The 1,153,433-nt window shown below is 40.1% G+C and overlaps 9 protein-coding genes, 2 non-coding genes and 2 pseudogenes across 22 annotated transcripts; 9 read left to right on the top strand and 4 right to left on the bottom strand.

The window, feature by feature from the left end:
* Window positions 1-92,720: 92,720 nt before the first annotated feature.
* On the top strand, window positions 92,721-103,524 carry STEAP1 (STEAP family member 1). Of its 2 annotated transcripts, XM_036328267.1 has the most exons (6): window positions 92,818-92,835; window positions 97,806-97,914; window positions 98,674-98,792; window positions 99,801-100,313; window positions 100,899-101,063; window positions 103,164-103,524. In XM_036328267.1, exons 3-6 carry the CDS (start codon window positions 98,790-98,792, stop codon window positions 103,419-103,421), a joined length of 939 nt encoding a protein of 312 aa, XP_036184160.1. In that variant the 5' UTR covers window positions 92,818-92,835; window positions 97,806-97,914; window positions 98,674-98,789; the 3' UTR covers window positions 103,422-103,524. The 2 variants fall into 2 exon arrangements, with proteins under 2 accessions (XP_036184159.1, XP_036184160.1); XM_036328266.1 differs by lacking the exon at window positions 98,674-98,792 and having other exon boundaries at window positions 92,721-92,835.
* Window positions 103,525-127,430: 23,906 nt separating this feature from the next.
* LOC118665703 lies at window positions 127,431-128,080 on the top strand (annotated as a pseudogene).
* Window positions 128,081-134,925: 6,845 nt separating this feature from the next.
* On the top strand, window positions 134,926-161,583 carry STEAP2 (STEAP2 metalloreductase). 3 transcript variants are annotated; one of them, XM_036328262.1, is made up of 7 exons: window positions 135,152-135,263; window positions 145,687-145,809; window positions 146,050-146,574; window positions 149,045-149,572; window positions 151,553-151,717; window positions 153,708-153,855; window positions 159,365-161,583. In XM_036328262.1, exons 3-7 carry the CDS (start codon window positions 146,083-146,085, stop codon window positions 159,556-159,558), a joined length of 1,527 nt encoding a protein of 508 aa, XP_036184155.1. In that variant the 5' UTR covers window positions 135,152-135,263; window positions 145,687-145,809; window positions 146,050-146,082; the 3' UTR covers window positions 159,559-161,583. The 3 variants fall into 3 exon arrangements, with proteins under 3 accessions (XP_036184157.1, XP_036184155.1, XP_036184156.1); XM_036328264.1 differs by lacking the exon at window positions 145,687-145,809 and having other exon boundaries at window positions 134,926-135,263; XM_036328263.1 differs by lacking the exon at window positions 159,365-161,583 and having other exon boundaries at window positions 153,708-158,708.
* Window positions 161,584-163,645: 2,062 nt separating this feature from the next.
* Window positions 163,646-225,807, top strand: CFAP69 (cilia and flagella associated protein 69). 3 transcript variants are annotated; one of them, XM_036328259.1, is made up of 23 exons: window positions 163,647-164,439; window positions 174,316-174,375; window positions 175,944-176,009; window positions 178,036-178,145; window positions 181,132-181,208; window positions 182,861-182,959; window positions 186,541-186,690; window positions 186,794-186,971; window positions 188,587-188,710; window positions 192,932-192,980; window positions 193,077-193,198; window positions 195,578-195,794; window positions 198,617-198,781; window positions 204,521-204,639; window positions 206,441-206,559; window positions 209,222-209,303; window positions 213,168-213,360; window positions 218,588-218,725; window positions 219,231-219,307; window positions 220,700-220,897; window positions 222,816-222,902; window positions 224,180-224,284; window positions 224,830-225,807. In XM_036328259.1, the coding sequence occupies exons 1-23, from the start codon at window positions 164,296-164,298 to the stop codon at window positions 224,995-224,997; spliced, it is 2,847 nt and encodes a 948-aa protein (XP_036184152.1). In that variant the 5' UTR covers window positions 163,647-164,295; the 3' UTR covers window positions 224,998-225,807. The 3 variants fall into 3 exon arrangements, with proteins under 3 accessions (XP_036184153.1, XP_036184152.1, XP_036184154.1); XM_036328260.1 differs by lacking the exon at window positions 174,316-174,375 and having other exon boundaries at window positions 163,646-164,439; XM_036328261.1 differs by lacking the exons at window positions 174,316-174,375; window positions 175,944-176,009; window positions 178,036-178,145 and having other exon boundaries at window positions 164,313-164,439.
* Window positions 225,808-234,820: 9,013 nt separating this feature from the next.
* FAM237B (family with sequence similarity 237 member B) lies at window positions 234,821-235,240 on the bottom strand. The gene has a single exon (XM_036327099.1). It carries the CDS (start codon window positions 235,238-235,240, stop codon window positions 234,821-234,823), a length of 420 nt encoding a protein of 139 aa, XP_036182992.1.
* Window positions 235,241-247,531: 12,291 nt separating this feature from the next.
* Window positions 247,532-271,905, top strand: GTPBP10 (GTP binding protein 10). Of its 4 annotated transcripts, none has more exons than XM_036328257.1 (11): window positions 247,571-247,670; window positions 248,701-248,814; window positions 250,583-250,776; window positions 253,992-254,083; window positions 254,566-254,710; window positions 261,588-261,661; window positions 262,271-262,323; window positions 265,420-265,527; window positions 266,737-266,814; window positions 269,199-269,322; window positions 271,316-271,905. In XM_036328257.1, exons 3-11 carry the CDS (start codon window positions 250,637-250,639, stop codon window positions 271,576-271,578), a joined length of 1,077 nt encoding a protein of 358 aa, XP_036184150.1. In that variant the 5' UTR covers window positions 247,571-247,670; window positions 248,701-248,814; window positions 250,583-250,636; the 3' UTR covers window positions 271,579-271,905. The 4 variants fall into 4 exon arrangements, with proteins under 4 accessions (XP_036184146.1, XP_036184150.1, XP_036184148.1 ...); XM_036328255.1 differs by having other exon boundaries at window positions 247,589-247,670; window positions 248,656-248,814; XM_036328253.1 differs by lacking the exon at window positions 248,701-248,814 and having other exon boundaries at window positions 247,532-247,670.
* Window positions 271,906-273,844: 1,939 nt separating this feature from the next.
* CLDN12 (claudin 12) lies at window positions 273,845-282,728 on the top strand. Its single transcript, XM_036328258.1, has 3 exons — window positions 273,845-273,978; window positions 275,543-275,628; window positions 281,490-282,728. The coding sequence occupies exon 3, from the start codon at window positions 281,523-281,525 to the stop codon at window positions 282,255-282,257; it is 735 nt and encodes a 244-aa protein (XP_036184151.1). The 5' UTR covers window positions 273,845-273,978; window positions 275,543-275,628; window positions 281,490-281,522; the 3' UTR covers window positions 282,258-282,728.
* A 92,208-nt stretch (window positions 282,729-374,936) lies between these two features.
* On the top strand, window positions 374,937-375,096 carry LOC118666651. The gene has a single exon (XR_004971009.1). It is a non-coding gene; the product is annotated as a U1 spliceosomal RNA (small nuclear RNA).
* Window positions 375,097-385,429: 10,333 nt separating this feature from the next.
* Window positions 385,430-916,470, top strand: CDK14 (cyclin dependent kinase 14). 2 transcript variants are annotated; one of them, XM_036328251.1, is made up of 15 exons: window positions 385,430-385,808; window positions 393,558-393,589; window positions 516,486-516,731; window positions 529,265-529,359; window positions 567,282-567,361; window positions 609,927-610,021; window positions 641,299-641,361; window positions 657,274-657,397; window positions 700,265-700,385; window positions 723,370-723,463; window positions 782,244-782,307; window positions 796,869-796,917; window positions 827,530-827,669; window positions 833,509-833,652; window positions 913,357-916,470. In XM_036328251.1, the coding sequence occupies exons 1-14, from the start codon at window positions 385,718-385,720 to the stop codon at window positions 833,622-833,624; spliced, it is 1,410 nt and encodes a 469-aa protein (XP_036184144.1). In that variant the 5' UTR covers window positions 385,430-385,717; the 3' UTR covers window positions 833,625-833,652; window positions 913,357-916,470. The 2 variants fall into 2 exon arrangements, with proteins under 2 accessions (XP_036184144.1, XP_036184145.1); XM_036328252.1 differs by lacking the exons at window positions 385,430-385,808; window positions 393,558-393,589 and adding an exon at window positions 499,973-500,102.
* LOC118666744 lies at window positions 741,039-741,145 on the bottom strand. Its single transcript, XR_004971071.1, has one exon. It is a non-coding gene; the product is annotated as a U6 spliceosomal RNA (small nuclear RNA).
* Window positions 741,739-768,735, bottom strand: LOC118666525 (saccharopine dehydrogenase-like oxidoreductase). The gene is made up of 5 exons (XM_036328967.1): window positions 768,634-768,735; window positions 765,028-765,173; window positions 762,638-762,702; window positions 760,313-760,447; window positions 741,739-743,231 (listed from the first exon to the last, which is right to left on the bottom strand). The coding sequence occupies exons 1-5, from the start codon at window positions 768,733-768,735 to the stop codon at window positions 742,270-742,272; spliced, it is 1,410 nt and encodes a 469-aa protein (XP_036184860.1). The 3' UTR covers window positions 741,739-742,269.
* Window positions 916,471-954,883: 38,413 nt separating the features above from the next.
* On the top strand, window positions 954,884-965,703 carry FZD1 (frizzled class receptor 1). Of its 3 annotated transcripts, none has more exons than XM_036328250.1 (2): window positions 954,884-957,693; window positions 964,961-965,703. In XM_036328250.1, exon 1 carries the CDS (start codon window positions 955,475-955,477, stop codon window positions 957,404-957,406), a length of 1,932 nt encoding a protein of 643 aa, XP_036184143.1. In that variant the 5' UTR covers window positions 954,884-955,474; the 3' UTR covers window positions 957,407-957,693; window positions 964,961-965,703. The 3 variants fall into 3 exon arrangements, with proteins under 3 accessions (XP_036184143.1, XP_036184142.1, XP_036184141.1); XM_036328249.1 differs by lacking the exon at window positions 964,961-965,703 and adding an exon at window positions 959,310-959,709; XM_036328248.1 differs by lacking the exon at window positions 964,961-965,703 and adding an exon at window positions 958,568-959,709.
* A 39,679-nt stretch (window positions 965,704-1,005,382) lies between these two features.
* Window positions 1,005,383-1,008,492, bottom strand: LOC118666583 (annotated as a pseudogene).
* Window positions 1,008,493-1,153,433: the final 144,941 nt, after the last annotated feature.

The following is a 1,153,433-nucleotide window of genomic DNA, read 5'->3' as shown; positions in this document are numbered from 1 at the left end:
GGTCAATTCTGACCCCTGTGTTTGATACAATCAATATGTTCCAAAAGCAAATCATCTCACATCTCCCCTCACATGAACTTGGAACTGGGCATATTACCAACTACTCTCATCCCCACATGATGGCTCACAATTTTTCTAGCTCTTTTGTACAGAGCAGGGGTGGGAACATTTTTTCTGCCAAGGCCATTTGAATATTTATAACATCATTTAAGGGCCATAAAAAATTATCAACTTAAACATTAGCCTGCTATATTTGGTCAAACATTTAATTAACTCATTTCTAATGCCTTGACAGGGCCAAATCCAATGATTTCTCGGGCCTAATACAGCCCGCGGGCCAGATGTTCCCCACTCCTGGTTATAGAGGATATCAGAGCACTTTTAGTATTGTGATAATCAAATTGTTAACATTTATGCTTGCTGTCAGATTACAAATCAATGTACTAGAATCAACTATATCATCATTGACTTTTTGAAACATTGCATTATGCATTATTGAATAGTATCTTTCAACTTGGGACTGTCTAAAGCAGTCATGGCAAACCTTTTGAGCTCGGCGTGTCAGCATTTTGAAAAACCCTACTTAACTCTGGTGCCGTGTCACATACAGAAATTTTTTGATATTTGCAAACATAGTAAAACAAAGACTTATATTTTGGTATTTATTTTATATATTTAAATGCCATTTAACAAAGAAAAATCAACCAAAAAAATGAGTTCGCGTGTCACTTCTGACATGCGTGTCATAGGTTCGCCATCACTGGTCTAAAGCAAGCAGTGGCCTTTCTTCATGCTGTGATAGAGTATACTCTTGGCTTCTAAAAGACCAGAAGGAGAAAAGGACATGTTATCCGCCCTAGAAAAATAAAAACATAAAATAATTTTTTAAATAAATAAGAAAAACTCTGGGGGAAATGAATATACCAAGTAAGCATGAATCAAAGGGACAGTAACATTTTTGTCAAGGGTACATAGCAATGAACAGCTAGTAAGGATGGAATATACTTGTATTCGATACATCACATGTATGGCCTCACATTCTCCTCATCTCACCTGTCCTTCTGGGCCTTCAGCCGGTTCCACTAAGTCACCACCTCATAGGCCAATTCTAAGACCCAGTGGTTCAAAACCTGTAATCTCAGTCTCTTCCCACCACTTCCTGACTCAGGCGAAGTATCCAGCTAAAGTATCCAGGGGATCTGGACTCCCTTGTTGCACAATCTAGTGATAGAACCTAAAAATCTGGGGGTGTCAACGCCCATCGTGGTTACTTTGACCAGTGAGAAATGAGATGGGAGGAAACCAATAGAGAAATGTACTTTGCACTCCCCCCTAAGGTGGGCCATTTAGGAGCAAGGTGGTTCTGAACATCCTGAGAAGAGACCTCGTATGGCTGGAACACCACCTTTGTGAGACAAAAGATCGATCAGTAATGCATGACCTTATTATTTGTTTTCTTCCTTCTTTACCTAAGTCCCTTTTCTGTCACTCTCACTGCCCTGGGATTGGATAACCAATAAAACATTAGCACCCAAGCTTTGCCCCAGGCTGTTTTCCAAGGACTTTAAATATAATCCTATGTATGATTTGAAGAATCTCAGTGCACATGATATAAAACTGGGTGTAGAATGAGCCTTCTAATTAGTAGAAAAGATAAGCACTTCCATGATAAACAGGGATCATGCTGCTTATGCAAAAAGATCCCAGCACAATTTCTGTGCTCAATACATAAGTCAATTACAAATGCCCATCAACATTAGCATTTTAGCAATGTAGCATGGTGGGGGAATGTATGTCTACATGAAGCTATTTTTCACATTTGAAAAGAAAATAACACAACTAATCACAAGTCCATTTTATCCAGACTTTTTTATGAGAAAAAAATAATAAAATGAATCATCCAAAGTACCTCTCTAAAATTTAATTGCCATTATCAAATAAAATCTAGGAGAACCGCATCAGAAACTACTAAACATATTTTAAAATCCACCAGCACCCAGCAAACCCTGAACTTCATCCAGCTGCCTCCTGTTGTCTAGTCACCGCCCTTCAAACTGAGCACAATCAGCTGAATTTCAAACTGGAATCATGCAAGCTGATTTCCTCTGCTTGCCTCTCACGAAAAGACATAAAGATGAAAATGGATTGGTAGAGATGGTAGGAACAGTCAGGTGAATGCAGAATACTCCCATCAATTGCATTGTTTCAGGAAGCAATGGGCATGGTGGGCACAATCAGGCTTAACAGAAAAGAAAAATTATTTCAGCTGTGGCCACCATGAAGCATGAGATACCGGGGAACAAGGCAGCAATTTTGCACACGAAAATGAATGTACTTTCTTTATAAAAAAAATCTCCAGGGGAATCAGAAATTTTAAGGAAAAGGATTAGAAGAGATGCTTAGAGAAACCCTTGACTTTTCTCGAACCACTACAAAATTTCACCAGAACAAACTCTTCAAGCCATGAAGATTGCAAACCATGAGGACTGCCAATTAGAAGAGCCATTTCAATAAACTGTTTTGCTGATTATTCTGAAGATTAAAAAAAAAAAAAGGAAATTAAAACATTGTTTCTATGGCATAAATTGTTTATTGAGCTTTAGAGTCTTTCTCCTTGATGCATTTTGGCTAGTATCAATGACAATCAAATGTGGATGAACAGCACAAAAGATAAATAAGTATACAGCTTAAAACATTAGAAAGTATGGTCAGCATTTAAATTCTAACTAATGTATTATCCTTGTCTCTGGGAGTTAAAAGTCAGAGTCTATTAAGAGAATCTAGCATCCTATCTAATAAAAGCCTAATATACAAATCAACCAAACAATAGAACAACCAGTCAGTGGGGGGCGGGGCTGGTGAGTGGGTGGTGCCAGGCCAGCCAAGGCAGGTGCCAGTGGGCAGAGGGAAGGGACGGCAGTGGGGGAGGGAGGGCAGTGGCAACCAGCAGTGGCAGAGGGATGATCAGCGGGCGGGGCCAGCCGCTCACCAGCCAGTGCCATCCCCCAATCGCCCCACCCATTGCCTTCCACAGAGGGAGGCCACCAGCAGCAGTGAGGCAATGGGGGGGGCGGGGGGGCACCAGAGCTGCCCCCTGGTGGTCAGTGCTGATGGCTAGCGAGTGTAGCGGAGGTGGCAGGAGTCTCTCACGCCTTCACAGAAGTGCTAAGTATGTCTGACTGTGGCTTAGGCCCGCTCCCCTAAGCTGTCAGTTAGACATCCCCCAAGGGCTCCTGGGCTGCGAGAGGGTGCAGGCTGGGCTGAGGGACACCCCCAACTCAGTGCACAAATTTTCGTGCACTGGGCCTCTAGTTATTTACATACAAGGTAATAAATAAATTATTAAAATCCAAAAGAGAGAGGCTCAATTACAATTTCATTGACTTCCATTGGTATTTGAAGGTGCAGTCTCTTTAGTTCTATATCAGACATTCTGTTTTTTATTTGGGAGAGTTTTTATCTTTTAGGCTATTAACTCAATATCACTTTTACTGTGCTCTAAACAGAATCCTACCTGTGAAATTCTTCTCTCTTAGGATAAAATTATTCTTAATAACTGCACCTATCCCTGCCCTCATTCCATGGTAACACTAGCAAAAATTGAGTATAAGACAGGATCTGTAAGAATTTTCAACCATCTCAGAGAGCTAATTTTTTTCAATATAGTGCCATTCCAAAACTTTCTCTTTCTTCATCAGAACTGAAATATTCTTTTTTAAAAAATATATTTTATTTATTTTTTACAGAGAGGAAGAGAGAGGAATAGAGAGGTAGAATCATCGATGAGAGAGAAATACCGATCAGCTGCCTCCTGCACACCCCCTACTGGGGATGTGCCCACAACCAAGGTACATGCCCTTGACCGGAATCGAACTTGGGACCCTTTAGTCCGCAGGCCAACGCTCTATCCACTGAGCCAAACAGGTTCGGGCAGAACTGAAATATTCTTATTTCCTTTTTATTTGAGGTTTTGCCTCATTTCCAGTTATAATGGGTTGTGATAGATGAGATGAATTAATTTTTATATAATTTTAACTAATGTATTATCCTTGATAAAATAATAGTCTAACAATTGAAAAGAACAACATTTTCATGCAAGTGGTAGGAAATGTTTGGTCAGGGGCCATTTCTAGTCTCCAATTTTGGAAGGTTGCCCAGCTGACCAATAAACAGTGCCAGTCCTAGGTTAGAGAAACAATTTAATTAATAGCATGGGCAAATTAAACAGCAATTTAAACAGCCAGGTAAGGGATGTCTAGGGTCAGCATGTGGACCTCAAGTAGCCACACAATTATAAAAGCAAATGACTGTACAGTTTCTGTATAGCTGCTTTTATTGCCAAGGTTGTTATACATAAATAGATTTCAATACTTATTTTGTCCCCATCAAATTGCCATCACATTGCTAAATAGCAAGACCATTCAGACCAGAAAATTGAGTTATTTTTTATAAGTAAAGTTAAGTGGGCAGCAGCTGCAGGATTAATACATTCCCTTGATTTATTTTTTATTTACAGATGCACATTTTCATTAGCTGGGATTTGAACAGAATTGATTTTTACCACAAAAGCAAAAGCAGCCCAAGTCTGGCTTTTATACACAGATGGGCTTCTCTCTGCCTCCTTGGGCAGCGTTGAGTGTATCTTCTTCCTGCACAGCCCAGATGCATCTATTTGTAATGTTCAGCTTGCAGCCTCAGGGCAGAGGACATAATTTCCCTCCCAGATCTGCAGAGTAAATCTCAGATTCTATGTGTTTTCTGTGTAGCTGCAGGGGAGTCTCGGGGAGTTGGGCTGGAAGTGCAACCGGAATTTTTCCCCTTCCTTCTATGTAAATTAAGGCATTTCATGCCTCTGTGATGATCTCCCTATATTTGCTACAATGATTTCCTGAGTGTCTTACTTCCTCTTGCCTTAGAAACCAACTGAATCTGTGTTGCAAGTGTCCCGGCCCGACTGTTCTGTTTGATCATAGTTAACAGACTATCCTCATGCTCTGAAACGTTTACTGTTTTAGACTTTAAACCACAATAGTTATAAATAACCACCGATTCTCAAAATTCCTTACGTGTGGTATGCATTCTCCCTGACCAGTCCTATTTGTTTTGGGGTCCATGTTTGATAACTGAATAAATGAGACGTAGATGTGGCAGGGAACTTGGCAATCTCTACACAGCCTTCCTTAGCTTTGGGGATGGTGCTGCCAGGTTATCTTCAGTAGTTCTGGTTTAGAATTTGACTCAATTATCTGACTGTGTTAGGGTAACAATACAGTATCCTATACTGTTAAGAAATGTGTAGGATAAAGGGTGAATTAAACCATGCAGTAAACAGGCATCAAAACGATGGATGGGGAATACCTGGAGCACTGGTTGGAGGCAACAGACCCCTCATCTGCAATGACAGGACCACAGATGGCAGAAGACATGGGAGTACTGGCTTTTTCCTGTTCTTATTCCTTAGGAGGCAGGCAGAACTGGGGGGCAGGTTAGGCTGGCCCACTCCCTCCTTTTAGCCTTATCCCTGTGCCTAAAACAAAAACAGGGGACATGGCTGAAAAGTAAGACAGGAAGTAAAATACTTGCAAAGCCACCAGGACATTTTCCCTGGTAACTCTCCCCCTTGCAAGCTCCCTAGCCCAGAGCCTCGGGCACAGATTTTTACTTTTCCCTGGTACACGCCTGTGCATGTTTTTTGGGTGAATGAATTATCACCAGGTAAGTCTGAAACTATAAAATGTTTGTTGCTTGGATTACGTTTCCCAGCTATTTCGACAACAGGGTGGTAAGCAGGATGACTTAGAAAAGTAAGACAGCATCAGCACTTTCTAGGCCAAAAATAGGAAGAGAGTCAAAATGATGCTCCCAAGCACTGATGATGGCCCTTACTCCAGCAAAGGTAAATGAGGCACTGCCCCTTTGGTTGTTGTTAATCCTCACCTTGGATATTTTTTTCAATTGATTTTTAGAGAGAGTGCAAAGGAGGGGGAGAGAGAAACATCCATCTGAGAGAGACACATTGATTGGTTGCCTCCCCCATGTGCCCCAACCTGGGGCCGGATGGAGCCTGCAACTGAGGCATGTGACCTTGACCGGAATCGAACCCAGGACCCTTCAGTCTGCGGACCAATGTTCTATCCACTGAGCCAAAAGGCTAGAGCAAGACACTATGCCTTTTAAACAACAGTGCTAAGAAAGAAACTCAGTTTCCCTATTCAAAATATGTTTATTCCACAGCTCAAAGCCCCATCACCTCAAGTTTTACATGTGCTTCCAGGTAAAGGTCTGCCCTCCAAGTTTCAACCCAGAGTGTACTTTCTAACAGTTCCTCTGGTTTCTTGACATCTAACATACCAAACTATCACACTCAGTTTCGAGAAAGTGAATGGGTAAGTCACAATTCAAAGGCGCCTTCTTATCAAATCCTGTGGAAATAATCCTCTTTGAACTTTACCTTCATTTTAGATGCAATATTTGTTGCGTGGAATTTGTAGTCAGTGATTGTGCTTAGGTTTTATTGTCAATTTTTTAGCATGAGTTCTAAGATGCACCTCTGCTTAGCTAAAGCAATCACATAAAGAATAAAAACAAATACATAAATAAAAAGGATTTTTTTCATAGACATACTGATACTATCTTAACTGGAGTGGAGGGAGTCATGCAGCCATAATAATAAAAGAAGCAAACGTTAGCAATCTGCTTCATAGCATGAAATAAGATGTATTTTAGTAAAAACATGAACACCACTCCAACTGTAATTTTTCACACAGCTGTGATAAAAGAACAATAAAAGTGATAAGGCATAACAATTCCTGAGTAAACACACATATAAAATGAAGTGCAAGTTCAGGTCTAAAGTGTGTTGTTTTACTTGCAGACTCTAAACATACCATGGCTGATGCTTTAATTTATTTTTAACAACTATCAATTTTGTTCACTTGTACAATTTAATGGATGCTAGAAGCTTCCAAAAAAATATGTTGCATTAAGAGATACTTTCCCTTAGCCTATGCATTTGACATCTTGTCATTTTGTAACATTACACACTTTTGAATAGATATCCTATCTATTGCCTCTTGTTAGGGAAAAAAATAGCAAAAATGGTACCAATGAATCTTCCCTATGGGGAAGAAAAATACTTCATTCCCTTAGAAATTATGTGATTCTCTCCCTGCCTCTTAAAAATTGGAGCCTTTCCCAAGATAACAGAACCCTTCTTTAATCATTAGAACAAATGGGTGTTTATCCAACAACAGGAACAATTATTTTCTAAAACAGAAACATACCTTCTAATTTTTTTGTCAAATAAGTGATTTTTAAAGAAGTTAAACAATAAAATGTACTTTAAAAAGATGACTACATATTTTCATAAGTATTAATCACTCCTTCTGTAGAATAATCTGTGACCTTTGGATCAAGACATGGTTAAAGAGCATAGATAAGTCCCAAACTGATGATTTCTCCTTAGAAGCAAAGAAGTTTGTGAACACACCCAGTAGCCATAAAGCACATGCTCTCACCTTCTAATTGCCTTCACCCTAGACTTGGCACACAGTATTTATTGACTGATTCTTTTTTTTGACAAACATATATAAAGCACCTCATATGGACAAGAGGTCTGTAGAGACCTATGACAGGCAGTATCACTGAAGCAGAGCTACCTGGTCAACAAAGATCTGTTTCCCATCCCATACTGCCTAGGGAAGTGTCATCTAGTCAGACGCTGTATTTCCTGGTCTGTCTTTGCATCTAGCTGTGGCCAGGTGACTGCAGAATGTAACTGAAGAGATGTGAACTCTATTGGGCCAACTTGGTTAAGGAGCACTGGTTGGAGGCACCAGACCCATCATCTGTGATGACAGAACCACAAATGGCAGGTGCTCTCTTGTCCTCACATGGCCTCCTTGGAAACCACATGGCTAGTTTTGTGTTGTTGTTTGGTTTGTTTTTGTTTTTATTAAAGCAGAGTTGGCAAGCAATGTTATATTAGTTTCAGGTGTGCAACATAGAGATTCCACATTTACATAGCTTATGACTGAGCTGACGGTGGCAGTGTCTCAAGATGGAACTAGCCTGGTTGCTACATCACCATCCAGAAGACTGCAGGTCAGAGAACACACTGAAGTGCTATAGAGTGAGAATAAACTCCAATTGTGTTAAACTATTATGAGTTTAGGATTTATCTGTTATGATAACTAACATGATCATATATAATAATCTTGTTCTCAGCAGTTTACCTCTAATAAGAGAGAGAACTACTTAAAAACCTTTGAGGGACAAAAATCAGATATATAGGTGCCCCAAATATATATATATATTTTTTAAAAGCTGATATCTCTGTTTTGAAAATAAAATGTATTTTAATGAACACTGCCTTTATAATTACTCAAAGTGCGTGTATACATTATTTTGGGACACCTGTATTTATAAAAGGGTAATAGGCAAGTAACCAAAATTGATGGTTTAGAATATCATTAACATCGTAAAATTCAGGGATCTGGGTTTCAAAAGAGAACTGGATCACTTAAATCTAGACTTACTAGAAAAGTCCTCATGGAGACAGAGCATTTTTAACTTGACTTCAAAGGGTGGGCATCAGTATGACAAGTAAGAAATGAAGTTGAAAGGCATTTCAGGCAGAGGAGCTGTGTGATCAAGCAGGAAGGAAAGAATTGTAATCATTTGGGAATAGTGAGTTGTCTGCCTAAAGCAGTAATGGCGAACCTTTTGAGCTCGGTGTGTCAGCATTTTTGAAAAACCCTAACTTAACTCTGGTGCCATGTCACATATAGAAATTTTTTGATATTTGCAACCATAGTAAAAGAAAGATTTATATTTTTGATATTTATTTTATATATTTAAATGCCATTTAACAAAGAAAAATCAACCAAAAAAATGAGTTCACGTGTCACCTCTGACACGTGTGTCATAGGTTCGCCATCACTGGCCTAAGGATTATAGCTAACACAAAAGTAACCATGAAATATTATGGATTTATTATAATCCCCCTAGGTATTAGGAGGTGGGGCCTTGGGGAGATAATTAAGAGTAGATAAGGTCCTGAGGGTGAAGCAACCATGAATGGGATTAGTGTTTCTGCCAGGGTCAGGAGAAAGCTTGCTTCCTCTCTCTGCTCTCTGCCAGGTGAGGGCACATTGAGAAGTCAATAGTTTATAATAGTTTAAAGAACTTCCCACATTGCTATATGCAGCACTTATTGATAACCTGGCATGTGAATGTAAAGCCACAGTTTTGGCATTGTGAAGGGATCAAGATGTATTGGAGGAAAGTTATTTCATCCTAAAAGTTTTTCTTTTTCCAAATTTCCAGGAGCTACAATATTCTTTCATCATTGTAGATAATGAGAGAGTGTTACTGGGATTTCCAAGATCTGAGAGGTCACAGGAAAGAGTAACAGAGCACATACCCAGTTAGCGTCACTGTAAAAAAGAAAGCGATTCCCCAGGAAATTGACATTTCTCAAGAGACAGAAATCCTCTAGTCCCCAAAAATACATGGATTTGTGCAGTTGTCAGCAAGAACAAGGCAAGTAATGCAACATGGATTAATTGCAAAGCCTTCTTCAACTTTATGGATGAGACTAAAAACTTTGAACTTAATATTCAAAGACCCAATAAATAAGCATTCGTTCAGAGACTGAAATGGTTCATGAATGGTGACTAGGAAACCTAGATGAGGAAAGAAAGGGATAATATGGCTAAGGAGGTCCCCAGCCTTGTTCGGAAAGGACTGAAAATTAACTGAAGGAGAACTCCACTGTACAGTAATTATTCTTAAAATATTCCTTTATGTTTGAGTTAGTAATTTAAAAATTATTAATGATTTTTATATCATAGTATAAATACCCATTTTTAAAGAATAATTCTTTAAGGAAATATTTATTTGACAAATAATAGATTATTTAATCAAGGATGTTATCTGAAAAATAAATATGCATGACATTTTTGTTTATATGTGGTATTGCCCATTTATAGACAAATGTCCATTGGCAAATAATAAGATATAATATTCTTAATTCAAGGTCCATGTTTGTCAAGGGTGTAGAAGAGACCTACTATTATGAATTGAATGTTTATCTCCCCCCCACACACATTCATATGTTGAAATCCTATGCCCTAGGTATTAGGAGGTGGGGCCTTGGGGAGATAATTAAGAGTAGATAAGGTCCTGAGGGCGAAGCACCCATGAATGGGATTAGTGTTTCTGCCAGGGTCAGGAGAGAGCTTGCTTCCTCTCTCTGCTCTCTGCCAGGTGAGGGTACGTTGAGAAGTCAATAGTGTATAACCGGAAGAAAAGCTCTCACCAGACCTGGAGTGTGCTGGCACCCTGATCTCAAGACTTCCAGTCTCAAGAACTATGAGAAAGAAATTTCTATTGTTTATAAGTGTTTGGTATTTTGTTAGAGCAGCCCAAACTTAGCCTCCTACCCAAACATAGACCAGTTCCTACTTCTTTCTTTATAGAGTCTGAATCACATTACAGTCTGATTCTGAAAGAAAAATGTTTCCTTGCTTTTGTTTGCCTTTTTAAAAACATACTTTTCAAACCTTTTTGCTAACATTTGGCGTCCTGGTGTTCTGCTACTTGTTCAGCCTCTCTTGGGCGAGGTAGGGAAAGGAAGTGAGAGGCTCATTTCCAAGGGAGGACTGTGTGAAACACTGAAGAAAAGGTGTGGAGTGAGCAAACGCAGCAGCCCTCACAGTTTCCGCCAACAGCTCGGCAGGAGCTTTGCCTGCCTGGGACCAACCATGACCATCCTGATTCTAACTGCCAAATGCATCCTTCCCCAGGGCCCCCAACTCTTGTTATTCTCTCCCTTCTCACCGTGCTACAATAATTTACAAGAAAATAAGATTTTATGCGCTAAAAAGAAATTTTGATTTAAATTGATGCAAATATCAAAGGAAAACAAAAATATCCCCTTTCTACACAGATCAGCAGCTCTCTTTTGCTTTAACATATTTTTCCTGAAAATCTGAAATATCTGAGGCTGAAGATACTTTTGGATAGCAAAGAAAGGAGATGTACTCTGAACATGAAAAAGAAAAATCATTTTTCTGAAACCCTGATTCTTTCTGAAATGGAAGACTATTGGAAAACAAACTAGCACAATACATTTTCTTAAAAACATTTTCAAGAAAAAAAAAAAAAACACAATAATTTAACACAGAGACCTAAACCTGAACAGAATTTTCTCTTTGATGACCTCTTACCCCACATGCTTCCCTGGGCGTTCTCCCCTTTTTGAACCACCTTCCCCCAGATTACCCTCCATGGAGTCCTGAGAATGGGCCACCTAAAAATACAGCCCTCATAGCACCTCTAACGGGTCAAATTAACTCAGCAGCTACTTAATGCCAGTTGCAGAAAAGCACACAACTCACAATATAATCTATTTTCTTTTTAACACACCAACCTCATGTTCCATCTCTCCCAGCTCCTTGCACTGCAGCAATAATCACTTACTTCAATTCATATTAACATACCGGACAAGAAAGCATTTAATGCAGGAAATGAAATGCCAACAAAACTATTGAAAGGATTAGAGGGCCACCAATGAGCTTTCGGGTCACAACACTGCAGGTGTAATCCAAAAATTGGGAGCTGCTGCTGCCAATCAGAGGTCAGAAAGCCACAAAACTACCACCAATGTCACAGCTGCCCCAACAGCCAAGGTGGATGACTTGGCAGTGAAACAAAGAGTCTGATCGCTAAAAACCAATGTTTGCTGGATCCTGACATGTCAGCTGCCATCCTTGCTAAAGGAAAATTGACTCTATTCTCCCCTGCTTTGCAAATTTTGCACTAGAGCATCCCATTACAGTTCTTAGCTTTCAACCTCTGTAAAGGTATAGAGATATTGAAGAGGAGAAGATAAGTGCTAAGTGTCAATAGATAATATTAGGCAATATATCCTCTGTTAAGCCCTTCTCTGGACTTTCCACCCCTAAGCATCTTGGTTCATCATCCCCCCCACTGTATCACCTTTTTACCAAGCATAGTTTTCTATTACTTTAGTAGTCCTCCTACTGCAATATTTGTGGATACATTTACATACAGGTCATGTATTATAAAGACCTAATTATTATTTCATTCATCTATTTTTAATCACCAGTGCCTAGCATAGTCTCTGGTATTTAATATGCCTTGCACATTTTATTTCATCACATATTATTAAGTAGCACTTTAACTTGTAAAAAAAAATCAACCTTAAAAAGTGAAATTTTCCATTTCAATCTCCTCTTTCAGTAGATTAAAAAAAATAGAGTTGATAAGTGGTGATATTCAACAACTCTATTTAAAATTTGATAAATTCTCCTTTTCTTGGAAGAATAATATCTTAGGATGGCATTCAATTAAAAATGCTAATTTTAGAATTCTTTGGTTCTAGTAAATATTCTACTCATTGTACTCTCTAGTGATCAATTTGCTCATCCCAATACAGAATAGAAAATCAGGCACTTTATTGCACTTATCTAAATTATACTTCATTTGTGCATTGTGTTAAATAACCTCTGGGCATTCTTATAAGCCTCCAAAAACATAGTAAGCAACTTGAATTTATGTTCTAATAAGACTAAGTGTCAGAAGAATATTGAAATAAGATTCAGAATATATTTTATGTTCCACTGACAGTAATTTCTTTACTAGAGTGTAGGTAGGTAAAGAAGAATGCCTATATCTAGCTTCTTACATGTCTGGAGTGGGCTTATCTACTTCCCCAGTGTAGCTGAGGTTTAGTCCTGTGATCTAAACCACCAAGTCACATATTTAAAAACAAAGCAAAAGCCTAAAGTCACACAGTATTCCTCCATACAAATACCCAGTCATCCACTGGAAGCTTGATTAGATGGAAAACTAAGATATAATAAAATGAGCTATGCCTTTTTAAAGACTGAGCTACAAATGTTTTATGTAAAATTATTCCATATCCTAAGAGAATATTATATGGCTAAAGAAGAATTTACTTTCCAGTTTCACTTGAACTCAGTAATAAGTATCAAAAGTAAAATTAAACTACTCTAGAGAAAAATCCAGAGCAGACATTGCAGTTCTTAGTAAAGAAGTGAACTGCTGGGAATATAACTGTCATTAGTTCTCAGGTGCTTTTAAATGTTTCTCTTGATTTTTACAAATGAAGGAAATGAGGTACCTAGAACTTGTGCTGAGAATATCAAAGAAGTTGAATTCATTGTTATAGACTAAATGTTGTGTCCTCCCAAAATTCAAATACTGAAACCCTAACCCCCAGGATAAATGTGTTTGAAGATGGCTCCTCTAATAAAGTAATTGAGGTTGAATGAGGTCTTGGGGGCAGCTGGGTGGGGTTGGTGGGGGACAGATCTGATAGGATTTGTGTCCTTATAAGAAGAGATACCAGAGAACTCATTCTCTCTCTCTTCTGAAGTCATAGAAAAAGGCCATATGAGAAGGCAGCCATCTATAAGCCAAGAAGAGAGCCTTATCAGAAACAACCATCAACAGACCTGTGCGTGCTACCTCCCACAACAACATCGAGACTACCAACTATAAAACAAACAGTTAACATTCAGAACCATGGGAAAGCTGGAAGCTCTACAACAGGAAGGAAAGAAAGAAGAGCATTGAGACTGAGTAGGTTGTGCAGGGGCTCCAAGAATGGAGGTACGGAGTCACGCACCAGGTGGGCTGTAACTGGATGCACGGTTTTTTTCAATCGGAAGGGGCTGCAGAAATCTCAAGTCCACTGAGCTTGTTTGGGGTGGAATTCTGAGGTCCCAGACCCCTACGGGGAGAGGCGGGACAGCCTTGCAACGGCCAGAGAGCAAGAGTGGCTGTTTCGCGGAGCTGCTCGCCAGCACTTGGGGACACAAGACGCAGAGTCACAGAGAGGCGAGGAGTTACGGAGATGCCATTGCCCCTTGCTCTGCCCTGGTGATTCCCAGGGACCCCGCCCTACTCAATTTACATCCCCACTCAAACTGTGCTAGTGGCATAAAGAGAACCACCGGCGCTTTTGCAGCCCAGCCCAGCAGAATGCAGATTTCAACTCCTCACATACATAAGGGACACACTCAAGAAGCAGAATCATGTTCGGAGGAAGCCGGAGCTGGACCTGGCTGGGCCGGCAACGTGGAACCGCTGTACCAGCAAACGCACAGGCAGGTCCACCAGATCCAGTCTCACATGGGATGCTGGGAGATGGCAGACAGGCAGTCTGTGCACTTGGTAGAAAACGAAATCCAAGCAAGCATACCAGATATTCAGCCACCAGGAACGCCTGGAGATTTTGTCCAGCAAGGAGCTGCCCAACAAAGAACAGAATGCCAAACTTCTTGTTGCTGAGACGTCCCCCGTGAGGCCGAGACGGCCCCCGTGGGGCCGAGGCGGCCCCCGAGAGGCTGGGACGGCCCTGGTGAGGCTGAGGCGGCCCCGGTGAGGTTGAAACAGCCCCAGTGAGGTTGAAATCAGCCCCGGTGAGGCTGAGACAGCCCCGGTGAGGTTGCGACGGCCCTGGTGAGGTTGAAACGGCCCCTGTGAGGTTGAGACGGCCCCTGTGAGGCTGAGATGGCCCCGGTGAGGCTGAGACAGCCCCAGTGTGGCTGAGACGGCCCCGGTGAGGTTGAGACGGCCCCGGTGAGGTTGAATCGGCCCCGGTGAAGTTGAGATGGCATCGGTGAGGTCGAGATGGCCCCGGTGAGATTGAAACGGCCCCGGTGAGGTTGAATCGGCCCTGGTGAGGTTGAAACAGCCCTGTGAGGCTGAGACGGCCGCAGTGAGGCTGGGACGGCACCGGTGAGGTCGAGACAACACCAGTGAGGTTGAGACGGCCCCGGTGAGGTTGAGACGACCCCGGTGAGCTTGCAATGGCCCCGGTGAGGTTGAAACGGCCCCGGTGAGGTTGAATTGGCCCCGGTGAAGTTGAGATGGCATCGGTGAGGTCAAGATGGCCCCGGTGAGGTTGAATCGGCCCTGGTGAGGTTGAAACAGCCCCGGAGAGGCTGAAATGGCCCCGGTGAGGTTGAAACGGCCCATGTGAGGTTGAGATGGCCCATGTGAGGTTGAAACAGCCCTGTGAGGCTGAGACGGCCCCAGTGAGGCTGGGACGGCACTGGTGAGGTCGAGACAACACCAGTGAGGTTGAGACGGCCCCGGTGAGGTTGAGACGACCCCGGTGAGCTTGCAATGGCCCCGGTGAGCTTGCAACAGTCCCGGTAAGGTTGAAATGGCACCTGTGAGGTTGAATTGGCCCCTGTGAGGCTGAGATTGCCCCGGTGAAGTCGAAAAAGCCCCGGTGATATTCAATCGGCCTCTGTGAGGCTGAGACGGCCCCTGTGAGTCTGGGCCAGCCCCTGTGAGGCTGAGATGGCCCCTGTGAGACTGAGACGGCCCCTGGGAAGCTGAGAAAAATACCACATGAACTCACTCATTTATGGATAATAAGGATCATTATAGACTGATGAACAAAAATGGATACAGAGGCAGAGCAGCATTGAGCAGACTGTCAAACTACAGTGGGAATCCTGGGGAGTGTTAGGGGGGGGGGGATAGGAGATCAACCGAAGGACTTATATGCATGCATATGAGAATAACTAATGGACACAAGACACTGGGGGGTGGGGGAAGCCGGGGGAATGTCGGGGGGGGGGGGAGGGAGGAGACATGTGTAATACGCTTTGTAATACTTTAACAATAAAATAAAATAAAATAAAATAAAATAAAATAAAATAAAATAAAATAATAAAAAGAAACAACCATCCTGGCACCATGACCTCAGAATTTCGGGCTCCAAAACTGAAAAAATACATTGTTGTTGTTGTTTAAACCACCAAGTCTATGGCAGCCCAAGTAGACTAACATAATCAGCAGCCAACCAAGATTCCTCCTCACCCCTGCCCTCATGCAGATACCCATCATGCCTTCCTCAAAAGCTGATGGCCTGGGAAGCAGCATGTGGAAAGAGGATGAAAAGTACTAAAGTTCTTGGGCACTCCTGTGAAGAAAAATGACATACACATACTTTGTTCCTCTGATATTTCCTACACTTAAGACTACCCTTGATATACATATTTACATAGATCAAATGAATGTTACACAGATTCCACATGCATAAGAAGACTGTGGTAAGAGTATTTCTCAAACATGATAGAAAAGAAAGCTGGTCCTAGCAACATTTTTTTATCACCATTTTCCTCTTCCACTTCTGCTCCCAGATAATGGTTATGCTCCCAACCCATTCTTGCCCCACAACAAAAGTAAAACTTCTTCTAGCAGTTTTTCTCTCATTTTCCTTTCAAAATCTCAACTACTGGCCTGTTCCACATAGCCCACTTTGGAAAGCCCAGGAGAGGACGAGACTAAGAAGGTCAGTCCAGGGTACATTTCAAGTGTAGAGAAATTCAAGAAATTGATATCAGGAAATTTACATCCTCCCATGCTTGTTGACCCTGTGTTGGCAACATGGTACCAAATGCTAAAGCTCTCTGCCTCTGTAGAATGAAGACTCCAAATGTATCTCTCCTTTATGACAGTGATATCCTCTCTGCAGAACCAATTGGGATTTTAAACTTATTTTGTGAAGAAAGTTACAGCTGTTTATATTGGTAGCTTTCATTTGTATGGCTCTGTGGCACCTCTATGTACCACTATATCTTCTGCCATATTTCCAGGAAGTAAGTTATGAGAGATATTATTGTTTATTCACTTCACACTCAGCATCCTATGAGTCACATAAGCTCAAATACACACAGACTTAAGAATCGAGAGACAGAGTTATAATTCATATTTTGTCAACAAACATGATAATTTGTGGGGAGTATGATATTTATGTTCAGTTTCACTATCAAGATTTTAAAAAAAAAATGCCTCTCTACCTTTCACTAAATCATATATGTGAAATAACTAAAGTATAAGGAATGTAGTACACACACATTAAGTCGTCACAGTTTTCTTGCTTGAAATATTAAGGCAACGTATATGGAGCTTAAAGTATGTAGAAATAGTAAAATTTGTAGCTTTGAGGAGAAATAAGCAGCATTAGTCCCAAGAGATATGGACATGTCAAATAACCAAAGAAGAAGGAAGAGAAATCATTATAGCAAGAATAAAAGAGAAATAGCTGAAACTAAAATTTTGAATATAGACACCTACGAATAATAAAAAAGAAAGGGGACTCATGTTAATGAATCCATCTGCCCATCCCAGCTACGATTTCCAGAGTAGGAGGTTTAACAGCTTTTTGGCACTTTACCATTGACTTTATATTGAATTACCAATAAAAAGCTCTTACCCCAAAGCAGATTAAAAATAATTTGTATGCAAATCAAAACCATGACAGTCTAATACACCATCCCCAAATACTGGCAATGCAGCTCTCCTTTTTAGAAAGAAAACAAAACAAATCACAGTTCCTGCTGATAATCTCATACATTTGGGTCATTTTTCTTTTGTTTTATGTATTTTCATTGTGTTTTATTTTAATATAAAAGACCCTCACCCAAAATTAATCTTAGGATACTGTCCAGGTATATTTTAGTTCTCCCTGAAGAGATAAATAGCCAACCCATCATAAGGCTTGTTCAAGGCCTACCAATCACTAGAAATGCTCGCAGAGAGCGATAAAGTACAAACACACTGCTATCTGAGTAACAGCTAGTTACCTCATCACTCTCTACTGAAGAATGTTGTCCTTCGTCAGTGTCAGTCCCAAATCAATTGCTTAGAATACAGTCACAAGCCCCCTTTTGCTTTCTGTTTAAATGTACTTCAGCCATTCTGTTTGTTTGCTCCTCAACCTCGATTTGCAGGAAAAGAGTTGCAAAGATCAGAAAGCTCACGTTATGCACAACTACTTGGAAATAATTTCTTTGATATTGATGTAGTGTCAATGAAAATGACAGTGAAAAATACTACTCACTTGAGGGGAAAAAAAGAAATACTCTCAAGAACAAGGTTCAAATACAATAGAAAGGTTGAATAATTGAAATTCTTTTGTAGGTAATCAGAGATAGAGGAAGAGTACTAATAAATTGGGCCTTAGAAAAGTGTTAGCCTTGATAACCTCAGTACTCTCTCTCAGTGTGTGAGTATGAAATTCTTATTTTTAAAAAGAAAAATAAAAGTATGGAAAGGTTGCTAATGCTCGGAATAGACAATAATGATATTTGGCAATTTAATGAACAAAAGGCAAATCCAGGACTTGAAATCCATTCCAGAAAATAATCATCAATTAGTTAAGAAAGATATCACCAATGGTCTACACTCATGTCAGAGGGGCACAAAAAAAGGGATATCCCATTGTCCAATTGCCACCCTCTCCAAATCCTTCTGTAACTCCAACTGCAGCCTGTGCCACAACTTGAGGGTCCTGTTGGTTGGTATCAGCAATATCTTCTTAGGGTGGATTTTGAGTCACCTGAATTTTATATGGAAACTCCTTACAGACTGGTATTCCTGAAGACCATAATTCCTCTTGGGTTAAAAGTAGAAAGAAATGCTATTATTCATTCTGTATGATGCCAAACAAGAAACAGAGCAATACTGAGTCCAGGAAACTCTACAGCTAGGCTTGGGAAACACTGTAATGGACCATAATACTATGGCAGACACATTTTTGAAATCTGAACTTTTTAAGTGTATTTTTATTGATTTCAGAGAGGAAGGAAGAGGGAGGGAGAGATAGAAATATCAATGATGAAAGAAAATCATTGACTGGCTGCTTCCTACATGCCCCCTATTGGGGATCGAACCCGCAACCTGGGCATGTGCCCTTGACTGGAATCGAACCCAGGACCCTTCAGTTCGCAGGCCAATGCTCCCTCTCCTGAGCCAAACCGGCTGGGGTAAAATCTGAATTTTTTTTCCTCTTCCTTTTTTCCCTTTTCCTTTCCCAACTCAAAAGAAAAGCAGAATCCTGTGATTCTTTACCTCAGGGAAGATAGTAGGACCAATGGAACCAAAGAGAAGCATAAAGGAAGAGGTAAAACTGTCTCTGAAACTAACAAAAGAGGTTCTCCAAACTGGGGAGAAGTCTGTGGATGTCTTCATAGATAAAAACCTGCTCACTGCTCAGGGATGTGGCAGGATGTCAGAGGGAAAGGCCAGGTGGTGGGATAAGGTGCCATACTCAAGAACACTGTTCCCCAAGGGTGTCACTGAAGCAGTAGAGAGGTGGGTGAGAAGGTAGGAAGGACTGGCAGATGAAGATAACAGGCTCTTTATTAGCACACAAGGTGAACAACTAATTCATCACATTCTCCTTCACAGTGCTTTGATCGCCATTAGGTACATCCTACCAAGAATCTCTCATTAAATCCAAATGTCAGCTTTCTTCCAACATTGGAACAGATCATTATTCCTTCCGTTGGGCGCCATATTAGGTACCTGGAATGTAGAAAAGGGTAATGTTGTGGGGGAAAAAAAAACAACAACACCAGAAGCATCCTCAGTTCATCCAGATGCTCATCCTTGGGAAGCTGAACCTGAAACATGGAGCAGCAGAGACACAGCTCTCATTTCCTGTTCACTCCCAGTGTCACCGCCTTGAGTTCCCTACAGGTGAGAACAATTCCCTGATGGTTTTTCTCCCTTTTCCTCTGACAACAGAGGGATGAATTTCACTGAACAACATAAAAGAATCCATTTTGACTAAAAGATAAATATAATAAGCAAGAACCTCTGTGGGGAGACAGTTTCCCTAATAATCTATGATCTGTGGTTATCATGTGATATTCAGAATCATAGGTTATGTTGTTGTGCAGAAAGTAGGAGACGGTTGAGAATTTGAAAGTGTTTACTTGTCAAAGATAGAGTATGTTTTATTAAGAAGAAAATGCTGCTTTCAAGATCCACCCACGTTGTCCCAATGGCAGGGTGACGGAGGGAGAGTAGTAGACTTTGGGTGGTGAGCATACAATGCAATATACAGATGGTATATTATACAATTGTATACTTGAAAATTATGTAACATCAACCCCCAAAACTTAATTTAATAAAAAATAAAATGAGCTTTAGAACTAAGTTGACTTAAGGTTAAATGGTAGGTCTCAATTTTCCTGTGTATTCTGCATGTCTCCAACAAGTTTCTGCATCTCTTTGCTACTCACTCACCTTTATCTGTGAAAAAGAAATAATGTGTAAATTTGAAAATATATTCAAACTATGCCCCAGGGTCTAGCCCCTGCAATGTGGCAACTGTTGATTTTTTTTCACTACATGACTATTCCTCAGCCCCTATTCCTTCTTCTATCATTGCCATTCTTTTTTATTGAAATTCAGAGAATGGCATTTTAATTTTCTAATGCTTGCTGTAATGCTTACAATGGATTAGGTTCCATGTAAAATTTATAAAATCTTATTATACTTTCAAATCTTTTTATACAAAAAATTTTAATTCATTTTCTTCAAAAACTCCTCAAGACCTCTTAACTATTAACTATAAAGCAAATAAAAGAGGGCTGGAAGAAAGAAATTCAATAAAAATTGTGTTTACTTTTTTAAAAAAAGGTTTTAATCTTCCTTAATTGGCCCTTGGATATAGACAATTTTCAAGAGAGGAATATTTTATAGACTAAAAGAGCCTAGTAAAGTCTTCCTATGGTAATCAAGATTTGGTGATTCTTTAGAAGAACAGGAGTGATTAGAAACAAGAAAAAGAAAAGAGTTATTACACGTGGAAGATGAAAGTCTCCAATATATTAAAACAAGCAGTGCAGACCTGCAAATTCTAGCAAGCTGAAGATAACGTTTTCACTGCACATTTCTTTAAAAGAAGATAAAGAGCATTGAATCAATATATCATTGAAAAGATTATTATTTTGTACAAGCTGAAGGTTGGTGCAGGTCATTCCCACTGAAGCAAACAGAACTTGTTAATTTAATCCAACAGACTTGGCAGTGAAACCAAACAGGAATTTAATCAGCAGGAGAAGGTGGTGAGCACCTGGGAAAATTGAATGATCGCTGTACAAACAGTAAATATCATTATGGAAGAGTGAGGAAATAGAAAGGGTGCTACTTTCATGATTTTCATTGAGTTCATCAAACATAATAAATGATTCCAAATAAACCATTTCTAGGACAGCAACAATGACTTAATGTTACTTGTATTGGAAAGTTAAAATTTAAAGTTTTCCAATCTCTTGCCTTTCTTAAATACTTTTCTTAAGATCTGCAAGATTATAAACGAAGGATTAAGTGTCTTATATTCAGAGTAAAGACAGCAGCTGACTTTTTAGTTTCTAATTTCAACATAATATTCTAGCTTCCTGATGCCAACTTGAAGGCTTTTTAAATGTAGATGAACAGAGATACAAGTCTAGGTTGTAACATGGGGTATTTAGTTGAACAGTAATTGTTTTAATACCTTCAAAACTAAACATTTTTAAAGCATGTATATTGTTGTGAGAGGATAAGTAAAACTTAGCTCCCATCTCTTTTTCTCACCACTTTAATGGAATTACCATCAAAGCAAATTCAAAATCTTTCCCACTTCCTGTTACCCACAGAAATTACAACTTTGCTTTGCCCTGTTTCTTTTCTTCTCATTTCAGCCTTTCACAAAACTCTACTTTATTTGCTAACTCTACTTATCTCCACTATATTCTTCTTGAAACCCTTGTTACAAAAGCATAATCTTTTAGAAGTCTCATGTAGAACAGGCATGTAAGTGTGCAGTATGTCCAAAAAAGGCTTGGTCATTCATGTTTTTCTTCTAGCTATGAAAACATAGTGTTATCGTTAAACCGGTAAATTCATTACTCTATGAAACTTCAGTAAACAATGTCAATTGGTATTTCCCAAATGTGAATAACAAAAATAATTCATGTAATAAATGGCCAAAATAAATCCTTCTTTCATAGTCTCAAGGAAGATGTTTTTAAGGTTCAATTATTCAAAGTAAAAGGTAAGCTTATCCTGAAACTCCAAAAAGAAGGCTAGCTAGCTTCATAGAAAACTAGACCAAGAGATGAAGAGATACTAAAGAACTCTACATATTACATTGTTATTAAAAAGAAAGAAAATAATTCGGAAAATCAGGAGCTAATATTTTAAAGGTATGCACTGAGAAACTAGATTGAAAATAGCAGCTTTAGGAAGAAAAGAGAGATCCTTTTTTTAATATATTTTTTATTGTTGATAGTATTATAGATATCTCCCATTTCCTCCCCCCTTTCTCCCTCTTCCCAGCCCCTACCCAGCCCCCCACATCTTTTTTTAAATATATTTTTATTGATTTCAGAGAGGAAGGTAGAGGGAAAGAGAGATAGAAACATCAGTGATGAGAAATAATCATTGGTTGGCTGCCTCCTGCATGCCTCTTGCTAGGGATTGAGCATGCAACCCTTTACCAGAATCGAACATAGGACCCTTTAGTCTGCAGGCCTACATTCTATCTGCTGAGCCAAACCAACTAGGGCCCCCCAGGTCTTCACTAGCCTATTGCCCATGTGCATGGGCTATGAATGTAAGTAAATTTAAATTATTGTTGCCAGAGGGCAGATTATGGTAGGCTGTATGCTAAAATGGCTACCAAAATTCCTTAAACCTCTATGCATATTCCTTTGTAATGTAACTTTGGTGTTCCTCAAACTAGGGATGGAGATTATATCCCAACCCATGAATATGGGCAAGCCTAGTGTTGTGCGAGCTTCAAATCCTAAGCATCAAGAGGGTTTATAGCTTCTTGTCTTGTCCTCTTGAAATGCTGTCCTCAGATTGACATGAAGAAGCCCAGTATAGTCAGTTAGACGACAGAAACTATATGGAGCAAAGATGAGTCATCCCAACTAAGATCCCTAAACAACAAGCCAAAAGCCAGTATCAACTGCCACACATGTCTGTGAGGCCATCAAATACTATCCATTCCCACTCTACAGGTAGAATGTAGCCACTTGAGTGAACCCAGGAGAGATCAGCAGAAGAACCACCCAGCTGAACCTATACCAAGTTATTTACCCACAAGAGAAAAAAAATGACTCTTGTTTCAGGTAGTTTCCTACACAGCAATAAATAACTGATGCAGTTGAAGTACCATATTTTCTAATTTTCCAACCTAATCCAAATTCAAACATTTCTGTCCTGTTACATACTGTGTAAATAGATGCCATTATTTTTATTGGAAATATGGTCCTACAGGGAAGCAAGCACCAAAATGTGTGCTATAATGATAGTTTATCTGATGAACATTGCTCTCCCCTTCTAGAAAGTGAATTGCTATATTGTCTAGTATTAAAATAAAGTCCTTTTAATCCTAAACACAGCTAGTTTTCCTTCCAAGGATGCAAATCAAAAGAGGAAGGAAGACAATCACATTCAAATGCCTTCTATCTGCAGAGATATTGTAGATACTACTTACTGACCTTCGAGTCCAATAAATTCCTTGAACATTCTTCCCTGGGTGCCATTGTCTCATAACCTCTCTTTCTGCCACACACATCCATGGAAAAGCACAGACACATAAAGACAAAGTGAGCAGAGGAGTGAGAAAACTGCAGAGTAAGAGGCAAAGATGAATAGTGGTTATGATGACACAGTGAACTATCTATCACATTTTCTAAAATATATTTTTGTTTGAATTGCTTCCCAGCTAGTCCTCTCCTTTGGGAATTACTGTGTAATTTCCCTGGTTATGTAATAGAACCAAGATGAAAGATAACTCACAACTCCTATGGCTTAAAATATAATGGCTGAAAATTGCTGGGTTATTTTTAAAGGTTTTTTTTCTCCTTTTGTTTGACAAGGAAAGGCAAGATGATACTCACTAGTACCACCCCTGTTCTTCTCCATGTTAAAGGTCAATTTGCTTATTTTTGTTTTTAAAGACATTGATAAAAAAAAAAACAATGTCAATGCAAATGCATAATGTATTAATTTAATACATTAAATTAATGTATTAAATAGCCCAAATAGCACCCTCCTCCACTGTACAGTGAAAACCAAAAGATCTAAAACTTCTCAAAATAAAGTATATTCTGATGTTGAAGAAGAAACCAACTTTTAAAAAATCATCTATAATTGAATATCTATAATTGCAAAAACTATCCCTATAATATCATATACCTCAAGAAACAGTAATTTGGATTATGTGATCATATATTTTAACTCCCATTATTTTTGGAATAGATGAAATCCAAAGATTTATACATCCAGAACCTCATCTCTAAGGTTTACTAATTCTAGCAAAGTAAGAACTTATTTAATATTAATTATAAATTAAAATTTAATTATATGAAATGTTCCAGACTAGGTTAGCAATGGTAGGACCTCTGTTCAAATATACAAAATTATTTGATGGCATCTTTTTAGTACATATGCTAGACATATGTAAAGTTCTTTTTTCTTTAGTGAAAAACAAAAATCATAGACTCAGCTCTAAAAGGGACCATAATTAAACTCCTTAACTCTATGTCTGAGGAAACTGAAGGACAGAGGATTGAAATGTGCCTAGAAGTAGTAGGGCTTATTAGTGGTGATGCTAACTTAAGAATCGGGTTTCCTGGACTCTCAGGCCAGCAGTCTTCCCCACTTTACCATGTGGGCTCACCAGGAGCCTATGCCCACTTGGACAAGAGGCACTGGCTTCTCCCAGTCCTGCATCCAGAATTGCCCTGCCTAAGTACAGAACTGTGATAATCCTTCAGCTACAGCCCAATTCCTCATTTATTAGTTCAGATTCTCTATAAGGAGCAGAGCGCTAGTAATTCAAATATCACTGAAATGGTTTCTCATTCTCATTCCCTTAAATGGGTTAAACTACCAGGCTGGCAGTCATAGCCTCACTTCCCAGGGTTTATGGCTCTTTGCTTCTTTACTACGCTAGACATCAAGAACTTAATTCTGAGAACCAGGACTTTTAGAAAGGAATACAGAGAAAAGGGAGGATAACATTAAAGTACATTAAAGGGACATGTTTGTCAATGGCACTTCTTATAGACACATGAGAGCTAACAAGTGGCAGCCATGAATAGAAAACTTGATTTGGCTACCTAAACCAGCATTACTTATAGGCATTTGTTTAAATAGCTAACCAACTTTGCAATCACATATGTCAGATTGTTTATTGTTTCATTTCATTACATCACTCAAACACGCATTTCAAGCCATGGTCATCTGTTCACAGCTCATGAAATTAGAGGCTGCATGGCTTAGATTCTGAGACATAACTAACAATGGAGAGAAACAGAGGGGGGAAATCTCATAAAAAAAAAGGCCTAAAGCAGTCAAAGTTCAGTTTAACTATATATCACAACTGGCAACAATCCAAATGTGAACCTAAATATGTCAACTTGATCCTCCATTCCAACCCAGTCCTCAAGGAGCAAAGCTAAATCTGGGTGATTTTGAACTTCAGAGGTGAGAAAGATAAAACTCACTTGGGATAAGATTATAAGCAACGATGGCCTCCTTGCCTCTGGCAACTCTTGCTCCACTCTGGCTGTTATGTCAGAAAAACTGATTAGTCTGTGAACTGAGAGGTCATTAACATTTCCAGGTAACACACAGACATGGCTTGGTCAGCAGGACTGCCACATATTTCAGTCGGCTTCCCTGCACAGGCAGAATGGTCTTGGATCAAATATGAATTTAAGTCATATATAATACCAAGTATTCAAAATCCGAACTACCTAATCAAAAAAGGCCATATCTATGAAGTTGCTTGACTCAACTCCACGTGGAGAATAGTCCCATACTCCAGAAACAAGTATGTTCCCTAAGCCTTAAACAGGACTTAAAAGGAAAAAGTTGAAGTTTATCTGGTTTTACCTTCCTGTTCTCGCTTAAGGCATATTTTACAGAACTGATTGTTTTGTTTTTCTGCCTCTGTCACCAATTCCTTGCCACTGTAAATCCCACACGTGGTGAGACCAGGTTAATTAAGCGTTCTATTACAGAGTATTATAAATGTCTCAGATGTTTCTCCTTAAACCTCTACAGCATAATTACTGTTGTCCCGATGGAGAAATGAATTTACATTGTTAACAGAAATACGTAGAAACAAGCATATTTAAATGTTTAGCCATCAGTTCTAAACGAGCAGATGTAAAGGAAGCAATAGTTCAATCAAAACATTTAACATTTAGATAGTCCACCAAGGATTCTCTGTGAAAAGAGAATCCACGCCCTTGCCATTTCTATCAGGCTGAAAGAGCTTTTCAAACAACCTCATTCGCTTTCACACCAAGAACCAAATGTGAATGTTGTCGATACCTCCCCTTACCTTCGTCCAGGCTACTCGTGAATATCATCAGGTAAGCATTCCTTCCAGCTCATCGAGCTCCCTCCCTTGGGTAGATTAAGACAACTTCATAAGAATCCACAAGCAGAGCCGATGTGAAACAATATTGGTCTGGAATCGCATGATTACATCTTTCAGCTATTATTTTATGGTGCATCCTCTACCTCCAATATAATTATTTAAATCAGTGGTTCTCAATCTTGGCTGCACAATGAAACCATCTGAGAAGCTTTTTAAAATTCCACTGCTCGGTCCTAAACCACAGACATTTTAATTTAATTGGCCTGGAGATAGTCGGGAGTTTTAAAAACCCTCCAGGTGATTTTAATGTGCAGCCAGCGTCAAAGCCCATCAAACAAAGACCACCAAGATCACACCTGAAGTAAGAAAAGATAGCTTGCTGCAGTGTGGGAGAACCCAGGAGAACTTCCGGGGCTTCTGTTCTATAAGAAAATAAAATGCTGACAACCACTTATGCTTTAAGTCAAGAATGAATAGTTGTATTCAGTAGAAATTGGGGTTACCTGTTCTTTGGTAATCTGGAATATCTGTTTGCTCTCAGGAAATTCAGTAATCATAAATCATGTCTCACATCTCCCTGAAAATTAGGCTCTCTCAGTGTTTTACCTGTGTCAATGCAGAAACTCATATTTTCTTCTGCACACTTATAAATATTATTTCATTTTAGAGTTTGGTTCCTGGGGAGTTGGTTTGTCTGGTTGGTTGTTTGGGGAATGGAAGTTTGGATTTTTATTTTTGTAGTTGCATGTAAAAGAATAAATGTATTTACCAATTCCTAAGTGACATGAACATTGTTTTTAGATCCTCTGTATGCTTTTCTGTCTTCATGCAAAAGTCACAGAAGGGATTTTAATAACTCGTGGCAAAGTGATATATATACTGCAAAGTGGCAATTCAGCAGCCAGATTTTTTACCTTTATGGCCTTTTTAGCCATATGTCCTCTTGACACCATTTAATAGTATGTTGCCACAGAAGGGAAGCTGCTTGGCAGATACTTATGATAAGGAGCACTGGAAAACTCAGACCAGGGAATCTCAGTAAGACTCAGAAGCACAGGAAGCAAATGAAACCATGGAGATGCCCACTTCCTCCTCAACATGTTGAGGGTGACTCTAAGAGTGACCTCAAGGTGCAAATCATAGATTTTTCAATAAGGAGCATCACATTGTCAAAGTCAGGTCAGTTTTTTCTTAGCCAGCCAAAGATACAGTGGGGCCTTGACTTACTAGTTTAATTCGTTCCGAGACCAAACTCGTTAAGGAGCTCATTAACTCAAATTACTCTATCAATTCAATGCAAAAAATGGGCCGAGAGACAGCTGGTATCTCAAAAAACTCGTTAGTCGGGACACTCGTAAGTCAAGGCCCCACTGTACTTTCTTTTAAGTAATTGGCTAGCCCTTCCTCTGTAAAGGCATGATAATGAACTGTTGCTAAGGAATTTCAGTTGTAAAACAATGGTTACTAGTAAGTGTTTAATCGCGTAAGATTTGATGTCCTGGGGATTTTCTCAAGACAAGATAATATACGACCAGCTGTTCATTTCTGCAACTGAGACAAGACTGTCTGTTAATATTCATTCTAGACTGATGATTCTAAAGACTGCCATTAGAGCATTTCCTAAAATACTTACTAGAGTATCTGCCTGAAATAGATAGAACCTAACCAAATTAAGAAAAACACAGATCTAAGTTGGATCTGCCTGTCTTTCTGAGTCTTTAACTGTGTTTTAAGAAGTGTGGTCCCTCAAGCACTTGCTAAAAATACAGATGGCTACACCCCACCTAGTGAATGAGCATATCTGTGGGGTGTAGGAGTCTGCTTGTTCAACAAGTTCCCTCAAGTGATGCTAATGCACACTAGGGTTTGAGAAACTTGTTAAAATTTGGGGTAGATCAAGGTTAGACACAAAGTAGGAATTCAAATGAGAAATAAGAAAAAAAAATTCAACATCAGCTGAAGTGGATCTATCCAAAGGAAAGACAAAACATTAAAAAGTATAAATAAGATATTAAGTGAGTCTAGTTCTCCCACAGGGAAAACAGAGGTGTGGAGGGTAGACAGAGCTGCATATGACTATTTTAAAATAAAAATCTCTTGACATACGAGATCAGAGCTTAGAGATGATTCCCATCCCAACCAGAGTCAGCTCTTTGTACTAGAATCAGAGAATTGATGAACTTTTGATCTATCATTTCTTTCTCCAGACATATATATCTAAAAGCTGTTGTCAAATAAAGTTGTGAATAGAGGATGAAAGGAAAATACATAAACCAGTATTGATTTTCCAGAAAGTATCCAGAAAGTCTGCTTAAAGAAAATCCAGACATTAAACCCAACCTACACATATTACCTGCTATGGCCTAAATGTGTGTGTTGCCCCAACCCCCCAAAGTCATAGATTGAAATCCTAATGCCCAATGCAATGTTATTAGTAGACATGGCTTTGGGAGGTGATTAAGTCATGAGAGCAGAGCCCTCATGAATGAGACTAATACCCTAATAGAGAGACCTCAGGGAGCTCCCTTGCACCCTCCCACTATGTGAAAACAAATCAAACCAGGTATCTGAACCAGGAAGAGGGCCCTCACTCAGACATACTGGCACCTTCATCTTGAACTTTCCAGCTTACAGACTGTGGTAAGTTTCTGTTGTGCATAAACTACCCAATCTGAGGTATTTTGTTCTTTCAGCCCACAAGGACTAAGACACTATTCCCACTAGAAACTTCTTTGCTTGCTAGAATAAGCTAAACTTGCCCAAGATTAAGCACTTGAAGTGGTTTCTATAGAGTTTTACACACATATGGGTATGGTATGAGAAGCAACTGATACCTATTTCCAGTTGATCCTCATCACTTTAGTTTGTAAAAAGATTTTACGAAGTATTTGCATGTAGAATTTTGTCCTATGACTGAATAAATCCTAATTTAGACAGTTTTATCAACATTTTACCAAAACCAAAACACAGAAAAGCATGCATGGAAAAGAATATCCTATATAATAAAAGGCTAATATGCAAATAGACCGAATTGCAGAACGACTGGTCACTATGACATGCACTGACCACCAGGGGGCAAATGCTCAATACAGGACCTGCCACTGGTGGTCAGTGCCCTCCCACAGGGGGAGCGCTGCTCAGCAAGAAGCCTGGCTCATGGCTGGCGAGCACAGCAGCAGTGGCAGGAGCCTCTCCCATCTACGTGTTAGTCGGACATCCCCCAATGGCTCCCGGACTGGAAGAGGGTGCAGACTGGTCTGAGGAGCGCCCTTCCCCCTGCCCTGAATGCATGGATTTTGTGTACCAGGCCTCTAGTCCTATCTAATAAAAGAGAAACATGGTAATTAGCCATAATTTCGCTACCCTTCCCATTGGCTAATCAGCGAGATATGCAAATTAACTGCCAACCAAGATGGCGGCCAGCAGCCAGGCAGCTGACGCGAACAGGGAGGCTTGCTTGCTCCAGTGATGGAGGAAGCCAGGTTCCCCACCTGCCACTGCCGGCCTCTCAGCTGCTCTCTAAGAAACATTGTTACAAATATAGAAGCTAAACAAAACCCCAGAAACCTGCTTTCAGTCAGCCAGGATCTCAGAGCTGGAGTCGCAACAAAGTTTCAAATACAGGAGGTAAACAAAGTCCAGAAACCTGCTTTCAGCAGCCGAGGTCTCAGAGCTGGAGCCGAGCCTCAGAGCTAAAGGTGGCTCTCAGCTCCAGTGACAGCCATAGAAGGTAAATAAAATCCTAGAATAAAAAGAAAAAAGAAATAAAAGAGAGGTTGGGAGCTTCAGTCACCCACCAGCCTGAAAATGGCCCTCAGCCCCTCACCCAGACTGGCCAGGCACCCCAGTGGGGACCCCCACCCTGAAGGGGGTGTGACCAGCTGCAAACAGCCATCATCCCCTCATCCAGGCTGGCCAGGCACCCAAGTGGGACCCCCACCCTGATCCGGGACACCCTTCAGGGCAAACCAGCCGGCCCCCACCCGTGCACCAGGCCTCTATCCTATATAGTAAAAGGGTAATATGCCTCCCAGCACCAGGGTCAGCAGAGCAGCGAGGCCTCCCGGCCTGGGATCAGTGGAGCTACGAGGCCTCCCGAACCCAGGATCAACGGAGCTGCGAGGCCTCACTGCCCCAGTGTCAAGCAGAGCCGCAAGGCTTCCCAGCACCGGGATCAGTGGAGCCGCAAGGCCTCCCGAACCCGAGATCAGCTGAGCAGCGAGGCCTCACTGCCCTGGTGTCAAGCAGAGCCGCGAGGCCTCCCAGCACTGGGATCAGCAGAGCCGCAAGGCCTCCTGCCCCCTGAAGCAGCGTGACGGGGGCAGCACCCAAACCCCCTGATCGCCCTGCGGCTCTGTGTGTGACAGGGGGCGGGGCCACAACCTCCCTATCCGCCCTGCTCTGTTCGTGACAGGGGAAGGCGCCCCAACCCCCTGATCAGCCCTGCTCTGTGCCTGATAGGGGGGAGCTCCCCAACCCCCTGATCGGCCCTGCTCTGTGTGTGACAGGGTGGAGCCGCAACCTCCCCATCAGCCCTGCCTTGAGTGTGACAGGGGGTTGTGCCCCAACCCCCCAATCGGCCCTACCCTGAGTGTGACTTAGGATGGCATCACAACTTCCTGATCCGCCCTGCTCTGTGCATGGCAGGGGGGATCTCCCCAACCCCCTGATTGGCCCTGCTCTGTGGGGTGACAGGGGGGAGCTCCCCAACCCCTTGATCGACCCTGCTCTGTGTGTGACAGTGTACAGAGCCCCAACCCCTCTGATGGGCCCTGCTCTGTGCGTGACAGGGGGCAGCACCCCAATCCCCTGATTGGCCGGCTCTGTATGTGACAGGGGTGGCGCCACAACCCCCTGATCTGCCCTTCTCTGTGTGTGACAGGGGGTGGCGCAGCAACCTCCCCATCAACCCTGCCTTGAGTGTGACAGGGGGCAGCACCCCAACCCCCCAATCAGCCCTACCCTGAGCATGATTGAGGGTGGCATCGCAACCTCCTGATCCGCCCTGCTCTGTGCATGACAGGGGCTGGCGCCCCAACTCCCCAACCAGCCCTGCTCTGAGCCCGACCAGGGGCTGTGGGGCAGGCACCTAGGGATTGGGCCTGCCCTCTGCCACCTGGGAGCGGGCCTAAGCCAGCAGGTCGTTATCTCCCAAGGGGTCCCAGACTGCGAGAGGGCACAAGTGGGGCTGAGGGATATGCCCCCCCCACCCCACCCCCCCCCGCCAGTGCACAAAGTTTTGTGCACCGGGCCTCTAGTTAAATGATAAAATTAAATGGTCAAAATATGATTGAATTTTTACATTTCCTACATATTTGATAATGAGAATGTATTATTTCTAATGAAACATTTAAAATTATTTCCTTAGGAAGTTATTTTTTTTACAATAGAATTGTTGAGTAAAAATAAATTTAGAAGTTAAGAGTTTTCAATGGTTATTGTTTCTTTGTATCTTATGTCTTCTTTTCTTTTCTAAAAATGTGTTTTACATTGCAGGCCAGAGCATCTCTACTCCTTCAAACATTTATAAGCTTCAACATTTTTGCTAGAAAAAAAAGTTCTGGCTTTCCTTTTTCTCTTATTTATTACAACCCCATCAATTCTAACTACAGCTGTCCACTCTACCTCCCATTACTCTCAATAGTCTTGACTAACTGACTTTGAAAGCATATTGCTTTAGCACATTAACTTTCGCTGGGGCACCTTTTTTCCACACCTGACTCTCCTACCCTGCAATTTTGTATCCATTCTAACAGTTTTCTAGGTAATAAATTATACATGACATCTGTCTTGTCCTAGTTTTCAAAATCCCCTGTAGCCTCCTAAAAGTCTTTTTTATGTCCTCATCCTCACGTCTAGGCCATCTCTGGTATTTCCTTTAGTAATAATTTCCACTCACCTTTTCTCCAATTTTTGCCTTTATGCTTCACTCCACTCTCTTCCTCAACATTTCTTTCCCTTTTTTCTTTACTCTCTTTTTTGTTTCTCATATTCTTTTTCCTGGCTCACTCGAACAGCCTTGGATTCATGAAATGTAAACGCTTCCCATGCTCGCCCAAATTGTGCCCCTTTCTACCTACTTAAGATCTAAATATAATTATACCGAACTGGGACATAATCTGTCATGCATCGCGCCCAGTTCTTGCTATGAATAAAAGGCCACGCCCACCTGGTCTCTCAGAACATTACCTAGATTGGGACACCTTCCACACCATACTGTCGGGTTTGGTTTTGTTTTTGGTTTTTTGGTGTTTTGTTTTTTTAATATATTTCTTTATTGATTTCAGAGAGGAAGGGAGACTGAGAAAGAGACAGAAACATCAATGATGAGAGAGAATCATTGATCAGCTGCCTCCTGCATGCCCCCTACTAGGGATCAAGCCCGCAACCCAGGCATGTGCCCTTGGCCGGAATGGAACCTGGGACTCTTCAGTCCACAGGCTGACGCTCTGTCCACTGAGCCAAGCTGGCTAGGGCCATACTGTCGTTTTTAGCCCTTGAGCTTTAAAATCCAAGTAGCAGAAATTGCGGTCTTCTTTGTGCTTGTATCATCAATGTATCATAGCAACTAGCACATGGCAAATGTTTAGTAATTTTCTATTAGATAAATATAGGATCCACTTTTCATAAGACATGAATTCAGAAGCAGATATGGGACCCCTGCTGTATTCTACTAAGCCAGACAAAAAGGCAAAGATTCAATAAAATGTAAAACAATGCCTCTATTCTCACTAAATATTTTAATTGATATTAAAATATAATCATTTAAAAGTGTTTTATGTATGCCGATATGTAGTGGATTTATTATAGTTATATTAAATAAATTTATAAATATTTTTAAAGTTTTCAGTTCAATTTCTAATATAGAAAATAATAGTAAATGATAACTCACGTAAAGAAAAGTTCTTTGGGGTCCTCCATAGTTTTTAACACTATGAAAGCATCCTGAGACCAAAAGATCTGAAAATTACTGTTCTAAGTCATCCAGATAACCATGTGTATCAACACCTTTTCGTGTCTCTTTAAATCTTATCAGCCTCACTTTTCTCTGGAGATCGTGGCCACTTGTTCCAGTCACCTCTGTAATGACCATTTGTGTGTGGGGTTGGACGAACCCCACCACGTGAGACCTGGTATCCCTTACCTCTTGCCTGCACAGTGAACCTCTTGCCTTCCGCACAGAGCTCACCTATTTAAACTACGGCAATCACTTTTCAAACTCTCGTTAATGAAGGGTCATTCTTTTCTCCAATCCATTGCTGACTGGAACTGTATCATAAAAAAGACTTGCAAAAAAAATGAACTGAAAAAATAAAAGCATACAAAAAGACAAGGCCAAATTTTTACTGTCAGATTCAACAGACATAGGATTGCTCAGTCAAAATGCTATAAACGTTTCTAAACACTTTCCATTTCTGTACTTGTCGTGGATCACACTTCAAGCAGTGCTGTGCTACAGCATAGGACAGCCCAGGACTTAGTCAACATCCATCCATCCATCCATCCATGCATGACTCCCTAGGATAATGCTCCCCTTAAAGCACTCAAACTTGAGCTTTGGCCTCAAGCTCTGCTTCCTAACGAGCCCAGGAAACAGAAGCCAACATGCTCTTTGCACCTCCTTGGAGCCAGGAGAAATGCAGGGCACAGGACATCCAGCCTTCTGTTAGTCTCTCTCTCCTGTTGCACATGGCTCGCACTTTACCTGCTTTCCTCTTTCTCAAACTGGTGGTCAGCCTGCTGCAGCTGCTACAAATTTAATCATCAGGTGTATGGGAGATGCCTCTATTCCTCCTCAAGTCCAAGCACCATGGTTTTTTGTCTTAACATAAACCATTCAGCCACAGGCAAGGCTCATTTGACCCTTACAATTGACCCTTCAAAGTGCCTAGTGTGATGAATGGGACATTTATCATAATCCTTGCAGATTGGGAAACTGAGGAAAAAGTTAAGTGATTTTCCCATGATCATTCAATAATTCAGTGATAGAGCAATGAACAAAGCTTAACCACTGTTTTGTTTTATTTTGTTTTCATGTCACTTTATATTCTGACAAAAGCAGACACATTTGTGCTGCCAAGATGGCCAACTGCATAAGGCATGACTCCATAGCTAATATTTTAACAGGTAAACTGCAGTAAAATGAAATATGCATGTGAAAATATCAGTTACTTTCAGAGAGAGCTCATGAATTCTCCCTTAGAAAATGGATCACAGTAGGTACCCCATAAATCTATGATAAATGAAAGAACAAATAAACGGCTAATCAATCTAAACATGGTCATTTTACAATATACAAGGCTTTAAAATTATTTTACTAGAATAAAAAAAAAACAGACTTCAATCATACAGACGCCTAGAATTTTCTGAATCAAAGAAAATGGTTTTAATGTAAAGATAGTGCAAAATGTGAAACATACACATACACACACAAACACACACACACACACACACACACACACACACACACATACCCCTCAGTCAACAATCAACATGACAGGTAAATTGAACTCATTTCACAGAATAACAGTATAAACATACAAAGTAAATTCCACACCAAATCCCTGTCAATACATGTGCATTCATTATAAGTAAATGTATCAAGAGGCCTGCAGGCTTGAGAAATGCGATCTATAAAAATTATCTAACACTGGCCTTTTAAATTCTTCTGGCAAAGCCTGAATAGAATGACTATATAAGCAAACAAGGCAAACATGTATGCACCCAAATTGGGAGCATAACTAGTCATCTAGTCAGTAGATGAAAATGCCATTCCCTGGTAGAAGCAGTTTCATGGGCGATTGATAATATATGCCAGCTCTGTGAATGCATTTTCAGACAGCAACTTGAAGGACCCTGAAACTATAAGACAAAGAACATTATGCTGCTTGAACCAGAGTGTAATCATTCTGACTTGAAATTACTTCTAAGGAAAAGTAGGTATTACATACCAAGTAAATATTTTTTAAGTACCATAAAAATTAAAAGCTGGCTAGGAAAACAAAAGGTGGAATTTTTCAGAATTATAGCAAACTTTCCAAACCTGCACTGTCCGATATTGTAGTTTCCAATCCATGTGGGTATTTGAGATATGGTTAGTGCAAGTGAGGAACTGAATGTTTGATTTCATTTAATTTTACAGTGGGGCCTTGACTTACAAGTGTCCCGACTAATGAGTTTTTCGAGATACGAGCGGTCTCTCGGCCGATTTTTTGCTTTGAGTTGCGAGCTAAAATTCGGGTTATGAGCCAGCTTCAGATACCCCACCGCTAGTTGGCACAGCGAACGTCACAGTGAACGCCACAACATCAGCCCAGCATCACGTGTCTCACTCGTTCACAATTGATTTGATATACGAGTAATTTGAGTACGAGCTCTGTCACGGAAAGAATTAAACTCATAAGTCAAGGCTCCACTGTATTAATTAATTTATTTATTGTTAATCCTCACCTAAGGATACTTTTTCTATTGCTTTTTAGAGAGTGGAAGTGAGGGAGGTGGAGAGACAGAAACAGAGACAGAGAAATGTGAGAGAGACACATCGATTGGTCTTCTCCCAAGCACGCCCGGACCAGGGCCAGGGGCTGAACCTACAACCTAGGTACGTGCCCTTGCCGGGTATCAAACCCGCAACCTGGGCTGATGCTCTACCACTGAGCCACACCGGCCAGGGCTCAATTAATTTTAATTAATTTAAAATTGCATGTAATTCTAAATAATGTTTAGTTACATTTAACTTAGTTGTGATTTACTTAATTTAAACGTAAAATCCTCAATACAATTAAGAAGCTTGTAAATATATTTGGAACAATTTGGGTATATGAATCTACTTTCTCAACTGTAAATTCTACAAAATCTAAATATATATTGATTGTTTTTCTGGTGAAAATAAAGTGTCCAGATTAAGCTGTGCTGATTGACTCAGTTGTTAGCTACCTGCAGAAAAATCCAAAGACAAATAAATAACAGCTTCTCAAGCACAGCACACCCTGCTAAGTACTTACAAAAGACTCCGAATAAAACCATGATATTTAAAATAATAACTACATGAACTATTTCCCTAAAAAAATAACAAAACAGTACTGGCAAAGAAAGTGTTGTGAAAGAAACTAGCTATATGTTCTGTGTTCTGGGATTGGATATCAGAATGAATATCAAAATATCAAGAAAACACCTAGAGTTTTCAATATTCTTAAAATTAAGTCTCATAATTACATTGGACTTGAGTTCAAATGCAGCAAGCCAAGTCATAATGACATAACAATCGACCCCCCCATTAACCAAAATCTCAAGACACATTACCAAGACTTGAGATGGGAATGTTGGTTAAGGATGGGCGAATAAATACCCACTTGGTATTATAGATCAGAGGAATATGTGCTCAGGCTAAAACAAAACAGAACAAAAGGTAGACAAGTTGAATAAAATTTTGTTTGGAATTTTTTAAATACAAAATTTAAAAAATATATATTGCTATTGATTCCAGAGAGGAAGGGAGAGGGAGAGAGAGATAGACACATCATTGATGAGAGAGAATCATTGATCAGCTGCCTCCTCCACACCCCACACTGGGGATCGAGCCTGCAACGCAGGCATGTGCCTGGACCAGGAATTGAACCATGATCTCCTGGTTCATAGGTCGAAGCTCAACCACTGAGCCATGCTAGCTGGGCTAGTTACTGTTTTTGTGTGTGTGTGTGTATGAGGTGAGAACACTTAAAACTACTTGAAATACGTGCAAATATACAATACAGTACTATTAACTGTAATTTCCTTGCTGTACATTAGGTCCCAGAACTTACTCATCTGAAATTGAGACTTTGTGCCTTTTGACTCCTCCTTTCTCCCACCCCTTCATCAACATAATTTAAATGGCTGTGTAGTAATCAGATGGATATAAACATTTCATTTAGTGTCTATTCATTTAGACACTTTGCAATGCTTCTTTACTATAAATAATGCTGTGATGAATATCTTTATATATCACACTTTGTCAGAATTAAAGATTATTTCCTCCTTGGATACTAGGCAAGGAATATTTTTAAATTTTAATGTATATTATTGACACAATACTTAGCAGAAGAGTTGTACCAATTTACACTGCAAACAAGCTCAATATACATATGTGCCTATCTGTATAATGATGTGCATAATGATTTTTTATTAGTCAAAAAAATTCACTCAAATTATTTCCATTAGCTCTATGATGAAATATTTTTATACATTTATCAGCATTTTTTTTTTACTTTTTTGAATGTTTGTCCATATAAGTCACCTGTATTGGGGTGTTGGTTTATTTTATATATTTTAGGCTATAACACCTCATTGTAGTTATAGCAAACAGGACTGACATTTGCTCTTGAATTTTTATTATGATGGTTGAGAGATACAGAAGTTTTAACTTTTATATAATCAGATGTATTATCATTTCTTCTGTAATTTCTGTAATGCTTTGTCCAATATTTGTCTATGTTTTCTTCCTTATATGGTATTATCTTTACTTTTAACTTTCTCTGGTTTTACTTGGATACACTGTTTAAGATGAATCTCTCTATTTAATTTTGTAAAAAGCTGACCAGTGTTCCCAACATTGCTTACTGAGTTATGCAACCCTACCTTATTAACTGCAATTCTTCCTTTCTTAAATATTAAGTTCTAGAAAGGACTCAGGCAAAGATATGGTGGTTTAAGAGCAAGTTTACAATATGCCACTCTACCCTTCCCAGAAGCCCACTAATATTAAAGGCTAACATTTATGCATACTTACTTGTGTCAGGCACTATTTCAAGCACTTTATATGTATTAATTTATTTAATCAACCTTATGAAATAGGTTCCTTTACCAATTTTACAAAGAGAGTAACAGAGAGTTTATGTAACTTTCCAAAGATCACACAGCTAGCGTTTGGTAGAAATGTGTTAGAAGCAGAAAACTCTGGGGTCTCATTTCATCTCTTGCTTCCCCCAGATCTGTATGCTTCAGGCACATTGGCCACCTTCTCATTCCTGGATTATCCCCAGTACATCACCACCCAAAAAATTAGAACGTGCTCTGACCTAAGCCTAGACCAATTTTTTTAACACATCACCAAAATTAAGATAGAGATATAACAGCTATCAGTTGCCTCCTGCACATCTTCTACTGGGGATCAAGCCCACAATGTAAGCATGTGTCTGACTGGGAATCAAACCCTGACCTCCTGATTCATGGGCAGACACTCAATTACTGAGCCACACCAGCTTGGCCTGACTCCTTGCATTTAAGATACTTTGCCTTTCGCTGCTTATTTCCCTCATATTATCGACCACAATCTGCAATCATTTTGTTGTGCTGTTTTTGTTTATATTCTGAATGGTGCTGACCTATAGTAGTTACTCAAAAATTATCTATAATAATAAAAGCTTAATATGCTAATTCGACCAGACAGCCAAACGACCTTCCAGACATCATTCCCGATGTCCTTCCAGACAAAGCCGCAGCAGCGGGGGCCAAGGCAGAGGTGGTTAGGGGTGATCAGGCTGGCAGGCAGAGTGGTTAGGGGCATCAGGCAGGCAGAGTGGTTAGGGGTGATCAGGCAGGCAGGTGCATGGTTAGGGGCACTCAGGCAGGTAGGCAGAGTGGTTAGGGTCATCAGGCAAGCAGGGAGAGTGGTTAGGGGCGCTCAGGCAAGTAGGCAGAAGTGGTTAGGGTCATTAGGCAGGCAGGCAAGAAGTTAGGAGCTAGCAGACCCTGATTACAACAGGGTGCAGGCCGGGCTGAGGGGACCCCTCCCCTTCACGAATTTCATGCACCGGGCCTCTAGTATATTAAATAAAAGAATACATTCATTCAACGCATAAACACCACTGAGACAAGGCAGTGGGAATATGCTTTAATAATTTTATAACTTTCTCAAGTTTTTCTGGATGTTAATTTTTACCACAATGTATCTGGAGTTGTGGTGAATAGTACTAGACACACACAATATTGTTCTCCTTAATCACATACTTATCAATCCTGGGAATATCCTTAATCAGTCTTGGGAATAGCCAGGACAAAGGTCAGATCTTCTGCCTCACTACACTCTGACCTTTAGAAGGGGTGGTGCAGTTTAAATAACACCTTGTATGAGTTATTTGCATGTGTCTTTCCAACATCCAGCACCTTTTCATTATTATGCAGATAGAGTCTGCATTGTAAACGTTAGCCGGTGATAAACAGAAAATGTTGTGATAAACAGAAAAGAAACTAAGAACCATATTTCCCGAGTTTGAATCCTCCTGATCTGCTCCTTATCGGCAGTTCCCTTGAAAAACATAATTTTTTTGGATCCTCAGTTTTGTCAGCAGTAAAGCGGAGCTAATACAGCCACATGCATTTCTCAGGCCGGTTATGGAAAGCAGATGAGCATCTATCTGAAAAGTACTTTGCAAACTTTCTATACACGATGTACTGTAAGTTGTCAGAATTATTTCAATGTCAGCTTTTCCCCTTGCCTAAGCATAATCTGTGCCCCTCTTCTCTGCTTGGCATGCAAACATTACAGCAAGCTAGATAAATGGGAAAGTTTAATCATCACGTAATGGGGCGCATTCATGTGATAAGGATGGCTACCCGTGCACAATTACTGTGCCTTATGTCGGTTTGGTCCTAGTGCCAATCAGGCTTTTATGTACTCACCTGTGTGTGTGTGTGTGTGTGTGTGTGTGTGTGTGTGTGTGTGTGTTTTAGAAATTTATGTTTATTTAAATACTATTTGCCAAATGAAACAGATTGAAAAATGTCTTTATTTCTGGTATATCTCATTATTCATCCTTGGCCTCTAAGAATATGTGAACTATTTTTCAGTCTCAAAATACTTTCATATATTTAATAAATGACAACGATTAGGTCTTCACCTACACGGTCTACTCATATCTCAGCAGGAAACAGAATGTGAATTAATCTGAGGTTCTCTTCTCAGCTATGACTTTGACTCTAGCAGGAATTTTGCCTGGAAGAATCTCTGCTCATCGTTTTCCTTTGATTATAATATAACTAGAGGCCCGGTGCACAAAAATTTGTGCACTTGGGGGGGGGAGGGGGTGTCCCTCAGCCCAGCCTGTGCCCTCTCGCAGTCTGGGACCCCTCGGGAGATAACGACCTGCTGGCTTAGGCCTGCTCCCGGGTGTCAGAGGACAGGCCCAATCCCTAGGTGCAGCCCGTGGTCGGGCTCAGAGCAGGGCAGATTGGAGAGTTGGTGTGCTGCCCCCTGTCATGCACAGAGCAGGGCGATCGGGAGGTTGTGATTCCACCCTCAGTCACGCTCAGGGTAGGGCCGATTGGGGGGTTGGGGCACTGCCCCCTGTCACACTCAAGGCAGGGTCGATGGGGAGGTTGCGGCGCCACCCCCTGTCATGCACAGAGCAGGGCCAATCAGGGGGTTGGGGCATTTCCCCCTGTCATGCACAGAGCAGGGCCCATCAGGGCGTTGGGGCACCGCCCTCTATCACCCACAGAGCAGGGCCGATCAGGTGGTTGGGGTGCCGCCACTCTCACACTCAGGGCAGGGCCAATGGGGAGGTTATGGCTCTACCCCGTCACACACAGAGCAGGGCCCGTGGGGGGTGGGGGGCGCCGCACCCTGTCACACACACAGCCGCAGGGCGATCAGGGGGTTTGGGCGCTGCCCCCTGTCACGCTGATCCCGGTGCCGGGAGGCCTTGCGGCTCCGCTGATCCCGGTGCTGGGAGGCATATTACCCTTTTACTATATAGGGTTATAGGGTAGAGGCCTGGTGCATGGGTGGGTGCCGGCTGGTTTGCCCTGAAGGGTGTCCTGGATCAGGGTGGGGGTCCCCACTGGGGTGCCTGGCCAGTCTGGGTGAGGGGATGAGGGCTGTTTTCAGGCTGGGGGTGACTGAAGCTCCCAACCGCTCCTTTTTTTCTTTTTCTTTTTTATTCTGGGCCAGCTTTAGCTTTGAGGCTTGGCTCCAGCTCTTAGGCCTCCGCTGCTGAAAGTAGGTTTCTGGCCTTTGCTTACAATGTTGCGATCCTGCTGGCTGAAGCCCAGCAGGTTTCTGGGGTTTTGTTTAGCTTCTATGTTTGTTACATAGTTGCTTGCAGCTCAGAGGCCTGCAGGGGCAGGCGGGGAACATTGGAGTCCTCCATCACTGAAGCAAGCAAGCCTAATGTTAGTTTCAAGCTGCCTGGCTGCCGGCCGCCATCTTGGCTGACAGTTAATTTGCATATTGCCCTGATTAGCCAATGGGAAGGGTAGTGGTCGTACACCAATTACCATGTTTCTCTTTTATTAGATAGGATAATCATGAGGAACAGACACAATGCTTGATTAGTCTGAAATTTGTAAAGAGTTATCAATTAAATATTATTACATAATTAATGTTAGTTATAAGCCATGGTCAAATTTTGGGGTTTAACATTTTACCACTATAACATAAAGCAATTTACATACCTATAGAATTTATTCCATTTCTAACTGAAATTTTATTTACTTGAGGGAATTTTTGTATTGATATATGATTTGCCTTTACAAGAAAAAAAGAAAGGAAATGTAAACCTCCAGGAAAGCAGAACACTTTACCATAAAGGCACAGCTCACTGCAATTAAAACAGGAAATCAATGGCTGCAAGGAAAAGAAAATAATTGATTCTAAAAAGTATAAGGAATAATTAAGAAGCTACTAGAAGACATTAGCCATATGGTAAAAAAGACATGTGCTTTTCCGTCCATCAGGGCAAAAAAACAAAATCAGTTTCTCCAGGAATAATAAAAATGATACAAGCAACATAATTCAAATATGAAACCTATTGAAGTGTGACATGATTTTGAGCAGCTAGTAGAACGTATGACAGGAGACTGTAAATGTTATCAATCTTGACTATACAAATTAAAAGTACAACTTCCAGAAAGTAGGGCATGGAGGTGAAAGGAAGGCAAGACACATAAACATCCTGATCTTACAACTTGGGGAGGCAAGAGGAACTGTTCATAGTGGATGAAAGCAGAAGACTTAAGCAACTTATTTAAATTTGTAAGTGTACGCAGACATTTTTTAAAGATATAACTACTGAGAGAAGGTGGGAAGAAAGATGGAAATTTTTGGTAAATGAACTAAAGCCTCATGTAGCACAGCAATAAATAATTCAGAAGTTGACAAAATAAGAGAAAGTAATAAAGCATCATACTTGAAGATAGAGACAATGGCAGAAACCACTAAAGGAGCCAACTACAATTTAAAATGTTTATCTCTAAAGAGATTTATTGAGGGTGAAATAGACCAAGGAAATATCACCTTTTCCTATAGGCCCCTCTACACTGTTTAGGCTTAACATTGTGTTAGATAAACTATGTCTATCAACTGCCTAGAAGACTTGGTCTCCAGGAGGTCCCACAGCTTCCTCACACTTAAAATCTCCAAAGATGTTGAATTCCTCATCATCATTCCCCATCAAGCATTTGGCTCCAACTGCATTCTTTTTATCGCTCAACCTCATTCATTTATTTATTCATTCAAAACTTGAATGCCTATTTTAAATCACTGTGCAAAATCCTGGAAGTACAGTGGTGGCAAGAGAGACATGACTTATTTCTCATCAAGTCTGTACTCTAGTAAGAGAGACAGATCTCTCTCTCTCTCTCTCTCTCTCTCTCTCTCTCTCTCTCTCTCTCTCACACACACACACACACACACACACACACACACACACACACATACACACACACACACACACACACACACACACACACTGACTGACAATTAAAATTATTTTAAGTTACCATAAATGCTTTAAAAAACACACACACAAATAAACAAGGGAGTGCCTGGGAGATAGAATAATAGGGATGGAATATCTTTAACTAGGATGTGCAAGGAGGTGTCTCAGGGGTGACACTTTAGCTGAGATCTAACAAAGAAGTGCTAGTCACATGCAATGGATATTTGTCATATTTGCAGCTACTCAGTATCTTTTGAATACTCTTCCTATGTTTGGGGCATTTTTATTTCATTAGTAAATAAGTGAGCACTCAGTCCTACTGAAGAACAGCACTGTGCAAGAATCCATTGTAATTAAGCAAAAGAAGCCAGTCCCAAAAGACCACATACTATATGACTCCATTTATATAAAATGTTCATAATAGGTGACTCCATAGAGAAATAAAGTGCTTTAATGGTTGGCTAGTGCACTAGGAGATGGTGGGGAAGGGGGAAAGAGAATAGGGAGTGACTGATAATGGGTACAGGAACTCTCTTTGTGGTGATGAAAATGTTCTAAACTTAAATGAGATGACGGAAGCCAGCTCTTTGAATATACTAAATCTGTGACGTTGGTGAAAGTACACACGCCCTCATAGCTGTTTTTATGTGGGCATTGTTGGCTTAAAGAATATAGGGTAAGAGCTGTGGAGAAGTGTTTCCCTGGGAAAGGAGCAATGTTAATTGTGTGGTGAGATGTTTAGGGTTAAGGATCATGCTGTGCCTATGTTGACCACGGAGCCACTTAACAAAGGCACCCTTGGTGCTTTAATGAATTGATTGGGATACACTGAGTCCTCCATAGTGTAGGGCCCAGGCATAGAGCCCCGCCTGCCTAAATCAAGGTGGTGACAGTGGACATGAAGAGAAGTGGGAAGACTCTAGAAATATTTTAGAGCTAGACTGGAAAAGAAACAATGATTGGTCAGATATAGGAAGGTGAGGCAAAACACTTAACGCCTACAGAATATGAATCTCCTGACATCTTAGGAGGAGGAGGAAGAGGAGAGGAAGAAGAAGAAGAAGAGGGGAAAGAAGGAGGAGAAGGAAATGGAGGAAGAGGAGGAAAAGAGATGTAGAAGAAGAGGAATTAAATTAGAATTAAAATTATTTTGCTGTAATTTTGAGCAGCCATTTGCTTCATTGTCCTTTCCCCAAGCCCAGTGGCTGAATGATGACTTGCCTAAATCCATTAGTTATCAAATTCACCTAACCAGGGACTGATTTAGATATGGATGTACAATGTAGCCTTGACCAAAAAATATATATACCAGAGCCCCTATTGGGATAGCTTCTGCTATGATTTTCCTTATTCACAAAGGAGACAGAAAACAAGTATGTTGCCAGGGAAACCATTCTTATCTTATCTAGATAAGATTGATTACTTTTCCTTTGTGTACTCAGGTCCTATCTTTATATGTCTACTACAGCTCATATAGCACTTACCCTATTTACATATTTGGCTCTTTCTATTAAACTTTAAACCCCTCCAATGCATAGCTAATATATTATTTGTCTTAATTACCCTCAGCTTCCAGCACAGTGCCTGACTTACAGTAACTCTTATTAAATATTAGTAAATAATCATTGGACAATGTGGTATAAGGCTTAAAATTAAGATCCAGTTTTATGTGCTGCTTCGATATCTGGTGAAAACAGGAGGGACTCAAAGGCCTAACCACAAGTTCGCCTTCCCACCCTGCTCCTGGGCATAAGGTCCCCTGGCTACACAGCCCTCCTTATCAGGTGGACCGGGTGCAGTTCCTGCTTAGCCCTGAGAGCAAGTCTCAGCTCTAAAATAATTCGGACAAGCCAACGACAACCAAGAGGCACCCCATCCTCTTGATACTACAAAGCCTGCCTCTCTTAGCCCCTGCTTGTTCACTCCCTGCCTGGTGCGGTGCCCATGAGGCCCTGTGTGGCCTGCAGTGCCCCTTTCCGTCAGGCTGTGAGTATTGTGCATCTACCTGTCTAGCCGTCGCTGCAGGCTTTCATCCGGGCCTCACTCTCTGTGCTCTTTCACCTAGGAGACCAATCCAGGCTTCCTCATGACACAGCACTAATGCCAAGAGCTGGCAATATCATCCGTCCAGTGTTGTGTGTTCTGCCATCTCTCTAAACCTAGGGCAGGAATCCCTCCCTCACAAACAGGGTGAATGGGAAGTGGTTCTATTCTCTATCCCAACTTGTAGTCAGATTGTGTGGTTCAACATTAATAGGGAATGTGCACATTTTACCAATGGACCAAGTTCAGTGAAGTTCACTAAGATATGAAGCCCTTTCAAAGGCACTTGGTTAACAAAGCTGTTTAGCACTCCGATTCCTTTTTTTTAAAACTTCAATTTCATTTTAGCAAAAATCCCTGCACCATTTTCAACCAAGTCAGTTAATTCCAACTTGACTTCTCATCAGCAATGAAAACTAGTCACACAAATCTGCTGTGCTGAACATTGGAGGCCTCCTGTCACCCTTTTTAACTGGGGCAGAGCTTGCCCACAGCTCCTTAGACATCTTGAGTTTGGAGGTGGCAACAGGCTCCTACAAAGACCATTCGCTGAGGAACGGAACTAAGCGGTTCACTCTTCTGATTAAAATACGCATGACAGGAGGGTTTCCTTTGTTTTAAAAATGCAGCTTCTTTATAAACTTGAATTTTTTTCTTCTCTCCACCTCTGGGTTAATACCACTGCCCACAGATTAAGGAGCCGAAGGATCCGTGCATGTTTAAAATGAAGGGAGGGAAGTGAAGTTGTCAGCATCGTTCTCCCCAGAGAAAAGGGTGAAGCACCAAAGGGGACCTAGCAAAAGTTAAAAGTAGTCACAGGTTTTAATGAAATTACCTTATTTTAGAAAACTGGAAAGTCTTTACGAAAGTATCTCTTCAGCTTTAAATTATTATAATTTTCCACGTTGGGATTGTGCTCTTGTTTTATTTTCTCATTTTGCAGTTGGCGCCATTATTGGTTTCTGCCTTTATGTTTCGATTCTCCAGACTTGCTGTCGTGTGTTTTAGTCGATAAATATACGTTCTCAGCTCATAATGCAGTGAATAAACTGTTGCAGGTGTTGTGTGGTAAGCTTTTCAGGGAAGGTGAACACAGTACAGGACAAAGGCATAATTTAACTTCTACAGCACTAGGGTTGTGTCTTCTCGCCCATCCTAATTTATTAATAACTCAGATAACAACACCTGACATCACTGAACTTGAATATTATGCCAGATCTTGTGTTAAGCTTTTTTTTTAATGTCTCAGTTCATTTAGTCCTTCCAGCAGCTCCACAAGGGGCACATCATCCAGCCACAGAGCCCTGGGAAAGGGAGCTTTTTCCCTATTTGAATGCCAGTCCAGCATTTCTATATCAGCATGATTGACAATAAATGCTGTAACCACATTTGAGTCTTCACCCCCCCACCAACATACAAGTGAGTTAATTATGAAAATACAAAGATTAATAGAAATTTTTAATAAAATTAAACATATGTTCACCATTTGACCCAGGGATTCTACTCCTAAGTATTTATCCTAAAAAATTAACACATCCTATATAATAAAAGAGAAACATGTAAATTGACCATCCCTTCACTACACTCACCAGCCAATCAAGGTAAATATGCAAATTACCCAAAAAAGATGGTGGGTTAATTTGCATACACAGGCGCCGGGTGGAGAGCAGAAGCAGGAGAGCCTGCAGCTTGGGGGGACATGGCTCCCTCAGTCACTCCCTTGGTTGCTCCCTTGGGGGGACATAGCCTCCTCAGTCGCTGGGCAGAGAGCAGAGCAGGAGAGCTGGAAGTTTGGGGGTCTGTGGCTCCCTCAGTTGCTCCCAGCACGGGGAGCACCAGGAATTCTGGGAATAGTAGTTCTGGTGGCAGTTGGATCTCATAGACACTAGAACAGTGGTTCTCAACCTTCTGGCCCTTTAAATACAGTTCCTCATGTTGTAACCCAACCATAAGATTATTTTCGTTGCTACGTCATAACTGTAATGTTGCTACTGTTATGAATCGTAATGTAAATATCTGATATGCAGGATTGTCTTAGGCGACCCCTGTGTAAGGGTCATTCGACCTCCAAAGGGGTCGCCCCACAGGTTGAGAACCACTGCACTAGAGCAAAGTGAGCCTGGCGCAAGTTACTGTTGCAGTGGGGGATGGAGGGAAAGCAAAGATGAGAGACAAGTAAAATCAGAGTGTCTAGGAAAAATTAAAGGGAAGATATCCTAAAACTTCCAGGAAATCTCCACCAATGAAGCAAAGAAAAAAAATGCCTCTATTATTCTGTGAGCAACAAACCAAACTGGGTTGGGGTCTCAGACAATTCGTTCATATGATTGCAAAGACAGACAGAAACTCCCGGATTGGAGAGGGCTACCCTGAGGGCTCCCAGATTGGAGAGGGTGCAGGTCAGGCTGAGGGACCCCCACATCACTCTGCACGAATCTTTGTGCACCGGGCCCCTAGTATTCACATAAGCACCTATACACAAATGTTCATGGCAGCTTTATTTATAAGACCCCAAAGCTGGAAACATCCCTATCAGTTCTAAGTCTATCAACAAGTAAGTCAATAGGCAAACTGGTGCATTCAAACAATATATTAGCTATGCATTGGAGAGGTTTAAACTTTAATACAAAGAGCCAAATATGTAAATAGGTTAAGTACTAAATGAGCTTCGGTAGACATATAAAGATAAGACTGGAGGACACAAAGGGAAAGTAATCAATCTTATCTAGATAAGATAAGAATCGTTTCCCTGGCAAAGTACTTGTTTTCTGTCTCCTTTATGAATAAGGAAAATCATAGCAGAAGCTATCTCAAAAGATATTCTCTCTTTCTTTTTACATGCTCTCTTATGTGTATTGAAGCATTATTACAATAACTAAGACATGGAAGCCCCAAGGTATCCATCTGATAGATAAATGGAATATTATTCAGCCATAAAAAAGAATGAACTCTTGCCATTCGAGACAACATGGATGGGCCTAGAGGGCACCATGTCAAGCAAAATAAGTCAGAGAAAGACAAATACCACATAACATAATTTCACTTGCATATGTGGAATCTAATAAAAAAGGGAACAAACAAAATTAAACAGAAACAGATTCATAGATACAAAGAACAAGCTGATGGTTTCCAGAGAGGAGGGAGTGGAAGGGTAGTGGAAAAGGTGAAAGGGTATACGAATTTCTAGTTATAAAATAAGTCATAGGGATGTAATGGACAGCACAGGAAATATAATCAATAATATCATAACTTTGCATGATGACAGATGGTTATTACTAGTAGACTTAACTGTGATGATCACACTGTAAAGTATATAAATGTTGAATCATGTTGTATACCTATAACTAATATATTTTTTATTTATTCTTCATTGATTAAAGTATTACATATGTCTCCTTTTCCCCCCATTGACCTCTCCCTGGCCACTCCCACCCCTCAGTACATACCCTCACCCCTCTAGTGTCTGTATCCATTGGTTATTCTCTTAGATATTTTTTGGTCAAGGCTATCTTGTATGTCCATATCTAAATCAGTTCCTGGTTAGGGCGCATGGATGATCCTCAAAAACATTATGCTGAGCAAAAGAAATCAGACATAAAGTGGTACAGATTGTATGACTCATTTTACATGAAATTCTAAGATAGGTAAAACTAATTTATCATGAAATAATGCAGATCAGTGGTTGCCTGACACCGGAAATAAGAGGGAATGATTACAAAGGGCCCACATCTCTGTCTACTACATCTACCCGTGATGTGCTCACTGTGTCAGTCACTGTTAGGAAAACTGTTCTTGGTGTTCCATGTTGCTATGTCCACGATATTCACCTTCCTCTCCCCTCTTCCTAGAGGCAATCTCTGAGTCTGTTTAACTTCCATGATTGCTTCAGCCAAGAATATAGTCCTGCCTTTATAACAATGGCATGTGACTTCTTAGTTGAACTTCTTAATATTCCATGTACTATTTAAATAACACCTGTGTTCTGAATATAATAAAGTGGATGGGAAAACCCAGGAGATGTTTTGTCCTTTTGCCCAGTCCTGGGTGTCTTTGGTCATGACATGAGTCCCCTTAGTCACAGGTTCTAAGCTGGAGTGTACAGTTGTGATTGGTTAGAGGCTTAACAGTGGTATCTAAATCATAAGTTGGCATCCGTTGTGATCAAGATACAATATTTAGTAAGGCTGAGAGATAAGGATCCAATACAGACCACTTGACATTTGTGTGCTGCTCGTGTTCCCCATAAAAGATGGTGGCCTTGTAGACATATAGGACTGTTGCCACTACGATTTTAATTTTTAATCAAAGCTAATTTTTAAATTAATAGTTTAACTGTATCAGCTAAGTGATAAAAGTAAAATTGTAAAATTAGTATTATTTATTTTAAAACGTAATTTAAGAATGGCAAAAGAAACTTAGTCACTGGAATTTTTTTTCTTTCTGGTTCAGAAAAGATTCACTTTTTCTGAATGTGTCCATAATAGTAAACTCAATGATATGATAGTATCACTCAGAAGTATGGCCCCCTCATATATTAAATGCAGTTTTGTTTTCACATCTTTATGTTTTGTATCTAAATGCAGCTTAGGTTTTGATGGCTTTGTTGCTTCATTAACTGCAGCATCATTGTGAAATAGCTCACTAGGGTTTTAGCTCTTCTCCCTCCTTGTCAATGGTTTCGAGCGCACATCAACATAAACTTCCAGTATCACTTCTCATTGTGACATTCCTAAGTCTTTGTTAAATTTTTTTCTCTTCTTGCCGAAACCGGTTTGGCTCAGTGGATAGAGCGTCGGCCTGTGGACTGAGGGGTCCCAGGTTCGATTCCGGTCAGGGGCATGTACCTGGGTTGCGGGCATATCCCCAGTTGGAGATGTGCAGGAGGCAGCTGATCGATGTTTCTCTCTCATCGATGTTTCTAACTCTCTATCTCTCTCCCTTCCTCTCTGTAAAAAATCAATAAAATATATTAAAAAAAAAAATTTTTTTTTCTCTTCTTATTTTTCAATTGTGTCAAGTAACCGCCATAAGCGTCCTAAGGTAGCATTGATTGACACTGTTATTTCAAACAATAGTGAGGGTTTTCTTATTCAAAATAGAGTAATTGAAAGGCCAATCTAGTATAGCAGACTTCATAACCTGAAGTCCTTAGTATTCATAAATTCCAAAAAGACTACTGTCTCACTTCTGAGCACTGATTTTAAGGGAATTTCACTCATAGTTAGACAAATAATTTATGTGATGCTGCCCAACTGTTCAGCAGAGTCTAAAACAAGCAAAGGCCCAGTCCCTATTGTCTTGCATGGGGAATATCTGAGCAGGAGCCGGGGGCATACCTGCACAGGTGTCACTCCTTGGCTTTTGGCCCCAGGTTCACTTTGGCTGATTTCCAGCCTCAGAACAACTGGCGCATAGGTCTCCTGCCAATGGCAAGAACTGGAAAAAATCCCACCCATTATTCAAGCCAGAACATTGTTCTTTTTCCCATCCCCAGTTGGCTGCCAAAGTGTTGGCTTATCACTGACATTTGAGGGTATTTTCAAGTTCTCAATATATGAAGAACAGAGCTTCACCTCATGAAAAGTCATTTAAAGAACTGAACAGTCATTGAATAATTCAACTTCTCTCTTTGTCCTTCGCAGACACCTTTCTAACAAACATCCTCTACCATGACCCTTCCAAACCTTTGCCAAAGGGAAAAGAGTCTCTCATTCATCAGGATATCTGGTGGCTTTTGCAATATTTATCTCACCTTTCTATTAGACACTGCTTAGGTAAACTTCATCTTTGTCAGTTTTCCAATGAACTGTTGACAAAGTTCACAACACAATCTATTTTTTAGTAGGACAATACAGGTGTCTTCATGACTAAGATAAAAAGGCTAAAGAGAATGAGGCATATTTTCAAGTTGAAGTAAAAGTAATGTAGTGTCACAAAGAGTGGAACCATAAAACATTTTCTCAAAACTTTTATATAGCCCTGGCTGGTGTGGCTCAGTTGGTTGGGCATCGTCCTGTGCACCCACCGAGATGCACCAAGGGGTTGCTCGTTCAATTCCCAGATCCATGTCACTATGACATTGATGTTTCTCTCTCTCTCTACCTCTTCCTTCTTCTCACTCTAAAAATCAATAAAATATTTTTTAACTTTTATATAAAAAGGCAGGTTAAATTAAGTATGTCATGTAGAATTAATGATTTGTCAAAGCTTAGAGTTCATTGCTTATAACTTATGACAATACCTATTGGTTAAATGAAACCCAAATAAATAAAAAGTATTACAATGCAATTATATTTTTAATTGAAAATTGTACTCTACACATATACACTGAGGACCGGGGATGATGCCAAGCTCATATAGCTTTCAGTTTAGAGTGGGTTAGCCAAGTATTTGTGGATTATACCACAAACAAGTAGCAATAAGTAGCTTTGCTGAGGCTTCCTGCATACCACAGCATTAGGAACCCCTATGTATTTTGATAAGCATTTCCTCAGAGATCTGTCTGCAATCATTTGTTTGAAATCTCTTTTATATATACATCACTGCCACCTTGTGGTTAAAATGTTTTTTCTTTCTTTCCTTTTTTCCCCTCTCCTTTACAAATGTGTGTCTGTATGTGGCCATCATTTCAATGTAGAGTTCTGCTGCTCCAGAGCAATTTTCAGTGATAATACCCATATTCCCAATAATAACCATTTTAAATCAATGACCCCTTTTCATTTCTAAATTAAATTCTAAATCTTTAAGTGAACCACGTTTCCAAATACAGACTTATTTACCTACTAGAGGCCCCTCCCTCAGCCCGGCCGCACCCTTTTGCAGTCTGGGAGCCCTCTGGGGATGTCCCATTGACGGCTTAGGCCGCTCCCTGCTGGACACCGTTGCCCTCCCTCCCTCTACCCCATCTCCACCCCACCCCCACCCCCCACACCCCCCACTGTGCTCACCAGCCTTTCTGGCAGAGTAGCGGTCCCCCTGTGGTAGCCAACTGACCACCAGGGGCAGCTCCTGCATTGAGCGTCTGACCCCTGGTGGTCAGTGTGCATCATAGTGACCAGTTTTGCATATTACCCTTTTATTATATAGGATGTTTTTAAAAACATCTAAATTCTGATATTACTCCACAAAATAATCATAGAATGAGATAGAACATAACTTGGATCTATACATGTCCCAAGACAAAAATATTATTGAGACCATTATTCACATAACTTAGAGGAGAAAAGGACAACTTCAGTAAGAGGCTTTACCTTATTTAAATGCTGCAGAGTGTGGGTTCTCACCATTAGTAAGATCTTCAACAAAAGCCAGACACAACAGGCAGGCAGTCAAATTCTCTAGTCTAATGGCTAGCTTCTCCTTACCTCGGCTGAACCCCAAACCAGACACTTCAGCAGCATCTGAAAGCTTGTTAGAAGTTCAGAGTCTCAGAACCCATTCCCGACCTATGGCAAGAGACCTATGGCTCATAATATCTGCATTTTGGGCAAGAGTCTTGTGCCCAGCAGAGTTCAGAAGATGTTGCTTAGATTGACTGAACCTGTTACCTCTAACGACCTAGCAGATGCGGTCAATAAACTTAGTGTGGCCTAAAGGCTGCTTCAGGATATGGTCACTATAACTAACTCAGTTTTTCAAATTTCCGACCCATTTTTGCAAAGAACTAGCCATATAGGAGCCTAAGTGCAAAGAGTTCCTATAAAAGACTCATCAGAAACTACAATCTTTGTTATGTTAATTAACACCTCAGGCAAGAAAAAGGCATATGATGATGCTGGTTTTCAATTTTCTTTAGTTTCTTTTTTTTTTTTTCCTTAGGATAGGAGAGAGGTTTTTAATTTACTAAGAGCAATGGAAAAATGAAAATTTGCAACTATTATATAAGGCTTTGTCTACTTATTGCAAAATAAAGTCAGAACGTTTTCTTAAACAATCAGGTAGTTATTCATCATTTTGAAAACATTTATTGCCGTGTCATTCATATTAGCCACCATGCCAGTCATTTTCAAAGGCATGAAATAATAAACGGCAAAATTGTTCTAGCCCTGTCTCTGAGCTGACTAATGCTTTATTAGTCTGTGTTCTCCAGAGACACAGAACCAGTAGGATATACGTAAATATACACTATATAAAAATATGTATTATTAGGAATCAGCTAACACTATTATAGAGGCTGAGAAGTCCCATGACCTGCCATTTACAAAGCAGAGACCCTTCCAGTTCAAACCTGAAGGCCTGAGAAGCAGGGGTGTTAAGTCCCAGTCCAATGGCAAGAGAAGACCAATGTCCCAGCTCATCCGTCAGGCGGGGAGAAAACTCTCCCTTCCTCTGCCTTTTTGCCCTATTCAGGCCCTCAAGGGATTAGATGATGTGCCCCATAGGGAACAGGGCAATCTTTTCTATTTCGCCTCCTAATACAAATGCTAATCTCATCTAGAAATACACTCACTGACACACCCAGAAATAATGTTTAGCCAAATCTCTGTGTACTCCATAATCCAGTTAAATTGACACATAAAATCAACAATCACACTAGCTTCTTCTGAGCAAGTCACTTTACATCTCTCTGGGATTTCTAAGCTTTGAAAAATTAGGAGGTGGGAGATAAGTGGTATTTGATAGGCATAAAAAACAATTTTAAAGATCTGTGTTTCGTTGGTCACTAGCTCTGTTCCTGCCCAACATTAGCTCAATCAAGTCAACAGAGTATCTTTACACTTGAGAATCAAGCTCAGAAAATAAGCATTGTCAGCAACATAAAAAGCAAGTGTAGAGAATGGAAATATTATGAAGAATCAGCCACCAAAACATGCCTCTGCTTAGCACTCCACACTCCAAATGGAGAGCAGGAGCTCAACCTGTAAGAGACCAAAGAGCTCTGAGTCTACTGGCCCTTCATCAATGTAGATCAAAGATTACTAGCATGCATCGCACAGTATCGCACATTACAAATTTTGATCCACAATCGTTCTCTATATCCAAAGTGCAGCTAAAGAGTAAGACTTGAATGTCAAGGTCAATGTCAATGTCAATGTCAATATAAAGGATTTTCTGTTTCAAGGGCAACACTTTTACTTCCACAGTCTTTGAACCCAGACAATACCTTATCCTTCCCTAAAATTAACAAGTTTTGAGAACTAAATGGCATTGTATTGGATTTAAAATTATTGGATTCCCGGTCACGCTACTTATCCTGAGGAGGAATTGCATTAACTAGCAAAGAGACTGTGCAATGAATCTAACTAGAAAGGTTTATCTGAATGCCTCAACTCCATCAATAAAAATGAGAAATATTTATATTAAAAATTGAATCCACTTGCTACTGTTTACATGCATTTAGACTATATTAAACATACAAGCAGGTTTACTTGAATTCATATTTTAAGCTGAGTTCATAAAACAAAAAAAGTCACGTCTCCATAATATCAATAATTTGTTCAACTGAGTTTTCATCCTTTTTAACTAGTTGTATTGTCGCTATGTAGACACAGTCGGACAGGACTTTAAGTTTTGCTTGACGTCATGCTTGTATTTGTTTGCAGTGTTATATACATAAATGTTGAACTTGCTATCAAGTGACATTCCTGTTATGCTGCTGTTAGGTCACTTTGTCTATCAGAAGGCACTAGAATTGGTCTCTACCAAAGATCTTCAATGATATTGTACAAGAAAAAGTTCCTTTTCGATCCCATGGTTTAATATTTTATGAACTGAAGTCTGATCTTATGACCTAGAGCATAAAATTCTTAAGTAACTTGCTTTACTATATAAGTGCCATTTGTTATAAAATTCTCTCAACTTCATTATGAACCCTTATAACTGACTTGATGACCTCCTGTGGTAATAAATTCTATAGACTGAACAAATGTGATCTGGAAAGTACTTTTGCCCACTCTCTTCCTTTAACTTACTAAGGCTGATGTGAGCAAGGGAGGAAATAATGGGGGCTCAAGTTTTCCAGAAGAGAAAATTGGAATAATTACTTCCCAGTGACTATACCTGATAACTTTAGAACACCATGTGAAATATTCTTCCCTATGCTTTTATTAATTGTAAAAAATGTACTATTTAAGTAAGGAAAGCTATCAGTTCACATTTTATGTTAATTATTTCTTTTAAAAACACAACTACAAAATATCACAAAATGTGTACTTTCAGTAGGTATTTTTAACTTGGAACATATTTTTCAACTTGTCCACCTGCTTTAGTTTTTACCTTGGCACACAAGCATCAGATGTGCAGCTCACAACATTTTCTATTTTCTTCATTATAAAATGTTTCCCCCCATATTGTTTGTTTAAAATATAATTTTAAAAATTCAATCTTCTACCTAAAAAGGAATCAGGATTTACTCTTGATTCTTCCATCAATAAAAATAAAATTAAAATATGGGGGGGGGCAATTATAAGAATAATTTAGATCCAAATTCCTAAAGAATGAAATAATATAGGTCATCTGAGTTAATTTAATTTCCTGTCTATATTGATCAAATTCACACACAAAAAAATTATTGATTTCTGTCTTAACTGTCCTTGTTGGACACAACTTAACATAACTTAATTATAAATCTCTCCCTCCTTACTCTACTCTTTGATCCCCAATGGGAAAAATAAAAATTCCTTATAATTCTGATGCATTTCTAGTTTCTGTAACTTGAGACATTTCACAGTATCACCTCATGAAAGCTAACCACATGTGCATTCATGGACATGTATTAAAGCACAGAAAAGGTATTGATGTGCAGGAAGTCACAGAACCAGTCAGCCCGAACCACATCCATTGTCCTGTCTCCTAGGGCCTCAGATTCCTCGTACTCTCCCTCCATGGTCCCTCGCTCCACCTGGGGAGCAGCCTCTCCTGCACTAGAAGCCTTAGCAATTTTGTGGTTCAGCTTTAGTAGTTTTCACTTCATCACTGTGCTTTTTCTTTTAACGTCTGTAGTGCCAGGTGTTTGGGTGCGAGGTGATTTTTTTAGCTTTGAGCTGTGAATTTTTCACTTCTGAAAAATGTTTTGCAATAGGGCTCTCTCAATCCATCAATGAATCAAAAAAGTGCTTTGCTTTCTTCTATGTTTAGTTTATATCAGTGCGAAACAATGTGGAATCCAGCCATAATTTTGGAATGTCTCTCATAGCTCAGATTCTCTTATTTTGTGGCTATTTCTGAAATAGACACTACTTGCAAAGAATTATAGCAGGCATTGGATTTTGGAATATAATGAAGAAAAAATATTTTAGACTCTTACTCTATTGGGTGAGGGAGTCAGAAGAAGATACCTGAGGACTCCTGGGAAAGAGGTTTGAATAAACGGGGTTGGGGGGTGGAGGAGTGGGGACAGATTATGACCTTAATAATGAGTCCAAGGAGTTCCAACTTGATTGGTAAGTTTGAACAAAAATTCCTTACCCTTCCTGTACAAAATGCTAATCCTCAGTTAACTTCACTACTTTTCTGATAGCCTATAAGAGTAGAATGTTTTCTGTATTGCATGTCCTCATTCCCCCTCCCCTTTGCCCTTCTGCGCCCAGCCACCCTCCTCTGGCCATCACCACACTGTTGTCTGTGTCTGTGGGTTATGCATGTATGTTCTTTGGCTCATCCCTTCAACTTTCTTTCATCCAGTCTCCCTCCACTCTCCCCTCTGACAGTTGTCAGTCCGTTCCATATATCCATGCCTCTGTTTCTATTTTGAAAAAGATACTTCTGAATTTCATGGCTATTGATAGTATCTGTATGTTTAGAGAGATCTAATTTTACTACTTCCAACTGTATATGAAAATAAGAAAGAATGTTAACAATGTCAACGGGAAATGATCTTTGGAGAGTTACTTTAATATACAAATACAGAAAATCCATAACAAGTATTTCAAATGTAAATTGCTATTTCTATAGTTCTTAAGGGTGAAAATGGGTATTTAAACCCATAAAAATATTGGTTAAATGGTGAAAATTGGATAAATTTTCAATTGGTCATCAGAGTTTTCTCTTTTTTAAACTTGTCTAAATTCACAGGTAAATTATCCTAAGCCACAAGGACATGATGGCATCGCGCTCATTTCCTCAGAGAGCTTTCAGTAACACGCTTGAGCCATCCCAGTTTTGTGTTGCTTAGTTGTATTAGTCACGGTTTTCCAGAGAAACAAAATCAATAGGGTGTGTGTGTGTGTGTGTGTGTGTGATCTTTCTTTGCCTTTACATTCATACACACACACACACACACACACACACACACACACACACACACACAAATATATATATATATATATATATATAGAGAGAGAGAGAGAGAGAGAGAGAGAGAGAGAGAGAGAGAGAGAGAGAAATTTAACTTTATTTTAAGGAATTGGCTCACACTTGCAAGCCTTGTGGAAGCTTGCAAGTCTCAAATCTGCAGGGTTGGCTAGCAGTCTGGAGACCCAGAGAAGATTTAATGTTGCAGCACAAGTCCAAAGGCAGTCTTGCTGCCAGAATTCACTTTTTAAAGAGGTATCAGTCTTGCAGTGCACATAGGGGTACAAATATCTTTTGAAATTAGTGTTTTCATTTCCATGCTGTTTTCCACTGTGGCTACACCAATTTATAATCCCACCAGCAATGCATGAGGATTCTCTTTCCTCCATGTCCTCACCAACACTCCTTATTTGCTGGCTGTTTGATTGTTTACAATAGCCAAGCTATATAAACAGCCTATGTGCCCCTTGATAGATGAATGGATACAGAAGAAGAATATTACTCAGCCATAAAAAATAATAGTCTTGCAATTGCAACAACATGAATGGACCTAGATGGTATTATGCTAAGTGAAATGAGTCCTCAAATTCCTCATGCTATAATGAAAATGAAAGACATAGGTTCTATGACAATTCATCTAGTATATGACCTAAGGAAAGTTAAAACTTCAAGAATTATATAAGGAGATACAAGATAGTATTTTTGTAAAACTGACAAAGACAAAAACTGCATGTTTTCACTTATATGTGGACTCTAATAAAACAAAACAAATAAAAATAGAAACAGACTGATACAGAAAAATAAAATTGATGGTTCCAGAAGGGAGGGAAGCGGGCAGTTAGAAAAGGTGAAGGGGAATAATATATGCAAACTGCCAGTTATAAAATAAACAAGCCATGAGAGTATAGTGTGCAGCACAGGGAATATAGCCAATAATACTGCAATAACTTTGCATAGTGACAAATGGTTTCTAGACGTATGGTGGTAACTATATTATAAAGTATGTAAGGGTAGACTCACTATGTTGTACACATGAAACTAACATAATATTGCATGCCAACTTTAATTAAAAAAACTTAATAAAATAATAGACTGGTATGAATAACAAATTGCTTGATTAAAATAACGATAATATAGGTGAATATAATTCTGTAAAAAAAAGAAAAAAGAAAAAAAAAACCTACAAAGCTCCAGAATATACTACAGTACTTCGGATAATTTTCCATTTAAATAATTTCTTAATAAAAATGCTTTAGTTTCAGAAGTGCAAGCAGTAACATCCAAAGACAATTCAGAATACTATATATCTCTTCCACTGTGTATACAACACTTTTAAAGGAAACTTCTCCTTTAAGGAGCTCCGGAGGATATAGTTTGATTACTTCTATTCCTCCTGTTTCTTAACACCTACATTCATGCATTTTTAATTTTTTTCTGTCAATTTTACAAAATACTATCTTGTATCTCATTATATAATTCTTGAACTTTTAACTTTCTAGCATGCTTGAGATGGCTATCTCTAAATAGGTCATTGAAGAAGAAATTAAGTTTCCTTTGGGGGTATTTTTCATAACCAGAAATTAATAAAATCTAGCATTCAATTTTAACTACATGGAAATTATTTGGAATGAAAGCTATAAAGTGATGTCAAAAGCATTGCTATAGAGGGACTTTCTCATTTAAGAACTTGGCTCTTATCTGTCATTTCCTATGAGATCAAACTCTCCCTCCCAGTCATTGCAATAAATCCCCCTTCTTGAAGCTGTCCTACTGCACTGTCTACTATTCAGCAATACCCTCGACATGATGATTTATGAATCCAGATAAATCACCCTTATCTCTGCGGAACTCTAAATGTATCTCCGCTTTCCTCTCACACATCAAATGTTCTCGTTTTCCCCTCTCCACTTAAAAACAATCTGCCTGTTAACCGAAGAATTATTTCCAGTCAATGCTCCAAGAAGTATGCCTTGACAATTCCCAACAACATGTTTTTCTCTCGTCTAATTTCATATTCTTCTCTTTAAAATCTATTTGGAATTTGGTTATATTGAACTTTGTCTTTTATTTGCTTTAAAAATGCTCTATTATTTCTGATATGTACATGTTGCCCTCAACAACATCATTAATTCCTCAAAGTCAGGTAAGATATCATATGCAATGTTTATATCTGTTATAGGTTTTAGCAATTGCCAAAATTAAATTATCAAAAAAATTCAAGATAGTTTAAGAATTAGCCTGTTCATGTAAACTGACAGATGAACTAGAATCATTTGGCTGGGAAAAAATTAAAATACAATTCTTTAAATGAAAGTACTCCTCTATGTGTTAAAGGGGAATGAAAGAAAACAGATTTCAGTCATGATATGAAATATGAGTGATAAAACAAAGGACTGAGTCTCTGGAAGTCAGAGATTTTAAAGAGTTTGTGGAAGCTCCTTTGTAAGTTTTTAAAAGCAAGGTACATTTTACATCCTGAAATTATTTCCATGTGGTTCTCTTGTGGGGAGGTATTTATTAGTGGTCTCTCTAAGTCTGCCTTATTCCTATGATTATATGCTCTAAACCAATTGCAGGATTGCTGGTATCTTTGTAGAAGATTGAAGAGAGACACCTTTCTGTGTGTTAAATTTTAAACTCTAAAATTACTAAACAGTGTGTTTTTAGGTGAAGTACCTGATTTGCATACTAACACAAAGAAGGCTGGCAGCATGGTCTGTCAGTTACTGTGAGCTCAGTATATTCCTTATCCTGTAATACATAATTAGCTTAAATTTATTAATTAAAAAAGTCATTATTGCTAGTGATGATTGTTCAATAACAAAGACTATTTTCTATTTGAGTACAATAAAGGTAACATCAGAATTGGAGAGTTTTCAGAGATTTAATGACTACTTTCTGCTTTTTATTAAAACTGTTACAGTGCCTTCTAAATTGAATATTATGACAATGATATTTGGTCAACATACAGACACAAAATATGATCCCATACACATGAATGTTTTGGAGGACTTGTAGGCTAATTTATTATTTGTGGCTAATTGAACTAAAAAAGGTTATCATGGCAAAACCTGGTGTTTATTTAGCTTATGTGTCCTGTACTGTGTGGAGCCTGTATGTTGTTTGGCATCATTTAGATAACATGATACTCTGCATTAAATTAGACAAAGTTAAAATACAAGATAATTGCTTTCAGATCTGATAGTTCCTGGCACTCTTCATTGATTGGAATCCAATTTTCTAGAGTTTTGCTAATACAAAGTCCTTCTGCTTTTAATAATCTGAATACTTATAAGCTATGTATTAGTAGCTGGAGTAAATATATATTGTTCATTTAAAAATAAGACTGCTAATGATAGGTGGAAAGGTAACTGTGATAAGATCAGAAATAAAGCATTGATCACTATTCCACAGCAATGCCTAAAAGTAGCTGGAAAATTTGAAGGGAAGTCAGAGAAAAACTATTTGAGTCTCTGCCTAGGGGGGTGGCTATTAGAAGGCCATGGCTGAAATGCAATTATATGTAAAGACAGCTAGAGTTAAGATCAGAAGTGGTAATCTCCCTCACACTGCCTTTGAAGGGTAGAATGTTCTACTGAATAGCTGCTTAGATGAAAAATGAAGGAGCAAAATGGTCTGGAGTTCCTGGCTAGTCCAGACCATTTTGTTTGGTAAAATTTCCCATCACTATGGGAAAAAGTCAGTGATTATTGATGGGCGGCTTAGCTTTATACCATATGACCTTTCCTTTGGCCAAATGTGCTTGGATCAATGTGGACACCTGAATCCAGGGCAACTCCATTTTATGCAGGTAAGCAGGAGCAATTAGATTCTATCTCAGAAAATTATATTAATATACTCACACTCCAATTGGGAGCCCATAAATGGATCTAGAAACAAAATGTCAGGGCTGGAGTAATCATATTTGACCATGTGCACAGTGATGAGAGAAAAAGAATTCTTCATAGAAAATCAGTGGGTTAAAAATATTCAGGGAGTAGCTGTGGCCTGAAAGAGGCATGAAAAAAAATAGCTATTCACTTATTTATATATATTGTATCCCTCATAGAGTTATATGTCTTTAATGGTGATTTAAACATCATTTTATTATATAAATTCATTAATTTTTTTCATAGGGACAGCATATTATCTATTTATTTCCCAGAAAGCTGCAGGCTTAAGAAATTCATGTAAATTTTTAAGAAGAGATATTTGCAGATATTTTTCATGAAATAATATGACATACTGTTCAATATCTTTTACTATATTTGTGCATATACCTATCTATTTCTATAAAATTATGAGTGCAATACATGTGATAATACATATTATATATACATATACAGGGTGTCAAAAAATGTATATGATATATACATATATTTTTAACACATACGCATCCTGAATATTTTATTCAGTCTTTAAGCCCTACCTCACCTACTGTGTGTGGTCCTTCGTACAATTTCAGTTCAGTCCCTGAGCCGCTGCACTGCTTCCCCGTGTTTGCATGTGGGCTCCTCCATGCAGGTAAGCAGGAGCAATTAGGTTCTTGGTGTGGGTATCTCCACACCAAGTCTCCCAGGCCTGCTTCCCTGTGTCCTCCAGCCCAAAGGAAACCTCCAGGTTTCCTGGTTTTGATTTCCCACACTCCTTCATGACTTCACTCACCCTCTGTGAAAGTCCACTAAAAAGGTGATACAGGAAACACACTGTGGCAATTACTGATCCAATTTTGGCTACCCTCAATAACCTGCCTCTTCATGTTTACACCACATAGTTCTCAGGAAGCTGCCTTTTATGAAAAACAAAATTTCTAAATTTTTTCCATAAATTTTTAGCTATTTTAATCAGAAAAGTCTATTATAAGAGAGTGATGCTACCATGCCAGAAGCAGAAATGCAGCATTCCTCTTTAAAACTGTATCAGTATATTTAGCTTCATGATATACCTTCAGAAGTAGATCATTGAGCATATACCTTTAAAATTCTTGTCCTGAAAGAATATGGCATCATTTTATACTCCTCTCAACACTTTATAAAATTTGTTTTCCTACACTTTCATCAGTGCTGGACATTAGCAAACCTTATCATTTTTTTTCCAGTTTAAGAGAAGGAAACCAATAGCCTTTTATTGCTTGACATTCTATTTCCTGATTATAAGTGATGTTGTTGCTCAGCTTTTGTATTAATTCTTATCAAATTGTCTTATCATGACATTCTGTTCTTTGTAATTTTTGTAAACCTTTTTGTAAAAATACACAGATTATTTATTTGGAAATATTTCTCAATCCATGGAAAAATATAATTAATCTTGTAAGTCCCTTTTCATTTTATTTTTTATTATTTCTATTTCACCATTTCTTTTTCTCCCTGGATCTCTGCTGCCAACTCCTTGTTTTGAGTTTTCAGGGATCCCACGCCAATGTTTAGTGAATGAAGTTAAATATATATATATAATGCAGTTTGGGGTAATATATATTTAAAATTATGTAAGAAATATTATGTTATAGCTCTCACTGATTTTCTAATGTTTTGAGTCAATGTACTTTTAAAATAGATCAACAATGCCGTATGTACCTTTAGTTGGTTGTATCTGATTGCTGCATTATATTCCATTGTAAGTCTCACCATATTTTACTGATGGAATATGCTAGTAATAGATACCTAAATTAACATACTTTCATTAACAGTATGCCTATGCATTTCATTTATCTAACTACTGACAAATTATTCTCTAGAATGACTTTAGTTTTATACTCTGGCATGATAACATAATTTTACTAATTAATTTACTTGATTTTGTTTTTCCTTCATCCATGACAGTATAAGCTTCCTGAGAACAAAATCATTATCTGTTTTGTTTGTCTTTGTTTCCATAGCACTGACCCCATAGCATCAGAGAGAGGGAAGCCACTCAGTAAGCACTTGTAGAAAGAATAATCACAACTTCTGGTTATAATTCAAGAAAATATTTGCTGTCATTCAAAATTTACTTAGATTATTTCCTCTAAAAATATGAACTTAATGCTAATATCCTAAAAGTCTCAAGACTGACTTATCTTGTAAGAACACATTTATTTTCATCTAAAGAACCACAGTAGCACCAAACGCTGGAGAGAATGTGGAGCAACTTTCATTCATTGCTGGTGGAAATGCAAAATGGTACAGCCAACTTGAGAGACAATCTGGCAGTTTCTTCTGAAACTAAACATAATTTTAACATTACAATTCAGCCACTGTACTCCTTGGTGTTTACATAAAGGAGTCAAAAACATATGTCCACATGAAAACTGCGCAAAGATGTTAGCAGCTTTCTTCATAGTTACCAAAGTGTGGAAGCAACCAAGTTGTCCTTCAGTAGGGGATTGGATAAATCCTTGTACATCGAGACAATGGATTATTATTCATGCTGAAAGAAAGATGCTATCAGGGCATGAAAAGACATGGAGAAACTATACATACATATTACTGAGTGAAAGCAGCCAATCTGAAAGGCTACATATTGTATGATTCCAAGTATATGGTGTTCTGGAAAAAGCAAAAAGACAGTAAAAAGACCAATGGTTTCCAGAAGTTGAGGGGTAGGAGTGAATATTGTAGTACAGAAGATCTAATAATTGATACATTTGTTCAAACCCATAGAATGTGAAATTTCAAGAGCGAACCGTAAAGTGAACTACGGACTTTGGGTGATTATAATGTGTCAATGCAGGTTCATCAATTGCAACCAACGTACCACTCTAGGGGGCGCTGTTGATAATGAGAAAGGGTAGGCCTGTGTGGGGCCCAGGAATACAAGGGAAATCCCTGTCCCTTTCTCTCATTCTTGCTGTGAAATTTAAACTGTTGAAACAAAGAAAGCCTTAATTTTAAAAGAATAGTAGGCTTCTGTAAGAAACCTAATTTACAAAAGAATAAAATTTAATAGAATAATATATATGACTATGGGAAATTTCTCCAAAATATTCACTATGGAGTTAAATGTTAAGTTCTCCTAATTAGCTTGAGGGAGTGTTAAAAACACATAATTACCTTTTTGATAAAGTGTTTGGGACTGAAGAAAATAAGTATAAAAATTTAGTGAGATATAAAGTGTCTGTTGACTATAAGTTAACACCAAACATAATTTTATTTGCAATAAATAGTTTACTCACTAATCACAAGTATATCTAAAATAGAGTATGAGAAGTCTTTACATTTTACAATATTACCAAGAACAACTCATTCTCTGTATCCAAGCACATCTGTGAGTTACCGTAAGGAGATGCCGTCAATAGTGCAGACTGCTGACACCCGTGTGGTTGATCTGAATGAGCACGGGGGTCTGGGGCTGAGCTTTTCAGTTGTAAGGAGAGGTATTCTTTGAAAATTTTTCCAAACCAGATAAAGGTAAATATTTCTAATTTTATGTTTTATAGAGAGCATAACTTATTATCATATAGATAGTCTAAGGAAGACCCTGAATAAAACCAGGTGTTGCAGAGGAACTAGAAATACAGTTACTTAGCTCACTTCTTAATAGAAAGATTCATTTTAGAACGGTAATAGTTTTAAGGTCAGGGTTATTGTTTCAGCAGAAGCTCTTTATTAGCAAGAAATATGGTTTGCATTGTATAGTACATATAGGTGGAGCACAGGATTTTTTTATATTTCTTGTTTTCAAGTGTATCACTTGCTAGGCACATTACTGAGTCATTCACTTATTGTTCTGATAAATTGGAAATGTTACATCCCACAACGGGTCACTATGACACGCACTGACCATCAGGGAACAGATGCTCAACACAGGAGCTGCCCTTTGGTGGCCAGTGCACTCCCACAGGGGGAGTGCCACTCAGCCAGAAGCCAGGCTCATGGCTGGAGAGCACAGCAGCGGTGGCAGGAGCCTCTCCTGCCTCTGTGGCAGCCAGTGATAAGGATGTCCAACTGACAGCTTAGGCCCAGTCCCTGTGGGACATTCCCCAAGGGCTCATGGACTGCAAGAGGGTGTAGGCCAGCTGAGGGACCCCCACCACAGTGCACGAATTTTGTGCACCAGGCCTCTAGTATTATTATAAACTACCTTCCTTCTCTAATTGTAAATCATGTAAGTATTGAAAAAATACTGTCATCAAATAAAATGTATGGATTTAGCATATTATAATTAATAGAATAATGGATACACATGGAAGAATGCACTTATTAAAGTTAGGAATAGATGGTTAGAGGTAGAGTAAGCTTGACATTTAAAAGTTTATTTTAGACTACTATCCTGAAGATTCTATCTGGACTTTTACCTACATAGTTTGAGTTTAATAAGAGTTCAAGACATCTCTTAATCAATCACATCATCAAATGACATTTAAAAGAGTGGCCCTTGCCAATGATAGCCTGGTTTTAGTGACTAAGGACTTCATTCACTAAGAGAGTCTGGAAAATATAACATGTACTGATGTTCAACTGCTCTGTTTCTAATCTCACAGAATATAGATGCCTAAGGTGTATGTGAATGTATGTATGCACAGATAGGCTTCATGTTGACAATATGTATGTAAGTTATTCATGTGCATAGATAGATATTCCTTCTAGGTGGTATTTCTTTTGTTGATCACTATTATTTTCCCATTAGAAATTACCACATCTTAAATTTTTTAGTCAGTCATAGTTCAAGAAAAGTTGAAATCTTGAGTACTACATCTGCTAATGCCAAGGTTGGTTTTTTTCCTATGACAACATTGAATGCTAAAATCAACAGGTACTTGCAGTTCAAGAAACAGACCAGGGAAACATTTACCTTGTTTTTCTAGAAACCATATTTTAAATACAAGTACAGAAATTGTGGAAGTCATCAACCATAGAAAGGTTTTACTACCTTGCTGGAAAGCAAAAATAGATGATTGATAGATGATTGATAGATAGATAGATAGATAGATAGATAGATAGATAGATAGATAGAAAGAAAGAAAGAAATAAGGGGGCTTAAAAGAACGAGACAAAAGTTATTTTAGGAGTATATTCATTTAATGAGCTCCAGGGATCACTCAGTATATCTCCACATTAACTCTGCATGGATCACAATGGATTGTTGGTAAGCAAGCCAAGAAAACAGGGAGTGAGAGTGCTCAACCACAGGTTGCCAGCTGTGGTTGTTGTCACTACTACAACTTCCACCCAGTGCTGCCCATCCCGGGGTTCATTTGATATGACTGGAGATTGTTGTTCTAAAAGTGTCAATTAGAAGTAATCTCACCTGGCATCTGTAAATTGCTGTTATTATTAAAATACTTTAACTATTAATTATTTATTTAAAAAATACTTTGCTTTGACAAATTCTGTCTCAACTTGCTTGCTTCTGCGAAGCTGAATTATCTCAGAATAACCACTTGCCAATACAGATTGGTAGTTTCAGTATAGTCATGGGGATGTATAACACAGCATAGGAAATATAGTAATATTGTAATAATTACATACGGTGCCAGTTAGGTACTGGAAATATCAGGAACACTTTGTAAAGTATATGATTATCTGAAAACTATTCTGTACACCTGAAACTAATACAAAATAATATTGAATGTAAAATGTAATTGCAAGGCATTTTTAATAAAATAATTTCAGCCCAGCAGAGTGGCTCCATTGGTTGGACGTCATCCTGTGTACATAAGGGTTGCTGGTTTAATTCTCAGCTGGGCATGTATAGAAGGCAACTGATCTCTCACATCAATGTTTCTGTCCGCCATCCCCCCGCCCCCTCAGGATTTTTTTTTAAGTGTTAAAAAACAAAATAAAATTGCCTGCCAGGAAGGGATGACCCAGGGTGCAGCAGTCAGGTCCAGGTTCCATGTTCACTCCGCAGAAACTCGCACACCTGGCTAGTGACACCGGCAGTGAGGGGGCCATGGAGAAACGCACCTGGCTCCAGGACTCACAAAGAAGCTGGGAAAGTCCTGGTAGGAAGTGAGCGACATCCATGCAGGATCCAGCACTTGGCATTGGGTAGGCTCTGGTCTCCAGGACCTTAGGAAGGTGCCAATGGACCCTCAGAGCTGGTGCCCAGGTGGTTTGAACTCTGGTGGTTGGGCTTCTGGAGGCCTAACAGTCCCCATATGGTAGCCCATCTGGTGCCAAACTCCTACAAACCACTGTGGGAAGTCACCGGTGCTAGGAAGTACAGAAGGGGTTACCCAGCCTTTGAGGCATCACCCTTTGCCCACTGCACCAGTTGCCATTCTCTCTTCCCAAGGGTTGGACTTACGGCTCCCCATACTCACCATTCCCCGACCCCTGCCCCCACAGACCCCGGGCCCATCCCTCCCTCCCCTTTCTCTGAACAAGAGACTGGCTGAAGTTAGTTCAGTGCGGGCTAGACCATAAGAAGTACGGGAAGCCAAGGAGACGCTTTCCTAGTTTCCACTATATTCTCCGGTTCGTTTGGCGCACAACTGGCTCTAGGTGGGCAATTTGCTTTCTCAGTTTCTTCTGTATTCCCGTCAACCCCGTGTCTTACCCAGTGGCCGTCACCCTGTGCTTCTCCCTACTCTGATGATGCCCCGCCTGGCTGGGACCACCCCGCTGCTCCTGCACCTGCCCTCGGTCCTGGTCACAGAGTACTTTACCCTGATTGTGTGCCTTTACTAGGTGGCTTTGACATCCAGTCGAGGAGGCAATATCATTCCCCACAGACACTGTGCTCCCCTCTAGGGGTCCTCCCCTTGGTGAACTGGGAGGACTCTCCAAAGAAGCCCGTGATGTGTGGACAGTCAAAAACAATCCATATCCCTGCTCCAGCGCTCACATCTTCCCTCCCACAGTTCACCACCTGAGCAGGTAGTCAAGGCTGTGAAGCCGGTCCCATCGAGTACCATCCCACTTCCTTGCCCAAAGGAGATGGGAGAGAGCACCAGACAGGACCATCTGAAAAGCCTGCATAGCAGTAGGTATCTACCACTGACATATGGGCCCCTGTAGACCAAGAGAGTCCTCCATTCCCACAAGTGCAGTCCTGCCTGGGCCTCTGGGCCACAGTCCCAAGCACCGCAGATTGAGTAGGACACCAGACGTCTCCCAGGTGCTCCTCCTCTGAAGGCCAAGGTGGTGACAAGCTCGTGCAGCCCTGCGGGAGCTGTCCCGTCTCCTCTGAAGCCTGATTCTGAAGTAGCAGTGCTCTCCGACCCCAGTCCATGCTGCTCCCTGCTGCCGGAGAGATCCACAAAGGAAGTGCTGCGTGAAGACCATCCGCCCAGCTTGCCAGGTTCACTAACTCTGGGTAAAGAGATGCATGGTGAAAACCCATCAGAAAGTAGTCCTCCACTGGTCTCTTCCAGCACGAAGCACTGCAAACACAAAATGTCCACGTCACTTTTGCTACCACTGCCACCACGGCGGTGGGACCGAGGCGAGCTGCCCCCCATTTCCTAAGCTGCCTTGCCTTGCTGCTGCCAAAAACCTGGGCACCTTGGAGAACACTGAAGGTCAGAGTCAAAAACGCCTTAAAGGACAAAAACAAGAGGTTGAGGCTGACTGCAGTGCCGCTCCACCTGCCCCCCGTTTCTCTCCACCTGGCTTGGTGGCTGCGGACACCCTGCCCCTGGCCACTCAAACTGTGCAGGTCTCTCTGCTACCATCACAGCCAGGCAGTGGCAGATCTGACATCTCAGCCTACTTTAGAGGCTGATGAAATTGACATGGACACTACTACTCTGTCCTGTGCTGTCAGAACCTCTACAAATGTCAGCGCTGCCATTGCTAGTGAGCCTCCTTCCAGGTGTCTTTTCCCGTTCTGCCCCCGTGTCCAGGGAGAATGGCACAGAGGCTATGGCCACCACCCCTCTCTCCTGATCACTAGCATTTATAGGTGCTTCCTTTCCCCTACTCATTTACCTCAACTGTGTATTTATTGCCCAACTATGCATTAGATAAAACCTTATTTCTGTTCATCTGCCTCTGCCCCTGTGTCTTTACTGTAGAGGAAGAGCTGGCACATGAATGGAGATGTGTTGAGCCAGACTTAACTATGCAAAATGCTCTGTGTCCCAGTGACTGGGATGCAGAAGCAGCAGCAATTTATGGCTGCACGTGCTGACTCCTGAAATCTCGTTTTGAGTGTAAGGAATGACCGTCCAGGAGGAAGGAAGGTCCAGAAGAGGGAGCGATGGGGGACTCACTCTTACCTCTTCCCTCTATGCTCCTCTCTCCTCTCCCACCACTCTGACCTCAGCTGAGGCTAGAGAATCTCTGATGTGTATAGAAAACCACACTTTATGGTTTTAGTTTTTTAAAATGTTTAAATGTGGTTGTGTGTGTGTGTGTGTGTGTGTGTGTGTGTGTGTGTCCTATTTAACTTAGACTTGGGCCAGTCATCCTCACACATTTCCACTTCACCCAGAGAAGATGCATTTGGCATCCAGGTTCTTGAGTCTGGAGGAAAAAGTAAGAAAGAGCTCTTGCCTGCTCTGTAATTATTGACCATTTATGTTTACTTAAGACTTTACAACGCTGCTTTAAAATATCAGAAAAGATTCCTTCTAATAACCAGCCTGGCTCTAAAGTGCTAAAACATTACATCATACAAGGTAAAATTGTGCCCAGTTCTGAATGACCCTACAGTTCTGTAGAGTCTCCACTAGATTTAATAAAGGCAAAATTCCTGACTTTGTGGGACCTACATTCTGGTGGGGGAGGGAAGGGGGGAGTAATAAACACATGTAAATTATCTGCAATAACAAATGCTGTGGAGAATAAAGCAGCATGTGGAGGACTGAGGTTATGGGAGAGAGAAGCAGAGTTTCCAGTTTAAACAGTGGACAGGTTAAGCCCCACCGGGAAGGTGGGATATAAAGAGTCTAGAAGGAGGTGGCTGAATCAGAATCAGAGGGAAAGGCGTTCCAGATCATGGAAATAATCCCTGCAGAGGCCCCGTGGAAGGATGCCTTGGGTCCTCAGGGAGCAGTGAGTGAACAATGTGGCTGGAATAGAGCCCAGTGGGAGGGAGGAGAGGACAGAGAAGATGTGGGTTAAATTCCCTGCACCACCATTTATTGGCTTCATCATCACAGATGACTCAACCTCCAAGCATCTCAGTGAGCTGAGTGTTTTTTCTGTGGCCTATTTACCCTGCAAGATTTTTTGGGGGGAAAAAATAAAGTAACATACAGAAGTGACTTATAAGTCATTTTGTTATTGTTCTATATATGCAGATAGATGGATACACAGATAATAGATAATACATAGGTACATAGATAGATAAATGATAGATAGATAATAGAATTATAAACTTTTCTCCCCCAAAAAATAAAATTCAGATGTTGAAACCCTACCCACCCCCCAATGTGATGGTACTTGGAGATGGGGTGTTTGGGAGGCAATTATATTTTGAAGAGGCCATGAGGGGGAGCTACCGTGATTGGATTCATGCTGTTAAAAGAAGGGGAAGACACACAGGCTTTCTCCCTCTGCCATGTGAGGACAGCAGCCTGGGCACACTAAATCATGTAGGCACACAGACAGACAGACCGGTGATAAATACATAGGTCCATAAACAATGGTGGAGATAGAGCACATGTGTGTGTAACATGTATGCTTAATGCGTTTCTTAAGCAGCATTTTATTGCCTTCACTGGGCAATTCAAATAGGAGACTCCCATTTTAAAGGGAACATAAAGGTGTTTGCTTTTATGAAGTAAAACACATAGAAAAATATAACTGTGCCTAAAAATGCACAGAGCTGAGTACAGGGCAACATTTATGAGATTAGCCCTGTACCAACAAAAACACCATTATGGAGAGGCTGTGGACTCCTCCAGCACCCTGATGCTCATTCATTCTCTCTAAGTTGTTTATTTCAGTTCCGGAGGATGAAAGCTCTTGCTCCCTGGCTTCAGAGAACTGCCTGCCCTTTGTAGTCAGAACTGCCTCTCAGAAGCAGGGTTGAAATCCACTTTGCTCCTAAGAGTCCCCCATCTTCTCTATGTTACATCTGGCAACATTACCAGGGACACATTCTTAAAATCCATCCCTATTGACTTTTTCTTTTTTTAAAATATATTTTATTGATTTTTTTTTACAGAGAGGAAGGGAGAGGGATAGAGAGTTAGAAACATCGATGATAGAGAAACATCGACCAGCTGCCTCCTGCACACCTCCTACTGGGGATATGCCCGCAACCAAGGTACATGCCCTTGACCGGAATTGAACCTGGGACCTTTCAGTCCACAAGCCGACATTCTATCCACTGAGCCAAACCGATTTGGCTTTTCTTTTTCTTTTTTTTAATTAAGGTATTACATATGCATCCTTACCCCCCATAATCCCCCCCCCACCTGACTCTTCTTTTTATTTTTTATTTTTTATTTTTTAAATCCTCAATGGAGAATATGTTTTTTACAGATTTTTTTTTTGAGAGAGAGAGAGACATGGATGTGAGAGAGAAACATAGATTGGTTGCCTCCTGTATGTGCCCCAACCAGGGACTAAACCCTCAACCCAGGTATGTGCCCTGATTGGGAATCAAACCCCGCAACCTTTTTGGTGTATGGGATGATGCTCCAACCAACCAAGCCACCCAGCCAGGGTGACTATTCTTTTTAAAAGGGCTCTACACTAAAAGTAATGATCGTGATAAGGCAAATATTTAACAAATGCATAAGAAATGTAAAAATAATTTTTAATTTTATGTTTTGATATTTCTAAATAAATAGTAGTATTTTATTTTTTATGAAAATAATACATGAACATGATTGCCACTACGATAATACTGAAATTCAACCCTTCCTACCCCAGCTCCCTACTCTAGAAACAGTTTTTCCCTACTTTGATATTACCCCATAATTCTAAACATTATGCTATCCTGCTGTATCCTGACATATCCACTTTAGACAACATTTTTACCACATGAACATGGAAGAAAAAAATCCGACTCCTTTTGCTCCACGTTCTTTCCAATGTTGTATTCAATTTATTAATTTGCTGCTTCTCTTTGGTGACTTCATGCAATTTTGCTAGAATTGTTGAGAAGGGAAGTGGTAGCATAGTGGCTAAAAGCACGGGGTCTGGAGATGGACCCCCTGGGCTGAAATCTCTTTAGCTTATTAGCCCCAGACCCTTCCTGGGCCACTGTTTCTTCATCTGTAAACCAGGAGAAAGGATAATACCTACCTTATGGGTTTGCTCGTGATAATGCAAATAATAATGCATTTGCAGCTCATACATTTGATAAGGGGTTAGCATCCAAAATTTATAAATAACTCATACAGCTCAACTCCCAAAATACAAATAACACAATTAAAAAGTGGGCAGGCCTGACTAGACATTTCTCCAAAGAGGACATACAGATGGCCAGTAGACATATAAAAAGATGTTCAATATCACTAATCATCAGAGAAATGAAAATTAAAACCACAATGAGAAAGCACCTCACACCTGTCAGAATGGCTGCTGTCAATAAACCTACAGCAAGTGTAAGGGGGGATGTGGAGAAAGGGGAATCCTCATGTACAGCTGGTGGGAAACAGTATGGAGAGTCCTCAAAAAATGGAACTGCCTTATGCCCCAGTGATTCACTTCTAGGTATATATTCAAAGAATCTAAAACATGAATCCAAAAGAATATATGCACACCTATGTTCATTATAGTGTTATTTACAATAGCCAAGCTGTGGAAGCAACCCAATAGAGGAGCAGATTTAAAAAGTTGTGGCTAAACAAAGTTGTGTTATGTGTATTCATAATCATAGTTTGCTAAAATGCTTCTGTATGATGGTTTTTCATTACCTACTCTCAGCTTTTTGTGTGTGTGTGCAATAGAAGTTAAATTCTTTGACTAAAAGTTAAAATATCATGGTTAGTTGAGACTACACTAGGCAATAGTGATAGAGAATTACAACTGAGTATGTGCTTCTACTTTTCAAGAGGAAAAAAAAAAGGAGTAATAGGGAACATATGTAATACTTTCAACAATAAAGATTTTAAAAAAAGAAAAAGAAAAAAAGGAGTAATTTTGTTTTTACACCAAATATCAGTTTGTCCCAGAATATGAAATGACCTAGTCAAGGAATTTGAAGCAAGTGAATTTTGTTTGCTTGGTTTATAATATCTGAGTTTCAAAGAAAAAAGTCTATAAAATATATTAAAATTTTAGCACATTCTGCTTAGTTTTGAAGGGCTTGTTTCCTAGCACCTTCATCTACAATTTGAAAGATGATTCTTTACCTTTTATAAACCTGCCTAAATAGCAGTGATTGTTTCTCACCAGAATAATTTTCTGTAACGTTGACACATATGGTTGATTAATCATATTTTTAAAACATTTTAAACCACTAAGTACAAAAGTTTTCTCACCTATGAAAGAGCTAAGTTTCTTTACACTCGAGGTATATTCTTTTATGTTTATTTATTTTATTTACACTTTGATCCAATAGAAAACCAAGTGCTGTTTCCCAGGAACACACAATCCTATCTTTAAAAATGGACAAAAATCTCTTCTGACAACTCTTGAATTTGCTTTCCCAATATCATAGCTCTCATTTAGAAAAAAAATAAAAATCTTGCAGGATATCTTTTACAACTAAAACTATCTTTGACATTTCCCAGAGGGCCCCTGGGAAAATAAAAATATATTTATTCTTCCGTCTAATGAAAAGAGGGGTCCACTGACCAAGATGGCCTGACTGCTCCTGGCAGCCTGACTAAATTACATGGGCTTCACCCCGACTTTAGGTCTCTCACCTCCTTTTCTTAGAGCATTTACTTTAGAGAACTTGTAAATTCTTTTTCTGCCTCTTTACCGTGAAAATCCTTGCAAGGACTGTCTTTTGCAAGGACCATGGAGCCATGCCGCTGAGATATGAAATCCTCAAGGAAGACAACACTCGCATCTCTCATTCTCTGAGGGAGGATGGGAGCCTAACTTTGGCAGGTGCCCTGCTCCAAACTGTAAAACTACATCCTGTCATGAAGGTACAAGAAAACTCACTTTTCCTATTGGTGAGACCAATGAGCAAACACAGGTGGCCTCCGATGTCTCCACCGCAGCTCTTAAAAACTCTCCCAACCTTTGTTATAGCACAGTGGTTTTCAACCCTTTTCATCGCAGGGCACACACACTAGTTACTAAAATTCTGCAGCACACGAAAAATGTATTTTTGGCCGAGCTGACAAAAAAGAAAAAGGGTGTAATTTTGATTCATTCGCATTAGACAGCATTGTTGTGTTGGCTGTTGTCATTTTTTTAGTTGACAAGAGGAAAGTCACCCAAATGTATGGGCACTGTGGGTAAAGTCTGATGAAGAGAGTTTCTTGGACTTGCATTTCTAAACTTGGGAGAGATGAACGAATAACAAAGCCTTTTAAAGGTCCCATCCGAGATTCATTATAAAAACTTCAACATCAAAGTTAACCTTTGTAGTTTCATATTATTTGACTGGCTCTAGATTTGCAAAGCCAACTCAAGGAGGCCTACCTGTATATTCATAGTCTTCCAGCACCCTGTGTCAATGATCAGGCAAAACCTAACAAGACTAGCCTTTTGGGGGTCAAAATAGTACTTGGAGATTATTTTGACATCACAAATGGAGGAGAATTAAACTGTCAAAGAAATTGCAAAATAATTGGAAAAATAGCAAAAGAGAGTAAGATTACTGGATGTCCTTCCAGTGGGATGTTGATCATTTGTCTGGGAAATTATCCAGGAATATCTGATTCCACGGGGATATGAACCTTTGATTCTGTGATTAGCTAGATTATTTAGCCAACTCTTTAGGGATAGAAATTAATTTGTAGAAAACTGAATAGTAATACAAATGTTGCCAGCCTATAGCAATTCCTTTTGTAGAGATGTAGGTAAATTTTGTCTGATGGAGAATATAAATCTCTGTAAGTCAAACTCTCTTTTAGTCAGTTTTAACACCTTACTATTTCCCTCATTAATTAAAGAGTTCATGTAAATCTTTAGCAGGTATTCATTTTATATTTATAAGAAAGATATTTTACCTTTTTGAAAATACTTTATCACCATGAACTTAGAAATTATCTAAATAAAGGACAATTGAATTGAATCATATACTAGCAATCATAATAATAACTACTATTTATTAAAAGCCTAATGTGTACCAAGTACTGTGCTGCTGCTAATAGGTTAGTTATCTTTCCAATGACCCTGCATTGTTACCATCCCTACTTTTTAGATGAGGAAACTTGTTCCAAACAATTGAGTTGCCCAACATCATAGACCTAGTAATTAAAACCCAAGATTCAAACCCTACTCTGGCTGATTCCAAATCCACTTTCTAAAAACCTGGCTCTCTCCCACACAACACCTTTTGTTTTCAGCTGGAGGTGCTATGTATTGGGCCATTTTAGGGAGTTACTCGGTTTCCTGAGTCTTTCCCATGCATGCATGCAGGGGATACACATGTTATTAAACTTCTGTTTTGCTTTTCTCCTGTTAATCTGTATCTTATTACAGGGGGAATCTCAGGCAAGAACCTAGAAGGATAGAGGGATAAAATTATTTTTCCTCCCTTACAACCTCTCCCTACAAATGCATGATATCCTTCAAGACCAAATGGTGGAGTTCTATCACCCCTATAGTTAGCAGCTTAGTATTTGCCAGGGAGAGAGATAACAGAAATAAAAGAGAGTGGAAAATATTTAATTCTTGGAAAACCTTTTCAAAGAGCTTAAGGTCCTTTGCTATCTCCTAGAACCTATTTCCTTGAGCACTTTATGTAATTTGATCTTTTGTTAAGGACACTCTTGCCTAGAAGATGAACGAAATTTTTGACTTGGTTTTTAGGGGGTGAGCAGTTGACCTTTCCCACTCAATTGCATTATGAAGAGTAAAGTTAAATAGCCTAATGGAGAACAGGGGGATTTATTTCATATTAAATAATTAAAGTCAGCAAGATGATCAAGATGATTGATTGAAACTGTGCAGTGTATTAGATAGCAAATGTGAAAAAGAATTGTCTCCAGATTAGGGTGCTATCTTTATTATAAAGGGATCATTTTTTAAAGGGGCTTTTATAATTCAAATAGCATCTCTCTTATCCCCTATGGTCACAAAACTGCAAGACTTGTCCTTTTGTTGTGAATAATTTCCCAGAGAAGGAGCCACAGGAGGGGCGAGAACAGCACAGCTCCCAAAGATCTTAGAGAAGACTGATTCATCTCCTGACATTTGGGTTTTTTGTGTATTTATTAAAAATTATACCATTTTAGTGAAATAGGTTTTAACAAATGTCAACCTTGAGCATTTTCACATTTTTAAAAAACCAATCCCACCCGTCAGCTGCTTCCTTATTCACACCTCCAGTCCTGGTACAGACTGAGGAGTGTGCATTTAGGTGTCACTGGTCTCCATTTAACTTTCCTCAGAGGATTTAATGTCTGTCAGCACTCAGGTTAAAGATTGCTCTCTGCTGTTCCACTACTTTATATCCTGTGGGTTATTTTCCTCTCACAAATGAATGTTACTCATTCCTATTTTCAATTTTGCTATTTTATACTAAATTAGATTTCTACAATATTTATTTCTGAAACATGTCTCCTCTACCAATACTCTTTAAGCTAGCCACAATCAATAAGCAATTTACTCTCCAGATTCTTTTACAGGGTCTAGTCATCTGAAAAGGGCTTTATTTAATCCAAATGTGAAACTCAAATTTGATGGTGTTTATATCTGTCATTCATATGCAAGATGGTGTCATTATTATTGGATCTCAAAAGATATAATTTATGTATTTAGCATATTTTAAACTTATATTTTTATCCTTTACTTTGATTATGTGTTTTCAGTTTGCTTGTTTGTTGTCTATATGTTAATTGCCATCTCTACCAAACAAATTATTTCAAAATGCTGACAGGTGCCTACCATACAATTCTACTGAATTTTGTAGTTTATCAGAATAAATATACAGAATGGTAGCCTTTCTTTGCAATTTTACTGAGAAGTTCTCATTTTCATAGCAACAGGCAATAAATGGAGTAGTTTTGAAATCAGAGAGTCCTGGGTTCAAATTCCAGCTCTAGCTCTTACACAAGTTAAATGACAATGAGAAAAATGTTTAATTTCCAGTGCATGGCACATAGCAAGCCTGTAGCAACTACAAAATAGTTTCAGGGTATTTGGATGAAACCTATCACCCACTAACTACAGGCAACTGCCCCACTCTTTCCTCACCACTCAGAAGCTGCATTCTGGGTTAAAACTAAAAAGAAAAAATACCAACATATCCTTCTCCAATTAAACAGAACTATTTTTAAATCAAGACTATAAGAGTAGCCATGTTTCACTGTCAGAAGGATGGTGGTATAAGAACTGAGATAGTTTCAACAGTGTAGAATACTTACTTTCTACAGTACTTATAGGGTCAGTTTCTTAAAGAAGTACACAAAAGACATTGGCATAGCAAAGGATGACTATGAAATACAAAAAGCTAAAGTCAAATAGATCCCACTATATGGGTATTTGATTATGAAAACATATTTAAATTCTGTAGGGAACAAATAGGTTAGCACAAATGGCCAGTCATCTGAAAGAAAAGAAAATGATATCCCTATATCTCACATAAAAACAAATTCAAAATGGATTAAAGAATTAGAGTAGCTTGATTATACAATTAAGCAATTAAAAACTTAGGAATAATCTAGAAGACTACAGGTATAATTATAAGTAAGCTTTTTTAAAAGATAGATTCATATTTGACCTTATAAAAACAAATTGCTATATTGGCAAAAGACACCCTAACCAACTCAGTAAAGTAATAACCAGTAAACTATGAAGATATGCTGGACTTGCAGGTAGTTACAAAAAACTAAATTAAAGTAGCCATGTTAGGAATATGTGTGTGTGTGTGTGTGTGTATCTACAGAGAGATAGATCTCAGATCAGCACTTTTCTTGCTTAGGAAAGCCTACTATTGGTGGGGCTGCCAGGGGAGGGCACTGCTGGCAGAAATGGGAATTGTTTAGTGTTTTTAAGAGCAACATTTCATTATCAATTTAATTTAAAATGAAGACTCCCTCAGACCCAGCAATCTCATGCTTGGATATCTAGCACACAGAAATAAATGTGCCAGTGAGTAAGGGTATCAATACAAGGATGTATAATGTAACATTGTTTGACAAGGCAAAACCAGGCAACTTATAGGGTTTTTTAATGGCACCACTGATAAAAACAGCTGTTTCAACAGTTAACCACAAAAACTGAATCAGCACACCCAATTCCACTTTTTTCCCATTTAAACACTATCCTTGGCTTATCACAAAAGCTAGAATTCCTCTTCCTCCTCCTTCCTGTCTCTTAGTTTCATCCATCCAAACACCTTCCAATCTCTGAACCCCATGTCAGCAAGATCCCTGAAACCCATAGAGACAGTCACGTGTCCAAAACTTTTCAACAGAAGGAATTCACTCTAGTTCTATTGTTTACACTCTTCACTGTTTCCCTTAAATAAGATATTACTTTGAGATTCCAAGAAATTGAGTAATGATTATATGGCTCAAAGCAGCATTACCTAGTGTAATCCTACTGACATGTAACAATATCTATATAACTGACGTCTACCAATTAGATAGCCATCTATCTAATCTTTCTCTAGAAAGGCAAACACTAAAGTCTCAACAGGTTAACTCTATTTGGTTGATGAAATTACCATTCATTCTTATTTTCTTTCTTCTGTCCTACAATTTCCACATTTCATTCAATAAGTATGTACTTCTATCACTGGAAGCCACAATAAATGTCTTAAAATAGCATTATCATAGTTTCAGTTTTTGTCTTCACCCATGTTGATAGTATATATGAGAGTGGGGGGGGAGGGGAAGAGAAAATCTTTTTTAAAAGATACGTAGTACTTATTTGAATAGTGAAATAAAATACCTCATCAGCAACATATAAAAATTAACCTAGAAAATGGTAGAGCTACTCTATGTCTGGGATGGCAAATGAAATTTTCACTGTCATTTTAAAGGCAATGATCCTTCCATTTGTGCCTCTAAAACCTGAGGAACCATTCAATGAACGGCTCCTCTTCCTTTTGTCCAGTAGCCATGTATATAAAAGATAGGTGCCAATACACCTACATAAGGAAGACTTTGCTGTAAAGAAGGCTCAGAAAACACAAGTCTATTGAAAATAAATTAGCCCATAACATCAAGTTACTGCTGTTCATATTTGGGAGCATACTGAGAAATAAGTCTCTAAAGATTATATCATAAGCAAAGATAATAGGAAGCACCTTGAAGAGGTCACACACAAAAGAAGCCATAATTCTCTCACAGTGGGGAAGAATCACATTGCATGTAGCCTTTCTAGGAAGCGATGTACTGAACGCACCATGAACTCGAGGACACAATGCCAAGGAGAGCTAAGTCTCCATGCAAGTTGCCCTTTTGACTCAGTAAAGGTATACCGCCTTGCCTTCCCTCAATTCCATGCGGCATTATATGTCAGCAGCTCAGCGCTCTAAAATGAGCTCACCTAGTACAAAAGCTATCAGCGTCATGCTTCCAATATCCTGACTAACCTAAAGCAATGTGAATAGTGGCAAAAGTAAATAAATAAAAGAACACCAGAAACAGTCCCTAGTCCCAGACTCTGCCATTAGTTGACCTTGACCTTGAGTAAGTCCCACAACTCATTTTTATTTCATGTAACATGGTTACAATTAAAAGGCCTCTAAGTCTCTTGCCAGAAACTTTATGACTTTGTGGCAGATTATCATCAGGACTGAGGCGTTAACAGTGTTTTCAGTCTATGGATGCCTCTCCGCCCCTCAGAACATGTGGTCTTCCTTCCTTCCCATTGTCTTTCTCTTCCTCCTTCTGCCACTGCCCTGCTTCCATTCAACATGAGCATCCATTATTCTCCAGTAATAATAGTAACATTTATTTAACACTTTCCATGTGCCATAAACTTCATATTCATTATCTCCTTTAACCCCGACAACTACCTTAGGAAATAGGCTAATTTGTTTTCTAGACCATGAGCCTGAGACTCAGACAGTTTTCCTTCACTCTACTTATGACTGCTATAGTTCAGTGTGTACAACAGCACAATCATTAAACACGTTGGATTAAGTCCTTGGCCATGGTAACAAGGATAAAAGGCTCGTATGAGTGATCTTCTCACAATGTCTCAGCTCATGATTCTTTTTCTAAGCATGGTTGGTATACAACATTATATTGGTCATATTACTTTCAGGTGCACAATATAGTGATGTGACATTTTTATACCTTACAATGTGATCACACCATTAACTCCAGTAATCATCTGTCACTGTGGTAACTTATCACACTATTATTGGTTATATTCCCTTTCCCATTTCACCCTTCCTCCCTCTCCCTTCCTCTGGTAAACATCCCTTTGGTCTCTGTTTCTATAAGCCTATTTTTGTTTTGTTTATTCCTTTGTCTTGTGTTTTGTTTTGTTTTTAGATTCCACATATAAATGAAGCCACGTGGTATTTATCTTTTTTAGCTAACTTATTTCACTTAGCATAGTATCCTCTCCATCGATGTTGTCAAAAATGAAAAGATTTAATTCTTCTTTATGTCAGCTCATTACATAAATTTACTTAAGCAAATCACTTAAGTGATGCCTGAAGCTTATGTGAGGCTGTGAAAGCTGCTTGGGGAAGCAGCCTGCCTACAGTGGGTTCACAGTTGTGTTTCAGCAATCGTGAGAGTTTGGGTGTGATGATGTGTCTACCTTGACCGAGGGCAAGATTCCACACTCAAGAGAACTAATAATCAACAGGTCAGGAACCAGAGACAAACATGTTAGTCACAGGATTACCTTCCCTTTCTGATCTATTGATTATAAACTGCTCTTATTCTTTTGTGCATATATTTTAAGCTCACAATGATATCGTGAAAGTTAAAGAAACTTATTGTGGCTGTAAAAAAGCAAAAAGGCTTCATAGCTATCCTTGAGCAGGTCATTTACTGTAGACCTTGTGAACATTCTTTAGACCTTGGAATATGCTCAAATACCATAATAGCAACACAAACACAAAAAATGCCATCTCTCTCTCTCTCTCTCTCTCTCTCTCTCTCTCTCTCTCGTCCCCCGCAACCCCTCAACCAGTGAGTTTGAGAAAGACGGGTAAAACAATGTAAGTTTAGGGAAGCAGCAGCGCCAAAGGCCCTGGAGCAGTGGTTCTCAACCTTCTGGCCCTTTAAATACAATTCCTCATGTTGTGACCCAACCATAAAATTATTTTCATTGCTACTTCGTAACTGTAATGTTGCTACTGTTATGAATCGTAATGTAAATATCTAATATGCAGGATGGTCTTAGGCGACCTCTGTGAAAGGGTCGTTGGACTGCCAAAGGGGTCGCGACCCACAGGTTGAGAACCGCTGCCCTGGAGTATGTGCATTTTTACTGAAAAGGTCTCTGGCGCCACCGTGTGGCCACATAGTGCCGCATTCCATCACTGACGAGCTCCAAGGTAGCTGTGAAGTCTGAGCTTTCCAAAGGCCCCGTTCACTACTGAGAAGATGAGTAGTTTCCTTGATTAGAAAAAGAACCTTATCCTGTCTCAGATGGAAACAGTGCACGAAGCTCGCTCCATGGCTCACGAACAGATCTCTGTGGGTCCTTAAGGGTTCTGCAGCTGCCGGTCAATAGGACAGATTGGCGTGTCACAGGACTGACTAGAACATGATTGGAGAAGAGCTACCATAGAGGTGTGTAGACAGAAATAAGGGCTTTGGGGGAAGCTAACCGGAACACAGAAACAGAACTGAGCCCAGGACAGGAGCCAGGGCTGAGAGGAAGAATTCAGTAACATTTTTGAGCTCTAGGTACTGTGAGTCATGCTCCCTGCAAAGGGCTAGAGACATGAGCTTCTTAAGAAGCTCACCTAGGAGAAATCTTTAGGAAGCGCTCAGTAATTACTACCCACACACTGTGTTAGACGTTCTCTGGTTGGCCCAAACAAGCAGTGGTCTAAGGAAGGAACCCCACCGAGTTTATCAAGCTAATTCTTGGACATAAGCGTGTTGCTGGACCAAAGGAAATTGTAATCCATTTATGCCATGTCTGCTTTGGAGAGGAAAACAAAACCTTTCCCTATCTTTTCCCCAGTGAAAATCTTTAATTTTTTTAAGGCCAAGTTTAAAGCATCCACTTTTCCACGATATCTTCCCTAACCAACTCAATCTCAAATCACCCCTCCTTCGCTTCTGTGAGTTTTAGGCATTCAGTCCCCTTATTTTTATTATTTGGTACTTTGCACTTTTCCCCAATGAAAAATTGTTCATATACCATGTCTTCGTATTTCACCCAAATAAGTGTTATTCACCCGAGGCAGGGAACAAGTCCTCAATTTCTGCAGTTTCAAATCCTGACCCGCTGTCCCCTTCACTCATTGTCCTTTAATCCTCCCCACATCCAAATTCACATCTCTGTTTTTTTCTAATCCCTGAGAAAGGTGTCCCTCATTCTGCTTAAAGATAACTTTCCATCATGTTCTGATTTTCACCTCTGTTCACTTTTCTCCAACAGCTAACTCCATCGATTACTCTCTTTCTTGTATCTGCAGTTTCTCTCTGCAGTTCTCTTATTCTCAGCCTATAAGATTCTCATCTCTCACCCTTAAAAGACTCTTCTCCAACTGCTGCCCCAACTCCCTCTACTTCTTACCCAAACTTATTAAAAGTATGTAGCCACTGTCCTCACTCTCTCCTTCCCCAGTTCCTCCTTGATGCACTCAGCCACCCTCACTAATTGTTCTCATACAGTTAGCAAAGTCCTCTCAAATGCTGAATCCAACTGACTCTTTTTCCTATCTTATTTGGCTTTTTTAAAATATATTTTTAATGATTTCAGAGAGAAAGGGAGAGGTGGGGAGAGAGAGAGAGAAACATCAACGATGAGAGAGAATCATCTATTGGCTGCCTCCTGCACATCCCCACACTGGGGATCGAGCCCACAAACCCAGCATGTGAATCCCCAAGGTAACCTTCATTGGATAAATATTTATCAGCTCCTCACTATATCCTATGCTCCTTCCTAAGCCTGAGGAGTCAAATGGAAAGAAATGACCCCCACCCCCCAACAGTTTACAGTCTGGCAGAGAGGCTGAGTATAAGGTAAGGAGAGTGCAGAAGAGGCATCTCAGTCTCTTGGTTCCCATACTGAACCTTCCCATGCTCCCCTCCTCCTACAACAAAGTCTTCCCAATTCTTCATCACACACCCTATCCATGAATACATTCCCAATCTACACTAATAAAAGAGAAAAATGGTAATTGGCGTACAGCGCTACCCTTTTCATTGGCTAATCAGGGCTATATGCAAATTAACTGCCAACTAAGATGGCAGTTAACTGCCAACAAAGATGGCGGCTAATTTGCATATGTAGGCACAATGCAGGGAGGCAAAAGGGAAAGCAGGAAGAAGCCCCCTGCCACTAACAGTGATCGGAAACCCAGGGGGGAGCTAAGAGGTGGGGGTGTAAATTACAGCACTATCAAATACAGTATAGAGCAGCGGTTCTCAACCTGTGGGTCGCGACCCCTTTGGGGGTCAAACGACCCTTTCACAGGGGTCACCTAAGACCATCGGAAAACACATAGATAATTACATATTGTTTTTGTGATTAATCACTATGCTTTAATTATGTTCAATTTGTAACAATGAAAAATACATCCTGCATATCAGATATTTACATTATGATTCATAACAGTACCAAAATTACAGTTATGAAGTAGCAACGAAAATAATTTTATGGTTGGGGGTCACCACAACATGAGGAACTGTATTAAAGGGTCACGGCATTAGGAAGGTTGAGAACCACTGGTATAAAGATTTCTAAGAAATGTAAAAATAGAACTACCATATCATCCAGCAATTCTACTTCTTGGTATATATCTGAAGGAATGAAATCACTATCTCAAAGAGACACCTGCACCCCATGTTCATTGCATCATTAGTTACACTAGCCAAGACACAGAAACAACTTAAGTGTCCAGTGAAGGATTAATAGGTAAAGAAAATGTGGTATTATTCAGCCATAAAGAAGAAGAAAATTATGCTATTTGTGACACCATGGGTGAACCTTGAGGGCATTATGCTAAGTGAAATAGGTCAGACAGAGAAAGACAAATATGTCAGTTATACGTGGAATCTAAAAAGAAAGAAACAAAAACTAAACTCTCAAGGGCCTTCCATGGGTGTGTGGGTACAAACAAAGGTAAAAGAATGTTCCTCATAAAATAAGTAACAAAAGGATGTGTGTCACAGTTTGGGTACATGATGTCTAGACATTCATGGGCTCCATATTTATGTGCCCTATAAAACGTTACTGGGACTCAAGGGTAAAAGTACATTCCACAGACATTTGCCATGACTCAGATCCATCAATCATTAAGTTACGAGAGACCCAAAGATAAAAGTAGCAAGGTCTCCGCTCTCTTAAAGCTCAAAATTTAAAGAGGGAAACAGAAACACATAAAAATTTCCAATACAGGCGGACTCTGAAAAGTGCTACAATATAACATCAAACAAGCTAGGGTATTGGCTAAGCTACTATAACAAAGAGCACCAGAATCGAGTGGTTTGAAGAAGAGAGTTCATTTCATTGTCATGTATTGTTTGATATGGAGATGTGGGGAAAGGAGGAATTGCCTGGTTTAAGTAAAATTATGAAGATGGTAAAATTGGTCTTCCTGGCCCCAGTGCTCCCCACCCCTCCCCCAGATTATAATCCCTTCACAACCACCAGCAGAAGTCTTCACTATCCTGAAATGTCATTCTCAACTGCAGAATATACTTTCATAAAAATACTGAAATAGTTATTCACAGTAGGCTATAAATAAAAGGCTGAATGTGGTACCATTCCCTGGGCCTTCAACCTTTCGATCGATCACAACAGACGTAAAGACAATAGAATATATTTTGTCATGGAACTTTGGGCATCGTTAGGCAGTATTTGGGCTCAGATGAATCTGTGAGCCTTGAAATAAACCACTTATTCTTTTTTTTAATATATTTTCGTTGATCTCAGAGAGGGAGAAGGAGAGAGAGAAAGAAACATTAATGATGAGAGAGAATCATTGATTGGCTGCTTCCTGCACGCCCCCTACTGGGGATTGAGCCTGCAACCCAGGCATGTGCCCTTGATCAGAATCGAACCTGGGATGATCCTTCAGTTCAAAGGTCGAAGCTCAATCCACTGAGCCAAACCAGCTAGGGCTAAACCACCTATTCTTAAAACCCACCTAGAACAGACGTTGACTGATAACTGTGTTGGTGAAATATATGAAGAATTTTTTAAATCTCGAATCTCAAAGGTAGACCTTCTCCCTACCCCCAACCAGCTTCACACACAGACACTGGAGATGAACTGACCATATACTTTGAGCATCACTCTAACAGTAGATCTTGAACTAGTAAAGAAAATTTCTCTGTGAGGCTAATTGAATCAGAAGATTAGGCCAGTAGAACTTTCCCATGTCTGTGCTAAAACAATCATTTCAACAAAATATTTCTCCATGAACTTTAGGTAACTTTTGCCTCATCTTAAAATGTCTGACCATTCTTACACAGGAGGAGGTAGACTTGGAAATACTATTGATCATCATGGAATTACTGTGCCCTTGGGAATTAGTCTGATTTCCAAAGGAGAAAAACTAAATATAGTTCTTGTCATCCTCTTACAACTTACTATTGTTCATTGTGATTATCTTTCATAGTGTGATCATTTTTATTTTGTAACAGAGTGAAATGCTCTGGTTCCATCTAGTTCCAAGTCTGCGCTGTTCTCAGGGCCTTCAGGCTAATAGCTCCACTTTAGACATGCTAATCATTACCAGAATTCTGCTTGGGGCTTCAGTCCTTCCCATTTTCCCATCCTTGACCTGAAAGAAGCCTACTCTGTACTTTAAGATGGATTTGAGGAACCACTAGGGTCTCATCTTCTTAGTTGACACCTTCTCGGTCAATAAAGCTTTCCTTACTCCAAACTCTGACATTTTTACTTCTGGTCATTGGAAGCATTGAAAACATGGAGATTGGACTGGTGGTAATTCTTTCTCTCACACCCTTGTACTCCATTTACTTCTTAAATGGCATTCCCATCAAGTTCTAAGATTAAGTTGCTTATTGTTCAGGTAAAAGTACTCATGGATTCTAAATTATTACATTTTTCCCATGACATTGAAAAGGAATTTTTAGAGGTGAAAAAGTAGGAAATTTTACAAAGTCAGGGGACCATGGAAGAAACACAGGGCTGCAGAGCAGCAGAAGCTATAGTTCCATAGAATAGGGGAACTGAAAAGCTGCAACAGGTACCTTTCCATAGAATGAGGGAGCTGGGAACAGCAGAAGGTCTATATTTATAAAATAAAGGGAAGGAAGGCCAAAGGGAAAAGGAAAACAATAAGGAAGGAGGAGAGGAAAACCTCACACGTCCCACGTGAGGTTTGACCTTTGAGCTCAGAAGTTACTATAGTAACCAGTCCAAGGAAATAGTGACCAATCAGAGGGGATATCAAGGCACAAAGACCTACAGCCTTTGTAAACCATGGAAACAAGGACTCCGTGGGACTCTTTCCCCCTCCCCACGTGGGAGTCTGTGCTGTGAGATTCTTTTCCCTTCTCTACGTGGGAGCCTGTACTTGTTCTTCAATAAACTTCCACCTTTGCTATACCACCTTCCATCTGTGGATTCATTCTTCAATTCCTATGGACAAAGAGCCCGGGAACCAGTCTACCCAGGGGAAGCCTGCGTGTTCCAGTCCAAAAATTCCGCTTCAATATGTTAGTATAAAACCACCAATTTAGTATTTGACCCCAAATAACACCGAAGAACTGTTTTGTTAATATGCTCTCTCACCACAGTTTATCACAAAATATTCTGAGTGACCCAAATTAGTCTGTAACTCAGTTAAATTCCTGTTCTAAAATCCTCTAGTTTATATGAGTTATACCCAAAATAACAATCTGCTTTTCAACAACATTAACACTGTTTTCCACGTCACACTGGTTTCAAAAAGTATGTGATATGAGGCTGACTCAGAACATTTTCAGAGCCTTAGGCTTTGTATTTCTCAAAAAAAAAATTTTTTTTTCTTTACTTCAAACCCAAATCACAGGTCATTTATATGCAGAAATTGCTTCTGTACTGTTTACTCATGACAACTCAAAGGCGTTCTTGAATACCATCTTTTTTTTTAAAATTGTTGACATTATTATAGCTATCCCCCATTTTTCCTCTTTGCCCACCTCCACCCAGCCCCCAGCCCCCTTACCATCTTTTGTTAATTCATATGTAACTTTATCATATCTACAACTAATTAGTAAACAACCTCACATTTTCAATCATTTTACTTTGAAACATACCATATTTATTCACCTCCATAAAATCCTGAATAACAAAAAAATAACTTTCAGAAGAAGTTGGGAATAAAGTTGTTGGTCTAATTATAAAACCAAAATATTTGGAGTTTGATTTTAAATATTTTAATTAGAAGGGGAAAAGCAGTTTTAAGAGGAGCTTGCCATAATTAGCTAACTTATATTAATAATACTTCTTTGCCCCCTTCAAATGCAAAATAAATTTTGAAAAAAGAATGACCTTTGTTCTACCAAATCTTAAAGAATGAAAGCATATTGCTTTGTTTGACCATTTAAGGCCCATAATAATTTTTAAAATTCAACAATGTCTAGACACATTTAACAATGTCTTAATTCTTTGTAGTCTGTTCTGTAAATACACACACACATAGATTTTTTTCCTAAAGCTTTTTTAAATGGTTACTTTCTAGTTTCACTAGAAGTGAAAAGTGTAAAATTCTATTCCTACCACAAGATGTCAGTCCATGGTAATTTAATCTTCAAAGGGCTTTAACACTACCTTGTGGAAAGTCAATGACTACAAAAAACAAAAAAAAACCATAAACATTAAAGCAAGAACAGTCCCAGGCACCCTTTCTATGAGTAAAGGACAATCAGGGAAAATGCGGTGAGCATTTATTTCCTTTGCTTTTTCCAATCAGACTAGTTCTGGGAATACTGTACACCAAATCCCCCGATGTTGCAAGCAGGCCTGACACGCTCCCTGAGGCTGGGGCCAACGGAGAGGAGTAAATCCCTGGTTTACATTCTCCCTTTCTCCACATCCCTCATATTTTAAAAACAACCTAAAACAGTGGTTGGTAAACTCATTAGTCAACAGAGCCAAATATCAACAGTACAATGATTGAAATTTCTTTTGAGAGCCAAATTTTTTAAACTTAAACTATATAGGTAGGTACATTGTTATTAACTTAATTAGGGTACTCCTAAACTGGCCTTGGCTAAAAACGACCTCAGCGAACGTACCCCCACTTCTTCTAATGCCACTTCTTCAAAATAGACTCGCCCAGGCCGAAAACCGATTTCTGCGCATGGCCACAAAGCTTCAATGGCATTGTACCTGCGCGCCCACACGTGGTATTTTGTAGAAGAGCCACACTCAAGGGGCCAAAGAGCCGTGGTTTGCCAACCACTGACCTACAATGTTACTGACAGTGAGGCAGGATAGTAAGAAGCTAGGAAAATTCATGGGGAAGTGAAATGGGTCCTGAGACAGGAAAATTAAGCAAGGCCAAACAATTTGGACAACTTGTGAATCACAAGACCTTATCTTTCCCACCTAAGGGCACTTGAAAGCAAATGATTGATACCCTCCCTGCCCTAACCATAGAATACAGAGCTTAAATCACCCTGGTCTGGGAAATAGGGAACAAAGACCCAGTTAATGCCACGTGTGGCAGCTAAACGCAAGAGCTGACAAAGTCAGGGAACAAATAACAAAAACCATAAAGCCAGACAGACCTAAGATAAAAGCAAAACTGACCAAGTATAATCCACAACTCCCCTATATGCTCATTTTGATGCATCCGCATATTAAAAACACACCTGGAGAGCTAATGAATATTCTGCAGAAACCCTGCCCTAAGAGTCTCACCTGCAAAAAAATAACAAAAGGAATATAAAGCTCTCAGGATAAAGAAGGCTCCCTAGAGCACGCCTGTCCCCTTCTTGGGCATGAACTTTTTATTTTTTCCTAAACTCTAAAGGTTCCCACAAGACTTGCAAACAGGGGAGCCATGGGCAGCGGCAGCCCGGCCCAGGCTCACCCCCATCCTGTCTCCAAGGCCCCCTTGTTCTCTGGCTTCCCAGGGAGCTGAAGCCGCCCTCCTTGCTCATCTCTAGCACTGACCTTCCTTCCCAAGGAGCTCACAGCAGCCCTGTCCTGGCTCACTTCTTCCTGTGACGTTTCTAGGAGCCAAAGCAGAGCACAGCCTGGACTCTCCTGCTGCTGCTCCTCCCCTAAGTCCCTCGGGCCGCACTGCCCCAGCTGTAACCCATGTTCTCTCAGTCACCTGGGCTCAGGCTGTGACATCCTTACCGCAGGGCGTCAAGAGCCTACACTCCAGGCCGGAGGCAGGCGGCCGGGCCCTGTCCAGTAACAGCAGCAGCTCTGCTTTAGGTTTGGGGTGCTGGGTTAGGGGATGAGAGGATGAAGGGAAGGACTAAACCTGGGGTTTAAGGGCTTAGTCAGCTAGGGGATGGGGTGTGAGGTTTATGTGTACAAGATTTGGACAGCTGAAGGGGGAAGTCACTCTCAGAGACTTGGATTCGGGTTCCTCAACTGTGCATAGCAGCCACTTCACAGAGCTGCTGCGGAGCTTAACAGGAGCCAGCTGGGGGTGAGCAGGGGGGAGCTGCACCTGCACACCCCCTCCCCCCCTCCTCCCCCCTCCTCCCCCCTCCTCCCACCCTCCTTCCAGCGCCAAGCGGATTCACAGCTCAGTTTCAGAGCAGTCTACCTGAGCGACTACTGAGGGACAGCTGAGCAGGCCTGTGACACCCAAGGACTGACAGAGCAGTTTCGCCGTGACTGCAAAGGAGGGCGGAGACCCCACGAGGGCTGAGAGGCCAGAGGGTTATCTTCCCTGCAAAAGTCCCCCTCTCCCCCCTGAGGAGTGTGGGGTCTCAGCCCCATGCCAGAACCCCCAAATCAGAGCACCAGAGCCGGGATAAAGAGCCTGCACAGCATCTGGCCTCGAAAATCAGTGGGGACTGTGTCTCTAGAATCCCAGGCGCCCTCCTAAAGGCACTCACCTGGGCTCTGGTAGAGGACAGGCGACTCGGCGTACAGAACCATAAGGAGGCGATCTGGGTGGCGAGGTTTGAGGAGAGATCTGGAGGGTTGGCTACTGAGGTCCCTGAGTCCACATCCCACCCCGCCCTCAGGCACCGGCTCCCAGGGTCAGGCACTCCTGTTCTCACAGCACCAGCTGGGGGGGGGGGGGGATGCACCAACCCTGTCACCCTGTCCTCCAAACACCACCCTGCCAGGTCCATCCCACACAAAGGACTGTTGGCTTCACCCAACAGGGACTTGAGGTGCACTGTTTTTCTTACGAAGCTACAGAAAGACTCTCAGAGGCCAGTGAACTGTGTGGCTTTGGAATGGAGGCCAAACACTCGCCCCTCCCGTGGGTTAGGCAGGCGCCGCCCCCAACAGAAGACTCCCTTGTCAGGGTCCCTGGCCCGCGGCAGTGGAGGCGGTGCAGTGAAGGGGAGCTGTGCAGCTTGCTCCCCTCCCCAGGGCTAGCGCCTCCTGCCAGAGAGGGGTACCTTGACCTGCATTCCCAAATCCCGCTGGCCCCATCCTGCTGAGCTCAGTACCGCGGGGGGAGGGGGGGGGATGCAGCTCAGAACTGGAACCTTTGGGGCAACTGCCTTGGAGCCTCCAGTCAGGGTCCCTGTGCAGCTCACTCTCCTCCAGAAGGCTGGTGCCACCCCCAGCAGAGGCCTGCCTGGATCTATTCCTCCAAGTCCGTGTGTGTGTGTGTGTGTGTGTGTGTGTGTGTGTGTGTGTGTGTGTCTAGGGTAGGGGGGGTGGGTAGGAGAGAAGGGAGGAAAGATGGCTCCTCTCAGAACTGGGATGTTGGAAAAAATTACCCTCAGAGGCTCCATCCAGTCTGGAGCTCAAGCAGTTGTGGCTGCAGAACTAAGGGAAGGAGTGCAGCTCGCCCCTCCCAAGGCCCGGTCCCACTGGCCCGTCCTGCTGAGCTCCCTCCTGCAGGGCGGCAGCTGGCGGCACCAACTGAACCTGGTGTGCTCCTCAGGGGGAGCAGAGATGGAGACGCTAGCAGAGACTGAGGGGAAAGGCTCTGGACTGGGGCCGCATTCTCCATTCTCCCCATCCAGTGCCTGACCACCTGCCCCCAAGCAGGGGACCCACTATCCCTGTCCTCCTGAGCTGGCCGCCCTGCTCTGCCGAGCTGGAGCCTTGTGGAAGCGCGAGTGGGACACAGCCAGCCTGGGTCGTGGGAGGGATAAAAAGCTGTGGTGCCCTGGTCGGTGTGGTCCAGTGGATAGAGCATCAGCCCAAGCACCAAACGGCGGCGGGTTCACTTCCCGGTGAAGGGAACATACCTGGGTTGCAGGTGCCGGAGGCAACCAATCCATGTGCCTCTCTCACACGGATGTTTCTCTCTCTTTCTCTCTCCCTCTCTCCTCATTCCTTTCCACTCTCTCTAAACATCAATGCAAAAAATATCATCAGGTGAGGATAACAAACAAAAGCTGTGGTACATTTACATGATGGAATACTACTTGGTCCTTTAAAAAAAAGAGAGAGAGAACTTACCTTTTGTAACAGCATGGATGGATCTGGAGATTATTATGCTAAGTGAAATAAGCCAGTCAGAGAAAGACAAAGACCATATAACCTCACTTATATGTGGAATCCAATGAACAAAATAAAGACAAAATAGAAACAGAGGCATGGATACATACGTGGAACCAACCGACAGCTGTCAGAGGGGAGCAGGGTTGAGGGACTGAATGCAAGTGAAGGAATTAAGAAAAAAAAGTTCATAATAACACATAGACACAGACACCAGTGAGGTGATGGCCGGAGGGAAAGGGTGGCCACGGTGGTGGGTGAAGGTGGGGAGCGGGGAGGGATGGGGAGGGAAAGAGGCTTTGCCTGGGGCTATGGGTGCAGGATGCAGTGCGCAGATGATGCTTCATTGAGTTGTGCCCTCGAAACCTGTACCCCCAATAAATTCAGTAAATAAACACATAAGTAAAATGGACTAGCGGAGCTTTAAAATGATCCATCTCAAAGGCTGGACTGACCGTGCTCCAGCATCACCTGGGAACTTGTTAGAAACGCAGAACCTCAGGCCCCGTCCCAGGCCCACGGAGCTGGAAAGGGTTTGTGGCGGTTGTGGGGGGCGGGGGGTGTTCTTATAAGCCCCGCCGTTGGTGCACGTTAACGTTTGAGAACCATGGCACCAAGGTTCGTTACTGGAAGATCGCAGAAAGGCGAGCAGGAGGGGGTGCAGCCGACCTCCGCGGGGGGGGGCGGGCAGGGCAATTTGAGCGAGAAACAAACAAATCGACGGGAGCGGCCAGGTTGCAACACAGAGGAAACCCCACACGGGGCCCCTGGGACCTGCGCGGACAGCGCATCCAGGCCGGGCGGCGCCCGCAGGTGGCGCTAAAGCGGCCGCGGACCCGGGGGCGGGGTCAGCGCCCGCGCTCTTGGGCTCGGGCGCCGCGTGGGGCTGGTACCTCGGGACGGCTTCGCGGCCGCCACTTAACCGTCGGGTCGCGCCGGGAAGCGGGTAAGTCCCTTGAATCATCCCGGCTGGTCGCCGGCTTCCAGCCTCGGGCCGCCGCGGGGTGCGAGCCGGCGCGGGACCGGGCGGCGGCGCTCCGGGCGAGCGCGGCTCCACTCGCCCGTGAGCGCCTGTGCGGGGCGCGCTGCGCTGCCGGACAGCCGGCCCCCCGCGCAGCACACCGCTCCGCTGGGACCGGTCCCGGGGCGGGAGCCAGACACTCATCAGGAAGCCTTTTCGCTGGGGGATCGGGGGAAATGATGCGCTATGCAGTTTACTATTAGGTTGGGTTCTGACGGCAAGTTTGCCAACTTGGCAAAATCGCCGTGGGTTTGCCTGGCATTGATGAATGGTTGGTACACAGTGCTTAAAATCGCGCCGCTGGTCTTCGCGTTTCCTAGTAACAGGAAGTTTTTAAATCCTTGGAACATTAGTCCTCCTCTTTCAGGATCTGGATTGGGGTACAGATTCCCTCCAAACAGCCAATCAAGGCTTTATTTTCGTCCTGGGTCAAATCCACTTGGAGGGGATTGCAGAGATAAAATATACGAACACTTTCAGATTTCTTACTCTGTTCTTTTTAATATATATATATATTTCTCTCAACATCCTGACGTTTAATAAGTCATTCATTTAGCACAGGGCAGATGCAGTGCTTAAGAATAGCAGCCCAGGGAAGAAAAACATCTCCCCTTCAGTAGTTAAACGTGGTAACAAAAGTGTCCACTGAAAGTATCAGTTTGGAATTGCAAAGCAACCCACAATGTATTCCAGTCATTGAGTTTCTTCATATTCTAAACTCTTCGACATAAACATGAGTCAGTTGGGCTATGTCAATATTTAGCAGGAACATGAGGTCAGCAGTCCTGTTACAGCAAAATGGAGCAGTCACATCAAGAAATATGCTTTGCTTTTTTAATGGGGATGAAAGAGAACTTTGGGTCAAATTCGGGAGTTCCTAATATCTGAACACTGCGCTGTTTCCTGTATTTATTTATTTATTTATTTATTTATTTATTTATTTTCATGAGAAGATTTCACTGTGGAATTTAAATTATATATTTGGTTAATGTCTGATGGAAACCACCATAGTTTACTCGACTGACATTTTCTTGGCTTCTGGGCACAAAGTTGACTGTGGGCCACACAGTCAACAGGCCACCTCACTCACTGCCCTGGGCTTTTCCTTGGCTTTGCTCTTCAGCATGGTCTCGCTCCCATGCAGATGAATGGCTATATACTCAGCCCCGCTCCCCCTCCCCATCGGGGGCAGGGCCGGCTGACCTCCCACAGCACCCCCTTCCACCCCCTGCCAGCTGGGCCCCGATTGGCCCCTCACCCCGATCAGGGTAGCAGGGTAGGGGGCAGCCAGCCAACCTCCGGCATCCCTCCCCTCGCATCCCTCCCCTCACCGGCCCGGCCAGATCGGCCCCCATGGGATAGCCCGGCCCAACCCCACCCGTGCACTGGGCCTTTGGTTCTCCTTATAATGTTACCTAAATCACCAGATGATTTGGAGTAATACTGTTTAAGGAAAAATACCATAAGCTCCCCCAGAGCTGGCATGAAGTCTCATTTTTCTTTCCCTCCTCAGTGTCCATCACAGGGTTGAGGTCATGAATACTAGATGCTTGGCATGTGCTTTACTCAGAACTCTTTCAAATGCCAATGCTATAAACCCAAGTCAAACTAACAAGCAAAAGAAAGAGGATGTATTAGCCTGTGTAACTGAAAATATCAGTATCATCTCTCAGGGAATCTAAATACTCAAAGTATACCACTGGACCTCTTCTGCGTGCCTATTTCTGGCTTGTGCTTCTGTGTTTGGTCTGTCCTCCATCCTATTGAAGGCATCTTCCCCCTCACGGCATGGGGAAGGAAGTGGTAGGTTTCCATCCTCCCAACTTCATGTGTTAGACATGTCCTCTTTATCTTCCACTTCCATGTATAAATCTCAAAGGAGGATCTGACTGGTTCAGCAGGGCTTGTACTAGTGTGCCATCCCTAAACCAATCAATGTGATCAGAGGAATAGAGAACTGGGAATAGCCCAGACTGAGTCATATGCCCACTTCTATGGCCAAAGGAAGAGCATTTCTCCAAATGGAGGAAATTTTTTATATAATTTTTTTTTTAAATGGGCTCTTTTCAGCCAGCACCAAACCACAGGCATCTCTAGGGTCAGCTGGCACAAGCGCTGCAAGACTGGGGGCGAGAGAGAGGCCTACCGTGAGAAGTGAAAATATGAACTGGGACGCCCTGCTGCCAGCACGAAGATTGGACCCCGCTGCATACACACAGTCCACGTGCGGGGAGGCAACAAGAAGTACCGAGCCTTGAGGCTGGACAGGGGCAACTTCTGGGGCTCAGAGTATTCGACTCGCAAAACAAGGATTATTGATGTCTACAATGCATCCAGCAATGAACTAACTGGTAAAGACCCTAGTAAGGAACTGCATCGTGCTCACTGACAGCACACCGTACTGACAGTGGTATGAGTCCCACCAGGCACTGTCCTTGGGCCACAAGAAGGGGGCCAAGCTGACTATTGAGGAGAAAGAGATTTTAAACAAAAAAAAGATCAAAGAGAATTCAGAAGAAATATGATGAAAGGAGAAAGGATGCCAAAATCAGCAGTCTTCTCAAGGAACAGGACCAGCGGGCAAACTTCTTTCATGCATCGCTTCAAGACTAGATGGCTGTGTGCTAGAGGGCACGGAACTAGCATTCTAAGGAAAATCAAGGCCCAGAAAGGCAAAGAAATCCTCTTCCCTCCTATCTTAGCTCATGTAATAAAGGTATTTACTCAAAAAAAAAAGGGGGAGGCCTAGCTGGTTTGGCTCAGTGGATAGAGCTTCGGCCGGTGGACTGAAGGGTTCCGAGTTCAATGCCAGTCAAGGTGGACAGACTAAAAAAATATCCTCAGCATGAATATTGTGAAACTTGAAAATGAATAATATATGGAAAATGTTCGCAGAGTGCTTCAACAAGGGCAAATGGTGGAACTATGTAAAGATGGCTCTTCATTCTTTTTTGTTTTGTTTTTATTGAATTTTTACAGAGAGGAAGGGAGAGGGATAGAGAGCCAGAAACATCAGCTGCCTCCTGGACACTCCCCACTGGGGATGTCCCCACAACCAAGGCCCATGCCCCCCGGCCAGAATCGAACCTGAGACCCTTGAGTCCGCAGGCCGACGCTCTATCCACCTAGCCAAACCAGCTAGGGCGCTCTTCCTCATTCTTTTTTTTTTTTTTTTTTTTTTTAAATATATCTTATTGATTTTTTACAGAGAGGAAGGGAGAGAGATAGAGAGTTAGAAACATCGATGAGAGAGAAACATCGATCAGCTGCCTCCTGCACATCTCCCACTGGGGATATGCCCGCAACCCAGGCACATGCCCCTGACCGGAATCGAACCCGGGACCCCCCAGTCCGCAGGCTGACGCTCTATCCACTGAGCCAAACCGGTTTCGGCGCTCTTCCTCATTCTTTGTGAAGATCAAACCTTTAAAAGTTGGAGAGTGCTTTAAGTATTTTAAACTATTCCTGGCAACAGCTTTCCATTCAATGAAGTGTTGCAGGTGCTCTAAAATTCAGAAACATTTAGAATGTTTTCTCTCAGTCAAATTGTTATATATCTAATCTGCTTTACTCATTGAATTTCACAAAGTACAAATTGGAGATGTATTCCTCTGGAAATACATTTAGAACAAATAAAAACAATGAATAATATTGTGACATTATATGTTTCTCTTTCCTAAAAAATGTTACACCAAGCCTGAATGAAGTTCTGTTGGGTATTTAGGAAAACAGTCCTTTATAGGGTAGGAAGTTGGACAAAGTTAGTTTCCACAGGGTTGATCAGAATAGGGGCATGTCAGTGATTGAACAAAGCTCAATAACCCCAGTGGAAATACCAGCAATGTGTGTTTTACCAACAAAAACCAGTCTGTTACTCTGAAAATACCACCTTTCATTCCTTTGTGCCACTATCAGAGTTCACCTTCCCGAGAGTGTCCATTTTATTCATTGTCTGAAACTCAAAAAATTTGCCCATAAAATCATTTAATTATTACTTCAAATTCTAGTGTCAACCCCCAAAAATACAACTTCCTGATCTTACACCAGCAAACTCCAGCTTCCATTGATAACATTATTACTCTCAGAAAAAAATGCATTCCTAATTCTATTTACCTTTGAGGGGAGTTGGCATTCTTCTAAATGAGCACCTGGAGTTAAATTCCCCTAAACAAAAGGCAACATCCAACCATTTGAATTTCATATACTAGTAGACACCTAGGTCATACATTGTACCGCTAGTTGGACAAAGTAAAGCAGTTTCTCTTGACACAAGGGCCCTGGATGGAGATTATAATGTAAAGTTTAATGTGTAAATCAGTCACTAACTGTATTTTAATTATATCTTATCTGCCGCTGTAGTCCTCATATGAGGAAACTGTGCCGTGCCAGCAAGGCCAAGGGTGAACCTGAGTGGGGCGGCTGAGAGGCTTAGACAAGACAGACAAGAGAATGAAAGCTGGGTCTCGGTGGTATGCTGCTTCTCTGAGAGACAGCGACCAACACCCACAAGCCATGTCTTTATTTTATAGCAGATGCCACGAGGCAAAGTAAGGGCGTGGTCAAGATGTTTGCAACATTCTCATTGGTTTCGATCCTGCTCAGTTTCATGCACCTGAACTCTGTCAAGCCCACATCACTCAGACACGTGGGGCCACGTGTTTGGACCACAGGTTCAAGCTTACAGCTACAGCTGTTGGCTATAATTGTGCAGGGAAGGCTCTGCCCTCCAAGCTGGGACTTGCACGTGGCAATGAGAGGACTGTGCCCTCTCCTCAGTCCAAGGCTTGAACCTGTCCAAACACTGTAGCCGTTCCCCACAGGAAACTGCTCATGTTGCCCTGTCAATATCATAAAGAGCATAGACTTGCAGAAGATAATTATTTTTATTTTCATAGGTGGCTGAAGCAATATTTTATAGAATTAATGGAAATCCAACAAAACATCGCAAACCAAGAACTTTGGAAAATGAAGCCTAGGAGAAGTCTAGAAGAAGATGACTATTTGGTAAAATAATAATTAAAATCCATAAACATAACTCAAATGCTATTCTATATCTCATGGTGCTGTAAGAGTGATTTTTCACCCTCGTCTGCTGATATTTTCACTGATTCATGTCACTGATGTTGTGATGGGTGCAGGTCAGTGACGTATAGGAGAGAAATTGTACCTTGACTGACTGCCATGGACTTAGCTGAATAACCTTGAATGAGTCACTGAAAACCCTGGGTCTTAGTCTATCTGTAAAGTGAGAGAGTTAGACCATATCATCTCCAACGCCCTACCAATGTTTTCTAACATCCTCAATGAGTCTGTTTCAAAAGAATCGCCAGTGCCCATATGACAGTTGTGCAAGCATGCGTTTTTTAATGGGCACCATGGCAGCTTACCAAGAGATCATCAAGTTAATTAATGTTCACTGTTTAACCAAATGCATTCAATTTTAGAATAAGAACCACTGGTCCCACTTTTCCCTACCTCAAGATAAAACGTTTCTGACTACATTATCAACTGAAAAAGTGGTGGAAATTTTTTGTTTTAAACTCTTTTTACCTTTCTAAATGATCTCAACTCAGTTTTAACAGAAATTATATATTTTACCTTAATTATTTTAATAAGCAAAATAATTAAGATATAAGCACACACTTTATAAAATAAGTGTACATAAAATGAAATCATTTTTATTTTCCAAGTTAACTGCCCTATTTCCTGTTCCGTAACTCTTTACCCTTAACCAGAAAATTGATTTCGGTTGATTGTACTTAGAGTGTTTTAATGTGAAGAGATGACAGATGCTGCATCATGCTCAACTCCCTTCTAACTGGAGTAATTGGAAAAGACATTGGATGTAATAGTGATTTATTACTGGAAGTTAAAGTCAAATGGTGAGAGGTTATTTTTAAACACCAAAAATTATAGAGAACTGTGTGAAGTAAAGTTACCATCCATAAAATGAGGAGATGAGCAAGTTACTCACTAACATGTTGAGCACTAAAATGCTAAGGTTCTACATATAGAGCTATAAGAAATGAGTAATACATATTGGGTGAGAAAGTAAATTCATAAAGTAACACAATAAAGAAACACTGATATAATTTCTCATTTTGAGTTTTTTTGTTTTGTTTTTTGATTTGCTGATATAGCAGTCAATTGTGGAAATGACTAAATATTCAATGTAACCTTCTTTGGAATTGTTGACTAACTAGAAATACAACTGAGTAAAGAAGTATAACTTTCTCAAGAAATAGATCATCCCTATGAGATTTAACTACTTATATAGCCTTTGTACTTCTAATAGACTATTTGTCCATGGTTACTTACACCAATGAGATAATTTAGAAATATAAAATCAAGGTTTAAGACTACTATGACGGAAATTATAAATTTTTTTCTAATAGTAATGACCATATAAGTCTTAATCTCCTGCACTTGAATTAATGAAGAATTCACTCTTCAGTTTTTTGCCAAGAGTTACCCAGTAACCAATAAAAATATTTTAAAATACATACAACTGTTACAATTTACAACTGTTACTATTTTTACCAAAGATTACTGGATGTTTTTTAGTTTTCAATTTTAGTTTCCCAGTTGCATTATTGCATCCTTTTATGCCTTCAAGACAGAAGCACATGGCCTAAGCTTTAGTGGAGATATCTGAAGCATGTATTTATTTTGAAAAATGAGCAACAGAAACTAATAGAGAACTCCAAAGTAGCTACGTGCACCTTTGATCAGTGCTACATAGACTATGCCATCTCTTCAGCTAAAACCAGTATCCAAAAACAAGGTTCTGAATGTCCATTTTAACTGAAAAGCACAATGAGCAATAAATAATTCGTTCAAGGAAATCTCGTTGTTTAAATTTTAAGATGTTTGTTTTCTTTTCTTCGTAGAATAAGAACTCAGGAGAGACCAGCATGCTGAAAAGACCTGTGCTTTTGCACTTGGACCAAACAGCCCATTTTGATGACTTTGACTGTCCCCAAAAGCTTCAGTGCAAACAGGAGCTCTTCCCAGAATGGCGCTTGCCAATTAAAATTGCTGCTGTCATATCCTCTCTGACTTTTCTCTACACTCTTCTGAGGGAAGTAATTCACCCTCTTGTAACTTCCCATCAACAGTGGTTTTATAAAATTCCAATCCTGGTCATCAACAAAGTCTTGCCCATGGTTTCCATCACCCTCTTGGCGCTGGTGTATTTGCCAGGTGTGATAGCAGCAGCTGTACAGCTCCGTAATGGAACCAAGTATAAGAAATTTCCACATTGGTTGGATAGGTGGATGTTAACAAGGAAGCAGTTTGGGCTGCTCAGTTTCTTTTTTGCTGTATTGCATGCAATTTATAGTTTATCCTATCCAATGAGGCGATCCTACAGGTACAAGTTGCTGAACTGGGCGTATCAACAGGTAGGATGATGAGATCGACAATATCACTTAACCAAAAAGTCTAAGTCACCTAACAGATTAACTCTTTGTCATGTTAATATCAACACCTCAAACCCCTGTTGAAACCCTGTGCTGAGAAAGTAATCTGCATTTTAAAATGTTTTATTATTAACCCTTTATTGGGGCTTGGCTGTATAGTTTTACATCGAGGAATATATTTTAAGCTGAAAATTTAAACTACAACTTTAACAATGCAAACAAGTATTGTGTTCATGGACACAGCCACATTTCCATTTTCTATCACCCTCACGAGATTACTTTTAATGCTCATTTTTCTTATTTTCTGTTTATTTACCCCGTGTGCCTGCACATTACAGTTCTAACCATAATTATTATATAAATGAAACGGTTACATCAATGTTGCATTCAAGAAAGTGATTAATAGTTCCTATGTCATTTCTTTCAGAGGAATGCAAAAACAAGTCATAATTGTGTAGAGGCCCCAGTTATCAGGCCCTCCATAGCAGCCAGAGTGAGTGTAGGAGGGGGTTCATGTGCGGGAACTAGGTGTTCTTTACATTCATTCCTCTTTTCACCCTCTGGTAGGTCCAACAAAAGAAAGAAGATGCCTGGATTGAGCATGATGTTTGGAGAATGGAAATGTATGTGTCTCTGGGAATCGTGGCACTTGCAATCCTGGCTCTGTTGGCAGTGACATCTATTCCATCTGTGAGTGACTCTTTGACATGGAGAGAATTTCACTATATTCAGGTAAATGATGTATAAAATGTGTCTGTTCCCTCAGAGCGGTCAATCTTTTCGTGCTTATAATATCATCAAGTATACTGACTTTACCCCATAGAAAATAACAAATGGTTTGCCAGTAGCCAAGATCCTACCACTTGTTCCCATTAATACTGTGCGCTCCTATAATTTTTCCCTATTGCTGCTAAATAGAAGTGTTTCCTAGATATAAATAAAAGCTATTACTCAAAGAGAAGTATTTCTAACATTTGAAATGTGTTAGCTATCCATCTAATAATTTTAAATGTGATATTTTAGAAATTTAATATTTATGGGGTTTTTTACTTCCCCCCCAAAATAAAAATATTCTCTTGCCTAGCATCTAATTTTATTCATCCCTTTTAAGTTACATAGCTTTGTACTATCCATAAAAAAGCATCTCTCCTTGAAATATGGAGTTATATCTACCAAAGGTATTCTAATACCTAATTGTAAATGCTGCTTTTTCCAAATTACATTTTATGTAGCTTACTCACGTGAAGCTACTCAATATTCTTGGAATTCAAACCATTTCAGATTTACTGAGGTTAATCTCCTAGTAGTAGATTACACCATAAAAAGAGCTATGTGCCAGAATTCACAAGGGGATTTATGTCAGACAAGATTCAAAGGACTAAAATTAATTAAGCCATAAGCACTGCCAAGATTTTTAAAATTTTATAGCTTTACCTTGTATGGGTAGACATCTTTGTAAATTCCCACAAAATCAGACATTCCCTACTATCCTTTGTACATGGTCATACTCCCACAAACACTTTATCAGGGCATCTGATTAGGCTGAAAAGCAAGTCTCCATCTGAGTCATTCCACTGTGGCTTAGAAATGGTGCCATGTTTTCCAAGTGCAGTGTTTGTTGATTTTGTAGGTTCAGCCTGATAGCCACTGGAGTTCCCTGCTCCTCATTAATAACTTTCCACACACATGCTGAGCACCACTGCTCAGATCGAATCAGGAATGCAAGCACTGCGTCTTGACAACTAAGCCCATTTCACTACATGCACAACGCCTACTTCATAATAAGTACATAATACACATTTGGTAAAATTAATCTTCAACAAGTCACATGTATTTTTTCAATTAATAACCTAGAAACTTCTCATTTACAGTCCAAGAACTGATTACTCTCCAATTTATGTTGGAGATTTTTATCTGAAAATAGAAACTTAACTATTTGTATTCATTGGGGTTTAAGGGTACTTACTGCTCAATAATTGTGAGTTGGATTTCTCCTGGCAGGCTAATGACCATTTCCAGTAAGTGAATAGAAGTCAAAAGTTATCTAGAAGAGCTATCGTCAGGATGCCGTAAAATTATTTAGGTGAACAACTATTTTTAAGCAACTTTATCGGGATGGTGCCAAGTATCCCAATGCTAGCTGAAATTTTTCTCCACATCTTCATTATCTCTATGTCTTGTTCAAACATTGAAATGATTGTTGGTATTGTCCCACTTTATCAGAATGTTTGATTTTTTTAACATAGGCCAAGATCATTTGTTTTAGTATTCAGATACCAAAATCAAAGTCAATCACTTTGGTCGCCTTCGCAATTAATAAAGATCACTGAGGTCGAATTGATTTTTGCACTAATCTTCAGTCAACCCACCACTCTTTGCTGGGCACCTAAAAGGCTCATTGTGTTGCTTCTGTAGGGGTCCTGTGATGAGTAAGAGGGCCCCTGGTTTTAGATGTCTCCTGATAGGCAGAATTAAGGCGAATGCACAAGAGACAAACGATCACAAAATAAATGTCCTAAGAGAGATGAACAAAGTGTGGAGAAAGGGAAGACAGTGTTATTGACTGGCTGAGACGGAAAGGAAGAGGGTTGTGGATGTTCTTAATTTAAATAGCCTGGAGACAGAGGCATTACCCAAAAGTAGGAGTAACGTGGGGACATGTTAAAAAGAATGGAAAGGTGTGAGTGGACATTGTTAAGAAATGTAATGGGAAAACCATTAGAGGTGAATGGAAGAATTTCCTAGCAACAGAACAGATCCAGATTAAGTACTATGGAATAAACTCTTTTGGAACGAATCTTCACCAAGATAATTTTTTTTTTTCTTTTGCAGAGCAAGCTAGGAATTGTTGCCCTTCTACTGGGCACAATACATGCATTGATTTTTGCCTGGAATAAATGGGTTGATATAAAGCAATTTGTGTGGTATACACCTCCAAGTTTTATGATAGCTGTTTTCCTTCCAATTGTTGTCCTGGTATGTAAAGCTATACTATTCCTGCCATGCTTGAGAAAGAAGATACTGAAGATTAGACATGGTTGGGAAGATGTGACCAAACTTAACAAGATTGAGATGTCTTCCCAGTTGTAGAATTACTGTTTACAACATTTTTGTTCAAATTTGATATATTTTATCATAAATATTTCCAATTTGTATTTGCTTAATAAAAATAACTACTGAGGGTCTTAATATATCTGTGTTTCTGAGTGATGAGTTCAAAATATGTGTATATCAGAGTTGATTCAAAGCAAGAAATAAAATAATCTCAGCACATTCTCTATTTTCAGTAAAGTTGAATAATCACACCTGATTTGCCAGACTACATAGTATTATCCTTCCTATATAACAAAAGCCTAATACGCAAATTATCCCGTCGGGTGGTTGTTGGACCGGGAGTTCGGCCACTCGCTATGATGTGCGCTGATCAGCAGCAGGCAGCACGGAACATGGCAGGCGTCGGCAATGCAGTGCTGGCAGCCAGCAGCAGTGGAGGCGCTGCTGGCCCAGTGGGCCCCAACGAAAGCAGGACCGTGGCAGGGTGGTGGAGCAAGTGAGCGGGCGGCACCAGGCCAAGGTGGGGTACCAGGCAGGGCTGTGGGGCTGCGAGGCTGGGGACATGATCTGGGGACTGATCTCCATAGGCCAACCTGAGGGATCCCACCCGTGCATGAATTCGTGCATCGGGCCTCTAGTAAATAATAAAGACCTTGAAATACCAGTACTTGCTACTCATTAAAAGGTATCATGAGCCATAAAAAAATGTATTATCTGGATCTACCACACAGATATATACAGTGTTATGAGTGTTGTTAAAGAACTCATTTTCCTGTAACTGGGTGTGATTCATGGAACACCCACCTCAAAAACACACAGACTATGTCTACACAAGTAAAGCAACAGAATAATAACAGATACGCAGCCAGGCAAAAGAAAACCCAGGCTATCCAGGGGGAAAAGTCAATTCCAATTTCTCTATCCAACTTACGTACCACTCAGTTGAAGTTACCTTAATACACTGACAAAAGCAGACCATGAATTAGTTCTCCAAGGAGCAAAATATATGTCTACTATCAGACTCTAATCCAACATCCTTCAGAGGTTTTTCATAATTAGCAAAACTAACCGCAAACCTTCTCTGTTATATGGGTCAATTATTTATTAGGACTAAGAGAGCTAATGGTACAAATTAGGACAAACAATTAGTATATTCATTGAGTGGAGTTCAGTTTTTTATTTTTTTCTATTACAAAGGATAGGCTAAGAAGCCTTCTGGATTATAAATTTGAATTCTATGCACGATTGGGGCTCAGATATGCAGACTTGTCTGCAGGTAGTGAAGAAAGGAGTTGAGAGGAGCACAATTAGAAACAGAGCAGACAATAGTGTCCTTGAGAATTCACCACAAGAGAAAAAGGAATCTAGGGCTCTAGAAGTGCGAACCAGATCTAGCAAGGGGCCATTACTATGGAACCACATAAGTACACCATATGCCATATACCATAATAAACCAGCCCTGAGATGTAGCAGTAGAGTACCTGCCCTCTCAAGTGCACTGCAAGATGGCAAAGTGTCAGCATCTCCAGTAGTGAGAGAAAGAAATCCTGTTTCAACCTTCCTGTTACCAAGGCATCGTAGAGGCTGCGGCGTGGGAACAAGATTCCAACCTGAAGTGGCACTTTGATGAAGCTGTCCAGGACAACAGCTGAGTCCTTTCTCTGTTAGCCATTGTAATAAACAGCACAGGCCTATTCTGAAACAGAATAAACCCCTTGGATAATTCCCAGGAATAAAAGAAAATAGACTTACAAAGGTCTTGGAAATAAAGCACAAAGCATAGAGATTCAATTTGAAAACTAGACCATCTACTCTGCATCTTTGCTGAATTTTTTACAATGGTTGTATAGTATTTTTCTAAGCAGAAGAAAACAAAAGTCTTAAATATTTTTTGCTATACACTTGGATTTTTTTTTACTCAATGAACATTTATAGAGTATCTCCCATATACCAGGCCCAGTGCTAGACAGAGGATATATCAAGATAAAAATGACCCAGTCTTTAAGGGAAGACAATTTTAGCACAGCAATGGACTCTAGGCTTGCTGGTATCACTAAGAAAGAAAAAGACCAGTTCTGTTTTTAAGGGCAAAGTAAGGAAGTTCGTAAGATCCAAAAAAAGAGAACTATTTGATCTGGGTATTAAAGTATAAGTAGGAGTCCTTCAGATAGAATAGAAAAATAGGTACCATAGTGAGCAACATGGAGGTATAAAATGGTGGGATGAAATGCATTGGAAGGACTAAAGTCTTAGCAACAATGACTGTGAAGGAAATACCAGATTGGGTAGAGATGAAAGCCAGATAGATCAACAAAATCATTATATAACATAAAACTAAATTTGGACTTTGTTCTTCAGAGAGTGGGGAAGCCATTGATAAAACTTTAAGCCGGAGCTTTAACATAATCAAATTTGCATTTTAGAAAAATCTCTGTAGGCTATCCAAGAGATGGGCTTGCTGGGAGCCAAGGCGAAAGCAAGTTGGAAGGCTGAAAGACTATCTACAGAGACAATGCAATGTCCCAGGAAAGAAACAAGTTATTAAATGGAGGTCATGGCAGAGAGTATGGATAAAAAAAAGTAGAGCTAACACGATATGATAGAAGAAAGAAGTTCCATGAATTCATGACCAATGGCATATGAGGAGTGAAGGAGAAAAAGGCATTTAGCAAGGGACTTCTAGGATTCTGTTAGCTTGCATGACTTAAAGAAATGGCATTAAATAGGATAGGAGAAACAGATATTTTTTCACCGCAACAAATTTTTTTTAACAAAAACAGAGCGTGTATTCTGTACATTGTATGCTACTTACAATAATCTCAGTTGCTAAGGGATGCGGTGTGGGGTTTTTTTGTTTGTTTTGGCATGCACAAATGTAACTGTGAAGGACATACTCAGGTTTAGGGCAGTGGGAAGAAAAGGGAAGATACTTCTTTGCCCTTTTGATAAGATCATTTTTTTAAATAAAACTTCTGATACAATTAAGACAGTTGTGGAGGACAGTCACACAGTCTCCCTGGGACACAAAGAACAGCCCCGAGAAGAGCCGCTGGCCAGGAATCTGATGCCTTCCTTCCACACACACAGCTTCGTTTTCTGCTCCAAAGGAAGTCCGCTGGGGGTTCATTTTCTTTCTTTCTTTTTTTTTTTTTTTTTTAGGGTTTAAACAACTTTATTCCCAAGACGCCACTCATTGAGCCTCAATTGTAAATATAAATAGTATTCTCCTCATTTCACATTTTTATACACAAATTCTGAGATTTATAAACATGAACTCATTTTCTTTAAGCATTTCCTCTATAGGAAGTGTATCCTCTTTGGGTTTTGGGGGGGATTTTTTAACTGTTAAAATGATGTCCTTTTCCTATTTTAATCATGAGTCACATTTAATGTTGTTTAAGACAATAAAAAAGAAATTTATGATTTTGCTCTGATTTTCAGATGGTGGACCACATGTCTGAGGAAGCCTCTAAGACACTGTGGCCCATTAAGCATGGGATCTGTAAAAGTAAGCATACAAATGAATAAGAAAAATTGTACTTTTCATTGATAAAATTAAGCCTGGAATTTTCTCCCAAGGTAATGAACAAGATGTAGTAGCTCCTTTTCCTACACCCAGTCTTCAAAGGAAAGCGTTCGTTAGAATTCCAGTTTGGATTTAATGTTAAGCTTTACTCAGGACGTCCTCTTTCTTCATGCCAATTTTTCCAGATTTTATCAAGAGACCCTTTGAAGAAGTAATAAATTATTTGATCTCCTATTTATTGAAAATAATCCTTTCATTAAATAAATTAATAAATCACCGACTTGCAACCAGTACACATGACCTGAGGCTAAAGTTCAGTACCTTCTTCTCAGCTAATTCTACTTTTTCATCTCGTCAGGCCTCGCTCCCATTTACGGCTGGTGAGTATGTGACATCCCCAGAATTATTAATGGATGCCCACTGGAACTGTGCCAAGAACAAGCTGCCAGTCCACACAGCTATAAATGAAATGGTTGAACTGATGAGATCACAGGAGTTTGTTAATCCCTTGCCCAAGGCATGACCCCACTGAAATGAGGCTCCCTCAACAAAATGGCTGTATTTCTGAACAACATGGAAGAGAGAGAAGAAGGGAAGGAAACATAGGTGCCAAAATTGTATCGGAGAGGAAGCTGTTGATCTTTGAAGCATTACGACTTCTGCACCTCAACTGGACCAGAGTGACTGACTCAGCAAGGTCTTCTGAGAGTCAGAGAACCAGGAAGATAGCCAGGGGGTTATAACGACCATGTCATAATGATTGACACGTGCCTCGACATATGACCTGAGCAATGATTTCAGACCTACCCTCATCTTATAACTTGAAGTTGTACTATCACTAAAAACAGATAGAAATGAGTCTACGCCACGGAATTCTACAATATAAGAGCTGGAAGAGTAGGGTTTACGTTCATTTCTTTAATAGAAACTTTGTGAGTGAAATCCCTAACAAGAACCCTACATGTAATAGGGGTCCGAGGAGAAGTGGGCTAGCGGGACCAGGAGCTGTTGGTGCCTTTACGTTATTTCTTCCATCCTGCTTACACGTCCCTGTGACAACTTGGGCTTCAAGGTGCATAATTTGAAAACCCCTCCTCATTTATACAGATGAGGAAAGTGACCTTTTTGTCAGGGATTGCTTATTTTCAAGGCACAGAAACCTACTCAAAGTTGCTAACAGGGGGAGACATCGATGACATAAAGGGGGATACTGATATAAACCACAGGTAAAGTGAATGACTTAGCCTCCCAGCCCAGCGGTTCTCAACCTGTGGGTCACGACCCCTTTTGGGGTCGAACGACCCTTTCACAGGGGTCGCCTAAGACCATCGGAAAACACATAGATAATTACATATTGTTTTTGTGATTAATCACTGTGCTTTAATTATGTTCAATTTGTAACGATGAAATTGGGAGTCACCACAACATGAGGAACTGAATTAAAGGGTTGCGGCATTAGGAAGGTTGAGAACCACTGTCCCAGGCCCTAGAGCTGTAAATGCCACAAGAGAGAATAGAATCTGAGTGCATCTGCATAGTCTGTCTGCAGACAGATGGATTGATGCTGTGAAGTTCAAAATGGGTTCTTTCCTGTTTTCCCACGATTGCCAAGTAGGCCAACAGCTGAGAAACAAAAGTGCTAAGTAGTCCTCATTCTAATTTCAGAGCACAACCAGCTGTGGGGTCAGACAGGGTTTGCTGGGAGGTGCTTTTCAGCACAACCAGCATTACAGTCCCTCACCAACTCACTACCAATACATATAAAAGAGGACAAGGGAAGTGTGGCACTGACAGAAAGAAACCATGCTTGCTTTACCTGAACACGTATTCAACTTCACCTACTCTACATCTTCACTGAAGAAGATGAACTTAGCTGGAAAGAAACACATGACTGCCACACTGACTAGCCTCACTTTAAATTAATGATTGCAAAGATTAAGTGGACTCTCGACACTGCCTATTCTTTGTATATTTTCATAGGAAATGTATTTTTTCACTTATTAAAACTGCTATATTACACCTTCCCTCTGTTCAAACCAATATTAACCTCTCCTACACTCAACGAGTAGATTTTCCTTCGGAAACGGATGTAATCAGAAGAGAACTGTCTCATCTTCTCGCCCACAAATCTATCTATAAATGTACCTGAATCTGGTATCTTTATCCTTTGCTTATTTTAATTAAAAAAAAAAAGTATTGTCCCACCCCTAAGACCAACTTTTCCATTTCAGCACTAAATCCCATCCCTTTTCTATTCAAAGAGCTTTACTCTTAAATTGTGTATGTCTTTCCTGTATTATTTCCAGTAGGTCACAGTATAAAAAAATAAATTGGACTAATGTCCCCCTCCAGTTCTTGGCCTATTTCTCTACAAACCTTTAAAACAAAATTCCTCAAAATATCTGCCTACTTTGATACTAATTTATCTAGTCAGCTTTCTTTTGGTTAGTATTTGCTTCCTATTTTCTCACCAGTTCTATGTTCATCATTTCTTTATTATATTGCTCTTTCAGTTTTTTGAGATTATTTATTACTCTAGTTTTTATCTCAAAACAGTTATATATTTTTACTACTTTTAGAAGTTACTCCAGAGATTATATCATCATTGACTTAACCAAGTCTCATTTTAATTAGCACTTTTACCTGCTCTTATACAATGTAAGAAACACACCTTTTTAACTTCATTTATCTGGATATTATTGTTGTGTACTTTAATTCTATATATATTTAGATCCAACAGGAATTATAAGTACTATTTTGTACAATCTTTTAGATTTATATACATTTTCCCTTTGGCTCTCTTTATTTTCCCCTGAATCTCCTACCTTCCATCTGGTTTTATTTCTCCATTACCTGAAGAAAAAAAAAAAAATCTTTAGTGTTCTTTTCCATGCATAGTGTATGCCTGCTGGGGAAAAAAAAAAAAAAAAAAAAAAAAACAAACAAAAAAAAACACAACATTTTTTCCCCCACAAGTTTTGGTCTGAAAATATCTTTATTTAATCTTCATTAAGAAAGGATACATTTTTAGATATTTTGAAATCTAGGTTGAGTTATTTTCAGAATGTTACAAAAAGTTCCATTGTTTCTGATGAAAGAAGAGAAATCTCATTCTAACTGTTGTTTCTTAAGCTTCCTATAGCTAGTTTATAATTTTTTTCCTTTTTGTCTTAATTTTCAGTACATTTGCTGTAATTAGACAAACTGTGGTTTCCCTTTTAGTTATGGTTTGTAGTGCTTAGTTGTAGTTTGTAGTACTTTTTGGATCTTTGGTTTGTTATTTGTCACAGATCTGGAAAACTCTATCCTTATCCTTTTCAAATGTTGCTTATGTCCCATTTTCTCTCCTCTGCTTTTCCAGGGGTCCAGTTAGTGTTGCTAGGTGTCTTCACTACACCTCCTATTTTATAACTTCTCTTTGTATTTTTTATTCCTTATTTTTCTCTATAATTCATTCTGATGACCACTTTACCTATCCCCTAGGACTCAGTGGTCGGCAAACTGCGGCTCGCGAGCCCCATGCGACTCTTTGGCCCCTTGAGTGTGGCTCTTCCACAAAATACCACGTGCGGGCGCACACGTACAGTGCGATTGAAACTTCGTGGCCCATGGGCAGAAGTCAGTATTTTGTGGAAGAGCCACACTCAAGGGGCCAAAGAGCCGCATGTGGTTCATGAGCCGCAGTTTGCTGAGCCGAAGTTTGCCGACCACTGCCCTAGGTCACTAATTCTCTCTTCAATAGTGTCTAATAAGTTATTAAACCCATTTATTGAGTTTTTCATTTCAGTTATCAGGTAAATTCAATTTCAGAATTTCAATTTGTTTTTTTTTTCATAGTTCCAATTTTTTGTAAAATTGCCTAATCTGTCCTAAATTTCCTTGAGCAAAGTAATGATCTTAAAGATAAGTCTGTTACCTGATACTCCTGTTAGCCTGTTTCTATTGTTAAGGGTTTTTCTCCACCCCCCCCCCCCCCCCCCCCCTTGGCTTTCACTTGTTATCATTTTGTCTCCAAAAATGACCAGTTATTTTATTGAGTGCACAACTATATATATAGGCACTGTAGAAATAATTTAAGACCTAGAATGATGTCTTACTCCAAAGAGAATTTGTATTTTCTTCTGGAAAGTAGTTAGGGGCACTAACAATGTGAGCTTTCTTAAGTTAATATTAAGGATTGAGTTTATTTGGAGCTCAGCTTCCGTTTCTGCCATATTTGAACTACTTCTGACTCACACTTATTCCTAAGAGTTAGCTTTTGGCAATTCCAACTCTAAATCTGGTGGAGAGTCCCCTGGGCATACTCTGGATCACATACTTGATCCTATTAGTCTCTTTACATTGTTAAAGGTGCTGTTCAGATTCCCAGCCTCTCAGCTACCTTTTCTCTTAATGAAAATGTAGACCTTGGTGCTGGATTTACCCCTCTGGGTTTCTTTCTTCTTCCAAAACTTATTATTCTTTGCCATTTTGTTAGCTATCTAATATCTTCAGGCAGTTTTTAAAATTAGTCTTGCTGTTCTACTTGTTCTTAGGATAGGTACATATAATTTAGGCAAACAGTACCAGAAGCAAAAATCCCAAGAGGGAGTTGACTACGTTCACATCTCTATGTCCTCTTTTGCCATTTTTTCCTCTTCTATTCTGAACAACTTTAACTCTCACTTTCCCACTGCATCCGCTCTGAGCAAGATCACCAAGTGATTAAGTTTCAGTCCTCATCTTACTTGCTTACCCAGTAACATTTGACAACTTTGATGACTCTCTCTTTCTTGAAACATTTCCTTTACTTGGCTTCTGAGAAACCGTACTCTCCTTCTCGCTTTCTCTGTTTCTTTTGCTGGTTCCTCTTCCTTTTCCCATCATCTCAAAGTTAGTAAGGTTAACTACTTGGTGCCCTTCTTTTCTCTATCTACACCCACAATGTAGGTGACCTCCTGGAGACGTATGGCTTTAAATACAAAACATCGAAAGTGTGTTGATAGGTCCCAAATTTATCTTTTATCTTGAGCCTTGACCTTTCACCTGGTCACCAGGTTATTACATCTAATTGCCTTTTTGACAACTCCACTTGAATGTCGAAAAAAATATCTCAAACATAAAATTCTAAAGGTAAAACTTTAACTCCCTTCCCATCCCCACCCAGCTCAAGACAGACACTCAGGGGTTATAGTTGATACTGCTCTTTACCTCATACACCACATCCAAATTTTCAACAAATTCTGCAGAATATATTCTGCACCCAGCAGTGTCTCAACACTTAAATAATCTTGGTCCAAGACACTATAGTCCTTCTCCAGAATTTCTGAAATCCTTCAGCTGGTCTTTCTGCTCCTACTCTCATCCTCAACCCCTGCTGCCACCACACGCATAGAGTATTTTCTACCCAGAAAACATGTGATACTTCAAACATGTAAATGCTGTCATGTCACTCCTCTGCACAAAATCCTCCAATGTCTTCCTGTAAAACATAAAATAAAATGCAAACTCTTTATCACATAAAGATTCAAAATCTCTACAATCTCTACACCCCGCCCACTTTTCTGAACTGAAATCCTGCTAGTCTTTACTTCAGTCAAAACACAATGATCTCCTTATTTTTCCTCAAACACAAGCTCATCCTTACAGTAGGGCCTTCATACTTGCTATTTCCTCTTCCTGGAATGATCTACCTTTCCCCTAATTAGCTCTTTTACATCGTTACATCTGTTGAGATGTCATCTCTTCGAAGTGGCCTTCCCTGACTACTCTAAAATAGTTCTCTCACCTTTTCCTTGGCTTTACTTATGTAATTATTATTTTATCCAACCCTAGATATTTTGCAGGTATACTTGTGTTTGTCTGGTTCCTCCACTCATGAGAAAAGACACTTTGTCTTATTCATGACAATATTCTCATGACTGAGAACAGAGCCTGACACATAGTAGAAATTCAATAAATACTTGTTGAATGGATGGATGAATTAACAAATAAACAAATAAGGAACATGGTTGCATCATCAATAAATGGTTGAGACAGTAGTGTTTAGGAAACAAAATCATTTAGATGAGCGGTTCTCAAGGTGTGGTCCACAGACCAGTAGTATCAAAATCACCTGGAATTAAAATTAAAATTCTGGAATCCCCAGCCCAAATCTATTAAGAAACTGGAGGTGATGAGAGCAATGTGTTTTATTAAGTATTTTCTGAGATCCTGACGCATAATATGTTTGAGATCCACTGGTGTTAGGGATACACAAAACCTGATCCATTGCTTAATTTTGTAAGTAAAGTTTTATTGAAACATAGCCACTTCCATTTATTTACATATTGTTTATGGCTGCGTTTGCAGTGTTGAGTAGCTGCAACAGAGACCTTATGCCCACAAAGCCTATAATATTTACTATCAGGCCCTTTGCAGAAAAAACTTGATACCTAGTTTAAATCAATACCTTATCTATATATATAAAAGCCTAATGTGCAAATTGTCCCCTCAGGAGTTCGACCACGAGTTCAGTCACTTGCTATGATGTGCGCTGACCATCAGGGGATGGCGTGGAATGAAGGAAGACCCCAGCTGCCCGCTGGAAGACCCTAATCAGCCCTGATCGCTGGCCAGGCCTAAGGACCCTACCTGTACAAGAATTTCATGCACCAGGCCTCTAGTACCATATAATTATGGCAGAGCAGCACATATATCTATTTCCTTTCCACCAAATGCCACTGACATGAAAGAAAAGCTATGGCTAAAGAAGGATCCATAACAGACTGAAAAACAGGTAAAGGTGGCATCAGTGGACCAGAAAACTTGAAGAAATTTCAGTACATGAAAACTATTTGGGGGAGTGGGGAGGGAGAAGATGAAATCAGATCAACAAAGAAACTGCAACACAAGATTCAAATAAAAGCTATTGCAAAGCTTCCTACGAAAACTCTGGATAACCTTTATGTTCCAAGTTAACCAAACCAACTCAGTCCTGGAGAAATCATTGGATGAGTCATTGAAGGATTGGTCAGAAGATCTGACCAGTGACTCTTTCACCCAAAGATCTGAACAGCTGTCTGCAGGCTTTATTTATAAACAAAGCTAAAAGGTTTGGGGAAAGTTTCCTGGCTTCAGTGTTTGGGCCTACGAAGCAGAGTCCAGCAAGAATGCCAGTGATAGAAGAGGACAGAAAGAAAAGGGCATGCTGACTTGAGCACTGGCCCCAGGATAAACTGGCAAGTAAGGTCTCTAAGGTGGGAGCTCTGGAGTTGAAGACTCCCAGAATAGCTTCTGGGACCGGAGATGCAGGATAATGTACAAGGTAAGGATGGGAAGCTCATTTTCATTCAGTGGTCTAGCTACTTACTGTAACCGGTTAAATTATATCCACAAAAGAGATACGTTGAGGTCTGAATCCCTTAGAACCACAGTATGCAACCTTATTTTAAAATAGGTCATTGCTGATATAATTAGTGAAGATGGAGTATGGCCTTTAATCCAATATGACTGATGTCCTCATAAGAAGAGGGAAGAACCCAGCTGGCATGGCTCAGGAGGTCACAGTTGATTCCTGGTCAGGGAACATTCCCAGGTTGTGGGTTTGGTCCCCAGTGTGTGTGTGGGGGGTGGAGGGCAGGAGGGGGCGGAGAGGGAGGGTGCAGGAGTCAGCAGATCAATCATTCTCTCTCATCATTGATGTTTCCATCTATCTCTCCTTCTCCCTTCCTCTCTGAAATCAATACACATGTATTTAACAAAAAAGAAGAGGGAAGAGACATAGAGAGGAAAACATTACGTGAGGCCACAGAGACACACAGACAGAGGAAAGATGACAATGGGAAGCCACAAGCAGAGGTTAGAATTATGCAGCCAGACAATGCCCTGAGCTGCTGGAAGCTGAGAGAAGCACAGAAGGATCCTCCCCTAGGGGTTTCATAGATTGTGTGGCCTTGCCAACACCTTGATTTTGAACCTTTAGCCTCCACAACTGTGAGAGAATGGATTTCTATTGTGTAAAGACACCCAGTTTGCAGTATTTTGTTAGGGAAGCCCTGGGAAACTAATACACCCGCCCTCTGGACCACCCATTCCATTGTGTTCCTCCTTTATCACCACAAGGAGAAACGCATTAACAGACAAGTAAACAGGTATTGTCATTTGGTCAAGGAAATAGACCTCACCAACAATAAAAGCAGACATTACCAAATGTTTGAGGAGAATTTATAGCATTAAAAAGGATCATCTGACTCAAATAACAAAACAACTGAAACCTATCAAAAAGTAATGGAGGCAGCAGAATAAGACCTTAAAGAAAGTTTAATATATTTGGAGAGAAATTCTTGGGACCTAAAACAAGTATTACCAGCATTGAATGAGATCATGCATGGAAAGCTTTTAACACAGTGCCTGGCACTCCACAATGTTGACTGTTATTATCTCTGATGCTGTTATTTTTCATTAAAATATTGGAGGCTCTATATAAAGTTAATAGTAAGATACCTACAAATCCTAGAAGAAAACATAGGAGGTAAGCTCCTTGACATAGGTGTTTTTAAATGGCTGTTTTGGTGGTGTTTCCCTTTTAAACTTTTCTTCTCCGCAACCTTGTACAACCAAATTAAGTTATTTTTATTATTACTGTGGAATCTCACACCAAAAGCAGACGCAACCAAAGCAAAGATAAACAAGTGGAACTACATCAGACAAAGAGCTTCTGATTAGCAAAGGAAACTCTCAAAAAAGTGAAAAGGCAAGTTACTGAATGGGAGAAAATATTTGCAAATCATATCTGATAATGGAGTAATATACAAAGAACACATACAACACAATAGGAGAAAAAAAACAACCCAAAAAATCTGATTTAAAAATGGGTAGAGGATTTGAATAGACACTTTTTCCGAAGAAGAGATACATATGACCAGCAGTTACATAAAAAGAGGATTAACATCATTAATTATCAGGAAAATGCAAATCAAAACCAGAATGAAATATCACCTCATACCTCTTAGAATGGCTATTAACAAACAGACAAGAAATAACAGTGTTGGTGAGGATGTAGAGAAAAGGGAGCCCTGGCACGCTCTTGATAGGAATGTAAATTGATGCAAACACTATAGAAAAAAAATGTTGTTTTTATGTGTTTATTTATTTATTTTTATTTTTTTGTGGGGAAAAATATGAAGCTAGAACTGCTATATGATCCAGCAATTCTATTTCTGGGTATTTATCTGAAGAAAACAAACATTTATTTGAAAGTATATATGCACCCTATGCTTATTACAATATTATTTATAATAGCCATGATATAGAAACAACCTAAGTGTCCATAGATGGATGAGTGGATAAAGAAATTATATAGAGAGAGGTGATATCTATATATATAAAAGCCTAAGCTACCCTTATGACTGAATGACCAGAACAACAGGCCAACCAGTCATTATGAGAGGGAAGGAGGAGGGGGGAAGGGGGGAAACCACATGGTGGCAGGGCATGGACTCAGCATCGGCATCCAGCCGGGTGACCATCACCTCCTCTCCTGACCCTGCCGGAGCCTTCAGGCCCCGGGCTGGGACAAGGAACCGGGGTGGGTGGCAGTGGACACAGCCCCTTTCCCAGGAGGGCTGAGGGTCAGCTCCCTCCTCGGGGGCCAGAGGCCAACTTCCCTCGGTCCCTCCCCCATCACTTCCCCTGGCTGGCAGGCCCCATTGGCCCAGCCCCAATCAGCCTGGCCCCAATCAGTCCTGATCTCTGGCCAGGCCTAGGGACCCACCTGTACACTGGGCCTCTAGTATAGATATAGATGTGTAGAGATAGAGATAGGGAGATAGAGACAGAGACAGAGACAGAGACAGATAGAGATAAATAATTGGGTATTATTCAGTCATCAAAAGAATGAAATCTCTCCATTTGCAACAGCATGGATGGATGGGCCTTGAGGGCACTATGCTAAGTGAAATAAGTCAGAGAGAGAAAGACAAATACTATATGATCTCTCTTAAATGTAGAATCTAAAACAACAACAGCAAGAAACAAGCTCACAGATTCAGAGAATAGATTAGTTGTTGCAAGAATTGTGAGTGGGGGGTGGTAGAAATGGGTAAACTGCTTTTGTTTGTGTTTTTCTTTTTGGTTAAAATAAATTAAATTTTTTAAAATTTATAGAGTGTGATAGCATCTTCCAGAAATAATAAGTCATACATTGATTTCTACCCCCAGTTCCTGGCACAAAGTTCCCAAAACCCTATAATTAGTGGGACTACAAGAATCTTTTGTTCTTACTTTTAGTCTTTGACCCTGATTCCTGACACAGAGCTCCAAAGATCCTTGTAATTTCCTGATAGGAAGGTCTGACACTGATCTCCTAAATCCTTTGGAATTTCCTTGGTAATGGGAATGTCTTTTGTTCTAAAGAGGTGACTCTTGGTGGATTCCTGGATAAAGGCTGGTCACCAGAAAGACAAAACCACGATTACAAGCTTGGAAGTTTCAGCCTTTCCCTCAATTCTTCAGAGAAGGGAAAGGAACTAGAAATGAAATTAATGACGGATCATGCCTACGTGATGAAGCCTTCATAAAAATCAGAACAATATGGGGTTCAGAGAGCTTCTGGGTTGGTGAACACATCTACGTGCTGGGAGGGTAGCACACCCCATTCCCCGTGCTTGTGACACTGCTGGACCTTGCCATGTGCATCTCTGTATCTGGCTGTTCACTCACATCTTTTAATATATCCTTTATAATAAACCAGTAAACATAACGAAAATGTTTCCGTTTTTATGAACCATTCTAGCAAATTATCAAACCCAAGGAGAGGGGTGTGGGAACTCTCATTTATGGCCCAAGTATTAGAGATGTGTTTTGTAAGGGGGGAAAGAAGAAAAATGTAATAAAATATATGTATAGAGGGGGTGTCCCCAGAAAATCTATACACACTTTGAATGATTATAAAGTCAGTGTTTATTAACATACAGTTCATTTTCAAAATTTAAAAGAATCTACATAAATAAATATTTTTTTGACAATGCATGCTTTCAAACTGATGACCATTCTGGTCCAGGCACTGGTAATAATGCAAAGTAATGGAATTGCAAACATCAAGAATCATTTCATGTGGTATTTGTGTGCCTTCAATTTGTTAACTATTGCTGGTTTTGTACCCTAAACTTTATCTTTTATGTATCCCCATTAAAAAAGATGTCTAGCGGCCCTTTAGTGTAACTTTTCTTTGCTCAGAGCTTAGTCTGGCTTCACTCATTATTTCAAATCAGTTAAACATGAAAAGGAGTGAAAATTAAGTGAGCTTTCAGCTGTTAAAGTGTGTATGTATCTTTGGGGTCTCTCTCTCTCTCTCTCTCTCTCTCTCTCTCTCTCTCTATATATATATATATATATATATATATATATATGCCCAGTGCACAAAATTCAAGCATGGGAAGGGGGTGTCCCTCAACCCAGCCTGCATTCTCTTCAATCTGGGACATCCCTCTCACAATCTGGGACCACTGGCTCCTAATCCCTCGCTTGCCTTGCCTGCCTGATTGCCCCTAAACGCTCCCCTGCCAGCCTGATTGACACCTAACTGCTCCCCTGCTGGCCGGATAGCCCCCAACTGCCCTCCCCTGCCTCAACCCACCTCCTCCACCAGGACCCGCCTCCTCCACATGAGGTGGCAGAGACACCGGGACTGGCCTCCTTTGCACCACGCAGAGCCATGGGACCCCCAGGCCTCACTGTGTGGAGCGGCCACTGGGCCCCATCTCCTCTGTATGTACAGCTATCTTACGGTGGCCATCTTGTGGCAACCATCTTGTGACGACATCGTGCGAGGCATTGCACCACCTAGGCTTTTATTATATAGGATATAGGATATATATATATATATGTATATTATATATATATGTATATGTATATGTGTGTATATATATATATATAGAGAGAGAGAGAGAGAGAGAGATGGATATATATATAGATATGATAAACATTATAAATTGGTATATTTGCTGTTGTTGTTTTTTAATGAAATTGTTACTATTGCAACTAGCTAGTTGTTAATATTAATAATAGGAAAGGAGTAAAGGGAAGGCCAGATATTATAAGCCTGGTCATCTGGGCAGCTTCACCAGGAAGCTGCAACTTTACACTCCCCAGGGAACCACCAGTCCATTCCTTGAAAATCACTGAGGGAAGGGGTTCAACAAAGGGCAAGATGGGCACATGCTCAGTGAAGCTGAGGTGACGTAGGGAAGGTGCTTGCCTGTCAGTCTAACCTGGGAAGAAAGATCATTGGCTAGAGGAGAGGAGCCACTGCAAGCACATGGAATCCTGAAGGATTCATTGGATAAACTCCTAGTTAAAACTTCCAAAACAAAGAATTCTCTCTCTTGTTCCTGTTGCTTCGCTCCTGCTTCCTTGCACTTGCTTGCTCCATGATCCTCACTAGCCTGCCTGTGGCCCTAAAAGCCCCATGGCCCATGGCCATGCGAACTCTACATGCAATGGACTGCAGCTGGGAACACAAGCTAAGCTAGCCAGATGTTGGACTGGATCATGCTTCAACATGGAATAGAAACTCTGGGAAGAGGCTTTAAACCTAGTTCTGCTCAAGACAAAATGAGACTTTTTTTTCCATGGAAAGACAAAGATGGGACCTGGGAACAGAACTCCTTTAATGTTTCCTCACCAATAAAGTTTTCCACAATACCTCATCCTCCTGTGAGGGCTCAGGAAATTCTTGCCCCACCCCCACCCCCAGCAGCCCATTTCCACCAATAACATAGGGGATACAGAGAGTACCCCACCAATAATAAAACTACATTAAGCAAACAAAATTTTTTAATTGGAGCCAGATTTACCTGGAGCATTTCTTTAAAATTCGATTTTTAATTTAATTCATCTTTGGCCCAAATGCTCATCATTTTGCCTAAGCAAAGAAAAGATTAACTTTTCATTTCATTTAGTCCTACTCATTTGCAAAGCCCAATCTCCAAATGTCAGACTAGAAATGGACCCTAAGAGTACCAAACAGTGTTACATAATTTCATTTATTTTTGTAGCAGTTTTGCCATGAAACAACCTGAAATTTACTGACAGTTTCTTCAGTATTTATGTGCCCACCCAGGCTCCTCGATATTTATATACCCAAATCAACAGAGTTCAGTATTGTATATGGTAATACAGAGTAAAAAGGCCTTTTCTTCTGAAACAATGAAAAACCATGAAGAAAAAAAAAACTATTAATGCCAAATTTTAAAGAAGCTATGCTACATGGCACAATACTATATATTTATTAAGCTAGGGCGAAAACATGCACAGAAGACAACAAAATATCTTAAGCATGCAAGAATAAATGCAGGTTTAAGAATGTGTATCAGCCTGGCCAGTGTGCTCAGTGGTTGAGCATCGACCCATGAACCAGGAGGTCATGGTTCGATTCTGGGTTAGGGCACATGCTCAGGTTGCAAGCTCCATCTCCAGTAGGGGGCATATGGGAAGCAGCCCATCTATGATTCTCTCGCATCATTGATGTTTCTATCTCTCTCCCTCTCTTTTCCACTCTCCAAAATCAATTTAAAAAAACATATACAAATATTATTTTAAAGAAGAATGTATATCAAACATCTTGGAAAAAAAACAGTGATGGGAAGAATGGAAATGCAAATCAGGAATGAAATTTTTAAAGGCAAATGAGTGAAACAACATTCTTACATGGACAAATGATAGCACTGAGCTATGAACTAAGGTGTTATAATTGTCAGCTCTTTACATTCCGGATTCAAAAAGAAATACATTAATGAAGGAACTGAATTCCAGAATATATAGAGCTACAGATTAACATACAGAACCAAAAGAAAATGAAAAATGTTAAAGAAAAGTCAAAGGACATGGAAAAGAGATCACGATGATTTCAAATACCTCTCATGTAAGTTTCAGAAAGATGGAATGGAAGCAATAAAATGAGAAAATAAATAATAAAAGAAAATTTCCTAGAGCTAGAGAAAGACACTAGACTTCAGATCAAAGGGCTCCTTAAGATGAATTGGGGGGTGGGGGAGGGCAGAAATCCACACCTATACTATCCTGGTGAAATTTCAGACCACCAGAGATAAGGAGAAAAATCCCAAAAACGTCCATAGAGGGGAAAAAAAAAACACAGACTATTTACTTTAGGAAAAAAGTATCTAGATTGCATGTAATTGAGAAAAGAGAGAGAGAGTGGTTATGCACATTCCTAAAATTTGCCTCTAGAAAAAAGCTAGGCAGTTGATGTTATTGCTAGAGGGGGTGTCATTAATAAGGAGCTAAGGATACTACAATTATCACTTTCCTCACAAGGCCTCATGTTCTGACAGGAACAAGGCAATTATAACTCTGGTCCCCACTATAAACGAACTCATGCCAAAATATTCATGCACCTTCGCCCAACTTTTCCTATATAATTGTTCTAACATTTGTTTCTCGCAGGAGGCAGTTTATAAGATCACATTCTCATGCCTACTTATACGTAACCCAACATGATTTTTGTAAATTCTAATTATGTGCATAAATTCTTATCATAAGTCCCCCATGAAGTCTCATTTTACAGATGACGCTGAGGCCAAGGAGAGGAGACCATTCTGGTCACACACTCGTAGGTGGCAGAACAAGGCCTGCCGCCCAGAGCTCGTGACTTCGCACCATGTCACCCTGAGAGCTTAGCCCTGATCCTCCTACATCCTTGTGCTTGGTCTCCTTTGTGATGAAGGATATGATATGCATGTGTGCCCTTGAAAGGGTTGGTGAAGAGTCTAGAGATTCAAAACAGAGCAAATCTCGTCCTTTGCAGAAATCCTCAGTCCTGGCTTAACAAGCTCACATCAAGAGGCAGTAAATCTGAGGTTGCTTCCAGTCACCAGAAGGCTGGGGTGTAACAGTGCTGGGAAAGCAGTTCCTTGATCCACATCCTGGCTTTGTTCAATGCCCGCTACTTTGTGGCAAAATTCTCCCTTCTATTGAGACAGAAGACGAAATGTCTGATGCCTCCATTAGTCACCACCATAACTTCCTGACCCATGTCGGTTCTCAGATCCCAGAACCTGGTGAATAAAATTTAAGCAATAACTCCAGCCATAGTTCCTCTTCAAAAGCAACCTCAGAGTCATCATTAAAATCCCATGGACTAGTCAAGCTAGTGCTTGATATATGCTATCAAATTAAGAGACACTATTTCTTCTTTTTAAAAATTGTTTTAACCTACAAAAAAAAACTAATGTGAACTGTATTCAATGTTATTTTAAAAACTTGAAATTCAAGTACAGAATAGGCAATACATGCCCAAGTTTTTAATACGTACTAGAGTTTCCTAAATCTATATTACATAGGCTATAGAATAAAATAGTGTCTTTATTCTACTCAAGGAGAATCTAGCCTCTCTAAATTTTCTTTACAGTCAACAACTGTTTCAATATAGAGCAGTTTTTTTATCCTCTTTTCTTATTATCTCTATAATCAATCCCACGCCATATTTCCTTCTTCATAATAGTCCTCTGAAAATAATAGACCAGTTTTTTTTACACTTTTCTTATCTCTGTTAGTCAATCCCCAAACACATTTTGTTCTTCATACTTGTTCTTTGAAAAATCTGTTTGTTCTTTTCAGAGAATAAGACAGAAACTGTGACTAATTCATAAGAGGTCAGTGAGAACCAAAATTATTTTAGGTTTTCATTACATTTGCGCAATATCACCAATAGAGAAGGAGTTGCCTTCCAGACAACTTTCTGGAAGGAAAAAAAAAAGTGGGAAATACACCAAACCTGTATAATTAAACAATTCCATTATACAATTCTCTTTTCTCCTCGGAAACTAATATACAATTTTAAACTAGGGCCACCAGATTTACAATATGAAAACTGGATTTTTATTATTAAATTATACTAGTACACAGCACAAGTCATATTAAGAGAAAAAGCTAAATATTTTTTAAAACTATCTTGTACAATGAATGTTCAGGAAACTTCTCCCTGAAGTGACTAAAGAAAAAAAGAACACTTTGTCCACTGGGGCTCAGTTTGTTCTATAAAAGCTGGTGAGATTTATTTCTCACTTCTAAGGAGATAAAGGAAGAAGGATGAACACTGTCTTTAAGAAAATCCGGAACACTGCCAAATTCTGCCTCCTGTTTTGGCATTCTGCCTCTATCCCGAAAGATAATATCTTCTGTATTATAAGAGCTTATGGTAAGATGAACTGTCAACAAAAGGATGGAGGTTGGAGTAAGGGACAAAGAAAAAAAACAGCATAATGAAAGGAAAATTATGAAGCCAACTGTCCCATGATACTCTCTTGATTTGCATGTATTTGTGCAAAAAGAATTAAAAACTCGAATAGCCCCTTTGGCCAGATGCAGTGTCATTAGAATTCACTGGCTGGGAATTCCCCTACTTTCATCAAACAATTGCTGAGTAAATATTAAATCAGTTTGGCCTTTTTGATGTTCTCAGACGCCAAGAAAACCTTAATATTTCAAGTGTGTTTCCAGTGATGAAAATTTCTCCTGTGCAGTTTTAGAAAAACCACTAAAATTATCATTGCTTTTGCTGATCCTTTCACACTTGCCAAAACAAATATTTTCAAAGAAAGGCTCTATTTTATCATTAACATTTTCAGCTTGATGTAGGGAAGGTAAATAGTACCTCTTTAGGGCAGTCATCTACCAAATGATGCCAGCAGATGAGATTTTTTTCAGACTTAAAAGAAAAATCTCAACAAACTTAGGATGTGGGCAAAGGGAGGCAAAAGACAGAGGCAAGAATCTGATGGATCTGTTTTCTTTGCATTTTCTCATTTCCTTGTTTGCTGTATTGCGCAAACCCTATTGAATATCAAGATTTGGCTTCTTATGAATGATACCTAATAGAGAAGCATATTAACTTTTTCAAGTCCATAAATTCCTTTTAAATGTTCACAGAATTTTACAATTTAATGAAAAACTACTTAAAAACATAACTTGTGTAATTGTATTATTAAATTATTCTTAATTATTACTAAAGGAATTTAGTGGTACTGAATACAAAATACTTAGGATTTACTGTTTGGTTTTTTAAAGCTACATTTACTAAATTTATGAGCTGAAAGAAATCTTAGCAATTATCTAGTGTAACTTTCTATGTCTACATTTCTGTTTAATTTTCTTCAAAGAAAACCAGTGTTTGTTTGTTTTTATGTTAAAGAAAATGATAAATTTTTTTCAGAAACAATAAATAGATGTTAACTTTTTAAAAAAAGAAAAGAAAATTAAGGAAAAAGGGAACTTAAGAGCATGGCACAATATAGGAAAGACATTACAGGCCATAAAATAATTTCTAATGGAAAGAAGACAGATGGGGGAGGGGCGGAGTGGAGGGGGTCAGTGGGAAAAAATACTTGTAAAAAATTGTAATACTTTCAACAATAAAAATAAATTTTATAAAAAGATCTTCAAAATTAAAAAAAAAAAAACAAGAAAATCCTAAAAAAGAAAATGAAAGAAAGTAGGCATATGGCCCGCAGTGATGGCGAACCTTTTGAGCTCGGCATGTCAGCATTTTGAAAAACCCTAACTTAACTCTGGTGCCGTGTCACATATAGAAATTTTTTGATACTTGCAACCATAGTAAAACAAAGACTTATATTTTTGATATTTATTTTATATATTTAAATGCCATTTAACAAAGAAAAATCAACCAAAAAAATGAGTTCGCGTATCACCTCTGACACGCGTGTCATAGGTTCGCCATCACTGCATATGGGTCTGTTAGATTACCTTTTGGTTTTCCCTGATTTTCTGAGTATTTTGTGAGATGGCCAGTTTTATACAGCATAGAGTCAAGTAAAAGTAGAGCTGGAGTAATTTGCAAAATTGAGAGATGGGTGTGACCACAAGTCCCCTGATCCTGGTTCCAGCCTGTCTAATAACTGGGTATGCTTTGATGGAGATTATAATCCACCGAAGGCAACAAGTGAGAAACAAGGAGAAAACAGGTAAGAGCTCTATGGTAGGAGGGATTATGGCTATTGCCTCCACTTATTTTTTTTTTAATTCTTCATTTGAGTGTGTGTGTGTGTGTGTGTGTGTGTGTGTGTGTGTGTGGCAACTAGTAGAAATAAAATCACTTACTTGGAAGTGATTTTAAATGCTATATTATCATAAATCCGATCTCCGACATCCTCCATATGGAATCATACAGTGACAGAGAAGTGACTTCTTTTGTGAGACAGTCTATTTCCTTTTTGTAAACACCAGCCATTGTTCCTAATACTGCTGTCCAGTCTGAACCTCAAAATAAATTCCTTATCTTTTCCTATCCGTCTCCCATAACAAAACAGCAAACCCTCCTTCCCAACATTGTTACATCGGTTAATGATATAACCATTTTGTCAAACTCAAAAATTGTCTTCCCTTACATCTGAAGTTCCAATCAGTTACCAAGCTATACTGATTCCATTTTTTAATCTGTAACTTCTACCCCTACCATAGAGCTTATACATGCCATCATTTCTGCTGCATACTTCTTACTCATCATAGAGGCCAACCTAATACAATAGGGGAAATTTTACAAGGCCAGGAATGTCAGGAGGGCACATTGAGGACCATCTTGGATGCTGCCTACTACACAATGTGACAGGAAAGAGGACCACTGACAATGTTAGGATCCCTGAAGAAGAGGGTTCTTTCCTGATAGGTCTAGCAGGAAAGATATGACCTAATTGGCTCCGTTTAGATCGTATGCCCATCCATGAACCAGTAAGTATGACCAGAGGAATGGGCTGCTTTATTGAGCAGATCAGGGCCAGGTGCCTCGCTGTGGTTCTTGAGGGCGATCATGTCATGTCTACCTGAACCAGTGAATCAGAAAGGAGAGAATGCTGAGCAGAAAAATTACATATATCCTCTGTTCTACCTTGCACTTTGACTGCTTTATTAGTCCTCTAAATGTCCTTATCCTGTCTCTTTGCTTTCCTTTTCAAATGGCAGGCGCTAACAAATTAATCTTCCTAAAGCTCAACTTGGATTAAGACTTTTCTTTGATCAAAATCTTGCCCAAATAACCTTTCACTGCTTACAAAATAAGTCCTTTAACCTAGGCCTTCACTCATTTCCACAATCTGATCCTAAACTCCTTTCCTAATCTAATTTACAATTTTTCACCTCCCTGACAAACCAATTTACTCACTCTTCTTCCAAAAAGGCTTTGGTTCCATGGCCTGTTTCATACAGTTTACATTCTTTACTCTCCAAGAATGTGTTTTTCTTTATTCTTTTGTTATTTAAACTACAATTTATTTTCATATAACTTTCTATAGTCATCCCAGCCCAAAGGGAATTTTCTCACCTCTCTCATGATAATATTTTTATTGTATCATTCTTTGACAAGTATGATGTACTGTTTTATTCTATGAAGAATTCATATTTCAATAAATTACACATATTATCTACTTGTATTGACTTACCCAGATTGCAAACTTCTTTTTTTTTTATTCCTCACCCAAGGTTGTGTTTATTGATTTTTTTAGAGAGAGAGAAAAGGAGAGAGACAGAGAAACATCAATGTGAGAGAGAAACATTGATCAGTTGCCTCCCATACATGCCCTAACCAGGGGTTGAACCTGCAACCTAGGTATGTGCCCTAACTGGGAATCAAGCATGCAACCTTTCGATGTACTGGACAATGCTCCAACCAACTGAGCCATCCAGCGAGGCAGACTGCAAACTTCTTAAAGGCAAAGATTATGGCTTGTATTTCTTTTCGTCCCAAGTAAAACTTAGCTTGCAATTAATAAACATTTATTCATTTGATTTTGATTGTACACCTTTGGGTAATTTATAGATAAAAATGTCTTTAATCCAGTTTAGAAATTCTACTTTCTGACCAATGTGCACATTAATGGAAATCGCCCAGTATCCACTGACTCTAACCACTATACCATGACACTCATATGTATTTTTAAAAAATTTCTTCAACACACCAGCTTTAACCAAAGCCCACACTAGACGAAGGGCTGTTCAGTAATTAGAAAGGTACTCCAGTTCTAAAAAGATACCTACAACAATTAGATTCACTACTTACTGCTTGATCACTTTTAAATGAGCCTTTTTGTACTCAAATACAGTCGATGCAGATTGCTTCTAAGAATCCATTTCTGAAACGATTTGGCTGTTTATGTCTTTGGCCAGAATTACTTGAAATTTGGCTTGCAGTCTCTACTTTGGTTCCCTCGTAGAAATGTGTGCCCATAGTATTTCTGCCTGCAAAGATGGACCATAAAAAGTTGGACCATAATATTACATCACTGAGATAACTCAGCACTTTGATTCACATTCAGTGCTTTTCCCTAATTATAAAACAACCCATATTCATTGTTTAGCAAAATTTCTTAGAAATTTTAACTATGTAAAACATAACTGGAAACTTAGTAAGAAAATTATAAGCAAGAATTTAAAAGCTGTTGTGATTTAAAAGGAATATATATATTAAAAAAAAAAACCTTGGCTTAAAATTCAGATACTGCCGTCTGGCCTCAGCCATCGGGTAAACCAAGATGGGCGCTTGCAGGTCCATCCAGGAGCTAGGGAGGAAGAAGCAGTTGGATGTAATGCGCTTCCTTCTCCGGGTGCGCTGCTGGCAGTACCGCCAGCTCTCCGAGCTCCACTGGGCCCCCCGCCCCACCCGGCCCGACAAAGCGCGCAGCTGGGCTACAAGGCCAAGCAAGGTTATGTCATATATCGGATTCGTGTGCGCCGTGGTGGCCGCAAGCGCCCTGTTCCTAAGGGTGCCACCTACGGCAAGCCTGTCCATCAGTGTTAACCAGCTGAAGTTTGCTCGAAGTCTTCAGTCTGTTGCCGAGGAGCAGGCTGGACGCCACTGTGGGGCTCTGAGAGTCCTGAATTCTTACTGGGTCCGTGAAGATTCCACGTACAAATTCTTTGAGGTTATTCTCATTGGTCCATTCCATAAAGCTATTAGACACCCAGTGGATCACCAAACCAGTCCACAAGCACAGGGAGATGCCAGGGCTGACATCTGAGGGCCGCAAGAGCCATGGCTTTGGGAAGGGCCACAAGTTCCACCACACTATTGGTGGTTCCCGCCCTGCAGCCTGGAGAAGGCAAAATACTCTCCAGCTCCACCGTTACCGCTAATATAAGTAATGTTTGTAAAATCCTTACCTAATAAACAATTTCGGGCAGTTAAAAAAAAAAAAAATTCAGACCTAACCGGTTTGGCTCAGCGGATAGAGCGTGGGCCTGCGGACTCAAGGGTCCCAGGTTCGATTCTGGTCAAGGGCATGTACCTTGATTGCGGGCACATCCCCAGTGGGGAGTGTGCAGAAGGCAGCTGATTGGTGTTTCTCTCTCATCGATGTTTCTAACTCTCTATCCCTCTCCCTTCCACTCTGTAAAAAATCAATAAAAAAATATATTTAAAAAAAAAAACACAAAAGGAAAAAAAAATTCAGATACTATTCTTAGTGAGAACTTTATTCAAAACCTACTTACTGATACTTTTGACAAGATTATATGAAACTTTTGATTAGTTTATCAGTTTATAACACTTTTGATGCAACAACTTAGAAGAGTTTTACTACTAGGTGCTAGCATATTAATAGTATCAGAAAGTTAAAGCTCATGTTGAGAGTAGAGACAAAAGAAAAAAAAATATTAAAAAATTACACTTACCAGTAAGAGTAGTCCCCTTATGTAAAGAAGCAAATAACTAATAGTTACTTGCATCTAAAATTTTTGTAATTATAACAAAGTAATTTACGTTACTAATGACACTGAGTCATGAAGAAAACATAAAATTACATAGTATTTAATCTGTTTAAGCCTTAAGGCCTTGAGAGATTACTATCAAGAATAATTTTTTAATAACTTTGGGACTTTAAAAGGGAAATTTTCAATTTAAAGAATTCCATAATTATTTGAACGAAATTATCAACTCAGATAATAATTAACTTGATAAAGTTGTCTATTATAATAAAATTTTAAAAATTGGAAAAATATGAAAAATTGATGTAAATAATAAGATAAACAAAAATTGAAATTATATTAAAAGTCAATATGATCCTAATTGTAAGCTGTAGAAATATCTGGAACACAGGGACACAAGCACATAAGTCACTATTTTAACAAATTTTTAACACTATTCTCAGTCAAAATGCCATCATATTTATAAGTGCTTATTATTGAATCAAAATATCTTTCTAGTAAAAAATTAGAGCATAAGTTGGAATGTTATGAGTACAAAATAATTGAGGGATATTATAGAATCATTATACCTCTTAAGTACCAGTACAGCTAGAAATCCAGGGTAGCAAAAGTCAAACAGGAAAAACAAGGATTTAAAAAGTTGGTCATAAGATGAGAAATGCCAACTGAATTACTTATGGTTCCCGTTTTATGTGCCGTGGCTCTGAACATTTACTGTTTTTTTCCCGCCTGGACTGTTCCTCCTTCAGTGGTTCCTCATTCTGGTATTCAGCCTTTCCCAATGTAGTCCATTCACTCTGACGATGACCTCTTCCCCAGCCATAGGGAGGAAGGGAGAGAAGAGAGAGACTGAAACGTCAGTGATGAGAGAGAGTCATCAGTTGGCCGCCTCCTGCATGCGCTACAGTGGGGAATGAGCCCCGAAACCCAGGCATGTGCCCCAACAAGGAATTGAACCATGACCTTCTGGTTCATAGGTCGACGCTCAACCACTGAGCCATACTGCTGGGCCTTAAGTCATTTTAAGTAGATTTTTATTACATTATAAAATATGTTTTAAAATATATAATATTCATAATAATAATAATGAAATACACACTAGCAGACATCCAGCTTAAGAAGTAAAATCTTAGTGTCAAAGGCTCCTAAGTGCCCTTCCTCATTATAGCTGGCTTTCTACTCTTTTTAATTTGTATAGCTTTTATTTTTGGATACTAATCATTTGCTTACACATAAAGAAAATACCTTTTTACAAAATGACTAGTAATTTTTAGTCCCTCTATGGCAGCGGTTCTCAACCTGTGGGTCGCGAACGACCCTTTCACAGGGGTTGCCTAAGACCATCGGAAAACATATAGATAATTACATATTGTTTTTGTGATTAATCACTATGCTTTAATTATGTTCAATTTGTACATATGTAATTATGTAACAATGAAAATACATCCTGCATATCAGATATTTACATTATGATTCATAACAGTAGCAAAATTACAGTTATGAAGTAGCAACGAAAATAATTTTATGGTTGGGGGTCACCACAACATGAGGAACTGTATTAAAGGGTCGCGGCATTAGGAAGGCTGAGGACCACTGCTCTATGGTTTCTTTTAATTTTGAGGAGTTTTAATTTTAGTATCAAATGGATAAATCTTTTCCTCTTTCAGTTCATATCCTTGCATGTGTATCTTATTTAATAGATCTATCTTGAAAGTTACAAACATTTTGCCTCTGTTTTCTTCTTTAAAGATATTTTTCCTATGTTTTCCAGCTTTCCTTTCACAGTCTTTCATTTTCCCTGTATTGATTTTTGTGGGTAAAGTACAATTTTTTTTCATAAAAATTGTTTTTCATAAATTAAAATAACAATAGCTCTTCCTTCCCACTGCTCTGTCATAAACAAGCTTCTCTCTATGCATGGGTCACTTTTGAGGATCTCTATTCTATTCCCTTGGTCTGTTTGTCTAACCTTGTGCTTTCCAATGTTCACAACCTTGATATCTGGAAGGGCAAATCATCATATATTGTTGTTCTTCTCTGGAAATTCACAACTGTTCTTGACCTCTGGCTCTTTCATGTCAATTTTAGAATTAATGTGTCTATTTGCATAAAAAATCCTGTTGGGGCACCCTTTGGAATCACACTGAACTTATACATATATTTGGGGAGAATTGCATTTTCACAATACTGAGTCTTCTTCAAGATTATGGGAGATCTTTATGTTCATTTGGATATCCTTTAATACTTTTACCATATGATTTTTATTTTTCTCCATAAGCAGTTTGCATAGCTTCTATTGGGTATATTAAGTAGTTACTTGGTACGTTGGGTTGCTATGTTATCTTGGTATCTTTCCTAATTGCATTATTTAACTGCTTATTGCTGTTGTATAGATAAATTGACTTTTATATAGTCACTAGTGACCCTGTGCATGAATTCATGCACATTGAAAGGAAATTAATTATAAGGTGGCCAGCAGGGTGGGACTGGGTGAGATGAGCCAGACATGCCCTGGAGCCAACCTCCCATGATCCCTCCCTGGCTTCTGCAGAGTGAGTGGAATCTCTCTGGCAGGTGGGGTCCCTCGGCCTGGCCTGTGGGAATCAGGCCAAAAATGGCTCTCCAACATCCCCTGAGGGGTCCCAGAGTGCGAGAGGGCACTCTTCAAAGTTGCTGTTTACAGTATGTGGAACACAAACACAACTGTGCAGTCAACCATATTCAGGGCTGACAGTGCCCAGCAATAACATAACCCATGGCCAAAGGTGGAATTGTGAGGCCCCACGAAGAATCAAGCTCCCTCCTCTCTGGTTTCGGGATGTCACCCGAGAATCGCTGCTGCCAAGTCACTGCAGCTCCTGCATTGTTCATCTGCCCCCTGGTGGTCAGTGTGCATCATAGCGACCAGTCATACGGTCAGACACTTGGCATATTAGCATATATATATATACATTTTTTTTTTTTCATCAGGCAATCTTGCTAAACTCTGTCATTAAATCCCATACTTTATGTGTGGAATTGGGTCTCCTATATAAAGTCATTTCATCTATGAATAATGACAATTCCCTTTCCCCTTTTTAATCATTATTCATTTTATTTCTTCTTTCCCAATTGCTCCCTTTGGTTAGGCCTAAAACCTTGGCATAATCTTTGACTTTCTTCTTTCTTCAGACCCACATCCAACCCATCATTAAGTTCTGTTGGTTCTTCCTTTAGGATGCATCAAGGACCCTACATTTCTTCCAACTCCATCCTAACATCCTTGTCACTACCACCATCACCTCTTCCCAGGGTCATTACAATAGCCATCTTCCACCCTTGTCTCCCTTCAGTCTGTTTTAAACACTGCAGCCACAGTTAGTCTATTAACATGTAAATCTGATCATATCATGTTTGTCTTCAAACAAAATCTACTTCAAAGAGATTATATCTATATTTATAAATCTATTAAGATATCTGAATATAGATTGACAAACAAATGTAAGGTAATGTCAACAGGATTTTATGTTTATTCAATTCTTTGGTTTCAAAAAAGCAGTGTTTTACAAAAAAAAATGATTCTATTTTATTAACAAGCATTGCTCACAAAGTTTCAGTGCTCAAAACAAATTGGGGACTTTGTTGGGAATAGGTTATGTAAATGTCTTTACTGTAGCTATTCTCAAAGATTATGCCAAGGTTTTAGGCCTAACCAAAGGGAGCAATTGGCATTGCCATTCATTGAGAAGGGAGAAATTTTGTTTAGCTCAGATTAGGAAGGAGGAAATATCAGGAGTTCAGTTTGGGAATGTTACATTAGAGATGACAAGTGGGAGTTGAGGTTCACATGTGAGTCTGGGTTCAGGCAGGATGTCTGGCCTAGATATATTAATTTGGTGATTGTTCACATGTAAAACATTTAAACCATGAAATCAGGGCAGTTAGGGGTGACCAGGCCAGCAGGGGAGGGCAGTTGGGGGAGCCAGCAGTCCCTGATTGTGAGAGGATGTCTGACTCCCGATCGGGCCTAAACTGGCAGTCGGACATCCCCCGAGGGGGCCCAGATTGGAGAGGGTGCAGGCTGGGCTGAGGGACCCACCCCCCCACCCCAGTACACGAATTTCATGCACCGGGTCTCTAGTCTATTAATATGCATTGTGGATCTCTAAAAATCTCTAAAATGATCTCTATTATTATTTATCTCAGTCTATTTTCACCATGATTTACACTTATTTTACTTGTGTACTCAAATTTGTGTAGATCTTATTTGTATTTGTTTACTAATTTATCTTCCCAACCAAACCATAAATTCTATCAAGACAGGGAAGTATAACTGAGTTCTTCACCATTGCGCCTAGTGCCCCAGCCAGGGCATTTAGCAGGAGCTCAATCAATATTTTCTAGTGGATGAATTACTGGAGGACCATCTAGCACTGGAAACTACCACTCTCAAGTTATTCAGTTGTAGAATAATTCCAGAGAGGAACTTGTGTTAATTCCTCTAAGCCACTAGAGGTCCATTTAATAAATTATTGCTGCCCTTCAGTGGAATCAATTACTACTTTAGGGAACTGAAGAGAGTTCTCAGAGAGCAGGTCATGACCTGGAAAAAAATCTTGGTAAATCATTTTTATACTTAGAAACTCCACCTGAAAAGCAGTAGTAAAAAGTATAGTGGGATGAGCTGAAAGGCGTCATGCTTTGCACCAATACCAACAATTTTTAGAACACATTTCACTACATGAGTTTTTCCTCCAAGGATATTTTCTTATTTTAATAATTTAAGCATGAAAAGCAGATATTCCTTCTGGAAATTGCAAATTGTTGACTCCTTGCTTCTCTTTTAGGATCAGTAATTTCACATATTACTTGATTTTATTTTTGATAGGCAGAGTCCATGTTAAGACAGCTTTTTAAAAATATTTAAAATATGTGGTTTACTTACCTGTTGTATACAATAATTTGTGATTCTAGGAGAGTTAAAAATGGTATATTTTGTAATAACTGTTTGTGAAATATTTAAAATGCTATTGTCTTTTTTTAAAGCTACATACTTCCATTAACTGCTAAGATTCATGAATGTCCTCCAGAAGTGCTAGAAAAAACACACACGCTAATTTCATTATTTAAGAGTAATATTGAAGTGAAATAGAAAATTGATATAAAATTTAAATGTTTCCAGTTACCAATGGAAAAAGAATTTTACCAGTTGTCATTGCCCCATACACTGACACATCACTGAAAGCTTAGCTTATGCCTAAACTTTAAACCTTAAATGCCTAAACCTTAAACCTTAATACTATTTGGCAGTGGGGAAGGGGGCATATGTCAGGTCAAACAAAGTATGTATTTCCAAAGCCGCATTTGCAAAGGTTCATCTGTTTATGGGCCTCAGAGGGGAAAGTGCAGTGTCCCGTGATCGATCCAAGACCCCTCCTTGGCTTTCACCCTGGTTAATAAACCACAGAGAGGGATAATTTTTAAGCTTAATTTGCTTAAATGGACGTTTACTAATGTATTTTTAAAAATCCCTAAATTGGGGATTTTCAGCAAATTGATCATATATCCGAGAACACTCTAATTTCTTATTTCTTCTACTGACACCTTCTACTGACACCTAAAGATAAAGGGTCCCTGACTACTGGGTAATCTGCAGGGAGACATTTCCAGAATCCCAGAACTAAAGGTGCCCTTACAGCTAGCTCCTCGATCCCCTTAACACTCAAGACCACGGTGGCCTGGGGAGTTTAAGGGGCTTTACCAGGAGCCCGGGTCTCCTAATTCCGGGCTTAATGAACCCTCTTTCCCCAAACACCACCATGCCAGTGGCACCAGGCAGAGTGAGGGTCAAAGTCAACAGACTGATCTCCCGTCCGCTGGCTGTGGGGGAGTTTTAAAAAGCGTTTCACGAAAGGGCATTTCTGAATATTTTGTTCCCAAAACACTGCACAGACAAAAGATGGTTAGCGGTGGGGGGAAACGCGAACCGGAGAGAAAGCGCGGGTTCTCGGACACTGGGACACTGGACCGGAACTGAGCGGAGAAGAGGGAGTTTGGGGGCAGGGGCGCACTGAAAAGCAGTCTGGAGTGGAGAGGCGACCCAAAGCGCCAACGCGGTGGAGCAGAGAGTGGGCTGCATTTATCTATTCTAGAGCCTTTCACAAGGGATCTGGGGAGCCCCGCAGGGGCCACGGCCAGGGATAGATGCTCGGTCGCTCCCAGGTCGGGGGGTGGAGTGGGGAGGAGCTCAAAACGGGAGCCGTTTGGGCACTGCTCGCCCCACTCGGCGCTCGCCCTCCTCCCGGACTCTCCCCCACGCCCTCCCGTGACCCCTCCGGACTCCGCGTCGCCTCCCCGAGCCGCACCGCTCCCCCTCCCCGCCCGCCGGCCCTCCAGTCCGCGCTCCAGGGGCCGATCGCGCTCCGCACCGTCTCCGAGCGCAGCCCCCGGCGGTGCGTCACAGCCGGGCCGGCCTCCGCCGCCCCCTCCCTCCGCCTCCTCTCCGGCCCCACGCGATCCACCGGGAGAGGCGGGGAGCCGGGAGCGCGACCGCCGCGCAGCCACTCTGCAGCCGCCCGTCCGCGGCGCAGTCCCTAGGCCCCGAGCCCGGCCCCCGGCGAGTCGGCGCCGCCGCGGGAGACCCGCAGGCTGGCCTCGGCGCGGAGGGCGCGGAGGGCGCGGAGGTGAGCGGGGCGGGAGGGCGCGAGGCGAGGTAGCGGCGCGGAGTTGCGGGTCGGGATGCAGTCGGTGCCACGCGCTGGGTCCTTCCTGCCCGGATCCCGCGCCCGCTGCGGGGGTGCGTCCTGAGCGGCGGCGTTCCCGATCGCGCACCTGGAGGTGGGGAGTGGGAAGGCTCCGGAGGGGGTGTCTGTCCACCGATCCCACCCCCTACTCCTCTCCTCTGGGTCTTCCCTCGCTCCCAGATACACCGGAGGTTGGGCCCAGGAGAAAGGAGGCCAGGATCGAGACAGCGTCCCAGGTAGGCTGTGCCCCTCAGAGTAGGGACTGGCCGGCTACCTTAGCCTCCCGGGTAGCCTGGCTACCTACCACTTGGGGGGTTGATGCGACGCATTTCATGGAAAATCATACATCGCTGCTTTGCCAACAAGGAAGTGTTTCTAGTATTCATTTTGTTTATTAGCCAATCGTGTGACCCTGGTGTGTTCAGGCCATTGTATGTTTAGAAAGTAATTGGCTTCGTCTTTAAGTGTCTGCCCCCAATGATGTTTGAGCCGGTGTTCAGCCTCAGCCAAAACTTGTTGAAAATTATGCCCTAAAAATCTGGCTCTTAAAATAGGGCAGAGAGATCAAGAGAATCTTTGTCAGGAGATTTCCATTACCCCCACCCTTTAGGGAAGAATTGGTGTCAGTTTTTACTCCTCAGGCAGTTCATTTTTTTTTTTTTTTTAGATAGAAACACTTATCACAGGCCATGGCTAATTATCATTCGTCATTATGGGCGAAACAGGGAGAAATGGAACACACGTCTGACCTTTCCCCCACCTTCATGTCTTGATTAGACTATGGTCCTGTTAGCAGCCCCACTCCTGGGAACCCTTTTAGTTCTCTCCAAACCATTTAGGCCATTCTCCCACCCACCTCCCCCTCACCCCTACTTTTTCCACTTTATTATTTCTTTGCTATGTTAATCTCCATTTATTTTTTCTTTCTCTAAAGTGTGTATATTTTTTACCCTGCACCTCTCCCTCTGTTGTTTCAAAAATTAAAAGCTGTTTACAGAAGAAAAATACCCATTCTAGATAGTTTTCAGAGTATTTAGAAACAGTTTGCTGTTTCTTTCTCTTAGCTTATCAGTTTTTGGGGGGTTGAGGGGAGAGACAATATCAATAATGATACATTGAGCTAATTATGCAAAAAAGGAAATGAAAAGCTGTATCAAAGTCACTTTTTATGCAGTGATGACATGGAAAATGTATTTGTAGTGAGTGAACATAATTACCTTTAATACTGAAAAGGTAGCACAGATGAAGGCAAACAAATGTGTAAAGGAAGGATCATAAATGAGTTAGAAAGGTGAGGAAGAAGGCAAACCGGAAGTTTAAAAGACTAGGCCTTCAAGATATCAGGAGATACATTTATTCTGTGCTCAGCCAGTAACCATGACATTCACATAACCATGATATTGACATATTAATTACCTGCTTTGGGCCTCCATCAGTGAAAAGAGGGCTCTTACCTAGAGACCTATTACATACCTTTTGGTCCGGACGTTTTCTGATGCATTCAGCAGCAACGAATATTGGATTCTTATTTACTATGTGCCAGGCATTGTGGAGGTAGTGATGGACAAGATAAACCTGGTTCTGCCCACAGGGAGCTTTTTGTCTGGTGAGAGAAATAATAGTGAATAAAGAAACAATGGCATAAAGTAATTATAAAGGAAACATAACAAGAGCTGAAAGGAAAACAAAGCAAAACTGTAGTGACTCATTCTGTTCAAGAGACATAACAGCATGTGCAAAGTTCTCAACATGGGAACCAGAATGGTCTTTTCTACTTGTAGAAAAGGATGGTGTGTCTGGACCATCTATAATAATAAAAGCGTAATATGCTAATTAGACTGGACACCCTGTTGAAGCTGGGACTGCAAGGGAAGCCCGGGTCCCGGGTGCCAGAGGGAAGCCGGTGCCAGCAGCCGGGGAAGGAAGGCCTACTCTTGCACGAACTTCCTACTTCGGGCCTCTAGTAGGGAATAACAGTCATACAGGATGGGATTGAGAGGTGTGCAGGGGCTGTTGAGTTCATTTGGGGCCTTTTAGGTGGTGGTCAGGAAGGTAGCTGTAGTTCTCAGTACCACAGAAAACCATTGAATTTTGAGGGAAAGACATTGTCTTATTTACTTTTTAAGATGACCTTAGCTGCTCTGTGGAGAATGATTTGGGAAGAGGCAAAGGAGAACAAAGAGAGAGACCTTACTAGAAAGTGTTTGTAGAGTTTAGATGAGAAATGCTAGAGACTGAATTAAACTGGTGTCAGTGGAGAGGGATTTAAGAAATATTTTGGAGAACAGGAGTTAATGTGGATTGTATGCCAAGGATGAGGGAAAGCCAGGACTCAAGAATGACTCCCAGATTTTTGACTTATGCAACTTGTAGGTTATGGTACCATTTATTGAAATGAGAAAGTCTGGATGATTTTATTTTATTTATTTTTAATTTAAATTCTTTATTGTTGAAAGTATTGCATATGTCTCCTTCCCCTCCCCCCCAGCTTCTCCCACCCCACAGCACATGCCCTCACCCCCCTACTGTCTGTGTCCATTGGTTATGCTTATATGCATGCTAGATGATTTTAAATATATGTTTTTAAAAAGAGACTTGGAAACAAAATTTAATGTTGGAAAGGACTGCAGGAGTCAAGTACAACCTCTTTGTTTTCCTTTTTTAAAAGTATCTTTTTAAAATATATTTTTATTGATTTCAGAGAGAGGAAGGGAGAGGGAGAGAGAGACACATCAAGGATGAGAGAGAATCATGACTGGCTGCCTTCTGCACGCCCCTATTGCAGGTCAAGCCTGCAACCCTGACATGTGCCCTGACCAGGAATCATACCACCAGGAATCAAACTTTGACCTCCTGGTTCGTGGGCAGACACTCAACCACTGAGCTACACTGCCGAGGCTTTTGTTTTCTATTTTACAAAGGAAACAGACTCAGAAAACAAGTTGATTTCAGAAGCCTAGGCCTGTTCTTTCTTCTCGACATCACATAAACAAGTCTTCCATAATGACCATAGTAGTCTTCTCAATCATTTATTCTATATTTCCTATGAAAAGCATGAAATGAAAAGATAGCGAGACTAGTCAGAGTGTGGCCCATGGACCACAGCATCACCTGGTGAGGCCCACAGGCATCACCTGGGAGCTTGGGAGAAATACAGAACCTTGAGCCTCATTCCAGAATTGGAGAATCAGAATGCATTTTAACAAGATTCCCAGGTGATCATATTCACATTGAAATTTGGTAGGCGCTCTTCTAGAACCAGTCAATCCGCTTGGAAACTCTCGTCTGCTCAGGTCAGCAGAACCTAGGGTGTCTGGAGAACTACGAGGAGCCCTTGTCAGACAGAAGGAAGAGATACCTCACTCAAACATTCTGAATTCTGCATGTTATGCAAAAAAAAAACCAGGAACAAAGTATGCTGTGTGGTGGGGTGACACATTTTAAGGAAAGTGAAGAGAAAATTACAAAATAGTGAGTGGATCTACTGATGCTGTTACTGCCTGAGTGGAAAAAGGGGAAAAGCTGCATGTAAATTCTCCAGCTTCCACCATTCAGAGGCAACAGTTGTTCTCTCACTAGTGTTATTTTTCATGATTACAAACGTGGACCCTGAGGAAGAAAATACCTACTAAAAAAGGCTCCCAGTGGCTGACTGGGCCCAAATTTTAAAAACATACAACGAGTAAAAACAAAACAGAGCCTCGCAGCCATTTATACACAGGAGCCTCTCATGCAAACTGCGCTTCAGGGGAAAGCCTGCACTGAACTGCCTGTCTGCACTGTGTTTCTGCCATCCGAGCCAGGCCTTATCAAGCAGTTCCTGGAATCCTCTTCCAACCAATAGGACTGAGGCTTTCCCTCATGCAATCAGAGCTGCACCGCTGTATCCCCATCTGTCTCTTCACTGACCAATCAGAACGGCCCCATTCTGACCAATCAGCACAATGCCTTTTGGGCCAGTCAAACTGAGGATTTGGAGTCCTCATTTGCATGAGTCGAAGGGGACCCAGGGCAGAGACTTGTGTCTCTGTAAGTCAGCTCCCCTCTGGTTATGAGAATGCCCTTTCCCTTCACAGGGAAGACTGTTTTCTGGCTGGAGCAGAGCAGTGCAGGCCAGTGCAGACTGGCCCAGAGTGGAGCAGACCGGCAAAGAGCAAAGCAGACCGGTGTGGAGCATAGCTGGCCAGCCAGGAACAGAGCAGAGGAGGTCTAGCCAGAGAGGGTCCTGGCCGTGGGGGCCACCTCACACACAGCCTTGCTGTATCACAGTGAGCTGTTTTGCACTGAATAAAGTTTCCTTCTTCACTGAACCCCAAATTGGGGATTCCTGTTGGCATTGAATTGGCGCCAAGGAGGACTGGTTGACACAAACAATAATGTAAAGATGAGCGTAATTGAGGATCAAAAAGCCACATAAGTTATCTCCAAATACCAAAACAAGTATTAGGTTGAATCCTGAAACTTTTAGTAGAGGTGTTTTCAGTCTTGGCTGATGACCTCTAAAACAAAAGCTTGATGCCCAGGCTGAATTTCAGACCAAGGAAATAAAAATCTGAGCAGATGGGTGGTGGTGACTAGATATCACGATGTTACAAAGGTCCTTGGCCCCTCGATCGTGCCCCTAAAATTGAGAACCCCTGCTTCCGTAGGTCCTTCCTCCTTGAGGGAAGAGGCAGCTCTGAGAGTGCAGTTCTGCCTGTAAGCTTCCCCTCACGGTGGGACCCTCTGTTTCTCTCCTTGCACCAAGCAGAGTCAGCACAACTCAGGTCACACTCTGCGGTGTGTATGACAGCCCCTGGGGTTTTCAGAACATTAAGGGAGGCAGGATTTTTTAAAAGAGGCACGAACTGTGGGTCAATTTTGTTAAAATGTGAGTAAACACAGTGACTGCTGATGAAATGTTCTAAAATTGGATTGTGGTGATGGTTGCATAACTGGAAATTTACTGGAAATTACTAATGTATACACGTAAAGTGGGTAAATTTTATGCTGTGTAAATTACACCTCAATAATGCTTTTTTTTTTTCAGTTGCTGTGTATGCTTCCACATTCTTGATTTCATCATATAATTAGATAGGAAGCCAGTGCCTGTTTTGTGTAATTGCAGTGTCAGTACCTAGCCTGATGCCTCAGTGGATAGGGCCAATGATGATGTTGGGTTGGTGAATGGTTGGGGATGGATGGATGGATGGATGGATGGACGGACAGATATCATTATGATCATGGGTTGTTTCCTCATTGCTAAATAGATGTCAATCACCAGATAGCCCTAAAGCTTATAGCACTCAGTGGACATTAGTGCTATTTGTAATCTGTTTTGTGTTATGGCATTGAAATTAGGGAAATGAGTTTGTGTAGGCCTTCATAGAAGATTATTTTTTTACAAGTGATTTACTGCAACAGAGAAAAAGTTGTATTTGTTAGCTAATAAACATATGCATCCTTATCTCAATACCATCTGCAACAAGGTTATTACTTCTTTATTTTATAACTGACAGTTTGTAGTTTCCTTCTTTCACCCCTTCACCTATTTTGCCCGTCCTCCCACCCCTCATCCCTCTGACAACCACCAATTTGTTCTCTGAATGTATGAGTCTGTTTCTGTTTTGTTTTACTTATTTTTTTAGATTCCACATATAAGTGAAATCATAAGGTATTTCACTTAGCATAATACCTTCCAGGTCTGTCCATGGCAAGATTTTGTTCTTTTTCATGGCTGTTTCCATATCTTGGCTCTTGTGAATAATGTTGCAGTGAATACAGGGATGCACATTTCTTTTTTGAGCTAGTGTTTTTGTTTTCTTCAGGTAAATACTCAGAAGTATAATTGCTGAACCCTATGATAGTTTTGCCTTTCATTTTTTTAAAAACCTCTATATTGTTTTCATAGTGGCTGCACTAGTGTACTAGTACATTCCCATTAGCAGTGCACAAGGGTTCCTTGTTTATGTTTTTGATATTTAGTTGTTCCATATACTTTTTAATCACTATAGACCAGTGATAACTTTATATTTGGAAACCAGTGCTCTAACACTTTTAAGGTCACAGAAAGCCAAATTTAACTTAGGGTGCTTATAGTCTTAAGCTTACTAGTAAATGAACCTATAATACACTGTCATTAACGTGGCTTGAAGCAGCCCTGTGTAACTTATTTTTATTTTAAAAAAATTTTTTATTGATTGATTTTAGAGAGAGAGAGAGGAAGTGGGAGAGAGAGAAAGAGAAACATCGATTTGTTGTTCCCCTTTTGATGCACTCATTGGTTGCTTCTTGTATGTGCTCTAACCAGAGGTCGAACCTGAAACCTTGGGGTAGGTATCAAGACGATCCTCTAACCAACTGAGCTACCCAGTCAGGGTCAGTCCTGTGTAATTTAGAGATTATTTTGTAAGTATAATTTTATAAATATGAATGACTTGAAATAAGGGAACACCATGTGGTATTTCTATTCCCTGGTTTTCTAGAGCAAATATACTCTTATCGTACAAGCTAGTTCTTAATTGTATGATGATGTGAGGTTATTTTTTCTTTCTGCTTTTAATTCTTTGTACAGCTTGTGTTTTCCTAACTATAATGTAAATTCCTTGAGTATAAGCGCCATGTTTCTTATGTCATTAATCTCTCCTATGCAAAGAACACAGTGGCCTCCATAAATTCATGCTGGTCACACAGCAGGGTAGGTCTGTCTTGCCAGTTACAGTCCCATCATTTCTTGTCAATGGAAATGTACAATGTAAGGTTTTTAGTAATTTTTTTTTTTGGTAAATACAAGGTAAACCTCCTTCAGATATTGACATTATTCACTTTTTATAACCCCATTTTTTTTGCAGATGTCACAGTTTTAATTAACTTCAGCTCAGCAGTTAACCTAGTGATCCAAATGGTAGCTTAGCAAATTAGGAATTGATTGATGAGATTTGGCCCCAGGGTGTCAGCACTAGAATGAGTGGCTCTGAGGCCTGTGTATGGGTGAGTTCCACAGGACACCTTTCTTTTCTTTCTTCCCTCTAAAAAGCAGGCGTTCTGCAGAGTCCTCAGAAGACAGATGGGTTCTAGCTGAGTTTCCTCAAAAGTTACCCAGCAAACATTCATGTTTCGTTTTGTAGTATTAATAAATTTAATTCTTTGTTTGGTTTTGATTTTGGGGGGGATTATTTCAGCATTTTATCTGTTTTGTAGCTAGAATTCTTAAGCTTATAGCTCTGGATTTATCTAAAACTATCCTAAACTGAGATTCACATTGTAGCTATTTAAAGTTAGTATTGATTTTAGAGAGTATAGTTACAGATGACATTTGGAGATCTAAACAATTTAAAGATCTCCCCTAAAATGTTTACACTGCAGTTTTAGAATGAGCAGAGGTTGGAAGATTCTTATTTAAATCCTGGTTGGATCACTGCAAACTGCATTGAGTTAAGCAAATCATTAAAATTCTGAGTCTCTTTCCCCATCTTTAAGATGGGCATAATGTGTACTCCACAGGCATTTGAGAATTCAGTAAGATAATGTTATATATGAAAATCTTGTGCACTATTAAATAGCACACATATTTTAGTACTGTAAGCTTTCAACAATACACAAATAACTCATCTCTCAGATCCTTTACAAGTTGTTTTTTTTTTTTTCTCTTTCTCGTGGATACTTTTACATCCCTTAAAACTATAACGAAGAGTCTCATTTATCAGGCCAACTTTTATTTATAGTTACAGTCACACCATTAAAGGGTTCAGTTAGAACTTGCCATTAGAAATATAATGTGAATAAGGGTCAAACATGTTAGAACAGTTCCCTGTAAATATGTATAAAAATACATGTTATAATGGGAGGCCCATTAGCTCCTAATGAATTTTTATCCACATTCTGATTTACTGAAGGGGTTTGAATTTGCTTTATAAAATTAGCAGATAACTGATACTGTTTCGCTTTTGTTTTGTTTTTAGTTTGAAAAGACCTTGATCATCATGATAGATTTCAAGATTTTGCAATTCTTATATTTTGGGAGATGCAACAATCTCTACTCAGAAGAAGTTAGGACTAGGGTATGTGACACTTGGGTTCCGTGAGTAAGCTTAGTAACCCTTTTACCCTTAGACAATATATAGGACTAGGGGTAAGTTGGTCAATTCAACTTGAATTGTTGAATGAAATGATCATTCAGTCGATTTGCATATTAGGGTTTTATTATATAGGATGAGCACAACTCTTCCCCTTTTCCCTCATGCCCAAAGAAAAAGCCCTTTCTTAAATTCCTTACATTTGCCGAAATGACACATGCCTTAGCTGAATTGCACATGGATTCCAATCCTAGCTCCCTCACTTTCTCTCTTATGACCTTGAACAAATAAATTATCATTTGCTTGTCTCAGTATCTTCATCTTTAAAATGAAGATGGTAATATTAGCACCTGTCTCCTGTGGTGATTGTGGGAATTCAATCAGTTAATATATAAAGCACAACAAACCTGACAGAGAATATGCTATAATGAGTATCCTATCTAATGAAGAGGGAATATGCTAATTGACCCTCATGCCATCGCAAAGAGGGCGGCACCCACAGCCAATAAGGAGGGAATATGCTAATTGCCCTGCTCTCAAAGATGGCAGTGCCCATAGCCACAAGATGGCAGTACCCAGTTCCCTCAGCCCCACCAGGGTGGCAGGCGCTTGGCAAGGCCGGGCCCACCCCCCGGTGGGCCAGGTTGCTCCGCATGCCTGCCTCTGGAGTCCCCCAGTCCCCTTAGCCCCCCAGCTGCCCAGGGCTTGCCCGAGGTGTAGGCAAGCCCAGATGTTGGCTGCCCAGCCGCCCAAGGCCGCCCAAGGCTCAGATAACCAGGCCAGCAGTGGCAGCAGCAGAGGTGTGATTGGGGCATCGCCACCCGCCCCTGAGGGCTCCCGGACTGTGAGAAGGGGCAGGCTGGGCTGAGGGACCCCCTCTCCAGTGCATGAATTTTCATGCACTGGGCCTCTAGTTAGGTTATATTATTTTGTCTTTCTAAAGATTAATTTACTGGGGTTTTTTGTTGGTTTTTTTTGAGTCATTGTATGTGATCCATTTCTAGGGTAAAAAGTTGAATATTTTTAGCTCCAGTAATTTCAAATTTCATTTAGTACAAACCCCCAAAACATGTTTTTGAAACATTTCATCTTTCCTGTAAAACCCATTAAATTCTCTGAAGTGATCCACATCTGTTTTTAGCATAAAAGAAATCGTGCAATGAGGAGAGAGAGGAAGAATATTTTTCATTCATTCCCATTAGTGACAGTGATTTATGGCAATCTGATTGGTATTCTGGAGAAAGATATTTCGAACATTTCAGGTGTTAGTCACTTAAAAAAGAATTTGACAAATTTCCCCAGAAAGACTAATTGCATTGTAGTCTATCCCACCAATGAATAAAAGAAGAAAAGATTTCACAAGTATTGTGTAATTTACTGTAAGGCCATAAACACATTACTAATATTATTGAGAAGCTAACTTTCTCAATGATAAGTTAAAGGATATAGGGGGAATGATAGAAGCCAATGATATTTAATACTTTATTATACATATATATATATATATATATATATACATATATATTTAAATATATTTTATTGATTTTTTACAGAGAGGAAAGGAGATGGATAGAGAGTTAGAAACATCGATGAGAGAGAAACATCGATCAGCTGCCTCCTGCACACCCCTACTGGGGATGTGCCTGCAGCCAAGGTACATGCCCTTGACTGGAATCAAACCTGGGACCTTTCAGTCCGCAGGCCGACGCTCTATCCACTGAGCCAAACCAGTTAGGGCACTTTATTATATTTTTATGCCTGTTTTTCTTAAGATATTATGTAAGTGCCAAGGTTCATTAGTAGTTCATTCTTTAGTAGTTGATTTATCTTATTCTCATTTAATATGAGTCAGGTGTATAGGATAGTTTATAGACTCCATGCCAAATGACTCTTGAGAGTCTGGATTTAAAGATTTTTTAAAAAAAAATTTTATTGATTGATTTTAGAGAAAGAGAGAGGAATGGGGGGAGAGAGAGAGAGAGAGAGAGAGAGAGAGAGAAGCATCTGTTTGTTATCCCGCTTATGTATGTATTCATTGGTTGATTCTTGTATGTGCCCTGACCAGAGATGGAACCCGCAACCTTGGTATATCAGAAGGACGCTCTCACCAGCTGAGCTACCTGGTCAGAGCCGTTTGTTTTTCATGGTTTTTCTGTCTTCTGTTGTCCTGTGTGCTATAACGTCCTACCATAGTCCTTTCTACCACTAGCAGCTTTTCTGATCTGCTGCGAAACTGGGTAATCAGGTTAGAACTGTGTTTTTTAAAATGTTCTAGGTGAAGACATCCATCTCTTCCTTGTGTTCCCTAGTGCCTGTTGCTCAAAGAGGGGTCTGCAGACCAAGGGCAGCAGCTCGCTGGACTAGAAATGCAGAATCTTGGGCCGCACTCCAGAACTGCTGAATCAGAGTCAGCGTTTTAACAAGGTTCTCAGGTGATTCATGTGCACAGTAAAATTTGAGCAGCTCCACTTTAGCATGTCAGCTCTGTGACAGTTCATTTTTTCTATTCCGAGATCCTTTTTTAGCTTACAAGTTGTGTCTTACTGTGCTCTAAGTTATAGAGCTTGCAGAAATATTGTATGTCTACAAACGAGGACCATATTATAATGTCTAAAAGTGTATTCACGTTTGGTAAGAGGTAATTGATGAACATTTTATTTTCTCTCTCCTAGGATATCCCTGGGGATCTTGGAAGAGTCTGTGTCATGGAATCTATCTCGATGATGGGAAGCCCTAAGAGCCTTAGTGATACTTTTTTGCCTAATGGCATAAATAGTATCAAAGATGCAAGGAAGGTCACTGTAGGTGTAATTGGAAGTGGGGATTTTGCCAAATCCCTGACCATTCGACTTATTAGATGTGGCTATCATGTGGTCATAGGAAGTAGAAATCCTAAATTTGCTTCTGAATTTTTCCCTCATGTGGTAGATGTCACTCATCATGAAGATGTTCTAACAAAAACAAATATAATATTTGTTGCTATACACAGAGAACATTACACCTCCCTGTGGGACCTGAGACATCTGCTCGTGGGTAAAATCCTCATTGATGTGAGCAATAACATGAGGGTAAACCAATACCCAGAGTCCAATGCTGAATATTTGGCTTCCTTATTCCCGGATTCACTGGTTGTCAAAGGATTTAACGTTATCTCAGCCTGGGCACTTCAGTTAGGGCCAAAGGATGCCAGCCGGCAGGTGTGTATTTTTACATTTTATTCTTGTTTATCTAGTATTTTGTGGTTATGTAGTTAAACAAATAGCATACATTTAAAAACCAAATTCAGACCCCCTCCAATGATTATCATTTAGAAAACTATGTATGAGCACCCAAAAGTCCTGACCTTGTAGGAGCACACATCTTTTCTTGGACTTTTCTGTCATAACCAGCTAATCCAAGAAAAGGCAAGGTTGGCTGATGAAGAATGCAACACATTGAATTGATCTCTCCTTGCTTCCTCCAAAATAGAAATAAACAGCAAGCATGTCCTTTGTCTTTCACCCCTTCCCTCCCAACCATCTTTCCTTCCTCTTCCTTCTTCTCCCCTCTTCCTTGCTTGCAACTATTCTGTAGCTGTATTCCATCACTGTATGAAATATGACTTAATGTGACCCTCCAGAAGAATGCTTTGGGAGTACCTTTTTATTTTACATAGGTTATTCATAGAATTTATTAAAATACAGTAGCACAGCTTATTTTATTGTTAAGTGTAGGTTTTAATCCCTGTGGGCAAGATAGAAGCAGATTGGATTTCTTAGGTTCTCCTTGAGCGAGGGGTTGTGTCTAGTTCACCTTGAAAATCAAAGCAGATGGGGAACTCCCTCCATGCCTTTGTGGAATGAGAGCCTTTGTAAGTAAACATATGAATAGTGCGCCTTAAAGGTGTGATGCTGCATTATAATTAAGCGTGATGACAAAATACCTTCGTTATTTTTGTCCATAACGATAGTTGATTAGGAGTCTTAGAAAATAAATTCAAGTATTATATCACTGCATGCTGCATGTCATTTCACAATAGCCGTTCACTTTCGGGTCTTTAATTTGGAAGGCTGGTAAAAGAATATATATTTTCCAATTTTCCTAGAGGCTATTTCTGAATCCTTTTTTTTTTTTTTCCTTTTGCATATCCACCAAAGTTGAGCAATGGATACAGACTAAATTAGAGATAAGCCTGAAATTAATCCTTTGCCCATATTTGTGATCATTTTAATTCTTTAACAACAACAAAATTTGTGGAACAATGATTTAATTAAAAGGGAGCTACAGAAATAGTTTCATTTGTAGTTCATACTACTCGTGTCCTTGTTATGAATGTCTGATTTATACTTTTAGGTTTATTATAAAATTTCATAATTTATAGGATTTTCCTAACAAATAAAAGAGTTTACTTCATCATTGTCACAATTGTAATACATTAATTTAGAATGCTTTTCCTTATTTCTCAGTTATATAGGTATTGTCCCCCACTCCATTTTAGAAGTTCATGAGCATGTGTATAATAGTATAGACTTTGTCACTCGTCTGCCTAATATTAGGTAAAATTAACAATGCAAAGAGCTTTACATTGTCAGCATAATGTAAATAGGTTTAGCATGCCAGTGTTTCAGTGTGGTCTGTTCTCGAACCCTTATATAAACATCTTCAGGGATAAATATATTTAGGAATCTGTTTCCCCCAAACATTACTTAATAGCAGTATTTTTCTAGCCCTCGGTGAGATGACCTACCCATAAGTAATAGTGGCTCACTCTAGCAATGAATTTGGTGCTCAGCAAATATTTGTTGAATTCTCATCTTCAGTAGTATATCTAAGAGGTTGTGGTAGTCTAAAGCCCATCCCCAACCCCACCCATCTTATCATTAGTGTTCCTATAGGGTTAACACCTTAGTGTTAGAAAATGGCAGTTGATTTGCTTTTTAAATTAAGTAAGTCTTATTATACCATTCCCCACCTAGTATATTGTCATCATTTAAAGATGAAAGAATATCATATTCTGACTAATGAAATAATATACTTGAGATAACCCATGTTTTTTCCAGAGACACTTGTCAAATTGGTTTCTGAGCCAAAAGATAAATTTTATAAAACAGCATCATGACATAATTTAAAGGTGTTAGTTGCAAATTCAGTCCTGAGTGCACGCCCACCTTCTTTCTTGCTGAATTATCTGTAAAAGGCAGTGCTTGTAATCACCCTACTAGGCAGAATCACTATCCACTATCGTCCCCAAACTAAGTATTATCCAGGAAAGCCTGGCGAGCCAGCCCCAGCCTGTTCTCTGTGGGAGAGAGCGAGCTGGAGGGGGCGGGGCACAACCAGCAGCTCAAACTCCACCCACTGCAGGGGAGGCCTGAAGTCACCAGTGCCATTGAACCAGGTGATCCAGAACCTTTGTTCTTCCTGCCTTCCTTCCCCTGAGGTCATCCTGGTCCCAGGTTCTAGCCAGATTTGTCTGCATTTTCTTTTCATGTCATCTCACGGGACTTGGCCATTCTTAATGACACTATTGTAATCTATTAATAAATAAATTAATAAATGCCTTTATCTCCTTAACTTTTGCATCACTTGGTCATCACAGGTGATGCTCCATGGGCTAAGTGGAGCGTGGGATCATCCCCATTTTCATAAGCAGCAATAGTAATGACGTGTCTCTTGTTTTTGCTGCAGGTTTACATTTGCAGCAACAATATTCAAGCTCGACAACAGGTTGTGGAACTTGCCCGGCAGTTGAATTTTACCCCCGTGGACGTGGGATCATTATCATCAGCCAGGGAGATTGAAAATTTACCCCTGCAACTCTTTACTCTCTGGAGAGGGCCAGTCGTGGTAGCCATAAGCCTGGCCACATTTTTCTTTCTTTATTCCTTTGTCAGAGATGTGATACATCCCTATGCTAGAAACCAGCAGAGTGACTTTTACAAGATTCCTATTGAGATTGTGAATAAAACCTTGCCCATAGTTGCCATTACTTTGCTGTCCCTGGTGTACCTAGCAGGTCTCCTGGCAGCTGCTTATCAACTTTATTACGGCACCAAGTATAGGAGGTTTCCACCTTGGTTGGAGACCTGGTTGCAGTGTAGAAAACAGCTTGGATTACTAAGTTTTTTCTTCGCTTCGGTCCATGTGGCCTATAGCCTCTGCTTACCAATGAGAAGATCAGAGCGGTACTTGTTTCTCAACATGGCTTATCAGCAGGTATGGAGCATGTTTGTTATTTATGTGATGCTTAATATCATTTGTAAACAGTAAGATTAAAAACTGGGTACAACTTTGCATACCTTGGTATATTTAGGGCAGGAAAAGTACTGTTCTTTAAATAATGTTCCTGCGTAGAGTTTCATGGCTAATGCAAAATCATTGAGGGTGAAAGCTGCAACCATCCCTTTCTTTGCAGAATAAAATCAGAGAAATAAAGGATTAGGATTTTTTCCTTTTTTTAAAAAATTGATTATAGAGAGAAGAACTGTGTGTGTGTGTGTGTGTGAGAGAGAGAGAGAGAGAGAGACAGAGAGAGACAGAGAGACAGAGAGAGACAGAGAGAGAGAGAGAGAGAGAGAGAGAGAGAGAGAGAGAGAGAGAGAGAAACATTGACGTGAGCAGAAATGTAGATTGGTTGTTTCCTGCACATGCCCCAACCAGAATTGAACCCGTAACTTGGGTATGTGCCCTGACTGGGAATCAAACCTTTTGGTGTGTCCGACAAAGCTCCAACCAACTGAGCTACACAGGCCAGGGCTGTTCTTTCATTTTTAATGTTATTATTGCAATGATTGCTTTCAGTACTGAACAGTTCATTATTTTAATGTTTTGTAATTGGCTATGTTCCACAAAATGTTAAGGCAATTCTCAGTAAATGTATAAAATAAAATTAGAGCCAGTGAAAACATAAAACAGAATAGGAAGTCCATATCAGAAGACATATGCCTACAAGATTTTTGTTATCAAAAAGCAGGAGAGATACCAGTTCCTCAGGTGAAGCTTTTCTAGCACTCAGCTCAAGAAAATCTCCAGGAGAGCTTCACGGAGGGAGCCTAATGATGGGCTATTTCCCCAATCATTCCCACTCGGCGAATGTAAAATACAGTGTACCACGGGAGCTCTCTGATGTAGTGTTTCTCAGTGAAAGCCGAGGACACTGCACCAAAACAAATGTGTAAAAGCTTTTTCTTTTCATAAGGAGCCAAGGCATCATGGGCCATGTATGTAGCATCTAGTACTTACATGTGTTTCAACAATTTCAACCTAAAATAATTTGGAAAAAATTACTATCTGAATGTTTTTAAGTCATTCTTTCCCTAAAAATACTACTTCTCTTAACTGAATAGGGAGGTTTTGATATCAGCTCTCCTACCTTCCTCCTGCAAATCATTTGCTCGGATCTCACCCCCGCAGTGAGGCCTACATTGGACACCATTTTAAATTCTGCTACCTACTTCCAACTCAACCCTGGGACTCCCAATCCCTCTTACTCTGCTTGACTATATATGCATTATCAATATAGTTATTATATAGGAATGTGGCAAATGGACAGTTGGAAAAGTATATTAAATAATGAGGCAATTCAAGTGGATAAATATTTGCATTCAGTAAATGCAAATTTCCCAGATTCCTCAGGGAAATCTCAGCTTCAGTGGAAAAGAAGATAAGAAGAAAGAGATAAATCAACATATAAATATTCTTGATGTGAGAAAGGAACACAGAAAATAGTTTAGATATTCCTTTTCCAGGTTCTAAGTTGAACTAAGTCCAGAATGTACCCAAACAATTCAATCAAGTTTAAACCAACTTGTAAAAGTACCTCAAAACTAAGTCTAACCGCCAGTCCTTCTCTGTGTCACCTGGGACAGACCATGTGGCATTTCGTGGTCTTCGGATGCCAGAGTCCCTGTAACTGTGATGCATTACAAACATGAGACAGGTTTATCCACTCTTCTCGCACATATGCAAAGAAAGAGAGAATCCTAGTCCTTCTTTTGTTTAACTCTCCATTCTCTTTTTTCCCATGCCCGAAACAATACCATCCAGTAATAGGTTCTCTATAACAGTTTGTTAAAGTGAATTAATACAACTTAAATATGTCCATATGTGGTGGATTCTTATGCCCACAGTGAACTCTGTGCTGAATGAGTTAATGCTCTACCAAATAGGGGAAACTCATGTTTGCTCTCTTGATAGGTTCATGCAGACATTAAAAACTCTTGGAACGAGGAAGAAGTTTGGAGAATTGAAATGTATATCTCCTTTGGCATAATGAGCCTGGGCTTACTGTCCCTCCTGGCAGTCACCTCCATCCCTTCAGTGAGCAATGCTTTAAACTGGAGGGAATTCAGTTTTATTCAGGTATGTGAGGTTTTGTTTGGTGTGGGAATGGGCTGCATAAATTCAAATGTTAGTTGAATTTTAAATAATGCTCCTCATGAAAAGAGCCTTTGGGAGCTGTGTTTTTGCATGTAAGCTTGGTGGCCTCATATGGTTGGAGGCTAACTTAGGACCATCTGGTTTAGTAAGTGAAAGACCAGTATAGGGTTCTACAGCACTGATAGCATTGGCTTTGATAGCCTTGCCTGCTATGCTATGGATAAAGGTTATTTTAATAAGAAAAATAAAATGAAGGTGGGGATGTGTGAGCTTAGAGCAAGTTGAAGCCAACAGTCAATGTATTACTAGCCAAATGAAGAATTCTTTTATATTTTGAGTCATCCTGCTATGTCCAGAAAAATCTCATTAATTTGAAGTTAAGTGAGGATGTCAGTCTAATATTTAAAACAATATTTTAAAGCAGTGACAAACCAGATAACTAAGTTAATGGATTATGACAAGCAACCAGCCTTATGAACTTGTTAGTATATTTAGTATCTGTTATATACATATTTATGTAAGTGTCTACAAAGGGGGTTGTATTTGTATTTTTTTAAATCCTCACTTGAGGACATGCTTTTATTGATTTTAGAAGGAGAGAGAAGCATCAATATGAGAGAGAACCATTGATTGGTTGCCTCCCTCATGTGTCCCAACCAGGGATTGAACCCGCAACCTGGGTATGTGCCCTGACCGGGAATTGGACCTGCCATCTTTCTGTGTATGGGACAGTACTCCAACCAGCCAAGCCATGCAGCCAGGGCTACATTTGCATATTTAAAAACATATAACTCAAACATAGGCCCAATCAGTATTGGCTGTATCAAATGGTTTACAGCACTATAATGCCGATAAGTATCATTTGGTGATAAACTGAATTTGGGGGAGGAGGGTTCCTTATTTACTTGAGCTTTTTTGTTTTTAAATTATCTAAAAATCTCATTCAAATTAAGAGCATTTCCCTGGTCTTTTTTCTTCTTTTGAAGGAAAGAAAATATGAATACTTTGCAAAGTGCTAGTTTAATCACACTGGGAAAGAAAGAGAAGGCCCTCAGATAAAAGGTGCTAGATGGGTGCAAACTATCATTATAAATTTAGATGAGTAATTGCAGACAGTACAATTTTCTGCTAGAGTTTTGATCCTTTCCCAGTGAAGTTAGATGTTTCATCATTCTACAGATGCAATATTACATTTATGTAATAGGGTATGTCTCAAAGTAAATAATCAAACATCATAGTTTAGGGAACCAGGAATGCTGACCTTTTAGATTTTAACCTATAAACTGCTTAACTGCAGTGCTCTTAATAATTTCATTTAATAAGGTCAATAAAGCCACATGTTTGAAATGTTGTTTATATTACATGTTAATATATAAGGTTTTTCATAGTTACCTTCAGTTAGTATGTACATATGCATACATATATAAACACACTCGATTTTCCTAATATACACAACTGGCAGAAATGTGGATAACCTATATAAAAAAGTTTAGCAGTTTTTGTCAACACCCTGAAAGGAAAGCCAGATGCTTTGACTAGCAGTCCCACTATATCAGTTCTAAGGAAATAAACCAGAATATAGAAAAGGGCATAGAGTGACATTATTTATAGTTGAGGAAAGCTGGAAACAAAGTAAATAATAATCAACGAAAGGAATGGTTAAATAAATTATAGCACATCCATTCAATGGAATAGTATACAGCATTAAATGGTTCATTCTCAATGACATTAGGGGAAAGTTCTTCATATAATAAATGAAATAATTAGAATATTAAACTATGCAATATGGCTTTAATTGTGTCAAATAAAAAGTATGGATGTAAATATATATATGTGAAAGTGCTTACATTGTTTAATTTAGTAGAGAACAAAAAGTAGTTCAATAATAATTTAAGATAAAATAGGTTCACTTATGAATTTGAGTAATTTGTTTTTTATTCTTTGTTTCTTTTTCTTCCTCCTCCATCCGAAGTCTACTCTTGGCTATGTCGCTCTGCTCATAAGCACTTTCCATGTTTTAATTTATGGATGGAAACGAGCTTTTGAAGGAGAGTACTACAGGTTTTATACACCACCAAACTTTGTTCTCGCTCTTGTTTTGCCATCAATTGTAATTCTGGGTAAGAGCGTTTTACTTCTTCCATGTCTAAGCCAAAAGCTAAAGAGAATTAAAAAGGGCTGGGAAAAGAGCCAGTTTCCAGAAGAAGGTGTTGGAGGAGCAGTTCCTCATTTCTCACCAGAAAGGGTCACAGTCATGTGATGATAAATGGTGCTCGCTGATGCCATAAGACTTCCTACTCATGCCATTACTTGTATGACTTCCTGTGTGTTCAGTCGCCAGTGTGCTGTCAAATTGCTATGGGCTGAAACTTGTTCAATGTGATCTCAGCCAAATAGTGGTAGAATTTTCTTCAAATTCATGTTCACAAATGTCATTTTTTGTCAATATAGATTTTTGTAGTTAACTTATTGTTAAAATGTAGGTGTTTTTGTTGTTGTTTTGCACAACTGTGACATTACTATTATTTTAACAAACTGTATTCCACAGTCAGGCAAAAATATTTATAGTTAATAATATAGATTACAATATAATGTTAAAAACTCTTTGCAAACCAGCAGAATTTTAAGTTTTAATATAACTCAATAGATAAGTTTTTTTCTGAAGCTCAAGGTTTTAATTATTATCCAGTGTAAGAATTAGAAATGCATAATCATATATTTTTTTAAGAAAGGATGCATTACATTAGCATCTAGGTAAGAGTACATGATTATATTCCTATATTTCTCTCATAAGATAGGATTTGAAGAATGTCATTGCTTTTGTGAATTGATGTGATTATGTGAACAAACACAAAACTGAAAAGACAAATTGAACCTGAAATTATATTTAAAAATGCATTGGAGATATGAAAGATATACTGGTAATGTGTACACCATGAAAGATTTTCTCCCTTACTTTGTTACAAAGCAGATCCATTTGAATATGTTGTCAGGGAGAAGACAGTAATTGTTGGCCTCCAAAACTGATTTTGCTAATATAGTACCAATCCTGGAAATCGTATAATTGTTTCTAGTTAAAGGGAAAATATTAGTTATACACACAGGTAGTTGTTTGTCAACCGATCTATGTTGTTGCACCTTAGCCAGTCATCACACTCTATGGTGCAGGATTTTACGGAAGTTCATTGAGGGATTCTAACATGCCATGTACTGTTGTTCTAAGCACTTTACTTGTATTATCCCATTTAATACTTAAAACAGTCCTGTGACAGGGGTAGCTATCATTCTCATTCTACATACGAGAAAACTGAAGAAAAAAAGTTAAGTAATTTGCCCAAGGTCATGGAGTTAGTGGCAGAGCCAGCATTGAAGCCCCAGCAGTCATATTTCAGAGGCTGTGATTTTAACCACTAGGCTGAATGGCCCCTGCTCCATCTCTGTGCATTGCATTCATGATGCCAATCTGTCTGCTTCCTCTTTTGGATAAAGGCATTGACATTCTTGAGAGTGAGTTGTGGTTATCGAATTGTGATACAATCCACAGTTCTTACCTTGAGGGAGGATCTTGCCTGGGACGTGACCCAGGAGACCCATGGCAGTCCGTATGCCTCCCAATACCGTGAGGGACTCCAGCAGAGATAGGACCATGGCAATTTTAATAAATGGCTGAGGTCCTACAGAATCTTAAAAAGTCCCTGTAGGTTGGTCATTTCCTTTTCTCTTCTTGAGAAGTCCTCCTGCCTGCTCAACCATTCACTGGGGAGCAGTTTGCAAGCTTGAAGGATATTAGGGGACGTGGTCAATTATAAATCTACTCTGGAGATATATAATCATACAAATTATTCATAAAAATGTTCAGTGCTGACATTCCACATTAAAATGTCATTTTATTCAAACTTTGGTTAGAATGCCCTACATTTTTCCCCATATGCTCTCTCTTATTAAAATAAAAAATTGCAGACAAGATACAATTATATGCACTTCTCTGGAATTATAATATTTCTAAGCTTACCCTCTGAGGACTACTGAATCCAGCTGCCAAAAATAAAAGGGCATTTACTTAGTGGAGGCTGCCTTTCCCACCAATGGCTCTTTCCCTACTATGCATTATGCCAGTTTGGTAAATCACTCATGATTCTCTGATGTTCTCTTCTTGGTGAAGTTTAATGTCTTTTACTTTTTAATTGAGCTCTCCATTTTCTTTATTTTAATTATAGTATTCCCCTCTTGATAATTACTTACTTGTTAGTTCTTAGTAGGAATTCAATTGGGTGATAACTTTTAAAGGTAAACACTCATAAACTATTGTAGTGGACTAGTGAAATTAGCATATTTTCAATACTTTCTTGTTCCTTAAGTTTCACTGTCTTAAGACCATATGTTCACCATTTCATGTGAAATTACAATTAAATATTCTTAAAAGTTAGATGACTATGGAAGTATATTGTTGCACATATATATTGAGTAGCCAATGTATTATAAATAAAATGATCATGCTTAGAGATAAATGGGGACTTTGGAAATACGAAAAAACAGTTTATAAAAATATATATATATATTAGATGTAACTTGTTTCAAATGGTATCTCCTTTTCTCCTTTACAACGATAAAGTTAGTTTTGAAGTTTTAGAATAAAGGTAGTATATTATAACTCTAAATATTTCAAAGCCTTTCTAAAATGCAAAAATATTGACTTAGTTGTTTTATTCAGTTGACATTTAATTGCTTTATTTTACTATTTCCTACCTGATTATTTTCTTCATCACTTTTTTTCATAATCACTTTTATAAAAAATCATTACTCTGGCCTCAGAAGTAGGACTGAATTCTGTTCTTGCTAGATGTGAGAAAGTGGTGGGTACTTTAAAGTAATAGGAATTTGTTTTCTAATCTGTACTTCAAGAAGTGCCCCTGAGAAAAATTATAAGAATGTAGAAAACATATCCAGTCTTAAACTTACGCAAAAAATCAAGTAATTTTTTCCTAAAAAGAAAATAATCCTCAACTTATCATGCTACTTAGCTTTTTTTGTGCAGATGTCATATGTCTCTGCTATTAATAATTTTTAAGAACATGTTTAAATAAGAATATATTCATGCTAACATATATTTTTCAAAGCATTTATAGAAATTTAGATGAGATTGCCTATGTGTAGAGATTTTTATTTAAATTTTAAAATATTTTAAAGTATGAATAAATTATATTTATAGTATTTATCAGAGATGATTATTTTGTGCTATGTATGGGATTGGCTAATGAGCTCCAGTGTTAAACTACCTGATTATTTTCTAATAGATTGGCATAATCCTGACTTGATTAAGGAATTTTACTTTTGAAATTAATTTGATAATAGTAGCATAAGGTATACTCATTCATACAGATTATGAAAATTATTTGTGTAAAAGGGCTTAAAGAATAAATCATATCCATATTTTTGTATTGTTTATCTTCTGTGAAATATAAAACATTAATTCTTTTTCATTGCCTTTTGCCATTGAACTATTTCATAATACATTCTGTTGAGAGAGTTCCTCCGAAAGAGGTTTATTTGTGAATTTTAAGGTTTCTTAATGAGACATTTTAAATAAAGGGCCATAAATTATATTCATAAGTATTTCTTTAGGAATAATATAAACACTGAACCCGTGTCAGTCTATAAAATCTGTTTTGAAATAAGTAAACAGCCTAAAATGTTATTGAAATTATTTTGTAAACTCATGACTTAGAGCAGTGCCAATGTATTACAAATAATACACCTTGGTCCAGGGTTAAGATTTATATTTGTGATGTGTCATCTAGAAAAGGAGATGCTCCGCCTTCAATTGTTCATAAGTCACTTCATCAGTAAAACACATTCTGGTGTATATTCAGTTTATGTAACGGCTCTAAATGGAACTGTAATAATTTTAGTGGAAACACAATCTGTTCTTACCTTTGAACAGCGAATTTTACAGGAATGAAAAGTTCTTCAATGTTTTTAATGTGAAAAATTGTAAAGTGCTAATATTCAGAAATTCTGCCCATATGATACCAAAACAATGCTTAGTTCAGCCTAACACATATGCATACTGAGATTTTTGCTTTCCAAATCATTGGATTTTCATACATGCAGCCATTCAAAATTAGGGCAGACTATATGGATAGTCCCAGTGACTAGCCTGGCTAAGTTAAATTGCCAAAGCAGGGGCTTTTGTATGATTTCCATGATGCCAACTTCTAGGAAATATTCTCTTAACATTTTCTTTAAAGGTTTTACATAGTGTTTCAGATAGCCAACTGAACAGGGACTACAGTTACCCTGCTTCTTTAAAAGCTGCTGTCTATCCAGTTCCTCAACTGCCCTTGCAGTTGGTGGTCCCATGTGACTAAGTGCTGTCCAGAGAGATGTACGGGGAATGTATGAGTGACTTCCTGGAAGGGGCTTCCAGCATGTGTTCTTTATCTTATTCCTCCGTCTGGCTGCGGGAATTCTGGAAATAACAGGAGCCTCGACAAATCCAAGAGTACCAAGGCCACACCCTAAGGAAGGCACGTTGGAGACTAAAAAGATCTTGACTACTACATTACTTGGATTGCCTTTTCCAGTATTTAAGCCATTGTAAACTTGGGTTTCTTTATATGAAGTCAAAATCAACCCATTCCAGCCTTCAGTTTTTTGTCAGGATACCGTTCAACACTGTTTGAATAAACTAGAATGCAATAATTCTTACCTTTAAAAGTTTTTAAAGGAAAATGTGCAGTTCATGTTAGAATCGGTTTTCCATTGTTAATTAATTGTACTCATCTTCTTGTCTTGATCTTTGATTAAATATTTTGTATCCGCTTAGAAAATAGTCTTCTTTATAACTGTGTAATAGATATTTGCTAAAACTCTGTAATCACCAAATTATTGCTATCAAATTATATGCTGTTTTTATATCATTCTCATAGATCTGCCTTATAAACACCTAAATAAAAAGTACTATTTAATGTGTTTTAACTTCTTTTTTGAAATGTTGTACATAAATGAATTTTTCTATCTTACTGAATAATAATTCCAATATTTTATGGAGGATATCTAATACTTTTTCTTTTTAGAAGTATCCAAAAAATACACGTAATAGTTTTGGAATCCTGGGGATTCTATTTGTTTGTTTTTGCCAAAGTAATAATTTAGAAAACCATCTATTTAATGAGTTGGTATTCTCAAACATTTCTTTTCACTAGCATTTATTCTTTTTTTAATATGTTTTTATTGATTTCAGAGAGGAAGGGAGAAGGAGAGAGAGATAGAAACATCAATGATGAGAGAGAATCATTGATCAGCTGCCTTCTGCACACCCGTACTGCGGATAGAACCCCTAACCTGGGCATGTGCCCTGACTGTGAATCAAACTGTGACCTTCTGGTTCATGGGTTGACACTCAACCACATTGTCTGAGCCATTAAGGTTTTTGGTTTTTTTTTAAACCAGGACTCAACACAATATTCAAGCTATATTCTGTAATCGCCCAGATTGCAGGAACTCTGTTTTATTCACTACTATATTTCCAGTGAGTAGTACAGTATAGTCCTACAGATACAAAATATGATCATGAATATTGATTCATCTTTACAGAAAATTGTTATTTGTCACCCCACATCCATGTAGCCATGCCTGCAATCCTCCTGCCCACACCCCAACCCATCACTACCTCCACCTCTGACCTTGCCTCTTGGCCAGTGGCTTGGAGCTGCCCTCTTCACCACCACCATCACCACACACTGCCACACTGCTGTACTGAGGAGGAGAAATCAACGTTGGTGCCTGTGGACAGTGTCTGTAGAGACTCAGGCTTCCTCTGAAGCTGCCTGGTAATGCACGGGTGTTCATGTCCTGAGAGTAGAACTGCCAGTAAAATACAGGACACTTAGTTAAATTGGAATTTTAGAAAATCAACAAATAACTTTTAAATGTAATTCTGTTACTAATATTGCATGGGAATATTTATTATCTAATATGTATTTATTTATTTGCTAAATCTGCAACCCTACTTGAGGGGAGAACTTTGACCAAAGAGATGCAGCCCCAGAGGGAGCTGGTGGATAAATTCTTCCTTCCTTTCCCCCAGATGGGCTGTTGAGAAGTGCAATAATCCATAGGCCTCCAGGAAAATGTTCTAAAAGACCTAGGAATTAACTGCCCTTATAAAGCTTTGGCCAGCTCAATAACACCTATATTTGTACTTCCTTCTCCACTGCCTGCCTCACTTCCATCTTTTCCTAACTTTTGCTTCCCAGAAATAGTGCCCCCTAATAAAGTGGCAGCAGTTGAATAATGTTGTTTGTTTATAGCAAGCTCTAGGGAACCTAGGATAGCACAGTAGTTCTGGTAGTAGATTCTTCAGATGGAAAATAAAACAAGAAATACTGATTTTTTACAAAGCAGGCTCAAAGTTCAGATATGTTTGAGCCCTGGAAGGAAGTGCATCTCCTGGGGACAGATTCACATTGATCAAATGTACAGTGATAAATTGTTAAAATAGTAATTTATCACTCCTGGGAGAAATATCAGTGTCCTATAGGCAAGAATACCAGTATTGCCTTAAATAAGCATATTCTACTCTTGAATCTGTTCTTTCTATGAATTCCATTTATAACCCAAAGGATGCTGGAAGTAGTTATGGGCTGAATTGTATCCCCTTAAGATTCATACATTGAAGTCCTAACTCCCAGTACCTCAGAATGACTATACTTGGAGATAGGGCCTTTAAAGAGGTAATTAAGATAAAATGAGGTCATGTGAGTGGGCCCTAATCCAATATAACTGGCATCCTTATACGAAGAGCAGTTTAAGATGGAGGGAAGACCATGGAGGGATGACAAAGTCAAAATGGGGCCATCTGCAAGCAAGGAGAGAGGCTTCAGAAGGAAACCAATCTTGGACACCTTGAACTTCAACTACTAGCCTCCAGGCTGTGAGGAAATAAAATACCTGTTGCGTAAGCCAGCCAGTTTGTGGTATTTGTTCCGGCAGCCCTAGCAAACTAATACAGAGTCCAGGGAATCAGAACAAGTTATGTTATGGAACTTGAATAATTAATGTCATAGGAATAAAACTTGTCTGATTAATCCTGCTCCACAATAAAGACAGTTATGTCCTGGAGGTTCTCCACTATAACCTCCCACCAGGTAAACACAGTAAGTAGTTTTTAGTTCTAAAAGCTTGCGGACATTTTCATTTAACAGAAATATGTCTATATCATGGAACTGAAGCTTTGATCAGGTGAAAGCCACTCTATAAACTCATTTCATGTTTTAACACTTATTTAGCTTATTCACTAAACATTTAAAAATTATTCACAATTTAGATTATAACTACACTTTTTATTAGAATGGTTGATTTCAGGAGTGGTTGGTTTTTTTTTTTTTACTTTTGTTTTCTGCTCCATATACTTATTACTCCCAAATTTGCATTAATGATTCTGTTGGAAAGAGGTAATTAGTTTTGCTTCTTTTTCATGCTTTGTTTCTCTAACAATCAATCTGAACAAATTTTTAAAACACTAACGCAGATTACATTCAAGCTTTATATGTATTTCTGGTTACATAATTCCCCATCACTAAACTGACACTATACTCTATATGTGCTATAAAAATTGTTTAAAATAAATTACTTTGACTCAGAAAGAAATATTTGCTGAATATATAGAATATCTGGCATTAGTTTAGAGACTACCAAATTCATATGTAATCTAAAATACTTATTAGAAATGTTCCTAACTCAATGAATAATTACAATTTTAGTAGACATTGCTAATTAGACAATGTGCAAAGAAATATCAGGAAAAATCAGAAGGACAATATTTCTTAATATTACTTTTTTATGTTAAAAACATTTAACTGTTACTTTAAAAGTTAAAATTTGTAAGTCCACATATTAAAATTTCTAATTAATCTTTAAATCTACAGCTGCTTTATTTATTTATTTATTTTTTTTAAATATATTTTATTGATTTTTTACAGAGAGAAGGGAGAGAGATAGAGAGTTAGAAACATCGATCAGCTGCCTCCTGTACATCCCCCACTGGGGAAGTGCCCGCAACCCAGGTACATGCCCTTGACCGGAATCGAACCTCGGACCCTTCAGTCCGCAGGCCGACGCTCTATCCACTGAGCCAAACCGGCCTCGGCAGCTGCTTTTTTAAAGAAATTGCAATTTTTAACTTAACAGATGTTAAATCTGCAGGATTGTTATCAGATTGAAACATTTTTATTCTCTATGTATAAATCATTTCTCATATGTTTCTCTATTGTTAGTTCATTTTTTTTTTTTTTTTTTGCTGAAATAGTTATCATTTCAATGGTCATTTTACCTTTATGTCTTTGTGTTTTAGTGTCATTAAAAAAAAAGTGTCCTGTACTCTTAACTTACAAACTTCAAAAATCTATATTAAGAGGGATCAGTGAATAATGATTAAAGTTAAATCCACCACCTAATGTAAACAGGAAAAAGTTAAGGGTTTTTAAGTGCTAGAAAGGGGGAGTTCATGGGAGTTATGCTAACTAACCATTGTAAACTGGTTTTCTGGATCTAGGACAAAATCCTATATAAAAAAAGAGCTAATATGCTAATTAGACAGGATGGCAGGATGACCTTCCAGAATGAGCAGGAGCCAGGGGGTAGGGCTGCAAGGGCTGATCCCCTTGCATGAATTTCATGCACCAGGCCTCTAGTGAATATATAGGTCTGCACACAATTAGTTAAAATAAAATAAAATCCCTTGTTCATTTACCAGGAATGTGTCTTCAGTTAAGACCAGTGAGGAGAGTCTGATTTGCCAGGGTCATGCAGGTTTCTAGAACAGTGTCAACTTCAGCCTATTGTGCTGAAACACAACAGTAGTTGATTATCTCCTAGGCAAGCTCTGCTTTCTGTGGGAAATTTTCCTTTGCAATCCCCCTATTCATCTTTCCACCAGAATGAGCACACAGGATAAGCTGCATCCAGAGGTCAGTTCTCCACTACTATCTTGGTCTCAGGTAATCCATTGTGTTTATCCGAGTGGTTTCAGTCTGCTTTTGATATTGTGTATGCGGAATGTGCAACTCAGTTAAGATCATGTTAATAATACACTTGACAAACCCGTTGCACTCTCCGTGGGTGATAGCAAACTTAGACCTGCTGAACCCAATTCTAGGTGTAAGGTCTGAGAGCTGCTCCAAAAGTACCAAGAGGTAACTGTAAAGATAAAAGAAAAAAAGAATGCTGAAACCAAGGAAAAGGAGTTTCAAGCAGGGAGAGAGTGGTCAACAGTGTAAAATACTGCAGACAAGTACAGTGTCTACAGACTCCGACCTCAGTCAGAGCAGTTTCAGAGCTGAGGAAAGTAGAAGGATGCCTTGAAGTGAGAAAATAGAGACTGGAAATACTCAGGAATCTTTCAAAGCAGCTTGGGGGTTGGCTCTGATTTACATTAAGTACTGCCAGGCCCAATCTGGTTTTCCCAGTTCTCTTTATTTGTGGAGCCAAAAATGTTATTCAGTGTTTGAACTGGTTAAGGCGCCTTAGAAATCACCGATCAACTTGCTTATTCTACAAATGAGAAGAGAAACCCTGAGAAGTGCAATGAATTTTATTTTTATGGAGATTCTGTGTAATTTTTTAGCCCGTGAATTTTATGGAAGATATAAAAACATATTTAAATCTTGAAGAATTTCTGTAAGTTAGAAAAAGGATTAAAAGGCTTAAGGGATTCTTAAATTTTCACAGCCAAGGTGTTCGGAGTGGTTAGGTTATAATGATGATTATCATGAGAAGCTTTTCCTTAAAAGTCTTTCCCCTTCTTGGACTATCACTCAGGATACAGTGAATAGATAACACACTAATAGTAAGGTCAAGGGTAATCTTGATCATTTACTGAGCGCTTATGTGCCAACCACCACCTTACGAAACTGTCTGCTCACAGCTCTCTATTTAACAGGTAAGAAGAGTGAGATTAACTTGTTCTAGATTCAATGAGTTGACTCAAAAGTCTTCTCACGTTGTGGCAAACGCCTTATTTATTGAACTGCCTTGTAGCACCGCTCAAGTACAGAAGAGGTCGTAGGCTGGAAATGTAGGTGACACGGGTCGCTTCTCTGGGGTGAGATAAACTGCTCCCCTTCCAACACTATCCGTCCATCATCTACCTCTTACACATCCCACATCCACGCCTCATCCCTCCACCCACTCTCGCCCGCTTTCAGAAGGCCCTGGGCACATGACCAAACCTGAGACGCACGCGCCCAGAAAACTGCACAGCTCCGTGCCAAGGTCCAGTGCACAGAGCAATCCAGCCATTCTGAGCGTGGAGGTGCAGCTTTGGTTTTGAGGTAGTTTGGATCCCCGGGCTTCCGTAGGAGCCGGCGTTTCTACGGTTTCTGGCCCCGCCCTTGGCAACGCACTGGCGTCTTAGCAACCAGCTGGGAGGCGGGAGCAGAAGGCCCCGGGTGCCCTGTGGAGGCGCGGGGAAGGCGGCTCTCAGGTGGCCTTGCGTTCCCGGCGGCAGGGCCTCTTTGAGTCCCTCCGCTGCGGGCACCTTGTAGGACAGAAGAGCCGCCATGCCTCGCCACGCCGAGTCAGCCGCGCCAACAACGGAGGCCCCGGCGACGGCCGAGGCCCAGGGGCGGCGCAGCAAAAGCAAGTCCAGCAGCCCTCGACAAATCCCGGTGATCGGGGTGGTGACGGAGGACGAGGACGCTCTGGTAAGGTCCAGTGTACGTGCCTTGGGAGCTGGGGAGGCGTGGAGGGAGTAGATTGAGATCTGGAGGCGGGGACGAGTTGGGGGGCAACAACGACGGGAATGGGGGCGCAAGTGGACACGAGGGTATTCCGCGGGACCGAGGTTCCTGTCAACCTCCGGGCATCTATTAGCTGACCCCTCCGAGAACTGCGCAGCTGGCGAGCGATTCTACCAACCCGCCTGGCAACTTGGGCCTCCAGGTCCTCGCGAGCGAGCGTCCCACCCAACTGAGTAGAGGAGGCTTTGCCGCCGTGCCTGCAAAAGTGTGACTTCGAAGGGCCTGGGGGAAGGAAACATTCTTAGCAAAGACATGAATTTGAACACTTGTTTGCATTGTACTTGTGTATGTAGATCCCTTTTATGTAGTGATGTTCTGGATAGAGGCGTATAACTTTCTCCCGTCTTTAAATTTGCTGCTACTGGATGTGTGTGTGTCAGGAAATTGAGCAAAAAAGAAAAAAGAGAACTCATGGACATGGACAACAGTGTGGTGACTGCGGCGGGGGGACAGGGGGTGGAGGTGGAAGAGGGCATAGAGGGATAAATGATGATGAAAAAAATTAAATTGCTGCTACTAAAACGTACACAGGGAGAAGAGGAAACTGGTGTTAAAATTAGAAATGAAGCATCGTTTTATGTGAAATTTGAAGCTGATTATGGGGTGGGTCAGAGAGGATTGGCAGGGAATAGAATTGATTTTTCTTTTGTTTTTCTCTTTATTTCATTGTGCTATTTTTATTGAATTCATTGGGGTGACATTAGTTAATAAAATTATATAGGTTTCCGGTGTACAATTCTATAATATATCATCTGTATATTGTATTGTATGTTCACCACTGCAAATCAAGTCTCCTTCTATCACCATTTCCCCCCACTTTACCCTATTCTACCTCCCCCCACTCCCCTTTCCCTCTGGTAATCACCATACAGTTGTCTGTATCTATGAGTTGTTTGTTTTTGCCTAATCCCTTCACCTTTTTCACCCAGCCTCCAACCCCCTTCCCCTCTGACAGCTATCAGTCTGTTCTCTGTATCTATGAGTCTATTTCTGCTTTAAAAATATATTTTTATTGTTGATGTTACAGATATCTCCCATTTCCCCATCGCCCCTCTTCCCAGCCCTTACCCCCACCCCACACCAGTATGAGTCTATTTCTATTCTGTTTGTTAGTGTATCTTGCTCATTAGATTCTACATGTGAGTGAAATCATATGTCACTTGTAATTGATTTAATTTATTGTGCATATATTTGGTTATGAATTTACTTGTTATAAAATTAATTCTTTCAAGCTGATCTGTTGAGAAATTTCACTCCAAATGCTCCCTTGGATTTCCATTGCGGTGGGGGTATTTAGCAATTCCAAGTCGCTTGTTTCATGCTAGGCTTCCATTGCTCCTCCCCAGAGAGCCATGACCAAGCCCTAAAACCTGAATTCTATGGAGGAATCCTGCCCTGCCTCCTCACACTAATGACATGGGGCCACTGTGGGAATTACTGTTGAGACTTTACAAGTCTCAGGCTGCGTAAGGAACCTTGTCTCCTGTGTCCACAGCCTAGAGCCTTGGAGAGTTCCTTGGGAGTAGCCAGTTGACTGGGGACCTCTTCTGCTGTGGGACTAGGGTTGAACTCTCTGAGGATGGTCAGAAATTTACACAGCAACCTGCGGGGCAACAGCATTTTTGCATAAGGAGGAACGGGGAATTTACCTAGTCAGTTTTGTGGAAGTGTTTCAACCACTTTTTTGTGGGCTGTGGAAAGAAGAACTTTTAAGGAATAGCAGCCTTCCACTCCCAAGGCTTCAAGAGGGCCCAACACTTCCACTGTCCTCCCAGGCACCGGGCAAAACTGGGAAGCAGGTGAATTTTATATCTTACGGTTCTCATTCATTCTTCCCTTACCTGGTGTAAAAGCGGGTGGAGGACCAGGGTATAGGAGACAGGCAAGCATGGGTTAAAAAGAAAAAGAAAAAGAAAAAAGAGGAAATACTTTTAATAGGCCATTGCCAGAATAGTCCATAACATACCAAGTAAAGCAAAACAAGTATACCTGTGTATATGTGTGCACGTTTTCTTCCTTCCCTGTTTTCTTTTCCTTTTTTCCTTTTATTACTCTTCTTCCAGGGCACAGGATTCTTTTCCAAAAAGAAATCAATTTGTATTAATTTAAGTTCCTACCTTGTAAGTAATGACAAGAGAAAAATTCTGAGATGCACTACGTTACATTACATCAGTGAGAGAAAAAGACCGGCTGGCCAGCTGTGGGCTAACAACAGACTGCTCACATTCCTGAAAGCATCTATGTAGCAGACTACTAGACCCTCATATCCCACATATGCATGAACGTTCAAGACTGCTCTTACTGTTGTCAAATGTAGTATTTCCTACTTATAGACTGTGCACCTGTCATAGAACTGCCTCTGCTTCCCCTCCCCCCTCCCCCTCTGTAGCCAGTGTAAATTCTTTCAAAACAACTTATATCTTTCTTCCCCAAACACTAAGTATAAAAGTGCCCATCAAGTCCAGGATGTGGACATGTTTGTTTTTTCTCCCTAGCACTGCTGCCCTTCTATCCTTGGCCCTTCCTTGTTTCATTGTCCCCAGTTTTTCTCCCCAGGACCTGGTCCTTTTTTGGCCCAATAAATCTTTCTTTTAGAAAAGCTTTCAGCCTCCAAGGTTCTTATGTTGTTTGTTTGTTTAACAACAACTACTTCAGGAGTATTAACGTTTTATAAAGTACTGAAGAAAAAGTATCTACCAAAAGAAATGAAATAGGATAAACACTTACAGAGCTGGGAGAAATGATCACGTGGGTTTTGTTTGTGATTGCTTTTACAACGGAGGCCCCTCAGGCTGGGAGAAATTAAGTGCAGGTTACTCAGTGTCTTTACTCAGAGCGGGACCTAGTGCTCTTCGCCATCACTAAAATGGTAACTTTTTAGATTGGGTAAAGGGGGTGTCTAGCAAAATGCAGGGTAGAGGTGAGGTGGCTACTGGCTATGAGAATAGTCTGTCAACCCCCATAATAGAGACTCAGAGGGGACAAAGGTCCCAGCGAATTCAGGAGGGCAGAATAAGTGGCCCCGGTATCAATTAAAAAGAAAAGAGAAGGAAAAAAAAAGATGACATTTTATTTTATTTTCTTTATTGTCTAAGTTTTACATATGTCTCCTTTTTCCCCAATTGACCCTCTCCCCTATCCCTTCCCAGCCTGGCAAGCCCCCACCGCCCCAGTGTCTGTGTCCATTGGTTATGCTAATATGCATGCATATAAGTCCTTTGGTTGCTCTCTAACCCCCTCTCCCCTACCATTTGTCTCTAGATCAATCTATTCTTGTTCATCAAATTAACATTTTAGACCTCTGCCTCACACCAGTAGAGGAAAAGACTCTTGGAACTCTAGATATTTTCAAACCATTCCACATTTGCAACTTCCTCCTCCGCCTATGCTTGAGAGACAGTGTACTCTAGCAGCTGAAAATGAGAGTGTGGATCCTACCTTAGTTCATTAAGCCAGCTCCATCGTACACTTGAAATCACAAGTTGTGTGCTCTTTATTTCCTATTTATTTTAATACTGCTCCTCTCACCCTAAAAAATCAGAAACCCGTTAGAGCAGTGCCTCTCAGATTCTAATGTACATTTGGAGCATCTGGGGGTCTTACTAAAATGCAGATTCTGGTTCTGCAGATCTGGAGTAGAGCCTCTGGTGTCTGCGTTTCCAACAGGGTTTCAGGTGACGCTGAGGCAGGAGAGTAAGGAGCTAAGAAAGTTCCTCGGCAAGAGGATTTCAGAAACTGAGACAGCTGAACAAGTTGGCTGAGCAGTCTACAGCCAGATGCAGGTCACCAGGCGGAAAGCCCCGCGTGCCTAGTATGCTTAGCAATGGGCAATACCAGCGCTGGACCTCGCCCCCACGACCTTTCCTCCCCTGCATATCGCTGGTTATGCAGTGTGGACCCCCTGACCTTTCCTCCCTAGAGATAATATCTAGGCCTCTCTTGTATTTCAGCTCCAGGCTCAGAAGAGCCGCAAAACCAGGTGATAACTGAAGACCCCCTGCCCTGCCCTGGTGCTGACCAAGCAGTAGAAAGGGCACACCTGGAAAAGCTGATGCGTATTCTATTGAGAGCTCCTCTAAGACTGCCTCTAAACTGCCAGCCTTCAAAAACCCTCAAAACAAAGGACCCAGTGCGCACTCCCCTTCCCAAAAGCACACCTGCCTTTCCCCTCCCCCACAGGCCTGCATCTCCTAAATAATAAGGGATCCCACAAGACTAGCAACCAGGGGAGCAATGGGCAGTGGCAGTCAGGGCTCACCCACTGAACCTGTCTCCAAGGCCCCCTTTTCTCTGACTTCCCAGCGAGCCAGGGCCATCCCACCCACCGTGGCTCATTTCTTTCCTATCACGTTTTTAGAGAGCCAAAGCAGCCCTGCCTAGACTCTCTCCTGCTGCTTCTTCTACCCTTGGCTCTTCCTTGTTTCACTGTTCCCGGCTTTAATAAACCTACTCTCAAAATCACCTGGACTTGTGCTGTGAAGTCTTTCCTGCACGAAGTCAAGAACCCACACACTACCAGCCTACCCTAGGCAGACCCACTCAGGGCCAGCTCCCCCTTCTGGTAGCTGTGGTTGTCACTAATAGAGGACCCCATTTCCCACTTGGAGCAGCTATGCTTAGTGTGCTGTAACTGCAGTATGATATGAACCGTGCTGCAGAGTTTCACAGCAGTGAACTCGGAGAGCTGTGGGAGATAGTTTCATATGTATCCGGATTATAAAACAAAATAAACAATAACAACAACAAAACAAAATTCCAACCCTCCACCAGCAGGTCAGATGATATGGTGAAAAACAAGGGGCACCACATTGGGCTTTAAAATAACTACTTGCTCCCTTCCTTGTCACCACAGTGCCTCAGTCAGGCCTATTAATGTGTCACCCTTCTCGCCAGCCCTTTGGCTTGCTCCTTCTCCTTTGCCCAGTCTATTTTCCATAAACACCACTTTATCCTCCTCCTTCCTCCAAGTCCCACCTCTCTCTCTTAAAAAAAAATAAAAAATGTGTCTATTGATTTGTGAAAGAGAGGAAGGGAGAGGGAGAGAGGGAGAAACATCAACGTGAGAGAGAAGCATTGATGGTGACCAAACCTACAACCTGGGCATGTGCCCTGATGAGTAATGGAACCCAGGACCCTTCAGTCCACGGGACATCACTCAACTAACAGCCACACCAGTCAGGGCCCACCTCTCTTTCTTCCGGGATTCAACAGTATCTCCTTATTGCTTACCTCATCTACACTAATAAAAGACAAAGATGCTAAATGACGCTACCTTCGCTATGCCCTAAGGCCACGCCCACCAGCCAATCAGAGCGACTATATGCAAATTAACCCAACCAAGATGGCTGCCAGCAGCCATGGAGCAGGAGCAAGCAGGAGGCTTGGTTGCCAGGGCGATGGAGGAAGCCAACCTTCCCTCCTGCCATGAGCCAGATGTGGCCTTTGCTTATGGCAATAAAGTTTCAATTATAGAAGATAAACAAATCCCAGATACCTGCTTCCAGCCAGCCTCCACTGGGAGCTTGGGTGGCTGGGGGTTGTGGCCAGCCTGCAAATAGCCATCAGCCCCTCACCCAGGCTGGCCACACCCTCATGAGGTGAGGGTCCCCGCTGGGGGGCTTAGCCAGCCTGAAAACGGCCCTCAGACCCTCACCTAGACTGGACAGGCACCCCAGCAGGACCCCCCACCCTGAAGGGAGTGTGGCCAGCCTGCAAATGGCCCTCAGCCCCTCACCCAGGATGGCCAGGCACCCCGGGGGGGACCCCCACCATGAAGGGGCTGTGGCCAGCTTTCAAACAGCCATCAGCCCCTCACCCAGGCTGGATAGGCACCCCAGCAAGGATCCCTACCTTGAAGGGGCTGTGGCCAGCCTGCAAACAGCCATCAGCCACTCACCCAGACTGGCCACACACTCATGGGGTGAGGGTCTGCACTGGGGGACTTGGCCAGCCTGCAAACTGCCATCAGCCACTCACCCAGACTGGCCAGGCACCCCAGCAGGACCCCCCGACCCTGAAGGGAGTGTGGCCAGCCTGAAAATGGCCCTCAGCCCCACACCCAGGCTGGCCAGGCACCCCAGGGGGGACCCCCACCATGAAGGGGCTATGGCCAGCCTGCAAACAGCCGTCAGCACCTCACCCAGGCTGGCCAGGCACTCCTATATAATAAAAGGGTAATATGCAAATTGGCCCTAACAGCAGAATGACTGGGAATGACTGGTCACTATGACACACACTGACCACCAGGGGGCAGATGCTCAATGCAGGAGCTTCCCCCTGGTGGTCAGTGCGCTCCCACAGGGGGAGCTCTGCTCAGCCACAAGGCAGGCTGACGGCTGCCAGTACTGCAGTGCTGGTGGGAGCCTCTCCCGCCTCCTCAGCAGTGCTAAGGATGTCCGACTGCAGCTTAGGCCTGCTCCCCGCTGGCAAGTGGACATCCCCTAAGGGCTCCCGGGCTGCCAGAGGGATGTCTGACTTCCAGCTTAGGCCCAATTCCCCAGGGAGTTGGCCTAAACCAGCAGGTGGTCATCCCCCAAGGAGTCCCAGACTGCAAGAGTGCACAGGCCAGGCTGAGGGACTCCCCCCCTCCCCCCGAGTGCACAAATTTTTGTGCACCGGGCCTCTAGTCTAATATAATTACATTGATCAAATCTCTTCACCTCTTTAGGCCTATTCCCTTTGCTAGTGTTAAACAAAACTTTCATCGCTGAAGCCTTTCCGAAAGAAAGGGTTTATTGAGCCATATGCTGGCCAGAGAAGCCACAGGTCATTGGGCATGAAGCCTGAACCAGCAGCAGCAGCAGGGCTAGATGGAGGAGACAACACTTCTGTGGTCCTGGGGTTGGCGGGCTCTTTTACACATCAGATAGGGGAAGGAAGATACAATTTGTTTGGAAACAATTTACATGGGCTAGAGGTAAAGGGGGTGGTGGAGGGTGAAATGAGGCTAGTCCTGGGATCATACATAGTCCGTAGGGAGAAGTGTTTGTTCCTTTGGATTGCTTGGGGGCAACAGCCTGGAAAGTTCGTGTGTAAGCAAGAAGCAGAGGCTCCTGGTGGTCAGTGGAGCCTGGCTGTTCTCTTTAGATGATCATGGAAATAGCTACCTGGGAGTTAATTCAGGGTTTCAGTGTAAGCTCAGGAACATAAGCAGTTTTATGTTGGTTTTTGCCCTGCAGTTGTTAACTGATTAACCTCTCTGTCTCTTTCTTCCACCCTTCTGCCTGCTGTAATTAATTTAGAACAGCTCAGAATTTTCTTCTTGTCACTAAATGTGAGCCTGTAGTAGATGAGTATTTCCCCAAACCTGAGGGACCATCACAACCATCTCAGGAGCTTTAAAAACAAACAGACATTGTACTGTAAAAATGTGCCCTACCCCAGATCTATTCTACAGCATCCCCAGTGTGGAGCCGGGGGCTCTTAAAATGCTCCCTCAAGTGAGTTTAGCCTCAGAACCGCTGAACTAAATGGTGTTTAAGGTCTTTGCCTTCTTAAAGTTCCTCAGCTCGACTTCTCTGTCCTATTTTTAGGGGTTTCCAATGCATAACTGTGCTTTATCTGTAACATTTGCTTGGCTTTGTGCTACTTCCCAAGGACAGAAACCTTGTCTGTTGGGTGTTTTCTGTAGTGTTCCCCATTTCCTCCAATATGCACCAGCAATATCCAGCACAAAACCAGGTACACAGGAGGTGATATGTAATATTTATTTAACGAGTTCCCTTCTCTCTTTGTGAATTTAAATCTTACCCTGTTGGTGGTGGTGTGAGAACAGCACCAGGTGTTAGATTAGACCAGTGGGGTTAGATTGGACCCGGGTTCTGGCTAGGAAAGAATTCAGAGTCAAGACTCAAACTATAAGAGAACATTTATTTGCGAAATCACAGAGGTAGAAGTAATCCATAGATGAAATGGGCTTAGGAAAGTAGTTATAGCAGCAAAGGAAGGGCTCTTGCTTAGAAGTGAGGAAGGTCAAAGTGATACACCTGAGGGGAGGCGGGGAGGGAAAGGGAAAGATGAGGGAATGAGGGGGTGCTCGATCCTCTGACCTAAGGGTGGAGGTCCCAGGGGAAGGTCTCAATAGAATATTGAGCAGCTTTCCAGAGGTGTCCTTTCAGGGTTGTTAATTTTTTAAATAAAATCATTTTAAGTAAATAAATTCATTCCAATACTTATTCTGCAGACTTAAAGTTCAAAAATTGTTTTTGAAAGACATTTTTTAAAGATCAGAATATACGAGTGTAATTGTGAAAGGAAAAGAAAATCTAGATTTAAGAGGCAAAGGAATAATGACCCTGTAAAAATATGGAAATGTATGAATTATAGCTTTAAAAGTCAAAAGTACAATGGTGTTAATACTAAGTGAAATTATGTAAAGCATTTATACATGTAAATAAAAACAGAAAATAATATGTGAAAATATTTAAAACCAGAAAATAACATAGGTTGTATTTAGATGATAGGAATAAGTAGGATTTTTCCCCTTTTGTATATTTTTATATCATCATGACATCATCTTTTCAAATGGTTATTTTAAAGTAGAAGTAAGTGTGAAGGGAGGATTGATAAGAGGAAGGAAACAAAGGAGACTGGGATAGCTTAACTCATATAAGAGGAGTAAGCAATTTTGATATAACATTTGAATTAAAAAGAAAACGTTATGCAAGAAAACATTAATCCCCAAGTTAAATATAGCCCGAACTGTATTTAGAATTTGGGGACTTCTGTATTATCATAAATACTTAAACACTGGATGATAGCACCTCTTGTTTCCTTCCCCACTTACCTACAATGAACTTGCTACTCGAGGCCCAGTGTTTGGTGTTAGGGTTGCCAGAAAACAAGTCTTTGCCCTCAAGTGAACTTTGGGGCAGGGCATGGTGGGGGATAAATCTGTAGACCATTTTAGAGCAACACTGATGGGAACTGTAATGGACATATGCTTAGGGTGCGATGGGAGCACAGAGGAGGGACATTTGCTCCACCCTTTTTCATCCCTTGGGGAGGTGACACCTGAGCTGTTGCTTGAAGGATCAGTCTATGGAGGTTAACCCAGGAGAGGAATAGGATTGTGACAACATAATTGAAACAGAGGAGGGGGTCAGAGGTGTTAATGGAGAGTCACTGAATGATTCAGACTGGTTGTGTTCAGATTTGAGTTTTATTATTTTTGCCATAGAGTGGAGGATGATGTTGAAAGTACAAGAGTAGATGGAGGCAGGTGGAACAGCAAGAAAGTAATTGAGTGAGAGATGAGAACCAAATAAATCAGTAAGAGGAAATGGGCTCAAGAAATATTAAAGATGTAAAAGCTGTAGAACTTGGAGGTTTCTGTTTTCCAATGTAGATCACAGTGAAAATGCTGGGACTACTGAGAGAGGGAATACTTAACTCAGAAAGGCAATCTCTACCTCTAGGTTAGAACTTAGTCTTGTGTGTATCTGCGTAGGCAAACTCAGTGGGTTGTAATGAGATGTGTAATATGTATGATGAAGAAAAGGTGGAAGTGCTATTCTTCCAGATGCTCTTTTGGGCCTCTTGGAACTAGTGAAACTTAGACATTAATATTATAAGATGATACTAGAATTCAAGAGGTTTGTGTGTTTTTAACTCCAAGATTTTTTTTTCCTCCTAAAAGGTCTCATCTGCTATTTATTCTTCGCTCACTGTCTCTTTGTCATAGGATATTTTTAAGTTGCCGAGGGATAAATAATATGAAAATACTATGTTTGATGTAACTTCTTGATTCTCATAGAATACTAAGTGTTGTATGTTTTTTAGGGTGCTTTAAAGCCTATGGACCTAAATAGTATCATCAAACTCCTTGAAGAGACTGCTCAAGTAAGCTTTGAGAGAAAATGTTTCTGCTATATCATTTATAAATTGTGATTCCCCCGAAAGGTAACTTGTATTCCCCCCAACATAAATCTCATTTCTCTCCTCTTGAAACCATTTCAAATATTCAAGGACTGTTTAAGTTTAGTATGAATATGGTTAACCTGGTAAGGAAGATGGAGGCGGAGACTACATTTGGTTTTGTGGAATGGACAAATCCATGGTAAATATAAACAGAAGGAATCATAGGAGTAGAAAAAACACTCATCTGGCCTTTGTATTTGCTTGTTACCAAGTATGATGTGGGGACCAAGGACAGAAAAAGTGTATCATGATGTACTACTTAAGTTTTTCTGGTTTGAAATCAGGTTAGAGATACATATTCATAATACTCATAGGTAGTTTATTTTGAGAGAAATATTATATAGAATGTAATGGAAATAAAATTATTTTAGATAAAACAAAATTGAGAGCTCAGCATTGGGAAAAAGGATAATAAATACAAATGCATATATTCCCACACACCCCACTCTCCTGACATTACCCAAGAACTGACTGACTGCCTAAAAGCCAGCACACACTATGAAATTACTACAAGATGAAGATTGCATGCTTTTAGGAAGTGGAAAGTGACAGTGGTAGAGCCAATCAAAACAAAACAATGTCCTGTGATTAGTAGGCGCCAAAATTTAGTCATTGTTTTAACATTTTTTTAGACTCTGCATTTTATATAGAAGAAAAAATACAATAAAAATAATGATTCCATAAGAATTTATCTTTTGCTGGCTATGTTTGTTGTGAAAGTTATTTTTAATTGTAAATATATGTGCATTTTTATAAGAAGAAAATTCAACTCCATATAGCTCCTACTAGTTGTTATTAAGTATAGACAAAAAAAGCTGGGGGGGGGGGGGCGCGCTATAAAAAATGCCACAGCCTCTTACAAACAATTTAAAGATTAAAAGGATAGAAGTGATTCAGTCATGAAAAGATATCACTGTATAGGGTTTTGTTTTGTTTTGTTTTGTTTTAATTGGCTGAAGCTATTTTGTTTGTACCAGTACACTGGGAATATTTTAGATTACAATTTCTGGAGTCAAGTTGCCAAATTTGACTCCTAACATCACCACTTATTATCTGTCTGATTTTGGACAAATTGCTTAGTGTTTCAGTTTGAGGTTTTTATTCTGGAAAAGAGGAATAATAACGGTATTTTCCTAATGGGGTTGACTTGAAGATTGGCATGTATGTGTGGTTCCTAAATGGTCCCTGGCACAGAGAAATGCTCAGCATGCTTCCAATGTTGTTACTCTTATTTCTGGAAACAATCACTGCTCTTGTAGTAATCTAGTTTTAATTTTCAGTTTCCTAATCACATTTCCTAATCTTATTTTTACCTTCATGTTTCAGGAAACATTTTATCATACTTGTATTATAATACAGTAATTGAATTACAATTTTAATGGACAATTTCTTGATAATTTTAATGTCTACTTTCTTTTTATATTAATAAAAAAGTTATATCGCACCAGTTTTAATAGCATAAAAGAACTAAAACAGATCATTTGTTTTAGGATGATTTAGAAGAAAAACAACTTAAATCTGTCAAGACATTGGTGCAGTATTATCAGAATGGATTTGTATCCTTTACTTATATATGTATGCTTATTTCATTTATCCTGAAATGGGAGAATTTTAATTAGAAAATGTATTCATTTCCTATTGCTACTGTAAGTTACCACAGAGTACCTTAAAACAACATAAAATTTTTGTCTTATATTTCTGGAGGTCAGAAATCCAAAATCTGCTTCACTGAGCTTAAGGAAATGTGTTCCTTTTGAAGGCTCTGAGGACAACTCATTTCCTTGCCTCTCCGGCTTCTAGAGGTGGCCTGCATTCCTCAGCCACTGGCCCCTTCCTCAAAGTATCATCACTCTCGCCTCTGCTTCTCTCATGGCATTTCCTTCTCTGGTACTTCGCTGCCTCTCTCTTTCCCTTATAAGGACCCTGTGATTACATTGGTCTATCTGGATAATCTAGGGCAGTGGTCGGCAAACTCATTAGTCAACAGAGCCAAATATCAACAGTACTTCTTCAACATAGACTCGCCCAGGCCGAAAACCGACTTCTGCGCATGGGCCATGAAGTTTCAATCACACTGTACGTGCGCGCCTGCACGTGGTATTTTGTGGAAGAGCCACACTCAAGGGGCCAAAAAGCCACATGTGGCTCATGAGCTGCAGTTTGCCGACCACGGATCTAGGGTAACTTTCTCATCTCAAGATTTTTAATTTAATCACTGAAAAGTCCCTTTGTCACATAAGATAACTTCACAAGTTCTGGGCATTAGGACGTGGACATCTTTGGACAGGCCATTCTGTTTACCACAGAAAATAGCTAACATTTTGGGGTTTTTTTACAAAATTATATTTTTCATTTATCAGAAAATGTAAAATTGAAAACAGTACAATGCAGTTAATTTGGCGTAGATAATGGCAGTTCTAAAGACACAAAGAGACAGTGGATAAGGTTAGGAGGGCCACGTAATCTTATTTCTACCAATTTACTTGAGTACTTCTACAGTTAATAAGCTTATCATATTATAGGCATAACAGCACCTCATGAAAGTTGTTAGGAAGACTAGATGAGAAGACATGCAAAGTGCTTGATAATCTGCAAAACATTACATAAACAGAAGATAGTATCCTCACTACATATACCACCCTGATCAGAATATGTGGAAACTCCTGTGTCTCAAAACTCATGCTTAAGAACTAATTTGTTGTTGGGTAGCTGTTGTTGTTTTAATCTTTGCATAATATAATTTTGCCACAGGAAACCCTCAATTTCTGTAGTCATCTTGCTACAAAATCTATGAGATTTGTTTATGTACCAGTTGGGGTAATATAAAAGGTGCTTTTACCTGAAGATATATAGGTAGTACATTTTGCTTTCATACTAGTTTTAAATGAAATAAGATCTCAACCAATTTAAATCTTAAAAACAAGAGAATGCATCTCAGTAATATTAAGAAAGTGATGCAGAAAAGTAAGATAGGTTTGGGTTTCTTATTCTGGAGCAGTTAATGTTTACTGTGAGTGGGTGGAGATGAAGGATATGATTAAGCCATTAAGTTAATTTTTTTTCAACTAAGTCCGCAGGGTAGTAGTTGGTAATCAAATTCTAAAGGTGTCGTGAGAGGAGAAAAAAATATTTTGAGTAAAGGGTCACTGAGACAAAATTTAAATAATATTTCTTTAAAAATATGGTTCTACGTTTTCCTCTTTCGTCTTTCAAATTAGTATAATTAAAATAGTGTCGCCCAGCCAGTGTTGTTGAGTGGCTGAGCATTGACCTGGGAACCAAGAGATCATGGTTCGATTCCCAGTCAGGGCACATGCTCCGGTTGGGAGCTTGATCCCCATTTGGGGGCATGCAGGAGGCAGCCAATCAAAGGTGTTTCTCTCTCATTGATGTTTCTATCTCTCTATCCCTCTCTCTAAAAAAATAAAAATATCAATAAAAACATATTTTTTTAAAAATCTCAACCATATTTAACATTATAGGAAATTCTATAGATTTTCTTGGCACAAGTGTTATAAAGAATATGTTCATAAATATAAATATATGAATCTTAATTTTATTTCTTAACTAAAAATACTAAAGCCCCTAAGGGATTTGGCACAGATATTTAAAATTCTGAATCTGTGTGCAGAAAAAATTGAAAACCAGCCTCCTTTTCTAGAACCTGCCTATAATATCATAAAATTATGTGGGTAAGTTGTTTTCCTTTAACTTTATTTTATATTAGCGTACAGCATTTTATTATGTTTTATTTTGCATTATAAAAGATATTATGCATTATGGTGTAGCAAAGTGATGCAGAACTCAGAAAACTTCACTTGATCACTTACCAGCAGTTGGTATTTCAAAGGTAGTCAATTTTATTGTAGTCTGAGATCGCTTGCCACAAGCAATTAAACTGCAAATATATTTTTAAAAGTTTTCATAATAACTTGCTCTCACAGTAATGATAAATCTGAGATGAAACCAACAAATTGTAATATCTTTAGAGAATCCTTGAGACAATTTATGGACAATGCTTAATAGTTTTAGTCTAGTTTTCTTCTCTCCTTAGAAAATTTGACTCTCAAAGATGTTTTAGGTTCTGATTCATGTTTAATTGATTTTCCAAATTTGAATAAAGAATAAAATGTCAACAATTATTTTTGATATATGTTTTTAATGTAATTAGAGGTCAGAATTATAAAATTAATCTGCGCAATCCTCTGTGCTGTTGTTTCTCCAACCATTTCGGGGAACTAGGAATATTTTCTGCTTCCTTTCTGCCACATACTGGCTAATCAAGATACACATTAAAATCTCTCTTTTTAGTTTTCAATAAAATATAGTAGAGGAGATTTCTTAAAGTAGAAATAAACCTTCCTGGCAATTTAACCTTTGAAACTTTCCTACCAATTTAGCTTTTTAAATACTGTGTTTCTTTTAATATGCAAATATGATATTAGTGAGACTGTATACCTAGTAAGTTTTAACTCACATTTTTAGATTTAGCAGCAATAATATTTAAATTTTTATAATTACATTTACTTTTTGATATCTGAACAAAATAATCAAAAATAATTTATTGAATGCCTTTGTCATGCCTTCCTTTTTAATAGAGACCATGAAAAATAAAGACCTAAAGAATCACTCTGGTGCTTTCAAGGAACTTTAATATAAATTGGCAATTATGATATTGATGTGAGATCATATATATAAAATGTTTTCGAATTTTGAAGCTGTGCAAATCCTAGAAAACCAGGTTCATAAGTATGACTTTCAGCATCAGTGCCCCTACAGAGCTCCATCAAGGACTTGTTCTCTATGAGAGCTGTGACTAAGTATTTCATTATGTAATATGATAAATCATTTTATTTTTTTATTTTATTTTTCTAAAATATATTTTATTGATTTTTTACAGAGAGGAAGGGAGAGGGATAGAGGGTTAGAAACATCAATGAGAGAGAAACATCGATCAGCTCCTGCACACCCTCTACTGGGTATGTGCCCGCAACCAAGATACATGCCCTTGACTATAATCGAACCTGGGACCCTTGAGTCCGCAGGCTGACGCTCTATCCACTGAGCCAAACCGGTTAGGGCGATGAATCGTTTTTTTTACACTCTTTACTTTCCTTCATATTTCATAATTGTTCTTATTATTTTATTTTTCCCCCTACTTTCCTAATTTCTGTTTTTGTCCTGCATTTCTCCATACCTCATCCTCACTTGATTCACTTTTCAAGATATTTTGGGGAGATAAAAACATTGAAAGTAAAATACAGCCTTTCTGTTTTGGCCTATGAGTAGTATGCTTTCCTTATTGCATCAGAACTATAATGCTTGCCCTAGCTGGTTTGGCTCAATGGATAGAGCATCGGCCTGCGACTTGAAGAGTCCCGGGTTTGATTCCAGTTGAAGGGCACATGCCTGGGTTGCAGGCTCTGTCCCCAGTAGGGGGCGTGCAGGAAGCAGCTGATCAATGATTCCTTCTCATTGAAGTTTCTATCTCTCTCCCTCTCCCTTCCTCTCTGAAATCAATAAAAATATTTTTTAAAAAGAACTATAATGCTTATCTTTATTCCTACACTTTTTGGTGGAAAACTCTTCTGATGCTTTAACTTTTAGGTTGTTTCCTTTGGTAGCAAAGGAAAAAGTTTGAAGGATGAGTATAACTAATTTTTAGAGTTTAATATGTTATTTGTTGCAAATAAAAAATTTTGACCAACACGTGAAAGAAACTTCTGTGGCATTTATAAAATTTTCCTTTTCATACTTTGCCCTTGAAATATCTTTCAATTCCAATTGGTGCATATATATAAATCTCCACATGTGATATTTCTAAATGCTGTTTTTCAACTATTTGGTTAATTTTTCTTGAAAAGTGTTAACTAATAGTCCTATATATAGTACATATAAGATATATGTATTATATTTTAAACAAATAGTATAGGAGCTTCAAATTTTAAATTCATAAAATGCCAACATAGTTTTTTCTTTGTGTTTAAGAACTTTTGTATCTCCTTTGACATTTAGACAAATGACTTAGGTTCTACTGCCCTTTATAATTTCTAAATAAATATTTTCCAAATAACTTTGATTATAGTAATTGTGAAATGTGATCCTAATATAATTAATATTTGTTGACTTTACTTTCTTAGTGTCTCACAAAATATATCTGTTATTTTGTGGACAGCAACTGATCCAGTTAATAAGGGAAAGGTCATTGCCTTTTAAGAACAAATAGACCATTGATCTATTAACTAGTTTCAGAAACTTCCGAAAAAGCCCTTGAACAGCTTTTAAGTTACAGGTAAGCCCGGATCTGTGATTTGTATCAGATTATCCAATGTCTTCCTAATTTTGATGGAAGTACACCTATAATCCCTTATTATTTTGCCTCCAGAAAGAGGATTTTTAAGGGTTTGGTTTTTTTTTTTATGCAGTATTGCAAGATGGCTTGCTTAACCCTCACCTCTCTTCACTTTTATAAGTCTACTTTATTTTATTTATTATTGTTCAGTTAGATAGAAACACACAAAAAAATGTTTTTGATAGTCATCAATTCCCCAGGGCTAAAGAATAGAATATTATTCTCATTTTATTCTTTAGAAAAGAAAATTTTCCCTGCTTTCCAAGTGATGCTTCAGTTAAGGACTTTATGAAACATAACTTGTACTTTCTTTATTCTTATTGAAGCTTGCCATTCTTGAAAAAGAAAGTATCAGATGAAATAACATATGCTGAAGATACTGCTAAGTCAATCGCGCTTCTGGGTAAGTTAAGATTTTTTTAAGATAGAGGATTATAATATATCAGGCCTGATTGATAAGAAATAAATGTCTCTTTCACTAAAGTTGACTAAGGCTCCTTCTCCAAATCTAGGCTCTTTTCTTGTTTTCTGGTTGAAAATTTATCATAGTGTGCTTGGTGATAATTTTTGTATTGTTTTCCCCTCGAGTCTTTTATGTTGCCAACAAGACTCTGTGTTCCTTAAATATAAGGACTGGTAGATACTTCTGTGTACTTATTTGTCTTGATGTTATTTAGTGCAATTAAATATTTGTTAACTTTTTTTGTAAATTAGAAGTGTGTGTCCCTCTCAGTAATCCCAAAAATGTTTTCAACTTTGCACTCTAATAATTCCTAGAATCATTGAAAGCCAAATTGTTCAGTAAACAACCTAATCATAAAATGGTGGAACATTAAGAACTTGAGCATAATATACATAAACATGAAGGTACCTGTGTTTTCTATTCAAAATATGAAAAACATAAAACAGCAGGCTTTGCTTTTTGGTTATTGCTTGATTTTCTAAAGAAAGAAAATAATTTTCTGGGAAATGAAATCAGTCAAACACTAGCTCCTTGATTCAGCCCTTGAGTACATGACAGCATGTTCCCAAAACAATTCCTACATTAAATTTATACTTATTAATTTAGGTCCTTGTTTGTATAAGGGAACCAAAAGGTACAGAATTGGCCCAGCAAATGAAAAATAAGTACTTACTGAACTGTTATGTTCCCAGTATTATATTCCATACTGAAAGATGAGAGAGACTCAACTGGAATAAGTAAACAGCATTTTTAATTTTTAACTGTTAATTTTTAACATAGACACTAACACTTTTAGGTCTAAATATGTTTCATTGTTCCTAATTGTAGATATCTTGGGAAATATTATTATGGTCTAGAGTAGGTGAAATATCAAGAAAATTAGGATACATGCGAGGAATTAGATAAGGTGACCTTAAGGAGCAGGTGGGCTGAAAACTAATGGGAAACTTGAATGGTGAATCTCTACCATCAGTGGAAATTTACAATAGGAAGTCAACCCAAAAGAAGACATGGTATAACAGATAAAAAGCATAAGTTTGGTTGATAACATTTTAAAAATGCCGCTATTGCCCTTATTGTTTTTAAATGTTGCCTCCAAGAGTGTTGGCAGACATTTATATGATAAATACAAGGCCCATTTCTTACTGTGTCAGTTTGCTCTTTGCTGGATGACTGCCCACCTACCAAACACACTCCTGTCGCACTTGAGGGCAATATGAACTCAGTTTAAAACGAGCTCTCTTTATATTGTTCTTTAGATCCCACATATAAATGAAATCATATGGTACTTATCTTTCTCTGGCTTATTTAACTTAGCATATTATTCTCCAGGTCCATCCATGCTGTTGAAAATGGTACGATTTCATTCTTTTTTCTGACTGAGTAGTATTGTGTAAATATACCATGGCTTTTTATCTACTCATTTACTGATGAGCACTTGGGCTGCTTCCAAATCTTGGCTATTGTAAATGATACTGTATTGATTTTCTGATGAGATATTTTTTAAAAACATATTACGAACACTTTATGCTTAAATTTGCAAATAAACTATGGCAGTGTTATTAAATAGTATTCATTTATCTTTCTGGCAGGTAACTTAATGAAAATACCAAGTTCTGAATTGAGGATACAAATTTGTAAGTGTATTGTTGACTTTTATCATGCAGAACCATCAAAGAAGCATATTACAGGTGAAGTTTTCAATGGTCTTTCAGTAATAACATCCTATCCTATGTAATAAAGAGCTAATATGCAAATAGTCATCACACCCTCATGCCATCACACCATAATGGCTCAGACGCTCAACACTGGGGAGAGAGCGTTGGGGACCAGCCAGGCACAAATGAGCTCGCGAGAGAGGAATGGGGACCAGCCAGGCTGCGGCCTGGGAGAGGGACAAGCCGCCCGCCCCACGGTCCCGGGCGCATGTGGCTGCGGGCTGGGCGAAGCTGCCTGCCCACGGTCCCCTGTGGCTGTAGCCAGCCTGGGTGAAGCCAGCCCAGGTCCTGGGTGCCTGTGACCGGCCAGAGAAGGGAATCCTGGGTCTCAGGTGCAGGGTGAGGCAGAGGCGGTTAGGGGCGATCAGGCCAGCAGGGGAGCAGTCAGGGGCAATCAGGCAGGCAGGCGAGAGATTAGGAGCCAGTGGTCCCGGATTGCGAAAGGCAGTCAGACATCCCCTGAGGGGGTCCCAGATTGGAGAGGGTGTAGGCCCGGCTGAGGGATACACCTCCTGTGCGCAAATTTTGTGCACCAGGCCTCTAGTCCTATATAAAAGGCTAATATGCAAATCAACCGAAGGGTGGAATGACCAGTTGCTATGACATGCACTGGCCACCAGGGGGCAGATGCTCAATGCAGGAGCTGCCCCTGGTGATCAGTGCACTCCCACGGCTCAGTCAGAAGCCAGGCTCACTGCTGGTGAATGCAGCTGCGGTGGCAGGAGCCTCTCCAGCCTCTGCGGCAGCACTAAGGATGTCTGACTGACTGTTAGGCAACATCCCCCGAGGGCTCCCAGACTACAAGAGGGTGCAGGCTAGGCTGAGGGACCCACCTAGTGCATGAATTTCGTGTCTTTATAAAACAGAATATTCTGTCCCATTTCTCTTTGAAATTGGGAAGAGAGTGGGATCATAAATGCAGTATATCAAAAAAAATTTTTTTTGGTAGTCTCAAGCTCTTTGATCATTTTAAATTAAAAATTTTATACATTTTTTTAAATTTTAGATTTGCATGATATTTTTATTTTGATGCTAAATATTTATGATGTAATTTTTAAAGTCATACCCAAATTAGTGTAATTACTATTATTAGTTAATGTCAATAGTGTTGCTAATATTATGTATTCTTTTCTAATTGTGTGAATCACACTGAATTGGGTGATATTAAGCAAAAAGCACTGGCACTGTGGAGGATATCATGTCATAGTTTCTATAATTTATAATCAATCTAGGAAGGGAGAGAATATATAAATTATATTTTTTAAGTTACATGTTTCTTAGGATAAGTGGAAAAAAGACGCCGTGATAGAAAACAAAGATTACTTCTATAACTAAGGGAAAATGGGAAGATATCTGAAGTAAAGAAATGAATAAAAATATTTTTAAATGCCAGATTTGCACTATTGATGAGACAGACAAGTGGAAGTGTTTGGTAGAGAGTAGACATTAGATACTAAAAGAAGAGACCAGAAACACAGGTTTGGATTTTATACAAATAGAGATGAAATTGAAGCCATCAGAATGGTTGAGTTTGCCAAAAACAAGGGAACAAGAATAACATCATGGAGAGGGTCCCTACTGAACTTTGGGAAAAAAATGATTCAAAGAAATTGGCAGTGAAGGGAGGTTTAAAGAGAGGAAGAGAATTTAAAGATGGGCATGTCTTGAGTGCCACTGAATGAATGTTTGATGAAGGAAGAAATGGTCTCAGTGGCCAGTACTGCAGAGGCTTCTGTAATTGAGGAATGAGAAGGCCAATGCGGTATCTGGAAAGTTGTAGCTTTGTCAGATTATTACCATAAAGTGGTCAGAGCAGGTGCAGGATTAAAGAGCATTCTGAAAGTGGAGGCAGTGGGAGTGAATGCAGACTTATATTTTAAGATCAGAAGAAGAAGGAAGATGGCTAACAGCCTAATTGGTAGCAAGATAAAAGAAAAATATGTTGTTTTGAATTTGTCTAAAAATGAAGTTTGTAGGCCTAGGAACAAGAAGCTAGTATGTGGGAGATGGGAGGGTGACAATCCCAAAGTAAGCATGAGAGGATGGAATTAAGAGCAAAAGCTGAGGGTTAAGCTTGGTAAAATGGAGGCACTCTTCTTTCAGAAAGAAAGGGACGTGTATGAGATACGACAGAGGAGTGAAGGTGCCGAGAAGTGAGCTTGGCCTTACTTTGATCGGGCTCTGAAAATTAGGAGCTATCGACCAGGCTCTCGCTGTTTCACAGTTGATTTTAAGTGATGGGCACAGCTGGACATCTGCGGTCACAGCTGAAAAGTCCTCAGTAGAGCAATTGTAAGAGACACAGCCCGGGAGATAGGAATCAAGGCCTTAATATTTCTATGTCTTTTTATAGAATTGTAAACTCAATAGAAAAAGATACAGTGATATAAAGTATACATTTTGGTCTGTACCTACCATAGAGCATTATGCAAGTAAAACTTATGAAATGTGACAAGGGGAAAAGCTTACTATAAAATGTTTAGTGGCTGCAGTAGAATATACAATTCTGCATATATGTAGTATATTGCTAAAGTAATATACATACATTAAAGTGTCAGCAGAAAATATATCAAAGTGTTAATATTGTTATCTCCAGATGGTGAAATTACAGGCAATTTTTGTTTTCCTCTTCGTACTTTTTAAGTGCCGAACCCATCACAGGAGGGGACGGCCTTGAACAGGGTCAGACCTCAAATTCAGAAAGATAAGACAGACTGAGAGACATCTCAGAACTATGGCAAGAAATCTAGTTGGTCTCAAAAGTCAAGAAGTCAGGGAGGTAGGTGAGTTATATCACTGAGAGAGAAAATAGCTGCATCTCAGGTGAGCAAACATGCACTGATGTTCGTTTAATCTCATTACATGTAGTTGGGCAGGCACCTGTGCAATTATGTCAACAGGAGAGGTAGTATTTCCCATGAAAGCTAAGGAAGAAGGAAATTCTTGTGGGACATACCGCCAAGAATCAAACTTCCCTAACATACCATTACATTCACTAGCATCTATTAGAACAGCATTACCTCTTATTTCATTGCCAACATCACATAACTGCTGGTTTTTGAAAGCACTGAAGTAATGCGTTGACTTGAACAGTGAAAACATTCAGTGTCTGTAATCATGACTTTTTTAAAATGGAAAGATGTATCTACTGACAAATAAAAAATATTGTTCCTTTTCAGAATTTAAGATGTGCCCCCAAATTTGTGGGATCAGAAAACTATGGACCACAGGCCAAAAGGGCCCACTATAAATAAAGTTTTATTGGAACACAGCCATGCCCACTTATTTTTATATTGTTTATGCCTGTTTTTATGATATGGTAGCAGAGTTGAGTATTTGCAACAGAAACCTTATGACCCACAAGGTCTAAAATTGCTGGCCCTTTATAGAAAAAGTTTGCCTGTCCCTCTGCTAACCATTTTAATATGCCATACACTTTTTAAACATTTTGTTGTTGTTGTTGTTGTTTATTGATAAATTACTCATTCCTTTGTCTTAACATAGATGATACTATGTGAAATAACTGCACATATTTATTAACTAATTGTTGTTAGGTTACCAGCAAGCTAGCTCAACATATAAGATTCAAATGGCTGAAGTCGGAGGATTGGCAAAAACAATGGTTCAGTCATTGGCCTTGCTTGAAAATCAACTTGTTGAGAAACTTTGGGTACTTAAAGCTCTGCAACATCTCTCAACTTCTGGTTTGTATATTATTAAATATGAACACTTCATTCCCCACTAATTTTGTTTCTACTTAATGTCAAGACTGTAACATAAACTATTTTTATTTAAATTTATTTTCAGAAGTTAATTGTACTTTAATGATGAAAGCATATGCAGCCAGTGGCATCTGTGCTCACCTCAATGACCCAGATCCCTCTGGGCAGCTTCTGTTTCGCTCATCAGAAATACTTTGGAACTTACTAGAAAAATCGTCAAAAAAAGAAATCATAAAACAACTTAGTAACCTGAAGTGTTTGCTGTAAGTATATGTGATTAACTAGGAATGTTTTTTGACCTTGTGACATAACTAACATTTTTGTTTGCATTTGTGTTTCATTGGGCTTTGATTCATGTAATGGCTATGTTTCAGGACATCTCTTTTGTGCCGTTGTATAAATGCATCTGCACATAACAAGCCCCCCTTTTTTTTCTATGTGGAAGGGATTTAAAGTAGCTTGTTAACAAAATAAATTATGTCTTTGAATATGTATAAAGTAAAATTAGACATTTAAAAGAACTATTTCGTTTGTTCATTCAATAAATGTATTTTTGAATACTTATTGTCTTCTAATTACTGAATAAACATTAGCAAAAATAAGAGTAAGCCTGTGAGTTACTCATTCATTTATTTATTAAGTAACTATTGTTTGCTCTGTGCCAAGCTCAGCAGTAGGCTATAGAAAGACAATTGAAAACAATACAGACATGGTCTCTGCTCTCCTGGAATTTGTTATGTTAGGAGAGACAGACAATTAAATAGGCATCTAATTGCGAGCCTACTAAATGCTATGGAAGACATTATCGTAAGGTGCCACGTGTTTTCCAGGAGAGGGTGAACCAGTACATTTTTGTTTGCAAGTGACTGAACATTCAACCCAACTGATTGAAGCAATTATAAGAAATTTATGAGCTATTGTAACTACAAAGTCAAGGGTAAAACTGGTTTCATGTGCAGCTGTATTCAAAGTCTAGACTCACAGCATCATAACCCCAGATCACACCAGAGAGAAAGTGTGCTCTTCTGAAAGCACAAAGAAAATTCTTGGAATTGAGTCCCTGTGGGCCCTGAGCATTCAGTGTTGGCCATATGCTCATTCCAGAGTGAATTACTAGTGACAAAGAGAAAGAATGCTCTTTGGCTAAAAGGAAGCTGAAGGCTGCTCACAAAACCAAAAGTGAGGAAAGAGGGAAGCCTAAATAAAAACAAGGGTACTATTATCACAAGAAGGGCAAGTGGGCCCTAGGAAGCAAAGCAACAGCTGCGCATTGTGCAGGGAGCCTGACCCAGAGTTACTGAATGCTTCCTCATGAGCCCTAACCTGGTATCTGAATAATAAATACAAACTGGCAACACAGGAGGGTTTTGCATGCAAAGAGCGTCCTAAACAAGAGAACAGAAGTGAAAATAGAATGTAGCAAAATCAAAAACCTGAAAAATTCAATATGATGAGAGCAGAAAGTTCAACGTAGAATAGTGAGGGATGAAGCTAACAATGTTAGCAGGGACCGTAACATGAAAGGCCTGATAAGCCATGATAAGAAGGTAGGACTTTATCCTAAGAACAAAGAAAAGCCTTTAAGTACTTTTAAAAAGGAAAATGCCCCTCAAAGTTTTTAAATAAATAAATAAAATTTTAAAAAAGGAAAATTATGTGACTGACTCTTAATTTTAGAGCAGTCACTTTGATCATCATGCGTAGATTGGATTGATCGATTCTCACTACAGTGAATTAAAGGCAGATTTGGAAATATAGAAAAGATTAGAAATGCTTTGCAATGAATAATATAATATAAAAAAGGAGATTTTTGTTGACAGACACATAAATAATATTTCCATAAGAATATGGTTTTAAAAGTATGATTTTACTTTCCAGAACTTTAAAGGAAGTTTTCAAACATCTGTTTATAAGAGGTTTTAGTGATTATGACCGTCAGCTTAGAAACGATATATTAGTGATCACTACAATTATATCTCAAAATCCTGAAGCACCAATGGTTGTAAGTATGAGTACATTGTATTAATTTAGATTGTGGATGGGGATGGGAGTGTGGGGAGGGAGCAGTAAACTATGTCCTGATATTTATGTACTTTGTTGTAATGCCAAGTTCTGTGATAATTCAGAATGGTCACCAGTATAGTCACACTCTGCCAATTCTTCTTCCTGTTGCCTTTGGAAACTTGAGGTATTCATCTAATCTAATAAAAGAGAAACATGCAAATTGACCACACCTCCGCTATGCCCCAAGCCACACCCACCAGGCAATCAGAGCAACTATATGCAAATTAACCCAACCAAGATGGCGGCCGACAGCCATGGAGCTGGAGCAAGCAGGAGGCTTGGTTGCCCCGGCAATGAAGGAAGCCATGAAGGAAGCCAATGAAGGAAGCTTCCCACCTGCCTTGGCCAGCCCTGAGCTCCGCTGAAGACAACAAAGTTTCAATTATAGAAGACAAATAAATCCCAGATACCTGCTTCCAGCCAGCCTCCACTGGGAGCTTGGGTGGCTGAGGGCCATGGCCAGCCTGCAAACAGCCATCAGCACCTCACCCAGGATGGTCAGACCCTCATGGGGTGAGGGTCCCCGCTGGGGGCTTGGCCAGCCTGCAAACAACCATCAGCCCTTCACCCAGGCTGGACAAGCCCCCCAGTAGAACCCTCACACCATGAGGGTGTGGCCAGCCTGCAAACAGCCACCAGCCCCTCACCCAGTCTGGCCAGGCACCCCAGCATGACCTCCCACTCAGAAGGGGCTGTGGCCAGCCTGCAAACAGCCATCAGCCACTCACCCAAGCTGGCCAGGCACTCCAGCAGGACCCCCACCCTGATCAGGGACATCCTTCAAGGCAAACCAGCTGGTCCCCCACCCATGCACCATAATATAATAAATAACAAGGTAATATGCAAATTGACCCTAACAGCAGAACGACTGGGAATGACTGGTCACTATGACACACACTGACCACCAGGGGGCAGACGCTCAATGCAGGAGCTGCCCCTGGTGGTCAGTGTGCTCCCACAGGGGAGCTCTGCTCAGCCACAAGTCAGGCTGACGGCTGCCAGTACAGCAGTGGTGGTGGGAGCCTCTCCCGCCTCCTCAGCAGTGCTAAGGATGTCCGACTGCAGCTTAGGCCTGCTCCCCGCTGGCAAGTGGACATCCACCAAGGGCTCCCAGGCTTCCAGAGGGATGTCTGACTGCCAGCTTAGGCCCAATCCCCCCGGGGAGTGGGCCTAAGCCAACAGCTGGTCATCTCCCCCCCCCCCCGCCCCCAAGGGGCCCCAGACTGCAAGAGGGCACAGGCCGGGCTGAGGGGGACCCCCCCCCCCGTGCACAAATTTTTGTGCACCAGGCCTCTAGTATTTTATAATTTACTCACATATTTACCATTTATAATGTGTTTCTTTCCTTCCTGATGATATGAATTTTTAGCTGCTATTATTTCTCTTTTACCTGAACAACTTGCTGTTATGTTTCTTGTGATGCTGGCTGCTGGCAACATATTCTCTTAGTTTTGTTTTGTGTATTATTTTTATCTGAAAATGTCTTTCATTCACCTTAATCCTTGAAAATATGTTCACAGAATATAGAATTCTAGGTTAAAGTTTTTATTTTTTAGCACTTTAAAGATATTATTCCACTGTCCTTGGGCCTCCATTGTTTCTGATAAGAAGTATTCGTTATTTCAAATTGTTCCCCTCTGTTTTCTGGCTGTTTTTAAAGATTTTCACTCTGTCTTTGGTTTACAGCAGTTTTACTCTGATAAGCCAAGATATGATTTTCTTTGTATTTGCCCTACTTGAGGTTCATAGAACTTCCCGAATATGTCAATTTAGGTCTTTCATTAAATTTAAAGAATTTTTGGCCATTATTTTTCAAGTGCTTTCAACCTCATTCTTTCTTCTTCTTTTGGCACTCTGATTACATGTATGGTCCATTTTTTTATATTACATGTATGGTCCCACAGGTTTGTGAGGCTCTGTTCACTTTTTCCTATTATTTTTCTCTCTATCCCTAATATGGGATTATTTGTATTGTTCTATACATTTAAATTCACTTAGTTTTTTTTCCTGTCCTCTCCATTCTGCTGTTAATCCCATCCAATACATTTTTATTTAAGATGTTATCTTTTTCAGTTGTAGAATTTCCTTTTGGCTCCTTTCTATAATTTATATTTCTCGGCTGAGAGTTGCTGTCTTTCCATTCATTATGAGCATCTGGTGTATTCCTCTGAAAAGTGTTTTGTTTTTGTTGTTGTTGTTTTTTGTATTAATAGGCATTTAGTTTGGCTAAACTCATCCCAACAGTAGATGGCAGTTCCAATCTCAGTTCATTTCTTTTAGTCTCATATGAAATGCTTGAGGATGCCCTGTCCTTACATGGTTCAGGCATCAGACAGAGATTTGGGGATTTTATATACTGAATTTGGGGTTCCCTTCCTCTGGCCCTCTTCTTTTTATATATTTATAGTTATTGATTTTAGAGAGGAAGCAAGAGGGGAAGAGAGAAACAATGATGAGAGAGAATCATTGATTGGCTGCCTCCTGCACGCCCCCTATTGAGGATTGAGCCTGCAACCCGGGCATGTGCCCTTGACTGGAATTGAACCTGGGACCCTTCAGTCTGCAGGCCAATGCTCTCTCCACTGAGCCAAATCAGCTAGAACTGGCTCTCTTCTTTATGAGATTTATCCCTTCACTTTCCAGGGGCAGTGGTTGCGCTGTGATTGCTTCTGTCCTCTGGTTCTTCAAGCCATTAAGATTGCAAATTTACTCTGAGATTTAGCATTCCCACAAGGTGTAGACTAGAGGCTGGGCTTATTTTCAAAGCTTTTTTTTTTTTATTTTTTTTTTTAAGGGAAAACTCATGCAGTGCCACTTCCTCAAAGTCCTGACTCCCCTCCAATATCTGCTTGGTTTTGGTCATAGATAAATGTTTTTATATTTTATTCAGAATTTATAATTGGCACCGGCAAGAGGATGTCTTAGAGGAGCTACTCAGCTATATCAGAAGCTTAGCTTCCCCATATTTTATTCTGTAAAAGTCACTGGATGATTGACATCCTAGAGTAGAGATCTTTGCCCACAATATTCACATATCAGCCACATACTTTCTAAGTTGTACTTAAAGGAAACTTGGCAGTGAAGGCCACAACTCCAAGTTAATGGGCATCAAGTGATCCCAAATAAGAGAACGGTCATAGAATTCATACTGTGCAAAAGGGGAAGCAGGCCCACATAGCTTCCTCTTCAAGGCTGCCATGTGTATGTGGATATATGTGTTTCTCTGGAAGCCTTAGCCAGTTAAGTTCTCATTAGCATCCTTGCAAACATCCGTGTGAATTTTCTGAATGTGAGTCAAAGCAATAACATCTCCACATTTTAAAGAAACCATCTTGATTCTAAATAGGAGGTACGTAAAACTGCAAGCTCAAAAGTCCAGGGTTTGCCCTTACAAACTCTACCGGACATACAAAGTCCAATTAGGACATCTCTGTCAGGAATGAGTTCCCTCACAGTGAGATGTTTGCAATTCTGGTCTTTCTTGAGGGCTTTTCCTGTTAAGTAGGAACTGTTTTGTTATCTTTTGCCTAAACCTTTGATGTAATGACAGTGGTTGGGGCTAGGGTGGGAGCAGGGTTGTTTAAGAAGAAAAACTATTGAAAAGAACTACTTTTGCCTGGGCAGCGTGGCTCAGCGGTTGAGTGTCGACCTATGAACCAGCAGGTCATGATTGGATTCCTGGTTAGGGCACACGCCTCGGTTGCAGGCTCAATCCTGAGAGTGGGGCATGCCGGAGGCAGCCAATCATTGATTATCTCTCATCATTGATGTTTCTCTCTCTCTCCCTCTCCCTTTCTCTCTCAAATAAATAAAAATATATTTTTTAAAAAGAAAACTACTTTCTTCCCTTCTTTTGTCAATTGAAGGTATAAATAATGAATTACATAAGTAACTTTTTGTCTTAACACTTTGGATTCTTAACCAAATTTTAAAATTATAAAGTAGTCTTGAATAATATATTTCTAAGTAAAATATTTCTTAGAACCTAAATTTAAGTTTATCTGGTTATCTATTTTCTTTTCTTGCTTTCATCCCTTTCTATTATTAGTGCTTTATGATCAAATAAATGATAAGGGGAATCTAGTAAAGATACTTGAATATCAGATAAATATGGGCATCTGTAACTTACTTTCCACTCTGTTTTATGTATCTATATTAGGAATGTGGCTTTACCAGGGATTTGATACTATTTGCAACCTTTAATGAAGGTAAAAACCATAAAACTTTCAACCTATAATTATCTTGATGAGTCTTCTGTATCATTTTAGCTTTTATTTTACTGTTTCTGTTTTCCCCCCTCACAGTTAAAAGTGAAAATCCTTTGGTAAAAGGTCTAAAGCTTTCTAATTCCTATGAAGATTTTGAGTTGAAGAAATTGCTGTTCAATATACTAGTGATCTTATGTAAAGATTTAACTACAGTACAGGTAAAGCATAACTAAAACAAATATTAAAAGCGACTCACCTTGTAGTATAACTTTTTAAAAGTCATAGCTGCAAATATTTTATTGACCAAAATGTTTACCATAGAACGTAACAAACTCTTATTGGCTGGAGTTTCACCTTTTCAAAATTTCCTTTGATTATCAGTAAATAAACAGTGAACTTACCTAAATATAGACCACATAAACCAAAGAAAAACAGGAGAAACTTAGAGATTTATTTATATATTTAGATCTCCTCAATAAGAGAACATAAAATGAAAGAAGGTCCATATAGGCCCATCTAGCATAATAGTCTGTCTCTGACCATGGCAGCAAGGGTTGATTCTGCTGGAGGAATGCTAATATTTGCTGCCAATCTCAAACCCTTTTGAACCTGCCCTTCTCCATACCAACGTAATGTCTTTACGTTGTTTTTTATTATCCATGAATTTGTCTTAATACTTTACAACCTACATAACAGCATGATGTAATTTGAAGAACACTGGGGCTGAATTTTACTTCTGTTTTATCACCTACTAGCCATGTGGTCTTGGCAGAATCACCTAAACTTTCTGAGACTCAGTCCCTCCTTCTATAAAAGGAAGATTATAAAACTCCTGCCCTGCTTACAAGGCTGTTATGAGATTGATTCAAGAGATTAAGATGAAGGCTTCATAAACTGTAAAGTGACAGAAAAAAAATGTACTACTTACAATCCCGTTAGTTTAGTTATTTCCCACGTTAAGTGAAATTTCATTTTAGTCCTAAAACTCATTCAATCTCCAGGGGGTTACCATGAAAAAGAACTGGGAATTCATTCTGTCAGCATCTTGAGTGATAATTTAAAGGTGGTTTGCATAGTGGTTAAGGCTCCTGGCAGATGGAATCCAGTGCTGTCACTTTCTAACTATGTGATCTTGAATACTAGTGGGTTTAGTTTCTCTAAATCCCACGTATCTCTACTTCAAATTGAGTGTAATACCTATCTCAGGGGATTATTATGAAGATTGAAAGAGCTCAGAATTTTCTCGGCCACTTTGATGAATATATATACTAAAAAATGCTCAGAAAAAGAAAAAATATCTTTATAGTTATAACTTTATTATATCAAATATATATGTATACAAATATATATGTATATATGTATATATACATATATATATTTGTGTGTGTGTGTGCTATATACAACTTAAAATGTATTTTCTGAAGTGCCAGATAGAAAATATTCAATAAAATATGGTTTATTATAGTGGAGTATTATATAACTATTAAAATGATAGATGTAAAGACAATAAAATTTACACTACAATTTATAAGCCAATTTTAGTTGGTAACAGTCAAATGGCACAGACTATGGTGAGCTTCATAAAGCACTATGTGAGCAGTGGAATCAAATAATTTTTGGCCATATACTGGTGACCAATAATAGTAGTAATAATGGTGAATTGTGCTGCTATGAACTCATTTGTGGAATATAGTGAACAACATAGGCTAATGAACAGGGATAGATCCAGAAACAGAGAAGCAGCGATAAGACTGTCAAACCTCAGAGGAAAAGTAGGGGAGGGTGGGGGTAAGGGGAAGAGATCAACCAAAGGACTTATAGGTCAGTGCTGGGCAGTCCTAAATCTTATGTTCTTTCCATGTGGACTAGTAAAAACATTAGGAAAATTCATAGATATTATTGTGAAAAAGTCTTTATGGAATAATGCCAAATGAAAAAAAAATTCAATAGAGTATAGCACATGGTGTGTTACTATCTTATAAACCACAAATATGCACCAATCAGAATCAGCTATAATATTAACTTTATTGTCATAAATAGCTATATATTTTTGTTTTCTTTTTATTAAAATCAGGATTCAATACAATTTTAAAATTCTAGGCACCTATTTAAATGTAGCTTGTGACCTGATTGCCATTTATTAGATAGAATATTTGTATAAGTTCTGATGTCTGTGTTTAAAATTAGCCAAATATCTCTCTCTTTCTCTCTCTCCCCTTCTGCCCTCCTTTCTACTCTCCCTAAGTATCAATGGAAAAAATATCCTCAGTTGAGGATTAGTAAAACAAACAAAAGAAGGAACTAAACTTCTGTACTTAAGTAGCATTGACCCAAAAAATTAATACCCTATGTTATTGTCAGCTAGAGAGTACATATCCCAGAAAAGGAGATCAGAGCCAGCTGTTGTATTGCTGAGTTTGGTTTGGGGTTTTCATTTTTTATTTGGGGGTAATTATCATAGGTTGAGATCTTTACGAAGGAAATATTTTGAAATGATTATCAATAAAACATCAAAGAGGACATCTTTCATTTAACTTTCTTAAATAAAATTGTTTTAATTATATTTCTAACAAAGTACTTTTTGCCCTTTCTCATAGCTATTGATTGATGGCAAAGTTGTTTTGGCTTTGTTCACCTATGTAAAGAAGCCTGAGAAGCACAAAATCATCGAGTGGTCTGCAGCACAGTATGAAGAATTACAGCTGCATGCACTTGCCACTTTGTCATCAGTGGCTCCTTTATTAATTAAAGAGTATATGTTGTGCCAGGGAAATGCTCGAATCCTGGCATTTCTAGAATGGTGTGAAAGTGAAGGTGAGTGGCCCATAACCATTCCTGTCAAGCCCTAGCCGGTTTGGCTCAGTGGATAGAACATCGGCCCTCAAACTGAAGGGTCCTGGCTTTGATTATGTACATCAGTTGTATGCTCGATTCCCACTCCAACCAATCGATGTTTCTCTCTCGTGCTGTCTTTTCCCCTTCCTTCCACTTTCTCTAAAAAGCAATGGAAAAATATCCTTGGGTAAGGGTTAACAACAACAAAAAAAAGATTCCTGTCAAAATTTTAATCCATATATTTCAACTGAACTCCCAAAATATACATAGAAAAGTTATAAGATTATGCAAAAAGAAATAAAAATATCAATCTCTTCCTGTGATTTTAATGTATTTACATGTTTTAAGAAAAGATTTCATTTAAAATTAGATATTAATAAATGTCATAACTATAGTTGATGTACAACTTTCAGTAAAAGAAATTATATTATAATCTGATTTATTTATTTTTTTTTAAATATATTTTATTGATTTTTTACAGAGAGGAAGGGAGAGAGATAGAGAGTTAGAAACATCGATGAGAAAGAAACATCGATCAGCCGCCTCCTGCACATCTCCTACTGGAGATGTGCTCGCAACCCAGGTACATGCCCTTGACCGGAATCGAACCTGGGTCCTTTCAGTCCACAGGCCGACGCTCTATCCACTGAGCCAAACCGGTTTGGCTATAATCTGATTTAAAGATTTGAATTATTAGGCCTGTCCAACAAGTATGCTAAGTCATGCAATATTTTAATTATTCATTTAACAAGTATTTATTGAATGCCTACTAGGTACCAGATACCATTTTAGCTGCTAAAGATATATTTATGCTTAAAATAAATAAAACCTCTACCTTGAGCTTAAAATCCAGATCTCTAGTCAGATGTAATGATTCCATATGTGGTCTACCAAATTAGCAGGGCCCCAATTTGTTGAATATTTTATTTCAATTCTCATAATTCTTAGAAAGGAAATTAGACATATATTCATTTTGAAAACAATTTATAAAGAAGATACTATATTATTTTCTGGAAGTAATTTTGCTCTAGAAATAATTTTGTATGGAGCATTCTCATTAGATCAGTAATTATCACCCATTTATCCATGAGAGAGGGAAAAAATTATAGTTTCTTTTTTGTTCTCTAGTTTTTAATATGCTAAGTTACTGAATTTAGTCTTGTTAAATAAAATAATTCAACTCTTCTGTCTATCCTTTATGTTTACAGAAGACTATATCATTATGACATTATTTATGTTGACAAAAGAATGTAGGACAATAGAGGAAGTCCTGCCTCCCAAGAGGAAGACTGACAGCTCACAGTCATGGGTACATGCTATGTTGGAGGCCTTACGCACTTACAAGTATTAATTCGTTTTGTCCTCCCAGAAAATGTAGGACTCATAGGTACTAGTACTATTCCAGTTTAGCAGATGTGTAGCAACGAATCAGAGAAACCAAATAATTGTTTCTGGCCACACAGTGAGTGGCAGAGCCAAGATTTAATGCAGGCCGTCCAGCTCCAGAACCCACACTTTTAACCAATGCACAATAATCAGAAGAGTATTCTGAACTTGCTGATAGCTTTAAACATAAGGCTGCTTCTAAAAGAACCTTTTGAAGGATGCATATTATAAAGAAGGAAGGAAGACTTGCCTTGCTATTTATCAAGACCTACCATAAAACTATAGCAATTAAAATTGTGTGGTACTAGACCAGGAATAGACCAACGGGAGGTTGGCTTTCTCAGAGATGACACTGCCAATCACAGGGAGAAGGATGGTGCTGGGGCAGTTAGCCCTCCATGAGGAAAAGTAAAAATTAGATCCTTTCACCATGTTAAAAAAAATAAATTACAAAAAGAATTAAAGCCCTAAATATGAGAAGTTAAACTGTAAAAATCTTAGGAGAAAACCTGGGAAAATACCTTTATGATAACAGAGTAGAAAAGACTCTGGAAAACCAGAAGAGATTAAACTATTATACAGAAGAAGACTGACACATAAAATGTCTATGACAAATCAGGGAGCAACCTACAAATGAGAAAAGACATTTACCACCCCTGTGACTAATAAAGGGTTAGAGCCCCGGTTCATGAAGAACTCCTACATATCAAAAAGAAAATAACTCAGTGGAGAAATAAAGCATAGAGACTGTCAGGTGACAGAGAAAATGTCAAATTTAAAAAAAAAAAACTTCACACCCACAAAAACACACTAAAAGACACTTAATCCCATAGGTAATCAGAGAAATGCAAATTAATATAATAATGAATTACCACTTCACATTTAACAGATTGGGAAGAATCTATTAATCTTATACATTACATCTGTATAACCACTTTAGGGAACAATTTCGAAGCTTCAGTAAAATTCAGTGTAGGGATGCTCCACATGACAAAACTCTTCTCAGTTGGAGTAAGAGGACATGAACCAGAATATTCATTTTAGCAATTTGTACCAGTGAATTGAAAAACTGTGATTTATTTATAAAATGAATGCTGAAAGCAATTAAAATGAATAATCTAGACCTACTTTTGACACTTTGAAGAATTTCTAAAACAATGTTTGTTGGGTAACAGAAGCAAGTTACAAAAGATACAATATAATACATTTGAAAAAAATTTTAAAGCACATATTTCTATTCTGGGACCAGGAGGGAGAGGAGAGGGAAGGCATACTGTTTATTTCTATAAACAGGATAACAAAATTTTTAACATCTGTTTGAACTTAAAGATGTCTAATATGTTGTTTGATTTATTTGAAAAGTTTCACGTTTTAAATTTCTTGATGTAAAGTGAATCATTAGTATTTCTCCACAGAATACTTCTTCAGTCATGGTAACAGTTTCCATGGCACAGGCGGCCGTGGCAACAAGTTTGCCCACTTGCGTTACACTTTAAGACTCCTGAGAGCGATGATCTATCTTGAGGATGAGACTGTGAATCAGGATCTTTGCGAAAAGGGGACGATTCAGCAACTCATAGGTAAACAGAACATGCTCGTGACTGATGGAAATAGCATATTTACAAATTAGAGGTTTTGTTTAAAATGTTTTCTTACAAATTTATTTTGCTTTTATAGTGGAGAAACGCCTGAATGTTTTCTTGATTTTTTGTTTCATATTGTTGCTATACATTAGTTTCTTTACTGAAACATCATGCTTACTCATGCTTTAAACATTTTTCTCAGTTCAGATACCATTTCATTTACAATTATCTTTATTTTTGAAATGGGCCATTGTTGTATTTCATTCTTCTGGTAATTAGATTACCATTTTCTGGCCAAGCCTTTTGGAGTCATTTTAAAAGAGGTGATAACATTACATTTTCCAGTGCATCTGGTATACCAGAACACCGATACATGCAGAAATGTACATTGGAGATTCTTTTCTGATATGAAATATCAGGGTACTAAAGGCTCGGTGCACGAAATTCGTGCACAGGGCGAGAGAGGTGTTTCTCTGCCCAGCCTGCACCCTCTCCAATATGGGACCCCTTGGGTCAATATGTCTGACTCCCCACACAGGGATTGGGCCTAAACCGGCAGTTGGGCATCCTTCTCACAACCCGGGACCACTGGCTCCTAACAGTTCACCTGCCTGCTAGCCTGATTGCCCTCTAATCACTCCCCTGCCGGCCTGATTGCCCCCTAACCACTCCCTTGCCAGCCTGATTGACGCTTAACTGCTCCCCTGCTGGCCTGATGGCCCCCAACTGCCCTCCTCTGCCGGCCTGATCTCCCACAACTGCCCTTCCCTACCGTGACCCGCCTCCTCTGCTGGGACCCACATCCTCCATGCGAGGCAGCGGAGATGCCGGGGCCAGCCTCCTCCACCCCACGTGGAGCTGTGGGACCCCCAGACATCACTACATGGAGCAGCCGCTGGGCCCCGCCTCCGCTGTGCACGTGACCATCTTGTGGCGATGTTAGGGCGTGATGCGTGAGGGCGTGACACCACCTAGGCTATTATTAGTAGAGATTCTTGATTTCCAACTTGTGTAAATTCAGCACTCCTAAAGAACATCTTTTTACTTTTTGTTAAATAAGATATAGTCTGCCAGCCCTACTTTTCCTGACTTTGAAAAGTAAGAGAGAGGGAAAAAAAAAAAAGTAAGAGCTATTTTGGTTGTATTCATATTCAGTGATTGCCTCATGAGTAAGTGATATAATTTCCTGGATGTTGATTAATTTCAAACGCCCATTCAAAAAACTCTCCTGCCTGTTAAGTTCAAGTGCCTACCCTCCCATCATTAGTGGAGTGGGTGGTGCTCTCTAATAATACTAGTAGAAAAATAAGGGCATTGAAAGGGGGGCTAGACAAACACGTTCACCGTATGGATGAGTTTGCTTAGAATGACCAAACCTGAAAGGAGATTTCTCACTCCGTGCACATTCCATTGCACAGAAGCAAGTCTTAAGACCTCAGCCTAATTGGATGGGGCCCAGGAAACACAATTTTCCATCTGTCCAGGAAGAAGTCTTCATCTTCTCTGGGTGGGAAGGGGTAGGGAAATGGGAAAACAAACAGTAAGGCTTCTTTTCTTAGGGCCTTTTCCCTTTGGCTTGAAAGAAGCCTGATCTTTACCATGTGAGAGTTGGTAAAGGCAGGACCTTCTCTGACTCACTCTAGCAGAGGGCTCTGTAGTAGTAATGTGCCCCACACACAGTACCTGATTGTCAGTGTAGATGTTTACACACCTTTTGTGTAGGCACTGGGGTTACAGACAGGCACAGAGCAGGCCGATGGGGACCTGGCCCTTTATGAGAACAAAAGAAAAGGTGTATATAATAGAAAGATAGCACGTTACCATGCGCCATCACTAAGACTAATAAGAATACAATAAATACCATAGGAACTAAAGGTTTTTGGGTAGTTTCCAAGCCGAGCGAACTTTTTTGTTTTGTTTTGTTTTTTGTCTAGTTAACATTTATTGAGTGCTTATTATGCACAGGACACTGTTCTAAGTACTTTAAATACACAACCTCATTTAATCCTCATGATAATTCTTGGTGCAGGAACCTATTTTATAGATAAGAAAGTTAATAAACTTGCCAGAAGCTGTATATCAGGTGTTGAGGGGAGAGGGGAAATTACAAAGTAATTACTTGATGGGTAGATGAAACCTTTGCAAATTTGAGTCAGCTTGTGAATGGTTTTGAATATAATGCCAAGGGTATAATTACAGTGCAGAAAGGGTGCATATACTGAGTGCCAGGCATATGCCTAATCTTACAAATTCCCTATTTGATAAAAGCTATTAGCCACATTGTTACTAACAAAATAGACATTTTTATTATCCCTAAATCATGACAGTAAGTGGAAAAAGAGGGAAAGAAAGCAAAGCCTGAGTTCTTAACATGCTCTCTATCTACCACATATCCTCCTCCCACTCTTTCTTTATGACGATTATTTTTAATCCTCTTCTGATTTCTGATCCTCTGATAAAAGCTATTGGCCCTGATATACATGACAATACAAGCAATTTTATGTCCTTCATAGGGACAGATTATAAAAACAAGTTTTATGAAGAATTATTTTTCTCTCATTTTTTTTATCTTTACTATTCTTATTTTTAATTTAAAATGTTTAAATTGTAAAATACATATAATGTTAAATTTAACATCATCATTTTTAAGTGTGCAGTTCACTAGTGTTAAGTCCATTCATATTATTTTGCAACCAATCTCCAGAACTCTCTTGATCTTGTAAAACTGAAACTCTGTACCCATTAAGTAATAATTTGCTAGTCTCCCCAGCCCCTGGCATATACCATTCTACCTTCTGTGTCTTTGAATTCGACTTTCACTCATATTAGTGAAATAATACAGTATTTGTCTTTTTCTGACTGACATGCTTCACTTAGCATAATGACCTTAAGCTTCAGCCATGTTGTAGCATGTGTCAGAATTTCCTCCCTTTTATTTTATTAATTAAAAACTGTTGGTTTATAATAACAGAAATTTATTATCTTAAAATTCTATAGTCCAGAAGTCTAACTTACATCTTAACAGGCTAACATCAAGGTATTGGCAGGATAGTTTCTGTCTGGAGGAGAATCGTTCCCTTGCCTCCCCCAGCTTTCAGAGGCCACCCAATCCCATGGCTCATAGTCCCCTCCCTCCATCCTCCTCAAAGCCAGCAAGGCCAGTTGAGTTTTCCTCATCCGGCATCATGGGCACACTCAGAAAATACTCCCCTTTAAAGGATGAATGACATTCCATTGTAGGCATACGCTGCATTTCATTTATTCATCCATCTATCATTGGATTACTTCCACCTTTTGGCTGTTGTGAATAATGCTGTTATGAACGTGGGTCTACAGATATTTCTCTGAAACCCTGATTTAAATTATTTTGGATTTATACCCAGGAGTAGAATTACTGGATCATATGGAAATTATATTTTTAATTTTTTAAAAGAATTGCAATACTATTTTCTGTACTGGCTGCACCATTATACATTCCCACCAACAGTGCACAAGTTTTCCAGTTTTTCCACATCCTTTCCAATACTTGTTTTATAGTTGCCATCCTAAGTGGTGGGAGGTAGTTTCTCATTGTGGGTTTGATTTGCATTTCCTTAATGATTACTGATGTTGAGCTTCTTTTCATGAGATTGTTTCCATTTGTATATCTTCTTTGGAGAAATGTCTAGTTCTTTGCCAATTTTAAAATGAGTCGCTTATTTTGTTGTTGAGTTTTAGGAGTTTTATATATTCTGGATATTAACCCTGCATCCGATATATAATTTTTTTTTAATATATTTTATTGACTTTTTACAGAGAGGAAGGGAGAGAGATAGAGAGTTAGAAACATCGATGAGAGAGAAACATCGATCAGCTGCCTCCTGCACATCTCCTACTGGGGATGTGCCCGCAACCCAGGTACATGCCCTTGATCGGAATCGAACCCGGGACCCCTCAGTCCGCAGGCCAACACACTATCCACTGAGCCAAACCGGTTTCGGCATCCGATATATAATTTAAAAATATTTTCTCCCAATCCATTAGTTTCCCTTTCAGTCTGTATTGGTTTCAGGTGTACAGCATAGCAGTTCAACAATCATACTTCACAAAGTGTTCCCCCTGATATTTCCAGTACCCACCTGGCCCCATACATGGTTATTACAGTATTATTGACTATATTCCTTATGCTATACTTTACATCCCCATAACTATTTTATAACTACCAATTTGTTCTTCCTTTTTAAAAAATCTTTATTGTTGAAAGTATTCCAGATGTCCCCCTTTTCCCCCCATTGACCTCTTCTAGCCTGCCCCCAGCCCCCACCCCAGGCCTTCACCACAATTTGTACTTCTTAATCCCTTCACCTCTTCTGAGGGCTGGGCAATCTAACTAGGAACCTGTATTGAACTGGGGTATAGGGCTAGTTTCAAGAAAGTAAAAAATTTGAGCAGAGACATGGTGTTAAAATATGCAGGATGGCGTGTTCAGAGGTAGCTTAGTAGAGTCGGGGTTTTATGAAGACAAGTTTAATTGTCTGTCTAATCAGGGGCCAAGCTAGAAAGAGTTTTGAATAGGAGATGGTAGAGTTTGAACTCCATCCTCTTTAGGCATGAGAAGCCACTAGGGAAGTTATATGTATAATGCTGTTTTAGGAAGAGGAATCTACAAGAAATATATCAGATGATTTAGAATAGAACAAACAGAGGGTAAAGGCAGGGAATTAAAGGAAATATGGACAAAGTAATTCAGTGTTAATATAACATGTGGTTCAGACAGCAAGGAAAGTGACATGCCTGCACCCAGGTAGGAAGGAGAATGAGATAACCGAGAAGGGAAAAGCAGACCTCTGGGCAGCAGGCGTGGATTTCTAGAAGGTGCTCCTGATAAAGGCATATAGGCCTTACGTCCATGGCCGGCCTCCAGCACTGGGCCTCCAGCACGCTCACTAGTCTCCCTATGGGATGATCCCTCACCAGTAATTCATCCTCACAGGACCAAGAATCCTTCATTCAGAGCCAACTATGGAGATAGGCTGTGATTTCCATGGTCCTACTTTTAAACATAGCTCCACACCATCTGCTAATGCCAGTAACCCCTTTAACAGAGGAAAAAAATGACTTCTGCTTCTCTCAGAGCTTTAAGAAAAAAAAAAATTGAGGCAAAATTTTGTCATTGCATCAAAGTAAGTGGCTATTTTCAAGTCTTTTTAAAATTGTATTAGAAGCAAGAGAGAGATTTTAAAGGACATGAGAATACTGCTACCTAAAGTTGTTGAAGACTCCTTCACATAGACATAAGGAGAGGATGCAGAAAGAAGTAACAAAAGTAGAAATACTTACAGAAGTCTTCCACCTTTACTTAAAATTGACCCTATTAACCATGAGAAGAAGAGACGAGACAAGCAATTATCAGGCATTTTTGTCATATATTTGCAAAGGCACTCAATTCTACCTCATTAAACTGCATATTTTTAAATGTTTTTGTTTACTGAGCAAAATATTAGGTTGTTAGGGTGTTCTAATGACACTCCATTAATTCTGTACCAGAAATTCTATATAGATATACTGATTTATTGAGAGTTCAGTGAATCCACTTATTACCTGTCTACGTTTTCTAGGCAACTATGAAATGAAAATAGCCCCTTTTAAAATGATTTCTCTAGCTGAGATTTTATAAGAAAGGATTTCAAAGCAGTAATTGATTAAAATAAAAATATACTGTCCAATAACTTTGCATTCTTTAATTTTTTATATCAGGGATATTTAAATATACAATAAGCAAGATGAATGACAAGGAAGAGGCCATTCTTTTGGAAATTCAATCTGATATATTACTTATTTTATCTGCTCTTTGTGAAAATGATAATTCCAGGAAGGTATGTATGCCTGTGAATAAAAGTTTTGTTTAGACCTTCCAATCACTTAACAGTATGAGCTTTTTCTTATTAAGTGCCCATAAATGTTGGTGTTCTTTAATCATATGGGGATTTAATATTTTTTTATAATTATAGTACAATTATATCCAGTAAAGTGTATAGATCTTAAGTATATAGTTCAATAGATTTTGACAAATGTATACCTTCATTTAACCAAAAACCCCATTAAAATATAGAATATTGTTATCGCCCTATAAAATTCATTCATGTTCCTTAGCAACCATCCTCCCACTTGCCTCCAGGAAACCACTATTCTGATTTCTAACCCTATAGATTAGTTTTGCCTATTCTTTAATTTTATATTGATGGAATCATAGTATTTACTCTGTTTATATCAGGTTCCTGTCATCCAGCCATCATATTTCTGAAATATATCCATGTTGTTGCATGATCAGTATTGCTAATTATATTGATGAATAATATTTGATTATACAAATATACCAAAAATTTGCTTTTCCATCCCCCTATTAAAAAACATTTTGGTTGTTTCCATTTGGAACTATTAGATATGAAGCATCAATGAACATTATTGTACTAGTCTTTTGTGGACATGCTTTCATGACTCTTGGGTAAATATATAGTAGTGCAGTTGATGGATCATAAAGTAGATGTATGTTTTTAAGAAACTGGTAAACAGTTTTCCTAAGTGAATTGTACCAGTATAAATGCTGTTTGGAGTTTGAATCAGGTTCAAATCTAAAACTAAACGTTGGAAAAAGAGCTAATTCCCTTTGATTTTTTTTAACTCCATAGCAAACTCTGAGTCTCAAAAATTGAAAACTTAAAAAATGAGAGACAGAATTGGAAAGATGAAAATAAAAAATGTATAGCCCGGTTGGCATGGTTCAGTGGTTGAGCATCAACCTATAAACCAGGCAGTCACAGGTTTGATTCCCGGTCAGGGCACCTGCCTGGGTGGCAGGCTCAGTCCCCAGTAGGAAGTGTGTAGGAGGCAGCCAAAAAATGATTATCTCTCATAATTGATGTTTTCTATCTCTCTCTCCATCTCCCTTATGCTCTCTGAAATCAATAAAAAAATAAAAATAAATGTATGAAGTTTTCAATAGAGGGTTTTTAGAGAGAGAACAGGAACAGCAAATGCATCCTTAGCTCCAAGCTTTGCTGCACCTTCTCCTTATATTGCTACTCTGTTCCTGTATTTCTGGAAAAATACTCAGTCTTCCTTATTGGGAACTAGAACTGAACAACAAGGCAATGAGGAAGGTAATTGGTAGGGGATAAATATTAACTGATAATAATGTCATATAAACTATTAATGTTTTAACTGCCATTTATATATTTGTTTCTCTCTTGGGAGTGTTAGAAAATTTCCCATGGTAGAATTTTAGACTCTTCAATTACTTGTTGCTATATAGTATTCATCTGATATGATGATTGACTACATTCATTATATTGTGGAAGAAAATCATGGACAAGCCTTATGGTTTATTTTTCTTAAAGAGAGAGAAAGTGAAAAACACAAAGCATAAAGGAACATTAAGCTGGACTATTGACTGATGCCCTCTCTTAAATGATTAGCTTTACAATAGTTTGTCCTAAATTCCGGAGAACAAATAAGTACACATTCAGAAACAAACAAACAAACAAACAAAATGAATTAAAAGTACAATTTTCCTAACAATGTTGTATTTATCTGATAGAAAAAGTTTTAGGAGACAGGATTACATAGGAAAGAAAGGGATTATTTATTTATTTCAAGAAATAATTTTAAATCTCTTAGGAAATTTTTGGAACTGAAGGAGTGGATATAATTCTTCATGTAATAAAAACAGACCCCAAGAAGTTTCAGAGTGGATTAGGCTATACTGTACTTCTTTTTAGTACATTGGACAGCATTTGGTGAGTATTACTGTACCCACATTAGATGGAATCACAGTACAAGAAAGTTACCTCTATAGTCATGTGTGCCAATTTTCTTTCCTCAAAATCACACCAGAACCACATCTCTCAATGCCTTTTTCTTTTTAATGGTCCCAAAAACACACTTACCAGTGTCCTTTGGAAGGTAATCTTGTCTGTCACTCAATTCTTGTATCTAAACTTAAATTCTTGTTTTTGTGATTTGAACCCATTCCATTTTAGCCTGGTCTGGGAAAACACTAGCATCTATTAGTATTATTCTTATACTGGAAGACTGTTGAATTCCTCATTCATCTTTTCTTAAAGGAGTTAAAAACCAATTGACTATGTATTTCCTAACCAATATTGTTTCCCAAACTTTGCAGCATTTCTAAGGGTAAAAAATACCTCTTTTTTTAAGATTACTAGTAATTTACAAGACTTTGTCCTGGAGGAAATTACTTGAGTTTTATATATCATTAACACTTAATATATTTCTTTAGTTATATTTGGGTGGTATTCATGAAAGACACACTGCAACACATGTAAAAACAAAAACAAAACTGATAACTATAGATCAAATGAACCTAACAGATATATGCAGAACATTCCACCCAATAACAGCAGAATACATATTCTTTTTAAGTGCTATGATATTGTGATTTATAATAAAAAATATAGATTTGGTCCATTGCTAGTACTGAGTTCCTGAAACACTTGTAGTCAATAAGAGTAGTGGAAGATCTGTTGTTGTAATAATTGGTTTTTATTCTCAGTTCCTATAAAATCTCCAGAGTAATAAACACTTTGCTATTCATAACAAGTCCCTTTCAACCACAGCTGAGTTCATGTTAATAAGATGATTTTTGGAAATCCCCTAGACAGACACAGAATGGGGGCTGGTTTCCAGGGGAACCAATCATATAATTGATTAGAGAGTTGGAAATATCACCCCCACCCGCAACCTCCAGGGAGGGGAGAAAGGCTGGGGATTGAGTTTAGTCACTAATGGCCAGTGATTTAACCAGTTGTGTCTCCATGATGAAGCCTACATCAAAACCCTAAATATGAGGCTGAAAGAACTTGTAGCTTGTGAACACATGGAGGTTCTGAGAGGGCATGGAGATTCTCCCTACCTTGCCCTCTGTATTTCTTCCATCACTTTTATAACAAAACAGTAATCTAGTGAGTACAGCGTTTTCCTTAGTTCTGTGAGCCTCTTTAACAGATTTCCATCCCAAGGAGGGTGGCGTATTTAATATACAGCTGGTTGGTCAGAAACAACCTGGACTGGAATCCAAGGTGGGACCAGAGGCAGTACAGTCTTGTGGGACTGGGCCCAGTACCTCTGATTCTAATTCCAGGTAGATAGTGTCAGAATTGAATTGAATTGTAGGACACCCAGTTGGTATGGGGGGGAAAGTCCACATATTTGGTGGCCAAAAGTGAATTATTAAGAGTTGAGACAGAATTTTTTGTTTTTTGGTGTTTTTTAAAAAATGTATTTTATTGATTTTTTACAGAGAGGAAGGAAGAGGGATAGAGAGTTAGAAATATCGATGAGAGAGAAACATCGATGAGAGAGAAACATCGATCAGCTGCCTCCTGCACACCCCCTACTGGGGATGTGCCCGCAACCAAGGTATATGCCCTTGACCGGAATCGAACCTGAGACCCTTCAGTCCACAGGCTGATGCTCTATCCACTCAGCCAAACTGGTTAGGGCCAGAGTTTTTTTAATAAGCACACATGCAATATTCTCTAGACTAGATCACATGCCAGGTCACAAAACAAGTCTTAATAAATTTAAGAAGACAGAAATCATTCCAAATATATTTTCTGATCACAGTGAAATAAAACTAGAAATCAGTAGCAAAAGGAAATGAGGAAAACTCGTAGATGAATTCAAATTGAACATCAAACTCTTGAAATAATCATTGGATCAAAGACAAAAACAAAAAGGGAATTAGAAAATTTCTCAAAACAAGCTAAAATGAAAATACAACATACCAAAACTTATGTAGTACAGACAAAGCAGTAGTAAGAGAGAAGTTTACAATAACTTTCTACATTAAAAAGAAGAAAGAGCCTGGTCACTGTGGCTCAGTGGTTGAGCACCAAGCAGTTCAAGGTTTGATTCCTGGTCAGGGCACATGCCTGAGGTTGCGGGCTAGATCCCCAGTAGGGGGTGCGCAGGAGGCAGCCAATCAGTGATTCTCCCTCATCATTGATGTTTCTATCTCTCTCTCCCACTCCCTTCCTCTCTGAAATCAAGAAAAATATATTTATTTTTTTAAAAATTAAATGAGACATATCAACACTGTGAAAGAGATAATAAATGGATAAATTTTGAAGAAACAGTTGCTAGAGAAACCAGAGGAGACCTTTAAGAATAATTAATATCCATGAAAGCAAAGGAGCATATTGCATCTACAGAAAAGCCCATAGGCAATTATGAAAAATAATTAATTGATCTTGGTTTTAAAATAGTTGAAATTAAACTACACTGGCAACGTCTCTTCAAAGTTAAATTTTTAAGTAAAACTATTACTTGATTTTAGGAAATGAAAAGTACTTGGAAAAAAAATTTATAACAATAAACGGACAAATTGAGTTTAACAATAAATCCTTGTTCAATGAATAACTTCCTTTTTTATTTCAGGTGCTGCATCTTGGCTTGTTATCCCTTAGAGGATTACTTTCTTGAAAAGGAAGGCATTTTTCTCCTTTTGGATTTATTGGCAGTAAGTATGATTAAAACAGTTGTAAAACAAAACAAAACAAAACAAAAAGTCTTTATTAACCCTTCCCAAACTGAGTACCACAAAACATTATTTTGTAATTAAATGGGCCCCCAGAATATTTAAGTGTTTGTTTTGAGCAAAGTCCCCTTTGGAGATTTATATTCATTTGCATATTAAAGGCTCTGAAAATCACTCCAATGAAGAAATCAGTTTATTTAGGACAGTGTTCCTAAACCCATGGCAACAGAAAATTTGTTTTATGGGCTATTTTCCCCAACAATCTTTAAAGAAGCAGTATGTGAAGTGCTAGACTATCAAAACCTGTAATTGTTTAATAACTTCTAGCTTCATCTCTTGGTATTAAAAGTTAAGGGCCAATTAAAGAAAGGAGTAAAGATCAGCATTTTTAAAGAACTGTGTATAATGTGTAGGGAATGTGAAGAAGCTAGTGTGTCATGGAGCATTTTACAGAATAAGCAGGAGTGATCAACCTTCCAGGAAAGACAGTTGCCACTTAGCAGCTGTGAAGAAAGACAAGGACCCTCATGTATCCTCAAAGTAACCCCCCACTGGCCTCAGTTATGAGTGAGTTCACAGTCAAGATGATGTGGGGGTGGTGCCGGAAGCCGGTCCATCCTTGCTGCTTGACACAGTCGCTGCAGGAAAGAAACATCTGCACAGCATATGTTTCAAGGGACCTGGCGTATATAGCATACTGTTCTTAATATGTTTGCTCCCCTTAGCGCTGTGTGTTTTAACCAAGGTCACCTCTCCGAGAAAGGTTGTTTCCCCAGGTAGGAATTTCTCCCTGAAGTCAGGGAGGGGATGCCTCTCCTAGAAAGGTTGTTTCCCCAGGTAGGAATTTTTCCCTGAAGTCAGGGAGGGGATGAAACTCCTTAACTAAGTGCCAGGCGGGTAGTTAATCACTACAAACAATCATGCTTAAGCTACATAATCTTTACTCCCTGGAATGGAGATAAGAAACGCCCTAACCTTTGTAATAGAAATTGACAGGATTAAAATCAACTGGTATAAATACGAATGTAACAAGACAATAAACAGCAGAATTTCGCTGGAGATTCAGACCAGAACTTGGCTGGAGATCCTGGCTGGAGATCCTGGCTAGGCTGCTGATCAACTGAACACTGTCTCCGTGTCCTTCCTTCTTCGCCGACTCCGTCTACACCTTTGGGGACCCCTGGACCCGCTGGGGTTGGACCCCGGCAGGGTGGGAAAGTATAATTTTGTTTTAATAAAACTCACAGAGTTTTTAGCTATGTCACTGTTGATTGCCACCATTCCTGACTTTATTAACAGAATAACAAACCTACTTTGATTTAGCAAAGATACTAACATTATGTGTGTTCTTTTATCTCTCTGAAAGAAAAATAGTTGAATGTAAATTGTAATAGAAAAATATTTTTTTGCCTGGCTGGTGTGGTTCAGTGGTTGAATGTTGACCCATGAACCAGGAGGTCATAGTTCAATTCCCAGTTATGGCATATGCCAGGGTTATGGGCTGGATCCCCAGTAGAGGACATGCAGGAGGAAAATCAAATGAATGATTCTCTCTCATCATTGATGTTTCTGTCTCTCCCTCTCCCTTTTTCTCAAATCAATTTTATTTTTTAAATCAATTTTAAATATGTGTATTTATATACATATATGTACACACACATACCATATATATATATCTGTATATATTAAAAACTCAACTAGGAAAAATTATAAATAAATAAAAGAAAATTAGCCCTGGCTGGTTTGGCTCGGTGGTTGGAGTGTTAGCCTGCAGACCGAAGGGTCATAGGTTCAATTCCCAGTCAAGGGCACATTCCTTGGTTGCAGGTTCTCCAGTCCTGATGGGGGAGTGTTGCAGGGGGTGGAGGAGAAGAGGGCAACCAATTGATGTGTCTCTCTCGCATTGATGTTTCTCTCTCTTTCTCTCCCCATCCTCTCTCCCTTTCACTTTTTCTAAAAATCAATGGGAAAAATATCCTCAGGTGAGAATTAAAAAATAATAATAAAATAAAGAAAATTAGTTGACACTAGAGATGAGAGAGCAAATTCATTAGCTATAAAGCATTACAAACAAAAATAAATAATAATTATTAAAATAACCCACCTTGATAAACAGGAATGAATCATAACCAGAAACCCTTAAGATGCTCAGAAAATTGAACATATAGAGAAGAATATATGTGCACCTCTACTAATGCAGTCCTAAACGATGTACCACTTACCACATTTCTCTGAATACAGCACAAGTATGCTCAGAGTCACAAGGTGCTGTGTCAGGGGATTCTCAACGTCCCAAAATTAATTTGGCTCATCTTCCTGGAATCTTGTTTTTTCCTAAAGATTTGGAAGTGAGGAGTTATATTAAACATGTATCCATAGATTAAATACTTAAGTTTTATATTAATATTTAAAATTATATACAAGACTTCAAAGACATTTCTCTCTTGTGTTCACTCTCCTTTGCCGTTAGGGTTTCTTTGATGGAAAGGTACAAAGGCCAGTAGGACAGGTCATATAGTACAGTGACTGTGAGCATAGGCTGGAAGCCAATATTTGTTGGCTGTGTAACTGGATAAGTCACTTTTCTCTGATATCAACTTCCTCAAAACAGAGATACTTACCTCATGCACTATTCAGAGGAGGATGAGTGATATGTGTAGGCATGCATACAGGTGCACATGCATATGTATATACACTTTATATTCATATATACATACACCCAGTGTTATTGTAACATTAGTTAGATGTTTCAGAAACTATGCACGTGTTTTCCACTATTATGAATATAATTATTCGATTGTGCTTAATGTAGTTTGAACCAGTCAAGTTAAATTACAATTGCAAACATTTTTAATGAAGTTTTTATATTAACCCCAGCCCTTCTAAAAGTGAAGTACAGAAATAAAAAAATTCATTGTATTGAGAGTCCTGCTTAATGTAATCAGCTAAAATATGTATTCAGGGTGTAATAATAATTGCTAATAATGGTTAAATATTATTGAGAGTTTACTATGTGACAGGCAGTCTCATATGACTCATCATAATAACTCTCTAAAGTAGGTAAATGTTATTATCCTTCATGTAATAAAAGAGGAAATGATTATTATAATTGGAACCGCAGGTTACGTTTCCTTTGCTATTCTATCAGCAGTATACTGTGAGAGTTCATCAATAACATATATTCCACACAGAAACCATCACTGTGTGAAGGCCATTGCTGTGGATAGCTTCTCTCTGCCTACATTTTGCTTTGCTGCAAACTAGTTCTCACAAAACAAAGGAAATAGGCTTGATAATTTTCTTTTATGGATGCAAATGTTCAAAATACAAAATTACACCTCATTTTGAATTATTTTCATATGTGGCTACCACTTGCAATTACCATCACTACTTCTCTTAGTAACAATGAGGTTATAGCTGTTGTGAGTCTTTACATACCTTAAAGCATGTAAATTGGACAGATCCTATTGTTCCAGTGATGACTTACATACATCACTGTTGACCTGTCTCCACCTAAAATAAACATCTTTACTTATTTTTGCACTCTCCCTTTTTCTTGTCAATCAGTCAGTTTCATTTTAGGTCACGATGTATGTTTGTAACATTAGAATTATATTTCATCTTTTTCTTTTTCTTCTTTTTAATTCCTAATGTTTGAAAATGTATTCATTACAATTGGCTTCTATTTTCACAGGAAATTAGCACAGATCATACTTACGTAGAGTTTCACTTTTATAAGGCAATCCTTTAGAAGAAGCACTGATTAATACAAATGTTTCTCCTTTTTTAACGTAATAGTTCTTAATATTTATTGCAACTTTTTCTTTTTCTGTTCCCTTATAAAAGTTGGACCAAAAAAAATTCTGTAGTCTAATACTGGCAATAATGGTTGAATTTTGTGATAATCCCAAAACCCCGGTTCACGTCAATGCTTGGCGAGGGAAGAAGGACCAAACGGCTGCCAGCCTTTTGATTAAATTGTGGAGAAAGGAAGAAAGAGAACTAGGAGTACTACGTGATAAACGCGGGATGATTATTGGTGAGTGTATTTGTAATCGTTAGTACAAGCAATTAGATTCCTTTTTTAAACTACCTTATAAAGATTAGGAAAGTAATAGACACCGCTAACAGTATGGTAATTACCAGAGGGAAGAGGGGTCTGGGGAAGATAAAGAGAGTAAAAGGGGGTCACATACATGGTGACAGAAGGAGATAGACTTTGGGTGGTGAGCACACAACGTGAGATGCAAATGGTGTATTATAGAATTGTCAACTTGAAGCTTATATGATGTTATTAGTCACTTATATAATGTTATTATTAACTTATGTAATGTTAGCCCCATAAATTTGATTTTAAAAAAAGAAAAAATAAGATAGGAACGTATAAAGATTTTCATCCCTTTGTTTAAAGTTCTTTTCACAGGTGTTTTGAACATCTTGCCATAATAAATTCTGAATGATTGGAAGAAAACTAAGTATAGTAGTAGTAGAATCATGTTTTTATAGAAAAATTTCAGGAAATGCTATTTTATCATCTACTTTAACTTGAAAAAAATTAACTACTTCCTAAAGAAGTTTCTTTTGGTTACCTGCTTTTACAAATAGGTTCAGTAATATTTCATTACCAATAAAATGTGGGATGTAAATAGAGTGCTTGAAAAGAATTTTTATAGTATTTTGTACATTGTTGTTGCTTCATATTTATATAATTTACTTTTTTGTGGAGAAACTTACTTTTTTGAATAAAAATAAATCAAAAGTTTTATAATTTTAGTTACTAGATTCTAATTCAATGAAGTTTACAGTATTAGAATTTATAGTTCATTTATCTATTCTATAATGCTACATTACATTTTCTAAATCTCTGAATATTATTATGGTTTTATCTAAACTTAGTATTATTTATTTTTAAATGAAAATACTTTCCTTTTTTTTTTTTGTTAATCCTCACCCGAGGATATTTTTCCATTGATTTTTTTTTCTTTTTTTTAGAGAGAGAATGGAACAAGGTGGAGAGACAGAGAGAGAAAAGCATCAATGTGAGAGACATATCTATTACCAATGAACCCTGCAGCTGAGGTCCATGCTCTTTACTGGAATTGAACCCGGGACCCTTCAGTCCATGGGCTGATGCTCTATCCACTGAGCCAAACCTGCTAGGGCTCTCTTTAATTTCTGATGATTTCTATCTTCAATCTGATTTTATTATTTATGAGTTTTGATCTATAATGTCATAAAATAGTTAAATATCATAATACATATATAGAAACCAAAAGCAAAGACAATTACATCATTGTTTTTTATTTTGTTTTGGTTTGTTTTTGTTGTTGTTTTTTTAAGCAATCAAGAATTCTCTTTTATTGAACCACGGCAGCAGATAGAGAAGGAGGCTTTCAGAGGGGGGAAAAAAGAAAAAGAAAAAAGATCTTTCAACCCGAGGGATCTAGAGCTACATTATTATTTCCCAATGAAGTGAGCATTAGTTTTCTGAAGAATACTTGATTCCTAAGGAAGCCAAACTTGTTGCTTGTTTTGTAGAAAACATACGAAGATGGGCAAACTGTATTTGAATGAGGACATTTGAAATTCAGGCTCAAATTCTGCTGTCCTTTTTATTTAAGAATTTGGCTGCAATGAACTATTTATTTGTCTTTTCCAACATGTTTCAGATTTGGAATTATTATTTTTTTAATAAATCTTTATTGTTCAGATTATTACAGTTGTTCCTCTTTTTCCCCCCCTATAGCTCCCCTCCACCCAGTTCCCACCCCACCCTCTGCCCTTACCCGCCCCCCCCCAATGTCCTCATCCATAGGTGTACGATTTTTGTCCAGTCTCTTCCCTCACCCCCACACCCCTTTCCCCCCCGAGAATTGTCAGTCCACTCCCTTTCTATGCCCCTGATTCTATTATATTTACCAGTTTACTCTGTTCCTCAGATTTTTATTCACTTGATTTTTAGATTCACTTGTTGATAGATATGTATTTGTTGTTCATAATTTTTATCTTTACCTTTTTCTTCTTCCTCTTCTTAAAGAATACCCTTCAGCCCTAACTGGTTTGGCTCAGTGGATAGAGCATTGGCCTGCAGACTGAAGGGTCCCAGGTTCGATTCCAGTCAAGGGCATGTACCTTGGTTGCGGGCACATCCCCAGTGGGGAGTGTGCAGGAAGCAGCTGAATCAATGTTTCTCACTCATCGATGTTTCTAACTCTCTATCCCTCTCCCTACCTCTCTCTAAAAAATCAATAAAATATATTTTTTTAAAAAAGAATACCCTTCAGCATTTCATATAATCCTGGTTTGGTGGTGATGAACTCCTTTAGCCTTTTCTTATCTGTGAAGCTCTTTATCTGACCTTCAATTCTGAATGATAGCTTTGCTGGATAAAGTAATCTTGGTTATAGGTTCTTGCTATTCATCACTTTGAATATTTCTTGCCACTCCCTTCTGGCCTGCATAGTTTCTGTTGAGAAATCAGCTGACAATCGTATGGGTACTCCCTTGTAGGTAACTAACTGTTTTTCTCTTGATGCTTTTAAGAGTCTCTCTTTGTCTTTTGCCCTTGGCATTTTAATTATGATGTGTCTTGGTGTGGTCCTTTTGTTTGGGGTTCTCTGCACTTCCTGGACTTGTAAGTCTATTTCTTTCACCAGGTAGGGGAAGTTTTCTGTCATTATTTCTTCAAATAGGTTTTCAATATCTTGCTCTCTCTCTTCTTCTGGCACCTCTATAATTTGGATGTTGGTATGCTTGTAGTTGTCCCAGAGGCTCCTTACACTATCTTCATATTTTTGGATTCTTTTTTCTTTTTGCTTTTCTTGTTGAGTATTTTTTGCTTCTTCATATTTCAAATCTTTGACTTGATTCTTGGGATCCTCTAGTCTTCTGTTGGATCTCTGTATATTATTCTTTATTTCAGTCAGTGTATGCTTAATTTCTAGTTGGTCCTTTTTCATATCCTCGAGGGTCTCACTAAATTTATCGGCGGTTTCTAGAAAATTCTTGAAAAACCTTATAATTGTGGTTTTGAACTCTATATCCAGTCATTTGCTTTCCTCCAGTTCTGTCATTTGTGACGTTTCTTTGTCTCTGCATTTTGGCTGCTTCCCTGTGTTGCTAGGGTGCCTTTCTGTGCTAGGTGTCCTATAAGGCCCAGTGGCTCAGCCTCCCCAATTACCTGAGATGGACACTCTTGGTGCACCCCTTTGTGGGCTGTGTGCACAGTCTTGTTGTAGTTAAGCCTTGATTGTTGTTGGTATCACTGGGAGGAATTGACCTCCAGGCCAATTGGCTGTGAGAATCAGCTGTGTCTACAGTGGGAGAACTTCTGTGCTGAAGACACCCTTCTGGGGCAAGATTTGTTTCAGTGGGGCTTTGGTGCTCACTGAGTCTGCCCCCTGAGTGTGTCCCTTATGTATTTGAGGAGTTGTAATCTGGATGGTCCCAATCTGACCACTGGGTACACAGGCTGTTGGATCTCTAAGGAGTTTCTAATTTAGCCTCTGCCTGAGGCTACCCAGCAGGAGCTACAGAGAGATCTGCAGATTCCTCTTCTTTGTTTGGGGTTTGGAGGTGCCCAGATGAGGCCCAGTTGTGAAGCAATGCAAGCTGCTGTGGGAACTTGTGCCTTCTTTTGGATGTTATGGATCTCTCTGACCCAGCAGCAGTTTGTTAGGTAATTTTCAGATTCCAAAGGGCCAAGCCATTCATATGTAAAAGCCTCTGATGCAGCTTGGGTTGGGTGGGGTCTCAGGGAATCAACAGGGCGGGGCAAACAGCTATGGCTGGTCCTCAGTCCTGCCCTTAGAGGCCCCTGGGTCTCAGTGTCCCCGCAGTAATCGCTGCAAGCACCTCTGAGAGAAAGCTGCCCTCGAGTTCCGCCCGCTGCCAGACAGTCTAGTTTCTCCCTGTATGAATCTGGGTCCCCAGAGACTCGCCCAGAACTGGAGTTCAGAGCCAACGGGAGCTTGTGTCTCCCTCCCGACTGAAAAAGACACTGGCATCCTCCATTGCCAGCCTTTGCCATGCGCACCTCCGTACCTCTGCACTTTACTTCCACACCTCCTCTGAGTCTCAGTGTGCTTTTCTCTTTCCTTCTAGTTGTAGAATTTCCACTCAGCCAGCCTTCCTGTGGTTCTGGATGATGTCTGTTTTGTCTTTTAGTTGTAGTTTTGAAGTGATTGTGCGAGGCAGCAATTTCAGGTGTTTGCCTATGCTCCCATTTTGGTTTCTCCTACATCATTGTTAAATTGACATTGTTCAAAATCTGGATTTCAAAATTAGAAAAATTACATAAGAGTTTCACTTTTTATTTTTTTAATCCTCACCCGAGGATATTTTTTTTATTGATTTTTTAGAGAGAAAGGAAGGGGGAGAAACATCGATGTGAGAGAGAAACATCAATTTTGCCTCTTGTACATGCCCCAGTTGGGGATCAAACCTGCAACCTAGGAATGTGCCCTGACCAGGAATTGAACTTGCAACCTTTTGGTGTACAGGATGATGCTCCAGCCAGCTGAGCCACCTGGCCAGGGCAAGAATTTCACTTTTAAAAAGTAATTTTGTGAAATGTTTATATCTTACATAAATAATAAAAATGAAAGCTATAAGTTTTGCCACAGAATGGGGAAGAAATCACTGATTACTGATGCTTTCAAAAGAGTAACCATGCCCAGTCAGTGTAGCTCAGTGGTTGAGTGTCAATCTATGAACCATACAGTTTAATTCCAGGTCATGGCATGTGCCTGGGTTATAGGCTCAATCCCCAGTGTGGGGCATGCAGGAGGCAGTGGATCAATGATTCTGTCATCGTTGATGCTTCTATCTCTCTCTACCTCTCCCCTCCTCTCTGAAATCAACAAAAATATATATGGGTTTAAAAAAAAAAGAGTAACCATGTACAAGGCACTATTTTAATGTGTTATAATGTTCTTAAATATTTTATGACAGCGTTTCTCAACCTGTGGGTCGCGACCCCTTTGGGGGTTTAACGACCCTTTCACAGGGGTCGCCTAAGACCATCGGAAAACACACATATAATTGCATATTGTTTTTGTGATTAATCACTATGCTTTAATTATGTTCAATTTGTAACAATGAAATTGGGGGTCACCACAACATGAGGAACTGTATTAAAGGGTCATGGCATTAGGAAGGTTGAGAACCACTGTTTTATGATGTCTGGACTAAAATCTCAAAATTACATATTAATTTACTACTGTTTTTATCTGTCTCTCTCTGTTTTCACGACATCTATTGATTAGATACAAGGAAACCTCTATTTACTAGTTTTCAAGCAGAGCAAAAAATCATGCCAATGCCTGCTAACTGCCCGACCTTTGCAATTATGGATGTTGCAGAAAACATTCGAGCAAAAATTTATGCTGTGTTGGGCAAACTAGGTAAGAAGCTACTCGCCAGATTCACAAAAGCCTCTCTGTTTTCCTAAGTGTGTATATTGCTTTTGCTTTGGAACCTGTTTTTCAAACATGATGAACAAAAGTTCCTTTATACTGATAAATGCATGTTCCATTGTTTTCCCAATGTACAGGCTACACCCTGTTCAATCAAATTAAAGGCAGTTAGTTTGGATAACTAGGATCAACACAAGAATTCTGAGTCACCTGAGGGTTTTTTTTTTAAAGCCCTGCTTCTGACTAAGGAAAAAGTCCTCACTTTTGGGGCTCTGAAAGAATATTACCATTGTCTGACCAAAGTACAGAAACTATTCCTCTTTAGTGAGTACGTAAGGATGGCCTGGCAATAAGAAGTCAGAAGCTCATAGAAGTAACTTTTTCATACATCAAAATGAATTCAAAAGGAGCTGCTTGCACTGTTTTAATTGTGCGTGTGTGTTGGGATCACGTGCTCTGTTAAAGTAATTCTCTCTATATAAACTTCGTTTAGATTTTGAAAATTTACCTGGCCTCTCTACGGAAGATTTTGTGACCCTTTGTATCATACATAGATATCTTGACTTTAAAGTGAGTACCTTCTTCACCTTATTATTAAAACCTCATATGGCAAAAAAGTCAATTGGGAAATAAAATATCTGTTTGTAATTGTGAGCAGTCACCCAAACTGTGCAGTGTTCATTTTCCATTTTGCATCTGATACTATTCAAAAGACATAACAAAAATTGATTCTATATTTTCTATGGGATAAGATTTCATCAACTATCCTATATAATAAAAAGCTAACATGCAAATTTCCCCTTGGGAGTTCGACCTACCGGGAGCTCAACCTCCCGCTATGAGGTGCACTGACCACCAGGGAGTGGCGCGGAACAAAGGAAGGCCCCATCTGGCATCTGGCAGCCGGGGGAAGGAAGGCTCCGGCCAGCAGCCGGAAGGCCCCGATCGGCCCTGATCGCCGGCCAGGCCTGGGGACCCTACTGGTTTATGAATTTTGTGCACCAGGCCTCTGGTGAGCTTATAAAAGAAGATGGCTCTTACTGAGATAGAGCTATTCAGAAGCCTAATAGAATGTGTAAAATATAATTTCTTTTCTTTATAGATCATTAGGAGCTAGAGTTAAATGAGTTATTGCTTATTAAAATAAATTAATACTTATTAAAGTATTCTTTTATCATTACTTTATGTGATATCAAATGTCAGTTCAAGGATAGGTTGCTTACGTTGCTGGTTATATTTTTGGTAAATAAATGCTTTTGAAGTTTCAGGGGAGTATGTTCAAGTATACATTTCTTCTACTACTGCTAGTATACTGTGTTTGAATGTCGCAAATGAATAAACCTCTATTTTCAAGTGAAAAGGTGACTGAATTTTATCTCTGTCCTGGATATATAAATTTTTCTTTAAATTTAAACATACTCAAGCACATTAATTTCCAACAACCCAGAAAATGCGATAGAAACATGGAGTTAAGAGCTTGAGATTCAGTGATGCTTTAGCAAGAAGGCGAGGGGCAGGGCCCTGTTTCTCAGGGTGGCTAGGTGGTAGGGCCCCAGGAATTCCCATGGTCATTGTCCCTGTAAGTTCAGCATGACTCGTCCTTCAGTATAAAGCTTTAGGAAGGAGAACATCAGTAGTTCAAGAGGATGAGACTAAAGCAGCAGTTTCTGCAGCTATGAAAAGAGTGAGGATAACCAGAAGGCAGGGATGATGGCAATGAACTAGACCTAGGTAGTGGAGCCTCACCCATGAGTACCGTATCCTTGATTTCTGAATACCCAAATGTCACTGGTGCTCCAAATCATCCCCAGGGCACTTAACTCATGCCTAAGGAGTAAGTTAGGAAAAGCTGGTTCGGTACATGTCAACTTTGGAACAACAATCACAATAAAGTATTACCGAAAATTGTATTTTTATTTTTTGTTAATTTGACTTTTTTAAACTTAAACTTTGTTATAACAGATTGGAGAAATATGGAATGAAATTTATGAAGAAATGAAATTAGAAAACTTAAAACCGGTCACTACAGATAGACGTATTTTGCAAGCTATTTTAATGGCGACAGAAAACGTTGGAAAGATGGTTGCTTCCCTGCAGTACGAGATGGTTGAAATCCAAGCCCGCCAGGATGTGCAAGATGAACAAAAAGTATATGCAAAAGTAAGCCACAGATACCATTGAGGCCCAAGATAATTTCATTGTATGAACTAGTGGAAGTCCTCCAAGGATATATTGCCTTACTTGTGAACGTTTCAGCACTTGAAGTTATTTGTAGTTTTCTCTCCTTGTTACTTTCACTGTGTTTGTACAATTTTTAAAAGACACCATGGGGTTAAGAGCTTAAGATATTCCATTACAATATTTGATACTATTTTATGGCATTATAATTTGATTTCTACAGGCTTACCTTTCAAAAGGTGAAGACACTTCTCTTTTTTGAATTGTCAAACAGAATTCCAAAAATGGTTGGCTGTTTGAGTATATACATTTAGCAAATTCTGACAACAGTGTATCTTTGTGACTATAAATATAACCTCACTGAGAACATTGGCCCTCACCCCTCACTCTGTGATAAGCCCTTGCTGGTGTGCCAGCCACAGGCATATCCTCTCTTCAGTGCCTAAGCACTATGAGTGTTCTGTGAGTCCAGAGGTAGACGGGTCTCTGACTTCACCTAATCAGAAAAACATAAGCCATTCTCCTAAAGCTTCACACAGGTGGGAAACGGACACATCAGAAGCTTTTGAGCAAGGAGGTTAAGTGGCTGTTTAAATTGTCCACAGAATGCAAAGATGATGTAGATGCCCACTTACACTTGGCCATCCTGTATGACTCCCATTAAATATTTAAAACCCTCTAGGGTCACTTCCAGAGTGTTTTCTATTGCCTGCTCTTTTCACGTAAACTATTCAAGTTTTTAGCTTCAGCCTAGTGGAACTCTGCGTCCACCTATGAATTCTGCTGTTTGAGACACCTCCTTGCTTGAAAATTTTATTTGTTAAAAATTTTTATTGTGTGGATGCTGCACTTTACCCTGTTTATTTGCTCGTAAGTGGGCTAGCCCCATTGGAAGATCTGCTGCCTCATCAGTTCTGTTGAGTGACAGAATGTCTGCTCTGTAGACTAGCTATTGTTGTTATGTTGGTTATTGTTGATTTGTTCGCTTGGCTCTGACCCCACTTTTTTTTTTTAGCAGTTATTTAATTAAACACCCTTGGTTTATGATTGAAACTTAGTGTATTTTACACCAAGCAGGGGCACATGTCCTCTGACTATATAGTCAGTGGGTGGCGTGTTGAGAAGGATAGTTTTCGCAGTTTGTGAGCAGTTACCTCCCTAGACTGCATCACCACAACAACTCAGCACTTTCACGGAATTGCTTGTCTTGCTGCAGTTAAAGATTAGAGCTATTTTTACCAATATAATCTTTGATAAACTATTATCAGTGGCAGCAGGAACCTATTTTCTCCTGTGAATTTGTTGTTGGGTCATTCATATATTATCCATCTTCATAGTGATAATCATGTAAAACAATCAATCTTGCTGTGAATTGATGGTGGTGGTTTTTTGTTTTTTTTTAAAAAAAAAATAGTAGTTTATTGATTTTTAGAGAGAGAGAGGAAGGGAGAAGAGAGAAACATCTATCTGAAAGTGTCCTATCGATCAAATGCCTCCTGTATGATCCCTTCTGGGATCCAGCCTGCAACCTGAGCACGTGCCCTGACCGAGAATCTAAACAGCAACCTCTCCGTGCACAGGACGATGCCCAACCAACTGAGCCACACTGGCCAGGGCAATTGTTGTTACTTTTATATTTTGTATGTTTATAACAACAGTCTTATATTACATTTTGGGGAAAGCAATTCAAACCCTAGACACAATGAAAGAAGGATTTTTTTTTTCATTTTAAGACTTTTATTTTTAAGTTGTTAACTTTATGATTACTCTAATCCTTTTGCTAGTTAACCTTTAAAATTTACCTTGGCAAAAGCTAGGTGTTCCTTCAAAAGAAGGGATTTCAATTCCTTTGGTATTCTTTCATAGAAACTGGAACTCTTAACTATCTTTCTCATTTCAGATACAAGCCACACACAAGCAAAGAGAACTGGCTAATAAATCATGGGAAAACTTCTTGGCTAGAACATCAAATGCTAAAACTTTAAAGGTAGGATTTTTGAAATATTATGATATCCACAACAAATAGCTAACTCTGACACCATTTCCAGGAATAAATATTCATTCACCTTTTTCTGTTGATCTTCTTGTAGAGTACTAACACTAGTAGATCCTCATATGCAATTTAGGATGATAACTGAAACTGAATTTTCACCATTACAGAGATGCCACTCTGAGTTTTATTTGACTTAGCAGTGGGAAGCGAGGGTGGTGTTTCTGGCTTACGTAAAAGAGATTATGGTTAGCCAGGAATGAAATTCTGCTTTCTCTTCTGAGCCTTCTTATTCATTGATCTGTTCTGTAAGAAGCAGAGTGAAGGACAGAAAAAATAATTGTCCATATTATTCTCTCCCCCAAGGATGTTTCCCCTCGGTGACCACCAAAGAAACATAATATTAAAGGTTCAATGAGAATTTGAGATAAACACCCATTTGGAAGCTGCTTCAACTATAAGCTAAAAATTAAAACATTTATAATGCTAATTATTCACTTGAAATATATGAGAAGCACCATGGGTTTCCAAAATCTTATTAACTTTACCCATATTTTCCATTAACACTTGGAAAAGACTGTTATGTAATGTTATAAATCTTCCTCTAGATATGCAATTGTTACATGTTATGTTAATCCACGAAAATAGTGGAACCATATTAAGGTAGCAAGAGCAAAGCTAAGAACACACTTATTCAGTGTACTGTGTCTCCCCCTTTTCACTGAAAGTCCTTCCCAACTTTACTTATAAAATATGCTGGTAGTGAAAATCAGCCTTTTCTGAACAGACCATTGGTTACCTCAAATTTCACCTGTTCTAGTGACTCAAATATTGAGCTTGATTATAACCACAACAAATTATATAACTGATATTATTCTAAATGCTTGAAACATTTAAGTGTACTAAATTAGTATTTAATTTATGCAAAATACTTTGAAAACACACATCACCTAATGTAAATTCAGTAGCTTATTCAATTATGCATTAAAAATTGAGCCCAATTTCCCTAGGGCCTGCTTTACTTCTTGGTATATGACCAGTATTTCTGGAAATCTCAGTAATGTTTTTAGGTTACTGGTGTATTCTGCAATGTACAAATGATACAACTTGCTAATAACTATCTTCTTAGCCTAAATGATCAGCAGATTCCAGTGCTAACTAATAAAACAGAAGCAGCCAGACATAATGAAATATAAATTGTATACTTCATTGTAAATATCATCATTAATGCTTTAATAGCAAGGTTATTTTCTTTCTAATTTAAAAATCTTCAGAAAGCAAAAAAACTTCAGGAAAAGGCTATCGAATCCACTAGATACGGTGAACGACCAGCAAATGCAATATTTCACCGGACAGATATTAAAGGCCTTAACACAACGGTAAGACTTTTTTTTTTCTCCATTACTTTTCTTAGTAGATATCTAATTTAGTCCCCAGGGTTATTTCCATGGGATTTGTCCCATATTTTTTCTTTTTGCTCTTCAATTTTCATATAGTGAAGGCATGTTTGTCTTTAAGGTACCTCCACCCTCACCCAGGGCTGGTTTAGACTAGACCCAGGCCTCCAGGACTCCCACGGAACTGCTGCAAACACTAGTCAGATGATAGCTCTACATCTCTTTACCAGAAAATGTGCAGTGCCTCCTTTGCCTGGCAAGTAGATTCATGCCGTAATCCAGTGTTCCTGGTGTCCTCTTCTAGACATAATTTGGCCCTGATTGCAAAGCTAATAAGCGGTAGAAGTAGAATTCATGCCCACTTGTCTGGCTCTGAAGCCCTTATCTCTCCAATAGGTCATGCTGCCTCCCAGTTACTTATATGTATGTTTTGTGTTGTTTCCAAAATAAGCTAAAGGATGAATGAGTTTTCACCTATGGAAAAATGTGCTAAATGGACTCTTAGATATTGACCTTTTGCTTTTTAGGTGCTCTCTGGACGGGTAGTAGCAGTGGAGAGCACTCCTGCCCGATTAGTGGGAGGACCTCTGGCTGATACCGATATTGCTCTTAAAAAACTTCCTGTTCGAGGAGGAGCCTTACAAAGGGTGAAAGCAGTAAAACTTGCAGATGATCCAAATAATGTTCCTACATAAATGCTCTAGAGACTTTTTGAGATAAATTCTGCATGTAATTTTTAGTTAAATATGTCTTTATATACAAATGTAAAACATATTTTAGAAGAAATATTTTAGTAAAATACTATAAAAAATAAAAGCAAGCACATATAATTTATTTTTATTGAAAATATCAACATATAGCATCAGAAGGGTGGTCAACAATTTTTTTGGAAAGATTACTAATTCTTTCAACTGAATTTGTGAAGCATATTGTATCAGTTAAGACTCATCAGTTGCATATGAATTATTCCAACTGATTTAAGCCCCCCCAAAAAAGAAGGGGAAAAACTTGAATAGATAGACTCTATAGCTATCAAATCTAGGAATAATTAAGACTACTGGCATTGTTGGATCTAAGGACCGAAACTCTGGGGGTAGGACCTTCTCCTTCCCAGCAGCTCCTGGACTATGTTCTCCCAGGTTCATGTCCAGTATAGAAAAGTGCATGCCTGTCTCTCAACAGTCCTGCAACTGCCTCTGCATATTGGCTGCCCCTGACTGGCTGCCTGCCCATTCCTGAGCCATTCACCATGACTCTGGCCAGATTTGAGTACTGCCTACTCCCAGAGCCAGAAGTCTGCCAACCCTACCCAAAGCATATGGATGGAGTGGAGTAGGAACTCAGGATATTATTATCATGAGTATATATAAATACCGGGTACAAAAACACTAGCAACAAATATGTCGGTCAAAGTAAAATAAGTTATCTCTGTTGTAAAAAGCAAATGTTAGTCATGAGGTAAACAATAAAAATAAAGAAACAGATGGTTTTCTTTTCATATATAAACATGCAAAGCAAACTCTATGCTACTTCACTTCTTTAGTGGGGAAGGGGAGAGGCGAGGGGGGGAAGTGTTTTCTTTCCTTTGTGGTGGAGGTATCTTGCCAAAGAATAGGGGGTGGATGCCTTAATGCTGAATGTAGAGTAGTATCTGTGTCTGTGTGCCATTCTGAGGTTTCCATAGCCTATCTCCATTCCCACCAAACCCCATTCCACCCAGGAAACCACAAAGTTGAGTTTATGTCCAGGGCCGAGAGGTAAAATAACCCGTTTTCTTAGGAAGACACACTGGAATTTGTCTAGATTCTAGGCCAGGGGTGGGCAAACTTTTTGACTCGAGGGCCACAATGGGTTCTTAAACTGGACCGGAGGACTGGAACAAAAGCATGGATGGAGTGTTTGTGTGAACTAATATAAATTCAAAGTAAACATCATTCCATAAAAGGGTACGGTCTTTTTTTTTTTTTAGTTTTATTCATTTCAAACTGGCCAGATCCGGCCCGCTGGCCGTAGTTTGCCCACGGCTGTTCTAGGCCCAGAGGGTACACTTAGCAGTGCACAGGTCAATGTATAACAACCAGCTCTTCATGGGGGCGGGGGCCCTCATTTGTAGTGTTTGCCAGTTTGTATTCCGCTATGACCAATTCCAAGCTACCACCATGATGCTACTAAATGCAGAGTTGGGAAGACATGCATAGAATCCACGTTCATTATCAGAAAAGCAATAATCACCCACTAGGCTCCAACACCCCACCAGGCCCATCTTCTACTTCCTCCTCCCTTCCCCTCTTCCTCCTCCCCTCATAGTCCTCCAGGAATTTTGCATTGTCCCTGTCTGTGAGGATGGTAACCTCCACAGTGAGAGCAGAAATTGCAACTGTTCTTATTGTTTTAATTAAAAAGAGTTGCCAGTTCACTTCTGTCCAGCTGCCTTTCACCCTGGCCAGCTGCCCATTCTTGTGGCCCACGAGAGTAGATTATATGTATCAGCTTCTTAGTGAGCTTTGTCCTCTCCTAAATCCCTGTCTCTGATACCCACAGCATTGGAAGGCATGATTTGTTCCTCTTCTCACAGAAAGCCCTGAGCACAAAGGTGCCATGGAAGGGGGAGTTACTGAGCAACAAGAATGGATGTGGGTAGAAACATGCAGTGAACAGATGTCCATACAAAAAGCACCACATACACCTCAGGTGCATCTCAGATACACAGAATCAAGATGGCGTGTCCATGGCTAAGCACAATGAATCTTTGCCCCATTTTGTACAAGCTGCTTCCTCAGACTCGAAGCTCCCCAAGGACAAGGTAGAAACCATATCTTATTCATTATTGTAATAAATGCCACAGTAAATTATTGAGTAAGTGTGATGGTGACCCCAGCTCCTAGGAGCCTTTCCCTTGAGCTCTGCAAATGCAGCCAAGTCCTGAGCTCACAGGGAAGATGCAGCCAACAAAATGCTTTAGAAGTAATGCTAAACTCGGTCATGTTAAAGTAGTTCAAGTATGTTTACTTCATAACAGTGATAGGCGTCCTCTAAAATGGTGAGGCATAAATACTATTACATGAATAAAGCATGTGTAGAACTAGAATCAGTATCTCTTGGTTGAATATCATTTTTCTCTGTAATATGACTTGATAGCTCCAGATTAATCAGAACTGACTATAATCCAAATACTCAGGGATACTTGTGAACCTTTCCCCTGCCATGTAGGTCTTACCTATCAAGAAGAGGAGAGGTAAAATAGGGCAGGTGATTACCTAGTATCCATTTAGCAGGTGAATAAATGTAGGTGGGTGGAGGGTAGGACTGTTGCCTAATCCTAACACTTGGACTTAACCCTGACACTTAGACAGACTGCACCCAAGTTTGCCTATTACCCAGTGATTGCCTATATTGTTACCTAGTGATTGCCTTTATTGGGTGAAAACCAGTGAATAATTAGGTAGATAACTTTTGTTCATCTGGTATATATTATATCACGGGACAAAACTAAAGAACAGAAGTCTTTTCAGGTAAATTATCCACTTTCTTTAATCATTCTTACTTAATCCTTCCAGACTTGATGTATCTGGCCAGCCCCTTCTGAAGAGCTACAATTTGTTATTCCTCTATACTGTGACGAGCCAGTTGAACAATGATGTCTGGGGTAGCCAGGCCCATGGAAGGTAGTATAATGAAAGTAGTCCCTCTCATTTTACACACTTTCTGCCCACACAACCTAAGCTAACATTAGTTTAATTAGCAATCATGTTTCATGATGGCTTGTATTTAGTTTACAGCCAAGGAAAATGTCAAAGATGCTTTCTGAAAAACAAAGGAGCAGCCCCTGACACCCAGCAACTGGCCAGGTACTATCAGGTCAAAATTCTGGAGAGAGACCCAGTACTCAGATCTTGATTTCTAATAATATTCTCCAATAAAATAAACCAGTGTTTCTTGGAGAAATAGCTGGTTCTAGAGATGGGGCTGAAATAAATACACAAGATGCATCTGGAGCACCCTATAGAGCTCCCAATGGCTAAAACTGAAATAATTTGAGCAACCAAATAAACAGTGTAGCATTAGATTACAACCCAAAGTGCTAGTATCTATATGTAAGTCCATATTTCTATAAATAAATGATGAAAAAAAAAAGACAAATGCTATAGGAAGAGCACAGGAACATTAGGCATAGATACTCAAATAATTGTCCATTTTATCACTTTGTGAAAAAAAATTTTGGGAGCAGTATTCAATGTTGTACTGCCTCAACTTTAAGCTCACTGGGAAATAACTGGTTATAAGTTAAGTTATATAAGCTCATTATAAACCCTATGCTGTGAAACTAATTATCTATATATATAAAAAGCTAATATGTAAAGTGTCCCCTCAGGAGTTCAACCTGGGGACTGGTAGTTTGATCGCTCACTATGATGTGCACTGACCACCAGGGAGTGGCACAGACAAAGTAATGCCCTAGCCAGCAGCCAGAAGGCCCTGGTCAGCCCTGATCACAGGCCAGGCCTAGGGACCCTAACTGTGCATGAATTTCATGCACCGGGCCTCTAGTTTACCATAATAGCACTGCTTGAATTGGTGGGATTTTTTTGTTTTGTTTTGTTTTGAATGATCTCTTAACTGATCTACTCAAATGATTTTGAATAGGGCAAAAGAATACATATTTTTTCCTACTCAACCCATTTTGGCCACCATTTCTTTTCTTTCTTAACATATTTTGATATAATAGAAATGCTTTTGAATTAGTTATATTTCCTACTGTGCCTTGTCCTGTAAACAATGATAGTTCTTGTGTCTGGATTGTTCAGCAGTGTACCTCCAAGCTCAATGAATTTTTCTTGAATGAATGAGTAAATGATTTTTTTAAAGTAAACTATTCTATATATAAATGTCATGATTTGGGGGAAAGCTGGAGGTAATTTTAAATAAACATCCTATCTAATAATAGACAAACATGGTAATTGACCATACCTCTACTCCACTTCCCATTGGCTAATCAGCAGGATATGCAAATTAACTGCCAACAAAGATGGTGGCCAGCAGCCACACAAGTGAAGTGAACATGAGGCTTGCTTGCTCCAGTGATGGAGGAAGCCAAGGTTCCCAGCCTGCCGTGGCCCAGCTCTGAGCTCCGGAAGCAACAACGTTTCAATTATAGAAGTTAAACAAACCCAGATATCTACTTTCAGCCGGCCAAGGCCTCTGAGCTGGAGCTGGCTCTCAGAGCTGGAGCCGGCTCTCAGCTCCAGTGACAGCTATAGAAGGTAAATAAATCCCAGAATAAAAAAAAAAATTAAAAAAAGGAGAGGCTGGGAGCTTCAGTCACCCGCCAGCCTGAAAACGGCCCTCAGGCCCTCACCCAGACTGGCCAGGCACCCCAGTGGGGACCTCCACCCTGAAGAGGGTGTGACCAGCTGCAAACACCCATTAGCCCCTCACCCAGGCTGTCCAGGCACCCAAGCGGGACCCCCACCCTGACCTGGATCACCCTTCAGGGAAAACCAGCCGGCCCCCACCCGTGCACCAGGTCTCTATCCTATATAGTAAAAGGGTAATATGCAAACTGACCCTAACAGCAGAAGGACTGGGAATGACTGGTCACTATGACACACACTGACCACCAGGGGGCAGAAGCTCAATGCAGGAGCTGCCCTCTGGTGGTCAGTGCGCTCTCACAGGAGGAAGCTCTGCTCAGCCACAGCCAGGCTGATGGCTGCCAGTGTAGCAGTGGTGGTGGGAGCCTCTCCTGCCTCCTCAGCAGCGCTAAGGATGTCCAACTGCAGTTTAAGTCTGCTCCCCGCTGGCAAGTGGACATCCCCCGAGGGCTCCTGGGCTGCCAGAGGGATGTCTGATTGCCATCTTAGGCCCAATCTCCCAGGGAGCAGGCCTAAGCCAGCAAGTGGTCACCCCCGAGGGGTCCCAGACTGCGAGAGGGCACAGGCTGGGCTGAGGGACCCCCTACCCCCGAGTGCACAAATTTTTGTGCACCGGGCCTCTAGTGATATATAAAAGGCTTAAAATAAACTGCTCTAAAACCAGAATGTCCTTTTTAACTAGTAGCTCTGCACACGAATCCATGTGCCAGTAGCTCTCTGCAGGGTCTGGTCGCTCTGCGCCCACTGCCCAGAGTCTCTCCACTGCCCAGAGGCCTATCCATGGCTAGGCGCCGATGCAACAATGCAAGAGTTCCACACCCTGGCCTGGCCAGAGGCCCATCTGCAGCTGGGCACAGAACACTTGCCTCATTGCCGGAGCAATGGCGCAAGCATTTCCATTCCCTCTACCCCAGCTGCTCTGTGCCCGCTGCCCAGAGGCCCTCTGCAGCCAGGGTGGAACGCTTGCCTCGTCGCCATGGCAATGAAGCAAGCATTCCGCCAGGCTGCTCACGTTGCCTGCTCTCAGCAGTCACCCCCCCCGGGACTGGCGGGGCTGAGAGGACTGGGCGCTGCCATCTTGTGGCTATGGGTGCTGCCATGACAGAGTGATGGTTAATTTGCATATTACCCTTTTATTAGATAGGACTAGTAGCCTGGTGCACAAAAATTTGTGCACTCGGGGGTGGGGGGGTGAGGGGTGGGGCCAGACCCCTCAGCCTGACCTGCACCCTCTGTCATGTTCCGGGACCCCGGCTGCTCCTGGCCTAGGCACAGGCCTACAGGCTTGGGGCAGCCTGGCTCCCGAGGCCCCATTTTATCAAGAGAACAAAGTCGGCATTAGTTACAGCCCTCACCAAACCCAGTACACTGCATCTGTGCCATACAACTGCTTCGTTCATGTGCCTGCTTCGCCCTACTGAATTACTAACATCTTGAGGACATAGCTCTGTCTTATCCTGCTTCAACTTCAGTGCCTGGCCTGGTGCCAGGGACCTGAGAGGGTTTGCTGAGTGAGTGAGTAAATAATGAGTGAGTAAGTGAATGAGCAAGCAGCTACGGGGCAGGAAGTTCTGGCCCCACTCCCGGCTGCCTGACGCCCACCCTGGGAAGTTCCCGCCCTGCTCCCAGCGGCCCGGCGCCCCTCCCGGCTGCATAGCTCAACGCTCCTCTCCCAGCTGCATAGTTCCTGTTCCCAGTGGCCTGGTGCCCCTCTCCCAGCTGCATAGTTCATGCCGGGCAAAGGCGGCCCTGGTTCTCTGCCTTTGCCCTACTACCCGGCTCTTGCCTGCCACCTGGGTTTCCAATCACTGGCCGGGGGGGTGGGGGGCAGGGAAGAGGCGGCTGCTGGTGTCCACCTTTTCCCTGCCCCGCCCGGCTTCTCTGATCACCGGCCGGGCAATGGCAGCCCCGGTTCTCTGATCACGGGCCGGGGGGCAAGGCAAAGGCGGCCCTGGGGGCCGCCTTTGTCCTGCCACCCGGCTCTTGCCTGCCGCCTGGATTTCGGATCACCATCAGCCGCAGGCAGCTTCTTCCATCCTTCCCCTTTCTCCTCCCAGCATTGCACCTACATATGCAAATTAACTGCCACCTTTGTTGGCAGTTAATTTGCATATCACCCTGATTAGCCAATGGGGAGCGTAGCGAAGGTACGGTCGATTACCATGTTTGTCTATTATTAGATAGGATATTTTTAATAATCCAATGTAGCATGTAAATTCAATTAGGAAGCCATTTGCAATTAACCTATTTTGAAAACCTAATAATTATACTGATTAACACTAAAAAGTTCATCTTTGATGCAACAAAATTTTTACAACTGTGATTGATGACAACTAGTGGGACAATTTTTAATCTAAAATTATGTTTTATTCAACCCGACTGGTGTGGTTCATTGGTTGAGCATTGACCTATAAACCAGGTCATGGTTTGATTCTCCTATCAGGGCACATGCCCAGGTTGTAGGCTCAATCCCGAGTAGGGAGCATGTATGATTCTCTCTCATCATTGATGTTTCTATCTCTCTCTCCCTCTGCCTTCCTCTCTGAAATATATATTTACCCTATACAATAAAAGTCTAATATGCTAAGTGTCTAGCTGGCCGTTCAACCAATCAAAGGGTAATATGCTAATGATATGCTGAGGCCACTCAACTGCTCACTATGACATGCACTGACCACCAAGGGGCAGATGCTCTGACCAGTAGGTTAGCTTGCTGCTGGGGTCCGGCCAATCAGGACTACAGGAGATGGGCCGGACATGCCCTGAAGCCCTCCTGCGGTCCCTTCCCGCCCCGATCATGCACTGGTGGGGTCCCTCAGCCTGGCCTGCACCTTCTCACAATCTGGGACCCCTTGGGGGATGTTGGAGAGCCAGTTCCAGCTCAATCCTGCAGGCCAGGCCAAGGGACCCCACTGGTGCACGAATTAGTGCACTGGGCCTCTAGTTAGTAAGTAAGTAAATAAATAAATAAATAAATAAATAAATAAATAAATAAAATTATGTTGTCTTGCTGTATAGCATTGAATATTTGGCTTCAAGCATTTTCCCATGGGTTGTAAAAGAGAATTGTTTTTCTAAGAAAAATCATGACCTTGTGCCTCTACCTTCAGGATATGAATTAGGCATCTTCTTGGATATCTGTCTGATAATTTTTATAAGAGAATATAAGCCCTCCCCTCCAACCAGTTGATTTTCTTAGCTTAGGAATCCACCTTTCATTGGCAAGATAAAATATTTTTAATCTAGGAATTTATTAGACTTATGACTTCATATTCTTTGCAACCAGTTATTGTATAAAACTAAGTTGTATGAAATAATATTTGTAAAAGATACCTGAAAGCTATGCAGTCCATTCATTCTTTTAGTGATTCTTAACCTGGGGTTTATGGCCATACACACACATGCACACTGAAATTATACACAAAATGATGAGTGTTGGTATATCCAACATCTAGTAAAGGGTCTATAGCTTTATCAGATTTTCAGAGTGGTCCATGACTCAAAGAATGTCAGTTCCCCTCACTTAATTCAAAGTGTATTCTATGATCAAGTCAAACCATCAGAGAGCTGCATACTTGTTCAGTATTATTTTTGCTGCTTTTAATAATGCTTATATTTACTGCACTTGGGTGTGCCGGCATCAGCCTGTATTACCAGGAATCTGTCATTTTCATGATACTTGAAAGCAGTGCTGTACACTGGCAGCCATTATGAAACCCTATGGGCCAGAGTTCTATAGGATCAGTGTCCTGGAAAAAGCTGGGCTTCTCCCAAACATGTTGCTTGGTTCTTCTTATCAGCATTGTGAATCTTGAAACAGCTCTTGATTCAAGAGAAAAGTAAAAAAGTAGAAAACTCAGACCAAATTTACAGCTACCCATTATCAAAGGTATAGGTTTTTATGACATGCATTTTAAAGTGTTGATCTAAGCTAAAACTGCATATTACATTTTCCTGTCTTCATTACCCATCATCCCAATTTCCTCATCTACTTCATGTTGCCCTACTATTTGGTATATTTCTTTAAAACTTCAGATCATTTTTGGAATAAGATGCGAGATATACATAGGAAATATAAAAAATTACTGAGCTAACACAAGACAAAAATCCCGCCAAACTGCACTTTACTAAAATAAAGTTTCTTACTGCCTTTCTGTTTGTTATTCCTTTTTATTTTATTTTTAAAATCTTTACTGTGTTGTTATTCCTTTTTAAAAATGAAGATAACAAAAACAAGAAAATACAAAATACTTTAATACATAAGATGGCTCAGTGATGAAATGCACATATCAAAGTCACACAGTACACTACATCAAAATTAAATATTTTTAGAACAATACTGGCATTAATCTGGCACAATTTTAAAATCAAAGTTATGTATAAGATACCTTATAAAATTGATTACAATTTTACTCCACTGACTGTTGCATAAAAAAATGTTACATTTGCATTTTAAGTGGAATTTTTAAAAGATGCTTTACAAAGATGCCTTGTAAGCAAGAAACAACAAATCACCTGAAAAGATGGAAATGATCATTCAATGGCCATAAGGCAATTACACACATCAACAAAAATACAACCATCAATATTAAAAAATTAGAAATAACAATTTTGATAAACACTACAGGAAATACTTGACCTCATTAATACTGGCAGAGTTAAACTTTCAGGTTGGTGTCATCTTGCTGGAGATATTTTCCATGTTCTCTCTCAAATGTAAAATTCACGTTTGGTAAAATCCAGCCCTACAAGGTTACAGAGGAGAAATTGTGAATATTTATTATAATATGACTCTTAAGATTCCATCCTTTTAAACAACTCTATTAAAAATTAATTTCTAATGCCCAATGTCTAACAATTTCTTCAACAAATGAAATATGAATAATTAAGTGTTAAATGAGTTTCTTATGAACTGTATATGGGGGGAAATAAGATAATAATTCTAATGATCTATCAAAGAGTATTATATTCCAAGGTTATATAAAATCAAGTATTTGTATGTCAGAGCTCCTGAGGTTTCTACATGATATAAAATCAATAAAAAAAAAATGGAAATCAAAGCTGATCGTATTAGGAAAAAATATGACAAGTTTGTTGGATAAACTTGAAAAACCAAAATGATTAAGTATTTAAGAAAACTAAACTGTTATTCTCTTAAATACACATTTAAATTACCTCCTGTTATCTTCTGTGGAAAATTATACTTAAGAGGCATCACCTGTCTTCTGCCCAGTCCATGAGATCTTGAAAGCAAGCAGTCTACATACATGTCCCAGAAATCCTGAGCTATGCTTAAGAAGACATTGTAATGTCTAGGACGCTGGAATTTCTGCAAGAACAACATGAAATTCCAGAAGGCATCCACATTGTATTCTATCTTGAGTTCCCTGAAATTTATCAAAGTCAAAGAGCAAGCATTCCAGCACTGGAGATCAATGTCTTCCGTGATCCCTGGGCTGGCACTGGCAAGCACTCCCTTTTGAAACTCAAAATCGGCATTAACCAGATTGATGAGCACCATGCACCCCAGTGGTAGGCAGAACCATCTTCTTGTGGCAAAGTCCATATTCTGTACGGAAAAAAAGAGAGAGAGAAAGAGAGAGGATATGTCGCTAACTTGAAAAGAAAATTATCAAATTAATGATCTCTTTAAATCTAAAAAAAAAAATTCTAAGTAATACATATTCGCTTTTGATCCAGCTAAATTGGCCTACTATGTACTTGGTTTTCTTCTAAGTTGCCGACTCACAGACCATCCTTTGAAAGGATATTACAATTACAATTTGTTTACCAATATTCTAATAAACAGTCTTCAGGAGCCACTGAGATCCAACACATGTTTATGAAGATGCCATAGATGCATTTTATTATTAGAGCTGGAAGAAACCTTAAAAAGTGTGTGCTCTAACCTTCTCCCTTTACAGATTGGAAACATTCTCCGTGATACGGCTCTGTAAGGGCTCAGCCTCCTGTCTCCCTAGCCAAGACTCTGACCACAACACATTCCAACTAAGTGGGCCTAAATGCAGCCCATGATGTGTAACCAGGAGGGAAAAGTTTACTCAAATGGTGGACACTCAAACACCATTTTAAGTTTCAGAGTTACTGATATTGAAATGTTCTTTCCTTTTTATTCATTGAAAAATATTTGTTAGACATAGAGGGTCCGGTGGGCCTGTGGCTTCTCCCAGGTTGTTGGGGAGCTGGATGGCGATTAACATCCATCCATGAAGCAGGAAGACAATAAAGGTGATACAAGCTAATATGACATGGCGCAGGGCCAAGGATACTCAGCCAACTCTTGACATATTCTAATGGCTCTTTGCACAAGTTTCCCTGCCAACTGGTAGCTCAGTAAACCAGCCTAAAACACCTGGGTGCAAGTCCAGGACTGAAACCGGCTTGGAAGGGCCACAGAACTGCCATCTCAGGCTGGCCTTGGAGACGCCCCTACACACGAGCTTGACAGCCAGGGTAGAGGCGTGCAGTTGTGCAGACAGATCTAGAAGACAGGACTCATCTTCCCCTGTATACCGCCGTCTGCCGCCTCCCCCAAAAAGTTAGGATGAAAAGACAAAGCAAATGAAACGAATTCAGGTGATTAAGGTCCTTTCACAACGTCGAAAACTGTACAGATTAGTGACAGGGAGGGACTGGGTATTAGGAGAGAACTTTTCCCCGTAACTTCCAGGCGACGCTCCCTGACCATGCCCTCCTCCCGGGTGGGGTCACCTGGACGCAGCAGGGCTCCCCGCAGGAATGGGGGACCTCTCGTCGGCGTCCAAGCGCGCGTCCTGGCGCGGTGTCCTGCGCGCGCTGCACTCGCCAGGGGAACGCGTGCTGCTTCTGCCTCCGAGGGACAGCGGGTCTCAACTCTCTCGGGAGGAACCCGGGTCCTGCAAGCCCTCACCCCCTGCCCAGCGGGACCCACCCCTGGGGCAGGCGAAAGGCGGGAAGCCGGTCTGCTAGCGCTGCCCCGGCGCCCCGAGCTCACCCAGCTCACCTGTCTGTGCCGCTCCACGCTCCGCACCACGCTCCGGGCTGGGAGGCTCTGGTTCTGCTGCCGCCGCGGGGCTCCGGACTCAGCCCCACAGCCAGGACCGCGCTCCTTTTCTAGGGACAGAGGGAGGGGGCGCGTCCCGGAGGCCCCGCCTCACCTTGCCCACCTTCCCAGCCCCGAGATCCCGGGGCCAGAGCCTGCGCCAACGCCACCGTTCAGCCTCTCCTCTCTCCAGCCTCCCCGAGTTTCCTCAAATCACAGCGGCTCGGGTCTTCCTCCTCTGATATTACTTTATTTTTCCTTTCCCTCCTTGAAAAGAACCTTCACAGCAGTAGTCTACACACCCAAGCTGTCTCCTCCCTCGACCCTGCAGCCTCCACGCCCTGTTCTATCCAGAGAAAAAGTTCCCAAAAGTTGTCCAGTGGTATGAGTTCTTTATATATTTTACTTTATTACTTTGGGTATTAGGTCCTTATCAAAGCCAGCGCTTAGAAATATCTTCTCCCATTTGGTTGGCTGTGGGTTTTTGTTCATGGTTTATTTAAGATGATTTTAATTTAAAAAAATGCTTGGCTTGGGAAACATTTGCTTAGGATAGGTTTTGTTTGGGATATAATAATACATTAGATGGATTAATTAACTTGACCAACTGTTAAATCTAAACTACTACATGAGTTTATCACAGCAATTTTTAAATGTATTGTGTGTATTTGAGTCCCACCCCTGCCCCTTCTTTTTGCAACAGTAAGATACTAGTACCTTCTCACTCACACCTGTTAAAATGGCTATTATCATTAAGACAAGAAATAAGTGTTAGAGAGGATGTGGAGTAAAGGGAACCATCATACACTGCTGGTGGGAATGTAAATGGGTGCAACCACTATGGAAAACAGTATGGAGGTTCCTCCAAAAATTAACAATTGGCTTGGCCGAGGTGGCTCAGTGGTCGAGCCATGAACCAGGAGGTTACAGTTCAATTCCCAGTCAGGACACATGCCAGGGTTGCAGCTCAATCCCCAATGGGGGTTATGCAGGAGGCAGCTGATTGATGATTCTCTTTCATCATTGATGTTTTTATCTCTCTCTCCCTCCCTCTCCCTTCTTCTCTCTGAAATCAATACAAACATATTTTAAACAATATAGTTACCACCTGACCCAGCAATCCCTCTTCTGGGCAATTACCCCTAAAAAATTGAAAATGCTTATGTTACAGGCAAAGTGACAAGACATCAGTTCTTGTCTTCTTGAAGGAAAGATTTGAATGAAGAGACAAAGTGTAGCAAAGTAAAAATTTATTGGCGGGAGCAAAAATATACTCAGGACAGTGAAACAAGGAAGGGCATAGAAGAAGTAACAAGAGAGCCTAGCTTGGGCTGCTTTGGCTCACTGGGAAGTCAGAGAAAAGGGGCCTTGGGGACAGGTTCAGAGGGTGAACCTGGAATGAGCTGCTGCTGCCCATTGCTCCCTGGTTGCAAGTCTCCTGGGGTCCCTTAGAGGAAGAAGGGGGAAGGGATGGCCTGTGCGTGCTCCCCTGGGACCTTCATCTTGAGCATATTTATGTCTCTCTTGCAGGTGGAAATCTTAGGGGAGGTCACAGGGGAGGGTCTCCATAGACTATTCATCAGATTTCCAGGGGTGCTCTTTCAGGGTCCTGGTATCCGCTGATTGGTCAGAGCCAAGGCAGGGGGTCTTTAGTCAATGCAGTTGGTCCTGAGGCCAGCCATGGAGTCACTGGTCTGGTTTTGCTGCTTTTCTGGGCCTGGAGTTGAAATACAACTGAGGCCTAGATGTTATTTTTAGGGAGGAAAAGGTCAGGGGGGGGTCTAAACCACATGAGTAGCCATATAAAAAGTTATGGGGTCCAAGCCTCATGATCAGCAATTTTCTATGGGAGGAAAGGTTACCCTGGGGCTGGGGATTGGGAGTTGGGGGGTGGGGGGATCTTGTTTTCCCAGTTTTGCCCGTTACTAGGCATCCAGGGTTTTCTGCCCTGGTGAGTTTCTGTATCTGGCCCATCTTCCTTGCTCTGCTCATGTCTGTCTTACTACCTATTACACTTATTTCTAAAGATATGTGTACCCTTATATTCATTGCAGCACTATTCACAATAGCCAAGACATGGAAACAACCTAAGTGTCCCTCGATGGGTGTGGTACATATATACAATATAAACTACTCAGCCTTAAAAATGGTGAAATATTGCCATTTGCAACAACATGGATGGATCTTGAGGATTTCATGCTAAGTTAAATAAGGCTGATGAAAAATGATAGCCATATGATTTCACTCATATGTGGAATATAAATCGGAAAGCAACAAACAAACAAAACAAACTCTTAGATAAGACAAGTATGGTGGTTATCAGAGGGGAAGTGACTAGACTGGATGGTGAACACACTGCAATATACAGACCATGTATTTCAGAATTGTGTACCTGAAACTTACATAATGGTACTAACCAATGTTACCCCAATAAAGATAATTTTAAAAGAAAATGTGATTGATACATGCAATGGAATGCTTTTTTTAAAAATCATCTTCACCAGAAGCAATATGTTCATCACTATCCTATCATGATCATCCTGTTCCCAGCATGTTCCCATTGTCCCCAGACTTCATCTCTGAGTTATATCAGAGAGCATTCTCCCTTTCTCCCCATCACTTTTGACCCTGACCCCATTTCAGAGTCCCTTCCACTTAATTTAGCCTTGCTTCTGCAATTAGGTGTTCATTTTACTACATTACTGTGCACTTATTTGTATTTGTCATCCACTACACGTTGTCTTTTTTTCCATGAGAACCTGTGATCTTCCCTATGAATTTATAAAAATACTGTCTTTATTTCATGTTGTTGTTGTTGTTTTAATGACCGACATACAATACCATGGGCACTCAAGATTTTCAGCTGGTTTCTACTTCATATTCATGATAATTCTCTTCACTTAGGAAGTTTTATCAGCTTTCTGCAAGACACACCTAAGATTTCCTGGGTTAGTCAGGCAGTGGGCTATTCATTTGTCCCCATGCTTCCTGCCTTCCAGTCACTTAGCTGCAGTTCTGTCATACGCGTGTGTAACCCCCTTCTCCTTTGTGCAGCATGCTTCTGCAGGAAACACTGCCCTCACCGCACCACACTGAATTCAGAAGAGTACTCCACACAGAGCAGGGACATGCTGACTGACTAATGATGCTGAATATCTACAAAAGAAAAAATGTTCAGCTCATTGACTTTCTGACTCATTATAATGAAGGACATTAATTTAAAATATCTACGATTGCAATTGCCTCTAATAAACCTTAATAACAATGTATTTATCAAAGTGTGATTCAATGACCTTGGAAGAAAAAAGAGCAGGAAACTGAGATGAAACAAATAAGTACCCTGCAGAGAAAACAAGGAGTCCCTGACTGCTGACTAATTGAAGGGAAAGAAGGCATTTTTTATTATTTTTTCAGGAACACAGGAGACGATGATAAACAAAATACTGTCTCTGCCATAGAGAGAGAGAAACATTCAGGAGAGAAGCTGAAAAAAAGACCATTGATCCTTACTCCTGCCCAAAAGGACCATTGGTATAAAATATTTTGTTGTCACTTCTTAAGAAAAGCAAGAAACAAAAGTTTGTCTTAGGTTTAGTTTATCTTTATCTTGAGTATAGCTAAAACATAGAAAGTGCATAAACATCATTATTCTAGGATCTTCATTATACTGTTTGCATTTTTAGTGGTTTATTTTTTATTTTTTTATTTATTGTTGACAGTATTGCAGACATCCCCCATTTTACCCCCTTTTGTCCCCCTCCACCCAGTTCCCACCCACCCAGGCCTTCCCCACAGTATTGTCAGTGTCCATAAGTTATACATATATGTTCTTTGGTTAATTTCTTCCCATGTCCCCTCCAACCACCTTATTCTGTTCCACACATCCACACCTCTGGACCTGTTTGTTCATCAGTTTACTTGGTTCATTAGATTCCACATATGAGTGAGATCATGAGATATTTGTCTTTTTCTGTTATTTCGCTTAGCATAATAATCTCCGGGCCCATCCATGTTGTCTCAAAAGGTAAGCACTCCTTGTTTTTTACAGCTGCATAGTATTCCATTGTGTAAACGTACCATGGCTTTTTTATCTAATTATCTCCCAGTGGGCACTTGGGCTGTTTCCAGATATTAGTTATTTTAAATAATGCTGCTATGAACATAGTGGTGTATATATTCTTTCTGATTGGTGTTTTGAGATTCTTAGGATATATTCCCAGAAGTGGGGTTGCTGGGTCAAATGGCAGTTCCATTTTAAATTTTTAAAAAATAATTAAAAAATTTTTTTTTCTTTTTTTTCTTAATCCTCACCCAAGCATATTTCCTCCCACCCCCATTGGCTTTTAGAGAGAGGGAAAGAGAGGGAGGGAAGGGAAGAGAGAGAGAGTAATATTGATGTGAGAGAGACACATCAGCGGGGGATTAAATCTGCAACCCAGGTATCTGCTGTTGACCTGGAATTGAACCCAGTGACCCTTTGGTGCACTGGCTGACACTCTAACCACTAAGCCACAATGGCCAGGGCCCATTTTAAATGTTTTGAGGCAACTCCATACTGTTTACCACAGTGACTGCACCAATCTGCATTGTACTAGGGCTCCCTTTTCTCCATATCGTAGCCAGCATTTGTTTGCTGATTTATTGATAGTAGCCATTCTGGCAGGTGTGAGGTAATACCTCATTATAGTTTTAATTTGCATCTCTCTGGTGATCAGTGATTTGAGCATTTTTTCATATCTATTGGCCATCTGTATGTCCTCTTTGGAGAAGTGTCTATTCAGGTCCTTTGCCCATTTCTAAATTGGATTGTTTGTCTTTCTGGTGGTGAGTTGCATGAGTTCTTTGTATATTTTGGAAATTAACCCCTTATCAGATGTATCATTGGCAAATATGTTCTCCCATACAGTGGGTTTCCTTTTCATTTTGTTGGTGGTTTCTTTTACTATGCCGAAGCTTTTCAGTTTGATGTAGTCCCATTTATTTTTTCCTTTGTTTCTCTTTCCCTAGAAGATGTATCAGTGAAGATACTGCTACATAAGATATCTGAAATTTTACTGCCTATGTTTTCTTCTGAAATTTTATGGTTTTGTGACTTACATTTAAGTCTTTTATTCATTTTGAGTTTATTCTTGTGTATGGTGTAAGTTGGTGGTCATTTCATTTTTTTGCATGTACCTGTCCAATTTGCCCAACTCCATTTGTTGAAGAGACTATCTTTACTCCATTGTATGCTCTTGTCTCCTTTGTCAACTGTTAATTGACCATAAAGGTATGGGTCAATTTCTGGGGTCTTGGTCTGTTCCATTGGTCTATAAGCCTGTTCTTATTCCAGTAACAGACTATTTTCTTACAATGGCTTTGTAGCATAGTTTGACCGGTATTATGATCCCTCAAACTTTGTTCTTCTTTCTCAAGATTGCTGAGGCTATTCAAGGTCTTTTTTGGTTCTATATAAATGCCTGGAATATTTGTTTTAGATCTGTGAAATATGCCACTGATATTTTAATAGGGATTGCGTTGAATCTGCTTTGGGTAGTATGGACATTTTAATTATGTTAATTCTTCCAATCCATGAACACTGTGTATGCTTCCACGTGTTTGTATCTTCCTCTATTTCCTTTTTCAATGCTCTAGAGATTTTCAAGTATGGGTCTTTCAGTTGCTTGGTTAAGTTTATTCCAGGTATCTTATTTTCTTTTTGTTATTGCAATGGTATTAGAGATTTTTTTTTTTTTTTTAGTTTATCTTTCTGAGTTCATTATTGATGTATAAAAGTGCCATAGGTTTCTGGATGTTAATTGTGTATCCTGCTACTTTGCCAAATTCAATTATTAAATCTAGCAGTGTTTTGGTGGAGTCTTTAGGGTTTTTATGTGCAATATCCATGTCATCTGTGAATAATGAGAGTTTTACTTCCTCATTTACAATTTCGATGCCTTTGATTTTTTTCTTCTTGTCTGATCACTGTGGCTAGGACTTCCAGTACTATCTCTATATATAAAAGCCTAAGTGACCATTATGACTGGTCGACCAAATGACTGGTAGACCAGTCACTATGATGCGCACTGACCACCAGGGGGCAGACGCTCAATGCAGGAGCTGCCCCCTGGTGGTCAGTGTGCTCCCACAGCCAACCTCCCTCTATTGGCCCAGATCACCTGCCAGGACCCCACCTGTGCAGGAACATTGAATGACAAGTTATAGCCAACATATCAAGATGAAGTAAATGCTTCATACTAAAGTAAGATGTCAGACCCAAATTCATATTTTTTAAAGAAATGATCACAAAATTATTGGACTGATGAGGTCCTCCAGTTCCAATGGACAGGGATAGGGGTTGCCTGATCCCTTCTTCATGCTCATGTAGATGTGTGGGGACCTCCAAGAATCCTGCTGAGAGAGCAAACTGTCTTACCCCTGCAGTGGTTAGGCATAATGACTGCAGTCTGCCAATGCTTTTTTCTAGAGAAGAATATTCTAGCTGGCTACTTTACGATATGGTAGTATTAGAGACAAACTATATAAGAATATACTGATATAAACATTCATTTTCTTATTTTGAATTATTCTTTAAAAATCTAAGAATTCTATTTTACTGTAAATGGCTACTGCTTTATGAAGTATCAGTAACAAGCAACAATGAAAATGGCTTAGGTACATGAGAATCCTGAATATATTATTGACTTTCCTGCTGCATGAGCACTCTTGTTTTGGACAAGCAGGAAGCATCATTATCAAAGGGCTTCCTGATAATTCCACTGCCATTCTTCTGCCTGTAGATGATTAAAAGAAAGTATATAAAAAAGAAAACAATCAATGACTCATAGTATAGCAATAGCCCCTTAAGATATTTTTATTCCTCTAGTACAGCGGTTCTCAACCTGTGGGTTGCGACCCCTTTGGCAGTCGAATGACCCCCTTTCACAGAGGTCGCCTAAGACCATCCTGCATATCAGATATTTACATTACGATTCATAATAGTAGCAACATTACAGTTATAAAGTAGCAACGAAAATAATTTTATGGTTGGGTCACAACATGAGGAACTGTATTTAAAGGGCCAGAAGGTTGAGAACCACTGCTCTAGTACAAGTGGTTAATAATGGGGGGCTTACAAACATGATTCAATTAATTCTTAGGATTTCTATAAATATTTCTAAGAAAGTAAACTTTCAATGATACCCTTCCTATTAAAAACAGGATGCATTAAGAGCAAAGTAAATTCATGTTCTTTAGGAATAAGTTTTATCCACTCACTGAATTCTGGTATCAGAAATATTAAAATTTGCTTCTTTCTTTCATTAGCACCACTACTCTGCTTTATTATTTTTGCTTAATAATTCTAAAAATCAAGGCAGTTTTCTAGTACATAGCTGTGTGTGTGTGAGATAAATTAGTTACTCAGTGATTGTTATATGAATGGATGAATGAACAAACCATAAATCCTTAGGAAGAAGACAATAAGATAAAGCCACTTTTTTAAAAAATATATTTTATTGATTTATTACAGAGAGGAAGGGAGAGGGATAGAGAGCCAGAAACATCGATGAGAGAGAAACATGGATCAGTTACCTCCTGCACATCTCCTACTGGGGATGTGCCAGCAACCAAGGTACATGCCCTTGACCGGAATCGAACCTGGGACCTTTTAGTCCACAGGCCAATGCTCTATCCCTGAGCCAAACCGGTTAGGGCACTTTTTTTTTTTTTCTTTACATAGGTTTTATTTCAGGACAAAAATTGTATGGCCTAAGGCCCTCACTTTGACAATGCTACATTTTAATTTAGAGAGAGGAAGAGCTTACCTGGTATATAGCTCTCATTTGTTCAATCCACTTGATTTAATTGTACAGTGTAAGGCCCCAATTTATAATGGTTCTTAGATAACGATATTTTGAATAGCATGAAATGAAAAGAATATTTGAGGTTACTTTTGGGGATTATAAGGCTAATGAGTGAGAATAACTCTATGCCCCACTTCAGGTGATTCATATGTCAGAGGAATTAGCAATCCAGCTACTGTCTTTCTTAAGAATAAATTAATTATCATGAGTGTGCAGGGCGGGGGGGGGGAGGTGGGGGGTTAATCGGGGGGGGGGGGATGAGGACACATTTGTAATACCTTAACTAATAATTTTAAAAAAACCTAAAAAAATAAGAATTAATTAATTAATTAATATTCAGAAAATATATACTGAGTCCAAGGCCTGAGCTAGATGGACCCTGTTAGGTTATATTAAAAAGGATAAAATGTTGATAGCTAAATAGTTGGAGATGGCAATGTATCCAGCTTTTTAAAAAATATTTTTCAACATTAAGGTGGCAAGAAGATATGAAAACAGAACTTCCAAGAAAGCAACATCATAAATGTTCTCAACTGGAACATGGACATGATGGCTGGAACTACAGCAGTCATTCTGAGACCATGAGGGGTCTTGAATACAGTGATATGACCAAATTTGTTATTTAAGGGGTGGGGCGGGGGAAAGAAACATCCCTAGAGATCATTATGGATAAAGGATTACAGTGAAGAAGAGCTTTGGGTTATATTATTTCCTTTATATATGAAAGCTAGTGAAGCTTGATGACAATTAGGTTATAGAATCAATAAAATAATTGGGCTAGAATGAATCTTATAGAAGCAAAGTCAGCTGTGATATTCTGTTATATTAGTGATACCAAGAAGCCTCCTGTTTCCACATATGTCCTACACTGAAGGATCTCCTACAATATAGCTTGAATTTTTTTTTTGTAGTAGTTACAAAAAGTAAAAAAATAAATGCTCTGAGAGAATTAACATACTGACTTAAAAGTCATGTCAACTAGTAACATACAGGTATCAAATCCATGCCTGTGAATCAGTTTATGGGCACTATCAGAGGAAGGCAGAAAGTTACCTAGTACCTGTAGTAAGAAGAAGTAACTATAAAGAAGAGAAGGGGGTGCATAAAAGAGAGGTTGTGAATACTAAAAAGAAAAACAGCTATTGGCTCAGTGGATAGAGCGTCGGCCTGCGGACTGAAGGATCCCAGGTTTGATTCTGGCCAGGGGCATGTACCTTGGTTGCGGGCACATCCCCAGTAGGGGGTGTGCAGGAGGCAGCTGATAGATATTTCTGACTCTCTATCCTTCTCCCTTCCTCTCTGTAAAAAATCAGTAAAATATATATATAAAAACCCCACCTATTATTTCAACATTTTGTCTTTGAGATGGCTCTGGGAGAGGAAATGCAGAGGAAGCCTTTTGTAATTAAGTACTAGTTAATCCAATTTAATGATTACTGCTTGCTAACCTATAATGTTCATAACAAAAATTATAGATGCTGAAGAGTATCAGAAAGTTAATCTTACAGTATGTGGAGGTAAACTATTACATCTTGAATAACTATATTAATATAGAGAAGTGGGATGGATAAAACAATAAAATTATGTGTATGGTTCTACATGTAGTGAGGTACTTTCATTTATATGCTGCGTAGGAAACTTCCTGGGAATTTGAGTATAGTTGTTGTCTCATAAAGAGAGACCTGAATACGCACTTATAAAGGCTTATGTATTTACACACTTAATCTCCTTCTTTTCCATCTGGGTTAGGCTTATAGTCGATGTCACAGGAAACATCTGCTAAGCAGATCTGAAAGATCTGCCCATCCACCAAAAATCTCTCCCGCTGACCTGCTATGGCACCTGAAAATTCCAGCAATAGAGATATCTGTCTTGAATGAAGTAACCAGAAGCTGTTTAGTAGGCAATTATTTTTACTAGCAGTAACTTTCTGCTGATTCCAGCTAGAAACATCTTGACACAATTAATTAGTCAGACTGGCTAGCCAGTCCTTGCTACTATCCCCCAAATAAAGTAGGGGCTGGGTACGTTTTGGTATGAGAGTAAAGAAAGAGGAAACTAAGATGCCTGCGGAGGAAGGAAGACCACAATAGGAGTTCCCTGGAGGGCCCTGGGAAATGAGTTTCTGGTGTAGAGGGAAGATCCTGTCACTCTAGGAAATTAATGAACACCAGTGAGAGGGGTGTGAAATTGATGACAGACTTCACCTTTGCTGTTTCTAACCTAGTTATGGACAAGCAGAACCAAAGCATGATAGACAAAAGTGGGGATCTAATTAACAGGGTAAGAAGACACAAAGTCAATTTAGATAACCTACAAAGAAGAGAATAAAGCCCTAATAGTTTTGGCTCAGTGGATAGAGCGTTGGCCTGCAGACTAAAGGGTCCCGGGTTCGATTCTGGTCAAGTACCTTGGTTGCAGTTGTCAGCACATCCCCAGTGGGGGGTGTGCAGGAGGCAGCTGATCGATGTTTCTCTCTCATCCATGTTTCTAACTCTATCCCTCTCCCTTCCTCTCTGTAAAAAATCAAGAAAATATATTTTTAAAAAAGAAGAGAATCAAGTTTGACAATTTTGATTGTAGTCTATGGACAAACAGTTTAACATCATACAATATATAGCTTTCATAAGGAGATATCTTTTTAAAAAATATACTTTTTTAATTTTAGAGAGGGATAGAGAGACAGAAAGGTCAATGATGAGAGAGAATCATTGTTCTACACCATGCAGGCCCCTGCTGGGGATGAAGCTGCAACCAGGGCCTGTGCTCTGACCAGGAATGGAACCTGACCTCCTGGTTCCTGGGCCGGGGCTCAACCACTGAGCCGCAGGGCCGGGCTCGACACTGCCTCGCAGTCCTGTGCTGCTTCCCCATAAACAGAACACAGCCCACCTTCCGCTGGTCGCACCACACCGCGCATGCGCCTAGCCCTGCGCGAGTACAGCTTACGGCGCATGCGGCTTTCCCAGCCGGAGCCCCGGAGAAACACAGTCGGCGCCCGGCAATGACGTAGAAAGGCTGCGCGGCGACCCGGCGCAGACACGGTCTGCGGGAGCGAGTGCTGGCGGGTCGCAGTCATGGTGCACTGCGGTTGCGTGTTGTTCAGGAAGGTCCGTGCAGGTGCCCCTCCGCCTGATGGCCGAGCGCCGGTGCTTCTAGCCCCGCCCGGGGGCTCTGGTTCTCCTCTGTCAGCCCCCCCCCTTTCTATTTGGGGGTCTCTCTCCTGCTTTTTTCCACCCTAGTCTTCTCTCGGGTTGGCCTGGGAGCGGGGTGTGTCTGCCCGGCTCGGTTCGGACGGCGGTTTGGGGACCGGGTATGAGGTTCTTCTGGGGAATTGTGCGACGTGGGATGGAGAGCTGGGCATAGACCTGCTTTTAGACATGCAATACTGTGTACGTGGAGTGGAGCTTGACTTTTGCTTTGGGCTCAAATCGTATATTTTCCTCTTAAATAGTATTCGTAGTCCTAGGCCGTTTACATACACATTTTACCTTTAGTGCATGGTTCTTAAGAGCTTTCTAAAGACGACTTTTCATCAGTGTTAGGTACGTTCTTATCAGAGAGGAAGGGAGAGAGAAATGAAAATATGTAACAATAGGCTTGCCTTCTTGCAAGAAATTTAGGTCAGTTTTTGTGTAGTGTCGGTTTTAAAATCAAACTGTAAAAAAATGTACAGTTGCTTCACATTTAAAAGCCTCTTTGAGAGCCTTACTAGTAATGCTTTTTTGCAACTAGCCAGCATTATAGTTCAGGCATTGCCTTATTACTAACGATGAGATTGAGATATTTCTCTTAAATTTGGGTTCTAAGTCTCTGAATATGTTCAGTCTAAAGCAGTGAAAATGCACAGACTACTGCATTTTGTTGTGGATAAGTTAATAAAGTCCACTTGTGTAACCTTACTGCCATGAAAGGTCACTTCCAATCAGTGTCGTTGCAATTGGAATCTAATTCTTCTGATCTCGCCTCGCCAGAACGAAAGCCTAAGTTCACGTCCAGAGAAAAATGCTCTGGTTGGCCCTCAAGTTTATCTCTTATATATTTCTCCCACCCTATTCTCTTACAACACTCTGTTTTATGAATACATTTGCATAGTTAAATGAGTCCCTGCAATTCGATTCTTTGCTACGACCCACGCAGAACCATGCACCGCGATCTCAGGTCTGAACTGCGTAGGCACCACCAAGAGAGCTTTTGCTAGATGTCCTGGCTTGAAGTAGCCTCTCCCCCCCTCCTCCAGAGTTTATCAGAAAGGTCAGCCGAGTGCATGTATTTTGCAAAAAGTTTACAGATGTTTTTGATACTTGCAACTACTCTAGAGGACTAAAGATGTGACGATTATTAATTTAAGAAATTACTCTGTAAGGAATCTTGATAGTCTGAGAGTTAATACATAGGCTCTTTACCTGCAAGAAGGTCTTGATTTAGTCAGGGAAAGAAGTAAATACTAAATGCAGTATAAGATTTCAGAAAGTGTACTAATACCAATAGAGGTATAATCAAATGACTAAGAGGTCGGCAAAGTTGATAAGTGTTGGTTAAAGGAATTAAGAAAGACATCAGCAAATGGCATTCAGGTAGGTTTACGGTAGAAAAGAACAAATTACAGAAAGCAGCGGAAAAGCATGAGCGGAGTGGCGTGGAGGTGTAAAAGTATAACTAGTAGTACAGAGCAAAAGAGGAAAAACATAGGAGGGGCTGAACGAATGGAAATGAACCAAAGGTAGGTTAAGAGTTTTGAATATAGTGCTGAGCATTTTTAATATATTTTTATTGATTTCAGAGAGGGAGAAAGAGAAACATCAATGATGAGAATCAGTGATTGGCTGCCTCCTGCACACCCTACACTGGGGATCGAGCCCACAATCTGGGCATGTGCCTTTGATCAGAATCAAACCTGGGACCCTTCAGTCCACAGGCTGACGCACTATCCACTGAGCAAATCTGCCTAGGGCAGTACTGAGAATTTTAGACTTTATTTCATAAACAGCAAAATATACACAGACACACAAAAACCCTTGAATGGTTTTTGGATAAGGGAGAAACATGCTTAGAGATCCATTTTTGGAAAAATAGCTCAGTCAGCAAGATGGATGGGTTGAGGAAGGAATGAGACACTGATAGACCAGTTAGGAGCTAACGTAACAATTAAGGTACGAGGGCAGGTTGTACCAGGAAGGAAAGAGCTGGGGCTTTGGGAAAAGAAGCAGGTATAATCAAAGATTCCCACATGTAGTCTCCATGAGTAGTAAACTATGCTTCCATCATTTGAAAACATTGGAGGAATAGACTTCACCTAAGGAAAAGTTTGGTTTTGTCATAGTAACATGTATTTGAGATGACTTATCCTTTCAATACCCAGGAACAAGTTACATATTTGAGGGGGGTCTCTATTATAAGTTAAATACAGATCTTGTTCTCAGTTGCTCTAGACCCGTGGCCGGCAAACTGCGGCTCGCGAGCCACATGCGGCTCTTTGGCCTCTTGAGTGTGGCTCTTCCTAAGCCTTAGGAGTACCCTAATTAAGTTAATAACAATGTACCTACCTAAATAGTTTTAAGTTTAAAAAATTTGGCTCTCAAAAGAAATTTCAATCGTTGTACTGTTGATTTTTGGCTCTGTTGACTAATGAGTTTGCCGACCACTGCTCTAGACTATTAAGCTTACATCTTAGTGATGTCCAATAGACATAGAGAATATCTCACCTAGGTAATAGTTACTGGTACAGGTTGAAATCACCCAGGGGAGACAGTCTAGTTTGAAAAGTGGACCAGTCAGTGCCAGAGACCTTGAGGATAGGAGGGACAACACTCGATAATTGGGGGGGAAAATAGGTTTTAAGAGATAAATGGGAAGAGGAGGTCAGACAGGAGATGAACTGAGAAAAGACTTTAAATTTTGCATTCAGGAAGCCTCTTTTTATTTTTTCAGGCATTTTAGAGGCAACAAATACCTAGACAGGAGTTCTTATTGGTAAGCACATTTGGTATACAAATGTTCTCTTTCTCCTTCTCTTTTTAAGTATGGAAACTTCATTGATAACCTAAGACTCTTCACCAGGGGAGGAAGTGGTGGAATGGGTTACCCTCGCTTAGGTGGAGAAGGTGGAAAAGGTGGTGACGTCTGGGTGGTAGCCCATAAAAAAATGACTTTAAAACAACTTAAAGACAAATATCCTCAGAAACGGTTTGTGGCTGGAGAAGGAGCAAACAGTCGGTGAGTATTTATTGAATGACTTTGATTTTATGAAAGTAATACCTCCCAAAAGGAAAAAATATTAAAAGATAAAGTTGTAATTAGTGATTTGAAGTAAATTATATCCTGTAACTGAGCAGAAATCTTCATTTGTCTCAACTCTAGTAAAGATACAAGATAGTTACTCAGAAAAGTTTTGGGACATTCAAACTTTTTATCCTTTTCTTCTCCCAGTGGCTGTTTATATTTGTTTGCACTTCCTCTGTAGAAACAGAAAGTGAATTCCCACTGTTTTCTTCTTTTGGGAAACCTTTCTCAAATCTCAGCCAAGCTACTCCATCCCATCCCCACCAGTAGTTCTGCCAGCTTCTTATAGGCAGTGCTGAAAATTTAGAACCTGTTTCACTGATATCTCTTATGTGTTTTCCCCTTTGCTTCTGTGTCGTTCTTTCTGTGACAAAACCTTTCATTTATTTTTCAGTAATGTTGTTATTTTCTGTGGAACATACTATGTTGACCTCAAAATATGAGAAGGATTTTTTCTTTTGTTATAAAGAAAATGAAGAAAAAAAATTCTTAAAGCTTCCATCAAATTGCAGGCTATGATTCCTCAGGCCTATCTTACTCTGTTATTCCATGGGAGGTATTGGTATAACAGCTAGGTTTTATGTCTGTTTCTTTTTTTTTCTTCCCACAGAAGTGTTTGGATATGTTATTTGTCATAGTACCAGATGATGAAATGTGACACTTACTTGGGGGCTGGATATAAGTAAAGGATAGAGGCCGGGACACTAAACACCCTATAACAGACACTCCCAACAACAAAACAACCTCACATTATCCTGCCCAAACTATGCGGCAGCACCCCCTGCTTGTAAGAGAATCTTTGGGGAAATCCTTTAAATTGCTTTTGAGCATTTTGTTTTATGAGACCATTTTATAGGACAAATTTTGAGAGCCTTATATTTGTTAGAATTCAGTAATTAAAGTTTTGAATACAGAATGTTATTTTAAAGTGTTTAGATCAGTGGTATACTTAAAGATGGTATACAATGTTTAAATGTTAAGAGAGATTTAAATAGAACATATTTCTTACTGGATTGTGTGTTGAATTTTTAGAACAGAGAGGCTTAAATCTAAAGGATTAATAGGAACCAGCTGGGTGAAGGGGAGAAAAAAGCATTGCAGAAAAGGTAACATGAACAAAGGCCCAGTGATAGAAGACAAGGAGCAATATAAGACACTAAAAGAAGGCCAGTGTGGCTGGAATGCAGGAAACACAGAATATAGAGGAAGATGGGACTGGATAGATAGGTACAGGCCAGACTTTAATTCAGACAGTCATTATTTATGAAATATTGCAATATTCTCCAATTTCGTCTCCAGTCCCCAGTCTCAGTCATCACCTTCAGTCCATTCTTTATCCAGTTATTCCTAGGGTGATTTTTCTAAAACATCATCTTGTTAATGTCACTTGCCTACTTTAAATCCTTCAATGTTCCCTGTCTAAGATAATCTTCAAACTTTCCAACAGAGCATATCAGTCTCTTCATGATCTGGACTACAGTGTCTTTAGTTCACAACACACTACCGTACTTGTACCAGTGTTATTCTAGAAATAATTTATTTCTCCAAAAAGCTTGTTCCTTCCTAATCCAGTATGTGTGTGTGTGTGTGTGTGTGTGTGTGTATACACACATATAAATATAGATACATACATATATATTTACCTTGCCAACACATCCTTTCCTTTCTTGTTGTCTGGCAAAGTCCTATTCCCCTTTCAAGTCTTGGTTTAAACACTACTTCCAAAATATAGGTAACTGAGTCAGATTTTAATTTCATATATCTAATAACATGTCTAATAAAAATCAGACTACTTTTGTTCATCATGAAATCATCTCCCAGTAAACTGGATTATGCTTGCTCAACTATGAAAATTATCAGATACTATTTCAACCATTTAAAAAACTATCCAATGTTATTCTGAAATTTAAGTGTCAATTTTTTAATAAAATATTTTAATAGAAAGTTCACAATGGTAACAAATAAGAATGAAATTAAATCTTGCCTCTACTTTCTAAAAATTGCAACATACATCCCAATAAGAGAAGTGTTCTATTTAAGTCTTTCTTTACTATATTTCTAATTCATCCATTATTGTCAACCTGATTCATTCATTCAACTAATGTTAATTGAGTTTCCACTATGTACCAATCACTGTACTAGATGCCTAGGATACAATGATGATCTAAACTAATATGTTCTCTTCCCTTCTGCAAGTTACTGTAGTGTAATGGGCGAGCAGACATTAATCAAACACCTGAAAAATGAAAAATTATAACTGTGACAAGTCATACGAATGAGAGAACCTACACATGTGTGGGTCTGGGAATTCTGACCTACTCATGGAGTTCAGGAATAAAAAGGTTTTATAAAAGGTCACCTATAATTTCGGAAATAACTTGTACTAACCTTTTCTTGACTTTTCTGTGTGTTTACACAAATGTAATCTTGTGTGTGTGTAGATAGTTTGGGGGTACAAAAACGAGAGGACAATATTTTGCAACCTCCTCTTTTCACTTAAATTTTTTGTGCTATTTTTACTATGGCTGCAGAGTATTATAGTATTGGAAATAATATTATTTTGTCATTCATCTATTTAGGTAATTATTGATTTTTTTACTGTTATACTCAATGTAACACACATTCATGTATATATAGTAGTTTACATGTTCGTTCAATTATTTTCTTTTAGGATAAATTCTCAGAAGTGAATTTTCTAGTTAGAAGTTTGTACCAGTTTATTCTCTCATGAGCAGCTAGATGAACCCCTTATAATTAAAGTACTCTCAGTTGAGGTCAGTTTTTTAAAAACTTTGTTATTCAATTGATTTTTCTTTTTCTAGTTTATTTGTGTACATTTCAGGTGTTCAAGATATTAATTTATTATGATTTGTAATGACTTTTGGTGGTTAGCTTGGTAACTTAAATTATTATTTAATATTTTTATTGGGATATGATAGTCTAAAATGCAAATAAATAATTAGGGATAATTTTATTTTTCCTTTATATTTGGCCATTTAACATCTACATCAGAAGAGTTGGTTGCCAGTCTTCTTTATAGGCCATTATATTTGCTTGAAGCATAAGCTATTTAATTTTGTGGGTTTTCCTTATTTTATATTAGATTTATTTATTTATTTTTTTTTTTGTTTGTTTGTTTGTTTATGTAGTGTTAGTGCACTGAAAGGCTCCAAAGGAAAAGATTGTGAAATTCCTGCACCTGTGGGTATTTCAGTAACTGATGAAAACGGTAAAATTATAGGTAAGTGTACTGTAGATTCTAAAGTTGTGTTTGGGAGCTGTGGGGAATAGCACCTCTTGAGTTTCAGATTTTTTTTTTTAAACATGAACTGCTAATTTATGAAAGAACTTTTTAAAATGTTATATAAAGGCTGTTCAAAATTAACTGCTAGATTTCAGATTATTTTAAAGATATAAGAGTATTTAACTTGTTTTTAAAACATAAACTAATCTCTTTGAACTGCATACAAAAGTATTTTCCAGGGTCAAGCTTTTTTTTTTTTTTTTTAATTGATTTCAGAGAGGAAAGGAGAAGGAGAGAGAGAATTGAATCACGACCTCCTATTTCACAGGTCGATGCTCAACTAGTGAGTCACTCCGGCCAGGCCAGGGTCAAGCTTTTAATAGAAATTTCTGGTATCTGTTTCTGAAAGAAAAATGTCATTAGTGGATTAGCTTCACTTACTAATCTTGGTTCTAAGTGTCTTTATTTCTCTTTTTAAGGAGAACTCAATAAAGAACAAGACAGAATTTTGGTAGCTGAAGGAGGTCTTGGTGGTAAATTCCTTACAAATTTCTTACCATTGAAAGGCCAGAGACGAATAATTCACCTTGATCTAAAACTTATAGCTGATGTAGGTCTAGTGGGGTAAGTATCAGTCATATCTTTATTTTTATACTTCCAGAAAGAGAGTTCAGGAATAGGAAATAAACATAAATGGTAATTTGGGGCCAGCATTATTTCTCTTTTATGAAATTTGTGCATTGTTGGTATACTTAGAGAATATGCTGTTAAATGTAGTTATTTTCACAATGTCATCATAGAGTTTCATATTGACTATTCATATATCAAAGATCATAACAATTGAATAGGCTAGTGAAATGTTAGAAAATGAATAAAGAAAAAGATCAATCAAAAGCAGTAGTATAAGAAGGCAAAACAATGTAACCAGATATTAAGGAATAAAATGAGAAATCTGAACAACCACACTTTTAAAAGTATATAAAAAGAAGGGAAAAATAATTAAGCTATACTCTTTTTAAAATACATTTTTATTGATTTCAGAGAGGAAGGCAGGGGGAAAGAGAGATAGGAACATAAATGATGAGAGTGAATCATTGATTGGCTTCCTCCTACACGCCCCTGACTGGGGATTGAACCCGCAACCAGGACATATGCTCTTGACTGGAATTGAACCCGGGACCCTCCAGTCCAAAGGCCGACACTGAGCCAAATCTTAATACAGACATTAATCAGATGGCTCAAGGCTGGTACAGACAGTCTCAACCATCAGACTTAGGCTCTATTGAGCACCAAGTTGGATCTTGCAATGACTGTTTTCCTATCCTTTACACTCTGCTTAGGATTTGTCCACTCTCAGTACTGTAGACAACCTTACAATGTTATCCTCTTCCACCAGCCTCCCATGTTTTCATTGAACAATGCTGTTTAGCTTTGGGTTTGGAGTGCTTGCACTCAACCAACTGGAGAGAGCTAGAATGCAAGGTAAAGAGTAGATCAAGGAAGGGAAAACTTTAGCTTTGCATTTCTTCTCTTTCTTTCTCTCCCTCTCTCTCTCCCTCTCTTCCTCATCCTCCCCTTGGCCCCATTACAGCATTACACAGTGGTCGATAGAAGGCCTAAGCAAAAGGTAGGAGAAACTGCTGCCAACTTGAGTACCAAACTGCCATTCCATTCCTTGCCTTCCCATAGGTTTTTTTTGTTTGTTTGGTTTTTTTAAAATAAGTCTTTATTGTTCAGATTATTACAGTTGTTCCTCTTTTTTCTCCCCATAGCTCCCCTCCACCCCGTTCCCAACCCATCCCATGCCCTTACCCCCCCCCATTGTCCTCGTCCATAGGTGTTCAATTTTTGTCCAGTTTCTTCCCACATCCCCCATACCCCCTTTCCCCCGAGAATAGTCAGTTCACTCCTTTTCTATGCCCCTGATTCTATTATAATCACCAGTTTATTCTGTTCATCAGATTTTTTATTCACTTGATTTTTAGATTCACTTGTTGATATGTATTTGTTGTCACTTTGTTGTTCATAATTTTTATCTTTACCTTTTTCTTTGTCTTCCTCTTCTTAAGGAATACCCTTCAGCATTTCATATAATACTGGTTTGTTGGTGATGAACTCCTTTAGCTTGTTCTAATCTGTGAAGCTCTTTATCTGACCTTCAATTCTAAATGATAGCTTTGCTGGGTAGAGTAATCTTGGGTGTAGGTTCTTGCTATTCATCACTTTGAATATTTCTTGCCACTCCCTTCTGGCCTGCATAGTTTCTGTTGAGAAATCAGCTGACAGTCATATGTGTACTCCCTTGTAGGTAACTAACTGTTTTTCTCTTGCTGCTTTTAAGAGTCTCTCTTTGTCTTTTGCCCTTGGCATTTTAATTATGATGTGTCTTGGTGTGGTCCTCTTTGGATTCCTTTTGTTTGGGGTTCTCTGTGCTTCCTGGACTTGTAAGTCTATTTCTTTCACCAGGTAGGGGAAGTTTTCTGTCATTATTTCTTCAAATAGGTTTTCAATATCTTGCTCTCTCTTTTTCTGGCACTCCCATAATTGGGATGTTGGTACGCTTGAAGTTGTCCCAGAGGCTCCTTATACTATCTTCATATTTTTGGATTCTTTTTTCTTTTTGCTTTTCCGGTTGGGTTTTTTTTGCTTCTTCGTATTTCAGATCTTTGACTTGATTCTTGGGATCCTCTAGTCTCCTGTTGGATCTCTGTATATTATTCTTTATTTCAGTCAGTGTATACTTTAATTGGTCTTTTTTTCATATCCTTGAGGGTCTCACTAAATTTCTCAGAGGTTTCTAGAAGATTCTTGAGCAAACTTATAACCGTGGTTTTGAACTCTATATCCAGTAGTTTGCTTTCCTCCATTTCTTTCATTTGTGACATGTTTCTTTGTCTCTGCATTTTGGCTGCTTCCCTGTGTTGATAGAGTGGCTTTCTGTGCTAGGTGTCCTATAGGGCCCAGTGGCTCAGCCTCCCCAGTCACCTGAGGTGGACACTCTTGGTGCACCCCTTTGTGGGCTGTGTGCACAGTCTTGTTGTAGTTAAGCTTTGATTGCTGTTAGTATCACTGGGAGGAATTGACCTCCAGACCAATTGGCTGTGAAGACCAGTTATGTCTACAACAGGAGAACTGCTGTGCTGGAGACACCCTTATGTGCAGGACTTGCTTCAATGGGGCTTTGGTGTTCACTGAGTCTGCCCCCTGAGTGTGTTTCTTATGGATCTGAAGAGTTGGAATCTGGTGTGGTCTTACTCTGACCACTGGGTACACTGGCTCTTGGATCTCCAAGGTGAGGCAAAGTCAGCCACTGCCTGAGGCCACCCAGCAGGAGCTACAGAGAGATCTGCAGATTCTTCCTCTTTGTTTGGGGTTTGGAGGTGCCCAGATGATGTGCAGCTGTGAAGCAATGCAGGCTGCTGAGGAGCCTATGCCTTCTTTTGAAAGCTCTGGGGTTCTTTGACCCAGCTGCAGTTTGTTAGATTTTAGATTACAAAGGCCAGGTTATTCATATGCAAAATCCTCTGCTCACAGCTTGGGTGGGGTTGTAAATTGGGTGGGGTGGGGTCTCAGGGAATCACTGGGCAGTGCAAACAGCAATGGTTGCCTGTCAGTCAGTCCTGCCCTGGATAAGTCCCTGGATCTCTGTCTCCCGCGGCCCGTGCAGGAACAATGATCGCTGTAAGCACCTCTGAGAGAAAGCCGCCCTCGTGTTCCAGCCCGATGCCAGACAGTCTGGTTTCTCCCCATATGAGTCTGGGTCCCCAAAGTCTCACCCAGAATTGGAGTTCAGAGAAGTTGGGAGCTTGTATCTTCCTCCCGATTGAAAAAGACCACAGCATACCCAGTTTCCAGCCTATTTCAAGCGTCTCCATAACTCCGCTCTTCTGCACCTCTGCACCTCCTACCAGTCTCGATGTGTGCCGGGGTCCAACCCCAGCAGGTCCAGGGGTCCCCCAAGGCATAGACGGAGTCGGCAAAGAAGGAATGACATGGAGACAGCGTTCAGTTGATCAGCAGGCTAGCCAGGATCTCCAGCCAAGTTCTGGTCTGGATCTCCAGAGAGGTTCTGCTTAGGATCTCCTGCCAGGGTCTGTCCAGGTTCTCCAGCCAGGTTCATTAGCCATGTTCCCTCGCTAGGTTCTCCAGCCAGGTTCTGTCCAGGTTCTCCAGCCAGGTTCAGTCACCAGGTTCTAGTCAGGTTCTCTTGCCAATTTCTGTAGTCAGGTTCAGTCCAGGATCTTTTGCCATGTTCTCTCCAGCGAAGTTCTTCTGTCTCTAGAGAACGTTCTGTGTAGGTTCTGTGCCTAGGTTCTGTCTCTCTTGGTTCCGTATTCTAAGTTCTGTGTCTTGCTGTCTTATTACATCTGTATTTATACCAGTTGATTCAATCCTACCAATCTCTATTACAAAGGTTAGGGCGTTTCTTATCTCCATTCCAGGGAGTAAAGATTATGTAGCTTAAGCATGATTGTTCGTAGTTAAAGTGATTAATTACCCACCTGGCACTAGTTAAGAGGTTTTATTCCCTCCCTAACTTCAGGGGAAAATCCCTACCTGGGGAAACAACCTTTCTCAGAGACCTTGGTTAAAAAACATAGTGCCAAGAAGGTGAGCAAACATATTAAGAACAGTATGCCATATATGCCAGGTCCCTTGAAACAGCAAGCATGGACTGGCTCCCGGCAGATGTGCTTTTCTCTTTCTCTCTGGTTGTCGGACTTCCACTCAGCCAGCCTTCCTGTGATTCTGGATGATATCCGTTTTGTCTTTTAGTTGTAGTTTTGATGTGGTTGTGCGAGACAGCAAGTTCAGGTGTTTACCTATGCCTCCATCTTGGTTCCTCCCCGCATTGGTTCTTTCTAAGCTCTTTTCATCTTCCTCTCCAGCCATCTCACTGCTTCTTTACCAGACTCTTCGCTATGAGTCTCTCCTCTTCCCATGCCTGTCAAGGTCTTACTAGCAGTGACTTGGAGTTCACAGAGGCCCCGTTCCTGCTGAAGTTGTAACAGGGAAAGATGTGATCCTGGCATTCAATCTTGCCATTCACATGTAATTTTCCCCTCAAGGTTTATGAGTCATAAGCTCTGTAATACTATATATTTTTCAAACATTACCAATTTAATAGGGTTTTATGGATATGGCTGAGAATCCAGCCATTCCCTTTCTCATTTGGTAGAAAAATGAGTTTCAAGTTTCATGAAGATACCTTTACAGACTAAGAAAAGCTCAGCAGGGCTGAGTAGTAAAAGTTGAGTGGGCATGGGGGAATCAAGTGAGACTATTTGTATTAGAATCTCTAGTCCTCAGGAGGCTAACTAGCTACTCTTGGATACATTATACTGTCTAAGTTTTTGTTCACTCATATTTAATAGTGAATGGAGAGTTCTCATCTTAAGACATTGGTAAGATATTACATTAGCAGTACAACACATGCTTTGGATTTATAAATGCTCAGCGAATGAATGGTCACTGCTATCATGATCATTATATTGCCACCTTATAAGAGGCCACTATAGTAAAATGCTAAGCTTTTCAGAAGTGGGCTTGGAATTACAGTAAATAATTAGCACATCATAATTCTTAAGCACAGGGTTTAACATTTTTCTAGTGCTTTTAAGGTAGCTATTCTTAAAAAGTTACTACTGTGAATACCAGCATAAGCAGAAATCCTTTTAGCTAGTCTCAGCAGTGAAGTGAACCTTTGAAGAAAGGTATATAACATACACTTGTACTGCTATTGTCAAAGCTGACCTTTACATAGATTGGATTTCAGCCTCTAAAATTTTCATTCCATACTCTTTAAGAAAAATCCCAACTGTCTGTTCTTCAACCATTACCATCCTTTTTCTTCTCATATTTTGATCTTTTAGAAATACAGTAGATGCTTACATCTTTACTATTATGAAAATAGGATATTGGAAAAAATAAGCAAGTCTAACTAGTGATGATCATGGATAAAAGGTTGCAATTTACTTTTCAAATAGTTACAAGAGACTGGGTTTAACAGGATATAAGAAAATACTGTATTTCCAAGGGAAGCGAGTCATTAAGAAATCTCACATAATTTGATTCTAAATTTATTATAGAAATAGTTTTAATGAAAAAAAATTGTTAAAAGAGATCCATTAAGAGCTTATAAATTTTTATAGAATTTGAAATTAATATTTACAGAATATTACACTGTTATTCCAAATGAAAGTTTGGCAGAGTTTTGAAAGAATAGCTTTCTCAAATTTGAATGACAGCTCTGTGAAGGTAGGGATCACATTTGCCTCATTGATTGCTATTTTTCTGGTGCCTATGATATTGCCTGATACAAGTCAATGTTCAATAAATATTTGTTGGATAATTTTTTTATTCAGTTATAATTGACATATATATCAGTTTCAGGTGTACAATATAGTGATTCAATATTTGTATATTACAACATGATCACTATAAGTCTAGTTAACATCTATCACCACACCTAGTTATGAATTTTTTTCCTATGATGAGAAAGTTTAATTAACATTTACTCTTATCAACTTTTAAATATATAATACAGTATCATTATATAGTAGTATTTACTATAGTCATTATACTACATATTATATGGCCCATGACTTATTTATTTTATAACTAGAAATTTGTATCTTTTGACCCCCTTTACCCATTTTGCCTACCCCTTCTTCCCCACCTTCAGCAACCACTAATATATTCTGTCTAGCCAAACCGGTTTGGCTCAGTGGATAGAGTGTCGGCCTGCGGACTGAAAGGTCCCAGGTTCCATTCCGGTCAAGGGCACGTACCTCGGTTGCGGGCACATCCCCAGTAGGGGGTGTGCAGGAGGCGGCTGGTCGATGTTTCTCTCTCATTGATGTTTCTAACTCTCTATCCCTCTCCCTTCCTCTCTGTAAAAAATCAATAACATATATTTTTTTAAAAAAATAAAAAAATAATATATTCTGTCTATGAATTTGATTTTTTGTTTGTTTAGGTTCTATGTATAAATGAGATCATATACTATTTGTTGTTCATGGTCTGAGGTATTTCACTTAGCACAATGCTAAGGTCCATCTGTGTTGTCAAAAGTGGCACTATTTCATCCTTCTTACAGTTGAATAATATTCTCTCTAAAAAAAGTCAATTAAAAAAAGTTATTTTAGACCCACTAAACAATATAAGTAATATTTTATTAGCGTTTGCTAGAGATTGTAGATTAAAGGTATTTATATTAGTTTATTTTTGTTGTCCTATGCTTTACTAGTTTTATTTACATAATTTGAATTATTTATTCACAATACTAAAACATTTTCAGGGTCTAGCATGAATTTATCTTTACCTGTTTCATAAGTATACTTTGTTCCTCAAGTTTTTTAAGATTATTTTAAAGTTATATTCTTCTTTTAATCCCAGAAACATTCAAGAAATTTGCTTTTTAATTGTTAAGAATTCAGAGATAAACAATATTAATAGTATGATATTTGTTGCAATGTATAAATTCATTTTCTCATTTCAGATTTCCAAATGCTGGAAAATCCTCTTTGCTAAGTAAAATTTCTCATGCAAAACCTGCAGTTGCAGATTATGCATGTAAGTATAAGTCGTTTTGTATTTTATTGTGTAGTGGTGAATTTTTAAAAACGAATCTTTCTCGTAGTATGAATAAAATGACAACTCATGAGGGTAGCCTTATAAATTTGAAAACTCTTGGAAGAATATATGCATTTCCCATTAATCTTTGAAACTTCTGCTGCCCTCAGCAGTTTCTGGTACTTGTTACTTCCTTTGTTGCATTTACTTTTCTGTTGCATAATTATTTATTTGGTTTAGTTATGATTTTATGAGGCTAGTGTAGGATTGGTGAGGCTTGAAGATCACTGAATACGAAAGGACTAGACCAGACATAGTGATAGAAGTCTAAATTCTGGTCCACCCACCAAGCTCTTCAAGTGCAACCGAGGAACTTTGAGGCCCACTAATTAGATTGGACTGTGCATATTATAAACATCTGTGTTTGTTCTTTTCCAAGTTTATTGTACATAGCAAAAATAATTGTACCTTCTATATCAACAAATGAGAACATAATCTGAATTAACTTATTCACAGAAAGGTATTTTTATTTTATACATAATGCTAAGACAGTTTTGAGAGTATCGCCCTTTATTTTAGGCTTTATTTATTATTGCTTTTTTCTTTTAGTTACAACATTACAGCCTGAACTTGGAAAGATCATGTATAAAGATTTCAAACAGGTGGGTATTTTTAAAGTAAGACACTTGTAAAAAAATTAAAATAAAGTAACAGACTTGGTTGGAAGTGAAAGTACTTGCTTTTGGTACTTGGACTTTATATTTGACTTTCTGTGGTGTTCGGGGGAGAGGGACAGTTGCAAGATTTTATTTTTAGTAAGTGAGACTGTGATCAAGTCAATAATGAGTACTATCAGTAAAATATTGTATAAGAAGTAGCTTTTTAAAATAGGTATTATTTTTTATATTTTTAAAATTTTACTGGGGTGACTGGTTAATAGTTATGTAGGTTTCAAGTGTACAGTTCTATGCTACATCTGTATATTACATCACCTGCCCACCACCTAAGCTTGACTCATCTTCCATCACCACATGTATGATCCCTTTTAACCTTTACTACCCCTCACTCCGCTTTCTTCTGGTAACCAGCTTACTGTTGTCTGTATCTATGAGTTTTTGTGTGTGTATTTTTCTTGTTTGTTCATTTGTTGCTTTCAGTGTTATATCCCATATATGATTTCACTTATATGTGGATTGCACTCAGTTGAGAATGTAACTTCCTATTCTTTGGAAGTTTAAGTACAGCTTGTCATTATAACATCTTATCTTCTTTATTTTTTTTATTTTTTTATATCCTCACCTGGAAATATGTTATTTTTTATTTTAGAGAGAGAAGAAGGGAGAGGGAGAAAGAGAGAGAGAAACATCAGTGTGAGAGAGAAACATTGATTGGTTGCCTCCCATACTCACCCTGACTGGATGACACGACGACACACCAACCAACTGAGCCACATTGGCTAGGACCTCTTCTTTATTTTCTTCCTTTTATAAAAAAATATACTTTCATTGATTTCAGAGAGAAAGGGAGAGGGAGAGATAGTAACATCAGTGATGAGAGAGAATCATTGATTGGCTGCCTCCTGCACACCCCCTACTAGGGATCAAGCCCACAACCCAGGCATGTACCTGACTGGGAATAGAACCGTGACCTCCTGGTTCTTAAATTGATGCACAACCAATTGTGACCAGGCTTCTTTATTTTCTTAATCTCTGTGCTCATTGCAAGTCCATATTTACTCCCATGTTTGATTATTAATTTTCATTAACTAAAAACATTTTTTAAAGTTCATGGAAATGATTTTATTTCAACTTTCTCTTTAGAAAAGTTTTAGTTGAATGGGACTTTGACCTTACCTAACTATTGAAAATTATTTTTCTTTAATAAGGAAGAACTGTAGATGTTTTTCGTAATTAGACTAAAACAAAAATATGTAATGTACGATCAGCAATCATGTTCCTTGGTATTTGCCCAAATGAGTTGAAAACTTATGTCCAAATAAAAACCTGCACACACATGTTTGTAGCAGCTTTTTTGGTAATTGCCAAAATTTGGAATCAATCAAAGTTGTCCTTTAGTAGATGAATGGGTAAATGTTGGCAAATCCAGAAAATGGAATATTATTCAGCACTAAACAGAAATGTGCTACAAGCTATGAAAAGACACAAAGGAATCTTTTTTTAAATGTTACCAGCACTTTATTTTTATTGATTGATTGATTGATTTCAGAGAGAAGAAGGGAGAGGGAAAGAGAGATAGAAACATCAATGATGAGAGAGAATCATTGATTGGCTGCCTCCTGCACGCCCTCTACTGGGGATCGAGCCTGCAATCCAGGCATGTGCCCTTTACCAGAATCAAACCCAGAACCCTTCAACCTGCAGGCGGACACTTTATCCACTGAGCCAAACCAGCGAGGGTGACACAAAGGAATCTTAAATGCATATTACTAATTGGAATAAGCCAGTCTGAAAAGGTTGCATACTGTATGACTCCAATTATATGAGATTCTGGAAAAAGGAAAAAAAACTATGGAGATAAGAAAAAAAAAAAATCAGTGGTGGTCAAGAATTAGGGGGAATGGAAGGAAGGGATGAATAAGCAGAGCACAGTGGATATTTAGGGCAGTAAAACTATTCTGTATGATACTATAAATGGTGGATATGTGTCATATATTTGTCAAAACTCATAGAATGTGCAAAACCAAGAGTGAATCCTAATGGACTTTGGTGATGATGTATCAATGTTTCATATAATCCATTGACATAATTAAAAAGAAATAAGATTTATACTGCTTTAACAGTGGTACAACAGTAAATTAATAAAATTTTAAGTTATATAGAATATTAAATACTAAGCAATTATAAATACAAGGTAATATGAATATAGCAAACAATACTTAGAGAAAAAGAGAGCATTGTTTGTAATTTTTAAGGGAAATTACTAGAGAACCTTCAAACAAAATTTCAGGACATGAGACCTCTGTAGTGTACACTGCTTTGTCACATACGCTGAAATCTCTATTCACAGGAGCAGTGTGTGTAGAGCAGTGTTTCCCATACCTTATTGCTATTCAGAATGATTTGGGTAGCTTAAGAATAACAATGATAAGTGAAGCCTGCACTCCAGAGATTTGAAACCAGATCTCTTAGGTGTGGGGCCTGGGCATCTGTAATTTATAAAACTGATTATGATGTGCAGTGAGGTTTGAAAACCACAGATGTAGGATAATGGCTAATAATGCTTATCATCTCCAAAGGAAAACAGGGATGCTATATCCTTTACTTTTTAAGGATGGCCAATAGTCCTCCTGATAGATTATGAATAGAAAAGGAACATTAACTACATAAAGAATTTAAAATTTAAAACTGCAGAGCTGTACTAAGTAAATGCCAGCTGAATTAATATCTTTGAGCACTTTTAAGAATTTAGAAAGTTGAAATTCTGTGGAAAGTTTACATTAAACAATGTAATTTATGGAATTCTTACTAGAATTTTGTGATTAATAACTGTTATATTAATCCCTAAAGTTCTAGATTGTTAGATTAATAATTACAAATGGGACTCTAATTTCTGATAAAGAAGGATTTTGATTCTTAATACATTTTGTTGTAAAGGTATTCTGGCTTTATAAAGATGCAGGGCTAATCACAAGTCAGGACCTGTTCATACTCGAAATACCATGAAACATTTTTTATGTAATTCTACTTACGGTTTTCATGTATTTTTCTTTTTTATCAAACCATTTAACTTTGTATTAGATATTGGTAGCTGATCTTCCTGGTTTAATAGAAGGAGCACATGTGAACAAAGGAATGGGCCACAAATTCCTCAAGCATGTAGAAAGAACTAAACAACTGCTTTTTGTTGTAAGTCATATGTATATCAATGAAATATTCAACTGAATATGAAAATCAATGAATGTAGTTTTCCTAGAAATTTTTAATAAAGTGGTAGCATACGTGATCCCATTAAGTCTGTTTAAATGGGGGTCAAATACCATAATCTTGGTTTATAATATGGGGGTGGAAATGGCATTATTTACTATAGCAGATGTAAGTTTGGCCATATTTGTCAAGGTTTAATTCCTTAAGATTTTCACCATAGTACTGTATTATATAGTGTCTTGTTCCTATTTTATTGGTGGTGTTAGATTATATATAGCTGACCCTGGAACAACATGGGTTTGACTGTGCAAGTCCACTTACATGCAGATTTTTTTCTATAAATACCTGTGCTGTTTTTGATCTATAGTGTTGGGAGTCCACCAATGTTGAGGGCTGGCCGTATGCATTGATCTATGCCGTTTTATATATGGGACTTGAGTATCCACAGGTTTTGGTATCCATGTTTGGGTCCTGGAAGTAATCCCCCGAGGGTACCCAGGGACTGTAGTAAAGTTTTGGGGGAGGCAAAAATTATACACTCATTTTTGACTATGCAGGGTGGAGTAGGTATTGGTGTCCCTAACCCCCAAGGTGTTCAAGGGACAGCTATTTATGACATTGTTCATATTAATGTAAATTATCTTATCTATACTAGCTTTTCATGGTATTAATGGTTGTGATTTTATCAGAGTAATTATAGTTATCTTGACATTTCAATTTCACTTGTTTTGGTTTTTTTGTTTTGTTGTTTTTTTGTTATCCTTACCTGAGGATATTTTTTTCATTGACTTTTTTTAGAGAGAGTGGAAGGGGTGGGGGAGAAAAGAGAGAAAGAGAGAGAGAGAGAGAGAGAGAGAGAGAGAGAGAGAGAGAGAGAGAGAGAGGAGAAACATTGACGTGACAGAGACACATCGATTGGTTACCTCCCACAGGCACCCCAACCAGGGCTGGGATCGAACTTGCAGCCCAGGTACCTTGACCAGGACTCAAACTGGAGATCCTTTGGTGTTCAGGCCAGCGCTCTAACCACTGAGCAGTGCTGTCCAGGGCTCCTTATTTTAAATTACTAAATTACCAATAAAGTATAGATTGAGAAATTTTTTTTTAGCTTGAGAGAATAAAACATTTCAAAAAAGAAATATGTAGCTAATCTTAATGTTAATGGTTGTCTCTTTCCCTATTTTATTTTAGGTTGATGTTTCTGGATTTCAACTTTCTTCTCGAACTCCATACAGAACTGCCTTTGAAACTGTATTACTGCTTACAAAAGTAGGTTTTCTGTTGCTCTTTTACTGCATTCTACATCTGGTCTAATATATAGGTACAAAAGACTGTATGAAATGACACTAATTTTAATAAAATATATTCTACCTTTACTGTTTGAAGCTTTGATGATAAAGAATTATCTAAACTTGCTGTCTCTAGTTCTTCAGTATTAACCTGCTCTTCAAACTATTGCACCAATAAAGCCTTCTTTATTGCACACTTCCCAAACCTTATCTTGCTTGAACTTTTATTCTTGCTTCTTAGACTATTTCTCAGTCTACTTTTTATGCTCTTTCCTGTTTATTTTTTTTAAATATATTTTTATTGATTTCAGAGAGGAAGGGAGAGGGACAGGGAGATAGAAACATCAATGATGAGAGAGAATCATTGATTGGCTGCCTCCTGCACACCCCACCCAGGATCGAGCCTACAACCCAGGCGTATCTCCTGAACCATGACCTCCTGGTTCATAGGTCGACGCTCAACAACTGAGCCACCCTGGCTGGGCCTGTTTATTCCTTAATTAGCATTCAGTTAAGAAAATATACTGATGACTGTCAAATCTGTGTCTGATTCCCAGATCTTTTGGTTAAGCTTTAGACTAGCTGCCTCTTGGACATCTTTGATTGCATATCCCATTAACTTCTCAAACTTAATATGTATAAAACCTATCCTTTTTCCCCCTTTTAATTCTCCCGCCGCCTCCACAACTTTACTGAGTATGTAAGCAGGAAACCTGGATGGTGGTCTTAATTCTAACTTTCTCACCACCTGTAGCAAGCCCTGTCAGTTTTATATCCTAAATTATTCTGAAGGCATCTGCTTGTTTTCATCCACACTGTTTTAATCATCAACCCCTCTCACTAGAATGTTGTAAGGCCCTCCTCTCTGGTCTCTTTGCTTCCAGTCTCATTTCCCTGTAATCCATTTTTTTATGAGGCAGCTCGAGTGAGCTTTGTACAAGAACCAACCTGATGTTTGTTCTCTGCTCAAAATACTTCGATAGTGCCCCATTGCTATTAGGTTAAGATCCAACCTGACCGTGGTGTATGAGGTCTGTCTGGTAAGGTTGGACTCCTTACCTAGCAGTCTTTCTTTCTCTGCCTGCCCCTCTTCCATTCTATATCCAGCCCTATGATTTCTCTGTAACACTATGTGATGTTTCTCATCTCCAGGACTTTGTATATTATATTTCCTTTGCCACTTTTTGCCTATTATGAATAATAGTGCTGTAAACATTTGTGTACAGGTTTTTGTATGGACATGCCTTTATTTCTTTTGAGTATATGCTTAGGAGTGGAATTGCTAGATGAATGTTAATTCTCTGTTTAACATTTTGAGGAACTGCTACACCATTACACCATTTTACAATTCTACTTGCAATATATGAGGTTTCTACTTTTTCCACATTAATATCTACGCTTAGATATTAATTGTTATTGTCTATCTTTTTATTTTAGCCACCCTAGTAGGAATGAAGTGGTATTTTATTATGGTTTTGATTTACATTTCTCTAGTGATTGATGATGTTGATCGTCTTTTCATGTGCTGATTAGCCATTTGTTGTCTTTGGAGAAAGGCCTATTCAGACTTTGTGCATTTTTTAATTTTTTTTTTTTTTTTTGGTCTTTTTAGTGTTGAGTTGTAACACTAAATTTTTGTGTTGAGTTGTAACATTATATTTTTGATATAAGTCCCTTATCAGATACACGATTTGCAAATGTTTTCTCCTGTTCTACCAGTTGCCTTTTCACTTTCTTTATGGTATGTTTTGAAATACAGAATTTAAGTCTCATTTGTCTATTTTTTCTTTTCCTAATGCTTCTTGGTGTCATAGCTGAAAAACTATTGCCTAATTCCTGGTCATGAAGATTTTCTTCTATTCTAAATTTTATCTGCATGCTTAATAGAATTCCAGATATTTGTATTTGGCTCAAGACACAAATCACAGCTGTCTCTGGGATGTTATGTAAGCCAAAATATATTGACACATGACCTATTAAACATTTTCTGAGTTTCCTTTGTTAATTTTGTGGTGGTTGAGATTTATTATGTTTTAGAGATGTGACTAGGCTCTAGATTACCTAGGCCCGTGGTCGGCAAACTGTGGCTCGCGAGCCACATGCGGCTCTTTGGCCCCTTGAGTGAGCCTTAGGAGTACCCTAATTAATAACAATGTACCTACCTATATAGTTTACGTTTAAAAAATTTGGCTCTCAAAAGAAATTTCAATCATTGTACTGTTGATATTTGGCTCTGTTGACTAATGAGTTTGCCAACCACTGACCTAGGCCTACAAGGTAAAGAAAGATATTAACAAACAGGTAACCTATATACTAGTAGATTATTTTAACAAAATTATTTGGTCTTTCTTTTTTGATTTAAAGGAGTTGGAGTTGTATGATGAGGAAGTTCGAGCAAAACCTGCACTCCTGGCGGTAAATAAAATGGACTTGCCAGATGCCCAAAATAAATTCCATGAACTGATGAACCAACTCCAGAATCCTAAAGGTAAAACTGACTCATTCATTTAATGACAGTGTAATGAGTACCTGATTTGTGCCAAGTGATACAATCAGTGGAAAAGAAAACTGACAGTTACTACTCTTTAAAAAAGTATGTTTGATGACAGAACCCTTACCATATGAAACATTTGCATAACATTATAATGGAATACTCACCAAGTTTCAGAATGTGTGATGTTCTGAATGAAAGGAGACAAAGAAGAAAAAGATCATGTGAGCTGAAAAGGTTAGGCTTCATTAAGAAGTAAAACTTAAACTGGGTCCTTACTAAGTTATTTGGATCAGAAGAGGAAAAAGTCAGCATCTTCCTATAAAGTCTTTCACCTTAACATGTTTCTCAGGTTCTAGAACTCTATTCCCCTAGTACACCGTAAATTTAAAACAGCTAATAGTTCTAAAGACGTACTTTATGTGTCTGCAGTGTCAGCTCTATGGGTCTTCAAAGAAGAACTTGAGTACATGTCTATGTACAGAAAAATAGATGCTGTTACTCCAAAAGATTTATTTGTTGGGAAATTTCTTTCTAAATGGATCACTTTGTATAAAGGAACTTAAAGGGTTTCTCTAGTCTGGCTGGTGTTGCTCAGTGGTTGAGTGTCAACCTATGAGCCAGGAAATTGTGGTTGGATTCCAGGTCAGGGCACGTGCCTGGGTTGTGGACTCGATCCCCAGGAGGGAGCATGTAGGAGGCGGCCGATCGATGATTCTCTCTCATCATTGATGCTTCTATTTCTCTCTCCCTCTCCTTTACCCTGAAATCAATAAAAACATATTTTAAAAAATAAATATAAAGGGACTCTCCATTGTCTTGAATGTTGAACTTTGCAGAACTCTCTACCCTACAGTGATGATGCTTTCATTTTACTGAGTCTAGAAGAGAGCTTCTTCACAAACGAGGACATGTGGGGAGGATAGCAAGTGGCTAACATGTTTTTAAATAGTACTGATTTCTCTGTTTTTATCCCTGGGATAAAAATTGGGGGAAAGAAATTATTATTAGGAATAGCAGTCGACACCAGAAGATTCTTTTTCTGCTCAAAAATATTTCCCTGGAGCAACTTACATATTGAAGCTGTCCTTGAGTTACTTTTGGGATATAAATATTCCCTGGAATTAGTAAATAGTCTTTATTCCTTCATGTCATTTGCTTTGTGAGATCATTAGATCTGTTTGCTAGATGATCTTACAGAAGGCATTTTCAGAGGAGGTACCAGAAGAGAAGGTAACTCCAGAGTTTGTGGCTGTTTTGAACCATCAAAAACAAATTTCTGAGTTTTACCTCTCTGGACTTCTTGAGGGCAAATGAATCGCAGAAACCAAGCTCCCTGTTGGCTTGTCCATTCTCTTTCAATCCAGCCTTTGCAGCTCATGTCAGTATTGACCCATCCCATTGTATGCCACCCCTCCTCCCTTTGCCTTGGTGGTCTGGGAGAGGAAAAGGTAATAGAACATCTTTCAGCTACTGTGGAGTGATAAGAGTAGACTCACCTGAAATGCTCTCCCCTTGAGTTACCCCCACATCTTTCTCCATTTTAATATGGTTCCTCGTACCAGTGCCTATACTTTAGGGCAGTTAAAGGCCATCCATGTATGGAGGCAAGCTAGCGTATCCCAAATCATAAATTATGTTATTTTTATAGAAAGGTTCTTTCAGAGAATCTATGTAGCCTCACTTTAGCAAACACCTCCTCCCCCAAAGCAGCTTGCTTCTGTAAGTAAATTATCTTCTGTGATTCTTTTATTTATACTTAATTTGGTTTAAAATATCTTAATCCAACAAATATCTCCCATGTGTCAAGAACCTTACCATTGTCAATAGTAAAAACCAAGGTTTCTGAGAGCATATTAGAAAGAGAAGGAAAAAGGAATTAAAAATGCTGTTTTCGGTTTCTTGGTTCACAAATCAAACCTTAAACATAGTTCTGACTTACTTCAAAGACAATGAAAATCAGCATAGTTTTATGTTTTTTTTGTTTCAGATTTTCTGCATTTATTTCAAAGTAAGATGATTCCAGAGAGGACAATGGAGTTCGAACATATCATCCCCATCTCTGCAATTACGGGAGAAGGAATTGATGAATTAAAGAACTGTATAAGGAAATCTCTGGATGAACATGCAGACCGGGAAAATGATGCATATCATAAGAAACAGTTGCTTAATTTACAGATTTCTAATACAGTATCTCATAGTGAGCCACTCTCAAGGAATGCTGTTACTAGTTCCAGAATGGATACAATTTAAACCCATTAAAAATGAACATGGAATTGTGTTCGTTTGAAAACTTTTCCACAGAGTATTATGTATTCCACATTTATTATGAACCTTCTGATATATGCGCCATCATTTGGGAACCATATCTTTTTAAGTTGTTTATAGTTAAGTGTATTAATAGTAAAAAAAAAAACAAAAAAACAAGTGAAAGCTGAAAATGACAGTTTATAGTTTTATAGCCAATCTACCTAAAATAAAATCCTCTGATATTTCTGTACTTAACAATGTCTGAAGTGAGATCATTTTTAAAAAATATATGAAAGGACTTCTCAAATATTATTAAAGTGAGCAACCAGGTATTGTTTGTTTTGAGTCTGTCATGTACTTGGTTCAATTATGAAGAGTTCTCATTTTAAGAAAATCTAAAAACCCTAAATTTGAACATAATGTTCGGTGATAACAAAGATCACTGATAATATTTAACAGATAGCAGCAAATAGATTTCAGCTTTTGGAAAATTTTCCTTTTTCTTTATTTTAAACGTATTTATTTATTTTATTGATTGCAGAGAGAGGGAGAGAGAATCATGGATTGGCTGCCTCCACTGGGGATCAAACTTGCAAACCGAGCATGTGCCCTGACTGGGAATTGAACTGGTGACCTCTTGGTTCCTGGGTCAGTTCTCAACCGCTGAGCCATGCACTGGGCTTAAACTTACTTTTTATTGTTGGGAGCATTACAGATACAGTCTCCCATTTTATACCTCCACACAGCTTCTGTCCCACCCCGGGCCTTCACTGCACCATTGGCTGTGTCCAGGGGCTGTGCTTACATACATGTAAGTTCTTGGTTAATCTCTTCCCACTGCCCCTACCTGCCTTCCCCTGTCAATCCATTCCATGCTTACATGTCTCTGGACTTATTTTGTTCATCAGTTTATTTTATTCATTAGATTCCATATATACTAGTAAGTGAGATCATGTGCTATTTGTCTTTCGCTGACTTGCTTACTTCATGATTTACCATAATAATTTACAGGTCCATCCATGCTGTCTCAGAGGGTAAGAGATCATTATTTGCATTGTGTAAATGTACTGTAGCTTTTTTATCCACTCATCTGTAGCGCTTCGGCTATTTCCAGATTTTAGCTATTGTAAATAATGCTGCTGTGAATATAGGTGTGCATATATTCTTTCTGATTGGTGTTTCATGATACATTCTCAGGAGTGGGATTGCTAGGTCAAATGGCAGTTCCATATTTAATTTTTTTAGGAAATTCCATACTGTTTTCCACAGTGGCTGCACCAGTCTGCATTACCACTTGCGGTGTACTAGGGCTCCTTTTTCTCCACATCCTCGCCATCACTTACTGTTTGAACATTTTCTTTTTTAAGTATAAGAGTATTTTTTCTTACTTTGGAGCCGATTGGTGTATGACTCATTTTTTTATGGCCTCGTCTTTTTCGTTACTTTCACATTTTAGTAAAGAGAAAATAAAATAGGAAGTGCAAACTTTAATATTATCAATCATAAATGTATTCTTCAGGTTATAACTTCGGATTTTCAAAAATATTTATAAATTGGACATTTTTCTTAATGAGTTGTATTGTAAAATATACATGTTCATTGTAAAATATAAAATTTAACCAGTGTAGCCTGGCTGGCGTGGCTCAGTGGTTGTGTCGACCACTATGATAGCCAATAAATTGAAATCCTGTCTTAGTGAATAGAATATAAAGATTCAAAAGTCTTATATAAGGCTGATTAGATTAAAAAATGATTAAGTGTCATGATGCCTACTACTTTCAAATGATCACACACAATAAATGGAAAGGTAAATGTGGCAAATGTTGATAATTGTTGAATATAGAAGGTAAGTAAGTATATGAGTGTTCGTTGTACTATTCAAATTCTCTGTACCTTTGAACATTTTCAAAATAAATTATAGAGTTTGAGCTCTTTTCCACTTCGTGCCTTGGTAAATACTTGGAGGGGAAAAACGTATTTAAAGATGTTTTGCTAACCTTACAGATAAATCACATTTAGTCGGAAATAGTTACGTGGGTATCCAACTCAAACTACCTTTAGTTTTTGGGGTTTTTTTTCGTTTTAAGTTTTTTATTTATTTTTGTGTGTGTTTCTAAGACTTACAACTCAAATCTGGACGGAACTGAAGGTGGGAGGAATAGGGTAGGTGGGAGGAAGGCGGAGGAGGTGGCCTCAGGATGTCCCTGCGGCCGGCCGCCCAGTGGATTCTGGGAATTGTAGTCTCCCAGGGCACTCCTGGTGAGGGTATCGGGAGAACCTGAGCAGGCTCCCAGAAGCCTCCGGGGCGCTCGCTGGGAACGCACTTCCTGGGACGCTGAGAGGGTGATTCTTTGCGAGGCTCTTAGGTTTCGGCGAGTGAAATGCCTTGGATGTGAGACCCAGGTAGGTGTGGCGACGAATGGTCCGATTTCTGGGTCTTCTGCATATGTGGTTGAGGGTTTTGTGTAAAATTGGAGTAACTCACAGGGAACCAGGGACATTGAAAAATGTTGACCACATTTGTGGGCATGAACATCGAGTGAGGCGAGGTATTGGATAGAGCTTTAAAAATGCATTTCGTACCCAGGAGTACGGAGATGTCGGTGTGTCTTGGGGGAGCAGCGCGGGCTCGCGGCGTGGCCCCGGCGGTGCCGGAGCATCAGCAGGTGCTATTTTTGACCTCCCAGCGGCGGCTGGTTGTGTAACGACGACCTGCTCGCGGTGCAGCCCACTCACTGTTGCGGGGATGGGCGTGTGCTGAGAGCGGTGCCGGCGTCACTGCTGCGGTCTCCCCATTGGCTCTGGAAGCTGTACTTCTTCGCTTTTCTTTCTGCCAGCTCCGGGGTTCCTCGGGGTTCCTCGGGGGAGCGAAAGGGGTGGGGAGGGTGCAGGGCCCTGGAGGCTTGTTTGCTTTCCTCTGAAGCCCGCGTCCTGTCGCAGCCCAGACGTGGTGCCCGCACGTAAAATGATTGCTCAGGGATCCCGGGGTGTGCTTTTTATTGTAAAATGATCTCCCTTGACGTCGGGGTGAGCAACTATTCTTGCTACCAACTCAAGAAACATGCATTTAGAAAATTAAATGATTGAAATCTCTTCTGTGCAGACTACGTGGGACAACATTCTATGTAATGATCATAATCGGGCTAGTGATAAACTCTTACTGAATTCGGGAAGTTATCGGGCGTTTACAAGTTTTCATTCTCATCCTCCCTGTTGAGATAAATAGTATTTGAAAAAGAAATTGCTGAGGCTCAAGAAAGATATATGGAAACATTTCAACGGCAGGTTGAGCCGTTGGTGGAACTGTAAACTCAAAAAAAAGTGTTCTAGTTGCAGATTTTAGGAAGCACAATGCAGATCAGCTTTGCCTAGTCTTGTCGTCAGTAGCCATTAAAAAGGCATAAAAGAAACAATTTATTTTTTACTTTTATTGATATGAGAGAGAGAGAGAGAGAGAGAAACTTCAGTATGCGAGGGAAATATTGATTGACTGCCTCCTGCACGCTCCCCAATCCCTTAACCCAGGCCTGTGCCCTGGCCCGGAATGACCACCTGGTTCATGAGTCGGTGCTCAGCCACTGAGCCACGCAGCTGGGGCATAATGAATTTCTTTTACTTTCCAGACAACTAACTGCACAGTATTTCATCAGCCCTCTTTATTCTTTCACTATAGTTATGAAAATGATCTCTAAAAATGTATCAAATGTTGATAATTGATTGCCATGACAATAAAGTGATTTTCATCCTTATTTCTCCTGTCTTTGCAGAATTAATTTTTCTTCTGTATGTTACATATGTGTGTTTAAGAATAAACTGCCTTTAAAAAAAAATTTACTGCCCTCCTTTTCTGATGTAACATTTCATTGGTTTTACATGATTGCTAATTATTTTTCCTAATTCCATGTGAATCCAATTGAGTTTTTAAAAGATATTGTATTAACTTGGGGCATTTTTCCTATTTCTTTAGGCCAAGATCATTTCTACTCTTTGTTCAGATGTGCATATATTCTAAATTGATTAAAGTTGCTTTAGAACTATCAAGTACCTCAAAGAGTAAGTACTTCCTTTGATTATATTTCTTTTCTTTTTTGCTACCATATATCCAATGGCATTTTTCTCTTGTTCATCAAAATATAGGACAGACCTGCCTTGTGAGTGCAATGATGGGGGAACTACAAGTTTCTAAGAAAACCCAAATTAGTAGAAAAGATTGCAACTGTTACCATCAAGAATTAATGTAGCTGTATGTGTTTTCATATAGCTATTCCTTAGACTTGTCCCTGAAAAAATATGTAGTGATGGGTCTAAATTTCTAGAGCTCTTAGCTGTCTTTGATAACTTTTTATTGTGTACCAAATTTTATTCATCTTCTCTGAAAGTCATTGTGGAACAGATAGTTAAATAACAAATATAAAGTAGTTGTTTTGAAACAATTCTTATTTGATTTGGTCAGTACTCCAAAGAGAATGCTGTCATTATTGTTATATGGCTACAATAATTGTGAATGTTTGCTGATAGTTTGGAAGGAAAGTATGTTTCTAGCTAAAGAAAGTAAGTAATCCTACTAATAATCATTACAAACTTAAATTGCTGACCATATTTTTTACAAAGGGCTTTACTATTCATGATCTTGCAACTACCTTGGGGGACATTTTACCTCAGATGAGTATTTGAGGTTCAAAGGAAATAGATATCTTATCCAGTGTAGACAATGGTAGCTTTGATTGGTATTTGGATCTTTGATCCCCTGGGCTGCAATGCCACGCTGCCTCTCAGATGGCAACAACAAGCCCACACACGTGTGTGTGTGTGTGTGTGTGTGTGTGTCCATCCTAGCTCACGGCTGTCTCCCAGCTAGTGCTCATGAGTGCTTCTCAGATTTGTTGAAGTGTGTTCTTTGTTTTACATATTTTCCACAATCCCTAATAAGGGCTTTTCATATGGCAAAAAGAGGTTTATTTTCCCCCATTGCTATTTTAAAAAGAAAATATAAATACAAATATAATAAATTATTTATCTTTGATAAGCAAACATTAATTTATTAACCACTCTTAATGAAGAGGGGTATATCCAATGTGTAACATACTTATTAAGTTGAAAACATAAACAACACACACAGTCATCATTCACTGACTCCCTAACCACTGTGTAACTTAATCAGTGTTGCCAAACTTAGATATTTATAGGAGCATAGTTTGCATGTAAATACCTGGGAATGGCCTCATTTTTCTTGGGAAGTTTCTAGGGGAAGAAAATGAACTTTTGTTTGTAAAAAATGAGAGACTTTGCCAATAAAGAGTGGAAAGCAGGGACATAGTCTAGAAGCAGCTTGGAGGCTTCAGAACTCAGGATATGAATGAGTGGGATTGTTGTTAATAGAGCTAAGTTATAGTTTCTCTCTGTATCCTGACCATACTCATATGGACCTTTCATTTGTTTGTTTGTTCATTCATGTAACAGTAATTGAGTGCCTTCTATGAGCCAGTGTTGGACACAGTGAATAAAATAGAAGACTCTCTGTCCTCCTGGAATTCACAGTCTGTTAGGAAAGATAAATACTGAACAAGGAATTAATAAGTACAGTTGCTTATTAAAGAAAATGTACAAAGGTGCTTCCAGAGCATCTGACCAGGGGCATGGGGAAGATTAAAGATAAGGGAGGGAGGATGGGTGAGGCTAGGAAACTAAGCAAAGAAGAAGATGAGATTAAGGAAGCTCTAGGAGAAAGAATAGCATGAGGAAAAGACCTTAGCCAAATTAAAAAGTGGAAAATTTGAGAAGTGAAAAGAAAAGCAGTATCGCTTATATAGACGATAAAAAGATAGTGTGTAAGGTGGGAGAGTGACACTTAAGGAGATTGAGAATTTGGCAGGAACCAGATGGTGGGATTTGAAAATTTAAAAACTTTATTCTGAGTGAAATAGGAAGTAACTGAGTGGTAAGAAGTGTAGTGAAATGATCAGATTTGCATTTGAAAAAAATTATTCTTGATTCAAAATTAGTTGATGCACAGCACAAAAGTGGAGGTCTTTTTATCCTCAGTACAAACAGATCTTCACCCGAGAGTCAGCGTTATCTTTCCATTTTAAATCACTAAACACATTCCTTCTCCAAACTCTCCCTATAAAGTGTTACTTCATCCCTCTAGTGCAGTGGTCGGCAAACTGCGGCTCGCGAGCCACATGCGGCTCTTTGGCCCCTTGAGTGTGGCTCTTCCACAAAATACCAACTTCTGCGCATGGACCACGAAGTTTCAGAAGTTTCCATCGCACTGTACGTGCGCGCCCGCACATGGTATTTTGTGGAAGAGCCACACTCAAGGCGCCAAAGAGCTGCATGTGGCTCGTGAGCCGCAGTTTGCCGGCCACTGCTCTAGTGGGATATACATCAAATCATATGTATATGGAGTTAAGAATGGCATAAAAGGTAAAGTGGCCAAAGAAAGGTACAAAGAGCAAGGACATTAATTCCAGCACTGAAGTTGAAATTCAGCTAAAGAATTGAGGTTAATAGTTTTTTCCTTCTGAAAAATGCTGTATCCTTGTTGGCTTTGTACATAGGACTTTTAGGTAATCTACGATCTTAGCTAAGAATGCTTCAGCAAAAGCAAGTTCAGGGGACTAGATCAGTTGTATTGATTTGATGTAGGATACATTTGAACACACTTTATACTGAAATAAATGTTGACCCACCTCTGTTCATTAGTGTCATTTGATAGTCTGTACACTAAGAAATACAGGAATTTATTTATTAATCATAAACTCGTTCTTCCTGACTTTGTTTCTCATTCCATTTGCATTGTAGGAACCAGTGGTACAGGGCAGTTTGGAGAAATCTCAGTTAACATTGATACTCCAAGTATCTGAACCCCGCCTCTGAAAGCAAGGAATTGTGATTGGGTTAGGACTCTGACTAGGTTATCTGAAGGAGTTCTAAAGCTTTGAAAGAAACAGAGGGATCCTTTTTCTTACATCTTCACAACTTTGATCAAATCATCATTGTCTTTCATTGCTCAGTCTTTTCCCAGCCCTAGATAATACATTTTTATAAACACACTAAAGGCCCAAAGCACGAAATTCGCGCAAGGGCCTTGGCCCCAGCGCCCACCTGCCACCGCCACCTCGGCCGGGGGCCTCTGCTGTAGCCTCCGCTCACTGCTCACTGTGGCTTTGTTTGGAAGGAATGACGCCTGGAAGGACGTCCAATCTAATTAGCATATTATGCTTTTATTATTATAAAAGCATACATATTATACATTATTGGTTCACTTTTCTTAATACCTAATAATAAGCGCTTAGTATGTAGTGATCATACAGCTGATTCACTATCAGTATTTTGAGTTCTTATGAAACAGCATATTCTTTCCCTCAAGTCTGTTAACATATTGGGGTAATTGTCCAGATCTTAGTGGCCTCAGTGTTTTTCCAGGGCCTAATTCTGTTTTGCATATGCTAGATACTCAGTAAATACCCATTCAATGAATGATTGCTTTGCAATGGCTATTTCCTTGTTCATTCTGCATTATTGATAGCCAACCTTTGTGGGTACTATGGTCTTGGAACAGGGCCCAGTACTCTTTTCTTCAATGATTCCTTGAATGATTTGTGTGCCAGGCACTGTGCAAGCTGCTTACAGTGTGTGGGGGAGACATGTGAATGAGCAAAAGTCAACAGGAAGCTGAATTCTGGAGCTTGACATTAGTGTTATTGAACGGGAAAGAAATATTTGTCCACCTGGTGCTAGCACACCCAAACATTTGACACCAAGAATTGTAGTGGAGAAATACTGGCTGTTTTATTATGAATGGTGCCGCCCAGGAGAATGGGAATTTAATGCTCAAAAGCTCGAACTCCCCAATGGCATGTAGTTTACAGATTATATAGGGCAAAATCACAAGACACCATAAGTTAGGAGGTTCGGGATTGTGTGGGGAGCTGACTGATTGGAAGTGAGCTAAGGGTAATAAATCACTTCATGAGGTCTTGAGGACAGTTCTGAGGTTTGTACTGGTGTCCTTTTATCTGGTTCTTAGGAAAGAAGCCGAGGGGTCGTTCCACCTTAGGACTCAGGAGCTGCAGTATAACTTAGGGCAAGATGTTACCTTTAGCCTGCTGGAGGTCCGGGCCCTGTGAAAAGGCTAGGTCTCTGAGGGGTGAATAAATAAATATATATGAGAGAGATGGTTTCTAGAGGTAGGATTTACACCTAAATTTAATCAAAGACATAAGGACCCCTGGTTTCATTAGTCACCTTTTCCAGTATAAATATTCTCAAACCTGCAACAGAATTTCCATTGCTGAACCAAGGTGGTGGTTTGCTAAATTTAGTCAAGACAGTTTTTCCCCCAAGTTTGCATGAAAAAAATAAGGACTATTCCTTTAATACAGTGGTTCTCAACCTTCCTAATGCTGCAATCCTTTAATACAGTTCCTCATGTTGTGGTGACCCCCAACCATAAAATTATTTTCGTTGCTACTTCATAACTGTAATTTTACTACTGTTATGAATCGTAATGTAAATATCTGGTATGCAGGATGTATTTAGGCAACCCCTGTGAAAGGGTCGTTCGACCCCCAAAGGGGTCATGACCCACAGGTTGAGAACCGCTGCTTTAATAGTTTTGATCCATCCATAGCATTTTCTTAAACAATTGCTACTTCTGGTAATATTGACAGAAAGCAACATGATAAACAAGTAGTAAACTAATATTAATGGAGAAACTTAGAACTAATTAATGTTTAACTTGAGAACTATAAAAAATGATCACTAGTGCTTAAACTCTGATTTATATTGTATACTTCAATGTGGGTATAGGTATATGTACACACTTACCTATATTTTCTGCTACTAAAATTAATAGTATAATAACCAGTAGTAGTATATTAATATAAAAACCAATAACCGGTAGTATAATAATCTGCAAAGCATGCAAGTCATTTTGAAAAGCTAAGCAAAATAATTTCAGGGACCCTTTTCTTGTCTTTTTATTGGACTAACTCATTCAGAAGAGTCCATTTACGTTTTGTAATTTTCTGGTGTGCCTAGTATAAAAGAAGAAGATGTTTGCTTTTTCTTCTTTACCATTTATTCAACAAGTGTTTTTTGAACTGCTCCAGTATGCCAAGCATTGAGCTGGTCACTGAGAAGTAATTAACATTTGCCTCACACTTAGAATGTGCCAGACCTGTTTTAACCACTTAATATTATATTAACTCATTAAATACTTAGAACAATTCTGTAGGATAGGCACTGTTATTCTTCACATTTTACAATGAGAAACATGAGGCACAGAGAAGTTTGTAGCTGACCCAAGGTCACTCGGCAAGTAAGTGAGGCGGTGGGGATGAGAACCCAAGCAGTCCGCCTCCGCATCTGCCCTCACCCCCTCTGCTGTCCTGTAGTGCTTCTTTCCCTACACCTTTAACTTTTATGAGGCACCTTCACCACTGCTGGGCGCTAGTCTCATTTTACATTTGCCTGAGCATTTGAGACTGAATCACTGTGGTGTTTGTAGGTGATGGTTATTGAATGCCTGACCCTATATATTTGTGTGCCTGGAACATGAAAATACTTAAAATATGTATGTTGAATGATTATTGACAACCAAGAGAATTTCAGATGTGATGTTAAGAGAATTTGAAATTAATTTGTTTGTTCCTGTGATTCGCTATGAAGAAAATAGTCATGTCTAAAGACTTTAGTTGCTACATGACCCAGTGTGTGTGTGTGTGCACCTATGCTCTGAGGTCTCACGCACATGTATTTATAAACATCTTTATTGTACATATAGAGGCTACAGGGACAAAATTTCCTCTTCTCTGTGACATCATTAGTTATGTTGCCAATCAGCCCCACCTTTTCCACTCTGCTCTTGTTGTCCCCTCATGATTTGTCCTCTGTGTGTCACCCTCTAGTCTGACCGGCAGTACTGCGCAAGCCTGCCTGCCATGGGCTGTCGGGACGTCCATGCAGCCACAGTGCTCTCCTTCCTGTGTGGCATCGCCTCGGTAGCAGGCCTCTTTGCGGGGACTCTGCTTCCCAACTGGAGAAAATTGCGACTGATCACATTCAACAGAAATGAGAAGAACCTGACTGTTTACACAGGCCTGTGGGTGAAGTGTGCCCGATACGACGGGAGCAGTGACTGCCTGATGTACGACACTACTTGGTACTCATCAGTTGACCAGCTGGACCTGAGGGTCCTCCAGTTTGCCCTGCCCCTCAGCATCCTGATCGCAATGGGTGCCCTGCTGCTCTGCCTGATTGGAATGTGTAACACGGCTTTCAGGTCCTCAGTGCCCAACATCAAACTGGCCAAGTGTCTGGTCAATAGTGCAGGCTGCCACCTGGTGGCGGGGCTGCTGTTCTTCCTGGCAGGTACTGTGAGCCTCTCCCCATCCATCTGGGTCTTCTTTTACAACACTCATCTGAACAGGAAGTTCGAGCCAGTCTTTACATTTGACTATGCAGTGTATGTCACAATCGCTAGTGCTGGGGGCCTGTTTATGACTTCCCTTCTACTGTGTATTTGGTATTGTGCATGCAAATCTTTGCCTTCTCCTTTCTGGCAACCACTGTACTCCCATCCTCCCAGTATGCATACTTACTCACAGCCCTATTCAGCACGCTCCCGCCTCTCTGCCATTGAAATCGACATTCCAGTAGTTTCACACAACACCTAATGGAGAAGTGGTTGTTAAAGAACACTTTTAGCCTCACATTTCCCTTGTACAAGGAGCTGTTTTGGACCAATATATATTTTCCTTTGTTTCTGACCAGTCCATGAAACCAAATTTGTATGTCCTAGTAGAATGAAGTGCTGCTAGTTTTATGAAAAGTACACTATTTTAAATGTGAATCGTTCTTTTATCTTGCTCCTTATGCTAGGAGGATTTTTAACCTCTATATTGATATCTGATCAGTAATTCAAGTGGAAAGGACCCGTGTCTCAATTGAGGTGATTTACAGCAACATGGCAGTGTAAAAAATGATGGCTAAGAGAAGTTGTTGTGTGTGATCTTTACGAATATTTCAGAATGTGTCTTGTCCTGTTTCTGTACTACCTTAAGCCAGTAAAAAAAAAAAAAAGCAATTTCAGATATAAGAAATTTATTTCAGGTAATGGTAATTAAGATCTTTACAGTAGTCAGACTACCAGCTTAAGGCTGTGACTTTCCTTAGTTCTCTCTTGGGGCTAATTGCATTGGATAGAGTTCGGTATTTTGAAGATTACTTTTTTTGTGAGTTCCTTACCTTCTACCTCATGCCAATGTTTAAAAAAATATATATTTTAAGTGATATCAGAGAAAATAAGCCAAACATTTTAAATATCTATTAGTATGGACAGCATTTAACAATTTTAAGAGTTAATGATTCTATAAATTATATTCTTGGAGTTAAAATGTGCCATGAGATGGAGTGGTGCTTCCTTTGAGGCAGAAAAACCTGTTTTACAGGTATCACCCACTAAGTGGTATCGTGCCCATATATAATCTCTTAGTGACTAAGAGGAAATAGATATAGAGCCCCAAGTGGTTTGTTCTCTTTTAGGCAGTGGCAGGGTACGAGCATCTGCTCTTCAGTGACAAACATCAGAGATTCACTATCATGACTATCTTTTGAGTGATGGGTGAAGTAAAGTATAGCTTCACCATGACCACATTCACTCTTGAATCAGTTCCTGCCCCCATCACTGAGTACTTCCTTGAACATATGTCTTTGCCCAACACTTTAGTAGGTGCTCTAGAGCAGTAGTCACCAACCTTTCGGACCTCGTGGACCACCAGTGGTCCACGGACCACCGGTTGGCAACCACTGCTCTAGAGGATACATGAAAAGTAGGAGACCTTGTCCCATTCACTAAGAAATTTTGATAGAGAAGGTCAAACTATTATCTGACAATTAGGGAACAGTCTGACTTCATTGATAGCTTGTCTTAACTCCTCAGTCATTGATCCAGGAGTATGTTGCAACCAGAGACATAGCTTTCTGATTGACAAGCTTATTGTGTAGTGCCAGCAATATTCTGGAACCTAGAATTTCAATTCATTGGATCCCTTAGAGCACCTCCCTTAGGCCTAGACACTGTAATGACACTATATAAGATTCATGAGAATGGGCAAAAGCAGTAGAGAAATTAAATGTTTACTTTTCACCTCTGAAAGTATGGTGATGTAGTAGAGAAGAGGGAATATTTAAAAATCTCTCCAAATGGGCTAACATTTAGATGAAACCATGTTAACAATGAGACGAATGCTTAGAAATTCAGGGATATTGGGTCTTTACCCTTGTGAATTTGAGCTGCTTAATTGGTGTAATTTACTACACATCAGTGCTGTGTTCATAAGGATTTTGTTCTATTAACCATTAACCATTACAGGACTCTTTTATCATTCCAAAAACAGCTAGTTGCATGGTAAACAGATTCGTATGCCTCTTTGCAAACCTGAGTATGATCCTGGTACTTCTGTGGATGTGAGTGGTACTTTCCCCCCACTAATTCCAACACTAGTTTATGTATATATAGCAGTAAATCCAGGTCTGTAATTTCTAAATGCCACCAGGAGAAAGCATGTACAACTATGGGTTTTTAGTTACAGCTCCTGATTTCCTCCAGTTCTATTCCTTTTAACTCTTCTGAGATTGAGCTGAGTCTTGATCATTCCAAGACAATGGCAGGTAGAATTTTGAGATTGATATTAATTTCCCCCTTTGCTAATTAATTTCACTCCCCTCACTAACTTTCTCCAGAAGTGTCAAGAATTCCACCATCCCCCTGTTCTTCGTATAAACAATGTTAAAGAAAAGTAGACTCAGCCAGTTTTTAGTCCAGGGGATCATAAATATAAATAAGAGGAAACCTTTTCCTACAAGAATCTTTTGGATTCTTTTCATAATCTGTCGCCTTAAATCAGTATTTATTGTAGATTCACTAGACAAAAGAAACAGCTGTTTCCCTTTTTGTCTTTAATATTTCAGATTTGCTCTCAGTAGCTATTCTTCAAAGCCATCGAAGGAAAGCAAGTATTTATGATTCTCTTTTGTAATTGTGAGCACTCATCAGGCCATCATTATGAGGGGGGATCTTTTTTGTTGTTACAAGCTATTAACATTAAGGGCCTTTTACAGCAGCCAGCTTGAAAAGCAACCTTAAATGTGGTATGATGCACCAGATTTGGTTTATCCAGCCATGGGTGGAAAGAACCCTAAGTTTACTTTACTTGTAAATATTCACTGTAATAGATAATTTGTTTGTTGTAAGCTGCAATGTAAAACCTCAATAAAACTGTACTGTACTTCTTGATGTTATTAAAAGATGTATTTTTACAAGTTTCTGTTTCTAGCCTCATTTTCCTCAATGCTTTAAGGTAAAATATTTTGAGAAATGTTTTTCAAATATATGCAAATTTAAAAAGACACAGCCCCATTTAAAGCTGTGTGGAATAGGAAAACTGGATTTATTATTTTAGAAGCATCAAGACCCATTTTTAAGAGTAGTCCTAGGAGTTTACTGGACTGTTTAACATTCCACGAAGAAGCACTCAGTGAAATCTGTGCCAGATTTGCCTCATCAGTGGGGTTACCTAATGGATTGATTTTAGAGACCAGGAGTTAGCAAATGGTTAAATAGAAGGACCTTTCCGTACTCTGCAGAACTTGAGGTCGCCAGGAGAAGTGGTCCTGACAGGTAAATCACCTTTAAATTTTCTGAAACCTGGAATGGCTTTTAGTGTTTTGGATTACAGTCTCCTGGGATAGTTCTCACGTACTCCTCACTGAGCCCGCACGGGGCCTTACATGGAGAGCCATTTGTTGCACTGGAAACTGAACCTGCTTCAGGCTGGGCGTCCTGGCTGATTATGTTAACACACCACAATGCAGAGTCTGCCCCTCAGCTGGGCAGACTGAGGGTGACTCAATGCTAGAGAATCCTTTTGTGCTGATTCACCAACCAGAAGTGAGAATTACAGATTACTTGCAACCACGATCCAAGACCAGTTTTTAAAAATACACCCTTGGAGAAAAGACTGCTTCTATCCTGGCTAGGAAAGTACAAGATGAACCCAACACATCATGTTCTTCCAGAAAGTGAGGAAATGCTTGAAGAATGATGGCTTATCAAGTCACAGAGGATCCAGTCTGAAGAGTCCTCGCTGGCCAAATCTGGGAAATACGAGCATCAAAATAAATAATAGTGGCCCAGCCGGTGTGGCTCTGGTTGAGCGCCGACCTATGAACCAGGGGGTCGTGGTTCGATTCCTCAGTCAGGTCACGTGGCAGGGTTGGGGGCTCAATCCCCAGTCGGGGGTGTGCAGGAGGCAGCCGATCAATGATTCCCTCTCATTATTGATGTTAATCTCTCTCTCCCTTTCCCTTCCTCTCTGAAATCAATAAAAAAAAAATTTTTTTTTAAATAATAAAAAATAGTAAGGGGTTATAACCCATTGAATAAAGCAAAAATCCACTTGTACATGCTGCTATAAGTAAGTAGAGAGGGAAAAAAAGCTGTGTATTGCAGTAAAATACTGCCTCAGCTCAGGAAGGTTCTGTGTCCATGCTGTAGTGTGCAGAGCCCTTTAATCCTCACTGCACCAAGTTTGAACTCGGAAAGAAAAAGCACAAAACTATAGCTGCCTAATATTCATATCCAATTAATAGGGAATTTGGGCTTGTTTGTTGTATTTTGCTTGGAAATACGCCAACATTTTAGACTGTCCTATAAACAAATTTTTCAGCAAAATTTGAGAAAGTGAGACGGTGAATGAGGAAAGGAGAAAGTTTTCCATATTTTGTATGAAAAACTCAGCTGTGACTAAGTCCTGTTAGCAAGAGGCTAGTAATCATGATTTTGAAAGGTCTTTGTTCACTAAAATCCTCTGTAGAATAACAGAGTATTTGTTCAGGTCTCCAGAGTTTTGCTTTATAGATATAGATAGAAGCTTTTCATTAAGAGAAAAGGCATTATCGATACTTTAACTGCATTATATCCAGTGGCTTCACTCCAAGATTCACACCCATCAGTTTGAAAGCCCACTTATAGTAAATCAAGATGATTCAGTTATATTTTATAATTTTTCCTCTACCCTCATGACCCTTTTCTTGCCTTCACTCTCTGGCTAATCCTGTCTGGAAGATCAGGTGGGGATTTTAGCACCAGGAGACTGCTGCAGGGAGTGGGAAGGCCCAGGTCTGGGGTGAGCAGGAAGCCCACCTTCCTCCTTACTGGCCACGTGAGTGAGGGCTTTGGCTCAACTGGTCCCATGTGTTTCCTACCTACTCACCTGCTCCTGGCCACAGGAGCCAGGTGGTACTGGCCAATTGTGCTCCTCTTCCCAACTCCCTGTTCAGTGACATAAGTAGCTTGAAATTGGCCCTAGTGGAAGTATTTATGCCACAGAAATTGACAAATGCTACAAGTTAGAATCTGTTTCTTTCTCTCTTTCCTTTCTTTCTGTCCCTTTCTTTTTCCCCTCCCCCCTTTATTTTGGAGAGCTGCTTGTTAAACATTTACCACCACGCACTATTGCTCAGGTAAGATTAATTTGCTGATGTCATAAGAGTTAGATTAAAACACATAAATAAGGCACTTTGAAAGCCCAGAAGAGAGAAGAATGTATTTCTCTAGGTGGGACTCGTTGACCTATGTGACTTTCTCCTTCAGCTCATGACATGTAAACTCCCTTTGGCAGTTTCACAAAAAACATGAACCATTTTTTCTGACTGTAGGATTTTTTACTGGTTGTTCCTCTGTCCATATAGCTCTTTCCCTCAGGCTCATTGGGCCTTCTTGAGCACAGTCTTTAAAATAGTATCCAACGATATTTCCCAAAACACAAATAATTTCCTAATGCCCTCTGTGTTTCATTGTTCTGCATAGCACTTATCATTGTCAATGACCATAAAATTTTACTCATTTGTTTAAATGGTCTGTGTTCATTAAAATTTAAGCAGCATAAGGGCAGGTATTTTTTTTCTGATATGCTCACTGCGGAATGTCCAGTGCTGGAACGGTGCTTGGCGTTTGGTAGAGACCCATAAATGTTTGTTAAATAAGTGATTAAATTTGCTGGGCTTCAAGTTAGTTGACGAGGAAATTAGGAATCATACGGAGTGCTGAGAGCTGTGATAAACGGACTCTCTGTCTCCAGTATTGCTCCATCTCCGTCCGTACCACTAGTCCATCCTGTAGACAAGCAACAGAATGAACCTAATAAAGTGCAAATATGGCCTAGTTTCTCTCCTACTTTAAATAATTCAGCAACCACATCTCAGAACAGACTGTAAGCTCTTTAAGTCTGAATGGAAGGTCTTGTGCAGTAGTACACACAGGAGTCCATCAAAGAATATACAGCAGGAAAAGCAAACTGCTTGTCATAGCATGGTGACGCAAGAGTCACCTAGAAGGAAGTTTTCTCACTGTGCCCATAGCTATAAAACGTTTAGCTATTACTGACACTAACAATATCTCACAAGTCAAATGTATCAAAGAATACAAATTTAATAATAGGGAATATCCCTTTTGAAGGACCACTAGATGGTCACATTCCTTATTCAAAAAATGTCTATTTCCTTTATGATAGAGTGACATGATGAATGTGATACCTAGCCTTTTAGATGCCCCCAGTGATCCTTGTCTACTGGTATTCATACCTCTGGGTGGTGTCATCCTGTGAGCAGGGCTGGTCTATGTTACCAATGAGATTTGGCAGAAATGGTAGTGTGTGACTTCTGAGGTTATTGGTAGTAAAAGACATTGTAGCTTCTGCCTTTCTCTCTTGGATCACTTGCTTTGGGGGAAGCCAGCTGCCATGTTGTGAAGACAGGCCCAGCCCCATGGTTATCATAGGAGGAATGGACGCCTCCTGCCAGCAGCCAGTATCAGTTTGCCAGCCATGTACGTAGGGGAGCCATGTGGGAAGCAGATTTCCTCAGCCCCAGTCAATCCTTCCGATGACTGCAGCCTGAGTGAGGGATCCCAATCAGAATCACCAGCTACGCTGTCCCAACTTCCTGACGCACACAAACTGTAGAAATAATGCTTATTGTTGTTTTAAGGTGCTAATTTTAGGGTGATTTGTTATATAGCAATAGATGACTAATACAAAGAGCTAAAGCAAATGCAGGGGATCAATTTTGAGGAATATTTGTTTTTATGCTATCAAGATATGAGCTCTCGTTGCTCCATATCATAAAAGATATATCTCCACAATATCAGATTCTCCTGGGAAGTGCTGAATATTTATTGCCAATGTCTGATAAAACAGCCTAATCTGAAGCATGTATGTTGGGGGTGGGAGGTGAGAAAGATATGAGCTTAGATTAGGAGCAGAGTTCTCTATTTTGGTTGGGTTGTGGGTGACTTCCGATGTTATCAGAGAAATAAACTGAAGAATAAACATGCATGTGATAGAATTTAAATACCCTTACAGTCAAACAAATCTCACATTCATCCTAGTTATGTTACATGATTACCAGGAACAAATAAACCGTAACTATAAAAAACACATCATTTATTTTTATCCATCTGATTATTTCTGGGGTCAGTCCTTCAGGAAGAAAATAAAATTGATCGTTTCCTAGGTAGGAGAGGAAATAGTTGATTCCAAGACTCATTAGGCAGTCAAGTTGGCAGAGCAGTGCCTCCCTCTACTAAAAAAAAATGGTTTGGGACAGGGAAGCTGAATCGTGTTGACATTTCAGTACAGTGAATGTAATAAGATTCTTTTGCTAACACTTGGCCTGAAAGGGGGCCAAACTAGGTGGTTTAAGCTCCTGGAGGGGAGAGGCCTAAGGACACTGAGCTCCTTGGTTGGGGCATAAAGGAGATTCAGAGAAGAAAATGTGACCCACGTGGACATGGCACAGCAATGGAGAGCGCCAGCTCTCCCCCTCTGTACAGGCTGCCTCTCTCCACCCAGCCTGTTCAACTTGTCAGGTGCTAAGGTGGAGATGGCCATGGATGCCGAGGGAGAGTAGGGAGAGACCAGTGAACTTTCCCAGGGAGAACCACCATACCTGTGGAAATAAGCTAGCTCTGGCAGGGAACAGAGCGGGAAGTAAGAAGGTCCCAACACCTCGCGGTAAAAGAAGTGTCCGTAGTTCAGCTCAAGTCAAGTGAAATTCTGTGTCCTTAGAAGTGATATCATGAAGGAATGATAGGCAAAAATTCACTTTATTCAGAGAACTAAAGTATGTGTCAAGGAAGTAAAGGACTCAAACTTTTAAGATGCCAAAAGAGAAAAATAGCAAAGGAAAAAATCATCTTATTCTTAGGTTTTACTTCAAAATCCTGTTATTGCCAGTCATGTATCAAAAGACTGGCAGCCTCTTTTTCTGTGTGTGTATATTTGTTTTTGTTTCTACAGATGCCTGAGTTTTTTGTTAGAAGCAAAGTCACTCAGACTGCCAAGGGAATTAGCAATGCTATCCACAGGGCCACAGACTGGAATCATACCATGGACAGACAGGAAGACCCCACCCCCACCCACAACCCCCTAACCCCCTTCCCCCTGGATCTGTGCCTGTTGATGGAATTGTGACGTCAGGGCAGGACTGGCTTCATGGGCATGCGACCTGCGCAGTCACACAAGGCCCTGTGCCCAGAGGCTTCTGAATGGTTTAACATTCAGTGGCCACTCTTTGGATGTTCTTACTGTTTGAACAAAGGGGCCTGTATTTTCACTCTGTTCTGGACTCCACAAACTATGCAGCTGCATAAGGGCACTAGGGGGGAAGGCAGTATGCCAGCTGGAGGCACGCAGAGTTGTGATTCTATCCAAGCTGCCTCTTACTTGCTATGCAGCGGGAAAAGTACTTCCATTTCCATCTGCTGCGAGGACAGTGCCATCTACCCCCAGGGTTGTTATTGTGAGAATTAGATGTTTTTGTGAAGAAAGGAAGATAAAGCACGTAGTACAGCAAGCCTATGGCTTCACTATGCTTATTATTCATAAGTCCAGATATCAGGTTCCCAATCCTATTACTGCTGGTCATAAAAATAAGTATCTTTATAATAACAAATCTCTATTTTTGCTTTTACATCTTACAGACAGCTATGAATTTATGTCGAGACTGCTATCACTTTTGCCAGGATCCTCATGACTTACGGTTTCTGTTGGAGCTGTTAAGACACACTAAGGCAACTAGCAACCTTCATAAGTATTAGCTACTTCATGTAGAATATCTCTGCTCTTCATGATTCCAGAAACAAGGAGGTCAGTGTGAGTTTCCCTGATTCTTCAAGGACATAGGAAGGTAACTAGAATATATGGTGGCCTTTCTGATGACCTGGGACAACGGATTTTTTCACTGTGACCACTATCAAAGCAGCCAAACCTTTTTCTGGTTGGAAGGAATATAAATTTGAAACTTATGAGGTGACCAGACAAATAGCTGCATGTTTTAAGCCAGCCTCAAAATAGCTGCAGTAAGGGAAACATACTTCCTTGTTCATTACTTTGAAAGAAAGGGTGATATTAGAGTACCGATGGACTAAACCCAAACCAGTCCTTGTGTGGTGCCCACTATGGGGAGAGGACAGGGAGCCAAGATAGGTCCTGACATTATAGAGGACTGAGATGATGTACCTCAAACCAACATGTATAGATCGTGTCCAAATACAGCCGAGTGTCACTATTCACAGTAGTTATGTTCTATAAGGTCACTGTGAGCCCTGGATTAGCGAATACTGAACCTCTTGAAACCTCTGCTGACATTTCCATCAATCGATCAATACATAACCTTGTTTTATGTGTTTTCCTGTTTAATATACCTTACTTGATATATATTTTTTATTAATTGATGTTAAACTCATGGCCAACAGCACTCAAGCCTGAACAAACTTATTAACATATGTGTTTTCTAAATAAAGCACACCACAGCTTTCTTGCACTTAAGAACACTGTTCAGCACTTTAGCATGATGCTTTAAGGTCCTTTGAAGCAACAAAATCACCAACGAAAAGCCAAAGGTGTGAAAAGTGTGGCATTACATCGATCACGAAAAGGACACTGTTGACAGTAGGAGAGCTGAAACAAGAAGGCCGGGCATGGCCTTTTTGACCTCAGCTGGGAACATAGAAGATGAGCCCTTCCAGTTTTTGCTGTTCTGTGCAAGCACACAAGTAACTGTGAAAGCCCATGACGATTGACTGCGGGGTAACGAATAAAATTTTAGAGAGTAGGTGAATTTACAAATAACGGAATCCACCAATAATGAGTCAATTGTATATGGAAGTTGAGAGCTAGCAATCCCCTTGAAGAGAAAACAAATCCAGAGGGTTGATTAAGAGATGCATACAGATGTGAGATCGGCCATCTCTCTCATCTCCTTTGGAGAGTGCAATGAATGTGGAGTCAGGAGAGCTTAGGGTGTTCCGGGTCTTGTCTTACCAGCTGGGCAACTTTGGGTAGGCATCTGAAACTCCCCATTCCTGTTTCTCAGTTCCTTCCTCTGTATGTTGAGACAACATCCACCGTGCAATGGGTTTTTCTTTAAGTTCCGTTTACTGTCACCTAATGTTGGGGCAGAGAATGAAGAAGGTGAAGCAGGTGTCATATTGTGTTTCAGAAGTTTCCTTTGTAGGTGGTTTGTCTCCCCTGAAAAATCAAAAGCCAAGTCCAGGCAAATGTTTAGATTTGGATTAAGTATGTTTCCAAGCAAAATGCATTACAAATCCAAGGAAACTAAGTATAACTATGAGCATTTTCTGGATAAACTGGCTTTCCTAAATAAGATAAAGTAATTGAGCCAATATTTTTAAGATCTACCGCCCTTCTACTAGGATTTTAGGGGGGGAATATGGAAATGAGAATACTTAACTTACGATGTAACAGCCTTGAGTGAGGGGCCCAGTGAAAACTTGGCTCACTCATGAACAGGACTTGGGACAGGGGGAAGAGACACTACAGAAGGCCCAAACCCTGGGTGATGGTTGCACAACAGTACGGATGTACTCAATGACACTGAACCATACATTTAACATGGTTAAGATGGTAAGTGTTATGTTATATATATTTTGCCACAATTTTAAAAACCAAGAAGAAGAAGAAGGAGAGAGAAGGAGAGAGGAGGAGAGAGGAGGAGAGAGGAGGAGGAGGAGGGGGAGGGGAGGGGGAGGAGGAGGAGGAGGGGAGGGGGAGGGGGAGGGGGAGAGGGAGAAGGAGAAGGAGAGGAGAAGGAGAAGGAGAAGGAGAAGGAGAAGGAGAAGGAGAAGGAGAAGGAGAAGGAGAAGGAGAAGGAGAAGGAGAAGGAGAAGGAGAAGGAGAAGGAGAAGGAGAAGGAGAAGGAGAAGGAGAGAGAAGGAGAGGAAGTGCTGGGCTGGACTTGGCTGGGCTGGAGTTTGCTGACTTCTGCCCTATTTGGTCATCATGGGTGCATTCCACGTAGGCGACTCCTGGTCTGTAAGAGTGAAGGGTCTTTGTTTTCATGGTTCTCTAGTAAAATGACAAAAAAAAAATTTTTTTTTGAAGAAAGAAAAGAACCCAGCCTGTGGCCAGTTTAGAGCTACTGCACTGTTCTTCCATCGTGTTAGGGCACAGATGCAGCCCTAGCCCTTTACTTTTAGGGCAGGAAATATGGAATATGCCATGGCTTGGAAGAGGCATTTCTATTTTGTCAGTTACAGCCCTGTCCATCTGAAGGAGACACAGAGCTGTGTGTGGGTTCTCCTCTAAGGCAAGGGGGAGGAAGGACAGGGGACTGGACACTGATGTCATTTCTAGCTTTAAGATATTTGTCCACAAACTCAACAGGTAGATTTACTCCCTCTTTTTGAAGTGCCTATGGTTAAAGATATTTACTTGAGTTGAACCTATAGATTAGGCCAGAAAAAATTGATAAGAGAGTGTTAGTATTTTTTATATCAGTGCAAAAGAAGTAATTCTTCAGGAGAAATTCAAATAAGTATATAAATCTGCTTTGGTCTGCATGCACCATGAACAGAGGCATTAGGAATTGACAGGTATCTATGGCTATTTATACATACAAATATCACTTTAATATAACCCCTTTCAAGTGAAAGATATTTAAAAAGCAGCTTCATCGTCAGGTTTGATAGTCCATATTCTGTTTTGCCAAGATGAGGTCTTCTCAGTCCTTTACATTATGATGATTTTATTTTATACTTGATATGGAACTAAATTCATGAATAGCTATTTCTAAAAGTTATCACCCAATACTATTGATTTGCTTTTGTTTAATTTGCATCTCCTGCTTCTTTTTTTTATGAAGAATTTATTTTAAGACCAAACATTTCTTTAGCCCCATCTAATTCTTATATTGAGAACTCCTTAATCCAAACTAAATGGATACTATTTGCCTTAGTAATTAGTTTATGAGTGTAGAAATAAGTACATTATATATTTTTTTAATATATGTGTGCCTCTATTTTTTAGGTCAACATAAAGTATGCAGCTTGGCATAAGAGCACTTGGAAATACCTGTGACAATATGCTAAGTTGAATGTTGTCTACGATGTTAGGTTTCCCAATGTATTCACACTTCTCAGTAGTAAGATCACATTGAATTGTGTCTTTTAGCTTAAAGGGTGATAGAGTAGACAGGCAGAGCCCAGACTAAGAGCCATCTCATTCTCCTCTGCTGTCACCGCCTCCCATTTTTTAACTAGGCAAAAGCTGACGAACCTTTAAAACCACTCAGCAATAGTGCTTGAAGGGTCACTGCATGCAGAGGTATTTTGCATTTGATATTCTACTCCTAAAGATTGGAAACGGTTAAATTCCTCAAAATTAATCTTCAGCAGTGAAATTTGAGGTATTATATGTGCTAGAGGTGAGATTCTTTAATACCTGAGTTTCTCCTGGGAACTTCTAAATCATATATGGCTTACCTAATTTCAGTGAATTTTAGGCCAAAATCTTGTAAAAGCATGTAAAAACTCACTGAGATGTCTTTATGAGAGAGAATTGTTTTAATTTATTTTTAATGTTGAAAGTATTACAGATATGTTCCCATTTCCCTCCATTGACCCCTGACCCAGGCCTTTATCACCTTATTGTCTGTGTCCATGGGTTATGCATATATGCATATAAGTTTTTTGGTTAATCTCTTCCCACCTCACCCCGCCTTCCCTCTGAGATTGTTTTTTTAAAGATAATTTGAAGATCACTTTATGAAATGGTCTTTTGCAAAATACTTTGTGAATATAGAAAATGGTTCTTGTTTTAGTATTGCACTGAGTGGCATGTATAAGCATCAATTATTCTAAAATAACGGACTACATATATAGTATATGGAAAAGTTCTCTACAGTCTTCTAATTCAGTTGATCTACAGGCTATAGCTCTATTTGTGTGGAACAATTATGACATCTAGTGGTTACCCTAAGTAATTCCAAGGAATAGTTTTGCATGCTATGTTTCTGTCTTAAATTCATTTAAATAGGAGAACTTGACATTCAAACAATACTGTAACAAAAATCTCTTTACATAATTATATGGGATAAAGACAAAATGGTGGAATTTCTGAGTAGAAGGATATGTATTTAAAATGTTGATAATGCCAATTCACCCTTCAAAGAAGGTTGCACCAATTTCCACTTCCTCTGTGATTGAGAGTGATCCTTCACATCATCCCAATAATGAATATTACCAAACACATTCCTTTTTCCAAAAAAGTTATTGTCTTTCGACTTCCCAATGTCCTAGCTGTGTTTGGCTTTTCATGTAATTCAATCTGAAAATCAGTGAGAGCTGTGTACACAGAATCCTCTAACATTTCTGGAATGGTAAACAGTCTCACATTTACATCACCTCATTTACTCTGCACAACAAACCCGTGAGAAAGGGAAACAGGCAACACCCACCTTTTGCAAATGAAGAAACAGGACAGGAGAAAGTAAATTCTCCAAGGTCACCATGTAAAGAGTATCCAGTGCACGCTGGTTGTACATGTTCCATTTGGTTTCATGCTTAACTTCATCTGCTGCTAAACTGTTGATGAAGTTTCCCAAGAACAACAAAACCATTTACACATTCAGACTGATTCTTGTTTCATTCTCAGATTCTCCCTCCACTTGGCATAAGAAAACAATAAGGAAAATTTTTTTTAATTTAATTTCTTTATTATTTAATGTATTACATAAGTCCCCTTTTCCCCCCATTGACCTCTCCCTGGCCACTCCCAGCACATACCCTCACCGCCCCCCCCCCCCATCTGTATCCATATGCATGCATACAAGTCCTTTGGTTGATCTCTTACCCCCTCACCATTCTCTCACACCCTCCCTCCCCCACTTTCCCTCATGGGTTGGACAGTCTATTCAATGCTTCTATGACTCTGGTTCTGTTTTTGATCATCAGTTTATGTTGTTCATTATATTCCACAAATGAGTGAGATCATGTGATATTTATATTTCTCTGACTGGCTTATTTCGCTTAGCATACAATGTAGTCCCATTGTAAATAGTGCTGCTATAAACATTGGGGTGCAAATTTTCTTTCTGATTGGTGTTTCTGTTTTCTTGGGATATATTCCTAGAAGTGGGATTACTGGGTCAAATGGAAGTTCTATTTTTTAATTTTTTGAAGAAACGCCATATTGTTTTCCACAGTGGCTACACCAGTCTGCATTTCCACTAGCAGTGCAAGAGGGTTCCTTTTTCTCCACATCTTCACCAGTACTGGTCAGTTTGATTTGTTTTTTGTTTTTGTTTTTTTTATTAGTTAAGGTATGTGTCCTCATCCCCCCCCTTAACCCCAAACCTCCCCCCTACCCCCCTGCACACTCATGCTCCCATCCCCCTGTTGTCCATGTCCATTGGTTTGGCTTATATATGTGTATACAAGTCCTTCGGTTGATCTCTTCCCCTTACCCCCACCCTCCCCTACTTTCTTTCTGGGGATTGATAGCCTGATCGCTGTTTCTCAGTCTTTGGATCTGTCCCTTTTCATCAGTCTATGTTGTTCTCTATAATCCACAAATAAGTGAGATCATGTGGTATTTATCTTTCTCTGACTGGCTTATTTCACTTAGCATAATGCTCTCCAGTTCCATCCATGCTGTTGCAAAAGGCAAGAGTTCCTTCTTTTTTACCACAGCATAGTATTCCATTGTGTAGATGTACCACAGTTTTCTAATCCACTCATCTGCTGATGGGCACTTAGGCTGTTTCCAAATCTTAGCTATGGTGAATTGTGCTGCTATGAACATAGGGGTGCATATATCCTTTCTGATTGGCGTTTCTGGTTTCTTGGGATATATTCCTAGTAGTAGGATCACTGGGTCAAATGGGAGTTCCATTTTTAGTTTTTTGAGGAAGCTCCATACTGTTCTCCACAGTGGCTGCACCAGTCTGCATTCCCACCAGCAGTGCATGAGTGTTCCTTTTTCTCCACATCCTCTCCAACACTTGTTGTTTGTTGATTTGTTGATGATAGCCATTCTGACAGGTGTGAGATGATAACACATTGTCGTTTTGATTTGCATCTCTCATATAATTAGTGACTTTGAGCATATTTTCACATGTCTTTTGGCCTTCTGTATTTCCTCTTTCGAAAAGTGTCTATCTAGGTCCGTTGCCCATTTTTTTTATTGGATTGTTTATCTTCCTTTTGTTAAGTTTCATGAGATCCCTGTAAATGTTGGAGATTAAACCCTTATCGGTGGTATCATTGGCAAATATGTTTTCCCATGTAGTGGGTCTTCTTGTTGTTTTGTTGATGGTTTCCTTTGCTGTGCAAAACTGTATTACAAAGCCACTGTTCTTAAAACAGCTTGGTACTGGCACAAGAACAGACATATAGATCAATGGAATAGAATAGAGACCCCAGAAATCGACCCAAACCACTATGCCCAATTAATATTCGACAAAGGAGGCAAGAGCATACAATGGAGTCAAGACAGTCTCTTCAATAAATGGTGTTTGGAAAATTGGACAGATACATGCAAAAAGATGAAATTAGACCACCAACTCACACCATACACAAAAATAAACTCAAAATGGATAAAAGACTTAAACGTAAGACAGGAAACCATAAAAATACTAGAGGAATCCACAGGCAGCGAAATTGCAAACATATGCCGAAGGAATTTCTTCTCTGATAATGCTCCTAGTGCAATGGAAACCAAAGAGAAAATAAACAAATGGGACTACATCAAAATAAAAAGCTTTTGATTTGTTGATGATAGCCATTTTGACAGGTGTGAGGTGGTACCTCATTGTTGTTTTGATTTGCATCTCTCAGATGATTAGTGACTTTGAGCATGTTTTCATATGTCTCTTGGGTATGTCCTCTTTCAAAAGGTGTCTGTTTAGGTCCTTTGCCCATTTTTTGATTGGATTGTTTATCTTCCTTTTGTTAAGTTGTATGAGTTCCCTATAAATGTTGGAGATTAAACCCTTATCGGAGATAACATTGGCAAATATGTTCTCCCATGCAGTGGGCTTTCTTGTTGTTTTGTTGATGGTTTCTTTTACTGTGCAGAAGCTTTTTATTTTGATGTAGTCCCATTTGTTTATTTTCTAATAAGGAAAATTTTTGTTCTATTCCTCACAATTACAATAGTATTTTAAAACAGCAGTCACCAATAGGTGGTCCGTGGACCACTGGTGGTCCATGAGGTCCGAACAGTTGGCGACCGCTGTTTTAGAACATTTCATTATGAAATATAAATAAAGTTATAGAGAACAATGATAATCCCTTGAAGAGCATGATAATGATATTCACCACCCAGCTACAATATACCTTAATATTTTGCTATATGTTTGCTTTATTTACTTATTTTAAATATATTTTACTGATTTCATAGAGGAAGGGAGAGAAAGAAAGAGATAGAAACATCAATGATGAGAAAGAATAATTGATCAGCTGCCCCCTGCACACCCCACACTGGGGATCAAGCCTGCAACCTGGGCATGTGCCCTGACAGGGCGTCAAACCATGACCTCCTGGTTCATAGGTCAATGCTCAGTCACTGAGCCATATTGGCTGGGCCATATATTTGCTTTAGAATTTTAAATAATAAAGTTCCAGTATGTGTTTCTCTGATCCCATTACTTTCTTGCATTACTCAGAGGTAACCATCAAACTAAATTTTATATATTAATCAATATTTATTCAGTACCTTTACATAAATAAAAAAGATTATTTTGTATTTATATAAAAAGATAAATTTATCATTGGTATAAATATCTTCAATTTGTTTTTGTTTTTTGCACTCAATGGGTTTTGTTTTCTTGTTTTTTTACTTTGCTATTGAAAAGGTTTATGCCTTTGGTTGTTTTTTTGTTTTGTTAATCCTCATTGGAGGATATTTCTTCCATTGATTTTTAGAGAGAGTGGGTGGGAGAGAAGGCACGGGGCAGGGGGAGAGGGGTAGAAAGAGACATCGTTGTTAGAGAGACATCAGTTGGTTGCCTCCTGCACACTGGGATTGAGCCTGCAACCCAGGTATATGCCCTTGAGCAGGAATCAAACTTGGGCAGATGCTCTAAGCACTTAGCTACACCAACCAGAGCTAGTTGGTTTTTATATATTTTGGTTTTTTTAGAGATGAAGGGAGAGAGAGAAATAGAGAGAGACATCGATGTGAGAAACATCAATTGGTTGCCTCCCCCACCACACCCCAACCGAGGATTGAACCTGAAATCTGAAGGTATGTACCCTGACTGGGAATCAAACCAGCGATCTTTCCGTGCATGGAAGGATACTCAACCAACTGAGCCACACTGGCCAGGGCTATGCCTTTAGTTTTTTTGGTGATATTATGGAGGGATCTTTATTGCCATTACATTTTCTAATTGGTTAAGACTGGTATATAAGAGCACTATTGATTTGGAATCAAGGGAACTTTCTGAACATTTATTAGTTCCAAAGTTTATAGAGTCTCTTAAGTTTTCCACATAGGAAATCACCTGAAAATAAGAGCAGGCAAGCATTTTTAGAATGATCATACTTCTCAGTGTAACCTGCACTTTCAGAATAAGAAGTTCCCAGGATATCTCATTTCTAAAATAAAATCACTGTCCAGTATCTACAAGTATATGTTCCAATGCAGAGATTCGGGAAGTGCCTCCTATTCCTCATCCTGAATGTTTTTCAAGAGGTGTAGTTATAACCCTGTTCTTTTCTTGCTCTGTCACCAAAGACTTTATTCCCTGAGGATCGCTTGGTGTGACTTCAAGTGGAGCAGCACAAGGCCAAAGAACTGGAAGCACATGGTTTTCTTTTGTGTCAGGAAAAGCCTATTGCCCCTCTGAAGGACATCTGTGGTTTTATACAACAGTAGGATTTCTGGAGGAATAGTCTTTAGATTTAGGAAGCTGCTAATCAGATTTTTTCTGTAAATAGATTTAAATAAATCTATTTCTTCTCTCTGTGTTTGTCAATTAAACAAGTTGAAGAAGAGCTGTGAATTCAACCTCATCTGTTCCCATTGAGAAGAAAAGTAGAGAGTCACATAATGAAAATCAAGGTCCAAGACCCATTATCTTTGTGGCCATTTATTCTGACCACCTATCAGTACTGGGCAAAAAAAGACTCGTAGTCTTAATAAAGCAAGAGTCTCCTGGAAAAGCATAGTCTGGCTCCCATGGGAACTGGGAGCCAAAGCTTTAACTGCATGTTGTTATTTTCCAGCTGACATTGTTAAGGGGCATTTTTCTAAAACTCTGCTCAATAGAAGACATTATCGAATAAACTCTATGCCTCAATTAATGTGGGTGGGTTCTTTTTGATGCAAACTTTAAGAACTAACTGAAGCAAAAACGTTACTGGAAATATTCTAGGTATCTCAGAGTCAAAGGAAATGTTGAACAATTAGGCCTCAGGAAGGAAAAGAGGAAGGCAGCTCTGGGAATCTGGGTAGTCTCCACAGAGAACTGCCACTTGTCAGCTCTACACAGATCCTTGTCTGTGCCACTCCACTTGAGATCAAGAGACAGACGGATTTGCCTGACTCACGCCCAACGGCCCCTCGGTGCTATGTGTGCCGATGGGCCAAAGGGGGCGGCAGGGAGGGCACCTTCATTTTCATGTCCTTCCAAGACTATGTGCTGGAGGAAGGGATGTTCTCAAAGGAAATCGGGGTTTTCTTGTCCAAGAAAGAAGAATTGCTGTACCGAAGGACACAACAGATAATCATTTCACTCCTCCTCAGCGTTATTTTTATCAAACCTTCATACAACAGTGTCCTGGCAGAACCTCCTGCCCTAGCACCAGAGGGTCTAGGACCCAGAAGGAGATGACGCCTCTGAAAGGGGTCCAGGAATGCCGGGAGGGGAGCCTCCCTGAGGTCCACTGGGATCGTCAGGCTGCCAGCGTGGACCTGAGTCCTCTGGGAGAAAGTAGCTTTATCACACACACACACGAATAATGGGACTGCCCCTTTTAAAACCTAGCAGAGTGTGCAGTGGGCTCTTATGGGTAGGCTGGCCTAGAAGGGTTTCAGGAAAGCAAAAAGCTCCCCTAAAGAACCAGGACTTTTATTTTTAACTTCAGACTATTGTTAGAGCAGTGAGCTTCCCCGGGAGACGGCTCTGACACCTTGGCTTGAGTACGCAGCTGAAGTTTATTCTGAAACATCTCTCCCATTATCCTTGTCTTGCTTCTGCTGCTGCTCCCATTGCTTTTGCCTATAAATGTGCATATTCCAGAGTGGACCACCTGAGTTCAAATCTTGATTCTTTCACCTATTTTCTATGTCTTTATCCTGGCTAACATGGCACTGCTGCCGCTTTACCACTTACAGCTCTCTAATCTCTCTTCATAAGATTTACTAAGATACCTAATCATAGAATTACCACTACTTCCTGATAGCATCTAATCCGGAGAAAAGTCCTGCTTTCTTAAGTCCTCCCCCATTTCACCTAACATGAAGCTAATTCTTCATAAGTCCTTTTTAATGCCTTCCTATTGAGATACCTACATTTCCCCATGCTGCAAATGCTCCCTCTATCATGAGCCAAAACCCAACTTGTTCAGCAACAGATATTCCTGGTCGTCTTTAGCTGGAGGGTCTTGACTCAATCATGGGTTTTAAAATTTAAGTGACCTGGTTTGGCATCCTGGCTCCACTACTTACCAACTGTATGGGCTGACAGGTATCTAAACCTCTCTATGCCTCAGTTTCCTCATTTGTAGAATGAAGATAATTAACGGCACCTTTTCATCAAACTATTAAGAGTATTAACATGTAAAGAGCTTTGCACAGTGTCTGACCCATAATAAGTTATCAATAAATATTTGCCATTATTATTGGCTAAGTAATATATAGCTTCTTCATCTAATAGGCATACTAACTCTAAGATTTGCATTTGATTTGCCTTTAAAGATTAGTGGAATTATCCTTGCATTTTTTTCCATAGTTCTTGCCAAATCACATAAATTTGAGTTCTAGTGTATGTGTGTGAGAATGTGCATGCACTCGTTTGATGTGAGGATGAGAAGAGGACCTAGCATTTACTGAACATTACATACCAGACATTTTGCTGGAGTGATTTTCTCTAATGAACATAAAGAGATTTTTCTGAAAAAATTTTTGAGAGTAGATGCAAAATTTTCCAGCAGAACTGCAAATAATTTTGTCGGGAAAAGGGGCCATTCAGCCCTCTGGAGGAATTTGATCCTAATTTAAGTCTGAAGCAGGGATTTAGATTTAATTTTCCTGTTAGAGGTTGGGATATTCTCTGCCAAAGACATGACCTTCAATTTTTTCCCCCTAAGAAATGTCTTTTAGAGCCTGCAAAACAAATTCAACTCACATGAGAATATAAATTGAGTTAGGTTGTGAAATCACATATGCTACTTAGTGGCTCCATGGAAGTTTGACAGCAGAGTTTAGGTTGCAACAAGCTTCAAGATACCCGAGAAGACCTTTCATTTCAGGGTCTGGAATGATTAAATGATTAAAACTGCTCTTTAATAATTAAATGTGCCATCTGTATAAGGCAGAGTGTGACCTTTCACCCTGGGTTTCTCAGGCTGTTCTAGAATTTCTGCAGTTGGCACATATGGTATCAGAAATCCATTGCTATTCTTCCTTTGAAATATTAGAGGAGTGGACTTAACGCAGCTGTTTTTGTGCTGCCAGATTTCATTGAAATGTGGGTTTTAAAAGCCCATGGCTGTCATTTTGAGTTAGCTTACCTTAATCAAAAAATTCACCATAATGTAATTCAACTGATGCCTGAAACTCAATATAGTGGAACATTTGCTGAACAATGCACTTAACAACAATAACCAACCAGAATGTACATTTTCCATTGAAATGGCCTTTTCATCTTTTATGTGCCCTCAAAAATGTCTAAAAGATTATGAACATTCCTTTTTCTATAACAACAAAATAGCAAAATATCTTTATCATATGCTCTCTCCCCAAGTTGGACACATAAAAAGGAATATGAATTTGGACAGCTATATGCTCTACTTCTGTAGCACTACTGAAAAATTGATGCAATCCAGTCATTAAGCCAACTGTGGTAATTAGACAGCAAAGATGAGAACACTTACTTGCATATTTGTCTTAAATGTTATATCAAATAACTTCCACAGCTCAGAGACTGACAGGTACAATGGTTCGTACAAAGGAATATCTGTCATCATAAACGTAATTTCTCTGTGCGCTTGGCGGAAGAGAGCAATGACCTTAACAATGCTCACTAATTACTCTGTAGTGTCCTAGAGACTTTTCATCTGCTGTGTTCAATAGGCTGTTTAGTTATTGTAGTTCAGCTGTTTGACTATATTGAATACTTATGTTGACTTTGCTGCTGCTTTTGAAGATAAACTCAATTCTCCACTTCCATTCAAAAGTGAAAATTTTGAAAGCCAGAAGCAAAGATAAGTGAGTCTTATTCTTAACATATACTGCAAATTTTATTTTAAAAAGCTAAACCAAAAAGGTTACGTGATTAAGAAAAAAACAAACAAACAACAACAAAAAACCCTTATAAACAGACAATAATATGGTGACTACCATAGAAAAAGGGAGGTGGGGGTAGGTGGGAGAGGAAAAAGGTGGGTAAATGGTGATGGAAGGAAACTTGACTTGGGGTAGTGAACACACAATATAATATACAGGTGACATATTATAGAATTCTACCCCTAAAACCTATATAATTTTATTAACCGATGTCACTCCAATAAATTCCATAATTATAAAAAATTTTTTAAAAAGCTAAACCGAAGAAAACCAAGATGGCGGCATAGGTTAACGCCGGAGATTGCTGCCTCGAACAACCACTTCAAAAAACAACTAAATGACAGAATGGACATCATCCAGAACCACAGGAAGGCTGGCTGAGTGGAAATTCTACAACTAGGAGGAAAGAGAATATCATACCCAGACTCAGAGGAGGCGCAGTGCTGAAGTGAAATACTAAGGTGCGGAGTGCACAAGGAGCGGGCTGGAGGCGGAGGGCGTGGTTGTTGTTTTCAATCGGGAGGGAGTTTCAGACTCTGAGCTCCAGATCTGGGCGAGTCTCTAGGGACCCAGACTCAAACGGGAGAAGCGGGACTGTCTGGCTTCGGTCGGAACTCGAAGGCAGCTTTCTCTCCGAGGTTTGCAGCGGTTGCTGGGACTCTGTGAGGCAGAGCCCCTAGGGACGGAACTGAGAGCAGCCATAACTGCTCGCTCAGGCCCACCCTGTAGATCCCCGGGGACCCGCCCCGCTCAAGCCCTGCGCAGAGCCATTTGCCGGATAGCCTCAGGCAAACACTAGATTAGCACCGCCCTAGAGATCCAGCACAGAAGCTCTCCCACTGCAGACACAGCGGACTCTCATAGCCAGTTAGCCTGGAGGTCAAATCACCCCCAGTGTTGCCGACAACAGTCAAGGCTTAACTACAACAAGACTGCGCACAAAGACCACTAGGGGGTGCACCAAGAAAGCATAAAAAATGCGGAGACAAAGAAACAGGACAAAACTGTCAATGGAGGATATTGAGTTCAGAACCACACTTTTAAGGTCTCTTAAGAACTGTCTAGAAGCCGCCGATAAATGTAGTGAGATCCTCAAGAAATCTAATGAGACCCTCGATGTTATGATAAAGAACCAACTAGAAATTAAGCATACACGGACTGAAATAACGAATACTATACAGACTCCCAACAGCAGACCAGAGGAGTGCAAGAATCAAGGCAAAGATTTGAAATGTGAAGAAGCAAAAAACACCCAACCAGAAAAGCAAAATGAAAAAAGAATCTGAAAATACGAAGATAGTGTAAGGAGTCTCTGGGACAGCTTCAAGCATACCAACATCAGAATTATAGGGGTGCCAGAAGAAGAGAGAGAGCAAGATATTGAAAACCTATTTGAAGAAATAATGACAGAAAACTTCCCCCACCTGGTGAAAGAAATAGACTTACAGGTCCAAGAAGTGCAGAGAACCCCAAACAAAAGGAATCCAAAGAGGACCACACCAAGACACATCATCATTAAAATGCCAAGAGCAAAAGACAAAGAGAGAATCTTAAAAGCAGCAAGAGAAAGAAACTCAGTTACCTACAAGGGAATACCCATACGACTGTCAGCTGATTTCTCAACAGAAACTTTGCAGGCCAGAAGGGAATGGCAAGAAATATTCAAAGTGATGAATACCAAGAACCTACAACCAAGATTACTTTATCCAGCAAAGCTATCATTCAGAACTGAAGGTCAGATAAAGAGCTTCACAGATAATGAAAAGCTAAAGGAGTTCATCACCACCAAACCAGTATTATATGAAATGCTGAAAGGTATCCTTTAAGAAGAGGAAGAAGAAGAAAAAGGTAAAGATACAAATTATGAACAACAAACATGCATCTATCAACAAGTGAATCTAAGAATCAAGCGAAGAAATAATCTGGTGATCATAATAGAATCGGGACATAGAAAGGGAATGGACTGACTATTCTTGGTGGGGAAAGGGGTGTGGGAGATGCGGGAAGAGACTGGACAAATATCGTGCACCTATGAATGAGGACAGTGGGTGGGGAGTGAGGGCGGAGGGTGGGGCGGGAACTGGGAGGAGGGGAGTTATGGGGGGAAAAAAGAGGAACAAATGTAATAATCTGAACAATACAGATTTAATAAAAAATAAATAACAAATAAAAATAAAAAGCTAAACCATGGGGGAAACTCACTTAGCATCTGTTATTTGAATTTATTTCTCATGTAAACTTATAACTGGTAATCTGGAAAAATTATCCTGTTTGCTTTATTGGTTTCTTCATTGTATTCAGGAACAGATGGAATTTACTGGGCATTAAGGCATAATATAAAATAGAGTACATTTGTCCATTTCCCCCCAGCAAGATTTTAAGCAATGGGGACAGATAATAAGTATTCATTTATTTATTTAAAAATATTTTTTTCTGATTTCCTCCTATAACGGATATGGAATACTTACCACCATGAATGAGACATCTAAAAACTCAATCTTGGATTAATATAGGGAGCCAAATACATAAAATAAATATCCATAATACAAGGTAATTTTACATATATATATATACATATATATGCATAGACACAAAAATGTATAGACCAAGGAGAGAGAATTCAATTAGTGAAGGAAATGTATACTGGTTATTTATCAGCTAACCCTCCAAATTCATTCTCTACCCTTCTCTGGCCTACTCTGACCTCCATGGATTGCATTACTTGAATTACTTTGCCCCTCTGGCTTTGGGAGGATAGGTATTAAGAGAAGAAAGAGGTCAGAATATTTATTCCCCCTACTCCCTCAGCCAAATTATTTTTCCTCTACCTTATGACCGCAGCTGCAATCTGGCAGTCCCTCTCCAGTTCTCTGAATTTCAGCCTCTCTGCTCCTGCTTTCCCTTTCAGTTCCAGGGCTGGAAATAGCTTCCCTTTGTTATTAGTCCCTGGGTGTCTCATCACCCTTTGTTCCTGTTACTCCTGCCCACACCTCTGTATTTAGTCCCTTCATTGAATTCTCTTCAATTAACTCTCCTGCTGGGCCCTAGACTGACACAGAGAGGGATACAGAAGGTCAAGAAAGGTAATTCGGATCTTTCTTTACCTTCAAATGTTCGACATATATAGTTGGATAGACCTGAGCAAAGCTATTATCCAGACTAAAAACATGTTTTTGTTGCCTCCAACAGATGGCATTAGCAGTCATGTCAATCATTTAGGGCTGTGCATTGTTCTTTTCTTGAGTCTGTTAGCTATTGTGATCGAGTAGTCACCCTTATCCTGGGTTTCTCAGTTTCAATTACCCATATGTATAGGAAAAACGTGGTATCTATAGGGTTCAGTACCATCCACAGTTTCAGGCATGCAAGGGGATTTTGGAATGTGCCCTCCGCAGATAAGGGGGGACTATTGTATTGTGAATTATACTAAAAAAAAAATTTGGTCTTCATGTCCGTTTCTGAGAGCTTTAAGTTTTCATTGTGACTTATTTGGAGATAGGGCCTTTGAGGGGGTAATTTAGGTTAAGGAGATCATATGGGTAGAACCCTAATCTGATAAGACTGGTGTCCTTATGGGAAGAGGGAGAGACACCAGGAGTATGCACCACAGAGGAAAGGCAGGTCATGTAAGGACATGATGGGAAGGGGGCTTTCTATAAACAAGGGAAGGGGCCTCAGGAGAAACCTCAACCTGCTGGTACCTCAACTTGGACTTCTAGCCTCCAGAACTGTGAGAAATAAACATCTGTTGTTTAAGCCACCAGTCTGTGGTATGATGATATTATGTAGACACATGTACTAACCAATGGACAATAATCCACAAGAGAGTAGGACACATGACTGAGACAATGAAAGAGATTATTTGTGTGTGTGGCTAAAGAATAATAATAAATATCAAATGCCTGTTAGCATTAGGAGAGAGCTAGGGGTTTCTGCCAAAACTTAAAATGAGGAATGACTTTGAGGCTTCTCTCTCAGGTGACTGGTGGGTATTGGTGTAATGAATCAAATTAGGAATACAGGAGGAGAAACAAATTTGATGGGAAATATGAGTCTGACTTTGGGCATATTGAATTTAACGTGTCTAAAGAATATTCAAGTAGACATTTCTAGAAAGAACTTGAAATGCAAGCCCAGAACTAAGGTGATAAATGATTTTCGGATATAGATTTAATTTAAAATATTTATTGAACACCTACTATGGGCCAGGTACTTTTCTAATGCTTGGATTATATCAGTAAACAAAAGAGACTAAAATCCCTACTTTGTGGAGTTTATATTCTACTGGACATGAGAAAGTAAAAAGCAATAACATAACAAGTAAATTATATGGTAATTTAGAAGTTAATACAATGCCCAGGAACAATAAAGTAAGCTAAGGGGATTGGAAGTGCTGAAATGAGGGGGTATGGGTTGCAATATTTTCTGCGGTGGTTCAGGGTAAGCCTCATTAAGAATGTGCTATTTAAGCAAAGATTTGAAGGAGCTGAGGAAGTTAACCAAAGGGCTATCTGAAGGAAGTGTGTTCCAAGCAAAGAAACAGTCACTGTGAAGGCCCGGAGGCCATAGCATTCCTGGTATATTTGAGAAGCAGCAAAGATACCAGCATAGCTATAGCCTAATCACACAAGAGGGGAGTAATTGTAGGTGATGCCAGAGAGGCAAGGTGGGGAAGTGTCAGCTCATATAGATGTCAGATTTTTGGCCATGATTCTGAATGAGATGAAAGGTTCTGGATAGAAGTGTTACCTGGGGTGGCCTTTAAAGGAATTACTAGGTAGGCCAAGAGAGTAGGGCAGGACAAGGGTGGGCGCAGAGAGACCAGTTAGGAGGCTCTGACAGTAACAAAAGAGGAGGTAGAGGTTGGCTCATTTGGAGATAGAGATGATTTGCTAATGAATTGGATGAGGAGTTTCAGAGCATAAATGGAGTCAAGAATAACTTCAAGGTTGTGGGACCAGAAAAACTAGGACAGGAAAATGGTTGGAAGGAAAATTCCAACTTATGTTCATAAGTTTTGAACATGTAGAGATATAGAGATGAGATGTTTGTTTGCCATCGTTTGAAGAAGTTGAGTAGACATTTTGATATATTTAACTGGAGTTTAGCAGAGAGGTCCAAGCTGGAGATATAAATTGAGAGTCTGAAGCACATGCTTGATATTTAAAGCCATGTCATTGGATGAGATTACTAAGTGAATAAATGTAGCTAGAAAAGAAAAACAAGGATTCAGTCTTGACCACTCCAGTATTAACAGGTCTTAGAGAAAAGTAGCATCCAAAAAAGATATTCAAGAGAGCATGTTGAACTGGAAGCCAAGAGAAAAAGGATATTGAGGACGATGGTGTGATCAACAGTGTCAAATATTGGTAATAAGTCAAGGAAAATGGGGGCCCATATTTGATCATTAGATTTAGTACCTAGAAGTCATTAGTGTCCTTGGCAAGAGAGTTTTTGGTGGAGTGGGGATAGGGGAGTGTAATTAGAGAGGGTTTAAAAGAGAGAGTTTGTCAATTAATGTAGACTACTCTTGCAAAATTTTCTTCCAAGGGGACAACAAGGTGATATCTAGTTAAGAAAATGGGGTTAGGACAAGATGTGTATGTGTTTTTAAAGACGGGACCAATAACAGCATGATGATATACTATTGAGAATGATCCAATAGAGACTTTGAAACAAATGATGCAGAAGAGGAATAAGAGGAGAGTTGCTGAAGCAATGCTGCCGGAGGGATGAGGAAGGTGAGATCTAGTGCCCTTGGATCAGGTTTGACTTTAAGTGGGACCATGAATAATTCCTCTATAGTGACAGACAGGAAAGCAGAGAATGTGAGTGCAGATGCCGGGATAAGTGTGGAGGTGGGGCTAAGTCAGTGTCATTCTGACTGGTTCCATTTTCTTTTCTGGTAGTAAACAAGGCCATCAGCTAAGAGTGGTTTGAAAGGCTGGCGTGTAAGTGACAACTGTTATGTCCAAAGTGTGTGAGATTGCTGTTTCCACGTCAGCCAGAGCGAGGCACCAGGAGACTGAGGTCAGTCCAAGGGTTTTCAGGTTTCTACCTCCTCTTTTGTTACTGTCAGGTAACATCACTTTCCCAACCCTGTGCCTGAGGTGGGATTTGCAATTATCTGAATAGACTTGTGACTGGTGAGATATACATTGGGACCAGGGGAGGAATCAGTAGTCACAGCAGAGTGTTAAAGAACAAAATTCAACCCCCCAAATTTGAAGATCTAATTGGCTTTATTAAGCGACTCATGAATCAGGCAGCAATCTCATCTAGCAACCAGAAGGGCAGTCTGAAGGGTTGTATGAAATGGGAAGTTTTTATAGGAATGAGGATGAGGTAAGGGAGCTACTAACAAAAGAAAATAAAGGATTATTTTTAAACATTTTGGGGGAGGGAAGAGCAAAGGTTTGTATCATGCAGATTGCCTCTACTTTCTATGGGGGATGCAAAGGGCCATGTGACAGATTACCTCACTGGTGTTGACCAGAAAATTTCAGACTGGTGATTAAGCTTATATTTCTAGGAGAGGTTGAAACAGCAATTAGGTCAGGTATTAAATCTAGGTTTGGTATCGTGGGATTTAGCACAAGTGATGCCATTTGGGCCTGTGGTTTTCTTTTTAAAAACTGTGATGCTCTGAGGGAAAGAGTGTTCTGATCTCTTCTACTACTCTGCTCCAAAAGTTAAGGGTCTTCGTTAACAGACAACAATCGCAATCTACTGTTTTTTGTGTCTTCTTTTTAAAGTATATTTTTATTAATTTCAGAGAGAAAGGGAGAGGGAGGGAGAGATAGAAACATCAATGATGAGAGAGAATCATTGATCGGCTGCCTCCTGCATACCCCACACTGGGGATCGAGCCCACAACCTGGGCATGTGCCCTGACCGGGAATCGAACTGTGACCTAGTTTGTAGGTCGATGCTCAACCACTGAGCCATGCCAGCCAGGTGCAAACTACTGTTCTTAATTTGGAAAATATATCAAAAAATCTTTCCCTTTGTCTTTTATTAGTTTGGGTAGATAATTTTTGTTTATTTTTGTGCATGTGTATATGTGTAATAAACATAAACATACATGTATGGAAATTTCATATAAATAGAGAAGGAGAGCAAGCTTGATTTATGAACAAAAGAGCTTTATACATGGTTTTGGTAGACTTACACATTCCCCTTCTTCATTGCAGATATTCAGATCAACTCTAGGAAGGAGCACAGGGACCTTACTTAAGAACAATAGACACAAATCTGTCATCGCCATTTTTCCTTCCTATGAGGAGTCTTGATATGTTGTTGTCAAGAAAAGCTCGAGATGAAAAATATAACTCACACTGCCTTCAGTGCAAAGGGGGGAATTATAGACTCAGACAGTAGAACAATTTGACTCCAGGGACTGTCTAATCCAGCGGCCAGATAGATCAGCAGGAACCTGTTTCTTTTGAAATGACTCAGTTCTCATGGTGGCTATTCCCTTATGAGGTGGAGTCCTCTGAGAAGCTGATGCCAAGACAGGATTGGACAGTGTGATGATTTGGGTCTCCATGTGTCAATGTCAACTCAAGCCCTGTGTCCAAAGTCCTCAAAATGTCAGCTATTCCTCTTTTCCCACTGTACAGTCACCCTAGTAAATTGTTATCGGTCCCTTTGGGGAAGGACTTGGTGAATCATTATAATTTATTTTTAGACAGTGTTGTGGAGTCCCTTCTAAAATATGGCTACCTCTTCAGTCAATGTGTTCTGGATCTGAAAATTGGCTCAAGTTTGGGAACTGTGGCAGGGATCATGACTTTTTATTGGGGCTATTGCCCTCAGCCTCCTGCCCTCCATTGTTGCCCTTTTCTTGTGAATGCTAAACAGCACCTTGCTGACTGCCTAACCATCTTTTGCTCTACTAACCATCCCCACTCCCCACCAGGGATCAAGTTGTTATGGCAACTGTGGCCTTCTGGCTTCTTGCATTCAAGCACCACAGTTGACCATTATTACTTTGGAGGCTCTATCATTCTGATTGGATGTTTTGAAGCCCAGATCCATGACTGCTTCTATTGTCAGTCCTGGCCTGCATCGGAGAGCCATCACTGAACTTAGTGACACTGGTGTGCTTCTTACCAACCCTTTCCTGATGGCCTTTGTGGAGGGTGTTTTCTCTGGATCCTCTCCTAGAACATAATCATCTGGTGGTTTTGTGGCCTCGTATAATATATCTATGTCAGTAGGCCTAATTCTCTAGCCTTTGTACTCCTTCCTATTCCTCCTGCCTGGGCAACTCAGGAATTTCTGCTTTCCTTAGTGTTGGTCATCACTTTCTTCAGGCTTCGAAGAGTCACCCTAACAGTGAGTTTGCCCCCATCCCTGAGGGCTTGCCAGGACATTAAATCCCATGTCCTACAAAAGTACCCCCAAGTCAATGAACTCTTGCTTATCCAGTTTAACATCCTAGAACCTTGTTCAAGCACGCTCAAAATTCAGTGTCAATGGTACTCATTGGCAGAAGCCAATACAAGCTAATATACTTTGGAATATAATTTATTTCCTCTCTTATCAGGCCCAGCATATCTACAGCTGGATTCTACTGGGATTTAACTTTATTGGCCTACAAGCCAGCAGAAGAGGCAGGGGGCACCTATTCTTAGACCTTTGCTTTCTAGCATATAGGGAGGCCACCTCTCTAAGCTCTGAGTTTTCAGAGGGAACTGCAGAGTCAGCCTTACATCCCTAGGAACATCCACCCATGTACCAAGGCCATTAGGAATGTGCTGATCAAAAGGGCACCAGTGTCACTAAGAAGTTCAGTATCTTTTTTTTAAAAAATCCTCACCCAAGGATATTTTTCCATTGATTTTTATTTATTTATTTACTTTTTTGTTTGTTTTCATATTTTTATTGATTTCAGAGAGGATGGAAGCTGAGAGATAGAAACATCAATGATGAGAGAGAATCATTGATCGGCTGCCTCCTGCATGCCCCCCACTGGGGATCAAGTCCGCAACTTGGGCATGTGCCCTTGACCTGAATCGAAGCTGGGACCCTTCAGTTCTCAGCTGACGCTCTATCCACTGAGCAAAACTGGCTAGGGCTCCATTGATTTTAGAGAAAGTGGAAGAGAAAGGGAAAGACAAGAGAAATATTGATGTGAGAGAAACACATCTATTGGTTGCCTCCTGCACGACCCTCGACCAGGGCCTGGCCAGGGAGGAGACAGCAAACGAGGTACATGCCCTTGACTGGAATAGAACCCAGAACCCTTCAATCCACAGGCCAACACTCTATCCACTGAGCTAAACTGGCTAGGACAGCAGTATCTCTTCTTTACAGGCTGAACTGACAGTAGAGGCTGGGCTCATTAATATCTATGGTGATAATGAGGTTCCCAAAGTAATAAGGGCCAGATGGTGGCACTTAAACACAGAAACCATGTTTCAGGGTCCCCAGTTTCCTAACCAGAGCTCTGGCCTCAGCATAAGACCTGCCTGACTAGTCATGTAAATGTCTCTGGAGTTCTCTAACTATCGGGCCCTCAATCTGCTGCTTAGCTTTGTTCACTCTTCCATTATAAGGAACAAGGGCTACCAAAGAGGTTCTCTGGAATTCACCCTTACTCTTTGACTGCTAGTCACTGGCCCTTGGTTTCTCATTACCTCTGCAGGGCATCAGTACAGCTCTATCACCAACCAATTCTGTTGTTTTTGTAGGCACTGCTTCCCCATTCTTTCAAACGGTTGAATTATTATACCTACCAAGGCAATCTTATCTCCACTAGTTCATTTCCTAAGTGGAAAACATTTCACCACCAGTGAATTTTTAGCAATTCAGCTGTCATCTCTTTTCAGGGACTATGCATACTCCACATATTGCTCAAGATGGCATCTTCTTTATCCAGTGAATAATAAGTGAATCAGTCTCAAAGCTTTATCTTACCTATTGTTTTCTCAGAACACTTCTAGTGGCATTTGTATTATTTTTTGTCCTTTAAGAGTCAGCTGCCAAGCCTGGCTGGCATGGTGCAGTGGTTGAGCATCGACCTATGAACCAGGAGGTCACAATTCGATTCCTGGTCAGGGCACATGCCCGGTTGCAAGCTCGATCCCCACAGGCGGCCGATCAATGATTCTGTCTCATCATTGATGTTTCTATCTCTCTCCCTCTCCTTGCCTCTCTGCAATCAATAAAAATATTTAGAAACAAGCAAACAAAAGAGTCAGCTTCTAAGATGGGATTAGAAGTGCCAGAGGGAGAGAGAGTCTACACAGGTTCCTCCACTGCCAGCTTCAGAGCCTTTGGGAGTGGTGAGAAGTACGTCTCCGGGTTGGCCCATTGTCCTTGCTCTGCTCATGTCTGTCTAACTGCCTACCACACCCCTCAAGGATCTTGGTTCTGAATTCTTTCCGGGAAGGGGGGCGTTGGGGTCTCTTAACTGCTTCCTGCTGAGGAGGGATGAAGGTTTCTCTCAGAGCCAACAGATCCTTGCCCTCTGTCAGAGGGACGATGAGGCCTGGGCACGGAAGAAGGTGGGATTGTAACCTGGTGGAGACAAACTGTGTTGTAATATTTAGTATTATTGAGCAAAAATTAGAACAGCAAGAATTATAACCAATGGTCTGGTGGAAGGAAAAAGCATTTCAGTTCTAATAATATTTTTAACACATTCATTGGCTATTTGGATTTGCTTTTCTATAGGTGAACTCTTCACATCTCTCTTCCATTGTCCTTTTTTTTTTTTTTTTTGTCCTTGGCAGTTTATAAGAACGCTTTTCATATTATAGCTAATAGCCCTCCATCTCAGCTCTGCATTGCAAACAGGGACAGAAAAAGCAGTCTGGAACTCTTCACATCCTTCCCCTTCTCCATCCTTATTAGCAGTACAGAGTCCATAGTCCTCAGGGTGCAGTCTAAATCAATATGCCAGGAGTGTCATGGGACAACTGCACTGTTCGTTTTTCAAAAACAAAACAAGATAGGCCCTGGTCAAGGACAAGTGTCCATGCCCTGTCCCACCCACCTCTATCCCCATCCCCACCCCCACATTGGGGCAATATTGCTCTAATTTTAGTCATTCTGGAATCATCTGTACCATTTTCCCATATCCTTTAAATCATGTACTACTATTTATAGTTCTGAAACTTTATATGTTGCCAGTATTTCATTATATCTACTACTTATATGTTTCTGACACACTTAAAAAATAAATTCATAGCTATGAAAATTAAAAAGAAAACAAACCTCAGAGGGAAGGTAGGGGAGGGTGGGGGTAAGGGGCAGAGATCAACCAAAGGACTTATATGCATGCATATAGGCCTAATCAATGGACACAGACAACAGGGGGGTGAGGGCATGAGTGGCGGGGGATGGAGGGGTAATGTGGGGATAAGGACACATATGTAATAACTTAATCAATAAAGAAACTAAAAAAAAAAAAGAAAACATCCTTCTGCATACCACTTAAAATACACCACACTTTGGGAAACTGGTTAGAGCATGCCGTCGGGCCACAGAGGAGTCAAGGATCAGATCAAGAATATACAGAGATTCAGGAGCTCTCCACTTAATGGCACAACTGGAGGGGAGGTTCATTTACCTCTGGGGAAAACAGCACAGAAAGGTGCGAAGCTTTACATATAATTGAGTGCTGAAAATTAGAATCCAGGCGTTTTTCCAAAAACAACAGGATAGCAATGATCCATCAAGTCCGGGTGGTCAGGACTCTAGTTAGCCCGAGCCCCGTGCTTACTGGGATTACATTATGAACATTCTGTGTTCTGGCCGGAACATTAGGAGTGCTAAGGTTCTGTGAGATATGCGGGGGTCCAGGGTTTAGAAGGAGCTGCCTCAGGACCCCGGGCTGTGACAGACCACGGTCCCTGAGCGGGGTCTGCCAGTCCAATCTGGAACCGGGTGCCGGCCCCAGTCCCAGTGGCTGGAAACCTGTGGACCGCAAACCTGAGGAGCCATGTGCTGGCTGCGGGCCTGGGGCCAAATTCTCCTGCCAGTTTTCCTCTCTCTCCTTCTCATCCAACTGCTTATCAGCTTCTCAGAGAAGGGTTTTTCTCAAATCTCCAGACACAAGGGCAAGCAGAGACCAAAATCTGCGGACAATGAAGGTGAGCCATCCCAAACCCAGAGGCGGTGCCCCACAGCGCCACCCGCCCTCTCTCCTTCTTGATCCATGGTGCCAACTGGCAGGATATTTTCATCTCGAAAATTACCGTTTGCTGTTGGAGAGAAAACATATATAAAGGCTCCTGACGTTTTGGGTGAAATCCAGTTAAATTGCTCTCGAATTAATTTGTCTTATATGAAATGAAGAAAAGTGGATTAAAATAGTTTTAAATTTGGGAGAGCAGGCCCCTCCCCTCACTTTCCGAATGACCTACATAGCCCATAAGCTTTGTGCTGTGAATACGCTGTTGGTTTTTGTTCTAATCAGACTTCACTCAATGGCCATCTCTAGTCTTTCTAAGTGTTTTAAGGTCTTAGTTAATAAGTTGCTTACTTTGGGGTCTTATCTTAAGAAATAATTACTTTGGTTTGGAGACTTCCTTTGGCTCTCCGCTCCAACTGAAGACATTTTGCAACATTCAAAACCATGCTGAGTAGAATTCATGAACTCGGAAGTACGGATTTTAGAATCCTAAATTGGAATAGTATAGATAGAATGAGGACAAAATTTGAATTACTTGGAAAATGCCCTGCAAAGCCAAGATTGCCATTTTTATGAAGACCGTAAGACAGAATAATTACTGCTGTCTGGCTTCCGGAGTCTAAAAGAATGTTAAGATCTGTTAGCGAATCAGTCTTCCTCAGAAAAAACAAACCCAGAGCTCTCAGCTTTGAGAAGAGGGGAGTGGGGAGAGACTGAATTAAAGGGCCTGGCTTGTTTCCTCTGGTTTCTTTATCCCCACAGATTTCTCTCTCCGTCACCCCCATACACACTCCAAGAGGACAGTGTTCTAGTACCATCTTGCCCTGTTCTCCCACGCACAGTGCCTGCAAACGGGGGCCACACAGAGACACAAATCCTTCTTTTTGTTCCCTAGGAAATTGGAGTCATACTAGAATTTATTCAAAAGACCTTCAAAATGCTTGAAGAAGAACAAAAAGGCCTGGGCACGGAAGGAGGTGGGATTGTGAGGCAAATAATAAAAACACGGAGTAAACAAAACAAATCGAGAATCATAGAGAACACAGTCAATTCTAGGGCTGACTAACCCCGGTCAGTGTTGCTGAGGAAACAGCTTCCTTTATGGGGGAAAGCCTGGTTCAACCTGTCCCAGGCCTCCCGGGGGCTGGCTTTAGCCTGGGGCAGTCTCCCCTTGGTGCTTGCATCTAATTTTGCTGCCTAACAGGGAGATGGTTTCTTAGACTTGATTCCTTCACTTCCCAAACTGAGGAAGGCATTCTGAACCCTCACGGAGATCCCACCTCCATCCCTGGTAGGACTCTGAGTGAGGGGTAGGCCTTGTACCCAGGCAAGCACAGGACGTTGGGGACGATCCCACATCAAGTGAGACCTCCGGAAAACAGGCCTTTGAACCCTGATGTCCATTTCTATTTGAGAGCTTAGGAAGCAATATCCCAAGGAGGTACAGTTTGCCCTTGGAACTTTGGGCTAAGAATTTTCTTCCCCAGTATCTAATGAATGAACAAAAAAAGTACTAACATATAGAGAAATTCTCTCAGGAGCAACCAGACGACAAATGGGCATAGTCTAAAGAGCAAGTGGCAACCAAGAAAAGAAACCGAACTTTCTAGGTCAGGATAGCACAGCACAGCATGGCCAATCAAATTTGGATGGTACCATTTCCTATTTTTTCTTTTCTTTAATATATTTTATTGATTTTTTACAGAGAGGAAGGGAGAGAGATAGAGAGTTAGAAACATCGATGAGAGAAACATTGATTAGCTGCCTCCTGCACACCCCGCACCGGGGATGTGCCCACAACCAAGGCACATGCCCTTGACCGGAATCAAACCTGGGACCCCCCAGTCCGCAGGTTGACACTCCATCTACTGAGCCAAACCGGTCAGGGCATTTCCTATTTTTTCAAGTAACAGGAGAAAATAAGAGTTAGGATTTAAGTGACACTAATAGGAAAGCTTTCTAGATATATGGAAATAATAAAGTAAAATGCTGTGGTGTGGATGAATATGCTATCAAACAGGAATGACTAAATGAAATGCACTTTTATATAATGTTGAGCAGTAAATAGGCTTTGTATTTACAGTTTTGTACTTCATATTTTTTTCTTGTAGGATGTGCATCAAACAAAAATTGTCATTTGTGCATACGAGATAGAAAAGTAAGTTACTTTTCAATGAGGAGCTTGTCTTGGGAATGTTATAAAGTCACATAATTTAGAGCTGCAGTCTAAAAGATATGGCAAATTTTGTCTTACATGATTTCTATAATATGAATAGCTGTTACTAAGATGTATTTCTAGTTTCCAATCATTCTCCAAGGATCTAGAAATAAACAAGAAATAATTTAGTACAAACATGTACTTCCTTCTAGATGCTTCAGAAACAAAATGTTATTTTGCATGAAAAAAGAAGTGTACTGCCTTCGGGAAGAATTTTTTCTATATCAAGGAAAAGATAAGCCCTTTGAGATACAGTGAAAATTTCCTTGCTACTCTACTCCTTAGATCAGAAAGGATTACAGACGCACTGTTCCTTAACCACTGTGTAGCTAATGTCCCCTTTGCTGATGCTCAGATGTCTGACACCATTATTCTCCACTTCAGATTGGGAAGAGAGCAGAAATGCCATGAGGTAAATGGTGTTACAGAGAACTTGGCAGCAACCCTCTCAAAACCTTTCTACTCTAATAAGTATTGGAGAACTGAAAATTAACACCAGAGATGCACAAAATCACTAATTAGAAAAGGGCACACTCTGGTAACTGCTATCTGTCATAGTGATCTGGATGGACCAACCTGTGCCCCTACTTATCCTCACATAGGCAATTCCTCCGCTTTAATGAGGCCTTGGGCTCAGGGTTCTTGGACTTCTCCACCCAATTCCTGCCATAATTGGATGTGCTTGCCATACTTGGCGATGGCCCAGACACACTGGGTCCTGCCGTGCCCTGACTCCTCAGCTCTGTGCATTCGGTTTTCATTTCCACGGCCACCCCCTGAGTCTGCGTGGCCTACAATGGCTCTTGCATTCTCATTACCTTACACTGCACATACTTTTTGCCTCAAGACAAGACAAGACCATCCTCTGGTTCTTTAATCTCCTATTTTTCCTCCAGCTTATGGCCCCCTCCAATGGACTTCCTTCTTCCTGTGAATTCTCCTGGCTGTTCACTTGAATGGACACCTTTTTTTCTTTGTTCTTTTCATGTTTGAAAAGAAATTTTCAAACATGAAAATAGTATAATAAAGCTTTATACCCCCTTCAAGACCCACCTTAGCAGATCTTATTTCATGTATGCCCTCTCCTCCAAAATGGATAATTCTGAAGCAAATAATGATATGGATACCATAACATTTTATTTGCAAGCCAATCTCTCTTTTTGTATGGAAAATAATACAATAGTTAAATAATAATACAAGAATATAAGAATAAACTCTATTTTCCATATTCACCATTATATGCCTACTTTTGCCTCACCCTGAATATATATAGTATACCAACTCCTTTTTATTCCCCACAATATTCCAGTTTGAATGATAAATTATATGCTTATCCTTCCCTTCTATAAGGAAATCTTCCTCAGATTCTATTGGAAACATTTTCTTGTAATTTAACAGTATGTGACTAGCCTTCCCACAGTTAGAAAACCTTCTTACCAAAAACAAATCCACTAACAGCAACTAAGTTACAGTACTACCCCCAGCACACAATCATAAACTCAGCATATGAAAGGCATTATATTTTTTTTGTTATCTTCTCTTCCATTAGAAATAAAATCTAAGAAACTTGTGAACTTTCAGCTTTCGCTGTTGTTCAGAATCATTATGTGTCACTTGGAATGATAGATTTCAATTATGATGTCACAATGATGAGACATATCCTGTCACTTTTTTTTTTTTTTTGCTAATGACAGTTAAAAGACTGAGCTTTAAAATTGACTTACACAATGAATTAGAGTAGATTATAAGTTTTCTCCATAATCACCTTTCTCATTCATTGCATCTTGATATGAATTATTGGTTGGGACAGAAAGGAATGAAGTTACAGCAACCCCAGTGGGTTTTTTGACTTTCCCATAGCACAGTTCATAGGAAATAACCATTACTCACATGTTTGTGAAATACACTTATAAATGCCATACCTCAAACCCCACAAGGATGGTCACTGTGATATCTATTATTCTGAACGGTGTGTGCGTGTGTGTGTGTGTGTGTGTGTGTGTGTGTGTGTGTGTGTAAGGGGGTGGACAGGATCATGGATTCAAATCTGGATATGCCAATGACCATGTGGAGGACCTCTCAGGAGTCTCTCCGCTAAAAGAAAATGCAGAGGACTAGTTTTATGGGTTACTCTCCAAGGCAACACCTTAATTGCTCTTGGCATAACCATCCTTCTGGAGCCTGATATTCCTGGAGAAGTTTAAGGCCTCCTGTCAAGTTTCTCATTTTTCTTCTAAACCAATTCAGTGTCTTTTCTTTTACACTCATTTTTCCCCTTGGGAAGTCGGTTCACAGTTCCAAGACTACTCCCTGAGTCTTTACCTCCATGCATATACCACACTCGGAAGCACATTCACAGACTCAGGACCTTTCTCCTTGTTCCCTCTATGATAAATTCAGTCTATTTCTCAGCATTGGCTCCTTTCTTTTTTTCTTTCTTTTTTTTTATTGCTTAAAGAATTACAAAGGGTATTACATATGTGTCCTTTTTTTTTTCCCTGCCCTTGACAATCCCCTGGCCTCCCCTACCCCCCAGTGTCTTATGTCCATTGGTTATGCTTATATGCATGCATACAAGTCCTTCGGTTGATCTCTTACCCCCCTTCCTCCTGCCCCCCAACCTTCCCTGGCCTTCCCGCTGCAGTTTGACAATCAGTTTGAGGCAGCTCATCAGTTCAGATGAAATGGGAAAAACACACACAAAACCCAAACTTCTTATTTCCTTCTAGCAGTTAAAGTCCTTATGCTGCCTTTGCTTCCTTATCCCCAGGATTTAATGACTAGCAACTGATTTAGAGCTCACCAAAGACTCTCCATAACCAAATGCACTGACCTTTCAACTTAGTCCCTCCTTCTGGAGACTTGCTCCTTTCTTGGTGACCTGGACTTTACACATTACCTGCTCTGCTTCTTTCCTCCCCTCTCTGCTTCCTTCATCTGTTCCTCTTCCTCATCATTCCTCACACTCCAAAGCAATTTTTTTTTTAAATATATTTTATTGATTTTTCACAGAGAGGAAGGGAGAGAGATAGAAAGTTAGAAACATCGATGAGAGAGAAACATCGATCAGCTGCCTCCTACACATCTCCCACTGGGGATGTGCCCGCAACCCAGGTACATGCCCTTGACCGGAATCGAACCTGGGACCTTTCAGTCCGCAGGCCGACGCTCTATCCACTGAGCCAAACCGGTTTCGGCTCCAAAGCAATTTTTAATATCATGTTCTCACCCTTGTGCTATCTCACCTACTGCCATGACCTCTGCTAGTACCTGCACATAAAGAAATCCCCAATTCATAGTCTTAGACCTAATAGTCCCTGGATCTTGGGGTGACACAGTTCTTTTTTAAAAATATATTTTTATTGCTTTCAGAGAGGAGGGAAGCGGGAGAGAGAGATGGAAACATCAGTGATGAGAGAGAATCATTGATCTGCTGCCTCCTGCACACGCCCTACTGGGGATGAGCCCACAACCCTGGCCATGTGCCCTGACTGGGAATTGAACCTCAACCTCCTGGTTCATAGGTGGATGCTCAATCACTGAGCCACACCAGCTGGACGTGATACAGTTCTCGATTAACATTTCTTCATCACCTCAAGTTCAAATTTTCTAAAACTAAATTTCTAAGTTTTCTTCCCCAAAGAAGCTCATTTTTTATTTACTTCTTTATTTTTGGTAGCATTTTCCCAGACATAATTTTCTAAATCTTTGGCTCCTTTCTCTTACTTTTTCTCTCTCTCTGCAGTTCACAAAGTCCTATCAGTCCTTCCATTTTTGTCTTTCGACTGGAACAATCTTAGACTTTCTAGGCTTCTGTCCCTCCAGGCCTTCCTGATGCTTTATTCATTATCATAAAGTAGCAATTCCATTGTGTCACCTATTAGCTCAAAACAATTCAGCTGTCTCCTTATTGTTAAAATATAGACTCCATAGTCTGGCAATCCGCCCCCCTGACAATCAGAGAAATTTACCTTCCAAATAATTGCACAAAGGTCCACCACAGCAGATTTCAGCCCTGCCACGTGGATACCTGTTCTCTCATTCTGCTGTGACTTGTGTCTAAGGCCTACTCTGTCTTGTACTGATTTCACCTAATCCTCAAGACTCAGACGAAATCTGTATATTCCCTGAAAAAATCTAAACTAGTCATGCTAACTAGAAGTGAATACTTTCTCTTATAAATTTCTATTACATTTACATCTGTTCCACTCCCCCCCCCCCTTTTTTTTGTTAATCCTCACTCGAGGATATTTTTCTATTGATTTTTAGAAAGAATGGAAGGGAGAGGGAGAGACAGAGAGAAACATTGATGTGAGAGACACATGCACCCCTCCTGCATGCACCCTTACCAAGACCAGGGAACCTGCAACCAAAGTTTGTGCCCTTGACCGGAATCAAACCTGGGACCTTTCAGTCCATGGGCCAATGCTCTATCCATTGAGCCAAACTGGCTAGGGCTGTTCCACTCCTTTTGAAATTATAATGTTCTTTTACTTAGAGATTTGTTTTTTGTAGAGTGTACATACTGTACCTGCCAAACAAACCAAAAGCAACACTCTCTATATCTGTATAACCTCCGCTGTGTCTGGCATCTGCCCATAAATAATGAGTGAATGCTCTTTTGATCCTTTCAATGTCCACTACTCTAAAATCACCCTTTGCACAATAACACGTATGTACTATTTTTTGCAGGATTATATTAAACCATCAGTTTATACTTGTTAACAAGCCAGTAAACATTATTAAGTACCTCTCCCTTTTTTCTGCATTTTCTTATTTTAATGATATTTGCTTATAAAAATATCAGTTTTGATGTCTGTATAAGCTTATTAACAGAGTTCTACCTTAGAACAAATACTTGTTTCCCCGTGAATTATCTTAACTATCGTTCTAAAGTATTTTAGCTGACTGCTGAGGTGCCACTCTCTGAAGAATCTGAGGTCAGCATGACTTTATATTGATTTGGACAGTCTTTCTAAACTACAAGAGAAAAATCCATGTAATTTGTCTTAAATTATAAATTACCAATTTAGGGATGTTGAATATATTATACTGTTCCTCTGGGTAATGTGAAGTTTGATTCTTTGAAGACTTTTTAGATTTAGTTAAGGTGTTAGTCTCTTTGTGGTAAGTGACAGAACCCAACTCCAACAAATTTAACAAAAAGGGGAATTTTTGACTCACAAAATTGGGAAGCCCAGGAGTGGCCTTGGCTTCATACTCAGCTGAATCCTAAAGGAGAGTGTTTCCACTTCCTTCTTTCTTTTCTTCTCCCAGTTCTGCCTCCCTCTGTGGATTGACTTATTTTCTTCTGTGGCAAATGGACATTCTTCACAAAGCTGGAGAGGAGGCCTCTCCCAGCAGGTCCTTCCCAATTTCTGTATACAACAACTCCAGAGAAGGTTCTGACTGGCCCGATTTGGGTCTTATGTCCAGTCCACCACTGGTCACTGGGACCACGGGATGGGCCACCCTGAGTGCCACCACTTGTGTCTGATGATTCGACATTAGAAAGTGGTGGGCAAAGCTGTCCGACAGCTGCAGAGCCACATGGTGTTGGGGGAAGAGGTCCACAAAGGAAAGAGGGTATAGTTGCTAAAAGAAGAAAGATGGGCACACGAGCTGGGCAGACAGAGAGTAAAAAATAAACGACCTTAGTCTACTCTATTTTACCCTTTGACCTTTCAGGACACGTACATTTTATTGTCCTCATCCCTACATTATAAAAAAAAAAAATGCCCCTGCAAAATAATGCAACTAGCCTTCAACTAAAATTGTACTTACCCAAAGTCATTGTCAGTTATTGCACCGCCCCCGCCCCCCCCCCCCCCCACCACCACCAACAACAACTGTTTTCAGCTCTAAGATTGGGAACTCAGAGAGAGAGGTGCAAATTGTGCAGCTGTTCTGTGCAAGTTCCCTGGACAAGCAGTGAGTCACCAGTCTGGCTGCCCAGGCTTACCCAGTGAAGGCGCTCTCTTTTCCATTGATTCCTGAGCCCCCATCAGAGAGAGGCACAGGGAAGGGGGTCTCTTCTGAGGACTGCGCTGCTTTAGAAGCTCACCTGTTGTGAACTTGTTACTGGGGCCTGGGAATGAGCTCAGTGCTGAGTAAGCACAGGCCCCTCTCTGATAGGTTCAGGATTTTTTTTGGCAATTCATCTCCCTTAAGACTCTGCTAGATAAAAAACAAAACAGAAAACTACCTGCTAGGTGGCCTGGGTGCCCAGAAACTCTAAGCACTAAGAACCAAAGGAGGAAATCTTTAGTTCTTTCCAGCCTCTGTTGGTTCAACTAGGCCTTGACTTTGCAGTTCCCGTCTTTATACAACAGGGCAAAAGGACAGGACCCATTCAGCCTAACTGGTTTCAATCTCAGACTGGCCTAAATGGCTTTATTTGACCTTTGGTCTTGGTTTGTATGAAACAAAACTGGCCTGTGAATACCTCCTGCCCCCAGGCTGTGTCTAAAGCAGGGGTGGGCAAACTTTTTGACTCGAGGGCCACAATGGGTTCTTAAACTGGACCAGAGGGCCGGAACAAAAGCATGGATGGAGTGTTTGTGTGAACTAATATAAATTCAAAGTAAACATCATTACATAAAAGGGTATGGTCTTTTTTTTTTTAGTTTTATTCATTTCAAACGGGCCGGATCCGGGCCGCGGGCCATAGACTCTAAAGGGTAGTTCTTTTCATTGAGGTGCTGGTCTCAGGATGTGCAGCCAGAGTGACTGGGAGGGTCTGGAATCTCTTATAGGTTTGGTTACCAGCATAGAACCACACCGACTAGGTTACAACTGCAGGTTCCTTATTTACTAGGCATGTGACCTTGTGTAAGTCATTTGACTGCTCTGTGTCTTATTGTCCTCAAATATAAAGTGGACATAATGGCACGTAGCTCACAGGGTTGTCATGAGGATGAGTTAATACATAAAAGGGACTTAGAATGGTGCCTGTTATCCAGTAAGCCCTATGTAAATAACAGCCATTTTTACTACTCTGTCCTTGGTGTTTTTTTTTGTGTCTGTGTTTTTTTTTAACTTATCCAGGTTCTAGTCTTATCTCCCACAATGGTTTCCACCTTTGTACCTTGCTTTTGCTTACTTCAGCAAGGCACTTAGAAGTCAGTTTTCCTATTTCCATATGATTATCTGACCACCTGTGAGCAGGAAGAGGGAGGGGGATGAGGTGGGATTGAAGGGATGAGACAGCCACCACCAGGCCCACATGTAGCGGAGGAAAGAGTGGGTGCTGCCAACAAGGGGAATGGGAAAGAGTGTCGGAGAGAGAGAGAAACAAATCCTATCTACTGAAGTCATTATTACTACTTCATGAAGCAATGGCTCAGGTTTGATTCCCCAAACACAGCGCCTGAGAAAAGGACTCAGGTACATGCCAATTCTTCAGCAACTGCTCTTCAGCAAAAACTGATGAAAAAGAAAAGGATTCAGGGCACATAAGGGACAGGAACTAAGCAAAGATGTGGTCTCAGCTAAAGTCTACCCTTGGCCTGAACCACAGGCAGCCCTGGGGTAAAAAAGAGTCCCTAGCAGAGTTATCCCTGCCTTTAGGCAAAGATGCCCACTGTTTAGGACCCTACATATGAGCCAGTAATGGCGGGGTGAAGGGGGAAGTTACCTCAAGGGCAAGGTAATCCTATCCACTGAGGACAACCCAAGAAGAAGGTCAGCTTGGGCCACTTGCAGCCAACACTCATTGCAGCTGGGATTGGGTACATGGGCCTGGTATGGAGGATCTGGGCAGACTACCAACAGCATGAATAATCCTATGTAATAAAAAGGTAATATGCAAATCAACCGAATAGCAGGACGACCGGAACACCTGCAGCCCCTCCCCCACGGCAGGCCCCACCCCTGAGCAAGCCCCCCCCCCCAACCTGATTGGGGGCGGAGCCAGCAAATTGTCTCAGCCCCTCACTCCAGCCAGCCCACCCCCAATGGCCCCCATCAGGGGCAGGCTGGCTGGATCCCACCAGTGCACCAGCCTCTAGTAATAAAATAATGATGATGATGGCTGTTATTTATTGAATATTTATTGAACTAGCCCTAAATCTTACTGGAATTGGGATTATTATATTTGAACACCGCTTTTATTTTTTTTCTTTCCAAATACAGTGTTTTTGGTGCAGTGGCGAAAACGTTTGCAAAAAGTTTTGTTTTTCAAATAGGGGGTGTCAGTTAAGTTCGTCGTTTTGGTTAAGCTGTAAAGGTAAGTTGTCACTATTTGAATTTTTATGTTCTTATAAAAATTGACCTGCAAATACTAGTGATTTGTTACACTTGAAGGATTAGAAATTATCTTATTTGATTTATTAAAGTAACAGGAGGTCTATTCATTGGTGCTTCCCCTGAGACTGGCTGACACTAGTTCTTTCCAGACTCTCTTGGTTCAACTAGGCTAACATTCATTCTGATTGGTGGGTGGGTCCCTTACCATACCAGTTTTTAAATACTTTAAAGTTCATCTCTACTCTGGTGTACAATAACCATAGCCAGAGAAGGGAGGACTGTGTTTTTAGGTTGTTTCAGGAACTACAGGTGTTTCTTATAAGCTAGTGCTAGGGTGAGGCTATATTGAATCCAGTAGCTATAACTTATATTTCCTCAGGGAATGTATTTTGTATTGAGAATTGTCATTCAGAACAATGACTCCCTAGGACCGAACAAATCTCAATCATCAAAGAATCTTCAAATTACATCTACCATGTTATACTTTTGGTTTGGTATATGGTAGCTATCAAAGCAGGGAAATGTATTAGAACCTTTAAAGAAGTTTTCAAAAAGAGTTAAAGCAAAAGGCTTTCCAGGGGAACCCCGACTATATAAGAAAACCCTTCCAGAGCCACCAGTTGTCTATGTCCTTTTCTTAATTGAAGTGAAAAAATACCAATTTTGCCCTCAAGTCCCTGTTTTCTTCAGGTATTATTAGGTCTGTTTAAATCATAATTGTTTGCAGCAAAGAGCGTATAAAAAAGTAAAACTTGATACATTTAGTATGAGTGGGAACCTTAGTCTCCTATTTCATGTTCTGCCCTTCTAGTTTCACATAGCATGGGGTGTGGTGGTGGGGGGATAGTTTACAAATGCTGGAAATCCGTTTCCCAGAGAGCATTTGTTGTCTCTTTCATAAGGAACTGCTGAAATTCAAACAACAACGCAGCCCCAGCTATCTCTATAAAAGCGTGAAGGCAGCTGGATAAAATAGAGGAAAAGGTAGCCAATGGCCCAATAGTTTACTAGTTTGAAGATAATGTTACCTCGTCTTAGCAACCCAGATTATTTTTAAATGTTAGTGACTGCTGTGTTAATGGTAATTTGATTGGAGTATGTGATGTATGTTATTGTATTTTCAGTAAGGGCTGAATTTGTACTTAATCAGACTGTGTGATAATAGAAAAGATGAAAATATAAGAAATTATTAATCTTCTGTTAATTTAAAATATGTTTCTTTTTGTACATTTCAGTTGACCTGTTTGGATTCCTGATGCTTCTGCTCATTGCAATATTAATTATATCATTCATTTGGTATTGCTGCCTCCTTCACTATTACCTGCAGCTGTATGTTCATTTCATCCTTTGTAAGAATGCACTTGGGGATAATATCATTGAAGAAAATACTAAGCTAGTTATCAGGAATGTTTTACCTTTTTAATGTAATAAAAGTAATATATCCAGATGATAAGGAAAAATGTATAACATCTTATAAAATGAAAAATTTAAATTTCTCACCCTCTCCTCTACCTCTGATACCTCCTCCCCAGAAGTAATTTTTTTTAGTATGATTTTATTTGCAGTTCTTCTTTTGCTCACCTCTATATATTTGAACAATATGGTTACAGCCCCTCTTCATGATATATTAACTTTAGATGTTTTCTATTGACTCCTCATCATGAAAGCTGAGAAACTTATCTTGCATTTTATGCATTTTTGGGTGTTTTTTTCCTGTTAGTGGATATGATCATTTTATTTTTGAATTTTAATTATTAGTTCTTAAGATTACTAATCTTTCTTCTGTTTGTTATCTTTTTAACTTTGAGTAATATAATCTCTGTTTTTATACTTCTCCCATTACTTAAGATAAGGAAATTTGGGACCTTATATGTCCTATTTATCCTCTCCTCCTCTATCATCTAAACTCTGTAAACTGTCTCACTCCTTTGATCTTTTCAAGTGTACACTTTATTTTGTAACTATATTTATATCTTAAAATGTTTATAGTTTGAATCCAAAATTTTTAAATGAATAAAGATAATAGAACATATTATGATTGTATAAATATTGATTATAAAGGACCAAAATGGAAATAAGAAATGTATTTCTATCACTATCCCAGATTGCTTGAAAGAGAAGTACCTCGTGTCAAGGTCAAATAGATGCTCTTTGCTTCCTCTCCATTTCTCATATCCTGCTACGTTTCAGCTTGCTTCATGTTTACATTGTGACTTTCCTATACAGCCTTTGAATTTTCTAGAGTTTTCAATCACCTTCATTATTTCTTGTCAGGAATGACACATGTGTCTTTATCCCATCACTGTGATTACTTATCTTACTATTTGGTAAATATATATTTATTTTCTTCTTAAGACATTCTTCTAAAAGTCCTGATTTCCTAATTTATAAAACTTAGTTTATTTTCAGTGCTGTACTGAGTTGGAAGAATTTTTTTGACACCTCTTCTTTATAGGATTGATTTTTTTTTTTTCCTTTTACTGGAGTACATCCTCAAGTAATTTTTTCAAAAAGAGTTCTTAGAAGCATGCATGGAAAGTATTTCCATAGTCCACGCATGTCAAAAGATTTGTTTTTCTTCATTATTCTTCAGCCCAGCATGGTATTATTTTCTTTCTTCTGATTATACACCTTTTCCAGGAAGGACCCATAGATAAGACAGATGCGCGAATAGGCCCACCTGTAAGTAAAATGTGCCTCCCTCACTTCCACTCTCTCTAAAAATATCAATGGAAAAAATATCCTCGAGTGAGAATTAACAACAACAAAAAAACCCCACAAATGAACAAGGTAAAGATTGGCCATATATTCTACTTGCTTGCTTAAGACCTCTATTTTCTATAAGATTTTGTATTTTTTCTGACTTTGAGCCTTTATATCCTTTTTTATTAATGTACAAAAATAAAAGATGGGGTAAGTTAAAAGATAGCTTCTATTCTTTATATCTAGAACATAAATATTTCAGAAGGAAAAACCTATAGAATATATTACATGTGTGGTAAGAGGCTGTGGCATACATGTTATTTTTTTCTTTTATATATTTTCCCCAAATCCTGGTGTCTTACATAGGTCATCACTTTTTTTGTATAGTGCCTATGAGTAAAGTGGCAAATTATACCCATAAGAGAATGGGGTCCTAAGCAAATACCCATCACTGAAACTTATTTTGTCTGCAGTTTAAAAGGAAGCCCTACAGTGCAATATAGAGACAATGTATCATAGAATTGTACACTTGAAACCTACATAATTTTAGTAACCAATACATTTAATAGAAAGCAAGAAAGAAAACCAGGGGAAGTGGGGAAGGAGGAGTAAATCCCTGAAATCTTTTTGCAAATATGGGCCAACAATTGTACTCAGTTCTAGTTTCAACCACCATCTCTTCATCTTCAGTTTCTTCTAGAGATCTTCTAGGCCTAGTTAATTCAATGAGCACTATATTCTGTGAGAGGAAGTTGTCTTATTAAGGGTTTATTTCATTTCATGATCCAAAGATCCTGGTTGGGTTCCAGAAACACCCATCTTTCATTTAAAAAATACCCTTGAATGACTAATGGAGCATCAAAATATTGATTGCTACATGTGATCTAATATTACTCAGCAGATATGATTGAAAAGTTAAAGCACTTTTAAAAGTTTCAAATGTTAGCCTGGCTGGCGTGGCTCATTGGCTGAGTGTTGACATATGAACCAAATGGTCACAGTTCGATTCCACAGGCTCTATCCCCAGTGTGGGGTGTGCGGGAGGCTGCTGATCAATGATTCTTTCTCAGCACTAATCGTTCTTCCTTTCTTTTTTTCTTTCTTTCTTTCTTTTTTTCTTTCTTTCTTTCTTTCTTTCTTCCTTTCTTTCTTTCTTTCTTTCTTTCTTTCTTCCTTCCTTCCTTCCTTCCTTCCTTCCTTCCTTCCTTCCTTCCTTCCTTCTTTCCTTTCTTTCTTTCTTTTTTGGTTTTTTTTTTTTTTGTCTGTTTGTTTGTTTGTTTGTTAATCCTCGCTAGAGAATATTTTTCCATTGATTTTTAGGGAGAGTGAAAGAGAGAGGGAAAGACAGAAACATCGATGTGAGAGAAACACATTAATTGGTTACCTCCTGCACGAGCCCTGACCAAGGATTGGCCAAATATTGACCAAGGGCTCGGGCACGGGATGTAGCCTGCAACCAAGGTACATATCCTTGACTGGAACCAAACCCGGGACCCTTTGGTCCACTGAGCCAAACCAGCTAAGCCATCACTTATGTTTCTATCTCTCCTTTCCTCTCTTCCTCTCTGAAATCAAGAATATTTTAAAATATTTTTTTTTAAATTTCAAATGTTAGAGAATATAAATGTTTACCTGTTCATCTACTCAGCTCCTCCTTAACTCTCTGTTGTAGCAAATGTATATTGAGAGTGTATTATGCCATAGGCAGGTTGTTGCCACTAGGGATATAATTGTAAACAAGAAAGACCAAATTCTTATCTTCATGGAGTTTACATCCTACTAAGGGGACATAGACAAGAAACAAGCAATTGTTCATTCTGTTATTAACTTATTGATATTTTTAATGATAGTCCACTTATTTTAATTGTGTTGTTCTTACTCAAACACTTCAATTCTGATGGTGGATAAATAAAGGGAGAACTTTAGTAGAGGATTGGTAATTTAAAAATTGCATAAGTTTAGTCTTCTAAAGATATAATAATTACTCCAGTTATAACCTTAAGTATTCTGAAAATAAGCCTGACTAATTCTAAATTTACTATCACTTTTAACAGTGCTGTTAGGAGACCACAGGGTTTTTTTATTCACCAAGGAAATTATGGCAAGTATTTTAATTTATTTGATATGATGCCCAGACTCCTGGTTAACTCACAGCTGCAAGTCTTTCCTTCACATATTCCAGGATGAACATTAAAGTATGAGTAGAAAACATGACAGCTGATTTCATTGTTCTCATTTCTCACACACATTCCTGTAACTTCAATAGTCTAGGATGGGTAAAACCACAATATTGTTAGAGAAGAGTTAAAATTTCCAACCCAGACTGGATAGTAATAGCCTTCCCAGTTCTCCCAACTCCCACTCTACAAAAGCAACTCAACAGAAGGTGACCTTTGCCTTAAGGAATCCCTGCAGGCTTCTCCCAAATTAATTCATTTCATCTTACCTTAGTTGGCTGATCCTCTATCCACACTTCTCCACTTGATTCTTTACTCTTTCCCTTACAAGTTACAAGGCACCCAGGGCTCCAATCTTGGCTTCCTTCTGCTCAGCACTCACAGCTCCTGGCAGTCCCTTCCACTCCCCTGCCCAGGCCTGGGCCCTGGAGCCCCAACTGAAGTCAGAACAGAGCCCCCCTTTTCACCTGGGTAATTGGACCACAAAAAACTTTAGATCAGAATATGACAGAGAAAAGGATATTGCAAGGTCTTTTATAATTACCATTACAAATAACTTTGGAGGAACATCCAGATTATTGTGCTGCTCTGGGCCTTGGGGACAGAATAGTAAATCTGAATAAGCAGCAGCAGCAACCTCACAGGAGCAAGGATGAGCTGTCCAGCACATACACAATCCATTGCCAACTCCAAGGTCTTGTAGAGTAGAAATTGTTTTGGTGGTAACAGGGTGCTGAACTGTGTCAAAAGCTGCTTGAGGAGGGGGCTGAAGTGCTTCCTGGGGTTGAAATCAAAGCCAAGGACTGCAGAGAATGCAGGTGCATGGCCATTCCTATCCCTCCATGTTAGACTCCACAGCAGACTGGGCTGGAGAAATGTTCCCAGAAGAGCACAAGGTTGAGTAATTACTTAGTTTAGGTAGAAACACTTATAAACAACCATGTATCCACTGATTGAGAACAATTAGTTATACTAGCTTCATTGTAGGGAATAAAATGTCATACAATTCCCAAGGCAGGATGATTTTCTGCCCAGGAGAAGAATCTCCAAGTTCAAGGGGGAATGAGTGTCCTTTGTACTTACAAATTGGAAGGTTAGCCCAGCCGGTGTGGCTCGGTGGTTGAGTGTCGACCTATGAACCAGGGGGTCACATTTTGATTCCTAGTCAGAGCACATACTCAGGTTGCCAGCTTGATCCCCAGTGAGGGGTGTGCAAGAGGCAGCTGATCAATGATTCTCTTTCATCGCTGATGTCTCTCTCTCTCTCTCTCTCTCTCTCTCTCTCTCTCTCTCTCTCCCTCTCCCTTCCTCTCTGAAATCCATAAAAATATATTTTTTAAAAAACATGGGAAGTAACTTATCTGATGAATGTTTATTCACTTTTGACTTATGGAATAGAAAACTATGGAATCTTAAAAAATCTTGTACACAGTGTGTTATTGGACCACAATGCTCCTCACCCACAGGGTTAGCTCCCAGGAGTGGAGGTAATATCACCCCTCTTAGTTCTTGGTACTTGGGCCAAACTTCTCTAGAATTGAATTTAGAAGATGAATTGCTGGTTAGGGAGTCGTTGGGCATCCCCAGGTTTTCTCCCACTGGAGACTAGTCTTGTGGCCACCACAAAAGAGTTGACCTTTTCCTCTTTGTCAAATTCATTCCCAGGTTGGTAATACCTTAATTCACTTGAGCTCTAAATATTAAAATAGCAGTAACATTAAAATCTTAGGATGGAAGTTATCTCATTGTATCATTGATAAATATTTTGTGTTTAGCATTTTAAAATATTAGGTAAGTCATCTTTAACTTTTCTTAGAAAGACTTTGAAAAGATAAACTGATTTTCTCTTTTTATAGTATATGATGGATAGATAACTGAAAAGATAGATCTTCCAGAGAGATAAGAAGGAAGTTTCTATAATGGTAAGGTTTCAAATTATATTGCACGAGTTTTCTACATGCCCTTCCCTTCCTCCTGTTGAGCAAATTTTTAGAAATTAATCATCATGATTAAGAAAGTAAGTGGAAATCAAATTTGTAAAATGTGAACAGTTTTTCAATGCCTGAAAACATGTAATAGAAGGCAGCAGAAAATGGAGATATAACAGCTCCTCAGTCAGGCAGCCTTTGCTTTTTATTTTTAAAATTTTATTTTATTTATTTTAAATTTAAATCTTTATTGTTGAAAGTATTACATATGTTCACTTTTTTCTCCCATTGACCTCTCCTAGCCCCCACCCCCACCCCCATGCCCCCACCCCCAACCCTAGGCCTTCACCACCCATATCTGTCCATGGGTTATGCATATATGCATACAAGTTCTTTGGTTGATCTCTTCCCACCCATCCACCCCTGCCTTCCCTCTGACATTTGACAGTATGTTTCATGCTTCTTTGTCCCTGGATCTATTTTGCTCATCAGTTTATTTTGTTCATTAGATTCCATATATAAGTGGTACCTCATTGTCATTTTAATTTGCATCTGTCTGATGATTAGTGACACTGAGCATTTTTTTATATGTCTCTGGGCCATCTGTATGTCATCTCTGGAGAAGTGTCTATTCAGGTCTTTTGCTCATTTTTCAATTGGATTTTTTTGTCTTCCTTTTGTTGAGTTGTATGAGTTGTTTATATATTTTGAAATTAACCGTTTATCAGATGTATTGCTGGAGATTATGTTCTCCCATACTGTGGGTTCCCTTTTCATTTTGTGGATGGTTTCTTTTGCTGTGCAGAAGCTTTTTAAAAGGTCATTTTATGTAAAACTCCATCAAATTCTTGGGAGAACAAGTTTGTTTGTCTTTTTTTGCCAAGTTGTTTATAATAAATAGGATTAAGTAGTCAATATAAAAAGACAAAAGTTGATAAACTATAATGCAGAAATAACATTTTTCTATAAGATAGTAAAGATTTCTGACAAACGGGTGTCTAAATGAAATAAACCGACATAAATGAGACCCTGCGCATAATAATAAAGAGTAAGAATAATGAAGACAGTAACATTTCTTAAGGGACTTCTCCTAAAATGTGACAAGTGCTTTTTTAGAGGGTGGGAGAGTTTGTGGTCAGATTTAAAAGTTGCCTCTGGAATTTACTAGATGTGAAGTCTAAGGTAAATTGCTTAACATTTGTGAGTTTTGATTACCTCATACATATAGGAATAATAATAGGAATAATATTTCTAAGCAAGGAAGCTTAGAAATAATGTAAGAAAAGCTCCTGGAATATAATCTATAATCAGGAAATGGTAGCTCCTGGGCAGAAGGAGCCAGACAAGATAACCACCATGAAGTAGAAGGAGTCCAACCCCTGAACCAGCAAGATCTTGGGGTCTAATATCTAATACCCACCACTTTTCAGCTGCTAAATACTAAGCAAGTTATTTAAATACTGTCTCACTATGTAAAAGGGAATAAACTATAAGAGTTGTATGAGAATTTAAATACTGTATATAAAACACTTTTACAAAAAAAATAAAATCAATTTATTTTGTTTAGTTTTTTTCATTTTTAAATATATTTTTTATTGTTGATAGTATTATAGATATCCCCCATTTGCCCCCCCCCCACCTTCCCCCCCTCTTTCCAGGTCCTATCCATCTCCCAGGTCTTCACTACCCTATTGCCCCTGTCCAGAGGCTATGCATATAAGTATATGTTATTTGGTTTACCTCTTCTTGCCCCCCCCCCCGCCCCCCGCAACCCCACATCAAGGTATGTCAATCTGTTCCCTGCCTCCCTGCTTCGGGTCTTATTTTATTGGTCAATTTATTTTGTTCATTAGATTCCACACATAAGTGAGATCATGTGATATTTGTCTTTCTCAGTTTGGCTTATTTCACTTAGCATAATATTGTCCAGGCCCATCCCCGTGCATAGTTAGTGCTTAATAAACAATTCTGTTATTGCCTATGATGAACCTATTATGTCACCATAGGTCTGTAGGCACTGCGGGAACACCAAGAGAAACTGTACATGGTGCCTTAAGACACATAAAATCTTTCCAGGAAGATAAGGCCTTGAGGGCGTATAAATTTAGGTAGTACAAAATATAGTTACTGTAGTAAGATCCACAATACAGGGCCCCGGGTACCTGAGAGTTGAGTTCAAGCCTGGAGAACTCATATTTATAGGGATCAAGTGAGACTTCATGGAGGCAATCATGGCACATCTGCAGAGTTTGAAGAGTGGACAGGATATCAAGAAGCACAGACTGAAGTTGCCTGAGGAAATTTGGGGGAGAGGAAACAGAATGAGCAATAAAAACCACAAAGTTAGAAAAGCACAGGTTATACTTATTGGGCACTTAAGTGCCTGGCACTGTTCTAAGGGCTTTACACATATTAATTCATTCAGTTCTCATACCAATCCCATGAAATACATCTTAGTATTAGCCCTACTTTATAGATAAGAAAACAGAGCCCTTCTCCTGCCTATACCAGTAAGTGAAATAGAAAGTGGTGCCACTTCCTCTGAGCCCAAGGCAGCTTGGTCAGTGGGGCTCATCCCTCAGCCTTCAGCCAGACAGCACACTCAGGACCCCTCAGCCTACACCAGTGCGTTCAGCAGTCCTGCTTCATGTCACCAAGCCGGGCGATCTGGCTCCAGAGTCTGAGCTTTTAATCAAGACGCTCTTTGATGAGAAAGGCACCTGGTCCTTATTTGTGGAGGACTTTGAAATCCACACTTAGGAATTCGAGCTTTATTTTAAAGTTACTGGGAGACATTGACTTTATTCTGAAGGAATGTAGAGGCACTTTTTAGCAGAGATGGGGAATAACATAATCACATTTGTAAGGAAATGGTCCTTGATGGTGTCATTAGAGGGGACAGGGAGATGGGAAGGCTTGATAGCTCAGAGAGGGGAGATTTGAGCAGGAAGATAAGTGAGAAGGAGAGTGCCAGGCATTAAAGTGGGAGCAAATGAAAGCCCACATGAGTGCTGTGGCATTGAACAAGTGAGGAGGGGACAGGCTTGAATGACAGTTCAGATTAGAATTGGCAAACCCTGGTGATCATTTAGAAATAGAGAGTGAAAAAGAGGAGCTGACGGAGATCCCAAGGTTCCTGGCTTGAGTAATTGGAAGATAATGTGCTGATAATATGAAGGGAAACATGAGGAAGGGCAAGGGACTTTTGGTGACTAGGATTGAGTTCTCATGTTAAATTTGTGGTAGTAGCAAGACAGGCATGTAGAAGCTCCAACCAAGAGTTGGGATGGGGCTCTGGAGCTGGGATATCTGAGCAGGAGAGGTAAATGAGGAAAGAACATGAAGCCATGGCTATGGGTGAGAGTGACTGTGGAGTGTGTTGAGAAAAGAACAGAAAGGCAAGAATGGATCCTTCAGCATGACCTTAACCTCGGGTGTGGAAAGGAGTTATGGTGTCTCCCAGAAGAAGGAGTGACTCACAGACTTAGTGGGCCAGGATACAGCAGTACTGAGAGGTGGGAGAAGGGTGGTGAGGAACATCAAGTGCATGGCACAGGCAAGCCTTGCTCACACATTAAGGAGCACTTTGCTAAATAGTAGGTACCATGGTAGCTGAAAATAGATTGTAGCTTTCCACAGTGTCTTGAATTGCAGGAAGCATATTATTCCTGTGAAAAGAGTCATGCACAATAAAGGTTTTATCTTGCAGGACAGAGGTTGCCTAGAGCAGCATGAAGAGAAGGAATCTGAGCAATGCCCAGGCTCAGTGGGAAAGAGCACTGGGATCTATTAGCAGTATCTACCCTCAGCGGAGGGAGCGGGGAATACTGAGTCCAGCTGGTCTTTCCTTCATTTGGATGCTTCAAAGTTTTATGATTATCAAGACCTAATTTATAATACACATCAATTAAAGGGGGGTGGGGAGACAAATGTGTCCTCATGATTTCAAGCAGTTTTCCAGTGCCAGGACTTACACAGCGAAGCTGAATGGCGGACTCTCTAAGAGTGAATAAATGCAAAAAAAAAAAAAAAAAAAAAAAAAAAGTATGATAAGTAATGAAGAATCACCACACACCTTCAATTCAGCCCCTTCCTAAGACAGGCATTAGCGTGTGTGTGTGTGTGTGTGTGTGTGTGTGTGTGTGTGTGTGTGTGTGTGTACTCGCATGTTCAGTTGTTTGGGACTTTAAGTAAATATTCTAATGGGAGTATGGTGGGAATATGTGAAGGAAATTGAAAGTAATTGCTTTTTACCGAAAGAGGAAAAAAGTTATTTGAATTTCTCCAGTCAAGCACTTTGATTATAGAAAGCCACAGGTAGGGAACATAAAAAGGTTTGCTGAATTGAATTATTCACTGAGGAGAATTCATGGTAACCACATTAATAAAATTTTAGATGAGACTCTCTACTGTTCTATGTAAATAACTGTTGCAAAAGCTTTCATTTCATAAGTACTCATTATTATTGACATTTACTGTTCTTCGTCTTGAAAAAATTGTGCACAAACACTTTTGGAAAATACCATTATAATTTAAATACCTATTGGAATTAATTTTAAAATAATTTTGCTTTACAGAATTCTACAGCTGCAGTTCTTTGTATGTCTTCTAACATACTCACTGTGTTGTGAGAATTTACACCAATCTTTCATCTCTGTGTCAGAATATAAATCTTTCGAGGGCAAGGGTGGTATTTCATCACTGTACCATTGACACCTCTGTATAGTGCCTAGCTTTTGGCTAGTCTCCCCTGACTTTTCTTGTTCACTGACATTTTCAAGAGTCAGCTTTTGTAACCCCTCTGATGAAAATGTAGGACATGGTGCCTGCTATCAAAAATATAAAATCCAGTTTCAGAGAGAATAGCCACCAAAAATAGATAATGAACGAATAACAAAGAATGGGTCTCAGTAATTACTATTGTAAAACCTTGAAAATGGAATGCATTTTCATTCCATTTTCTGCCACAGATAAATTATCAGGGATATACAGGCAAGGACTTTCACTATTTGGGCTCAAGAGATGGGACAACATATAAGAATTCCACTATTACTATTTCCTGATCACACTTAGTAGCTCTCTTCTCTGTGTCTTTATTCTCACTGTTTTCTTTCTGATAAGGGCCTCTTGTACCAATTCCTGGTATTCATTTGCCAAAACCCTAATATTTTTTCAAATATCATCTTAAATACCACATTCAAACAAATGTTCCTGGTCTCGCTCAAGCAGATATGATCTCCTTCTTTAAATTTCCTGCTCACTTTTCTTTCCCCTCTCTCCATTACCTAAACTTACATAATGGTACTTATCTTAAGGCAGAACTTTTAGTTTATTCAATTTTATTTTATTCTGAGAGTGCAGAATTTCAGCGTTACCCCTTACTGTTTGTGTCATCTTGGGAACATTATTAACCTCTCTGTCTGTCTCAGTTCCCTCATCTTTAAAGAAGGGATACAAATAGTTGCTTGTCAAAATAAGTTCAGACCAAAAAAAGCTAAGAACCACATGATTTCACTCATATTTGGGCTATAAGACTGAAACTCATAGACACAGACAACAGTACGGTGGTTATCAGAGGGAAGGGGATGGGGGTGGGAAGGAAAGGGACCAAATATTTGGTGATGGAAGATGATTTAACTTTGGGTGGTGGAGACACCATGCAATATACAGATCATGTATCATAGAAATGTACATTTGAAACCTATATGATCCTATTAACCAGTGTTACCCCAACAACTTGAATTTTAAAAATATAGTTGCTTGTTTACATGGTTGTGTTGATATAATGAGATAACATGTAAAGTACTTATAATAGTTCCTAGCACATAATAAACACAGTAAATAATATCTGTTATGGCAGCGTCTACAGTTTCTGGCATGTAGTAGCTATAAATGTTGACTTTAATAATAATGATAAGATGGAATAAATGGTGAGTCCACTTTGGTCTGATTCCTATAAGAAGAGAGGGAGTTTGAAAAAGATAGATTAGGGTAAGATGGATTTGACTGAATAAGCATTTATTGTATTTTTGCCTTGTGCCAGCATTGGGCATGCAAGGTGAACAAGACAGATAATATTGGGGGGGGGGGGGAAGGAGGTATTTGGTAAAAGGCCACAAACTTTTAGTTAAAAGATGAATATGTTCTGAGGATCTAATGTACAGCACAGTGAATATAGCGAATAACACTGTATCATATACTCGATAGTTGCTAAGAGAATAGATCTGAAATGTTCTTACAACAAAAAAATGATAATTACATAACGTGATAGAGTTGTTCGCTAATGCTATGGTGGTGATCATTTTACACTGATCAAATCAACACACTGTACACCTTAAACTTACATAATGCTATAGTCAAATATATATATCAATAAAGCTGGAAAAAATACAGCGTAGCTGCTAAAAAAAAGTGAAGAGCAAAGGAAAATAATTAAAAATAAAGAAAAGAAAGAACTGAAATTGGGGGAAATAAAGGCGAGGAGTCTACTTGAGATAAATAGGAAAGGCCTCCTTGAGGAAGGGGGGCTTACACAGAAACCAAAATGTGATAAGGAGTCAGCCAGGGGCAGAGTTGGGGGCAGGAACACACCAGGTGGAGGTTCTGAGGTGAGATGAGGTTTGGGGTGTTGGAGAAACTCAAATTCAGTGCAGCTGAAGTGAGCAAGGGGTTGAGCTGAGGACATAGGCTTGGCTTGCACTATGTAGGGATTTACAGGCCATTAGAACGGAGTGTGGGTTGCACTAGACTTGACTGAGACCATGTGATTTTCAGCTCTGCTTAAGTCTATGTAACATGTAGAGAAATATTTGGGAGTAGGCACTGAGATGCAAGAGCAAGGCCCTGAGGTTATGACTAAGAATGGTGTCAGAGGAGACAAGAAACAGCCTGTGAAGTGGAGGAGTTGGATTGGAAATATGAGAAACTATTCTCCTTTGGAGGCTCCCCTTCTACACCACAGCTGCTGCCTTACTGTAATGGACTTTGAAAGGACTTTTCTCATAGCAGACGAAAAGCCGAGCCGACGCGGTGACCTTTGGAGTAGGTGGTGTCTTTTCTGCCAAGTTGAACCTCTTCTGTGAATATGTTTGCAGAGTGATCTGTCTGACCTTAGTGCAGGGTGGGTCAATGCTATCCTTCCCAAACATTCAATTCTTCTCTTTTCATGTCAGCAGAAGGAAATAAATCATTTATGTTAGCTTGGGTAATTGAAGCTTTTCATTTCCAATTTACCCTGGTGGGTGTGTGACTAATTTGAGCTGATAATCATTATTGCCCACATTTAGCTTTTTAAGGGATGGACCATGAGTTGGAAAACATTGCATTTCTATAAAAATTGGTGTAATGGCCTTGAACTTAAGCTTTCTAGTCTAAATGTGAAACCTGAGAGTTAACATTGTATTACATTTCCAGTAATGACTGTGTCCTTTTTCTTTCAGGCTTGCTTCCGGATTTTAATCATCTTTACAGCCTCTTTGAGAATGATTGAACTTCCAAATTCCCTTAAGTTAAAAATTTAAATTCTATTGAACATCTTTGTATTTTATTACTTTTACATTATGACTTGTTGCAGTAATTTAAGATCCTAAGAGTTGAAAAAGCTCTTTTAAAAAGATTTTATGGTTGGTTTCAAAATTTTTAAAAACTTTTTAATAATCTCCTTCCTAGTTAGTTTTACAATCATAATATTCTTCCCTTTGAACATAAAGTGGTATAAATATAGAATGTTCAAGCATCTGACATATACATTTATATATGGCTTAAGAATTGAAGATTACATCCTATGATTCTCTCTGACTTTGATATTTTTTCATCAGGGTTACCAGGCAATAAATAAATACTCTAATTCTTATTTTGTTTACAGTCATCATTACAAAAATTGCTCCACTATTCAAAATCTGCCCAACAAAAGTAAATTTGGGGTAATGATTGGTATCATTAGAATCGCTATTGATGAAGTCTTGAGTGGATCAATGATAATATATTTTTAATGCTGTAGATACTTTAAATAAAGGAGGTGAAGACTTTTAACAATTTAAGAAAAATATAGAGGATTTTTTAATAAAACAAAATTATGCCTGGCTTGTTTTAGTATGAAATAGATTCTTTATTAAAAATCTGTAATATTCTGATACATTTATTAAGTGTGTTACACCAACTTTTTTTTTCTCAAACTTCTACCTGTTAGGAAATATTTGGAAAAGGAAGGGATAAACTTAAATTTGATATTGTTGCTACTTTCAGTACTTTTATATAAAACTAATATGGCTTCAGTCGAACTTGGGAAGGGGGGAGGCATGTGTTATCAAAAATTGTAAAAAATTTGGTGAAGGGCATGACATAAAATAATTCATTGTCAGAATGGGGATAAATAAAGCTTGGTTCTATATATATTTAGAAGTTTCCTCCCAAGATATCGAGGCTGGAATTACTTGAGTTAGGAAAAAACAAGTTTGTCTTGAGTTGAGGTGACTGCAAGTCCCACGAGACAGAACTTGCACTGGATCGAAGGTTGATTTCTGTTCTAGAAGGAAACTTGTGTTAAAGAACTGAAACAGCAATAGAGAAATAAGTAATATCTTTTGTTCCACCCAAATCCAAGAACTTCCTCTTCTCTCCCCCATGAAGTATAAGGTCATCTAGTCAACGGAAGCTCTTTCCTGTCTGTGTCATTGCTTCCCACTTTAGCTCATTTTCTGAAGCTCATTTCCCACCCCAGCCCCCAGCTTTATTGAGGCATCATTGGCAAATGAAACTGTATGCAGTCTTGCGCTGTATACATAATGATGTTTCAGTCAACAATGGACCACATATACAATGGCAACCCCACAAGATGATAACGGAGCTGAAAAATTGGTACTGCCTAGTGATGTAGCGGTTAATGTTGTAAGCAGAACACTGTGCTATTATTAAATAAATTTAGGGAGCCTAAGAGTGCAGTGTTTATAAAGTTCATACTACTGTACAGTGATGTCCTAGGCCAGTGGTCGGCAAACCGCGGCTTGCAAGCCACATGTGGCTCTTTGGCCCCTTGAGTGGGGCTCTTCCACAAAATACCACGTGCGGGCGCACACATACAGGGAACGTTGTGGAGTGAAAGAAGTGATGTAGTGTCAAGGATTGAGAAAGGTATGTTGAGATGGTTTGGACATATAGAGAGGATGAACGAAAGGAGATAGACGAAACAAGTATACAAGACGAGTGTGGATGGGAGAGTTGGAAGGGGTCGACATCAGCAAATGTACCTCAATCAGATTTTAGCAAAGGCCAGCTTAAGAGTACCCTAATTAAGTTAATAATAATGTACCTACCTATATAGTTTAAGTTTTAAAAATTTCAATCGTTGTACTGTTGATATTTGGCTCTGTTGACTAATGAGTTTGCCGACCACTGTCCTAGGCCTTCACATTCACTCATTGACTCACCCAGAGCAACTTCCAGTCCTGCAAGCTTCCATTCATGGTAAGTGCCCTATACAAATATATCTTCTTTACCTTATATACCACTAGAGGCCCGGTGCACAAAAATTTGTGGACTTGGGAGGGGGTGGACCCTCAGCCCGGCCTGTGCCCTCTCGCAGTCTGGGACCCCTCGGGAGATGACCACCTGCTGGCTTAGGCCTGCTCCTTGGGGGATTGGGCCCAAGCTGGCAGTCAGACATCTCTCTGGCAGCCCGGCAACCCTTGGGGGATGTCCACTTGCCAGCGGGGAGCAGACCTAAGCTGCAGTCGGACATCCTTAGTGCTGCTGAGGAGGCAGGAGAGGCTCCCACCACCACTGCTGTACTGGCAGCCATCAGCCTGGCTTGTGGCTGAGCAGAGCTCCCCCATGTGGGAGCGCACTGACCACCAGGGGGCAGCTCCTGCATTGAGCGACTGCCCCCTGGTGGTCAGTGTGTGTCATAGTGACCAGTCATTCCCAGTCTTTCTGCTGATAGGGTCAGTTTGCATATTACTCTTTTACTATATAGGATAGAGGCCTGGTGCACAGGTGGGGGCTGGCTGGTTTGCCCTGAAGGGTGTCCTGGATCAGGGTGGCGGTCCCGCTTGGGTGCCTGGCCAGCCTGGGTGAGGGGCTGATGGCTGTTTGCAGCTGGTAACACCCCCTTCAGGGTGGGGGTCCCCACTGGGGTGCCTGGCCAGTCTGGGTGAGGGGCTGAGGGCCGTTTTCAGGCTGGCCTGCGACTGAAGCTTCCAGCCTCTCCTTTTTTTATTTTTTTATTCTGGGATTTATTTACCTTCTATAATTGAAACTCTGTTGCCTTCACTGGTGCTCCCAGCTCTAAGGCCGTGGCTGGCTGAAAGCAGTTATCTGGGGTTTGTTTAGCTTCTATAATTGAAACTTTGTTGCTTTTAGAGCTGTTGCTTTCGGAGCTTAGAGCAGGCCGCAGCAGGTGGGGAACCTTGGCTTCCTCCATCACTGGAGCAAGCAAGCCTCCTGCTCGCTTCAGCTGCGTGGCTGCTGGCCGCCATCTTTGTTGGCAGTTAGTTTGCATATCTAGCTGATTAGCCAATGGGAAGCATAGCAGAGGTATGGTTAATTACCCTTTTTGTCTTTTATTAGATAGGATACTTTACTGTATCTTCTATGTTTACTATACAGATACTTATAGTGCATTACAATTGCTTACAGTATTCAGGAGCAATAGGCCTTACCATATAGCCTAGGTGTGTAATAGGTTATATCATCTAAGTCTGCATAAGTGCACTCCATGATGTTCACACAATGACAACATTGCCTAACAACACATTTCACAGAATACATCCCCATCATTAAGCAATGAGTGACTGTACACTTCAAGTTTACAACGTGATGATTTGCTAGACATATACATTGTGAAATGTTTCCCACAATCAGATTAATACATTTATCACCTCACATGGTTACCTTTGTGTGTTTGTGTAGTGAGAATGTTAAGACTGCTCTCTTAGTATAAATTTCAAAATATACTATTATTATAGTCACCGTGCTGTACAGTATATCCCCAAAATGTATTCATCTTATCGCTGAAGGCTTGGATCCTTTGATCAGCACTGCCCAACTTTTCCTAACTCCCAGCCTCTGGTAACCACCATCCTACTTTCTGTTTGTATGCATTTGGCTTTGTTTGTTCGTTTTTTAGATTCCACTTATAAGTGAGATAATATAGTATTTGTCTTTGTTTACCTGGCTTATTTCCCTTAGCAGAATATACTCCAGGTTTATCCATGTTGTCACAAATGGCAGGATTCCTTCTATCTCATGTCTGAATAATATATATAAACTAGAGGCCCGATGCACGAATTTGTGCACGGGTGGGGTCCGGCAGCCGGCCCCGATGGGGAGAGGGGGCAATCGGGGGCAGGGCCGGCCAGGAGGAGTTATTAGTGTCCAATATCTTTGCAGGGTGTATACACGTTGCTATTGGCTTTCGAATGAGTTGAAGCTTCAAAGGCGCTTTAGTGTCAGGGACACTTATAGCTTCTGTTTCTAAGCCTCTCCCTAGACAGGTAATGTGGTTTAGTTTCCTGCTGACAAACCCTCTAAAGAGAGGCTGTGATGTGGTGTAGCTGCCCTATCTGGTAGTAAGCAGTGGAGGGAGAACACAGGAAGATGGTGGTTGTGCTGGGCACCTCTCCTGGACATCTGACTGACGGTCCAGACCAGCCGTGGGCAAACTATGGCCCGCGGGCCGGATCCGGCCCCTTTGAAATGAATAAAACTAAAAAAAAAAAAGACCGTACCCTTTTATGTAATGATGTTTACTTTGAATTTATATTAGTTCACACAAACACTCCATCCATGCTTTTGTTCCGGCCCTCCGGTCCAGTTTAAGAACCCATTGTGGCCCTCGAGTCAAAAAGTTTGCCCACCCCTGGTCCAGACCATGAGCAGTTTTCCTCCTGATCACTCATCATTCAAGTTCCTGGTCTATGAAGGCTGGAGAGCGTTTAGAATCACTGAAGGTCACACTTCAGTGATCGTGGTTGGAGGGCCAATCGGGGATGGGGCTGGCAGGGAGGAGGGGCTGCGGGCAGTTGGCTGGTCGGCCCTGCCCCCAATTGGGCTGGTTGGCTGCCGCAGGGCCCGTCATAGCCACTGGCTGTTCTGGTGGTCCTGTTCGTTCCACTGTTCGGTCACTTGGCTTTTGTATATATAGATACACACACACACACACACACACACACACGCACACACACACACACACACACGCACACACACACACACACACACACACACGCGCGCGCGCGCGCGCGCGCGCACACACTTTAAGGTGAATAATGAATCTCATTGTAGAAGGAGTGTGCTTATAGCACTCTCCCTTTATGGATTTTTTTTGCAATAGTGTTCTCAGTAGTTTTCTTGGGGATTATGAATATAATCTGAACCCAATTAACCTCATTCTTTAGTTGGAAAATACAACACTGGCACTGAGATAGAGTGAACAGATAGATGGGGCCTAGGAAATTCAAGTTTTATTAAACTTGCCAGAGATTAGATCTTTTCCTCATAATTCCAGGTAAAGGTAAAGTGCTTATATGTAGAAAAATTAGGAAGAATAACCAGAGGAGGATTTGTTTGACTATACAATTACCATTGCTGGATTTAAATACGTCTTATTTCTTATGAGAAGAAATTATATCTTAAAAGCATGCTAACTTTTAGAATGTTAAAAATGAATTCATTTTTTGTTAATTCTTTGTATATCATCATTTTCACAAATCTTTCAAAATCTCATTAATTGATGTCTTTAGGGGAGTTTTATTTTTTTCTTCTTTCACCATAAAAATTTCCAATTTAGCTTCTTAGTTCAAAATAATTCAGTATAGACTGTGTTATCTTCTGAAGAACACCATGTTACCGCCTATAAATTATGAAAAAATCATCCTTTAATTATACAACCTGAGTATGACTGTCAATTTATAATCATCTGAAAAGGGCTTCTAGAAATAAACACCAAAGAAAAAGAGTAAAATATTAATCATATTTTATTGTAATTACAATATATATTTTCCAATTAATTTCTTTATTACTGATCTTGATAAATTCATTTCAGAATCTACCATAGTTCTATAATTATAAAAATAAGTTACTGACCGGATTTTAGATTTTTTCCCTCAATCATTTATTTTATACAATCAGATTGAATTATCACTGATATATCATAATTCCATATGTAAATAACTAGTGATTTTGGAGTTGTTTGATATTAAATGAAATTATGAATAACGTTGTTTTCTGTGCTCTGACTTTTTCCCTGTCCTCACCTATCAGAGAATCTAAAAAAAGTCAAGTGAAACTCAGCTGGTTGTCTTTGAAGAATAACAGTTTGAGATGAGAGTAAGTTGATAGGGTAGTAATAAAGTCTGGTGATAGCTTTCCCAGGAGATATCTTATGCAAAAAATGATGGAGGGCTGCCCATCACTGCACACAGAATGCTGCCATTCTCCACTCTAATAGGAAAGCATTTATCTTCTGCACCTGCTCCAGGATTTGAATGGCTGTCATGTATTTCAACAAAAGGGAGGAAAAACTGTCACTATGATTTTAAAAATATGCACTGGCATAAGAAAAAGGGAAATATTTTGAGCACTTAGAATCTATTGTTCTTGCTCAATTATGCCTGGTTTCTACAGTGGATAATTTAAGTTATGTTTAATATTATTAGGACTTTCCTATTGAGTTCATCAGAATGACTTCATCATTATAGAAAGCTCTTTGAATTATTAACGAGAGTCTGTGTGTGTTCCTCATGAGTAAAAGGTTATGCATTTATGATTACCGAATTGGCCGTGGCAGAATGCAACATCTAAATAAAATGTAAACACAGTTTTTACAAGTATGTCGGTAAGACCAAATTTAAAGTTGATAAAGTTAAAACTTATTCCTAAAATTTTACTAAATAAAATAAATGGTGAAATGGAACAAAGTGCATATTTTGAAATGGATTATTGGAAAAACAAAAGGTTGACTAGGAGGCCAGAGCCTTTATTTTTTATTTTATTTTTGAAGATATTCTTTTTTAATTATCAGGCTTTTATTTCGATTAAAATTGTTTTTAATTGAATTTGTTCGAGGGACATTGGTTAATGAAATTATATACGTTTCTGGGGTACAGTTATATAAAACATCATCTGTATGAAGCCAGAGCCTTTAATTGTTTTAAAAAATATTGAAGTGCTATTGCTTTTCCACAACATGCTTATTACTGTTGCTGCTTTATTGGGTAAAATTATGAAGGAAGCCTGTCAGATCTCTGCATTTATGTTTCCCAGCAGGTGGTCCCTTCCATGGCATTTTACTGCTGGTTTTTCTAATGCTGCTGCCTTTCAATTTTAACTTTCTTGAAAAAGATTCAGGATATTTTAAGATTGTATATATACTCATGTACACACATAGTGTGTATACATATATACATCTTAGCAAACATTAATCTGACTCATCTTTTAACAAACACTAAAATTAAGACCCCAAATTAATTTTGTCCCTTAATAGTATTCACTATTAGAAATTATTGACTTTATTTCAGTGCTGCTGCTGTTGCTTAAAATATCTTTGGATCGTGTCCTTTGAAATGTCCTTAAAAATCTGCAAACACTTAAAATACATCTTCGGTGGCAGCAGGTTATCATGCTTTGAGGATGGTTGAGAAATGGGAGCCAAGGATTGTTTGGGAAGCAGCAAAAAGGCATTCAGGGCCATATACCATGAACAGGTAACTGATTGTTTCAGATAATTCATTTTTGGTCAGAGTCAGGGTTAGGCTATAAAGAATTTTTGTGTGCAGGGGAGAGGAAAAATGAAAAAGCAGGGAGGCAAAGGAGGGGCCAAAATGCCTATAATAGCAATTTAAAAAGAAAACTTCACACTGATTTTAGAAGTTATTGAAAAGCTTTGAAATTTCCATGACTATTCTGAAAGAATGCAATCATTTAGAAGTACTAGCCACCCATGAAGCACTGAGGTTTTGCATGATTTTCATTTCTACTTCTGAGCTCATTATATCCTTATTAGGATTTAAAGTGATATAAATTAAAACTGAATCTGATTAATTCTTTCTAGGCTCTTCCACCCACGTAGCATCAGTCTGGCAAAAAAATCTTACTAGGTGTACCAGTTAATAATGTGGATTTTTTTCAATAGATGGAGTTACACATATGTTGATACATATGCGATTTGGTATGTATGCTATTTTGTTGTATTGGCAACAAGCTTCAAAACTTCATATGTCAAATTTGCTGAAGGTATTAAAATCATAGGTATTTTTACGCTTAAAAATGTTGAATTTCATGCCAAAAAAAGAGCATTTGCAGGAAGTTTTAATTCATTACTTTATTTTGAAGAAAAATTATCATATGCTTTGGGAAGCTTATGGTGAACATGCTCCATCTCAATATACTTGTGAACGCCGGTTTAAACACTTTCTATTTTAGAGAAAAGAAAACTAAGATTTAGAAACAACATTCAAAAAGCCAGAAAAATAGTAAATATTTCAGAGGAGATTTCAGCTAGCTTTTCTTTCCTGAAAAGTCTATGTGCTTTCCTGTGCTTTTCAGGCCTGAGAAATAACGGGTCTATCTTTAATAAAGGTTGTGTTAAAAAAAAAAAAATCAGCCTTGCCCTAACTGGTTTGGCTCAGTGAATAGAGTGTCGGCCTGCAGACTAAAGGGTCCCAGGTTCGATTCTGGTCAAGGGCATGTACCTTGGGCACATACCCAGTAGGGAGTGTGCAGGAGGCAGCTGATCGATGTTTCTGTCTCATTGATGTTTCTAACTCTCTATCCCACTCCCTTCCTCTCTGTAAAAAATCAATAAAATATATATTTTTAAAAATCAGCCTTATTTATGGTCATCTCTTATACATTCATATCATAATTCATGGTGATTCACAGATTCCTTCAGAGATGAAGAATAATATTTAGCTCTAGTCTGTTTGGCTCAGTGGATAGAGTGCTGGCTCAACGGGTACTATTTCTGTCAAGGGCACGTACCTGGTTGCAGGGCTATAAGGGGTCAATGGGAGAAAAAAGGGTACATATGTAATACTTTCAACAATAAAGATTTAAAAAAATAATGATTTTTTAAAAAATAGAGTGTCATGTCTAGGAACACAAATTTTAAAAGTTGCCTTAGGCCAAGCTATTAAAAGATTTGTCAGGGGAAAAAAAGATTTTCATGAATTTCAAATATCAAAGCTGCTATGTGCCCAGTGTTGCTATAATGTGAGAAATAATTGGTAAGAAGCTTAAGTAAGTCCCGAGTAGCAGAATCTAGGCTGGAACTCCCACATTCTTCTTCTCATATTGATCACAGTGTAAAAGAAGAGTTGGTCTATGCCAGGCAATCTCACCTCACTCATTTTTCTTTGGGCCATTAGACCTTCATGTGAAGGTATTTTGAAACTTGGTGATTTTTCTCACCACTCTGACTTTACAGCTTTGAAATTTCAGCTTCGATTAGATGAAATGGAACTGTCTTTTGCACCAGGAGGTCACAGGGACTATTATTACCTCTTTTGCTTTCTGTAGTGTTGCTGCTTCTACCTATTAATTTACATCCAGTGTTTCAAAGCCATTTTCTCTTGGTCTGGGTTTGCTAATAATGTTTAAGAATTGCCTGACCTTTCAATGACTTACTTTAAATACTTTGAAAGAAAAAAAGAGAAGGGATTCTTGCATCAAATGGGGTTTTAAGTTAAATGGTTTCTAAAACCTTTCACATTCTTGAGAATCCCTGAGAAGTAAACATTTTCCCTAATGGAATTTCTCCTATTTTCAAAAACAACTATTAATGTTTTCAATCTGTTGATAGAAAAGAAAGTTTTTTGGTCTAACTCTGTCTAAAACCAGCCTCATGTGTAGGCAACGAAGCAGTGATTTTCAAGGCTCCCTGGGTGTTCCCATTAGCCCAGCACCCATGTTTGAAATGCCTGCATAAGTCAGTTAACCACCATCTGACATAGAATTTTCTTTGGTCAATAAAAGATGGACCAGTGTGCTCTCCAAATATTTTTCCAGGTTCAAATTTCTATGAATCAATATGATATGAATTAGGAAATTAGTAAAGGCTATTATACTTTCTTCCATATAAATCAAATATTTGGTTACTCCCTATAATATATAAGATACCATGCTTTGTTTGTTTGTTAATCCTCACTGGAGGATATTTTTCCATTGATTTTTTTAGAGAGAGTGGAAGGGAGGGGGAGAGATAGAGAGAAAAACATTGATGCAAGAGAGATATATTAATTGGTTGCCTCCCGCACATGCCCCGACCAGAGCCAGGGATCAAGCCTGCAATCAAGGTATGTGCCCTTGACCAGAACCAAACCTGAGACCCGTCAGTCCGAGGGCCAGCGTTCTATCCACTGAGCCAAACTGGCTAGGGCAGTACTATGCTTTTCTTTCATGCAAAAATTAAAATGTTATAGCCAGAAAATCAAGCCAATAAAAATGTAAGCATCACCTTAGAAACCCTGACAAAGAAAGCAAGTGATAGAGATAATAGTGGGAAGGGTTGGGAGTAAATCCTACAATTCGTGGTCTAAATTAAATTATACATTAGTTTCCCATCTCTATAATGGTAGTACACTGAAGGTTTTTAACTGTTAATAAAAGGCAGCTGTTTATAAAGGACTTAGAATTTTATTAATTATGGCAGAGCAAATATAAATGTGATTTGGGAATCTTAAAACTAATAATAATCACAGTGCTTTTTAAAAAGTATATAAACTCTTTTTAGTCATAATGGTTCTAACATTACAGATATCACTATCAGAGACCAGCTTTTCTCCTAACAGAGTGTCTTCCTTTTGGAAATAATGTTAGGGAAAGCCAGCCTGTGTTCATGACCCTGTACCATCTCTTCTCCTCTGTCTTTCCCATGATGCCCTCTACCCACAGGCACAATTCCACCTCTGTGTCTGTCTAATTATAAGTTCTTCACACTATCTGTGCGCTTTTCAGAATTAACTCTTCCCACCAGACCTGACTCCCTGGCTCTTCCCTCATGCAACTTCCTGACTCAGGTATGCCTTGGAGGCGTAGGTTTTCTCCTCTCCCCTCCCCCCTGGTTGGCTTGTCCATGGACACAGCACCTGCCTCAGTTGCCCTGTCTGCTTTCTCACCTTCTTTACCCTCCTCATAGGATCAGCCAAGTCCTGCCAGGCCATCCTGTAAAGTAAGCCGTCGATATCTGAGAACCGAGCATGAGACATAATTTTCCAATATTGTGCTGGTCTTCCAGCTTAAGCACCCATTTCTCTTTTCAGCAGAAGTTCTGATGTTTTCTTGGGATCCCATTCTAGCCCAAGGAGACTGGCTGAGCCTCTGTTCTAATAGGGAATGGAGTTGGGGACCCAAGATAAGCTATCCCCACAGCAACTGGTTCAGAGGTGGGAATATGACCAAGCAGAGAAAAATGTCAGATTCCCTTGGAAGTGGCAGGAGAGTGTGCTCCCTCTTCCTTGGTGAAATTTAAACCGGAAGGCTTGTAACTGAAGCAAGTTTGATACTAACATTTGCAGGTCACAGAGCAAGGAAACAAATGGAGACCTACGTTCTAAGCCAGTGGTTCTCAACCTTCCTAATGCCACGACCCTTTAATACAGTTCCTCATGTTGTGGTGACCCCCAACCATAAAATTATTTTCGTTGCTACTTCATCACTGTAATTTTGCTACTGTTATGAATTGTCATGTAAATATCTGATATGCAGGATGCATTTTTCGTTGTTACAAATTGAACATAATTAAAGCATAGTGATTAATCACAAAAACAATATGTAATTATATATGTGTTTTCTGATGGTCTTAGGCGACCCCTGTGAAAGAGTCGTTTGACCCCCAAAGGGGTCGCGACCCACAGGTTGAGAACCGCTGTTCTAAGCAGAGAACATATGCCTAAACATGAAAATTATGAAATCAAACTCACAGTTAAATACAAATTGTTATTTTCCCTATCGGACAAACCTATTTTCATAATGACTTGGAAGTTCGGGTTTAAATTCTCAGACTTTGGAACATGGCAGGTGAAAATCTCACACATGCCTTGGCCCATCTCCTCTCCTCACTCCTGCCTCAATCTGCACCAAAAGAGGACTCCTGAGCCATGTAAAACACCCAGCCTGTTCGTCTGAGTTCCACACACAGCCTGTGCATCAGCTACCTGTTGGTCCCAAAGGCATACAAACTGGCAGTTCAGTTCTCTCTCAGGTAGATGGGCCCAGGGCTGAGAACTAACTCAGAGATTTGGGGCAGAGAATTCTCAGGTACATGGCTCCATCCTTCTGTGATGTAGAAGGATGTTAAGATGGTTCCAGGGGAGTCTGCTTTGGACTCCAGAGGTGCTTTGCCCTCTGGGGAGGGACAAGGTTGGAGGAGAGCCAGAGAAGAGCTGCCTGTAGTATAGGGTCCAGGGGAGGGGCCCTTCAGCCTGGATCTAAGGGTGGTACGTCGCTGCAGGCAACCACCAGGGTAGGAGCTGCCTTAGAAAAAATCTAGCACACCAGAAAAGGGCTAGCCAAACCAAAAGATGGCGAGACCTGGGTTATGGTTACATCATGTGAGTCTCCACATAAGCCACACCTAAAGCCAACCCTATCCTGGAACTGTCTATTTTTATGAGCTAATTCATTTGGCTTTGGCACAAGCCAATTTGGGGTGAGGTTTCTGTCACTTGAGGACTGAAAGACTCATGTCTGACAGGCTTCTTGGTGGTGGTGTGTGAATGACTCATGTCTGGGCTGCTCTGCTTCCTAAAACTGTGGGATTAACCTTGATCTAGCCAATCTCTGCAAATGAAAGAGTCTGTCTCCCATCCCCTACACCCTGGTGCGGAAGCAGTTCTATGGCCAGTGTTAAGTAGCTTCCTCGTCAGCCCTGTTCTGCCCAGGTACCAGCCTGCCTCATACCTATTCCTCCTAGTTTACAAGGGGAAGGGGCTATCAACTGCCCAACAATAATCCGCTCATTAAATTTTTGCTAAAAGTATAACACCCAACAGTTGAGCCAATTGCAAATATGCTACAATGTGATAAATTACAAAGGCTACAGTCTTGAAAACATCAATTCCTCACCATCAGTTTCTTCAGTTTGGAGTGCAGTCCAAACATGTGGGAAGGAAATTAATGCTTCTATTTTTAAAACTGGTTCTTCTGTTTATTGACAGGTTGTATCTGTCATTTAAGAAGATGTACAGCCGAAACCGGTTTGGCTCAGTGGATAGAGCGTCGGCCTGCGGACTGAAAGGTCCCAGGTTCGATTCCGGTCAAGGGCATGTACCTGGGTTGCGGGCACATCCCCAGTGGGGAGTGTGCAGGAGGCAGCTGATCGATGTTTCTCTCTCATCGATGTTTCTAACTCTCTATCTCTCTCCCTTCCTCTCTGTAAAAAATCAATAAAATATATTTAAAAAAAAAAAAAGAAGATGTACATTTGTGTACAAACGTCGTGTTTCCTATGTCCCTCTCCAATGGTCTGTCTGATTTTTGTACCAGTTAATAAAAGTTCAGCTCAGAATCCTGGGCCCCAGAGGTTAACTTCTTGAGGTCATATGAAACACTGTGTGAAAATGAATATAGAGAATGAATGAATGAATGAATGAATGAATGAATGAATGGAAAAGCATATAATACTTTATCAATTTCAAATGATGTGTCATGATGTTCCCTGTGAAATCATGCCCTAATGAAATGTGTCACTTTTTTTTAATAAAAAGAAAAATGTTGAGGATGAGAAGTCATGCATGTCTATTTTTTTAAATAAATATCATAACATAAACTTGTTAGGGTGTTAGTCCAACCACAACTCATCCCCAGTTCTCTAAGAAACAACTTCCCTGCTCCTGTGGATACAGGGTATGTCTGTTCTGTTTATACAACATGCCTCACCACCACCCCTTTCATCTTTGGCCACAAAGAGGAAGGGGGTGTGAGCAGGGATAAAGCTGATGAACAAAGTAACAGAGATGAGACATTAAGAGGGACCAGAGGTCGATACAAAGCAAGAGTGATGGCCAAGGGTCTTGACGGCTTTCCAGCTCCTCTGTCCGCTCTCACCCGAGGGCTACCTTCAGTTCCTTCCTGTTGGCTCTGACAGACACCCCCGTCCCCCCACAGCTTTCCAGTAACATCTGTTTTTGACCCCTCTTTAGGCTAGCTCTGGTAGTTTTTTGCTATTTTAAATGGATATTCTCAAGAAGTATATGCTTTTTAAAATTTTGTCTTTTAACTTGCATACAGTCATGGATTTTTTTCAGCTCATTAAACTTTGAAGAAAGATTTTGTTTTGGTCTGAGCACATCCTGAAATCCCATGATTACTGTCACTTGCACAAGCGTTTGCTCTTCTGCTATACAGAAAGTTCTATTTGAAGCAGTCATTTTTACTGTGGATAGTATGAAGGATACAACTTGCAATGTTCTTGGGATTTTAAAATAAAGATCTCTCCCCTGAACTTCTTGGCAATAATTAGCTGTCTAATCAATTGCTGATATCCACAGTGACTCAAATCAGAAGCAAAACTTGAAAATATTGAACATGACCTCTGGTTTTAATGGTTTCTATGTACTCTGTATGTAAGTGATTCTAGTGCCTGTTGAAGTTGTCTTTGAATAAAAAGAGAAGAAACATTTTCTATCTGCCTGTTTTCTTCTAACCTTGATTAATGCCCCATACCTTCTTTAAAAAAAAAACAACAAAAATTCTATTAAAAACACCTTTCTATCATTTAAACATTTGTATTACTTTCCTAGGGCTGTCATAACAAAGTACCACAGACTGGATGGCTTAACAACAAAAATTTATTTTCTCATGATCCTGAAAGACAATAGTCTGAAATCAAGGTGTCAATAGCATTGGTTTCTTCTGAGGCCATTCTCCTTAGCTTGTAGATGGCTGTATTCTTCCTATGTCTTCACATGGATTTTTCTCTGTGCTTATTTGTGTCCAAATTTCATCTCCTTTTTTTTTCTGTTGTTTTGTTAATCCTCACCCAAGAATATTTTTTCCCATTGATTTTGTTAGAGAGAGTGAAAGGGAGAGAGGGAAGAGAGAGAGAGAGAGAGAGAGAGAGAGAGAGAGAGAGAGGAGAGAGAAGCATATTGATTGTCCCCAACTGAAGCCAGGGACCAGACCTGCAACCCAGGTACATGCCCTTGACCAGGAATCAACCTGAGACCCTTGGGTCTGGGAGCCAACATTCTAACCACTGAGCCACACTGGCCAGGGTGAAATTTCCTCTTTTAAAGACACCAGTCATAATGGGTTAAGGCCACTCTAATGACATCATTTAACCTTAATTACGCGTTTAAAGACCCTATTTCCAAATACAGTCACATTCTGAGGTAGTTGAGGGTTAGGACCTCAACATACTAATTTTTTTGGCGCAAGGAGAGACAATTCAGTCCATAACATTTTTTTTCAGTGTCTTACTTATTTCGTGTCATTCATTTTTTATTTTTTTTAATTAAATCTTTATTGTTCAGATTATTACAGTTGTTCCTCTTTTTTCCCCCCATAACTCCCCTCCACCCGGTTCCCACCCCATCCTCCGCCCTCACCCCGCCCCCTCTGTCCTCATCCATAGGTGCATGATTTTTGTCCAGTCTCATCCCGCATCCCCCACACTCCTTCCCCCCACCCCAAGAATAGTCAGTCCACTCCCTTTCTATGCCTCTGATTCTATTATAATCACCAGTTTATTCTGTTCATCAGATTATTTATTCACTTGATTTTTAGATTCACTTGATAGATGCATGTTTGTTGTTCATAATTTGTATCTTTACCTTCTTCTTCTTCTTCCTCTTCTTAAAGAATACCTTTCAGCATTTCATATAATACTGGTTTGGTGGTGATGAACTCCTTTAGCTTTTCCTTATCTGTGAAGCTCTTTATCTGACCTTCAATTCTGAATGATAGCTTTGCTGGATAAAGTAATCTTGGTTGTAGGTTCTTGGCATTCATCACTTTGAATATTTCTTGCCACTCCCTTCTGGCCTGCAAAGTTTCTGTTGAGAAATCAGCTGAGAGTCATATGGGTACTCCCTTGTAGGTAACTGACTTTCTTTCTCTTGCTGCTTTTAAGATTCTCTCTTTGTCTTTTGCTCTTGGCATTTTAATGATGATGTATCTTGGTGTGGTCCTCTTTGGATTCCTTTTGTTTGGGGTTCTCTGCACTTCCTGGACTTGTAAGTCTATTTCTTTCACCAGGTAGGGGAAGTTTTCTGTCATTATTTCTTCAAATAGGTTTTCAATATCTTGCTGTCCCTCTTCTTCTGGCACCCCTATAATTTGGATGTTGGTACGCTTGAAGCTGTCCCAGAGGCTCCTTACACTATCTTCGTATTTTTGGATTCTTTTTTCATTTTGCTTTTCCGGTTGGCTGTTTTTTGCTTCTTCATATTTCAAATCTTTGACTAGATTCTTGCGATCCTCTAGTCTGCTGTTGGAACTCTGCATAATATCCTTTATTTCAGTCAGTGTATGCTTAATTTCTAGTTGGTCCTTTTTCATAACCTCAAGGGTCTCACTAGATTTCTTGAGGGTCTCACTACATTTATCAGCGGTCTCACCAGACTTTTTGAGGGTCTTACTAAATTTATTGGCAGTTTCTAGAAAATTCTTGAAAAACCTTAAAAGTGTGGTTTTGAACTCTATATCCAGTAGTTTGCTTTCCTCCATTTCTGTCATTTGTGTCCTGTTTCTTTGTCTCCACATTTTTTATGCTTCCCTGTGTTGATAGAACGGCTTTGTGTGCTAGGTGTCCTATAGGGCCCAGTGGCTCAGCCTCCCCATTTACCTAAGGTGGACACTCTTGGTGCACCCCCTTGTGGGCTTTGTGCACAGTCTTGTTGTAGTTAAGCCTTGATTATTGTAGGTATCACTGGGAGGAATTGACCTCCAGGCCAATTGGCTGTGAGAATCAGCTGTGTCTGCAGTGGGAGAACTTCTGTGCTGGAGACACCCCTCCAGGGCAAGACTTGCTTCAATGGGGCTTTGGTGCTCACTGAGTCTGCCCCCTGAGTGTGTCCTTGATGGATCCAAGGAGCTGCAATCTGGATGGTCCTACTCTGACCACCTGGCACACTGGCTCCTGGATCTCTAAGGAGGTGCTAATCTATCCTCTGCCTGAGGCTACCCAGCAGGAGCTCAGCTGTGAAGCAATGTGAGTTGCCCTGGGGCCTTGGGCCAGCTGCAGTTTGTTAGGTAATTTTCAGATTGCAAAGGGCCAGGCCCTTCATATGCAAAAGCTGGCGCACAGCTTGGGCAGGGTGGGGGTCCCAGGGGATCAACAGGGGGGAGCAAGCAGCTATGGCTGCCCTCAGAGGCCCCGCTTCTCAGTGTCCCTGCAATCGCTGCAAGCACCTCCAAGAGGAAGCTGCCCTCGAGTTCCGACTGATGCCAGACAGTCCAGTTTCTCCCGTATGAGTCTGGGTTCCCAGAGACTCACCCGGAACTGGAGCTCAGAGCTTGAGACTCCCTACCGATTGAAAAAGACAACCGTGTCCTCAGCTGCCAGCCCTCTCCACGTGCGCCTCTGTACCTCTGTACTTTACTTCCGCACCGCACATCCTCTGAGTCTCGGTATGCTTTTCTCTTTCCTTCTAGTTGTAGAATTTCCACTCAGCCAGCCTTCCTGTGGTTCTGGATGATGTCCATTTTGTCTTTTAGTTGTATTTTTTGAAGTAGTTGTGTGAGGCAGCAATTTCAAGTGTTTACCTATGCCGCCATCTTGGTTTCTCAATCAATCCATAACAACATTTAACCAATATTTTTTGAGTGCCTAATGTGAGCTGTTTTAAAGATTGGGGACACCTGGCTGGTGTGGTTCAGTGGTTGAGTGTCGACCTATGAACCAGGAGGTCATGGTTTGATTCCTAGTCAGGGCAAATACACGGGTTGTAGGCTCAATTCCTAGTGGTGGGTGTGCAAGAGGCAGCCAATTGATGGTTCTCTCTCATCATTGATGTTTCTCTCTCTCTCTTCCTCTCTGAAATTAATTTTAAAAATATTTTTTTAAAAAATATAAAGATTGGGGACAAAATTGAAAAAGAATAGTCCTCCCACCCACCTTTCTAAAGGTCCAAGTCTTGAGGGCCTATTCTATTTAGGATGCTGTGCAAGCCCCTTTGACAGAGGCCCCAGAGTAGAATTGGTGGAAATTTTTCTCCCACATTTGAGTCCCGAGGTGGACACCCAGGTCCGCGGGATGGCTATGCCATCCTAGCACCAGCTTGCTCTCTGGGTACAGGGTAGCTTCTCGAGCTCACCATCTCCCCCACATCACAACCAGCAAGAAGGAATATAGGGAAGTGCACACTTCTTTTAAGGGCACGACCAGGAAGTTGCACTTAATATTTTTGGTCTAAGAGAGTCTGGGTAACTGTAAGGAGGGTTGAAAAAATGTGGCCTGTATCTAAATGGCCATGGGCTTAGCTAAAACACCATTTACTGTGGATAAAAGGGCAGATGGCTATTAGGGGCATTAAATGGGGACAAAGACCATAAACAGGCAATGGCTTTATACTGTGTAAGAAGGGAGAAAGGGGCATTTGTACAGAAGCAGCCAAGGCTGGAATAAAGAAAGAGATGGAGCCACAAAGAAAAGTGGGAATCAGAGACTTGAATAAGGAGAAGGGGTCAATCAGGATCTGGGAAAAGGGCATGTGAAGTGATAGTAATAATTACCAAGCCCTTCAGGTGAGAGAGACGTTAACCTCGGCTATGAACTGGCCAAAGGTCATCAAGGCTGGAGCTGAATGAGCCAAGCAGTGAGGTGTCGGAGATGCAGACAGAGCAGCCGACAAAGGCAGCACCATGAAGGCCCCTGCAGGCAGTGGGAGGGTCTGCATTTTGTTCTAGCTGCAATGGAAAGCCATGCTGGTGATTTTAGGCAAAAGAGACATATGATTTAGTCCACAATTTAAAAAATGACTTCGGGTGCGTTGTGAAGAATGGGAAGGGTGTACAGAAGTCTCAGAAGAAAATCAGCCCAGATGGCGGCGTGGCTCAGTGGTTGAGCGTCCACCAGGAGGTCACGGTTTGATTCCCAGTCAGGGCACATGCCCAGTTTGTGGGCTCAATCCCTAGTGTGGGGTGTGCAAGAGGCAGCTGACCAATGATTCTCTCTCATCATTAATGTTTCTATCTCCCGCTCCCTTCTTCTCTGAAATCAATAAAAATATATTTTTTTAAAAAAGACTTGGGGTTTATGGAATGCAAACATGCGTAAAACCAGGCACTGGAAAGAAGTCTGTAGGAGTTCAAAACCATACCTTTCCCAACGAGTATTCTGACCTCTGGCTTTATTTCTTGACGTGTTGCTAAGACACAGTTCACCTGTCCACCCTTGACCCATGCCTCCCACCAGATGTTCAAGCCGCCTCCAAATTACAACCTACCCATCTCATCTGAGGACCAACAACAGAGAAAAATCAAGTTCCCTCCCTTGTCCTGGTGCAAAGCCTGCCCCAGCCCGTGTGTGTCCTCATTTGTTCAGCTCTTTGCAGTCCTTAAAACTCTCTCATTTAGAAGGGATTTGACTGTATCTTTGTAAAGTCAAAAGGTCCACTGAAGGTTTCCAGTCACTCCCCTCCCCCCCAAAAAAATATTCACCTGCCTTCAGAGACAGTTAGTGAAATAGAAAGATGCTGCAAGGTTTCAAAAAAGTTAGAATTCTGCTGCAGATAGAGCACCCTTTCCATATAACATAGTTTTGTTGGTTCATTCAGGGGACGGATTAGTCGTTTTGTGTTGTGTGGGAGCCTTCAGTATATATTAAGACCATCACTAAATAAATAGATTTTCATTTTCAGGGTTTTTTTGTTGTTGTTATGTGCTTTACTTTGTGACTGAGGCTCATATCAGTCAGGCCTGGACTTTAGTGGCAATAAGGGAAACAATGCTAATAGTAATGACTCCTTGCACTGGATGTACAAACTCTGCTTCATGACTTTCCAAACTGTTTTTTCCTATTTTGGACATTGACCAGTGTCAGTTCTTATTACATGAATATTTCAAAGGCCCTACCAAAAAACCACTTTTAGAACATAGGAATTAATATGGTGTTAAACCACAGTACCTTCACTATACTACACATCAGATACTGAGGTAAAGATATTTACTAAATTAAAAACCACCAGAGGGCAGCTTAATACAATAGTGACTGAATCCTTAAAAAATAATCCCAATAAGTTAGATAACTATAAATATAGAGAAAAGAGAATGACAAGAGACATTTAATATTTTAAAATTTTGCTTATGATAAATGTTTCTGAGTTTGGCATATTTGGTGCACTTTTTAAGTTGATCTTCAAATTCAAATGTGAATTAAAATTATCCACCTCCCCACCCCCACCCCCTTTTTTTTGGGCAGTGACAAAATTAACCAGGAGATCAAGCAACTTTGGCCAATTGTTACATATATTTATTGTTACATATACTTTTATTGATTTTAGAGAGGAAAGGAGAAGGAGGGAGAGATAGAAACATCAATGATGAGAGAGCCTCATTGATCAGCTGCATCCTGCATGCCCCATACTGGGGATCGAGCCTGCAACCTGGGCATATGCTCTGACCCAGAATCAAACCGTGACCTCCTGGTTCATAGGCTGACACTCAACCACAGAGCCATGCCAGATGGGCCAATATGAAAAATTTTTCAATGTGATCTTAGATTCTCCCCTCTCTGTCGTGGCTGATGCTCCTCCAGTAAGAAGGAAGTGGCACCCCTAGCTTATGTCTTTCTAATTTAATAGAATTAAAAATGAAAATTAAGGTAGTAATGATAATTCTCTTTAAAGTACTTTTCATAATTTTTCACAATTGCTGTATTAATTTCTTTGCTGTTTGTCTCTTCCTCTAGTTTGAAAGCTCCATGAGGTCAAGGTTAGGTACTTCAGGGACCTTGCCAAACACAGTGGCTAGCAGTAGGCTTTCAATAATTTCGAGTTGGCTTAATTAAGTAACTATAAATTCTTAAGGGACTAACACTTCTGGAGACCATTCCATGTTTTCATGTACTCAATTTCCATCCATCCATCTATCCATCCCTCCCTCCCACAGACATCTAACCCTCAAAGGCAATCTTGAGAAAGGGCTGCATTCTCTTTGACAATTGAAGAAAATTTTTTTTATCAGTGAAGAATTTCCAGTTTAAAGAAGCTTTCTTCTAGAATATGTAAAGTTGCATGAGCAGTCTTTGTAATAGGGACAGCCTTATAGTAAAGACTGACGGCCTTCCTCAATTGTGCTGTTTCCCTCGGACAGTCAGAGCTGCTGGTTAGAAACTACTTCTTGACAAACTGAAAGATGAAGCCTTTCTTCTTTCACAGGTTTTGTGTTATTTATTATTTGTGTTATTTATTTTGTAATATGCCAGAGCATTTGGAGAAAATTTATTGCCACTCTTGTGAGATATATATATATCTCTTGAGAGAGAGAGAGAGAGAGAGAGAGAGAGAGAGAGAGAGAGAGAGAGAGACTCTGCCCTGGACCAAGATCTCCTCTCACTTATAAGCCCCACAGCTTCACCCATCACTTCTACGCTGATGCCTTCCAAGTCTGTACTTTGTGCCCTACCTGCTTTTCAAAATGTCAGACTTTTGTACCCACCGGAATGGCCCCCAGCCTCCTCCCACTCATAGTGAAAGGGAAGGAAGGAGAGAGAATAGAGAACTTGGATTTCTTGGCAGAGTTTACCGTCCTCTTCTTCTCCTTAAAAACTGTGAGGAGGATAAAGACTTCCAGAAAGTATTTGGCATCCATCAACAGCAGAGGCTTGGTCCCCTTCCATCTAGAATTCTGGGAGAAGGATGCCATTCAGAGCCCGGCACCGCATGAGGCAACTTCACGAGGGAAGAAATGTCAGTGGGTCATTTTTAGGCAGAAAGAAAGTCTGGAGATAATACCCCCTCCCCCAAATTCCTCAAAGCTCGCTTGAAGCAGAGAAAGGATGTAAACGTTCCCTATACTGAAGTTTGGGGCTGCTGAGGATTGAGCCAGGAGTCACCGGGAGGGGTCACCTAGAACTGGGGGCTAAGTGGCAGAGGGATGTCAACCTCCCCAAGAGAGCTGAGGTGAGGCAAGCCAAGGGCATGGTGGAGTGACGGGGGAGGAAAGGTGGGTCGGGGATGGGGGATACAAAGGACAGCCACTGGTCCTTAACAGTGTTTCCCAAGAGCAGAGACCAGAAGTCACACTGTCCAGGCGCTAAGAGAGAACATGAGGTGAAGATGGACCAATAAGACATGCCTCAGCTATGGCCAGTGGGAGCCAGTGACGAGGACCAGGTGCCAGAGTCCTGCCCTCAGTGCCATTATGTGCTACCAGTGGTGCATTTGTTAAAACTGATGAGCCTACATGATGCCACATAATCACCTAAAGTCCGATGTTTACCTAGAGTTCCCTCATGGCTGTGCCTCCTGTAGGTTGGGACCAGTGTATAATGACATGTGTCCATCATCGTATCATACAGAATATTTTCAGTTTTTCTGTGCTACACCTATTGCCCACCACCCCCCTCTCCCCCGGCTGTACCTCTAGCAACCACTAATCTTTTTACTGTCTCCAGAATGTCACATAGTTGGAATAGTACAGGGTGTTGCCTTTCAGATTGGCTTCTTTTACTTGGCAATATGCATTTAAGAGTCTTCCATGTTTTTTCATGGCTTGATGGCTCATTTCCATTGTCTGGATGAACCACAGTTTAGCCCTTCACTGACTGAAAGACATCTTGGTTGCTTCCAAGTTTGGGCATTTATGCATAAAGCTGCTATAAACATCCATGTGCAGGGTTTTTACTTGTTGTTTGTTTTTGAGAGAGAGAGAAACATCAATTTATTGCATTCATTGGTTGATTTTTGTATGTGACCTAACCAGGGATCGAACCTGCAACCTTGGCATATAGGAACGATGCTCTAACCCTGTGGTCGGCAAACTGTGGCTCGCGAGCCACATGCAGCTCTTTGGCCCCTTGAGTGTGGCTCTTCCTAAGCCTTAGGAGTACCCTAATTAAGTTAATAACAATGTACCTACCTATATAGTTTAAGTTTAAAAAATTTGGCTCTCAAAAGAAATTTCAATTGTTGTACTGTTGATATTTGGCTCTGTTGACTAATGAGTTTGCTGATCACTGCTTTAACCAATTGAGCTACCTGACTAAGGGCCCTTGTGCAGGTTTTTGTATGGACATATGTTTCCAACTCCTTTGGGTAAATAATAAGAAGTGCAATTGCTGGATGATATGATAAGAGTGTGTTTAGTGTTGTAAGAAACCACCAAACTGCAAACTGGCTGTACCATTTTGCATTTCCACCAGCAATGAATGAAATTTCTGTTGCTCGATGTTTTTGCCAGCATTTGGTGCTGTCGACGTTCTGGATTTTGGCCATTCTAATAAATGTGTCGTGGTATCTAATTGTTGGTTTAATTTGTGTCTCCCTGATGATATAGACAAATAGAGACTATATAACAGATGCCCATGTACACATTATCCAGCTTCAACGATACCTCTTTCACTCCCTTGGAGTGTGCCATTTGTTTCTTGCTGGGATCCTGGCTGATAAGGGCCTTCTTGTGCATTTTGACTATTTAGGGCCTCCTGTATAGACCGCAGCCATGTGGCAGCCTAGTTCTGAACAGAGCCAAATGGATATTACCCCACAGATTAAAGTGGGGCTGTAGACACATCCCCAACCTGTTCAATAAAACTTCGTTCCCTAACTCCCTCCCCAGCGTCCTAGCTCATCTTAAACCAGGCTTTGTTTTGTACACAAAGTTACAAAGAGAAGGCATAGTCGGTGCCATGGAGAATAAGTGAATCACATCAATCAGTAGCATTTATTCCCACAGATTAATAAGTGCTGTATCTTTTCACTCATAAGAAAAGGAAATGCTTAGGAGGAACTTTTTTCTTTCTGAGGAAGTTCTCTTTGTGAGAGAATTGATTACATGGTCTTAGATCAGCAACATATTTGTCTCCCACAATTTCATGAAAATAACTTTGTCGTTAATGAGATTTGCTAGTAAAGCAAAAACGCCATCTCCACAAGGATGGAGCCATTTGTAATATGAGACCCAGGACTCTTTTCTCAGTGAGAAAAAGAATCATTTCAGATTTAGTTTTTTACTAGTAGACACAATAAAAGTAATGTACTATTCTATAAATGGGTGTTTGAAATTAGACTCTTTTTCATGTCTCATCAGGGGTACCATAGAATTGTTGAAATCAATAGGAACCTGAAGAAAGAAGGGGTGAGGGGAAGAACTAATATTTTTTGAATGCCTTCTTTGTGTTATAAGTGTTCTCAGGTTCATTATCAATTTAATCCTCATAGTAATCCCAGGAAGTCGATGTTATTATGCCTGTGTTATAGGAAAGTAAAGCTCAAAGAGGATAAGTTGCTCCAAGGCCCTCAGCTACATAATAATCACCAAACCACCTTATTTTTTGTCTCACCATGTTTGACTCTATGCGAAGCACTTTACATCCATTGTGAAACTTAACCCCATTGGTAAATTGCTTTATGCCCATGATACAGATGAGGGGTGTTAAGCATCTTGCCCATGGTCACACAGATAATAACTGGCAGAGTCAGAATTCTGAGTCACTTCTGGCTGACTCAAGCCCTTGCTATTCTTACTACCCTCTGGTGGCTTTCCAGGGAGAAGGGTACACTGTTACAGTTTCTTTTTCCATCTTGAGTTCTCGTTCCCTTTACCAATGTCCATTTAATCATTCTCAGTTAGATCCTTCTCTTTGATAAAAGACACAAGAGCAAATGTGAGCAGACAGGTCCTTGATCATCGTATTTCATTGCACAATCAGTCTCAACAGCGGGCCTCTTCCTACCTCGATCATTTTCTTGTCTAACATAATTTTCTCCTTTCACTGTCTCCAGACATTTTCACTCAGGTACTCCTAAAATGTTTTAAGAAGCAATACATTCCTCACCACATTTTAAAATTGATGCCTAAAATTTTATCATGTTAAAGAGTTGCTAAAGTATATATATCCATTGTGAAATATATATATACTAGAGGCCTGATGCATGAAAATTGTGCAAGAGTAGGCCTTCCTTCCCCCAGGTGTCGGCACCAGCTTCCCTCTGGCACCCCGGACCCGGGCTTCCCTGGCAGCCCTGGCTTCATCCAGAAGGTCGTCCAGAAGGACATCTGGTCTAATTAGCATATTATGCTTTTACCATATATATATATATATTCTAACACATTATAATGACATTTAAAAATAAACTGGCACATCACTATTTGATATCTATCCAGTAGAATTGAAATAATATAGTAATTTAACACCCATCATACTTTTAAAATATACATAAGTCAATTCTTGTTTACCTGTAGGAAAATTTTTTGTTCCTTTTTCTTCTTGATATTATATTTCCATTCCACTTTTATTTTATCCTTTAAAATACTTATTTCATGAGCAACATACTTCTATGCAATGAAATATGTAAACAAATAGAGATCATTTTAAATTTTCAGTAACCATAGATTCAAAGTGTTAGGAAATTCCACACAATTTCTCAAAACAACATCCTATCTAATAAAAGAGAAACATGGTAATTAGCCGTACATCTGCTACCCTTCCCATTGGCTAATCAGGGCGATATGCAAATTAACTGCCAGCCAAGATGGAGGCCAGCAGCCAGGCGCTGGAAGCGAACATGAGGCTTGCTTGCTTCAGTGACAGAGGACTCCAACGTTCCCCGCCTGCCTTGCCGGCCTCTGAGCTTGCAGTTTGAAACATTGTAACAAATATAGAAGCTAAACAAAACCCCAGAAACCTGCTTTCAGCCAGCCAGGATCTCAGAGCTGGAGTTGATACAGTGTTTCGATTATAGAACCCAAACAAACCAGATATCTGCTTTCAGCAGCAGAGGCCTCAGAGCTGGAGCCAGAGCTAAAGCTGGCCCAGAATGAGAAAGAAAAACAGGAGCAGTTGGGCGCTTCAGTCACCCGCCAGCCTGAAAACAGCCCTCAGCCCCTCACCCAGACTGGCCAGGCACCCCAGTGGGGACCCCCACCCTGAAGGGTGTGTGACCAGCTGCAAACAGCCATCATCCCCTCATCCATGCTGGCCAGGCACCTGAGTGGGGACCCCCACTCTGATCCAGGACACCCTTCAGGGCAAACCAGCCAGCCCCCACCCGTGCACCAGGCCTCTATCCTATATAGTAAAAGGGTAATATGCCTCCCAGCACCAGGATCAGCGGAGCCGAGAGGCCTCCCGGCACCAGGATCAGTCTGACAGGGGGCAGCGCCCAAACCCCCTGATCGCCCTGCGGCTCTGTGTGTGACAGGGATCGGTGCCCCAACTCCCCTATCAGCCCTACTCTGTGAGTGACAGGGGGGAGCTCCTCAACCCACAAATTCACCTTGCTCTGTTCGTGACAGGGGAAGGCACCCCAACCCCCTGATCAGCCCTGCTCTGTGCCTGATAGGGGGGAGCTCCCCAACCCCCTGATCACCCTGCGGCTCTGTGTGTGACAGGGTGCGGCGCCCCAACCCCCTGATCGGCCCTGCTCTGTGCGTGACAGGGAGAACTCCCCAACCCCCTGATGGGCCCTGCTCTGTGCATGACAGGGGGGAGCTCCCCAACCCCCTGATTGGCCCTGTTCTGTGCGTGACAGGGAGCAGCGCCCCAACCCCCTGATTGGCCCTGCTCTGTGCGTGACAGGGGGTGGCGTCGCAACCTCCCCATCGACCCTGCCTTGAGTGTGACAGGGGGCGGTGCCCCAACCCCCCAATCGGCCCTACCCTGAGCGTGACTGATGGTGGCATCGCAACCTCCCAATCCGCCCTGCTCTGTGCATGACAGGGGGCGGCGACCCCAACTCCCCAATCAGCCCTGCTCTGAGCCCGACCAGGGGCTGCACCTAGGGATTGGGCCTGCCCTCTGCCACCCGGGAGCAGGCCTAAGCCAGCAGGTCGTTATCTCCCGAGGGGTCCCAGACTGGCAGAGGGCACAGGCCGGGCTGAGGGACCCCCCCCCCGCCCCCCCCCCCCCGAGTGCACAAATTTTTGTGCACCGGGCCTCTAGTACATATATAAATACTGATGAATAATTGCTAAACATAAAATGTAAAGTTGTATTGGAATTGCAGTTCATAATGGTAAAGCCTTTTCCCCTCATATAGTCAGGGATGAATATAGCAGGGTTAACATCAATGCTGAATGTACGATTTGGCAGATGTAGGCTGAGAAACGCTTCACTTAAATAAGTAACTAGGCATGATGGAGTCTTGTTATAACAACAGGGCTCCATTCTTTGAATTCTTCTCAGTTATATACCAAAATCCCATGATTATTTTTAGCGGCCTCTCACCTCATGACTTGATTCCCCTTTTGTGGGAAGCAGAGAATTGGAGTCCATCTGATTTCCAAGAGGGCTAATTACTGTATCATTAGAGTCACTCACTTCCCCTTTCTTGAGCACACCCCAGGCAATGCCTTAGGACAGTGGTTCTCAACCTTCCTAATGCCGCGACCTTTTAATGCAGTTTCTCATGTTGTGGTGACCCCCAACCATAAAATTATTTTCGTTGCTACTTCATAACTGTAATTTTGCTACTGTTATGAATCGTAATGTAAATATCTGATATGCAGGATGTATTTTCATTGTTACAAATTGAACATAATTAAAGCATAGTGATTAATCACAAAAACAATATGTAATTATATATATGTGTTTTCCGATGGTCTTAGGTGACCCCTGTGAAAGGGTCGTTCGACCCCCAAAGGGGTTGCGACCCACAGGTTGAGAACCACTGCCTTAGGAGATTTGGGATGAGTGTGAGTTATGCCTTTCTATGATCAAGTGATGAAAGAAAGGCATTGGTCAAAGGAGACAGGAAGGGAGAAATAGACCGATGCTTTGATCGCAGGAGCTTTCTTGGGTCAATCCAGTTTAGGAAAGCTTATCTGGACAAGGAATCCCCTGAAACAATTTATACCCCTAGTTAAGACTTTCGTCCCCGCCCCCTCCTCCCCCAGGTCAGGGCTCTTCTTATCTCCAGCATTTGTTTTTCTTATAGCTCATTTGGCACTTCAGTACCCTGGCACTGCTGATAAATGCTGTGGCTAGTCTTTAAGATTTGCTTTGTGAAATGGGCCTTTTTTCCTACCAATCTTTAGCGCATATTTTCTTAAACTTGAAGTTCTCCCGAAAGCTCCCTTAGGGCCTTGTAAATAAGACAACTATATGGGCACTGATGTTTAAGTATCCTGATCAATTCAACTGAAAGAAAGAAAAAGAAGTAGGAAGGGAAATTTAAAAATACTCTCAAAGATAGAGAGCGGATTTTAAATTACAAGAGGTTGATTCTGTGCAGAGGGCCTGCACATCAGGCTGCTGTTATCCAGGCCTCCTGGGCTTGCACAGACATTGATTGGTTGCCTCCATTCAACATCTATTCCTGGTTCCCCGCAGCTGCAGTACCTTTGTCTTCCTCTCTCCGAGGGTCCTACTGCCCTTCTTTTGCTTCTGTAGCTTGTTTCAGAAGCCCAGTTGGCTCACTTCTACTGTAACTTTCTAAACAAACTTTCTCTTATAATTTGAGTTCTTGGCTCTGAATTCTTTCTTTACTGAGCTCAAGAAACCGAGGTACAGTTTCACCACGAACACTGCCGGTAACTTCACCAGCTCATTCTCAGTCACTTGGCTTTGATCCCACTTCCATTCTGCAGGTAAGGCCTGTTTTTTTGTTTGTTTTTGTTTTAATTAATTTTAGAGAGAGGGGAAGGGGGGGTATCAGTTTGTTGTTCCACTTATTTATGCATTCATTGGTTGATTCTTGTATGTGCCCTGACTGGGGATCGAACCTGCAACTGAAGTATGGTAGCAAACATCTCAGGTAGAAACTATAGTTTACCTTTAACCCTGCTTTTTGGCTTATGTACCTATTTGCTTTGTTTAACAATAGACAGGTTATTTTGATTTTCTGAATTATATAAATCATCCCATTCGATTAAATACCCTATTACTTATGTGAATATCCCATGGGTTGTGGTTATACTAGTCTTAGAAAGCACATTTTCCCTTACCTGGGAAGGACAGCACAATTATCCCAAGGTCAGAGGGCTCCAGTTAACATGTCCCTGTTGACTCAGTGTTCCGGAGACCCAAAACAAAAACTGTAATTTAGATAATATGCTTAAGTCTGACCAGGCTCCTCATTCCAGACCGGAGGGCTCTAGATAATGTGTTTCTGTCAATTCAGTGATCCAGAGACCCCAAACTGTAATTTAGTTAACATGCTTAAGTCTGACCAGGCTCCTCATTCCAGACCAGAGGGCTCTAGATAATGTGCTTCTGTCAATTCAGTGATCCAGAGACCCCAAACTGTAATTTAGATAACATGCTTAGGTCTGACCAGGCTCCTCATTCCAGACCGGAGGGCTCTAGATAATGTGTATCTGTCAATTCAGTGATCCGGAGACCCAAACTGTAATTTAGATAACATGCTTGGGTCTGACCAGGCTCCTCATTCCAGACCCGAGGGCTCTAGATAATGTGTTTCTGTCAATTCAGTGATCCGGAGACCCAAACTGTAATTTAGATAACGTGCTGCTTCCGCTTCTGTGAACTGCTCTTTGCAAATCAGGTTCCTCATTCCAAACCTTGGGATGTAGTCAATACCTTTGTGATCTTTGCCTATATAAGTCTGGTTTTTCGACCATCTTATTACTATGAGATTTGGGGAGGGGCCCCTCATAGTCCCGGATTGCAATAAATGTGACTCTTTAATTCGACTTCTTGAGGCGTCCTTCTGTGATTCGCGGGGTACATTATAACACAACCTTGGTATATCAGGACATCACATTAACCAACTGAGGGACCTGGCCAGGGCTAAGACCTGGTTTTTGACCTAGTCCATTACATTCCATATTACTGACCGTAGGAATTGATTGGTTCAAACACATAATTCAATGCAAGAGATTTTGCCCATGCTTCTAGAGCAGGGGTGGGCAAACTTTTTGACTCGAGGGCCACAATGGGTTCTTAAACTGGACTGGAGGGCCGGAACAAAAGCATGGACGGAGTGTTTGTGTGAACTAATATAAATTCAAAGTAAACATCATTACATAAAAGGGTACGGTCTTTTTTTTTTTTTAGTTTTATTCATTTCAAACGGGCCGGATCTGGCCAGAGGGCCGTAGTTTGCCCATGGCTGTTCTAGAGAGAAAGAAAGCATATAATTAAAATATATATGTATATATATATATATTTTGGCAGATGCTTCTGGCAGAGATGCTTTCTTTACTGCTGGACATGAGTGAAGTTGCTCCGGGAGTCTCTGGCAGCTGTCTTGCCACCACAAGGGCAGAGAACTCTTTAAAAAAAAAATCCAACATTGTTTGTAGTACAATTTCTTTTTCCATCTTAAGTTTCTCAGAGTTCTTGGCAGAGCCACGAAATGCAGAGAAAGAAACTGAGAACTAGTCATAGTCACTTGACCCAGGATCAACTTCTCTCTGAGGCAGATAAATTCCCAAATATTCTGTTATATGAAATCACAATGAATTGTTCTTATTGTTGGTTAATCTGAATCAGTTTCCTGTTACTTGCTACATAAAAAGTGACAGTTAATATAGTTCCTATTGTAATCAGAACATCTCTGCATTTATTTTGTTAGTTATTTTTTGACATATCGGGACTAACGTGTACATCGTTTAAAGAAAAAATACGACTGCTTAAGGAGATTGAAAAGCCAGAGATTTTCATTAATTTCAGGAGGGAAATATTGGTCAAAATATAGCACTTCTCTTTCTTCTACCTGATCTCCAAAGACACAGACAGTCGGCTCAAAATGTCAGCATTCTTTACTGACGGAGCTGCTGTGGTCATGACGTAGCTGTATCATCACAGTGACTTCCTAGTACGTCATTCCTGAACAGGATTTTGCGCTCAGCCAGGCAGTGCTGGGCCAGCACAGGCTTGTTCTCATGAAGCTCCTCACAGGCGCATGCAGACAGATACACACTCAGCACACAGGCTAGCTTCTAAGAGAAGGGAGGAGGGGCATGGCAAAAGCGCCCAGTGTCTTATCTCCAACAGCATGTCAGTCCTCTTATCTAGAATGAGATGAATGAGGGGCAGGGGCTGAGAGTCAAGAAAGCAAATATACAAAAATACGTATTTAGAATTGGGGCAAATACTAGGAAAGAAACAGACAAAGCCTTGTAAAGGAATAAATGGGTGAGGTTGTTTTAAAAGAGGTAGTCTGGAAAGGCTCTGTGAGATGACATTTAAATTGATATTTGAAGGATGAATAGAAGCCTGGCATTCAAATGAAGGGAGGAGGTTGGAGTCCGGCAGCATTCCAGATAGAAAGATCAGCAATACAGCCCGGTGGTTGAGCATTGACCTATGAACCAGGAGGTTGCAGTTTGATTCCCAGTGTGGGGCCTGCAGGAGGCAGCCAATCAAAGATTCTCTCATCATTGATGTTTCTTTCTCTCCCTTTATCTCTGAAATCAATACAAACACACACACACACACACACACACACACACACACACACACAGGGTTTCTTTTTTTGTTTGTTTTTTGTTTTTTTGTTTTTTAAAGAAAGATCAGCAAGTACAAAGGCCCCAAGATGGGGAAGAGTGGGGATGGAGGGCAGGTGGCACGATATGAAGCTGGAGATTTAGGCAAGGGCTGAACCATGAAGATCTGTGTTGGATGGTCAGGTGTTTGGGTTTTATTCCAAGTGCAATGGGAAGTTGCCAAACCATTGAAGAGTTTAAACAGAAAAGTGACATGAACTGATTTGTGATTTAAGAAGATCACTGTTTTGAAAATGAACTGGGCAGGTACAAGAACAGAGTCACAGAGGTCAATTGGGAGCATGTAGCTGTAGTCCAGCTGAGAGATAATGGTGTCCTAAACTAGAGCAGCAGCAATGGAGATAAACAGAAGGCTAGACAGTTTGCTGATGGAATAAATATTATTAAATATGGGAAGTAAGGAACATTTGATTGTTGATTAGGACAAAAAACAGTATTCCCTTCCTCTCTTCTTTTTTTCCTTCTTTTCCTTTTTCCTCCCTTTCTTTGTCTTATTATTATTATTGAAAAATCAGACAGAGGGCGAAAACCAGGACTACAGGCTTTATTAGAGGAGAAGCACCTGCCGGGCTGCCTCACAAGGGGAGGACAGCAGCACGTGCAGGGGTGGGCACGCCTTTTGAGGGGCGGAACGGGAAGGGGTGGGGGCTTAGTGTACTCGGCGCACACTGATTGGTGGCTTACTGCATTGTCCATATAGGACAAGGGCTTAGGGTATTTGGCAGGTGTGGATTGGTGGTCCAATGTATAGTCCATATAAGGTACGTGGTTAGTCACTCAGGTATTTCTGGGCTGCAGGTTACATCATACTCCACCCACCAGTTGGGGGAAGGGAGGATCTATCAATTATTCTTAGTATGGAAAGAATACATCAATATTTTACTTGTAGACATGTTAAGTTTGAGTTACTAGTACATAGTTGATATTCAACTGTATGAATATATAAATCTGGAATTTACATTTGGAATATACATTTGGAGATTATCAGCAATAGATGGCATTTCAAGCCATGGGAGTGACTGAGAGCACCTAGGGAGAGAGTAGATAAAGAGAAGAGGCCAAGGAATCAGATGGTCCCCAACATTTACAAGTGTGATAGGAACAAGTGTGCTAGAGAGAAGATTGAGAATGAGTAGCCAGGTGGGTAGGTGGAAAACCAGAGTATAGCATGATGGAAGGGAAGAGTATTTCGAAGAGGGCGGGGCCAACTGTATTACATGTACCACCAGAGCACTAGGAGAGGGAGACAGAGATGCTTTCTGCATTTGGCTTCCTAGAGGTCTTACCTTGCCCTTGACAAGAGCAATTTCACTGGGGGAAGGAAAGCTAATGGAAACAGAATTATAGGCAACCTTTCTGAAAGATTTTGCTGTGGAGGGGAGTAGAGAAGCTATAAAGAGAAGAAAATGTGGGACCAGGGGAGGGACGTGTGTGTGTGTGTGTGTGTGTGTGTGTGTGTGTGTGTGTGTGTGTGTGAGTTTAAAGATGGGAGATTTAAAAGCTGTTTGTTTATTATTGGAGATGATCCAGTAGGGTACACAATAGTGGCATGAAGAAGAAAGGGGCTAAGCAAAGCAATGAAGTCCCTGAGAAGGAGATTGAATCCAGAGCATAGTGCTGAGACTGAAAATGGAGAGCACTGGCCTGTTCATGTGCTTAACAGGAGAGAAAAAGGAGATGAGAGGAGTAGGCAAAAGAGATGAGGGAGTTTCCATCTGACATTTCTGTTTTCTTTTCTTTTTTTAATTTAAATTCTTTATTGTTGAAAGTATTACATATGTCTCCTTTTCCCCATTAACCTCTCCTCGCCCGCTCCTACACCCCCCTCACCCCCGCCCCTCCGCCAGCACATGCCCTCATCCCCCTACTGTCTGTCCATTGGTTATGCTTATATGTATGCATACAAGTCCTTTGGTTGATCTCTTACCACCACTGCCCCCCGCCTGCTTTCTATCTGAGGTTTGATGGTCTGTTCAATGTTTCTATGTCTCTGGATCTATTTTTGTTCATCAGTTTATGTTGTTCATTATATTCCACAAATGAATGAGATCATGTGACACTTCTAATATTTTAATGCTGTCATATGTAAACCAAAATTTGATTTTATTTATAACACTGTGGGGCTGTCCATAGACATAAATTCACACACATACACACACACGAACAACTTTCTTGGTTAGGACATGTGTGCAAAATTTTTTTACTGTAAGTACATTCTAATCAACCATATTTAGAATTAAATATAAAAGAACCGACAGTATTCTATAATTATACATATAATTACTGACATTTGAAATCTGCTTGGTTGAGTAAACCAGATAATTAGAATTTCTTGTTAAATAGGCTGAGGTTCCAACGTATGTAGGACTGAGTACTTTGCACAGAGAAAATATTCCCTGGCTAGAGAACTACATTCTTCACCTGGGCCAGGTATTTCAAAAATATGCTGTTTTGGTCATAAGGGAGCACAGATGGAGATGGAATGGGTGGGGAGAGAGATATTACACATGATTGTGCAATTTCATTACCACTGTTGGGAAAACAACACAAAGCCATGACCAAGTTGGTAACATTACCTCTGGCCTCTAAGGAACAGTACATTTTTTGGCTGACTATTACCCTCAATAATTTATCTTGATGTTACACAATGCGTTTCCTTATGAAAACTCAGGGAGCCCTATGCAAGTTACTTCATTTGTCTACACAGCGTTGGGAAGCTGAGAGCTGTTGTCTTGACCAATGCTGTTCCATGGAAATATGACACAGCCACGTATGTAATTTAAAATTTTCTAGTACCCACATTTAAAAAAGTAAAAAGAAACAGGTAAAATTAATTTGGATGTTATATTGATCTAACCCCAGATATCTAAAGTATTATCATGTCAACGTACAGTAAGTAGACATAAAAACTTGTTCATGAGATATATTGCATTCTTTTGTCCGTACTAAGTCTTTGAAATCCGTTGTGCATTTAACACTGAGAGCACATCTCAGTGTGGACAGCCACATTTCCATTTCAAGTGCTCAGGAGCCACATGGCACCTCCGCTTTAGAGAATACTGGAAAGATGATGCGTGGCCCCAGGATCCAAAGCCCAGGCTCTATTGCAAGGTAATATAATGTGAGTCACAATTTGTCATTTTCCTACTCAAAATCCTCCCAAGACTTCCCCTCACTCCTAGAACAACAGCTAAAGCTCTTACCTATGAGGCTGAATCTGATACAGCCCAGCCTCCCTTGCCAACTTTATGGCCTACCAATTCCTCCTCCTCTGCACCCACCCCCACTCCCACCCTTACCTCAGCATCCTGGCACTTCCTCCTCCTCAGGCCTGGAATGCATTTTCTCATGGCTCCATCCCGGAGTTCATTCAGGTATTTGCTGAAACTCATCTCAGGAAGGCCTTTGATCTAAAATAGCTCTCCTCTCTAGTCAGTCTCCAGCTACTTACCTGCTTTCTTAGTGTTCATTACAGTAGGCACAGAAAATGGTACATACATACTTACCTGGCAGGGGAGATATGATCACAAAGGTGGTTTTCCCAGGCGAGGCTGATCCACTGTGCTCCAGATGCGCTGACCCCTGAGATTTTCCCAAATGTGGGAAACTCGACTGCATAATTTGTGGTAGTGGGGGCCTGCATTCATGCTCTCCCTTACAATAAAAAGAAAATGTGCATGCGTATTAAAATGTGTTTGTCGTCTGTCTCCTACGCTAGCAAGTAAGTTCTATGAGGTGAGGGGCGTTGCTTTGAACACTGTTGGATCACCACCACCGGGACTAGTGCCTGGCGTACGGCAGGTTTGCTGACTGGATGAGTGAAAAGTGTCATTTTTGGCACATTGTTTAGAAGGTATAGTGCAGTGTTTAGAGTGTATACTCTGGAGTCAGACTCTTTGAGATCAAATGCCAGCCTATCTGCTTTCTATCTTTATTCCTTTGAGCAATTGCTTAACTTCTTTAAACTTCAGGTTCCTTATCTGGAAAATGAGAGGGTTATTAATAATAGCATCTAGCCCTAGACGGTTTGGCTCAGTGGATAGAGTGTCAGCCTACGGACTGAAGGGTCCCAGGTTTGATTCCAGTCAAGGGCACATGCCAGGGTTTTGGGCTTGATCCCCAGTAGGGGGCCTGTAGGAGGCAGCCAATCAGTGATTCTCTCATCATTGATATTTCTCTCTCTCTCCCTCTTCCTTCCTCTCTGAAATCAATAAAAACATATTAAAAAAAATAATAATAATAGCATCTATTTCATAGAATAATGTTGCTTTGGAGATCAAATGAGATAAAGTATTTAAAGTACTGTAATGAGGAATTGTAACCCACCCCACCTTCTTTTGACATTGTTTCTGTAATTGCTTATTGTGACTAATATGTAGCTTGTAGATAAACAGCATGTTTATATAAGAATCCTAGGAACTAACGTCAGAAGACACAGATCCCAACCGTTAAGTCATCCCAGGTCCAGGAGACTTGCTGACCTTCCACCACAGAAGCAGCATGACGAAGACCAGGATGATGCACACCAGACCATCACTTGACCAGTTTCAAGATCGTTATCAGAATGGACCATGCTGGCCTGCATGTAGAGAACTTTTCAACCCCCTTCCCCTGATCTCTTTGTTGTGCTTTCCTTCTCCCTCCGTATAAAAACCTCCGCCTGTACGGAGATGTTGAGATCGGCTTTGTGACAAGAGTCCCCCATTTCCTCAGGTGACCGGCACTTGATAAAAACCTCTTTCCTTTTTCACCAGCATCTGTCTCAAGCGTTTGGTTTTTTGTGATGGCAGGCAGCCAGAGTTGGGTTCCGGTTACAGTACCTCATCTAGTGTCTGGCTTATAATGAGCACTCAAGAAAATGTTCTAGGTGGCCAGGGGCGGGCTAGAAGGGGTCAATGGGGAAAAAAGGGAGACATGTGTAATACTTTCAACAATAAAGACATAAGTAAAAAGAATGTTCTGTTATTACCTTTAGTTAAACAGAGATTAAAATGAGTGCTATGGCTCTGCAGGCGTGGCTCAGTGGTTGAGCATTGACATATGAACCAGGAGGTCACGGTTCGATTCCTGGCCAGGGCACATGCCTGGGTTGTAGGCTCGATCCTCAGTGTGGGGTGTGCAGGAGGCAGCGGACCAATGATTCTCTCTCATCATTGATGTTTCTATCTCTCTCTCCCTCTCCTTTCCTCTCTGAAATCAATAAAAATATATGTTTTGTTAATAAACAAATGAAACAGCAGTCCTCCAATGTACCCTCTCCCATATCATTGCCCACCATTTCTTATGCTTTGCCTTCCCAGAGGCAACCACTATCAACTATTTTATCCAGTTCCTTTGGAATTATCCATGTCTCAAAAGAACATTCGCATTACTGTTTTAAAAATAAATTCTGTGACTTCCAACTCTAGGAGGTGAAAATTTAGCTCATTTTCAACAAATCCTATGATGTTCACCACATACACGAACACCTTCTTTGTCTTTTCAACATGACAGTGACTTCATTATATATTGATTTGATTTGACTTTGTAAATGTTATGCACACCTGGGCCATAAAGTATTCTATCCTATTAATACATACCTTTTCCTATACAACTTTTTTTTCTTGAGTTAATAATTGTCTTTTCGCCAAAACCGGTTTGGCTCAGAGGATAGAGCGTCGGCCTGCGGACTGAAAGGTCCCAGGTTCGATTCCGGTCAAGGGCATGTACCTGGGTTGCGGGCACATCCCCAGTAGGAGATGTGCAGGAGGCAGCTGATCGATGTTTCTCTCTCATCGATGTTTCTAACTCTCTATCTCTCTCCCTTTCTCTCTGTAAAAAATCAATAAAAAATATATTAAAAAAAAAAAATAATTGTCTTTTCCCCCTGTAACTTGGATTTTGTAACAAAGAGGCTTGACTCCATTTTTTATGTTTGACTGTTGTCAGCTTTCAATTTCCACTTGTTTTTTTTCCTATCTGCTCCACATCTGGGCAACTAAGTTAAGAATTCCTGTGTAATTCTTAATTACAACAGCTGATGGGAATTTCAAATAATGCAGACTAGCCCATGCCAAGGGAATTCCCCACTATTCTGACTCGACCATTTAACCACAAAAAAAGCCCCAAAACACCTGGCTCAGTGGTTGAGCATTGACCTATGGTATGAACCAGGCAGGAGGTCATGGTTTGATTCCCAGTCAGGGCACATGCCTGGGTTTCCAGCTTGATCTTTAGTAGGGGGCGTGCAGGAGGTAGCTGATCAATGATTCTCTCATCATTGATGCTTCTATCTCTCTCCCTCCCTTCCTCTCTAAAATGAATACAGATATATTTTTTAAAAAGCCAAACCACCTGTATCCCTTTGCTTATTTCTCATCTGACTGCTGAATGAGCCCCTTTTCTGCTGGGAACCCCAGCTTAGTGTTAGTACTAAAAATACTTTCTTTAGATTCACCATGAGTGTATTGTGTCGTGTGTCTAGATAGCCAATAAATTCCTGAGTGGGCAATCATGACACCACTTGGCAGACTGATCTATGTAGTCTCTACATACTTATCATTAATACATCTCCAAAGTGGTCCTACCCCCAATTTTATTAATTTCCCTCAAAATGCCGTAAACATTAGTCATTGTACCCAGGCCATTTTCTTGCTCTTTTTTTTTTTTAATATATTTTATTGATTTTTTACAGAGAGGAAGGGAGAGAGATAGAGAGTTAGAAACATCGATGAGAGAGAAACATCGATCAGCTGCCTCCTGCACATCCCCCACTGGGGATGTGCCCGCAACCCAGGTACATGCCCTTGACCGGAATCAAACCCGGGACCCTTGAGTCCACAAGCCGACGCTCTATCCACTGAGCCAAACCGGTTTCGGCAGGCCATTTTCTTGATGCTTCTTCTCCCAGGGCCTCTGCCCTGCTCCAGGTCACTGATTGCTTGACCTTTAGGTTCCTTCAGAGCTGCGGCCTTAGATGTTCCTTTCACCACCCACCTACCTTTCCCATGTGTCAGAACCTTATATCCTGGATTTCATTTTCTCTTTTCTTATTTTGGTTAAACAGATCCTCTGATAGCTTCCTGAGAAATGGACCTTTGCGGTAATGTTTTTGACCTTGCACGTCTGAAAAATCTATATACTACCTCCCCACTTAATAATTTGGCAGGGAAACGCTACATTAGAAATCATGGAAGGGAAAAAAAATCATTTCCTTTTGCTATTTTCTGGCATCAAGAAGTCTGAGGCTATTCTGATACTTGATTCTTTTTAGAATCCTATTTTTCTTTCTTGAAAGTTTTTAGAACATGGGGTGAGCAAAAGCAGGTTCACAGTTATAATACAAACAATGCAATAATTAATAAATAATAAGATGTGCCTCGGTGTGGGTTTATTTTCATCCATTGTCTTGGAAGCTCAATAGGCTCTTTCAATTTGGAAAGTCATGTTCTTTCATTCCAGGGAATTTTCTTGAATTGTTTTCTTTGATAATTTTTCCTCTCCATTTCTGCTGTTCTCTCTTCCTGGAACTCCCATATTGAATTTTCTGGACTAGACAGTAACTTCCTCATCTTTCTACTTTTTCTCTTTTCATCTTCTCATTTTACTTCCTGAGAGATTTTTCCAGCATTTTATTTTATTTTATTTTATTTTATTTTATTTTATTTTATTTATTTATTTGATTTACTTGTTTGTTAATCCTCACCCGAGGATATTTTCCATAATTTTTAGAGAGAATGGAAGGGAGGGGAAGACCGAGAAACATCGATGTGAGAGAGACACAACGATTGGTTGCCTCCCGCACACACCCCAACCAGGGCAGGGCTGGAACCTGCAGCCCAGGTACATGCCCTTGCCCAGGAATTGAATCCCAGGCCTTTTTGGTGAGCAGGTCCAAGCTCTAACCACTGAACTATACCAGCCAGGGTTCCCAGAAGCTTATTCAATCTATATGTGCCCCTTCCTCCTCTGCCCCTCCAGTTCCTGCCTAGGAAGTTCTAGAGTAGTCCTTTGAAAATGCTCCCCAAGTGCTGTGTACTGAATATTTATTCCCCGCCCCCAAGTCATACATTGAAACCTGACCCCCAGTGTGATGGTATTTGAAGGGTCTTTGGAAGATGATTAGATTAGAAAGGTAAAGTTGTCATGAATGGGATTAGTGCCCTTATGAAAGAGGCCCCAGAGTGCCCTCTCACCCCTTCTTCCATGTGAGGACTTGGTCAGAAGTTGACAATCCACAACCCGGAAGAGGGTTTTCACCAGAACTCAACCATGCTGGCACCTGATCTTGGACTTCCAGCCTCCAGAACTGTGAGAAACATTTCTGTTATTTACAAGCCACTCAGTCCATGGTGTTCAGTTATGGTGACACACGCCGATAAAACACCAAGTAATTTTGATATGACTCATCCTCATAGGTGAGGAATACTGGATGAAATGGCAGTTATGACCAAACTGCATGTTATTAAGCCATTACTGATGTTTGCTACAAATGGTTCGACAAGTGACAGCTGTAGAATGTTTAGTTCATTTACAAACACCAGCTAGAGTCGAAAGGAGCCTCTTTTTCAGAGTCAATTGTGCATTTTCAATACCACCATTTTCATTTCATAATGTAGGAAAAGGAAAAATACAGTGCTGGACTTTAGGAGTTTTGATCCACTTATTAACCTGTTTGAGTGGGCCAGTTCCTTGAATTCTCTCTGCTTCAGAATAGTTCCTATCTATACAATAAGGAGAGCTATATTTATTCCCAACCTAGAGCAAAAGAAAGAAAAGTGCCACACATCATGCTACAGAAATGTTTTTATTTTTTATTTTTAATTGATATTTAGAGAGAGGAAGGGAGAGGGAAATGAGAAGAGAGAGAGGGAGAGAGAGAGAGAGAGAGAGAGAGAGAGAGAGAGAGAGAGAGAGAGAGAGAGAGAGAGAAACATCGATGTGAAAGAAAGACATTGATCCACTGCCTCCTGTATGCTCCCTACTGGGGACTGAGCCCCCAATCTGGGCATGTGCCCTGATCAGAATGGAACTGGCAATCTTTTGGTGCATGGGACCATGCCCAGTCAACTGCACCGCACCCACCAGGACCAGAAATATGTTTTAAAGGAAAAGACTTTGGTAACCAAAGTGTGTCTCAATCTAGAACTGGAAACTGTGTGCCGATCTTGGGGCATCTCTAAGCACATTTCTCTGGGTAACAGAGTGTGTGTTAGTTAGAAATGGTGGTATTTTCTTATGTAAACTTCTATTGCATAAATTACATAACTATGAAAAACAGGAATAAGATGCCACTGTGATACTTACGCATGGTTTAACAGGGGAGCAGACTTTATCAGTATCTCAATGCACACTTCCACCTGCGTGGTTTGTTTTCTTCAAAACGATTCTGAGCTAATTTATGATTGAATTCATTTTGATGTTCAACAACTTTGCTTTTCCTACAGTCATTTGCTAGTACTTCAATTAACTTAGCTCCCTAGGTCTCTTGAAATATATAATAAAAAAGAGAATCACCTACAAAACAATCAGACAAATATAAGGTCTTATTCCCGAACAAGCCTGGAGGTTTGTGTTACCAGGAAGTGATTTTTATAAATGTGAAAAGGATTCAAATTAGGAGTGAGTAGGCAAAGGATGGCTGATGGGAATGGGAGGGAGAGACTGCATTAATCTGAGTGTGAATACAATGGTTTACAATGGTTTCTGCAACCCTCCATTTCCCTACCCTTTTAATTTTAATTTGCTCTTTGTTTAAAAAGTAGGGAGGAGGAGGAGGAGGAGGAGGAGGAGGAGGGGGGATGCTTAAGCCTGTACATTATCCAACAGTTGGAACATGAAAGTTGGTGACAGGAGCTTTAGTTTTCTTGTAACAGTTTCACTGATGACTCACTTGAAAACTGGGTAGAGGGCTTATCCTTGTGCTACTTCAGTTCTTGGATATGTTCAAAAAGGGAGGATAATAATTGATGCTAAAAATAATTAACTAGGGTGACTATTTAGAGTTCTAAGAGGATATTATGTAAATTTCCACTACCTTAACAATGACACCTGATTATATGTCTTAATCTTTAACTATCTGTGCTTTGGCCCTGGCCTGGTAATTCATTTGGTTAGAACCTTGTCCCAATATTCCAAGACTTTGCGTGTTCGTTCCCCAGCTAGAGCATATACAAGAAGCAACCAATGAATGCATAAGTAAGTGGAACAACAAATTGATGTTTCTCTTTCTCTCTCAAATCAATAAATAAAAAATAAAAAATAATAATTAAAATAAAACTATACTTTGGCTAAATTCTGACAAGTTACATTAATAAATAAATGTTTTCTCTTTAACTTTATTTTACAACTCTATTCTCCACATCCTTGTTATTCTTGTTTTATGGATTTCTTTTTTTCTGATAATATCTTTTTATGTTGTTTCAGGTCAATAAATCTGCTTCTGCATTTGCTGATACTTTAGATTCTAATCAAATCCTCTCTAGCCCTGGCCGGGTAGCTCAGTCGGTTAGAGCGTCATCCTGATACACCAACGTTGTACATTCGATACCCAGTTAGGGCACATACAAGAATCAGCCAGTGAAAGCATAAATAAGTAAAACTACAAATCTATGTTTCTCTCTTTTTCTCTCTCTCCCCCACTTTCTCGCTCTCTTTAAAATCAATAAGTAAAACTAAAAAAAAATCTCTATATATTTCATCTTATTTGGATTAGGATTCATTCCTTTAAAATTTACTGTTAGCATATTAGCCTGTCATTTTTCTTATATGGACAAGATCCATTTATATAATAAAGGCATAATTTATGTATAACATGACTAGAAATGTATCTTAACATTCACATAATTTCTTGTCTCTCTCATTTGTGTATTAATTACTCTTCAATAATGTGTATATCACTTGGTATATAAGCTAGGAGAGGAGAAATTTAACCATTCAACTTAGAACCAGACTTTTGCATCTATGGTCGTCTAGTTCAAGCCCCTCATTTTAAAAATAAGAAGTGGATAACTCACTTACTTGTCTAGGGCCACACAACACTTAGTGATGGAGTAGGGACTACAACTCATGAATCTTGTGTCTCCAGCCACTGTTGTTACTACTCCAGGCCTAATAAATACACTGCATGCTTTAAGTGATGAATTTGATTAAGGTCACCCATGCTGAGTTAGTCCCTAGGTAAACTTATCTGTTTGTTTGCAGACACTGCACCTTTAATTCAGGCCAGCCAGATCTCTACCCTTGTGAAGCAAGTTCATATGGGAAACTGGCACTGATCCATCCTCCCACTGAAGATACAGATGCTACCCAGATGCTGGATAGTCATCATCGTTTCTGAGGACAACACATCCCTTCTCAGTGGCAGCACTACCTTCTACATTCATTTGACAAACACTTAATTTACATCCACTATGAAACAGGCATTGTATCTTTTGTATCACAGCATCCCTGTCCTCGGGGACATTACAATCTAAGATGAAGGCAAATGTGAAACAAATAACTGTATAATGAGTTGAATCCTATAATGTAAGTGTACATATCTTAAAAACATCCACTTAAAATTTTTCTTCTTTGTTATCACACTTTCTTGCAAAATGAGCCATTTTAATATATAACTAACCAAGGCAGCAGATAAGCATATCATGGAAAGTTGGTTGGTTATTCATAATTGCCAAGGTTTATTTGGCCCATTACTACCTACCAACTCTTTCTCCTGCCAGGGGTACTGTTGTAATTTGGTGAAGTTGTTTTGGAGGTGGGAGAGCTGAAGTTTTGGCGTAGGGAAGGTAAAAATGAAGTAAATATTTTTAATGTCTTAAGTTAGTATTTTTATTATTATAAAAGCAATCCATTATTTGGGTCAAACATTCAAATTATACTGGAAGGTTAAAGTGCAAAGGAAACATTCTTTCTATTCTGGATATGCACACTTAACAGTTTTCTGCCACCCTCCCTCCCCAGGAATTTTCTATGCATACAGAAATATATATACTGGTATATATATATATACATACACACACATTCATATTCCTCACAAATGGGTTAATGATAAATGATTTTTCACTTACTCTAGATATATTTATACATCCATATATATTGATCTATCTCATTTAAAAAATGTTAACCTATCCCTTCTCGGCCTTTGGCTAAGATCAAGTGTAAAAAATGTTTACCTTTGCATATACCATAATTTAAGCAGAAGTTGACCTTTTAAAAAGTCATAAATACTAAATACTGGGGTGATAACAGAGAGAAAATATACATGTAAACAGCTATTCACAGAGTAAATAAAACAGCCACAGGCAGTAGAGTTTATTAAGTGAACGGCTGGCTGTTTCTTTCTCTTTGGCCACTCTTAGAACCCATCAGTAATTTGATGGCTTTCGTCTGCATTCAGAGCTGCTAACTTCTCCCTGACTAACCTGAGGAAGTGGTAAAAGTGAAACTTTTTTTCTGTCTGAGGTCACACTTACTGCTATCTGTAGTATCTGGGTATGGTCACAGGTAAACATCCCTGCATTTTAACGCATATGGACTTCCTGACAATCCCCCACCCTCCTGTGCTCCCCACTTGGCTTAACTTCCTGGATTAAAAAGAAAATCAGCTGCAATCTATCAGGACCCTATCATGTGCTCAGAGCAGAGCCGAAGAGATCTAAGTGTTCTGCCTCACAATATGAGGAAGGCAGGGGGCTAGTTTTTAAGATAAAAATCTATGAACAAAACACAAACTCCCCAAAACTTCCTTTAAACCAAACTGCATTGTCACACGCTCACAAGCGCTTATTACGCAGCCAGATGACTCAAGATTACTACATTTCTATTCATACGGAGTTTGCTGGCCCAGAATCAACACACTCAGGCCCGCCCTCCCCCATCTTCCTCTGCTCTCCCCGGGGAGACTGACATTTGGAGCACTCCTTTGAGTGGAATGAAGATGATGTGTGTTTGCTGCCTGAACTGTTTGTTCTGGGATTTTATAAAGGCACTAAAGCACCTCCCGCCCCCCTTTTAAAGTTATTTATTTATTTTTCGAGGTGGGGGAAGAGGAGGTCAGAATCTCCTTGGCTTCTCAGTCTTCCGATTTAGACATATATTCTGAACGTGGGAAGCAGGCTAAGGACTCCTTTCTGTTTGCTATTTACTGCAGAACTGGGTATTCACATCAGAAATCACATCTCCATTCCTTCTGTCGCTCAGCGCGTCGTGGGGATGAAGGAAACAGAGCCCTAGCCCTGCTTGGCAGGGTTCGAGTTGAAGCTCCTGTTTCTGCTCTGGACTCTCAACCAGCACACCTTTCCCTCTGCATCTCTCCCTTCACAGCTTCCTCGGCCAAACGCTCACAGTAGAAGTCACCGCGAAGCCGGAGGGTGTCCCCGAGGCCTTTCCCCCACCCCGACCTGGAGACAGCGGCGGCGGCCCTCCCCCTGTCCCCCCAGCTCCGCGCTCTGGTCACACGGGGTCGTGGCAGAGAGAAAACCACTTGGATAAAAGATCTAGGCTCGGTCCTTTCCTTTCAGGGGCCTGTCCACGGCCCGAGACGGGGGTCCCCAGGCGTCGCCCGCTCCCAGCCCTGCGGGTTCTCCGCCGGCCCCGGGCCCCGGTCCCCCGCGCGCGGGCGGGGTGGGGCGTCACGGCCGGGAGAGGAGCGTGGGGCGGCCAGGAGGGGGCGCCGCGGGGGCGCCAGCGGGGTGGGGAGGGCCGCCGAGGACCGCGGGCTGCGAGCGGGGAGCCGAGGTCGCGCCGGGGTCCCGCGCCTGGGGGGCCATCGCCGAGGGGGAGGCGGGGCAGCGGCGGCGGGAGGGGCGGCGAGGGCGGGGCGGGCAGCGGTGCCGCGCCGCGGTTCCTTTCCCCCGAGCGCCCGAAACTCGGGGCTGAGAACTTCTCTCCGCCCTCGCCCCGCGCCCTTGGCGACCCCGGCTCCCGCACCTGGTGCCCGGCCCGCCCCCGCCCCCGCTCCGGCGGCGCCGCCCCCCTGCCCGCCGCGCCGCGCCGGGTTACAAAGGAGGGAAAATGAGCCGGGCGGCGGCGGCGCGGCGCGGAGCCACCACGGCCGCGGCGATCGTGGCCGCCCCCGGCACCACGTAGGAGGCCCCCGCCCGCCCGTCCGCCCGCCCAGCGGCGGCCAGGCCTGAGCGGAGCCCGCGGCTCGCTGCCCGAGCCCTGCGCGTCGCCTCCCGGGCGGAGGAGGAGGCGGAGGCGGAGCGGAGGCGCCGCCTTCCCCGCGCCGCGCTCTCGCCGTTGTCTGCGCCCCGCTCTGGACCAGTTTGGGGAAGTTGCCGTGGCCCGGCGTCGCCCAGATGTGCGACCTCATTGAAGCACAGCCGGCCGAGAAGATCGGCAAGATGAAGAAGTTGCGGAGAACTTTGTCGGAGAGTTTCAGTCGCATCGGTGAGTGGCGCGCTGCCCGGGCGCTTGGCCCGGCGCCCCCGGCGTCCGCTCCTTCTGCCCCGCGCTCCTGGCACCGGCGCTGCCTCGGCAGCCCTGGCTCGCGTGGGGTGCGCTGAGCTCCGCGCGGATGATGGAGGGAACGCCGTCCGGGACCTGGGGGGAGGCTGGCGACATCCCTTTCCTTCAGGGTCTGGGGTTTCATTTGTGGGTTATTGTAAGCCTACAGTTTGGGTTTCCCGTCCTCGCTGCTACCGCTCGGGCTTTCGCGCCCGCGGGGAGACCGGCGAGGGGACGCCCCTGCCCCCGCCGCTGGGGGACTGGGCGGCTGCGTGGGTCAGTTGTTATTTTGTGCGCGCAGGCGGTGTTGGTATGGGGTGTTTAGCCAATAATCGGGCTTTGGAAATGGGTGAGACGTTGCGTTGTGCCCTGGCATTGTTTAACACAGCGAACCTAAAGGGAAGTGGGACAGGTACCTGGGGACCTTTTGTTCCGGACTCAGGTCCTCGAAAGCGAAATGTGGGTGTTCCGTCCCGAGGTCTCTGAATTTTCCCATTGCTGCAGGGAAATGCGCGCTGTGAACTTGCCAGGACATTCAGGAATGTCTCCAGAACTTCTTCCATGTGTTAGAGCTCCAGGGCTAGTATTGTCTTTTAAACTAACCAACCAACCGACAAATAAAAACCGACCGAGAAATGTTTAGAACATTTAAGAATAAATTCATGTGACAGACTGTAGCTGGGTGACAACAGTATCACGTGGAATGGGTTTGCTAGATTTCTAGGGTTGGCCATAGAAAACCCCTTTAAACCTTCCTACAGTGGCTGGCACCTAACATAAGTTTTATTTAGACAGCTAACTGCTTTCAGCAAGAAAATCATGCTAGCACTAAAAATCCTAAGAAGCCTTGTAGCCTTCGTTTCACTTTTTTTTTTTCAACGTGTCATCCACGTTAATGAAGGTGTTAATGGGAATTAAGCAAGCGTTTCTTCAAAATAAAAACCTGGAGTGCACATGAGTATTATTGTCATCCTTCTATCCACTCATTTTAAAAAATCATGATATAAGTGCATTGGAAAACATGTAAACTTTCTCCCAGTAAAACAAAACACGGGCCAACATTTAGTTTTCCTTTAACTTAAAATTTCACATGGGGGTACCAAATCTTTCCCAAGATGACTGTAAAGTTACTGTGTGGACCCAGTATTTAGTCCCGGTTTTATGCATTACATGCATTGGCTATTTGCAGTTTCACTTTTACAGCTAGGGATGCCTATGAAGCTTGGAAGTCAGAAGAGTGAAGGGGACAAGGTGTGGAGCTGGCGCTCATTGTTAAGGAGGACGTGTCAGCCCCCCACCCGGACCATCACGGAGGCGGTCTGCAGTCCATTAAGCCCTGTTCTAAAACACATTAACTGTGTATTTACGAATGCTAATGACTCTGTTGGAGCCCTTCCAGTTTTTTTGTTAAATAATTCATTGCAATTGAATCTCAGTAAGAAACCAAGGACATTAATATAAGAATTCCTTATGTTTAAATAATTCCAAGGTTTTGATCGACAATCAGTAAAATTTAGATGAACGACAGTGCTGTCAAATGGGGCAGTATGGTTAATTGGATTTTCTAGCTTCCTGAGATTTAGTGATGTGAAACTCCTTTTGATTCTGACTCTTGTTAAATGCCTTCTAAGATCTAGTAGATTTTACTTCCTTTCGGAAACAGCGCAGTGCAGTAAACATAACTGATTATTGTATTGATGGAAAGTCTTGATTCTGAATAGCTTATCTCATTCTGGAATACTCTAAAAGGAGATAAAGAGATTTAAAGTGATTATGATTTAAGCTCAAGACATTTATTCCAAGTAGCATTACAGAAAAATGAATCTTTGTTATCCATATATTTTCTTGATGTTGTGTTTGCAAAATCAAAAATCAATGAAATCGATCTGATTAGTTAAGGATTTTTAAGGTCTTGGAGGCTGTTGAGTTGAGGTTTTACGATGGAATTATATAGTGCTTAGGTAAAGGGTGTTGTGGGCTGTGTGTCACAGACTGGGGATTTCTGGTGTTGCCACTTGTCGCTGAATGACCTTGGACAGGTCCCTCAACTTCGGAGCTTCAGTTTTTTGTGTACAAATCAATTTTGTTATGGGCATTAGTGGAATAACACATATGAGGTCCTGTGTGGTATGTAATACTCAATAGATGCTCACAATATGTTATCATTATTTGTGATTGCATCATACTGACATAATTGATCTTCTGGTGGAAAGCAAGAGAAGTAAGGGAAGAAGTGGCACCTGACTTTACAGTAGAGCTAGCCTGCAAACAGGATAGGTTTTGGAGTTGGGCTCAAATATCAGAGTATAAACTTCTTTTCTCTAGGAGAAAACCCAAATTAGGGGGAAGAAGTGCATTCAAATGAATATGAAGAAATGTCATTTCTTTGAAAGTAGGTGATTCCAATAGTATTTATGGTTTTCTGCTAAATAGTGTCAGTGTATTGATTTATTTAGGAATTACAATAACTGTCTCATGTTTTTTTTTCTTTTAAATTTAGGTTAGTATAAACAAAGACAAATGGGGATTTGTTAATTGTTTAGGGGTTTAATTAATTAGTTAAAGGGGGTTTTGAACCCCCTTTTTTTCTGCTTGTTGTGTACCTTGGGCAACTAGCAGAATTTCCCCAAACCCCAGAGTACTCATTTGTAAATTTTCTTAAGGTTGTTGTGAAGATTAAATCAGATAAAAATGCATAAAATATCTAGTGCAATATGTGTCACATGATGGAGATCATTTCTGGAGGCTACTATTCCTCCATTACTTTGTTTATCTTCTATCTTTCTCCTTTCTTCATGGGTACTTCTTGAGGAGGTCAAAGAATACATGTTTATTCCTGTTGAAGAATCCAATATCACAACATATTCATTCACTTTAACCAATCTGTGATGGCTTTTGAAATGAACATACTGACTTTATTTTGCTTTTTTAGTATGATTCAAAAGTGTAGCTTGTTATGTGATAAAATGTACAGTATTTTTGTTTAGCCATAGGAAGTATTAATCATTCAGCTACAGAAAATAAGGGTGATTTTGAAAGTAGGTGATATCCAATCAATGTTTATTAATAATAATTCTGACTATATGAAAGTGGCAGTGCTAATGTGTAATTTATTCCTACATGAAAGATCATGCCAACTTTGTCATTGCCCATCTCAAATACAGCTGATCTGAGATTACTGTATTGTAGAAGGTCTAATAAAACACAGTGGCTTTCAAGCCATGGCACTCTGATTTACGACATCTGCCAGGGAGTGACTGTTAGGCAGCTATGGTTCTTTTATAATATGGGTGTAATTGAATTTCATTAGTATTTATGGTTTACTGCTACATAGTGTCTGTGTATTGATTTATTTAACAATTGCTATAGTTGTCTCGTGTTTTGTTTTTGTTTTTTTTTTAAATTTAGGCTAGCATAAACAAAGACAAATGGGAATTTGTTAATTTTTTAGAAAGTTTATATGAAAATTTATTTATTTAGTTTATTTATTTATTTTTGCTAGTGGTTATTGTGTTTGTTTTGTTTTTTTTTAATTGTTTCAAGTATTACATATGTCTCCTTTTTCTCCCGATTGACCTCCCCACCACTCCCACCCTTTAGGACAAGCCCCCACCGCCCCAGTGTCTGTGTCCATTGGTCATGCCAATATGCATGCATACAAGTGCTTTGGTTTATTAACTTAGTTTTGATTGTTAGTCTAGGACAGTGGTTCTCAACCTTTCTAATGCCACGATCCTTTAATACAGTTCCTCATGTTGTGGTGACCCCCAACCATAAAATTATTTTCGTTGCTACTTCATAACTGTAATTTTGTTACTGTTATGAATCGTAATGTAAATATCTGATATGCAGGATGTATTTTCATTGTTACAAATTGAACATAATTAAAGCACAGTGATTAGTCACAAAAACAATATATAATTATATATGTGTTTTCCTATGGTCTTAGGCGACCCCTGTGAAAGGGTCATTCGACCCCCAAAGAGGTCTCGACCCACAGGTTGAGAACCGCTGGTCTAGGAGGCAAAAGCCTTTCTGTAATATCTGGTATAAGAGTAAGGTCAAACTGACATTTCATCATATTCATATGAATGCATTTCTTCACCTTTATTTGGATTTTCTCCTAGAGAAAGGAAGTTAATACTCTTTGATATTTGAGATGAAACCCATGTATACCATTTCTTTAGAAGAGTTTTTTGGGAGAACTGAGTAAAAGCAAGGGTCTGTGGTTACACTGAATTTTTGGGTTCGTTACCTTGTGCTAAAAGTGTGTAACTCTAGAATCTAGTTGTCATTTGATAAGTCCATTAAGAAAGGGTGAGACAAAATTTAGCTGTTGTCCCTCTCTCAATATAGTTTTAAAAGATTTTAATTTGAAAAATATGAAATGAAATCATATCAAGGATCCTTTCATAAGAGAGCATAGTGTATGGTTTTCATATGCCAAAACTTGAGAGTGTCTCAAATGTAAGGTGTTGTCTTTTTGCCATTGAGATACATAACTCATTAATTCAACAACTGATTAATTATTGAGTACATGGTATGTTCTAGATATTATGCTGGCATTGATACTGGTCCTTGTCCTCATGACTTTAAGAAAAGACAGGCCAATGAAGGGGCATAGACTATGTGTATAGTGAAAAATTCTACCTTGAAGATTGGCATAATTTGCTGTTGGAGAACATAGGATGGGTATCTCTTTAGTCTTGGTGAGATCATGGAATGCTTTCTAGAGGAAGCAATGTCTGAGCAGAAGAATGAATAGAAGTCTGATTATATTAAATGGCTTAATACATGCCTCGCTGTTAACCCAGAAACATGTAATATGCTTATTATTCCATGGTATCTATGAAGACAATTGTGGGCTTACATTTATGTGAATGATTAATGACAATCAGGGAATGTAACCAATAATGAGATGTTGTGTGCTTGTTTAGGTCATCAGTGACCTGATAAATATTTGGAAATGACACCTTTAATTGGCCTTTGTTGTTACTATTAACTGTTGTTCAGGGCAAGGTTTCCCTGTAAGGTGTCAGTCTAGCAATAGAGGGTTTCAATGAAGCCATAGACTTCTTGGTCTTAAAACGTTCTCCCTTGTAGTATCCAGAACTCGAGAATAGTGTGTAGGGGAGAGAATCTGGCTTCCCGCTCTTATATCTTAGAAAATACACCTGCAGTTTCCTCTTCTATTTCCTCTTTTTATCTACAGACCCCACATCTTTATCCAGAATGTTGGAGGAATTGGCAGGATTTGGGGGGCGGGGGAGGGAACAAGAAGGAAATAGTCCACACTGGGTGTTGAAGAATTCTGATTTTCTGCTTTCTTCATCTCTCAACTTCAGGGTCTTCATTTCATATTTGCAATTCTCTAAGGGATAGTATCAATTCTAATTATTTTTTTAAAAATATATTTTTATTGATTTTTAGAGACAGAGGAAGGAAAAGACATAGAAACATTAATGAGAGAGAAATACCATTTATTAGCTGCCTCCTGCACACCTTCTACTGGGGATGAAGCCTGCAATGCTGAAATGTGCCCTGACCAGGAATTGAACTCGTGACCTCTTGGTTCATAGGTCAATGCTCAACCACTGAGCCATACCAGCTGGGCTCAACTCTAGTTCTTATTGGATGCTTTGCTTAAGAAAAACCATGGCTAAATTTCCAGAACTTTTATCATGTCCAAAATAAATACATTTAAAAATTTGTTCTGTGAATTATAAGCTTGCTGCTGTTTGTATCTTGTATGGCAGCCTCAAAATGATTTCCATTAATCTTTGTTAAATGTGCTAGGTCTGAGGCTGGACCAGGGGTGGGCAAACTTTTTGACTCGAGGGCCACAATGGGTTCTTAAACTGGACCAGAGGGCCGGAACAAAAGCATGGATGGAGTGTTTGTGTGAACTAATATAAATTCAAAGTAAACATCATTACATAAAAGGGTACGGTCTTTTATTTTTTTTAGTTTTATTCATTTCAAAGGGGCCGGATCCGGCCCGCGGGCCGTAGTTTGCCCACGGCTGGGCTGGACAGTAGTTGACTTTGTATTTGAAATCAATGAGCTAATCATTTCTATTCCAAATATTTTTTTTTAGATGAAACCATTTGTCTATATTTAATTTATGTAGGTCACTAATATTTTATAACAGAATCACTAGTCATGTATGTTAATTAAAGGACATGCTTTGGGTTGAGGGAGTGAGGGGTATAGTCTAGTAACATTGTTGACCGGTATTTAAAGAAAGCCTTCTAGATGAGAAGTTTTACATTCTAAGTTAAAATTTAACCATTTAGAACTAATCCTAGCTACCAAGAACACCTAGGATCTTGTATATGTATTTCGATCAAAGTAGGTTATTTGAGATTTAATGTAAATTTAACAAAATACATAATAAAATATGTGTAATTGAATGTGAGAGAAGCCATTTGAGACTGGAACAATAGGACTTTTCTTTTAATTTTCCATTCAGAAGAAATTGTTCTAAATTAAAGGAAGTAGAGGAATCTATTCCAGATCAGTTTCTTAAGCAAAAGGGGAAGGCTAAGAAACTTTCAGAAGCATTTTATCTCCCTCAACCTGCCCTCATCCCCCTTAATGGCACCACCATAACCACATACTTACTGATGTTTTAAAGAGTCAAATTTTTAGTATGAAACAGAAAAATAATCTTTTTAAGATTGCTAGACTATACCATGTAAGCTTTGATATGATAACTTCAGCTGATATGATAACTTAAGCTTCTCTCGGAGCTTGATTGCCAAAATAATTTGCTTTCCATTGCTTTTGTCCGAACATGGCTGTCCAGGTAAGAGCTACCCGAGTATGTCTAGCTGGAGAACTATCCAGTGTAGACCAGTAAACGCCTATGCACAGTTCTATAAATTTGAAACATCTCTCCAACGGGTGGTTTCATTTAAATTAGCTACTTTCTGCATTACCTTAATATGAAACATTCTAAGTAATTGTAGGATTTAAGGAATGAGGTGTTTGCCAACTATGCATGAAATACTTCTCTTTCTCTTTTTCAGTTCTGAAGCCATATATATATTTAAAATAAATTTCAGGTATTCACTAGTTCCTATAAATATTCTGAACGCATTGTTTCCTTTGTTGATGTTTTGTTATATAGTTTCTCACGTTGAAATGTTTGAATTATGTAGCTGCAGTGCTTATTGTACGTGCTTGGTCTTTCATCACCGTACTTAAATTTTTCTCAGTATGAAAATCTCATTCAGGGTCCTGTGAAGAGTGGGTGTCATCCTAACAGTTGGTCTGGGAGGTCGCTAAACCATGTGTGAATATATATGCTTAAAACCCAGAAGTTTAAGGGGAAATTTCTTTAATCTTACTTTTTGATTTTTTTTTCATATTTTCATTTAAACATGTTCCTACAACAGAAGAAGTAGGTGAAGGATATGCATTCTTCTTTTCCATACTTGGGAGGACAGTCTCATTTACATATGTATGAGAGTGTTCACAAAGATGCATGCTGTGCAATTCTCTCTCCCATTTGCAGTTTTCCTCTTTGTATCGTAACATTGTTATTCAGGTTGGGGTACAGTTTTACTTTCTGAAATGAAAACACCATACTGCGTTGGTATTTTTCTCTGTTTTCTAGAACTTAGAAACTTGGCCTCTTTTTTGAGATGTTTCACAATAACTGTTTCCTTTCCTTTTTTTATTTTATAGCTTTGAAGAAAGACGACACCACCTTTGATGAGGTAGGTTAAATTTCTTTATCTAATGTTAGATGTATTTAATTACTGCCAGGTAAAGTCAGTAGGTGCCAACTTCACACTTAGAAACAGAAAAAAAAAAGCCTTAAAAAAGAAACCAACAAGAGGTGATATCTCTTTAGTTACACTGTATTATTTGTCAATTTTAAATCAGTTGAACGAGTGAACAAAAATATGTCCTTTTAAATTAACAAACACGCGGAAGACCCCCGCAGGCCTTGGTGGTGCTGCCTTGCTGGTGGCAGTGCTGGCCCAGCCCGGTGTGCTGGGCGTGCTCGGGGCCAGCCTGGAGCTGCTGGGCACCACCGCGCCCTCGCACACCTCCTCTGGATCAGGGTGTGATGCCATGTTGACGCCACGTATTGTCTGTCAGACTCCCAGAGGACGAGCTGACTTTTCCCGTTCTAGTTTTCCTGTTCTTTGTGTACCAGACCCGTCTTTCTCTACCTGCCGCAGCAAAGGAGCCTGGTTGAGTCAGGCAGAGGTAACTCATAGCGTTCTGAATGTGATTTTTCAATTGTACTCTTTCCTGAGCTTTTTCCTGTATCAGTGGGGATCACCAGAGAAATAATGTGTTTTCAAAACGTTCTCAAGAGTGCTATAAAGTGGGGTTTCATTGTTGCCATCCCAAGCCACGGCACTTGATCTGTGTTGTGAACTGGGCCACGTGTGTATACGTATATACATATTACATGTTTTTCTATGAACACAGGTGTGTCTGTACGATGGGCTTATCCTGAAGGCTAATGAAAGCCTAGATTCGTTTGGTGTGGTTCACCGCGGCAGATCCCATGAAAGATGTTACCTGTCACCCTCTGCTCTCGGGCTTCAGAGAGGAAAGGACGTGGGTGAGCCTGGCAAGTCCTCTTGGCCACGTGGCCGGCGGAGGCGCAGGGCAGGACCGCGCAGGGAGAACCTGCTCCAGACCGGGATTTCTGGATGAGGCCGGCGTCATTTGGCTCTCACGGTCGGCTGCTTCGTCGGCTGCACCTGTTCTTTTTCCCGGGCCCAGCTCTGCAAAGCTGTGTCCCTGGACTCCAAAGCCACTTCCCCTGCCAGCCTTCCTGAAACATCCTCTAACACTTAGTTCCTCTAGACCTGAGGCAGTAGAGGAATCTTCTCTTCCCCGTCCGTGCGCAGTAGTAATCATGATGTTCTCTAAACCCGTGTTTCTGGAATTTCAGCAGGGTGACTGAGGTGTTTGTAGGAGAGTATTTTCTTCTTTCTCAGAAGAAATCAATGTGAGAATATTGGGCACCTTTTTTCTCTTTATAAAGAAAAGCCTCCCCTCTAATTGGGGAGGTAAGGTGAGCTCTCATAAAAAAGAAAAATAAGAAAAAGGAGCAAGCAGTCTCCCAGATCCTATTAGCCAGTTGCAACCACTGTTGAAAGTTCTTCTTGCTTCTTTCCTCGTGTTAAGAAACAAGCGGAAAACCACAGCCCACATATTATTGCCGGCTCTTTTCCTTCTCACCTGGACCACACATGTTACTCTCCTATATTCTTACACGGAACTACTAATCATCATTAGCCATGTAAACCACCTCTTGTTTAAATGCCATTGTTAATGATTATCTGTTACGTTGCCATGCGGCTGTGACATGTGGCTTTCAAAATAAGCTAAGGCTGGAGCCTAGATGAAAGTTAAGGATGTATATAACAGACCTCCAATAACTACCCACCTTCCATTACTCCAAAACCTCTGCACAAAGTCTGGATTTTGTAATTTGGGAAAAATTATCCTTAGCTTGTACAAAGTGTTTTCCTTCCTCGGTGCCACAAGAGATTGGTTAAATACCTCCGACCAGTAGATCTCAGAATGCTACCCCTGGAAGAGACGTTGGAGGGTACGTGGCCCACATCATCATTTCACAGATGGAGAAACTGGGGTCTGGAGGGCCTGGAGTTTTCAGTTAATCAGGGGAAGACCCACGTCAGCAGCCTGGGAGGCAGCACTAGTAAAGGCTGCCTGGGTCTAAGGAAACCCTAACTCAGCCACCTTCTCAAGAGCACTTGATTGACTCTTTCCAAGCCTTTTACAAAATTGTGAGGATTAAATCAGCTAAGGATCAAGGTTCCAGAACAGTGATGGGCACATAGGAAATGTCTCATTATTGGTATTATCGTTGTCCTTGTCTTTTTCTTCCTCCTCCTCCTCCTCCTCCTCCTCCTCCTCTTCCTCCTCCTCACTGATGCTCTCACCATGACATCCACCTTCTGTAGTTGGGGTTGGGAAGCAGGCTACAAGGTTGATTTAGTTCGAAATTAAGAATTAGAGCTGTGAGGAGAGTTATTTCAGATATTCCAGTAGAATTCCATATAAGCTTTTGTGTGATGATTTGCATATTAATTAAGACTAAAACGATTGTCTAAAACCTACTACATTGCAGGTCATTCCAGATTGGTCCGAGGATGACTGCATTCAGCTTTGTGATCCCTCGGGAGTTTTGCACATGGTTAACAGCCAATAACTAACTATTGAATAAGAGTCAATATCTGTTGCCAATAAGGAGAGCAAGTGTTGAACTGAGTGTCAGACGATGCGAATTGTCATTTGCTAGTTCCTACCTAGCGGGCAAGTCATTTAATTTACCCAGTGCTCAATTTCTCATTTGTAAAACCCGTCAGTTAGACTGTCACCGTTAGGTTGCTTTCTTATGTTTAAATGTATGATAGAATTCTACGTAACAATCAACATAAAATTACAATTTTACCAAGATCAGAAAAGAGCCCCAGATCTGTGATTATATAAACCGGAAGTCAGTGACTTCTAAGGTCATCTTCAGATTATAGCGATAGAAGTTTTCTTGAACTTGCTTTGTGATCTTATGATTTGAATCTTAAAACCCGGGGCTGGGTCAGCATCTTACCAGGTAGATAGGCATTGGGGCGTGGCAGCTTTTCTCCCTCTCAGCATTTCTGAGCTGGAGCTCCTCGGCTCTGTAGCCTCCTACAGAACGCCTGGAGCTGGAGTCTAGTTGCAACTCCTTGGTTTACATAGAGGATTTTTCTAGGGTGTGTACATGTTTGACCTTGAATGGAGAAGAAAAAAATATAGATCTATTTGAAAAATATACTTATTTACTTGTTCTTAAATAGGCTGCAATACTCTGACTGGAATTTATTAATTTTCATAACCAGCCTGGAATTTATTCAGAAACCACCTTCTAATGCTTGCTATAGAGAGAAAATGAGAGGCACTTTGGAAATTAAGTATTGAGGGCCTCAGATGGTACATTGGTAGGTAGTTTTGTTGGAAAAGGGAATTTTCTTGAAGCCATCATATTTGGAGAGAAGATGTTCTAAGGATGATCATTTTGCTCTGAATTCATTGTGCATCTGGGTCCTGATTAAAATATGAAGCATTTTATGTTCTGTGGGTTTAATCTGCACATTTGATATAGACAGACGAATCATTTATAAGGATATCCCAAGTAAAATTTTATCGGTTTTATTTTATTTTTTTGTTGTTTTTTTCCCCACAAAACTCCCCCTCCCCCCCGAACTTTTTGATCTTTGGAGCCTCAGTGTTTGACACAGTACATGGCCAAAATGAAGGGGCCAAATAAATAATTGCTGGAGAAACAAATGGTTAAGCCCCATTGAAGCATGAAAGAACATTGCTATTTTGTGTCATAGTTTTAAGTGGATACAGTGTTTTTGGTGACATTGTGATGGGAGCCAGTAAGTGTCAACTTCATAACTGTGATACTATTACAGAACTTTCCAAGTTCCTTTCTCACCTTTGGTCCCCAATAAATGGCATGGCATGTCCCCTGAGTGGGTCCATTCTTCCTGGGGCAGTTAACAATAGCTATACTATGACTTCTGGTAAAGTTTTGAATCTTATCTTTTAAAATTTTATTTGTTTTAAAAATAATAATAATAATAATAATAATAATAATACCTAAAATGTAAATGGTCAGAAATACAGTTAAATCTGCCCCAGTGTAAAATTAGCACACAGAAAACCTTTTGAACTTTGGGAGCAAAAGTTCCAATGAAGTATACATAGATGTATATAGAAAGAGTTGGAAAAGTCAAAAGCCACAGCAATTCATGAATGGTTCTTGTGCATCAATTGAGTTTAATCCGTGTAGTTTTAGTTCTGCTTCATCCCTCGGTTACTTTAGCTCAGATAAGTTGTCAGAACAAAATGTTGACTATGCTTGGCTCTTTGGGGAGAAATACAGAAATTTTAGTGACTAAAATAAACCTTTTAAATGTGAAGAGTTTTATTTGTTTATGGTATATGATCCAGATAGTTAAGCACTTATTTGTTTGGGGAAAAAAAAAAAAAGGTGGTCACTTATGAATTTTTCTAATTGTTCTTCACTCTGCTCAGTTATTTCATGTTTGTGAAGTATAAGAGACTGCCAACACATTTTGCTACTTTCTAGCAATTTTATTTTTTATATGCTAGAAAAGTGTGTACAAAGCCTGCTAAATAGCTTCACATTTTTACATTTGAACCGTAACTTCTTCAAGTACCTTCTTCTAGGTTAACTTGCTTCCTGTCTGCTGAATGTGATCGTTCTGTGAGATGGATGGGGGCAGTATCCATTGATTTCAGCTTCTAGTCCATGCCCCTTTTGGCTGTTTTGTATAAAGATGTAACTATAACACTGACCTGCAATGATAAATGTGGTGGTGATTTTTATGAGAACTAGAGTCAAGGGGGTAAGGTACAAATACAATTTGGGGATATTCCTGGTCATTCTTTTCCATCCATTGAGGGTAGTGGAAGTTGTTGCAGTCTTTTCTCACCCCAACCATCATCATTGGAGGCCTCAGGGTCTGTGTGAATGATGTATGCATTGTATACAAGGGTCTCACTTCAGACTTCCCTGACTTTCTCATCTAAAGTAATAAATCCCATCCTGGCCAGCATGGCATAGTGGTTGAGCGTCGACTTATGAACCAGGTTGTGGCTCGATCCCCAGTGTGGGGTGTGCAGGAGGCAGCTGATCGGTGATTCTCTCTCATCATTGATGTTTCTACCTCTCCCTCTCCCTTCCTCTTTGAATTAAAAAAAATATTTAAAAATAATAAATCCCAGTAATAACCTTCCCTTCCTAGCCCTCTCACTCCTGCTGCACTCCCTCTGTCTCTTCTTCGTCACTGGCTTCCAGCTTCCAGGTAACCCCTCCTTTGCTTGCGCTGTCTTATTTCTCCAGCCCACAGTCCATCCCCTGCTTCCCTGTTCATTTATGGCACATCACTCTCTTGCCAGTATCCTCAATAGCCTTGCCCCTTTGTACGTTGCTTGTAATAGACTCTGCCAGCCCTTGATTTTGACCTGGCGTCTTTTCCTTTCTCGCCAAGAGCTGCTGGGGGAAATCACACCGCAGCATACGTACATTTATCGTCTCCAGCCTCAGCTGGAACCCGAGGCAGCTGTGCACACTGTGTGGCTGGCCTCGTTCCTGCTGAAACCTTTCCACTCTCCCCAGACCTCCTAGCAACCCTCCTTCCTTTAAGTAGATGACTTTCCCTCTGTATTAGTTTGCTAGAGTTGCCATAGAAATTCACTACAGACTGGGTGGCTTAAAACGGTAGAAATGGAGTGTCTCACAGTTTGGAGACCAGAAGTCTGAAATCAAAGTGTCGGCAGGGTTGGTTTCTTCTGAGGTCTGTGAGGGAAGGATGTGTTCCAAGCCCCTTTCCTTACCTTGTGGATGGCCACCTTCTCCCTTGGCTTCTTCACATCGTCTTCCCTCAATTTTATATTTCCCCTTTTTATAGGGACATCAATCAAACTGAATTAGGGGCCCACTTTGCTCCAGTAGGACCTCATCTTAATTTAACCAGTTACATCTGACAAGGGCCCCGTTTCCAAATAAGATCACATTCAAAAGCCCTGGGGGTTAAAGGACTTCAACATAGGAATTTTTTGGTGGAAAAAGTGCAACTCGTAACTCCCTCCAGCTTCTTACAACACTTAACGCTATTAGGCATCAGCACCTCCCCCACACGTGTACCTTCCTTTGCTCCAATCTTACTTCCCACCCCCACCCCATCTTGGAGGACGGTTGTCTTTTCCGTGCTAGGCTAGTTCCTCCTCTCCTCTTGATTCCTTCCTCTCCCTTCCATGCCAGAAACTGTATAATTGAGTCTTTCTTATCTACGTTTTCTGTTTCTTCCTTTATGTCTAGGTGTTACACCATAGGCCCTGAGCGTGGTGAAGTTCCCCAATCTCTTTCATCCTACCGGAAACCCTCCGTCCTCTGTGGTCATGTTTTCATGCCCCCACCCTCCCCCAGGGGTTTGTCCTTCCCTTGCTTCTGGCTGCCCCGTAATATTATACTCACGTCAGTGTGGCTGACTTAGCTTTCTGAACGCCACACCGTGAGGTCCAGCTGCCCACTAGATGCTTCGGCCTCTGCCTTTCAAGGTCACCTCAGTCTCAGCACTTCCAAAATGTTACTGATTCTTATTTTCCCTAAACCTGCATCCATTCTCTTTCTTATCTCAGTGACTGGCTGTAACAGCCACATGGTTTTCCAAGATGAAAACCTGACACCACCACCCCCCGCCCCCGAGCCCTAAACCCAGGCATTGGCCCTTGGCCCTTGTGCCATCTCCATTCTCACCGCTGAGGTGCACGTTCAGCCTCATCCTGTCCTGCCTGGACTTGCCGTGGTCTAACTGGCTTCCCTGCCTTCAGTTCCAGTTGAATGACAGATACGAAATACACACCAGGCTCTTCACCCACCGAATAGCCGAATACTTTAGTAAAAGCTTCCTGTCAGCTACAGATTCGAGTCCACACTCCTAGCTTGGCTTTCAAGGCCTCTCATGATCTGTCTTTTGCCCATCTTTCCACCTTATCAAACAGTCATTTCCGACTTCAATGTCTTCATTGTCATTCAAGCTCCCATGACCTCAGTTCAAGACTTTATCTCTTTTACCTATTTTATCCCAATAACCTCTTAATTGACCTCATGGTTCCATCTGTTACTCTTCCCAAAATGTTTTTCGTGTCATGATACTTCCTTCACTTCACTTCAGAGATTTGTGCATCAGGGGTTTATTGATGTCTGGTCTATGTGAGACTCTGGACATGCCCTCAACCTGACTCTCAGTCTAGCCAGGTTCAGAGAATTTATCCACTGACATTTATAGGCGGACCAGTTCCTATTATCTTGTGGTGTGCGGCCTGGGCATAGATAAAGTGTTACTCTTTAGAGTAAGATTTTATATAACTGTATATCCTATTTTATTTTCACCATGGTCTGTGTCTGCCAACCCTGGAAGATATGACCTATCCCATGTAAGATGTCTAGAAATTTACAGAGTGTTCTCATTATGCCAGTAAGTCCTTATGTTTCAAATTCAACATTTTGGGTGACTGACTTTGGGAAGAGAACTTGACTTCCTCCTTAATTCTCTCATTGGAAATGTAGTTGAAATTTTCGGAGGCTTGAAACTTTCTGTGCTTCAGTGTTTCCTTCAGTTTGATCACATTTGCCATCTCCCTAATTATGGGAGGCATAATTGCCATAATTATGTCTAGTCCCAGACAGTGCCTAGAATGTCTGGGTAGTGCCGTAAAGATTCAGAGAGGAAGTTCATGTCACAAAATGCAAAATGTATGACATTTGGGAGAATTAGTCACTTTCATTTTCCTTAATTCACAAAAGACAGAATGTTGCAGAAGTTGAAGGCATGAATAGTGTCTGTTTTCCCTTCCGGAGCACCGCACATCCCGGCGACAGGCCCATTCGCCCGTAGGAAGGTGGCTGGCGTTCCCTTTGGGGCAGTGCTTTGATTCACATGTTTGAATTCATTTGCAGAAAGCTGACCTTTGGTGTGGGAAGTCTCTTCATAGAGCGGAGGCAATTATGATTTCCTTCAACAAGTACAAAATGGGCCCAGCTACAGGGAGTCCAATATACCCATTTTCCTTCTGACTGAAATTTGAGCCACTTATTTATAATCTACAGATCCTCAAATTGCTTGGTTGTATTTGAGATAGCTCTTATGCTAGGAACTATAATAATTGCAGTCGGCTAAGTAAAGGGTGAGGTTGTTTTTTTTTTTTGTAATCATTTTTATTTTTCAATTACAGTTGACATACAATATTTTATTAGTTTCAGGTAACTTATAAATCTGACACCATACATAGTTATTAGGATATTGATTATATTATGACTATTCTGTTACTACCAATTTGTACTATCTATCCCTTCACCTTTTTCACCCATTCTCCAACCCTCCTCCCATCTGGCAACCATCCAAATGTTCTCAGTATGTATATGTCTGTTTCTGTTCTGCTTGCTTATTTATTTTGTTTTTTAGATTTAATTGTTCATAGGTATGTATTTATTGCCATTTTTTCATATTTTTGATAATTTAAACATTTTTCTTCTTTTTTTATAAAGAAGACTAACATTTCATGCAATATTGGGTGATGATAAATTCTTTCAGCTTTTCTTTCTTTTTTTTTTTGTCTGGGAAGGCCTTTAAATGTTCTTCAAATTTAAAGATAGCTTTGCTGGGTAGAGAAATCTTGGTCATGGATCCTTGCTTTTCATCACTTTGCATAATTCTTGCCACTCCCTTCTGGCCTGCAAAGTTTCTGTTGAGAAATCACTTATGGGAGCTCCCTTGTAGGGAACTAACTACTTTTCTCTTGCTGCTTTTAAGATTTTCTCTTTGTCTTTAAAGTTTTGCATATTTTTAAAGAAACATTTCTAATGTTTATTCATAAAATTAACCAAAACAGCAACAATAGATTTACAGAGTCACATATTAATACCAAACCAGGAAGGGAAGAAATATTCCAGAGACATCTTGACAAGTTTCAAAGGAATATACACCAGGCTAAAAACCTACAGCTAAACCGTGCTTGCAGAACAGGTTATATTTATTCCTGCATTTTCTCAACAAGTTCTTCCTTATATTTGCCTTTCTCTTTTCCAACTTGTTGAGATTTGGCTTTGCGTTCAAGAATTTCTTTACGATCTTTGTCCAGTGGTAGCCTGGTGATAACCACCTTGCCCAGGTGGATGCCCAGGAGGACGGGTGTGCGTTAGCCTTCTCACGCTGCCCCCGCTTGATGTAGATGACATTTCTTTCTGTACACTTGTACACCTGTACTGCCTTGTCGATTTGCTGACCTTTGTAGTGTCCTTGAACCACCTGGCCTCATCCTCCTTTTGGATGGGCATGGAGTGGACGTTGTACTTCCGCCGAAGCTCCTTGGAGCGGGGAGGACATAATCTTGCGGCACGTGTATGCGAGGAGGCACTGAAGTGGCGTTTGTGGTTTTTGCTGCGGTCCGAGGTCACGAAGGGGTTGAACTTCATGGTGATAGTCTTCCTGGTGCCAGAAGTGCCTAATCTTTTGCATTTTAATTATGATGTGTCTTGGTGTGGGACTCTTTGGGTTCCTCTCGTTTTGAACTCTCTGGGATTCCTGGACTTGTATGTCTATTTCCTTCACCAGGTTAGGGAAGCTTCCCTCCTTCCCTCCCTCCATCCCTCCCTCCCTCTCTCCCTTCCTCCCGTCTTTCCTTCCAATAGGTTTTCAATTTCTTGCTGTCTCTCTTCTCCTTCTGGCTCCCCCGTGATGTGAATGTTGGGTACGCTTGAGGTTGTCCCAGAGGCTCATTACATTATCCTCATTTTGGGGGTTCTTTTTTCGTTTTGTTTCTCTGATTAAGTATTTTTTTGCTTCCTTATATTACAAATCGCTGTTTTAATTCTCAGCTTTCTCTTTTATTTATGGTTTCTATGTCCTTTTTTATGCTGTTGAAGTTGTCTCTAAGTTTATCTGCTTTTCCCTTAAGTTCATCGAGCATCATTTTAACTCTGCACCTAGTATATTGCTTGTCTCCATTTTTGTTTAGCTCTTTTTTCTGGAGTTTTGTTCTATTCTTTCATTTCAGACATGTTTCTTTGCCTCCTCATTTTGGCTGTTTTCCTGAGTTTGTGTCTATGTATTAGGCAGAGCTGCTATGTCTCCCAGGCTTGGGAGAGTGACCTTATGTAATAGGTGTCCTGTAAGGCCCAGTGGCACAGCCTCCCCAGTCACTTGAGCCGGGCACTCCAGGTGTACCCTCTTCCCCCATGTGAGCTGTGTACACCCTCCTGTTGTAGTTGAGCCTTGATTGCTGTTGGCACATTAGTGGGAGAGATTTACCCCCAGGCCAGTAGGCTTGTAAGGATTGGCTGTGACCGCTGTAGTGCATCAGCTGTGCAGGGGCCCACCCCACAGAGCAGGACTTAGTTCATTGGGGCTCTGGTGCCTGCTGAATGCACCCTTTGAGTGTGTCCCTTCTGGAGGTGGTTGGGGGGTGCTTCAACATGTTCTGAAACTGTCCAGTCGGTACACTGGCCCTGGGACCTCCCAGGAGGGGCACGCCAAGGTCAGCTACCACTTATGTTCTGTCCCGGGCCACCTAGCATAGGCTAGAAAGCAAGCTGCAGATGGCTGCTGCTGGTGCCGGGCCTGGGGCCACTTAGTAAGATGTATAGGACATGCTGAGGCAAGATGCTGCTTGTTTGAGAGATTTTAGGAAAGTCTGAAACATGAGCCTAGACAAGCCATTTGTATGAAAAAGCCACTGGAAACAGCTTGGGTGTGCCTGCAAGTTGGTGGGTCTCAGGTAATCACATGGATGCCAGCCCAGCCCATTCTGAGGCTCTGCCCCTCTTACCAGTCTCGATGTGACTTCTTCTTTAATTCCCTAGTTGTAGGACTTCCGTTCAGCCAGATTTCAGGTTGTTCTGAATGATGGTTGTTCTGTAGTTTAGTTGTATTTTTGATGTGGTTGTGGGAGGAGGTGAGAACCATGTTTACCTTGACCAGAAACCTTCAGCCATCAGAGATCAGTCTTTTTTTTTTTAATTAAGATCAAACAAGTGTCTTTATTTACTTTTTATGATCAAATGATTTCCTTCCTTGTTACAAATTAAATTTATCCAGATAACATTAATAACTGTACATTTTGGTTAATAACTATACACTTCGGGTGCATAACTTGATAATACAGCACCTGTGTCCTCTATTGTGTGCTCACCATGTCAGAGTTTTTTGAGGACTGGAAGTCATGGTCTGTACTTTCAATTTATTTTTTAGTTTTTAAATTTTCCTTTTTTTTTTCTTCCTGCTTCCCTCCTTTCTTCCTGTCCTGCTCTGTCCTTTCCTTCTTCCCTTTACTTCCCTTTCTTTTCCTTCCCATTCCTTTTGTTTAAGCATATGAGCTTGGAGATTTTATTTAAACATTAAAAAAAATTATTTAATATATGGAGTACTCTTTACTACAGTGTCTTATAATGCAACATTGTGTACTCATTTTTAAACATGAGATTAATAGTTTTTATGTGTAAGTCATTTTAAATAGCTAGCTACTCATTAAATTTTAAATTTAAATCTTATATGCATGGGTAAGGAATGTGTGGGGAAAAATTTTAAGGCTCAGTTAAAATAAAAAATTGTTTCAACATGTAATCGTATACTCAGCTGATATTGTGTCAGGTAGAGTACTTGTTTGACTTTTCACTGATAAACTTTTTTTGCAGCCGGCCAATCTCACTTACAAGTACTGAAATTGTACTTGAAATTGGACAGAGACTCTGGGGAGTCCTACAGTTGCCAGTGCCATATGCTCATTTGTGTTCTCTCAACCCTTGGACACTCTCATGTGAGATGTCTGCCAAGTGTGATTCTAGAACAGGGGTGGGCAAACTTTTTGACTCGAGGGCCACAATGGGTTCTTAAACTGGACCGGAGGGCCGGAACAAAAGCATGGATGGAGTGTTTGTGTGAACTAATATAAATTCAAAGTAAACATCATTACATAAAAGGGTACAGTCTTTTTTTTTTTAGTTTTATTCATTTCAAACGGGCCGGATCCAGCCCACGGGCCGTAGTTTGCCCACGGCTGTTCTAGAACGTATCTTTGCATCAGGGAATTACTATTCTAGTCTAGTTGACCTCAAACACATTCTTCTAACTCTGTTGACATGTTGAAGTATGCAAATAATTTCCTTAAAAAATTGTAGAGCAGATTGATGTCAGTCTCTCAGTTGTGTTTTGATGTATTTTCTTGTATGGGGAAGAAAGGGGCTGAGTTGCAGTTAGAGTACCAGGCATTTGGCATATTCCAGAGTTTGCCCAAAAGGAATGTGCCAAGTAGGAAATTATCACCATGACATATATCTTGGTGGAAACAAACTGCAATATGTTCCTCTAGTCTGTCTCTTGCCTTAAGGCTGGGCTATGACTATAACTTAGTTGCCTTAGAGCATTATTTCTTCTGTTTTAAAGAGTTTTGAGAAAAGAGATGGCACCAGTTTTGTAAACATTGATGGGCTTAGAGGGCGAGAGTTTTCTAAATGCTCCCTGAAGATTTTGGTGTGGGCTTCTCCACTTCCCCCTACCCTAAGTCACACCTTAAAAATGCTGCTCCTGCAGTTACCACAGTTATCTTTTGAGTGTGCCAATCCCAGAAGTGCATTTTGATGATAAAAATGATTGATAGCCATTCATCTAAAATATCTATAACTGAACTAAAAGGGGGTTGAAGATGGATACTGTACAGTCACACGCAATCTGACTTTTTTTTGAACAGCTCTTGATTTCAGATCATGCATCCTGAATTTTGGTTTAGAAAATATAGCCCTAGTTCTACAGCTGTATATTTCTTGACATCACATTAATTTTCAAGATATTTTAGCCAAAAGAAAAACTAAGACAGTGATAAAAAAATTTTAAACCAGGACTAAGTAGACATTATTTCACGACATATAAAAATGAGTAAGGATAGCTTAGGGTTTTTTTTTAGTTTTAATGAAAATTTTATTAATTAAAAGTTATAGGTCAAGAAGAGATAAGATTGATAAGATAGAATTCTATGTTAGTAATAGTCATTCGAGATGTGAATGACTTCTTTTGTGTTATAGGTGCTCATTTATTTTAAATCCTCAGCTGTATAGCTTCTTTCTATTGTCTTAAGTGAACATGATGGAGAGTTTCTGCAGTGCTTGCTTCTCTTCTCTTAAAAGGCAGACTATTTAGTTCTATAAATGAGCATCCTTTGGTCATTAGATATTGGGGTTCAGGTGTGCAAAACGCTTGATAACATATGGCCTGTCCCCAGATGCCTTAATTGAGCTCAGAACTTTCCCCAAGAGGTTTGCATTACTTTTTCTAAATGGTGTGTTACATGTGCAAGAAAAGGTGCTTTCATCATAAAAGGAAAAGATAAATAAACATGTACTTTGGTATACTGCTCCATTTTACATTAATTTTTCTACAGTTATTAGGAGATGAAAATCTTAAAACCTGTATGAATGACAGTAATTGGATGACACCAGTTTCACTTTTAGTATCTGCAGCATTCCATTTACTTCATTATATTTTTTATGTATGCATTTCCCTCAATTTGAGAAAACAGTTTTTTTTTTTCCAGGCAATGTAGGCATATCACGCTGGACTTTTCTCAGGTTCTGAATTTTTCCTTCTTACCAGTTACATAATTTTCACCGAATACTTTTAATATTTGCTACTAAGAAAAGTAATGCTCTTTGCAGAAAATGTACAAAATAGTAAAAAAGCATAAAGTAAAAATTGCAGCATTAAGTGAAGACGCCATTGTACGCAGCGGAGTATGATCTTAGCTTTGTAAAACATATGTGTTTCCTGCATGGGGGAGATAGCTGAACAAAGGAAATGAAAAAGGATAATAGGGACACTGAGGTTCCTTGAAGTTGTGGCTTGCTCACAGCCCCTCAGCTAGAAAGGGGTTTAATCTGTGATTCCAACCTAGTCTTTGATTCCAGAGTGTGCGTAGCATTTTACCGGGCTGCATCCCAGGGGAAGGGAGAAACAGCACCCGGGCACGGCTTGTGTGATATGCGGTGTGTAGACGGGGGATGGACCTCAAGTTCTTACAAAGATGCAACTGATGTTTGGTAGTAATTCTAATAGATGAATGGTTTTCTTAATAAGATGTAAGAGCAAGTGAAATAAAAGATTCCTGCAGTAGATTCCAATGCCATTTTTGAGCCAAGTTCCACCCATTTAACCGGGGGAAACCAGGGAGCTTAAATAAATTGCTGCAGAGAACATGGTTGGTTATAGTGTGAGATTGAGGAGGTCTCTTCTAAATTACTCTTTACGTTGCTTGCATTGCTGTTTTGATCTGTGTATTTGGGTGGGGATTGGGTGGAATTGTTGAAGGTTTAAGCTTCCTCCTTCTGGTCGTTAATAGTTTAATACAAATTTCTGTGGAGACATTAGGATTCAGCAGACAATGAAAGTTATGGAAGGTTAACGGGTGGATGAGGCACCATGGATCCCCAGCCTGCTGGGAGATATTATGAGAGTGATGTGGGCATGTGTTTTCACTGGCACGTCCAGAAAACAGTGTCGGAAGGTCTTTCAGTGGGTGTACACTGCCTCACCTGAGCAAAGCAAGTACTTACTATAAATATCTACATCTCAGTAAGAAAAGAGAAAGATTTTAGGTGGGCACAGAGAGAGACAGTGAATGCTTTGTATGCCTTCTTATTGGTAAGTGGGTGTTGAGAAAAACAGACCCGTTTTTTCTTTCTTTCTCCTCTTCCCCAGGCTTCCCGTATCCTTGGGCGTTCTTTCCCTTTTATTCCTGAAACTGCTTGGTCTTGGTGGGGACTGTGTTCAGTGCCAGCCACTGTGCCCCTTCTCCCAGCCTGGCAGTGGGTCCAGGCTGTGTATGACCTTTTGGACACTCCTGGCATCCTTCTGCGTGACAGACATGACTTCCCTGGGCGCCTGGTGCAGGCCTGGGAAGCAGCAGAGCAAAGGAGCCTGCAGGAGGTGCTGATGCTTGGGAGTGATGGGCCCTGTTCTGCAATTAGGGAATCACGACCCCTAAGCAAGGACTTGATGTCCTGTGCTCCCCACTGCCTTTCAGGGACTCGTTCTGTCATGCATGTCATCTGACTTACTTGGTCTAATGCTTTTGCCTCTGGTTGAGTTGGGAAGATTTCAGGACATAATTTAGATTATTTTCCAGTACCAGTTGGGCTCAGAAGTAGGAGAATCTGTGCCCTCTTAATGGTTTTTCTTTTTCTTTTATCTTCACCTGAGGATATATTTATTTATTTTGAGAAAGAGAGAGAGAAAGAGGCAGAGAGAGAGAGAGAGAGGAAGGAAGGAAGGAAGGAAGGAAGGAAGGAAGGAAGGAAGGAAGGAAGGAAGGAATAGACATGTGAGAGAGAAACAGCAATTGGTTGCCTCCTGTACATCCCCTGACTAGGGATCAAACCCATAACCTAGTTATGTGCATGACTGGGAATCGAACCCGAAACCTTTTTGGTGTATGGATGATGCTCCAACCAACTGAGCCACCTGGCCAGGCTCTTTTTCTTTTTGATGACAAGGAGCAGGGAAGTGAAAATCTCAAGAGAGCAGAATAAGTTTTCCGGTCACCAAGCTCATTAGGTTAATATTTACTTTTAAAATGAATGTATTTGCCAGCCCTTCCTGCTGTTTGTTTGAGAAGCATTTGACTTACATGTGGGAGCCTCTCGCTAGTTTCTACTTCCATTTGGGCATTTTACCTCTGAGGCCAGTGGCTAGTATGATGTGCTGATCACGCGTGTAATACCTATCATTATTATTTTTACTTCCAATCACATTTATCTTGAGAGTAGATCTTGAGAGTAGAGGGAGGGACAGAAATGAAACTAAGTCACTTTTTTCCTGTGTCTCTGTGTCAACTGCTCAATCTTGTTAAACCTATTTCTAATAACTCAGTTGACACATACTTAGGCATTTAAGAAAGCAGGGATTACAATACAGCCTCAAATCAGGTTGCATTTGAAAACTTTTGAAATTTAGTTATTTATTGTTATTAATTCTGTTACTGTTATATTTTAATATAAAATAACACTTGGTTATTAATGAAAAGATAAAAAATACAGATGAGATAGAAAAATTGGGAGTTTATAAAAATAAAGTTTTGTATTTAGTAAAAAGATTTTCAATACCTTTTAAAGAATATTCTTTTCAGTTTACAGTGTTGTTGTTTTTTTATGCATGAACATGTTATGCCCCACTATTCAAATTTTTTTTTTTTAGTAAAAATTTCTACATAAAGCATTGTAATTTTCTTAATCTTTGTGACTTTCCCCTTTTCATTTGTCATTCATGTTATTTTGAGACATCTTTTAAAAAATAATGCTAATTAGCTGTGGCCAGGGGCACAGTTGGTTGGAGCATCATCCCAGACACCAAAAGGTTGCGAGTTCGATTCCTGGTCAGGGCACATACCTAGGTTGTGGGTTTGATCCCCAGTTGGGGTGCCTACTCGAGGCAACCGATCAATGTTTCTCTCTCACATTGATGTTTCTCTCTCTCTCTCAAAAAAAAAAAAAAATTCAATAAAAACATATCCTCAGGTAAGGATTAAAAAATAATAATGACTAATTAGGAATGAGACTCAATTTTTGTTTCTGCTCCTATAGATTAAAAAAAAGGTTTTATTGATCTTTTAGAGAAAAAGAAAGGGGAAGGGAGAGAGAGAATGAAACATTGATGAGAGAGAGAAAAGCATTGATTGGTTGACTCCTGCATGCTCCCTACTGGGGATCGAGCCCACAACCTGGGCATGTGCCCTGACCAGGAATCAAACTGGTAACCTCCTCTTGGTGCACAGGAAGATGCTCAACCAACTGAGCCACACCGGCCAGGGCAGATTTTTACATATTTATTTTGTATTTTGCTAGACTCTATTGGTTTCAGCATTTTTCAAAGGTTTAATGTGTGTTTTCTAGGTATGTAATCATGTGATCTGCAAACAATAAAAAATACATTTTTGCAAACAGTATTTTTATCTCTTTCCAGTATTTGTCAGTTGTTTTTTTCTCTTGATGCTTGTAACTTTCTAAATTAAAGCTGTTATTTTCTTTAGCTCTCACATGAGTATTTTTCCAATGTACACAATTTTAATGAACATAAAATGTTGATTATTTCAACTTTTAGGTATTTAATGACCAGAGTCCTCGGCTACATTTTATTGTAGTGAGTTTCATTGGTGAGTTTTTAAATCATCTGTGTAAGAGAACTGTTGATTAAGTTCAATTATTTGGAGGCTATTTTGAGGACTTATTAAAAAAGAGATATATGCAGAGCTCTTTATTCATTATCTTCTCAACATTCCTTTGCACTCAAGAGTCTGCATATAAACTGCTTGTGTAATGAAAGCACAAAGATGTTGCTAATTGCAACCTCTTACAAGTGTGTCCTGCCGGATGTTACAGTTAGCACATCATATTTTTTGTCCAGTCAGAAACCTGCAAAATGTGTATGAACCACCATTTTGGGGTTCAGTGAGCATCACCGATTTGTGGATGAGTCACAGGAATTATTGATGTAGTGGTTGATGGGCTGGGTATTTTTCTCCAAGGTTTATTTTATTTTTGAGCTATTGACGGGCTCTGGCTGTCTTTGGAATTGTGACTGGGTGCTGTCCAGGGCTTTCCACCCTGAGCTCCCTCTGCTGGAGGGCGGTGAGCTTGGGGACCTCTCTTCTGTTTTCCAGCAGGGATCTCCCGGCCGCCCCCAACAGCCTTCCTGTGTCTCCTTTCCCTTATCTGTCCAAACAAGGATCATAATCTCTACCTGGCAGCCCTGCTGTGAAGATTAACCAGATAATGCTTGTAAATCCATTAACAGGTCTTGGCACATGGCAGGCACTCAGGGCTTGGTTGTGCCTCTCATGGCATCCGTCCTGCGTAGTGACGTTTGTGTCAACCCTCGCTCCTCCTGAGCCCTCACATCTGTGGGGGAAGGAGCTGCGGGTTACATGGCGCCTGCCTAGTTTCCTCATGGGACACAATTGGTCTAACTGTAGGGACCTCCCCGTTTTAAAGGTGGGGTAACTGAGGCTCTGAAGTCCAAATTTAGGTTTCCTCCTGCCACTGCTCCCTACCCGGCCCAGCACAGTGGCCCTGCCATAGCCATGTGTGGACTGGATCTTGCAGGAGGAATGTCCACTTGGAGGGGTTTGTCCGCAGGGTGGGTGTTGGCTGTTTCATTTGTTAAGCACAGTGTTTTGCACTTAATATGGGCTGAGTAAGTGTCGCTTGAAAGACTAAATAAACAACACTTTTGTGGGGCTTTTTTAATTATTTTATTTCCATAATCTAGATATAAGATTATTTCTCTCTCTTTTTTAGAATGCCATAGGAATTCACCAATCATTTATTGATTATGAGACAAAAAAAACACCCTAATATGTTTTTCTCTTTTTAAATAAAGCAACATTGGTCAATAAGATTATGTGAGTTTCTGGTGTAAAATTCTATAATACCTCATCTATATATTGACCCGCCCCACCCCCAAGTCTAGTCTTCCGTTGCCATATAGTTGACCCCCTTTATCCTTGAATTTTTTTTTTGTACAGTAGTTAATCTTCCCAATAATGTTGGCATTATTATTTCTACCCTTACAGATGGGGAAGCTGAGGTTTAGAGAGGTTAAGCAACCAGCGCAGAGCTAGGGAAATAGCCCCCCCACCAACAGCTAAAGTAGCAGCTGGGAGGGACTTGCTGGGTTTTTGGCCTTTTAAAAGAATGTTTAAAGTCCCTTGCATTTAAATGATATTGAGTTACATTTACTGTTGAATTGTGTGACTTAGTTACACATTAATGCTAAGTGTGTATTAGGGTAGACCTTGGCCGTGGGACTAATTGAGAAACAAAACGATGGTGCTGCAAATTGATTTTCCTACTTAGAGTAGGTGCTTACTCCAGTTCTAACGATCCTCTGGCATTTGCCTTCAGGATTCCTTATCTAATTAAAAAGTACAGCCAGATGTTGTGCCTTGTCAATAATTTAACACCCATGACTTTCGCCTCTGTTGCAAGTTTGGAAACAAATTAGAATAACCTGTGCACACATTTAATTTATATTTTTATTGATTTCAGAGAGGAAGAGGGAGAGAGAGAGATAGAAACATCAATGATGAGAGAGAATCATTGATTGGCTGCCTCCTGTAGGTCCCACACTGGGGATCGAGCCTGCAACTCAGGAATATGCCCTGACTGGGGATCGAACCATGACCTCCTGGATCATAGGTTGATGCTCAACCACTGAGCCACTCCGGCCGGGCTGTGCACACTTTCAAACACTGCCAAGTGACCGTCCATTTGTGTGGTGGTGTTTTTGGTTGTGTAGAGTTCATGGGTTTTCTGTATTTTCCTTGAAATGATCTCGTAGAAAAACTGAGGCTCCAGTGTGGTGACCTTTCCCAGAAGTCCCTAGCTTGTAACAGGGGGAAAACAAGCTGTGATTCATGAGCATCTGCTTTGGGGTTAATGCCATTTGTATCTTTGGTTTTTCCTGCTCATTCCCAAGATATACATAAAAATTGAAAATTAGAGATTACACCGTAGTGCATTGTATTTTTATGTACAATGAGTGGGGAGCCCAGAGTGTGGGAGGGTGGGGCACTACCTACTAACCTTATTTATGGTTTGGGAGATGTAGTATTCTGATCCCAAATGTCCTAGCAAAAGCTATCCTGACTCTATTTTTACTGAATGCTCTTCCTGTCATTTGGGGTAGTTTATATTGTTTATTTATTTACCTTTGTGTAAGGAAGTTCCTTCTTTACTGGCTCATCTTATCATAGATCAAAGCTTCCACCCAGGGACCTTCACTTAAGTAGTATTATCTGAGGCTGTGTCTGTTTTCTTCTTTCTTCTTCTTTTTTTCCCCTTTTAAAAGCTTTTTGAATTTTTGCCCATCTGTACTCTCTGGTTTTCCTCCCTTTTATTTATGACTATTGTGTAATGAATATTCATAGTTTCCATTATTAATGTAGTAGCATACCATTTATCAGCTCACTGGCTTCCTGGTACTATAATTTAAAAAACCCACATCTGATTCTTTTATTTATTTATCTTAAATGTTGTCATCTCCCTTTGTCTTCTTTAAATATTTCCTTGTAGAGTTTATAATCAGGGAATGTTGTGCCTGTAACTGAGACATCTGTGCAGGTCTGTCACTACACAGGACAGGATGTCAAATGGCTCAAGAGGATTTCTGTCGCAGACCGAAGAGAGTGGATCTGTACCCCTGGGGGTATAGTCCGACCACGTGAATACTAGTAATTAGGCATCTTTTATTTTAAGAGAGGGGCAGCTGTTGCTATAGTTGGATTTGAAGATCTTTAGTTATTTTGCTCCTCTCTTTAAAGAGCTATTGTCCATCCACACATCTCATTGGCAGGCTTGATAGCAGATACTGGCATATTGATAATGTGAAATCAGGGGGGGAAATCTGAAAAGGAATATCGGGAGTGTCCTGAACATTAGATTTTAAGGAAGTTGGCTTGTTTTCTTAAGCAGCGCCCCCCCCCCCCACCCCCCCTTCATTAAACAAAAAAGGTAAACCCCTTAAGCCTTGTTCATGCTGATTTTAAGGTAAGATTTCTGCCCATCTCACACTTGATGGGAAGGTCTAGCAGCGAAAGCTTCCCTGAAGCACCCTCAGGCACCCTCAGGCATCCTGTGGAGATTTGCTTAGGATGGCAGCTACTGTGGCAATTGTTCTGCTTCCGGGGTTCTCAAGCCTTTTATTTAAAGCGGTGCTTATCATCTCTCCCTGTCGTTTAAGAACACAGCCCCTGAGCCTTAACATCCAGGGATGATTTCTGCGAGGCCTGTGGGCTCAGAGGCCCTGACCGCTGTCTCCCTGTGCCATCCTTAGGGTCCGGCCACCCCTTCTCATGCCGGCTCACATCAGGCACCAGTGTTGCTGCATATTCACAGCAGATGTGTACAGGGCTTCAGAGTTGACAAAACAGTGGCACATGTTGTTTCAGTACATTCTTGCAGCAGCCCGGGGAAGCGGCGGAGAGATGTTTTCATCCCTGTTTTGTGGAGGAGGAGATTGCAGTCCAAGAAGGTGAGGGCTGTGCCTTAGGCCACAGTCTTCTGAACCGCACAGTGCCGCCAGGTCTGGATCCCAGGTTTCCTGCCATCCACCCTCACTCTGTCATTCTGTGTCACCTGAGAGAATCCAGGTTTAAGGACATTGTGTTCAGGATCACCTAATGGGAGGTGTGTGACCTAAAAGCCCCAGGAATGTGAAGTTCAAAGGAGAGTCATTTCTTTAGTATTATAACCTTAATGACAAGTAATATGAGTCACCCACTAATGTGTCCATTCAGACAAATGCATTGTATTTTTTCATATTCTGTGACAGATTTATGGACCCGGACACTTAATTTTCCATGGCTGGGAAGAACATAAATCCTATTTTGTATTCTTCCGATGCCTCAAGAGCCAGCAGCTCAGATTGTGCTAGGAATATTGGCGGTTTGGCTAGGAGGGGAGAAGGGCAGAGCGGCTAGCAACCATCCCCTTTGAGGATAAAGAGAAAATAAGACATTTTTGACAGCATCACACACTGGGGCCAAGGTTTGGTGATAGGAGGAAGCTGCTTGCGTGAAGAATTTAGTGTGAGATATGGATTTGGGTGTCTGCTGCACCATTTAGTGGCTTTGGTACAACAGACAGTCAGTCTCTGAATCCTCTGGAGTCTCCTAATCATCCTGGGAGAGAGGAGGCTGGGAGGCAGTTTCATGTGTTGGGTGGGAGTGACGGTGCTCACTGCCTGGGGTCACCCACCTGCAGTCACGTCCAGGCTCCAGCTCTTCTTGGTTGTGTGGTACGGAACCTCTCCCGTGCATTTTGAAATGGGGAGATTGCCCCGGACAGGTGGCTCAGTTGGTTGGAGCGTTGTCCCTTACACTAAAATGTGGGTTCGATTCCCAGTCAGGGCACATACCTAGTGTGTGGGTTTGATCCCCGGTTGGGGTATGTATGGGAGGCACCAATTGATGTTTCTTTCTCACATCAACGTTTCTCTCTCTCTTTCTCCCTTAACTCTTTCTCTGAAGTCAATAAACACACACACACACACACACACGAAATGGGGGAATAATAATCTACACTAATAAAAGACAAAGATGCTAATTGACCAATCCTTCGCTACGCCCCAAGCCATGCCCACCAGCCAATCAGAGCAACTATATGCAAATTAACCCAACCAAGATGGCGGCCGGCAGCCATGGAGTGGAGCAAGCAGGGGGCTTGGTTGTCCCGGCGATGGAGGAAGCCAAGCTTCCTGCCAGCAGCTGTGTGCTCTGCTCAAGGCAACAAAGTTTCAATTATAGAAGATAAATAAATCCCAGATACCTGCTTACAACCAGTCTCCACTGGGAGCTTGGGTGACTGGGGGCCGTGGCCAGCCTGCAAACAGCCATCAGCCCCTCACCCAGGATGGCCACACCCTCATGGGGTGAGGGTCCCCGCTTGGGGGCTTAGCCAGCCTGCAAACAAACATTAGCCCCTCACCCAGACTGGCCAGGCACCCCAGCAGGACCCCCCACCCTGAAGGGGGTTTGGCCAGCCTGAAAACGGCCCTCAGCCCCTCACCCAGGCTGGCCAGGCACCCCAGTGGGGACTCCACCCTGAAGGGGCTGTGGCAAACTGTCATCAGCCACTCACCCATGCTGGCCACATCCTCATGGGGTGAGGGTTACCACTGGGGGCCTTGGCCAGCCTGCAAACAGCCATCAGACCCTCACCCAGGCTGGCCAGGCACCCCAGTGGGGATCCCTATGCTAATGGGGCTGTGGCCAGCCTGCAAACAGCCATCAGCTCCTAACCCAGGCTGTCCAGGCACCCTAGGGAGGAGCCCTACCCTGAAGGGGATGTGGCCAGCCTGCAAACAGCCATCAGCCCCTCACCCAGGCTGGCCAGGCACCCCAGTGGGGCCCCCACCCTGAAGGGGCTGTGGGCAGCCTGCAAACAGCCATCAGCCACTCACCCAGGTTGGCCAGGTACCCCACAGGACCCCCCCCTTCCTGAAGGGTGTGTGGCCAGCCTGAAAACGGCCCTCAGCCCCTCACCCAGATTGGCCAGGCACTCCAGTGGGGACCCCCACCCTGAAGGGGGTGTGGCCAGCCTGAAAACGGCCCTCAGCCCCTCACCCAGTCTGACCAGGCACCCCAGCGGGACCCCCACCCTGATCTGGGACACCCTTCAGGACAAACCAGCCGGCCCCCACCCATGCACCAGGCCTCTATACTATATAATAAAAGGGTAATATGCAAATTGACCCTAAGCGCAGAACGACTGGGAATGACTGGTCACTATGACACACACTGACCACCAGGGGGCAGACGCTCAATGCAGGAGCTGCCCCCTGATGGTCATTGCGCTCCCACAGTGGGAGCTCTGCTCAGCCACAAGCCAGGCTGACGGCTGCCAGCACAATGGTTGTGGTGGGAGCCTCTCCTGCCTCCTCAGCAGTGCTAAGGATGTCCGACTGCAGCTTAGGCCTGCTCCCTGCTGGCAAGTGGACATCCCCCGAGGGCTCCTGGGCTGCCAGAGGGATGTCTGCCTGCCAGCTTAGGCCCAATCCCCCCCGGGGAGCGGGCCTAAGCCAGCACGTGGTCATCCCCAGAGGGGTCCTAGACTGCGAGAGGGCACAGGCCGGGCTGAGGGAAGCTCCCCCCCCCCCCCAAGTGCACACATTTTTGTGCACCGGGCCTCTAGTAATAATAATAATAATAATAATAATAATAATAATAATAATAAATCTAGGGAAGTACCTTACACCTCTATTAAGCTCTCAATATGTTAGCTTTTTTCTCTCCTCTATATGCTTGTTGAGGTTAAGCCTAATGAAAGGAATTTAAATACTACTGGAACATAATTTTTTAATATTTGCATCAGATTTCATTCCTGTATTTATTGGCCTTTTGTACCTCGAGCATTTATTTTTTAAATGTGACGTTTTTGTACTATTAATTGCTGAAAATACTGTCTTCTATTATGTCTAGGAAATTCACTATGAGCTTTTCAAAGAGAGCAGGCTTTGTGATAAAAGCCAGCTGCCCAGACACCCCCCCCCCCCCCACCCCCCATCCCCCAGCAGACTGCAGAAGCGGCACGTTGGCAGAAGTCCAGATTTCCTAAGTGATGGGATTGTTCCGGGGCCAGGAATGAGAGGAATCTGCCCAGATTGGAGATGGCTGCAGCTACTTTGCTCACTTCATATCCGTAGCCTCCTTCCCAAACGAACTGACCTGGCACCATTTCCCATTGTGAGGAATGGTATTTTAACATACTGGTGTGTGTGTGTGTAGGTCTCGCTACTAAAAAAAATGACCTCTGAATCTATTCTTTAATCTCATGGAAGTTGTCCTGTTTTTCCTTGTGCTGGGGAAGAAGAGCTGGGAGTTCATTTTAATGTATAGATGCATCTCCTCAGATCAGTGTGGTCAGCCTCTGACTGGATTTCTCACGGGCAGCACCTTTCCTGACCCGACTCAGGTGTGGAGATTGTGGTTTTATTTGCCCCATTTACTTAGGGTGGGAAGGGTTGGCTAGTTGCATGGCTCAGGCCAGGAAATCACTGGCTGTTGTCAGTGGAATTTGTTTATCTTTTCCGCTCCTCTACATTCCGAGCCTCTGAGCGAACTCATCACTGTGATTGCACTTCAGTTTGTAACAGCTCCTCCCCTGGCTCTATTTTTATTAAATACTTGATATTTCGCTTCCTTTGGATGTAAAATCAGGGAACCCCATGCAGAAAAGGGCTCTCTTGCTCAGCATTTGTTAAAATGAAAACGTTGCTGAGCACCTCCCTTTTTATTTGCCTGCCTCCTAAGTACACTTTTCTGCAGGTATTCTCTAAGATTTCAGATTTGTCCATCTACATAATTTTTAAACTTAAAGTTGATGCAGGTAATGTGCTTCCAGACCAGCACTGTCCAATAGAACTATGATGCAGGCCTCATATCATTAACATTTTTTTCTAGTAGTCATATTGAACAAAAGAAAAGAAATAGGTTACTTTAATTTTAGTATATGTTATTTAACCCAATATAATAGTCCCCTTCATCGAGAGAGGTGTGTTCCAAGATTCCCAATGGATGCCTGAAACCGATAGCACCAAACTCAATGCATACATACATCCCTATGAAAAACTTTACACATTAGGCACAGTAAGAGATTAACAGTAATAACTAGCAATAAAATAGAAGAATGATGACAATATCCTGTCATAGAAGCTTCACAAATGTGGCATTAGTTAAAGTAAAGGTTACTTGAACACAAGCACCTTGATATCGCAACAGTGAATTTGATAACTGAGATGGCTAATAAGTGACTCATGGGCAGGTAGCACATATAGCATGGATACATGGACAAAGGATGTCCCGGTGGGATGGAGCGGGACGGTGCGGAATTTCATCATGGCCTGTAATTTAAAACTTATGAATTGTTTCTGGGATTTTTCTATTTAATATTTTTGGACCATGGTGGAGTGTCGTAGTGTGGGTAAGTGAAACCATGGAAAGTGAAACCTCAGATAAGGGTGATTACCCAAAGATTATAATTTGGATATACTATAATTAGTATAAAAATTGAGATTTTTTAAAATAGGTTTTTGTCTTAAGTTTCAAAATATGCTTGTCTGTTTTATACTTAGAGCATACTTCAGTTTGAACTAGCCATATATTTCAGGAGGTCAGTAGCCATAGGTGGCTAGTGGCTACCTTATTGATCAGCACAGATCCATACGGTAACTTTTCTTTTGTCTCAAAAAGGCGTCACACTATACTGGCAATTATTTTCTCATCAGTGTGGCTTAGAAAAGAGGCATGAGTCTGTGCCTCCTCCTGCCTTTGCCCTTAATGATCACATATCTAGAGAGATTTTCTTTCTTGGAAAAACCCATTGTGGAATAAAACATGAATTCAAATGTAGCATGTGTCAAGTCACCTAAACAGTTAGTAATAAAAATTGCTTTGTCTTCCGGCCAGACTTAGCAGTCAGGACAAGACTCAGCATTTAACACAGACCCTGGATGCACTCGCCCAGAAGCCCTGGACCTCGCTTTTATGCTACTGAAACCTACCGCAAAGCTGGGAATGTTGTTTGTGATTGACACTTCATTGTCCCCCTACCTCCGATGACTTTTCAAGGTCATGAGGTTTAAAGACGAAAGATGATTGAGCTTTAGGATGCTAGCTCATCTGCTTTATGTTTAATTTTGTGACCTCATTTTTCCAGGACCCCTCAATTACCTTCTTTGAAAAAAATGGTTACTGTGTGTTAAAGATCATTACGGAGTCTTAAATATAGATGGTTATGGCTGAATTTCAGCCATTGGAGGGTCAGTATAAGCTATTAGAGGACAGTGTTTCTCAAACTTTAATGCACATGTGACTCACCTGGAGATCTTGTTACAGTGAGATTTTGATGCATTCAGTCTGAGGTGGGGCCTGAGATTTTGCACTTCTGAAAAATTCTCATATGATGCTGATGGTACTAGTCTACAGGCCATACTCGGAGCAGCAGGGATCTTGTGCTGTGGTAACAAAATGCCCATTTTGGTAAGTTTTTATGAGCCTGAAGCCAAAAGAGAAAACCAGTAATATAGTGAGTGAGGTTTTCCACCATGCTAAAAGTACTCTTTTGTTTTATCAATTTCTTAAAATTTAGAAATAATTTCTGTCCTGCTTTTTTGTTACCATGATGATTGTAAATGGTAGTTTTTTTTAATGACCTTTGATGGCAAGATTAAGAGGCTGACATGACAACCCTATTTATATCTCCAAGTCAATAAAATAATTTTACTCATCTACAAACTCCTGAAGTCTGAGGCCACTATACCATCCAAAATAGTGGTTTACAATTTTCTTTCAAAGCACTTCATAGGATTTTGAATTGATATAATTTATTGGGTAGTTTAATGTCACTTCTCTACTGTGCACTAAGCTCTGTTTTTTGTTTTCTTTTCCCCACCACTTTGTCCCTAGTACCTAGCACTGGGGCTGTGTCTGTTAGTTTCCAATCAATGCTTTTAGGACAGCTTTATGCAGTGGGTTACAGTGGGACTGGTACTGCTTCTGTGGGGAGTTTTTGGAAATTGGGGAGAAACTAACTGGTTGTCCAAAGGAATGGAGTGCATACTGGTGTTTGGTGGGTGGGGGGCCAGAGGTGCTAGACATTCTGTAGTGTACAGAACAGCCAGCCAAGGGGAAGCTTATACTGTGCATTCTGTAAACTCTTAGAATGCCCTTATTGGAGATTCTGCTGGTGAAAAACGTACCAATAAAAACCTAACCCATTTAGCATATAAAGACAAAAAAATATTTTGGCCCAGTTTTAATTTATGATATGAAATTTTCAGGAATGTGACTGCTGAGCACTTTAAAAGTTGTACTTGGATTTATTGGTAACTTAACAAAGACATTTTGGCAAATCCCATCGCCAGTAGCAGTGCTGCTTGTGGTATTTGAATCGTACCAGTGCTCATTTGTGGGCAATGTGATGATAGGAATATACGTCTATGTTTTTGCTCACTCTCTCTTTCTCTGCCCCCCTCTCTCTCTTTCTGCCTTTATTTAAAAATATCCCATAAAAAGTGTTGCAGCTGTTCAGGTGAACGTCTTTCACTTCTTTTAAATTAAAATTTAATCAACAAAAATGGTTGCACACATCTTACTTCATCATCAAGTCTTTTAGTGCAGTCATGCCTATTACACAATGCAAGTGAAAAGTACTCCCCTCAGTTTTGCCTTTTACGTTATAGCGGCTCTGTGTGTGTGCACTGTCTCTGTGGATGCCCGCCGTTTGCTATCAAAAGGTAGTGCTGATCTGGCGGGGTTGAGGATCCTTGTTCCTGTGGAAGCATCATAGAATCAAGCCTTCCTGGCTTTGTCTTATTTTTGCAAGCTGCTCATTTAATGTCTCTAGGTGATCTACGATATGCAGGTTTTAGTAAATGTCTCATGAGTGAGCTCATGCACGGGAAGATGCCCTAGCTGACTTGGTGACTCTTTGCCCAGAGCCCCTCAGAAGGGCAGACTGCCCCCCGAGACCCACTGCTTCCCGAGTATTTTCAGTTGGGGAAGACAGACAATTTTGGAGGGAGGGATTTACCAACTGCTGAGGAATGAAGGGGGTGGGGAGTGCTGTTGGTGGTGGTGGTGGTGGTTGGGGGGCGGGGGCAGTTTTCCTGAGTTAATGTTTAACCTTGTCAAGTGAACAAAAGTAGAGTATGTTTTAGTTTTTTAGGAAGAATTTAAGATCCTCAGACCAGGGGCCGCTATTATAAGAAGTTTTGGAAAATTATATGTTTGTCTACTTCAGAGCGTTCAACCACAGAACACACTGGGACTCATGGACTGGGGAAGGAAACTTGGATATCTTGCTCAGCAGTTGGTGCAACGGGTGATGCTCTAACCACTGGGAACACTGGTCAGGGCATGACTTTATATTCTTCCATGATTTCATAGTTGCAAAGTTTCTCTGAGTTGTTTAAGGTTGACATGAAAAAACTTAGTCTAGCATCCTTTTTATGTTACACTTTATAAAGCAATGTTTTCATCTAAAATTTGGATCATGCCTGTTAAATGTTTGCTTCAAAGAGAACGCTTTGTTCTTTGAAATTAATAATAATTAAAGAAAACCACACACATCACGCTGGATAGCATCTGTGCAGGGGACTTTCCTTTCCACATTATGAGCAATTATGAAACATGACCAAGGAGAGGTCTTGTAAATTATGAATATTCTGAAAACAATGAGGCATATTCTCCTGCTGCAAAGATAACACTGGAGTTGCTGGAGCGCCATATGCCTTGGGGGAGCTGTCATCAAGACAAACATGTAGTTTGTCAAAGTGGCATTTAGACGACTGAAAGCAACATTAATCCAGTCATAAGCTGTTGTCAAGCTTAAATCTGATTTTAAAAGTAGCTATTTTAGGCCTATTTGTATATCGCTGTCTAGTGTAGCAAGTGATTTGAAGCCATCAGACTTTTAGGGTAAGAAAGAAAATTGCATATAATTAATCAGCATTTGGATCTGTTCTTATCAATTGCTGAATGCAAACCTTGAATATTTGAATTGCCTTGACCCATCCTATTTTATTATGAAATAGTGGAGAAAGTAAGCTGCTTTCTCCACCCACGGTACCACTTCTCTCCTGTATAAAAGCAGTGTGAGCAAAGAGAGGCTTTGTGTAATATAACAAGAACTCATTATACTTAACATCCAAGGGAGCATAAGCCCCTGTAGAGCAGCTGCCTCCCAACTGGGCACGTGTACACTGAGGGGAGTAGAACAGACTTTCTAAGTGGTACGTAGGCCTGGATAATTTTAAGAGAATCTCTTTCCAGCACCTTAACTTCTGATGTATTCTTTCTAAAAATTGATCCCCCTGGAAACACACCCATGATCTGGGCATCATGCAGAATCTTCTTCCCCACTCGTCCTTCTTCCACAGTTTTCTCCTATTTTACATAAAAAATACTCTCCTTCATCCATAATCTTAGCACTCAATGCTTTCAAAGGCCTGATCATCAAGTGAAGAACCAGTTCATACTTTGGATGTCAGGCAAATCTTAAGGCCTCATAACTATTCCCTACTCCACTCATCTTATTAAGCAATGTATTGCCAATAACATTTATTTCTTATGTTTAATAACTGTCGCAGTCAATAGTATGTTTATTGTGCCTATTAATAATGATAATTATAAGTAATTATAATAAATATATGAAAATAAAATGTAAGAAAATAATAATAACTGAACCCAGAGGACAAATATTAAAGCTGAGAGTTTTGTGGTCACAGCAAGTCAAAGGCATTTAATCATTTTAAAGTATGTATGAAACTTTGGCTCCAGAGAAGTACAAGTCAGCAAAACACTCTCAAGAATAAATGTGAGGATGAAGTTCTGAGGGAATTCCTAAGTCAGCAAAAGACTCTCAAGAATAAATATGTGAGGATGAAATTCTGAGGGAAAAGAGGAATGAAATATGATTTCAAGGAGAAAAAGGTATAATGTAAATTTTCCTAGTTTTCATTCACATAAAACATGGATTATGTTGGGAATGAAATCTCCATGGTATTTCCGCTTCTCTGGACAGTTTTAAAAGAATAATGTTAAGAATGTGAAAAAGCCTACAGAACGGGAGAAAATTTTTGCACATTATATGTCTGATAATGGACTAGTATCCATACTATATAAAGAATATTACAACTCAATAACAAAAAGACAAATAATCCAATTAAAAATTGGCAAGGGATATGAGTAGACATTGATCTAAAGAAGACATTCAAATGGCCAATAAGTATATAAAAAGATGCACAACATGATCAGCCATCAGAAAATTGCAAGCCAAAATCACAAAGAGATACCAGCTCACAACTACTAGGATGACTAGAATGAAAAAGACAGTAACAAGTGTTGGCGAGGATCGGCTGCTTTGGAAAATAGTCGGTAATTTCTTAAATGGTTAACATAGAGTTACAGTATGATCCAGTGATTTTACTCCCAAATATATACCCAAGAGAAATGAAAACATGTCACACAAAAATGTCTATCCAAATGTTCGTAGCAGCATTGTCCATAATAGCTCAAAAGTGAGAACAATCTGAGTGTCCATCAGCTGATAAACGAATACAAATAAAATGCGTTGTATCTTTACAGTGAAATATTATTAGTTAATGAAAAGAAATGAAGTGTCTATAGATGCTAAAACATGAATGAACTTTGATAACATTATGCTGAAAGACAGAAGCCAGTCTCAAAGGACTACATAGTATGTGATTCTATTTATATCAAATGTCCAAAATAGGTAAATCTGTAGAGACAGAAAGTAGATTACTAGTTGCCTATGATTGGGTGGGAGGGTGGGGAGACAATTGGGGGCTGACAGCTAAGGAGTGTGGGGTTTCTTTTTGAAGTGATAGAAATGTTCTAAAATTGATTGTGTTGATGTTTGCACAACTTTGTGATTTTATTAAAAGCAATTGAATCATATTCTTTCAGTGGGTAAATCGTATGATATATGAGTTATGCCTCAATAGAGCTGTTTAAAAAACAATGTAATCATTTTATTTTTAAAATGCCAGTGTTTACAATATACCAGAAATGACATACTTTCCATCCTTTAAATTAACTTATGATGAAGTGTTCCAGATATAGCTGTAAAAATACTTTGCCGAACCCTTTTCCCCCAATGTGACTGTATTTGGAGATACAGCCTTTTTGGAAGCAATTAAAGTTAAATGAGGGCTTAGGATGGGCCCTGATGGCATAGGATTAGGTCCTATAAGAAGAGGCCCCAGAGAGCTTGCTCTCTCTCCACCATGAGCGGACACAGTGAGAAGGTGGTCATCTGCAAGCCCGGAAGGGAGCCATACCAGAAACTGAACGCTGCCAGATCCTGGTCTTGGATTTTCCAGCCTCCAGAACTCTGAGGCAATAAATGTCTGTTGTTTAGGTCCCCTGGTCTATGATATTTTGTATGGAAGCCTGAGCAGTCTAAACCAGGGTCATGATGATAATCGAAACAATTTTGGATTGCCTCACAGCAAAGTATGAGTTAAGCCATGTCTTTGTCTCCATTGTTCAGGCGGGGGAATCTGATGCTTTTCTCAGGTCTCCATGCGGGAAAGTGAATTTGTGAATCCCTGTTGAGTTTATGTCCAGTTTGAGGAAATAGCTCTGTGTAGTTGATTTACATATTTTAGAGGGGGAAAAACCAACAGCAACCACCACACATGGATTACAAAGTGTTTCCTGCTCAAATAAGCTTGGGAAACTTACATTCTCTTCTTGGTGGATGCGCTTTATTTTTATTTTTTTTTTATTTGGTGGATGCACATTTAGTATTAGAGTCTCTGAGAACTCCTTCAGTGAAGAAACTGTTTAACTTTAAATCCACCCTCATGTTATTAGATCACTCCCTAGGGGCATCCCCGTGATTTGCTGTGGAGAACCTTTTATGGACACCCATTTGAGCAGGAGAGCCCAGCGTGGTCATCAGAGTCCTGCCCTGGGCCACCAGAGGCCTGTTTAATTTATAGTGCACCTAAATGTTTGATGAGCATGGATGCTCACTAGAATTTATTGAACTTAAAAATGTAATGAGACAATATATTCATGTTGCTTCAAAAATGCAGTTGAATTTAGCTTTTATTTTTGCATAAAGATTAGGTAACAATCACAAGGTAGGTAGTTAGGAACTTACAGCATCTTACCTCTTAGAAAAGAGAGTGGATGCCTTTATAAAAATGAGCTCTATTGATTGTACTGAGCACCTGCCAGGTGGCAGGCTTTTTGTAGGAGATGATGAGGGTCCTCATTCATGGACTTGACATTGTACAGAGAAGCGGAGATTAGGAGTTACTTGTGTCCTTTTCAACATGCTTATATATAGAGAGGGTGGGGCAAAGGTAGGCTTATACTAGTAGTTGTTTCTATGGAAAATAATACAAAAAATAATAATACAAGAGTAAGCTCTGTTTCACACACACACACACACACACACACAAGTGTAAACCTACTCTTGCCCCACCTTGAACATCCCTACTATCATTGGAAAGTTTTCTGCACATTATGACTTTGGGCACTTGGCTTTTTCTTGACAAATATGTCCTTAGTTTTTTCAGACATTAATGCTTTGATCATGGAAACTAACTTTGGGTCTATGCGTGGCTTACAATGTGTCAGTCTTTTTTTTTTTTTTTAATTTTCAATGGACATAAGACACTGGGGGGTGGGGGAGGCCAGGGGATTATCAAGGGCGGGGGAAAAAAAAAGGAGACATATGGGAAACTAAGATGGCGGCATAGATAAACACCGGGAAATTTCTGCTTCCCACAACAATCGATAAATGCATCAAAAACACAAGGTGGACATCATCCAGAACTACAGGAGGGCTGGCTGAGTGTAAATTCTACAACTAGAAGGAGAGAAAAGCACACTGCGAGCGGGAGGAGCTGCGGAGGTGGCGTGCAGAGGTACGGGGGCTCGCGCGCGGAAAGGGTCTGGCACCTGAGGACGCGGCTGTCTTTTTGAATCCGGAGGGAGACACAAGCTCCCGACGGCTCTGAAATCCGGTTCCGGGAAGTCTCTGGGGACCCAGGGCTCATACGGGGAAATACTGGACTGTCTGGCAGCGGGCGAGCTTGAGAGCAGCTTTCCCTCAGAGGTGCTTGCAGCCGTTGCCGGGACACTGGGACTCGCGACTCCTTAGGACAGGGCTGAGGCTCCGCCATAGCTGCTTTCTCAGCCCTTTGATTCCTTGAGACCCCGCCCCACCCAGGCTGCGGCAGAGGCTTTTGCATATGAATGCCCCGGCCATTTGCAACCTGTAATTACCTAACCGCAGCCGGGCCAGATAGACTCAGAGCTTCCAAGAGAAGGCCCAGGCCCCACAGCGGCTTGCATTGCTACACAGCTGAGCATCATCAGGGCAGCTGATTCTCGCTGCCAATTGCCCTGGAGGTCAATTCCTCCCAGTGATCCTACAACAACCAAGGCATAGCTACAACAAGACTGTGCACAAAGCCCACGAGGGGGTGCACCAAGAGTGTCCACCTCAGGTAACTGGGGAGGCTGAGCTACTGGGCCCTACAGGACACCTAGCACACAAAGCCACTCTATCAACACAGGGAAGCAACCAAAATGCGGAGACAAAGAAACAGGTCACAAATGGCAGAAATGGAGGAAAGCAAACGATTGGATATAGAGTTTAAGGCCACGGTTATAAGGTTCTTCAAGAATTTTATGGAAACCGCCGATAAATTTAATGAATCCCTCAATAAGTATAGGGAGACCATGGAGGACATGAAAAAGGACCAACTAGAAATTAAGCATACACTGACTGAAATAAAGAATAATTTACAGAGATCCAGCAGCAGACAAGAGGATCCCAAGAATCAAGTCAAAGATTTGAAATACAAAGAAACAAAAAATACCCAACCGAAAAAGAAAAAAGAAAAGAGATTCCAAAAATATGAAGATAGTGTAAGGAACCTCTGGGACAACTTCAAGCGTACCAACATCAGAATTATAGGGGTACCAGAAGGAGAGAGAGGGCAAGATATTGAAAACCTTTTTGAAGAAATAATGACAGAAAACTTCCCCTACCTGGTGAAAGAAATGGACTTACAAGTCCAGGAAGCGCAGAGAACCCCAAACAAAAGGAATCCAAGGAGGACCACACCAAGACACATCATAATTAAAATGCCAAGAGCAAAAGATAAAGAGAGAATCTTAAAAGCAGCAAGAGAAAGACAGTCAGTTACCTACAAGGGAGTACCCATACGACTGTCAGCTGATTTCTCAACAGAAACCATGCAGGCCAGAAGAGAGTGGCAAGAAATATTCAAAGTGATGAATAGCAAGAACCTGCAACCAAGATTACTTTATCCAGCAAAGCTATCATTCAGAATAGAAGGTCAGATAAAGAGCTTCACGGATAAGAAAAAGCTAAAGGAGTTCATCACCACCAAACCAGCATTATATGAAATGCTGAAAGGTATTCTTTAAGAAGAGGAAGAAGAAAAAGGAACTCTTACCATTTGCCACAGCATGGATAGAACTTGAGAGCGGATAAATACCACAGGATCTCACTCATTTGTGGAATATAATGAACAACATAAACTGATGAACAAGGACTGATCCAGAGACGGAGAGGCATTAATTGGACTGTCGGGACTTGGAGGGAAGGTAGGGGAGGGTGGGGGTAAGGGGGAAAGATCAACCAAAGGACTTATATGCAAGCATATAGGCCTAACCAATGGACATGGACAACGGGGGGGTGAGGGCATGAGCGGGGGTGGGGGGCGTGGGGGGTAGAGGGTAACGTGGGGACAAGGACACATATGTAATATCTTAATCAATAAAAATATATTAAAAAAAAAAAAAAAAAGGAGACATATGTAATACTCTTTGTAATACTTTAAGCAATAAAAAAAAAATAAAAAAAATAAAAACTCCACACAATTATTATAGATTTAATAGGCAGTGGAACTAATACACAATATAAGACTGGAACTAATAGATTCATGCATATATTTATGACTAAATTTATACAATATTGAAGCTAATAGATTCAGGCATATATTTATGACTAAATTTACCATATTTACTTTGGTCTGTCAAAGGAAGGTCCTTCAAGTTCAAAAATTAAGAGTGCAACCTCATCACCTGCTGAACAGCAAGGCAGTGTGGACAAATTTAGTACAAAAATACCAAATAATTACTCTGAAACAGTGCCAAATCTAAAATTTAGAAATAAGCCAACATTATACTCGCTATCAATATGGGGGATAGGGAGGTAAAAAAAAAAAATATTTTATTGATTTTTCACAGAGAGGAAGGGAGAGGGATAGAGAGTTAGAAACATGGATGAGAGAGAAACATCGATCAGCTGCCTCCTGCACATCTCCCACTGGGGATGTGCCCGCAACCCAGGTACATGCCCTTGACCGGAATTGAACCTGGGACCCCTCAGTCCGCAGGCCGACGCTCTATCCACTGAGCCACACCGGTTTCGGCCCCAAATCATTTTTAACCACTAAAGAAACAGATCAAAACTGGTTCTACATTCCTTCCTCCCCCCTTTTTTGTAACTCAAAGGGAGTTTTAAAACTCTAAACATTTGCCAGGTTTGCATTGAAAAAGAACCTGAACATCTGGTGAAGGTGTTGCTGGAGTTGTTTGGTAGGTTTTCCATCTGGTCCCATGATAGCATTGCTTAAATAAATTTATAAGGAAAACTCTGGGTATTTCCTCCTTTTTAAATAGGTCATAACACATATTTGATAACACTTAAGTGAATGTTTTTAGACAGCTACCAGTATATTTATTTACGTCTAGATGAATAAAAATGCCCTCACCTGTCAGCAAATACAAGCTAATGCCAAGACACAAAGTTTTTGTCTTTAACATTTTTGCCAAAACCAAAAAAAGAAGTTTCTTTATGAAGCATAGTTTCTTCTTTTTATTTCCTTCCTGGTCACACACATACCGAGAATAATTAATAGCCAATTACTAGGCTTCTTTTAAACAGATCACTGATCTGGGAAGTGCTCACTTAGTCTCAGGAAGGGTTTGGTCACGGGGAAGAAAACCACAGCTGACATTTATGGGTAGAGGCAGTTGTATGCACTAGGGAAACATGTGCATACATGCAACATCATGACTCCCACTAGTTAGCGATATGAGTGTTGACTTCCTTTTATTTCTCCAGCCTTGCCACTCTTTGCCCAAACAGTCAAGGAAAGACAATTGTAGTTCCTTTCATGACTTACAAGGCTTAGGCAGGGAGATGTTCATCTCATGGATGCCTTCAGTCTTTAACTTAGTGGTTTGCATTAAGATGGCAAGAGAGTCCTTGTTCCCTAATTAGTGAGAAGCACATGGACAGCGTGAGGACCTTCGTTCTTTTAGAGATGATCAAATAAACAAACATACTAGGTGTACCGGTTAATAATGCAGATTTTTTTCAATAGATGGAGTTACACATCTTACCTAATAATAGACAAACATGCAAATTGACCATACCTTCACTATGCCTTAAGCCACGCCCACCAGCCAATCAGAGCCACTATATGCAAATTAACCCAACCAAGATAGCGGCTGGCAGCCACGAAGCTGGAGCAAGCAGGAGGCTTGGTTGCCCCAATGATGGAAGAAGCCAAACTTTCCGGCCAGCTGCTGCCTCCTCTCAAGACAACAAAGTTTCAATTATAGGAGGTAAATAAACCCCAGATACGTGCTTCCAGTCGCCATGGTCATGGAGCTGGAGAGAATAAAAAAACAAAAAAACAAAAAAAGGAAAGGCTGAGAGCTTCGGTTGCCAGGGGGCTTGGTCAGTCTGAAAACAGCCATCAGCCCCTCACCCAGGTGGCCAGGCACCCCAGTGGGGACCCCCACCCTGAAGGGGGTTTGGGCAGCCTGAAAAGAGCCATCAGCCCCTGACTCAGGCTGGCCAAACCCCTGTGGGGTGAGGGTCCCCACTGGGGGCTTGACCAGCCTGCAAACAGCCATCAACCTTTACCCAAGCTGGCCAGGCACCCCAGCGGGACCTTCACCCTGATCCAGGACACCCTTCAGGGCAAACCAGTTGGTCCCACCCATGCACCAGGCCTCTATCCTATCTAATAATAGACAAACATGGTAATTAACCATACCTCCGACAGGCTTCCCATGGGCTAATCAGGGCGATATGCAAATTAACTGCCAACCAAGATGGCGGCCGGCAGCCAGGCAGCTGAAGCGAACAGGAGGCTTGCTTACTCCAGTGATGGAGGAAGCCAAGGTTCCCCACCTGCCGCTGCCAGCCTCTGAGCTGTAGTCTAAGAAACAATGTTGCAATTATAGAAGCTAAACAAAACCCAGATACCTGCTTTCAGCCAGCCGGGCCTCAGAGCTGGAGCTGCAACAGTGTTTCAATTATAGAAGCCAAACAAACCCAGATACCTGCTTTCAGCAGCAGAGGTCTCAGAGCTGCAGCCGAGCCTCAGAGCTAAAGCCAGCACTCAGCTCCAGTGACAGCCATAGAAGGTAAATAAATCCCAGAATAAAAAACAAAAAGAGGAGAGGTTGGGAGCTTCAGTCACCCACCATCCTGAAAACGGCCCTCAGCCCCTCACCCATACTGGCCTGGCACCCCAGTGGGGACCCCCACTCTGAAGGGGGTGTGACCAGCTGCAAACAGCCATCATCCCCTAATCCAGGCTGGCCAGGCACCCAAGCAGGACCCCCACCCTGATCCGGGACACCCTTCAGGGCAAACCAGCCGGCCCCCACCCGTGCACCAGGCCTCTATCCTATATAATAAAAGGGTAATATGCAAACTGACCCTAACAGCAGAAGGACTGGGAATGACTGGTTACTATGACACACACTGACCACCAGGGGGCAGACGTTCAGTGCAGGAGCTGCCCCCTGGTGGTCAGGGCGCTCTCACATGGGAGGAGCTCTGCTCAGCCACAAGCCAGGCTGATGGCTGCCAGTACTGCGGTGGTGGTGGGAGCCTCTCCCGCCTCCTCAGCAGTGCTAAGGATGTCCGACTGCAGTTTAGGCCTGCCCCCCGCTGGCAAGTGGACATCCCCCGAGGGCTGCTGGGCTGCCAGAGGGATGTCTGATTACCATCTTAGGCCCAATCCCCCGGGGAGCGGGCCTAAGCCAGCAGGTGGTCTTCCCCCGAGGGGTCCCAGACTGCGAGAGGGCATAGGCCGGGCTGAGGGATCCTCCCCCAAGTGCACAATTTTTTGTGCACCAGGCCTCTAGTATGCTATATATGAGATTTGATATGTATGCTATTTTGTTGTATTGACAATCAGCTTCAAAACTTCATATGTCAAATTTTCTGAAGGAGTTAACTTCATAGATATTTTTACGCTTAAAAATGTCAAATTTCATCCCAAAAAAAGAGCATTTGTGGGAAGCTTTAATTCATTACTTTATTTTGAAGAAAAGTGCTTCTGAAAGTTATCATATACTTCAGGAAGCTTATGGTGAACATGCTCCATCTTAAGATTCTTGTGAATGCTGGTTTAAATGCTTTAAAAGTGATGATTTCGATGTGAAAGACAAAGAACGTCCAGGTCAATTTGAACCATGCTTTGATTGTAAAACGACCAGAATGGGCCAGAAGACACAGCAAAGTAATTTTGCTTCATGATAACGCACCATCACACACTTCAAAACCAGTTTAAAGACATGTTAAAAGATCTTGCCTGGGAAGTATTAACCCGCCCGCCGTATTCACCAGACCTTGTTCCTTCAGATTACCACTTGTTCCGATCGATGGCACACACACTTTCTGAGCAGTACTTCAAAACGTATGAAGAAGTGGATGATTGGGTGTCTGAATGGTTTCCCTCAAAACAAGAAAAGTTCTATTGGGATGGTATCCACAAATTACCTGAAAGATGGGGGAATGTGTAGCTAGCGATGGACATTACTTTGAATAAAGCGCTTTTGATGTTTCTCTTGAAATTATCATGTTTTCTTTGATTACAAAATCCACATTATTAATTGGTACACCTAATACAATAAACATATATATATATATGTTTATTGGTTTCAGAGAGGAAAGGTGAGGGGGAGAGAGACAGAAATATCAGTGATGACAGAGAGTCATTGATTGGCCGCCTCCAGCATGTCCCCTCCTGGGGATCAATCCTGCAACCTGGGCACGTACCCTGATTGGGAATTGAACCGTGACCTCCTGGTTCATAGGTTGACACTCAACCACTGAGCCAAACCAGTTGGTCTAGAGATGATTTTTAATGATGGGATATGCATGTGAGTGTCTTAAAGCCCAAAGCCAGACTCTGGCTACTTTGATGGACTGCATTACAAATTAGTTGAAAATATAACTTGAGCACTTAAGCCTTTTTTTTTCTTTTGTTCTTTTTTCTGCATTAAACATTTTCCCTTAGTTAAAAAAAATTAAGAATGTAATATATGCATGCAGTACAAAAGAGCGTAGTAAAAATTTTCCTCCTCCCAAATTCCTAGTATTCCTCCCTAGAGGCAGCTTTAAACAGCATTTTGAAAACTTCTTCCAGACATTTTCTATGCTTATAAATCCCAACCCCCTTTATACTAATGGGACATACTTCGTTTTTCTTCCTAACAATATATCTTGCATGTGTTTCATGTCAGTCCGTATATAAATCCAGCTCATTCTGTATACAGGTTGCATGCTATTCATTGTACTACAGTTTATTTACTTACTTTTTATTTTTTAAAAAATTTCAGTGTTCTTTTTTTTATTCTTTTAAAATATGTATTTTTATTAATTTCAGAGAGGAAGGGAGAGGGAGATAGAGATAGAGATAGAAACATCAATTATGAGAGAGAACCATTGATTGGCTACCTCCTGCATGCCCCCTACTTGGGGATCAAGCTGGCAACCTAGGCATGTGCCCTTGACCGGAATCAAACCCGGGACCCTTCAGTCCGTAGGCTGACACTTTATCCACTGAGCCAAATTGGCTAGGGCTATCTTACCCATTTTTTAAATTGGTGAGCATTCAGGTCATTCATAGGATTTTGTCTTTCTGGACAGAGGTGAATGGACAGTTTTGCTCACACCTAGAAATGCTGAGTTGCACAGGCCAGATAGAGTTATAATTTTAATGTATGCTGTCGAACTTGCCTTTCCAAGAGCGGGCACTGATTCACACCCCCACCCACCATGTCCTTTTCTCCACCCTGTGCTCTGATGTGTTTTCTGAAACTTACAGGTTTTTCCAGTCTGGCACATGCAAATTAATACTTTAATTAATGCTTTAAATTTGCATACTTTAGTTATTAGTTTGCCTGAGCATCTTTTCAAGTTCATAAGCCATTTTGATTCCTTTTTCCTTATGAACTCCAGGATACTTTCAATACTGATGAGAATTACTGCAGCTTTTTGGGGGGAGACTCAGAGACTTGTGCCTTAGAATCTTCTAAGTGTTATTAGAGACCTTGGAGGTCATCTCATCCCACCTTCCACTTGGTGTAAAATATATTTCATAACTCTTGATCACCTGCTTGAATGCTTCTAGTATTAGGGGGGCTTAAAACCTCATGTGCATCTAATTCCTCTGTTGGCTTTAAATGACAGAAAATTCAAGATATGTTAAAAGAGTGGTTGAATTTATGGAAAGGGTGGGAGCAGGTGGACTCTTTAAATAAACCACAGTAATGAAGCTAGCACATTCTCTCAGGCCCAATCTGGGGACCAGAAGCAATGCACGTTTAGTGAATCTTGTCTGTTTGACTCTGCCATGAGAACATGACCAAGAAGGGCTCTTTGGGATTGTTAGTTAATTATCTATTGCTCCATAATAAGCTATCCCTAAACTTAGTGTCTCAAAGCAAACAAGAAACATCTAACATTTCTCAGAGTTTCTGTGGGTCAAGAATTTGGGAGCAGCCTCGCTGGGTGGTTCTGGCTCTGGGGGTCTCAGAAGTTGCAGTCAAGGTTGGTTGGGCTGCAGTCATCGAAAGGCCTCCCTGGGCCTGGAGGGTCTGCTTGCACCGTGCCTGTTGGCAGAAGGGCTCAGGTCCTTGCCACATGACTACATCTCTGTAGAGCTACCGAGTAAGCCCTCAGATTCTGGCAGCTTTTTTCAGAGTGAGTAATACGAGAGAGAGAGCAAGGTCGAAGCCATAGCATCTTCTGTGACCTCAGGAGTCACACGCAGTCGTTGCTGCAATATCCTTTAGTTGCAAGGTCAGCCCTATTCAGTATGGAAGTGACTACGCAGGAGTGACTACTAGGAGGCAGGGATCATTGGGGGCATTTTTGGACAATGACTGCCCTCTGGCCCCCCAAGACTTTTACCTGAAAAAACACACACAAGATCCTCTCACTCTTCTTAGGGCTCCCCAAATCTCATCCCAATAGAGACCACCTTTTTTGTATAGGAGCCTTAGCAAAGATTTAAACATGTTTTGGAGATGCTAGGACTCTATTAAGAATTTTCCTTTGTCGGAAGAAATTGTTGTATTTGGGTAGTGTTCTCAATTATGACAATATTTCTCTAGGCTCTATACTATAGAATTTCTGGCCCAAATAAATAGGAAATGGATTTGTAATCCTCACCGAGGAAAGGCATGACAGTCAAATATTCCAAGTTCTTTTTAGTTGGAAAAGCGTTATGACTTTCACTAGTTCTCCAAAATGAAGGTGGGGTTCCTGGAAAACCCGAATTGGAGAGTCCTCAGTTGAGGAGCTTGAGACCTAAGAGGGAAAAGAAGGATGTCAAACTGTTGGCTCTTGTTCTGTCGTTTCAGCCTCAAGGCCACCATTTCATATTTTGTTTTGTGAGGCTGGGGCTGGAGCTCTACGATGTACCTCTCCCAGATTCCCCTGCCAGCTGGAGTCCTGTAGGTCTCTGGCAGGAGGAGACACTGCGGAAGATTGAAATGTAGGAGGAAGGACTTGGCTGTTTCAGCTCCTGTCAGCATCTCTTCTGTGGCCAGCTGCAACTCTGAGTCCAGAGTTTCTTTACAGTTTTTGGCATCAGCTTTTCCACGGTCCCTAACCAAGGTCCAAGTATCAGTTACTCTGTATGTGTCCTGTTCCCTGCACCCTGCTTGAGGTCCTCTTACCTGGCCCTCCTCTAAGCACCAGGTTCTCTTAGCCCAATAACCCCTTTGGCTTCCTCAGCCCTTAGATTGTTGCTGCTTCTAGCTGTTACTAATGCCAGGGTTGTCTCTGGGTCTCCTTTTCACTGTTTCCGTCTCCCAGCACCCATTGATTTCCTCCGTTCAGTCTCTGCCATTTCAAGTACCTGATGTCTGAGGCTTCTGCATTGCCATTGATTGAAACAGCACTAAGGTTTCTAAACACGTCCTCCTCACAGTCACAGCGACCTGTTGGTAGGGAGTTTTCTTTCTTACAAGGTCATAGCAAGAGGCCACTGTTCTTCATCTGGTTCTTTGTCTAAACGTTTAGTATTTTTATGACCTTTAGTGCTCGTGTCATGTACTTCATTTTATGGACGTGTGCTTGTGAGCAGGCCTCTGGGGCCTTCCTTCCTCCATCCGTAGTGGTCTTAGAGATGCGGTTACCCAGTAGTTTCCTTTTAAAAAAAAAAGTATATATATATATATATATATATATATATATATAGAGAGAGAGAGAGAGAGAGAGAGAGAGAGAGAGAGAGAGGGATAGAGAGTTAGAAACATTGATGAGAGAGAAACATTGGTCAGCTGCCTCCTGCACACTCCTACTTGGGATGTGCCTGTAACCAAGGCACATGCCCTTGACTGGAATCGAACCTGGGACCCTTCAGTCCATAGGCTGATGCTCTATCCACTGAGCCAAACAGGTTAGGGCCCAGTAGTTTCCTTTAATTTAACCTTAGCACCCTCCCCATTCGTTCTCAATACTAAGGAGTATACACATCCTTGGCTCCACCTGGTCCTGCCTGAGCACCTGCTATTTGAGCCTCTTCTACGCACGACTGAGTGGCCTTGATCCATAGACATTGCCTGACAGTGGGCACCTGCAGGACCTGCTCTTATTACCCCTCATCTTCTTTATCTTTCCCAAGACTTTGCTCCTGTTCTGCCATCTACTTTATTTCCATTTTCTATGCCCCCCTTCAGTTCCCTCTTTTTCTTCTTATCCCCAATTGGAATTATTCATAGTTTATATATATTTAAAATTCAAAGCACTTGCTGAGAAGGTATATCTGCCGAATTACTTGAATTTTACATAAGGAATCCTGCATGAGGAATCATGATTATATTAACTTATTGAATCAAGTGAGCTTTTTAGAGACCAGAGGAGAACAACTAGTGATTTCATTCATGATACCTCTGTTCTCACGTTAATAAATTAATAAGCCTTTCTACCTTTGCTAGAGGGGTTATATGTTTCTTAATGAACATTTATCTTGTTGCCCTGTTTACATAGCACCATATTAAGCAGGTGCACTGAGGGATAGCAAAGGAGTAAAATGACCTAGCTCTTGCCCCTTGAAAGACTACACTATGTATTTGGGGAGATACAACACAGACATTAAATAGCTAAGGGACCAAAATAAGTGTAGGATGATGGGATAGAAATCGTGCGTAATTGTATGTTGTGGGCCATATAATAATACTGCTTCCTGTATGCAGGCAATAAGCATTTTATGTTGTCTCATTTAATCCCCACAACTCTCTCTCAGTTCCTCTAGTTAGTCCTGTTTTGTAAGTGGTGATCTGAGGCTTAGAGGTTAAACCACTAGCCCGAGGATACACACCTACAAAGCGACAGTTTATTACTTGAACCCTAGGTTTAGCTGAGTCTAAGACTATACGGTGGAAGTGAAGGTTGCGTGCACTTGTGTTGTGCTTGTTTGCATGTGTGTTTTAGGATGTGCTGGGTCCCTTCTCCATCCTGCTCTGTGTCCTGGGTGGCTGATCTGTATGGATTACATCAGTGAGTGCCCTTGTCCTTTGGCTTCCAGAGAGATTCCACAGTGGGAAGAACTGAGGAGATTAGAGGGCAGGTGGAGAATGATGTTGGGTGTTTATTCCTCCAGCTCTTTCCTGCTGGGTCCCAGCCTGTTGGCTCCATAGCTCTCTTCCCCTTGACCCTTCTCTGTGTCTCTGTCTCTGAGTTCCAGGAATCACTGTCACCCTTCGACCCTTCCAGCACAGAGGGGTAGCAATGCCTTGTTGTTAGTAGCACTAACCCTGCCCCAACCTTAAAAGTTGTCTCTTGATCAAACTCAATTGGGATGTATCATGTTTGCTGTTGAGACTGGTTTGAGGAAATACTAGTAAGGCATTCCTTCCATTCTCCCTCCCTTCCTCCCTTCCGTCTTTTCTCAGTATGTTGTTGTGCATAGTGGATAAGAAATAGTAAAGACATGGTCCCTGTGCTCAGGGAACTTATAGGTGAAAATAATATTTAATTAATAATAACAGAAATGAAAACTAGTAATGTGTTTGAGAGGTGGAGTGACTGGATAATGTAGCACATGAAATGAGTTCATTACTAGCCTGGCCAGCATGGGTCAGTGGTTGAGAGTTGACCTATGAACCAGGAGGTCACAGTTCGATTCCTGGTCAGGGCACATGCTTGGGTTTTAGACTCAATCCCAGAAGGGGTATGCAGGAGGCAACTGATCGATGATTTTCTCTCATCATTGATGTTTCTCTCTCTCTCTCTCTCTCTCTCTCCCTCTCCTTTCTTCTCTTAAATCAATAAAAGAAAAAAAAAAAGAAATGAGTTGATTACTCAAAGTGAAATGTAGCCAGAAGTTCATAAGTTGGTTGCTTATTCTTTCTATTTATATATTAGCTTTTAGCCCCTGGCCAGAATTTGAAAAAATCTTATCTTTATTTAGTTTAATAAAACAACATCAAGGATGGTGTACATCCTTTTGAAAACTTGAGTAACTGGAAATGTGGTTTCTTTTTTTTTTTTAATATTTTTGTTGATTTCAGAGAGGAAGGGAGAGGGAGAAATAGAAACATCAATGATGAGAGCGAATCATTGATCGACTGCCTCTTGCACGCTCCGTACTGGGGATCTAGCCCAAAACCCAGCATGTGCCCTTGATGGGAATTGAACCCAGGCCCTTCAGTCCACAGGCCGACACCCTAGCCACTGAGTCAAACTGGCTAGCATGGAAGTGTGGTTTTTAAAACTCATTATACCACTGAAAAGGTAAGTTCACCATAAAAGCTGTCAGTCAAACAAACTTGTCTACTTGTGCCCTTGGATTTAAGATGCATATGAAGTTTGATAAGGTCTGTTAGGTTTTGTTTTTTAATTAGCAGACTTTATTTTTGGGTTTAAGAAAAATTGAACAGAAAATAAATCTCAGATCACCTCTTATATCCCCACCCTCAATTTCTACTATTATTAATATCTTGCATTAGAGTGGTACATTTGTTACAATTAATGAGCCAATATTAATTCATTCTTATTAATTAAATAAAGTCTATAATTTACATTAGTGTTACATAGTTCTATGGGCTTTGGCAAATATATAATGGCTTGTATCCATTGTTACAGCATCATACAGAATGGTTTCACTGCCCTAAAAATCCTCTCTGCTCCATCGATTTCACCCCTTCTCCCCATCCCCTTAAACCTTGGCAACATTGATCTTTTTTACTTTCTCCATATTTTTGCCATTTCCAGAATTTCCTGTAGTCAGAGTCATACAGTATGTAACCTTCTGGATTGGCTTCTTTCATTTAGCAATGCCCATTTATGGTTCCTCCATGTATTTTATGGCTTGATAGCTCATTTCTTTTTTTGTGGCTGAATAATATTCCATTCTGTGAGTGTACCACAGTTTGTTTATCCATTTATCCATTGAAGAACATATTGATTGCTTCCATTTGTTGGCAACTATGAATAAAGCTGCTAGAAATTTGTGTGTAGGATTTTTGTTTTTTTAAAAAAATATATTTTTTGCCTGACCAGCATGCTTCAGAGGTTGAGCATCGATCTATGAACTAGGAAGTCATGGCTTGATTCCCTGTCAGGGCATATGCCTGGGTTGTGGGCTTGATCCCCAATGTGGAGTGTGCAAGAGGCAGCCGGTCAAAGATTCTCTCTCATCATTGATGTTTCTATCTCTCACTCTCCCTCTCCTTCACTCTCTGAAATCAATAAAAATATATTATCTTTTATTTATATTGAGAGAGAATCATTGATCAGCTGCCTCCTGCATGCCCCACATTGGAGATTGAGCCTGAAACCCGGACATGTGTCCTGACCAGGAATTGAACTATGACCTCCTGGTTCATAGGTCAATGCTCAACCACTGAGCCATGTTGGCCGAGTGGTAGTGGTGTGTAGGTTTTTGTGTGGACACAACTTTTAAACTGGCCTCCCAGGATTTAAGATATAACTGGGATTTGGGAAGGCCTATCAGTTTTCTTTTCTTTTTTTTTTTTTAACAGCCTGGAATAAATGTAGTTTTTGTGTCTGTCCATGTTCAACTCTCACCCTGTTGTAATGGCTTGGTTGATTAGATAAGCACTAAGGCAAGGACCCAACATCAAAAGATAACACAGGAAAAGGAAGTATTTCTGGAATAAGCTATCTGTTCTCAGATGGGAAGTCCAGTCTGTCATCCAGAAAAGGGAATTCTTTGAACTATAGTTGGAGCCAAGGGCAGATACTTGCTTCCTTGCCAGACACACTGAAGCTTAATTAATCACGTAATTAATCACACACTTCTGTAGGACCTGAGAATTAGAGTTGAAATAGGAACTGAGTTTCTGGCATTAATAAACCAAGTATCAAATACTTACCTGTTTTATAATTTTATATGAGCAATTTACTTGATGACTTTTCTGTCTAATTGAGGAAAGTAAACACATTACAAATGCATTTCTAGCATATGAACACATCTTTGGAATGTTAATGTGACTCTCCCTTGCTTTTGAGTAAGCAAAGAGTCATTCTTTCACTACTTCCTGTGGCCACAATACTTCTGCCAAGGGGTCTGATGTCCTGGGAATTTGCCAGCCTTTCTTCAGAGACTTGAAGAAACACCCTTAGAGATTCTCAAACACCCTTAGAGATTCTGTTTAAACCTTCTGTAGGTGTGTGCTGAGTCAGAACATATAAATTCCCATCTCGACTCACCTGATTCCGAGTGGTGTCAATTCAGGAAAACCACTTCAACTTTTTTTGAGTTTTGAGAGTAACAAGCCTCTCTCTGCTGCCCGGGGACATTATAAAGGTGGATTAGCCCAGTTTTTTTTAAAGCACTTAAAGCTCCCCAGGGAAAGGGCCTTGCAACTTCCAGGCATAATTACTGGGTAGATTCCAGCAGGAATAAGGCGAGCAAAGTGCACTCACTTTAAAGCCAAGTGCTCTCACCCTTTTCTTCTAAGGACGCCACTTAGCTCCTTCATGGGGGTAATATATCTTGAATGGGAAAGCATTTGAGTTGATTTATTATTCAGTATTCCATCATGAATCTGGACTCATTATCATTTTGGTATCTGCACCTAAAGACATCATACACAGTTGTCCACAATCTTCCTTATCCTAAATGAGGGTGGGCAGGTGTTCCTCCTTGGTTCTGAAGAGCCCATAGGCTGAGCTTCTCGATCTGGTTTTGCCTTTTTAATTGAGCCATTCCCACCTGCAGTATTCTTTATGTATTAGTAACTCAAAGCATCTAGTGCAGTGGTTCTCAACCTTCTGGCCCTTTAAATACAGTTCCTCATGTTGTGACCCAACCATAAAATTATTTTCGTTGCTACTTCATAACTGTAATGTTGCTACTGTTATGAATCGTAATGTAAATGTCTGATATGCAGGATGGTCTTAGGCGACCCCCGTGAAAGGGTCGTTTGACCGCCAAAAGGTTCGCGTGACCCACAGGTTGAGAACCGCTGATCTAGTGTGAACATTGAAGAATGCTTTTCTGAGTTTTTACAATCAATAATAAAGATCATAAACAACAGTACTTTATAACTTATTTTTTTCTGTTTCATAGAAAATGACTGGCTAAAATAATGACACAATATCTTACTGCTCTCAGAGTTTGACCCTCCTTCTGTTGAGATCAGTAGATAAAGTGAACGAAATAGTTCCAGAAAAATATTTAAAAATATTTTCTAAAAAATGTAGTTTATGGGTGAAAAACTGGAGGTCACTATTGTTCATTGACTTAATTCCTTCTCCTTTTCATTTTGCAATGATAGGAGATGGTCAGAATATTGCACTATGGAAGTGCTTATGTAACAGGCAGACCACCTTAGGACTGAATTGAAAGACTTTCAGTAGTTGATGCTGTAAGTTTCTTAAGCAAGATGTAAAAGTTAAAGCTGGATGTAAAGTATAACATGTGATACTTCATTTGAGTATCTTTAGGTCTCTAGTGTGGTGATGATAAAAATGTTCTAGATTTACAGAAAATCATCTTTTGATATTTTTTCTTGATCTCTGCTGTCCAATACTATAGCCATTAAACACCTGTGACTACTACTCAGTGAAATATGACTCATGAGGCTGAAGAACTGAAAATTTTTTATTGTTGTTAATCCTCACCTGAGGATTATTTTCCATTGATTTTTAAAATTTTATTTTATTGTTTAAAGTATTACAAATAGTAGTACATTTGTCTCCTTTTTCCCCCCATTGACCTTCCCCCAGACTCCGCTAACAACCCCCCCCCCCCCCCCCCGCACATGTCCTCAACCACCCCTCCCCTAGTGACTTGCGTCAATTGGTTATGCTTATTTATATGCATGCATACAAGTCCTTTGATTGATCTCTTACCTCCCTCTATTGATTTTTAGAGAGAGTGGAGGGGAAGAGGAGAGACAGAGAGAAATATCGATATGAGAAAGACACATCAATTGGTTGCCTCTCACATGGGGATCGAGCCTGCAATTGAGGTATGTGCCTTTCACCAGAGTCAAACCTGAAACCCTTCAGTCCTCAGGCCAACACTCTATTCACAGAACCAAACCTGCTAGGGCTGAATTTTAAATAATTTATCTTTTAAGAATTACATGTGGCTAGTTGCTACTGTATTGGACAGCAGAGGACAAATGAGTCATTTGGTTACTAAAGGCCTGTCATAAATTTTATCTCAATGTCCTGGCAGACTTAACAACAACAATAACAAAATTTATTGAGCATCTGTTTACTTTGTGCCAGAGATGACACTGGATATTTAATTTTTATGATTTGCAGCAACTGTGAGGAAACCGAGGCTCAGGGAGCATAAGGAACTAGTCCAGGTGTCTGCTCTACCTATTTTGTCACAGAATCTAATTTCTGTTCAAACTGTTGGATGATATTCCATCACATGGATATGCCACATTTTGTTTATTCATCCATCAGTTGGTAGAAATTTGGGTTACTACTACTTTTTGGTTATTCTGAATAATGCTGTTATAAATATTCATGTACAAGTTTTTATGGGGTACATAGTTTCATTTTGCTTGGGTGTACGCTTAGGAGTGGAATTGCTGGGCCATATGGTAACTCTGTGTTAGCATTTCTGAATCAGGGGTAGTTTCTTTTTGACAAATGTGATTGGTTCTACATTCTTTCTTGTGGTTTCTGTCCTACTAGTGAATTAGGGTTACAGTGGAGTATAGGGTCAAGACAACAATAGTAGTGTATCTGATATTCTCCTTTAGTGCCAGGTAAGACATTTAAAAAAATAATCCATACTTGTTTTTAGATTTCTGCACACACATTTGGGATTAAAAAAAAAAAAGAATAAACGTGTTCCTTTTTATGTCTTTCTTCATGCCTTTTTGTTGTTGTTGTTGTGGCAAAAAGCTTTGTTTCATTTGGTTTAATGTATGGGAGAGGGCTTCAGGGTGGTTCAAAGAATGGCTAGTAGTTTTGGGGACAGAGAGGCTCAGGTAAAAGCCAGACACCAGGGGATGCAAAGGGGCTCCTCAAAGGCCTCTGGGCTCCAAAGGCTCCTGGTCAAGCTTGAGGGTGAGCCTTTCGAAGAGATACTTGCCCAGCTCAGCCTGGGGCCGGCAGCCTGAGGAGGTTAGTCAGGTGTCGCCCATCCTCCTGATGAGTTTCACCTCCCCACACCGGAAGTGGTTCTCCAGGAAGTCACAGAGATGAGGGTCTGCGCGGATAGAACCCAGGGCTTGCAGCTCCACAAGGGCCTGGTTCAGGTTTCTGTCCAAGGCCAGGACGGCTTCCATGGCATCCTGAGTTTTGCCCACTCATCTGAGGAGAGGCTTCAGCACATCCTGGAAGAGAATGCGGCCACCGCGCATTTTGCATCAAGAGATGCTCAGCGCCCTCCTGCTTCTTCTCCGCCAACTTGTGGGAGAAGTGGCCCACGCTCTCCAGAGCCACCTCGTCACGGTGGAAATAGAAGCCCAGAGAGAGGTAGGTGTGGGAGGTGTGCAGATGCAGGTTGGCCAGAGGGTTGACCGCAGCCTCCCCCAGGGTGGAACAATTCTGACAAATTTGGGAGCTTATGGCTGTTCGGCAATAAGGAGTTAAGGTAGGAAAAAACCCGGTGTGTTGGCTGGTCCCAGAGGTGGTTCTGAAGAGTGGCTGGAGCCTGGAAGAAGGGGCGTCCCTGGATCTGTTCCGTCCAAACACTGTTGAAGCAAGAGACAGATCTGGGGCCGCCAAGGGCACTTCATACTTTTGTTTTTAAAAATGCATATATAGGCTGCTTTTTATCAGTGGCATTCCCAATATAATGTGGACAGTAGGCGTCTACAGATGGTTCGTGGAATATCGGTTGAAATAAGACTGCACTTTTGAGTAAGTTTTAAAGAAAGTTGGGAGGTGGGAGGGGGAACTTTATGAACCCAAAGCAGGGCGATCATCTCTGTTGGTTTGTGGCACCTTGTCTTGTCCTCATTATGTTCAGATCTTAATGGGTTGGACTCCATGCCTCCCTGTTGAACTGTCTGCGCAAAACAGAATTTTAAGGCACTATCGCTTCTTTTTGTTCAGTAAATAGACATTTCTTGCCGAGATGGCAGAAGTCTGAAACTATTTAAAAAAACTACACATAGTTTAACTCTGTGAGTGGTGCCAGAAATGACCTTATTAAAATAAAGTTATGATGCTTGGGCCTACAAGAATATTACCCTGTGTACAGCTGGTTTAAAAGGGGGTTGGGGGGGGGAGCCCTAGGATAAAAAACTCCACACACGGGATATTTTTCCTGTTTTCTCCAACTGTTTTGTATTATATATTTTCTACTAGTGCCAAGGAGATCACAAAACTATGTGTTGTACTTGTCTTTAGGGAGTTTATGAAGATAATGATATAAGGCAGAAATAAAATTTAAAAAAAGCCCAAGAATGATTCAAAGGGTTGTGGGAAAGTTTTGAGTAGTTCAGACAGAGCTCAGCAGCCCAGGGTCTTTGGAGAAGCTGGAATCCTGGAGCTGAGGAGTGTGTGTGTGTGTGTTTGTGTCTGTGTGTTTAAGTCTTTTGGTTGACTTTTTATTTTAAAGGCTTTTTTTAGAGCAGTTTTAGCTTTATACTAAAATCGAGGAGAAGGTACAGAGATTGCCATATACCTCCTGCCCTGCACATGAATAGTCTCTTCTTTTATCAACATAACTCCCCACAATGGTACTTTTTATTTATTGTTAGTTTTTTTTGGTCAATCCTCACCCGAGGATATTTTTCCATTGATTTTTTAGAGGGAGTTGAAGGAAGAAGGCTAGGCAGAGGGCAAGGGAAAGGGGGGAGGAAGAGGGAGAGAGGGAGAGAGAGGGAGAGGGAGAAGAGAAACATCGATGTGTGAGAGAGACATCAATTGGTTGCCTCCCACACTGGCCTGACCAGGACTGGGGATCGAACCTGCAACTGAGGTACATGCCCTTGACTGGAATGGAAACCATGACCCTTCAGTCTGAGGTACGACACTCTACTCACTGAGCCAAACTGGCTAGGGTCACAGTGGTACTTTCTAAAAATTTTTACCAAGGATGAATCTTGGATTGACTATAGTAAAAGTACTACCTTATTAATTTGGACTCAAATAATTAGGAAATGTTTGTGAGCCTAAGTAGGATTTTCTAAGAAATTAATGGCATCAGAGACATTAAGTCAATGTTTGACCTGTTTAGAAGATGATGGTTTAAAGTTTTTCTGTACTGAGGATCCATGTGTAAACATTCTAGCTACATTTACTGAGTATGTAGAATGTTGGGAAAGAGGAGTGTGATGGCTCAGGGCATGGCATCTAGCATCAGACTCCCTGGATTTAAATATTGGCTCTACTATTCACTAACTCTTTGGCTTGAACAAGTTATTTGACTTCTCTGAGCCACTGTTTCTTCTTCTATCAAATGGTCCCAATAATCTGGCCTACCTCATAGCATTGCTGTGAGGATTGAATACATAAGTACACAAATACTTAGATCCTTGCTTGGTACCTGATAAACACTCCTTAAGTGATATCTGTAATTCATGTGTTCCTGGCACTGTACAAGTACAGAGGGGAGATGTAAGGGAACTTCTGCCATTAAAGATCTTACAGACTAAAAGAGCATGTGTTGATATATAATATACATACAACTTCAGTATAATACAGTACAGATAGCTGCATGCTTTCTTTGTAGTTTGCAATTTAAAACTGTTAATTCAATGGACTGTCAAAACCTAGTTTGAATCCCTTCAGATAACGGAGAAGTAGTAGCTTTCCATATAACTCGCTCTGTGGTTTAGACTTTTCCATAAGTTCTGAATGACCTTCCCCTAGTTGGACTGGTTTAGTGAAATTGGCTTTATGGCCCACTGGGGAAATGCACACTGACTCATACCCTCACATCTCAGGTGCCTGTACTAAGGAGAAGGAAATGTTCCCGTTTCTTGAATATTTTCTTACCGCCCAGCTGCCACACAGCGGCTCCTGAGTCTAAGCAAGTGGAAACTGGAAAAACCACGTGAGGGGCCCTTAATCACACCACTTGGCACCTAGAGACGGAGATGTTGGTCATTGGGCCATTTCCCAGTGATTCTGAAACGTTTCCTGACACAATGTTGAGACAGAAGTGGATTGAATTCTGTGTGTTACCGGGTTCCTGTGAAACCTTTTGAGAGACTGAAGTTTGCCCACAGGTCTACTCAGGCTGGAATGAAAAACGACTGTATTTTGCAACCTCTTGTTGGCGAAAGGCACCGACCGGGGCTGCTGCTGCTCTTCTGGCTGGTTTTCTTGCTCTCTGAGCAGAGCCACTGCAGTGCACAACTCCAGGGGACAGAGACCTGCTACATACACTCACAGATAGTGTATGTAAAGGGCACCCCCTGGGTCACACGGTTCACGGCCAGCACAGCTGCTGTGGAGCCTGTTGTGACTAGTTCTTTGGAATGCATGCTGGTTTTATGGATGAAATTGGGTCTTTCACTAGACAAGGCCTTTAACTCCAAAGGCTCAGATAACCCTGTATTGAACCACGTGCCTTCTGTGTCTGGAGGCATTAACCCAAACTTCGTTGTTATCTCCCAGGTGAGGGTGACTTGCCTTATCCGTGTAATTCATCTGGTGGCTGGTTTGAAGGATTTGTAACCCTTGTGTGCTGAGCATTCTTCACTTTTAAGCCTGACTTGTTCCCGCAGCCGCTCTTGCTGGGCTTGATCCTTCTGCTGCCCTGGAAAGGCTGGGAGGTTATAAATGTATTGAGGCTTGTGTGCAAGAGGTGGCTGTGCTTCCAGCTGCTCCAGGCGAGGTCTCGAGCCACTGCCCCAGCTGCCCAGGGAGCTGTCAGAGCCCTCTCTCTCCTGCGTTACAGAGGGATTAAGTCTGGCTCTCTGCTAGAGCTGTGTCTGGCAAGAATCTTAGAAAACTTCCAGGAAAGAAAAACAAAATTGCATTTTGACAAAGGAGTCAGAAAAGTTGGCACTGATCTCCATGAGGTCACTTCACTTGGGACAAAGAGTTTGCGTGCTCTTTATCTTAACCAATCTTGTAGGTACTCCGAGGAATACCTTAAGCTTGTGCCTCCAACTTAGAGAAATTGGAACAATAACTTTGGGGTGATTAAAACCAGGATGGTGTAGTTTGGACATCTAGTTTGTTAGGACATTTATATTTACTCTTGAACAAAGTAGATCACTGCCCAAGCCCAGATTTCTTTTTCTTTCTTCTTCTTCTTCTTCTTTTTTTTTTTTAATCACATTTGGGAGTTGGGATTAGTGGCATAAAGCATGTCTATTGATTTAAACCGCAGACTTTGGAACTGGAAGGAATTCTGATATTGTGCAGGTATCAAAGCTGAAACCCTGAGAAGCTAAGTAATTGTGTGAAGTAACGAAGTCAGTGGGTGGTAGAATTTGAACCAGCATCCAGGCCGTGCTGTGTCAGCGAAACAAGTCCTGCTTGATCCTCTGCCTGGGTCAGGTACCCTTGGAGAAGACAGAGACCTGCCTGGGGTATTTAAAGAATCCCTCTGTGCAGTTGGGGTGATTTTCATTTAAATGCTTTATTGGGGTGCATGGAATAATGCTTATAAAATGCCCTCTTACTTACTAGAAGAGTGACTGTGGGTAGTTAGTGAACCTCTCTCTGCTTCAGTTTCTTAATCTATAAAAATCACTTATGCTTTCTTGTACAAATGCAAGGATTCTCTGAGCTAAGACTTGTAAAGTACTTTGGCAGTGTTGTGCACAGCATAGGAGCTCTGTAACTGCACCCATGAGCAGTTAGGATTATGTGTTTAAAGTTGCCTTGTAGCCTTTTGTATAAGAGAAATATCTTTAGAGAGGTTTAAACAGTCATCATCTTGCGACCTTGTTTCTTAGAGTTTTAAAAAGGGGAGAGACTTTGATAATCATACGTTTGAATCTGAGCTCTTCCATTTTCTGGCTGTGTGATCTGATGCAGCTCATGCCACCTGTTCAGTTTGCTCATCTGCCAAATGGAGTGATGAATATACATTCATCAGGTTGTGGAGGTTCTAGGAAATGGATGCGAAACCCAGCCTGGGCGTGGAATGAGTGGAATGTCCACACACACACAAACACACATTTCTATTTTCTCCATGAAACCCTTCTTTCCCCATTGCTCTCCAACTTTCATACACCTCTCCATATAGATTATAACGCATCTGCATCACTTTCCTTCACTTCATTTAAAGTGTCTTTAATATTTAAGGCCCGGTGCACAAATCCTTGTTATCCCTCAGCCTCCCTCTCCCAATCCGGGACCTCTTGGGGGATGTCAGACAGCTGGTTTTGGCCATGCACCAGGCCTCTAGTATGCACATAAGCTCTTTGGTTAATCTCTTCCCGCCCACCTCCTCCCCGCTTCCCTCTGAGAGTCATCAGTCTATTCCACGTTTCCATGCCTGTGCATTGAGTGTCTGCCCCCTGGTGGTCAGTGCATGTCATAGCTACCGGTTGAATGATTAAACGATTGCTTAGGCTTTTATATATATAGACTAGAGGTCCAGTGTACGAATTCGTCCCCTCCGCCCCCCGCCCCAGGCCTGGCCGGCCGGCCAGGGGGGAGGGACCATGGGACGTTGGCCGGCCGCAGTAGGTTGGCCAGCCGCGGGAGGTTGGCTGTGGGAGTGCACTAACCACCAGGGGGCAGCTCCTGCATTGAGCATCTGCCCCCTGGTGGCAGTGCGTGTTATAGCTACCGGCTGGTTGTCCAGTCATCGGGTCATCACAGTCGCTTAGGCATAGATATATATATAGATAGTTTGTTGTGTATTTGCTTTATCTCTCTGAAATTGAGGGCTTCTCAAGAAAAGGCATTAAGATCAATGCTGAGGGTGTGATCGGTGCTCAGTAAGAAACTGTTGACATTGATGGAATAGTCCATTGAAGTAGCCAATGAGACTACTACCAGCACGTTCAAGACCTGCTGTCGTTCTCTGTATCACTGTTCTTAATCTTAGTAGCTCTATGTTAGTGCTCTGCTTCTGATCGCCGATGAGAAGCCACTGTTCCTTTGTCTCTGTTGTTCTAGTGCAAGAAACTAGAGATATTCCCATCATTGAATATGTATTTGCAAAATATTTCTGTTTAAGATTTTTGGTCATACTTCTCTCTTCTGAATGTCCCACTAAAAATTTATTGCAAGCTTTAGTCACCTTTAATAAACACAAACAAATTTCCATCATTTTCATGGCTCAAGAGCTTCTTGACAATGCTTTTATTTTATAGTACCTTTCCTCTGCAGAATGGAAATGGCTTTCTAAAAATTACTGCGTTTTTACAGCTATAGAGTCTGAAGTTCTTAGAAGTTGTTTACATGGTCAATCTGGAGGTTTTTATAAAATCCTCACTCAAGGATATGTTTTTATGATTTTAATTAATTAATTAATTTAATCCTCACCTGAGGACATTTTAAAAAAAAATTATTTTAGAGTGAGATGGATGGGGAGAGAGAGATAAACATCGATGTGAGACAGAAGCATTGATTGGTTGCCTCTTATATGCACCCCAAGTGGTGATGGAACCCACAACCTACGTATGTGCTCTGGCTGGGAATCGAACTACAACCTTTTGATGTATGGGACAACACTCCAACCAACTGAGCCACCTAGCCAGGGCTAGAAGGTTTTTAAATATAATATCATATAATATGTTTTTTTTTGTAACAGAATTTTTCATTTTACCTCTTACATTTTGCTTAAAAACTTTCTAAATGGATTTTCCCCTCCAAATGTTTCTTAAAATTATGTTGACGTTAGTAATATATAAGGAGCATTCATTCATTCAGTATTCAATGTGCCCTCTATAGCAGGGGGTGTGCTAGGTTGTAGGAATATAGTGGTGAATGACACAAACTTGGTATATTAGTCCTTGTGGAATTTATAACCTACAGGAAAGTAGGAAAAAAACTGGCTTTCAAATGAAGTAATTTGCAAGGAAAGGTTAAAGTCAGCACAAGTTGCTAAATTGCACTAGTACTAAAACTAATGAATATTTACCGGTAGATGTGATGAACTATGAGAGTAGGTCAAGATGAATGTATTTTTTCTCCATGATTGTTTACTTTTACAAGAACCATAATAATTTGTTTCTTCATACATTATGTGGTAGAGAATGTAAAGGATCCTAGGCATTGTCCTGCGGCCGCCTGACACCTGTGACAAGTTTAACCCCTCCCAGCCCAGTGTTTGAGCTTCAGTGTGCAGCAACCAAGGGACAGGAAGGCGCTTCTTTCAATGAAACTCAAGACCACAAGTAGAGACAGGCATCTCTTCTGTTTCCACCAAAAGTGGATGGCCTGCATTTAGATGAAATTTTGTCTGCCTCTCCCCTCTTCTAGATTGTCACCTGATATTTATAATGTTGAATTATTGCAGTCCCCCTCCTGAAGGCAAAAAAGCACAAGCAAATAATCCCTTCAAGTGCCCCTGATTTCTCTGCAGTGTAACGAGACTTTGAAAGCTATGCTTACATCCAGTGTAAAATGTTCTTCTCCCCTTTTTGAAAGAAGTAAGAAGGATTGATTTTTAAAACCGGAGTAGATAAAGGAAGAGCCAACAGAACTTAATACATTTGATAAAGTTGATCAATCATAAATGATTTAGGACTTTATCTTCTATTAGACATTACCTCGGTGGATTAGATTGATAACTGATAGCAGATCTGAGCAATATGAAATCTGCTCTGTGCTTGAGAGGAACTGCAAAGATCTGAAGAGCAAAGCTGGTTGAAGGCATTCCTCTTGGGGAGAACTTTTGGTAAATCTCAGTTGGTGATCAGCTCAGCCCTATCTTGGAGCCCTAAAACTTTTACTCAAGGGAAAAGAATTAGGCAAGGTCATGATTCAACTTCAGTAATTACTTACTGCATTCAGTGTACTTATATCTACCAGATGCATGGAATATCTATTTGCTTGTTCCTTTTAATTGGTGTGTATTGTTTTTATTGCTAATTATTTTGTGTGTTTAATTTGAAAAACTGCTTAACTTTTTTGGGTGAAATTTAGATCAGGATAATCCTATTTAATAAAAAGAAAACTGGGCATTGCCGTCCACATCACATGAATATAAATGGGCAAAGTGCAGGGTGGGTGGAGTACTTGTGTATTTGAAAGGCTCATCTAAAGGGGGGTGGGGTGCTGCTATTTTTATCTCCAGCTGACTATGTCCTGCAAAAATCCAAGCTCAGTTCTGACAGATTTTCAAAAATAGCAAGGGACTGAAGAAATCCAGACTTTATGTTAAATCACTAGATCTTCAAATGTTCTTAACTAATTAATTTTTTTAAAAGAATGATGGATGGCCTGCAAACCAGTTAAAAAGCAAATTTGCAGCCAGGCGGCAAGGGGACAGTTTTAACCTCAGCTACAGTCAGGGTCGATAATTGAAAGTGCAACACGGGACATAACTGTGGAGTAGCTTTTAAGTAACGAGGGGAAATCCTTTTAAGTGTCAGCATATCCTGGAAGCTTTCTCCTCTTTCTAGAAATCCAACCATCAGAGGGGAAAAAAGAGATTTTTGGAGAGGTATTTTCCATGTGTGCAATATAGGAGAATCACACTTTAAAAATTTTCAGCATTTTGCAGCCAAGTAGTATTACATGAGTGAATTATACCTGAGCTGCAGTTTGAATAATTATAAATGTGGACTGGGGAATTGCTTCACCTAGCAAATTAGTTCTAATATGGGCACATGACTTATCCAGAGCAAATAATCACCACTATCTAATTCCTGAACTATTTTATCACCCCTGAAAGAAATTCATACATATTAGCAGTCATTCCCTATTTTTCTCCTTCCCCTTAACCCAATTTCTGTCTTTAGATTTTACTTGTTCTGGGCACTATATGCTCTTTTGTGAATGAGTTCTTTAATTTAGCTTAAAAATTTTAAAGTTCATCCATGTTGTAGTATGAATTAGTACTTTATTCCTTTATATAGTTGAGTAATATCCCATGGTATGGATATATCACAGTTTGTTTACCCATTCATCAGTTGGTGGGCATTTGCTGGGTTTCCACTTTTTGGTTATTATGAAACATGCTGTAATGAACATTCATGTACAATTTTTTGTGTTGACATGTTTTTCATTTTTCTTGCGTGTTTTCCTAAGAGTAGAATGGATGGGTCATATGGTAACTCTCTGCATAATTTTTTGAGGGATGCCAAACTGTTTTCCATACTGATGGCAACAATTTACATTCCCATCAGCAGTTTATGAGGGTTCCAGTTTCTTTTTTTTTTTTTTAAGTTTTATTTATTTATTCATTTTTTTAATTGCTTAAAGCATTACAAAGGGTATTACATATGTGTCCTTTTTTTCCCCCCGCCCTTGACAGTCCCCTAGTCTCACCTATCCCCCAGTGTCTTATGTCCATTGGTTTTGCTTATATGCATGCATACAAGTCCTTGGGTTCCAGTTTCTTGACATCCTTACCAATACCGTTTATTTTATGTCTGTTCGATTTTAGCCATCTTAGTGGGTATAATGTGGTATCTCATTGTTGTTTTGACTTGTATTTTTCTAGTGACTAAGGATGTTAAGCACCTTACCATTTAGCGATTGACCATTGTATGTCTTCTTTGGAGAAATATCCATTTAAATATTTGCCTAGTTTTTAAGTAGGTTATTGGTGTTTTTTGTAATTGAGTTGCAAGAGTTCTTTATATGTTCTAAATACTAGTCTCTTATCAGATATATTAGTTGCAGATATTTTATTTCATTCTTTGGGTTGTTTTTTTTTTTTTTTTTTTTTTACTTTCTTAATGGTGTCCTTGTAAGCACAAAAGTTTTAAATTTTGATCAAGTCCAGTTTCTCTATTTTATCTCCTAATGCTTGTGGTTTTAGTGTCATATCTAAGAAATTTTTCTAATCCAAGGTCATGTAGATTTATGCCCATTTTTTTTTTCTGAGAGTTTCATAGTTTTAGCTAATACAGTTAGGTCTTTGATACATTTTGAGTTAATTTTCATATGTGGTGTTAGGAAGGAACCACACTCTTAAGAGTAAACTTTCAGCTTTAGCTTTCATGTGACCTAGAAAGATAGCTATTTTCCCTTTGCTCATATCTACTTGTGCACACCATCCCCCAACCCCACTCTTCCATCTTTAACTAATCATGACATAATTTATTAGAATCTGTTTGTATAGTAGGGAGTACAATCAGAGTTTATGAGAGGACAAAGTCTCTATTGCAAATATGGTTACACTTAATTAAGCAAACAACCAAGTTGTAATGGACATCTGCTATATTTGCCGTTCTTGCCTACTTTTTCTATCTTTCTGTAAATGGGATTTGTTCTTTGTGGAGTCCCCATTCCACAGCCTCTGTTGACAGGCTGTTACAACACATACTCCTGCTTAAGGTGTGGGGAGTGGGCAAATTGTGCTGACTTGGCCAATGAGGATTTTATCTTTAGAGCCATAGTAACTGGTTCAGAGATGGACACAAACCCAAAAAGGGCCATGAGAGATACCTGTAATTAGTGGGAAAGAAAATTGTCAAAGCCTGCAAATACTGCTGTCTGACCACCAGGAAGGGGTGTCTGTCTGTTTATAAAACCAGCATGACGAAAGTGAGCCGAGAGATGGATTCTTAACTTCTTACTGAACAGCTAAACCAAGCTTTGCCTGAAGCTTAGACTATTTCTGGGCCTATCAGATACATGAGACTGCATATTCATCTTTATATTTGCAGCTGAAAGAGTTGTGGTTATTACAAAGATGGAGTGCTAGAAGCTCCATCTGTAGTATATTGTTGAGATATACTGTTAGAAGCTACTTTCTGCCTTTATGGTCTTGATAACCCAGAAAGGAGACAGAGACATGAATGAATGAATGAATGAATGAATGAATGAATGACAAATGCAAGAGTAGACATATCTATGAAATAGATGGATAGCACAACTATTGGGGAGGGGTTAGGGAACTGGAAAAAGTCCTCAAAAAGATTAGTTTTAAACTGAAAGGTGGATTGGCATTCACTAAGACTTTCTGTAAACCACAAAACTGATTTTCCCATTGCAGCCTGCAGAAGTCATTTCTGTTATATTATCGAAGATGGATGTGTTGTTATATTCTCTGATGGTATGGCACTGACCATCAAATGGGCTTTACCAGGGCACCTTTCTAATAGCCATGAAGAGAAGGTGGGAACTAGCTGTAGCAGGTTCTTGTGCACTTTACCTGTCACCTCTCTTCCCCACCGCCCCCCCCCAAAACCAGCCCTAAGCAGTCTCTAATATTCTTCCTGTCTCTATGGATTTGCCCATTTTGAATATCCTATATAATAAAAGCTTAATATGCTAAGTGTCTGTTCGTTTGACCATTCGATCAGTCGCTGTGACGTGCACTGATCACCAGGGGGCAGACGCTATGACAAGTAGGTTAGCTTGCTGCTGGGGTCTGGCAGATAGGAACTGGGCAAGATGGGCCGGACACGCTCTGGAGCCCTCACATGGTCCCTCCGTGGCCCTGATCGTACACCAGTGGGGTCCCTTGGCCTGGCCTGTGCCCTCTTGCAATCTGGGACCCCTCGGGGGATATCGGAGAGCTGGTTTCGGCCCGATCCCTGCAGGTCAGGCTGAGGGACCCCACCGGTGCACGAAGCCATGCACGGGGCCTCTAGTTTTTATATAAATAGGATCATATAATTACAGTATGTGGCCTTTTGTGTCTGGACTCTCTCACTTAGCGTATTTATAAGATTTCTCCATGTTGTAGCATGCATCAGTACTTTGTTTCTTTTTATGGCCGAATAATATTTCATTATGTATATTATGTTTTATTTATCTATTCGTCAATTGATGCAAATTTGTGTTGTTTTCTCCTTCTGACTATTAGGAATAATGTTGCTATAAGCATTTGTGTACAAGTTTCACTCTTACACAGATGTAATACAGATCTGTGGGAAATTATTCTAATTAAGATGTCAGAAATGTTTCATTTTTTTCTTTTTAAAAAATTAATTAATTTTTAAATTAACAGCTTATGTACAATCTTATATTAGTTTCAGGCGTACAGCCCTGTGATTACACGTTTATATAACTTAAGAAGAGATCACCCCATAAATCTTGTACCCATCTGACACCATACATAGTTATTACAATATTATTGACTACATTTCCTATGCTTTAATTTTCATCCGCATGACTCTTCTGTAACTACCAATTTGTATTTCTAAATCTCTTCACCTTTTCACCCATCCCTTCAACCCTCTCCCCTGTGGCAATCATTATTATTCTCTGTATCTATGAGTCTCTTTCTGTTTGGCTTGTTTGTTTATTTTGTTTTTAGATTCTACATGTAAGTGCAGTCATCTGGAATTTGTCTTTATCTGTCTAAATTATTTTACTTAGCCGAAACCGGTTTGGCTCAGTGGATAGAGCGTCGGCCTGCGGACTGAAGGGTCCCAGGTTCGATTCCGGTCAAGGGCATGTACCTGGGTTGCGGGCACATCCCCAGTAGGAGATGTGCAGGAGGCAGCTGATCGATGTTTCTCTCTCATCGATGTTTCTGACTCTCTATCTCTCTCCCTTTCTCTCTGTAAAAAATCAATAAAATATATTAAAAAAAATATGTTTAAATTATTTTACTTAGCATAATACCCTTTAGGTCCATTCATGTTGTTAAAGATGGCAAGATTTCCTTCTCTTTTATAACTGTCATATTCCATTATATATTTCACCACTTCTTATCTATTTATCTATTGTTATAAACTTAGGGTACTTTCATATCTTGGCTGTTATCAACAATGCTACAATGAGTATATGCATGTATTTTTGACTTAGTGGTTTGAGTTTATTTGAATAAATACCCAGAAGTCGAGTTGCTGGGTAAGAAACATTTTAGTTTGCCATTGTTTAAATGCTGATTGACCTTTCAGAATACAAAACTGTGCATATACTTTTAAGGAGTAGATAAAAAAAAAAATTTAGAAGACTGATTTTATTTCTAGTTACAGAGCTGGAACTTTTCAACTGGTTCCATCTCAAGAGTTATTAAATTTCTTCCCTCGAACACATCACTATCTAAGATGTTTTTCTCATACTCTTTATCATTTCGTCTTGTCTAAGGGATAGGACCTTCTCCTATCAGACACTGTGGTAGTGATTCTCAAGGAGCAGGTAGGGGCAGTAAGTAGAGAAAATAAATATACAGATATACTTCACTGGTACCATCATGGGTACCAGTGATTGGAGATCAGGGAAGACTTTACTTCACAGATGTGGTCACATTCAAATCTGAATTTTTAAAAACTGAATGAGAACCTAGCTTTTTTTGTCACAATATAATTTAAATTTTTGCTCACTGATTTTTTTTTGTTACCATTGTAATCACTAGTTTTAAGTGCTCAGTGTATTTTATTTTTTTAAAATACCACCCCTTCCATATTTTTATTAGAGAAATGAAATGAAATAAATCATGTATCCAAAACAAACTACTGGACCTGGTCAGTTGCACAGAATTAAAAAAGATTCTATGAATTTCTATTATTGATACTTTTTCTGAGTTTTTATATTTATTTTTGGGCTAATATTTTCATACTTTTATCCAACTATTGCACAGAAAACTTGGATGTTAATGGAGTGTAATATGTGGAGCTTAATGTGGAAAGATGAGGTTCTTAGAGTTAAAACCATGTATTTTACTGGAGTTTAAAATGTCAGTCTTGTGTTACGATTAATATGTTTTTTTTTCATAAGTTTTCCCAGTATATTTTTACTACAAAAGTGGCATTTTAAGTTCTAAGTTAGTGTTTAAAGTTAAACACTAATTATTGCCTTATTTATAGATGTTATTAGAATTGCTTACTTCATTATACTAAAAGCTCTAGAATTTGGAAGAAACTCTTAAAGTTGATTATTTCATTGCTCAGAGACACAGTAGTTAATGTTTGTTAACAAAATTTTCTCTAGAAGTATTCTGACTTCAGTATGATAATTATTCACATCATTACACTGAGAAAAATTTAGATGTGAATAACCACAGACCCATCTTTCATAAATCACAAAGCCATAAATATCAGCATTTATTTATGATGCAATACATCCTTACTTTGCTTTCATGATTAGCACTATATAATACAATAATGGAATACTATGATTGATGCATATTTAAATATTCTGACACCCAATGAATTTATATCAAGGTTAAAACTTATTTTTACATAGATAACAAGGGACTAATAAACTAAATTAAAAACTCATTTGTCACTCCATATACACACCACTTAGTGCTTTTATAGAGCGTTCAATTGTGATGATTGCATTGGGATGTCATGGAAATGTTCTTTGACATTTGAGCATTTAACTAAGTTGACTGTCTTGGACCCTAGTTCTACATGGTGAGAGGGTCTGTTGTTCATAATGAAGGGGGGAATAAAATTGCACAGAAATTTTGAATGAGTCTTACAAAAGGACAGCTTCCAAAGATGGAACAGTATTTTTAAAAATATGGTTCTTGATAGCAAGAAGAAAACTAGAGCCTTTCAAACAAAGCCGTGTGTTAATTATTGGGCTGTGGGTCCGTCCTCCAGCGTAGGATAATGTAGTGAGAGAATCTGTAGAGTTGGACCTTTGGCTGGTAGAGAGATGGCTGGGAGTCACTGCTTAGTGGGATGTCAGAGTTTGCATTGGAAGGTTTAGTCTGAACAGATCATATCAATCTAGAGCTAGCATAGCCATAGCTAGAGAAAATGATCTGTTGGGAAAGGTGGAATCACAAATTCCTCCAGAAGAATATGAAACATGAATTTCTGCAGATGTGGACATGTTCATGGTGAAGAGAGAAATGAGCTATATAGTAACCTCAACAGCTTAATTTGCTTCCATAATTATACTTCTAAATGGGAAGGCAAAAAAAAAAAAAATTCAACTTTTAGATTTAGATGTCTTAGGGATGATTCTCAGAGGGCTAAAAAATATCATAAAATGCATAATTATGGTTTGCGCAAACATGCTTTCCCCAAAACATTTTGTCTGGGCAATTTTAGAAATGATGATGAGTGGAAACCACAGAGTGGTATTTGCCTCCTTCCCCCAAGAAGCATTGCCCCCTCCTTCTCTGCACACTGGCAGCTCCAGACCTCCTGGGACAGGCCAAGCCCCTCCCCAGCAATCCCAGTCTGGCTGCACAATGAAGCTGGGCTCTCCTCTCACCTCTCTTCCTATCTGGAGGGGGCACCCCACCATTCTCTGAAGGCAGAGCCCATCTCTGTCCATCTGGGATTTATTTTCACTGATATGGTATAGAAGGTGTAAATAGGACCCTCCCCCCAATCGTCAATTTTAGGAGCCCCATTTATTGAGCATAGCTCATTTTTGTTATGTGGTGGGTGGCCATGATGGAGGGGAGTTGTACTGGCTTATCAACAACATGGACATCGTTAATACTGAGATGGTTTGTGGTTGAGGTTGGTTTTGATAATCAGGAAGCCTGAAATCTTGCCCATTCTGTTCCATATATTACCCTTTTAACTATTTTAATCTGTTTGAATGCTTTGCTTTTTAAGGTCTGAATAAAGCTTCCCCACCCCCAAGTAAATGTTGGCATAGACTATTTAGAAAATTCCTCTTGAAATAGAAATTTGGCCATTGCTAGCAGAGTATCAATAGTTAATTTTGGGTATCATGAAATTGATTGAAGGGATGGGCTTTATGAAATAACCAGCCAACTGTAACTCTGTTAAAGGGTTTATATGCACTTTCTTGAATTACACTTAGAAATAGAATTGATTCAACTCACCAGTGTAATTTATTCTTTTCTGTATATGAAAACAGATATACAATTCTGCTGTTTTCTACATCAGTTAAGTATCAGCCACCTCCCATGAGCTCATTATATGATTCTCAAAGATTGCAAAAGCATGTAAAATGGAGAGAAAACCTTTCATAGCAACCACGACCTTGCTTCTATTTACTGATTTATTTGTATCCTGCCGGCTTCCACAAACAATTTCAGGTTGCTTACAATAAAATGTCATTTTTAATAAGAGCAAAACAATGAGTACAGGAAGGAAGAAGAAAACTAGGAAAGGAGAGAAGGTGAGGTTGTATATCAAGAATTTTTGGCTGGGCAAAGGTCATGTGAAGTGAGTTAACCAACTTTACAGCTCATCAGGAAGGCCAACTGGTAGACCAATCTAAGAACAGTCCTTGTGTTGACTTGTTCAGTTAGTCAGGAAGTATTTATTGAGTACTTACTGTATGCCTGGCACTTGTTGAGGCATTGGAAATAGAGTAGTGAACAAATAAGACACAAATCTCTGCCATAGAGCTTACATTTTAGTGAAGGAGCACCAGTAAACAAAATATACCATCTATGTGGTATGTGAAATAGCAAAACTTGTTAAGAAGAAAAAGAAATAAATCATGGGAGGGGGATAGGAAATGTAGGGCGGAAGCTTACATTTTTGTTCGAGTGGTCTTGGAGGCCCTCTTTGAGAAATTGACTTTGGAAAAATTTCCAGAAGGCCATGAGGGGCAGGTGAGATGTCAGGGGTAAAGAGGTGCAGGCAGAGGGGGCAGCTTGTGCAAAGGCCCTGGTGTGCTTGGAGGAAGGAGGGAGTGAAGGAGAAGGGGCTAGGGAGACCAAGTGAGTGGAGAGTGGTAGGAGGTGGCACTTGCATCTCCAAGACCATCCCAGATGTCTCATGGCCCTGCAGATGAGAAGGAGCATGGCCACAAATTAAACCAAAGAAACCAGCCTTGCCACAGTTTCTAATTTTTATTCAGTTGCACATCAGGTTTTTTATGAACTCAGAGTTCCCAACACCATGAAGATTGAGGAGAAGTAATGGTGTATCCCGGTGCAAGTTTACAGTTACTTTTCTGTTTACTTTGATGTAGGGCATTTTGAAATTCTAGCAAACATTTTAGGATGTATTTCTAAATGTGGCACATCACTGTTTATTTAGGAAGTAAGTAGGAAAAGGCCTGTCTGATCCACTTGGCATTAGGCAAATACCCATTAAGAAAGTATTGTGCTAAAATAAAAGCAGGTGAACCCTGTCGTTTGTAATCTTGTTTAAACAGTCAGGGTTACAAATAATGATCCCTGAAATATAATTTCCTGTCATTCACCTACCTGCCAATTTCCCCTTAAATGTATGGGTTCCTATAAAACTTACTGTGGAACTCCAGATGCTTGCAATGGTCATTTTCAGACTAATTTTATACTTTTTCCAGACAAAGGTGTTTTAAAATTATGCCACTGAAGTCCTGTAGTCATTTTCACATGGTCTTATTGTGTTGCTGGGTGTTTGTTTTCTGCTTCAAGAAAATAGAGTGATGTTTATAAAATCGTGGTTTCAGTTCTGTTCCAGAAATCTAGCCGGGCAGTCATTTTATTGAGGTCTCTTCTGTGTATTTCTTCAAGGGGAAAACACCAACTCACTTTGCATTTTCGAGGTGATGGGGAAGAATACATAATACATTTTCTTAGAAGCTGTTCTTCTTGCGAATAGGAGGAGGAAGTCTGCCATCTGCACGCTGATGCATATACAATCAAGCCTGTTTCCTCTGAAGTTGATGATTGGCGCCTAAGATGACTTGATTTTTCCATTTTAATGACATTTGTGATTTTTATCCCTTTGTTTATGGAAAGGGGAGATGGGGCAAGTGTTATGAATGTCAGGTCTCTGGTTGATGAACTGTGCCTCACTCCAGGGTATGTTATTTCCTTAGGCTCTCAGGGGGATGGGGTAGGAAGATGCCCCGCAGTGCCAGCTCTGTGGCTGGCAGGCAGCTGGACCACGTAGGCGCCTCTTTGGCAGAGTCAACAGTTGGGCCAGAAAGGCTGTGACTCAGCAATGAGTGTAAACATTTGTTTTTCTTGAATGATTGGGAGCAGAGCGTCTGGTCCCTGATTATTAGCTGATGATAAAAGTGAATAGGAGGAAAGCTGCAGCTTGTGAAGAGAAGACAGTGCTGTTAGAAGTATGTAACATAGGGCTTTAAGGGAAGCCACTGTTGTTCAGAATATCAAATGAAGCCACGCCAGGTGCTTGGTGAGTTCTCTGAAGCTGTGCAGAGGGACCAGTGGAGATGAGAGAGTGGAAGGTTGCTTGGAGTAAAAGCAAGGTGTTGTTCCCGGCCGTGGTGGCTTAGTGATTGAGAATTGACCTCTGAACCAGGAGTTCACAGTTTGTTTCCCAGTCAGGGCGTATGCCCAGGTTGTGGGCTCCATCCCCAATAGGGAGCGTGCAGAGGCAGCCGATCAATGATTCTTTCTCATCATTGACGTTTCTATCTTTCTCTCTGAAAGCATTAAAAACATATATGCAAGATGTTGTTTGCTGAGATCCTTCACAGTCACATTGATTGGTATGTGAATGAATAAATGTAACCCAGAGCTTTAGAGAAAGAGAGTAATAGCAAGAACCAAGGGAAGAATTACCACCTATATTATTTGCTTACATTTATGTCTCTCCCACGAGACTATGGATGCCCTGAGGGTGATGTTCATGCTTATTTATTTTGTATCACCCCTGTTTACTGAAATGAACTAAAGAGTGGGGTAAGTTTCTCTTTTTAATGTCATTTTTTTTAACCTCTTCAGTTTGAGGGTAACTTGTTATTCACATATATTATAAGAAGTCTACAGTGTGTAACATCACTTTTCTTCCTTTTAAACATATGGAATTTTTTAATGAATAAGGATTACACAAGAAAGAGGGCAGGGTCATCTTCATATAAACACAGAAGTAATCATTGATTCATCGTACATTTGTTCGTCCATCCATCCATTCATCCGTCCATCCGATACAGGGGCTGGGGATGCAAAGCACAACATTAAGTGGCTTAAGAAGGAGCTCACAGACTTCTGTATTTGAAATAAAAAGAGCAAGAGAATAATCATCTGCCTAAATTGTTTCCAAAGGATTTGTATTAGGAAGAGTTGCAAGGAGAGTTGAGAATGGTTCTTAAGAAACTGAGCTCAGAGATAATACTGTGTGATCAGCTTAGAATGTATTAACTGATAGTAGCTTGAATTAAGAAAATGAATTCAGTTACATATTCAGATATAACATTCTAAAGCTTTTTACTTAAGATACATTCTTCTGATAATTTACCCAAAGAAATTCTATTTGTGTTTTATATTAATACTAGAGGCCTGGTGCACGGATTTGTGCACCAGTGGGGTGTGTCCCTCAGCCTGGCCAGCGGACATCCCCTGAGGGGTTCCGATTGCAAGAGGGTGTAGGCCAGGCCAAGGGACCTCACCAGTGCATGATCAGGGCTGGGGAGGGACCACAGGAGGTTGGCTGGCCGGGGAGGGACCATGGGAAGGCTCCAGGGCGTGTCCAGCCTGTCGCCCAGTCCCGATCTGCCGGACCCCAGCAGCAAGCTAACCTACCGGTCAGAGCATCTGCACCCTGGTGGTCCGTGTGCGTCATAGTGACTGGTCGAACAGTTGAACGAACGGTTGAACGAACGGTTGGACACTTAGCATATTAGGCTTTTATTATATAGAATTAATGACTTTTATTAGGACAGGTAATATATTGTCTCTTACCTCAGCCCTGGTAGCACAGTTAAGAGTGTCACCTGGATATGCCAAGGTTTCAGGTTTGATCCCCAGTCAGGGCACATACATCAATCAACCAATGAATGCATGAATAAGTGAAACAACAAGTCATTCTTTATTCATTCTTTCTCTCTTTCTTTCTCTGTCCCTTCTTTTTCTAAAATCAATAAATAAATTAAGAAATGATCTCAAATGGAATTAATGTATATTTTGCCAAATTGTTTTTTCTTTCCAACGACCTCTAGAAACACCAGTTTCCAAGGCAGTTCATTTTAAAAGAGAGTTATAGATAAAATTGCAAAGAACAGAGGAAGATCTAACTGGTATAGTTTTCTAACCTTTTAAAATACCTGGCACATTGTGAATGTGCGAGAAATTCTCTTAAATGACCCCAGTAGATTTATTGACTAAGAGGAGATAGTTTTCTTTCTTAATCAATCCACTTTTGTTGGCATAGTGTAGCTGTATTATGTGATTTGCTGTATAAATCACTGACTTTCTGATTTGTAAGAATGAGTTTTTGAAATGATCTTGCTATACAGATTCATAGTCACCATAGGCTATTGAAAAGGCTGCCTCCAAATGTTATGGATGGACGTCTCCAATTCAAATGTGCCGTGGCACTCAGAGGCCATTATCTTCATTATCTTCCTCTAGGGCTTAAATCTGATTAAAAATGATTCTGTGTAGGCGGGCATGCGGGGTTGATAGCATTAGTTTCTGCTTTCTGTGTGTGCATAAATTTTGTTTATATTTAATTTATATATATGTACACATTCATTTATATATGTTTTACATGTATATTTTATGTATATAGATGCATATCTATACATGTTTTGTGTATATATGCTACATATACACACACATACATACATATACATGACCATTTGAAGACTAAATAAAATGTCATCTCATGTAGCATCTGAATTTCTTTATGTTTTGAAATACTAGCGAATGACATTTTCCTTGGGTTTTATGACAACCTCTTTGCGAAATTTGTTGCATCATTAGACATTTTCTAGTGTCTGATTAAAAAAGGCAGTTTACTTGTTATCTTAGATTGTCAAATATTATTTAAGATAATTAAATTTATCTATGAAATCATGTGGATAGGAGAGCACCCATTCTTCATTGATTGTAGAAGTAAAATAGAGAGTGAATAATAAATTTAAAATCACAGTGTAGAAGAAGCCAGATGAGACCCTGGGGTCAGGCAGAATGAGTTTCTATTTGTCTTCCTCTCAAACACACTGTTATATGTTGGAAATCTATTGGGCAAATCAATCAGATTCCCTCTGTAAGCTTTTCTTAACAAGACAGTGCATTCAGTTGTATGTCTCTTCACCACATATCAGATGTGCATAAAATACAGTGATTCAGGCCAGAAGCAGATCATTTTGGACACTTTTGTTCCTTTGAGTCCTTGAGGGTGGAGAAGAGGTAGGTGTGATAGAAGTTAGCTCTGGGTGCCCCGACAGTTATCATTATTTTATTGGTACATATTTTTGGAGACGCAATTGTCATCACAAATTAGATGACTAAATAACTCATTTTTAATGGTTTGAAACTCTGTGCGGCAAAACGGATTTCAGCCATGCATGGATGTACTTTAGAATATGACTATGTACACAGTTAACACCTTTCCCCAAAACTCTGCCTGATACTTACAGGCTTTTTTATGGATTCTACAAAGAGACACATTCCTGCATTTGGGAGTAGTGCCCATGTCTTAAAGTATGGATGCCTGCATTTATTTTATAAGAGAGTGTCAAAGTCAGGGTTTTTATTCCCCTCTTATCCTATGTTCTTGTTATTCTTTTTTGATTTGTGTGTTTGTGTTTTTAGGAAAAACTTTAAGATGTGACTACTTGGGGCATGGGTTTTTAAACTGTTGTTTATTATCCAGCAGCAGACATTTCTGCTCTCTTATATCGCTGGTCTGTAAGAAAAACAGGGAGGCCCTTAAATTGAGCCTGCTTGTCTGCAAACTTGATCGAATGTCACTTTAATCCCTGTGCACTTCTGGCAAACTGAGAGCCATTCATGAAATACTTAGTTCACTTGTTTGAGACAAATACTTTCATTATATACTTGGTAGAGGTGGCTCTATTTGGATGTCTACCAGACACGTTCATACTGATCTCCACTTAATAGACTCGTGGGATTAACAGGTACACACTCTCCATTTGTTCCGAGAATGTACAAACTGACAGTGCTCAACTACTCTCTAGGACAGCAGTCGCCAACTGGTGGTCCGTGAGATCCGAAAGGTTGGCGACCGCTGCTCTAGGATACCCATGCACTGCTGCTCTCATGGGTAAAACTGCATATTTTTTTGCTAATTGTACTTGTGGTTCTAATAGTATATACAATTAAATGGAAATATATAAGTGCATAAAGAAAGAATGGTTGTATCTATGAAAAGTAAGTTAAATGCATTGGAAAGATGCAGGCATGCTCTACACATACCCGCCCCCCCCCCCCCCCCGCCCCTTTAGGAGAGACAGCTCTAAAGATTGTACACATTTAGAAGACATTATCCCAGGTGTCTTTAATTTTCCCCTTATGAAAATCAATGCTAGGATTTGTAGATGATGCTTTATGATTATGGCTAATGTGGGGGAAAAGACTGAATTCCTGATTGTCTTCAAAGAAAAATCATTCACTCTATTTCAAAAGATATTTGAGTGAATGTCCATTTATAAGAATTAAGTTAAATAAATTGTTTAAGGCATATATTATACTTTTTTGGTCAATCATTACTTTAAATAATATTTTGCTTTGTCCATTTAAATAGTGACATCCGTTAGTGGTAGATTACTTTATATCCTACATTCATTTACCTGCATCTGTTTATGCACTGAGATTATATTTGAGCCTTATTCATTTTTTTATTTTTAATAGTCCAGTTACAGTCCCAAATATTAAAGTTTACATTTTCATTGTCTAGTAAGAAAATATTTATAAAACAGTAATAACGTAAAAATTCTTTGGGGAGAATATATAAATATCTAAGAGAAGGCTTTTCTTTTATAGTAGAAGCCAGACAAAAAATTTTAAAACTTTTTATTTGAAAATAATTTAAACTTAAAGAAGAGTTGTAAGAGTACTACAGAGAACATTAAAATATCTTTAACCATTTGTTCTATCTTTCTGTCATCTATCTACTATGTGTAGACATACATACAGATATACACGTAATCTCTCTCTCTTACATACACACCAACACATACACAGTCTTTTCCTGAACTATTTGAGAGTAAGTTGCATAAAAGATAACATATATTTCCTAAGAATAAAGATATTCTCTTACATTCCCCCAGTGACGTTATTAACTTCAGTTTATTTTGCATTGACACAATATTTTTTATCTATGGTCTGTTTTGTCACTTGATCCATTAACATACTTTTATGGATTTTTTTCTCTCCAGTGGAAAACCAGGCCTAGGATCACACATCACGTTTAGTTGTTTAGTTGTCATGTCTTTTTAGTCTCTTTTAATCTTCAGACTTTTATATTTTATGGCATCTCCATTTTTAAATATAGGTTTGTTTTTTGTTTTGTTTTATGGACTGTCCCGCACGTGGAGTCTGTGTGTGATGTTTCCTCTCGTTTAGATCCAGGTTATGTGTTCCCTTGTCAGAAAATTTCATAACTGATGCTGTGTCTTCAGGGTCTCACATCTGGAGGCACATGACATCCATCTGCTCCTCAGTTTTGGTGTTAATTTTAATCATCTAGTCAAGGTGTTAGATGATTTCTGTATACTAGCCCCCCCCCCCCCCATTCTACTAATAGGCAATACGTGGGGAGACATTTTATTTCCATGCAGATATCTTGTTCCTCATCAAATTATCCCCCCCCCCCCTAGATTTAGCACCCATCAATCATTCTTTGTGGTGGTTCAAAGTGACGATTTCCCCCTCCACATTCTGCCCCTTTCCTCTTTTATTTCTTTACCCATTTTATTGGTGTGAACTCAGAGACTCTCATTCCCACTCCCACACCCGCACACAATGGTTTGTAACTCACTTCTGGTTTTAAAATTATTTTGGTGGTCAGATAGAGCCTCTTCAAGCTGGCTTCTGTTTTGTGACGTAGCGATGTTAAGGCTTCTCATATGACTTCTGCTCCAGCATTTCCCCAAGTAGCTCTGCTTCTTTTGAGTGGAGAGTGATGTTAGAAATTAAACTCTATGTAGGTATGTCCACAGCTTCTGGGTAATCTGCTTTTAGGCCCTTTGAGCAGATAGAGCCAGAAAATGTGTGTGTGTGTGTGTGTGTGTGTGTGTGTATTCAAATATCCATTATGTATATACTAGTACATGTATATATGTTCATACATGCACACATACATATTTTAGAAATTGTGAGTCCACACAATTCGTAATTTTAATCCATCCCCATAAAAAAATTCTCCATTTACTGTTACCCCCCCCCCCCCAAACATTCAGTTCTGAGTGTTTCTCCTATTCTTTTTTCTTTTGCTATTAAAAATCTATTAATTTCTGCTTCTGTTTTTTCTATTTTACTCCATTATCCTTCCATCTATTTGTTTGGAGATACATTTCGTTGTACATGATAACTAGAGATCTGCTGTTTCATCAAGAATGTCATGAATGTCTTTTAAAGCCAATAAAAACTGCCTGGCTGGCGTGGCTCAGTGGTTGAGTGTCAGTGTATGAACCAGGGGATCACGGTTCAGTTCCCAGTCAGGGCACTCAGTGTGGGGCATGCAGGAGGCAGCCAGTTAATGATTCTCTCTCATTATTGATGTTTCTATTTCTCTCTCCCTTACTCTCTGGAATTAATAAAACATATTAAAAAAATAAAGCCAATAAAGCTAATTTTCAATATATACTTAGGCCTATATCTTGATGATGATATTACATTTATTCGTCTTTCTTTTTCTATATCAGTACCACTCTTTTAATTATCAAAGCACTCTCTGGCCTTCCATAAACATTAGAATATTTTTTTTCAAAATGGAAAACAATTTTTTTTGAAATTTTGATTGGTATGGCATTGAACTTAGAAATGAAATTAGGAAGAATTGAAGTATTTCTCTTAAAAAACAAGTTATGTCTCAAATTATTTTCTTCTCTGTTTCTTATTTGTGTTTTCTTGTTTTCATCATATAGCTACTATAGAATTCTTGTTAATATTTATCCCCTGATAATTTGTTTTCCATTTTCTTGATATTTTGATTGTACTTTTTATTAAACTCCATTTTCTGTTTGTTTTAATATTGGCACATAAGAAAGCTGTTTTAGTCTACATGTTAATTTTAATAAACAGTGTAGCATAGTGTGTGTCTTTGGATAAGTTATTTGCTCCAACTCTCTAATCTTTAGTATATGTGCTGCCGAAGCGAGCACCAACTCTCTAATCTTTAAAATAAGATAATAGTTTTAACCGTCTCATAGGGATTGTTTAGTGTAAATGAAATATTTTAAAAAGAATTATTAAATAGTTCTTAACAAACAATTGCTGTGATTATGATTTTAGTCTTAGGTTTCTTTACTGCATTTTCTTATTGTTTCTAGTGGTTTTTTTCCCAGTTGATTTTTCATAATTTCCAAATAATCAGTCATCAACTTCTAAATAACTATTTCCCCTTCCTTCTCCAATTAGGTAAGATTTCAAAGTGCCTTTCTATGAAACAGTTTAATTCAGGGGAAAGGTGCCCTGGTCATGACCATTTTCAGCTGCCATCAACTTATTGGTCAAATGTCAGCCATCTCCTATTGAATGAATTTGGGGAATTAACTTGTGAAAAAGAATTATATAATATGGTTTTGTTTACTTCTTGAGAAGCTTCTGGAAGACATGATATGTAAGAAAGGTGTGCTGTCCAGAATGGCATTGTTAGAACCTGAAGTCAACATTATCTTTTTAAAAGAGAAGGACTCTATGTTGTTCTCCAGTGTTTCCCATCTCCCTGTATAAGTGCTGGTAAACATTGCCAATTAAATGGATTCACCAAAAATTATTACATGGAGTGCATAAGATAATATTAAAGTATTCCTGTTATTATTTTCTAAAAGTAAGATGTTATAGGGAATATGATAAATTGAAGTTGCTAGTAGTGGCCATTGGTCTTGAGATTTGTTGATGGAGTCAAGGGAATAGTATTATCTGTAATTAAAATCTTCCATGTGTTAAACACTGTTGTGCTGAAAGTGCATTTTAAGTAATACAGTTCCATTATATTGTATGAACAAGAGAAAATGAAAACCTCAAACCAAATATCAAATTGTTCCTGAACTGAAGACCAGGGAGAAAGAAAGACTCAAAACCCATTCATCATGGCTGCCCTAATGAGTGAGTGTCTGATCGAACTAATCCTGAGTGAATTTTATTTCAGTACAGCAGCTGTGACTTATGCAGTTTAGAAACGTTAACTTGCAACTAGATCAAACCATCCACGTCAGGGCAAAGGGATAATTTATTCACAAAGGGATTTCACCATTTCTTAGCTCATGATCTGGGTGGGCTGCAAACCCCATGTAAACACAAGAAGGAGGAAGATTTAAGGGATAGCTAGAATAGTGAAATGTGTTCTCTCTTTTTAGTTTTTGTTTCTCTAAACCTAAAATATCATCTTCACCATGGATCTGTTACATTAATCCACCAGTATTAAGGGTTTGTTCAGGGCTAGTCTGAAAGTCAGGCTGCATACATTTGGGTTGAGATGGCCTTCTTGAAATAAGAATTGTCACAAAAAAGGCTTTACTTAGGAGGTGGGATTTAATTGAGTTCTGAAGAGTGAGCAGGGTTTGGGCAGAAGGTAGAAAAGGGAGACTTTTGGGGCAAGGGTAAAAGATGGTAGCAGAGGCACTGAAGGTAGAAATAATAGTGAGGAATGAGGGCATGAACTGATTTAGAAACACAATAATGACCAAACGTGTCATGGGATGGAGAAGTAATGTGCTAGGTTTTTGGGGTGTCTGATAACTAGGCAGTGTTTTACTTATGCTACATTGGGTGGAAACCCAACCCCCACAGAAGGATTTAGGCAGTTATTTAAAACAGCATTTTACCTTTAAAACATAATTAACTTTTTCCAAAGGAATTTGAGAGGAAAGAGAAAGGCATTATTAGTCATGAAGAAACAGCTTGAATTACAAAAGCAATCTGAGATACTCGGATGAAATTGTGAAATGGTGAAACCTTTTGCTGATGATCTGACACAAACAGGAATGGTTGCTATAGCCGAAAGCAATCACTGCCAAAGGACAGAAAAGACAGCCAATAAATACTTGATTTAAGTCTCCAGGTTTGACAACCGAGAAATGTGATTTAGAATTATGATTCCTTTTTTTCTCCATGCCACCTAAATCAGGACCAACAGTATTTGAATGACAAAGTATAAAGTTAAAAACCTCAGGCTGGAAGGAAAGTATTAAGGAGGAACTTCAAGAAATCCAGGTTGGATTGTAGTAGTCACAGATCAGTCAGAATAGACATATCCAACACATTCCTATGAACCTTTCCTGCATCTAAAATGAACTGAAGAAAATTATTTCTGCCCGGGCTGGGTGGCTCATTTGGTTAGAATACCATCCTGATACGTTAAGGTTGCAGGTTTGAGCTCCAGTCAGGGCACATACAAGAAGCAACCAATGAATGCAGAAATAAGTGGAATAACAAATCGATGTTTCTCTCTCTCTCTTCCTCTCTCTCTAAAATCAATGCATTAAATTAAAAGGATAATTATAAAAGACAGTTATTGCCCCACAGATTTCCTGTGGCTATCCAATATCTGGTTTAGACACCTGGGATCATAGACCAGTGAGTATAGGTTTCTAATGGAAGTGAATAATGGCATGACAAGACGGAGGAGTCTCTTGCCCTCTCATAGTATTCACCTTTGTGGAGCTTGAATTCTGCTCTCACATCCTTCTACCCTCAGTGTCCCTGTTTTCAGACAAGTTAAGCATACAGTTACAATACAGTGCTAATATGAATATTGGAATCATTTATAGAATTATCTTTTTAAAAAAATCTTTATTATTGAGATTATTAGAGATGTCCCACTGTTTTCCCTCCATTTCCCCCCTCGACCTGGTTCCCCTCCCACCCGAGGCCTTCGCCACCTTATTGTCTTGTTCCATAGGTAATGCATATATTCATATAAGTTCTTTGTTTAATCTCTTCCCGCCGACCTCCCAACCCCCTTCTCTCTGAGAATAGTCAGTCTGTTCCATTTCCATGCCTCTGATTCTATTTTATTCACCAGTTTATTCTGTTCATTAGATTTCTTATTCGTTTATTTTTAGATTCAATTGTTGATAGGTATGTATTTGTTGCCATTTTGTTCATATTTTTTTATCTTTTTCTTTTTTTCTTTTTTCCTCTTCTTAAAGAATACCCTTCAACATTTCATATAATACTGGTTTGGTGGTGATGAACTCCTTTATTAGCTTTTTCTTGTCTGTGAAACTCTTTATCTGACCTTCAATTCTAAATGATAGCTTTGCTGGGTAGAGTAATCTTGGTTGTTGGTTCTTGGTATTCATCACTTTGAATATTTCTTGCCAGTCCCTTCTGGCCTGCATAGTTTCTGTTGAGAAATCAGCTGACAGTCATATGGGTATTCCCTTATAGGTAACTAGCTGTTTTTCTCTTGATGCTTTTAAGATTCTCTCTTTGTCTTTACTTTTGGCATTTTAATTATGATGTGTCTTGGTGTAGTCCTCTTTGGGTTCCTCTTGTTTGGGACTCTCTGTGCTTCCTGGACTTGTAAGAGTATTTCTTTCACTGGGTAGGGGAAGTTTTCTGTCATTATTTCTTCAAATAGGTTTTCAATATCTTGCTCTCTCTCTTCTTCTGGTACCTCTAAAATGTGAATGTTGGAGTTGTCCCAGAGGCTCCTTACCCTGTCTTCATATTTTTTCCTTTTTTTTTTCTTTTTGCTCTTCTGGTTGGGTGTTTTTTGCTTCCTCATATTTCAAATTGTTGATTTGATTCTCAGAATCCTCTACTCTACTGTTGAATTCCTGTATGTTACTCTTTATTTCAGTCAGTGTATGCTTTTTCCCCCTTTATTGAATAAGATATTAAAATGTGTCCTTATCCCCCAAGAGTCCCCTCATCCCCCCAATCCTGCCCTCACCCTCACCCCCTGTTGTCCACATCCATCTCAGTGTATGCTTAATATCAGATTTGTTCTTTTCCATTTCTTTTGGAGGTTTCTAGAAGATTCTTGAGTAACTTATATCCAGAGTTTGCTTTCTTCCATTTCTTTCATTTGTGATATGTTTCTTTGTCTTGCAATTTGGCTGCTCCCTGTGTTTGTATCTATGTATTGGGTAAAGCTACTTTGTCTCCTTGAGTTGGTAGAGTGGCCTTGTGTAGTAGGTGTCCTATAGGGCTCCAGTGGCTCAGCCTCCCCAGTCACTTGAGCTGGGAGCTGTAGGTGCACCCCTTTGAGGGCTATGAGCACAGTCTTGTTGTAGTTGAGACTTGATTACTGTTCGTGTCACTGGAAGGAATTGACCTCCAGGCCAATTGGCTGTGAGGACCAGCTGTGACTATAGTGGGAGAACTGCTGTGCAGGAGACACCCCTATGGAGCAGGCTTGCTTCAGTGGAGCTTTGGTGCTCACTGAGTCTGCCCCTTGAGTGTGTCACCTATGGATGTAAAGAGTTGTAATCTGGTATGGTCTGACACTAACCACTGGGTACACTGGCTCTTGGGTCTCCAGGAAGGTGCAAAGTCATCCACTGCATGGAGCCACCCAGCAGGAGCTACAGAGAGATCTGCAGATTCCTCCTCTTTCTATCGGTTTTGGAAGTGCCCATATGAGGCCCAGCTATGAAGCAAGGCAGGCTGTTGCTGGTGCTGAGTCTTGGGCCTTTTATTGATAGGTTTGGGGCTCCTTGACCCAGCTGCAGCTTGTTTGAGAGATTTTATTAGCCTGAGCAAGGACAGGCCATTCACATGCAAAAGCTGCTGCACAGAGCTTGGGTAGAGTTGTAAATTGGATGAGGCGGGGTCTCAGGGAATCACCAGGGCAGGTCAAACAGAAATGGCTGCCAGTCAGCCCTATGACCAGGGAGGTCCTAGCATTGGAATGGTGATCCCTGCAAGCACCTCTGTCTGGGAGAAAGCCACCCCCGAGTTTCTGCCCCTATGCCAGACAATCCAGTTCCTCCTCCTATGTGTCTGTATTACCTAGATCCTTGCCCTGATGCTGGAGCTCAGAGGAAGCAGGACCTTGTAAGTTCAGTTCGTGGTGCCATCCTTTTAAGAGGAACAGTTGGGTCTCCAGCAGCTCTGTGTCACTGAGCCCCAATCCACACTGGTTTTTACAGCCCGTAGTTCTTACTGCTCTTAGGGACTTCTTTCTCCAGCTCTGGAACCCTGGGCTGGGGGTCTGGTATGGGGCTAGGACCCCTTGCTCCTCTGGGTGGCCTCTGCAGAGACTATTTCCCTTCCGATTAAAAAAGGGGCACATGTGGGTGCCGGAAGAGCCCATTCTATGCTTCCACGCCTTGTACCAGGCTTTCTTCTTTACTTCTCTAGTTGAAAGACTTCCATTCAGCCAGCTTTCCAGTGGTTCTGGATGATGGTTATTCTGTATTTTAGTTGTAATTTTGATGTGGTTGTTGGAGGCGGTGAGTGCAGTCATTTATCTATGCCGCCATCTTCAAATCTCTATAGTATTATCTTGATCCTCAGGAAAAGCAAATAAGGCTAAATGTGGTTGAACATATAGAAGAGACTATGGAGTTCTTTTAAAAAAATTCATTTATTTATTTTAGAGAGAGAGGAAGGGAGAGAGAGATTTGTTCTTCCATTTATTTATGCATTCATTGGTTGATCTTTTATCTATCCTGACCAGGAGTCATTCCTAAACCTTGGTATGTTGGGACAGTGCTCTAACCAACTGAGCTACCAGGCCAGGGTGAGGCTTTGGAATTCTTTTTTTTTTGTGATAAAATTTGAATTTAATAAAGTATTAATTAAATTTTAAGTGCATTGTTCAATATTCTAAAATAGTGAGTTTGCTCACTATTTTTTTTTCCTCCCCGCCCTAGACAGTCCCCTAGCCTCCCCTATCCCCCAGTGTCTTATGTCCATTGGTTATGCTTATATGCATGCATACAAGTCCTTCGGTTGATCTCTTACCCCCCCTCCCTCCTGCCCCCCAACCCTCCCCGGCCTTCCCGCTGCAGTTTGCCAATCTGTTTGAGGCAGCTCTGCCTCTGTATCTATTATTGTTCAAAAGTTTATAATGGTCTCTATTATCCATGAATGAGTGAGATCATGTGGTATTTTTCCTTCATTGACTGGCTTATTTCACTTAGCATAATGCTCTCCAATTCCATCCATGCTGTTGCAAATGGTAAGAGTTCCTTCCTTTTTAGAGCAGCATAGTATTCCATCGTGTAGATGTACCACAGTTTTCTAATCCATTCATCTACTGATGGGCACTTCGGCTGTTTCCAGATCTTAACTATGGTGAGTTGTGCTGCTATGAACATAGAGGTGCATATATCCTTTCTGATTGGTGTTTCTGGTTTCTTGGGATATATTCCTAGAAGTGGGATCACAGGGTCAAATGGGAGTTCCATTTTCAGTTTTTTGAGGAAACTCCATACTGTCTTCCATAGTGGCTGCACCAGTCTGCATTCCCACCAGCAGTGCACAAGTGTTCCTTTTTCTCCACATCCTCTCCAGCACTTGTCGTTTGTTGATTTGTTGATGATAGCCAGTCTGACAGGTGTGAGATGGTACCTCATTGTTGTTTTGACTTGCATCTCTCGGATGATTAGTGACTTTGAGCATGTTTTCATATGTCTCTTGGCTTTCTGAATGTCCTCTTTTGAAAGGTGTCTATTTAGGTCCTTTGCCCATTTTTTGATTGGATTGTTTATCTTCCTTTTGTTAAGTTGTATGAGTTCCCTATAAATTTTGGAGATTAGGCCCTTATCAGATATGACATTGGCAAATATGTTTTCCCACACAGTGGGTTTTCTCGTTGTTTTGTTGATGGTTCCTTTTGCTGTGCAGGAGCTTTTTATTTTGATGTAGTCACATTTGTTCATTTTCTCTTTAGTTTCAAGTGCCCTAGGAGCTGTATCAGTGAAGAAATTGCTTCGGCATATGTCTGAGATTTTGTTGCCTTTGTATTCTTCTAGAATTTTTATGGTTTCCTGTCGTACATTTAAGTCCTTTATCCATTTTGAGTTTATTTTTGTGTATGGTGTAAGTTGGTGGTCTAGTTTCATTTTCTTGCATATATCTGTCCAATTTTCCCAACACCATTTATTGAAGAGACTATCTTGGCTCCATTGTATGTTCTTGCCTCCTTTGTCAAATATTAATTGAGCATATTGGTTCGGGCTGATTTCTGGGCTCTCTATTCTATTCCATTGATCTATATGCCTATTCTTGTGCCAGTATCAGGCAGTTTTGAGAACAGTGGCTTTGTAATACATCTTGATATCTGGTATTGAGATCCCACCTACTTTGTTTTTTTTCAGGATTGCTGCAGCTATTCGGGGTCTTTTTTTATTCCAGATGAATTTTTGGAACGTTCGTTCTAGATCTGTGAAATATGCCATTGGTATTTTAATGGGAAGTGCGTTGAATTTATAGATTGCTTTGGGTAGTATGGACATTTTAATGATGTTGATTCTACCAATCCATGAACACGGTATGTCCTTCCATCTGTTTATGTCTTCCTCTATATCTTTTTTCAACGTCCTGTAGTTTTCTGAGTAGAGGTCTTTTACCTCTTTAGTTAAGTTTATTCTTAGGTAGCTTAATTTTTTTGGTGCGATGGTAAACGGGGTTGTTTTTATAATCTCTCTTTCTGAAAGTTCACTATTGGTATATAGAAATGCCTCAGATTTCTTGGGGTTAATTTTGTATCCTGCTACATTGCCAAATTCATGTATTAAGTCTAGTAGCTTTTTGATGGAGTCTCTAGGGTTTTGTATGTATAGTATCATGTTGTCTGCAAATAAGGACAGTTTTACTTCCTCTTTTCCAATTTGGATGCCTTTTATTTCTTCTTCTTGCCTAATTGCAATGGCTAACACTTCCAATGGCTAACACTATGTTGAACAGGAGTGGTGAGAGGGGGCATCCCTGTCTTTTTCCTGTTCTTAGGGGAAATGGTGTTAGTTTTTGTCCATTGAGTGTGATGCTGACTGTGGGCCTGTCATATATGGCTTTTATTATGTTGAGGTATGATCCTTCTACTCCCGCCTTACTGAGAGTTTTTATCAAAAATGGGTGTTGAATTTTGTCAAATGCTTTTTCTGCATCAATTGATATGACCATGTGGTTTTTTTCTTTCAATTTTTTTATGTGATGTACCACGTTTATTGATTTGCGGATATTGTACCATCCTTGCATCCCTGGGATAAATCCTACTTGGTCATGGTGTATGATCTTTCTGATGTACTGCTGGATCCGATTTGCTAAGATTTTGTTGAGGATTTTGGCATCTATGTTCATGAGGGATATTGGCCTGTAATTCTCTTTCATTGTGTTGTCTTTACCTGGTTTTGGTATTAGGGTGATGCTGGCTTCATAGAATGAGCTTGGAAGTGTTCCTTCCTCTTGAATTTTTTGTAGTAGTCTGAGGAGGATAGGTTTTAGTTCTTCCTTGAATGTTTGGTAAAACTCCCCTGTGAAGCTGTCTGGTCCTGGGCTTTTGTTTGCTGGAAGCTTTTTGATGACTGCTTCAATTTCTTCCATAGTTATTGGCCTGTTGAGATTTTTAGATTCTTCCTGATTGAGTTTTGGAATGTTGTATTTTTCTAGGAATTTGTCCATTTCCTCCAGGTTGTCTAGTTTGTTGGAGTAGAGCTGTCCATAGTATTTTTTAACAATCATTTGTATTTCTGTGGGGTCTGTTGTTATTTCGCCTCTATCGTTTCTGATTTTGTTTATTTGGGTCCTCTCTCTTTGCTTCTTGGTGAGTCTGGCTAGAGGTTTGCCAATCTTGTTTATCCTTTCAAAGAACCAGCTCTTGGTTTCATTGATTTTCTGTATTGTTTTTTTGGTCTCTATGTCATTTATTTCTGCTCTAATCTTTATTATCTCCTTCCTTCTGCTCACTCTGGGGTTTTCTTGTTGCTCTTTTTCTAATTCTTTGAGTTGTAGAGTTAGATGATTTACTACCATTTTTTTTTTGTTTTTTGAGATAGGCCTGTAGAGCTATAAACTTCCCTCTCAGAGTTGCTTTCATTGTGTCCCATAGGTTTTGGATTGTTGTGTTTTCATTGTCATTAGTTTCCAGGATGTTTTTAATTTCTTCTTTGATCTCATTGGTAACCCAATCAATATTTAATAGCATGCTATTCAGCTTCCAGGTGTTTGAGTATTTTGGGTTGTTTTTATTGTAGTTTATTTCTAATATTATGCCATCGTGGTCTGCGAAGATGCTTCTTATGATTTCAATCTTCTTGAATTTGGGGATACTTTGCTTGTGACCCAATATATGGTCTATTTTTGAATATGTCTTATGAGCACATGAGTAGAATGTATATTCCCTGGCTTTGGGGTGAAGTGTTCTGAAGATGTCTATTAAGTCCATCTGATCTAGTGAGTCATTTAGGATTGCTGTATCTTTGCTGATTGTTTGTCTAGAGGGCTTATCCAGTGGTGTCAGTGGTGTATTAAAGTCCCCTACTATGATTGTATTGTTGTTGATCTCTCCTTTGATATCTTCCAGGAGTTTTTTTATGAATTTGGGTGCTTCTGCATTGGGTGCATATATGTTTACCAGGGTTATATCTTCTTGTTGTATTGATCCCTTTAGTATTATGAAGTGGCCTTCCTTATCTCTTGTTATGGCCTTCACTTTGAGGTCTATTTTGTCTGATATAAGTATTGCTACCCCAGCTTTCTTTTCCTTTCCTTTTGCCTGAAAGATATTTTTCCATCCTTTCACTTTCAGTCTGTGTGAGTCCCTTCTAATGAGGTGGGTTTCTTGTAGACAGCAGATGTATGGGTCATGTTTTTTTTATCCATTCGAGGCTTTGGAATTCTTAAAGGGACTTGTGGTTACTTTCAGGAGCCATAGACGATAATCGTGCTGGTTTTAAGACTAATTTAACATCAAATTTATGGTTTATAAAAATTGTACTGTACAGATTAGACACTGCCTTTATTTTTATTATCCCAGGGATCAATTGTTGTTTTGAATATGGACTGAACGGCTGTTTAGGGAGGTTGGGTGTGGGTAGAGAATATCTTTAACTTGTTGAGCAAGAGTGACAGAGAATGAAAGAAAAGGATTAAAATGGGAGGGTATGCAGGAATGAAAATAAATGATTAAGTGAGCTGTGGTCTGTGAGTCCTTGGTCTCTCTTGAATTAGAGAAATGTTCAAGGCATTTTCCCAATTCAGATCTTTCCATACTGGCCCCCAGGGGGAACTGTTAACTCAACATAGTTTAGTTGCTGACTAGAAAGAAGTCTTCCTTAGGGAAGACTAGCAAATTCATGGTTTTTGGGGATGGACTAGTCTTGTAGATTCAGTATTCATAAATTGAGTTTTCATAACTTGGGAAATTTTTACCTCAAAGTAGTATTTGTCATCCTCCCCCCTTTTTATTGAATTTACTTTGGTGACGCTAGTTAACAAAATTGTACAGGTTGCAGGTGCACATCTCCACAACACATCGTCTATATGCAATACCCAAGTCATGTCTCTGTCCATCACCATTTTATTACCCCATATCCTCCCCTACTACCCCGCCCCCCCCCCCCCCCCCCCCCGCAACTCAATATTGGAAAACCTATGGAATTTGCTCCAATTTTGTTCAAGACATGAAATACATCTTATCTATGTTTGGATCCCTCCCCAGGTGGATTCTAGATACTTGATCATTGCTGAATGGATGGAAGAATTTGAAAGTTCCTAATAAATTGCACAGTACATGGAAATCATTCTTTGATGACCTAATAAGAAGAGAAACTTTTTGTCTTTTTTGAGAAAATGTTTATAGAATTTCAGAATTTGTGATTGATATAAGGGGCTTACATAGTGTAACTGCTTTACTGATGCCCAAACCTACATTTTTAGTTTTTATTTAAAATTTCTAAAGTTAATGCACTTTTTTATGGATACATATGAAACTGCATTAGAAGAACCTGAAAATCTTAATTTTTAATAAAGTGATGTACCACAAAATTAAGGGCCCACATCTCACCCTATATTTAATGCTCTGAAAGGCATGCAAGCTGGAATTTCTTCCTATTAGTAGAAGCAGGTAGTGTAATACTTAGGTGTGTGGGCTCTGGAGCCAGACCACCTGGCTCCAGAATAGGGTGTGCTCCAATTTATATTTTAGCTCTACTAGGATTCCCATTAAGTGGCTTACTTTTTTCAGTGCTCTAGTTTCCCCATCTGTAAAATGGGAATGACAATAGTATCTACCTACCTCAAAGGATTGCTGTACAGATAAAATGGCAATTCATGTAAAGTGCTTAAAACTACCTAGTGTTCTTATTATTTGTATTAACTTCCTTTGCTATGTCTGTAATTTTCTTTAGAAGTTGCTTATTAAATGAATTGAATAAAATACTACAACTTATTTTATCTCAGAAGGAAAGTTTTTTGGAAACACTAAATATTGCATTTATAAATATTCAGTATGATAGTGTGGTTGCTCTCACAGTGAGCCAGATGGCGTTCTCTAGCCACAGAATAAATAATCCTTTAGCTGTTTGTCACTTTAGTAGCGATCCCATACATTACTTTAAAATGAAATTAACATGGAATTAAAAATTTGACATATGGCAAGCATATAGAATTTTTATTAGGTTGTAAGAGAACCATGTTTGCATCTAGGTATATGAAAGAGCATAAAAAAGATGCATTAAAATAAGTATTTGTAAAGACTTTTTTGACATATAACTAGAGAAAGTAAGCAAATAAAAAGCAAAACTATAAAAAGCCTGTAAGTTTATTGTGATTTTCTATTTTATGTTTATTCTTGGTAATAATTACTTGAAAATATGTATTTTTTTAAAACTCTAATGTACTTTCTAGTGGGTCACATGCAATTTGGTGATTGCAGATAGGAATCACTTCACAATATCTGCCATCATGGGACTTAATTGGTAGGAGAGGCAGGTAATTAACACCTAGATAAACTTTGTCTGGTGGTGACAGATACTCTGGGGAAAAATAAAGCAAGAGAGTATACAGGGAAGTTTGCAATTTTAAATAGAATGGTCAGAGAAGACTTCACAGAAAATGTGACTTTTGAGTATAGACTTGAAAGCCACGAGGGAGTGAGCCGTGAGGCTGCATGGGGGAAGTATATTTTAGGTGGGGGGACAAAAGATGTTGTGGGTGGAACATAGTGAACAAAGGGGAGAGTAGTAGGAATGAGGTAAAAAACATAAGCAACATTTTATAGGCCCTTATAGGCTCCTGTCAGATTGGCTTACTCTTAATGAAATGGGAAACCATTGGATTTTTTTGAGCAGAGTAAGGAGATTTGGCTTCTATTTTAAAAGAATCGCCCCATCAGCTATCCTGAGACTAAACAGTAGCAAGCCGCAGGACACCAGGTGAGAGGCTCCTGCAGTCGTGAGGTGATGGTGGATCAGGTCACCATCCAACGGGGGTGGCTGCTCTGGAGACATTGACAAGCGGTTGGAGTCCTGATTTCCTTTGAAGGTAGAGTTAACAGGATTTGCTCACAGCTTGGATATCAAATTAGACTCCTTAAGTCTTTAGGCCTGAATAACTTGAATGATGGAATTAGCATGAACTGACATGGGGCAAGACTGCTGGAGGAGTCTATTTCAGGATTGTTGTGGGGCAGAAGTTTCATTGCAGATGTGCTGAGTCTGAGGGGAAAGGTGTAGGTTTCTCCATATAATCCCATAGCACATGTGTATTATGCTTAAAGGTATACAAAGTAAAGGAAAATTAGCTATGCTCCAATTTGAGAAATATATGCATTTTACATATGGAATTGTTTTAAAGATACACTTGAGCCCGCAACCTGGGCATGTGCCCTGACTGGGAATTGAACCAGCAATCTCTGGGTACACAGGATGAAGCCCAACCAACTGGGCCACACTGGCCAGGGCATCAGCAGCTCATTTTAGACCCCTAAAATCCATCCTCAAAATTCTTACTAATGATCTTTTTAAAACTCAGATGTGACTGTGCCCCTCACTGCTAAGTCCCTTTCAATGTTCCTCAGTTTCAGGGTAAAGATGATCCTTCTCCTAGGTGCAGGAAGAGATTCTCTCCTTAGGCTTAACTCCAGGCGGTTATTTTTACTAGTAGCTTTTACCGGCTACCATTCACAGACTTGGAGAAAGGGACAGAGGGTTGTGCTTCCTTGCTACATCTTAGATCATGCAGTCAGCCACTCTATTGCTACATTGGTTAGTTTTATGAAGAAAATTAATGACCTTGAGACCTGCTACGCATGATGATACAGCTCTTTAGTCCAATTGGTAAGTATTTCTAGAATCCTGTCCATGAATTTAACAAATGAGACTGGACTTGTTCTTTCTGAATCTCAGTCTGATGCCCTTTTCATTGACATAATTCCTGAGCTTACTGTGGGTTATAAATGTTATTGAAATGTTTTAGTAAGTGGAGGGTAGGTACTAGAAATTTTTGTCTTCTTTTGACTCCACCAGCATTTCTGTAAATCTGTTTTGACAGGAAATTGGTGAAGAAGGCTTTTAGCCAGAATTGGCTTTCAGTAGGATCTGGGTCTCTCTTTGGAGATATCACCATCAGGTGGGGTTCCTACATAAATAGGGTTATTTTATATTTTCTTTGTTTCAGTTGTGTGAACTCTACAGTTATTCATCTGACATCTTTGTAGACATAAACCCAGGTTTCATTTTCTACCATATAGCATCGACTTGCATTTTTCATTATATTTTGCATAGAGGTCACTGCACTGTTATGATGAGAAAGGAATACTGCTTGAAATTCAAAGCATTGCTTCTGTCAAGTTAGAAAAAGTTCTCCCCGGAGACCAGTGTTTTTGCCAGCAGGGTTCTGTAGCTTGTGAGGTGTACTACTAGGAAAAGGTGCATAAAAATGTGGAGCACGTGGATGGAAGAATAAATCATTCAGCCTGTGTGTGAAATTCCAGGCTTCCTTTTCATGCTCTCATAAGAAATATTTTAGGTTTTGTACATTTGTACAAATGGTTGCTCTGTGTATTCTTCCCAAAGGTATTAAAAATATGATGACTTCTGTAGAATGTAAATATTAACGTTGGTGTCTAGAGGTCGTTTTTAAAATTTTAAACACCTGCACTCCTTCATAGTTAAATATTTATTGAACAGAAGTTGTGTAAGTTATATAAGCTGGTGGTGAGCCCTGGAGTAGACCCTGGTCTGTGATGCCTTCCTACACAGATGTGGAGAGCACGGGCCGGGATTAGCACCCATTCTGTAAGTGCCCCCTGGGACATCATCTTCAGAGGTTTCCCCCTTCTCCTGGAACTCGAGTCTCTGTAATGAATAACTGGTGCATGTGTCTTTTTTTTTTTTTTTAGCTTTTTCTGTAACCCCATATACTCATGGTTGTGTTGTTGGGAACTGCCAGGAAAAGCTCATAAGGGAAGTGGATCAGGAGAGCACAAATTGGACTACTTTGTGCTACAGGATAGCTGCTGTGTTGCTCTGTGTCCCTAGAGTCAGGCCGGTGGCTGTCTCAGGCACACAGGAAGAAGTGCCAGTGAGAGAGCATCCACTTGATCATTGACTTTGGGTCCCCTCCCTTTTTCATTCTTCTTACTGATTCCCTTTTGAGATCTTGCCTGACTTGGTATTAATTATAAACCTGCTTTCTGAGCAGAGGAGTTGTAGAAGCTGCTCGGATAGCATACCATTGTTCATTTATCGCAGTTATTTTGTTTATAGCATAAAGATGCTAACGTAAGAAAGGTCCTGGAGGAAGATCCAGTGTCATTGGCATTAAATCATGTGCATACGGTGATAAAAGAAGATGGAGGTGGGTCATATATGTTAAAGGGATAGTCCACACCGTGGTGGATGCCTAAGGGTTGGGAAGGAAGGAAGAATGGATCACTATCATCAGGATCTGCTTCAGGGTAGAGCTCTTTTCATTTTTGCACTTCAGTGCTTAGACATGTAGTAGGGTTTCCATATGTATTTTAAAGCAGTCAAAGATGAAGTAACTGTCAAATGAGATGTTGAGAGTAGACTCTAAGGATACAGAGAAAGCAAATGGAACAGATGGCAAACAATGATGTTTTAAAAACCAATGAAGCCCGGCCAGTGTAGCTCAATGATTGACCATAGATCCATGAACCGAGAGGTCACCAGTTTGATTCCCAGTCAGGGCACATGCCCAGGTTTCAGCTTGATCCTCTAGTAGGGGGTGTACAGGAGGCAGCCAATCAATGTTTCTCATTGATGTTTCTATTTTTCTATCCCTCTCCCTTTCTCTGTCTCTAAAATAAAAAAACAAAACAACACCAATGAAAACAAACCATTTAATGTTAATTGAAAGGCCTTTAATTAAAAAAGAAATTTAGTATTCTTTAAAATCAAATATACTGTTTTAACCTTGAAAATATAGGAATTTTTATATGCCCCTTGTTTAGACTAACTAAACTCTTTTATTTTAATTGGAAACTTGTATTGGATAAACTCTAGACTATTTGGGTATTTGAATGATCAGATGCCAGTTTTTTACTAATTAAAAAAAGAATAACTGAAACATCTTGTTGAATATTTCCCTATCCAATGTGGTATTAATATTTAGTGTTATTAGTGAGTTAACTGATTCACTGTTCATACACTAGAATCTGTGAGCATTAATTAAAGACTATCATGTAAATGTTCTTGAATTGAAGAGCTAATTGATTAAAAGTTGAAAATATTCAAATAGGAACCTGCTGAGAAAATGTTTCATTGGAAAATTAAAGTTTTGTGAGCAAGAAACTGAATACCTTTCAGGTATGAATGATGGGTGAAATAATCATTAAGACTTACATGGCATGCCTTATTTCTATGCAGACCTCAAGCAGCTAAGTTACTACTTAACTAAGAACAGACATGATTACATGGGTTATATAACCTTATGTGACCAGAATAAGTTTCCCCAAATGAAATTCTGATTGCTATTTTCTTGCTTACGACTCCTCGTTTACAAGACTAACCTAAAACTTTCCTTGCTCACGAGACCCTTCATAGTTGCCCATCATCTGATTTCAGTGTTAATTCCAGGCCTCACCTTTCACCTGTCCTGCTTCCTTCTCCCACAACTTAACCAGATCTGCTGTAGGGAACTACCTATATTCCCCAAAAGATGTTCTACTATTTCCTGCCTCTTTGTTATACCCGTACTGCTCTTTGTGTCTGAAAATAACCTCGCTAACATTATGGTGCTCTAAAAATACAACTTGAAAAACATTTAATGACTTCTTTTGGCATTATACCATATGTATTAAAGTAATAAACAATTGAAATATCTATTCTCTATTCCAGTAAGCAAAGAGTAAGAGTTTAGAAATGACTCATTCGTGCATTTATTCAACAAATATTTATTGAGGACCTGCCATTTGCCGGGCACTATTCTGGGCCCTGGAGATTGAAGAGTGAGAAGATAGAGAAATTTCTGCTACCATGAGACTTTTTTTTTTTTTTTGTCAATCTTCACCCAGGGATATTTTTTTCATTTATTTTTATTTAATTTTTATTTTTTTAAATATATTTTTATTGATTTCAGAGAGGAAGGAAGAGGGAGAGAGCGAGAGAGATAGAAACATCAGTGATGAGAGAGAATCATTGGTCGGCTGCCTCCTGCATGCCCCCCACTAGGGATTGAGCCCATAACCTGGGCATGTGCCCTTGACTGGAGTCGAACCTGGGACCCTTTAGTCCGCAGGTCGATGCTCTAGCCACTTAGCCAAATTGGCTAGGGCTCCATTGATATTTTAGAGAGAGTGGAAGGGAGGGGGAGAGACACACAGGGAGAAAAACATTAATGTGAGAGAGACACATCGATTGGTTGCCTCCTGCATGTGCCCCAACCGGGGCTGGGGATCGAGCCTGCAACCTAGGTACGTACCCCTGACTGGAATTGAACTAGAAATCCTTCAGTCTGTGGGTTGACGCTCTAACCACTGAGAACCCGGCTAGGGTGGAGCTTTTACTTTAGTGGGGATGACAGACAGATAAACAGAAATATAATATAATGGTCAAGAATTGTAAGGAATGTAAATCAAAGCAAGGAAAGGGGAAAGAGAGACATGAGGAGGAGTGTTGATAAAATGGTCAGGGAGCCTATTTCTGAGAAGGTGATGTTTGAGTGTAGATCTCAAAGAAGGGAGGGAGCAAACTGTGGGGATATCTGGCGGAAGAGAGCTCAGCGGCCTTGAGTTACAGAGGGGCTTAATGTTCTCAAGAACCAGGAAGGAGCTCAGGGTGTCTGGAGGACAGTGACAAGGGGACTGGTGAGAAGGTCATGGTTAGAAAGTAGCATTTCATTCTAAGTCAGAACTTCAAGATTTTGAGGACAGTGATAGTTTCTAAAATACTGGCTGCTGTGCATAGTTTGGAGCAGGGAGAAGAATAGAAAAGTAGCAGCAAAAAAGACAAGATAGAAGGCTATAATGATCATCCTGGAGATGGACTAGGATGGAAGCATGATGGTCTGAGAAGTGGTTCGATTTGAAATACATTCTGAAAGTAGAGTCAAGAAAACTAGTTGCTGGATTGAATGTAGAATATCAAGAGAACAATCAAGGATCCTCAAGTTTTTTTACTAGAGAAATCAAGTTCATGGCAGGGCCATTTATGGAGATGGAGAATATTGGGCTGGGGCCCAGCATTGGGAGGGTATGGAACCAGGAATTTGGTTTTGGACTTGTCAGCTTTGAGATTCATATTCGATATGTGAAAGGAATTGTCACAAATGTAGTGGGATAAGGGAAAGGTAGGGCCTGGAGCTATAAATTTGGAGACCCTCAGTTTATTGATGACATTTAATAAGATCACCTAAGGAAAGAGTGTAGACCAGGGATGGGCAAACTTTTTGACTCGAGGGCCACAATGGGTTCTTAAACTGGACCGGAGGGCCGGAACAAAAGCATGGATGGAGTGTTTGTGTGAACTAATATAAATTCAAAGTAAACATCATTACATAAAAGGGTACGGTCTTTTTTTTTTTTTTTTTAGTTTTATTCATTTCAAACGGGCCGGATCCGGCCCGCGGGCCATAGTTTGCCCATGGCTGGTGTAGACAGAGATGAAAAGAGGTCCAAGGTCCCAGTCTTGGGAGACCCCCATCTTTAAAGTTTGGGAAGAAGAGAAACCTCCAGCAGGAGGTAATAAGGTAGGAAGAGAGCGAGCTGTGGAGCCCAAGTGAGGAGGAAGAGCTGCAGAATGGAGGAGGTGATCAGTTGTGTCGGTTGCTGATGAGTGGTCCAAGTGAGGTCTGGGAATTGCGCAGTGGGATTGGCATTGTGAAGGCCGTTGCTGACTGTGGGGGAGTGCGGAGGACAGAGGCCTGATGAAAGTGAGCTGAAGCATTGTCCTGGCCGGCATGACTCGGTTGGTTGGGTGTCGTCCTGTGCAGCAAGAGGTTGCTGGTTTGATTCCCAGTCAGGGCACACGCTCAGGTTGTGGGCTCAGCCCCCAGTAGGGGTCCTGCAGGAGGCAGGTGACTGATATTATGTGCTCACATCAATGTTTCTCTCTTCTCTCTTTCTCTCTGTCTAAATAAATCAATAAACCATTCTTAAAAATAAAATAAAAATAGAATAAAAGGAGTTGAAGAATGAAAGGCAGTGTTTGCCTTTGGCCTCAAAAAATCATTGCTAAGATCAATGTGTAGTAATCATTTCACAATACATACATATATCAAGTCATTATGTTGTAAATTTAAAATGAATACAATATTGTATTATACCTCAGTACTTTGCCTCCCCCCCTACCCGCCCCCCCCCTCAAAAAAAAAAAAGTGAGGAGAGGTAGTGGAGGCAATTGGGATAAACTATGTTTTGAGGGATTTTGTTATAAAGGGAACCATAGCAACAAAGCTATAGTTGGCAGGGTTGAGGGATCAAGGGAGTTTAAGGTGGAAGATAACTTTTTGAATACTGACAGTGTTATTCCCCACCCTCTTTTTTGTTAAACAGGAAGATGTGCTGAGCCTAAAGCAATCCTTAGCTCTAATATTTACAGTCCCTATAAACATAAGAAAATTGTAATTGAAAGATATAGAGCTTTTTACATTCTCTATGGTGTTAAAAGTCTTTTTATAAAGTATCAGATTTTAGTGCATTTACAGTGTGCTTTTTTCTTTTAATTTCTCAGATGTAAGTGTCTTTGAACTGTTAGAAAGCTGAATTGCATTGTGTGAGATTTTCTAAAAACCTAGAAGTAATTTCAGAATAAAAATTCTAGAGAAGGCTTCTATGAGCAAAATTGGTGACAGTTATAGTATTCCAATTCTTTTAGAATACCTAAATGAAATTAAAAGAATCAAACATTTTCCCAATAAAAAGAAGTGTGGCATGGACATGTCTACTGTTAGAAACATTTAAAAGTACTTATATACTTGAAGAAAAGTAGCTGGTACATGCTACTTGATGTTTGTTCTTATAGGTGGGGCTGTGTTAGTTATACTTAAAATTAATTGTACACACAAATATATGGTTACCAGGCCTGGCCAGTGTAGCTCAGTTGGTTGGGTGTCATCCTGTGCAGGAGGCTTTCAGTCTATGTTTTGCTCTCACATTGATTTCTCTCTTTCCCTCTCCCTTCCTCTTTCTCTAAGAGTCAATAAAATATCTTTTTTTTTTTTTTAAAGTGGCTGAATTTCATGGAATGGTGCAAAAGCAAAGTGCAATGGCAATAAAAACAGAAATATAGATACCAAAGAAGAATCAAATTAATAGGAACTGATCGACTTAAGGAATGACTGAGAAAATGAGCCTGACAGCCCATGGCTGATACAGAAGGAAGTGTCCAGGCTGATTTGAAGCAAGAGACACTTCAAATGGGGGTGGAGTATCAGACCTCATGCAGAAGTATGAGCCCCAGGATAAAGGGGTGTTTGTGGAGCCTAAGGGCTCAGTGTGTCCAGTCACCTCTAAATATACATTCTGCTTATCTCTGGGGTGTAAAAACCTTTGATTTACTGAATACTGTTCTCAGCAGTTTATGTACCATTTAGCCTCACAGCAACCCTCTAGACCAGGGGTGGGCAAACTTTTTGACTCGAGGGCCACAATGGGTTCTTAAACTGGACCGGAGGGCCGGAACAAAAGCATGGATGGAGTGTTTGTGTGAACTAATATAAATTCAAAGTAAACATCATTACATAAAAGGGTACAGTCTTTTTTTTTTTCTTAGTTTTTTTCATTTCAAACAGGCCGGATCTGGCCTGCAGGCCGTAGTTTGCCCACAGCTGCCTAGACTATATGAGCCATTATTGTTATTATTACAGGGGTGGGTAAAAGTAGGTATAGAGTTGTAATACCAATAAATAATACAATAATTAAAAATTATAATACAAGAATAAACTGTTTCACTTTTGCCCACCCCTTTATTTTATTCTCTTAAGTTAGATATCTTGCTGAAGGCCCAGATTGGGAACCCAGGTTTGTCTAATTCTTGAGCTCATGTTGTTCTCCATCCAGTTGTTCTGCATCTGGACTTACATTGAAGTTAGTACTTTTGTGTACCTGCTTATATGGTTTCACCCATTATGTTGTTTCTTTTTTCCTTTTCAAACCTGTTTCATCCCTTAGAGCATTGGTCCTCAAACTTTTTAAACAGGGGACCAGTTCACTGTCCCTCAGACCGTTGGAGGGCCGGACTATAGTTAAAAAACAAACTATGAACAAATTCCTATGCACACTGCACATATCTTATTTTGAAGTAGAAAAACAAAACAGGAACAAATACAATATTTGTATTTGCATGTGGCCCGCGGGCCGTAGTTTGAGGACCCCTGCCTTAGAGTTCTGAGTTAAAGAACCTTGGGGGGTGGAGAGGAACTATCTAAACCAAGGTGGACCTGCGCCAGGTTGTGGTCCAAAAAGTCAGGTGGTCCAGTGGGTGCTGTAGTTACTGCATGGCCACAGAAGGAACTGGCCATGATGGGCTCAGTCAGGAGCATGATTTAGTTTTTGTGTGAGCTTTTTGTGTGAACTGAATCTTCCTTGATTGATTAGGAGGAACAATGATTATTGAGGGAATCTGGTGCTTCAGAGGAGGAATCATAAAACTAAGCTATTCAATTGGCCTTTGTTTTGTGATAAGTCAAACCCCATCTTTCCTAAATTAGAATCAGTATCGGGGAGAGGAATGAGGGAAAGATGCCCTCCAAGTGCCCCATGACTAGCTGTTGCAACAATCCCCAAAGCTCAGTTTTCCTTAAGGAATACAGAAAAGGAGTTTGGCTGTCTGCATCCAGGATAATTAGTAGGAAGAAACACATCTTTGAACCATATGGGCAGGCAGTGTACTTGGAGTCCCTGGAGTCCATCCAAATAATCCTTCCACCAGAAAAGAACCATTGTTCAAGAGGGTTCAAATCACGGAAATTGTTCAGCTCTTCTAGGCTGGGATCCTATGATATTACAAAAGTTCTTTGTTAAATTATCAAATTACATCCAGATACAGATAACAATTCTTGTGATGAGAGTAATCATTGCGAGTCTTTGGATATACTAGTACATCCCCCAACATCTTACCTATTGAATTCTTTGTGACTCTAGTATTCAGAATTTGATTACCCAAAGTGAAAATCTGCCATTTTTGCTTGATCCATCATTTTGAGGCCCTTCTTCTTCTGAACTCCTATAGTATTTTCATTTACTTCTTCTATGGCAATTATTTCTTGTATTATATTTATTTGTATAAGTATCCTTGAGAACGTCAGTTGTGTCTCATTCATCTTTATACTCCCTATAGTACTTAATACAAAGGATAATAAATTGTTGGCAGATGAGTAGAACATGACAAAAATCCTTTAGTAATGAAATACAGAAATGTAGTTTACTTTATAATGTCTCCTTAGAACTTTCTTTACATAGTCCATAAGTTCCTCGTGTACCTTGTAGCTTTTTCCAAAATCCATTTCTTTAATTTTTAATAACTCTCTTTCCTTCATGACCAGAAGCCTTTAAAATCTCAGGGTGAGTGTCACAAACTTATTTTTCTTTCATGATTCCTATGACATTTCTTAGCTACTTATGGGTGGTGATATTCACCAACACTTTATAAAGGGAGTCGGTAAGGCTAAGTCAGTTTATTTCCCTTCAGGTCCTGTGCCTAGATTTTGAATACATGCTATCACAGCAACTTGGATGCCTGGTTAAATTAACTGGTCCAAGAATTCAGGCTTCTGACAGGTACAGATAACTGATTAATAGGTAATGCTCCATGACTTAGGACTGTTACACAATTTCCCCTGTAAGTTATAATAACAGATTTAAAAATTTTAATATGGGATAATTTATTGATTTTTTACAGAGAGGAAGGGAGAAGGATAGAGAGTTAGAAACATCGATCAGCTGCCTCCTGCACACTCCCTACTGGGGATGTGCCCACAACCAAGGTACATGCCCTTGACCGGAATTGAACCTGGGACCCTTGAGTCCGCAGGCTGACGCTCTATCCACCGAGCCAAACCAGTTAGGGCTAATATGTGATAATGTAGTGTAAGTTTATTATAATGTTATTATGTATCATGGCTGTGTGAAGTAGCTTTGTAAAAACCTTTGGCTGCTATTATACCTATCCTTTCCTGCCATCATATAAGTCAACGTCAGCCTTAAGTCCCCTTTTCCTAGAGTTGAAAGGGTGTCGGTAAAGCTAAGTCAGTTTATTTCCCTTTAGGTTCTGTGCCTAGAATTTGAGTACACCTTACCACACTTATTAAGGGGACTTAGCTCCCATTCTGGCATTAGCACCTCACAGTAGCTCCGTGTCCTTTTGTACATGTATTTCCATGAGTACTAGCACTCTTGGTTACAAGAACTGAAAATCAACCTGAAGTAGCTAAAGAGAAAATGGGATTTTTTGGGGGAGGATAGTGTGGCAGGATGGAAACAAAGGCTGAGCAACCACACTTGAGAGAGTCAGGCAGCCAGGCAGTGCTGAGGAGCTCAGTGGCCGGGACCAGGGACCCCATGCTTTCAGTGCTGTCTCTTGCCTTCATCACTAGACCCTCAGTCTTGGTAGTTTCAGGATTTCAGTCCAGCTTCTCTTCAGGGCTAGAGACACTGACTCTGGTGGCTTCTAAGCTGATGCTCTCCCTGCTTTGCCACCATCAGGGCTGGAAAGATGGGGTGCAACTCATTCTGGATGGAAAAGTCCCAGAAACGATTGGCTTAGTTGGATCCTCTGTCTGGTCCTGCACAGGGTGCAGGCTCCCTATACTGCAGTGGGTGCTGCTGGAAGAGGAACCGTTCCAAGAACCTGTCTTTTTAATCACCTCTCAGGAAAAACATTCCACAAGGAGTGGCAGAAAATATTCGAGGGTATTTGTGTGCTGCTGTTGTCACTGCTTTACGGGATACCAAAGGCGGTGGGAGTCAGTTAAAGCATTTCAGAGCTGTCAGTATCCCTGTTCCTCGTGCATTTTTTGCAGTGAACCTCATTCTCTTTTATGCCAGTGAGACTGGGCTGGTGATTTGATCATCTGGGGATTTTTCGTTAGATAAATGGTTACCTTGGTTTGCTTTTTGGTCTTTGAGAGTGATGTGCATGTAGTTTTAGAATGATCTAAATTAATACCAGTATTAGCTTGAAAAGGCAAATACTAAGACATTGGCCACATAAAAGTTAATTAAATTACATAAGAATATATATATATATATATATATGTCTCCCAAAAAAAGTATACACACTTTAACAGCTGATAGCTCAATTTTGAAAATGAAATAAACACTGCCTTTATAATTATTCAAAGTGCGTGTGTACATTTTAGGGGACACCCTATATTTTTTAAATCCACACCTGAGGACATGCTTAGAGAGAGGAAAATGCGGGGGGGAGAGGAAGGGGGGGGAGAGGGAGAGAGAGAGAGAGAGAGAGAGAGAGAGAGAGAGAAAGGAAGAAAGAAAGAAAGAAAGAAAGAAAGAAAGAAAGAAAGAAAGAAAGAAAGAAAAAGAAAGAGAAACATTGACCAATGCCCCCAACCCCACCCCATTTTTGGCTTCATAGGCCCTGGCTGGGATCGAACCCACAACCCAGGTATGTGCCCCGACCAGGAATCAAACCGGCAACCTTTCAGTGCATGGGACAATACTCCAACCAACTGAGCCTCTCCAGCTGGGCCATATTTTAACTTCAGTAGTGAGTTAGTTATCTTTTCATTATTGTGAGTATTTACTGTTGAATGTACAGTGTTGTTATTCGTTCTTTCCCATGGTCCTGCTTCCTGTTTTATTTCTTAGGTGTACAGAGGAAGACAAAGGAAGCAAACTATTTAATGGGTACTTTTCACTTTAATATTTTAAAGTACATACTATATCAGTGGCAGGGAACTTCTAGATTTAAAAATGTCAAATGTAGCCCTGGACAGGTAACTCAGTTGGTAATATGCCAAGGTTGTGGATTTGATCCTGGTTAGGGCACATACACCCGGTAACAATGAATGAATGCATAAACAACACATTTGATGTCTCTTTCTGTCTGAAAAAAAAATCAATCAATTAAAAAAAAAAGTCAAATGCAATTTGAAATTATTTATCATTTGTCTGTTTGGCAGGAAGCGTTCTTCCTTTGGGGTTTTTCTGGTTTTCTAACTAAGTGAAATTTTACAAAGCTAGAATAAAGTTCCTGAAAGCAATAAAGCTGACTCATAACCCTGAACTAGAAAACTCTTTCTCCTCTTTTGATAGTTAACTCAAAGACTTAGCTAAGTTTTAAAAAACAAGCCTTAGCTCCTTAAGAAGCTTTTGGATGGTCATGGATTTGTCGGCTCTCTCCTGCCTGGCATCCTGACATCAGGAAGAGAGAAAATCCTTACGTCTTGTTCTCTCTGCCTTTCACCCTTTTTCCTTGTCTGCCACTGAAGTCTTACAATTTAATGCACATTTCTCAGATCATGTTAACGCTACACATTTGGAACGCTCTGATAATGTCCTTTGGAGAATGTGGCCATAATACAATCACTTCTACATCTGGGTCTTCCGCTTCATTGCACACCTGGGGCATGGCGCCACATCAAAAACCCAGTTGTGTTTTTGCTGGGGCGTGAATAGGAAAAACTGTACAGGGCCATGGAAATGCCCAGGCATTTTATGTGTCACCTGAATAAATAGTAACTGCATAAATGTGTATGTGTATGTATATAGCAACCAACCATGTAATGTAGGTTTTAATGCAAATACAAGTCTTGTGTGAAAAGGATTAGAAATTTAACGGGAGAAAGCAAAGGCTGAGATGTAGGCCTTGGGGTCATTGCAGGCACACAACCAGGAAACACTGTGTATGGGGGTGGGGTGGGGAAGGAAAATGGTTCCCTGCAGAGGAGTAGGCTGAAATCTTGGGGAGAAGAGTCAGATTTCTGATTTTTGAAATGTAGGCAAGAAAAAAAAAGGCCTGCCTTTTTATTATTATCATCTGCATCTACCTGTTTGTGTTATTAGATTCATGAACCTCATCCTTCTGTGCTGCTTTTTCCTAACATAATTTAAAGTTCCCTGTTATAGCTCTGTCTTTGGACTTTAAATTTCCAACCTGGAGGAAGTTCATCACTGAACTTTTTCACCTGGACATATTTTCTGCAGTGCACAGCCAGGGTGCATCCCTAGGCAAGAAACAAAAACAGAGCCTCTACCCTATGTAAGCCCCCCGGATGGCGCTATAAGGAAGGGGGAGATGAAGACAGTGTGACCTGTGTGGGTGTGTTTGGTAGGAGTGTCTTGTTTTTATCGGTGTTCTGGATGCATTAGGATTTGAATGGTCTGCCCTCAACCTTATTTTTCCCATAAGCCCTCTTGTTTTTAGGGTGCAGTTTAACAGAATGCAGTGTTTTCCAGGAATAAATTTATTGGGTTGTGTGTGTTTACTGATAAAATTTGTTTAGTTTCCCCCTCCAAAATCCAGAAAACACTCAAAGTTGTGTAATTAAGAAGAAAATCCTAAAGTTTCCATGAAATGCCGTGAATGACATATGAATATTTTTGGTATTGTGGTTAAGTAATGGCTTTCAAACATTTACTTCAAACTGCTTCAGAGTGTCTTGAGAAAGTATTTTAAGTAACTTTCATAATGTTTTTTTTTTTAAAATATATATTTTATGGATTTTTTACAGAGAGGAAGGGAGAGAGATAGTTAGAAACATTGATCAGCTGCCTCCTGCACACCTCCCACTGGGGATGTGCCCGCAACCAAGGTACGTGCCCTTGACTGGAATCGAACCTGGGACCCTTGAGTCCGCAGGCCGACGCTCTATCCACTGAGCCAAACCGGTTACGGCAACTTGCATAATGTTTTGAGAAAATCTTTTGAGTAAGATTTCTTTGAATATATAAGAGTGAATATATAAGAGTGTAAATAATGGCTGGCATGCATGGAGAAGAATTAAATTTAAAATTTTTAGGGTTTATAAAAAGTTAGGGTTTAGGTTTTTGAAAACATCATGAACATTTTTAAATAAATTGTATTGAACATTTCACCATAACAACTTACAATGGAAAGAAATTGCTAAGGTTACATAGAATTACAGTAATTTGAAACTCAGACTCTTTTTGGGAAATATTTTCTTTATCACTTTTCAGAATAAAATATTTTTCCTTAGAAGCTTAAAGGTTTAATGAAGTTAATTCATAAAATAGGTGACTTGTAGTAGATTTATATGCATAAAGTAGTCTTTATTCTTACCTCCCTCCTAATTTTTAAAGCCTTTTCTTATTTAACGTTTCTTTTTCCTTTTTCAGTTATAGTCTTTCTCTACTGTTTCTTCAATTCTTTTTTTTTTCAAGTGTGTTTTTTTTTGGGGGAGATTTTGGGGGAAAACCTGTCTGTAATATCCTACCTAAAGAATGAAGCTCAGACATCTGGCAGCTTCATTTGTCTGAGATAACTCCAGGTCGGTTGATAGGAAACAAGAATTTTCTGCTCAAATAAGAACCACAAAGCCGGTAGGGCACAGCTTGTGGTCGGTGGGTGTCTCGGCTAATATTTCTCCAGTCAGGAGAAAGTTCCTAGTCCTACTTTGAACCCATCTATTCACTCAACCCTCTATTCACAGAGTTTTCTGATAAGCCCATTTATCTACTTGCCCAGTGTGAGGATGGTTGCAGAAGCTTGTGGCACACTGAGAAGAGTGCTTTGGTGTTAGGAGGAGGCGCATTTAGAGCCAGGAGAAGGAAAACCTAACGACAAAGGGTGAATAACCATACAAGGAAGCAGAGAAACACAGATGTCAGTTATTGAGATCAGAGCCCAGTGGCCCTGTATACTCTCCATTAAACCCTGATGGGTGTCAATAATGTTCATGATTGACCTCATCATCAATTGAAGATCAGGTTTTGTTTATTATAATCTATTTAAAAAGCCAGGGAAGTGCATAACACACTTTAGAATCTTAAAAAAATCACACATAAAGGCAGCCACTTCAAGAAATTAATTTTCATTTTTCTGCAAAATGACTTAAGCCGATGTCAGGTTCTAGCATTTTTGTCAGCATTTTTCTTTCTTGCCATTTCCGTTCTATCCACTGAGATGCTATTTGCACAAAAGACTTTTTGTCTCTTCTCTTTAAAGATAGATCCTTTATTGTTAACCTCTACTATGGTTCTTTTATGGTGTGCTTTCAGATACATGTCAGTGTCCCCTAATAAAGATATTCTTAATAGCAGTAGACTGAATCCTATGTGACATGAACACAATGATTAATTTCCTGTAGCTGTGCTTTCTAGCCTCTATACTTTTGCTGTGTGGCCAAACTTCTTGCATAGTTGTGTACATTTATTGACATTGACGTTTGCCCCATACATTTCTTAAGATCCCTTTCCATTTCCACTCCATAGGAGTTAAGGAATTAATTTGAACTACTGTCATCAGCAGCTCCTTCTAATATCTATGTATTCAACAAGTATTGAGTGCTGTCCCAGGAGCTGGGGAAACACAGGAGAACAAAATGAAATGAGTTAGAAGTCTGTGCTCTTGAGCACTTTTCATTCTAGTGGGGGAGGAAGACAAACAGATAAATAAAAGTCAGTGAGATAGTGAAGCCAAACTAATGCAACTGCAGGGGAGGGAGGAGCAACAACAGAAGAGGGGAACCTGAGCAGGACTTTAAGATGGAGATTCCTGAGCTCCAGCTGAGCAATGGGAAGGAGTTGGCTGGGAAGAATGTTCTTGGCAGACAGAGCAGCAGAGACAAAGATTCCTGAGGCAGGAATCAGATCTGTGAAGAATGTGTCCATTGTGCTTGAAGCCTAGTGTGGTGAACACCGTGGGCTCCCTGCTCAGTGGGCGCCCATCGTAATGGCAGCCCTTCCTCTCCAGGCCTCAGTGAACACCGCCAGGCGTACACAGGGCTGGCCCTCTTGCTGAAGTGGGACTAGCGTTGGGTACATTTGTTTCACCTGCGGCCACATTATTCCTCAGCTCTTCCCCATCCTCCTGTCCTTCCTCCTCACCCCTTTTCTCTGAGACCATGTCCTCAAAAAATTAGGTGAACAAGAATCCTGGCCCAGCTCTATTTCTCAGTACTTGTTGAATACATAGATATTAGAAGGAGCTGCTGATGACAGTAGTTCAAATTAATTCCTTAACTCCTGTAGAGTGGAAACCCTGATCTAAGACACAAAGGAACTTTTGACCCTTTTTTTGGGCTCCAGATCCTTAAGACAGGCGCCTACCCAACGTGTCCACTTGACTGTTCCAAAGATACCTACAACTGCACGTGTATAAAAACTGAATTCATGATAGTGCTCCCTTCTCAAGCTTTTGTTCTTCCTGTGCCCATTCCTTTAGTTTGTGACCCCACCTTTCACCAAATCACACTAAGAATTCAGAGTCGTGCTTGGATTTTCCCTTCCCATTAGACCTCATGTCCAGTCACTCAACAAGTCACTGTCCTCAGTGTCTCTCACTTCCTTTGTCCTTCCATCTCTACTTTTACTGCTTTAGGTCAGGGTCTTGACTGAACAGTTGCTTAGTCTCCCAAGTGGCCCCTCTCACCTCCCCTCCTTCACTCCTCCAGTCTATTTCTGCACCATTACCCCCTTGTAAAATGAAAAGCCCCTTCTAGCCACTTTCTGCTCATAGTCCTTTAGGGACTTCCTATTGGAGTAAATGGCAGCTTCCTGTAGGATAAAGTGGCTCATTTCTTAGCCCGTTTTGCTCTGGTGTCAGCCACCTTTCCCTCAGCCTTCCCAGCTGCCACCGCTGTGCATGGCTCTGGTTTCAGGCTCTGACCTGTTAGTCCCGTTGTGCTGTTTCTTAGTTGCCCATCCCTCCCGGGCAGTGCCCGAAGCCTCAGCTATGCTGCCTCCTCCTTGAAGTCTTCTGTGAGCCACCCAAGGAACATTATTTGTGTCCAACAAAAGTGCTCTGGAAACACTCATTTCAGAGTATTGCTATTACTTGCTTTATTTTTAAGCACTCGTTAGGTTCCTGGAACGCAGAGAACATGGATGTTCCCATTGCCGGGCGCATCAGTACATGCTTTTTGAATGAGTAAATGGGAAAATAAAGGAGAAATGTCATTGTGTTAAGTTTCCTGGCTTTTATACAGGATAGCTCAGTGAATACAAATGCTGTGCATGCTCTTGTCCACCAACTAACTGCAGGAAAGAAGATATAGAACTATTGGATGAAGTGACTAAAGATAACACTTCAGTTTAAGATAACACTTGTGGAATTTTCCCAGGGAATGTTGACTGATAGGGGAGGGGAGATTATTCAAGCCCTAAAATATGGAGTTGGGAAATTCATTAATTTGTTAAATATTTATTTAATATTTGCTCGATGCCTAGCATTGTGTTATGGGCTTTGGCGGAATAAAACAGAATGAAGTTGATGTTGTTCATTCCATAAGGGCCTCAAAATGGGAAAAATGCCAACAGAATAAGAGAGTTTTATGAGGTAGCATGTGACTAAATCCTAAATGATTCAAATAAGAAGTGCTGTTGGTTCTGGAAAAGGAGTCTTTGTGGGCTTGGAGGGTTGAGCAATCTTAAACAAAACCTCAGATTTTTGAAAGACTCATTGAAATGAAGTTTGCTTTGCAGAAATGGTGTTCATAAAACTCAATAGTTTCCAGATATTAAAGAGATAGCTCTCTCTTTTGGCTTTGGTGCAGAAGGGCGGACATCATATTTGTGTTTGAAGGGGAACTTCCTGTAAGATTTGGAGTGAGCTTTTGTGTCGCAGAAAAAATAAAGTCCAATATCTTCACAGTGTCCTTTGGAAAGATGAAGGTGAAGATGGCTTGCAAATGGGGGGTAGGGGAGATAATTCCTTTAAACCCATTAGAATGTGAAGGATAATGCTTTTCCCTGAGCTTTTTTTTTTTTTTTTTTTTTACATTTTTAAAAATTGAATTTGAGAGGCCGGAACCGGTTTGGCTCAGTGGATAGAACGTTGGCCTGCGGACTGAGGGGTCCCGGGTTCGATTCCGGTCAAGGGCATGTGCTGGGTTGTGGGCACGTCCCCAGTGGGGGGTGTGCAGGAGGCAGCTGATCGATGTTTCTCTCTCATCGATGTTTCTGGCTCTCTGTCTCTCTCCCTTCCTCTCTGTGGAGGGTCAATAAAATATATATTTTTAAAAAATTGAATTTGAGAGAAAGAGGAAGGGAATTTTAGAAAGAAAGAGAAACATCGATCGGTTGCCTACCAAATGTGCACTAGCCCGAGACTTCGATTCCCTGTGCCCTGACTGGGAATCGAACCCACCACCTTCTAGTGTACAAGACGATGCTCCAACCAACTGAGCCACACTGGCCAGGGCTTCCCTGAGCTTCTGATTGATAAGTGTGCACCCAGTCCTGGGAGTTATGGGCATATTGGCCACTCAGCACTCACACAATAGCTATCTCCTATTGTACTTGAATTTCTTAATTGACTGAATATCTGTGAGGTCAGATTTCATGCCTGGTTTTAAAAAAATTATTTCCTGCCTAACATATTTCTCAATTGTTTCCTTGTATCTTAATCTAATGTATACCCCTTTGTGGTTCTGTTTTCTGAGGCTAGGAAATACTTTAAATGAGGATGAATTGTATGTAGATCAACCACGTTCCTGTAGGGGTCGCTATGCGAGTAGCAGTTTGGCATTCTTCCTTGCCACCCAGCACCATGTGGCATGACTTGACACAATTAGCCTGAGGACTGTGAGATCTGGTTTGTGTTGGCATTTTACTTTTGAGAGTGGTATGCGCCTAACCCCACTAAGAATTCTGCAGGCTCATAACTGTATTTTATCATTTTAGTCCATAAATGCCACCTGCGAATTTTCTTTTTACCTCACATATTTGGTGCATTATTACTTTAGAGTTCTCAGTTATGCCCCATTTGCCTATGACAGATATATGCACATAGACACACTAAACCATGTTACTGGCTTTTGCAGCATGAATGATGGTAGCCCAAACTTGGCCTTCTATAGGACCTCAGATTATTGTTTAATGGGGTTGTCACTCAAGATACTTACTGGCTGCCTCCAGTGCTTTTAAAAAATTGAATTGAGCATGATGAGGTGCATCCCTTTGATTAAATGTTTTTCCTCCCATGCAATCACCATTAGCTGCTTGGCTCCAATTCTGTCTTCTTTTGAAGCAGCCCTGCATTGCAAATCAATATCTTTCTGGCGAGACAGTGTGTTGTGAAGCGTCTGGACGGCATATGCACAGTTACTTTGGCTGCAATGCTGCTGCAGAGCCCGGTTACTCTGCCTTCCTGGGAACTCCACAGGCAAGTCCATCGTGCTTGGAGAAAAATACAAGATTGTTTGGGGAAAAAGAATCACATTGTTAAAGCTATGGATACTGAACGTTAGCCTGTGCTTTGTGTTCTTCTAAACCATTTTTGGTCTTATTCCACCAAGATTAGCTTCTCTGAAGTGATTTCTGGGTGGTTGTTTTTTTTTTTTTTTTTTTTTTTTTTTTTTGCTTCTGCTTCCCCCTTTCTTGGTTGTAGTACGGCCGTACCATTTCAGCTTGCTAGTGCAGAAAGATGTGAATTCAGTTACTGGATGCGCCTGGCCTGGTGCAGACACGTTGCTAGAGATAATGTTAAAGAGTTGCAGGTGAATCGAGCCCAAGAGAGACAACAGCGAAACGGTAAGAGGGAGCATGCTTTAAAATTAGCGCAGGGGTTTTAATTTGGAGCATCTTGGCAAGTCTGAATCCTGACTCACTCATTTACAACTTGAAAAGGATTCATTTTCTGCATGTCATTTTACTCATCCCCTTCCATTTAACTGCCAGCAACATCACAGACTGATCAAGGAGGTATTTAAATTAGGGATCTGACTGGAGGTTCCCCTTGGGAGAGTCTCTTGAGGCTCCCGAGGCTACTGCTTGTAGTTTGTAAACACCAGTAGCAGTGACAAGATGAGGAAAAGCTTTTGAGACTGTGTTTCTTTGCCATAGCTGAGCCTTATTTCTCCTGAAACTTATTTATTACAGCTTAACGAGGTCTCACAGATTGTTTTGCCTGGTTAGGCTTGGCTGTGTGCCCTCTGAGTCAAGCTAGTGAAGGACAGGAGACCACTTTTTTCACCTGGGTAAACTGATGTCTATGAATTAGCTGGGTTGGATCGGAGTGGCATAAACATCGCTGATATATTAGGGATCTGGGGCTTCCTCCCTGCTCATCCCATCCGCTCCCCTCTGGAGCACAGACACGCACCTGCTGTAAGTGTGTGCTGCCTGGCAGAGGTTAGTGTGCCGGTATTTTGCATCATTACACATGTAGTGGTATGCTTTCATGTATGGAAGTGCTGCTCCTTCATGCAGTTCTGTTTGAAGTGCTTGCTTGAATAGTGGACTATTAGCATTTTGGATGCAAATGGAGAAACCCCTGCGCGCATGAGGGACCGGGGCAGCAGACAGGCTACTCTACAGTGATGCTCACCAGCTTGTGAAAAAGATAACAATCGAGAGACAGAAATGTAAACCTTGATATCTACAGAGGTTGAATTCCTTTGTTAATTGGCACAGAGTATAGTGGGTAGGGGTGGTGGAAGTTGAAGGACATGTTTTAATATTGTTCAAAGTGAGGCTACTGCACTACATGGTCTTGGTGAATTTATAAGGATCCATCTATTAAATAGAGGCTGAATGTTAAGGATGGCAGCATTTGATTTTTTGCTTTAAAAATATTCTACTTATGTATATTTAACTCATGAATTCATGTGAAATTTAAATGATGTAGGCTGTGAATGTTAGTTGAGAACATCATCAGTAACTTGCTGTAGCATGCTGGCCTTAAGCCAGCTATGTATAATTTTGACATAGGCATTGTAAGAAAGACCACCTGATTACTTGGTAGGCTAATTGAGAGAAATATTGATACTATATTAGGGTTCACTAGACATTTTTGGGGGGAAGGGGTGGGAGGAGCCTTAAATATGCTTCTATACTTACTCAACTGTTTATGGTAAAGGTTGGACATTGAATTGTTGGAAATGAATATTTGAATTTTCTTCCAAAGAGAGTTCAGATTTTTTCTGTTTTGACATTTTAAATTATTTTTTAAAGAGTTAAGATGGAATATAAACTATTATTTCCCATACTTCAGTTGTTCTTTTTAAAAAAATAAACTAACAAAGAACTCTTTTTCTATTCAGAAGATGGTGTGCCTGTGTTTACTGTTTCTTTTTCTGAGAGTGATGTGTTCTAGCTATTTATATTTTTACCTTCACTCTGTGTCAGCTGTGAGGTTTATTTTTTCGCCCTGTGACAGAAGGAATTGTACACTTACAAAAGTAAGTAATTTTTAAAAAGGGGAATAAATAGTAGAGCAATAATATGACATTGATTTCACACTCGTGCAGTTTTTATTCCTCATTGTACAGACATTTATTAGGCATCTACCATGTGTAAGAACTTGTAGGACATACTGTGAGGAAGAACAGATGAAATGGATACGCTCCCTTCCTTGAACTGAAGGAGCTTAGAAATAGTAGCATTGGTATCTTTTTTTTAATGGAATATGCTTCATTATATTTTCTCAAGAATAAGTACATTTAATGCTTTTTGAATATTATATTTCCCACTTAGGAGAGTCCTTTGTCTATTTTCTTTTAGTCATTTTTTTATTAAACATTTATGAAGAGTCTACTGTGTAATAGTGCACCTACTATGAATCAATAAATAAAATAGATCTGGTCCCTGTCCTCAAGGAACTTAAAATATACTTCCTTTTGAAATAATTCAAGGAGAAGTTTGGGGGCACTCCCCCCCCCCCTTTTTCATTTTGGGTACTTATGAAACAGATACTATAAGCTTTGATTATTTTATTTTTATTTTTAAATTGTGGTATAAAGTATATCTAACAAAATTTACATTTTTAAACAAAATTTCCATTTTTAAGTGTACAATATATTGACAATAAGTATATCACAGTAGCTTGGTACCATCACTGCTATCCATTTCTAGAACTTTTTCATCACCCCAAACAGAAACTCAACCCATTACATAATAACTCCCCATTGCCCTCCTGCCAGATTTTGGTAATCTTTAGCTTACTTTCTATGTCAATAAGTTTACCTGTTCAAGGGACCTCATACAGTATTTGTGGAATCATACAGTATTTGTCCTTTTGTGTTGGGTTTATTTCATTTAGCTTGTTTTTAAGGTTCATCCATGCTGTAGCATGTGTTAGAATTTTATCCCTTTTAAATAAATGCTTTGATTTTTATATGGAAAAGACAGCAATACCTCCAACCCCTTATATGATTTCACTAAATCAAGTTCCTATAAGGACACTATCATAGATAATTTAGAGATACAAAGACCTTGTGGGCAGGGGGAAGCAATGAGGAGCAGAAAAGCACTGAGGGAATGACCTGTGGATATATCACATTTGGATTCTTTACATGGTCTGGTAATTGAGCATGGTAATTGGGCTACTTACACTTTCATGTCACTTCTTAGCTGATAGAGAGCAGCAATCAGTTGAATAGTCACTGGAAGGCTGGCCTGTGGCTTTTGTCATTATTAACATTTGAATTGCACCCACTCTGCTTCTAGTACCTTACTTTATCTAACTTTATAGCAAAGACTGATCACGTTAGGTCCTCTTATAGATTCGGAGACTCTCAGAACTGATAGGTATTTCAGCAATTGCATTGTCTCATTGGCTCATTCATTCAGCCAATGGGGGAGAGGCTCCTGATGCCCACTGCAAACCATCTTTCACTCCCCACTGCTCTTCTTGGTGGACACTCAATACAAAAAGCCCACTTATCCTCTGAGTTAGACAGAGGCATGAGAGAGGGTGTAAGCTTGATGCTCTATTAAGCAGTTTTCCATTGGGTAAGCCTGGCTTCATCATATAGCATTCTCTTTCTCAGATTTCTACTTGATACTGCTTCTCTTAAATCCAGATGTGTTTCTGATAGAGGATCCTTTTTAGAAAGACAAGTTAATGCTCCCAGAGCTGTTTATCTACAAAGTAGTCAGGAAACACAAACATGTATGGAAGAACAAGAGTCAACATGGTAATGTCTAATGCCTGAATCATCTCATCTTCCCCATCAGCCTGTCCTATTTTCTAACTTTTGATATGAGGCAGAATTAGATTAGTCAAAAGTATGTTGCCCTGGCCTGGTGGCTCATCCCATATTCTATGAGCGTCATCCCATATTCTTAAAGGTTGCAGGTTCGATCCGCTGGTCTGAGTGTGTCTGGGAGGCAACTGATTGATGTTTCTCTCTCACATCAATGATTCTCTCTCCTCTCCCTCTTTCTTTCTAAAATCAATAAAAACATATCCTTAGGTGAGGATCAAAAAAAGGTATGTTAAATTTGGGTGGTGGAAGTTGGGCAGAGGAAGGGGGGAAGATGGGTCAGAAAACCTTAGACCACAGAGCAGTTATTTTGATTTAAAAGTGCTTTGCTTTTGCATCAGAAGACAGAATAAGAGAAGTGTTGCAGACCAGGTCTGTCCTTTGCTTATTTCTCTCAGGATAGAAGTTCCAGGGAAGACAACCCGATGTTCAACAGCTCGGGCTTTGTAGTCAGGGTCCTGGAATAAACCTCGTTCCCTCTGTTGACTGTCTGTGTGTTCTTGGATATGCTACTTAATTCTTATGTGCCTCAATGGAATCATCTGAAAAATCAGGATAATACCAGTACCTCATGGGCTTGTTGTAGGGATTAATTAAGAAACTATATGTAAAGCATTTTTCATAGTAACTGTTATTATATAAGAGCTCAACAATGGCCATCATCATCATTGTCATCATCCTGTAGACGTTTTTAATCCCCATCTCTCTTTTCTAACAACTTGCATTGTATTTTGCCCAAGCTCCTGCTCCAGTTGGCTTGATTATTGGGCACACATAACAATTTCTGAATGTTAATTGGGTTTGAGTGTCTAAAAGGAGGATGTGAAAAAATGCTCCAGTATTCCATGTATTGCGTGGCAGGTTTGGGAAGTGTCTATATTCTATAGATTCCTCTCCTGCCAAGCTGATGAAAGTTTGCACCCCCCCCCCCCTCCATTCCTCAGCTAAATGAGATCTCAGAAATACAAGGATGACAGTGAGATGCTCCTGGAGCACTGGGGGCTGTTTTCAGGTGGCAGACAAGCAGCAGGGCATGCGCATCCCACCACTCTGCTCTATTCGCCTTGGGTATGTCAGTTAGGATTCACTAGTGACTTGTCCCAGTCACAGGAAAGGTTTACAGAGCCAGTCCTCATGAAATCAGTTCGGACTTTATTGTTAGTGGATTGCTTTCGACTCTATTATTGCGGAAATTTCAGCTCTTTACAGTAGATGGACCAGTTGTCAAAGCTGCATTGAAAGCTGCATTCCACTTCTCCCCAAAGGTTCATTGTTCCCGGTGTTTCTCTTCATAAGCTCTGTGTGGTTAGTGACCCACATATGAGTCTCTGAAAAATTTAAGAGCTTCAAAATTCAATCCTGCATTGAAGGATGCCCTACATTTTTTGGAATTCATTGGTGGGGTTCACGTCTGGATTTACTTAATGAGAATGAAAACATTAAACTTTTAAACTTTGTAGCATCACTCATGACATTAGTCACTAAATTATTATCCAGACATTAATAATGCATTTAAATTTTATTAAAAGGATGGTTATTGTAGGTGAGGAGAGGTGAGTTGTCTTTATTTATGTAGCCACCTGTCTCAGAATAAGAAGAGAGTACACAATTTTATTTCTCCTTCAGGAAAGGAATTTAAAAATATTTATAATATTTATTTTTAAATGCTGTCCATATGGTTTTCATGGGAAAGAAATCCAGGCCCTAATGGAACAGCCAGTACCTCCAGCAGTGTCTTTTCAGTTTCCATTTCTAATGTTATTGTGCCTTTGGATGCTTTATTTTACATGAGAGACAGAATAGCGAGCTACAGACATTTGAAAGGAATAAGTATGAAGGAACAACTAGCCTGGCTCCCTACAAAAAAGCTACGGGTGGTGCAGGGAAACTCAGAAGAGAAACAAAACAGAATTCAGAAGGCACCTGACTATTGTTTGCACAGCCTTTGAGACATGGCAGCCACTCCAGTCCTCAATGCTGTTAAAAACCTTCAAATTAGTTCCAAGCCAATGTGTACAGGTAGAAAGCATCCTGCACCATGTTATTGATTCAAGCCTCTATGAATCTGTGCTCAGCCTGATCTGTTTATTGATTATTAGTGCTTCTGACATGGTAGGTGTTTTTATTTTATTTTTAAATATATTTTTATTGATTTCAGAGAGGGACAAATGGAAGAGAGAGATAGAAACATCAATGATAAGAGAGAGAATCATTGACTGGCTGCCTCCTGCACGCCCCTTACTGGTTATTGAGCCTGCACCTGGCATGTGCCCTAAAAGGGAATTGAACCATGATCTCCTGGTTCGTAGGACGATGCTCAACCACTGAGCCACCGCAGCTGGGCATGGCAGATGTTTTTAAATTGCTTTAAAATGTTTAAATGTTGGTCAGTCCCCTTTGCCAGGTATTTCTCACCTCTGCACGGTGAAAACACGTACTGTTTTCGTCTTCTCACGTGGGGCCCACGACAAAACCTAATAAGAAGGAAATCTATATTTTGAACCGGTGAAGTCTGTGGGGGCAGGGGAAGCCCTATTTGCAGGCACAGGATTTTCTTTTTCTAGAAGAAGAGCTTTAAGGGAATAGTGTCTTGATGAGGAAACTAATTGGCCATGCAGTGTGAGCCACTTTGTAGCTCAGTCCTGTGTTGTCGAGAATGGGAGTTTATTTCCACCGCAGGGCTGGGAGTGTGTAGGTTGGAATAGGCTTTGCTCTGTGGAATCGCAACAAAGCCACTCCCTTGTGCGTGGGGGTTCTCATTTCAGGCACCCATTTCTGAGCCCCATGGCTCTAAGTTAGTGGGGGAGAGCAATATAGGTGTCAATTCTATTTTGCTTTCCAACACCATACATTAATTTGGCCATCTGATACCAATGCTATACTCTTGACTGTCTTTTTATCATAATGGAATTTTAACCAGCATATAATTGTGGATGTCAAGTGAGGGTGGGGGGGTCAGAAAAGTCACCTATCATCTTTCTCCCCTTGAGCTTTTTGGGATATTTAGTAAGTTTTTAGTGGAAACAGTGACCCAGACTTCCACAGAATTGCCATGTCCTTCTGTTTGGGATGAGGTGTTCAGTCCGGGCAGGAAATGTTCAGTAATGCCTTGCGGACAGAGGACTTCCCCCACTTCCCCGCCCAGGGAGGATCTGTTTTAGGATGCACCATACTCTTCACAGATGTAAGTTCCTTTTAAAATCTTGTTTCTGGATCCTGAAGTGACTTCCTTCTCTTTTTTTTCTCCAAAGGTACTAAATAAACTCTGGTAAATAAAGAGCAAAGTAAGATTCTGGGTTCAATTCTCCTTAGAATAATTTTGTGGTATTTTTTTCCCCCATAGATATGGTGACCAATGGCAAAACAGTGCTTCTGTAACAAAACAGAAATCCATACATTTCTATGCAGGAAGTAATGTTACATTATTGTTATAACTTATGTATATTTTTCTGTTTCTATTTCTCACCCTGATCCTATTGATTTTTTAAAATTTATAAATATACTTGGTATACCTTATCAAAACACTTTATTTCAGAGTTCAAAATTATGTTAAAGGATTATCTGAACTTACCATGATCTTTTGTGGGACATTTGAGCAAAATAGTTACCCAAGGACTATTGAAATAATTATTGGCCATATTGTACCTAGAGACTGAAGCAAATTTTGCCTCTGAAAGGCTGGACCTCTCTCATAATCTCAGTCCCTTATTTGACCAGAGTAGCAGAACCTGTCATTACACAGTTTAGAGCACTGGCCTCACACTTTAAGGTGCACACAGATCCCTGGGGATCTTGTTAACATTTAGGGTTTGACTCAGTGGGATTGTGGGAAGGGCAGGGGGACAGGGCCGGAAATCCCAGGTGATGCCAATGCTTGATGGTCTGCAACCAGCAAGGGGTTAGAGAATATTCCAGATAAAATTCTTATCCCCAAAGATGACTACATTTTGAAAAACCTCTGTAGGCCACAAGTAACAATAGAGATGGTACTTCTACCTTTGCTGCAAGTGTTATTGAACTTACAGTTAAATTTATCATTATGACTTGGACGAAATAAAGAACCCAGAGGTCAGTAAACATATGTAGTCTATGAATAAAACTGTACCCTTTATATATAAATCAAGTGTATAGTTGTAACAGAAGGGGAAGCAACTGCATACAGTTATTTTAGCAATATATAATAAACATTTAAGCTGCTGGGAAAACTACCTAAATATTTCATAATAGAATTAGCAAAGTTATTATCAAGCCTCTTGGTGGTCATCACTGAGGCCCAGTAGGGGTGGTAACAAAACTACAGTCACTGAATCGGCCACATAAAGGAATGTGGAGTCCTCAGGGGTTGTCCATTCAGCTGTGTCCCTTAGCCATGGATTCAGGACTGCAGTTGAAATTAGGTCAGACCCCAAAGAAACCGGTCAGTAGAAAAATAAGCACTTTTAAATTAAATCACAATAATAGGCTGCATTCTGGTGAGTGGGAACAGCTGGGGAAAGCCTTTTCATGGGCCAGGAAAGATCTAGACTCAGAAGGCGCCTTATTGTTATATAGTTTTCTTAGGGCTGATTTTTAAAAAATGGCCAATGTTTAGTTAAAGGGGAATGCTTGCAATAAGTTAAGCAATCCATGTTTGAGTAAATATTAACAGAACACCCATTCCATGCTGTCCTTTGGGCTTTGGAGACATTAAAGAAATGGAAGATATGGTTTCTGTTTACAGTCTGGCCATAGAAATATAATGAACACATGAGAAACAGAGCAAAACAAAGACCTCCTCCTACCCCAGCAAAATTAACCAATCACATGAAAACAAATTTCACAGTTGTTTGGGATACATATAAGACAGCCTATATTTAAGTGACAAATGATGAGGTACCATCTAAAAATGACATAACTCCTTACCTAGTTGACCTATTTAAAATTATTTACCATCTGTAAACTGATGCCTACAGTTTGTTGTAGAGTATTCAAGCAGTAAAAGATCTTAAGAGTTGTTTACTCCAACTGTCTCATCGTACAGATGAGAAAACTGAGCCCCAGAGAGTTTAAGTGACTTATTCTGACTTGTGTGAGCAACAGGATTGCCTGTGCACTGTGCATTAACTACAGTTCTGAAGGTGATCTTGGTTCTGGTAAAATACAGCTGGAGGTAAAAGTACACTCATGCATATATTCCTTTACATACATATAGCTAATACATCCTATATCTTTGTTCCATGTAGCCATTTGCACTGCCACCTCTACACACACACACACACACCCAAAAATGAGAAAAGAAAAGAAAAGACTACAACCAAAGAGAAGAGAGCATGTGCCTTGACCGGGAATTGGACTGTGGCCTCCTGGTTCATAGTCGAAGCTCAACCACAGAGCAACACTGGCTGGGCTGACGTGTGTGTGTGTGTGTGTGTGTTATTTTTTTTATTGGGAGCAGATTTTGAGAGAAGATACTGAGTAAGAGAAAGCCATCAGGCCCACGCTGGGTAATGGGTGAAGGGAAAAACAAATTAGAGTGTGAAGATTTTTGCTTTTGCATTGGACCTGTAAAGGATATTCCTTTTGTGAATGTCAGAAGACCATGACTTAGCTCACTATCTGATGCATGATGTATATTTGCTGTGGGACACCTGGAATTTTTGAAACTAATCATTTTTCTGGTGTCTGCCTTCATGAAAAGTATGGAGTGTACGAGGTAGAGAGAAGACCACATTCTGAACTCAGGAAAATGCCGATCACCAGCAAATGGTTGATTTAAAGGGACAATTTTCAGTCCAAATGAATTCACTCGAGATGAATGCCAACCTTAACTGAATTAAGTTGTGTTCTTTCCAGTCCACTGCTGTGAGTGTGGTAGACCGTCGTCTGGATTTTACAGCGCTTCAAGCTAAAATTGTAGGTCAAACTGTGACTTTTGGAGCCTCTGACACTGAATTTCTAACAATTTTTACTGAGATTTGAGTCTGCTAGTTTGTGTAGAGATCCCTGTTAATGATGAGTGAACCAAAATAATTGATTCGGAGGAACACTTGGATGTCTGGTTGCTTCTCTAACCTTGTTTGAAATTCTAGCCTCTATTGAATTTGCTGGTAAAAAAAAGATCAGGGATTTATTTTGGTCTTTGTGATGATTTTTTTCTCCTTATCTGTTTTCAAGTACCAGGAGACATCCCTGCTTATGTAAATTTTGTCACTTCAGTTTCTAAATGGAACAAGGAAGTGTGAAAAAATGCAGTCACAGAGAAACTAGATCCTTGATTCCTGTTAATATTGGAATGCCTGCTGTTTTCAGGCAGCACTGATGGGACAGCTGCCTACTGTGATTGGCTGTGGGCAGAGGTATCAAAGGTGTTTTCTTCTGAACACATGATTTGAGAAAACCATTTTAACCTATGAGTTACTTTCTATGAGTTAGTAGAAAACCTTTACCAGATCCTTGACACAGAAATTTGAAGGAAAAGGTGCTATTGGGGGCTCTAAAACAAGGAGAGAAAACCAGTCCTTGACCTTTGGAAGAGACAATCATTTTGTTGAGATTAAAGTATCTCTTAAAGAATCATTACAACCCCGAGTTCGCAAAATATTGGAGTGGAATAAATGCACAGTCACTAAGGTGAATTCTTAATACGAGATTGGTCTGAGTGCATGGGGTTTAATCAACAGGGGTTCTGAAGAAAGGTAATTTTGAGAAGAGTCTTGAATAATACACTCAGTCTGTGGCTTGGTGTTGGTGTGCTCCATGCTGAGGGCACAAGCAGTAAATGTGTGAAGGACAGTGGAAACTGATGGGGTGTGGAATGCCCAAGGGTCTCTGTGCCTGAAACAGCCATAGTCAGTGGCTTTTGTGCTTGGCCAAGTTCCCCAAGTCCTTAAAACTATATATAGCTAATATAATTTTACAAACCATATTTTCAATCTGTTTAAGCATTAGTTATTGACAAATTTCTTTAATTTCAAGCACTAATTTAGTGTGATTATGTTAACATATTTCTCCTTAAAGAAAATATGCATGCACAGATCTGATTACTGCAGGTTATTTTACTACACTATTACCCTAATTTAAAATACCAACACTGTCAGTTTAATTTCAATGTTATTTCTATATTTCTTTGTATATCTTTCTAGACTACAGATCTGCTTATTTTAGATTCCTTCCAGGGATTTCAGTAATAATATTTCTTGAATCTTCTTTGTGTCGCATGATGTTTGCAAATCCAGGAGTAAAACAATGCCTGCTCAGAATGCCCAGGGTTATAGGGTCTGAGGTGTGGACTGTTGAGGTCTTGGTTGCTTTTTCCAGAGTGATTCAGATCTGAGTCACTGGTTAGCGGTGAAGTTGAGTTTTCTTTCTAAGGGTTAAATTTCCCATAGTTATTAAAATTTAACTTATTTCCAAAGGAACACTTTCCACATTGGTTTCACATAAGTTTTCTTTGCTGTCTGGTATCTCTCCACCAGATATGTGTATTCTTTGTAAAACATTGGTTAGATGACATCATATATCCTTTTGCCTACTATTATGTAGTATTGACCTGGTCTGTCATCATTGGAACATCCTGTGTTGCTGATCTTTCTACACTTTTACTGCTTAGACTCTCTCTCCACAGGTTCTGATCAATCATTCTTATTCTTGGAACAGTTCCTACTTCTTAGGCTTACTCATAGTTCCATAAGTTAAAAACCAACCGTGTCCTATTGTATTCAGCCTTCCTTTGCAACTGCCATATGCCCTTTATATTAACTTTTCTCTCTTGAAATCATAACAGGCTCTTGGTTTTTCAATAACTCAACTGGTTTCATTTAACTGTAGCTTTATTTTCCTTTTGATGCTTAAATACGTCATCGCCGTTCAGCCAGTAAGAACCCCGATAGGCAGACTCCTTTGCCCTTCTAGCATTATCCCTGGCATTTTGGAAAGGATCCCAGTTTTCTGGTAACAGCTGGATATTCTGCCCTGTGAACTGGAATCAGGTCACCTTCCCAGGAGTCCTCCTTTTTCATAGTGGAGAATTGGAACATAGACCAAAATCTGGGCACTAGGAGTATAAGTGAAAGTTAGTAGTGGATCAAAAGGCTATACTATTTGGTGGTTGGAAAAAACATGCCTTATTGAGGTTATGGGTTCCCATTAATTTTTTCCAACTGGACATATCATGCTTCTGCCCTCAGATTTCCTTATAGTATGAGGTTTTATCTGTCATCAAGACGTTCTGCGCCACTGACCGTAACTGTTTTGTTGTGGGAAGAAAGACAGAGTCTATTTGGGGAGGGGAGAGGTTTGTTCAGATTGCTGACAGGTTGATAGAAGGATTCAGGGGAAGACTGAGCACCAGGGAGTAGTGCCAGTGTGTAATCTGGTTTCTAGAACCTTCTTTCATTGCCAGGACTCCAGTCTGCTCACTCTTCTCCTCAGGTACCCTGAACAGGTCAATGATTTTATTCCATGAGCTGCCAGAAATGGCAGCTTTCTGGGGAAATGAGTACGATTCTTACTTTTTACCTTGCCTGTGTCCTTCTCTTGACTAAACTCTGCTCTTTCCTCTTTGGGGTCTTCAGGGTGAGTTGCCCCAGAAGCTCCTGAGGTCAGACACAAGGCCGCTTTCTCCTATTTTTCAGAAGGGCCTGGATTCTGCTTTTTGGTTGTGCTGGTGGTTAACAGAGATGGCCAGGTCATGTTTAAGTTGTTTGTCTCAGAGATTGGAAACTTGAAACGTTTCCAGAATAGTCACTTTGCCCTGCGTGGAAAACTCAAGTATAGATTACTTTCCTGGAGGAAGATGCATACGTGAAGCCGGTGCCGATACTGGTATTACTCACATACACCCCGAGCGAAGTGGAGGCCAGCATAAACTATGTATCAGCTTAATTACGTGCAGAACTTGCTCCTGGGCTTTGTCATGCTGCTGGAGGTACACCGGGCAGAACACTCTCCATGGGTAGGCATTTACTGACACCGGTCACAGAATCATCACTTGTTTTCCCCTGGATCTGATATAGTGGATCAAATTCGGAAAGTGGTATCTGCAGCATGTTCCTAAGAACATTCTGCTCAAATGGCAGAGTGCTTCAAGCAGTTTCAGTAAAGTGAGTGTATTAGTTTTCCATTGCTGTGTTACACGTTACCGCAGACTTACCAGGTTATGCTCTCAGTTTCCGTAGGTTAGAAGTTTAGGCATGGCATAAGCTGGTTGCTCTGCCTTAGGTCTTATTGGGCTGAAATCAAGGTATTGGGTGTGGTTGTGGATCTCACCTGGGGCTCAGGATTTTCTTACATGCTCGCTAGTTGTTGGCAGAACTTGTTTTCTTGTGGTTGTATTACCGTGGCCCCCATTTTTCTGCTGGCTGTCATCCAGTGACCACTCTCAGCGCTTGGAGGCTGCCCCACAGATTGTGCCATGCAATGTTTGCTCTCTCACAAGCTAGCCAGATCACATCTCTCTTTTCTGTGACTAGCAGGAGAAAATTCGCTGCTTTTGGAGGGTTTTCCTGATTAGATCAGGCCCTCCCAGGATAATCTATTTGCTCTATCACATAACATATTCCTGGTGACATTTGTCATTTATCCCCTGCTAATATTTTGTGCTATGGCTGTGTTGGTGTACAAGTACTACAACTTTATGTTTTATAGTAAAACTAGAGCCCATCGCAGGAAGATTCCTGCAAGAACAGAGCTTCCTACGGCTGGAGCAAAGCAGAGAAGGGAGTGAAACCCACTGAGGCGGGCTTCGCTCCCATCTCCGCCGCCCGGCTTCTTTCGCCCCTGCCTCCCTCAGCTGCCTGGCTTGTTTTGCTCCTGCCTCCGCCTCCCGGCTTGTTTTCGGCCGCCTGCCTTGCTACGCTCCCTGCTGGTATATGCAAATTAACCGTCATCTTTGTTGGCGGTTAATTTGCATATCACGCTGATTAGCCAATGGGAGGTGTAGCGAAGGTACGGTCAATTACCATGTTTGTCTATTACTAGATAGGATTTTCCCCATGTACCTAGAAAAAATTTCCCCATATATTTTCCTATAAATATAGAAAAAAAGAGTATTCTATCGAGTAAAGCCTCTTTTACTAAGATAGTTCAAAGACCTCAGATAATAAGTAGAATGTAGGGTTGAATAGAATGTACTGTATTTTTCTTAGCAAAATTAAGAGATATTTTTGTGGGATTTATGCTTCCTGGTGCTTCTTTTAAGGATAGAGTTGGAGTCCAAACATGGTCACCATTTCTCCATTATTTATGTATCAATTCAATCCCCATTTATATCTTTTTATATCATCATTCTGTACACATCTGTCATCCCATTTGTTTTATATAAACATCTGTAAATCTTCTTTTAAATGAAGTAAGAAACAATATTTTCTGGCTGAAATGTAGAGATTAGCTTCTTTCTGAAAGTGTCACAGTAAATTGAAGATCCATGAATTGGTTCCTGTGCTTGTTTTTTTATCCTTTAATATTTGCTTCTTTCAGCCATGTTTTGTAGTTTCTGTCTATAGATCTTGCATGTATTTTGTCAGATTTATCACAAAATATTTTATGTTGTTTGAAGCTGTTATAAATTGATTTTTAAATTTAAATTTCTGATTGTTGCTACTATGTAGAAATACAAATGATTTTTGCATGTTGATTTTATATCTTGCAACCTTGACAAACTTATTAATTCTAGTGGCCTCTTTTTTGGTAGATTTCTTTGGATTTTCTACATAGACTATAGTGGTTTTCTGTGAATAAAGTTGGTTTTATTTGTTCCTTTCCAATGTGAATGCTTTTTATTTCCTTTTCTTGCTTTGTGGCATTGTCTAGAACTTATACAATGTTGAATCAAAGTGATGAGAGTGGACATCCTTGATTTGTTCCTATAAAAGATATGATGTCCTTCTCATTTGACTTAATTAGAATCCAACTTGTGCATAATAGTTGAGACATATTCTTACGACAGAGTTGATGCTGAATAACACAGAATTTGGTGTGTTTTTTCCTGTATATTTCATTGTGTTCTACATTTATGTTTTTATCTGACTGCACGTACATCTATATCTATCGATATCTATTCATACACCTGGATACATTAATTCCCGTATGAAATCATCCTATATATATATTACTCAGACACTATAGTTTTACTTTAACAAATATAGGATTATCTGAATTATCTTCTGTTTTCCTGCCTTGTAAAATAGGGATGCAGTAACTTCACAAGAAGAAAAATCTTTAAAAGCAAATTCAGAGTTATGTTTTCTCTAGAGAGAATAATAAAGCTACCCAGCTTCTCAGACAAGCTAGAGGCCATAAAGTTATTGAGTAACAACAACAAAATCTCCAGAGTATAGGGAGAATGAAAGAGTTAGAACATAAAGTAGAAAACAAGGAGCAAAAGTCAGAGAGACTAAAATAAGATGAGAGAGTGGGGGAGGTGTGTAGAAAGAGGGGTTGGAGAAATTGGGAAGGGAATAGGGCTCTGGCGGAGTAATATGAGCCAAATCTTGTAATGTATTAGACAGTGTTTTTCTTTTACAGTATTATTCCTTTTTACCCATTAGTTTTGCTATTTAAAAAATGTTAACTTTTAATTTTTCAACATCTCTGGCCATATTAAGGTTTTACTATACCCCATTCAAGTTGGGAGATGAAGTCAAGATGGGGGCAGATTTCAAACACACATATTCAAGCATAAAACTTTTGAAAAACATAATGATCTTTTTCTGTATCTTGTGTTAGCTGCTTCCATGATGACCCACGAGTTAATATAATGATCTGATTTAGCTCAGCTGTTGTTTTCTTTTTATTAAGGCAAGTCTATCCAACTGTTTTTTAAAAATATATATTTTTATTGATTTCAGAGAGGAAGGGAGAGGGAGAGAAACATCAATGATGAGAGAGAATCATTGACTGGCTGCCTCCTGCACTCCCCCTACTGTGGATGAGCCCACAACCCTGGGCTCTGAATCGAACCTTGACCTCCTGGTTCATAGGTTGATGCTCAGCCACTGAGCAACATCGACTGGGCTATCCAACTCTTAATGATTCATAAATAATCCCACTAGTAGTCAGAGTAAAACCGGGGACAGAGTTCAAGAACCACCTTGGGGCAGTAAGAGTCTAGGCCAGCCGTGGGCAAACTATGGCCCGCGGATCCGGCCTGTTTGAAATGAATAAAACTATTGAAAAAAAAGACCGTACCCTTTTATGTAATGATGTTTACTTTGAATTTATATTAGTTCACACAAACACTCCATCCATGCTTTTGTTCTGGCCCTCTGGTCCAGTTTAAGAACCCATTGTGGCCCTCGAGTCAAAAAGTTTGCCCACCCCTCGTCTAGGCCTTACGAAAACCTGTTTTAGGGGTCAGATTCTACTGTCAGCCTTGAGTATAAGCAGAGTGATTATGAGGAATTTTTCACATTGTAATTTAAGCTGGTGTAGTGTTAGAATGTGGCCTTTTTAGGTCTCTCCCAAAATTAAAAGTGGCATGCTTTTTGGAATAACAAATCAGCATTGTGTTTTTTTTTTGGTGTGTGTTTTTTTAAAGATTCTTATAGACACTTTAATTTTGTTCTACATCAATCAGTCATCCATGTGGATAAAACTCTATTGTATGACAGCCACACCTGGTCAATATAATTTACTCAAAAATTAAAACATATAGTCCATTTTACTAAATTATGTTTTTCTGCAAAAAGCCATGCTGCTGTGTTAAAGTTAGTTGATTATTTATCTTCTAGACTGAAAAGAAAATTTTAAAAAACGTATTTTTCTTCTTTATTGATTTTATTGGGGTGACATTGGTTAATCAAATGATATCGTTTTCAGGCATATAGTTCTACAATACATTATCTGTATATTGTATTGTGTGTTCACGATCCCAAGTTAATTCAGCATATTTTTGATATTAAAGTCCCAGAGGAGAGTTATGGGTTTAATTTCTTTTTTCTTTTTCCCCCAGATATGTGTCACAAAGATGTCTACACGGAACTGCCAGGGAATGGACTCAGTGATCAAACCCCTGGACACAATTCCTGAGGATAAGAAAGTCAGGGTCCAGAGGACACAGAGCACTTTTGACCCATTTGAGAAACCGACTAATCAAGTAAAGAGGGTGCACTCGGAGAACAATGCTTGCATTAACTTTAAGACCTCCTCCACTGGCAAAGAGTCTCCTAAAGTTAGGCGGCACTCCAGCCCCAGCTCGGTAAGTGCAGTCTTTTATCAGAGGGTAAACCGAAGGAGTAGCCCTCTTAGGAGAGTAGCACGCTGTGCTGGAAGAGCGCAGGTGGCTTCATCAGTGCATTTTGATGCATTCTCTCTCAGGGTTTGATGTCTTGGCAAGGAGAGAGTGTGCTCCAGCAAACTGTACACAGACTCTTTATTCATAAGCACCCAGCAAGCAAATGAGAAATGGTTCAACTTATTTTTGGAAAAATAATTTTTTCTTGTTGTTTTCAGTTAGAAGAATTTACAATTAAAAATCCTTTGATATGTCAGACCCTTGGAGAGGATATTGAACTTTGCTGTGTGGGCAGCAAGTACAGTTTTGAATTTGGCAAGTCCACAAAGAATGTAATTTCAGAATAAATGTTAACATTTATCCACTTGTCTCAGTCCAGTTTGTTTTCAGTGTAAAGATTTTAAAATTTAAGGGCTAGACATTGAATCTTCTTAACGAGAAATCTTTTTATTATAATAGAATTTTCTAAACTCAAACTATATCAAGTTTTGCCTTTTGACCTAAGGAGGAATAAATATCTGAGGTGATTTCTGCTTTTGACTGTAAAATTTTTCTACTGAAACTCATATTTCCAAGACTAGCCCGCATTAACATTGTAAAAAATCCTTATATTTTAAATTAAGCAATTTTTAGATTTAACTTACATTTAAAAACCTTTTGAATAGATGCTCTTAAAAGGTAAGAGGAGAACGCCAAGAGAACTTTGACTCTTCCTCTTGCTGAGAAACACATGCCATTTCACAAATTTTAAATATTAAATTCCACGAGAGCCGAAACAGAGCAAGAAATGTCAATTGCTAGAAGAGTATTGACACTTCAATTTAATTACGCTGTATGACACCGCACAAACTTTGTGTCACATTTTGTGTGAATGAAGCTGAAATAAATGTTATTCACGCAACATTTGTGAGCATAATTGATTATCTGCTTTTACCCAGACTAGCCCCGTCATCTTGTGATTGTGAGGCAGCTTCCATGTAGGCCACAGAAATATATTCCTGACTTCCAGGAGAACTTTTAGACTTAGTGTCATTTAGGAGAAATGAAAGGAGTTGTAAATGATTAAGCCTGTGTTATGGAAAGAGAATTATATATACTTTATATTTATCTTAATATTATATTAACTTATAAATGGTATATAGAAATGGCACTTTCAAATACTAGTCAGGCATACTTACACTAAAAATTATTTACTATTTAAACGAAATTTACATTTAGCTAGTCCTGTTTTTTATCTGCAATACTAGTTACAATCTAATGCTGTGCTATTTCTTTTGTTGCTCAAATTGTTCCTGCCTTGCCATTGGCAGCTCCGTGTCCTTTTGAGATGTCTTCATCCCTTTGTTTATTTTTTGAGTACTTCCTTGCTTTCTGGTCCTATGGGATAGTTTTGGCTTATATTGTACTTTCCAAGCCCCAGACCTAGATCAGTTATTTCTCTAAAGAGCCCTGGCTCCACTTATTGGAAAATGGTATATAGAAACCAGGATGTGGGCCTGGCCATGCTTGTTGATACGGGGGGGGGGGGGGGGGGGGGTGTCATGTAGTTTTAAAGATCAGTATATCATAGTATAAATAACAATGGGGTTTCAACATTTAATTTTAATTTTTTAAATAAGGAATTAATTAAAATCCTTATCAAAGAAAGTTGAAACTTGCCTGGTGCTCTCTGTATTTCTCTTTAAAGTTAGATTTTATTTTTATTAAAGTAATGCTTGAATGTAGTTTGAAAGATCAAGTAGGAGAGGATTCTGGGAGGTTAGGCAGTGACAGGTTTTGAAACTTCTTATCTAATTAGAGCAACTAGTATAGTAAAAACAGAACAATGGATAATATTGGCAACAAATACGTGGTGGGGCAAAAGTAGGTCTATAGTTGTTTGTATGGAAAATAATGCAATAAGTATTAATAATTCAAGAATGAACTCTCTGTTTTGCATGCTCACAACTGTAAGCCTGCTTTTATCCCACCCTGTATAGCAGAGAAGGTATCTCCATGAACCTCAGAATAGGAGCGAGGGGAACAAACGACGAACAGCTTTAAGAACTGTGTGGTACCTGAAAGTGGGGGAGGAAACTCAGGGAAGGCAAGGGGCAGGTAACTATGCTCAGAGCCGGGAAAACTCTACCTTGCCATCAGTGTGGCTTTCTGGCAGCTCCGTGGGCCATTCTTAGGACAGTGACAGCAACTGGCAGGGGACTTTGAAGCTCCTCTGAGTGGATGAGTGCAAGGAGACCATGGAGTGGTCTATTGGTATTGGAATGGTCTGCTGGTCTTTCTCCTGTGACTTCCCTAGACCAGCGATTTTTCATCTCATGGCACACACATAAACTAATTACTAAAATTCTGCTGCACATCCAAAAATATATTTTTTGCCAACCTGACATAAAAAGGTATACTTTTGATTCATTTACACCAGACTGTTGTTGTGTTAGCTGCTGTTGTTCTTTTTATTTGACAGTCTAAATAAAAAGAGGTCAGTACCCCTGACTAAATAGTCAGGTATTGTGTATTTTGAAAATTCTTGTGGCACACCTGTTGAAGGTCATTGCTCTAGGACAAAGTCCTGCATTGAATAGAAAGTGCTGGAGCATACTTCTGTGCAGGGTAGGTTCAGTAGGGGCAAAGAAAAGAGAAGATCCAGAAAGAAGTGTTGGAGAGAAACAGATGGGCGAAGATAGTATGTGCTAAATTGACTTTTTTTTTTAACTTCATGAAAATAAAGAAGTTTATTTCTTAAAACTAGGAAAGCTATCTGGACCACACTGCTCTATTCTTTTTTTCTATTTATTTATTTATTTATTTATTTGATTTTTTACAGAGAGGAAGGGAGAGGGACAGAGAGTCAGAAACATCGATGAGAGAGAAGCATCGATCAGCTGCTTCCTGCACACCTCCTACTGGGGATGTGCCCGCAACCACGGTACATGCCCTTGACCGGAATCGAACCTGGGACCTTTCAGTCCGCAGGCCGATGCTCTATCCACTGAGCCAAACCGGGTAGGGCTCTTTTTTTTCTATTTAAAAATATATTTTTATTGATTTCAGAGGGGGGGGGAGAGAGGGAGAGAGATAGAAACATCAATGATGAGAGAGAATCATTGATTGGCTGTCTCCTGCATGCCCCCCTACTGGGAATCAAGCCCACCACCCAGGCATGTGCTCTTGACTGGAATCGAATCCAGCACCCTTTAGTCTGCAGGCTGATGCTCTATCTGCTGAGCCAAACCAGCTAGTGCCACACCCCTCTATTCTTAAACAACAGAAAAATTAATGTTACTTAAAAATAATCAATAGAAAAATTACTGGTTGATTCCCATACAAAATTATGGGGTGGGGGTGGGGGGTTGGAGACTAAGGAGCCGAATAACATCCTTAGATATCATGAAAGCAAGCAAGTGGATTTTTAAAGGTATATCTGGAAAATCCAAAAGAATCAATGGAACTACTACAAAAAAAATGAGAGAAGTTACACAAGTAGCAAGTTATAAAATTAACATACAAAACCCAATACAGACTTTTATAAAAACTGTTGTAGCTCAACCAGTGTGGTTCAGTGGTTGAGCATCAACCTGTGAACCAGGAGGTCATGGTTTGGTTCCTGGTCAGGACACATGCCAGAGTTGTAGGCTTGATCCCTAGTGTGGGGTGTGCAGAAGGCAGCCGATCAATGATTCTCTCTCATTATTGATGTTTTCATCCCTCTCCCTTCCTCCCTGAAATCAATAAAAATATATTTTAAAAAACTGTATAGAAACTGTTATACATACCACATCTTCCTAACAGTGTGTACATCTCTATGCATGTTCACATGCTAGTCATTCTCTATGTCAGGAGTCATGACTGAAATCAAGGTGACTATAGTGAGCGTCACATTCATCTATACCTCCTGATACAGTTCAGATAGTGGCACTTTAAAATTCAGGCAAAATGTAAAGAATGTGATTTCATATAAATTGGTTTATTTCAAGAGGTGTTTGACAGATTTTGTTGGTTTGTTTCAGACATTTTATGAGTGCCTACCTTTCCTGGGCCTAGTCCCTGGGTAGTGGGTAGTGTTTAGTACTGTCACTGTCAGGATGGACTTTCCCTCCCCTGTTCCTGTCACCTCCTCCAGCCCAGCTGTGCCCTCCCATAGCTAAAACTGTTGGGAGAGCTGTAGGAGACTGCCTGCCCGTCTTGCTGGCCCAGTTTAGAAGGGATTTTATTGAGCTGTGCTGTCATCATCTGGACTTAAAGAGAACATAGTTTCAGATATTCAAATTCAGGTTACTGTCCTCTACACATTTCAAAAATTACTCAAAATTTACATGCTTCTATTACCAAAACAAAAACAAACAAAAACCCCTGTGATAGGCAGACCAATCTTCAGAGGGGGAGGGAGGTGCAAACTTGAAAATGAAAACTCCGCTTCAGTGCTCAATGGCCATCCTTGGGGGTCTCATCTGGGCACTGCCCTTCTTGTGGGGACTAGACAGTTCCCTGACAGAACCAAGCCCCCTGTCAGGTTGTCACCACACATGGTGCTTGGCTCTATCCCTCTGTCCAACATCTAGATCTACTTTGTAACCAAGTTACCCATCAAATATGGATTACCTTGGTGTGACTGTGTTTAATGGGGCTAGAAGTGCAGGATGATAGAGTCTGTTCTGGAGATCAAAGGCAGAAGAAAAATTAGCCAACATGGCGTTCACGTCAAATCCTGGTTGTTTAATGAGGTCACATAGTTCTGATGGAATCCTTCCCACCTTCTCCCCATACCTACTCTCATAATTATAGTATAATGTAATAGAGTGGTGATTCTTACTTGTGGTTTTCCTCATCAACATTCTTAATCAAGGGGTTATGAATAAGGTTACAATCTGTTTCAATGAATTCAGTATGAAACTATGGGCATTCTTATAGCCATGCCACAGTATCGTTACAGAGAACACAGAGGTATATTCATGTGGTTTATAAACATAAATACAGTTCAGAAACCCACCCCTGCTTTTAGGAATAGTGTTTCAGTAGATGACAGACTTAATCATAATTTAATATCTCTTCCTATTGAGAGGGAGTTAGAATCTCCATGTAGATTCGACCAGTGTAGTGGTGGTAAAGGAAATCTGGTTTTGATTCCAGTCAACTTGGTTTCAATTCTTGCTCTGCCATTAGCTATAGGATCTTAGATAAGCTACTTTATTTCTCCAGTCTTTAAATTCTTCATGTTCAACTGGGGATAACCATAGAACCAACCTTAAACTGCTCTTGCAGGGATTAATAGGTAATTATTTAAAGTGATGAGCTCAAGCCTGGCACATAGTAAACATTTGATATTATCTAGTTTTTGTTGATTACGCAAACCATGAACTAGAGCAGTGATGGCGAACCTATGACACGCGTGTCAGAGGTGACACGCAAACTCATTTTTTTTGGTTGATTTTTCTTTGTTAAATGGCATTTAAATATAGAAAATAAATATCAAAAACATAATTCTTTGTTTTATGATGGTTGCAAATATAAAAAAAATTTCTATATGTGACACAGCACCAGAGTTAAGTTAGGGTTTTTCAAAATGCTGACATGCCGAGCTCAAAAGGTTTGCCATCACTGAACTAGAGATAGCAAGGTCAGGGTCCAAACACCATTCAGCTGGAATATTATATTCAGTTCTTTATTATCCATGCCAATGTTCCCTTCCACTGGTCCAGACAATTGACAGTTCTCTGTGCCTTTATTCTGTTAAAAAAAGTATGAACATTATCTCATTAAATTCCATGTCTCTTTGCAGTGTTAGTATCCTTTAGAAATTCCTGATTAGCCCTCCTATTTCCAGTTCTCTAAAGTGCTATCTCAAGCCTGCACTCTAGGGAAGTGATAAGCAGGGAATAAGTGCCCCATAAGGCTGTTTCCCATCCATGCATGCACCTGACACCAAAGAGTCAAAGCTGATGGTCGGGCATCTTTATTTAAATGTGATAATTTAATAAAGTTGCAAGGGAAAAAAAGGCAAACCAAAGGCTTGGACTTAATTATTAAACAAAAGAGGACCTTTCCTTCAGAATTCTTCTTAGTTTTGCTCTTTTGATGGGAAGCGTTTTATTATTGACCTCTTTGAAAACTTAGCACTTGGATTCCTTATTTATTGACATAGCCATTACATTTTTGCATAGGTAAAGTAGGAGACTGACTTTATAAGACTCTAACTCTTAGAGCTCAGACTATCTCATAGACATGGCCTATTCCATAGGCCATTCCTTTGTAGACTAGGAAAGCTTTCAAACAGGCATTATATGTATGCAATTCATGCTGTGGAGCTAGCATGATTGATCTGTAAGTTATAGTGTATTTCCATGATATCTACATATCGGTTTCACAGGGCAAATAACATTGATTGTAGGACCATCAGAGGTGGGGAAATATTAATTTTCTGCCATCACAGTGTTTATAGAATATATTTTAACCATGGCAGTTAATGCATCCAAATCCATTTAATTAGATAAATAGACTACTTTGTGCTATTAGCATTTTCTCTTACTTGATTTTTTTTGTGTGTGTAGATGAATGGGGTATGTTTTAAAAAACATTCCCCTTGTTTTTCTAATGGCCTCAATTCAATTTTTTCAAGTCATAATTGTAGTGTGATCTGTGTCTCAAAATGATTACATCAATTCTATGATTTAAGGCAGTCTATGAAGAGTGAATAATTTTTAGAAAATTATTTGTGCCTTCCCGGCAGATAAAATATTCTCTTACACATTTTGTGAGACCATGTCTTGCATTTTCTCTAAATATGCATTAGCAGTTTGTTTCCTAATATGAGCAAAGAGGAGATTTCCTGCTGCTGCTTTTTTACTTCAACTTAGATTAGATTTATTCTTAAAGGAGCATGAAAGCAAATATACAGGCTTTTCAATCTGATTTTAAATAATTTAGAGTGGAACTTGGGACACAATATTTTCCCCATTGAAGGTCATTTCATACTGAAGTTTAATGTAGGTTTTAAAATTCCTGTTTAAAACTTGGGCCCAGGAGGGTGATGGTAAAGTGGGACATTCGCAAGATGTTTTCCGGTGGTGAAAAATGCGTGAGAACATAACCCACACAGGACTAGTCAGGTAATTTTGAATGTAATTTTCTGTTAAGTTTTACTTGATTCAACTCAATACATGGTTTATACTTTACAAGTTTCTTAAAGAAAAGAATAGGTGGTCCATCATCTTTATTAATCCCTTTCCACTATGGATGTTGTTCCTTTTCTAGCTGCGGTTTAATGTCTAACTCATATTACTTTCAAGCTTTCTTCCCTTCCCTTATGTGCACATGTATACATGTATTTACATTTTAATTCATGTATTGATTTGGCTGCATCCCATGGGTCTTAAGATGTCATGTCCTCACTGCCACATATTTATTTATGAGTTTTCCATTTTGACTTTCTTTTTAACTTACATTGCTAAACTATTTAGTTTCCCTTTTATTCTTTATTTCTAATTTATTGTGTTGTGTTCAGAAAAAGCAACTGAATGTTTCTGTGATTTTGAATATTGAGATTTTCTTTGTGGCTAATCTGTGGTCATCTTTGTCGGTGTTAAATGTGTTCTTGAAAAAAATATTAATATGTGTATTAGATTGAAATGTTAATTCTAATATGCAAGCCCACATATCCCTTACTTATTAGTTGTCTGCTTGCTTTGTTGATGTCTGAGCGATGTATGTCTCCCATTATCATCGTGGGTTTGTTAATTTCTCATTTTATTGCTATTAGCAGTTGTTTCATACATTTCATTGTTTTGTTAATCCTCACTAGAGGATCCCCCCCCCCCCCAAATTGCTTTTCAGACTGAGTGGAAAGGATGGAGGGGGGTGGGGAGGGAGGGAAGGAGGGAGGGAGGGAGGGAGAGAGACACATTGATTGGTTGCCTCTAGAATAGACGTGGGCAAACTACGGCCCGTGGGCCGGATCCGGCCCGTTTGAAATGAATAAAACTAAAAAAAAAAAAAAAAGACCGTACCCTTTTATGTAATGACTAGAGGGCTGGTGCACAAAAATTTGTGTACTGGGGGGTGGGGGGGAGGGTCCCTCAGCCTGGCCTGTGCCCTCTTGCAGTCTGGGACCCCTCGGGATATAATGACCTGCTGGCTTAGGCCTGCTCCTGGGTGGCAGAGGACAGGCCTAATCCCTAGGTGCAGCCCCTGGTCGGGCTCAGAGCAGGGCCGATTTGGGAGTTGGGGCACCGCCCCCTGTCATGCACAGAGCAGGGCGGATTGGGAGGTTGCGATGCCACCCTTAGTCACGCTCAGGGTAGGGCCGATTGGGGGGTTGGGGCATCGCCCCCTGTCACATTCAAGGCAGGGTCGATGGGAAGGTTGCGGCGCCACCCCCTGTCACGCACAGAGCAGGGCCAATCAGGGTTGGGGCGCTGCCCCCTGTCACTCACAGAGTAGGGCCGATAGGGGAGTTGGGGCACCACCCCATCACACACAGAGCAGGGTGGATCAGGGGGTTGGGGCGCCGCACCCTGTCACACACAGAGCAGGGCCGATCAACTCTCAGGCTCCAGCTCTTAGGCCTCCGCTCCTGAAAGCAGGTATCTGGTTTGTTTCCGTTCTACAATCGAAACTCTGTATCAACTCCAGGTCTGAGATCCCGGCTAGCTGAAAGCGGTTTCTGGGGTTTTGTTTAGCTTCTATTTTTGTACCTATGTTTCAAACTGCCAACTCAGAGGCCTGCATCAGCAGGCGGGGAACGTTGGAGTCCTCCGTCACTGAAGCAAGCCTCATGTTAGTTTCAAGCTGCCTGGCTGCCGGCTGCCATCTTGGCTGACAGTTAATTTGCATATTGCCCTGATTAGCCAATGAGAAGGGTAGCGGTCGTACGCCAATTACCATGTTTCTCTTTTATTATATAGGATGTTTACTTTGAATTTATATTAGTTCACACAAACACTCCATCCATGCTTTTGTTCTGGCCCTTCGGTCCAGTTTAAGAACCTATTGTGGCCCTCGAGTCAAAAAGTTTGCCCACCCCTCCTCTAGAATGTGCCCTTACCAGGGGCTAGGTAGGGAGTGAACCAGCAACCCAGGTACGTGTCCTTGATCGGGAATTAAACCTGTGACCCTTTGGTTCATTCGCCACACTCTATTCACTGAGAAACACCGGCCAGGGCTGTTTCATTCATTTCAAAGCTACATTATTTGGCTCAAAGTAGTTTATGATGATTAAATTTGTTGGTGGATTTTAATGTTGATTTTAATGAGATACAATAATCCATTTGTTTTGCATAGGCTGTCTTCCATCAATATTGCTGTAGTACATGATTTTGCAAAAATATTTATTTTTTCTATGTTTGGACTTACTTTTTATTTTATGATTTTCACTTAACATTCTTTCCTATTGAGTACCCGCCTCCTTTAGCCTCTCACTTTTACCCCCTTCCCTCTTTTCCTTGCAATTGTGTCTTTTATTCCCTTTCCCCCCAAATTTGTTTGGAATTTGTACATCCTATTTATATTGCTCTAGGGATTAACTTTTAAGAGGTTAGAAACATCTAAAGCTTAAACAGTTGTAGTTAATCAGTATCAGCAGTCAATCCAGTGAATCTCAACATGCTTTATTTCTCCTGTCCTACTGTTTCTTTCCTTCCTGCAATTCCCAGCTTCATCACTCCAGCTTCATCTTATATTGAGATAGCATGGAATTTTATATCTAGATTTTTTTATTAAAAATTTTTAATGCTGACGTTATTGCAGTTGTTCCCCCGAATAGGTGTCCCCCTGTTCACCCCTTTCTCCCACTTCACCTTTCCTTGGCTTTCACCAACCTATTGTCTATGTCCATGAGGTATGCATATATGTTCCTTAGCTAATCCCTTCACCTTCTTTATTCAGTTACCCCCCTTTCCTCCTCCCCTTGGGCACTGGCCAGTCCATTTCATTTTATCTAGACTTTTTTTGAAGGGGGTAAGATTGCAGCTTTTCCATCCCATTTGAGGAACTATCTTGAGTATAGTGTTCGTGATTCAGAATAATTTCTCTTTTCATTTTGAAAATATTGCTGAATTGTCTTTCTTCAGCCAGTGTTGTCTATAAAAATATTATGCTTGTTGGGTAAATTTTCTGTTTAGATGCAACCCGTCCCCAAAGTTATCTGGGAAAATTTTATTCGAACGTTGAACTTAGTATGTTTTCACTTATGTCCATTCTTTTATTTATTGCCTATTAAATGTTTTATTTCATTAATTAAATATTTAATCTCTAATCTCTCTGAAGATGCTGTCATTTTTATTCAAAGTTATTTTTATCTTTGCAATGTCAACTCTTTTTACCAGGGTTTTAGTTGAGCTGCTCATTAAATTTTATGCTTCTCTTATTGATATTCCTGAAATGATTTGTGATTTTTGGCTGTATACTCATTTTTGTGTGTGAGAATTGCTGTCAGCATATTCAGTTTTCTGTAAATTGTCTCTTGTAATTGTATGGGAGAGGCAGGCATTACGGCTTGGGGATGTGGGCATGTCGTGTTTTCTCTAAGTATTTATTGGCTGCTTCCATCGTTGTTCGACCCCTCTAGCCTGAGAACCACATTCTCAGCTGTCTCCTCTGTGCACATGTCCCTGCATTTTGCTTGGGAGGACACCTCATGCTCAGCTGTGTTGCTTAGTCTCATATTTACCTAGACACTCTTGCTTCTGTTATTTGTAATGGTCTTACATGTTGGATCTTTAAGTTTCCACAATATTTTCTCCGAAGTCTTGATCCTGATTACTCTGTCTTTCAGAATTCCTCAAATTTTCACTTAGATATTGCTCTTCTTTTTTGTTTTATTTCCCATTCTTGTTTCTGGTTTATTATTTTTGAAACATATCTTTTCAGGCACTCATGGCATTTTAGATGGCAAGGAGGTAAGAGGCATGTGCTCAACTTGCCGCAGAATCCTTATAAATGGTAGGAGTCATATTCATTGTCAGGATGCTGTGTTGTTTCATAAGTGTTCCGAGAGCAAGAATAGTGTTTTGTAAACTTTATACAAGAAGTAATTTCTCTAAGCTTCTACAGTTGGTTACTTACAAAGTACCACAATCATTAACAACTTTTGACCAATTATATATGTACTTATAGCTATGATCAGATAATCCCTTTAAGATGTTTTTAATTCTCATACAATTATCATTTTCTAATATGTTTTGGTATTACCCTTTTTAATAGTGCCATTAAAATAACAGGTAATTTGCTTCCATGGCGGACAGTGCTCTCTGCTGAGGTTGGGGTAGGAGTTGAGCACAGAAGTGATGAGATCTCTCTCTCAGCACTTCTAAGCTCATGATGGGGTAGACCAGTGGTCGGCAAACTCATTAGTCAACAGAGCCAAATATCACCACTACAACGATTGAAATTTCTTTTGAGAGCCAAATTTTTTAAACTTAAACTATATAGGTAGGTACATTGTTATTAACTTAATTAGGATACTCCTCAGGCTTTGAAAGAGCCACACTCAAGGGGCCAAAGAGCTGCATGTGGCTCGCGAGCTGCAGTTTGCCGACCAAGAGGGTAAACCATTTCTTATTGAAGAGCTATTTTGTTACAGCTAAACCTTAAGGATTGGTTTCTGAAGGTATAAGAGAGTTCCTTTTGTATTATTAGTGGACCTGAAAGATACATCTGATTATCTGTTTGCATTGTCACTGACAGGTATTGCAGGAATAACTTTATATGCCTGAATTTTGTACAGTCATGATTTACAACAGGGTTCAGATAGTAACTCTTTCAGCTTTGTTGGCCTTATGATCTTGGTTGTAACTACAACTCTGTTGTAGCTTGAAAGTCATAGCACAATATATAAATGAGTGGATGACTGTGTCCCAATAAACTTTATGGACACTAAATTTGATTTTTAATATTCACATGCTGTAACATTTTATTTTTCTTTTGATCCTCCTCTGTTAAAAATTTTAAAAACCTTTCTAAGCTTATGGAACATATGAAAACAGGTGGTGGGTGGGATTTGCCAGCCCTAATTTAGAAGATTATATAATGACATGGAAAATAGTCATAATAGTGGAAAAAAGGCAGGTTACAAGATAGTGTAATCCCATTTATGTAAAAAAGCAATATTCGGTATGCAGATAGCATTGGAAGAAGAGATATCAAAATTTGCCTTAGCTGATTTGGCTCAGCAGATATAGCGTCAGACTGCATACTGAAGGGTAATGGATTAGATTCCAGTTAAGGGCAGTTAAAAAAAAGAGAAAGAAATCTTAATGGTGATTTTCTCTGGGTGGTTAGATTATGGGTTAATCTAAACTTCTGTACTGTTCATTTGTATATTTGGAGTTTTATACCCTGAATATCTATGTTGTTGTTTTTTTAAATAAGCATTGCTTTTTAAAAATAAGCATCAGAAAAACATTATTTAAAAAGTGACAGAGGATCTGTATATTTTTAGCAGAATTGGGTTATTTATTGTTAATTAGTTTGTTACAATCTGCTTTGTTTACCCTCTGCTCCATTTTCAGCCTACAAGTCCCAAATTTGGAAAAGCTGACTCGTACGAAAAACTGGAAAAACTAGGGGAAGGATCTTATGCTACAGTATACAAAGGGAAAAGCAAGTAAGTGCATTAGTTTCTGAATATTTCACATGTAAAATCTACCTGCTCTCTTAATACTAAGTCACACTATATTTAAATAATTTTCATTTAGTAGATAATAAATTCCCCCCTTAGGTTTCTTTTTCTGTTCTTTTAACAAGTGTAAAAGTCAGTAGAATTGTTTTTCCCCTCCTAACAGTTTTGCAGACTTGCCCAATTTATCTTTCCTGTCCCCCACCCCCATCTTTGTTTTCTTTTTCCCTCATTGGAGTTGGAACCCTTGGATGAGAAGTCATTTCCAGGTGAATCATAAAATTAATTTCTCATGGAGGTTTAGTATTTGCTTAAGAGTAAGAGTACTGGTTTGACAAAGCCAAATGTATTGGCCATTCCTGACATCTTTTAAAAGAAGCTTTTACCCCATCTTTCAGAAATTACTTAAAAATACTGCATACTCTTCCTCCCCTTGACTCCTACCTGTCTTCTTTGTCATTAAGCCATCTATATTTTCACAGAGAGAAACCACTCTTCGGCCATTTGTCCTCTCTCCCCATACTATGCTGGGGTTAGGGCACAGATTTGGATCCTCAGCAAGGTCACCCCTACATGTTTCTGATGTGGTTAGGAGCATAGAGTTACTGTATTTGGAGGCCTGTGGCTCGTAGAAAATGACACTATTTTTGAAATAACTGTAGGAGACACAAGCTTTGTTTTATCTTAATCACATTACTAAGTGATGTTGAAAAATAATTTTCTAAATTATTCCCACTTTTGTCTCCTTTTAAGTCATTATAAAAATTAGGAAATTTTAAGCTAAGTAATTAAAAAGATATAAAAGAAAATTATCTGAAGTATCATTTTAAACATGTAATTGGAAATTATGCTGATTTGGGTGGTTTCTGGCTTTTATGGAATGTGTTCTTATTCCTTTGTTCATGATTTTTTGAGTTAAGAAGGTGATGGAATATTCCTGATAAAGAAAGATACATGTGAGAAAGAAAGTGCAGAAGTGCTGAAAGTAAAAAATACTAGTATAAATTTTGAGATCTTAGATATTTGAAAAAACAAAGGTTGTTTTTTTATGCTAAGGAAAAATAAACATGGGGAATGCAAAAGAAAACAACATAGATGGCTGTTAATGACTTAACTGTGTTGCTTCAGCATTACAGAATGTTAGGTAATGGTCTAAATCAGGGTTGGGGAACCTTCTTTCTGCCAAGAGCCATTTAGATATTTATACATCATTTGCAGTCCATACAAAATTATCAACTTAAAAATTAGCCTGCTATATTTGGTCAAACATTTAATTAACTCACCCCTAAGGCCTTGGCAACAGGCCAAATGACTTCACAGGTCTTATACAGCTCGAGGGCCAGACGTTCCTCACTCCTGGTCTAAATGGTTGAGCTAATTTCAGTAGGGTTTGTGTCCCAAATTTTAAATATTTTCCTAAAGAAAAATAGTTAGTACCCTACTGTATAAAAAAGTACTTGTACATTTAATGTTAATAGCATGAAGATAACTACATTGGGTTAAGCAATTATGTTCAATATAATCTGGTATGTGCATTGTCTTGTTTACTCCTCACAATTCCTTATATGATTAGGTCATATTGCTATCATCTCCATTTGTCCAGGAAACTGTGCTTAGAGAGTTTCAGCCACTTGTCCCAAGTCCATACAGGTGGTTAGTGGCAATACTTGTTTTGGCTCATATCTATTGGGTTTGAAGCCATTATTTTCCTAACCATTACACTGTACCGCTTCCACAGTGTAAGGCCTTCCTTGGAAAGAGTTGATCCTTGTTGAATATTCCAGATGGTTCTCACATATGCTCTGACTTGGTTTAATCAGAATCAAACAGAAGCAAACATGCAATTTCATTATAAGGAAACAAACCAATCATTTTGAAGTGCCCTCCCACAAAAGATGTGCTCGGCTGATTTCCAAATGTAAGCCAGTAACTCTATTAAATGTTTAACTTTACGATTGATGTCACAGTCGTGGGGATGGGTGAGAAATCCTCCATTTATTATGCCTGAATAAAAAGAAGACTGCCTTTTAAGTACCTGCAGTCTTTGAGAAGGATGGCTCTGGACAGTTAATACTTTTCACTCCAGCAGGTCTAAATGTATCCTGTCAGCATTTCTCAAGCTGTTTCAAGCCTGTTGGTCACATGTGGCATTTAATTTCCTCTAGCTGGAGATCAAAGCCATTGACCACTGGCCTCCTTTAAGACATGACAGGCTGCCTGTGTTTGCTTTAAGGTGGCAAGGTCAGGCCAATGGACCCTAGTTATATGTGCCATCTAGCAAGACGTGAGAGCTGCCATTGGTTGGTGTATCCCCTGAAGTGCTACGTAGTTTAAAGAGCCGGCTGCATGTTGGAATTCCTGTTGCAGCATTCCTGACCACCCTCACATAAATGTCTGCAGCCCTGCCTCCGTCTTTAAACATTGTCCTTAGCATCTTCTCTAAGAGCAGCTGTTAGTATCTTGCACTAAAGCTGCCTGGCATTTGTAGAGATCTCACTGATTGTTGGTTTGAGAACATTTTACATATGTTAATTTACACGTGTCACCTTTGGATCTACCTTGAACCTCATGACATTAGTCTGCTAGGGCTGCAGAAACAAAGCACCACAAATTGGATGGCTTAAACAAGAACTTTATTCTGTTACAGTTCTGGGGGCCAGGGTCCAAGAACAAGGCGTTGGCAGAGTGCCCCTTTCTGAGGGTTGGTTCTGTAAGGGAGACTGTTCCCTGCCTCTCTCCTAGCCTTTGCGGTGTGCTGGCAATTGCATTGCTGGCTTGTAGGTGCATCACCCTGATCTCTGCCTTCATGTTCACATGGTGTGCTCCCTGTGTGCCTCTGTCTCTACATCCAAATTTCCCCTTTTTCTGAGGACTCGAATCACATTGCATGACCTCATTTTAACTTGATTACCTCTGTAAAGACCCTGTTTCCACATAAGGTCACATTGTGAGGCATGAGGGGCTAGAACATCAACACATTTCTTTTGGAGGACACACTTCCATTCATAACACTTATGAATTTCAGTCCTCAGTAATTTGGCATTGTGTTTATGACATGGTTTTCTTGTCCTACTTATAGTATGTATTAGCTGTCTTTTATTTCATGTTTCTTCTTTAAACAATATAAGCGAAGGATATACCCTCCAACAAGAGGTTTGTGTAATTGTTGATTTTGGTGTAGTAGTTGCTGTTAGCCATAATTTGGACACTTGAGAAGGAATAGGAAGGCTTTTTATTATTCTTAAATTAGGGTCACATAGGTTGGGGAGTTGATCGAGATTCCTATACTGTGTAAAACCCCTTGGTAATGAGTTTGGTTCTAAAGATTATGGTGGATTAACTGCAACCATATCAATATACAACACTCAAAAATAAGTTTTTTTTAGAAAAAGCTTTAAACTTTTCATATTTTCATATCTGAGTAGAGTTTTTTTCTAAACATTTTCTCCAGCTTCATAATTATTTTTTTGTGCATGTGTGTGTTTGTGTTTGGGGCAGGGAAGCAATTTATTATCACTGACTGCTAATCTCTATCCTGGTTTAGTTTCCTTATTATGTTCTCTCTTCTAAATCCCTTTCATATTTAATGTAGGATTTAAAAAGATCATGCATTGCATACTTCACATTTTAAAACATGTGGCATTTTAAAATGTCTTTAATTCAGCCTGTTGAAGTCATATTTTTACCTCTCAGTTTCCCAGGGACGTTTGACTATCAAAACACCTGTGAACATTTTCTGAGCTTATTCAACTGATGATGAATGTTTATTATGTTACTTTTATGCCTTTTCTATGCTGTGGGTGAAAAATAGGTATCTTAGATGTGGATTCTGCTGTCAGGAACTTAACAGTCATGAAGGGAGGTGGCCCACATACATAAATAAGTCTATAAAGTTGGAATGCGATTTATTCTGTAGAAGCTAGAATGCAGTAAGAAAGGCCAGGTAAAATGGTGTGGGGTTTCAAAAGCAAGGAAGAGAGGATGGTGTCGATTAAAGTGTTTTAACTATGTTCTCTCCAGTGGTATTTGACTTCACAGAGTCATTTGCTTTTTTAAAAGTTTTATTTTTAAACTATAGTTTGCATTCAACATTATTTTGTATTAGTTTCAGATGTACAGCATGGCAGACAATCATATACTTTACAGTGTTCCCAGTATTTCAAGTACCCACCTGGCACCATACATAGTTATTACAATATTGTTGACTATATTCCCTATGCTTTATTTTACATCCCCATGTATTTTGTAACTACCAGTTAGTACATCTAATTCCTTCACCTTTTTCACCCAGCCCCCCAAGCCTTTTCCCCTCTGGCATCCATCAGTCTTTTCTCTGTATGCATAAGTCTTTTTATTTTGTTTGTTTATTTTGTTCTATAGATTCCACATATAAGTGAAATTGCACAGTACTTGTCTTATTTCACTTAACATAATGCCCAGTTAATCACTCCCTACCCACCCACAACCCCCACCTTTCCTCTGAAATTTGTCAGTCTGTTCCATGCTTCTGTGTCTCTGGATCTAGCAAACTGGTACCTTTTGTTTGTTGTGTGAATTTTGATTAAGCAAAGGTGTTGTGTTTAAATGTTAAAGTGGAATTGGCTTTAGGCCTTACAATTGGGAAGGGTTAGTGGGTTGTTAACATGTGAGCACCTATGAATGTATGAGCATGATAGATAAAAACTACAATCACCAGCCACCTCAGTTCCCAAACTTGAGATGCAATGGGACCCATCTGCTCCAGTGCCCTGGGATCTGTTGGTGGAACACACCCACGTCCCTCGGTGCCTAAGTCCCCCAGGTTTCTGCATCCCATGGTGAGACACCACGGACCTTTACTCTTGCCTGGGACAGGGTCCTCTCTTCTTCTTCCTACTTTACCTAGGGGAGTGTGAGGCTGAAGCTGCTTGCTTTTCATTTTCTCATACTTCTAGTGTCATTTAGATAAAGAGAAACCTTGCTTTTTTGTTCCATCTCTGTAGTTAAAGTATTGGACTTACTCTGACAAAGCCATTCAACTGATACTGGTGATACTGGTTTCTGGTCATTTCTTTTTTCTTATCTTCAGTTTCTGTTGAGGTGAAGACACAAAACTTTACTCCTGCAGGAGCCTGCTAAACGCAGAAGTCTGCCCACACTGGCTTGTGACAACTCTAAGTTGTTACCTCAAAGGTGAATAAGAACAGAGGAGGAATTTCCTCACTTTATGTAACACAAGACTTATGTGATTGAAAGTGCCAATCTTCTTTTAGCATTTCATTCTGCCAGTCTGTGCTGAATTATTGAACTCGAATGAAATGACCTCATAAATGGAGAGACTAAACCCAAGCCAAGACTGAAATATACTAAATACATTTCAAAGAGCTCTTCAAAGCCCCTGGAGAAATAGCAGGAAGAAATGCTGTTAATTAAAACAAGCAGCAGTCAAGAGGAAGAGAGCGGCAGTTAACCGCTTTTTCAGAATATGTGGGATTAGAGAGGTGGCTTTTACTGCTTGCCCTGAAGGTCAACTCCATTGCAACACTATCAGGAGTTGGAAGAATTCTAAAAGTCATAAATGCCCAGATGGAAAACACTGGACTCCTACTTCACTGAAGTTTCAATCTTAAGTGCTGACACTTATATATTCTGTAAAAGCTAGAATACAGCATAAGGGGACTGTTATGCTGACTTCCAGTGTCCTGAGAGGTTACTGTCCGCAAATGGGAACTCTGTACAAAGGAGAGGCAGATCTGATTGCTTTGTATGAGCTGCTGCAGGATGCTCCCGAGGCCCTCTCTCTGTTTCTCTTTAGGCTGCGTTGATTTCTTTTAGACTTTGGGTCCATGGGCCAAAACTTGTTATCACAGCTCACTTCTAAGATCAAGCCTGTATCCGCATTATTAGTCACAGGGTACGAAAATGGCAGCATAGTATGACAATCAAATCAGCACTAAGTGGTGCAATTTAATGCACAAAATACATGACAACATAGAAAAGAAATTGGATAAAGAAGCTAATGGAGTAAATGTATTTTGCTCCAGGTGATTTTCAGATCTGGTGCTCCTTGTGTATAGGTAAAGTTGAAAAAGTAGAGTTCTAATTCTTACTAGGCCAAGGAGGATAGTAGCTCACCCACCGACATTTGCTAATTTTATTTTTTAAAACCAGAAAGTCTATTGAAATAGCAGATCCAACCCTGACTTCCTTTAGACTTTAGTGAAGGAATGCGAGGCATGAGGGTCTGGTTCATCAGTACAGCTGGTCTCACTTAGTTTGCAGCGGATAAACAAACAATGCCTAATCTTTCTGACAAAAGTGACAATGAGGATATTGTTTAGGGAAGAGGCATGATTTCAATTATTAGACAAAACTGTACAGGGATAGCTTTCCTGTTAGACAATGTTTAAATGTATCGGCCTCTGTTAGTTATTTTTGTTATTAGGGTTCTTTGAACATTTGATTAGGAGCCACTCAAAAATAATCAGTGATATTTATTGTCTTCAAAATTGAGGTCATATATCAGCTATGCCCAACTGGTGAAAATGGAGGCATTCTTTGCCTAGTGAAAGAAATATTTGAAAGAGGTAGTGTGGAAATTTCCAATTATCATAATGTCAGGGCTCCTAGAATCTCTCTCCCATAGTTCAGGTTGAATAGTTTTTGAGGAGGACTAGAGGAAGGATATGATGATAAAATTGGTTTCACCTTAAAGCATACCCACATTCCTGAGTTGTTTTATTATTATCATCATCCTTTTAGTTTAAACCAGGATGCTAGGGAATTAGCATCTTTTTAGTCTAAACCAGTGGTTCTCAACTGATTCTCAGTCTTTCTCCCCAGGTTACATTTGATGATATCTGGAAACACGTTTGGTTTTCACAGCGTAGGGAGAGGTGGTTTTGTTACTGGCATCTAGAGAGGCCGGGGATGCTGTTGAACCACCCCACAAATGAACAGGACAACCTTCTGCAACAGAGAATTATTTATCCCCAAGTGTCATAGTACCAAGGTTGAGAAACCCTTATCTAGACAAGGGCTGCCTGCAGGCAGTGTTTATTTAAAAGAGTTCTTTTCTTTAGCGGTATTTACTAAGCCCCTATGGTACTCTGCGTGCAAGGCCAGCCAGTGGACATGTAGTGTGGAACAAAATTGAGTTCCTCTTCTCATGAAGCCATCATGTTGTTGGAGAGGCAAAAATTAATCAAGATGATATACATATTTGTAATTTTAAATTGCATAAAAGAAAAAAGATATATGAGAAAGAATTAAGACAAAGAGTGGTGGATTACATCTATTTGCAGGAGAGTTGGTTGGACAATAGATATACTTGTGATGGATGGAAAATGGAAGCCTTGCTTCAAAGGCGATGATTATGCTTAGATCTGAAGGAGGAGACGTGACCAACCAGGTACAGAATAGGGACAAAAGTGTTTCAGGCCGGACCCTGAGAAGAGCTTGGTAGGTTCTTCAGACTCGGAGAGACCCAGTGGGGTTAGGGATGTGTTCAGGGAGATTTGTATGAATTGAGTTTTGAGAACTTGGCAAGGCCTTGGGGATCATCCTAGGAATGCTCTGCTTATACATTACTGCAAAATGAACCACCCCAAAACTTAGAGACTTAAAACAACACAGTCATTCAATTTGCTGCAGTTGGGGAAGGTCTGGGCAGGAGGGGTTTGGTTCTGTTCCACGTATCATTTCGTGCATCTTGTCTGGGATAGGAAGGATCCATTGCCAACATGGTTCACACACACGGCTGGAAAGCCAGAGCTGGCTTTTCCCATGGTTTGGACTTCCTAATAGCCTTTTGTCTCAAAATGAACATCCCCTGACACAGGAAGTAAGATGTCTGCCTTTAGCTCCAACATGTAAAGAGCTTGGGAGTTGTTGCTTCTATCCTTACAAAGAAAAACAGCTGGGCAACCTGAAAAATCAACAAGTTTTCTTCAATTCATCAAAGAACAGAGGTCATAAGGAAAACACTATGCTAGACTCTGAAGAGACAAACACGTTGAGGTAGACATAGCCATCATTTCCTTACCTGGACCACAAGCTGCTGGAGTCATAACTGGTAGGAATGCTGAAATAGCCACTTTGATCAACTGCTGGAGACTGAGTGGGGACTAATGTGAGAGTGAAAGCTTCGGGGCTGCAGCTTTAGCCCAAGCTCCCACATTTTTGCAGACTTTGCCTCCAGGAACCCCACAAGGTTCTCACAGTGAAGATCATGAAAAGAAGATCTGTTTGTGGCTCTGGCAGTGGGAGAGGGAGAGTAATTTTTTCCTAAGAAGATATAACAGTTCTTCATGTGTATGCACCTAACAATAGAATGTTAAACTATGTGAGGCGAAAACTGATAAGAACAGGAATGAGAAATGGACAAATCAAATATTGTCATTGGAGACGTCAGTACTCCCTTGTCAGCAATAGATAGATCCCTCAAGCAGAAAGATCACTAAGGAATAGATGACCAGGGAAGCTGTCGATCGATATTTTAAGGCCTGTGCCCAGAACTGGAAGTGTCACTTTCACCTACTTTATGGATCAGGTATTTGAAGAGACCAGATTCCAGGATAGGGGACATACGATGCACCAGGAGTGTCAAAGAGTTTGGGGCCTATGTTAATTATTATTATGAAACCCCAACCAGGGATGTTTTGGAACATGTATGACGCTCAACCAACTGAGCCACTCCGGCCGGTGGGGAGCATGTTTAAAATCTCACAATAGAGATTGAATTTCATTCTAGTCTGGAATTAAATCTTTGTTGTCAGTTGTGCACAGAATTCTTCAGTTATCTTTTGTGACCACTTACTCTTGACCCCTTTTTGAGTTAACCTCACTAGGTTTTAGATGACATTCTTGAGAAGGGCCAACACTGGGTTTGGAGTAAGGCGCTTTGTGCTTTATGTCCTGGTTTGCCTGCGACAGTCCTGGTTTATGCTTTGGTCTTTGTGTAATTATGAGTAATTCTTCTTTTTACTAATTCAGTGTCCCCATTTAGATGATAAATTATATGCTCACCTTACTTATATAATGCTTTATTCTTTTAGAAACTTGAAAAAAACATTTTGCCAAAACACAAAATTTGATTAAAATATTTTATTCTGGGATTCATAAGAAGCAAGCATTAATTAGAATGAATCTTTGGGGAGCTTTTTGAACTGTTTGTAATTACCATTGAACCTCTCTTGCAGATTTGTCCATTTAAAATGTTTCATGGCTGGTTCATGAGCTTTAAGTACAGTACATGCTCTTGGGCAGCAAGCAAAGTATGGAGACTAGACTTCATGCTTTTTGTGCAAAAGCAACCGATCAGTCTAAAATTCAAATAACCAACCTAGATGCCTTACCACTCATAACATAAGTGACAGGCTCAGAGTCATTTAAGGTAGTTGAAATACTGGAAATTTGAAGCCAGAATGAATGAGTAAACTGGGTTTTGGGTGAAATCAGGTGCTGTTAGAATTCCAAGCTAATAGGTTGTAGCATCAATGAGTATTAGTCACATGTGTACAGTCTGTTTAGCACTGATGTATACAAAAGAAGTATACTATACTAGTAGGAATAATTATAATAACGGAGAGATGGCATGTTGCTGAAAATCTAGGACTACAAATTGCATAGTATAATCAAGTACAAGATTGGATTGTGGACACTGTTGACTGGAGACAGTTTTGAGGAATACTAGATCCTGGTAGGCCAGGACCAGAAAAGAAACAGAGTGGGGTTTGATCTGATTCTTTCCCTAAGGATGCGTGGGTTGCCCAGGGAATTCAGCGTGTTAGTTGTCTCATAGTTGGGCTCAAGTGATACCTGCTTGTGTCACTAAAATCTGAAAATGGAAGAGAAAACACAAGCTCAGTGGCTTGTATCCAGAAAAATATCTGAGCTTAAAAAAAAAACAACCTCAGACAGAAAGGAAATTATTTTAAAGATTTCAGGCATGAGGCATTTTTCATGCTTAATGGTTGATTCAAGAAAACAGACATCTCTTTCCCTGTATAAACAAATTCTTTGAAAAATTAAAAGATAATTCAGTTTGTAGTTCAAAATGGTCCTTTTGGGATTGCTGTGTTTTTAACTGTCTCTGTTTTCAGGGATTTAGATCAGTGGTCCCACAGATCCACCAGCATTGTCTGAGCCGAGAGGAAATTGTAAACATTAGATACTTTGGTTAATAGTTGAAAGCCCTGTTGTAACTCAGCAGAGAATTAGGTAGAAGGCATTCCTAATTGGCCTGATGGGTGACACAAGAGTGAATTCGGAAGCAGCCTAGCAGCCACCACAGGTTACCTACCAACTAAAAAGCCCCTGAGGAAGCTGAAAGGGAACCGAAGGCTTTTATTGTGCCTCTGATCAAACCTCCTAGGAGAACGAAGAGGGAAATGGAGATACTGAGAAACCAAATATATGTTACAGAGGAGCCCTATTGGGGATCCCAGAGGAAGCTGAATTCCTAATGAGAAGGCAATGGACTAGGTAAAACAGAGTCACACTGTTCTCTTTCTTTTCTTTTTTTTTGCTTCATGTTCCTGGGAAAGTTTCAATGTTAAGCTCTGGAGAGTTGTGGGCACCTATGACTATGCCTAAAGTAAAGCATAGAGGATTATTAAATTAAAATTAAATATATCTGATCTCTGGGTGAAGTAGATGAAATACCAGAATGCAAGTATTTAGAGTTGGACAAAGCCTCGAGGAACCAAGGAAGATCAGAGGGACTGCCAGAGAGGTAACAAGGAAACCAGGCAAATGCCAAGGAAGGGAGAGTTGCGGAAGGGTGTGCATGAGGTCAAGTATTCAGCAAGGCCAAATGAGCTGAGTTTCGAGAGAATCCATTCCAATTAGGAAGGTTTTTCTTAAATATGTGTAGGGGATCAGTGGGGAAAGAGACCTACTTGCTTTAGATCGAAGAGAGAGAGAGAAAGGGAGGTGAAAAAATGGAGGCTGAAATGCAAGATATTAGTTTGAGGAATGAGGCAGGGAAGGAAAGAACAAGAAGAAAGACAAGCATTTGTTGTTTTGGTTTTAAACTAAATAGGAAGGAATTGAGTATGGCATAGATTATAACAAAGGAGCCAGTAAATAGGGAGAGAGGAAATGGTTAAGAAAACACTTGAAGTACACAGTCTTGATGAAGAAGCCTGAGGGGCTGTTTCTTCTGTCACTTGAACTTTGTTCTGTATGTTGCACATATTTGGTCTCCCCTTTTCTTGTGCTGACAATACCAGCTTCATCTCATTTAGGACTTAGATGTATAAGAGTAGTATCCTTCTTAATTCTTCCTTCTCTTTTTATTTGTGTTCTTTAAAAATTCAGATACTTCATTGAACTCTGTGTAGAGCATTGGTTTCTCTTGGACATTTTGACTCCATTGATTCTAGTTGTGATTTTTAACAACAATATCGATTTTTGTAAATCTTTTCTTTCTCCTGGTGCTACCTTTCTCTTTACAATTTAAGGTTCTGAAATAAAGTTGATATTTAGAGAACACTGGGTTAAGCTTCATTTTTTTCACCTATAAGAATAGGGCTAGTAATAAGAATTGATTTCATATAGCTGTGAGGAGTATATATAACTGAATATATGAGAGTTTAGAACATCATCTTACATATAGTAAGTACATGGTAAGTGAATTTCAGGCACTACTTTTTTATTTGTTTCTAATAACAATCCTAGAAAAGCTTTGAAATAAGACTGTTTCTCCCACTTTACAGATTTAGAAACTGAGGCCCATAATGTAGTTTGCCCATGATCACATAGCTAAGTGGCAGAGTTCCAAGATTCAGGCCCTGTCATGTCCAACTAGAGAGCTGAGTTCCAATTTTTATCTCCTTTTATGTTTTTGGGAAAATTTTTGAAATCTGCTTTCTTAAATTCTATTCTTACGCGACCTTTGTTAGTGATTGACCCTGGGGGTACATACTAGTTTCTCCCATGATTCTCATATCTTCCTTTGTGCCAGTGTGTAATTTCCTCTAGTTATTTATCATTCGTATACTCTGCTGTTCTAGGCAACTGCACAGTGACATCATCATAGTAATTTCCCCCTTATTTTACCCCAGTGGTTTGTGGCTTTCCCTACAGTAGGTGCCTGCTTGAAAAAGAACACTCACTGTTCCTCTTTCCCCTCTGTCAGATACATTTATTTTGGATTAGGTTTTCCATTCCATTGCTGCCTTCTCATTGTGCACCTCAGCCCAAGATTTGATGGCACTCATTTCTCTTACTATCTTTTTATTCTACTCATATGGCAAACATAACTTCTGATCTGCCAGCACCTTTACAACCCTGTAATCCGTCTCATAAATAGTGGAGAAACTAATACCTAACATTATAGCAAGAACAGTACCTTAAAAAAGTAAATTTTTTTCGAAGAATTTTTCAGTGTTTTTTTTCAGTGAATCAGAAACTCATCACCTTTGAGCCCCCACCCAAAGTATATTCCCACCCCTAACTGTGCATGTAGTTAAGCATTCAGAATTTAATTAAGAGGGAAAAATGATTGTCTCTACTTGTTATGCCATTTGGAAGTCTTGCCAAAATTTCATAGTCTTTGTTTTTATTTTAAGCAACTTCCTTATGTATTTTGTGTCAAAGCACATACATTTATATTGATTGTATATATTTATTCACACAAACTTTTATTTTTATTTTTTTGTTAGAGTATATTGGATTTTTTAAAATTTTTTTTTATTGATTAAGTTGTTACATATGTGTCCTTATCCCCACATTCCTCCATCCCCCCCACTCACGCCTCCCCCGCCCTCCCCCCACCGTTGTCTGTGTCCATTGGTTAGGCCTATATGCTTGCATATAAGTCCTTTGGTTGATTTTTTCTCCTTACCCCCACCCTCCCCTACCTTCCCTCTGAGGTTTGACAGTCTGATCAATGCTTATCTGTCTCTGGATCTGTTTTTGTTCATCAGTTTATGTTGTTCATTATATTCCCCAAATGAGTGAGATCATGTGATATTTATCTTTCTCTGACTGGCTTATTTCACTTGGCATAATGCTCTCCCGTTCCATCCATGCTGCTGCAAATGGTAAGAATTCTTTCTTTTTTATAGCAGCATAGTATTCTATTGTTTAGATGATGTACCACAGTTTTGTTTTTTAAAATCTTTATTGTTCAGATTATTACAGTTGTTCCTCTCCCCCCCCCCATAGCTCCCCTCCACCAGGTTCCCACCCCACCCTCTGCCCTTACCCCCTCCCCCCATTGCCCTCATCCATAGGTGTATGATTTTTGTCCAGTCTCTTCCTGCACCCCCACACCCCTTTCCTCCCGAGAATTGTCAGTCCACTTCCTTTCTATGCCCCTGATTCTATTATATTCACCGGTTTATTCTGTTCATCAGATTTTGCATTCATTTGATTTTTAGATACACTTGTTGATAGATATGTATTTGTTGTTCATAATTTTTATCTTTACCTTTTTCTTCTTTTTCCTCTTCTTAAAGGACACCTTTCAGCATTTCATATAATACTGGTTTGGTGGTGATGAACTCCTTTAGCTTTTTCTTATCTGTGAAGCTCTTTATCTGACCTTCAATTCTGAATGATAGCTTTGCTAGGTAAAGTAATCTTGGTTGTAGGTTCTTGCTATTCATCACTTTGTATATTTCTTGCCACTCCCTTCTGGCCTGCATAGTTTCTGTTGAGAAATCAGCTGACAGTCGTATGGGTACTCCCTTGTAGGTAACTAGCTGTTTTTCTCTTGCTGCTTTTAAGATTCTCTCTTTGCCTTTTGCTCTTGGCATTTTAATGATGATGTGTCTTGGTGTGGTCCTCTTTGGATTCCTTTTGTTTGGGGTTCTCTGCGCTTCCTGGACTTGTAAGTCTATTTCTTTCACCAGGTAGGGGAAGTTTTCTGTCATTATTTCTTCAAATAGGCTTTCAATATCTTGCTGTCCCTCTTCTTCTGGCACCCCTAAAATTCGGATGTTGGTACGCTTGAAGTTTTCCCAAAGGCTCCTTACACTCTCTTGATATTTTTGGATTCTTTTTTCTTTTTTCTTTTCTGGTTAGGTGTTTTTTACTTCTTCATACTTCAAATCTTTGACTTGATTCTTGCGATCCTCTAGTCTGCTGTTGGATCTCTGTATAATGTTCTTTATTTCAGTCAGTGTATGCTTGATTTCTAGTTGTTCCTTTTTCATATCCTCGAGGGTCTCACTAGACTTCTTGAGGGTCTTACTAAATTTATCGGCGGTTTCTAGAAAATTCTTGAAAAACCTTAAAACTGTGGTTTTGAACTCTATATCCAGTAGTTTGCTTTCTTCCATTTCTGTCATTTGTGACCTGTTTCTTTATCTCCGCATTTTGGCTGCTTTCCTGTGTTGATAGAGTGGTTTTCTGTGCTAGGTGTCCTATAGGGCCCGGTGGCTCAGCCTCCCCAATTACCTGAGGTGAAAACTCTTGGTGCACCCCTTTGTGGGCTGTGTGCACAGTCTTGTTGTAGTTAAGCCTTGATTGTAGTTGGTATCACTGGGAGGAATTGACCTCCATGCCAATTGGCTGTGAGATTCAGCTGTGTCTACGGTGAGAGAACTTCTGTGCTGGAGACACCCTTATGAGGCAAGACTTATTTCAGTGGGGCTTTGGTGCTCCTTGAGTCTGCCCCCTGAGTGTGTCCCTTATGGATCTGAGGAGTTGTAATCTGGATGGTCCCACTCTGACCACTGGGTACACTGGCACTTAGATCTCTAAGGAGGTGCTAATTTAGCCTCTGCCTGAGGCTACCTAGCAGGGGGTACGGAGAGATCTGCAGATTCCTCTTTTTTGTTTTGGATTTGGAGGTGCCCAGATGGGGCACAGCTGTGAAGCAATGCAGTCTGCTGTGGGGCCTTGGGCCTTTTTTTGGATGAACTGGGTCTCTCTGACCCAGCTGCAGTTTGTTTGGTAATTTTAGATTGCAAGGCGCCAGGTTATTCATATGCAAAAGCCTCTGCGCACAGCTTGGGTGGGGCGGGGTCTCAGGGAATCAACAGGGCAGAGCAAATAGCTATGGCTGATCCTCAGCCCTGCCCTAAGTGGTCCTGGTAATCCCTGCAAGCCGCCCTCGAGTTCTGCCTGCTCCAGACAGTCCAGTTTCTCCCGGTATGAGTCTGGATCCTCAGAGACTCGGCCAGAACTGGAGTTCAGAGCAGTCAGGAGCTTGTGTCTCCCTCACAATTGAAAAAGACATCCATGTCCTCAGTTGACAGGCCTTTCCGAGCGAGCCTCCGTACCTCTGCACTTTACTTCTGCACCTCCTCTGAGTCTCAGTGTGCTTTTCTCTTTACTTCTAGTTGTAGAATTTCCACTCAGCCAGCCTTACGGTGGTTCTGAATGATGTCTGTTTCGTCTTTTAGTTGTATTTTTGAAGTGGTTGTGTGAGGCTGCAATTTCAGGTGTTTACCTATGCCGCCATCTTGGTTTCTCCCACACAAACTTTTAGATGACTTAATTAACTTATAAATCTTTTGCTTTTTGATGGTTGATGTGACCTGAGCTAATTTGCCATTGACCTACCTGTTAAAAAAAGGAATTGTTTAATTAATCAGACTTGAAGGGAACAAATATATTTAAGCTTGTTTTGTCTAATAGAAAATGGTTATGTGGGAGATGTTTCATCAAAAATGCAATTGTTGAAGCTAATGTGGCCAGATCTCTATATATGGACAATGTTAGGAGGCTCTTAGTAGTCAGCCTGTACTGTTTTATTTCCCTTTCTACTTTTCAAAAATGTTCTCTTGTGTTATATATATTTATATAATGCATGAACACATACACACACACACACACACACACACACATTTGCATATATGAAAAAGAAAATGCAGAGTTAACAGGTTGAAGGATGGGTCCAAGTTTATACACCTGAGTAGTAACAGAGCAGCCCTGGAAACTTGGGTGTCTGCACCTCCCATCTGTCATTTCCTTACTTTCCCTCAGAACTGGAGCCATTCCATCTATCTGAGATAAGTAAATCTCCCCGTTTTTAAAAATATCCTATATAATTCAGCCATGCTTACTCCTTAGTAACTCAAGTAAATGTTTTATAGCATAATGCTTGTCTGACACAAGATTAATCATGATTTCTTAGTTTCTGAAATTCACAATCAGAATTTCACTTGACAAATTAGTGGTTTGGATTTTTAAGATGCTGAAAATGAGAAAATAAGGAATGCATTTTTCTTTAAAATTTTGTGTATATAAAAATAAAAGAAAAAAGGAAGAGTGAGCCTATGTGTTATAGTCAGATAAAGTTGTTTATTTTACCACGGACATAGGATATTAGTTTTATAGTATTTTTTATGTATTTACATTCAGTTTTTAATAAGAAAAGAGTATAAATCTAAAAAAGAAAAACAGTAAACAATTACTAAGTGACTAAATATCTTATCTACAGATACTTGACATAGAAAAACTTAGATATTTGTCTTCAGTTTACCCAATTTAACAAATATACCATTCATTTTTAAAACTCATTATAAGGTAACGTACTGCAGTAGCTAACCTCTCATTCATTTTCTGGACTGGGATTTGTATGCACGGTGCTATTATGGAAGAATTCCTCAATTGGATGACTACTGATGATTTCCCATCTGCTTCAGTTGGAGAAGGATGATGGCAGTTGTATGCATTCTAAATTTTAGGTGAAAACTGAGAAAATAATCTAATTGCTTTTGAGCAAATGTTGCCTGAAGTCAGGGACTTTACTACTCCTACACTCACTTTGCACTGAAATGAAAGTCAGATCACAAAGTTTTTAATAATGAGTGAGAATACTGACACACACAAAGGAGAAACATTAGGAAAGCTGGCTCTTGTGCTTCCTTAGTTATAGAAACTGTTCTAACAGGGAAAGGTGATAGAATCTGCACTGTCCGTAGCCAGTCAGTACAAGCAAAAGCCATTCAACATGGTCCCTCCTCAAAGTGACTACTTTGTCTTTTCACTGAATGGAAACTAAATTTCTTACTCAAAGCAAAATTTTTAATAGTTTTTTGTTAATACGTTGTCAATTTTCCTGACTTTATAGTACTAAACCTAGCAAAACAGATAGCTCTACTGAAAAGGGATGCCAATGTCCTGTTTGATGATGACAAACATACACATTATGGCTTGGAATGCCCTGGAGGTAGCATAGGTGGATTTAACAAATTGAGTATCTGTTTTTTTATAATATGTGTACTATATTTTATAGTATGCAAATATTATACGAATATACAAATATTTTATAGTATGTATACATAATTATAGTATTTAAATCCTGGAAATTTATTTATTTTTAGTGTGTTTTAACTTATGTTCACACATATATTAATTTTATAGTCTATTTTCATCTATATTTATATCATGAGATATATTTAGTAGGCTTATGAGCTTAGTTAATTTAACTTTATTGGTTAGGCATAAAAATGTATATTTAACTTCCTCAGATGAACATTGTTAACACATTAACTTTCATTTCAATTAAAGCTCCCCCCCTAAAAAAATGTGGAGTGTAATACATGTATTGATGCCCACAAGATCGAATATTTAATTACCCTACTGGATCAATATTGTGAGGACTTGGCATCCAAATCTCCCCTGAATCTGCTTTTCTTTTCTTATATCCTATTGCTTCCTAGTTTCTGCTCTCTATGTTAAATGTGCTTTCCCCCTCTCCTGAACCTTTGCTTTACTTAAAAAAAAATGTTTTTATTGATTTCAGAGAGAGGAAGGGAGAGGGAGAGCAAGATAGAAACATCAGTGATGAGAGGGAATCATTGATTGGCTGCCTCCTGCACACCCCTAATGGGGATGGAGGCCACAACATGGGCATGTGCCCTGACCAGGAATTGAACAGTGACCTCCTGGTTCATGGGGTCGACACTCAACCACTGAGCCACATTGGCCGTGCCTGAATCTTTGTTTTTGATAGATCCCTCTGTATAAGTGACTGACCTCTCCTTGTCACATGTCCATGTTCTGTTCCATCTCTAACTCAAGTCTCACTCATGCTATGAGACTTTACTGGTTACTGACAAGATTCTCTGACTAAACTTTAGTTATGCTCCTCTAAGCCCTCCTCTTGACTAGGCCTTAACTTTGCCAACTACCCTCCTCCCCAATCTTACCCCCCTGCTCCTTACCAGGCCTGGGTAGCTCCTTTTCAGTAAGAACACAGCTAAGTCAATTTAGAGAAAATCCCCCACCCTCTGATCGCTCTGGCCTGCCCTCAGCAAGAATCCTGTTATATCAGTTTAGCAAACATTGCCCCTACTTTTGATGTCTCCTCTTACTAATTTTCCATCCACAGTGACCCACAAACCTGCTCCTTGACTATAAATCCCTACTTTTTGTTGTATTTAGAGTTGAACCTTACTTTTCTCTCGCCCATTGCAATAGTCTTGAATAAATCCTTACTGTTTTAACAAATTCAGAATAGATTTTTCTTATTTTTCATGATTCACTTACTGCTTAGCTTGGTATCCCTATATGTATGTAACTTGTTTTCATATATATATATATATATCTTATATGTACAGTTGACCCTGGAACAGTGCAGAGGTTAGGGGTGGCTACTTCCCCTGCAGTAAAAAAATCCACTTACAACTGCAGTCAGTTCCCTGCATACTCCGATTATCAGCCATGAAGCTGACCCTTGGACAGTGAGTGTTTGAACTGTGCAGGTCATTTGACTGAGCTCAATTGAAAAAAAGAAATCTGCATATAAGGGAACCTGTGCAATACAAACCAGTGTTGTAAAGGGTCAACTTTATATATCTTGTTCTTCAGTACCTGTCATAGTGCTATTAGTAGATGCTTAACTGATAAGGGCTAATTATCTAATGAGGGGAGAAATGGTTAGGATTTCTCTGATTAGGCTCTTTAAGTGTGATGAGAAGAGGCTTTGACAGATAGTCCTTAGGAGCAGAGATTTGTAGTCAGGATGAAGGAATTTCTTTCTTCAACTGACATTTGATTACTGTGAGTTTCCGATCTTGAAGTCTAAAATCATGTATTTGGTTTGTAGCATCTCTGTCCTGGAGATGCTTTGATTGGTTGTTGTCCATCACTGGGTACGGAGCACACCCATTAGACTGAATTCTACCCAGGTCCACTCGGAGGAATTGCCCCATAGATCCTGCCCCCAGGTGGTTGTCAGGTCCATACAGGCTTTTATTATTTGTCTAACAGGGTTGCTTTCACCAATAAGTCAAAATGCAGGAATCATGAAATTTTAAGAAGGGAAGCACTGGGGCCATTTTCCGTAAAAAGCAAGTGTGAGCTTGTTTGAACTTGATGCTCCCTGGGTTCTTATTTCAGCCCATCCAGTAAAAGGATATATTGTTAAAACCAAACAAAAAAGTAAATGACCAAATATAAGAGTAGGATGCCATTAAGAAACATCTGCACATAGAAAAAAACTCTAGAAGATATACACGTGTTGAAGAATTTACCTCTGAACAGTGGGATTATTATTGATATGAAATATTTCTGTATTTCCAGCTATTCTTCCATAAATACATGTTACTTTTATAATCAGGATAATACTTATTTAATCCACTCTAAAATATGTTAACTTATTTTGAAATTTGTAAAATATTATTTGAAAACAATTACATTGCTTTGGGAGTAAATACTTTGAATAGGACATGTACTGGTGTAAGCAGAGTGCCTCCGTTGAAGGAAGGACCAGTATGAGTGTGTGGACCACACGCCTTTCTTCTGTGGCTGACACTTTAATTATTGCTACCACACAGAGATCTTATGAATATGGGCTCTGAAGTTGGATCCCCTAGATCAGTGATGGCAAACCTTTTGAGCTCGGCGTGTCAGCATTTTGAAAAACCCTAACTTAACTCTGGTGCTGTGTCACATATAGAAATTTTTTCATATTTGCAATCATAGTAAAACAAAGACATATTTTTGATATTTATTTTATATATTTAAATGTGATTTAACAAAGAAAAATCAACCAAAAAAATGAGTTCGTGTGTCACCTCTGACATAGGTTTGCCATCACTGCCCTAGATCCAGATTGTGGATTTGTCACTTCTAGTTGTTAGATCTTTGCCTCAGTTTCTTAATAAAGTGGAGTTCATAATCTGTCTATCACATAGAGGTGTTACAGGGATTAAAGGAGACAGTGTAAATAAAATCCTTGGCCCAGGGCCTGCCACACTGTACTAGTAGGTGCTTTAGGGGTATTCAACAGGAGTGTTATTTTTCAGTTAAAGACAACTATCTTGATTTTAAAATTATTGGCTGTGTATAAAACCATTTCATTTGACTAATAATTTGTACTCTGGCTCTGTTGTTAGGGTTGGGAAGTAGTAATTCTATTGTAGATCTTATACCAATTATATATAATTTTTTATGAAGGTCTTTCTTGATATTTTGTAGTAATTTATATATTACAAAAGAGATGATTAATATAAAACCTGATCTTCAACATGTGTAGGTAGATTGTTTTCAACTTTATACTTAATTGAATCATTTTTACTTTGCCACTCTGCTTGCCTATAAATCAGTCTATTCTAGAATTACTTTTATTTTTAGAACAATCTTTTAGATTTAGGTAATTCATGATGCCATGGCATTGTTCTCCAATCCTTTTTGTCATAAAAGACAAATCAAACTAGGTAAATTCAGCCTTGCTTTATATTATTTTTTATTTTCATTTTAAAGATATTTAACGGTGACATATTTTATAATTATGAAAGTATACATTTTAATTGGAGAAAATAGAAATTACTCAATACTTTAAAAAATATATTTTATTGATTTTTACAGAGAGGGAGGGAGAGAAGTAGAGAGTTAGAAACATCAATGAGAGAGAAACAGCAATCAGCTGCCTCCTGCACACTCCGCACTGGGTGTGTACCCGCAACCAAGATACATGCCCTAGACCGTAATTGAACCTGGGACCCTTGAGTCCGCAGACCCATGCTCTATCCACTGAGCCAAACCGGTTAGGGCTACTCATAATACTTTTGACTTGATATGTCTCCTAGTCCTTAAACCAAGTTACTATGTATTTATAATAGTTTTATTTGTTGGTTCTCCATGGGCCTTTGTAGCCAAACCCCAAAAAGAAAATACTAGCTTTCTATTCTGATTATAATACAAACTTGACATGTGCGTGTGTGTGCATGCATGCGTCTCTTTATTGGAATTGGGTTGAGGATAATCTGAACTCTGAATACCCCTGACTTAATGGCTCTCCAGGGCGACTTTAATTGTTTTGTCCTGCTGTTCCAAACTTCATTTAACTTTGTATGACTATGTTTGCATGGGAAAATGCAAGGTCTCTGTGATTCCCAGTACTTGGCAATGAGTGGGGACTGCTCAGAGCCTCATGGTGCATCAGGGATGTGCTTCCCGGTACATCTCACTTAACTTCTTGGAGATACTTTTTCCTGAAAGTAGACACTTAACTTCTCTCTTATGATGCTGAACATGTTTGCCTGTACTAGCGAAGAGGGAACATTCATGAACCTGTTAGAGAAATGGGAATGGGAAGCTTGAAATGTTATGGTTGACCATCAGACTTGATTGCCTTTTCTTTAATCCCAGCTCATGTGTTGACTCACTCTGATTGTGATGCTGTAATTAGGCTTTTAAGAAAGAATATTATGAACGAGTGGATTTGATTTTTGTGTTTAGATACAGTATGAGGTATAGTATGTAAAAATTTGGCAGAAAATATAGATGCGTCTCAATTTATGAAGGGATTGCATCCCAGTAAATTCATCATAAGTATAAAATATTTTAGGTTGAAAATACATTTAATACACATAATCTATGAAACATCATAGCTTAGCTAGCCTACTTTAAAGTGATCACAACACTTACATTAGCCTATAGTTGGCAAAATCATCTCACTACCACAGCATCACTAAAGAGTATTGTAGTACATATTGCTAGCCTGGGAAAAGATCAAAATTCAGAATTTGAAGTATGATTTCTACTGAATGCATATCACTTTTGCACTATCATAAAATCAAAAATTGTTAAGTTACACCATTATAAGCTGGGGCCCATCTGGTATAAGTAATCTAAGAGAGGGGGAAAGTAATAGTATCATCCAGAAGTACACCCATTCCTTTTCTGCTTTTGTGGAGACTTTTCTATGGGAAAAAGCTACTGGAGATCAAAATCTACCTTAAGTGGCAACTTGACCTCAGAAGGAGAAAATTTGATTTCTCTAGAAATGTAGAAGGCAGCCGTTTCAATGAACTCAGTAATATGTTTCTCCGGACAAGTGTGCTTGAATGAGGGATTAAAGAAAAACAAAACCAAAAATAACCCCAACTTCTTTTTTTTTATTCTTACCTGAGGATATCTTTTTATTGATTTATTTTATTTGTTGAGAGAGAGAGAGAGAGAGAGAGAGAGAGAGAGAGAGAGAAACATCATGTGAGAGAGAAATACCAATTGCCCCCTGTATGTGCCCCACCAGGATCAAACCTGCAACCTAGGGATGTGCCCTGATTGGGAATCAAACCTGCAACCGTTTCGTGTATGGGATGATGCTCCAACCAACTGAGCCACCCAGCCAGGGCACCCCAAATTATTTTTTTCTTTTATCTTTACACCATCTCTGCATACTTAGTTTTCAGTGCCAATGAGTGCTTGCATATTTAGGGATATACTAGTACTAGTAAACTATTGTATGTTTTGGATGAAAACTTCTAGAACTAACACAGTACGTTTCAAATCTCACCATGTGAAAGATCAAGCTGTGAAAACTCCTCATTATAGAGTGTATTTTATTTCCTTTTTTCATGGAACCCTCCCCTCTCATCAAATATACTTGGCCCTTCTCTAGTACTGCCAGGAGTATGTGTACCCAGCTACCCTTCCATCTGTGGAGTCCTGGCATCTTTCCCATGCTTTGTGCCTACTCTTGATGTTAACATTCTTTGTCTTAGATAACTTTGCCTTACTTTTAAAAATAATCTTACCTCTGTTATTCATGCATTTTAGTTGTTCAGTCCTTTCTTATTTCTTCATGGCGAGTAATTTCCTCAGGGCTGTATGCATGTGACTAATTGCTTTACTCAGAATGGGAGGCTCTAAGTCTGGGACCTATGAACCAGGAGGTTATGGTTCAATTCCCCATCAAAGCACATGCCCGGGTTTCTGGCTTAATCCCCAGTAGGGAGTGTGCAAGAAGCAGCTGATCAATGATTCTCTTTCATCACTGATGTTTCTATCTCTCTTGTTGTCTCCCTTCCTCCTTCTGAAATCAATAAAAACCACTATCACCACCACCTCCCTTGCTGTTATTCAAGTTCTATCATTTCTTCATTGTTACACACAATTTATATCCTATCTAATAAAAGAGAAACATGGTAATTAGTGTACGACCGCTACCCTTCCCATTGGCTAATCAGGGCGATCTGCAAATTAACTGCCAGCCAAGATGGTGGGCGGCAGCCAGACAGCTGGAAGCGAACATGAGGCTTGCTTGCTTCAGTGACGGAGGACTCCAGCGTTCCCCGCCTGCCGCTGCTGGCCTCTGAGCTGCAACTCTAAGCAACTATGTTACAAATATAGAAGCTAAACAAAACCCCAGAAACCTGCTTTAGTCGCCGGGCGTCAGCCAGCAGGATCGCAACATTGTTTCAAATACAGAAGGTAAACAAAGGCCAGAAACCTGCTTTCAGCAGTGGAGGCCTAAGAGCTGGAGCCTCAGAGCTAAAGCTGGCCCAGAATAATAAAAAAAAAAAGCAAAAAAGGAGTGGTTGGGAGCTTCAGTCGCCCACCAGCCTGAACACAGCCCTCAGCCCCTCACCCAGACTGGCCAGGAACCCCAGTGGGGACCCCCACCCTGAAGGGTGTGTGACCAGCTGCAAACAGCCATCATCCCCTCACCCAGGCTGGCCAGACACCCCAGTGGGGACCCCCACCCTGATCCAGGACACCCTTCAGGGCAAACCAGCTGGCCCCCACCCGTGCACCAGGCCTCTATATAGTAAAAGGGTAATATGCCTCCCAGCACCAGGATCAGCGTGACAGGGGGCAGCGTCCAAACCCCCTGATCGCCCTGCGGCTCTGTGTGTGACAGGGGGCGGGGCCACAACCTCCCTACCCGCCCTGCTCTGTTCGTGACAGGGGAAGGCGCCCCAACCCCCTGATCAGCCCTGCTCTGTGCCTGATATGGGGGAGCTCCCCAACCCCCTGATTGCCCTGTGGCTCTGTGTGTGACAGGCTATGGTGCCCCAACCCCCTGATCGGCCCTGCTCTGTGTGTGACAGGGTGCAGTGCCCCAATCCCCCCACCCCACAGGCCCTGCTCTGTGTGTGAAAGGGTAGAGCCATAACCTCCCCATCGGCCCTGCCCTGAGTGTGAGAGGGTGCGGCGCCCCAACCCCCTGATCCACCCTGCTCTGTGTGTGACGGGGCGGTGCCCCAACTCCCCTATCGGCCCTACTCTGTGAGTGACAGGGGGCAGCGCCCCAACCCCGATTGTCTCTGCTCTGTGCGTGATAGGGGGTGGCGCCGCAACCTGCCCATCGACCCTGCCTTGAGTGTGACAGGAGGCGGTGCCCCAACCCCCCAATCAGCCCGACCCTGAGCGTGACTGACGGTGGCATCGCAACCTCCTGATCCGCCCTGCTCTGTGCATGACAGGGGGCGGCGCCCAAACTCCCCAATCAGCCCTGCTCTGAGCCCGACCAGGTGCTGCACCTAGGGATTGGGCCTGCCCTCTGCCACCCGGGAGCAGGCCTAATCCAGCAGGTCATTATCTCCCGAGGGGTCCCAGAATGCGAGAGGGCACAGGCCGGGCTGAGGGACCCCCTCCCTTCCCCCCGAGTGCACATATTTTTGTGCACCAGGCCTCTAGTATATATATGAAAGCATAATATGCAAATTGATGAACAGCACACTGACCAGTTGGCTATGACATGCACTGACCACCAGAGGCAGATGCTCAACACAGGAGCTGGCCAACCTCTCTATCCTCCCCCGATCCAGCAGGCTCTGATTGACCGATGGGGAACCGGGAACTGGGGCTGGCTGCTGGCAGCTGGGGAAAATCAGCCCTGATTGTAGGCCAGGCCTAGGGACTCTACCTGTGCATGAATTTTGTGTGCTGGGCCTCTAGTGCATCTAGAAAGAGAAACTTTCACATATCAGCAACCTGGTTATATGGGGATATAGTGTATATGAAAATATGTGAAAGGTAAATGCTTGATATATTCTCTATATTTAACAGTTTTTAAACTAATGAGTTGATTCCATAGCACCCTCTAAATATAACTGGTGAGTTTTCTTAAGTCTCATTATAAACTTCTGGACTTAAACATTTTTTTTAGTTATAGTATTTCCTTATTTTTATTTTTTTTTCTTATTTTTAAAAAAATCTTTATTGTTCAGATTATTACATATGTTCCTCCTTTTTCCCATCATAGCTCCCCTCCACCCAGTTCATATCCCACTCCAGGCTCCCCCCCCCCCCCCCATTGATCTCGTCCATAGGTGTAAGCTCTTTGTCCAATCTCTTCCCGCAACCCCCCCCCGTCCCCCCGAGAATTGTCAGTTTGCTCCCTTTCCATGCCCCTGATTCTATTACATTCACCAGTCTGTTCTGTTCATCAGGTTTTTTATTCATTTGATTTTTAGATTCACTTGTTGATAGATATGTATTTGTTGTCACTTTGTTATTCATAATTTTTTATCTTTACCTTTTTCTTCTTCTTCCTCTTCTTGGAGAATACCCTTCAGCATTTCATATAATACTGGTTTGGTGGTGATGAACTCCTTTAGTTTTTTCTTCTCTGTAAAGCTCTTTATCTGACCTTCAATTCTAAATGATAGATTTGCTGGGTAATCTTGGTTGTAGGTTCTTGCTATTCATCACTTTGTATATTTCTTGCCACTCCCTTCTGGCCTGCATAGTTTCTGTTGATAAATCAGGTGACAGTCCTATGAGTACTCCCTTGTAGGTAACTGTTTTTCTCTTGCTGCTTTTAAGATTCTCTCTTTGCCTTTTGCTCTTGGCATTTTAATGATGATGTGTCTTGGTGTGGTCCTCTTTGGATTCCTCTTGTTTGGGATTCTCTACACTTCCTGGACTTGTAAGTCTATTTCTTCCACCAGGTAGGGGAAGTTTTCTGTCATTATTTCTTCAAATAGGTTTTCAATATCTTGCTCTCTCTCTTCTTCTGGCACCCCCATAATTCGGATGTTGGTACACTTGTCCCAGAGGCTTCTTACACTATCTTCATATTTTTGGATTCTTTTTTCTTTTTGCTTTCCTGGTTGGGTGTTTTTGTTTCTTTGTATTTCAAATCTTTGACTTGATTCTTGGGATTCTCTAGTCTGCTGTTGAATTTCTGTATATTATTCTTTATTTCAGTCAGTGTATGCTTACTTTCTGATTGGTCCTTTTTCATATCCTTGAGGGTCTCACTAAATTTCTTGAGGTTTCTAGAAGATTCTTGAGTAACCTTATAACCGTGGTTTTGAACTCTTTATTCAGTATTTTGCTTTCATCCATTTCTTTCATTTGTGACTTTTTTTTTGTCTCTGCATTTTGGCTGCTTCCCTGTGTTTGTTTCTGTGTACTGGGTAGCTGCTGAGTCTCCTTGAGTTGATAGACTGGCCTTGTGTGGTAGGTGTCCTATAGGGCCCAGTGGCTCAGCCTCCCCAGTCACCCGAGGTGGATGCTCTTAGTGCACCCCTTTGTGGGCTGTTTGCACAGTCTTGTTGTAGTTAATCCTTGATTGCTGTTGGTATCACTGGGAGGAATTGACCTTCAGGCCAATTGTCTGTGATGACCAGCTGTGTCTACACTGGAAGATCTGTTGTGCAGGAGACACCCTTATGGGGCAGGACTCGCTTCAGTGGGGTTTTGATGCTCACTGAGTCTTCCCCTTCAGTGTGTGTCTTATGGATGTGAAGAGTTGTAATCCGGTATGGTCTCACTCTGACCACTGGGTACACTGGCTCTTGGATCTCCAAGGAGGTGCAAGGTCAGCCACTGTCTGGGGCCACCGAACAGGAGCTACAGAGACATCTGCAGATTCCTCCTCTTTGGATGGGGTTTGGAAGTGCCCAGATGAGGCCCAGGTGTGAAGCAAAGCAGGCTGCTGCTGCCAGGCCTTGGGCCTTCTTTTGGAAGCTCTGGGGCTCTCTGACCCAGCTGCAGTTTGACAGGTTTTAGGCCGGAAAAAGGACTGGCCATTCATATGCAAAAGCCGATGCACACAGCTTGTGTGGAGTTTTAAATTGGGTAGGGTGGGGTCTCTGGGAATCACCTTTCTATCACAGGTATTATTTTCATGACACTGTCCCATCGATGAGTCGGAGCCTCCTGTCTCCCGCTCCCCTTTGACACATTTAAGCCTCTTTGTAGTTTGCATTATGTCTGTCTCCCTGGTGAGATGTAAGTGCAGGGACCAACCATGTCTGTGTTGTTCATCCCAACAGAATCATCATCTCTCGATGAATATTTTTTGAATGAGGGGCGGGATATTAACAATTAAGTGAAGGTCTGTTTTGTAGAAGAATATTTAGTTTAGTCTTTGTGGAGTCAGAACTTGAATCAGAGAATGGAAATTAAAGGAATCAACTTTTGGCTCAATGAAATGAAGAACGAAATCATTTGGGGGTGTTCTGGGGGAATTTGAGTTTCATCAGAGTCTTCTGGGGGCTACTGTTTTCTAGGTAGTGAGAGGATTAAGATAGAAAATCAAGCCTGAAAGGATCTTTTTGTCTGCTCAGAAGCCTGAGGTTTCGTTACTTGCAAGGTAATAGGACTCTCAAATTCTTCGTTGACAGATTTTATTTTTGCAAAGGTGCAAAGTTGGCTGGTTTAAAATGGTTGAAATATACATAATTCTGTTTTCTCCCACGAACATTGTATGTCACTCTAATTTTATGTTTCAAAGTGTCATGAGTTTGTAAAACATTGGTAGTGATGAATTATGCTTTAGCAGTCATTATTTCTTCTACTGTATATGTAATAGTTGTTGTCTGAGCATATACCCTTTTCTCATTGGATTAAATCTTCAGACTTTTTGTACTGTTGGGCACATCCTAATAAATAGTCATTACACTATTTTCTTATTAATCTTTGGGTGTTATATTTGACAGAAATAGCATTAGCCCCCTACCGCTTCTCTTTATAGTATTTTGGTAACAATTCGGATGAGGTGTACTTACTGACAACTTACCTTGAAATTCTAATTTATTTTCTGAGAATAAAATATAATAGCTCTTTTAGGATATTTCAGAATAGCAAAGGTTAAATAGCACCGAAATGATTTTCATTTACATGTGAATAAAAATGGAATTTTATGGGGATAGCAAGGCTATGAATACTTAGTTAAGTTTTTCATTTTTGAAGTATGTATATAATACAGTATTATTAGCATTTTAACTTGTCTTAAGAAGGCATTAATAAAAGAAGTGCTAATAGTAAAACCTTTAAAATATTATAATGACTTTGCAAAAAAATTATAAATTTGGCTCAAAATATTGTCCTTGATATACCCCATCTTGTCATTATCACTCCCCTAATAATATCTACTTTTTCTTCTCGTGCTTCTAAACTAATACAGTAAGGAAACAAAAGCATTGTATCTGCCTGAACTTAGTATTATTTCCCTTGGCAGTTTCTCTTGAGACAAAATCATAATGGAAGAGTGAGGGAGAATATATTAAATTTCCCAGAGTATATTAAATTTCTTTTAGGTATATTGACTTAATTTCCTTTATATCCTCCAGACATAATTCCTTCTCAGTGTTAGCACATGGGCACTATTTTCAGAGATGACCTGGATAATATTTGTAATTTTGTTTTATTATACTGTTATCCTATTAATTTCAGGTAACTAATAAAATAGAAAACCTTCAGGCTTTCCTTTGAGAATTGCTCGCCTGTAGTGACATTCTCTTTGTGCATCATCTTTTGAACCTGGGAAATTTACCCTGAGCTAACTGAAGAGTTTTCCTTTACAGGTGTCATGAAATGTTGAATGAACAAACGAAGAAATGCATGCAAAAATGAATAGGCTGTTGGTCGTTAAAACTTCCCTTTCACAAGAGAATTGTATTATTTACAAACTTAGGGTGCATAGGGCTGAGGGTAGAGTTCTGAAGTTGGCAGAGATGTGCATTTGTGATTAGAACCATTCTGAGAGCTGGATCCACTAGAGCAGTCGTCGGCAAACTGCGGCTCGCGAGCCACATGCGGCTCTTTGGCCCCTTGAGTGTGGCCACGAAGTTTCAATCACACTGTACGTGCACGCCCGCACGTGGTATTTTGTGGAAGAGCCACACTCAAGGGGCCGCAGTTTGCCGACCACTGCACTAGAGCATGGCTCTGCTGGGGCACCCAGTGTCCCATCTCTGTGTGGCTAGCTCCGCGAGTGTGCGGGCATTCCCCAGGCTCTCCCCCTTGCTGCACTTGTCAGCTTTTCCAGGTTGACAGGCAGACTCCAGCAGTGAGTCATTCATCCTTGGGCCTGAAGTGAGCGTCAAAGTGAGACCAAGCTGGGAATGGCAGCTGTTGGAAAAAGAAAGAAAATCTCTGAAATTAAATGGCTTCCTATAGAGCTTAGAACAACTAGGCACAAACCTGTTTTCTGTAATAGAATGTTCTGTGGTGATAGTAACACAATTTAAAGCGTTTATTTTTAACCACGTTATTTACTGATTTATGTCTCCCTTGCCAATCAAGCCTTGATTGCCTTCTGTTCATTAGCTTTTGATTTAATTAATAAGACTTGTTAAAGAGGAATCTTCCATGTTTTCCTGTAAACAGCTCTAATTTATTGATTCAATTTGAATTTTGTGATTATTCTGAAGAACTTAAGTCAGTGTTGAAGCCTATTTTTTTTAATCTTTAATAAAATAGCTTAAACCAACAGGTAATTATTAGACACAATGTTTAGTCTATTTTTCATACAACCTTCTTCTTTTAAAAACTGGTATGTTGTTAAAGTAGTAACTTGGAATTTCAGTTATTTCAGCCCATGCTAAAGTTTAAAGAAATATATGCAACAAAGATTGAACATTAGAAAATTCATATTTTTTTCCCAAAGGTACCTTTTCCAGAAGTGGAGCCAGTGACTTAACAATGTTACTAGGCTTTAGAACGGAGTGATTCAGTAGTTGGTGAGAGTCTAGACATGTAGAGAAAAACTAATTAAGAAAAGAGCGAGTCATAGTGATTCTTAGGTTAAAGAGCAATTTGATAATCAATATGAGTCTTAGTGGGAAACCAATCAAGCAGTTGGAGAAGAGGAAGATGCAGTGATCTGGGCTCGTCTTATTAAAGGATAGTGGGAGTTTTGAAACATGTCTGTTGGGTGCAAAAAAGTTGACTAACAAAGCATTCTATAATTTCTAAAACTTTAAGGAAATGAAAAACTTCCATATCTGCATGCATCAAAAACAAAGAGACTGCATCTTTAATTTGAAAAAAGAAACATGAAAGATGCGAAAACTTTATAAAAATGTGAGCTTTCTGAAAATTTTTAAAGCAATACTTTCTCTGTTTAGATAACTCTGACCTGTAACATTGCATAAGTTTATGGTATACAGCCTGCTGCTTTGGTACATTTATCTATTGCAATATGATTGCTGATGTAGTGATATTTATCACATTATACATTATACTAGGAGCCTAGCGCGCGATATTGTGCGGGGCTGCCCACCCACCTGCAGCTCTGCCTTGACACCCGAACCTGTCCACGCAGAGCTCCAGTGCGCCTGGCCCAGCCCCCAAACCCTCTAGCCTTCTCTGGCCGCTTCAAGCCCCGACCTCAGTCCCTCTGGTTGCCTGGGGCTCGTCCTACCTTCTCTGGGCACCTCCCCGCTTTCGCTCTGTCTCCAGAGCGGCTCTGTCCTGTCATGGCACTGGAGGAGAATGTGGAAGCCTCCTGCCTGCTGTGCTGTGCTCCTTCCCCTGGCAGGTGGGCCGCGGGGCACTCAGAGTGTGAGTGGTGGGTAGTGAAGGACTGGTGAGGGAGGCGCTATTTGCTCTCACCCCTGCCCTCTCTGGCAGGGGATGGTCCTGCCTCCTCTGCTTCCGCCCCCAATGCCCCAGCTAATATGCTAATAACCTGGTCATTACCCATCACAGTGTCCTGCTCATTAGCATATTAGCTCTTTATTAGTATAGATAATTGTAGTACAATGTTGTTGTCTATATTCATTATACTGCGCAATAGATTTATATGGCTTGTTTGATACTTATTACAAATTTGCCCTCTTAAAAACCATCACACTTATCCATCACCCTCCTCCCAACCCCCTATTTACCACCATTTTACGTTCTCTTTTATTATGGGTTTAACTTTTTTAGATTTCACATATAAGTGATATTCTATAGCACTTGTGTTTTTCTGTTGGACTTATCTCACTTAGAATAATATGTTCAAGGTACATCCATGTTTTTGTAAATGGAGGATATCTTTCTTCCTCATGCCTGAATAATATTCTATTTTGTATATTTACCACTTATTTTTTATCCATTCATTCGTTGATGCGCATTTGGGTTGTTTCTATATCTTGGCTATTGTGAATGATGCTATGATAAACATGAAAGTGCATGTATCTCGTTGAAATCTTTTCATTTCCTTTGGGTACATGCCCAGAAGTGAAAATTACTGGATCGTATGGTATGTCTATGTTTAATATTTTGAGGAACCACCATATTGTCTTCCATAGTGGTTGGACAAATACATATTCCCTCTATAATGTATAAAGGTTCCTTTTTCACCACATTCTCTCTGGCACCCATTGTCTCTGGTCTTCTTGATGATGGGCATTCTAACATGTGTGAGATGATATCATGTCATTTTGATTCGTATTTCTCTGATGATTAGTGATGTTGAGCAATGATTTTTACACTTTATTTTTGAGTTAATTTGCAGGTATAAGGAAATAAATATCAGTATATTAACATTATTAGTATTTATTCAATACAATATTTTGAAAGTCTATTCTATTCCAGAAAGTTTTAGGCACTGGGCACATGACAGTAAACAAAACAGAAAAAGTTCCCTCTATCCTGGAGCTAATAATCTAGTACAGATCTTATTTCATATGTTGTAACACAAAATTTCAATGTCTCTAACTATTGTGATGATCATAACTATAATAAATTAATACTTGGAGGTTTAATTCATGGAGAATTATGCTTCAGAATCAGAATCCCATTAACCTGGATTTTGTTGTTCTTCTTTTTTTAAAAATCCTCACCCAAAAATATGCTTATTGATTTTAGAGAGAGAAGAAGGGAGGGAGTGGAGGGAGAGAGAGAGGGAGAGGAAGAGAGAGACAGACATACATCGATATTGATTGACTGCCTTCTGGACGTGCCTGACTGGGGATGGAAGCCACAACAACCTCGGTATGTGCCCTGACCAGGAATCAAACACAAAAACTTTCAGTGTACAGAACCATGCTCCAACCAACTGACCCACAGCAGTCAGGGCTAGATCTTGTTCTTTTATGCAATAATCATAGAAAATATGTTCAAAAATTTTTTTCACTTCAGAAATAATACACATTAGTCTATGAGATTAAAGGTTCCATTTTTAGCTGTGTTTAAAGAGTGAATTTTGGCTCAATATAAGGTTTAATCTCTTTTCAGTGAATTGCAAGACAATCATAGCTTCATGGTCTGAGAGTGTGTTTAATTATATAACCTTCAAAAACATGAATTCCCTGTATCCCAGGATTCAGTTCATGGTACATATAAGTTAACAATCTCAAGGGATATGGGAAAGCTTTGTGGGAAGAAGGTTGTGTGTGTGTTTCATGGGTGAGGGGAAAATATCAGCAAATGAGGGGAAAATTCCAAGCAGTTCCTGGAATCAGTCACTGCCTCCTCAGGGAGCTAGTGATGAGCTCAACTGGGCTGAGAAAAATCTGTGCAGCTGTCAGCACTGACTGCATCCCACCCTGAGGCCCCGCCAAAGGTCTCCCTTAGTCCTAACGGACAAAGGGAAGAGCACAGGGTACAGTCTCCAGTTAAACCACATGTGCATATTAATGTTCTGCCTGCATCTGGGTACCTAGAGCACAATTAGGGGGAGAATGCTTAAGTAATATACTCAGAGAGGAAATATGCAGGGCAGAAAAGTAGCAGATCTGACCTCCCAGCTGAAACACAAGGAAAAATAAACACCATGTAGATGGCACATCATGGAACCTTATAATCCGATCTCCTTATTTGATTACTGTAACCCATAATGTATTCATTCCCACAGTGAGTTTCATGAGGAATGCCAGTAGGAATGGTTTGGCTGTGATAAATGCCTTGGCCTTTTGAGTTTAGAGTCTGTGGCAGCTTTTTGAGCAAAAACCTATCTAATGGATCCAGTTCTTTAAAAAAAGACATTCAGATTCTTTATTTCAGACTCAATTTTCCTTTGCTAGTTCCATAACCTTGAAAGATCTTTGGTTGCAATTTAAATGGCAATGAAAAACCATTTTTCATCTATAAGATTGACAAATTTAAGGGTTGATAACATAGGATAGGGGAAGGGAAGGGAAACAGAAGCTCTCATCATTTGCTGTAGGAAATGCAAATTGATATAGACTCCATGCAGGATAATTTCCCAACGTTCATAAGAATTAGAATTTAGAAATGCACATACATTTTGATCTTGAAATTTCATTTTTAGGAATTTATCTTACAGACCTATTTTTAAATAGATGAAATTACATGTCTAGGAATATTTATTGCATCATTGTTTTAGTAGCAAAAAGTTGGGAACGTGCAAAACGCCTATCAACAGGGATTGAATTAAGTATGTACCAGTCATGCAAAGGAACACCCTGTGGTCTTTAAAAAGCAAGATATAGTTTTTCATGAATTTATTAACTGATAAAAACTATACCGTATGCATACTACCATTTGTATATGTATATGTATTCTATGTGTATATGTGTGTGGTTTAATGTGTGTGTATATAGGGCCGACAAAAGTAGATTTATGGTTGTGAGTACCTGAAACAGAGTTTATAATATCTTTTTAAAATCCTCACCAGAGGATATTTTTACTGATTTTATTTTTATTTATTTATTATTATTTTAATATATATTTTTTATTGATTTTTTTACAGAGAGGAAGGGAGAGGGATAGAGAGTTAGAAACATTGATGAGAAAGAAACATCAATCAGCTGCCTCCTGCACACCCCCCACTGGGGATGTGCCCACAACCAAGGTACATGTCCTTGACTGGAATCGAACCTGGGAATTCAGTCCGCAGGCCGACACTCTATCCACTGAGCCAAACTGGTTAGGGCTATTTTTACTGATTTTAGAGTGAGAGAGAGAAACATTGATGTATGAGAGAAACATCAATCAGTTGCCTCTCATATGTGCCCCAACCAGGGATTGAACCTGCAACTCAGGTATGTGCCCTGACCGGAAATCCAACCAGCAACCTTTTGGTGCATGGGGTGATGCTCTAACCAATTGAACCACACTGGTCAGGGCCAGAGTTTATTCTTTTTTTATTTTTTTATTTTATTTTATTTTATTTTATTTATTTTTTTTTTTAAAATATATTTTATTGATTTTTTACAGAGAGGAAGGGAGAGAGATAGAGAGTTAGAAACATCGATGAGAGAGAAACATCGATCAGCTGCCTCCTGCACATCTCCTACTGGGGATGTGCCCGCAACCCAGGTACATGCCCTTGACCGGAATCGAACCTGGGACCCCTCAGTCCGCAAGCCGACGCTCTATCCATTGAGCCAAACCGGTTTCGGCTCTTTTTTTAAAATTACTATTAAATCTTTATTGTTCAGATTATTACATTTGTTCCTCTTTTCCCCCCCATAACTCCCCTCCACCCAGTTCCCACCCCACCCTCCACCCTCACTCTCCACCCACTGTCCTCATTCATAGGTGCATGATTTTTGTCCAGTCTCTTCCCGCATCCCCCACACCCCTTTACCCCCCCAAGAATAGTCAGTCCATTCCCTTTCTATGCCCCTGATTCTATTATAATCATCAGTTCATTCTGTTCATCAGATTATTTATTCACTTGATTTTTAGATTCACTTGTTCATAGATGTGTATTTGTTGTTCATAATTTATATCTTTACCTTTTTCTTCTTCTTCCTCTTCTTAAAGGATACCTTTCAGCATTTCATATAATACTGGTTTGGTGGTGATGAACTCCTTTAGCTTTTCCTTATCTGTGAAGCTCTTTATCTGACCTTCAATTCTGAATGATAGCTTTGCTGGATAAAGTAATCTTGGTTGTAGGTTCTTGGCATTCATCACTTTGAATATTTCTTGCCACTCCCTTCTGGCCTGCAAAGTTTCTGTTGAGAAATCAGCTGACAGTCGTATGGGTACTCCCTTGTAGGTAACTGACTTTTTTTCTCTTGCTGCTTTTAAGATTCTCTCTTTGTCTTTTGCTCTTGGCATTTTAATGATGATGTGTCTTGGTGTGGTCCTCTTTGGATTCCTTTTGTTTGGGGTTCTCTGTGCTTCCTGTACTTGTAAGTCTATTTCTTTCACCAGGTAGGGGAAGTTTTCTGTCATTATTTCTTCAAATAGGTTTTCAATATCTTGCTCTCTCTCTTTTTCTGGCACCCCTATAATTCGGATGTTGGCACGCTTGAAGCTGTCCCAGAGGTTCCTTACACTATCTTCGTATTTTTGGATTCTTTTTTCATTTTGCTTTTCTGGTTGGGTGTTTTTTGCTTCTTCGTATTTCAAATCTTTGACTTGATTCTTGCGATCCTCTGGTCTGCTGTTGGGAGTCTGTATAATATTCTTTATTTCAGTCAGTGTATGCTTAATTTCTAGTTGGTCCTTTATCACAACATTGAGGGTCTCTAGATTTCTTGAGGATCTGACTACATTTATCGGCGGTCTCACCAGTCTTTTCAAGGGTCTTACTAAATTTATCGGCGGCTTCTAGACAGTTCTTGAAAAACCTTAAAAGTGTGGTTTTGAACTCTATATCCAGCAGTTTGCTTTCCTCCATTTCTGTCATTTGTGTCCCGTTTCTTTATCTCCACATTTTTTATGCTTCCTTGTGTTGATAAAGTGGTTTTCTGTGCTAAGTGTCCTCTAGGGCCCAGTGGTTCAGCCTCCCCAATTAGCTGAGGAGGACACTCTTGGTGCTCCCCCTTGTGGTCTTTGTGCACAGTCTTGTTGTAGTTAAGCTTTGATTGTTGTAAGTAACAGTGGGAGGGATTGACCTCCAGGCCAATTGGCTGTGAGAATCAGCTGTGTCTGCAGTGGGAGAACTTCTGTCCTGGAGCTTTAGGGAGGTGCTAATCTAGCCTCTGGCTGAGGCTATCCAGCAAACGCCTCCATGCAAGGCTTGCGGGGGGCGGGTCCCAAGGGATCAGCAGGGTGGGTGGAGCGAGCAGTTATGGCTGCTCTCAGTCCTGCCTTCAGAGGCCCCACTTCTCAGTGTCCCAGCAATTGCTGCAGGTACCTCCGAGAGAAAGCTGCCCTCGAGTTCCAACCGATGCCAGACAGTCCCGCTTCTCCTGTATGAGTCTAGGTCCCCAGAGACTTGCCCGGAACTGGAGGTCAGAGCCTGAGACTCCCTCCCAATTGAAAAAGACAACCGCGCCCTCAGCCGCCAGCCCGCTCCACGTTCGCCTCTGTACCTTAGTATTTTACTTCCACACCACACCTCCTCTGAGTCTCGGTATGCTTTTCTCTTTCCTTCTAGATGTATAATTTCCACTCAGCCAGCCCTCCTGTGGTTCTGGGTGATGTCCGTTCCGTCTTTTAGTTGTATTTTTGAAGTGGTTGTGCAAGGCAGCAAACTCTGATGTTTACCTATGCTGTCATTTTGGTTTCTCCGTCCAGAGTTTATTCTTGTATTATTATTTACTATTACATTATTTTCTATACGAACAACTGTAAGCCTACTTTTGCCACGTGTGTGTGTGTGTGTGTGTGTGTGTGTGTGTGTGTGTAATGATAAGTGGTAACCTCAGAGAATAGGAGCTGGGTGGCCGAGGGAGGGTGTGGCAGAGAGATTTCCTTTTCATCAAATGCTTTCTTGTCTCTTACAAAATTTTTAATGTGCACATGTTTTACCTATTTTAATTACTAAAATATGCTGCTAGGCCCAGTAAAGGTAGAAAGTAGAATATTCAACTAGAAGACTAATATAGGTAGACATGTCTTTGTTAACAGAATTGACTGGATAAAAGTTATCTGCCTAGTGCATTCTTACTTTTAATTAGAGCTGATACACATTTAGAATGCCTCTGGAAGAACCATCTGCTTTAGATTGGTCTTGTGTAATCTTGTAATAGTAAAATATTCATAATTTTTATTTTTATGATACACTGTATTATAAAATACAATCAGACCAAATATAACTAGGATTCTGTAGTAAGAAAAAAATTGAGGAAAAGGAGAAATGGTTGATATTGACAGGGAGGGAGAAAAGCAGAGAGAAGGAGGAGGGAGAGAGAGAGAGAGAGAGAGAAAGAGAGAGAGAGAGGAAGGAAAAGGAAGGGAAGGAAGGGAAGAAGGAAAAGAGAATTGTCCTTGGGAATTGAGTGACCTCAGTTTAGGACTGACGATTAAGGCAGTTCAGCAAAAGAAACAAAGGAGCTACTGGAGAAACAAAGAAAGCTATTTTGACTACTTGATTTTTATTTAATCTGAGAGTAATTGATGAAGCATGGTGATTTTATTAAGCAGTAGTTTCTGGAAGGAACATAGAGTGAATCAGAAAACTTCCGTTAAATTTTGGACTATACAAGTGCGAATATTTAAAATGGAGTAAAGTGTGAATATTTATGATGATGATATAGAATTCCCAGCCTTACTGGAATTAATCATGTTGTGGTGGCATAATTGAGTCACTGACATTTTCAGTGCAGAAATATAAATTGCAAGGAAGAAAATTAGAACCATAACAGCAGCAGATTTTTATGGATTTGCTTCTCATTTTTTCTTTCTTTCGTTTTTTTTTTTTTCAGGGTAAATGGGAAGTTGGTAGCCCTGAAGGTGATCAGGCTGCAAGAAGAAGAAGGTACACCTTTTACAGCTATCAGGGAAGGTAGGCATTTTCTCTTGTTATCTTTGCTTTTGTGTTTGCATGATATCTGTAACTGTTTAAATATTATGCACCTCTGAATATGCTGAGTTTTTAAATTATATGGTTATCTCTCTTATTGGAATGTGTAAACTGAAATTCAAAGGTAGTACCTCTTACAATCGTATCAAGTCATGTTAAGTGAAATGAGACCATCCTGCTGCATACTCAGGTGTGGGAGACAAACAAACTGCTGTGTATTGAAGATGAGATGATCACTAACTGATTGAGGAATTTCATATTTCTGACTTTGTTTGCAGAGCTCCTAAGGTACATATTAACCTAGCATTGCTCTATAGTCATGACTTTTAAGGAAAGTTTTTAAAAATGAGGGATCAGCCCTGGCCGGGTGGCTCCATTGGTTGGAGCATCTCCTGTGTACCAAAAGGTTGTGTGTTCAATTCCCGATCAGCTTGTGGGTTTGATTCCCAGTCAGGGCCATGTACGGGAGGCAACTGATTGATGTTTCTGTATTCATATTCTCTCTCTCTCTCTCTCTCTCTCTCTCTCTCTCTCGCTCGCTCTCTCCTCTTTCTCTCTCTCCCCTCTTTCTCTCTCTCCCTTCTTTCTCTCTCTCCCCCTCTCCTTCTCTCTCTCTCCCTTCCTCTCTCTAAACATGTCCTCCAGTGAGGACTAACGTAAATATTTTTTAAAAAGGGTGGATCATACTATCTTATTACTAATTTGTATTCTTTCTTGATTTCTTTGTTCTATCCCTTACTACATTTTCTATTGCTTTTTCTTACTGACTTATAGATACCCTTTGCATATGAACATCATTTATGTTGTATTTTCTTCTATTCTGACACTTTTCTAAAAATTCCTTTTCAGTGTGGTTACTTGTTACATATAAGTTTTTAAATTTTTATTAAATACAATTGCTCTTTTGCTGTATTACTTCCTGCATAGTATTTCTATACCAAAATTATAAAATATCTTTTATTAGGGGGAGCTTTTAAGTTCAGTTTCAGAACTTTTAGTATTAATAGCTTTACCTCGATGACATTTTTGCAAGTACAAATCATCTTCACATAAAACTTCAGTTTATTTTTGTACTGAAGGAAACACAGCTTTTCAGCTGATCTACAGTGAGGTATAAATATCATTTCATTTATGTATAGATATATATTTGAAATTCTTTTAAAAATATTTGAAATTACGTGTGCACACAGACCCTATTATCTATGGATTTCATTTCATTGTAGTAGTTGTTATATAAAGAGGGCATTGGGTCTGATGAGATTGAAAGCCACTGGCTGACATGGAGCAGTGAGTTCCAATTGAGCTCTGGGGAGACGAGGTTAAGAGTGCTATTGAATTTGCTTATGGTAGACCCTGAAAGTTAAGTAGTAGGAGCGTGACGAAGAGATGCCAGGCCAAGAGAGAAGTACGAGGAAAATGAAACTGAGAGGCAGCCTGCTCTTTGGAGTTAGCCAACCTAACCTTGCTGTTGGTGCCTGTTAAGGGACATTACCGGATCCAATTGTGATAGTTGGGCCCATCAATGGGACGTTCAAGGAAGAAGCAGGTACGGTCCATGGAAGCTGTTGATGAGCTATCTGTTTTTACTGCCTGGATGTGAGGCAAGGCCCTTGGGCACATGGTAAGTCTTGAGATAAACTTAGGAACTGTCCCTAGGATTCAGTTCTGTTGTAGAATGCAGGGCTGGCTCTGTAGCTGCGACCTTGTTTCATGGGTTGGAGAGCCTCTGAAGACTTTTGAGCTGAATGTATGAGAAAGATAAATCTGATACTAAGATGTGATATAGTTTAGGTAAGATGGAACCTGGAGGCTGATAAATCAGTCATTCAAAGTAGTGCAGATTTGAAATTATGAGGACCCAGGTTCACTGGAAAGCAGTGACAAAAAATGATGGGTAGAGAAAGAATTGTCAGAGCTAGGTGAATTATTGGTTATAGATGATTTGAGAGGAACATATTAATGGTTTTGAGTTTGAGTAAAAAATATGATGCCAGAGGGAGAAATAGTTTGTGACTGCCTGGAGAACTGCTTTTAAGGCTTTACTGTGTGAAGCGGCTGTTATCCAGGGGCTACCTCTACATTGTGGATTTCATTTCTCAAGGAGTCCTTAAACTCAGAGTTTGACTGCTCTGGAGATCAGAGAATGAAGCAGGGATTGTTGAAGCCTGGAGGAACTGATCACAAAATGACATTGCATTTTCTTTTGAATAAAATACTTAGAGGTTTTCCTAATAAAAACTGACTTCTGAGTGATTTTTGTGGATATAAATGACCCTATAATAAGGAGAAGAATTAAATTCTGGGTCAGTCTTGCTTATTTGTTTCTCTTTTGCCTTGTCATTCCTACCTTTCATAGTCTTAGTTTTTCTGTTATTTATGTGTGAAAACAAAAGCTATCAACAATGCTCATAATCCTTCACTATTACTACTTCTTGAAATCTGTGCACATTAACTCCTCTGTGTGGCTAGTGGTAGAGCTTGAAATATTTAGGATGAAAGTGGGAGATGCTTGCGATGTGTTCATTTTTACACTGATGAGGGAGTAGCATGGCCTGTGCAATTTCCATGCAACTCTTTAATTTTAGTTTGCCTCTTTTCTGCTGTTTTGGTCAATTTCCTTATTCACAAAATGTCAACAGCAGGAAGATTTCAAAGGAAAGCACTGTGCACAGTAGCGTAGTTTTCAAGTGGCTTCTTGCCACTTATAAGCTTACCTGGGTATTTAGATTTTAACACATAATTTTCACCTAAAGTGTAAGTACTTGTAAGCAAACTTAATCTTACCCAGATTTATGTCCAAAGGAGGACTTTGAATTTTATCTCATAGAGCTAAAGTGCTTAATGGCTTCATTCAGGTGCAGGTGCTTTGAAACTCATTCTATCTTTGATGGCAGCTTAGAGAATTAAAGAGTAGTGGTGAGGGCCAGCTTTTCTCTTTTGATTTAAAGTCTTTATTTGATATGGTCATGGTTTTTAATGGTACTCATAAAGAATCACGAGATAGGCTTGAAAGGGAGTAGATGGAATTTCTTAGGATTTGCCAGCTTTAAAACAACTTAAAAATTTATATTTAAAAAAAGTTTTATTGATTTATTTAAAGAGAAAGAAGAAAGGAGATGGAGAGAGAGAGAGAGAGAGAGAGAGAGAGAGAGAGAGAGAGAGAGAGAGAGAGAGACATCGATCAGAGAGAAACGTCTATTTGCTGACTCCTGCACACCCCCTACTGGGGATCCAGCCTGCAACCCAAGCATGTGCCCTGACTGGGAATCGTTCCAGTGACCTCTTGGTGCATGGGTTGATGCTCAATCCACTAAGCCACACTGGCTGGTTAAAAATGTGTATGTTCTTACTCTGTGATATTATATTCTAGATGTCCAAACATATTTGGGGGCTAAGGTTTCCTCAAACAAGGAATGTAAATGGGTGAACCAATTTGCTCCTTACGTGGATTCTTGAATATCTAATGGTTTTCTTAGGTAAGATTTATGCTTGATGAGAAATCTAGATATCCTAATAGAGAACCATTTAAAATTATGAATAGTAACAATATCAATCAACAATATTTAGTGTGTGCTTACACACTGTACATACGCAGCCAGGGCCTAGTCTCACTTAATTCTCACTAAAGGCTTAAGGTGTGCAGTTTCATTATTTCTAGTTTAAGGTCAAGAAAGTAGGCCACAAATGGGCTAAGTCATTCAGCCAAGGCCACAGCTAGTATGTGTGGAGCTGAAAGTTGAATCCGGCCAGTCACACTCCAGAGCCCACACTTAACATTAAGCTATGATAGGGAGATTTTTAAGAAGAAAATTTGAGTTTGTACTGCACATTTGTTTCATACAGAGGGTTACATTATTGCCATTAAATTAAGGTAAGCCAAAAAGATAGATTGGGTTGGGGGGGTAGTGAATGTAGGGGAAAAGCTGGTTTATGAAAGTGCAGGCATATTATTCAATAAATATCGTGGGGCGCCATCTACGTAGGGCAAGCCAGGGTCAAAAAGAGTAAAGGAAACAGGCTCATCAGTGTAGCTAAGACACAGTCTAGGCATGGAGAAGAAAAAGAACCCCGGAGTGGTAAGCTGAAGAGTATGGAACTCATTATTTGAATATATTCTTTTTAATGCCTGTTCCAATAGTCCTGTATGCTTTACCCAGCTTTCCTCTCTCTCCCTCTTTCCACCCTTTTCCAGAATCTGAGTCTTTGGTTTATTCCTCAGTTGATTTCACGTGCCCCGCTCCGCCCTCATTTATTTTATTAGAACTTCGGTGAAACATTTTAGATTTCTAATAAAAACTAATGTACCCAGGAAGGCAGAGGTAGACAGAAATTCAAGAGGAGATTAAGAAAGACATCTTTTTATGTGGAAACAATTAAACTGCTAGTCAAATGAATAATTGATCCTTTAATCGTTACTTAATTGTGTAATTATAATTTAATTACATAATTAAATATTTTAATAGCACAGTGAGTTTGGTATATAAATTATCTATGTTATTGATAGTATTTTTATAAAGTTGGTAATGGTATGAAATAGAAAGTAAGGCTGATTTTAATTGAGCCTTAAAAATGTTGGTTGACTGCTATTTGATTTTTGTCATCACATATATCTTACATCATAGCCTCTTTATTTTTGTTGTTGCTTTTTTAAACCACACAATTATTTTTCCTGTAGCTGTCTGACATAATTGCTTATGAAGCTTGAATGTTAGGTTTGATATCTGAGTTGTAATTCAACTGGTAATTAAACAATCTGAGTTTCATATTTTGCATTTCAAGTTTGGGGTATTCTCTTACCTTCCCAGGGCTGTTGTATAAATTACCACAAACTTGGTGGCTTAAAAGAACAGAAGTTTATTCTCTCACAGATCTGGAGACTGGAAGTCCCAAATCAAAGTATCAGCAGGACATGCTCCCTCTGAAGGAACCTAGGGGAGAATCCTTTCTGGTCTCTTCCTGGCTTCTGGTGGCTCCCAGCAATCCTTTATGTTCCTTGGCTTACTAGTATTTTAGCATCATTACAATCTCTCTCTGTCATCACGTGGCCTTCTTGTGTTTTTTTCTGTTCTTTTAGGAACTGTAGTTGCTGGACTTATGGCCTACCTTATTACTGTACATGTTCAACTTAGCTAATTATATCTGCAAAGAGACTATTTGCAAATAAGGTTATATTCTGAGCTTCTGAGTGGGCATGGGTTTTGGGGAGACATCAATTTCACCCAACTACCAGTGTGTTTATTCTTGTATTTCACAGAGAGATTTGTAGGTAATAGTGGACACTGGGAAATGCATGCACTTTGCAAAGCTTAGGAGAAGAGTGGACTGAATAATGCCTTTGATCAAACTCTTCAGTGCTTTCTTTTTACTAAGGGTGCATATATTAGACAAATGGATGCATTAACTTTATTCAAGCTGATTTTTTCTTTCTTTCTACATAGGTTCTTTTGTTGTTTTGAATTTTTTTTTTAAGTATTACTTCCCTGGATGATTGAAGGACTCATGAGCTGTAGCTTGCATGGAGAAAGATAATGTCAGGCAGGGTAGTGAGTATGACTGAGGCATTGGTAGTTAGGTTGAAAGCAGAGAGAACTGGTAAAATAGAGATCCCCAAAGCTGCTAAGTAGATATGAAATGAGAACAGTCTACTTCCACAGTTCTGTATCTTGACTGTTAGGACTTCAAGCACATTTATTCCAAGACAAAATATAAATTTTGATTGGGATCCTATGCTGTTCTCAAGAGTCTTTCTTAAAAATCCATTTATGCAGTCTAACAATTACATAGCTCTTAAGATCAAATAGAACCTAAATATTTGTTGTAATATATTTTCCTTGACAAGATGATTTTTGAATTTCCAATGTCTGGACACCTTCCTGGTGAGCGAGGAAATCTGCCAGGGAAGTCAGCTCTTTCATTCCCTCCTTTTTCCCTGATCTGGACTCTCTCTTTCAGGCTCGAGGAAGCCGAATTGAGAAGGTGGGCACAGATGGGAAGCGGGGGGGGGAGGGGGGGCAGGGAGGGGGGGCAGAGGGGGACTCCTGGAGCATAAGCTCCTTCCATAACAGATCAGACTACAGTGCTGAGGAAGGAGTGGAGGGCAGCCATCTGTTCCTGTGTTTGTATTTTTTCAATGGCAGTATTGTGGGTTGTTTATCATCTTGTAATAAAGTCTGTTAAACTTTCTGTATCTCGGTTTCCTCATTTGTAAAAGAAGAATATACTAATAACCTCATAGGATTGTTAGGATATGGCAGTCATTAAACATAAAGATGAGGCCATAAACTAGACATAATCATGGAATAATGAAGGTTTCTTGGAAATAAAAGTGTCATTAAGAAGAATTAAAAATTCAGGAGAAGATTTGGATGGCCATTGCAAGGAAAACTCTCAAAAGAAGATCAAGAAGAGTTATTGTCTCTTACCTTTTTGAGGATAAGTGATACAGCTTCTTTTCATTTTCTTCTGTATGCTTTCTGTTTCTTTTTTTTTTTCTTCTTGTCTGTTTTGTTCTCTTTCTTATTGAAAGCATCCCTCAGCTGCCTGGATATCTTGATTGACAGCTCATTTAAGAGTGAGACACTAATATGATGATTGGAAACTCTTGGTTCTTGGGTAGGGAATGTTCTTGTTTGGTGAGCTTCATTGTAGGGTGATGGGGATGAGTTAGATAGTTTTTTTCTCTTCACAGCCCCTCAGATGTCAGTATGTAGAGGTCTTTTCTTGGGAAGAGTCTTAAATTTCTACAGAAGGAATTATTTAATCGCCTGTCTAGAGGATTTAAATTTGCTGCCCATATCATGGTAAGCGATGCAGGCAGTGGGGGATTCTCACCATTCAACATACAGAATCTTATTGAATCTTCTTATTTTCAGTTCAGGCCATGTGGCTAGTATATAGGGACTAAGATGTATTGAGGTATTTAAGGCAAAAAAATGATGAGGGTCTATAAAAGGTCTTGGCAGTAGGGAGAGATGGATAAATAGAGGGAGGAACTTATAGGGACACCTGGTAGGGCTTGGTGTTTTCCTGGGCATGGAGTTTGATAGAGATGGAGGTATGCAGAATGATTTCCAGGATTCTGGCTAGAGTAATTAGTTAGATAGTGGAGCCAATACTAGGAAAAGGACTACAAGGTGGAGGTAGGTATAAGAAGGTAAAAATAGTGAGTGCAATGTTAACATGTTAAGTTTGAAGTCTGATATTCATGTGGCAGTTGTTTATATGGTAGTGCAATTTATATAATAAGTCAGTTGAACCTATTCTGGGAACCTTACTTGGCACTTTCAAGTTCATGATCTCATTTAATCTTTCAACATCATGAGGAAGGTTGATGCTATTATCTTCACTTTAGTAATTAAGAAGCTGGGATCTAAAGAAATTTTTGTCCAAAGTCATATAAATAATGATGTGCAGATACAGAGTCAGCTTGGGTCTTCTATCTGTGCCCAGATAAGTGACTCACACATGATAGCCATTTAACACATGTTGATATGTGAGTCAATGAATAAGCGAGTCCATAAACTCCAAGTCATTTCTTTTTATTCTCTTACACTGCATATAGTAGGAACCTATAGGAGCAAAGTTGTACATAGATATTTTTTAATGCTGCTAAGGAGCAGAAAAGTGAAGTTGGGAAAGCATCGTACAACAAGTCAAAAAATTTTGACTCTTGATAGAAACTGTGCTACTAAGTATGTGATTATGAGTGAGTCACTTAAGGTATTGTTCTTCAGTTTCCTTATCTATGAAATGAAGGGGTTAGACTATCTGATCTTAGAGCTTCATGATTAAAATAATAGTACCAGCATGAATTTTTACAGAGATAAAGGTGTATAATTGTATCATTGGTATTCTTCATACACACATGCTATAATGCGATTTTCATTTACTGTGTTTAAAATATTTCTTTTAAGCTCTCTAATAACCCTTTGTGTCTGTCACTGCAAAAATGAACATGAATCGCTTCTGAGCATTTGGCAATTGACAGACAAATATTGTAAATGGAAGGTAAAAATCCATGCGTCTCTAGACTTTGATTCTAAGTAAGCTTATGAAAATTGATAAAATTGTTATTCTTTGTAAGTCTGAGTAATTTGATGGTTGTCTGCCAATTGATATCAACAAAAAATCTGCAAGCTGTTAGATATGTGACTTCAAAAACTATGAAAATCATGTTTTCTTTTTATGTCTAATTTTAAAAGTTAGAGTTTTTAAGATCAAGTAACTTTTTCTTGTCTGCTTTAAATTTATGAAAAAACTATATTACACTTTGTTCTCTTATATTTGGAAATACAAATTTTTTTTTGGAAATATATAAATTGAACTATGATACATTTATATTTAAAACATTTTAAGAAGGATTATGTAACTAGCTCTATCTGAAGGCATTTATAAGTGGCTAAAAATCTTCATGGTCTTTTTTGATATCTTCTGTGCTAACCTTTTAAAAAGGTTCTCTCATTTAATTCCGACAATAATCCTATGGTAAATATAGGCATCAACATCTCGAAATTATAGAGGAGGAATTGAGGCCTAGAGATAAATTGTGTTATTTCAAACAATTTGCTAGTAAACAGCTAAGTTAGGATTTTTAACTTGGGTCTTTTAACTGAGGTGTTTGTTCCAAAGATGACACCTTTTCCCTTCAAAATTTCTTGACTAATTTAGAAGAGTGATGGGAATTCATAACCTATGTATAAATTGCTTATCATGATATAAATGATCATAGCTATTACAAGTTGCTTTATAAAAATACAATCTATTGGCATACATTCATTTCAGGAGGGAAAGAACAAGGAGTAGAGGCAGCTTCCATGCACTGCACTGTGGGCATGGAGTGAACCACAACCCAGGTACATGCCCTTGACCAGGAATCCAATCTGTGAGCCTTTGGTATACATGCCAATGGTGGCATGCCAATGGTCTACTGATCACACGGGCCAGGGCTCTGTGGGAACTTTTTAAAGATCATTAATCCCATTCTTGAGGGTAACACCCTCATGACCTAATGGCTTTCCCAAGGCCCAACTACTAATACCATCACCTTTGGGAGTTAGAATAACAACATGTGAATTTGGGCCGGTGGAGGGTAGAGATTTGCACAAACATTCAGACCATAACAGATAGATAGGATTCATACAGGGAAATGACCAGGGAAAGGCTTGCCTGCTAGGGAAGCTGGCTAAGGTAGGAACTATCACTCCCCCCCCCCCCCCCCCCCCGTCCCATCACCAGTTTGATTGGCAAAGAACAATTAGAGCTCTTGATGGTGAATGTATTGGTTGCTGCTTAATGTTTTCTGATGAAAACTCTAGATCAGTGGTTCCCAACCTTTTTTGGCCATGCCCCACCTAAGCATCTCTAAAATCCTGATGCCTCCCCTGTGATAAATAATTCTTATTATTCAAAAGGTGAACTCCTATTCACCTGGAGGAAGCCTAAAAGGCCATTAACTTGCTCTAAACAAGCTTCCAAAGAACATGGCATCCATGAAAGAGAAAAATAAAAGAATGAAAGGACAGTTGAAGTACTGAGGAAGAAATCACTAAGAAATTATTAAAAATAATATGAAGTAATATGAAAAAATAGCAAATAAAGTTTCAAAACATGTAATAGAGAGCTGAAATGCATAAATATGTTACAATATATACTTATATATGTATATAGAACCATAAGAAATGCAAAAAATTTACTGTTAATCACTCATTCTCAAATTGCCCCCCTCAAAAATACAATTCTCCTGTGGGGCATGTGCACCACATTGGGAACCACTGCTCTAGATGTTCTTGTGTTCACTGTTATTATTATTTTTTTTTAATTATTCTCACATTTGTTCCTGTAGCAGGAGTTTCATTGTTGATGCTGGATTGTTAACGTGGCAGGGCGTCTGGGATAATTGGTGAGGAAAAAACCAAGAGACCACAGATCTATGAAAGAATGTCCAGAAGACTAGGAAAGAGGAGACAGAACAAGATGCTGAAAAAGAAGAATGTGTCTGGTCAAGGGGGATTAGTGAGGAGCTGAGTGTCTTAAGCAAGGGTGACTTTGAGGTTGACAGAACCATTTAGAGAAACAAGGAAGCCAGGAGTAGCAGTAGTTTTAGGGTCCATGTTTGAATAGATGTTTCATATGATTACTTTGCAGCGATAGCCATATATCCCAGTACAAATCACTGGATCAGGATTTTTAGCTGAGAGAAACTTTAGTGATTGTGTCATCTGGCTCCTTCATTTTACGAAGAAAAGACTAAGACCTAGAGAGTTGAGTAGGCCATTTGAACTACCAAGATCAGGAGAGCTCAGACCTGGAGTGAAAGTTGTGGGAGTCTTTACAATAGCGAAGATGGTTAGAGATCTGGCATGAATCACATCTTTAGAATGCAGCTCTCACCACAGAACGTATCTCATCTTGGTGGATGTGCCAAAAGGATACGTCATTTAGCTTTCTCTGTATTTCTCATTTTCCTCTGACATTTTGGAATGTGGTGGAACTCTTCAAAAGACCATCAAGTAATTTCAATTTTGTAAAAAGCAAATTAATACCATATGTGGAGAAAATGCACTGTATAGTTTATCACGGGAAAAGTTTAGAAGTAGAAAGCTAAAGGAAAGTTGGTGTAGGACATTTATGTTTTTTGGGTATGTGCCATCTCAATCACATCCCTGAGCAGTATACTCCTAAGAATTGAACTGATAATAGCACTAAAAAAAAAAAAAAAAAAAAAGAAAAGAAAAAGAAAAAAAAAAAGAAAAGAAAAAGAAAAAGAAAAAAAGCCCTAACAATTTGAACAGGGCCCAAGAAAAAGAATCAAAGGAAATAATAAGCAGGAACTTGGCAGTGGTTCTGTCATCTGTGAGCTGACACTCCTGCCTTCTGTCCTGAAGTTTAGGGCTCATGTGGGTGGGAACCGGCAGGGGCAGTTTTAATGATGACAACTTGGCTTCACAGAAGTACTTATGATTATCACATTTTTTTGATGAAGACTAGGATAAATTTTTCTGTGGGGGCATCATTTTTTTTTTTTTTTGCCCGATTTAAGGCAGTTTCCATGGTTCTGTTTGTTTATTTAAGATGACCTACAGAACATTTTCTAAAAGTTCTAAATGCATCATAGACATTTCACAAACAGCTGTCTGTGACGTTGCTTTCTAAATGTCTTTAATTGTAAGCCTTGTGGGAAGAGATACATTTCTGCACTCTCAGGGACTTCCAGGGTTGGTGTGGATCTTCTCCTATTATGCTCATACGTTTGGAATGTTGCAGATGGTTGGTGGGGGTAAAGGGAACCAGTAAGTCCCTCACCTACGCATTCCATCCAGCAGATGGTAAACCCACAGGATTGGCCACCAGGTAGATTCAGACCTAGGTCCAGTTGACTCTGCAGCACAGCTCTTACCCCGAGGACATGCTGCTTCCCAGAGGCAGGGGCAGAGAGGGTAAGACTTTCCCCTCAGTGATTTACTACTGGTTTGGCCCCGAGCCGCGGGCCCTTCCTCCACTCTTGCTCCAGATTTCCTCCCACAGCCTAACACATGCAGTCCTCTCTGGCAGAAGCACGAGCGTGATTAGGAAACAATCGGAACTTGCCTGGCAGGGATTTCTCCATAACCAGTGAAATCTTTGGAACAGAGATTAACCAGATACTAGACACCCTGTTATTTCATAAGGTGATTAATACAGCAGAACTTGCTGATACCACACATGGTGGAATAATTACTGCAAAAACCCAGTATTTTTGAAGTGTTGCTCTATCAGGGGAACAAAATCAAACTGAAAATGGGAAAACATGGAAGTACAGATGCTTATTACATAATTTCATTTTCAAATGAATGCTTGAAAATGTTCAAAATTGGGGAACTCTGGTAGCTCAGCTACAGCTTGAAAAAGTATACTTCTAGACACATATGTTTCCAGAGACCTTAGCTCAGTAGTACATCATTGCAGAGGATTGTTGCACATATTGCCATTAAGCGGATCCTATTATAATTTCAGATTTACTAAACCATTACAAATAAAGTAATAAAATTATTCTAAGCAAGCCAATGATAGTAAATTTGGTTTGTTAGGAATATATTTCCTCATCTCTGAATTTTATGCATGAGACAGAAAATTACCTGCAATGTTTAATAGGCGAGTCCTGTTTCATGGCTTCAGTCACACCTTCATCAATCTAAAAGGTTTTGAGTAAAACAAAATCTTAAAACCCACCAAGAGTAAATAATCAATATTTTTTGTATGTATATCATTTGTTACCCACACTTTTCATATGCTGCATTTTTATTATATATGCTATGGTACTTGGAGCAAAAATATGACCAAAGTAATATATGGGTATATTATTTCATTGATTTGATGAAGCTGTATATTGCTTTTGGGCTACATAAAGCATCTAAGCAAATCTTTAAGTATGGTGATGTATTGCTCTGGCATGTGCATGGAGTTGTTAGTGAGAGCTTTATGTGTCGTTGGAGGGCAGTGCATGGCCTTTATGCTTCAGAGATGGAGTATAATGCAAAAGCAAATTTGAGATGATAGTCAAGAGCTCAGATTTTCAAGCCTATAGACTTTTCTTATGTTTATTTTTTTTGTTTATAAGGAAGAAACAGAAGTGATTAGTTCTGTATATGTGACCCAGAAGATATCTAGCAAGCTTTCTTTAAGGCCGACATTTCCAGGATCCAGTCCTTTCTGCATGCATGCACGTGAATAGATACATCAATGCACCCCTGCAAATTAAAATCTTATTTTAGATAACTCATGTTTAATAAGTGTGATTCTTGTTCTTCATTTCCCTGATGGGTGTGATTTTTTAAAAAAAATTCATAGAAATAAACATGTAGGAAGCTGTCATCTTCTTAATTGCTGTGGGCCCCCTGAGTTCATGGAATCACTCTAAGCTATTTGTGACCCTCAGAGAAGAAAGAGAAGACATTTCTTCAAGGTTTTGAATAGCCATTTATAATATTAATGTAGACAGCCAGTCTTTTGAGGAATAGTAACCTTCCCTCAGTAGGCAGAGGAGGACTTCTAATGCGTAACATTTGCCCTTTCTCTTAAGGGGCAATGAAATTCCCTCATTTGAGATAATGTTGGTAAAAGAATAATTTGATTAGAATTCAATTAAGAAAGCCAACACAGTAATTCACACATAGGAATCAATTAATGTTGTATAGAATTTTTCAAGTAAAAACTGGAATGTTTTCCCTTAAAGGTAAGTAGTGACTTCCACTTAGCAAAAACCAATCAATCACCTTTTCAAATTCTTGGTCATCCTTAACTGTATTTTGTAATTTGACACTGTGCTGCTGCCACTGAAGAATTGTATGACCCACTGCCATATTTAACTGGCCTGTATTGTATTTTTACTTGTTAAATCTGGCATCTTGAAGTCCCCTCTCTTCTGTTTCCTCCTCTTTCTATTTTCTTTGCTCACCCATGGACTTGGCTCTCTTCACTTCCTCACCCAAGTTCATCTACCCTGATGTATTAGCTATCATCTCTCTGTGCTGTTTTCCCAATTCACATCTCTAGCCTGGACTATTTTAGCCCCCAAATTCAGACACCTTACTATAACTCTTATTGAATGTATTGCTACTATCTGCAACTCAACATGACCAAACTAAATTCTATTTTGAATTCCCTGGACCAGTGATCCCATTGCGTTGAAGGTCAACATTAAGAAATCAGTTTTTTTTGTACTGGGGTCATGTTATGTTAGACTCCTCTGTCTCCTCATGAGTAATTTGTCAACATTGTCGAGTTTTCATCGAAATGGCTACCACTTTTGTCCCTTTGCTCTTCCTCTTTATTGCTGTTTTCCTGTCCAGGTATAAAGTGGTAAAAGTGCCTGAAATGATGTCCTTTCTGAATCCCTCTAATTCACTGTTCCTCCTTTCAAAGTCCTCATTAAGCACAATTTTAGGTTGGCTTCTCTGGAAACAGACTTGGAGGCAGAGTTGCAGGCAGGTTTATTGGGGAGGGGGGTGGTGCTTCGGGAGATAAACCTCTGGGAAGTGAGGAAGGCAGGATTGGGCAGAAAGAGATGTGGACCTGCAATGAAATTGTACCTGAAGCCCCAGCCAATCCTGCAGAGTGTTCTAGAGCTGGAATGGGCTTTCATAGTTGCAAATCAAGGCAAAGGGTCAGACCCTTATGCCCCCTTAGTCTTTCTCGAGGCCACTGATGTGACCCATTTCAAAGACCCCCTACTCTCCTGCAAGGCTACCCTTTGCTCTGTAACCACCGTGTCAGTCCTTTCTGCCTCCTCAAATGGCTCTGACCAAGTCAACCCCATGAGAGGAGGCATGAACTTGGGGAAGGCTTTCCCTACCAGCAAGGGCTCTTTTCAAAACAGGACACAGCTGTGGAGCAGCAGCCAAGGGATGGGTGTGTTGTCACTGAAGAGGGCGGCTCCACTATAGTCACATTCAACATTTCAGTTTCTTGTGTAGGAACCTCTCTGTCTGCTTGTCAAGTGTTTGCCCTGATAAGTCTAGTGTCCATATATCAACTGCATACTTACAATATTATTGCCTATGAAGGCTACAATGGTTACTGCTGTGGTGACAACATGCTGGAACAGAGAGGATACACATTTCCAGATTTTTGAATGCCCTGGACCAATGATCCCATTATGTTAAAGGTTATTTTGAATGCACAGTATTTCAGTACAGATATCACATAGTAAGTGCTTCCAGCATGTTTGGGAAATACAAATAAATAGAAAGAAGCAATCCTTCCTCTTCAAACAAATAACACAGAATTACGTGAAAAAACTAAACAATTTTATGGTCATATATTAGCATGTAGTACAAAATCTTTCATAAATACAAAGGGCATTCAAAGTAACTGAAGGTTCTTGTGAGATGGGGTTTGTCAGGAAAGGCTTATGTTAACAGTGGTAGTTGTGCCTAGAGCTGAGTTTTTGAAAATGAATCACAATGACAGACAACGCTGATTCTTTATGGACTCTTGAGTTGAGCACTTGAGTTCCTGCTTTGTATGTATTATCTCATCTAATCCACAGAGCTATCCTGTGAGGTGTAGTTCCTGGGATTCTTTATTTTATAGGTGAGAAAAACCAAAGCCTTAGTGAAGGAGTGTGGGTACATCATCCTAAGAGTGAACACGGTGTTTGTAGGGGACATTATTAAAATTGTTTTGGAACCAGTTGCTCTTAGAGGAGCCGTGATTCAGTTGGGTAATCAATAATCCTACCTTTGTCCTCATAAATCCCAGCAAAATGGTAACTCATAAGAGGTAGACTGGTGTAGCGGAAAGAATGTGAATGTGAAGAAGAACTGTTTTCAACCCCCTGCCACTTGTTAGCTGCTGTGTGTCCTTGGAGAAGTTATTCAACTAAGCTGAGTGTCTGTATCTTTAAAAAGGGTTGAGAAATAATGTACTTTGCCATTTTGCTCTATATGGCTACTGTCACCATCTCCTGAGTTTATGAGGTTGTCAAGTGCTATAAAATAAGTTATTTTTTGTTAATAGTGTAAGTAATAGACATGGTAATGATGATAATAATGTAATGATAGTAACATGGTGTTGATGATATAATCACAGCAATAATAATAATTTAAAATAGACAGTAATGCTTTGCGTCAGATGGCCACAAAGACTGAACTGTCCGTTGCTGGCAATATTTCAGATATTTACTGATTAAGTTGTTTTGGTAGATTTGCAGTTTATGCCCTTTTTGGCTCAAACAAGCAATTAAATTCTCCTCAGGAAATCATGAAAGGTTACCTGTAGTTGAACAGCCTACATTGCGGGAATTTTGGCTTCAATTCAAGATTCTTGGCCAAATGAGCATCTGAATCACTTGAGGCCTATTCATAAAGAGTAGGATTATGGACATAACTGAAGTTTATGTACTTAGCTAAAGTGACTTGAGTTTCATGGTGTTGCTGGGAGATAGAGACTGTGCTTCTATACCCTGTACTCGGATTCACAGCCTGAAATGCAGCCATCTGCAGGTCTGATTGTGTTTACAGTGTAAGTGAGCATCTGACTTGGGCCGGAGCTTGCTAATTTAATGGAGGATGCCTCCAATTCAGTGACTGAGATTTATGTAGGGTTCCTAGGGCACGCCAGGAACATTTTTGTATAAATGAGAGATAATGGCAATATTTTAGTCATTTGCAAATCATCTCTTTAAGTGAAATGCTTTACAAAAACCACTAAAACCACAGCATAATTATATCTAAAAATTAAATTCAAGTACTCTTAGAGGAACTAATTCAGAGCTAGGAAACATTCATTTCAGAGGTTCAATAGTCATTGCCTCGGCCTTTCTTGCTGTGGTATAAGTAGTGAAGACATGTGTACAAACTGGTAACTTGGAAATGATTATTTTAATTTAATTTATTTTTAACTTAATTTTATATTAGCTATTATAGGCAAATGGTATTTTAATGAATTGTACCAACAGGATTTTGCATTTAACTCTAACTGGGACTTGGGCTTCTCAGGCACCAAGTGGGTACAGAGGGACTACTTCCAGCATAGAGCCCACACTGACATTTGACTGGGTACTGCTGAGGGGTGACAGAACCTTCCCAAATGGAAGTGCTGAATAAAGTGTCATTAGGAGAAGAAACCGATGATCATAAATTACTCAAGAATTAGCCCTGTTCCTCAAACGCATGCCATTTTAACCATTTTCCCAAACTTTAAATATGCACTGGTTAGTCTTCATATTTCAAAACTCCAGCAAAAAAAAAAAAAAAAAAAAAAAAAAAAAAAAAAAAAAAAAAGCATCTTTTTGGATGAACTCCCTATCTTATCCCACATCTTAAAACTAAGTTGGTGTTTCTGAGAGGCTAGAAAGCAAGGCTTCATGACTTGTCAAAGAGTGAGGAACTTCATCCTTTGTGTGGTTCTCGATTTTGATTTTCTCAACAAAACCAAAAACCTGTGCCTGTGTGTGCATGCCTGCATTTTGGCAAAACTATTCAGAAGAAGGCTTGGAAGTTTTCTTGCTGTTGTGTAGGTAGTGGAGACATGATTGTTGTTTTTTATCAGGTTTTTTTTTTTTTTTATAACTTTAAAAAAAAGATTGCTTGGTATGCAAATTATAGCAAATATAGTTCTTACTAACAGAATTTTTCAGATTGTATAGACTTTAGTGTTAGGGACTTGGGAAAATGTGTGAATTGTTAATAAATTCTTGACAATAGGACTTATTCTGCTTGATAAAATTCTTGCATCAGAAATTTATCACTGCTTAAAAATTTCATTACTCATGTTTTGGAAAGGATCCTTTGAGAGTAGATTAACATAAAAATGACCACTCAGAATGTAGTAGTTATGCTTTTGTTAGTCAAAACTCCTAGCAGGTTTATACTTTAAGTTCAAGTCTTGATTGGTCATCCGGATAGAAATTTCAAGAAATTGCTTTTGCAATTATAGCTATCTTAGAAGAGTTCTTCTCAGAGAAACTGAGCAAGGATGCTGATTAATTCCAGCTGTTGGGTGAATTGTATGTAAAATTGCAAGCTCTTAAATGCTATAATTTCACAACCCAAAAGCTTTCCAGGCTATTTGTCCCCTTGTTTGACTGAAATGTTGAATGAAGCATTGATTTTTCTATTTCCTTTTTCATGAACTCAGTACCTTTGGCTACTGTTGGCTATCTCTGTGGAGGTGCCAGTTCTGGTAGGAAGGCAACATTGGGAAAGGTTAAAAAAAAAGGCTTACTTTATAAGTTTTAAATTTATTATCATTAAAATTATTTTTCTCTAAACTTTAATACTCAATTGCATATGCGTGTGTTGTTTTTTTTTTAAAAAAAATAATATGCTTTGTTTTTTTATAATATTTTTAGTCTGTAGAAAAATCGAGCAGAAAATGTAGGAGTTCCCATGTACCCTTTTTCCCTTGGCATGGTATCCTATCTAACAATAGACAAACATGGTAATTGACTGTACCTTCACTACACTTCCCATGGGCTAATCAGGGTGATATGCAAATTACCGCCAACAAAGATGGCGGTTAATTTGCATATGTAGGCACAATGCTGGGAGGCGAAAGGGGAAGGACAGAAGAAGCCGCCTGCCGCTGACGGTGATTGGAAACCCAGGCAACAGGCATAGGCCGGGGGGCAGGGCAAAGCCAGGGCCGCCTTTGCCCTGCCCCCCCGCCCAATCGGAGAACTGGGGCCGCCTTTGCCCTGCCCCCCAGCTGTGATTGGAGAACCGGGCTGCCATTGCCCCGCCCCCCAGCTGGTGATCGGAGAAGCCATGCGGGGCAGGGAAGAGGCAGCACCAGTGGCTGCCTCTTCCCCGCGCCCTGTCTCCCCCCCCCCCCCCCCCCACAACCGGTGATTGGTGATCGGAGAAGCCGGGCGGGGCAGGGAAGAGGCGGCCCTGGCCCCTACGTAGATCTTGTGAGCACCTTTCAAACTGCATGGGTAAAACCCCATGAGACCGGGTCCTGACTGCCACGTAGATCGCGAGCACCTTTCAAACTGCAAACCCCTTGAGACTGGGTCCTGGCCGCCATGTAGATCATGAGCACCTTTCAATCTGCATGGGTAAAACCCGTGAGACCGGGTCCTGGCCTCTACATGCTACCATGTAGGTCTCGGGCAGCCAACAATCACCTCTTCCCTGCCCTCCCCCCCGCCCCCCTCCCCCTGCGCCGGTGATCGGAGAAGTACCTATATTTTTTTTTTCAAAGTACCTGTATTTTTAATAATTTCTTGACATGGTAAAAGAATTTTACATTACGATCCAAGGGTAGTGGGTTGAGGAGAAGGAGCAGCAGAACAATCCAACAAACAAAAAGGGAAATAGAAATGCATGGTGGAAGGGATTTGAAGGGTGGGTAGGGGCATTGCCCAACTAAAATGCAATTGGTTTGTTACTGAGTACTATTCATGGGAAGACAGCATCCTGACTCCTTCTCTATATAGCATATGGGGAGTAAATATGATGCATCCAGGTGGAAATATGATTAGGGGTTGGAAGACAGACAGGGAAAGAAGAAGTCAGAAATAGACACTGAGAGAGTTACTGGCTGGCTGGCTGCAAATACTGACTCTCCAATAGTGATAGGATAAAAAAGTGGGGGCTATCTCTGGAAGATTCAAGAGATAGGGGGCAACTCTTCTATGGTTTTGACTTGCCCAGCAGATTTCCACATACACACGCCTATGTTTGCATGCACACACATATACACATAACTGACTGCCCTTCCAGGAAGCACAGAAGAAGAAGAAGCCACCAGAAGAAGAAGCCACCCACCTTTGGTTCAGGCGCCAGTCCCTGCAGCAGGCTGCAGCCTAGGTGACGGACAAGCCACCCGCCTGAGGTCCCAGGCTCCAGCCACCCGGAGAAGCTGCCAGCCCTGTGGTCCAGGGTGCCAGCGCCTGTGGCCAGGGAAATAGGTTCCCTCTTCTCCTACTGCAGTCATTACTTCAATATTCCCCTTCTGAATTTTTCTCCTGTGCTGCACCAACTCTACTTTTCATTGGAAGGATACGGAGCAGAGAGAGCAGTGTTAAGAGCTTATATTTTTAAGCCGGTAAGATTGGTACTTAAACATATAAATGGAAAACTAGAGTCCTTAAGGTAACAAAGGCTACAAAGGACAGGGCAGCACATGACCTATTATACCCAGCAATCCATATGGGGACTGAAAACTTTGCAATGATGACAATTAGTGAAGATATGAATCAACTAAAATAGTTGACAGGGACAATTCTTCCATCTTTGAAAATATCTACATCAAATCTGTTTAAATAGATTTTCATCTGCATAATATAACACATTCTGACAAGACCACCACCACCACCACCACCAATGTGGTCAGTGTTGTGCCGATAAATGTTTAATAACTGAGGGACCCCCCCCCCCCCCCCCCCCCCCCCCCCCGGCCGAGTGCATAAATTTTTGTGCACCGGGCTACTAGTTTGTTATAATTGATGAACAAATATTAATACATTATTATTAACAACAGCCCATATCTCACATTAGGATTAGGATTCACTCTGTGTTATCAGTTTTGACAAATGTATCATGACATGTACCCACCATTATAGTCTCATACAGAATAGTTTTACTTAAAAATTTCTGTGCTCCTCATGGTCTTCTCCCTCCTGCCCCGCCCCTTCACTCCTTGTCCCAACTCCTGATAGCAATGGATCTTTACTGTCTCTATAGTTTTGCCTTTTCCAGATTGTTATATAATTGGAACCATAGAATATGTAGCCTTTTTCAGATTGGCTTTTTTTCACTTGCTAACATGCATTTAAGGTTTCCCCTGGTCTTTCAGGACTTGATAGCTCATTTCCTTTTAGCACTGAATAATATTCCATTGTATGGATGTAACACTGTTTAGTGATCCACTCACTCACTGACTGAAGATCATCTTGGTTGCTTCCAACTTTTGGCAACTATGAATAAAGCTGCTATACACATTCTTGTGCAGGATTTTGTGCAGACATAGTTTTCAACTCCTTTGGGTACTTTGCTAGAGAATGAGTGTGCACTGAGTTTATAGATGAGGATCAAGATAAACCATTCCTGCCTGGTTGGCGTGGCTCAGTGGTTGAGTATGGACCTGTGAACCAGCAGGTCATGGTTCGATTCCAGGTCAGGGCACATGCCCAGGTTGTGGGTTCCATCTTCTGTGTGGGGTGTGCAGGAGGCAGCCGATCAATGATTCTTTCTCATTGATGTTTCTCTCTTTCTCTCCCAACCCCTTCCTCTCTGAAATAAATAAAGATATATTAAAAACCATTCCTGTGGGTATGGGAGGTGGGAAGTTGGGAGAGAGGAAGGTTGTATGGGTCTAGCAAAGGTTTGCAAACACGACTGTTTCCTGCCAGTGGGTTAGTGGGGCGGGAATAGGGGTAGAAAAGCTGGAAGGATGTTTTCCCCTACATGGTTGCAGTTCAGAATGATCGAGAGGAGTACCAATAAACAGTCTTAATCAGTCTCAATCAGCGTCCTAGTTAATTAAATTCCCATAAACACTTTTAAACTGCATTTATAAATTGAATATATTTGCTTCTTTCTAGCATTCAAATGCCTTGATCTAACTACCAGCACTTCTCCAAGTACTTAAACTATTCTTGTAAATCTAATAAAATAAAATTTATAAATATAGTTTGTTTTAAGAATTCTAGTGCTGGTGAGAACCTAGTAAAACTCTCTTATACATGTCCATTTAATAGTGACAATTTTAAATAAATTAAATTGGAACTTAACACGCATAGTATCAATATATCAAACTGTCTTCAGCATGATAAACACTATATCAAGTAAATATTGAACTATATCCAAATGATTGCACATTGATTTCTAAACTTATCCTCAGAGGTTTTAATGCTGTGGGTTTGATTTGACCCTTATGTCTCTATTTAAAACTACATGTTCCCAGAGTTCTTGTAATCCAGAGTGATTTAGTTATCATCCCAGGAAGAGGGGGCTTATTATATAAAGGGGGTCAAATATATGGTGATGGCAGAAATTTGACTTTGGGTTTTGGGCACACAATGCAACATACAGGTGATGTATCATAGAAAGGTACATTTGAAACCTATATAATTTTATTAACCAACTAGAGGTCCAGTGCACAAAAATGTGTGCATTTGTGCACTCAGGGGGATCCCTCAGCCTTGCCTGTGCCCTCTCACAATCTGGAACCCCTCTGGGGATGTCCATCTGCTGGCTTAGGCCACTCCCTGGGGAATCGGGCCTAAACTGGCAGTCAGACATCCCCCTGGCAGCCCGAGAGCCCTCGGGGATGTCCATTTGCCAGCGGGGAGCAGGCCTAAGCTGCAGTGGGACATCCTTAGCGCTGCTGAGGAGGCGGGAGAGGCAACCCAAGCCTCCTGCTCACTCCAGCTCTGTGGCCACCTTCATCTTAGGTTAATTTGCATACTCGCTCCTGATTGGCTGGTGGGTGTGGTCGGTGGGCATGGCTTGAGCGCAGCAGAGGGACGGTTAATTTACCTGTTTCTCTTTTATTATATAGGACATCACCCCAATACATTAATAAAAAAGATGCTTGTATCTAGTTAGAAAATGAAAAACAACAACACATGAACAGCACAATTAGGTAATGTGATTAAGTTGATATTTTGTTTATTTGGTTAATCAGAATGGAGGGGAGTCTAGTTGAAACAGCATAGAGTTGAGTGTCCTTGATTTATTCTTGTGTTAGAGAGTTTGGTTAGAAAAGTACCTGATAATCTGACTGGTATGGAAAGACTTATTTTATTTATTTATTTGCTTATCTATCTATTTATATTTTATTACCTTTATCGGATCACGTCTTTTGGATTATATACTCTTGAAATCTGATGTCAGCAACCAACCCTCCCCTGTCAATACAAAGTCACAAAAATGAGCATACTCTTCAGGGGTTTCTTGGGACACTTGGTGCTTTCCTATGGTTTCCAGATTAAGACTCGATTCTTGAATTAAATGAAATAATGGAGCCATTTCCCTTAGTCCTATAGATTGTAGAGCAGTGATTATTCCTGGGCACTGTGATCACCTGCCAGGATTATGGGAGAGGAAGTTTTTATGCCATGGAGAGTTGCTTTTGGATGTGGTACACTTCTGAAAAGTATTTTTGAGTAATATTTACACATGGAATAGAATTCTAGAATGCAGAATGACAAGCTTAGAACATGATATCAGAGTTATCACAGATTACATAGAGGGAGCTAGAGGTGTGTCAGCAGCCACTCTCCCATCATGCTCTGTCTTTTTTGTGGCCTCTGTCAAAGGCTGGATGTGTCATCTCTGGGGGAGAAAGACATGGGCCCAGAGATGCATGGCCAGAGCATCAGAGATGGATTTAGGAGCCCAAAGTGCCGTTCTTTTTCTTTATCTTTTATTATTTTTATTAGATCCTGCTTGCCCTTGTCAGGGCAGGTGGGCAGACCGATTCAGAGGGACTTGTGGACACCGTCTCTGTTCAGAAGATGTACCTGGGTTTTGTAGTATGAACTTAGATATTTAGAGTCTGGAAACATTAGTGTCAGAAGTCACATTGAGCATCTCTTAGTAGTAGTGATTGTAAAGCCTGGGGTGGGTTGTGTATGAGTTGTGAAGGGGAAAGCTTGTGTTGTTTTAACAGACATGTATGGTCTGACTATTGTTTCCATAGTAGAAATTGTGGGACATACACTCACCACAGTCGTGTTGGCTGCAGCAGATGTGCTGGTGTTCAAGTAAAATGTTTTCTAGGAAGCTAGAGTGAGAGAAGGTTGAGATCTGGTCCATCCATTTATTTAAGTGGTAAGGAAAAAAATTAAGCAATTCCCAGAGGTGAATTGACTTAGCCAGGGTTGCACAGCTAATAGTGTAGAACTGAGACTACAGCTTGGTCTCCAGAGTCCTAATCCTGTGCTTTCCCCCTCTATGCTTATGCCCTTGACTCCCTAGAAAGAAGTTCATTAGCCAGTAACGAACAGTCCCACTGTTCCACTGTGGTGGAATCCACAGCAAGGCAGCTTTCTAGTGATAAAGGTTGTAAAAGGGAAGCCCATTTGCTTACTTCCTCTCCATCTGTTCTTTCCCCTAGAATATGCCCCTTAATGGTTTCTACCTGCTGTGATGTGTTTCTCAAGATACAGAAACCAATGGCACATTTATGCCTCAGGAGTTATAGAAAAGTCTTGTAGAAATCACATATTTCATGTGAGAAACAAATACTTGTATTTCCTGGTCATCTTTCAGAATTCTTTCAAATGACTTCACCAAATGCTGTGTTTACATTCACTAATCTAGTATAAACCACTGGTTTCAGTGAAATGTAATTTATTACAGAGCTTTATGCATGGTTTTCATTCAGAATCAAAGTGGAATGCATTATCGAGCGCTTGTGAATAGTGAATTCTTCCCCTATTTGGAATTGTTTCTTAGCATTTTGGCGCTTCTTCATCCCTCCTTTCTGTTCTGACACACAGGGTTACTTGCTGGGATATTCGGTTGAGTGAAGCCAGCATGTACTGTATGCTGACTTCGTAGACATTCGGAAAAATATTAAAGAATGAAGGGTGAGAGTTAAGATGTCATTTAGACGGATCAGAGGCTTGAAGTAAATTGCTTCTGAGGACAGGCTATATCAACTTTCTAAGAAGGGATTGGCTGTCTTATTACCTTGTCACTGTCACTGGAAGCCATCACCCTCAAACCAAAATATTCGTTCCTCCTGTCTTTCCTAGCCTGGCAACTCCCTGTCTTCCTTCCAAAGCTCTGATTTATTTTAAATGAGTTCAATAGATAGCTGCATAGTTATCCCCACTGGGGAAATTGTTAAAGTGATTTTTAAGAACCAAGGGATGACTAGCTGGTTTGGCTCTGTGGATAGAGCATCAGCCTGTGGTCTGAAGGGTCCTGGGTCCAACTCCATTCAAGGGCAAATGCCTGGGTTATGGGCTCCATCCCCCAGTGGGAGGCATGCAGGAGGCAGCTGATCAATGATTCTCTTTCATCACTGATGTTTCTCCCTCCCCCTCCCCCTCCCCTTCCCCTCCCCTCCCCCCTTCTCCTCCCCCTTCTCCTCCCTTCTCCTCCCCCTCCCCTTCCCCTCCCCCTCTCCCTTCCTCTCAGAAATCAATTAAATATATATTAAAATAAAGAACCAAGGGATGACCAGAGCTCAATTCCTACTTGTTATTTGAACAATAAAGTTTGGAAAGTTCATAACCCTTAAAAACAAAAATATCAGAAGGCTTTTAGTTTTCTTTAAAGCCTTAGTGATTTGCCAGAAGCATCCAACAGAACTACCAGAACAGGACATTCTCCTAAAAATAATGATAAAACCCCTTTAGATGTATTAAGACCTAAGTAGGCATGAGAACTGTGGTCCCTCCCATCCCTTGCCTTGCCTGGGCAGGGCTGCTGGGTGGGGAATTCAAAGCAAAAGGGAAGTTTGTGGCCTGAGTTCAAGGTAGAACAAGGTAGAAGCTCTGAAGAGCTGTATCAATTCAAACTGAGTCAGACCACTGAACAAATGGATTCTCGTATACTGAAGAGTATACACTGGTCTCCATGGAGAGGTTTAACCAATGCTGCATTTGTAGAAATTCTGAGGGATGCCTCTACTTTTTCATTGACACTATGTCTATTTAAATTAAAATGCAAGTAAATAAAGAGAAGATATGAAAGTACACACACACATACATATACAACTACATATGTATATGATGCCATATGTATAGGAGAAAAAAAAGGTGGAAAGGCCCCAAATCGCATTTATCTGCCAGCTGAGATTACAAGGGATCTTTTTGCTTTTAACCTCTTGAAATTGTTACAAATGTTTTGGCATAGTGAAACTTCTGGTGTGATACTGTAATGGTGGACACATTAGTCATAACCCATAGAATGTTCAACACAAAGGGTGACCGATGGGCTTTAATTAAAACAGTGATCAGTAGTAATTCGTCTATTGTAAACAAATTAGCACACTAAAGAAAGATGTTAATAGTAGGACAAAGTGTGGGAAGGGGAGGGGAGAAGAAAGGGTATTTGGTATATGGGAATCCTTTGAATTTTCTGTTCAATTTCTTATAAATATAAAAACTACTCTAAAAGTAAAGTCTATTATTTAAAAATTAATAGAGTACCCTAGCCAGGTTGATTCAGTGGATAGAGTGTCTGCCAGTGAACTGAACAATCCCAGGTCCAATTCCAGCAAGGGCACTTACCTTGGTTGCAAGCTTGATCCCTGGCCCTGGTCAGGGCAGGTGCAGGAAGCAACCAGTCGATGTGTCTCACATCGCTGTTTCTCTGTGTCTCTCTCCCTTCCACTCTCTTAAAAAAAATTAATAGACTGTTGTTAAATTTTTATGTAACTGAACATGCTGCTTAGGTGCCTGTGTTATAGAACTTCACCTGTAGTAGCACTGGTGGAGTGATGTGTTTTCATTGTATATGCCCAGCTATCAGCTTTCCCCAGGGGCACCAAGAGTCCCGGGAGGATGAGGAGATGCATTGTGGTTAATCAAAGGTTCTTCTTAAATCCCTAGGAGTTTAGACATGTGCTCATGGGAAGGAAGAAACCAAATTTTATGAGTGCCCCCTCTGTGCTGGACACTCCGTGAGGGGTTTCATGTGTCCTCAGCTCCCCTTTATAGTAGCCTTGTGATGTAGATATTCTCGGGTTATAGATGGGAAAGCTCCCAAGCGAGGTCACAAGCTAGTAGAGTGGAGGCCACAGCTTAAAAGTCAGATGCATCCGACCCCCGTGTTCTTTTGAATTGTTATAGTGCTCATTCTTAGTTATGCAGTAGCCAAATTTAGCACCTTACTTATGCATTTTCCCACAGGGTGCCATTTCGATCTCATGAAACAGTCATTTGATGTTTTGGCAATAATGTTAGGCATCTAACTTCATTTTCTTTGTTCATGTCTAATGATCCTCTCATGAAGGCCTTGGGAAGGGTTTGAAAGAGGCCAGTGTAAGTGGGAAATGTTTACTTGATGGTGAGCTGTGAGAAAGAGGGCTGTGAGAGTGTGTGCCAGGAGATAATTTGGTAACACAGCTTGGGGAAGTGAAGGCAGAAAGGAAGGGGGTTAGAAGCAAGTGGCTCAGATTGGAGAAAGCAGAGATGGCTAGAAAAGGCTTTGCAAACAAAAAAACACGTCTTTCCCTCGGAAGAACCAGTGTGTGAGACACAATCTGACAGTTAAACACACACATCTGTGTGCATCCACACGTGCACACACATGCACTCCCACACACAGCTGACACTCTTTGTAGCAGGAGTCGGCAGCACAGCTAACAAGTGTCTGGTTAAGTGCTGAGCACTCCTCTAAGTAGAAGTAAAGGTTGGGGCCTGGAACTCTGCTTTGTAGCCTCCTTCATCCATCTCTTAGGGCCTGAGTTGGAGGAGAGTCTGACAGGAGAGGAGCTAACGCATTTGCCTGGTTGTAGTGCAGGTGTCTTGCACAGGAACACCAGTGACCATATTGCTAGTGTTGCTTTCATTGGAGAGATTATGATGGTTGTTCTCTCACTTGTTCTTATTGGGACCCAGACATAATTATTGCACTGTAAGGACTTTTCTGTTGTTAATTATTTAGTTTGCTTGTTTTAGGTAATGAGAGAAATTGTAATTGGTCCTTAAATTCACATCTGCAATAACAACAGGAGCTATTGACGCTGGCTTGGAGATTATATGAATTCGATATAGACCCCGAATTGGCACCACATAATGCTATTTCCCTTTCAGCTCTAATATTTTGGCTTGCTAGTCTTTAGTTTCAGTCCTTTTTTTTCCTTCAAAAAGTACATACTTATAGTTTAACGTAAGTCATCTATACTTGTCACACACAGTGAGATGCAAGTTTCAAATTTGAAAGATTAATTTTGCGATGTTATCAGAAAATTGATTCATTGATTATTTTATATGAAGGAGTTAATCGATGGCGGTAGTCTTAAGCCACTGGGAATTAACAATCTCCATCTCAGTAGGTTGACCTTGTATGTATGGGAGCTATCTGTACAGCTCTGGATTTGCAGCATGTTTAGAGGGAAAACAACCTACCTAATCATTTTCATGAATGAAAAGCATCCTGGATGTGAGAGCCACCGTAGCCCTTGTCTCCTTAGTGTTTGGATGGTGGCAGGGGGACTTTTGGACTCAGGCCTGTGGCAAGGCAGCCTGAAGTAGGAGGCCTGTCCCTGGGGAATGAAGAAACTTCCCTTGTGCTTAGGAGAGATGGGAGTGGTCTCTTGAGAAATTTCTGATCTAGAAGCCAGAGTTCACTTCCTGATGAAAGGGAGGAACATTCTTGTAGAGGGAGATTCAATAGCCAGGAACTAATCTGGATGACTCTTATTCTATTTCTGCCTCAAGTAATGAAGCTTTGGACTATGTCATATATAGGACAGTTTAGAGATATAGAACTATATCTCATCCCCAATCTTCTACTGATAGAGCAATTTGAAAGTTTTAGTAAGTAAAAGGTAAGAGGGTTCATCCTACTTTCACAGAGTTACCAAACTACCAAGTTTGCAGTTTAGAAGGTAATAATAGGTTTAAAAAAAAATTCCCGTTGTGCCTTGGCTTTGCAACAGGCATGTTTACAGAACAAGAGACCAATGCAGTCTGTGCCAGTTCAGCCAGAAGATTTTGAAAAATTAGAAAAGCACTTTAATTGCTAATGTAATAGGCAGTTAATACTGGATCCTGGGGGTAGTCTGCCTGTGGAAGTGTAGTGAGGTTTGGGGGTAAGGAAAGGTGAGTTTGAAATCTGCTTTTAATAACCCTGTCCTTGGCCAGCAGGGTTCACTTTCCAGGATCTCAAGTTTTAATCTACACAGTGAGGGGTTTGGTCTTAGTAGATTCTGTGAGTGATCCCTTTCTGCCAACCTCCTGTTCATCTAAAACAGAGGGAGAAAAGCGCACGGTGTCAGGGTTAGGAAGTGGAGCTTTCCAGTCCCTGTGCTCTTCTGTAAATGGAGGACAAAGCTTAAGTTATCTCTTCAGAAAACCTAGATAGAAAATTCTATATTTTCTGGCGTAGGTTCTTATTTTATTTGCACACGTTGAAAAGAGATGGTAGAAATGCTGTTTCATTTCTAAGCTCCAGAGTTTGGTTCATGTGACCTTAACCATCTCTGAAGTCCACAAATGGTGGATAAGGAAATCTCAGTGCCATTTATGTAACAGAATGTTTTGGGCTTCAAGTCACAGCTGACCTTCACTCCTGGTTTAAATGAAAAGGAAATGTATTATCTCACACAATTAGGAGTCTAGAGGAGAGGCAGGGCTCCATAAGCTCTGTGCAAACCGCCCGCCCACCCCATCTCTGTGCAGCTCTCTCCTTGTGTTAGCAAGCCTGACTCTGTTGCCCTGTGGCCATCTGGCTGAAGGCTCCCTTGTCACATCCCGCAAGGAAGAGAAACCCCAAGCACGGAAGTCTTTTCTTCTCCTTAGTGCTTATTATACTCTAACAAATTACATATGTTACACCCTTTTTTTTTGTTTTTTCTTTCTACTTACTGTCTTTTCCCAGCAGAAGGTAAGCATCACGAGGGAAGGATTTGTGCTATTTGTGCTTTTTGTTCCCTAACGTGTATCCAGTGCCTCTCAGGTAGTAGCTACTCCGTAAACTTTTATTGAATGAATGAATGAGTTTTCTTAACATTTAATAAGAAAATATTGCATTACATATTTCTTTGTGCTTTAAAACTACATATACTAAATTTTGAAGGTATTTAAATGATAGAAATTACATTATGTAAATCTGGTTAAACGTTTTTTGGATGTGAATGTTTTCATTCCACTTCTTTAAAGATTTCCTTTTACTCTTCCTCTTTTAAAATCATGAAGTGAGGTGAAGGGATTAAGATGTACAAATTGCCAGTTATAAAAAACATTCACCGGGATGTAAGTGCAGCATGGGGAATATAGCCAATAATATAATAACTATGTATGGTGTCAGACGGGTAGTAGCAGACTTAATGGGGTGATCACTTCGTAAGTTACATACATGTCTAATCACTATATTGTACACCTGAAATTAATATAATATTATATGCCAACTGTAATTGAGAAATAAATTATTTTTAAAATAAAAAATAAAATAAAATAGAGTCATTAAGTGGAAACATTATTTTCTGGGGGAAATTTCCATCAGAAATTTAAGTTCTTTATTTGAATTTCTTTGTAATCAACCCCTCCCCCCCAAATCAATTGGTAATTTTAAACTTGCAGGAAATAAAATGTCCAATTTCAAATATACAGTGTGCAGGCAAGCAGAAATTGTTTTTGCTAAGCTCTCTCTTCTGGTGCCATTGGTTTGAATACATTTCCAACAAACCTCTTACTGTAGTAAATTATATTATTTATATGACAAGTTATGGGCACCACTCAATGCTAGCCTTTTATTAGACATGTACATTTTCATTTCAGTTAATGTAATACCTCTATGAACTTTTCTGAAAAAAATAAAATGAGAATTGCTTTTCCCCTTGGTGATACTGCTATGCCACTGAGCTGGGATGGCCATGACCTGGTTCCTGTCCATTAACAGCTGTCCTGCCGAGACGTCACTAGAATAGTACATTCAGGGGTGACTTTTATATGAAAGGACTTCTTCCTTTTCCACGGCAGTCCATTCTGTCTGTTCCTCCTGGGTGAATTTTCTAGAAGTTCAGCTCCTGTTTAACCCTCCTTTCTTTTTGTATGCAAAAATAATTAAGCTCCATAAGAACTATTGCATTTTGTAATGGCTACACACATCTTTTGTTACACAGATGTGTCATATTTTATGTAACATGGGCAGTGTAGATTATTTCAAAAATTCCACTGTTTATTAAAACACCGAAGAGAACATTCTTATTAAGGTATCTTAGCTTATTTCTGCACCTGTCTATGAGTCTCCAGGAGAAATGCTCGGTCAAGGGCAATGAGGAGGATATGAGGGCGATCTGGCTGCTACATCTGTCACCGCATTGACCACCAGGGTTGATTGGGCTGATCTGGCTGGCGAGGCGGGCGTCTCCCTCCTCCCTCAACCATCCATGTACGTCTCTTCAGAAGCTGCGCACTTGGTTTAAGAGGATGGCCTTCCCCACGGAGGAGAGGCCTGGTCTTCGGGCAAGGGCATAGGAGTAGCTGCCATTCCCCTGCTAGAACCTCCAAACAAGCTCTCAAGGACAATGAGGAATATTTTAATTTTTGAGAGATAACCCATCTCTCTTCCCATTTCAATAACATCTGGCCTCCAATAGCGTAGGAATATATTTATTTCCTGCATCCTTGTCATTGTTAGATATATTTGGATGAATTTACTCTGAGTTTCACGCTTTAGCCTTCCTCCCTGGTGGGTGCCCTCCTCCCCATTCAGTCCTTCTGTTTGTGTGAGGGGTGGGGTCGGTCAGCGCATAAGCATTGTCTGGAGCATTTCACAGGTAGGACCCTGGCATAATGGTTTGGGCCAGAGACTCACTGTTACTGCCATGAATCAACCCATTTAGTTTTTTAATTTCCAGTTTCCCAATGCAAATATCAGACATTTAACACCTACCTGACAGTTTTTCCCTAAGTTTCTGAGAATGAATTACAGAACAAGAGGACTAGAGAGGGGAAGTGGCATACAAATTACATGACCTCTGACAGTCTCTCTGAGCCACAATATATATTCTTAATTCTGCATTGGTTGGGTTAAATGTCCTCCATGGTTGATTTAAGTCTGTCAGTGAATCTCGATTCAAAATGATGTGGGGGGGGGGGGGGAGTTGTTCTAGTAATCCTAGGGGTCCCCATTCTGCCTGGTGGGCCTCAGTGGGACTTGAAGATGAACAATTTGAAATGGCTATAATTTCATTTCTGCTTATATTATTGTGATCTTACTACAATAGCTACTCTTTCTTCTGCTGCTCCTGGTCCCTCCTTACTCTCTTAGTCTGTGGGATTCATAAAACCCACTTTGAATTAGTTGCTTCCAGTTTCCTCGTAATCATTAATTTAGCTTATACAATCAAAGTGACGTTGGATTTTTACACATGACACTCAAATATTAATTCAGATTTCTTAATAGATTTCTAAAACATTGCACAGGCCAAGCACACCAGGTCTGGGGGTTGGGTTTGACTCTGCCGTAAGCCCACGTGTGGCTGAGAACATCTCTTCCTTTTCTCGTTGATACCGCCTTATTATTTGTGAGCTTAGCTCATGCTTGGTAGACGGTTAGCATCTAATTTTAGTTTCTAACAGGGGCTTTTAGAAATAAATTATAGTGTCAAACAAATATTTTACTATCTTGCCGTAATCTGGAATCTGAGTGGAAATAAAATAGTGCCTTTTTGGTGATAGCTTTAGTATACAGCATTTCACCTACTTATGAAAGGAGAACTGCCAGTGATATCCTACAGGATGTTTCCTTGCTTCTTTTTAAAATGGAGTGAAATATACAGCCTCCGTGTGTTTGTCAGTGCAGAAAATGAGAGCGGATTTATTTTGATCCACATATTAGGCTGAACGAGGCACAGTGTGATGAGCTGAGCAGTCTGCCCCACAGTGCGATGCTGGGGAGCGTGCTGCTTGCGGCACTTGGTGAACGATCATTTAGGATTTTATTTTTCTCATCTGTGCCTGCATTATTCCACCTTCACGTATTAGGCATCTTCTGTAAAGTTGGCAGTGAATTCAGTGCAGTGAGCACAGCAGGAGTAAGAGCAAATGATGAGTGAGCGGGGGATACAGACAGGTGGAAACAGGTCCTCAGGTCATTGTAACACAGGAAGACTCATGGTGCTGGGGACTGAGAGAAATGCTGCTACCCTGAGCCCTGGGGTCAGCAGGGGCTGCCAAAGGAAATGAGAGCTGAGTTAAGATCTGAAGAGATGGCTGGAGTGTCTGAGTCTCAGAGGCTCTGGGAGAGGGAACAGAAGAGACGACATCCCAGAGGTCTGAGGGGACGTGATGAATTGGAGATCTGCAGGAAGCATCATGTCCGATGGCTGGAGTTCCTAGTAGGACAGCGAATCCAGTCCGAGGAGCTGAGGGGAGACCTCCCTTAGGAGCCCTGTTGTGAAGGTCCTTGTAAATCCTGTTAAGCAGCCATTGAAGGGGTTTAAGAAGAGAAGTGACTTGATCAGATAAAGGCAATGTTAAAAACCAGTTTGAACAGCAAATTCTCCTTTAGCTCTCTCCTTTACTTACTGCTGTCTTCTTAAGCCTCTTTAGTCCAGGTGGTAATGTTGCGAAGGAACAGTTGCACAGATAAATCTGATATATCTGACGTCCTAGCCTTCTTAGCTTCAGGTTTTTCTTCCCTCGACACGTGGGCAGATATGAAGATAAAGGGAAACCGCGATCACGGCAAACCACCTGGTAGAAAGACAAGAAAACAAAGCCAAGGAGAGGAGCAGAAGATGCTTGTTTTGAAACAGAACTGCACTGTAATGAGGAGCCAGGAGGTCAGGGTTTGGACCTGTGGCCAACTTTCTGTGTCGTTTACCTTCCCACTTGTCAGATGAAGGTTAGGACCAGATGCTCTTGAAGGTGACGCTTGGGTTTACAATTCTGTGAGGATGGTTTCAGTTGTGCGTGATGAGTCCGTCACCCTGTGTGTAAGTCAAATCACAGATGTAGTCAGTGTACTAAGATTTTAAGTGTGTGTGTGTGTGTGTGTGTGTGTGTGTGTGTGTGTGTAGGTTATTAGAATTTGAAATGTTATTAGAAGAGGAAATATGGGCCATAGGAGGTAGAATGCATTTGAGAAAACAGTGCTAATGCTAATGGGCGGCTGTTCATCACAGTTCTCAGAAACTGCCTTCCTGCATGGCAAGGCAGGCTGTGTGAGCAGGAGCTACTGTCAGTACCAGTCACAAGCACAGGGACAGAGACACTAAGAAAAGCCCCTCCATTGTCACAACATTTTAGACTGCAAGTGTCAGGAGTCAGACAGTCTCCTAGCTACATGAATGTGTGATCAGATTATCCCTCCATCCAGTTCCCCTGGTTGGCAGTGGTGGAGATAGAGGTGCAAAATTTCTGAGAAATTTGAGACCATATTAAAGAAACCTATTTTTCTTCCCCTTGGTTATTTTCTTCAATGGCTGCTTTTTGTTTGTGTTTTAACTACCACGACAATTTGAAGTCATTTTGCTCATTTAGAAACATAAAATATGTACTGTGCAACTTTTTATTTCACACATATAGTTACCATAGTAGATAACTATTTCATCTTAAGCATTTCTGTAATACATTTCATGAAATCTAGCTCTACTAAGGTGTCACCAGTTTCTGACAACTAGATAGTGACTTTATAAAGATAATATGACGATTGGTCTTTTTTAAAATTATTAATTTGAGAGGGAGAGAGAGTGAGAGAGAGAGGGGGGGAGGGAGAGAGAAACATTGATTTGCTGTTCCACTTATTTATGCATTCATTGATTGTTTCTTTTCTGTGCCCTGACCAGGGCTCTGAGTGCTAGAGCTCACTCGGAGCTGACGTGAACTTGGGTTCCCACTGTGGTCCCTGCTCATCAGAGGCAGCATGAACATGGATTTCAGGGCCTCGGCCAGGCCTACGGGCAGGTGGCTGCTTGAAGGTTAACTGATGCTGTGAGAAGCACAGGGCTCTGGGACTGTGCACTTCCCACTGAATTATACTGCAAATGGTCAGTTTCATAGCTTTGACTATATTGTTCAGTCAAATGAAGTAGGGAGTGTTTAGGATTTCAGTGCAGGGGATACTTGAGGGTAAGAGTTACCCTATCAAAAGTGTATTCATTTTTATACTTTTTCACTTCTCTTCCTTTTGTGCTCATAATCTGTTTACAATGTCTCCAGATCTTCTAATTGTATCTGTTTCTCAAAGCTCCGGCTCTGATAAGGTACTTACTGCAATCTTTTTACACAAAACCTTATTTCTTCACAGATTTTAGAAATTGTGGGATTGAAAAGGCCAAATACTCATAACCTTATCAGCAGTTTATTTCTATTGACAAACTTTATGAGCTGACATTTTAGTTTGTTTTTTTTAATTGAACAGGGAAAAAGCCACACACATCAAATACCATAAATTTTTCAGAATAAAGATATTTCTCTGCCTTCTGGCTCAAAACTTTATATCTTTCAGTGGAATCTATCTCAATGGCTGTGTGTGGAGGGGGTGGGGAGAGAGAGAAAGAGAGCGAGAGCGAGAGCGAGAGCGAGAGAGAGAGAGAGAGAGAGAGAGAGAGAAACTGGGTAAGTGAACTGATTGATTGACTTGCTGTTTTTATTGATTTGCTTGTGGAACACTGAGCAGACTGCAATGGAACTAAATGCATAAACACAGACATACACATACATTCACCCACCTACCTATCCACCCCATAAACCTGCTTCCCATTCCTCCATATCGAAACTATACCCAGTGATTTTAAAGTTTAGGATGTATAAGGATTGAATAGCAATTGGCATATAGTAGATGCTACATAAATATTTATTGGATGATTTTTTTGGTCCCATCCTTATCGATTTGGTAGGTTTGGAATAGGACCTGTTGAATGGGCATCAGTATGAGGTACACCGGTTGACTTTGATGTTGGTGGCCGAAGAACCACACTTTGAGAAGCACCTTGTTGTGGACCTGTGGCTGTGGCTGTGGTGACAGGAACAGCCTACTTTCTGACACAGGATCGGGGTGGGGATAAAGTCCCCTGTGCCTGTAAATCTGCAAAATCATCCTGCTTTCCAGAGGATTCGGACAGTGCTCCACCACTTGGCTGGTATCTTACCAAGTCAAATGTCCTATGTGCTATGCCCTTAGGCACTAATACTTGCAGCCATGGCCAAGAAAGTATTTTCTTACTTTCAACATACCTTTATATTTGTAAAAGAATACAATAATAGTTACTGACATACTTTCATGTAAGGAGAAGTTGATTGAAGTGTAGCCAAACAGTGATAGCTATTTTGATACAAGTGTTTTTCTTAACCAAAAGACAAGGGGCTTTGTGCCAAACCACATACCTTTTTTTTATTGCATACTTTGTAGTATTCTTAGGAACTGAACATGTGACCCACGTGTAACACAGTGTAAAATAGTTTGAATAAAGAAGCCACCTAGTTTTTATAGCCAGACAAAAACAACCCTTCTGTTATCACGTCTTCTATAACCCTTAGCTCCTAAGTTGTCTTTTTTCTGCCTAAAGACAGTACTTGGAGCATAACCCCCTCTATCGCCAACCCTGTTGCTTGGCAACATTTGTTTCTGCAGAAGTTACTAGCAAGATGTTTACATTAGAAAAGAACTACATGTGTATCATTTACATACTACCTGCTTATATGTGTATCTTTTTTTTTTTAAGAAAATTTTTTTTAAAATATATTTTATTGATTTTTTACAGAGAGGAAGGGAGAGAGAGAGAGAGCCAGAAACATCGATGAGAGAGAAACATCGATCAGCTGCCTCCTGCACTTCTCCTACTGGGGATGTGCCCGCAACCCAGGTACATGCCCTTGACTGGAATCGAACCTGGGACCCTTCAGTCCGCAAGCCGACGCTCCATCCACTGAGCCAAACTGGTTTTGGCTTATATGTGTATCTTGCCAGTGGCAAATAGGAGTAACATTAGCTGGAATATGGGATAGTAGTTGGTGGGTCATTTACAAGTTCAACTCGGAGGAATCAGAGACGATAAAACTAGGAATCTTTGACACTGAGCAAATAATCTTAGTGCAGGGAAGTAACTGTTTAGACAAGAAATCGTGTCAGCACTTCGGGTTAACCTGTGATAGAGCAAATTTGTGACGGATACAGGGTCTGCTGTGTGTTATAATGCAAGGATTTGAATCAATACCCCGGTGAGGGGGAAGTAGTAGTGAAGCATCACACTGTAGTTACAATGATTATCATTGCATTGTAGTTGCCTGTTAATTGCTCAGTTATACATCTGTGTACCTTTTATAGTGTTATTTTAGTCTGTTTAGCCAATTAGCTTGTTATAAAGAACTTTTCCAGATACTTCTTTTTATTTTAAAAGAAATATATCTTTACCACAAACAATTCAAATTCTGTAGAAAGGTACATGTGGAAAATTAACTTATTTCTGTATCCCTCCCCTGAGCTAAAAACATAGTTTGATGAGCAGATTTTGTCCTTTGCAGTCAATTCTTGGTCATGTGGTGGCAGATTAATTGGTTTGAATATCAACAGTGGTAAAAGTAACAATGCATTTGTGAAAAAGTTAAAGTTGCTATGAGCCAAGTAAACCCTATCAGATTGAACCATGGGAAATTGCTGTGTTATTAGGTCAAAAATGTCAAATATTGGCAGTTTCATGTGGTTAAGCTATACTGTGAGAGGAATTGGTTCTTTGAAGCGATTTAGTAGGCAGTCGATGTGGTCATGTGAAGCTGCAGTGTGGAAATAGGCCCCAGGTGACTGTTCTTTGCCAGTAGTCAAGTGATGGAGAAACAGATATTGTTGGCTGGGGGAATGGTTGAGGCTATAATTCCCAATACTGCATTCAGGTCTGTGGTGTTGGGGAGCCTAGGAGGGGAACAGAGCAGGAGGAATATGCAGTGGGATCAAAAAGCTCAGCCAAGGAGGAAGTAGGAGCAGTAGACTTTTTGGCGGCTATAAGACAACTTATGTGTGTTATTTATAAGGTACTCCCAACTGTTGTATTATCTTTCCACATTTGGACGACATCTGGTGAACAAAAGACATGTCTCTACATCCTGAATGTGATTTTAGCTGAAGTAAGTTTCTATGACATCGCATTTGTTTTCACCTTGTGTTTTGGGTTAGCTCTGACCTCTTTTCCCCATAACAAAGTTGAGTCTTTGTAGGTATCTGTATGGAAAGCATAAAAAGCAAAAAAATGGTGTAAAAGATACAATTCCATTTTTTAACCTCATTGTTTCACGTTTTCATTTAGTAGGTTATGGTGTGTGTGTGTGCCTGTGGGTGTGTGTATCAGCTTATTTATCATGAAGGGGAGTAGAACTAGCATTTCTCCTAGTTTGCAGCTGAAGCAGGCAGCACAGCATGTAGTACCACCCACAGGTTACCCTGGAGCTGGGCATCCGTTCTCAGGGTATGCAAATGCCTGTGTCTTTGTCTGTCTGGAGCCAAGCATGTCAAACTCGTGGTCTAGACCATCTTTTCATCACAGACACAGTTGAACAGCAAACTTGTCTTTTCTCTGCGTGTATTCTTTTTTGTTGTGATTTGTCCTTAAGCTTTTCCCTATTAGAATATTTTACTTATGACAATATTCAGAATTCACTGGCAAGTAAGTTAGATAGAAGTTGTCCTTGAAAGCAAGTAGTTCTTCATTCATTTTTACATATTTTCCTGTCTTTCATGGTTCTTTTATTCTTCTAAGGAATTAGAAAGAAGATTACATACACTTATTTAATAAGCAAATCTTATAACTATGTCCATATCTTTTTACCCTACAATTTCCTTTTCATAATTCATTATAAGGAAATAATTCAAAAAAATATTTTTTCAAAGATCAATTATGTCCTTTGTGGTATTATTTATAAAAACTGAAATCTCAGTCTCATTTGGTTTTAGATGGGCAGTGTCACATGAGTTTGATTATGGGGATGGAGGTGGAGTTGTCTCATTCCTGTTTTTGTTGTTGTTGAGCCTCACCTAAGGATCTTTTTTTCCATTACTTTTCAGAGAGAGAGTGGAAAGAAGGGAGGGAGGGGAAGAGAGACAGAGGAGAGAGAGAGAGAGGAACATTGATGTGTGAGTCACACAAACAGACCAGTTGCCCCAGGTATGTGCCCTTGACTGAGAATGGAACTTGAGACCTTTTGGTGTGCAGGCCACTGAGCCACACTGGCTAGGGTTCATTTATGTTTTTCATCACAGGAAAGAAAGCTTATATGGGGAAGGAATGGGATTTAAGAGGCAGAACCAGCTGCTCCCTGCCAATATTGTTAGCTGGTCTTCTCTCGGTTTTTGGAGGCACTGATATCAAAGGGAGTTGTGTTGAAAATGAGTGTCATCTCTCATCAGACTGATATCTGGGGCTAGTACTGGTCTCTTAGTAAAAGGAAGATAGATCAAACTGGAGGAAGACCTGCCAGATGACAGCAGCCCCTTTTCTCATTCAAGGAATAGACTAAGCCCCGCCCCACAGGGGGCAGGGAAAGGGGATCAGCATATATATTTATTATTTCTAGTATAAAGTGAATTTTACGGTCTCAGAGCTGTGTAGCTGTGAGCTTGAAGAAAAAGTCCATATTTCTTGTGGTTGTAACATGCTTGAGGCATGTTTGGCTCCTTGGGTACTAATTTTTGTCTTCTAGAGACGTCAGGTAGCAGCCCCTCAGGTCTACCCCACTGAAAAAGGACACATCAAAAAGATGAGAGGAAAATATGAATGCATTGTTTTTTCCACAGGCTAAAGGGAGAGTGAGCAAGAATGGATTGTGTTTATGTGTGATCTTCCCTTTCCTAGTATGATGTCAAATAATGACCAAGAAAACTATCTGAAATATTAAAGAAAGAATATATTTGTCTTTTCTTTAATAACATTGCTTTGAAAAAAATAGCCACTGCAGTGTGAACCTGACAAAATGAAATACTGTGAATTTTTCTATTATCTAAAATTTTATTTTGATCAGGATGAGATTGGAGGTTAGCTGGAATTTATCCCTTCCGAATTAGAGTGGAAACTTGAGTTGCTTATTCTCCGAGTGGGAGGTGAAGGTGTCAGTATGGCTGGTGGGTGGATATCTGAATCTTGCTACCAAACGCAGGGAGGGCTCCCTGTGCCCTTATATCCTCCTGGGACTTTCTCAGAGGCTCAGTTATCTTTTTTTAAAAATATATATTTTATTGATTTTTTTTTACAGAGGGGAAAGAAGAGAGAGTAGAAACATCGATGAGAGAGAAACATCCATCAGCTGCCTCTTGCAAACCCCACACTGGGGATGTGCCCACAACCAAGGTACATGCCCTTGACCAGAATCGAACCTGGGACCTTTCAGTCCGCAGGCTGACGCTCTATCCACTGAGCCAAACTGGTTAGGGTGAGGCTCAGTTATCTTTATGAGCAACATTGTTTTCTCTGTTTTTGTATCGTTTTTGACATCACAACCCCAAACCTATTGTTAGAATTTTTACCCTCAACCCTAATTGCAAGTCTTTTGCGTCATGTGCAATTATAACTTTTCAACCCTCACTGGTGAAATGAATTTCAAATGTTGCCATATGTTTACTCAAAATCTGTGAGGAAGCCAGGCGTGCTGAAATTATGAAAGCTAGTGTTCCAGGATTTGCTTTGTATGTACATGGTAAGAAAACATGTGGTATATTTGTGGAATTATTGTGATTACATGGAAATTATTTTGACAGTGTTTGACTTGAACAGGGAGACATACTGGTGGTGCTAGGACTTGTAGGTGTTAATCACTGGGCTGACTTGGCAAGCCCCGGAGACAGCACGGATTATGGTATCTGGCACCTCACGGGGCAGTGGCTGCTGCATTGGCAGCCTCCACGTCAGTCGGGTCTGCCACCCACTCTGATGGTGGTGGATATCACAGACGGTTTCCTGCCCTTCTGTGCCATTTTTTCTGCCACCAGCTTTGAAATGAGTGGCTCTGTTCTTTTCCAAATGTGAATTGATTATGTTAATCTCAAAAGAAAGAGGGCTTGCTTTCAAATACGTACCGGTATCGGTACTTACATAACTGATAGTGTGTTTTAAAAGTGTGTAAAATGTATTTAGAAATCTAAAATCTGTAATAATTGAAATTTATTTGAATTAAATGTCGAGGCTTTGAGTCTTATAGAAATGGTAAAAACTATCATATAAAAAAAGGCATATTTTTTTTTCTGTATTAGTCACTGTCAGGAGAAAATATTTTCCCCCAAAATGAATGATGGCAGGAGCTGAATCTGTAGGAAAAACACAATGGGAAACGATGAGTCTGAAGACATCCCTTTGAGAAATGAGAGTTTAGGTGTACGTGGTAAGAGAAGAAAGTGGGGGGAGTAAATCAATCAATCAATAGAAATAAATTTTTAATAATCCAAAGCAAAGGGATCCTTGGGGGATGGGATTCTCAATGAAGCATAAGCGTCAGTTCCTTTTTGGAGCTGTTGCTGATAAGGGCAGATCATCAGTTTATTTGACAAGTGGAGGGAGAAGTTGAAGAATGAAATTGGACAAGATTACAAATGATATTACATAATCCGTTTCTAAAACTTGCTTCACAAAGCCAGGCTCTTTTTTACAACGTGAGATTCATGGGTCCTGAATTCATTTCACCTATTTACGTGCCTGCACAGACTAGGTGTAAAGTAGGGCACCTGTCCATCGTTTTCAAATCCCCTATTGTGGTCTGAAGTAGCACTCTCTGAGGATGAGCCTGCCTCAAAAGACTAGTGCAGGGGCAAGTGTCCTTGGTAAATGCCAGTGAACATTTCACATGTCCATTTTAAAAATGAGCAATGTGAAAGCTGGTCCTCAGATTAATATCTGAAATCTTGCTATTGAATAAAGCTTTAATTCAGCGGTTCTCAACCTGTGGGTCGCGACCCCTTTGGCATTCGAATGACCCTTTCACAGAGGTCGCCTAAGACCATTCTGCATATCAGATATTTACATTACAATTCATAACAGTAGCAATATTACAGTTATGAAGTAGCAACAAAAATAATTTTATCATTGGGTCACAACATGAGGAACTGTATTTAAAGGGCCAGAGGTTGAGAACCACTGCTTTAATTGTTTAAGGCTGATAGGCTAGTTGAATAAGTAAAAGAAGGAAGTTTATAAATTATTGGAATTAACAGTGCTAAAGTATCATAAGTCTGTATAGTAGTTGTTTCTTCAGAGTTCATATGCTGTGATTTAATTGTAATTTTAAAAATTATTATCTCATGCATGCTAATCCTATATAATAAAAGCTGTATATGTTGTGTCTGGTGATCCAGACGTCTGTTCAACCAATCAAAGTGTAATATGCTAATGATATGCTAAGGCCACTCAACCACTTGCTATGATGTGCACTGACTACCAGGGGGCAGTCGACCCATCAACCAGTCACTATGATGTGCATTGACCACCGGGGGGCAGACAGTTGAATGGTCTACCAGTTGCTATAATGTGCACTGACCACCAGGGGGCAGACACTCTGGTAGGTTAGCTTGCTGCTGGGGTCCGACTGATAGGGACTGAGTGAGATGGGACTGACATGCTCTGGAGCCCTCCTGCGGTCCCTCCCCAGCTGGCCAACCTTCTGTGTTCCTTCCTGGCCCTGATCGTGTTCTGGTGGGGTCCCTCAGCCTGGCCAGCGTCCTCTCGCAATCCGGGACCCCTTGGGGGATGTTGGAGAGCCGGTTTTGGCCCAATCCCACAGGCCAGGTGCATGAATTCGTGCACTCGGCCTCTAGTATTTTGATAAAGGGACCAATTGACAAAGAAAACATAGCAATACTAAATGTATATACAGTGAACAACAGAGCTTCAAATTATACAAAGCAAAAACTGGTAGAATTTAAATGAGAAATTGAGAAATTTCCAATGACACTTGTGGATGTTAACGCTCCTCTTAGTCACTGATAGAAACTGTCACCCAGCAGGATCTAGTTGGCATTTATAGAACTCTCCACCCAACATCAGCCAAAGGTACAGGATGGGGCAAAAGCAGGTACAGTTATTTGTATGGAAAGAAACAATAATTAATAAATAACAATATGAACACAAACTCTGTGTTTCACATACAACTGTAAACCTACCCTTGCCCCATTGCATACATTTGGCACATATATCAAACAAATTAAACTAGATCTGGCTGATAAAATGTAAGGGAATTGAAATCATACCAAGTATGTTCTCTGACTGTAATGGAATCTAACTGAAGATTAATAACAAATAGGTGGAATAACTGGGGAGGAGGAGGAGGAGGGAGGAAAGAGGGGAGAGCTTCATCTAAACAAAAACCTGGTTCTCTGCCCTTGATTCTGAATTGTCAATGGCTTGGGAAATCGGAAAATAGGTACATTTCATCTGACAATGTCCCAAAATGATAATGAAAGATATCAGTTGATTGTAACCCATGATCAATGGTCTCTCTGTCCACTTTATTTTCCAGCCTCTCTGTTGAAAGGACTAAAGCATGCTAACATAGTGTTGCTTCATGACATCATCCACACCAAGGAGACGCTGACGCTTGTGTTTGAATATGTGGTGAGTAAAATAAGAATTCAGATTTTATAGATATGAATAAAAATCTTATAGTGTTATCATAGAGTTTTATGTTTAGGTTGCTGTATTGAAATGAGTATTTTATCTGAGTACACAAGACTTGTAACTTTGCATCATTTTGGATGATGTATAGCTTTAAAAAACCCTTAAAAATGTTAATTTGAATTTTCATCATATATGTTATCTATTTATAACCCTTGTTACTAGTATACACTGTAACTTTTAGGTTTATTAAATAGGATTAAACAGCATGATGCTGATCATTCCATCAAAGGAAGTTCACAGACAATTAAAAATGTGGAGTTTTTATTTGGCAGGAAGGGCAGGATTTTTAACTTGGTTTTTCAAAAGCATCCTTATTAGGGTGTTTTGTTTTTTTTTTAAATTGTGGAGAAAAGCCTGATACTTACAATTTAGACTTCATAGTTTTTCCCCTCACTTGGTATTTCAGCTATTAATTAAAACTTCCCATTTGCATAATACAATGTAATGATCTTATTGTGTTGAGAGTATAACTGCTAGAAGACTTGGACTTGAACTCATAATTAATCTTTCTCCATTTCTCTTAGAAAAACATATGGTATTTGTGTAGCTCCACTTCAGCATTTAACTGTGGAATCATGAAATGTAACCATGATAATTAGCATCTCAATTTTCACAGATGGATCTGAGAACATGTAATTTATAAGATACAAATGACATTGGTGGAGGCTTTTATTGAGAAGAATAGCTGTTGGTATTGTGAATGTATTAAGATCCGACTTGTAATTACCATACGACTTAAAAAAAAATTGAAATAGTTTTCATTTTTCCTTAAAGATATATAATAGAATGAATATTTGCAACATTTTTATCTTGCTAATGTCTGCCTGTGTCTATTTGTCATTTGAAAATTGTCTTATGAAGAAGCCATTTATCTTGTCTATTTACATATAAATGATAGATACATGTGAATAATATGGTAATGTGGCTACAAGGACAGCTAGAGCTGAGCAGTTGAATATATTACATGCTACCAAAAATGGATAGAGATTCACACATTAATGCAAGTATAATTTCCTTTGTTTAATCGATGATGTTGGAATCAATAATACATTCAGCTGATGTAGAACTGGAATGTAGAATTTTTGTTTCATATTTTCCAGTATGTCTAGTTGCAACATTTCAATTAAATCTAGATTTTTTTCCTTAGTATATGACTAACTTATGTATTGTTTTGTAGAAAAGATATCTCAAAGGTATACTTGCCCCCTTTCCCAAAACTGGATAATTAAATTAAAAGGAAGAAAAGCAGTTTGACACCTAAAATCAGTAACAGTGATAAAGAAACTAACAAAAATAACGTGAAAATATGTCTCCCAAATCATAAAGGAAAATGAAATACATCTGTGAAGCTAAAAATGTACGTAACAGATGCGATGTAATTTTCTGACTTTCTGTGGAAGTTGTCACATAAAAGCAAAGAAATTCACTGTCTTGCAATATTTGCTAACCGATTAAGACCGATTTTAAACAATCATTCTTTTTGGTGTGAGTGAAATTATCTATGGTTCCGATTCTTGTGGCTACATTCCAGGTCCTCTTAAAACAACCACACAGTAGCGTGCACATGTGCAGTACTCCACGGGCAACCTTTCATTCCTAACCTCGCTGTGGGAGTGAAGAGCTAGATGAACCTGTTCTCTCTTAGAGGATGAGGCAAGCTTGTGTCATTCATGGTTTATGATCGCCCTGCCCTGCCTCTTCAGTTCTCCACTCTATTTCCTCACTTTCCCATTGTTTCTAGGCCTTTCACCTTTCCACATTTCTTTGTCTGTCTATTTTTATTCATCTGTCCTTTTGCTCTCTCTGGTGAAGCACTTTTTGCTGCTACAACTGAAGTTTATTTGTTTGGTTTTTATTTATTTTTAAATACCATGTTTCAATGAATGTCTGAAATAAGAACCTTGTTACATATATAGCAAACCCTAAAATCAGCATCAAACATTTTAATCTACAATTTCCTGAACTTAATGATGATATTGCCACATTTCAAAATTGTTAACATCAAAGTAATCTTATAAAAAAATGTTGATTTTGTAGTTTCGTTTAATACATAGTACCTTTTCATGAGGGAGGGGAACGAGTAAGTTAAGCGGTGTAAAAAAAATCAACACATCATGCCCATTAAAATCCTAGATATGAAGGGAAAGTAAAATAATTTAAGATTCATTAGACATTATTGGATTTTTTTTCTTTGGATTAGAATGAATTAAGTGTTCAAGGGTTTTTTGAGGTACCTATATAAGTTGAGTTCCACAAAGTGAAAGATTATTAGTTATGATAGTTTATACATTGCATAATAGATTTTTTTTCTTTGCCTAGCTGCTTTCTATTATTCCTACCAATGACATATTAGGTTACATAAAAGCCTTCTGAGGGCCAGAATAATGAAATAAGTGATGAAAAGTTCGTGACGTTAAGGAATACTTGAGGAAATGACTTTGGAGGTCGTTACTAAGGTGATTTAGTGGATAACAGGCCATTGTTTATATTTCTTAAATACTGTGAAGAGCTCCTACAACATCTGAAATATACTGTAGGTTCTTGTCCGTTTTCAAGGTGTGTAGATAGAGTGACCTGCAAGTTGAAGGTTGGAAACATTCTGGGGAATGTGCTACCCAGGCTGCTCATGTCTCACTCTTGCAACACAGGGCCCCGTCATGTGTGCTGTTTGGATACTACCTTCCTCCAGTTGTTCAGTGCGAAGGAGCACCATCATCCAGGGCGTGGCTCATTGAGCTTCAAAAGGCATCTGGTTTCATAATGGTCTAAAATATTGTTATAGCTTTCTTTTTTCTGCGTAGGTTTGAGACCTGGAAAAGAAATACAGAAAGTAGCGAAAGTGCTAACACAGCTGTTTTCCCTACTTAAACAGAAAGTTAAGCATTTTAGTTTTTATTTTTTGCTAGAGACAAATAAGTGCCACGTTTACCCTATTTAACACCATGCTGAAAAATTCAAAACAGATTCCATAAGTGGAATTAAGAATATTAATAGTAAACATGGCTATGTAAGTATATATTACTGGTAGCTGAAGTGCATAGCTATTCTGTTCTATTTTAAATTAAATGAGAGCAAAGTATGTGTAGCAGCACTTTTCATTACACACTTAATAATTATGCATCAGAAGAAAAGAAGCAAACTTATAGCTAATCATGATATTCATTGGGGCAATCATTTTATTTCTTCCACTGTGCTGTAAACTCATGAAAATGTTCCAAACTATGTGCAACATTATGTCAAACAAAAATCTGTATTCCACATGAAACAAAACTGTCACTAAAAATCACAGTGATTTATGTATTACCAAAAATCATCTAATTTATTTTTATATTGTTTTACATTCTACAAAGCACTTTCTCATAAATGTTATTCCATTAGATTCCCTTTTTAGTCCTTTGAAGTATAGAAGGCATGTGATATTTGTTATCCAGTTTGTTATTGATGAGGAAAAATAATGCTCAGAGAGAATTCAGAACAGATTTACTAAAATCACTCAGATAAGTTAAGGGTAAAGGGAAGACTTTAGGCCAAGTCTTCTGTGCCTTAAAATACTGGCCATTGCGTCTCAGCCTCAGCCTACTGGGGTTAACCAGCGGCATAGTTTGATGTGATGCTCTGAGGTATGTGAGATGTTAGGATATGCAACTCTCCCCCGAACGTTCTATTCTGTCTTGTCACCCTGTCACACAATCTACCTAATTGTTTGGCTTCTCAGCCTCATACATCTTGATTTCTGTATCTATGAAGAATGCTTTCATTTGCATGATTTTATGACACATCTGTTCTGGAAAACTGTAGCTCTCCCTCAGCATTCTGGTTTCCAGATTAATCTATCCTGGCGCAATTGAACATTTTTTCTGCCTTTCTATGAGAAAAAAAAAGCACGTGTGCACATGTCCATGCATATACAAACTTTAGGCGGGGGTGATCAGGGAAGGCTCGCTGAAAAAGTGAGAGGTATTCAGGTGAAAGTCTGAAGGAGGTGAAGGAGGAAGACATATATTCTGGGCAAGAGGCTGCCATTCAGGGTTGTGTGGGGAGCAGCAGGGCCCCTGGGGCTGGCATGGAGCCACCAAGGGTGAGACACAGTCCAAAACGCACTGGGGTCTGGATTATGTTAGGCCTTATAAGGTTGTGTTTTAATGAATTTTGCTTTAACTCAAAAATGACATGGAAAGCCACCAAAGATGCTGGGCAGAGAAATGATCTGATCCGATTTATATTTTAATTGGATCTCTCCAGCTGCTTTCTTAAGACTAGACTGCAGGTGGGCAAGTTCTGAAACAGCGAGACCAGTCAAGTGGCTACTGCTAATACCTAAGCATGAGATGAGGTCAGCAGTGGAGGTGATGAAAAGTGGTTGATTCTGGATATATTTTCAAGGTTTAGCTGGTAGCATTAGGCGCAGGATTTGAGAGATGAAGTGGAGTCAAGGGTGATGCCCAGGGTTTTGGCTTGAGTCGCTACAGTCGTGCAGCTGCTGTGAGGAGAGGTGGGGCAGACCTCAGGAGGAGCGGCATGGGCATGATGCCACTCAGTTTTAATGCGCTAAGTTTGAGATGCCTGTTACATACGCACATGGAGATGTCACAGGCGGGTGGAAACACGAGTCTGGAATTTAGCAGAGAGATCCAAGATACAGATTTGGAAGTTGTCTGGGTTATAGATATTATTCAACAAGGAGTTTGGATGAGATCACCAAGTATGGTAACTATTACATTGGTGGCTCTACATGAACCAGACCTTAGGATACTCACACTCTTGTGTAGTCCTTGCCCCGTAGTCTAGGTTGGGTTTGTGACTTGCTCTAACCAGTGAAACAACACGGTGGATTGACACTCTGACAGTTGTGGTCCCAACTGCTTCTGTGTTACACTCTTGAGCATCCTGACCGACTGTGTTAGAATTCCAGTTGTCCTGCTGGAGAGACCATGTAGAGAGGGAGAGGCCATATACTATGTGGAGGAGAACAGAGAACCCAGACGACAGTGTGAAGTTAGGCCCTAGATGTAGGACCCCAGGCAGGCTAGCTAAGTGCCAGACATGTGATTGAACAGGCTGCCTGGAGTCGGAGTCGAGGGGGAGCATTCCAGGTTCATAGGTATCACATGGACCTAGATGAGTTGTCCTGTCTATGCCTTTTCTGAATTCAACCCAAGAATCGTGAGAAATAATAATAATGGTTGATTTTTTTTTAAAAAAAAATACGTTTTTATTGATTTTAGAGCGAGTGGAATGGAGAGGGATAGAAACATCATTCGGCTGCCGCCTGCATGCCCCCTATTAGGTATCAGGCCTGAAACCCGGGCATGTGCCCTGACCTGGAATTGAACCAGCAACCTCTTGGTTCATGAGTCGAGGCTCAACCATTGAGCCATAATAGCATACGACAATGGTTGTTTTAAGCCACTGAGTTTTGGGTTGTTTTTTTATGCAGCAGTTAGTAACTAAAACACCATATGAGTGAATGAACTCAGAAAATGGACTGAACACTGGGGCCCTTCAACATTAAGAGTCAAAGTGATGAGGAACAACCAACGAAGGAAACTGAAAAGGAAACACCAGAGAGAAAGATTTCTCATGAGCTCAGATGAAACCATTTCAGCCGAGCCTGCGAGCCAAAGGGACTTGGGTTTCACAAGAGCAGGGGTGCTGCTCCAGTGCCCAGCAGAGTGTCTGGCATATAGTAGGTGGTTCGCAGATACCTTTTGTATGAATGAATGAGTGACATTTGAAACAGGAAGAGCAAGATACTAATAGTTTTACTACTTAAAGCAAACAACCTATAAAAACAGAACTACTTCATATTTTAAAATTTTTGTTTATTTTTCTATTTATCTATCCTCCATCTTTATGTTTCTGTGTATATTCTTTATTTTTTCTCTCAAAACAAATATTCTTCCAACCAGAAGGTTTAGAACAAATATGAGTTCATAGCCGTAGAGCAGGCCTTACACATTTCCACCTTGTCCTGGCCGGTTTGGCTCAGTGAATAGAGCATTGGCCTGTGGACTGAAGAGTCCCAAGTTCAATTCCAGTCAAGGGCACATGCCCAGGTTGCAGGCTCGATCCCCAGTTGGAGGTGTGCAGGAGGCAGCCAATCAATGATTCTCACTTATCATTGATGTTTCTATCTCTCTCTTCATCCTTTCCTCTCTGAAATCAATAAAAATATTTTTAAAAAACACATTGCCACCTAGTTAAGTCAAAGGAATTAAAGTGCCTGACCACTCTGAATAAATGTACCAGTGGGAGTTCTCTATTGCATGCAAAAGACATTCTCTTTGGCTGATTAATCAGAAGCGTTTATTGAGAGGATAGCGTGTGGCTGACAGACCTGCTGGGAAGGCTTTAAAAATGGACAGGAATAGAGTGAGGCTTGAGAGCCAAAATCATGCTGTTGGACTGTGCACTGTGCACCTGCTGCCCCCAGGAGTGTGAGCTCAGACCGTCTCTCACTTCGCTGGCTGGCTGCCCATGATGTCAAAATGGCACCTACCTTCTCCCTGCTTCTTTGGGTTGCTAGCTCCGAATGCTAAGTGAGCGTGGCTGTGTTTGGTTTGCTGACACTAGGTCACATGCCTGTGTTTTGACTGCAGGCCTCTGAGAGTGTCTGACCTTTTGGCTTTTGTAAAGGCAGGTGTTTCTTGCCTCCCACCCAAACTCATAAAGCTGGGGATTTTCCCATTGTAGGGAATACATTCAGATACAGGATACACTTCCCTCAGGTTTCTGCTCTTCCCAGCCTTCTTTCCCCCCAAAGAACACCTCATAAACATCTATAAGAGTAAGTCCATTATGTAGTCCCAGGTAAATTACATTTAGAATGTGAACAGAATTGTGGATTGTGGATTCATAGAACCATTGTTTATAATCTTTGAGAAATCATCAAGAATGAAGTTGAGCAAAAATAATGCTGATTTTTGAAGAGTGGCAGGGAACAGACTTCTGAATCTGTTGACAGATAAGCTTATTATAGAACATTAGTGAAATTCAGAAATAGATTTTCAGACATTAAAGTCTAATAATCTTCATTCCCTTCTAGTAAAAAACAGTGGTATTTCCGGATTTCGGCAAAGGTTATGACAGGGACTCTCATGAGATCCATATAAATAGAATAAAATTGAAATTCACTTGTTGGAAGATTATTATTCTTTCAGTGTATTGCTGGCTGAACAACTTCCCCCAAAGCCTATTGATTAATGAGTTGACATCAGGGTGGATAAAAGTCTATTAGGGTATGCCAGAGGGCATTGTCCTTGACCTTGTCCTATTTGATATTATCATTAATAACTCAGATAAAGACATGGTGATGATGTGCTTGACTTATTTGTGTGTTATAGCTGGAAGCCATAATTAATATTTGGAGTGATGGAATCAGGGGTCAAAAAAGAATATGATGAAATGATGAGCTGAACCTACAAGGTGAATTGCTGTGGGGCTAAGTAAAATGGTCTACTTGGTTTGTAAAAAAAAAAAAAAAAAGCAGCCCAACCTAATACAGGAAAGCAGGGTGGAGGAAAGTTAACTGAAAAACAATTCATTTGTAAAAGACTAGTAATTTCTTTGGCTCAGAGAACACTAGCAAACAGGAGTGAGCACCGAGGAGGCCCAATACAATGGTGAGAGGGCTGTGAACAGTGTACAGTTGCGATTTTCAACCGGTGCTGCAGGAATTTTTAAAACATGCAATACCTGACTATTTAGTCAGGGCCACTGACTTCCTTTCCCTTGGATTGTCAAATAAAAAAATGATAACAGCCAACACAACAATAACCATTCTGTGTGAATGAATCAAAATCACACCTAATTTTTTTGTCAGATCGACAACCTATATATTTTTTTGGTGTGCGGCAGAATTTTAGTAATTAATATGTGCCAAGAGATGAAAAAGTTTGAAAGTCACTATTGTACAACATGAAACTAGTCAGGAAACTAGTTCAGGAGAATTGAAGGCACACTGGAGAGCAGAGAAAAGGTAATGTATCTATTCCAGACAGAATAAGAAACCAACTGTGAGTTGTTACTTGAATTCAGGTGCCTTGGTTACTAAAAGTAGAGGATACATGGATCCACATCAGAAATGCTGGAGGGAAGGTTTCTAACCTGTACTCTGTGCAGGGGACTGAAATGTGTGATTTAGCTATGCTATTTCATGTAGTCCCAACTGCAACCAGGAAGTAGGTCTAAGTTCCCTCCATTGTGCAGGTGAGGAAATTCAGGCAAAGCGGTCAAATACAGTTTATTCACTTTTGACCAACGTGGGTTTGAACTGTGTGGGTCCACTTATACACAGGCTATTTCAATAAATACATACAGTACTGTAAATGTATTTTCTCTTCCTTAGACTTTTTTAAAAGAACAGTTTATTGATTTTTAGAGAGAGAGGAAGAGAGAGAAACATCAGTGTGAGAGCACAACATTGATCATCTGTCTTCTGCACCCCCCCCCACCCCCCGCACTGGGGATTTATCCCACAACCTGGGCATGTGCCCTGACCTGGAATGGAACCAGCAACCCCCTCGTGCATGGGACGATGCTCAACCAATTGAGCCACACTGGCCAGGGATTCTGAGAATTTTTAAAATAACATTTTATTTTTTCTAACTTACTTTGTTGTGAGAATACAAGATATAACACAATATGTGTTAATCAACTGTTCATTATCAGGAAGGCTTTCTGTCAGCAGTAGGCTATTAGCAGTTAAGTTTTTGGGGAGTGAAAGTGGTAAGCAGAATTTCAGCTGTGCCGGGGACCAGCAGCCCTAAGCCCCATGTTGTTCAAGGTCTGCTGTACTCCATGCACACCCTTCCCAGTGGTTGCATCAGATCATTTCCTGTGTCAGCTTGGGAATCCAGGTAACTCCAAGTGTACATAGCAATGGACTTCCCACAGATTTGTAACTGTTATGTAAATGCATCCCATTTGGCATAATTTTTGGAAGCAGAAAAGTGACTTGTTATGCTCATTCACTTAATAATTCATTTGTTCATTCATTCATTTTTTTCCCTCTAGCAATATATGGGCTGTCTTCTCTGTACCAGGGGTAGTCCTTAAACTCTAGAGATATAAATATATAGCCCTTATTTTTAAAGGAGTTGAAATCCTATGGAGAGCTGCAGTCTTAGATTAGATAATCTCTATGTGCCACTTAGGTTATAAATTACTGTCACGGATCTTCATGTGTCATGGGAGTACAACATATTTGTGTTTTAGTGAAAACAGTAGGAAAACTGGATTTGACTCACGGATTTTACTCTCTGGAAGGATTTCAAAGGTGTTTTCGTTTCATATATGGAGAGGTAGTTACACAGTGTAAAACTGTGATTCTGTGTTCTGAAGAGATGGGTTGTCATTCAGAACCGCGTACCGAATGTGAACAGATGTAAAGGTTGTGGATGACTGAATGTGCAGGCAGCGTAAGATAGGAGAACGCCGAACCATAAGGAGAAGCTAAAGAAATGACAAGGAAACAAGCTAGCTTTCAATCGGTGCTCTGTTCTGAACTTCTCATTTTCTCTAATTGGGAGGATAAAGTCAATTAACTTCTTTTCTGTCCTTTTCCCTAATGGCTTTTCCTCCTCTAACGAGGAATCGTGGTCTCTTCCAGTCATGTTCAACTGTGCTTGTTCACTATCCTGTTGGATGAGCGTTTAGGTTTTCTCTCTGTCTTTATACCATTCCTGTCTTCTCTATGTTCTAGTTTTATTTAATATGGTCGCCATCCTTATTAGGAATCATAGTTTGGTATTTTAATTCACATGATTTATGATAGAAACACATCAGATCTCTAACCGTTGCTATAGTAAATGTTGGATTACCCACAAACACAGTTATGACATCATTCCTCTATTGAGAATCCTTTTTTTTTTAATGAGAATACACTATGCTTTTATGAGCTTTAAAATTTTTAAATTATTTTTCTTACTTTAACTTAGAATTGTATTATTTAAACTTCTAGACATTTAATGGGGGACCTGATATATGTGTTATTTGCTGAGAATAGGCCGAAAAAAAAAAAAAAAAAAAAAAGACTGTCCGTAGAGGGAAATTACAGGGAGCATAACAGTTATAAAAAGAGAATTTCTTTAGAAAGAAAAGAACATATTTCACATATTAATTAGTTGTGTTTTTTTTCGATAGGAGTTATCTCCATTTTTCTTACGAAAACGATAATCTTTTAAAAACTGTCCATGTTTCAGGGGGCAGGTGAAGGAATGATGCATTAAATGTAATAAGATTGGCAATAATGATAAGTTTGGAGAATTCAGAAAAATGGTCCAGTTAAGATATTAAAGCTGTCATTTACTGAAAGTACCCAAGATCAAGATGAAAGTGATCAATAATTCCAATTACCTTTACGTTATGTTTGAGTAGGCCATTAGTAATTGGAGAAAAAGAATCATCAGCAAATTTATCTCTAAGTGAGAAAATTTACATTATTGTATATCATACAAAATGGGGTGTCTGCAACTTCACCAATTTTCAGAATCAATAATTTGATTCATGCATATCCTTATAATGATCATTTAGGATTTTCTTTAATATCATTTTAATTATTGCTTGCATTTTAAGAATATTTAGTTAACATGTTTTAGTTAAATGTGCATTTTTTGCTTTTGTCAAGGGATATGAAACCCATTTCAGTTTTAAATCACTCATTCATTTTTGTTACTGTGATTGCTGATTTGGTACAAGTTATGAATCACATGAATATAAATTCAATTAGTTCTATGGTTTGTTATGAAAAACAGCAGTTTTTACTTTCCACTCTTTTAGCTAATTCTTTAGGATTTTCCTCTGAATATCTAGCAAGACTTTCTTTTATTGCCACTTTTTGATTATTTGACATCATCCATTGATTCCTACAGTGGAAAACAGGAATTTAATGGACTCTTTTTCTCATCGCGTTATTAACTGGTACACCTAGTATTTGCATTATGTCGATATAAATCTTGATTGTAGTTGAGGTCTATAGTATATTGTGATCACTTTACTCCTTCAGTTCAGCTTTCGTTTCCTTGAAATTAATAATAGTTTCCCATTTTTTATTTCTGTCTGTAATTCAAGGCCTCCCCAAGCCTCTGCCTGGTTCATCTCCCTTTACTGATTTCCTGGGATGCCCTCCCCTCTCTTCTGGGCTGGGGTTCTTTTTTTTTCCCTCCATCTCAAGTTGTTTTATTTTGGGGGGGACTGACTTTCTAATAGCTTCTCGGGAAAGAGTATGTGGATGATTTTTTTTTCTTTTGAGACATTGCATTTCTGAAAATATCATTTATACTCATGCTTGATTGACATTTTGGCTAGTTATAGAATTCTTGGTTGTAAACAATTCCATTAGAATTTCATTGGCATTGCTCCATTGTTGTCTAGTTTCTACTATTTGTTTAAAATACTCCTCTTTCCAGCGTTCTGAAATTTCATGATGAAGTAAGAAATAGGTCAACATGCAAATTTATTTTCATTGGGTGTACCTTTTCAATTTGGAAACCCATGTCTTTCCAACCTTTTTAAAATATATAACCATTTTATTGAGATACGATTCACAAAGCAAAATTTACTCTTTTAAAGTGTATAATTCAGTGGGTTTTAGTATTGTCACAGAGTGTTGGGACTATTATTGCTACCTAATTTTAGAAAATTTCATGATCTTAAACAGAAGTCCCATACCCATTAGCAGTCACTTCAAATTCTCTACCCTTCTAAACCTTAGCAACCACCCAGTCTATTTTATGTCTCTACAGATTTGCCTGGACATTTCATGTAAATGGAATCATTAACATGTGACTTTTCTGATAGGTTTCTTTCACTTAGCATGTTTTTTAAATTTATCCATGTTATAGCATGTATCAGTACTTTATTCTTTTCCATGGTATCTATATATATAAAAGCCTAATGTGCAAAGTGTCCCCACGGGAGTTCGACCGACTGGGAGTTCGATCGCTTTCTATGATATGCGCTGACTACCAGGGGGTGGCATGGAATGAAGGAAGGCCCCGGCTGGCAGCCGAGGAAAGGAGGCCCCAGCCAGCAGCTTGCAGTCACTAGGGACCCTACCCGTGCGTGAATTTTGTGCACTGGGCCTCTAGTAGATGTATTACATTGGTTTATCCATTTATCAGTTGATATACATTTTGGTTGTTGATATACCTTTGGGCTGTTGCGAGTAGTGCTTCTATGAACATTTAAGTACAAGCATTACACACACACACACACACACACAAAAGAGTAGAAGTGCTGAGTCATCAGATAACTCTCTCTTTAAGTTTTGAGGGACTGTCAGTCTGCTTTCTAAAGTGTATGTGCCATTTTACAATCTAACCAGCAGTGTGTAGGGTTCAGTTTCTCCATACCCTTCCAATACTTGTTATTGTGTGTCTTTTTCATTACAGTGAGTGTTCAGTGGTTTCTCATTGTCATTTGGTTCACATTTCCTTCATGACTAAGCATGTGGAACATCTTTATTGTGCATATGTTCTTCTGTTCCAAAAAATTATCTTAAATTATTTTGTTATGATTCCCTCCCTTCATTATCTCCTTTTTCTTTAGATCTTTTATTATGTAAAAGTTGGAACTCCTGGATTGCTCTTCTCATTTTCTTGTGTTTTGTCTCTTATTTTCTAATTATATTTTGCTTTAGCTCAATGTTAAGGGACATTTTCTCAACTTTGCTTTTCATCTATTCTATTCAAGTCTTTACATTTCACTATTATTAATTCCAAGATACCCTTTTGTTATATAAATATTTCTATCTTATCTATCATCTATCTATCTATCATCTATCTATCTATCATCTATCTATCTATCTATCTATCTATCTATCTATCTATCTATCTTTAATCTTTATCTGAGGACATGTTTTTATTTATTTTAGAGAAAGGGAATGGGAGAGAGAGAGAGAGAGAGAGAGAGAGAAATAAATATCTGTGAGAGAAAAACATATATTGATTGCCTCTCATACATGCCCTGACCCGGGAATTGAACCCATGACCCTCCGGTGCATGGGATGACACTCCAACCAACTGAGGCACATCAACCAGGGCTCAAAATACTCCATTTTATAATATTCTTTTCTTGTTTCAAGGTTAGAATGTCTTTCCTTAACTCACTGGAATTATTAATAGTCTTTTTGAGGCTTTTCTAACAGTATATTCCTTGTTTCAACCAAGTTATTACTTTTTTCTTTCTGTTTGCTTTGGTCTCTGTCTTTAATATTATAGGCTGTGGTTTTTTATAGTTGTGGTTCTTGGCTGTCTAGTCAGACTTGAAAGTCGTGCGGTAACAACCTGATTGGGAGCTTCACATGTGTGGAGTGGCTGGTTCACCATGAATTTCACCATGAAAACTGACTAAGCCATTTTGTTGGGAAACTCTTGATATCAGTGTCCATCTTTCCCGCAGTGCAATGACATCCCCATGAAGGTTCTTCTAAACCCCACCTGGACGCAGAGGCCTAGCCTACAGTCTCTGGAAGTAGAATGGGGGGCTAGGACCCCACACAATCCTCTGTTTTAGGATGGTAATCCTTGTCCCTAACTGGTTGGGTTTCCTAATTCAGACATTCTCTGTTTTATACTTTCTGGGTTTTGGAGAGGCAGTTATCTATGTAAGCAGGTTGGGAAGAGATCTAAATATTGAATAGCTACAGAAAAGACTTTCAGCCAGTCTTTCATACTTTAGGTCTCTTCATGTAGACCTTATATTCATTCCCACATCCTGGTGCCACCAACCCCTAAGCCTTTTGCTGTTGTGTATATAGAGCTGTGTAGGCTTTGCCCTCTGCCAGGTTAATAATCCATGTCGTGTGTGTTTTGTAATGCTAAACTTGCTATCTCTTTTGGCACTTCTGAATTTTGGTGAGTGGGGATTAAAGAGAGTGCAAAGTAGGTGCATGTGTTCAGTTTGCCATATTTCCCTTGGATTCATCCATTCTTAATACGTTTAAGGATGACAAATGCTTGAGCTTGTTATTGTGTATGCTACTGTGTGATTAGATACCTTTTCACTTTAATGGTTGTGAAGCATATAAATCTCTGCTATTTATCAATCGCCAGAATTTATCAAATGTGACAAGGCTACTGGAACTGAAGGTGTTTGAATTAACTGTTGCTAGATTATGGTTCCATCAGTAAACTTTTAGGCATACATGCAATGTCCAAAATGTGAGCATGCCTTTATTAGTGTCCTGACTTGATGGAAAATATTTATGCTTGTTATGGTCTTTTAGCTGTTTTTTGTTATAATTTGTTATGATGATTGTGGGATGTCAGTACTCTGTAGAAAGGCACATCATACATTTGAGAGTATTTTAAAGCCAACAAGAACATTTTTACAATGTAAGGGTGTTTATAAGGAAATAAACAATGCTGAAGTTCTGGTTTTAAAACTTAAGTACTAAGAATGTATAAATTGCTCATTTTGGAGGCTCATTGTGTTTTTTGAGTGCTGTATATGATTGGAAACCTCTTTTTTAGAAAATGAACTTAGTGTTTTACATTAACATCAAACTTCAAGTGAGTAATTTGCTCCTTTCTCACTGGCAGATACAAGTCCAGGTACAAATCCCTAACAGATGCTCATGCCTCATTTCCATTTTATAATTCAGGGACAGAAAAACGAATTTGTCATGGCAGTTATTTGCTAAGTAAGAATTTTCCATCTTCTGGTTTTTCCCTTTTTTTTTTTTTTGAATATGTGATCTTCATTTTAAAGTTTTGGATCTCAGTTATTGGCTTTCATTTCAACCATTGTCAGGGGCATTTGGAACATAAAGCTGGTTCTCTTTTTTCCTTCTATTTCTGTACCTCCCCCCCCCCCCATATGTTTTTATGTGATTTTTAGAGATAGAGGAGACAAGAGGGAGAAAGAGAGGGGGGGAAACATCAGTGTGAGAGAGAAACATTGATTGATTGCTTCCGGTACGTATCCCAACTGGGGATGGAACTTGCAACCTGGGTATATGCTCTGACCAGGAATCGAACATTCAAACAGGATGGTGCTCAATCAACTGAACCACACTGGCCAGGGCTCTTAACCTTTTTTTTTTTTTTTCTTGAATAAGGAAGTTAGAATCAACAAGGAAAGGGAGAATGTTGAGTATTTTAACTAGAATTTTTGGAAATATATTGAGGAAAGATATCTAATTCTAACAAGATAGAAAGTCAGCAATGCTGAGGGAAAGAGGAAGCAGAGAGATGATTAACAACAAAATATTTATTAGAAGAAAAGACTAGGAAATTTTTTTTTTTTTTTTTTTTTTTACGTAATCAGATTTCACCTGAGTAAAAATACCAGGAACTGAGTGGTATGTTGTAAAGGGTTAAAGGTCATGATGATCACTCTCTTCTGTCATCATGCCCTTTGTGTAAGATGAATAGGAAGCTCGTCTCCCTGAGGTCAGGGGCTGGGTTTCTCATCTGGTGTTCCTCATAGTACAATTAGAGGGAGAACTCTGTAAATCTTTGCCAAATTGGTATAGTTATTTCTACAGAAGTGATGCCATATTCTGTGTGTGTGTGTGTGTGTGATGAGTGTAGATCACTTTTCAGGATTTCTGTTAAAGCATTGTTACATATTGTGACAAACAAATATGGGGACTATTCCCCTCCTTTAAAGAAGCACTACAGGAAATATGGGCACCACAATGCTTGCAGTTGTCAGCAATCCCAGGGTCTGTCTCAGTTGCAGAGACTGACTTTTTTTTTTAAATATATTTTTATTGATTTCAGAGAGGAAGGGAGAGGGAGAGAGAGATAGAAACATCAATGATGAGAGCGAATCATTGATTGGCTGCGTCCCGCAGGCCCCACACTGAGGACCGAGCGTGCAACGAACCATGACCTCCTGGTTTATAGGTCGATGATCAACCACTGAGCCACGCTGGCAGGGCCAGAGATGGATTTTGCACGAGGTCAAGCCTTTCCTCAAATGTCCTATATCTGGTGACTCTGTGAGGTAGGGGTACAAAGGCCTGCTCATGTCTGCCCAAGCAAGGTGGCTCGGCGTTACTGGCCTGCTTGCAGTTGGACTTTCTTTTTTCAATCCTGCTTCCTTCTCCTTCCTTTCACCTAATAATCATATTGTATCCTTCTACATAATCAGCATATCGTACCCCAGACTCTGTCTGGAGAACCCACCTGATGACATGCTGTCATAAAGATTAATTTTAAAATACAGTCTCACCCTTTAATTTAACAAGGACTTGTTTTGTTTCAGGGAAGTTACTGTTAGAATATGGGGTTCTGGCCTACGTGTCCAAGTATACCAGATAAAAATAGATAAAAATACTAGAAAAAAATAGTCGAGCGCAGAGTGGAAAAGAAATAATATGGTTTAGCAAGAATTTCTAAAAAAGTTAACTTTGATTAACAGTAATTGAATTCATAAAATTGTAGCATCCTTTTGAAGTTACTAAATTCTTGACAAAATGTCCTATTAAAATTTAATGAAAATATATTCATATATGTCATCTAATATTCTTACTATATATTATTAGTGAAAAAAGATGAGTGTGATTTGCTTACTATAGAAAACTACTATTATTCCCTAATATTCAGATCCCAACGTCTGCAGGAAGATTGACTAATAGATCCCAATCCTGATTGATATATCCCCAAAAATGTACTACCCAAGCACCCCAGAGAAAGCCACTGTTACCATGTGTTATCTTCCTTTATGACTCAAACTCACATGCATGTTATATGTTTGTTTATATGTGTAGTTTTTTATATGTATGCTATATTCACGTACGACATATGCTGTTTTCTTAACGATTATACTAACAGAAGTTAATGCTACCATTATTTCAAATCAATAAATGTAGTTATGTATCAGTAATTAGCCACATTTTAAAATGCATGCACCTTTTGTATTAATATAAAAATCCCATGCTTTGATATCATTTTAAATCTTTGATAAATTTAAAGTTTTTAATAAAACAAATTCAAATAATGCTGATTTTAAAAGATTTTATTGGATACTCAATTCTGGCTTTTAACATTAAAATCCACATGTTTGATAAATGCAGACACTAAGTCAGCTTGCATCCCATAAGCTTTTCTATCATAGTGTCAAGAGTCAGGTATCTATGTGGTCACATTCCATGTCAAGTATGGTTTCTGCTATATTGTTCCTAATAAAAATTATTACAACTAGCTTCATATATGATTATGATAATTACATGCCAGATCTACTAATTTATTTTAAGTAAATATTCTGATATTTTGCCCCAAATTCTCCAGTATGATTTTCTGAAAACCAATTTTATAATTATTTCAAATCTGAGCACCAGTAACTTCTAAATTTTTCTAAGACTGACTTTCAAATGGTATTTTCAACCACAGCATCAGAAAAGCACTACCCGAATTCATCCTTGACAGACTTGGTGAAATTTTATTCTTTCTCTTGAAAACTTTTTCAGTAACCTTTTTATGGCGAATTGCACTAATTTAAAAAACATGAAAAGATATTTTTAGCTCTGATTCACTAAATACATAACTAGATTTTGGCATAGAAGCTTAAAAAATATCATGAGGAGCAATAATATTGGTCTTTGCTTCTTGAAGTTTCTGGATTCATATTCAGAACATCAATTCTATATGCCAAATATGTCAAGTCCCTGCGAAAGTTATTATCTTGGCAAGTTTGCAAATATCTAATGATTGAGGACAAAAATAAAAGAGTTCTTTTTTCCAGGGTATTTTAAATTTTCTACTCATGCCTAGCAAGTAGTTTAGCACATTTTCTTCCTCTGTGATTTCAGCAAAGCTGGTAGCAAAAGGGACAAAAAAGAGTGATGATTTGATTTCTGATAAATTTTTTTTATGACAGAGAAGTCAGCAATTTGACATTTGGTGATAGATCCTGAAAAAGAAATACTTTGGAATTTTTACTCCATTTTAACTTTTGGCAACAATCAGAATAAAAACATCACGAGTTTTGTTTTATTGCCCTCTGTGATCTGAGGTTTTTTTATTTTTTATTATTAAAAGAGCTACTTGAAACAAAACTTTTAACAATATTTGTGGATTCTTAACATGTTTCACTGTTCCTCAGTTTCTTGCGCTTCAGAGCATCACACTCTGTAGGTAAAAACTTGCATTAAAAAATAATGTTGGTGTGATCCTTGTACTCATTGAGTTTCAGAAACATAAATTACTTTTGCCTTGTTACGTAATATACTGAAATAATGGCAAAATATTTTTTAAAGTGGAGAACTTGCATACATATGCTTCTTCTTCATGTGCATCACAAGGATAATGGTATAAATGGTCTTTTTAAACAAATACAACAAGCAGACATTTTACATACTTCACTGTTTGGCAAGGACTTTTCTGAAAACTTTGTCATTTTATGCTCTGTGTATTCCCAAAAGCCAGAGATATTTACATGAACTCTGCATTTGCAATATAAATTTATTTTTCAAACTATTGTTCCAATTTAAGACTTCTTTATCCCATTTTGGAGTCTGTGGTCTACACCCTGATCCCATAAATAATCAGATATTCATAACCAAGCTTAAAAAATTAAAAGTATTTAGCATTGTAAAATATTAATAACATTACTTCTAATACATCCCTCTGTATTTCCTTGAGGGGACAAAAACCTCCTAAAATTATTACTAGGTCCAGTGATATGAACACAAGTTATAAATGTTTCATTTTAGGTAAGAAGAGTAAGAGTGATATTCTCATTTATTTGATTATCATTCTTATTTCTCTTAGAGTCACCAATAAGCACCTAAATATTATATGCTTTTTATGTATTTTCATATATTTTTTTAAAACTTTTTAAAAAAACATATTTTATTCATTTTGTACAGAGAGGAAGGGAGAGGGATAGAGAGTCAGAAACATCGATGAGAGAGTAACATCGATCAGCTGCCTCCTGCACACCTCCTACGGGGATTTGCCCGCAACCCAGGTACATGCCCCGACCGGAATCGAACCTAGGACCTTTCAGTCCGCAGGCTGACGCTCTATCCACTGAGCCAAACCAGTCAGGGCTATTTTCATATATTTTATAATACTTCATTATAAGGGTTTGGAAAGAAATTGATTTTCAGTTTGTATGCCAAAAAAAAGATGGGTGACAAATTAGCAAACTATAATTGTTTACTTCTTTTGTTATGATCAGGTTCCAGAATTACTATTTTCAAAATTAGAAAAACATGTACCTGAACCTCATTATAGTATAATTCATAAAGTTCTAAGCCTGAACCTCATCCTATCTAATAATAGAGAAACATGGTAATTAGCCATACCTCCGCTACCCTTCCCATTGGCTAATCAGCGAGATGTGCAAATTAACCACCAGCCAAGATGGCGGCTAATTTGCATACTGCAGGCAGGGCAGAACAGTGCCAACTGCCAGCTTGCCTCCATCAGGGGCTGGCGGCAGAGGTCCCCGCCCTCATGCAGCCCTCCCGCGGTGGACCCGGGGTTGGCAGGTGGGGCCACGGTGATTGGGCACCTGTCCGGCCCTCATCCGACCCTCCCGCGGTGGACCCGGGGTTAGCCATGGTGATTGGGCACCCGCCCCGCCCTCATCCGGCTCTCCCACGGGGGACCTGGGGTTGGTGGGTGGGACCCTGCCAATCAGGCACTGCCCCGCCCTCATCCTGCCCTCCTGCGGGAGACTCCGGGTTGGCGGGTGGGACCACAGTGATCACGTACCCGCCCTGGTATCCCCTGTGTGAAGGGACCCGGGGTGGCAGCAGCGATCGGCTGGCCAGTGTGCATCCTATGTGCCACCCAACCCGGGGTGGGTTGGTCGCGGGCATGCCCGGCGGCCTCCGTCAGTGCCTCAAGCCCCAACAGCAAGCAGCAGCAGCAGCGGCAGTGGCAGTGGCAGTGTGGCAGTGCCCCTGACCTGCCTGCCCAGGTGTGAGTGGCCCCAAGCGGGCAATGCGTTCCATCAGCCGCCGGTCGGGTGCACATGCATGCAGGTGAAGTCACCTGCGCCTGCTTTCCCACAGGCCTGAAGCTCTCAGGCCTGTGGGAAAGCAGGCGCTAGGAGCTGGTGATCCCAAAGGCCTGATAGCCCAGCAGTGGAGGTGGTGTTGGGACTGGGGAGTGGTGAGCTGGCAGAACATGGCCCTGACTGGGCCAGTCGTTATGACACCCACTGTAGCCAGCACACTGCCTGATCGGGGGGTGGGGCCAGCAGCCAACCTCGCAGCCCCTCCCCCCTGCAGGCCTTCCCCTGATCAGACTCTCCCATTCACATTAAGAGCAGGGCGCACAGAGCCTGGACCCTTCCTGGCAGCCCTGAGTCCCTGGGGTTGAGAATTCTGATGACCCTGCCCAGAGAGTAGAGGTGCCTGAGGGGCAGGGACAGGGACCACAGGTCTCCAGGGAGCACTGCAGAGTTGGCAATTGAGAGGCGAGGGCCTGTGAAGGGGGAGAAGGTGAAGCCAGTGGACATCAGCCCAGAATCCAGCCCTTCCCCTCCAGAGGCAGCAGGACCTAAACCCAGAACCCCAGCCCGGATTGGAAGAGCCTGAGGGAGCTTCAGGAAGCTCTACGCAAAGCTGCACATTGAGAACGAGAGACTTCGTGAGGCCCTGACCCAGACCACGCTGCGGCTGGCGCAGCTCAAGGTGGAGCTGGAGCGCACCATGCAGAGGCAAGAGCGCTTTGCAGAGAGGCCGGCCATCCTGGAGCTGGAGAGATTTGAGTGCAGGGCCCTGGAGTGCAAGGCCGCTGAACTGGAAGAGGAGCTGAAGGGCCTGTCCAATCTCTGAGCTGACAACCAGCGCCTCAAGGATGAGAATGTGGCCCTGATCTGCATCATCAGCAAACTGTCCAAGTGACCCCAGAGGACTTGCCCTTGCACCCGCATTTATACAGCTGCTTTTGCCACATGCACCCCTTCCCTGTGTGAACATGAGTGACAGGGCTGTCGAGGAGTCTCTGAGAAGCCATAACCTTCCTTGAGATCTCCAGGTTAGGAGGGGAGGACAGAGCCCCCAGGAGCCAAGGGGGCCATCTGAGTCCAGGATGGAGACAGGAGGCTGAGCCAGATAGGGGGACCAGGGCTGCAGGCAGGACCAGAAAGGAACTGGGGACCAGAAAGTGCCAAGACCAGTAGCCAGGACCAGAGTGGTCACCCAGAGGTCCCCTCTCACGTGTGCTGCCACCAGTCACCCCTCCAGCCCCTGAGCAGGGATCCTAGAATGTGCCAAGCATCCTGCCGACCTGGGCCAGGTGAGCCTGTATATAGGGTCTGTGTACAATAGGAAGGGATGTCTTCCATTTTTTGCTGCCCCCTTCCCATCGTTGTCCCGGGCAGGGGGAGAAGGTATTTTTCAGACATAGCACAGGCACCACAAGTAAAAGTTGCGAAGTTGCCAAAAAAAAAAAAAAAAAAAAAAAAAGCAGGCCAGCTGGCCAAATACCCCCTCTCTTCCCACCACCTCCCCTGGCCCCGCCAGCCCCGCCCTTGATCAACCTGCCCCACCACAATAGGCCCACAGCCCCTCCCCGTGGCTGTCTGCCCCTGATTGCACCCCCCCCCCCCAAGAGGGGGCAGGGCTGGCCAGCCAATCTCCTGCAGCCCCTCCCCAGGCCGGCCCCACCCCTGATCCCCCCACCCCAATAGGGGGCAGGGCTGGCCAGCCAATCTCCTTCAGCCCCTCCCCAGGCCGGCCCCACCCCTGATCCCCCCACCCCAATAGGGGGCAGGGCTGGCCAGCCCAATCTCCTGCAGCCTCTCCCCTTGCCCAGCCCCACCCCAGATTCCCCCCCCTCCCCCCACCGCAATCAGGGGCAGGGCTGACTGGCCAACCACCCATGGCTCCTCCCCTAGGCCACTGGCCCCGATCGCCACCCCACAACCCATTTGGGGGGGTGGCTACCCAGCCCACCAACCACAGCCCCTCCCCATGGCCAGCCCCTCCCCCAATCGGCCCCCCAACCCCAATCAGGCTGGTGAGGGGGGGGCAGTTGGGAGCAATCAGGCCAGTGGCAGGGGGTAGTTGGGGGCAAACAGGCTGGCAGGGGAGGCAGTTGGGGGGGATCAGGGCGGCAGTTGGGGGTGATCAGGCTGGCAAACAGAGTGGTTAGGGGCAATCAGGCAGGCAGGTGAGTGGTTAAGAGCCAGTGGTCCTGTATTGCGAGAGGGATGTCCGACTACTGGTGCAGGATCAGGCCTAAACTGGCAGTCTGACATCCCCCAAGGAGTCCCAGATTCGAGAGGGTGCAGGCCAGGCTGAGGGACCCCCTTCCCCCCAGTGCACGAATTTTGTGCACTGGGCCTATAGTTATAGTATAATTCATAAAGTTCTAAGCCACGCATCTGGTATGATTGGTCCCTAACTGGGTCCTACTCTTACCCTTTAGAAGCAAGATGATAAAAAAGGCTCCTCTATTCTACTTAATTTTTTTTTTTTAATATATTTTGCTGATTTTTTACAGAGAGGAAGGGAGAGGGATAGAGAGTTAGAAACATCGATGAGAGAGAAACATCGATCAGCTGCCTCCTGCACACCTCCTACTGGGGATGTGCCTGCAACCAAGGTATATACCCTTGATCGGAATCGAACCTGGGACCTTTCAGTCCACAGGCCGATGCTCTATCCACTGAGCCAAACCGGTTAGGGCTATTCTACTTTCTATTCAGCAAAAGTTATTCCAGAATGGCCATATATGATTTCTCTATCTTCCCTTTCCCTCATTATTGCTCCTCTTTCTCCTCTCTTCCACGTTAGTTCTCTGCTTCTAAGTTATTTTGCTCATGTTGTTTCTACCCTATAATTTTGGATCTTCCATATTTCTAGTAGGGCAAGTCCAGAAGGTATTTTTGGAGTTAAAGTTTTCCTGCGAACTATTCCAGTTCCTTTATTTTTTTTTTCCCCATCACATGCTCTGACTCCAAAAATTTTTACATTGCTCACTTTATAACCCTCCTCCTGCCCCCAAATTCTTGAGGATACTGGCTGATGAGAGCATTCCATTCTTTATACCCATTGGCCTCTTATTTTTCCTTTCAACAATCCACCTGGCTTCAAAATAGCATGAACATCTTTTTAAAGAAGCTATTTGACTCTTAAAATTTATTATATGGTTAGGCTTGCGAATGGTTTGCCAGAGGGCATAGAAACCATAGTGGCTGGCTCTTTCCTCTACTGTTTCATGAGAGCACTCTTTACCCATTCTTGTCAATGCAGGAATAGCGTATGGTTTTGAAGAACTACAGCATTCTACTTCCGGAGATCTTCCTAAAATTCTTAACACTTTCTAAATCTATACTTTGCATTTAATGTTATAAAGGAACATCATTTATATCTCCTAGAAGTTTGATAAAGTAAATAACTTATATAGATATAGATATGTGTTAAGTTTATGAATTAGCCCCTGTGATATTGAAATGCTTCAGACACTTGAACTAGTGGAGCATGAATGTCTGCATTGTTTTGATCAGAGAAGAATGGCTCACAACAGTCTTACTGCCACAGTACAACTATACAATCTGTCTACCCCTGATGCCATTGCCAGGAGCCAAATAGTAAGGCTTTTTGTTTTAATGGAAAAGGCCTTTCAGGTGGCTGGTTTTGCCTGATGGACATGTGGTTGGAAATGCTTTCTGTCCGGTCACCAGCCCCAGGCTGCCCATGCAGTTTGGATTCAGAATTAACATCTGAAACCAATTAGGCAGAATTATGAGAGAACTAAGTCACATATAGGTTTATTGTGACCCCAAAGAAGGAGGATATATTATACTTAAATAATAATAATTTAAATAGGGGTAAAACACAGCACTGTGATTGCCATGGCAGGATTTTTGTGTATGTTAAGCACCCTTGCCCTCTCCAGGGAATGTGTGTGGTTCACTGGTAGAATGTCAAACATTTCCTATGTGGTTGAACACCAGATAAAAATAAAACAACTCAGAAAAAGGCTTTGTAATATATAAAGTAAATCTGCTCAGGAATGGTGGAATATGTGAGAATACTCCATTGGAGAACATATTTTTTGGGTGATGATGGCATAAATTGGAAGACCTTATTCTCTTTATTGTCATACCATGTCCTATGAGGCATCATGAGGCACAGCAATCTAGTTGTGATTAGAATTTCTACTTCAGAAGGAAGAGATAGCATTTTTGTACTTGTTCATGAATGTCTTCCTTTTTGTCTTTAAAGGTAGGGGATTTCAATGCATTAGCATAAAGCCTAAATAACACTTGATAGAATATGGCAGAGTTTTATTTTTGTAACCACTGTTGTAAAAACAGACCCCTTTGATACATAGTGGGTACAAACTTCCTCTCTAAAGCATCTTGAATGGCTTTGATTTTGTCTTAAAGGAAAGTTGATTAATGTTTCTTTTCATCTTTTTCTCACTAATGAATGATGCTCGCATGTTGGATCTCATAGCGTTAAGTTTCATTAATTATAATTTGGGAATGAAATAGATGAGTACTACAAAGCTTAATGTAAAAAAATGCGATTTCAAAATCAATTTAAACCTGTGGACTTCACATGAGAGTAGTTTGGAACTAACTGCTCAGTAATTTGATGTATTAATTCTTACAACAGTGTAAGCTGATTAAAACGAAGATTATAGCTAGAGGAAAATGGCATTGATTACTGTAGAAGAAAGGAGGGCTCAACTTCTATAAGTTTTCTTCAGTTGCCTCTGGCAGCAACTATTCCCCAGTGCATTACATGACTTTAATGAGCTTTAGGTGAAATAGATTAAACGCTAAAACGATAGTGAGTTCTACCAAAGTTCATAACTACCCTTCAAGTATGATTCTATTTAGAATGCATGTGGCATGTTACAAACCTAGGACTACGATAATGAAGGTGACTTTAGCCAGTAACAGAGTAGACATCACATTTGCTGTACATGTTTCCATGGTCACTGCTGTTGTTGTCATTAATGTTGGGGCCATATACAGTACCACTGAAGAGTGGCAATAATTGCTCTTGTCTTTTAGAAATTCACAAATTTCTTGATATGATTTTTTTTTTTTTACCAGTCAGAGCACTATTTATAGGTTCATTATAATAGGTTTTCTCACCTGAAGAAGATAGGAGTGTCTACAATCAAACTGGGATGAGGACTAGGGAACTTCTTAAACAAAAAAATGAGTTGAAAAGAGGGCTCTAGATTCTTATGCTTCCAATTTGCACATGTTATCAACTAGTTCTTAACATTTCCCATATTTTTTAATCACATGGTTCCACTTAATTTTTGTTTTGTTTTGTAAAACTAAGTTTTCATTTATTTCAAAATAAAAGTATAACTGAACCTTGGTATTTAAACATAACATAAGCCTATCCTTTAAGAAAGAAATTCAGAATTAATTTTATTTTCTGGACTCTTTCTATAGTCTTACTGTTGTAAAGCAGTTATTTTTTTAATGTTATAAAAATTACACCACACTTGAATATATTGACTCTTGCCTGCAAAATGGAAAACTAAATGGCACAGAAGTAAAGGATGTGAGGCTATGTTAAACATAACTTCAAAGTGAGGGTTTCTGGTGGTTATCCCCAGGAGGACTTTTTTTTTTTTTTTTTAGCATAGGTTCTAAAAATAGGGCTGTGCTATTTTCAATGTCATATTTTGACAATGCTTCTGAAGAATCTCAAAATTAGCTGACAAATATTGTGGACACCATGCTTCACATTAAAGGAGAGTGGAAACAAGTGCATGTTTTGGGGAAGGGGCTTCATGTGGATTGCTGCTTAATGAGACAGTGGAGAATTATAACCCCACCATTCTTTTTGACATTGTTTCTGTAAATGCTGACTGTGACATATGTCGCTTATAGATAAACAGCATCTATAATAATAGAAGCATAATATGCTAATTAGACCGGGCAGCCAAACGATCTTCCAGACGTCCTTCTGGACGACCTTCAGGATGAAGCCTGGGCTGTGAGGGTTGAGGCAAGCTGTTGCAGCAGCTGAGAGGACCGAGTCCCTTGCATGAATTTCGTGCATTGAGCCTCTAGTGTTTGTATAAGAATCCTAGGAACTAACTTCAGAAGGTGCAGACTCCGATCTTCAGTCATCCCAGTTCCAGGAGATCTGCTGACCTTCAAACATAGAATCAGGATGAGGTAGAACCAGGATAAAGAAGACTGAGATAAGCACATCAGACCATCATTTGACCAGTTTTAAAATATTGGAAAGGACTATGCTGGCCTGCCCATAGAGGAGTTTTCAACCGCCTCCCCTTGATTCTTTGTTTTGCTTTCCCTCTCCCTCCCGGTAAAAACCTCTGCCCGCACTGCGATGGGGAGCTGGGCTTTGTGACAAGCGTCCCCCATCTTCTCAAGTGTTTGGCAGTTGAACAAACCCCTTTCTTTTGCATCTGCCTCTCGATTTTGGGTTTTGTGGCAGCAGACAGCCGGACTTGGATTCTGATTACACTACTGCAAAAGCATAACTTCTTTGAGGATCTTGGTATCTCTTGAATAGTGGGTTTGATCCTATGAAAGACAACCATTGGAAAACCTCACTGCGTGGAAACTATAAGCACCTACTGAATGCCTAAGCCTACTTAACAATTGACTTAACTGTTTCTGCCCTGGAAAACGTGTGGGTAAATTTCACCCCCAAGGTCTTGTGTGAGTTTGTGGTCTTCAGAGAGCCTTTTTACCGGTGGCTTTCAGTGGACGGATGTTGCTTCTTTCCCCCTGTCCAAAGTGAATTTCAGAAAGGGTAAGAGATGGAGAGTGGGAAAACATGAAGAAATGAATGTTCTAGTCCAGCTTGTTCCTCTTCTTTGTCATTGGCTGGCCTCTCTTTCCCAATGCTCTTTTAGAGGGCTGTTCTCCACTCAGTCATTATATTCACAATTTATCGTTGGAGTGTTCTTTCATGTCCGTTCTTTTAAGTCTCATGGCTGTGTACTATCCGTCATGTGGCTCTTGGCTCTCAGCTCCACAGATGATTGAAATTAACTGAGACTACTGTGTGAAAGTGCTTGTGAGTGGAAAGTCTGTTCGATTTTCTGTGGTCTTTCTGTATCCTGCCTTCTTTACAAAAGGAGATTTCTCTCCTGTCATCTGTATTGATCCAGCCACAGAGTAATCAGATCAATATGGGGAAACCCAAATTATAAATGTGGCAAATTTCTTCACAGAGAATATTTCTGTTCAGGCCATTAGGATTGCAGATATGTTCCTCAGATTGCTTCTCCTAGAATCACTCCTGCACATATGTAAATAACCAGATAATTGCTATCTGATGGATCATCAACAAGGAAAGAGGAGCCTGATTTTGAAATAAGGATACGCTGGTGTGGGGTTTGAGCCTTTGCAGCCCCTTTCTGCTCTCAGTCTGCCTTCCACGTCATTTGTAAGCCTAGCCATACTTGATGGCTTCATTTGAAACCACCCACCTCATGGGAGATTGATGAGGTGTTCTCAGGCATTCAGGTAAACTCCTGTCAGACACGAGCACTTCTAAACGCATTGCCCTGAAGAACAGCAGCAGTGATGGAGTGAATAGGATTGGAGGTGTGGGAAGGTGAGGTGCGACATAATGCAGTGAGGGAAAGAGGAAATGTTAGCCAAGAGCCAAGATAGAGATTGAAGGGCGAAGAGTGATTGTGTGTGATCTGCAGTCACCAGGCCGCTAGTCTAACGGTGCCCCTTTTATTATTAAAACAAGAAATAGCCAGAGATCAAGCCAGATAGAACTGAGATGAGTCACACATCGTCAGAGGATAGTGATTCTACACAGAATGACTTTAAAAAAAAATGCAAAGACAAGGTACCTTCTAGCATTATTGTTTAGTTCTGTTTATGGACCAGAGCAAATGATAAGGGGTACATAATCCAATCATTTGTATTAAAAAGAGATGTTAAAAAGAAGGAAATGTTATAAAAATTTGTAATTTTGGCACATTTAATGCAGTTTCAAATGTAGTGCTGTGTATTTAAAAAGAGAGAAAAAAGAAACAGCTGTTAAGGCAGGTAGAACAGAAATGTGCTAGGGTGTAAAATGGGACCTTGTACTACCTCGTCTCTTCCTCCATCTGAGATTCTCTGGATTCTTACACCTAATCACGTGGAGCGATTGGAGGTTAACAGTGTATCTGGAGATGTAGCTTCAGTGTTGTGTACAGAGAGCAGCGGAGTGTGCGTGAGAATGGCTGGGCATGCAGACAGGAAAACATGTAAAAGGACGAAATGCTACACCTAGGAGCTCCAGTTTCCTGGCTGTATTTATCATTTGATTTTTAATTGCAATCCTTCCAAATATCCCTCCCTGCTCCAAACACACCGCAGAAAATCATCATCATCATTATCATTATCATCATCATCATCATCATCTGTAGCATCTACCAGACATTGGGCAATGTTCTAAAAATATTCTGAATATTTACTCATTAATTTTCATAATATCCATTTCATTAGCTGTATTAGGGTTATCCTCATTAGATAAAAATGCTGATATACAGAGTTGATATAATGTGCCCCAGGTTACACAGCTAAGGACAGCCATGTGTGTATGCTTGTGATGTGTATGCACACACACACATTTTCATGCCATACATTTAAGTAAATATGAATTAAAACATTTTAAAAGTTTGGAAAAATCTTTATTAAATTTCCCAAGATCTCATTTCTGAAGAGGCCTCCTTCCTGCAATTGATGCTAATGCCATTGGGCATTGGCTCAGAAGTATATCACCTGTGCCTTGAGCATCAGGACTCATCCTGCCCCAATTTCTGATAGGCTTCCTTCTTTATAGTTTTATTTTTTTAAAATATGTTTTTATTGTTTTCAGAGAGGAAGGGAGAGGGAGAGAGAAACATCAATGGTGAGAGAGAATCATGATCAGCTACCTCCTGCACGACTCCCACTGGGGATCGAGCCATAACTTAGACTTGAGGGAATCAAGCCATGACCTCCTGGTTCATAGGTCGATGCTCAACCACTGAGCGTTGTGGGCCGGGCAGTCGTCTCTTCCTCCTCCTCTTCCTTCTCCTCCTCCTCCTCCTCCTCCTCCTCCTCCTCTTCTTTTAATCATATTTTGTTATATATTGTCATGTCGTGCTGTTAAATGTATTAATGTTTACTAAATTGTCCTTTAATTCTATTTATCTAATATTTATGTTTATATGCTGATTTTTTATTGATAAGTACTGACGTAACTAACATGAATATAAATATATAGTAGGAAATGTTTCTTTATTTTCTGTTGTTATTCTTAGTTTGTATCTTGAAAACAATGTGAATATTATTTTCTTTGTTTTGTAAACTGAATTTTTATATTTTTAATAATTTTAGCATGTCATGGATATATAATAGTTGATATGATTGGATGTACTTTCTATTTACAATGTTACGTGTGAGAAGCGATGTTAGATATAGTTCTTTCTCTTGTGGATCTTATTATATAATGACCACTCTCATACATAATAACCTTAATTTTGTATATCCTGTTATAGGTGAAAAGTACTTTCTTATGTACTATTTATTTGTTCTTCCAAACTCTTTCAAATGGAGATCTTATTCCTATTTGAAAGGACAGAGAAATTAATTATATGGAGTTACAAAGTGGTAGTTTGGAATAGAGCATTCCTTCCTCAGTTTGTTAACTACATGATATAAAACCTTTATATAATCAGGAAAAAAATCCATGGAACCCATTATAATTATATTTTAGGGTCATTTTAATGAGCTACCCTATATGTAAAACTATTTCCACCTGTATATACTCAGTTCTCTTCTGTGTCTGACATTTTCCCTGGAGCAAAGATACGGTAATTCCCAAATTAAACACAGTTTCTGTCATCATGGAATTTGCCTTTGATTTAGAAGTTAAACACAGCATGGTCCAAAATAAAGGCAATAAATACTGTCTCAGATCCTATCTAAGAGTGTTTCTTCTGTCCCATTTTCTTTCCGTTTGCCCTCAATTGGCCATTTTGTGTCCTTAGTGACTGTGTAGTGCCTGGGACATAACATGGGCTCAAGGAGTGCGTGGTGAGTAGTGAGTGAATGCAAAATTCTGCTCTCTAGCTTCATCAATCACCACCTGCCATGGAATAAAAACTCAGTAAAGGAATTTGAACAGTTGTCACCATGGCTACAGCAAGGTTCTTGAATATATCATAAAACTCATGATTTCTCAATAATTGACTCCTGAAAATGGAACTCAAAAAAGACTCATGTTTAGTGGTTTTTCAGAATGACTAAATGTTATAAATTTTATGCTATCTTTCAATAACATGAGAAAAATTTGAATAGCAACTTTATATGTTTTTTTCAAAACTTTTTGTAGTGCTTAAATAGAAAAAGTATTAAGAAGAATATATATAGTTCTGGGCAAATCAAGCTTGGTTATTTAAAAGAATAATAGCATGTTTCTAGGGATTCTTTTTGTTCTACTTGGGTATATATTTTTGTTTTAATTTATAATTTTGAAAGTATTTCTATTTTATAAGGTATATATTTTTTGAAATATGTTCAGGAGTTTTAGAAACCTGAAAGTTATTTTTTATTGAATATATCTAAGAGAAATTTGAATGAATCCAAAGTAATTTTACTTTGTCTAATTGTAGTCTTTTCATTTCACACAAAGTAATCATAGCCTAGGTTTGCATTTGAAAAATACAAGACAATTGAGAGTGTAAATGGATTGTTATAGTTCAGTTTTTTTTTTTTGTTTTTTTTTTAATATATTTTATTGATTTTTTACAGAGAGGAAGGGAGAGAGATAGAGAGTTAGAAACATCGATGAGAGAGAATCATCGATCAGCTGCCTCCTGCACATCTCCCACTGGGGAAGTGCCCGCAACCCAGGTACATGCCCTTGACCGGAATCGAACCCGGGACCTCTCAGTCCGCAGGCCGACGCTCTATCCACTGAGCCAAACCGGTTTCGGCAAGTTCAGTTTTTTTTAAGTCAAAGTATTTAGTTTCAGTTTTTGGATTTTTTTTTTCTTAGTTGAAAGATTTATATTCAATGAGGAGGGAATGAGGCACTTTACAAATTATGGACATGAACTTTTTCTAATGCACAGATATATTTAACATAAAACAGAGCCTAGAGGTAAAGGTAATGATTGAATTGGCTTAAAAATGGGGATTGGAGGAGCACAGCGCTGTGTAAACTAAAAAATCCACCCACTTGTCTTATATTTGCTTTTTCAGAAGGTAATGGTGACTTTGAAGTAGAAAAATATTGATTCATCATGTTATAGCCAGAGGGATGTTAATACATTTTCCCTTTTTTCTTCCAGCACACTGATTTATGTCAGTACATGGACAAGCACCCTGGGGGACTGCATCCAGATAATGTGAAGGTAGGAAAAGATCTTTTTAAGCAAAGTATTAGCATTCTTCGTGTGCATTCTTTTGAGCCAAAGTCTGATGTCTCTACCATAACTTTTCCTTTTTAAAAAACTTTTATGTAAAGAGAATATTAAAGTGAACCACAGCCATTGTTTGTAGTTGGAAACCATGCTTCAACATTAAATATTTTCACTGGAGTATTATTGTTTAGATCTTATCATATTTTTTTCTTTATGAAGAAACATTTGCCAGGAATGAGTGAGATCCACTGGAATCCTATGGTAGCACTGTTTTTAGCAGAAGGGAAGCTCAGGTAGCTCTACCTTGGAACCCCATACTGAAGTACCAGTTATTTAGCATCAATATGAAGTATTATTATGACTCCAAACAGTGTTACGGTGAGTTCATGAAGCATACTTTTCATTTGTATGTACAAACAGATATAAGTGGTTCTATTCCTACTGCTGTCTTTCATTTCTTTTACTACAAATTGGATTGCTATGTGTCAGAAGAACTACATTTTTATGATTTTATCCCACAATTAAGGAATTGTCCCAAAATTGCAAGCTTAAAACAGAAGAGTCTTTTTGGCATATGTTAGGGAGTTAGAAGATACCAAGTTATACTAGTAGCTGAACATTTAACGATGTGCTCAGGTTTTGTAATTCAGATGACTACATTTCATGATCCCGAGAATTGACTGAGTACTACGGATGTATCTGAAGTGAATTATCTCAATTTCTTCCCAGGCATTGCCTATACCACTCTTCAGAACGTGGCGCGCGCGCGTGTGTGTGTGTGTGTGTGTGTGTGTGTGTGTGTGTGTGCGCGCGCACGCATGCTTTTCCCTTTGCTTGTAGAGGTATAGATGTGGGTATGAGTTTTGTGTATTTATTTTTTGCTTTATAAAAATAATACATATATTATTGTGTTATTTTTAATTTAAAATATATTGTGCATGTTCTTTAAAATCGGTACATGATATAATTCAGTCTTTCTAATAACTGCATATTAGTCCATAGTATCAGCGCTTTCCAGTTGTTTCTTATAAAGAGATCTTTGGGTTGTTTCCAAAATGTTAATGTTATGAGTGATTTTAGAGTAAATGTTAGTATAAACCTTTAAACTCTTATTTCTTTTGATATCTAACTGATGGGATATGTTAGGGAGTTAGAAGATACCAAGATATCTCTTTAATAAATAAGAGATATGATTTCAGTTTTAATGAATTTGATTGGAACATTTTCCCATAAGGTTGTAAATTAGAGGAGAGTTGGTTTTCTCTACTCTAACTGGCATTGACTGTAACCAGTCATTTTAATTTTTGCCATTCTGATGAGTAAAAGTGGAATGACTTTTATGTTGGGTGTTTTCTTACCTGCTGTAAGACCATCTTAAGTTTCTTAGCCATTTGTAATTCTGATTTTATAAGTTGCCTGTCTTATATATTGCCCACTTTTTATTGGGTTTCTCTTTTTCTTAATAAGTTGCATGTGCTTAATAATTTGTGTGGTATTAATAATGAGAGTTTTGCCCTAGCCTGTTTGGCTCAGTGAATAGAGTGTCGGCCTGCAGACTGAAGGGTCCCAGGTTTGATTCCAATCAAGGCACATGTCCAGGTTGTGGGCTTGATCCCCAGTGGGGGTTGTGCAGGAGGCAGCCAGTGAATGATTCTCTCTTATCATTGATGTTTCTGTCTCCCTCTTTCTCTCTTTTCCTCTCTGAAATTAATAAAAAAATTTTTTTTAAGAATAATGAGAGTTTTTATGGTGGTCAGTAAAGTTGTATAATTTTAAAGCATAAGACCTCTGAAGAAGCTCATTTTTATTTATTTGTAAAATGTTTTTATTGAAATTTAGAGAGGAAATGAGAGGGTTAGAGAGATATAAATATCGATGGGAGAGAAACATCATCTATAAGCAACCTCTTGCATGCCCTCTACTGGGGACTGAGCCCACAACCTGGGCATGTGCCCTGACTGAGAATGGATCCGGTGACCTCCTGGTTCATGGGTCGATGCTCAACCACCGAGCCACCAGTTGGGCACAAATCTTGTTTTTTAAATAGAATCGACATGGTGCTCAGAGTTTGTTAGTTTCTTTTATATGCCTCCTTTTGGTTGTGTTTTTCTTTTATTGATTAAAAAATCTTTTTGACTATTCATTTTTCTTCAAAATCTGTATCCAATGACAAAATCTGTATCCAATGACAAAATCTGTATCCAATGACATAGTTTTAGTAGTTAGATTGGGGAAGAAATTTTAACCGATGGAAAAGACTTGTTTTATTAATCTTGCCCATATTTAATAAACATTACTATCACATGAACGTATGTTTGTTTTTTACAATTACACATCTCGATTTGTCTCATATATACATTAAAGGTCCTTTTCCTAGGATTGATGGGGTTTAAAATCAATCATACAATACCTCCTTATCCCTGTTTCGCACTTTAACCCTGGGAATATATAGAGAGCCCAGTTAGTGAGACCTTCAGCTCTGGGGAGTCCAGGGGACTAACAGCCTCAGTGGAAATCAACAGCTACTCTAAGTTAATTTTCACTTCTCGACTTCCAGATTCAGTGACTGGACTGAGATTAAAGAGCTAAATGAACCTTTTCAAATAACATGGCATCGCTGGCTTTTTATTATGCATGCTTGGTTTTTTCACCCACCTTTTGTGTGTCATGAGTTTGGGGCAAGTATTGATGGAACATTTTGTTGGTGAAACAGAGAAGGAAAGGTCATTCCACAAAGTATCTACATGTTCATAATCCTTTGGCCAGTGTCATTGGTGATTTTTGTAGCATTTGTAAGTTCACTCCTTGAAATGGTATTTCAGCTGCTCTCAATCTAGTTTTGTAAGCTTTTCTTTCACCCCGTGGTTGTTCATTATACTTCAGAACTTCACATTGGCTACTTATTCCAAGTACAGGTTGTACTGTGACAGTAAATCAGCTTTGCTTCTGCAGGAGTTGGTGGTCTAGGCTGGGGTGAAAAACTTAATGGGGAATGAGATGCACAGTCCACATAGAAATAATGACAAGGAAATTAGATGCAACACCAAAAGCGAGTGTAGATGTTAGTCATGTTGAGCAGGAATTGTTCCCATACAGAAGTTGTTTAATGTCGCCAAAGATTGATGCCTTCCAACAGTTTTTGCCTCTGAGAAGAGCATGATGTGATTTACCTTTTCTTAGGTTGTTTTGAACAACTGAAAGGCAGCAAAATATGTTGAACTTATATAGGTATTTCTTTCCTCAGAGCTATTGAAATATTGGCTCCTTGAGGATTTATCAGAATGCACTGGACAGTCTTAGTTCTTGGAATATTTAAGGGTACTAGAAACCTCAGTAGTCATCTACTTTGGCTTCACAGCAGAGACACCTGAAAAGCTTAAAAAATAAAAAAGTATATATTTTAAAATATGTAAATGTAAAATTATCATCTCCCAAAATCAGAATCAAATTTTTAAAAATCACTGATGTAGGAAAAGATAGGCATTTGCCTAGACCCACGGTTGAGAGCTCAGGGTACCTCCCAGGACCCAAAGCCTCCCCTCACTTCCCTTTGGCCCTGCATGACTTTAGCCCTCACCCTGGAGGACATGTACACTTGCTGCAATCGTGACCTTTTGCTCTCTCACAGCCTTATGGCCTCTACTCTCTCTCTCTCACTCTGCCAGTGGGGTGGTTGTAGAGGGGTGTCCCAGAGTAGCAGGGCTGGGCATGTGAGAGGAGATAGAGGAGAGCATGAGAGACAGGAACAGCCTGTGGTGCTTCAAAAAACAGGCATCAGACCCATGCATCAAGGCAGAAAACTATAACATCCTTTTTGGAGCATCTAATCAGTCCAAGAGTACAGACCTAAAGAATAGAATCTAGGAGACTACAGTGAAGATCCTAGTTGACAAAGAAGTAACTTGGATGAAGTAAAGTTTTTTGCATTGATTAGACAGATAAAGATAGGAAAGAAAACTTTGAAGGAAATTACAATTAATATTCTCAAAGAGGTAAAAGAAAATAGTACATCTATAAAACAAGAATAAGTTATTTTTACAAAGAACTTGGTGAACAAAAGTAGCTTTGGAAATTAAAAATATGTGACAGAAACCAAAACAACAAAAATTAAAAAAGGATGAAAGATAAAGTTGAAGACATTTGCCAGAAAGTAGAGCATAAAATATAAATCTGGAAAATGAGAAAGTATCAATAAATCCAGAAGTCCAATGCAGCATATCCAACATCTGAATAATTGGAGAAAATAGAGGAGACTCACTAAAGTAATAATAATTAAAATATACTTTTTCACGATGTGAATTTCAATATTAAGAGGGTTCACTAAATACACAGAACATTTAATGAAAATATTATCGGTGGGGTGCCCTCTGAATCCCCATATATTACCAGTGGAATTGGAGTTGTTGGGGTACTGCGGGAACAATAATTTCCTGAGGCCCCCGTGGGAGAATGAGGTATCATGGAAAGCTTGTTGATGATTTAGCATTAAAAGAGTTCCCTTCCAAGGTCCCATCTCCCTCTGTACCACCGTGGAAATAGTTCCATCTTGTCTTCAGCAGAGCTAGAATTAAAGCCACTGCCCAGAGTCTTAGCTCCATATTAGAGCACAGTCCAGATTAGCATCTGGCTGGCTTAGCTTGTGTTCCCAGCTGCAGTCCATTGCGTGTGGGAACCATATCGCCTAAGGTATCATGGTGGGGTAGCACACTGGCAAGTGTGGGTCATGGAGCAAGCGAGAAGCAGAAGTGCAAAAGCAAGCAAACAAGAGAGAGAGAATTCTTTGGGCATTATAACTAGGAGCTTATCCAATTAACTCGTCAGGATTTTGCACACTTGTAATGGCTCTACTCCTTTAGCCAGTTATCTTTGTTCCCAGGTTATACTGACAGACAAGCACCTTCCCAACATCACCCTGACTTCACTGTGCATGCACCCATCTTCCCCTTTATTTGGTCCCTTTCCTCTGTGATCTGCAGGGAATGGACCCGTGGTTGCCTGGGGAGTGTGAAACTACAGCTCTCTGGTGAAGCTGCCCAGATGGCCATGCTATAATGTCTGGGCTCCCCATTGCTCTCTTCCTATTATTACTATTAGTTAGCTATTTATGACATTAACAAAAGTAGACTGACAATAATGTTCATTACTGCAAAATTTCAGAACACTGGTTTCAAAGAAAAGTCCTACATGAAGAAAATAGGTTTGATACAAAGGGTCAATAATTACAGTCACAATAGACATTTTTTAAATCCTCACCTGAGGACATGCTTATTGATTGGGGGGAGGGAGGGAGGGAGGGAGGGAGAGAGAGAGAGAGAGAGAGAGAGAGAGAGAGAGAGAGAGAGAGAGAGAGAGAGAGAAAAGAGAGAGAAACAGAAACATTGATCTGAGAAACATTGATTGGTTGCCTCTAGTAGTTCGACTAGGGATTGAACCTTCAACCTAGGTATGTGCCCTGATTGGGAATCAAACCCACATCCTTTGGTTGGGATGACTCTAACCAACTGAGCCACACAGGCTAGGGCAGCAACAGGCATTTCAACAGCAACACTGGAAGGGAAATGGCAGTGTACAGTGGCTTGAAAATTCGGATATAAATTATTTTCAACCTAGTATTCTATACAAATTATCAGTGAAGAATGAGGGTAAAAAAATTATTTTCAGATGTTCAAGGAGTTGGAAAGTTTGTCTACCTTGCATTTTTTACCAGGACACTACATAACCATGTACTCCACTAACACAGCATAAGCCAAGGCAGAGAAGACAAAGAAACCAGGTCACCAGGTCACCACAGCAGACGGGTGAACGAGAGCCTCGGGACAAGGATGAGAAGAATCCCAAGATGATAGTTATGCATCAGGCTAGGAGGGAGCCTGTCAGTCCAGTTGGAGCCCTCAGAAATCTCCGGGAGAGATTTCCACGATGAAATTGTTAGATAGAATACCTGATGTGTTTAAGCAGATGTACACGAGGGGAGAAGAGTTGTTGCATTGGTGGTAACTACAAAGAAAACCAAACAAAGGAAAACAAACCCATAAACAGAAGAACTAGATCATTGCTAACACCCCGAAAATCAAATTGTTGTGCAGGGAAAAAGGAAAGTATTTATACTAAACATGCCCCAGCTGAAAACAACGTTTCCATGATCATAATAATTTAAACATTCAATGTTGATATAATTAAAAACAAAAACGTCTCTTTCAGTGATTCTGCTGCAGCCAGGCCCATTCCAGGATTAGCATCCTAGAATAATGGTCCATTTCAGCTGCCACATTTTATATAAAAAACAGATCTCTGTCCAACATTCTTTTCTCTACGTTGCATGATTAATACATTCAATTACTGTAATTAGCTTATTATTTGCGAGTTTATATGCACTCAGTCACAGAGGTTGAACATCATTTTCCTATTGAAGATGTTGCACCTTCTCTGTGGGTATGGGAAGTTAAATAATAGACAGCGGCTTGTTAATGCCTGTGTTTTGGCATCTGAAGTGCAGTGCAAGGAAGCAGACGGCCCTTATTCCATGTCTGTTTCCATGGGAGGCCACTCACGTAATTATGCACTGACTTTTCCTCACCATTTGTCCGCTTAGAGACAATACACGCCTCCAGGGTTACATTTAGGATCTGCACTGCAGGTGAAATTATTCTCAAAGAAGTCTGACTATGACATAGTGACAGGTGTCCCACTGGTATTTCTGTTTGATGTATTAGCATATTTTTGTCATGCGGTGATATTTATTGTTGCTTAAATCGATGAATGCAAAATGAAGAACATAAAGATAATATTTACTGAGTTGATAGCTGTTCATAATGGTAGGCTACATGTTAATTAAATTAAGAAAAAAAGCAGTTGAGCAAAAATCAGACCTTGTAATGGTTTTTGTAAATTTAAGGAGATGTGAAAAACAGGTGAAATAAGCTATTATCTTTAAAAGAGAATGTTCTTTTAATAACTCCAGAGCATTGTATTTAGCTAAGTTGTTCATAGATCATTACATGATTGGATTTCAATAAATACTGAATATTTATTATGGTGAACAGAAGGAAAACACAGTGAGCAAATCCATTTGCTTCTAAATTTGGCAATTTTGACTTTTAGTTCTATCACTATGCACATGGCAATGTATAGAGACATTTTAAATATTTATCTTAAATTCTAAAAATGGACATCTTTGTTTATATTCCATATATCTTTGTTCATTATAAAAATATGGGATGTCAAGCACCCAAGAATTGAGGAGATTGTTCTTTAGTGTGAATTAGGTCGAATTTCAAGCATTATCAAGGTCATGTATCATTGAAGAATGGGGAGGGGGGCGCAGGGAGAACAACCAGAACAGCATGTAATTCATAGTAAAGCATAGAATAGTCTATGGAAATTTTATACTAAGTCCCAGCAAAACACCTATAAAGTTTTATCTTTTTTAATGTGTATTTCTTGTATGCACTGGAATAAACTCATAAGAAAAATTGCCAATTAAACTACATTTCTAGAATCACTTTGCTGCTTTAATTGCCTACAAAATGTGTCTGTTCTCAATATGGCATTTTGAAATAAATATTCACTATTAACTAGTGGTTTGTTTCTTCGTATAATATCAATTTTAGACAAATGGGTAATTTTAGCAGTTAATTACTTAGAGGGCAATTCAAAACCTGAATCAAAAGCCTGAGGACATTGGCCTGGTTATAAATATTTATGACAATTAAAGATCTAGCAACCAATTGCAAGAACATGATAAATGGTATGTGATAAACTGGTTAGATTTTTTTTGTAGGATAGTTCATTTTCCCACCTCTTCACAAACATTTTACTATGAATTTTATTGGGTTTTGGCCCTTGTAGTTGAGTTGAATGCAGAACTTGTATTAGTTCTTCATTTTATAATTCTCAGATTGATCATGAGTTAAAAAATGACTGTAACATTCTAAATCGCATTCTTTATTCAGTTTTCATGTATTTTTTAAAAAAATACTTTTGTTGATTTTAGGGAAAAGAAGGGAGAGGGAGAACACGATAGAAACATCAATGATGAGAGAGAATCATTGATCAACTGCCTCCTGTATGCCCAAACCGGGAATTGAACTGTGACCTGCTGGTTCATAGGTCAGTACTCAACCACTGAGCAACACCAGCTGGGCTTCATGTATTCTTTAAAAATTGATAAGCATGAGAGACGGAAAATTAAGGTTCATTTAAAAAGATTAATTAATTAATTGTCTCCAGTTGATATCCAGAAATGTAGATGCTTGCCATTTGGCTTTGGGTCTTCCTTTGTTTTTACATAATGTATCTTCATTTCCATGTTATCTTAATAACCTTTGTAGAAGATTTCTTGTAGAAAACACATTTGCTTTTTTTTTTTTTTTAACAGAATTATTTTGGAATAATTCAAAATAAAAAAAATAATTCTGAATTCTCTGCTTTATTCTGTGACGTATCTGAAATCCTGTTGGCATAAAGCTGAGTTTTATTTTTCATTTCAATATCTATATTAATTTTAAAAGATGAGAATCATTATAGTTGAAAAATTGCTGTTTTTCTTTCATAATCCAGAGAACAAGCAGGTGTGTAACAGACAGAATAATGTTATGCCAAATTAAGATTGCTTTATACAGATGGCACTGAGAATTGATTACTAAATGAGACTTTCTAATGTTCATATTCTGAATTAGAGCTCTCATGTAGCTGGTAATGATTTCCTACTGTGCATTGCTGTGAATATTATAGAGCCTTTCCCCATTCTATATTTTGAGAAATATAATAATTTCATAATGCCATTAAAGATTGTTTTAAAAATTTGACATGGTGTCTCAACACCTGTCTAAATTTCCTTTGATCCTTTAGATCCTATTTTTAGATTAAAAAGAAATCACCCACTCGACCAGTGTGGCTCAGTGGCTGAGCTTCCACCATGAACTAGGAGGTCATGGTTTGGTTCTCGGTCAGGGCACATGCCTGGGTTGCAGGCTTGATCCCCAGTGTGGGGCGGGCAGGAGGCAGCCAGTGATTCTCTCTCATCATTGATGTTTCTATCTCTCTCAGTTGTGTAGTTCTGAACTACATTGACAAACAAAAACTTGGCAGCAGGTCTTAAGATTGTAGTAGTTGAATTCCATGAAACAACTATTTCAGTTTTTCTCTGGAAAAAATATTTTGTGTGACATCAAAACCAATATCTTAAGTTTGGTGATCTTGTCTGTATTCAGCTAGGGGATATTTCTAATACTAATTTTAGGCTGCTAATCAGCTTTATTAAAGGGAAAATTCTCATCTTCAGCTCTTCTTAATTTCTTCATCTTCCATACTAACCCCAATAACTTGGAAACCCATTTTCTATATTAAAGCTTTTTTTTTTCACGGATATTGGCAAAACAAATATTTGTCTAGCAATCCCCATTTGACTTCTTGTAAGTATCTCAGCACTGGTTCCCATGGCTTCCATCTGCCTGCTCACTGTGGGTGGCTCTGTGCCAGGAACACACCTTGCTTGATATCCACTGGAGGAGAGGGCAGACTGAGAGCCCAGCTTACCTGCACAAGGATCACAGAAATTGTGCAATATCTTCCCCCAGGAGCTTGCTTATTTTTTTCAGTTATTCCTTTCCAGAAAGTTACATATTTAGGACTAGAATGTTAATATTTAAATACATTAGAGAATGTAAATTAAATGGTTGTTGATTTAGGGATGTGTTTCAGGACCTTGAAGGAGAAAGTTGAATGGAAGAACTCAAAGAGAGCAAAAGTGGCAAGACAGACTTTCCCTGCTATTCAGAGTTTCCAAGAGTTGGATCTATCTGGAGTAGATGGCAAAAAAAGTACATACATAATTATGACCTGATGCCATTTGTGTCTTACACTATCCCAGTAGCACATTTAATATTGTCAAGTATATCCACAGTGACTCATAATTTATACCATAATGTCAAATATGTAGAGTTTTTATTTTTGTCTCTTTTATATCTTTGTATAACCTAAAAAATCAGCACATGGAATTATAATGATGCTTTGAAAAATAGATGTTTGGGCGTGAATTGTGTACATTATATTACACATTAAGATTTGATATTTGCATTAGATATTTGCAAACTAAATGGAATGAATCATGATGAATTATTCTTTGGCTTTTAAAAATTGATGAAGACCTAGTATTATGATAAAACCATTATCTGATGCATTTTATAAAATATTTCGACATTCAATAGATATTTTGGGGTCTCCAAGTTTCTAATTATTTTTCATTTCTAGGAAGTTTGATGTCTGGATAATGTAATATTTATGTAGTTTATGGGTTTTTAAACAGAACAGTGTTAAACATGGAACATATTATTTGAAGCATTTATTACCCATGGTTAATTTTGCTTTATTTGCCAGTGTCACATTTTAGGCTGGGTTCACACAATCTGAGCTACTTTAATTACACATACTTTTTAAAAAAATCAAAGAGTATAGAAGTCATACTCTTAATTGTGGGTGTCAGAACCAGACAAAAATTGGTTCAAATTACCAGTACTACCTCTTACTTGCGATGTGTCCCTTTGGCCAATTCATCTAATTTCTTTGAATTTTTATTTCTTTATGTATGAACTAGGAATACTAATATCTGTCTAGCAGAGGTCTTGAGAGAATTAAATTATCTAAATGAATATAAAACAGCACAATGTCTGTCATAGTAAGCACTTAACAAAAGGCAGGTATTACAGTTGTTGATTTGTAGAGTGCCCTTCATTTCTGTTATTCATAAAATAATGGAATGATACAATATTGTGGCATAACTGACTATTCAAAGTATCTAAGACTCAATCAGTCATTTGCAAGATGAGAAACCTAAATTACAGAGGTGTTAATAAACTTGGTCCCCAGGAGGCAGAAGAGCAGCTTAACTGTTTTGTAAGAATTGGCATGTGCCATAAGCCATGGAGTTCATTGTTGATGGCTCTTATAAGCCTCCTATAAGTCCTAAGAGAACCTGGGTATTTCTTAAAGGAAGTTGACTCATGCTTAGTCTCATAGTAAGTGGAACCACATATATTAAATAACATGTATTTCAGACCATTCCTGGAACTCGGCGACTCTAAACAGTGAGACAAAGAACATCTGACCACTCACCCTGAGCCTTTGAAGGAGAGGAAAATATAAAACGTGTTGCTTACTGCAAGTGCCAGTAAATATCAGTAATAAATGCAACATATTGAGTCCAATAATGTGTGCTTATTACCAACTTATTCTAAAAGTTTTGATCAAAAAAGTTATCTTGATATGTTTTATCTACTTAAAGTCTAAAGAGTTTCAGAAGGGAATAGACAAAGTATTAAAAGCTGTTCCCAAGAAGCCTACGTCATGGCACTGAGAATATGAGCTGCTTCCTGCTGGGGATGGCACGACAACTGGGCTACAGATAGACATGTTGGTGGCAGGTGTTCACCATATCATTGCCATTTAGGGCATTTTCCCATTGGGGTTTTTATTGCAGACAGTGAACATATTCAAACTAGAATATAAGTCTTTAGTGATCATACCAAAGAATTTGGAGGAATACTCTTTTATAAAGTTGAGTAGACTATTCTAAGGTGATAAGGCATTCTTAGGAAGACCTATGGCTACTATAGTAAAATGACAGGAGGAGTGTTTCAAATATGTTAATTATCAACTTCAGTACAATAGCTGTCTTCTGCCATGTTATTTATTTCTAAGAGGTTTTGAAATAGCAAAAACAAATTCAGGAATCACATGTTCATTACATAACTTGCTAATCAAGACTTAGCAACTTGGGTTCGCTTAATAAAAGTACTTTGCTTATATTGGGTGTATAACTATTCATCCGTGCATTTATTAATCATCAACCTCATTTAAGGTAATGAGGGATAGTGGAAAATTCATAAGCACTGTGTGATGGCTGGATGAATTTGAGCATTTAGAGCTTTGGTTTTCTCATTTGTTTCAAAGAAATGGAAAACTACAGGGTTGTAGATGGACAGGATTAGATGATATATGTAAAAGTGCTCGGACCAGCATTGAAACTAGAGTAAGCCTTCAGTTAGTATAAGTCCCTCTTCTTTTCTTTTTGGGAATTGAGATTCCACTCATGGTCACTAAGTTTTATTAGCAAATACCAGGGGTGAATGTTTATCCTTCCTCTGCATGGGACCCCTCTTTGGTGGTCCCTCCTGTTCTCATGCTGTCCTCTGATTTTCACCAAGATCGAGTGTATCTTGTGTGGTAATTTATACAATGAGCAAGTGAACTAGCTTTCTCAAAAATGTACACGGGAAACTTAGGTACTTGCCTGCTTGTCTAAAGGAAGAAATCCCCAAGACTTGAGTTCTCAGGACATTTCCAAAGAACATTCCCTAGGACATTCTGTTTAAGTCAGCCTCTGCTTCTTTGCAGCCTTCCCACCCTTAGCCAGCAGCACGTACCCTGTTGAGTGCAGTCGAATGTTATTTCTAATGTTTTCAATAAGTCTACTGTTGTCTTCTTGTCACCATTACTTTTATGATGGTGAACTGGTAGATTTACAATTTCATATATTATCTTTTCATTTATCTAAGTTTTTTTTTTTTCTTAATTTGTCTGATGATCTGCTTGCTTAGTTTCCTCAATATTTTCTCACAAAAAGGAAGGGGTTTGTCATATAAGACATCATTTCAACTTGTGCATCTAGTGAATGATATCTTTGATTTTCTATTAAAATTTTATGTGTAATGAATTCTGCTTTTAGAGTGACAAGTTTCCTATTACTCATCCCTTCCATAGGGATACTCTTCATATTATGGCAGGATCAGTTCTACATTTTTGTTGCTGTTGTTGCTAGATCCCTTTTCCTCTGTGTCCTCAGTACACTCAGTCTGTGTAGCTGTTACAGTGCATATCTCCTTAAGTGGTGATTATCTGTTTATCTGCCCCCTTACACCCCAGGGGCTGTGAGTTCCTGAGTGCAGGCACTACATCTTATATTCTGTTCATTTTTGCATACCTCTTGCATAACAGCACCTGCCCCATGGCACTTCGTAAATCCTGAGTGAATCTATCCTATGGGGATTTGTTCTTGTTTTGTCTGTGGCTATGACTTAATGTTTGGGCTCTATTTGTCATGTTTGGAGTTTACTCTGTCCAGTTGTCATTGGAGTGCGTAGTCGCATCCTTTCCCAACACTGATTTTGGTAATCTCCTTTTATATGATATCTTATTTGGATAGCTTCTGTATTCGCATGTGGATTATATGTTTTCACTAATTAGTAAAGATATTAAAAGAAGAGCCTCTTGGGACTGTTTGATGTACCCACTTCTGCACTTAGCTTCTAGAGAATTCTATTCCATCATTTCCTCCCTGCCATTTTTGTATCAGCTTCATCTGGAAGTCTCTAAGTTCAGTTCATTACTGGCATAGGAGTGCCAGCTGTGTACCAGATTAGGAAGATGGTTAAGGCACATGTCTGTGGCAGGTAGGATAATGCTGCACTGCCGTAGACATGTGCAGAGGCTGCCATAGGAGCCCAGAGCAGGAGCACGTCATGGAGATCTGTAGGGGAGTGAAGGCCTGGGAGATGGTCAGGGAGGAGTCATTCTAGAGGAGAGATCTAAGATATACATAGAGATTATCAGGCCAAGAGGAGGGAGGGCTTTTTGTCAGAGATCAGTTAAGAATAAAAATAAGGGTTGAAAGATAGGATGCTCTGAGTGTGGGGGTGAACAAGATTGCTTGGAGTCAGCGAATGTAGAGTGATGATGCCTGAGCACTCAGATGGATGAAGGCTCAGCTCAGTGGCCTTGAAGGCCATGGTTTTAAATGTCCAGACTTTATCCTGCAAAGCAGTGTCTATAGCAACACTTTGCCTTCTTGTTTTGATTTCTGGCCAAGATTCCTATAGTGTAGTGGTTAAGGGCCTGGCCTTTGGAGCCAGACTGCCTGGTTTGGGTCCTGGCTCTGCCAGTTAATTGCTTTGTGACTCCGAGAAACTGCTCTGTTTCCTCTTCATTAATGCAGACATGATAGAAGTTCCTTCCTCATTAAAATTCTTACAGAGATGAAATGACCTCCTATTTTGTGATGCATAGAATGGCAGCTGGCACTTGGCATGTGTTTGTTAAACTAAAATGCATGGCCACGGCTGGATAGACAATCACATTCTGAGAAGTCTCCGTTACGCCCCTCAAATTAGTTAGCACCTTGCCAAATGCCCAACTTTCTCTTCAAAATCAGGTTATTATTTTTAAAGTCTTCAAGATGCAATTAAATTTATTAAGGTGGCATCGGTGCATAACGTTATATAAGCTTCAGGTGTACAATTCTATAATACGTCATCTGTATACTGTTACATTGTGTGCTCACAAGTTAAATTTATTGGTTATGTGGTCCGTCTTTTTTTAAAAGCTTTTGAAGAAGCAAAGTGGCTTCACTTGCTCACTCTTCTAACTTTCTGAACTGAAGGAATATGGATTTTCTTAGAAACTGTAAGCATTAGGCTTCAGGATGCAGGGCCTATTAGAAGTGAAGAAGGAGGCTGGAAGCTGCCGGTGGAGGTGTTAAGTCTTTTCATCTGCGACAGGGGGAGGATGGAGAGGAGGCGGCTTAGAAATGTTTGCTTCCTGAGGTTCCTGAGCCAATCATTTAATGTAGTCCAACACAGAAGAGACTTTTACTTGGGGATGCTTAGATTCTGGAAATAATGATCCTAGGTCTCGTCTGTTCCACAGCATCTTTCATATCCAGGGATTTTAAAATGACTTCCTCATCCTGTTAATCTCAAGTCCCTGTAAACAATGGACTCAGCTTTTATGGCCCCTGGTTAGATGGAAAATATTCCACAAATGCTCACTTGCAGGGCCCTCAAGGAGTTGCCTTTTTTTTTTTTTTTCCATTTGAATGTTAGGGAGTCCCGATACCATCAATCTTTCACAACTTAAATGTTTAACATTTTCCTGATCCTGCCTTTTGTTACTAAGCTGACTGTATAGACTAGAACACTAATGGCACTTAAAACATTTGTTTTTATTTTTGTTTTAGGAGATTGGTTTTTAAAAACTCTGCCAATTAGGAATATTTTGGCAAATAGATTGTTTAAAAATATTCCTTTCTTTATAAACAGAATATTGGAAAGCCTAGCGAATCACATGTGTTTTGTTACCAAAATAGACACATTTGATATGATCTAATATGAAACTAAACAGAGAAGGCCATCAGTGGCTTCTTAAAATGATTTCTTAAAAAAGTATTACTCTTGAATTCTTGATTTCTCTGTTATCTGAGTTTCCTTTCCCTTTGGGTGGGTCTGCTCTGTAATTAGTGAAGGTGCATGTCTGTCTTTAGGCAATGGCCTAATCTCTGTGGCCATATGTGCAAAAACAGTGTAATTACAATGTAGTATTAATTGGACCATGTGACTGTTTTTGTTTTAATTATTTGAAATCATCTATCTTTTCATTCCTTAAGGCATGTTAATGGGAGAATCCTTGGGTATCCTGTTTATGGAGTTAAATATGTGCACATTTACATAAACTTGGTAAAATATTTTGCTTCTCTTAATAACGATATGGATAGATTTTTATTCTATCTCAAACATTAATTTAAGGCCTAAGGAAATCAGATATTATAAAGATACATTCTTTACATCTTGCTTAATTTATAGAACACAGATTAGGTTGTAGATCTCTTTGGTTGAGGAGGTATCACTGGGTTGACATGATGGGTTGTTAGAAATTTTCAGATTCAGTTTTTAATAAATGAGGGACTTCCATACCTCCATGCACATTCTGTTTAAATAATTTGGTAGACAATTTAATGATGGGGTTGGGGGGGACGTACCCATTTTTACTAAATACAAGTACTTGGCAGACTGTATGTAGAAACGAGCATTTATGTGTGTTCAGATTTTAACTTTTATCTCCCTATTTTTTCAGTTGTTTTTATTTCAGTTGCTGCGAGGGCTGTCTTACATCCACCAGCGTTATATTTTGCACAGAGACCTGAAACCACAGAACCTTCTGATCAGTGACACGGGGGAGTTAAAGCTGGCAGATTTCGGTAGGAAAGCAGTTAATTACTAGTCTATTTTGTCACACTGTGCGAATGCCAGGCAGATGGTGGCACTGCGTTTGTTTAGGTGCACTTCTTCTAGCATGATAGATCACAGTAAAATTTATTCAGGAATGAACAATTTTTTTTTTTTATGATCAGCATCAATCTTGGTGGAGTTTTAAAAATTTCAGACCACTTGCTCAAGTCTTAAGTAATCATAAGCATAAATCACATCTTATATATTTCCTAAGGAAAAGTTAGTAAGATTTTGAACATAAAATATATTGAAAGAAATCTAATTTTTTGCACTTTTTATTATGAAAATTTTAAACATTTAAAAGTAGAAAGTTAGTATAATGAACACCCACTACTCATCTAGCTGCAACAATGATCAATATACTGTCACACTTGAGGAAACCTGAATGTAAGCCTCTGGACTTTTTCAGGGCATCACAAAATATATGCAATAGTATACGGTGCCTAAGGTTTTAATAATTTAAAAATCCAGGGGTGGTATTAACCTTTTTGGAAGTGACTATTATTTTAGAAATTCTCAATAATTTTGTAAAAGTTGACACTGATTCTGATTGGAAAGTTGAGGTCCTGTCTGGACCCATTTGAAGTCATCTCTTACTTAAACAATTGAAGGTTGTCAACTTCCAGCACAGAAGCTTTCTTCCAAACACCTTCTTGAGCACCCAAGAGAGGCAAAGTGGTTGCATTGTCCTTGCTCGCTCCCCTCCCTTCACCAAGTCTGACATTTCTGCATTGCCTGGCTCTCTGTCACACCAAAGAGCCTGCTGAGTTGATTCCTAACACCAGGGAATGCTGATGGCAGCATGATGTGTTGTCATTGCATTGCCTCAATTATTTTTGAATACATATTCTGATTAGAAATTTGTTCCATTAAGAGTGGAATGGAAATATTACCCTTGGGATATAAAGATGCCTGAGGTTGAGATATGGGCTTTTGCTGAAATATGATTATATTTTCTCACTCTGCCCCCACCCCTCCTGAAAAATAAAAGAAAGCAGGCAATGTTTATTTCTTATTTCAAGGTTAGTAGACTATTTAATAACTTTGGAATGAACCTACTCTGTTGGGTGTTGTGTATTCTTTTCTTCTAAATTTGCAATACAACAAAAGTTAGCATTTGTATTTTACAAAAGTTTGTTATCTGTCCTCATGTGGTTTGATAAAAATGATGACGTCTGTGTGTGTGTGTGTGTGTGTGTTGTTTATTGCAGATTTTAGCATCAGAACAATACTGGGTCTTTCTATGACAGGGTAGAAAATAATGGGAAAATAGGTAGGAGGAAAGAAGATTTGCAGTTCCTCACATTCAAGGTTATTGAATATGCTGTGAACATATTTGTAGTTTGTCAGTAAGTTAATAAGGATTTATAGTGATTTTCTTTGGTGTGTTAATATACTATAAGGTATATGTTAGAACAAATTATTGTATTAAACATTCAATTTTATTAAACATGGTTTTCTTAATATTTTAAAAATATATTTTTACAAAGTTGGTTTTGTCTGTATAACTAAGAGTGTAATAGAATTGTATGTAGATGTTTACTGGGGATTATTTTTAAATTTTACGATGATATTTTTACTGTAACAGTTACATTTATTTTAAAAGATTCTTATGGATCTTTAAAACAGACTTTATAATATCAGACTCAGAAATAAATTGAAATGTAATTTTAGAGAAAATTTAGAAAATATAAACAACTCAGAGATAACAAATATTAACACTTTGTGTCTTTTCCAAGTGCCTTTCTCCTTCTCTCTTTTCTTGCTTCTTCCACCTATTATAAATCCTCAAAAACCAAACTTACCACCTTGGCCAATGTGGCTTAGTTGGTAGGGCCTTGTTCCATGCACGGAAGGGTTGCAGGCTCGATTCCTGTTCAGGGCACTTGACCTGGTTGCAGGCCCAATCTCTGGTCAGAGGTGTGCAAGAAGCAGCCAATTCGTGTTTCTCTCTCATATTCTCTCCCTTCCTCTCTCTCTAAAAATCAATAAAAATATACATTTTTAAAGTATTATTAAATAATCAGAGTTTAAAAAACATACATCCCAAACCTATTGTTTTGTAAATCATTTTCACATAAGGATATGTTATGAACACTTTCTCAATTTGTCAAATATGATAAATTCATATCTAAGGATTTTCTCTTACTGGCCAAAGCTGTCTCTTTATTTCATCTATATCAGCTAAAATTCTAGTTCTTTCTAATTATTCACTATGGTACACAGTCCTGTATGGGCCACCCTTGCAGAGAAAGCTGTGTGTGCTGCCCTTGTGATGTTGAGTGTTTTAGAGCATGTAATTTCTCAGACCAGATTGCACTACAGAGAGGCTGTGCCATGCCCCTCCCCTCACTGTCAGAGACTGAACTTTCTTGCTGGGAACACACACTTGGTGTGCATCCTGTGCATGAAGTATAATGAGCGAGATGCATTCACCAACTGACAATTTCCCCCCAATTAATTGTGCATTATTTTGTCTTTTAATTTAAGACATGCAATTAACTGTGATTTACTGCACTTGGGCACGTGTTTGTGTCTGAGATGAAGGACGCACAGTGGAAACTGCAGAGAAACTAGACAATCAAAATGGGATGATGCCAGGCAGTGGAACAGTTAGAAAACTAGGTCTTAATTCAGAGTTTGATGTATGAAGAGCTTTAGAAACAGTTTCTTTGTCCTACCTCCTTTTTGTATGTGAAAAATACCATAAAATTTTCATTAAAACGGACGAATGAAATCTGTGTGATAATTGTTCCCATATTGTAAATGCTACTACCTTTATTAGGAAAATACATTAGGGAAATGAGAGAAACATGCTGAATTTTATTGAGTTTATTCTATATGCCAGACACTTAGATATTTTTGTTTCATTGTCTCGTCAACTTAGTAAGGTGTCGTAACCTATATTTTTGAGAGAGGCATGAGATTCAGACAGGGTTAGGATGTTGCCAGGCTTGAGCACACAGGTTCGGTGTTGCAAAGCTGGAATTTAGGTACTTGGTCCATATCCTCCAACCTTAGGTGGCCCAGGGTCTTTGTATTTATATGCATAGTCATGTTACCTATGAGCTGCCTAATTCCTAATAAATTATTGATCATTGCACATATATATGTGCAATTTTCTACATACGACACGCAGGCTATGTAAATAACTTGCACTAATACCAGAAAAAAAATAGCATCACTTATTTGAAAGAATTTTTATCATTTGACTAATTCAATAGTAATGAGTAAATTTAACCTTAGTACGTCTAGATTTTACCTGCTGGCCAAGGTCAACCACATGATAATGTATCTGTGACCCACCCAGGTTTAAACAAAGGGCATGTCTGAATCCCAGGTGGTCAAAATGCTGTAACTATTTTTTTTTTCTTGTGAGCAAAGTCACATTTAAGCACCTACCTGGGGCGCATTTTCTATACTCAATTTGTAAAAGTAAGTTACACATGACTTAGAGTCACTATGGCTTCCCTAATGCAGAGGTCAGTCATGCCTGTGTATAGTGAAATAATAAATCAGGCAGAGGCATTTAGACTCATTTCTAAAGAGGGGTTTGTCTTTCCATTATCTTTGAGAAAAGAACAGTTCAAGTCTCTTACCCAGTGGGTGTCTTTACCACCCTGCTCCTCCTTACCTACTGTCGTGCAGTAACCCCGGACTTGTTCCCATACCAGAGCCTCTTCCTTAGCCTTCCCCTTTGCCTGGAGTACTCTTCTTTCCGCTCCTCACTGTGGCTGTCCCTTTCTCATCAGACAGATCATAGCTCAGATGTCACCTGTTCAAAGAGGCCACCTGTCCAAAAATCAATCCTTTTTCATGACTATCATCCAGTTTAACTTCTTCATTAGCACTTACAGTCCATTTGTTTATCGTTTATTTTTTGATTCTGCTGCTTGTCGGTTTCTTGAGGACAGGTCCTTGGCCTTTCTTGCTCACTCTTGTCTGGCCATGTCTAGAGCCATGCTTAGCACATAGGTGCTTAGCAAATACTGTTTGAATGGACCAAAAAATATGCATGGCTACAATGAGTATTCGTGTAAAGACCAAGACTCATCTGAATTTACTAGTTTCTACTTGATTTATTTGGGCAAACCATTAGTTTACAAATAAATTTTCTCTTTATCAGTGCCCTGCTGGCTAAATGAAATTTGATGACTTTGGTAGTGTCGCAGCCTCAGGGTTGCCTTGCGGCTCTTCCACATAGGTTCTACATGCCTGTTTGGTATTTACTGTGTTTGTAACCACAGGCTGCAGAAATAAATGTCACTGAGTGAATGTGAGCATGCACAGAAGATGTATAAGATCTGAATCTCCTGCTCTGCCGACCTTTAATGATTGTCTAATTGCACTGTTGTTGAGAACAGAGTGTGTTAAGCATTGAATTAGGAGACCTGGCTCTGTCTGAAATTAGCTCCTGACGTTCAAGAAGTCATTTATCCCCTCTAAGCCTTAGGCTCCCCAACTGAAGAATAAGAGCATTGAACCGACACATTCTAAGGCCCTTTTCAGTGCTGGTTTTTTATGTTGTATATTTCTGAAATTATTAACTTATTTTCTAATAACCAGATATTCACTGGTGGATAAAAATCAATCCATTGAATCTGGAATCAGTGCTATACCATCTCTCCCTAGAATCTAATTTTTTATTCTAGCTTCTGGAAATTCAAATAGATGAGAGCCACGTTTTTGTGATATGCGTTGTCATCACATTAAAAGAAAATTATCGAGGTATGACAAATAAATGCATAAATAAATTCACTGAGACATTGATGTTCATTTGCAGTATGGTAGTATGAAAACTTAAGATATTTTTTCATGTAGATGAGATTAAAACAAAATAGATGTGTCCATAGGGTTACAGCTTCCTGCAATTCTTGCAAGATGATGATGGTATCATCCACATTGCCCAGCCATCTCTCTGCTATTTTTTTTCTCTGTGGAAAGACAGCTGGATTAAATTTGCCCCTGTAAAAAGGAGACAGTGACAACTATGTAATATAAGCATTTAAGGTCTTGGCTTATTTCACTGACTTTCCTAATGTGGGAATAAAGTTAAATAGTTCAGTGGTTTTAATCAAGTACAATTACACTGGCCTCTTTCCCACCAGAAGTCTAAAATATTACTGTCTTAATGTTGGTACTTTCCTCCTTCAGGCTGTTCCTGGTCTTAATTTGAGAAAGGAAATTGTCGTGAATCACATTTTAGATTAATTTGAAGAACACATCAGAGATGTAATTTTGCAGAGGCCATGGGGAGTGCAGGGTTTGTTTGTAATGTACCTCTCAGAATTCACGTAGAAAAAAAGAAAATCAGGTGCCTCAGATGCAGAGAAGAGTCTGTCAGCTTGACAAATCTAAAGTCTCTGAATCAAAGCCAGTTAGTCCCCACAGTATAGACCTTTATAACTATTTTTTTTTATCATTAGCATATAGAACTCACCATTGAAGCCCTAGTTATAAATTCAAGGTTAGCTATAACAGTCCATTCGTTATGGCCTGTAAGAGTCAATGTTCCTTTCTTTGTTTGAAAGTATTGTTTCTATTAGTAAAAATACCTTTATTATCTAATGAGGCATCACTCTACTTTTTAAAAGACCCTTTGAACAATTTAATGCAAAGTCCAGGAAGATGCTTTTATACAAATCTGAAAACGGAAGAATATTTTTAGAATAATTGACACTACAGTATGAACCAAAGAAAGCGATTTCCCCCCTAATTTTTCAAGACTTCATTAAACCCCAAATCAAAATGTATCTTAAAAATCTGTCAGATTATCATGATTACCTGTTAGAAATAATTTTGAGTGACATGTGAACTAGACAAAGTTATTTCCTCTGACTCATAATTTTAACAGTGTGGTAACCCTTTTGGAAGGAAATTTCTTTTTTCTGATCATGAAATCAGCACTTAGCCTCATTATTTAAACATTTAATATTCCACTCCTCCCCCAAAAGTTTTCTTACATTCAGAGGAATGATGATGACATTCAAGTATTCTATTTTATGTTATCACAATGTAACTTTTCCCAGGTATGTTAGTGTACTGCATATATGAGATATTTTGTTTCTCCTTTTAAATAGACTTTATTTTTAAGAACAATTTTAGGTTCATTGTAAAATTGGGCAGAAACTAGAGAAATCTCATATATCCCCTGCACCCACACATGGATAGCCTTCCTCCATTATCACCATTCCCCACCAAAGTGGTATCCTATATAATAACAGGCGAATATGTAAATTGTCTCCTAACCGGGAGTTCAACCAGGAGTTTGACCAGGGGGCGGGGCCAGCTGGCTTTCTGCCAGCCGGCCCTGCCCCCACCCCCAATCGCCCCCCTTCCTTCACACCCTGATTGGGGCAGGCTGGGCAGGCCCCACCCGTGCATGAATTCGTGCACCAGGCCTCTAGTCCTATCTAATAATAGACAAACATGGTAATTAACTGTAACTTTGCTACACTTCCCATTGGCTAATGAGGGCGATATGCAAATTAACTGCCAACCAAGATGGCAGCCGGCAGCCAGGCAGCTGAAGCGAACAGGAGGCTTGCTTGCTTCAGTGATGGAGGAAGCCAACGTTCCCCGCCTGCAGCTGCCGGCCTCTGAGCTGCATTCTAAGAAACAGTGTTGCAATTATAGAAGCTAAACAAGCTCCAGAAACCTGCTTTCAGCCAGCTTCGGTCTCAGAGCTTAGAGCGGCAGTGATGGCAACAATGTTTCAATTATAGAAGCTAAACAAACCCAGATATCTGCTTTCAGCCAGCCGCAGCCTCAGAGCTGGAGCCGGGCCTCAGAGCTGGAGCCGGCTCTCAGCTCCAGTGACAGCCATAGAAGGTAAATAAATCCCAGAATAAAAAAAAAAAAAAAAGGAGAGGTTGGGAGCTTCAGTCACCTGCCAGCCTGAAAACGGCCATCAGCTCCTCACCCAGACTGGCCAGCACCCCAGTGGGGACCCCCACCCTGAAGGGGGTGTGACCAGCTGCAAGCAGCCATCATCCCCTCATCCATGCTGGCCAGGCACCCAAGCGGGACCCCCACCCTGTTCCAGGACACCCTTCAGGGCAAACCAGTCGGCCCCCACCCGTGCACCAGGCCTCTATCCTATATAGTAAAAGGGTAATATGCAAACTGACCATAACAGCAGAAGGACTGGGAATGACTGGTCACTATGACACACACTGACCACCAGGGGGCAGACGCTCAATGCAGGAGCTGCCCCCTGGTGGTCAGGGCACTCTCACATGGGAGGAGCTTTGCTCAGCCACAAGCCAGGCTGATGGCTGCCAGTACAGCGGTGGTGGTGGGAGCCTCTCCTGCCTCCTCAGCAGCGCTAAGGATGTCCGACTGCAGTTTAGGCCTGCTCCCCGCTGGCAAGTGGACATCCCCTGAGGGCTGCCGGGCTGCCAGAGGGGTGTCTGATTGCCACCTTAGGCCCAATCCCCCGAGGAGCAGGCCTAAGCCAGCAGGTGGTCATCCCCTGAGGGGTCCCAGACTGCGAGAGGGCACAGGCCGGGCTGGGGGCCCCCTCCTCCCCCCTGAGTGCAGAAATTTTTGTGCACCGGGCCTCTAGTATCTATATAATAAAAACCTAAATGACCAGTATGGCGGAACAAACCAGACCAGTCGCTATGATGTGCACTGACCACCAGGGGGCAGATGCTCAATGCAGGAGCTGCCCCCTAGTGGTCACAGGGGGAGCACTGCTCATCCAGAAGCTGGGCTCACAGGTGGTGAGCGCAGCAGCAGTGGTAGGAGGCAAGCAGTAAGGACCAGTGATCAGGTGGGCGGTAAGGAACGAGGGATCCCAGATTGTGAGAGGGATGTCCGTCTGCTGGCTTAGGCCCAATCCCTGAGGGGTTGCAGACTGTGAGAGGGTGCAGGCTGGGCTGAGGGCCTGCCCCCGCCCCCACCCCAGTTTTAGAATTTCGTGCACCAGGCCTCTAGTTTATTATAATTGACCAACGTCAGTACCACCCAAAGTCCTTACTTTACATTAGGGTTCACTCATGGTGTGTTGTGCATTCTATGGGTTTTGGTGAGTTATAATGACATGCAATTTATTTGGCATTATAGTATGATACAGAATAGTTTCACTGCTCTAAAAATCTTCTAAAAACCTCATCTATATGGATCTTTTAAAAGCTGTAAATGGGAACAAGAAGGAAATATATGAACTGCAACTAATATCCATATTCTGCTCTGTGAGAAATCTCTGTTCAGTCACCAATAAACAGATTGAAGCAATGTAGGCAGGGGTTGATTGCTAAGAATGGCAACTTCAAACTCCATGGAAATGAGGAAATTCAAAGCAGAGTTCATTCATTTTTAGTCATACCATGCATGTGAAGTAACAAAACATGTTAAATGCAGAACAGACTGCTACAAATAGGGCTGATTTTCTTATTCTCCACTGCCAATGGAAACCTGGGCAAAGGGATTTCCATATGCAATTTTTTTTTCTTATACAACACTAGAGGCCCGGTGCACAAAAATTTGTGCACTCGGGGGGGGGTGGGGGGAGGATAGGTCTCAGCCCGTCCTGTGCCCTCTCGCAGTCTGGGACCCCTAGGGAGATAACGACCTGCTGGCTTAGGCCTGTTCCCGGGTGGCAGAGGACAGGCCCAATCCCTAGGTGCAGCCCCTGGTTGGGCTCAGAGAAGGGCCGATTGGGGAGTTTGGGCGCCGCGCCCTGTCATGCACAGAGCAGGGCGGATTGGGAGGTTGCGATGCCACCCTTAGTCATGCTCAGGGTAGGGCCGATGGGGGGTTGGGGCACTGCCCCCTGTCACACTCAAGGCAGGGTTGATGGGGAGGTTGCGGCTCCACCCCCTGTCATGCACAGAGCAGGGCCCATCAGGGGGTTGGGGCTCCGTACCGTGTCACTCACAGAGCAGGGCCCATCAGGGGGTTGGGGAGCTCCCCCCTGTCAGGCATAGAGCAGGGCCCATCAGGGGGTTGAGGAGCTCCCCCCGTCACTCACAGAGTAGGGCCGATAGGGGAGTTGGGGCACCACCCCCTGTCACACACAGAGCAGGGCGGATCAGGGGGTTAGGGCGCCACCACTCTCACACTCAGGGCAGGGCCGATGGGGAGATTATGTCTCTACCCCGTCACACACAGAGCAGGGCCGATAGGGAGGTTGTGGCCCCGCCCCCTGTCACACACAGAGCCGCAGGGCGATCAGGGGGTTTGGGCGCTGCCCCCTTCTCACACTGATCCCGGTGCCTGGAGGCATATTACCCTTTTACTATATAGGATAGAAGCCTGGTGCATGGGTGGGGCTGGCTGGTTTGCCCTGAAGGGTGTCCTGGATCAGGGTGGGGGTCCCCACTGGGGTGCCTGGCCAGCCTGGGTGAGGGATCAAGGGCTGTTTTCAGGCTGGGACTGAAGTTCCCAACCGCTCCTTTTTTTCTTTTTTTTTTCTTTTTTATTCTGGGCCAGCTTTAGCTTTGAGGCTCCAGCTCTTAGGCCTCCGCTCCTGAAAGCAGGTATCTGGTTTGTTTCGATTCTATAACCGAAACTCTGTATCAACTCCAGCTCTGAGATCCTGGGCTTGCTGAATGCAGGTTTCTGGGGTTTTGTTTAGCTTCTATATGTTACTATGTTTCTTAAACTGCAAGCTCAGAGGCCGGCAAGGCAGACGGAGAAAGTTGGAGTCCTCCGTCACTGAAGCAAGCAAGCCTCATGTTCAGTTTAAGCTGCCTGGCTGCCGGCCGCCATCTTGGCTGGTAGTTAATTTGCATATCGCCCTGATTAGCCAATGGGAAGGGTAGCGGTCGTACGCCAATTACCATGTTTCTCTTTTATTAGATAGGCTGAGGGCTGTATTGTTGATAGTAAGTCAGATAGGTGACACAGGATATGAGTTGAAATATATCAATATATTCTCTTTAGAAATCTGTATAGGGGATGACTAGAACCCTGAGTGCTGGCAGTGATGACCAGATAGGAAGAAATATAGGTGATGCTAGCAAGAATTGCACTGAAATGAACCTTAGAATTATGTAACACATTCTAGTCAAGATGACAATGATTATACTGGAACATGAGTTTCATTAACCTGCAGGTATGTGTACAAGGTTGCTTAGAGTTTGGCAATTTACTAATTTTCCTTATTTATGGATCTTCCTTCATCTCCTGCTCTTTATCTTCTTCCAAAAAGCTACATTGTAAAATGCAGCCAAAACCAGACTCCCCAAATCCATCCATCAATGTGCCTGTTTTATACTAGGAGCTTGGAGACAGTGAGTCTTTGTAGTCTAAGGCACATGTTTTCTAAAATTGTTACTGGAAGCAAGAAAAACTGACCAGTGACTATGGGAAATCTGAGATAGGCTATAAATCCTGAAAGTAAGACATAGTGGAAAAATTCGTGATTTTGATCCCCCCCCCCCGACTTTAATACTATCAGTTTAATATTAGTTTGCTTTCCTGTTTTGTTCTCTAAGTTCTTTTTTAATGCCATATATGATGGTTTACTTTTGAAGTAGTGCGTATTAATAGTAATATTTTAAAATATTCCTCTCACCTTGAATGATTTTTTTTTTCTGTTGTAATAGATAAACATAGGAAGCTAGGACTCTTTTCATTTTAATGAATAGGAAATTAAAAAAAAATGAGAACATGATCTGTGCAGATTTAGAAATTTTTTGCATTAAAATTTTTTAAAAATATTTTATTTCAGAGGGAGAAATGTAGAGGGAGAGAGAGATAGAAGCATCAATGATGATAGTATCATTGATTGGCTGCCTCCTGCACGCCCCCTACTGGGGATTGAGTCCACAACCTGGTCATGTTCCCTGACTCGGAATCTAACCTTGACCTCCTGGTTCATATGTTGACAATCAACCACTGAACCACACAGGCTGGGCATGATTTAGGAATTTTAGATTCATGTCTGAAAAACAATCTGTTTATTTTGTCACATATTATAAAAATATCCTTGATATGCATAATCAAGCTGACACATCTAAAATAAGATAACTTTTTGTAAAAATCCAAACTTTAGAAATAGGAGATCTCTCTATTAAATATCTGCCAAGTTATTTGACATTCCAATTTTTAATCTGTAAGGATGATGATATAAAATGCAGATTGGAGTATTTATTCCAGTTTTGGAGTAGAGTTACTAGCTAAAGAAATCTATTGTGTGAAATAGTGACCAGCTGATAGTAGATGTGGAAGCTGTGCTTGGAAGCGCCTGGAAGTCATAAAATGGGGAGCAGTGGGTGGCAACAGAGGCATAAAGAGAGGCAAAAGGAAAGTTGGAAGATTTTGGTATCAGGTGGTTTTGATGGTTTCTGAAAAATTACCAGTAAGCTCTCAATCTACTTAAAATAAGTTGGGAGCATCTAATAAAAATCACTAATACTAACATTACAAGAATAGCACAAAATAAGTATGATATGCAAGCATTTGCTCAAAGAACAGGAAGCAGAATGTGATATTACTCTTGGAGTCATCATCCACTATTGATAGAATCATATTGAGAAAGGTTTGTGTGTTGTTGTTTTTCCAAGATAAAGGCAGCAAGTCTATGATGGGAAAATTGAAATAAATATGTTATAATTGTATAAGAGAAAAAGAAAACCAATTATATTCACATTTTTAGAATTTTTTTATTTTAGATTTTGTCTGGATTTTGAAGGAACCTTTGGGATTATCTAGTTCAAACCCTCATCTTAAAAATGTACATACTTGGTCCCAGAGATGGAAAATAACTTAACATTGTGCCTGCTATGTAGTAAGTGATGTGTTAAGTTATTATTACCCACATCTCTAGAACCCTGGTGTAGTACCCATTAGACTAAACGGGTGTAGACCCATTTAGCACCTGGATGGTCTTAGTTCCCCAAACATGAGAGGCTAGAGGTGCTAACCAGATGTCTGCTCACAGTAACCTCTCTGTCAGCTAAACAGTGAGGTACTTGTCGGGATAGTGGGATCCAGAATTAGCTATCACTCAGTCCCAAACACTGGTCTTAAGAAAACTATAGGAAACAATAAAAAGAATGATTCTCATAGCACCTGTAGGAACACTGGTTGTATAAGTTGGGATGGAGCCTTGTTAATTTATGAAGTAGAAAGAACCACCTCTCTAAATATATTCGTGTGCTAAACCAAAGTATTGAGAAGCCCCGTGGGCAGATGAAGGCTGACTTGGCTTTATCAGTGTTCCCCTGAGGACTCAGCAGGGCTGGGCAGTAGTTGAAAAATCCTCTTATTTCCTCCCAGGGGGAGGACTCCTCTGTTCAGATCTGACCTTTTCCTCACTTGGAAATAAACAGTACACATCTCCAGGCAGGTGGAGCTGTACAGAGGTACTTAGTAAAAGCATTTAAGTCTGAAAGAGATCACTTTTTACATGGAGGCAAATATACCCACGTGAAATGACAGGATCAAGTAAACTCTCCCACAATGGTTAGGGTGCATGTTCGGGAACCAGATGCCCAAGCTTGAATCCTGCCTCTGCTGTTTACAAATCTTGCGTCCTTGGGTGAGTTACTGAAACTCTCTGTATCTTAGTTTACTTCTGTGAAAATAAGGATGATCATAGTAATATTGGGCACCTCAAAAATTGTTTGAAGAATTAAATAATTTAATACTTATAAATCATTTAAGGACAGTGCCTAACTTATAGGTAGTCCACATACATGTCATTTTTACTATTAACCAATCAGGTTTAAGTAGTATAAATGTTATCTATTTTTAACATGATTTTTTTCCCCAAAATGTGCTTTTTTTAAAAAAAATTTATTCCTCATTCAAGGATATGTTTTACTGAAGAGAGAGAGAGAGAGAGATCAGTGTATGAGAGAAACATCGAACTGGTTGCCTTATATATGTGTCCCCACTGGGGACCGAACCCACAACCTAGGTATATGCTCTGACCAGGAATTGAACCTTTTGGTGCATGGGACCTTTTGGTTCATGAGAGGATGCTCCAACCAACTGAGCTACACTGGCCAGGGTCTTTTTTTGTTTTCTTGAAGAAGGATGTAATATGAAATATTATTTACTGGTTCATTCGACAGATTTTTATTGAGTGCCTATCGTATACCCAGCACTGTGCTCATGGCTGAGTATACAGTGGTAAATAAAGCTAGCATTGTTCTTGCAGTCCAACTCTAAGCTTCCCTTACAGTCATGTTGGATATCAGTTATTGTTATTCAGAGATGCCCAGAAACTAATGAACTTTTTAAAATGATCGGAATTTTAAATAATTGTCTTACATATTTTATGGACATTATCATTTGTCTATTTTAAAGTATAATTACTGGGCAAGGTAAGATTTTAAAAGTAATTATCTACAAATCAATGTTAAAATCTTTTTGTGGTTTGTAGTTCAGATTTTAAAATATTGCTATTACAGAGCCATTCAGTTTAGCTTTCCTGGTAAAGGGACTAAGGATCTATACTAATAAAAGGGTAATATGCTAATTAGACCGGGTTGACTGGCCATCTTCCGGATGTCCGACTTCCTTTCGGACAAAGCCATGGTGGTGGGGGCCGAGGGAGAGGCAGGTAGGGGCGATCAGGCCTGTAGGGGAGGGCAGTTGAAGGAAAGATCAGGTCGGCAGGGGTGGGCAGTTAGGGGCGATCAGGCAGAGGCAGTTAAGGGTGATCAGGCAGGCAGGCAGAGGCAGTTAGGGGCAAATAGGCAGGTAGGCACGTGAGTGGTTAGGAGCCAACGGTCCCAGATTGTGAGACGGATGTCTGACTGCCAGTTTAAACCGGCAACTGGCAGTCGGACATCCCCCAAGGGGTCCCCGATTGGAGAAGGTTCAGGCTGGGCTGAGGGGAACCCCCCCTTCCCTGTGCACGAATTTTGTGCACCAGGCCACTGGTAATTTAATAAAAGAGAATCATTCTTGGGATAAAACTGTTCATGATAGATTTGCAGTACCAACGTCATTCTTTGAAAAGAAAATTATACTTTGTTAATTTTTAAGTGGCAGGACTAACCAAGAATCTACTGGTATTATGTATTTTCTCCTCATAAACAGAATGCTTCTGCCAAATTTTTCATTAGGGGAGACCTGGGATATAAGGAAATATTGTGAACCACAAGGAAAGTCAGTCTTCCTTGAAAATATAATTACACCTTAGTGTACACCTTACTAAAGAAATGAGTAAACCTTGAACACTACTAGAATGAACATGACTTCTGTCCCATGTGAAAGCTTATGGTCTCCTAGGGTAGATCTCCCTGAAGAAATTATTTTTACCTTGTCAGGTAATGCAGAAATCTGAATGAAAAATGGCACATTGATTTTTCAAAGGTTTGATGTTCTGTAAAATAGTGAAATTAGTTTATGAGAAAAAATGCAGGACCTTTATAACTTGTTTTCTAAGATTTATGTGGCAGCTCTTTTGAAATTAGATTTGATATGAGAGTTCATTTGACCAGTCTTCAAAATCTCAGAGGAAAAACACAGAACTGGAAATATGCATACATTAAGGAATACACTTGTAACCTTCAAAAAAAGGTAGGCATTGATTGTTAAAATGAATGATTTAAGATAATGGTAGGTTGTAGATTCCTTAGCAAATTTATAAGTTTAGCACTTTGGTAGTATGCAGTCTTCCTTCCACTAAAAATATCAGTACACTACATTTTGTGACTATAACAGCAAACTTAGTCACTTCTTAAATTTTAAGAATGGCTTATTTCCCCTTCTTTGTGAGTGATGTGTCTGTGATCTACTTTGGTATGGGCGTCTGGGCTGTACGAAGTTGAAAACAGAGTGAGCAATTTGCCTAGTACAAGATGTTTTAGTCATCCTAGACTCCAGTGTCTGAAGCATTTTTATTTTTGAATATTGAATTCAACATTTGAAAGCATTCTAGTAGTTGAATCATTGAAACGTTATTTGAAGCACTTGACATTAGGTTGCTTTTAGGAAATTAAATTGTTTCAAATCTCTGTCATTTCTACTACTACTAATAATAGCAGCCCATTATAGTTAATGAAGTGATTTCATAGCTCTTATCCTTATAATCCTTTGAAGTAGACAGTACAGGTCTCATCATCCCTTTCTTATTTGAGAAGATTGATTTATGCTTACACTAGTAGCTCAACATGGTCATCAGATTGACCGATATTATAACACTAGCATTTCTGTTGAGTCTGTATACTTAAAAAAAATTCATCTTGGAGTCATATAAGATCATATGACTTCTTTTATATTTTAAAAATAACAACATGAAGAGTGTTCAGGGAGTTCTCATTGTTATTATGACCGGTGATCTTTTCAATATGAAAATTATAGATAAATAACCTGTTGCTGCCTCGCATTTTATCAATGGGAATAGCTATAAATTAGCTCTTTAATCTCCCAGAAAAATAGAGTTTTGATGAAAATTTGAAATTGTCCTTTAATAGCTAAGTGAATGCAAAATAAAGACAGCACTTAACCCACCAGATCTAAAAGGTTATTTAAAAATTGAAAGCACAAATATGTTTTACTGCTAAAACATCCCAGTATATTCCAACTTGCCCTTTCATTGCCAAAGATAAAATTTCTGGAAATCAGGAAGGCATTCAAAAACAAAAACAAAGCTCAAAACCTTTTAAAAACATATGAGACATTAAACAAGGTGCTCATGAAACTACTCTACACTTCCTCCTCTCTCCAAAGCTGCCCACCCCCACCTCCACCCCCAGCTCACTGACAGTCACTGTCCTTGCTGGTTATAGATGAGGTGTGTCACTGATGCCTGAGGGAATGAAGGGGCAAGAAAGAAGGAGAACTATCTATACTAATAAAACAGTAATTAGTCTGGACATCCTTCCAGACGTCCTACTGGACAAAGCCACGGTGGTGGGGGCCGAGGCAGAGGCAGTTAGGGGCAATCAGGCCGGCAGGGGAGAGCAGTTAGGGGCAACCAGGCCAGCAGGGGATAGCAGTTAGGAGTGACCAGGCCGGAAGGGGAGAACAGTTAAGGGCTACCAGACCAGGCTGGCAGGGGAGAGCAGTTAGGGGCGATTAGGCAGGCAGAGTGGTTAGAGGTGATCAGGCAGGCAGGCAGGTAAGCAATTAGGAGCCAGTGGTCCTGGATTGCCAGAGGGATGTCCGACTGCCTGTGGGATTGGGCCTAAACCGGCAGTCAGACATCCCCCAAGGGGTCCTGGATTGGAGAAGGTGCAGGCCGGGCTAAGGGACCCCCTGCCCACTGTGCACAAATTGTGTGCACTGGGCCTCTAGTTTGGTATATTTAGAGAGCTAAAAGACTAGAAAAGACTATAAAAATATTGGAAGGCGAACTTTTTCATTCTTGTATTTTTAAGAGTAGCCAATTTACCCACTTATTTAGGTGGATGATGGTTACCGCTTTTATACACTTATCCTGCTTTCTTTTTTTACTATGACATTCAGAGCCAGCCTTTGAGTGCCGTGTCTTTTACTGCCTCTGCAAACCTGAAAATATTTCTAAAATGATGTTTTATGGAACACACATTAATAAAAAAGAACTTTTAAAATAAAAAAAAAATTGCCTTCCGTCAGGTCAGCTGAGGGTGAGCTGTGTGAGTGTCCTCTCCACTCACCCTGCCCAGTGGAATCCCAAGCACATTAGCTAGTGAGTAAAGACTTCTCACCTTTCTGAAGTTAAAATAGAATCTGACATTGTAGCTCCCCGATTTATTTCATTAAGGACAGCTTTTTGAGCCTGTGGAACGCAAGTTGGGAAATTATTAGTGCAATAGTTGTCTTTCGCTGAGTAATAAATGACCACAAACTAAGCTGTTTAAAACAGCACACTTGTATTACCTCTGTGTTTCTATGGATTAGGACCCTGGGCCTGGTTTAGCCGAGTGCTGCTGCGTCTGTCACAAGGTGGCAATCATCTGAAGGATCTGCTGGAAAGGATGCCAAGCCCACGTGGAATTCAGTTCCACAGAGGGCCTCGGTTCCAAGTGAGCTGTTGGCCAGACACCACCTAAGTTTCTTGCCATGTGGACCTCGCCACCATGGCTACCTGCTTCATGAAAGCGTGCAAACCAAGAAGGCAACACTGTCTGCAGCCAGACAGAGTTACTGTCTTATGTAAGACTAATCACAGGAATGGTGTCCCATCACCTCTGTCATAGTCTACTTTTTAGAAACAAGTAACAGGTCCTACCCTTACTCAAGAGGAGCAGAGTCCACAAAAGCATGAATGCCAGGAGAACCACCTTCGAGTCTGCGAACTACTGTTGATATAAAAAGCACTGTCCAATTATTTTATGGTGATTGTACAGTGTGATATGGTTTTCCATAAAAAATCCCAGTTAACTGAGTACGTGCAGCCTTAAGCTAGCGTGTGAATAAGTATAAAAGGATATTGGTCATGATGATGACGATAAATAAGCCTTATTGATTGGCACTTGTGTCCAATACTGGGATGAGCATTCTGCTTAAGCATTTTAATAAGCCTCCTTTTCCAGAAAACCAAATAGGAGCTTGAAAAGTTAAGTAATCAGTAGACCTGGAGGTTATTCTCAAGCAGCTCACTGAGAAAAGATACCATTTATGTCACTAATTATAATATTTTCCAACAGGTGAGTTCTCTGTACAGAATGGGAGGCCAGATAAGGGTGCCACACTTTTTGTTTGGGAGACTTAGAGGGGACAATCTAAAGAATCTTTTCAAAGGATGAGTAGGATTTTATGAGGTCTCTGAGGGCCAGAGCCAGGTGTATGTAACGGTAAGTAGATTTACATAGTGGTAATATCTACAATCCCTCTACAAGGAACTTGACAAAGGACAGAGCCTTTACAGGTTTAGCCATGGGCAGAGATATTGGTGGACATATGGGCATCAAATCCAGAGAGTAGATTAAGTTTCAATTAGGTGATGGTCATAGCAGCAGATGGCAACTGTTTAGTTATGTTTTTATTATTTATTTATCCCCGGCCCCCTTCCAAAGTGTCCCCGAAGCAGCTGCTGATCGAATGGTCTGCTTGCTTTATTCTTACTTAGCCTGCACACTGTTCTAGGCAGACTTGTTTCCATCCACCACTTACTCCACCCCTCCTCCCGCTCAGCCTCCAGTTTCCATCTCCAGGTTCCACCTCAGTCACTCATGTGTATCTGGAAGGGCTCCGGGTGCCAGTGCTGGGAGGCCCCAGGGGCTGGAGGGCTGCAGCACAGCGGGGGTTAGCCCTCGTTTCTCCAGCCTCCTATCAGGCAGGACCGGGGGCAGGTCCAATTGCTGCACATATAGGCCCTTGGGACTGTGGCAGGGTATGAGCCAGGTACCTACAACCAAGAGTTTGGCCTGCAGAGTCCGCTGACAGATCTGGGGAGGCCAAAGCTGTGAGACTAAGTCCTGGTCCAGTTTATGAACCCTCTGGACAAGAAGACTGACAGCCAAGTCTCACGGCAAAGACTGGGGGTGAAAAACTAGGAGACTCATGGCTTCTCTACAAGCCGAGTCCTTGGGCAGAGATAACAGCAAAAAGGCAGGCTCGTTTAACAATGAAATTTAGTGAAACATGGTGGCAGGAGTGAGAAGTCTAAGCATTTGTTCTGACATTTTCACTGTTTGACCTTGGACTAGACAATGAAAGGGGCAGTTTTGTTTTTATAAATTAAAAAATTAAGACTAATTTAGTGAATTTAAATTTTATTTTTTAATATTTTCAAAATTTTCTTAAAATTGTCCTGAGTTTACTCTATTTACTATCATGTGCATATACAGTTTATGCTCATTTTCTTAAAAATACCTTTGCCGCCAAAACCGGTTTGGCTCAGTGGATAGAGCATCGGCTTGCGGACTGAAAGGTCCCAGGTTCGATTCCGGTCAAGGGCATGTACCTGCGTAGCGGGCACATCCCCAGTAAGAGATGTGCAGGAGGCAGCTGATCGATGTTTCTCTCTCATTGATGTTTCTAACGCTCTATCTCTCTCCCTTCCTCTCTGTAAAAAATCAATAAAATATATTAAAAAAAATACCTTTGCCAACTTCATAGTAAACTTCTGTTGCCCATGAAAAAGTAAAGGAACCCCCAAAATATAAAATTATTATGACCGTCAGCCCTATATGGAATGGAGATTGTGTTACCTTTCTTGGTGTAATTATTCCAATGACTGTTGCTAGATAATTAGGAAAAGAATGGTGGAAAACTTTCAGTGCTTTCAGAAAGTATCGTTTTTAAAAGTAAAGTCAGGGGAAATGCAGAAATGGATCTTTACCCCAAGAGAATGTCTAACCCTGCCCCTGTTTCTCTCATATATTTATTGTTCTAAACACGAAGAATAGTAAAACAAAATGAGATGCCAAAGAAATACAGTCTAAAAACATTTACTCATGATTTTGTGAACCTAATCACAGTAGCCATTTAAACTTTTTCAAAATACCTTCAATTCCTTGATTAGGTGCATACATATCTTCACACAGTGTCAATTATATTATTGGTAGCATAGATTGTTTTTATTACTAACATAGCAACATTTTTCATATTTTATTTCCATATATTGACTTTTACAGTTATATGTAATATATGTTCTTTGCTTTAAAATACACATTATAGGAAGTGATAAAGAAGAGAGTAGCATTACCTGTTGTCCCTCTTTGCTCACATAACCTCTGTTAACATACCTCACAGCTTTCACTGTATACTTACATAATGACATATTTATCTTTAAAAAGGTAACTTGCTTTATTTTTAACAGCACATACATTGCCTTTTAAGGCCATATGATTTAGTTAATGTGGTGATTTTCATTAGTTGTCCCAGTGACATTCATAGTGAAATGGAGATTGATGTGACATACTGGAAATGCAGTAGAAAAATGTAATGTTTTTCCATAAAATGATCACTATACTTAAATCCAATATTACTGTATTTCAAATTGAATAGGTCCTTTGCTTCCATTGATCTCAATACACATAAAACATACTGAGATTTTAATGAAAAGAAAATTTTTATGCTAAAAATTTGGTTAATTTCCTATATTAATGCTATTTCTCTCTTTTTATTAACTCACTATAGTTATCAGATTATCTTCACACATAGTAGATTTCTTCAGGCTTGTTAAATAGACATTATTTTAATTTTTAATGTATATCTAAAGCTGAATAATTCTTTTAAAATTTGTTATTATCGATTTTTAGTGAGAGGAAGAGAGAGAAACAAGGATTTGTTGTTCCGCTTATTTATGCATTCATTGGTTGATTCCTGTCTGTGCCCTGATTTGGGACCAAACCTACAACTTTGGCTTATCAGGACGATGCTCTAACCAACTGAGCTCCCAGCCAGGGCTGAGAAATTCTTTAAAACCTTTGATTCTGAAACCTCAGCTTGGGTGTTGTTAGGAAGAGAACAGTCTTTATCACAGAATATAGACTGCTCCCTGATTTTCTACCTCCTGATACATGGAATACTCATGTCGAGTCTGCCATCCAAGTTATTCTTAATATTTCAAAGTGAAGGGCATCATAAATAATAGTTAAGGATAGTTCTTCACATTCTGCATTTAACGTGTTTCATGATTCACATCATAAACTAGAAACAGTTCTATCAGAAATCACATAGATCCATTTAGTAACTGATATTCCTCATTATGATCTTTCAGTACTTTTTCAGTTTTAATATTTTATTATCCAACTAAAACAATGACATGAATTGTCTTCAAATGTTATATTTGAGTGTTTTTGTTGGATTGTGTTTTGCCTAAAATGAAACTTACCCATTACAACTTGATGAGTTTGTTGAATGTATATAATGGGAAAACTACAGGTAAGTTTTAGAACATTTCATCACCTCAGAAATGCCTTTGGTTCCCTAGAGCAGGCAAGTAAACATTATTTTTTTTTTTACTATTATTTAAAAAATTTTTTTTTCAGACCTTAGTCAGCCTGGAAGAGTGGAACTCCAAATAATAAAACACTACTTGGAAACACAAAATCTCTGTCTTATGAGATATTCTAGACTGGGGCTGGCAAACATTTTTTTTTGTAAAGGGCCAGATAATAAAATGTTCAGCCTTGAAGTCTCCATAGCAGCTACACAAGTCTGCTATTTTAGTGAAAAGGCGGCCACAGGCACTATTTCAACAAAGGGAGGCAGCTGGATTTGGTCTCTGAGACGGGATTGCCAACCTCTTTTCCAGACTTCGAAATTCTGTTTTTCTTACTAATAGCCAGTGAACCGGATATAAAACATTTAGGTCAGTGATCTTTTCAGGGAATGCATTTTAGGTAGTGAAATAATTCGCAGCATTTTAATTTAGTACACTTGTCTTTTGAAAGATAGTATTTCTGAGAGTGCCAGTGTATGTTCAGAGTGCAATTAGAATAAGTTAATCTCACCCAATATTTTTTGTAGTAGCAAAGAGATAATGGGAAAAAATAGTTTGGAATCTGTATTTGAATTGAAAACTAAAATGCAAATTGTAAGTCCTGAATTGTACCACTAACCTAGAAAAGTTTCACAAATTGTTGGCTTATGTCACATTCTATTTTCTTTTCACTTAATGTTGCTGCTCAAAATGGCATTTTTGAAAAATGAATAGTCTACCTTTGTTTTGTCAGGGTTTCATAACCATTTGAGCCGCCTCACTAAGTCCCAAGCTTGTTGTGGGGGAAGAATGTCACCCCAGGGCTGATGGAGCACCCTACAGACTAGGCTGTGGTAGGAGCACTGTGCTCCCCTCTAACGTCCAACTGAATAAAGTTATATTATCTTTACCAAACCATTTTCCTGAACTTCCAGATATATGTAGCAGTCTCATAAAAATTCAGCCCACATTCACTATTGCACACATTGACAATGAATGGGCTTATAAGAGCTAGGTAAAGTCAACAGTTTATAATAGAAAACAGTCACTTGTTACTTCATAGTAAAAATATAGCAGCAAAAAAAGGATGTTAGCATAGAAAAAGTATTTTTAGGAAAAAGTATTATATGACTTTCCTTTTGAGTTAAATGTGAGTAATGTGTAAAGTTGCTATTTTTGAAGACAATAGTTGATAGTGTAAGGAATATCTTTTAAAAAATTTCATGGGTGTTTTGTTTTGTTTTGTTTTGCATTTGTTCGCGACATTGATGTAGTGTCATCTTTAAAGCCGTATAACTTAGAGCAGTTTAGTGCCCATAAGGTATTGTTTGTACTTTTGGATTTTAATATGCAATTATGAGTTCAAAGATTAATCAATCCCCATGTGATAAGTTTTACTTAACTTCCAGATACATGTTTCAAATATAGTGCCCCCTTTGAGCTCTTTCAATGAAATATTTAATGAAGGAAACAGTGAAATCAATCAAAGAGTAGATAGCAAGACAGAAAGCACTTTTCTGATTCTGGAACTCAAATTTGGTTTGAAGAAATATTTTAAATTAAAACAAACAAATAAAATGGCCTCATCTACATTGTAATATTTTCAATAAAGTTTTATTGTTGAAGGTGGATGCTTTGAAAGACAAGCTATTTGGGCTAACAAGATGGGAATATTTAAAGTATATTTAACAGATTCTAAAAAGGACAGGCTCCTCAGATGTTAGGTCTGTCTTTTATTCTTAAAGGATAAGACAGTAGTCTCATATAGCACTAGGTGACTTTACATTTTATAGCTGATAGGTCTTTTAAAACCGTGGCAGTCTTCTGGAGAAGTCCTTGGTCCTCTCAAATTTAGCAAGTGTAATGTTTGCTGACAAGTAAGGAAGGATAAATAGATTGTCAAGTGAGTGATTCCGAGTTCCAACTTCTCAAAATCTACCCAACTATCTTCTTGCATTCATTATAGTTCTTGGTTACTTAGCATGCCTTCATGCAGTTAACTTGGATGTAGAAATGAAACTTTCATTGTATAAATTACAATTTTTAAAAAATTCTAGCTGCTTGGGCAGTTTGACACTTCATCTTAGGGAAATCTATTTTAAGTGTTTTCTTACAAGCAAGATTCCCTTCAGGGAAGGTTGTTGTTGTTTTTAACTTGGAAATTGCCTGATGATCCAAATTGCTCATGCCAGCTTATCCTAGGTTTTAGTAGCTAAACTGGCTATTATTGCAGAAAGCCTAATAGCAGGCAACTTGGTTGTAGTGGTGAGAATATTCAACTATTAGTTTATTTCGGCTTGTTCCACCCAGTCATTAACTCAGTGCTGCCAGCCATACGCTTCTCTGCCACACCGGGAAAGTCTGTCATTTAGAACCGATGACTATTTTGGGGCTCAAACGATAAAACACATAAAGAAACATTTGGAATCTTAGGTTGGAGGCGGAGAATGGTGTGCTAGACTGCACAGAGGACTTATTTGACCCTTTTTCTTCCTCCCTTTCAAAAACAAGTATCATTATATTTTCCCTGTAGGTAGCACGAATACACAATAATAGACATTTCAAAGAGTAGAAGGGAAAGCACAGTGAAAATTGTCCTTCTCCCTCCTGCTTCCTTGTTCCCTCCCCATGGGCAGTTGCCTTTGCCGGTTTCTTAGTTCGCTTTCCAGAGATAACACATGTACGAATAAGCTCTTATTTTTATTAAGGCAAATAGTACATATCATGCCCGTCATTCTTTCGTTTGCCTTTTCCCTTGACAATGGTTGGTTCCACATTAGAATATATAGGCTTATGGGCCTCATTGGCTGCATTTTGTAGCTATACCATTATTTATTTAGCTATTTTCTTCCTGGAATTTGAGGTTATGCTTAGCATTTTGCTATAAACTATGTCACAGTGAGTATCCTTGCACATAAGTCTTTGTGGGTGTAAATATAGGATAAACGCTTAGAATAAGGTGCCATTGATCACTCTCTGATAAGGACCCAGTGACTTTCACGTTCAGTTCAGTCATTCGACTCAGTGAACACCTTACTCATTCTACACCTGTGCTGGCCCTGGGGGCTTTCAGGAATCGCACACGGCCTCTGCCTGGAATAGATCGCTATCCAGTGACTGCGTGCTTCAAGGTAACGTGCCTCGTGACAAGTCAGAGGTGCAGCTGAATCTTGTGGATGTCCACGCAGCAAAATGACTTCTGACCTTGGGGACCAGGGAGGGCTTTGAGGCTGAGTAGGCGTTAGAATTAGACATGGGAAGTGGCAGAGGAGGGCATGTGGGGAGGGGACAGGACGTGAGACTGCACTGAAACACATGCTGAGGCCACTGCCCTCTGCCACGCGCCTCCTCACCATGCCTGTGACAAGCCCGGCCACTCCTGCCACAGGACATTGGCACTCACTGTGCCCTAGACTTCTTTATGGCTTTCTTTCTTTACAGTGATGCCCCCAGGGCATCCAGGCACCTCAGCTCCTGCTGTTGTCCTGTTGTGTCAGAAATACGTCCCTTGTGTTCCTGCACTCATCTCCTCTGATGCCACCATAAAAGTGCCTCCCGTGATCGCCTCAGGGCACAGTGGGCTCCTGTCTGGTGTCCTACTTGGCCACGGCCATTCCGGCCTCCTCTGTCATCTGCCCAAGGGCACAGCAGGCCTTCCCCTTAGGCTGCTACAACAGTGGGCATCGGGCTGTCTCTTCCAGCCAGACTTAATGAAGGCTGGGCATTTGGTGCAGGAGGGCAGGGTATTGAAGCTCAGGGAGACCACTCAGCCCCTAGAGGCCCCTCCTCAGTGTGAAAGCAAAGGGCTCTGTTTATCTCCTGCTTACCTCCCTCTCTTCCCAAATGGAGTGTACCCCAGTGATGCACCTGGAATTCAGGCCTCCAGGCTCCAGAAAGAGGAAGCTCCCTCCTCCTGAGAATCAGAGACTCCTGGAAGGTCTAATCTCAGATCTGGTGGTCCCCCTTCCATCCCCGGAACTGGGGGCATTGGCCTGCAGCCCAGTAAAAAGGTCACAACACTTAATATTTATACCAAAGCGTAACCAGTAGCCCAGTACTGGTGCTCTCGGAGGACTTAAATGTTAGTACAAGTTGGCCTTTATTGTTCCTGTTCTTTGTAGGGTGCAGAATAGCTCTCAGCACCTGTTTTTTCTTCAGTCCTCCGGGTTCCTAAAAGCCTCTGTTCGACATCTGGGGGGAGCATCGTGTGTTGCCTGTCTTTCTTGAGGCAGCAGACATCTTCCTCAAAGAAACTCAAAGCCTCAGAAACCATTGGCTCTGGGAAAACATGCACCCAGTTTACACTGCACCCTTTGCTCTTTTGAAACATCAAGATTCAGGTTAATTTCACAGCTTTCCCCAGAACAGTGGGTAGAGACTCGCTTTACATTTATATAACAGAAATTTCCATTACCTCGGTTTTCTTGATTAAAGGAGCCGTCAGCCTCAAAGGTAGATTCAGGCCTCTTCTTTCAGTAAAACCGAACAGCTGGAAGCTTTGAAATTAGTGTTTCTGTACTTCTCTGCTCATCAAGGGTTTTTTGTTTTGTTTTGTTTTTTAAAGCTTTCTCAGGTCTGGGCACACTTTCTGTGCTTGAGTTAATTCTTTGAGAGGCAGCTAAGTGGCCATGTAGTATTGAGACACTCACATTGCAATAGTTGGGATATGAGCTGGTTTAACACCTCTGATTACCACTGTTCATAGGTGAGGTCCTAGTAATCAGAGTCAAATTGACCCCTTAGCTCAGGTGTGGGGGACCTTTTTTCTGCCAAGGGCCATTTGGATATTTATAACATTACTAGAGGCCCGGTGCACAAAAATTTGTGCACTCGGGGGCAAGGGGGGGTCCCTCAGCCTGGCCTGTGCCCTCTCGCAGTCTGGGACCCCTCAGGAGATAACGACCTGCTGGCTTAGGCCGGCTCCCAGGTGACAGAGGGCAGGCCCAATCCCTAGGTGCAGCCCCTGGTTGGGCTCAGAGCAGGGCCGATTGGGGAGTTGGGGCGCCACCCCCTGTCATGCACAGAGCAGGGCGGATCGGGAGGTTGCGATGCCACCCCCAGTCACGCTCAGGGTAGGGCCGATTGGGGGGTTGGGGCACCGCCCCCTGTCACACTCAAGGCAGGGTCAATAGGGAGGTTGCGGCACCATCCCCTGTCACGCACAGAGCGGGGCCCATCAGGGGGTTGGGGAGCTCCTCCCTGTCACGCATAGAGCAGGGTCCACCAGGGGGTTGGGGAGCTCCCCCTTGTCATGCACAGAGCAGGACCCACCAGGGGGTTGAGGAGCTCCCCCCTGTCACTCACAGAGTAGGGCCGATAGGGGAGTTGGGGGACCGGCCCCTGTCACACTCAGGGCAGGGCCGATGGGGAGGTTATGGCTCTACCCCATCACACACAGAGCAGGGCCCATGTGTGTGTGGGGGGGGTTGGGGCGCCGCCCTCTATCACCCACAGAGCAGGGCCGATCAGGGGTTTGGGGTGCCGCCACTCTCACACTCAGGGCAGGGCCGATGGGGCGGTTATGGCTCTACCCCGTCACACACAGAGCAGGGCCCGTGGGGGAGGCGGGGGTTGGGGCACCGCACCCTGTCACACACAGAGCAGGGCCGATCAGGGGGTTGGGGCACCGCACCCTGTTACACACAGAGCCGCAGGGTGATCAGAGGTTGGGGAGCTCCCCCGTATCAGGCACAGAGCAGGGCTGATCAGGAGGTTGGGGCGCCTTCCCCTGTCACAAACAGAGCAGGGCGGATAGGGAGGTTGTGGCCCCACCCCCTGTCACACACAGAGCCACAGGGCGATCAGGGGGTTTGGGCGCTGCCCCCTGTCACGCTGATCCCGGTGCCGGGAGGCCTCTCGGCTCCGCTGATCCCCGTGCTGGGAGGCATATTACCCTTTTACTATATAGGATAGAGGCCTGGTGCATGGGTGGGGCTGGCTGGTTTGCCCTGAAGGGTGTCCTGGATCAGGGTGGGGGTCCCCACTGGGGTGCCTGGCCAGCCTGGGTGAGGGGATGATGGCTGTTTGCAGCTGGTCACACATCCTTCAGGGTGGGGGTCCCCACTGGGGTGCTTAGCCAGCCTGGGTGAGGGGATGATGACTGTTTGCAGCTGGTCACACACCCTTCAGGGTTGGGGTCCCCACTGGGGTGCCTGGCCAGCTTGGGTGAGGGGCTGAGGGCTGTTTGCAGCTGGTCAACACACCTTTCAGGGTGGGGGTCCCCACTGGGGTGACTGGCCAGTCTGGGTGAGGGGCTGAGGGCTGTTTTCAGGCTGGCGGGTGACGGAAGCTCCCAACCGCTCCGTTTTTTTTGTTTTGTTTTGTTTTGTTTTGTTTTTTTAATTCTGGGCCAGCTTTAGCTCTGAGGCTCCAGCTCTTAGGCCTCTGCTGCTGAAAGTAGCTAATCGAAACAATGTATAACTCCAGCTCTGACTCCAGCTCTGAGCTCCCAGCTCACTGAAAGCTGGTTTCTGGGGTGTTTTTTTTAGCTTCTATATTTGTTAAAATGTTTCAAACTGCAGGCTCAGAGGCCGGCAAGGCAGGCGGGGAACGTTGGTTTCCTCCGTCACTGAAGCAAGCAAGCCTCATGTTAGTTTCAAGCTGCCTGGCTGCCCGCCAACATCTTGGCTGACAGTTAATTTGCATATCTCCCTGATTAGCCAATGGGAAGGGTAGCGGTCGTATGCCAATTACAATGTTTCTCTTTTATTAGATTAGATTCATGGGCCATACAAATTATCAACTTAAAAATCAGCCTGCTGTATTTGGTCAAGCATTTAATTAACTCACCCCTAATGCCTAGGCAGGGCCAGACCAAATGATTTCACTGGCCTTATACAGCCTGCAGGCCAGATGTTCCCCACCCCTGCACAGCTGAATGTGCTTTAGACAGACTTAGTCTTGTCTCAGAACTGCATTTTTAAAAAATGTATATATTTTATTGATTTTTTACAGAAAGGAAGGGATAGGAATAGAGAGTTAGAAACATCGATGAGAGAGAAACATCGATCAGCTGCCTCCTGCACATCTCCTACTAGGGATGTGCCCGCAACCAAGGTACATGCCCTTGACCGGAATCGAACCTGGGACCCTACAGTCCGCAGGCTGACACTCTATCCACTGAGCCAAACCGTTATATAACAGTTAGGGCAGAACTGCATTTTACAGAAGACTTGGTGTTGTGCCAGGATGCAGAAGGGGTGGGAGTGGTGGGATGAACTGGGGCAATCATTAGCAATGATGCTTATTCAAGGAGATAAGCATACAGATAAAAAGATGAGTAAATCAGTTTTACATGCTTACTGCCAAGTGAGCCGAATAAAGAACCAGATATAATATTATAAATTTGGAGGAGAGATTGATTAATTGTTGAAGTTTCGTTTAGATAAATTTTAAATATCATATTAGATAAAGTTTAAGAAATTATGGACTTCGTTAGGAAAGTAAATCTATCACTTGTATTATCAAGAACCAGTATTTTGTATATTAATAAACTTGCTGTGTGGTATCTTTTTAAATATTTTTATTTAACAAATATGTGAGCATCATAAAGGGAACATATTTTATGTATGTTTGGGGTTTACTTCTTAGAAAACAATAGGAATCATGAACTTTTATGTGATTCAGTTTTACTCACATTAGGTCCTTAAACATTTTAAAACCCAGGGACAGATTTTCCTAGTGAAAGCTGACACAAACTCCCAAGGTGTAAAACGGGTGAAAGCAGAGGTACTCTCGGGCTGAGTTTCCTCCCCATTGGCCAGGGCAGCACACACATGCCGCCTGCTATGGGAACACTGTCTCAGGATACTTGATAGGTGGCTGTTCGTACTACAGATGTCAGTCCAACAACAGGCTCACTGTGGGCCTGACACCAGACCAGGAACTGGAGACACAAAGGCAGTGAACCACGGTCCTACTTGCAGGGCTAGTGGGGGCTGACATGTGAATGAATGACTGAGGAGGTCCAAGAAAGCTCAGAGTTGCAATTAGAGACTAGAGCAGTGATTCCCAAATTGGGCGCTACCGCCCCCTGGTGGGCGCTGCAGCGATCCAGGGGGGCGGTGATGGCCACAGGTGCATTTGTTTTAACTTTTTTGTATTACCTTTCTATTCTGAGTTCAATAAATAGTTTCATAATTTCAGACTTCAATGTTTCTAATTTACACCTTTCTTTATTTTACGAAAAAGGTAGAAACATTAATACATATATCTTTCTGCTTAATTGCTATTAAAATTTTAAAAAAATTAATTTCCAGGGGGCGCTAAGTAATATCTTTTCTGGAAAGGGGGCGGTAGGCCAAATAAGTTTGGGAACCACTGGACTAGAGGAAGGCTCATTCCCTGGGCCAGGAAGGAGAGGGCAAGTCAGAGCAGAGTTTTGAAGGACATATGGGAGACCACAGCTGAGGAAGGCCTGCCAAGATCTGAGACCATCATGTGCCAAGAAACGGACGTGAAAGCAGATACTTGCTGGTAATATGGGCTGCTAACAGTTGGCTAGAACATAGAAAGGAATAAGAAGCAACGAGGCTGCAGTAATAGCAAAGGGTTTATACCTTGGAGTTTAGGATAAAGGCCACGGGATCCATGACGCTCTTTAGCAGAGGAGTGACTTGATCAGATTGACAATAGGCAATATGTATTTGGTGTTTCTGTCGGCCAAGTGCACAATTAGGCCTTTCCCATGCATTTCTTATTCAGCTCTCACACGCCCCCCTTGACTCTGGTGCAGTCCTTGTCTCAGGGTTCCCAGAAGGAAGCAAAGGGCAAGACACATGGGGTGGCTGAGGAGAATGTGATGAAGGGACTGTTTATGAAACCGGGGCCAGGGATGAAAATGTGAAACCCCTTCCGGTTGGCAGTAGTGGGGAGCTTTTCCCACTCCCCCACTGCAGGAAGAAGAGAGAATATAAGGTTGCAAACTACCGAGTCAGAGCAGTAGCCTTGCAAGGGAGGACTTAGCCACTGCCATTTCCTGTCCAGCTGGGAGGAGCCAGGGAACAAATACACCACCTTCCCTTGTTTCTTTCCCCGTGATCTTTGGTCCATGTGCCTCCCACTGGCCAAACCCAATGTGAGGCCAGGAGCAAGGACTCTGTAGTTACAGACTCATTAAGGCCAGCTTGTAATAAGTAAGTGGTGGTTCCGTCTGACCCTGCCTGACACTGTCTCACACTATGCAGACCTGTCTCCTCCTCAGACTGTGGAAAAGGGACAGAAGGGCAGACATGGCAGTTGGGAGACCAGTGGGAGCTGTTTCTAAGATTCAAGACCCAGAAGAGTATGTTTCAGGGCCTCTAGTGGCAGTGGCAGTGAGGGCAGGAAAAAGGAGTGGATTTGAAGCAGTGGGGGCAGAAGGACCCACCTGTGGACCTCAGCTTCCTTCTCATAGATATGACACGAACTGTCTTAGATCCCTTCCAGCACGAAAGCTCTGTGATGCTTCTTTGCGGTGATCATGACAAATATTTATTTTTCGGAATTAAAGTATCTTTGAAAATATTCCCCAGATGCTCAGTATACGTCCTTTTGGAGATTTAAAGTTTATTTATTTATTTACTTATTTATTTATCTTTTATAATCCTCACCCGAGGATAATTTTCTATTGATTTTTAGAGAGAGTGGGAGGGAGAGGGAGAGACAAAGAGAAACACTGATGTCAGAGAGTCATATCGGTTGGTTGCCTCCTGCATGCCCCAGACCAGGGCTGGGAGCCTGCAACCAAGGGAGGTGCCCTTGACCAGAATCGAACCCTGGACCCTTCAGTCCACAGGCCGACACTCTATTCACTCAGCCAAACCGGCGAGGTCTGAAGTTTATTTATTTACTACATTACTGATGCTCACTTCCAACGGGACAGCCAAGATTGTCACGAAGTGTCACTTTTCATCAAATTATCAAAATCAACATGCATATCTTTTAATAGATGTGTTCTCTTAATTATAATGTCTGGAACCCTGTACTGAGTGCAGTGTTGAGACCCCCAAAATATAACTGGACCTGGGCTCAAAAAATATGATAAAAGACAAAACAGAAAGCATGAGAGAAAATCGTTCAGAAAAATTGGGCAGACATCATAAAACAAAAAATGTAATGATGCAGTATGAATCAAACCTCCTTTGCCTTGAATTGGCTCAAAAATTGCCTCATTAATTTGAACTGATTCAGTTGGACATTTGCTGTCGGAAAAAAACATAAAAATCTCTTAGTTCATTTTGAAAGTAACTGCCCGTTTTCACCTCATGAGATATTTTAAAAATTCACTTCAGAAAGGACACCTCAGAGCTTTTACTTTATGTGTTATTATTACAGATGCTTCTGATTAGCTTTAACCACACCCACGGTTGAGGTTTCTGGGGGCTGGGTGGAAGTGGCAAGGGGCAAGGGCCCCCAGGGTCCTGTAAGATAAATGGCCCTCCTTTGCAACTCCCAGTTATTATTATTTTTTAATTTCTAGCTGCTATTCTCCAACTTACCACAGCCTTTTGGTAACTGCTCCATCGTTGGGGCTACGGCTGCCCTCTCCCAATTTCCACTTTGAAACAAAGAAAGCAACAGATAAGCACTGTTCTCATTTCAGCAGCCAGACCCCACTGGGAGATTCCAGTCAGAGTTTTTGTCTGACTCTTCTGTGAGGCTTTCTGGACAACATCAGTCATTTTCTCTCGAGTTTACTTCTATTTTTGGAACCTCCTTCCAGTAAAAGGGATACTGTTGTAATTAGCTAGTTATTAATAACTGGAAAGGAGCAACAGAAAGACCAAATATTATAGGCATGTCACTTGGGCAGCTTCACCAGAAAGCTAAAGCTTTACACTCCCCAGGGAGCCATCAGTCTACTCCCCAGAGATCCCTGGGAGAAGGGACTGGAGAGGGAGGAGAATAGATACATGCCCAATAAAATTGGAGTGATGTGGGAAAGAGACTTGCCTGTCAATCACACCTGGGAACAGAATTGGCATGGCCACTGCAAGGGCACGAATTTTGGGATATATAATTCCCTAAAAAAAGGAGTTCCTTCTCTTGGTGCTCCTGGCTCTCTTGGGACTCTTGTGGCAGGGCCCACTCTCTCTTGGCTCCCCTATGTTCAACCACCTGGCACACAGCCATATGGACCCCCATACGCATAGGACTAATGGACTATAACTAGCCTGAGGCTGAACTGGACCCGGCTGCAATATGGAACAGAAACTGTGGACACTGGCTTTGCTTTTAGCTCTACTGAAAACCCAGCTACACATCTACTATAACTGGACTAAGGGAAATAGAATTTTGGAAGCCCAGAGATGTAATTCCACGCAAATAAAAATCACTCATCCTCCCATGCAAGTCTCAGAAAATTCTTTTTCTCGAGATATCAGAAGGACTCCAGCCCCAGCACTCAGCGGGGAAAGGGATACCCCAATTTCTCTGAGAACAAAATCAGCTTATGTTTTCTCATCACTTCTCTTTCCTTTCCCCCCTGCCTCTCTGCACCTACACCATCCATCTCCCTCTCTAACCAGACTGGCCCATCACCATTCCCTGAGGTCTATGCCCCTGCCCATCTGGAGCCCAGGAACATACTTGCTCCCTAATTCCCAGTCTTCTAGGGAGGCTGCCTGCATTCAAATACTGACACAGCCACTTATTACTGTACTAGTGGCCTAGTGCATGAAATTCGTGCACATTAAAAGGGAATTAATTAGAGGAAATATTTTAATATTGCTATTTGCTCTTTCTGTATAATAGAAGTGTCAGAGATGAAAGAAAATTAGTAAAATGTATATGAAAATCTCCCTCCTGTCAGAGTCTGGGGCACACCATGGGACCCAGAATCAAGCCCCCATCCACCCATGCGTGCCTCAAAATCGCAAGAGACCCAGACCTGTCCAGCCCCACACCCCACTCAAGCCCCGCCGGGTGAGGGGCGAAGCCTCCTGCTGATCGCACGTAACCACCATTTGTGTCTTAGCCCTTTACATTAAGATGACCTGGAGTAAAGTAGATTCCTTTCTGTTCAGTCGGGATCCTAATAATTATACAACCTTCTAGGTTGTAATGATTCGATGAATTATGCATGTAAAAACCCTATGAGTTCCTAACAGATTATAACTATCAATAAATTCTCAGCAGGTTTGCCTCTGTTAGTACTAGCATATCCACTGATTTTTATATTTTAATATTATCATAGTAAGATCAGGTAAGAATATTGTCCCCTGTGCACGTGCACGCGCGTACACACACACACACACACACACACACACACACACACACTTGTTTATTAATTGAGTGGTTCGGGAAGGAAATGGGAATGCTTTTCTCTTAAGCCTCCCAGAAGAATATTTACTCTAATTTCTTCTCTTGAGAGCTAAAAAAAAAATTGAGAGTCTATGATGTCATTTCAAATGTCATGTATATATGATAATTTCATCTTTATAGATTGGCTTCTTTCCTATGAAGTGCAAAGCATACCTCTGACATAAAATCATAATTATTCTCAGGTTACTTGACCTAATTATAGTTGTGGTTTTTCAACAAATAATCTCTCTTTAACTTATGCAAGTGATGCTCATATAATGTTTGTGGCATATACTAATCTATGAGTAAATAGCCTAAAAATTTTTAGTCTTATGTTTTGATTTGGAACTTAGATTCTTATGATGAATTTAGTATGTTTTACTTTTAATTTAAAAAAAATTGGAAACAAATCAGCTTGAATATGGACATTCATGAAAATTGCTAATTTAGTCAGGTTATGAAATTCATTTTCTGTATTGTGTTGTCATCTAGCCTTGGAATAATGACACAGAGTTTCATTAACTGAGAATCAGAAACTAGAAAATGAAATGTAAACCAGTGAACTGTGAAAATGATGATATATTCACATAAAGTCCATTGAAAATGATTTTGCATTTTCTGTTAATGCAGAAGTGATGTGATAGGATCATTGAGGTAGAATTATTTACTTAGAGGGCTTTTTAGGAACTTAAGTGTATGTGATCTTCATACATTTAATGAACAAGTTTTTAGCAAAATTTTCTTAGGATCACTGAGTTTTAGTACAGGCATTCCTCTGATATACTGCATTTTGTTTCAGACAAGTGCAATAATGAGAGTCACATGCATTTTTTGGTTCACAAGTGCATATAAAAGTTATGTTTATGTTAGAACGAGGCTTTCCTTTTGCTTTTTAAGAATTTACTTATTTTTAAATGACAGTTGACATTCGGTATTATTTTATATTTGTTTCAGGTGTACAGCATAGTGGTTAGACAGTTATATAATTTATGAACTGATCCCCCCTGGTAGTTCTAGTACCCGCCTGGCACTGTACATAGTTATTACAGTATTATTAACTGTATTTCCTATGCTGTACTTTATATCCCCATGACTATTTTGTTATCCTCACGTGATGATATTTTTCCCATTGATTTTTAGAGAGAGTGCTTTAACCACTTAGACACACTGGCCAGGGCTATTTTGTAGCTTCTTAATCTCTTCAACCCTCCCCAACCCCCAGCAATTATCAGTCAGTTCATTGTATCTATGAATCTGTTTCTGTTTTGTTTGTTCCTTTGTTTTGTTCTTTAGCTTCCACATATAAGTGAAATCATATGGTATTCCTCTCTCTGTGTCTGACTTACTTCATCTAGCAGAATTTGAAATAACATCTTGTTAACTACATCTATATAAAAAGGCATTTTTGTATTCTGTACTGTTATGAGTTAAAACACATTAAAATGATTAAACATTATCCTTTGAGAAAGTTAATTCTGGCATATGTAAAACTGATATTCATGGATTATAGATATACATTCCAGTCATAGCTCCTTTTTAAATCCAATTTATTGCAATATACCAATAAAATATTTATATTCCAAAACTTTAAATGATAAAAATACACAAAAGTTATATTTGCATCATACTGTAGTCTACTAAGTATGCAATAATAGCATTAGGTATAAAAAAAAGACAATGTACATCCCTTAATCTAAAAATATTGTATTGCCATAAAATGCTATTATCTGAGCCTTCAGTGAGTTGTAATATTTTTGCTGGAGGAGGATCTTGCCTCGGTGTTGATGGCTGCTGACTAGTTGGGTGGTGGTTGTTGAAGGTTGGGGTGGCTTTGGCAACATCTTAAAATAAGACAACAATGAATGCTGTTGCATCGATTGACTCTTTTTCACAAACAATTTCTCTGTTGCATGCCATGCTGTTCAATAGCATTTTACCCACTGACTTTGAGTATATGATTAGCTTTGCCCTCTTAGATGAGTAAGGTTTGTGGTGCCCTCAAATAATTACAAAAGTAACATAAAAAATAACTGATCATGCCCCACCATAATAAATATAATAATAATGAAAACGTTGGAAGTATTGTGAAAATGACCAAAATGTGGCACAGAGCCAAGAAGTGAGCAAGTGCAGTTGAAAAAAATCTTGTGAATAGATGCACTCCACAGAGTGTTGCCACAACCTTCAATTTGTAAAAAAACACACTATCTGCAAAGTGCAATAAAGTGAAGTGCAATAAAATGAAGTATGCCTGTAGTTGAATGGACTCTGAAGTGTTCTTAATCTTACCCTTGGGTCAGCACACTTTTTCTTAAAGGGCCAGATCCTATTTGTTATAGTCTTATGGGCCTATTAACTTCTCAGCTCTGCTATTTAGTGCACATGCAGCCATAGACAATACGTGAGGGAGTGGGTGTACCTGTGTTCCAGCAGAATTTATTTACCTAGACAGGGAGGTGGCTTGCAGGCCATGGTTTGCTGACTTTGATCTCAGCCTTGTTAAGAGAGCTTAAGTCACTTCATCAAGGAGACACAACTAACTGATGTCTAAACCACTATCAGGAATTTAGTTTTTTCCCTATCACAAGTCTTCCAATATGCAGCCCAATGCTCTGACAAAAATAGCATGTTCCTTATATGGTATTCAGCCACAAGATTTCAACTAATTGGTCTTCCCATCACATCTATTAATTTCATTTAAAACAGTGTTTACCAGAGAAATACATTGTTTTTATCTTCTATACTAAATAGAAAACATAAAATTTTCCTATATATGCAATTTAACTTTTTGAATATTTCTTTTTTATTTAGAATGTCTATATTAAAATGTTGTGATCATTTCTGTTATTTTAAATGAAAGATACAAAAAAAATCCTTTAGGATAGCCAGAAATTAGGTATAATATATTAAGAAATGCAAAGATAATTAAATAAAATCAGAGCAAAATAAAATACTATCTTAGCATGTTTAAATTTCTCTGGACTTAATTTTATTTCATTAGAATTGATTTTCAAAAATTCCTCTTATTCAGTGGAAAGACTCTGAGAAGTGCCAATAAAAACATTTTTAAGGGATTTTTGTTATCCTGTAAGAGTAGATTCTGTTAACGTAGAAGTCTGGACAGAAGCAAAACCCAAAAAGTTTCATTCAAAGGAAAAGAAAGATCTAACTGTACTTTCAAAACTTTTTTTTCCCACTTTAACAACACCATGTTGTTAAATATACAGGTGACTTGAATAGTTTAGGGGCAGGGACACCAAACCCCCACACATAGTTGAAAGTCTGTGTACAACTTTTGACTCCCCCAAAGCTTAGCTATTAATAGCTTACTGTTTACCAGAAAGCTATACCCGTAATATAAAGTCAATGAACACACATATTGTATGACTTTATCTCTCTCTCTATCTATCTATCTACCAATCTACCTATCTAGGGTGGGACAAAAGTAGGTTTACACTTGTTCATTTGGAAAACACAACAATTAATAAATAATAATACAAGAATAAACTCTGTTTTGTATACTCAAACTGTAAATCTCCTTTAGCCCCACCCTGTGTAAGCATTTATACTGTATTAAAACAAAGTAAGCTAGAGAAAATAAAGTGTTATTAAGAAAATCCTAAGGAAAAGAAAATATTTATTGAAAAAAATCCATGTATAAGTGGACCAACACTCATACATGTGCTGTTCAATGATCAGCTGTATAAAAAAATATAGACCTGTCCCTAAAACACCCATATTTCCTATTTCCTGTGATGGCAAGTATGGGGCAAGGGAATTGGAGGATGTCCAACTTTCATGGTGCTTATAGGGGAAGTTTGGGCTTTTCAGTCTTCTATTATATTCACTTTAAAAGTATTTTATTTAAACTTTAATTTTTAATAAAACAATTTCAATAAATATAGGTGATTTATTGTCTAGAACGTATTTTGAAACTGATAACTATTTGCCATGGACAGAAGTGAGGCTAGGGTAACAATCCTGTAAGAGATGATGAGTGGACCTCAGGATGAGGAAGAAAATTATAAAATAACTAGTGGCCTGGTGCACGGATTCCTGCACATTGAAAGGAAATTAATTAGAAGAAATATTTTAATATCGCTATTTGCCCTTTCTCTATAATAGATGTGTCAGAGATGAAGTGTTGAGATACATTGTGCCAATAGTTGGTCTTCAGACATACTCTGTTGACACCACCACTTTCTTTCAGCTTCAGAATGTCAACAAAAACAACCAAATTCACGATCAACAATGACAGATCGAAACCTGCGCATGCGATTGGTGCCAGCAAGAGCTTTATATGTATCTCGCATGTGAGAGACGTTTATTTTTAGTTTTTTTTTTTTAATATATATTTTATTGATTTTTTACAGAGAGGAAGGTAGAGAGATAGAGAGTTAGAAACATCGATGAGAGAGAAACATCGATCAGCTGCCTCCTGCACACCTCCTACTGGGGATGTGCCCGCAACCAAGGTACATGCCCTTGACCGGAATCGAACCCGGGACCTTTCAGTCCGCAGGCCGACGCTCTATCCACTGAGCCAAACCAGTTTCGGCATGAGAGAGACGTTTATTTTTAAATTGCCAGTGCACGTCATATGTACCGACTGGATGGTCAGACATATGTACAATCAGTCACTTAGCCTTTTATATATATAGATTATAAAGTAAAATCCATTGGCCCCAGCTGGGTTACTCTGTTGGTTGGAGTGCCAACCTGTACACCAAAAGATTGTGGGTTCGATTCTGTTGAGGTGCATACGAGAGGCAACTGATCAATGTTTTTCACATCGTTGTTTCTCTCTCCCTCTCAACTCAAAAAACATAGCCTTGAGTAGGGATTTTTAAAAAAAGTAAAATGCATTGAATTTTGTAATTTTGTAAGTGAAAGGAACCTGGAATGAGATGAGACTTCTGCCTCTAGTGAATGGATTGACGGTGATGGTTAATGGTGAGTTACAGAATACTGGAGAGAGTAGTACTGGTTGGAGAATTGGGGACAGGAGAAATGTTTGAGATAGCTGTAGAAGATCTAAGTGGCTATTTTTAGTGTAGAAACCTAAAGATTTAGAGGAAGATTAATTCTAGAGTTAATGTATTTGAGATCACCAGCATATAGATAGTAACTGGAGCCACGGGATTAAATGAAATCATCCAGGAAAATTTGTCAAGTGCAGAGGAAAGAGGTTAAAGCCAGAAATTGGGAGAAGAACAGAAAAAAGTGTTTTCTGCATTTTGTTTGGTGGTTGTTTACTGATATACTCTAAGAGCAGCAATAAAAGATTTTCAAGCTGCTTTAGCACAGCCTGAGACATTTAATATAAATCCTGTAGCAGGGAGAGTACTCCATTAAAAATTGGTATGAAAAAAGAAATTCCTGGCCAGCTCCCAGGACTGTGGAAAGGGAAAGAAATGAGAAGCCTTTGCTGCCCTTCTCCAGGGATGACTCATGGGATAGAGGAGTGTCCCCCTCTCCAGCCCATCTGCCAGAGGGTGAACTATTACCCAAATAATTCATGTCTGTTTAGCTCCAGGTTGTGAAGGAAGGAACCTCTGGCCTAGACATATTGCTTTTTGTGATTAACTAGGAACATGACCATCTTTTTCTGATTGTTTAGCTTGGGAAATGAAGTATGTTGAGAGAGAGGTGTGGGAATTGTTCCAATAAAAAACCGAAATCACTGACAAGCACAAAACAGTGGCCCGTCCTCTGGAAAGACTGAAGTGGTGAAAGATACTCCTTCTTATCTTATTTTAGTTGACTTTTGTAAGTTCATCTAGCTTTTGCCATTATTCCACTTAATTAGAAAGAAACCAGTTAGTGTTGCCAGTTGTGTTTTTCAATCCCTTAGTCAAAGCGGAGACATGAACATGATCAATCTTGAGCTTACTAGGTTTAGTGATTTTCTCCGTAGAGTTTGAGAGATTACTCACAGTCTCCAAACAGTTTTACCACCTGCAAAAAGGATGCCTTGGAATTTGAAGGAATAGTTCGATGTGCATGGAATATAAAATCTAATGTGTATCTGTGTACAGCTAAAATAACTTTTATTGTTTGGGGAACCTAAAACAGTTTACTAGTAAAATGCATTTACTCCTGGGCTTAGGGCATATTCCCTGTATTCTGGACGGAGATGGCTGTAGGGACTTGGGGTTGGGGTTGTGTTGAGTTCCTGCAGGACGTCCTTGCTGAGGAATTGGACAGACCCAGATCTGAAGCCCCTGGAAAGATAGAAGCTGGAGGTACAATCTTATGAGAAATCACCTATCCATAACAGTTAAAAATGTGGTATTAGCCACAGTTACCTGGTTTGAATATATAATAACCCTAGGGGGAAATACACACACACACACACACACACACACACACACACACACACACACAAAAACAGCATATAGAGGAAGATCCCATATGGAGACCAGGTCACTGTTGTTAACTCTTCCATATCTGAGAGTCAAGGGAGTAGATTTTAAAAAGAGGAAGAGAGGTCCATTGCAGCTGAGAGAGCTATGAAGATAAGGTCTAGAGCAGCAGTCACCAACCAGTGGCCTGCGGACCACTGGTGGTCCGTGAGGTCCGAAAGGTTGGTGACTGCTATTCTAGAGAATTTCTCCATTGGTTGATGCTGAAGGACTGGCAGCTTAGGGCAAATGTTAGAAGCACTGCCAAGTGATTTATCCCGTATCCCTGCAAGAAGGTAGAACCACGCTTAGGCAGCAGATGTTGGATAACCATTCTAGAAGATATATGGAAAGAGGAACTCTTTCACTGGGTAAGAGATTCACTATAAACCTTCAGAACTCTTCTAGAAATCTAAGATTCTGCTGTGCTAGCCGGTATCAAGGTTGCCTGCCTTTGAATAATTGGCAATAGGGCTTGAATAGCAGGATTTTTTTTCTTTTTCTTTTTTTTTTTTTTTTTTTTTTACTCTAGAGGGTCTTTGATTAGTTAGAAACAGAAACATCTTAAACTTGGATACTCTGAATTGTTATGCAAGCTGTTTTCGGTGCCCATAGCAACAAGCACTGGTTCATATGCACACACTCAGCCACAACTGTGGCGTGCAGGTAACCTGTATTCATCTGGTTAGCATTTCGCTTGGCTTTTTAACTTTTAATTCACACTAAACATTAATGCAAGAAGTTTTGATAATAACCCATGAACTTCATCCTTTCTCAAAGGTAGTGTAGCTCTCTTCCTGTAGTGTAACCATAGCAACTGACAAGGAACAGAGAGAAAAGGCTTTCACACATGCTGTGCTAATTAATCCTGTCCTACAGTTTTCCTTCAGCTGCAGGATGCAGTTTAATAAATTTTGTATGAGTAAGCGTGTTTTGCTGCATGAACTGTATAAATACATAGCAATGTCTTTACTCAAAATATTTATTAAAAGCCCAGTTATATATTCCTACTTCAAAGTATACTTTCTTTATTTCTTTTTCTTTCTTTTCTTTCTTTTTTTTTTTTTTTTTTGAGTCATTGTTTAGTAATTTACTCTCTCCCTGAAGAGTTTTGGGATTTATTTATCTTTTTAACTGAACAGAAATACTGGTAGGGCGAAAACCTTTTGTTTATCAGTATACAGGATACTTTCCACAAGGAACTGACTTTATTAAAGTGAGAAGAATGTAACATTCTTCAATGTATGATAACTTTATGCACACATTATTTTAAGAAACTGTCTTAACACATTGAAGAGTTAGATATGGAAAACTCATTTTCACTGTTAATTTGGGAAGTTTTGTGACCCTCGTGAATGGAATTTGGGCAGCCCTTGACCTAAACATGTGGGAAGGAGGAAAATAATGTAGACAACGCCTTTTCTATTTATATTATCCAGATATATTTAACCAGTTTTATAAACTTAAAGTCACAGTGAACATAATTGGCCTGAAATCACATATAATTATTTAGATTTATACTATTTCTAAGTTATTTTGAAGTCATGTTCTCCCTTTAAAAGTGAAAATATCATAATTTTCTATAACTAGCCTGGTCTTCTGAGCTGTCAAAGAAAATCTCAGATGTTTTCATTCTCCCATCCCTCTGGCCTCGCTTTCTGTCAACAGGGCCTCAGAAAAGCCAAGGGAATCCAGCCTGGATGTTTTTGGCTTCCCCTTTGACTTGACAACAGCATATGAAACGAGTCAGAACCTATTTCAGGACTTGTGCTTAGCTCTTTGTATAGAAACATGCCCATTTGAGGAACTAAACCTTTTGATGGGATTACTAGATTCTGGAAACACTGCCGCCATGATTGTCCTATCTGGTGGTCAGCTTTGCCTGAATTGAGGTAGGACAAAACCTCGCAGAGAAAAGGTGAAAGGGATTATGAAGTACAAATTGCCAGTTATGAAAATAGTCATGGGACAGTAAACTATAGCATTGGGAATATGGTCAATAATATTATAATAACTAAGTACTATATAGTGTCAGATGGGTACTAGACTTATTGCAGTGATCACTTCATAAGGTATATGAATGTCTAGTCACTATAAATTAAAAGGAAAGAAAAGAAGTAGAAATCTTTTATCAAAGTAGAAATCTGTTATCAAACTAGTTATTCTATTTATGTGCAAAAATGTTGGAGACCACATATGTGTATGTATTTGTGTTTATAATCTGCCCATTTTAATATGGAATACTTATAAACATTCACCAATTTGTAACATGCCATTATATTATTAGAAAAACTGTAGAAAAATTGAGTTACTGTAACATATAGCATAGTTGAATTAATTAGAAATTCTTGTCTCACCAGCTGTCCTATTAATTTTAACTTTTACATAGAATATACAAAAGGGAATACCAAGTGTTTAATAAACAGGAAAGAAGTCATGTTTCTAAGTACTACATAAAAATTTAAATAAGCAGGACAAGAAAATGAATTTGTTCTGGTAGAATATTATTAAAATGTTATATGTGTTTTGAGCATTACAGTGATAATACTTTACCCCTGTCATTAATTAACATACCCAGATAGAACCCTATCACAGATTATTTTTTCTTTTAAGAAAGAAATTTCTAGATTTTGTGATTTTTAAAGGATTCATTATCATTGTAGAAAATTTGGAAAAATGCATTTCCTGTCATTCTTTGTTGTGAGGTCAAACTGCACCTGCATTATCACTGAACATATTATGACCATTTTCCCAGTTTTAAAAAATTCTTTAAAAACATTTTAATATTTTGAACTATTCCTTTATAACTTTTTATTTAGGTAGTTTTCAAGTGAGCTTCCTGAATAAGCATTTCCTAGCAAGTGCTTGACAGAACGTGAAACCCAAAGAAGTTTGGAAAATCTCCTTTGAGAAAACTGTCAGTCTGTCTTCTCTCAGATTCACATTACACATTAGGACAATTAAAGGCACTGAGCAATCTCATGTATGGAATACTGTTTAACTTCTTAACCCATCTTTTCTCAAAATTATTTGACCTTAGAAGCCTTTCCAATAACATTATTTATAGCTCTCAGAACTAGAGGTCCATGGAACATTCTTTGGAAAGTCCAGAAGATTTCTAAGCTTCTGTGTAATGTCTAATCATTGATGGATCATTTGTTTACTCTCCTGGGATTTTATTACTGTCATGATGTTTTATTAGGGATATAAATGATTTACAAGCATGTGTTTGAAACAAGCCGACCTTTCTTGTAACCTTAACACTGAATTCCTGACTCTGTATCACAATGCCATGTTTGACCTTTTAAAACTGTTAACATTCAAACTTAAATTCCCTTGTCCCATGAATGCCTATTAAACTTCTTTATGTTTCGTGTAACCCGCAGGTCTTGCAAGAGCAAAATCGGTCCCTAGCCACACGTACTCCAATGAAGTGGTTACCTTATGGTACCGACCTCCAGATGTCCTCCTGGGCTCAACAGAGTATTCTACCTGCCTGGACATGTGGTGAGAAACAGAAGCTTTTCTCTCGCTAATCTATCCCTGGCACTTGGTCTGTGTCAAGCCTAGATAAACATCCCAACAGTCTGAATGAAGATTAATGGTGGAGGAGTGTGTGCTGGTGTGTGGCAGTGACACTAGATTTTTAAAAAACATGATTGGGAGTATTTCCTAATCAGAGCCTGCCTTGCAGATGGGGCCTCTTGATGGACAGGGGCAGAGACACTTTTCTAACTGTCAGTAGTTGCCGCGACGTTTGCGGCGGGGTTCAGGAGGGGCCGATGCACAAATGAAAATGCTATACAAGAAATACGAATTTAGAAGGCATTGGGGGCCAGGTGGAGCCTCTTTCTTAAAGAGACACACTGACGTCTGGCCTGGTCCGCTGTTTATTTATTTGAATACACATTTGCCCTTTAGCAATGCGTACAGGCATATCAAAGGTAAAGTTTGGTAAACAGTAACAGGATTATCAGGTTAGGGAATTGCCTTGAGCCACCTGAGCATCAGCCCTGCTAATGCCCAAGGTCCATCGGCCTTCTGCGTTCCTTGGTGACAGTATTGGCAAGCAGTGGCTTCCCACAAGTAGTCAGTGATTTTTCTCCCTAAAGGTCTTAATTTGCGGCTTTGATTCATGGCAAGGATATATATCTATATCTCCAAACAACAGTATGGTTTGAAGTAGTAGCTAGCATGTTTAAATTCACAACAAAGCTCGGATAAGTGGTCTGAAGGTTTTGGTGTAACTGCCAGGCACTAAATTTGGTGCAGTATATTTCTGGAAACTGTTGCCACCAATTATCCAAAATGAAATAAAATTACTCTTTTAAAGGGTCACAATACATTTAATTTCTGTAGAGTCTCAATCTCACATGATGGTTTAGCCAAACTTAAGAATCTATCATAATAGGAGGCTCAGAGACTCATGAGATTTAATGCCTGATTATTATTTATAACAAAGTATGGGTTCCCAATCCATTGTGATCTGAATCAAATAAGGTAATAATTTCAGCACTCAGGAAGGGCTTACTAGTGACTGTTGAAAATGTCCTTAATTAATGGAAAAATCCCTTTCTAGACTCACAATTAAACAACTGTTTAAAGCAAAACAGTTTACATACCATGTGGTTATTTTATAGCAGGAATCATCTTCTAAGAATGACTGTGCCCCATATACAGAATTCAGCTACATGTTCATATAATGTTTACGACCTCAATAAAACTTTAGCACGTGGTGTTTATCTTACTGCCATGTACTTACTTCACAGCTCTGCCCTCAGTTATCTTGGCTTTTAGTTAATTAGGCCGTGCTGAGGTCTGGCTTCTACCCTGATGTTTGTGGTTCCAATATTTTCCGGTGAGAAAACAAGTTCCTTGTGATGTAGGGCACAGTATAGATTTTTTTAATTTAGGTTCCAGAAAACCCCCTGAGAATGGGATTTCGGGAACTTTGAAACCACTGAGATTACATGCAATATTCTGTGTACACATGGACCTATTTATTTTTATGCGGTGTAGATCTTCAGCTTTCAATAGAGTTATAAAGGAATCTGGATCATCAAACAGCCTAAGATCTATTGACATACATTTTTATAATGGCTTATAATACATCTAATACCATCATAATGCATGTTCCAAAACACTGAGCATAAAGATGACCATCTATCATTGAGGAGCTGAGCTAATCTATTTTTTCATCCCACTTCTGGCTTTTTTGTTTGTTTTGGACATTTTGTTACAGTTAGATTTTACGCCGCCCACCCATACCCCTCCCCCCAAGACTAGGCAGGGGCAATAGATATTTTGATCATTGGTTGTAATGGAGTAAAAAATTGGAAATAAAGGTCAAAGATTCATCAGAGATCAATTACTAACTTTCTAACTCCCTTCCTCCCTCCTGAGAGTAGGCTATGCAAGTAATCATTGCTTAATATTCTTGAGTTATGGAGTGGTTTTCTCCATTTTTTAACTATGGAAATTGTGGGTTGCCTTCAGTGGGGTCAGTTAAGGACTCTGCTAATAGAACATAATTTGGAAATATTTGTGGCTTGGGGCCAGTTTTGTCTTAGTGCCTGGCAGTTCAGTTAAGACTCTACCCTCATAAACGGGAGAGGCTGTTTTTTATACACTATTGGCCAATTTCCCCCAAACCTTTAAAAGTGCTGTTTCAAGTACAAAGAGCCACATAGATTGTGACTTGCTGACATGTCTGTTTCTGATAATTGGCATTTGATTTCCAGTCTTTGCCTCCCCCCCCCCCCCCCCACCATACACACATACACATTTTTCTTTTCGTATATGTATTCATTCTCTTAAGGAAGAAGGCTTGGGCACTTTCTGCCCATTTACTTTAACCAGATACATAATGAAGTAGAAGAATAAGACTTCTACTTAAAGTGGAAGGGAGGAAAACTGATAAAAAATAGTAGACCTGGGATGGGTGGCTCATTTGGTTGGAGTATCCTCCCCTACATCAAGAAGGTTGCAGGTTCAGTTCCCAGTCAGGGCATGTGCCTCTGTTGTCAGTTCAGTTCCTGGTCCAGGTGTGCATAGGAGGCATTCAGTCGCTGTTTCTCTCTCTCTCTCTTTTTCTCTCTCTCTCCCCTTCCTTTCCTTTTAAAATCAATAAACATATCCTCGGGTGAGTATTAAAAAAATAGTAGACCCCCAGATGCCTTTGGCCTGCCTGCAACAATTATCATTGGCAGAAACAAATAGTCAATGTGTTATGTTTGAGCCATTTCCTATGCTTCTTGGCTTTTCATTTCCAAGCCCTAAAATCTGAGTTACGTCTATGCCATGCCTGTCATGCTGAATTTGATTTCATTCCAAGCCGTTTTCTAAAAGCCATTGTGTTATTATCCTATAAGCCAGGTATTTCTCCAGTTAGGGGGAAGTCCACAGGGCGCCGATATTTGCTTAATAAATGAGATCGATGCTGGTATGTGAAGACCTAGAAATGGGACTATAATTGAGCCATGGCTCAGGTGCACCAAGGAGAAGTGCAAATATTCACCCATGGACAATAGCAGGGAGGCAGGTGGCAATTGTCTCAGGCTATTTTTACAGTTCATTACCATCCTGGGCAGGAGGGTAGTAACTAAAGCCTAACGATGCCTACACAGTGTTACATTTTCCAGTTTTCTGTTTAAATAACCACAGGCAATAAAATATTAATGAAGACACATAGGCATTAACGTTGGCAGCAAGTAATGGGAATCAGAGCTCGCCCTGTTATGATTTGCTGCTCTGGGTCTCCAGCCCTAGGGTGGGTGTGAACACCCCTTGGGATTTGATCACTCAGCAAGACAGACAGTGTTTGATACCTTTGTCTCCTTCCAGAAAGGAATCCTTAAGCAGAGGAATCAAATTGGACATTGTCTCCTGTCTAACTTCTCTTAATTCTTGGATTTTATAACTCTTTGGAAGTCAAGGTGTAGGAAATCATCTTTAAGCTTCTAAACCAAAGAGGCTTACCAAGTGCTGAGAACCCCATTAAGAGAAGTGCAGATGTGAAAGCAGCTTATGCCTGTAGTCAGTTCCTCCCTTGTCAGAGTTCTGTTCTAGCTGTGGAGGTCATTGCTCTAAATTAGCTTTGTAGTCTTCATGGAAGCTCATCTGTATGTTTAGAGCGGCATTGATTTTCTAAAGCAGAAGATCAGTTAGGATTCTTTTAAGGGATTATTTTTTAACATAAGGTGACTAAGTTACCTGTAGCTGGCAAATAATTATCTCATCAAGATCAGTGCTTTTGGGGGCCACACTATGTAATAGCACTACCTTATGGTATCAAAGACAGGGCTCCCCAACATGGTGTGTGAAGAATGATAGCGTGTCAGTCTCTTCCTTTCATCATCTGTTTAAAAACTAATTAACATATTAACTATGCTTGTCAAAATGTGGGGCAAATCATTTATAAATAAGCCTGTCAAATGTAATGAGATTGCATATTAAATCACCCCTCTCTCTATTACATCTCTGATTTAAGATTACAATTAATTTATTTAACATTGTAGCAGCTGTGTGGTTAGAAAAAAATTTCCATATCCATCTTGATATATAGAAAAATGTCTGCATCAAAATTGATTTTGCATATATCAGGGAAGAAATTGCCTATTCATTGAGTATTATAAGGCCATTTAGCATTACTTTTTATTAAATAAGCCTAATCACCATACAGATTGGCAACATACAGAGTTGGTGTCATTCTTAATGATCTCTCTTGAACCCAGGAAATTTATATAGTAAAATAAAGTTTTTTGAGGACTCGGATTTGTTTACCATGTTTTAATAGAGAAAATCATAGATAAATTCTACTCTACCCCTTATCCTGAAAATAAATTTATTCTACATGAAATGCTGTCTTGAGTAATTGAGTAACAGTAGTAATTGAGTCTTAATAAGAGTAACAATAATAGATACTTTTATTGAACACAGACTGTGTTCTAAGCTCTCATGCATTTTAATTACTTACCTATTATACCATAATACAGTGGAAGAAAGAAAAACCCAGGAAGAATAAGTAGGATAGTAAATAAGGTCATATAGTGAGCAGAGGCAACATTCAAAGGGCTAACACACTCCAAGCCCTTTCCTTTCCAACATATTACATAATCTCTTAAGATGATTTATAAGAAATTGGGCTTTCTTTTGCTAGTAAAGTTATTCCAAAACATAATACGGTAAAATTCCTGTTTTGTAATTTAGATTATGCTCTGAGTCATGCTGAATCCTTTTTGTGCTTCAAATAAAGGTTGTGGCTTTCTCTCTCACTCAACAGCCTTGAGAACTGCCTTTCTCCCCTTACTTTAATATTCTGTATTATAGTTTTGATCAAGGAGGAGTTTCTTTACAATAAATTTAAGACGTGAATCTCTGGATAGAATACATTTTACGGGACCAATTCTGTGCTGGCATGCATTTCCCCAACTCCTAACCGTTACTCATTTATCACTTCTACTAAAATGAATGAGTCTATTTAAAAAAGAATGTAGTAAGAATGAGAATTTGAGTTCATTGGCCACATAAAGTTATCTATCTGTTAACACTATTTGCACATTTATAATTAATCGGGTCAGAAGACCAAGGAGGATTTGAATTAGTCACCGTCTAAAGTAACAGTAAGAGCTGCTCAGGTAGTACATGATCCAGGTGACTTGTCCGTGTGGTCACTGACATGCCGTGGGGCATAACAAAAAACAGGCTACAGTCAGAAGGGCATTGAGGTGGTCGAAAGCTGAGCTCATTGTGGCAGCCATAGTTTCTGAATCCACTCCTACTATATTTAAGTCCCTTAAAATTAGGATCACCATATAGTATATTATCCATTCCAGAATAACTTTGAGAATTAATAGTAATTCTGCCAGCACAATAGATGTAAAGCAGGGATTTAACTGTGATATGTGGTCTTTTTTCTCATAAAGAACTAGAGCAGTAATTTGTTAAATACTAGTAATGAGAAGAGACTTAATGCATATGAGTGGTTAATTTACACTGAAGGACTGCTAGCTACAAAGTCAAATTTCTTGTGGAAAACTTCTGTAACACTGATTAATAACGAATTGTCTCCAAAAGCACAATTCTCTGATATTAGATTATTATGACATTGAGTGGCTGCCAAAGTGCTGAATTTAGCAATGGCTTTGGAGTGTTGAAGGGAACCAGTCCTATTTTCCTGTCAAAAGGCTAACATGGTTATGGTTTTTACATCTCATGTTGTCTATCAATGTGTGTTTGTGAGAGAGAGAGTGTATGTGTGTTTTCAGTGGATGTGTTTGGTCATTTTTTAGTGATAAGTTAGCTGAATAATAATATACAAAATGGGGCATTATATGTAGTCTTCACTACTAAGTATTTTTTTAATTAAAAATTTTCTTATTTTTACCAGAGTTGGCAAAGTAATTGGAACCCACAAATTGTTTTTTGTTTGTTTGTTTGTTTGTTTGTTTGGGGGGGGGTGATTTTTAAATCACAGTGACTAAATTTCATGATGTTAATATAACCCATAGTGTACTCAGCAGCTTCACTGGTTTATGAAACTAGCAAGAGATGGTTAAATGTGAAATTCTTTAAGAAACATAATACTCCACAAATGTTGAGAATAGTGTTCTTATTAGTTCTTAGTATATCAGCCAAGCAAAATTTATTGCATTTTTTATTGGAGTATAGGCATACCTCAGAGATATTGCAGGTTCAGTTCCAAACCACCACAATAAAGCAAGTATTGCAATAATGTGAGTTGTAAACTTTTTGATGGTTGGAGGGTCTTGCCTTCAATTTGTAAAAAATGCAACATCTGTGAAGTGCAAAAAAACCAAGCACAATTAAACCAAGGGTGCCTATATAGCTCCAAGGGTGCTATAGGACATATAGAAGAAATAGAAGCTGCTATATCTGATTTCAGGAAAATTAACATACCATTTATGTCTAGAGAATTAGAGATTTTGGCTGAGGATGTCGTGTGTGTGTGTGTGTGTGTGTGTGTGTGTGTGTGTGTGTGTGTTTATAATTTGGAAATCCATATGTCAGTGCTCAGAGTTTAGGGAATATTGGATGTATGCTGGCACCTTTTATGTTTGAAGTGTGTGTTTATTCATGTAGAAATCAGTTTTCTGGTCAAGTAACTAGCAGTGGTTTGCTGTGTAAAGGAGAGGCAGTCTTGTAGTAGAGAACACATTAAAAGCCTAAATTAAGTTCTATCTCTGCCCCTCCTTCCCTGTGTGACCTTCGTTGACCAAATCTGTTAACTATCCTTGTCTTTAGTTTCTGAAACCTGTAGTGGGTATAACTAATATCTAATAGCTGCCGCAACAGTAGGTACTAGCAAAACCAGTAATCTCCTGCTTTACCCATATTCACCCTCTAATTTCCCAGAAGCAACTGCTTTCAACTCTTTTATTGTCTACCTCTATATGTCTTCAATAATTGTTTATATTGCTATTTATTGATTTACTAGAGGTCCGATGCACCAAATTCATGGAAGAGTAGGCCTTCCTTCCCCTGGCTGCTGGCACCAGCTTCCCTCTGGCACCCGGAACCTCTGGCACCCGGAACCCGGCTTCCCTCGCAGCCAGAGGTTGTCTGGAAGGACGCCTGGTCTAATTAGCATATTTTGCTTTTATTATTATAGATTATTTTAGACATTATCTACTAGGTAGATGTTATGATAGATAGAGGTTTAATTTTCTTTCATATACCATCCCCGACTTCATCTCTTTCTCCCATTATAGAGTCTGTATCACATTTTGAAACATTGATATGTAAATATTCCTGCTTAAGTCAAGAGGTATTCATGATATGTATTCTTTCTTGTATAACCTTGTGTTCTTCCTGGATTTTATAATTGTCTCTGATTTGTATTAGTTTAGTTGTCTTTGTTCTTATTCTTAATTATTTATAGATATGAAGGATATGTCAATTCTGTATGACAAAAACTTCCAAATGCTCAAACACATCAACAAATCTATCAATCCCATTTAAATTTTTTGACACCTCCCTCCCTCAACGTTTTCCTTGGGACTTTTCTCTCTCAGCTCTGATGTCTTGCTAAATTTAGCAAGAACATCTGTCTTTTTGGGATTTCTATTTGCCCCTCTCCTGTGGTTATTGGTCTAAGTGTGTTATTCTCTGTTTCTCTTCAAATCTGTTCTCTACCCTCTTCTGCTCTGCCCTGTGTTCTGGTTGGCCAGCCCCTAGGGAATATATCTTCCAAGCTGTCTTGGTTACAATTCCAATTGGGTTCAGGCAATGGACAAGTGAGAGGAGAGGGAGATGAGATATTCTTTCCTAATTCTTCCCTACTTTAGCCCATATTTCTGTAAATGGCTGACTACAACTTCTGTGGGGAAGTCCCTCTTCCATGGCTCTTGCTATCAATAGATTTCAGTAACACATGACCTTTTTCATACTAGGAGGAATAATGGCTTTTAGTTCTAAGGCAGGTAATGTTTCTGCTGTTGCTAGCCTTTTAGGGTTTCGATGTCTTATTGGTTCCCTCACACTTCTGGAGGTAGTCACTTCATTAGCCTATTCTGGGTTGGATTACTTCTCCTTCCAGACCTTTCCTGATTATAGATTCCCTATTCCTGGATTCTAGTCTTCCTTTAGTTTTACAAGAAAGAATGCATTAAAGATACAGTTTTCAAGTTCTTCGTTTTCTGAAAATGTCTTTATTCTGCTCCCACATGTGATTGATAAAATTTCATTCTGAGTATATCATTAGGCTTTGCTTAATTTCTTTGGAGCTTTAGCATTGCTGCTAAGAAGTCTGATTCCATTCTGATTCGCAGCTATTTGTGTGCCCCTCATACTATCTCTCTGTAGAGTATTTCATGATATTTCAGTTGGGGGTGTGTCTTTTTCTGTTGGTGCTGGGTAGGTTCCTTTTGATATAAAGACATATGTTTCAGTTCTTAGAAATTTTCTTGAATTTATTTTTTAATGATTTCTTTCCTCCTACTGTCTTTGGTTTTTGGAAAATTTGTAATAGTTTGCTATTTAAGCTTCTGTATCAATCCTCTGTTTTTAAAACCTTTTTTTACTCTCTTATTTGATCACTTTTTATCTTCTAAACCTTTCATTCTTTTTTTTTTTTTTCAAAATTGCAGTTGTCATATATATCACCTCTGCTTTCTTTTTCTCTGGTTTCTGTTGGAAGCCTTCCTCAACTGTGGGGTGCGGAGATGCTTGGCTGTCTATTCACTTTATAAATGAGGCACTGAATCTGTGTGCTTAGGGAGCACTACTGACTGCTCAGTTCATTATATTTTGTTCAGGAAAAGCTGCCCTCTTCATTGGGAGACTCAGATGTCAGTGCCTGAGGCCTTTGTTTCTCAGGTGCTGTTTCCTGGCAGCTGATTTCCTCAAAGCAGGATGGGGGAGGGGAGCTGATAGTCACACAGGTCAAGAAAGATATTTTCACTCCATTTCCCTTCTTCAGCTCTGTGCCTCAGCCTGCTCTCACCCTTTATTCTCAATTTGAGGTCTTATGGATTAAATTTATTCAGAGAATAAATAAACACTCGGTGTCCTGCTGCCTGGTTGGGGTGGGAGATAGAGAAGACTATGGATCGATTGCTTGTACAAACTCAATCTTCCACCCTATTTCCAGTTGTCTGATTCACCTGCACACTTTCTAGAACCTGCGTGTCCAAGCCCTGAGCCTTTCTGAGTTTTTGTAGGTAAATACTCTGACTATATCTTGAAGGTATAACTAACCTATGGTCTCCTGAGATTGTCACACTTTCATCCACATCTGAAAAAAGGGTATCTTTCATTCTCATCTATTTATTCTTGCTTAAAATTTATTTTTTATTTTTTTATTTTATTTTTTTGAAGTACAGACTAAGTTTTTAATCCATGTACTTAAATACCAATCTGGGCGACAGCAAAATGAGAAGCCTACATACTCAAAAAAATACCTTTTTTTTTTTTATACAACCAAGACTTTTTTTTAATACACGCATGAAACAAATGAAAAGCTAGTCATTGTCTCCTTTTGAAGCTAGACCTTGAATTTAAAAACTTTTCACTGTTTCCCGTTTTCTCTGTTCAGGACTTTCTTTTATCGTAATTCTTTCTTTCTTTCGGCCAGTCTACAGCTAAAATTAAAATTTATAATCAGATTTACTGAGCCTGTCAGTGTAAGATTATTTCAGCTGTACCCCACCCACACCATATACACATCACAGATTCATCATTAGGTTCAAAATAACTGAATATTCTAAAATTTCTTTATTCCAAAAAAATAAATAAATTATATAGCTTTTTTAGGCTTTAGGTTATTTTCAATACAAAATGGTAGCATCACCCATCCTGTCCACACCATAGGACTGCTCTGAAGAGGAAGTAAAACTGCAGAGAGCAACCTGGAGGGGGCGCCCACGTCCTCTGTACACCATTGTGGACACACAGACACACACACACACACCTCATAATAGTTCCAAGATTTGGGGGAGAGTTGTGAGGGGCGTTCTAGAAAGTTTGATGACCCCACATTAAAATGAGCACACAAAAGAAAAAAGAAAAAAAGCCAAACATGCAAATCATTAAGAGCTTCCATTGAAATCACAGAGTATATACATGATCAAAAAGGTAAAGACTTACCTATACATTTCTGCGTTTAATCAAAGATGTTCTGCATTAAAAAAACAAAACAAAAACAAACAAAAGCTTCCAGATCAGTGATATTTCCACTTCTGAGAATAATTCGGTCCAAACGGAGAATTTCATTGTTTCTAGCAATACGCGGTACAGTCCAGCGGAGGGATTCACTCAGTACAGATGAGCACACACCTGCTGCTTTAGTCACTTTAGGAAACGAGGGGGAGTTTATGCACATTTTACTACACGTCCTGCTCTTGTTGATAATTTAATATTTGAGGCTTTAACTATGGACCGTTGATTACTAAGGTCCTTGTCCTATAGAAAGGTGTGCTTTTGCTCGGAAACAGTTGAACAGCAGGTGCTGAGGGATGGAAGCCACTCTAACAGCACAATGCAGGTAGGAGCCTCTTGACTGCCCACCTCTTAGTGTGCTGGTGAAAATTTGAAATCCTAATCACTTAAGTGTTAGTGAAATAATGACATCTTATTTATGGGGGCAGAGGGAACTTGAAAAAAAAAAAAAGCCATATGCTTTCTGATGAGCTAGTGATGAAAGGGAATAGACTATGGAGTGATAGTTCCTAAGAATTGATCGTAGGAAGTAAGCCTTTTGATCAATGGTATGTGTGAATCTAACATAAGCTTGCTATTAAAACTAGCAGAAGCAATTAGTGAAACTCTTTCAACAAATATTCCAGTCAATATAAAGTCTCTAATCCAATGAAGGTAAAAAGGTAGACTCTTAACTTACATGCACAGGAAAGATAGGATTGAATTGAAATGTGATTGGAGAGAAACTGGGAGCTTGGCTAACCATTACTGTGTGACTATATTTAGTAGAGGGATTTCAGTGTCTACTTCATACTGTTCATTGAAGGACGGAAGTGGGGACTCCTGTGCTTTCGTGCCATTTGTGAATTGATTCCTCAGGACACTGCATTATCTGAAGTGTATTTTAATTAAGAAACACATTTTTATTTGCTGATACTCTGCTGTATGAATTAATATAACTTAAAGTACACCTAGTAGGTTTCTTGATTTTAGATGCTCCATTATATGATTGATAAACTTAGATATTTGTTTGGTTGGTTGCTTTTTAGTTTTACTCTTCAAACGTAGTGTCCCTAGATTACTATTGGTAAAATATGCCATTAAGGGAGAAAATAAATAATACAATAATTGAAAAAGGATTAAAGTCAAACTTAACTAAAGTAACCTATGAGTGGCTAAGAAATAGCCTGCTAAATTCCATTAAAAAATAAAACAAAACTTAATCATAGTGTGTGATAGGCACTTATTAAATTACTAAAGACAGAATCTGTTTTCCTATTCACATGTGGGTTGTTTATTTTTTGTTATACAGCATTTTATGTTTCTCTGTATTTCCATGTGAGACAGATTCCAATAATGAGATGTTTATATATAATTGTGTTTTGTGTAGAAACTTGGGAAGGATTTTGTATTCTTTCTCATTGATAATGTAATGGTTCTTCCTTGATTGCTAGCTTTTCCATGCTTGCTTCTGAAACAACATATTCATGGCCTGATGTAAAGTCAACAAATTTAAAAACTTTATCATATTTCATCCTAGCATATTCAATTATTTCAGAATTTTAGTAACCAGTGAAATAAATTCATAATTTTTTAATTGTTTCATGGCCATTTTATAACACCACCCCCAAATTCTGAAAGTGCTTCCTTATGTTGCACACACTAACTAGCTGGTTGGTGATAGCAAAGAAAAGAAACACCCCTGGAGTCCCAGGGCAGCCCCCTTTCCACAAAGATCTCTCTTACAATACACAATATGAGCATCTTCATTCATTCATTCAACAAAACCTTACAGACTTTACAGAGGGTCAGCCGTAAAAAGACCTGGTCCCTATTCTCAATTACCACTTACTAGTGTCATTGCATCACACAACTCCAGGGGACATCATTCATTTTGTAGTCTATGTGCAATGTCTAGTCTACACAGCCATATTCCAGGGCAAGCCTTTGAGAATATTTTAAAAAGCCCACAAACTCCACAAAAAAAAAAAAAAAAAAAGAAAGGAAAATGAGGATTTACAATGGGAAGGTTTTTGTCTTCGGGTCTTCCATATATTTACTAAGATGGTTGTCAGATATTTCACTGTCAAATATTCTCTCAGCAGTTATTCTCTTCATGGTATGTTAGATATGATTTCTCTAGAAAGATTGCTTGAATGTGTGATTTGCTTTGATATTTAACATAATTACCCGTGAATAATTTTTTTTCCTAATTCCCCACTAATGCAGGAGGATTAATAACTTTTGCAGGGAGAAATCTTATAATATGACTTCCTTGTTCTGCATCGGCTGTCATATAAACAGAAATTAAAGATGCACAAGGCTTATTAATGCTTTTTTCTTGTCCTGACTGGTCTTCAGTTATTCCTTGGAGAAGTGCTTTCACTGGTAGCATTTTAAATGACTAATCAAACGGAACTTCTCTCTTCCTTTCTTATTCCATTGTATAAGAAATAATATTTCTCTGCTATTGAATGCAATACTTTGAGTTTTACATTGTTTACTTATAGTAGTCTTCAGTAAGGACCTTTCCTATTTACATTTTTTGTGTGTGTGCCTAGTTTCTGGATATTTCTAGTCTGAATATTCTCAGTTATCTATATAATCTTTGGCTGTTATTTTAATACTTTATCTCTAGGATCTTCATTATCTGTGGGAGCCTGTTTTGAATTTTCAAGTATTTTTAAACATAGAAAATCATCTTATTTTCAGTATAGTAGCAATGGTGATAGACTTCAGTTTTAAAGGTAGTTTTATTGCCTGCCCAAACCTGAATTTTGAGGCTTGATTTTGGTATTATCTTTATCCTTAGCATTTATGTGACCAGGAACATGAACAAATTTGCCATTTCTCTTTCTTCTTGTGTAATCTGACCAGATAAAGCCACTTGGTTGTCACTGGGGAGGCAGGTGGCATAATGAAGGTCTCATTGGCCCAGGCTTCAGAGTCACAGTTTCAGGTTCTAGGACTGAAACGAAGACATTTAAACATGTAATACAGTGTCCGTAGATGTGAAAGTCAAAACATTGTCTTAAACATTCTCTAAAAATTCCTCTACCTCTAAATTTTATCATTTGACTAAATTGTACTGCTGAACCAGAGGTTGCCATGGAGACTGCTAGAATTCTCAGAGTGACTTATAAATCACATTAGGGTTTAGATATTTTGGTGATATTATTGAACTCATTTTTTTCTTTCTTTTTTATTTTATTTTAGTGTTTCATTTTATATATTAGCTCTACATCCAGTTTCTTTCTCTACTGCAGTTTCGTGTATATACTGCTCAGACTAGTTTATGCAATACATTCATTCATTTTTAAAGATATTTATTGAACATCTATTTTGTACCAGGCACTGGGCCAGGTCCTGGGGGGCTTATAGAGATGAGAAAGACCCATTCATGCCTTCAGGGTCAGAGGGAAAGACTGTGATAGCTATAACACAGGTATACAGTTGGTACAGTGGTGGCTTAGAGGCGACAGTGATAAGTTTATCCTTGGTGGATTGTTGAGGAGAAGGGGGGGTGGGGGGCGGGGGGCGGGGGGCGGAGGGAGTGTGGTCACAGAAGGTTTCACCAAGTGGCAATTACTTGGACTGACTTGCCAAAGCCATCTTTCCAAGTTGACAAGGCTGGGGTTGAAGGCCATAAAGGCCATACTGTGGATTAAATATCCCACCACGAGGTGAAATAGCTGAGACTTGTGGGTAGGAAAAGGGACATGGTTTAAGAAGCAGGTAGAGAAAAACGAAGGAAGGGGGGAAATGATTAGAGACCATAATGGAGGGATTTTTAGAAATAGTTAGGATATGAGAACTTCATGACTGAATGAAGGGAAAGGCGAGGGTTTTGGATGATTTCTTTGTTTCTAGCTTAAGTAGCTGGACCAGAATGCAAAAATACAGGTTTGCCACTTGATTAAAAAAATTATATATATATATATATATATATATATATATATATATATATATATATAGATATATAGATATAGATATATAGATAGATATATATATTTATACACACACACACATATATATATACATATATATACACATATATATATACACACACACAAATATTACATATACACACAAATTTATATGTACTAAAATATATGTATACTGAAACATGTATAATAGATAGATAGATAGATAGATAGATAGATGATAGATAGAAGTATATTAAAATGTGTGAGCAAGAATTACCATTGTAACATAAGAAGTGTTAATGCTGGTTAGTACTTTAAGATGGTTGGATTCTTGAGACCTCTCAGAAGTCTTATTTTAGATGTCGACACTGGTACCTACTCCCAAGTCAACAGCCGGCCACCCTGGGCCTTGGCCTTACAGAACTACATTAGCTGCCTGGACTTCATTCTTTGCTTTTATTTAATTTTTGTTCTGATATGCTTAACTTGTAAGTGTACCTTCTTGAAGATGTAATTTTGTCTCACCATTTGAAAAATAAATCTTAGAGTTTCCCATTATATAGCAAGTCTATTTTTTTGAGTTGAGTGTTTTCTGAGATGGGCTTTTACCCACAATCTAGGGTTGCTTTGGTTTGGTTTTTATTCCTTGAGAACTAAGTACTCCAGAGAAGTATTTGACTAAGATATATTGTGCCTATCTGAGTCTAATGGAGCGCTAACCACAGTAAATGATGAGTGACAGTTTAATCAATTCAGCCCCTTCAGTAGTCACCAAGGGCATGTGGAATGTAATTTTTTAATCTTTCACTTTTCAAATTCTGCAAATGCCAACTTGAAAATATCACATCTGTTATGTGTAATACATTTTTTTATGTTATAGCAAAAAAAAATTTTTTTAAATTTTGATCTTTTAGAAGCTAACCTCCTAGGGAACAAAACCATGGCCTATCTTACAGATATATACATTTCCACAGAAAGAAGTGAGATAAATTAATGGCAGTCTTGGAACATCAAATCACACTAGCTTTAATTGCATAATGGTTTATTTCAGTGAAGCATGGCTAAATAAAATTACCTATTAGGTTAATTAACGAGGAACCTTTCTGAATTACTATTGCATTCCTGTGTGTGAAGTTCAGGTTGGGTTTAGCATTTAATCTAATTTATTTCACTAGTCTACTGTCTTTGTTATTCCTTTGACTGGAGCCTGAATCTATATCCAGAGAAGTAATCCAAGTTATAAAACTCCTTTCAAAACAGAATTACCTAGATTCCTTTCAATTCTTGCTCGTGGGTTTCTGGTCTTGGAACCAAGAGCGTGAGCATTGCTTGTTAGAGATGCGGGATCTCAGCCTAGTCAGTCAAAACCCTCATTCTAACCAGGCCCCACGTGATGGGCAGTGAACCCTCATTCTAACCAGGCCCCATGTGATGGGCAGTGAACCCTCATTCTAACCAGGCCCCATGTGATGGGCAGTGAACCCTCATTCTAACCAGGCCCCATGTGATGGGCAGTGAACATTCTAACCAGGCCCCCATGTGATGGGCAGTGAACATTCTAACCAGGCCCCATGTGATGGGCAGTGAACCCTCATTCTAACCAGGCCCCACGTGATGGGCATTGAACATTCTAACCAGGCCCCATGCGATGGGCAGTGAACATTCTAACCAGGCCCCATGTGATGGGCAGTGAACCATCATTCTAACCAGGCCCCATGTGATGGGCAGTGAACCCTCATTCTAACCAGGCCCCATGTGATGGGCAGTGAACATTCTAACCAGGCCCCATGTGATGGGCAGTGAACCCTCATTCTAACCAGGCCCCATGTGATGGGCAGTGAACATTCTAACCAGGCCCCATGTGATGGGCAGTGAACATTCTAACCAGGCCCCATGTGATGGGCAGTGAACATTCTAACCAGGCCCCATGTGATGGGCAGTGAACATTCTAACCAGGCCCCATGTGATGGGCAGTGAACCCTCATTCTAACCAGGCCCCATGTGATGGGCAGTGAACCCTCATTCTAACCAGGCCCCATGTGATGGGCAGTGAACATTCATTCTAACCAGACTCCCCTGTGATGGGCAGTGAACCTTCATTCTAACCAGACCCCCCACGTGATGGGTAACCACATTAAAGAGTGACAAGAGCTACTTCAGGTGCTTTTTCTTTTTTCACAATGAGCATACAGGCCTTGAGGGAATTTCTGGTGTCAGCATAATGTTGAAAGAGAGGAAGGCAAAACCTGCAGAGAGTCCTGTTCTGTTCATCTGTCCTCCTATCAGAAGCAGCTTGACACTCTCTTCATCTACAGCCCTCTTTCTGATTCTCTGAACTTGAGTAGAGGCCTTGTAACTTTTAGTTAGGCAGGTTGGAATGAGAAGGGGCAGGCAGGTCTCTCCCGTGGTGAGAGTGGGAGCTGGCTGGCTCGTGTCCTCTCTGTACAAACTCAGATGCACAGGCTATCCTGTGTCATGATCCAGGCTCTGTGGTGCAGGGCTAACACTTGAGAGTGAAACTGTCCCTCTCTGCCCTGAGGAATCTCAAGCCTTTGTTAACAAATGGATGAAATTAGATGCTAAAATCTAGGAGAGGTTTTCTTTTTTTGTTTTGTTTATCGAGATTTTAATTAAAACATATTTTAAAACACTAAAGTCTTAGAAAAGAAATAAAATAAAGAAATAAAAAATATCAAAGTCTTACCAAACTGTTGCCCTGAAAATTAGGGAAGAAGGAAAATAATATTTTATTTTTTGATGACCAAAATAAGATTAATGTAGTTTACATAAATAATAATCTCTCTGTCTCTAGTCAATTTGGCTCAATGAATTGAGCGTCAGCCCTCGGACCTAAAGGTCCTGGTTTCGATTCCAGTCAAGGGTATGTACCTCAGTTGTAGGCTCCTTTCCTGCCCGGGCCCTAGTCAGGGCTCGTGTAGGAGGCAACCAATAGATGTGTTTCTCTCACATTGATGTTTCTCTCTCTCTTTCCCTCTCTCTAAAAATGAATGGAAAAAAATAATCCTTGGGTGAGGATTAAATAATAATAATAGTAGTAGTAATAATAATCTCTCAGTCCTATTTTATGCTTCATGTGGGATAATCATTTTTTGGGTTAATTAGCATCTTGTAATAGCAATGTCTTTATGAGAAAATTGAGTGCACTCAACTTGAAATGGCATGTGTCAAATGCCGAAATTATTTGAGTGGGGAGTTGATGGATTTAAGTAATCCCTATTTTAGTTGTCCTGAACCGTAACATCCCAGCAGGACTTTACCACACAGGTAGTTAGTGTATAGGTGGATTACAATGCATCTTAGCTGGTGACCATAGTAACCCTATTTCATCCAGGTCTGGGAGGACTGCTGTATTGTTATAACCCCTTGGCTCTGGCTCATTTGAACTTTGTCTTTAAAACTAAAAGACCAAATCAGTGTTCTGAGAAAGATGATAGTGGCTAATACGTTTACAAATTAATAAATTACAGTTTTAGGAAGTACCATGAGAAGCATGGAATTAGGGCATGACCTAATCCATCCAGTCTGAGAGATCAGGAAGCCTTCCCAGAGAAGTGACATTGAACTCTCTGTACCCTGCTCTGAAGGAGAAAAGTTCTTGCCCCTTCCCTGGGAATTCCCTTCTTTCTCTCCATTCCACACTCCCCCCATTGCCTGAAATTTAATCGTTTAGATTAATTTTTTCATCTTGAATTCCTTTGCCAAAGATTGTATATGTCTATTTTCAAATACCTTTATATCAAACTAATTCTTTAAGTAGTTTGCTGCCCAAGTAATTTAAGGTTAACTTTAACTGATATTTTACATTCTAGCCTGCAGGTCTAGATGGCTCATGTTGCTTTTAAGAAAAACTTCATCAAAATGCACAGGGGTTCTTTTTTTCTCGTATGGGGAAAACTCAAAATGCTGTGGCTCTTCTACTTAAATGACTCATTCTATATACTGTCCCAAGGAGATGCTGTCCTTCATTTTGCCTTTTGTAAAAAATAAACTTTTGATTTTAGAATAGACTTATAGAAAACTTGCAGACCATAGAGAGTTTCTATATACTTCTTACCTGGTTTCCTCTATTTTTAATATCTTACCTGTGGTACATTTGTCCCACCTAAGGAACCCACAATAGTACATTGCTATTAACAACTTCATTTTTATTTTACTGTTTTTTTTCCTAATTTCCTTATTCTGTGTTAAGATCCCATTCAGCATGCCACATTATATGAAGTAGTCCTGTGTCCTTAGCCTCCTATGGTTACGGTAGTGTCTCAGATTGTCCTTGCTTTTCATGACCTTGATAGTTTTGAGGAGTACTATTCGGGCATTTTGTAGAATTTCCCTTAATTTGTAGTCGACTAATGTTTGGGGGAGGAAGACTGCAGAGTTGAAGTGACCTCATCATCACATTCTATCAAAGGCACGTGCTATCCACATGACCTATCACTGATGATATTAGCCTTGTTCACATGGTCAAAGTACTGTTCACCAGCTTTCTCCATTTGTAAGGTGACTAGCTACCCCCATCCCATCTTCCATATAAGACTCCTTGGAGAAGAGTTTCTAAGTTCAGCTCTCACTTGGTAGTTGAGAAAGTGACAGTGGAGGGAGTGTTGCACTGCTTTTGATTCATTCATTCAACAAATATTTTTGAGCCCTAACTATATGCCTGACACTTCCCTGAGCCTTGAAGACAAGCTGATGACCACAACCTTGTTCCTTGTCTTTTGGGTCTTTCATCTAGAGGAGACACACTTCCAAAAAGCAAAGAGAAGCTAACATCCTTTAAGTGGTGTGAAGAAAACAAACTAGGGAAAGGAAGGTGAGACATGGGGTCTGGGCAGCAAGAGGAACCTGCCTTACATATGGTGGTTAAGAAGGTCATTTATCGATGGAGCCATTTGAGCTGATCCCTGAATAACAAGGAGCAATTATCCATTCACAGAATGAGGGGAAATGCGCTCTGGGCAGAGGGAACAACTCAAGCACAGATGCTGACATGGGAAGGAGTGTTGGGTGTTTTAGGAGGGGCAGCAGAGCAGCGTGGCTGGAGAAGAGGAAGTCCTGTGGATAAAAGCTGTGACAGAAATTAGAGAGCATGTGGGGCCTTCACTCTTTTTCGTCTTCACTCTTGGTTTTAAAGAAGAAAAAAAGCTCAAGATATTTAAAAATCTGATTCCTTTGTAGATTAAAATTGTTATGACTTCTTTTGATTTGTTTTCTCATTCTAAATTCACTTTCTTTTTAAAAATTTTTATTTATTGATTTTAGAGAGGGGGGAGAGAGAGACGAGAGAGAGAGAGATCAATTTATTTTTTCACTTATTTACTTACCATTCATTGGTTGCTTCTTGTATGTACCCTGAGTGGGGATCGAACCTACAACCTTGGCATGTTGGAACAATGCTCTAACCAACTGAACTACCCGACCAGGGCTTCTAAATTCACTTTTGTACCCAACTTTTTACTCATAATTTTATATTCTTTGTCAAAATAAGAACTCCAAAACTGTATGATCTTCAGGCCTAAAAAATAGTCCGTCTTTGCTCATAATTACAATGATCAATTCAGCTTAATTGTGATAAACTATTTATACATCTGTGGCATAAATTAAATTCAGGAGTTTTGAGACTTGAAAGATGTAAGCATGCATGGATGCTTATATATTACCTTACCAGGTAATTGACCCTAAAATAAGAATTTAAACACACTGAATCCCGTGTGACCAGTAAGCTTTGTGACCAGTTCTTATTCTTGAAAAATATAGACTAAGAGGCTGATAATTATGTAATTACTCAAATTGTCAAAAGAAGTGACAAATTAAAAGAGACCTGCTGAAATAAGTTTATATATCATAAGTATAGAACAAGCATGGATGCATTCTTTCTAGTAAACTACTAAAGGCAGTCACCTTAATCCATCAAGAGAGGGATCGCAGGGCTAATTCACTGTAGGAAGGAATAAATGGAAAGCAGGTAATAGTCCCTTCATATTAAATTGAAGGCAGTTAGGTAGCTCCTGTAATAAAGTAGTCTGCTATGTTAATATGTTGATATGTTTTATATTTCTACTTTCTAATTTTCTTGAGCTTCCTATCTCTTTCTTTTATATATCATTTAAGTATCACTCTCTCAGCTTTATTAGTGTACCCTAAGGCAGCTTTGAAAAATGATGTCCTCAGAAATGTCCATTAGAAATGAGAATTTCAGCCCCTTCACTAGCTGAGCAGATAAGAGCCTACAGGTGTGTTATATCATTACCTTCCAACCAAGTGGAATTACAGCATAGATTTGTCTTTTAATTGTTCTAAATATCATATTATGGAGATGATATAGACTAAGCCCAAGTAGTGGTAAAATAATTTCTGGAAGGAGTCCTGACAGTGTAATGGTTACATCACCAGCCAGCTTAGCAGGATAGACAGCAGGAGAGGCTTGCCTTCTACTGAGGGTCTTCCTACTCAGAGTTGGAGCTTATGGTGGGAAAGACCAAGGCCAAAAGGTGGAGAATAGCGGGTAGGTTCTGAATATTTAAAAAAGGAAGGTGTAGGTAGCTATTTAAGATCCAAGATAGTTTTTGTTATCTCAAATACAAAGGCAATAAAAATGTAGGTTAGTAGTCTTAGAAATGAATTCATCAATTAAAAATTTTTGAAGTGACCAAGTTGAAATCCTACACCTAACTGGACATCTAAAACCCAATATTTATACAAATAAAATTGCATTTTAATGTGTTAATAAAATGATTTTGATTTCTATTTTGTCTCTCAAATCTTAAATGAAAAAGGTTAAAACCCATCTGCCTAGAGCAGCCGTGGGCAAACTACGGCCAGCGGGCCGGATCCGGCCAGTTTGAAATGAATAAAACTAAAAAAAAAAAAAAAAAAAAGACCGTACCCTTTTATGTAATGATGTTTACTTTGAATTTATATTAGTTCACACAAACACTCCATCCATGCTTTTGTTCCGGCCCTCCGGTCCAGTTTAAGAACCCATTGTGGCCCTCGAGTCAAAAAGTTTGCCCACCCCTGGCTTAGAGCATTGATTTCTGAAATTAACCCTTTACTTCTTGCATTATTTTTTTATATAAAGTAGCATTTGTTTTTATCATTTTGACTTTGCATATTGTTGGTGTTTAATTTAGATAGAAAGTATGTGGTATAATAGAGAAGAGATTTCTGTAAATTACTTCTTTAATTCAAAACACTGCTTGTATACACTTGTGATAGCAACTGGAGCAGCTATAGAGAAGTCTTTAACCTCTAGAGCAGTGGTTCTCAACCTTCCTAATGCCGCGACCCTTTAATACAGTTCCTCGTGTTGTGGTGACCCCCAACCATAAAATTATTTTCGTTGCTACTTCATAACTGTAATTTTGCTACTGTTATGAATCGTAATGTAAATATCTGATATACAGGATGTATTTTCATTGTTACAAATTGAACATAATTAAAGCATAGTGATTAATCACAAAAACAATATGTAATTATATATATGTTTTCTGATGGTCTTAGGTGACCCCTGTGAAAGGGTCGTTCAACCCCCAAAGGGGTTGCGACCCACAGTTTGGCGACCCACAGGTTGAGAACCGCTGCTCTAGAGGATCTGACACAAGGGTTTGCTCACCCTAAATGGAATAGGAGTGCAGCAATTAAAGAAGTACCCTAATATGCTCATGATTTTATTAGGACACTGTCAGGAAACAAATTCATTCAATGTAGAGCCATTAAAAAAATATTCTGGAGAATTGCTAGAAGGTAAAGAGATTTAGCACAAACATTCATTGCCTGAACATCCAGGCCTTAGGAAGGCAGGAACCAGGTCAATTCAGGGGAAGTCACCTCTAGGAAGGTGCCTATTCTTGCTAGTTCTCTGCCACTGATGGGGCTTAACTCATCTACGTATGGTAGTTTCTTTCTGTTCTGCTCCCAAGTGAGTTGGTCTCCAAAGTCCCAGCAGCAGTATTTGATTGGCTCCCTGCCTATACTATTGATTGGTTGTTCCTGCTGCTTAGGTGCAAGCTGTTGTCTGGGGGGCAAGGTCTCCTGATATCCTGCTGGACTGCCTTGCTAGAAGTGTGAGCATGGCAGGCTAGCTAGGAGAGGAAGTGGACCATCGTAGATGTTCAGTATATATTGAGTTAGAGCTCCAAAAATAAACTCATAAAGAAAGCTGTTCTGTTTGCTGTAATGTTAGTGGAAGACTTCGTGGAAGAGTAGGCATTTACATCACAGCATAGAAGCTGGGTTGGATTCACATCTCAAGAGCAAATAGCTGAAGAAGGGGGAAGTCCTAGGTAGAGCAGCAGTTTGAGCCAAGTTGTACAGAGTTTTGCTTAACTCATGGACCTATCAGTCTGGCTTAGAGAGCCTCAGTGTAGTTGCCTTAAATTGCTTGAGCAGCCTGAGTCAATGACTGATTGAAACAGAATCCTTGGGGTTTGTGTTTAAATCATTTGCAGTATTTTAAAGTTTCCCAGATAATTTTGATGCAAAGGTGTTTGAGCCCTGGATAGCTAGAGAGAAAACTACATTATGAATTTGTGAAATAGGGTTGGAAAAGAATATTAGAACAAGGCTGTGGTGGCTTCTATATCAGGGGAAGGATTTCTGGACTGCATCCTGTAAGTAAGGTGGAGCCACCAAGTTTTTGATTATATTGGTTTCCACCTTTTTCTGAGCCCAGTATAGTTGCATCTATTTAAATTCCTTTCAGGGCAGTAGACAGAGCAGGGAAGGAAAGTTATGGGATCCAGGTGTGTGTGTGTCACAGTCCTTGGTACTTATTGAGGATGTTATTTATTCATTTTTTCCTCTGTAGGAGTAGGTATTCTAGCTCCAGATTTATTTTTCTAAGCAGAATATATCAAAGTTTTTGTAATAATTGTTTCTACTTTCTTTAGGGGAGTTGGTTGCATCTTTGTTGAAATGATCCAAGGAGTCGCTGCTTTTCCAGGAATGAAAGACATTCAGGATCAACTTGAACGCATATTTCTGGTAAGTTCTTCATGGAATGCTTTTGAGAAAAATTGGTTTTTAATTCACCCCTTAGTGGTAGTGGAAAATAATTTTAAACAAATTTATTGGTTGTCACATTTAATTCTAACATATTTTTTGACTTTTGAAAAAGTAAGAAATTAGTTAATAATTATGTTTTTACACTACTGCACCTTAATACTATGTCAAAATAGTAAGAAAGGACAGGCCATCAGAGGTAATATAGAATAGGGGGTAAAAATGAGAGCTCTGATGAGAAATTGTGAATAATTTATATAGATATCCCCCCCCCTTCTTAACTCCCTCCCATCTTCGCCCACTTAAATGTGGGCTTTGATCAGTAACTTTTTCCCATAAATTGGAGCATAGAAAAAGAGGGAGGGGAGGAAAGGATAGTAACTTTGAAATGGAGAAACCAGGGAAACATACCTCAGCCAGGTCTTGAAGGTTGTCGTCATCAAAGAGAAGTCATTTTGGTAGCATGTACCCTTGGTACAATGTGTTGAGAATGACACGACTTCTGTGATTTTTCAACAAAATCATGACCACAGTAATCATGAAAAACAGATCACGCACACCCAGACTGAGGGACATTCTACACAATACCTGACTAGTACTCTTCGAAATTGTCAAGGTCATCAAAAACAAGGACAGTCTGAGGAGCTCTCACGGCCCAGAGGAGGCTCCAAAGGCATGACAACTTAATGTGATGTGGTATCCCGGACGGAATACTGGGACAGAAAAGATCATTAGTGAAAAAACTAGTGAAATCCAAGGAGAGCATGCAGTTTAGTTAATACCAATGTGTATTTCTCAGTTATGACAAATGTTCCATCGTAATGTCAGATTTTAACCACAGGGCAAGCTGGCGAGGGGTCTACAGGAACTCTCTGTACTACTTTTTTGTAACTTTTATAAAACTGTTCTAAAATTGAAAATGTTTAGAAATTTAAAATATACAAAAAATAAACATGAAATGTGTCCTAGAGCCATATGATCTGGGTTTAATCACCTGCTCTCTTACCTTGGGCAAGGGACTTAGCTCTCTGAGCCTTCATTTTCCCCTGGGGGAAATGAAGGATAATGGTAGCACCTACCTCATAAGTTTGAGGAATAATTGACCTAATATGCAGAAAGTGCTTTTAGAACTCTGCCTGACACATAGTAAATACCCTGTTGATTTTCTGTCTGGAAGATCTACCCATTGATGTCAATGGGATGTTGAAGTCCCCGCCTGTGACTGTATTGTTGCCCAACTCTTCACTTTATGTCCATCAGTATTTGCTTTATATGCTTTCTGTGCTTGCTTTCTATATATTTGCTTTCTGTGCTTGCTTTCTATATATTTGCTTTCTGTGTTGGGTGTATAAATGTTTCAAAGGGTTATAGTCTCTTGTTGGATTGATTGCTTTATCATTATGTAGTGTCCTTCTTTAACTCTTACTATAGCCTTTGTTTTGAAATCAATTCTATCTGATACTAGAGGCCAGATACACGAAATTTGTACAAGGGGCTCGGCCCTCGCAGCCCCAGCTTCATCTGGAAGGTCGTCCGGACAGTTGTTCTGCTGTTCAGCCCAATTAGCATATTAGCTCTTTATTATATAGGCTAGAGGGCCGGTGCACAAATTCGTGCATGGGTGGGGCCTGGTTGATCCGCCCTGAAGGGGGCCCATCACTGGAGGGGCCGCAGGCAGTTGGCCAGCCAACTCCACCCCCGATCGGGGTGTTGGAGGCTGATTGGGGCCCGGATCAGGCTGGTTGACTGCTGCAGTGTGTTTCATAGCCACCAGTTGTTCTGGTCATTCTGGTCGTTCCGCCATTCTGTTCGCTGAGCTTTTATATATATTTTTTTTCTGTTTCCATTTTTATGAAATTATTTTTTTCTATCCCTTTACTTTCAGTCTATGTGTCTTTTGATCTGAAGTGGGTCCCTTCTAAACAGCAGATGCAGAATGAGGCAAAAATAGGCTGACAGTTGTTTGTATGGAAAACAGTACTATAATAAATAATAATATCAGAATGAACTCTGTTTCGCATACTCACAACTGTAGATCTACTTTTGCCCAATCCTATATATGATACTTGTTTTGTAGCCACTTCTTTTCAATTCTGCTTATTATTTATTATCCATAAATTCCCACACAGAACAATAAAATATTGTTTCATGATTATAATAATAATGCATCTTTATGATGGAAGACTCCCACAGTATCAAAAAGTATAAAACTTGAAAGAAAATCACCCTTTGTTCTATTACCCAGAGAAAATCGCATTTAGTATTTTGCTGTATATCCTCCATTTCTACACAGGTAAAGCAAATTGAATCATACCTTGTGTACTGTTTTGTAACTTTCTTTACTTAACAGTATATAATCAGCATCTTTCACTGAAAAATAAATCTAGAAACTTATCATTGTTAATGACAGGAGAGTGTTTATTGTATGGATGAGATACATTTGCATAGTTTGTTTACAGTGATTAACTATTATGAAGTGCTGCCAGGAACATCCTTTGTACAGTTATCCTATTACTTAAAAATCATTAGAATTAAAAGTCCTTAATTCAATAAAATTTAATTTTCATATTCTTATACAGCCATACTTTTATCTAAACTAATGGAACACTTTTTTCTCCCTGTTCCCAAGAAAATCTCTTGCTGATTTCATTGAGATTGTATTGAGCCTATGGATTATATTAGGAAGAAATGATATAAAATTGAGTTTTCCCAATCAAGAATAAATTATATTATTTTATTCATAGTTTATGGCCCTTAGCAAAAACGTACAATTTTATAAACATTTTTTCTACTCCATTCTTTACTTTCATTCAATTATTCTAAATAACTTTTCTGTTATTTTCTAAAAAATATAATAAACTTGTTCATATATTGTATCATTGAAAAACAATAGCAGAAGAGAGAATTTTAATGGGCTACAGTTTGCAAAACTGTAGTTATAGATTATTATGCAAAAACTGCTTTAAATATTTAGCTTTTTAAAATGCCTGGCCAGAGTGGCACAGTGGTTGAGTGTCGACCCATGAACCAGGAGGTCACAGTTCGATTCCTAGTCAGGGCACATGCCTGGGTTGTGGGTTCAATCCTCAGGAGACAATGATCAATGATTCTCTTTCACTGATGTTTCTATCTCTCCCTCTCCTTTCTTCTCTCTGAAATTAATAAAAATATATATATTTTTAAAAATTATTTTATTTTTTCCCATCACCATTTATCCCCCCTGTACCCTATCCCTCCTCCATCCCTCTCCCCCCACAATCACCACACTGTTGTCCCTGTCCATGACTTCTTTCTTTTTTTTCCCATTGTTCCTCAATCCCTCCACATCCCCTGCTTCACCCCCACCTCTAAGAACTGTCAGCCTGCTCTCTATTAGTCTACCTCTATTTTGCTTGTTAGTTCAGTTTGTTCATTAGACTCCATATATGAGAAAAAACAGATGGTATTTGTCTTTCTCTGACTGGCTTATTTCACTTAGCATAATGTTCTCCAGGTCTATCCAGATTGTCGCAGAGGGTAAAATTCCCTTCTTTTTTATGGCAGAGTAGCAGCATTCTATCATGTAAATGTACCTTAGCTGTTTTATCCACTCATCTACTGAGGGACACATCAAAGAAATTATCTTCACTTATATATTATTTCAGAGTGAATTCAAAAGAAAAGGAAATGGTTATACTAGAAATGAGGTATATTCTATAGCAATAGAACAAAAAAAATTAGTTTCATGAAATCATAGTTCATTGATATAGCTTAAAGTTTTCATTATAAGTATCTTTTTATAATGTAAGTAATTTCCAATAGGTACTATCCTGTTGGATTGCTTCCTGTATGAAGATTTTGCTAGTATTTCTTAATTACGGCAATACTTTCCTAATTTTATGGGTATTCAGAGACCTTTGAGCTATGACTAGGCTTTTAATAAATCAAAGAGATAAATCATTATAAATTTCCCATGGCAATATTGATATCCTAAACTACTGTTTGCTCTTGTTAGAGCATAGAGACCCTTAAATACAGATCAGCATCATGATTGATGGTAATAACTATCTTTTACTGTAATTATTATACATGCATAGTGCTTTTTACAAGTAAAATGTCCGTTGGTAATTAGGAAATAAATATCATCTAAAATTGATGCTTTAGAATTAAAATGTTATATTTTACTCTAAAGAATTAGACATGATCAAAAAAACTTCTTTTGACAGTAAATGTTATCATCTTAAATATTTTATGTCCCCCACTGAATTGTTTAAATTTGCAAACGCTAGCTATATGTCATGCTCTACAAGCAGACTCTCCCAGGAGTTGTGCAATCATCGGAAGAAGACAATCTACTAACCCAGTGTGGTTGAATCACTGGGAAAAAATGCTTTTCCTCGGTGACCTTTTATGTCTGGTCTGAAGAGGAATGGCTATTAAAGTGTAATTAAATCCACTTGCACAAGCTTCTCCCAGAAACTGCCAGACACCGTTTTTTAAGCAGCAGTTGTGTCTCCAGGCTCTGGTAAAGTATTGCCAAGGAGATAGTCAATTTTGCAAAGTTGTGAAACATGGGATTATTTGTTTTGTTTTGTATTTTAATACAGGGATTAAGTCCGTTTATTCTCTTGTGAACTGTGTATAGAAAGGTGGTTAGTAACTTTGAAGCGCAAAATTAATAGCTTGTTGCCAAGATAACTAATATCATTAACCCACACACACAGTCTTTATTCAAATGTGAAAAGCAATAAGATCAGTCAGGAAAGCCTTTATATATTTTTTATGGTTTTCTCTTCCTTTTTATTTCCTTTTTCTCTTCTTTGGTGGAAGGGAGTAGTTCACATTTTTAACAAGTCCAATGAATTTATTTCTATAGCATAATAACTCTATTGATATCTGTAAGGTGAGCTGGCTATGGTATAATTTGAGATTTTTACCATTAAATCATTTTCCTTGAAATTGTGATGCTCATATGCAAGAAAGAAGGAAAGTAATAGAATTTTGACAAACTATGTTTCAGATACTTTGAAATTGCCAGGTGAATGGGCAACTACTTCTGTAAGCAATACTTAGGTGAAAATGGATTCATTTATTTTTTTCAGCACTACCCATTTTTTAATGTGGTGTGATACAGTCTATTCACCTCCATTAATTGCAAAAATAAGCAGTAGATGTATTCATCCAGGTAAATATATATTCAGGGTGACAAAAATCAGAACTAATAAAAAAATTGTATTCTAATCACATTATTCTGAATTGAAAGAGAAATCTGTTTGGTGGATCCATGGGAAATGCATCCCTCTCACTTCACAACAGCTGAGCAAATGGCAGAAGTGCTTGCATAGCTGCCTGTGACCTGTGGCAGATGCTCTGGGCTGTGTGGCTCACAGCCCAATGTGCAGCAGCCAGGTCAGAGGGACTGGCATCATTCAGTTGGGGGCCTGTGCTTGTTCTCCCTGCCTTTGAATGTTGTTAACCCTGAGAGTCTCACCTTGCCTGTCTCCTGAGTCTTCTGGCTTGCAATGGAATTTCATCCACCAGTGGTTGGTTAACCTCTTGCACATTATTTGATTGTTACGGCTGTTAAAATGTTTTTCTTCCCTGTGTGCGATTCAGGCTTTAGAAGTGCGTATGTGTGTGAGTGTGTGTAAGAAGACCCACTTGCAACTTAAAAAGCTCCTACTCAGACTGCCTTTGAGTGAGATTGCTCCCTAAGCAAGCCTCTCTTTTGGAGTTGACTGACCCGTAGAGATGTAGCCTGCACACCCAGCTCCAATCCTTGTCTCCTGGTCCTGGCTGTTTTTTAAATTGATTTGAGAGAGGGAGGGAGGAAGGCAAGGAAACATCAGTGTGAGAGAGATACAGTAGAAAAAGCTCCCCCAACTGGGATTGAACCCGCAACCTAGGTATGTGCCCTGGCCTGGAATCAAACCTGTGACCATCTGGTGCACAGACTACGCTTACTAACTTTGAAGCACAAAATTATTTGAGCCATACTGGCCAGGGCTGTATCCAGTATCTTAGCTGGATCCACATCCCTGAGGTTTCATGATTGGCTGGGATAGCCATATAGAATGTCAGAGAAAGCTGGCACTGACACTAGATGGTTATTACCAATTGGATGTAGCAGCCACATGGTGAAGATGTAATACTGCTATCACAGGTTTGTATCATCACTTCCATTAGTAGATTTGCTTAAGTGATTTTTGCCATCCTCCTTCAGCACTTACTCTGCAGCACAAGGTACAATAGAGATGGGAAGGAATTGTGTGCCACATGCCTGCCCCAGAGAAAATCACAACAGTCAAGGTGGGCAGGCAAGCATTGTCTTTAAGAATGGAATCATGAATAATTGCTGAGCAATTGAACAGCAAATGAGGAACCCAGTAGTAGTAATAGATCATGTATTAGTTAAAAAATACTGAGCTCTAAGTTAAATATTAGGTTCTAATCCTAGGTTGTTGTTTTTTTATTCTCTCTGAACAAGTCACTTTTTCTAATTGGATTGTAGTGTCTGCATCGCTAAAGGGAAGAGTTGAACTAATGATTTCAATAATGTTTTGCAGCTCTAACCATTTTTAATTTTAAAACGCATGATATTACAAGATTATGCATAAAGCTCTGTGGGTGGTGTTTAAAGATAAAATTGTTAAGTAAATATTTGATAGGCATTGCAGAAAGTTTTGAAGAGAATATTGGAAATGGAATAAGGGAGACAGGAGACATCAGGCCACAGTGCCAGAGTGGGAGTCTGTCCTGTATGGATGGAAGGATGTTCAAGACTGGGCTTTGAAAGATTGAGGACTTTTTATCTTATTTTAAGATAAAAATTGAGGAAGTACAATTTTTTAATAAGAGAGTAATAATTTAAAATGGCTTTAGGAAAATTGATATAGTATGATATAATGATAAACTCAACTGTATAAAGACTGACAGAAGTAGAGAGCTAAGCAATACATGTTGGGGTGAAGGATATTGAAAATATTAATAATTTTTTGAAAGTCAGTTTTAGCAAAACAAAGTAGGGGGACAAATGCCTCTTTTAATTTGTATGTGCTTCTCTCAAGCCTTATTAATAGGCGTAGTTATTTATACAGTGGCAAATCTTATTCAGAGTGTTAAGTTGATAAAACAGAAAAATTTAAAAGCAGTATGAAAATAAATAACAGTCACCATTTGGGGATAACCAATGCTACTACCTATTTTTGTTATTTTCTGTTTTATGTTTTCACAATTGGGTTAATAATGAATGTATGAGTTTGTATCTAGCTTCTCTTTCTTTTCACATTAAATAGGGAACAATTTCCAAGCCACTAATATATACTTGAAAATATTTTAATTACACTATAATATCTTATAAATGTGTCCAAATGTACTAACTCATTGCGATCTTACTAGGTAATTTACTTGTGGTTTTTATGCTGCAGTACGCATCACATATTTTTATCTCATTCAGTTATTCTTCCAGCAGGATTATCACACATCTATTCTGTACCAGGCACTGTGCCTACAGGCCATGATAAACCAACAGACACAGTCTTGGCTCGCCTCAAAAGTGCTGTCACCTGGGCTACATTTGAATAGGTCCCAGAAAGTCAAATCAGAAGACTCTTGTTGCAAAATTGTTTTGATACGTCCATATAAAGGATACTGGAGAGGAAGGAGTCAACAATAACTTCGAGTTTCAAGCTGGTGGAACCAAGTGCTTAGTGAGCTCATGGAAAGTAATGGGGTACTGAAAAGCAGTGCCCGTGGAAGGACAGGAAGAAGTGAGAGCAAGTTACTGGACTTTTATGCTAGCGGGTGAGCCCAGGTGGAAATGTCCAGTACACAAAACATTCAGAATCAGGAGAAAGGTGAGGATCAAGGGCTCATTTCACCCAACCAAGCCATTTCTTGAAAAGGAGAAGGGGGAAGGGGGGATGCCTGGAGACCTGCCTATGCCTGAATGAGGCTCACAGTCTGTCAGTGAGAGGGTGGGTGGGAGCTGGACCAGGATAGGACAGAACAGTGACACAGAAGTCAAGGTGAGGGCGCGCAGCAAAGAAGTGAAGGAAAAGAAAGGAGGGCGGGAGAAATCACTCCCTCCAGGGAGATTATAGATCAACTCAGGTCTGTTTAGCTGGTTTAATTGGGGAAGTTTAGACTGTCCATGGTTTTTAAAGGAGACTTAGGGTCCTGCTCAGTGTCTCAGGGGTGCTGGAGTGAAGGTGGGTGTGCCCTGAAGGAAGCGCTGTCCCAGTCCCTCCACTCCTGGCTCTGGTTTCTTTAAGGTTTTGATTGCGAAACAGATCCCAGTGCTGAAAGAAAGGTTGGAAACCTCCCAAGTCAAAAGTTCTATGAGGGGAAAAAAAAAAGGCCATGTAGAAGAAAAATGATGAAGAGAGATCCAGTGCCAATGAAGATGTTAGAGAGAAAAAAAAGTCATGATTTATTTATGGACAGATTAGATGGATAGTCTAATAAAGAAAGTTCTGTGCTAATAAGCCAATAGAAATGTTAGTAACAAACTTCAGTAGGGTCATTTGTCTTAGGAAAAAACCAGGATAGTGGGGTATCCCATTGTAGATAGCTCATCACGACACGCAGAGTCAAGGGGAGGAGACACACACTCCAGTTCTAGATGAGAAGAATGTCAAGAATGCCCGGGCCATGTTTTAAAGCTCCAGCACTGAAATTATGTAAATTTTCATTAGAGTATATCACCAAGTTGAGCTGATAAACAGCTTTATAGGGAAAAACAATCTGGGAAACAATTTTTTCAAGCTGCTAAAATTTTGTGTTGTTTTTCCCATCCTCCTGATCACCCTTACAATGCTGTTCCCCACGATAATGTGAAAGTGTGAATTGTCGCAGAGTGTTCCTGGGTGGGTCACAAGGTTCCTCATTTTGCTCAGCCTCCTTTTCTGCCTTTTTTGACTACCAACTTCACAGATGCCTATGTCCAAAGATGGTGAAATACTGCCAATGTGTGACACATCTGAGGGAAGTGAGGAGGTGGTGACACTTCTTAGCACATTCTCAGAATGTTGTCCATAAAGGAGATTTTTTAAACTCAAATTCTGCCTTAAAATTTTTAGTCACTTGCAGTGTGCTCCCACAGATAAGCCTTGTATTCCTCAAGACATCGCATATGTGATCTCTTGTGGGAGGTAGCGGGTAAGATGGCTCCCAATGTCCCCACCTCCTGCTGTGTATGCCCTGATGTCATCCCTTCCCCCCACCCTTGAGTGTGGGCTGAACCTAGAGACTTGCTCCTAATGGGTAGGCTATGGCAAAAGCTATGGCTATTATTTCTGAGACTAAATTACACAAAGATTGATACTCCCTTCTTGTGCACCTTTTCTCTTTCTCTCTCTCTTTTTGTTGTTAATCCTTACCCTAGGATATTTTTCCCATTGATTTTTAGAGAGAGTGGAAAGGAGGGAGAGAGGGGAAAAGAGAGAGAGAGAGAAACATCGATTGGTTGCCTCCCCCATGACTGGGGCCAGAGATCGAGCCTATAACCCATGTATTAGTATGTGCCTTTGGCCAGGACTCAAACCTATGACCCTTTGGTGTGTGGTCCAGTGCCCTAACCATTGAGCACACAGGCCAGAACACACACCCTCTTTTACTGTGTCACTGGCTCACACCAAGGCAGGCCAGCTACCATGTTGTACGTTGCTCTGTGGAGGGGACCCTCATGTCAGGGTACTGATGTTTCCAGCCTGCAGCCAGTGAAGACCTGAAGCCTGGCAGCAACCATGTGCCTGAGCTTGGAAGCAGCTCCTTCCCCTGTGGGCATTCCTGTGATTCCACAGCCATCATTACACTTTTGTTGCTACCCTGTGAGACTCCCTTAGCAGCAGCACCAGCTAAGGCGCCCCTGGATTCCTGACCAACAGAATGTGTGAGATAATCCATGATCAGTGTCTGTTACTTAAAGCCACTATGTTTTGGAGTAGCTTGTTCCACAGCAGTAGGTAGCTAATCCATTTCCTTTGATCTCATGACCAGGAAAGACAGGGTCAGTACTATTGCTATTGTTTTATAGTTGAGGAAACTATCTTCAGAGAGTATATGGACTTGCCTAAGAAGACATGTTCAGTAATTGCCAGAACTGAGACTAAATCCTAAATCTACTGACCTTTTCACCAAAATATTCCTTTGTAGTTGTTTGGTTGATTGTGTTTGCTGATTTGTAACCAGGAGTGTGCAAGAGAATGACTTGAGAATCATTTTCTGAGTACACACTGTTAGGCCTCACTGGGGTCCCTGAATCAGGCTCAGGGGCAGGACTCCATGCCTTCAAATACAGAAGCCAAGTCTGGCCAATGAGTCCTCCTGGGTAAGAAACTCCGCTCTTAAAGATACTCGTCATACCTTGAAACATTGTGCGTGTTTTAAATTCTCTGGCCCTTCTGTGGCAACCTAAAAACCTAGCTAGTGGAGACATACTCTCCAGAACATAGGAATAGTTAATTCAGCCAGACTGAGCCCTATGTTTCTTCCAGGATACTTTTGGTGTGACCCCCTTGGGGCACGCCTTTGTAACAAGTATATTTGAGGGTTTCTTTCACATGGTTTGTGTTAATAATATTAGGTGGCTACTATTAGAATTGTGTACATAGCATATGAATATTTGTAGTCATCACATCCCAGCACTATAAATTCCTATCTGTTCAGATCACTTGATTAACATTCTGGTCCCCTACCTTTTCTTACACCTTAGAAGACTTTACACTCAAGGATAAATCTGTCCAGGCTGCTAATCTTTTGTGAGGCATGAGTTCATTTAAAATCTGACCTTGTATCATCTCCTGCCCAACTCCCTGCAAGAAAAAGAAAAGCCTCCTCAAAACATTCTATCCTAAATTGATCTCTCATGTCTCATTATCATGTATCTTCATAGAAAGCTATGGCTGTTTGATTAAAATTTACCATTAAGACTCATCTACCCAAGTCACTGGCGCATGTCCACTGGAGAACAGTTTTATCTTAAGTCAAGTTGACGGATGAGCTGACCTTGGAGCTGAATTTGTCCTCTCTCTCATTTCTTTGGGAAATGACAGACATATGTTTTCCAGGGAGTGTGGAGGCTATGGCATTTTTGTATTCTACCTAAAATCTCTTTTATGAATTCAGTTGTACTGGAAAAATATTGAGAACTAATTTTATTATTTTTTCTTTTTTTTTACATCCATAACTTACTTATTTTATAAATGGCAACCACCAGTTGGTCCTCTGTATCTATGAGCTTGGTAATTTGTTTCGTTTAGATTCCACATATAAGTGAGATCATATGGTAGTTGTCTTTCTCTCTCTGACTTGTTTCCCTTAGCATAATGCCCTCAAGGTTCATCCTTGTCATTGTAAGTGGCAGATTTTATTCTTTTTATGGCTGAATAACATTCATACACACACATATATGTGCATATACCACATTTTCTTGAGAACTGTCTATTTTAAATGTACCAGTCATTTATTTTTTTCCTTGGTATTGTGTCTCATATAAACTCAGGCTCCTGTTACTTTTGAGTAACTAAATGTTCAAATTGCCAGTGAACTTTTCTACTTAGGAGTACATTCTTTTCCAAGACAAGAGCAAAGATCAGGTCAGACTTTACCTTCCATGTTGGCCAATCCCCGATGAAGGTGCAGGAACTGGTTTCGGGACACATCCTGTGCTGTCGAACTTCTGTACTTCCGTGCCTTTACACCTGCCCAGAATTATGCTTCCCCTCTCCCCAGTGTCTAAATAGAACCCACTTTTCTGAATATGAGAAATGCTTACCCCCCTAGTGAAATCTCTTGATTTCCCAATTAAAAATTCTCTTTCCTTCTCTTAGACCTAGGTTTCTCTACCCAAACCTCGCTGCTGTCTTCCTTCACCTTTGACCTTGCAATGCTGTTAGTTTTGCTTTTAGTCCCCTAATGGAGTTAAGGATTTGGGACCAGGGGTGGGGGAGAAGGGAGTACTTTGTGGGAATTAACCATTAGCATGCACCCTGATGCTGCAGAAATATTTGCAATAATAGAATTATTGCACTTATTTTATTTTATTTTTTTATTATAGTTTTTATTCAACAGTTTTTTTGTATTAGCTTCAGGTGTACAGCATAGAGAATAGACATTCAAATGGGTTATAAAGTGTTCCCTCCAATAATTCAAGTACTCACCTGGCATCCTACATGGTTATTACAGTACTGTTAACTGTATGCTCTGTGCTTTACCTTATCCCCCGTGCCAGTTTTGTAACTACCAAATAGTACTTCCCAATCCCATCACCTTTTTTTACCCTTTTCCCCAACACCACTCCACTCTGGCCTCCATCAGTTTGTTCTCAGTATCTATAAGTCTGTTTCTAGTTTGTTTGTTTATTTTGTTCTTTAGATTCCACATAGAAGTGATATCATATGGTATTTGTCTTTCTCTGACTGACTTATTTTACTTGGCATAATGCACTCTAGGTCCAGCTGTGCTGTTGCAAATGGTAAGATTTCATTCTTTTTTATGGCCAAGTAATATTTCATTGCATGTATGTACCACAACTTTTTTATCCACTTGTCTATTGATGGGCACGTGTGTTGCTTCCACATCTTAGCTATTGTAAATAATACTGCAGTAAACAAGTTGGTGCATATATTCTTTCAAATTAGTGTTTTGGGTTTCCTTGGATATATACCCAGAAGAGGAATCACTGGGTCATAAGGAGGTTCCATTTTTTAAGTTTTTTAGGAACCACCACACTTTTCCACAGTGGTTGCATCAATTTGCTTTCTTAGCAACAGAATTACTGCATTTTTTTTATACTTCACTGTGTTCTTTTTAAAAAATGCATCTTTTGGGGGGAACTCTGTGGGGATGACATTAAGAACCACTTTAAAAATTAAAGACAATTTTCTTTCATTTGTTTGTTTAAAAATAGATGTGAGATCACATTTCCCTTTAGTTTCTCCTTTTGCAGTTCTTATTCCAATAATATGTAAGTCACTCTGATTTAACATTCACATGCCTGGTTCATTTGATTGAAGCTCAGAACAAATTACTATCAATTTGCTCTAATTAAAATTTAGTATTAAAAAGTGTTTCATGTTTGCCATATGAAAAGTAAATAGCTAAAAGGTATTAATAAAGGTGTTTTGGAGAATAATATTGGGCTCATTTCTCAGATCACATCTTATTTCCGCTAAAATGAAATATTGTTTCTCTCTCACACAGAGTAGTGATGCATGCACATTTTAATCTGGTAATTGACTCTCTGGATGTGATTCAGTTCATACAGCAGTTGTGGGTGCCTAAGATACGCCCAGCAGTGGGCTTCAGGGAATGTCTACTTTGATGAAGTTTGGCACAATTTTCATTGAATTTTCTTTGTAATACTTAGTACTGGTCGGATGTGCCACTCTGAAAATCCAGAATCTAAACCATAAGGGAACTTAATCAAATTGCCAATTCCTTATTAATTTTCTTCCTCATAATGAAAAATATGCTTAGACAAATAATTAGATAGTGTATAGAGAGGCTCCTTCTCATAACTGTGAGCTTCCTGATACCATGATGTCTAATTGGATATGAAATGGAAAAGGCATTAACTTTAGTGAAATTATAATCTTCTATCTAGCAAAAAGGTTTTTAAACAAAAGTAATACAGTGTTGGTATATCTTTTCAAACATTAAGCTCAATTTTTTGGTAACAGGAAAAGATGCTATTATATGGGAAATCTATGTACCTTCTGCTCAGTTTTGCTGTGAACCTGAAACTGCTCTATAAAATAAAGTCTATTCGGGGGTGGAGGGATGATGCTGTAGATGAATCAAAGTGGAATGCTGTCCAAAAAGGCCATTCTCTTCTTCTGTGTCAGTAGGAAGATTTCCCCTTTCAGGAATTATGTCTTAGTTCTGTCAGCGAGCCACTTTGTGGAAGGAAATAGACACTTAGGCAGTAAAAATATTTATTGCCTGGCAACTGAATGAAAGCTGTGCTAGGCAGGGCAGTGCAAAGATCCTCAAGCCAAGTGCTGCCAGTACAGTATCAAGATCAAGTTGAGGCATCAAAAACCTATAATCATTCCTTTGGGAGTAGGGAACAGGGTTGGGGGCATTGCTGATGATCCTTCTTCTTCCTGCATATTTAATGTGGCATGAATTGGTTAAAATGGGAGCACTCGTTTATTTGAACAGACCTGTACCAACATTATTTCAAAAAAGGTAAGAGGCGCTATACTATACTGTCCATCATATAAACTTAGTGACTTTATTTTTTTAATATATTTTTATCGATTTCAGAGAGTAAGGGAGAGGGAGAGATAGAAACATCAATGATGAAAGAGAATCATTGATTGGCTGCCTTCTGCAAGCCCCCTTACTGGGGATCGAGCCTGCAACTCAGGCATGTGCCCTTGACTGGAATTGAACCTGGGACTCTTCAGTCCGCAGGCCGACGCTCTATCCACTGAGCCAAACCAGCTAGGGCTAAACTCAGTGACTTTACTAGACCAGTGAACCTTTAACTTTTGAGTGTTAAGATAAAGAATGGTCTGTATGTTACAACAGGTATTTTCTGACTTATGAATATTGAATTATTATTTACTAGAAAACTATTCTGTCTCAGCTACCACTTAGCTTTTTTTAATCATCACCCAAGGATATGTGTGTGTGTTTTTTAATTGATTGTTAGAGAGAGAGATGAAGGGGGAGAAAGAGACAGTGGGGAAAAGAGACAGAGAGAGAGAAAGAGAGAGGGGGGGAGATAGAGACATTGATGTGAGATAGAATTATTGATTGGTTACTCCTGTACATGCCCCACCAGGGATCAAATCCACAATCTTTTGGTATACAGCTGTCACTCTAACCAGCTGAGCTCCCAGCCAGGGCATAGCATTTTTTTCTCTGGTATATATGTTTCGTTGTCTTCTGTTATTTTAAGTAATGATTTTATTCATGAAAATGCTACATGACGCAAGTTGTTGTTTTTTTCTTTCTTATTTTTTTTCCTCTTTTTAAACCAACAGCTTGCTCAGAAAGTTAGAGAGCTGAATGATACACAGCATAACTCTCAATTCCTCCAACCTTGACTCACCCTCCATGGGTAACCCTGAAGCCCAAGAACTGAGCTTGACAAATGCCAGGAATCTCGTCTATACTTTTAATTCAGTGTTCAAAGCCCTATCTATGTTAACGTAAAAAGAACGGCAAATATGCCTACTATTGGCTACTTCCATGTCACTGCTCAGTATTTTCCTTTGTCATCTCATGTGATCCCGCCCTCCAAACAGCTGTGCTTTATTTTCGCTGATGTGCCCACTTATTCCAGGTTATTTCCACTGATGTCAGCCACGCCTGAGAGGCCAAGCCTTCTGTTTATAGCACTGGGATAGAATCCAAGACAGTATGAGAAGGACGTGGCCTCTCCTGCAGGTACAGAAGATGCTGAGATTGGCATTGGTGTAAGCAGTTCATCAAGGTGGTCTCCAGTGACAGAGATGAGCACTGTGACTTTTTTCCTCCCACATATGCCAGGCTGCTGTGTGATAATATTCAGGACATGTTTTAGGAAGGAGAAGAAGACAAAGATCAGATTTCATTTTCAGAGGGTCTTTCTCCAACCCTTAACGAAGGAGACATTTTAAATGAGGTCTTCACATTGAGAGACAAGGCCAGAAGAGGAGCTTGTGAAGGGACTGATTCAGAATGCTTCCTTGTGCTTCAGGAAACTCAACATATTAACTAAGATGAACATATAAACTAAGAGAATGGCACATGTAAAAATCAATGCAAGCCCAGCCAGTGCTGCTGAGTGATTAGAGCATCGGCCTGCTCACCAAAGGGTCATGGGTTCCATTCCTAGTCAAGGGCACCTAACTGAGTTGCAGGTTTGGTCTCTGGCCCAGTTGGGGCTCAGGGTTCTTGTGGGAGGCAACCAATCAATGTGTCTCTCTCACATAGATGTTTCTCCCTCTCCCTCTCCCTCTCCCCCCCCCTTCCTCTTTCTCTCCCCCTCCCCCTCCCCTCTTCCTTCCACTCTCTCAAAAAAGCAATGGAAAAAATATCCTCAGGTGAGGATTAAAGAAAATCAATCTCAAATATTTTATTTATATTTCTTTGGTCTTCATTAGAATAACGTTTATAGGAGCAAGGCTGTCAAATGGGAGATCAGTTTTCAGAAATATGTAACTAAATGAAGAAAGCAAGTACAAGTCAGCAGGCAAAAGTACTATGTTTTGAGTGTATTGTTCTGGTTTTGGTTTTTAGTCTTAGAATTACTGAGAACTCAGTATTTGCCTTTATGCTCTTCAGTGGCTTTGGTTAGAAAAGCTTCCTTTTCTTTGTTCTGGTTCATCTCTTTATGATAAAAATTTTAAACATTGAGAAGGAACGGTACACTGTCTAGGATGACAGGTTAATTATCTTCTTTGCCCCTTAAGGGAACCTAGTAAGAATTTGGAGATATATGGGTGCTGATAGCTTACCCCTACAGTCTGTGTGTTCTACCAAAAATAATGAAAAAAGAAAATTCAGGTCTGCTACCGAATCTCAGGATACACAGCTTTGATAATACCAGCCTGTCATTTCAGATGAGAAGATAAAAAATTCACTCAGAAAATAAAGAAGAAAGCAAATGAGATTTTATTCACCATGTGTCTCAGCATAACCTGCTGTAGAAATAAAACTAATAATGAAAACATAACATGAAGGTACCTTCAGTAGTCACTCTTTTTTTTCCTCCTTTTTTCTCTTTAAAAAATGTGAATATAAAAAGAGACTTTCTTTTTACCCTTCCACTCTGTACTTTATTTTAATTTTATCATTTTAAAGGAGATTTTTATGGAATTTGGAGAAAAAGTAGCACTTTCAAAACACACATGGAATATTAAGAAAAACCGATCAAGTGTTGCTCTGTAAAGCAAGTCTCAAGTGCTCCAAATGTTATCCTTCACACATGGGAGAACATCATGTTTTTCTTTCCCTTTCCCCCAAACCAAGCTTTATGAAGATGTATTACTGCTAAACTTTTATAGTCAATGGATTTGTGAGTCATTGATTTGAAATTAATATAAATAAAATGCTAGTCTGCAGTCCTGTAAAAGATTCAATATCATGGAATTAACAGCACACAGGTAAAATGGGCAACACATCTCCTTTGCCTTTATGTTAATAGCACTTTCCAGTGATACTTTGATGGTAGAAAGTGAGCTTCTTCAGCATTCATAAGCTTCAATGTAGTTAAACCTTATGAATATAAATTCTAATCATTAACTACATTGTTAACTGAATGAGCTCTATTTCTTATTTTTAAATTATAATGGTGTAGACCTTTGCGAGCAAACCAGGGAAAGGGATGTCCATCCTGGATGTCATCCAGGCTTTCCAGTTTAGGACACTAGAATATCTCCTGCAGAATGTCTTCAAGTAAAGCTAGTTCACACATTACTTTAAAAGAAATAGAAAAGTCTATTACTTTATAGACTTTTCATGTCTTTGGGGACCTGATAACTTACATGTATTTGACCAGCAGAATATATTCTTATACTTTCTATTTTTTTTCAAGGTGTGATTTCTTTTTATTTTCTTTATTGATTAAGGTATTACATAAGAAAATATGGAACACTTCACAAATTTGCATGTCATCCTGGCACAGGGGCCATGCTAATCTTCTCTGTATCATTCCATTTTTAGTATGTGTGCTGCTGAAGCGAGCACCCACTCTGTACTTTAATTAGAATATTAGTATTAATTCCACTGAACCCGGGGGAGGGGGGGAGATTAGGGTATGTTTCAGTAATTTATGAATTCACCTCCTAGCAGGGTTTGAAGAACAGCATTGGTAGACCTGAATGCTCCATACTGCCTCCATTAAAATAATACACAAATCTTGCCTGTAACTGGAGCCAGCACAGCTTAAACCCAATTATTGTCTTCAAAGCACTTTCTCTTGGCATTACACTGTGTTTAAATCCAGTGCAAGTGATATAACCATCTGTGATAAATTTATGGAATTTATGACTTTATGTCATGACAGATAGTAAATGTAAAAAGTATGTCAAAGGTATTTTTACATAAATTCTGGAATGAAAGCTCATTCTGGACTGCTTGTTGGAAGACTTGACTTCTAGACTTGTCTTTGTTTGTAATTGGACATGCTTAAGCAGGATTCACTTCTTCACCTATAGAAGGAGGCTACAGTATCCATAGTTTTCAAAAAAAATATTAGTAATGTATTTTTTACATAAATTTCACCTGCTTGACCTCCCTTTCCACCCCCCACAATAGCCCTGATCTGCCTCCAAGAGGAGTTTTTTTTTTTTTTTTCAATTGACAATCCTTTATTATGCAACTTGGGTAAGTCCAAAATCAATCTGTGTAGACGGGTGAAAACTACGCTAAAGTAACAAAGTACAGTTTCACTTGGCAAAGGGCCACACATGGGTAGAGAAACTCACTAGAAAGTAAGATCCACTCAATGTCATGGCAAGGAAATCAGCAGTGAGGCCTCGACCAGCCTGGGTGCCTCCTTAAGGGATCTGTTAGCAACACAGATAAGACATTCCCACCCTCTGATCTGCCAGCTCACTTATAAAAATTGACCACGAATTCTTCAATGAAAAAGTCAGTCAAATATTAGTTCTCTCTCACAAGCAATAAAATCACAAAATCAGGTAAGATTTGAAATTTAGGGCAAGCTAGTATAATTCCTGCTTTTAATGTGTACATATTTTAGATTTGGTAATCTTTTCCACATAGAGCCAGACAGGCTCACAGAAGAATTTCAAATAAAAAAGCTGTTAATTCATGCGCTTTATGACTTCAGAAAAATCTTCAATTGTTTAGACTTCCGAGCTGCTAATGACACTAAATTCCAGGCCTCGTTTGTTGAGTCTGTCAATCAATTTTGTTTTGGCGAAAGCGGCTCCAGGTGTGAAGACGCCGCCCACGCTAGGAAGATTAGAGACATCATTTAGAAGGGTCATGGCTGCCTGGACCATGGCTATGGGGGTAGCTATATAGCCAGCCTCTGGTCCTTTCACCTGAGTACAAACTCTGATATTGGGCTTGTTATTCTCAATAGGACAGGTATGGCTGTATCCTTGACCAAAAAATGTCATTGTAAATGAGGCAGCATCAATCTGTTTTTGTGTTGGACCTTGTTTTGAAAAATAACCAAAGGAGAAGAGCCATGGAAATCTTATGAGAAGCTGCCTTCCAATGCCAAACTTCACAAACAATAAAAAGAAAAGTCCTGCAAACATCAGCTTAATAACAGAGGTGATGCCTCCCACAGTGACGTAAGCAGCATACTGGACAGGTGATTGATCTAAATTTTCATGCAAGTAACGCTGAGTTCGCTTCACAACAGACACATCCGCTCCCAGGAAAGGAATGGAGTAACTGCTGAGTTCTCTGCAGTAGGAGACTGGCCACCTTCTTTTTAATTTTGCACCAACAATTGGGACAGGTTTCAGATTTGACTGATTTCGTAGTTTTTTCAATTGATTCTGATTTCCAAAACCATAAACTGCTGACTTCCAGGTACCATCATGAATGCACAACCCCTCAGGTCCTGAATTTATAGTCAGGAAACTTTCCACCGCAGTCAAAGTACCATTAATTTTATTGCTGGTATATATTACTCCCATATCTGCTGGAATGGAGTCAAAGCTGCTGCTTCCAATGATATAAACCCCTTTTTCTGCAGCTTTCTGATGATACTTCCAATACATTAGTTCAAGAAACTGAGGTTCTCCAGAGATGTCAATGCAGCTAGTTCCATTTTCAATACATGCTTTTACTCAGAAGGCATATAGTATGAGAACCATAAATGGGGAGATATACCATGTTCATCAACTAGTAGACTCAATATTGTTGTAAAGTCTCCAAATTGATCTCCAGCTTTAGTCTGTTGAGAGAAAGAAAAGATAAGGCAATAACGATAAGGAAATTACTGACCTATAAAATCTAAAATAAAGAATACCTGTGTTATATATTAAGTTTGGAGGAGGTGTTTTAGTGATGGGCAATTCTGACTTTTTCTTTTAACCTGAAAAGAATGTGAGCAAGATCAACATGAGGGTAAATCAAAAAATTTAAAATTTTGGATTTTTTTTTAAAATATATTTTATTTTTTACAGAGAGGAAGGGAGAGAGAGAGTTAGAAACATCAATGAGAGAGAAACATCGATCAGCTGCCTCCTGCACATCTCCTACTGGGGATATGCCCGCAACCCAGGTACATGCCCCCGACCGGAATCGAACCTGGGACCCTTCAGTCTGCAGGCCGACGCTCTATCCACTGAGCCAAACCGGTTTCGGCAAATTTTGGATTTTGAAGGAAGCTCTTTTCCTTAATGAATATTAGTTGATGTCATCTTCTGGTAGTTAGTTGCTGTTAAGTTGGTTGAATTGAAGCTTAAAAGATACAAGAGAAAGTCTGAAATAAACTGTTTAGCAGTGTGCTGGACTGACTGTGGGAAATGAATGATGAAATTAATGAACTACATTGAGAGCCAACATGAGGTTTAAAGCTGCTACCTTCTTCAATGGATGGCTACCAGTCAGGGTCCAGTCTGGAGTTACAAACTACCCTGTAATTTAAACAGTGATGATTTAATAGGGAGAGTTATTAACTATTTGCAAGATATTTGCTACTAAGAAGGTATAAAGGAGAATCCTAAAGCAGCGGTCGCCAACCGGTGGTCCACAGACCACTGGTGGTCTGTGAGGTTTTCCAAAAGATTGGCGACCGCTAGTTTAAGGAAACCTTTGGATCAGCAGTTGCCAACCGGTGGTCCGCGGACCACTGGTGGTCTATGAGGTCCAAAAGGTTGGCGACCGCTAGTTTAAGGAAACCTTTGGATCAGCGGTCGCCAACCGGTGGTCCACAGACCACTGGTGGTTCTCGAGGTCCGAAAGGTTGGCGACCACTGTTCTAAAGTATATCCTAAGGCTGAAGGGACAGAACCCAAGAAGGGAACACACTTGGAAAGGTGTGATTGGCCAGGAAGCTCTTTGGGTTGTCCTGGGCCAGCGCCGGTCCACAGTGCAGAACAGGGGCTGGTGGCAGGGAACTCCTAATCAAGACTAGGAGTTGGGTCCTCCCTCTAGGGTAGCAGAGAGCCTAGGCTGGCAGGCAGGGCACTGCAAGCAGGAAATCCCCTCTTGCTTCTGGCAGGCAGGCAGGCAGGGAGCTTCTGGGCTAGGGCTGGAAAGCTGGAGGGCAAGGCCCCCTGGGTGGGATGGCTGGTGCACTGCGGGGGAGGCGGGGGGGGGGGGGGGTGGCGCAGGAGAGGATCCAGTGCCCTGGATCAAGCTAAGATCCTTCCTCCACCAAGGTCCCTTCAGCACCACCTATTGACTAAACTTAAAATCTTGCCAGCTGGCAAGGGAGAAATAATCCAGTGTCACAGGTAGGCGATGGCAGGTGCATTTGGGGCTGAGTAACATTGCATTGATAGGAAAGGTCTGTCCTGAGATCTCAGTAACAATTTTGGGGATTTTTATTTCCTGCAAAGTCAAATGTGAACATTTCATTATTAAATGGTAGGTTTCTTATTAAATAAGAGGGGTCTGTGAGTCAAAGGAAGAGCAAGATTGACTCCAGTCCAAGCTTATGACTCCAGTCAAGTTAGAACTCCTGGTCAGGGAGGCTTGGGCCATAAGCAATTTAAAACTGCTACGCTTGGATAAAATGACACATTTTGGCAGAATTGTAAGGTTTACAATTTCATATTCGAGGGTGTGGCCGCTGTACCGTTCCAGCACAGAATTAGCATCTCTAATTAATGTTATGTAAAACAGAGGCCCTGGAGTCAGAGCCCAAGGAGACGTCTCGTTCCTTGTGAGGCAAAATAGTATTTTTAGGACCAAACCGGATTTTTCTTTTAGGGTCCACATGGCACGAAACAGATGGTGATGTGGGCGGCTGTGGTTTGAGATCTGAAGCCGTTCGTAAAGACACCACATCTCCTCCTTGTCCCACCCAGGAGGCGGTGATGGCTACAGGCTGGTCCCCAAGACTCCCCTACAAGCCGGTGTCAGCCATCCTTGTAGGCGGACGGGCTGCACCCTGCAGACTGGTAGCGCCCCAGACTAGACTGTGGGGCAGCTGGGAAGTCAGCCTGCTGGCATTGTTCAGAATTAGCATAGCCTATTTTAATCTGAAAAGGAGCTAGAACATTTTTTTCACCATAGCTCTCTTTAGGTCTTAAAGGCATAACTTAATATTGAAACACCTCTTCCCCATAGGACCCCTTTGTTCGTTGTTTAATGTTCGGTTCTGCCTGCTACCTCGGCTGCATTTACCCAGAAACTTGGATTGTGACTGTTAGCAGGGAAGGAGAGAGAAAATCATTTAACGTGCTTTTTTCTTTTTTTTTTTTTCAGAAAAACATTATACATTCTCCTTGATAGAAATTTCTTACTACCAACACCTGTACTACCAAATTCATTTTCTTAATTTGATCATGTCCTATTATTTGTACCATTGTTTCTCCATAACAATAACCTGTTCCATTTATTTTAAATTTATTTAATCTTGTCTTTTCAGTTAGGATTTCACTATATTATGGAAGTATGTGAATGTTAAAGTTAAAATTTTCTTCAGCATCACAGTAATCCCTCCCTGGAAGCTCCGATTAAAAATTTTATGCATAATCCTGGCCGGTTTGGCTCAGTGGATGAAGCGTCAGTTTGCGGACTGAAGGGTCCCAGGTTCTATTCCGGTCAAGGGCATGTACCTTGGTTGCAGGCACATCCCCAATAGGGAGTATGCAGGAGGCAGCTGACCGATGTTTCTCTCTCATTGATGTTTCTAACTCTCTATCCCTCTCCCTTCCTCTCTGTAAAAAATCAATAAAATATATTTAAAAAACAATTTTATGCATATACTTTCTTCTATGTCTATGTCTAAGTAGTATGTGTCCATGAGTGATGTATATTTCACTTAAAAAATTACAAACATTGTTTTCAACTCGCTGTATTTTGTTTTAACCGCTGCATGATAATCCGGTCTTTGATGTTATATATTTACTAGAGGCCTGATGCACGAAATTCATGCAAGAGTAGGCTTTCCTTCCCCCGGCTGCCGGCACCAGCTTCCCTCTGGCACCTGGGACCTGGGCTTCCCTGCAGCCCCGGCTTCGTCTGGAAGGTCGTCTGGTCTAATTAGCATATTATGCTTTTATTATGTAGACTAGAGGCCCGGTGCACAGAAATTTGTGCATTCGGGGGGGGGGGGTGTCCCTCAGCCCAGCCTGTGCCTTCTCGAAGTCTGGGATCCCTCAGGGGATGACCACCTGCTGGCTTAGGCCTGCTCCCCGGGGGGGATTGGGCCTAAGCTGGCAATCAGACATCCCTCTGGCAGCCCGGCAGCCCTCGGGGGATGTCCACTTGCCAGGGGGGAGCAGGCCTAAACTGCAGTCAGACATCCTTAGCGCTGCTGAGGAGGCAGGAGAGGCTCCCACCACCACTGCTATACTGGCAGCCATCAGCCTGGCTTGTGGCTGAGCAGAGCTCCCCCATGTGGGGGCGCACTGACCACCAGAGGGCAGCTCCTGCATTGAGCGTCTGCCCCCTGGTGGTCAGTGTGTGTCATAGTGACCAGTCATTCCCAGTCTTTCTGCTGTTAGGGTCAGTTTGCATATTATCCTTTTACTATATAGGATAGAGGCCTGGTGCACAGGTGGGGGCCGGCTGGTTTACCCTGAAGGGTGTCCCGGATAAGGGTGGGGGTCCCGCTTGGGTGCCTGGCCAGCCTGGGTGAGGGGCTGATGGCTGTTTGCAGCTGGTCACACCCCCTTCAGGGTGGGGGTCCCCACTGGGGTGCCTGGCCAGCCTGGATGAGGGGATGATGGCTGTTTTTCGGCTGGCCACACCCCCTTCAGGGTGGGGGTCCCCACTGAGGTGCCTGGCCAGTCTGGGTGAGGGGCTGAGGGCTGTTTTCAGGCTGGCCTGTGACTGAAACTCCCAGCCTCTCCTTTTCTTCTTTTTCTTTTTTTTTATTCTGGGATTTAGTTACCTTCTATAATTGAAACTCTGTTGCCTTCACTGGTGCTCCCAGCTCTGAGGCCTCGGCTGGCTGAAAGCAGGTATCTGGGATTTGTTTAGCTTCTATAATTGAAACTTTGTTGCTTTTGGAACTGTTGTTTTTGGAACTTAGAGCCGGGCCGAGGCAGGCGGGGAACCTTGGCTTCCTCCATCACTGAAGCAAGCAAACCTTCTGCTCGCTTCAGCTGGGTGGCTGCCAGCCGCCATCTATGTTGGCAGTTAATTTGCATATCTTGCTGATTAGCCAATGGGAAGCATAGCGGAGGTATGCTTAATTACCCTTTTTGTCTTTTATTAGATAGGATACCGCCTTGTCCTAAAAATGCAGGTTGTGCCCAGGTTTTCCTGTTGTGGAAGGGGAGCCCACAGTAGCATCCTGGGTTCTGACCAGGGCTTGTGCGCTCAAGCTATGCGCTCGTGCTTTATCTTAGCAGACGTGATTCCTAGAAGAAGGCTCTCGGATGTACCTTGAACATTTCTATCGATTTTACCAAATCATCCTCCAAAAATGTTGGACCACTTTAAACTGTGACCAGCAACCATGCATGTGCCCTCTGTCCTACTTTGATGCCAATATCATTGATTTCCCCCAAGAAGCTTCCCTCCCCTCAGCCAGGACTGGTTGGCACTTGAGCCAACCTCACTGTTCTGCCCAGAACTTGATTTCCCGAGATAGAATTATGGAGGAGGAAAAATAGTTTTCTTCTACCCTTCTGAGTTCTTAGCGGAGGCCCTTGTAATGAAAGACAGATTACCAAGAGAAAAAAGTTCATTAACATGTGTATCTCTTGTATATGTGGGAGATCCCAAGGAAAAATGAATTAATTCCCCAAGGTGGCTTAGAATCCAGACTTAAATATCTTCTTACTAGGGAAAGGGGACGGGAGATGTAGGCCTCTTAGAGGAGAGTAAATGATTTTTAGAAAAGATGAATGCGGGGGTTCGGGGAGGAGGGAGGTGGGAGGGCGCGGAGATAGTTTGTAACAACGTTTGGGTGTGATGTCAACTTCTAGTCTCCTGTTCTGTGATAGGAGTCAGCAGGAGTCAGTCTTCGCTGGCTGATGACACTTCTCCCGTGGAGAGGAACTATAACATTTGAGCTCCTTTTGGGGAGTCCGATTTTAGGCAGATCAGGAGACTTCAGTGAAAGCCTCTCCTTGCATTTGCTGTCTTTCAATCATCTGCAGCTCAAGATCATCAATATAACAATACAGCATATGTTGGGGTGGCCTGTTCTCTGACCTTCAGAATAAACCCAACAAAAGCTTGTTTCCTCTCTTAGATGATTTGCCACAGTAGTGTTATTCCCTGGAGACAGTATTCTGACCAGACCTTCCTGGGAGTGGTCATAGCATACCCTGTGCTTGTAGAATGGTGTGGGCCATATCACTAAATAAACCAGGGTCAGGTTTCTCATCTTGTGGAAAGGGAGGTAGAGTTATGATAGTTTTTTTCCCCTAAACCATATACATTTCCAGACAGAACAGTACTAGACACATTTATAAAATGTATAACAATCAGGTAACTGTTACCAGTAATTGGCAGTCAAACAAATCCACCGCAGTTATAACGCCCACCACAGGAGCAAAATATATTTGTTATTTTTTTTCTTTGTCCCCAGATGAATAGAAGCCTCAGATTCATTTCAGCTGGAGAGAATGAAAAAGCCTTCCAGCTAGCAGCTGTCAATAAACTGCCCCCCCCCCCCCCCATAAAGACCATATAACATCAATAAAGATAATGAAAACGGGGTGGGGGGGGGGAACCTAACTATTTTCATTTTTACACACGTCCTTCTGATTTTTGTTCATCTGTCAGTGTTTTTATGTGGTTCCAATTCTTTTATGAATATCATTTTACATTCTGATTGTTTTTCACTTTAAACATGACAATTGGTTAGATATTTTCAGGAATAGTTGCAACCTTTGTAGTCATTGTGTGTTAATGGAGGTAAGGATGGTGGTGGCCTCCTAGAAAAGATGTATGCCACTTTAAATGTCCTACCATTGGACTAGAATTGCTCATTCAGGGCACACCAGAGCCTTACAGAGTCTGGAAGTGTGAGCCAGGGGATGGAAAACGCCAGAAAACTGGGATGGTGGCGGTGGTGTAGTTGGCAGTAATTCCACTCAGGAATTGGTTGTCTGGCAGGTCACAAAGCTCTGCTGACTCAATGTGAGGCCAGCTAGCAGCCTGAAATTGTGAGTTTAATGTGGCTGGAGGGATAAACAGAGTAATCAAGGGTGAGAGGAAAACAGACAGGTGAAAAATGAACAAACAACTGTCTAAGCAAGCACCGCAGCTTTTGATTCAAATTTAGAACAAAGGCCAAAACTTAACCTTCAGACCACATTTGAGGTTATTCTTTGAAGTTTACTTGTATGTTGTTAGATGTTAATTTTGCTCCTTTCTTACTTCCTTCTTCGTAGTATTTGCTTTATATCCTCCAATGCCTAATTGGCAGTATTTAAAAATAAAACTTAAAATCATCTTCTCAAAGGGACTGGACCCCATCAAAGTGACTGCAGGAGAATTTGCAGTTTAAAAAAGCATGTTCAGTTATGTTGGCTTTGTTCCTGTCAGAATACTTAGTTACTTCTGAAATTTTAAACAACATTTATGGAAGGCATGAGGATTGTATGTTTAAAAGAGGACATCGACTTCATTGAAGTTTTAGAAACAGTACCCTAGAACAAGAGTTTATACTTTGTAGTTACATTTTATGCTAAATTTTAATTGCCTTTGAGGTGTAATTAACATACTGTTTTTAAAGTATCCCATGTGATAAATTTTAAGAAGCCATTACTGTAGTAAAGATAGAGAACATCTCCAGCATCCCTGAAAGTTTCTCCATACCTTCTTGTAAACGTCCCCCCCCGCCTTCCCTTTTTCTCCCTTCCATCCCCAGGCAACCACTGATCTGATTTCTGTCACCATAGATTAGTTTGCATTTTCTTAAATTTCATATAAATGGAAATGTACAGTTTGTACTCCTTTTTCCCCCTTTTTTTTGTTTTGATGGGGGCAGGGGGGGATGTGGTGGTTTTTAGTGAGCACAACTATGCAGATTCCTTTATGTTGTTGTTAGTGCCAGTAGTTCGTTTCTTTTTATTGCTGAATGGTATTCCAGGGTATGGATATACCATAATTTGATGATCCATTCATATGTTGACATTTTGTTTGTTCCCAATTTTGTTGTTTCTGATTACAACAAATAAAGCTGCTATGAATAAATCCTTAAATGGACATTGTTTCCTTTTGCCTTAGGTAGGTAAATAACTGAGATTGGAAAGGCTGGCTCGAATGCTGGGTGTATGTTTAACTAAAAAAACAAACTTGCCAATCTATTTTCCAAAGTTGTACTGTATTACATTGCCAACAGCCCTGTATGAGAGTTCCAGCTGTACATCTTTAAATTTATGCATTTTAATGGGTGTGTGCTAGTATCTTATAGTGGCTTTAATTGCATTTCTCTAATAACTAATAATATTGAGCATCTTTTCATGTACTTATTTGCCATCCATATGTCTTATTTGGTGAAGTATCTGTTCAAACATTTTGTTCACTTTTTATTTTTTTTATGACAGTTGAGTTTTGAGAGTGTTTAAAAATATATTCTGGATAGAGAACTTTATCAGATATGTGATTTTCAAATATTTTATCTCATTCTTTGGCTTGTCTTTTCATTCTCTGAATAGTTTCTTTTGAAGAGCAGAAGTACATAATTTTGATGAAGTCCAAAGAAATCTTGGGTCTATCCCCTGGTCACAAAGATTTTTTTCTGTGTTTTCTTCTTGAAGTTTTATAATTTTATGCCTTTGATCAATTTTTAGTTAATTTTTGTATGTGGTTCTAGGGATAGATAAATGTTTCTTATATACCTATCCAATTGTTTCAGCACCATTGTGGAAAAGAATTGTCTTTGCAACTTTGTTGACAATCAGTTGACCATGTATGCGTATTACTAGAGTGTTCCTTCTTGATGCCATTAATACACTGTCTTGATTACTGTAATTTCATAATAAGACTTGAAGTCAGATTTGATAACTCTTTCAACTTTTTCTTTCACAGTTAGCTAGCTAGTCTATCTAGAGTCTTTGCATTCCCATATGAGTTTTAGAATCTGCCTTTTAGTATACACTGAATGCTTACTGAGTATTTGAATGGGATTATGTTGAATTTACAAATCAGTTTGGAGAAATTGGCATTTTTTGTAATCTTGAGTCTTCCAATCTGTAAACACGGTGCATTCTACCTTGATTTAATAGTCTTTAATTTCTCTAACCAATGTTTCATAATTGGAAATGTACAGGTCTTGCATATCTTTTGGCAGATTTATAACTATTTAATACTTTTATGCTATTGTAAATGATATTTTAATTTAAAATTCTAGTTATTCATTACTAGTATACAGAATACAATTGATCTTTTGTATGTTGATCTTATATCTTACAAACTTGTTAAAATCAACTTGTTCCAGTAGCTTTTTTGTAGACTCCTATTTAAATGGTTATGTCATCTCTGAATAGTTTTTCTTCTTCCTTCCATCATGTAGTCTTTTAATTTATTTTTATCGCTCTGTTGCACTGGCTAGAATATCCAATACAATATTTTTTTATTGATTTCAGAGAGGAAGGGAGAGATGGAAACATCATTGAGAGAGAACCATTGATCAGTTGCCTCTTGCACGCCCTCCACTGGGGATCAAGCTCACAACCTGGGCATATGCCCTGACCGGGTATTGAACTGTGACCTCCTGGTTCATAGGTCGACACTCAACCACTGAGCCATGCTGGCTGGGCTTCCAGCATAATATTGAATAGAAGTGGTGAGAGTGGACATCTTTGTCTTGGTCTTAATCTTAGGGGAAAGCATTCAGTGTTTGACAAATAAGGATGATGCTAGCTTTAGGTTTTTTGCAGATGTCCTTTATCAGATTGAAGAGGTTTCTTTCTATTCCTACTTTGTTGCAAGTGTTTATTAAGCATGTATGTTGGTCTTGTCAAATATTTGTTTTTCTCTCATCTATTGAGATGATCATATTATCTTGCATCATCTTAGACAAAAAATATGTTTTTCTTATCTGTGTTCCTCTGCCTGTATTGTATCTTTTGTCTCTGATTGTGTTTTTCAAATACCCTCTTCATCACTAGTTTTAAATAATTTGATTATGAAGTGGTATTTTGTTTAGTTTTGTGCTTAGGGTTCATTAAACTTGTAAATCAGTTTAAATTTTCAACAAATTAAGAACTTTTCTGGTTATTCTTTTTTAAACATTTTATTCAACCTCTCCCTGTCACTCTTCTTCAGGAATTACCAGTGCATGTCCATTTGGCCACTTGATTCACTGATTATCACTGATATTCTGTTGACTTTTTTCTTTTTTCCTAATGTTTCAGTTTGGAGCATTTCTGTTGCCTTGTCTTCAAGTTTATTCATCTTTACTTCTTCTCTGCCTACGTAGTCATTAATCTCATCCAGTGCATTTTTTCATCTCACACATTCACACATTGTAGGATTTATCTGTAGGAGTTTGCTCTTTCATAGTTTTTGTTTGTTTGTTTGTTTTTGTGTTGTTGTTTTGTTTTTTTTTTACCAATTCTTCCATCTTCATTGGATCAGTTTGCTTTTTTGATTGGTTTTTCTTCTCATTATAAGTTGTATTTTCCTCCTTCTTTGTATACCTGGTAATATATATATTTTTTTAATTCATTGCCATATAGTGTGGCTTTTTTCTACGTATTTATGTATTTCACACAAAAAAAAGTTCTTCTGCTTGTTCTGTGACATGGTCAAGTTACTTGAAACAGTTTTACCCATTCAGGTCTTGCCTTTAGGCTTTGATCGTCAGGACCCAAGCTATGGTGTTTAGTCTGTGATGGATTTTTCTCTACTACTGAAGCAAGATCCTTCTTAGTACTCTAAACCAGTGGTCACCAGCCTTTCGGACCCCGTGGACCATCCGTTGGCGACCACTGCTCTAAACAATGCTTTGTGAATTCAGTAGTGTTCCATTCTGACACTTGGGAGATGGAACCGCTGTTCTCAGCCCTATGTGAGCTCTGGGCATGGTTTAACCCAGGGGTGGGCAAACTTTTTGACTCGAGGGCCACAATGGGTTCTTAAACTGGACCGGAGGGCTGGAACAAAAGCATGGATGGAGTGTTTGTGTGAACTAATATAAATTCAAAGTAAACATCATTACATAAAAGGGTACGGTCTTTTTTTTTTTAGTTTTATTCATTCCAAACGGGCCGGATCAGGCCCGCGGGCCATAGTTTGCCCACGGCTGGTTTAACCTTTCGGGTGGTTCTTTCCTTACCATTGGGGAGTTTCTTTAACTTTGCACATTAGTCAGTACTTAACTGAATCATGAGTTAGAATCACCAGAGTTTTATCATTATACTGATTTCTCCTCCCTGATAGTCCGCTCTCAAAATTCTAGCCGGCTTTGCTTCCCTGGATTTTCAGCTGCATATTTTCAACTGAGAGAGGTTAATAAGCTCTCTTTGTTTCCCCCTCTCTGCATTGTGACCTAGAAATTTTTTTTCAGATAGTAAAGTGTAGAGTTCATGTTGTTTGGTTTCTGTCTCTCAGGAATCACTGTCCTTTATTGCCTGACATTTATATACTTGAGAGCCATTTTTCTTCATTTATTTTCGCTGGTGTTTTAGTTGTTTCAGACAGGAGGGTACATTCAGTCTCGATTATTTTATCTTGGCTGCAAGTTGGGATTGTTTCCTCATACCCCCTAGCGTTTAGCATGCTGCTATGTATATAGTGAATGTTCCTCAAAGAGTGACTATAAAGAGTCCCGTGCCTGGACCCACATACAAATAACTGGGTGGTGTGTACGTGAAAGAACAATGTGTAACTTACTGAGAGGATGTGACAGTAAATAAATGTCAGACACCAGAGCCTTTCTGAGCAGGGCTTTCCTGGATTCCTCCATGGCCTGGCCAGTTTCAGGGCACCAGTGCATCTGAATTCTACCTTCTTCCAGTCCTGCCCAATAGTCAAATTAACATGGCAATGAAACTATGTAATTCATTACCTACCCTGATTGATTTAAGCCAGCAAGCAGGAGAGGCATCAAGTTATCACAACCCCAACACGGGCTCAGATTTACATAGTAAACAAAACCCAATTCCCCTGTCCTTTGCTCCCTTCCTTTCCTCTCTCCAGGCTCCTGCCCAGTGCCTCCCTCAGGGAAGTCTTGCCAGGGATTCTAGTTTGTTCTTCAGTAAGAGACAGATGCCTCCCTGTCAGCTTCTGTTGAGCGAATCTATTTTTCACTATCTTCCTACTTGGAGTCCTGCTTTCAGGCAGGAGATTGTCCTTTGCTTATGTCCACTTGCTTCTACCAATGATTAGAACTTTGTGTTGTATTTTATTTCCCATGCTTCTCAACGTGTATGAGCCCAGGAACAGAGTCAAGATTTAAAGAAAGACATTCCAGAAATCATCAAAGCAAGCTGCCAGGTTATGTTCCACATAGGGTCTGTTTTTTTTCTTTTCTTTTTTAAATGTCACTCCAGCATTGAGAATATTTGAGTTTCTGTTCTTCACAAGTAACTCCAGCCCAGTTAAAACCTAGGTTCCTATCCTGTTCATTCACCAATGTTTTTAAAGAAAGATCTTTCTATGGACTACACAGTCTCATTATCCTTGTGGTTTTTTATTCCTGCTGCTTCTCCTTGATGTACCTTGAGGTAAGGAAAGGCAGTTCTGAGTTAGGAGAATCTTCGTGTCTGTCAGAATCACACAGGTTATGTAACAGGATTCATTTGTGGTAGCATGTAATTAAGACTCAATCTAAAGAGGGTCAGCTCTGCACAGGAGAGAATGCCCGAGAGTGTTCCCAGCCCCACATCAGCCTAGTGAAATAGCTACTCACATTTGGAAAATTGGACTGGAAAGTAGGTGACCTAATTTTCTTTTCTTGTATAGTTACAGATGTGCTGAGACAGTCTCACATAAACTCTTCTAGTGTTTAAGCCGATGACATCTTTGTTAGTTGTCATGATAGTAAAACCTTAAGACATCACGCAAATAGACATATCTTCCTGCTGGTTCCATCACCAAACTTTGCCTTCAATTTATTATAATCCAGTGCTGATATTGGGAGTCACATTAGGTAAACCAAGTTTTAATACTTCTAATCCTCATATGAGAGAAGTTAGGGGTCAGGGAAGAAGGGAATATAATTTAATTGCAAAACTTCCTTTTGCTTACATTCAACTGTCTACTATTTGTCTCCTCTTGCTTCCTCAAATTAGTTTCTATTTCAAGGATTATTTTATTTTGTAGCTCAATACTTTATTACAGACATGGGAAAACTAAAACACAAAGGCAATCCAGAACAGAAATAGAGATTACTTTGTGAACTTCTCATTCTTTTCTTGGAGTTGAGACGTGAGATCACGTTTAGAATGATGATCCAGCCCATGTTCTTTTTGCCAAGATTTGTTATAAATGTTACCACCAACTCTACAACATTAAATATGGCCTTACATACAATGATTATTGTTTCCCAGATATTTATTAGAAGACCATATGTTGTCACCAGGCTAAATGTGATGTAGAGGTGGCAATAGTACTAAGCAAGCATAGGGAATTTGTGTGCATTAAACAAACTACTATTTTAAACCAACTTACCATAGGTTATTGTCCTTAAACCAAGTTAGCTGCCAGTAAAGCTTAGTTGTCATTGTTGTTATTAATAGAGTCTTGCTTAATTGAAATATAAGTATGAAACTTCACTATGGCGTGTGCCCAGAATGTGTGAGGGGATAGCCTGTCTAGGGTTGAAGTGCCTTAGTCCCACTTGCCCAGCTGTATGGACCAACCATTTATCAAATTTCACTATTGAATGGGACAACTGTGAAAGCCCCCTTCAGCTCTCAAAGTCTTTGATTTTATTTTTATTGATTGATTTTTAGAGAGAGAGAGAGAGATCAATTTATTGTTCCACTTACTTATGCATTCATTAGTTGCTTCTTGTATGTACCCTGACGAGATCAAACCTGCAACCTTGGTGTATTAGGACAATGCTCTAACCAACTTAGCTACCCAGTCAGGGCTTTGATTTATTTTTATTCATATTAAAAAACATAACCCTTGAAACTAGGTTTTGAAAGTTATGTCCACTGTCACTAATATTTATTAATATACTTAGTATATTTCCCTTCTAGCATGCTGTCTTCCTGTAACAGAGAACGTTCTGTGTACTGTGTCATTTGACTTTGCCTTAGTCTTCTGTGTGGTTGCTTGCTGTCTTTCTGCATTAGGTAAGGTCCAGAACCTTAATCTCTTCTTATCCGACTCAAATTCACATGCCTATTGTTCCTTCTAATCAAATCTGGTCAGTCTATTTACTGAACCCTCTTATTTACCAAGTTCATTCCTTTTCCTCTTTCTTTTCTCAGGCTATTGGTCCTCCTGCAAAGCACCCCCTGATCGCACTCCCTTACCCACATCCCATCCGTTTCTGCTGCTATGTGTCTGCAGCCTCAGGAACCCTTCCTTTGCTGATTACTCTTTAATCACCATTCCAATCACTCCGGTTGTACTCTTCCTGTGTGCCATCTGCACCCAGCATCACTCTCCATAATATCCAGCAGCATTTCTCTTCCCAATAGACAGTGGTTTTTTTTCCAGCCAAACATGTCTTTATTTTTCATACCTTGCATCATAGAATATAGGTAAGACTCAGTTCTGTGTTTATATGCAAAAATATTTACATGAACATACCACAAAACATTTGTTTGCTTTTACAGGAATTGTTGTAAAAATGATAGTTGGTGACATATATTAATAGGTTACTATGTTATAATTACATTTTGAGAACTTCATCATGGGGCAGAGGGGGTGGGGTTAGGGGTTGGCACATAGCATGTCAAAATTTCTGCCACTTAAAGTAATGGAAATAGGCTCCCAATTAGCATTTAATGCAGAACTTTGGCTTTGCAGATATGGATTACTGACCTACAGGGAACAATGCCTATGCTAACGATCACTACATAAATAGGTCCCTACATATCACACTGGAGGATGCTGTGGGCGACAGGGAGCTGCCTGTGGGACCAGCAGCCCTCTAGGCAGTCCCACCTGCGAACTATATACCTGCAGGTTAGAGCTTCTGTCCTTGTAAATTTTGATTTGGGAATATTTGAAATCTGACATGTTTTCTCTGCTAACAAAACCATAACACTCGAACATGTTTCTCCCAGTCACCCTTTACTCATGCCTCTCATTTGACCATGATTTCAGGCAGCTCTTTAGGCCTCAGGGACTGAATTTCATGTATCCGTCAATGTTAAGGAAGCCTATTCCAAACAGGCTCTCAAGGATTGATGAAAATCCATCAGGCCATTGTCAGAGGTGGTACAATCCACTGGAGATTATGTTTAGTAATTAATATTCTTTAGAGATTATTATACTCTCTCTAATTGTGTCATGTGTGCCACATGGCTCTACCTGGCCTGGCAGCCTCTGCTGAAAGGTGAGTTGTGCGTTGTTACTGCCCCTCCGCAGCCCACCCAACCTATCTCCAGCCATTTCAGCTGTTTAGCCAGTAGTGCAATCCTTCCGCAGAGATTTGCAATCCAGATCATAAGCAGAATTGCAGGGTGCCTAAGTGTTATCTCAGGCCTTGCTGTGATAAATCTAATGCTACTATGTGCTGATTCCTTTCTTACATTTTTTAAATTATTTTTATCTTTATTGTTAAAAGTATTACATACCTTTTATAGTCATCATTTATGGCAAGTTTAAAGTTTTTGGAAACCAGTTTCTGCAGCAGTAGGAGGGTGTGTGTGTGTGTGAATGTGTGAATGTGAATGTGTGAATGAATTTTATTCATCTGCTAAACAATTGAACAAAACTCAACAAAGCATTGTCTATAGTAACTTTGGATGCACAGACTGAGTATCTAGAGAGGCACAGAAAGTGACTTAGAAGGGACCTTTGTTAAAGCCTTCCATGCCTGTCAATATGCCTATTGTTCCTGTGAAGAAAAGCAGGAAAAGGAAATAAGACATACAATCCTTATATCAAGGAAGAAGGCGGCCAAATCCCTGTGGACTCTTGCTTGTCTGTTCCTGGGTCCCCAGTGATGTTCCCTTTCTTCACTGTATCCGCTGGAATCCATTCATAATGAGCAAAATGGTTTAAGGACTCAGGTCTATTTTCTCTGAAGTTAATATTTTTTAGTGACATACATTCCAGTTTTCAAAAGAGGTTGACCTTTTGAAAAGAGATTGTTCCCCACTGTTTTCTCCAATACGGAAAGATTTTCAAGATATTTAAAAGAAAAAAGGCAAGGTATAAAAAATGTCTAAGTGCCCATTAATGGGAGGAAGACAGAATGTTCTGCTGAACATTCTGCTGAACATTCAGGTGGATATGATGTGATGTCCAGGGAGTGCACAGTTATTTCCAGACAGAGGGTTCCTACAGGGATCAAGACTGGGCCTGTGCTAACAGACTCGCATTCTATCAAATACTTTTATATACTGTTAATTATTACCCTTATTCTGTTTGCATATAGTATTTTCATGAAAAAAAAATTAAGATGAATGTTAAAACAAAGTCTTTAGAAAGGAGAGCTCTTTTTCTTTTTTTATTTATAATTTTTTATTTTTATTGATTTCAGAGAGGAAGGGAGAGTGAGAGAGAATCATTGCTAGGCTGCCTCCTACACGCCCCCTACTGGGTATCAAGCCCGAAACCCAGGCATGTGCCCTGACTGGGAATCAAACCGTGATCTTCTGGTTCATAGGTCAATGGTCAACCACTGAGCCACACCGGTCAGGCAGAGAGCCCTTTTAAAACAAGACATTTGGTCAGCTTTCATATAAATTCAGCTCAGCAGTAGGCTGGATGCTTGGTGATGCTCCCTGGAATGCTGTGCTTTTGGTTTCGGTGTTGCTCTCATTGATTACTTCAGCTGGCTGAATAGGTGTTTGTGCTTGACATGATCAGGGCGAGTGAGCCGGGCTCTGTGACGGATGAGTGTCAGAGCTTCTGGAAGGGCTGTGTATTCAAAGAGCTCCGTTAGGAAGAGCCAACACTGCTGTATTCTATTGTTACTCATGTTCTGTAAGGAGGGGAATCTGTGCACAGAGATAACAGAGCGTTCTGAATTACAGGGCCACCTGGGTGCAAAAGCCAGACAGCCTTCCAGATTATTTCCATAACTAGAGAAGGGTGCTGCTTACCAGTGTCATCCAATTTCAGGGCTTGAAACCACAGTAGACTGCAGTCAGAGGTTGTACTGGGAAACAATAGACAAATAATTGTGGCATGATTTCCTAAACAGAGGGACAGTGGTATATCTGAGTGAACTTGTGATACAATCTGTGACATTAATGATGAGTAGGTTCACACTGGAGAAACTCAAAATCCTCAGTACGGGGAAAGCAAGAAGGCAAAGCAAGGAAAGGAAGCCATCCTTGTTCAGAATCCTCAGGAGCATTGTGATGGTGCCGGAAGTATCTGGGCTTGGGGTTAGAGCTCTCTAGTCTCTTCCGTCATTCTTCACGTACTAGCTCTTTGTCTTCATACCACACACTTTCTCAGCCTGGTCTCTGTGTCATGAGCACAAGAGTACCTGCCTGGCAAGATTATTGTGATGATTGGAGGGAGGGAGGGAGGGAGGAAGGGAGGGAGGGAGAGAGAGAGAGAGAGAGAGAGAGAGAGAGAGAGAGAGAGAGAGAGTGATTATAGCAGAGATAGTCTGACATATAGTATCCCCAGTAAGTGAGAATAACTTTGCTGCTCTTATTGGCAGTGATGTGGCAGCTTCTGTGCTAAGCTCGTCTCTACTTGTACTGTCTGCATCGGCCTTGGGCTGGCTCCGCAGGTTGGCTCCACTCTGAATGGACAGCTCCATCCAGCTACCAGCTTCGTGCATTTCCTCTTTCATATCTGTGGTATTAAGCTTTGATGCTCCTTCTACACCTTATTCAGGGAAAATTACACCAAATAGACCTAGCTTTGATCTATTTTCAATTTTGACAGAATTATGGACAATTTCACTGTATTTTAAAGTATAACCAGAGACTCCAGACTACAGAATTTCACCCTTTTCATCTTTTCAGATCTTGAAAGTGGGTGATTAACCATTGTCAGCTCTCCATTGACTCAACCTTTCTCAGCTGTTGAACTCCTGGCTCCAATTCACACCTCCGTTCTCTCTTTAATCCTTTAATAATTTAATCTCTTTAATAACTTTTTTTGTAGTGCCTTACTTTCAGGAGGGCAATTATGTATTTGTTTTGTTATTTTAACAGAATTATGATCTTTGATTTATTCTATCCTGAAAGCTGCTTCTAGTGTAATGGTTACAAAGCATCCTATAGCCAACATAAGGATTATCAAAGCATTAATTATATCTTCCTTTAGTGCTTAGTGCTTTCTTCCCCATCATGCCAATGTGTGAAATTTCAGATTAACAAGACTGCAGGTGGACTAGAAGTACAAGGAGCTCTTTCCCATCCTTGATAATACTGCATAACAAACCACTTCAAAATTCAGTGGCTTAAAAACTGACTCATTCTTGTTCAGGTGCTTGTGGGTTAGTTGGGGTTGGCTGATCCAAGCTCAGCTCATCCACTGCAGGTTAAGTCCAGGTTTGCTCCACACATTTTCTTCTTCCTCAGACCAGTGGGCTGATTGGAGCATGCTTTCCTCTGGCAGTAGCAGAAGGGCAAGACAGGTGAATGGAAACAGGTGTTACCTCCTAAATCCTAAGTTTGTAACTGTCCCTTTCACATCCAGCCGCATGCCATTGGCCAAGCTAGTCGCACTGCCAGGAGGAGCTGCACAGCCAGATGGCAGAGGGTGCAGTTACAGGAAGGGGTGAGGAGTCAAGATCAGTAATATAGCCAATCACATCCGCCTTTGCCACTACTTATCCAACCACTCAGTTCGAGCAGGTCTCCAAGCCTCAGCTTCTCAATGATTGCATTCATTCATGCCATTCAATGAATAATTTCACCATCTATGTGGTGTCAGGCATGGTTCTAGGTGATGGGAATACAACAGTGAACAAAATAGTGAGAAATCCTTGCCCACATAGATTCCATATTCTAGTCAGCGATACAGAAAAAAAATAATATGTATGTGTGTACATGCATTCATGAGTGTATAACGTGTCAAAGAGTAAAGAAGTGCAATGGCCCAGCGGGTGTTGCTCAGGGGTTGAGCATTGACCTATGAACCAGGAGGTCACAGTTCCATTCCCAGTCAGGGCACATGCCCGGGTTGTGGGCTTAATCCCCAATGTGGGGTGGCATGAAGGAGGCAGCCTATCAATGATTCTGTCTCATCATTGATGTTTCTATTTCTCTCTCCCTCTCCCTTCTTCTCTAAAATCAATAAAATTATTTTTTTAAAAAGAAGTGCAATGAAGAAAAATTCAGTAGGCTAAGTAAAATAATCCACCTCTCCATGCCCCATAGATTGCCATTATTAACAGCTTGATGTTTGTGGTTAAGGGGATGGATAGTAGAGTCTGACCATGGGGGTTTGAATCCTGCTCTTCCTTTTATTTGCTTTGTGATCTTGGACATGTCTATTATATTTCCTCTAGAGGCCTGGTGCATGAATTCATGCACAGGTGGGGTCTGGGTCTGCCTGGCCTGGGGAAGGAGCCATGGGTGGTTGGCAAGTTGGCCCTGCCCTCGATTGGGTTGAGGGGGTGATCAGGGGCGGGGCCGGACAGGGGGATGGGCCTTGGGTGGTTGGCTGGCTGGCCCCGCCCCCTGGTCAAACTCCCAGTTGAACTCCCGGGCAAGGGAACAATTTGCATATTAGCCTTTTATTATATAGGATTGCTGCATAACAAATTCCCACAAACTTAATGCCTTAGAGAAACGTACATTTATGACCTTATAGTTTGTGTGGGTCAGGAGTCCAGGCAACAGCATAGCTGGGTCCTCTGATCAGGGTCTCACAAGGCTGCAGTCTAGGTGCTGTCTAGACTGCATTCCTTTCTGGAACTTGGGATCGTCTCTCCATGTTATATTGTGGTTGGCAGACTTCAGTCCCTTATTGAATTCTGTAGGAATGAGGTCCCCATTTTCTGACTGTTAGCTCTCAGCTCCTAGAGACCCCAGTAGTCCCTTGTCATGTGACTTCCTTTAATACCTCTCACCACATGGCAGCTTGCTTCTTCAAGGCCAGTGGAAGAATCTTTCTCCAGGCTACTAAACCTATGAAGACAGATTCTTAAATAATGTCATGCAATCAGGGGAGTGACTCTCCCATCTCTTTGGCCATTTGCTATTGACTTGAAGCAAGTCACAGCTTCTGCCTGCATGCAGTGGGAGGGGTTTATTCAAGGGCATGACTAACTGAAGGTCATCTTAGAAATCTGTCTGTCAAACGTGGTACTTCACCTTTCTGTGTCTCACTTTCCTCATCAGTAAAATGGGGGTGATAATAATTATATCTGCCTCATCAGGTGGTTTTGTGGATTAAAGGAATTAATTGAAGTACCTCAGAACAGTGCCGGCTACAGAGAAATTCCTATATGTGTTAGATATTTTATTATCTGTGAAATGTGAGGATTTTGTTAGATGATCTTAAAGGTCCCTTTCAGCTTAAACATTATATGGTTTTGTTACAATACAATGTAATGCAGAAATGAACAAGGACAAGACATCTGATTTAAAAAGAGTGAGAGAAAGCACATTATAGGGACAAGTTTAACCTAAATAGACTAGATTTCAAGGAGGCAAGATCATTCCTCCTTCATGTTGCTGTCAGTGGAACCTCCGTATGTACTTCCTGATGTGAGGTTTTGTGGGCTGTCTTGTCAAAGGATCTTTTGGGGGACCAGAGGCTCTCTAAGCAAACGGTGCTTTATAAGGTTTCTTTCTTTGTTTACCATACTGTCCCTAAATTAATCGAAGCCTAAGAATCTCAAACAGATCATTGGATGATGCCACTGAATTCTGTAATGTAACAGTTTGCATATAGGTGCAGGGCTATGCTTGAGAGGTAAAAGTATGAATGTCTTCTAACCAAACTTGTTTAAACATGAATAACTGAAGCAGTACAGCCCCTAAGTGTCCCCTCCCACCCACATAGGCCCATGAAGAGAGGGCCTATGGTCACCTCTGCCTGAGGCAACAGATCTTGCTATTACTGCTTCCCCTGCTAAGAGCCACTGATGAAAACTGTTTCTCCCCAACCAGACAGGAAACGGCTCGGGGGAGAAGGGGAGGGTAGCTCAGTCTCTCCATTCCCTGTCTCTGGATGATATACTCTGTCTGGAGCATAGAGGAGCCAAAAGGCAGCTTCAGTGGTTGTTTGTATAATCCATTCTCTGTGTGTTTATGTTCTCTGTGGAAAGGCCATGATTCAGAGCAGCCGCACTACTGACCTTCTGAGCTGGATTTCTAGGGGGGTGTCCTGTGCTTGTAGGATGCTTAGCAGCAAACGTGATCTCTGCCCACTAAATGCCAGTGGCAATCCCTCCCTCCTCTGTCATGACAACCACAAAATGTCTATAGATCTTGCCAAATGTCCCAAAATCTTTTATATATTTATTTACATAGTTATCATGAGTTTTAAAGAGATAATTAAAAACATGCATGATTTTACAAAATTCAAGCTGTACAACATGGTAACGAGTAAAAATATATCTCTTACCCCAATACCCCAGCTTCCAGGTTTCTCCCTCCAGAGGCAAACATGTTACCATTATGTTTGGACACTGCTCTGACATTTATATAAATGCAGATATGGGCATCTAGTTGTTATAAGACATCTAGGCAGTTGTACTACATATGCTTTTAATTCCTTTTTTTTAATCCTTACCCAAGGACATGCTTAGAGAGAGAAAGAGAGAGAGAGAAACATCATTGTGAGAGAGAAACATCAATCGGTTCCTTCCCGTGTGTGCCCCAACCAGGGATCAAACTCACAACCCAGGTATATGTCCAGAACAGGAATTGAACCGGCAACCTTTCAGTACATGGACGGTACCCAACCAACTGAGCTACTCCGGCCAGGCAGTATTAGATTTTTATTAGCAATTTTTTCCCCATTTATGTTCAAGATGAAAATAAATGACTGGAATGAATCTCTTTTAGGTTCTTTCCATTGTATTTTTAGAAAAAGTTTGTCGGTTCTTTCTGGACTGATATATAGTCTCTCAGAAAAGAATTACTTCCTCCACAGTGAGGAGCTGCATTCTCTTAACTTATCCCCTTGGCCTCTGAGCCTCGCACCATGATCTCTTAAGACTGATTCCATGTGGCAGTAAGGAAAAACTCTTTGGGGCATCAATCTTTTAAGCCCTCAATGGAGACATTTTTCACCTAAGGAAACAACAGAGTCCTGCAAAAGTACTAACAGCTGGGTTTTTGTTGGGAGTCTGTGAGCTGTGGTTTTTATTGATTTCCTTGTCCTATTGAGGACACCATGTGCCTCAGGAGGTTGTGTCCTTTACTTCACAGCACCACCCTCTCACACAGTGGAATCCGATGTTCTTATTAAGGCTCATTTTCATAAGAAGTGCATTACTGTACCTGCTACTTCGTAAATCTGTTTTCTGTGTTTTAGTAACATGAAATTTAAGTTTGATTTTTGTTGGTCGTCGTAGTGGTGGTGGTGATCTGCCCACAAAGTTGACTTCCACAGTCCAGCTAAATATACATGTTATCTTCAAGGGTACCTGCATTTTATAACCCAGGGAAGATGTTTCAAACTGATAACTCTTACTCTCGGCAACCGATCTATGTTTCTCTCTCTCACTCTTCCTCTCTCCCTTCCACCCTCTCTAAAATCAATTTTGGAAAAAAAAAAAAAAGAAAGAAAGAAAGAAAGAAAACATATCCTCGGGTGAGGATTAAAAACTTTTTAAAAAAATGGGAATTATGATGATGGTGATGATGATAGTGATGGCAGCTGACTTTCACTGAGTGCTACTGTGTGTCATATGGTTTTCTAAGTATTTACATGTATCACCTTATTTAATCTTATCAAGAGCCTAATGTGGCAGGTACTGTTCTTTATTATCCCCATTTTGCCAAAGGGCAAACTGAAGCACAGGTGGCTTCCCAGCTGGAAAAGTGACTGGGTGGGGTGGACAGTTTCATCCCAGAGGGAAGGATACCAACTGAGCCTAGAACCTAGAAACAGTGTAGTGTGTAAAAAGGAGCGTGGACGTTGGAGCCAGTCACTTCTTTGATATCCTGCTTCTTCCCGCTTGGTGAGGCCTTTGTCAGGTCCCTTACACCTCTAAGCCTCAGTTTCCTCACCTGTACCATGGAGGGACAGGACCCACCAGAGGCATTGTTGTGAGGATTAAATGAGATGGTGTATCAACGTGCCCTACACAAGGGAGCACTTGAGAGTGTGGCCGAGACCCTCCTTTCTCTCAGCCCTCACTCTCCACACACCTCCTCCTAGTTTAGTAGAAACCCTGGAGTACTTAATGCTCTTGGCTTGTACACACGCCCCTCTGAAGTCTACAACCTTGAACATTTCTTGTACCCAACCAACCAAGAGTTTTCTGCCCTCCGCTCACTCCAGTCCAGCCTGGCCTGAAACGCACCTGATGGCGAATAATTTTAAAGGAACTTAAGAACTGAGGATGTGTCTTGAGGTGTTTTCTTTGCTCACCTGCATCATCACTGGCGTCATCTAAAATGAGTGAGGTTTTCTTGGTCGGGGTGGGAGGGTGTGCATTTTCACAATGTTTGTTTCTAATCGAGTAACAGAACTTTTCGTAGCACATACTACTGAGAGAATCCAATTCTGCTTTATATTATGAACACACCGTAACGAAACCCAGTTGCTTTGTTCTGTACTATAGTTGTACCTGCCACTTGGTTCGGATCTCTCAGTTCTGAAGTTAATAACAGAATAGCCTAATAGGAAGAGATGGGTTTCTAGCAGGCACTGTCCAAAGATAGAAAAGTACATCTTGGGGGAACCACGCTCGTCAGTTCCTGTAGGTGGCAGTTTAAGGCTTACCCAGTGAATAATTTAATAGAGGACCGTAATTTTATGACTTACGTATGAATAAATTGCATGCATGCAAGCATAGTACATGGACAGAGAAAGTGCTGAAAATTGTGGTGATTGTTGTTGGCTCAAGTCCGGTACTTGAAAGGACTGTGCATGACTTAATCATATGGAAGCTGCTGACAGGGCTGGTAGGAGAAAGAAAGACAGACACAAGTGGCTCTATTTGTAAATGACAGACTAGTCTGTAAATGCATCTACGGAGGACAATCTTGCACATTGACTCTGAGCCAACTGCCTGTGCAGTGTCTCTAATGCAACATAAAGAAAATAAGAGTGGCAATGAGTGTTTTCCTCCTTTTGTGAATTTAATTTCACATCTACTAAAAATATGAGTTCCCAGTACTCTTAGGCAGCAATGCCATTGGCCAAAGTCCTAATTTTGTATTTTTCAAAAATGCCTACCCGCCCTAATCTCCATTCCTCAACTTGTTGTAGTAGGAGCTTATTTTAATTATAAGAAACCCATAAGACAGCAGTGGCTTAATATTTAAAAACTCAGTGAGCTCTTTGAAAGGACTGAGTTACCTGCCTCTTTAGTGAATGTGATCATTAGAAGATTTTGCACCTTGGTTGGAATGGCCCTTTGCTCCTGTCTGTTGCCAGGCAGTCTTGTAAGGCTGTCCTTGCCTTCTGTGACTGACTGGTCAGTAGAGGAATGGGGGCAACGGAGAGGGGATGACAAGATGTTGCCTTCTTAAGAGATCAGAGAAAGAGCAGCTGCGACAGCTTCAACTGTGTAAGAAGGCCACATTGTTTAGATTCCTAACTTTTAGGAAACTTTATCCTTTACTGAAAACCATCCAGGCAATGTTTTGTGATATGTTAATAATACAGAGTGAAAGCTACTTCTCAAGGAATAACAAAACAGGATGGTCTTATAGAAGTATGATGGAGAGTAGGAAGAGATACCCATTGTTGGCCCTACCCCTAATTTGTCTGATTATCTTCATTTTGTCCTTCACCTGAGATAAAATTCATGGCCAAAGGTCAACATGTGTGTTTCAGTGGTTTTTATGGTATATTCTAATGGGAATCCATTAGTTCTTTGGAGTCCAGAGACCATCCTTTCTCCCCTCCCCCTGCCAGTCACCATTAGCTGTGTGAACCTTGCAAGTCACTCAGCCCGTTTCAGACATCATTTGTATATCTCTGTATAACTCAGAGATCCCCACTTAGGGCTTGTAATTCATTATATCACATTTCATATTCATACATACTGAAGCCCCTTGTCCCAGCCCCTCTGAACATTCTAGACCTCCTTGTCCAAACTGTCGTGACACAGGATAAGTTAGAGTGTCTGTGTTTCCCACCTGGAGCTCCTCCAGGGCAGGCTCTCACTCTCTCTTCCTCTGGACACTCCTGCCGACCCCAGATCTCTCCGCCCACCAACCCTGCCCTTTCCTGTTTAGCAGTGGAGATGACAGCACACAGTGTCTCCATCGGTACCGGCTGCTATAACGGAATATCATAGACTGAGGGGCTTTAATAACACACACTTATTTCCCACGATTCTGGAGGCTGGAGGTCCAGGGTCCGCATGGTCAATGTTTTAGTGAGGGCTCTTTTCCTGGCCATGTCTTCACATGACTTTCCCTGGAGAGTGTGCTCAGAGAGATCCCAGGTCTCCTTTTTACATAAAGATGTTAATCCCATCATAAGGACCCACCCTCCTGACTTAATTTAATTCTAACTATTTCCTAAGACCCCATCTCCAAATACCATCACATTGGGGTTTAGGGTCTTAACATAATGAGTTTTGGGAAGGGAGAGACCCAAACATTCAGTCCATATATATAAGTGTTTTGAAAAAACAAAACAAAACAAAAATTGGTTAAGGAGTAAGGAAGATATATGTATACATTTGCTTTTGCATTAGTCTCTTAGCTGACTCATATATAACCCACAGTGCAGGACTGTAATAATTTCTAGTTATGGAAAATAATTGGCCAAATATGCCATTGATTCAGAAATGCATTAAAATATAATGTGAAGTTAACCAGATAGCTCAGAATAATCTAAACTGGTGCTGATGAAGCTAAATGAGCCCCAGTTTAGCATTTAAAATCAAGAATAACAGCAATTGAAAGTTACACCAAACTCACTGTGACCTGATGATGAACCTGTAGTGAACTGCTCGACTCCAGCTCGTTGCGCTGGTGGCTGACAGGAGCACCCGACGTTGTGAGGACCTGAATAGCAGCCATACGTCCTGAGAGAAGACATCATTTTTAACTTATTTATTCATTTTGGATTGTAAATACCAAATATTGGCAGTGGTATTCTAAGTACCAGTTCGGAACCCACTGAATTGGTTAGAAATGAATAGTCCATGTGTAGGTGAGAGACTGTGTATGGTGTTGGGTGTCAGTTGCTAAGAGAGTGCTGCATTGAGAGTGAGGGGCTGCTCTGGGCCAAGAGAAGGCCAATGGGGCCACTGGACAGAAAGGTTATCATAAAAGTCACCCTTTATCAGGTGACCCTGCTGACATCTTGATTTCAGCCCAATAAAACTGATTTCCAACTCCTGACTCTTCTTTGAGACAAATGTCCGTCCTTTTAAGCCACCAAATTTTTGGTTACTTGTTACAGCACCCACAGGAAACTAATACAGTCCCATTAACATGTTTTTAAAAGTAATATCATTCTCTAAAGCACAAAGTTTCATAGTTTGATGAATGAGTTCAATAGCTCTGTCATTTTAAATTTTAATGTCATAAAAATGTAGCTCTAGCTGGTTTGGCTCAGTGGATAGGATCCCGGGTTCAATTCCAGTCAAGGGCACATGCCCAGGTTGCAGGCTCGATCCCCAATAGGGGGCATCAGGAGGCAGCCAATCAATGACTGTCATCATTGATGTTTCTATCCCTCTCTCACTCTCCCTTCCTCTCTGAAATCAATAAAAATATATTAACAACAACAAAAAATGATGTGGTAAACGGGAGATGGCATCCTGGCATCTGGAGCAGAGTCTTTATCAATAAGAGGTTTGCAGTAATTTTTATGCATAAATGAATAAATAGGCAATAATATACACATATCTTGTAGCTGTAATTGTATTTATCCAAATAGTATATACACGGTTGCAAAAACTATAATAAAATATTGCCAATGCAGCACATGCTGTAGAACTCTCTTGACCTAAATTTTTAAACAGCCTTTCTGCTAGTAAACTTACCAGAGATTTAGTTGTAATTCACACATTCCTGCATACTCCATTCAAAGCTCTAAAAATAATAGCATCATTTATAGAATAGGTAAATGTATGGATTTCCTTTCGTAGGCAGGCCCTGACCCACATACCACTCCCAGTATAGGCACAGCCCTTACTCTGTCCTGTTCTCCCTCCTCCTCCACTGCAGACACAGCACAGGGGTGGGGACTCCCCACTTCTTCTAGGAGCCCCCTACCTAGCCCCCCAGTGTCCCATCCTAAGGGCAAGTAGGTGCCTCCTTGAAAGAAGAGGTAAAAGGCTGTGAATAGTAGAAAGAAAATGCAGCCTGACACCTCACTAGGCAGCTTCCAGACCCTCCCCCTTTGCTGTAGCATTGTCCTATAACCAGTGCCAAAAATGCAGGGAAAATGACTCACTTTGTGACCATTCCTCACCCCCCTCCTAGCCAGCTCTTGTCACTTCTTCCAAGTCTCTGCTCCCTCTGCATTCCTGACCTTAGGTCCATGCCTGTCTCCTCTGGGCTAGGATGCCTCAGGCCAGCCTGTCCCCATCCCTCACCGCCCCCCCCCCCCTTCTCTGGGCTGGAGTGGCTGCCCCAGGCTAGAGCTTCATGCGTCTTGGGCACAGGAGCCCTGTCCGCTCCCTGGCACCTCCATTCGGAGAGTGTTGGGATTTCCATGGTGGCTGCACTTTTATCGGGCATGCTGCTGTACGAGCTGGCTTGGCTCTGTATGGCTTTCTGGTTTGTTATGGATTTAACAGCCTTCTGTGCATCAGCCTGGGGACTAACCATCACGTAGAAAATCGTTTCTTTGGGAAAATGTATTGTGAGTCCCAAACGGCTCTCAAACTGTTGGAACGTAACTCCATGTTAGGAGCCAATCTTATTTTTTTCATTATGGAATTTTATAGCAGTAAAGTGATAATAAGATGTTTGATGAGTTTCAACTTGCCATTTTTATATAATGCAATTTTCCTTCCTGAATCTGGGCAGAAACTTATTAATAACACAAATGGCCATCAGTAAGAGGAGTTGATGAATAGTACTATTCCATTCACATAATCGTTACACAAGGGTTTGATGAATCTTAGCAATATACGTTTTTAAAAAATCCCCAAATAGATTAGCTACAGCATTATACTTTGTCTATAAAATTGAAAAGAAAACAAATTTTGTAATCTTTGCAAGGACAATAAAATTATATAAAAAGGAAAGAGAATAATAAGCATGATTCAGGATGGAGCTCACTGGGGGTGGTTAAAAGTTAAATGACCCAGCTCTTGTCTGAGGTGGTGAGCTCATGGGTGCTTAATATGTTACTTAAAACAAAATTCTGGGTACTAGGTCCACAGGTAGAAAAATAATAATAAATTTTTCCCCCTTTAGTCTGAAGGATACACTTTTTATGACTGTCAGGATCGAGTAAGAGTGAATGACAAGATAGGCTTTCTTAGTAAATAGCAATATAGGAGTATACCCCTCCTTGACTTTGAAACCAATCTAAAATGTCCTGTAGGTCAGCAGAAGCAAGGCAGCACCAGCCAGGAGGAAAGGAGCCACTTAGCTGGTGAGGTTGCCTAGCTGACCACTCAGCGTCAGTCTGTCAGTCTCTGCTGGTCTTGCATACGTAAGTTGCTTTAGGAGTCAACTGAGATGAATTAAGAGTCCTATTAATAATGTTGCAGCAACGCCTGAGTGACAGGTTGTGTTCCATAGATCAATAAAACAGAATAGAGAGCCTAGAAATAAACTCATGCCTATGTGGTCAGTGAATTTATGACAAAGGAGAAACAAATATACAGTGGGGTAAAGACAGTCTCTTCAATAAATGGTGTTGGGAAAACTGGACAGATACATGCATACAGTGAAACTAGACCACTGTTTTACATTATATGTAAGAATAAACTCAAAATGGATTAAAGACTTAATTTTAAGACCTGAAACCATAAAACTCCTAGAAGAAAGCATAGGCAATATAAACTCTCTGATCACTCTTAGCAAATATCTTTTCTGGTACATCTCCTCGGGCAAGGGAAAGAAAAGAAAAAATAAACAAATGGGACTACCTCAAACTAAAAAGCTTTTGCATAGTGAAAGAAACCATCAACAAAATGTAAAGACAACCTACTGAATGGAAGAAGATATTCTCCAATGATACATCTGATAAGGGATTAATTTCCAAGTTAAATAAAGAACTCATACAAATTAACACCAAAAGACAAACAACCTGATTTAAAATGGGCAGAGGACCTGAATAGACGTTTCTCCAAGAAGACATACAGATGGCCAGATATGTGAAAAGGTGTTCAACATCACGAGTCATCAGAGAAATGCAAATTAAAACCCCAAAGAGATAACGCCTCACACCTGTCAGAACGGGTATCATCAAAAAATCAACAAACAGCCCTAACCGGTTTGGCTCAGTGGATAGAGCGTTGGCCTGCAGACTCAAGGGTCCCAGGTTCGATTCCAGTCAAGGGCATGTACCTTGGTTGCGGGCACGTACCCAGTGGGGAGTGCAGAAGGCAGCTGATCCATGTTTCTAACTCTCTATCCCTAACCCTTCCTCTCTGTAAAAAATCAAATAAAATATATTTTTTAAAATAAAAAAAAAATCAACAAACAACATGCTGATGAGGATGTGGAGAAAAGGGAACCTTCATGCACTGTTGGTGGGATTGCAAATTGGTGCAGCCACTATGGAAAATAGTATGGAGATCCCCCAAAAAACTAAAAATAGAACTATATGACCCAGCAGTCCCATTTCTGGGTATTTACCCAAAGAAATCCAAAACACTCATTAGAAAAGACATATGCATCCCTATGTTCATTGCAGCATTACTTAGACTAGCCAAGAGGAAGTAACCAAAGTGTCCATCAGTAGGCAATAGGATAAAGAAGAGGTGGAACATAAATTCAACAGAAAATCACTTGGCCATAAAAAAGAAAGAAATCCTTTCATTTGTGACAACATGGATGAACCTTGAGGGTATTATGCTAAGTGAAACAAGCCAGAGAAATACAAATACCATATTATTTCATTCATATGTGGAATCTAAAAAAACCACAAACTCATAGATACAGAGAACAGACTGATGATTGACAGGTGGAATTGAGGTTGGGGGGCTGGGTGAAAAACATGAAGGGATTAAGAAGTAAAAATTGGTAGTTAAAAATAGCCATGGGAATATAAAGTGCAGCAAAGGGATATAGTCAGTAATATTGTAGTAACTATATATGGTGTAGGGGGTACCAGACATCACTGAGAACACTTCATAAGTTATATAGATGTTTAACTACTATGCTTCACACCTCAGACTATTGTAATATTAACTGTCATCTCTAACGGAAAAACAAACAGAAACATTTAAATCCAGATTCTGTTCTTGTTCTGTTCTCTTCTAGGAGACCCAGGCAGGTACCCTCTTTGCATTACAGTTTTCTCATCTGCAGAGTAGCCCATATTGTCCTATCTTATTGGGTTGATGATAACTCATGAAATAATAGATGTAAAATTGCCAACAGTAAAACAGCTTATGTGAAGTTATTATTGCTGCAAGACATGTTTCCACAGCTTTTTCTGTTTACTTCCTGTTTTCTATGTATAAATAATCCATTTTGAGTATCATTTAGAAATAATCTCTTATAAATGGTAATTTTACTCAGAAGTAGGCTGAGTAAAGAACACTCAAAGGTAGCAGACCCTTATTCCTGGGCCTTATTTTACCTTATTTGGAAAATGATTTTTTTGCAGATGGAATTAAGTTAAGGATATTTAAATGAGGAGATTATCCTAGCTCAGTGGTTGGCAAACTGTGGCTCACAAGCCACATGCGGCTCTTTGGCCCCTTGAGTGTGGCTCTTCCACAAAATACCACATGCCCGTGTGCACGTACAGTGCGATTAAAACTTCATGGCCCATGCGCAGAAGTCGGTATTTTGTGGAAGAGCCACACTCAAGGGGCTAAAGAGCTGCATGTGGCTCGTGAGCCGCAGTTTGCCGACCACTGTCCTAGCTTATCCAGGTGGGCCCTAAATGCAGTCATTACTGTCCTTAAAAGAGAGAGTAGAAGGAGATTTGATACAGAAGAGGAAAAGGAGTGTGAAGACAGAGGCGGAAATTGGAGTGATAAGGCCACAAACCAAGGAATGCCCTTAGCGCCAGAAGCTGGAAGAAGCAGGGAGAGGGAGTGACCCTGCTGACATCTTGATTTCAGCTCAAGGAAACGGATTTCCAACCTCTGACTCCAGAACTTCTTTGAGAGAATTAAATTTCTGTCTTTTTAAGCCACCACGTTTGTGGTCATTTGTTACAGCACCCACAGGAAACTAATACATTCCCATTAACATGTTTTTGAAGGTAATAAAATTTTCTAAAATACAAAGTTTCATAGTGTGAAGAATCAGTTCAATAGCTCTGTCATTTTAAATTTTAATGTCATAAAAATGAATATTACAGTACTACATTATTTTAGGGCAAAAGTTCTAGTTTTTCATTTTCGTGTCTTCCAATAATCAATGAGCTTGCACACAGTCATTGCTCAGTAAATAGGGAAATTACTTTCATTCAAGAAAAAGAAAATAGTGATCAATTTGGGTATGCGTTATGTGTCATGTATAACACATAACATGGGTGTCATAGGTTTTTAATTGGCCTCAAGTTTGCAGCTGAAGTACAGAGCATCAGTGTTTTTAAAATTATCATTATTCGCATCCTGCCAGTTTTCAAAAGTGATTGGGAGCCTTTTGACATGGAGACTCCTGGGGTATAAGACTGTTAAAGGACAGGAAAGCAGGTGCTGGGAGGTGAGCTCTGACTCACAGACCCTGAGCCCGTCCTCCATGCAACCATCCATAGTAGCTCCTGACACCAGCTGCCCATACCACTGAACTTGAAATTGCCCACAATTTCCCCTTTCCAAATGCTATTAAAAAAAAAAAAAAGATGAAGGAGGCCCTAATATCCTTGCTACTACTTGTACCTTTTGGGTTAAAAAATCCAGTAAGAATGAATTTTTTGAAGCAGTGCTTCTCAAACCTCAATGTGCACAGGCATCACCCGGGGTTCATGCAGAATTACCGGTTCTCATTCATCGGGGTTGGGAGAAGGGTCTGGGCCTCTCCGCGGTGATGCCGCTGGGGGTTCAGGGACCCCACTTTGAGCAGCAAGGCTCTGGCATCTCCTGCTCCTGCCTCCACGTTCCTCTCCCTGGCTTTGTTTTTCTGCATTTTGTGGAGCTGCTTCAGGCAATCAGCCTAGTTCTGCTGTGTTCGCTTGGCAACATCGCCCCCCTCCAGCCTCTGCAACCTCCACCCTGGGCTCCTGAGCTGGTTGCGTGTGTATTTCCATCGCCTCGGCTCCCGAGGCTCACTCTTGGGGACCGACAGTCTGAAGCCCTGTCACAATAATATCACTCAGCGAGAAGAAGAGATGCTGTTGCGAGGGGAGTGAAATCGGTGAGGGAGTCAGGGCTTAGGGAAGCAGGGAATAGAAACAGTAGGTGAAAAGAGAGGCGGGGGGGGGGGGGGGGAGTTGGGGGACGGGAATGAAAATTTAGTTGGAAGAAAACATTTTAAATGAGCTACAGAATTTTCCAGTTAAGAGCATTTTCTGATTTCTCTAATAGTCAACTGCTTGTTTTGTTCATTCATCTACTGAAAGTCTTTTGTTGCCCTCTGCATCCAGGCCAAAGGCTTTTTGAAGAAAAAAAAAAAGTATAAACCACCTAACTACACCGAGGACCTCTGAGAAATTGCCCAGGTACACTGGGCTAGTCAGTGGTCCCAGCCTTATCAGACATTTAGAGTCACTGGGGAGGTTTAGAAAATTCCACACACCAAGGCTGCAGCTCAGCCAATTAAATCAGAATGTTTGGGATGTGGCCAGTCTCTCTCTCTCTCCCTCTCTCTCTCTCTCTCTCTCTCTCCATATATATATATATATATAAAATTTTTTAATACTTTTCAGGTGATTCCCATGTGCAGCCATGTATCACTGAGCCTGGCCTTTGCCTTGTAGCAGGTGGATTGAACTCACTTAAAATAAAACTCTAAGAGCTGTCCTTTACTATTTAGGTTACCTCTCATTTAAACCTTTGCCATGTTGAAAACTCTGCACAATATTTTGGAAACCCCATCTCCTTTAATCCAGCTGATTAAATATTCAAGTAGTTTTCTGAAGCCCCAGCAGCTTTTCATTTTCTCAGTCCAGCGGCTCCCTCTGCTGGCCTTTCTTAGGTAAAGCTCCCCGCTCTGCAGACTCTCACTACAGACAGGTTTGGCTGCTCTGGGAAACACAATCCCAAATCAGCATTTTAAAGCACTTTCCTAATCCCGCATCCAGCCTGTATGCCATGGACAGTACCAACAGTCTAGCCCAGGGGTGGGCAAACTTTTTGATTCGAGGGCCACAATGGGTTCTTAAACTGGACCGGAGGGCCGGAACAAAAGCATGGATGGAGTGTTTGTGTGAACTAATATAAATTCAAAGTAAACATCATTACATAAAAGGGTACGGTCTTTTTTTTTTTTTAGTTTTATTCATTTCAAACGGGCCGGATCCGGCCAGTGGGCCGTAGTTTGCCCACGGCGGGGCCCCTTATCTAGTGGCACTTTAGCTTAAGCACTTGGGAATGATGGAAGAAAGGATTTAGACACACACACCACATGCATGCATATATTTTGCTTATCTTACTACTAGAAAGTATTTGGATATCTGCCATTGATTTTGCTGGTTCTATGCAAAATAATGAGCATTGATATTTACTTAGGATAGAAAATGGGGAAGGAAAGCGTTCATCCATACCTTTTTTACCCTCCCTTATTTAGTCACACCCTTTTCCTCATCAACTCACTTCTCCCTACCTACCCTAAGTAGGATGAATAAAAGCAAAGGCAGATGTAAATGCATGACCTTACCTTATCGCCCAAACTGTTTGTTGTAGTATTACATCAGAATTTTACTGCACATGACCCTGTGTCTATGGAGGCAGGATTTAATTCTTATTGTATTTGAATGTAAAAGGTGGTGCCGTTCAACCCTTAGCTCCGATTAAACCTCCTAAGGCTGTCTTTCCCATTTTATACAGCTCTTGTCATTAAGATATCCTTTTTTGTTGCATACTAATGTCTCACCCATTGCCTTTGTTTCCTGTCTGACCCAGCACAGCTTAAGTCAGGCCCCCATGGACACTACAGTCATTGGTTTATTCCAGGCATTGTTCCAATCTCATTGAGAGTCCACACTTTCAGTCCACCTCATGGGACATGGGTCCACCATCACCTTTCTGGGTACATCCCATGAAAGACTGCCTGTTTATTTTTGTCCCCCTTTACAGGCAGCACCTGGTATATGATATGACTCAGTGAGTAAATCTGTATTAGTTGCTTATTGCTGCATAACCATATTACTACAAACTCAATGACAACACATGTTTATCAGCTCACAATTCCTGGGGATCAGGAGCCCAGGCCTGCTGAGCTGGGTGACCTGCTTTAGGGTCCCACAGGGCTGCAGTCAAGGTGTCAACTGGGCCCGCAGTCCTATGTGAGGGTCAGTTGGGGAGGGATCACTTCCAGGTTCCTGGGGTTGGTGGCAGCATTCACTTTCTCGCTGGCTGTTGGCTGAGACCACCTTCATTCCCTTATCTGTGTTCTAACTACGTAACAGCTCGCTTCCTCGAAACCAGCAAGGGAGAGTCTCCTAGCAAAATGGGAGTGAGCGTCTTACACAATATAATCACACAAGTGACAGCTTGTCATTTTGCCATATTGTGTTGATTGGGACCAAGTCCCCAGTCTCATCCACACTCAGGGGAAAGCATATGAACACGAGGAGGCGGGCCAGCTTAAAGTCAGTCCTCCTCAACCTCCTTTGATCTCCACTGGGTGGTCTCATAGAATCTGTACTCAGCTAAAAGCCATGAGTCTTTTTTTACACAGATTGTTGCCAGCCAAGTCTTCCCATCTTGAATCATTAATTAATAGAACCTAAGTGCTGGACTTTGTTTATTGGCATTAGGTTTTTCTGTGTTATGTTCAGGAAATTGTTCCAACCTGATTAAATATTTTTTAATCCTAACTCAGCCATCAGAATATTATACATCTCTTCTATTTTGTGTCATTGGAGAATACAAGACATTTTCTTATGTCTTCCTTTAAGTCGTTGAAGATATATATATATACACACAATGTGTGTGTGTGGGGGGGGGGGGGGGAGCTGGAGGAAGAGAGAGAATGAAAAAGCCTAGTTTCTCATATCCAAAACCTGCCTCTAGAATTGGTCAGTTGGCTGTGAATCACTTAATACCATCTGAGCCTCATTTCTCCATTTGGTCTGGGAATGCACCAGACAGCTCTGAAGGGCGTCGTCTTTCTAGTCAAACCAACCTGGTTTTGGATTCCAGCTCCACTTGATAATTCTTTTTCCAGATCAAGAGCACGCACGCAGGACAAGAGTTAGGAAGTTCTGCTTTCTCTCTGGCCACGTTTGAACTTTATACCATCCCTTCCAGAGCGGAGTGTGTGATGGCCAATCCAGCTCTGCTGAGCCCCTTCACATTTCATCAAGGACTTCTCACCAAGGAACCAGAAAAATTCTGGTTCTGTGAAGCCATCATTATCTTAGGGATGTATGTGTGGACTCTCAGAGATTCTGTTGAAAAGTTATAGAAGTTATTCGGATGTTCTCCATTTCCTTAGATTCATGACTAAGTCGGTTTAGAATCATCAGCACTGCCCCTCTCATAAAACACAGAACTAGAGAGGGCATGGGCATGTTCCCTGTCACTTCATCAGGGTGCCCCATGTGAGCCAGTTGTATCTGTGTCTGCTGGGTCAGAATCCCTCTGTCAGAGACTCCCTGACCCTGATCCGGGAAGAACCATAAGCATTCCTTGTTCTGCTTAAACCATGGGTGTTCGTAGGGGAAAGCCCAGGGACTCACTTTTAGCAGCCTCGGGGCAAAGACTAGTAAATGTGAGAATTAGTGAAACGATTGGTAATTTAGAAGAGAAGTCAATGTTTCTGACCAACACGAGTTCTTGAACTCTGAGCGCTAGAGCTTTGGAATTTGTAAACGCTTTAGCAGAGAGCCTTGTTTCCTTTTTCTTGTTTTCCTCTGCCCCTCAAAGAGGCTGTCATGATGGGTGAGGTTTAAACCCGTTCCTGTCAGCACACAGACAGGCCTGGAAGAGTAAATTCCAGGGCATTCGATCCTCATTGATCATGTCCAGGCAGTGTAAACCTTTACTGATAAGGTGAGAGCTCCCCTTGTTTTTCTAGCAGATACTAATAGTCCCAGAATTCACAGTCTTCTGGAAACTGTATACATGTGACTATAGGGAAGACCATTCTGTGGCTGTGGTTTGGCATTTGCTTTCTCCTACCACGTATGCTGAAGAGTTCCAAATGTTTTTCTGGATCTTTTCCCTCTGCTATGCTCCATGTCTATGTTTCTGACTGCCCTCTACACATCCCCTATCTTGATGGGTAGGCATTTCTAACATTTAACAGGCCCAGAACTTAACTCATTGCCCTCAGCCCCCAAACTTGCCTTATCGCCTGTATTCTTTATTTCAGCTAATAACTTCTTGTTCCCCATAGAATAGCTCCTAAACTGAAAGCAATGCATTTTACATCATGACTCACAATGCATGCATGCACACACACACACACACACACACACACAAAACTTGAACTGAGATTTCATAAAACATTATGTATTTTTACCATGTATGTTGCCCTCTGATATTTTCTATGTAATTTTCTCTTTTGAAAAATGCTGATGTCAATACTCTTAAATGAAAATTTATAATCCACGAATGAGTCATCTGTAGTGGGAAAACCTGAAACAGATAAAATTTAGTTTCCTTGGATTTGGTTCTGGCCCTAGCCTCCCTGGCATCCTTCACACTGTTATTAGACACATCATTCACTCATTCAGTCTGTCAGTTGATATTTACTGAGTGTATGGGACACTGTAGGCACTATGGATCCAAAGACAAACACTATGGTCTCCCCTCTGCAGTCCAGGGTCCAATGAGAAGACAGATAGTTAATCTAACAACTATGAGGCAGTAGGTATGTCTTACAGAAGTCTGCAAAATGCCCTCGGAGATCACAAAGATCACCCCATGCAACTTGGACCAGAGAATCCAGACGTCTTTCAGGAAAAGATGAAGCATGAGCTGAAGCTAGAATCGGAGATAGGAGTTAACCTGACCAATTAGGGGCAGGACATTCCAGAAGAATGTACTTTCTCCAAATACCCATGTTGTTCCAGGGCCTGAGCAACATGGGTATTTAGAGAAAGTATTTTGACATAATCTTTTCTTTTTAACCAGAATACTTTCCTGCATTCCCTCCCTTTCTTTACTTGGCCAACTGTCAGTCAGTGTTCCTTCTCCCACTAAGCGATCCTCTCCAATGTAGCTTTTCTCAATGTACCCGCCCTCAGGTAGACCCACGCAATCCCCTCTTTGGGCTCTCACCTCCCTCTCCCTCTCAGAGAGCACTTATGCTGAAGGTAGGTCATCGGTGCCTTTGTTCATCTGCCTCACCAGAGTAGGAGCACCTCAAGACGGAGCCCAGTCTCATCCCTCTGTCTTCTGTGACAAACAGTAAATACTAGTCCAGTGAAGAGATGAACTAGTAAAGGAGCATAGAGATGTGCAAGCCACAGCACAGGGGTAGGGTGAAGCTGCTTAAATGAATATGTACAAGAGTTTTTAGCATATTAAAGCATGTTGTTTTAAGATTAAAATGGGCCGGAGATGCTTATTTACAGATGTGGTAACCATGTTTTAAATGTTGATGGCACGCGGGCTACAATTTTCGTATGTGCACTGTTTTATTTGTAAAAGACTATTTTTGGCTTTTAGAGAATACCAGTTTTTCTTTCTAACTTAAAAGTATCTTGGTGGTAGAATTTCTTAGTTGATTAATATAAATGAAATTCTGATACCGGAGACAACACACACCCACTTTTCCTATTGCACAAGTACCCTATCATCTCTAACCATATATTTCAGCCAAACTGTCTCCCAAAAAGGCTTTTATAAGAAGCAAAATTGACTTTTTTAATTGATTTTTTTTTTTTTTAGAGAGGAAGGATAGAGAAACATAAAACATTGATTTGCTGCCTCCTGCACCCCCTACTGAGGTTCCAGCCACCAACCTGGGCATGTGCTCTGACTGGTCGGTGACCTCCTGGTTCATGGGTCGACACTCAACCACTGAGCCACACTGGCAGGGCCCGAAATTGATGTTTAATACTTCGTTTCCTTTGGCCACTAGCTGCCAAGTTTGTATTTCCTGTGCCCATTGTCCCAGGAGTTGTAGGCAGGAGACGAATTGGAGACCTGGAACCTCAAATTCCTCTTGTTTTGCCAGCTTCTGGCTTTATCTCTTGCCATTTTTAACCTCTTTGACTCTTCGTGCTGGTTCATGATAGTTGGGGTTAGAGCATGTGGCATTGATTCCTGTGGAAAAAAAGTAGGCGGACTAGGTTCTCCCACATGGCCAGCGCTTCCCTCACCTGACCCCGTGTCCTGTGGGTGCTCTGAATTCTGTCTAATAGGGACATAGTGCTTGCTGCCGGCCAGGTTCTGTTCTCACCACAGATGAGGGAGGTGCTCTTACCATCTCCAGTTTACAGATGAGGAGGTTGATGCTCGGTGAGGTGATTTCTTGCCCAAGGTCCTACAACTAGTAAGTAAGTAGAGGTGCAGGGGGTCTGTCTCCGGGGTCTGAGCTCTCAACCCTTCAACTCCACTCTTCTCAGTCGGTGACTTACCATGACCATGGAGTGTAATAGTCATAGATGGTGGAGTTGGAAATTCAAATGAAGTGTAAAAGTGCAGGCCCAGTTATATGGGAGCTGGAATTGCCCTTTAATTCCTTTAACCAGATCAAACGTTGTGGTGATAGAAAAGCACACAGGGAAAGAAGGTAGAAGTGCGGGTAAGGAAAGGAGAAAGTTCAGGGAGAACAGTATTTTGGGACGGGGAACCTATGAATCACATAATTAAAGATGTTAACTGTAATGAGCATATGGCCAGTAGAGAAGCGAGCCTCCCAGGCTGTCCATCCTGCTTCTTTGAAACTGCGATGCTCAGACAGAGGATGTGGGATGAGAAATGACAGATTCTTAGAACTGTTTAATGACTAGACATCTGATACCGGAGTGAAGGACAAAAGCTCATGCAAGAATCATGAGGGGCACGGGCATACTTTATTCAGTTCCATGAAGATGATAGCTTATCGTTTGGGTTCTAAACCTACTTATTAAGTTTGGAGTTGATAAAATGCAGCCGATTTCACTTGTCTTACCTCATTCAGCTGCATATGTTAAAGCACAGACATTCATCTTGGGTGGCTCTTTAGCTGGGTTTGGGTTTTACTGAAATAAAATTCCTGGCACACGATAATGGAAAAGAAAAAAAAAAAAATCCAGAGTTTCATCATATGCAGTGTACTGGAGAATTTTGAGTGGTTTGGAAATAATAAGTCTGTTTCCACAATTTCCTGCTCTCCACTAGGTTCTTGGAACGCCAAATGAGGACACTTGGCCTGGAGTTCACTCTTTACCACATTTTAAGCCAGGTATGTTTCATTCATCTCAAATGACTAAATGCTTCCTATATGTAAAAGGTGAAGATATAAATGTTCCCCCTCAAACTCATATATTACCTTGAAAATTTCTTGTTACTTTCGTCATTGTGTATTCTACATATAAATGGAGTTGTCTTTTATTTTCACATTTTATTTTTCTTATAAAGATAGAATAAATGATATCCCTCAGAAGAGGTTTTCATCATGAGGGTTGTAATTCATTTGACTTGGCAGGCTAATCTTGAAGCAAGCATTCATTTCATTATCAGCTAGATTAGCATCTATGTCTATAAAACAAAATTTAAATCGGGGTACGACAATCTGTGTGACTCCTTGTAATAATACTAGGAAAAGTATTAATTATAAAAAGGAAAACATCACATTTTGATTTCTTTTTTAAAAACTAGCAACTTATGGTCAGTGAATTTGAGTTTAAACAGATGAAATGTTCTGAATGTCCTATTGTACAGCTTTCAGTCTTTTTAAATGTAAAATATTTAAACACCTAAACGGGAAAATCTGAGAGAAAAATGCAGTACTTGTAAAAATGAACTGTCAGGTTTTTGCTCACCAGGAGGTGGCAGTCAAGAAACTTCCAACTTTAATGATTATATTAAACAGAAGAAGAATCTCAAACTTGGTCTGTTTAACTTTTATAGGAGGGATGAAAGGTTTGCAATTGGAAATTTAATAAAAATCAGTGAAATGAATTATTGTAAAATGATTCTCTTGTTGGTTGTTGGGTTTTTATTTCTTAGTTACAAAACATGTATTATAAAATGCAGACCCACCATAAAATTACTGAAAGGGATTTTATGGAAGATCTAATAGTTCATTATTTTATGAGGGAAAAGAACTATGAATAATTTCTGTAATTGGGGCCAACTATATTCTTTTTCTCCACTTCCCCTCTTTTGGGGGACCATCAAGAATAAATTATGACCGAATTTGGAAACTATTTTTATTCTTAATATTTTTCTTCTGAAAGTATAGAGTGTGTACTGAGAATTCTTTTATCTTCTTCAGTGCCCAAGGACTCTCTGTACTTTTACTAAAAATTTTACTAACTTCTGTGTTCTAAAAGACTATAGCAACTTAACAATTTAGATGGATTTTTATCTCTTCTTTTTTTCAACTGAGCAAGAATCATCCTCCAACTGCTCCAATTGTACCTAGTGAGTCTAAGTGAGAACACAGCCCTTTGTAAATGTTCCAAATTTGGGCTCTTAAAGAAGGTTAGTATCTAGCTTATAAAGTCTGAAGAAATAAGACAAAGGAGACTGTGAAAAAAATTAAATGAATAAAGATGGGTGCAGAAAGAAACAATTAAGATCGGTAGTCATTTGGCCTGCCAAGTTTCTGCACTAGAAAACATGAAGGAATTTGTTGATTTTGGTGTAAATAGAATTTATCTTCCTCAACAACCTACAAAAGCATGTATCACATGTGTCCTGGAAAGTAATATGATGTAGTAGAAAATAAGCTAACAGATTGAGAACTGCATGAGATCAGAGACTGCACATAATACCTATTTTGATGTTCAACAAATGTTTGTTTCTCTGAATTATATTGAATTAGAGGCTCAGGGCATGAAATTCGTGCACGGGTAGGGTCCCTAGGCCTGGCCAACGATCAGGGCTAATCAGGGCCTTCTGGCTGCCGACCAAGGCCTTCCTACTGCTGGCCAGGGCCTTCCTTCATTCCATGCCACCACCTGGTGGTCAGCGCACGTCATAGCGAGCAATCGAACTCACAGTCGAACTCCTGAGGGGACATTTTGCATATTAGCCTTTTATATATACAGAGGAGTAAAACAGACATTACTTATGACTGTTTTGATAGATATATAAATTAGGACATATATGTTTAAGTTATTAATATGATGTACAGGTGTCACTACAGATATATGGGACATAATAGGTCAGCGGAATCCAAAAGAATAACATGTGCAGATGGTGTAAGGCATGGGAGCTGATAAACAAGAAAGATGTTATGGGCCAAGCTGGAGGCTTGAGGATGAGAGAAGATGTGGGAAATGCTTCCTGAGTTGGCTTGAGAAAAGTCAAGGGAAGACAATATATTAGATTGAGGCAAAGGAAGCCAATCTATGAGTCCTTTCATGCAGCCCAGTAACCAGACCATCAGGGGTCCTCGTCTCCCCCAGTCTGGACCTCATACTCCAGGGAAGAAGATGCACATTCCAGGAGGATAAAGGGATCAGTGGTAGTTCCATCAACCCTTCACCTCCTTATTCTGCCCCACAGCGTGCCTTGGAAAGTCTGAGGGAAAACAAAACATCTGAGCCATGAGGACATACTTTGTTTTGTTTTGTTTAATAGACTTTAATTTTTTTAGAGCATTTTTGGTTCATAGCAAAATTAAGTGGAAGGTACAGAAATTTCCCATATATGCCTTGCCCCATATATGCACCGACAACCTCACCATATCAACACCCCCACCAGAGTGGTACATTTGTTACACTGATGGACCTTCATTGACATGTCAATATTACCCAAAGTCCATAGTTTTCATTAGGATTCATTCTAGGTGTTGTATAGTCTATGGATTTGTACATATGTATAATGACATGTATCCACCATCATACTATCACACAGAGTAGTTTCCCTGCTCTAAAAATCCTCTGTGCTCTGCCTTTTTATTTCTCATTCCCCCCACCCCCTGGCAACCACTGATCTTTTCACTGTCTCCACAGTTTTGCCTTTTTAAGAATGTCATACAATTGGACTTATACAGGATGTTGCCTTTTCAGACCGGCTTCTTTCACTTAGTAATATGCATTTCAGTTTCCTTTATGTCTCCTCATGGCTTGATAGCTGATTTTTTTTAGAGCTGAATATTCCGTTGTCTGGATGTTTATTCACTCACTCACCTACTGAAGGACATCCTGATTGTTCCAAGGTTGGACGGTTATGAATCAAGCTGCAGATTGTTATGTGGATAGAAGTTTTCCGCTCCTTTGAGTAAATACCACGGAGTGTGATTGATAGATCGGACATGTTTTGCTTAGTTTTTGAATAGGTCATAAATTTAAGCAACTCAAGATATCAAACAATACTGAGAGAAGCAAAGCCTCCCATCTACCACTTCCCCAGCATCACTGCCCCACCACAGGCTCCATTTTACTAGTTTCTTATGTTCCTTTTCTTTATGTAAATGAAATAAATTATAAAAGTATATTTTTATGGTTCGAATATTAAACACACTTTTGGCCTTGCTTTTCTCACTAATGCGTCCTAGGGCTTCCCATGCAGAGGAGGCCTGTGAGCTTCTCTCTTCTCTTACAGCTGCACTGTTTCCCATGGCATGGATTTAACCTGTTCCCCACGTATGGACATTTGGGTTGTTTCTAGTGTTTGGCTATTATAAATATTAAAAACATGTAGATAGGCACATACAATACACATTGCATGTATGCAAGAATATCTGAGCGATAAGTTACCGGATGTAAGGTTAAAGAATCAATAAGTACTTAAGGCTATAATTTTGAACTCTTATGTCGGGCTGTTGTCCAAAGAGATGGTACGAGCTGGCTCTGTGACCAGCAATAGTACTGGGTGGTGAAGAGTACTTGGAGGAAAATAGAGCAAGAAATGGGCTCAGGCAGTGCCAGGAAAGGAGGTGATTTACAGTTTTAAATGGTAAATATAATCAAGGAAAGCCCCACTGAAAAGATGACATTTGACTGAAGGACATGAAAGAGCCATCAAGAGATGGAAGAAGGAACTAGGAGAAGCTCCAGGGCAGTCTAGTCCTGCTCTCTGCTTTGTAAGGTGAGGGCCTGAGGTCAGGATGTTGCAGGACGCCCTGCGTTAGTGGAGAGGTGGAGTGGCCTAGCTCTCCCTGGGTTTCTGTTCAGTCCTCCCTGTTCCAGTGCACATCGCGGAAGATCCTGCTGCTGGATCTGAATTGTGATTTCTCTCTGACCTTCTTCTACTGAACATTATTTCTTGACTCAACCTCTTTTTTTTGTTGTTGTTTGCAAAGAACTTTACATTTTATTTTTCAATTCCAGTTTACATTTAATATTATTTTGCATTGGTTTCAGGTGTATAGCATAGTGGTTAGACAATCATATACTTTACAAAGTAGTCCCCTGATATTCCCACTACCCACCTGGAACCATACACGATGCCGTACAATATTATTGACTATGTTCCCTATGTTCTTTATGGACAATTAGTTTATAAAGAACATTTCAGAGAAGTAGAGAAGATCTGATCTCTGTATTTAGTAAAATACATCAAACTGCAAATATCACTTGGCATTAAATAGTTTGGCCCCGAAATAACATGTAGATTCCATGTCTGATACTTTCAATCACTTCTTAAATGCTTCCAACAAAACAGGCATTTAACAGCTATTGAATGACAAATTATTATCCAGGAGTTTAAAAAGAAAGGCACTGTAAAATTCGGGGGTGAGGGTGGAGGGTGACGTAGGAAATGTTCCCAGACAAGAAGCAATTAAAAGCATGTAATGGCAAGTCCTGGCTTGGGAGAAGTTACTCTCACACCAGTTGGGAGTAATATCATAGGGACAGCTTTCCCCCCATAGGTCCTTCGCTGGCCGAGGACTTGATATGAAATGTCATAGATACAGCCAATGCTATAACATGAAAATAAAAAATAGCCAAAAATCTTGATAATCACTCAAAAATGTAAAATACAGCAATCCTCCTTGTCCACAGTGTTTTCTGCATTTCAGTTACCTGTGGCCAACTGAGGTTTGAAAATATTAAATGGGAAATTCCAGAAATAAACAATTTATAAGTTCTAAATTGCATGCCGTTCAGAGTAGTGTGATTAATTCTTGGTCTGTGCCTCTTGGTCCTTCTCTGTCCTGCCTGGGACATGAATCATCCTTTTGTCTCATGTATTCACAATGTATACTCCCCCTGCCCAGTAGTCAGTAGTTTATCATTTACTAGACTGTCCTGTAATCTAGTGCTTATGTACAAATAACTCTTATTTTACTTACTAATGGCCCCCAAGGTTAAGAGTAGTGATGCTGGCAATTCAGATATGCCAAAGTCAGTACCATTAATATCTCATCATTTACACAAAATATCAGTGGGCAAAGAAGTGTACCCCACTCACGAAGGTGGGAATAGAGAAGAGAGGAAATATTTTCTGAATAACTAATGTCCCCCACTAGGTCTTCTAACTTAGGACACTTGTTGTCTACTCCTGGCTAAAATACATGAATCAAATTAATTTCTGTTTAAAATAATGTTGATTTTAAAATCCCTTTAAGCCATTTTCTTATCGCTCTATGACTATGGAGTAATAACACGCTAATAGGTGAGAGAAGAAAATCTTGGTTTTCATTACTTAAGATGCAAGTAATATTTTAAACACCCCCCCCCCCAATATTCAAGTCAGATAATAGGGTGATAAACTGATTATGAATAATTAGCTCAGTTGTAAAATCTGATGAAATTTCCTTCCCTTACATATGATCCAGCACTCTCAAAATACCATTGTAGCTAATAAACAATAATGTTTGTAATCGAGATTCTTTTAAAAAGACATAAGTATGTGTGTACAGAGATGCTTTCGCCTCTAGCAGCGGTTCTCAACCTATGGGTCGCGACCCCTGAAAATACATCCTGCATATCAGATATTTACATTATGATTCATAACAGTAGCAAAATTACAGCTAGGAAGTAGCAACAAAAATAATTTTATGGTTGGGGGTCACCACAACATGAGGAACTGTATTAAAGGGTCGCGGCATTAGGAAGGTTGAGAACCACTGGCAGAGCCATCTTTGTAAACCCAATTAATAATCTCTTGACTGAAAAAAAATAAAAATAAAAATAAAAAATAATCTCTTGACTGTAAAGAAGGACAATTGGTACTCTCTCAGAATGCCAGCCCTTGATCTCCACTAGGGCATTGAAATCACCGAATTACATACAAGGAGTTAGAAGAGCAATGACGTGTCTGTGATTTTTATGCATTTCTTTAACTGTTGCCTCAAGATGGATATTTAGGGTAGCTTAGCATTTATCCTCCCTAGAGTAGTACTGCTTTTATAGACCACATGTCTGCCTTGTCCATGTATAACATAACTGTGCCAGATGCTCAGCTTTTCACGCATATTAATAAAGTTGTGGCAGTAATAATAGCTAGCAAGGATAAAATGTTTATTATGTGTCAGACACTCTTATTAGCTCTGGAGTTGTATTTTCTCAGTGAACATGCATGGCTAACTATTTAAAGTAAGGACTGTTATGAGCCCTGTGTGTAATATAGGAAAACTGAGGCACTGAAATATTTTTTTGAAGTAATATGTCTAAAGTCACTAGAATTGGAAGACATTTGTGGGGGATGTCCTGTGTACACAAAACAGGTTTGGTCTCCTAGACTTGAAAGCATAAGACACGTGAAGCCTGTGGAAAGAGCATTAGGAGTAAGGAGAGTATTATTTGTGTGCTTAGGTTTTTAAAAATAGGCTTCATTTCTTAGAGAAGTTTGAGGTTCACAGCAAAACTGAGCAGAAGGTATAGACCTTTCCCATATGCCCCTGGTCCTCACACATGCACAGCCTCCCCCATTATCAACATTCCCCACCAGAGTGGTTCATTTGTTATAACTGATAAGCCAACATTGACACATCATTATAACCCAGAGTCCATAGTTTGCATTAGGGTTGCATACTTGGTATTGTACATTCAGTGGGTTTGGTCAAATGTGTGATGACATGTATCCATCATTATAGTGTTACACAGAGTAATGTCACTGCCCTAAGAAAATCCCCTGTGTTCTACCTGTTCATCCCACCCCCTCCCTTAGCCCCTAGCAACCACTGATCTTTTTACTGTCCCCGTAGTTTTGCCTTTTCCAGAATCTCATATAGTTGCAAGTGAGATTTTTATTGCTGGTTAAAGGAACTTTGATTTGTTTGTGCTTCTTATGTATCCCAGCTCTTTGGTAGCAGTAGACTGGGAGCAGAGACTGGTTCAGCCCTTGCCACTAGCCTGCTTCAGGGCCTCAGGCAACTCAGCCTTTCTTTTTTTTTTCTTGATTTCAGAGAGGAAGGGAGAGGGAGAAAGAGATAGAAACATCAATGATGAGAGACAATCATTGATTGGCTGCCTCCTTCCTGCCACCTACTGTGGAATGAGCCCACAAGCCACACATATGCCCTGACCAGGAATTGAACCTTGATCTCCTGGTTCATAGATCAACGCTCAACCACTAGGTCACACTGGCTGGGCCAACTCCAACTTTCTAACCACAGTTCACTTTCTTGTCACATGAAATGGCTAGACTACCTGATTGCTCAGGTCCTGTCTAGCTCCCACTTCCCTGGGAAGGCTGAGTGCTGCCTTCCTGATCTCTTTCCCCCTTTGCTGAGTTGAATGGAGGGGTGGGTGGGGACACACAGAGCGTGAGACACAAAGTCTCCTTTCTTTTCTGGGAGCTATAAAGAATCATTCTGATTTGTGAATGGTACAATTTAGACTTTAATAAATGCCTAACTGATTAAACTTGACCTCTCTAGAGAAAATGTCTTATGGAAAGAGAAGTGTCCCCTGACGTTTAGGTTGGGAAAGGTGTGGATAGTTAGAAGACTTCACTTGGGCATATACACTCCCAAACCCACATATGTATGTACATTAGAAAAACCAAATGCTGTCCGAAGTCAGAGTGCAATGAATATAACAGAATATTTGTTTATGAAAGTTGCTCAAAGGTTACTCATTTTAACATGCACACCATTGGGAATTGGAGGATGGTTTGCTGCAGCCAGGGCTGGGCAGGATGCTGCAGTTTCCTGGTTTCAGGGCTAAGGATGACTGTTAGCACCTGGGGAAGCCACTCTGGTGCCAGCCACTCTGGTGCCACAGGGCAATGCAATTCTGGTCAGTGTTAACATGTCACATCAGAGCTTCTCACTGGTAACACTAGAGCTATCATATCTCAAGCATAAATTTGGGGGATATCAAGTGTTTTAAAGCTGTGAATTACAACTGTGCAATTTCTAAAGTGCCCTGTTTGGATCTCTGTACTTTTTGGGGGGGCTGAGATATCTAAAATCCCCATATTTTGAAACAAGCTTAGCCTTCTATTTGGGGTAAACCTTCTTCTACTGTACATGAATTCTGCTCTACTTCTGTTCTAAGCACTATAGATGGTTTCAATTCAGCTATTATAAATCTTGATCAGAATATCAACTGAAATGTTTACTGCTAACCTGCTTTTCCTATAATAAATATGTAAAGGCAAAATCTTGTGAACACTTGTAAATATAGTTTTCTCCTATTGATATTCCCTTAGTATTGGCTCCCATGACATAGGCTACTCATGACTTTATGTTTTGTGCACTGTTCTATTTACAGTGCCTAGAACAGTGCCTGGCAAGCAGCAGGCACATGATAAGTATTTGCAGAATGAGTAAGAGAATGAATGAATACTCATGCCTTCTATCCTGAAGGACTTAGATGTATTATTTGTTGCATAAACAAGTAACTAGGGTGACTGTCTGAAATGTCACCAGTGATTCATGACTATGTTCATTGTTCACCCTTATAAAGGACTGGAGCCCTTTTCTTCTATGGAAGTAATCTTGAGAAAGGCTTCAGGTTCCACACTTCAGCCAGGTAATAGGATACCCACAGCTCTGTGCTTCTATCCTTACTACTTGTACAAGCTCAGAAAGAAAAAGTAAATGCATTTTTTAAATATATTTTTATTGATTTCAGAGAGGAAAGGAGAGGAAGAGAAAGATAGAAACATCCATGATGAGAGAGAACCATTGATTGGTTGCCTCCTGCATGCACCCTACTTGGGATCAAGCCCGCAACCCAGGCATATGCCCTTGACTGGAATCGAACCTGGGACCCTTCAGTCCACAGGCCAACGCTCTATCCACTGAGCCAAACCCAGCTAAGGCAATGCATTTTTTTCAATGCAAAAGAATCTGAAGAAATTTAATTGTGAAATATATATATATATATATATATATATATATATATATATATATATTTGCCAATCTGACAAAAATAGGCATAATTTTTGATTCATTCACAACATATGCTATTGTTGTGCTGACTGTTGTCATTTTTTTATTTGACAGCCTAAGGGAAAAGAGGTCAGTGCCCTTGACAAAATAGGCAGATAGTGCATGTTTTAAAAATCCTTGCAGCACACCAGTGTGCCTCTTGTGGCACATTATCGAAAATTGCTGGTTTAGAAGAGTTAATTATAAAGTACGTCCAATATTTCCAATGGTGTTTTGGGCATACTCATTTTGATATTGACTTATATTCTGTGGTATTATTTACATTGGATGATATTAAATCCATTTGCAAAAGATATACTAAAGTTTGAGACGACTTTTGATTTTTTCCTCTGTTGCTAGTCCTCCTTCACCTCCCTCCCCTCCAACCCTCCCTCACCCCTACCTGCCGCCCCACCCCCAAATAAAAAGAAAGAAAAATTTGAGTTTACAGATCCTGGCTTAGCCTTTCAAGTCCTTTGAACATACTTGGTCTTTTTATTTGTTGGTTAATTTAACTATTTGTTTTCTTGTTTTTGAAGTTAAAAACACAGCAGTGTCTCATAATGTACAAAAAACATTGGTGAAAAGGGAATGTGGAGATTAACAAAATATTCTGCACCATACAGTCCATACTGATAAGCAGATGAGTAATTTCCAATTTAGGTTTCATCCTCCTGTGAATTCTAGGCAGCTCTCAGAGTGCCTCGGGCCATTTCAGGTGTAGCTCTTTCAAGCTGGGGGCCTTGAGAATCTGCAGCATTGTTCTCCAGTTGTTTTCCCGTGGAATTTCAATGACTCGCAGTGTGCAAGCATGGCTGGCAGTGTGAGGGCAAACCTTCCCAGCCTCCTGTCCCCCATCCTCATCGTGCTGCATAGCAAGTGATTTCTTCCCTGGGCCCCTGCTGTGTGTGACCATCCTCTGCAGTGTCCCTGCAATAAGAGAAGGTAAAAATCAGCCTGCAGGTTTAAATTAATTGCACTCTTCTGTTATGCTATGAGTTAGCCAATGCTTTAAATCACAGCATCCTAAACTGCTAGTTTAAACATAATTGGAAAGAGAAAGCCGTCATTGAAGTACCCAGTGAGAGCGTAAACTTACTGAAGACCAGTGTAAAACACACATAGGCAAATACTCCAATAACATGATACATTGGCTCCTAGGCAGTTGAATAGCTATTTTATTAAATGCACCTGTTGTTCATTTGGGGCACTAATGTTAACCCGTTTTTGTTCTCAACATTTACATGGCGAATGATGTTGCTTTTGTTCTAATGGAACATTCTTTTTATTTGTGATGGAAATCGTTTTTAAAATGCAATGTAAATGTAATGTATGCTCCTTGCAGAGAATGTTAGAAATGACTCTGTTGGAAGTAGTGGACTTTAGCAGCGAAGCTCTGAAAGATGCTGTTGGATACAAGACACCGGGTCCTGGGTATTCCTTCTCGTTTCAGATGTCTGAGTTTATCTCGTCTTCGTTTGGAAGAGAAATAGATGCAGGGAGTGGCTGTGCCACTGGGCTCTCCGGAGACTGTGTCTCTATCCACATTGCAGCACTTTTCATCCTGTGCTTGTAATTCTGCATTTACATTTCGGTACCAGGGCTTCCTCATTGCCATGTGCCCATTGCCCAGTGCGACGCCTGGCACAGCAGGCAGGTACCCAGGTGACACTTGTTAAAAGAAGAGTTTATGTGACGTGTAGAGAAGGTTGTAGAATGACTTCTTTCTTATTTTTTCATATTTTATGTGGCATGTTTTATTACCAATTTTGGCTCTTTTATGTACAGCTAAAATTGACATATTGTAGTTCGGAAAAAAAATTTCTGTTACCATAGCCTGTGAAGCTCTAAATAGAAGCAATTCTTAGAAGTAATATTTATGTGTAGTCATTAATTGCCAAGAATAATAAGTTACTTGTAAATGTAAGATTGTATTAATTTTATCTGTAATGGAATTCTTGTTGCTCCCAAAATCATAGCAAATTATTAAAACTGCTTTGTGGCGAGTACAAAGTTAAGGAGATCAAATTTATTTTACAAGGACATTTGATGTAATTAATTTTTAAAATATATCTTGCTTTTTAAATGCTAGACTTTAGATAATAATAATTTTTAAAAAGCCTTTATTAAAAGAACTATTCTTCCCATTTCTCCTTACTTTGTCAGTTAATCCTCAAACCTAGAATATTCCTTTAAATTTCTGCTCTACACCAGCTAGCTGAATTATGTTGCACTTTATATAATTCAGTCTACTAGATAATAATTCAGACATTGGATATTCTGTTGGTGAGCACTTTTGCCTATAGCTTTAGATCAATATTTGTAGTAAAGCCGATCTTCAGAGAATGCACATCATTATAGCATTGGCCAGTTTCTGTACTGTTTGGTCAATGCCTGTGCCTTGCAGGTTATTAAGTATTTGACCATTACCCCTGCTTGAATGAAATTGTTGGATCCTGTGGTAGTTATATTTTTCATTTTTTGAGGAACTTTCATACCATTTTCCATAGGGGCTACATCAGTTTACATTCCCACCAAGAATGTACAAGATCCTCATCAGCACTTATCTCTTGTCTTCTTGATAATAACCATTTGAACAGGAGTGAGGTGATATCTCATTATGGTTTTGATTTGCATTTCTGTGAGGATTAGTGACGTTGAGCACCTTTCCCTGCACCTCTTGGCCATTTGAGTATATTCTTTGGAAAAAAGATTTTTTCAGGTCCTTTGTCCATTTTTAAAATTGGATTATTTGGGTTTGTTTGTTTGCTTGCTATGAGTTACAAGAGCTTTTATATATTTTGAGATTGACCTCATGTCAGATATGAGGTTTTCTAATATTTTACCTCATTTTGTGGGTTGCCTTTTGTTTTGTTGATTTTTTTTCTGCAGAGCTTTAGTTTCTTGTAGTCCTACTTATTTATTATGCTTTTGTTGCTTGTGCTTTGTATATTGTACCCATAAAATCATTGCAAGGTTCCCTGTTTTTGTTTTTTCAGGTCTTACATTTAAATCTTTAGTTCTTTGGGGGTTTTTTAGTTAATTTTTGTAAGTAGTATAAGGTAGATATGCAGTTTTATTTTTAATTTTTTGCGTATACATATCCAGTTTTTCTATCACGTTCATTGAAGAGACTGTTTTTTCTCCATTGAGTATTTTGGCTCCTTGTCAAATATTAGTTGACTTTATCTGCATAAATTTATTTCTGGGCTCTCTGCTCTCTTTCATTAGTTTATGTGTCTGTTTTTATGCCAGTACCATACTGTTTTGATTGCTATAGCTTTCTAATAAGTTTGAAACCAGGAAGTATAATACCTCCAGCTTTTTTCTTTCTCAAGATTGTTTTGACTATTCAGGGTCTTCTCTGGTTCCATATAAATTTTGGGATTATTTTTTCTATTTCTGTAAAATAAAATGCCACTGGAATATTAACAGGGATCACATTAAATCGATAAGTGACTTTGGGTAAAAATATTAATTTTTCAATTATGAGCTTGGAATATCTTTCCATTTATTTGTATCTTCTTCAGTTTCTTTTATCACTGTCTTATACTTTTCAGTATACAGACCTTTCAACTCATAGTTACATTTATTCCCAGGTATTTTATTGTTTTTGTTATTAGAAATAGTATTGTTTTCCTTATTTTTTTATTGGATAAGTCATTAGTATATGGGAATGCAACTGATTTTTGTAGATTGATTTTGAGTTCTGTAACTTCACTGAATTTGTTTATTAGATCTAGCTTTTTTGGTGGAATTTTGAAGATTTTCTGTATAAAAAATTGTCAACTGCAGCCTGGTCAGCATGGCTCAGTAGTTGAGCATTAACCTATGAACCAGGAGGTCATGGTTTGATTCCCGGTCAGGGCACATGCTGGGTTGCGGGCTCAATCCCTTGTGTGGGGCATGCAGGAAGCAGCCAATCAATGATTCTTTCTCATTATTGATGTTTCTATCCTTCTTTCCCCTTCCCTCTCTCTGAAATCAATAAAAATATATTTTCAAAAAAGAAAATTGTCATCTGCAAGCAGAGACAATTTTTCTTCTTTTCATTTTGCATGCCAAATTATCTGTCTGTCTGTCTGCCTGCCTGTCTATCCATTTACTTATTTTCTTGCCTAATTTCTCTGACTCGGACTTCCAGTTACTACTATGTTATATAGGAGTGGTGAGAGTGGCACCCTTGTCTTGTTCCTGATCTTAAAGGAAAAGCTTTCTACCTTTCACCATTAAGTATAATATTAGCTGTGGGCTTGTCATATATGGACTTTATTGGGTTGAGGTACATTCCTTCTATGTCCAATTCATTGAGAGTTATCATGAATGGATGTTAAATTTTGTCAAATTATTTTTCTGCATTGATTGAGACAATCATGTGATATTTTTCTATTAAAGTGATATATATTTTTGACTTGCATATGTTGAATCATTCTTACATCCCAGGATGCATACTATTAAAGAAACATTATTTTTTCATTGCTTGTGGGAAAATGAAAAGTGACCTGTCAGCATCTGTTTAAATGTAAAATGTACAGACAATTTGCCAAGCAGTTTTACTATTTTGGGCAATCTACCAAACAGATGAAATGAAAGCATCAGTGTATAGAGATAGATATGCAGGGATATTTGCTGAAGCGTTGTTTTTAAGCTGAAGGAGCAGGGAGCCACCTAAACTCTCATCACCTTGAGAATGATCAGATAACTTATGGTACTTCTATTCTATGAAATATTCATAGAGTTTTATAACAATGTTACTTCTATTTTTTTTTGATTTGAAGGATTACCCAGTGTATATTAGTAAATGCCTAAAAACTTTAAGAGAATGGTTATTGTAAAATCCAGCAAAAAAAAATTAAAATAGTGTATATAGTGAATGGGTATGTGTTTATTAACATAAGAATTGTGTGGAGACATATGAAGCCATTAACTATTGCTGTATCATCAGAAGTAGACAACGGGAGCAGGGCAGATTATCAATATCTGTTATGTGCCACTTTGCTGTTTAACTTGGTAAAACAAATGTTATGTTTTAATTGAAAAAACATAAAGTTTTTCAATGATAAATATTCACTATAAGACACTGGTAGTTTGGCCTAGAGCAAGTGCAGATGTCATAGAGTGTAAGAAAGAAGAGCTAACAGTATCGTATTTGATCAGAGATCTCTTCATAGAGAAAACAACAGGTCTCACTTTACCATTGCATCAATGTTCTCCTGTAAATCTACTTACAGTTTGGAATTTATATTTATTTTTAAACCAAATTAAAACTTTGTTATTCTAAGAAATAATGACTACGAAACCAGATTATGAAACAGATCACTGTAGTCAAAATTAAACAATGCTTTATTGTTTAAAATGTTAAGATCTTCCTGTTTTCGAAGATGAAGACCTCCTATGGCTAGCATAATATGGCTAAGTTGAACACTATCTTTTTAAAAGTTGATTTTTAGACACACTTTTTGAACAGTATAACAATATATACATTTGCAACAAAGATTGTTTATCATTTTTCTTTGTTTCAGAACGCTTTACCGTGTACAGCTCTAAACACCTTAGACAAGCCTGGAATAAGTAAGTCTTTTACAGATTGTTCTCTCTCTCTCTCTCTCTCTCTCTCTCTCTCTCTCTCTCTCTCTCTCTCTCAATTTTTAAGACTCTCCTGATAAGTTTTCATGACATTTTTTTCATTATTCATTCATCCATTCATTTAACCATTAACCAGTTACTGAGCCCTAACTGTGCCAGCCACTGTCTTCAGACTGAGCCAACACAGTTATAAAGACGAGTTGTGTTCCTAGAGCAATGTGGCCTTGCTTCATTGTTGTAAGTCCTAAAAGTCATTTGGTCAATCTTGTAACTAGATTTCAAGAAACATTTTAGTGTCAGAAAAATAGCATTTATGAAGTACAATATCATGACTGATTTTATCATCTAAATAGAGTTGGTGACAACTGTTGAGCTAGATAAAATTGATCTTTCAAATTTTTTCAGTTCACCTATTTCCCCCATAAGCTTTATGGGGAAACTAAGTACATACATCACTCAAAGTATATGCACTCCATTTATTTAATTTCTGTTCTGTCACCTGACCTTGTTAAAATAGTTTTATTTCTTGGTTTCAAAATTTGATGAAATCTGTAGATCTGGGTTACTCAAGTTATTCAAAGGTCTTTTATTGCAAGCCAAGCTGTTAGTAAATCATTGAAAGTTGAAAGGCAGAGTAATTGAGTCACCCATCTCATTGTGGGTATCACATTTCAAGCACTGTGCTAGGGAAAAGGTAACTAGAACTCCTTTGATAAAATATACTATAATTTTTCATACCAAAATTTTGTCTCTGGGGAATTTAGTGTTATTATCTCACTTTTTACTGTCATTATATTTTAATTATAGATGCCATAAGTTATGAAAATAAAAGGTAGGACAGGACCTTTTTAAATAACAATGTCTTTAATCAATACTGTCAGTAGATACAGTGGACAGCTTATTATGAGGAACTCATGGAATTTATACATTAAATTCTGCAGTGGTTTACTTGAAAGATCTGGCCATTTATTTTGATTAAATTCATACTTAGAAGAATACTCTAGTGTAATTATTTTTGTCTAACACATGGCCTTGCATTTGTCATTGGAAGAGTCAGTTCTAAATATCTAGAGTCCCCCTAATATTTAGGGAGGCATGCCCTATGCTGGGAGCATTCTGTGTGTGTTTCTTACCCTTTTACTGACCCCCTCGCCCCCATCACCACCACCACTGATCAGCAGTCTAACATATTTTAATTATGTGCTTTCATACATTAAGCAATATATACAGTGTATAGTTCCCACCTTAATGAAATGATTAAACACATCCCTCTCTCCTAATTGCTCAAAAAGTTTTGTTCAACCAACTAACCACTTTATGAAACAATTAATAAAGGCAGTTGAATCTCTAACCCTATCTTTGAAGTAACAGGAAAATCTGGCACATCCTATATAATAAAAGCCTAATATGCTTAGTGTCCGGCCATCCTGTCATTTGTTCAACCAAAGTATAATATGCTAATGATATGTTATGCCTCTCAACCACTCGCTATGATGTACACTGACCACCAGGGGGCAGACAATCGACTAGTCGACCAGTTGCTATGATGTGCACTAACCACCAGGGAGCAGACAGTTGATCGATCAACTGTCATTATGATGTGCACTGACCACCAGGGGTCAGATGCTCCGACCCATAGGTTAGCTTGCTGCTGGGGTCCAGCTGAGAGGGACTGAGCGAGACAGGCCGGATACTCCCTGGAGCCCTCCCAGGGCCCCACCCTGGCTGGCCAACCTCCTGCGTCCTTTCCCAACCCTGATCGTGCATCAGTAGGGTCCCTCAGCCTGGCCTGCACCCTCTCTCAATCCAGGACCCCTCAGGGGATGTCGGAGAGCCGGTTTCGGCCGATCCTGCAGGACAGGCCAAGAGACCCCCGAATTCGTGCACCGGGCCTCTAGCTTACATATAATATTATTTGTAGAAAATAGCCTCCACTTTAGATAACTCCTTTTCTTTCCTTCAGCTGGACAAAGCTAGAATGGCCTCCAAATTGCCCATGAAAATATATGACAATTCTTATCCACTTAAAAGGATAATATAAAGAAGAAATCTTAATTATAGGATTGGGAATAATAAATATACATCAATAAAGAAAAGAAAGTTGGTTTATTCCCTTATACTGGAAGTGCATGATCTGGGTGGGCTCTTCCTGCTCTAAGGGGATTTGGGGCTGAAGAGACACAAATCTTAATTTTATAAATGCATGTACTTTTAGAATAGTCTACAACACACAGGGCCCTGGGGGAAGAGGTCTATAAATGATGCTTGATATTTCTTCCACTGCCCTCTTGTGGAATGACTCACCAGTCATTCCATAGTGAACTCATATGCGCCCCTCCCATTATTTATTGTTGCAGTTGTATTCAGCACCTGCCGTCATGGGCACACTAACATATATGCCCCTCAGAGAAGACTCTCTTGTCCATTTACATTGCTCTATCCCAGGAGAAACTAAGTTATGTAATGTCTTCCAAAGAGAAGAAGAAAACTGAAGTAGTACTCACATTTGTGTTGTTTCACTTCAATCTAACCACCTAAGACCTGATGCTTTCCTTTCTCTGGGAGGTATCGCTTATGTCACAATAACAATAGGTAATTTCATTGACAAAAATCAGGATGTGCAATCCTGGTAGTGCTGCTTTAGAAATTTTAAAAATTATGTGTTGTACTCAATCTTTAAAATTTTTTTTAAAAGGTTCAAGATAACAGCTTTTACTTTTGAGGGCCAATAAGAATTCTTAGGAATATTATTGCTTACAAATAAGAGCACAGTGTCTTTTTAAGAAATTACTTTAGAGATATTTATTACTTGCATTTTCCATGAATATAGGATTTATAATTTTTCAACCAAAAACAAAATCTAAAATACTGAAGACAGTATTACATGTTCATGTAAAGTTTTTGTTAATCAGTTGATAGAATTGTAGTTAATGATTTTCTTTTCATCTCTACCATCACATATGCTTTTTAAAATTTTGAGAATTAATTCAAAGTTATTTAATAAACTGAGTCCCACCTTAGATTACTTTGAAAACATTTTAGGTAAAAATATTAAAAGCTGAACTTGAGCTAAATTTTTTTAATGATCATCATGACTTGTTTAGAAACATGCTAATTTTAAGTCCCTGTAAATCTTATTTTTGTTGCCTTAAGGATTTATTTCAGAAAATACTAAGTAAGAAAATCAGCACTAAAAATTTTTATTAAAATACTACTTTCTGGTATCCCAGTGTTACATACTGAATCCTTAGAGCCAACAAGCTCTAGCCTTAGGCAATTCAAACCCCATGCAATTTAGAAAGAACTGAGAATTCAGAGACATTAATTAGATTATTGATTCTTCCTCCACATGGACATGTGACCCTGCAACCATCATTGACATTTCAACACTTCTCACTTCAAAGTGAGGTCTGAATTCCGAAGCACTGCATTTAAACCCTATTGAGCAAGTGCTGACTTTCTCCATCGCTACAAACAAATTTGCTTGTCTACAGCACAATTATGAAACTGAAGCAACTGGTAAATTCTCTTGTACAGCAGTAATAGATTCAAAACAGAGTGAACTCATTTGCAAGAACTAATTTGAATTCAATTTAGATGGGTTAATAACAGATGGGTAGGTTAACATAAAGAAGTAAGTCACTATTCAAAATTAAGTAACAATGTCTTTAAAAATATTTATTAACTCAGCTATTGAAGCCAGTGGGTATGTTCACCTGCCTGGGAGAATAAGGATTTCTTGAGAAATGAATCCTCAAGTCTCTTTGAACGGCTGTAACATGTGACCCAGATTATTTGGGGGCCAACTCTGCCCTAGGTAACACCCATACAACTCCCTGCTGACTTCATTTACACCAGTAACCATGGGCATAATTTTATCCTTTGAAGGATTTTTTTAGTATTCTGGGCAAACAAAGCACCGATGGGAGAAAAATATCAAAAGACCTAGCAGCTATCTAAACTCAAAAAGGATAATATAAAGAAGAAATCTTAATTATAGGATTGGGAATAATAAATATACATCAATAAAGAAAAGAAAGTTGGTTTATTCCCTTATACTGGAAGTGCATGATCTGGGTGGGCTCTTCCTGCTCTAAGGGGATTTGGGGCTGAAGAGACACAAATCTTAATTTTATAAATGCATGTACTGTTTCCTGACTGCCTTCAAAACACTCCACTTTATTGCATTGGAGTTATAAAGACTCTCCCTATTTTTCTTTCAAATCTCTCTATTTATAGTTGTCTGACATTGGCATGTATGTGCAATCAACCAAGAATTTCAGCCACTTAACAGATCTTTTATTATTTTGGCTGCAGAAGAAGCCTTAGTATATGTTCTCCAGCAAAGTTAAGGGTCGGATTCCAGGAACACATTTGCTTATTTTGGAACTTTTTAACAGCTGAACAATTTTTGGGAGGTTTGAAAGTAGCAAAAAGAGAACTAAGGATAAACCACCAAAGTCACAGAAGACAGGACTTGAAAACACAGCTGGTAGCTGATAGAGCAGAGCCTGCCTACAGACTCGCATAGGTGTAGGCCAGCCGTGTCCTGCCCGCTCTTCCCACATGCTCTAGTTCTCCTTATAGTCCTTCCTGTTAAGTTCCACTGGATTTCTTCTAAGAAATAAAAAAAATGCTTTAAAATCTGGAATAAACACAGATTTTTAACAATGAAGCTACCTTTATGAAGATGCAAAAATAGAGAGGAAAGCATTCACCTGTGTATATTTAAAAGTATCAGCAGAGTCACAAACCCTAACATAGTGTTCTTGAATTTTCATTAGAATATTTTATTTAATTTGATGATTAACTTCTAATCATATTTTAAAGATTACTTGCTAGATAGTTGTGCCATATATGCATAAAGTGTATTTAAAATAAAATTTGGAGGAATAACAAATTTCACTTCGTATATTTATGTTGGTGGTTCTCTACTGAATTTTTATTGCCATATTTAATTGCTTATCGTTAAGATTTAAATCAATGCCTTCTCAAGAAACCGATGGCCCGTTTTCTACTCTACCTTATTCTAAGTTGATCTGAAATTTGCTAGAATAATAATATATTACTAAGTAAGATAGAGCTTTCAGTTTCTTTACCAGTTGTTTAGGAATGTGAGAGGAAGGTAACAACAGTTATTGACACTAGGAGGAGCAGTTGAGTTGAGCCAAATCTTTAAATTATCTTTCTCCACTTTCATTTTTTCATTGTTGATCATTTTTGTTATAATTCTATTTACTTCAAAGTAAATATTTTTATTTAGTGCCCAGAGATTTTTTTCTCACAATATCTTCAAAGAAATTGTTCTTTACATCATCAATGCACTTTTTTTAGGATAGGTTTATTGGGGTCACAAGCTCTTAAAGCAGACACTGGGCAGACATTTTGGAATTCTGTTTTCTTAACTCAAAGGAAGAGCTGGAGTTGCAAATGTCAACTGCTGAGCTCTTTGGAATTAAGTTCAGTCTTAGGAGGCTACATGGAGTGTAATTTCACACCACACCCTTGAAAATAGTGTTTTTAACACATGGACAATCAAATCAAAGCAAGTGTCCTGACCTTGGTTATCCACACATGGTAATGTTTGGAGACTTCATAATGTTGCCTGCCTACTTGAAAGTCACAGTTCAGAGCAGTTTCTGGGGACATTCATTTTCACAAGAATGAACCATTAGTTTAGGTATTAAAAGCATTATGTAGGTGAGATGTTAAACCCCTTGTCACCCAATGAAAGCAGCTCTTCTAGAAAATTGCAGAGTGGATTCTTGAAAGGGAAAAAGAGGGAGTTCTAAAATAGCAGCTGCTTTCCAGGCTCTGATAGCAGTCCTAAGAGCCTCAAAGTAGACAGCATAAAGGTCCATCCAAAGACATGGGTTGGGGCCCGGGGCCAGGAGCACAGAGAGAAAGCTGTCCAAGAGAAAGCTGGCAAGTTCGCCAGAGGCCTAGTCCCGATCACTGATAGCAGCAAAGCATAAATGTGATAGCATATGAAATGTTCCTAGTCAAAGCCATAGCATACCCTCAATGACCAAAGTCATAGCTATGATGGGGACAGAAGGGTAATGAACATTGGGGCAGCCTTTTGCAATATAGAATTTGCTTTTATATATGTTGTCACATCCTTATATCCTTATAACAAACTTGGGGAGGTAGTCAGGGAAGATACATCAGCATTTTATAGCTTGAAATAAATCAATTAAAAAAAACTTGCTCAGTGAGGTTAAATGATCAAGCCTACTGAAAATTATAGCTTGGAATCTATGCCCCAATGTAAATCTTATGAAAGAAATATTACCAATTTTAAAACCCTGATATTTGAATGGGCTCAGCAATACCTGTTTTTATTTTGTTTTCACTACAACTTTGGGTAGAGAAGTCTCTTCTGGGAACGGAAATCATTCATGCCTAGTTTTTAGGCATCTGGAGAGCTGGGATGGAGTAGAAGCTTGACTCCCTGTATCTTGGGGAGATAGTGTCTGCAGCAGGCTGACCACCCACATCAGCTCACGCCTCTCCTGTGCCAGTGCTGGGGAGTGTGCCATTTGGAAAAAGGTGGGATTGTGACAGTCTCGGTGCTGGAGATGACAGCCTGCTGGCCACCCACTCAATTCTTAGTAGTGAGGTTTGTTGCCCATTCCACACAGCTCCTGCTATCCCCAGGAGATGATCCTCTGGCATTCTGTATCATTGCCAGATTTCTTGTCCATGTCTTTCTTTCTGAAGTGAAGAATTCACTGTCATTAATAATCCCTGGTGATGGCCAAGGGCAGGCCCCGTACTGTTTGTTATCGGTTGGGCATGAGTTTTTTTGTTTTTCTTCTGATGGACAGAAAATATCCATCTCCTCGCTCACTAATTGGCAGTACGTGCCAGGCCTGGAGTTGGCAACAGCCATTGTTTTTCATCCTTTTAGATTATGTGTTGGATTCGTCATCCAAAGTACACTCTTAGGGTGCAGCTAATACCTTCCTTCTGCCGTCCAGCTCATTAAGGAATCAAACCCAACCATGCTCTGAAGCAGCACAGAGTTTCCGGGCGCAGCTGGGCTGCACGGTTCCCTGAGAGGAGGCCGATAGGATTAGGTTTTCTCAAACTGGTCCCCAAAGCAGATTCTAGAAGTATGAACCGAAGAAATTCCTCTGCATCTTCAAAATATAGAATGGTGCGTTTGTATTCTGTGGCTGCCAAAACTAATTACTCCAAGTTTATTGGTGCGAAACACCACAACGGTATCATCTCACAGTTCTTCTGGGCAGTCTGGATGGGCTCCGTTGGTTTCTCTGATCTGGCTGTCACAAGGCCAAAGTCAAGGTGTTGGAAGGCCTGGGCTCTGTAGGAGGCTCTAGAGCAGCAGTTCTCAACCTGTGGGTCGCGACCCCTTTGGCGGTCAAACGACCCTTTCACAGGGGTCACCTAAGACCATCCTGCATATCGTATATTTACATTATGATTCATAACAGTAGCAACATTACAGTTATGAAGTAGCAACGACAATAATTTTATGGTTGGGGGTCACAACTTGAGGAACTGTATGTAAAGGGCCAGAAGGTTGAGAACCACTGCTCTAGAGGAGAATCTGTTTCCAGGCTCATTCAGGTTGCTGGTGGAATTAAGTTTCTCATGGTCATCAGGCTGAGGCCCTGTGTCCTTACTGGGTTCAGCTGGGAGTCTCACTCAGCTCCCGAAGGTCACCTGTGCTCCTCATCATGGTGCCCCCTCCTTCAAACCAGCAGCAGTGCAGTGAGGCCTTCTCATGCTTCAGATCTCTCACTTCTCCTACTGTGATCAGTGGGGAACTCTCCCTACCTGTTGCTGGGGGTGGGGTGGGGATGGGCTTCTCGCCATATCTCAAGAAAAAGAATTTTCTGAGAGTCGCCCAGGAGAATAAGTGGTGTTTATTTGCATGGAGTTAAATCCATGAGTTTCCAGGGCCCCATTTCCCTTTGTCCTGTCAAGGTCAAGGAAGGAGTCCGGTTGGGCCTTTAGCAGGGCTACGATTCAAGCCATTGCCCAGAGTTTCCATTCCGTGTTGGGGCACAGTCCAGTCCAGTATCAGGCGAGCTTAGTTTGTGTTCCCTGTTGCAGTCCATCAGTCCATTGAGTGTGGGGTCTACAGGCCACATGGCTATGGAGGGAACACAGGCAGGAGCAAAGCCTGAGGAACCAAAGAGCCACAACCAAGTGCCAAGAGAACAAACTTTGGAGGATTATGTATTCCCAGATTTTCATGGGCTCCACTCCCTCTGGCCATTGACTTCTTTTCCAGGTTAGACTGACGGGTACCTGCCCTACGTCACCCCAACTTCACTGCACGTGAAGACTTCACTGCATCCATCTCCCCTTTGTTGGATCCCTTCCCCCAGTGATTTGCAGGGAATGGACCAGTGGTTCCCAGGAGGGTTAAATCGCAGCTTCCTGGTGAAGCTGCCCAGGTGGCCATGCTTACAATGTCTGGCCTCCCTTTTGCTCCTTTCCTGTTATTAATAACCAGCTAATTACAACAGTATCACTTCCACCCTCTCTTCTGCCTCCAGTGAGACAGTTTTCTGCTTCGAAGGCCCACATGTGTAGTTCAGGTTAATCTCCCTATTTTAAGGTCTGTAACTGTAATTGCATCTAGGAAGTCTCTGCCATAAAAGGTAACACATTCACAGGCTTCAGGGTTTGGCAAGTGGACATCTTTGGGGCCAGTCTGCTTTCCACAAGTGCTGGGGTTTCCTATTCAGGGATGAGTCACTGGGTGAGGCGGAGCAGAGGGGCAAGCCCAGCCCTCCCCAGCAGTCACAGTTTGCTTTGCCTGGTCTCTGGCCCATCAGGTGACAAGGATGGGCCTCTGATTGATGGTTCCACTTTTTGCCTGGTTCAAATTAGGTATCCTCCAAATTATATGTAAGTAAGAAATTATTTCCCACCCTCAACACAGAGAAAAAGAGTGTTCTCAGGAAAGCTTATAGTCACTGAGAGAAGTAACATTTGGCTTGGCATTTCTGTCCCCTTTAAATCAGTGCTGTCCTATAGAACCTTCTCTGTCGATGTTCTTTCTGCACTGCCCAATGCAGCAGCCATCAGCCCCTGCGGCTATTGAGCACTTGAAATGTGGCTAGTGTACCTTGGGAACTTAATTTTTAATTTAATTTAAATATAGGTAATTTAGCCTTAACTGGTTTGGCTCAGTGGATAAAGCGCCGGCCTGCAGACATAAGGGTCCTGGGTTTGATTCTGGTCAGGGGCACATACCCAGGTTTGGGGCTCGATCCCCAATAGGGGGCATGCAGGAGGCAGCCGATCAATGATCCTCTCTCATCACTGATGTTTCTATCTCTCTCTCCCTCTGCCTTTCTCTCTGAAATCAATAAAAATATTTTTTAAAAAATAAATGTACTTAAGTGTAAATAGCCACATGCTTAGCTACCATACTGGGTGGCACAGCCGTAGATCAACATGTAAACTATTCCTTTAATTTCAGTGCCCACAGTGTCAGACAAGTATGGATGTCTGATGCTTTGGAAATTCTAGGCCCAAGAATCCTTGCATTTTGCACTCAAGTACCCAGAGAGCTTGCTTTATATTTTTGCTTCTCACTACTGTCTTTTATTTGTAAACACTCTAAGAAGATAATAGCTCTGGAGGACCAAGTAAGTTGTAATGAATCTGCAGAGGGACTAATGGAAGTATCAAAGAACATCAAGCACACATTCCTTCCCCTACTACTCTCCTCTGGAAGCCACGCTGCTCCCTCCTCAGGGGTACTGTCTGTTGCAAGCCCTCTATTCCTTTCTCCTTCTCCTGTTCTCTCTTTTCTGTTGGGAACAGTTAGGGGTTAGACCAGCCATGGGCAAACTACGGCCCGCGGGCGGATCCGGCCCGTTTGAAATGAATAAAACTAAAAAAAAAAAAAAAAAAAAAAAAGACCGTACCCTTTTATATAATGATGTTTACTTTGAATTTATATTAGTTCACACAAACACTCCATCCATGCTTTTGTTCTGGCCCTCCGGTCCAATTTAAGAACCCATTGTGGCCCTTGAGTCAAAAACACCTCTGGGTTAGACACACAGTTCTCTCCCCTTTTTGAACTCCCTTGAGTATTTGTTTCTCTGCTGATGTTCCCAGCTCCCTTGATCTCCTCTAACTCTACTCAAAAATATCATAAAGGCTCAGCTGCCTCTTCGCCACATATGAGGTACTATTGAGAGGGGGCTCCATTTTCTAAATAAGTTTCCATTGGCCTCTGTGGCCACATATGTTAATTCCTCAGCTTCGGAACACTGAAAATTGCCACACTTTAAACAGTGGTCTTACTGATCTTTTAAGAATATACAGTCAATAAATATTTTTGATATGAACCAAGAAAGAGTAGAAAAGAGGAAAGCAAAACTCATTATTGGCATAAAAGACAAGAAAACGCCTGAAAACAGCATAATTTTTGGTATTATAGGGATCAAGTTCCCATCCTAGATTCGCTACTGAATCATTTATTATTCAGGAACCTCACTAACCAATCTGGTCCCCAGTCTTTCAGTCTTCAAAACCCTTAGCAGGATTTTGCATGTATTGAATAGGACATGGGTGTAAATGATAGAGTACCTTTGGCTAATCTTAGCTTTCCTCCCTTCTGTTTTTTATCACACCCAGCCTCCCCTGCCAGTCAGAGCGTTTCATTCATTCCAAATAAGCAGTTGTCCGTGAACATGAATACCTCACAGTACAGGTTCCCCAGATATCTTCCAGAGCATCTGTTCTACCTTTCTAGGAATCAGTACAGCTCAGTCACGAAATCATTTTTTAAATACTTATTGTGTAGAAACAAGATTCCCCCTTCCCTAGCTGTTCCTCCTAAGAGTGCTATGTTAACAAATAGCATTGTACATAATTAATGTAAAACTTACCAAATTCAGGTATCCGGTAGACCTTTTCATGATGTTTTCTATACATGAACTGATGGGTAAGTCTAGCCCCTGGGTGTCCACTTGACCTAGGGGATTTAGTGGTAAGAATGAAAGTAATTATTCTTACTGTTTACAGCTTTTAAAGAGGGAGGGTAAGTGGCTCATCTCTAGACACACAGTGAATAAAGGCTGGGAGCATGGCCTTGGTTTGCTATACCTGTCATTACTGGGGAGCAAATGGGTAGGAGACTCCAAAGGTAACTGGCCTTCTTCTTTCAGACACTGAGCCAAGTCCATACCATAAGGCACAAATCCCATGTTACCTTTTTATATCCATCATGGGAGTGACTTTCATTATGTCTTTAACAACAACAACAAAGATACATTAAAATGCCTTAAACACACATGTCTGCAACCCCCAAATTAATTGTTTTCTTTTCTAAAAGAGCATTTTTAGGACCTCAGAAAAATCTAGTGGTGATTTACAGTTGAAGTCTCCAGTGAGTATATATGTGTGTGGATATTGTTACTCAGACTATAAATGAATAAAAATATTAACTCAAAGGGATCAGTATTCTGGCCCTCACTTGCATTGTTATCCAGCGTATCTTTGTGTATCTGCATGTGAATTCTCTGCTAGTCCTCAGCTGTATTTAATCCCTCAAGACTCAATATACAAACATAATGCCAAATAGAGAACTTCCCTTAAATTATTCAAATCTCCCCATAAGTGATTCCCACTCTTCCTGCGATGGAAAACATTTGATCATAAATTCAATTAAATCAGCCATCATCTTTGTGATGTTTGTCCAGCGAAATCCTGTAGTGACTAAACCAATCAACATACCAGCTGTGTGTGTGTGTGTGTGTGTGTGTGTGTGTGTGTGCACGCTCACGTGCGTGTGTTTATGGTACGATTGTTGTGGAAGAATCGATTTGAAGTAAAGATGAAGAGCAGTTCTCATTTCTGAGGCCAAATTTTGCCCACTTCACTGCAGCCAAGGTTTAAAAGATTAAACTCTTAGGGCTAAAATCATGTATATTGCACTCACTTAAATGCATTGGCTTTTATTTCCCAACTCAGAGCCTAGTTTTAATATATTGAGTTTTTTTACCGAAACTAATATACTTTGGAGATGTTAGTAAAAGCTGTCAAACCACATCAACCAACCATTCTTCTTCACCTATCTTCTACACCCTCCTCTCTCTAGTTAAAACAAAGAAGAATGACTGTCGACACATTGCTAAGTTTCTCAGGGAAAATGCCCTAATAGGACTATAGTACTGTTTATGGTTTCTTATATGTATGTCAGCTCAAGAGGTAAGATTCATTAGAGGCTTATAAATGTTGTTTTTCATCTTGATCCTAAAGCATTTCAGACAACAGATATAACCAACAGCCTCCCCCCTTTTCTATTATACCTTTACTACTGATCCTACTAATTTGGACATAACTGAACCTTATTTATGTATCTTTACATACGAGTATGTGTAGATTCATGTGCCCTGTAGAGGGCAGTATGTTCTGGAGAAGAAGAAAAAAGGTTAGAGGACAGCTACTTATCGCCATAAAACATTAGATAAGCAACTGATTTTTTTTTTCCCTTTAACAAAATAGGTCAACTATCTCCAGTAAGAAAGCCTCATGCTTTGACTGTCTGCCCCTCTCTGCCATGTTAGGTATCTGCTTGGGTGGCGAATATTTTTATGATTTGGCTGTGCTATCTTGGAGGCTACTTAATATGAGGATCACACAAGGTTCCATGCCTTGGCCACCAAATGGAACTAAGCATATCATTTTATCTATAAAGATACATACAAATGGGATTTTCCATTTGTCTGCCATTTCTTGTCACCCTGGACTGAAGTTTAGCATTCAAGGCAAATTATACCTACAATTCTAATTTTATTTGGTGGTCAAATGAGGCGTTCTTTCCTTTCCTATCTTAGCTACCCACATCCCTTCCTTTTTAGTTCTGATCCCTGAAAGATTTTAATGTCTGTTATTTTTTTCTCCAGGGAGTGAAAAATCTTTGCACAGGGGCATTTTCTGTATATCGTGATTTTAGGCTCCTTTTCTTCCTGGCCAGCACATCTTTGGAGTAACCCCTGACCCAGCTCTCTTCACTGTAGTTAAATTTGCAGTCTCTCAATCCAGTCTCTCCTCTTCATTTAAGGAACCAAATCCTCTAAGTGTCTACACTACACAGTGCTTTTTTTAAATTTCCCAAAAGCTGCAACAAATTGTTTAAGGACAGTGGAACGGCACTTCCCAGTAGATTCGTATGTGTTGATGGAAAGGTTCTATATCCCCGCCATCCAGTACAGGAGCTCCTCGCCACATGTGGCTATTGAGTAACGTGTTTCATGCAATTGAGGAACTGAATTTTTTATCATATTTAATTTTAATTAATTTAAATTCAAATAGACACATGTGACTTGTGGCTCCCCAATTGGACAGTGCAGAATAGAGCATGACTTCTGATCACTTTATAACAAATGTTTTACAAAATATATTGTGAGCTGGATTAGATTTTGCAGCTTAAAACCTACTGCCCAGGCTTTCATTCTCTTGCTTGTTTTTTTCTTATATATATATTTGTTTACAACGAATACAATAAAGCCTATTTTTGTTCCATCTCTTCTGAAGCAACCTCAGTATTGTTTTGAAAATGTTCTTGTGAATTCCCAAGCAATTATTTTTTAAATGCTTCCATATCTTTACCCATGATCTGCAAATGCTTATCTTCAGTTTTCTACATTATGCTGATATTGTTGGTTTTAAGGCATAAGAAGGTTTTTGTATAATGGTTTGTGTCATGCCACTGGCTTCGGCCTCTTGCTACAGACATGCCAGAAAACACTTTTACCTACATGTTCCTAGCAATTACAAGTACTTGGACCCCAAATGATAATAAATGCAGCTTTTTCATGCTATTCATTTATCTTTCTTTTATTTCAGCTATAAAGATAGAATTAGTACTCAAGAAGATAAATAGCTCTAGCAGTTATGCCAATTTGGGATCTCCTTAAGCCAAGGAAATACATCAACACCCTTCTGTTATAAGTCATTTTCTATAAAGAGCCAGATGTGGAGTTAAAGGCAGGAATAAAGGAACGTGCAACTGAAAGGTTGTACTCGCTTTCAGTAAAGACAGCCTCAGCCTATTCTATATTCATCATCAAACCACTCTTTGTAGCACCCGTGCCCCTGGATCCACAACCTCCACCACACAAGGAGAGGAAAGCAGGGATGGTTGGTAGTCACATTGTTCTTTAAGAGACCAACCTCTTGGGAAAGTTTAGGCATCCCTGCACCACAGGGCACAACAGAGCAAAACAGAGAGGGATCATGCAGTTCTTGTCAATCCTTTGCTAGTAACAACCTCAGGACTGGGCTCCCATGGGAAAGCCAGTTTCCTGCCATTCTGAGACTGGTAGGCTTTCTGTTAATGAACATGTGAGTTATCTGCCGATATAGACTGAAGTCTCCATAGTATAGCAACTATTTCTGTGTTGGGAATGCCATTTGCAAACTCCAGAAGCACTTTAAAAGAGTCTTGAATACTAGAGATGCAACCATGCAGGTTCATCTAGGTAATGAAAGGTCAGAGGCCAGGGCTTGGCATGGGAAGAAGAATGTAAGGTACCAGTTCTTATCTTTTCTTGAGTTGGAATACACCCTGCCCATTGGTTGTTAAAAATCACGCCTTAAATGACACATTCTAATGTAGGAGGAAATAATGTCTTGCGATGGAAATGCATGATAAAGTTTTTTCTAAAATTTTAAAAATCTTTTCTCATATTGGTAGCATACATCACATCCTCACATCACATCACGTCACATCACAGAATAAATTCAAGACCTTGAACCGCAAAACTAAAACTCAACCAAAAAATTGTTTTCTTCATACTAACTTTAGCGTCAGCCCCAGCCACATATAAAGTTACAGCAATCTTTCCCAAACACGTGTTACAGTTACTCAGTATTCCAGTATATGTCAGCTTGATGTTCAACAGCTCTGAGGGCCCTGGTTCAGATGTTAACAAGCCACTCCATTTGAGGACCGTTGGCACAGCAGGGTTGGGACTGGGAAAGGAGGAGTGAGGATGGCTGAGTGGAAGACATGCTTTCTCACTGTTGTCTTGATAAATCTGACTTGAGGCCAGCACCCTAATGTCTGCGAGGCAGGAGGAAACCCAGACATGTAAGACAGGCTAGGGAAACAGGAACCAATCATGGGGAGCCATAAAATGAGGAAGACACTGGACATTGAGAAAGAGGACCGACATAGTTGAAATAAAGGGGATACTGACAAAGAAGGGAGTATACCTTAGTGTGCAACACAGAAAAACACATTGACAACATCTTCTTAAAATTAAGAGGCAGGTCCTGAAGTATATCTATCAAGAAAATGTTTTTATCTTAAGGTATATAAAATAGTATTTAAAGTGTTTTTACTTATGGTGCTTTATCATTGTTTTATTTTAATGAGCATTTAAAAATAATGAGAACTTGTGCTAGCTGGTTTGTCTCAGTGGATAGAGCATTGGCCTGCAGACTGAAGGGTCCCAGGTTTGATTCCAGTCACGGTCAGCTACCTCGGTTGCAGGCTCCTCCCCAGCCCGGGCCCTGGTCAGGGCTCATGCAGAGGCAACCAGTTGATGTGTTTTTCCCACATCGATGTTTCTCTCAGTCTTTCCCTCTCTCTTCCACTTTCTCTAAATATCAATGGAAAAATATCCCTGGGTGAAGATAAAACACAAACAAAACAAACAAATAATGAGACCTTTTTTGTATAAATTTACTCATGACCTCAATCCTTCTATTTTTTTCTATTAGTTGTAAATCTCACAATAAGATGTTATCTGCCAAAGGATTTTAGGGCTATACTCTGATTTGGAAAAGAATATTAGTCTCTTTTTGTCACTTTTTAAATAAATATATTATTTTATATCAGTTTCAACTGTACAGCATAGTGGTTAGACAATCATATATTTTACAAAGCATTTCCCCTGATAGTTTCAGCACCACCTTGCACCATAAATAGTTACCACAATATTATTGACTGTATCCCCTATGCTGTGCTTTACATCCTTTTGACTGTTCTGTAACTACCCATTTGTACTTCTTAATCCCTTCACCCAGTCCCCCAACCCTCCTTTTAAAATACTTGCCTTACTGCATCCAGTTTGATTCTATGATTGTACACAAGTGGTGGAAGAGTGGCATCGTGTTCATTATTAACACCAGCAGCTGCATTTGTCCTGGTACAGGGGCTGTGCCTGCAGCATGCCAAGTGCTTTGTCTGCATCACCTAATTTAATCCTGAAAATAACTCTCAAATAGCTTTCCATAGTTTTCAGATAGGAACAGTTAAGCTTATTTTAGAAAGTTGATTTCCCTGTCTTCAATTATATTGTAGCCTCAAGAGCAAATCTATAAATATGTCCTTCATTTGCTATGTTATACCTAGCAGGGCTGGGACTAGGGCAAGGCAGGTAAGGCATTCACTTTGGGTTCAGAATTTAAGGTGGTAGTCCTCCCCCCGCCCCCCCAAAAAAGTAAATAAAAAACACAGTAAACCAGATAAGTAAAATTTTAATGCAATATTTTAAAAATATCAATAGATAGTTTCAGTATTTTCTTTGCTCTCCATCAAACAGTGATTCCTTAGCATCTATTCCCCCAAATCCACAACCTCCTCCTTAAACACCAATGCTGGTGAGGTAATAGAAAATAGTTTACTGCTGAGGGCACTGTAAACTGGTAAATCCCATGGAAACATGTTAAAAGCCGTAAAGATATTCATTCGTGGTACATTCAAGAAATTTAATTTAATATCATCTAAATGTTCTGGGTGCTTGGGAGTGCACAGATGAGGTCCATGTCCTCATGGAGCTTACCTAGAGTATCAAGAACAATAAGTAATAAAAAAAAAAGTAACCTCAAAGAGTGATAATACATGAAGACAATAAAAGAGGGCAATCTGAGAAAAGGGAATAGCATCAGCAGGCCGTAAGCCATATGAGGCTGGGATTTTGACTATTTTGTTTATTTCTCTATCCTTTGCACCTAGAACAGAGCCCAGGATCAAGAAGCATTAAAAGATTATTTTGACTTTTCTTCTCAGGGCATGAGACCCTTGTAGAGGTTGTCCGACCATTCAGCAGACTTATTTCTTGTTCTACACATAAGCACACAGGCCAGTTCTTCTTTCCATCAGAATGAACTCATAGAGTTTCAAATACTAGCTGCAGTGTTAGAAGAAAAGGAAGCTGAAATCAGTCCCCAGCAAATCGATTCCTCAGTTGCCTTGAACTAAACTTCAACTCATAAGCTCTGACCTCGCTGAATTTTCTTTCAGATTGGTTTAAATGAGAAGGTGAACTGTTTTTGGTGATTTCCTCCAATCCTAACCATTTCATATCTTTACAATACAATCCTTTTTTTTTTTATTAGTAGGGAAACATTATTTCTTCTATATCATCATCGGATGCTAAATTCTACCTTTTTACTTAAAAAACAACAACCACACAACTCTTTCCTTTTTACATTTTTCTTATCTTGGATCATTGTCCAGTATCTAAGGAAATAAACACGCGAAGAACGAGTTCTGTGGAATGTTAACTGCACTGGTATTTTTCTTCCTCTTATTATGCCCCAAGATTCCCCCAAGTTGATATAAATTCACCATGCCTTCTTTAAAAAGCGCAACAGCAAGGCATTCTTCCTGTAGGAGTCGGCTATAAAAGGTGATTTCCTTTCACTTCATTTGGTTTAAGCCTGTAAACAGCATTAAGTGAAAAATCTGATATATTTTTTAGGCTATTTATTGCATTACCAAGTTATATTTTCAGTTCTCAGTGAAAGGTTTATTGAGAACATAAACTTTGAAGAGGTTTTGTTCAGGATTAAAGATATTTTCCTCCCCTTCTCTTTGGGCAAAATAATATCATGGCAAAATGATGACTTCCAGGAGCTATTTTTAGCACTATTGATAGTTGAGGGAAACATCGGGCCATTCCAGGGAAGCAGATACCAGCCTCCCAGACCAGCCTGTGGTGGTGAGATTTGTAACTTCTATAGGGTTTTAGAGGAATGAAAGGCTGTGAAGTTACCCTTTCCATTAACTCAATTTACCATAATACATATACACCAATAAGTTAAGCTGTCTTTCAGAAGCATTTTATAGTGAAATGTTTTTCACACTGCCCATGCTATTGGAACTAAATATTTATAACCAATCCATCTGAATGTAAGACATAAGCCATGGCTAAAGTGTAAAGATTTTTTTTTTTTATAAATGAAGATTTGAATTTAAACTCCTGATGCATCATTTATCATCAAAAATGAGTCATCTATTTCACATGAAATAGTGCTGCAATCAACTACTGTGAGTTCAGGAAAATTGGTTAATCTTTATTCTCTATCATAAATATCAATAACGCCATCTGGGTAGGACATTCACTAGCAATTTACTTTGCTTCACTCTTGATGTCCTAAAAATGTTTTGAACGCTTGTGAAATAGGTGAAATAATAAGATGCCTATAATCGATTTAAACAAGTTATGGAAAGAAAAGGTCAATCTTCACAGCAGTCCTGTGAAGTGGGAGAGGGTATTAATTTTATCCTGATCTGTATCCAGAGTTGGAAAGGTTACGAGTCACCTGATGTCCTTCAGGTAACAATGGAATTCCATGTGGGGCAAGATCATGAGATTATGATTGGATATAACTGTAAGCAGAATAACCGGGAAGTAGGAAATCAATTCTGTTGATTTAACAACCCTTTGGTTTTGAGGACATTCTACACTGACTGTGAATTTAGAATTCTCCTTTAAGTACTCTAAGTTTTAGCCTTCTGTTTCGAAGGGTTAGTTATTATTAATGTATTTTTATTTCCTTTAATGAAATAAAATATATCCTCTTCTATCATGTCCTTCAGTCAGAGGATTGAAAAGTAACCTCTTGTGCTTCTTCTGCTGTTAACCACATTATTAAAGTAAAACACTGAATAGATATTATAGAAACATATAATAGCTACTCTGCTAAATCTAGGAATATTTTTTAAAACATAACTGAGGTACAAGTATAATTCCTGACAGGTTTGTACTATTCTATCTGAGAAAAAATTATCAATGTTTGGCAAGCTCTAACAAATTTTAGAGTAATTTTTTAAAAATTATGTTATTTAAGCATGTAGAATTATAGGTTTTTTGATTTTCAGAGAGAGGAAGGGTGAGGGGGAGAGAGAGAGAAACAGTGATGTGAGAGCAAAACGTTGATTGGCACGCCCCCTTTAGTAACCTTCTGGCGCACAGGTCAGTGCCCAACCAATTGAGCCACACTGACCAAGGCTGAGTTATAGTGTTTTGTAATATCTATGAAACTTTACATAAAACATAAAACTTTACAATTTACAAAAGTCACTACTACTAGGCACTGGGGAAGAACTGGAGAGGACATTAAAGTGGAATCACTGGAAAAAACAGTACATTGACGCAGTTAACCGATTCTTTCCCATAAGCAGGGTGAGTGAAAGTTTGATCTACTTCTATGGTTATTAATTAAAAATAAGTTTAAACATGTACACAAAGGCTTTTGTTGAAAAGAACATAACATGAAGTTCACTTATATTACCTTTTGAATATTAGAATATCTACACCAGTGGATTTATGAAGTATAAATATGAAAATCTATAGCTTCATATTAGTACATAGGAAAGGCTAGTATAATTGTTTAAGCAGGTTTTTTTTAAAGACAAGACCACTCTTTTTTTTTTTTTAATTTCAGAGTGAACTTACATATTCAATGACGCCTCTTTTTCCAGGGAGGGTAGAAAATAGTAGTAAAATGAAAGCTTGAAAATTTGGGGTAAATATCTAGCTGTGCTCTGAAATCCAAAGCAAGAATTTAATGTTTTCCTTTCACTGGCCCACTTCTTGGCAGTTTATAATACCCTTAAGAGTGTCAGTGCTAGTGTTTTCAAAACCTTGATTCATTCACAATCTGCTGAGGGCAGTTTAGCACTTTCAGTATTTTTCCACCAGGTCGAGTTTACTGCAAGGGCGACTATGTATTAGTAAGGGTTAGATCTGAAGGAGAGACCTAACCTAGCAGGGTGGATTAGTGTGACTGGCTTTTGGGAGTTTTCATCTTGTCCATGTTACTAGTAAGCATATACTCCACCTGCTGTCATTATTTAATTTAGGGCAGTTGGGATGTTAACAAGAATATAGAAAGAATGCTCTCCACAGAAGTAGAGTTCAAAATTAAAGGAAGAGAGAAATATTGAAAAATGTAAAATGTTCTTATGGAAAACTTTAAAATAACCCAATTTTTTGTTTTGTTTGTTTTTGTTTTATTTATTTTTGTTGACAGTATTACAGATGTTCCCCATATTCTCCTCCATGGTCCCCCTCCACCCAGCCCTTGCCCCACACAGGCCTTCACCACATTATTGTCTGTGCCTATGGACTGTGCATGTATGCATATATGCTCTTTGGTTAATCTCTTCCCATCCTTCCCAGCCCCTAGCCCCTCTCTTCTAAGATCTGTCAGTCTGTTCCATGTCTTCATGCCTATGGACCTATTTTGTTCATCAGTTTATTTTGTTAATTAGAGTCCAGATGTAAGTGAGATAATGTAATATTTGTCTTTTTCTGACTGGCTTATTTCACTTAGCATAATAATCTCCAGGTCCATCCATGCTCTCATAAAAGATAAGAGATCCTTCTTTTTTAGAACTGCATAGTATTCCATTGTGCAAATGTACCACAGCGTTTTTATCCACTCATGTACAGATGAGGAGCAATTGGGCTGTTTCCAGATCTTAGCTGTTGTAAATAACACTGTTATGAACATAAGGGTACATATATTCTTTCTGGTTGGTGTTTCGAGATTCTTAGGATATATTCCCAGAAGTGAAATCACTGGGTCAAATGGCAGTTCAATTTTTAATTTTATGAGAAAACTTCATAGTGTTTTCCACAGTGGCTACACCAGTCTGCATTCCCACCAGCAGTGAGCTAGGGTTCTTTTTTTTCCACATCCTCGCCATCACTTATTTGCTGATTTATTGATGGTAGGTGTGAGGTGATACCTCATTGTCATTTTAATTTGCATCTCTCTGATTATTAGTGACATGTCTATTGGCCATTTGTATATCCTCTTTGGAGAAGTATCTATTCAGATCTTTTGCCCATTTTTTAATTGGATTGTTTGTCTTCTTGGTGTTGAGTTTATAAGTTCTTAATATATTTGGAAATTAACCCCTTATCAGATGTATCATTGGCAAATATATTCTCCCATGCAGTGGGTTCTCTTTTCATTTTGTTGATGGTTTCTTTTGCTGTGCAGAAGCTTTTTATTTTGGTATACTCCCATTTGTTTATTTTCTCCTTTGTTTCTCTTGTCCTAAGAGATGTTTTGGTGAAAATACTGCTATGTGAGATGTCTGAGATTTTGCTGCCTATGTTTTTTTCTAGGATTTTTATGGTTTCATGACTTATATTTAAATCTTTTAGCCATTTTGAGTTTATTCTTGTGTATGGTGTCAGTTGGGAGTCGAGTTGCATTTTTTTGCATGTACCTTCCCAATTTTTCCAATACCCTTTATTGAAGAGAGTGTCTTTACTCCATTGTATGCTCGTGCCTCCTTTGTTAAATATTAATTGACCATAATAGCATGGACTGTCTGTTCTATTCCAGTGATCAATATGCCTGTTCTTGTGCCAGTACCAGGCTGTTTTGATTACAGTGGCTTTGGAGTACAAGTTGATATCCGATACTGTGATTCCTCCAACTTTGTTTTTTTCCTCAATATTGATGAGGCTATTCGGGGTCTTTTTGTTTACATATATAATTTTGGAGCACTTGTTCTAGATCTGTGAAATTGCATCGGACTCTAAAATTTAAGAGTCAGAATCTGGATACTCCCCATTTTGTAAGTATTACCCTTTACGTATCTGGATCGAATAAAATAATGCATATGAAAGCACTCTGTACACTGTAGAGGTCCCTGCAAATAGCATTACCGTTATATAGCATTTGACAGTCAAGTGACAGACTGACCATTATGGGAATGAGTGTCTGCCAGGGAGAGTGTATCGTTAAATAGTTTCACTAGAATAAATAAATGAGAATTGGACAATTTTCTATGCACAACAAAACACAATCTATTTATGGAAACTAATAAAATATTATCTGTTTACCTTGAGGGGAGGAATCTCATTAATTTTGTTTTTTACAACAGTGCATTGACAAAGAAAGTCTCAGCATTAAACTACTCTATGTCTCTTCATTATTAATGTAACTAAGAGTCTTGCCTCTCCGGTGAACAGAGAATTTCACTTCACAGACCTAAGCCTTTCCTTATATTGGTCTTTATTTTCCCCACGAGTTTATTCCAATGTCAGGGAATCCCTTCATGTTCTGTTTGACCAATTACTGACCCCTCTTTGCAAAATGAATAGATTTGAGCCTATTTTCTAAAAATAAGCCATCAGAGCAGTTTTATGACCACAGTCCTCCCTCTACATCAAAAGCTTTGATAAGAAAGTGATTAAATGACCATTTTGCTTTTGATGTAAAGATAAGAAAGAGTGAGGCATCTGACAGGTCTGTCCAGTACAGTCGAGGCAGAAGTCAGACTTGTCTTTATGGGTGGGCGGGCTTCTTCAATCATTTTCAAGAGATCAGTTGTTGTATGATCCAGTGGCCAGTGCCCATGTTGGCAACTTTGCTACAGAGACAATACGTGCACTGTCCAATGAAAGGATCGTGGCCCCCTGGCTTTGCTCTGCAAAGAGTGTGACAGTAAGTAAAGGGGGAAGAGAGAGACCCTCCACATCACTCATCCCGGGCCACTGTATTACCAACTCAGAGAGACAGCACACGCTCATGCTTCAGACACAGACCCACAGGGTGTGTAGTTCTGTCCCACTATAGAATGCAAGTGAGGAATATTCTAGAAGTTTTTGTTCCCCTTTATTTCCTCTTAAGCTTTTACATAAAACTCAGTATCTCTATTGAATGCTTTCATAAGTAAATTGAACCTACTACACCTCTGCCCTTGATATCCAGCTTTCATGAGCTAAAACATTAATAAATCCCAAGATTTTTATAGAAGATTTTTATAGAGATATTTACAAGTCAACTCCTGGGAACAAAATGTAACTTAGTTGTTATACAAGCAGACACTTTATTGAGAGAGTCTTTTGGAACAGTGTAAAAAAAAACAACAAAACAAAACACAAAAAGCAAAAAACATGCAGTTAAAAAGCGAAGGACTAATTAAAAAAAGAAAAAAAGAAAATGACATCCTCTGGGGGAATGTATGCTTTGAAGATGTTCCTTAAGGGCCAGAACTTGACCTTAAGATGTCTGTGCTCAAAAATGATTATGTACTTTTAAAATGTATGTTTCTCAGGTAAGGTTAAACCTCTGCAGGTATGACAATGGATATACTCAGTCCTTGAGCAAACAGTCAACAAATGCCACGTCCCAACCTTGTCCCAGGAACCATCCCTCATAGGAAGTAGCCCTTTTCCCCTGGCTTTAGCCCAGGTCTCCCTCTTTTGTGCACATTTAAAACTTGAACCAGAAACCATCAAAACTGAACATGTGAATTTGTCAAAGACTTAAAAAGAACTTATAAGAACAAAAATGAATAGTGAAAACAGTATATTAGATGCAACTGATTAGAGAGTTAGTGGAACTGGGAGATAGCTCTGAGATAATTGCTTAGAATGGAGGACAGAGGGACCACCAGATGGAAAATATGAAAGAATGAGTAAAGACAAGGAAAATTTAATAAGATGGCATTACGTTGGTGTTACAAAATGAGAAAAGAGCAAGAATTGGGGAAAGGCAATATTCTAAAAGTAACAGCTGGGATTTTTTTCCAAAATTGATTAAAGACATGAAGCCTCAACTTCAGGAAACACTGAATACCAACCAGGTTAAATCCAAAGAACACCTTCCATAGATAGCAGAACTCTGAGGAGGAAAAGAAGAGCTCTCAGACAGACAACAGGAGCCCATGAACTAGTATCTTCCGAGTTCAGAGAAAATGCTTTGAACCTAGAATTAACCCCCAGCAAACGATCATGCTGTATGAAAACAAAATAGAGAATTTGCCACCAAGTTCTTTCATCATGGAAAGAACTTTTAAAGTCTGTATTTCAGATACCAAAAATAAAAATCTTAGAAAACTATCTGAAACATAGGAGCTACGATGATTAAATAAATTATAAATGGGTAAATCTGAACAATAATAACAGTAACCGTTTCATCTGTGACATTAAAAGCATAGAAAATGGAAATAAAATATTAGACAATAACAACATGAGAGATGGGACTAGTGTCATCAGAATTAACGTGTTCCAGTATTCTTGTATTGTTTGGCAAGATGGTAAAGATAAAGTTTAATTCTAAGAAGTTAATGTTAAATATTAAAAAGTTAAGGAGCCATTCACTTAGGGAACTGAGGATGAAGGTATAAAGTGTGGATGTTTCTTCTGATATCCTTGAGGGTTAAGCAAAACCAAAACACTAAACCAAACTTACCCCCAAAAAGGGTGCTAACCACATATTGGGTGATTCTGTGGTCTTGCTGAAATATTTATTAAGTTTCTGATGGGCGGTAGAGATTATTACCAGGGACCCAGTATAACCTTTATACAGACAAATGAAACTGTAGAAATTCATTATTATTCCACCAAGAAGCTCCATAAGAGGGGTTGACGAGGACACAAGAGGACTGAATTAAATTTGGGAAAGTGTTTTACAAGCGTTCTGACCTAGATGGGCTAAACCTGAGGGAACATCTTTTCCATTTCCTCATTACTGAAAGAGCTACTGCTGTTTTCTAGAAGGTTCATCTCCCTTCCCATTACTCCCAACCTCATACTCGAAGTACTGAGAATTTCAAGTGTAGTATATTGAAGTAGACTTCAGTTTCTTTACATCATTCTTGACTTACTTCTGAATTTTCTATCCAACTGTCTCAATTATTTCATAATCCTATAAAGTGTTTCTTAATAAATCAGTATGGCTCAAAATGGACGGACCAACCCTGTCATACATAAGACAGTCCAACCAGTACAACCTTAAACAAACTTATAGAGGAACTTAAACTGTGTGGCATTACTACAATAGTAAGACTATGTGAAGCAACTTACAACACTGATCTTGAGGAGAAAGAAGGTGCCAGGTTCTGGATTGGCCATTTGATGATGCACTGCCTCCGACCAGACTTGACGACTGGTTATGCCTTGGAAAGATGAAGATTCTTGAAGAATCTGGTTGTTGTGTTATAGGTCTTGGGAGAGCTCTAATGCTTGTTGCCCTAGCATTAATTGAAGGTGGAATGAAATATGAACATGTGTTCCAGTTCATAAAACAAAAGTAGAGTGGAGCTTTCAAAAAAAAAAAAAAAAGCAACTTTAGAAGTATTGTCCTGAATTCCAGCTGCACTTCATAGATACCAGCAGTCATGGACATTACCATTGCAGTCAATAAAACTGGGCTGCTGGATTCAATTGCCTTGGAAATGGAACTTCAGAAAGGACCCAGTTTATCATAACTATGAGCCAAAATGTAGGCTTGGTGAAGGATAAGTCAATGAAGCTATCCTGGGAGCATTGATAAGCAGTTTTATCAGGCCTCCGCTTGGCGGAATTTCAGCCTCTGTGTTTGGATTATGATCAGCCAAGTTGGAAATTTAGCAAAAGATTCTCACTGTTCAGCATTTAAAACATGCTTATCACTTTTATCAATTGACCTTTCCTGAAATCATGCAGTATTATGTCTCCTTCAAATCTATTTCCATGCCAGAATCTTAGCAGAAGGTAAGAAATTTAGAGAGCCTGGGTGCTGAAATGCCAAGCACAATACTTACATGTTTTTAATATCATACAGAATTAAAATTCTAGGAACTATGAAAACCAGTGTAGATTGCCTGTGGTTTATCCCTTCATTTCAAACATTGACAGTAGGGCTTCTGTGGCTATTTGCTTGCTACTTTATGTTTATAGCTCCCATATTTAAAACGGGAGACATCAGGTTTGTGTAACCGCTGATTTTGTTGGCTTTTGACCAAGTTTATGATGATTTTTTGAAGTCTTTCTATAAATCTCATTTTGCGCAGCTATGATAACCTCCATTTTGAAAAATCACAGACCTCTGATGAAAAAGTTCATGTAAAATCCACATCGTACAGAAGCACATATCTTTACAGTCTCCAGACGAAACGTCTGAGAACTAATTTAATGTTTGCACTTTGGGGTGCAACTTAAAAGAGAGGGCCTGAAAAAAGAGTGGGAGTGAGCTATTAAAGGATTTTTAACAAAATATTTTGCTTGTCTTGTGCAGAAGGTATGGAATATGCCCTATGAAACAGAAGTTAGTTTCTGCTAATGAATTGAACATATATCTAATATTTTATATTTCTGTTGAACTGTGTGACTTTTAATTTGTATACTTACAATTTGTATTATTATGTAATTGATAAAATGGTGGTGTGCATCAATATTAACTCAATCATATATTTATATTGTCTGGATGTATGATTATAATTCTCTGGGAAAAATACGTTGTCAGTGTTCATCAGCTTGTAAAACTCATTGTGAGAACTTAAACATCTAAATAAATATTGAAATGCAAAAAAAAAATTGAAAGTAATTACTAAACATAAAAATAGAATATATAGTTCTAAAACAGAAGATGGAAATGTTGAATAAAATTAAATCCAAAAAAATGACAGAAAAAGAAAAGATAAAGTAGGTGGAAATAGAATGCAAGTTTAAGATGGTAGCAGTAATTTAAATATATCAGTGATCACAAAATGTAAATAGACTAAATTTTCTTCTTAGAAAATGGGAATTATTTAATTGAATAAGTATTAAACCCAGCTGTGTAGTATTTATGAAAGATAAACCTTAACATTATGGCTATGAAAAATTAAGTGTCACCAAAGTTATGCCAGGCAAATATTGAATTAAAAAACCCCTGAAAATATTAAATTAATATGAGAAAAAGAATGAACTTTAGCCCAGAAAGTTTTATTAAAGATAAAAATGGTCACTACAGAAGGATTAATGACTTAATTTACCAGGAAGAGATAACAGTGTTAGATTATTATGTACTTAATTACTCGACTTTAAAGAATATGTAAAACAAAAATTGATGGAATTATAAGAAAATTTTTAAAAACCTGCCGTCACAATGGGAGACTGCAAACAATAGCCACAATCATTATGGCATTCTGATAAGGTATGCCTTTGGCTTGGGGTATAACTTTCAAATACTAAAGATATCTTAGAAGTCTCATGTCTCAAACACCTTGCATGGGCTCAAAGGTTCTGGTGATCACAAAGACTCTGATGTTGAAAACGCATGCGGAGAGTTGGAATAAAAGTGGTTTTTGAAATGCAAGTGAGGAAATAGCAAACTTTCTAAATTAAAATTTTATATGTATACTCTATAATTTGTGTATAAACTGAATGTCACAAATAAGCATTGGTTTGTTTCATCGACATTATTAAAGTTTGCTCAGTTTGGGAGATGAGAAATGAAATTGTCTTATATTGGTGATTTTATTATACAGTGGGGCCTTGACTTACGAGTTTAATTCATTCCGTGACGGAGCTTGTAACTCAGATTACTCGTATGTCAAATCTTAAAGTGAACGAGTGAGACACGTGATGCTGGGCTGATGTTGTGGCGTTCACTGTGAGGTTCGCTGCGCCAACTAGCGGTGGGGTATCTGAAGCTGGCTCGTAACCTGAATTTTAGCTTGCAACTCAAAGCTCGTATCTCGAAAAACTCGTTAGTCAGGACACTCGTAAGTCAAGGCCCCACTGTAGTTAGGTACATATGCATAAAATTTAAAAGTGACCAGCAATCTATTGCAAAAAACAAAAATACAACTACAAATATAAATCTTCAAAATAGTGAAACCATGCTTCATTCATGGCTTATTGGTTCTGTAAAGACTGCACACTGGTTCATCACTCTTGTAACAGAGTCAGGACTAAAACTCAGATCTGGTCTCAATCTGGCACTGTCTTATTTTATCAAAGTTATATAGAATGGACACCAGTATATATATCATACATATATATATATATATATATATATATATATATATACATATATATATATATATATATGATATATACACACACATACATATATATATGTATATATATATACATATATATATATATATGCACACACACACACACACACACGAGGCCCAATGCACAAAATTCATACAAGAGTAGGCCTTCCTTCCCCCAGCTGCCGGCACTGGCTTCCCTCTGGCACTCACAACCCGGGCTTCCCTCTGGCCACCAGCAGCCCGGGCTTAATCTGGAAGGTTGTCCAGAAGGACATCTGGTCTAATTAGCATATTATGCTTTATTATTATAGACTAGAGTCCCAGTGCACAAAAATTTGTGCACTCAGGGGGGTCCCTCAGCCCAGCCTGTGCCCTCTCGCAGTCCGGGATCCCTCGGGGGATGTCCACCTGCTGGCTTAGGCCCGCTCCCCAGGGGAATGGGCCTAAGATGGCAGTCAGATATCCCTCTGACAGCCTGGGAACCCTTGGGGGATGTCCACTTGCCAGAGGGGAGCAGGCCTAAGGTGCATTTGGAAGGAGGCAGGAGAGGCTCCTGCCACCACCGCTGTGCTGGCAGCCGTCAGCCTGGCTTGTGGCTGAGCAGAGCTCTCCCTGTGGGAGCGTATTGAGCGTCTGCCCCCTGGTGGTCAGTGTGTGTCATAGTGACCAGTCATTCCCAGTTGTTCTGCTGTTAGGGTCAATTTGTATATTACCCTTTTATTATATAGGATAAACTACATGCAATGTAAGTGCAACTTTTAACATAAAGTACCTATCTCAAACTTTGCATTTGATATTTTAAAAATAGTGAAAAGTGTCTTAGGAAGAGGAAGGATTAGTTGTGATGGCCCTGGCCCCTCTTAAAGGAAAGTGGGGGAGGAAGAAATCTGAGAATCTGACAATGCCTCCTTCTCCTGTGGACACATTTCCCTTTGCCAGGCAGACATACTTAAAACCAATCCACTGATCAGTATTTTAAAAACAGCCATTGCAGCTGCCAAACACTGAACCATCTAAGAGCGCTCCATGTGTGAAGCTTTAGAGAGAAGGTCTTTGCTCTTTCCCCTTTTTCTTCTTCTACCCAGGTTTGTTGCTTCCTTTCCTCTTCTGCCCCCACAACAATTTAAAATCGATATTAAAAAGCTGCTTGAGGAGGGAATGGGGAGAGTTGTTGGTCTTTGAGGAAAGTTGTTTAAGGCTAATTGTGTGTTTACTAGCCTCAGGGCTTTTGAACAAATACCCACAGGCAGATGCCACTTTCTGCACAGTCTTCTGGCTGCCTCTGAGTCTGTACTTATTGAACCTTGTTGCAGAATCACAGAAATCGAGGGTAAAAGCCTCTAATTTGGAGACAATCCAAGAGCATGGCAAATACAAAGCACTTTCTTTTTTTAACTTTTTAAATTTTTCAATTATAGTTGACATTCAATATCATATTAGTTTTAGGTGTATGGCAAAGTGGTTAGACATTTACTAGTATATAACTTAGGAAATGATCCCCCGATAAGTCTAGTACCCGCTGGCACTATACATAGTTATTTCAAAATTATTGGCTATATTCTCTGTGCTGTACTCTACATCCTCCTAACCATGTTAGAGTTATAATTCTGGAGAGATTTGAATTCGCTCAGCCTTCTAATTGAGAAACCCACGACCTTCTCAGACTCCCACTTAGCTTCCTGTTACCAGATTGGAACAGAATGATCTTACTGGACTGTCATAAATGAGAGAGTGCAGGAGGGCTTGACACATGTTCAACTATCTATAAATGGTAGCCATTATTGGGAATACTTTTGTTATTACTATGTTAATTATCCAGGTTTGTTTGTATGTAGCAGTGAAACAGAGATTCCATGAAAAGCAAGGCTGGGCTGGGCTGTGTGGTCTGCTGCCCGTTTGAAAGCTGTACCACATGGAAGACTTTACTTCTCTGCTTTTTTTTTTTGTAATCTTGAGACATATTTTCTATCTACTGTTGTTTTAAAGGTCATCTTGAATTGATTCAGCCCCATATGGTTTAAGCATATCCCCTTTGTTAACCTGCATGTTAATATTTTGATTGTTGACATTTGACTGTACTTATTCCAAAAATTTTATATTCGATGTAAGAAAATGTGAATTCTTAGAGGTAAAAGTAACATTTGTAACTAGAGAATTTAATAGCAGTTTTATTTTAATTTTCCTGGTTATTTTGTATTAATTTTCCTATAAATGTATCCAGATGTGTATGCAGTACATAGATCCTATGAACAAATTCTGGCAACTATTTGATAAATTATCGTCTGAAATTTTCTACCTCTGGACCTAGTTCTAGCCTGCCAGTATCAACCTTTTGCTTATAGTAGGAATATTTTAAATTAATGAGACTAAGATTACAAGAGTAAAAGCCAGTTAGTTTAGCGTAACAGATACTCTAAGAACCAACATGCATTCGGCTTCTGTTTATTTTCAGCAGGTAATTTTAACTTGTTTTCTTGGCCAGGGATAAATAAGTCCAGAAAATTTGGGTGAGCCTTATGTCTTACTGAGTGACTCTTCATGTATGGCCTGATTTCTCTCTTTTGTGCTTATGTTTTCAGGCTCAGCTATGTGAATTATGCAGAGGATCTGGCCTCCAAACTCCTACAATGTTCCCCAAAGAACAGACTATCAGCACAGGCTGCCTTGAGCCACGAATATTTTAGTGACCTGCCCCCACGGCTATGGGAACTGACTGATAGTGAGTAGGACAAATCCACAACATCCAATCAAAGCAGGGACATCATTTTAGCATCTACGTGTAACATACATGTAGAGAGACTGATGTTTACATATGCATGTGTAAGATTATGTGCTTGCATGTATATTATGTGTGTGTCTATATACATATATGTACATTTGTGTGTGTGTGTGTGTGTGTGTGTGTGTGTGGAGAGAGAGAGAGAACAGAGGGGAAGGGGGGTTGTGTGTATATATTTAGTGGAATCCTGCCATTCAAACGCCAGCTTACCAGACACAGGAAGAAAATGGATTCCTTTTTTGCTATCTCTGCTCTGCAGTTTGCAGCCGCATGTCTTTGTGTTTGATTATGTGTGTGTCCAAAAAAATTATCTGAGCAGTCATAAAGGAAAGGGAAAATATGATTTACATATTTATGCATACAGTACTTTTTAACTGGCTGCAGTACAGAGGAGGAATGATTCATTTCTGTTTGATTCTCAGAGACCATCTTGGTTGTAACAATAACCTTAAAAAGGGCTGCTCTGCAGTGAGCTGACGAGTAGAGTTGGCAGTTGGCTAATGCACTGAATTGACATGTAAGAACTGAAGACATAATTCATTTTAACTACAAATGCTCTTGGTATTAATACAGACAGATCTTCTCTAGATCTCTTCAAACAAAACACATTCCTGGGTGGGTTTTTGTTTTGTTTTTACAAAAGTGTTCATATTTACACAGCCTCTTTCAATTACATTTTTAAATATTTGGGGGAGGATTTATGGCTGGGAGGATCTCATCTTTCTTCCAAAGTGTGAAACAGAATTCTTGTGAAATTTCGCAAAACACTCAAACCCATTTTTGTTTAATGGTGATACGTTCTTTCCACATGCCAGCTAGAGAGATTTTTTCTCATTCTGATTGCCTGAAAATTAATATGCTGTATATATGCATAGATATTGATGATGTGCTTATTAACCCTTGAATATACATCAATTACCATGAACATACCTAGTTATTTCTTTAATATTTTGAACTTTAGACGTTTCCCCCGTTGTATGAAATTCTCCTTGGCAGCAATAACCCTTTTATTTTGGAACTAAGTCATAAGTAACAACTGCTCTTAAGTATTCCTACCCTAAATTATTTTTTATAATCCCACAATTAATTTGAATTCCTTTTTTTTTACCCTAAAGTGACTATAGATATATAATCCACTACTCCCCCTAAGCTTTGTAAATTTTTAAAAACATTACATATTTATTTTATGTTCTGCACTACTTCCTTTTTAAAAGTATACCCACTGACCATGACAACAGCTATCCCTATTTTTTAAAAAAATTTAAGATGAGATCACTGTGGAAAAATAATGAATTGGTGGCACATTCTTTTATACTGAAAAAAATGGTTTATTTCCCCTTTTTTAGTATAACTTGTAGCTTGATATCACTCCTCCTTGGTGACATCTCAATCCCATCTGACTTGATGACTGAGTTTAAGCCAGGATTTTGATGGTCTATGAATTCTGAATTTTGTAGTCCTACTTTTCTGTTAATATGGACTTATTACCCACTTGCCACTTAGTTTATCAGCCAGTGGTTAAATCCATTTTCTATCAGGAAGTAAATGCCTCCACATTATCACTCGGCAGCAGGCTGCCAGCGGAGACAGCCTTGTCCCCCTCATTAGCACGCACAGTGTATGCAGAACACCAGAGGGGAATTAAAACCACAAAAAATACCTCAGGGTGGTATTTTTAATATGAGAATTTAATTTGTAATTTCACAGATTAAGAATTTTGGCTGCATTAATCCCTTTATCAGCTCACAGCAGGCTATTTGCAGCAGCATAACCATAAGGTGATATTCATTGGCAGAAACACATCTTTGCATAACGTTAAACATCAGGAGGAGTGAAACCTTTTGAAGGGGAGAGAATAAAGATGAGAAATCATTATTTTTTTTTAAAGCATGATTCTGCTAAATGCCTCTGGTAACAATTTTGAGTTACAGAAATGCTGTTTCTGTGTCTAGTAGATAATCATTATGATGCATAAATCCAGTCCCAAGAAAGAATAGTCCCAGTATTAAATACTATAGTCATTTCCATTTTGAACAACGTGGTAGTCCTATACACATGTTTACAAAACAAAGCACTCTGAGACTTTGGAGGAGACTTTGGAACTAGTTCTTCTGGGTGAAATGACTGGTTTTGGTGACTGTTATCTAGGTTGAGGTTCTGCAGACTATATTTAGGAATTCTTAACATTCAGTTTTGCATTAGCATGGAGTCTTGTAAAAGTTCACCAGCTGGCAATGGCAGTAGAGCTGGCAGTACCCTCCTGTGCTTGCTTCCTTTTCAAGGAGATTTGGTAGGAGGCCCGTCTGAGAAGATGTGTTACAGAACCAATAAATGGATCGTCTTAGCAAGCACGTGATGGTTTAGATTCATCGATTCCAGGCACCTCGCTGCATTGTCTGTTCAGGCTCCTATAGTCAAAGGGGTGGGGAGGTGCTTAAACAAAAACGGTTTCTCACAGTTGTTGGCACTGGGAAGTTCAAGTTCAAAGTGGGAAGTTCAAGTTCAAAGGGCAGGCAAATCGGGTTCCTGGTGAGAGCCTCTCCCTGCCTTGTGGACAGCTACCGTGCTGTCTGCTCACATGGCAGAGAGTCACCTCTTTCTCATGTCCTCTTCCTACAAAGCTGCTAATCTCGTCATGAGAGCCCCACCCTCATGAGCTCATCTTGCCCTAATTATTACTCAGAGCCCCATCTCGAAAGACCATCATGTTGGGGGTTAAGGCTTCAACATACGAATTTGGGAGGACACAGTTCAGTCCAGGGCACTCACAGTCTTAAAAGATAGCTCCTTAGGGAGCACTGTTTCTCTCAATGAGAAACCGGAAGCGCACAAGAATAAGGAACTTGGCCAAAAAGATAGCATTTTTAAAAATAATGTTGACAAAAGAAAAACAGTTATGCAAGCAGAAAATGAAACCAGACAGAAGGGAGAAGAGTGGGCACCAGCTTTCTTGGCCACTATAATGTATCAGACCCTGAGAGAAGACTATCGAATGTGGTCAGAGCCCTGGTTATGTAGATAGAGCACTGCAGTCATTTCATGGATTATACAAAGATGAAGTTGTTTACTTATGTCAGACTCTTATTTGCTTTGGAAGAACATATGACAATAGAGTACCTTTCTTTATTATAATAGTCCTTAAAACCCCATCAGTTTACATAATACCACAATTTAGAAGTAATGTATTAGTGTGCCAGTGAGGCAGGAATTACAAACTTATCAAGCAGGAATAATGGCACAGTTACCTGGGGATCTTGCAGTTAAAGCTGGCTAATTCTGGTGGCACCTTGTCATTCTTCCTCTGTCCTGAAACCGCAACAGCCTTGCCCCACTTCTTCACAGAGATTTAATTGCAGGGAAGTGAATGAGAGGCTGATTTAGAAGAAATTCATTACTTTTCCCAAACACACCATAGGGCATTCTCCTGTGTATACTATCAAGTGACATAAATTATTGAAGCTGAACTACCCTTGTCAAAGTAAATGAACAAAATACACTTCATAGCGCAAAGGCCTTGATTTTATTACATTCATTTGCTCATTCACAGCACTCTGATCTGCAGTGAAAAACAGCCTAACAAATTGGTGCAGTGTGAAGAGCCCTGAACTGGGAACCAGACCTCCTGGATTCTAGCATCAACTCCACTAAGTAGCCCGGCAACTTTGGCCAAGTTTCTTATTCTTGTGCACTTCCAGTTTCTCATTGAGAGAAACAGTGCTCCCTAAGGACCTTTCCAGCTATAAGGTTTGCAGGTTTTCCTACCCAGTCCTAAATATGTCCTAGATATTACCCTAAAACAGCATTGTGCCAGGGTAGTTCCATGTCACCTTTTAAAAAGTAAAACAAGCATACACCATTTTAAATATATTTGCTGCCTGTAATTCCTAGATTTCCATTCCCTTGTGGATCCTTTTGACCCAGGCTTTTGCCCCTAAGACTCCAAAACCGCTGTTTTCCAAGTCTCTATCCATTGACCTTTCCTCAGCCCTCATCTTGATCCATCAGCAGAATTCAACCCAGTTGACCACCCTCCCCTCTGGGTAACATTTCCTTCCGTTGGATTCTAGGACAGGACTCTCCCGGGGCTTTCCTCCTGCCTCTACTTTCCAGGCTCCTGTGGATTTCTCCTGATCCGCCAGACCTCTCACTGTTAGAGTGCCCTGGGGCTTAGTCCTCACATCTTTCTATCTATATTCACTCCTTAGAGCCCTGATGATCTCATCCAATCTCATGATTTAAATATTATTTACACATTGACAGCTTCCAAATTTGTATTTCCAGTCCCACCTCCCCTGATTGCATATCCACCTGACTACCCAGATGCTCCATCTGGCCACCTACGAGGCATCTCAAACTTACCAGTAGTATTCCAAAAACTGAACTCCTCAGCTCTTCCCCCAGACTGGCTCCCTCTGTAGTCTTCCCCTTGTCAATAAATGGCAACATTGTTCTTCCAGTGAATAAAGGTTCTCTCAGAAGCTTTCTTTTGTCACACCCATACTCACTTCTTCCACAGACTCTGTTGGTATTATCTTCACACTATATCCAGAATCATACCCCTTTTTCTCCCTTCTCCAATATCACTGTGTTCCAAGTCACTGGTTGTCTTCTTTCACCTGTATTTTGTTCTCAATTTTTTTTCAACATTATTTTGTATTAGTTTCAGGTGCACAACATAGTGTCAGACAATCATATACTTTACAAAGTGTTCCCCCTGATATTTCTACTACCCACCTGACACCATGCATAGTTATTGCAATATTATTGAGTCTATTTTCTATGCTGTATTTTGCATCCCTGAAACTATTTTGTGACTACCAATCTTCTCATCCCTTCACCTTTTTCATCCAGTCCCCCAGCTCCCCTCCCCTCTGGCAACCAGTAGTCGTTTCTCTGCATTTGTGAGTCTGTTTCTGTTTTGTTTGTTCATTTATATTGTTCTTTAGATTCCACATATAAGTGAATTATATGGTATTTGTCTTTCTCTGACAAATTTGTACTTCACTGAGCATAATATCCTGTAGGTCCATTAGTGCTGTCACAAATGGTAAGGCTTCATTCTTTTTTTATGAATGAGTAATATTCCATTGTAGACATGTACCACAGCTTTTTTATCCACTTGTCACCTGTATTTTTACAATAGCCTCCTAACTTTTTTGCCTGTTTCTCTTCTTACCTCCTGAGAGTCAGTTCTTCCTGTTTCCCCTTTCTACATTTGTACTTCCTCTTCCTCTAGGTAGGTGTGGCTTGTCCTCTCACCTCCTTTGGGTCTCTGTTTAAATGTATCTACTTTTACCCCAGCATTTCCAATTTCTCTTCCTTGATTTATTTTTCATCATGACACTCACTTCCAGTTGATAGTTTATATTTGTCTGATAGTCTTCCTCTGTCTTCCCCAGATGGAATCTGTAAGAACAGCGATTTTTTTTCCTACTGATTCGTGCACTTCAGGGTTCTGGAGTCCTAAGACAGCATGGGACTCAATAAATATTTCTTTAATGAATGGATGAAAGTGCAGCACAAAGAAAGGGAAAAATAGGTTGTTTTCACCAACTGAGCTGTGATTCTGAGGAGAAGGCAGACTGTCCTGTCATATGTGTGTAAGTCTGTGTAAATGTGAGTGGGGCTGTGATTACTTGACTTTCAAAGGCCAATATACATTGTAATGTTCCGTGTGCTAGCCCTCCAGAATTGTATCTCAATATCCATTTTTATTAAAAAAGAAGATAAGAAATACATTGATAAATATATAAATGGCAACTTTTCATTCTGTCCACAGTGTCTTCTATTTTTACCGTCCCAAATGTAAGATTGCAGCCAGAATCTGGAGAAAGCATGCGGGCCTTTGGGAAAAACAATAGTTATGGCAAAAGTCTATCAAACAGCAAGCACTGATGAGCACAGCGCTCTCAAGAGAGCACAGGTAAGATGGCCCACTTTCCTTGGAAAATAATATTGAGTAGATGTCAAATAGATCTTTTAAGTGAAATAGTTCAGGTTTTTCCCCACCTGACAAGTCTCTTATGTTCATTATGGCATTCACCCCCGGTTCTACTGAGGAGAAGTGCAGTCAGTCATTTGCATATTTTCAGGCATTTCTGGATTCTAACCAAAATTGTACTTCATTCATATGGTCTGAAACAAGCCATTTAGTCAGAAGCAAACCATTCTAACTATTCACACATTCTTCATTGAGGTGAGAAAAAGGTTAACCTTGGGCTGAATCGAAGCCACAGACCTGCTTTGTTTGACCCACACAATTTATTTTTCAATCAGTTGCTCTCATTTTAAAATGGGGAGATTTTACCCAATGTCTGGATTTCTGGCTTTTCTTGAAAGATCGGCAGCTCCATCCCATGCTCACAATCCAGCCGGAAGTGAGTGAGTCTGACTGAATGCTGGCCGCCTGCCTCGGGAAGGACATGTGCTCTAGGCGTTGCTCAGCTGCCACGTGGCCACGTCGCCCATTTCTGATCCCTGCCGGGCCCCTGGTACAGACCTTATCAGGGTGAAGTGTCCCTTTGTTTCCTGTATGGGACTGTGACTGCCACTATTCTGCAGATAAGGAGCGTAATCTAAACAGGGCCATCGCTGGGCCTGTCAGCCTGTCCCCGTCATCGCACATGCTTCACAGAAACAAACATAGGACAGCAGCTTCTGAAATGCCTGTGCCTCTCTTTTATTGCCAGATGAAAGTGTCTGGGTTTGGGGAATTTTGTGCCTGTGTGTGTGTGTGTGTGTGTGTGTGTGTGTGTGTGTGTGTGTATACACATCTTTTCCTTCAACGTCACATAACACTCTCAAGCAAATAGAGAACCAACTTTTCTGGGGGAAAGTTTCTTATTCGCTAGTCCATGTTTGTTCCTTGCTCATGTGGATGCTCAGCAATTCGGTGTTCTAGTGAACTGGAGGGTGGGCACAGCATGGCTGGCGCTCCTCTTCCTTCCTCTGTCTCTTAACGGGAAAGGGGTTAACAGGCTGCATTGTCAGCCTGGCAAAGAGAGCGAATTAAATTGTCCACCTTGTCTTGTGGGTAGGAGTGAGACCCTTCACACTTCAGGTTATTTTTCCCTGTTGGATGCAGTTACCTAGAAGCACAGTTTCACTGCCCCGCAGCGTTTGTGCTGCCATTCTGAATTTCCATTGGTCAGACAAAGAGTGGGGCTGAGTGTTTGACCAGCAACCTCCTGGTTCTGAGAGTGGTTTGAATGCATGAGGTTGCAGCATAGACTTAAAGTATTTAACCTACATTACCATAATGAGGGCCCTGGCTTTATAAATCCTTTAGCCAATTCAGTAGAACAAAACAAAAAGTGGACTTTATTTGGGCTGCTCTCCCATACACACATGCACACAAGCAAGTTTGAATTTCAATTGCAAGGCTATGTTCTTTCTTCTCTGCTCTTTTGAGAGTTCTCCAGCCTGAGCCTGGCCAGTCAAAGCTGTTAGAACATGTGTAGATGAGGTCAGCTTCTCCTTGTAAAATCAAATCAAACTTACAGAACACAAGCCTAGCCTGTGAGGATTCAAAAATTAATTGAAAAGAAATTTTAAAAGCTGCTCAGAACTGTGATCATCAGTATTTAAAAGCCTTTTAAAATGTATTTTCTTTGCAGTATATTTTTTAAACTAATTTAAGGTTATATCTGCATGGTAGAAGATCTTCCTCTAGAATTATTTGATAACACAAATATCTTCTCTATGAATTTTGTCATTTTACATCAACTTGTAAAGCCTTAATATCAGTGTTTTTGTTGTTCTTTTCCAAATTGAACTACCTCAGCTTGATTAAACATTACATTAAGAAAACATCTTAATTTTTCTTTTCTCAGAAAAGTTGCATGGAAACTGGCTTCTGAGTTTTCTGTCAGCAGAAAAGGAAATCATTTTAATTTCTCCCCTTAGTGGGTTTTTAATTTTAATCAAATGGGGCCATCTTAGAGATAAAAAATATATAGCCTATATATTGTCCTAAGACATCCTGTACAAAAGAACTTAGTCTGACCAATAGTTGAATATCAAATTATAGACATGTTGAGCAAAAAAAATCTACATAAATATAGGTATTCATAGAGAAAAACATGGAACTTTCTATATTTTAATTTTGTTTTTGATGAATTAACTGTTTAGAGCAGGATGTGGCATTTTAACTTTTCCTCCAATGTCCCAATTCTTTGTAAAGCCCAGAAAGATTAGGAAGGAGAGGGAGGGGGGAAAGGTTGGGGCCCTAATAGACTAAGACTAGGCTAAGGTCAGCATTTCCCCATCTCTCTTGAGAGTTAACCGGAGGGAAGTGCATTGATTCTCTTCTGTTTTTGAAATGACGAGGACTGATAGGCAGCAGTGTTTCAGGCCCTAATTTTTCCCCAGTCCCTCAACGCCAAACTGTTTCTGTACTTGCATGCGAAGGTCACTTCATTATTTAGTTAATAGTCCTGGATTTGCATAAACGGGATAATGAGAAGCATTTTCCTTTGCAAGCAGAAAGCAATTTTGGTTTCAGGGTCCTGCGACCAAATTAAATGAAAAGAAAAACCAAACACTACCTGAGTTGAACATGGGCTAGTGCCACCAGGTGACCAAAAGACTGTGCTTTCTGCATTTTGTTATCCTCTAAAGATATTAACAGATTCAAGATCTCATAGATTGTCCCCACTTTTTATCACCATTGAAGAGTAAAATCCTCTTAATGTCTGAGGGAGCCTTCAGTGTGCATATAAATTTTCCCCAAGGAAAAGACTAGAAGCTATGTTGAATACCACAGCCAGTAGATTCACTTACATTTGCATACCCTGATACCAAACACAGCCCTATGTTGAGCTTAATTTCCAGTTTTTCTAAACAGACAGTGTCTACTTCTCTTTTTGCTGAATACAAGGAATAAGAGTGGCCTCTAATCTGTTAGACAGATGTCTTCACATTTTTTTCTGAAACGATATGTGCTCATTAGGGTACATCTCTTTTCAGTGAATCAGCTGGTCTTCAGACCCTATTAAATTTGTAATAAGTACAGATTTAATATCTGTCTGTCTAGTGCATGAAAAAATTGTATTTGGTTCAAGTGTAAGAAGTTAGCTGCATGCAGATTTTGGTGACCTTCTCCTTGCCTTATAGAGTATTATCTTTGCTAATCAACATTATTTAAGTATTATATGACAATGAGACAAAAAAAGGGTTAGGCTCTCTCTGCTTGATTTAGTTATCAAGCAATAACTAAAAGTAATCTTCCAGGTAAACAGAATGCATTAAACTGGATTCAATCAGTATAAATTTGTGTCAATTCTAGATGATAGCCACCTAAGAGAAGCTCAAAGTGTTTGAGGAAGAGAAACTCTCAAATGAGGAAAGAGGTAGGTAGCAGAGGGAGAGGGACAGAGAGGGACCATTGAGAAGGACAGAAAGAGCTATGCCCAGGAACAGGAGAGACCCGGAGAAAGTGGGCGTGGGCTATTTTAGGGGAAGGAGACACAGATTTCCTCAGCTAATGGTGGTCTTTGTTGAGATTGCTCAGGGGGGAGTAAGGCAGAACAAGCTGACAGTCCACATAGGTGCGCAAACACTCAGTGCCCCTTAGAATCCTACGGGAGCTTTCGTTCTGCCATCTGGACCCTGGTAACTGCTCCTGGAGAAACACCCACCTGCTCTCTCCTTTATCCTGTGACACTGTGGCAGCTCACTGGTTCTGTGGCTGCATCAACTCACATCCCTTTCATCTTCTCCTCACCTCCTGGTTTCTGCAGACCTGTTTCCGCTTATGCAGGAATCCTGCCCATTGTCATTTCTCTGTCTCTTTTTCTGTATTGCTGAGATCTTTTCCTCAGGCTCAGTCCCTCCTCAGAAGCAGTTCTGATCGGGGTCGTCATCACTGTGCAGTAGAGAGCAAGGCTGTTTTTTCAGTCACCCCAGAAGCTGCTGGCTGACTAGACCACCCTTGGTCAGGCACTGAGCCCTGATCCAGTCAGCTGAGCTGGGCCCTAGATGGCCAACCTTTACTTAAGGAACCCCTCAGAAGAGGGCTGAAGCACGCTGTGTAGTCTGAAGGTACCTTGCCTGGCCACTACCAAGGAAGGAAACCAGCCAGTACAAAGGGGCACTCCACTTTTCATGGAGTAACAGCATCCTCATTTGTGTGATATTTTTGACTAAAGGTCTTTTTTTATTGCTTAAAGTATTACAAATAGTAGTACATATGTCTCCTTTTTCCCCCACTGACTTCCCCCCAGCTTCCCCTACCCCCGGCACATGCCCTCACCCCCACCCCTAGTGTCTGTGTCCATTGGTTATCCTTATGTGCATGCATAGAAGTCCTTCAGTTGATCTCTTACCACCAACCCCCCAACCCTCTCCTGCCTTCCCGCTATAGTTTGACAGTTGGTTCGTTGCTTCTTTGTCTCTGTATCTATTTCTGTTCATCAGTTTATGGAGTTCATTATATTCCATAAATGAGTGAGATCATGTGATATTTATCTTTCTCTGACTGGCTTATTTCGCTTAACATAATGCTCTCCAGTTCCATCCATGCTGTTGCAAATGGTAAGAATTCCTTCTTTTTTATCGCAGTGTAGTATTCCATTGTGTAGATGTATCACAGTTTTTTAGTTCACTCGTCTGCTGATGGGCACTTTCGCTGTTTCCAAATCTTAGCTATTGTAAATTTGCTGCTATAAACATAGGGGTGCATATATCCTTTCTGATTGGTGTTTCTGTTTTCTTGAGATATATATACCTAGAACTGGTATTACTGGGTCAAATGCCAGTTCCATTTTTAGTTTTTGTGGAAACCATAAAAATCTTAGAAGAAGCCACAGGAAGCAAAATAGCAGACATTTGTTGTAGCAATATCTTTACCGACATAACTCCTAGGGCAATGGAAACTAAGGAGAAAATAAACAAATGGGACTACATCAAAATAAAAAGCTTCTGCACAGCAAAAGAAACCATCAACAAAACAACAAGAAAGCCCACTGCATGGGAGAACATATTTGCCAATGTTATCACCGATAAGGGTTTAAGCTCCAACATTTACAGGGAACTCATACAACTTAACAAAAGGAAGATAAACAATCCAATCAAAAAATGGGCAAAGGACCTAAATAGACACTTTTCGAAAGAGGACATACAGAAGGCCAGGAGACATATGAAAACATGCCCAAAGTCACTAATCATCTGAGAGATGCAAATCAAAACCACAATGAGGCACCATCTCACACCTGTCAGAATGGCTATCATCATCAAATCAACAAACGACAAGTGCTGGCGAGGATGCGGAGAAAAAGGAATCCTCCTGCACTGCTGGTGGGAATGCAGACTGGTGCAGCCACTGTGGAGAACAGTATGACGTTTCCGCAAAAGACTAAAGGTCTTTTTAAGCCATGTTGTATTTTCACAACTTTAGTCACAAAAGGAGACACTACCAATCAGTACTTATCACAATGTAAGAAAGTCAAGTTTGGGATCTAACTTTATTTCAGCAGCAGGAAGGCTTCTGATTTTTTTTTCTGTAAGAACTATTATTTTCTTCATGAACCTGCAAATTTTTTTCCTATCAAACGACTACAATTTTATTGTCTGTTGTCTCCTGTGGTTGACAAGACTAGTTCTGGAAACAACAGAGAGAGGGGGAAACAAACCTCAGTGTTTCTTAAAGGCTTTATCTGAAAGAATCCCTGGTTTTTGTCATTACCCCTTCATTGCTGCAGATTAAAAAATACATCTTATTCAGGAAATTGACAGTGCTTCAAACCACCAATGCAGAATGCTGAGAAGAGGCTGGAATGTGGTTTAGTTTCCCTGCCCTACCTCCACCCCCTTTCCTTAGTTTCCCTCTACCCTGGAGAGTCTGTTGTCTCCTCTAAACCGATGCAAATTAGTAGGCTAAGTAAGTTTGTCTCTTCTCTCCTCCCTCTCCCTTCTCTGCCTCTCCACTTCTCCCTGTGCTCTGCACCATCACCACCAACCCTGTGAAGGGGTTAGCAAAGGACTCTAAGGCCTTTGCTACCTAATCTGCTTAATTATGTCCTGGGAATGTGACAAAGCAGAGTGGAAGTAAAGTTAAATATATCATGCTTCATCCAGAGTACATTTTTAAGCATTCATTTCATTTTTTTCTGTTGACATAATTTCAGATTTATAGAAAAGTTGCAGAAATAGTAAGAATAGTACAAAGAATTCCTGATACCCTTTCCCCATTTTCCCCAAATGTTTGCATTTTACTACATTTGCTATTCTCACACACAGACACATACACACACACACAGGCACGCACAAATGTGTGCACATGCACATTGTTTTTCTAAACTATTGTTTTAACTCACATGACACTCCATTGCCTTTAAATATTTCAGTGTGTTTTTCTTAAAAAGAATTCAGAGTGATATATTTAAAACTAAAAATAATAATAGTTTTTGCCCTTTTCCTTTTCCCTTCTCTGATTGAGAGTTTTTAAAAGCAAAAAGACTAAAAGACAAGAAGCGTTTTATGTTTCACAGATTGGTTCATCAGCCATGGATGCTCAAAACTTGGCTATTTTTTGTGATTCGGTGTTTTAAGTCAGATGAGCTTTCAAAGTGGGGGGGAGGGAGTTATGAATAAAAACTGCAACTTATATCGCTGTCTTTTTAAAACCCAAATTAATTTCTTAGGGACTGTTTAGCCAGCAGCATAATATGAGTGAAGCTTTCTTGTAAAAAATGGTAGACACGGGATGTGATGCGGCTAGTAAGCAAGATGTCTGTTGGAGTGCTTGGCCACACTGCTATGGAGTTAGCAGTCGCATAGATTATAGCAAGCAGTTACAATCAGCTCAGGTGCTCGATTTTCCTTTTTATTTCATGGCGAGTCTTAAGAATTTAGGGTACAGAGGGAATCGGCTATGCCCTAAGTGCACTGTATTGTATTATTAATACCGGGGTAGCAGCTGAGTCCCACTAGACAGTCTTTGTGGTCTGCGGATACTCTAAGAAGTGTCTGAGCATGAAAGGAGGCTGCTTGAGTTGAAGTGGGCTGATGGTCTGAGATGACATTTGAATGCATGGAGGACAATGTCTAAATGATAATGTCGGGAAGGGAAGGCAAAAAGAAGCTTGAGACTATTCCCATTGTCCCACGATGCTCAGCACTCCTCCTGAGGTAGTCCTCACGAGGGAGCTTTGTCTGGGTAGAAATGGGGAGTGGGGTCAGGGAGGGGTGCACACTGGGGCTCCGGGACAAAAGCCAGGGGTTCAGGGCCTTAGACACATTAAAATTCTAGACAAGATAGTAAATGTTATGAAAAGCTCAACCCAAATGTATTTCATGTCTAACAAAGTTAAACATTTTAGCTAAATTATTACAAGGATAGTTAACAAAATGTTTGCAATACACTGAGATGCTTCTATGAAATAAAGCTTTTAAGAACATCAAATCAGTTGTGCAAATGAATAATTTACCAAGTCTCTTTTGGAATTTTGGATAGCTGTTTCCTACACACATACACACAGACACACGAACATGCACACTCTATATGCTCACACAGCCAATAGAATAATTGCTAGGATAGCATCATAGATTAGTCAAAGGGTTGCTTTCCACCTATGGAAATAATGCACAAACTCTCAAACAAAAAAAATACAAAAGTTGGAGAAGTTGATGGAAATTTAACTCATAATAAATATCACCATATATGTCAAGCATGGAATCAAATACTGTGGCTGTTGTCCTGGCCAGTGTGGCTCAGTTAGTTGGGCACCATCCTGTGCACCAAAAGGTTGATGTTGGATTTCTGGTCAGTGAATATGCCTGGGTTTGGGTCAATCCCCAGTAGGGGCATGCAGGAGGCAGCCAGTGGATGTTTTACTCTTATGTGGATGTTTCTATCTTTCCTTCTCCCTTCCCCTCTCTCTCTAAAAATTAAAAATATATATATTAAAAAATACTGTGACTGTTAACTTCCATTTTGGGGTGAATTTTTTTTCTTTAAATTATCACCATTCTTTTAATGTAGTTTGCTTTATGTATACTGCCCTTGGATTTTTAATTGCTCTGGATTATCATTTTCAATGCAATTAGTAAAATGTCCTCAATTACATATAATAATTACTGTAAATGGGACTATTGGTCTAATTACTATAAATGGGGAAAGATGTGTGATTATCATGTGCAATTAAATCATGTACAGTATTTATTTTACATTATTACATAGAGTGGTGTAATGATTATGTTGTATCATTTCTTGGTCAACAAATCTACTTTCTATTAAGATACCTAGAATTGTGATCCATTGTCAAAGGTCCATATACCCGATTTTTCTTCCTAACATCATTGAGCTACTCTGTGGGCTGAGAACCCACCAAATAACTTGCACAGCAAGAAAATCTAGAAGAGAAAATTTTTTTTACCTCATTAATAAGAATGCCCATGTTTTTACTGTTAAATCCTCCTTGAGCCCAGTGCCATGTTCAACCATACCTGTTTGTTTTTATGTAAATGAGCATAAATCAACACCCCTAAATAATGGTAACATTTAAAACATGCCTGAGGTGGGGTGGGGGGAGGTCTTCCTTCACTGTGGCAAACATGATAATCACCCCTAGTTTACAAATGCACACTTAACGAGCTTATAGCACATAATTAATTCTGCGAAGGTTGCTGTTTGACAGAGAGGGATTGTGGGAATTGCATATTGATAGTGGCAGGAGAAATACATCTATTTTCTCCACGTCAGGTAGGGTGTTCTTGTGTTCTTTAGAAACTGGCACATCTCAGAGGTGTTGCTCTCGAAATGATCTCAGGATGGAAAGAAATCAGTAATTACAGAGCCAGGCATTCAGTTGTGTCCTAATTTTCCCACCAGTTTTTCAGTGTTTCAGCTGCCTCGGAGACTTAAAGTATTCTCATTAGGTAGCTGCAGAGGCAGCGGCTTGCCTACTCCCTCATTCTCTCACTCGCATTTCTTTCTTCCCCCCACCCCCCGATTCCTGCCTTGGGAGTGACTGTGAAGATCATTTGCTAGAATGATTGGCAGGCTAGAGGATTCGATCAGATGAGTTCCTCTTAGCGTAGGTCAAAAAGGCTAGTTAACAGGAGCTGTCGAAAAATGCCAGCAGCATTCGAAATGGGAAATGTCATGACTTCGAGGCAGGGGGTGCCACCTGGAACAGAAAGCCCCCAGCTCATTAGCAAGTTACAGGATGTGGGCTTAACTGGAGGGAGCAGAGAAGGAAAGATAATACCCAATAGGAAAAATGATTGTGAAGTGGAATTGATTTCATGTATAATTTGTTTATCACTAGAGGGGACAAATGCTGTCCTTCTGACAGGAGCAGCGGAGTGTGGACTATGAATGAAGCCACTTAGCATAATCTCCAGGTTGAGCTTTGGATTTAAAGAATGCAAACTTCTTTATTCTTAACTGTGGAAATGATCAGGTCATGTTACATTAATTAAAGCTGACATACTCTCAAATGTTTTATCTGGGCGATGTGGCAATTCAACAGAAACGGAGATGGGCAACTTTAGGAAATAAGAGGGATTTTTTTTTCCTCTGCTGGTGTGGAAGACTAGCTCAGTTGCATACTGAATTCTAAGAGGGCTGTGGTTAGCCAACCAAGCCCGGCTCCCTGCTTCTTATGCAGTCATTTACAGAGGAGAGTATTTGCCTTTGGGGAGATTGAGATCTAATCCATGTTGAAATATATTTGTATGTTTTAGAATATGACTGTATTATATTTGGGTACAATGTTAAAATTTTAATCTGTTTTTTTTTTTTTCTTTAATGGGGGAGGAAGCTCTCCAGTTCCATTACTGCCTGGATGTCATCTAGAATTTGATATTTTACCGTAGAGTCAGCAACTTACAGTAGCCATATTTACAAACAAAAGGAAGCTACAGAGATATCCTTACAGGAAAAATGAAGCTGCAGTTTGTAAAAGGAGAATATGGTGGCAAAACAGAAAATAGTATTGCCCTAGTATGTACTCAAACTGAACTCCAAATTTAAAGGTTCCAGTATTTTTACATGTTCAAGGGGCCTTAGTGTAAAGCCCTTTTCTACATAAATTGCAACAGAACATGTTTTTTTTTCTTTTGATAAGAAACTTTTATGGTATCATTTATCTTTTACACGGACATCTTCATTTGTTATTTTAAGTCACAAATGCCACAGCTGCAAGTCTTTCTGGCTGAACACGAAAGGATGTTTACTTAGCATCCAGATTTTGGTTAAAACATATTTTCAAAATGTCTTTGCCTTTTCTCTTAAATATTGAGACAGTTTATGAAGCTGTTATGAAATAGCCAATGCTTGTTTTATCGAGCTGCCTCAGACTGCTGTCTTCAGTGAAGAGGAATCTTAAAACCTCCTACTGAAAACACTGGTGGAAAATTTATTCTGTTCTGTATTCAGCATAAAAAGCTTAGCAATAAGCTACTGAATATAGCTGTCAAGATATACTCCGTTAGTTTGTCAAATCTAAAAATTTCAACATCAGTGTGAATCCACTCATCCCCTCATTTGGGAGTTTTATTGTGTGGTCCAAAAGCTGGCCTTTGAAAAAAACATTATGATATACTGTCTGAAATGGTTCGTCTGAAGTTAAGATATTTTTTAAATTCTCCCACAGTAACTCAATTCATTAATAACTGACGGATTTGTTAGAGAAATGAATAAATTAACTATTTCAAGAGAAAACATTGTCAAGAATATGTTTTTTAAGTAAGAGCATTGAGTCTAAGTTGTGTCCAAGTGGATTTCCCAGTTTTAGACTAACTTTAAGTAAGATGTCCTTACCTCTCAGGATGGGCGAGCCAGAGGCACCTGGCGGTCAGAGCCAGGGCGAATGGTGGCCTTTGTCTCCTGCCCTGCCCCCTCTCCTGCCCACCTCTTTCTTCATCACTGCCCTCAGCTTGGCCTTCCAAAGTCTGCACTGCATGCAGGGACTGGGCAGACTCACTACTAATCTTGCATCCTTCTCAGTTAATCCCCTCTCCACGAACTACAGTAATAGCTGGTACATATTGACGCTCTCCTAGTTATCATTCCCTGTGTTGAATCTTTCCACAGTATGGATTGAGTGACCTTGTTGTTAAAATTTCACCTTCAGATTTATGGGTTCCCCTAGGAAAGGTCCCTAGGTGCCAAAGAAATGGCATCCTTCCAATTGTCCTCTACATCAGTAGTTCTCAGTGTGTGGTGCACATACTCTGGGGGTCCCCAGAGACTTCATGGGAAGTCAAAACTGCTTTTGTAATATTGAGATGTTCTTTGCCTTTTGCATGGCTGACATTTGCACTGTAAGTATGCAAAAGCTTGGCGAGGAAAACTGCTGGCTCCTTAGCATGAATTGAGGCAGTGGCACCAAACCATATTCCTAGGCACTGTTCCCTTTACCATCACACCATGGTAACTGTTTTAAAAAGCCAGTTTCAGTTAATAATGTTCTAGACCAAGGGTGGGCAAACTTTTTGACTCGAGGGCCACAATGGGTTCTTAAACTGGACCGGAGGGCCGGAACAAAAGCATGGATGGAGTGTTTGTGTGAACTAATATAAATTCAAAGTAAACATCATTACATAAAAGGGTACGGTCTTTTTTTTTTCTTCTTTTTTTTCTTTTTTTTTTTTTTTTTAGTTTTATTCATTTCAAATGGGCCGGATCCGGCCCGCGGGCCGTAGTTTGCCCACGGCTGTTCTAGACCCTGACCGGTTTGGCTTCGTGGATAGGATAGAACATCAGTCTGCGGACTGAAGGGTCCCAGGTCCGATTCCAGTCAAGGGCATGTACCTCAGTTGTAGACCCAATCCCCGGCCCTGGTCAGGGCTCACGTGGTAGACAACCAATCTATTTGTTGCTCACACATTGATGTTTCTCTCTCTGTCTCTCCTCCCTTCCACTCTCTAAAAATCAATGGAAAGATATCCTCAGTTGTGGATTAACAACAACAACAAAATAATAATGTAATTATTATCTAGATGAAGAGGTAAAAATGATTGATTTTGTTACATATCTCCCTTTGAGTAAATGTTCTTTAGTATTCGGTGTGACTCAGTGGATAGTTTACATAAACCATCTCCATGTAGACCTCATTACCATGGCTGTTTCAGGAAAAGCTCTGGTGTAGGTATTTGAGTTGCAAGATGAACAAGTTGTTTTTTATTTTCTGAAACATGGTCTTCACCTGAAAGAATAACTAGCTGACAAAGAAATGTTGTTATTTAAATAACATTTGAACTGTATTTGCCACAATGAGCTGACAATTTCCCAAACACTTTTCAAGTGAGATGGGTGGTGACATAAGCAGATGGGAGTTTTTGATATTATGTAGTTATAGCCAGAACAAGGTTCAACTACCTACCAACGTGAAAACCAAACTCATGAGACAGATGCTGGTAAAAAAGAAAAGAGGCCCTGACCGGTGTGGCTCAGTCGGTTGAGCATTGTCCCATGCACCGAGAGGTCACAGCTTTCATTTCCGGTCAGGGCACATGCCCAGGTTGTGGGCTCGATCCCCAGTAGGGGAGTGCGGGAGGCAGCTCATCAGTGTTTCTTGCTCATCGATGTTTCTATCTCTCTCTCCCTCTCCCTTTTTCTCTCTCTAAAAAATCAATAAAAACGTATTTTTTAAAAAAGGAAAGAGGTTTATCTAAGTGCTGGCATCTTGAGAAGATGGGGGGATGCTTGTCCAAACCCCTCTTAGCATTTCAGTGCAGGCAGGGGTTTTTATAGGGAGGGAGAGGTAAAGCAGAACAAAGAGATCAGGGGGAGGGGCTGTGGACATAAAGGCAGTGTCCTTGCTGGTCCCCATATGGATTATTAATGTCGGCATACTGGAGCTGGTCAGTGCTAGCCAAATTCCTGCAGTTGGGCGATCTCAGTCAACCGAAGTCATGCTCAAGGCCATTTTTGTACAAGCAGGAACTGGAACTGCTGGTGCCTACAATATGCTTTTACGGAAACTGTCAGTATGAGTTGCTTTTATCAGTTTGTTAGTATATTTTATTCTAATTCCATTTCATGGTTAGTCAGGGTAGTATAAGGTTTTTATTCCCCATTACATAGTGAAATGTGTCAACATTTGAAAGGTCTGCCTAACTCATTGAACCAGTGTTTTCAAATGACCAATGCATGATTTAGAAAATCATTGCATGAATAAAATATTCACTACAATTGTAAAATAAAGCAATAGATTTTAAAGTAACAGGACACCAAGAATTCATTACATATGGTTTCAGATTTCCCAGTGCAACTAACCCTTAAGAAACTACCACTTGCTGAGTTTTGTTGTAATATAAAAGAAGAATATATATCTACAAATATCTGAAAGGGCTATTAAAATATATTTTTCTTTTCCAACTACCTATCTGTGAGAGACCATATTTTCTTCAGTTGCTTCAACCAAAACATGTCACAGGACAGATTGAATGCAGAAGAAGATATGAGAATCCAGCCATCCTATGTTCAGCCAGACATTAACAAGATTTCCATAATAAAGCAGTGCCACCCTTCTCACTAATTCTGTTTGGAAAATATAGTTATTTTTATTCAAATAATGCTTTTATATTAACATGTAATGAATTTATTTTTAATTAATAAATATTAATTACAAATATGCTAAATATCAATAACTATAACCCATGTAAACAAAAGTTCTTTTGGGGTCCTCTATAATCAAAGGTCTGTAAGGCCAAAAAGTGTGAGAACCACTGCTCTATATCACTAGTGCTATGCTATATCTCTAACATGCTAATTATGTTGGTAACATTTTCCCCCATGAATAAATTACTGTTCACTGAATTTTTTTTTCTGTGTAAAACTATTCCACTTCTATCCATCTCATTGAATATCTCAGTTTTTCTGGGGGTACAATGGATAAAATTTCTATTCTTGTGTTCACAGGTATACCATCTGAAAATTACAATAAAGTATCATTTGCTATGCTGTTGACGATTAGTAGACCAAGTGTTAAAAGACCTTTGCTATATATTAGTTGTTTGGGCTGCAACTTTTCCTTTTTTATATGCATTAGGTTTGACCTTGCATGGAGAGACTCTGACTATAAAACACCTAGTCATCAGACCATTTTCATAGATTTTTTTTTTATAGGACTCAGGACTCAATACAGTGCCTTGATCAGACTCAGCATAAATTCAATTTCTTTCAGGAGAAGGGACTCGGGTTTTTCTCTACCCACACAGTAGGAAGTAGCTCATGGAAATCTGGGTGAATTTGAGATTCAGAATTAAAAGTTACTATTCAGCATGATTAGCAGTCAGATTAGGGTTCTTTTTTTAACTCTTCTTTTTGAAACACTTGTAGATTTATAGCAAAGTTGTAAAGTGAGTTTAGAGAGTATACCCTTCACCAACTTTTAATATCAACAACCTTTATATCCATGGTACATTTATCAACTTAAGATATTAACATATGTCCCTTCCTATTAATTAAATGGCAACTTTATTTGTAGTTCATCTGTTTTCACACTCATGTCCTTTTTCTGTCTCATGACTCCATCCAGGGTACCACATTGTATTTAATCATAGTCTCCTTAGTCTTCTGTGGTCTGTGGTAGTTTCTCAACTTCCCTTGTTCTTTATGACCTTCATGCTTTGAAAAAGTACTGTTCAGGTATTTTCTAGAATTTCCCTTATGATGTTTTCTCCTTTTATACTGGGGTTATGGGTTTTGGAGAAGAATAACACCAAGATGTAGTGCTCTTCTCATCACATCCTGTGAGGAAGTACATGAGAGCCACATGACTTATCATTGGTCTTGTTGACCTTGACCACTAGGTTAAGGTAGGTGAAGTTTTAAAGCCCAGGTAATACCCAGAAAATGAAATCAGAGAGGCAGAAGTCTGGGACAGGTTCGCAATCAAATGGGAAGAATTCAAGATGAGTTACTAAACTGAGGACAGAACTACCTGATGTCAGATTCAGAAGAGAGACAGAGAAATTACTCTCAAGACTCAGACTTGCTTGAAAATGGACAGAAATGGAGAAGAGGAGTCACATACAGAAAGGACAGTGTCCAAGTTAAGAATCCTGAGATGTTCCAGCCTCTGACTAGGAATCTATGGTAGAATGTAGCAAGATGCCTGACAGTGTGCAATATATTTTGTGAACATGAATAAATATATGTCTGTTTTACAAAACATGTTGGAAACAAAGCCAAAGCTCCAGCTTCTCTGTATTGAAGTCCTCTGTCATTTGTCTGTCTTCCTCACCAGAATCTAAATCTCAGAATACAGGAAATTTGGGTATTGTTTTATCCTTATCTCACTAGAATGTCTCCATCTCCTAGTATGGAACATAATGCCCATCAAAATAGTTTTTTAATGTTGACTGAATTAGTGAATATTTAACTAACTCACCATACCATAATCTTCTGTTCTTTCAACAAGTTGTGTTTTTTTTTTTTGAGTAGCCATTATATGGGTATTGTTGTAGGCAGCAGTGAATAAGATAGTTTCCAGTATTAAGACAAAAATTTTTTTTAATTTTTAAAAATATTTTTCAAATACAGTTTACATTCAATATTATTTTTGTATCAGTTTCAGGTGTACAGCATAGTGGTTAGACAACCATATACTTTACAAAGTGATCCTCTGATATTTCCACTACCCACTTGGCACCATACATGGTTATTGCAATACTAGAGGCTCGGTGCATGAAATTTGTGCACATGGGGTGGGGAGAGCAGTTTCCTCAGCCCAGCCTGCACCCTCTCCAATCCAGGACCCCTTGGGGGATGTCTGACTGCCAGTTTAGGCCTGATAAACTGGCAGTCGGACATCCCTCTCACAATCCTGGACCGCTGGTTCCTAATCGCTCACCTGCCTGCCTGCCTGGTCACCCCTAACAGCCCCCCACCCCAACCAGGTCACCCCCTTACTGCCTCTGCGTGCTGACCTGATTGCCCCTAACCAACCCCCGCCCCACAATCAGCCTGGTCATCCCTAACTGCCCCCCGCTGCTGGCCAGATTGCCCCCAACTGCCCCCTCCCTGCCATCCTGGTCACCCCTTACTGCCCGGCCTGGTCACCCCTAACCCCCCCCCCCCCCCGCCAGCCTAGTCACCCCATGCAGCCTGCTGTTCAGTCATTTGGTCATCCCTCACTAACCCCCTGCCAGCCTAGTCGCCCCACGCAGCCTGCTTGTTCAGTTGTTTGGATATCCCTCACTAACCCTCCTGCTGGCCCAGTTGTAGGCAGCCATTTTGTGAGGATGTGAGAGTCAATTTGCATATTGCCTCTTTATTATATAGGATTATTTATTATATTCCCTATTCTATATTTACATTTTTGTGACTATTTTGTAACTACTCATTTATACTTCTTAATCCCTTCACCTTTTTTACCCATTCCTTTAACCCCTCTCACTTCTATCAACCATTAGTCTGTCTCTGTATCTATGAGTGTTTCTTATTTGCTTGTTAATTTATATTGTTCTTTAGATTCCACATATAAGTGAAATCATATGCTATTTGTCTTTCTCTGACTAACTTAATTGACTCAGCATAATACCCTTTGGGTTTATCCATGATGTCACAAATACCTAGATTTTGTTCTTTTTTATGGCTAATATTCCAGTATATATTACAGCTTTTTTATGCACTCACATACTGATGCGCACATGGATTGCTTCCATATCTTGGCTATTGTAAATAATGCTGCAATAAATATAAGGGCCTATATATTCTTTTGAATTAGTATTTTTGGGTTTCTACAGAAATGGAATCATTGGGTCATAAGGCAGTTCCATTTTTTATTATTTGAGGAACTTCCACACTGATTTCCACAGTGGCTGCACCAATCTGCATTCCTACTAACAGTGCACAGTGTCCCCTTTACTCCACATCCCGGTCAACACTTTATTGTTGATTTATTGATGATCACCATTCTGACAGGTGTGAGGTGATATCTCATTGTGGTTTTTATTTGCATTCCTCTGATTATTAGTTTTGTTGAGCATCTTTTCTGTTGGCCTTCTGTATGCCCTCTTTCGAGAAGTGTCTATTCAGATCCATTGCCTATTTTATAATTGTATTGTTTGGTTTGGTTTTGGAAGACACACAATTTAGAGACACAGATAATGAACATTTAAATTTCAGCATAGGCTACACAGAAATTTGCATGAGTCTGTATGGGAAAACAAGTACAGTAAATATTAATTCTACCAGATGTTCTTGATGTTTCAAAAAGGAAGAGCTTTTGAGCAAAAGAAGGAATTAGGTTTTCTGTAGGCATGAACCAGGAGAAGGGTGTTTTCAATCCAAGAAAACACTGACAGCAAAGCCATGTCACAAAGTATAGCATCTTAGGGAATGGTCTGGTAAAGCTAAAGGGCCCAGGAATGGGGGAATGAGAAAAGATGGGACTGAGAAAGTGATATGAAGCTAGATTGTGAAGGGTCTAGAACAGTGGTTCTCAACCTTCCTAATGCCGTGACCCTGTAATACAGTTCCTCATGTTGTGGTGACCCCCAATTTCATTGTTACAAATTGAACATAATTGAAGCATAGTGATTAATCACAAAAACAATATGTAATTATATATGTGTTTTCCGATGGTCTTAGGCAACCCCTGTGAAAGGGTCGTTCGACCCACAGGTTGAGAACCGCTGGTCTAGAATAACATGCTAAAGAGCTTGGATTTTAATGTAATTGCCCACAGGGAAGCATACATGACTTCCTGGTCAGAAACAGGAGAATCAACACACCTTACAGTTGGAATGTTCTTTGGGGATCATATAACAACCTTGAACGAAGATGTGGTATTTTCTTCATTTCTTAGAACTTATGATTATAGTAAAGCATGTCTTGAAAGTAAGTAAAGAACATACATAAAATGTCATTTATACTTCTAACATAATATTAAAATATTAGAAATTGAACCAACATTTACCCTTCTTTTTAGCTGAAACTTATTCATCCTCCAGCCCTAAAAGTTTGTTAATCTATTTTGGGTATGGTTAATATACATTTTTCAACATGTATATAATGTGTTTCTTGAAAAGTTACACATAAATTATTTATTTAGTTAAAATAATATGCTTTTTTTGTTCATATATCATTTGCTAAAATGAATAATGCCCCCCTTAATTTAGCTTTTGTGAATATGTAGAATTTTATATATAAAGATATATTGATAGCATTTAGGGGAAATGCAAATACTAAAAAGTGAGATAACTGATTTTCTAGGGATAAAAATTTAAGACAGTTTTTGAAGTTGAAAGAAATGTTAAATAATTTAGTATCTTCATGGTTTTATTTGTAATGTGCTCAGCACACAGTAGGTGTGTAAAAGTCTTTTCATGAATAAATTCATACTGATGTTTATGAATTTTGTTTCTATAAGAGTTAACTCCAGTTTTTTGTCCATTTTGTTTAAATACAAATAAACTTATAAGTATTTGAAGATCTTAAAGTGTGTCTAACCAATTCTTTAAAATCACGTAATATTTAGTAACTCAATAACTTATTTGATGATGGGTGATGATAAAGACAAAGAAAAATGTTGAAATAACAAACATAAGACAGATTGAACATAAATTATTTACAATTGATGATAAATATTTTGAAAGGTAAATTAAAATGTACCAAACTACGTAGAATATTATTCAGCTTTTAAAATTATAGTCATAGTGGTAAATTGCATTGATAAGTACATGTGATCATGTGAAAAAAGTATAATATTCTGCTTGTGCATATAAAATATGAATATAAAGAAAAATACATTAAACTGGTATATACCTGGTTTAGGAGCGAAAACTGGTTTTATAAATTTTATTGTATATTTAATAAAGTTAGTTACTTTACAGTTTTATAGCCATAGTAGTTTTCACTATAGTTCCAACCTCAGACTCCCGTTAGACTTTCCTCTGTAGATAATAGTATATGACGAAGAGTCAAATAGCAAGCCAGCTAAACTTATATACAGCCACAGAACATTTTATAATTTAACATTTAATAATAAGAAGTGCTGGTAAATTAACACTAGAAATAACAGTGTCCAGATGAGTAAGATAGAGCATGAAAACATAATGTAGCCCAAGTAAGTAGAAGAGCTAAAGTAATCACATTAGAATAAGGATTTGAGAGTCCAGATTCTTCCTTCACCTACTGCTTATCTCAGTACATTTTCCCAGAAGCTGCTTTTTTAGTCTTTTTTTTTTTTATTATAACATAACCTCTTTTCCTATGCCAGCACTAACTGCTCTGTGTTGTTATGTGGGTGAAGAGGATGGAGGCATGGCAAGAAAGACATGACTGTTTTCCAGTTTGATCCATTTAACTGTAGCTCAACAGTTCATGGCTGATGGGAAGTCTTCACGGTAAATAATTTATTTTATTACCTCACCTCATCCCGCAGATACCTCCTGATCATGGTAGGTGCTAGTCTACCTGTGAGAACGTAATACAATACACAGGGGTCCACTGCCCACCTACCAGGATCTGAAACGTTCACAAGAGAAATTAAGATTTTTGACTATCTCTGTCTTGTCTGCAGCTTAAGGATAAAGAAGAGAGGCTGGTGAGACAAAAATCATTTCCATTTATCTGTACCTTTTATATTTATAATGCAGGGTGAAAATAAGCTTTGAAAAGGAGATATATGTGAAGAAAATTAATTTGTAGAATTTTTATATTCTCTGCACAAACCTCTGAGACCTGTAACCAGCTTAGTATGTGGTCATTTTACATAAATATTTTCCAAATACATAAATCCATATTTATATATTTGTGTCAACTAAAACAACTTGTTTTATTTTTAATTTTCTTTCACTTTCTTTGTGATTTTCCTGGCGATACTTCACCATTCAATAAGCTTTGCATTTTGAACTCTTTTTTTTTTCAGTAGCTTCCAACTTCTACCTTCATTTTATTTCTTTACTTGAAATGTTACCAGGTAGTACCAGAAAAGAAAAGTGTGTATATCTGTGGGGAGGTGAAAGGGAGGCAGAGAGAGGAAGACTGCTGAGGGGGAAAATGAGAACTAAAGTGAATGCTTCCCTTGTTGGCTTTTAGCACAATTACCATCCCTTAGGAAATACGCAGGGAAGAGTTAACTCTGAGTAAAGGAGCCAGCCCCCTTTAGGCCCAGGGAGCTGACTGTTGGGGCTATGAAGGATGTTGAATTGGAAGGCTGGTCTCTGCGTCATGTAGCGGATGGTCTGCTCCGAGAGCCAGACAGAGAAAGCATAGCTGGATGAGAGTAGCCTCAGACAAGGAAGCCATGTAGCGGATGGTCTGCTCCGAGAGCCAGACAGAGAAAGCATAGCTGGATGAGAGTAGCCTCAGACAAGGAAGCCACGTTTAGCATTTGCATACTTTTCCTGCAAAAGAGGTTTAATCCAAAGAAAGAAGGAGTTTTCAGCATTGTCAGGCAGGCTTTGTTCAGGGTGAAGAGCAGAAGGAAAGCTGCTGAAGGGGCTTTCTCAAAGCCTTGGTCTCAGCCTTGAGGTGGTTCTACTGAAGTTATATTCTTGGGGGATGTTTGCACACTATTGTCCGTTTGAAGATCTTCTAAACCCAAAGGGCTCAAAGTGTCCCCTCCTCTGCCAGCACAAAGGAAGGGAATTTGTGTGGTAGAAATGACTCGTGTTGCAAACTGAACCCATGCACCTTTTGTTCTTGCACAAAATACTCTGAAGTTCCAAGGATGCCTTTTCGAGCTGGACTGAGTGAGTCGTACCATAAACGTGTTTGCAGGCTAGAAAACAAGGGGAACAAAACCAACCCGCGCTTGTGTCTATCTTTGCCAGCTCATAGAAGGCCTTCATGTAATTCCCAAAAAAAGATGGCTCAAAAAATATGGCAGAGAAAAAAAAACAACTTTTGACTGGCTTGGGTCATTTTTGCCCTATTTCCTTACAAAATGTTTGAGATTGAAGCACTTAGCAGAGTCTAAAGTTGAGGCAGATTATTTGGACCAAGAAGCAGTGCAAGTTTTCTGACCACACCACCAACCTTGTCTTTTGTCTGGCAACAGGAGCTTATGATTGTGGTCTGTATCTAATCTTCAAAACTGTACCTTTTTTCCTCAACTATGAGGGGCCACTCTTCAGCATATGTTTTTCTGACAATCTACACATTTATGGTGAGGATGTGTAACTGCAAACCTGCTTACATAGTAAATGATCACAATATTGATAGGTCGGAAATCAGGACTTGTTTCAACTTCACTAGTTGGTTTGAACCTAAGTACCTATACTATAATCCTTATACTTCAGGGAAGTATGTACTAAAAACACAGAACCGGAGTTTGGAACATAGCAATGTACTAGTTTTTTAAGGATAATATGGGCCATTGGGAGTGCCTTTTAAATTTATGATCTTCCACATGGAGCTTAATCCTTTAAAAAATAGGGTATCTTAATACATTATATATATAATTGAAAACTTACAAATTAAACATTGCTTGTAGCTTATCAAGCAAGATATATAATAAAACTTGACCTGGGAGGTTAGAAAAAAAGTACATGTATTTATACAAAGCAACTAATGTAACTTTATATTTTTAAGGGTATTGCTTTATCAAATTTTTTTTATTGTTGATCCTTTTGCTGTATTTTTTGGCTCATTAGGAGAGCTGCATGGAAGACCCTATACAAATTCAAAATAAAACTAAGTAATGAAAAAATCTGTCTAAGGGCCTAAAAGACAGGGAAATGCCCATCTGAGTTGCGAAATAATGCCAAAACCTGTAACGTGTAAAAAGAAAGAGAACGCTTACTTTGAAATTAGCATGAGCCAGCTTCGGAGATAAAAGTCCTGCCCTCTTCGCTGATGGAGTAATTAGGAAACCTTTTATCACGGTAATCATATTTTTGGGTTTCCACTGATGTTGTAATGCCAGTGATTGTGGATCACAGGTGAGGTTGGAAACTTAAGACATTGGCAATGGCGAGATAAGAGCTTTCTGAAGTTATCAATGAGTGGATAAAAATGGTGCTGGCTACTTTCCTAAATACGTTATTTTTTGTTATGGTTGAGAAGCTTGTCTCTGATCTAAGCACACTCTGCTTTGCTGGATACGGTGCATTTCTTTCTCCTGCTTTGCATTTTTCCCTGTGAGAAGCGTGTCTGAATTGGGGGGACCTGAATATACCTCTTTGTTGCTGAGCTTGTCAAGCACAGCGCTGTGTTCTCTTTCCCACCAGGAAGGTCAGGCCACTGGGGGCCAATCTGTTTTCTGAAATGAACCCTACTGTCTGTCCCTGGTGTCTGACAGATTGAAACAGTTGTCTGTGTTACTGCGCTTTCAATGCCTACTAAATGCCTCATTTTCTGGGGGGAAAGTAATATGTATAGGCTACATTGAAAAGATAAAATTTTTAGGAAGGACTGGACTTTGGATGTTAATATTTACCTAAAAGGCAAATTTAATTAACTTTCTAAGAACATATTTACAGATTCAGGAAGTTTAACTGTATGCACTGTGTACACACACACACACAGACACAGAGAGAGAGAAAGAGAGATAAGCTTTCACTTGTGAGCTGTATTCCTAAAGACTTATATTGTGGGGGTTTTAAAAATTGGAGTCTTAAAATTATGACATATGGAACTTTCAATAGTAGACTTGTAGAAGTAAGAGCCTTTTGTTCACGTAGATTTCAGTTTCATGTATTTTGATGGGTGGGTATGTATAAAGCCTGAAGAAATTTGTACTGTGCTGAGTCTCACTTCAATACTCTCCAGATAATTGAGCTAATTAAATCTTTACCAACATTAACACAACTCCAGCATTCCTTGGATAGTGGATAATTATTGCATGAACATGGCAAGCTTAAACTAAACAGACGAAAATAGAGTTCTGTGCGATGGGTATTGAGCTTATTCTTTATTCATCTTTTGATAAGGTTTAATTAAAACTGCCTCTCTCCATTGTGGTCAGAATGAATGTGCTTGTTTTCTTAGTGAAAAGCAAATTATTCACTTCAGCCATGGTTCAGTAATCAAAGCCTTTGCAAAGTTTTGGGTTATAGTGTAGCTGTGGGGATATAATTGCTGCAATTCTGTATGAAGGCTTTATCTTTTTTTACTACTTTCTCTTGTTTATTTTTGTAGAAAGAAATTTATAAAAGCCCATTTTGTGACTTGGTGTGGCAGTACATATGTTTAAACCCTTTTTATAGACTTAACATGGCTGGATTTTTCAAGGTGTATTTTTTACAGCCTCTTGGTAATGAAAGGTGAAAAGGGACAGGCATTTAAAGATGGCATTTGAGATGATCTTTTAAGTTAGTGAAGAAAGATCAATAAAATCTTTAAATCCTGTGGCTGCCACTGGATTGACATATGAGTCAACAATCCTAAGGGTGGGAAAGTCATAGACATTTGCAATTTTTCTGCAAATAAATATTTGCATTCTCTTTTACTTTCCTTAAGTCCACCAGAAATATTTTTTTGTATTGTTCTTTGAAAAGAGGTTGGTTTTTTGCCCCTTATGTTGGTGATAATTTTACAACATGAATAGATTTTACTATATATATTAATGACAACTTATTTTGAAACTTATTGTCATGAGTGTGCTGTGATTTCTTTTCTTTTCCTTTTGTGTTAATAAGTGGGAGCTTACAAGGATACAGGATGTTTTATGAAACCAAGGACAAAAATAAAAATAGGCCTCGGGTATAAACTGGAAGCAGGGGCTTATGCACAGACGGGCTTTCTCTCCTTCAACATCTTTTTTTTTGTTGCCTTGATTCTGACTTTCCCTGCTTCTCTGGTCCATGTGGTGAAACCAAGTTGACTTGCCCCATGATTTGTCATAGAGAAAAGACCAGGCATCACTCTAGGTCAGCATTCCCAATCCCTCCGAAGGGAATCTGCCCTTTGCAGATCAAAAGAATCAGTCCTACATCCTAATTTTAGGTGTTGTAACGTCTTACTTCTTGCTGCACTCTTTCCTCATCAGTTCCTTAAAAAGGGAAGAAAGAGAGACAAAAGCAGAAGTTTCTTTGGAGAATTATTGTGAGGGTGAAGTCATTGAATGCAGTGTTTTTCACCTCCCCAATGGATAGTGATATTCATCTAGTGGTCTAGAAATAGTATTTCTTAAATAGAATAGATTAGATGAGAAAGGAAAAACCTCAGAGGTCACATGGTATAATAAGAATAAATGTTGTTTCAAGAAATCTTTGTTTCAGTTGTGTGTGTGTGTGTGTGTGTGTGCGCGCGCACACACACACACACAAAGTGCACCTATATTGAGTCACTTAATAAAATGTGTTTTTATAGTCAGTGGTGGCCAAAACAAGTTTGAAAGCGAGTGACTGCTCCTCAGATCCATTTCAAGGTTTCTCTTGAGAGGCAGGGGGAGGGGAGGCAACACTGGGCAGGGCTCCAAGCCCATCTCTCTCCCCCCATCAAAGTAGCTCTACTTTAATCTGCTTTATACTTTCTGTTTCTTAAGATACCTTTTAAACAAAGGATGCAGTGGCCAAAAGTTTGAATAAATGATTTCCCAGGTCCCTTCCTGGGATTTTCAGAGCTAAGTACAGTAGCCACAGGAACCAGATCAGCATTATTTTGGTTTTCTGTACTAGGGAGGGCTTGGGAAACCATCCAGTCCTCAGTTATTTGGGTGTGGGTGTTTTTTTTTCTTTCTTTCTTTCTAAAGTTGACATGCAGTTTCCCTACTTAATCCCATAAAAAACTTTGAGACTTAGCATATAACCAGGACAGCACTAAATCTGAATGGACTTTAAACAGCTTTACAATTTAAAAAGGGGAGAAAGCAGCGACTCCCTCTCCCTGCACTTTTTTTTGTTCAATTCTTTAGGGAGGAATGAAAAGCAGAAATGAGCAGTGGTGATCTGAGTGAGAGGTATCCGGGCAGCCACCTCACATGCCCGAATAAGGTCCCAGGAGAACTAGGCATCATAGAAACAATCTCTCTAATAGAAATAAATAGTAAGAGAGCAAAGACTAAATTAGAAAAACAAGCTGACTTCTCTGGAAGTGCTTTTTATATGACCTCCTTTGGAAAGTGGAAATAAGTTTAGCATTGGCTTTTTCTGCCCTAGACATTGTTGGGAGGGAGGGGATATGAGTGACCCAGACTGAAAGCTGGGATCTGGTATTGAGCTCCTTTGTTTAATGATGAGTTCTGTTGTGCCTATCTGCAAAAATGTGAAGCAGTTATGGGCTTCCTTTATTTGGACACTACGTTGGTGAACCTTTTACTGGTCATTCGTTGCATTAACTCCACTCAGCACAGGAAGTTCTTTAACTGAGGAAGCCGTGTAGGGTAGAGATTAAGATCTTTGGCTTGGACCAGCAGCCTGCATTTTGATCCTTCGCTGCACAGCTTACTAGCTCTGTGACCTCAGCTAAATCTGAACCTTTCTAAGTCTGAGTTTCTCCTCTATAAATAAGGACTAGGAATAGTGCCTATCTTATCAGCTTGTTATGAATATTCAATGGGATGGTACATGGAAAGCATTTAGCACAGTGGCTGGCTTGGCTCATAACAACTGCTTAATAACTGTTATGGATCCTAAATTTCATGAAGTTTATGATAAATAAAAGATTTAGTTGAACTCTTTTATGATATCTTTTGTAAATTTGTCTTTCCATTTCCTTTACCTAACACAAAATAATCAAAAAAGCTAGACATCCTTGTGGGCTCCACCTCCTGCCGACTCTATGAATGAGTGATGTCACCATGTCCTGTCCTCAACAGCCCTGAACAGCTCCTCCATGCCTATGGTCCTTATGAAGTGAGTCCGTTTCATAACTAGTCTTCCTCTTTCCCTGCCTTCTTCTAGTTTTCTCAGCATGAGAGTCTTTTCCGAAGAACCCTACGTTCTCATAATGTGCCTGAAGTAGGGCAGCTTCCTTTTTGTCACATTTGCCTCCAGAGATGTTTCAGGCTCAGTTTGCTCTAGGACCCACCTCTTGGTCTTTCTGGTGGTCCAGGGTATCTGTAGAATTCTTCTCAAATGAATCAATTTTTTTCCTATCAGCCTTCTTTATTATCCAAATTTCACATCTGTACATAATCATTAGGTATAAATGATCTTAGCCTTGGTCTCGCTAATGACACATCTTTACCCTTCGTGACCTTTCCTAATTCTTCCATTGCTGCCCTTCCAAGTCTCAGCCTTCTCATGATTTCTTGGCTGCAGTCTTCATTTGAATTGAGGACTGAACCACGGTAAGCGAAATCTTTACCAATTTCAGTGTCTTCATTGTTAAAGTTGTGTATTTCTTCTGGAGTCATAATTTTTGCCTTTTTGAGATTTAAATGCAGTCCTGCTTTGGCATTTTCTTCTTTCGCTTTCCTCGGAAGTTGTTTCAAATCATTGCAATTTTCTGCCAGTAAGATGGTGTTATCTGCATATTTTATGTTATTGATATTTCTTCCACCACTTTTCACTGCTCTTTCCTTTGAATCTAGCCCAATTTTTTATATGCTGTGTTCTGTGTATAGATCAAACAAATAAGGAGATAAATACACCCTTGTTTTTTATGACACCTTTGCCTACAGGAAATCATTCTGTCCCTCCATGTTCTGTCCTGACAGTGGCTTCCTGTCCACAATACAGGTTACACATCAGGACAACCAAGTGCTGAGGCATGGCCATTTCCTTCAGAGCAACCCATGGCTTTTCATGATCCATGTACCAAAGGCTTTACTGTATCTATAAAACGTAGACTAACCTTCTTCTGAAATTCTGTTTTTAAAGTATATGTTTGTCGATTTCAGAGAGGAAGGGAGAGGGATAGATAGAAACATCAATGATGAGAGATAATCATTGATTGGCTACCTCCTGCACACCCCACACTGGGGATTGAGCCTGCAACCCAAGCATGTGCCCAGAATGGATAACAAACCATGACCTCCTGGTTCATAGGTTGACACTCAAGACTGAGCCATGCCAATTGGGCCTCTTCTGAAATTCTTTGTAGCACTCCAGCATCCAACGAGTGCTTACAACTAGATCACAAGTGCCTCTTCCTCTTCTGAATGCAGCTTGAACATCTGGCATTTCTTTCTCCATATAGGGTAGAAACCTTTGTTGGATCACCTTGAGCATCACTTGCTTGTGTGGGAAATTAGAACAATAGTTCTGTAGTTTTTGCACACCTTGACATCTCTTTTCTTGAAAAGTGGGATATGTATTGAACATTTCTATTCTGTGGGCCATTGTTTTGTTTTTCATATTTCTTGACATTCTTGTTAGGATTTTGACAGATTCAGTCTCTGTAGCTTGAAATAATGCTATCGGTATCCCACATTCCCCTGGTGATTTACTTCTCAGTACTTCCAATGCAGCTTTCCTTCCATTCTAGCATTACAAGTTCCTCCTCATAGGAATCTTCATCAGAGGTATCTGTCATCCTTTTGTCTCTTCTGTACAGATTTTCAGTCCATTGTTTCCACCTTCCCCTTATTTTCTCCTGGTCACATAATGAGCTTCCTTGTTGCTAGTTCAGCAGTCCTAAGCTAGATTAGAATTTCCCTCTTATTTCTTGAATCTCCTGGTAGAGATCTCATACTTTTCCATTCTTGTGATTCTCTTCTATCACCTTACTATTGACTATTATAGTAGTTCTCTGTCTCTGTGGTAGTCATTGAAAAACTGCACTCAGGATTCTAACCTTGCTTCTGTCTCCTGCCTATCTCTAAAAATGTTGAGTGTTTCTTCTGTCACCCATCTTGATTTTTCTTTCCTTTTTACTTCCAGCATTGTCTTTTCACATTCTTCCCAAATATTTCTAATCATGGTCCACAGTTCCTCTGGTTCTCAGTCAATCAAGTTTAAGCAGTGTAAATCTGGGTTTTTATGTGGGTATGTCTGAAGCTGGACCAGAAATGTAATGGCTTTGATGGCAGAGCATGTGAGTGGATGCATGGGTGCCTGGGGAAGGTCTGGAAATAAAATCTGACCGAAGACCATTTACTATAATGTCCAAACAAGCACCAGCTACTCTTTTTCTTAATCTTTTCTCTGTGTCTTTGTTTATTTCTAGAGAATTTACTCTGCCATAAAGCACAATAATCAGGTTAGTAATAGTGATAGTGACAACATCTCACTTTTTGAGGGTTTACTGTGTGCGAGGCATCATGTTGAACACGTTACATGAATATGCTCATTTTGTCCCCACAACAGCCCTCTAAAGTGTTCTCATCTCATTTTCAGAGAAGACTGAGACAAGAACTGTTCTTTCACATCCCCAACATCCCACAGTTGAGTGGCGGAGCTGCCACCATAGCCCATTTCAACCAAGTGCTAGAAATGTACACGGGTGATGTGTCATCTCGTTGCCCTAATCATTGGTCTGATTCTGACTGACAGGCCTGCTTCATTTCAGATGTTTCAATCAGAACCGGTCTAAGCCTCTGCAGTTATTTAGTTGCTAATGTCTAGAGGAGCTTGGACTACCTCTGGAGATGAAATTAGAAATGCAAGAACTACAGTGCCCCCAAAACCCTGCCCAAATTGATTTAATTAATCCGTAATGCCAGCACCCTGAAGGCCCTATTTAAATACAGTTTCACTGCTAGTGAGATGCTCCAGGAACCTTGATTAAAACTGAAAGCAGTCAGAAATAAAAAGTATAAATCTGCCTTTAATTTAAAACTCTCAACATGAAAATGTGGCATAAGTCTCATGTTCTGGTTGGCTCTTAAAATACGTGTCACAGTCATTAATACGATGACAATGTTCTCTATAAATTTCATGAAGGTACAGTTGGTCTGAAAACATCTGGGATTTCTACATAAGCACTGGTATTCTACAACATACACTTAAGATACTATTATTGTGGGCCATGTTCAGATGGTTTTATCAATTTATAAATATTTCTTTCAGAATTAACAATGCAGTAGGTACTGCAGAATTCAGCTGCAGCTCTCATCTCTGACCAGTCCCCATAGGTCCAGGCAGCCTTCCCGTATTTCTGTCAATACCGGGGAGAAATGACACAGAGAATCCAGAAATCATTGCCTTTGAGGGTGCATTGTTTAAACCGTGGCAGTACTGTCATGGTAATTTTGGGCATAGGCTCATAGTAAAATTAGCTTGTGCTTCTTAAAATACTGACCATTTTGGAGCAAGAATTCCAGAATGTCCTGGAGCAAGTCTGAGGAAGGGATAATCCACTGACAGATATTTGAGGGCATTTAAAGAAATGTATATCAAAAGCAAATAAAGCCGAAACCGGTTTGGCTCAGTGGATAGAGCGTCGGCCTGCGGACTGAAGGGTCCCGGGTTTGATTCTGGTCAGGGACATGTACCTTGGTTACAGGCATATCCCCAGTGGGAGATGTGCAGGAGGCAGCTGATCGATGTTTCTCTCTCATCGATGTTTCTAACTCTCTATCTCTCTCCCTTCCTCTCTGTAAAAAATCAATAAAATATATTTAAGAAAAAAAAGCAAATAAAGTAAACAATCAAAGAGAAGAAAACATGTGAGGAAGAGCTGATTGAAAGGGGAAACAGAAGCTGTTTCTAGCTTTTCGTTACTATCAGACCTTTGAGGTGAGTATTGGGGACACAAGGACCAGGAAAGAAAGAAGGAAGACTTGCAGACATTCCTTCCTCCACAGAGATTTGAACATCAAGATAGTGTTCTCTCCTTTTCTTTTCACTTTTCTAATTCTTAACTAATTGCTGGAGCTTTCATGAGCAAAGCCATAGGTATTTGCTGCTTGGGTATCAAATACTCTTAAAAACAAAAAGGAATGGTACTGCGGGCTCCTAAGAAAAGCACTCCCTGAATGAGACAGGGGACGGTGACCTATTCCCTCCGATGTTTTAAGATTCCCTATTGATGTGGATCACCAAGATGAGTGAAGACCTGTTCTGATTGAGCAGTCTTGCTGCGATCCATATAAGGCCTTCTTTCTTTAGACATACCTTTTTAGAGGGCTGAAATTTAAATTAATAAACCAGCCAGGGCTGCATGCCGACATGACTTGAAAGTTAACTGGGATTTATTGATCTGCAGCCTACAAGCTGTTCTATGCCGCGCTGCACATGAGAAAGCCAGTCTTTTAAGTCGCAAAAAAATTTTTTTAATTACCTTAAAAAATATCTTTTACATCTTTAGACAGTACTGTTGTTTGACTGGAACCCCTCTACCCCTCTTTCCCCCAAATTGGGTCATTAGTGACTCCTGTTGACAACAGCAGTGGCTAATGTGACATTCATAATCCATGCTCAATTTTCTGCATTAATGGAGGGGAATGGAAGCCAGGGCTGGGCCAGCCACTCTTCAGCCCCGACTGGGAGGGCTGGAGGGGAGGGGAAGTTCAGAAGGCAGGGATGCAACTGGAAGCTCCTCATTTCCTTTATTAACCTGGTAAGAAGCTTGCCTCCCTGCATGTCCCAAACTCCTTAAGACTATTTCCGTTCCTCACTGGACACCTTCTCTTGAAGAGACACCTGTTATGTAAATCTAGACCCTTCCTATCGGGTGTCCTAGAATAGCCTTTTAAATTTCAAAGGGATTTACCTGGCTTTGCAGTTCAGACAATGTGTATAATGGATACCCCCCTTGGGTGCTTTGTGCTTTTGTAAACTTTTCCAGATGCTCCTCTCGCCTTCTATTTTCTATGCCAAACAACCTCCATCTTCTATCCTCTTCTGTCCACCTATTTTTTTAATCTTACACGTGTGTGCACACACACACACACACACACACCCCTATATAATGAGGTTTTTTTCACCTCCATTTTTAGAAATATAATACAATATTTTATTTCTCCAATTTCACTGGACTTTTTAAATCAAGTATCTTGCAGGACATAGTAATTAAACTCACACATATTGTATGGGTGCAGATAAGCCAGCTTGGTACAACAGTAGAAGCATCTTCTACTTCTCATTTCTCAACAGCCCCCCCTCCACCAGCATCTAAATATTCAATCTTTCTATCTCTCTAACACACACACACACACACACACACACACACACACACACAATCTTTCCATAGTTTAAGAGGCAGATGGGGGAGGGGTTGTTTGTTTGTTTTGTTTTTTTAGGGTGTGCTCTCTCTCAAAGACAATTTTTACTATTAAAAAGAAAATCCAGCTAATGCTGGCTATTAGTTACTTGTAACACTTCTCAGATGGAAAATGTTGGCTGTACTCATTATTTTCCATCTTCAATCCAGTCTCTCTCCCTGACAAAACGCTCTCCCCAGCCCCACGTTAACTCCGTTATTATAGTCTGTCTTTGAGGTGGAACCTTGTCAAGGGTTTTGAAAGTTTAAATAAGGTAAATAAAGTGGAAAGAGAACCAAGATGGCGGCATAGGTTAACGCCGGAGTTTGCTGCTTTGAACAACTACTTCAAAAGTGAAACTAAAAGACGGAACAAAGATCACCCAGAACCACAGGAACGCTGGCTGAGTGGAAGTCCTACAACTAGGAGGAAAGAGAAACGCATACGGACACTCAGAGGAGGCGCAGTGCTGAAGTCAAATTCTGAGGTGCGGAGTGCGCGGAGCGGGCTGGCGGCGGAGGGCGCGGTTGGCGTTTTCAATCGGGAGGGAGTCGCAGACTCTGAGCTCCAGATCCGGGCGAGTCTTTAGAGACCCAGACTCAAACGGGAGAAGCGGGACTGTCTGGCTTCGGTCAGAGCGAGTGCAGCTTTCTCTCCCAGCTTTGCAGCGGGTGCTGGGACTCAGAGAGGCAGAGCCCCTGGGGACAGGACTGAGAGCCGCCATAACTGCTCTCTCCGGCCCACCCTGTTGATCCTGTGCGACCCGCCCCGCCCAAGCCCTGCACAAAGGCATTTGCCGGATAGCCTCAGGCAAAGGCTAGATTAGCACCTCCCTAGAGGACAGAAGTTCTCTCACTGCTGACACAGCTGATTCTCATAGCCACTTGGCCTGGAGGTCAAACCCTCCCTGGAATTAGCTACAACAATCAAGATTTAACTATAAGACTGCGAACAAAGACCACTAGGGGGTGCACCAAGGAAGCATAACAAAATGCGGAGACAAAAAAACAGGACAAAATTGTCAATGGAAGATATAGAGTTCAGAACCACACTTTTAAGGTCTCTCAAGAACTGTTTAGAAGCCGCCGATAAACTTAATGAGATCTACAAGAAAACTAATAAGACCCTCGATCTTATATTGGGGAACCAACTAGAAATTAAGCATACACGGACTGAAATAACGAATATTATACAGACTCCCGACAGCAGACCAGAGGAGCGCAAGAATCAAGTCAATGATTTGAAATGCGAGGAAGCAAAAAACACCCAACCGGAAAAGCAAAATGAAAAAAGAATCCAAAAATGCGAGGATAGTGTAAGGAGCCTCTGGGACAGCTTCAAGCGTACCAACATCAGAATTATAGGGGTGCCAGAAGATGAGAGAGAGCAAGATATTGAAAACCTATTTGAAGAAATAATGACAGAAAACTTCCCCCACCTGGTGAAAGAAATGGACTTACAGGTCCAAGAAGCGCGGAGAACCCCAAACAAAAGGAATCCAAAGAGGACCACACCAAGACACATCATCATTAAAATGCCAAGAGCAAAAGATAAAGAGAGAATCTTAAAAACAGCAAGAGAAAGAAACACAGTTACCTACAAGGGAATACCCATACGACTGTCAGCTGATTTCTCAACAGAAACTTTGCAGGCCAGAAGAGAATGGCAAGAAATATTCAAAGTGATGAATACCAAGAACCTACAACCAAGATTACTTTATCCAGCAAAGCTATCATTCAGAATTGAAGGTCAGATAAAGAGCTTCACAGATAAGGAAAAGCTAAAGGAGTTCATCACCACCAAACCAGGATTATATGAAATGCTGAAAGGTATCCTTTAGGAAGAGGAAGAAGAAGAAAAAGGTAAAGATACAAATTATGAACAACAAACATGCATCTATCAACAAGTGAATCTAAGAATCAAGTGAATAAATAATCTGATGAACAGAATGAACTGTTGATTATAATAGAATCAGGGACATAGGGAATGGACTGACTATTCCTGGGGGGGAAAGGGGTGTGGGAGATGCGGGAAGAGACTGGACAAAAATCGTGCACCTATGGATGAGGACAGTGGGTGGGGAGTGAGGGCGGAGGGTGGGGCGGGAACTGGGAGGAGGGGAGTTATGGGGGGAAAAAAAAGAGGAACAAATGTAATAATCTGAACAATAAAGATTAAAAAAAATAATAATAAAATAAAATAAAAAAAAAGAAAGTTTAAATAAATTATGCACCCTGCTTATTTACCTTCTCAAATCATTCCAAATGATTGCAGAGACACGCCCTCTCTGTATATAAACCATGCTGCTTTTCCCCTAACAGATTATGTTTGCTTATTTGATAAATATTTTATATTTGTTTTAGGTGTTACCAACTTGCCACATATGTATGAGGCTGGTATTATTCCCCAGATCCAAACTGAACTCTTTTTCTCCCATAAAAATCTGGATAGGTGCATAAATTATCCAGGATAACAACCAACTCAGAAATTATTCCTCTTTTGGTATGATAATACTTCATAGCTTTTATTCTTCTAATCTATTTCTAATGATGTTTAACCTTAAAGTGAGCAGCTCTGGCTGGTTTGGCTCAGTGGATAGAGCTTCGGCCCTTGGACTGAAGAGTTCCAGGTTCGATTCCAGTCAAGGGCACATGTCTCGATTGCAGGCCCAATCTCCAGCCCTGGTTTGGGCATGTGCAGGAAACAACCAATCGATGTGTCTCTCTCACATCAATGTTTCTCTCTGTGTCTCTCCCCCTCCCACTCTCTCTAAAAATCAATGGAAAAATATCTTTGGGTGAGGATTAACAAAACAAAACAAAAAAAAAGAGCATTTTAACATTAGAATCACCATTAGGGATTCTGTATCTGTCTGCACATACATATGTGTATATACACATACTAGTACAATCAATAACTATTTCAGGATTCTGAATAACATGTAAATAACAAAATTAAGCTGTACAATGGAAAATAAAAATTTATTTTAAAAGAGAATTTGTAAATCAGATAATGTGCACATAATTACATTTTACTTGTATAAAAATTTTCCATTTCCAGTCCCTTTAATAAGATATGACTGTAGCTTCATTGGTGGGTATGAAGTTAGTGAGGTAATAATTAGCTTTGGGCCTTAGGGCAGGGAGTGGGGTGACCTCTCTAAGCACATGCCTGTTCTGGATGTTTAGGCTACAAATTCAAGTGAGCCTGAGTGCCCACCCTTAGGGATATTGCAGTCTACGGGGGAGGCAGGCAGCAATCTATGAGCCTTGCCACGGTAATGAGGACTGTGGTGAGGGGTGCCCGGGAGTTCCATGGGAGCGCTGAGGAGGACTGTGTCAATAAGGCTGCCAGTGGGACTCCTTGCTGAGAAATGGAAATGTTTTCCATTTCCTTCATATCAATACAAGTTAACAAATGACTATTCCATGTTTGCTATTTGCCAGGCATCGTGGGAGACAAGTTTTACCTCCTGTCTATATGGGCCCTTCAGACTAACAGCAACATAACACACCATAGGTGGAAATTTACAAGGAGGGAGATTATTATTATTACTAGGTAGTGGAGGCCTAATGATCTTTGAGTGGTCTGGATGGACCAATAGTCCTAGCTCCTTTTTAATAATAATATTCACTCAAGCCTCTGATTTTTGCCCTAAAACAGTTTTGCCTGCTTGAAAAAGAATCATTACAAGAATGGAAGGGAAAGGCCATTTCAGGATACTGAGTAAATAGCCCTGCAGCCAAGGAAGGAGTACTAGGTAGGAGATGTTATTCAGAGGGGATGAAGTGATGAAAAGAGCTTTATTGAAAAACATTCCTTCCCTCTTCTGAACGTGACCTTCACATTGGGAGCTTCTTCAAGAGAAAAGTTAGCACCATGTTCGGCACATGTTACAACCTGTTTCTCCGTGTTCTTTCGGGCTTCCCTCCCCCTCCCAGCACCTTCCTGGCACCCTCTGTCCTCCGGTGCGTGCACACACAGGATCCCAGACGTGGACAAGAGCTGCCGACATACAGCAAATGACATTCTAATAGTTTTTAGCGGTTCAGGCTCTCTCTGTTAGCTTGTAGCTAATGCATAAAATGTTAATACTTCTTTAAAAGAACATATGTTACAATCTCCATGCCTTGTCAAACACACTCTAATCTGTTAGCAATTTTAGACCTGACAAAAGCTTGTTCTTGGCCACACATCCGTCTCCATTGTATATCCTATGCAAGTTCAAAGCACGATGATGACATAAAATAGCACATGTCTTGGTTTTGTTAGCTAGCTCTACACTGTGTTATATGAATGCACTAATTTCACTGTATGGAATTGAATATGCCTCTTGGGTGTGTTCCGGTTGGCCTGATGCATTCATTTTATTCTAGTCCATTTTATGTCCCCATCTCTTTATTGACCCAATGCATCCAGATCGAAAATGGGAAGAAAAAAAATTGACTCTAAGAGTAAGGGATTTGCAATGTAGTGATTTCACGCTCAGTTGTTGGCTAACAAGGCACCATAGTTTTTATTTCGTGAGGCCGGTGGCAGGAGATGAGGAATTGTGTAAGGCCCAGCTGCCACGGTTACAGAGCAAGCAGCTTAAAGGACTTCAGGGTTCCAAGTGTGATGGGAATTGTCTCTTCCCAGCAGGTAGGGGATAGATCTAGACAACGTCTGTCGTGTTCAGGATGCTGACTGGCCTGGCCAATTCATAAATCCGAAAAATTACAACATCCTCCAGTTGGGAAGAAGTGGAAGAGACATTTAGTGGTGCACTTAACCCTTTTAGTGCCATGGATATACGATCTGCCTCCTGCTTGCTGGTGTTTTCCATTCTCCTTTTTTCTTTTAATAAGGGGGGGGGGGGGCGTTTTTTGTTTAAAGCATTTTTTAAGTGCAATTCCTCTCTGCAAATCTTTTTTTAAATTAAAATATATGAGATCAACTAATGAATTATCTATTTAGGTGAAATCTAGTCAGTCAATCTATTCACTTTTGCCTCTCTGAAGCAAGATAATGTAAATACATTTACTTTTTTTCCTCCAGACAATTGATGATTTTTTTTACGTTTGTCTAACAGAACTGGAAAAGCTTGATATTTATGTACTGGTTTTGTGTGTGTTTATGCACGCACATGTATGCGTGGAACCACCACTACATTTTTACAACTGTTTAAGCATTTAAACTTTAGTATATAATAATTTTTGTTAAGTCAAACAGCCTGCTAAATTTGTCCTTTCCTTCATCTATGAAAGGTGGTCTGCTAAGTTAATAAAGGTTCTAAAGAGGAACACAAGGGAGAATGTGTAGCCCATTAAGAAACCTGTTTTCAAGCACGTTGCAAGCATGTTAAAATTACTATTAATATGGTAAGTCCAAGTGAGCCTGTAAAGGACCTCCACTTGATAAAATTAGTCCTCTTCTCGTTTCTATATAGACTCAATACATTGTATCTCTCTCTTTTCTTTAAATCCTCCCCCCAGGAGTTGTTGTTTTTTTTAATTGATTTTTTTTTTTTTTTTGAGAGAGAGAGAGAGAGAAACATTGATGTGAGAGATAAACATCCATCAGTTGCTTCCCATATGCATCCCGACCAGGAATTGAGCCCACAACCTAGATATGTGCCCTGACTGGGAATCAAACCTGCCACTTTTTGGTGTACATGATAACACTCCACCCAATTGATCCACCCAGCCAGAGCTACAACTGTATCTCTTTAAAGAGTATTAGAATTTAGATTTTGATTTTAGCTGTGTCTTTCAGGCCATGAATCCAAATTAGGTTTTACTATAACAAACATAAGACTCATATTTCTTTATTATTTGCCTCATTAATGCATAAAGTATTTTGTCAGTTTTATCTGGAGGACTCTTCACTAAAGAGCATGGATGTCATTATTAATATTTGCTATTTAATGTCTGCACTGTTCCGAGGATTGTATACCTCATGAAGCAGGCATAATCTGTTCCTTACACTGGAGTTCTGTCGTGGAGACTACTCCATTTGCTTCTGCTTTAGTGTTCAGCCGTTTAGTGTCTTCATCCCCCTCTTGTCTGCACCCTGGTCTTCAGGCTGTGTCATAGTTTGGGACAGAGAAATCGATCCCAAAGTAAGTCACATTTGCTCACAGTTGCAGGTCCAGTGGGAGCATCCTTATCAGGTCCAAACCCTTGACAGCGAATGGCCCTATTAGAAGTGACTCGTTGTTATTCAAATGCAGATATTATGGATCTCATCTTGCTCTCATTCATGCAAAACAGCTTCACCTGTTGAAAGCCTGAGGGAATGTGGTTAGCCTATGCAGTGGAGAGCTGTACCCAAGTTTCCATTAACTCTAGAATCATGATGGCGTTTCATTTAAAACTAAACCTTTTTTATTTCCTGATTTCTATTTCTCTAATTCCTTAGCAGTTCTATGAAATCGTGTTTGCCATTCTTGGAATGGCTTCCCTCTTGGAGGTCCCCATTTGATTCCAAAAGGGCACTTTTGTTCCTTATCCCATAGATGAAGATAAACGCGTAATATGCTAATTAGACCTGATGTACTTTCAGATGGCCTTCTGGATGAAGCCTGGGCTGCAAGGGAAGCCTGGGCCCCAGGTGCTGGAAGGAAGGCCTACTCTTGCACGAATTTCATGCATCAGGCCTCTAGTAGATGAAGAAGAGGAAAAATGCTTCTCTTTTCTCTCTGTACATTCTCCCTTTTGATCAAACTTCATGCCTAGATGGATGACAACATCCACTGGCAGCTAAATATCCACATTTCATGGTCACTAAGGTAGAAAGAGGAGTCTCAGTTTTGCCCATTTATGATGTAATGTTATGGCCCACAGAACTCAAAGAAGTAAAGTAGTCAAAAGAAATGGAAATGAGAGCCGATGTGAAATGGAAAAATCCTTGCAGACTCAGTTGGAGTTATACCCATACATTATATAAAACCAAGCCTGTGTGTTTGGGATTATGGTATTCTTAAAGGCAACCAATGGTTTAATTGGTATATTAACCAGTCAGACTTTCCTCATGTGGTTACAACTTCTCCAAAGCCACCACAGAAAAATTATAGCTTCCCAAATAGACCACTTCTTCATAGTGTTGTGTCTTGTGAATTGTGGTATGATCTTTTGGTCTCCACAGATACATGGCAACTTCAGAGTAATTTAGAATATAGTGGGGAAAGTAGCAACTGGAATTACCATTTGGGGATTTTCACAACCAGTAAAACATGTTTTCCCTCCTCCTCCCATTTTATCACTAAATCTCTAGATAGGAACAACCAGGTAGTATAAAAAATCATTATGATGGATAAGACCTTTATTATATTTTAGATTCACCTTTATGCATCTCTTAGATATCTGGTAAAGCTAAGTGGACATTTTTTAGCTTTAATAGTTTCACTCTTGGAGATTTTAAGCATTTCTGGTGTTGGTGTTGTATTCTAGTCATAAGTCATGTGAAAGTTGCTTCCAGGATTTTCCTCCAGTAACTTATTATGTGCTAAGGCTGTAAAGCTTAATTAGCTATTATTACTGAACTAAAGGAACTGACAGTTGAGCAAGAGAGACATACATGTGAATATCTCAGTTTAATTTACGTGGGAAATGCTGTAGCCCTAATGTGGAAGATGTGATGTAGGAGACGAACTAGCAACTGAGACCAGCATGTAGATAATATAGCTGCACATAAATGTGGGAGCATTGTTGGTACCACTTGCCTGGCTTGTGGCTTGTGTATGGGAATGGTGACATAGTAACTACATGGCCCACAGGTTGAGTGCCATTTTCTTTCTACATATGGTAAAACTAGAAAGAGGTACCAAATGCTTATAAAGCAACCCAAGTTATGCTCTAAGAATCTGGTGGAGAAATTGATGCACCTGTGTCTGTGAAGTGTGAGTGATGGAGTGGGGCTCTGGCTAGGCCTTGACCAACTGCAGAGCTGGGAGGGCATGGGGATGGGAAGCATAATGAAGAGACCCATCTGGTTGGAGCCAAACATTCTCCTAAAAAGCTGCAAAGGTTGGGATGGAAGAACCAACAAGAGGCCTAGACAAAGGGGCTTGAACTGTAGGCAGAGAAACTTTCAGCCCAATGTAACAGACAGTAAGTGTTTATTGTCATGCCACTGAGCAGGGAAATGACCTTGTAGCACTAGTGAGATTATAATGTTGTTTTTTAAATAACATTTGTCCCGGGAGGAGGCTCTGATTACAATGTATTATATATTTACTAGAGGCCCGGTGCACAAAAATTTGTGCACTCGGCGGGGAGGGGGGGTCCCTCAGCCTGGCCTGTGCCCTCTCGCAGTCTGGGACCCCTCGGGAGATAATGACCTGCTGGCTTAGGCCTGCTCCCAGGTGGCAGAGGGCAGGCCTAATCCCTAGGTGCAGCCCCTGGTCGGGCTCAGAGCAGGGCCGATTGGGGAGTTGGGGCGCCACCCCCTGTCATGCACAGAGCAGGGCGGATTGGGAGGTTGCGATGCCACCCTCAGTCACACTCAGGGTAGGGCCGATTGGGGGGTTGGGGCACTGCCCCCTGTCACACTCAAGGCAGGGTCGATGGGGAGGTTGCGGCGCCACCTCCTGTCATGCACAGAGCAGGGCCAATCAGGGGGTTGGGGCGCTGCCCCCTGTCACGCACAGAGCAGGGCCCATCAGGGGGTTGGGGAGCTCCCCCCGTCACGCACGGAGCAGGGCCCATCAGGGGGTTGGGGAGCTTCTCCCTGTCATGCATAGAGCAGGGCCCATCAGGGGGTTGGGGAGCTCCCCCCTGTCATGCACAGAGCAGGGCCGATAGGGGAGTTGGGGCACCGCCCCCTGTCACACACAGAGCAGGGCTGATCAAGGGGTTGGGGCGCCGCCACTGTCACACTCAGGGCAGGGCCAATGGGGAGGTTATGGCTCTACCCCATCACACACAGAGCAGGGCCCGTGAGGTGGGGGGGTTGGGGCGCCGCACCCTGTCACACACAGAGACGCAGGGCAATCAGGGGGTTGGGGAGCTCCCCCCTATCAGGCACAGAGCAGGGCCGATCAGGGGGTTGGGCGCCTTCCCCTGTCAGGAACAGAGCAGGGCCAATATGGAGGTTGTGGCCCCACCCCCTGTCACAGAGATGCAGGGCGATCAGGGGGTTTGGGCGCTGCCCCCTGTCACGCTGATCCCGGTGCTGGGAGGCATATTACCCTTTTACTATATAGAATAGAGGCCTGGTGCATGGGTGGGGGCTGGCTGGTTTGCCCTGAAGGGTGTCCTGGATCAGGGTGGGGGTCCCCACTGGAGTGCCTGGCCAGCCTGGATGAGGGGATGATGGCTGTTTGCAGCTGGTCACACACCCTTCAGGGTGGGGGTCTCCACTGGGGTTCCTGGCCAGTCTGGGTGAGGGGATGAGGGCTGTTTTCAGGCTGGGGGTGACTGAAGCTCCCAACTGCTCCTTTTTTCTTTTTCTTTTTTTTTTTATTCTGGGCCAGCTTTAGCTTTGAGGCTTGGCTCCAGCTCTTAGGCCTCTGCTGCTGAAAGTAGGTTTCTGGCCTTTGTTTACAATGTTGCGATCCTGCTGGCTGAAGCCGGGGACTAAAGCCGGTTTCTGGGGTTTGGTTTAGCTTCTATATTTGTTACATAGTTGCTTAGAGTTGCAGGTCAGAGGCCTGCAGCGGCAGGCGGGGAACGTTGGAGTCCTCCGTCACTGAAGCAAGCAAGCCTCATGTTAGTTTCAAGCTGCCTGGCTGCTGGCTGCCATCTTGGCTGGCAGTTAATTTGCATATTGTCCTGATTAGCCAATGGGAAGGGTAGCAGTTGTACGCCAATTACCATGTTTCTCTTTTATTAGATAGGATTTTTTGTGATCTGTTTTTTTCACTTAGTAAAATCTTGGACATTTTCCTATATCATAGAATACTCTTTCGATGTCTTTTTTCTCTTTTTATGGCAATGTCATTCTTAATGGTGTATATTCCTTCATAGGAATGTGCCACCATTCAACATTAAAACTGTTTTCAATTTCGAACTATTACAAGTCATGTTACAGTAAAGATCCTTGCATATAAATCTTTCCATTCATTGCTAACTTTTTCCTTAGGCTAAATTTTCAGAAATTCTAACTCAGATTTTGAGCCCACAGGTCTGGATAAGTGAGGTTTACTGATATATACTGCCACATTGAAAACACTGTTTTAGAAAAATAAAGTAGATATAGTGAGCAGCATGGCATGGATGAGAGGTCCTGTGGGAAGCAATTCAATCCAGTGCTGAAGAATTCCTGGACCCAACAGCTGTGGTTCAAATCCTGGCTCTGCTTGGTGTACGATAAACTCATCTCTGTGTAATGAGTTAATTAATATGAAGCAATCAGAGCAGTGCTTGGCACAGAGTAACTCACATCCCTGAGTTGCTGTTAGTATTATTATGATGATAACTTAAGTTTGAAGTGATAAGAGCCTGTATTCAGTGACTGAGAGCAAACATGCAGAGATAAGAAATCTTTGACAAATCAGTAGGACTCAGGGACTGATGGGCTGTATAGGACAAGGGAGAACAAAAAGTAACAAATGAGTGAAAGGTTTTAACCCTCAGTGACCCAGAAGAGTGGATCTCTCAGTGGTGGGGGTGGCTCTGGGCATACAGAAGTTCACGCACTGGTAGAGAGACACAGGCCGTTGATGTCTGTAGGTTACAGGGTGGATGGAGACTGAGGAAGGCTCTGTCGATCTGGGAATGATCAAAAGTGACCTGTCAAGACAGAAGTGAATGGACTCCCAGGAAAAGTGAGGGCTGGGAGAGCAAGGCTCGGGATCCTGGACTGCTGGAGGTAAGTGGCGATAGGAGTGGCAGGAAGGAAAACCACCCAGCCTTGGAGACTGAGAAGATGCCCTGGCAGAGGTGGACAGGGAATCGAATTGTGGGTGCCATGGAAACATCAATGTCACAAAGGAGAGGGTGCTCAGCAGTGCCGAGTGGCAGAGTTCAGACACGATGGGAAATAAAAGCCATGACTAATTGTAGTTACTCAATTGAAGGTAAAGAGTTTGAACATTCTTTGGGTAGGTTATGAGAGTTCTTTTTGTTGATTTTTCTTCTAGCTTTTTAAACATTCCTTGTGAATTTTAGTCATCAGGTTTTCTTGGTCTTTTTCAAACACTACTTACAATGCTTTTTCACTGTATAAGTTACATTGTAAGAAAACTTGCACCGCAGTCAGTCATCCAACTTGCCTTCTAAACAAATCTTTATTTCTCCATCATATCATCTTCGGCACAGTTGCTTAAGCATTTGGTTCATGTAACCATTAAAAACACATGAACAAAAATGCTGTAAAAATAACAAGACTGCAATTTTTTTATGCAGTAATCACTTGCCAAGTCTCCCCTTTGAAACTGAAGCCATCTTTGTGTCATTGAAGTATAGTAGAATGATCCATAAACAAGATTTCTGTTGGGTTTATATAATAAAACAGATGAAATCATTTTAAGCAGAATGTTAAAAGCATTTACTTCCTAATTCAGACCAAGCTTGGTCCAAAAAATATCCATCATGGATCCAAAATTTAAAAGGACAAAACAAAACGGAGTGTTTTTTGATTCCCAATTCATTTGCTATGTAAACCTGGAAAGACTTTTTCAGATGTAAAAACTCAATCACTGATGCAAATCATCTTATTCTCTCCCACTCTGTGCGAGTGGTTTTCCCATGACCATTTTCACGCTTACATGTTAAGGCTTAGCTTATTGCCACTCACTTATCACCTTCTAACTTTATACGTAACACTAACTGGAACTGGCTACCAGACTTCTTGTTCCTAGTTACCTGCCTATTGCTGTTTCCCATCACCTTTAAAGTGCACTTTGCTTTGTCTTGATTTTGAATTTAGTTTGAAATATAATTTTCCTTTGGGTCTGGGTGTACCTGACTTTGCATTAAATCATCCTGAGGTTGACTCCCCCCAGAAACATGTGGTTGGATAATTTCTAAGTATCTTTGTTAGAATCAGCTTTTAAACTGTGTTTTGTTTTTCTCTCTCCTGTTTTCTATTATTTCTTGGGTGCCCAGCACAGCACTGATCCCAGATGGATTCTTTATAAGGGCTGTTTGACAACAATTTGAAGGAGGGAGTCAGGAGATCCTTTTTTTCCCCCCACTTGCCTACAGCTGCTCTCAATATGGCTCATCGTGACTGAAAGGAAATGAATAAAGATGAGTTATCTGAACTGAATATCAGCCACAGAGCAGAAGCAATTCATACTCCTCAACCCGTCCACAAATTCAGTAGGGAGAAGGAAGTCGTTGCCGTCATTTATTTATTCATGTATTTTTAATGGTGGCAGGATGGTTTTTTAAATCCTGTACCTTTGAGTAGTGGCCATTTGGAGCATTTGTGAAAAGCCATATGGTTTCCAATGAGATTCCCATCACATTCTGTGCATTTGAAACCATTTATGCTGAGACTCTTGGCACAGCCTGCACTTGGAGCATGAGCAGACCCAGGCAAACGCTGTAGACAAAACTGAAGAACATGCAAATAGCATTGAAGGAAATGTTAGTGGTTTGATTTGCCATTTTTGGATCGGCCTTCATCTGGATGAGACAACCTATGTTTTATTTTAAGCAGCTATCATTTCCATATTTTGTGCATTACATATCTCCAGTGATTAATTCCCTACCCTTGTAACTTAGATATCTTAAATGCTTAAACGCATTTCCATCAGAGAAATACGTGGAGAGTTTTGAATTTGGGTCCAGGTTAGGAGGGAGGATAAGATTCATCAGAGAAGTTGCTGAGTCACACGTTTTATGTTTTCTCTGTACAAAGAAAAGATGTGTGTGAGTATGAAAGGCAATTTCTAACTAAAATGATCTCATGTCCCCTGAGTTGGGAATATAAGCACCTAAACTCTAGCCACAATCAGCTTTTTAAAAAAAAATTGATTTGAGAGAGAGAGAGAGAGAGAGATGGATTTGTTGTTCCACTTATTTATACATGTATTGGTTGATTCTTGTATGTGCCCTGATCAGGGATTGAACCCACAACCTTGGCTTCTTGGGATGATGCTCTAACCAACTGAACTACCCAACTAGGGCCTGGCCACAATCAGCTTTTATCCATGACAAGCACAAGGCTCGCTGTGGCTTGTCCTGCAGAAGACACATAGAGCTTCTAGTTGTATTTCTGATTCTTACAGACCTTGGCTCAAACTCAAGCAACATCATTTTATTTTTTCTTTCTTTCTTTCTTTCTTTTTTTCTTTTTTCCCTAACTGGGTATCCATGGGCAAGTCCCTAAATCTCTCAGAGATTTGTTTTGTTTTCTTCACTTCTAAGTACGGATAATAACACTTGTCTTACAAAGCTGTCAGAGAATTCACTGAGAATGGAGGGATGGCAGATGCCTCATGCTACCTGAGAGGCATCCAGCCATTGTGGCATGGCCATCGGGAGTTTTGCTTCCAAAGTCAGCTGTCCAGGTTCCACATTTACTAATTCTGTGGCCCCTGGGACAGAGCCCCCATTTCCCCATCTAGACAGCGATAATAATCCTCTTCATATCTCATAGGCTTGTGATGAGAAGTGACTGAGACGATCCATGTAAGTCCTTAGATCAGTATGTACCTGGCACATGGAAAGTGCTCAGTTCTCCCCCATATGATGGGTATTAATGGCTGTGATTCCCAGCATATCATGAACAAACACCCAGTAGCAGCTGCTACCCCTATCATCCGAAAGTAATCCAACGTGCAGTCCACCTCACAGTGAGCACTCTTGATTAGGCGCTCCTGGCTGTCGCGCTGGAGTGCGTTATGCCCACAGAGGCATCCAGAGTGGCTCTTACCATCTGGGAGGCTGTTGTTCTTCTGCAAAGCCATGGTGAGTTCCACAGCTCCCAGGAAGCGTCCTTTACTTCTCATGATCGCCATTTGCCAAACAGACATTTTTGACATCCAGTTAGGCTATGGCCCTTCCAGACTTGTTACATGGAGTTGATCACCATTTACATAGCAATAGAATAGGAAACATTCTCTAATTCCTGAGCAGTTTTCTCTGAAAAGTAATGTGTCCTTTCCAAGATAAATCACATCATATTACAAATTGCTGTAGAAAAGGAGAACTCTGAGAGGCCATTCCAAGACAAGTGTATGAGTGAGTGAACCTTCTGCCCTGACAAATGGGCAAAGGGTTGACTGATGGGCAAAGGGTTGATATCTTTCTCCAGCTTAGATATAGTCAGGTCATGGGGTGGGGGGTTGCGGGGGGATTGGCAGGTGGGGAATGGAGGTATATTTAACGTCCTGGCTATCTTGAAGTAACTCAGTAAAATTATATCCTTAAACTTCAGGACTCCAAAAAAGAATGGAAATTATGTTACATTTTCAATGATGTGCTTTTCCCAGGAGTAGAAAAACTTTTAATATCTGTGAACACTTCCTTTAATACCCAATAAATGTGATATGCTGCTGATGGGGGGAAAACGCCGATTTCAATTTTGTGCTTCATGGTAATAGAACAATATGGAGTTAATATTGCAGTAACTAGACTCTAAAAGTACCCTTCTAATGAAAAACAGCACTGTTTGGGCAATATTTTCTGGCTTTTTTATATTTCCTTTAACTGGAAACAGAGAAAATGCTGGCTTGGTGTCATGACTACGGGATACTGTGTTTTCTAACTAAAAACAAATTGTGGAGACGGCTTTGCCAAGAACAATGAAGGTGGTTAGAAGGTATGGAAGGGAGTATTTCTGGGGCTCATATCTAACAGCGTCACAGCCATAGATTGGTTTGCCAGCTAAAGGACTCAGTATGGTGATGGTAGTGTCTGCTGTTATTTTCTAAGATACAGTCACTTACCCTCCTTTCTGCCCAATGCCAAAGTGGTGAAGAAGAGAGCATTCTGTAGAAATGAGTATCTTACCATTATAAAAATCATGAACAGTTCTTTCGCTTAAAGTTGTAGAACCTACCAACAGTGTTAAGTGAGGACTTAGTGTATTTTGGTTCTAGGTAGCAGCACAAGCTGTTTCTGTGATGAGCTAATCCTAACACGGCTGTGGAGGGAAGGGACCAACTGATGTAATCTTATTCGTTATTTTAATTATGATATCCTTGTTAATACATCCTTGCCTTTACTCTTTCAAAACAGTTTGAGGCAGACAGCATGTATTTACTAAATAAAACCAATGAGCCTAAGATGACTCTTAAAATCTAAGATATGATTGCAAAATAAATAAACCGAATAGTAAAACAGCAAAGCTATAGACACTGCTAAATTCTTCTTGGTATCCAACACATAGCGAGAACATAATAAATAAAATATTAGTCTTAGTTTTTCCATCAATTTGTGAGTCAATAGTTTCTATTAACAGTTCATAAAATGGCATGTCAACATGAAATATAAGTACCTTTTTATATAAGACTAAAGTAATAAAATCTCTACAAAATTTGAAAAAGCAAATTAGCTATTCTGCCTTCGCCCAGCTTGATACTTTCAAAGATTAACTTTTCTCTTGGTATCTCAAATGTTTGTTATTTTTTAAAATCTCGTGAGAGAGAGGCACAGGAAAGAGAACCATCACTGCCTTCTTTGACGGCACACAAGCGGCATTAGCATGGACAGACTTATTGGAAAACCCTCAATGGACTTTATAACATATGGAAACATTAGATGATACATCTATATCCTGATAAAATGGTCTTTCCTTCAGAAGAGCATCTTCTTAAAGCAATCAACAAACACATCCAAAAACCTCTGTTCAGATTCCATATTTACAAGTTGACCTCATTCATTCAGTCATTCAATGCATGTTTATTGATTGCCTCTTGTATGTATAAGAAATTTTACTACTTTTAATGGCCTCTGAGCACCAGTTTCTCCAAAAATATTCCTAGTAATCACTTAAGCTTTGTGTTTTAGGGAAGTGGGTTTGTTTTTTTTTCTGTTTCATTGATACATTTAAATTCCTGTCACTCTCAGGGAAGACTTTGGAGAACAGGTAGAAAGACCTTTTTTGGAGAGGAATGGGTAGGTAAGAGACTAAGAAGTCCAATCTTAGAGTGGCCCTGGGAAGGTACCAGATGAGGAACAAATGTGAGGAATGAATGGAAGGAGGTTGCCAAGAACTGGGCTGGAAGGTGGAGGGCCAAAGAACCAGAGATCAAGGGCATGCATAGGCCTAGGGTAGTGACCAAGAGCAAAGGCCCCAGGATCAGACTAACAGGGTCAAATCTCAGCCGTGCCACTTGCTGACGGTAATCTGGAGACTTACCCTCTCTACACCTCCAGTTTCTCATGTCTAAAATGGAGAAAATAATAGCAGTAATAAAAATTGCATCTATCTCAGAGTGTCGTTGTGAGGATTAAATCGAGTTAATACATAGAAAGTACTTAGAATATCAGGCACATAGTAAATGAACAACATATTTTAGCCACAGTTATTGCAGTTATAGGCCCTCTCAGAGAAGGGACAAGTCGTCAGGGAGGACAGCCCTAGTTTGGATGTGTGGTATAGTCAAAACCATTCCGGACTCCTTCCTTTTGGAAATGTTGTGCATGCAATCATACAAATTGTACATTTACTGAACTTACATAATTATTCCTCATTTTTATCTCTGTCTTCAAAAAACCAAATATATGTGCATGCTCCTTAAACTGGAGTCTGTGTGACTCATTCACACTGCTCCCAGTAGTGATGGCAGGAATTTTCCTCCTGACCAGCTAGATATTTGGTCAGGTTTTATAAATGTGTTGAACAAGCCTACGATAGCAGGTAAAAGCAGCAAAGAAGATCTTGCTAGAATGTAAGGATATTCTCTCTTCGGGCTGATCAAGTCCTTTCTGTGTCTTGCTGGTTAAAGCAGTCTTGAATGAATTGGTGCAGAGAAGTGCCCAGGTCCCTTAGAAGCCACTGTAAGGTTTTACAAAGATGCTGGTGATTTTGCATGTAAGCATTCCTAATAATAGGCCACGGGTTTTAAATTGGGAAGTTTGGGCCCAAGGGGAAAATGACACTGCGGTTATTCTGAATTATTGAAGAATGACATGGTCCATCTAAGAAACATTTTAGGTGGAGTTTGCAACTTTAAGTGCACAAACTACTTGTTGTTATAACCACTTTAGATAAGAAAATGTATAGGGAATTGTTAAGGCTTTGGGATCCCAAAGTATGGGCTTGAGTCTTGCATATAACACTTACTAGTTGTGTGATCATATTGTATTTATATTGTCTAAGTCTTAGTTCCCTCATTTGGGAAGTGTCAACATTCAGAGCATCCACCTCATAAGGAAGCTACAAGGATAGATTGCTAGAAGTGGCAGATGGCATACAATGTTACCTACATAGCAGAACACTGGAAACACTGAAAGTCCAATAGGTGAATGGTTGAATCAATTATGGTATAGCCATATGATGTTCATTCGCTTAACTACTATTCCTTCACTGATATGAAAGTAATTACAGCCAGCTCAGATCCAGAACTATGAGGAAGTCTTAACTTCATGGAGTGAAAACAATAATTATAATTACTAATATTTATATAGTGCTTATATGCCAGGTCCTTATATATGCCAGGTCCTTATAAGTACTCATTCAATCCTCAGAACCACTCTAAGAGAAAGGCTGTTATTATCTATACCCACTTTACAGATGAGGCTAGATTAAGAAACATGTCCAGCCAGTAAGTGGCCAGGCCAGAGTCAGGGTAAAGGGACAGGGGACTTGATGTGCGGTTAGGAAGTAGAATGGGCTAAAGATGCCTCTTCCAAGTGTCATCTAGCCCCTTAGGATTTCCCAGACAAATGTAGAAAGACTTGGCTAGGTTGCAGATGAACGAAAGGCACCGTTATTACAGTGTTGGCATTGTAGCAGCTGGCTCGACATGCAGATGGACACTGCTATATTCGGTGTAGAAAGCCCTTCCAGTATCAAGACTGGCAGCCAATGACTCTGCAAGCTCAGTATCCAATTGCAGACCATTTTCTGCCTGCCTGCTCGACACTGCCTGCCTTTATGGAACACAAACTGTGACGTACTGAAGGAATCGAAGATAAATTTATAAAACATCATGTCAAGCTCTTTCTAGTCCCAGTACCCCCTGGTGATCCAAGGTTGGGGTCTAAAAAATAGAACAGAACAGAGAAGAGGAAGCAAACACCAACTTACCATAGATATATGTAAAGTGAAGGAGATATTTTTGTTTAAAAGAGAGACAGCTGAGAAGGAGTTATTTGATCCCTGCTGCTTGAGGGATAGTAGGGAAAGAGGTATTTTTGTGATCGCTCTTCAGCATTCCCTATGCTGCTTGGCTCACACACTCACAACACAAACCGAGCTCTAATAATACAGTGCAACCAACCACAGAGATGTTGCAAGCATTATGCACAGTAGTGTCTAACATTCAGCTCCCTTTTGATTGCTTCCAGACCTGTGACATTTAGATTGCTGCACATTTCTTCTAACCTCAGAGAACTCACAGTCAACATCTAATAATCATGAGCTGACATAGCAACTCTAAGGAATTGGTGGTGTTTAACTGTGTTTCATCACCTTTAGGGTGGTAGGGTGAATGAGCACCATATTAGGAGTCCAAAGACATGGGTTTGGGACTAAATCTAACCTTGTCACCCACTAGCTGTGACCTCGGGTATGTCACAATCTCAATGAGGCTTCTGGTCCCCTTTCTGTAAAATAATGATAGAGTTTTGGGTCTGGAGAAGCAGATCAACTCTAATATTCTGTGTGAGGTCATCAGTGAGTTTTGGCTCAAAACAAGTTCAAAAGGGAATAGTGTCCACATTCCTCTGAGTAGAATGAGCAGGAAGACCGAGAATGTGGACGTTCCAGATGCTTGTCATGTTTACCCATCCACTGGGGATGGCTCAGAGTTCCCAAAGTAAGTCGCACACCCCTTTTCTAAAAGGAAAAGCCAGAATGTTAGCGTGCATTGAATGTTTTATTTTTTTAATCTAATTTTGAATTACAGTTTACATTCAATGTTATTTTGTGTCAGTTTCAGGTGTACAGATTAGTGTTTACACCAGCCGTGGGCAAACTACAGCCCGCGGGCCGGATCCGGCCCGTTTGAAATGAATAAAACTAAAAAAAAAAAAAAAAAGACCGTACCCTTTTATGTAATGATGTTTACTTTGAATTTATATTAGTTCACACAAACACTCCATCCATGCTTTTGTTCCGGCCCTCCGGTCCAGTTTAAGAACCCATTGTAGCCCTCGAGTCAAAAAGTTTGCCCACCCCTGGTTTAGACAATCATATACTTTACAAAGTGATCTCCCCACTATTTTAAGTACCCACCAGGCACCATACACAGGTATTGCAATATTATTGACTATACTCGTATAGTCCTTATGGTGTATTTTACATCCCCTTGATTATTTTGTAACTACCAATTAATACTTCTCAATCCCTTCACCTTTTTCACCCAGTCCCCCTACTCCTTCCCCCTGGCAACCCTCAGTCTGTTCTCTGTATTTATGAGACTCTTTCAGTTTTTGTTTGTTTATTTTGATCTTTAGATTCCACATATACCTGAAATCATATGGTATCTGTCTTTCTCTGTCTGACTTATTTCACTTAGCATAGTGCCTGCTAGGACTGTCCATGCTCTCACAGATGGTAAGATCTCATTCTTCTTTATGGCCAGGTAACACTCCATTGTATACATGTACCATGGCTTTTTCATCCTCTCGTCTACTGATGGCCACTGGGTTGCTTCCATATCTTGGCTATTGTAAAATAATGCTGCAATAAACATAGGGGTGCATCTGTTCTCTCAAGGTAGTGTTCTCAGTGCCAAATGCCTCTGCATTGTTTTTATTTTTAAAGTTCTCTATGGCATCTTCACTATCAATCAGTGCACTATTGGGAAATATAAACATGAGAGTGTGGTTTTTATCTCTCCTAAGTCTTCACTATACTAAATTTTATTCCATTACAGCATGCTTGAAATTTTGTGGGTTTATAGGTTAGGTGAGCAGAGCATACTTTTTGAGCAAACTAATGTAAGGTGAAAGAGTAGTTCTGAGTGTTTTCCTCCCTTGTATTTGTGGGTGCCCTTCACTGTTAACTCTACCAGCCCCACAAATCACTAATTGACTGTTTGCAACTGCCCGTTTGCCTCCTAAGGAGGCAATGTGTTAACTGACAGCCTTCTGTGTAGAAGGCCTCATGCAGAGACTCATGAAATGAGTATCTGGTTTGATTTTTTTTTTTTTTTTTCACAAAAGTCTAACAAATTCATGGAGTCAAGTCTTAGGAAAGGAAATGTTTGGTAGCTTGAGCCTGCTGCCCATACAGGCTCTGTGTGTCTGCTGTGAAAGACCAAATACCATCCCAGCGGACCTGACCTAGTTGAACATAAATACACCATTGAGGAGCAACTAGCTTCAGAATTAATGAAATTTATAAATAAATAGGATGGCCTTGCAAAGAGGCTACACTTGAAGTGCCTCTTAATTAATTTTTAAAGCAATGCAGGAGCCTATGTCTGCCCTACTGGTGGTAAAATCTGTGAAATGAAATCGTTGTGTGGAAGGCAGTGGGATTGTTCACATTTTGAAAGACTGGAAAATGAATTTAACCCAGACACAGCCTTTGGTAGGATGCTGACCCAGCTTAGGAGCTGGAAGTAAAGTGGTGTTTTCCCCGTTTATTTATAATTTGTGTACTATGTTTGAAAGTGCATCTGAATTTCAGTTTTTGTTCACGGAGTTTTACTCACTGGTTTCACTGACCTGTCCCATCAGCTCAGCTCCATCGACATCTGAATTGATTACTTATTAAAATTTAGAGAGCTGGGTGGCCTCTCTGCTCCTGGACCTGCTGATGAAACTAATTAAAGAATCAATCACCAATGAGGGCATCAATCCCCAAGGGCTGGAAGGAGAGCATCCAGATCCTCACTCCACTTGAGAATATTATCTGGAAAAGAGGAATATTTTTCAGTTCTTGCTCACCTAAGCTGAATTTTGAGATGTAACCATAAAAGCTGAGGCTGAGAATTATAATTAGGTCCTTATTATAGACAAATTATACAGTGTCTCTTGATTTCTTATTTTAAATTCCCCTAGAAGGTCACTGGATACAAAGACAATCTCTGAGTTTATTGAAGGGAAAGCTACAAAGCTGTTACATGCAGCTCTATATGGGCCTATTTGTATTTCACACTCTCTATTGTCACCGAATAACAGACAAAATAGAATTCAATCTAAGACTTTCTTTACTGTCTTTTAAATATTTTTTTTTTCAAGGACGTATTTCCAAACAATAATGAAAAATATTTCTAATTTTTTTTAATCTTTAAATTCTTAAAAAATATTTCCAATTTTAAAAAAGACAAAGGTCCCCATATTTGCCTAATTGTATGGTCTTTTCTGCATTCGCTGTGGCAAATGTTAGGAGTAAATTTCATGTGGCAGTTCACCTGCGTGAATGTAGACATAAGACCATAAGTATCTTTGCAAGTAACTACCCCGCTGATTGCTATGATGTAGACAAGACCATGGCTCCAGCGTGAACCCCGTCTCAATGCCATGCTGCATTTTGAGCTATTTTCTGGGTGACTCAGTAGGTCTCAACCTGGTGTCTCAGTTTTGGATTCCGAATCAGCCAACACCATGACGTTGCCCTCAGACAATGTGGACTTTGGGCCCCTCTGACACAGAGAGGGGGTACAGCGTGGTAAAGGCCAGGCTGCCTGTGTGTGAATCCTGGGTCTGCCACTTGGTTGCTGTGCAAAATCACTTAACTTTAGCGGAGTATAAATTCTGATGTTAAAATAACATGTAAAGAGTGACGCCTACTTCATACAGTATGAAATTAAGTTGCTTTTTGGTAGAAGGTAACTGTTCACATTTTACAAGATTAGAAAATGTATTTAACACAAAAGGAAATCATATTGCAGGACCTAATATTTTTGTGTAAGATGGTGATCACCCTAAAATCTGATCATTGGGGCCACTTTATATATGGTCATGTAAATTAAATAAATTAACTTTGTGGAGTGGTTAGAACAGTATCTGGCACATGATCAACATTTTGCTAGTGTTAGCTATTAATAAATGTGGGTGTGTCCTTATCACAGTTAAAGAGCCCCTTGCAGAACTCATAATTAAGAAATATGAAATACTAAAAAAAAATTATTTAAGCTTTTCAAAATTATACTTGTCAGGCATGGTGCTCGTTACCTTATGTCCCTTATCTCATTAAAGACTACATGATTCCTTGAGGAACATATATTTTGCTTTGTTAAAAGAATTAAACAAATATAAAAGGAATATGTTGACTGACTATCCATTGATAAAAGTTACATTTCATTTCTAAACTATTTCTTAAATACCACACATAATATCATCATGCTGCATTCTTGTCAACTTTTTAAAAGTTCTTTCTCATGTAAGAGTTCATTTTTTTTTTTTTTTTTTTTTTTTTTTTTTTTGTCTAACCATTTGGGGAGGTAGTTAGGTCAGGAACAAATAAGACATTATTATTTCCAATTTTTAAATAAGAACACTGAAGGTGTATGCAACCGAGGTGAAGTGACCATTCAAGATCATCAAACAAGTTCGTGTCCAAGGCCACAACCACAATCCAGCCTCAGCCCCTTGACTGTGCCAGGCTGTGGACCCTGTCTTCCTCATCACGCATCTGCTGAATAGTCATTTCCAAGAACTGAATAAAGCCATCAGCTTTGCATGATTTCCAAAGCTATTGATTGTGCCCCTAATCTTCGTTCATCTTGTGGATAATAAATCCATCCATTTTAAAGACAAGAAGAATTCGGTGTTCAGCTGTGGTCTGCTACACACATGTCCACTTTCTTACATTTTCTTTGAACAGCACACAGTAAAATCTATTGTACAGCTCACCGGCATGATACCGCTTTGATAGACACTGAGTGACCTAATATACACACTCCAGTGTACTCTAATCTGTGGTCTCCCAGCTCCCACTCGGCAGGAATTCTGAGATGTTGATGGAACCCCGTGATTTAACAGAGCAGCCGGGCTGCCCTTTCACCCCTCACACTGGTTCTGACAGCTGCCTGCCATGTGTAGAGAAAACCTCACAGGCTGAAACCCTGTCACAGAGTAAAGGTCCTTGAATAAACATACAAGCAGGACCATGCTAGTACTCTCAAATTAATTTTTTTAAACTGAATTTGTAGTGGGGAAATTTTACAGCTGAAAATCCCCAAAGTGTGCCAAGTGCCTTCTCTCTTTAAAAATAAAATAGCACAGCACACACACAGTAAGCCTGGTCTTGTCCACACTTAACTGAGTAACCTGTCTTTTTCAAATGGATGAAGCCGTTGACGAACACCCAGATTTTTCTACTTGGAAACAGTACCAGGCCTGCAAGAAATCATGTGCAGCATCTCCTGGGCTGGTTAGGAAACTCACTGTGTGTTTAAGCGGTCACTTTAATCCAACTGCCTCTTTACTTTTACCAGAATATTCTTCAGGTAGAAAAGAATGGAAGGAGGCTTTAGGCACGATGGCTTCCGTCCTAAATAGAAAGTTGGTTTAAAAAAAAAATCCCTCCTCAGCCCAAATAGCATTGTGCTTTATAATTCGTTCTTTTCACATACAGTTATCCTGGCTAATGTTTTCCTGCTGAGCTGCCATCATCTTTTGTCAAGCTGTCAGGGTATTAAATTGATGCCCCTTCCACATTTGGATAGAGGTCATTATCCTGTTGCCTGGTTGCATTGCCTCTGCTGAGCAGGTTAACTGCTGAGGCCTTTCATCTAGATAAATGTTTCGCCAGCACTTTTGCTCTGCAATGACATGAGCTGTTCCTCAGAGGTCAAATCGTGATTCTATGATAACTTGTTCCCTGTGCATTCACAGAGAGGGAGGGGACTGGAGCTCAAACTTCATCATGGGCCTAAAAATAATGGTAAATGCTCATTTTAGCATCTTTCTCCCCCAAATACTGGATTTGGTGCTCTTTTAAAAATACGTACTTATGGCTAGAAGAGGGTCAATAAGGGGGGGAAAAGAGGACATATGTAACACTTTCAACGATAAAGATTTAAAAATAAATACATACATACTTATGTATTAATTTTATATGCAGAGAAAAATCTTTGCTTTTAAGTAGCTTATTGTTTCAGCATCATGAAAGATTCCACTGTGTCAGAATCTATCCTTTAGTTCTGAAAACGGCAGAAATTAATATGTGTGTACTAGACAATGTGCATTCTAACGTTGCAGGTTTTCTAATGTTAAAATAATATTTAAAGTTGTTTAAAAACCACAATATTAGGAAACGTGGTACTGTCCACATAGGAAGACAGTTGTTAAGTGGAGACATACAACTAAATCATTTGACTTTAGTGAAAATTGATTCGTTAAAAGTAACTTTAGTTTGCTTTTATTTTATTTTTTATAATGAAGAATATACCCACTAAACAGGGAAACATGATTTTAAGTGATTATATTATAACCAAATAATTTTTATAAAAACCACTTTTTGAGTTCCTGGGTTTCCAACCCAATTTTTTTACTGTGGTAAAATACATGTAATATAAAGCTTATCTTAACTAATTTTAAGTGTACAGTTCAGTGGTATTATATTCAACCATCCATCTCTAGAACTCTTTTTTATAAATATGGTTTTCCAAATGAAGCAGACTTTATTTTCATGACTACAATACCTAGTGTTGCTATATGAGCTAAAAGATGCTTTTTTGAGTAAATGGAATAAACTTTTAAATAAATATTTTTTAAAATGCTACTTCATAGTCTCTTTTAACATGGGTAAACAAAGACACATGGAATTAACTTTCTTGGTATGTACGAAATAATTTTAGGCCAAACTGCTTAATTTTAAATCCATGAGTAATGCATTTCTGATTGGATAATACATTTAGTCTTTAAAATATATTTTGTTTTTAAAAAATGCTTACTAGTATTTTCAACAATTGGACTAGAATTTAGAATTTTATTTTTTTTTTATTAAGGGTCAGTTATGTGCAGTCCACAAATTTTATCATAAAACAATATTTAAATTATGTCTAGAGTTACCATCTTGTTATTGACCTTGGAGTCAATGAGGCCAAATACACTGATCAATTTATATTTATTTATTTATTTAAATATATTTTTATTGATTTCAGAGAGGAAGGGAGAGGGAGAGAGAGAGATAGGAACATCAATGATGAGAATCATTGATTGGCTGTCTCCTGCATGCCCCCTACTGGGAATTGAGCCCGAAGCCTGGCATGTGCCCCTGACCAGAATTGAACACTACCCTTCAGTCTGCAGGCCAATGTGCTATCCACTGAGCAAAACTGGCTAGGGCTACACTGATAAATTTATTATTCAGTAATATGCGGTAAGTGGTGCAGAAACAAACATGAGCAAGACCATGAGAGCTGCGGTCAGTGGAAGATTCTGCATTCCCATTCCTATCCATGAATTATATCACCATCAATACAATTGCCCAAACTGAAGAGCTCAGCATCCTCCCTGACTTGCCCTGTCTCTGAACCAGACACTGAGTGAGCCACCAAGACTTGTCAATCCCTTCTAAACTTTATCTCAAAATCCATTTTCTCTTCTACACTCCCCTTTGTCTTCTAAGCTTGTCGAGGCCCTCTTTGTCCCTCATCTGCTTCCTAAATTGTTTTTCTGCCCCTTTACTCCTGCCGCTGTCCCTCACCTGCATCCATTTTCCTCATGCTAAGGGAGTTTACCTTCCAAAACACCAATCTGATCAGGTGCTCCTTGCTTAGAAATGTTCCAGTGGGTTCCATTGGCTAGTGGGTGGAGTAAAAACTACTGAGCCCTACATAATCTGGCCTGATTGGTCTTTCCACCTAAACCACCACCTATTCCTCCAAACCCACTTAGTGCTCTGGCCCTGGAAATGCTTGGGGTGCTAAACATATTTTTGTTAATTTATATGTGTCTTCCATCTAATTATGAATGCCTAAAAAGCATGGATTACATCTTACTCCTGCAGTTTTCAAACTAGGATGAATGTACCACTCTAATCCCAGACCAGCTGCTTGTCCTTCCCCAATGGTCCTTTCCCCCTTTTACCATAAAAAGCATCCTTGCATCCATCCCAACCTAACCTTGTAAAATTGTCTTGGGCTTTACAAACCTCCAGGTTACAAACAAAGGAATGGATCCCCTTGTAAGTGCCCAGAAAGCCTCCTCTAATCAAAGCATCCAGTCTTATTCTGGTAATAAACACTGTTCTCCCAAAGATGCATTGATTATTTTGGAGAGAAGAGAGGCCACCCTCATCTACCTCACTCAGAAAAGCATTTTCAACAGAAATTTCATTTTATGTTTAATAATTACTTTCAATTTTGTAATATTTTATCACTTTGATCAATTTGCCTTGGGAAATTTTCTGAATTCAAGTTCCTGTGTATATTTATGCTATGGTGTGTTATAGAGTGATAAATAAAGCCATTCTAGGATAAGAATATGTCATACTAGAAGCCCGATGCACGAAATTCATGCAAGGGGCTCGGCCCTCACAGCTATGGCAGCTTGCCTTGGCCCTCGCAGCTCCGCTTCGTCCAGAAGGTTGTCCAGAAGGACTTCTGGAAGGCCATTTGCTGCCTGGTCTAATTAGCATATTATACTTTTATTATTATAAATTAGAATAAAATATTATTAGGGAAATATAATGGAAATAGTATGTAAAGGAAGAAGAAAGTGTATGATGTAAAATATTCCACGGTTAAAGAATAATTTATGCATGCACTTTTTCAAAAGGGGGATGGTAGATCAAATATACTTATATTCCACTGAGCCCATTTTAAAGAATCATAAAATCTTTATTTTAAAATGTCAATATTTTCAGTAAGCCAAACATTACATCCTTTGCTACTATTTAAATTTATGATAAAAGTGTCCTATTTCAACGTTAAAATGCACAGAGCACATAGTTTAACTGAAATATTTATGAAGTAGTCAAACAAAAAAGGTTGATGATTATTAAAGTGATCAGATTTCAATCCTAGAAATGCCAAATGTATAGAATATTTATCCCTTATACCTTAAAAAATGTTGTTGTTAACATTAATTTTAGTGTTATAAATGGATAAGTAGGCAAAATTACTTTCCTCCTAGCTATGCAAACAACTTACATTATCCAAAGACAAATCAGTGGTCACCCAGAACACAGGACTTCTGCAAATCTCGGTAGTTGGGCCTAAGCCAAAGGCCCTTTCTAATCTCCAGTGGGTATAAAATTTACTGGATTTCTTATATAAGCACATGACTTCTCTTCCCAACTTTATTAATTCCTGTCCTTGCTGCTGATCTAGCACGAAAGAAGCTGGGGCAAGAGTTCAGTGTTCTTATTTGGAGTTGCAACTACATAGTTGAGAAATCAGTGACATCCAACATTGTCATTAAATATACAGCTCTCTAGCCCTGGGTTTTTTTAGTGCACTCAAGTACCAGGAGCTGATGGATGTTGGCTTAAGTATGTAATAGGATCCACAATCTTCAGATTCCCCTTGTCAGCTGAGCTGCCAAAGCACAACCACATGATTAACTCCATCAGACATGCCCCTTGAGCAAACTTCATCAACATTTATCATGAAAGATGCTCTGCTAGATGCCTGGAATGCAAAATGCATTCCAAATTCACATCACTCCTGCCTTCAAGGAGTTTACTTTTTGTTGTGATGAAGAGTTTAAATAATAATGCAGTTTATGTTGCAATTATTAAATAGTCATTAACACTTAATGACATATTTAAGTATGCTCTATGCCTATTACTAAGTGAAAGAAGCAGATTGCAAAACAGCTATGTATAGTACAATCCCATTTCACTAACTGAAACATACTCATATATACATAGAAAGAAGACAGAAAAGTATAATTTAAATATTAACAACTAGAGGCCTGATGCATGAAATTCGTGCAGTGGTAGGCCTTTGGAGTCCCAGCCACTGGGGCCCTTGCAGCCCCAGCTGCCTCACAGCCCTGTGGCCCCACCCCTCGCCCACACCTGCCTTGGCCTGATGCTGCCCACATTCGTCACCACACACCCCCGGTATGCCAGTTCTGCGGAGCCCCCCAATTGATAGCCCGCAGAAGGTGGCCTGGGCCTCCCTCTTTGGGGCAATCACAGAGCCCCCTTATTGATCGTCCTGCCGGCTGCCCCCTGGTGGTCAGTGCACATCATAGTGACCGGTCATTCCACTGTTAGGGTCAATTTGCATATTACCCTTTTATTATATAGGATGTTTCTCTCTTGATCAAGTAGAATTATAGATGAGTTTAACTGCTTGTTTGTTCATTTGTAACTTCTACAATGAGAGGATCCCTTTGGTAATGAAGCTGTTATCACTGGGCCTGGGGATGATTCTTGATTTGGTATGAGGCTACAGGCTGTGGACAAGAGAAGAGACTACAAAGACAAACAAGAGAACCCACTTCTCTTAAGATCATTTTTGGAGGTCAGAGCATAGGTAATCCTACCTGTGGGGAAGGCCAAGCATCCATCGCTCACTCACATCAACCCGGATTCAGGTCTGTGTTTGGGGGCAACAAATTCCAATCTTCCTGGGAAGCCAGAAAGGATTGGAGATAGGAATGAACCATCCCCTGTGGCCTTGGCCATCCACAGTCTACAGGACTGAGTGCCTGAAGGAGGACCAGTTAGGGTCTATGCATACTGCCCTAGTGCCCCGTTATCTGCAGCCTCTTCCTAGATTGCTCTCATCTATTTCCATTGCTAAAACATATTTTCATGCTTTTGTACTCAGGGGTTTAGGAAGGCAGAGGTTAGTGGAGTGGAGAGAACTTTGTCCCATAGTGAAACCTGGCTCCAGCCCTTACAAGCTCAATCACCTGGCTAGTCCCTTAATGTTTCAGTTTATATCAGTGGGGATTGCACCACCTGCCATGCCTTCTTTTAGGAGAATTTGAGAGACCAAAAGGGAGGAAAAATGTGGATGGAAAGCACTTTAAGAAAACAAAACAAAAAAAACCTGTACAAATATTAAAATTTGTATTAGAAAACCTAACTTTACATTGAGAGATTACCCAGAGATTCAGTTTTTCTTAACATTTTACCAGCTCCTATTTCTTTGAAAACGTTGAGGAATAAATTTTGCACCAGCGAGGGAAAGCGTGCGTTCATTAGCCCAGTTGAAGTGTAGCTTTCCAGGGCATATCTGTTTACACAAGACAAGTAAACACCAGCTCTGAGATTCACTGCTAACCTCTAAGGCTTAGTTGACTCTAACGGATCTAATCAAGCTACAGGATATATGATTCAAAAGCAGATTGTTTCCATTAATTTTATGAGTAATTTTGTTTTTGTTGGCTGAAAACTAAACCCGGGGCAGGAGTAGTGCACCATGGAAAGGAGTCTTCTCACAGGATTTAACTCACAGACGTGCCTTACTACATAGTCACATAAGCACATGTGTGCTCACAGACCAGCCACTGTGACTCATTGTAGTCAAAGCTGGGTTCTTCTACCCCTACAAGTCAGCTACCCCTCTCAGTTTTTCTCGGCATCTTGGTCCCACAGTAGCTGTAAGTCTCCTTTCATCTGCATTACTATCAGCCTCCAAGATCTGCCCATCTTTTTATTTATTTATTTATTTATTTACTTACTTACTTACTTTTTTTTAGGGAGGAAAGGAGAGGGAGAGAGAAATATTGATTTCTTTCTACAATATGCATTCATTGATTAATTCTTATATGTGCCCTAAACATGCAACCTTGGCATTGGGACAGACGATGCTCTAACCAATTGAGCAATTGCCAGGGCCAAGACCTGCCATCTTTGCTTTGAACAGTTTCTTGAATTTCTTCCCTCTTCTTCTTTCTCTCACCTCATACCTGTGTTTTTGTATGAGTTTCTTTAGGCTCAACCAATCAGACAACAAACATTTATTGAGTGTTTGCTCTAACCACAGGCTCTCGCTTGTTACCCTCTACCCTGAATGAGGACACATAATAAGTCTTCCAAAATGCTGCTTGCATCACATCATTGCCCTTCTTAGAGATCTGAAGTGACCCCTTATTTTTTCTACTACGAGTCTAGTCTCTTCTGTTTGAATATCAAGGCCTTTTACACTCTGACTCCGTCCTACTAGAATCTACTGAAGTTCCACTTTCTCTACTCAGCCAGATTCTGTGTCCATGTCTTATTTCTTCCTTTTCTCCATACAAATTCATCGGACACCTGCTATATGCCAGGCACATTGCTAAGCACCTCAGAATAAGATATGGTTCTATCCATTAAAAGCTCTAAAAGTCTAATGTAAGAAATATATAAGGACTCAGTATAATATGATATGATCCAAGTTTTATAAAGGTGTGTATGATGCACTGGGTAAGTTCAGAGAAGAATGTGACTGCTGGTGCCACCTGAGGAGGCAGGCTGATGATTTCATCCAGAAGGGCCAGGGAAATATCAAAATGGGGCCAAGGCCAGACCAACGGAAGGGAAAGCTGAAAGCCAATAGCTGGTGTGCCTACCTAGCATTAAAATCCAGATTTAAATCCCATGAATAGGGATAGAACCTCAAATGAGGAAGGAATCAAGAGTCAGATGGGAGGGGAGTCTGAAGGGGACAAGAGGGTGGGTCCTAGACAATCCTTGAGAGCAATATTAGAAAGTGAAGGGCTTATCTTTATTAAATGGGTATTTGGCTTAAAAGCATGGAATTGGTGGGATGAAGGCAGTAGTGGGAGCCAGCACATGAAAGCATAGTCTTACTAAGGCTTAAGCACAGACTAGGTGTTGGAAATAGTATGATAGGACAGGAAAGTTGGGGTCAGGTTGAGAAGAGCATGGATTGCCAGCCCTGGGAGCATGGACTTTATCCTGTATGCATTTGGGGGTGTGGCCATCAGAAAGGAGGTTGGCCAGGCAGCAGGGTTGGAACAAGTCATGGGTGAACAATGACTGACTCTCCCAGCTACAAGTTCTAGGAGAAGGGCACATCTTCTAATTTGCGTAAATGCACATATACGTTGAAAATGGTAGCCCCAGTTCTCATATGTATTTTAGGAAAAGGTTTCTAGAAACAAATATTCTTTTATGGATTTAGTTAATGTTTACTGAGCACTTACTATATCCCACACAACATTCTAGACCCTGGGGACTCAGTAGCAAATAGACAAATACATCTCCACCCTCAGAGCCCAGCAAAAGTAAGTGATGGTGCTTGAAATATAAAAACTAATTAAAAAGCTCTTGCCCTTTCCTTATCCAGTTCTACCCATCCTTCAGCTCAGTTCCACCACCTTCCCCAGCTATAGCTTTTAGTGATATTTGTCCCCAGAGCTTACACTTTTAAGACATTTTTTAACATTCAGATACTTAACCTTTTTCTGATTACAGAAATAACATATTCAATACACTAATTCAAAAATAATTACATAGTATGAAGAAAATATAGCCCATAACCTCACTAAATACAACCACTTTCCATTAATACATATTCCTTTAATATTTTACTTCTCAATATGTCATTGTCATAATCATCTTCATTTTTATCATTACTTTCTAATTTGATATCATATCTCTTTATCATTTCAATTTGTCACTAGTGCCTTGAATAGATATCATTACCAAAAAAATCACAAAATAATTCTATTTGAATGTACAATGCGCAGCATGAAACATATTTTACTTCTTCCTTCATTTTCTAAACAATTTTCTCTTAAACATAAGGATATTTAGCAAAGCTTTAAACAATGCTGATTAACCCCAGTGACAAACAGGTCTAGTTTTTCATTGCAATTATCAAATATTAGTATCTCACCAAGCCACAGTTATGGAGTCAGCAGTTATATATCACATTGTGTGTGTGTGTGTGTGTGTGTGTGTGTGTGTGTGTGTGTGTGTGTGTGTTAATTACACAAATAATTAACCAATACATTCTTATTGGAAAGTATCCAAATAACACATAAGACTAGCTAATAAAACTTGAAAGTTTCCACTCTGCAGAAAATCTTGATCTCCTTCCCAAAGGCAACCACTGTTAGCAGCTGGCATATATCTTTCCAGATCCTTTTGGATATACCTGACATTTCATGCTTATATTTCAAGCATTATCATTACTTGAATTTTACTTATGTGGACTCTCCACCCTTCATTTTCCTTACTGGAATAAAGAAGGGCAAGACCAACTACCCCACTAGGATTACTTTGAAGAGTAGGTAAGTTACAGTTTTTATGCAAGTACCTCTGATTCAAATTAGACATGATTGGCATTATATCACTCAGGATAGACTGGGTTTTGTTCGTTATGGCTTTAATGCAACAAATGTTTATTTCTTGCTCACACTTTATATCCATTGTGAGTTACTGGGGGGCTCTGCTCGGTGACACGGGTTAACAGGCTGCATCTCCACACATGCTTCCTCAGTCACCTTGGCAGGGGGCAGGGACACAGCAAGATGAGTCCTGGCCCTTAAAGCAGTCACATGAAAGTGCATATTTGATTGGTCAGAGCAGCTCGAATGGCCATCCCAACTTCTGAGGAAGGTGGGAAGGACATTCCATCCGAGGTCCAGGAAGCAGAGAGCTGGAAATTAGTGAAGAGTAGAATGACCACCATAGAAATTTTAGCAAACACGAGAGATCATGTAAAGCATTTCCAGGGCAGGGTGAAAAGTCATTCCTTGTTTTCTTTGATCCCAGAGATATTCAAGAAAGATTTCCAAAGGAGGAAAACAAGTCTAGGGGGACAAAAATGGGAGCCTTGTTGGGTGTCAGGCATGGAAAGGAACGTAGATTGAGAACTTCAATAAGGAAAGGAAGTGAAAGAAGGGAGGGTGTTAAAGTGAAACAGCTGAGTCCCACGTGCGACTAGAAACCAAACCCCACCTTCTAGCTCTGAAGAGGGTTGCAGACCACAGCCTAGGTAGACGCTTCCTCAGTATCCTGTGTGCACCATCAGATGTTGGATACTTGCCCCACACAAAGAACCTCAAAGCCGCTTGACCCAGTCTTTGTGCTCAGCTGCTGGTAGTGCCCCTGGTGCCTGGCCTCTCTGTCAGCATTTGTGTTTTCATTTGGGCCTGTGTACAGCCTGGTGCTCCTTTGCTGTGGAACATCACTTACTGATCCAGGGTTGGCAACACCATGGCCATTGCGCTTCACCAGCCACAAAACAATCATGGCAGGGTTTTCCATCCCTCTATTCCCGTGGTTCTCAACCTTCTGGCCCTTTAAATACAGTTCCTCATGTTGTGACCCAACCATAAAATTATTTTTGTTGCTACTTCATAACTGTCATGTTGCTACTGTTATGAATCGTAATGTAAATATCTGATATGCAGGATGGTCTTAGGCGACCCCTGTGAAAAGGTCGTTCGACCGCCAAAGGGGTCTGACCCACAGGTTGAGAACCGCTGCTCTATTCCCTCAGAACCTCTGAAGAGCGTCCTGTTTGCTCGGTGCTTAAAACGTAAGGACATGAACCTCCCTTCGTATTTAAAAGGACGGCATGTCAAATAAAAAAAGTGTAGGTTTCATTATGCCAAGTCCAGTTTTTCCTTAAACTTCTGCTACTTTGGTTTAATTGTAGGATTACAAGTCTACAAGATGCTTAGAATCTTATAGGTTCAGAATTTCTCTTCAGAATATTTCTTCGAAAATATCGACTGACATTCAAATGGTGTAGGTGTGTATATATGTGTCAGTGTGCTGAGGGAAAGGCAAATCAGAGAAGTGGAAATATGAAGCCTCGAGAAGGGCAAATGAGGAACGGTCTTGTTGCATTTGATCAGGTGGAAACTGGTCAAAACACATGTATATTTTGATTTTGCAACTCTTAGTTTCTTTAATTATTGCTCAAGAGAAGAAATGGTATAAAATTAAGGTGTATAAGAATAAAATTATGTGGATCAGAACTGCAGCAATTCTGTGCAAATTCCCTTCAGCACCCAAAACTGCAGGCAGATCAGTGGAAGGAGCAAGGTAGAGGGACAGTTCAGTGTGGTTGCTATGACAACCTTGTGCTGATTGGAATAAGACTGAGGAATCATGATTCATCCCTGACTTTACATTTTCTTTTTCCCTTCTTAACTGGCTCCTGAAGATTTGCAGTCCTTGGGGTCTCGGTGCTATCAAGCCAGGTCACAGAGATACACCATGTAACCAGATGTAGCTGTCCCCTAGCAAGGAAGGCACAAGCAGTTCTGTGGCTGGGATGAACAGGTTATACATGTAAATAAAATTTAACCAAGGAGATGAAAATGAACAGAATCATCAGAATGCCAAGCTAACAGGCCGAGTTCTGGTACAACACAACTCTGAAAAGACAACCAAAGTAAGACCATAGAAGCCAGATCAATCCATGGAGAGCAGACATAGAAGACCATGACTTGGTCTTCTGATGATAGGAAGAAACACTGTTAATGATAAGAGAAACGAAGCTTTGTTCAGAGAATAAAAATGGAAGTACTTCACTAATAGTTTCAGCTTTCTCAACCATAAAATAAAATACCTGCCTCAGAAAGGATACCTGTGAGCCCTTCTGACAAGGTAAATGTGGGTGGGCATATTAAAAACAATCAAAAATTCTTGGCTGATACTGTTTTTATCTCAAAAGGGAAAAGAAGGGTTCAGGGTCATTGGCAAAGCTACGCGAAGCCCTCATAATAATTGTTTTATTCACAACAATAAAATAACAAAGCACATGAAATAAAGTGTTTATGAATGGTATTTGATATAATTAATAAGAATGGGTACTATGGAATTAGTTTCCATTTACCCTTTATCCTGCAAAAATGTGTGTACATCACTGATGACTCTAATAGAGAAGGAAAGGAGGGAAGAGTAAAGGATCGTGTTTGGGGAAAATAATTTTTGACTCACCTCCTCATACTCTGAGATCATCCACTTAGATCCCTGTCTAGGGATCCTCAGCACCCATGTATGCTTCTCCTCTTGGCAGTTGCCTTCATCAGATAGGATGACCCAGATCCCACCTCTCTTGAGGGAAACATGGTGTATAGGCTAGATGAGATTTGGGGTTTTTTTGTGCGTGTTTTGTCTTGGTTGGCTGGTTGTATGTTTATCACTGAGGGAGGATGTGGGAAATCCCGTAAGCCTTTTCCCTCCCTAGCAGGAGAGTTTTTAGATTGTGCTGCTTGTTAGAAAGGAATTACCTTTAAATACTTCCATGGAAGGTCTTTTCTCTGCAACACGCTCTAAAATTATGGCTGGATGGTGGAAATACTGCTTGATGCTTCAGCATCTGGCATGCTCATGCTGAGGTTCTTGACCTGGGTCTATGGGTCTATTCATGGAATTCAGAAGGTGTGTTATCCCACTGAAACTGTATGGAAAAAATCTGCATGTAGTTGTATACATGCAGTGTTTTGGAGAGGATTCCTTGGTTCATCCGATTCTCAAGTTTAGCAGTTACTCAAAAATAGTTAAGAATGATCACAGTCTGAGTGCTCTGTGCCTTTTTTTTCATTGGTAGTTGTATTTATCAGTGTTTTGCCCACTGAGAAATTGGTAAGAGTAGGAAAAGGAATGATTTTTTTTTTTGGTAAAAATATTTTCAGATTCTGAATTAAAACTGATCTCTCCTATTACATAGCAATGTAACATTTTCTCTATAATACTATTAAAAACTCATCAAATGATGCACTTAAAATTTGTGCATTTTAGTCTAAGTAAAGTTAACCTAAAAACATAAATCTACATTAGCCTCTAATTAGTGATATGTATGTTTAGGGATGAAGTGTGCTCATTTCTGCAATTTATTTTGAAATGTCTCAAGATAATAGGATGAATTAATGGATGGATGGAAAGATAGGCAGATGAATAATATGTTACAAAGCAAACATTTCAAAATGTTAATTGAAGAATCTATGTAGTGGGTATATGGATGTTTACTGGATAATTTTTTTGTTTTCCTATATATTTGAAAATTTTAATAAAATGTTGGGGGAATATATTATCATAACATTTAAAGTACGTACAACTGTATATGTCACAGCATACAGAACAGTGTCAAAAGTAGTGAATGGAAGTTGGTTTTATAACTTAATTTATTGAGTCAATTCAGAGGCAGTTCTTTAGCGCATAGAAAAAATCTTCATATACAGATGCTCCTTGATTTATGATGGGGCTACATCTCGATAAACCCCTCATACGTTGAAAATACCGTAAGTTAAAACTGCATTTAATACACCTAATCTACTCTACTGAATATCATAGCTTGGCCTCGCCTACCTTAAACATGCTTAGAATACTGACATTGGCCTTCAGTTGGGCAAAATCATCTTGCTGCTGCTGCCACCCAGCATCACGACAAAGTATGAATCCAAGTAGTGCTAGCCTGGAAAAGATCAAAATTCACAGTACAGTTTCTACTGAATGTGTGTGGCTTTCACACCATGGTAAATTCAAAAAAAATCATAAGTTGAACCATTAATAGTCAGGGACTGTATTCGAATTTCAAGTGCAAAGAACTTATGGTCAAGAGGGGTTGCTGTAATATTACTGTACTGTAATATTACTTACTCCAGACAATGACCATGACTGCATATTTTTTCCAGATTGGGTAGTGTTTGCACGGTTTCATTTGGAGGTTGTTCCGCCATAAAGGTCTCCTTGCCATCCATTGCTTTCTAGTCCCTCTAAATATTTCTTTGCTTGATTTCACACCATTAATCTTAGTAATTCCCTTCTGCCCTATCTGCTTCAGATAGGTCTTATCTGAATCGCCCATCTCTAGTATGTTGGCAGTCTTAAGCATACTATATCCCATGGAGCTAAAAAAAGATTTGCTCTGTTCTTTACATTTTACCAGACATACGTCAGTCCCTAAAAATTAACCTGTTAGATTTTTGCCTAATAAGGAAGGACTGAGAGAGATGAGATTTAACTTCACCATGTTAATCCAAGCACAAGCAGTTGTATATCCTGACTGGACCAAGGTACTCAAAAATTGATTATGAGAATGATATAAACCTTAACACTAAAAACTTAGTAATTAGAAAACAAAGAGCCTTTCTACTTCAGCATCTCAGGCTCTGGCTTATTGTTTATAACATCTCATGCAGAGCCACTAAATCTAAGATTCCAAAACAGCTTATTGGAGCTGATTGGGCTATTTTGTTTTGCTTGTTTGTTTCATATTTGTATACTTCATGCAATATACGTTCTATTTAGTTATGTTTAAAATGGAACTCTGGTGACTCTCCCCACTACCCCCCCCCCCCTTTAACATAAGCAACTAAGTCACTAGATCTGTGTTGGGGGTTTTTTCTTCCAAATGACCCCCATGTTCAAAGTCACAACTTTTGAAAAGAACTTAACAGAGCATCATGGGACGTGTTGGGTGCTTATGGTGCAATTTTAATGCCAGCAGACTGGAAAGCAAACAGCATAACCCAGACGAGACATGACTTTGTTCTTTAGCATCTGGGTGAAGAGGAAATAAGAGCTTTCTGGGATGTGCTCCCATTCACAGGTGTGGGAGAGAGGATGTCACATTCCTGGCTCACCACATTGTGTGTGGGTTCTGGTGTGGCGCAAGGCGAAAGGGGATCGCTCTGCCTCTCACAGTAAGATTTCAGTACCCTTAATTCCCATGGTGCTTTTGTTTCAGTTGGCCACAAGTGGACACTAAAAAAGCATGAAGCATCGCTTAATCCCAGGAGCCTGGTATATGCTGGCTACCGTGGCTGCTTTCTCCAGCTCTGCTGCCAATGGAAGTGATTGACCCCAGGCCTGCAACCACTGTTCTTTGCTCTGTCACGAAACCACTGAGCTGTTGGCCCTTTAATCGTTTTATGCCAGGAGGAAACCAGTTATGTTGATGTGACTGTCTTATTCATTAGACATTACAGGCTTCACATTTTTAATGAGCTGAAACTCGTAGTCCACATCGTGCAAACCACAGTGAATCAAGACAAGAGTGTAGCGATGACGTTTTCTAATTCATTGCAGTTGCCTTCTAAAAGATTTGACAGTATTTCATAACTCCAAAGGCTGCAATTTAAAGGCTGTCTGAGGTTGCGTGCTAATCAAAAACAGTAAATCATGTTTCAGTTATAAAGGACAGCAGTGTAAGGAGTAAAGCTAGGAGTTAGTGCATATTTTTTTTCCTTTGCCTTTTAAATGCATAGACAAGTATAAAGACACACATGAACAAACTATTTGTTATCTAAGGAATCTTTCTGGTGCATGCAAATGTCCCATTTTCCCCCACGGGCTACAGTTTGAAAATTGCACACCTTGGGAAGAAGTTTAGTTTCTATGTCATGGAGAGCCCAGGACACGCTGGATATTTCTCACAGGCAGAAAAAAACCTTTCAATGATAAGTGTTACAAACCTGGTGCAATGTGAGCAATCTTGGCAGTTGTTTGAAGAACCGTAGCATTATCTAATTCAATAGCATCCTGAAGAAGACAACTCATCACCTACAGACTTCACAGAAGGAGCTGAGCCTTCATCTTTGTAAAGAGTAGGTGGCTGCCCTTGGATTAGCACCTGGGGACTCCCCTCTCAACAGCCTCTAAGACCTCCTCACTACACACAGATAAAACCCAAACTCATAATCGCACAGAAGGTGCTCTGCTCCACCACCCTCACCTACCCTATCCAATTATGTGCCTGCCCCTTTGGCCTCCTTCCTCCCTTTCTACACATTAAACTTTTATTTATCTTTCAAAGGCCAGTTCTTCCTCACTGCTTTGGTATACCTCTAGGATAACACTTCCATTTTCCATTTTGACTTATAGGCCAGCATCCCCTTCCAAACTCTTGAGGCTCCTAAGGACAGCAGTGGTGTGTTGATAAATATTGAACAGCCAGCTCTCTAGAAAGAAAGCAGAGAAGACCTGATTGGTCATCCTTGCCTTGCAGCTCATGGTATAACGCCTCCTCCCATTGCTAATTTCAAGGATGGCTGTGTTTAACAACTGGCTTGCAAAATTCCTGAAAATTGTAACATTTGACACTTGTGAGCCAGTGCAAGCCAGTTCCAGGCACCACTGGGATTTTGCTTTAACAGTCCTTGTATTATTCTTCCCTTTCACCCTAAAGGTGTTCTTTACAGAAAAAATCGATACTCAGTAAATGTTTTCTGAATTGAAATAAGCAGGCCACTTGTTGGTTTGGCTCTGCCGCTGTTCATTAGGTTGGGGGATCATTTGCCACGGAGATTCAAGGCAGTATTTACACTTCTTGTCATTGGAGAGGGATGGCCTTAGCCATCTCCTCCATGCCACAGGTGTGAATTTAAATAGACAGATTTATTTACGGTGCAACTGAGAATTGTGGTGAAGAACAAGCTGATGGTCTTGAATTCAGCAGCTTCATTAGAGAAGAATGGGATCCACCACAGTTTCAATGAAAAACGTCCAGAGGAAAATCTAAATACAGAGGCAAGGAGATAAGTGAAAATACCCTTGGAAGGGTTGAGAGGAGAGAAGGCTGTGAGCTCAGTTCCCATTTTCTGGCCAACAAATCCTTTGCCATTCTCAGTGCTTGGCATTTGTAATACTTCAGTGACGCACATTTCAAGATTGGAATGTCAGTGTGTTTTAGTTTGTGTGGTAAAGTGCCAGGCTCGCCAAGTTTTTATCATAAACTTGGAAATGACAACATATCAACCCTGTTGTTTCTGTTAGGGTGACCAACTCATTCTGGTTTTCCCCAGTTTCAAAAGTGAAAGTTCCATATCCTGGAAATCCCCTCCGTCCAAAAACTGGGAGAGATGGTCTCCCTGGTCCTGCAAAGGTTGTGGCTCCTGTAGTGAGTGCTGTGGGCAGTTAGACCTGGATCATACGGCTGGCTGCGGCATGCCAGGAGACATCGAACCAGTGGCTAAAAGGATGAGAACCTTCTAAACAGCAGTTTATAAAATGTCTTCTCTTTTTAAGGCCATGGTCCTGTTTTTCAGGCACTTTTCATTAAATGAGAGAATGAATGGATAGGAGAAAATGCTACCAGAGCACACAATGCAAGTATTTATTTCTCCTAATGAAACACATGTTCCCTGATTATATCTATTAGAGCTCATCTTGGGTATTAAGCAACTTGTTATAGTAGGATAATCAGTATCAAAATACTGTAAAATAACCAATTAATTTTGTGGAGAATGCATATCACATGACTTTACATGTAGATAAAGGCTTAGCTTCCATGAGTCAATACTCAGTGATTTATCATTTGTTGAGAATTGTTCATTGGCATTGTTCACACTGTAATGCAGCTACATGGGAAAGAGTTGGTGGGGAGCTTAGCTGGCTCTCTGGTGTTGGCAACCCTCAGCATGGCCTGTTGAACCCTTCTTGCTGGCAGCACATATCTCCTACTAGAAATGACATGTATGGTGGTGTCCACAATGTGTCGCCACGTGACAGTATCAGACTGTGTCCCATAAGAATAAACATTTCTGCTATGATGTGATATTTGTGTTCCTACCTGTGTTTAGCAAAATCCCACAGTAACTACTGTATGGATTATGGTAAAAACAAAAAAAAATAGAATGAAGGGGCAGACCAATTAAAATGTATTCAACTTGGTCTGTTGGGGCTGCTGTAATAGAACATTATACACTGGGCAGCTTATAAACAGCAGAAATGTATTTCTCACAGTCTGGAGGCTGGGAAGTCCAAGAACAAGGCCCTGGCAGATTCAAGAAGGGGTGAGGAGCCTCTTCCCCTTCTTGCTGGGATCTCTTTTATAAAAGCACTAATCCCATTCATGTGGTCTCCGCTCTCATGACCTAATCTCCTCCCAGCGGCTCCACCTTGAAATATGATCACATGGGGGAGTAGATTTCAACCTATGAATTTGGGAGGACACAAACCTTGAGTCTCCAGCACATAGCACTCACAAAAGCAGTTAAAAACACTAACAAAAATACTAGCACAATTTACAGGTGAAAGAAGATAGATGGAAGAGTTGGGGATGTCGAACTTTGGATAAGAGGACAAATGTGCCAAGATCTGGGAGGATTATTCAATAAACAGTTAATCCCAAAACAGAGCATGTGGCCCAACCAAGTCAAGAGGAAGCATGTGGGGTAAATGGACAGCATGTGCAGTTCCAGGCACCTCTTCAGCTTGCATGCAAATGTGTTTGTCTCCTGTGCATGGCTGCTGTGCGCTGGCGACTCAAAACTTTCCCACTGGAAAGAGATCTCTCCCGTGAACCAACACGGCTTTGGTTTACACTGACACCTTTCTCTACTTTCCAAATCATAGGCCACCTAATTTACCCTACAGAAATGCATGCTTTAGCTTTGCAAATTTCTGCTGCATAAAATGGTTCATAAGACAGATTCAAATTGTAGGTCATTATATATTGAATTCAAAACCCTTACCATGAAAACTTGCTGGGCCTCAACACTTTGGATAATAATGCTAAACAAGTTTTAATTTGAAAAACAAAAATCCACCCAAAAATGAAGTCACATCTCCTTTCAGATCTTTTAATTAAAGTCAGACCTGAACCCTTGTGTTTCTTTGGCTGCTAACTACTTAAGAAGTGTTTATGAGATTTGTGTATGTGTTTTAAGTTTTAAAAAAATGCACACGCTGCTGGGTTACATGACTTTGTGTTTGGTTTATTTACATACAGTTTAGTAGAATTGTAATATATCAGGAAGGTTAAAGTGTCAGAATCCTATTTAATTAACTTATACTCACTTGGGAGCCAGTCGATTATAAAGGTATGCTAAGCAAATAAAGCTTCAAATATGAAATCCTTGAAAAGAATAAGCCATGTTTGATGAAGGCTTTTCTAGTCTTAACTTTGTCATTCAAACTATTTCAATGATCTGTTTCAAACCTTCCAGTGTATTTATGTATATGTGTATGATTTTATATATATATGATCTTTTTAGAAGATTAACTGTCTTGATAATTCTTAGAAGACCTAGATCAGTACTTTCCCTGCACTTTTTTTGGCCTTCTCTGAGACAGGACGTACTCCCAGAATTGCCATCCTTTAAGTCCACATGGTCTAAAATATGACCAGTTTTACATTTACATAAATTTGATTTAATAAATAGTCACACCATTAAAATAGAGCATTCTTTTCAACCACCACTAATTACATGTCATAAAATGTCTGGTGTTTAATGGAGATTTCAATAAATGTCTGTTGATAATGATGATTATTGAAATGATATGTTAAATCAGTCTTCTCATGTGAGAAATGCTTTGTTTTGAAATGTTAGACTTATAGCTTTGCCTAAAAAAAATTTAATTAAGATCACCAGTTTGGCATGAAGCTTAAAAAGTGCAAAGTCGCTGCAATTAGTGCATTGTGCATCCATATGGATGTTACCAAACAGCTTTCAACTTAGAGGATTTGGACTGTTTTGAATGATGGACCTTCTGTTAAGCTTAAAACAAAAGCCTGTCTATCTCTGTATTCATTTTAATTAATATTCTCTAGCTGGTCTCAAAGATATGTTCTCTTCTTGGGGGAAGAAGCATGATTATCATAAATCAGAAATAAGTTACAGAAGTAGATTTGGCTAATTTTCTACTTCCTTCTGTTTCATCCCATTCTTGCCACCCCCCAAGGAGCTTCAATGCAATGTCAGAGTAACTGGAAAACAGTGATTTCAGATGGTCTAAAAGAAAACCTGTATTTCAGCCAAATCAAAACATAATTAAACTCACTCAAAAAGTAAAAAAATTAAGCTGTCCCCAGATTTTTTTAAATCAATTTGAAGTTGAAAACTTGTCATTTTGACTCCAACATTCATATATAGAGTCTATAGTATAAAATTTGAGTATATGTGTTTATATTTGCAAATGAATATAAGTCATATGTGTGTGTATTTGTACATAGACATGATATTTTTACTTCAGAGAGACTTGGACTTGCCTAGGTGTGTAGGGTTTAGTAACCTTATTTGTGGACTTAATTTTCTACAGTAGCCAACTCTGCTTGAAGATGAATTAGGTACAAAAGATTAGTTTGGTTGTTTTTCTTAGTATTTTAAGCAAAATCAAACCCAACATGCACAGCCTGTATTTTTCTTGGTTATTTTTCATGTGAACTTTTATTAATATGGTACTTGGGGAAAGGAAGCTTTCTGAACTTCGTTTTCCACGAAAACAGAATAGATTCTATAGATGATTTTATGTATTAGTTAAGTCTCCGATTTCCTAACTGTTTTCAAACATCTCCCCTACAGTCACTCTCCATATACCTTCAGAAAAATATTCACCCTCATGGCCATTGGCTTCCTCTGACTACCTGTTGCCCAGTTTAGGCCAGATTTGAATGCTGCTTTAAAAAGTAGACAGTTAAAAGTATCACCCAAAATCTTCACTGAATTACTAAGATTAAGATAAATGTGAAAATTGCAAAGCAAAACTGTAATTTACCAGAACACATGGGTAAAATAATTCATCCAACATGTGAGTGGAAAGGCATGAAATCAGTAGGTCCTTTCTAGAGTACCACCATAGCAGGTCATGGTTTATTTTTCTTTTAATTCCAGCATTATGGAAATTCATTCATGATAGCCACTGGATTTGGCACAGAGATACACTAATTTTTTCATACTGTCTGGGTTTTTCATTTCTATTTCCTTTTTTTAAAGCATGTAATTAGTTACATACCTTTCTCCAAATGCCTCCTGATATACCAATGATTTGGATTTTATATTAGTAAAGAAGGTTGGAATTAGTTTTAATCTAGGTTAGAAACAGGTTAGAAACAATGGCATACATTGTTTTCTGGAAGAGCACTTCAGTATTTTATAATTCTATCCTGTCTTTGCTATCATGAGGTAGCTTTCTTTCCATCAAATTTTAGTAAGTCTACCCTCTCAGTTAGGCATCTTTCCAAAGAAGTCTCTCAAATAGAAATGAGCGGATTGCCCTTCAGTTTCACATACATTCTGGTGAATATCCTGTTCACAATGTAAGAGATGGAAGGAAAACCTACAGTTGTTTTAATCTGGAACCAAAATAATCACTTCTCTCCAGTGAAGGCTTAGGAGGGGGGAGGGGGAATGGGCCAGATAGAAAAAGAAATACTTGGTGGAGGGGCAATGCAGCAGATCAAAAAAATTTTAATAATTTAAGTAAAACAATAAAACAAACACAATACCTTAGTGTGGCAAATAGGCTAGCGAAGGAGAGACCATCTGATCACCCGGAAGCACCCTGAGCTGGGGTCCTGGGCTGTGTCATCCCGCCAGCGAGTAAACTTCATGTGTGCGTAGGGGTGTGCCCCTGTATAGACCCATGGAGATTTAACAGGGAGCAGGAAGGGAATTAGAAAGAGCCTGGCCCATTTTTAATTTGGGTCTGTTTGCTTGCAGTTAGCACTTAAGGGCTCTACATTCAGTCTGGTCAAAAGAATGATGAAGCACTCCTTGCTTATGCCTCAAATCAGAAATGCATGAAGTGCAGCTGCAGAGATAATACATTTTCCCCAAAGGCTTTGGCTGAGCAAATTAGGTGTCAATGGGGTGCCTGCGCAGGCAGTACTCTCTCTAATTAGTCTCTTGAGCCTAGTTGGTGGCGGGTATGAGATGATCTAATCAATTGGTCTGTGTCTGATGGTTCCTGTAAAAATCCTACCAGGCAGACTCTCTCCCACAGGTCACCCACCTGCACAGCGGGACTGCTCATTTTCATTTTTCATCTCCTCCATCACATGATGCTGACAGTTGGTTTTAAGAAAATTGAATCCAAAAAATATCTAGTTCATAGGGCACATGGGTCAGAACAAAATTGCATTATGGGTACCAGCGATCCAATTAATTAATATTTATAGCTGAGAAGCTCTATGTAGATATTTCTGAATAAGGATTTTATCAATAAAATCCAATTTCTTGTTTAAAAACATTCATTTCTAGAGAAAGAACACTGTAAAAGCAGAAAGCAAGATAAAAATGGCATCCATTAATCTAATGATTTATATACCTATGAATTGTGCACATAGCTGAGCTTATAATTTATATTCATTGTTCATTTGTATTATGTGTGCAGTCTGTTTTAATAATCTATTAAATGTAAGGGAAGGATTTGCATTATTATTATATTTTACTTCCCTATGAATGTCCTATACTCTCCCTTCACCTACATCACCACCCATCACATGTATGATTACATTTAGGTTTTAAAGAATTTTTCTAGCAGTAAACTCACCTACCTTGAAAACTGGAACTGATACCAGTGTTGCCCAAGGAGGGAGAAGGACATCGCATTTGCTGGTGAACAATGTCAGTCAGGGCACTTGGCACAATTTGAGCTATAGAGTCATCTCACAGAGACGGGGGTCTAGCTCTCATTGGCACCTCCCTTCCTTTTATTTTATTTTAATTGTTGGATACTTTCATTAAATGTCTGACCCCAAACCTAACTAAATGGACTTATCCATAATCACTGTTCACCATTTATTATCCAGTTACTATTACTAAAGGATAATTATCTGATTAGGTACATGTGATTCTTCTGGAAATTACACTTAAAGAATCAGGACAAAGACAAGGACAAACACCATCAATGGCAAAAAAAAAAAAAAAAAAGTATAATACCAACCCAACAGAATAATAACTTGCCATGGACTATGGTGACGGTATAGTTTATTGTTACATGAAATCAGGTATACTGAAAAGCAAAGCATTCTTTCTTAAAATATGTTTTTATTTATTTCATAGAAAGGAAAAGAGAAGAAGAGAGAGATAGAAACATCAATGATGAGAGAGAATTATTGATTAGCTGCCTCCTGCACGCCCCCTACTGGGGATCGAGCCCACAGCCACAGACATGTGCCCTGACTGGGAATTGAACCCGTGACCTCTGGTTCATGGGTCAGTGCTCAACCACTGAGCCACACCAACCCAGCCTGAACCTTTGGTTTTGATAGATCCCTCTGTATAAGTGACTGACCTCTCCTTGTCACATGTCCACATCCTGTTCCATCTCTAAGGCCCAAATCAAGTCTCACTCATATTATAAAACTTTTCGGGCTTCTAACAAGACTCTCTCTCCTTGCAAAGTGTGGAATGGGGGCTATGGCAGTACTTTCCATGTAATTATTTCTGCTAAGGTGGCAACTTTTTTAAGAAGTGGTTTGATAAAGGCATTTCTGGACAACCTGGCAGAGGTGAGAGGTGGCCAAGTGAGCCACATAGAGAACTGCCCCACAGCAGCAACTATTTGAGACAACAACTGAGGTAGCAAAAGGCCTATATGTGTTGTCCATCTACCCCCAGGCCTCTCCCTCCACCCCACACCTCTCCCAGAAACTTAAGGTAAGGACTTTTGTTTACATTTGGCTCAGTCACTGAGGACAGAGAACTCTTATGAATGGAATGTTAGCCCTTCTTCACACCATTTACCAAAATGAACTAAAAATTGATTAAAGATCTAAATGTAAGGACTAAATTCTTAGAAGCAAGCATAGCGGTAAATCTTTTATCATCTTAGACTTGGCAATGGATTTTTAGATCTGACACCAAAACCATAAGCAACAAAATGAAAAATGGATAAATAGGACTTCATCCAAATTAAAATTTCTTGTTCATCAAAAAACACTATCAACATAGTGAAAGGCAATCTACTAAAAGGCAGTAAATATTTGCAAATCAAAATACAAATATTTAAGGAACTCCTACAACTTAATGACAAAAAGACAAACAATTTGAAAATGGACCAAGGACTTGAATTAGATATTTCTCCAAAGATAGACAAATGAGCAACAAGCACATGAAAAGGCACTCAACACCATTAATAATTAGAGGGAATACAAATCAAAACTGGTGAGATACCAGTTCCCACTCACTATAATCAAGAAGGGGGAAATAAGAAAGTAATAAATATTGGCAAGAGTGTGGAGAAATTAGAGAATTTGTATATTGCCAATGGGAATATAAAAGGGTGCAGCCACTGTGGAAAACAGTTTGCCAGTTTCTCAAAAAGTTAAATACAGGATTGCCTTATGGCCCAGCAATTTCATTCCTAAGTATTTACCCAAAAGAATTGAAAACAAGTATTTAAACAAATACTTGCATATGAATATTCATAGCACTGTTTACAGTAGCCAAATTTTGAAAACAGCTCAAATGTGCACTAGTTCATGGATGGGTAAACAAAATGTGGTATATCTATAAAATGGAATGCTATTCACCATAAAAAAAGAAGGAAGTACTGATACATGCTACAATATAGATGAATTTTAAAAACATTATGTTAAGTGGAAGAAGCCAGACACAATAGGCTGCATGTTGTATGAATCTGTTTCTATGAAATACCCAGAATAGGGAAATACATAGAACAGAAAGCAGATTAGTGGTTGTCAGGAGCTGGGGCAAGGGAGAAACGGTGTGCCTGTTTAAAGGATATGGGGTCTCTTTGGGGGATGACAAATGTTTTGAAACAGACAGAGGTGATGCTGCAAACATTGTAAATGTACTACCTGCTTTCATATGGCTAATTTTGTTACATGAATTTCAGCTCAATCAAAAAAAAAAAAAAAAAGGATGGAAGGTTAAGCTTCCAAAAAATTGTCATAGTAAGTGGGAGAAATGAGCAGAGGTGGAGAAGATGCCACCCTCAACTATAAGACTGGAACTTTTTGTTCTCTTGGTCAAGGCAGTGCCTTGCAGGGGTGAGGTCCTTGGTACTACACCCCACATGGACAGCAGGGGGGCAGCTGCACTGTGAGTTCTCCGCAAAAGGCCAGGGTTTCCTCTTTGCCCAGGAAGATGACAGTGTGGCATTGGAGAAGGGCACAAGGAGGCCTGACCAGGCCTCGTGACTCACGCTTCTGACGAAGATGATGAGTTGACTCGGGGACTCAGTGAACTAATAGATCAAATCTCTGGGCTTTGTGACTTGAACCTTGGAGTGTTTCCTTTACCCTTCCTGGCAAAACTTTTTTTCCCATCCTAGAGACTCCATGAGAAAGCTTAAGGATCAAAAAGAAATGTGGGCAGAGCAGGGCAAACCATCCTTCTCTCTTCTCGAACCGTTCACATGGAAGTAGTTATGGAGTTTAAGCAGCACCATTGCAAATGCACAGTCATGTGCAGGAAGTTAGCAAGAGGCTGGCTAACTTCAGGTTGTGTCAGTTTTCATTCTACAGAAACTAGGGCTAATACTAGACAATGGAGGAATTGTAGGCAGCTGAATTTTTTTTTAAGCATCTATATGATCCAATTTTCTGCTTCTTAGAGGACGGTGTGTGTGTGTGTGTGTGTGTGTGTGTGTGTGTGTGTGTGTGTGTGTGTGTAGAGAGAGAGAGAGAAAAAGAAAGAAGGAAGAGAAGATGGAAAGAGGAAGGGAGGGAGAGAAAGAGGGAAGGGAGGGAGGGAGGGAGGGAGGGAGGGAGGGAGGGAGGGAGGGAGGAAGACATTGATTGGTTGTTTTTCATATGTGCTCACCAAGGATCAAACCCACAACCCAGGTATGTGCCCTGACCAGGAATTGAACCCACAGCCTTGTGGTGCACAGGATGATGCTCAACCAACTGAGCCACTCCGGCTGGGTGAGGTCAGGTCATTTAAATTCTTTGAAGGGAAGTAAAAGCAGTCAGAACATTTGTTTATCACATTATAAGAATTTTGGGGGTGAAGGAGGCACTTTGCCTCAGATACGTGGGCTTGGGGTAGCTGTGGAGAAAACAGATAGGCTCACCCTGGCCTGACCAATTTTGATGTCTCGTGTAATTGAAGAAAAATGAATGATGTATGATTTTTTTTTTTTTTTTTTTACCATATAACAATTTTCTCTTTTCCTCCTTTCAGGATTAAGTTGTCATCATTCTGGGAAGAAAAAAAAACCATTAATGAAGTGGCCAATCAGAGGAAGGGAATCATGGATCAGTTTCCTCTCACTCCCTGTGGTGGATTTCACTTACAAGAAAATTGAAGCTGGCAAGACCCTGCTTTCTCTGCAATTTATTTAAAACCTTGCACGCATTTGGATATCTTGTGATTCCCAAGAACTATGTGAAGATTAAGCTTCGCTTACTGATCCATGGCATGTATTCTTTTCAGTCTTTTGTGTTTGATTTTGTTTGATTTCCCTCAGCAGCGCAGCGTCTCTGTGAAGGTTTTTATGCTTTTACCAACCATGTCTTAAATACATTAAGACAACACATCTGGTGTTCACACTTCTTCAGTAATATCTGTACTTGAAAGCCACACAGTGGCATGAAACAATGTGCGCTTTCCTGGAGACCACTGCACATTTTGCAACCACCAGGAACGTCATGTTCAGCTAAAGCAAACCCATGTTCTCTGACTGTTTGGCAACTTGGTCCCTGGCTGTGGGGCCCCCTTGTCGCCTACCTTTTGAGGACATTTCCCAGTTTGGGGTTTTTTTCTTGGAAACACCACACATTTATATAAGATATCAGAACCTGCTTAGCGTTTTCAAGCCACATAGCATGACTGTTTTCCAAATAGGTTGGAAGTGAAGAACCAAGTATCAAGCTTTAAGGACAAAGGACAGGGATAAATTGCTTCCTTTTCAACCTCTGGAGCTGGAGGTGACTTTTTACCTGTGTCCTGGGTCTCGTCAACATCTTATTGTTTCCATGCACTCTTTGGCACGTGGTGTTTTCTTAGTGGAGAAAAGAGTGAGGAACAGAGCGTTCAAAACTTGGGTGCACGGAGTCGGATCGGCTGCATGAGCCCTGAAAGCCATCTTTGCTAGTTAACACTTAATAAGCAAGCGACAAAGGGATCCAGAGTTAAAAACTGGCTCATTTACATCAGAGCACCTGTAAATTACATTTTGAAAACATTCCAAGCTGACTGGAAGCCATCCTTGGAGACCCTGACTTTACACTGTCTCCTGGGGAAAAAACTGTTTGAATGAAGGTTTTAGAAGCAATACAGGACTCATGCTTTAAGGATGGGAAAGGGGAACAGAAAGGCCTGGCTCCCCCTGTTGAAGGAGTTGAGAGACCTTGGAGGATGAAGGCGAGGATGTGACATGGAGGGAAAAGTGGGTTGGGCGTTTGTGGTGCTTTGATCTGGAGGGGAAGCTCTCTGATGGAGGCCGTCTCCCAGGGGGACAGGCCTCACTGCAGAGTCCCAGATAATCCTCAGGCCAAGGGGGTGGTTAGGAAATTCATCGAAAGCATGAAACCTAGCTCCTCAGGACACAAATTCCTATGGAAATACTTCCTGTACATTGTGTTACATTTTCCTATTAGTCAGAAAGAAGGAGAGACCAGGAACTTGAAATGCATTGCACTTTGGGGGACCAAGTCTAGGAATTGTGAGCCAGTTTGACAAAGACTTTCTCTGAGAGTCAGGTAAGAGAAAGCTTTTCTAATAGTCACACCCAGTATACCTAGGGAATGGGACCCAGACTTCCTAAACATTAAAATGGTACCGTCCCTGGAGTGACATGTGAGTATATAATACAGTCAAGGTCACAATCCATTGTATCTAGAAGTAGCATTCACTGTGAGCTTCTACATGTTAATTGAGGAATTATTTACTGGTTGGTGTTAAAGAGAATAAAAGTTACCTGAGGCTAGAGTATTTGCTACCTAGAAAGCTTTCCCACTCTTCTTTCATGCATTCCAACTCATTAGTAGTCTTTACAGGTATTTTGATTTGTGTATTTAAATTAGGACTTCTTACAGAAAATATGGAGAAGAAAACTTACGTGCAATTAAAAAACAGCCTTGCCTGTGATTTGTCTTGAATTATTCATTTGGGGGAGAGGCTTAACTTTTGTATTTTACTAAGTTAAAACCGAGAGCAACTGATGATTAAATCTTACTATGTACTAAGCTTTCTAACTTGAAAATTTGAAAATATTTAGTGTTAAAATTCTTTAATTAGGCATAGTAGAGTCATTCAGAGATATTGCCCCTGTCCCAGCCAGCTTCTATTGGGGAAAGGAAACACGCTAGTACTCAGCAGGGGTAAATCCGTTTTATTGCTGGAGACAGACCTCTCAGAAGATCTTGTTTAGGAACTTTTAGTTCCCCCTCCTTGCCATCAGTACAGAACATCCAAAGTTTGGTTTGTCTCTCCCACCTTTCCTCTCACATTTGCAATCATGTTCTCCCCCCTCACCCCAGCCCTTTTATCCCCACTGTCTCTAGCTGAGGGCAGCCACGAAAATCATTGCAGAATGCGTTCATTAGCAGATTTATTATTCCATTGAGAAAGCACTGGAATGTTTTGTGAGATTATTTTTATAGGAAGGAGTAGCTTGAATTCAAACAGCTGGACCAGCATGGGGACTGTATACACACAGTATTCCAAAAGGAAACGCAGGACTTCGTGTCCATGTTCTTAAAGGAGCAGTGTGGTTGACTTAACAATACAAGTTAGGTAGAACATGGGGGGGGGGGGGATGTTTGCAGTGCTCAGAAACAATGGGGTATAAAGCAGGATGGCTGTCCACCCACTGAAACAAGTGAGAAGCTATTTCTACCTCGAAAGAGTGATGAGAAAAGTTCCAGGGGCGCCTCCTCCAGGCTTGCAGAGAAAGCAAGGCCTCTGGGCATCCTTCCCTCAGTGTGTCCATGACAACCAGTGTCATCAATGCCCTCAGTCATGTGTCTCTATCAGATAATCATCTGTGAATATTACTGGTTTTGTAATCTTTGTTATATAAGAGGAAGTTTAGGCTGTACATACTGGGGTAGATTATTGCCTGCCCCCTATACATAGGAATATGCTGCATAATTGTGCATAACTTCTATCCCCTTTACTGGCTTGTAGGCAGAAGAAACCACATATGTTACTGCCTTGCAGTCCTCATACACCAAAACCAAACAACAACAAAAAAGAAAAAAAAAAATCTCAAACAAAATCAGCAATCTCCTATTCTCATTCCCTTCCCACAGCAGCATATTTTAGAGGCACAAATAAAATCTACATTCTCTAGTTGGGAGTGGATTTTTTTTATCTTTTTTTTTTTCTGTAAGATACACTGATGCGTACTTTCTAACAGGTGGTTGGTACCTAAGAAATGTGCTAGCATCATTCAGAAAACTATTATACTTCAAAATAACATATAGTAAGGAGAATGGAGTAAAACACGTTGCATATTTGTTACCAATTGTAATTTGTCTGTATTATGAAAGATGTAATGGTTTGTCAGCTGTCACTGTTGTTTTCTTGTAACATGATACAGAATAAAAGAATCTCTGTACATTTTCTTGGTAGGTCTTCTTGGTGAGTACCCAAAACACCATACACTGTGTCACATGGCAAACTCTTAGGCACAGCCATTCCCAGAGAGAGAAATGAGAACACACAGTGCTCTTGGCTGTGGGAAGGAGTGAGTCAGCTGGGATGTTCCAGGAGCCTGCTAACCCCTCCCTCACCTTGCTTTGCGAGGCCATATTTAGGTGAAGTGGAGGAGGCTGTGCAAAACCAAGCTTGTGTAGTCGAGGGTCTTCACAACCCTCCAGCTCCTTATGACGTTCACCACGTGTTCTGTGCATCTGGAGCCAATCTGGTCTTGTTCAATGACAACCCTGTTTATTTTTATTACTTCTTTTTCCTGGTTTTTGCACGTGTCCTAAGATGAGGTGAGTAGGTTACTCTCCACTGAAGACAAATCCCAGCTTCTGCCACTGAGCACACTTCCCTGACCACCACCTCGTGGGGTCTGCACCTGAATGGGCAGGGAGCTCGCACTGAGATTCACATGTTGCCTTGGGGGGCTGGTGTCCTTTCTATCACCACCTCCTTGTCAGATCTGCCAGCTTTATAACCCCAAAAGAATCCCCCTCCCCCTGAACTGATAAATTGCTAATAAAGTTCATATGAGATACAGTCATCGATGTATAGCTATGATGTTCCATAATTTAAAAATGTTTACCCTTGAAGGTAAAAAATCCCAGTTCAAGTCTCATGTTAAAAGGGCCCAGGCCCCTGGCTCCCCCCTGGGCAGATCCTCACCTACCAGCAGCTACTACCCCCTGGTCTTCCTCCCCTTGCTGCTCTCCTAGAACTTCCGTGGCTTCTTCGTTTCCCTTTGCAAACTAACATTCTCACAAGCATCAGTGTTCTCAGCTGACACACGTTCCAAACCAGAAACGCTCGCAAGAGCCCACGCTTCTTCAGCCCCGACTGAAGCGACTCATCATGCCTCAGGCATTTTCACCGTCCTGCGCCCCTGGCACTCTGGGAAATGGGGCACTTCATGGTACCAAGGGAGAGATAATGGGCAAATGTCTTCGTTAAATGGGAACCACATACCCTGGAAACTGATTAGAATTATAGAAGCTTTGAAAGACTAACTCGCTCCTCAGGGTCGTTTCAAGGGAGTAACGTGTGTGCCATTGCCCACCTTCCAACAGCCATGGGAGCACAGGTGCCCCTTGCTGAGGTCACTGGCAGCCTCAGTAGTGGGCTCACATTTTAGAGCCTGACTGTGGGCCTGGGTTGTAATCCCATGAACTCTTAAAAGAAAGACGAAGGTGGCAGGCTGGTATCTACAAGAGGGCAAAGAAATAGCTCTGGGAAGTACTTTTATTGATTTCAGAGGGGACGGGAGAGAGAGAGAACATCGATGATGAGAGAGAATCATTGATCAGCTGCCTCCTGCACGCCCCACACTGGGGCTCTAGCCTGCATCCTAGGCATGTGCCCTTGACCGGGAATTGAACCATGACCTCCTGGTTCATAGGGTGACGCTCAACCACTGAGCCACGCTGGCCGGACTAAGTTTTTAAATGTGGCAGCAGAAATGATAGTCATCCCTTAGCTCCCTCATGGCCCATGCTTTCATTTTCTCCAGCTTGGGCTAGCCAGCTCTGCCAGGTGTGGGGTGGGAGGTGGGAGGCAAGCAATTAGAGTTGGGGGTTAGGCATTCCTAGACTTGCTCCTCCCCCCCCCCCCCCCCCCCCCAGAGTAAAGAGAAACCGGAGGGGAAGGTGTTAGAGCAACCCGGTCCCCTAGGCTAGCACGCACAGTGACTGCGTCATGGCAGGCACTGTAAATCGCTGCAATGAGAACCCCACGGTGGCCCAGCAGCCTGCTGCTACCAGTGGGTGGTGGCGTTATGGGCATTAGCTTTGAGAAGCTTATACAGCAGAGGGGGCTAGGATAAAGGACACAAATCAGGGGAAAACTGACAAGATTTAAAAATCCAAGGCCTCGTATTTACTGTTGGTCCCCACCACACTCTGGCTGTGCTATATTGTCTGCTTGAGTCCTGCTGAGAGAGAGCCAGGCACAATAATAGCTGGAAGCCAGCCTCTGCCAATGGTGCTGACTGTGCTGGTGGAGAATGGGATTCTAATAGAGTTATCTTTTTTCTCCTTCCCTGCAAGACCACCAACAATTATGGAGGGCACGCGGTACAGGTGGGGTAAGGGTTCCTTCCCTGTTGGAGTTTATCCTGAGAAGTGACCCAGTGTGGGTCCCAGTGGAGGCCCCTGCCCAGGTGCCTGACAGATGTAGACGATGCTGGGGGCGTGCAGGGACACGTGTTAGAACCAGCGGTTCAAGGATTTAGAGAGGTTGCTTGGGGTGATGGGTACACAAAGCAGTGTGCAGAGGATGTTTTATTGAGTTGTACACTTGAAACCTGCATGGTTTTGAGAACAAACATCACACCAATAAATTCAATTTAAAATAAAATAAAATTGAGGAAGAAGAATAACTTTCGCATTAAAAAAAACCCCTTAGTTTTATGTATCATAATACGGTGTGAAACAATCAATGATTCTTTTCCTTCTCTCCATCTCCAACCAAATCAAGTAATCGGGTCCCTTGCATCCTCAAAGAAAGGTTATCATTCACTCAGATCCTTGGGGGAAGCAGGGACAGGGCCTGCAACCTTCCTCTGCCTAATATTTGGAGAATTCAGGCCCCAGTGAATCCACACCTTCAGCCCTGTGGCTCAAAGCCCTGGCTCTCATATAGAACCACAGGGAAGTTTTAAAAACACCCCCACCCCAGACCGATTCATTCTAGAAATATTGAGGGTTGGGCCCTGGCGCGGTCTGTTTTGGGAGCTTAACAGGTGATTCTATTGTGCAGCTGCGTGAGAACTGCTAGCTAGACACTTCCCTTCCTCCTGTCTGTCTGGAGGAGGGTAGGCAAACTCCTTCTGGAAGAGCTACCTAGTAGCTTTCCAGGCTGGACAGTCTCTGTCGCAACTACTCTCTCTACCGCTGTAGTGTGAAAGCAGCTATGCACAACGCAAATGAATGAGCATGGCTGCGTTCCAGCGGAACAATGGATGGGCACTGAAGTTTGGATTTTGTATAATTTTCACGTCGTGAAATATTTTTCTTTTCATTTTTAAAATGTACAACCCATTCTTACCTCACAGCCTGTATAAAAACATTCAGCGGGCAGGGATTTGCCTGTGGCTGTGGCTTGCTTACCTTGGCTTAGAATGCAGCCCCGGTAATGGGGGGTAGGGCAGGACCACCCCTAACATTTGTGGAGCAGAATGGAGAAGGTGGATTCCTGTTGGTCATGGCTCCATGGATTCCTTATTCTGTGGGGCGAGCTACGCCTGGGGAGGAGCAGAGCCAGGCCCTTTAAACATGGGAACCAAAACTGGTGCCCTCTTGCCTGGGTGTAAGGGCACCACGGCGGGTGATCGGAGCCTGAGAATCATCTCCAGTGAGTTTTCAGGTCCCTTGTGCATTGGCCCAACCTACTCCAAACCCATGAAGCAGACCTAATGTGAAGCAGAACCATCCAGAGGCAAGGGCAACAAATTGCTTCCATCTCCTGGAATTACAGGATCCGGCCCCCGGTCAATCATGTAATGGAACTCGTGGGTACCAGTTCACAAGAACCAACTGTTAAAAATTTAGGAATTTTATGAGCCAGTTATTTAATCATTGGTAACTTGAAATCAGATGGGAATACTTGCGCCACAGAAATCGGCAAAGTCTACACATCAGGTCTTTTTTCTTCTTTCCTTCCTTCCTTTCTGTCTTTTTCTTTCTTTCTTTCTTTCTTTCTTTCTTTCTTTCTTTCTTTCTTTCTTTCTTTCTTTCTTTCTTTCTTTCTTTCTTTCTTTCTTTCTTTCTTTCTTTCTTTCTTTCTTTCTTTCTTTCTTTCTTTCTTTCTTTCTTTCTTTCTTTCTTTCTTTCTTTCTTTCTTTCTTTAGAGCCAGTTTCCCCAACACACCACTGCCTCCTGACCCCCTTCTTCCCAGGCTCATCTCCCATCAGTCCGTGCACAGGTCCTCCACACGCACTGTGCTCACCTTCCCACTGACCCCGGGATGCTCCAGGCCTCCTCAGGCCTCCTCAGGCCCCCTCAGGCCTCCTCAGGCCCCCTTTCTTTTGCACACACTGTGCCTTCTGATGGGAATGCTCTCTCCATTCCATTATTTTTTAGCAGGCAAGTTCCTATTAACCCTTTTAAGACCCTGTTTCGAACTATCCCTGTTACAAAACATTTTAGAACTTCCTTCAAAACAGTTTTTCCTTCTTCTACATCCACATATCATTGTGAAAATAGTAACAACACAGGTCTTTTTTCTAGTCTCTATATCGTCAATCTCATAAATGGCAACCAAGGCACCACCGATGTTTAACAATGTGTTTGTTTGTTTTTTTAAATGAATCAGGTATTGAAGGATAATACAGATTAAACAAGAATATAATGGAATTTAGGAATTTAGTTTACCTCCCATAGAAAGGGTTCAGAAAACTGCAGACAATGTGAATTTACCACATGTATAAATATGCTACAATATGCAATTATATGCAAGGCACTGCCTGGCTCTCGGGGAGAAAGAGAAACCAAAGAGGAAAGAGCTCTGTTTGTCCTCAAGGAGGTTCACTGGAGCCCTGATTCCTACACGTGGCTGATGACCAAAACCACCTGGGGAGCTTTTTAAACATTCCTACTGGATCTCAGTCTCCAGGGTGGCAGCCCCGGTGTGTGTACATTTTTAAATCTCCTCAAGCGATTCCGACGGTCATGTCTGACCATGACCGTGAGCCACCCTGTAGGGAAGTTTAGATGCAGAACTTCCTCACCAGTCTGTTTGCCTCCCCCTCAATCTATCCTCTCCACTTGAAGACTCTGTTCAAATTGCAAATCATTTGAGAGGCACTCTACTTCTCAAAATTTTCGGTGGCTCCTCCTCACCTCCGAAGTGGAGTGGAATCTAGACCCCCATCCCACCATGCCCTATGATCTCCCCTTCTTTCCTCTTCGTTTTCATCTCCTTGCCTTACCTCTCACCGATCTTCCAGCCTCAGGGAATTCTGGCTTGTGCCCTCCATTTTTCTTCCCTTTATCTGGGACTGTGTTTCATTGCCCCTGTCACATGATGCTTTGTGAGTTCATTCATTTAACCAACATTTATTGACAACTTACACTGGAGGAAGCTCTGTTCTAAGAATTAGAGATAAAAAGATAAAAAATATCCTCAAAAAATGACACATAAAAGGGTGGTTCTCATTACCACTTCAGCATATATACACTGAGGCAGGGCAAAAAGTCACACTAGAAAAAGGGGAGAACACAAATAAAGACATGAATGAGAGAAATGCGGGGTGTTTGGGGGAATATCAGGGAACCCTGCTTATCCTGAAGCATAAAGTGTGTGAGAGGATGAGTGAGGAATAAAACTGGGCCATGGAGAGTGTAGGGTGCCAGACTCGAAGAAGTTTGAACTGTATCCCGAATTATCACGCAAAGAAATGGCATAATCTGGACTCTGCTTTGGGATCAACCACTTTGCACAGGTTGCTCACCATTTTCCATTTTACCAAACGTCTGCTCCATACTGACATGTGCCAGACCCTGTGCTGGGCACTGAGAGCACATGAACCAGTGAGACTGGCTGGCCTCCCCTCATAGCCTAGTTGGTACAAACACCCGTGCAGACATTATTTTAATGCAGCAAAAATTGTGAGGGTTACAGAGGTGGTAGAAAGAAGGTAGGATATTTTGCTTTTGTTCCGGGGCAGGAGATGGGGGTGGTGGGAGGGTATCTTGGGAAGGACACATGGAATTTTCCAGGAGACCTGGGCAGGCTTTTCTGAGCAAATACAAACACACAGAGGTACCCCCATCATGTGCATTCATCCCAATTCAAAGATTCTGTCGTAAAAACATCAGGGTTCCCCAGTTTTGCCTATCAAGGCTAGGTGGTAAAATCCCAGGTGCCTCTTAACCTTATAAAATAAAAATTCCTCAGGGAATTCTCCACACTCCTTCCTCAGAGCTCCACCTCCTCCCTCCTGCCCTCCCACCATGGCCATACCTGTCTGATCCCCCTGGGGACCCTGAGCTCCCTAAGAATGAACATCTGGTCTTACTCATTTCTGTAGCTGTGTCCAGCACAATTCAGGTGCTCCCAGACTTCTGAGGTACAAAAAGAGAGATTCACTTTAAGCACATAAGGAAGAGCATATTGGCAAGTTATTGCCTGTGTCTTGACAAAGTGAAACTAAAGAATAAAATTCCCATTCTTGCCCATGTTCTGTGAAATAGTGAGTACATTACTGAATGTACCTTCCTCCGTTATGGATGCCAGAGTTATATCATGTGTTCAGACATGTTTGTCTTATTGACCCCAGAGGTGAGCCCCACCCTAGGGAGGCGGCTGAATTACCCTTCAGTCTCTGTGTCGATTATCTGCCAAGTGTAGGCTGAAGAAAGTAACAAGTTTTTTTCTGCTATTGGTCATGAACGTCCAGATGTCCAGGTGAGGGTTATTCTTTCAATTGTTACCAAAATTGAGAATCCCATATAGTATTCTACATAATGTCACTTAAGGTTCTGCATTACTGCCCATCCTATCTCATTCCATGCTCAAGTTTATTCATAAGTTTGTCATCAGCTGCCAGGGTACAACCCCAGTGGGTCCAGGGGTTCCCAAAGGCGTAGACGGAGTCGGCGAAGAAGGAAGGACACGGAGACAGTGTTCAGTTGATCAGCAGCCTAGCCAGGATCTCCAGCCAGGATCTCCAGCCAAGTTCTGGCCTGGATCTCCAGAGAGGTTCTGCTGTTTATTGTTTTGTTACATCCGTATTTATACCAGTTGATTTTAATCCTGTCAATTTCTATTACAAAGGTTAGGGCGTTTCTTATCTCCATTCCAGGGAGTAAAGATTATGTAGCTTAAGCATGATTGTTTGTAGTGATTAACTACCCGCCTGGCACTTAGTTAAGGAGTTTCATCCCCTCCCTGACTTCAGGGAAAAATTCCTACCTGGGGAAACAACCTTTCTCGGAGAGGTGACCTTGGTTAAAACACACAGCGCTAAGGGGAGCAAACATATTAAGAACAGTATGCTATATACGCCAGGTCCCTTGAAACATATGCTGTGCAGATGTTTCTTTCCTGCAGCGACTGTGTCAAGCAGCAAGGATGGACCGGCTTCCGGCAATCAGCATCGTGGTATTTTTGGTCATCTCATTTTGTGGGCCAGTAAACAGACCCTGAGAGTACAGTGCAGCTTGACTAGAATGTTGCTACCTTTCCATGGAGGCCATTGGTTGCTGTTGAAGTGCTGATGGTCATTAGCAACATGGTTGGATTGAAGGTTCATTGGGAAGCTTGGAGGCATACCCCCAGCTTCTAAGCCAGTGGCTCTCAGCCTTGGCTGCACATTAGAATCACCTGGGAATCTTTTTAAAATCCGGATGTCTGGGCCTCATCCTCCGGAAATTCTGTTTCTTTGTTATGGGGTGGGGCCACGACATTAGTAACAAAGAAACAGAATTTCCGGAGGATGAGGCCCAGGAATCAGGATTCTAAAAAGATTGAGAACCACTGTATCTAAGCCCACACTGGGTAATAGACAAGAGGCAGCTGTTTGCATGGGTTGAAAACGGAACTTGAATGCGTGTGTCTCCTAAATCCCCTCCAGTTCAGAGAAGATTGGGCTGGAAGAGAAGGGGCTTTCATTTGCTTTCTTGTCAGGTACAGGTAATGCTGCAGTGGAGATCAGGGCAGTATTTGGGGGAAATCTCAGGGCAAACTAGACTAGGATGCCCAGATGAGATTTGCAAAGCCAGGATACCCATTTATTAGGGGCTAGCCTTGAAGCTTTATCAAATGAAGTTAAGATGTGGAATCAAATGGAGGTTTAAAGAAAAAAAAAAAGAAAAACAGGAAAGAGGAGAGAAAAAGTGAGAAACTGAGCAGCCCAGACAAAACCTGGAGATGTCAATCAACACTTACAATTGGGTTTGAACAGGTTCCTAGGATTGCTTGCTGAAGAAGTCCAAGGAGTTCTATTCACACAGAATGAAATGTGGCTGGTGCCCCCTTGCTCTGATTATCTATTGCTGTACAACAAATCACCCCCAAAATTTAGTGTCTTAAAACAACAATCATTTATTGTCTCATGATTTCTATGGGTCAGGAGCAGTTGAGCCAGGTGTTCTGGTTGTGATTTCTGGTAAGACTGCAGTCAGATGGTGGCTTAGCTGGGGTCATCTTTAAGGCTGGACACTCATATATCTGGCGTCAAAGCTGGGAGTACGCAAAGAGCTGGCAGCTGAAACATCGAGAGCAGAGCACCTCTAACCTGATGTGGTTTCACAAGGTCTCTAAAGCACAGTGCTCGGGTGAGCTGGACATTTTATAGGGTGGCTTAGGGCTCCAAAGTGCATGTGCCAAAAGAACAAGAGAGCCAGGTGGAACCTGTGCTGCTTTTTATGACCTAGCATTCTATTTGTTAGAAGTGAGTCACTAAGGCCAGCCTATATTTAAGAGAAGGAGAATTAGACTGCACCTTTTGATGGAAAGAATGTCAAAGAATTATGGGCATGTTTTAAAGCCAGAACAGCCTGCCCTTCAGCCACAGGTTATGTATATTGATCCCACATGCAAAATATGCTCAGTCTCCTAAGACCCAACGCCCCAAATATGTCAGCGGGATGGCATCCATCTGGGGCTCAAGGTCCAGTATCAGATCATCCAAATCAGGTCCAGCGCCTGCAATTGGGTCTCCCTGAGTACAGACCCTTCAGGACAGCTTTTTGAGTACCGTTCTTAATTGGAGGACCTGTAAACTCAAGTGACAAGATTTTTGCTCCCTTCACCCAACATACTTTGATGGAATGGGCATAGGATACCACTGTAGACGTTTCGGTGATCTGTGGTAATCAGGTAATCAGTAGTCTGTAGCAGTTCTGAAATCCAGCCAGGCACATGTTGCTTATTCTTTGATTAAAGTTCAGTATTGTTTCCTAGCAATAATTCTCCATGGCTCCTGACTCCACTCTCTGAGCTTTTGGTTCCTCCCTCTAAATTATCCTTCCTGTTCTATCAAATGGACCCCATTTTTATAGCTCAGTAGTTTTCTCAGCCTGCTTCTTTCCCACAGAATTTTGGGAGCCCAAAAGCATCTTTTCATTCTACACTACCCCTGTCCCTTTTAGTCTGATCAGGCAATGTTTTCAGTAATACAAACCTCTTTAACACATCATGTGTTTCCCATCAATCTTGGTGGGATTCACTCCATTAGACAAAAACCACATCCACAAATCTCAGTGAGGTAAGCTTTTCTCTTCCTTTGACTTCTTCAAAGGCTACTATTAGAAGTGTGCCCTAAGATTTTTTAGAAGCATTTCTGTTTAATGGACACATTTGAAAGACATGCCCTTAAGATTTTTAGAGAAACTTTTGACTGAGAGACCTATAAAGTACTTTAAGTCTGTCTGAGGTCTTTCTTAACAAAGGGTTCTATAGTTACATTATCCATCTGGAGATGAAAAATCTGAGAAATAGTTTTATTTTTTGAACCCCAAAGTCTTGTTTCTTTTATACTTAACTAGAGGCCCAGTGCATGAAATCATGAGCGAGTAGGGTCCCTAGGCCTAGCTTGCGAACATGGCCATGTCTGATGCCCCATGACACCCTGTGATGCTTGCTGCCCCACGAAGCTCAATGATGCTCGCTGCCCTGCAATGCTCGCTGCTGCTCGCTGCTGCTCGCTGCTGGACTCTCACCACCACTCGCTGCCCCACCTGCTGCCGCTCAACAGTCCCCAGTCCCGCCCTGCCATCACCACGCCTCCCCCCCCCCCCTCAATTCCCCGTTCCCCATGTTTCCCCATTCGCCATGCTGGGATCGGAGCCTGCAGGGCAGGAGCAGAGTGGGGGGTGGGGGGAATTGAGAGGTGGTCAATGCACTTTATGGTGACTGGTAGAGTGGTTGTTCCAGTCATTATGCTTATGGTCCTGGCCTTTTATTATATAGGATTCTTTCTTGAGGTCATCTCTCTTCCGTCATATTTTACTAAGGGCAGCTAGAAGAATCAGGTGACACCTTTAATACTCATACTAGATCATAAGTTCATAAGATACATTTTCTATTTTCCAAGTTACCACTGGTGAAAACATTGCTAGGCTTTCTACCACTCTATCACCACAGCCTCCTTTCTCCAGCTTCCAATGCACTTTCCTCACTTTCCTTTAATCCTTCACAGACAGCCTCTTCAAAACTCTTTCGATCTCCACCCTCCACCCAGGCCATGAACCACTTCCACATGTTTTAAGTTTAATTACAGCAATGCCTTACCTCTAGGTATCCCCAAATTCCAGTTATCTATTGTTGTAAAAAAAAAAACACCCCAAAATTGATGGCCTAAAAACAGCATTCTTTTATACTAGAGGCCTGTTGCACGAAAAGATTCATGCAATAGGCCTTCCCTTCCCCTGGCTGCCGGCACCGGTTTTCCTCCGGCACCCAGGACCCAGGCCTTCGCTCCGGCTGGAGCCGCCTTCAAGCCTTTGCTACTCTGGCCAGAGCCGTGCCTAAGTATGCAAATTAACTGCCATCTTTGTTGGCGGTTAATTTGCATATCTCACTGGTTAGCCAATGGGAGGCATAGCAAAGGTACGGTCAATTACCATGTCTGTCTATTATTAGATAGGATTATCTTTCATCATTTCTGTGGATCCAACATTCTGGATCAGCTTGTTTGAGTAGTTCTAACTCAAGATCTACAGTCAGATGTAGATCTGGGGCCAACTCAAAGACTTCATTCTCAGATATCTGGCACCGGCACATGGTCTGGGAAGACTTGAATGGCTGGGCTAGAACTGTTGGGTCTCTGCAGGGATCCTTCTATTTGTCCACCTGGTATCTCACTGTTATTTCTAGCTTGTTGTTTCCATGCTCCAAAGAAATGTACCTTAAGAGAGACAGACAGGCAGACAGAAGCTGTATTGCCTTTGATGAACTAGCCTTGAAAGCCACAAGAGTCACTTCTGCTATTTACTCTTAATTAGAAGCAAGTCACTCAGGCCAATCCAATATTTTAAGGGAGGAGGAATTAGATTCCAACTCTCTATGGGAGGTATTCCAAATCACTTGCACACTTGTGTTAAAATCACCACACCTCTGGAGTTGAACAACATAGTGGCACTGTCATAGTACACATTTACTTGCTGATCGGGAAAAGTTTTGTAGACTGGGAAAAAATCCAAGACTGTGATTTTCTTGGAATTTTGGGAGTTAGGTTTCTGTTTTTAAAATTATCTGCAAGTGAATATTATTCCCCACAAGCACTTGGGAAACCTTTGCCTCCCCTGTTGCTTTTGAATCTGGAGGTGATAACTTGACTTACAGGAAACCGCGTATTATACAGAGGAGTTTTGTTCTCTGTCCCTCATTAGCTTCCTACATCCCAAAGCCAGGCAGCCACTGTCCCAAAGGAAAAAGAATCCTCCTCAAGTAGCCAGCAAGCAGCATTCTCTCCCTCTCCAGTCTCTAAGACTTCCTAGTGCTTAGATGTGACTTAGTCTGGATAAGTAGCTTTGTAATACTAATTTTTAGAAACTCTGCTGTGCCAAAGAATTAAATAAGCCGCTGTGTAGCTTTAAATGCTTCACAGGGGACTGAAATAACAACTTTTGGGACAGGCAAGCAGTTTTCAACCCCACCTCATTCAAGGCAAAAAAAATCTCTTTTCTGCAAGGTTTTCATTCTTTGGAATGTAAGTTTGGTGGCCATTGCTAGGATAGTGTGCAATCAATTTTCCAAGTGTAAAGAAATTCTAGGGGTGCAGATATTTTTTTCTTTGCAGGCTGACAAATGGAAGTATGTTTATGGGTGTGTGGGAGGTGATGTGATGTTCAACACTCAGAGATGACTGGAGGCTTCTTTTCTATATTTAGATTACATCTTCCAACTCATGAAAATGAATTGCTTGTTCTTTCCCCCCTTAAACCATTCTCCCCATCCCCTCCCTCCCCAGGCTTTATTTATTTATTTTTTAAAATAACTGAGTCATATGAGATTCATTCCTAAAGCTTAAGACTTATTTTTAACAACTTGCTCAAACACAAATCCCATTGTTCACCTCCTTAGGGAGAGTGAGCTACTCTGGGGCAATGGGAGGGGGTGGCGGGGGCGGCGGGGGGAGGGGAGTGTTAGACATTTTGTGAATATTCTTTATTTGGTGAATAAAGATTTACTTTACATCAAAATAAATTGTGCAGAAAAAGTGATAGATATATGAGTAATCCAACGACTACTGTATTGGAGACCAGATGAGAAATGATTGAAATCCACAAAGCTTTGTGGAAAGCAGTGAGGAGGAATAGAGACCAGCAAAGGCAAGCTTTAGAGATCATTGAACTGGCGTAGACCAGATAAGTGAAAGAAAAAATAGTCTGCAAAGAAGGCAAGAGGAGGGAGGGAGGGAGGGGGAAAGAGAGAGAGAGAGAGAGAGAGAGGGAAAGAGAGAGAGAGAGAGACTCTGATGACAAAATATCATATTGCATCAGATCAACTTCCAGCTCTTAGTCTCTTCATTTTAGTCACATCTTTCCTTCTTGGGTATCAACAATATTGCTGCCAAAACTCTACAGCGAGGGGTGACATCAACATTTAAGTCTACCGCAGACAGATGGCAACATAAATCTCTATTGTTGCTCTACTGCTGCTGTCTACGGTGAATGGGGCCTTAGAGGTGACTGTTTCCCACAGAGGCGCTTTTTAGGTTTACTTTCAGGAAGTTAAGATGCTTCATTGTTTAGGGAAATTTTGTTGGCAAAGATTGTGGGAATTACAACAGCCATAGGGAGCTGATGCTGGATGAAAGTTACCAATTAGCAACTCTACAACTTCTTGCCTGCTCAGCCTCCCAGGATAGCAGAGGAGGCTGTTACAGCAGGCCACCCCTATCCAAAAAGTTTGTTCATGACCACACAGACTAGCCTGGCTAACAGATTGCCTTCATTATAGCCAGGGAAAGCTCAATGGTCAAGCCCTGTTTTTGATCAAAGAACCTCAAAGAACATATTTAAATTTATGATCATGCACTTAACCAGAATGTGGCCTTTTGCTGAATTGGCTTAATTTTTGAATGTTATGTTTTTCTGTTCGGTGACAACCCCTGGTTGATAGATCTTCACTAAATACTATGTAACGTTAACACCTTTTTAGATAATTGTCTCCTCTGCGTGACTCCAATTTCTGCTCGCTCTCTGCACGAGCACAGGCTCTGGCACACAGTAGGCCCATAACAAAATTGCATTGAGTGAGGGAGTGGGTAAGAACCGGCACTGCTCTTCCTCCACCTGAAATGCCAATTAATCCCTGGCCATCTGCAGGCTGCCTGGGAAGCCTCCCCTGACTGCCCTTGCTCTGCTTCCCCAGCACCCCATGTATAACTTTTCATTTATTTTGTTTCATTTCCTTATATTAGATGGTAAGTACTTTATTATTACTTATCTACTTACACATCTGCTATTTCTGTAATTCTAAGGGCCAAACATCAACAATATCATATGGTCTAAGGTAAGAGACAAATAGGAGTACATAGTGGGCATACATAGTAGTCAGACAGACGTAGGTTGAATACTGGCTCAGTCACTTTGCTTACTGTGTATTCTTGTCAAGCTCCTCAGTTCCCTCATGAGTAAAATGAAAATAATAATAGCAACTGCATCATAGCGATGGAAGGAGGACTAATTGACACCCACTGCATGCTAACATATAATAAATGTTAGCCAGAGTTAGTCAAAAGATAAATATTAATAAATGTTAGCCAGAGTTAGTCAAAGGATAAATATTGCTAGTTGTTGGAGGTACAAATGTGGATAAGATGAAAGCAGGCTTGCCTTCATGGAGCTCACAGACACTGGAAGTGTGAGAATGAATCTGATCAATGCTACACATGAGGAGGATGTTATGTGCTGGAGGTATCTGTTTGCAACTATCGTGGCAGGGTGAAACCATCCTCTATATTTCTTATTTACTAAGTAAACCACCAGAGGGCTTGACTATCCTTTTCCCTGGTATATGGTGGATACCACAGTTCAGTAACTAGTCTATGGTGGATACTCAATAAATGTGTGTTGAGTGATACAATGAGTGAGTTAACTAATCAATGAGTAAATGAGCTATAGCTCCAGGCCTGTGGATGTATGAGACAGGAGCTTCTCAGATCAGCAGCATTCACAGCCACAGCAGCCAGGACTTCTTTCTTAGGAAACTGAAGTTGTCCAGTGTTTTACTACAGAGGTTTATAGGCCAGAATCTGTTTTGGATGGAAATGCAAAGAGGCATCACTCAGCTAAACTCTGGGTTTTTGGCTGGTTATTGTTTATTTTTAACTATCTTTTCACAAAGTTGAGGCACACAAAAAACGGATTTCTAAACATTATTGTTTGTGAACAGTGATATCATGTAAGCACTCAAACAGAAAAGTGAAAGATGATTTCACAAGCCATTTATTTACTCACTCATTTTTATACATCCCACAAGCCTTCTATGTACAGGGCTCTGTGTACCTAGCGAATGTTTGGAAGAAAAACAGCCAGCCCCCAGCCACACTGTTTAATGGTCCTCTGCTTCAGGGCCTGTTTTTCTTTTATCTTCTAACTTAGTTCATCATGTACATTTATTTATTTATTTATTTATTTAAGAAATATTTGCCAAGAGCCCAGTAAGGGACACTGAGGACTCAGTGATGAGAAAAGCTGTCTTGGCCTCTGATTCCATTAAACTTGGAGCCTAATGGAAGAGGACAGACAGTATCAAACAGTCACATGAATATGTAATCAGACTGCAACTACTGCAGCCATGGGAAAGAGAGTGTGATGAGGAGACATAGCAGGGTCCCAATTTGGGAATCCGGAAAAGCTTCCAGAGGAAAGTGACTTTGGAAGCAAGATCTGGAAGTTGAGAGGAGGAGGCAGGAGCAGGAGAACTGAAGAAGCCAATGTAGGGAGTGGCCTGGGCTAAGGGCCATGAAGATGAAGGAGGAGACTGGAAAGGGTCCAGGGAAATTCAGGTCATATTAGTAACTGTTAAGGATGTTAATGAAAGGTGTGAACTGCTCAGATTTCTATTTTTCACTCTGTTTACTAGCAACTAGATTGTGGGTTCTTTGAGTTATGAGGCTGCATCATACTCATTTTTACATCTCTGACCACATCCAGCAGAGGGCTTTGAATGCAGGTGGTGCTCAGTTAAGATGGGTTGAACATGAAAAAGCATGTCAGCGATGGGACCATGTACTGGGGTGTTCATGATGACCTAAGTCAGTGGATACTTGCATCTTCAAACAAAGAATCCCCAGTGGTTTCCTCTTGGCCATGCAGATGAGAGATGAAGGGGCCCGGACCTGTTTTTTACTTAAGAAATGTTTCCGTTTATATTCTTTTTCTCTGAAAGAAAGAATTCTTTGCTAGCCCCCTGTTCAGATCCTCATTAGAAGACTTGCTAGTTGGCCACAATCTCAATTGCAAGACTCACTGATCCTTCTGATGATTTGGGGCAAGCTGTGGGGTGATGCTCTCTCACTAAGAGAATGACCAGCAGCTCAGGCTCCATATTCCCTGACTTCGCTCTTTCTATTCTGAAGACCTCTGCTCCCACACAGGTTGGTCAGCAGGATTATGGGTATCCTTTTGGAATTGTGACTTCTTATACTTTGGGGTGGATGCTCAGCAGCTGTGGACAATGCTCCCATCCTCACTAAAGAAAATATTGTCCTTGAGCTCCTTAACAATACATTTGCCACCTCTATCTTTAGATGCTCAGGGGAAGGCTTTCTGGAATAGGGACAGCAGATAGAGATACATTCCAGAGGCCTTTTCACACAATAATGATTTCCTCAAAATGAGCCCAGATTGCAAGGACCTTCATCCCCTGCAGGTAGCTTTCTCCCCAGTGTGTGGATAGTATGTGAATATGATTGTATAGATGCAGCAGGAGAATGAGCTCCTGATCACTCTTTAAAGAGTGATTGTCCACAATGATGTCATTTTTAAAGCCACTAGACACCACGGATGATGGCCAAATGACTGACATATTCTTAATCAGCTTCCATATTTATCTGTTTGGCTGTTTTCATCCCTTCTTATTCCTTGTGCTTCTGTGATATCACCTCAGCCTCAGAGATTCAGCGGGGCTGTGTGCTGAACACATGAATACTAAAGAATTGGTTTCCTTAGTAACAATAACCATGAAGCAATCCTCAGAACTTCTTGCCTTTCTGTCCGACTCGCTTTCTGTTTGTTTTCTCTTGGTCACGTCGGGTAAGATGCCCAAACCAGGGCTGCCCATCAAGGACACACATCCATTTTGTGAGCCATGAGCAGAAGAAAGGCTTGTCTCTGCTGATGTCACATTTCTTTTCTCAGCCTGCTGCCCCATTCTGTGGGGTCAGGGCTCAGCCCGAGCACCTGCAAAGGCCCATGACCATCTCTCTTTCTTCCTTCCAGTCAAAATCTGGGACTACACACCATAACGCAGGACACAGAACTGAAATGATTTCTCCGATGTGGCACTCTCCTGAAAGAAGACATCCTTTCTGTCCACAAAATTCATAATTATAAAAAGAAAATCTTAAGCAAGTAGAGAAAGTTCTGATGATTTTCCAAGGTGTTCTGTTGTTTTTTCAGTGTTTGTTTGTTGTGAGAATCTGCCCTACTTCCTGCCCCAATTCCCAACTCTAGTCAGGATGAACCCAGGGGCCTTCTTCCCCAAAGGGAGCAGAGGGAGACATTTTGAAGTGTGGCCCTGATACTATAGTCTGCTTCATAGGACACTGTTGTAGGAATTAAATTAAATAATGAATATACCGTAGGTTCTCACTTAATGGTGTCAATGGAGTCTGCAACTTTAAGCAAAACGACACATAATGAAACCAGTTTTACCAAAGTCACGAGGCCAGACACAGTGAGTCTGAGGGTGACGATGATGACATAGTCCTCGCCCTCATGAGGCTCACCATCTGAAACAATCATTTGAATGCAAGGCTCAATTGCAAGCACAGTACGACAGGGGCTATTCCCAGGGTAACAAGGACCACTTGAGAGAAATGTCTAATACAGCCTGTGAAACTGGAGGCACACAGGGAAAACTCCCTGGAGAATGGTAAGCCTGAGTTAAGTCTGAAGAAAAAAAGAGAAGTAGTAGGAATAGGTAAAATACATTGAACGCTTACCGTATATGAGGAACTTCATGTTAGACAGTAGGTCCTCAAATAACGTCATTTCATTCCATATCAGTTTGTTACAAAGTTGATGAGATACTGTAGGAACTTAACTCTTGTTTGTGTCAAGTAGCCTACAATAAAGTTGGTCTCATTATACGTCGTTTTGCTGAAGTTACAGACCCCATCGATGACACTGAGGACTTACTGTGCAGGCATTATTTAGTTCCCTCAGCAGTGTCCTATGAAGTAGACTCTAGTATCGTGCCCATATTTCAAACAGGCTCAAGAGTCACAGTTCTTCACACACGGCCACAGAACTGGGAAGTGGAAGAGCCTGCAGTCAAACCCAGAGCTGTGTGACAGCCAAGCCCGGGATCTAAAGCACAGGCTGAGTGGAAGTGGGGAGTCCCGAGGCTCTCCTGTGATAGGCACCCAAGCAGTTGCTTTTGCCAGGACCTGAGTGTGGGGTGAAGCATGGGGAGAGGCAGGCAGGGCCAGATAATGAAGCCTTGCTGATAAGCTCAGCCACGGTCTTCAAAGTAAGGGCAAGCTGCTGAAGGATTATAAGTAATGTTGGGAAATGGCCTGGTTGCATTTTGTAAGACAACTTTGAATAGGATGGATGTGAGGGGTTAGGACTGGGGACAGGGAGGTCAGTTAGAAGCCCTTGCGGTCAGTAGTTATGGTAAGAAGTGATGTTGGCTTGATTTGGGGCATTGGCAATGGAGACAGCAAGGAAGGGACCTCCCACAGCTTTTCCATGTAGCTTCATCAACTGGATGCCTCTTCCAACATTGCACCTGCAGCTCAGGCTCCAGAGCTCCTTTTGACCTCTTACCTTTAAATCTATCTGGGGTTACCTTACCCTCCCACGCCCTACACTGTATCTCATTTTGCTTTAGACTCCAAAGGCCCACTATAACAGTAGGCACTTAGCAAAAAAACCCAAACTGTTGAATGGAAGAATGAATGAACTGAAATCATTTCCAATTTTAATCCTATTTAATAAAACCTGTGGTCCCACTATCCTCATTCAAACTTGGTATGAAAGCTGGATGTTCTGATCAAGAATGAGATATGACTGATCTGGCTATCACAGAGCAGATGATCCTTGATTGGTATGTGATATCATTTTCTCTGTTTTGGATTTGACACTAAGTGATAGATGTCAGACAGTATGTACCTCAGACTCCTTAGTTAGAAGAGAAAGAAGTAGAATTCAAGATGATAATTATGTGTAATTTTCTATTTACTTAGAAGACGCAGGGATGGGCCCTCTTTTTATAATTTTCCCAGTTAAAAATTGGTCCCAACTCTGTGACAAGTTGAATTGGGCACACACACAAAGAGATCGCTGAGGCATTTTTAATAAGCTGAAGACCTACTGTGTAGCATTTTTAAGGCAACACAATTCATAGCTGATAATTTGAATAGCTTCTCCCATCTGGTGATCTTAATTTGTCCTTGATCTAGAAGTAAAAATTTCAAAAAGTAAATATAATCTGCATACAGATGTTCATAGCAGTTTTACTCATAATGGCCAAAACTTGGAAGCAACCAAGATATCAGATGAATGAATAAATAAACTGTGATACATCTATTAGCAGTGGGGAGCTCTCCATGCCCCCACCTGCTGCCGGGGGAAGTGGGCTTCTTGTGATATCATGAGAAAAAGAATTTTCTGAAACTCACATGGGAGCATGAGGTCTTGTAGAAAGCTTTATTTCTGCGGAATCGAACCCCTTGGTTTCCAAGGTCCCATTTCCCTCCATCCTACCAAGGAAGAAGTTCAGCTGTGTCTTCAGCAGGGCTAGGATTAAAGCCAGTGTCCAGAGTTCCTGTTCCATGTCTGCACAGTCCAATCCAGCATTTGGCGAGCTTAGTTTGTGTTCCCAGCTGTAGTCCATCAGTCCATTGCGTGTGGAGTCCACAGGACCACATGGCTATGGAGGGAACAGGGGCAGGAACAAAACCAGAGGAACAAAAGAGCAAAGAGCCAAGAGAGAGATAATTCCTTTGTCTTGAGATTTATATAGCCCCAAATTTCTGTGGGCTTGCAGGAGATCTGCCCTCTCTAGCCAATGATCTTTGTTTCCAGGTTTGACTGGCAGCAAGCACCTTCCCTATGTCATCCTGACTTTACTGTGGTAGGGATGGTCTTTAGCCGAGATGGTCTGCAGGGAATGGACCAGTGGTTCCCTAGTTGCAGTTTCCTGGTGAATCTGCCCAGAGGGCCATACTTACAATGTCTGGCCTTTCTTTTTCTCCTTTCCTATTATTATTACCTAGCTAATTACAATGGTATCACATCCAGGCAGTAAAATATTAGCACCAAAAAGAAATGAACTATCAGGCCATGAAAATACATGAAAGAACTGAAAATGCATATTACTAAGTAAAAGAAGCCAATTTGATAAGGCTATATACTGTATGATTCCAACTATATGACATCCTGGAAAAGGCAAAACTATGGAAACAATAATAAGATCAGTGGTTGCCAGGAAGGGTGGGCAGATGAATAGGCAGAGCACAGGAGATTTTTAGGGCAGTAAAAATATTCTGATATTATGATAGATCTGAGTCATGCGTTTGTCCAACCCATAGAGTAAACTGTAATGTAAACTGTGGACTTTGGCTCCAAAATAGGTTCATCCTTGTTTAAAAAATATTCTGCTGAGTCATGTTGGTAACAGGGAAGACTATGCATGTGTGGGGCCAGGAGGTATGTGGGAAATCTCTAAACTTCCCTCTCAATTTTATTGTTAACCTGAAACTTCTCTAAAATTTGTCTTGATTTTTTAAAAAGTCACCCCCCCACACACACACACACACAAAATCAGAATAAATAACTATTGAGTAATTTCAATGACATCAGCTGTGATGGAGTGAAGTGGACATATTATTCTATGGCCCTGCATTTTAACAAATAATGTAAGGCTTACTTTTTGTACATATTCCCAATAAAGAATTTTGACAAACTATGCACATCCCATGCACATTTTTAGATAACTTTGGAAGAGCAGGACTCAGAAGGACTAAAGCAGTGGTTCTCAACCTTCCTAATGCCGCGACCATTTAATACCATTCCTCATGTTGTGGTGACCCCCCCAACCATAAAATTATTTTCGTTGCTACTTCATAACTGTAATGTTGCTACTGTTATGAATCATAATGTAAATATCTGATATGCAGGATGTATTTAAGCGACCCCTGTGAAAGGGTAGTTTGACCCCGAAAGGGGTCGTGACCCACAGGTTGAGAACCCCTGCACTAGCCAAAGGCAACAAATCACCACCAACAACTCAAAAAGACACAGGAAAATACAACTACTTCTTCAAAAACCATATCACAGAAATTACCATATTTTAATATGTGGTTCCACACTGAATTATTTCACAGTTATAATTAGGTTGCTAATGCAGTGCAGAATTGGGCGATACACTAATTTGGTATACACTTTATCTAATCTGATGGAAATGGGACATTTAGAGGGCCTGACTTTTTTTAAGCAATTAAAAAGGACTTCTTCAATTTAAGAACTTTAATATCATGTTTTTTTTTATTATTGTGGCGGGCTTTGTGGTGTGTATTTGGTGGGAGGGAGAGAAAGAGAGAGATTCCATCCCAATTATAGGCACAAGCCATATGCTTTTGTCTCTGATTTGTTTTCAGTATTCATCTTGTAAGATTCTTTTCTTTCTTGCCTGCTTTCTCTCTCTCTCTCTCTCTCTCTCTCTCTCTCTCTCTCTCTCTTTTTCTTTTTTGCCTTTGGTGAATTAAAACTAAATTTTCTTCTCCAGGACAAGTCTCTGTTCCAGTCATAGTAAATACTAATTTCATTTCCATCCTATTATTTTTCTAATTAAGCATTTGTCATGCAAAAGGAGATCTGAGGTGCCTGTGCTTTCCATTATGTAAAATATTCAGTTTTGATAATAGTGTTGGGATGGTATCTTGAAGGTATTGTAGAAAGAAATCAGGGAAGAAATAAAATAAAATTAACTATATTTTACCTGAAAGTTTTGCCTGTTTATTTTCTCCCTACTAGGCCAAAGTTCTAATATTGACAATGTCTCATTATGAAGGATGAACACAAAATTATCATCCTTTAATAAGGAGAATTCTGTTAAATTCTTATTTAAGTTTTTAAGGTTAAAATATAACCTTGCATCTCATTTCTTTCTCTTCTATCCACAGTTAGTAAAACCTATAACTTCTATACTTGATGAAATGTGCTTCTGAGCTCAAATTGTTTCAGAACAAAGTAGGAATATGCCAGAGGACAACCTGATATTTCTTGAAAATTCTTTCTTCCTTCTTATGACAAATCCCAAGGGGCGAAGCTCTGTCGAAGGAGAATTTATTTTCTAAACCCTTTGAACACAAAGCTTTTCCGTTTTCTGTGGCAATATGTTTTTCCCAGACAAATATTAACAATTATATCTTATATCCATATTTATACCCATCCATATGTATCCTTTACATGTATGTATATGTGTATCTACATGTATGTCTTTATCAATTTATAAAATCTCAGATTTTATTATTTTTTTAACTCTTCATTGTTGAGAGTATTACAGATGTTCCACCCTCTTTCCTCCCCATTGCCCCTCTCCACCCTGATCATGTCCCACTCCAGGCCTTCCCCACCCTATTGTCTGTGTCCATGGGTAATGCATGATGCATATAAATTCTTTGGTTAATCTCTTCCTCCTCCCCCTTCACCCCTTTCCTCTGAGATTCATCAGTCTGTTCCATGTTTCCAGCCTCTGGTTCTATTTTATTCATCTGTTTATTTTGTTCATTGGATTCTTTGTTCATTTATTTTGATTTTTAGATTCAATTGTTGATAGATATGTATTTATTGCCATTTTATTGTTCATATTTTTTATCTTTTTTTTTCCTTCTTAAAGAAGACCCTTTAATACTGGTTTGGTGGTGATGAACTTTAGCTTTTTCTTGTTTGTGAAGCTCTTTATCTGACCTTCAATTCTACATGATAGCTTTGGTGGGTAGAGTCACCTTAGTTGTAGGTCCTTGCTTTTCATCACTTTGAATAATTCTTGCCACACCCCTGTGGCCCACAAAGTTTCTGTTGAGAAATCAGCTGTCAGGCTATGGGAGCTCCCCTGTAGGTAACTAACTGCTTTTCTCTTGCTGCTTTTAAAATTCTCTCTTTGTCTTTAAGTTTTGACATTTTAATTACAATGTGTCTTGGTGTGGGCCTCTTTGAGTTCATCTTATTTGGTTCTATGACAATATGGTTGAGTTCTCACAACTTGTGTTTTACAAAACACTTCAGGCCAATGTCCGCATACTCATTTTCTCACTCCCCGGTGAGAGTTCACTTGTAAGAGTTGCTGATCTCTCCACATCATTCTTTGGGCTCTCCAAGTGAAAGATGATGAATAAAGAGCAAGTAAGTTAATTAACTGAGAGACACGGAAACTCTTCCTATGAAATTTTATAAAGAGCCAAAGTGAAAGAGATGTGAGTCCAGCAAGGGACAGTGCCAGCCTGGAGAGGACACAGGCCCCACCAGAGACCAACTAAGCAGGAACCCAAGACCTGGTCCTGGCAGATCTCCACATGGTTTTAGGCAAAGCCAGGCACCAGATATTTATATGAAATTTCCAGATTCTTAAATACTTGCAACACGCTTTTTAAAAAGTCTTTTAACACCCTACTATTCAAGCAAAACAGTTGGAAGACTGACTTGGGCTAGCGGTATGTTACCCAGGTCCAGATTTAATTCCCTGAAATAACTGGCCTGCTGATCCTCCTGAGGCCTTGGCTCCCCGCCCCGTGCTCAGCACATGGTAGAGAAAAGACCCAGAGAAACAGGACCACCCTTAGCATTGCAGGTTTCCAAGGAGTTAAATGACTGACCCCTAGTTTCAGTAAACAGTTCTCTGCTGTGTAAAAACCTCTGTGCATATGGTTCTTTTCCCTAAACAGTATTACAACATTTGCAGATTTTTATTCACTTGCCAGCTTGCTCTTGCACAACTTTTCAAGGACACTAAGTCTGTCTCCTCATCTATTAAACAGAAATAATTATGCGTGACCTGAAAATAAGCGAAAGCTTATAAAAATGTTATACAAACAGTGGCGATCAATCCAGATATAAGAAATCACTGTTCTCTAAATTCTTCCCTGGAATCTAAGTTTGAAACCAAGGAACAAAGGCTCTCTTATCTTTCTCCTAAGATGGTGTTTCCTTAACTTTAGTCATGACTTTTTGGCCATAAAAACTGCATAATTATTTTCTATGAATATTAATGACATAATCTTTTTCTTTAAGTCAAGCGACATTTTTTTTCCTTCCTGCCAACTATCATTTTCAACTACCAACTTTATCTTTGTCCTAAGCAATAATATTCATGAATGCACAGGTTTTATTTCCTAATATTTAACTTTTAAACACACACATACATATATACGTTTACATATAATATTCATCTATGTACCACCTGAAATCACCTTGCTTATCACCAGTTATATGTCTCCGATCATCTTGGAATATTCTTTCCCCAGGAGTAGTAGAATGTCATAGGAAGATTTTCTGTCTCCCTCAGTTTATTCATTTGCTCACCGAGCATTTGTCACCTACTGTCTATCTCACGGAGGTGACAAATGAAAATGGAACAGGCAGGAGATTGACATCATGGGTTCCACAAAAATCTTCAGCCACTCTAGGAAGCTTTGTGAGCCCATGTGGCTACTGAATTTCAGGTAGGAAACTCATGCTCCAAATCTTCCAGCTCCAGACTCCAGTGGACTTGGTCAGGCTCAGGAGTCAGAGAGGGGAGCCCGAGAGAGCAGCACAGTCTGTGCGAAGTGCTGGGGCTCTGCAACTAGAGTTGCCCCAGGGGAAACGGGCTAGTGCTACTTGTGAGTTTTCACACAGCAAATCAGGTGGCGCCTTCGCAACAGCTTTCATACAGCAAGTTGTCTGGTGCCATGTTCCTAACTACCCAAGCCCCCACCATTATAACTTCTCAGATTGGCTTTGGTCATTTAATAAGATAATGGCATTTACGCCAGTCTCCATTAGGATATGAGATGATGTTAATAATTTCAATCTGTGTTTTGGTGGCGCCTCTCTGGTTAAGCACGGAGAGTTTATCTCATTTTCATCTTCATGACACCCTTGGGAAGCCAGCATTTTTTATTGCATTACTACAGAGAGAGCAGCTGAGGCGTCGAGAGGTTATTCGCATTGCCCAATCTGCTGCCAGATCTGAGATCCCAGATCTGCAACCTGGTTTGATGTTGTCTAAAGTATCTGTATTGTGTGTACTCATTTCACAGTAAATGTGGGGAATGGCTTTGAAAATGTTTCCATGTAGGACTGAAAATTCATAGGCTCTTTAAACCTTGCAGTGCGCAATCAATGGGGTGTGCCTTCTCCAATTAGCAAACAAACATAGAGGTCTAATGCTGGAGTCTCGCACACTAGCTACCATCCTCCAGGTAACTTATGTAGCATTTGCATGTGCCAGGCACTGTACCAAGTGCTCTATAAATATCAACTCATTGAAACATCATAATGACCCTATGGAGGAGGTACCATTACATTACTCACTGTTTAGGGTAGGAAACGAAAGACCACTTGCTTAAGTTCCACAGCTGATAAGGGGCAGAGCCGGGATTCAAATCCATACAATCTGGTTCCTGGGTTCTTATCTTTAAACCAGTACATTCTGCATCCATCAAGCTTTTAAAGGCTGTTTGTTTGAAAATGTACCATTTCTCTCTTTCTCATGCCAGTTGAAGTCTTTTCCCTGTCAGCGGTTATCCTCTTAACCTTATTCCAGGCAGAAGCTTCCCATTTAGCCAATGATCCTGGCGCTCCAACCTGTGCTTATAGTCTCGATGGATGACTGCTGGTATTTTAGCACCGACGGCAAAAGAAGTTCAGCAAATCATCAATCTATTCCATTCAGAGTTCAACATGACATGTCCCAAAAGGAGAGAAGAAAGGAAGTCCTTTCTTCATTTTGCTTTGGAAAAGAAAGGGAAAAATCTCCCACCAGTTTGCCCAAGATTGGGATGAGTTTTTATAGTAAGCAAAGATATTCTTCGCAAGGGATTTAAGCAATACACCTTATGTTTAGAGAGTGTTTTCAAAGTGTTATACATGCTCATTATCTCTTTAGATCCTTACACAACTGCCCAGTGAGATAATCAGGGAAGCTATTTTTATAACAGCCATTTCACAGATGAGAAAACTGAGGCTCAGCGTCGTTACATAAACTTGTCCAAAATCACTGGCTAATGAGCTTCAGGAACAAGGTATGCCCAGTGTCATATGTGAATGAGCCCTATAAATGATCTCATCTCATATTAAACTTAATAGCTTCTGGTGATATCATTGCTAAAACCAGACATTTAAACGAATAAAAGTCAGAGGGAATCCTCCTTAAGGTTGCAGACAGTAGGGACACCTGAGAACATTTAATGGTTTCCATGTTCCGCTCCCTCCTCCTGTTTGAGAGAACATGAAATCGACATTCAGGGTCATGGAAAAGAAAAGAGCTCCCATGTGGCCACTTCTGTCAAACCTGGGACCTGTACTCTGCTTGCCCAGAGTCTGCCCACCACCGAGTGAAGGGAACCCCTAGGTATGAAGAAGAGCCATCTCCCTTGTTTCAGGCTGTCTCTTCTCCCCTGGTTATAGACACTGTGTGGTGGGAAATTAGTTCCAGTAAGGAAGGGAAGAAAAGGCAAGTCACTTGGATGAGTAATGTATAGACTAGGCATTGGGCCCTGAAGGTCAAATCAGACAATTTATACTTTCTCTGTTAAGTGTTTTCTATAGAAAATTGATTATTTTTCTCTTCCAATTGCTGAAACAATTCAGTGAATTTATCACATAATTTAAGATTTTTTATATTTAAGTTGCCTATTTATTATTATTCTTTTTATTGATTGTTCTCCAAACAGGTTGTTATTGCAAGTGAGCATTGGCTTCCCTCCTCTGCACAGGTTGTTACCTCCACTTGACTGGGATCCAATTGTCTGATGTGAGCTTCCTCGGTTTTTCTACCTGCCACTGGGGTTTCCTGGATTTTCTCCCCAGTCCCTCTTTCATGGAGAGAGGAGGCATCCTCCCTACTTCTACGTCTGCTCGAGACCCCCTCTTTGAGAAATTCATTCCATCCTTTATGAACATCTCTCCTGACATTTCAGTCCCACTGTGTGCCTCAGCCGTTCTCTCTTTACTGGGATATTTCTCTTTATCCACCAAGAGATTTAAGCCTTTTCAATTCCATTTTTCATGGCACCTGTTTTTGCTGGCTTTTAGGTCATTAAAGTCTGACTTTCATCTCTTTGCAGTTTCTGTTTCATTTACTTACATTTCTTCCTCTACTCCCTCCCCGCCCCCGCCCCCAAAGCATAGTTTAACATAGTTATGCTCCAAAATTTGGTCCTCATCATTTTCTCTATTTTCTAGAATTTCTCATTTGGTGGTTTATCCATCACATTGTTATTACTCTTGTGTCTGATGTAATATTTTCTTTGTCAAGTTTACTTTGAAACAACAGATTGGTTTCATTTATAAATAAAAATGCAATTCCTTAAATACAATTTTTAGCCAAAAGGACGCAGCAAAATATCAAAAGACTAACACACCATGACCAAATGTATGAGGTTTACTCTAAGAATGGAAGGATAGCTCAGTGTTAAGAAATTTATTAATATAATCTACCGTATTCATAGATTGAAAGAGACAGAAGTCATATAATTACTCCACAGATGTTGAAATGTGATAAAATTTAATATCCTTTCTAATAACAACTCTTAATATTGGGAATAGATGGATATTGTTTCTTTAACATGATAAAATAAATGTCTCTCATATTAAACATCAATTTTATCATTACTGGAAAAATACTAAGAGTATTTTTATTAAATCAAGAATAGGAATTATCACTAGCATTATTTAACATTCTTCTAAAAGCCCTTGCCAACACAATTAGATAAGAAAAAGAAATGAAATATAAAATAGCATAGAGAAAGAGCTAAAATTATAGGTATCAGAAACCTCAGAGAATCAACTGTAAAATTATAACATTTTCAATGAATTTTGTCTAGATGTGTTAGACAATATGTAGAATACAGTCATTCTCACATTTTGTTAGTGAGAGTTTAATTGGATACAACTTATATGGAGGATACCTTGGTAATGGTTATCATAATTAAAATTTGCATAAGCTTTGACCCAACAATTTGATATATTCTTATACTTAAACATATACAAATGACATAGATACAGAATATTTATTGTAGCTTTATTTGTAATAAATGATTAGAGGCAAGCACCTGTGAATAGAGGCTTGGTTAAATAACTATGATATATTATTCAATAGAATGTTATATAGTCAGTAAAAAGAATAAGGCAGCTTTATTGTGTTGAGTATGGAACTACCTCCAACATATGTGAGTAAGCAACAAGAGGAAGATGTAAACCCATCTTAAGAATTTCCTTATGTGGCCTATATTTAAATACCTAAGGAGCTACCAAAAACGGTTGCTTCTGGGAGTAGAACTGGGTGACTCAAAGAAAACGGTGAGAAGAAGAAATTGTCTTTTCTTTTGCTATATGATTTTTGGTATGAATTGTTAGTAAAACAATTAAAAAGTAGTTGCAAAATGAAAAAGCTAGAAACAACAAAACCCCCAAAAATAACAGAAAATTCACTGCCTCTTAAAGAAATGGAAAAGAAATTCAAATGGAACCTCTTTGGTGGTTATGTAAAAAACCATCCAAAGCTTAATGACTTAAAACAATAAAAATGTATTATGTCTCATAATTCAGTGGGTTGACTGGGCTCAGCTGGGCAGTTCTTCTGCTCACAAGGTATAAATTGAGGTCACTCAGCAGCTGCACTCAGTAGGGAGCCATGGCTGCTGCTGGAATGCACAAGATAACACTCAGCCTCCAGGGCCTTTCTGTGTTCCCGCTCATCATTCAGTAGTCCCAGAGCTTCTTCACAGCATGGCAGCTGGCTTCCAAGAGCACGAAAGCAGAAACCACCTGCATTTGAGGGCTTAGACCTGCAACTGGCATACTGTCATTTCCTGTACATTGTACTACTGGTTAAAGCAAGTCTCAAGACCAAACCAGACTCAAGGGGAGGGGAAATAGACTCCATCTCTTAATGGCAGGAATGACAAGGAATTTGTGGTCATCTTTAATCCACTACAGACCTCCACATTGGCTCAGCTCAAATCATCACAGTTATTGCAATAGGTATTAGGAATTACTCCTTCAAGTGTTAATAAATCTGGGTCAGATCATCATATGTAACTTCTAATAGCTGCTGTTTCTCCGAACAAAATAGCTCAATTTCTGATCTTAGAAAATTTAATGTGATAGACTCTTAAAATTCAAGAGCTGTTTTAAAAACTATTTAAAATTCTGCTGGAATTTATATAGGTCTGTTTTGTAGATACAAAGATCAGGTGGCATATTTATAAACCTAGAGAAAGTAGGTGAAGTGAATTTTAATCAACCTGTATTTAAAAAAAGGAAAGCCAATATATTTCTGTAAAGAAGATGAGTATATCTGGAAGGCAAAAACAACCATAAATCAGAGGTGTCAGCTAGCTCTATTACTAACAGTAGAGAAGAGCCTACTCTGGATGCCTGGCAATGCCTACTGGCCACCAGGAGTTTCAGTGGCTTCCTGATGAAAGAGACCTGGGACTGGAGATAAGACGTCCAGTCCATTGGAATGAAGAGATGCTATTGGGCATAATCCAGACTTCTCATGGGTCCTCTACTGTGTCTTACTCTTTCTTACCTCTGAGTTTTTGCTGATAACCATTCCTGTTTATCACAATGCTCTCCTCTCTCTCCTTCCCACACTTTTCCTGTTGACTCAACTAATTCCTCTTCATCCTTTAGGTAATGGGATTCTAGCTTCATTCCCAAAATTAGGTCAAGAGCTCTTGGGGAAATTCCTACTTCTGTTTAATTTTCCAGAGGCTGCCTTACTTCTTCCCTGGGGTCTTAACCACCACCACCACCCCTCCCCCCTACAGCCATGTATATACACAAAAATCAGCTTCCCTGACTCTGATCAATTAGTTCAGAGGCAGACACTACACTCAAAGGCATTCCCTGTTGGGCTGAAAGACTTGGAGTATTGATAACTAAGTCACATGGATGAAGCACATTAGAAGAAAGATCCATAAACTTCTGCCAGAGAGGTGGAGCTAATTTGAGTCTTGTACCTGTTTATCTCTTCCTTGTATCTTCTTAGACACCTCTATGACTTTTCCATGCAATCCTTTCTTTTATAAAGCTATACACACTTGCCTATAACTCCCAATCAAAGACAACACAAGCCCTAGCCCATTTAGCTCAGTGGATAGAGCATCAGTTTGCAGACCGAAGGGATCCCTGGTTCAATTCTGGTCAAGGACATGTACCTCGGTTGTAGGATCCTCCCCAGCCAGGGCCCTGGTTAGGGTACATGCAGAAGGAAACCAACCAATGTGTTTCTCTCACAGCAATGTTTCCATCTGTCTTTCACTTTCCCTTATACTCTCTCTAAAAATCAATGGAAGAATATCTTCGGGTGAGAATTTAAAAAAAAAGACAACATAATGTATACCAAGTAGAATGAACTCCTGCGTACATGTATAAGACATGTGTAAGTATTCTGTTTCCTTTTTCAGTACTAGAATGGAGGCTCTGTGAAGACAGGGGAGATGTTGTACCTTGTTTGGCATTATATCTTGAACACCAAGCAGAGTATTTGGTACATGATAGGTGCTTCATAAATATTTGCTGAATGAATGAATAAATAGAAATACAAGGTTGATGTAGCTCTTTCAGAAGTACCCAGGAAAGAATGAGACTTCATTATGGCTGAGCAAGAGGGTTAAGGGACCATCATACGTTGGGATTAGAAGTTGGTAAGAAATACTTTGAATGTAAACCCTTGATTGAATAGCTGAGGGGGCCACAAAGCTCAACCTTTGGAAAATATCCTATGTTATCCATAGCAAAAAATTAAAGTACGAATTTCCTGTTTACCTTTGGATGCCAAGATCAGCTGAAATCACTTTCTTACCATAGACAGAAAAATCTCTTTAAACATGTGCTGGGCAGGAGAGGAGGATGGTAGCTCCCTGAAGCAGTGGGCCCTGCGGGGCTGTGTGGCCCATCACTGATTAGCGAGAAGACAGCTGTGCAACAGGAAAAATGCTGGCAGTCTCCTGTGGTCGGTGTGTGAAGTCAGAGCAGCCATGACAGCCATTTGCAGCAGGGAGTAACCAGGGCCGGATGGAAATGAGAGGCTAGAGGAGATCCAATTTTCTGTCCACTCCAATTCTCTGGAAATAGGGCTGAGAGGGTTGAAATTTCAGTATCCAGAATGATTCTACAGCCACAGAGTTCTGGGGTTGCCCCCAATCTATTAGCACATCCAAGCTGGTGTCCAAGGGTTACACTATCTCAGCTGCATGCCGAGATTTTTTAGTAAGAAGTAGGGAACTTGTAGGACACAAGTTTTTAATTCATTACAGAGGTGGGTCTCTTTGCATTTTTTGTATTTTTTGTAGGACATGAACCTGCTAGACAACTTGGTCAGATGTATGAAAACTGAGTTTAAAAAATGGAAGCTTTGCATTTCTGTGCTTTAACTATCTACTTTCTAGTTGCCTTGAAAGTGAAACAACTACTTTGCATTGGAATATGTCTTGATAGCAGCCCAATTCTGGATGCAAAAACATCTCTGAACTTTGGAATGATAGCCAACTTAGAGTCAAAGACGAAAGCCTGATTTCCCAACATTCACTATACAGTAACTAACCCTGAAGACTCATGACTCACCTCATTCTTCTTGGGGAAGGTTCCAGCTCCGAAAGTTCAAGCCTGTCCCAACCTGTTAGGAAAAGACTCTTTCAACGCACAGGTGTCTATGTAGAGGTGAGACATTTTGTTCAATTGCTGTGGGTCTGAGACCATCAAATCTGTTTAGTAGCAATTTTATCTAAACCATTTCTTAATATTTGGTAAAGATCCATAGCTTTAAAATTTTGCTTAACAATTCTTAAACAGCCTCCCTGTAGTTAGCTAAGGAGAAATTACATAACCCAGTGGTTAAGCTCCTATGGTCTACAGCCAGACAATCTTGGTTCAAATCTCCATTGTCCTGTTCATTTGGGTGTGGCCAGTTCCTTATTCTTCCTGAGCCTCACTCTCTCTTCTGTGAAATGGAGATAAAATAGAGCATTCCTCATGAAATGAATGGGAGAATTAGCAAGCACATGTTATTATGATAGCTATCTTTAACCCTGTAATAAAAGATAAAATTATAAATTCAGATTGTTTAGTATGGCAGTTTTTTAAAAACTGCTACAAATTCCTTGACACTGCTCCGTTGGAAGTGGTGTCTATGTCTCCCTCACTTGAATCTGATCAGGTCTGTGACTTTTTTGACCTTGACTGTGTGGGCAGTGACACTCTGTGACTTGCAAAGCAAGGTCCTGGAAGAACATGCAGCTTCTGCCTTGCTTGCTGGAACACTGAGCTGCCAGGGACTCATCTCACTGGAGAGGCCACTGGCAAGCACTCTGGGTGACAGCCCAGCCTAGGAGGAGGCATTTTGGAAGTGGATCCTCCAGCACCAACTTTTCTAGCTCTTAACTGCCGATGTCACCCCCGTTTCTGCTGGAGTCCACCCAGCTGAGTTCCAATTCATTCCTGCTGTCCCTGTCCATATTCCGGACTCCATGAAATGTGAGCATAATAGAATAGTATTTTATGACACTAGATTTGGCATAAATTTGGAATACATAACCATAGATATATGGAACATTTAGAAAATCATGGGCTTGGGGGTAGTAATGGGAGAAAGGGAAAATTAACCATATCAGAATCAGCAGATCCAAGCTTGATCTGTGTGCATATTTTTCAAACATATATCAGTTTTTAATGATGACAAAGTTTTTACTTTCTTCTTTCTAAGCTAAAAGTCCCATTTTAATCTGAAGGATCTGCACAAATAGAATGCCATATAAACAATAGCAAGGCCCCAAGGGGAAACACACCAGCCAGGGTAGACAAAGCCTTCTCTTCTGTTCTTAAGAGAACTGAGGGGAAATGAAAGCTGAATAGAAAAGCTCTCGGTTTCCAGGGGTGGGGAACCTTTTTTCTGCCACAGGCCATTTGGATATTTATAACATTATTCTCTGGCTGTACAAAAGGATCAACTTAGAAATTAGCCTGCTGTATTTGGTCAAACATTTAATTAACTCACCCCCAATAGCTTGGCAGGGCCAGACCAAATGATTTCACAGGCTGAATGTTCCCCACCCCTGGAACAGATCCTGATTGATTCCAACCTATCAGATCAATATTGCAGAGATTCCTAAAATCAACATGTTGTGCAGTATTATCAAATGCACTTGCCTACTGGTTATGATTCTGACTTTATTTATTTTTCCTTTTTATTGAATGTATTGGGGTGACAAAATCTAATGAACTAACAAGCAAAATAGAGGCAGACTGGTGGATAGAAAGCAGACTGACAGCTTTGGGGGAGGGGAGTGAGGGGTTGGGAGGGAATGGAGGGATTGAGCAAAAGAGAAAGAAAAAAAAAACACCTCATGGACATCAGTGTGGTGATTGCCAGAGGGAGGGATGGGAGGGAGAAGTGGAGGAGGGTATGGGGGAATAAATGGAGACTTGGGGTGGTGAACACACAATACAGTGTACAGATGATGTGTTGTAGAATTGTATACCTGAAACCTGTATAATTTTGTTAATACTCTGATGTTTAAATCTAAGCACTCTTTGTTGTGATCAGAATAACAGTGTATTAAAGCCAGCAAGATACACAATGTCTATTAGATTATCATTCTAATTTGATAAGTGAGGAAACTTAGGCTTAGTAAAGCAAGAAAACTCATAATGATAAAAGAAAAATGGTGCCTTTAACCCAGCCCCAAAGAACATGTCAATGACCAGAATAAATGTAAGTAAGAATAGCAAGTACATCCCCTAAAAAAACCTCATCTTGGACCAAATTGAATCACAGGAAAGCTATGCATTGAGTCCTTTTTTTTTTTTTTTTACCTCCTTACAGAAACACCTTCCCCCATCTAAGATGCATCGTTATATCATGGGTGGGTATAAGAAATGGCCATCTGACAATCTCCTTTGATGCTTGATCTCCTTTATACTAAAACATCCAAAATAACTGTCTCACAGCAAGGCAGAATTTTGCATTTCCTAAAAAACTTTCTTTAAGTTACAAAAGCTGTGTAATTTATCTTGTTTCCTCTGGTGAGCTGCTGTGTTAATTCATGTGGTAACTACATTTGAATTCTGGTTCCCCCAACTGCGTGATCAAGTCAACTTCTTAAACCTCCATTTCTGTGTGTTAACTCAGCATCATCTTCTTTCTACCTTCATCAGCACTGTTGTGAAGATGAAGCCACACACTAAAGTCTGATGACAACGTTAAGAGGGAAAAATGGCTTGTTTTCTTTTTTAATTTCTTTAAAGTATTAAGATCTCTTCAGCCTTAGAAGTCTAATAAAGTATAAATAACCTGGTGTTTTTCGTTACCCTGGCCAAAGAAATGTTGTCAGATCTGAAGTGGCAAAGCCAGGTTGTATGTTTCATTTGTTCTTAAACATAATGCCAAAGATATTGATTTAAGAAGAATTTGTACTGTACTTTAGAAACTGTGGGTTTTTCCATGTTACCTTCAGCCAGAGAATTTCGGGTTAAAGCAAGAAACAAACAAAAAAAACCCAATCAGACTCTGATTTTAAAAGCTGTATAACTTTATTTCCAAAATGTCAAGTCATGCAGACGGTAGAGCAGACGGTAGAGCAGAAAAGCTCACTCATAGAAGCACAAATTTTACTTGTACTCTTAAAAACTTCTTTCTGCACCAAATGATTCCAAACTCAGTTCCTCATATCTTAGCCAATCAAAGAGGCCTCTTTAAGCTCATGAAACATAAGGTTTTAATTTACAAGGGATCATCTATATTTCTTTCCCAGGGCCTCACAGAAGGACTATATTTTAAATCCAATACAAATGCCTGTATGTTTTGCAAAAGGTTTCCCAGATAATATATACTATTTCCATTTGCATAACAACAACAGAAGTAATTAAAGCAGAGTCATGAGATAGTTCTTTACCTCTAGTCTTTTTGAGGCACTGAGGGTTAAGTAATAGCTTTAGCAAAAATCTTCTCTAGTTAACCTTTGAATTACAAGAAAAATTTGGATAATTATTACCCTACCTTGTTGAGGATAATTTAGTGATGGTGGTGATATTTTTTCCTTTCATATTTCTATTTTTTAAATGTGTTTTCTGAGATCTGTGTATAAGTAATCCTGATTCATATTAAGACCTAGTGAACATACCCATCCATATTAAATCTTTGACTCTTTTCATGTTTAATATGTAAATTCTAACAAATTATAGCTGACTCTCAAAAGATAAGTTAGTTTAGGATCTTGATATGAATCAGCCAGAAGTGCGTGTGAGATAAAAGTCAAGATAATCAAACTTACAATCTCTTTTGATAAGTTGTTTTAAGGAAAGCAATATGTATTTTTAAAAGATGTATGTAAATGAATCCAAGAACTCATCAATGTCAAGAACAGATTTGTGTAACAATGAAGTAAGAAAAGACATTAGGTTTTACAACTGTAGCAAAGAATACAGATGCTTTGGAAGATAAGAATTGGCTAATGTAGAAATTCCTGGGTTGGAAATTCAAGAAGAAATGAGGTAGAGATCTATGCTGAAAGCTCAGGCAGAGTTACTAGTACACCTAAAGCACCTCCATAATAGACTCCTAGGGAGGGAATAGCATAGTCCAAGCATTCTCTCTCACTATCACCTCCCTAATCCACTAGGAAAGAGAAGAGTTAGAAACTCAAAGCAGAGTAGATCAAGTTCTCACTTTTCATTCCAAACACACAAAAGTGATACAGAAGTGAGAGTCCAACCTTATAAAGTTTACTTTCAAGATGTTAGGTTTAATCCAGCAATTCTCAAACTGTATTCCATACTGCATGAGTGTCAAGCAAAATATTTAGTGTGTGTGTGTGTGTGTGTGTGTGTGTGTGCGCGCGCGCGTGCTTTTCAAGTGCATAGGTATATTTCAAATGCAGGAAATACGTAAGATAACGTTTAAAAAGGTTCTTTACCTTACCACTTCTCAGAGATTTTATTAAGCTCACATGAGTCTCCAATAAGGACAAAGAGTATGGCCTTTTCCCAAACTTATTTGAACAAATTTATTTCACAGAACACCTTTAGGGAACCTATGGCATTTCACAAAATACAATTTGGAAAATGCTAGTCTAACTCGTCAGTCCCAAGCATTGACACTCCTACCATCTCTATCCAAGTGTAGAAAACTGTGTTAAATACCGAGGAACTGCCACGACTTACACCCCAAAACCAAATTTTCTCCTATAATTTTCAGGAATGGACATGTTCACCCAATGGAAGTCCATGGATTTTGGTCAGGCACAAAGCATACCCTGGCACTTACTGGCTATAGGACCTCGTACAAACAACTTAACTGCTTTGGTCCTTGGTGTATGGGATGATGCTCCAACCTACTGAGCCACCCGGCCAGGGCCAGGAACACTTTAAAACAAATATATATTTTATGCATTTACTGAACTTATGAATATTTGAGGAACAAATATATATATATATATATTATAGCTGGAGCAGTGTCATTTTGTTTTAACAGGTAAAGATATGACTACACATTCTTTAGAGACACCAACATGCATGGTGATGAAATTCACAGTGTCCTGTTAATGTGTAGTTCAAGTAACGTTGCCAAACTCAAGGTGTTTGCCACCTGAGGTGTTCTATTAAAGGATGAGAAGCGGTTGTAGTTAGGTAGTTTTATTTACTTGCAGCAAGTAAACAGGGAATTCACATCCAAAGCTGTCTCTCTGAAGGGGGTTCTCAAGTTTTTCCCTCTAAATATATACTATTTAGTCAATTACATTTCGATTCCTTCTTTGCAGTTACTACACTTACCTGGTGGGGTTCTGGTGGAGCTCATCCAGTTACAGCTGCGTCTGCAAAATACTGTGCTATATTTTAGCATTTAGCAAGAACAGCATTCAGTAAGAACTGCCCAGACCTTGAAACCCAGGTCCTAGCTAACAAGGACACCCATCTTAAGTAGTGACCTTCATGTGTGGACTAATCTTCACGCTTTTTGGTGACAGTGTGCCCCTGGCTCCCTCTCTCACAGTCATCTTATAGCCATCCCTTGCTGATGTGGGGGAGACGTGGCCTTTAGTAGCTCCCTATTGTCTGTCTGTATAATTAAGCCCAAACTTTTTTAGCATGGACTAAAACTTTCTCCTGACTTCCCCAAAATATGTCAGCCACTCTTATTCCCCTCCCCCTAAACACACACACACACACACACACACACACACACACACACACACATACACACATACACACACACACACACACACACACACTCATCCCACCCTTTGAGCAATTTAAGCATTTCTGAGCTCCTCCTGTCTTTTGCACCTTCCACTCACCTCTCCATCAGAACCCTCCCTACCCTTTCCACAGCCTGGCTGCTTCCCACCTGCTCCTTCAGCTTGAGATGGGCCCTCAAATAACATCTACAGGTCTGTGTCCCCATAGTACTCTGCCCTTGTGTAAGGCTGGGCCACCTCTTGTTGACCTCTGTACTCTTCTACTTAACAGTGCTTACAGCATAATAGGTGCTTGGTTAGAACTACTTAGACAAATAAATGGATAAGCAAAAGCCAGAAAATAATGGTAGAAAAGTATCCCGAGAGAGCCTAATCATAGGCCAACAATCCTAGGTAGGATTAATAATACAATGGCACTTGATTGATAAAACTGAGTCATGTAGTCAAACCACTTGGGTGGGGGGGGACCAAAAAACCTTACACAGAAAACAAGAATGTAAGTCAGCTGAGATGGATTGTGTTGTTTGAAATGAGGAAGGGGATATGCCGTCTGCTTTTAGCTTTCAGACTTGTTTTTTTTTGTTTGTTTGTTTGTTTTCCAAACTGGCATCCCCAGCTCTGCAGCCCAGCCTCTGGCACCTAACTGGCCCGGGCCTAACACTCCCAGAAGTTCCCTCAAGAGCCATGGGCGGCCTGGGCTTTGGGAGGCTCCCAGTAGCTCTCCAGGGCCCAGGCTGGCCGCCAGCCCAGCTCGGAGCCACCTCTGGGATCCCGGGCTGCGAGGAAGCTGGGGGCCAGGGGGCGGGGGTTCTCAACTTTTCTCTCTCTGCATATTTAATGGTAGTTTCCCTTTGCTTCTGTTTCTGACTTGATTAAAGAGGAGAAAAGGGAGTTTGACTACAAGAATAGTAGCAGGCGGCGCATCTGGCTTGAATTTTAAAATTCCATCCAAGTTTTTGCTGTTGTTGTTGTTTTTGTGTGTGTGCTGTTTGTTTGTTTTCATTTTTACAGCGATCCGAGAACTGCTCCCTGGGGGATCCAAAGCCCGCCCAGCCCAGCCCGAGAGCTCCAGGGTTTATTAGGGTAACATTTACACAAAAACTCGACAGACATAAACTCAAAGGAAGCCGTGCGCTCCTTAAGTCAAAGGCATCTGTTCTGAGCGCCTCGCTCGGTTTGCCGTTTGTCACCAGCGTTAAGAGCAGGATTTTAAAAACATGAAAATGGATAAATGAAAAGAAAAGCTAAGTCCCGCGGTCCGCCAACTCCTATTCATTATCTCCAGCAGCATATGGGACCATTCTCCTACTTGTCCTCTCCCTTTCTTCCTTAAAAGTAAAAGCAACCGAGCCTGTCCCGCTTCACAGCAAACCCACTCTTTGTGCCTGAGCGGTGCCTCTGCCACTACTACTTCCTCCGCCTCCCGCCTCCCGCCTCCCGCCTCCCCCTCCTCCCGCGCGCCGCCGACTTTCACTGGGGGAAGAAGGCGGCGGGCGCCCTTTGCGCCGGGAAGCCGGAGCCACGATTGGGCGACGGTCCCTGAGCCTCCAGGTCCGTGTCGGTTTCAAGGCTCCTCCCTCCTGGTGAAAGACAGACTGCGGGGCGCCTGGAAACCGGTCCGAGGGCGCGCGAGGGAGAGGAGAGCTAGCGAGTTGAGGGATTGACACAAATGGTCAGGCGGCGGCGGCGGAGAAGGAGGCGGAGGCGCTGGGGGGAGCCGAGGCCGCTGGGCTGCCGAGAGTTGCGCGCTCTACCCGGCCGCGGCCACTAGCGCGGCGCCGCCAGCCGGGAGCCAGCCAGCCGAGGGCCAGGAAGGCGGGACGCGACCCCGGCGCGCCCGAGCCACCCGGGCTCTCCCCGCCGCCCGCGCTTCATGAATCGCAAGTTTCCGCGGCGGCTGCGGGGCGCAGAGCGGGAGACGGGGGAGCGGGCCGAGCGCGGCTCGGGCTCGACGGAGGGCACCGGCGCGGAGGAGATCTCCCCGGCCGCAGGGGGAGCCGCCGCCCGCCGCGCCAGCACCCACCCCAGCCGAGCGGCGCCAAGAAAGGAGCTGAAAAAGTATGGCTGAGGAGGAGGCGCCTAAGAAGTCCCGGGCCGCCGGCGGCGGGAGCTGGGAACTTTGTGCCGGGGCGCTCCCGGCGGGGCCGGTGGCAGAGGGGAGCTGGGACTCTGGCCACCGCCGCCGCCCCCCAGCTGGCTCCGGGCGCTTGGCGCGCTGGCTACTGCTGCTGCTTTGGCTGCTGGAAGCTCCGCTGCTGCTTGGGGTCCGGGCGCAGGCGGCGGGCCAGGGGCCCGGGCCAGGTCAGCAGCCCCCGCCGCCGCCGCCTCAGCAGCAACAGAGCGGGCAGCAATACAACGGCGAGCGGGGCATCTCCATCCCGGACCACGGCTACTGCCAGCCCATCTCCATCCCGCTGTGCACGGACATCGCGTACAACCAGACCATTATGCCCAACCTGCTGGGCCACACGAACCAGGAGGACGCGGGCCTCGAGGTGCACCAGTTCTACCCGCTGGTGAAGGTGCAGTGCTCGGCCGAGCTCAAGTTCTTCTTGTGCTCCATGTACGCGCCGGTGTGCACGGTGCTGGAGCAGGCGCTGCCGCCCTGCCGCTCCCTCTGCGAGCGCGCGCGCCAGGGCTGCGAGGCGCTCATGAACAAGTTCGGCTTCCAGTGGCCGGACACGCTCAAGTGCGAGAAGTTCCCGGTGCACGGCGCGGGCGAGCTGTGCGTGGGCCAGAACACCTCGGACAAGGGCACGCCGACGCCCTCGCTGCTGCCCGAGTTCTGGACCAGCAACCCCCAGCACGGCGGTGGGGGGCACCGCGGCGGCTACCCGGGGGGCTCCGGCGCGTCGGAGCGCGGCAAGTTCTCCTGCCCGCGCGCCCTCAAGGTGCCTTCCTACCTCAACTACCACTTCCTGGGGGAGAAGGACTGCGGCGCGCCCTGCGAGCCGACCAAGGTGTACGGGCTCATGTACTTCGGGCCCGAGGAGCTGCGCTTCTCGCGCACCTGGATCGGCATCTGGTCGGTGCTGTGCTGCGCCTCCACGCTCTTCACGGTGCTCACGTACCTGGTGGACATGAGGCGCTTCAGCTACCCCGAGCGGCCCATCATCTTCCTGTCGGGCTGCTACACGGCCGTGGCCGTGGCCTACATCGCCGGCTTCCTGCTGGAGGACCGGGTGGTGTGTAACGACAAGTTCTCCGAGGACGGGGCGCGCACCGTGGCGCAGGGCACCAAGAAAGAGGGCTGCACCATCCTCTTCATGATGCTCTACTTCTTCAGCATGGCCAGCTCCATCTGGTGGGTGATCCTGTCGCTCACCTGGTTCCTGGCGGCCGGCATGAAGTGGGGCCACGAAGCCATCGAGGCCAACTCGCAATATTTTCACCTGGCCGCCTGGGCCGTGCCGGCCATCAAGACCATCACCATCCTGGCGCTGGGCCAGGTGGATGGCGACGTGCTGAGCGGGGTGTGCTTCGTGGGGCTCAACAATGTGGACGCGCTGCGGGGCTTCGTGCTGGCGCCTCTCTTCGTGTACCTGTTCATCGGCACGTCCTTTCTGCTGGCCGGCTTCGTGTCGCTCTTCCGCATTCGCACCATCATGAAGCACGATGGCACCAAGACCGAGAAACTGGAGAAGCTCATGGTGCGCATCGGCGTCTTCAGTGTGCTTTACACGGTGCCGGCCACCATCGTCATCGCCTGCTACTTCTACGAGCAGGCCTTCCGGGACCAGTGGGAGCGCAGCTGGGTGGCCCAGAGCTGCAAGAGCTACGCCATCCCCTGCCCCCATCTCCAGGCCGGCGGAGGCCCCCCGCCATACCCGCCCATGAGCCCTGACTTCACAGTCTTCATGATTAAGTATCTTATGACGCTGATCGTGGGCATCACGTCAGGCTTCTGGATCTGGTCTGGCAAGACCCTTAACTCCTGGAGGAAGTTTTACACGAGACTCACCAACAGCAAACAGGGGGAGACCACCGTCTGAGACCTGGGGGCTCGCTCAGCCCGTTCCCAGCCCTCGGCCCGGGCCCAGCTACCTTTCCAAAACCTTTCCCCATGGAATCCTGGCCAACCCTGGCTGCTCTATGCTTCCTCACTTGACTAGACACTTTCGCAGGCTTCTTTTTAACACCATAGCTCCTGCAAAAGCTTCCGTCCCTGGGGGCAAAGGAACTCCAGGGCCCAACTGCCTGAGGGGGGATGGACCGACCTCTCCCCCTGGTACCTGGACTGTACGCTTTTATGATTGTAAATAGCCTGTGTAAGATTTTTGTAAGTATATTTGTATTTAAGTGACGACTGATCACGCGATTTCTTTTCCTTTTCTTTTCTTTCCTTTTTTTTCTTTGTTTGTTTCAATTTGAATTACTTAGGGCGGTTTAACCATTGAAGCTTTTCCTTCTTGCCCTTTTCGGAGTACTACAGAGATAAAAACAGCGCACCCGCCGGGTGCTCCCGCTAGTTCGCGCGCGCCCCTCCTGCCGCCCTGCCGCCGGGTGGGTGGGGTGCATCTTGGGCTGCAGGTCCGGGTCACTTTCCACCCCCTTGTTCTGCTCCCTCCCTTCCTCTCCTTGCTTGAGTTTGGAGATCTTAAGGTACTGAACTTCTTAAAGCTTTCAAGTCTTCCCTTGTCGGGGCCAGATTTCCAAGGTCTGCCCCTTTGACTCCCGGAAGCTGAATTTTTCACTGTTAAGAACCTTTCCCCTAGCTTCAAGGAGGCCCACGTCTGTGGTTGCCGGCAGTCCCAGACTTCCTCTGCATCGGCCTCCAACGCCCAGACACTCCCTCCTTCCACCTAAGTCGGTTAGAGGGTGAGTGGGATAACCAATGCCAAACTTTTTAAAGTCTAATTTTTGGTGGATGAGCTCATTTCATTCTCTAGTGTCTAAAACCTGGTATGAGTTTGGCCAGCGTCATGGAAAGATGTGGTTACTGAGATTTGGGAAGAGGCATGAGGCTCTGCGTGGGTTGGGAGGGACTGAAGATGGGGGTTATAAAATGTTCATTCTAATTGTATACTGATGCCTGGCAACCTGCCTGTAGGACTGAGACAGTCCCGGTTTAGATTTTAGCGTTCTGTGAAATGGAAATGTTGAGGTCACCTGGAAAGCTTTGTCGAGGAATTGATCTTTGCTTTCCTTAACAGGACTGCAGGACATAAACTGAATATGAAAACTTGAAGGAGATTTCAGTGTAATGGACTTACTCAAAATGAAGTGCTACTTTCTGATTTTTTAACAAATAATAATTAGACATATATCAGAAACTTTAAAATGTAAAAGTTGTACTTTGGACATATTATGATTCTTATTCAGCAACACATTCTGAGGGAGGAACCATCCACATCATTAATGACAACCTGGTAAGAGTCCCAGAGGTAAAGGAGGTGGAATAATTGATGGGATTAGCTCCTGAAATTAACAAAATATGGGCATGCATGCTAAAGGGAAACTGTGCAGGTCTGCTGCATTAAATCCTGTATGCTCCTTTTTGGATTTACAGAAATGTATCAAATGTAAATCTTTCAAAGCCATTTAAAATATTCACTTTAGTTCTCTGTGGAAAAGATGAGACAAGCAATCCTCCTGATTGTATTGTAAACTTTAAGAGTTTATCAAAATGCCGGTACTTAGGACCTAAATTTATGTCTGTCATACCCTAAAATGACAATGGTGTTTGAATTTGGTATGCATTTATTCTGTTCACTATCACAAAATCATCTATATTTATAGAGGAATAGAAGTTTATATATATATATATATATTATACCATATTTTTAATTTCGCAAATAAAAAAATCAAAGTTTTGTACAAAATTATATGGTTTTTGTGCCTGAAAATAATAGCGTTGAAACTGTCTAAACTACAAACTATCTTTACATTTTATAGTGTCTCATGGCCAGTCCCACAGTATATAAATTCAGGAATTCAATGAAAAAGCCTATCTTTAAACCTTCATACCCATCCTTCCAAAGACTTATCATACTTGCATTGTGATTGACATTGTGAAGAAAAGATCTGCTTGCAGGACAGTAACAATATAAAAGAGAAGTTTGAACATTATTTCTTTACTCAAAGAAAATTATTAAAAAGAGAACTCTAATTTTAATATTAAACCTTTTTTTTGTTTCCAGGGGTAAGTTTACATGATTTTTTATAATATGGAGGTTTATTTTTAAATCATCAGCCATCACCTTCATCACAGTTTTTATGAGGTATTGTCTTATATTTTCCATAATCTTGTATATTCCAAAACCGTAAACAGGTATTCAATAAATGGTTAACTGACCGTGTTTATAAGCATTTTAAACAGCAGTTGGTTGTATAAGGTTGTTTTGTTGTTTGCTTCTGAAGACTCCATTTTTATATTGTTTAAGGAACCTTCTTCAGAGGCATTATCTAGTTGGTATAGTCTTAGAATTTATATACATGCATATATGTAGAATATATATATGTACATATCTATTTACACATACACATACACATACATACATACATATATATATGTATAAAATAGAGATGCAAAGTTTACTTACACATTTTACAATGTGGAAATAAGGTTATGAGAAAGAAAATGCCAGATGGGAAACCTTAAATACCTTTGAAATACCAGTCTCATTCCTTTACAGATTAAAAATATCTTTATTAAATTTTCCATGAAAACAAGTGGTGTGATAAAATGACAAGGGGCTAAAATGAAGATCACTGATACAATAGAGTTACTGTCATGGTTATAAGGCTATTGTCTTATGTCATCATTATTTCAAGGTAAACGAAAAAGTTCAATCTAATTGAAAATATAGCATTCTGTTTTAAGTTCCAAGATGATATTTTATGTTCTTTTTTCTTTGTTACATTAATATAGTAAAATCTGAAAAGGTCTTATTGTATAAACACAAAAAATAGCAATTCTTATACCAAATCAAAATATGTCTCTTCACAAGATAATTCAATCAGATAATTTCTGGGGGAAAAAAAGTAAGATTATTTTTCTCTATCTAAGGAATAAATATAAAGCATTCATATTGTGGGTGTCCTTAAAATAATGTAACTACAAATTTGATGCAGAAAGGTTTTACAATGCTGGATTTAAATAGCTTTTAAAGACATTTTTAAGATGGCACCAAGCTTTTTGTTTAGAAAATAACTTATTTTAAATTATGTAGAATATAGAAAACCAGTATATTATTTTGTTTCTTCCAATACTGGTGGCAAAATAAGACTTGCCTCCAAAATTGTAAAGCTACTGGGAATTTGGTACCACTGACTTGCTGTTTCCATGATAAACCCTATTTTCAGATGGTTTGGTTTGCCTATCAATGGGAATCAATTTTTCCCCTCACCGTGTGCTTGATTCAGCTTTTATACATAGTATGAAGGCATTCTGGTGCTCTATTTTTTAAAAGGCATTTTTAACTTGAACTTTGTGGGGGCAGAAAGTCATATTTTTAATCTCAAAGGCAGCAAGTGTCAAACATATGCAAAACAGCTGGACCAGATATTTCAGTTTGTCTGGGGTAGTCATTTGTCAGCCTGAGTTTACAGATTTGGTCCTTTTGTCTCCAGTGACCACTGAAGCCTTCCTGTAGTTACATCATTTCTGAAGTCCAGTATTTAACTAGGAAAGGAGACCACAGTGAAGAGTTGGTGGCCAATTAAGAAAAAAAAAAATATGCCTAAACCATAAACCATTTCAGGACCTGGATGGTTTCCAATCACTTTCCCTGATATCACGTTTCAATCTTGGTACACTTTTGTTTTTTTAAAAGATGCCATATTTTCAGTGTGTGTATTTGGGTTCAACTTCAGCTCCTCTAGCTTTTATTGCTTTCTAATCCATCTATTGGCTGTAGGCCACATTTTATGTAATGCACATGCAGTTAATTGAAACCAGTGGTATGACACTGGGTATCTCTGACATTTCTGATTATAATATTCTGTGTAACTGGGGCCTGAGAGATAAGAATCAAGATGTGCTCATTACCTATGTATTAGGGTGGACACTAGTCATATAGTTATTGAATACTTCACAGAATATACTAATTTCAAAATCTTGCAAGATTAACCTGCAGTAGCCAAAATTAGATATGGACTGTGTAAGAACTCTGCAGTTACATTATTAGAAAGAAATTGCAACACTACCTGAAATTCAAAGCTTTTATCTTAAGGCCCTTACATTTGAAATGAGGGTCTTACAAGGGAAGTGCCAAACAAGGTAAAGTTGGTGACTCCTAAGATTTACATCTATATTTTGAACTATTGGCAGATACCAATAGAATTTGAAAAACAGTACTTGAGCTTCAATCATGACTCAGAATTCCCTTAAACTTTTGGGGCTTAACTATTTCTGTTCACCTTGGTCATACCTTTTGACAATGGATATGTTAAGTATAGTGACAAAGGGGAGCTTATTTGAAACCTGGTGATTAAAAAGCAAATAGAGTCAAGACTAATTTTATTCAGTTTTATGACTTGTGGTGACAAGTGTCTCTATTCTGTTATAAAATCAAGTTCCTGTTCAAATGAAATAACACTTCCTTTGGTTACAAGTTGATTTGGGACCCTAATAACAGGTCAAATCAAAGAAATCTTTCTCCTGCAGTAGATAGGCTCAAGTATAGCTATAAGTATATCCTATAATGAACATGTAATAAATATTCTGAAGGTTATCATTAGTTTTATAAGTTGAGAAGATTCTTAAATTGCTTGAAAAAATAAGATAACATTTTCCAATAGAGATTTCTCTAAATCATTTTATATTAAGATGGTGATATTTTAAAGAGGCATATTTGGGGGTGATAAAATTAAGTAACATTACATTTTCTAAAGGGATCATTAATACACTAGTTGACTGGCATATTTGTATAACTCATAATTCTAAAAGCAAAGTTGCACACTGATTTATTCCTTTACATTGAGTTTAATTGTAAAGCATTGATTTGCACATTTTACACATGCATTCTATTTTTTAAATAAAATTTACTTCCTTGAAGATAATTTTTAATTTTCAAAATGTCTAATATGCATATTTCATATAAAGAAGATCTCAAGAAATTTCATTCATAGCATTGACTTTCAAAACATGCTCATAGGAATAGAGTTATTAACATAAAGTGGAAGCACTATTGCTGCTTTGGGGGAGTTCTCTGTGGCCTGGGTTTCTTTTCTTTTGAAAAACCAAATGTCTTCTAATTTGTGGGTATCTCCATGTTTCAGATCTCAATACCTGTTTGAATTAAATTTTCTGGGGAATAATTGCAGAATCCCCCCATAGACAAAGTGTGGCCTTTATTTCCTTTCAAGTTGGCAGTGTGTCCTTGCTTCAGTGAAAGGCTCTGAGACAGATTGTTCTCTTGCTCTTGGAAATGCTCATCTTCCCAAATGTAGCAGCAAATACATGGAAGTCATACAGGCTAGTTAAATGCATGTTCCAAATGCCAAGTGCCACTTGATTGTTATGAGGATTTTTTCTTTAAAGGTAGATTTTGAGACTATTCTTGACCTTGTATTTCAAACTCTTGGAAAATACTTTTTAAAAGTTAACTTCAGTAAATGTTCTGTCAAAAACTCAACTCAGATAGAGGGACCCACTCTCCACTTTTGCCCAGGGCCTAGGGGTTTCTTGGGATGTGGGACTTGTAGTAGTAAAACCAGGAAAATCCCGGGCAAACTGGGATGGTGGGTTATCCCTATTCCATGGGTTAAATTGTGCTCCCAAGATAGAGCAAAAGCTTCTGGTTGGTGATTGGTCTAGCATTAAAAATATTCCACTGTAGTATTAGTCTTTTTTATTACCAGATGAAAAGCCAATGAAACCAACCCTTTGTAACTGATCTTCACAGTCAGGACCAATCAACAGAAGCTGAGTGGAACATGAAGGTACGCAGGAACAAACCACATTGATATCTTGGCCATTCTGCCTTGAGCCTTCTGCCTCTTGAAGAAATAGGGTCTAGATACAGGAATCTGTACTTCATTACTCATGAAATCAGGTTAAGGTATTTTTATAAAAGACTCAAAAGTATCCCTTTGTAATGCATAGAGTTGGGATTTTGCTTGCTTTATTTTTTAATTGATGTTTCAGTTTATCAAATTGTGAGAAACTGTTAGGTTTTTGCATATGTTTATATTTATTTCCCTGAATAATAATGCAATTCACTAAAATGAGATTACAAACTCAAGCAGGGATTACTCCAAATAGCTATTTATCAGCAGATACTTTTTCTCAGAGATGAGTAGGCTTAGCACCCATACTTTCCCCAAAATGAAAAGTTCTATCTACAGGAAAGAAAAAAGAAGTAGATAAGTTTAGACTTCTACGATAATTGTTGAATATAGTAGGTGGGCCAAGCACTCCATAGCCTTCACATTTCTATCTGTATGAAACTCTTCAGTCAGAATTTTCCACCCTTTCTATGCTAAGTTCATCCTTCTTGTCATTCTTCTTACCTGTCCATTCCTGTCATTTTTCTTATGTATCCATTCCTGCCATCCTTCTCGGAAATGCATATAAAATTTCACTGCCTTTGTTGTAGAAACAAAACACTGTGTTTGCTGTCTTTTAGTTAAACTCAATGTAAAGGAATCAAAAAGATGTGCAGGTAATGTAATTATTTCAGGAGGTACCTATACATTAGATTCTAGAGCTGTGATTCTCATTTGGCGATATTTAACACATTTTTGACTGACATGCCTGGGGGGTGGGGTTACCATGGCCATTTAGTGAGTAGAGTCCAGGGAAGCTACAATGCAAAGGACAGCCCCTGAAAATAAAGAATGATCTGATCTAAAGTGCCAAAGTTGAAAAACCCTGCTCTAGAGGAACACTTAAAATTGTGAAAAATACATTTTTAAAATCACAAAATATATTAACTTTATTAAATAGAATTGAGGAAAAATATGAATTTATGGTGCCTACAGCATGGGCTTTATTTTTGACCTGCAAATTTCATTTTAAATTGACGAATAGCCTGATGATATTACATAGCTGTCAATAGCTTTGTCTTCTTGGGCTGCTATAACAATATATCATAGGCTGGGAAGTTTAAACAACAGACATTTATTTCTCATATTTCGGAGACCTGGGAAGTTCAAGATCAAGTTGTCAGCAGACATGGTTTCTAATCCTGCTTCTTGGCTTATAGACAGCCACCTTGTTATGGTTTGCTTCCATGAGGGTAGAGAAAGAGAGAGAGAGATTTCTCTTAGAGTAAAGATGCTAATTCCATCATGAGAGTCTAATAGTTATGACTGAATCTAAGCCTCATTATTCCCCCAAGGCCCCACCTCTAAATTCCATCACATTGTGAGTTAGGACTTCAACATAGGAAGCAAACATTCAGCCCATAACTGTCAATAATATAAACCTGCTTTTATTATTTAAATGTAGACAGGGATGTAAATGAAATCATTTCAGTGGAAATAAATCTGTAAATGGCATTAAACAAATTTATTGAAAATTTTCTTAAAGTGTCTGTTAGTATAATGCTGTTATAGTTCATATTCCATATGTTCATTTTCTTTTACACATTTCCCTGCAGCACCGGGGGTGTTATTGTTATGGTGCTGAGGAAGAACTCTGGCCGGGGAGCCAGGAAACCTGGATTCCAGTATTGACCTGGGAAATCAGGTTAAGGTACTTTGGGGGAATCTGACCCACAGGATTTCATGAGTCAAAGGAAGACCCTAATGAAATTATAGATGAGAAAGCCCTTTTATAAACAGTGAAGCTCTGTACAAATGTGAGGGGTTTTCATTATCATTCACATTGAGCTAATGGAGGAGATGGAAACATCTCAAAGTCTCCTTCTCAGCTCTAACCACCCCACTTCCCCCAACTTTTAGAAAAGGATGTTCTAGTCACTAAAGGGACCCAAGGTGACTGGGGGCCTTTCTGCAGTTTTCCTGGCCCCAGCCTCTGTCTTTGTCTCTACACTTGGGTTGTCTTGAGCACACCTAGGATTTTCCTAGTTTTTATGAGACTCCTGTTAAATGTAATAAATCCTTCTGCAGGGCAGCTACCGCACCCTTTAAGAGAGATCGGTCCTGGTTAGAAGACAGAAGGCCCTTGTTAAAGAGGGCTGATTTGGGGCAAGAATTCTGCTACAGGAGAGTTTTAGGGTCAGAGGGATAGGAGGACTAAGAAGATGTTCTAGATCCAAATGTGGCAAATTCATAGGCAGACACTCTGGATTGAGAGCTCTCACAGAGTGACGCAGCTCTCCCAGGAGCTGTGTTTGTCCATTTTGCTCATTGATGAGTTGGGGTAGATGAGAGAAGAAGCTAGGGCATGTGTCATTTGGCATTGGGGGGTGGAGGGAGAAGGTGCGGGGGGGGGGACAGATAAAGAAGAAAGGGGTATAATGAAAACCAAAGTCAACTATTCTTTCCTGGGACTAGTCCTTGTGGAGGTGAGTAGAGTAGTTGAACGGAAATATCTCTTGAATAGGGCTATAACCCTGGACTGGAAATATCACCTTCTTTCCTCATTCTCCTTTAAAAAAATAATAATCAATTTAAGATAATAGGGAACTGGCAACAGAGAAGTTGAATGTCATCTTGGAAAGAATGTTGGACTTATAAGACCTGCCTTGAATCGCAACTAGCTCTTAGCCTCAAAATCCATTTACTTAAAATAGTAATAATAACAATGTTTTACTAAATTGACTGTTGGGAGGATCAAAGAAATAAAGTATATAATGGTATTTTTAGCACTAGAGAGTTTTCTACAAATTTTAGTGCTCCTCTCCTCCCTGTATATTTCTTTCTCTCTTCCTCTTCTACCAATTCTTTACCACCCCTCCTGTCTTATCTCTCATAATTTCCTCTCCCTTCTCTTCCTTCTTCTACTCGCCATTATGAATGATGGAAATTGAAAAGGTATCATGCAAACTAATGCCATATTTTTCATGAGTCTGATTTTTCAGGCTAAGCATATTTTACAAGACTTATTCAGATAAAAGGTTAAGTTAATGGGCAGCCTTAATGTTAAATGACACAAATAATGTTCTGTATGCTAACTAGTGATATTACTTTTAAAGTGTAAGTGCATTTCTATGCAGTCATGCCCATTTTGGCTACACCATTTCAAATTCAATTTCTTTCCAGCTGCTAACAATTCTGACCTAATTGGTAAGTTATACACTTGGGTAACATGGCAACAGCCCTTTGAGGCCATTCCAAATCATGACCAGGAAGAGAATCATAATTTCTTTTTTAGAAACGTGCTCCTCACTGCAATGATAACTAATGGAAGAATTGAAGGAGTCCTTTGTTTGTCCTTGTTGACTATATTGCCAAAGGGAGTTTATTCAATAGCATTATGTAAATGTTCCTTTGGTACTAGTGAAACATACTGAATATATTTTAATGCATGAAGCAAGATTGAGGGCTTATATCAAAGCAGCTGATTGGCCATTTTATTATTTTATTATATAGAAAGAATAGCTAGCCATTTGGTGCCTTGGTCACCCCCATGGTCTAATGTATTGATTTTCTATTGCTGTTGTAATAAATTACCACAAACCTGAAAAACACAAATTTATTGTCTTACTGGCCTATAGTGGGAAGTCTAAGATTGGTTTCATTGGGCTACAATCAAGTGTTGTATGGCTGTGTTCCTTTCTGAAGGATCTGGGAGAGAATCCATTTCCCTGCCTTTTCCAGCTTCTAGAAGTTGCCCCCTAGGTCATGGCACCCTTCCCCCATGTTTAAAGCCAGCAGTCCTGGGTCAAGTCTGATTCTCTCCCCAGGGAATGGTCCCTGGTTTTAAGACCGAATATGATTAGATCCATACAGATTAAGGGTCCAAGGTTTAGAGGCCATCTTTGGAGGACCAGTATTCTAACTGCCACATCTCTGTTTAGCTGTTGGAAATAGCTAGAAGAGTTTTCTTTTTAGAAGTATTCCCATGACATTCTCATTCTTTACAATTCCATATTTTATAAACTGGCTTCCTAAATTACTTCTGTTCTCCATTTCATTCTCTCAAAGTATGTTTCTATCAATGGTCAGTTCTCATTGATGTCCCCTCTCCCTTCCCCCCTTTTCTGCTTAGCAGTTTATAAATCAGTTCTAGTCCTCTAATTCTACTGGATTTCTGTATATTCTAGATGTCATCTTTCTTCCTTGCTACATATCCTCTTGGGTGCTACCCTTTTTGTTGCCTTATGTGTGATTTCAATACATATCCCTCTAGATACATGTTTTGTGTCTGCCCCAGAAATAGGTCAGAAAAGATGGTGATTGACTAATGTCAACCCTCTTCTCCCAAGTGAACACATATAATCCCACTATTTTTATTTTACTACAGGTGATATAACTGCATGATTTTCATCAGAAACATATCTGTCAAGTTACTGTATTTTTGCCTTTGGTGATGGGCTGGATGTGAGAGATAGTGGACACAATTCATCTCATCTCTATTAATTGTACCTGTGTTTCTGGCTAAGATGGTATATTAATTCTTCATGAAGTTACCATCATGGTCATAGAGAAAAACTTTTTTCTCGTGATCTTCAATTTCATGTTTTGTCGGAAAAAAATTTTTTTGATTGCCTGAGTTTGCGTTTTATGTAAATTCAGGTAACGAATATGTGTGCCCTAGTTTAAAATGTTATGTTGACATTTTTGGAGAAGAAAATTCTCTAGCATTACAAATGCATCCCTGAAAATGTTCTCTAAAATGTAATTTTTAGTCTACACTAGAAACCAACAGCAAGATTTTTTTCTATCTAGACCATTCTGTCTAAAATTATATTTTCCCTTCCATATATGTATAAATCTGTCTGAAAAATTTACTCCTTTTTCAGCAACTATTCAAGAAGGATTTCAGAATTTCAAAGCTATTTCCAAATATGCATTATTTGTAAGCATCTTAATTTGGAGGGATTACACAGAAATACAGCACTATTTTTAGAGCTCAGTAATTCATTAACATATACAAAGTACTTAATACTACTATCATTTATCTTCTTTTAAGATTTTACATCATTTATACTTCCTATAACTTTTTTTCCCAAGTAGGGATAATTCAGCAACAGACCAGAGGTCACTTGAATGCATTAAAGGTTCTATAAGTAAGAAGCTAAGCTTTAATAATATAGAGCTTCATTAGAGCCCAGTGAGTTAATGTATGAGGTGTAGGGTGTGTTTGAAGGTCTCCGATGGGGGGAATTATAATGAAAACTCTTTCAATGCTAACTAAAATAAAACCAGATGATCCTCAAAATATACATTATTTATATGTGGCAAAGGGTTCCTAGGAATTCTTAAAATTGATTGTGCATAAGAATCACTCAAGGAACTTATTAAATATGAGGATCTCTGACCTCATTTCCAGAGATGCAGATTTTGTGAGCTGGGGAAAGATTCAGGAACTTCCCTTCTGATGAATCTGATGCTTGAGGTTCTTGAGATAGTCTCTGAAACCCTGGGTTAGGACAAGTTAAAGAAATGGAGAAAGGACTGATAGGAAGAGAAATGGCTTAGAGAAGGAACACCCTAACAGACCCAAGTGGGGGCAGCGTGATCTTGGATGAAACTGGTGACAAGATACCCAAGAGTCGAAGTGAGGGCAGGATCCTCTGCTCCACCAGCCTGTCCTCTAGGTTTTGAGAGGGACAACTGATGTTTCTCAAGTTTGTGTGAAGTGTAGCAAACACAACTTCAAGACAGGCCCCTCGCCCTTTCTCCCACCTGCAAGCCTCCTCTTATAAAGACTTGTGCAAACTTCACTGAACTCAGGGCCTGAAAACTACAATAACTAGCTCTTTAGAACTCATTTCTATAGAAAACAGACTTGTCCTGCCTGCGTTGTCTTTATCCCTGAAGATTTAAACCAGGAACAGCCTGGTGTGCTCAACAGGCCTCTCTCCAAGGCCATTGCGTGGTCTGCCCAGAGTTATCCCTTAGAAGACTTTCAGAGTAAAATCAGTTCACCGATCACTGGGTAAGGAAGGGGAAAGATATGATTCCCTCTTGCTTAGATGCAACTCCTGACAGAGATGCAGAGAAGGGGGACAGTGCAGCAAGTGAAGGCCTGATGGGCAGGTAGAAGAGGGTCTTCAAAAGGCTCCTGTCTCCCCGGGGTGGGTCTGTTTGCCTTCAGTGGGGCAGCCATTGGCCGAAGCTGAGCACGGAGGCTTCTCGCTCAGGCAGCTCAGCTTCCCATCCTTTCTGATTGTGTTTGTTTAGGTTTTTCATGCAGCTGACTTCTTAGAAGGCCCCTCCTTCCCAGGGAATTCACTAATCAAGGTGATACTCTATTTCCATAAACAAAGCCTATGAAAGAGCAGCTCATTCATGAACTAAGAAATGTGATGTTTCCACGGTGGAACCCGAGTGCTTCAAAGCACCATTGTTGTTGTTCACATCAATTAATCCAGGTTACGGGAAATGTGAGTAAAACAGGACTAACATACATCCCAGCTGACTTTACAAGATAAAAACAAAACAAACCTAAGACATCTAAACTCATGTTGTCTTAAGCATGTTAAGAACTTGCTTCGTAGGAGAGAATAATCACAGTACAAAGGAGAGGACTGTCACATCTTCTTAGAATGAAGTAATTTTATTCCATAGAACTTAACGGAGCTTGGAAACTTTCAGGCAGCCTCTCCCTTGGTGCTGGGAATATGCTGGGAAGAAATACCTCCTCCAGGTAGAGTGAACGCCATGCGAGTCCCTAGCTAGGGAATATGGAGACTATTAGACTATTTTATTATTAGAATATTTTTATGATCTAAGTAAAGACAGATATTGAATTTTAAAACAAAACATTTATTAGATCTAATTAATTACTGATAGTTTTAATACTTCATTCAAAGGACACACAGCTCATGACTAAAAAGAAAAAGGATATAGTCATTTGGCAGTTATTCCTTCTGAATTTGATAAGGTTTTAAAAGAAAGTTACAACAGAATGTACCTGAATTAAGTGAGATGGTTGAAATGATAATCAATAAAATCCTTTGTAGGAAAATGAAATTGATCTATCTCCCACACATTCCGCTTGCCCCAAGTAAACTTCCTTTAAAAAGAAAAAAAAAGATATAATTCACATACCATAAAAGTCACTCTTTTAAGTAGTGTAAAGTTCTGTGGTTTTTGAAATTTCACAAAGTTATACAACCTCACCACTACCTAATTCCAGAATATTTTATCAAATATATTGGGGTTGGAAAAGAAACCAACCCCAACCCATTAGCAGACATTCCTTATTCTTTCCTCCCCCTAGTCCCCTGGCAAATACTAATCTATTTTCTGTCAATACAGACTTGCTCATTCTGGGTACTTCATATAAATGAAATCATACATGTGGCTTTTGGATCTGGTTATCACCTAGCATGATTTCTAAGTTCATTCACTTCACTTCTTCTGGCTGAATAATATTCCACTGTATGGATTTACTACATTTTGCTTATCTGTTCCTCAACTTGAGTTGTTTCCATTTTGTATTATTATGAATAATGCTGTTATGTACATTTGTGTACAAGTGTTTGTGTGAAAATATGTTTTCACTTAAGAGTCGTTCTAGGTCATATGGCAACTCTATGTTTAATTTTTTGAGGAGCTACTAAGCTACTAAGCAGTTTTCCAAAGTGGTCTCACCTTTTTTCATCCCCACCAACAATGTATGAGGGTTCTGATTTCTTCACATCCTCTTTAACACTGTTATTCTTTTTTTTCTTTTAGACATTTCCATGAGTGTGAAATGGTGTCTTACTGTGGTTTTGATTTGCACTTTGCTTTTTTCAATATTTTGAAATTAATTCAATGCTGACAAAAGGAAGTGCCCTGGTCAGAGTGTTCAGTGGTTAGAGCACCGCCCCACAGACTGAAGGGTCTTAGGTTTGATTCTGGTCAAGGGCATGTACCTGGGTTATAGGTTCCATCCCAGGTCTGGGTCAGGGCACCTGCTGCAGGCAACTAATTGATGTGTCTCTCTCACATCAATGTTTCTTTCTTTCTCCCTCTCTCTTGTCAGAGGGGTGGGGTTTGAGAGCTGGGTGTGAAGGGTAAAGGGATTAAGGAAAGATAAAAAGGAAGACCCATGGACACAGACAACAGTATGGAGGTAGAAGAGGGTAAAGGGGGAATAAATCATGATGGAAAGAGACTAGACTTAGGGTGGTAAACACAATACACAGATGGCATAGAATTGTATGCCTGAGACCTGCATTATTTTATTAACCTATGTCACCCCAATACATTCAATAAAAAATAAAAGTGACTTCCAGAATTAAAAAAAAAATTCTCAGATTTTAACCCATCTGCTATGGAAACCAGGTTTCCCTCAGCTTCCACTTTCCGATCACACTGGAAGCCTTTATTTGCATTCCTGATCAATGTAATCTTGTTTTCTGCAGAAAAAGATAATTTTCTCTTGCCAGACTCAAATGATCAACTTCAGGTTTAATTCTGTCACAGGTCATAGCTGCTCTGTGGACCAATTTGATGTCATCTGTGTATCAGGGATAAGGTGAAATATGTGCACTTGCCTTTTTAGTGTAATTTTGTACTTTGTGCCACGGGTAGGAAATATCCAGTACGTTTAATTATTTATTGGGAAATTTTGGTTGTTCTTCTGATTTAAGACTCTAAAACATCACATTTCTCTTCCTCTCCACCTCCCACCAAAGTTTTACATAGTTGTGGAAAAATATGCCATCATTTAATATATGTGTCCTCTGCTGATATGTCTCCCTGACCTCCACAGACCCAGGTATGTGTCCCTACTGTGCACGCTCGTAGCCCCTGCACATTTATTATCGTAGAACTTGCCACCTTTCAAGTAATCATTTGAATAATTGCTTCTTCTTTACTAGTCTACCATCTCTGTTTTACTCAACATCTCAACAGCTTAGCACGTTGCCTGACTAAAATTTTGAGTCAAATCTACTGTAGGTCAAATACATAATATGTATAAATACTATATTCTTTCATGTGGTTCCACCACTGGGTCAGTAACTAAAAAGAGGGGCTATGCTGTCTCAAAATAGCAAGACATTCTCTGAGAGGCTGTTAAGGCAGTCAGCAAATCCAATGATTTCTCTGATACACCATTTCAGGTTTATTATAAACTGATCAAATAAGAATGTATATTCAGTAACATTAAAAACCTCCTAAAATATGGAATCTAACATTTTATCCATACACAAAACATTAACCTGGAATTTAATGATTTCAAGGCTTACTTTTATTGGTTGCCCTACGTAACTCTAGGCTGCAATACTGAGTGGACTGGGCACTATTCAAGGGGTTTTGTTCCCGAAGTAGTAAAAAATTCTTATACGAAGCCACTCACACTCCAAGGGAGGTCCTTCAGCAGGAAGTCTAAGGAAAGTGTGGTGATGAGAACTCAGTATAATTTGGTTTTTAAAACTTCCACTCTGTAAGATATCCCCGTGATATAAATATTCCTAATTAGCACAGAATTTCTGTGCTTTCGCACAAAGCACTGCGGTGCCATTTAAGGCTGCTTCAAATTATCTTAACTTGTCCCATTTGGCAAGCTAAGCCAGGGCCTGAAGAAACGGAGAGCTGCAGTCTGCAGGAGTGCGGGCGGGCTGCGGGAGCTCCCTCCAGATCTGAGAGAGCCTTTCTGTTGACCTTACACCGAATTCTTATGTTTGAATATATCATCAGGATGCAATAGCCAGCTTCTGGCTCACTGACGAGAGAAACTTCTGGAACATCAAGGCAGAAAAGTGTACCAAGTGGAAAACTACCAAAACTAAAGTTTTTCAAATATGAGTCTCTTCTGAACATACATTCACATAAGCAGCCCTGATAAAAAGTAGGTTTTCTGTTAGCAGATGCCGAAGAGAAAAAATATTGCTCATGCTTGCTCTCTTCCTTTTTAGCTAGCTACTGGCTGCCATGAAAAAGAAAACATTTCTATACTTCCTGAACCCACCCAATATTTTCTGATGTCTTGACACCTATATTTATGCTCTGCCCCAAAGTGCATGATATGAAGGATTTATTATAAACCCTGAGCTTTATTTTCTGAATCAGAACAGCAGTCATCATGGATTCATATGCTCCTGACTGAGTCTGGGCTACGACATGGTCCTGTTCTCTAGAAATTTACAATGGAAAAGATGTCATTCGACAAGAGAGATATTTCCCTCATACTTTCTTCTACCACCATAGAAAATTATAAAATGAAGAATAAGAATTAAGAACATAAACAAACATTACACTAATTAAAAACCCACAGGATTTGGAAAACTGTCAAGAAAATTTGGAAGAGGGAAGAAAACAAATTAGGCAAAAGGTAAAGAAAACTGGAACTGCCCAACTGGTGTGGCTCAGTGGTTGAGTGTTGACCCATAAACCAGAAGGTCACCAGTTTGATTCTGGTCAGGGCACATGCCCAGGTTAGGGGCTTGATCCCCAGTAGGGGGCGTGCAGGAGGCAGCCGATCAATGATTGTCATCATTGATGTTTTTCTCTCTCTCCCTCTCCTTTTCCCTCTCAGTTCATATATATATATGAACTAAGGATATCAATAGATTAAGAAATGACTGCATATGGCAAATAAGATCACACTATGATTAAAAAATGCCTGAATAACTAGAACACCAGCAAAATTTGTTTTAATGAGAACCAAGGCACCTCCTGGAAACAACTCACCTTAAGATTTAAGTCAATTCCCCCCAAGTTGGATTAGTGACGAAGCATCCAGAGTGAGATTTTACAACTACTGTCCTTGGATGGATCCCATGAAATTGTACCTAAAGCCTACCAAGAAGGCAGCCTGCAAATGGACACTAAAAGTGCTGTTTTCATTAAAATCTGTAAAAGACTGGAGTAGCACACTTCCCCACTGCACTGACAAAGCACACCACGAACAGGTGCCCTACTGCATTAGAGAGTTCACGGTGACTTGTGGAGCTGAGAAGGTTGGCTCATTGGCAGCTGCGGCAATGTGAGTGCACCTGGTTCACTTCTGAGAGCTATCACATTACCCCACCATCAGTGCAGGTGGACCAACTGGCTTCAACTGTAAAGGGAAGTGGCCCAGTGCCAGTGTAGGCAGCGGAGAGGTTGCAGGAGTGTCGCCATGGATGCTGCAAGCTTCAGAAGTGCCGGGAGCCGGTCCATCCTTGCTGTTTCAAGGGACCTGGCATATATGGCATATTGTTCTTAATATGTTTGCTCACCTTCTTGGCACTATGTGTTTTAACCAAGGTCTCCTCTCTGAGAAAGGTTGTTTTCCCAGGTAGGGATTTTCCCCTGAAGTTAGGGAGGAAATAAAACCTCTTAACTAAGTGCCAGGCGGGTAATTAATCACTTTAACTACGAACAATCGTGCTTAAGCTACATAATCTTTACTCCCTGGAATGAAGATAAGAAACGCCCTAACCTTTGTAATAGAGATTGATAGGATTGAATCAACTGGTATAAATACAGATGCAACAAGACAGCAAGACACAGAATTTAGAACACAGAACTTAGAACACAGAACTTAGAATACAGAGCTTGGAACACAGAAGGAAGAAGACAGAACCTACACAGAACTAGAGACAGAAGAACTTCGCTGGAGAGAACATGGCAAAAGATCCTGGACTGAACCTGACTACAGAAATTGGCAAGAGAACCTGACTAGAACCTGGTGACTGAACCTGGCTGGAGAACCTAGCAAGACAACATGGACAAAGAACCTGGCTGGAGATCCTAACCAGAACCTCACTGGAGACCTTGACCAGAACTTGGCTGGAGATCCTGGCTAGAGATCCTGGCTAGGCTGCTGATCAACTGAACGCTGTCTCCGTGTCCTTCCTTCTTCGCCGACTCCGTCTACACCTTTGGGGACCCCTGGACCTGCTGGGGTTGGACCCCGGCACAGAAGCCTATCTCAGGAGGAGGGAAGTGGTGGGCATCAGACCATAGCTGAGAGGACCATGTTCTTGAGCCCATGAGACAACTTTCCGAGCTCCTGAAATTACTGGGTGAGGGTGAATTTTGACTGAGAGAATTAACCATGGTTAAGTCTAGGGTGTGGGCTATGAATCGGGTAACATGCAATTTGTCATCCCAACAGGAATGACATTGAGAATGAAGGGTGTGTGCTACTAATAATTATGCTGAGACAACAGATGCAAAACAAAACTGGAAAGGATAGTAACACCAGGAGGAACTGTCACTTTCAACTCTGCTAGTTTTGTAAGGGTTGATGTTTTAGCCTAAGCATGTATTTTTTAAATCAGATGAAGTAAGGAGAATGAGGTCTCAGAAGAATGACAAGGCAAAGATAGAAGCATAATGTCTGTATTGTTATGCTGACCCTAGAAACCCCCTTCCTGACCCCACATTATAGTCTAGAAAATTATGTCTGTAAAATTATTATGTCTGTCAACTGTCCATCACTCACTGGCAACCCCTAAGCATCCTACCTTGCTTAGCATGGTCACACTGTCCCCGTAGTTGTGGTATTCCCCACTTTAGTTACTTGATTTTACTCTCTGCTTTGTGATCCTTCTGGGACAGTAGCCTTTGAAGGCCCAAAGGGATGTTTTTATATTAAACTCCTGGGGGGGGGGGGAGTGTCAAGTTTAGAAACACAATGCTTCTCACCCCAGCTGGCCACACCCATCAGTGCTGTCAAGATACTAATGGCAGGAAATGTCTTACAAATATAATTCCCCTGACAACAAGATCCTACTTTACTTTGTTCCTCATCCTTGAAGAGCAGTTGGCTTCTTTTTAAAGTTGAGGTAGCTTGAAGTTTCCATTTCAAATTATACTTGTTTTATTTCAAGTGATTTCATAATTTTTATAAAGTTTCAGTGTCTGAAATTGCACTCTTCCTCTGCCCAGAGGTCTGGTACAGATGAACTAGGCAGTCTTCTGTCCTTGTCCCAGCTCACTCCCTTGAACAACACCTCTGTGAGAGAAATAATGCTTGGTGACTTGGCGCCCCAGTGCCCGCACAGGTGCAAATAATGCTGGAGTTGATGTGATATAGGACAGCAGATGGGCTGCTAGTCCACTGACTCCAGGTCTGATCACTCTACAGAAGTTGAGAAGCAGCTACCGACTGCAAAAGTCAATGCCCAGAAAGGGTAGTAGGTGACTATTTGGTTTGACTTAAGATCCCTGCCCTGCGTTTTTCTAAAAATTCTCTTTATTAACCTTCCTAGTAATCTAAGGACTATGAGGGTACGAATTTTTGTGTTTTGTCCACAGGAGTATCCCTATAACAGTACCTGGCATATAATAGATGCTCCAAAAATAACTGTTTAATAAAAAAATATTTCTTTATCTTTAAAACAGGCATAGTAATAGTGCCTGTAGCCAGGATGGATATTTAGCTGGCATCCATTCTGATATATAATTTCAATGTTACAGGGTTGTTGTAAGGATTGCATGAGTTAAAACACGTACAGCACTAACAACAGAACCCGACACACAGCAATTGGTCACCAGTAGGAAGACAGGGAGGTGGCATCCAGGAAGGCTGGGGAACAGTGCACAGTGCAGGAGCACAGTAGTAGGCACCTCGGATCTGAGAAGCAGTAACAGGGTTTGTGCTCAGTCCAACCTGATGTGGAGAAGGAGGAAGGACAGTTGCTAAGAATGCTGTCCCGTGCTCAGGCCTGAACTTCACTGCTGGATAAGGGATTATGGGGGCCGGTGGGTGGGTTCTGAAAAAACTGGGGACAAGATAGGCAAGGGCAAAGAGGTAGCAGCTAAAGTTAAATGTACTCCCCACACCACCTTCCAGGAGCTTGTTTATGATTCGACTATTAGTTCTCTAGTCTCTTGATTTAATACGTTGTGTATTCAGTATCAGTTCTCTGTGGAAATGCAAATGCCTGGGGGCTGGAGGTCCTACATTAACCTGTCACCAGTAAATGGCATTTATTTCATCAGCACAGGCATGAGTTCTCTTGGTGAGGAGACAGCCAAGTTCTGAGAGAATGGGCCACATGGCAGGTAAATTAGATCATGGGGTCCGGAGATCACCAGAGCACGGGACAGCGCCCAAGAAGGGGCAGCCCATCCTGTCAGGGAGGAGCACTCCGAGCGGATAGATGCTGAGCGGCTCAGGTTGAGGGGTGGAGGGAGCAGGATATGAGCAGACCAGGTAGGAGGGACCTATTACCAAAATACCTATTGTCTATCTGGGAATAAACCATGCTACAAAGATGAGAAGCTAAGGGTATTCTCACGTTTCAATTGAATTGCTCTGTTCCTTTTCCTAATGGAAGCTACAGCACCTGGGACCCTTTGGTTAAGTTCTGTACGTAAAAATCAGGTCAGTTGGAGAAGGTTAAGTTGGGTTGAAATTTATACTATTTGTGCATTTTATTTGGTAATAATAATTCCTATACTTCACATCTGTAGATGCAATGTAAATAATAATTACGTGTTATATGTAATCTACTTATATAATCTAATATATATTATAATATATAATCTATCACAAGAACTCTGTGAGGTATGTGGACATGTAATATCAACTCTATTTAATACATGAAGAAACAAAGGCACAAACAATTAAGATACAAAGAGGGGTAGAAGCGCCTGGGAATAGGCATTTAAACCATGGTTTTCTAACTTTAGAGTCAAGAATTTTTTTTTTTTAACTATACTTGGCTGCCTCTCAACCACAAATTAATTGGTGGCATCTGGCAAGCTGAAAAGCAGTATTTTTTTTTTCTTTTTGACATTAAATAGAGAAACATTCTGGGTTCCATCCACAAGTTTGCTTCCTATTATAATTACTAGTTGAAGAGTAAACTAGTACTAGTCTCTAAGCCAGTAATTCTAGAGGATACACAAGATGATCCATTTTGTATGGGTATGGGGAGAAAATATTAGGTTGTTTAGTTTTATATTTTTAGATGTGTTTAAATGAACATACTATAGCATTACAGTATACCTTAATGCATATAAACATACACACACATATATATAGCAATAAATGTGTATAACTTACAAATACTGGGATGCATGCTCTTTCTTTTAAAACACAGAATTGCAGGCTCAAGAAAGCTTGGAAACTATTGTTCTTAACTGGTAAGCACTTTTCCTGAAATGTCTGCACTGTTTTTAGCTAAGCACACCTCTCCTTTCATTTCACCCTCGGCTTAATTCAGTGGCTGCTGTGCCCAGAATAACAGGAGCTTTGAGTAAGAAGAATCTGGAGGGATCAATTCGCCTAACCCCTTCATTTGACAGAGGAAGAAACTGAGGCTTACAGGGGTTAAGGGATTTGCCCAAGCTGACAAGTTAAGGTTGAGCCCCGCAATATGGGAAACGGATGGAAAATCTAGTTAATGCTTAGCTAGCCATGGTAATGTGTCATGGGGCTGGCTTGCAGAAATTAAATCCGTTAATAATCCCCAAACCTTATTTTAGCCAGAAGTTTTAAATGCCTCGCCTATCAAACCCTTTGCTAAAGATGATAATGCAATGGCTTTGTTTCTCGGGGCACCCAAGAATGCCTGCATTCCTCAAAAATGTCACACACATACTGCTCACTGGGTGTCAGGTTATGTGGGGAATACAGACAGCTATTTAATTATATACTTCAACTGTCAAAAACAATGGTATGGAAACTCTCCACACTTGACTCTTGTAAAGAATGGAGCCAAATTATAATATTCCCCAACAGGCAAATAATTACTCACTCGGAATCTACTGAACTTTGAAATGCTGTAAGTCTGCTTCTGAAGGGACTATCATCTCCTTAGAATTTAAGACCAGGCCAATGCTGGACTATTATCATATGCTAAATTCCAGAGTGTGTTTGGTTCTATTTCTAGACTCTCAATCTCTTTCATTGATCTGGTCATGTACTTAATTACCAGTGCATAAGGTTTTACTTACTAAACCATTATGACAGATAAGACTAGCCCTCCCCCCTCTTTATTACTTTTAAATTTTATAAAAACATCCAGACTGTTATTGAATTCCATCCCCCATGAACTTTGACAGTCATTTTGCCTATTCAACAAGAAAAAAAAAAAAAAAGAAACATCCCAAAAACATTATCAGCAACAAAAATCCTACTAGTATCTTTATTGGGTAACTCACAAAATATACAGGTTGGCCTAGGGAGAATTGAATTTCTTATACTGCTGGATTGTTTCTTTCCCAAATAGGTTATTTAAATTTTTTCAATTAGGATATATCTCTTTATTTATTCAATCACTTGATGTTCCCTTGGTAAATAGGATCTTTTAATTCTATTATATTTTCTAACTCAAACTGTGAACCATTTTTTTTTACAGATCTTAAAATATGTAATTTTATTACATTTTCTTATTATTTATAGTAGTTTTTTCATTGATTCTCTTGGGGTTTTCCACAAAGACATTCATCTTATTTGTAAATAATGATTATTTAGCTTCCTCCTTTCCAATTTTTATACTTCTAATTTTGTTCTCTTATGTAACTGTGTCAACTACTACTTCTAGAACAATTGTATAACTATGCCTCAGTTATTGATCTTTTGTAATCTTTTCCCATTATAATAATGTTGGAGTTAGCATTTGCACAGAGTTTGAGCAGTTTGAATCTTTTTCTTAGGATATATTCTTATAGGTGTAATCTGTTGGGTCAAAGGTGTAATTAAGACTTTTAATCCATTTTGTCATATTACTTTCCCCAAAGACGTTATCAGGGATTGCAATCACCTTTCTTCCTCTGTCCGCAATCTAGAGACTCCCGGCCCAGAAGCCATCTTCCCACCCCTTCCTCTGGGTGCCTCCTTTATGCTGGCCCCTGAGGAGGCACCTGGGCAACTCCAAAATCAAATAAATATCAACAAAAGAACAGAAAATTGCTACATGAGGAGATGGCTAATCAATTTGAAGATAAAATTTAAATGAATTGGTAATTGTTTGCTCACTCTACCTGCCAGTCATCTAGACTTCTCCTTTCCCTCATTCCTCACATTCTCAAAGCCACTGAGTCCAGTAGATTCCACCACCTTAACTTCTCTCCTATCCATTCTTTATTCTCTATCCACAGTTACTGCTCTAGTTCAAGAACTCATCCTCTCCCATATCCACAATGGTAATACCATGTAACTTACAACCTCTGCCCAAGTCTTTCTCCACCTAATCAAAACCCTTGAATGGCAGGAAAACTCCTTAGGATGGTCACCATCTATCTGTCCAGCTTCTCATTTTAACTTTCTTACTTATATCTACCTTCTAGCCAAACCAGTCTATTTGCAGCTCCCTTACAGTGTATAATTCCAAGTTTCTGTGCTTTTATTTCTTTTTTAAAAAAGCTTTATTATTGAAAGTATTACATAGGTCCTCCTTTTCAGTCTGCTCCCATCCCCACCCCCACACCCTCACCACCCCATTGTCGGTGTCCACGGGTTATGCATATATGCATACAAGTTTCTATGCTTTTTCTTGTGCCATTCCAACTATAGGAATGCCCTGCTTAGCATCCCACACCCCCAACCCTATTTATCCAGAAAAATCCGTTTTATGTTTTATGATCCAACACAAAGGGGGTTTTTGCTGAGAAACATTTCCCATTCCATCCCTTGTCCTTACCCTAGAACTACTATAGGAAGGGCTATCCATTGATGGAGCATGGCAATATTCCTGAAGTTAGGTTTGTGCCCAGTTACCAGGGTTCTTATATAAGTGGAACAAAGAATGATGAAAATTCGTAGGGACTGGCTTTCCCCATCTTTTTGGTGAATTATATTTGTTTAACGTGACTTCAAAGTTATTCAATACAAACCTATTTCCACCATCAGTATAAATATAAGAATTAGCATTGCAGAAGGGGCCTAAATCATGAGCTAGGGAAGGAATGTTTAAAAGGGAAGACTCACCTCTGTACCTCCCTGCTCCCTAGAGCCTGGGGCGCTTGCCTTGCAGACTATGAATGATCGATCACCTTAGGCCCTGGAGCACAAGGATGAGAGACCCCCAGTGACTCTTGCAACTTCAGACAAAGCTTCTGGTCTCTCCCCACTACCGCCCTCCCCCCCCTCCCCCCCCCCCCCCCCCCCCACACACACACACTTTTTTTCAGTAGGGAGAGATTTAGAAATCCTGGTAGCTGGTTTGATAGAATGGTAAAAATCTTAGAGTTGAAATGGGGATCAGCATATTATCTAATTCAACTCTTTGCTTCCAGAAAGTCTCAAGGAACTAACCAGTACCTCCTGTTTCTGAAGGTCTGTGGGAATGAAAAATCCTTTGTTCCCCCAAACCAGCACCTGGGAGGAATTCCTGGGTCTCACTTCCTATTCTGCCTGCCACCCATCTTATCTCCTCTAACTCTATTTCTTGCCTACGGGGCAACTAATGGGATTTCTAGGGAGCAAGAGTCTTCCCTGAATAACGCCAGTTACATGCTTCTAACTTACAACAGAAGAGCCTACCTCTTATGCATGTTCTGCAGAAGTGGGTGAGATGGGGGGCGTGGGGGAGCAGGGGGAGCCTCACAAGGAAACACAGCACTGGAAATTCATTGAGGAAACGGAAGAGGTGTTCCCATCACACACCTGCCCTCCGGCAAGCTGATCCAGAGCAGGCCGATTTACTCCAAATTCCAGCGCCAGTTAATATCCACTGAGATGTTCAAAGCAAGTTAACCATCTACGAGTTATGGGGGTGCTCTTTATTGTGGATTCATTGAGAGACACAGACAAAACTGCTAACATATGTTTCTGTTGCTAGGCCTTAAGTCTTATCACAATTGGAAACTGTAGAAAATCGATTACATGCTTTGAATGACTCCCTTCCCTGGCACAAAAGCAATTCTTCATTCTTTTGGGATAGTGAACACTTTGCAACATCTACTACTAACAGCCCGTTAGGATTCTCTGCTAAATGAATGTAGTACAAATAAACCAAACAGAAGGCCGGTGGAATGCTAAACACCCCCCACCCTGCTCAGTGTGGCCTCCTTGCAGCTTGGTACCCTTCTGCCTTGCTGCTGTAACATCTGGACAGCATTCGGGGTTGTTTCTCAAGGACACAGGCGTGCACCTCCGGTGAATTTCAACTTTCAACATCTCTCTGGCTCTAATCTATATTTAATGTTTCATGACTGGTAGTCAGAGAAGCTTCAGCTAAATATCAGGTTGGAATGAAAATGATCCTTGGGAGAACATTTGCTTCCAGCGTGCGCCAGCAAAGTGTCTGTGACAGAGGCTCTCCCCAGAGATGTGTTGCCCATTCTCTTGCAGTAATAATAATTACGCCTTATGATTGCTGTGCCCACATAATCAAAGATCGCTTCATCACACACGATCCCAAGGGGAAGCTGCCTCTGCTCCTAACTGGATGTCAGTCACACAGAGCAGCACCCCTAGGGATCCCCAATCTTTCCATTGCCCTTTTCAGTACTGTGTCGTTAGCATTGTGTTTCTTTGCATTCTTCTCAATGCAAATGATGTGTAAATCATGCCCTCCAGAAGGCACATGTGGTGAGGGGGAGAGGGTGGAGGGGGGATGGGAGGGTCTGTGTATCCTTCTCCCCGTCCCTCCTCCCCAACCTACCACAGGGATTTCTCCCATGGAACATAATTACATCTGTGCCATATGGGCTCATTTATATTCTATTACAGGTTAAGCTAATACAACTCAGAAACATGCTAAAAATACCTCAAAGTATTCCAGGGCTGTCAAAACACTTGTCATTTCTTGCTCACACGTTTGATTGCTCGTGTTTTTGTTTTTGCTGCAAGATTCAGAGAGCAAAGAAAGCATGCTGGTGTGCTGGTGTCCAGTCTATAAATACAGTTTAATTTCCTGTATTGGTGCAATCTTTGGGCTTGCAAAGAAAAGATCTTTCTTTATAAACCTGGAATGGCCCCAAGACATGGGCACTGAAGCCCCGATACTTGTAGATTTTAATTTCCCAAGAGGTAGAAAATACAGGTTTCAGATGTGTGATTTTGTCATCTTTAGACTATTTCTTGTCTTTGTTTGATGTAATTATTCATTGTGATAGAAAAACACCTGCAGCGGCTGACACACCAGAGAAACATGCTGTTTGAGTTGTAAGAGTTGGTTTGGATGTCAGGCAAATCTTGTCAAGATTTTGCATGTGGCATGATAATGAGACGTACAATCTGTAATGAGTAATGAGTTCAACAATGATTTACAAGGGCATGTGGGGTTGTTTTTATGCAATGGTTAAAGTCCATCAACCCATTAGTTTCTACCATCCGTTTGGAAAATTGGTAGGTCATGCCTGTGTAGACTCTTAACCTAACGGTTTGATTATGCAATTAATTTTTTTCATTATTACTATCTTAACATGTTAGTGGAATTTTTGAAAATTAGTCTCAGGAGCAGAAGAACAAGCACAGATATTTTACTTTTCCATGCTTGGCAAGCAACATTGCCAAAAGTGTGTATGGCGCTAATCACATTATCCGCCGTCAGCTAAATACAGTCCATTTAACTGAGAACTGAATTCACACAAAAGAATACTTTTCTAATTTACTCATAACTGTTCTATGCTATCTGGTTGGAGGAGTCGTTAAGACTGCCTGGTTCCAATCTCAAGTCTGCTAATTGGTAGGTTGTTATTGTGGCAAATTCCATACTTTTTCCAGTTCCTCCATCTATAAAATGAGCATAGAAACAGTAGCTCTCCCCATGAGAGTCTTGGAAGTATTAAAGGAGATAATGTATGTAAAATACTAGATATAATGTCTGGCACATAATAATCACTTAGTGAATACTTATTACTATTGTTACTGATTTTAGTTTTAAAATAAATAGCTTCTTTATATGATTTATAGTTCTGTTAATTTAAAAATTATGTTTTTGCTGAAATCACATTGGTTGTACAAACTTCCATCTATCTTAGAACACGTGGGCCAGAATTTCTTGGCAATTTTGTATTGTACAACCAAGTTCTTACTCCATTTAGAATTCATAGAATTTCATGAATTTGCATAGGGAGAAATTGAAATATTTAATGTCAATGTGCCAAAGACAAGTTTTTCTACTTACCACATGATTCTGAAGCATTTGTATACATTTAGGATTGTTCAGAATACAAAGTGTCTGAACTCGTGCAATTGAAATGTTATATTTAAATAGGAAGGAAATCCAGTTATGGTAGATAAATGACTGAGCCAGTAACTATAACCAGGTTTTTAGTTTTTGCTTCTTTTAATTCTTAATATAGAGCTACTTGAAGATTTGGAAGTTCTGTGTATATGTGTATTTGTAGAAGAGAATCAATACTTTCCAGGGGTGGGCAAACTTTTTGACTCGAGGGCCACAATGGGTTCTTAAACTGGACCGGAGGGCCGGAACAAAAGCATGGATGGAGTGTTTGTGTGAACTAATATAAATTCAAAGTAAACATCATTACATAAAAGGGTATGGTCTTTTTTTTTTTTTTTTTAGTTTTATTCATTTCAAACGGGCCGGATCCGGCCCGCGGGCCGTAGTTTGCCCACGGCTGCTTTAGACACATGCACCCAAGAGAACCCAATTTGGGGTCTTCCTTTAGGGGTTCCTATTCAGCCCTCATGACATTGGGTAACTCATGCACCTTTTGAGTATACAAAATTGGGCTGTAGATTATCTCTTAGGTCTTTCTCCTTCTTCCAGGCTGCTTATACTACCATAAAAGTAGAATGAAGAAAATGAAATTATTATGAGAAGGCCTATCAGTTGCCAAGACACTTCAAACTTAAATTTTTGAATGGAATATCTAAATAAAAATTAATGTGGAAATTGGAGTTTTCTTTTTCACTTGCCTTGGCTTTGTGCTTCGGATGGAGACAATGACAAGATGAGATATGGTCAACCTTACAGTTGAGCATCCCATCGCTCTCCCTGACCAGGCTGTCGGCACTAGGTTTTTGAATAAGGGTGTGAAAGATTTTACAAGGAAACAGCAATATGATTCTCGTGGTCTGCAAACTGCGGCTCGCGAGCCACATGCAGCTCTTTGGCCCCTTGAGTGTGGCTCTTCCACAAAATACCGACTTCTGCACATGGGCCACGAAGTTTCAATCGCACTGTACATGGGCACCTGCACGTGGTATTTTGTGGAAGAGCCACACTCAAGGGGCCAAAGAGCCGCATGTGGCTCGTGAGCTACAGTTTGCCAACCACTGTTCTAGAACATCAAGACTTATGAAATTTTATATTTAAAACTGATATTTTCCAGCTTTTAGAAAATGGATTTTTTTCTTCTCAAAATTACCCCCAGAGACTTTTCTGCCAAGAACACCAGACATCCAAACTTTTTTTTAAATCCTCACTCGAGGTTATTTTTCCATTGATTTTAGAGAAAGTGGAAGGGAGAGGGAGAGACACACAGAGAGAAACATCAATGTGAGAGAGATACACCAATTGGTTGCCTCCTACATGCACCCAAATCAGGGCTGGGGATGGAGCCTGCAAACACATGCCCTTGACCAGAATAGAACCTGGGACCCTTCAGTCTGCTGGCCCATCCTCTATCCACTGAGCCAAACCAGTAGGGTGATACACAAACATGATGGTTAAAATTCAATCACTTTTTCTTTTTAGTTTCCTTTTGTCATCTGTATTGTAAATGGCTTTAAGTAAAATAAAAGTTTTCCTCTTTAACCTTACATATTAAAAATAAAATAAATCTTAAAAATGGCAAATGGGATTTGTTTCTCAGGCTAGGTCAGTATGAGATTAATGTTTTCTAAAATAGCATATGGTTCAACACTAAGTCTTTTCATCTATCTTTCCTCACCTATTCCACTATTTTCAACATGAGACTCAGAGGGTGATAAGGACTGGTAGAAATGTATTCTACTGAGAATGGAAAGAAGGTCTTTTTCTTTTCTCCTTAGGTCAGGAACAAAACCTAAGACAGTCACTAGGTTCACAAATACAGACATTTATTTGTTTCTGGGGAAAGAAAAGTGTGTGTGTGTGTGTACGTGTTCACTTTTACTTCAAGCCAGACTTAACAAATTTAAAATGAACTGCATTTATTTTAAAATGCCCAGCCACAATATGCCTTACTAGGGGACAAAGACCCCCCCCCCCCCCCCCGCCCCATTAGAAGCCTTGTTCTCCTAACTTAGCCTTGAACGTCAGCAGCTCTACAGAAGTAATAGCTATTGTGGTTCTTCATGCCAGAGCTACATGTTTAAGACTTTAGAAATATAGCTACTGTGTTCCCATATCTTCTGTAAAAGACATTTGTCCTATCCAGAAGGAAAGATCATTTCAAATTTGAACATCCATTTATAAAACTTTTGGACAGAAAAGCAAATTCCTAGAGTCCCAATTGACTGAAAACAAATCTATTGTATAAAAAATCCTCTGAAGATGAAAACAAATGGAAACTTTAGTCACAAAATTGTGTCATATTTCATGTAACCTATGTAACCTATCATCTGGAAGACAGTGGGAAATCTGAGAGCTGTGAATAATTTGTTTTTTATTTTGAAAAGTTGCTTTTAGGAAATTTAGTGCATTAGAATATAATGTGTGATCTCTTTTGTGACTTTTTAAAATTTTATTTTATTGTTTAAAGTATTACAAATAGTAGTACATATGTCTCCCTTTTTCCACCATTGACTTTTCCCCAGCCTCCCCTATCCCCAGGCACATGCCCTCACCCTTCTCCCCCAGTGTCTTGTGTCCATAGGTTAAGCTTATATGCATGCATATAAGTCCTTCGGTTGATCTCTTAAATCTGAGAGCTGTGAATAATTTGTTTTTTATTTTGAAAAGTTACTCTTAGGAAATTTAATGCATTAGAATATAATGTGTGATCTCTTTTGTGACTTTTTGTTAATATTTTTTGGGGGGGTTCCTTTTAAGGAAATTTAGAAAAATCACAATATATACAAAGAAAAATATAAATTTCACATACAGATAATCCCATTGACATTTTGTTTTCTCTCCTTCTAGTCTTTTCTCTATGCATAAAGATATTTTAGAGTAATGAGACTGGCTTTCCCCTCCCTTAACATTCTTTCGTTATTTACTCATGTCTTAAAATATTTTTCCTAAATTCTGTTTCTAACAACTGCATAATATTTCAGTGTAGCATAACTTTGTTCACCTTAATTTGCCATTTGGGGCTTTAAGTTTCTTAATGATTTCAATATGTAATTGATGATCTTCCAATGACTTGGGTTCTTAGATCCCTAGTGGTGTAGTCCTCCCCTTCTACAGTCACCCACCCCCAAGGTCAGACCTGATAGACCATGTCATTTCCACTCTCTGACTGTCATGTATCCCACTCTGGCCAACATCCCCTGACTTTCTGGATCATTCCTCTAGTATTCTGATTATAATTCTTTGACCCCACTGGGAACTCCAGTTCTACCACCTGTTATCTCTTACTTCCTTCATGTTTTGGTCACCCAGATGAATTCTATCCTCAACAATCACTCTCAGTAGTTCACACCTTCAATTTCCTTGCCATTCTGCTTTGTCATGCTTGCTGGGCAAAACCACCATGCTGCTTAAATCCAACTCTACGCTGTACCTACACCTGGGTAACTTATCATGGCCCGAGAACAACATACCTGTGCTGATTGGTCTCACTTTAAATTTATAAGCACACACTCTATGAACCCTTAGTGGTCACACTAAGCATTCTATACCTCTCTGGTCCATTCATTTGCCTAATCGCTGACTATTTGATACCTTCTTCTCTTTCCTCAAATCTCCAATATCTCTTCCTCCCATATTTATCATCTTAGCTGATGATATTACATCCCACTTTACTGAGACAACAGAAGCAATTTGAAGAAAACTTCCATTGACTCTTACAATCACATCTCCACACTCAGATCTGCCCCCTCGCATGCTATTGTCCCACCTGCTCACAGGGATGAGGTCTCCATGCTCCTAACTAAAGCTGGTCCCTCACCTGTGCACTAGAGCCCATTCCTTCTCACCTAAATCCTCTAGTAATTATCCTTTCAAGGTATTTATTTTCTACTGGATCATTTCTAGTAGCATATAAACATACTGTTATTCTCCCAACTTTCCCTACCAGTTTTCATTCCATTTCTTTAAGTTCTTTGCAGCAAAATTTATCGAAAGGAATGTCTCTACTTGCCATTTCTGATTCTTCGTCCATCCTCCCCTGAATTCTTTCCAATCCAATTCTTGCCTCACATATAGTTACCTACCAAGTTTTCATGTGGTTGTCTCAAATTGAACATATCAAAAACAACTCCTGAGATGGCCTCGCACCTATGCCTCCCGCAGCTGTTCCCATCTCAGTTGATGGCAACATTACCTTCCAGGGGCTCAGGCCACAGCTTTAGCATCATCCTCAACTCTTAGCTTTTCCTCACACCTTGTATCCAACCCATGAGGACGCTTATTACTCTATTTTTATTATATATCCAGAACTTGACCATTTCTCAATACCACCTCTATTACCGCCTTGGTCTGCACCACCGTGACCAGCTTCCCAACCTACATCCCCGTTTCCATTCTTGTCCCTCACAGTATCTCTGCTCAGCTCAGCAGCCAGAGTGACCCCTTTAAATCTGCCTCTGATCAGATTACGTCTCTGCTTAGAACTTTCTAACAGTTTCCCAGTTTACTAACCATGAAAGACAAAGTGTTCTAACCTCAGTTCCTCATCTCGTCCCCCCGAATAAACTCCGCTCCAACCACAGTGGTCTCCTTGCTGTTCCTCACACTCCCAGCTCAGGGCCTTTGCACTAGCTTTTACTTTAGCCTGAAAAGCTCTTTTCGGCTTTATGTAAATTCTACCTTCTCCATAAAGCCTGCCCTATTCACCCCACTTTACATCACACCCCAACACCTCCTGCCCTCCTGATCCTTCTTACCAAGCGTATTTTCTCATTATTCCTTTTTACCCCATGGGAGAGCTTCCTGTATCACTTGGAAAGCTTCTCACAAGCCATGTAATTTACTTATTTATAACATTTGTGTTTATTGTCAGCATTCTTACCTAAAATGTAAGCTCTTATAGTGCTGAGGTCTTCATTGTGGTCACTGAGATAGACCCAGAGCTCAGAAAAATGTCTGGCACATAGTAGGTGTTCAATAAATATGTGCTCAAAAACTTTAGTAAATAAGTTTATTCACATAGAAAAAGTAAACATTTTAAAGGGATGTTCATCTTCTTACGTTAGTCAATATTTGTTTTGAAGGCTTGCTTTCTGAGCTCAAGTGTAACTCCTAACTGGTCTGAAACACCTTCCTCGAAGCTTCGCCTCGCCATTATTTGGAGAGGATGACTCAACGTGTTTTGATGATGGATAAAATGAGAAAGGACAGGCAGACTTGCTGCAAAGTGAAATGAAGAATTATGACAACCATCTGGCTATTCCAGCTACACGAGCTCCTGTGGTGAGCCCCTGTCATCCGTTGGATATATCGCTCCCAGCAGAAACTCTTTAATTTGTGAATTGCAGCATGGAGGGTGGTGGGTTGGAATGGGCATGGGAGTGGGCTGACCGTGAAGAGGAAGTGGAAGGTGAAATGGAAGGACAATAGATGTGCTAGCAAGGGCATCAACCACCTAACCCTTGTAAGTGGCCGGGCCTGTGTCACGTGTTGGAAATGCCTGTGTTTTTCTGACTGAGAAAATGGGTATGTGCGCTTACTGCCAACCGAGAAAGGGGAGCACTCCTCTTTTCCTCAGCTCTGAAATATTTTGTTGGTTTTTCATTTACACTGAGCATCAAACTGTAAGAGTGTGCTTAAACTTCTCCCCCACCCCTGTTCCAGTGGCTGAGTGCAAGCTACTACAGTGGGGCCTTGACTTACCAGTGTCCCGACTAACGAGTTTTTTGAGATACCAGCTGTTTTTTGCATTGAGTTGATAGAGTAATTTGAGTTAACGAGCTCCTTAACGAACACCTTAACGAGCTCCTTAACGAACACCTTAACGAGCTCAGTCTCCGAACGAATTAAACTCGTAAGTCAAGGCCCCACTGTACTAATGTGTTGCGGAAAAACAGATTGAAAAGGATTTAAAGAGAACCTTTTCAAATGTGAAGGCATATGATCCCACCGGGGAGACTGGAGGGGCAAGCACTGAGCAACTCCTGCACCAGTCCAGGAACACTCAGAAACGGGGCCTGACCCAGCCCGGGATGATTCTGCTGAGGAAAGTGGGTTCCTGCAGAAGAGGGACGCGAAACTGCCTCGCAGGAAACCTGTCATATGTGTGCACACCGCTCTGCAGCCATTAAGGTCATTTTCTCCTGATCTGCTTTAACCAGTTTCCTATCAGTTTCTTTCCCAGTTGATTGCCTGTGCTGAGAAAAATTAATCATTTAACGGTGAGGGTGGGAGTAGGATGGGGCAGGAGTGGTGGGTGGGGGAACGAAGAAAATTAACATCTCCCATTCTGTAATGCGGCTATCACCACATTGTTGTCTGTGTCTATGTAGTGTGTGTGTGTGTGTGTGTGTGTGTGTGTGTGTGTTTTGCTTAATCCCTTCACCTTCTTCCATCCAGTCCCCCAAATCCCTCCCCTCTTACAGCTGTCAGACTGTTCCATGTATCCATGCCTCTGTTTCTATTTTGTTTGTCAGTTTATTTTGTCACTAGAGTCCACATATAAGTGAGATCATATGGTATTTGTTTTTCTCTGACTGGCTTATTTCACTTAGTATAATATTCTCCAGGTCCATCCATGTTGTCACAAAAGGTAAGATTTCCTTTCTTTTTGTGGCCGAGTAGTATTCCATTTTGTAAATGCATCACAGGGTTTTTATCCATTTTTCTACTGATGGACACTTCAGCTGTTTCCAGATCTTAGCTGTTGTAAATAATGCTGCAATGAACATAGGGGTAAACACCCTCCAAATTCGTGTTTTCGGTTTCTTTGGATATATTCCCAGAAGTGGGATAACTGGGTCAAAAGGCCATTTAATTTTTAATTTTTTGAGGAAACGCCATACTGCTTTCCACAGTGGCTGCACCAGTCTGTGTTCCCACCAGCAGTGCACTAGGATTCCCTTTTCTCCACATCCTCACCAGCACTTGTTGTTTGTTGATTTGTTGATGGTAGCCATACTGACAGGTCTGAGGTGATATCCCATTGTAATTTTAACTGTAGCTCTTTGATGATTAGTGACATTGAGCATTTTTTTCATATGTCTATTGGTCATCTGTATGTTCTCTTTGGAGAAGAGCCTACTCAGGTCCTTTGCCCATTTCGTAAATTGGGTTGTTTGTCTTCTTTGTGTTGAGTTGTATAAGTTCTTTATATATTTTTGAAGTTCGCCCCTTATAAGATGTATCATTGGTAACCATGTTCTCCCATTCAGTGGGTTCCCTTTTCATTTTGTTGATGGTGTCTTTTACTGTGCAAAAGCATTTTTGTTTGATATAATCCCAATTTGCTAATTTTTTCTGTTGTTTCTCTTCCCTAAGGGGCCCTAACACATGGAACAGGGCTTCTAGGTTAATGCACCTGAAAAGTCTCAAATCCTTAGCTACAGTGGTGTTCTGATAAGTATCTAACAGCTGGTTCACCAATGTAAGTATTGGACACACTTTTAAGTTTATTTCACATTATTATTATTATTATTATTATTATTATTATTATTATTATTATTTTCTCCATCACTTTCTTTGCCTGGATAATCAAGAAAACAATAAATCAAGCCTTGGTTTTTAGTGTTTTCTAATTTTTATGGTGTAATTATGCCTACCATGGTCAATTTCAATGTGACATCACTGAACATGAAGTTGGGAAAAGCTGCTCAATAGCACCTCATTATATATACGTCCTCCATACAGATAGATAGACATAAATAACCTGGAGAACATGCATACTAGGAAGATGTAGTAAAATCACTAGAAAATGATGAGTTTTGAGTATTTTTACATGTTTTATTTTTTATTGAATTTATAAGTTTACATAATTTTATTTATAATAATGGGTGTTTTTACAACAGGTTCACAAAATTCCTGAAAATTGAACAATTTTCTTGAGATCAGGAGCAAACTGGCTATAGAACTCTAATGTAACTGAATTGCAATCAGAGGATCTGGTATAAAATTAAGTCTTCAAAATGTACTAAAATCTAACACATGAAAATTATGCATTTTCTTTACATAGTCAATGAATCTATCAATGATAATGGTAAATTATAAATTGAGCAATCCCTTAGACTACCATTTTGACAACTTTAGTTTGAAAATAATTGAGTTTTAAGGTGTACATAACATTTTTCAGAAGCTGTCATCTTTTTACAGATGCAAGAGTCAGTTCAATTCCCTTAAACAAAAGAACACAACCATTATTTTCCTTCCACCTCAATTTTGCCAACAACAATGTTTTCTCAGCAACAGAACTCCTGTAGTTGGTCAGTGATTATTTCACAATCTGACAAAAGTTTGTAATATAAAATTTGTTCCAATTAACATTCTTAAAATGTTTGCTTGCTGGAGGAAGAACTCTTTTTCTTTTCTTTAAAGTGCTACAAATTTTCTAACAGTAATTGAAAAATAAAATAAAATGCTATGGCTTTCCTTTTATCATGTTTTAATTTAAAACTCTTGTTTTATCTTAATGGAGTTGGTCCTAAATAGAGAGGAATAGAACCAGGAAATTTGGTATAAATTAGAAATTAGGATGGCAAAAATAAATCACAAACAATGAAAACATTGGGGTTATTTATTGTTGTCCTACTAGAGGCCCAATGCATGGATTCGTGCACTGGTGGGGTCCCTCAGCCTGGCCTGCGCCCTCTCGCAACCCTTGGGGGATGTCGGACTGCCAGTTTAGGCCTGATACACAGGCCCGATACACAGGGATCGGGCCGAAACCTGCAGTTCAACATCCTTCGAGGGATAGAGCAGTGTGTGAAGTGGCAGGTGGCCGAGGAGGAGCCCGAGCCGGGACCAGGTGCCGTGCTGCTCCTGCTCATCCTGGTCTGGCTCTGTTTCGCCTGCCACAGTACTGCTGTGGAGGCGGGGGAGTCTTGCCCTGCCTCAGCTGCGCTTACCATCCGTGAGCCCGGCTCCTGGCTTAGCGGTACTCCCGCTGTGGGAGTGCACTCACTACCAGAGGGCAGCTCCTGCATTGAGTATCTGCCCCCTGGTGGTCGTTGCGCGTCATAGCTACCTGTCGACCGGTCAACGGGTTGTCTGGTCGTCCAATTGTAACCATCACTTAGGCTTTTATATATATATATATATATATACACACATATGTGTTTTATTTGAGCATTTCTTCACTGACCTATAGAATTAACTGTTTATTCATTTCACCAACAAATATTTGTACCTACTTTGTACAAGGTACTGTGCTATAGATTCAAAAACAGTTAGAATCAATTGCCTAGTGTCAACCTAAATAAAGAGGTAAACTGAGGCAAGCTCGAGTTACCAGAAATTGAGTTTATTTAGAAATAGCAGAGGAATTGCAATTCTGGAAACTCAAAAAACCTTGTAGCAAGGTACAGGCGAGAAGGTTTGGGGTGGGCTGTATCTGTGAGGAAGGAGAGCAAAGAGGGGGAAAGGGCAGCCAGGGTCCAAGTTCATTGGCTTGAGGATGGGGAAGAAGAGATCCTTGGCGGATGTTCATTGGTCATGAGATAAGTTCCAGTTTTCTCTAAGCCACGGGTTACAGGAAATCAGTCTCTGGATTAAGTGGCATTTTTCTGAGGGCACATGCCTGAGATTCTCCACATCATATCCTCCCGTTCAGTTTTAGATGGAAATCCTTTCACCCTAGCAACAATGTAGTGTCTGTTTTGTGACTCCATAGTGCAGATCTTTGAGCCCTAACCAACTAGGCAAGGGCAAAAATTGCCTCAAGTTGTGGGCCATTTTCTATTTAAATGTGGAATTTAAAAAAAAAAAAAAAAAAAGGGTGAATGCTTCTACTCCTGACTGAAGCTCTTCCGGTAGCCTGTAGTCCTACAGGAGCTGGACGAGAAGATTTGGTTTCACCTTCACCATGAATACCTTAGCATTCCCATAGATTTTTATTTTTATTTTTTCTTGCCTTCCTCTACTATCTTCTTCCTCCCAGACTGGGGAATCTACAGGAAGGTGGTCTGAGCAGGTAGTTTAGAGGGGGAAAAAAGCAAAGGAGGCAAAGTTCTGCTGGGTCTGTTATTCCTGGGTGAAGAGGTGATTTTGCCCAGCCCAGGTATGAAATAAAAACCTGTGAAGGAAAAGGGCAAACCAAGTGGGATAGCTGGACAGCTTCTTCATTTTTTTTAGGGTTGACACCTTGCACTATAGTTTCATTCTTTTTAAAAAATGATATTTGCCGAAACCGGTTTGGCTCAGTGGATAGAGCGTCGGCCTGCGGACTGAGGGGTCCCAGGTTCGATTCCGGTCAAGGGCATGTACCTGGGTTGCGGGCACATCCCCAGTGGGAGATGTGCAGGAGGCAGCTGATCAATGTTTCTCTCTCATCGATGTTTCTAACTCTCTATCTCTCTCCCTTCCTCTCTGTGAAAAATCAATAAAATATATTTAAAAAAATGATATTAAATGTCCAAAATATCATAGTCTTTTTTTAGTGTCTACAAAATCAACTGCAAATCTAAAAATACTTATACATTTAATGAGTCTTGTGCTAAAAGATTCATTGACTCTCTCCATTATTATGAGTGATTAAAAACTGATCCTATTCAACAAAGCAAGAAGTAAAAGAAAGAAATGTTAAAAACCAATATTTCTTCTTGCTGTCATTCCCACTTAAGAGCCTCTGCAGCCGCTATCCCCTCTGCGTGTAGGGCTCTCGCCCCAGAACGTCTTTGCACAATTAGCTCCAAATTAGGTCACAATTCAAAGGCGCCTCTTCAGAGAGGCCTTCCCTGACAACCCAACAGGAAGGAGCTCCCCGCATCATGCTCATCATAGCATCCTTCTTTAATTTCTTTGTAGCAATTAGGGTTTCCTAAATGTATTTGTTCATTTTATGTGTTTGCTCGGTAATTTGTATATTTCCTCCCTCAACCAACTGAAAGGAAGGTGCTTTTGTATACCTTATGATAAGTTTAAATATATATAAATGTGTGTATACTTTATTGTCTTGAGTTTCTGTGGTATATTCTTTATTTGGAGTCCTATGATGGATTCCAGCATTTAGAAGATATATATTTAGCTTATGTACGTAACATTCTGAACACTGAGCCAGCTACTGACTGATTATCAGTCATGGTCCATTTAAAAACATTAAGGGATTTGTTACTACGATCAGGTTTGTTTTAGACTTTTATAGGTCAAGATTTTCATTGAATAGTGCCTCTGTCTCCTAAAAACATTTATAGACTTTGCATCTTCTGTCTATAATGTTCTCACCTTATTTGGACTGGTAATTCGAAATTAGAAACTTTGTCTTTTGTAGTTCCTTTTCTTGTGTATAGCTTGGGTTTCACATTTATGAAATGAATAAATGATAAGAGATACAAGTGATTATGAGATGTGTGTCTTAAGCCTACGGGGAAATGTCACTCTTCTATCCAAATAGATGAGTTTGGGCTCAGAGGTCCAGGAAGTGACTAAAATTCAGTCTAAGCTAAAACATATGAATTATAATTAATAATATCACTGGTGAAGCTGCTTGAATTAGGCAAACCCTAATTATATCTTGCATCACAGTTGTTACTCAACTGTGATATCTCAAAGATAAGACTATGTGCCCTAGTAGTGACCAGACATCTTATTGTAGATGAATTCTACAATCATTACAAAACCAGCTTATCTCTCCAATGTTCCTGATTTTCTTCGCTCCTGGGCCTGTCTTAAGTTCCCCACACCCAGCTAATATCAAGCAAGAACATTTAGCAAACTCTACCAAGGAGCCTGGATATAACAAAATGCCCTCAGCCAATGCTTCATTGGTCCCCACCTGTTCCTACATTGTGAGGAGTGTTTATGTTCTGCTGTAGGCATTTCTTTTCGGCATCTCTCAAATCACTCCCTTCTCTGGCCTACCAGAGGAACTCCAAACCCCAAGTCTTTCTCTCAGGTTTCAAACACATTTCAATCAGTATGTCTTCATCATTCCTATATCCCCGCCCTTTGCCTTATAGTTTTGCCTTTTCTCCTATTAAAGGCAGAGTATACTTCCCTGCCTCTTGACTTTGTGTTTGGCCATGTGTTTTGCTTTGGCTAGTAAGATGTTAGCAGCTGTGGTACAAAAATCAGCTTGAACCAGGCCTATGTGGTTAGACTTGCCCCTCGATATGCCTGTGCCATTACCGAGAAGAAGATGTCCTGAATAGCCAGCCCACAGGGAGATGAAAGCCATGTTAAGAAGACCCAGATCTGTAGACCTGCAATGTGAAGCAAAACCAGTCCAGCTGACCCACAGATCAGTGAAAATATCATAACTTTTTTCAGTCACTGTGTTTTGAGGTTGCTTATTATACACCATTATTGTGTATACAAGATATAGCTCCTCCTATGATAAAGTCAGATATTTACATCTTATGCAAAGTCATTTGGTGACTGACTATTCTGAGTGTCCCTATCCCAGAGTAGCATTTTGGCTTTACCTTTGTGCTTTTTCATAATAAAAAGAGAAGACTTCCTATAAAGTTGAATTGTCTTCTAACTACAGAGATCGAAAATAAAAAAATACTTTTAAATGACCAGTTTTCCATTTCTGGAAGAAAAAATAAAAGTTTGGCTGAGCACTATGCTATCGATGAAAACCAAGATTTATCAAAAACACAAATTAATGGTTGATTTGTTTTCCTTCTGCGGAAGTATTTCTCTATAAATGTGCCCTTCTTTTTATAAAAATATTTTTTAAAGTAATGATTTTTTAGTATGTCTGTCTCCTGCCACTGGACTCTACATTCCCTAAGGAATGTCTTGTTCATTTCTCTGTCTCCAGCACCAATTCCAGTGCCTGGCTCATTACATTTGGTCAACAGTTGCTTGTTGAATTTCTTTATAATTCAATGCAGATCCTATAGTAATTCACATGAGTGGAAAAAGCTGAGGCCTGGGATGACCTTCGAGAAAGGTCAGAGAAGTGGGGTTGGTGGTGAGCTTGAAAGATTGGATAGGATCTGAATTGACAGAGAAGAAATGGGAAAATATTTTAAGTAGGTAGTGAAATGTACAACATATGATGACTAGAAAGCACAGAACTCATTCAGAACTATTTAAAACAATTTACTTTACTTTTTTTTTTTACTTTTGTGGTAAAACAAAACAATTTTTTTACTTTTGTGGTAAAAAATGAAGGTAATCTATCTTTGACCTCAAAGACCAATACTAATAGAATTTCTTTAGGGTATTAAAGAAAATAGAGGTACAGAGAAGTTATTTTCTTTTCATTAGTATGTTGAAAACTGGTAAATAGACTTTCAAACTCCAATCCTATTTCCACTATAATCCTACTGCCCCAATTCCCCTAAAAATTCTACTGAGATTTGCTTTGATCTGCATCAGCATACTGTATGTCATTATTCCTCATTTCTCTTGAAGCATATTTGAATTGAATGGGTTCAATATGTTCCATCTGCCATTTGTCTTTAGGACAGTACAGTAGCTTGCATGTAGCAGGTATGCAAAATAGTTGCTGTTATTATTTTTATTAATGTCTATATTATTAGCAATAGCTAATCACATTAATTCTTTATCTCAATTGCTCTTTGAAGTGTATACCAAATTAAGTCTATTTTTCAGTTGAGGAAATTGAGTCATAGAGATTTAATGATTAAGAGATGAAGCACCAAATCACATTGGGAGTAAGTGGCAGCACCATGACACAAGTTCAGATCTGCCTAACACCAACACTATGCTATTTTGACTCAAACTGATACACATGGTTTAGAAGACAATGCAGAAACTGCTATATGTCAACCATATATTCTATTTCAGTCCATGGCCAAATATCATTATACTAGAGGCCTGGTACACAAAATTTGGCATGGGGAGGGGTTACCCTCAGCCCAGCCTGCACCTTTTCCAATCTGGGACTCCTCAGGGGATGTCCGAGATCAAACTCAAATATTCTGAATTATTCCTTGTTTAATTATTCCTGGGGATCAGGCCTAAACTGGCAGTTGGACATCCCTCTCACAATCTGGATTGCTGGCTCCTAACTGCTCACCTGCCTGCCTGCCTGATCGCCCCTAACTGCCCCCCCCCCTGCCAGCCTGATCACCCCTAACTGCCACTCATTCTACTTTATGAGTTGCTCAATCTGCTTCATGAATTCCTAGCTCATCACTCAGTGTTGCCTGTGGGTAAACACTGCCTGTGTGTGCCATACACTGGGATGTTGTTGAAAAGGGAACGACCTATGCTAGTGGACTCCTCCAAGGTTGATTAAGTCCAAATACTGCCTAACTCTTTCAATGAAGAGTTTTGTTTATTTGTTTGTTAATGGAAAGTTAGATAGTAGGCAAAGTTGCAGGATCTATGGATTGTTAATAAAAGAATCCATAGATCCTGCAAAAAACAATGAACTGAGAAGTTGACTGATTCAGAATGATAGATTTTGTTTCCCTTTAGATATTACTTGATCTCTTATATTGAACAAAGGAGTGTTCAGTTGATCACTTGGCAGATGCGTATTTAGGACCAGCCCTATTCTGTCCTCATTAGACCAAAATTTTTAACAGAAAATGTCCTGGGGACCTAAAAGAGCCAGGCACATTTAAAACACAGAATGTGCCTAGAAAGATTAAAAGCTAATGTTTGTTGATGGATCACTATGTGCCAATTTTCCCACTGAATCCTCACAGCAATTCCATAAGATGAGTGTTATTAACCCATTACACAGATGAGAAAAACTGAGGCTCAGAAGGTCAAGCAACTTGCCCAAGGCAGCCTTAAATGATAGAACCTGAACTTGAACTAGAGCTGTCTGACTCAAAAGTCTTAACCCCTATATCTATGCCAGATATAACATTTGAAAACTAGTCTTAGCCACACTATAATAAAATCCCTCCTTGCCTTGGCTTGTGTGGCTACGTGTTTAGAGTGTTGGCCTTTAAACCGGAGGGTCTTGGGTTTGATTCTGGGTCAAGGGCATGTGCCTGGGTTGCAGGTTCTATTCCCGGCCATGGGAGGCAAACAATCGAGATGTCTCTCTCACATTGATGTTTTTCACTCTCTCTCTCTCTTTGTCTCTGTTTCTCTCTCTCCTCCTTCCCTTCCACTCTTTCTAAAAAATCAATGGGAAAAAATATCCTCGAGTGAGGATTAACCAAACCAAACCAACCAACCAACCAAACAAACAAATAAAAAAACCTCTCCAATAATCTGAACTGGCAAAATATATATATTTTTAAAGTTATTTATTGATTTGAGAGAGAGAGAGAGAAAGAGAGAGGAAAGGGGAGAGAGAGAAAAAAACATCAATTTGTTGTTCCATTTATTTATGTACTCATTAGTTGATTCTTGTATGTGTCCCGAGCGGAGATCAAACTCAAAACCTTGGCGTATTGGGATGACACTCTAACTGCCAGACCAGGGCTAGTAAAATATCCTGAATTATTCCTTGTTTAATTACTTTTGAGGCAATATAAAATAACTAGAAACCAGGCTACAATGTGTCCAGTAGAAGAGAATTTTTAAAAAACTTAATTAAATAGACAGCAGTGATTTATAATTAGTCATTGGTTTATCACCTGACTACCTGTTGATTGATGCTTTTGAAATAGTGAAGGGTTCTTGAAAAGCAGCTTTTCCCATTCCTCTGCAATTTATTTACCCTGTAATTTGCAAAATAAATCTTTTATTGAGCGTTAAAAAATACAGGAACTTCATTATAATTCCTACCTGATGATCTCAAATGCTGGATTTGTGGAGTCCAAACTAAAGAGTTTAACTGCTAGGTCTTGCATTCCTGTTCTTCTCTGACATGCCTATATGGGGAGGGGGGCTGTGGGGGTGGGAAAGAAGGCAGTCAGCCGTGAGTGTGACAGAGAGTGTGCTAACTGCTCTCTGGAGGTAAAGATCTCTCCTGGGGTTGTTCACAGCCTGTTCAGAAGCTATCAGAAGCCCTGGGGGCTGCAGCAGAGCCAGGAGCTGACCCTGCCCCCAGTCCTCCTGCCTGGAGGGAGGCTCCAGGACAAGCTCACACAGAGCCATCTCAGCACTAAACCCAGGCCTGTTCACTCCCTCCACTTATCTCACCAAATCTAAGAGTCTGCTCACACACACACAAAGATTGAATCAGCTTCTTCAATAAAAATTCCTCTCCCAGTATCTTTCCAGAAGAAATTAACCAGTTTGTTGCCAAGAAAGACATTGGCCACAATTTGGCCAAATAATGAAAAAGGTGTGTGTGTGTGTGTGTGTGTGTTCTTTGTTCTTTTCAATCTTGAAAGCTGCACCCTCTAAAGACATTGCCTGAGCCCCAACACCCAGGAATGCCATTGTCAAGACTTTATCTTTTAAAATATCTTGTAAAATGTCCTGGCCGGTGTGGCTCAGCTGGTTGCGCGTCCTGTGCACTGAAGGGTTGCCAGTTCAATTCCCGGTCGGGGCAGATGCCCAGGTTTCAGGGTCCATCCCCAGTAAGGGGCGTGTAGGAGGCAGCCAATTGATGTTCCTCTCTCTTTCTCCCTCTCCCTTCCTCTCTTTCTAAAAATCAATTAAAAATCTTTTAAAATAAAATATCTTGTAAAATAAGATCAGAGGTGAGGTAGAACTCTTGGTTTGCTGTTTTTATTTGTTTGTTGGTTGGTTGGTTTGTATCTCATTTTCTGCAGTTCCAACCTTTGCACTTTTCCATTACAATAATAGCCCACTCCCTAAAGTTGTTATTAAAGATGGCCAGGGTGTGGTAGACAGGTTGTTTACCAGAATCCCTTCCCCTGGGGAACCACCAGCCCCCACTCTGTGCCCCCTCCACTCCCAGCGATGGAATCAGGAGCCTGGCCTGCCTTTGAGAATGAGCCCTGGCCCTGGCCCCAGCCACTGCTTCACGGAAGGGCTGGATCCCTAATTGGCTTGGAACCTGGGATTCCTGCCAGTGCTAGCAGGGAATTCTATGTCTTGTCCTTGCAGGTCATTCCATTAGGAAGATGTGAACTTAGCTTACCAGTGGCTCTATTTTTTTAGCTACATGAAGGAGGCGGCTCTCTGGAATGAAAAATGAGGACAAAACACGGAGGGAGGCAGTCAGTGGAGAGACACTCTGAGGACACTGCCTGAGCCCCTGATCTAGCTGCCGCTTGGGCCAGTGGTTCTCAACCTTTTGGCCCTTTAAATATAGTTCCTCATGTGGTGACCCCCAACCATAAAATTATTTTTGTTGCTACTTCATACTGTAATTTTGCTACTGTTATGAATCGTAATGTAAATATCTGATATGCAGGATGGTCTTAGGCGACCCCTGTGAAAGGGTCCTTCGACACCCAAAGGGTCGAGACCCACATGTTGAGAACCGCTGGCTTGGGCCAACTCCACCTATGGGTTCCCAGTGATGTGAGCCAAACCATCCAATCCCCTTTGGCTTATGCTAGTTTCTGCTCAGTTCTGTCACTTGGAACTCAGGATTCTGAGTAAGAATTTCTTCCATGTATATTCAAACACCTATTGACCCCTCCCCCACTTCTATGAAATAGGATCATTCCATACATATTGCTTTATAACTAGCTTTTTCACTTAATGTGTCATTGGCACTTTTCCAGGTAGTGCATTTAGAGCAACCTCATTTTTTTAAAAACAGCAGAGTGTATCATAGGAATGCACTGTTCCTCTATTTTTAGACTATTCATCGATGAGTAGACATTTTGTTGGTTTCCCAGTTTTGGGTATTATAACTCAGCCTGCAATGTACATCTTTGTAAAAATATCTTTAGGCACTTGAGTGAGTATTTTTATAAGAAAATTTCATGACAATGGCATTTCTGGGTCAACAATTTCATAGCATTTTTCACAGAAATGTCATCAAAATTGTCAAATTGCCCTCCAGGAAAGTTATGTCAATACCAGGCTCACAGCAACAGCATATATGAAAGGATCCCTTTTCCCACACTGTATCCAAAGTGTGGGATATTTTTACTCTTTTTAATCTTCAATAATCTCTGAGGTCACTGTATATCTCATTGTTTTAAAATGTGATTCTTTAAATATGAGGGGTTGAGACTATTTCCTTCTGCTTCATGGTTATATGTGTTTCCTTAACTGAGACATGCTTGTAACATACCTCACTTGTTTTCTGCTGGTGATTTGTAACAGCCTGTTATATGTTAAGTTACATATCAATCCACTGCTTGTTATGTAGCCTATACATTGTTTCATTTTTAAAAAAATTCTTATTTGTGACGTCATCTTCTGCTAGTCTGAAATTTTATGTTTGACATAGCCAAATATAGAAATGTTTTCCTCTTTTTATTTAAAAAAATACTCAATGATGTTATAAATCTACTCCTAACATTTATATCCAAATATGTTAATAGCCATCCATAAGAAAAAATAATTTAATTTTGGTGGCAAGAAAGATTGTGTGCTAATACTTTTAAGCTACTGTAATGGGGCGACCCGCGGAGACGACCACGAGGGACTCAGATCAAGATTTAGGAGTCTCTATTAAGCTGGCCAGCGACTACAGTTACAGCACCCTGCCGAAGCAAAGGCTGAACTGCAGTGCCGACTACAGGAGTTACAGCGCTTTTATTTGCAAAAACCACAAAGTTAGTTACAAAGCCTTGTTTACATAATTTGTTCCCGACACAGTACAGCATCTACAGTGACTACCTTCCTATCTATGTTTTAGGAACAGAGAGTACAGCGTGCCCCACCTGGCCGAAGCGCCAGATATGCAGCCCAGCACCTCCGGGCCTTCTGAGAAAGAAGACCTGTGTGCTGGGAAGGAGCCATGACACCACATCCCAAGGCCTGGCCTGGTGTCAGCACTGACAACTCTGTCTGGGGCATAGTTTACGGCCTCTCTGGAATGGGAGTAGTCCTATTTTCCTTATTATTTAAGACAGAAGCCAAAATAGCAGGGTTAAAGTTTCAAACAGCAGTTTTTATATAAGATGGACACTTCACTACAAGATGTCATTCATAAGAATTTTTGTGAGGAAATTGCTATGTCTCTTTTAAAACAGTTCTTTTCCAATGGACGTGGTGAGTTTGACTCTGGAAAAGTTGTTTGTAGCCAACCCTTTATTAGGTAATGATTAGCAAGAATTAGGCTGGGGGTTAAGGTTAGGTTCTAGCCCATCTCTGCCAATCTTGGCGAATGATGTTGCGTGACTCACGGAAGTGCCCTGGGTTTCACTTCCTCCATCTTGAAAAGAGAGGTGGATGAAATAAGTTCTGAAAACCTTTCTAGCCCCAAATTTCAAGTCTATGAATTCTTTGCTCATATTTTGATTTACTTAAAGCTTATACTGATAAGTCATTTTCTAATACACAGTTAATAATATTTCATAGTTTTAAACGGATTTTGGGGGGGATATAGGAAGGGCTTACCAGGCACTATTCATATATTATTTTATTTAGTTTCTACAACAAACTTTTTAAAAAATATATTTTATTGATTTTTTACAGAGAGGAAGGGAGAGGGATAGTTAGAAACATCGATGAGAGAGAAACATCGATCAGCTGCCTCCTGCACACTCCCCACTGGGGATGTGCCCGCAACCAAGGCACATGTCCTTGACCAGAATCGAACCTGGGACCCTTGAGTCCGCAGGCCGATGCTCTATCCACTGAGCCACACCGGCTAGGGCTACAACAAACTTTTGAGATGAAAAATGGAAGCCCATTTAGGTCCATTTTTACCACCAATAAACATAAAAATAGATATATTCAGACAGAATTCCTTCTGATTTCCTTAACAGATAAATGTACTAATAATGAAGTAACTAACATCAACTCTTTGTAAGTCAGACTTGCCAAGTTTCCAGGCTACTTTTTTCCTACATTTTTAATGGACAGCTCAGTTACTTATGTTATTTATGCATAAAGAAAACACTTCTTAGTTAATTGTGACATGTATATACAGTGTTCCCAGATCATATATCCCTTGCATTAAAATTTTTTATTAACCCCAGAATGACTTCGCTGATATCACCCAATGTGGTGAGAAATTAATCTCTTAGGCATAGGGAGGAATGTTGGGTGTGTATGATTTTTTTCTTTTTAAACCTAGACAATAAAAAGCACTTAAGATTCTCTGTCTAAGATGTGATCTTAGAATAATTTCACTCTGGTATTGTTTGCAAAAAAAAAAAAAAAAAAAAGGTTTTATTTTCTTAAAAATACAACTTCTCATAGCTCTCCCATCCTGTTCTTAAACAGATGTAAGTAAATATCTCATAATCCTGAACTTCAAATGGGAGCCACTCAATGCTCTTTGGTAGATTCATCTCTGAGTCAAAAGAACAATTGGTCTCTTCATCATAGTTACAAACCAACCAAACATTATTTCCAAGTTTGATAACCCACTCAACCTATCAGAAATCCTCCCAAATTAATTTTCCCAAACAAACAAAAGTTTGCAACAATATTTTGAAAAAAAGTCTACTCTTATTTGGCTAGTAGGTTGCTTGACCGATACCACTGTGCAGAGACCTATCTTTGTATTTCTGACAATAAAGAAATTGGGCATTTAATTTTTACATGTAAAAATTGGCATTAATACATTAGTTCTTCATGGAGGAATCAAGACTTAAAATACATATGCAATAATACAATGTTACTAAAAATAGAAAGCAGCCACATACTAAAGTCTTTTTAGTTAATGTCTATAATTTAAATATGAGAAAATTAATTTTTCTTGATTCAAATTAGTAAAATCTTAAATAGGTTGTCTCTAGATAATATCATTTAAGAGGACATGTCATTTTTAGACACATTTTGCAATTCAAACTCATTTTCCAGCAGAATTACAGAATAATATTTTAATTGAATTTGTTTCTCAAAAACCTGAGACCTCTATTTCTTTGGGAGGTACTTTCATCAGTTAGCTGTTCAATTTCTCAGATGAAACTTTATTAATTGCTGTTAAGAATATTAGCGATATTAAGAATGTTAGAGAGAATACACCCATTGTTTTTTCAACTTATCAAAATGACATAGGCTGTCTTGCCAGACCAATCAGATATCTTTAAAGGCATGCAATCATCATCCCCACATGATTTTAAGGAAGCCAATCAGAGTATCATTGATGTCATCAAAAGGCATATCTTGCCCCTCCTTAAGAAGACGAGATGAGCAAATTAAAACTGACACTATAAGGAATATATAATCCATTGGAGTTTCTGTATATGAGTTCAATATGTCCAGGGCCCTGTTTAGCTAATTAATGTGCACTTACACAGGCTATGAGGATTAGCAGCAGAATCCAAGCCAAAGGATGTCTCAGCTGAGGCTTTGCAGCAGAAAGTTCTTTAAAGTAATGCCCAGGCCTTTAACATAGCCAACTAAAAGCACTCCACTTACAGAGCAGATGTTTATGTAACAAGAATGTTTGTTTTCATGGTGAAGTCCCAACAAAGAGATTAATATCAGGACTACAATGGCCACAAGTATTGCAGCAATCACAAAATGTGGATCACCTCGCAAGACATTTCACTTCATGTCTCTGTGTCCTCTTGCTTGGGAGCATGAATGACCATAACTATAAATGTTAACAAGGACAATAAGAGCTCCTAATGGAGGCCTAGGATGACTGGTCCAAATACATAAGCTACAAAGCTGACAATCTTGCCAGCACCCATTGAGAGCAATCAGTTCACCATAACGGTTCTTTAAGAATTGCATGACCACTTTGACCTGCTCTCATGGATCCTATTCTGGTGTCAGAATAGGAAACCTTGCTTTTATTGGTTTTATTTCAAAAGTTAATTTCCCCCAATAAAAATACTGGAGCTCATAAACAATTGCAGACCAACATAAAAGTCATATAATCCATGCTTCTGGCTATAGCATTTGCTTCTGAAAAAGCTCCTGTGAATCACCCAGATCACAGAAGAGAAACTTGGTATTGGAGAGAGTATGATTCAGTCTTCAAATCTCAGAATTTCACATCCCCATACAGGCTTCAGGGACTACCACAGTCCCCTCATGTCCCCATCTTCATCTATGTCCAGTGGGATGTAGGCATGGCCTGGGCTGTAGCTGGGTCCCCCTCCATGGGGAAGTGCCAAGCTGTACCTCCCCAGGATGATCCCTGGACATCTTTGCTGCCAATATAGGATGAGATTATGCTCTAGTGGCACCTAGTCCTAGGCCATGTAATAGTGGATGTCAGTAAATATGTATTTTATGGTTGAAATGAATGTATCATTGACTGTGAAGCTCAATTAAAAAGGAGAAGGGTTCTGATCAAGCAAGTAGCCTGGAAAACTGATTACTTCAAAGGTGGTCTGAATTTGTATGTGTGTGTGTATAATGCAGTGGGCCCATACTGATGTTAGTATGCTCAGGCCAGAAAATCCCAACCCAGGAGGCAGCAAAGAACCATCACAAAATGCCCCCATACTTGGTGGTGGTGTGGGTGTTACAACACAGATACAATGGTTCCAGTGCAATGTACTGACTACTGTAAGAAGCTTGAGCCATTGAAGGGTTTAAGCATCCTTTGACCTGACCTAAAGTTGCTGAAATTGTCAGTCTTGCCTTTATATTTGATGTCCTAGAACATAAACATCCTATGTTCAATGCATTCATGTAGGCACTATTTCCTGCACAAAACAGGGAGAAACATTAACGAAAACATTTGTGGGTTTTCCCATCAGTCAGACTTCTTGTTTCCTCCTGATCAGTTTCCTTGGACACATGTAGTATGTTCATTTTTACACAAACAACATATTGGTGGCAAATGCAAGTGGAAATATGAAGTCTAAACACCACAGGTGTGGAATAGGAGCTACCAAAGGACATGCAATGAAAAGGGAGAATGAGAAAATAGATCCTCAGGGAAGTCTCACTTGAAGGTGAAATGAACTTTTAAAACAGAAAGAGGCTGCAAGGGGGAAAGTTAAAATTCCAATATCTGTCTTGGGATGTGAAGAACAGCAAGTGTTCTTAATTCAACCCAAACATGGCTGGCTGACCCCAACGTCTGGCTGACCCTAACATAGCTGGCTGACCCAAGTTTTGCCCATCCCTTGAACCAAACTTGAACTTTATGTAAAACTGAAGTCATTTGGAGATCATTTGAAAATATTTTCCTCTCTGTCCTCTGGTTTGGACTGAGAGTGCTCTGAGGAGAGCCATAGGAGAGAGAGCTATTTTTTTTTCTTTTGTATGTGTTTTTATGACCATTTCCCTGCAAGCATTAGCCAAGGAAGGAATGATGAGCATTGAGAGACTCCTTCATTTGCTCAGGGAGTGTGAGCAAACGTAGTTTCCCATTCAGGCAATGTGGTGGGAGAGGAAGCACCAGATTCAAACTTAGAAGCCATAGTTCTGATGTCCTGCTCGAAGTAGCCATTCAACATGCTGTGGAATGAATGACGGGGTGGACAAATGAAGGAATGCCAGCTATAGCTGATTAAGACATTTAAACAACCTGAGTCTAAACTATAGCAACCACAGAAACCAAAGCTCAGGAGGTACCACTTTGGGGGTGTAAATATATCCCAGATGTGGAGCAAGAAGTGGAGATGTAAGATGAAGCCCCTGCTAGTGTTCACAATCTGAGAACCACTGAGCCATAAACATGGAACTCCATAGGCGATTCATAGAAGGAGGGGTCTGGTATTGGATGCGGCATGAAGGAGGAGTCAGGACTTTGGCTGAGCCTTGCAGGGTGAGAGGATTTGGCTAGACAGAGAGAGGGGAAGAATGCATCTTAAGTAACAGGCTGAAAAAAGCACAGAAGTGGTTTACATCATGATGGGAAGATTTGTGAGACAATGAGCTAAGATGACTGAGGGAGGTCCTGGAGGATGGTAGAGAGCAGGCTGGCCTTGAAGTGGGTAAGGGAACAGGACTTGGCATAGTAGGAGCACAAGGAGGAACAAGGCACCTTTGCTCTTGAGTTGAAGAGAGTGTGGGTGACTGACCTGGAAGAATGGGCCCTTCCTCACCTCCTTGATCCTGGGCTCTTGCTCCTTGCACAGCCGCTGAGGTTGGATGGAAATCCAGCGAACATTTCTGTTGAACTCCCAGATCAACAGATCTTCAGATGTGTGGGGCAAGCCCACGCACACGCTCCCTCGTCCAAAATTAACCAACATGAGGAAGACTAGATCACGCATTTTTCAAAACAGACCAAGTGCCTCTTCCCTCTCCTGTGATTTGCAAGATGACAGATGATCCCAATCCCTGTAATTACTTAGATACTTTAATTGACTTTCAGTGGCAGTAATAAGTAACCGGAGTTCAGGCTTGTAGAATTTCCTTCCTAATTGTCGCCGTTAAACTACTCATTATAGGGATAAATAACACACCACTTTATTTAAACCATTTCCTCCATTCGTGTAGTTCATGTAAATCCCAGCGGAAGTGTCCCAGCATGGGCAGGCCCCTAGGGGAGCTGTTTGGGGGTGAGGAGCACGGTGGGGTACCATTCAAAGAGCTTCTCAAGCTGGTTGGCTGTTTCGTTTGAATGAGCAAGCCACAGTTTCCAACACTGACGCACTTCCTAGTGCTTGGGCTTTAAAAGGCTGTAGAAAGGATAATTGACCACAGCTTGTCAGCACGACAGATTTACTGTCATTAGCACAAACTCAGATGAATTACTTTAATATCATAGAATATAAACCATGGCCAGATAGTTTCCTTTCCCAGTAAGTTAAGAGCACTTACACTGCTTTTCACACTTCACTTCTGCACTTGGGTGTAAAGGAGGAAAGAAATTATAAAGGGCTCATGAGTGGGAGTGGAAGGGACGGGTGGGATTAATGTAACAGAAGTAGGAAAAGGTAGATGTCAAATTGTCAAGTCAAATCCAAGTGGACAGACCTATACAGGGTTGCTTGTTTTCAGGCTGGCATAAAAGCTAAATACACTTTTTAACATTTTTTATTTATTTTTAAAATATTTTTTATTGATTTCAGAGAGGAAGGGAGAGGGAGAGAGAGAGAGAGAGAGAGGAAGAGAGAGAGAGAGAGAGAGAGAGAGAGAGACATCAATGATGAGAGAGAATCACTAATCGGCTGCTTCCTGCACTCCCCCTACTGGGGGTCCAGCCTGCAACTTGGGTATGTGCCCTGACCAGGAATTGAAACCTGACCTCCTAGTTCAAAGGTCAACGCTCAACAACTGAGCCACTTTTTTTTTTAAGTTTCCAATATTGATTTCTCTTTTCATTGTAGTGTTAATTTAAAAAATTCTATTACAACTTGGGTTCTTCGTGTTTTGACTCAACTGTAGAAAGGATGTAATCTCGAAATATTATAAGGTAGATTCTCAAGCTTTTATTACACCCTAGACACCTGTTTGGGAGACCTGAATTATTTCATTCAGGGCAATAAAAATATGGCTCTTTATCATGCTCAAGTTTGTGTTCTTTTGGAACCATCCACTCTTCTGAGGATTGTGTAAGGAGAGCCAGTGCCCAGCCACAAAGAATGCCTAGAACCGAAGCAGTTTATTTTCATTTTTCTTCCCCACGGTTCGTTCCCCTTGCAAAAAATAAAAATAAAAATAAATCGCCTCCTAAGGCTGAGAACTCAGGGCAAGCTGCCTCTGGCAATTATTCCATTTTGCTTTTCGGGAGGAGGGCTTCATTCTTGTCTGATCATTGAATATAGAGCTGCTTTGCAATCTGTCCCCTGCTACCCACTAAGATAGAGACGCGTGTGCCTGGTTCCTATCGTTACTGTAACTGAAATGAAACTAAATCTCACTCATTTCTGTGAAGCTCAGCACTGCAGGTTTATATCAGCGAATGTCATTGCCAACTACTACTATTGCTCTGGTAGTCGATTCGTTGGATGGTAAACACTGTTTGTTCTATTCCCTCTGTATTTCTCAAACATGCTGTATCACCCCTGCAAGGTGAAAGTCATAGACATTTTCTTCTAGAAGGAGAGAGACAGTGTAAAATCCAGCAGCATATGTAGTTATTGCATATCCGACTGCTTCCCTTTTACCACTGAGTGTCCTAACAATAACATCGAGGGAAATGAGCATTTCATAAAATAACCTCATTTGTAGCGTGTTGTTAAAACACATAAACCACAGCAGCAATAAGCAGTGGCACAGGGAGCCATATTTCCTCCCTGCCCGGCTGACTTGCTCCAGGTAGGAAGGCGAGTGGGTGGACTTAGGAGCAGTGAGGGGCGACATTCCAGAGACTTGGGGCCACAGGGTCTGTACCCGACTTCTGGTTTTGAGTGTTTTGAGTGGGTCATTGCTTCACCTACATCTCATTAATCTGGTGATGGCTTGCCTCCAAAGTGCTTTGAAAGAATCACAGTATGAGTTTCCTAATTCCATTTTCAGCACTCAAAAGTGGGGCAGTGCCCTCAGCTCTTTGGCTCTTCGTTCAGACTTTGTATGTTTGCGTGTCATAGAGAAAGACATAATATTTTGTTGTTGTTAATCCTCACTGAAAGGTATTTTTCCATTGATTTTTAGGGAGAGTGGAAGAGAGAGGGAAAGACAGAGAGAAACATTGATTTGAGAGAAACATCGATTAGTTGCCTCCTGCACAAGCCTTGAGCAGAGCTCGGGCCTGGGCCAGGGAAGAGCCTGCAACTCAGGTATGTGCCCTTGACCGGAATCGAACTCAGGACTGATGCTCTATCCACTGAGAGAAACTAGCTAGGGCAACAATATAATATTTGTATTTAAAGAAAAAAAAGTCATGTAAAGAGGATAGAGTAGGGGTGGAGAGAGATTTGAGGAAGTAACTTCAAAGTGGTCGAAACCCAGTTATAAAAATGCTTGTTCCTTCATCCCTGTGAGACAGGTAGTAACAATTACTTTTATCAATGCCACATGTGTGTGAAATAATGGCAACCTTTATACAAGAAAAAAGAAATGCAATGTATCTGATTAGGTTATATTAGTATTTGGTGATTCCTCATTGTAGCCAGGGTCCTTTCATCTTCTCCAGCACAGACTGGATCTAGGCCTGACCAGGATGACAACATTTCCTCTTGTATGGATAGTCGTGTGTCCTTTTAATAGAATTTACATGCTCTGTCTCTGCTTGACGTTCAGCTTTAACTGGTCCGTCACATCCCTGGTGGTGTCTGAGCTCATGACAGGTCAGATTGGAGATGCCTGCGGAAGTGCTGGGGGCCAGGAACTGGATGCTGGTCACGTCTGGGCTAAGAATGAGCAAAGTGGACTCCATTTCTGGGACCAGAATGCAGGGGAAAAGGGAGCTTTTAAATATAAATATGACCACACGCCACTCAGAAAGACTTAGCATCTCTCTCCAGAGGTGGCATGGCCCATATGACTGGTTATAAGGGATGTTCAAAATTTTCCAGAGAGAAAGAGAGAGAAGAAAAACAAGAAAGAAAGAGAGAAAAAGTGAAGTTGGATTTAGTTTCTGTGCCTGTTTCATTTTTTGTAATGGAATGCTAAATGGCTGCATTGAATATTTCCCCCAGTTGTGTCCTAATGAGTAAATGCATTTCTGGATGTGAGAGCATGTGATTCGTGGGCATGCTTTCCTGGATTTCATTGCCCTTCTTCACTTTCACCTCCACTCCTCTGGCATCTCAGCTCATCTTTCTGGCAACAGAGATACCATCAGTCAGTCACCAGCAGCCTGCTCATTAGTATTGGGAAGGCAGGGGGAGGCGGCAAATATTAAATTACTAATGAGACAAGGCTGTGTGTGGAGTGACAGCATTGGAAAAGCTCTATGTCTTTTCTTTCTTTTTCCTTTCTTTCTTTTCTTTTTTTTTGTTAATCCTCATGCGAGGATATTTCCACTGATTTTAGAGAGAATGGAAGGGAGGGGGAGAGACACAGAGAGAGAAACATGGATGTGAGAGAGACACATCAATTGGTTGCCTCCCACATGTGCCCTGACCAGGGCCAGAGATCGAGCCTGCAACCTAGGTATGTGCCCTTGACCGGAATCGAATCCAGGACCCTTCAATCTGCAGGCCGACGCTCTATCCACTCAGCAACACTGGCTAGGGCTCCAGGTCTTTCCCAAGTCATGATTTTCCCTAACCCTCACCAAGTCAGTGGACACAGAGGGAACTTGCAATCACTACATTGGGCCCCTGAGATTCTGTGGTATAGATTCTAATGGTTGATTTTAACATATTTCAATTTGGTATTAATATTTGTTATGTGTTTCCCCCAAAATTTAAATAGTTTTACTTTCATTCTCTTGCAAAGCAGTTATACAATAAAAAGAGGTATAAAGAAGTAAAAATAATCTTTAATCTTACCACCCAGTGATAATCCATTGAATACTTTGATAAATATCTTTCTAGGTATTTTTCCTATGTATGTACACACACAAACATAAACAGACATAGATATGTTCTTTCAAAAACCTATTATATTTCATTTAGAAACATATCATGCCCAAATTCCATGCCCATAACTCTATTTTATGTTATTCTCTCAACTGGCTTCTTTCTGCATTATTATGAAGCACTTTTGGATACATCTTTGCATGCTTTTATAATGTCTTAAGAGTAAATTTCTAGAAGTAGACTCATTGATTTGAAAATTATGCATGTTTGAAATATGGATATGTTTTCATATTGTCTTCTAGAAAGTCATTAATGATAAGTATCATGGATATATCATTTTTAGAAAAATAAAAGGATGTTTAGATATTTACTTCCTGCCTTTTCAAGGTACAGAGAAAAAATATCTAAATATCATGTAAGATGCTTCTAGAAGGAAAAGCCATGCTATAGTCAGATGATTATTTTGTCAAATTAACTGTCCTTTTACAGCTTCTGGTATTTGGTCATAATTTTCTGTTAAAAAGTAAAACAGTGAATGGTCATTTTTTCAAGTGTCTTCATGATTTGTAGTATAATTTTGTGACTTCAAACTGATTATGCTGTGTGGGCTTGGTGACTTCTGGGTAGTTTGTAGGCAGGCATGAATGTTGGATTTGCTTTGAAGTTTAAATTACAAAACTAGACGATTCCTATGGACAGTGTAATGTGAACACAAGACAGAGGCCTGGGGTGGCTCGTTCCTATTCCGTCTGAAAATGGTATTCCGCCCCTTGACCAGCAGCAGGCAGTGCATATATTCAGATCTGTGTCTGTGTGAAGATGTAGGCCGTGAAGACACATATGACATAGAGGCTCATTGCTAAAGAAACACGTCCATAGCCTTGTGAATAAACAGAAGACAGGTGAACTAAGAGTGTCAGGTGTGGATGGAAGCAGAGGTGAAGGAGTCATTGTGACAGAAAGCACGGACACTTCGGGGTAGGGTGGGGAAAATTAGGGACAGTAGCTGCTTTTTCCAGAAGGCACCATATGTAGGCTTTTAGACGTCAACAAAATAACCAGATTAAGGCAAAAAATGGAGTCCCAGAGGCAAAAAAATGAAACAGACAAAAATAAACAGTTGTATAAATTCAACAAGTTTGGTTTTTACTGATTTCAGTGTGTGTGTGTGTGTGTGTGTGTGTGTGTTTAGCTGTGAGTTTGCACAGAGTTCATTGTTCAGTAGCAGGAAGACATACATCACTGAGCCTTATATGTTATATCATGAAGCTCAGTTCTTTAAACATGAAATCATAGCCAACCCCGCTGGGTGCAAATACAAGGCATGAGAACTAGCCCAGAACCACAGCTGTTATCATCTGTTATCTGGGCCTTCATTAATATTTATGGAGCCCATAGACTAAGCATAGACCCCTCCATAACTCAGAGAACCAACACTGTGCTCTGAAAATAGTTTAATCTTGGCTTTGCTTGTAAAAGCAAATGTTTGCAACCCCCCTAAAATGTGCCTCAAGATAGGCTGCATGGCTTTAAAAAATTCTCTCCCCCCCCCACCCCTCTGCTCTGAATTGAGAACTTGTGTCCTGTTCTAAAATAACCCTGCACACAATTTTGGTCCTTTTTGAACTGCATCCCAGAGGAATAATTTTCCTGCCTCTCATTCCGTCTTGTCACATGCAGAAGGAAAGGAGAGCCTGGTGTACCTAGGACAGTTTAGGGGACTTTAAATCAGTACCTTAACCTCTCAGCGCCTCAATTTTACCTCTCAATTAAGGACAATAACACCCACCTCTCAGGGTGTTAGGAGAACTAAATTCAATATCATATTTGAAAAAGGTAAAGCCAGGTACCACATGGCTGTGGTTTCAGATAAAGAAACAGGGACCCAGGGATGTTAAAGGGACGTATAGAAAGGTGGCAGTTTCACCGGGGTGAGTAGGTTTCCTCACATCCCTGCGGCTTTTCTGTGACTATAAACATTACCAAGTGGACACAATGCTTTCAATGAAAATGGCAAAATATTTTCACGTGCTCTGTGTCTCCTGTTCCCTGAATTTTTAACACTTCTTGCTTTCAAGAAGCTGATGCCTGTCTTAGCTTTAGTGGTGAAGGCTTAGGGTGGATTTTACAAAGCAGCTCACAAGCTGTCCAGGGGTGTCTTAGTGTCTCAGAGTGTCTGTTCTCTTGAAAGCCCTCTGCGGCCGTTCATGGAATGAGTCCAGTGCCTACTAGTACTTCACACGGGTGTGGGAATTCTCCAGCCCCCCTGAAGTATGGTTTGCACTTTGGTCACCAGGTGAAGATGGACGCCTACTTGTAGACACATTATGAGCAATAGTCATCTCCTTCACACACCAACCAGGTCTCCTTTTCTTGCTCCTATGCAGACCTACCTTTTCCCTTCCTCAAGCCATTGCCCAATTGACACGATCTGTGTTCTTCAATAAGCCCAGGGGCCTGATTACTCAATTATATCCAATAAAAAGCATTAATTGCAAGAATAGGAAAGTTATCACACACTCAGAATAGCTTTTTAATGAAAACTCACTGAAAGAAGTGAAATTTTTTCCTGATGATTCACTTTTCTGCCTGTTTTGATTGTGTTTACTAAGCTCCTACTGTTGGCTATGGCCGATGGCTGGACCTTACACACTGCAGCCCTGGTGTTGATTATCCAAGAGTGGGGAGAATCACTCCCCAAATTTCTGGTTACCCATGGCAGCTTCCCTTACACTCTGCTCTGCTGTCTTCCCTGTCATGAGGACAATAGCAAAAACAGCAATAATAATACCCAGTGTTTACATTATTAGTGCTGCTATGTGCATGGAGCTTTTCTAAGCATTATAACTATATTATTTGTTTAATGTCTGCATCAAACTACTTTATAATCTCAAGGGATCTAGGGATAGGAACTTCAGTCAGAGCTGTGATAGAATCAAACTATGGGGACTTTCAGTACCAAATGATGCTTCTCAACAAGGGGGGATTTTGAAAATTCCTAGAAACATTTTTTATTGTCTCAGCTGGGGAGGGTGCTACTGGCATCTAATGGGTAGAGGTAAGGGATGCTGCTAAATATCCTATAATGCACAGGTCAGTTCTCCACAACAAAGAGTTATCCAGCCAAAAGTGTCACTAGTGTGAAACTTGAGAAACCCTGGTGCCGTGTGACTGTAGTGCTCTTGCCCTGATTGGCTAAATTCCAATCCTACTTCGGCAATTTATTAGCTGTGGATCTTGAGTAACTTGCTTAACCTATTTATGCCTCAGTTTTCTTATCATGAAAATGGGATGACAATAGGAATATGTCATGGGGTTGATGTCATGATTAAATGCATTAATGCGTATAAATGCTTAAATCGGTGTCTGGCACGTAGTAAGTGCTCCATTTGTTAGTTGTTATTTTTATCACATGGAGCCCTTCTAGCCTTAGGGAGACAAGCTGGGCTTATCTTCGGTCTTGAGAAGATACCTTTAGTTCATGCCATCCAAGGGAATAGTTTTTCTCCATCTTAATCCTAAAAAGAATGTCCTATCTTAGCCCACTAGGAAGTTCAGGAGAAGTTATCTTTGTCTCAAGGTAATGTCTCTTTCTCACCTTTTTTTTTTTTCTTGCCTCTTGTTTTACAAAAGAAAGTTAAGGCTTTCTGTCTTGCTCTTGTGTTTTGTTGCTTCAAAGTTTCCATGCCTGCCTTCCGAGGACTAGGCTGTCCACCTGTTTCCTCTGCATCATCGCACCATGTGTTATGTTTAGTGAGGAGGGAGCCTGTTATGACTTCATCCGTCTACATTTCTCTCTCAGATGGGTGTTCTCAGCATGTAGAGAAGAAAAAGTATGTCTACTTAGTCATTGAGCAGAATTATGGGTTGATATCACTGGAATCATCTAGGAACGGAGGCTGGGAGTGGTTCAGTGACTTACCTGTGTTGTCCAACAAGTGAGTGAGTGAGTTAGGATATATCTAGTGAATGTTCCTACACTTCAGGTCTTAGAGTCTCATGCAACTATACACTACATTTTTGTGTAGGGAGACCCACTTAAATCTAAGTTGGTGCATGATTGCAATTCAGACTGGCTGGGTATTTCTGAGCTGCTGGAGCTGGCCTGCTAGAAGATTCTACCAGAAGAAGGAAAGCCTCTTCTGAAGGGGAGAGAAAGCTCGGAGAGTGTGATCTGATACTAAAACTTCGGGGTTATGGGGATAGGGAGGAGTCCTGAGCATAGAACAGTATCTGTCATTTAGTGGCCATGAAGGTGGGTCTTCTATGAGCCCAGTGAGTTTATATGTGAGCCCTGTGCTAAGTCTAGAGCAGTGAGTAAATCTGAAAGATGTGTTTTAGGAAAACTTTACAGAAATTTTGTCCAAGGAGCACAGCTCCGTTTACCTAACAGGATGTGAAATGGAACAGAACACTGAGCAGTTTGGCATGTGGAGGGTCCTTGTGCCTCAGCTGAGGGGCAAACATCTGTTCTGGGAAGCTATGCAGTACCGCCAGATCCCTGGGAAAGACAGCAGAGAAGAGGGAGCACCCACAGAGTGGACATGAGACCCTCCCTGGGGACTCAGGAAACAGTCTTTGGAAATATTTCTGCAGGCCTATGAATTCTGACTTGTAATGTTACCATTTGGAACATACAGGCCTGAGGAAATGGATGGTGTTTGAAATTTCACAAATATTTCGGTACCTCAAACTGCTGACAAATATAGTGGTTTGTTATACTTTTCTTTCAATCCTTCAAATTGGCATTTCCCCCTGGCCTGCATTGCAGACTACCACTTTCATAAGCCTGCAAAATATTGCTAGAAATAATATACTTACAGAACAGCCCGAAACCCTGGAAGAATGGTCTCATCATATCATTTATGAATTACACTAGTATCAGACAGGGCATTCATAGCAATCAAAACACATTAATTTTAAAAGACATTCTGTGTTTTAGACCATAACTATTATATCCATATTGAAGTAGTTTAAATATAAATGAGGTCTACAAAAATGTCAGGCAAAATACAACTGCCAAAATTATAAGATCATTTGGGAAATGTTTGAATGGCAGCCCAGCGCTAGGCCTTAAAAGGTTGGGAAGGAACTTCCCAAAAGAAATTCAAACTGTGTAATCAAAGATACATCTTACAATTCCATCCACTTGGAATTTCTTTATTCAGTATGTTGACTGCCTATGTGTACAGTGTCACTCTCATTATATTCTGTTGAGTAAAGTGAGTCACAGGGCCAGTTCAGATTCAAAAGACTGAACTACACAAATCCACAAATTCTGGGAGGTGCGGCTCACTGGGGACCATCTTTGGAACCTGGCTACCCCAGGTAATACCAATGACAAAAAGCTGGAGAAGGTAAACTCTGAGCTTAGGCAAACAAAAAGAGCTAATTCATAAGCAGATTAAAGCATGTTAACTAGCATATTCTGGTACTAGTAAGCATAGATATTCCCAAAGTATAGAAAATTATACCATGTATGAATAGGGATTTTTTTTTTAATCGTGAAAGATATATTGCATGACAAAGAATAGAATGAGGACAACCTTGGGTTTCTCATCCTGCAAATGTACTCCAGGTGAGAATGGCATTATGCTATCATATGAGTAAGGTCCACATCAGGACCTTATTCATTTGGAAGTTAAGGGGTAGAGGTCAGAAGTGAGGGAGACATTTTAAAGTAAAGAAAAGCTTTAAGGAGAAGCTGTGCAAGTTCTTACTGAATGCCCTTCATTTCCTTGAGGCAGTTAGAAAAATGATTGTTTACTCAGGGTTGAGAAGGACAGAGTTAAGCTTGGCATACGCTGTGGAAAATGGGAAATGGTTCCAAATAAAGGACATGGTACGCTGAAAAGCACTGGGCCCAGCTGATGCTGGACTCATAAACGGGTAGCGTGGCCCATTGGCAGAGCTGTATGGTTTTCTTCTGTAGCACGCTGGCAGGGACAGAAACAGAAATCAGTAGTTAGGTCTTCATGAAGGAATGAGTTGTGAGTATTGGAGGTATCTTTCTCTTCTTTCTTCAGGGAAGACTCTGTGGAGCTAGCTTGAGGATATTGCAGACATCACCTTTCATGACCCTCCATCCATCTGCTGCCTCCAAGGGGGGCATTCTTTAAAATATATATATTTCAGAGAGGAAGGGAGAGGAAGAGAGATACATCAGTGATGATAGAGAATCATCCATCAGCCGCCTCCTGCGCGCCCCTACTGGGGATCAAGCCCACAACCCAGGCATGTGCCCCAACTGGGAATCAACTTTCACTTCCAGGTTCATAGGTCAGTGCGTAACCACTGAGCCATGCTGGCCGGGCTAAGGAGGGCATTCTTGACTAGCACAGCTTCTTCTCCATAGATGACTTCTTCTCAGTAACCTGTACAGGCAAAACAAGGCTTATAGGACTCATCTGGTTGAGATCAAGATGGAAAAGATACTTTATGAAAAATTTATTTCATTGATAATTTACAAAGCTCTAAAAAATATTTTCCCCTACATCAGTAATGCATGTTATTTATAGAAAATTAGAAAACAAAGATGAAACTTAAAGTGAACTTAATCTGACACCACAAAAAATAACCATGTCAATAATTTAGTACCCATCGCAGTTTTTTTATACCTATACCAACTTGTCATAAGTAAGTGTAGGGTAGATTGCACTCAGGACCAGCTACATAATTTGGGGGACCCAGTGTAAAATTAAAATGTGGAGCTCCTTGTTCAAATATTAAGAATTTCACGATGGTGACAGAAGAGCCCTTCTAAGTGTGGGGCCTCGTGCAAATTTCATACCCATGAAGTCAGCCCTGCTTGTCCCCTAATCTCAAGCATAAACAATTTACCAGCTAAAGGACTTTCTCCTCCCTCCCTTTGTCCTAGCCTCAAGGGCAACTTTGGGGATGCCAGAGAGTTTGCAGCTGCAGATGTGGCTAAATAAAGCCAGTCCAAGGGACCCTCCTCAGGTTTCATCCTCAGAAACATATAAAAAGGAGTTGGTTATTTTTCAGATATTTTCCATTTTCTCTTTTTAATACATGCTACCTTCCTTTCAGTCTCATCTCCAAGGGAGCCAGGCCCTGCTACCATCTCCTGAGGGTTGGGGTCCCTTTGCCAGCTGGCCTGGCAGACAGAGCATGGAGCCACAGAGGATTATTCTAGGCCCTTGAAACCTAATGGAGTTTTCCAAGCAGGGTCTCAGGCTTGTTTGGAGTCTGTAACCCCTTTCCTCCTCACAATTTCTACTTTTCGAATAGAAATGCCTCTCATCTGCTTGTCTTACCATTGCATTTTGGAAAGATAACTTGTTTTCTAGTTTCACAGGCCCACAGATGGAGAGGAATTTTTCTCTAGTATGAATCATGTCTCATCTACACCTGATTTATATGATTAAGGAGATAACATTGGAACTTTCTGAGCCCATTATATTTGGACAAAATTTTAGATTCAGTTGATGCTGGAATAGGTTGAGACTTTTAAGGATTTAGAAAGAAGGTGAATGTATTTTGCCCATGGAATACTTGTGAGTTTTGGGAAGGCCAGAAACTATAGTGTACTGAGTTGAATTGTGTGTCCCTAGAAGATATATTCAGGTCTTAAACCCTCTTACCTGTGATGGTGACCTTATTTGGAAATAGAGTCTTTGTAGATGTAATCAAGTTGATGTCATACTGGCTTAGGGTGCTACATGACTGGTCTCCTTATAACAGGGAGACCTGGACACAGACACACCATGGGATAAAGGAGGCAGAGATTGGAGTAATGCAGCTACAAGCCAAGGAACACTAAGGATTGCTGGCATCGCCAGAAGCTAGGAGAGAGATACGAAACAGACTCCTCCACAGTTTCCAGAAGAACTAACCCTGCCAACACCTTGATTTTAGAATTCTAGCCTTGTGAACAGTGAGAAAAGAAATTTAAAAGGTTTTAATCAGATAAGGACACAGTCCCATTTATAACCATTTTAAAATGATCACTATACATAGGTAAGTATGGAAAAATGACTTGGGAGGAACAAGAGTGTTAGTAGGAAGACAAGTCACTCCTTGTAGAGTCTCTCACTTGTCCAGGCAAAGGCTACTGGTGGCTCCGACAAGGGTGATAGTGACAGAGGTGGTGACAAGTGGTTGGAATGCATATTGAAGTTAGAGCTAATAGAACTTGCCGGTGGCATTGGAGTGGAGAGTGAAGGAAAGAGATGAAGCAAGAAAGGCTCAAGGTTCCTGGTGGATCCCTGGGTGGATGCTGGTTATCATTTGCTGAGTGGGGAGACTCGGAGAAGAGCAGGTGGGAGATGCTCAAGAATTTCCTCATCAGAGTTTCCATGGGAATGTCAAGCAGTAGAGTCCTCCCTTCAGCTGGTCCAGAGGGCAGCTGCTTGTCTAAAACCTCAACAGCCTCCCAATGGGAGTCCCCATGTGAAAAGTCTCCCCGAAAATGGAATGTGTAGAGAAACAGAGAACAGTCTGATGTGCTCTTTGAACTCATATTCAGCCCGTGCCTACGTCCGTCCCACCTCTTTAAGTACTCCTTACCAGACTCAACAACTTCTCCCTCTCTGTATCGCTTAAATTGATCGAAGTTCTATTTCTCTCATTTGCCTACATAAGAAGCCCGAGTACAATGAGAAATATACTCAGCAACTATAACAGGACTGACGCACAGTAAGGTACTTTACGCGTTAATAATGTTTCTTAAAATAAAATTTATGATCTGTTTCTCCCTGTTGCCAAGGGAGGAGGGGTGCAATTTAAGACCATAGAAACGGTAAGACAATATATAAATATTATTCCTCTTGAAAGGATTTTTTTAAAAAAGACCGTTATTTTTTATTTAAAAAAAAAATGAGACCAAAGTAAGCTGTTTCTCTGCTCCTCCTCCTTCCCCAACCTCTCCCCCTGAGACGGGGCCCAGTGCTCTCCTCTCCCGTGCCCACGGCAGCCGTGGCTGTCCCAGGGAAACTGCCTCTCTGCAAAGCAGACTCTCTCATCAGCTGCAAACCTCTGAGGCCTCGCGTCTGTCTCATCTGCCAACCGCTGGCTGGTGCCTCACACCCCAGGTCCTGTGAGCCGCATCCTTGAGACTCACAGCCTTCCTCCCCACAGCAGAGCACCACAGCACTTGTTTCTGAGGCCCTGCTGGAAGGAAGAGCAGGGCCAGGTTGGGAGTATTGTTATCTTTGCCTTATTAATAAAATAGGGTTAATGATTTATTCATAGCTGGGACAATGCCGCTCTGCGCTGGAGGACAGCACCGACCTGCTACGTTAGAGACGAGCAGCTGCTGTGGAAGAGATGGGAGTCTTCCGAGAAATGGTCTTGGGCTGCTTCTACGAGGCAGCAGCAGACTTATCTGACCAAGTCAGGGCTGAGAGGCAATTATTTGTAGACAGTGGATGTTGTCGGATAAATACTGGCGATGGAGGTCGCTGGAAAGATGCCCCCTTGCTTTTCCATTTCTCATCTAATGAGTGTTTGTTCACCTTCTTGCTTTATCCTCTCCTCCTTGGTACCTGGAAGATGCCTGAGTTTGTAATTCAAGATGTGTTATCTGGGGGATATCAGTATAATACACATGTGGACGTGATCGCCATCAAAGAGCACTCATCCCGGGAAGCAGGAGAAAGAAATGGTATTTGGGCTTTTCTGGTGCTAGGCTAAGATGACACTATTTTCACAGATTAAATCCTTTAAAATCCTATCTCTTCTTTCCCCAATAGACTGCACAATTTTTTTTTTATAAATAATTAGGAAAGAGGTTAAGGCACTGCAGAATCCTGACAAATAACTAAGAGAGATCATTTTTTTTAAAAAAATGCCAATTACTGTCACTCTTGTTAAGGACAGGGTACAGTTCTGTTAGTGCAACTGTTTGTTGGATAATTAGCTGGCTGATGTGGTCCAGAGGGCAACGTGAGGCAGGATTTGACAATCCACAGAAAAACAAAAGTGAGAGCACTCATTTCCCAGCAAACCAAACCAGCCCTCATTGGAATGGACAAAAATTAGGCTTATTTATGGCCACGTTGCTGTTTTTGCTCTATTGCTCCCCATCTGAGCCTCCCTGGCCTCCCCTGAGATTTGGGGAGATTTAGATCTGATGTCAGAAAGGAGAGCTGGGTTTCTGTCCCTTTGGTGCCTAACTAGAGGGGAGAATTCCAGGCCATGGGAGGGACTGAAGAAAATCTCATGGTTGGTGTATATGCTTCCACACAGCAAGGCTCCCTGAGGGACTCCAAACCGCCCCCCCCCCCACCCCAACCCCGCTGCCCCTCTGCTCAGCTTCTTTGAGAAGAGATCAAATGTTTCAAAGCATTTCCACCTTTACTAATTTTTAATGCGTCCACCAGACTGAGACTTGCCCACTGGAAAATAAATCTCTGCTCGTTGAAGCAGCCAAAAATAAAAGCAATCCTCTAACAGTAGCACATTTAACTTCCTCCACAACTACCAGCAGGAGCCAAGGAGTACAGCTTTTGCCCCATATATTAAGCCTTGAAATGTCTTAGGGAAGTGACCACACTGGAAATCAGAATATGTTTAAATGTAATTCACAACATTCAGAGTCTCCTTACACAAGAAGCCAAGAGGCTACACCCCGATCCGTCCCTGTAACTTCTCCTGCTCCCAGCCCCACCCTGCCCATTCCTCTCCTTTGCCCATTCCTCCCATCCCCCAAAGCCACCCACGAGTGTCCATGTGGGATCCAGGAATGTAACCCTAGGATCTGATTTCCCAGGCCATCAGGAGATAGCACTGTCTATCAGCCAAAAAATAGAGCTTCCTGACAGTTGCAGAAATGACAGCTAATTATATGCTCCATGTTTCCTGCAAAAGATATATATATTTTTTAAGCTGCTGGGCTGACTTTCTCCCATGGCTGTATTTAAAGGTTAGTTTCTGACCTGCTTCCTGGTTTAATGGAATAATTTAAATATTACAAATCATTACTTGATTCTAATGAATTATGTCTCCCCTGGCACCTCACAAAATCCTTATCATGCCAAAGGAAATAGTTGGAAGGAACAGGGAAGCCTCCACAATAATAAACAGAATAACATGCCATTGGGTTGTAGATTTCAGGATCCCCGGCTTCTTGGGTGGTTGAAAGCATTTGGCCCTGGGCCTCACACTCACGGAGCACCTGAGGCATGTGGCTAAGCAGCATGAACTCCCACTCCCCTGCTTCGCATGAATGTTCACTTGGCTTAATTGTCACCTCCTGCTAAGAACATGTAACATCTCATTTTCCCAGAGATTGTGGAAGTTTGAGCTTTGCTTATGGCCAAGTTGGGAAGCTGAGTGTGTAGCACTGCCTTCTTTGATGTGCAAATTCTGGGGATGGTCTGAACTTAGTTCGGTTCATAGAGTCCTTTTATTGAATTTCAGCTTCAAATTCTAGTGAAGTTCTGGACCCAAACAGTTTCTCTTTGGGTGTGATTATGTGGGCAGTTAGTCTCATCCAACTTAGTCTACTTACATATATTGCCACTTTTATTAAATGCAGGCATACCTCGAAGATATTGTTGATTTGTTTCCAGACCATTGTGCTAAAGCAAGTATCACAATAAAGGGAGTCATAATCTTTTAGCTGGTTAAGGGTCTTGCCTTCAATTTGTAAAATATAAATAAATAAAATAAAATAAATACAACATCTATGAATTGTAATAAAGTGAAGTGCAATAAAACAAAGTATGCCTATAGAAGAAAGTAACTAAAACACACGTATGTGATACAATAAAAGTGATATTCAAGGATGGAAGAAAAGAGCACATGAAAGGCTCTTCTCCCACGAACTAGAGGGAAGATTTTTTAACTAGAATCTCTTGATTCCAGTTAGCTAAGACTGGAGGGCTCTGTCAGCCTTGCCAATTGAACCATGAATGTCCATGTCTTTAGCTGTTTGATTGAAATGCCCATGTGAAAATTCCACCACAAGTCCAGATGAATTGTTTGTGTGGTACCAAATGTCCTGATTTCCACTTTGGCAACTAGCAGATTTGCAAATGAGGTGAGTAGCAAATATGAAGTAGCAACCATGCAACATGTCTCTCATTACGTGGGATTCTCCTGCAGTGTATTGAACTATCAGTAGTGGAACCTCTGAAGTAGTTGATAATCCATAATTATTTTCACAAAGGAGAAGGCTTGTAAATGTCTGGGTTTAAGCTGCTGGATTGATAAGACTCAAAGGTTTACCTGATTCCACAACCTATGAAAAATGTCTTACCTTGCCCTGAACAGATAATTCCATCTTAGAAAATAATATTTTTCTCAGGAAGTTCCCCAGGAAAATTCCAAAGTCCCTGGAAGAGGTAATTCATCTTAGGAAGGTTAAATCTATCAGATTGCTTTCTAAGATGATGGGTAAGTCAAGGGTCTTAGTGAAATGGACTAGGTAGCTATGCCTTGCAGAGAGAATAGATGGTAGAATGGAAATGTTAACGAGGGACTGAAAGAGCCCCATGGCAAGACTGGCCATCTTTGTGACATCTGAAGTGTCAGGAGCAGTGATAGGTCCTTAGCAAAAATAAGTGACCTCCCACTGGACATATACTGATCACTCCAATAGACTGGGAAACACCCAAATGGAAAATTCAAGTTCTGTGTGTGCGTGTGCGTGTGCATGTGCGTGTGTGCGTGCGTGTGTGTGTGTGTGTGTGTGATACTACACTAGTTAAATTAATATTTAAAGACTTTTATTTTTAAGGGTTTGTTTTTTTTTTTTTTTTTTTTTTGAGAGAGAGAGAGAGGGAGAACCAAAATGGAAAAACAGGGCCCTTGGAGTTACTTTCTTTGAGAAAAGTTAAGTGAAACCAAAACTCTCCTAGGGGATAGATTTGAGGGTACACGCAATAAAAGCAAAATCCAATTTACAAAGAAAATCACATCTAAAATGATGACTGTCATGAAACTCGATTTTTGGTTTTCTCCTGAGCAGAGGAGAGCACAAGGAACTGGAGAAACCTCTGCTTATTTTTCAATGGGGAAAACAAAATGTTTCACAAATCTGTGTGCTTTTAAAGGAGACCCATCTGATGGGTGTTTCAGCATCTTCGTAGACACTGCAGGACAGTTTAATATAATACCTCCGTCAGCAAGACAGTTTATCACATTCAACAGAAATGACAGTAGAAGGAAGAAAAGGATGGGAAACCATTCTGGGGTGAGCAAAGGGTGACAACAGGATGGGAAAAATGCAGCTTTCCCAAATATTTATTCATGCTTATGTAAACCTCAATTAGCTGTCTTCAAATGCTAAGTCTCTGCTGAAGAAAAGGAGCATTTGGAACTGCGACTTGGAAGTTGGTTGGTGTCAGTTATTTCGCCGCATTGTTGATTAATGCAATTGAAGTATATATTACAGAAACAGAAAAGGAAATGTGACTTCTTCAGGGACCCATTAATTTCTTAAGGATAAAGTGTTTGAAGGTTCAAAGGCTTTGTTGAGGCTTATTTTAAATTTAAAATTTTCATTGTCAAGGGATTGATTACCATTCCTATATTAGCTTTGTCAAACACCACACTGATCTTAGTTCTTTCAAAGTTTGTGGCACTTATCTGTTTTCTGAGATTTTTTTTTAAGAGAAGGCTGTCTTACAAGTTCTCCCAAGGACAGATTTGCTTTTCTTTTACAAGAACACAAGATGAAATTTTCTAAAGTCTTAAAATGAGCAATTCCCACTCTCCCCATGTGTGGGATCTTTAAAGTCATTTCTGCCAGTCAGGTACAGCACCTCCTCATTCAAACACTTCCCCAGATTAGTTTCTGTTTGGATTTCCCTGGACTTTAAAACATGAACTCATTTAAGTGCCTTTATATATTTGAAGCTTTAATAACATTGTTTAGGGACTCCTCAGTAAGATTATCCTGTCTCTTCACCCCCAAATGACTACCCACAGTTCTTTTTATAACTCTCTGCTGTCTTGCTCTGATCACTGCTTAAGGCGCTCTCATAAACAACACCCTTCGAACATGAGCCAAGATGTTCCAAGCACCAGTCTTTATTTGTGCTGTCCTAATAGTGAACTTGTTAGTTCAATAAGTCAGATAGCAGTATTTCCGGCTCTTTGGAAACCCAGCCCAAAAGGATACTGCCATTTCACTGAACAGCAAGAATAGCAAATATGCCATTAGGAGATGGGGGTTAAGATGGCACTGCTATACACCTCGATGAAGGTGGTTTCATTAGAAATAAAAGCATTGTGACTCAAGGCTTTGCCATAGGAATTAATAATGAAATTGCTAATACCCTAAGAGCAGTTCAGCAGAAAAATCTTTTTTGTTACAAGGAGAAAGGTATTTTCTCTTCATCAGTCGTTGTTTTCCTTATTTTCTAGCCTTGGAAAAGTTCTACTGTGTGATGTTGGGACTGTGAAGTCCAGTCAGCAGCAGGTGACCTCTTGGACTGTGCTTCCTTCCTAGCTGTCTCTAAGTAGATCGGGACGTGTGGACCAACCCCTTGAGAACTGACCCCCCACAGCTGTACCCAAGCCTTAATTCCGTGCAGCCCTGGGAACAGTTTGGACTTGGCTAATGGGGACACATGTTCTCCCATCTCTTGTGGGAGATTTTGCCTCAAGGAATACTGTCACTCACATTGACTTTATTTTCAATGCCCTTTCTATTTGAGCTCGATTTGGGAGTGACTATCTGCATCCTACCACACATATCTGGAAGGCAGTGGCAGGCTGGTTCTGGGTAAAAGAAGCATGACTTCGAAGAAGCTCCCCTGCACCCCAGTCCTCTCACAGTGGTGTCATCCAGACCTGCTCCTGGTTGCAGATCTTTGTCCCAGCCTTCCCCCTTCCAAAGCCACCCCTCCCCGGGCATAAACATATTCCAAAGTACCTGCTTCTGAATTCCCGAACCACAAAGAATTGGCAGGAGAATCTGGACCGAAATGGCTTTAATATGCTCCCAATCTCTAGTAGCATTTGCACATTAACCATTTTCTACACCTTAGTTGAAATAGTGAATTGTAAGTGTTTGTGTGTGTAACTAGGTGAAAAGTATGGTGAAGACATTTAGGGGCTGAGATGAGTGGGGTGCAGTTCCTATGACACTAGAGCAGGAGTGGTGCCAATCCACTTTGTACACAGATGGACAAACGCCTGCAGGTGGGCCCTTAATAGAGGCAATGAATGATGATGATGATGTGGCCTGGGGAGGAAGGGGGAATATGAGGTGGAAGCACAAAACTAGAGGCTATAGTTTCATTGATGCTAAAACAAAATAACCCCCGTGGGTGGTTGGTGAGCAGCATGGAGAAAAACTTAAGGAGGCTGGGTTTTGCCATCATGGTCAAGCCAAACACCCCCTCCCGGGTATCACATCCCAATCTGGTGTGCACTTGAGGGAAGCTGAGCTGGCATCTCATGGAGAATTCAGAGCTTTATTTGCAAACGTTGAGGGCCAATTTCCTCTATACTTAAGAGCGTGTGGACACCGTAGGCATTCACCATTCTTGAAAAGGCTTACTCTATGGAGAGCTGCACAGATTTCACAGGAATAGAGCAGGTGAGTGGCCTCTACTCTGTGTTTTTAATTTACCTAAAAGGGTTGTTTGTTGACAGTAAGGGAGTAGGTGCCTTAGCAGGGACCTATCTCCTCCCCACCTGCCTTTGTTCAGCATTCACCAAGCATAGACTTACAATGTAATCCTAGGGTCCGGCCCTGCCCTAGGCATTCAGGATACACAGGAGTAAGTGGTCCCTGCCAGGAATGGGGAGGTAAGTAATATCATCATCATTTGGCAGATGACAAAGTATGGACAGAGAGATTAAGTGGCTCAGAACCATGGTATCTTAAAGGACTTCATAGATTCATTAGATAGTCAATTTGATCATTTGAAGGGCAGAAGAGACCTTCACAGTTATTTCTCCTTCAAGGGAGATGATACAAAAACAAACCTATGAGATATGGATACTACTCTCCTCTGCCATTGTCAACATCAAATGAGGTATCTGAGGTGGAGTGTACGTGGCTGGCCTGGGGCATGCCCTATCACCAGAGACATGTTAGTGCTATGTCTCCAGCAGTTTTACCAACCTCAATCACCTTCTCAGGCAGGCCAAGCTCTATCTTTCAATACCATTCTAGGCCACTGAATGATGATGAAGGTGAGTAAAAGTGTGACTACAGCAATAACAACTCCTACTTCTACTATTCTTACTACCATGTCTGCTGATATTGAATTCATCTAGACATCACTCACCCTACAGAGTGCTATATCAACCCTACAAGTGACATTTTTACACTGCGGTGTAGTAGTTGAGAGCATAAGCTTGTGAGTCAAACAGACCTGAATTGAATCACTATTCTCATACTTTACAAATGAGGAAACTGAAACTCATAGAGTTTGTTACTTGATCAAAGATCACATAGCTTGTAACTAGAAAAATAATGCCAGGATTTGACCTGTTCCTCTCTTACTCCTGTACCTACATTTGTTTCACTATGGGATGCTACCTACCCTCATTAACCCCAGCATTTATTGACAATAGGAAAAATCTGTTAGGCACTTCCTGTGTGTCAGGAAATGTATAAAGCCCTATACATGCATCGTCTCATTGAAGTTATTTTTAACTATTCTTTATATTTACCTCCATTTTATGGGAGAAGGACAGAGTCCTGGAGAGATTTAATAATTTGCCCAGCATTTCACATCTAGAAAGTAGTAGAATTCAAAGTAGATCCCCAAAGTGTCTGACTTTGAAGTCCATTTTCTTAACCACCATGTATGCTGTTTAGACAAGAGAGGTGGAAAGAACTGATAGATTGGCGTCATACTCAAAATTTCTTTTTATCACTGGGTAGAAGTTCCACTTTCTTGGATACAGGAAAAGTGAGTGTCCACTTTAGAAATCCAGGTTAGCAGTATAGGCAAAACGAATACACACAGACACAGGCCCTCAAATAATTAAACCTTTGAGTTCAAAGGAAACTTTCAGATCATATGTTCCAACTTCCCTTTTAGTTCAGAAAGTTGGTGTTTCCACATCCCTGCCAGGTGGAGGAGATCTCATCCCTAAAAAGGGGAGTCCCAGCTTGGATCACCAAAAATGCATTTATTTATTTTTTTGTTGAAATTTGATTTGCTTAAAAAAGCAAAGATACCCAATATTATATTTGGGTTATTAATAATGATAAATATGGTGCTATTTTTAATTAGCCTTGACTTCCAAACCATGCAGGTTAATTGTGGGTGGTAGGATGAATGGAGATGGGTTTTTTTTTTTACTATGGTTTTCTGTTTTCTAAGGTGTGTGTTGTTATTATTGTTTTTATATATAATTGCCCCACACTTAGAAGGTGCTATTTTTAAAAAGAAATGAACAAGCCAGATTTCATTAGTATTAACCATGAAGTGCAAACAGCATAGGCCCCAAAGTTAAACAAATTTGGCTATTGAATCTCTGCTCTCTATTCCTTACAATTTGTGTGGTTTTAGCCTCTTAACCTCTCTGAACCTCAGACTCCATCTTTCGATGGATGTTCCACATACTTTCCAAGATTGTGTGAGGATTAAATGAAATATTGCTGTAAATCACTTGTTAAATCTCTTCCCTTCCTTCCACTTTTATTCCTTTCACCAGTTAAAAATACAACTTGCAGGGGGTGGGGGCTGTTGGGGGCAGGGGGAGGGGGGGAAGTGGGGAGGCACAATGTGATACTAAAGTTCCTAAAAGCATTTGGCAAATGATGAATTACAAAGTCCTAAGGTTCTTCCTACAGTGTCTTGGGGATAGCAGCTAATGAACTCATGATCATAAAACAGATAAAAAGAAAATTGGACAAGAAGAAGGAGGAGGTAGCTGAGGTAGAGTAAGGAAGCATTTCAAGAGCCTATATATTGTAATTTAAGTTTCCATCTGCATCTCATGATCTTAATAATCCAAAACAACAGCCCTCCGATGCCTCACACAGAAGGAGGATGGGAAACAATTTCCTTGGACAGGGTCCCTGGCCTCTCCATCACATTAGACATTATTTCCAAATGTTGAGTGTCAAGGGAGTGTTTCACATTCTCCTAACCATGAAGCAGTTTGGTTCCCTTTGGGGAAGAGCTAAGTTTTAGGGACCCACAGAGCAGCCTCCGGAAGGAGACTTCTCTGGAATCCCGGACCTCCATCAGGAATGCAGTGCAGCGTGTGGCACCTTCCTCAGAAGCACTTCACCCCCATCTGCACCCTCTTTTTGGAGGTTTTATTTCATTTTTACTCCTGAGAAATTTAATGTGTTTTTTTTTTTTTTTAAAAAAAAACACAACTGTTTTTTTAAAATATTTCAGACTTTCAAAGGAGTTTCAATAATAGTACAAAGGATCTTATATGCTCTTCGTGTAAATTCCTCAAATGTTAACACTATAGTACAGTTGCTTTAATTATTCTCTCTAATTAGATATAATTATTATCATTACTATTTTCTAAAACCACTTGAGAACAAGTTGCAGATAGGATGTCTCTTTGCCCTGAACTACTTCAGTGTATTTCCTAAAAACAAGGGCATTTTCTCACATAAACACAGTAAAATTATTATAATCACAGCATTAACATGGCTATGGCATTATTATTAATCCTCAGCCCTCGTTCAAATTTCGACATTGTCTTGACAATAGACCATATGACAAAAGGATCCAAACTAGGACCAGGCATTGCTTTGTTCTCTTCAGTCTCCTTTAATCTTGAACTCTTCCTCTGTCTTTCTTGGTCGTTTAGGACCTGGACATTTTTGAGGAGTATAGGCCATTGATTTTTGTAGAATTCCCCTTAATTTGGATTTATCTGATGTTTCCTCAGACTACTTTCAAGTCATGCAAAGTTGGCAGAAATATCATGGAAAATAGGTGGACTCTTTCTCAATGATTATACCAGGAAACACCTGATGTCGATTTGTCCTATTGATGAATTAGTTGATTAATTAATAAACATCTGGTAGGGAGATGCTTTGAGACTATTAAAATATTATGCTTTTCTTCAAACTTTTACCCACTAGTTTTATCTTTTAAAATATTGCCCCTTTTTGTCACTTTTGGCTAAAACTAACAAAGATATACTATTCATTAAAGCTCATCTCCCCAGAAAGCCATACACAAGAACGGTGAACACGAGAAGGCCCCAGGACAAGGCCCAGAGCCCAGATCTGTTCCCTCTGGACCTCTCAGTAGCTCACCATGTCTTTAGCGCTTCCTTCCACTCCCACTGGGAGAGAATCTTTCAATCGGTCCTCCCAGCTGGCACTGGGACAAGCTGGCCCCCTGCCGGTCTCCAGAGAGCCTCCCATCCCTGAGACTGCAGTCTGGTGGTTTATTTTGGAGGGTTTTGCAGAGCTTTTGTGTTTTCCTGCCTGTGGATCTCTTTATGATGGTTTCTTATTGTTTATATTGGAAATTGTTAACCCTCGCCTCTGGCAGAGCTCTAAGCTCTGAGCCCCTGTCTGAACTGGTAGGCTAGAGTGATGACCAATTTGGGGAGGGGGGTCTGAGAAGGGCAAGGAGAAAGCCCCCCACGACCATGTGAGAGCTCAGTCTCTTTGTTCCTCAAAGACCCTAAGAAAGTGCCAACAGCTTGGCAGCTGTATCCTAAGCACTGTAGACGCCTCTCCTCAGGAGGAATCCTGCCCTTTGGGGCATCTTCCCACCACAGCCCTGCAGGTGCTCACCCCACTTCCTTCCCCTCCTAGTCCCACCCTCGGGGGACCCCACTATTATGGCTAACAGAACACACTCCTGGGGGTTGGCCTTTTTCTTTCAAATTCTGCTTTCTTATTGGGAAACAAATGGGGGAGGGGGCGGGGGGATTAAAAAGGAAGAAATTGGCATTCTTTCTGTCTGCCTGGGGTCCGGTGGGGATTTTAGGCTGCCACTGTCTGCTATACCTGCCACAGTCACTTAGCTGGCCAGTGCTGGAACTGCTGAGCCTGGTCTTGGCGCCAGCAGACACACTCCACTCCAGGAGAGGCAAATACACTTTCTTTCCCCTCCCTCCCCAGCGTGAGCCCTCTCTCTCTCTCTCTCTCTCTCTCTCTCTCTCTCTCTCTCTCTCTCTCTCTCTCTCTCTCTCTGATACAAATCGAAATACAAGAAGTTGTTTGTTTTTTCAAATAACAATTTTACTGAGATTCAGTTCTCACAACCATACTATTTGCCCATTTGAAGTGTACAATTTTATGGCATTAGTATATTCACAGAGTTGCACAACCATCCCCACAATCAACTTTAGAAGATATACACCATCTCCCTAAGCAGCCCCGTAGCAGTGACTCCTAAGGGGTAGTATTAAAAATGGCAGACACTGTCTCTTGAGCAATAGCAGTCCATCTTTTGTTCTTTTCCTCGACTTAAGTATTCAGTCACCATCTTCCAGACGAGCTGTGCCTGCAGCGGGCTCTCCAGGAAGACTGATTTAATTGATGGCAGCTATTCAGTTGGGGTTCCTTCCCTAGGGAGCACTAACCTGAACTTGTGCTTAGTAAATTTTGACTTAGATTTTCTTCTGACGTGTTCCCTGGGGAATTATGAATGGGTTATTCTTAGGAAATGACAGGATTATGGGAATCGTCTTTTCTAGGATTTACAGCTTTAGTGGCACTTTCATGTGCATGATGTTATTCGTTCTCCCTAACAGCAGTTAGAAGTAAAAATAACAATAGAATTCACTTATGAAGTGTTTATTCTGTGCCTGGCAGTTCTAAGTAGTTCCCATGCATGCATTAACTCATCTAATCCTCAAGCATCAGATGAGACAGGGCTCTTAAAATTAGCCAGAAGTGCAGAAGGTTAAATGGTGACAAGCCCAAGGTCGTGGAGCTAGTAAGGGCAGAGCTGAGATGTGAGCATTTGTAGTTTGATTCCAATCTGAACTGTAAGCGCCACTTTAATTTTCTCCAGTGTTCCCATTTTAGAAGCAAGGACTGAGGCTTTGAGAAGTCACACGTTATGAAAGGAACTAGTTAGGACTGGACTACAGGTGTTTGGACCCCAAGTCCACAATGCTATAACAAAGCAACAGGCATCCACCAATGATTTAGACTTAGTTCAATATCTTGCCAGGTACACAGAATTGAGTTATTCAGCTAAACCTCCCTCCCCCAAAAAGGGAATAGAAAATATTTCCTATTGAAGGTTCATGTTATCAAATATATTGTTATTACGACATGAGTAGTGTACAGCAAAGCTACCAAAACGTTACAAGATTGGTTATACTTTTGGTGAACCAGAAGTACTGTTCAACCCGATCTCCAAGGTCAGTTTCCCCTTCTTTATTTTTGCTGCTCTTTGCAACCTCTCTTGATTTCTCTTTCTCAATGTGTCCTATTCACAAACAGGGAATGAAGCACATGGATTTAATAACCAGAACTATGATTCATGTACACTTTCATCTAATCAGAAATAGCAGCGGCAGACCCAAGAACTCATTTTGGTTGTATATCATTTTAAAAGAGTCGACACACATGTCGTTTAGAGAGAAAATAATAAAATTTAAAAGGCAAAAGCCAGCTCAGACCTGCCAGCTGCAATGATTGGTTACACGGAAGAAATCCATGGAATTCGGAGGCCATTTGGGTTTTGTTACGTGTGTTGAAGCAGCACCAACTGTGATCTCTACCACTTTAAACGGTTTAATGACTTTTGGATAAGCCTTCAGAGTTAAATGGTTAAATCACCAAATGCTCCATAAAATAATTATGCAAACAATTTTCTGGCTAATTATCTAACATGAACAGAAGCACACAGCTGCTAAGATATATAATTGCTGTTTCACCAGGGCTGGCTATTGTATTTACATAATTCCTTTACTGATCTCGGTGTGGTATGGTGGGAGACCATTGATATAATATCTCATGAAATGAACAAGGAGAAGTCATAGCTCTGATTACGCACTTTGATTGTAGTTGTTTTTTAAGATAGTGGATTGCGGCCCGCAGATTCATCCGTAATGGATGGATAATAAGCACATAACTAGTATGCACATTTGTATGGAATGTCTAAGTCTTGCATATGTAAGTTTAAATTGTCCAGTGTGGGTAAAGAGAAATATTTTAACCTTATTATATATATAATTTACATATATAAAAGTACACATATCATAACTGTGCAATTTACAAATGAATACTCTCAGATAACCAGCACCCAAAGCAAGAAACCCAGAGGATTTACATTTTCAGGGAAGCAAAGACTGAGAGTTCACCAACTTTGGACCCTTGCCACAATAACTTTTAATGACTATACTTCAGGAAACAGGAACTTTAAGCCCAAAGTAAAAAAAGCAAGAAAGGATGATGAACAAAAGAAGAAAAAAAGTAAACATGTTTGTAAATCTAAAGAAGCACTGTTTTTTTCTTTTACCAAACGGTTAATTGTGTGAAACTAAAATGCTAGATGACAATACATGGACAAAGAAAGCGGGAAAAGATGCTATTATAACTCCAAGTTCATTGTATTATTCAGAGTAAGAGAAATAGGTACATTTTAGTCTAAGCATGAATTTGGACTTTTAAATTTAAGAGTAACACTCAAAGAATAGAAAAAAAAGAAGCATGATGTCCAAACAACTACATATAAAAGAAAGGATCGAAGAGCACTAGAGTGATCTAATAAGAAGATGAAAGGAGAAAGAAAATAAGCTAAGAGAAAACATAATAAGTAGACAAAACACAATACTATAGAAAAAGTCTGGATATATTAGTAATCTCAGTAAATGTAGACAAGTTAAACTGGTTTGTTCAAAGGTAGAGATCAGATTATTTTCAAGAAACACAATCCATGTATGTGCTGTTTACAAGAGATACACCTAAAATGTGATGATACTTAAAGATTAAAAGACGTGGGCAACAATAAAACAGGAAAATACCAACATGGCTGGAGAACCCGTATTAAGGCAAAAAACCATTATTTGTAATAAAGAAGGTCATAATTCAATGATGAAGAACAATTCTCAGAGTTAATAGAAAAGTAAACCCAGTATCCCATGGATCAAGGATGTTGAAGGAACCCCGGTAGATAATATTAAGATAACCCCATTTAGGAGCATCATAGACAGATAGCTGGAAACCAATGATAAAGGAAAATATCTTAAAAGAGTCAGAAAAAAATACATTTTATATAAGGAACAATGATTATAATAACTGCTGACATCTTTTAAAACGCATTATCTAGAATTTTATACCTAGTGAAATATCATTAAAAATTGAAGTGAAATAGACACTATTAGTCAGATAAAAGATAAAAACATTTACACTAGCAGAGCTGACTTCAAACAATGTTAAACTATATGCCTAAATATTTTTTTTAATTTGTAAAATCTAAAAGTGCTAAAAGTTCTTCAAAGGGGAAATGATATAATTGGAAATTCAGGTCCAAGGGAAGAAAGGAGGAGCACTAGTAATGGTAAATATATGGATCATTATAAAATACCACTTTTCCTTTTAAAAAAATCTCTGTAAGTCAACTGATAGTTACAACAAACAATTTATTGTGAAGGGTTATAACATATGTAGCAGTAAAATATATGACAAAAATAGCAAAAAGAAACCCCCACAGAATATAAATGGAATTGTACTTTTGCAAGGTACTTACATTATCCATAAAGTATTATAATATTAATTCAGCATAGTCTGTGATGGGTTGTGCATGTATATTGTAGTACCTAGGAAAAGATATAAAGAGGCATAGATAAAAATCCAACAGAGGAGAAGAGGGAATAAAATACAAAAAATTACTTGATTACCACACATTCACACACACAAACACAGGAAAGGAGAAACAAAAGAACAGATGGGGCAAATAAAAATAAATAGAAAGATGGTGGACTTAAACCCAACTATATCGTTAATTAAATGAAATGTGAATTGATTAAGTACTCCAATTAAGAAGCAGAGATTGTGAGATTGGGGAAAAAAAACAACAACAACTACTATTTGCTGTTTACAGGAGAGCTACTTTAAATATAAATATACATGTTGAAAGTTAAAAGATGGGAAAAGATACATTATGTGCACACTAACTATGAGAAAAGTGGTATAGCCATATCAATTCCTGACAAAGTTGACTCCAAGGAAGAGTATTACAAGAAATAAAGGTTGTTTTATGATGATGAGAAAACCAATTCATGCAGAGACTCAACAATGGCAAATGTACATGCTACTATTAATTAAACTACATATAAAATTGAATTGAGTAACAAAATTGTTCCCTAGCCTTTTTTTTTTTTGAGAGCTCATATTCTTTCTGTGGCTATTGTATAGCTAGAAATGATGTGAGGACAGAGATGGTTTAACTAATGTTTATGGGAAGTGTAATTTTATATGCAATGCAACTGAATGGTGTGTTTCTATCTGCCATGAAACTATATTTAGATTTCAGGTGGTAATTCTTTGTTTCCTGTTTAACTTGAAAGTAAAAAATGTTACTCTTTTTATGGATGTAACCACGTTCATGAACTATATTTAGGCATGTCCTTTGAAGACTTATTTAGCCAAGAGTTGTGACTTGAAAATAAGCTAGGTCAACAGCTCAAGGTAGTCTGTGCCATGGCCATCATGTTAGTTACAGTTGTTATATAGTTATAATTGTTAGATTTATAATTTTGATTTTTAGAGCTATTGTAAAGGGCATATATATTTAAAAATTTAATTTCCAATTTTTCATTGTTTGTATATAAAATACAATTGATATTTATGTGTTGAAATTTCCCCACTGTTTGTTTACAGAGTTCATTAGCAAATACTGAGTAGTTTCTCATAATATTTAGCTCTCACCAGAGAAGGCAGAGCTAGACCCTCTGAGGCTAAGACACAGCATAGATGCGGGACAGGAGGAAAGCATGGTGCTGTGAAGTAACCCAGGCTTAGGTAACATGAAGCAGCTCTGGGAATCTCCTCCTGTCTTTTCCACGGCTTCTCAAATGTGTGACCTTGAGCAATCCTTTTGCATGGGCCCTTTACACTGTAAGCAATCAGCAGTATTATGTTTTCTTAAAGAGAAGAAGATGAGAAGTCTAGAGCCATCAGTTCTGATTTTTTTGTTCTTTTTAAGCATTGAAACTCTTCAAACAACTGCTTATGCGTTAAACACAGAAGACTGAACTGCTGTAGCAGAGTGGCTCAGTGTCCAGCCCTGTATGTTGAGTTTATTTCTGGAGCCTACCCTATCCTCTCAGCAAGCCTCACTATTCCCTAGAATTTCAGGAAACACTGTTGAAGAAAAAATTGACTGCAGCACTATCGAGGGGGGTTCTCTCTTCCTGCCACCAGCGCAGAGAGAGAGAACGCGACAAAGTTTAAGGAAAACTGAATAAAACAAGACTGAGACAGAAATAGAGGGAAAGCTGGGACCGGGTGTGGCGTCTGCCCTCTAATGGAGGGACAGACAGACGCCCAGCACTGGAAGTATATATACACACACACACACACACACACACACACACACACACACACACACACACACATTAGAAGTAACAGGAAGTTACATCAGTTCTGGGTGGGCCTTGAGTTCCTAGCAGGAAAGGTCAGACTGAGTGGCGTCCTAGCCTCTTGACTAGGACCGCCCCCAGGGCGTAGCTCTGCCTGTGCCCTGAGTTCAGCCCACATATTTAAAAACTGCCGAAAGTGCTTGCCAGCAGCCCTCCGCACAGCACCAATGTAGGAATCCTGTGAAGGTGGCCAGACTGCATGGGGTCAGAGCAGAGAAGTGTGTACAACCTTGCTACTCAAAGCACAGTCTCTGGACCGCAGCATCTCCTGAATCCCAGGCCCCATGCAGACCTACTGAGTCAGAATCTGCATTTGAACACGATTTGTGTGCCCATTAGAGTTTGCAAAACCCTAGTATTGTGTTCGGAGATGGGGAGAAAGCACGCAAAAGAGTCATCCAAACATATGAGGCACATCAAAAGAGCTCAACTAAATTTGCTAAAGCTGCATTCCATTTATACTCTTTAGAAATTTAGCAATTTGTGTAGCGTTGTTAGCATTTTTCACCTTTCTTTAGGGACTATGAGTTTATTAAAAGGATAATACATTTTACTTATCTTTTCTCTTTGACCCTTCAGACCTACTTTTGGATTTCTAAATTATTTTTTTGATTATGCTAACAATTTTCCATGAGGATTAATGGATTCTAATTATTTTGTCTAAAAACCTTTTTTTTCCAACCCTGGTGGCTCGGACAGTTGGAGTGTCATCCTGCAGACCAAAAGGTTGTGGGTTTGATTCCTAGTCAGGGTACATACCCAGGTTGTAGGTTCAATCCCTGGACCATGTGTATGGAAGACAACCCCATCGATGTATCTCTCTCATATCTCTCTCTCTCTCTCTCTCTCTCTCTCTCTCTCTCTCTCTCTCTCTCCTTCCCTCCCTCCCTCTCAAATCAATAAAAATATCCTCAGCTGAGGATTTTAAAAAATAAAAAAAATAAACATTTTCCAGCCAGAGAGAGAGATTCTTAATTACTTGACTCTACAATGTGAGTTGTAAATGAAATATTAGCTATTTGAGTACAAAGGTACTGCACACAAATAATTGAACAACGTAGCGAACACCCAGGGGGGAATCTCTGCTTCTTCACAGTGGTGGCTCTGCGGCTCCCCACCAAGACGCTGGCATTCTTTTTGTAAATGATTGATTTTTTTCCTCATCTGAATACTGATCAATCTATAACCAGCTCTGATGTTAATATTGCACCGGGATGAAAAACAGAATAAGAATGACACAGCAGGGGTCCCAACATTGAAAGAGAAATGGAAAATTCAGCATATTGAAAGTGGATTTTATTATCTCCTTTTTTTGTGATCTGACCTGGAGTCCAGAAATTGTGGTTTCCTTCCAGTTCCTTCATCTATAAAGTTTGGATTAATTAGTGATTTTCAAACTATTTTGTAGCTATGGAACCCTTTGTGCCAAGGAAACGGTATAGGCAGCCCTATATGTGAAAGAGATAAAAAGGGACAGCTTGAGCACAAGCTGAAGTGGGGGCCAGGTTGGAAACTCCTGGGCAAGTTGCTCCTAAAGTGTTGCCTAGCTCTATGGATGGGGCAGCACAACAAGTCTTGCTTGAAAATTAATGGGTTAAAGCTCACTTGCATTTGCCTAAATAATTTTGTATTTATTCTGGATTTTAAAAAAGATTTAGAACTTAAATGGCTGAGAGGAATCTCTGTTAAAGTAAATGACTCACGGCAACTTACTGGGTTGACAACAAGTGTATCAAATCCCATCAGCTCTTTCTGAGCAACACCTACATTTTCCATTCATTCTCTCCTTGTGGTTCTCACAGCCACCACCCTACTCAGGCACACACAACTCCTGCCTAGACAGTTAGGCTAGCCTCCCAAGAGCCTTCCTTCACCTCCAATCCTTTGGGGAGAAAGCCAAGGCTTATACATACCAAACAGGCAAGAGGTCCTGCAGTTTGCTCCAGGCTTCCGTACAAAACCACACCACCACGGAGAGCAGAGCCCAAAATCCCTTGCCTGACATGAAGAGTTCTCCTCTGTGTGGTCTCCTGAATTTTCTATTTCTCATGCTCTCCTTGGTGAGCCCCACAATCTAGTCAACAGAAACTACTTTCTCTTTCTGATTTGCACCCTACCCAGTGCCTCTCTCTCATTTTCCCTTTGCCTATATCTCTTATCTATCCTCTTTATATGTCTAAATAATACCCACTTTTTAAAATTTTAATACATTTTATTGATTTTTTACAGAGAGGAAGGAGAGGGATAGAGAGTTAGAAACATTGATGAGAGAGAAACATCGATCAGCTGCCTCCTGCACACTCCCTACTGGGGATATGCCTGCAACCAAGGTACATGCCCTTAACCGGAATCGAACCTGGGACCCTTGAGTCCACAGGCTGATGCTCTATCCTCTGAGCCAAACCGGTTAGGGCAGTAATACCCACTTTTTAAAGACTGAGTTCAAATGCTACCTCCTCCCTGAAGTCCTTCATGAGTCTCTCTTGACATTCCCAACATCCTCCCCATCCCCAAACTAGTAACCACTTTATTACTTAATGCATCCATGCACCCCACTCTGAGCACTTACCCCATTCCAACTTGAGTTACAGTTTTATACATTTAGCTCATGTTATTTTATTATTGGCTTTCCATTCTCTCTCATATTGACTATTTAGAGCATAAACCATATTTTGTTCAATTCTGAATCCCTCATGATGTCTATCATATGCCAGATATATAGCAAATATGTGATGAATAAAATATGGTCTGTCTTCTATAACATGATTATTGTCTCCCTGAGAAAACCCATGTTACAAAAACATTGTTTCAATGGAAATGGGGGTTGTAACTACTAAATTTAAGGTCATAAAATTATTTTTCCTATATAAATGTTAAGAATAGGCTTTTTAATAGCTTTATGAGTATTTTGTTAATGTGAGTGGATATGATATATTGGGTAAGTGTAACTCACTAAAACGACCTAATGCTCTTCACTTCTCTTTAACTCATTCATTTGGAGCTTCTTGATCTTTATCACTCCCCTGAACTGTGCTTTCACATGCAATACAGTTCCCAACTAATCACAATGAACCAAATTTAGGAAGGGTAATTGAAAGACCAGGATGCAATAGAAAACTCAGTTACTTAAGTTAGTGATGAGTCTCTCTGCTTTATATGTTGGAATATGAATTATTATGTCATTGGTTCCTATAGGAAATGTTGAAAAAGGGAGAACTATATTCCCAATGAAATTCTGCCCTCTAATTCCTTGAAGATTGTTGGGGGCCTTTTCTTCACTTACCTAATATTCTCCTTCCATAGGCAGAAGAGTAAGCCAACTGGTCAGGGCCTATGTTATACAGAAGCCATGATTTTAGCAGTGGTCAGAGTCTCTCCACACTGCAGCTCAAGAGCTCTTTTCTGCTCCCACATCTGTTTGGAAAAGTGGGTTTGGAACCTGCTTTGTAGACTGAATCAGTCAGATAAATCCTATGACCTGTATTCAGGAGAGTATTAGAAAGATTCCGTGTTGGCAAACTGAATTTAAACCTTCACCTTTGGGTGCCATTCATGTGATCTATAGACAGATTCCAGCATAGAAGTACATCAGTGAACATGAACCCTCCCCTCCTGGTGGGTATACCTGAAATATTTGCCCTGGATCTTTCCAGTCTAGCCTTTACCTACATGGTCTTATTGGGTTGCTACAGTGCAGATTTCTCACACAACACTTTAAGGAAGAAGAAAGGAAAGGGAAATTTATTTAGCATATTATCATTTTCAGACAGGAAGCCAGATAATTTATAAAAGTCATCATCCCTACAGGAAGCCAAAGCATTAAGTGTCATCCCATATTAGTAAAATAGTCCATAGTTTATAATTTATATAAATTATCTCATTTCATCTTCATAATGGTCCTGTTGTGAGGAAGGCACGATCCCCATTTTAAAAATGGAAAAGCTGAGTCTCCAAGAGGTTGACCAATATCACCAAGAGAGTTTCAGAAGAGCTAACACTTGTACTCAGATTAGTATTCATTTCACCAAGGCCTGAGAGGCCTGACTTCCATTTATGACCTGTTCTGAAGACACAGAAAGAATGTAGACTTCATTCAGATGTAGGATCATACAGATGTAGGATCAAATCCTGGCTCTGGAACATCCTAGCTCTGGGTCTTTGATAAGTTTCCTAGCCTCATGCAACTCCAGTTTATTCAGCTAAAACGGGAAAAATGACACCTATCTCATAAAATTGCCACATAAGTGGAATGAGATAAATTATACTATGTGCTTGAAGCGTAATGGCTTTTAACAAATGCTCATTTCTTCTTCATCATCTAAAACAGGTAACCACCAATGGAGTGGTAGGTGAGAGAAAGATCTAGGATCAGAATCTGGGAATATAATTAAAAATGTGAGCACATGTTTATCAAAAGGAGGAATACCCTTTGAAAATGGAAAGCCACTATTGTAGAATTTATTAATCTCAAATGTGTGATAAAAATTATTTTGTGCCCTTTTGTCAAGGAAGGCACCAAATGGGCTACCTTCCAGGAAAACATGGTCCTGGCATCAGAGGGTGAGCTTTGGTCTGTTTGGAATGTCTATTCTTCCTCCCAGGACTGCTGTGGAATGAGGTACAGACTCTCAGATTCTAGATCATGCCCATGTACTAAGTAGTCCTTCTATCCTTATATGCTTGCTTTCTTAAGGAATTTGCCTGCACCTACAGGGTTAAAACAATAAAGGATACAGTTTAAAGCTCATAAGAAGCCTGTAAAATCTCCCACCAATAGTACCCCTGGTAATGCCTCAGAAAATTATCTGAACTAGGTTTGCTGAGTTTTTGCAGCATTTGTCTTATGGTCTTGGAAATCAGCCATGCCTAATTACTCTAACATCGTTTTCTCATTAATAGGTCATAAAGTCAACCTAGTAGGTCTTGACCAGCATTTTTTAATTAAAAAGACAATACCAGATTAGAAATGTCAAAATGCATCATACTTATACTTAGTATTTTTTTCCCACGAAACATTAGCCTGTCTAAGATATTTTTTAGTGTGGGTGGCCATCAAAACTGTTTTTAAAACACGTTCTATAAAAACAATGTCTGACATTATAAGTGCCAAGAATAGTCATGGAACAAGTGGCAAAGGCTAGACTTTATATTTAAGTCTAATACTTCAGAGGTTATTTTCTTTTAGGCAGTTCCATTAAAATATATGTAGTTGCCATTAGATAAGTAGTCTTCCCTTCTGTTACAGCTGCATAAACCAATCAGCTAGGTTTCCCCCTAATGTCATACTTACCTCTACCACCACCACCACCTCCTCATCCTCATATCTCCATAGGGCAGCGGTTCTCAACCTGTGAGTTGCGACCCTTTTGGGGGTCGAACGACTCTTTCACAGGGGTCGCCTAAGACCATCGGAAAACACATATATAATTACATATTGTTTTTGTGATTAATCGCTATGCTTTAATTATGTTCAATTTGTAACAATGAAATTTGGGGGTCACCAAACATGAGGAACTGTATTAAAGGGTCACGGCATTAGGAAGGTTGAGAACCACTGCCATAGGGGCCTCTCTTAGACAGGGCCCCCAGATCTACCTTTCAGGGTGGAGTATTCCTGCTGCTATTCTTGGCATCTCCTGAAAACAGGTACATGATCAGTCCACTACCAGTAATAACCCAATCTTACTCATAGCTGCTCAGAAATCTATATACAGTCCAACATCTTTGTTCTCCTCCTCAACCCCCATTCTGCTGTGTTGTCCTGCTTTGCCTAGATATTTGGAAATACCCTCTCTCTTGGAATTCCCTCCTCCATCCTTTTCTACCCATTTCTTCTTGGAAAACTCAGCTTTGTTTTAACACTACTCCCTATACTCAAACCAGCTAGCCCCACCTCAAGCTGTCACTACTCAGATCCAAGTTACTAGATTCTTTTTACCTGGATCTTCCCATTCTTAAGAATAGAGTTCTTTTAATACTAAAACCTCTCTCTGCCTGATATCACTCCAATGTGTTGTTATGGTTGAAAGAAACAATGATGGGAAGGGACAAATGGGATGAAATAGATAGAGCATCCCATCTTGTCATCCTGGTTTCATCTGATTAGATGGAGTTGCCATTCTCTGCATCACAGGAGGTCTCCACATTGGACAGTGTGTGGGCTTATATAGAGATTTCTAAAGGACCTATGCTTTTGTCCCACTGAATAGTGTTTGAATCAAAGGATATGTAAAATAGAGATACACATTAGTCCCTTCCCAGTGTCCTATAGTTCTACAATTGCTCAGAGAAGGAAGTTGTTGAGGACTAGAATGATGACAGAAGGCTTGGTATGCAATGAGGCTTGACCAGAACTTAGAAGGATAGGCAGACTTTGGAGAAGTGAAGCAATGTCAATAGAATTTTGTAGGCAAATATGACAAACATAGCAGAAAGGAATCAGAAGACTGTGTATGGGTCAGTGCACCAAGCTGGTAGGATGGAGATTTGGATTGGAACTCTGATGTGAGGTAAAAATGAAAATGTGGATTAAGACCAGACCCCCATAGAGGTGCTTGAATGCCAGAAACAGAGGGAAAAGCTTGAAGGTGTTTGAGCAAATGAAAATGGTGATTTAGAGATTAACATGCTACTTTGTGCAGCAGGATTTGGTGCAGAAAGACATCCCCAGAGAAACCACTGTAATAATCCAGAATTGAGCAACCAAGCCCTCCAACTAGAGGGATGCAGTGGGAACTCAGAGAGAAGCATGGGTCTCAGGGCTTTTACAAGACAATGTGCCATTGACTTAAAGCAACCTAACCAGTAACATTTTATTTATGCACTTGGTCTTGAACCAGTTAATTTGCCCTTCAGATGTATTTTCCCTGAATATGTAAACTCTCTCATTAAGATACAAGCCATATGCCTCCTTTGAAGCTAAGCCAGACCCCACCTAATGCTGGCCTTTACCTCTTTTTTCTCATTGGTAATCAGCTCACTGAAGCAGATGTTACTTCCTGACTCCAGAGATGCCAACAGCCTCACAAAGAAATGGATATAGAATTGGGGTCTGCACTCAGCATGATCCAAATATGGAAATCAAACTGAGGCCTTCTTAGGCTCCAGGCTTGGCAAGAAGAATGAAAAAGGGCTTAACGTGGGCCTCAAAGGACACTGTGGTTACCAGAGCCATAGTGGGCCCATTACAGAAGGTCTTGCCAGTAATAACAATTAAACACTAATGGCCTACTTTCAATTTACCTTCATAGATTAATTCAACAAATATTTATTGGCTATGTACCAGGCATTACACAGGCTTTGGGGATAAAAAAGATGCAAAGGGCACAGTACTTGTCTTTGATAAAGCTACCAGCTGAGTAGAAGAGACAGACCTATAAACAAGCAAATGATATTACAATGGAGTGTTTTGCTCTCTGCTTATCTTCTGTGCACCCAAAATTGTAATGACCTGATTCTGTAGAGATATAGTTTGGGATTAAAGTCTTTCCACTGCATGCTTTTCAATAATCACTTGGAAGGTCAAGAACTGATATATAAATACCTTATACTAACGTTTTGATTTAAATGAGGGCAAATACAAAAACTAAAATCAACAAGTCCTCGGGAAAACCTGGGAATTTTCCCCAGAATGGTTTTGCCCTTCCCCCTGGGCCTTACTTAACCAGCTGTGGTTATTCTGTCTGACCTTCTTGTACAGAAGCCTTGAACTTCACAATGTGGAGGCCCCTATTCTCAGTCCCTAGAATGAGTCAGACTAATGACACTTAGCAGTGGAGAATTCCAACCAAGAGCAGTAGGAATGGTAGGGACTGGAAGGAAGACAGCCCAAACCCTCAGTGAAATCCTCTGTAGGAGTTGCCAAAGTGTAGTGTAGTGAGGTTTAAGTCTAGAAAGTTTAGGGAAAATAGAAAGCTTGTTGGTGAACTTTTAATCTTCTCTGTGAATTATAATCATTTCTTTACAGACAGAATCCTGTCCCTCAATAGGAATTGCTTCCCAGTGTCAAGAATAGAAGTCATCTTAGAAGGTCAGCACAGGATTACTAAAAACATATTTTGTTATTAGTCTTTTAAGTTATGTTTCTCTGTAACAATCAGACTGTTGGTCTTTGCTAAGAATTAGAACCATAAATGATTGACAGTCTTTGCTTGTCTGTTTTAAAGAGGTTTTTGTTGGTTTGGTTTTAGTTTAAATGGGGTGTTTTCTAGTGGTGGGGGATACATAAGGTTGAGGTTGGAGAAGGCTAACAAAAGAGATGTTGACTGGAAATAAATGCTGTAATTATATTGGCTTTAAGGATTATTTCAAACCTTAGGAAAAGAAGAAGGTATTGAGAACTCTTTTTTTAAAAAAGAAATTGTAGATACCAGGTCTCTAAATAGTTTCAGGCTAGTTTCTTTGGAAAGTATACTGCCTCCTTTTACCCCTCATATACTTCCTAAGTTTAGCTTAATAATAATGTGAGGGGCCAAAAAAGCTTTTAAAGCTGATTTCCTTCAGTTTGATTCTTGCCAGAAACCAGAGGACTTGATTGGCCATGACGTCTACAGTCTCCTGGCTATTTGTGAAAGTATATAATGTAACAAAGTGCACATGTCGCGAGAGAGAGAGAGAGAGAGAGAGAGAGAGAGAGAGATGCACATGCACACAAATCCCAGTGCAAGACAGCACCACAGAAAAATATGTTGACATTAACTGAATTTCATTAAAACTAGAAATGGTAAGAGGGATAATCAGTCCCATTAGTAGATTGTTTTCTCATCCTCCGAGTGAAGTGCCTACTAATCAACAGCCCTTCCCAGAGAGTGAAGTCAGATATTGTATTAGGGTGCGGCAGGGACAAGATCTGGATCCCTTATTGGTCAAGGACAAGCCAACGCCTGTTCATGGAAACTCTAAGTGTTGAGGCAAAATCATAAATTGTTTTCTGTGCTTTTCAGGTGAACACAATAATTTGACAGCTGTTTTACTCCACTGGAGTTCCCCAAACATACACCAACCCCAAAAGCCATTTAGAGGGGTACACAATGAAGTAATTAGTGCATTATCCACTTCAGCTGTGAAGTCGGGTGCCGGAGGTGGTTCTAAATGCTATACCCTTCTGCAGATTTCAGGTGCTTACTTTACACATGGAGTCAGGCAAAAGTCCACAGTTCCTCTTTTGCTGACTTACAATTTTTTTCTTTTATTAATCAAGAGATCCTAGAAAGTTGTATGAATCACAAAGGCACTGAAAAACATCAATACAACATATGTAGAGCCAAAATTGCCCAATGTCTAAGTTACTCTCTGGCAATTATGTGTCCACGTAGTTTAACATTTTAAAGCATAAGTTACCAGCCTCCCATTAAGTCTAACATGACTCTTCCTACAAGAGAAAGAGCTACTCCCTTTACATTTTCCATCCATTAGAAGCTAAACTTTTGACATTCCTTGGACTTCTACCCAAGGCAACTAAAGAGAAAGTCAAAGACTCATTCATTGAGAAAATATTCATTTCAGGCATTATTAGTTGCTGGTGAAACCAAGACTGCTCTTGCCCTCATAAAGCTTATAGTCTAGATTTCCACTTATTTGTGACACCCATCCAATAGAAGGATTAGATTCAGATTATGCACAAGATTGCAACAAAGTGGAGTGTGCACTGGAAAAGTGACCAAGAAAGTAAAGGGTCTTGGAATTATGTGATATGAAGAGCAGTGGAAAGAAATTGGCAAGTTTAGGGATGTTGTATTATACTCCGGAGTCCCAGAGGGCACACCCTAGACCAGTGGTCGGCAAACTCATTAGTCAACAGAGCCAAATATCAACAGTACAATGATTGAAATTTCTTTTGAGAGCCAAATTTTTTCAACTCAAACTATATAGGTAGGTACATTGTTATTAACTTATTAGGGTACTCCTAAGGCTTAGGAAGAGCCACACTCAAGGGGCCAAAGAGCCGCATGTGGCTCACGAGCCGCAGTTTGCCGACCACTGCCCTAGACCAACAGGTAGTGAATTTCAGTTCAACATTTAGAACCATCTCAGAACAGAATGAGCTGCTTTAGAAAGTGGCAGGAGCCCAAACCCTGTATATTGAAGTAGCCACTCTCTTGGATACCACTGCTCAGTGGTCTTGCGGAGGCATCTCTGCATCAGGCAAATGACTCCTACTGAGCCTTCTAATTCTTAGGTTCTATATTTTATAAATCTGACGAAGCTACCGGCTCCCTTTAGCAATTCATTCTTCAGCCTGCATATTTTAAGTCCAGGTAAACAGACTGGGAGAGACTCTTTACCTCTGTTCCAGGAGAAACAACACAATATAGTAATAGAAATTGCTCTTTCCTCTTACCACAAACTATTCATTAAAGATCACCTCTGTGGAGAGATGGTCACTGAGCAACTGTTTTATGGTAGGGGCATTCAACATCATGGAGTTATTTGTTCAAATTTGATGGCAGAGCCCAGACAATAAGCTCCACAGTTTGAGTTCAGTTCATTTTCCATGATGTGCAGGTTGTAAGGGGTTGATTTTGATTCATGTTCTGCAAAGCAGGAGGATGGGAACAGTTGATTGCGGCTGATCTCATGCTGAGCCTAGGACATAGGCGCCTTCAGTCCAACTCTTCCAGTATTTATTTAACTTTATAATGTGCCAGCTCCAGTCTTCAGAGTTGCCGAGCTATAAGATTCTGACCAGAAAAAATTCTAAACTTCTTTCCCTACATCTTTAATTCTCCTTCACTGTTTCTTCCAAATCAAACTTTGAGGTTCCATGACTGTTTATATAATCCGACACTTTGTTTCAGACACAGCCCAACTCGTGTTTTTGTGAGGAAATGCCCTGAAAATGCTCAAAACCTCAAAACAATTTTCAAACCTCTACTTTCTTTTATAATAGAAAAAAAACAATTAAGGAGATTTTAAGGGGAGGGTCTGACATACAACACCTTCAACCACCTTTCTTTGGAGGATGTGATTACAGCTGTTTAAACTTAAAATTATTTACATCAAACAAAAAAAATCTTGAGTTAAAAAAGTCATATGATTATATATAAACTAAAACATGGCAAAGAACCAAACCTTGGCATTTTTTTGTAGACATATATTGCCCATTGGCTGTGGCTTCTGAAGGGTGTTTTTCAGGGCCTTTGGGTTGTGGGAAATGATAAACAAGAACTGAAGAATGAGAATTTTACCTAGTGAGTCATATTGGGTTGTAGCTGAATTTGAAAACAGCAGGTAGTCATCAGAAGGGTTTATATGAAATCTAATGGATCAGAAAAAGAAAGCAAGGGGAAATGGTTTCTTTTCATACAGGGCCAGTTTCTCATCTGATGTAAGTCTTGGAGAATTAGCTGACATATGGAAATTATCCCCCTGTGGTCATATGGGATAGCAGTGTGAGGAATCTTTAAGGGAATGAGAATGCTTAGCTTTGTAAAGAGAAGATCTGAGTGGGACAGATAGCTCTTTAAAAATATTTGGAAGGTCAGCATGTGGAGAAGGGAGTATTGTGTGTTGCTCTCAAGGGCAAAACAGAGTTAATGGGTAGACATTGGAGAGACAGGCTGTGGTTTAATAGTCTCTTGTCTCTCACTAGGGCAGCAGAGCAAGATAGGCTCATGGAAGGGGACAGGAAGCTATTTCTGGCAATATTCCTTAGGAACTGGGATGGGAACTGAGGAGGCTGACCCAGCTCTGGGGCCAACAGCAATTTTCAGCTGCCAGATATGGCTTGACTCCACATGCAATATCCATATGCAGTTCAGGCAAAAAGGCAATGAGGAGAAATGGAAAGCACCAGACGTTGAAGCCAGGAAGGTCTAGGTTGAAACCTTGGTCCTGTCGTATATTGTCTGTACAACTTTTGGGGAGTTGCTTAGCTTCTCTGAGTTAAAGTTTCCTGATCTGTACAATGGGGATAGCATCACCTGTGCTAATGGACAACTGTTGTTTGGGTCCACTCAGCATTCTCTCTCACTGCTTTTAGTAAATGCACCTTGACTTCCCCAGGCAAAGTAGCATCCTGGTGTCAATCGAGTGGCCTGCCAACCTCTGGACAGTCAAACTTCACCTCCTTAGTTTTCAATCCTGAGTACACTGACCCCAGGATGGAAAATGATTGGATTTCATCAATTCTAATTGAAAAATAAATTTTACAAATAACACTTCAGTCCTGCTCTTACCTGACCCGGTGCCATTTAACATGGTTAAGCATGTCTTCTTCCTAGCTTTCCTGTACTCTGCCCTCTTTCCTGATTTTCCACCTCTCTCTCTCTGGCACATGCTATTCCCTTTGCCCTTAATGCCCTTCTTTACTTCAACCATTAGGCTGACTCCTCTTTGTCTTTCAAGATTCAGTTGAAGGGTCAGGTTTATAGCAATGCCTTCCAGCCCACCTTCATCACCCCAGATCTCTCCCCAGTGTGCCTCAGCACCCTCTGTTCCAGCAGTCAGCACACTGGGTTTTCAAAACAGATTCTTCACCCCATCTCAACTGTGAGGTCAAGGCAGAGGCCAGACTTTATTTACTATGTATCTCCAGTGCCCAGTACAATGCATGGCACAAAGTAGGCATTCATAAAGCATTTGAGGAAGGAAGAAGAAAGGGAAGGAGGGGTGATAGAAAAGTAGGAAGGAGAGAGGACTATATACTAAAGGAAAAAGACCCTATACTGCACATTTGAGTTTTATTTGTTGTGTATGTGTATGTTGAAGGTCAATTCTTGGTGTTAGTTCTTTCAGTTGAAGACCCAATTTATGCAAATATGTCAAAATGGGACAAATGAAAACTTTTTCACTATTCATTTCCATGGCTTTGCTGCCAAGGAGCACAGCTGGGACCCAGAGAGTATCTCAACCGGAAAGGCTGATGAGAAGACATTGGGGGAACCATATTGACTAAATGTTATAAGCCAGCACTTTAATTTCCTGCTCTAGGTAGCTCCAACCCTAGAAAATTCTCAACATGTTTCTTCTAGTACCAAAGAATATAGGATAGTTCACGCAAAGTATACATGAATATGCCTAGTGTAGTCCTACACAAACCATCCTAAATCAAAATATTTACTGCATGAGCCCAAAGAGAATATACTACCTAATTATTTATCCTTCATTAGTTAAGGAACAGAGTTGGTGATGTGTTAGGTGCTTTCATCTCCAGAGGCCATATTTCTATGACTAACTTTAAAACAAAATGAGAACCAAAACCTCCATTAGCCTGGCTTTACTCAGTCCTGCTTTGTTTCCTCCGGCTGAATTTACGAGCATCTCCAGCGATAAAGAACATGATGATCCCTCACCATGATGTGTACTATACCAAGAAACACTTTGGTGACTTGTAATTATTTTATTGGCTAAATCAAACTTAGATCTTGCATTAGAGAAAAACGTGCTTCTCTTTATACTTTGAATTATGAGCTCCTAAGGCAGGGGCTGTGGTGTAAGAAGTAGTCGGGGCATTAGTGATATTATTGTCAGTCATCAGGCCAAGCCTTACTCTTGCTCCTGCCCTAGGTAGGGAGCAGGCATGGAGTATGCACTGGCTGCATCCCAGGGCACATTTGGATGGTGGGATGGAAGCCTCCCTGCCTAGGCACAGGCCCTGGGTTCCTGCCCTCAGCAGAAGTACTAGGCATGGACTCCTTAAGTGCAAAGGAGAGAAGGTGTAGAATGCTCACATTTCTTCCATAAACAAGCCTGCTCTATGGTTCTAGGAGTCATACACATTCATCTCTGTCCCAAAAGGCATGGGACCTGCAGCAGCCACATAGCTGTTTGCTGGGAGGAGAAATATAGGGATGACTTGTGAGATAGAGAGACACCTGAGAATTTTCTTCAACAAGATTTGGCTTATTCTCCATGGTTACAAAAGCCAGAATTCCAGGGTGGACATATTTCTACTCAATGTGGTAGAAACTTTTCCATCAGACAGGGCTGTTCAAAAAGGAGGGACTATGGTCCGTGTCCCTGGAGGACTTTAACCACACACCAGGAGCCCACTCATGAAGAATTGGGAAAAGACTTTGGAAATAAGCGTGGTAACTGGGCTAGAAGACCATGAAGATTCCTTTCTCTCTCAAAAATCTAAGAAAACACAAGTTAAAAGAATCTTTTTTTTTTTTTTTTTTTTTAAATTAAATCTTTATTGTTCAGATTATTACATTTGTTGCTCTTTTTTTCCCCCCATAACTCCCCTCCTCCCAGTTCCCGCCCCACCCTCCGCCCTCACTCCCCACCCACTGTCCTCATCCATAGGTGCACGATTTTTGTCCAGTCTCTTCCTGCATCTCCCACACCCCTTTCCCCCCCAGGAATAGTCAGTCCATTCCCTTTCTATGTCCCTGATTCTATTATAATCAACAGTTCATTCTGTTCATCAGATTATTTATTCACTTGATTCTTAGATTCACTTGTTGATAGACGCATATTTGTTGTTCATAATTTGTATCTTTACCTTTTTCTTCCTCTTCCTCTTCCTCTTCTTAAAGGATACCTTTCAGCATTTCATATAATCCTGGTTTGGTGGTGATGAACTCCTTTAGCTTTTCCTTATCTGTGAAGCTCTTTATCTGACCTTCAATTCTGAATGATAGCTTTGCTGGATAAAGTAATCTTGGTTGTAGGTTCTTGGTATTCATCACTTTGAATATTTCTTGCCACTCCCTTCTGGCCTGCAAAGTTTCTGTTGAGAAATCAGCTGACAGTCGTATGGGTATTCCCTTGTAGGTAACTGAGTTTCTTTCTCTTGCTGTTTTTAAGATTCTCTCTTTATCTTTTGCTCTTGGCATTTTAATGATGATGTGTCTTGGTGTGGTCCTCTTTGGATTCCTTTTGTTTGGGGTTCTCCGCGCTTCTTGGACCTGTAAGTCCATTTCTTTCACCAGGTGGGGGAAGTTTTCTGTCATTATTTCTTCAAATAGGTTTTCAATATCTTGGTCTCTCTCAACTTCTGGCACCCCTATAATTCTGATGTTGGTACGCTTGAAGCTGTCCCAGAGGCTCCTTACACTATGCTCGCATTTTTGGATTCTTTTTTCATTTTGCTTTTCCGGTTGGGTGTTTTTTGCTTCCTCGCATTTCAAATCATTGACTTGATTCTTGCGCTCCTCTGGTCTGCTGTCGGGAGTCTGTATAATATTCGTTATTTCAGTCCGTGTATGCTTAATTTCTAGTTGGTTCCCCAATATAAGATCGAGGGTCTCATTAGATTTCTTGAGGATCTCACTACATTTATCGGCGGCTTCTAGACAGTTCTTAAGAGACCTTAAAAGTGTGGTTCTGAACTCTATATCTTCCATTGACAATTTTGTCCTGTTTCTTTGTCTCCGCATTTTGTTATGCTTCCTTGGTGCACCTCCTAGTGGTCTTTGTTTGCAGTCTTATAGTTAAATCTTGATTGTTGTAGCTAATTCCAGGGAGGGTTTGACCTCTAGGCCAAGTGGCTATGAGAATCAGCTGTGTCAGTAGTGAGAGAACTTCTGTCCTCTAGGGAGGTGCTAATCTAGCCTTTGCCTGAGGCTATCCGGCAAATGCCTGTGTGCAGGGCTTGGGCGGGGCGGGTAGAACAGGATCAACAGGGCGGGCCGGAGAGAGCAGTTATGGCGGCTCTCAGTCCTGTCCCCAGGGGCTCTGCCTCTCTGAGTCCCAGCACCCGCTGCAAAGCTCAGAGAGAAAGCTGCACTCGCTCTGACCGAAGCCAGACAGTCCCGCTTCTCCCGTTTGAGTCTGGGTCCCTAAAGACTCGCCCGGATCTGGAGCTCAGAGTCTGCGACTCCCTCCCGATTGAAAACGCCAACCGCGCCCTCCGCCGCCAGCCCGCTCCGCACCTCAGAATTTGACTTCAGCACTGCGCCTCCTCTGAGTGTCCGTATGCGTTTCTCTTTCCTCCTAGTTGTAGGACTTCCACTCAGCCAGCGTTCCTGTGGTTCTGGGTGATGTCCCTTCCGTTTTTTGGTTTCACTTTTGAAGTAGTTGTTCAAAGCAGCAAACTCCGGCGTTAACCTATGCCGCCATCTTGGTTCTCCCCACAAGTTAAAAGAATCTAAGAGCTTCTCAGAAAGGAAGAATAATTAATTCTCTTGCTCAAAATGGATTTTGTGGGGTCTTCACAAGTATGCTAGGGCATGGATGATCACTAACCAAGGAAAGTCCCCTAAACAATAAATATTCACATTACCGGAGTAAGCTGGCAGGAGTCTGGAGATATGATCCCAGAATCCCAGAGCAGTTGACACACACTGGACAACATCTAGAATTATTTTTATTAGTCATTCTGAATTGCCCGCTGTACACAAAGCTCTGGTGTAGGTATTGGTGGAATTACAATATTTTATGGCCCAGGAAAAGTGTAATATATGTGGAGAAAGACATTTTTACTAACCAAAAACTCGAGATTAACATTGAGAAAATTTTGAAAATATTTCAAATATGAAAGAAGAGGGAAATTGAAGAGGATTCCAGCTATAACTCAGAAGGCCAGGATTTCCCCAAACCTTGTCAGACCCATGTTTGAATGTTCCATGGGTGTGGGCCTATAATGTGACCACCCACATCCCCTTCTCATCATCCCTTGGCCCTGGCATGGTCTGAGGTGAGGCAGAAGGAGGGGGAACTCTGCTCTTGGTACAGGCTTCTTCTTTCACTCAACAGTGTCCTACTTGGTAAAAAAACAAAAACAAAAACAAAAACAAAAAAAAAACTTATGCAAACTCTGTTTTCCTTTTCTGATCTCTTTTTCTTTATTTACATGGTACTTTATTGGTGCCTTGTCTCTAGTTCCCCCGACACCAGCAGAGAAGGCAACCATGGGTCAGGCAGGGAAAGTGAATAATGGGAGACAGAAAAAGAGAAAACAGTTTCTTCCTTCCTCCTAAAGACTGTATCACTAATTCTTTTTTTAAATATATTTTTATTGATTTCAGAGAAGAAGGGAGAGGGAGAGAGAGATAGAAACATCAATGATGAGAGAGTATCATTGATCAGTCCTGCTGCATGCCCCTACTGGGGATCAAGCCCGAAACCCAGGCATTTGCCTTTGATCAGAATTGAACCTGGGACCCTTCAGTCCACAGGCTGACACTTTATCCACTGAGCCAGACCAGCTAGGGCTGTATCACTAATTCTTACAGTCCACACAATGTTGAGCCCCACAATGCCTAATGAAGCTGGGGAAGTGCCCACCTGGTGCTAGCACCCCAAACTACCTCCAGGCCTCCTGATTGTCTTAAACACACACACACACACACACACACACACACACACACACACACACACACACTTTGCATTCAGATTTGGAAGAAATAATGACTCCATTTTCTAATTTGAGCCAAATACCAGAAGACACATTTCCAATTTGAAAATGACTGCTTAATTTTGTAAACTTTTAGATCAGACATAGAAAAATACCAAGTCTATATAGGGCTCATATGCCAGAGAAGGGCATGAGAAGGAAGGAAGGTGTAAGCCAGGAGGAACTGTCGACAAACAATTTCAATGGAGCTTTGTATTTTCAAAGCAGTTTTAAATCATGAAGTAGCCCACCCACCTATCCCAAGAAAGTAGGTCAGCACAATATTTTCACAGGTGAGGAAACTGAGACTCAGTGTTCAGCGGCTCACCCAATATGCACAACTCGGGGTAGGAACACAGACTTTCGGAATTCCATCCAGACACAGTTAACCAGGCGGCCTTCTTCCCAGAAAGAGAAAATACAGGCATTTAGCTACTTTTATATTTTTATATGCTAACTAGACTGAAACACCGCTGCTTTGGGCCAAGAAGTCTTAAGGGATAGCACTCCTTAAGGGCAGAGATTGGCGCTTGCGAGTGCTCCCAGCCTTGCCTACAGTTCGGATGCTCTGTTCTGGGTATAAGGTAGCCAGAGCAGTTGCTGGAGAAGAAGGGACCTGGATTCTAGGAGTGAGCTGCGTGCCCTTGCAAAAATTAGTGGAAATCTCTGAGCCTTGCTTTTTCATCCTCAAAATGAAGACACTTTTTTGAAAGTTTTATTTGCTAAATGCAGAAAAACATGAAATTGTTGAATTATCCACAATTTAACGGTACTTTTTAAAGTACATATATATATGGAAAGAAGTGGTAGTATCCCTTCTCTGCCCCTCCAATACCATCCCAGAGCGTGAAGCATATTTTTCTAGGTTCATACAAACACATTATATATATATTTACATGTATATGCAAAAGTCATATTTTATAATTTTTTAATAAAAATGGAATCTCATCTGTAAATGTTGTTCTGCAACTTCTTTTACTAACAATATGGCATCATTCTACTTCACACTGATCCTGTTTAAAGGGCTAAAAATACTCCATTGCATGGATCTTACATAATTTGTTTAGCAATTTCTTTTTTTTTTTTAAATATATTTTATTGATTTTTTTACAGAGAGGAAGGGAGAGAGATAGAAAGTTAGAAACATCGATGAGCGAGAAACATCGATCAGCTGCCTCCTGCACATCTCCTACTGGGGATATGCCCGCAACCCAGGTACATGCCCTTGACCAGAATCGAACCTGGGACCTTTCAGTCCACAGGTAGACGCTCTATCCACTGAGCCAAAACGGTTTCGGCAGCAATTTCTTTTTTTTATGGTCTTTTGTAAGGTCCAAAGAAGATAATATATGATAAAGTTCTTTATAAACTTTAAGGCATGGTGTAAATATAGTGCATTATTTTGATTATTTTCCCAAGTATATAGGACATACTCTATTGATTTTAGCTTCTAAGTCCTAAATGTATTGAACACCCTGTTGGTGTACAGAGAGAGAAGTAATGTCTGTCTGTGATGTAGAATCACCATCATCATTTGGAAACTGATTTACTGCATGCAGTTAGAAAGAACTGTTAATAATTGAATGTACAATGCCATGTCTAATGGGTTCTCTCAAAGGGGAAAATCTTTTTTTTCCCAACGAGTAGCCTCTATTTATTTAGCTAATAATTTATATTCTAAAGCAAATTTTTTTTAAATCCCACACCTTGCTCTTGTAAGTAAAACAGAATTGAAGGTTAGAAACTATAAAGTGAAGTGTATGAAAGACAGATGTATTGACTTCATCTGATAGGTAGAATAAAGATGGGCTTTTTGTTTGTTTGTTTTGTGTTATGTTTGTTTTATTTTATTTTAAATTGCTCCTGAACTAGAAGTGGAGTACTAGCAGGCCTTTTTGTCAGGATATAGAAATTGGAATTTTTGATAAGAAAATGGAGGCTGTATTTTCTATCTCTGATATGCTGTTTACAAATGTAAAATAAAATGGAACAATAAAGTTCTCACCTGTGTGTTAGGGACGGCAAGCCTGCTTATAAGGGGAATATGTGGGTCTTGATCTTAATTTTTCCAAATTCCTCATATGCATCAATGAACATTGCTTAATTAGACCATTCTCCACTTTATTTTGACTGTGCAAACATAAGAGGTGGTACATAACATAATTTGTCTAACTCCTGTGATTTATGGAAAGTGATGACAACTAATGGGACCCTCTCCTGAAGACAGGATTAGGATATTGGTTTAAAATCCCCGAAAAACTAGTGCAATCCTTTTTCTTGTCCAAGGACTGGTAGTCAGGCTCAAGGTTAGATGGGCTCTGCTACTACCCACCACTCTGGTAAAAGTACAAAACCACGGCTATCCGTTAGATTTCTGAGGTCATGGCCCTTAGTAGAAGGAGTGTTGCTGACACTACAGCAAAGCCTAGACCAGGCTAGCGGGCCTGTGGACACTGAGGCAGCTGTCTGCTCATGGTGACTGTCATTCTCAAACTTTATTCTCCATATCATTAATGGTGGGTATTGTTTTCAGACATACACTAGCTATAAGAGTGCCATATTCCCTTTGTCTCCCAGTCAGGAAAATAAATCAGGATGCAAGTGAGAGAAAGTGACATTAACATGGGGGTCGTCTTTAATCCCTTCTGACATGCAAAATTTTGACACTTTTGTTCCCAAATGATTGTGATGGGAACACAGTGTCTCAAGTGCAATGGCCAGTGCCATGTCTCAAGACCACTGGACAAGGTTAACAATTTAGTCTCTTTCATATCTGAATTCTCTGACTCTATAAGAGACACCAATCCCAATCACAGCCAGCAGCAGTTCCCCATAGGATTTTGATCAATCGCAATGATTTTTCATAGAAACATCCAGAAGTCTGGTTCAGAACCAGGCTTTCTCTCTCACGTGTAAGAGACACATTCTCCCTCACCCCCCTCAACAAACTCCAAAAGACCTACTTTTTGCCTAAAGCTACATTTGTTATGAGATGGCTACAACCATGGCTGAAAACCCAGCTCTACATCATGTAAGCCAGGGAAGGGTCCACAGAGAACAAGACCCAAGGAAGCCAAGAAGGCCAAACAGCAAATATTTGAATATCCAATGTTCCCATCCTGATCACATCCCATCCCCTTTAGGTCACTGATTAATAGTTTTTCACAGATCACCTCTTCTCTCTATTTGAATTCACTAGACAGTGCTAACAGGATGCCTCTGCAAGTTCTCAGTGCTTTCCTCACCCTGGGAGACGGGAAGAGAGGAGCTCTTTGCAATGCACTCCTCCCATCCCAAATACACCTTTTCATGGTGAAAATTTGCATCTCTCCTGTTGAACAGTGATTGCACGTGTTCAAGTGCAAGGGAAATGTCACCAAACGCTGCTGCCCGCTGAGCTCTTGATTTGCACGGACAGGAGCACAGTTAATGGCCTACTGAGCTAATCTCCCCATGAAAGAAGGTTATGCCCACATTTCTCTCACTCTGGGAAGGAGCTCTGTATTCACCCCCATGTTTATGAAACATGAAGGCACATGTCATAAAAAATGTTCTGCATATAAATGAAATAATGCAAAGCAATTATTATGCTTGTTAAGGATGCAATACTATGATTATGAAATGTAAAGTGTTAATAATGAATAAAATGGGTTTTAACTTGTTTAGAAAGATTTTCTTCTTTCTTAAATGCGACATGTATGTGCAACTCAGACAAGGAAAGATGCCACACTGAGGGAAAAGGCAGAAACTTAAACACCACAGACACAAAAAACCAAAACCAAAAAGTTAAGTTCGCTGTGTTATCTATGTGGACTGGCTGTCAATAATTGTTCAAATTAGCAAGTTAATTGCAAAATCTCCAGTGGACTTCAGGTTGTGTAGATGGTGTTAGTGTCAAAATTAGATGTTTCATAAATGGCTCTTTTGATGTTATCTTCATATGCATCTCCTTTCCTAAGTAGGGCTATTAAAGTAGCTTCTACAGTGGCAGCAATCTTGCCAATGAAAGGAACATAACTAAAATGCTTAATGGGCCCCCAAGGCAAAGATGGTGGGAGTAAGTACTTAGCAAGCTCTGCCAATACAAGAGCCATGGGTTGGGTGGGTCAGTGGGGAAGCACCTTCTGGGCCCTCAGTAATGGTCATGGAGACTATGAATAATCAACTTCATTTATAACCTAAGAGTTCTCAACTGGAGAACTCATGCTCCTCCTCTTTTCATATCTCCATTTTCTTCAACCTTCAGTCCACGCACCCCCCCCCCCCATCCACACATCTCTCCCTTTCAGCCCCTGTCTTTCTAACCTATTCACAAAGAAAAAATTACAGATATCCTTCCCCTCCCCCCTACCATGCTTATAAACCATTTCCTGTCCACATGCATCTCCTCTTCCTTCTCTTGTCTAGGGCAAAGTCCTCCACCTGGGCTCTGGATCCCATTCTTCATATTTCTTGGGTGCTTTATACCACTCTGAAGTACAGCCTCCCTTCTCTCCTTTCTATTCAACTAATCCTTTTTAATTGGAGGGTCCCCACTGACATTAAACACCAAAAATGTCATCTCATCAGAGTGAGCATGCCAGATTAAATACAGGATAAACTACAAATAGTGTTTTAGTATAAATATGACCCAAATATTGCATGGGATAAATACTTACACTGTAAAGTATTTGTTCTTTAACTAAAATTTAAATTTAACTGGGAATCCCAAATCTATATTTGCTAAATCTGGCAACCTTACACCAGAGGTCATTCTAGTCCAACGATTGTATAAAATAGTACTCCAGCTTCAGGTACTTCTATCACCTTCCTTTATTTTATTTTAAAATAATTTGTATTAAATTTATTGGGGTGATGTTGGTAAATAAAATTATGTGTTTCAATGGTACAATTCTATAATACATCATCTGTATATTGTACTGTGTGGTCACTACCCAAAGTCAAGTCTCTTTTTGTCACTATATATTTTATACCCTTTACTCCCTTCCCACTGGTAACCACCATACTATTGTCTGTGTCTATGGGTTTTTGTTTGTCTTGTTTGTTCATTTGTTGCTTTTAGTTTATATACCACATATGAGTGAAATCATATGGTTCTTGACTTTTTCCTTCTGACATATTTCACTTAGCATGACATTCTCAAAATCCATCCATGTTTGCACAAATGGCAGTATTACAGCTTTTCTTATGGCTGGGTAGTATTCCATTGTATATATGTACCACATCTTCTTTATCCAATCATTTATGGAAGGACATTTCGGTTGTTTTCATGTCTTGGTAATCGTGAATAATGCTGCAATGAACATAGGAGTACATATATCTTTAGGAATAAGTGTTTTTAAATTTTGGGGGTAAATACCCACAAGAGGGGTTGCTGAGCTATATGGTAACTCTATTCTTAATTTTTTGAGGAACCTCCATACTGTTTTCCATAGTGGTTGTACCAGTCTACATTCCCACGAACAGTGAATGAGGGTTCTTTTTTCACCACAACCTCTCCAACACTTGTTATTACTCATCTCATTCACCTTCCTTTATCAGTCTTCTCTACTGGGCATATTATATACTTATATGCTTGTTTATTGTCTTGGTCCCTCCACCTCCTCACTAGGATGTAGATTCCATAGGAATAGGGACTTTAATGTTCTCTGCTGCATCCCTATTGCCTAAAATAGGGCTTAGCACAAGGTAAGTACTCAGTAAATATTTGTTGAATAAACACATGCTTGAGTCTCTCTCCTTTTAAAATAATTGCCACGAAATCCCATAATCTCCCTAGATCTACTAGTACTCCTCCATCTTGCCCTCTCTCCCACTTCAGAACCAGATTTTGTAAGAGGTCTTAACACTTATTGTCCATGTGACTTCATCTCCCAGTTCCTCCTCTTTTCACTGTAGTCTGGCTTCACTCTTTCCATTCCAACAAAGCAGCTCTGGCTAAGGGCACCAATTGCTTCCATGTTGTTAAATCACATTGATTTTCTTTTATCCCCATCTAATCTCTCAAGATTCAATGATATTAATCATTCCCTGCTTCATGAAATAAGCCCTTTGTTTTACCACACTGCACTTCTTTCTACCTCCATAATAACTTTTTCTTAGTATTTGTTGCCAGTTTATCTTTCTCTACCTTGCCATTAAAACTCGGAGTTAGTCCCAGGCCCTCTTTTTTTTCACTCTATGTTCTCTGCCCCAAGTAACATCATCTATGTTCATGGCTTCAATGACCATTATTTTCTGATGAATCCCAAATTTGTACATCCAGGCCAAAACTGCCCTCTGGGTTCCAGACCTATCTATCCAATTGCCTATTTGGCATTTCCACTGTGTGTGTCAAAGTTAACTCAACTTCAATTGTCCAAGACTGAATTTAAGACATCTGCTTATCCTAAACATGATCCTCTATTATTGTTCTACGTCTTGGTGAATGACACCTCCATGCATCTAATAGCACAAGCCAGAAAACTAAACAGTCATCCTTGACTCCTATAAATCTCACCTTCCAAATAGCTCTTGAAAAAAATCATTTCTTTATCTCCATAGTCACCTAGTACAAAGGAGTATTATTACCTCTTGCTAGATCACTGCAAGAGCTTCTTAACCAAAAGAGCTGCATTCGTCTACTCAGAACTCCTTCTAATTTGTTTTCCAATTTACAGCTAAAGTGATTCTTCCACATGTAGAAAATCCTTTATTAGTTTCTTAGGCAGCCCCAAGTTCTTTTTCCAGTCTTATCTCATGCCACTCTGTTCTTTGTTCTCTCTGCAGCAACACTAGCCAGGAATCAGTTTCTTAAATGCAACTATACATTTAAAAAGGCTAAATGAAAAACTGAATTAAAACAACTAGCTTAAAAGTGTGTAGTAAGGAATAATATTTCATGTGAAAATCAGCCATCTGCCAAAAACATCATATAAAATTTAGGGCTGAATAGTCCTTCACATATCATCTGGTCTAATTCTCTCCTTCCAAATAAGAAGATGAGGAGATAAGGGTTTAGAGAGAAGAAGGAAATGACTAAAGCTGCACAGCCATTTAAAGGCAGAGATAGGAGTGCCTGAATCCAAAGTCACACTTCTTGCCCTAACTAAAGATGGAATAACTATTGAGAAATAAAGTGCCCTGAAAATTACCATTGAGGCATGAAGGAGTGGGTCAGAATGAAGCTGAGGCAGATGAAAGGAGTGAAAACTGATCCACCAATCAACCAGTAAACATTCCCACAAAAGAACTAGTGAGCCTTCAGACACAAGAATCAGGAACTTTGTCAACAAACTCTCAGCCAGTTTGAATAGGTCTGATGTAGACAGATTCCATAATACTAGTCAATGGATATGGATGGGGTCAGGGTTGGGCCTTGGTGTACCAACTGTTCAGTATAGAAGAAAACAAGTGGGTCTTGACCAAACTATTCATTGAGAGCCTACCTTCTATGAGTCTGCCTCATAAGCCACCTGCTACCACCGGGAATTTTCACAAGGAACCCTTTCCCTTTACCATGAGTCCTTGAAGCAACTAAAAACAATCAATTTGGTGTTCACAGCAAGTTACAAACTGAGGACAATAAATAGATTCAAGGTACCACTATTTCCCGACAGTTAGGCAAAGGTATCAGCTGAGAGCTCCTTGCCCATTTCCTTTCAAAGGAAATTCAAACCTTCTGAGCACAATTCATACTTTGAAACTAAATTTGTCATCCGATAGCCAAGGAAAGTTTTCTGGAGGATACTACTATTGAGATCAAGGGAGGCTGAGTAAATACTCTGTATGCTTATCACTACGTGCACTGAAGTGTAAATGAAAGTAAAAGTTGCCTTTTGGTGTCAAAAGACCTGACAAGATTCTTTTCCGAATGGGATTGGAATTATTGGTAAATTTGTTGAGCTAAGAGATACTCTTTATCAGCTGTAAGTATTTTTAATTGGTTTCCAGGGAGCACCTGTGTTAGGGTTATAAGCATCAAAGGTGATAAACAACTTAATTATCCTCTCAGAACCATTAGGAAAAATTATCACTGTTAGTGAGCTTTCTTTAATGCCTTCTTTTGAAGTGCCATTCTACTACTATTGTGGGGCTATTTGTAGTTTATTTCCCAGAGCTTTGATGCTCCCTATAAACAGAAAAGGCAGTTAGAAGTAGATTAATGAAGCTCAGGCTGAGTAGCCCAGTTGGTTAGAGTGTAGCCCCGATACACCAACGTTGGGGGTTTGATTCCTGGTCAGGGCACATACAAGAATCAACCAAAGAATGCTTAAATAAGTGGAACACAAATTGATGTTTCTCTCTCTCTCCCTTCCTCTCTCTATAAACCAATAAACAAAAGTAGATTAATGAAATTAATAATATCTACACTGGGCAGACGTGTTGTAAGTTAACATTTGGCATAGCTTCTCCTTGGAGAAGCATCAAGTTGAAGAGAATCCCAAAACCTTGCAAGAATCTTTAGGGGCGGGGCAGAAAGCGTGAGAAGAGAGAACAGCCTGAGTGTAGCATCCATTTCCTTACCAAGGCGGTCTTTGAGAAAAGGCAGTTGCCAACCCAGGAGACTGTTACAGTCAGGGAAGGGAAGAGTTTTGTATTTTGTTTATTTCTAATCACTGTCTTTAAGTTTTTTTCATGAAGAGAAATTGAGACATGAAGGCAGAGTGTGGTAGCCTATGCAGTGTTAGTGGGCCAGACTCTGCTCCAAGTACCTTTGTCTCCTCAGATTCCACCTTTGGAGCGTGAAGATTTTTCCCCTTTCTAGACTCTATTCGAATACAACATCCCTGGGAAGTTTCTTTTATTTTTGTGTGTTTTTAAGTCACAACTATAACAGAGAACAATAACCTTTTTGTAGAAACCAAGAACAATCAGGAAGTGGTCTTTGAGTAGAGGCCAAGGATGGACTTTCCTGAGTTCATATTTGCCCAGGACTCACACTGAGTTACTCAGCATTTTAGTGTTGCCTCCTTCTCTTATTTCTCTGTCACATGGAAAAAATTTCTGCTCTCATTTTCACTCTTTGAAATGGGGTTATGTGGTTAGCCTTACCTGTCTTTTTACCTGCCAGGAACTAATGAGAAACTATGTTTTGAGTGTCTCAAGAAGTGGTGTGATAGACTTTTAAAGGAATATGCTACAATAGTTTCTACGCACTTCATGTTTTAAAAAATATCAACGGGGTTGAAAATCAGAGTTGTAAAGGGACTGCAGTGAAGCAAATCCTGTCTCATTTTATGGAAGCTAAGGCCCATCTGGACAAAGTGATGAGCCCACGACTCCTGGTGAACTACCCCATAGCCTCCCCACTTGAATCTGTTGAAGAAATTCTTGCCCCATGGTTGGGACTAGAATCATATTAAGTAAGTGATTTATGACATTTAACACAGTATCTTTGGCACTAGATAAAATTAAAGGGAAATACAGTGGCCACCATTCTTTCACACTGGCAATCTACCCCGTAGGCAAAACAAGCCATTTCTGAAGCCATTTTGAAGCGTGGAATGTTTTATCACAATAAAAATGTCAGTTTGACATTAAAAATCAGTGCTTACAAAAAGGATTTTCAAATACCTGGCTTAATTGCTTTGGATTTAAATGGAGAATGAAGCAACTGCGTAGTTGTTTAGTCTGACTTGATTTAAAAGAGGTTGGACCTTTCTTAGCACTAATGGGTCTATTAACCTGAGGTTCTACCAGTGATGGCGAACCTGTGAACTCATTTTTTTGGTTGATTTTTCTTTGTTAAATGGCATTTAAATGTATAAAATAAATATCAAAAATATAAGTCTTTGTTTTACTATGGTTGCAAATATCAAAAAATTCCTATATGTGACATGGCACCAGAGTTAAGTTAGGGTTTTTCAAAATGCTGACACGCCGAACTCAAAAGGTTCACCATCACTGTTCTAGACTGTGAACTTTTAGCAGGGGTAGTCCCCCTTCACATTTATCTATACCATCATCAACTTCCCCTTCTCTTTTTCTTTCATGCAACTGGGGGACTTTAATTTTTTTCTGAATGTTGATGGGAATTGCTTGTTGAAAAACAAAAGCTCCAGCTATATCCATTTAAATAATGCAAGTATGAGAGAGAGAAAGAGAGATTCAGTCTTATGATTTCATACTTAACATGTTGCGTGCTTTGGCTCCAGAAAGGTATTTTAAAAATCCTGATTATCTCCAATCAAGTTGTCTCTGTCTGTAGACAAAGGGTCAAGTAGAAATTTCCATGCAATCTGAAGACCCCAACACTTCTGCTCTGCTTCCTACCTATTTCCACCACAGCCCTATTTCTGAGACCTTTCTAGAGAGGCAGATAAGAGAGATCCTTCCTCCGGAGTTCCAGTTTTACACTAGAGAAAGACAACATCTTCTTGCTCTGGGTTCTATTATTGTTGACAGGGAAGGGCAAAGACCATGAGTTTTACAGAATTTAATTGGCAACCAGCCTATGGCCAGCCTTATTTGACTATCTACAATTTCTGTCAGCTGGTGTTGATGGTGGTCATGGACAAGTCTGCAGGATTATGGAAGCATGGCACCCACAACCCTTTTGATTTTGAGTAGAAACAATGATGTAGAATACATGATGGTTTTTAGAGACTAGAACCCGAGTTAAGGAATTCTGCAACTTCAAAATTTCTCCCAAGGTTTGCTTAAGCTCTGTTCCCAGCCTAACTGCCTAACTACCACACAGATGTCACACAGGTTCTCCAAAAACTGCAGCTCTTGGTGACGTCAACTTTACAGATCTCCTTAGGGCCGTGGTCGGCAAACTGCGGCTCGCGAGCCACATGCGGCTCTTTGGCCCCTTGAGTGTGGCTCTTCCTAAGCCTTAGGAGTACCCTAATTATGTTAATAACAATGTACCTACCTATATAGTTTAACTTTAAAAAATTTGGCTCTCAGCCGAAACCGGTTTGGCTCAGTGGATAAGAGCGTCGGCCTGTGGACTGAAGGGTCCCAGGTTCGATTCCGGTCAAGGGCATGTACCTGGGTTGCGGGCACATCCCCAGTGGGGGATGTGCAGGAGGCAGCTGATCAATGTTTCTCTCTCATCGATGTTTCTGACTATCTCTCTCCCTTCCTCTCTGTGAAAAATCAATAAAATATATTTTAAAAAAAATATTTGGCTCTCAAAAGAAATTTCAATCATTGTACTGTTGATATTTGGCTCTGTTGACTAATGAGTTTGCCGACCACTGATCTAGACGAGTCTCAACTGGGCTGACTGGACACTTCAAGTCTCTGCCACGTATCTGTTCCACACCAGTAGGCTACCTCAGGAATGTCCTCATGGAGATGACAGAAGCACAAGAAAGAGCAAGGCCTCTCGAGTTGTAGACTTAGAAGCACCATACTTGCACTTCTGCTTCATTCTATTACCCAAAGCCAGGCACATGGTCAAGTCCAGAGACAGAGGGCACTTCAAAGTTAAATGCCCAAGGGGGTGGATGCAGAGAGGGTAAATGATCATTCAACCCATCAGCAAGACCTATCAATTCTACCTTAGAAATACTTTCCACACCTATCCAATATTCCTTCTATCTTATTGCTACCACCACTTCAGTTCACCATGATCTCTCTTACCTATCACCACCTGACTGCTCTGTCCAAATCTTTCTTGTCCATTCCTTCTCAGACCATTCTCAATGCAGCAACAAGAATAAACTTAAAAAGAAAACCTTCTCTGACCACTCATTTAATTAAGACTGCCAAATGGTTTCCTATTTGGCAGGATACAGGTGAAAATCCTAAGGCCTGACTTGTTTTCAATTTTCAATTGTGGGGTTATTTTAAAGCAAATAGGTGAACCTGGTGAAAGGGAGAAAGAGAGTGAAGAGGGGCGTGGGAAAGAGAGGCTTTGTAATGACTTCCATGTGAGGACAGCCTGGGATCCCTTTCTCCAACTTAATGACCTTCCATCATTTCTTTCACTTTATGGTTGGAACACATCATAATTCCCCAACTTGTACACTATTTCAAGCCTCTGGGGTCTTACTTGGACTGCTCTGTGTCCAAGTAGAGAAGTAGAGTTATTTATCCCTCCTTTTGGTATGGCTGGAAAACCCTCTGCCTTATGCCCTAAAATAAAAAGAAGAGGAGAACAGCGTAGATCGGTTTGGCTCAGTGGATAGAGTGTTGGCCTGAGGATTGAAGGGCCAGCGGTTCGATTCAGGGAGAGGGGGTGCTTTTTGTTTTGGACAGGAGGTGCTTTATACCCTTAGAATATCTTCCCTACTTTATAAAATTGTTTTATAAAACAATGTCATCTACTATTACCAAACTACTAGAATTAATAGGAAGAGTTATGATTTGAGCGCCATTCTCCTTCCCAGCCAGGCCCAGGCTAAGACTTCAAACTGAACCTCAATACTCATACAAGGCAAAGTTGCAACCCAGGTGATTTTTGTCTGTGGAGATTTTTCATCTTATTTCTTGGATACCTGTCATTTGTCCCTGAATGGCCAATAGTAACTCCATGGTAACATCTGATCAGTGTCAGACCCCTCTAAATAGTTCCTCTCAATAATGTCATCCCACTCCCTTTACTAAAGCCTTATCAAAACTAGTATCCCATGTTCCTTTTCTTCAAGATCTTGTATATAACCAGTAAGAGACTTAATATACCATCAGTACAGTGGGGCCTTGACTTACGAGTTTAATTCGTTCCGAGACCGCACTCGTTAAGGAGCTCGTTAACTCAAATTACTCTATCAACTCAATGCAAAAAATAGACAGCTGGTATCTCAAAAAACTCCTTAGTCAGGACACTTGTAAGTCAAGGCCCCACTGTACATGATTAGGTTACATGGGCAATATAATGTAGCCCTTAAGTGTATGTGACTTAAAGTCAAATCACCATGTCTAAAATATTGTACTAGAAATAATGGCCTAAACAGGAAGAGCTATTATTATTGTATTGTTATTCACCGATAGCAGCAGCAACTGTTACAATTTTTCCACAGGCTTTCTATGGCCCCACACATAAAAGTAAGGAATGTGAAAGTTCCTATGTCTTCTAGCTGGCCAATTGGGGCATGGTCTTGCTGAGATGTTTTCAGTCCCTCTAATCTTTCTCCTGTCCTGCACTGAAGGCATCCAGCCCTGCTCAGTCATAGATGCAGGCATGGCTGGGACAGCACATGGGAGAGAAAGAACTGGGCAGGTAGGTTGGGGTAGAGAATTGCCACTTCAAGTCCCCTCACTTCCTCTCCTCTTAGGAGCCAGATGGGGAGTATAGCCCTGAACTTTTCAATTTCCAAAACTGAGATTCAGGAAGTATCATTAAGCTCAGTGCAGAATGAGCAGACAAGGATTTCCCTTCCTCTAATTTAAGCCTGACAGTTCTAATATTCTACATGACGGGGTTAAAGACAGATGGAGAATCCTTTTTAATGTGTGTAGAAGACTGGGCAAATGTACTCCCTTCCCCAAATCCTCAAAAGTGGCACAGGAATTGGCATCTCCTGAACTACTTACAAGTGAAACTAGCGGAGTGGTGATAACATTCCAAAGGGAGCCCTTGTGACCTGGTGGTTCGGGTTGATTGTGGGGCCTTTCCCATGTCTGGTGCAGTAAGTGAAGAGTGGAGTAATCTGTCGTCTCTCTGCAAGGACGCTAACACTGAGCCATGTGCCAAGCACTGATGCTCTCCGAACTTTGGCTACTGTGTTGTGCTGGCTCTAAAATAGAACATATTTCTCAAGTGAGTTAATGCCTACCTTACCACCTTGTTGTAACGTGTAATTATCAGAAATGACACTTAATTGTTTAATTACAAGACCAAAAGGTAGATAAGAACTGGCTGCGAGCAAACTATAAGACCAAAACTCTCTCTCTCTCTAAAAAGGTTTACGTATTATACATGTATATGTGTCATACATGTACATACATACTTAGAAGTGTTTTAATAGTGTGTATAAATCTATACTTGTATATATTTAGGCATACCAGATTGTCATGGATCTGATGCAGTGGTCATACATGTTGACTGCAGGAGAGATGAAACTCAAAGTAGAAAATGGTTTGGTTGGTTCACAAGGTGAAGTCCTGTACACAGGCTGGTTCAGAAACAGTGTTACTAATGACTATCTGCTGAGCCATGGTGACCTGGTCCTGTTGCCGCTCTCTTCTTTGAAAATAATCCACATTACAGTGGGAGCCTATAGGGGTTGGATTGCACACAGTGCCAATTCAAGATGGGCAGAGGGTGAGCCAATGTGAATAAGGTTTCTGTGTTGAAGTCTGATACTTACCCAAAAGGAGGACTGATTCTTTGGGAAAATATGAAGAAAGGAATATTCAGTTAAATCCCTCTGAGGTTTGTGCTAAAGGTCAAAAAGAAATGTAGACCTTCCTTTTCACAAGAGGTCAACATTTTTACCTATAGTCATCTATTTATTTTTACATTGTACTTCTATCTGCATTTTATAGATAAGGACATTAAGGCTTGGAAAGGTTCAGTGGCGAGCCCAGCATCACGCAACCGGTAAGTGGCAGAAACAGAATTTGAACCCAGTACACCTTGCATTGTTTTGCAACTGGTGCTGAAGGTTTCAAAAACTCAGAATGAATTAGGAAAAATAGATTGGTTCCCACTAATTTTGAGTGTCCTCCTTTGCTAATGGGAAGTCTTGGAAAATACCTACCAAAAAAATGAAAACAACAACAGCAGAAGTTCTGGTGAAACCAGTGACTCAACCCTTAGGAGCAAGCCCAGACTCTTGTTCTCCCTTGCTTGGCACTGATTGCTGTGGTAGAGGCAGGAGGCAAGGGGGGTTAACTGTTGACCTGTTTAGCAACCCCCACTCCTGGGTTCATTAGCCTCTAAGGAGATGGATGTCACAGAAATGGTACTAGTCACCCAGGAAAGAACTGGGTAGTAATACTGGCCTCACATTCCCAATCTCAAAAGGAAACTCTATGTTCCCTTCAGAGGACACTTTTAGTGCTGCCACAAAACTAGTAGGGCTGTTAGAAAAAAAGACAGTTGAATCTTTCCTTTTCCTTAACTGTCCTATATGTACTCAATATTTTAGAAAGAGATTTGAGATGTTATGAAACCCACAGGAGAATTTTCGAATAAACCTCTTGTACAAAGTCCTCCCTAATTGTCTTCTTAATGTCTGAGGTGAATCTACTCATTCAAAAATTACTTCATTTAGCAAGGGACACTTTGCAAAACATAAGGCCTGCAAATTTAGCCTTGCCCCTGAGGGGGAAGAGGAGGGGCCGGCTGATGTGCTTGGGGAAGAACTTTTTATGTATTCCTTCAACAAAGTTATATGAGGCAGCTGCTATGCTGGGTAACTACCTAGAGGCTGAGGAAAACACAGGGATGGGTGGCATGGCCCTTTTTTGAAGAAGAGTTTGGAGTAATATCGGCAATGCTCAGAAGAGAAGAGCTGAAGGCAAATCATAGAACATACAAACACAGTTGGCGTGTTGCCGTCATTTTGTCTGGATTGGCCTCATTTGTTACCTCCCACTCAAGTCTCTTTTACCCTGAAAACAATGAGCAAACATATACTTAGAAAGATACAGTTTAAAGTAGAAGATGTTTTAAGGTCCAACTTACCTTAGCTCTCTAGTTTCTAGACTCATTTTGATATGTGAATGTCATACAGTAACATGTTTACAAAGGTAAAGTCATGAGAAAGGGAATTTCTAGAGATAAAGAAAAGATGAATGGGTGACATGGTACATGGAAAAAAAAAAACACATTATGGGTAAATAAATTAGATTATGGCTCCACATTTGCTACTAACTTGCTATATTAGTATAGCAAGTAAAGGGTGTCCCAAAATTCACGCAAGAAGTAATTTTGATAGAAAACACAGATTTATAATTAAAACTGTAAATTTTTTATTGATTCATAAAGTATACAGTATAAGGTTATGTATGGAATAGCATATCGGGTAAATGGATTATCATGTCACAATAGCAGGCACCATTAACTGTTATTGCCTGAGCAGCCGCTTTTTCGAAGAAGAATGGTCCTATGATGCCTCCAGCCCAAAATCCACACCAAACAGTGACACGTTGTGGATGGATTTGTTTCTCAACAATCACTCGTGGATTTTTTGAACCCCAAATGTGACAATTTTGTCGATTAACCAAGCCATCAAGATAAAAATGAGCCTCATCGAAATTCGGCTACATTTATGCAAAATGGTCATGGAAAATTTCAACAAAAGAGTGTGTATGTGCCAGCAAAGCCGTGGAGGCCATTTACCCAATATGCTATTCCATACACAACCTTATACTATATACTTTATGAATCAATAACAAATTTACAATTTTAAATCATAAACCTGTGTTTTCTATCAAAATTACTTCTTGCGTGAATTTTGGGACACCCTTTATAATGCACAGCCTCTCTGAGCTTTAGGCTTTTGTGTGTGTGTTTTTCATATGGGACTCACAGTAACTGCCCTGATGTGAAAATAAAATGATATATCACTATAACATACCCTATAACCTGATTCTTTTTGGAGGGAAAAGTGAATGAGCCCACAGGCCTTTAACCTTTCAGAACTTTTTCTTTAACTGTGTTACTTGTTGGTTTGAGGTGACGGAAATACCCCATAATGCTACTTGATTTCTTACCTCATGAAGCTGTAAAAACCATAGTATCAGACACCTGACATGCACCATTTCTAATATTTTGTGTCTTACTTGTCTCTGACTCTAGCCACTGCTGTGCTGACTACTTCTGCATGGTTTCTAATAAAATTCACCCTATTAGGCTCACCCTAATAGTGATGTGCTCTATGCCCTGACTTGGCACCTTCTGCCAGAGGGTCCCAATGTTAATACAGAAGTTTAAAAAGCCACAGGACCCTGCAAGGCACCCATGCAAATACAATCTGAAAGTGCAAAGGAGTTAGCACTCACATGGGATGAAAATTTGACCAGTGGGTGACAGGTGCCCATGAATTGATTTATTTTTCCTTTCTCCCCCTAGAGAGACTGTCCTGAGAAATAGTTACATGGCTACTCAGAGGATGGTCTTGCAACATCAAGCAATAATTTGAATTTAGCAGCAGCCAGCTTGATGAGAATTCTTATGTTTTCCTCCATACTTATTTGCCTCATACTCCGTATTCCTCATTCTGGATTACACTCCCTAATAAAGTAGTATCATGATGAAAGACTTTGGTTCAAGGTCTGGTTTCTGGACAATCAAGGTTAAGACAATTGATACCAGAGTGGCTCCAGAAAGCAGCTCTTCAGGAAGATGTTTTGAATCTGGGGTGGAAGGACCCTATTGCTAGCAGAAGGCATGGTGATGATCACCCCTGGCATGTAGTGGCATTGTAATAACTAAGACTTTCACCTGTGGATAATGGGCTGAGATGTAGGATGTAGGTGGTAAACGGGGGAGCCATGATGATTAAAAGCATGGATAAAATGACAGAAATTGTGGAATAGGGATGATGGCTGTCAACTGCCCTGGAAACCATCTATACTAATAAAAGGGTAATATGCTAATTAGACTGGGAGACCTTCTGGGAGACCTTCTGGACATCCTTCTGGACAAAGCCATGGTGGCGGGGCCAAGGCAGAGGTGGTTAGGGGCGATCAGGTTAGCGAGGAGGGCAGTTGGGGGTGAGCAGGCCAGTGGGGGGGGGGCAGTTGGGGACGAGCAGGCTGGTGGTGGGGCAGTTGGGGGCAATCAGACTGGCAGGGGGGGCAGTTGGGGGTGGTCAGGCCAGAAAGCAGAGTGGTTAGGGGTGATCAGGCAGGCAGACAGGTAAATGGTTAGGAGCCAGCGGTCCCAGGTTGTGAGAGGGATGTCCGACTGTCGGTTTAGGCCTGATCCCACCGGAATCGGACCTAAACCGGCAGTCAGACATCCCCCAAGGGGTCCCAGATTGGAGAGGGTGCAGGCCGGGCTGAGGGACAACACCCTGCCCAATGCATGAATTTAGTGCACTGGGCCACTAGTCCTATATAATAAAAGCCTAATATGCAAATTGACCGAACAGCGGAACTGGTCGCTATGATGCACTGACCACCTGGGGCAGACGCTCAATGCAGGAGCTGCCCCTGGTGGTCAGTGCCCTCCCACAGGGGGAGCACCGCTCAGCCAGAAGCCGGGCTCACAGCTGGTGAGTGCAGGGGAGGTGGCAGGAGCCAGCTTTTATTTTCTACTAGAGGCCTGGTGCACTACATTCATGCACTGGAGGGCTGATGGACATCTTCCCCTTCACGCCCAGTGCACAAATGTAGTCCACCAGGCCTCTAGTAGAAAATAAAAGTTAGACTCAGGAAGTCAATTGTCAACTCAAGCCAAACTTTGAAAGCCAGAAATTCTCTACAGCACCTTCAATGAAAATGGTCATCTCCTGAAAACAGGGACGACCACGCTGAAAATCTAGTTGTAAAGGTGGCAGAGCCACGAAGGAGAGTAAATATGCAGCCTCAACAAATGTATGTCAAAGTCAGGACCTTGGCAGGAGGAGGGGCACTTCTGTCAGATACACAGAAAGGGTTCCACTGAACTTGAACCTTCTACTACCACATTGGGAACTTTTCATACTAGTGAATCAGCAGGCAAAGAGGGGAGTTATTGTATAGACCATTATAATCAACCCTGATTACTATGTGAAGCTGGAGCTACAGTTATAGAATACAGCCAGGGAGGAAGATGTGCAGGATCGGGAAGAATACCTAACTGGCAGCTCTGTTGATTATGCATGCCTCCTTCTCTGCTTCACTCCCCCTGCCCCTCACTTCAGCTCCCTGGGAGCTGGGAAAGCAGCAGTACAGAAGCCTTTGTCTCAGGCTCCACTTTCAGGAGAACCCAAATTCAGGCTGCTGTCCCACTGGTAGGTTCAAATGTACTTACTTGCTGGGACAAAATGTATATTTCATTTTGCTTAATCATCATGATGATCTAGAGAGGTAGAACAATTATTTCTATTTTCCACATAAGGAGACAGGTTCAAATAAGTTGAGAATCTTGCCAAAGAACATATAGTTTATGAGTAGCAGAGCCAGATTTTGTCCCAAGACGTGTCTCACTCTAAAACTCAAGCTCTTTCCCCTGTATTTTAAGGCCCAGATCAGTGATAACAAAAATGTACATACTCAAAGAAGGCAATTTCTTCTCTTATGTTACTCTGATAATCCCCTTTGTATTAGTAGTAGTTGGTTTTCACTTTAAGGTTTAGTTTTCTTTTTAAATGTGATTTAGGATACAGTGCACTTCTATACAGGTAAATATTATAGGAATGTTAAAGGAAAAGGCAGGGTTCCATCTGAAACGTGTTATGGAGGAAATCAGAAAATGTTCTTTTAACAAATCAAGATCTAAAACGTACATATAGAGAGATAAAGTAAAAAAAAATAGCTCATTCAAATGATTCGCCTTCAGGAAATAATGTGTTTCTAAATAAATGCAGCACAATAGAAAAACATGAGAGAAGAAAAATATGTGAAACCTTATCATATAATTTTAGTTTGATTGTGTCACCAAATAACCTAAATGGCAGTCGAGTAGAAAGAAATATAATCCATAAAGGAAGTGAGAAAGGTTAAAGAAGTCAACAGTAATTAAATAATGACTAACACTGAATGGAAATTGATCTGTAATAGCTGAAGGCCATTCCTGTCTTTCAGAATGTTATGCACCAGTAAAGAGAGAAAAGAAAGATTTCTTCTATTTTGATAGAAAGATATGTCATTTCTGAGCCAAGGTTTCTAATACAAGACAGCAGTGGATTCCCAGTTCACATTCTAATATTCCACACCTACTGGCAGGCATTGAAACAGATAAGATCCTTTAATAAATCCGGGTGAGACTGAGTCACAAGAGCTTCTTTGGTTTGCTGGCTATTTACCCTCGTAGAAGCTGAAAGCAGATGGACTTAATCTAATGCAAATTAGAGGTGCACTCAGAAGCTTGAGCTTTTTAGCTGATATGATCTCTGCTGGATGGTCATTTGTCCCCAGGCTTATATCTGCTCAATAGAGATTCCAATGACGGCAGGAGTCTGGAAAAACTCATGCTGTACGTAGGATTCTGTTATGGTGTTGCCTCTGCATGTTAGGCTTTCTTAGGTAACACATCTAATGGGAAACAAAACTATGTGATGTTTGTAATTTTTAATGCTAACATCAGAAATAATCAATCATCGTTATTAATGATGATGTCAGTGACTGCCATTTATTCAGTGCCTACTATATTATGGTCCTTTGATATATAAATTGCTATACCTACAACTGTGGAACATACATGTTATTATTCACACTTTCTACATGAGAAAACTGAGGCTTAGATGGAATAACTACCTTGCCTAAAGCACAGACTGAAGTAGTAAATCAAGCTAGACTCCTCTTTGTTCTTTCCATTCATTCACTATGAATCTAAATAAGCAAAAGCAGATTTCAATAACATTTTCCATGTTACCAGAGGTGTATTATAGAGTAGAAATAATATACATTTTTGGAGTGGTGAGTGAATACGATTAAGACCATTGCCATAGATCATGGTTGAAGAAGCCAACAGTAATTAAATAATGACTAACACTGGTTGAATCAATAATAATAACAAAAATAGAGTTGATTCATTATAATATTTGGGGCAAAATCTCTATCAAGTGATGGCTAATGAAATTCTCTATCTTGGGAAAAAACTTCCAGTATTTCATTTACGCCGCCTCACACTAATGTTAAAGGAAATGGCAGGAACATCACAGTCCTGGAGAAACATGGTGGGGACTGGTCTGAAGGAATATAATGTGAGACCTCCTGACTGAATTCTGTGCATTTTAAAGGAAATAGTATTATTCTGCTGATTAATTCAAAGATTTGACACTAAGTGAGCTTAGCGGAAGTCACTGAGTGAAAAGCAAGATTACATTTTATTTGGCCCCCACCATGGGAACAGCCAGCTGTGATAAAAATGACATAGACTTTGGTATCAAACCCTAGTGTGAATCCTCACTTTTCCCCTTGCTCCAGGTGCTTTTAAACCTCTTGAATTTCAGTTTTTCTCAGTAAACAAACAGTGATAATATCCATCTCTCAAAAATGCTCTGAGAGCCAAAACCGGTTTGGCTCAGTGGATAGAGCGTCTACCTGTGGACTGAAAGGTCCCAGGTTCAATTCCGGTCAGGGGCATGTACCTGGGTTGTGGGCACATCCCCAGTAGGAGATATGCAGGAGGCAGCTGATCGATGTTTCTCTCTCATCGATGTTTCTCACTCTCTATCTCTCTCCCTTCCTCTCTGTAAAAAATCAATAAAATATATTTTTAAAAAAATGCTCTGAGATAATCATAACTTTGTTCAATGACTGAAGAAGTTTACTAGAATTGCCATGATGATCACTTCATTGTCGAATCACTATGTTATACACCTGAAATTAATATAATATTGTATGTCAACTATACTTTAATTTTTTAAAATTCTGTGCTTATTATAGGTAGTGTTTTTAAAGTGCTAACAAATAAAGTACCTTACCATATGGTGTACTTATTGGATTTATTGTTAATTGAACTTATGTTTGTAAAAAGCATACAAAGAAAGCTTGGACTGTTTGCATCAAGATATAATATGCAACAACTAAATGTTTGGGCTACTGATTTCATGATTTCCTTTCTCTTTTGTGCAATAGAAAAATTAAGTTCATTTTGTTCTGTATTATTCAATAATTAAGTCAAAATCATGACAATTTAGTAATGTATTGGAGATACAATTAAACAAAATTTCTCAAGTGCCTTTAATATGCAACACATAGTGCTGGTTTCTAAATATGTTGCATCCTGCATTTTATTTGGCTCACAATGTGTATTGTAACCCTCTCTTGTCACCAAGATATGAATTATTTTATCTCAGGACCATTGAGACATAAAAGTGTTTACTGCTGATACTGCTCAAACTTTATTCAATAGTCAGTATCTCAGAGTGAGTAGATGAACCTCTTATAAAAGATTGAGAAGCAATGAGTGGAGGTTAACTTATATTGTGTGTATTTAATGCTCTGTGATTATAGAATAACACTAAAGAAATTAGTGAAAGAAGAGGCAAAGAATAAGGAAGGCCTTTTCATTTTATTGCCTGTATGTCATCAAGTGAGGTATGTTTAGTCTGGGCATGGTGTAATTTTAGGATGCAAGCTTTCTCGAGGCTGGGACTCTCCAGCCTTGCAAATGTTTTAAGCGCTTGTTAATCAGGCTTATTCCTTTACCATTGCCCAATACTTGTAGCACATCTACCTCATGGTCAACTATCACCATGGTTACCGTTGATTACAATTTTTGAGGGGATGGGGCATTCTCACCTCCCCTACCTGCCTGGATCCCACCTCAGACCAGTTGAAGAACAACAATGAAAGGATGAAGCTGTTGTGGGCAGGTTTGTGATGCACAGGCAGTAAATCATATTAGCGATAATAGAAGTGCACTGGTTTCCCCTCCTCCTGCAAACTGCTCTGGCAAGCCACTTCTGCTGCACATCTCTTTGGAGAGCAGTGGTGATCTGAAGAAACGCTTCCTCTTGAAAGAACCCTTTTTATTCTCAGTGGAATACTCTTGAATTTTGCAGATCGTCAAGCAGACACAAAAAGTTTTTTTTTTAATAGTTGAGGAAATAAGCCTAAAGAAAATGTGTACCTAATCCTATTAGCTGACTTAATATAGAATTATTAAAAGCCTTGATATACAGGATTTAACACCATTTTTCTAGCAGGGTGTGATGTAATCTGTTTTTGTTCCTCAGCTAGCAGATGGCTTACCTTTAAGTAATTTCCAATATGTTAAGAGATCAAAAGCCATCCTCTCGCCACCGAGACAGTAATCGTTCTTCGCTGCTGGGGGTTGCTCGGGACTGTGGTAGGGATATGCAAAGGCTCCTGGCATTTCCAAAGATAGAAGGGCGACATTTCTTCAGACTTTGAAGTTAATAATCCTTCAGAAGTTAAAAAACTGAGAGATTTTTCAAAACCCTTTTAATGTTCTATATGCCACGCGCGAAAGTAAATATCTGCAAGAAATCACTGCGGGCTGGTGCGCAGCTTGGAGGAGCGCTCTGCCATCTCCCAGGCCATGGGCTGGCTCAAGCTCTCGCTGCTGAGCGTGGGAACAGGTTGTGCCTCCATCAGGTAGCGTTATTTGAGGATGTGGTTTCGGAGTTGAATGTTTTGAGAATGATGATGCTAGAATGTGCTGTCATCGATGAGCCCAGGCAGTGGCATTTATGAAAGGCCTATCCCCACTGTCAAGACGTGACTCTACCTAAGGCTGAGATGCTTTCAACAGCTTCCTCGTGCATTGGTCTCATTGTTGGAAATGATCCATTGGTGAAGAGATGGCGTAAATTTGCATTTGGGATTCTGTTTGATCTTTACCAGAAGAAAAAAAAATGTTTTGTGTCTCAACAGTTAATATACTCCTAATGGACCCAGAGCCCAGAGTGTTGTTTTCTGTTGTTATTGTTGTTAAATTTAATTTGGATCTTCATGACGTGCTGAGTGCTAGAACCCTGATGAATTCTGAGTTCAGACAAGCCGAAGTGTCTCAGGGTTTGTTAGCACCTTTGCTTACGGCTCTTGCTTTTGATACAGAGAGGTTTCCTTTTATTTCTCGGACTGGTTATTTTCAGGCTACTTAAAATAAGAGAAAAGTCTCAGTAGGAAAATATATTCCTAAGCATACAGGAGACCTAGGGTTGGATCTTTCCCTCGGTGACAAAATGGATTGTTTTAACTTAAACGCCAGGTCCCTCTACTATCCCCTCTCCTCCTTTCACCATTTTGGTTTATGAGTTTGATGGCTGGAATGTTGGCAGAAAGTGGATGGATAAATGAGTACCTAATAGTCATCAAGAGAGACAGAGAAAATTGAAATAGAAATTCTGAGGCATATGCAAGAAGCCTGTAGGTTTCATTTGGAAAGGAGGTATGGGCAAATGACCTGGGACAAGAAAAATCATGAGATGGGAACCTGAAATGTCATAATTATACTCAACACAGAAAATCACACATGAATAGATACTACCTATTTTCCCCAAGTAGACTCACATTTGGAACTATAAGTAATATCTGCTCTCTGTCCTCGCCCACAGCCAATGAGGAGCAGTATTATTCCTCACGGTCCTCAAAAGTTCTACCCCAACTATTCTACAAGGTACTTTCCTTTTGAGAATTTTCTGTTATTTTAAGTAACCCAAAATAACTGATCCAAGGAAGAAAATTAAACCTCTCCATATCAAAAGCAAGCACTGGTAAGAATAAATGATTTATACTGACTTTTACACAAATCTTTCCAGAATGATATCTTAAAAATATATTTCTATTGATTTTAGAGAGGAAGGGAGAGGGTGAGAGAGATAGAAACATCAATGATGACAGAGAATCATTGATTGGCTGCCTCCTGCCAGTCCCACACCGGGGATGAAGCCCACAATCTGGGCATGTGCCCTCACTGGGAATTGGACCATGACCTTCTGGTTCATAGGTCGACACTCAACCACTGAGCCATGCCGGCTGGGTTCCAGAATGATTTCAACACAGCTGCTCCTCATACTCTCTGGAATCTCCTTTCTTGTCCTTGAAAACCATTGTTATGTCTCTGCTTTCTTCTCCTTGGAATTAAAGGACCCATTGTTTCATATATATAAATATATATATATATATATATATATATATATATATATATATATATATAAATTCTTTATTGTTTAAAGTATTACATATGTCTTCCTTTTAAAATATATTTTTATTGACTTCAGAGAGGGAGAGAGAGAGAGAAAAAAAAAACATCAATGATGAGAGAGTCATTGATCAGCTGCCTCCTGCATGCCCCACACTGGGGATCGAGCCCACAACCCAGGCATGTGCTCTGATGGGGAATCAAACCAACATCCTGGTTCATAGGTCGATGTTCAACAACTGAGTCAATAGGCTGGGCAGAACCTATTGTTTCTTGGTCTAGCTTTATTTAAGGCCCCTTGCTTCCTCACAGCTCATGTTGTGAATGAGGGTACAGAATGTGGCAATTCAAGTACAAGTCTGAGACTATGGCAGGCCATGGGTTTTTCCTTTCTTCAGTCATGGACCTAAAGATAGTCTGACTTTAAATGGAATGTCTAAAACCTAATTATAAATGACTGAGGAATCTGGAAAACTTGGAAAGTCCATGGATCTGTTGGAATGTTGGTCTACCAGCTTGGATAATAATTGCTCATCCTGTAAGATGAGAGAGGCAAGTAGGCAACTTTCATTGGAATGGGTACATGAGGTTGGGGTAGAAGTGAGAGAGTTGTCATGGAAAACAAAATATCAAGCATAAAAATGAAAGTAGTTATTGCTCAATTATTCAGTATTGCCGTAAGTGTCATTAAGGAGCAGCATGATCTACAACTTGTTCACCCCTGAAGGTTGCTTAACACTTAAGGAATAGTTCTTAGTTCTTTTCTTCCCAAAAGAAAAAATTCAAGGCTTAGAGTTTCTGGGCTTCCCGTTGGGGGAAATAAATGAGTAACAGGCTGAGTGGGAGGACTATCCCTTTTGCTTCCATTCCTTGCAACCAGAGCTGCTCTGCTCACCCATTCTGTTCATCTCCAAGGAAATTATAATTAGCAATAACTAGCTGGTACCTAATTATTCAGCCCCCCTCTCCCCTGGGTATGTGCCCCACATCCCTGCTGCACCTGAACCAGAATTAATCCACAGATCCCCAAATCGACACTGAATAATATCAAATTAATTGCATAAGGTATTTGTTGGATGTAAGGCATCTAGTTTTGAAACATGGAAGAATTTTAGATTATACACCAATGTGACACTCAGCTCACAAGAAAACTGTGACAACTCTCAAAACCCTCCATTGCTTGAAAAGAAAATACTGCATAAATCACAAGGCTTAGCTCTCTTCCTGGCTCCTCAGGGCATAACAATATTCTCTCAGGTCGCTGGAGAGCATTGACAATCTCCAACTTCCTTCCCCATCTTCCCATATCACAGGCCAATGGGTTAATTTTTTATTCTCTGGACTCAGATTTTGGATTCCTACTCTTGTTCCTTTGTTAAAATTATGGAGGGGGGGTCAGGGGGGAGAAACCTACCTATAGTGAATGCAGAAACACAGTACCAAGAAGGACTTTTGGAGGTCAATAACTGCATGTCTCTGTCTTTCTGTAGGACTGTACCTTTTGCCATTTGGTCAAGAGCTCCTGGGATTTGGGGGCAGTATAGGATGACTGCAGAATGTCTGATTCCAGCACACTGTCAAAAATTCAGCCCAGCAGTGACTGCACAGCACTTTCTGTCTTCCTACTGTGCCCTGAGTAAAGACTTTTCACTTCATACATCATTCACAACTTGCCACAGGGATTTTACAAAGCCAGTACATACCCTTTACACAAAGAAAAGAAGAAAAAGAACAGGTCTGGGGTGGGGTGGGGGAGCGGGGGTAGGGGGTGGCAGGGGGGAAGTGTATCTGCCAAGTGTAGCATTATTAACTAGAAAATTAACAAGGCACAATGTAGTCGAGGATAGTAATCAATTAAACAAATGGAGTTTCTCATCCTGTCCACACATTTGAATTCTAGAGAATTTCAGAGTCAAATATGGTTAGGCAGTTTCTTTTACTTACTTGGCTCCAGTGCCACGAGGAGCAAGGCAGAAGATGGAAATTGGAAGCTATTCTTCTCTTAGAGAGATCTGGTAAACAGATACTTAGTCCTACAATATGGCCCACAAAATCTCAGTGCCCCAGAAGAGGATGCCACCTGAAGGTGCTAGAGATACTGTCCGTGCTGGGCGTGCTGCCCACAGTAACTGAAGAGAGAAGACCCAAAGCACACAGGAGGGAAGAATGCCTTCACTTGAGTCCTTTAATGTGCCATGCCCGGATTCTTCTTCAAAAAAAAAAAGATAAAAGGGCAGCTTATTTCTTGCTAATTCTTGAGGAATTTTCTTCTTTCCAGAAGATTATTCCTTGGGAATGTTCATGACTATTTTCAAATTAGCTCTCCTACTAAATAGTCACTGGAATTCTCCCCCAATTCTGTTATGTTACGTTATGTTATATTTTGGTTGGGCTTCATAGTAGCTTGATGGGCAGATTTGCATGGAAGAAACAGCCATTGAGAATTACTCAGTAGAATTCATCAGAGACAGAGTCATTAGTGTCCAAGTAGTGAACTAATTTAGGAAAACCACTGGATATGTTATTTTCATTGTCTTTTCCTCTTGAGAAACAAAAAATGTTGATTTTTGAAGCTTGGTGAAAAAGATATGCTTTGTTATTAAACTGAGTCATCTTGGGTAATAATAGCTCATTTCATTCTTCTCTCTACTTACACTACTTACACTCACCCCATGTCCTTCACCCTAAGCCTTCATGAAGAAATTAGGGGCAGGTTGTTTTCCATATTTTGGTCCTAGACCTAGGAGCCCACCAAATCCATGTCCATGAAGCTATAAACAGAGCCCAGGATCACTGTTCAAGCTACCAAAAACAAGGTGCTAAGAATAGAGGGCCCCCAGGACATGTCACCTGTGTGCCCTGTCCTTAGCTTCCAGGCCTCCTACACCACACTGCACAAACACACTAAGAGCCTAGGTAGTGGTCAATGACCTCCACTTACTCTGCCCCTTTCCTGACTCTTTAGTTTCTTGATCCCTGTCTTTTCTTAAAAAATCTCTTCCCTGGTTTCCCACATCCTCTCCTGGCCTTGGGATTGGGGCCTATATTCTGATTCCTCTTTCTAGATTACTATAAAGTAATCCACAGACTCCCTCTACTCCAATTCTGAGGTTGATCCACTTCCCTGACTTTGGAAATCCCACGATTCTGAACAGAGCTCTATCAGTCAGACCAGCCCTGTGGGATCCTGCTGGCTCAGATCCCATTTGGACAGAAATGGAGTTCGGGGGTTTCTGTCTTGCACCAAACACTTAGGGGATTAGTGTGGAAACCTCTCAGAGAACTCTAAATTTAGCTTCCCACCCTCATGCAAGAGGTCAGTCCTTCAAGAGCAAACAGAGGACTAGAAAATATTTTGAGGAGAACCAAACTTACTGTGTCATTTGTTCATTCATTCAATAAACATTTGTTAAGTTTCCACTATGTGCCAAGCATTGTGCTAGATTTAAGATGCTGCTAGTTCCCCCATGTTTGTGCTGCTCAAGAAGATAAGGCTAACGCCTATCCCATATGAACAGGCTTAGAATAAAATCACTGCAGAGTGTTGCAATTTTATTTGGCCAACCAACAATCAAAGTGCCTGAGTGTTGCCATGGACCAGATGCCAACAATATGTTGCTCAAAAGGTCTCAATGATAGACTGCTTATAGGAAATATTATGTATAATCCTTGGGCAGAATATATGATGTCAGGGTAATGTCCAATTCCATTTTCTCTCCCTGTGGTTAGTTTTGATGATTATTCTGGGATCTGCTTGCTTCATGAGACATCCCTATTTGAGCCCAATAGGGCTGACTCATCTCTTTATCATCATTCAGCTTGTGGATTCTAATATTCACCATGTGTTTGATTGGCTTATCTGCCTCTTGCCTGGAAACTTAATTGAGAGGAAATCCAAGGTCACAAGATGATGGAACAGATACTTAAATCTCTTAGTACAAGAAGCTGGCTTTGTTTTCCTTTATTTTACAGAAAAGAAAAGCATAGTTGCAACTGGGTAATGTAGTCTATAATAAGGCCCACACATTTGGGCTCCCTGTATTGAGTTTCCCTTAAAAGAAACAGAAGCATCACAGTAAGGAATAAGAATCCATAACAATGGGAGAGTAATCGAGTATGCTCACATAAAAATAGGTTTTGAGTATCTCTGGTAGCTTGGAACGGTGGCAAGTAATGTAAGGCTTAGAAATGAATAGGATTCTAATGATTTCCCCATAGAAACACTACAATGGTTTCTTTTCAATCGTGCTGCAGGTAGAGACCGACTTAATGGCACTTGTAATGCATAGTTTGGAAACTGAAGGGAGAAATTCTTTAGATAAAAAATGTATAGGATTTTTATAGGTAGCTTCATTCTATCAGCCATTATTCCTTCAGAAGTCTTTAATAACTCTGTGGTACCTCTAATGAAAAGCTTTCCTTAACAAAGATATCGTTACTTTAAAAAGAAAACTTGTTAATACTAGCCTGAACGATACAGAAAAGCTATTGAAAATCAATCGAAGAACCATAGGCAACTTGCCTTACTGTGATTGCTAGAGATTTTGGAAGAATTTTGCCCAAATTGTGCTAGATTTGTAAAGATTTTCATAATAGTGTTTGGATTCAGACCAGCTTTTGTTCAAAGTACTGAAGCAGCATGAGGAAGGGTGGGGGTGTGGGAGGGATGCAGGAGAAGGACATGATTAGGACAGTAGTATTTAACTTTGCAAGCAGAATGGTTCCCCAGGGAGTCACTGACTTCATTTTCCCCACATATATCAATGGGAGAAATGCTGGATTCTTGGAAAGTGAGCAGGGGGCTGCCCAACTTGCTGGGATATAAGAGGAGAGAAATACCAATGAAACCCGGCAGTCATCCATTAGTGCTCCCAGCAGTGCTCTAATGAGACTAATAGGAGCAAGTGTTTGTAATGTGGGCCATGTTCTAGCATTTGAATTAAAAGTCAATACACATACATTGCTGGTGGGAATGTCAAATGGTTCAACCGTTTTTGGAAATCTGTTTGGCAGTAGCTACTAATATGATACTGAATATATGAATAACATAACACCAAGACATTTCATGCCTAGGAATATTCCCTACATAAATGCATACATATATTCACATGCACACAAAAAATTTCATAGTAGCATTGTTTGAAATAGCCTGAAGTTGTAGACTACTCAAATGCCTATCAACAGTGAAATGGACAAACTACGGTAAATTTACATGAGAGAATACTATACAGCAATTAACTCAACAACTACTTGCAACAATATAAATGAATCCTATCAGCACCATGTTGAATGCAAAAAGTCAAATACAAAATACTGAATGAGTCCATTTATTTAAGTTCTAAATAGGATGAGTTATTTTATGATGCTAGAAGTCAGGACAATGGTTACCCATAGGGGGTGTCGGGGACAAAAGGGAGGCTTCGGTCTCTGATCTAGGTGTTGATTAAAGTGGTATACTGAGCTTGTGAATATTTAATGAAATATTTACATGCATTTAAAGCATTTTTTGGCTTCTATAACTAGGGGGCTTTAAAAAAACATTTATGTCTCCCAGTCTGGAGGATGGGAAGTCCAAGATCAAGACAGGAGCAGACTTCGTGTCTGGACAGAGCCTGCTTCCTGGTTCCTAATGGCCACCTTGTCACTGTGTGCTCACATGGCAGAAGGGACAAGGTAACTCTCTGGGGTCTCCTTTATAGGGTCACTAATTCCACTCCCATAGGCGACCTAATCGCCTCCCAAAGGTCCCCCTCTAAATACCATCATACCAGGCATTAGATTTCAACATGTAAATTTGAGGGAGAGCGCAAACATTGAGTCTATAGCAGTATGCTTTTCTTCAATGAACTCCCTTCCTAAAACTGGATGCAATCAAAAACAATAACTTTCTTATACAGTAGAAATAAAAAATATGTAATTGAACAAAAGTCCTTGCTCACATATCACACAAAAATGCAAAATACCTAAGAACATACCACAAGATATTTTTGAAGACATCTCTAGAAACAAGAATTTTTGTGAAAATGAAGACATCTGCAATGTTCATAGATGAGAAAACTCTGTGGTTCAATAACAAGGTCATACCTGCAGAAACTTGGCTACCAGTGCGAACTATCCTTCTGTGGTCTACCTCATCATGTGAGAGCACTGCCAGCTCCAGGGGTAAGAGTAGGTCAGACTCAGACGACAGACGAATCTCACACTCAGCAGAGCTGGAGGCAGAACTGGTGAAATATGGGAATTACCTGGCATTCTACTTGATAAGAGATAAAGGGAATGTGGAAATTTTCTGATCAGTGTCTGCATCTTAATGTTGTGTAATTTCTACCTCATTATGTTTTTAAAAAGAATCAAAGAGCAATATTGTCCAGAAAGGGAAAATGACTCCATTTTAGCAGAACCTAAGATAAACGTCCTGCCCTTCTAGTTAGCAAGACAGTCATAAAACTGTAGTGATTAAAACAGTGTGGAATCATCTCAAGAATAGGCAGATCAGTGGAAAACAATAAAGAGTTAAGAAACTAATCCACATAAATGAGGAGATTGCATCTAACACTTGTCTTGGCAGAGACTATTCATTTATTTATTTTTATCATCAATTTAACTATATTTTCTAAGATAGGCACAAATTATAAGGTGTCAGGCATACTATTTCTATTCTTGTTTTATCCCCAAATTATAGGTTTAGAATAATGGGTTCAGTTGAAAGAGAAATACCCTGATTGCCACACCACCTTATTTAATCTAATATTTACTCCGGTGTCAATATAATAGCTATATTTTTTATTTTCTGTATTTTTATTTATTTGTTTTATTCATAAAAATTAGATTTAACTAATATTGCATATGATTCCTAAGAAAAATTATGGATGTTAAACTTGTAACACTATACTCCCATCAAATTGGCAAAAACTAAAAGTCTGAAAATAACAGATATAGGTGATGATATGAAGCAATGACAACTCCCTGTGGGAGTGTAAATTGATGCAATTACTTTGGTATTAAATGGATGCCTAACCTGTGATCCAGCAATCCCACCTCTAAGTATATGTATGCTCTTTTGCACAGGTGTGTCAGGAAACATGTATAAAAATGTCCATAGCAATATTATTTCCAAAATGTAGAAACAAAACCTACATCCCCATCAACAGCAAAAAGGATACATAAACTGCAGTGTAGCATATAGTGCAGCGGTTCTCAGCCCGTGGGTCGTGACTCCTTTGGCGGTAGAACGACCCTTTCACAGGGGTCGCCTAAGACCAGCCTGGATATCAGATATTTACATTACGATTCATAACAGTAGCAACATTACAGTTATGAAGTAGCAACGAAAACAATGTTATGGTTGAGTCACAACATGAGGAACTGTATTTTAAAGGGCCAGAAGGTTGAGAACCACTGATTATAGTGAAATATCATACAGCTGTGAGAATAACTGAATCTCAGCCACATACAACTCCATGATGTCAAGTAATAGAAGCCAGACACAAAACAACATGTACAGTATAAGTCCATTTACACAGAACTCAGAAACAGGCATTATTATCCTCTAGTGCAGCCGTGGGCAAACTACGGCCCGCGGCCCGTTTGAAATGAATAAAACTAAAAAAAAAAAAAAAGACCTTTTATGTAATGATGTTTACTTTGAATTTATATTAGTTCACACACACACTCCATCCATGCTTTTGTTCCGGCCCTCCGGTCCAGTTTAAGAACCCATTGTGGCCCTCGAGTCAAAAAGTTTGCCCACCCCTGCCTAGTGTTTAGAGATACGTAATTAGGTGGCAAAAGTGTTAAGAAAAGTGAAGGGATGACAACCAGAAAAGTCAGGAAAGTGGTAACCTTTGAGGGAATGAAGGGATTGGGACTGAGAAGGAACACATGGGAGTGTGTAGGATACTGGTGAGGGTTGGCTTCTTGATCTGGTTCATAGTCACACAGGTGACACTTTACTTATTAAATGTCTAGACTTTATTACTTTTCTACATATGTGCTTTATTTCCCAATCCTTTAGTTAAAATAAGTCAAACATTTGGGGTACTTTTTCTTGAAGGGCTGAGAACACATGTCTCTGGACCATGACTTTCCTTGCCCTGTGGTTGGGCTCCCGGTGAGGCCCGAGCTCCTCCCAGCTCAGGTTTACTGTATGTAGTCTCCACATTAGGGAATAAATAACGCTTGGTCCTGAAATACTTCACATTTCACATGAAACTGAGCTAGCTCCGCATTCTCTATTTTAGAAATTTGGATTTATTTCTCCTTGTGGGATATATCATGAGCCTCTAATTGACTTTTTTTTTTTTTTTACTATACTTTTTAAATGAATCCAGGCTGTTTTGAAGTGTATTTTTTGATCTAGTGAAATACAGAGTGCTGTCGATTAGATATTCTGAATGTCATCTGTTTGTTATCATTTAGTAATGTGATATGCCTTGTATGTCCACTTTGGGGGCTTTTTAAAATTTATTTCTGTATTCACCACTATTGCAAAATCAATCAAATGTGAGCAAAAGCACAGGCAACTGGAATGACCCAGAACTGAGGTTTGAGCTGCCAAAACAAGCAGTAAAACAATTTTACTAGTCTAGTGATTGTCAGGAAGATAAGAGTTATAAACTTTATTTCAAGTAAGTTTCTGAAAGATCTGGAAATGTGGTTATCGGAATGCAGATTGTACAGAACTTTATGTCCCCTGATTATTCACAGATGCAAATTATCATGCAATTGGCAACATATTAAGATATTGCAAAGATGTTCTGACATTAGTATTATGCTCCCTTTGTTACATTAGGGTCAGTCTGCTCATTCTTTCTGAAGAGACAGCCTAAAAGTTTGTATTCTTCCACACATAGAAAATGATCAGGTAAGAATTTTATTCAATCACATCCAACTAGTTAACCACCCTTCCTTACAGAGAATGGAATTTTTGTTGGGAAAGGGGCAAAAAGCAGTCACTTTTTAAAATATGTATTTTGGAATTGTTTGACTTTTATTAAAAGAGTGTTTCATAATTGTATGTCACTTCATATTTAAATTTCATATTAAAATCAAGATTAAAAAATGAAATAGATCAGCTTATTACTGCTGCATCTCTGACACAGTTCATGGCTGGCCCCGTTTGATTCTTCATGGGACAGTTTAAAAACCACCTCTCTCTCTGAAGTAGGTTCTTTCTGTTAGTCTCCCTCATGGTAACTTTTTCTTCCCCTTTGTAGCATTTATCACACTTTTTTTTTTGAATTGGTTACTTTTTTTTTTCTTTTCTTTTCTTTGTTGTTTTTTTTTGCTTAAAGTATTACAAAGAGTATTACATATGTCTCCTTCTCCCCCCCCCCCCTTGACATTCCACTGGCCTCCCCTACCCCCCAGTGTCTTATGTCCATTGGTTATGTTTATATGCATGCATACAAGTCCTTTGGTTGATCTCTTACCCCCCCCCCCCCCGCCATTTATCACACTTTTAATCACGTTTATTTTATTGTTTATTTTGTCATCAGCCCCATTGACTGAAATCTCCATCAGGGTAGCTACTGCGTCTGTTTTATTCAGCTCTCTACAGCCCATGCCTAGCACAGTACAGAGTGCAGTCACTCAAATATTTGGACGAGATGGATGGATGAAATAAAATTACCAGATTGAAACTATCAGATGAAAACTGCCATCTTATCCTTTTGTACAAACTATGAGGTTGTAATCCCAGGTACGAATTCTTCCTCGCATTATTTCGCTAGACACTTGTTCATAATACTAAAGGGAGCTCAACACTAGGAATCAGCATTATGGACTCCATTTGGCAGTCAGACCAACCCACTGAGTTAAAGCAGGTTTCACCTTCTGTCAGAGATGCCTTTCTCCTCTCCTAACGCCATCATCTTACATACTAACACTCACCTCCCTCCCTCCTCCCCCTCCACCCAAAGCAAAGTAATGAAGATAAATAGGCATTTTACAGACAGGTAATCTCATGATAACAGATGCCTGTTATTTATACCAGCAAAGCCATTTCCACAGTGTCAGGACTTGCCTGCACCCACCAGGGTCAGATTCTGCCAGTTCATGATCTGTAAAGGTGGAGGGTTCCTTAGGGCTCTGAGAACAGCTGTCCATGACTGTGAGGATCAGATTACAGGATCTCATTAACTCACTCCCCTTGCCTGCTTCCAGCCTTTTGTTAGGACCAAGACCTATTATTTCAACTTGTCTGGTATCAAGAGGGCCAGAGGCTGAGAGTTTTGTTTCACCTACTTCTGGCCAGTATCATGTTAAAGTGCATGCTAAGGAAAAGCAATAACAATAATGTTTATTGCAAATGTTTCTATGAAATATGGAATTGTTTCATATATCTGAGCAACTAGTTCTTATTTGAAATTTCCTATTGTCTAGTTAAGAATGACAGTTTAAATATTAATTTGCAATAGTCTGTGAAATAAAGAGACATGAATAAAAATCCTAGGAAGTTTAACTGTTTTGTGCTTTAATTTTTATTTTTTTAACGTTTGGTTTGGTAACTTATCTGAGGTATAAAAATGGCCCAAAGGTTATTAAAAGCATGTGTATCTGCTTGAGGTTCACTCAGCACAACAGACTTAGCTCAGAGAATGGGGCCAGCATTTTAGTTCTTCAAAGCACAAACTGCAAAGGCATACCGGTCTTCTGCAAGAGTCTGCTGTGGACAAGTGGAGGGTGACTGGGGAATGTTCCAAGATAAGGGGAAATATATGTGTCAAGTCTTGAACAGAGAGGACATGGAGGGAATCCGAAATAAAAAGAATGCCATGTGCTGAAAATGTACAGAGGCAAGAGTGGAGTTAAAATAGAAAAAGGGTAGGAATATTCAGGCCAGATTATGTATGGCTTCATAGAGTGTTTTAAAGATGTTGCTCTTTAACCCAAAAGCAAAGGAAGTGTCTATGGCTTCCATCATGCATGAAGGTAGGAAGATAGGAATGTGGTCAGGTTTGTTTTTTGAGAAGACACATAGATTTGAGGTGGGTGATTAGTAAAAGTAGAGGATGGGATGCTATTGCAGTAATCAGGATGAGAAATCATGGTAGTTGGGATTGGGATGTTGACAGTGTAGATAGAGAAGAAAGGAAATGAAAGGACTGAAGCCACGTTTAAGACATAAAAATCAATATTAGTTGCTAATGAATTGGGTATGTGGTGTGAGGAAAGATGAAGGGTCCAGAATAACTTCTACATAGCTTTTCAGCAACTGAGTGAATAGTAATGCCATTCACTAAGAGATGACACTGGAGAAAACCACATATGAAAAAAGAGATAATGACTTCATGCTTACACATATTGAGTCTGAGGTCCTTATATATCCAAGAGATGGTGTTGCATAAGCAGTTAAATACAGGTCTAGGGCTCAGAGAAGAGATCCGTCATCAGCACTGGTAATTCAGATCATGGGAATAGGTGAGACTGCCTGACCAGAGGGTACAAAATGAGAAAAAAAAAAAAAGGCCCTGAATCTGGGCTCTAACAAATTCCAGCATGTAGTAGTTGGAGGGGAAGAACTGACAAAGAGCCTAAAGGTAGTCAAGAGAGTTAGAATAGTGTTTCTCAACCTTCCTAATGCTGCAACCCTTTAATACAGTTCCTCATGTTGTGGTGACCCCCAACCATAAAATTATTTTCATTGCTACTTCATAACTGTAATTTTGCTACTGTTATGAATTGTAATGTAAATATCTGATATGCAGGATGTATTTTCATTGTTACAAATTGAACATAATTAAAGCATAGTGATTGATCACAAAAACAATATGTAATTATATATGTGTTTTCCGATGGTCTTAGGCAACCCCTGTGAAAAGATCGTTCGACCCCCAAAGGGGGTCACAGATTGAGAACCGCTGAGTTAGAAGAAAGGGGAGGGAAGGAATGGAAGCCAAGAAAAGAGGGTGTTTCAAGATGGAGGGAATGATCAATGGTGGGGGCAAGGTTAATGTTGCTGAGCTTTGAATAATATGAGAACTAGACATTGTTTGCTGGATTTAGCAATATGATGGTCACAGGTAACTTTAGAAAAGGCCATTTTGTTGAAATGAAAGAACAAAGGCCAAAAGTAAATGGGTCTTTAGCAGAGTTAGATAATAGTCCAGTTGAGAGGGAGGAGAAGGATTGAATAAACAGGAAAGAAAGGGGTTCATTGGTTATATTGTCTAAGGATGCGTGCTGATGCTGGTATCATCCTATGTTAAATTGCAGACTGCCAGTATCTTCTTCTTGTCTGTCAGCAGACACTACAAAAAAAAGACTCCCTCTATCATCCAAACATTGTCTCCATCTAGCTTCCTGAATCAGCAACCTCCACTTAGGCCAAGTCTGTTGTTGATCCCTCAAACTTTAGTGGGCTCTTGTTCCCAGCCCTCCAAATTTACTTCCCTTTTGCTCAAGACTATAGCCACAGCAAAGCCAATGCTTTAGCTACGGATCTTCCAACCTCATCTTAGGTCAGAGCCCCAGGCTTTTCACTTCCCTAAAATGGGAAGTGAAAGGAATAAATACTAGACTCACAAAATAGCAGTACTGTTCAATGGCTGAAAATATTTGCCCTATGTCATAGGAAGGGCCTATGACCAATCTCTTACTCTATCTTAGAGAACATCCAACTTCAAGGACAGCCCACAGTTGTAAGCCAGATGTTGTACACTTTTGAGATTCTTTATGCATGCTTAATGGGTTTTTCTCTTGGGTCTCCCTCTAGCTAGGTTTCTATTAAATTCAATATGGCTGTAACTCCCACAAAAATCTAGTCCCATCTGTTTTACGTTTCTTTCCTGGACCTTTTAATGTCCTAACTTACTAGTTTGGAGAAAATATTGAAAGCTGAAAGTAGTAGATAAAGATTTGTGTTCAGGAAACAAGCTGTCAGCACAGATGTATGGTATAATTTTTACCAAAAGTTCAATATTACCTTAATGTGTATTCAGGGGAAAAGCTATAAATATAATGTTCACTCTAAATGGGATCATAAAACAATAGAATATTTTCATGGCTCTTTACCCAGACATTGGGTTGAGGCAGTTTTATTGTCTATTATTTCTGATTCTTCTGTGATTACTATTGGGGTTTCATAATGAAAGAAAGAAAGAGAGGAAGACAGGATGGGAGGAAGGAAGGAAGAAAAAAAGGAAGGAAAGAAAGAAGGAAGGAAGGAAGGAAGGAAGGAAGGAAGGAAGGAAGGAAGGAAGGAAAGGAAGGGAGGGAGGGGAAAAAAGGAGGGAGGGAGAAAACATTTTTTTAATCTGCTCTAGTTTTTGCTCTAACAAGCTAACAAGCATATGAGCATCTAGTTTAAAAAATCCAGAGTCCTGTGATATTTCCTTTGGTTCCATCTCTGCTCACCTCATGCTAAGAGGTAGCACAATACAATGATAAGATCATAAACTTTAGAGACAGATCTGGGTTCAAATACCAGCTCCATTGTTCACTATCTGTGAGAGCTTGGGCAATTTTCTAACTCTCTCAGTCTCAGTTTCTTTGTGAAATGTTTAATAATATGAACCCTGCTGGGTCACTGTAAGGATTACATAGGATTATGTGTGCAAAGTCAATTATATATCAATATATGGCAGCTATTGTTGTAAAACAGACTAACACTTGACATATGCATGTCTGACTATTCCCTTCAATTAAAGAGAAAAATCTAATTGGAGTAAGAGCCACCTGTTGCAGATGGAGCCGTTCACAATAAGTGGAGTCAGTCACACTCAAGTTGTGACTCTCATAGTGGAGGGGACCAAATGCTCCTTATGATGATGTTAACATTATGGTTTCCCACGGAATATTCTTTCTCTCTACGAGACTAGACTATGAGGTTTGGGGAATGAGGGGGAGGCAGTGGTGGGTGAAACTGAATGCTACTTTGATGAATAAGCTTACTTCTTAGGGCCAGAGGAAATCAGCCACAATTCTTGCTGGTAGGGAAATTGACAAGGCACTTTCTACCTCTTTAACACATAAATCCAGAATAAACCCCTTACCCTTTGGTGTCTGCAAAGCCTGAGAAGCTTGAGTTCATGACGTCGCGAAGAGCACAAATGAGGAAACTCCAATGAGGAGCAGGAGAGAGCCCTGAAGTGAGATACATGTCAGAATTCTAGCTTACATCACTAGAAGATAATAATTTGCATTGTTTTAGCCTCTAAATCTGTGGTATTTTGTTATGGTAGCAGTAGAAAATTAATATCTAAATATTGGTGAGAATGTGCATCCACTGGAAGTCTCAGAGATTTTGGGGAGAGTGTAAAATGGTACAACCACTTTAGAAAACAGTTGACAATTTTTTCTATAGTTAAATATAAAGTTACCATGTGACTCAGCAAATCTACTGTTGGACATTTACCCAGAAAAGAGAACATATGTCCACATAGAGACTTTTACATGAATGTTCATAGCAATTTTATTCATAATAGCCCAAAACTAAAACAACTTAAATATCCATCAACATATAAATGGTTATGTGTACATTTTGCTATACTCATACAATAGAATATTACTTAAGAAGGAAAAAGAAGAACTACTCTTAAGAGCAACAACATGGGCACATCTCAGAAACATTTAGCTGAGCAAAAGAAGCCAGACAAAAGATTGCATACTGACGTATTTTCCCCATTTATATGAAAATATAGAATAAGTGAAACTAATCAGTAGAAATAGAAATCAGAGTAGTATTTTGGGGGGGCAGGAGGTGCAGTGGGATTGACTACAAAGGGACATGAGGAAACTTTGTAGGGTTCTATGTATTGATTAGGGAGGTGGTTACATAACTATCTAATCTAATAAAAGAGAAACATGCAAATTGACCGCACCTCTGCTATGCCCAAGCCACACCCACCAGCCAATCAGAGCGACTATATGCAAATTAACCCAACCAAGATGGCGGCTGGCAGCCACAGAGCTGGAGCAAACAGGAGGTTTGGTTGCCCTGATGATGGAGGAAGCCAAGCTTCCCGCCTGCCCTGGCCAGGTGTGGCCTCCACTCAAGGCAACAAAGTTTCAATTATAGAAGACAAATAAATCCCAGATACCTGTTTCCAGCTGGCCTCCACTGGGAGCTTGGGTGGCTGGGGGCTGTGGCCAGCCTGCAAACAGCCATCAGCCCCTCACCCAGGCTGGCCAGGCACCCCAGTGGGGACCCCCACCCTGAAGGGGCTGTGGCCAGCCTGCAAATAGCCATCAGCCCCTCACCCAGGCTGGCCAGGATCCCCAGCAGGGACTCCCACACTGAAGGGGTTGTGGCCAACCTGAAAACAGCCATCAGCCCCTCACCCAGGCTGGCCACACCCTCATGGGGTGAGGGTCCTCATTGGGGGGCTTGGACAGCCTGCAAATAGCCATCAGCCCCTCACCCAGACTGGCCAGGCACCCCAGTGGGATCCCACCCTGATCCGGGACACCCTTCAGGGCAAACCAGCCAGCCCCCTCCCATGCACCAGGCCTCTAACCTATATAATAAAAGGGCAATATGCAAATTGACCCTAACAGCAGAACAACTGGGAATGACTGGTCACTATGACACACACTGACCACCAGGGGGCAGATGCTCAATGCAGGAGCTGCCCCCTGGTGGTCAGTGCACTCCCATAGGGGGAGCTCTGCTCAGCCACAAGCCAGGCTGATGGCTGCCAGTACAGCGGTGGTGGTGGGAGCCTCTCCCACCTCCTCAGCAGCGCTAAGGATGTCCGACTGCAACTTAGACCTGCTCCCCACTGGCAAGTGGACATCCCCCGAAGGTTCCCAGGCTGCCAGAGGGATGTCTGACTGCCAGCTTAGGCCCATTGCCCTGGGGAGCAGGCCTAGGCCAGCAGGTGGTCATCCCCCGAGGGGTCCCAGACTGCAAGAGGGCACAGGCCAGGCTGAGGGACCCCCCTGAGTGCACAAATTTTTGTGCACTGGGCCTCTAGTGTACTATAAAATAAAACTCACCAAATTGCATATTAAAATTATATGTAAATTATGCCTGAAAGAGTTGATAATAAAGTTAAACATGCTAGGTGACATTGTACATGACATAAAAACTTGGCTGCTCATAGGCAAACAGACATAGGTGCTAATCCTAACTCTGACATTAACTAGGCTATGTTACCTGGAAGAAAACACTTAATTTATCTGAACTCCCATCTTATTCTTACTTATCAAGTAATGGGTTAGACTAAATCAGGGGTTCTCAATACTATCTGCATGTTACAATCACTTGGGAACTTTTTTAAAAGTACTAATGTTCTGCTCAGGTTACATGCCCAAAGATTGTCTTTTTTTAAAAAAATATGTTTTTATTGAATTTAGACAGAGGAAGGGAGAGGGACAGAAACATGGATAGGCTGCCTTTTGCATGTCCCCTGTTTGGGATTGAGCCCACAACTGGGGCATGTGCACTGACCAGAAATCAAACGGGTGACCTCATGATTCATAGGTTGGCCTATACTCAACCTCTGAGCCACAGGGACTGGGAGATTAACATTTTAAGTCTCTTACATTGGGCTCAAGCACTGGTATTTTTTCCAGAAACTTCTTAACTGATGATAATATGTATTGTTGTGAGAATCAGAGCTTTAGAAATTTATTCAAAGAGAAGTCTGCAGTTTTGTTTCCTTAGAAATTGGCCTCTGGTCTCCAAGAATAGCATCATTGAATATTGGACTATGGATTAGAAATTGTGAAAAATGTTGGAAGAGATGCCAACATTTCTCCAAAATATTAAATGGAGAGTCATTTTCTATGAATAATAAAGATTCAATAACCAGTACCAACTTCCTCCATCATTATCCCAGACTAAATGAATATAAAAGATATATTATCAGATTTACAGGAACTGCCTTCCAAGAGAAAAATAATCAGAATATTCTTGCATTTATAAAATTTTGAATTCATTTTGAATTTGTTGTAGTTCAAATTTTCTTTTTTATGTAATAGGCCTACCTGGTTAGGAAGCCTATTATTTCCTTCCTGGTGGCCTATCCAAGAGGCCATTTAATTTCTAGGCTCTTAAAATGATCAGGGCACCTGAAGAAGCACCTTCCGTTCTAGTTCTCAGTGAATCACAGGAAAGACCCATTAGTTCCTTTCACATTTTGAATCTAGTCAAAGTTCAATCCAATTTGCTAATCCAAAGAGTAATAATTCTCTTTGTGGATTATCCAGATGCCCCGTCTCCCTTATTTCTTTGGTCATTTGATCACCATTTGTCTATTTCTCTATCAGAAGAGAAGCTTGGGCACTTGAAGGAAACCAGGTCATAATTAAATATATTTGTTTACTTGAAAAATAGCTCCATTTGTGGGAAGAAATGGAAACTCTTTTTGGAAGAAGTGGTTTTAGAATTATCCTAAAATTATTTATTACAAGCTCTCCATGCTTGATGCTATTGACATGGTGTGTGTGTGTGTGTGTGTGTGTGTGTGTGTGTGTGTGTGTGTGTGTTTACTGGGGTGGGTGGTGGGAGAGATATTTATGATAAACAGTAGACTCTTTCAACAGCTCAAGCCTGGAACATGGGGCTAACTCTATTTTTAAAAGCTGTTATTTGCCAAAGTTTTTTTTCTGTTTAACTTGCTATCTCTTAGCCATGGAGTAGCTAGCTATGAGCACAAGTCAATGTCATTCGCTTATAAATTATCCCAATGGGGGCAATAGGGATCTTGAGAAAGAAAACCCACACTAGTACAATAACATATGGTCTAACAAATTCACAATTGACTTTTCTTGCAGCTGTGGTTCAAATTATAGGCATTTCAGATGCTTAATGGTCACTTTAATTTACTGTGAGGAAGTGTATGCTGAGCATATGGAATGACATGGTTTTTTCTTTAATCATTTTGATTTAGGTGACACTAATTACAAGTATCATCATGGTCTGTGGAGGAAACATTGGTTTTACTGTTACCTGCCAGGACTTGTTTCCATCCTCCACCAGGCCCTTCATTTTCTTGGACTAAAAGGGGTTAAATCACTGTTCTTAAAAGGTCCTTTGCCACTGAGAAGCCTGGCATGAGCATGGATTTATAACAATGGAACAAATTGGTGAGTTTGCTTAACCAAACTAACACATTAAAAAATAATAACTGGTATTTAAGGTAAGTGAAAAAAGCAGTGCACATCTGCCCTGGAAATTTTATAGCTAAATAGGTGTAGCAACTTAAAAGGCCTTGGAGTAACAAACTGTTTCTGTCTCTGACTACATAAGTAGTTTTGCAAAATGCTACTGGGTATCCTGCCAAGCAGGCATTAAGTTTGCAATGGGGCAAATGCCTTACTCTGAGCTCATCAGTCATTCTGCTTCCTGTTTTAAAGGTATAAGGTAGGAAGGCCAAAGTAATCATTTAACTCTGAATCCCAAGAAGAGACTTACACTCAAGATCAAAATATCTCAGACAACCAGAGGCCTTTCAAACTCGAGGGAAAATCCAGGAGCTATGATAAACATACTTCAATATGGAGACATAGTTAACGTCTCAATAAATAGTTACTGAGTGAATAAAATGAGAACCCCAACCAATCAGATCTTTAATAGAAGCTGTTTAACAGTCCCTAGAGTTTAAAGGTATCTTATAAATATGAGCACCTCAATTGTGAAAAAGAAATAAGTAGAATCACATAAAGACACTTTCTATTGAAAAGATCCAACTCTGTTGCTGGCTCTGCACAAGTTACTTTTGGCTCTGGGCTCCCTGGGGACTCATTTTCATTTGAGATATATGAGGATATATATATATAATTTTCTTCATTACCAGTTTCTAGTGAAGATCAAATGAACAAATAAACTGAACAGAATTGAAAAATGAAAAATGCAGGTTTTTTTTATATTATCCTATTTATGTTTTCCCATTTAAAAAAGGTCTTTTCCTTTGTTTCTTTCCCACATACATATTGATAAAGGTATCTGAGATTCAGACACTGCATTTCTTCTGAACTTTATAAATAACAATGCTTTCTGTCATGGGTTCATTCAGAGAGGCTGTACTCAATTCGTTGCCATTGCAACTAGTTAATTAATATTAACAATAGTGAGAGAGCAAAGGGGAGGCCAGACATTATAAGCATGGTCATCTGGGCAGCTTCAACTGGAAGCTGCAAGTTTACACTTCCCAGGGAACCACCAGTCCATTTCCTGCAAATCATTGGTCGGGAGGGGTTCAACAAAGGGGAAGATGGCCGCATGTGCAGTAAAGTCAGGATGATGTAGGGAAGGTGCTTGCCTGTCAGTCTAACCTCAGAAAAAAACAATTGGCTAGAGGGGCAGAGAGCCACCTCAAGCATGGGAAATCCTGAAGACTGAATTAGTTAAGCTCCTAGATATAACCCGGAGAGGAAGAGTTCTCGCCCTCTTGTTCCTCTTGCTTCCTTGTACTCACTTGCTCTGTGATCCACACTCGCCTGCCATGTGGTTCTAGAAGCTGCATGGCCCACGGCTATACAGACCCCACATCCAATGGACTGCAGCTGGGAACACAAGCTAAGCTAGCCAGATGCTAGACTGGACTGTGCTTTAATATACAGTAAAGACTTTGGGCAGTGGCTTTAATTCTAGCTCTGCTGAAGACAAGAGGGGACCTTTTCCATGGTGGAACTGAGGGAGGTGGCACTTGGAGGGGAACTCCCTTAATGTTACCTCATCAATAAAGCTTTACACTATACCTCAACCTCCTGTGGGGGAAGGGGGAGGGGTTGGGAAATTCTTGTTCCCATGGCACAAGGGCTCTACTTCCAGCAATAATAGGTGGGGATGCAGAGGGCACCCCAGTGATAACAAATTAGTCCAGAGACAATCAGACCAGTCCTGTTCAGTTGGATTTGTTCTCCCTTATTTATATGCTTTGAAGCAAATTATTTTCTTATTAGCACATTCTTCCATAAAGGAAATCAAAGGACAGGACACCATCATATATTTTAGAGTTAAAAAGCCATTGGACCCCAGCCCACACCTTCCTGCTACCAAAGCATAAGGTCATGAAAGACCCATCTGCCTATAGCAAAGCTGGGTGTTCTCCAGGCCCCTGTGCAGTGTGCTGTTTTCATTACTGTGGTATAATTAATTTGACTGGTAAAAATGCCTTTGGCACAGAAAGGTGAAAGGCCTTAGTTAAAACTGGGATAATCACTTCCCCAGCCCTTCCTACCCTCTTCTCTGTCTTGGCATTTGAAAGGTGGCATTGGTTGAGAAGTCCCAGAGCCTGCACTGAAGATATTTAAAGCTATGGATCCTTTGCAGCTTATTGGTTCTGTCTCAGTTCCATTCTTACAGAATCTGCAAAACATAGATTCTATGGAAAGAAACCTCTTAATAATAGATGCTTTTCATGCCTTGGTTATTTAAAAAAAAAAAAAATTAGCAACTTCAATATACTCAACTCTACTCAAATTAGAGTATATTCTGGATTGATAAATTATGAAATAGGTACTTAAGGAGATTTATGTTAGAGACATTTGAAATAAATTATTCCTCAGGTAAAGGTATCATGGTGGCAGTCTACCAACATAAATTCTTCCCTGTTCAATTAGTCTACCGATCATGCCAATCCCATTCACCTTACCAGTGTGTGGTTGGTTTAGGAAAGGTATGTGAGCTGATTCTATGAGGGAAGGTCTGATAAGAGGAGCTCTGGCTTCTGGGAAATATTTCCTTGTTCCTAAAAAAATTCACAAGGAAGATATGGCCCCTTTTCTTTCTGTGGACATAGTTATGCTTGCATGTGATGCCCACAACTGCTGCAGCCACCTTGATGCCTGTCTGAGAATGAATCCAACATGTAAGCACTGCAGAGCTAAGGAAGATGTCAGAGAGGTGCAGGCAAAACCCTGAGAAACTGTGACTCTGGAAAATAGTAAATTATTTTAACCTGTTTAATAGAGGCTTCCTGTTAACCCATAGTACAAGGCATCCTCATTGAAAATTTAGGTGATAAAATTATAACTTAATAATTCATAAACCACCCTCACACCTCATCTCTGTGAAAATGCTTCAAACAAATAGCTTGTTGATACAGGGCCAGTCCCTATACATTTATCTGGACGCAAATGTGAATCTCAGAGAAGAGAAATAATAATTCTTTATGAAGGTTCTTCCTGGATACTCTGCTCTGCTTGCTTCAGGTGGGTTGCATAAAGCATACAATTAACCAAATATAAGGGAGGGGGGAGGTAGGCATCAATCAATGTCCTTATTAAATGGCTGCTGGTGCCAGAATTCTACCAGAGATTTAATCAAGAGCAGGCAAATTATTTATATTATTTTCATGGAAAAGATTGTTTATATTCAATTATCCATTTCTAGAGGAAGTTTTCTTTCTTTTTTTTAATAACTCTTTTTTTTTTTTTTAAGCCTCACCCAAGGACATTTTTCCATTGATTTTTAGAGCGAGTGTAAGAGAGAGGGAAAAACAGAGAAATATCAGTGTAAGAGAAACACATCGATTGGTTGCCTCCTGCACTAGCCTTGGGCCAGGGAGGAGCCTGCAACCAAGGTAAATAACCTTGACTGGAATTGAACCTGGAACCCTTCGGTCCACAGGCCATCACTCTATCCACTGAGCCTCGTCATCTAGGGGCAAAGGAAGTTTTCTTAATTTCCAATCTGATAGCTCTTACACTATTGGAATCTAGTGCTTGATGAATTTGTGTTGACTTTTCTTTGCCAGCCAACATGAAGATTGCCAGATCCTGCCAAAGTCAGCACTAAAACTATTTCTCATGAGAAATAACAATAATATTCTTTTCCTTTATTGCACCTTTAATCCAAGAATCTTAAGCCTATATAAACATTTGCCCAACAATACATGCTACATTTCAATATTTGGTTGATGGGGAAATTCAACTAGATGCAAGAACACGGAAATAAAAATAGAACCCAGAATCTTGACTCATACTAGTCTTTCAATATATTGTTTCCACCTAACCAGTCACGAAAAATAAAAAATTACAGAGGTTTCAGCAGGACAAACAACAAAGCTTTTCCAACCCTGGTGATTCATTATTTTTCTTTTCCTGCCTTGTAAAATTATTTTTAATTTTTAAATTTGTGTTACATTTTCTTTTTGACAGTGGCAGTGCTGAATTTCAAAGGATGAAGAAATTCATCTGATTATGACTACCTCAATATCTTGGGTTTGCCAAAAAATTTGGCAATATGTGAGAAGTGAGGTTTCTTTGACTATTTAGAGCTTCCTGTTGGACTGAAGTATTGTCAAAACAAACTTTCCCTTTGTTGTTAAGTAATTCTCTTTCTAAATTGAAAGAGAAGAGAAAATAATGGAATCAACTTTTGGAGGAATAAAAAATGGTGATGAATTAAATGTTAATATTCTGAAGTTCAGCAGATTATGAAGAGAACTTCAAATTCCATTATTTAGGACTTAGGATATGTCAGCAGAAGCTAGGTAAAAGTTTAAGAAAATTCATGGTGAAACTAAGATTTCATGTCATTATATTTAACAGACAACAAGCTCTTTGAACACAAATAAAAATTAATAAGCTAATTGTAAATTGATCATTCCCACCCAGGGTCTTAAATTGGCAACATTTTGATTAATCTATTGTTGGTTGATTGGTGATTACTCTGTCTTGATCCATAAAGGCTTTGAAGTATCTTCTTAGAAAGTAATATTTTATCCTATATAATAAAAGGCTAATATGCAAATCGATCAAACGGCAGAACGACCAGTCGCTATGATGTGCACTGACCACCAGGGTGCAGACGCTCAATGCAGAAGCTGCCCGTGATGGTCAGTGTGCTCCCACAGGGAGAGCACCATTCAGCCAGAAGCCGGGCTCCCACAGGGAGTGGGCCTAAGCTATCAGTCGGACATCCCCCGAGGGCTCCCAGACTGCAAGAGGGTGCAGGCCAGGCTGAGGGATCCTCCCTCCAAGTGCACAAATTTTGTGCACTGGGCCTAAAGTTTAAAAATAATTCTATTTAACTAATTCTTTTTGTGTATCTCTTTACTTTAGTCTGTCTTAGCCAGGGGTCTGGTCTGTCCAGCACACAGCCAGTGAACTCTCAAAAAGCAGCTTGATAGAAGATCTTACTAAACATCTCCACATGTGCCTGAGGCTGAGTTCACAAAGAGAGTACAGAGGAATGTGTGGATTTCCATCTAGTTTGCATTTTGAGCCTCCCATCAATAACTCTCAATAATCCTTGCCAGGGACCTACACTGAAGTTATGTCATAAACTACTTAAAAGGATATATTAAAGCTGAAGCTTAATATGGAAACCCAAGATACCACAGGAAACAGGCCTAGATTTAGTAGACCACTTACATTTAGTAGAATGCCAAGTCGTATGTATTATTGTAATTCTTGGAGGTATACTTTTTTTCTTTCTTTCTCTTCTTTCTTCTCCTTCTCCTTCTCCTTCTCCTTCTCCTTCTCCTTCTCCTTCTCCTTCTCCTTCTCCTTCTCCTTCTCCTTCTCCTTCTCCTTCTTCTTCTTCTTCTTCTTCTTCTTCTTCTTCTTCTTCTTCTTAGATTAGACAAGATCTGTCCATCTCTGGTTGTTAATCTTGTTCTGAAATAACTACTGATTGGGTAATTTCTAATTTTCAAAGAACTTTATTATTACTTAGTATATCGGCTGCTCACCTCACAACTGCCATATCATATAATTTGGACAAGCATTTTTATCCCCACCATTACCACTTGTTCTAGATAGCTGAGCTGCTGAATTGGTCTTAGAATCCAGTCTCCTGATTTTTCATCCATTTATCTTTCCACTCCACCATTGTTATTTTCTTACATAATCCTGAAATGTGTGTGGATTAGCCTTTACAACCTAATTAATTTCTATTTAAATATTGTTACTATCTTCATCTTTATTTTCCTGTACTGTCTCCATAAGAACCAAATCACCAAATAAATCCCCATTTCTAGGCATAATTTCTCTCTAATATTGCTATAAATTATTCAGTAGATTTATGCTGTATCTCAAAGGCTGACGAACTTCCTTGTGGAGTATTTCTCCTGCACCGTTCAAGATAAAAACAACTGCATACTACTATTGTTACACTATTGGACAAAGCCCGCATTACAAAATCCTCTATGAAATCTTTAAAATTTTCTGAAATTGATATGAACTACGCCATTCAGAGGGGAGGGGAATAATAAGAAATTCTCACTTCACTGTTTAAAATGGTTAAACCAACTTTACCATGGAAAAAATTCAACAAACCCAGGTCCTCTATAAGTCTCTTCATTATTATGCTCTCTGCTATAACAAAGTACTTATCTGGCATCAAAATTATATTAATGCCCTATTCACACTGCTCTTGCACAAAACAAATACTTCTTTGTGTCTGAGTTTTCCACATGGTTGCCCTGATGAAACATATGCCATTGGCAGACAAATATATTGATGCACACAAAAAGGAGCAAATTAATTCCAGAACCTAGTTAGAGATAAAAGATGCCATTTCCTTATTTTCTGAAATGTGACTTATATCAAATGTCACACTGAGCTATGTTTGTGGAGGAAAAGCGCACTGTAACTTCATAACTAGCCATTTTTCTAACTTGACACTTTGTCCGTTCCAAAAATGCCGAGCAGAATTGTGGGCAGCTTCTTCCCGCCACTTCTGGCTGAGCCCATTCAGTAACTCTTAACGTTATTATTGAAGATGAATGAGCCACCCAAGGTTTTAGCAACTTGATTCCAAAATCTCTGTAATGTGTTGGTACAAACGCAGAGAGCCAAATTTTGAAGTTTCCTGGATCAGCAAGAATACCCTTTCCTGAGAGGACTTTTAATGCTTCCTTTTTCTGGTTGAGGTGGGATTCCACAAATCCTCCCCAAAAATTTTGGTACCCTTGCCAGAAATTGAAGAATAAAGGGAAGAAACGGCAAACCTTTCTTTCATTATTATCCAAACAATTATCAGTAAGTACCTACTTAATTGAGTAATTATTTGCTGGAACCCAGAAGCTAACAGAAGAGAGATTTTTACACATGAATAAGATGCTTTCACTCTCAATCAGCACATCTAAGCCACTCTGCTTCCACATTTTAGGCTGAAGCTGAAGTAAAACTATTTTCCAAATAGCTGGATGAAAAGTAAAAATTAAAACAAGTTTCAACAGTCATGCAGTGCACAATCTGAGTGAATTAAAGATTTGGGTATTTTTATTTTTATTCAATTCACTTGTAACAGTTTGTAAAGTTAGGCCTAGCCTTGGATATTTCTATGGTATCTGGCAGAAACAGCATGCTGATCCTGAAGTTCTGATATGACATTCATTCATTGAAAAGAACACACACCTCTTCCATCACCATGCAGCCTACTTCCTGATGTATACAGGACAATTCATACATAATGAATGAATGAATAAGTAAGAATAAAGTGTTGGCTGTTCGGTAAATGACTCCTTCCTTCTCTTGGGAAACATAGCCATTCATTCTGATACAGAGTGCTCTTGAAAAAAGAAATGATCTGGAGCCAATATAAGGGTCAACGTGCGAGTGAGAAGAAACAGAGGGAAGAATTCAAACAATTGCTAGTCAGAACTAGACTAAACTGGTAGTTGTTTCCTATGCCTACTTCAGACTTTGTATCTACATTAGTGAAGGAAAACAAGAAATTAATGGAAAGACAATTGCTTTAAGCTCCAAACTGAAAACAAAAACCAAAAACCTAGACCATAACCCTTCTCTGAAATTTTAAAATTGGTCTTGTAATACTTTGGTCTACAGCATTATGAAGCTGAAGCAGCACCATACCACATCCTGAAGTAGAAGGACTTGTGCAAATTTGCAAAAGGTTTCTATATCACCAAAAGCTGAAAGTCTCGCTTCTGTAATATTTGCCTAGCATACTTGACTCATATGCAGGATTCCATTGGTTTCAAGGGAATTTTTACTAGAAGTAGGATGTGAAATCCCAAATCCCACTTACAAAAAAAAGAAATATACCTTTTTCCACTTTGGCTTTCTGTTCACAAATATTCTCTATCTTGTTGAAATAAATTAAAAGATTAGTTATATCATCCTATATAATAAAAGCCTAATATGCTAAGTGCCTGGTTGTCCAATTGTCCGTTCAACCAATCAAAGCGTAATATGCTAATGATATGCTAAGGCCACTCAACCACTCGCTATGACCACCAGGGGCAGACAGTTGACCAGTCGATCAGTCGCTATGATGTGCACTGACCACCAGAGGGTAGACGCTCTGACCAGTAGGTTACCTTGCTGCTGGGGTCCAGCCAGTTGGGACTGAGTGAGATGGGAGGGACATGCCCTGGAGCCCTCCCACTGTCCCTCCTCAGCTGGCCAACCTCCCTGGACCCAATCATGCACCAGTGGGGTCCCTTGGCCTGGCCTACACCCTCTTGCTATCTGGGTTGAGGGACCCGCCCCCCCCTCCCCCCAGTGCACAAATTTTGTGCACTGGACTTCTAGTGTTAAAATAAGAGAATGAAAGAATCTAATGGATCTTGATAGTCAAAATTCAAGCACAGTCAGCCAGAGAAATGAGTCTTCCAATCGAAACTATGTGTTGGGTTTTGTCAGGTAAAAACCAAGAAAGACAAAATACAAATGGCTGTAATATAATAAAAAGAGAGGGACTACTATATGACTAGATTTACTAATTATAAAATAATGTGTGAGTGACAAAATGTTTATGCTTTATAGATAGAATTACACATACAGTGTATCATTGCTAATAGGAAGGAGAGGTTGGAGAAACTCAGGGAGGAGAGAAAGAGGGATTTATTGAAAACCTACTACAAGTAGTACAAGTACTATATTACTACTTTTTGCACAAGTTATTCAGAGGTATAATTGCTTATAGACACAGTTTATCCTAAGCTTTATAAAATTTTAGTTTTTTGAATGGCTCATCCTGTTGGTGCTTCAGATTACTTGCCTCTGTATGGCTGGGGATCTCCTTTAGATTATAAATTATCTTGAGTTAATGGAAATAGCTCCCAGGTAAAAGAAATTGGATTTTATTCCCTGACTTGTCTTTAATGCACTGCAGGGTCTTTGGTGGTTAGTGTATAACTTCACCTACACTAGAGCCCTGGAGGCCTGACTCATGTACACCACGTCACATTGGAAAAATGGCTATTTTAGCAGAAGAGTCAAACAAGTTACGATTGAATAAATATTAATTCATTCAAACTCTTCATCATAAAAACCCTAACAGGTATAAGATTTAACTCCTGATATAACATCAAGGCTCTGGAACTTTTTTCCTCTCTGTTAATGTTAATTGTCATCTAGCTAATGAAAGTTTAAATTTATACCTTTTATTCTTAAAATGCAGAATCTCTTATATAGGAATTAGCCTAAGAAAATTACCTATAAAAATTCTGACAATAAAAATGTTCACTACATTGTTATTTATAAAAGCCCCATATTTAAAGCACCATACAGAGGCAGAGCAGCATCGAACAGACTGTCAAACTATAGCAGGAAGGCCGGGGAGGGTTGGGGGGAAGGGTAAGAGATCAACCAAAGGACTTGTATGCATGCATATAAGCATAACCAATGGACACAAGACACTGGGAGGTAGGGGAGGCTGGGGGAAGGTCAAGGGGGAAAATAAAAAGGAGACATATGTGCTACTCTTTGTAATATTTAAGCAATAAAACAAAATTTTTTAAAAAATTAAAATAATAATAATAATACAAAATAAATAAATAAAGCACCATAAATATCCATAAATGTGATATTTATTGACTAAATTAAGATTAAAACAAGATATAATGGAAAATGGTATTTTGAGAGAGTGAAAAGATGTCAGTAGGAAACTCCAAGGGCCCATCCCTAAACAGAAACCCCGAAAAAGCTAACTAAAGCTGTCGTAATCAACTTTGTCAGAACTATGAAAGATAATCAAACATTTACAGCAGCCAAATAAATGCTTAATCAAGAAAGGGGTAACTGAAACCCAGTAAGAGAGCTTTGTGGTGTTACAACTTACCTTTACCCCACCCCATCCCCTCTCAAATTCAGTCTTGAGAACAGCAGCCAACATTCCTGGTGTGGATACTGAGTATTGGTGAGAACAAAGAGGACCTTATTTCCAAGGAATCAATGACCCTACATATAAATGGATTAAATGCTCCAATTAAAAATGTTCAATCAAAAGATTGATAGAAAGACTTTTCTTAAAATTATCCAACCATATGCTGATTACAAGAGACTCATTTTAGATCCAAAGACACAAATAGGTTGAAAGTAAAAGGATGGGGAAAATACCTGCAAATAGTAACCAATAAAGAACTGGGGTTGCTATACTAATATCAGATAAAATACATTATAGATCAAAAATTATTAGGAAAGACAAAGGACAGCATATATTGACAAAAGTGGCAATGCATCAAGAAGATATAACAAAGATACATGCACACCTAACAATGGAGCCCCAAGATATATGAAGTAAAATTGAAAGGAGAAATAAGCAGTTTTATACTAATAGTTGAAGACTTACATACCCCACTTTCAATAATAGATAAATCAACTAGACAGAAGATTAACAAGGAAATAGAGGACTGGACTAATACCTTAAGTTAACTAGATCTAACAGACATATACAGAACATTCTACCCAACAACATTGGAACAGATATTTTTCTTAATTGCACTTAAAAAATTTTCCAGATTAGACCATATACATATTAGGCCATAAAACAAAGTTTAAGGTTGAAATGATATGAAGCATCTTCTTTGGAATGAAACTAGAAATCAGTAACAGAAGGAAAACTGTAACTCACAAATATGTGGAAATTAAATAACACACTCAAGTAACCAATGCGTGAAAGAAAAAAATTATGTGGCAAATAAGAAAATACTTAGTTGAATGAAAATGAATCCAAGGACTCTAAAGGACTTAATAAAATCATTAAAGCTGAAGTAAAAGTATATATATATATGTTGACATGGAAAGATGTTCATATTCTCTCAAGTGTAAAAAGAAAAAGGCCAGCCTTTTGTGTATAGGAGGATCCCATTAAAACACCCCATAAGGTGCATTTAAAGAAAGAGAAAAGCATCTAACAGATCAGACAAAATGTCCATTATGATTATCTTTAGTCAGTCACTTTTGATATTATATTTATTTTTTCTTTCTGTTTATCTACATTTTCTAAATTTCCCCAATAAATATGTATTAATTAAGTAAATTACAAATAACATTTAATAAAAAATAAAATGAAATGAAAACTAAATAAGTGCTATCTATACTAATAAAAGGCCAGTATGCTAATTAGACTGGATAGACCAGACATCTTCCAGATAGCCTTCTGGACAAAGCCATGACGGCAGGGGCAATCAGGCTGGCAGGGGAGAGCAGTTAGGGGTGAGCAGGCCAGCAGGGGAGAGCAGTTAGGAGCACCAGGCAGGCAGGCAGGCAGAGAGGTTAGGGGCATCAGGCAGGCAGGTGGAGTGGTTAGGGGCGATCAGGCAGGCAGGCAGGTGAGCGGTTAGAAGCCAGTGGTCCCAGATTGTGAGAGGGATGTCCAACTGCTAGTTGGACATCCCCCGAGGGGCCCCAGATTGGAGAGGGTGCAGGCTGGGCTGAGGGATGACCCTCCACCGCATGCACAAATTTCATGCGCCAGGCCTCTAGTAAGAAAATAATTGGGCATGTCGTTTTATACAGAATTATTTCTTCAGTTACTAGTTTTAAAAGCAGACAACAAAAAGAAAACATTATTTAAAACTAGCAAAATATTACATGCATATAACAGGCAAATTTCAACAAAATTCTTATATAAAATAGGCTTTTGAAGAAGTTTTCAATCAGAACATTTAGCTACTGCCCTGATTTCTCCTTGAAATGATTTATAGTTGGATAACTTAAGCTTCAAGGAGAAAGTAAGCCTGAGCATTAAGAAGCACTATTTCAGGTAAATAATTATTTCACTGCTACCAGTATTTGGAAGAGACATTTCAGGGTGATTGATCCTCCAGCAAAAAGAAAGGAATTTCCTCTCTGACAATCTGGGCCTCTTCAGGACTGTCAGCAGGGCTTGCTTGCTTTCCCATTGTTGGAAATCCAGTTTTGCATTACATTCATTTCAAGGATAAAATATTTATGGGACTAAAACATCCAAATACATTTTCTCTCTGGAGCTTTGTCTTTAATATAAGGAAACTTTTATCATCTCAAAGTCATCACACATTTGATAAAGAAAAAGTCAAGTCAGAAGATGCAAATCAAATCATAGAGAGTGGGACTTAACCGGCAAAACAAAGGAAGAACAGGCTTCTTTTGTTCCTTTATTTCTGAGCTTAGTACCAAATATGGATCTTCTTTATGAAAGAATTAATCTTGAGAACTGTTGGGCCCCAGCAAAGATCAGAGAATGGGGTAAGTGATAGCACTTTCCATTATCTTCTGTAATATAGGATACTAGTGGCCTGGTACACAAAATTTGTGCACCTTAAAAGGGAATTAATTAGAGGAAATATTTTAATATTGCTATTTGCCCTTTCTCTATAATAGAAGTCAGAGATGAAAGAAAATTAGTAAAATATATATGAAAATCTCCCTCCTGTCAGAGTCTGGGGCACGCCGCGGGACCCAGAGTCAAGTCCCTGCCCACATGCATGTGCCTTGAAATCAGGCAAGACCCAGACCCAACCGGCCCAACTCCTGTCAAGCCCCGCAGGGTTGGGGGCACAGCCTCAGGTCCCCTGTCAAGCCCTGCCAGGCGGAGGGGTGCAGCCTCAGGTCCCCCGGCCTGGCACTGGGGCAGGGGCCACAGCCTCAGGTCCCCTGGCTCGGCCTCAGTTCCCCCGGTCCCGGTGCCATGGGGGGGGGGGGGGGGGTGCAGCCTCAGGTTCCCCAGCCCCGGCGCCAGGGTGGGGGACACAGCCTCAGGTCCCCCGGTCCTGGTGCGAGGGCACAAGGGCAAGAGGGCGCAATGACCATTTGCATATTAGCTCTTTATTATATAGGATTACTTGGTGGGCAAATTTTTAAAAATTCCTAACTAAAAATATAAAAGAATAAGATAAGAATTAATCTATGTTTGTAAACACTTTCATTTTCTTAGCAGAAATTCAGTTTCACATAACTCCTGTCATTTCTAAGCCCTGCACCCTGTTTCTCATTAGATTTGCTCTCAGAGAAATGGAACTCATCTTTCTCCAAGACCCTTACCCACTATGCAGCCTTTTCCACAGCACTTAGCTAAGCAATAGGCTTCCCTATTTTTGTATGTGAAGTATAATACCTTCCTCTTTGGCCACAAGCAGGAATGTCTTATGTCTTAACTGTCATTGAGATCTACTTTATGACAGTAACATGACACTGAATATTAAATTCACAGGGAAAAAAAATGACAATTTGAACTGTCTCAGAGCTACCTAGAGAGACAATGCTGACTTCCTTCCAGAGACGGGGCCTGATAATCCAGACGAAAATGATCTGGCTTTCTCCAAATTCTAGAGGATGCTTCTGACTTCCTGCTGGAAGAAGAGCTACCCATCTGCAATTTTTTGCTTGTCTTTATCCCTTTCATTATACTGTGGACTTTCACAGTTAGAAACCTTTCCTCAAACATATGCCAGTGCCCTACATGGATTAGACTCAATGAATTTTGTGAATTCTTGTTTCTAATGATTCCCCGCAGAGTTGGGGATCCAAATAGGCAGTGAGGGCAGAATCCAGCCAGGAGGCCAGCATAGGCTCTTCTCTGATTGCCAGTGTGGTGGCAGATGACAGAGCCAGTAGCACAATCAGAGGGCCCCGCCATGGGCTGACGCTGGTGTTTCATCCCCTACGGACCGGACCCACAGCTCTTTAATACTCAACCCATTCGTATTTTCTCCTCCTGGTTTCTACCACAAAGACAGTTTTTATCTAAAATTGACTTTTATTATCTTTCTTAGAAATCATGTGATGATTTTTTGGTCTTTCATCTTTAATTAACACAAACCAATGGAAAAGAATTGGAATATAAAAAAATGCTTCATTTAGTAGCTGACAGTAATCTGCTGTGGTAAATGATATTGTTTCATTACCATTATTTCTTCCCCCCTCAGCCTAGACATATTTTTAACAGAGACACTTCCCAATATCACTAGCTTAGAATTTGGTCAGGTGACTTGTGAATGAAATGTGAGAAGACATAATGTGCACTACATTCAACCATTCTTTAACTGTGTACATATGCTTTGGTTTGCCGTCTTGCATTCTTTCAATCCACCATGAAGGGACATTGTCCCACACAGCCACCGTTTCTTCATTCTGAGGAGACATATGAAACCAACCTACACCCTGGTGCCACGCCCAGCCAAACCTAGTCCAATCAAGTCCAGCTGAGTCACACCCTATCCTTAGACCTGTGAGCAAGAAACCAATGCTGTTATAAGTCAACTGAGATTTGGTGGGGTTTTTTGTTATATACCATCATTGTAGCAAAAAGCTGACTAATACAGCAGTCTTGTAGTGAATTATTCTTGCATGCTTCAAATTTTATATGGTATATAGTAGGTTTAATTCAAATTATATATCTGATTGTCCAGTTTAACCAAGACTCCATCCATATGGAGTGGCAAATAAGAATAGTTTGTACTGTGTGGTTTTTGTGACCACACTAGGGTGAATGCAGTGGAACTCTATACGGTTTGTACTAGCAGGTCAGGAAACTAGCAAGACCTTCACACACGCAGGACTCCTGATTCACCTTAGAGTACAGCCACTCTTGACAGATTTTATAAGTATTACAACAACACACCATCCAGTAGAAAGATAAGTACAACTCCCTCATGACCAAGTGTTCATTTATATACCTACAGCACTAGGGCAACATCTTATCAATGTGATTGGAGAATGAAGTAGGGATAAATGTTGGTATTTACATATTACCATGGGTATCTATCTTCTCCATCTTCTATTGACATCTGTGATGGCCTTCTAAATAACTCAGGGCATCAGAGGGTTGTTCTCTCCCAAGCCAAGATAACTCTGGCAAACACATCTGTATAATGTGTGCACTGGGCACATTTCCTTGTTGAATTATTCAATTAAGTCTGATAACGAGAGCACGTTGACACAGTTAAACACCCAGGTGAATAAAGGATTCACTTTGAAGTGCAGACATTTCTGGAGTCATCTGTGTGTTAACAAGTGATGATTCTCACTGCCATCATCCAGGGAGGAAGAAACTTTAGAAGAGGTAAGCTAGAGTTGAGCGTGCTGGAGGCTATTTCTGGCATGATTTCAAGGAGATAAAAGGTGGAGGCAGTTTCCAGTGTTTGTCTGAGCCATCAATCTTTTTAGAATAAATGTAATTAATTTTAAAAGGCTAAAATAAGACTCAGTTCTTAATCTTATTCCTCTGAATTCTAATGGGACATAGAGAGATGAACACAAACATGGATATCAGCACATCTCATTTCTGTTCTTCCTCTCTGCAAAGCTTCTCACACACAACCTTATAAAAATTTAACTTATTTCATTTCAATTCTCACTCTGTGAAATGGGTGGTAACTGACTGGTCCCCCGTTATCACCAGAGTATATATTACAAAGCACCAACAAAACTTTTTGCAAATAGAAGAACCATTCAGAAATACAAATTTGGATAATGGCTGTTATTTAAATATGTTGTATTATGAAACACCTGCCAGTCACACTGACTATCTCTACACTGAGGGTATCTGTATTAACAGTGGTTTGGCACTTGGCAAATGCCAGCTTGTATTTTTATTAGCTTGCCCTGTCTCTCTGGCTAGTCTGTGCATCTTTACAAATAAGGGCCATTCCTTAACTCTCACTTAATCTTCATTACTTAGCACAGTATGGAAAGCACAAGGTAGGTGACCATTGATTATATCATAAAAGTAGCCAATAGCTGCCATTTATTGATCCCCTTCTATGTGTCAGACCCTGGGCCAGACATTTTATAAATGCTATCTCTAATTTGCACCCTTGAACAATGATTCCAAAAGAAATAAATAATCCCCATTTTACAGATCAAGACACTGAAATTCAGAGAGACTGTGAGACTAAGCTGAGGCTATATTGCTAGTTTAATAAAAATGATTATGCATGTAATGAATAAAATATATTTTAAGTATTAGATGGTCACAATTAACAGTTTAGGAAAGCATGAACTAAATTAAAGTATCACTAATAACTGTTCATTGCTGACATATCCACTATCCTCATCAACTATTTATTCAGTGTCTGCTAGGATCAGGGAGCTGCCTTGGGTGATACTTAACCTCAGAACCCAAAGCTTTGCATCAGTGTCTAGAAAAGAAATTAAACATGTGAATGTTCATTTCTCTTTTAAAACTTTTTATTGAATTTATTGGGGTAACATGGGTTAATAAAATTATATAGGCTTTAGGTGTACAATTCTATAATATATCTTCTGTATATTGTATTGTGTGTTCAGAACCCAAAGTCAAGTCTCTTTTTGTCATCATTTACCCATCCTCCCCACCCCCCATTACCCTTTTCTATCCCCACTCCCTTTCCTTCAGGTAATCACCATCAATCAGTTCAATCACATAAGACATCTGTCTGGTCTCAATCTTTCTTTTAAAATCATTATATCTAACTTAAGAAGGGGGAACTTTTTTTGTCCAAGTTCCATGCTCACTTGCTAATAATGTCTTACCAAGTCATATCTATATTTTACACACCAGTTGCCCCTATAATAGCTCAAGAAGAAACATACAAAAGCAAGACCAAAGAGAGAATGTGGGGGTGAATGATACAATAAGGCTTTGAAACACTCAACCAGTTAGAAGGTAGTAATAAAACCATTACATTAAGAGGCCAGAAAATAGTTTATTTCAAGTTGTGAAAATGTTACCCCTAAATTTATATACATTGGGTGTTATTCCTTCACTGATCTCCTCATGATCTTAGTCTGATAATGTGGATAAGTCATTTAGATGAGTTTTGTCCTCAGAATACCATCAGGAAAGGACCATTTAGGTGACCACTGTGTTTTTGCCTCGGAGTAAATTGAGAAGCAACAGATTGTGGTCAGTCGTCCGTCAGCTGGCCACTGTCACAGCTGCAAGTAGAAACCAGGCTTTCTTTCCATGACTCCAGCCCCAAATTTCTAAATTATACTTTTAAAAATGCACTAACTTTTTCTTAATAATTAAAAAGATAATATAAGCTTAGTCATTAATTAGCCAGTGATTGAATAGTAAGCCTTCAAAAATACGTAGTAAATCTAATTTTTAAAAATCAACTCTGCTTTTCCACAGCGTCAGGGGCACCAGGTAGCCCCTTCTTATTTACAAAGACCCTCCCACTTAAGGTTATATTTAGATCTCGCTGCAATCCTGTGAGCTGTGATTGTGTTCTTGACTTTGTAGGGGAGGAAAGTGTGGATCAAAGAGACTAAACTATCCAGCTGGTGGGTGGCAGAGCCAGAACTCTGAAATGGCTTTATAAACTTGACTTCATCGCTTCCTCCACTTCAATACATTTCCTAATTCTTCTCACGAAAGAGTTGCCTAACTGTCTCCCAGTGGGTGCAAACGCCCTCTTTCCAGAGCAGGGCATTTGGCCAAGAGGTGGCTGCCTGGCTGGGAACTACACTCTCTGCCTGCCCCCATTTGGGCGGGGCCTGTGACAAGCACTTGTCAGTGGGATGTAAGCAGAAGTGTTATATGTCAGAAGCAGCTATGCCTTCTCCACTCTCTTTCCCATCTATTGGCTTGTGTTGGGCTGAGTGTCTTGGAAGGTACATGATGGAGATGGCAGAGCTGCCAAACTTGGGTCCCTGAATAACAGGAAAGCAACTGTGCCTCCCACCCCTCTGCTTTCTTAACCAGTAGTATCCACAATCGACTATTACATGAGAAAAAGAAATTGTTTCTTATGAAAGCCAATGAAATTGTGATGCTTGTCTATTATAGCAGCTAGCAATACTCTAAAATAAATATACTTTTTATTAAATAGAATTCAGATCGCTGTTATTTCTGTCAAATCTCTATAAAGTCTTGTTCACTAACTCACTGGCTTTAATTTTGCTAAATGGGAATGACTCTGGAGGTTCATTTACCAATGATCTCCCGTTCTGTTCCTTTATTTATCACTAGTTTAAGGTTAATGAAAATTACTTTCCTATATTTCTATTTAGGCACCCAAACAAAAGTATCTTTCTCATATTTATTTTTATAAAATTAAATAGATACCTGACCAAAAAAGTTTTTTTAAGACTGCTCTTTGAAATCCTTCCCATCTTCAAAAACATTTTTGAGCAAAATTTCCATCTCTGGGGGAGGGTGGTGGCCTGGAATTAATCAGTGAGGATTTATTATCTCTTATGAGTATAGCTCATACCAGGGCTTCCCTGCTGGTTGGCAGCCTTCAGAGCCTTAGCATCAAGGATGCTCCCTCAGGGACACACAGGACCTATTGTCTGGCCACTGGTTTCAAAATGCAGCTGAAACATATGCCAGGAACTCAAAGTCCTCCCACTTCCCCACCACACAGAGGGTCTGAGGCCCTCACTCCTCCAATGTCCTTGATGTGGTCACTCCAAGAGTGAGGAGTGGGAGGCAAGATGCTTTTGAGAAAGGAACCTAGAGAAATTATTCAGGCAACTCCCTCCCCCACCCCAAGCTTTCTACTTCCTTTCTCCCAGCAATGTCAAGGGGTTGCTCCTCTTAATATTTCACATCTAAAACCTGAATCCAAAAATGTGAGGAGAAGGAAAGCTTTGCCAACAGAGCAGTCCCCATAGCAAAGGATAAATGCATCAAGTGCTTTTTGGAAAAAATCCCAAAAGCAGAATTTGGTCACTAGAGTAAATCCCCATAGAAAAAGAAATAAATCTCTGTGACATCTGCTAATGTACACCATTTCCCTTAAACACCTCTTCCTTCCAGTTTCCACACCTCCTTCCTCCCTTTTCCAATGCTCCTTTTGTTCTGTGTCTCTTGGCCTTCAGGGAATGACTTAGCTGGCAGATGGTACCAGGAAAACTGAAGGTATTGCATCCAGCTGTGTGTAAGCATATTGATGCATTCAAGCTCCTGGTCTAGGATCTGAAATAAAAATCAGGGTAAGCAAAATGATGGATGCTTTTTTTTTTTCATGACTTACTCATGCAGGTGCTCAAAAAGCATTTGCCATTCACCTATGGTGTTCGCACTGTTTAAAACATTGGAGGAATAAAAATAAAACATATGAGGCCTGTTTCCCTAGCCAGACACAAGTTATATGCTTAAGGATGCCAAATAAACTATACAACTAAAACATAAAGAATGAGAGATTCAACTAATTAAATGGGAATGACCCATATGTTGGAACATATGATGCACATGAGTCAGAAAAAGTATGCTCTTGTTTTGTTTGTTTGTTTTTTGTGGGAGGACTGCCCTCGGATGAATTAGCAGCACTCACATGGTATATGGCATGTGGCATACAACACCTGAAAAGACATCCTTAGGCTGCATGCATCATGAGTCAGACTCTAATCCTAGCCCAGAGTTCAGATTTGTTCTCCTCCACTTAAAAGATGGGGAGGACACTAGGGAGAGTCTAGGGGAGATCCATAGAGGCCATGAAGGCCTGCAAAAGGGGATCTGAAGGAAGTGATGGAAACAACAGCAGGCCCACATCATAGCTGGACTCACATTCAGCTCTATCATGAACCAAAGCATGTTCCGCAAAAGAGTCCCAAAGAGACTGTCCACACTGAACTTCCACTATGGAACTTCTACCCTTTTCTGGCTATTTTGATGTCAGAATGGGCCAATCCAGAGCTGCCCACATGAGTCACCTTGAACTCCACCTGTTTTGCATTATTGCCTCTCGATTCTCTTCCCTGGAGGTTCTTCAGACATCTGGACTGCATTGTGGCATGATATGCTTCTCATTTTCCCCACAAACAGTCCTGATTGAAGGCAGATGACACCTGACCTTAAGCTCACCTTTAGGAATGTGTGCTAAGCCTGGTTTAGCGCAGCAAGGTTATAGTATGGATGTTATTCCTATCTTCTGACCCTATGGGTCATGGACTATTTTATAGAGCTCCAGCTGTTGTGCATTGCCAGGGAGATCAGAACCAGATTGAAATGCTGTTTAAGTTACACATCTAGATAATTAGAGCCTAAATCCAACTATTAAGAAAAGCCACACCTTTAGAAGTCTTTAAGAACATGATAGACACTCATCTGTCTTGGGTATTTACATACAATTTTCCATAAAAGATGATTTCTTGATGTTGCCTCCAACACTGTAACTGTATATCCCAAATATTCAGGCATTGGCATTTCTTCTAGGCTTTACTTTCTTCTTTGTCCATATGTTTGGGGATTGTGGGAATGAAAGGGAGGTGGAAAACCTGCAAATAAAATTGGAGCTACCATATAGCTCTTCGGTGGGGCTGGAAATGGCCCAGTAATTTTTAAATCTGATTAAATGTTTATTTAAATGCATGCCATTGGTTTGAGATAAAATTCATTGGCTTGATTCTTCTGGCATCATTGTTGATGTCTTCCATCTTCTTCATCACCAAACTATATTGAGGTCTCACTCCATGGCAGGTTCTGTGCTAGGTGCTTTACATATATCATCTCTTAGAAATCTCACAATCCCTTAGGTAGTACTATTAGTGTCCCCAATTTGCATATGAGAAACTGAGACTGGGAGAGGTTATATGACTTGCCCACTGGTACTGATGATATCCTTTTTTTTTTTTTTTTTTGGTCTAACCTAAGTTATCTGATAAGGAATCACTTCTCTGACTAGGGGGCTCATATTAATGGGGTGATTTTCACTCATTTCAAGTGAATGAAACACACTTAGCCCTTAATTCACAAAGTCTCTCTCTATGCTACTCTCTTCCCTTTGCTCCCAAAGCCTGCTATCTGCTTCCTCCCTCCTCTCAGTCACGCTTCTATCCTAGACACCCTTCCTTCCATCCTTATCCTCATCCCACCACCATGAATGGCAAACTTTTCCCTGTTCTCAAAAACTACTGGGAAAATTTCCAAACTCCCAATAAAATAAGAAAAAAAATGTCCACCTATTTGGACCATTTTATGCACCTGACACCATCACAGATTAGTAGCATCAGATTACATATTCTGTAAGGGCTTCTGCCACATGCTGCTGCAATTAACCACATGGGAATGTGCAGGCCAGGACCCGGCATGATTCAATCATTTTCATACTACAACAGGCAGAGCAGTAAGAACTTAAAATGCCCTCAGAAGAGAATGCTGTATTGCATTAGAAAATGAAATTGTGACTTTCCTGGGAGTGGCAGCCCTAGCAGGAAAAAATTATGGCTTGCATTTCTAGTTATCACCAATGTAACTATACTAATTCGCAAGCTCCATCCATGTCAGATCTTTGACTTAAAAGGCAACTTAAAACAAACAAACACACTTGAAGATGGTTTGATTGAGGCATGGCCTAAAACAGTGCCTATAGATTCCAGATGCCTGATCATCCATGAGAACCCAGTTGAGGGATTCACTAATCCTTCACCCAGACATTGAGTTGAGACCAAAGGAAGTGAGTCCAGTTGGAAATGCCTATGGTACATGGCCAGAGACAACTAAAACAGCACCTGTCAACTCTGCTTCTGGAATTCTCTCCCTACTTCCAATTTTTGCAGGGAACACTCAATCTTCTCCCGAACTGTTAAGGGCTCCCTGCCATGTCTTTCTTCCCTTCCCAGAGTTTTAGATCTGGACTTAATCTCCTCTCTGACTCCTATCACCTGTTTGAGGGCCTCATTACTAACATGTGCTTTTGAACCTAGTTTAAAAATTTGAAGGCATTCTCTTCTGACTGATCTTTTATATCTTATATTGTAATTACAATGGGATATTGGTTAATAATGCTGCTTAGTGGTATAATATTATAAACTAGAGGAATAAAACAATAATTTAGAAGTCCTATAATGGAGTCTTATGTCCTGCCTCCCAATCAACTAAAGGCTTTGAATGCCCCTCAAAATATATATGATTTTAGTACCACAGCAAAAATCTGCTTTGTGCAACCATTTTATAATCAATGCTAATCATCAAATTGTAAGTTCAGGAATAGTCATTGGTCATGAAGATGGTACAAGAGTGACTGGGCCACTGTCTACAATTAACATCCCCAGAAAAAACACCAACACCACCTGGGATGATTAGAATGAAACATACTCTTTTTCCCACCTTTCAAGAGATATTTAAGTATCTTTGTAAGGGTAGAATTTATATTATTGCCACCTACAGTTATACACTTTAGCAGAGACAATGCTATGTGTTCATAAAACCCCTTTTCTTTTTTCTTCTAGGCCTAAAACTAGAATGCATTTTCCAGCTCCCACTGAAATGGGTAGAAGCCACATAACTAAGTGATGGCCAATGGAATGTGTGTGGGCAGAAGTGATGTGCTAGACTTAGCCCCTAAGCCTCCTGTATCCACGACCCCTTCTCCTCCTTATCCTCACTGTACAGTGATGTGAACAAGAAATAAACTCTCACTGTCCTTATTCGTAGATGACATGATATTGTACATAAAAAAACCCTAAAGACTCCATCAAAAAACTATTAGACGTAATAAATGAATTCGGCAATGTAGCAGGATACAAAATTAATGCCAAATATCTATGGCATTTTTATACACCAATAGTGAACTTACAGAAAGAGAGACTAAAAAAGCAATCCCATTTACCATCGCACCAAACATATTAAGATACCTAGAAATAAACTTAACTAAAGAGGTAAAAGACCTCTACTCAGGAAACTACAGGACGTTGAAAAAAGAGATAGAGGAAGACATAAACAGATGGAAGAACATACCATGTTCTTGGATTGGTAGAATCAACATCATTAAAATGTCCATACTACCCAAAGCAATCTATAAATTCAACGCACTTCCAATTAAAATACCAACGGCATATTTCACAGACCTAGAACGAACTCTCCAAAAATTCATTTGGAATAAAAAAAAAAAAAAAAACCCCGAATAGCTGCAGCAATCCTGAGAAAGAAGAACAAAGTAGGTGGGATCTCAATACCAGATATCAAGCTGTATTACAAAGCCACTGTTCTCAAACTGCCTGGTACTGGCACAAGAACAGACATATAGATCAATGGAATAGAATAGAGAGTCCAGAAATAGACCCAAACCAATATGCTCCATTAATATTTAACAAAGGAGGCAAGAACATACAATGGAGTCAAGACAGTCTCTTCAATAAATGGTATTGGGAAAATTGGACAGATAAATGCAAAAAAAATGAAACTAGACCACCCACTTACACCATACATAAAAATAAACTCAAAATGGATAAAGGACTTAAATGTAAGACGGGAAACCATAAAAATACTAGAAGAATCCAAAGGCAACAAAATCTCAGACATATGCCGAAGCAATTTCTTCACCGATACAGCTCCTAAGGCATTGGAAACTAAAGAGAAAATGAACAAATGGGACTACATCAAAATAAAAAGCTTCTGCACAGCAAAAGAAACCATCAACAAAACAACCCAAGAAAGCCCACTGCATGGGAGAACATATTTGCCAATGCTATCACTGATAAGGGTTTAATCTCCAACATTTATAGGGAACTCATACAACTTAACAATAGGAAGATAAACAATCCAATCAAAAAATGGGCAAAGGACCTAAATAGACACTTTTCAAAAGAGGATATTCAGAAAGCCAAAAGACATATGAAAAAATGCTCAAAGTCACTAATCATCTGAGAAATGCAAATCAAAACAATGAGGTACCATCTCACACCTGTCAAAATGGCTATCATCAACAAATCAACAAACGACAAGTGATGGAGAGGATGTGAAGAAAAGGGACACTCGTGCACTGCTGGTGGGAATGCAGACTGGTGCAGCCACTATGGAAGACAGTATGGCGTTTCCTCAAAAAGTTAAAAATGGGACTCCCATTTGACCCAGTGATCCCACTTCTAGGAATATATCCCAAGAAAACAGAAACACCAATCAGAAAGGATATATGCACCCCTATGTTCATAGCAGCACAATTTACCATAGCTACGATCTGGAAACAGCCTAAGTGCCCATCAGCAGATGAATGGATTAGAAAACTGTGGTACATCTACACAATGGAATACTATGCTGCTGTAAAAAAGAAGGAATTCTTACCATTTGCAACAGCATAGATGGAGCTGGAGAGCACTATATGAAGTGAAATAAGCCAGTCAATGAAAGAAAAATACCACATGATCTCACTCATTTATGGATAATTAAGACCATTATAAGCTGTTGAACAAAAATAGATACAGAGGCAGAGCAACATCGAACAGACTGTCAAACTACAGCGGGAAGGCTAGGGAGGGTTGCGGGGGTGGGTAAGAGATCAACTGAAGGACTTGTATGTATGCATATAAGCATAACTAATGGACACAAGACACTGGGGAGGGGGGGTATGGGAGGCTAGGAGAAGGTCAAGGGGAGAAAAAAAGGAGACATATATAATACTCTTTGTAATACTTTAAGCAATAAAACAATTTAAAAAAGAAAAATAAATAAAAATTTTACTATTTTCTAAAAAAAAAAAAAAGAAGAAAGAAATGAACTCTCCTTGTCTCAAACACCCCCCCCCCCAATATTACTTCAATGGCATATTACAGCAGTTATCCTGATTAATAAATGTACTCCCCTTGCATTCCAAAAGGTTCACTGAGTACCAATGAGATAATTGGCATGGCCAGTGCCAGAACACACAAAAAATTAATTACATGGGGTTTAGCTTCAAGGTGGATGCCAATTACACCCTTATTTTCAAGCAAGAAATTTTTGGCATATTGTTGTCACAAAATATCCGTTTTTCTTACCATCTTCCTGTTTTGCTTCCTGAGTCCTGCCATTGTCCTTTGTGGAGCTGTGCTCTTTCTGCCCACCTTTGTGGCCTGATGGGACCCAATTGCTCTGTGCAAGACATTCTACAACCACTCAGTGGTTTTCATCTGAGTGAATTCAAACAAAAGGAATGTGGTGATGCAGGCAGTAATCTCAGCCCCTTGGGTTCCTTGGCCTTTTACATAGGGCACTTGTCCTTAGCAAAGCAATGAGGATTCAGACCCTTGTATGAGTCTGCAGGGTATGGGAGGGAGGGGATGACTGAAAACAGATGAGGGTTTTAAGTTCAGCCTGTGCTCAACAGTTAAATTCAATTTAGAGACTTCCCAAAACCTTTCTGAAGTTACTAAAGGGCCATAAGAAACCAGCTTCTTTCTTTTGTGGTTGCAGATTTAATTCTGCAGTTCATGAAGCTGCGTCAAAGTGCTTGCGTAAGTAACACTGCAAGCTGGTATGGATGGAAATGAGGATGGTTTCTTCTTTGTTGTTAAATCGTTACAGCGATTCCACAAACATTCAGCCCCCACTATGTGTTAGATGTATGAGCCGTGATTCCTGCTCCCAGAGAATTCAAAGATGCATGGTAAAACATCCACTGAAAATGCCTTGGAAAGGAAAATACTAATGGTGGACCCAGTGCTGCAGAGGTTAAGCTTGAAAAGTCCATCCCTGGAAGGAAAGACTTGAAAGTCGCAGGGAAGTGTGGGTAGAGTTACAGGAGTGAGAGGTGTGCTGGAGACTGGAGACACTTCCTGTTGAAATCACATTCCCTGCCTCTGTGTGGCCAGTGCAGGCCCTTTTCAGCACCACAGAAAATCTGCCTGCTCCTAAATTGCTCCTCACAACACAGATGTAGGTTTAGGGTTACATCCTGGGAGACGGAAAGCTCTAACACCCTGAACCCCTTTATACCTATTTGGTGTGCTGTACTAATATTTTTCTTTAATACCAAAACTTGAAAGCTGGAAATATGGTTCCCATTCCATAACTAATTGTATAGTAACGTGACCTGGAACAAGTCCCTTCTTCTCATTTGCACCTGTGAATTGGAGAGTCACTTTATGAAGGCACACAATAAACAGGCGCTGATCTGAAATCCCCTAACTCCTTCATCATTTGTAAGAATATTAAAAATGAAAAAAAAATCTATAGAATAGCGCTCTCTAACCTAGGAGTACATCAAAATCACCAGGGAAGATTGCCTTTCTTTGTTAAAATAAAACAACACAGTTATTTGTCTTTACGGATCCTTTCTTTAAGATATAACTTACATGTAGTAAAATACACAGATCTTAAGTGTATGATACAGTCAATGTATTTTAACAAATACAACCCCATGTAAATATCACCCCAATCAAGACATAGCATTGCCATCATCCCAGAAGATTCCCTCCCCAATTAACTGCCCCCCCACCCCACTCAGTCAACCATTCTTTGATTCCTGTAATTACCTAACTGGAATCAAAAGTATTAACTCCTTTATTTTCTGGCTTTTTTTCACTCATAATGTCTATGAAAGTCAGTAATTCTTTCCTCTTTATTGTTAGTATTCCATGGATGAATATACCTGCTATCAACTAAATTGTGTCCCCCCAAATTCATATGTTGTATCCCTAACACCCAAATATGATAATATTTGGAGATACTAATAGAGCTTTTAGGAGGTAATTAAGGTTAAACAAGGTTAAACATGGCCTTATGAGAAGAGGAAGAAAGAGCTCTTTCTCTGAGTGCACTAACGGAGGAAATGCCATGTGAGGATAAAGTGAGAAGGCAGCTGTCTGCAAGCCAGAAAGAGAGCTCTAGCCAGAAACTGAATTGGTTGGCACCTTGAACTTGGGCTTCCCAGCCTCCAGAACAGTAAGAAATAAATTTCTGTTCTTTAAGCCATCCAGGTTATGATATTTTCTTATTTGAAATTTTTTCATTGCAGATTTATTTAAAAATATATCTATTCCATTCTTTCCTCACCTTTCAGGACTCCAATTGTATATATGGTAGACCTCTTGATATTTTCTCACAAGTCACTAATATTATTAAATCTTGTTATTCTCTCAGTTTCAGTTTGCATAATTCCTATTGACCTGTCTTAAAGTTTACTAATTCTTTCTAATGTAGTGTCCAAACTGCTATTAGTATACTCAATAAAATTTATATATATATATATATATATATATATATATATATATATATTTATATAAAACATCTGTGTGTTTGCTTCAATTTGCTATATTTTCTCTTGATTATAGGTCATCCTTTACTCTTTTATCATATGTATAAGTTTTTATTGCATTCTGAACATCAGGACAAAAAGATTTGGAGAACAAATAGAACATTATTTTATTTTACTTATTTTTCTTTCCTCTATATAGTAGTTGTATTGGTAGTTATAGAAAGATAAAGTATTAATAGTATAGATTTCTCCTAGAGTCAAATTTAGGAGAGGCTGGGTCGTAGCTTTGATCATGTTGATGTCATCTATATTAACATAACTCCCCAGAATTGATTTAAGTTTATAATTTCTATATGGCTGTTTCTATATTCAAATTTGATTGAAAGACATATAATAGCCATATTTATATACTTGAAAAGCAAATAGTTCAAAAAATTCTTCTGTCTCAGTTTTCAGTAAGAACAGGATTATCAACCACAATGTAAACATATTGAATATCCACTGTGTTATAGGCACTGAACTATGTTCTGAGGACACAAAAAGCTACATGGACATTCCTTGACTTCAAGGACATTAAAATCTTGTTGGAGAAAAAGAACAGATAACTAAAAACGCAAATAATATGGTAAAATAGATTTTGTAATATGCCAAATTAGTGAGACCAGAAATAAATACAGTTCTGTGAAAGAAACATTCACCAAGAGTTCTAGCTATTAGAAAAGACTTCGTGTGGAAGACAGTATTTTAAATGAATCTAAAAGAAAATGTAAAATAAAAGAGGCAGGGTCAGGGAGGCCTTTTTGAGAGAGAGGATGCCATGAACAAAACACGGTACATATTTAAGAAGATGAGAAAAATTACCACGTTTGGAAAACATCATATTTTGGAGGGTCTAGGAATTTGGTTTTACAAAACATTAACTCAAAGTCCAAGACCAATAGTTAATGTGGTAGCCATGTAATCACAGAGCCAACTTTGAAATATCCAATCTCACATCAAATCTGAGGTTGGGTCCAGGCATGACTATTTTAAAATGACTTCCTGAATGGTGCCCATTAACTCCGTTTTTATCTCTCATCCTCCCATAACCCTTGAGAACCTTTAGACAGGAGAGAGCCACTAAAGAGTAGGTTCACTAGGAGAAAGGCCCAGAAGAACTAGAGGTAGAAGTGTGGTATGTCATAGAAGGAAAAGCAAAACTATATACTATCAAATACTGCAAAATAATACACACTGTAATTTATGTCTAGAAATTCACATTTAATAGAAAGGTCTTATCAAAATGATTTGTGTGTCTAACATATTAGCTCTAAAAATGTAAAGCTCTAAAATATATTAATATAGTAGAGAACTACATTAATAGTAGTTTTAAAGACAAAGGGGAAAATAGTTTTAAAAACAAAGATTTGTCTCTCTGGATGCTATCTAAAATACCCAATAAAAGAGATGGACTCCATTTGGAGTGATGTGTTTTTCTAAACCACAGGAACTAGGAGGAAGATCCAATAAACAGTGCTTTAAATGCTAAATTAGAATGAATAAGTAAATGACCTTCCCAAGGGAAAAGTGACTCCTTTGAAATTTTAGCAAATAGAGTTACAAGTGCCAGATTTCCTTATTTATGGAAAACTAAGCTTCATTAATATTGAACTTGCCAGTTATCTACATGAGTAACAGAGATCTTCATGAAAAGGCAGATTCAATAATTAGCATGTAGTTCTTCATTAAAACAGATGAATAGCAAGAAAAAACAACAACTTACTGGTAGTTCTGAAGTCCACAAACATAAAAATTATCTTTTATTATCAGACCACCGTTTATGGGAAGTTCAATAAACATTTTATGAACAGCATCTAACAATGTTTAATTGATGTGAAAAGTTTTGTTATATGTAATAAGACACCCCAGACCCCATTCACAGGCCTAACTTAAAAAAATACTGGAAATCGCTAAGCCAAACAAAGAAGCAATCTAATGAGTAGGTGTTCTCCATAGGGACTGACCTTGGGTTGAGCAAACTGCTAAGAAATCCACATTACAGCTCTCATGGTCTGGCACCCCACCCACAAGATCATCGCGAGGAATAGCTCCTCTTCCAATGAAACATGCATCCAGGTCCCAGCCCTCTGTGCTGCACTCAGCAGAAGCCCTACACACGTGCAGTGCCATGCAGGTGTTGAGGATGCTCCCATTGTGAAGGCTAGAAATTGGGCCACAGGGGGTAATAGTGGTGGGAGAGACAGATTGGGCCCTGTATGCCTCGCCTCTGTAGTGCCTGGGATAGATGAGAATGAAGAAAACAGGGGAGATTTAGGTTAATCCAAGGCAGTGGTTCCCAAACTTCTTCAGGTGCCAAAATCCCTACTGGTCTGTTTCATTCTAACATGTAAACAAGGATCTGTTTTACTAGCGGAAAAGATGACAATATTACAGATATACATTTTATAAATGCATATACTGTATATAATACAATCTGTCTAAAAAACAAGCTGTGCACTAGCCCTGGCCGGGTGGCTCATTGGTTGGAGCATCATCCTATAAACCAAAAGTTGCAGGTTTGGTTCCCAATCAGGGCACATACCTACCTAGGTCATGAGTTCGATGACTAGTCGGAGCACATATAAGAGACAACTCTCTCTCTCTCTTCCTTCTCTCTAAAAAAAAAAATTAGTAAAAACATATCCTCTAATGAGGATTTTTAAAAAAAAAAAAAAAAAAAAAAAAAGCTGTGCACTAAAGGCAAGGTTACTTGTTTCTCCATTTTCCTATTAATATTTCTCAGCTTGTTCATTTTGTCATCTGCTGGTGTTCATGATAAGGCAAGATGTCACAAATGCCAAAGATTTGGGAAATAATTTATGAGAGAAAAACATAAAATCAAGGAGATAATTCATTAACATACATTTTCTGAGAATTGGAAGAAGACTGCTATAATTGTATTTTAGTGAAAATTAGCTTGGTCCATCATAAGAAACACCCATAATTTGTTGAGACCCTTGGACAGTAAACAACTGAAACCTACCTGAACTAGCCTGAACAAAAACAGGGGAAATTACTGTAAGGATATAAGAGTATATTTTAGAATACAAGGGCAGGCTTTAAAAAAATGCACAAAAACTGTAAAGCCAGAAGGAATATTTCTCTATCTGTTAGTTCTGTTTTCCTGTTTGTCTGCTGATTCTCAACCCTCCCCCACCCACCCCCACCCCCCGCAACACACACATTCTCTCTCTCTCTCTCTCTCTCTCTCTCTCTCTCTCTCTCTCTCTCTCTCTCAATCCTATGCCCCACCCAATAGTTCTCTCTGCCTCTCCATCCCTCCATCCTCTCTGTCCATAAAGCAATAGTATATGGTGACTTTTACAACTCCCAAGGTTATCAGAGATAGAATCCGTTGTTTGCTACAAGGGGAAATGTATCTGCCTGGCTCACTACACAACAAATCTTTAGTCATTTACTGACCTCTACTTTGGGACTGCCTTCCATTGGGCCTCTGAGAAACAGGAAAGAGTGGATACCATCTTCTTCATGATCATCGAATCCTTAATCCTTCATGCAAAAGCCTTTGTTTACAAATGCTTAAGCAATGCATGTTTTAGGTTATTGAAAGTGGCAGCAGGAATAGACGAAGGTCCTGTTCTTAAGCATTTGCTAAGAAGTTACTGATCAGATACAGAGCTCAGTTCTGTAGGCAACTCGATTGCAGACTGCCTTACAGGGTACCTGAAAGGAGCCACTGCCCTCCCCTCTGTGATGGTAAATACATAGCCCCCAGCATCCCCTAATGCAGGCTTCCACACTTGGACTGTCCTAGCAACAGGCAAAAATCTATATGTCCTTAGGACAGGACTAAGAAGCCATGTGAATGATGTCTAATGCCTGGAGGAGGGAGCTAGGCAGCTGCAGAGCTGGCTCAGCCTGAAGAGCCCGGGGCAGAGGATTACACTGCTTCTGTGGCTCCAGACTTGTCCATATTCACAAAGAATTTCAAGTGAAAGAGTGACCTGATGCTGAACACTATAATCCATCCAGCTGGCACTGTCATATCTAACTTACCTGGGAGCACTGAGCTGCCTAAGCAGATTAGGCAGCCGTCATGCACTGTGGCCGAGGGAAACTCCAGTCATCTGTGAGACCCGTGACTTTCCCCTACTTCCAAAGGGAGTTGCCTTGCTTTGCTGGGGGTTTATTTTGGCTGGGGGAGAAGGTGGTAAAAAGATGATTGAAGTGCAAAAACTAACAAATCGCCGCTTGGTGCAGAAGGGAAATAACTTGGGTTACACTTCAGGCATGTGCCAGCCGACTCTTGACTGCATTATGTAGTTGGTCAATGTAGCAGATGCCTTTGGGTAGAACTGAAATGTTCTAGAATGCTCTTGCTCATGTCGCTACATGCCCCGTGATGCAGATCGGTTAAGCACAGCTGCTTGACTGATGCCACAGAGTGCCATGTCTTTTGTCAGATATCCTGAATGTCCCAGGTTACAGGTATCCTTAGGGGGTTTCCCTCTGGGTCCTGGTGGTTAGAATCCTGACTCAGAGCCTCTGCAGGCTAGCTTTATGCTCAGGCACATGCCTAAAACGTTTCCATATCATTCCGCCACTGCCTGAAGTTCCTGCTTATCTTTCTTCCTTTGTGGTAATGCCTCTTAAACCTACCCTATCCTTTCCATCCCCTCTGTCGTCATCCCCACCACCACTTGCCTGCGATATTGTAATCGCTTCTCAACTAAGTCTCTGCCTCCAGTCTTTCCCAAAGCCAATCCATCCCATCAATGCTGTTAGAGACACCACTTCAAATGCCCTTACTTGAGAACCATCATCTATCTCCCTGTGGCCAGTTTAATGCCAATTTGTGCACAAAATCCTCTGACTGGTATTCAAGCCCCTTGTCAATGGGACAATAACCTAATTTGACAGTATTTTCTCTCATTGATCCTCTTTACTTACATGTACAGTCCAAATAAACATTATTCTGTTCCCGGGGTACATTCTACACCTCATTTTAATTTGATCACCTCTCAAAAGACCCTATTTCCAAATAAGTTCATTCTAAGGTACAGGGGGTTAAGACTGCAGCATATCTTTTTAAAATAATAATAATTTCTTATTGATTTTTAGAGAGAGAAAAGGGGAGAGAGAGGAAAGAGAAGTGGGAGGGAGAGAGGAAAACATCGATGTGAGAGCAGAGTAACTATTGGCTGCCTCCAGCATGCCCCCTACTGGGGATTGAGCCCAGAACCCAGGCATGTGCCCTTACCAGGAATGGAACCAGCGACCTTTATGTACATGGGACAATGCTCAACCAATTGAGCACGCCGGTCAAGATTAACCTATCTTTTTACAAGACATAATTAAACCCATAATAAAAGGTGATGAATAATGAAACTTTGATCATTATTTTTGGCCAAAGGAAAGGCCTTTTACCACCAAAACCAGTCATAAAATGTGGGCAGAAGGCTCTGTTGACCTAACAGTCAACAACTCTAGGGAGTTTCTGCTTCACAGCACTGCAGATCAGTTTATATGCTCACCACAGCTCAAGATGCAAAGGATTATCCTTCTCAGCCTACATATTCAAGAAAACAAAGTCCTCTGCTAAATACAGTAACACTGTAAGAAAAGTTGTCAAAAAGACCAAGAAATTCCATAGCATCACTTGGCTTCACACTTTGATTATGGTCAGTGGCACTCACAAAACAATATCACATATAGGTGGCTTAAGACTATGGGTCTCAACCTGGATGCACATCAGAATCAAATACTGTTGTCTTGCCCCTCCACCTGCCCCAGACACTGATTTAAGCCAGGGCTGAGACACACTGATCTAAGCCACAGACGCTAGGACAGGGTAGTCTGAATATTTCAGTGTTTTCAACATAGCCCATCGATGGCTATGAGTGAAAAATGGAATTTGTACTCCCTTTGTAGTATGTGGACAATTCAGTCAAGAGGGAGCATCTATAGTAATTTTTCTCAGAGCAACATTGGCCAAGTTGTTGAGTCTATGGTGCATTCTTTAGGATTTCTGAGATAATCGTAAGGACCTAAATTGTAATAATAAATTCCCTACTGGTTGAGCTTCCTATTTGACATAGTACAATATCTTCATTGTCTCTTAAGAACTAACTGAATGAAACCAATAGAAATCAGTGCTCCAAGCATTCTTGCCTTAGTAAAAATCCTCAAATTGTTTATTGTATACAATGAGGAATTACAAGTTTACAAAAGGGAGAGATTGTATCATCACTTTAAAGCTGAAAATGTTTATTTTCTTCTATGGGAAGGGTGTGGAGGAACGTTTGAGCATCTAATCTAAAGGAATTTTCTCAAAACTAATGGTGCACACCAGAAATGTTATTGGTAAGGTAAAACTTTGTGAAGTTTATAAACTCATCCTTAAGTTAGGATTATTAAATTTTGGCATGAACCATATTCAACTCTAGCGTTTATCAAAAGTACAAATGATCAGGCCCTACCTTTCTGGTCCCGCAGTTTAGGTATTGATTCCTTCACTTGGCTGCAACTCTTTGAGCACAAGGACCATGCTTTATCCTTCTTTTACCCAAAGTAACAAGTATGAGGTCCAGCATATAAAAGGTGCTTAGGGAGCATTTGATATGAATGCAATGACTCTATTCTGTCTGTTCTTGTTAGAAGCAGAAAGAGGAAAGAAACAGAAATGAGTCTACCAAGTCAGCAGTTGCTACTCTGGCCCTGTGTCCTAAAACATAAGCATGCAGAGAATCAATAGTGGTGTTGCCAGGTCAATCAATTAATCAATCAGAGGTGACTGAACAGTGGAAAAATGTAGAAACATCTCCTCTGGAGAAACCTAGCAAGCTACCACTACCTTAGTTATTTTATATCTCTATACATTGCTGTTTTATTATTAACTGTGTTTTTATGAAAATTACTGGGGGGAAATATATGACACAATTTCTTTTTAGAAACTTCTACTTCATCTGCATATGTTAGCAAATTGATTCATAAACTATGGAGTTGGCCCTGTATTGGTGTTTTTGTTACATGTTTTTCATGACTCACAGAGACTGAAAGGTCAAGTTATATTCCATGGTGTAAACACACCACAGTTTTTTTTTATCCACTCATCTACTGATTGGCACTTGGGCTGCTTCCAAATGGTAAGCTATTGTAAATAACCCTGCAGTGAACACAGGGGTACATATATTGGTTTGAATTAGTTTTTCAGGTTTCTTCAGATAAATTCCCAGAAGTGGAATCCTTGGGTCCATTTTTAACTTTTTGAAGTAACTCCATACTGTTTTCACAGTAGCTACACCACTCTGCATTCCCACCAAGAGTGCAGGAGGGTTTCCTTTTCTCTACATCCTCACCAGCATTTGTTTGTTGATTTATTAATGATAGCTATTCTGACAGGTGTGAGGTGATATCTCATTGTGGTCTTAATTTGCATTTATCTGATGATTAGTGATACTGAGTATATACAATGGAATACTATTCAGCCATAAAAAAGAAGGAAATCTTACTCTTTGTGACAGCATGGATGAACCTGGAGAGCATTATACTAAGTGAAATAAGCCAGTCAGAGAAAGACAATTACCATATTATTTCACTCATATGTGAAATCTAGTGAACAAAGTAAACTAACAAATGAAATAGAAACAGACCCATAGAGAACAGACTGACAGCTGTCGGGGTGAAAGAGGGGCTGGGTGAAACAAGTGAAGAGATTAAGCAAAAACAAAAAACTCATAGATACCGACAATAGCATAGTGATTTCCAGAGGGGCTAAGTGGTGATAAAAGAAGACTTGACTTGGGGTGGTGAACACACAATACAAATACAGATGATGTATTATAGAACTGTATTCCTGAAACCTATATAATTTTATTAACCAAAGTCACTCCAATAAATTCAATTTTTTAAAAAGAAGAAAAAGACACATAGAAAAGAAACATACTCTTTTCTGGCCATAACACCTGGTGACTTAGACTGTGTTCCTATAAATCTGACAATGAAATCTCACAAAAGGATGTCCTGCACAATCAAGTATTAGATTAACTAAAAGAGTAGACAGCTGAGCAAGTATTTTATATGTCTTACTCTCATTATTGTGGATCCTATTCAGTTCCTCTGGAGACACTGTGCAGAGGTTGTAAGATGAAGTTAGGTTTTGCAACAATTAAAGACAGCCTTGTTGACAACACAGCAACAACCTATGATTTTTTAAAATGTGTTTATAAATTTAGCTCATGAGCCAGCCAACATTTTTGTACTGTTATATTGTTGTAAAGAAACTTTGGAGGATTTCAACCTATTGTTTAAAAATAGATTCTACTATCTATGAATTAAAATTAAGATTTTTTAAAAAGGTTCCTTCCAGTGGTTTCTAACTAGAAACTATTTTTTGAAGAGCCAAGATACTGTATGTACTTAACATTTATCTCAAAAAAAGTTAAAGATCGAATTGTTTGCTAAATGCATTTGCTTTATCGGTAATTTTTGAAGTTATTAATATACAATGCTCTCACATTCTGCTTGCACACATCATAAACTGAATTGCATTGAAAATTCTCCACTGTTTTCAACTGCTTGTGTTTTTAGTGCATTTTTTAAAATTAAAAAATGTTGTATTGATATCTGGGTTCAAAGACAGGTCACTCATTCTAGGGCTTAAGAGCAGTTCAGTAACCTCTAATACAGTGAGTGTAAAAGCTTTAATCTGACTGTTCAATCATGGCTAAAATAACACTTGACATCTACCTGCTTTCTGTCTGTTCAGCAACAACCTGCTGAATTATTGTTTCAGAATTAATAATGTGGTAAAGAGATGTCAGAAAGCCAGTAATTGATAATACTGCTTAACTCTGGACAAAGAGAAATCTTTATAAAAAGTTTCAGAGCAGGATAGTACAAAACACAGATGCTGTTTCATATTCATTGTTTTAAAATGTGATATTGTTCTGGTGGTCATGAGACATTGATTTTTCATCACCACAAACACAAACATCACAGAAATTATATTTTGCCATTTCAGGTTATTTCCTGAAATACATCAGGATTATTTAGGGGTTGATGGAAACCTATACCCACCTCATTCCTTCCTCCTTTCCTCAGGGAAAAGCCTGCTATAGTCCGTGGGCAAGAGAGCTTTGGACGTTGTGGGAAACCTCTTGGAGAGAATTTTTGCTTGCAGGCAGCATGAATGATTGAAGATAATCAGACACTCTCCTACTTACCACAAAGTAGTGGATTCTGGAAGAGCTTGGCTCAGAAACATATCTGGATCCCAGAGAGGAAGATCAAGTGTGGTCTCCTGTAAATGTGTGGCTCTTCCCCTCTCTAAGAGGCCAAGGGGAGCTGACTGAATGGGCAGGCTGTGGCTTTCCAAAGCCTGAGCTGGCGAGAGTGTCAGGAGGCCAGAGAGCAGAACGCTTCCTCCGTTGGACCATGGGGATCCTTGCAGTCTGCTGGCTTCTTCACCATTGACCCAGTAGGGAGAAACGATTTCATCCCTCTCTGCTCTAGGAACTGCTGCACTTAAGGTACTGCATCTGAGTCCAAAGTAGCCAACAAATTAAAAAGGGAACCTACTTAAGAGGAAGATCAGGCAGCTCAAAAAGAATGCATGTGTAGGAAAAGAGAAAACTGGATGACAGACCACAACTTAATAAAGGAAGAAGAGGAAGGGGAGGAGGAGGTGGGAATAATTCACATTGTTGAGGTTTTTTTGGGCAAAGTGGGCTGTTTTATTTCCAACACAGTTTGTTCTTTCTGTGTCTCAAACATCTACTCAACAAACATGTGCAGATCCTCTCTGTGTGCCAGGCACTGTTCTAGATGCTGGGAATTTCAAATTGAGTAACATAAAAGGCCTTTGCCTTGGACGAGCCTAATTCTTATGGGAAGACACAGGCAATAAACAAGTAAATAAAACCAGTCATTTCTAATGGATAAAAGTTCTGTCAAGGAAATACACAGAATATTAAGTAAATGGGACACAGTATAGGGGGTTGGCAAACTCTCTCTCTCTCTGAAAAGTTAAGGGAGGCCTGAAAGATGAGCATGTATCAAACACGAAAAGGTGCAGGAAATATATTCCAGGCAGAGGGAAAAGCAAAGGCAAATGCACCAATCTGCAAAATCCTATGTTGGTCCATGACAGAGTGGCTACCTTCTGGTCACCATGCTAATAAGCTAAGTCCAGACAGCTGTTTCTCCCTCGGTTGCAAGTGCTCAACTCTTGCCTCAGTATGCAGCGTTTGTCAACTGCATTCATGCTGCTCTTCCTCCTTTTTCATTGCTCTGGCACACATCCAACTAAGACAGCAACTAGGATTGGTGGCTCCTTATGCCACGCCCACAATGCCCCCGAAAGGCAGAAGTGGGAGGAGATGATCATTTCTAGCATAAGTACTACCTGAAGGCTCCCATCATAATTCTCACTACAAGTATCCCAGCTCAAGACAGGAAGCTTAAGAGTGAGTGAAGGAGCCCATCACTATACTCTCAGTGTAATAGCCTCTGCACCCAGTTGGTAACAACTTCTAGAAACACTTTCGGCCTTCTGCCACAATTAAATGTCATGGTCTTTAGTTAATATATCTTCTCTGAAGCATATGTATGATACAAAACACATAGATGGATGTCTCTAACACAGAATACTAATATTCATTAGGGTGCTATTTTATTTTTAATGCTATTTTAAATTTTTTGTGGTAATGTATTTTTTCCTCTATTGCTACCACTAGTGACTGGGCTTTGGCCCTCTGGCATCCATCTGCCCTACTTCCTTTGTCACTTTCTCATTCTGTTTTGAGCATCGACTTTCCTCTCCTCTCAATCCACAGTAGTAACTACAGAACAGACTCCACACCCAATTCCCTAGATGTCATGTGACTTAGGCCCAGCCAATCAGAGAGCTGCATGCTCTGCTGGCCTCTCTGATTGGTTCAGGGAAAGGCATCAGAGATGGTGAGATGTCATGAAACTTAGTGAAACTTCTGGGCCTTAACTTGAGCATATTAAGAGTAAAGAGTTGCCGAAACCGGTTTGGCTCAGTGGATAGAGCGTCGGCCTGCGGACTGAAAGGTCCCAGGTTCGATTCCGGTCAAGGGCGTGTACCTGGGTTTCGGGCATATCCCCAGTAGGAGATGTGCAGGAGGCAGCTGATTGATGTTTCTCTCTCATCGATGTTTCTGACTCTCTATCTCGCTCCCTTCCTCTCTGTAAAAAATCAATAAAAAATATATATAAAACCACCTCAAAACCCCATGAAACCCAGGAATGAGAGAGAGCAGAGCTAAGCCCAGGAATAGAGAGATTGGGTGCTGGTATCCCTACTAAGTAAAAACCTTGCTTGGAATGGTTAGTTACATCCGTGAATAAATTCCCTCTTGATTTAAAGCAGTTTGATGAACAACATAAACTGATGAACAAAGACAGATCCAGAGACAGAGAAGCATCGATCAGTGTCAGACCATCAAACCTCAGAGGGAAGGTAGGGGAGGGTGGGGGTAAGAGGGAGAGATCAACCAAAGGACTTGTACGCATGCATATAAGCCTAACCAATGGACACAGACAACAGGGGTGTGAGAGCATGAGTGGGGGGGTAGGGGGGAATGGGGTGGTAAGGACACATATGTAATACCTTAATCAATAAAGAAAAAAAAATAAAGCAGTTTGGGCTGGGTTTTCTGTCATGATAGAAACAGTCACTACATTAGTCACTGCTCAGCCTTAAGCCATAATTTATTCATCCTCAAGTGTATTTATCAATATATTACAGTAGCATAGCATTATTTTCTCTCCCCATTCTCAGCCCTCTTTTTTTTTTTTTGTATTCTCCTGGATTTAAAGATCAAATAGCCAAGTTCACTCCACACTAACTTACCATTTTGTATATATGAAGATAATTTCTTAAGCATAATCACTACACCCTCACTATGATTCAGAGCATTTAACTAAAATATCAATACAGCCTTTGTAAAGGCCCGGCCGGAAATAACTAGCAGCTGACTTCATGAGTCTAGTACATAGAAACAAGTTTCCAATAATACCTTGAACTTAAACTGTATAATATTTATATTCCAAAGGGCAACCAGAAAAATTCTGATATTACCACCCCACCCCCCACCACCACACACACACACACTGTGATTGCAAATGTATATGAAACAGTTTCTTTGACAGTGTAATGAATGGGAGTTACTCCATTCCAAAGTCTTGAGAGTCAGTAACCCACTTCCGGTTACACAGTTTATCCATCTAGCTCAGTGATGGCGAACCTATGACACGCGTGTCAGAGGTGACATGCGAACTCATTTTTTGGGTTGATTTTTCTTTGTTAAATGGCATTGAAACATAGAAAATAAATATCGAAAATATAAGTCTTTGTTTTACTATGGTTTCAAATATCAAAAAAATTCTATATGTGACACGGCACCAGAGTTAAGTTAGGGTTTTTCAAAATGCTGACACACTGAGCTCAAAAGGTTCGCCATCACTGATTTCTAGCTGATACCTTGTCTAAATTGGAAATGTGCTTCTCCCTTTTGCTAAAAGTATTTGGATTGCCCTATGTGACGTGAATAGCCATCCCTCACTTAATCTCTTCTCAGGGGACTATTAAGGTTAGACTACCAGGACCTCAGAAGTTTCAATGCCAGATTGGCAGCTGAGACCACCTTAAAACTCTATCCCCACTCACTTATCAGGAGACCTCTAGAAACCCACTTCACTTCTCCTGAGACTTGGTTTCTCCATCGGGAGCTCAGAAGTAGTAGGGGTCGAATCCGCCAGCCTCCCGGGGCTAGTGTATGTTGGTCAGCTAATGAAGCGGTTTAAAATAATTATGGAAAAAGAAAAAGGTGTGCCATTCCACTTTGGGGTTATTTCTACCATCTTTGTAAATCCTCAAAATTGTTTCAAATCGGTAATTTGATGTAAGTAGTTGAGTTTTCTCATCCAGCCAGACAGCTATGGGATTGTCTTTCCTTCCTCTCTGCTGCTGACAGAGAGCTTGGAGCCCTCAGGGCCAGAGTTTCTGGCAGCAATGAGGCATTCCAAGCCTTCTGGGGACACGGTGTGTGTCTCTCATCTTGTACACAGAGAGTTCATTACTGAAAAGTGTGTGCTGTGGGTGGAAAATAAAAACAACAGGCCCCCAAATAGCCTAGGGCTGAATTAATTACCTGTGCACTCACTGCTAATGATTTGGGGAGCACACTGGTGCTTAATATTTTATCTGTTTAGCACCAACGTAAGGGCTCCACTCTCAAGCAAGCTCCAAACTGAGAAACGAGCTAGCATCTGAAATGTGTGCTCTAGAAGGCACTGAACCTGTCAGGAGTAAGGCACTTTGCAAAAGAAGAGTCCCTTTTCTCTTGAGTTTCTGGGCCCAGCCACCCTGTGGGAACGGGGAATGGGCCTCTAAAGAGGGGGTTCAGGGTGTCCATGCAGCAGCAACTTGTCAGAGGCAGGTTTCCCATTCCATCCCGTGGTTCTTCACTCATAGGCTGCCAGGACTGTGGCAGAATAGCAAGAATTGGGGTTTGAACTCCAAGTACTTTTGTCATGGATCCCTCCAACATTCTGAAGACATGAGAGGCACTCGAGCAACATTCACAATAGGAGAAGAGAGGAAAGGGCTCTAGGCGTGGCAACTGAGTATTGGATTATTCCAAATATTCCTAATAGCCTAATACTTGGTTAATCCACAGTTAGTGGAGCAGAATTCAAACCCAGACTGTGTGGTTTCAGAGTTTACGCTCCTAATAGCCACGTTATACTGCCCTTGAGAAGAGCAAGATGAAACAAAATGGAAGAAACACCAGTGACAGTCACAACAGTTACCGAAGGTAGGCCATGGATAGGGTGGCTCTCGGTCTTCATAACCAAAGCCAAAAAGGAAGCCAGATAAGCCACAAGTGCTCATGAAAGGAGAGCATATCAGATGCTCAGGACATACACTTACATACATGCACACACATATGAACACACACACACTTTGCCCACCTGAGAGGGCTGCATTCTTCTTCTCTAGCGTAGAGGTTTGGGTGGGACAGAAGGGAGGGTGGGAGGGAACTGATGCTTTCTATCACAACAGGGCTCTTTGTTAAAGAATTCTTCAGACCAGGCCAAGGCGATAACACCAAAGCACATTTTCAAAATGGTTCTTCAAGGGCAGGGGAGACCCAGGAAGATGCAAATAGCCAGTTCTCTGATGACCCACTTTGATCCAGAGATAAAAATCTAGGATATCAAGTAGAATAAAATAACTATGTATCTTCCAGGCAACTCTCCATAAATATCATTTCTCTTAAGCCAATGGTTCTCAACCTTCTGGCCCTTTAAATACAGTTCCTCATGTTGTGACCCAACCATAAAATTATTTTCGTTGCTACTTCATAACTGTAATGTTGCTACTGTTATGAATCATAATGTACATATCTGATATGCAGGATGGTCTTAGGCGACCCCTGTGAAAGGGTCGTTCGACCGCCAAGGGGGTCGCAACCCACAGGTTGAGAACAGCTGTCTTAAGCAAATTTCGGGCAAATGTTGAGCAGCAGGTAGTTTGAGTTTAGAAATATGGAAATCTTGTGTTGTTGACTGAAAGCAAATCTATATGGTTTTGAAAGATCAACTAAAGAGAAGTATGAAGGGTGTTCCGTTGGATGATATTAAGGGATATGGCTCAACAGTTGGTTGCAGAGGCCACCCAACCGCCATATGTGGTCAGCATATCTGCCTCTCATTCTAGATTTTATCTTTAAATGTATAATTAATCTGGAAACACACGTGTACATTTCAAAAGTCACGGAAGTCATATATTTTAAGCGTAAGATAAGCAATTTTTCTTTAATGTAAAAGCTGGCACTGAGGTTACCCATGGCTGCAAAGCACCACAGAAGCAAACATAAAATGCGGGTGACTGCTTTATTGCTGTTTGTTTTTAATGTCTCCTACTGTAGCAATAAACCAGAAGAAGGCCCTGGAGTTGTGTAAAATGGGTGATTTCATTTTTCTAAAGCAGAGGATAATCACATGTCTGGCACCTTACATTTCAGTGTGAGATTTTTCTGAAAACTGAGATCTATAGATTAATAACTCCTCCATCTCATTTATCCTACCCCATACTTTCTCGGTCTCCAAATCAATGAAATTGTGACTTGTTGGCCAAGACCGAGTATAGTATCCAATCATTTTATATGTCAGGGTGTTCACCAACTCTGTTTTGTGAAGATTCCATAGGCTGGCCCCAGGGGACAGATTGATAATTTTGCTGATGAATGTCTCATGCTGTTCTTAAGGAGAATACTTTTTTGCTCTTGCTGTAAATGGTTATAAATCCAGCCCAGGCTCATCCCCATCTTCAGGTGCACCCCATCAGCTGTAGGCATCTTATCAGCAAGAAACAGCCTCTCCTAATGGCTGATAAATATTCCAGCCTCCTCCGAATCAGGTATCGAGAGATTCAAATCATGGTCAGTACTTAGAGCTGCTATTTACTACAGACTTAATGCCAGTCAACCTTTGTACTTATCTCTATAGCCAGAGAGGCTGAATAACTCTTTTTATGTCTCCACTCCTGGTCACTAAAAGCTGAGTTCATTCAAAATTTACTCCTGTCTAGGGAGGGCACAGGCCTGTAACAAAATTTGAAGAGGTGTGTGTGAATATCAAATAAAATGTATGTTTTCTCTGGCATCTACTTCCTCTCCCCAATCCTGCCCCAAATTTGGCCCCAAAGCAAAGACACATGAATCTGAAATGGGGCTGAGTGAGGAGAGAAACACATCTCGCTGTCCTCAGCGTATGACAAAATGAGAGGAGGGTGATGTGGTATTTTTCCTTCTGGCTCTTTGGTTTGGGGTGGGGGGGTGTTTGTTGTTTGTTTGTTTGCTTGCTTGCTTGGTTGGTTGGTTGGTTGGTTAATCCTCACCCGAGGAGGATATTTTCCCATTGATTTTTAGAGAGTGCAAGGGGAGAGACAGAGAGAGAAACATTGATGTTGACTGGTTGCCTACACATGGATTGATTGTCTCCCAGATGCAACCAAGATACTTACTTGCCTTTGGGGTTCATGCCCTTGACCAGAATCCACAGGCCAATGCTCTATCTACTGAGCCAGACTGACTAGGGCAGCCTTTTTTGTTTTGTTTTCATGAAACAGAGTCTGGAATCTGAATACCACAGGACTTAGGATTTATAAAAAGTTTCCAGTTCTCCATAGAAAACAACCACTTTTCCTGAATAGTCCTAAAAACATACCTTTGATGAAAGTAATTATAGAATCTCAGTTGTTGGAAAGATTAAAGGGAGCTGGTAAATAAAAAATCCTTTATTCTCCTTCATAGGAAATGGGCACGTGTGATACATAAAGAAGAGAGTGTGAAGTTAATACTGTCCTATATATTTGAAAGTTGCTAAGAGAGTAAGTAGATCTTAAAAGATCTCATCACAAGAAAAAAAAATGTAACTGTGTATGGTGATGAATGTTAACTAGATTTATGGTGGCAATCATTTTGCAATATATACCTATATTGAATCAGTATGTTGTACACATGAAATTAATACCTTATATGTCAATTATACCTCAATTTTTTTAAAAAAAATCAGAGCATTAAAAAAGAAGAAGAGGGTCTGGAAACTCTTATAAAGAAAAATGGCAGAGTGTCAGGCAGCATGGCACCTCCTCCAGAAAGCTAAAAGTATCCGTGCTCATAAGAATGTCTCTCAAAAAGAAGTCCACTGACACTGCCAACAGCTCTTAAAGGTGTCATCACTTATCTTTCTACAGGTTATGGTTAATCGGATTCTCTATGCAGGAAGCACCACCAAGCTTGATTTTTGTAGAAGTCACGCTTGCTCACAGTACTCTTCAGTTGCCAAAGGTCCTCCCTTTGTGTTGTAGTTGACACGGCGACCTTTGGTATAAGGTCAGTGTAAGTTACCCATTTCACTGATAAGATAACTGAGGTTCAGGCAAGGTTAAGCAAGTTGTCCAAGGGAATGAAATAACTCAGTGATGAAGCATGTATTTTGGTTATATGCCCGGGTTACAAAATTCCAACATTCCCTAGTTTGTCACTGTCACTTAGGTCTGCAGGTGAAGGGTGGGGGAGGGGCTAGCCATGAACAAAAGGGGTGAACTGACCCATCAGTGGCCTTTCTGAGGCACACACTTATAGTCCAGCCAGGACTTTGATTCATTTTCCTAGTTGTCATTTTTACACAAGAGGAAATAACCCCTCCCCAATTATCTCGTTTTATATCACTTATAAAAATATCCCTTTTATAGTTATTCATTTCCTTGCTTCATAGGGTCGTGCTCTTTTCACAATAAGCAACTTCATTCCCTTGATGTCTTGTCAGTATCTGAGGCTGATCCTCCCCAGGAAAATTTTAGTATCTGTCAAACTGTCCAAACTCGAATGGTGAAGGAGAGGGGCAAGGCCTGAAGCAAGGATCTGTGTTCTGCTCTGGGCTGTGGGTCTCTGGCCTCATCAGCCCTCCCAAACCCAGAGACAGGGCCCTCAAACCTTCTGCTGTGAAGCAGTGCTAAGAAAGACATCCCACTGAGGTAGCCTGAGAGGAGAACAAAGATGCCATGGCATGTTTCGTCAGCAAGTGAGCACAGGGTTTCAAATATGCCCCAGAGTTCCTAGAGCCATGAAAAATTATTTTCTTAAGAGCTCTTGGTAAAATAAAAGATGATATTCCCCTCCAAATAACTTTTTTCTCTCTGTACCTAGAAAAGGTTGCTAAACTGATTACCTCAAGGTTGACAATTGCATAATTGTGGTCCTGAACAGATGACAAAAAAATATATATATTTTTCTCTGGCTTTTCAACAACTCTCAGTTCCATACTCATGAGGTGAAGGTGCCAGTCTCATCTCTGCAGTCTTTCAACTTCTACCACCTTTTGCACAGAAAGGAAGATGGGCATTTGCATTGGGTTCTTCTTTCACTCAGAGATTAAACGGTCAGATAGTGCATTCGGCCGCATTCCAAGTCCTTCTGAGGCCATTTCGAAGCATTTCATCATTGCAACTGTTGTTTTGGTTTCTCATCTGCTCACAGCTCAGCCCCAACAAGCCTCGGCCTGCCCCCTTTCTTTCCCTCTGAAGCTTTTTCCTCACAAAGAGCCAGGAAACTCCTCGCCTACTCTTACACACCGAGAAGCTAAGGAAAGAACATGTCCCAACTCAGTGAGCCACAGGTTTGGTTTGTTCTTCCTTGGCATCCAGACTCTCGGCCCCAAATGAAGATTTACCCATAAACATTTTATTGCTTCCTAACTCCACAGGATACTTTAGTCTATTTTGACTGTATCTCATTCCTGATCTGGCACAACAGTTTTCTCATTGATACACATGCCTTTTGTTGTGGCCCTTTGTCTGTTTTTTAAAGTTGTCAGAAAACAACACTGTTGCCTTAGCTGGTTTGGATTCAATGGATAGAGTGTCAGCCTGCAGACTGAAGGGCCCAGGTTCAATTCCAGTCAAGGGCACATGCCCGAGTTGTGGGCTCCATCCCCAGTAGGGGGCATGCAGGAGGCAGCCAATCAATGATTCTTTCTCTTCATTGATGTTTCTCTCTCTCCCTCTCCCTTCCTCTCTGAAATCAATAAAAAAAATATATTTAAAAAAATACAAAAAAAAAAAACAAAAACATTGTCTAACAGAAAGTCCAAGCAGTGTATGTCAGTGAAGCCTTTAGTTTCTGTTGCTCACTGGCTTCCCCATATCCCAGGTGCACCTTTGCATGGACTGTCAGAAGGCCCGGCTGAAACCCCACCTTCTAAATGCATCACTTAGAGCTTCTTTGGCAGCATCTCACCCCGGAGAGAACACCAATGAAGACAAGTCTGCGTCATGGCGACCTCCACAAAGACAGTAGCTCTCTGAGTCAGGCTTAAAATATTTGCTGTCAATGGTGCATGGAGAAGGTAAGGCTTCTGAAAGTGGCTTTTAAAAGAGTGGAATCAATTACCTGGGTAACCAGGCAAACAGAAAATCAAGTAAAAAAATATATGTATATATGTAAGCATAAATCAGTGGGGCCTCAAACGGCCTGGAGCAACCTTGAGAGAAAAATGTTGAGTGGCTCTAAGAGTCAAACGAAATGCAAAGAGGGAGCCATACCTCCGGACTCAGAGAGGTAGCTCCTTTGGCCTGTCCTGCTCTGACCCTGAATGTCTGCTAGTGATTCCTGTGCTTTGACCAGGATTATTTGTCATGAACCAATTCAGAGAAGGTAAGAGCCAACGCAAATCCATGTCAGAACGCCACGCCAGCCTTGCATCCTTCATCTGTCATGAAGTGCGGGCTGAGCTGAGTTATTTCCCCCGAGGCAGAGTGCCAGCACAAAGGATTCCAGGCCCTTCTCCAGTTGGTCTTCAAGCACCACAAGGCATCAAGAGAGTTAAAGCTGACCTGGGCACAGTTGCTAAGGAGATGAAGTTCTTATATGTTTCTACTCCCCACTACTCTGCCATAACTTCTAGTTGTGGCTAAATGTTTTATGATTATTAATTATGTTTTTCCTCCACTTTTTCTTCCCAATACCCCTCCCCCATAGAAGTAGGCTCTGCTTTACCTTGCCCCGGGGATGTTCCTTTAGGGGGGGGGGGTTGGGGGGGGCGGGGGAGTTTCTTTTAAGGCAGAAAGTCTCCAAGGCTTTCTGGCTTTTGCTTTCCAAAAGCCCAACTATTTAGAACTGTATGTGAGAGGTAAAGGGAAGAGAAGGGAGTTGTGAGTAGAAGGGAATTGGTTTTAGTGAAGACCGGGAAGAGAACAAAATAAAAGGATTTCTCCACGTCTAGAAATAAGAGAGCAGGAGACAGAGATGTTGGCTGATCCCAGAGGGGCAGGAACTTGGATCAGCTTTCGGGCAGCACCACCGGGAAACGTCCAGAAAGGCCTGACCGTTAGATTGATCTAAGAATAGGCACATTCTCTGATGTTTCCTGCCCATCTCTGTTCATGGACTCAGATTCACATCTACTCTTCCTGTGGTGACCTCATTAGACTTACCAAGAATTCTCATGCTGCACATCCCTGCTACATGGACAGATTTCAATGCCAGAATTGAAATCAGAGAGGAAAAGAATAACCTCAAGATTTATTTATCTTTCATTTCTTAGTAAATGAGATAGCTGCCCTACAAAACTAGTAGTTAGAACATGTACAAATGCTGTTATTCAACCATCTGTTGAACCACTGAAATGACAATGTTGGGTTGCTCACCAATGAATGAAAAGGTCGTCTATCCACCTGGCAGGTGCTGAGCCTGTGGGATCAGCAGGGACCTCTGCCTGTCAAAGGGTTTCCCTAAGTGAAGATCCTCTACATCAACCCTTGCTGTTCCCCTGCCACCCACGAAACACCTACTGAGGGCACTGTTGTATTCCTGGCAGAGGAAAAGTGAGAGAGGGTTGAAGGAGTTAGATGCCACGAGCTGGGAGCGGGCAGGATCACAAGTTAAAACACAAATCTGCTTGGCAGACTCTGGTCTTTTCTTTGGGAGGCTTGGCTTTTCTGCATTTTCCCATCTTTTTGTTTCCCATCTTCAAATGTATCCTCATGTTTCTAAGTATATCTCTGCGCAATGAAGAGTAAACTAACAATGGCCTTTTAGCTGCAGTAAAAGCAGTGAAATAATATCCTTCCATTGATGTCAAAAGAAGAAAGTCTCTGACTTTGGATGTTTTAACAACCAAACATTTAAAAAAATATTAAAGGCCAAGTTGAATAGGCATCCATTAAATACCAAGAAATAATGGAAGAATAGATATATCTCCTAACTTAAGCCCAGATTTCTGCTGACAAGCAAAGGAAAATTCAATGGAGTCCATTCTACTTGGGCATGTTTTACTTTGGAACTGTCAATCAGCTCCAAGCCTTCCCATATTTCTCAGGCAGAATGGGTTTCTGCCCTCTCTGCTTTTTCATGAAATTTTGTGTTATAGAATGAGATTCTTCATTGGGTTAGTCAAATATCATCCATATATGAACACCTACTGTAATCAAGGCACTATGTTGATATAAAGATGTAGAAAATATAGCCCTACCCTTACAATTCTTATAGTCTAGCAGCCACTTTCAGAAGCCTTACCTTCTTATTTTTGTGAACAGTTATTTTGTCCTGTGCCAATTGGATTGACATGTCTTATAACCTCTACTAGACTGCAGGATCCTATGGACAAGGGTTGTGTCCAGTTTCCTCTTAGTCCCCCATGCTGCAGTGTCCACCATGTACCAATATATCACTATAGTAAGGGCTCCATAAATGCTAGAATTGAGTCCCCAAACTAATGTCACAACTTGATGGGTGGATGAGCAGCCCACACCCATTTGCCTCTCTTTCTGCCCAACCTCTGCAAGCTTCTGCAGGGAGGGTCAAAGAAATGGGCTCTTGCCCCTTTACTCACTCAGGCCTCCTAAGCTCACAGCAAAGACAATCACATTAAACCTGAAGCACGTGCTCTACTGCATAGACATTCCTAAGCACAGTCATTCAAATTTCTTCTCCTCTCCCCTTCTCCTGCTGACCCCTAGGACATATGGTTGCTTTTCATTCAAGCACATTTTCTCTAAGACAGTTATGGGAATCTTTTCTCACTGTAAGTCCGCTGGTGAGTATTTTGCTTCTTCTCTCTTTGTGGTGTGATTTTTTCCTTTCTTAATGTTTTCTGATCTGTGAAAGAGTACCCTCATCCATAAAGAATTTCATATTCTGATCAAATCAGAGTTAAAGCTCCAAACATTGGCAGGTGCATTGAGCCAAGTTAGAATTATAGTAAGGAAGCCCAGAGTCTTCATTTGGGTTCCCCTCAAAGCAGGCTCAGAGAGACAAGGATTTGGGTGCAAGGATTTGAAAAATGATCCCAGGAAACAGGGAAAGGGAGTGAAGGAAATGAAACAAAGAAGGTAAGAAAGTCACCAAAGAGTGTGTTGATGAGCAGATGGCCATTCCGGGCCACTAGGGCTCCATCTTGCTGAGGGCCCTGTGAGATGCTGCACAGACCACCTGGGGCAAAGGGGCTGGGATTGTACCCACCAACTCCATTCCACCCTCTTTAACTGAAGACTGCTTGAGCATTATTTCCCGTCTTGTCCAGAATGCTCAGAAAGCTAGAAAATGCCCTCAGGCAGAGAGAAACAGGAGCTTGAGGTAAGAAGTCTTTGCTCATACAGAAATCTGACCCTGAAACCTAAGGAAACCCCCAGTGACTGAGAGAATACAGCCAGGCACCAACAGCATCTGCTGCACCCACAGATGTATAATGAAACCCAATACCTAGCGGGACCCACCCTCTGGAGACAGAGAACGCTGCACCTGGAATTGCACACAGGAATCCAGCTGAGAGTGAGAGTGCGCCTGAAATCCAGCCCACATTCTGTTTACCAAACTGTATGCTCTGGCATGGGGCTACATCCACCTGGAAGAAGGAAAGTTCTTTTTCAAATTTGCACAAAAGTGCAAATGGGCCAGCAGTGGCCCTGATAACAAACACTGCCTTAATATTAGAACAGGTGCCAACTCTACAACAATATCAGCATTACAGGGTCTGATTTTATACACCACGGTTTCTTTGATGCGGAAAAGATGGCACACCAGAATAATAGGGCGGTAAAAAGCAGCCAGATTTAGCACTAGGTAATATTCATTTTTCGATATTCAGGTGGCTCTTAATACAAATATATTATTTGCTACCATCCCATTCACTGCAATTCTCTGAGATTCTTTGCAGCAATAATCCTGTGATTTATCATGGGCATTTTTCTATTCCCCGGAAGAGATTTTAACTTTTTGCTGAACAGAGAAAGGGTACTTTGTCACATTGTGCCTTCTGCCACCTTTACATTTCGCTGGCATTGGCCACATTGATGTACCTGTCTCACAAAATATCTTCATCTGAGCAGAGTCTTCTTTCCAAGCCCATCTCATGAATGAATCTCATAGATTCCCCAGTGGTCGCCATTCAGGGACTGGTCTGCAAGTAATGTCTCTGGTTAGTTCACAGTTTGGAATTTCAATCAGTGCTGTGGCTCCCACTTCCCACACTTACAATAGACATGTTGACTTTGCTGAGTATGTTTCCTGAACTTGCCTGCGCTTCTGGGCAAGGGTTTTTCATGTTCTTTTCTGTGGTTTGCATGTTTTCCATCTGACTTCTTAATAGCAGGATGCCTTTCTCCACCTCACGAACAAATTGAATTTTCTGCTCATAGGTTATTTACTGAGTCTTTGAAACCCTATAACTTGTCCCACTTACTCACGCTGACTGAATAACTCCTGCAGCATAGAAGGGTGCAGGGGTAGTCTCACATAACCGAACTCAAGACAACGACCCGTTAAGTTCTGATGGCTACAAGACCTTATGAAGACCTCTTTGCAGGCTTTTCTATCTTAGCCGTTGTTAGCTTCCTGAAATCAGAGAAAGTTGGGGCTCGGCAAGGCCTTGGAGATCATCCCGAGATGGCATTTAATGTCTGCAGCTCATAGACTACAATATCTTGCAGTGATATGATGGAGAGAAATTGTTTTAAGGAGGGCTAAAGCACATGTACTCTCTCAGGATGGCTTTACTTAAAATGGGAAGAGGCATATGATGGTGAAGAGCAGGACCTCCCTGATGGGTATTCTGGCATGACCTTGAGATTTTGTTATTTTATTCCTAATGTTTGATAGCTGTGATCACGGCCTTATCTCTAACCTGGGTGCTCTGCAAGTACAGTAGGTAAGAGATGGCAGTTGGCACAGAAGCACATTTTTAACACGGTGACATTTGGTCTCATGCACCAGGCAAGTTCTCCTATTTCCTATAAACAGGGAACGGAGATGACAGTTTCACATTCTGACAACAGCTACAGGGAACTACTCTGCTGGCAAGTGAAATCACTGAGGAGCTCTTATTTCCAGATGCCTGCTTTTACATTTATTTAACTTAATGGTTAAAAATAGCTGGACAAGCCCATTTGACATTCTGTGTCAGAGAAACCATTTTGTTTGATATCATAAAGTTTCTCTTATCAATGTGTAACCTGTTATCACATTGCCATTTCAAGTTCCTAACTTGAAATTTGATCCTTCAACTCCTGTAACAACTTCTTAGGTTTTAAGGATTCCTTCACAGCGATTTTTTAAAAATAATTGGAACCACTTGAAATAATGGAATAGTGGCTTTAGGGATCAGACAAACCTGAGTTTAAATCCCACTGACTAGCTCTGATCTCAGTCAAGTTAAATTCATTCTCTAAGTTTGCCCCCATCTGAAAAACGTGGGCCAATATTAGTTCATAGAAACACGGAAATGATTAAATGAGATAGATCAATGTATTTTAAAAACTAGTGTCTGGTATATAATAGATCTATAACTTACCAAATTTATCTATCTATCTATTTTATCTATCTCTATATCTCTAGACTTTCTCTTATGACTATACTAAGAACTCCAGTAAAACATTCAATATTTCTCTTCTAGTTAAAAAAAAAAAGTATCTATGATGATTGCTAATATTTTACACATTTTCTTTCGGGACAGAATTTTTGTCCCTTGTAAGCCAGAACAGGTCTAGACACTGTTTCTCCCAGCATCCCTCCTGGTGCTAGATTCTGCATTGGGACAAAAGTTCAACTGGATTTCAGGTGTTGATAAATCAAATCAATCACTGCTTCCAAATCTGAACTATTTCTCTCCTTTAGCACGAAGACAAGTAGAAGCAAAAGGACTTGCTAAGTTGCCTCTGTGACATTTACGGGTGTCAGTTTTCTTAGCTAACACCTCAATTTAAGAGACGACACCACTATGCTGTCTTCACCACCACTCAGAGCTGCTCTCTGCCCTTCTATCCTTGGAGCAGAAACTGGCAAACACAGTGAGTTCATCATCAGCCTTTCTCTACCTTATCAATTGTGATTCAGTGGCAAACACTCTTGACCAACATCTGGCAAAACTGGAGAGGTTATTGGAGGGGTTTATTTCTTTTCTTTTTAATGAAATTATTTTGGAGCTTTACCACAAATCATTGAAGAGAAAAATGCAAATTTTTGCCTTTCAAATGCTAACATTTGTTGGCCATATCTCAAGAGTGGACAAGTAAGAAGTTCCTTTGTTAAATCCTCAGTGTTGTGTCCGGAGACATATGTTTGCCTTTCCTTTCTCTCCCCAGGTATAGAGACGCGCATGAGTTCAGCAGGTATGGGATTCACTGTGTGGAGGGATCAGCTCTACTGGCTGCTTCTGAGACTGGAGAATGCTGTGTGTGCCATGGGACCCTCGGCAGTGTGGCCAAATGGTCTGTTGAACCTTTCTCAGAATAATCTTTTTAAAAAGAATAAAACAGCCCTAACCTGTTTGGCTCAGTGGGTAGAGCGTCAGCCTGCGGACAGAAGGGTCCCAGGTTCAATTCTGGTCAAGGGCATGTACCTTTGTTGTGGGCACATCCCCAGTATGGGGTGTGCTGGAGGCAGCTGATCGATGTTTCTCTCTCATCAATGTTTCTAACTCTCTCCCTCTCCCTTCCTCTCTGTAAAAAATCAATAAAATATATTTTTTTAAAGTGTTGTCAAAAAATAATAAATAAATAAATAAATAAATAAATAAATAAATAAAAGAAAAGAATAAAACAGAATACATAATATGTCAAGGGAAACCAATATATTAAAATATCATTATCAAATGTGACATGCTTCTTCACTAATGCATAAAATAGCAAGACCTTGTGGCAGGTCTAATAACCCCCCTAATTCCAAGTAGTGATGAACATAATTATTATAGAATATAAATAATAAAATTGGGGATATGTGAAGTGACATGAAAATATTCATGAGTTTTATTGGTAACAGTCGTAAGTATTATTAATACTATTGTGGTTGGTTTCCTACATGTTAAGTAAAGGAATGCTGTATTTCAGAGATTAGCAAAAATAAAGGTGTCATTTTTTTCCCCCATCCAAGTTTATGGATCTGTGGTAGGCAGTTTAGACAGACATGAGCAGAGCAAGGACCATGGGCCAGGTACAGAAGGCCACCAGGGAAGAAAGCCCTGGGTGCCTACAAAGGACAATGGTAAGGTGGGGCCTCATTCCCTTGCATATCACTGGTCAGCAGTTTGAACCTCCTGACCTTTCCTCCCTAGAGATAACATCTAGGCCTCAGTTGTATTTCAGCTCCAATCCCAGAAAAGCAGCAAAACCAGACAAGCAATGCCAAGACCAAGGCTGGCCTCAAGACCACCTGCACTGGATAATGACCCTGCCCTGGCGCTGACCAATCCATCAGTAGAGTCCCCAACCTTGAAAGGACACCCCTGGAAAGCTGCTGAATATTCTATTGAGATCTTCCCGTAGGACCTCCCCTAAAATCTCCACCTTTAAAATCCCTTAGGACAGAGGACCCAGCTCACTCTCCCTCCTGGCAGCACCCACACACCTTTCCCCTTCCCCTCCTCATCCGCCCAGGCATACATCACCTTGACCTTCCTCACTTCTAACCTTCAAGGGCCGTTCCTTTACCTCTATAACTGTTTCCTAAGCCCATTTCTCTTATAAATTACTTCTTCTACCTCTGTGATTTTCCAAATAAATGTTCTCTTATAGTTTGAGTCTTGGCTCTGAATTTTTTTCCTACCCAGAACCCAAGCACTGAGATTGCTGAATCCAGGTCCAGTCTGACCCCACCTGCCTAACACCTGGTGTGGTTCCCGCCACCCCCAACAGACCTCCCTGAATTTTACCTCAGCAAGCCCTTGGGTGTTCCTGGCCCACAGATTTAAGAATCCTCAGGCCTCAACTCCCATTGTGGGAACCAAACTCCTCTGGTTGGAAACTCTCACCCTCTGGCCTCTCTTATTGCCAACGTTGCAAGGATTTGGGAGTCAGTTTCTTGCCAGTGGCGAGAGGCAGAATCTGAGCATTCAAAACCAAAGCCGTGCTTAAGAGAAGGGCCTTTGTCTTTGCTGACAATGGAAGGGATTCACCTTGAAAAAATCACTGTGTACCTTGGACATTTGGTTACGGTGCCTTTGAAGGCTCTGGAACACACCTCCAGGAGAATTCAGCCCCTTACAGACTTGAATGCTACCGCAGAGCAAATAGGGGAGGGGAAAAGGCAGATCAATATCCCCAGTCCTTCCCAGGAGATGTCTCGGCAGCAGGGAAGTCAATCCGGCTGGATCCTGCTGCAGGCGAGCCGTAGAGAGAAGCCTGGGATGCTGGGTGTTCCCAGCACTACCTCTGTCTGTTTGTTCTCCATTGTTTGTTTTTCTATCCCCATCCCTCCTCCTTCTCAACCTGGCTCCAATTCAGCTCTAAACCGGAGCCTCAAAGGGCTGAAGGCAGACTTCCTCTATGAAACGCTCCTGAAGCCATCCTAGGGCCCTGCCAGTGGGAGACAGGAGTCATGGTGCCGGGGACAGTCACCGCCACCTCCCTCCCTCCTCCTTTGCTCCTCCTGCCAAGTCCTGACAGCTCTGGAAGCCCAGAGCCTTCCTCTGACTCCCGCGCAGGTCCCCGCGCTGTGCGCTGCTGCCAAGCCACGGGGCCGCTCTAGGAATGTGTTTTTAATATTCATTGTTCACTCTGTCTGTTACCGATGTGTGCACTGCAATTATTGTAATTCTTTGCACATGTGTTGTTATGAAATGGGTGCCTTTCAAGCTATGCCAAGTTATTTTTTTTTCTTTCCTGAAACCCAGATATATTATTTCTACCTATGTTTCAGTTAGTTTGCCACGCTTCTTTATGTTATTTCAAAGATCAGTCTGGGCGGCAAAGAGAGAGTGGCATGTGCACCAGGCAAGGTCTGCCTGCTTTCCTCCTGGTAGGACAGTTGCTTTTGATTTCGGCTTGTGTGGTTTTTACCTCACTCTCTTGTTTTCTTCTTTCCATGCGCACAGCCAAGCCAGCTTTCAGACATACACACCCCACAGGTGCGGCTCCTGGAGTAGCCGTCTGCACCCAGGGGCAGGCACATGTGCATGTGCAAAACAGGCATGCACATATGTCTGCGCAAACAGCATTCGGATGGAAGAGTTCTTGGATATTAGTGTGTTGTTTTGTTTCCCCTTGGTGGTAGGGAGGGAAAGGAACTCTAGAAAAGTCATTTCTTTCTTTTTCTTTTTTTTTTTTTTTTTTTTTTTTTAACTCTAACTGGGCCTTTTCTGGAACAAGGTTGAAATGTCAGCCATTAAAGGCACAAAAAGAATTAGATGCCATCATTAATTCAAAATGTCTTATTTTTTTTGTTTTAAATTTCATATCAAAGAAAAATAGCCAAAGTAAAAGCAGATTTTAAAATCTGCTAACATTTTTTTAAGTTTCTTAGGACAATGACAAAACCTTTGTAAATTAAGAATAACTATTATTTTTCCTTTAAGAATTTACTCTTGAGAGTCACAGAAACTAGATTAAGGATAAAACAATGGAGGTAGCCACCTGGCGAACATCACCAGC

Source organism: Myotis myotis, unplaced genomic scaffold (assembly GCF_014108235.1).
Source record: "Myotis myotis isolate mMyoMyo1 unplaced genomic scaffold, mMyoMyo1.p scaffold_m19_p_11, whole genome shotgun sequence".
In the NCBI taxonomy this organism is placed as follows: Eukaryota; Metazoa; Chordata; class Mammalia; order Chiroptera; family Vespertilionidae; genus Myotis; species Myotis myotis.
Note: the sequence above shows the minus strand (reverse complement) of the source record. Positions and strands in the feature narration are given on the sequence as shown.

Bases quoted from the DNA above. Each gene is read 5' to 3' on its own strand.
- STEAP1 (XM_036328266.1), top strand. From the start codon at position 97,834: ATGGAAATCCAACAAAACATCGCAAACCAAGAACTTTGGAAAATGAAG. The intron at 97,915-99,800 runs GTAAAATAATAA...TTTTCTTCGTAG, and splicing joins TAGAAGAAGATGACTATTTG to AATAAGAACTCAGGAGAGAC. The intron at 100,314-100,898 runs GTAGGATGATGA...ACCCTCTGGTAG, and splicing joins TGAACTGGGCGTATCAACAG to GTCCAACAAAAGAAAGAAGA.
- STEAP2 (XM_036328264.1), top strand. From the start codon at position 146,083: ATGGAATCTATCTCGATGATGGGAAGCCCTAAGAGCCTTAGTGATACT. The intron at 146,575-149,044 runs GTGTGTATTTTT...TTTTTGCTGCAG, and splicing joins CAAAGGATGCCAGCCGGCAG to GTTTACATTTGCAGCAACAA. The intron at 151,718-153,707 runs GTATGTGAGGTT...CTCCATCCGAAG, and splicing joins GGGAATTCAGTTTTATTCAG to TCTACTCTTGGCTATGTCGC.
- CFAP69 (XM_036328259.1), top strand. From the start codon at position 164,296: ATGCCTCGCCACGCCGAGTCAGCCGCGCCAACAACGGAGGCCCCGGCG. The intron at 164,440-174,315 runs GTAAGGTCCAGT...TATGTTTTTTAG, and splicing joins CGGAGGACGAGGACGCTCTG to GGTGCTTTAAAGCCTATGGA. The intron at 220,898-222,815 runs GTAAGCCACAGA...TTCTCATTTCAG, and splicing joins AACAAAAAGTATATGCAAAA to ATACAAGCCACACACAAGCA.
- FAM237B (XM_036327099.1), bottom strand. From the start codon at position 235,240: ATGGACTTTGCCACAAGAAGATGGTTCTGCCTACCACTGGGGTGCATG.
- GTPBP10 (XM_036328253.1), top strand. From the start codon at position 247,638: ATGGTGCACTGCGGTTGCGTGTTGTTCAGGAAG. The intron at 261,662-262,270 runs GTAAGTATAAGT...TTTTTCTTTTAG, and splicing joins TGCAGTTGCAGATTATGCAT to TTACAACATTACAGCCTGAA. The intron at 265,528-266,736 runs GTAAGTCATATG...ATTTTATTTTAG, and splicing joins CTAAACAACTGCTTTTTGTT to GTTGATGTTTCTGGATTTCA.
- CLDN12 (XM_036328258.1), top strand. From the start codon at position 281,523: ATGGGCTGTCGGGACGTCCATGCAGCCACAGTGCTCTCCTTCCTGTGT.
- CDK14 (XM_036328251.1), top strand. From the start codon at position 385,718: ATGTGCGACCTCATTGAAGCACAGCCGGCCGAGAAGATCGGCAAGATG. The intron at 516,732-529,264 runs GTAAGTGCAGTC...CTCCATTTTCAG, and splicing joins GGCACTCCAGCCCCAGCTCG to CCTACAAGTCCCAAATTTGG. The intron at 641,362-657,273 runs GTAGGAAAAGAT...CTATTTTTTCAG, and splicing joins TGCATCCAGATAATGTGAAG to TTGTTTTTATTTCAGTTGCT.
- LOC118666525 (XM_036328967.1), bottom strand. From the start codon at position 768,735: ATGGCTGCTATTCAGGTCCTCACAACGTCGGGTGCTCCTGTCAGCCAC. The intron at 762,703-765,027 runs GTACAGTAATGC...CTGTCTTCATAG, and splicing joins ACAGATTTACGAAGTAGCAG to GTTTAGTAGCCTGGAGAAAG. The intron at 743,232-760,312 runs GTAGAGACGAGC...ATGCCTTCTGAG, and splicing joins GGCCGATGCAGACAGTACAA to TAAAAGCATGTATTGAAAAT.
- FZD1 (XM_036328250.1), top strand. From the start codon at position 955,475: ATGGCTGAGGAGGAGGCGCCTAAGAAGTCCCGGGCCGCCGGCGGCGGG.